This window comes from Prionailurus viverrinus, chromosome X (assembly GCF_022837055.1).
Source record: "Prionailurus viverrinus isolate Anna chromosome X, UM_Priviv_1.0, whole genome shotgun sequence".
Taxonomy (NCBI): domain Eukaryota; kingdom Metazoa; phylum Chordata; class Mammalia; order Carnivora; family Felidae; genus Prionailurus; species Prionailurus viverrinus.
Window position 1 is genome coordinate 21,728,044 of NC_062579.1, and position 1,121,945 is coordinate 22,849,988.

The window sequence follows — 1,121,945 nt, forward strand, 5'->3', positions numbered from 1 at the left end:
TCTCTCAAAAATAAATAAATACACATTAAAAAAAGTGGGAAGATATATGTGAAAGTGTTTGGACCTGATTGTGTTATATTGAGGTATTTGGAGCTTTGGAGCATATCCCAGGTTAATATTGTTTGAAGGTTTATTTTGAATCCTATAATTAGATAATGGAACTTCAGCATTCCCAGGCTGTCTTGTCCCCACAATATCTAAACCTTCCAAGCTCACTCCCTTTCATCTCGTCCCTCTAGATGCTCTATGCTTTTTTTAATTATGTATATTGATGTTTATTAGGCAACCAGTCAGCTGACTTCATTTCCATGCCCTCCTATAATCCTTTGCACAGTTGGAAACTTGAAAAACCCTATCCCATTCTTTTCTGGATCTCCAGGTCTGCCAGGGTTCCCCCCCCCCCACCCCCGTCTTTCAAATGTGACTATAAGCTCATCTGGTGAAGAGATTCATACTAAATTGTTAATGAGATGTGACTGGCCAGTAGGAAAGGCCGTTCTTCAACCACTGAGATTTAATTGTAATTTAGCAGTGATCCTTCACAGGCAATGCTGGAGACTGGAGTTTGAAGTTAGAATTTTCTGGGATATCAGCCCTCTGGCTGACGGAGCCCCATCCGCTTGATGACCGATGATCAGTATATGAAACCTTTGGTGGCAGAAGGAATCTGAAAGCCTCTGACTCAACGGCAAGCTGAAATACATATGGGCAAAACATTGTAAAGTTCCAGTGACATTTTAAAGAGCTCTACTGTAAATCATCTAGTATTGCCAGTTCAGTCCGTCCTGTATTTATCAGAGAAAAAAATGTAATTTGCTGAGAGATACTAGAAATACTGGTGTTTTAAGCAAAACACTTGAATTTTGCTGCGTGGCTTCTTCACGTTGGCTTCTTCTTTGCAGATGGAATGGTTGCAAAGGGGGATGGAGCAGTTGAGGGGGTAGCCGCTCTGTGCTGTTGCTTTTGTTTATTTTCTAACTGACCTAGCACAGTGTAGGCGGAGGCGATGCATGTTTCCTGACATTGGGCCAGTGATGTATGGCCTGACCTTCAAAATGAGGAACATCTTCTCTGTGGGTGAGAGTGTAGCCGTGGAAATGCTTTTATCCCATATTGCTTGGCAGTTTGCAACCAGTTCCGACAAAAAGCACCCACCCCGCTGAGTTTGCTGAAGCTTGTGTATTGGTTTTAGTTTGAGCATTTTGGCAAATTAAGGGCAGAGTGAAACCATAAAATTGATTTTATTTACAACAAAGCCTTGTGGTGTATGTCAGCTGCTCTCGTGTCTCCTTTCTTTAGTTTTTGAGGTGGTTTCTGTAAGTGTTTTATGTAGCTTTATAATGAACTTGCATCTGTTTCAGTTAAAGGATAATACCTCCCCTGGATGTCCTCTTTTTTATATTTAAATTCTAGTTAACATACAGTGCAATATTGGTTTCACAGTAGAATTCAGTGTTTCATCACTTACATACAACACCCAGTGCTAATCACAGGTGCGTAGTACCTGGGTGTCCTCTTAACTCATATTGGGCAAGGTCTGCCTTCTTTTCAGTCTTCGCTTCGTGTATGCCCAGTGGATGCCTCTCTTCCATCTCTCATTCGTTATCAAGAGCCATTGACAACTGCTTTGTGGTGAACACATCATATGTCACTGATCTGAACTTTTAAGGCTTTGGCTTAAATTTTCTTCTCAAACGTTGCAATGAAAGGATGATGTGGCAAGATTTTTTTTTTTTACAGTGTGATATCAACTATATGCAATATCTTTACAAATATTTGAATTTTTTTTCTGCGAGTACTGTTATCATTCTTGGAGCTTTTTTTGCGGGGCTGGGACACAAAAAATTCCACTCATTTCTGAATAAATAGGAATTGTGAGGAGAAGAATGTCCTAGAAGTCAGAGGACCTGGATTCTAGTCCTAACTTAGGCAACACCTTGCATATTTTCTGGCAAGATGTTTAACTTATTTATGACCATAGTTCTTTATATATAAAATGATATTTTTTTCTGGATTAGTAGTTCTCAACCCTTGCTGCACATGAAAATCATTGGGGGAACTTTTTGAAATATACCGGTAACTAGCCCCCATCCTATAGTAATTAAAAAAGCAATATCTGGAGGTGGGACTAAGGCATTGGCAGTTTTTAAAAGCTCCCCAGGTTATTCTAATGGGCAGCCAGGGTTAAGAGCCAATGGATATGGTAGCCTTTACAGCTCCAAGATTGTGTGATTCTAATCTCTTAGCAAATCTTTTGGTGGTGGTTTTTTCTTTCTTAGAGTCAATGGTAAAAGTATTAATTGAAGTAGGCAAGCATTTTAAATCAGTGCATGTAGTCCACACACAGTTAAAACCAAATTTGTCCTACAAGGTATAATTTTTATACTGTGATTTTCAAACTTTTTGCATAAAGTTGTTAAGGATCCAGAGTACTGGTTCTCTCTCACCCCTAGTGATTCTGATCTGGTAGATATGAAAGATACCAGAAGTCCACATTGTTCATAGGTACCCTAAGTGTCTCCCCTAAGTGTATCTACTGATATGATGTTTAGAAATACTGTATACTCAGGGAGCCTGGGTGGCTTAATTGGTTAAACGTCTGTCTGACTTCAGCTCCGGTCATGATCTCATGGTTAGTGAGTTCAAGCCCCACATCAGGTTGTGTACTGATAGCTCAGAGCCTGGAGCCTGCTTCAGATTCTGTGTTTCCCTCTCTCTCTGCCCATCCCTTGCTCACGGTCTGTCTCTCTCTGTCTCTGAAAAATGAATAAAAGCATTAATTTTTTTTTAAAAAAAGAAATACTGTATACCCAGTAGTCATTTTCTAACTGTTTGATAAATAATAAAGGTGTACAAAGCATAATCCCTGTCGTTTACCAAAAGATGGTTTGAGTTTCTCTCTCTGGTTCAGTAGTGCTGCGGTGGATGGCATGAGAAGCAAATGTTAAGATTGGGCAAAGTATATTTTAAGTGAATTTTGAGTTTTCCGTAGAATAGCAAAATTACACGTTGGAGTTGTAAGGGAGCCATCTAGTGGATAAGCATACAGACCTGTTGCATCTTGTTCTAAGGTCTTTCTTTGCCTTATGAGTTTTATTAGAATATGTATGTAAATATATATGCAGTTAAGTATAGATATATAAATTAAATATGTATTTTTATACATTTTATTTTATATTTTCATGAAATATAGATTAAATTTTAATGGATTTTTATATTTTATGCTTTTGCTTTTGTTTCAAAAATAATTTCTCATCATTTTATAATTAATAGTCTGTATTTTATGTATTCCTGATCCTTTTATGTAAAAGGGATAAAGAGATAAATAAGACATGTTTTTTCCATGAAACAAAATACATATTCTCTTTATAAGGACATAAAAATTTGCAAGTAAGTAAAACATGTATTTTAAATTCCCACTACATGTTCTTTGAATTTGAATGTAAGAGGGATTTGAGGACTTAGTTTATGCAATTAGTGAACACAGACAAAGTGTGAAGGATTCACAGTCTAAGATACATAACCATTTTTATATTCTTTGAAGTTTTTAACAGCCCATAATAAATGCACTGGACTGATTAGGGCAGTGCCAAAACTATACATCATGTTACTTACCAGATCATTCACAGCCATGAGATACTCTTCAAACATCTTCCTGATTTTGTGCATGTTAGTTGCATCATGCAGTAAAGATGAATTAGATATTTGAATGACAGTGTTTGTCTTTTACCCATAGAGAAGAACAAGTTAATAAGAGAGCAAGATGCCCAAGACATTCATTTTTCTAAGCTCACATTTTAATTTTAGTGTCTTTTCATAAGAAGCATTTTGAAAGTCTAAATTAAATTGAAATTATTTGATCACAGCTTACAATGTATCATGCTCTTATGTTGGGTCATTTCTCTCGCTGTAGTCAAACTCACGGGATGTCACCCATTTATAGCTGACTCTGCTCTTCAAGTAACTTACAGGTTTGTCCCCTAGGGCTCCTTTTTTCCCTTTCCCTTTCAGGATCCAGGCTTCCAGATGCCTGATGGACATCCCTTCCTTACATTTCTTATAACACGTCAACATGCCCCAGATCGAATAGTTATCTTTGCACTAATGCTCTTTAGTCATATATTTTAATTAAAGATTTTTACAATTCTCACAGGAAGAAAAGATTCCAGTTCTCTCTAATCATCCTTCTTTCTAATTTGCCTTCCCCCTTTTTCCCTCTTAGCTCTGCTTCTAAAACCTATCTGGCATCATTCATTCTGGGTATTCTGGAAAATGATGATTCTGTGGAAGGCAGGGAGCCTCTAAGAGGACCTCTCAAAGATTCCTGCCCACTGGTGTACATGCCCTGTATAATCCCCTCCCACTGAGTGAGGGAGAGACTGAATGCCACTTCCCTGACTCAGTTACATTATATGGGCAAAAGTGAAGAGAATTTTGCAAACATAATTAAGGTCCCAAATCAGTTCATTTTGAAGTAATCCAAATGGAGATGATCCTGGTTGGGCCTGACTTAATCAGGAGAATGCCTCTAAACTAAGGACTGGGCCCTTCCTCAAGAGAGAGATTCTCTTGCTGGAAACAGGTCCTCCTTCATTAACTAAGCAGCCATGTTTTGAGAGAGCCATGTAGAAAGGAACTCCAGGTGGTCTCTAGGGGCTGAGAGTGCCGCCTGGTTGGTAGACAGCAAGAAGACAGAGATCTACAACCATGGGGAACTAACTGCTGCCAACAACCATCTGAGCTTGGAAAAGGCCCCAAGCTCCATAAAAGAATGCAGCTCAGCCCAACACCTTGATGCAGTCTTGTGAGACCCAGAGCAGGAGTCCCAGTGGAACCATACCTGACCACAGAAACTGTGAGATAATAAATTATATGTTGTTGTATGCCATGAGATTTTTTGTTATGTGCTATGCAGCAATAAATAACTAATACAGGTCCTCGTTAGCTTGTGCTTTGGATCATTGCAGTAACTTTCAAACTAAGCTCTCTGGTGTCATCCCTCCCCACAAAACTTTACATGCTGCACCCAAAGTCATCTCCCTTAAAAATAAAGTAAAATGTAAGCCCAGTGAGGTAAGGGGTTTGTCTTGTCCAAAGCCATCTGTCTAGAAGAATACTAGCATACTGTATGTTTCTTAGAAGAATACTTTGTTAGAAGAATCCTAGCATGTTGTATGCAGATTACAAATATTGACTGATGGACAGAATGGTTGAATATGATGTATCCACCTTTAAACACACCAAAATGTTTGCTGGTCCCCCATACATACAGAGAAACACCCTTCTGATATAAGAAGGCTATGGAATAAAGTATTTTCGTATGTGGATTCTAGAGGTAAAGACCTTGGGTTCAAATTCCAGCTCTCATACTTCCTACTTTGGGACCTCTTGGAAGTTGCATGACCTCACTAAAGCTCAGTTTTTTCATTTAGGAAACATGATGAATGATAATTACTACCACTTAAGTCTGGCTTGAAGGTTAAGTAAGATAGTGCATTTAATGTATTTTTAAAGTGGCCTATGCACTAGCTCAGAAAACATTAGATATCGTTATAACACTTAAGGCCCTCTGCTGTCGACATGTCCCTCTTGTCCTCCAGCCATGAAGCAAGCATTCCTGTGTTTCCTGCATTTGCAGCATGATGGAGAGTAAACTACATGAATACTGTTTCAGTTTTAGGCTCTGAATGGGCTGTAAGGCAAGTTTTTTCACAGCCTCAGTTTGTCTCTCTATGGAATGGGGCCAATTGTAACATATAGCCCAAGAATATGTCTTGACTCTCTTTCTACACAAATCAGTCATATTGGGGCGCCTGGGTGGCTCAGTCGGTTAAGCATCCGACTTCAGCTCAGGTCATGATCTCGCGGTCCGTGGGTTCGAGCCCCGCGTCGGGCTCTGTGCTGACAGCTCGGAGCCTGGAGCCTGTTTCAGATTCTGTGTCTCCCTCTTTCTCTGACCCTCCCCTGTTCATGCTCTCTCTCTGTCTCAATGTTAAAAAAAATTTTTTAAAAAATCAGTCATATTGAACAACAGCCAAAAATTGTTCAGTGAGGCCATTTACTATCAAGGATGCTATAATGGATGTTCTTCATAACATTTTAAAAACCCAAAGAAAACTTTCTCATCGTATTAGAAATAGTTGTGTTGCTCTTGAGCACCGCTTGCAAAGAATTGCTCTTCTTACACCACAAACCTGTAAAGAGGAAAAAAAAAAAAACAACCTACGAAATCCTATCATGAGTTCTGTTTCTAGCCGTTGAATACATCCTAGATGCAGTTCATAAAAAGGCAAATGCAATGATTCTTACATCAGTTGTTTGGGTAAAATATCTCAAAACATAAGCAGGTACATGTGCTAGGCAGCTTATGACTTAAAGGAACTGAGGTTGATATTGAAACTGGTACTCTCTTTCTTCCCAGAGGTATGGCTGAATCTGTGGTTTAGCCAGGTGCTTTCCACCAGATTCTGTTGAAGTCAATGAGTGAATTATCTCCAGTGCCTCGTTGAACATAATGTTGAGCAGCCAGATTGCTGTGTTTTATCGATGTGTTTAAGCAGCACCAACCAGACATTGATGGAAATATTGGTCAGATAATTTGTCTCCCATTCTGTAGCAAAAACAGCTGACTGAGAGCTTCGTGAATTTTCAGTTGTTTGGGTCACTATATCCTAATAAACATGCTTCTGTATGGAAATATGCTAATACTTCAGCATGGAAAAATAGGTTTGACCGAGAAAACTGTATTTGTGAATGTAGTCCGTCTTTGCACATATTCAGATGCTACTTCAGTTTGCAGACTTAAAAGTAAATAACTTTTCTGTGACTTTATTGAGCAATAATATGTTAAAGATTACTGTAGTCACACTGTACATTGGGTTGGGGGTGTTGACCATGCTGTGCGATCTTTAACAAGATGATTGAGCTCTATCTCTGTTAGCTTAGAACGGCTACATTTTGTGCTAGTCATCACTGATGTGCCCAAAAAGAGAAATTGTAGGTGCAAGCAGCAAATATCAAGCTTCCATAGGATTTTTAGCCTTTCCATTCTGTTCCTTAACTTTTTTTCCATTTCAGGGTCACAACAGCAATATATCCAACATTAGAAATAAGGACATCTGTATTGCATTGATATTGCTACATTGGTATTCAGTAAAATAAAACCATCCCTTGCAGTAATGGGTGAGAACTTGCCTTTCACCTAGAGCCAAGTTCATTAGAAATTCATGCTCACAGCCCAGAGAAAAACAGAGTTTTTATGAGGTTTCCACAAGTAATATATCTGCATGATGGGTTGTTCCAAGAAACTGAGCAAATGAAAATGTCAGTTTGCAGAAACTGTCAAAACCAGCATAACCTAATTTAGAATTGCCGCTTATTTAATAAACCACCAGTCATCCTACCAGATAGAGTCCTGTCATTCTTGTAGAAAAAGTACTCATTCCTCTTGCACTTAAGTTAGGTTTATAGATACCCAAGGGTCTGCTCATGGGGAAAAAAGAATTAATTACACAGCACACAGCCATTAAACTACAGCCAGCATAGTTAGTGTTCTTAGCTATAAAATTCCAGAAGCCTTGATCTGAGTATACCTTGATATGTCAAAGTGGAACCCCAGTTTTTATGTAGCTACAACACAACACGGTGTGCTTTGCCCCATGCTTTGCACATGGCACATCCTCAGAAAATATAAAATTGTAAGTAATTTTATTAATGTTATTACATGAGTTTGAATTGAAAATATATTCAGGGTGCCTGGGTGGTCAGTTGGTTAAGCATCCGACTTCACCTCACGTCATGATCTCCCAGTTTGTGGGTTTGAACCCCACATTGGGTTCTGTGCTGACAGCTCAGAGACTGGAGCCTGCTTCGGGTTCTGTGTCTCCTGTTCCTGGCCCTCTATTTGTTCTCTCTTCCTCTCTCCCTCTCTCCCTCTCTCCCTCTCTTCCTCTCTCTCTCTCTCTCTCTCTCTCTCTCTGAAAAATAATAAACATTAAAAAACTAAAAAAAATTTTTCAGTATATAATTTCTAATAAGAGTAGTAGGTACTTATTCAGGGCCCTTAGTGTTTGCACACTAAGGGGCTAGAATATTACTATTTTGCACAATAACCTGTCTTTACTAAAATCACCTCTGATTTCATGATTCATGATTGTTAATTCTTGTGAGACACGTTGTACCGGCAGTGGGTCATGATGCTTCAATGGAGTATATACATTAAGTGGATTATATTCTAAACCAGCAGTAGCAAAATTCTGAAGGGAGTGGGGCAGGAGATGACAAGAGTGTTGAGGTAGGAGGGGTATGTGGAGAGGTATTTCTAAGGAAGAAAATGTTCATGCATTTTTAATTGCTTAGAATAATTTGATTGCAAGTTTCAAAGACGGACTGAAAAAGAATGTAATCAATTCTCTGCATGTTGGCACAATAGAAATTTACGGGAAAACTGTGGAGGAAATGATATGAGAACAGCTGAATGAACTCAATAGCTATGATGTGGAGCCTTCCTTATTGTTGAGAATGGAAAAGAGTGCACCAGATTTGGCAGCAAGCTGTGTTTTCTCAGTACAGTAGATCCCTATTGCTCATGAGTATTAGAGAAAGGCCTACACACCTGCTTCTGTTATTCTCAAGCTGAATGATGATGACAGAGTTTATAAATGGCCTTTCTTTCCTCTCTGCTAATGTTTCCTCATACGTGGGAGAAGTAGATTATCTGGGTATCTAAATATCACCTGGAATTGTTACACCATGCAGCGGGTGTGCAGGAAATTAAAGAAGATGATTTTGGTTGACAGTTTTAGGTAATACAATGTTTTCAGCATCTTTACTCTTATTCTTTAGAGTTTCTATGTGTTCTCCCCACACTACCTACTGATAATTGGCCTTTTGGCTCCAAAGGCCAGTTACCTAGAGGCAGCCGTACTGACACATTTTTGTCATTGTTTGACACTGCTTGCCCTCAGTCTCACAATTGTGTCATTTCTTTCTGCATACCATTTCTTAAGCCCATCTTTGCTTTACTGTTTTTATAATCACATGTCAATCTGGGATTCACCATCTTGACCTACATGACAACAGCCTCTCACATGGCTTCTTGGCTCTTAACTTGTCTTGATTTCTTTGTAGCCATTATAGATCACTGAGACCCAGCTTGATCATCCATTGGGTTTGGGAGGGTAGAGACATCATTTTATTGATATCTCCAGTGACTCCTAATTGTTCATCATGAACCTACAGTCACCTGTACTGATCCATAGATCACATGTGTTGACAGGTGCATCATCACCTGTAGAGGGTGGGTATAAGCATGTGTAATTCAGAAAACAAAATGTCACTGAAGGCAGAGGCAGATGTGGTTGTCTTCAGTAGTAGAGTTTTATGAAGATAGGACCTCAAAATTCATTTGCAAAACCAAAAAAAATCATAATCCCCTCTTTTCTTTATCAATGACCTCTTAATATCTACTGAATTAGTACTGGAAAATATGATTTAAAGAGGATTTAAGATTTGAATTTAAACTATCTTTTTCATATTTCTCTATATTTTACAAAGCTTTCATTAAAAAAGTTGACAACTTTAAAAAATAAGATTTAGGTGGCATATATACCTTTACATCTAGGAACAATAGAAACATTGGTAGCAAAACATTTTTCTTCATGGCTCTCTTTTGTGGAAGGAGGAATAGTTATTTTCCTTGTCATTAGTCCTGCTTTCTTATGTGATAGAGAATTGTTAGACCTAAATTACATTCCTTTTTAAAATTATAACTGTCTCTTTTTTTGATGTTTATTTTTTTTTGAGAGAGAGAGCGTGTGCAGCAGAAGGACAGAGAGAGGCAGGCGACAGAGGATCCTAAGTGGGCTCTGCACTGACAGCAGCAAGCCTGACATGCGGCCTGAACTCAGGAACCGTAAGATCATGACCTGAGCCGAAGTGGGATGGGCAACTGACTGAGCCACTCAGGTGCCCCTATAATCGTCTCTTAACAAAAAGGTCTTGAATATCACAGTACATTCAATTTCTAGGTTTTAGTGGTAGTTTTATTTATTTATTTATTTATTTTTTAAATATATGAAATTTATTGTCAAATTGGTTTCCATACAACACCCAATGCTCATCTCAAAAGATGTCCTCTTCAATGCCCATCACCCAACCTCCCCTCCCGCCCACCCCCCATCAGCCCTCAGTTTGTTCTCAGTTTTTAAGAGTCTCTTATGCTTTGGCTCTCTCCCACTCTAAACTCTCCCTTTTTTTTTCCCTTCCCCTCCCCCATGGGTTCCTGTTTAGTGGTAATTTTAAAAATGAGTAGTTTGCATTAGGTTTCTCTTCTAAAACTTAGTAGCTTCTTGGCCATCTGGATGTCTTCTTTAGAGAAGTGTCTGTTCATGTCTTCTGCCCATTTATTCACTGGATTATTTGTTATTCAGGTGTGGAATTTGTTGAGCACATGAAAAGATGCTCAGCGTCACTCCTCATCAGGGAAATACAAATCAAAACCCCACTGAGATATCACCTCACGCCAGTCAGAGTGGCTAAAACGAACAAATCAGGAGACTATAGATGCTGAAGAGGATGTGGAGAAACGGCAACCCTCTTGCACTGCTGGTGGGGATGCAAACTGGTACCGCCTCTCTGGAAAACTGTGGAGGTTCCTCCAAAAATTAAAAATAGATCTACCCCATGACCCAGCAATAGCACTGCTAGGAATTTACCCAAGGGATACAGGAGTGCTGATGCATAAAGGCACTTGTACCCCAATGATTATAGCAGTACTTTCAACAATAGCCAAATTATGGAAAGAGCCTGAATGTCCATCAACTGAGGAATGGATAAAGATGTTGTGGTCTGTATACACAATGGAATACTACGTGGCAATGAGAAAGAATGAAATCTGGCCCTTTGTAGCAATGTGGATGGAACTAGAGAGTGTTATGCTAAGTGAAATAAGTCATACAGAGAAAGACAGATCCACTCTTATGTGGATCCTGAGAAACTTAACAGAAGACCATGGGGGAGGGGAAGGGGGAAAAAAAGTTACAAACAGAGAGGGAGGAACCAAACCCTAAGAGACTCTTAAAAACTGAGACTAAACTGAGGGTTGATGGGGGGTGAGAGGGAGGGGAAAGTGGGTGATGGGCATTGAGGAGGGCACCTGTTGGGATGAGCACTGGGTGTTGTATGGAAACCAATTTGACAATAAATTTTGTATTAAAAAAACAAAAAAACCCAAAAACTTAGTAGCTTAAAACAATACCATTTTATGATATTATGCTTCTGGAGTTTGAAACCTGACACAGGTCTCACTGGTCAAATTGTCAGCAGAACTGCACTCCTTTCCAGAGGCTCTAAGGAAGAATCCATCTCTTGCCTTTTCCAACTTTTGGAGTCTGTCCATATTCCAGGGTCATGTCCCTCTTTCACTGACTTCAAAGCCAGCAGTGTTTCATCTTTCTGACCGTTCTTTAGCAAGCAACGCTTTCTGATTCTATTCTTCGGCCTCCCTCTTCCACATTTAAGGACCCATATGATGATATTGGACCCATCTGGATAATCCAGGGTACTCTTCTTATTTTAATGTCAGATGATTAACAATATTAGTTCCATCTGCAATGTTAATTCCCCTTTGCTGTGTAATCCAGCACATTCACGGGTTTTGGGGATCAGGATGTAGACCACTTTTGCGAGGGGGACATCATTCCACCTGCCAGATAGTACTATGTGGGTAGGTAAATATATCTTTTTTACTGAAGTCTGCCTTTAAAAACAAATGTCAGTAGAGTACATTGTTTTCTAGTTTTTTACTTTAGCACTAGATTTTTACTCATAATGAAAGGAAATCAACCCAAAGATACAGTGTATACTTTGAATCAATCTGAGCAATAAAAAGTGTTTATAAAAATAAATACATATATAGCTTATGAGATTTAAGTACAAGATAATGGAATCTTTCTCAACTAAAAGTAATGCTCTGTGTGACACTAATATGTAAAGCAAATTCCAGAATGTAACTCCAGATTCTAAAAAAGACCAAAGTCAGAAAGTGGCTAAGATCTCCTAACTTTTTCCTGTGAATCATTAACCATTGCTAATATCTCCATGGCACTATATCCCATAAATGAAGAAAACATTTTTTTGTTTTCTGACAAGTGGTACTGTTTTTCAGGCCCAATTCTAAATTCCTAAATAAGGGTTTGGAGCAAGCTCTCTCACTGTCATCCGTTATTTACTCGGCTTTGTTGCAGAGACTAAGTACTTGTGAAACTTTGTGCCCAGTGCAGGCAGCTTTTGCATTTTGTGGTTAAAAGCTATGATAATTTGGATGATTCTTACACAATTAGGAATAGTAGAGCCATTAAATTATGTTCTTAAGGCAAACATACTGTTGGATGACATTGACTGAGGTAACAAACTGATTTAGGGAATAATACCCTTTTGGGCTAAACTAAGCACTTATTTACATAAAGGAACCATGATACAGTGGTAAAAATGGTGGATTAGGCTAAGAAAGAGTTTATGGTCTTGGCTCTATCTCTAATTATCTGTATCCTTTTGAACAAGTTTAAGGACACTTTTTGCCTCATTTCCCTCATTTTAAAAATGAGTTGACATGGAATTAATACCGAAGTCTTCTATTATTCAAAGCTTCTGCGATGTTGTGTTACACTCCCAGTTTTACGTGGCTACCATATGCTTCACATCATCTGAGGTGCTCATGGAAGTAAAGGGTTTGGGCTGAATATAGGAAATACAGGAGGTATATGTGATATGACAAAAACCCTGCAACTCTGAATATAAGAAACAGAGTTCACGGAAATGTTGAGAGCTTAAAAAGGCTCTATCACACATCTCCTTGCTACTTTACTCTTTTCTGAATCCAGTTCCAATGGCATTGGTAAATGTGAAGGGGTCTTGAAGAGAAATAGCATCAGGATGTTTTACTATAGTTCTGCCTTATTGTGTATGGAATAGACTTGATACTAGAAACTTGATAGCAAAGTGAAATTCTCTGTAAGCTTTTTTTTTTTCCAACTGACTTCTTTTATAGAATTGAAGCTGCACTCCCAAGGGAAGAGAAATGATCCTAGAAAAATGCAGTAAAAATCAGAGAATTTTTTCATAGTAGAGACTGGCTGGGCTACAAACAAAATCTACCTTATGCCCACATTTAACTGATGAGAACATGCATAGATGCTTCATGATTCGCTCAAAGTCATGAAGCCAGTTAGGGTCAAGACTGAGACTTGATCCGCTCTTTCCCACATTAGTTATGTTCAACCTTTCATACTTAAATTGTGTATGATTACATATGCTATTAAAATGGATATTTTTTTGCCTAAGTATTAGCAACATTCAACATCAATCACTAATTTTAATGAAGTAATACTTCAGTGTTGCTTCATAAGTGCCAAACACTATTCTAGGTGCTTTTACTCATTTGCTTTTATCAACTAACTTAATCACCGCAGCAATTTTATGAAATGGTTCTATTTCTACTACAGTTTTACAGGTAGGGGGCCTATGCTCCAATTCACACTTTAAATCAGTGGTAAAGATGAGATATGAACCCACACAGTTTGGTTCCAAGCCCTGTGTTGTCAATCATGCTATAATTCCTCTGAATTTAAATGATATAAGAAAAGTTAAACTACCAGGTTGGACCTGGATTCTTCTATTATTACCATCACATGGCAGTAACAGTTTATTATTTGTATCTTCAATTTATGCATATGACTTTTCTTTCTAACTGAGATTGTCGTTCATTCACATGTAGTGATTGAGCATTTATCCTATGTACAGGACTTTACCAAGTGTTCCAGGGGCTGGCAGGATAATATAATTCAAATCATAGCCTGTGTGATAAAATAGTGTGATTCAAAGTATACTAAATAGTATTAATTACAATAGTTCTCATATATTACATATTTAATAGGGGCCAGCTTTTGTGCTGGGTGCCTTGCATATTTTTTCTCACGTAATTTTCCTACCAGCCCCATAAGGCCAATCACATTTCTTAATTTTATTGGTGATGAAAATGAGACTTGAATAGGTAAGCAACTTATCCATGATCACAAAGGAAGCAGCAGAGTTGATATTTACCTCCAGATCTATGTGAGTGGAAATCCCACTTTGTATCTCCTGCTCTGAATCTCCTAACCCAGTCATCAAAAAAGAGCCTGCAGAGCTCCTCTCCAGGCCCAGCTGGGGAATATTACTTCCCATTGCTTGGCCAGCATCCTCTGTGGCCTCTTTTTGCTCACATCTTACAGGTTCCTGAGGATTTTCATCATCTCCCCACACATGATAGTGAGGAGAAATTGTAGAGATCATCCCTACCCTTTGTGTTTAGGCTCTCCCTACCAATTAAATATAGGACTTGAGTCTTGCAGTCTTTTACGAGTCTGACTGATGGACTGAATAGAAGTAAAGATATGTAACTAATATTCTAAATATATGATTTTAGCTTAAAAAATTACAACTTTTTTTCCCTTTCCTGCTGCTCTTCAGCTTTATTTTTCAATATTCCAATATTCTGTCTCTTGTCTACTTCTGAAGATCTACATCTATTCCTGAGATCTGCAGTCTCCTTTGATTCAGATGCTCATTTAGGAATTGGACCGAGTCTCTCTCCTTTCACCAAATAGTGATATGGTTTCAGCTTTTTATACCTATTCATTGACACTCTCAGAAAGAGAAGGATTGCATCTCTATGTTTTAGAGAATCTTGAATTATGAAATAGCATCTCTATCCCTCTCCCTTTTTTGTCTCCCTCACCTCTCCTCTCTCCTCTCCTCCTCATACATGCTTATCAACATTATGCATCTCCATGTGTACCACTGTTTCTGGCATTATGGTGACTTACAACTTAAGGGTGTAACTTATATGTATTATATTCAGATGGAGACTTGTCAAGACAAATACCATCTTCCTGACCCTGATGCTGCAGTCAACACTAGAATAGAAGGTTGATAGCTGTTTTAAAATTTTTGCAATTGGCTGCCATAGAAACCAACACAAGAGTGACTTTGCGCTGAAATTTGACATCTCAGGGATATGTCTAGTGAATCTTTGACACAGAAAGTGAAATAAATTAGAAAGCAATTTTATATAGACCCTGTTAGATCTTCAAAACTTGAGTCTGGTAGTGCTTGAACAAAGTAACTATTTAGAAAAAGAAAAGACATTGGTCCTTAGCATTCTTGAATTCATCGAAAAGACTTTCTTTAGATGTTAACAGATTTTGATGGCAGAATCGCTCTATCTGGAGACTTCAACTCACTTCAGAAAAGATTTAAACATTTTATTTTATGCCTTTAAAAATCTAAGCTTCTCATCTTCCATCCCTAAATCAAAAGTGGCATAAAATTTCAGAAGTCAAGTTTTAAGTCAGCAAATAAACATTTGTAAAAGTGTTAAATGATTATTATTTTTGCATTTGAAATACATTTGCATTCACATTTTATATATTGAGCAATATGTATCTCCATTCACTTACATGTGTGCTATAAAAGTTCACCATCCAGATTCCATGGTGAATGAGTCATCTGAGTTTTCCAATTACTGCAGTTCCTCTAATCACTGGAACGTCCGTCTTCAACAGATGAATGAAACTTGGCATTCCTCATATATTGTAACAAGAACACCTTCAAATATAATTGATTCCCCATAGAATTCTTATAAGATATACTTCCTCAAAGTATATCTTCCTCAAATCTCTCTTGGTGCTTCTTCATGATATTTTTGCATGTTAGTTATTGTGATCTGCTGGTCCTTGAGTGTAGGTGCAGGTAAAGAATGAAAACGGTTAATATCTCTTCCCTTTTTATGGAATGTGACCTTGTGCAAATGCCTTTAGTCGTCAGTGTCTCGGGGACATTAGAGCCAAATGCAAGTTGTTAATTTGCCTCCACCTCAGCACTCACATTTAGCAACACCCAACTCTATTCGCATATATAGTAGGAATGTCTTATGCCTCAGGTGGCACATTGATGAGGTACAGGTGACTCTTTTGCTTTCCCACCCATCCCTAATAGCTGACCTATCTCTCCTTACCACTCTGCTCCCTGGGCTGCTGACTAGATGATTCTTACAACAGCCATGTGGGTGCTGTGAATGATTGCCATGGAGTTTTTGCCTTTTCCCTCAGTTTTCTGTCCTTCCTCTTCTTCTTTCTGTTGCTACTCCAAATTTTCTGAAAAAAGCTGGTTTATGTCTATATTATCACCCCATCAGAGAATACACTTCCTTTCAAGTGGGAAATCAATCATCACAGCAGGGCGGTACTATTTTTATGGCTCTCTCTTCTATGTTGTTGGTTTCTTGCTTGGATCCAAAGGGAATGCTTCATTGTTCTGAAGGAGGAAAGGTTTGCAGCTTCTCCATCTCTAACAACAACTGTTTTGAAGTCTCAGAGTTTGAGAGTTCTGAAAGTTTAGCCCCAGGCAGGTTAGTGTGTGTTTGCATATATGTGTACATATACACTTATTGTCTTGCTCAGTAGTAGGCCTATGCTTAAACTAATTTGACAAGCTGTTTTTTTAATAAGGTGAAACACAAAAATGGACCCCTATTTCAAAGATGTGGGAAAAACATTTTTTTCAGATCAAACAGGAAATAGCAAGTCAAGAACCAGTGATATAATCATACCTCAGTTGGGTTCGTATATTTCTTTCTACAGGGTGCATACAAATTAGCTTTCTAAGTTTATCAGCTGTGCATAGATATTTCCTATAACATATAATTTTCTAAAATCACATATGGCTACTTTAAATTCTTCAGAATTCTCTACCACAAAATATATTAGGAATTGGGAAAAAAGGACTTCTACAAAACAGATACAGTCATTAATGTATTTATTTTAGTCTGATTGAATAGATTGTGAAAAAGGGGAAAAATCAGTGGGATCTCATTATTTCAAGGACTGTTACACAAATGAGACTGCACTCACTGGCCTCAGGGACATGTCACACAGACATTAAGGACAGTACAGTACCATACTCTAATAACACACAGAAACAGAGAACCAAGAGAGAAACACAAAACAGGGTCAGTAGTGGTGAAAGGTAAGCATAGTAAACAATGGAAGCTTTGGGAAAGCATAAAATAAATGATTTTATGGGATATAGAATATCTTCTTTGGTGTCTAATTTAGACATCATGGAGAGGAAAATATTTGGTGGCAAGAATGACATGAAGAGATTAAAAACAGGACATGTAAGCTCATGTGTGTTTAGATGTGGTATTTTGAACAGTTAGTGTAATATGGTAGGGTTGTTGACACTTTCTCCCTAACTGGTAAAGGTACTTTTATATTGTATATAACGTTGAGAAGAGGTAGAGGAACAAGGATAGGGTCTGAAGAGGTGGCATAGTTCTAGATGCTTTAAATTTGCTGTAAATTAACAGAAGAAAAAGACAGACACAAATAACAAGTTGCATATGACTCTTATCACAGACAATTATAAAAGCATAAAAAAAGCTCTTGCAAATAAAGCCAACACCTCAATACAAAAATGGTCATATTATATGAATAAACAATTCATAGGAAAAGTCACTTGGCTTTGAAATAAATGTATGAAAATATCCCACCTCCTTTGTGATAAAAGAAATCTTAACCAAAAATGTCACCCATCAGGTTAACGAAGTTAACACATGGCAGGGGATGTAGAGATCAGGGGATCATACACTGTTGATGATAGTTTCATAAAGGCTGTGTGCAGAGCAACTTAGCAGTATCTATCAAGACAAAACTGGTGCATACTCCTTGAATCAGTGATTTTCAAATTTACCTTGCAGATAAACTTACCCATGCCATATGTCATGTGTGTGTATTTGGCTACATGCATTGTTTTCTGAATTGTGTAAGATTGGAAATTAATTCAATATTCTTCAATAGAGAAGTGTTTGAGAAAATTACAATTCATCCACACAGTGGACGCCATTCATCTATGAAGAAGAAAGACACTTCTCTATGTGTTAGTGTAGAAAGATCTTGAAGTTTTATTGTTAAATTAAAAAAATGGAGGATATAAAAAAATGGGTGTCATGTGCTGCTTAGAGGAAAGAACATGCTCATACACACACACACACACACACACACACACACACGGTGATGATCATAGAATATCTGTGGCCTGTCACACTATATTTGAAGTGTGTTAAGGAGCTTGCCTCTAAGAAGGGGGATCTGGTTGGATGGAGATATTGCAATGGGCAAAAGACTTTTCAACTTAGATACTTCCATAACTTGTGTATTTTATATCTCATTGTATGGAGTACTACAAAAAATAATTGAAAACTAATGGGATTAGAGAAAAGCATGGATTGTAAGAGTATATTCTGTCTGGGAATACAAGTGTGCAATGAGGTAGAATTACTTTTACTGTCTTAGGAGTCTGGTAATAATGAACACAAAAGAGGAGGAAGAAAATTTTTCACCGATATTTTGACATCAAACTGAGATCATTTGATAGTTTTCATCTGATTAATATTCCTAAATGATTTTGGAGAGGATTTTGTGACCCAGAAATGCAATAATCCATTACAGTATCTCGTTTACATCCCATTAACACTGACAGCACTCTGTGTTACCTTTTAAAATTTTTTTACATCAGCGCCTCAGTTATTTAACCATTTTCCAATTATTAAGCGATATATGAATCAGTCTCACATTCTGTACTCAGAACAATGAAGATCAAAATATGTATTTCCTATAGCAATTATAGATTACAACAGTGAAAAGTGGGTTTCAGAGTATGAAAAGAGTGGAGAACAAGTCAAAATCTTATATGAATATGAGAGAACATTTTCATTATAATTAGAAAGCCCCGATGGCCTAATGTTCCTCATTAATGCTGAGCATTTTTGAGAAGTATGTATAACTTGAGGTACCAAATGCCAAGAGTGAAATAAGGAAAAGGCCTAAGAACTAAAGATACAGGAATTCCCATTTATTACCCAATTTACATCACAGTGTTTTTTAATTGGTAGTGTAAAATGTTGTATAGGAAATGTTACACATCCTTTTATGTGATTTCTCTTTCCTTGACGTGTTAAAGTAATTATTTTTATACAGTAACTTAGAAAATCATGCACAAAGTGACATAACTTAGATACGTAGTCTCTAACTGGACATAAGAACCGTTGATGCGATTTTCTCCTCAGAGTACCTCAAGCTCTAACTTACTAATGAGAATATCACATTTTTCTCTTTCGTTGGACTTCACTACCATATATGCCACTTGCATTCACCATATCACTTAAGGACATCACTTTGTCTTCTTTGCTCTTTGTTGGAGAAGTAAAGAAAACCACGCTTGAGAAATAGGAGCAAAATTTAGCTAAGTCATGAGAGATATTTGATGAGCATCCTGGTGATATCCAGCTCACTGAACTTGTGTAAGAGTAGGATGGGCATAAACCAGTGCCCCTCACTTTATGGAAAAATGAAGAAAGCATTAAAGCTTTAAACTGTCAAACTATAGCTTGTGTATAAGATTTCAGAGGGCCAGTTTACTGAGTGCTGAAAAAGCCTTGCTTTTGAGACTCCTCATTCCCTTTTAGCATTTGGACCCCAGAGTAGAGAATGATTTCTCCTCAGATAACACAAGAGGCCATTTCATCATCACTTCAGGGTGTAAGTATCGTTTTCTTATTCCTTTTGCTGCATTGCATCTAAAATATTAAGATTTGTTTCTCTGCATCGTATCATTAAAAATAAGAAGCTTTCCCCAAGGAAAAAGAAAGGTGTTCAGACAAGATCAGAGACTTCCTTTGATACTTGCAAGTAAACTCCTCTTTGTGTCGGCAGTGGTACCTTGGCTGTTGTCCAGCAGTTTAATTGGCTCTCGTTTGCCTAATCTCCTCTAACAGATAATGTTATTACAGAATCGCAGGACTCCAAAATCCCCCATCAGACAAAACAAGCCTTATAATGAGAATCCCTTCATTTTACTTGGCATTTGGCTTGGTGTGAGCCACCTCAGGCCCATCTCACTTGTGAGAAATGCATTATTTTTCCCAACAACCATGCTAATTCTAAACCAGGAAACATTTATTTTGGATCATTTCTTTTCTGGAATGATTCAAAGTTCAGGCAAGTAAAATTGGGAAGGAAGTTAAATTAAGCTAAAATAGAAGGAGACAAAATTAAATTGGATTTTATAACCTCTCTTTTGCAACTCAGTTCATGTTAATTTGTGTCTTGAAAGACAAAGCACTAGGCTATTTGCTATTTTTGAATTTGCATTGTTTTCTTCTACGATAATAAATCAGTGTATGTACTTCATGTGTTTAGAGTCCGTTTCTTTTGTTTATCCATGTAGTTATTCTTACAATTGACAAATATTCAATGAGTGTCTTCTGTGTTCAAGGCAGTGCTAATAGAGTAGAGCAAAGTAACAAACCCAAAAGAAAGGCCTAATCTAATGGAACTTAAAGTAGGTAGTGATAATTGTATAAAGAAAAATAGTGTATAGGAGATTCGAGTACCGTGTATATATGTGGAGATGGGACAGATGTGTTTATTTTACATCTAACATATATGTGTCCATATTCATATATATCTAGATAGATATAGATTTTGTGTTATATTACAGGATATCAAAGATGACCCCTCTGATAAGTTGGCTTTTCAGAAAAATTAAGGGAAATGGAGGGGCAAGCCATGTAGCTGTATGGAGGAAAGATAATTACAGTCAGGATGCAACAAATGCAAAGGCCAGAAGTGAAAGCATGCCTTGTGTTTGAGGAACACCAAAGAATGATGTGATTTGGAAGGAAATGCTAGAAGATGAGAAGACAGACACAGGGTAGAAGTAGAACAAGTCAAGCCTACCTTTGGTGATTCTGAAATTATTTGAGAATGGATTCCTTTAAACTACATGTATGCAATATGGTGGTTAAAATAGAAAACTAGGGCCATGTAGAAAAGATTGAAGCAAAAATAGCGTACAAGAATGCAAATACAGTTTGTATAGGTGAGCACCAGATTTCTCTCTGAGTTTTCAAGTGGCTAGGGCATAAAAGGAAATAGCAATCACATAGGACTGGTTAAATAAATAGGTTTGTAAGTAAATAAATAAATAAGCAGTCAAAACTATCAATTATTTAAGGAAATTAAAATTACAAAATAATCATTTCTCTTCTTTGTCTTCTTTGTCAGTCAAACATGCCCTTTGTTTCTTTCCTTTCATTTTTTATAGTTTGGGTTATTCAATTTAAAAAATAAGTGTCTATTAAAGTATGGCTGTCATACAATTTTATATTAGTTTCAGGTGTACAACATAGTGATTCAACATTTCTATACCTTAGTCATTGCTCACTGCAGTGCTGTCATCATCTGTCACCATGCAAAGTTACTACAATGTTTTAAATTATATTCCCTATGCTGTACTTTTCATTCTGGTGACTTATTTATTTTATAAATGGAAGATTGTACCTCTTAATCCCCTTTACCTGTCTCACCCATCTTCCCCACCCACCACCCCTCTGGTAATCACCAGTTTGTTCTCTAGATGTATGAGTCTGTTTCTTTTTTTTTCTTTAAATTGAACCAATTTCCACACTTGAGACTCTGTAATTTCATCCAGTTTTGAAAAAGATTGCAAGTTATAAAATCTTACATCATTTTTAAATTATCCACTACCATATTGAAATCTTTATGACTTACCCTGTACACATGGATGTGTTTTTATTTCAATGCTAAGATTCAAGAGAGAAAATCTACTGTTTTTTTTTTTAAATAGAAATCACAAACTATTCATGTGCCAAGAAGAAACTTACTTCACGGAATGTATTGATTATCTCTATATTCACTGCCTCTTTTGTAAGTCATTTTGCAAACTCTTACATTGGGATTCATGCAGTTTTTTATTGATCTGGTAAATACTTTCTTATTTCATGTTAAAATACACTGCAGTCACCAGACATAGACTGTATTTGCTTGTCTGAAATCATAATTTAAGTAATTTAAAAAATAATGTCCATTATTATCCAACATCTGAGAGAGCTTTCCTCTCTGGGAAACAGCAAGAAAGTAAACTAACAAAGACAGTTACCTAATGTTAATAAAAGTGTGTAAACCCAATTCGAAATAAAGAAAGCTGTGGATTGCATGAAGAGATGAGTAAGAGGAAAATATTGCCCTTATAATAAAAACAGTCATGTTAGATGACAAAGTAGTGAGATTTTTAAAAAATTCCTGACAATTTAAAAATACATAGTGGGATGGCTAGATGGCTCAGTTGGTTGGGCTTCTGACTCTTGATTTCGGCTCAGGTCTTGATCTCAAGGTCATGAGATCTAACCCCGCATTGGGCTATGAACTGACAGTGCAGAGGCTGTTTGGAATTCTCTCTCTCTCTCTCTCTCTCCCTCTCTCTCTCTCTCTCTCTGTCTCTCTCTCTCTCTCTGCCCCTCTCCCATGTGCTTGCTCTCTAAACAAACAAACACTTGAAAAAGCTTTACTTAAAAAAAAAACTTAAATGGATAGTGATTTAGGCAAGCACATTAAAAATAGTCTAAAGTATTACAATTGTAAAAGAAACATACTGAGGAAAGATTTAGATAACAAAAGTCAAATGACAGATTAAAGCAAAACATTGTACGGGCATGATGATGTAACATGAAAGATGATGAAAGATAAGTCTATGAAAACTGTTAGGAAGCCCAAAATAATTAATATTAGGAAGTTAATAATAGCAGCTCATAAGTGCTTATTAATTGGAGGAACCAATACAAGCAATCTACGCAAACTCCTCATTCAGTTAGGACTACAACCAGTATAATTGGTATAATTATTATTTCCATTTTACATGTGGAAACTGAGAGCACTGAGAAGATTGGATCCTAATATTCGAAAGCCCCAGAATCTAAGATGTTAAGTGATTAAGGTGTTCAATGAAATTGGAAATTTGGGGTCCATCATTTTATATCTATCATAGTAAGTGGGTCCTCTGAAGAGACCAGGAAATGGATGATTGGAAAATCCAGATGAGGGTAACTAGAACCTTTATCAGGGACTAAATAGTGATGTGGATTTGGTGGGGTCAGGGTGGGGATGCCAATACTTTAGGAGACCTGAAAAGTGGCATTCATTTAGGTGAAAGGTAAATGGGTGCAAATACCCTATTGAATCTAGAATATCAATGAAAATCACATTTAGAATTGTTTGATATAAAGCAGTTGGGCATGTCTTTAGTGGGTGATTTAAAAGGTAAGTTGATAAAAATCTCATCTACAATGGGCATATATAATTGAGCTGAGTCTGTATATAAAAGGACAGAAGTAGTAAGGGCCTCTGGGTGGCTCCGTCGGTTGAGTGTCCAACTCTTCATTTCGTTCAGATCATGATCCCAGGGTTGTGGGATGGAGCCCTGCGTTGGGCTCTGTGCTGAGTGTGGAGCCTGCTTAAGATTCCTTCTCCCTCGGCGCTCTGCACCCCCCCACCCCCACTCATGTTTGCACCAGAAGGAGATAAATCCATGAGTATTTATGCAGAGTTTACCATAAGCACAGAGACAGTATAGAAAAATAAATTCAACAACCAGAGAATCAAAAACTCAGGTGAATCTGAACAAAGGATAACTACTCATAGTGGATCTATTTCCTGGGAAAACATACTAGAGTCCTCTCTTAGTAAACAATGAATAAATAGAACAAATACCACCATCTTTCAAAACTTAATATATTTAAACTACCATTTATGTTTATTACTTAAACATAAGAGACATGTTGTATGAAACGATTATCATATACATTGCAAAATGGAATATGCTTGTAGAAATATTTGTGTGTATGTGTGTGTGAGAGAGAAAGAAAGAGATGGAGGGAAGAAGGGAGAAAGACAGCAAGCAAGCATGAAACAGAGAGAAAACAAGTTTTAAATGTTTTAAAACTCTAGGAGAGTTATAAGATTATATTCCTAGAAGAAAGAAATTTTCCAGTTCAAGGTATGTGCATTTATACGGTGGGCAACTATGATGAGATGGGGGAACAAGTCAAAACATTTGAATGGAAAAAGAATAACCATATATAAGACAGATGAAATATTCCAAAGTCACCTTGAAATAAATATAAAATTGATGTTGGCAGCTCAGTGGTGACAGGAGTCAAGAGATTATGCTGCTGTGAAACCACAAAAGATGCAATTGATATTTTAATCTAAAATATCATGTCTGAGGAAAAAGCCTGAAACTGGGAATTGTTCTTTAAAACAAAATTGAATCTGTTGATTTATGTCTGCCTTGGCCATTTTCATTTGTTTTTCTTCATAAGGAGAATACTGGTAAAAATATTATAATTTCTTAGTCTATATTGTCTTTAATATTATTTCTTAAAATGGTAAAAAAAATATTGGAGATATTTTTGTTGTTAGAACACTGCTTTTATTAAGAAGTGAGGTTGACCTTTTGCGTTTTCAATAAGGTGTGTATGAGAGAGAGAGAGAGAGAGAGAGAGAGAGAGAGAGAGAGAGAGAATACTCATTCTGTTCTTCTAAAGCGATTTTTTTTTTCAGTTTCAGTTTTCCTAGTTTGGAGCAGAATTCTATGTTCCCCTTGTTGCTTATTTTGAAAATTTTCTTCTTTCTCTTCTTCCTGACCCATTTAATCACCTAACTGAATCATCCCTCCTTTCCCTCCTCTCTTCACCAAACTTTTATTAAGCTTCTACAATGTCCCAGAAACTGATTCGTCACCTTTGAAAGGGTTTCACATGACTCTGAGCATACCTACTCCCATATCAATCTGATAAAATTTCTGGAATAATCTTTTAATTATTTTCATGACCTCTCATCCTTTCTCCTTTGTGTTCTTCCCCAAACTTTCCTTTTTTTTTTTTTTGTTTCAAGTTTTTACTTAAATTCCAATTAGTTCACATATAGTATAATATTAGTTTCAGGAGTAGTATTTTGTAGATTCCTCACATATAACACCCAGTGCTCATCACAATAAGTGCCCTCCTTAGTACCCATCACCCATCCACCTCCTTCCATGAACCTTCAGTTTGTTTAATCCCTTCTCCTTTAAAAGCTTCCTACATTTTGCTTTACAAGTCAGCACAATCCTCCTTTAAGAATATATTGTTTGATTAACTAATGAATTAATACATTATTTTCCCCTTTCACGCACATTTTCTGGCTGCTTATTTTTTAACTGTCTTTGGTTAAATAGTAGACAGCAGTTATATCTGGGGCACAATGAAGCAAGTAAATCAACTAAAACAGACAACAGTTTTATTATGACTGCTTTTCTAAATGCTGTTTCGATCTGCCTGGTGATGAATTTAAAAGGGAAGACACAGCCTCCCAGGTAGGACTCAACATCAGGGAGGAAGGTACATCGATTGCTGAACTGATTTCACTAAATCACACCCAACCCTTTCGTCCGAAAGCCTCAGTTTTTCGATCTGTACGATGAAGTTGACGCCTACCTTGTAACACTGTGGTAAAGTTTGATCACAGATATTTCAGTATGTTGAGTACAGGGCTATTTATCCAGGGGGAACTTCTCATGGATTAAGCTCGGTTCTGCAAGGCTTTGTTTGTGTAGATGGTGGTGGTGGTGGTGGTAGTGTTGATGTGGTAACGGTGAGGACAGTTAAGATACATTGGTGACTTATAATATGCTAGAAATTATGCTAAATATTTGCTTGGCTTAACTCATTTAATCTTGAAAGTAATTCTACGAGATAGCTACTTTTTAAAACCCCCATTTCACAGCGAGGAGACCTTAGAGGTTCAAAGGTTTATATATGGTGCATGTTGTCCTCGTAATGATAAATTTGGGAGAATAGTCCTGTTCCCTCACCTGCTCCCACTAATGTAAGTTATTAATAGAATGAAATACGAGAGTAATAAATTCAGAAGAGGCTGAGTGTAACATTTCTGCAACCTACAAACTGAAATCTGAACTGCTTACAGAAATACTCTGAAAACACAGAGCAAAGCACATATTTATTTTTTCAACTTTCCCTCCTTTTAGAGGAGCAAGCAGAGTATGTTTTTAAAAGCATTTGCAATTTATCTAGATATATTGTTGGCACTAACATATTCCAAAGTCAATTTTTTTTGGCAGAGTCTGCCCCGATGCACGATGCACTACATCATTCGAGTGCATGGAAAGATATTAGCACCAATAGGAAGTATTAGTAAAACTGATTTCAGTTGAACAGCCTGCACATTGAGGTTGCTGCATTTATCTGTTTACATCTCTCTGTTCTGCACAAAACAACATCTTAAAGGATGCAGATAAATAATAGTGACATTTTATCTCCCTTTCTAAAGTTGAATTCCAGAAGGTAGGAAAGATCCTTTCATGCTTACATTACCATGACAAACTAAAAGAGATAAATCCCTAACGGATGTGGGAGTTAGGGGATTAATGCTTAGATGCTTCTTCCAATTTATTTCTCCTATTATATGTGTTAAAAATATATACCATATGTCATGCAGCATGTTTTAATCCCATCAAAATCTCTCACACAATTCCTCAGGGGATACGTTTTTCGCTGCCAACTTTTCACTGCTAGAATGCTGACTTACTATTCCTTTGCAGAGAGCTTCATGGTTTATTTTATGATAACATGTTGTTATAACTTCTCCGGCTGTAATTTGTATACGGAAAATTAGTCCCGGGAGAATTTATTTTTGAGAGCAGTATGCTTAATGGTGATGGAGAAAGATGGAAATATTTCCAGAAAGCAATGTATCCTTCAGTTGTTTTAATAGAACAGAAATTCCTTTGACAGCACTTGTGAAAGCCTTTATTGTACCCAGCATTTAAATTCAGTCCTTGAACTGGGCTTTTCCCAGATCATTTGAGGGTCAATTTTGGAAGAGTTCTCTTGTCGTATGTCACTTTTCAATGATAACACTTTATACAGAAGAGCAAATTGAGGGGGAAAAATTCTTTTAGTAATACCAAGTACACATGACTTGCATCAAGTGACAATACACTGGCTTATAGTTGACCTAAGAGGAATTTTCTCTGTGCCACGTTTTTGTTTAAAAATATGTATATATTGAATAACAAGAGAGCTTGAACAAATTTTCATTTCATAAAGAAAACAAGTTAAAACTTTACTCCAAGAATTAAGATCATTTTACCTTCATGTTCCTCTGTGTGGTGCTTTAGTTTTAAATCCCTATAATATCCTTGACATTTTAATTCATTTTATACAGCATTGTTCAGCTAGCTCATATAGGCTGGGATCCACACTGGCCCCCTGGTATTTGATTTTTAGCAATTGGGTATCACTGTAAGGTTTACCTGACTTAAGTCATCAAATATAACAAAGTCAAAGTTACTTCTTGTTAGAAATTAAGTTGTTCCTATGCGCCCTGTTTTTAATCAGGTGCTCTAATTGTAATAACGTTCCTCCACAGAGAGCTGTTAACATTGATGGGCTCTATTAAGAAGAAATAATAAACATATGTGGATTCAAGTCCAGGGGTGCCCTTTGGGTTTCCTTCCTCTTATAAGATATAGTATAAGTGGATGTCAGATTTGCAGATGGCATTTTTTTTTTATTGAACTAAGTCTGCTGATCATGGTACAAATGGCATCTTTTAAGTTTTTCTATGGGACTTAATAAGTACAGGAATGGAAAGTAAGGAGTTACTTAATGTCCTGACACCATCGCTAACATACCGATGGTAAATACCAAATGATTTGCTTCTCCCCTCCCCACCATCTACACATACCAGAGCTCAGCTTCTCTTTGTCAGACTCAAATTGGATTTCCTTTGCTATCAGCTTTAGGCTCAGACTTCTATGACCCTAGTTTGGCAGCTCTTCAAGGGGTTTATGGCATAAGCCTTTTCTATTTCTAACAAAAAGTACAGCTCAAATCCACCTTACAATGGTGAATTCTGTCTCAAGTTTTATTTTCCAAAAGATCCCACACTTTGTGAGCTCATTTTTAAAAACTATTTGTTTTGTTTCCATAGTGAATAATCAGTAAATATTAATTTTGAGTGAAAAGAAATAAGTTTGAAAAAAAGCATGCATTAAGACTTCCCGTATCCTTATTTGGTAGTCAAATTTAAGGCAGAAAAAGTGTTAAAACATTGATATACTATAAAATAAGTATTATGTTTCTTTAAGCTACTGTTATTTATAACTTATGTGCTAAATCTACATTTAAGTATTTAGTATATATTCATATTGATACAGATTTTTATAGAGTTTGAAGTTCTTTTTTAAAATTTTTTAACATTTATTTATTTTTTGAGAGATGGAAGAGACAGAGCATGAGAGGCGGAGTGGCAGAGAGGGACGGAGTCACAGAATCCGAAGCAGGCTCCACGCTCTGAGCTGTCAGCACAGAGCCCAGTGCGGGGCTTGAGCCCACAAATCATGAGATTGTGACCTGGACCAAAGTCACACACTTAACTGACTGAGCCACTTAAGCACCTCAAATAGTCTGAAGTTCTTCTTAAATGCTCTTGTCTTTAGCTCCAGGAAATCCATAATTCAGAAGTCTTAAGAAGGCATAATATAAGATTAATCATGATTTTAAATGTAACTGATGCTAGATAAACTCATAATTAGAAAGTCAAATTGCAAAATTATATCATTACTGGAAATTCTCGTATGATCTATGTCAAAATATAGTCAAATGCTTAAGATATTGGCTGTATTACTGTGGGAAATAAATAGTAAATTGAGGTATGAAACATAACCTACACATGATATCATGGATCATTTTGCATGTTTTTTTTTTCCATTAGAGGACTTGTAATGAAGAGGGCCAGTAAAATATTGATTAATAAGTGCTGAAGTGAAATGCCTATTTTTGAGTAAGCTATAATTAAAATTTAATGCAACTACATTGCCAAGAAATATTTTTTAAAAATTAACAGTTTGACATGCTAATTTTGGGATATTCCATTTGGAGAATTAGTTTCCTTACTTGATCCATGAAAACAGCAACACACACAATAGGAAACAAAATAGAGATGTTGACGTATTTTCATTAATCACATCATACAGAAACTGAAATAAATGAGGGGAAGAGAAGATGTTATATAATCATCTGTTTTTTTACAGAGGTTACATTTATGTTAAAAATAAAAAGTCACAGGTCTGGAGTTAAAAGTATGCATTTTGGAGGCACCTGGGTGGCTCAGTCGGTTAAGCGTATGCCTTCGGCTCAGGTCATGATCTCACGGTCTGTGGGTTTGAGCCCCGCATCAGGCTCTGTGCTGACAACTCACAGCCTGGAGCCTGCTTGGGATTCTGTGTCTCCCTCTCTCTCAAGTATGTATTTTTGAGTCAGCTAGATCTCAGTTTCCATCTGTAGTACTCTGCTTTCTTGCACTGTGACTTGAAACTCCAGTTTCTTTGCCTGGAAAATGGAGCGTATAAAATTACCTTTCCATTTCAATGATTGTTTTGATTATTAATGAATGTAAAATTTTTGAATAGTGTCTTCCATATGGTAATTACCCAAGAAACCTAAGCCAGTAGGGTTCTTATTACCACTGGGGGCAAAAGAACTCCTGTAGAAACCCATGTAGTGGTTCTCAAATACTCTGCAGCCTTCTGACTGCTACTGGCTCTGGACAGTGTTTTTGTTTGTTGTTTGTTTGTTTTGAACTGGTTTGGGGGAATATAAGGCAAAGAAGGACAATGGTGACTTTTTTTCCCATCAAGCTAAATTTAAAGGCCTATGGTTTTATTCTGATATTGTTTTACATTCACTTTTGATGTTAACATGCTATTGACTCTATTTGAGAATGACAGAAGATGGAGATTGTATTGCTGCTTTATTTTGTTTGTTTAAAAACAGAAGGCCATATAAAGTGGCAGGCTCACGTTGGCCTACCTTCCCGGTCTTCTGTTTTTAATTGGTGACCATTGGAATTTCGAAAGTCCAGGAACCATAGCTCTGATCTTCTAACCATGGGAGTTATTCATCTAGCGTCCTCATGAGTAGTTCCATATGACATAACTCTTGAGACATAAAGTCTGTTACTTTGGTGGACAGTTGTAATTATTACAGTGACTTTTCTTATTTTCCATGTTTTTGTCCCAATTCATTCTAACTGGGATTTAGATTCTCAGGTATTTTGTTTTACAGTATGATAGGGAACAGAGAGAAATGAGCAAATGGTTACAATGTACATCAAGGTTCAAGAACTTACTGAGGATGAGACTCTAATTGGGCAGACTGTATTGGCATTGGTGAGGCTGAGTGAGGACCATCCTAGCCTAGTGTGCCAGAGTGTGGTTACGAAAACTGAGGGGGAGGCTGACAAGGTTCCCATCCGGGCTATGCAGGGTTTAGTTCTTCATCCTCTTGTGGCATGCCAGGACGTAACCATTAAATTAAGAATTAAGACTTCTTGATTTTTCATCCTGTGTGCAGGTTGAAAGTGCAATTACCCTTTGACCTAAGAATGGCATTGAAAGAGTATAGCCTGGAGAAAGAACAAAAAGTGGTACCTAAATGCACGGTGCTCACCCAAAAGTGAACGTTCTATCAGACAATGTGTGTGTGTGTGTGTGTGTGTGTGTGTGTGTGTGTGTGCATGCATGCAAGTGTACACACACACACACATAGACACACACTCACAAAATCACAGGATTAAAAGATTTTAACAAAGGTGAAAAGTATCACGCATCATATTATACCATCCTAGTTTATGTTTACATGTATGTATGTGTGTATGGTATTAGAACTATTCTTACATCGTGCATACAGGTGATTTTTATAGTTGGAATAAAAGTGTATAAACGGTTAAAACACGTAATAAATATGTATATTATAATAAATAAATAAATGTTTATTTCATTAAAGTGCTGTAAACTTTTCCTCCAACTTGAAGACTTTTCCTAAGTGTGGTCTTAATAGCTGTCAACGCATGTCCTTTCATCATTCCCCATTGTTGCCTTTCAGATTGCTTTGGAATTTTAACTACAATCATCTGTGGACAGATAGCATCCTTGGTATTTGAATTATTTATTGAGGCTAAATTGTAGGCCAAAAGATAACCCTTTAGGCTCTTTACAAATGCTTGTTTCTAACTTTCCAAAAAGATTGCAACCGCTTCCATGCCCTAAGCTAAATTCTTGCTCTTCCTGGCTGATTCGCTCTTCTTTCAGACCTCCTCAATCCAGTAAATGTTACCATTATCCACCCAGTTGGTCAATTCAAAACCTGGCTTGCAACTTTCTTCCTCTTCCATATGCCCACTTCTTGCCATTCTAATCTGCCCTTAAGTTTTAAGTTAATCTTCATTGCAGTGATTTCTCGTGCACCAAGAATAAAATCCACATTTCTTAATATAATCTACATATTGCCTACCTTCTTAATATAATCTACGTATTGCCTACCTCTCTATGACTCTAACTCCCAGACCTACAGAGCAAGCAAACCTTCTTACACATGCTGTTTCATCTGTTTGGAAGGCTCTTCTTCCTGCACTTTTCTTGTCTGGTTTCTTCTCACCCTTCAGTGGTCAGTTTTTATGTTCCATTTTTATTTTTTTTTATTTTATTTTTTTTTTCAACGTTTATTTATTTTTGGGACAGAGAGAGACAGAGCATGAACGAGGGAGGGACAGAGAGAGAGGGAGACACAGAATCGGAAACAGGCTCCAGGCTCTGAGCCATCAGCCCAGAGCCTGACGCGGGGCTCGAACTCCCGGACCGCGAAGTCAGACGCTCAACCAACTGTGCCACCCAGGTGCCCCTTTAATGTTTATTTATTTATTTATTTAAAAAAATTTTTTTTTCAACGTTTATTTATTTTTGGGACAGAGAGAGACAGAGCATGAACGAGGGAGGGGCAGAGAGAGAGGGAGACACAGAATCGGAAACAGGCTCCAGGCTCTGAGCCGTCAGCCCAGAGCCTGACGCGGGGCTCGAACTCACGGACCGCGAGATGGTGACCTGGCTGAAGTCAGACGCTTAACCGACTGCGCCACCCAGGCGCCCCTTATGTTCCATTTTTAGAGAGGCCTTCCCCAACTCCCTAACATGAAGTAGTGATTCATACCTCACAGAGTATTGTTCCTTCTTTTGGTGTACTTTTTTCACTGTTCAATATTACTACATATGCCTTTGTTGGTTTCCTTGATAAATATCTCTCTTCACAAGTAGATATAACTCTGTGAAAGTCACTACTGTGTTAGGTTTATTTACCACTATATATCTTATATTCTAAATCTGTTGCCTGGCACTTTGTATTTTTAGTGGTTCAGATTGTCTGGGTTTGTGTCCTGGCTCTGACGTGTGTTAACATCTACCCTTGGGTACAAATATAAGACGAACATAATAACAAGACCTAACATATAGGATTTTCTAAGAATTAGATGAAATTATTCATATACAATTATTAGTGTAGCATTTGTCACAGTATAGGTTTTCAGTATAGTAGTTACTATTATTGTTGTCCTAATGAGAATTCAGTAAATATTTGTTGAGTGAATGAAAAAATGAAATTCTATTATGATATAAATAAGTAGGTTATTACCTCCTCAGTGTAAAACTGTGCCATTTTCACCACAGTCTCTATTGCATTGAGTGTCATTCTGTTTTCAGTTACTAATAGGCAAAAGCATCATCATCATCAGAAACTTCATGGTTTTAACTTCCTTAGCATTCATTATTAGAGGTGGAACCTTTTCCCATCCACATGAGTTTCTGAAAAACACCCATGTTTTTCTCCCTTCATTAATATATTATTTGTGGAAATAACTGCTTCAAAATCTCAATGCAATGTCCAACAGGTTCATTAGTTAGAGCAGTCAGAAATATAACCCAGGTTAACTTTTTTCTCAGAATAACTAAATCACATTGTCTAAGTCTTATATTAAAATGAAATCAGATGCCTTTTATCAAAAGGTGAAATGGTTGTGAATATAATCTTGTGATGATGAGTATTTTAGCATCAACTTAGAGATCTTATTTTTCTCTACCACATGCTCAGGAACATATAGTAAAATTAGATGTCATTGACCCTTCCTGTGTTATCAGTGGTCCCAAAATATTCTGTCCATATCATGTCACCATTAGTAACAAATCATCTTGTATTACAGCTATCCATTTATGTGTTCATTCCTCCCATTAAACAGTGAGCTCTTTGGGGGTAGAAATTATATTTTATTCTTTCTACATGTGGAAAGAAGCAAATAAGGAAGGAAGGATTGAATATTACACTTTTGTTTCTAATCATATTAGCTTTGTTATTTTGCCCCAGCTGCAATCATGTTAGTGAATATAAACTGGGAATACAGCAGTAGGAAACTAGTCAATACTCAGTTACTGTGAAGAGACAGAAGCAGAGATGTTTGTGTCTCAGTTGTCTTTCACATAATTCTTGGCTAACATTACACTTTATGTTAACTAACTGGAATTTAAATAAAAACTTGAAAAAAAACCAATTCTCAGCGAGGATAGTGAGGATATTCTCTCATAGTAATAAGGAAAGAATCCAGATCACAAAGCTTGGTTATTCCTAAAATATTTGTCTGCTCTGACTCTGACTGTCCTTCAGCATATCCAGGCATGATGTGCAAAGTACAGAATTGAAATAAAATAATCCCTAGTCAAATCATAGGCTTATGTTACAGGGATAAGTCAAGTTTGTAGTTTCACCTGAGGTAAAAAGGCATTAAGTCTCTTTATCACATCCAAACATCACTATTAGGCTAGGGATAGAAAAAACATTGGAGGAGGAGAGAGTGAGGGCCCAGCGAGTAAGTAGTTGGTCGCTGTTAAAATTACACTAGAATTGGCTCACTAGTATTGGTTCCATCTTGTTTATAATCTTATTCATTTTCCCCCACCCTCTCATAGAGCAAGGTCAAAGCAGACAGTGTTTTACAAAAACATTACAAAATTTTACATACATGACAAAACATTACAAAAACATTACAAAAACTTCACAAAAAACACATTTTTGGGGGGGAAACTTATGAATCTCCAAATTAAAAATGTTCTGATATATTTTAGTGTCCCAATTAGGGAGGAGTAGGAAAATATGCTGTTCCCGGTTTCTAAAACCTTTTACAGTAGGGGCACCTGGGTCTGTTGAGCATTTGAATCCTTGATTTTGGCTCAGGTCATCAAGTCATGATCTCTTGGTTCCTGAGATCGAGCCCTGCACCAGGCTCTGCTCTGACAGTGCAGAACCTACTTGGGATTCTGTCTCTCCTTTTCTCTCTCTCTGCCCCTTCCCTGCACATAGTGGTGCATGTGCACTCTGTCTGAAAATAAACATTAAAAAAAATAAAATCTTTTAAAGTAATTAATTACATATGGGCCAAGTTTACTTTAGACACATGTAAATACATACTCTTTGTTCTCTAGTTCTTTGTACACATTCATGAAAATGATAAAATTTCCATTTTATCCTTTTCTCATGGTATTTTTTTTACTTCTAATGTATTATGCTATTTGATATTGACATTCTCAGCACAAATTGGCCCCAAAATGTACTTCATTCAAAAGCATGCTCTTTTCCCCTCTAAGCTTACTGTGATTTTAATGGAGGTAGGAATCAGAATTTCCTTCTTTTAAGAACTTCTTGGTGGAGGATGGCATATTCTCTTCAATGTCTGTGCAATATGAATACTAGTATTTTCATGTACCTGGATTTTTTGTAACTAATGCGCCTTTTCAGTAGTGAAGCAGTGGGGGACGTTCAATGAAGCTACTCTTTTATCAGCGTTCTGAAGCCATCTGGAGTTACAGACGGACACTGGTCACAGTTCTACCTCCACGTGAGGATTCTTAGAGGTGGGAGGGCACAAGAGATAAGGCAAGACTTGGGTGTCTTGTTTTGTTCTGGCTCTAGTAGATACTTTGTAATAGACCTCTAAAAAGAGTGTGAATATATACTATACTATATTTATTTTATATAAAATATAATTTTTAAATATCAATGTATTTTTATAATATAACATTGACCTAACCATTGAAAAAATATGTTCTCTTCTCAGGAACTAGATTCTAAATTACTGTACATGTACCTGTTTATCAATCATGAACCAGTCTAGATAATGATTACACTGTAGTTTTTATCATACTCTATTTCTTGGTTAGCGTTGCTAGAGTGTTATCAATTTTATTGATCTTTTCAAAGAACTAACTTTTGGTTTCATTGATTTTCTGTGGTCGAACTATTGCTACCTATTGTTTACCATGTATTAAATGGAGTCTAAGCTGCATACTTTTCAATTTTTCGTACAAGTTTAAATAAGCATAAATTAACGTGTCTGTAAATCAGAGCTCTTCAGTTGGAAATGAACTGTAATTTTTTTGAAATTCCATAATTCCGTAATTTTTTTGAAATATGACATGTCCCTTGTGCTAGATATGCAAAGAGTATCTTCCTTTAAAATCAGTCACTCCAAGTTGAGTGGATCAACCCCAAAGTGTTGCATTTATTTTGGGGTTTTGTTATTTTTAATTCCTCTTAATTTAGAAATTGTTCTTTGACATTTTATAATAGTCAACTAGCACAGTACGGCACTGTATCTAGGACTTTCCACAGTATGAAAGAGGCACAGAGTATGTGGTTATGATTATATATCAGAGAAAACAACTTAGAGATACACTGTAATCAGATTGAATATCCATGCAAGTATAGTAGGGATCTTAATGCCTTCATTTTATACACAAAGGGAAGCTATAACAGAACCAAGTTTTTGAATGTGCATGTTTTATCTTTTTGGAGAATGAAGAACAAGTTTTCATGGAGATCAAATTGATATTGTTCCTAGTAGTTTTCTTTAAAAATACTGTTTATCTCCGTTTCTTTTGCTTGTTTAAAATATAGTTTAATAAGAGATTCAATTCAAGATTGCAATAGAATGTATGTGTTTCAGTGAATGTGAAATAAACATAAACAATATATGTGACTCTTTGGACCAAGGAGGATGTCTAATGTCTTTAGGACAAAACAGTCCATTAAAGAATTATCTTCTTATTTACGCTCCACATAACTATCAGTTTATTTAAAAGGCCGTGCCTTAATTAGAGGCCATTAGTGGACATGAATTACCGAAACAGTTTAAACTTCTGAAGTCATGAACTTCTCATGAGGGAACCTTGTTTATAGTACACTCTCAGACTGGCCTCATTTGGACCCACTGATTCCAGACTCATTACACTTGTTAGTGCTCATATCTTTACACTACTTGTCCCTCACTGGAACAACTGTGCAGAGATACAGGGGAGCTGGGAGTAGAGCCCTCAGATCACTCTGGGGGAATTACTGCTCCCTTCCTTTCAGAACAAACCAGAGCCAGTTTGAATATACCATGGACTCAAATCCCTGGTGCACAAAACACGCCCCTATTGTTCTATCTCTTAGTTGCCCTCAATTAGAAAGGATCAAAAATAGATGAAGTGTAGGAGTTCTTAAGTTAATTCTAAGGAAAAAAATAGGAAATGAAGGTACTGCTGAACTTGGCACAAAGCCAATTTCAACTTTAGGGACCCAAAGTTGAAAGAGAATGGTGATGTATGGATTTACTTACTTGTCTTTTTTCACTGTGCATGTTTGGCTGGTGTAAGGCTAGAAACCGTGAGGAGGAAACCACATAGCAAATGCATTCACATGGTTTTGTCACATGGTTATATGCTCAACGTTAATTGTTTAAGTAAAGCCATTGAATTTGATATGGAATATTGTGTGAGTTTGTGTGCTTTCTCTTGCTCTTTCTCTCTCTCGCTCTCGCTCGCTCTCTCTCTCTCTATATATATGTATATATATGTACTTATATGTATATATGGGGGGAGAGGGCGTGGGAGAGATTTTCTCTGATGGAATTCAAAATAATAAGTGACGTATTTAGCATTTGCAAGTATATATGGATTTCAGAATTTAAAATAAAGACTTATCTTTAAATTATATAATCCATGGGGTGCCTAGGTGGCTCAGTTGGTTATGTGTCCTACTTCAGCTCAGGCCATGATCTTGTGGTTCATGAGTTCAGGCCCCATGTTGGGCCCTGTGCTGACAGCTGAGTCTGAACCCTGCTTTGGATTCTCTGTCTCCCTCTCTCTCTGCCCCTCCCCTGCTCGCTCTCTCTCTCTCTCTCCCTCTCTCAAAAATAAATAAACATTTTTTAAAAGCCTATAAGTTATATTAATTCACGAATACTTTGATTTGCCATTCTTATAGGATGATAAGCTGATTTTAATTCACCTTTCTTGAAAAAGAATTCATTTAATTTTGAAGATTTGACTTTTGGTGAAGTTTCAGATTTATCTGTTATATGAAAATGCTCAGGAAAAGAGAAAATGTGGAATCATTTTTTGTGTTTCTCTTTTCCTATGAATGTGTAAGTTGAAAGATTTAAAGCACTGGGTGTTGTATGTAAGCCAATTTGACAGTAAATTGTATTTAAGATAAATGAATAAATATCAAAATAAATATTAAATAAATAAAAGGTTAAAAAGTTGTTTATCAATGTATGCTAATGAAATATAGATATCAAGATGTTTTAATGAACAAAAAAGGTTAATAGTATTAGAAGAGATCACTAGTTACGATCTGTCAGATTGAGGTGAGGTACACAGTAAGACAGTATATGAAAAAGCAAGCCCTCTTTCCTTCAGCAAACACCATTAATAAAAAGTCACTGCATTTAGGGCATATGAAGATTAATAAATGGATGGCAGTTTTTAAAATCACCAAAGAGGAGCACAAATGAATATTTAGATTCAGAGTCATCACTGTATACTTGGAAACTGAAGGAAAAGTATACAAAAACACTTGCACTGGAGAACATCTCATCAGGACCACCATTGTTTGTGGATTTATAAGCACGTATGGAAGGGGTAGATTGGGTACAGAATGGAGAATGCAGTGGTGTAGAAATATAGTCCATGTAGCTATGATGATGTGAACTGGATACTCATATGCACTGCAAACAGGAATGTAAATGGACTTAAACTTATGGAAACAATTTGGTATAACATATGATAACCTTTGACCCAGTAATCTTCCTTTAGATATTCAAGCTCAAGGCAAAATCAGAAATTCAAAGAAAATGCATATAAAATGACATAGATCATGGTACTGTATATTAAAATCAAAGTTAAAACAAATTAAATATCTAATGATACATTAGATATTGATAATATGTAATGATACATTTATAGTGTGAATATATTTGCAGCCACTAACAATAATTTTATAAATTGTATTGAAAAGATAATTTATATTTACATAATGTTAATGAATAATGCATAAAATGAAATCTTCTTGTGGTACAATCCCATTATGAAAATATTTACTGAGACTTTTGTTAGGTGCAAAGTTCAGAACCCACTCAAATTACTTTACAAAATGTTTTGTTATTATGACTTACACAATAAAAAAAGTGTTTTTTAAAAGATGAATGGGGTTTAGGTTCAGAATTCAAAAGAAGTCACAAATTAAGTTCTAGGGAGTTTCTTGGATTTCTCGGTCTTTCCTAAGGCTTTTTTTGAAGCCTCTCTCTGTGCGTTGTCTTTTCCACATGCACCTCATCAGTTCACTACTCACACTGTTAGCTTGCCTTTTCTCGCTTCTTAGAATTGTCATCACTGAGTTCATGATTAATCTCAAAGCCCCATCTCTTGCATGCCCCCATGAACTCATTTTTTGACTAAGCTAGGAAAAGTTAACACCGTCATAGCGCTCTGTTCATGTTTGTCTGACAGCACTTATGGCATTGTAGTTCCATGATGAGAGTAATGTACATGAACTATTGACTATAAAGAGCATGCTTTTGACACCATTCTGTTGTATAGTTTATGAAAGAAAGCCGCAAGACCCTAGGTTTGTTAACATTATGACAATAAACATAGGGGCAAAACCAGCACCCTCCCCCACGCACACACGCAAAAATTATATATATGTACAACTCAGCCAAACTTGGTGTCCTAACATCCTTACACATGAAAACTATCAAAGCACTCTTTCTGAGCTGTGTTGTTTTTCTCCCACATGAGACCTCATGCTAATGGTGGAAGAAGTGCTTTTACAAAAATGGTGTCATCTTTTAAATGCTGGAATAAAAAAGTTACCATTTTCTGCGTGAGTCGATCTTTTCAGTGAATATTTCAAGCAAATGAATAAGCACTTTATTAACTCCATGCTTTGTTTCAATGGTTTCCACAGGTGGACTGGTTTCACCAAATTCCATGTGTAAATTGGTCAGATAGAATGAGAATTTAGATTTGCACAATCTTAGTGGCAACTTTGAAACTTCTGTTATCTCACAGGACCCAGAAATTGAGTTGAGGCTTTCTTACTAAGCCGGATTGTAACAACGAACCCAGGAGTCAGTAGCTCAATTTTCTACTTCTTTGCATCAAATTTTCTCTTGAAAGTGATGCATGCAGTATTGAAGAATGGCAAGGAGGAGCCTCTGTGAAGTGTTAAATATTTGGTTCAGTGGGTCCTATCAGCAGGTAGGGCCTGCGGGGAGTGTGTTTATCCAGCAGAACGATCTCATTATGAGGACAGTGATGTAGTATAGTTTACTTCATACCCCAAAGCCATTCAAGGAAACAACTGAGTGAGTGATATTCATCTCGGCCCTGTATTGTGCTATTATGACTTGCAATAACTGGCAGCATATTAAAATAGAGATCAGGGACTGCAGCTACTCCACTGAATGAAGTTCTGAAATTTCAGACCTGTTGAATTATTCAGTATTTTCCAATTTATAGAATAAAAGAATATGTGATTGACTATTTCATGGCACATTAATGGAAATAAAGAAAGAGAACGCATAAGCTTTATGCATTTCACAGTTCGTATTTATTTCTCATAATTTCATGGTACCCAAGCGGGTCTCTGTATAGGCCATTGTGGCCCTTGCTGTCAAATACAAAGACAAGAACTTGCCTTTGAAAACTAGGGAACAATAAAAGACAAAGTATTAAAAATAAAACACCTTAATGAATGATCACGAAAAGGAACCCACAACACTGCTTTTTTTTTTTTTTAGCTTTGAAATATTCATGAATACCAGGTTGAAAAAAATAAAGTTTAAGACCAATGTCCCTTCTTGCCCATAACGATACACTGGGAACAACATAACCTGTAAGTTTAGAGAAGAAGGGAAGCCTGCTCAAAGTGATATTCAGTAAGATTATCAGATGCTTTATCCTAGCCCTAGTAGTGCCTAGGGTGTAGAAGATACCCTGTAAATATTTGTTGAAATAGTGAATCAGTGAATGCCTCCCTGCAGATTTGGCTCAGACTAAATATTGTAAAATCATTCCCCCTCCCAACTCAAATATTTTCTGTTTGAAACATATTAAAGGAAAGGGTCATGGTGTGATTACCAGGGTTCTAGGGTCTTAACCTTTGATGGCTATACAAAGGAATCTAGCTATGGCTTTTTGGTACTATATCCAAAGAAAGGATACTGAGCTGGACAAACCATGAGAAATTCTATGTTCATCTTCAAAGGTATTTACTAGTTAACCGTGAAACAAGCCAACTGCCAATTTCTGAGAATCTGAACTTGTTGGTAAATAATAGCAGCTTACTGTGTTAAATGTTATCGTGAGGTAGCAACTGGATTTAAGTTTAATCCGTATTAATAAACAGACTATGAAGATAATCTCAAACCAGCACCTGAGAAAATTTTTTAAAAAATTATAATTATTTTTTTAATTTTTTAACTTTTTAAATTTATTTTTGAGAGAGACACAGAACGTGAGCAGTGGAGGGGCAGAGAGAGACGGAGACAGAATCCAAAGCAGGCTCCAGGTTCTGAGCTATCAGCACAGAGCACGCCATGGGGCTCGAACTCACGGACTGTGAGATCATGATCTGAGCTGAAGTCACACGCTTAAACTGACTGAGCCACCCAGGCACCCCAACTGAGAAACTTTTAATTGCTAAGTAACATTGTAACCACTTAAATTTGCTTTGAATTTAGTAGATGTTCATATTAATAACTATCTGGTACAGTTTTTTATGTAAGTGCATCTTCTCAAATTTATCAGCCCTCAAAAACGTGTATACAAATTTTCACACCCAAAGGCTATACCCTCTTAAAGGCAGGGGAGAACAAAGCCCAAACAACAAAGTCTGAATCAGTGTAATGTCTACTGTGTAAACATAGATTTTTGGTTGTCATGATTATTTAAAGAATGCCTGAGAGCATGTCAACAAAACCTCTGGAAGGTTTAGTTTAAGGTTCAAGGAAACCTTGTATACTTTTTCTTCCTGTTCTTGGCCCTTTAAATGAGCATGAAAAGAAAAGATACAAAATATTCCCCATGATTTTTTTCCTAAACTTGTTACTTTTTTTTTTTTTTTCAGAGATAGAGCGCACAAGCCAGCAAGCAAGGGAGTGGCAAAGGGAGGGAGGGAGGAAGGGAGAGAGAATCCTAAACTGACTCCACACACAGCGAGGGGTGGGAGTTGTGAGGAGAGCAATGTGGGGGCTCCCTCTCAGGACTGTGAGATCATGACCTGAGCCGAAATCAAGAGTCAAAGAGTCAGATGCTTAACCGACCCAGCCACCCAGGCGCCCCCGCATTTCTTACCACTTTTTAATGCAGAAGTCTGATAGTGTTTATGAAAACACTATGTAAATGAAGGGGTTCTAATTATTTGAAATGAACTGTTACCTTTACACCTATGACAAAAATGAGAAACAAATATCCTGCAGTCGGTGCACAGATACTTGCTTGTAATTCCCTGAACAAACTGCAGTGTGTGGACAGACCCCCATCATAACAGATACATGATTACACATATAAATGTAGATGAACACCCAAACAGTTGTGTGTAAAGCTAATACGTGTACAGCCTATTAGGTATTATCATAAGACCTCTTCTACAGTGATAAAAATAGACTTAGCATCACTAAAAAATAATTAGCTCTGATATTTTTTTTTAAATTCTCACTTAAATTTACTTGAGCAGTATACAAATTGTGCACTTTTGTGTAATTTTCTCCATAATTCTTGCACTGAGTTAATCAAATAGACAATAAATCTGTGATATCATTAATATGAAAGCAAATGCATATTAAAACACAGCAGTCTTCATTCCCATTTCTTTTGAATGTTTCCCTGACGTTATGAGATTTGAATGCCCAACAGAGCTCACAGTATGGAAAAGATACACAGATGTACTTTTGTTGCACTGACCAGACAATGCAAGCAATGGCATTCTGCTGTAAACACCTATAATAAAGGCAAAAAAAAAAATCCATTTGTAAGATAATAAGCAAGTCTTCTACCCCAACCATACTTGCCAACTTCAACCTCAAAGTTGCTTCTGCTCCCTATTTTCATTGAAGATGTCACAATCCTGTTGGGAATCCTGGTTTGAAATGGCAGCCATTCTTGACTCCTTCTTCATTTCTCCTGTCTGATTAATCTCTCCATCCTATTGATTCTACCTCTATAATTTCCCTGACATTTCTTTTTCATATCATTACCCATTTCTTTTCTTCACCTCTACTATTTTAAGAACTTTCTAATTGGTCTCCTTGCTCTAAGCTGAGTTCTTTGAATCTGTCCTTGCTAGTGCCATCTTCCTAAACTATAGATCAGATGATACTACTTCCTTACCAGATATTTCCTGCTGTCTACATTGACTAGAGTAGTGGTTCTCACAAGTATCGTCTTAGAACCATCACCTGGTAGCTTTCTAGAAATCACATTCTTAGTTCCTAAGCAACATTTTTCTGAATCTGGAACTCTGATGGTGGAGCCAAACAATCTGTCTTATAACAACTCTTTCAGATGATTCTAACGTATGCTGAAATTTATAAACTACTGGGCTACCGGATTAAGTTCAGGTTTCTTGGCATGGTATGTCTTGTCACACCCACCTTTCTGATCTTATTTTCACCAGTGACCCTTCTCCTCCCCATCCCATTACACCATTCTCAGAACCTTACCCTTTATTGCCCTAACAGGGATATCCCACTGAGTTGAAACTTTCTCTTTCCATTTTAACAAGTTTTGATTCGAAGCACAATTCAAATTCCATCTCTTTCTAAATTCTTTTTTATCTTCCCTATCAGATTTTTCTTCTCCGTTAATGTACGTGAAAAAATGGAAAAGAGTTCAGGCTTGAAATAGAACAAACCTCTTGTTCTGTGTTTCCTCAGCAGTGCTCTCTTTACTGTTGAAATGTCTCCATTCTGCTTTTTCTTATTTATACTTATTGACATGTCTTTCCTCACCAGAAGATAATTTCTTCAAAGTTAATACTAGTCTCAGTGCTCTTTGTTGTATGTAGAACAGTGAGTTGCACATAGTAGGCAGTCTATATATATGTGAACTCACACGATAGGTGATTTGAATGCTAATGCATGGTTGTTTCATTTGTTCATTGCTGCAAACAATAGCCCATTTGGAATTGCTTTCAATTTTAAAGACCTCTTATAACTTGCCATCTTTACAAATAGAATCCTGGAGTGCCTGGTTGGCTCACTTGTTTTAAGTGTCCAATTTCAGCTCAGGTCATGATCTCATGATCCCTGAGTTCGGGTCCCGCATTGAGTTCTGTGCTGACAGCTCAGAGCCTGGAGCCTGCTTTGTATTCTGTGTCTCCCTCTCTGCCCCTCTTCCACTCATGCTCTGTCTCTCTCTCAAAAATAAATAAACATTAAAAATTAAAAAAATAATAAAAATAGAATTCGTTTCTGCTATATTTTATAAACAAGATGAAAATAAATATGTATCTTAAGCCTTATTACTCTCTTTAAAGCATCATTTGCAGAGTGGGTGTCCTGCCATCCAAGAAGCCTTTCCCTGTGGAGCTAAACTGGGAAAGAGATTAAATGTGATCACTGTATGTTTGGTTTGTTGCTCATCATGTTGATATTTAATCCAGCATCCAAAAAGCATCCCATAGCTATAAAATTCCTAAAACTGGCAATACTTTTTGTCCTATCTCTGTATGCACATATCCTTATCTACGTTGTGGTCCAAATAGAGGGATTTTGTGAATATACAGATGACCTAAGTTAATAGTGTAATAGTATGCCTAATAAATGTAAGACAGAATGCATTGTTTTTAATAAATCAACAAGGATTTACTGAGTTCTGAACTATGTTTAGTTCTATGGAATGAAATTGTTCTGAGTCAAAAATTGTATTGCTTTGCACTATTACAAAGGGAAGGAAAATTGCATAGTGTTAACTTTTTCTAAATTAGTAAGGTTAATTATACCTAGAAACAATAGTTATAAATGATACACATTTCCAATACCAATTTAAGCGAACATTTATTCAGTTGATCACAATGGTAAAGCAAATACAGAAGTGGAAATACCTATGGATTATAGAATTAGAGATATATTAAATTTAGGTTGATGGATGATGATAGGCAGATAGATGACAGATGATAGATGGTAGGTAGATACAAAGAAATAAAGGAAGGAGGGAAGAAAGAAGGATAAAAAAGAAAAAAAAAGATAGAGATAGGCATGAATATAAAGTCTCAATTCTCAAAGTATTAATAGTTCAGTGATGAATGAAATACATGTATGCAAATATTAAACCAATATGATTCATGTTAATAAAGTATGTTAAATAGAGAACCCAGAGGGGCCTGGGTGGCTCAGTCGGTTAAGCGTCTGACTTCAGATCGGGTCATGATCTCACAGTCTGTGAATTTGAGCCCCGCATCACTCCCTGTGCTGACAGTTCAGAGCCTGGAGCCTGCTTCGGATTCTGTGTCTCCCTCTCTCTCTGCCCCTCCCCTGCTCATGCTCTGTCTCTCTCTGTGTCAAAAATAAATTTAAAAAAATTAAAAAAAATAGAGAACCCAGAATAAACAAACAATTGAAAGAATTAAAAAAATCTTTAAAGTAAGTTGAGAGTGCTCTACCCTTAATAGATGAACCATATGCATCAAGGTATTACATGTCTATCAATTCCTTATGCTCAGAATAATAACAACAAAAAGAATCCAGATTTTCTTGAGTACAGTGTGTGTCAGCTTGTGTTCACCCAAACAGTGGGGCTTTTTCTACTCCTGTTCTGTGTGAGAACAGAAAAGAGAATATCCACTATATTTCAGGTACTGTGTTAGGCACTTTCTTGTGTCATTTTGAAACATGAAGAAAAGAAAGATAAAGATTCAAAGACAATATGAATCTTAAGCAGAAGTTACTTCCATGTGAGGCAGGAATAATATCCAACACAGAGAGATGGGGCTTTCAGGTTCACTGTCAGAAAATGGCATGTAGAAAATTACCCTAAAACATTGATAATGTGATCACATTTCGGCATGCAAGGAAGAACAAGCTCTTTGAAGAGTATTTCCCAGGCCAAAGGCAAGTGTGGGCCTTAAAAAAGGTGAAGCCAGAATATTTCACAAGGAAAACTGATTGGTGAGTTTGAACAAGCCTAGAGGGTCAGTTCAAGATTTGACCTAAATTATACCAGCCTAGGATGATTGCAGAACCCCTAGTCCACCTGTTGACCCAGCTAGTACAGTTGAGTCACACAAAGCAAACCGTCCAAGTTCACCATCTAGCTGTTTTCATTGCCATTTACCTGAGAAATGGTTGTTTTCTGGGGACTGCCATCCTTCACTCCCTCCATGACGTGTGGCAGGCACAAACACAAGTCTAGGGTACAGTGAGATTTCCTGTATCAACGCTAGAACAATCCCCCACGGTACTTTTTCAGTGTACAGAAATGAAGGCCCTGAGAGCTTCAGTGACTTGCTTGACTTTGATGTGACTGGGATTTGAACTTGGGTCTGGTTTGTCTAGAGACTGTATACCACCATACATTGCATGCATTTCCCAACTCTATCTTCATTTTAAGCATGCCCATTCAGAGAATGACAGCTAATGTTTTTTCATTGTGAATGAGTCACATACAGATCCCAGAGCCCTTTCTGGTTAAATTATGTTCAGAAGAATTGCATTGTTTTGTTTTAAATCTGTATGTGGAGTATATATATGCCTCTCTTTTCTTTACCAGCCAATTTGATTATCCAGGAAAGCTCATTCACTAATCAACCTGAATTCAAATATGTACTGAGTTCCCCTAAAATTCATGCTTTTCCTGGAGTCTCAAAATGCAAAATTATTTGGAAATAGAGTCTTGGTAGATGAAATGAATTACAATAAATTCATAGTGGAGTAGGGTGACCCCTAAATCCAATATGATTTGTGTCATAAAAACAGAGGAAGTACACAGACACAGAGAGAGAATGTCGTGTAAAGATGAAGGCAGTGTTGGCAGTGTTTTATCTCCATGCCAAGGAGCTCTAAGGATTGCCCTCTGTCACCAAAAGTTCAGAGAAGGACCTCAAGCAGATGCTCCCTTAGAGTACCCAGGAGGAGCCGGCCCTGCTGATACCTTCCTTCCTGACCTCTAGCCTTGAGAGCTGTGAAAGCATAAAGCATTTTACTTTTTACAACTGTGCTAGGAAAGTAATATGCAATGTTTAATGTACATGGCAACGATGGTTTAAGGGAGACTTGAGTGTGGCCATGCGAATGTATGAGACACCAGCCACTGAAGAGTGACACTGCCAAGAGGAGACAAGAAAATGTACAAAGGAGTTCCTCCAACATCAAAAACAAGTGGTACTGCATACTGAGTAGCTCTCTTCTTAGTTTTTACCTTGTCTCTGGAAAATGATGATTACTCTTTGCCTCTTCCAGATGAGGAAAGGCCCTGGATGGTCTAGCCATTCTCTTTCCCAGTTACTTCCTCCTGATATCCTAGCCTTTCTGCTCTTCTTTAAACATAGCCACTGCATTCCCATCTCAATTCCTGATGTCCCACAAAATTTGCCCCCTTGATTGTCTGCTCAAATGTTAACTCCTCAAAGAGCCCTTGTCTGGCCACTATATTAAGAGCACTGTAGACACTCTCGCCTGTTAGTATGCTTTATTTTTGCTTCCCGACACATATATTGCTATCATTCTTGTCTGTCTTCTCTGAGAGAGCTGGAACTCTGTTTTGTTCACCCCCAGCACCTAGGATGCTTCCTTTCCTACAGTGTGTACTGAATAAATGAATGACTGATGTAACTTGAGGCACAAAGAGGTTAACTGTCAGCTTCCCAAGGCCTCACTGAACTCAAGACTGATTTCTTTCTTATTCTGTTCAGATGAGGTAGCTCAGAAATAGGTCCAAAAGTCTGGAAGAAGTGCAACATGGCATAGTAATATAAAATTGAATTGATTTATGGAAGCAGTAAGACCTAAAAGCACTACATTTGCAAATGTATCTATCCTTGTGCTCCCTTTGGGGAGCATGGCTGGTTAAGAAGGGCTACTATTGTAGTTCAAGAGGCATTCAGGGGACCTTATGGGTCCCTGTTGATCATAAAGTAGTCACCTTATGAGCAAAGATATCCGATGCATATTTACCTTGAGTTATAGAAGGCTCCCTGCTAGTCAGAAGCACAACACTCCTCAAACATAAGTAAGAATGCAAAGAAATGGAACCAAGACTTGGTGTTGCTGACTCTCCTCTAGAACCCAGAAATCTATTTCTCCTTTATTTTCTGAAAATAGAAAAACACAAATTTCTTTTGCCATGGACAAGGGATTTGTTTTATTCAACCAGGAAAAATATACAGAAATATTAGATTATCAAAGAAAAATATATGTGCAGGGAAGACCAAGGCCAGTTTGCTATTCCAACTCAATGATGTGCTGTTTGGGCTTGGCTATGATATTCTTCTCCAGGAAGGATAAAAATCATATCTCTAGCTACTCTAGATTCTTGATACCTGGAAATATTCCAGCATCCCTGGTGACCCCACAGCAATAGGACTGTTGGTTCTGAGCAGCTGTTGACATTGAAAACTGATTTTATACATGCTTTACATAAACCCCTTATTGTTGTTCACAAAGATGGCTTCTCTCCCCTTATTGGATGATATGGACAACTTCTGGGTCACTGTCATTATGTGCTTGTTGTTGGGTCATCAGCAATAACTCTAGACAGCATTTCAAAGAGGGACTGGTCACTCCTGATGTCATCCTATAAAGGAAAAGGTAACAACAGCAGTGAGGAAAGGGTAAATAAAAAATACCGCTATGATTTGTAATGGACCAGGGAATATCATAGGTGAGAAGAGTGGGATTACAAATGTGAAGGACTGCTAGGGTTAAACAAAAGAGGGTCCCAAGTTGGCCAACATATCCCTTTACCAGGCCTCAGGAAGCTTCACAGTCTTATTTTGTCTTTATACCAGGTACAAGCCTAACTGGTTTCCTCACCTGTGGGATGCTTCCCTGTAGAGTGGGTCCAAAGGAAGTAGAAAATTGTGTTAACACAGTCTTTCATTAAAAAGACACTACCAAAATGAATGCATTGAATTATGATGTTGAGTAAAAAGAGTTTGAAATAGAGCAAAATAGGTATACTGGATCCAGTCAGAGACTTTGTGTTGATTAATCATTCCTGTGGCAGATTTTGCCATTCACTTATCAGATATTTATACAGTGATATTTATACTGATGCCCTATTTTTATAAGTTGAGACAAAAATACGTAAACTGTCCTTGGTGTTCGGCTAAGGAAACAGTACATAGAACTAATGAAATCTTAGCATATGTAGTAAAATAGGCACTTCTATAGATGGGTATTATAATTTTTTTTTATGTTTACTTATTTTTTGAGAGACATAGAGAGACAGAGCACAAGTTGGGGAGGGGCAGAGAGAGAAGGAGACACAGAATCCGAAGCAGGCGCCAGGCTCCAAGCTGTCAGCACTGAGCCCCACGCAGGGCTCAAACTCATGAACCGCGAGATCGTGACCTGAGCCGAAGTCAGACGCTTAACCGAATGAGCCACCCAGGCGCCCGTATAGATGGGTACTATAAGAGGAAGCTAGGGGAGAGTTTTGAAAATCTATTTAAAATTTAGTATAAAACCTTAAAAATGTATAATTTGATCCAGCAATTGTATTTATGAGATTCTTTCCCGAGGAAATAGTACTTTTTTTTTTTATTTTTGGAGGGCAAGTTTGTGGAACATTGTATATAAAGATGTTTTTTCACAGAAGTATTTAGAACTGTCAAATCTCGGGGAAAGACTTACAGCCAATTAATGGCAGAAGAGTTAAGTAAATTCTAATGTGGCATTATTATGAAATATTATGCAATTATTGTAAAATATTCAATAAAAATCATGATACAAAATTTTATATATCATCTCAACTGAGAAAAGAAACTGAATAAGCAAAAGGCTAGATTATGAATATTATTCTCTTTTTACTTTCTTATAGGTTCCCTTTTTTCTTTGTAATCGTGAGAAAACATACTTTACAAAAATAAATCCTAACCAAGTACATGCTATACAATGCATGGGTTTTCGTGTATCAGGAATATCTGCCAGAATTTGGAGGCTAAGATAGGATTGAGGGTTAACTACACTAACAGGGTCTTGTTTGCTTTGGCACCAGCGCTCCCGTGATGAAGAGGGAACCATATCTCAGAAGAAATGTGATAACAACTGACCAGGGTCTGTGCCCCCCTGAAAATGACCTACATTGAGAGAGTGATACATGATAACTTCGAGGCTTTGCTAGACAAAGGGTATTCTAGAAATTGGATTTCTGATCATTGGCAGAATCTCTTGAGCAGTATCAATTCTTACCACCCACATAAATCTCTCCAAAGTATTTGAAAAGGCTCTTTCACAGTTGTTACACTGTACATATATTTTACAGGCCAAAATCTGGGAACATTCCAGCCCAGATAAATATAATCAGGAAAACAGAGATGAGGACAAATTGTTGTGTGAACCAGTGCATGCTATAAAGGTTAGCTTGTGTGGTTCTTTGTTGCTGTGATTGATGCTGATAATTTGGGGGCATCTCCGCCAGCGTTGCCAATTTTCGTTTATGAAGTCCATACATGGAAGGAATAGCAGCCAGGGCAGATAAAGTACAGAATTTGCCTAATTAAAATCTAGCCTCAGCCTTTTTGTTCAGTGTCTGTGATAGCTTATGTGTGTGGCCTGTACTGCTTTAAATAAATTCAAGTCTCATTTTTGGGTTTTTCCAGGCATACTAGGGAGAGACACAAATGATGCCAGTGTGACAATACATGCATTTTAGGTCTGTCTGTGAGTCTTTTTTAAAGACAGATAATTACATTTTTTACTGCCTAAAAATTGTAAATGAAGAAATTATAAAAACAGTTCAAGGATCCCACCACTTGACAGAAACGATGTAGATTGTTTTGTTGATTGGGAAAGATATTTCAGTCTATGACAAAATGTATGAGTTGCTGGGTAAAGTAGCATTATTCCTCTCCCTGACTGCTTGTATTCAGTCACCCACTCCTACCAATTTAATCTCCTGTATCTTTCACGAGTCTGCTCCATTTCCCCTTCTTTACTACCACTGCCCAACATCAGACCTTCAATAACATCACTCTCCTGGCTAAGATCTTATATCTCTACCTAAAAATATAACCAGCATAGTGTGTCTAAAATTATTAGACTGGCCCCATCACATAGCTGGTTAAAACTCTTCAATATCTCCCCTTTTGCCTTCACAATGAAGCCAAACATTTATTTACAGCTCATAAAAGTACCTCCATGATTTGTCTTTGCTCACTTTTTTCCTCTAATTTCTTGCTTTTTTTCTGCTTTAAACTTGTTTCTATAGCACAAAGCTGTTTGTAGCAAACAAATTCCTGCAGAATTTGCTACCTGTTATTCCTTTGTCTTTACTTTTGTGTGTACTTCCAAAATAAATACCTGTCTGCCTAGTCCTTGTGTGGCCAGCTTCTTAACTTCTGACAGACATCTCAAATGTTTTCCTTTCATGGAACATGTTCCTGACTGGCCCTGTACATTTCTTAATCATTGCATTTCCACTGTGTGCTTTTAATTTGTCAGTCTCTCCTATTGGCCCGTGAGCTTCTTGAAAACAAAGGCTATGTCTGTCTGTCATAATGTCTCCAGCCCCTAGGACTGAAACTAGGAGGAAGGTAGTTCTCACTAGATGAACATGTAAATCTATGTTAGATCAACTTTCCTAGAAAAAGCCCAAACAGGGTCTTGATGCGCAAAATGTATTGAGCAAATCCTCTTCAGGAAAATCCTAAAAGGGAGGGAGGGAAGCAGAATAGGAAAAGGGAAAGAGCTGAAGAGACAGGTCACAGTGAACTGTAGTCTTGGCATGGTCCACACACAGAGGAGCTCTGGAGCATGAACTTCCTTATAGGATTGTCCCTACTTGATGCAAAGGAGCAGTCTTTTGTATACTCACATCAGGCAGTTGGCATTGGGCACACCCAAGGGGATGTAAATTTCCCAACAGGTGGCCCTCCTCAATACAGGGTAATTTTCAAGAGAAGGAGACAACTGTGAGCTGTTAGCATGAAGCACTCAAAGTAGCTGGAGAACAGGTGCATCAGCTTAGTAAAGGGGATCAGGTTGGGGAATCTATTACATTATTATAGATGTCTTAATCATTTTGTCATTATTCCAATGTACATATCCAAGTGATACTTGAAGACTAATATAATTTGCCCTTTAATAAGTAAACTCTTCTGTTTTCATATTCCATTTTTTTGGGAATGCAGCCTTCAAGCTTGTTACCATGGAAATATTTGTTATAGTGACTTAATTAAAAATACTTTCCCTAATCCCATTTGAATATACTTATCCCATTTGAATATACTTATATTATCCAGTCTTTGTAGCCTTTGTTCATGAAGTGGTACATCAGTATGAACTCCTTGTAAAGGAATTAGTTCTGAATCTTAATTCCATCACTGCCTTTACGTAAATTCCCAGAACATTATGGGTGGCAACAAAAGTGGATGAATATAGTGCTTCCTGCTCCCACTTTATGACTTCATAAAGTCCCATTGACCATGAAGGAATATGTACTATAGAGGGGTTATTGAACTAGAGTATTTCCATGGAACCCTCTCTTCAAGGGATGAGAATACTAATAGTAAACTTTCTGGGAAAGTCTTATAGAAAGGTGTCTTATTCTGAAAGACAGAAAAAACAAAAAACAGATTACATACTGTTGGCCTACCTAATTACCTGATGATAATTTTAATAGTAATTTTAACTTATATAATGGAATTAACATTGTCTAGAAATATACTTTTGGAATGATTGTTTCCAAACCAGCAGAGCTTGTGTGCTGAAGTAAGGAAAAACTGAACCTAACAGTAGCAATTCTGGTCATGAAGAGTTAGGTTTTAAATTATCACTTTTTCTTTTAAGATTTGAGATGTCCTGCTACACAAGATTTAAAAAAATGTTTTGTGGCTGTATAAGAAAAATGTATTCATAAGGAGATGCATACTGAAATATTTAGGGGTGAAATGTCATTATGTCTCTAACTTACTTTCACATGGTCTAAGAAAAAAAATTATAATACAGAGTGACAGGGTGAGTGTGTGTGAATGAGGCAAAATGTTAACGAAGAAAAAATAAATATAACTCTTATGTCATTTAATAAAATGTTTTAATTATTGAAAAAAAGACATAAGCCCATCATTTATTTAAATGTGTTTATCCAAATAATTTGAAAATATATTGAATTATTTCATATTATTTGCAGTCCTCCCCCGAAAAGTATTAAAACATATTAGCAATTTTATACTGTATTTTTGAAGATCATACATTTAGCTTAATGGTAGTAAAACTTCCTAAGCCGTAGATCCTACAATCTCTTTCCATATTACAATGAATATAAGGTGTCTCTGAATTCCAAGGTGCTGTTATTTCATTTCTTTTCCTTGTCTTTTGATGCTCAACTGTTGGAAACTTTTCCTGGTTTATAGTTAAGTACTGAATAATGTTAATTTGCCATAATATTTTTGGATTTCTTTCAACTGTTTTCTGAGTAAGCATATTCTGATAGTGTTAAAATCTCTATCCCCACTGCAACTCTACCTCCATTCTCTTGATTTAATTTGCTACTAAGTTTTTAGCATTCTCTAGACCAAATATTTTTGTTTTTACCTTTAAGCATTTTTGCTTTATCTTACAAATCTTTGGGGATTTGAATAATTTTATCTCACTGTTTATACTGCTATCTTGAAGGTGTTTCAGCCTTTTTCACTGGCAGCAGTGTCTTCTGTGACAGATGGCCTCAGTTACAATAACATGATTCTAGAATTGTATTATAATTCATGTAGTGGTAAAACATGATAATTTCATGCTCATCCCCAGAATTATAACTGTTTAAAATAAAATCCCACCTAGTATTTGTTTCGTGCAGTGGGACAAATATACAAAATAATGGTGATAAATATCACATATAATTCATATAGCCTTGACATCTCTGTTTGTGTACAGTTATGTCATTCTATTAATGTGGTGTGCCAGCCTCACGACAGCCATTGACAGGAATCATGGCGGTAACTTGGGCATTGATATCCACCAAGCTTCTAACTAAATACTACTCCAATACAATTCTTTGATAGCACTCTTAGACTACAATTTGGTAATTGAAATTAAGTAAATAAAAGAACGTTGTGAAATTGAAAATACCTTAATTAGGAAACACAGTATTATGATGGTAAGGAGAATGAATTCTAGGGTCAGACATAGCTGGGTGGGAATTCTGGCACTTACATTTATTAGCTGGTGTTGAGTGTCTTCAGTTGTAAAATTTAGTTTTTAACTTACCCACTCATTCATTCGTTCATTCATTCAGTAAATGTGTGTTGAGCTCCTTAGCAGATATTGTTCCAGGCACTGAGGCTAAGGACATGAGTTAAAAGGACAAAGTCCCTGACCTCAATGGGCTTGCGTTCTACCAGGGAGTTGAAGCAAACAAAAAGCGGGTACGTAATGTAATATGGTATTACATTACGTATGTATAGTACGTATGTTATATAGTATTAAGACCTATGAAAAATATTGGAGCAGAACCTGGAATAAGTGATCAGGGTAGGAAGCTCATGCTTCAGACAGGGTAATTACGAAAGACTTCTAAAAGGAGGTGATATTTGGAGGAGGAAGGAAGGAAGGAAGCCTTGCAGTTGGTGAGAAAGCTTCTCTGTAGAGAGAACAGTTAGTTCAAAAGCCTTAATAGATATTTTTGTGAAGGGTAAATGAAAATTTGTAAACTCAACCATAGCTAAGTGCTCATTAGTTGTTACATATTCTTTTAAGAAAAGAAATGTAGATAACTCCATAGATGATGTGTCTTCTTTCCTCTAATAATGTACACCGTCCTTTTCATCTTGATTTATTTTCCTTCCCTTGAATCCTACGTTATTCATCCTATTCTCAGATCCTTCAGTTTACGCTCACTTTAATCTGTAGCAAGTTAAATTCTTCTTGCAGTATTCAGATGTTACTGCTCTTAGAGGTCCCTCTTTTCTTGCTTCTTGCCATTTTGCTTAGTATTTGTATATGGTGAGTTCTGTGAAATTAACTTACTAAATATTCAACAACTGCACTCTTTAAGCAAGAAATTCACTATTTCGCTATGATGATGATAGTGGGGATGTACCTGTTCTGTGGGGACCTGTTGTTTTGTGTGTGTGTGATGAAAAACTGGTGTCAAGTTAGCATTTGGATGGTGGTGCTCCCAGGAAACCTAGAAAACCCAACAAGCCCCCACCCCTGTCAGCCACATTTTTCACCATGGTTTCTACTTTACGCTTCCCTTGATGTGTCCAGCAGAGCAAAGTGACTGTCTGTCTCTGTGTCTGGCTGTGAAACCAGTACCAGAACTTGACCTACTTTTGTTGCATTTCTTTTTGCCTTATTTGCCTGTAAAATGTTTATTTATGATCTTGTCATTGAGTGTCCAATCAAAGAGATAAACCACACACTAAATTTAACAAGGAAAATTTATATAAGGAAGTATTAAATGTAACAAGGCACTGGAGTGAAGGGCTGGCTAGTAAGAAAGACAGATGTATTAGTCTTCTCAGTCTATCATAATAAATTACCATAGCCTATTTCTCACAGTTATGGAGGCTGAGAAGTGTAAGACCAAGGTGCTGGCTGACTTGATTCCTGCTGAGGGCCCTCTTTCTGGCTTGTAGTTGGCCACGCTCTTGCTGTGTGCCCACATGGCCTCTTATCTGTGAGCCCCATCCCATGGAGGAAGGAATGGAGAGAAGAAGGAAGGCAGAGCCAGATGGAGAGAGAGAGAGAACCTCTCTGATGTCCTTTATAAAAGCACTGATCCCTTTATGAGGGCACTGCCCTCATGACCTCATCTAAACATACTTATCTCCCAAAGACGCTACCTCCAAATATGATCACATTGGGGATTAAGTCTTCAACATGTGAATTTTAGGGCATAAACATTCAGTCCATAGCAAAAGAAAAAAAAAAAAAAGAAAAACCCTAAAAACTAGAGGGATTGCTGATATTTTACCCCTATGGCTGAGAGAACATCCAAGGGAAAGCTGCCCTCCATCCTCCCACCTTCAGAACTGAGATCCAAACCTTATTAGGAAAATACATGGCTTACTGAATGGTAGACATCACTGAGGTGCCATGATGGCAGAATTTGCCATCTGGAATTTGTCAGTGATTCACCTTCTGAAGTACCTGGGAAAGCTGTTCATGGGACAGTGTCTTGGCTGAGGCTCTGTTCAACAATATCCAACCTGCTAACTACTGTGCACTGCAGGAGCTGGATACTGGAGAAGTGGGAGCCAGGTGCTGGGGAAGCCTCCCACACTTCAAGAACCTGCCACAGAAGCACGCTGAAATCAAGGAGCAAAACCCTTTCCTCTGACACTGTCTCTCCAGAACCCTCTACTAACAAAGCTGTAGTGCCAGTTAGCAAAGGAGAAATATTTCAAAGGGCCAGGTCCAGTTTCAAAGAACAGGCAAAAAAAAATGGATTTAGAGTCAATTGCATTGATATAAACTAAGAATAAATAGCAGCAGAAGCACAGTGATGAACATATTGCTTATTAGCTGGGTAAATTACTTTTCACTGCCCTTCCGAGTTGTATCCATTGCTGCATCCTCTGTGCCTAGAGTAGAATCTGGTCAGTAGAGATGCCCAGTCAATATTTGGTGAATGAATCAGGGAATGAATGAACTAATTGCTTCACTTTTTTTCTCTAATGTTTTTGTTTTGTTTCTCTCTCTTTTTACTGTAGCCGATGGATGCACTGATTGGTCTGTCGATATCAAGAAATATCAAGTTTTGGTTGGAGAGCCTGTTCGAATCAAATGTGCCCTCTTTTACGGTTATATCAGAGCAAATTACTCCCTGGCCCAAAGTGCTGGACTCAGTTTGATGTGGTACAAAAGCTCTGGCCCTGGAGACTTTGAAGAGCCAATAGCCTTTGATGGAAGTAGAATGAGCAAGGAAGAAGACTCCATTTGGTTCCGGCCAACACTACTGCAGGACAGTGGTCTTTACGCCTGTGTCATCAGGTATTTTTTTAATCCTATTATTGCTGAATCAATAAATCATAGGCTGCTTTCTTATACTAAAGTTTTGCTGATATCCCTTTCACCTAAAGGTTTTGTCTCAATATTTGTGTGTGTTGCTGCTTTCTCAAATTTAGAACCTAAATCATAAAAAGATGAGATTGGAATTTATATTGAGACATTATTTCTGGCTTATGGAGAAAAGAGATACCATCTGGGTATCTACTTATGTTGCCAGAAATTACTAAAGACTATGAAATAAAATTTATAGACGAGGTGAAATGTTGCACATAAAATGTAAGCAAAGACTTGCAGAAAGGATGCATAGTTTATTGCTAAATGGGTTGTAACATTTTGTTATTGCCCTTCACAGACAAATAGAGCACAGATACCTCTGGTTCACACACATCTGTAAAGATGATTTAGGTAAATGTGTGTATGTGCACTGCAAGACAAAGGCAGCATTGCCATGTTAGGGAATAATAAGGCTGTCTTCCAGATCATTTTGTTAACTAAAAGTGCTGGGTCAATACAAAAATTTCCTGGGTCCCTCAGGGCCAAAGGAAAGTTAATAACAAAGGCTGTGCCTTTATCCACACAGAAACTCATTGCACGTCCATACGTCTTTGTCTCCTTATGAAAGAGACATACGTAGTTTGCTTAATGATAATGCATTGAAACAGTATCCACGTAACACATTAGTAGTTAAAAATCTCAGTTCAAGCATTTAGCCCTTCATGGATTGTGAATCACACCCTGCATGAATGATTGTGGATGTCATTAGACTATAAGAGCATTGGCAAGGCAGGGTACAGGCATATAGAGGGTGTGTTTAAATCTTTGTCTTTTTTTGCATTTTGGTTTGCTAAGAGAAACAAAGCCACATCTAATGCAATAGATTCTCAATTTGGAGGAAGGCTCAGAATCACGTAGTGTCCTTTTCAAATCCAAATTCGACTTTCACTTCTGAAACTCTAATCTGCAGCTATCACTACTCTGTTTGAGGATCCTGCCTGCCTCCACCCCCACTTACTCTTAGAAGAATTACCTTTATGCTGAGTCATGGCCCTGGGTGTGTTAGGACATTAAAATGGGTCAAGGCCACATAAAAGTTAAACAGAAATGTGTCTTTTTAGATCCTAACAACATATAGATTCAAGTTCATTTTGGAAAAGATAAGTGAATGCAAATGGAGTTGTGCTTGGGAAAAGTGTTGAGTGGATTATAAAAGAACAAATGCGTCATTCCTTTGGCATTTGTTCTTTCCCTTAGGGTCTACCAATCCTTTTATGGTCAAACATATCTCTTATTAGAAGTAGAGATTTTCTAGTGGCATTGGTAAATTATTGCCATACTAGTGCCATTAAAGAGTACTTTGTGGACTGACTTTGCTCACTTAACTAATAGTGATTTGATTTAATTTCACTCTGTTTCTTTTTTAAAATAAATCATTATTTCCGATTGTTCATGCATGTAGAGGTGATTCTTCAAGATAGGCAAGTGTGTGTCCTCATTTATCTGAGATTAGAACTGAGCTGGATGTCCACAGTCTAACACTTCATTTCATTATATATTGTTGATGGGAAAATAATGATGCGTTCACATTAGTAATCTGACTTTTTAAAGCCCTGAAGTTGCATTTCTTTGATGTGTTTAAATATATAATGTGACCCAGTGCTCTGAGAAATTACATTAACATGTCCCTGAATTTACAGTTGAAGTAATGAATGAAAGGTTGAAAAGTTGCACAAATAGTGACATTTGCCATACGGAAGGTGAAACTAAAAGGCAAACACCTTAAAGTTTTGTATGTGCAAGCAGTATTCTAGAGAAAGTGATAAACTGCAGAAAGAAGATACTTTTGTTATTGGAATTCAAATATTCCAATTGATTTGAAGCCAGCATTGATATGGCTCCCTCTTCAATTTGCAAAGTAGTACTCAAAATCTTTATAAACGGCAATTTAAATAGCATTGCTTGGTGTTGGCGTGAGGGGAGCCCAAGGCTGACATTTTGGCACATTGTTATCTGTCAGGCGGCAAAACTGTCACCATTGGTTTTTTAAATAATCCACTTGCAAGGAATTGTAGGTGTTTGAAAATGTTAGCTTGTACTCAGACATTGTAGTCTTTCTGATAAGTGTTCTGAGTATTTATCCATGAAAAAGGTTTAACAACAAGGCTTTTCATGTGCAGCTGATTTGTATTTACACCTATATATGTACAGTTAAATGGTGTAAATAATGGAAACACCTAAGGTTACCATCAGCATAACAAGCAAGAGCTTTCCTACTCCCTTCTCTTAGTATCTATCCTGGACACAGTAATGCCACATAATTCTTTGTTGCATGCTTTGTGGCTTTTTCCTCAGTTTTCTCCTTCCAAATTTTTTGTTTTGATCTTACATGAAAGAGTAAATGAAGGACAGTTGTACAACAATTTCCTTTCATTTCCTTTAGAATGAACTTATTTTGTTAAAAAAAACTTAAGTTTTCTTATACTCTTGACCCCCAATTTTTAACCCCCCTCTTCGGTTGTGCACTATTGGCAGTTTCATGAGCAGAGCTAATCAGTGCACATGTGAGTATTTTCATGCCTCCCCAAAATGGAAGTGTACTAAGTTGTTTAGCACCCTATTTTTTTTACTAAAATTTGTATTTTTGAAGTAATTGCAGTTTCATATTCAGTTACAAGAAATACATAAAGAGATCCTATGAATCTCTTATCTTATGTCACTGGTAACATTTTACACAACTATAGTTACAGTCTCATAATCAGAGTTTTGACACTGAAACAGTCAAGTTACAGAACATTGCCATCACTTCAAGGACCCCCCCCCCGTTTTCCCATCTACCTTTCTCCCCCATTATTCCCAATCCCTTGACAACCAGTAATCTTTTCTCCATATCTATTTTTTAATTCAAAAATGTTATTAAATAGAATCATGTATTATATAACCTTCTGGAATTGGATTGCTCACTCAGCATAATCCCTTTGAAATCTATCCAGGTTGTTGCATGTATCTGTAATATGTTCCTGTTTATTGCTGAGTACTGTTCCATGGCATGGAACATTATCACAGTGTTTATTCAGTCATTGAAAGACTTCTGGGTTGTTTCCAGTTTGGGTCTGTTGAAAATAAAGCTTCTTTGGACATTCATGTACATTTTTTGGTGAACATAAGTTGTCATTTTTCTTTGAAAAATGCCCAAGAATGAATTTGGGTTGGATGGTCATTGCATGTGTGGTATATCAGAAACTGCCCAACGAGTTTCCAGAGTACCATTTTACATCCCCACCAGCAATATATGAGTGATCCAGTTTTTCCACATCCTTGCAGTATTTGGTATTGTCGTTATTTTTTATTGTAACCATCAGTGTATCGTGATATCTCATTGTAGTTTCTCTAATGGCTAATGATGTTTAACACATTTTCAAGTGCTGATTTGCTGTCTCTCCTCTTCAGTGAAATGTCTGTTAGGTCTTTTGCCTATTCGTTAATTGAATTACTTGTGTTCTTACTGTTAAGTTTTGAGAATTCTTTGTATATTCTAGATAATAGTCGTTTTTTGGAAAGGTAGTTTGCAAATATTTTCTGACAATCTGTAGTTTATCTTTTCATCCTCTTAACAGGATCTTTTACAGAGCAAAAATTTGTATTTTATTTTTTTTTAATTTTTTTAATGTTTTTTATTTATTTTTGGGACAGAGAGAGACAGAGCATGAACAGGGGAGGGGCAGAGAGAGAGGGAGACACAGAATCGGAAACAGGCTCCAGGCTCTGAGCCATCAGCCCAGAGCCTGACGCGGGGCTCAAACTCACGGACCACGAGATCGTGACCTGGCTGAAGTCGGACGCTTAACCGACTGCGCCACCCAGGCGCCCCAAAAATTTTGAATTTTAATGTTCACTTTATTGTTTTTTCGTTTATGGATCATAGTTGTGATGTGAAGAACTCGTTGCCTCTCTACCTGAAGGTTTTCTATTATTTTTTTAATTAATGTTTCTGCCAGAAATTCTATTGTTTTACCTTTGCTTGTGATCCATTTTGAGTTAACATTTGTGTAAAGTGTAAAGTTTATTTAGGTCAAGTCCAGTTTCTCTGGCACCTTTGGTTGAAAAAGGTATGCTTCCTCCAAGGACTAGTCTTTGGATATTTATTCCAAATCACTTAGGCATGTTTGTGTGGTCCTGTTTTTTTATTTCTCTTCTACACCTTTGATCTGTATGTCTAGCCCTGTGCCAGTACTTCTGTGTCTTGGTTAGTATAGCTATTTAGTAGGACTAAATATCAAGTAGGGTGACTCCTCCTACTGCAGCCTTCTTTTTCAAGATTGTTCTAGCTATTGTAGGGCCCGTCCCTTTCAAAATAAGTTTTAGTATAAGATGGTCTATGTCTACAAAAAAAAAAAAAAAAAGGACTGGAATATCGATAGGAATTGCATTAAACCTATAAATCACTTTGAGGAAAATTGTTATCTTTACGATGTAGAATCTCCCAATCTATGAACTCAGTAGATCTCTCCATTTATTTAGGATTGCTTTTTTTGATTTCTTCATCAGTGTTTTGTAGTTTTCAGCATACAAATTCTGTACACATTTTGTTAAATTTATACCTAAGTATTTCATTTTCTTTGGTGTGTTTGTAGGTGATAGTATCTTTTTAATTTCATTTTGAAAATGTACATTTTTAGTAATGTTAGAAATGTCATTGGTTTTGTGTAATTCCTTTCTGAAAATGTTGTTTTTTCAAATGACATACCTGTAATGTGTTCTATCAAGTATCTAGTTCCTTTGCACAAGTCTTTTTTTTTCCTTTTATTTTTCAAATTTTTAATTTAAATTCTACTTAGTTAATGTATAGTGTAATATTGGTTTCAGGAATAGAATTTAGTGTTCACCACCTACATGTAACACCCAGTGTTCAACACAAGTGCCCTCCTTAATACCCATCATCTTTGCCTAAGTCTTGATGTTCTCTTTAGAGACTAGATAACTTTTCTCATTGAAAGTACAAGTTAAGCATCTATCATAAGGTACACATACTTGGAGAAATCCATTTATTCATCCCGAAAACACACATCTATTGATCATTAACTGATATGCTAATGCTAGGGTTCAAACAGTAAAAAAAATTGTTTTTATCCTCCAGTAGTAGATTACATCAGAGAAAATAAGCATGCAGGAGTTACAGATACTGTAATCACATTATAGAGCACAGTGGAGTTCCACCCAGATGAAGTAGTCCTGTTCCTTGCAGTCTTCCACATCACCACTAAAAAGGCTGGAAATAACACAACAAATAGGCATAGGAAGTCTGTGAAAGGTGGGAAAAAGGATTGTCTGGGGACCTCAGGACTTCAGGAAATGGCATGACCACCCTGTTTCACTTGCCCCACCAGAGGATGTTGACAGGGCCTTCCAAGGTGTTGGCCTCTTCCATCCTCTGCCTGGCAGTAGCAGGCAGCAGTGATATGATCCCCCTGAAGTAGGGTCAGACATCTGAGTTGGGGGCTGATCTTTGATCTTTTGCCTAGTGAAATTAGGCTAGAATTATACATTGCTGCAAGAGTAATGTCACTGGGATCCAGTGGCAACCTGAGCCTCCACCCCCATCCAGCAGTAATGAGGAATCCATGCGGCATTGTGAGGCAGGACTAGTCACTGCTAGACTTCATCCCTTTTTCGTGGTATCAGTGGGGATGAAAGAAAGTTTCTCCCTTAAACAAGGCAGATTGAGGTGGTGAGAGATAGGGTTAGTTACTGTCCATTTTCCCATCATCCCTTCTGTATTGTCAGTGGGATTCAGCAGGAAGTGAGCTTACTCCCCGACTGGAGATAACAAGACATTGTGAATCACTGACACACTTTCACCTGGAAGGTATGAGCATTGCTGAGGAAGTAGCTGAACATACATAAGCTTTCAGTCCTCATCTTACATTTCAGCAGGAGGATTGCCTGCTTTAAAAAAAGATTAAATAGTATCCAAATTTTCATAATATCTAAAATGTGTAGAAAATAATAAAAAAAAAACCTCTCACTGGTCTTACGATGAGTCATGAAAATTGCAACATGAATGAGAAACGAAAACAGTTACTAACACTGAGATGAATCAGATGTTAGAATTATCCAACAAGGATTTCCAAGGAACCATCATAAAAATATTTCAGCAAGCAACTAAAAAAAAACTCTTGAAACAGATGAAAAAAATTGAAAATTTCAGCAAAGAAAGAAAAAAAAAACCAAATTGAATTTGTGGAACTGAAAATTACAGTAACTAAAAACTCATTGGAAGGGTTTTATAGTTGAGTGGAGATGATAAAAGACAGCTTGACTTCTTTGTTATGGTATGAAAATTTCACTTGCAAGGGCCAAAGAACTTCAAATTGCCAGATCCTCAGGCCTTGCTTGGTTTCCTTAACACTGATTTTTATCACTTCTGCTCTTAGTTCTCTGATAGATAGCTCAGTAAATTTCCTTAGGATCCTCTTCCTTTGGAATTTTCTTGAATGCTGGTGTTTACCAGAGTTTTGTTTACACCTTCTTCCCTTTATCCTTCTACATCATTTGTTTTCAGCTTTGGCTGCTTATTGAAATTAACTGGGGAGCTTTTAAAAGCTCTTAATTAAAAAAAAAAACTATTAATTTCTATGTACTACTCCAGATCAGTTAAATCCAGGTATCAGATGATTCTGTTATGTAGCCAGCTTGAGAATCATAGTACCTGATCTTATTTATTCAATATTTTCACTTATAACATATTTATGGATGACTCAGTGATTCCAAAAATTTTAACAAGCACTAGAAGTTTCCTAATAGTTCTTTCTTCTTGTTTGTCGTGAGACACATTGAATTCGGCAGTGTGCCAAAATTTATTTCAATACCTACTTCAAGAACCTATCTCCTCTTCAAGGTGCTGCCTCTTCGTTCTTTTCTTTGTAAATACCATCACCATCCTCCCAGGATCTCTAGCTGGGAAATTAGCACTTACCTTTGTTTTCTTAATCTTCCTCACCTTGCCTTAAGTGGTTACCAGGACCTCTCTGGTCTACCTTAAAAATGTCTTTTGAATTTATTGTTATGCATACTACTTTCAGCTCTCCAGATGAATGCAATGTGCTTTAAGTGGTTTCTCTGCCTCTAGGTTTTTTCTGTTTTAGTTACTACTCCACACTGCTGCAGAGTGTCTACAATGGAGATAGTTCATTTCTATACATAAATGTCTTTGATGGGCCCTATTGCTCAGCAAAATGATGTCCAAAGACTTTGCTTGGCATACATGTCCCTTAAAAGCCAAGTTTCAACCTTTCATTCAACCTTTCATTCAGACTCATCTTGGGTGTTTGTCTCTGTAGGCACCTTGTGCTATATTCTCACCATCCTGTTTGCTGTTTGCAAATGAAAGTATGAATTTTCGTTATTCTTCCACTCTTTGTCCCTTTATCTGAAATAACTTTTTTACTGCCTATCTGAATAATACATAATTATTCTTTGAAGAAATCCAGTATATATTTACCATTCTTTTTACCTTTCTTCAATTACTCCATAGACAATTGTTTCAGTTAGCAATGCGGGGGGACAGGGGGGACTCCAAAAACTAAGTGGTTTAAAATGGCCACCATTCAATTTGTGTGTGATTTTGGAGGGTGGTCTGGACCCTACTGGATGGATGGTTCTGCTGTTTTTGCCTTGAGGCTGGAATGAACTAGGATGGAGGGTTGCCTGAGCCTGTCTCTCCATGAATTCTCAGGGCCACCCTTTCTTCAAGTGGTCTTTCTCACTGTGTCACCACCAGGATAGCTAGACCTTTTATGTGGTGACTCAGAAGGTATAACCACTGATCAGGCATCTGCTTGCATCATGATTACTAACATCCTAGTCACCAACTCTAGAGCCAACATTCAAGGAGACTTTACAAGTGCTTGAACACCATGGGGTATGTGATTCACTGGTGGGACCACCAAAATAAAAGTCCAGCAGTCTGCCTTTGGCCTCCTTTACATATGCTCATACATTTGTGCTTATGTAGATACAAACATATGTACATATGTACACTCACCCATTCCTAAGACCCTCAAAGTCTTATTATGGCATAGGGGTTAGGCTACAAGCCCCAGATTTCCTTATCTAAATCACTGTGTGTGTGAAAGAGGTTCTTCATACTTAGTTCCCTGAGGGCAACTAGTTTAGTGGCTCCTCCCGATCTGTGAGCTACAAAGATATTTTATGTAACCCTTGCACACCCAACATACAGTGGTCATTGAGGGATAAAATAACCAAATAGTCCCATTTGAAATGGAGGCAGGAGAATGGGAGATACAGAGAAGTCATTGGCCCATAGCAGTTGTAGGCACATATCACTAGTTTCTTGATTAGGGCCCAGTTCTGCTTGTGGGAGAGGTTTTCTGTGACTCTTGAGCTCGTGTTCTTCTTTTTCACAGACAGTAAAGGGTCCAGAGATGTCTTTCAATTTGAACTTTATCTGTATCTTTTATATAAACTAGTATGGTTCCTTAAAATGCTATGAGCCTTTTATTGTAATCCACTCCATTAAGCACTAGCCATACCTACAAATATCTTTAAGACAAATGCCTTTCTCCGTTGGTGTTCTAGTCAGAGTGCTGGAAGACAATGTGCTAAACATTTGCAGACACGCCTTTGCCTAGTTAGTCTTAGGGTATGTCTCATAGACCTTCTTAGCTACCTTCTCTTGGTGACAGAGAATGCACTGTATCCCAAACTTCTTATCGCTGGTATGTTTTCCCCCTCATAATCAATTTGAATTAGTGTTTGTCACAGAGAAGGCACCCAGAAAAAGTTAGTGATTGAAAGAATTTGTGTTATTTCACACTTAGGGGTTAGTGTTGTTAGAATACTTCGTGGAAAACGGTGCTGTAGTCAAAATTGCACCATTGTCTGATTTCTACAGTTTTCCATGAGAGGATTAAAGAATTCTGTTTTTTGTGACATCTCTTATCTGACACTAACATAAATTCTGAACTGTTTATCCTATATTATGATTTTTGGTACAACAGTTCATTTTATTCTTTCCCCGTAATATAACCTTCCTTTCACCAAGTGAAAGTAGACAGTGATATGGTAAGCCTAGAAGACCCATAATAAGTAACTGCTATACCATAGTATAAATAATTTAAGTCATTAATTTTAATCTGTATGATAGAATATAATTTTAATAGTTATTTTATGTGATTATTGTTTAAAAATGAAGTCATTCTTGGATCAAAGGATAAATAATGTCATCATCATTTTAGAAAGTTCTAAACATTTACACCCCCAAGGAGTCTTTATAATTTGCTCAGGGCAATCAGAGTCCATATAAATGTTTTATGTCCTATCCAGAAATTTTAATGATCATATGTATATGTGTTCTAAGGACCTGAAGTAGTTTTACAATCTTGGTTTCCTAATTGTTAAACTACCTCTCTTAATTGAAACCAGAGCATACCCTTGAGAATATCAGCTGTAATTTATAGGTTATAAAAAATGCAGTCAAACCTTCATAAGCTAGTTCTTTAAAAAAAAAATCCTATACGGCTGAAAATCCTTAAAATAAGGTTTCAAGTCTGGATAAAGAATCTCTTACGGATGATAGATTGAAATTTTAGAACTGAACATCACACACTGTTTCTCTACTCTTTTGGTGGGAACATACGTTTCTTGGCATACCAGGCTTCAAAGAGATTTTCCAGTTACATTATCCTGATAATGCTTGAGGAGATCATGCTGAAGTTGTAGATGCATATAGAACCAATCTATGTGTATCCTTTTTTACATGTTTAAGACATGAAAGTGTACTCCAAAGGATCAAACTGTTTATGAACAGGGCAACAATTAGCCAGATTTCTATCTTTCTGAGTGCTTTCTTTTCAGAAACAACAAACACAATGTTTGGAAGTAAAAGCCAAGAGCTCAGTGAATTGCCTATTCAATTTACTGATTTTTTTAACCATCCGGGAAATACTAGTCTTTACCATAACAGCCATTTCTTTCCCTTTTTTTATTAAGAAGATGAAATCATTGCTGCTGAGTGATGGTGGGGTGGTTTCTTAGATCCCCGGATTAAGAAAGGCTTTGTCTTATCTTTTCAAGTTTTCTAAGAGAGAAAGAGAACTCTGAAATCACTGGTGTCATGTTTCAGGGAAGAGAGAGACTTACGAATTTTCTCAAAAAGGTATCACGTTAATATGGAATAAGTAGGCCAGTTAAAAAGATACATTTGTAAAATAATTAGGTATATACCATTTAAATTTGAGTTCTAATGTATTCTATTTTTTCCTTTTTAATTAAAATTGATCACTATTAGCCCTTTACAGTCATGGATGTAACATGTGCATTTATCATGTTTTACAAACATTACTGGAAGTCCATGATATAATATAATTGGTAATTATCATGAGGAAATTTTTAAATTGCAAACAGTATGCACCAGGCATGCAGATCACTGATAACTCAGAACTTCATTGGTGGTTTTGGTTTTGTACTGTAATCATTATTTTTTATTTGTAAAAAATATTCCCCAAAGAAAAGCTAACTGCTAATGTTGGTACACTAAGTAAAGATAAAGTAAATTGGTCTAATAAGGTAATAGCAACTAATCAACAAAGCTTAGGATAAGAGAAAAAGTTGAATATGAAGCCAAGATTATTCAAGGTTTTTTCTAAGTCTAATTTTGTATATGGTTCCCAAGTAAAAAATATGAACAATAATTTCAGTGAATGTGGTAAAAAAACAATAAAGGGACTGATTGTTTTTAGAAGAGCTCATAAGAGACCTGTGATTTGAGCAGTACTTTGAAAAATAAACACAAGGCTAGGGAAAGTGTAATGCAGAAAGTTTTCTCTGTTAGGAATGTCTCATGAAGATTGGTACAAGAGAAATTAAATAATGATCTAGAGCAGGAATTGGCATGCTTTTTTCTGTAAAGGGCCATTTGGTAAAAAAATTTAGGCTCTGTAGGTCATATAGTCTTTATTGCAACTACTCAGCTCTGCTATAGCAAAACAGAGCCGTAGACAGCACATATAAACACATGGGTGTGGCTGTGTTCCAATAAAACTTTATTTGCAAAAACAGGTGATAGGATGGATCTGGCGTGCAGCTATAGTTTGCTGACCTCTTTTTTAGAAAATACCAGATAAACTGCAAATAGTTAAGGCAACAACAAAAACCGCTGCTGTTATTAACAAAGAAAAAACACACAGTCTATTCCTGATAGAATGAGTAGGTATGTTTTGTTGGAAAATGGGTTTTTGTACACAATGGTGAGAAGGATGACCATAAAGAATGTAAAACAGATGCTATGTCTTAAATGGCATGTAAGTGTCAAGCAGGAATAGAAAGATGAAAACATTTCTCTTGAATTACCTTGCAGCACGTGTTTGAATGTTTAGAGAAACTGGAACATGAAAAACAGGCAAGGAGTTTTTCTAATAATTGAGGCATGCGTGATGGGGACTAAGGTTAGAGTATTAATGGTGGAAATAACAAGGAAAGAAAAATATTCAAGATAACTTTTGGGAGTTAAAATTACACTATAGATGATACTTGATGGGGTGTTGAGAAACTGATTGAATATTGTTATGAGAAACAAATAAAAGGAAAAGAGATAGCAAGAGGCACATCTTAATGTTTTTCCAATACAAACCTAAACTTTTTCACCAACAATTCTTAGGGTCTTGAAAATAAAAATGCCTGGACTTTAAGCCATTCCACTAGTAAACCCATTTGTATAATTGCAACATCATTGCTTCCCCACATGCATTTGAATAAATAAGGAAAAGGGTCTAGGGTACTTTCTAGGTTCTCTCTTGGTCTACTCGTTAGTCTGTTCTTAAAAACTTAACTAAAGTGCATACTTTGCTCAGATATATTCTCCTTTCCACAATTAGCTTATCTTTTTAAATTGAGGGAAAACTGACATATAACATTAATTTCAGGTGTGCAACATAATGATTATATCTTTGTATACAATATGAAGTGATCACCACAATAAGTCTAGTTACCATGTGTCACCATCAAATGACCCTCTTCTCCCATTTTAACCACTTCCCCAATCTCTTCCCCTCTGATAACCATCAGTCTCTTCTCTGTACCTAAGAGTTTTGCTTTGTTTTAGTTCTTAGATTCCACATATAAATTAAATCATATTGTATTTGTCTTTTTCTGACTTATTTCACTTAGCATAATACCCTCAAGGTCCATCCATGTTGTTACAAATGGCAAGATTACTTTCTTTTCTATAGCTGGGTATTACCCCATTTTATATAGATAGCACATAATTCTTTACCCATTCATCTATCGATGGACACTTTGGTTGTTTCCATATCTTGGCTATGGTGAATAATGCTGCACTCAACTTAGGGGTTCATATATCTTTTCAAATTAGTGTTTTTGGATTTTTTTGGATAAATATTCAGAAGTGGAATTGCTGGATCACATGGGTAGTTCTACTTTTAGTTTTTTGAGGAACCTCCATACTATTTTCCATAGTGGCTGCACTAATTTGCATTCCCACCAACAGTACCTCAGCCTTCCCTTTTCTCCACATCTTCACCAACACTTATTATTTTTTGTCATTTTGATAATAGCCATTCTAACAGGTATGAGATGTATCTCAAATCCATGAGCACTGAATATCCATTTGTGTCTTCTTCACTTTCTCTCATCAATGTGTTACCGTTTTCAGTGTATAGGTCTTTTATCTCCTTGGTTAAATTTATTGCTATATATTTTATTCTTTTCGATGCATTTGTAAATGGGATTGTTTTCTTAATTTTGCTTTCCATTCTTTGGTTTTTAGTGTACAGAAATGTAATGGATCTCTATATATTTATTTTGTACGTTGAACTTTACTGAATTCATTTATTAGTTATAACAGCTTTTTGGTGTAGTCTTTAGGATTTTCTATATATAGTATCATGTCATTTGCAAATAGGACAGTTTCACTTCTTTGTTTCCAGTTCGGATGTCTTTTTTTTTTTTGACTAACTCCTGTGGTTAGAACTCCCAATATTATGTTGAATATAAGTTCTAGAGTTGTCATCCTTGTTTTCTTCCTGATCTTAGAGGAAAAGCTTTAAGCTTTTCACAGTTGAGTATGATGTTATCTGTGGGTTTGCCATATATGACCTTTATTAGGTTGCAGTATGTGTCCTCTTCACCCACTTTGATGAAAGTTTTATAATAAATGGATGTTGTGTTTGGTCAAATGCTTTTTCTGCATCTGTTGAGATGGTCATATGATTTTTATCCTTTATTTTGTTAAGTGGTGTATCATATTGATTTGAAGATGTTGAACCATCCTTGCATTCATAGAATAAATCCCATTTGATCAAGCCATATGATTTTTTAAGCATTGTTGAATTGAGTTTGTTAATATTTTGTTGAGATTTTTTGGGTCTATATTCTTCAGGAATATTGGCCTGTAATTTTCTATTTTTGTGGTGTCCTTGTCTGGGTCAGTATCAGGGCAATGTTGGTCTCTTAAAATGAGTTTGGAAGTGTTCCCTCCTTTTCATTTTTTTGAAGATTTTCAGAAGGATAGATATTAAATCTTTGAATGTTTGGTAGAATTAGCCAGTGACCCTGTCTGGTCCTGGACTTTTGTTTGTTGGGAGGTTTTTAATTATTGATTCAACTACTTACTAGAAATTTATCTGTTTATATTTTCTATTTCTTCATGATTTAGTCTTGGAAGATTGTAAATTTCTATGAATTTTTCCATTTCTTCTTGATTGCCTAATTTGTTGGTGTGTAATTCATCATAGTGATCTCTTACGGTCTTTTGTATTTCTGTGGTATTAGCTGTAACTGCTCTTTCATTTCCAATTTTATTTATTTAAGCCCTCTTTTTTTTCTTGATGAGTTTAGCTAAAGGTATTTTCTTTATCTTTTCAAAGAGCCACCTCTTAGTTTAACTGGTATTTTCTACTGTCTTTTTAATCTCCATTTCATTTATTTCCACCTTGATCTAATTATTATTTCATTCCTTGTAGTACCTTTGGGCTTCATTTGTTCTTCTTTATCTAGTTCCTTTATAAGTTAAATTGTTTATTTGAGATTACTCTTATTTCTTGAGATTGGTCTGTATTGCTATGTAGTTACTTCTTAGAATCAATTTTGCTGCATTCCATAGATTCTGGTATGTTGTATTTCTGCTTTAATTTGTCTCTAGGTATTTATTTTTATTTCTCCTTTGATTTCTTCTGTGACCCAATAGTCGTTCAGTAACATGTTTTAATCTCCATGTGTTTGTAGTTTTTCCAGTTTTCTTCTTGTAATTGATTTCTAGTTTTATATGATCGTGGTTGGTAAAGATGCTTAATATGATTTCAGTCTTGTATAATTTACTGTGACTTGTTTTGTGGCCTAAGCGGTGATGTCTCCTGGATAATGACCCATGTGCATTTGAGAAGAACGTGTATTGCACTGCTTTTGGGTGGAATGTTCTGTATTTATCTATTAAGTCCTTCTGGTCTAATGTGTCATTTAAAACCAGTGTTTTCCGATTGATTTCTTTCTCTGGATGATTCATTCATTGCTATAAGTGTGTTATTAAAATGCCCTCCTATTATTGTGTTGTTATCAGTTTTTCCCTTTAGATCTGTTAATATTTGCGTTATATATAATGTTGCTCTTATGTTGAGTGCATATATATTTATAAGTGTTAAATCTTTTTGACAGATTGACCCCTTTGTCATTATGTAGTGCCCCTTTTTGTCTTTTATCACAATCTGTTTTGAAGTCTGTTTTGTCTGCTGTGAGTATTATTATGCTTGTGTTCTTTTTGTTTTCATTTCCATGGAATATATTTTCCCATTCCTTCACTCTCAGTCTTGTGTGTGTCCTTTCTTCTGAAGTGAGTCTCTTGTTGGCAGCATGTAGATGTGTCTTGATTATCATCCTTCCAGCCACTCTGTGTCTTTTGGTTAGAGAATTTAGTGTGTTTACATTTAAAGCAGAATCAGACCTGTAAATAAAGAGAACAAACTAATGGTTACCAGAGAGAGGGAGATGGGGAGATGAGCAAAATGAGTGAATTGGAGTGGGAGATACAAGCTTCCAGTTATGGAATGACTAAATCACAGGAATAAAAGGCACAAAGAATATTGTCAGTAATATTCAGTAGTCAATACAGAGCTAATGTAAGGTGACAGACAGTAGCTACACTTGTGTTGAGCATAGCATAATGTATAAACTTGTCAAATCACTATGTTGTACACCTGAAACTAACGTAACATTGTCTGTCAACCACACTGAAATAAAAAAAATCATTAAAAAAATGCTTGTTGATAGGTATGTACTTACTGGCATCTTGTTCATTGTTTTCTGGCTCTACGTGAGGTTATTCTTTCTTCCTTCCTCCTCTCGACCTCTTCCTTTGTGGTTTGATGACCTCCTGGTTATGTTTAGATTCCTTTCTCATTTTCTTGTGCATATTTGCTGTATATTTTTGCTTTGTGACTCCTGTGAGATTCATGTATGTCACCTTTTGTATATAACAGTCTACTTTAAGTTGATAGCAACTTAAATATGAACATTCCAAAAGTACATTTTTACTCCCTCCCCTTGTTTTATGTCAGTTTTGACATTTTTTTATTTTATGTACCCCTTAAGTAATTACTGTATTTTTACTTACGTTCACTCCTTTTGTCTTTTACCTCCTTAGTAGCTTCATAAGTGATGAATTTACTACCTGTACCATATATTTACCTTTACCAGTGAGATTTTTGCTTTGTTATGTTTTCTTGTTATTAATTAGTGCCATTTCTTTTCAGCTTAGAGAAGTCCCTTTGACATCTTGCAAGGCCAATTTATTGGTGATAAACTCTTTTAACTGTTGCTTGTCTGAAAAACTCTTTATCTCTTCTTCAGATCTGAATGATAATGTTGCTGGAAAGAGCATTCGTGGTAGGAAGTTTTTTGGTTTTTTTTTTCCTTTCAGAAGTTTGAATATGCCATACTACTTTCTGGCCTACAAAGTTTCTGCCGGGAAATCTGCTGATAGCCTATGAGGGTTCCCTTGTTTCTAAACTTGTGTTTTCTTCTTGCTGCTTTTAAGATTATTTTTTTTCCTTTAACTTTTGACATTTTAACTATCATATGCTTTGATGTCGTTCTCTTTGGGTTCATGTTCTTTGGAACTCTCTTAGCTTCCTGGACCCAAATGTCTGTTTTCTTCCCCGGGTTAGGGACATTTTCAGGCATTATTTCTTCAAGTAAGTTTTCTGTCCCTTTGTCTCTTCTCCTTCTGGGACCCTTATAATGTAAATGTTATTCCTTTTGATGTTGTTCTAGAGGTCCCTTACATTGTGTCCATTTTTAAAAATTATTATTTTTTTCTTTTTGCTGCTCTGTCTGGGTGAGTTCCATTGCAGTATCTTTGGGCTCACTGACCCATACTTCTATTTCATCCATTCTGCTGTTGAAATCTTCTAATGTATCTTTCAGCTCATTTATGGGGTTCTTCAGCTCTTTGACTTCTGTTTTAAACTTTTTTATGTTTTCTCTTTGTTTACCTTCTCACTTTGTTTATTCATTCTTTTTCTAAGTTTGGTGAGCATTTTTATGGCCATTGCTTTGAATTCTTTATCAAGTAGGTTACTTATTGCCATGTAGTTTAGGACTTTTTCTTGAGGTTTTTTCTTCTTCTTCCATTCAGAACATATTTGTCTGTTTCCTCATTTTGCTTGACTCTGTGTGTTTGTTTCTGAGTATTAGCTGAAACAGCTACCTCTTTCAGTCTTGACGGAGTGGCCTTGTAATAGGCAATTAACCTTATTGTTCAACATTGCCCTAGTTCTTGGTTGTCTCTTATACCTTTGTGGTTGTTTAAACCACTTGATTTATTCTTGATATGCCTTATTCTTGAGGGTATGCCAGGACTTGTCAGTGATCCAAGGCTAAGAATCTTATTTAGCTCCTAGTTTCAGTCTGATTAGAACCTAGACTTTCAGGCAGCATACTTTCAGGCAGCATCTTTTTTTTTTTTTTCAACGTTTATTTATTTTTGGGACAGAGAGAGACAGAACATGAACGGGGGAGGGGCAGAGAGAGAGGGAGACACAGAATCGGAAACAGGCTCCAGGCTCCGAGCCATCAGCCCAGAGCCTGACGCGGGGCTCGAACTCACGGACCGCGAGATCGTGACCTGGCTGAAGTCGGACGCTTAACCGACTGCGCCACCCAGGCGCCCCAGGCAGCATCTTTTAAGCTATGCAAATATGTATAGTCCTGTGGGGCCACAGTCACAACCTCAGCTGGTCTTCAGACCAGGAGATCTGGAGGTTTCCCCTGGGCAACAGTTGCAAGAATGGGGCTCCATATGAGTGTATAAGCTCCTTTTTGGGAAATCTCATCAAGCTGTAGTGAGGCCAAAGGAGACCTCAATGATAGTGTCCCCTAGGCTGTGTTCCCTGACCACTCCTCACTAGCCTCTAGATGTGCGGTAAGCCTGAAGCCTGCCCCTCAAGCTGAAGCTCCAGGATGAGTAAAAAGGCCTGTTTCATAGGAAGATGGGGTGTGTTACAATCTGCTGTCTGTGCCCTGCCCTGGTGACAGTAGCCTGCCAAGAATTGTCTCTCTGATTGTTTCACTTTTATGGGGACCAGAAACATAGGCTTCCCTCAACACCAGAGCCAGGCTCTCATGGGGTATCCCCTATGTGGACTTCACGTGCCCCTGGGCTTTAGCAGGCTCCAGAAGAGCCTGGGTTCTGGGAAAACCCACTGGCTTCAACAGAGCCACAGGCAAGTACAGGACTGGGGCAATGCCATCAACTGAAGTGGGACTGTGGGAGAGCCTGTGGGTGAGCAGTCTTGCTGGCTGCAGTGGAGCTTTTGGAATATACAGGGAAAGAGCAGCCTACTGGCTGCAGTAGGGCTGCAGGAGAGCAGGGTCACAGGAGAGCATGGGGTTGGGGCAAGCTGGCTGGTTCCAGCAATAAAGAAGGAATGCATAAATGGCACCTCCCAGTTCCAGCACTAGCAAGGTGCAGTGAGAATGCATAAATAGTGCCTGCCATCCTTTACATTCCCAGAGAAAGTCCCAGCTGACCCCTGTGCTTCCAGTAGACATTTTAAGATTAGCCAATGAATCTTAGTCAGGTATGGTCCAGTTGCTTTTCAAATTGCTGCTTTTGTGCCGTAGACCATTAGCTTCTTAAAGGCAGAGAATAAATGTTTTGTTCACCTTTGCATCTCAGATAATGCATATATGGCCAGTGAGATCTGAACACAGAAAAATCTTTTGATCGGTTGTCACAGTTAGAGGATGGGCTATTTTTTTTAATTTAAAAATTGTATTGAATATATTTGACATATAATGTGTAAATTTATAGTGTACAATATGTTAACATGATATATGTATATATTATAATATAATATTATTGTAGCAATATTTAGCACCTCTGTCATATGACACAACTCTAGTACAGTATTGATGTCTATATCCAATACACTGTACATTAATTAGATGTGTATGTCTTATTTACTCTCCCCTACAACTTTGTACCCTTGAATGATATCAGTCTATCCCCCACCCCACATCCCCTGGTAACCACCATTTTACTCTGAGTTTGACTTTTTTAGATTTCACACACATATAAGTGATATCTTACAGTACTTGTCTTTCTCTGTCTTACTTATCTTATTTAGCATGATGTGCCCAAGGTCCATCCATGTTGTCATGAGTGGCAGAAAATTCCCCTTTCTTGGAGCTGTATAATGTTCCATTGTATGTGTATGTCCCCCTTCTTTTTTATCCATTCATCCACTTATGGGCATTTAGGTTTTTAACATGTCTTGGCTTTTGTGAATAATGCTGCAGTAACATGGGAATGCAGATATCTCTTGAAAATCCTGTTTCCATTTTCCTTGATTATATCCCAAAAAATGGGATTTTTAGATTACATGGTAGATCTATTTTTAATTTTTTGAGGAACCTCCATATTGTTTTCCATAGCAATTGGGCCAATTTACTTTTGTACCATTAGTGTCTATAAGGGTGAGAACAGGTGTTTATATATAACAAGAATCTTGGAAATAACAGGACTTTAAAGAATTGAATTGAAGTTCAGACTTTATATGGTATGTGCATAATTATCTAGGCCTCAGGTTTCTTCTGTAGCTTTACTCTGTTCTCCCTGAGGTATGGTGCTCATCCTTGATATTTTCCAAGATGAATCTTTAGCCATCATATCCATGCTATTATAAGCACCAAGATATAATGAAAGAACAATGAAAGAACATGGTCCTTCGCACCTTTAAGAACAAATTCCAGCAGTTACTCACATCCCTTATACTTACATCTCATAGGCCAGAGCTTGTTCACATAATTACATCACACTGTAGTGGTGGCTCAGATATGTAGTTTTTATTATTAGTGCTCATGTACCTGATAACAGTGCAGAAGGCATATTACTAAGAACCTTAAATTCTTTTCCCTAGAAGAAAAGCCTGAGATGGGAATTTTTGTACAAGTGAAATACGGAGAGAGTACTCTCAGGAGTAAACCTACAGGGGAAAATGCCAGACAAAGATTTGTTTTCAAAAGTCTAGCCTCAGCCTGATCCCACGGGGAGCTATGGAATGTAAATTTTAACACAGAATTTATTCTGCCTTGAAGTGAGAGTCCAGGACCTGCATTGTTCAGTCATTTCTGTCCAAGTTGCTCTGGTCATGCTAAGGCAATTCTCAGGAAGAGGGTAGAGGTGTGAGCCTTGACCAGTCAACACCCACAGCAGCTGGGGAATGGGTACAAAAGCTAGTGAGGAAATTCTGAGTGGCATACCTAAAACGTCTGCTATGCTGAGGAAGAAGGGGAAATAGATATTGAGGGACAATTAGTAGGCATTTTTGCCACATATATTGAAATGACCCAATATCCTATTTTTGTTTTATACTTGGTAAACTCTCTATCAGTATTTGTTGAACGAGTGATACATATTCTTTTTTTTTATTATTATTCAATTACTCAGCATACCGTGTAGTCTTGGCTTCAGGAGTAAAACCCAGTGATTGATCTCTTACATATGACACCCAGTGCTCATCCCAAAACGTGCCCTTCTTAGTGTCCATCACCTTTTTAGCTCATCTCCCCACCTACCTCCCCTACAGCAACCCTCAGTTCTCTGTATTTAGGAGTCAATTATGGTTTGCCTCCGTCTCTGTTTTTATCTTATTTTTCCTTCCCTTCCCCTCTGTTCATCTGTTGAGTTTCTCAAATTCCATGTATGAGTGAAATCATATGATATCTGTCTTTCTCTGACTGACTTATTTCACTTAGCATAATACCTTCCAGTTCAATCCCTGTTGTTGCAAATGGCAAGATTCTGTTCTTTTTAATCACCAAGTAGTATTCCTTTGTATACACATACCACATCTTCTTTATCCATTCATCATTTGATGGACATTTGGGTTCTTTCCATAGTTTGCCTATTGTTGATAATACTGCTGTACACATGAGGGTACATGTACCCCTGTGAATCAGCATTTTTGTATCCTTTGGATAAATATCTAGTAATGCCATTGCTGGGTCATAGGGTAGTTGTATTTTTAATTTTTTGGCCAACCTCCATACTGTTTTCCAGGGTGGCTGCACCAATTTGTATTCCCACCTGCAGTGCAAAAACGTTCCCCTTTCCTGTCGTCCCCAACATCTTTTGTTTCCTGAGTTGTTCATTTCAGCCATTCTGACAGGTATGAGGTGGTATCTAATTATGGTTTTGATTTGTATTTCCCTCATGATGAGTCATGGTGAGTATTGTTTCATGTGTCTGTTTGCCATCTGGATGTCTTCTTTGGAAAAGTGTCTATTCATATTTTCTGCCCATTTCTTCACTGGATTATTTGTTTTTCAGGTGTTGAATTTGGTAAGTTCTTTATAGATTTTGGATACTGACCCTTTATCCAGTATGTAATTTGCAAATATCTTCTCCCACTCTGTCAGTTGCCTTTTTGTTTTGTTGATTATTTTCCTTCACTGTGCAGAAGCTTTTTATCTTGATGAGATCCCGATAGTTCAGTTTTGCTTTTATCTCCCTTGCCTCCAGAGACATGCCAAGTAAGAAGTTTCTGTGACAGTCTACTATTTTTTTTGTTTCCAAAACCTACCTTCTTTAAAATCTTGAATTAATTAAGAAATATTAATATTCTTAGTACCACCATACCTATCCCTAGCATTTATATCCTCCCCTCAGTAGCTGCCTCTGCTCAGTTTCTCGGTCGCATTCACAACCAATTATAGAAATATCCTCATCAACGTTTCTGAAGAGGAATTGACTGGCAAAATCTCTGATCTTTCAAATATTTTAAATTCTGGTTCCTAGAAAATTTCTCAAATGCCTAAGAAATAAACAGATCACAAGTTTGCCATGATCAAGATACATACAAACTCCTTATATTCATATTCTATAAATCTTAGGTGAAGAATCAGTATGACTTTTCTCATCAGTTTGCTGTGGCCTAGATTTATTCACGTTTTTTTACAGTTGTGTTTCTGGCTTTCAGGCAGTTCTCCATTTAGTAACTGCTTCAGGATATAGAATCCAAGGCTATAAAACAAAAACTTAAAAGAAGTAACTGAATAAGCATTTAACTGATTTCATTATATCTCACAATTATATATCTGGAGCTATCCATTTTCTCTCATGAAGGTTATAAAAGACAGTCCTACAAAAGACTCAAGGTTGTGGAGTGAATGAGTAATATTTGAAGTCTAGCCCAATGGTTTCAGGAAAATATATTTTCATAAAGCCAAAAAAGAAAAAAAAAGGAGAAGAAAACATCATCTTTTCAAGGCAATATCACAAAATTAGTTATATTTTATATTACAGAAAAGTGACTTAAGTAAGAGAGTTTATTCCCTCATATAAAGTAGTTTTAAAGTAGGCATTCCTGAACTATGTACGATAGTTCAAGGGTTTGGCGAAGCCTAGGCTCCATTGCTTTATATCCTGCCATTCTCAGCATGTGACTTCTTTTCACAAGGTTACTCCATGGTCTTAGTACCACTGAAGAATGAAATTTTAATGTTATTTAATTTTAAGTAACTACATATGGATCTTAGCCTTTGTTTGAAAATGGTAATGTCACATCACTGTTGACTGTTTCCTAGGCTATAAACTGTGTTATGTATATACAGGCCTTATTTAGCTCAGAATTCATGTAAAATAGATATGGAAAGGATATTCAACCACAAAACTAATATTTAGAAATGCAGAAAATCAAGCTAGATCCTCTGATTCCATAATCACTGATACTCATAAATATTTATTTCTTTAAAAGATTTTATAATTAGGTGATGGATGTATTATCTTGATCTTGGTAATCATTTCACCATGTACATATATAGCAAATCATCCCACCGTATACTTTTAAACATATACAATTATATCTATCTATTTTTCCTGAATAAACTATTAAAAATATTTTATAATTGACTTATTTTTTGAGTTTTCAGGCAGACCTTCCTCTTTTTGCTTCAAATAAGTAAGTTTTTTACACAGTTATTTCAAGTCATTTTGGATGGTTTTGGTATTTGAAGAATTGTTGAACCATCTCACAACATATTTTTACCCCATGTATTCTACATATTGAGGCTTAGGCTGTCTTTTTGGCTTTGACTCTTTAAACCAATCTACTAAGTGGTAAAAATAGACATTAATTTTTATTCAAACAAAAACACTATTTCTTTTACTGAAGAAGTTTTACAGTTAAATCAAGTTGCTGTCGTTAATTTGGCTAGTAATTTTTGATACTGTATTCATTGTGAATTGAATGTATTTTCCAGATTATTAAGCACCTACTATAAACCAGTCAGTCACTGGGCCAGCCATCAGGAGCACAACAGCGGATGAAGCCAGACTAGGCTCCTCCTATAGCTGGAGGTCCATTTTGGAAAAGAGTCTTTGATACAACAATTAGTTGTGCCCTGACTCTTAAGAAGGAAAAGAACTGGGTGTCTTGAAATCACCTACCAGGCTGACCTAGCCCACTTGGTATATAGCTCACCTTCAAAGGCTATGTTCTTCCAACTGAAATCCAAGTATTTCTGGAGTTACACAAAGAATTTCCAAAGGGTGCACCACAAAGTCCTTTGAAGGGAATTCATCTCCTGAAGCTTAACTCCCGCATGTAATTCTTGTCTAAAATTGCCTGATAACTCAGAATAGAACTTTTGTCATTTTACAAAAGAAAGGCGCACCTTTCTCCCTTCCCAAATTGCACTATCATATATTGCCCCTGGATATAAAAAGGACTTAGCTGCCAAACAAAGAGATAATCTGAAATATTAGTTTGAAAAATCAGGTCTTTTAAATTCAGGGATCTTCCTCTCCTGTCTTAAAGTATTCTGGCAAAAATGGGGCGCCTGGGTGGCGCAGTCGGTTGGGCGTCCGACTTCAGCCAGGTCACGATCTCACGGTCTGTGAGTTCGAGCCCCGCGTCGGGCTCTGGGCTGATGGCTCAGAGCCTGGAGCCTGTTTCCGATTCTGTGTCTCCCTCTCTCTCTGCCCCTCGCCCGTTCATGCTCTGTCTCTCTCTGTCCCAAAAATAAATAAACGTTGAAAAAAAAATAAAAAAAAAAAAAAAAGTATTCTGGCAAAATTGAAGCTTAATCCAAACTGGTATATTCTTAATTCAGATTAGCCAAAGCAGTACATAGTAGCAACACTGGCATAAGTGTAATTGGAATGTTTTATAGAAGTATTGTGTTTTCAAGATGCATTTGATAAAATCCAGGGATAAATTTTACTTGTTTTCTTTGATGTGCACTATGACCCCCAACAAACAGTGAAAGCCTAGTTTGTTAAATCATGCAATGAAATATTTTTACAATTATCTTAGTTCTTATAGTATTTAATATTTTCTCCCTCTTATTAACAAATAAATAAACATCTTTAAATTTACAAAATAATAAATGTTAACCTAAATCACTTAAAGCATTTTTCCAAGCTCTTCTAAGACAATGGTGGCAAAAACAAACTTGAAAACCACTGCTCAGTGTTTCTAAAATTATGGTCTGATGTATAATTAGATTGAAAAATCACTAGTGGCGCTAGTTAACAGCAACCACAAAGAAGATCCCTGGATCCCACCACCCACCTATTGAATCAGAATTTCTGGGGAAACAAGGGCCGGGGATCTGATAGTTCAATGTGCATGCAAAACTTTTTTATCCACATTAAATTTGAGAATTTATATTCAGGCGTTGGTGATCCTTGCAAGAGAGTTCTATCCCATGCAGATTGAAGGACCGCAAGGTGCTTTATAAAGCCATGCATGTACAAAGAGTTTTTTGATGCAGGGCACCCGGCATCTGACATAGTACCCAGGGCACAGTAGATTGAAAGTGAAAGAGTACAAGTTACATACCTCCTTCTAAAATATTAGAAGATTGTATATAAAGGATCCCTCTTCCTTCTAACTGATGTTAAAAATGTATTCTGTAGTTAATGTTTTTACAAAGACTACCTTTTCAGCTAAATTTAATTTTCAAATGAAATCATAGGAAGTGAAGTCATAGCGGGGTGCCTTCCAGATTCCACTGCTGTGATCTTCAAATGAATGAGCACTGCAGATTATTCAACCTTCTGAAAAGTTCTTAATTAAGAAAACCCATAGTGTGCAGAGTTACAGCCTGTGTGTTAACCTTGTTGACATGGTGTAGAAACTCCACGTAGACATCTTGTACAAAAGAAGGAAAATGTTCTGGTTCCTAAATTGGAATTTCCAAGTAATTATGCTTCTAATGAAAATTGCTTTTATGGATGTCTGTTCAAAGGCTTTGGTTTACAAAGTAAAAATTCAAAAATATCAAACTTTTTTGATCAGTGAATATTGTTTTCATTAATTAGGTGAATGTGACAGCTCTGTCTTTACCCTAATAGCCCCCCTGGAGGAAATAACATTTTTGTTTGTCTAAACAGTACTAATGACTTCTCTAAAATTAGAGTTTAAGACCTTTAACTCTAGAGTGCACCGCTCTGTGTCCTTGACTCTGATGTTTGTCATGAATATTAATTTCTGATCTTAAAGTCAAGCCATGAAATTTTATACATTGTCATACCTTTCCCTTGACAATTTTGGTAATTGCCATAATTTCCTCATCAGCAAGAGTTGTTTGTGGCTTCCCTGGTTTAACAAGGCTTTAAAATTGGCAGCTCTGAATTCTCTCATTTGTTTCAGTGTGAAGCCTGTAGACTTGTTTGCTTTCAGCAGTAACTAGACCTCTGATCTTAAAAGAATTATGGTTTTTGTTGGTGCCATTACATGATAAAGGACTCAGTGCATTTTTTTTTTCATTACAGGTTCTAATCACTACCTTTGGGATTACTTTCCTATTAGAGGAGATTTATGTCCACAGTTCTTACCTTTTCTCTGTTCCTGACATAAAAATATTTTTTTTCCACAAGATGTCTATTATTTTCTTTAAAATTTGATTCATTGCTAGTAGCTGACCCTCAGATATCAGGCTATATGTGTTCAGATTGTTCGTCAGTACCTAACATTAAAATGACTTACACAGTATACAAACTGACATGCATATATACTTAAACACACATATACATATTTTAATATATGCAATTCAGTTGGAATAGTATTCTGTTGTGTTTATTTGTACTTTCAACAAAGATTTATCGAACCCTTACTAAGCATCAGACACATTTTTGTCTGACGATAGAGAGAAAAACGGAGAAGACACAAATTGGCCTGAAGACACCACAGTCAACGAGGGAAGACAGACTCATCAACAATTATCTGTATCACTGTATGGCAAATGCTGTTAGAGATCTGATGACAAAGTGCAATTGCAAGCATAAAGATTCATGATGGCTACACAGAACAGGATGCATTGAGCATGCATGAGATGAAATTTTCTTGACAGAGCAATGGAAAGGACATTCTCTTTTACACAGTGGAAATGGCTCAGTGGCAGCCATGGTGATTTGGGAAAAGGTGCTTTGAGAAGGGAAGCACAATAGATGTATTTAGCCAGAATGAAAAGTGCAAGGTGGTACATGGGAAGGTACAGAAGAAGTTAGAAAGGAAGCTTGTAGATAGGTTGCAGAAATACCTGTGAATAGGATCCCAGGCTCTGAAGTTTTAGTTTTTCCTTAGAAGATGGAGACATTGATCCAAGATGGTCTAAATGCCATAGAGAAATTTGCTCTGGGTATTTAGTCATCTGACAAATATTTAATAAATTATTTCTGAGAGCTCTTCTTTGCCAGGTGAATGGCTAAGAATCAGAGCCAAAGTTTATTTTCTGAAGAAGCTTATAGTCTTTGAGGGAGAAAACTAATTAAGTCAACAATTTATGTCTAATATAACAAAGGCGATGAGAGAGGAAGCAACAGAGTGTAATGGACATATAGATGAGTCATGTGATTCAGAAAAAAAACCACAAAGGGTTCTTTAAGATATAAGTGTTTAGTTTTGATGCAGGAGTAAAACTTAGCTAGATGAAAAACAAGGTTTGGAGGAGATCATAGGAAAATAGTCTAAGCCTAGAATCATTACACATGCCTTCTAATTTTCTATGACTGGAGTAAAGTGTCCATGACGTGAGGTGTTCTGAGATGTGCCCATAGAAGTAGGAAAGGATCATTTCATGATATTGGATACAAAACTAAAAAGGTAACACTTTATACTAAAAGATATAGGAAGCCAGTAAAAGACTTTAAGCAGATAGATAACAAAATCAGATTTGAGTTTTGGGGAGCTCATTCGGCAGCTTTGTGTTAAGAAATTGGCCGAGAGTTTGGAGCAACACTTAACTACAGGGTTGTCATAGATTGTATTCCCCAAGAAGCAGACCCTCAGGAAGAATCACCAGAGAAATGATATGGGGACTAGAAGGAAACTATTAAAATGTTCATTATAAAGCCATTTACTCCTGCGGCCAGTTTTGGAAATTAGGTCCCCTGGAAAACTCTGGGAGAAAATGTAGACACACCTTCAGAGTTATCACAACCAAGGGGAGAGGAAGCTGGGTTATTTTTCCTCTAATTCTACATCTGTCCCTTGTTAAGGGCTTCTTCTAGAAGTATTATCTCTCCAGCATTTCTGGGTAGTCCTTCATGCAGACTCACCTTGGTCCCGAGCCAGACATAAGCCCTCAGACTGAAGGTTTCAGGTGTTTGTAGGAAGCAGCCTTCATATGGTTGCCCTATGGGTGTAGTATTGGCATCGTCAGCTACAAGGGCTAATCACATGGGATGTATTGAGGGTCTGGACTTAGGCCATAATAGTGGGAATCTAGAGAAGTCCAGGAGAACTACTAGGTCATCACTTTAATAGGATTTGACTATGGATTCATTGTTAGGAATGAATCATCAATGATGACTTCCTAGAGATTAGATAGATTTAAAAAAATTTTGAGTATAATTGACACATAATGTTAAATTAGTTAAAGGTGTACAGCATAGTGATTTGATAAGTTTATACATTATATGATGCTCACCACATGTGTAGCTATCATGTGTCACCATGCATGTGATATGACAGTGTCACTGACTGTATTCCCTTTGTTGTGCCTTTTATTCCCATGACTTACTCATTCCATAACTGGAACCTGTATCTCTCACTCCCCTTCACCTATTCTGCCCATCCTCTTACCCTCCACCCTTCTAGCAACCATCAGCTTGTTCTTAGTATTTATAGGTCTGATTCTGCTATTTATTTATTCATTTGTGTTGTCTTTACATTCCACAAATAAGTAAAATCATACGGCATTTGTCTTTCTCAGTCTGACTTATTTCACTTAGCATAATATTCTCTAGGTTCATCTGTGTTACTGCGAATGGCAAGATCTCATCCCTTTTTGTGGATGAGTAATATTTAATTAACTTAATATTTAATATATATATGTATATACATATATATATATTACTTATGTTAAGCATTTTTTCATGTGTCTGTTGGCCATGTGTATGTCTTCTTTAGAAGAATGTCTGTTCAAGTCCTCTACCCATTTTCTTAATCAGATTGTTTTTTTTTTCTTTTTGGTGTTGAGTTGTGGAAGTTCTTTATGTATTTTGGATATTAACCCATTATCAGATATATAATTTGCAAATATCTTCTCCCATTCACTTGGTTGCCTTTTTGTTTTCTTGACAGTTTTCTTTGCTGTGCAAGGTTTTTTATTTTGATGTAGTGCTACTAGTTTATTGTTGCTTTTTCTCCCCCTTGCCTTAGGAACCGTATCTAGAAAAGTGATGCTATGGTTGATGTAGAGAAATTACTGTCTGTCCTCTCTTCTTGGATTTCTATGGTCTCAGGTTTCACATTGACGTCTTTAATCCATTCTGAGGTTTTTTTTTTTTTTCATGTATGGTGTTTTAAAGTGGTCCAATTTCATTTTTTTTCTTTTTTTTTACTAGTAGCTGTCTCACTTTCTCGACACCATTTGTTGAAGAGACTGTCTTTTCCCCATTGTATATTCTTGCCTCCTTTGTCATAGATTAATGCCAACATAAGTGTGGGTTTACTTCTTGGCTGTCTCTTCTGATCTGTTGATCTATGTGTCTACTTTTTGGGCAGTAATATACTATTTTGATTACTACAGCTTTGTAGTATATCTTGAAATCTCTAATTGTGATACCTCCAGCTTTGTTTTTCTTTCTCAAGATTGCTTTGGCTATTAGGGGTCTTTTGTGCTTGCATATAAATGTTAGTATTATTTGTTCTAGTTTTGTGAAAAATGCTGTTGGTATTTTGAGAGAGATTTCTTTGAATCTGTAGATTACTTTGGGTAGTAGAGGCATATTAGCAATATTAATTTTTCCAATCTCTGGATGTGGAATATCTTTCCATTTGTTTATGTCATCTTTAATTTCTTTCATAAGTGTTTTATAGTTGCAGAATTCAGGTTTTTTACCGCTTTGGTTAAGTTTATTCCTAGGTATTTCATTCTTTTTGATACAGTGGTAAATGGAGTTGCTTTTAAAGTCTTTCTTTTCGCTACATTATTTGTGTATATAAATGCTACTGATTTCTGCCTATTGATTTTGTATCCTGCACCTTTACTCAATTCATCTATTACTAGTAGTAGTTCTTTTTTGGTGGAATCTTTAGCATTTTCTATGTATAATATAATGCCACCTGTGTATTGTGACAGTTTAACTTCTTTACCAGTATGGATGCCTGTTACTTTTTTTTTAAAAATCTGATTGCTACAGCTAGGATCTTCTGTATTATGTTGGAAAAAAAGTGCTGAGAGTAGACATCCTTGTCTTGTTTCTGATCTTAGAGGAAAAGCTTTCAGTTTTTCACAATCAATATGCTGTTAACTGTAGATTTTTCATCTATGGCCTTTATTATGTTGAAATATGTTCCCTCTAAACTCATTTTGTTGAGCATTTTCATCATGAGTGAATGTTGAATTTTGTCAGATGCCTTTTCTGCATCTAATGAGATGATTCTATGATTTTTATCCGTTGTTTTGTTGATATGGTATATCACATTGATTGATTTGTGAATATTAAACTATTCAGGCATACTTGGAATAAATCCCCTTTGATCATGATGAATGATCCTTTCATTGTATTGGTGTATTGGGTGTGTTCATATTTAGTTGAGGATTTTTTTGTATCTCTGTTCATCGGGGATATTGGCCTGTAGTTTTTGTTTTGTTTTGTTTTTGTAGTGTCTTTGTCTGCTTTTGGTATCAGGGTAATGCTGGCCTCATAGAATGTGTTTGGAAGCTTTCCTTCGTCTTCTATTTTTTTGAATAGTTTGAGGAGAATAGATATCAACTCTTCACATGTTTGGAAGAATTCATCTGTGAAGCTGTCTCCACCTGAACTTTTATTTTTTTGGTAATTTTGTGGATTACCAATTCGATTTTGTTACTAGTAATTGCTATGTTCAGATTTTCTATTTCTTACTGATTCAGTTTTGGAAGGTTGTATGTTTCTAGGAATTTATCCATTTCTTCTAGGTTGTCCAATTTGTTGGCATATAACTTTTTGTAATATTCTCTTATAATCCTTTGCATTTATGTGGTGTCACTTGTTACTTGTCTCTCATTTCTGACTTTTTTGACTTGGGTCCTTTCTCGGTGAATCTGGTTAAGTGTTTGTCAATTTTGTCTTTTCAAGAAACCAGCTCTTGGTTTCATTGATTTTTTTCTATTGTTATTTAGTTTGTATGTCATTTATTTCTGCTCTGATCTTTATTATTTCCTTCCTCCCACTAACTTTGGCCTTACTTTTTCTTTTTTTTTTTTTCCTCAAAGTTAGCTTGCTTTATTGTGCTTTTTCTTGTTTCTTAAGATATACCTGTATCACTATATATTTCCCTTTTAGAACTGGTTTTGCTGTGTCCCAAAGATTTGGGACCATTTTGTTTTCATTTTCATTTGTCTCCATCAGTTTCTTATTTCTTCTTTGACTGCTTTTCTTGACCCATTGGTTCTTTGGAATCATCTTCTTTGGCCTCCATGTGTTTGTGTTTTTTTCCATTTTTTTTCTTGTGATTGATTTCTAGTTTCATACCTTTATAGACAGAAAAGAAGCATGGTATGGTTTCAGTGTTCTTTGCAACAATGTGGATGAAGATAGAATGTATTGTGATAAGCAAAATAAATCAATTAGAGAAGGACGAATACCATGTGATTTCACTCATATGTGGAATTTTAAGAAACAAAACAGATGAATATATGGAAAGGGGAAAAAATAGGAGACAGGGAAACTAATAAGAAACTCTTAACGATAGAGAACAAACTGAGGGTTGATGGATGGGTGGTGGGTGAGAGGTGTTCTAGAATGGAGGTGGGTGGGAGATGGCCTAGAAGGGTTATGGGTATTGAGGAGGGCACTTGTGATGAGCCCTGGGTGTTGTATGTAAGTAATGAATCAATGAATAGTTTGTCTGTGTCTTTAGGTCTGAGATGAGTCTCTTGTGGAAAGCATATAGTTGCATCTTGTTTTTATCCATTCTACCACCTTATGTGTTTTTATTGGAGCATTAGGGCCATTTATGTTTCAAGTAATGATTGATAGGTATAAACTTCTTGCCAGTTTGTTATTTGTTTTCTGGGTTTTTTTTGTAGTTTTTCTCTGATCCTTTCTTCTCTTGCTCTCTTGCTTTCTGATTGATGCATTTCTGTAGTTTTGGGTTTGTGGTTACCATGAGGTTCATATATAATATCCTAAGTATATAACAGTCTGTATTAATTTGATGGCCATTTAAATTCATTCACATTCTTAAAAAAAAAACTTCTTTCTTTTTTTTACTCCCTCCTCCACATTTTATGTATACTCTGTCATATTTTACATCTTCTTACTCATAAATTTCTTGTATGGCCATTTCTTTTTCACTTAAAGAAGTCCCTTTAACATTTCTTTTAATTCTGGTTTAGTGGTGATAAATTCCTTTTTTCTGTTTGGGAAACTATCTGTCATTCAAATCTGAATGATAATGTTGTATCCTTGCTTGTAGTTTTTGTTTGTTTGTTTGTTTTCCTTTTCAGAGCTGTAACAATGTCATGCTACTCCCTTCTGGCTTGTGAAGTTTTTGCTGCAAAATCACCTGACAGATTTATAGGTTTTCTTTTGTTGGTAACTTTTTGCTTCTCTCTTGCTGCTTTTGAAATTCTCTCTTGGGATGCCTGGGTGGCTCAGTTAGTTGAGCACCCAACTGTTGATTTCATCTCAGGTCATGATCCCGGGGTGATAGGATCTTTTCTTTCTCTCCCCCTCTGCTTCTCTCCCCCTCATGTTCAATCAATCAATCAATCAATGAATTACTGTATCTTTAACCTTTGAAATTTTAATTATGTCTCATGGTGTGGACCTTCTTGGTTCATCTTGTTTGGAACTCTCAGTGCTTCTGGAGGTCAATTTCCTTCTGTAGGTTAGGAAATTTTTCAGCTATTATTTCTTCAAATAAGTTTTCTACCCCTTTTCTTTCTCTTCTGCCATCCCAGTAATGTGAAGGCTTGTTTGATGTTGTACAAGGTATTCCTTAACCCATACTCATTTTAAAAATTCTTTCTCTTTTTCATGTTCAACTTAGATGCTTTCCATTACCTTGTCTTCCAGATCACTGATAAGTTCTTCATCTGCTAATCTACTGTTGAGTCCTTCTGGTGTTATTTTTTTATTTCACTGTTAAATTCTTCAACTCTCATTGGTTCGTTTTTTCTTAATTTTTTTTAGTGTTTATTCATTTTTGAGAGACATAGAGAGACAGAGCGTGAGTGGGGGAGGGGCAGAGAGAGAGAGGGGAACACAGAATCCGAAGCAGGCTCCAGGTTCAGAGCTGTCAGCACAGAGCCCAAGGCAGGGCCTGAACTCACGAACCATGCGATCATGACCTGAGTTGAAGTTGGATGCTTAACCGACTAAGCCACCCAGGTGCCCTTCATTGGTTCTTTTTTATATTCTCTATCTCTTTGTGAGAAGTCTCCCTGAGTTCTTCCACTTTTCTGTCCAGCCCAGTGAGCATCTTTATGGTCATTACGTTAAATTCTTTATCAGGCATTTTGCTTATCTTTGTTTTATGTAGTTCTTTTTCTGAGGTTTTGTCTTGTTCTTTCTTTTCGAATGTATGCCTCTGTCTCCCCATTTAGTTTGACATTCTATGTTTGTTTCTGTGGATTAGGTGAAACAACTACTTCTCCTAAACTTGAAGAATTGGTCTTGTGGATGGTCATCCCTTATGTAGATTGTGTGTACTTGATGATTTTTGCTGGCTGGCTGGAACTGTGGCTGAGGGTCCTGGGGATTTCCACAGAGCAGGTACCCTTTTAAGACAGCTGAAGCTGAAGTGAAACATGCCAGGCTGTCCTGGGATTCTGTGTGCTGAGGCTACCTTGGCAGGACCGCTGAAGCTGAAACAGGTGGAAGCTGGTGTTGTCCTGGGGGCTGTCCACATTGAAGGTGACCTGCCAGGACAGCTGAAGCTGGCTTAGGTACAAGCCAGGGTATCCCAAGGTGCTCAGTGCAGGTAATGCCCTGGATGGGTGACTGGAGTCGAGTCTAGTGCAGGTGGCAGTGCTCTGGGCACTACGCACAGGGAATGCCCGGGCGGGATGGCTGGAACTGACGCAAGCATGGGTCAGGGGTTCATGGGACACTCCATGCAGGAGGTATCCTGGCAGAGCAGCTGTATCCAAAGCAGTTGTCAGCCAGAATGTTTCAGAATGCTTTGCCCTGGGGGTGTCCTAGCAAACTGTGCGAAGCTGGAGAGCCTGGGTCTGGATTGTTCCAGGGTGCTTTGCACCTGTGTCATCTTGGTTCAAAGGTTGGGGCTGTAGTAAGCACCAGCCAGGGGTGTCCCTGTGTACACACCCTGTGTCCACTTTGGTGGGTCAGCTGGGACTGTGTGGGCTAGGGACCTGGGGTTCACTGAGATGGCAAGCCAGTTAGGGCACCTGGAATGTACACTGACTGTTTATCAACCCTTCTTACCTGGAAAGCCTTCCAGCACCCACCCCCACCATTTGGCATTGTTCTAGCATGAGCTCTTTTATATGGTAGCTACTTTTAAACTGCAGCTTTTTCTCTAGGCTCAAAGACAGACGCATTTTCTGCTGGTTGCTCGGCACTCACTTTCCAATGCAGTTTGCAGCATCAGGGCTGAGGGTTCTCTTTGCTACCATATGTTTGTCTCTCTTGCTGTTCTCTTTTGTTATTCTGTCTTGTGTTGTGTAGTAGCTGTTCAGTTGGCCCTCAGTTCTTCTTCAGGAGGAATTGTTCTATCAACAGGTATAATTTGGTGTGTTCTTTGGAGGTGGGGAGTTCCAGGTCTTCCTGCATTGCCATCTTGGACCAGATCTCAAGAGGAGTAGAGAGATGTTGAAGATACTGTATAATATGTTTTTTTTTAACAACCAAAAGATTCAGTATATATGTAAAACCAATATTGAAGCCCCTTTATAATTGTATCTACTATAAAGAAGTATTATTATAGCAGTATAACCACTGGCTAGGAACCACATGACATGCAGTAGGTCTTAGACCTTCAAATTTCTACCAGTGTGAAGCTTGGGTGATATTCTTAATCTCTCAGAGGTTCTCATGAAAAAAAAAAAAGTGGGAGTGAATATCAAAGCAACTTTGTATAGTTTATATGAACTAAAGTGTAAGTAAGCCTGGTACAAAATTTTCAATTTAAACTAGAAATCACATCACATGATTTGGCCCTGGACCTATCAAGTTGTTTATTACTAATGAATGAGTGAATCTAGTTAAAGACGTTTCATTTTTCCCTTGCTATGTTTGGACAACTGCCACTAAGCGATAGCAGTTTGTTAAAATATCTGTATTTAGTACATACTTAATACACAATTTATTTCTTGACCCCAAAAAAAGTCTTTGTTAAAACATTTCAGTCGACTAAATCACTTAATAACTATGTACATGTTTTGGAAAAAAAATATGCTTAAAAGAGTTAAAAGTGGATTTTATTTCCGTCTCAGTAAGCCTCTTCTTTGTGCTATTGAGAAATTTCTTCCTCCTTCACAGGCACATGCTTATGGGACACTTACCTGTGAGATAATCCTCAGGTTATTAGAACTAGGGTATTGAGTTATATCCCCCTCACCTAAATATATGTGTAAATTATCTTATAGTAAGTAAACTTTATTCTTGATTTTTTTCCCCAAGAATGCCTTGACTCTCGTCTGGGAGTCTGATTAGCATTAGATCTATTCTTTCTTCTCTTCAGTTGAGTAGGAACTCTGTTTTGATTCTTATTTTCTTTTTTCACGGAGAAAGATATTGTGATCCCTACGTGAATATACACAGGGCTAACTCTTCCCCTTTATCAATCAGGAAGACATTTCTTTTCCAGCTTTCTCTTTCATTTCTGGCTCTTGAAGCTCAAGCTTATATAAGAATTAATTTAAATGGATTTGTTTGAAACTATCTTTTAATCACTTCAACAAGTTTTTAGCAGAGCATTGGGTTGGTTTCTTTCTCAAAGTGTTCAAGTAGTCGTTTCCAAAATATGTACTTAAAATTACTTTGAAAAAATAGATAATAAATGTCAGGAATTTCCTTCTGAAGAATTTATGTGGTGGTCAGGGCAATGGGTAGGAATAGGAGTGAAGTTAAATCAGCAGTGTGTTGAGAATTGTTGAAACTGGATGATGGTATATGGGAGTGATGTAGTGTTCTCTGCTTTTGCATATGGTTAAAATTTTCTGTAATTAAAAAAAATGAAGGCCACAAAAATTTAAGTGGTTCTCTAAATACTGTTTTTGTAGTATTTATCTTTCCTTTATCAGTAAGCTATATTTTATAACATATCACTTCAAAAACCAGTGGGTTAAAACAATAAGCATTTGATATTGATCATAAGTCTCTGGATCAACTGGGCTCTCTCATGTGTCTGCTGTGAACTATAGGTTAGTAGGACGTTCTCTTCATTTTTCCTGGAATCTCCCACATGTTTGGGGTTATCTGTATATAGGCCAGTCTACCACGGCCTCAGATGATAAAATCGGTCTCTCCTATCACATTCTGTTGGCTAAAGCAAGTCACAAAGCCAGCCCAGATGCAAGGGGGAGTAAAGTAGATTGCATCTTGTTGGAAGGAGCTACACAGTGACATTGCATTGGGTGCCTGGATCCAAGGGAGCCATTAATGTGATCATTGCCATATGTAAGCCCTTATTCATTTTAAATCACCTGATGCTTATAGCCTGATAATTTACTAATTTGTATGTCACCCCTCAACTCTCCCCTTCAGCTTCAATCTAACTACAGGTCACCTACTTTTGGATTTCCCAGGAGCACCTCTTATTCAATGGCTAGGTTTTTTTTACTTCTTCCCTAAAACCTTCCCCTGCTCTCTTTTCTTCTTCTCCTCACTCTGTCTCTAATTAATATTATTTGCATCGAAGCACCCATTTATCTCTTTATCCCTCTATCCATTATGTAATTCAGTGAATATTTACTGCATACCTATTAGGTGCCTAACACTGGGCTAATCACCAAAGAATCTAAGACTAGCAAAAGCAGACCTAGCCTCTGCCCACATAGGCCTTACGGAGCAAAGATCAAGGAACACAATCAGGAGCCAGAAAAATACCTGTAAAATTATAACTGCTGTTAAAAAGGAAAGATACATCATGTTATGTGAAATTATAATCATTCTGACTCTGTGATGATTTAACTGATCAAATCTCAGTCTTGGAGTGAGGAGATACAGCATAACCCTCAACCAACCTATGGCATAACGACAGTTTGAGTGAGAAATAAACATTTGTTATTAAAAGCCACTAAGATTTGGGGGTCGTTTGAAATATAGTCTATCCTGATGAACATAAGTGGTATTATGATTGCCATTCTCATAGATCTTGAAGGCACCAAGGTTGATGGTAGAGCTTGGTGTGAAGAGGAAATATTTAAATCAGGTGCTAAAATCTTCCTTAAATGAGGTTGGAAAATGACAGCAGAGAGAGGTAAAGATTATGGAAGCAACTGGCATACATTTCAAAAGAGCAGGGTTTTGGAGAAGAGAGTAGATGAGTTATTATTTGGGAGCCACAACAGAAAGCAAGAACAGCAATCCCAGCTTCTGTCTCCAAAGTGCTGACTGTGAGAAAATAAACATGCACCGCTTGAGATGGCTGCAGGGGAAGTGATAATCAGAGAGAAGAGCCAGGTTTTATTTGATTAATGCCAGGAAGAGAAGGAGATGCTGAGGATTTAGCACAGTTACAGGATTATGGAGATATTATACCAGGGGCTACATTGAAAGAGTTTGAGACATAGGTATATATGGATACTGTCTGTAAATGAATGAATGAGTGAATGAGTGAGTGAACGAATGTGTCAGAGCATTTTGGAGATGCTAGTGCAAGAAAGGTGTATGTGTGTTGGTGGAAAGGATGCTCACAATTCTGGCATCGATTTATGAAACTAGGGTTGACATACATGATGAATTCAGTCTCACTATCTCTTTGAGGAAGATGTCTCATTTGGTTGAGGTGATGGCAGACCCAGAGGCCAGAGGATCCATATGCTTTTCATGCCATATTGGCGGTGAACCAGAACTTCAGACCCCAGCGTCCATTACTAGTTGCTAATCTAATCTCTTGTTAATCCCCACTTGTTTAATTACTTCGAATCCAGCTATTACACATTTGTATTCCTCATTGCTTGTAAAGTGATATTTGTAAAACGTATCTGAACTTCTTCTTCCCTGTTTCAAAAGCCTTCAGTAATTTCTCAACTTTTCAAAGTAAAATCCAAACTCCATAAAAGCAGAGAGTCTCTCTACCATTGCCTCTGTAGCTGCTACTTCATACTATCTCATCTTTCACATCAATCACCCAGAACTACCCAAAGTTTCTTAAAGCTTCCTCGTTTCTTGCTTTTGGAATGGTACCTATGGTGTTCAGACTGTCTGCAGTCTCTGTCCTACCCTCTCCATTTGGTTAACTCTTCTCTTAAATACAGTTTGGCCTATGACCCTCTGCATGTGTTTTTTTAATGCTCTTTTGAAGTAACTCAATTAACTATCTGAAGGTTTTGAAAACACCTTGTGAAATACTGCTGAGGTGTGTTATTCATTTTTCTTTTCCTTTATTTTTTTCTGAAATTTGGGAAGGCATGGTTTTATTTTCTTTGGAAGCTTTCTATATTTTTTTTATTATCACCGTGAAAATAATCACTATACATACAGACAGGTTAATGAATTTAAATACATTGTGATGAAATAAGGAGATGAATGAAACAAAATAGGACATATGAAAAGCCATAGCAGCAGAGAAAAAAATCTATAGGAAGTGTGTTTGCAAACAAAGATGGAACTATACACAGTGCAAAAATGGCAGTGTAAGTGTCTCAAATTTAAGTCATCATGTGGACTAGAAGTAACTGGACCCACAATTGTGGAGGTTTATTTTGATAAGTAGAAAGCTTTGTCATCACTTGTACGTTTTTTCCCTTGATAGCAACGTTCATAAATTCTCTCTGCAGGCACTTATCTCATTTCACTGAATTTCAGATGCCAAATATTGTAAGAGACACAGTCGATATCTGTACCAATAAACTATGACACAGTGCTTTCTTATCACAGCAATTGTAAAAGACATTCCAGTTTTGGAGCTGATAAAATGTGAGCAAAATGTGCATGTTAACATTGATGAAATATGGAAATTGATGAAAATAGACAAGTAACTAACTGATTAAATACATGGTGTTAGAAAACTTCCAGAGGAAATAAAGCCACCACTTTTCAAACTTCAGAAAAAATAATTCAAATAATAAAATTCGCTGAAACCGCTTGACCATTATTTGACAAGATGTTTCTGGAACCGTAAGAGTGTTAATTAAGTTATTTTAAAACCCACCATGAGGGTTGTTATCTCAGGCTCTGTAAAGTGAGATGTTAACTTATAGCAAACTGATAAGTTGCAAATTATTTTTGTCTGGGAGGCATACAAATGAATTCTCTTCAGCAGAAAAGAAAACCTCACAGGTTTTTATTGCCCTATAAGACATTAGCGAATTTTGTATCTAACTTTGCACTTTTGTTCCAGCACCTTTTCTTTTGTCAGAGAGATATTGCACTGGACACTTGTTAAAAACAGAAAGAAGACTTCATTCAAGACTAATGCAAAAGGGGTTAAATAATGAACTGAACTCCGTTGAAACCAAAGTCAGGGAACCTTTTGAGCATTGGAGTGAGTTAGTGAAAGACATTCAGGGGATGGTTGGTTAATGTGCTGGGCTATCTGTGTTTGCTAATCGGTGCTTATCAGTCAGACTCCTACCCTGCTGGAGAGACTTGGAGATAGGCCTGCTGTCCTTCTTGATGATTACAGTTCAAAAAGATAGCTTCTAGTGCTTGAGAAAGATATCCCTGGATTGTAGAAGATTGACACCTCAAAGGGGCAGAGAAGAAATACACAATTGCAAGTTTCCTAAAGTAACTCCTCTAAGAAAAGGAAAGTGGGAGGTGGGATGCTATAATCAGGAAGAAACCTGGCTAAACTTTAGTCAAGCTAAGGGAAATGCTAAGGCCATCTTAGTCAGAATCACTGACGATACATAACAGTTTCTGGTATTCTTTTAGAACCAACTCTGTCATCCTTCTGGGTCTCTCTAAACCACCAGCATGTGTTCACTGCATATTTGTATGAAGTTAATATTTTCACATGTTTGAAAATTATATTATGACTTTTTTTCCTCCTGTAATAGTTGATAGAACAAGCAGGAATCAAAGACACTGAAAACAGAAAACTAAACAAAGCATATAGCAACAAAAAGACACATTAAAAGAGAGATTTAGAAAGGGCAAAAAAATCATTTCTGGAATCTGACTAATGAGACAGCATGGGGAAGGCTAATGGAGTAAGGAGAAGAATAAATGGAAATAATTGTCTTTGGAATGTGAACATTAACATAATGGAGAACAATGAATAAGAAGCATGACAATGTTAAGTATTTTAAGTCATTGTCCCAAGAGGCACTCAGTTGAGAAATTACACCACAAAAAGAAAAATACATTTCAAATCGTAATAAATATATGTGATAAAATAACGAGAGAGCTCAGAAGAATCAGATAATAAACAATTTATTGCTGCCTCTTAAGTAACTTCTAATCCTCTTCTAAATTTTCTTTGTAAATTCAAAAGTTATCTTGAATTCTCACTCTCACATAATAAAGCTTGCAGCATTTATTCCTGCATAGCCAGGAGAAATATTTATCTTGATCGATTTAAATATTTTCCAGTCATTCCTATTTATTTAAATTTATAAAAGTCCTTTTCTTTGACGTTATTCTAAGTTTATTTTTCATTGTCTGAAAAAATCAACTGAAAAATCCAATTTCCATTTCCTAAATTATTATTTTTCCTCATGAACTTTCTAGGACTACCAAATGATTGCAGTAAAATGGAGTATGGAAAATTGCTTTCTAAGGGATTCTTCACAATTAGAAATTGCCAAAAGTCGAGATGAAAGCAGTATACAGTGGTTTTAAAACTAGCTCACGGTGGCTGTTGCATATTTTTGCTTTGTCTACTTTTATCTCATCATTATTTTTACAAAGTTCCAAGTATAAAAAACTTTTTGTACATAACAGGCACTCAATAAGTTTAAACTTTAAACTTTTAAAAGCAACTGCCTGCTTTATTTCTAGTCTAAATGTAATCAGTAGGAATCACACAGTAAAGAATTTTGCAGAGTTGCATGGCAGTGTGTAGTCTTAAAATTCCTGTAATAGAGCCATCTCAGGAACAGGGCTTTCCAACCATTGTTTTCAGGGATAATAGTATCTCCAGGTCAATGCAGTCAGCACTATCCAATAGAACTTTGTGTAATGTAGGAAATATTCTTTATCTGTGCTGTCCAGTACAGTAGCCAGTAAATACATGTGGCTACTAAATACTTGAGCTATTGCTAGTATAACTGAATAACCGAATATTTATATTTTATTAATTTTTTTAATGCTTATTTATTTTTAAGAGAGAGAGAGAGAGAGAGAGAGAGAGAGAGCAAGAGGGAGAGGACAGAGAGACAGGGAGATCCAGAATCCAAAGCAGGCTCCAGGCTCTGAGCTGTCAGCACAGAGTCCAACATGGGGCCCGAACTCATGAACCATGAGATCATGACCTGAGCCAAAGTCAGACGTGTAACCGACTGAGCCACTCAGGAGCCCCTGAATTTTTATTTTTATTTCATTTAAATTATTATTTTTTAAATTTTTATTTATGTTTTTAAAACTTTTTTTAATGTTTATTTTTCAAGAGAGAGATTGACAGAGTGTGAGCAGGGGAGGGGAAGAGAGAGAGAGGAAGACACAAAATCTGAAGCAGGCTCCAGGCTCCCAGCTATCAGCACAGGGCCCAACGCAGGACTCAAACCCACGAAGCGTGAGATCATGACCTGAGCTGAAGTCAGACGCTCAACCGACTGAGCTGCCCAGGCGCCCCCATTTAAATTATTTTTTCAAAGTTACTTTACTTTTTAAAATTTTTTCTTTAATGTTTATTTATTTTTAAGAGAGCGAGAACAGGAGCACGGGAGGGGCAGAGACAGAGGGGCATAGAATATCGAAGAGGACTCTGCGATGACAGCAGGGAGCCCAATGTGGGTCTTGACCTCACAAACTTGAGATTATGACCTGAGCCAAAGTTGGACACTCACCGACTGAGCCACCCAGGCACCCCTCATATAAATTAATTTAAACAGCAATATGTTGTGGGCTTCCTAGGTGGCTCAGTCAATTAAGTAACCGATTTGGGCTCAGGTCATGATCTAACAGTCCATGAGTTTGAGCCTTGCGTCGGGCTGTGTGCTGACAGCTCAGAGCCTGGAGCCTGCCTCAGATTTTGGGTCTCCCTCTCTCTCTGCCCCTCCCCTGCTCACGTTCTGTTTCTGTTTCTCTTTGTCTCAAAAATGAATAAACATTAAAAAAAATTTATAGTGGCTATCATACTGAACAACACAGTCTTCTTTGATATGTTCTTCAAAAATAAAGAAAAAATGTGGAAATTTTTTTCTTTAAAAAAAAACCAAAACTTTGTTTAACCTAGTAGTTCCCAAATTTGGTTGAACAAAGAATCTTTTTACATCTGAGTAAAACATGAGGCGTGGTTCTTTTGAAATCAACAATAAAAAGCAATATAGTCTTTAGGGCCATTTACACATTATTCCTTGTTTTGTTTGTTCATTCATTTATGTAGTCACTCAACTAACATCAGTTGGGCTATGTACTGGGCAGTGTTGAAGTACAGTCTCGTTCATTCGTTAAGCTTTTTCTAATGGGAGAGACAGATTAGTAAAGAAATAGTCCACACAGTCTGGTAAATTCCAAGAAACACAGAGGGCTGTGGGAACACAGAGCTGGACAGGCCTACCTGAAAGATACTGTGGGTTCCTCCAGACTACACATTAAAGCTGATACTGCAATAAAGTGAATTAAATGAATATTTTGGTTTCTTATTTCATATAAAAGTGTTGTATGTACTATACTGTAGTCTCTTATGTGTATCATAGCACAATGTACATACCTTAATTAAAATACTTTAATGCTAAGAAGTGCTAGCCGCTCTGTGAGCTTTTGGTAAGTCATAATCACCGATCACAGACGAGCATAACAAATATAATAATAATGAAAAAGTTTGAAATATAGCAAGAATTCCCAAATGTGACATGGAAATGTAAAGTGAGAAAATGCTGTTGGAAAAAGGGCGCCTGTAGACTTGCTTGATGTACGGTTGTGACAAACTTTCAAATTGTAATGAATGTACTATCTGTCAAGTGCAATAAATTGATGCATAATAAAATGAGGTGTGCCTATAATCAAGGTTTGTTATGGTGAACTTGCCAGCGGGAGACTGGAGGACAAGTAGGGCATTGTCTGGTGAAAAAGAGGCATTTTTTATCTTTTATTTCCCTGACTCCCCTTCCCAGAGTTTGCTGCTTAACCTGTCTTATTCAGGCTAAAGCCTTGTATCATGATCTATGCTCCGATCCTGTGGGTTCCTTTCTTACACCTTTATGTCACAGTGATTAGTCCACTTTACCAGGTTGGTTTGAGGATAATGTCTCCCCACACACTTCTGCTTCTTTCCTGCCGCTCCCCCTGTCCAAACCCCTTAACAGTCCAACACACACCAAAGAAACTTAAATTTTTGTGTATTATCTACAGTGTTCTCAAAATAACCCTCAAAATTCTGACCTGAGAATAGGGACAGGCCTTCTATCTTTAGTTCTCAGTAAAACACAGATACACACGTGCATGCGCACACGCGCGCGCGCGCACACACACACACGCAAGCACTTTCACATTGGCTGTCTTTTCCCAATTTCAACAAACTTACAACTGATTTCCTTGCATCCTTTTTCCCCCTCACCCCCCAATCCATTCTCACCAATATAAGGGAGGTTCCAGAATGTAAATCTCATTAAGCCCCTCCCCAGATTTAACTCTTCAAGAATTCTCTCAATTTCTTTTAAGAGAAACTCCATAGCAATTAGTTTAAAATTCCCTGTAGGATGTCTTCCAAGTTTACTCCCCTAAACTAAGAAGTAAACATCCTCGAGCAACTTGTAAAGCACAATAAACACCTAATCAGTGTTAGCAGTTATTTGAAGATATGGTTCTCTGTCCAGAAAGCCTCAAAATATGGCATACTGTAAGAAGCAACAATAAGTACAGCGAATGTACAAAAGAAAAGCAAATCCTAGCAATGTTCCTAAGAACTCACCACTCCTAACACTGATCTATTCCGCTCACTCAGCCCTCAGCCTACATACACTTACAAAAGATGAAGTTCACCTATGCATATCGAAACTTTCCTTTTTATCACCTATCAATGTATACTTAAAACCTTCTTGCAGATCCTTTTTTATCCTACAACAAAACAAAACAAAACAAAACAAAAAACACAAAAAAATAAATGTGTTGGGGAAACAGCTCTATAAATAGTTTTAAGAAACAAGTACTGTAAAAATGATTGAAATTTTACCAACTTATTTTATTTTATTAACAGAGACAGTATAGGGTATTTATCACAAACCCAGATCTAGCAAAGATTCATTCTATTGATTGCCATTCATTAGTGTCAGTTTCCCCAAATAACCACCAGTATAACACATTGATCAAGCAAAACTGAGTTTATTACTTAGTGTGGTAAAGAAGGCCAACACTTAGCAGATTCTCAGAAGACACAGGTTGATGGCAGACATATATATGGGATTTGGGGGGTTATGGGTTCAAGTAGATTAAAGCATGTCTTTGAATGCAGAGGTCAGATTGAAATTGGTCAAAATCCAAGATATAATAGGGAAGGATTCATAGGCCCAGTGAGTCCAGGGCTTTGAAGTAAGTCTTGCTGAGTAAAAAGGTGTAGTGAAGTGAGAGGGTTTCCCAGATAAACAATACTGTCTTGAGACAGAGCTGGTTGATCACTATATTGTTCGGATAAATGTATTCTCAGGATTTTCCTGAAGCCACCGATGAAGCTGTATATTAGTAGTGTACAGCATTATCTCGGGAAAAAAATTGCTTGAAAGAATAAAGTCATACTGATGTAGGGGCCTTGGAAATTAAACTGTCTGGGAGACAACCTCTTTAAGTTTCCTGAGTTGTAAAATGAGGATATCAGTCCTACCTTTTTCTTTTGGTTTTGAGAACTGAGTGAAATAATGTATATAAAGTCCCTAGTAGGATGCCTGTCACTTAGTAAACACACTATGTCTGTAAAATATCTTCCTTTTTAAATTAATTATTCCTAATGTAGCAATTCATTCTTTTAGTCACTCATTCTAGAATATCCACTAAAATACTATATGATGTGTGCATTGCTGTATGTTAGGGGCACAGAGATGAAAGGTCCATGCACTCAAATAACTTTTCTATGCAAATAGACATGTTACTATGTGGCATGGATAGTGTTCCAGGAAGAATAGGAATGACACGCCAAGGCAGGCCAGGAGATTTAGAAAGGTCTAAAAGACCTGGCCCAGTGAAGTTGATGTTTGACCCGATTCTTGAAGGATGAGTAATAATCCATGAGATAGCCAAGAGTCAAAAGATCATTCCAGGCTAAGTGAAAAGTATATACAAAGGCTGGAAGCTATTAATTCCCATGCTGAGCTCCAGATGAGAGGAAAAACTGTGTTTCCAGATAGAAGTTCAGATGGAGCAGGAGGTTGGTCTGTATAAAAGAGTATAATAAGTAATAGAACTCAAGAGATCATAATAATTTGTGTTTTCAATAAACGTCAGTTGATTGCAACCAGAGGGTCAAGGGTTTTTTATATCGAGGTAAGGAATTAGGCTTCTCTCTTACATAGTCTCGTGTTTATCACACATTTTTATACCCTAGGGTGACTTGGAAGGCCTTTTATAATTGCTCAGGAATTGTTCTAACCTCCCAGAGACTGATTTCATTGATCTGGGATGGAGCCTAGGAATTTGTATTTTTTTAATGTGTTTATGTTTTGCTGGTTTGTTCAGTGCTCTCCTAGTGTTTTTCTAATGTATAGGCAGTAATGAGGTTTTTGGGGTGATAGTGCAGTTCATGGGGTCCGGAGCCGATGATCAAGAAAGAATTCTTGAAGACGTCTTTGCTGCAAAAAGGTGATTTTAAAGGTGATTTTATTGAAGCCTGGGGACAGGACCCATGGTCAGGAAGAGCTGCCCCCGGAACATGAGGAGAGACTGGTTTTATACTATGTAGTTGGGGGAGGTAAAGTCCAGGGGAAGTTTCCAGTGAGATTTTCATATGCTAAAGAAGACTCACAGGATACCTGAGGCCTAACTATTGTCAAGCTCTACTGTCAAGATCCCTCTAGCAAAACATTGACAAGAAGACCTTAGGAGTGCCGGGAGAAACGTTTTACTGTGTCAGCCTCAAGTATTTGTCACTGGCTGCAGATTATAAGGAAATTTAGTTGTATCTGCCATTGTTTCCCACATCAGGCAGGACAGAAAACTTCCTGAAGCAAAGGATTACAACCCAAGAGCAATAGTCAGAAGCTCAATATGAGTCCCTGAAGCAATAGCCTTAACGTTCATGTACAGAATTCTGGAAACAAGGAGTCAAGAGAGGAGCCATTTTAGGAGGTAATTCTAACATCAGAGGTAGTATAAAATAGGACAGAGTAAATTTTCACTTAATCCTGTTTATCTGGAGCTTGGTTTCAAAGAAGAAAAGGAAAGAGGCTCCTCAGATATCCCCGGTGATATTTGGTATCATAGGTTAACACTGAGGTAGTAGACATGAGATGAGATGCACTCAAAAAGAGAAGTAAATGTTAGGATAAAGTAAGGTCCTGGAAATAGAGGGGGGGGGGAGAGAGAGAGAGAGACAGAGAGAGAGAGAGAGAGAGAGAGAGAGAGAACATGCTCTGTCAGGTAAAAATCCAAGGGTTGTAGTTATAGGGGCAGGAGTAGCAGGTATGGGGATGAAGAAAAAGGTAACACATTTGGAAGGGCTGAGTGTAAGAGGATTCTGATTTGAATTAATCATGACTACTTCCCTGGCATTACTTTGCTCCAGGTGTGACTGTGTGGTCCCTTATTTCTCTGACCATCTTCAACAGTCTGCCTTCTCTCCTCTTTTGTGGATAATCCCAATGCCCTCAGGCCATTCTCTGCCTTCTCCATTCCCAAGAGTTTGCTCTACCCTTCTAAATGTGCTTTTTTGCTACAGTAGATCTTTTTTTTTTTTTTGAGTTAAGAAATGTGCTATAGTCAGCATCCCAGAGCCACAGAAAATGACAGTATTCATGAACTGTTGATGGTGAACATGAAAAAAGTCAAATGTGGTCGGTTTCCTCGATGACCTCAAGGTCCAAAAAATTTCGCTCCTGCACCGATGCCGAAGGTCCTGGGTCACATTAGGAAAAATGAAGGCAGACAGAAAGTCTAGGAATGTGTGTTTTTATTTGTGATATTGAATTATAAAATGAGAAGAATAACTAGGCAGGATCAATTACTGTGTTTTCTTTGGAACTAAATCATAATTCTAGAACTTTTCTAATCTTCCCCAAATATTTTGTGATCTTGTGTCACAATTGCTGAAATCCTGACTACAGGTTTAGGAGAATAACACGGCTGACATCTTTTTACTGGTGTCAAGGAAAATGATAGAAAATATGCAAAATGACTGTCAAAGACAGCAGTGTTAACATGACAGTGAAAGCAAGTTTATATTTTTTTATACCTCAGTGGTCAGAAGATCAATGTTTTCTAGTAATTCATCTAGGAAATTAACCACCTTTGGCTTTTAAAATGTTCATCAGAGATACTTAGTTCATGAATGCTGTCATTTTCTTATTTTATTTTGAAGAATATTATTTGTAGATAATTATTTGCTAGAAAATATTTTTATACATAATGGCTTGTTTAGGATAGCATCTACTGATGCATGACAGAAAGATAAAAATTATTGTAGCTGTGACAGCAGTTTCACTCAGAAAGAAAACCTTAAGGAGCTTCATAAAATTTACCAAAATTTATGCTTCTGATTCCATGCTATATATTTGTTGATTTGTTTCATTCCCTGAGGAATGAAATAGTGAATGAAATAGTGAATATTTAAGTAAAAGAGGACATGATTGCACATTAAATACAAAATGTCCTCTGGGAACATAGAGAATTTTTTTCAACCCTAGCAGCATTCCTGTCTGTATGCCTGTGTGCGTGTGTGCGCATGCGTGTGTGTGCGCGCGCCCTTGTGTGAATTTATTCAATAATAAAGATATTGCCTTCCATCTGCATGATACGGTAAAGATTTTTTTCACTTTCTTTTGTTATGGAAAAATCTGTTATATAATGGCCAGCAGGACTGATCAGGGAATTTCAGTCCCTTCCTGAAGACTTCCCTTCTGGGTTTTTGTTCCCACCCTACTTGCCTCAGGCACCAAATTACTACTCATTAGGAATGCAGAAGTAACAGACTATAAATTGTCCCCTCTGTTGATGCTCTGGGCTCAGATCTCTGGAGAATGATCTCCTCTGGGCCCACCTCTGTAAAATAAACCTCCTTCCTTCCAAGATCTCGGAGTGCAGCTTGGTTCTTCGCTGGGTGATCCAGACCAGTTTCTGTAACACTTTCTAATATGTTCTCTTTTTTTTTTTTTTGTCCAATAATCCTGTGAGGTAACAATAATATATACAATACTTTTTTTTACACGTGAAATATTTTCTCTCATTAACTACTTTGTGACTGCATTTTGCTTAACATTTCACTTCCATTTTCTTCCTTTCTTTCTTTCCTTTTCTTTTTGATTTTCTATTTTAATTGTTACCATAATCTTACGAGAAAGGGTCATTGTTAGTTCTCATTTTTGAAAAAGGGAATCGCATTGATTGGGCCAAAATTCATGGCTCACCTTGACACAGATCTATACTCATTTGTCTGATAATAAAAACCTTGCATTTAGGAAAGGGCTAGTTTTATTTTTTCAATGTTTAATTGTGTGGGGGAAAGAGAGAGGTGGGGGAAGAACAAACAGGGGAGGAACAGAGAGAGGGAGACAGAGCAAGCTCCATGCTGACAGCAGAGAGACTGATGTGGGGCTCAAACTCAACCTGTGAGATCACAACCTGAGCCAAAGTCTGAAGCTTAACCAACTGAGCCACACAGGTGCCCAAGGCAAGGGCTAGTTTTATAGGTAGAACTGAACAATTCTACTGCCCCCACAAAACACCCACATTTGTGAAATAGCCACCTTTCCCCTTCCTGAAGAACAAGATGTTGCCAAATGGAGACCTTACGTTGGGTGAAATGTATACAGTACTCTCAACCAAACCATTGGACTTGATGTATTTTATTTGAGACAGCAAACTAGAGAAGTAATAGTATCTCTATGTAAATAATGAGAAAAAGAGGCTCAAACATGATAAATGGCCTAGCAACTAGCAGTCGGCTATTTGAGATAGAACTGATACTCAAACTAAGTCTTTTAACTTAGCACTGTGCTTGATTCATAAAAAGTGTTTGGTAAATACCAGAACTTTAATTCACAATTTGTATAGGAACATCATGTAACCACTACAGGAATCTTGCTTCCTTTTTTTAAAAAATTTTTTTAATGTTTATTTATTTTTGAGAGAGAGAGAGAGAGTGTGAGCAGGGGAGGAGCAGAGACACAGGAAGACACAGAATCTGAAGCAGGCACCAGGCTCCAGGCTCCAAGCTGTCAGCACAGAGCCCGATGCCGGGTTCGAACCCATGATCTGTGAGATCATGACCTGAGCCAAAGTCGGATGCCCAACCAACCGAGCCACCTCGGTGCCCCCCCACCCCCCGCTTTTTTTTTTTGAAGCTGTGTACTATTATATTCTAGGAGAGGTGTTTTTTTTCTGTTGTTTTTTTTTATAGCCAAATATTACCAGGAAGAGATTACTTGTCCAACGTGAACCATACAGGCATCTCGCTAATGTGGGAAAGCACACCATAATATAGCATTCAAGAGCCAGTAGTCCTCCATGTTGTGCATTATTTGGAACGAAGCAAAACATTTCATACAAAACTGTTCCACATTTATTTGATGGGGTATTTCCCCTTGTTTCTATTAGTATAAATCTGCCTATCTCTAATAATTATTGGTGGGCATAAAGTAAAAGGGAATTATTGCAAAATAACAATGCATAGAGTTCAATGCATAGAGCTCAATGTTTGTTTTATTTCTAAAGATGCCTGTGAAACTTGTATAACCAATTGGCAGGCTAAAAGAATAACCTTATGTAAATGAAGAATGTAATTACCATTTTCACAAATTTGGTACATGTTGGAAATGTCATTTCAATCAGGGCTAATCATAATATGACAGGAATAACTGTGATACCATAAGTGATAATTTTATGCTGCTCACTTTTTCTAAATTTGGTGACAAAATATGCAAAGATAAAATTCTCAAAAAGCCAGTAAAACATGTTCAAGATTTTTGCCACTTTTAAAAATATTTTCAAGGAAATATTCATCATTACAGAGCAAGGAGTATTTTGATAACTCATTTGTCTTTAGTTTAATCCCTTCTTAGAATTTATGTCATCTTTTGGGGCGCCTGGGTGGCTCCATCAATTAAGCATCCGGCTTCGACTCAGGTCATGATCTCAAAGTCTGTGAGTTCGAGCCCCGCGTCGGGCTCTGTGCTGACGGCTCAGAGCCTGGAGCCTGCTTTGGATTCTGTGTGTCCCTCTCTCTCTGCCATTCCCCCACTCATGCTCTTGTCTCTCTCTGTCTCAAAAATAAATAAACATTAAAAAAATTTAAAAATAAAATATTTATGTCATCTTTTAAGGAAAACGAAAAAGTATGAAATTTTAAGTGGTAATAAAATACTTTGTTACAGGGCGCCTGGGTGGCGCAGTCGGTTAAGTGTCCGACTTCAGCCAGGTCACGATCTCACGGTCCGTGAGTTCGAGCCCCGCGTCAGGCTCTGGGCTGATGGCTCAGAGCCTGGAGCCTGTTTCCGATTCTGTGTCTCCCTCTCTCTCTGCCCCTCCCCCGTTCATGCTCTGTCTCTCTCTGTCCCAAAAATAAATAAACATTGAAAAAAAAAATTTAAAAAAAATACTTTGTTACATTTTCCATATATATAGGTTTAAATAGTAGTTTTATAAATGTTGCCTCTGTCATTTTTTCATTAAGTATGCTTTTTATTGATAATGAGTAAAATATTTAACAACCAACTAAGGACTTCATATAGCTCAGTGGCTCCATTCACATTATGAACTTGGCATGAATGCCATTTTGATGCTATCTCATTTTCTGGCTCCTGATGAAGAAACAGGTTAATGGAAACATTATCAATTTAATTACTGATTTTCATAGGTCTCACGAAGTTTGTGAGATTTTTTATTTAAATCCATTAATATTAATGTTCTAATGTAGTTTTCTAGGAGCTAGCCAACAAATGCTTTCTTAAAAGTACCCTTATGCTAGGAAGTTTCAATAAAGAGAAGAAAAATGTGTGTATACAGCCCTGGGACTGGGGACAACAGGGATGTGTGGCAGAGGGGGAGGCTGCAAAAAAAGGAATAGGCACAGTTGGTTTGTTTGTTGCTATGTTTGTTTGTTTGCGTTTTGGTGTTGAGTATAGCATAATAGTGACACAGGACATAAATAAATGTATTTACTTTGAATACCTTCAACAAGGGATCTGAAGCTTTGGTAAGGACCTTGAACCTGTATTCACGGACCCATATGAAATTCAGTGTTTACCCAAATGCCCTGTAATTAGATCAGATTTTATGTGCATATGTTATTTTTATGAAGAAAGAATAAACAACTTTTATCCGATTTTCCTAGACATATAAAACCGACAGATTCTGGATCAACTGCTTTCTATGTTAATTATATTCAGGTACAACTGGAAAAAGACACATGTCTTTAGGAAATCACATAAAAGAATCTTGACCAAAATATAATCCAAAATAGCATTACGAGAATTAAAATGATATTTTTTGCTTAAATTTAAGATTAAAAAAATACACTTGAGTATGTTTAAGGCCTCAGAGACATTGACAGAGGAAATCAGCATGATCTATGTTATGTTCAGAAACTCATTATCATCATCAAACATTTTAGAAGAATTCCTACTTTTGTAAAAATTGAGTTGAATATGTTTTTCATGACTAAAACTGCATCATCTCTACAAATGCAATGATACTGGCCTTATGCTCCCCGACTTTTCTCAAATACTACTTTAAAGTAGCAAGTTTCTAAAGTTTTCTAACAACAATGTGAAAGACAAGAGTTCCTAAGAGGTGCTTTTTTTTTAAATTTTTTTTCAACGTTTATTTATTTTTGGGACAGAGAGAGACAGAGCATGAACGGGGGAGGGGCAGAGAGAGAGGGAGACACAGAATCGGAAACAGGCTCCAGGCTCTGAGCCATCAGCCCAGAGCCTGACGCGGGGCTCGAACTCACGGACCGCGAGATCGTGACCTGGCCGAAGTGGGACGCCTAACCGACTGCGCCACCCAGGCGCCCCAAGAGGTTTTGATTATACCCAGGAAGTGGAGAATTAAGGAGGGTGATAAAGGCTATAATAGAGATCATCAACATTCCTTTGACCAATATATGCTCTCGGTGACACAAAATGTATTGTATTTCTAAATACAAAAGAGAATACAGAGTTTTGCCCACAGCCAGGAAGAGAATGTCCTCCTGGAAGAAATAGTTAGGGACGTGTGATAGAAGTATTGTGAAGTGGATTCCATGTTGTTTCCTGACAGGGCCATCAGTAGGAACTTACCTCTTGCTGGAGGGCTGACATCCCTTGGAAGCAGTTTACAGTTGATAAAACAAAACCTTTACTTTAAATACATGAGCCTGTTGCCCTGAAGCACATTGGCGAATATTTGTAAATACAGGTACAGGAACAGCTGTAATGCATCATAATGACTATTTTATAGTTTTGAAAAATATGAATATGCATATGAGAGCATATAGGATATTTGTGTGTGTGTGTGTGTGTGTGTGTGTGCGTGCGCGTGTGTATCTGTTTGTGGATACTCATGGAGTGATATTTTCTTTTAGCACATATGACTTAGAATCATCCAAAAGAGATTTGTTTTTTAAAGGGAAGTTAGATTATATCACTTTTCTACTTTTGGAAAGAGTGGTACATTCAGACAATAATTCTCTGAATTTGGGCTTGATTTAATACCCCAGAATCCCCTGTAGGATGCCACTCCACATTTTATTAGGCAACTGCTTTATGTGCACGTTTCATGGAAAGTCATAGAAAAGATATTTATGTGAATTATAGGAAGGATCTGTGCCTACAAATAGAAGGAACAAATATAAGCAGAGGTATAAATCAAAATATAAACATTGTAAGTCAATTTAATTATTTATTGTTAAATAAGGCTTTCTTATTAATGTTCCAACCTTTAAAATTGTTTTCTGAATGATATTCCTTGTTGTGAAACTTAAATCTTATAGTAAAATCCATACTTGAAAAAGAACCCTTTAATTTTCCAATTACATTATGAAATAAAATAAATTTAAATAATGAGTCTTCATAACAGAAAAAAATAACAACAGAAGTCGAGTTTATGGAGTTACTTTTTCCCGGTGTGTTTATTAACTGTAGTCTTACACAATGGTAAGAACTATTTATCAGCACTTTACTCATTTGAGCTCTGCTCTCTATATTATTTCACTGAAGGACAATTCCAAAACTTAACTACTTTTCTCTAGCCCCATATTTGAGCCTTCTTCCCCCTCCTGTCCCCTTAGCCAATATCCTGCCGTACCCGTAAGTTGTTAAACATTTGAGACGATGAATGGTATGGCTGTGAATACTCATACCTTCCCTGTGTCCTAATTACAAATATATTCATGACCATGACCAGCCTCATGCTTTTTCTTCTGTCTCAACGAATGAGGGTCTTCCCCTTGAGAGATTATTTCATGTGTGTCCTTGATTCTGTTTCTTCCTTTTCTCTTTGAATTTCATGGTCATCTTCATCTTTTCTTCTCTAGCATGGAGCTGCCATTTCCTTTCTCTTCTTCTCTGGGCCCAAATTCTCAAGGGAGTAACTCAGCCTGTCTGTTTCCATGGCCTAATCTATTTCCTCCAAATCTACTGCCATCCAGCCTCTACCCGTCACTGAGCAAAAACTGTTATTTTTAGGAAGAATGATGACTTTTATATTGGTAAATTGAGTGAATATGTGCTAGGTAGTCCTTACTAGGTCTTTCTTTTGCACTTGACACTGTTGATTACTCTGTTTTAAAAAGTCTCAACACACTTGCCTCCCATGACACCATTCTCTGTTCTCATTCTTCTGTGAACACTTAGTATTTCTCTGTGAGTTCATCTTCCTCTGCTCACCTTGTAGATATAGATGCTGCCATGCTCCCATCCCAATTCCTTTATCTTCTCACCCTACGCACCCTCTTAGCACCCCAGGCTTTTTCCCAGCCTTTGCTTCTCCATCTGATATTTCTATGTAGTGATTCCACAGGCACACCAAACTCACCGTGTCCAAACCCATACTGAGTCTCGTCCCTCTCCTCCCACAGCATGTTAAGGATCACTTTGATTAGAAACAAGAGTCATCCTTGTTCCCCTACATCGTCACTTTCCCATTAAGTCACCAAGCTTTGCACATTTTGCCAACTATTTTCTCTTACTCCATTCTTATTATCATACCCTCATTCCAATATATTTCCTTTTTTTTCCCTACAACAGCACACATAGTTTCACCTACACTGTCATTTACAAACAATAGATTTTTTTATATTTTGAAGCATGTCATACATTTTAAAGTATAAAATTCATTTATTTCCTCATATATTCTTATATAATCACATGAACAATTCTGCATTGCTGCTTTACATACAGGTGGTTTTCATATAATATGCGGTTTCATATTATTATCGTTATTCAGTGATGTTTTAAATTAGTGAAATTGCTAGTAAGAGCTAAGCTATTCTATGTTATTTTTTTAATTTATGGAAAGATTTAATTAAAAAATGTAAAAAGTGGCTGCTGTTGGTTTTTAACATTTTTATATGTAGCTCTATGTGGAGTATCTGTTAATTATTTCTTGCCTCTCCTCTCTTTTACATTTAGCATCAGCCATTCCTACATTCTGACAGATATTTAATTTATTGATATTATGGTCACTATGCATATGCCTCAAATATTTTGATATAGACAGTTAAAAAATAAAGTATGATACATGTCTAAGTCACCCAGCTGATCCTTTCCAGGAGAAGAATGTGCATTTATTAATCATGTTTGGACCCACAGCACTTAGTATAGGTTCTGTCACGTAGTAAGCACTAAACTTGTTTTTTAATTAATGAAGCTATCAGAGGTCACCCAGGAATATACTTCCAGAGGATAGATGAAGTTTTTCACATTTTCGTTCATGCACATTCTACATTCTTCCTTATGCAGGTATTTAAAATTAATTGGCAAGAATTGCCACTGTCTTTTTCTCCTACTTGTTTTCACTTCTATACTTTATTATTTTGTTTTTCCATCTATATTCTTTCTACTTACTTGAGACTTTTAAAAATCAGAGACCATGTAAAATATGACACCTTTTCCATGAATTGATACATTTCACAACGAACCATTCCTCTTGTTGTGTTCCTGGTCATTTAAGTGCCTAATTGTCTACCTTTTTTCATATAAAAATATTGGTATCTCTTTGAAAACCTTCTGTTTTTAGTTGCGTAGAAATACCAAAGCTGTTCTTTGTCTTTTATTTTGTGGAGTTTAAGATAGAAGAAAGTGACACCTGGTTGCATTCAAGGCATCTTGTCAATTCATTGACAATTGTCTTTGAACAAAGTGTTCTGCATCTTCTTTTCTTATTTATGATGAATTGGTTTATATGTAAAGGCATGTTCATAACCTTACATCTAGTTAAGGATACTATGTCTCTAGCTCATTGGTGTACCTTTCCAGAGATTCTGTCATTTTCTGTCCAAACTGGAAGTTTCCTGTTGAGTTTGAACTCACACCCATTAGAGGCAAAGTACTTAGCAGCCACTCCACTTTCAGTGTAGACAGATAATGTACATTGGTGCTTTTTTTTTACATCTATATTTATCTTGTAAATGTACTTTTACTAATACTTCATTAGTGGTTTGAGAATACATTGTTCTGAAGGGTCAGACCTTGCTATCTCATTAAATGAACAGTCTGAAAAAGAGATAATTATTTTATGTTTTAACTATCTACACTGACTTATTTGAAGACTAACATAGTTACCATTTGTTATATATTTGAAGAGTAACGTAGTTACCATTTGTTATACCTTGGTACTAGTAAGCTTGCAAACAATTTTTCTCATTCTCACAATGATCTGGCAAATAGGTGGTCTATTATCAGTTGAAAATTCAAGACTCATAGAATTTATGTGACTTCCCTTTGTCACATTGGGGCTGGAATCTGTACCAACTTCACAGAGCTTGAGAATTTACGCTCTTTCCCGTATAGCAATGGTTTTCATTATTTTTCTCCTGCCATATTTCCACATGGGCAACACACTGCCATTATTTTACACACCATTTCTCCAGAAAAAGAGGAAGGTAATGCATATAATCGAAATTCAGTGTCTTTTATACTTCCTTCCAAATCCTACCAGTCTCAATAGCCACGATCCTCATAAGAATTACTATATTACATAGCAATGGTTGAATGCTGGCTCCAAAATAGAGTCTCTGATAGTCAGATTTAATTCTCCTGGGTACTACAATGTTGTTTTTTTTACAAGCTACCTCAGTTATGTAATGTGTAGCCAGGATTGAGAATGACTGCTATGTATACCATCTTCTCAAGGCTTCTTTTCCATTGTACTCTATGAAATGAAAAAGACAAATAAATAAACGAAAGTTGGTTTGTATTGTTTACTGTCAATGACAGAGATCAGGTCACCTAACCAGTTCTTAAAGTAGTACCATAATCACCCTGGCACTTTATATTTGAAATATATATCCTTAATATAGCCTTTTACTTCCCGTCTTTGCCCTGACTCTTTTCAGCTTGTTTAATTAATTAATTTATTTTTTTAAATGTTTATTTATTTTTGAGACATAGAGAGACAGAGCATGAATGGGGAAGGGGCAGAGAGAGAGGGAGACACAGAAACGGAAGCAGGCTCCAGGCTCTGAGCCACCAGCCCAGAGCCTGGCGCGGGGCTCGAACTCATGAACCGTGAGATTGTGACCTGAGCTGAAGTCGGACGCTCAACCGACTGAGCCACCCAGGCGCCCCCAGCTTGTTTAATTTATTAACTCTTCGACCTTGGGCAGTTTTCTTTTAGAGGCTATTTCCTTTTTTTTTTTTGTAAGTTATAAATTAAATTAATTTTTTAGCTGGATAATACTATTATTTTTTGAATAAAGGACTTTTTACTGAAATGTGGGAAGGGTGACTATTAATGCATATGGGGTTCCTTGGAGAGAGATGGAGTGTTTTCAAATTACTTTGTGGTGATGGTTGTACAATCCTATGAATATACTAAGAAGCATTTAATTATACACTTGAAATGAATGATTGATATGTTATATGAATGACATCTCAATAATACTACTTTAAAAATGTTTATATAATCAAGATTTTGAACAAGCACCATTTGGGACACACTCAAATGCCATTCTTTAAGGTTTACTTAGTGGGTGTGATCTTTTCTCTGATCACATTTAATTCATAGGGACCCCTATGGCCACTTTAACTCATGAGTATTAACTCATTAATTAGAATGTCTAGTCTGCAGTAGCATACAAAATTCTGAGCTTGATTTAGCATTATATTGCCTCCCTTCCCCAATCTTAGGCTTTTCCAGGAAGGAAGATTAAGCAAAAAAAAAAAAATGTAGGCATGACAGGCATCTTTACTTTTCTTCCTTGGCCTTCTCCTCTCCTGCACACAGCTTTCCAGCCCATTCTGACTATTTCAGGGTCAGAGTAGGAGAGGGGCAGTAAAGGGTGTTATTAGAAGGACCTTGCTGGGCCTAATGGTCATTTAAACATGTGTTCCCCTCTTTTCTCTCCTCTCTTTCTTTCCCTCTCCTCTTCTCTCTCTTTTACCCTCTCATCCTCCCTCTCTCCCTCCTCCCCACCCCACCATCTTTTACAGTTTCCTTAATCCAGGTGGATTCTTCCCTATTCTTGTGAGGAAGACTGACTCTTTCCTTCTCTCCTAAAATTCTAGGCTTCACCTCCAGGTTTCTGCTGCTGAGGTTCCTCTACTCCTTTACATGGCCATTGGAAAGAACCTAAGTCATTCCCACGTTAACCGTTTTCTGTGTGTTCCACCCTTCAGAAGACCATATTATTTACTGTCCACACTGAGACACTATCGTGAGTGAAAGGGAACACTATTAATAATTGCAGTGCAACAGTGGGCTTAAAATGAGACTGTTCTGGGCTGATAAATCTAACAGAGACCAGTGCATAGAAAAACACTCCCACATCCTTCACCCCCAAAGTTTTGGAACACAGTCTCATCTGTTCCCCCCCTCCCCTCACCCGGCAGCTGCTTTGCCCCTGTCAGGTGTGAGGTGAACTCCATTATTTTATTTCTCCCAACTTCAAAGATCCCATTCCATAGATTCTTGGATGGGTCTCGATGGGTCATAACCCCCAATTCTTCCCCAGGGAGGCAGACAACAGCTATTTCCAAAGAAGTATCTGCACAAAATCTTACCTCTGTGCCTTTGTAAACCATTTATAATGTGAAAGTCAGCAGAATTCAAGAGTAAGGAGCAGATGCTTCCCCATTTCCTTTGAAAATCTCTATTTAGTGATTTGTAACTCACATTAGTATTTCACATCTGTTGTAACTCGGTGTCTAGTTCCAACTTCAATTTTAACATCTTGTTTCATATATATTCTTTTTTTGTCCACACAAATATACGAGTTATTTTTGAAATGTTATATCAAAAGAGGTTATTTGGTGGTAAAGTGTGGCACAGGCTTTGACATCAGAAAACCAAGGTCATTAGATAAATGACTTTAGGAAAGTGACTTGACTTCCTGAAGCCTTAGCTTTGACCTCCATAAAATGAGGATAATAATAGTTCCTACTTCATAGCGCTCTTACCATAATCTTAAGAGATTACATATGTGAAGAAATTAACACAAGATTTATGGTCTGGTGTGCAATAAGTTAACTGGTATTATTACTATGATTGTTATTAAGATCTTTATTAAACAATTAGTAGAATAAAAAAAGAAAAACATTAAACCAAACAGTATAACATACCATAAGTTATTTTTCAGGATACCATTCTAAGGTCTTTACAAGCAGGAAATGCAGTTGAGAATCCCTCAGACCACAAAATCACAAGAATATCTGCATAGATCCAAAGGATAAACCTGGCTTATAATGGCACTCAATTAATATCGAATGAATGAAACTATATAACTCTTCACTTTAGCTATTAGATAACTTCCCAGAGTAAACCGTGATATTGCTCTCTTCATTTCCTAAGGCTGGTGTAACAAATAACCACAAGCTTGGTGCCTTAAAACACAGAAATTTATTCTATCGTAGACCTGGAAATTCTGAGTCTGAAATCTCCCAATTCCAGAGCTTGTCAGAGGACATAATCCAAACAGACTGCTTGATTTTATGTCTAATTTTAAACCGATAGACTAAACTTGAGGTCTAGTTGGCTCCCTTCACTTTTTACAGAACAAAGGACAAGGACATTATGACAGCTATTTTTCTCCTTTATTTTTACCCTATGAAAGTGTATTTAAATTATAGATGTTGAGTTTATTAGAAAAGTGTCAATGGTGATTTAGCTTTTAAAAAATGTCAGTTAATAAGAAGGCTATATAATTTTTAAAGTACCCTTGATTCTGTTGGGTTTAAAGATACACGTGTGTAAATAATCCCGTTAAAAATGGGCAGAAGACATGAACAGATATTTCTCCAAAGAAGACATCCAGATGGCCAGTAGACACATGAAAGGATGCTCAGCGTCACTTAGCATCAGGGACCTGCAAATCCAAATTGCAATGAGCTATCCCCTCGAACATGTCAGAAAGGCTAAAATCAACAACACAAGAAACAGCAGGGGTTGGTGAGGATGTGGAGAAGAAGGAACATCATAAACTCTCGGTGGGAATGCAAACTGGTGCAGCCACTGTGGAAAAGAGTATGGAGGTTCTTCAAAAAGTTGAAATAGAACTACCTTACAATCCAGCCATCACACTACTAGATATTTACTCAGAGAATATAAGAACATTAATTGAAAGAGATGTATACACTCCTATGTATATAGCAACATTATTTACCACAGCCAAGATATGGAAGCAGCCTAAGTGCCCATTGATTGATGAATGGATAAAGAAGATGTGGTATATATATATATATATATATATATATATATATATATATATATACACACACACACACACACACACACACACACACACTGGAATATTATTTGGCCATAAAAATGAATGAAATATGGCTATTTACACTGACATGAATGGAAGATAAATAAGTAGGAGAAAAACAAATACCATATGATTTCCCTCATATGTGGAATTTAAGAAACAAACATGCAAAGGAAAAAAATAAGAGAGAGAGAGAGACAAAGCAAGAAACAGACTTTTATAGAGTATAATCTGATGGTTACCAGAGGAGATGGCAGTAGGGGGAAGGGAGTGGTGAGGGGGGGATGGGTTAAATAGGTGATGGGGATTAAGGAGTGCACTTAGTGATGACAACTGTTGTGTGGATGATGCATGGAACTGTTGAATTAATATACTGCACACCGGAAACTAATATAATGCTGTATGTTAACTAACTGGAATTAAAATAAAAAAAATTTAAAAAGATACACATGTGTATGTAAATAGTTCCAAAAGTGTATGAAAGCTACAGACTTTTTGCCTGTTGATGAAAACATATTTGAATTATATCTGTTATTGTTTGTGTGGGTTTTTTTATAAACCTGACCTCCATAGCCAATTACCTGTATTAAAAATTTATATACCAGGACGGTCACCCGGGTGGCTTAGTCAGTTAACCATCCCAGTTTGGCTCAGGTCATGATCTCGCAGTTCATGGGTTGGATCTCACAGTTTATGGGTTCAAGCTCTGAGCCCCGTGTAGGGCTCTGTGGTGACAGCCCAGAGCCTGGAGTCTGCTTCAAATTCTCTGTCTCCCTCTCTCTCCCCTTCCCCCACTCATGCTTGCTCTCTGTCTCTCCCTCTCAAAAATAAATAATCAGTAAACAAATTATTTTTTAATTTATATACTGGGTGCTTGCACGGCTCAGTCAGTTGAACATCCAACTTTGGCTCAAGTCATGATCTCATAGTTTGTGGTTCAAGCCCTGCGTGGAGCTCGCTTCTGTCAGTGTAGAGCCTGCCATCAAATCCTTTGTCTCCCGCTCTCTCTGACCCTCCCTCACTTGCACTCTCTTTCTCAAAAATAAATAAACATTAAAAAAAATTTTATATACCTAAATCATTCTGCTTTCTGGCTTTATTTGTGAATAACTTTGTTTTTTTTTTTAAGATATGCACAAGAATATTGGTAGTTCAAAATGTAAAATGCTAAGTCCAAGCATATAGTTTTATTATAAAATGGTTTGGGAAATTTTACTGAATCGCGTTAAAACACTAATGAGAAGTTTTGTATAGGTTTAAAAATATATATGTGTGTAAATAATTATATACATATTTAATGTTTCTATCAGAATATAGACTAGTATATTTTTTGCGGTTTAAAATTCACTTAAATCTTATCAATCATAAATGTTAAGCTGACCATAGATTATTTTACCTAATGCATTGTCATCGAAATAAAAATAGCATGTATTTATAAAATGACTTATTTACACAGGAGAAATGATTAGTATCCTCAGCTTTAAATGAAAATCAGTGGCAGTAAGGGAATATAGTACTGGCTGAAAGAAATGACTTGCAGTTCATGACCCTTGAATTTATGCTCATTACATGTGTAACCTTGGACAAGTACCTTAACCTCAGTTATCCTCGGTGTCCTCATCTGAAACATGGGAGCTATGAGAATAATATGTGTGCTATAGGATTTTTTTCAGAATTAAATAAGATGCTGCACACATAGGGCTTAAAATGGTGCCTGATAAAATAATTTATAGATATTAATTATTTTAACTATTATACCTCATACTAGAATTAGTTTTTTAAACATTTATTGATATGCCACTTTCTCTGGATTGAGGTTCTTAAGGACAGAGAGACCACATCTTAATATCTTAATAATTTTAGTTGAGCTTCACTGGTTAGCATGTTTTTTGTCCTTAAAGGCTTGAGTAAATAACTCAGCGAGTGAATGAATAAATTGTTGGTTGAGTTAACTATAAAGTACATGAGTGTGTGAGAGGCATAGGAGTGTAACTTCTTTAGGAGATGTTTAGTTCTAGTATTGTATGGGATATTTATATATATATGGGATATTAATATATACATATAATTTATAATATATAACTTATAGCATATATTATATATATAATAATATATATATATTATATATATACATATATATCCCATACAATACTAGAGGTAAACATCTCTCTCTATATATATATAATGCGTTTGGGTCATATATGTATATATATACGGCATTCGGCTCATATATGTATAAGAGAGAGAAAGCAAAAAACAGACTTTATTATATATATACATATATGGTCATATATGTATATATATAATGGGTCATATATGTGTATATATATATACAATGGGTCATATATGTGTATATATATAATGCATTTGGCTCGTATATATATATATATATATATATATATATATATATATATATATATACACACACACACACACACACACACACACACAATGGGTCATACATGTATATATATAATGCACTTGGCTCATATATGTATAAGAGAGAAAGCAAGAAACACACTTTATTATATATATATATATATATATATATATGCCAAATGCATTTAAACACAGAATGCTATATTTAACCATTAGTCTGAAAGTGTTGAACTATGAGTTTTGATCTTTACATTTCCAGGAAGTTTCTGTAGATATTGTTAAAAGTTTGTTTGGCAAGGTTGTTAAATATTTGCTTTTAATTTTAGACAATATGCTTACAAGAAAATCTTGTGTTGTTATTTAAAATACTGCTGTTTCACACACATTTTCTGTATTATAACTTTTTGAGGAACTAGTGACAGAAATATAACTTAAAATAGTCCAAAATAAATATATTGACTTAGTAACTGAACACTTCCAGTGGTCAGACAGTCACTGTCACTGCAGATACAGCTGAATGCAGGTCAGTTAATGTTACCAGTACTTGGTCTCTCTTCCTCTCCTGTTCCTCTTCCTGTCCCTGTCTCTGTCCCTTTCTCCATTTTCTCCATCTCTTAACTGTTCTCTCTTCTGTGTGCCAGTGTTAGCTATATTCTCAGTCAGCCTGTTGTATCCTTCTGGTGACTAAAAGGGCCCCTAATAGCCTCAGACTTATATGATCCCTTGTGCCCTCCCTCCCCTCCCCCATTTCAGAAAGCTATAGGTTTTTGTTTGTTCTGACTTTGATGGTATGCTTCGATTATATGCCAATGCTTGAACTAACCCTAGTGGCCAAGGAGATGTAATACTCTGATGGATCAGTTTTGGGTCAAAATTCTGCCCCAAAGCCAGGGATAGGATCAAACAACTGAGCCATATGGACTGAGAACCGTGGTCTGTTCGCCCAAGCACATACTGGACAAATGCAAACATAGACACATACATGCACACACACAGTTAAATATCGCATCTCACTATGGTAATAACCCTGTGAGAAAGACTGGACAAGTCTTTTATAAGCGAGGAAGCTTGGCATAATGGAAAGATACAGTAAGCAGATCATTTTGACTCCTTTCCCTTTTGGCTATGTGCTGGTAGCCAAGTTACATAATTTTTCTGAGTTTCTATTCCCTCACTGTTAACTGGGGATAATATGCAAGATTAAATGATATGCAAGACTAAATGATTGTCAAGAAGAATCTAATCTTGTATTTACCACATATATATATATATGTGTGTGTGTGTGTATGTATGTATATATATACACATATATGTATGTATATATACACACATACACATATATATACATACATATATATGTATGTATATATACATATATATGTATATATATACACACACATGTACATACTTACATACATACATACCTATATATTTGGTGTATCATAACTTACCCTTTTTAAAATTTGAAGATAGTTGACACAAGGTGATAAATTAATTTCAGGTGTACAACGGTGATCCAACAATATCTTTCACCATACAGCACTATTACAAGTTACCTTTTGACCAAAGGACCTTAGGGATCAGAAAAGGGAATTCACAAGTGCATAAGGGGTGCAAAATATGGAAAATACTATATATACCCTTTTTATAAAAATGAACTTATTTTATAGCTGTTTTAGATATTCAGAATTATTATGAAAGTTAGTTCAGAGACTTCCTGCATACCTCACACCCAGTCTCTCCTATTATTAACTATTTATATATATTTTAGGTTTTTTAACATTTATTTATTATTGAGAGAGAGACAGAGTGTGAGCAGGGGAGGGGCAGGAAGAGGGGGAGATGCAGAATCCGAAGCAGGATCCAGACTCTGAGCTGTCAGCATAGAGCCCGATGCGGGGCTCAAACTCACAAACTGCAAGATCATGACCTGAGCTGAAGTCAGACGCTTAACTGACTGAGCCACCCAGGTACCCCATTAGCTATTTATATTGCTGTGGTAAATTTATCACAGTAAGTCAACACTGATATTATTATTATTACCAAAGTCAATACTTACTTTAGATTTCTTCAGTTTTTCCCTAATGTCCTTTTACTGTTCATAGATCCCATCCAAGATACCACATTACTTTTAATCATCATGTCTCGGGTTCTTTTTGGTTGTGACAGCTTATTATAGTTTCCTTGTTTTTGATAATGACTTTGACATTTTTTGAGTGATACTGATCAGGTATTTTGCAAAATGTGTTCAATTGGAATTTGTTAATGTTTTTCTCATCAGGTGTTTCTGGGCCCACTATAGAGTCAGGAACTTTTCCATCACTTCCCACACTGTAGTAGCTTTGCCCATTGTCTATCACTTGGTAGGTGCTAAATAGATAATTGCCAACTGAAAATACGGATGCAGTGGCAGAAACGATTGGTTGCCTACCCAATATTTTTTTTCCCTTCTTGTCAACAAAAGCCTACTTAAAAAAAAAAAATATATATATATGTATGGGGCACCTGGGTGGTTTATTTGGTTGAGCATCTCAGGTCAAGCACCACATCAGGCTCTCTGCTGTCAGTGGGGAGTCCACTTCAGATCCTCTGTCTCCTCTCTCTGCCCCTCCCTTGCTCATGCACACATAAGTGCTCTCTCTCAAAAATAAACGTTTAAAAAAATAAAAAAATATATATGCATATGTGTGTGTGTGTATAGTTTGAGGTGACCTTCTTAAATTCATGGAAAATAAAATTAACTGTTTTAAAGTGAACAATTCAGTGTCATTTACCACATTCACAATGTCGTACAACCACCACCTCTGTCTAGTTCCAAAATATTTTCAAACATTTCCAAAAGAAAATGTTCCCATGTCCCCTCTCCCCAGCTCCTGACAACTACCAGTCTGGATTCTCTCTCTATAGTGAGAATTTATGGCATATACCTACTTTTACTCAGGATAGCAGTGTGTCCAGATTAAAAGAAAACTATATTTTCCTCTCTTTCTTGTTTTTAGGTATGATTATGTGGCACTCATCTGGCCAGTGAAGTCTGGGAATTCCTGGATAGAGTTTCCAGGCAATTTCCCTACAGGGATCCAGTGCACCTGGCACCATTTTGGCCATTTGCCCTTTCCCTTCTTCCTTCCTGAAACAGAGCCACTACAGTGAGAGCTCTAGATATAAGGAACATAACACAAAGATAGTAGAATAGAAAGCTGAAGGGAGCTCGTGTTTTTGAGGACTCCAGGCAGCTGCTGTACTAGGTCTGTAATCTGTACACATGAAAAATAAATGAGCATCTAATGCACTTAAAATATTGATATTACAGTATATATCTTACTGTGCATTAGAGATCCAGTTAATTTTAGAGACATTTCCTGACTGATGGGTTTATAGTAATTCTGAATTTAACTTAGCTGAGAAAATTGTAAAGTGTCTGCTTACATAATTGTTTTCACCTTTGTCATCCTTAACTTAAGACTGTTTCTGTGCACTTAGTATGGCAGACAGAAAAAGGCTAGAAAGTTATGTCTGAAAATGGAGGTTGCTACCTTCCAGAGTGAGTTAGGTATCAGTACTCTCAGAGAGGCTTTATTTTTACATATGTAGTCCCCCACTTTCAGGAAATAGATTCCAAATGTCAATGTCACCTCTGCAGCCCTGACAGAGCAAGGCTCTTTATGTGTGCTAACATCCGCTTAGGAGAGAATGAAGGCTATTATTATTTGTGGAGTATATAATCTGTTGATTTTTTTATTTAAAATATATGATGAACGAGTATAGAGATAGAAAGCTACCTAGCATGCTTATTTAATATATAAAAAGGGTAGAATGTGGAGGAGACAAACTAGGATATATGCTTGAGTATCATTCAGTGGGCGACTGAATGTTGGAACCATGAAGAGAGCTTAGAAGAATGATGACTGAAGGTGAAGGCAAAGATGGAACAGTGGAAGCTGGAGGCCAGAGAAAATCCAGTGGTAGTTTTGAGAAGACAAGTCGAGTTGGGGCTAAGGGGGAGATGTCATTTTGACAGGAGGAACATTTTCAATTCCATGAAGAAGATAAGGGATTGGAACATGGTGTATGCTGATACTGAAATTAAAATTGTGAGCTTTGGTTGGGGATCCTGGGTGGCTCAGTTGGTTGAGTGTCCGAATTCGGCTGAGGTCATGATCTTGCGTTCATGGGTTCGAGCCCCACATCAGGCTCTGTGGTGACAGCTTGGGGCCTGGAGCCTCCTTCAGATTCTGGGTCTCACTCTCTCTCTCTCTCTGCCCCTCCCCCACTCATGCTCTGTCTCTCTCTGTCTCTCAAAAATAAATAAATGTTAACAAAATGTTAAAAAAAAAAAGAATATTGTGAGAACATCGAGAACCATGTTAGGGGTGAAAAGAAGTCCCCAAAATTATAAAAGGATATGGAAAAATGTGTACTGATGCACTTTAATTGCCATGATTTTTATTTTTTCATGGTTGCTTTAGGATAAACTTTCTGACACAGGGAAGTGATAGGGGCTTAACCCTGAGGACCAAAATAAATCCTTCTTTCAGATGCATTTATGGGGAACAAATAAACCAGTGTATATGTGAACAGAAAGTAATAGTGTTACATTTTCCCCATTTTTAATTCCATGCAGCAGTAAGAACACAGAATAAAATGAAGATAGGTGTGATTAGAAGAGAAAGGTCAAGAGTGTAAGTTTCTTTGAGGATGCATCATCCAACAAATACACTTGCATCTGGCCATTAGTGATGCACTTGGGAAGCTTTGCCTCCACCTTCCTTAGTCACAACAAAGGATGGACATGAGCAGAAGGAGCTATATTTAAAAAAAAATCCAGCATACATCACAACATGAAGAGTAATTTAGTCTATTTTCTAATTATGTATCAGTTTTTAAAATGTAAGCATGACTTAGAACATAAGCTAGTATCACCTGAATTGTCTGATTATGCTAACATGCAGCTTAAAATAATGATAGTAATAATATATTTGTAAGTTCAAGTAAACATCATTAAAAGAAGCACAAAGTAAGTGGACTATGCAGTGTCAAAGAAGCAGGATAACGGGCACCGTAACTGGGTCACAGGTCCTAATGTTAACAGAGAATGAAGGTTCTTTTATTTTTTTTTCTGGAATAGAATTTCAAGCAGATTAATACTGAAAAAGGTCCTTTAGCTCAGCATCATTACTTCTGGAGGTCTTTCTTATCAGTGCCTGATGGAGATGGCAGTTCCTAAACTGTCTGCTAACAAGTGTTAATTACTTAGATAATCAAAACAATATACTTGTTGATTTCTCCCCTGCATTTATCATTTAAAATGAAAACAGCTTTAACTTTTTCTGGATGTTGAAAGAAAAAAACAAACTCATTGGAAAAATACTGAAAATGAATGCCCATATTATTAATAATTTTCTCTCATGGTGGTATCTCAGGTGATTTTTGCTTTCTTCTGTTTATTTTCCCTATTTTTTCCCAATGAGTCTATCAGGGAGAAGGTGAGCTACCATAAGGGGAGACCAAATGGCTCATGAGTAAATAGGGTTGGGGAACCGAAGGGGAACAAGTCAAATGGTTCTCTGGTTTTTGTTCTAGCCCATGCATCCCCCTTTTCTTGGGGTTAAGATGAATATTTTCCTTTGCTCCCAAAGAACCCATCTAAAACTAGGGGTACATGCTACACTTATGGTTAGTGTTATTCCATAGAACCAAGAACATAGTAGAAACTCAAGAAATAAAATACCTCACTGATTTTAGTAAATGCCTAATGTTATGAAAATATGAAATAGCATTATCTGGTAAAGATATGGTAAAGTGCATTCTGTGGTGAATTTCAAGTGAGGGAAACATTCCCTCAAGTACTAGCCAGCCTTAGGATAGTCTGTGAGAAAAGATTGGTTTGTATTGTTTTACATCCGAACAGCCATATATGTATGTGCATCTGTGTATGAATAATATTCATTTAATTAAGGACCACACTTTCCCAACAGACATCAGTGAAACCTTTCTTTAATTAAGCTTTCATTCTTGCCTCGTGTTAGACACACACACACACACACACACACACACGTAGAAGAATAAGGGGGAAAATTCTGCATTAGGGATACTTCAAAAGTAGGTTAATGCAAATGAGCAGGATGCCAAGTACAGTATTAAAATTGACATTTTATTAGCACACTTTGCATGAAGATATTTTCAAAGCTTTGCCATGCATATGAAAATATTCCATTTTAATGCTCATGTTTCCATTATTCAGCAACATGCATTGCTTTCTGTTGTTCCCCAATGCACGTTGTAATTCTGCTCAAAAAGTTTCACTGGTCTGGGATTTCACTTAATCTTTTGCGGTTGACCTGATCATTTCATTTCAACCAGAAAAATAATTCAGTGGAAATGAGTAAGAATAAATAGAAATATAGACTATATATCTTTGAAATTTAAAAAAAGTCATAAAATTAATTATTTTAGGAGCTTTTTTGCCATACTCAAGTCCATATTTTCTAAAAAAATTTTTTTTTGCAACGTTTATTTATTTTTGGGACAGAGAGAGACAGAGCATGAACGGGGGAGGGGCAGAGAGAGGGAGACACAGAATCGGAAACAGGCTCCAGGCTCTGAGCCATCGGCCCAGAGCCCGACGCGGGGCTCGAACTCCCGGACCGCGAGATCGTGACCTGGCTGAAGTCGGACGCTTAACCGACTGCGCCACCCAGGCGCCCCAAGTCCATATTTTCATCTATGAAATTAAATTTTATATATAAACATGAAATATATTTATGTTCACAGAAAAGGAAAATTTAAAAAAGCGTCGTTCATCTATTTACTCATCCAGCTACTTAGTTTACATAGACATTTGCCTTGATTCATTTTCCTTTTTTTTTTACAATATTTATAATTTTCACGTATTTAAAATTAGACAAAACAAAAACCTATTCTTGTTATAAAAAATGTTTTTTAGGGGCGCCTGGGTGGCGCAGTCGGTTAAGCATCCAACTTCAGCCAGGTCAGGATCTCGCGATCCGTGAGTTTGAGCCCCGTGTCGGGCTCTGGGCTGATGGCTCAGAGCCTGGAGCCTGTTTCCGATTCTGTGTTTCCCTCTCTCTCTGCCCCTCCCCCGTTCATGCTCTGTCTCTCTCTGTCCCAAAAATAAAATAAAAAAAAAAGTTAAAAAAATTTAAAAAAAATGTTTTTTAAATAAAATACACATGGGACACCTTAGTTTTTCTTGGTCAGTATTCATCTCTACTGTCTAACTTCTCCAGGGGTAACCATATTTTAAGACCAGAGTACAAGAAGTCACATATTTTCTACTGAAATTATATGAATGGTTTTGCAGATTATTTTTATACATCTTGGAGGTTTCCCCATGTCAGGCTTAACTCTTTCTTTTTAACCGAAGAAGAATGTTTCACAGTTATGTGACACAGAAACTTTATTAAATGATTTCCCTATAGGTAGATAGGATTGTCCAAATGTTACACCATTACAAACAATGCTTCAGTTATAATCCATGATAATGCCTCATTGTACACATCAGCATTTGTCTGGGATAGACACTAAGAAGCCAAACTGATAGTCATAGGGTACAGGCATCATTAATTTTAATAGATACTGTGAAATTGCCCTCCAAATGTCAGTACCAATTTTCTTTCCCACTGGCAGAGTGTAAGAATTCATAGGCCCCCTATCTTTTAGAAGCAATGTGAAGAGAAAATGCTATCCATGTGTTATTTTAATATGCATTTTCTCTGATTTGTAGTGAATTTAGGTTTTCATGTACTGACTGGTTATCTTGTCTTTCTCCATTTTGAGATGCCTGTTGCCTTTGGCTATTTTTTTAAGTTTATTTATTTATTTTGAGTGAGAGAGAGACAGACAGAGAGACAGAGAATGAATGCACAAGCAGGGGAGGGGCAGAGAGACAGGGAGAGAGGATCCCAAGCAGGCTCCCTGCTATCAGCACAGAGCCCAACATGGGGCTCCAACTCACAAACCCTGAGAAAATGACCTGAGCTGAAATCAAGAGTTGGACACTTAACCACCTGAGCCATCCAGGTGCCCCACCTTTGGCCATTTTTATATTGTTTTATTTTCTCATTGATTTGTAGATAATATTTTATAAGTTCTTTTTAATCCTTTTAAAGATTTTATACATGGCAGATATTTGCAGTGACCAATAGTAATTGCAGAGTGTATTATCTTTTATTTTGCTTAAGTTGCTAAAACTTGTTTTTAATTTTATAAGTTTAATGTATGAATCTGGTCTTACATGTTTTCCCCCCTTGTCATATGTTATTTAAGAAAGCCTTCTAGACTTCCTTATCCCAGTGTCAGAATCTGAAGTCAGGTCATTTATAGCTTTTTAGAGAAGCATTTTGATGTGTCATCTATCTAGGATTTATTTCATGAATGGTGTATGATAGAAATTGGTATAAAAATGAACATGTATGTGTGTATACATGCATAATATATGACAGTTTCTTTGAATTGTCACATACAAATCAAAGTCAAACAACAGTGGAATATTATTAACTCAGTTACTTGGGCAATTAGTAAGAGTTTTATATTACTTTTCCCTGTCCTTTTTAATATTTCCTCTAAAATCAGAATGCTACTTTCTAGCTATATTTGGGCTATCACCAAAATATATCCTTCTTGTTTATTAAGGCCAGTTTAGTTATTTGGTTTGAACTTCAAGAGAAGAAGGATCGACCTAGAGGGCATTATGTTAGATACAGTAAGTCAGACGGAGGAAGACAAATACCATACAATTTCTCTCATATGTGGAAAAAAAACAAAAGAATAAACAAAAAACCAGAATCAGACCTATGAATACAGAGAATGAATGGGTGAAGGGGAGTGGGAACACAGGCCTCCAGCTCTGCAATATGGAATATGTCATGGGAATAAACGGTACAGCACAGGGAATAATCAGTGGTCCTGTGAGAGCAGCATATGGTGACAGATGGTAACTTTGCTTGTGGTGAGGACAGCATAACATAGAGATGTAGTATCATTATGTTGTACACCTGAAACTAATGGAACATTGTGCGTCAACTATACTTTCAATAAATAAATAAACAAACAGACCCCCCCAACAAACTCTTCCAAAGAGTAAGAACACAGCACTTCTTCTCTTTATTTTAATTGTGTCATAGTCATCCCATGGGTGTAGTCAGTATGTAAGTAATGCCTACCTCTCATCCTTATAATGTTCCTTGTGATGCAGTTGGGCCCAGATGAATAACCTGGCTAATTTTACCATCTTTTGATCCTTAATTTAATCACACCAGTAATGTCTCTTTTGCCAAGTAAGGTAAGATATTCACAGGTTCTGGAGATTAGGCTGTGGACAGTCTTTGGGGAGTTCATATCTTGACCTCTTGCTTGTCACTGTTCCAATTCACTTGTCCTCCATTGTAGAGGGGAGTTGTAGGAGCTGGGAGTGTGCATCCATTGCCTCCATTTGAGCTTAAGATTGTGCTCTCAGTGGGGGAAATTTCCCAGAAAAAGGTATGTGGCTAAACAGGCATCATAAAAGATACTTTTAGCATCATCCCTGAAATGAAGGTATTTACATATCAAAATGCATGATAAGTTGAATGAGTTATATTTTGTAAAGCAGTTATAACAATGCTTGGGCATAGTAATATATGTATATCTATATATTGTATTTGTTAAATAAACCACAAAAATAGTACCCACAAGGAAGACATTTTTAAGCAGAGAATTGATTTGTACATATGATATATCCTCTTAACTGAGAGGGCTGATGGATTTTGTCAGTTCCTTTTCTTGGGGCATATTAAACTTTCACTGTTGACTATCAGAAGGAAATACACCTCAGCAGGTTTGTCCAGTGGTGGTCGTGATTGTGTATCGGCTATATATTGTCATGTTTTTATGAGAATACCCACTTAAAATTGAGAATGAAATGTATATACTGAAAAAGTGGCAGTGCTGATTGGTCTGTCTCTATTTATTGAATACTCACGCTGTGCCAGATGTTACAGAGCATCAGTGACTAATGGTCATTTTGCTCTAGGCTTTTGAAGTATAGTAGGGTGAATTCTTTTGAGTATGCAGATACTGACAATACAAAGTGGATTACACTGTGGGTTAACAAAAATGTAAATAAAGATCTCCAAAGGATTATAAATGAGAGTAATCACACATGTACAGATGTCTTACAGTAGGTAATATTTGAAATGAGTTTTTTTTTTATTAAAGTTTATTTATTTGAGAGAGAGCACGGGGGACTGGTAGAGAGGGAGGAAGAGAGAGATAACTCCAAGCAGGCTTCGTGCCGTCAGTGCAGAACCCAGCGCAGGTCTCAAACCCACAAACAGTGAGATCATGACCTGAACTAAAATCACAAGTTGGACACTTAACCGAGTAAGCCACGCAAGCACCCTTGTAATGAATTTTGAGTACAAACGTGAGAGTTAGAGGCACTCCAAGGGCTTAATGACACCTAAGAGAGAGAGAGAGAAAACCCAAGGATGTAAAGTCAAACACTTTGGCAGAAATGGAGGGTGTTTCACCTATGATCACAAGTGAGAGAGAGAATGGAAAAGTTCAATGTAGCTTTCAGATCACATCTCCTTGTGAGGGGGTTGTACTTAATTCTGTAGGACGTAATGAATTTTGAAGAGGGAGAGGTGTCATCCAGCCTACTTTTGAGAAAAATTGATTTGGCTGTCATATATTAGATAAATAGAATGGAGGTGAGATCAGAGGGAGGGATAATAGTTAACAGCTCATTACCAAATACCAAATGGCCTTAGTGAGAAATAGTGAAGGTTTGGACTATGAGAGTGGGAAAGAACTGGGAAGGAGGAGGTGGGTGTGAGAAACATTTTGTAAAGCAGAATCCACATGATTTAGCAACTGATTAAGGAGGAAAGGGAGGGGCCCTAATGACTGGTTTCCTGCTTGGATGACTAGGATAATGCGGTATCAGAATAGAAACAGGAAATTGAGGAGATGATATATTCTGGTCTTTAACTGAATGGATTTAAGATGCTAGAAGAATTTTGAGGATGACTGTTTCAAACCAGTATTTGAAAATCAGACTGGAAATTCCAGAAAGAGTAAAAGAAAGAGAAAGAGATTTGGGAGTTTTAGTCTAAAACAATCATAGGATGGGGAGGGCACCTTGTAGCTCATTTAGTTTTATGCACTCATCGTGTGTTTCCTTGCCCGGTATCTGCCAAATGGTTGTCTAGCCTGTATTTGAACTTTAAGTCCATGACATCCTGAGGCACGCATTTCTGTTTGCATCGTTCACTTAGAAATTTCTTCTTTATTCTGAGCTCACCAAAGTTCCTTCCTTCTGAGCCACGTTCTGTATCTTGGGACCCTACCCTAGAGCAATTGCACTTCTTCATTCTTACAAAAGCTCTTCTGATATTTTAGGAAAGCTGGAACGTCCTACTCTTCCAGTAATGCTGGGAGCATAAAGGGGGCTCAGAGGCGATGTAATATCTTTACTCCTTCTTTGGCTCAGTCCTTGCTAGAATTTTCCCAGATACAAATAAACACAGAAAACAAAGGACAGAAGTTGAAGGGGTTCTAAGCTCCATAAATCTAAACTGCAGAATTGAATTTACAACCACCCTGACATGGAATCATTAGGGTCTCCTTGTGGACAGATGCCTGGGGACACTTGTCTACCTCTGTCACCTCTTCCCCTTCTTATGCTCCTGTGTTCTCTTATCAGCTGAACATCTCTAGTTCTTATAGTGATTCATTTGACATACTTCCAGTCACATCACTGTCCTTTGGTCTAACAAGTGGAGAAGAATGAGACTAGTCCCTCCCTTGGTCTAAATATTGTGATGTTTTGTTTGTTTTGATAGCTAAAACCATTTGTATACATCCCCCAGATGGCTCATAGTCACGTGCTGCCACTGTTGTAGTAGCTGTTAATCTTTTGCAGCTGGCTGTGTAACCAAGTGGAAGCTCTTCTCTTTATTGATGTTCAATTTTTCCCTGTTATAGTTGACCGTTACTTTAATCTGCATGAACTTTCAGATCCCAAATTGGTCCTGTTTATCAGGTTGCCTCCTATATTTCCATTCGGGACATTGTTCACGGTGTAGAGTGTGAAACAACTAGAATACAGTCCTTTTGCCTAGCAATGTTATTACAGCTTAATAGTAAGTTGTCAAAGATCTGGGGAGGAATTGGAGGGAACTTCATGGAAATGGTATAGATGTAAAAAGTGCTTTTAAAATAAGATGACACTGATGTTTTAACTTGAATTTATTTACATATATAGCTATAGATATATAATAATGCTATTTTTAGTGTTATTTTTTTAGGGGCACTAGCTGGCTCAGTGGAGCATGCGACTCTTGATCTGGGGGTTGTGAGTTTGAGCCCCATGTTGGATGTAAGGTGTAGAGTTTACTTAAAAAAAATAACACTGGGGCACCTGGGTGGCTCAGTTGGTTGAGTGTCTAACTTCAGCTCAGGTCATGATCTCAGGGTTCGTGGGTTCGAGCCTGTGTTGGTCTCTGTGCTGACAGCTCAGAGTCTGGAGCTTGCTTCAGATTCTGTGCCTCCCTCTCTCTCTACCTCTCCCCAGCTCACACTCTGTCACTCAAAAATAAATACACATTTAAAAAATTAGAAAAAAAAAACACTGTTTTCGGTGTTGGGAGCTTGGGCTCTTCTAAATGTCCATTGACTGCTGAATGGATAAAAAAGATGTGGTATATATATGTATATGTAGATATATGTAAATGTATATATTTATATATATATATATGTGTGTGTGTGTGTGTATGTAATACATATGTATACACACACAATGGAATATTACTCAGCCATCAAAAAGAATGAAATCTTGCCATTTGCAATGACATGGATGTAGCTAAAGTGTATTATGTTCAGCAAAATAAGTCAGAGCAATTCAAAACCGTATGATTTCACTCACATGCGGAAAATTAAAAACAAAACAGATGAACATAGGGGAAGGATGAAAAGAGAAGCAAACCATATGAGATTCATTCATTCATATTTAGAGAGTAGGGGAGGGGCAGAGAGAGAGGGAGAGAGAGAATCCTAAGTAGGCTACTTGGTGTTAGCTTGGAGCCTGACACGGTGCTTGAACTAATGAATCAGGAGATCATGGCCTGAACTTAAATCAAGAGTGGAATGCTTAACAGACTGAGCCATGCAGGCAACCCGAGAGATTCTTAACCATAGAGAACAAACTGAGGGTTGGTGGAGGCAGGTGAGTGGGGGATGAGCTAAATGGGTGACGGATATTAAGGAGGGTACTTGTGATGAGCACTGGGTGTTGTATGTAAGTGACGAATCACTAAATTCTATTCCTGAAACCAATATAGCCCTGTATGCTAACTAATTAGAGTTTAAATAAAACGTTGAGACAAACAAAAAGAGCTTGGGCTCTTGAGGCAGCAGATCTGAGTTCAAATCCTGTTCTGTACAATCTATTTCTCCTGTCCAAATCTATTTCCTTAGGTATCAAAGAAGGATATTAATTTCTGCTTCCTAGGATATTGTGAGAGTTGAGGCGATAATATACATCAAACAGTACCTTGTTTGGTACATAAGTGCTTGGTTATTATTTCTCTCTCAAAGTCTGATTGCAATATAAAACATCACATTTTTATGCTCTTTTCATTCACTTTACTTTGAAAAAAATTATATAATTAAATACCTGGGAAGAAGCTTCTAAGATACATGGTCAGAGTTCTAGTTTTCATTTTTCCTGAAAATGAATTTTTTCTTGTTCTGCCTTCTTCCTGTCCTTTATGTAAGCAGCAAAACATTCATTTTAAGGGTGATCAAGGCCAAGGATGCAGTCCAGAAATCTGTGACCATGGTGTCCTTACATCTGTGCTGTTATGAAAGTAAATCTACCATCATCTGTGACCCTCAAGATCCATCCCATTTATAATGAGTATTTCATTACCTATTTGTTCTGGCTCACCCTGTGTAAAGGATGTTCAGGAGATGGTTCGCACTTTCCTGTTTTAGTGACTTTCTCCCTCCCTACCACTGTATGCTTTAGTTCTGTTTTCTTGTCAGCTGTATTTAATGTGATATTAAACCTATCCCTTCAGGTTTTAATTTTTTTAAGTTTTTATTTAAATTTCAGGTAGTTAACCACAATGTAATATTAGTTTCAGGGGTACAATATAGTGACTCAACACTTCCATACAACACCTGGTACTCATCACAAGTGCATTCCTTATATTTTTCATTTTCTGAAGGTTCTAAGAATTGCTGTTTTTCTCTTTCTTTTAAGGTTTATTTATCTTGAGAGGAAAAGTGCGCACAAGCAGGGAAGGGGGAGAGAGAGAGGGAGAAACAATCCCAAGTAGGCTCTGCACTGTCAGTGTGGAGCCCAACACAGGGCTCGATATTACAAACTGTGAGATCATAACCTGCGCTGAAACCAAGAGTCAGATGCTTAACTGACTGAGCCACCTAGGTGTTCCAGAACTCTTTTATTTCAAATTGGTTAGGTTATTATTATATACAGGTATAGAAATATCTCTCTATACTTAATGCTTATCTTTTATTTCTTTGTTTTAAAAGTGCCAGTTGATAATTCTAGATCTGTATTTACACTATAGACAGTAGAGAGAGAGAGAGAGTTGCTTTATGTTCTAATGATTATTGCTCAAGGTCCCTTATTTCCTTTCATGCTTAGTTGCTGTTTGTTTGTTTGTTTGTTTGTTTGTTTGTTTCAATGAGCTGATCATTTTCCTTGGAATATTATTTTTGGGGATTCTCTGGGGCTTAGAATGAAGGGAGAACTCTTCTAGAAAGGGTTTACATTTGCCTTGTCAAAGAGTGCCTAAGGTGTGATACTCTGGAGTCACTATAAATTAAATGAAATTCATAGCTTGAGGTTTTGGAGGGGGGGACTCAGTAATACTGTATTATAAATCTACCTGAAGAATGTGTAAGGATTTGGGGAAGGTCACGTTTGTTTACGTTTCATAATTTTCTTGAGGGTGTAGCCCTTAGCTCTTCTTGATGAGGGTTCTCTGCAGTGTGGTATTTGACTGAGCCCCCTCTCCCCACTCTTTCAGTCTTGCACCAAAGTAAACCTAGGCTATGGCAACTGGGATGACTAGGTCCAATAAACGCCCTTAGGGAAATATCTTCAGTGTTCCACTTAATTCTTCAAGTTCCCATTTTACTTACATTCTGGCCTAGGACTCTTATGAAGTATTTCATTTTGACAGAAAAAAACCCCACAGTATTTTTATTTATTTTTATTGTTAAGGTTGGTCCACATAACCTAGATTGCCATACTACTAGAAACAGAACTTCCCCATTGTTTTTTTAATGGGAGTTTTCTCAGCCAGATTTTCTATTTAACATTTAATATTTCTTGGACATAATTCTCACCTCTGACCTTACTTTCTTGCTACTGGCAGCTTTATTTATAATCTCCATTTCATCTTTATTTTCTCCTTTGAATAATTTATATCAACATCAAATACCTTGAAGTAGTTACTCTCATTAATGTGATACATATTTTCCAAAAAAAAAATCTTTAAAAATCCTCCAGATGATATAGTTGTGTGTTTGAAGAATGGATGCATGACTTTGGAGAAAGAGTCAGGACTTGGCAAATGGGTGAAATAAAAACATGCAGTGAGAAATTCATGGATAGAAAGAGAGCATTGTTGAGATGATTGACAAGACCATTTAGGTTGTCAGAGAATTAAACTAAGCTAGGAAGGGGTTATGGGATATAAATTGATTAAAGGAGGTAAGACAGGCAGGAATGATGAAGGAACTACAAGTACGAGAGCCATGTTAATCTTTGGTAATTCTGTATTCAGATTTTTAAAAAATCAATTGATGAACATTTGACTATGGACCACATAAATCAGGGCTGGTTGGTAGTCTTCTCTTTTCTTATAACTAACTATCAGATATTATCTATAACAAAGGATCTTTTGACCTCAAAAGAATATTCTTGGTATATTCACTCATCAAAGCAATACCTAGAAACAATAGAAAATCAGAAAGTTATTATATAGGACATCTGATACTTGATGATTGTTTTTCATCTGGAGATAATAGGGAGACTCAGAAAGCATAAATTTCATCATGTTATTTTTATATCACATTTTCCCTGCTATTCTTTCTCACTTGGAACAATTTAATGTACTACACTTGAAAGAGGGTATAATATGTGATTATATTTTGGATTGTAATGTGTGTGTGTGTGTGTGTGTGTGTGTGTGTGTGTGTGTGTGTGTTGGTATAAACATATGTATGTAAAATTCTTTACCTCTGAATTTCTAAGTTGTTTTAAATGTTTAAAGTTGCTTGGCCACCATTCATCATTTATGGAGCTACTCCTCTGCCTCTGGCATTATATTGTTTTTGCATATATTTTCCCATTGAATGCTCAGAAAATCCTGTGAGTTGGAAATTATTGTTGCTATCTAGTAGGTGAAACTGAGACTCAGAAAATAACTAACACTTAACTTTATTGTTTATGAAGGTCTTTCACCTATATTTAAAGTATATTTTAACTGTGATTCTCATATCAAGCCTATGAGTTAGATCAGATTTAGAAAACCTTCACTGACCAATAGTAATTGTATCTAATAATATATATATCTTATGTGTAATGCCATGAGAGGGACCCAAGGGATGGGAAGAATGTGTGAAAAGTTCCTGGAAGAATGTAACAAGTAGACTGTATAGTTATAAATGGCATTCTCTGTTCCAACTATTTATTTAGTTTTGTCAGGTACATTTTTTAGAGATACTTTTTTTTCATGTGTTCCAGTGATTAAAGCCAGGAAGTATTTGTTGCATAAAGCTGCAACCCCAAAATATTAATGATCTGTTTCTTTTTGGGTGTCAGAAAAATCTCGTTTGTAAATTTGGGTGTGATGATCAAAGTGAAAAGGAGTGTGTGAGGTAAATTTATGCTAATTGGCTAGAATTCTTTTTGCTTCTTTCATTTCAGATTCTTGCTGTAGGTAAGAAAGGATTTCATGGGGCCATAGAATCAGAGGGGGGAAAAACATATCTATGATATGGTGAGCTATTAATACTTCCAAAATTAAGAAGCCATATTTAGTATAGTACAACTCTGGAATTTTTTTTTAAATGTATATAATAAGTTAGAGTTTAAATAATGGACTCAAGGTCAGGCAGCTTATAAATGGTGGCAGTTGGATTTAAACCTCATCTATTTCCCCTTAGAACCATGCTCTAAACCCTTCAACACTTCCAACAGGAGATAGGGGTTTCCACGATTCAGAGTTTTTTAAATTGGCCAATTATGGGATCATGCTACAACTGTAAGTTTTTAGATTCACTTAAATGATTCTTAGCCATATAAGTCTTAGGTCACAGATGAAGAGGATTATTTAGGAAATAATTACAGGAGTTAAAATTAAGGTAATAATAAGCCCATAGTAATTATAGCTCACATATTTCAGTCTTTTATATTTTTTTTCTTTTTGTGCATAAACACAGATTCACTATTTTTAACTTTTTATATCTGTCAAATTAAATTTTGCAGTGCTGATTTTCTTGTCATTGGGTTTATAGTATTTGGTTGAATTAAGGATTATTTTTATTTGAGTTTACCAAGCAAAGCAATTAAATCAAAGTCCAAAAGCTTATGTTTTGTTTTCCATAGCTTTTGACCATGACTGGCACATAGTAGTTTCTCAGTAAATATTTATTGAGTGAATGTGTGGGACAAGTATACATTTATTATTAATATTGGTTTGTCCATTAAACGTTTTTTCAGCTACTAGACCAAAGAGAAATATTTCCTTTGTGAAAAAATGCTCAAATTCTGATATATATTTTTAATACAGTATCTTTCTAAAGCTTCTGAGTGTTTAAGGGTGTTATTGAATATATGTCATTAATGCTTACTGGAAATTCTCTTAAGTCTTAAGACATTGATACATACTATCCCATATAATGTATTTTCCCAACTGATGATGATTAAAATAAATGAGTCACATGAGAAAATACACTGTCTCCTAAACCTAGCCAACTACAGCTGAGTGCTCTTTAGAAGTTAACTACTTGTTGACTGATTTCGAATGGCCTAAGATGGAGTAACGGGGAAGGCTAGAATCTAGCTCTGTGAGACCTTCATCCTCCAGAAGCTAGCTCAGGCATATTCTCATGTTCGCAGCAGAGGTGTAACAGAGGAAGAAGAGATGTGTAAGTACCGATTCAAGCCCCTGCTTCATGACTCATAACATCCCATTGGCCCAAGCAAGTCACGTCCTGGACTGAGAGTGAAGGTTACATACCAAATGGTATGGATATAAGCAGGAGTGAAGAACTGGGGCCATTAATATAACCAATCTACTATATAAGCCTAACTCATTGAATCTATTCGCATAAAGTATGTGTGGCATTTCCACTCTAGCCTTCTGAACCATTGCTTAAAGCTGAATCTTAAAAGACAAACATAAACACACACACGTGCACATGTGCGCACATACACATATAACTTTGTTCATTTTCTGCTTACCTTATACTTTTTGCTAATGCACTTCATTAGCTAAAATATTTCTGTAGAGACTAGCACAAGAATAGCAGGCTTTTAATAGAAATATCACATGGTATGAACTTGGTGTTCAGTATACAAGACAAATATTATCCACATGGCATTTATCAAATAAAATTTGTGTGTGGACATTTTATTTACAAGCACACATTGTAAGGAAAGACTTATTTTAAAAATAAAAATGAGGGGCGCCTGGGTGGCGCAGTCGGTTAAGCGTCCGACTTCAGCCAGGTCACGATCTCGCGGTCCGTGAGTTCGAGCCCCGCGTCGGGCTCTGGGCTGACGGCCCCGCGTCGGGCTCTGGGCTGACGGCTCGGAGCCTGGAGCCTGTTTCCGATTCTGTGTCTCCCTCTCTCTCTTCCCCTCCCCCGTTCATGCTCTGTCTCTCTCTGTCCCAAAAATAAATAAACGTTGAAAAAAAAATTTAAAAAAAAATAAATAAATAAAATAAATAAATAAATAAAAATAAAAATGAGCTGATCATTCTACAAACATTCCAGCAGCCTATTATAATGAAATTGTGTGTTAAGTGTCATTCTTAAAGCAAGGGAGATGGCATTTGCATATCAGTATAATTGCTTTGGATTAAACACTGAAAGATGAGAGCCAAGAGAGATTAAGCTGAAATGAGGGCAAGTGATAAAAAAGTGATATTATGTCAACATAGCATCTGGATATCTGTTGCTATTTCCGTTGAAATCCTAAATCGCAATGTTTCTTAAAATTAGCATTGAATTCCAGTCTTGAAATATAATAAAAAATTAAAATGTTAATGCATAAATTGTGCTTGATAAATACAATTTGATTTGAAAGCCAAGCTAGAGTTTTCTCTACTTTGTTAATATTTATTTGTTCTTAATGTACTAGACTATAAGCTGTTGAAAGGCATTATGTCTCAGTTACTCCTGTGTCTTCAGGGCTTTGATATAATCTGTCCTGTAATAGGTGCTCAATTAATATGTGTGAATGAATGAATGCAAGGTTTGGTGACCCCTTCACAGTCACTGTTAAGTCTTTTAGAGGAATAGTTGGAGACTGCTGGTTTTGATTGGTCTTCTCCCTCTTTGCCTCAGGGAATCTTCAGTCATTAAATAGGTAAAGCCTACAGTCACCTGCGAAGGCTTTGTGACTTGGGGCAGGTGTGAGGCAACTTCTTTTGTAATTCAGGCGGCATCCTGTTGGGATGTTTGCTTTGGAGCTTATATTAGAAACCACCCTTTGTTTGCTGTGTCCACAGCCTCAGAAACCAATCTCACACCTTTTCTGTAATTCAATGATAATGCATAACTCTTATTTGCATCAGAGAATGAGCACCGCTTCCAGGTGTCCCTTGAACTCATCATCGTTACTTCCTGTTTGCAAGACTGCCTGTTTTGTTAGATCGTCCAAAACATTTTCTTTAAACTTGGTGAGACTGACCCCTCCATTTCAGTTATTCTGAGGAATTTATTCTGTGGAATGTCAAAACAGCTTACAAATACTATCTTCTTTAATCCTTATAACAGCTGTGTAAAAAAGTTCCCATTAAATATCTCCATTTTGCAGATGAAGAAATGGAGGCCCAGAGAAGTTAAGTGACTTAGCCATGGCCCTACGACCAGCAAGTGCCAGAGCCAGGTTTTACAATTATACAGTTTGGCCCCAGAGGGTTGTTCTCGTAACCACTGTGCTGTGAGTGCATAGGTGAAGGCTTCCCTAAGGCTTCTGAAAATGAAGTATTTTGTATGCCACATCTCTTCTGTGGTGGTTGTTTTAAATTCTTAATTGTGGTACAAAAAAAAAAACAACTCAAAACATGAAATTTACCACCTTAAACATTTTTAAGTATACAGTTCAGTAGTACTAGATGTGTTCACGCTGTCGTACATCAAATCTCTGGAACTTTTGCATCTTGCAAAACTCAAAACTTTCTCGTTGAACAGTAATTCCCCATTTTCTCCCACATCTCCTTTTAATTCCTGTCATCCCAAAGACAGTCCCCCCCCATTCTAATAAAACTCCATCATACTACTATCACATGATATAATAACAGCTAAACAGAGACAGGACATTGTTTTATTTGCATAGATAACTTTATGCCCAGAATTCAAAATTTTTAAGAAATACATATACACAAGAAATGGGGTGAGTTGAAATAAAAAGATTTGTACTGATATGTCTTTTTCTTCTTCAGTTTGGCCTTAGAATTTTGCAAAAGGAAACTTTTCTGTTATAGTTCATCAGACTGACCTACAACTGAATCATAACTTCAGGAATATTTTCTTGGTTCAAAGCCAAGAAAGCAAAACAAAACTGTATTTAATTTTCTCATTTCTTATATATAAATATCATTTTAACCTCTGCTCAAAGAGAAATTACATTTAAATACCGAAAAAGTGCTATTATTATATATAGCCTATATTTTATAATAATAATTGCCATTTAGTACTCTTTGATGTTTTAAAAAGACAGTTGTGACATTCAACATAGAGAATATAAATATGTATTACATATATTTATGATTTTATATATAACAGATTTTTAATCAATTAAATAAAATACTAATGCTATAAAATGCATGCAGCATTATAAATCTATGTTTGAAAAACGAAACAAAAATCTGAAAAGGATACTTATATCAATGTACATTTTCTTTTTTTTTTTTTTTTTTAATTTTTTTTTTCAACGTTTTTTATTTTTTTATTTTTGGGACAGAGAGAGACAGAGCATGAACGGGGGAGGGGCAGAGAGAGAGGGAGACACAGAATCCGAAGCAGGCTCCAGGCTCCGAGCCATCAGCCCAGAGCCTGACGCGGGGCTCGAACTCACAGACCGCGAGATCGTGACCTGGCTGAAGTCGGACGCTTAACCGACTGCGCCACCCAGGCGCCCCTCAATGTACATTTTCAATTCTTATTTTTCTTTATATTTACTACCATATTTGATCCACAAATAATCTTGTGCAATAGTTTGAAGGGGCTGTTCTAATGGATGATATAGAAATAGATTCAGATTCCAGAGCGACAGTGCTTAGGCTAAGCATTACAGGATGAGCACAGAAGGGAAAGGAGTTCCTGGCTCAAGGTCTCCACCACAACATGGAAGTGAGGAACAACTCGGATATCAGGAGCACCTGTACTTTAAGTACAGAGGAAGCCACAGATGTGAATGGGGAAATGGGGGGAAATGGGAGGAAATGGGGAGGAGAGGCCAAACCCAGGTCAAAAAAGACCTCATATAGCCAAACAAAATAGTTTGAATTTGATTCCACATAGTATGCACATGCACTGAAGGGTATTTAGCAATGCACTGTGACACATGTTAAAATGTCACAGATGAAATATTTTATCAAAAATCTATTTGCTAGTGTCAGGACTCATTCTCAACTTTTTCCTCCTGTTTCCTTAGGCAGGGTGGTTGGTCGCTCAGCTGTTAAAAGGAAGTCTGAGGATTTCTCTAAGAATCCCTCCAAGCCCACAAGTTGGTGTAGAAGTAGTTAGGGATAAGGGTATACAGAGGAATTTTCTGCTTCCTAAAGTACTTAAAACTACCTGGTAATTAATTCCATTGCTTTGTGAATTATTTTAACAACAAACAGTAAAGGGACTGGTAGGCTCAGGGAAATGATGAATGCCATCATGTTTGGACATGTTAAATGAAAGATGTTTACCAGTCACCCAAGGGTATGTCTCAAATAGCAAATATTACAATTTAAAAAAGTCTTTTAACAAAAATAACTATTTAAGAAATATATTTTTTATGATGTTTTCAATAGCTCATTTTTTTCAAGCAATCTCAAATTCCAAAAACTCAGGAAGATGACATTTTGAGTAATACAAAACTTTTAGTTACATATAATTATTTTATTTTATTTATTTTTTAAGACTATTTATGTTGAGAGAGAGAGAGAGAGAGGCAGGGGAGGGGCAAAGAGAGAGGGAGAAAGAGAATTCCAAGCAGACTGCACTGTTAGTGCAGAGCCCAACAGGGGGCTCAGTCTCATGGACCATGAGATCTTGACCTGAGCTGAATTCAAGAGTTGGATGCTTAATCGACTGAGCCACCCAGGCGCCCTGCATCTACGTATTTTTAAAGTATTATCCACATTTATGAATTCATCCAAATTTGGCAATGAGGGGATTTTAATGTAGTCATTTACCTTCTTGCCTTACAATGTTATCATAAAATATATTGTTTAGGAGCTACAGAAATCACTTTTAATTAGCAGCTATTTTTAAGGTAATTTCATATCACAGCCATCTATTCTTTTCCCTATAATTACCTGTTGTAATTTGTTTCACAGTTCACCTAAACTTAGCATTTTTCACTCATGTGTCCATTCTAAGTCAAGAAACTTTTACTTTTTCTCTCTAGTGGTTATTGTCTGATGGGGACAAAATAATTGAGACAGACTAGAAGAGGAAGATGGAATAGGGGAGCAAGAGACAGACAGCAGGTGCATTTGTATATTATGAAGTGTTTGTAAAATAATAAGCACCACATGAATAATGCATTGGACGAATATTATCTGGCAAATGATATTGAGTCATATATCCCAATCATCCCTCAATTACTGAAGAACGAATTACAAGTGCCTAATGCATCCAGTTTTATCAGAGAGAGAATTCACCATGTGGGCCATCTAGGTAGAGTAAAAGGGTTACTCTTTATTTAATAGAGGATTAAAATCTCTATATCTGGATCTGGATCTATATGTCTATAACTGTACCTATATCTATATAACTTGAAAACCTAAGAGAGGTGTGTGGGTGTGGGTGTGTGCGTGGGTGCATTTAAAAGTCTAGGGTGGTTCTTTGTGAGGAATTAAATTCATAAGGTGTATTTGCTCTTGCTTCCAAGGTTGGCTTTTATGTAATGCAACAAAACTATTATTTGCACTAATATTATTACTGTAGTTCATTTTCAGCTTAAGTACTTATGTTTTTTTCTTTCAAATGTTTAACATTTGTATTCATTAAAATTAATTTAAATTTCAGTATTTAATATATCTTATATTAACCTCGACAATAAACTTAAGAAGGGAATATTCCTATTCCCATTTTACAGATAAGGAACTGGAGAGTCACTTAAGTTAAGAAACAGGTTTAAGGTTAGTTAATTGCAGAGATGGGAGACTGACCTCATGGTGGCTAATATCAAAGTCCATTCATTTTGTTTTTCATTAAATCACTCCACTGTCTTTATTTAAAAAGCACAGGGTTGGGCTTCTGTATGGTTTGTTTACCTAGCAGTGTAAAATACTGAGACATCAAAGACAAAGATGAAGTAAAAAGTTAGAAACCCTTTGCTTCAATGTTTTCTTTTGTTTAAAAGAGAGAGGGAAATGTAATGCAAGATCTAGGATTTTGGAGTGGTTGGTGTGCCTTTCTTCATTTTACCTGTTGACTGATTTGCTGTCTGCTCGCTAGATGGATGTGGCTGAGCTGTTGGGGCGGCCACTGTTGTCAGAGGCACTGGGTGTGGCAGAATTCTCAGCTCTACCTGCTGCTGGGGCTGCAGCTGTAAGGCAGACGACAGCTGCAGTGTGTGCTGAGAGCCACTCTGCTCAGGTCTTCTCTGGCTCTCCACACAGCCAAGTGGAGACAACACAGCTGCCTGCAGGGGCTGCAGCAAACTTCCTGCTCCAGCAAGGTTAAGGACAACAGCTTGCTGAGCAGATAAGGCTGTTCTCTGACTGGTTGACCCTTGTGCACTTGAACCCTGTGATACTGGCTGCTGAGGATGAGGAGCTGTGGGCTGCTGACTGGAAGCTGTAGGTTGTTGAAGTTGTTGTTGTGGAATCAGCTGATAGAGCCACTGCTGCTGAGGCTGTTGCTGTGTGTTCAGTTGCTGGGTGTTCAAAAGGTATGAACCTTGTGGAAGCTGGAACATGCTTACCGGCCTGATACTTGGGGCATCTTTAAAAAAAAACTGAGCACCTGCTTGAGAAGGAGGCTGCAGTGCCGTGGGCCCTACATTTGGTGGCCAAGATCCTGAGGGCAGGTTACTGGGCTTGATTCCCGCAGGAGCTGTGGCCCCAGTGGTAGAGCCCTGCCCAAGGCTGGAATCCCTTGCCCAAGCCTGGACTCCACTGACAGGGCCCACCACTTGGGTGATGTTGGGGCCAGCAGAACTGTCTGTGGACTGGGTGGCCAGGCTTCTTTGTGATGAGCCGGTAGTGGATATGGTGGTTTTAGGAAGTATCCTAACTTGAGTCACTTTTGCAGAAGATTTCTGGGACTTGGCCGTGACCTGGGTGGCCAGGCTTCTTTGTGATGAGCCGGTAGTGGATATGGTGGTTTTAGGAAGTATCCTAACTTGAGTCACTTTTGCAGGAGATTTCTGGGACTTGGCCGTGACCTGGGTGGCCAGGCTTCTTTGTGATGAGCCGGTAGTGGATATGGTGGTTTTAGGAAGTATCCTAACTTGAGTCACTTTTGCAGGAGATTTCTGGGACTTGGCCGTGACCTGGGTGGCCAGGCTTCTTTGTGACGAGCCGGTAGTGGATATGGTGGTTTTAGGAAGTATCCTAACTTGAGTCACTTTCGCAGAAGATTTCTGGGACTTGGCCGTGACCTGGGTGGCCAGGCTTCTTTGTGATGAGCCGGTAGTGGATATGGTGGTTTTAGGAAGTATCCTAACTTGAGTCACTTTCGCAGGAGATTTCTGGGACTTGGCCGTGACCTGGGTGGCCAGGCTTCTTTGTGATGAGCCGGTAGTGGATATGGTGGTTTTAGGAAGTATCCTAACTTGAGTCACTTTCACAGGAGATTTCTGGGACTTGGCCATGACCTGGGTGGCCAGGCTTCTTTGTGATGAGCCGGTAGTGGATATGGTGGTTTTAGGAAGTATCCTAACTTGAGTCACTTGCGCAGAAGATTTCTGGGACTTGGCTGTGACCTGGGTGGCCGAGGTTCTCTGTGATGTGCTGGTAGTACACAAAGTAGCTGTAGGAGGCCTGGAAACTTGAATCACTTCCACAGAGGATTTCTGGGAAGTGGCCATGACTGGGGTGGTCAGGGTTTTTTGTGATAAGCTGGTAGTAGATATGGTGGCTTTAGGAAGTATACTAACTGGAGTCACTTCCACAGAAGATTTGCAGGACTTGGCCATGACATGGGTGGCCAAGGTTCTCTCTGAGGAGCTAGCACTGGACAAAGTAGCTGTAGGAGGCATGTTAACTCGAATCACTTCCACAGAGGATTTCTGGGAATTGACCGTGACTGGGGTAGTCAAGGTTCTTTGTGATGAGCTGGTAGTGGACACAGCGGCTGCAGGAATCACGCTAGCTCGAGTCACTTGCACAGAGGATTTCTGAGATCTGGCCATGGCCTGGGTGGCCAAGGTTCTTTGTGATAAACTGGTAGTGGACAAAGTGACTGGAGGAAGCGTACTAATTTGAATCACTTCTGCAGAAGGTTTCGGAAAGTTGACTGTGATCGGATTGGTCAGGGTTCTTTGCGATGAGCTGGTGGTAGTCAGGGTGGCTGCAGGAAGCACGCTAGCTTGTTTCACTTCCACAGAGGATTTCTGGGAATTTGCTGTGACCTGGGTGGCCAGGGTTCTTTGTAGAGAGCTGGTGGTAGACAGAGTGGCCACAGGAAATGTGCTGATTGGATTCACTTCCACAGGGGATTTCTGGGAAGGACTTGGTGGCTTAGAAGCTGGAGCAGGAGATAGAGATTTAAGAAAGCTGCTTCCCTGCCATGGAGTAAAACTGTTACCTGACCAAGTCTTTCCTGAGCTTGAGGGAGGTTTGATGGCTGGAGATGGATGGCTGACTGCCTTCCCCAGGACTGAAGACTGAACACACACGATCTCAGGCTCTTCTGTTTCTTTCCCTGGAGGCAGCTGGCTGAGGCTGGCTGAGCCACTGGAGCTCTGTGACACAGTGACTTCCCTCCCAGCATCACTCTTTGACCTAGGCAGAACACTAGTTGAATGGTCACCTGTGGAGAAGTGCGGAGGGGACGCCTGTCTTTCATATCTGATTTTTTTACGTACCCTTCTTTTACCAGAGATAAGTGGATCATTAAGTGACTGCATGAAGGCTGGCTGGCTTTGAGACTCATCGCCACCTTCATATCCAAATTCAAAATCATCTTTTGCCTCGTGGGCTGGCCAGTCTGTTGGTTGTGACTCATCATATTTGACAAACTTCTCCCATTTAGCATATTTCTGCACGTCCACTTCAGAAGGTACAGCCAAGTCACAGGGTCTCTGTTTCCACGTATCTACATAATTCCCCGGTTTAGAAATTACGAAGTCACAATTCTCACTTGTTGTACTTTCTCTGCTTTTTTTGTAAGAAGGCCATGCTCTCAGCTCAGGAGGAGGTGGACGATGAGACAGCTCCTGCTGCCGGTTCAGGGAGGGTGCAGAATACCTCTTGAAGCTCCTTTTCATGGGGCCAGTGTTCATCTTTTGCTTGTTATAGAGCAGCCTGTTTGCAGTGCAGGCTACTGATACAGAAGGATCAAGACACAGCGGTTCGGCCGTGGCTAAGATCAGCTGGCTCTCCAGCAAAAGCCTGTCTTCCTGGGTCCAGGTCTGGTCATCGCTGGTCATGGACTGCACGTCGCAGGCTAACGTCTGCATCGTTGGCCGCAGGAGAACATGCCTGCTCGTGTAGCCGGGAGGTTCCCGACTGCACTGCCGGTAGTCCCGTACCTGGGCTATGACACACCCAGAGTGAAAAAAGTTAACCTGAGATTTTTCCAGGAGATCCACCAGAGCAGGAGGTAATTGTTCAGCATCCAAGTATTCGAGCAACTCCCCTTCTTCGTAAGGCAGTCGAATGGTCTCCGAATAGGATCCATTTTCACCCTCGAGCATCAGCGAATATCCCTCCTTTCCTGGGTATAGGTTGACCACTAAGCACGGCAACGACTCTCTCCTCAGGAGCTTCTCCAACAAGTTCACGTTGCTTCTTAATTCCTCCGTAGCCTCAGGCTCTTTCCCGCATTCTTCCACATACAGGTCATAAAGTTTTTCATCCAGAGATGCTCCCCCACTCGCTGAGCCTTTCCTTTTAGGAGGCCTCTGCTGGGCACTGGCAATGATATAGTCCGCACGGTCCAGAGCTTGTTCTAAAGACTGTTGCATCGTGGGGCAACAGGGGCCCTAGAAAGAAGGGAAACTGCAAGTGCCTTGATGAGCGGGATAAAAATAGTGTCTCTGATACAAATGTATAGGTCTGCAGAATGTCCCAACTCCACACTGGAGCCACCAGCCTAACTTCACAATTAATACCAAGAAACCCGCCAGCAAGAAAACAAATCACAGAATTCTTGGCAGTCTCCCAAAATACCTGTGTCTGTACAGGCCGTAGCCTCTGTACCGGGCCTTACGTCGTGGCCCTTGGCTAGGCCGGAAGTTGACGCGGAGGGGTCAAGCTACATAGCCTCAGTGCGCTTGCGTGCTGCCTCAGTGCGCTTGCGTGCTGCCTCAGTGCGCTTGCGTGCTGCCTCAGTGCGCTTGCGTGCTGCCTCAGTGCGCTTGCGTGCTGCCTCAGGCTGCACCTTCCGCGCCTCCGATGGTGGGGTGTTAAGTGGTCTGCACTTCATTTTGTTTGTGCACTTCCTGTTGTGATGCCTGCGCTTCCTCTTGACAAGTAGGGCCCGGAAGCCATGTCTAGTCGATGGCAGTTTTATCGGATAATGACGAAAACCATTTCTAGGAACTGATTTGGTGTCATGCTTTTCCCCATTTTCTTGTCATAAAATAAAGAACAAAGAAAAATTACAAATATAATTATGACCTATGTGCTCTCCTTTTCCCCATAAAAAGATGTATGTGTGTTCAACCGGCAGCTGCTTTAGAGAATGGATTACAAGGGAAGTCGTACGCTGAGATTGAGACAATAGGATCAGTAACAAGTGACTTTCCATGTAGGAGTTAACAGTTTGCTTGGTGAGGCAAACAGGTAATCAGATAAATAGAATACACCACAGTTTATAGACTTGTGGGCAGAGTGGTAAAGGAGAGGAAGTGCTAAACATGGAGAAGTGAGACCAACTATCTCCAAAGGAAATGATAGTTGACCTTTCTTAAAGGGTGAATAGAAGTTATCAGACAAATAAAAGGATTCAAGTCATGGAAATTCTGGAGTTAGGAGAGAAATCTATATTGGAGCTATGGATGAGGATGTTGTCAAAATCTATTTGAATTTATTTTCCAGAGAGTTCCCACCAAGAGTCAGCCATATTTCAAAGTTATTCAAAATACAATTTATCTAATGCTCCAGGAACTTTAGAAAGCAGGCATTTTTAACCTCTTTTTTTCCAATGAAGAACCTGACATTCAAGCAACTTAAGTAATAGGCTGAAGGTTATAAAATGGTAAGCAGTTGAGGCAGGGAACAAATCCAAATATCTGACTGCAAAGTCTAGCCTCTTTCCACTTCTCTAGGAAACTACCCCTAAAAACAGAGGGGCATCTGGAAACATTGATAGGGAATTTGCTGATAGATGACCAATAGGGTGTCATCTTAAGATGACATGCAAATTTTGTGGGTTTTTTTTTTCGCTAATGTAAAACATTAAATTACTTGTTGTTATGCAAAATTGATCATTCATAAAGACATCCCATTAAAACCAGTCATGGATAAATAAATACCCAAGAATAATGAAGAAATTGTTTAGGAGATTAGTTCGGGGGATGGATGAAACCGGTGATGGGAATTAAAGAGTATGCTGATCAGGATGAGCACTAAATAATATATAGGATTGTTAAATTGTTATATTGTACACCCGAAAATAATATTACACTGTGTGTTAGCTATACTGGAATTAAAATAAAAACTTAATTTAAAGAATAAGTAATGGCAAGGGATTTGCCTTACCAGATATTAATTTAATTATATTAAATTAATATCTGGGTTTCCTGGTGTATAAATTTCACGGGAGATAAGGTGAACAGTTGGATATTTAAGAAATAATTCCCGAGACATACAGAAGTTTGCCATACAGCAGGAGTGGCATCACATGTCAGTGGAGGAAAGATAAAGTTTTCACTCAGTGGTGTTCGTAAAAAAGGAACCTGTTTGAAAAAACAAGCTTTTTTCTATCTTACCATTTTTGTAAATATAAGTCAATGATGAAACTACACAAGTACTGGAAGAAAATACTGAAAATTTTTAAAATATTTATAATTGCAGCATAGAAAAGGTCTTTCTAAAAGTCACTAAATCCAGAAGTTATAAAATGATTGATATAATTATTACAAAGAAATAGTAGCCAGTCTTCATGTCAGTCAAAATAAAATTAATGACAACAAACTGACAAAAGATATTTGAGCTAGAAATCAGAATACATAAATATCCTTAATATAAAAAGATCCTACAGCTCTGCCATACTATTTTTTATTCTCTGTTCTTTTTTGTTGTTGTTGTTCCCACCAGTTATCTTTACACTGATACCATTATGTGATTTTACTCCTCTTTTATCTTACCTCGATTTATACTGTTAGGCCAGCTGTAAATATTTTAATTCTCACCTATATGTTAATGAATCAGGTTACTCTCTACTCCTTTCTTCCTTCTCTCTGCATTTTTTAGGTGTGTTATTAATACTTCATCAGAGAAAATAGCATTTATTTGTTATTCTTATGACCATAATACTTAATACTGTGTTTATTTTAGTACCAGAACTTCAGTTAAGTATGCTCACTACCAAATCTTCTCCAGATCCTTCTCTGTCCTTACAGTGTAACATTGTCCATTGTAACATTGTAACATTCTCTATTTGTAGGAAGCATTTATATGTACAATATTTCCTGACATTCTTTTTTTTTAATGTTTAAAACCTTGCTGGTAAAAAATCTAGGCTCATACTCTGTCCTTTACATTCTTGAAAATGTTACTCTGCCCTTGTTGGGCTTTGTGTTTTCTTTTTTTGTAAGTGACTTGGCCTTTTCTCTGAAGGTTCAGAGGATGTTATTTTTATTTTATTTTATTTTATTTTATTTTATTTTATTTTATTTTATTTTATTTTATTTACAGGATGGTTAACATACAGTGTTATGTTATTTTCAACTGCACAATTTGGTGATTCAACAATTCCATACATCATCCTGTGCTCCTCATGACAAGTGTGCTCCTTAATCCCCATCATGTATTTCACCCATCCCCCCCACCTCCCCTCTGGTAACCATCAGTTTGTTCTCATTAGAGAAAAAAAGAATCGTTTGTTTCTTTACTTGTCTCTGTCTTTTTCTTTCCCTTGCTCTTTTGTTTCTTAAATTCTACATATGAGTAAAATCATATGGCATTTGTCATTCTCTGACTTATTTCACTTAGAATATACACTCTAGCTCCTTCCATGTCTTTGTACATGGAAAGATTTCATTATTTTTTATGGTTGAATGATACTCCATTGTATATATATACCACATCTTTATCCATTCATCAGTCGATGGACACAGGCTGTTTTCATATCTTGGCTATTGTAAATAATGCTGCTATAAACATAGGGGTGCATGTCTCTTTTTGAGGTAATGTTTTGTATTTGGGGAGGGTAAAAGCCCACTAGATTGTAAGGTAGTTCTGTTTTTACCTTTTTGAGGAGCCTCCATACTGTTTTTCACAGTGTCTGTACCAGTTTGCATTCCCACCAACAGTGCAAGAGCGTTTCCCTTTCTCCACATCCTCACTGCCTGTTGTTTCTTGTGCCTTTTGTTTTAGCCATTATGACAGGTATGAGGTGACATCCCACTGTAGTCTTTTGAAAGTTTATTTATGTATTTTGAGAGAGAGAGAGAGAGAGAGAGCATGCATGCACACCAGGGAGGGGCGGAGAGAGAGGGAGAGAGAGAATCCCAAGCAGTCTCTGCACTCTCAGTGAGGAGCCCAATGCAAGACTCAAACTCCATGAGATCATGACCTGAGCCAAAACCGAGTCAGAAGCTTAACTAGCTGAGACACCCAGGAGCCCCCATCATAGTCTTGATCTGTAGTTTCCTAAAGATGAGTGATAACGAGCATCTTTTCTTATGTTTCTTGGCCATCTGGATGTCTTCTTTGGAGAAATGTCTGGTCATGTCTTCTGTCCATTTTTATTATTTTATTTTATTTTTTAAAAATTTTTAATGTTTATTTTATTGTTGAAAGAGAGAGAGAGACAGAATGTGAGCAGAGCAGGGGCAGAGAGAGAGGCCGACCAAGAATCTAAAGCCGGCTCCAGGCTCTGAACTGTCAGCACAGAGCCCAACGTGGTCTTGAACCCACAAACCATGAGATCATGACCTGAGCCGAAGTTGGATGCCTAATCGACTGAGCCACCCAGGTGCCCCTCTTCTGTCCATTTTTAAATTGGATTGTTTGTTTTTGGGGTATTGACTTATATAAGTTTATTTATATATTTTGGATGCTAACCCTTTATCAGATGTGTCTTTTGCGAATATGTTCTCCCATTCTGTAGGTTGCTTTTGTCTTTCAAGACTGCTTTGCCAGTGCAGAGTGTTTTGTTAGTTTTAAAGCATAATGGTTTTGATAAGGTATTTCTTGGATTTAACCATCCTTTCTCTTTTTTGCCTGTTATGTGTTGGGTTCTTTTAATATGTAAATCCAGAGTTTTTATTTCAGCAAAGTTTTCTTTGAGTGGAGTCTTAAAACATTTCTGTTCCTTTGATTTGTTTTTTTTTTTTCTTTCCTTTCAGAGATTTCAGTTATAAGTATGCTGGATCATCTATTTGTGTCTTTTCTGTCACATTCTTTCTAAAACTTTTTGTATTTTTTTCCTTTTTCTATTCTGTCCTTTATAAGCCTATGTTAATGGTGGTTATACCTGTTCTCCCTTGGGAACTCTATTAATTTACTCTTGCTGCCATAACAAGTTACCACAAACTTAGTGGCCAAAAATAAAACCCATTTTTGTTTTCTTACAGTTCTGTTGGTTAGAACACAGGGCAGACTGAGCTTTGGGTCTCACAAGTCAAGAGTCTAGGTTGCCTGGGCCAGGCTTTTAACTGGAATATCTGGGGAAGAATCCATATCAAGTGGTTGGCTAAATTTAGATTCTTGTGGTTATAGGATTAAGATTCCTATTTTCTTCCTGATTGTCATCCAGGGACCACTCTTATCTCCTCACAGTTGCTCCTATTTGTTAAGTGTCTTCCTCCATCTTTAAGCCAGTGATGGCATATTGAATCCTTTTCATGCTTCAAGGGTCTCAGACTTCCTCTTTTGCTACCAGCTAGAGAAAGCTCTATGCTTTTAAGGGCCCATCTGGAGAATATGGAATCATCTTTCCTATTTTAAGTTATGGTGCCATATAACATAACGAAAGGAGTAATAAGTCTTATATTTAAGCGTGCTGAAAATTAGAGTGGGTCATCTTTCACTGGCCATTTAAAAATTCCGCTTACCACAAGCACCTTGCAATTTAGTCCTCATTCATGTTCTATCTCTCCTGAATTTGATTAGCTCCTGTTTCACATTTCCCTGAGATTTGTCATTTTCTTTTTGGAGGTTGTTTTTTTTTTCACTTTTATGATTCATAGTGTTTTTCTAATTCTGCAATCACTTATTTAAGTATAAAATTCCTTTTGGGGTATTGTGTTAAAAATTTTCCTCTGCTGTGTGCAAGTGTGGATGTGTATGTATGCAGATGTGGGTTTTTTTTTTTCAGTTTATTTGTTTTGAGAGAGAAAGAGAATGGGGGAGGAGCAGAGAGAGGGAGAGAGAATCCCAAGCAGGCTTAGCACTCTCAGCACAGAGCCAAATGCATGGCCTGAACCCATGAACACTGAGATCATGATCCGAGCTGAGATCCAGAGTCGGACACTTAACCAATGGAGCTACCCAGGCGCCTCTGTGTGCAGATGTATTTTTCAATGGTTTTACCTGCTTAACTGATACTCAATGGCTTTTTGCCCTGAACCAGCAAGAGAAGACACTTTGAGGTGGCTAGGGCAGGGAGATCACACGGCTTACTTCATTTCATATTTCAAGACCACCTTCATTTGCTGTTATTATCTACACACATAGATTTTATTGTTTTTATTGTTGGTGGTGGTGGTAGTAGTTTTTAGAAAATGGTCTTTTCTTGCACAAGTCTGGTTTCTTATTCATTGACAATATCTTGGTTTATTAGAGCCCTTTATTTTTAGGCAGCATTTCCTCCCCCACCCTTCACCGTTAGGTTTCAAAGGACACATTTCCTCTCAAAGGTACCGCACTCTCTTCCTGAGAAGGGATGACCACTTCTGGTCATATGCTTTTTCTATGCCTCTTTCTTCCTTGCTTTCTTTCTTTTTCAAACATTTATTCATTTTTGAGAGACAGAGCACAAGTAAGGGAGGGGCAGAGAGAGAGGGAGACATAGAATCCAAAGCAAGTTCCAGGCTGTGAGCTGTCAGCACAGAGCCCGACGTGGGGCTCAAACTCAAGAACCATGAAATCATGACCTGAGCTGAAGTCAGACGCTTAACCGACTGAGCCACCCAGGTGTGCCTATGCTCCTTTCTTTTGATACCTCAATAACCAGTGCTCTAATCTGCCTGGTCCCAAAGTGTTTCTCAGTATTTCCTGTCTCATAATTTAGTCTCAAAAACTGTCTACAAATTAATAAAAATAAGATCAGTAACCCAGGAGGAAAGAAGAGGTCAAAATGATCAAAGAAGGAATATAAATACCATTTAAGTATATGAAAAGACATTCAGCCTTACAAATAATAGAACTGTAAGTTAAGACTAAAATGAAAGACCTGTTTTTACCTATTGTATTGCCAAAGATGAAAGCACTTTAGAGCTTATCTTGTTAGCTACTGGTGTGGGGAAACAGACAGGTGTTACCCATTGTTGTTGAGGGTCTTAATTGGATGAAATCCTGTGGACAGCAAAGAACCTGGTACCAGGATCTGACCCTCGATTTGGCTTCAGGGTAACTGGGGATCATAGGTGAGAATTTTCCACTATTAGCATATACTCATTAAAAATTTACTTACTTTTCCATTTATTTTGAACAAGTGCAACATTTCCTCTGTTACTTCCTACACTACCAGGGCACAACTGTTTTCTGTCAATCGGGGTAGCTGTATTTCATTCTGAGTACCACTTTGTAACATAAGAGCACTCAAGCGGGAATGAATAGCGAGGACAAAAACCTAGGGAAATTCTGGCATTTAAGGGGAAAGGAGTGAATGAATAGAAGCACAAAAGGAAAACCAGGTAAAGGCCCTGTAATAAAATCTCAAGATGAATGGACATAAACATTATTAAATGTCATATTGTGCTTGAGCCAGATAATGACTGAAAGTCGGGAGATTACTGATAACACTAGTAACAACATTTTCTGAGAAATAATGGAGAGGAGACCGAGACCATAGTATAGAAAGGGATGAGCCTGTGTTGAGAAAATTAGAATAGTTTACAATATCACTGAGTGATTTGTATTAGTGAAGGGAAAGAGCTAAGGTACAGGTACACAGAGTACACAAACATGCACACAAAGACTCCCTCTGTAAAATTTCTCAATAATGCACTGAATGGATCAGGTAAATGTAAACATGCACAATGATAGTATCAACAATATCATTTTGGAATTTCAGGAAAGGATGTAAACCTTCATGTAGATTGTTATTTGAAAAATGAGAAACTAATGTACCCAAGGCCACAATGCAAATTAATGACTTATTCGTATTATGTGCTTTATACATTGTAGACATAATAAGTTGGTAAATAAAGACATCAGTAACTACAAAGTCAAATTAGGCAGCAATACTTCGTACAGTTTGTATTCCAAATAAATCCATATTAGTAAGGGAAACCAGAAGCAAAAAGCAATGTAATAGTTTTTTCAAATTAGCCACCAAGGTAGTCCATTGCAATTGTATTTAATAGACTAGTGAACAGAAGGGTTTTGAGAGTGGGAATGATTACAGTGCTGTTGTATCAATTGTGGCTTCAAGAAAGCACTCAAATAAAAGATGTCCAGTTATTCGTTATGATATTCTTCATGTGTGTATGAAGAATAATGTGGGAAGGCCCTGCATTCTGATAAGACTGAATGTAATAGGATTGAACTCCTCCATTCCAATAGCGTTTCCCATCTCTGGCTATTATCATAATGGACTTTTTAAGGAAGAAGCAGATATTATAATTGGAATTCATGCATACAATAAAGCCATTTTCAATTCTTTGTGACAGTCATTTCATATGAGAAGAACATGAGAAATAACCTTATAGTATTGACAGCTAAGTAGGTTTGACAGCTGACTGTGGCACTATCTCCTGTGTAATTATTCCACCTATCCTCTGGCTAGGGATAAATGTTTTGCATGTGACCCATGCTTCTGAAAATACTGAATTTCAAAATGAATGTTCCATGAACACAGCTGTTGACAACTGCAAATATTTAACCATCCAGTTCTAGAATCTCATTGGTGATTCTTCCATCTAAAACCAAGGAAAGAGCAAAGCTAATAATGGGCAATGCCTCCTTTATTGCTGTTCTATTTACTTACTTTTCTCCCTACTGCTGCACCTATGGATACTTTCCACTTTATGCCTCAGGTCAACTGCAGCTCCTTCTGGCAATACTATGAGACAAGTTTAACTGAATTTCAAATGTGTGGGACTTCAGTCCCAGAAAGGGCATTCTGTTTATATTGAACTTTTCTATAAAAATGAGTAGTTGGATCTGGAGAACAGAAATGGAAGAACAGTGTATTCACAGTAGGATAAGGAGACTAAATATCAAGGGCTATCTGATTTATCTCTTTTACGAGGTACTGCTGAAAAGGAGATAAAGCTTTTAAAAAGTGGTGACCTTGGTATAAATTCCATATGTAGCCAGTGGTGAAATATTATGAGTAATGAAAGGTATATGAAATAACATTGGGCAGAAGTGAGAAGGTTCAAGACATGTAGTGAGGTTGACAATCATCTAAGGGATGAAGCCATCACTGCACATCACAGAAACAGCAGTGATACATGTTAAGTAGCTGTTTGTCCATTACAAAGTATGTTTACATTAGGATGCTCTTTGCTTCTCACAGCAAGGATAGGAAATTAAGTACCTTTATAATTTTATGATCAGGTAACTGAAGTTCAGAGAAGACTAGTTACCTGTCCGTAATCACACAGCATGTTGGTGGCTTCTTCTGCCTGTGCAAGCCTCCTCCTCTTGTATTTTTTTTTTCATATTTGGGTAATATTAGTCCCACTTGGGTTTTGTTCTTAACACTTTTAATCATACCTCTAACAGGACTGTATAGCATTATATTCTGGCAGAGTGTAGAAGATTTTATTCCTACATTCTTTGTTGACAAAAATTTTTTACTACAATTGTCACATTGCAAGCATGTTTATATTTATAAAGAAATACAAATTATCAGACCTTTTTTTCTAAACATGTCCTGTTTTTTCCAAGGAAAGTTATCAGTTTGCTGGCATTTAAACCATTGGTTCTTTTAGTGAATTGTAGGTGATCCAGATTAATGGCTCTTCTTTCTAGTCAGAAAAATCTAAAAATTACTACTGATTGAAATTGATACTAAAACTGCATAAGAAGTATTGAAAAGAAACCAAATGCAAAATTTGCATGTCATATAGAATAAAAACGTCTCTCCCCAAAAATGTTTGATTCTGCCTTTAAATTAAACTAACTCACTGTTTGATTCTGCTCTTTTTTCATTGTAGAATATCAGTAAAAGACTTTCCTCATAGATAAGAAAATGCAAAAGTGCCTTAATTTATTAAATGTGTGGTGTTTATACATCGTTATTTGTACTTTTTGCGAATACATAACTATATAATTTGCTTATCTTTTTATTTTACCTCATGAAAGACTTTCAGGAATTTATGTATAATGTTGATTAAACACTCAGATGTTTGGGGGTGCCCAGGTGGCTCAGTCGGTTAAGCGTCTGACTTCGGCTCAAGTCATGATCTCACTGTTCCTGAGTTCGAGCCCCGCATCGGGCTGTGTGCTGCCAGCTCAGAGCCTGGAGCCTGCCTCAGATTCTATGTCTCCCTCTCTCTCTGCCCCTCCCCTACTCATGCTCTATCTCTCTCTCTCTCTCTCTCAAAAATGAATAAATGTTAAAAATTAAAAAAAAACACACACTCAGATGTTTGTTGCCTAAACTACTGTAGTGGCCAGGATCTAGTTGGTTAAAACAAATACATTCCAAATAGTTCATGAGGAGACATTTAATATGCAAAATGGGTTATAAATATGGTGGAAGAGCTGAAATGGCATAACACGAGGCATTCCAGGGGTTAGCAACAGTGGGAAGCCACAGGCACCCCTCTGTCTAGAGGGAAGAAGAGTGGAAGGAGGTCATACAACCAATTCCAGAACCTGAAATGACAGATCCTCTCTTGGAAAAAATCACGTTTGAACTCAGCCAGTAGGAGAGCCTGGTAAATGGAGCACAACTTCATGCGATAAAGTGGTGAACAAGGCAGATTAAACTCCTGTTCTCATGGTACTTACACTGAATGGAAGATGAAATATATACCTATACACAGAAATAAAATGAGGGAAATATCAATTAGTGATCATTGATAGGATACATATAAAGCAGAGTGGTACAGTTAAGACTGTGAAACCTTTATTGTTCTCATGGATTTTTGGTATTAATTTTATTTTTTAAACATTGGATTGAAATATCATTTACCTTAATTATTTTGTCTTTGGTACCCCCTCACTGTCCTCATGCTAGTTTTGTCGGGCTGACACTGTAACGTCTGAAAGAATTCTAGCTATTTTGCTTGAGCAGTTCGGTGAATGGTGTGGCTATTCGTGAGATACAGGAGGCCAGGGGAAGAGTAGATTTGAGAGTAAAAGTAGAGATTTGTTTCCAGGGCACGTCACGTCGTTAGGTCTGAAGTAACTTTTTAGTTTTCAAATAGGTATGATAAATAGGCAACTGGATATGTAAATCTAGAGTTGACAGAGAAATCAGAGCTGGAGATACAGACACAGAAGTCAAAAACAGAAATGATATTTAAAATATGAAGGTTAAATGTGATTACATAGAGGAAGATGAGATGACAGAATGCGTGAAAGCTTTTTAAAAAATAATGCCTTTATTGAGATAGCATTCACAAGCCATATAATTCATACATCCAGAATGTATAATTTAATGGGTTTTTTTTGATCCTGGTAAAATATACATAACATAGAAGTTTCCATTCCAACCATTTTTAATCATACATGTTAGTGGCATTACGTACGTTCACAATGTGGTACAACCATCACCACTATTCATTGCCAGGAAATTTTTATCATTCCAAACAAATTCAGTACCTTTCTTTCCCTCAGATCAGGTAACTTCTATTTTACTTTTGTCTGTCTGAGTTTGCTTATTGTAGATATGTAAGTGGAATTATACACTGTTTGTCCTTTTGTGTCTGACTTATTTCACTTAGCGTAATGTTTTTAAGGCTTATCCGTGTTGCATCAGGTATCAGGATGTTATTCTTGTTAAAGACCAAATACTATTCTGCTGTATTTATATGCCACATTTTGTTTACCCGTTCACGTTTTGATGAATGTTTGTGTTGTTTCTGTGTTTTGGCGCTGTGAGTAATGCTACTATGAACATTGATAGACAAGTAGCTGTTGAAGTCCCTGCTTTCAGTTGTTTCAGGTATATAGCTAGGGGTAGAATTGCTAGATCATTTGGTAACTCTGTGTTTAACTTTTTGAAGAACTGCACCATTTTATATTCCCACCAGCAAGGCACGAGGGTTCCATTTTTTCCCATATTTTTGCCAAAACTTGTTATTTTCCATTTTTTTTAAATGGAAAGTTTTATTTATTTATTTATTTATTTATTTATTTATTTTTATGAAATTTATTGACAAATTGGTTTCCATACAACACCCAGTGCTCATCCCAAAAGGTGCCCTCCTCAATACCCATCACCCACCCTCTCCTCCCTCCCACCCCCCATCAACCCTCAGTTTGTTCTCAGTTTTTAACAGTCTCTTATGCTTTGGCTCTCTCCCATTCTAACCTCTTTTTTTTTTTTTCCTTCCCCTCCCCCATGGGTTCCCGTTAAGTTTCTCAGGATCCACATAAGAGTGAAACCATATGGTATCTGTCTTTCTCTGTATGGCTTATTTCACTTAGCATCACACTCTCCAGTTCCATCCACGTTGCTACAAAAGGCCATATTTCATTTTTTCTCATTGCCACGTAATATTCCATTGTGTATATAAACCACAATTTCTTTATCCATTCATCAGTTGATGGACATTTAGGCTCTTTCCATAATTTGGCTATTGTTGAGAGTGCTGCTATGAACATTGGGGTACAAGTGGCCCTATGCATCCATTTTTTTTATAATAGCCATTCTAGTGTCTGTGAAGTGGTATTGTATAAAGCTTTTTGTACAGTATTCCTCCCTCCACCATTTCCTCTCAGTAAAATATAACCTCCATAAAGGCAAGTACTTTGCTTGTTCACTGCTTTATCCCCAGCTGGGCCAGACACAGTCTTTGCTCAGCAAATATGTGTTCACTAAATGAATAAAGTTTTAATGGTCAATAAATGATAGGTAATCGACTCATGTAATAAATGATGTTATACATTTATTCCTATATAATGTTGAGTGTTCTCTGTTGGGCTGAATGATTTTATTTTGTGTTTATCAAATAGTATGCCTTTACTCTGGGAAGGGTAAAAGGAAATACACTGAATTTATACAGAAAGAAACTATTTCAAACTGTTCCAGGAGAAAAATCGGTGGAAGAGTCCAAAAAGTGAAATTAGAGTGTCATGGAAAAAGCAAGCAAGATCTCACATGTTACCTTCAAATTTGAGCACCGAGCTAGTGGTATGAACATGTTGGGTCAAGGGTGGTAGCCTCATCTCTTTTTCAGGGAACATACCTGGCTTCCTCTTCCTTTTCTTCCAAAACTCCCTTGGATGAGGAATAGTTTTCCTGGATACAAGCCTGCTATTATGTCCCCTTTGTGTCTGCAGCAATCAGGCTAGTTTCTCAACATGCCACGTTCAAAGAGATCAGTCTTTACCTGAAACTCTCATCATGACTTTTAGTAAGCATTATATCTTTAAAAAAACACCAGTCTCTAGAGTCCAGAAATATGCACCCGTATCAATTTTATGGAATAGATTCAGTTTTTGTCTTATACATGTAATTAGAAATATGATATAAATGTCCTTAATAATTATTTACTCTCTTTACAGTTTATATATTGTACTTTTCTTGTGAAGTTAAAGAAAGCAAAGTTATTATCAGGTAATATTGACCTAAGTAAAGCTGAATAAAGCATATGCCATTATGACATTTAGAAAATATTTAAAGAAGTATTAGCAGAAAAAACCCCCCACTGATTATGGGGGATGTTTCCTGACATAGTCCATATATGGTTTCTATACAAGAAGGGGGAAAAAAACATGTTTTCATATGTTTAAATGTTATTAATCTAACTCTGAAAAATCTATTTGTGAATGCGTAAAATTTCAGCGAACCTTGGTAGCTTTCTGTCTTAAAGATGAATATAGATTTTGTTTTACTCTGTTACAACTTTCCCTGGAATTTAGATTATAAAATGAGGAGATGGGGTACAAGATTAGCTAAGCATCTGGATCCTAGGTCACTTCTGTACAAGATTTCTAACAGTATAAGAACTGCTAGACTCACTGTATTAAAAGCTGCCTATGTGATTCTTGGGGAGAAAAACAAAAGTGATTTATAACTGACCCAAGCGTGGCTCACACTTTGATTCTCCCTTTTTCTTATCTTTATAATCGAGAAGGCCAACTAGTCTGTTGCATACAGGGTGAGAGAATGAGATAACCAGGTGATGGCAGATAGCTATTCAGTACCAGGAAATCTTTACAAGTTTCTGCCGGGCCTAGAAGACACGTTTTCTTGCCCCATCCACTATCCAGAAGTGCATGCCATTTCAAAGAAGTATAAAACAAAAGGGCGTAAAAACTAGTTTGGTGGGGTATACATGAGAGTTGTTTAAAGAGATGAATCAAAGAAGAAATGTAATCAGAACTTGATAGCCCTTGGCCAAGAGTTTATTCATTCATTACACAAATATTTACTGACAACGCCTCCCCAGTGCCTGGCACAGTGCTAGGCAGTTAAAAAGTCATTGGGCCTTTTAAGTTTTGAGCCACAATAGTCAGTGACCATGTTTCTCTAATGCTTTTGTCTCCATTTGGCAGCAGAAACTCGTATTCAGAAGGGGTAGAAGAGCTTAAAAAAAGAAGTGCTTGATTTGTCCAAAACTGAGATGTAGAATAACCACATGACCCAATATGTCTACCCCAAGGTATAGTCCCAAAAGTATTAAAAAAACAGACTCAAACAAATACTTGTACCTGAACATTCATAGGAGCATTACTCTCCGTAGCCAAAACGTGGAAACAAATTCAGATGTCCATCTGCTCGTGTACAAATGAACTACATTGGTATATCTGTACGGTCGGCTCTTAGCCAAAAAATGGAATGGCGTACAGGTAGATGCATACTACAGCGTGGGTGAACCTTGAATACTTTATGCTGAGTGAAAGAAGCCAGGTGCAAAAATCCACACATTATATGATTCCATTTATATGAAATATTCCTAATAAGCAAATCCATGAAGACAGAAAGCAGATTGATGGTTGCTGGGGGCTTTGGGAATGGGGGAATAGGGAGTACTTGGTAATAGTTATGGGTTTCTTTTGGGGATGATGAAAATGTCTTAGAACTAGGTAGAGATGATGGTTGCACAGCACGATGAATGTACTGAATGACACTTAATTGTACACTTTCAAATGGTTAATGGTTAATTCCATGTTGTATTCCTTTTACCTCAGTTAAAAAAATATGCTTCTAATAATTCAAACAGCATAGAGCTAACTCCTTCATTTTATATACTGTAAGAAGAATGCCTGTTAACAGAGGAGGCAGCAAAATAACTGGAAATAAATGATTACAAATCGAGATTGTATTATGCTAAGTGAAAGAAGTTAGCCAGAGAAAGATAAATATCTTATGATTTCACTCATATGTGAATGTAAGAAACAAAGCAGATGAACATAGGGGAAGCGAAGGAAAAATAAGATAAAAACAGAGAGAGAGCCAAACCGTAAGAGGCTCTTAAACAGAGAACAAACTGAGGATTGCTGGAGGGGTGTTGGGTGGGAGGATAGGCACAATGGGTGATGGGCATTAAGGAGGGCACTTGTTGGGATGAGCACTAGGTGTTGTATGTAAGTGATGAATCACTCAATTCTCCTCCTGAAATCGTTATTACACTGTATGTTAACTAAGGTGGATTTAAATCAAATTTAAAAAAATTGAGATTGTTATGGGGAAAATAAACAAAAGGATAAGATGGATAAGCTTTCTTGAGAAAATTATTTGTAATTTATGTGACCTCGAACCCACGTTCTGGGCCTCATTTTCCTTTCAGGGACACGTATTTATTTTTGCTTTGCTGTGTCCCTCTTCTTCCTCAAGCAGAGGTCAGGAAGGAGACCTTGGAATCTAATTGTGAAGTTCAAAAGTCCTCACACCCAAGGGTAGCTCAGGCAGAGAAATATTGGACTAGAATTCCATATACCGAGGACTTTTCAACTCTAGTCTTTCAAGAATCTTAGGCTAGGAAAACAGAAATGGCAAAATTCTGTTAATTACTTTTCACCAAAAAAGACAGAGATAATTATTTTGAATTTATAGTTAACATAAGACTGTAGATGAAGTTCAGTGTACCAGTTAAATTTTTAGAAAACAGAACTTCAAATCAAAAGGCAGTAAACTGGCATTTTTAGTCTTATCATTTGCTCAATGGTCTCTGTGTAATCTTGTCAGAAGGGCTGATTTCAAGCACAGTTAAATCAATAGGTCCTCCAGAGCTCTTCTCAAAAGAAAACCTAATCCAAACAAATCTCACATTTTGTGCCAGTAGCCATAAGCATAGTATGTGTAAGAAAGATCAGATGTAACAGAGGGGCCACATGCTTTGCTTCAGGCATCATGGTAAAGACTGAGAAAACATTAAAATATAGGAAAAAATTGGAAGGCTTTAAGATTAGAAATAAACTGTCAGAGCATATTTAAGCCTTAACAAAGTGTAAAATGTTCCCTCCACAATCCAACCCTTACATTTTTGATTCCTCACATGTTAGTTTCACAACTAATGATTAGACACTATGGTCAAATTTCAGGTCTGCAGTAACTGATTCAGAGATGTCTTTCCATGGGCAAATATTTTTGACACTTTAAAAATACTTTGTGCTTTTATTTGTACAAAACAATTATATACAGAAGATTACGACTTAAGAAATGACCAGTAAATGTTAGAGTAGACCATAAGAAACAGAGAAGCAGAGAAAAACTTAATCCTTTAAAACCATTGTTCAAATTCCTGTCTGTCTTTCTCAGCCCTTTGTTATGTGGGAAAACATTTCCAAATACTATGGAAATGTTATGATTTTCCCTAAAGACCTGAGAATTAACATAACAGACAGATCAAGTAGTTAGTGAGTCTGTTAGAGGATCTATTTAACTATCATGTTACTGGTAATTCTGTTAGAGTAGGAGACATTCAACACTACACATGATCATGCATAGGAGGTGTGATTACAGAATAATTGTAACTGTGCTACCCTTAACGTGTGGTGTCGTGTGGTTTTTATTATACTCTATCAGCTAATCAGGTAATATACAAAATTTCCCTTTTCACACACAGTTTTCTTTCTTACCTCCTGTCTGGACTACCCACATTGCCACACCTTGATCTCTAGTTGTGTAGTGTGGCATCCGTTAAAAGATGAATTTTTTAAATCTGTGATAGCTCCTATGCATGGCAATTCAGAATCTTTGTCTCTTTCAAGGTAGCACACTGCTCAGAAACCCTTGGAGAACTTGAATGCACTGTACTGTCTTCCAAAGTCTGCCCTTACAGAAGTTATTTTCATTTTATATTTGTGTCATACCTTTGCTTCTTAATTATGTTTTAATATATTTGTTAGTTCTTAGTCTTTGTATTGGTTTAAGGTTAGATGGTTTTTTCACTCCCTTGTAAGACAGGACTCTAAGGCAGTCCTTTCGGAAGCCAACTTGTTGACAAGTATGTAAATATGTAAAAAGTACATAGTAGAAGGACCTGAAAAACACCATAATATTTCTTTAAGACCTGTCGCTTGCTCCCTTTTAGTCCTTATTAAACTTGAGGGATTTAAGACCCAAATTTTCAAAGAAATCCAACTTAGATCACATTTTCCCTTTCTCCAGAAGACATCTATTTGGGGGTACAAAATAATATAAAAACCAGGGGCTAAGAGTGGGTAACTTTATTTTGTTTTAAACAATGTTGAATATATATGTGTATATATATATGTATATATATACATATATATACACATATATGTATATATATGTATATACACACATGTATGTATATATACACATATATGTATATGTGTACATATATGCATATACATGTATACATATATACATGTGTGTATATATATACACATATACCTATATACACACACATATATATATCCAGCACTAATAATCTCCGGTATATAGAATTAGAAGTTACGAGATGTGAGTTCTAATCCTATTTTTTTTGCCACTAAATGGATAGTAGAACTTGGGTAAATCATTGACTTCTTTAGGCATTGGGTTACTTTGCTGTAACCTCAGCTGGGTAAATGAAGGAAATCTGTGTGAACTATTTGTACAATACATACTGTGTACTTGGTCTGTACTTCAGGTCACCTTTGCCAGAGAAAACTAGGTCTTTTTTGAAATTAATATTGTATTTTTTATCATTGAAGTAGAGTAGAGCTAGCTTTTTTTTTTTAATCCACAATAATATTTTGAATCTTTGTCTCTTTCAAGGTAGCACACTGCTCAGAAACCCTTGGAGAACTTGAATGCACTGTACTGACTTCCAGAGTCAACTGAGTATTGAATATCAGTAAAGAACAAGTGTTTTCTCCACATACATGTATATCCTGTCTCTCTAGCCACTTTATAAACATGGAAACTAGTAGTCATGATTTAGCTTTTTGCCTAGATGACAGCCCATCCATTCTAAACAATAGAAGCCGAGTAAATATGTGCTTTTGATTTTCACCGGAAGTCCTGTAGGAGCCTTTGCCTTACCCCATTTACCCCATCGCATGGTGTTTCCCTGATGCACAGAGCCAGGGTGCCATAGCAGTCATGCTGCAAATTTGATGATGGCGGATGGTACTGTTTACTTTGAGAGTGTGTAATTCCCCTCACAGGGATCATATGTCTATTAATGTGTCACAAGTTGCTTGCTTCCTGTTAGCTCTTCTCAGTAAATAGGAGTATCGTGTTCATTGGATGCTGCTTTATTTTTAGCTTTTTAAATCACCTCCTGATGAACAGAAACAGTAAACAAGTATTAAAACATTGAAAGTAATTTGAAAATAGTGCTATCCTGGGGAGTCTGGAATTCCAGACATTACCAGACAGTTGTAAATCAGCAGTCACCTCCCAGAGCTGGGGAATAAAAGTCAGGAAAATAAGAACACCTAAGTGTGCTCATCTGGAGCTACTTTCTGAAAACTGGTGGTCAGTTGCATCTATAGAAAGGAGAAAGGGATGGTGCAGTGGGAAGTCTGTATTTTTCATCAGGTTTACTCCTTCTTCTCCAGCCCGCTCACATATCCCAGATGAAAAATAGAAGGACCTTTCTGGATTCTTATGCTTGACATTAATTAAGCATTGAAGAACTGAAGGCATCATCATGGTCATGTTGTCTGTCTAACCTGCCTTCTAAAAACACTTGGTGGCTGTACTGGGAAATGGAAATCTAAAGGAAATAGGAACAAGGGATGTAGTACCGATAGTATCTAACTTACTCAGTGCTCTCTGGAAGACTGGCCCTGCCCTAAGCTCTTTCTGTGTTTTAGCATGTTTGATTCCCAAAACAACCTCCAAGGTTTTTAGTATTACTTTCTCTTTATACAAATGAGGAGAAGATGGCAGCCTCAGGAGTCAAGTAACTTTCTCTCCTTGTCAAAAGTACTGAGCGATCAAGCTGGAATCTGAATCTTTTACAGCTGGGCTTTTGAGATCTTGCTCTTGACTCAGCCCTGTTTGCATAAAAAAATGTCTGGCATTTGATAAAAGAAGGTGTAGAAAAACAAACAAACAATAGTAATTAGTAGTTTGAGGAGAAAGAAAACCTAAGACTCATGAATTTAAAACATTCATGTGGAATGTTCATTCAAATTTAGAATTCACTGATTTGCTTCTTAGAAAAGTCTGTTCTTTAAGAATTCTAATGTGTACAAATATCAGTATTATTCTAAAACGAGGGTATTTTCGTACTGCACGTTGGGATATGTCCTAGGATAGTTAATCGCTTACCTTGGATAATTATTTTTTCTGAAAATATTACCTTAAAATGAGCCTATAAAGAGCATTTTCTAGTCTGTTCTGGAGTAAAATTAATAAATAATGCATGAGCAATATTTCTGGCAAACCCAAAGAGGATATTTTTTCCACTTGGGTGTGAAGCTCAAGCTAAAATTTAGCACACTTTCTTTTCTCTCAAAGCTGTTTTTTTTTTTCCCCTTCAGTATTTTCCATGCCGAAAGATTGACTCTACTTTTCATATACTCATCTGAGAAAAGTTCTTCATCATCTTGGATAACTCTCTCTTTCCTTTGCTCCTTCACTGTTGTAGTGATTCGGTATCTTTAATATAATTTGAGCATGATTCCTCCTTCCTGTCTCAGTGGTCATTGCCTTTGGAGCGGCCATGTTTCTCCTGAATGAATGATGTTGCTTTCTAATTTTCTCACCGCACCTAGTCCTCTGTTCTCTCCAATCCATTTTTCTCACTGCCATCAGAAAAATCTCTCCAAAATCCCATTGTCTTCATTTCCCAGCATAAAGTCCACATTCTGCTGTGGCTTACGTGACTCTCCTTCTGGCTTCTGCACACCTCTCTGGTCACAGTGCCTGCTGTTCCTTTATAACTACTCTGGAGTCCAGCCACACCAAATTATTTGCAATTCCTCTAACATATCAAGTTGTTGCATGTCTTCAAACCTTTGTGCGTACTGTTCCCTGGATTAGCCTTTGTTAAACTTGCCGAATTCTTTCTCATTCTTTAAGACAACCAGGTATCACAACTTAAGAAGTCTTGATTCTTTCTTTGACGCTGTTGTGGTGGTGCACACTATCTTTCTGTAGTGCTTATCACATTGAATTTCAGCTGTTTACTTGTGTATCACTTCTGGATTACAAGGGCCTGAGAGCAGGGACTATACTATGTTTTATCATTCTAACAAAATCTCTGAACACATTCTTCCAGGACCATTTTACTGACTGACTTTGTTTAAAGGCTAAAGGTTTTACCTGTGAAGTATTTTAGATGTGCTTCTAGGCTATTATACGAAGTAGAGACATCAGTATTTAATCATTCTGCATAATAATTTTGTGGCACTTTTCTTTGTTACCCAATATAAAGCAAAATAAATAACTGTAAAGGAAAATTCTATTTTTCTGCTCTATTCTCAGTACTTCTGACACCAGGTATGTGGGGGGTTTTCCACACCAAGGGATTTTGCAACACCAGCTGTTTATGCTACAGTTCAAATCTGTTCTGACACTATCTATTGGAGATAACATCACACCCCACAGGTTGAGGACTCAGTCCCACCAGACTGCCTCCTGCCTCACAACTCAGACAGCAGTGCAAGTCCAGGCTGTCACCTGTGCTTCTGACAGACTGGCTACGAATCAGATTCTCACAACCCCCTCCTTGGACTCAGTCATTTGCTAGAATGGCTCACAAACTCAGGAAGCAGTTGACGTACTATTGTCAATTTATTACAAAGGGTATCTCAAAGGGTAGAAATGAACAGTCAGATGGAAGAGACATGTAGGGCACAGTGTGGAGGAAGCGGCACAGGACTTCCATGCCATCTCCAGGCATGCCCCCCCCCAGAACCTCCACGGTTCATCCACCCAAGCTCATCAACCTTTGTTGTTCTAGAGTTTTTAAATTTTTTTTTCAACGTTTATTTATTTTTGGGACAGAGAGAGACAGAGCATGAACGGGGGAGGGGCAGAGAGAGAGGGAGACACAGAATCTGAAACAGGCTCCAGGCTCTGAGCCATCAGCCCAGAGCCCGACGCGGGGCTCGAACTCACGGACCGCGAGATCGTGACCTGGCTGAAGTCGAACGCTTAACCGACTGCGCCACCCAGGCACCCCAATTGTTGTTCTAGAGTTTTTATAGAGCTTCACCTGAAGCTCCTGCCCGCTTGCCTTAGGGTCCATGGCTGGAGTTAAACATTCCAATCCTCTGAACACTTGGTCTTTCTGGTAACCAGCCCCATTCTGAGGCTTTCTAAGGGCTTCATCCTAAGGCATCTCATTAACATAAACTCAAAGGTGATTAAAAGGGGCTCACTTTGAATACTCAAAGGTGCTCCACTCCTATCGCTCTGATGGTTCTAGGAGTTTCAGGAAATCTGTGCCATGAACTAAGACCAAATATATATTTTTATTATACCACAACCAACCTACCTATTTTCTGGCTATTCTCGTCTTGTCATATTAGCATTAAAAAAAAAAAACAACAACAAAAAACAAAAATTTGAATCAAGTGGCTGTTTAAATGGCAAATATCTTGGCTGAATAAGGAGGAGAACTAGGGGACTGTGATCTGTGTGCACCAGTGCAGAGTGAGAAGAGCCAACGTTACTGAGCACCGGTGACAGGCCAAACTCAGACACGTGTTGTCCCACCACCCCCACCTAAGGTTCTGAGGGGTTAAATGAGTTGCCCAACATTGCGGAAATAGTAAGCAGTAAAACTCAAATCCAGAACTTTGATAACCAAGTATACAAATGAGCTGTTGGGCACTTACCACATAAGAAGTTCTCTATAAAACCTTGAATTTGATGTTTTATGCTTCTCTTTTTTCTCACTGCCTACATGACTGTGCCTGACCCATAGCAGTGTTCATTGAATGTGCAGAGACTTAAATGGCAAACCCAAATAGTGCACTTTACAGGAAAACTTCCTTTGGCCCAACTCTTTCAAGGAGATCTCTGAACGTGATTTCTCTTCTCACGTATTTCAAGTTAGAAACTTGATTTAGGAACCAACAAGTTGTAAAATGAGGCACTGATTTAATGAGCTGATTATGTAGAACCTATCAGGATGGGGTCCATCCTTACATAGTACATTAGGATGTTTATCTTGTCTGACAACCTGGACTCCAGGTCCCAACCCAAATGGATTTGAGTCTATAAAGATAGTGAGTGTGCAGTATTTTTACCCAAGACTTTTCTTCCCATATTCACTGATAATGTCTCCACTTACCAAGACAACCCATACTACAAGAATTGAGCACCCTTTTTCTTCTCATTCCACTATGCCCAATAGACCAGTTATATTTTTCTACTCTGTTGAGTTTGCCAAGTTTAGCATAAACGCAAGGTTGACTTCTTTTCTGACCTAAATCTTCCTTTATTTCATTCATTTTTTTTAGATACAAAAATCCCTAGTGAACAGGTTTCAAACCACACTTGTATATAATACAAAACTTTTTTTTCTAGCAAATGAAAAATGTACGTATGTTTTCACCAAACCAAGCTTTGTTTAGCTGTGTGATAAGAGAAAGTTCTGTGAAATAAGCCATAATACCATAACCTTAACTAATCAAGGGAATGTTTGCTTTTCTTTTTCCCTCTTCCTCTCCTCCTCTCTCTCTGTCTCTGTTTCTCTTTCTCTTTTAGTGAAGTAAACACATTCTGGCAGCACTTTTTGTTCACACCAGACCACCTTATTTATTTTGCTTCATTACAGAAACTCCACTTACTGTATGAAGGTATCCATCTCACTGACAGTGGGCGAAAATGACACTGGACTCTGCTACAATTCCAAGATGAAATACTTTGATAAAGCTGAACTTAGCAAAAGCAAGGAAATTTCATGCCGTGACATAGAAGATTTTTTACTACCAACCAGAGAACCTGAAATCCTATGGTATAAGGTATGTGCTGTGAATGATTTTGTTACTTGTAAATAGATGAATGTGTATCTTATTCTTGGACAAGTTGGATAAAAAAATTAAATGGATATGATGACGTTCAGCTCTGTGCTCCTAAAACAGTACACCAAATTGTGCTGCTCGTTATAAGTTTTCAAACCAATAGCTTTGATAAATGGCTTTCAATATTTATATTGGTAATCCATTGCAATAAGCTGTTGTGTTAATGTTCACATCTAGCTTACACAATTCTTTCAAGTCGATTATAATCTGTGTTGATAATTTCAGGAACTAAAATACGTTAAGCATTCATTTCAGAGCTATTCACATAAACAGTCCTAATGTCCCCAAGCAAGGAAAGGATTGCTTTACTTCTATGAAAAAATGGTATTCTAGCTTTATTGAACTCTTCTGTTTAATGGAAGTACCTTTGTGCATATTCAATTCCTTTTCATATAAAAACACATACATTTTCTAAAATCTGATGAAAATTCATAGCATTATAAAAATAGCACTAGATAAACTTCTTTTCAAAAACCAAAAGAAACTTCAGACTAAAGGAGAATAATCCAACCCCTGTCCTTCCTATCACATAATTGACTTTCTCTCAGTTTTAAGATTTGGATGTACTCTTCAACTTATTTCTACCATACAAGAAATTTTTGTTACTGAGTGTCTTCAAGAAATATAATATAGGTGCTATGACCATTTGTCTGGGATATTGTGTCTATGATTTAAAGAGTACTAGTTTAAATTTTACTTTGTATAATTTCCTATAAGTAGGAATTTAGGAAGCATGACCTCTTAGTAACTACACCCACCAATATCAGTATGTCATGAATTCAGAACTTATGAGAAATTAACAAGAAACAAATATTTAATAAGTTGTAAAGGATTTGCCATAATTAGCAATGACCTTCTCTGAGTAAGACTTAATTTTCATTCTTGATAGCAAGTAATGGAGGATTCAGAACATTTGAACTGTTGAAATATTTTTGTATATTTCTTTTGAATTTCTATCCAAGACAATGTCAAACAGCCCTCAAATATTAGCCCCACTGATTTCTGTTGCTGTGCAGATGAGGTTTATTTTTTCCCTTTTGTTTTTCTTTGTGTAAGTATTTCATACCCTGATTCTCAGTGGCATGCCTGCTTTCCACAAGCAGATCCTTAGCAAGCCCTAATGATTACTTCAAAGGGGAGACTATTAGGGAAGTTTGACCCAAAGTCTCTGAGAACAAATGTTTGTCTAGTAGTCCTATGTGTATATTCACCTTCTATACATGTACACACACACACACACACACTCAGTATTTAAAATGGCTGGCCTCACATTGGTCCTTTAGTCATGTTTCCACCAACACCCCAATTACTGTGACCTTAAGCTATAAAGACTGTCACTAGTGGAGTGATGGGAGGAGATGCATTATACATGAAACTTAAAAATCTTGCAGTAATCCAGATTATTTTCCCATACTCAAGGCAACATATATTCCATGTATTTGATATATATAGCTTCTGCAATTATGACAGTTTATGCAACTAATATGAGTATATAAGATGTATATTTTGGTCTGAAATAACTGGACGGTTCTCTCCCATTTATACAAAGGCATTGATCCACATAATCAAAATGATAGCCTGCAAAAACTTGATGTGGCAATAAATTTTTTCAGAAATAATACTACCTGTGAACAGTGTCCAAGGGCTTAAAGCTACTTTTATCCTCATTGCCTTGATTTTGAATCTGGCTAGTGGAAATGGATTTCTGGCAAAAAGAGAAAGCTCCTGAGCCAACATCATTATAATCCTAAGCTTAATTTAGAGACCATAATTTGGTAGACCCACCAACAATGAAAATAGATATTTATAGTACTGTAAAGACCTTGTATATGAATGTTGGCCATTTCTTTCACGGATTATAGAATGTACATGTTATGAAGAGACTGAATTATTTCTAAATGTTGTATTAAAAGATTTAAGAGATTGAAATAGAAGCATTTTCCTCTACAGAATTAATTTTTCTACTTCACACTAAAATAGTATATTTTCTATTCTATGTTATTAGTATCAAGATGGTTAATTTCATAGTTAGCAAATAAAGAGTATTTACTTCTAAAAATGATGTTAGTAGTTATCTTAATTGAGTGTCTTTTTTCTTATATCTTCTAAATCAATGTATACCTGATTTAGAGACACTAATCTTTGAAGGTAATAAAGTGACTCTTGCTAAAAGAAAAAAAAAAAAGAAAAAAAAACAGCTTTCAAATTGAGGTACCCGATTTCCCAGAGATGTGGAGAAGGTATGAAAATTCTTAGAATTAATTACAAACTTTTCAGCCCTTTAAAATATAACATTAGAAGCTTTTGGTTTAGCTATTTAGAAATCTTTTCTCTATTTTTCAGTTATTTTACTTACTACAGAAATTTTGTGTTTTCCATGCAGGAATGCAGGACAAAAACATGGAGGCCAAGTATTGTGTTCAAAAGAGATACACTGCTTATAAGAGAAGTCAGGGAAGATGACATTGGAAATTACACCTGTGAATTAAAATATGGAGGCTTTGTTGTGAGAAGAACTACTGAATTAACTGTTACAGGTAATCACAGTCTTCAGTATTTCATGTGCAAGTAATGAAGTTGAGTTTTTATGCTACTTATTGGTTTTTTCAAATCTGTGCACTGAAAGAAGTACTTAACCAAATGCTAAGTGGACTCCTGTAGGTGACATTTATTCCTGCTTGCTTTTAAATCATCTTGTGCTGAAATGCATTTGAAAGGTTAAAGAAAATATGCTTAGGGAATTATAGAAATGTTAGCTTTTGAAAGTACTTGAAATAATGAGTTTACAATTTCAGAAAATTATGCTTATATTTCGTAATGGTATCATTTTTCGGAAACATTTTCCCAAGTGTTAAAATAGAATATATGAAATCTATCTCTGTCTTCCTGTCTTGCTCCAAATCAGAAACTTTACTATTTTCTTCACTTATCGCTCTATAAATCTGATGTATGTGTTCTCATGAACTTGAAAATAACATAATTTCAGGTGTAATAATTGAATAATTATATGAGATGCAGCAATTGGTGTCATTCCTCTCTCTGGTTGCTAAGACAGAAGGACATGAGCACAAGACTTAGAACTCTGTAATCATGAGTCTGCAGCTCCCTGGTCTCATGACCATATTGGAATCACCACAACCTTCACCGTATCAGTTTCTTCATGTACCAAATGGCAATTATAAAACTTGTCTTGTTTATTTCATAGGATTTTTTCAAGGATCTAATGAGGTAAGGTATGTGAAATCAGTTTGCATAATATAGAATTATATCCAAATGTGCGTTTTGGTCATTTTATGTCATGTAATATATTATCTTCATGCCTTTTTTTTACTTGATAGTTTACTTTTCTAAGAGTGGTCCCAAGAGAAAAAACAGGGGAAAACAAGAGCAATATTAGGAGTTAAAGAAATTATTCTCATCTTGTTTAGAAAGGTTCTTCTTGGTAACTTTTTGTACAATCATATTTATGAAACATAGAGAAATAAGTGTACAAGGGATATTATATACTTTTAAGAGATTTTCATGTGTTCATTGATTCACTTAGTATAGTTTTCGTATATGAAGAGAGCTTAGTGGTAGTGACCTTCATCTTATAATCATTGCCTTTTCTTTCGTATCTTGAGATTATCATATATTTTGACTTAAAAACTATAATTCAATTTATAAAATTCATTTGATGAATATTAATTATTCTTATCTAAATAAAATTTTACTTAAATAAATCAGGTGCTCTTTAGTAATGCCTTTGGTAAACATTAGACCTAGTAAATAACTGAAACTTGCAATATATGATATATTTAAATAGTAAACACACATTCACTCTTGTATTATGTATGAATGGTATGCATGGGTATAATCTATAACTAGTTTGGTTTTCAGTTTTGCTGTGTTTAATAGGTCTTTGTAGAGAAAATTACAATTAACAGTTTATCTTCCTGTCTGTTTAATGGAAGAGTGAAAAACGTAACTGTTTATACTTGGGTTTTCTTTACAATAGATATTGAGGTTTTATTTATTTTTTGCTTTCAATCGATACTGAAGTAGATTTTCCAAGAGTAGGTATAGAGACAAGGAATTTGAAAATATAATGAAAAAACATCTATTCCCTAAAGAATGTCGAATATACTTCTAGTCTTTATTCTTTGGATTATAGAACTCATCCTTGGTAAACACATCTCTTCCCTTTCTAGAAACATTAGGACTCCAAACCACTATTTAGAAAGAGGTGATTAAAAAAAAAATCTCAGAGACTGGAAACTGGGTCCCAAATAGTGCAATCACTTAAATGAGGCTATTTTGTATAACGAGTAATAGAATCATTTTCTCCTAAATGCTACTCAGGGCTACTATATTTTCCTAACTCTATTTCTCCAAAAATATCTTGTCTTTACTTGAAAAGAGTGAGTAGTTATTCTGTATTATCCAAGAGGAAGTAGATAAAAGTTTTAACGGAAGTTTTCATTCAACTCATAATCCTGAATACTTCTAATTTAAGTGGCCTTACCTGTGACATTGATTTGGGTAAAAAAATATAAAGCCAAGTTTGCCTATATATGAAGTTTTGGATGAATGGGGGAGTTGCATGACCTATAATTAAAATAGGATGTATTAAAATGCATCTTTTATTAAAAGCACATTTACTTTGCCTGTAACCAAATTAAAGAACGATTCTTAGAACCCAAATTATATCTGTCACTAAAGCAGCAAAGGTGGGCTGTTCTCTGGATCATAATTAACCAGTGTTTTGTAGCTTGATTTTCTGCAAATCATGATTATATTGTACTTGATGTAAATATTATGCACAGCATGATATCATTTAATTTTAGTGCATCTGCATTAGCTGATGATAAGCAAATATTTTGAAGTGTTTTAGAACATGCTTCTTTAAAATAAGAAAGAATCCTGCATGTGAAGCGGAAAGGAAATTTCTAGTTTCATAAGGTGGCTAAATGTGCAGGCAATATTGTGAAATTTTTTTAAATGTTTTATTTACTTTTGAGGGGGGGGCAGAGTATGAGGGGGGTAGGGGCAGAGAGAGAGGGAGACGTGGAATCCCAAGCAGGCTTCAGGTTCTGAGCTGTCAGCACAGAGCCCGACACAGGGCTCGAACTCACGGACTACGAGATCATGATCTCAGCCGAAGTCAAATGCTTAACTGACTGAGCCACCCAGGTGCCCCAATATTAGGAGATCTTTCACTTATTAAAAGTGCATGTGTCTACTTAAGTGAAGTAGTGCTTCAGGAAAACAGACCACAGGGATAAAATAATAAACCTGCTTATCACTTTGGGTATACTTTCAACATTATTATTTTGTTAAATTCAAGGTGTTTTTAGCATCAATCTGTATCGTCTACGCTCTTCTGTAAGCCTCAGCCACGCTGCAGTTTTTACTGTTCTCCAAATATCCTCCCTCTGAGCCCCTCTACCTGGTTCGCTCCCTCTGGAATGCTTTTTCTTATGCGTTGTCACAGAGCTGATTCTTACCCTTTCTTCAGGGCACAACTCACATGTTCCCTTTGTTTTGAGGCCCGTCGTTCTTCATGCCTTCATAGCACTTTTAGAATCCCCACTGCAGCCCTTACACATTGCACTGTAACTGTTGACACTCCTGTTCTTCCACAAGAACATGAGCTACTTACAAAGGGATGTCTTCTTTTTAATAAGCATTTTATTTGAGACCCGTTTTACATTTACAGGAAAATTATGAAGCCATTAGAGAGAGATCCTATATACCCTACATCCAGTTGATGTAGGATTAAGAGGTGGGGTGGAAGGGATTAAGGAGTGCACTTGTCATGATGAGCACAGGGTGATGTATGGAACTGTTGAATTACTGCAATGTGCACCTGAAAGGAATATAATGCTGTATGTTAACTAACTGGAATTAAAATAAAAACTTTATTTTTTTTAAATTCATCCATGGTATTTCATTTACCTGTCATTGATTTATTACTTTTATGCTATAATATTCTGTTACATGAATATCTCCCAGTTTATTGATAGGGTTGTTTTCATATTTTTTTATGTAAGTGATATTATCATTAACCATCTCCTAAGCGTGCGCACACACACACGCACACTGTTCATTTTGCCTAATAGTAGGCATTTATGTAGAATTTTTACCTAGGAGTGGATTAGCTTATTCAGAGTGTGTATGTTTTTAAATGTACTAGATATTTCTTGGATTGCTTTGGTAATGGGCCAACCCAACTAAATGAAATGAGAGGAGGAGGGGAGTAGTACTCCAAAGAAAAGTTGAGGTGCCCAAAGAAGGGGAAAAATATTCAAGGAATATAAAGAAGAGATGTCCAGTACTTCTAAAGAGTATGATTTCTTAAACATTGTAAAATGTGGTTTGATATTCATAAAAATCTATTGTGGGTGTTATAACCATTTTCCAGACTTCAATATTGCTAAATAAAAATGTGAAAATGTTCAAATTTATTTTCATATAAATTTCTTTATCTGAGGATTCCTTACACTAAACTCTAACTCATACTCAGATCGTAGCTTTGACACTGATCCCCTGCCCGATTATTTGCGAGGATGGGGAAAATGTTGTGTCCAGAGATGGTCCATAATAGACCTAGTAATTCCAAAATAATTTAGACCAGCTTGGCTCTTTGTACAATAGTCCCTATTTAGATTTAAAAAATACACACGTAAGTTAAGATACGTTGTTTTGAATTTGTTACATCTGAGGAAAAAATTACACATTATATAGATTTTTTTTCCCTAGAAGTATTGATTAAATTATATGATATTCCCTTTCATCTCATTAATAGTTATTTTTTCTTCTGGCTGAAACATTTTTCTGGAGGTTTTAGAAGAAAGATTAAGAACAAAATAACACCATGTTTCCAGCAAAAAATTTGAAATGAGTCAGACTAGTAGAAAAGCCATTTAATTTGTAGGGCTAGATCATTAAGTGAAGTACTGGTTAAAAAAATGGATTGTTACATCAGGAAAAGAAATTCCCAACAAAATGCAGTAGTCAGCAAAAACAGAGAAGTGAAGAAAAGAATACTGACTTGAAAAAAAACACAAAAACAATGAAATGACTGCTACAAGGAAGTGATGGTTTTAGGAGCATTTTTATACTTGGTTTGACATTTTTAACAGAGTTAATGTAGCAATATATTTAAACTACTTCCCAATCAACCAGAGGTTGAAGATATGCTCTCAAAAAGTACATCTTCCTCCTCTTTTTATAGATGAGGAAGCTGAGGCAAAGAAAGGTTAAGTGGCTTTATCACAAAGCATCATGCTGAGAAATGTAGGAATAAAATTTAATTTCCTGAACTTCAGTTTATGATTTACTCTACTGGATAATTAATAGACAGGCATTGTATTTTTCATATGAGCTCTGCTGATCACTATGAAAGATTTATCATTTAAGTTCAACTGAAACACATTTTATTATGAGTCCTTTAATTCTTCTGTTACTGATGTAATTAAATGGTGCTTCTGTAGCGAAGCCCAGGGGCGCTCAGTGATTCCTTTTATTTATTTATTTTTCCTTAACAAACAGTTCCTTTTATCTTCCCTTTTAAACAACTATTTTTACCGACACATTTCATAGCCTCATGTGTGCTCTACTGACTGTAACCTAACAAGAATTGATGAAATTGATAACACGAATTGATAATTTCCAGACTTGACTTTGTGTGTTCAGTAATCAGTGTGCTAGGACTTATGCCCACAACAACCATCACATATATTATTTTTTATAAAATGAATCATATTACAGATAGTCTTAGCTGTTTTTCTGCCATATTTTGCAGCTCAAAAATCATTTAGATTAATTCAGAGTTTTGAATTCAAAGAGGTTAAAGCTGATCAATATAGTGAAACTGAGTTTAATCATTTTGGCTGTCCAATCCTGATGTGGATTTCAGTACCTAGAGCAAAAGACCTCTCTTATGAGTATTTTCTAATGATAACTCTGCTGACACTAATTACCTTAATTTATTGTTTGATCTCTCACTATATTGAGTGAATTGCCAAAATGTATTAATCAAGCAAATATTTAATGTCAAGGCATGGTAACTTTGAATAAAAAGTATGATGTTTTTACTCTTAAGCAGAAAATGTTGTAGGATATTTTAAAATATATCAATAGCAAATTTGGGATGTGCCATTTCTAGCCATGGGGAAAATAAGGCTTTATTCCTCTGGATAATTTCCATCAATATAAGCCATAATAAACATTAGTAATCACAATAGTTAATGCTGTTTACTATGTGCCAGGATCTGTTCTAAGTTCTTATTTATAATTATTCATTGAATCCACATAACCTCAATTTACTCACCCTTAAAAACTTTTCAGGTGCTTTCTATGCACCGGCTATTCTAGATTTTATAAATTACACTTGAAAAGCATTCGTTTTTTTCGTTGCTCACTGAGTGGCCTCCAGCCAGGGCCTCAACTGAGCCTGGGTCAGGATAGCATTTAAAAAAAACAGAAACAAAAACAAAAAACAAAGCCATATGACATCCCTAAGAATGTCAAATACTAGAATCCATAGATACAGGTTATAAATTAGCCATGCCTAAAAGGATGAGTGCCATTTTAAAACCCTAAAAGAATGATGCCATTTTTGGTTCTGTGTGCGAGTGTCCATATTAAGAATGCTCAATCAGCAGTACAACCTACCCCATATCTATGTTTTGATTTGATTGAATGTTATGGCCTACTTTTTGGTGTTGTATTGTTGCCTGACATAGTTTATCAGCAAGAGCTAGCCTTTGATTTCTTGCTGCTTTTGAAAGCACTGGATTTGCAGTGTACTAGAATGTTTTCATTATGATGACCTTACCAGTGCAATCCTTTGGACTGCTTGCCTATGAGAAATGGTACAATCTTCCTGTCCCCAGCCATCCCTCTGGTCTGATCCCAGTATGAGAGCTGTACAACTCCTGGCCTTGCAGACCACTAACCAAACTCATACCTACCTCATTGGGAAAGAAACAGATACTTTTTCTTTGACTCCTAACCATATGGCAGTCACCATGCAGAATGATTTATAGGCTTTATTATCTACATTTTACCAAGGATGCAATTCAAAGTACATGAATTTATAATTTTAAATACAAATCATCATCATCTTTTCTAATTAAGTTCCATTCTTTTATTTGCTCGAAGAGCTGACCAATAAATATTCTTTCATAGAATGGTTAGCTTAGAGGTTAATTAGAGAAACGTCTGGAACTGCGCTGTCCAATACAGTGGACATTAGCAACATGTGATTATTGACCACTTGAAATGTGACTAGACTGGACTTAACTGTGCTGTAAGGATAAAATATATACCAGATTTCGAAGACTTTGTATGAGAAAATAAGGCACAATATATAATTTGTAACTTTGTATTGATTACATATTGAAGTTATAATATTTGGTTAAATACAAAATATTACTAAATTATTTTTACCTATTTTTACTTTTTAAAATGTAGCCACTACAAAACTGTTAATTTTATATGTCACTTGCCTTATATTGGTATTGGACAGCACTGCTCTAGAACGTGAATGTGATTGCTGTCTTGAAAAGTGTAAGAGGAAGGCACAGGACCCAGAACCTTGGGTGTAGTTCCATTGGTGGCTGTGTCACTCATGAGCTAAAAGACCTTGGCCAAATCACCTGACTTCACTAAGTGTAGTCGTAATGTTGAGACCGTGAATACCCACTCACAGTGCTATAGTAAGGAGTAAATTAGCCGAAACATGTGAAAGCAGGCTGTAAAGAAATGTGGAAATGGAAGTGTCCACTCTCATGATTTGGTCTGATCTGTGAATCTTTACCTTTGCTTGTTTTAATTAGTGGAATGTTAATATTTATAATCCTAACCCAGTATTTCAAATGACATTATCATCAATACAAATCACTGAGTAGTACTCATTGATCACTAAGGAGTGATTTATATGTGTGGAGAAATCTCAAAAAGGTCATGATCTCACAGTTTGTGGGTTCAAGCCCCATGTTGGGTCTCTGCTGACAGCTCAGAGCCTGGATCCTGCTTCAGATTCTGTGTCTCCCTCTTTCTCTCTGCCACACCCCTGCTCACACACACTCTCTGTCTCATCAATAAATAAACATTTAAAAAAATAAAGGAGAATTGGGAAAATTCACAATAATGAAAAAGCAACTAGAAGTTATTGCACTAAAAATACATCAAGTAAAGGTTTCATCATGATTTAGAAGGTTTTATTTTTTTTTAATTGTTTACTGCTACATGACAGTATGTTTACATTTTCCACATATCCTTTCTACATAAGTGAGGAGATTCAATTTATAGCTCTATGAATTTAGCATTTGACAATGGTTCCTAGACAACTCATTGCTCAATACTGGGAGGGATTGCTGGTGCTATCTTCTTTGGAGGTTTTTAAAATAAGATAGATTTGGAGCACATGGGTGGCTCAGTCGGTTCAGCGTCCGACTCCTGATTTCATCTCGGGTCATGATCTCACAGCCTCGTGGGTTTGAGCCCCACATCGGGCTCTGTGCTGATGGTGTGGAACCTGCTTGGGATTCTCTCCCCCTGCCACTCTCTCTCTGCCCCTCCTCCACTTGCACTGTCTCTGTCTCTCAAAATAAATAAATAAACTTTTAAGAAAAATATGATCAGTTCCCCTCTGAGGTATGTGTAGGCATAGACAAGCTGGAGGAAGGTCATGGAGACTCTAGTGATTTTTCATTATGCTCATTATTTTAGTACTCACATTTTTCAAAGATATTTTATGGTTTAAAAACCAGGAAGCAATTAAGAAAATCAAAATATTAGGGTTTGATATGACAACTTAATAATTACACAATGAGATTTTTGAATGATGAATGTTTATTTTCAAAAGATTTTAACTATTTGGAAGAGCTTTTATTATCTTCACACTCTGAACAGGTCCACTAGGTATACAGTATTCCAGGGTTCTAACTTGTCTCTCCTACAATTTTGAAGTCTCTTTCTTGGTAAAATCAAGAGGTAACTCTTCAAAGTAACTTGAAATTGATGTGGACATTGTGTAATACATATTTAAAAGAATTTTTAGAACTACCTATGAGAAAACCACATAGAAATAGAATTGGTTTTATTCATGTCAAAATATATGGCTTTTGCATAAGAGGAATTAATGTTTTCATTTCTTAAAATGCTTGACCAAAGCTTTTAGTCATTATGTTAGCATCTGTTGTTCCATCTGGAAGACCTAAAAAATCCAATGAATTATAAATGGACAGTTCAACATGAATATGCAAATTAAAGACATTTTATGAATTCTATGTAAGATGTAAGAAATAGTTTACTCTTGCCTTAACTAGAAGATCTTACTATATATTTCTTAATCATCTGTTGGGTTCAGCCTTGGGTTCTACTCCAATATATCAACTATGACTTCTTGGGATATAAACACCACAGATTCATTATGAACTTCATAGACTTTATTTCAAATTATACAGTATAATTTGCTTATCAAGGAAATAAAAAAAATACAAATTAACATGTAAGAAGTATTATTTATTTATTTATTTATTTATTTATTTAAATTTATTTTTTTTTAATTTACATCCAAGTTAGTTAGCATATAGTGCAACAATGATTTCAGGAATAGATTCCTTCATGCCCCTTACTCATTTACCTCATCCCGCCTCCCATACCCCCTCCAGGAACCCTCTGTTTGTTCTCCATATTTAAGAGTCTCGTATGGTTTGTCCCCCTCCCTGTTTTTATATTATTTTTGCTTCCCTTCCCATATGTTCATCTGTTTTGTATCTTAAAGTTAAGAGATATTATTTTAAATATAGAAGTACTATCAGTAGTCACTCCTGTGTTGTGGTGTCAACAGAAAATTATGGAATTTTTAATGAGTCCTTACTGTTAATGTTCCCTTAGAAAATTATGCTGTTTTCCATAATGCCATCTCTTGAAGGACACATTTGCTTTATTCACTAAACCTTGACACATACTCTAAATATGAATATAAATGCTACTGTTTCTATGCCCTGCTTTCTAAGTCTTGTGATTTCTATTATTTGTTTAAAATGTTTAGTTTTCAATATATCACTTAGGATCGCAAAGTACATACTGAGCTTTTTTTTTTTTAATTGAGGTTTGCTTTGTCAAATTAAGGATGAAAGAATGACGCTGAAACATATGTCCTTTTTTAAAAAAATGTAAAAATGCATTTTAAACTTTTTAAGTGAAACCATGGCTTCTGAATGTCACGAACATGTCATGTTTCTTTTATGCATCAACTTTTATGAGTCCCCGATTAAAAATATAACCTGAAAACAGAATGTTTCTACTTAGATATTGTTGCTATGGTGCTATTTAGCTAATCATATAACCCTTTCAGAATAATGAAACCAATAGCACTTGTCAACACCAAACATGAAGGATGGGAGTGAAATAGCAGAGATGTGAAAAATATCCATTAACATGAAAGCAATATGTTATGGGGGCAGCAAAGAGGTAGTAGGCTATTCACTGTTTACTGGTTGGCTATGACATTGCTAAAATTAGATTAAAGCAAAAAAGCTTAGTACAAATGTAATGAAATAGTTTTGATGATATTTTCCATTTGGGGTATATAATTAGATCCTTTTATATTAATCTAATTTCTCTCTGAGTTAAATAAACTGAATGGTCTTGACCTACCTTTTTTATATGCTTTTTTTATTCAACAAAATCATTTGATAAACATTTTGTAAGAAATACAGTTACACTCAGAGCAACAATTGTGTACGTATACAAGCTATTTACACTGTATAAATGAATGTGCTCTATGGTGGTAAGATCTGCACTTATTATTTTAAATAAAGTTAGAAGTGGGGCGCCTGGGTGGCGCAGTCGGTTGGGCGTCCGACTTCAGCCAGGTCACGATCTCGCGGTCCGTGAGTTCGAGCCCCGCGTCGGGCTCTGGGCTGATGGCTCGGAGCCTGGAGCCTGTTTCTGATTCTGTGTCTCCCTCTCTCTCTGCCCCTCCCCCGTTCATGCTCTGTCTCTCTCTGTCCCAAAAATAAATAAACGTTGAAAAAAAAATTTAAATAAAGTTAGAAGTTATAGAGAATTTCTACGCTGGTACCATTCAATGTATAGATTGGAAATAACAGAGTCAAGAGGTTCTTTACCCCAAATGCTTAGAGAAGGGCTGTTTTTGATGGCAAACAAGAGGCTGAAACAAAGGTAAGACAGTGAGTTTGAAGAAGAGGTAACAGATCTGAAATATACCTAGGTGAATCTCACATAATATGATTAGTTGTTACATGTGAGTATTCATGGAGTGGGGGCCTGGTTTTTGTCTGGAGGATTTGAATTTTGAGGGATTTCAAGATGAGCCTGTTTGAAGAGGAGTATATTAGGTGGTTTTTGTTTGTTTTACTCCAAGTAACTAGTGACTTAAGTAACAAAGACATACATTATGTTTTCTTTTTTAACATTTTATTTTATTTTTTAAGACACAGAGAGGGATAGAGCACAATTAAGGGAGGGTCAGAGAGAGAGGGAGACACAGAATCCAAAGCAGGCTCCAGGTTCTGAGCTATCAGCACAGAGCCCAACCTGGGGTTTGAACCCACGAAAGCGAAATGATGAGCTGAGCTGAAGTCAGACACTTAACCGACTGAGCCACCCAGATGCCCCATGTATTATGTTCTCTAACAAGAATTCCAGAAGTAGATAAGGCCCAGGACTGGTAATTCAGCAGCTACAATGACATTATCAGGTACAGTTTTTTTTTTTCCTTTTTTGTCTTTCCTCTCTGCCATTCTCTGCAAATGACTTGACCTCTTCGCCTGGCTTCACAAATGGCATCATGTGTAGACCCCTGTGTCTACAGACAAAGAATTGGTCCATATTGTATTCCCTAAATAAGAGCAAGGTCCGTTTTCCCAGAAGCTCCCAGAGCACACTTCCAACCACCATCCTATTGTTAAAAATTGCCCATGGATAAACCAATCACTAGAAAGGGGGCCAAGATCACTGTCAATATGACTGTTTATGACCATTCAAGATTCAACCCTGTACTTAGAAGGTTCTCAGCCTCCCCATGAAGCACATGAGGACCTGGAGTAGGGTGAACAATATCAGGACAACAAGTATGGCAAGGATGGTGTGTGGGGGGGTGGGGGTGGGGAGGGGTGGTTTGGAGAGGCTGCTAGATTTTGTGCCCAGAAAGTAGCAGTTAAGGTTTGGTAATGTTGGACTTGAGGTATCTATGGGATATCTGTTGGCAGGTTTTAGGAGATGACTGGAAATATGGGACAGAAAGGTGATAAGAATTTGGCATTAATCACACAGATGACACTTGAACCTATAACAGTGAATGGGATTATTCAGGAACAATGTATAGAGTAGAATGTTAGGTGTCAAAGGACAAAATGCTGCAAAGATAACAAAGATGTTGAGAAAAGGTGATTTTCCAGAGAAATAAAACTAGAGAGGCTGTTTTTATATGTGTGAAATATAGTTAAGTAAAAAAATACGAATTTGTTTGGTGGACTTTTCCATCCTCAGAAGTTCAACTAGGATCCCACATTTCTAATTCATAGGAATCCTAACATTTCCATGGTTTTTGTCTGTTTAATTTAGAAACATCTATAATGACCTGTTACTCTTACTCAAATCATTCCTCGTCATTGATTAAAGTCCAATTTAGTCTGAGAATTTGGTTTTGTTTGGCTCTACTCTGGTGTATAACCACATTCCTAGAAGATAATGGCAGAGGATTTCAGCAATTCTCCTGTAGTAGTGGTTAAGTCTTCCACTTGACTGCAGTTCTTGGAGTCACAGTTACCAATATACATGAAGCTCTGTGATATAAATGTATCAAGTATCCCATTAATTGGAATCTAAGATAGATTTTAATATACATGTTTCTGTACTTTGCCAAACAGTACTGGGTGGGAAGGAGTCTCCTTTCCTTCATATAGTTTGAGCTCTTGCTGGACAGCAGCTGCTCAGTCCACAACTGTAGTTACCCCTTGATCGATGCAGGGATTAGGGGCAGGGCTTCGTATGTAGTCACAAATTTACCTGTCATGTTTGTGCATTTTTTGTTAATTGAATTTCTTTGGTAAAAACAGTCTGGAGTCAAGGATTTCCTTTTTACTGCTTTTTTTTTGGAGTATAATTAAAATACAGTATAATGTTAGTTTCAGGTGTATAGTGTAATATTCAACAATTCTATACATTGCTCGGTGCTCGTCATGATAAGGTACTCTTGGTCCCCTTCACCTGTTTTACCCATTCCAACCACCCACCTCCCCTCTGGCAACCCCAGTTTGCTGTCAGTATTTAAGATTCTGGATTTGTTGTTTATCTCGTTTTCTTTTTGTTTGTTTTGCTTCTTAAATTCCATGTGAGTTAAATCGTATGGTATTTGTATTTCTCTAATTTATTTCATTTAGTATTATACCCTGTAGGTCCATCCACATTATTGCAAATGGCAAAACCTCATTCTTGTTTATGGCTGAGTGTTACTCCATTGTGTATGTATACTACATCTCCTTTATCCATTTATCTACTGATGTACACTTGGGCTGCTTCTGTATATTGGCTGTTGTAAATAATGCTGCAGTAAACATTAGGGTGCACGTATCTTTTTGAATTAGTGTTTTCATTCTGTTTGCATAAATATCTAGTAGTGGAATTACTGGGTCATATGGTGATTCTTTAGTTGATTTTTTGAGGTCCTCCTTGCTGTTTTCCACAGTGACTGCACCAGTTTACATTACCACCAACAATATGTGAGGGTTCATTTTTTCCCACATCCTTACCAACACCTGTTTTGTTTTGTTTTGTTTTGTTGTCTTTTTTTTGGCATTTTACAAACCTCCTTAATATCTGAGGTTTTTTCAATTTAAATTCAAGTTAGTTAACATGCAGTGTAGTCTTGGCTTCAGGAGTAGAACCCAGTGATTCATCACTTACATGTAACACCCATTGCTCATCCTGAAAAGTGCCCTCCTTAATGCCCATCACCCATTTAACTCACCCCACTCCCCCCTCACCCCCATCAACCCTCAGTTTGTTCTCTGTATTTAAGAGTCTCTTATCATTGGCCTCCCTCTCTGTTTTTATCTTATTTTTCCTTCCCTTCCCCTATGTTCTTCTCTTGTGTTTCTCAAATTCCACATATAGATGAACTCATACGATATTTGTCTTTCTCTGACTTACTGATTTTAGCCTTTCTGAGAGGTGTGAGGTGATATCTCATTGTGGTTTTGATTTACATTTGTGTGGTCTGGTGATGTTGAGCATCTTTTCATCTGTCTATAGGCCATCTGAATGTCTTCTTGGGAAAAATGTCTACTCAGGTCCTCTGCCCAATTTTTAACTGGATTATTTCTATTTTTGGTGTGAGTTGTGTAAGTTCTTTATATATTTTGGATATTAACTTCTTATCAGATGTATCATTTGCACATATCTTCTCCCATTCTGTAGGCTGACCTCCTCTGCAGTCAAAAATTTGCATGTAACTTTTGACTCCCCAGAAACTTAACTACTAATAGCTTACTGTTGACTAAAAGCCTTACCAGTAATATAAATTGTCAATTCGCACATATTTTGTGTATGTATTGTATACTGTATTCCTATAATAAAGTAAGCTTGAGAAAAGAAAATCACAAGAAGATGGGGCATCTGGGTGACTCAGTCGATTAAGCATCCAACTCTAGATTTCAGCTGAGTTCATGGTCTCATGGTCATGAGATCGAGCCCCATGATGGGCTGTTTGCTGGACGTGGAGCCTGCTTAAGATTCTCTATTTCCCTCTCCCTCTGCTCCTCCCTTGCTCTTACTCTCTGTCTCTGGAAGAAAAAGAAAGAAAGAAAGAAAGAAAGAAAGAAAGAAAGACCCAAGAAGAAATATATTTATAGTACTTTAGTGTAAAAACTGTATGTACAAGTAGACCTGCGCCATTCAAACCTGTGGTGTTCATGAACTGTGTACCTCCCAGCCCCTATTGCTTCTAGGTAAAGCCACATGACTAGTTCTCACCAATGAAGGGAAAAGAGGAACTGTCACTTCAGAGCCAAAGTAGTGAGGAAATGAATATTCTTTCTCCTGTTCTTACCACAGTAATTGCTTAGAGACAGAGAATGCCTAGGCCCCATTGGAGGGAAAGAGCTCTTATCTCTAAATCACATCATGGGCGAAAGCTAATCACTGACCAGAACAATTCTCATTGCATGCTTCTGTGAGTGAGAAATGGCCATCATTTAAGTTAAACCACTAAAATCCTGAGGTTTACTCTTAGAGCTGCTAGCTTTTATCCTAAATAACACAGGCACATTTTGCTAATGCAAAGTCATTTGAATAAAAGATGATTATTTTCAAGTTATGAAAGATCTGAAAGGCAAACTGCTAAGCTGTACTCCCACTTTCCTGTCTGAATACCTCATTCTATACTTATTCTCCATCTGCTTTGCACATCCATCAGATCTCTGCATGTTCAGAGTCTACCTGTCTTTCAAGGTGCAATTCAAAAACCCATCCCCTCCAGTCAGCCTTCAGTGCTTTCCTCCTAGTTCAGGACAGTCCCTTCTTCGCTAGAGGTCAGATTGTTTCTGACGTTGTTTCTTCTATGCTTATTTGGCTATTGGGCTATATTGACACTCTTTTTCAATGGCCTCTAACTTACTTGAGGTAAGGCTTCATCTTGTCTATTTTGGTTTTATCAGTAATTCTGCATTATTTAGTACATAGTATTAGATGATTAATGAGCAGTTTTTGAAATGTTGAATAAACAAAAACGAAATTTGGTATGTATTTAATGAATGTATTCTAAATAATTCAGCTACATGTTATTTTAGTGTTAATCATAAACCTGTTATGTAAGTAATATTTTTACAGCTTTCAGCTTAATACATAAAATAAGTTAAAATGTAACTATTTTGTTTAAAATTCTTTTTATAGTCATTATTATCAAATTAATCTATAATAATTCCAATGAGCTATAATAGCGGTTGTTTTCTTCATAGTAATTCAAATGATATCATTTTCTTTTAAAGTAAGCACAATATACTTTCTTATATAGGGTCAACTGAAGTGTTTTTAAAAGCTTGTAGAGTCTGGAGTTTCATTTACTTTTTTCCCCACTATTTTTATTTCAAGTTTCTATTTAAATTCCAGTTAGTTAACATATAGTGTAATAATGGTTTCAGGAGTAGAATTTAGTGACTCATCACTTAGATACAACACCCAGTGTTCATCCCAACGCATGTCCTCCTTAATGCCCATCGCCCATTTAGCCCATCCATCACCAACTTCCTTCCATCAACCCTCAGTTTGTTCTTTATCATTAACAGTGTGTTTTCTGGTTTGCCTCTGTCTTTTTATTTTCCTATGTTCATCTGTTTCATTTCTTAAATTCCACATATGAGTGAAATCGTATGGTATTCATTTTTCTCTGACTGACTTACTTCACTTACCATAATACCCTCTAGATCCATCCATGCCATGGCAAATGGCAAGATTTCATTATTTTTTATGGCTGAGTAATATTCCATTGTGTGTGTATCTATCTAGTGTGTGTGTGTGTGTGTGTGTGTGTGTGTGTGTGTTTACCATATCTTCTTTATCCATTCATCAGTCAATGGACATTTGTGCTCTTTCCATAATTTGGCTATTGTTGATAATGCTGCTGTAAACATCGGGATGTACCAATTCATTTATAAAACACATAGTAAAATAGTTTAAAGTTGGAATCTTCCAAACATAATATGAAAAAATAAATAGAATACCGAAACAGCTTGGAAGACTAATGCCAACAGAAGACATACCCCCTAAAAAGAAGAGGATAACAGAAAAATAAATAAATACATTTGAGAAAGGAGGTAGAAAGGGAAGAGAGAGAGTGAAAAAGAAAAATATGCCTGGTCTTCTTGTAGAGGGAGTGTTTCTTAAGCATTAATCTTGGAGACTAAGAGAGAGAGAAAGAGAGGGAAAGGGAAAGGAAGAGAGGGAAGGAAGGAAGGAAGCATTTGTTACTAAGCTGTCTCTTTGCAGCATTATCTGTAAGGTGCAATATTAGAAATACTTTAAATGTTTAGAAAGTCAAAAGGAAAGGGACTTATCAATTATGTGAGGTAGTGCCATATAGTGGAAAGAGTCTGGATCAGAGCAAGGTGATGTTACATTATGGTCCTGTTTCCAACCTGGTTTAGGCCAATATTTTTAACCCAGACTTCTATCTTAGGGAACTCTATGACTCCTTCCAGGGCTAAAGTTTTCTAATGCAATAAAACGTTTAACAGTTAACGCTATTCTGATATTTGCAAGTTTCCTGAATAGCATCTCTTCATCGTGTGGGGGAGGGCAACGCTATTCTTAAAAGAACAGAATCTCCAAAAGCCAATAAACCATTACTATTCTTTCAAGAAATGCTTATTGTGTGGATACTAATCTAAACCAGGATTTTTTTGTTGTTCCTAAAATGATACCATGGGCAAGTTAACTATTCACAGTTACTTCCTTTAGTCTAACTCAAATTGTGATGAGAGTTGAATTATATTTAGGCACCCAGCACAGTACATAGCATGTAATAGACTCTCGAGAAAAGCTTGTTTCCTCCCTCTGGCGTATAAAATATAAAAGAACAACCAAATGAAAAACTAAAAGCAGCAATAAGTTAGCTACATGTCTATCCTTGTACCGAGGGGTTGTTTGACACCAGAATGGTCACAGTCAGTTTTCATTACTGTGATACAAACTGTAATAAAATTATATTTAAAGAATTATATAAGAGAGAAAAAATCAGTTAGTATTCCCTGGTTAATTTCAGACATAATAATTATGTAAGTTGGCTGTTATTAAGTAAACATCTCTTTAATGCAGATGAAAAGAGGATTGTGCTGCTGCTTCTTATGATGATGATGAAAACTAGCCTTTATGAATGCCTTCTGTATGCATGATAAGTACTTTGTATATTTTATCTGATTTAAACTGTATCATACATGACATAATAGTTTAAAGTCACCTGTTTGTTGACTGCGTTTTACTGTCTACTGCCATTTGATGGATTCTGTAGATGTACTAAGTCCATTCTTCATTTCCTTTATAAAAACCAAGTTATTATTTGTGTAATGTTCTAAGCACTATGATAAATCAAAGAATGAAATAGGCAGAGATCTCCTGGGGCAGTTGCATTGAGCAGAAGAGATAAATTATGCATGTAATAAGATGCAAAATAAAAAGTGCAGTGTGAAAGAAATGGATCATAAACAGTGGTAGGAATTCTGGGGTGGTCATAGAAAGTTTCCTGCACAAGTGGAATTTGAAGTTCTCCTTCAGGGAGAGCAAGAATTTGAATATGAAGGTGCTAAAAAAATGTTTTTAATCTGAACTTGATAAGGACTTTATTTCGATGAATTATTACAAAGAGTGGGGCAGTTGTAATAGAAGGAGGACTATTGTGATAGAGAGACCATTTTGACCATAAGACCTGCACACCTCTCAGGGATTAGGCAAAAAGACTTTTTCTTTTACATAGAGGAGAAAACAGAGCTAGCAAGAACAGGGTGTAGGGAGGTGGTGTAAACAGAAATGGCATGATGGGAAAGCAGATCAGAGAAGGTTTTACCCTGAGGCCAGCCTACACTGTGGAAGGGCTATTAAGAAATGGCTTAGTGATGGCTCAGGATGAGGGTAGGTCAAAGTTGGGGGCCTGCGGGAAGGAGAGAATCTTAACCAAATTATAGCTAACAGGCATTTTGTTCTGGCTGATCAATGGGGACAGCAGTTTAATCATTTATGAAGCAAAGATGGGAATTTGGAGGGTCTGTGTCTGGCCTTGTCATAGGTAAACAAAGGAGCATCCCTGAGTTTTATTTAAGTCATATGGGGAAGTGTGGGTTTTTATGATAAGCTGTTGCCTAGAATACAAAAGGAGGGGGAAATTTCTTAAACTTTGCTTTTTTTCTCGGATCATAGGTTTTGGGTAAAATTCAACATTGTCAGCGATGTGGGAATAATGAGGATTCCCTAATGAATGAGTTGTGCATGGGAAGGGTTTCAGTTAGTCAGGAAGTCAAGATTTTGAAAGATTGCACTAATAAATAATAATAGTAATAGCACCTTATATCTGTGAACTCATTTAAATAATCGTCACAACCATCCAGTGACATGGGTACAATTATTCTCCCATTTTATAGGCAAGGAATTTGAATTCCTTAAAGGTAGGTAACTTTGTCACTGCTAGTAAGACATACATCTGGGGCTGTGACTCATAAAGCCCTGGTCTCCCAGTAGCTGACCCAACCTCTTTTCATTACTTCGAACTATTCCTTTAACCCAGAGAGAGAGAAGGGATAAAACTCCTGGAATAAGGGAGACGGGACCTACGGTGATTTTCCCATTTCCAAAAACAATGGACTCAACAAATACATATATATGAGAGACGTTATGGGACACTAAAGAAAGAAGATTGTAGAATACTAGAAAATACAAATTTGGGTACAGCAGCAGCCAATGGAACTTCACAAAAGAAAATGACAATTAGGGAAGATTCTGCATGCAGAGAATAAAAAACCTCAGCTAGTCAGGACAGAAGGGGGCCTACTGCTTTGTGTGCTTTCTCTTTGTGTGGGAATGAGGATATGCATGGACATTAGAGTCAACTTAACACTGTCATCTTTGTCGGCCCAGGTTTCCAAGCTTCATTCCGCCATGGGTGAGATTATGGCAGGCCTTGAGGTATGAGCAGTAGGTGGAAAATGCCTACTGCTTTAGTCCTTAAGAGCATCTCTGAGCTACAAATCAGGCATCCCCGCTAGTACAATTTAGCCTTCCAGAGTTAAGAACAATTGCTTAATCCAACAGGCATTTACCTGTCCTTCCCTTAACCAGCTACATTTGCGTTCATTTCTACTGTTCACAAGTACCATTGTTTTTCCTAATGATTATCTTGTGATTCAGTACATTTGGTCTAATGAGCCAGGGAATACATAACACATGGTGGAAAATTTTACTGAAAATATTGGTAACTATTTTGACACGTCAAGAATTGAATGAAGTTCATGTAGAGAGCATAGTTTATATAGCAGTGCTGATTGCTACAACCAACAGAGATTTTATTGGAAATGTAATAATAAAAGCATTTAAACTCTGCTGCGCGCATTCTATGCGTCTGGACCAATGGTAAGCACCTTCACATCCTTATTTCTTTTCATCTTCTTAGACACCTATTAGTCAGGGATATGGTTTCTGCTTTATGGATGAACAAATTAAAGTTAAAAGAATTTAATCACTATGCTCATGAGTTTGTACTTTAATCCTTAGAGCCCAGTTTTGAACCTAGACCTCTTTGATTTAAAAAAATGTTCTAAACTATTCTGTGAATCAATCACTCACATTTTTAAGGCTGATCAATAACAGCTCTGCTGCCTAATAGCTGTGTGACCTTGGGGAAATTATTTAACTGCTCTTTGACTTTGTTTCTTAATCTGAAAAGTGAGGGCAACCATGTCTTCATCATAAGATCGTTGTGAAGATTAAATAAATAATATGTGTAAAGTATTTAAAAGACCTACATAGCCACCATTTTCATATACATTAGCTGTGGTTATTGATGATGATGATTGAGATGACAGTGAAACCATGTTCTTTCTTAAAAACTCAGAGTGAATAGCCACACTCAGTGTCTCAGTGTGACTTTGTGTGCTCCAGCAGTAGGATTGATTATATTTGTGTACATATTCTTTGTTTCCCCATACTCTTGTACCAGCTTAATTTAAATAAAAACCACAGGGAATTAGGAGCATTGGTTTACTCAAAATTGCATTCACATGTAATTTTTTAAAACATAAATTGAGAAAACTCCTTTGTGTCTATGTTTGAACTTCTCTGACTTCCTAAAATAAAATTTAGATTCGATCTCAGAGGACAGGGTGGCATCTTTGACAACTGGATTTTAGGAAACTTAAAAAAACAAACAAATGGGATTTGAAAAGCCAACATAACATTGAAGAGGAAGAACAAATCTGAAAGGCTGATACTATAGGACCTTGATACTTACTTACTCTTTGGTATGTATTTACCCAGAGGAGTTGAAAACTTTTGTCCACATAAAAGCCTACACACACATCTTTTACCAGCTTTATTCATAATTGCCAAAAATTGGAAGCAACCAAGACATCCCTTTAATAGGTGAGTGGATAAATAAACTGTGGTACAGTCAGATGATAGAACATTATTCAGTTCTAAAAGGAAATTAGCTATCAAGCCACAAAAAGACATAGAGGAAACCTAAATGCATATTACTAAGGGAAAGAAGTCAGTTTGAAAAGGGTACATACTATATGATTCCATCTATATGATATTTTGGAAAAGGCAAAACTATGGAGACAGTAAAAAGATCAGTGGTTGCCAGAGTTAAGGGTGGGGAGCTAGAGGTGAATAGACAGAGCACAGGAGTTTTAGGGCAGTGAATATTCCCCGTATGATACTATGTTATACATTTTTTGTGTGGTTTCATATTTTTATTTAAATTCTAGTTAGTTAACATAAGCTTTGTTATACACCGGTCCAAACTGATAGGATGTATAACACCAAGAGTGAACCCTAAGCTACGCTATGGACTTCGGGTGATTATGATGTGTCAGTGTAGGTTCACGTTGTGATAAGTGTGCCACTATGGTGGGGGATGTTGTTGATGGGGAGGCTGTGCATGCGTTGAGAGAGAGGGTGTATGGGAAATCTCTGTACCTTCCTTTCAATTTTGCTGTGAGCCTAAAACTACTCTTAAAAAATAAAGTCTTTTATAGCAAAATAAGTAAAGAAATTACATATCATTGCCCTGGTGTAAAGAATCAAGATTACTAAAATGCAAGAAAAATTTACTCATATTTCCCATTTGTATGGAATATTAACACTGTCTTGACTTACTTGCTCCCTATGGTGGTCAGGCTGCATGGAGCCTGAGCTGAGCCTGAGTTTTCTCATCTAAAATATATGTTGATAGGTGTGCATTGTGATTAGAGATCAAACAGGTCAACAAAGAAGTAGCAGGGAAAGGACTGAGGTGCAGAAACAAGGTTCTTTCTTAGAAATTCAAAGGTAGATTGAAGTAAAAGTCACTTAAGGTTGTGATGTGTCTGAATATTGGTAGTAGTGCTATGTGCCTCAGCACAGGCTTTAAATAGCCCTTGGAGTTTGTGGCAACTTTATGCTCTGATAAGTATGTATTTGTAGATAATTCAGCCTGAGATTAAAGGTTTGCAGCAGGGGGATGAATGGATAAAGGTGCGGTATGCATATACAACGGGATATTACTTAGGCATGAAAAGAATGAAATCTTGCCATGAGTAATGATGTGGATGGAATTAGGCAGTATTATGCTAAGAGAAAGAAATCAGTCTGAGAAAGACATACCGTACCATACCATACCATATGATTTCACTTACATGTGGAATTTAATAAACAAAACAAATAAGCAAAAGGGGAAAAAGAGAGACAAGCCAAGAAACAGACTCTTGAAAACAAACTGTTACTAGAAGAGAGGTAGGTGGGGGAATGGGTTAAATAGGTGATGGGGATTAAGGAGGGCACTTGCTGTGATGAGCACCAGGTTTTGTATGAAAATGTTGAATCACTATATTGTACACCTGAACCTAATATATTGTATGTTAACTGGAATTTAAATTAAAAACTTTATTAAAATGTTGCAACAAAAACAACAACAACGAGAAAAAGGTTTGCAGCAGGGGTTGCATAAGATATTGTGAAAATGGTATTGAACGTGATCTTAAATATCTTATTTTTTAAAATTCTGAGTTCAGTTCAAGTGTAGAAATCTTCATAGGCACAAAGGTCAGCAGTGAAACCTTTCTCATCACTGCTCAGCACTGATGAGCGTTTCATACACACATATACCCTCCCATCTCTTTCATCCATCAGCCAGTCCTTGGTTCTCTGCTGTCACTTTTATAAACATGCATGCACACACGCTCACATTCATACTCACACACTGACAATCCCAGACATAAGCCCTTATTGCTTTAAATTAGTTTTACTTCTCAGAAGTATGAAGATCATGCATCAGGCAGACTGGAAGGTCTTCTGATGCTCAGATTCAGCTATTTTCATCATTGATCTACTTCACTAAGAACAGATCTCAGAGAATTAAATATTTTAAATATAAAAAATTAAACTAAATTCATTTAGGAGTCCCACTATATCCTCTGTGTAGCTATGACGTTTATTTCTTGCTGCCTTGCGGCTGAGCATAAAAGAGCAAATAGTGGCCTCTCTCTCCAGTCCATACCGACTAGAAAAATGATCACACAAACAACTACTGATTTGTGCTTGGTTAGAAAGAAAATATTTCCATTCTAGAACACAAAATGAGTAAAAACAATATAATTCTGTTTAAGGATGATACCTATTTCTTCTGTATCTTTGAAACAAAAAAATAAGTAAGATACAATTTACACAACCACAGGTTTGAAGAAATTGGGTCCTGAATACTATGATCAGGGCATCTTTCTGTTGCCACCTTCCCTACCTCAAAACGATTCTCCACATTGTGAAAAACAGATGCTTAAAAGCCATCAGTAACTCACTCCACATTACTCAGAGTCCCAAATCTTTAGTTGGTTTATCAAACCATCAATCATTTGTCCTCACTCACACCCCATCTCCCTTGCAAACTACGAGTTTGCGTTCTCGTAGTGTCAAGGCACATCTGTTTCACACACTTTTATATTTATATATTTATTTTCACAACTTTTTTTAACATTTATTTTTGAGAGAGAGAGACAGACAGACAGAGTGTGAGCAGGGAAAGGGCAGGGGTGGGGGACACAGAATCCGAAGCAGGCTGCAGGCTCTGAGCTGTCAGCAGAGGGCCCGATGCAGGGCTCAAACCCACGAACTGTGAGATCTGACCTGAGCTGAAGTCCAACGCTTAACGAACTGAGCCACCCAGGCGCCCCTATAGTCATATATTTAAACTAATGTCTCTCAGACTTTGCTATGCATAAGAATTATGTAGAGATCTTGTAAAAATGCAGATTGTGATTCCGGCTGATGCGGTTGCTGCAGGCCCCAGACCACACACTAAGTAACAAGGGCTTAGAGTCTATCTGCTTCTCTGGACCTGGGGACAGGATCCTCAGAGCCTGAATCACAGCAGGCCCTGAATTAACAGCCACTGAATGAATTTCAAAAGCAACAGAATCTCGACAATATAACATTTTCATTTTAAAATACAAGCAGTGCTTACAAATAACCATTTGAGAAGAACTTTGTTAACTTCCTTCCCTCCTTCTGTATCTTGGTACATCCATCTGTTCTTCCTGTCTCTTTGCCTCAAAGTTCACTGGTATCTGGAATTTCTACCCAATCCCCTGCTTTTCCTGTATTCCTTTTACACCCTGGAGGCATTTTCAATGATAGCACTTCTGAAAATAAAAAGTAAAGGAAGCCAGCATAGAGAGATGAAGAAAAATGAACCTCTGTTCTCCTCTTCAGATACCAGTTGAGTTACTTTCTTGTTTCTCCCAATCTAACCTCTTTGGACCCCATCAGACCATTTATCAAAGAATCCCAAACACATCCCTAGACTCCACTTTGGTATTGTAATGCTCAACACTGTTGTCTGTATGTTCCTCGGGAATGGAAATGAACCTTTTATCAGTCATTTATTTATAGAAAGACTTGTCTTTTAACATCTAAGTAAAGATTTGATCATGTTTTGAGCCTATAAATATAGTTTTAGATGCATACTTACCCAGGGCTCGGGGGAGAGAAGGCATGTAGTCATTTTGTTCCAAATGCTTATAGTTGGGTGTATTGTGAAAATGGAAAAATGAAAATTGTCATAAACTCCCTTTGGTCCCCTTACCACCTATATACCCAGCCCTTGTCTCAAATACTTGGAGCAGTCACTGTAGCAAAGGAGGAAATTGGTGAAAACATTTTATGAGATAATAATTTTCCTACCAGGTGGACTGTCTTTTAGTAGTACAGGCACTGCTCTTCTCCTGTTAGGGTTAGACATGCTTCCAAGCTGACAAAAACCATCAAGTAAAGCATTGTTTCAGGGAGATGATATGTACTCAGAAACCTTGACACTTGTGGTTTTAGGGAACCATAGATTGACTTTTCTACTAGGACGTACAAATCTTTGTTGGGCTTCAAACTTATTTAATGTCCAAAGGAATAGTATAAGAAAGAAGGTTAATTAGTCTGGATTTCTATGTAAAACTTACAGTATAACTTACAGAGCATGTGCTTTCTATCCTTCTCTCTCTCTCTGGGATGTAGTCTATATCTACATGATAAGTAAAATGTGTATTTGTATTTCTATATCCATATATCTAATTCATATCTTCCATGTTTGCATTTCATGTATATATGTATGTGTATATGTGTATACTCTATATTTTCTTTTTTTTAATGGTTTTTTTTTTTTTGAGAAATAGAGAGCATGAGTGGGGCAGGGGCAGAGAGAGGGAGACACAGAATCTGAACCAGGCTACAGGCTGTGAATTGTCAGCACAGAGCCCGATGCGGGGCTCGAACTCATCAACTATGAGATCATGACCTGAGCCGAAATCGGACACTTAACCTTCTGAGCCACCCAGGAGCGCCTATATTTTCATTTCTTGACAGCTGAGGCATGAAAGATATCAGAAGAAAACCTCTTGGTAAATGTGTAGATTTGGCCACTAGCAAGATATTAGACATAATATAAATTTCATACTAAAAATGCCATCCCCCAAATACAAGGAGAATAGAACAATTATAACAGGGTGTGAATTCTAGCAAATTAAAAGAAGTATCTGCATGATCTATATTTCTAATTATCTGACAGAGTGCTGTTAATAACTTTTCTGGAAGCCACAAGCACAGCAGTAGCACTTAATTATGATGTAGTCTTAAAATATAACACAATGCACTTTTTCTATGGCCTTCAAGATCACATTGGCAGCAAAGCCTACCATAATGAACTGTCCCGAAGCCTCGAGATGCTGTTTTCAGCAATTTTGCGTTTGAGTATTCAGATTCTACAGTGTGAGAAATCTGACTTGAATGTGCTCCGCCACAGTAACTTCAGAATATTCACATTTTTCCTTTTCTTCATTTAAGGCCAGGTTCATAAAAAAGCATATGGAATATTGCACATAAATAACTATCATGAGCTAAGAACTGGATACAACCTCAAGATTATTCAGGACAGGCTGATGATTATTTTGCCCAGTGGATTTCTTTTTGCTGCAACACACACATTAAAAAAGGGCCTTCACATTTCCCATGGTTCTCAGCGGTGAACTCACCAGCCTATAATTAGCAGCGCACAGTTATTCAATCATCTGTTTGCAGTCAAGAAAATACATCATTCGTTTTCTTTTGATATTTTGTTTCACATCATGTAAGCGTATGTCTAAAGCATTAATAAAATTGTAAATTACACATTTGAAGATTAGATCAGAGAAAATCTCTTAAACATTCTGGCATTCTCTGTAATTTTGTTCCTTTTGCAGATGTTGGACCCATTTTGCTACTTGTTTCATTTTAATCTGAAAAAGTCCACCAAAAGAGAGAAAAGGAAAAGTTAAGTCTTCCTAAAAAGGACTATTATGCTAAATACTAACTACCAGAATAAGTCATCATTCATGGGAATTAGAAGGAGCCCCCTTAAATGTGCCTATGCTATTTTTTAAGATTTAAGATATTTTACTTCAATTTTAATTCACCACTAACCTGTGTCACTTTTTAAAAATTATAGGAATTTTTTCCCACTCAGGTTTTTTTTTTTAATATATCAAGTGAGCACTTAACTGCTCTTTTTGGAGTCACTCTAGGGTGTTGCATTAATTTTAGCTGTAGGATAACTATAAAAAGTAATTTCAGTTAACCACAAGATAACTTAGGGGCCTCATAAATGAAAACACTTTTCTGAATGCCAATTGTTGAAGATAGCCTTAACGTTCCCTCAGCTTGACTAACTTGAGACAGACTGCTTCATGGTTATAGGCCCCTCATCTCCCTATTCTTAGAGCATTAGCTTTAGAAAACTTGAAATTGTCCATTCTTCCCTGCCCCTTTGAGGTGTAAATCATCTCCTAGGCTCTTGCCAGTTTTGTATCTCAGGGATGTCTTTCTCAAAGACTTGGGAGCCTTCCCTTTGAAATGTCATCATTAAGGGAGCTAAGGCACCCTCTCTCTAGAGTTCATGAGGGAGTAAGAGTCTAACTTTAATAGATAAATGCCAATTAGCAAACACAGATAGCCTAATCACATTGATGGATCCCCTTTCCCGGTGTCCTTCAGTACTTTTGTACTAGCTCATCCCAGTGCTTAAAACGTCTTTCACCTTTTGTTATGGTGGAGTTGAGTTCTTTCTTGCCTACTGTGGTTGTCTTTCATAAAGTCTTCCTTGCCTGTTTAAGTCTGTCTGGTGCATTTTTCCTAAGACATTATTTAGACTTCAAGTTTCCTGTAAGGAATCTGGATCAATGTAAATAGATTTTTTAAAGGGTTTTAATGAATATTCTAAGACCTAGAAATGCCTTATCTACCTGCAATTACTGTGTCTTACCCTTTTAAACCATACTACATTTTTTGCCTACTTTTATCATTCATGGTGGAAATATTCCTAAAATGTAATAAGCCTATTTTTTTCTCAACATGAAGACAACTTTGTTTCTCAAAGTGAAAATTGTTGTGTTTATGTGTGTGTGTGTGTGTGTGTGTGTGCGCGCGTGTGTGATTAAGCAAAACTACACGTGTTAAAAATGCAAACGGTGAAAACCAGAGAGTAAAGGAATGTTTCCCAGCCTTTTCAGAAAGGCTGAGATTCTAGCCACCCTCCCCCATGAGATTTTAAAACCATGGATATATGGTATATCTGTTTATATACTGTGGTTTTTGGAATGCCATAAACCACTGTAGTAGCCGAGATTTCTTTGCCCCTCAGGAACCAGTTTTTGCACTCATGGGGTGATAATGCCTGCTGAAAATGAATGGATAAAGCACAAAGTAAAAATCACCTAAAATCCCACAACACAGAGGTGACTACTGTTTGCATTTAGACAAACATCCTTGCATATATCTTAATATTTTACATCCTTTCTTTTATTCATTCTTCTACTTCAATAGCATAATGTAGAAATATTTCCATATTAATTTAGACATCATCCTCTTCAAGTATGTCCCATAATTTATTTAATCAGTTACCTCTGGCACACCTTCTTTCTTTTTCTGTGTTGGAGTTTTAAGTAATGCTATGATCATTATCGTGCCACATCATTTTTACACATTTGATGAGATTTTTTGGTTGAAGATAGCGTATGATAACTTTATGTAGAAAAATATGAAAAGTAGGCAAGAGAAAACAAACACATGATACCAGGATGTCTAAATGAACTAAACTACTATAAAAAACGCATAAAGATAACACATTCTTATAATGTATCTTAGATTGACAATGTTCTTTTAATTTGAGCATGATAAATGAGCTGAGCGCAGAAAAGAAGATTGCATTATATGTAAAATTTGGATGATGATACGTAGAATGTGTATTTTGTATATCATAAGGAAATAGTATGTAGAAGCTTTATATTTAACAACACAATATATTGTCTTGCATGTATAGTAAACCATTGCCCTACCACTCTTTCTTCCAAAAAATCTCCCCCAAACTGTTATTGGTGGGGATAGGCGCATCTGTCCATAAAATTTATTTGTAAACACTTAGACTTTGTTTCTGTCCATATGTAACCATGTGGACATAGGCTGTCTATCATGTAAAGTAAGTAATTGAATTTCTCATTTTCCAAGCTCACAGTTTTATGTGTATTCATATCTTTCATTTGCCAGTTTTAAACTTAAATATATACTTTCATTTTATAAAACTAAAATAACCCTTGTGGAAGATGTAAGCAACAGCATGCAAATGAGCTCTTTGGTGCTGTTCTTAGGCAGTATTTACTCACTGTTCACCTTGTTGTCTACAAAACAGGGAAATGCATGATGTGATATCTTTAGAAATAATTTCTGAAGGTATAATTTCTGGACAAAAAAAGGCATGTCTGTTTATTTTTTTAAATAAAATTTCCGAACTATCTTCCAAAAAATCTTTGTCAGTTTACATTCTTTCATATTTTGCATGAGAAAACACTTGGGTAGTACCAATTTTTTAAATCTCTGCAACACTCATACACACAAGTGAATCCCCAATATTGTTTTCATTTTATATTATTTAATAACTAATTGGGTTGAGTTTTTTAATGAGAATATTGACTATTTGTATTTTTTTAATCTTTTTTTTTTTAAGTTTATTTATTTATTTTGAGACATAGAGAGGGAGAGAACAAGCAGGGCAGTGCCAGAAGGAGGGAGAAAGAGACAGAATCCCAAGCAGACTCTGCACTGACTGCTCGGAGCCCAATGCGGGGCTCGAACCCACAAACCGTGAAATCATGGCCTGAGACGAAACCAAGAGTCGGATGCTTAACCGACTGAGCCACCCAGGTGCCCCTTGACTATTTGTATTTTGAAAAGAGATTTCTCTGATCTTAGAAGTTTCAGCAGGTTTTTTTCCTTTCTTTTTCATTTCTTATTAAACATATTATTACCCCCAATATAATCGTCATGTGTAATAATTTACTGTAATTTTACAGTCATGCTTGTGGGAACTCTATAGGACTATGTGTCCTTTCATTTTACGAATGATTTTGCTTCCTTCTAAATTTACTCTTAAGTGTAAATGAAGTTTATGACTACTGTAGATATATTGATGTATATGACTTATTATTCATACATATTACTATTCTTAAAATATATTTCATAATTTATGCAGGGGTGTTCAGAAAAAATAACATTTAAAATAATTGCAGTTCTTTCATGATCACAGGTATTTTTTATATATTTAAGGAGAACTCTAACATCCTCATACATTTTTTCATACTGAAAGTTAGAAGCTTCTCAATTCCCTTCACTTCTTACTTTTTCTCTATGGACTTTGAACTGACATATTTGACTTTTTTTCATCTTTATCTTTTTTAAAAGTGTCATTAGACTGAGACAATATAGCATTTTTCTCTAAAGTGGTACTTTTAAAACAGATCTTATGGAAAGACGAATGTCACAGACACATGGCTCTGCTTCCACTTAGGCTCATTTCACTTATTTTTAGGGGCTCGTCACGTGAAGCAATACCTGTCTTCGTATGGGCACATTTTTGTTTTATGCCAACCACTGCCCATTTCTCCAAGTTTATTAGTAAGGCTTGTTACTGATACAGTTTACTCCAATGCTCATGTAAATTCTGATGTTTCCCCAGTATTTTGAATATGATAATCCATACCCAGAAAGGAAAATGAAAGCCAGTAATTGTGCTTTGGTTTTGATGACCCTTTTTTGAGAATTGTCTAGATAAGTTGACAGGATTTCATTAAACCTTATGGGGAATGAGGTACTGTTGCATAGGTAAGCCTTAAAAACATCATGCTCCGTGAAAGAAGCAAGTCACACAAGACCACCTATTGTACGATACCATCTGTATGAAATATACAGAGCAGGCAAATCCATAGAGACAGAAAATTAATTAGTGGCTACCAGGAAATGGTGTGTGTAGGAGGACCTTTAGGAGGTACTCATTATTATTTTAATTTATATGTTAGCTCCATAAATGCATTTGGACTTTTACTCAAATAGAATCGCATACCATACAATTTACTATTTTAACCAGTTCAGAGTGTAGAGGTTAGTGGATTTTAGTATCCAGTAGTCCCCTTCTTATCCATGGAGGGTACATTTCAGTACCCCCACTGGATGTGTTAAACTGTGGATAGTACCAAACCCTCTATATGCTGTTTTTTCCTATAAATACATACCTGTGATAAAGTTTAATTTATAAGTGAGGCACAGTAAGAGTAACAACAGTAACTAATAATAGAAAAGAACAATTATAATAACAACATACTGTAATAAAAGTAATGTGACTCAATTTTCTCTCAAAATCTTATTGTACTGTACTTACCCTTCATCTTATGATGATGTGAGATGATAAAATGCCTATGTGATGAGTTAAAGTGAGGTGAATGATGTAAGCATTGTGACGTAACATTAGGCTATTAGTGACCTTCTGGTTATATGTCAGGAAAATCATTTGCTTCCAGAACATACTTGACCCTGAGTAACTGAGACCATCAAAAGTGAAACTGCAGATAAGTCAGGGAGGGGACTACCGTATGCACATTATCCTGCCACCATCATCATTGCCTAATTCCAGAACCTTTCCATTATTCTAAAAATAAACCCTATACCTCCCAGTCCCACCGTACTCCTACTTCCTGTCTGTATGATTTGTCTATTCAAAGAGAATCATACAAGAGGTGGCTTCTTTCACTTAGCATGTTTGTAAGGTTCATCCTTAGAGCTTATAGCAGTACTCCATTACATTTTATGGCTAAATAATATTCCATTGCACCAACGTAATACATACTGTTTATCCATTCATCATTTGATGTGCATTTGGGTTGTTTCTGCTTTTTAGCTATTAAGAGTAATGCTTCTGTGAAAATTTGTGTGCACATTTTTGTGCAAACATGCTTTGAATTCATGTAGGTATATACCTAGTAGTGAAATGGCTGAGTCATAGGTAACTCTGTTGAACTTTTTGAGGAAATACAAAACTGTTTTCCATAACAACTGTACCACTTGACGTTCAAACACTACAAATCATATGTTTATGGTGTATGAGGGCTCCAGTTTCACAACATGTATACTGACTTGTTGTTTTCTAGTTGTTGTTGTTTTTTTTTTTAATTTTAGCCATTCCGGCGAGTGTAAAGTGGTATCACATTATTATTTAGTGTATTTGTTTTTAAATTGCTCACGGTACAAATGCGTCTGTGCTTTAATGAATGAAATGCATGATATCAAAATTCTATAACCATTCTTGATGCATGCTGTGTATCTCTTGGTGTGCTACAAGGAATTGATGATTGTTCTGTATTATATTTATGAAAGAAAAAAAACTTTATGGTAAAATTGAGGATCAGATTATATGTATTAGGCTTTAACCTAAATCACTTTTTACAGCTAATTATTTCAACCCCTGAAAATCTATCTTTATTAAATTTGCAAAAGTAGCTTTAAGAGAATTGTGCTAATAGACTTCTATGTTTTTTTTTTTTTTTTTTTTTTTTCAACGTTTATTTATTTTAGGGACAGAGAGAGACAGAGCATGAGCGGGGGAGGGGCAGAGAGAGAGGGAGACACAGAATCGGAAACAGGCTCCAGGCTCTGAGCCATCAGCCCAGAGCCCGACGCGGGGCTCGAACTCACGGGCCGCGAGATCGTGACCTGGCTGAAGTCGGACGCTTAACCGACTGCGCCACCCAGGCGCCCCTAGACTTCTATGTTAATGGACTGGCCACTCTGGCTCTCAGTGCCTCCTGTCTGTAGTGCCCAGAAAAGGGAGCGCTATAAATCATCCTTATTTATAACCTTTCTTGACCTGAAATTCCATTAGTGAGAGGAAAAAAGCAGCTTCTCATTGAAAAATATATTTACATAATATCAGTATATAAACCATCCTTTCAGGGTAAGTTAAACTCCTCTAGAAATTTCATTAACTCTGTTAGACTGATAGTCATTAAAATAAATACGTCTTCATGAAACATTTTGCTTCCCTGGAGGCATGAGAATAAAATGATAAAACTAATTAAAACAATGGAGGGAAAGAGGGAGAATGAAAATCAAACTAACAGTGTCTAGGTTTTAGATTTTCCTTATAGATAAACAAAAGTAATCTCTTTGATTTGGGTTTTATTATAATGATTTTAATCTCCTTTCAAAAGTGTTGTTCAAAATGACTTACTTTTGATAACAAAACTGAGACTCTTACTACTATCTTCTCAGGAATTCTCCTAATAGGGCATTTGAAAAGGCTTTTATTTTACTAGGTACAATGATCTTGCATGCATTTTTATTCAAGTACCTAGGAAGAAGCAGTTATGGCCAAGCTGGTAATTGACAAAAGTTGTGAGAACGTCTGAAGAAAAAAATGTAAAAGAATCCAAACATCTTACAACAATTTGCATACCCCCCTTTTCTTACTCATTGGCCTGGGAGATGACACCCAGAAGGGTGACAGAGAGGAGCAGGAACCTCCCCTTCTCTGTGATAAGTCCATAGGGAGAGCCATCTTCCAGGGATGGCTAAAACTTTTTAGTTCTGGTGGATAAAGACTTAAGCTGCTTGAAAGTGAAATTAAAATTTCCTGGAGTGACTGAGGGCAAAATCGTGAATTAAAGAGAGTTAACAAAGAAAATACACAGATTACTCTGTAAAGGTCCCAAATGAGATCTTAGATATTATATTACAATTGGAAGATACTGTGGTATTTAAAATTATTTCTGGGTTTCACTATTTTAATAATATGTGTCATGTGTGTTGTATAATTGTTAAAGATTCTTGCTCTCTGTTCTTGATCTCTTTCATGAGAGTGATTTGTACTATGTAATTTTGGCAGAAATTTCTCCTAGTAGCAAGCAGAGGGTTTCACAGTAAAATTTTAAGATATGTATAAATATGTAAAAATTTTGTCTGAAAATGCACAATTTTTCAATCACAGCAAATATGAGAATTATTTTCTCTTTATTCTTCACTATATGTGCCAGCATTACTTGATCTGTGGGCCTTTTTATAAATCTCATGATGCCTCCCCACCCCCAAATTGTAACATCTCAGGTTTTACAAATTCTACATTCAGTTACTAAGTTACACAGTTATGTTTAACAATACATAGTTATTAACCATTATTACTGAGACTGATTTATATCAAAATAATGCAAAATGAGGACACAGTTCCAATATGCACGAGTTTCCATTAGCAGAGTACAATCATGTTATTTGTAGATAGGGACAGGTTTATCTCTTCCTTTCCCATCTCTATGCGCTGTGTTGAATCAGAGTGGTGAGAGCAGATGTCATTGCCTTGTTCTTCATTTTAAGAGGAAAGCATTCGCTCCATTCTGTCTTTCACCATTAAGTGTAATGCTGGCTGCAGGTTTTTGTAGATGCACATGATCCAGTCGAAGATGCTCCCCTCTATCTCTCTATTCTTACTTTTCTAAAAGTTCTTATCATGTATGGGAATTGGTCCATTTCAGTTGCCAAATTAATATATGTAGAATTCCTCATAGTATTCTCTCATTATCCTTTTGATGTTTGCAGGGTTTGTAGTGACTGTGATTGTTTCATTCTTGATATTAATAATTGGTGTCTTCCATTTCATTGTCACTGCTGCTAGAGCTTTGACAGTTTTATTGAGCTTTCCATAGAACATTGATTTTCTCAGTTGCTTTTCTGTTTCAATTTCATTCATTTTTGTCTTTGTTTTATTGTTTTCTTCATTCAGCTTGCTTCGGGTTCATTTTGATATGTTTCTAGATTCTTCAGGTGGGAATTTAGATTATTGTTTTGAGATTTTTTTCTTTTTTCCAACCTATGCGTTTAGTGCTTTCACATTTCCTCTTAGCACTGGTTTGGTTTTATCCCATAAATGATTACAAGTTGTGTTTTCATTATTACTTAGTTCAATGTAGTTTTTTAAGTTTTTATTTAAATTCCAGTTAGTTAACATAAAGTGTAATATTTGTTTCAGGTGTACAGTATAGAGATTTAACACTTTGACACAACATCAGGTGCTCATCACAACAAGTACACTCATTAATCCCCATCACCTGTTTAACCCATCCCTCCCACCTGCCTCCCCTCTGGTTCACTGTATTTTTGATATTCATGAAGACTCATTATTTGACCGATAAATTATTTAGTAGTATAGTTTTTAGTTTCCAAATGTTAGCAGATTTTCCTATTGCTGTTAACTCATTTTTAGTTTGATTCCATGGTGGTCAGAGAGCACACTTTGTATGATTTCATTTTTTTTTTTAATTTGTTGAGGTTGCATGATGCAAGACATAGTCAATTTTGGTATGTGTCCCGTGGTAACTTAAAAAGAATAGGTTTTCTGATGCTTTGTGTGGCTAATTCTATAAATGATTATTACATACCATTGACTGATGGCATTCTACCAAGTCAGTAGATTTGAATCTCTAGTTCTTGAAGAATAGAACCCTATATAGTTGGTGCTTAATAAAGGTTTGTTGGATTTCATAGACCTGCTGTACTTGTACCCTCATTTCTGTCATCTGTTGTCATCTGCCATGGGATTTGACTAGGCAGGCTATAGTGATAATGCTGCATAACAAACAACCCAAAAGCACAGTTTGCTGTACCCATCATTTATTTCATAGTCACAGGTCTATAGCTTGGCTGTATTTTGACTGATTGTGTCTGTTCTTGTCTGATCTGTACTGAGCTCTGCTGGATTCCATGTTTTGGGTTAAATTCAAGTCTCTCCCTTAGACTTTAATTTTTGGATCCATGCTGAAAGGAGCAATAGCTTTCCAGAGCATATTCTTTACATGACAAATGATGGAAGGTCCAGGAGAGTTGGTAGAAATAGGGAATAACTCTCCAAGGCTCAGCTGATAATAGGCAGAGTACCACTTTCATCCATGTTCCGTTGTCCAAAGGGAGTCATAGCAGTGTCTAAAGCAAATGTTTGAAAAGGATATGTGTACTCCCCCTACTCTGGTAGGAGTCACCTCAAAATTATAGGGCAAAAGTCATGGATGAATAATTCTATTACAGTGAGGGAGTGAAGAATTAAGAAGCAATGGTCCAATTTACTTCTGATGTACTTTCTGGATCTGTAATACTATCTTACACAGGGATGAAAATGAAAATTAACACTTTGCATGAGAAGGTGGGGAATCTTTATTTGATTTATAAACTATAAAGCATATTTCCCTTTGACATACAATGAAGTCTTATACATTGTGTTTTGGAGAATTTGAAGAAATAGCTTTAGTCAACTAATGAGAAAGTACTTCAGAATATAGTTAATATTACATCAAAAGCAATGTATTTTTTATTTTTTATTTTTAAGTGCATTTATTTATTTTGAGAGAGAGTGAAAGAGAAACAGAGCAAGAGCATGAATGAGAGAGGGACAGAAAAAGAGAGAGAGAGAGAGCCAGAGAGAGAGAGAATCCCAAGCAGGCTCCATGCTCTCAGCACAGAGCCCAACACAGGGCTCAATCCCACAACTGGGAGATCATGACCTGAGCTGAGATCAAGAGTCAGATACTTAACCAACTGAGCCACCCATTTGCCCCAAAGGCAATATATTTTCAAATCTAGACTATTTTTTCTAATTCTTTTGGTTTGGAACTATAGGTGGGCATTTGGTTTGGATAATTTTTGGGGAGAAAAATCCTTTGTAAGCTTGCACAGCTAAGCTAGATACAGTAACCTAAGTAGAGTTCATCTTTATCAGTTTGACTTGTGTGTGTGCATATGAGTGTGTTTGTGTGTGTGTGTGTGTGTGTGTGTGTGTGTGTGTGTGTGTGATGAAACATATGTACTTGCCATTTATTTTTGGAAACCTTCTAAGGTGTCTATGAGTTAGAAATATAGAGACTATTTGGTATCTTTCAGTTGGTCATCACAGAATACTATAGGATGATACACGTCCAGGATTTTTCAGGTCACAATTTGAATTTTATTTGAAGAGACACAATAGTCATTAAAAATACAACAAAGAAAACTCTGGGGACAGAATTCTTAATTTAAATCCAGAACAGGCATGTGGCACCTGATATTTCATGTACTCACAGAGTGACAGAACTTTTCTTACCAGTGCAGAATAAAGGAAATGGTTTCTCAGAGTCTGTTCGGGGTACTAATTGGTTGTAGTTGAGGCAGGAGTTTTAATGAAACGGACACTTGTTCTCCAAGAATTGATCTGGGACCACCAACACATTAACAGACTATTGAACACATAACAAGCAAGTGATGATTTGCATTCAGTCCTTGTCAGATTGGTTTCAGTTAAAACCTTTAACCCAGAACACAGGGATGACCTCATTATCAATTTTCTTAGGTCAAGATCAAGCAAAATTAGAGTCATATTTAAAAAGTATTTGTGTTTGCAGGCATTCATGTGAGTGACATTTTAAACACAATTATCAGAACAAAATAAATGCAGTTGAATTAGAATTCAATTAGAGCCTTTCCAACATATGTCAATATAAAGGAACAAATTTCACTGGCAAATGAAGGAATGAAGGAAACATTTTAGAACACATTTATTGTTATCTGAATTATATAAGTTGCAAGGAAAGGACATCATTGAAATATTGGTATTAAATAAACTTTAGGGTTACCTGGGTGGCTCAGCCAATTAAGTGTCGAACTTCAGCTCAGGTTGTGATCTCACGGTTCGTGGGTTTGAGCCCCACATCGGGCTCTGTGTTGACAGCTCGGAACCTGGAGCCTGCTTCACATTCTGTGTCTTCCTCTCTCTCTGCCCCTCCCCTACTCACACCCTGTCTGTCCTTCTCTCTCTCTCTCTCTCTCTCTCTCTCTCTCTCTCTTAAAAATAAAATAAGCATTAAAAAGTTTAAATAAACTTTAAGGTTGTTATATTTGTTCTGATTTTCTCTTGCATAACATTTTCTGATTCTTTGTAACATAACAATAAGCAAAATGTAAGAAATTCAGCTTTGGATGCGTCTGCACTTATTGCAGTTATGTTCTTATCTAGTGATATCTGTGTTATAGCTCCCCTCTCTCAACTTCCTTCATTGTTGTTTTACCTCCTCTCCTTTTCCCTTCGATGATTATCTACTTTTATAACTTTAACAATCAGTGACCCTCTGTTTCTTCCAGTGCCCTCTCTTCCAAAGAACAGACCTCATATGCCTAGCTATTTACTGCAAGTGTGCATGGGGACATCTCCATGTTGCCTCAATATCTGTCCTCTTTTGTTTCTCATCCTCTGTCTGCTGTCCCCTTCCTTCATATTAAACCACAAAAAAAAATCAATTCATCGTGTCTTGGTTTGCCATTAGTTTATTCTGCCACCTATGTCACAAATTTCTATCATCTTTGATTCTTGCCTTTCTCTTAACTCCAGTTTTCATTTGGTATCTGACCAAATGGGTAAGGAGAAATTGGCATCTGTGACTGTTTTCCGGTGTGTTAACATTTTATCATTAATTATCTTAGTGGCCTTAATTCTAACCTGATTCATAGTTCCACGGATTCTACCTGCTGATTCAAATACTTATGCCTAATGCATAGGCCAAAAAAGGTAAGCACATGACATATGGTCCTTGGCAGACATTTCATTTGACCTTGACATTCTCTCCTGATGTTCCTAGACATGACTTCAAAATTCAGTAGTGTCTCAGAAAGTCAAAATCAGTACAGTATCATTGGCACAGTATGAAATCTGTCTGCAGTCTTGGCCTGCATTACTATTATACCGTGTAAAATGCTCTTCTTGTCTGCTGATAATTCCACTCTGAATATATTATACAAACTTTGATCAGATAAATCTGCCTGAAGCGCACTTCTCCTTGTGTCATTTTACCATTCCACATGGATATAATCATCTGTATATGCTGGGATGTGGAAATGCTTGGGAAGTCCTCAGTAATGAATTGGCAAGATTATTGCTTCATGACCTGTGTCTCAGAACTCATTGGTGCTAATTTTGGGAGGTCTCCAGAGTTAAGTTGGGAAGAATAGTTCTCTTCTTGAAAAGCAGAACTCTCTTGTTACTGTTTGGGGTGGAAATTTTCTCTCCTGTGGTTCCTCACGTGAATGATCCCACCTGTTTACTTTTACCCACAAAATCTGCACATCTTCCAGTTAGCTGATTACATCCACCATTTTGTTTTAGTATAAGAATGGACTCTTTCCTCCACCAGTCATTTTGGTGGGATTTCATTGAGAAAAAAAGAAAAACGGATGTTCTTAGTCCAGAATTTTATATATTTTTAACATCTTTCTTTTGAAACAGTCTTCATCTTAGAAAAAGTTCTGAAAACACCATATAAAGTTCCTGTGTACCTTTTTTCCAACTTCCCCAAATCTTAACAAGTTATATAATCTTAGTGCAGTTACCAAAATCAGGAAATTGACATTTATTCAATACCATTAACTGATCTACAGATTAGTCCTGTTTTGTAAAGGGTAATGTTTAACAGTGTATTCACCATATTTATCCAAAGTTTTATTTCTCCTTAATTTAAAACAAAGAGATATAGCACTTAGACACAGTGATTGATCTTAATATTGGTAAGTGAAATAATAGAAGACCCTAATATATTTTTTTCATTCTATTCCCATTTCCAAAAATTGTTTACATGTAATATTTTATTTATGTAATTAATATTTATCTAAGTTCACTCTTTGTATTGCAAAGAACAGCCTCTACCTTTATGTGATCAATCATCTGTAAGGCTTTGTTTTGTGCAACCTAAAGAGGAAAAACTCTTAGGAGAATGTCACAGAAATCCATGCACAGGGACCAAAATGTAGTGTGTTTTATTCAAACTTGCACTAAGGCCTACAAATTTGTTAGGAAATGAGGGTCTTTCTATGTCTATCCATCTCTGTGTCTGTCTTTCAATTTCAATGGTCACAAGTCATCTTATTCCATACTCGATAGGATTGTTTTTCATTTCTCTGTATATATTTCATGTTCTCTCTTGTTCAGACCTTTTTATCTCCTGACAAATGGCCTCATAATGGCCACCATAGTCAAAGTAGATCATCTTTAAGCTCTATTATTCACCATAGCCTGAACACTCCCCTTTGTGATTCTGTTTAAGTCCAAAAGAGGACTTGGCTGAATCCAACTTATTTGGGGATGGTAGGGTGAGGCCACATATGTTGAGTTGTGTATAGGTGCTTTCTACTCCCTTATGTCAAGTCCTTAATCCTTACTAAGCCAAAATAACTGTACATTTAGTCTTTGCTATGCAACAACCAATCCCCCAAATACAATAATCATTTGTTCACAGTTCTGTGGGGTCGTCAATTTGGGCTGGGCCCAGCTAGGATGGTCTGATTCTGCTTTGTGTGAGGTCACCTGGGCCTATTGCTATGTCTGGGACCTCAGCTGGTGTGACTGAGCTTTTCTCCTTATGTGCTTCTTCATCTTCAAGAGGGCTAGCCCAGGATAATTCATATGTAGACAGATGGGGTTCCAGAAGCAGCAAGAGGGTGCAATCTCCAATACAGAGGCGCTTTTCATGTCTGTCCTTGTGTCATTTTTGCTAATGTCTCCTTGACCAAAACAAGTTATATGGCCGAGCCCAAATACAAGGCATGAAGAAGTAGATTTTACCTCCTGTTAGAACTTGTGGCATCAGATTGCAAAGGGATACATTGCAGAGTTTGAAGAATTTATGGTCTTTTTTTAATCGATCATATTCATCTAGGAAAATGGGGTGGGATCGTGTAGATGTTAACATTTAAGGACAAAAGGGGATGTTAGCAAACATTTCCCTAGTTAGGCTTGTGAATAGGTAGCTGCAGAATATGGTTAAGATAGTGAAGTCAGAGGGTGCCATACTTCATTTGTATTCATGCAGTCAGTTTTCTTAATGATCTCAACAACAGAGTCATGAAATTGTTTGAGGAAAGTATATAAGTAAAAAATGCACAATCTATCTACAGCCAATTCTTTGGTTATAATCTAATTAAGACTAGATAGCAATGACTGGAAATCATGTTTCCTGATGTCCTTCTGTAGCACAAGCAAATTAAAGATGTGTTACACTTCCCGGTGTGAAAGAACCCCCATAGGAAAAAAAAAAAACAAAAAAGACAAAAACACCGTCACAATTAACACTAATTGGAGTTGGTACTGGCAAAAAAAGATAATTAATTCTAGCTTGCTTTTATAGTTGCCCTCATGGGTTGAAGCCGAAGCACATCTATTGGTTTTGCTTGAAATTTGCCCTGGTACTGCCCACACTGTGCTTTTATAGTGGGTAAATAGAAACAGTAAATTTCCAGTACCTAATGTGTCACTGTACACAAATAGACAATCTACTTATACATAGTCATGTGTACCTCTGTTTTCTGGAATATTCTTTAGATAGAAAAGTTAGAATTTGACACATCCATGAAACAGAGTTCATTATGAGGTCAACACGGTGTTCTACTTCCTTTTGTGCCCTGAAAGGTACACCTTGGTTCTGAAAAGCATAATAGACTTTTACAAAGTGAATACTCTAGTCTCCACTGTCTTAGATTCGCTCTTGTGAAGAGAAGGGATCCCACTAGTGAGAAGAAAATCAATTGCTAACTTTCTGGAGCTGCATTAAGTTTTACTTACCAGTAGGATACCATTATCTCTTTTGGAACCTTGCTGGCTTAGCCATTAACTCCCTTTTCACAAACAGGGTCAGACCTTTGCTGCTTCTGAGTTAGACGTTTTATACATTATACATAAACGTGTTTGTTTTTAGAAATGGAATTGCATGTGCAAATGTTTTGGCATTTTGTAGAGATAGCTGTTATCAAAGAAGGCCTGCAATGAAGTAGACTATAATTGACCTCTACCCAGTCTACTTTATGGCTGCATTTACATTATAGTCTCGATAAAGTTATTGCAGTGGTTTCACGTGTTTAATATAGCTATTTAAGTTCGCTTGAGTGAGTTACTTTACTCTCTGTGCTAGTTCAGACATGTGGGCCTTGAAAAGCATGTGTCCTAAGGCTTGGATTTCTGTGTTAAGTAGGACATTGATCCTTTGATTTAAAAAGGAAAACAGTCACTTACTATGATATAATTCCTCTAATGAAGTTGCTGTTCTTCCAGTGTCATTTATTAATTCCAAAATCAATTTTGAAACTACTTTGCTATCTTTTAATACTTTCATTGTACTAAAACTATAGAAAATTGTTTCAACTGAGAGAAGGTTGAACTAGGAATAACTACCACTTAAGTGCTACTTTTAGTTTGAGATAATAGTTGAAAGCAGTAAAACTGTCTGAAATTTATAATATAGTATCAGATGGTTCTCAAGATCTATTGCCTTATATAACGTTTTAATTACAAAACTCACATAGAAATTTTGACCCTTCAGAACAAAGGCATAGTTTGAAAACCAAACAAAAAGCAGTGTGGTTTAAATGTTGAAGAATTGTGAGCTGTTAAAAGTGTCCCTAAGTGTGGCTTCATTTTATGTGTGTACTTCGTTTTATTACATCTGTGATTAAAAACACAAGCAAACAAGAACTTTTGACAAGCATGTTTAATACTCTGTTTTTAATGAGTCATGTTACATATTCTGACTCCTAAATTAGGATGTATCAGACAGTAAGATTATTCTACTTAAAAACTTAAAAAAAAAAGAAGAGGTAAAAAGGACTGATAAGTGCTGTGTTATGAATCATCTAAAACTAAGAACCAGTTTTAGTTCTAATAATTCCCAAGACTTGAGTAAACCATATATAGTCTGGTGACTAAGGAACAATGGATCTCTCGATCTCAGGTTTCCTTTCTGCAAGACTGTACTTAGAATGCTTGTTTAGACTTAACAATGCACCTGAGGGCCCATAGCAGTGGACATATTAATCATCATCTCACAACATACAAGTGGTTATACATGTAGTATGCTCTGGGAGAAACTGCTTATACTTTCTTACTATTGCCGTTTTCACAAAAGACCATACCAAGTTTCATTTGGAATGCTCTCAGAACATTTAAACCAGCGATATGATGGAGTGAGCCAGTTTATACCAACTCACAAGAGCTTGACCAATGCTCCACATCACATCCCTCCCCAGGCAAAACTGTTGGTAAACATTCATCAGCACACCACTGAGTTTTAAACTATATATAGTTTTATTTTTTTAAGTTTATTTATTTTGGGAGAGAGACAGAGCGAACAAGGGAAGGGCAGAGAAAGAGGGGGAGAGAGAGCATACCAAGTAGGCTCTCCACCACCAGTGTGGAGTCCGATGCAGGGCTTGAAATCATGAACTGTGAGATCATGATCTGAGCCAAAAGCAAGAGTGGGACACTTAACCCACTGAGCCACATGGCTCAGAATCTACATAACAGAATCTACATAATCTCAATTGGAATGAATACTTACCTTTTAAATGTTCTTGCTGTGAACTTTCAGTGTAAGTTATATAAGTCAACTAAACATTTATAAAACTTGTTTATCTTGAAAACCATGATCCACTTGCACTTACACATTTTTTGTTACTATATCAAACTGAAATGCCTAGTTAGAGTCCCCATTTGTGTACATGTGGTTTGAGTATCAAGTGCATGTGGAAACCCTGTTACTCCTCCAAAGAGAGATGCTTCATCTCGCATATAAAAACAAAATCTCCGGTTGGTTAGTTTTCATTGTAAAGCTGCCTTTCACTGTTTCATATTGAGGCAATTATGTGAGCCTCGTATTAAAAAAAATTTTTTTAATGTTTAATTGCCTTCCAAAAGGAAGCAACATAATTTACTTCCTCAAATCAGGGACATGATTTTCAGTGTTTATCCACAAAGTATAGTTTCTATATGTATTGTAATTGTCCAAGAAGCAGTTTTCACAATAAGATCCCTTATAATTACCCAGAATAATTTGGTATCTGAAGTATTGATATTAATGAGTGAAAAAGGGTTGTAAGTCACAGAGCTTTGCTGTAGCATTTTCTGTTTCACTGTACTGTAGGATTCAGTGAAAGGTAGGTGTATCATCTCATGGAGTTTATGATAGCAATTATTAGCAAGTTCTCTCATGACATCATTTCACTTAAAAAATCCAAACTTAGGGGGCGCCTGGGTGGCTCACCCCACCAGTTAAACATCTAACGCTTGATTTCAGCTCCGGTCATGATCTCACGGTTCTTGAGATTGAGCCCCATGTCGGGCTCTGTGCTGACAGCATGCAGCCTATTTGGGATTCTCTCTCTCTCTCTGCTCCTCCTCTGCTCATGCTGTGTCATGCTTTGTCTCTCTCTCTCTTTCTCTCTGTGTCTGTCTCTTTCTCTCTCTTTCTCAAAATAAATAAACATTTAAAAATCTCCAAACTGAGATTAATTTAACTAAAACAAACTCTTCCTTTGAGCTCCAATAGCACAATTCTTTTATAAGAACTATCTCTCTGCAATACAATTGTTGAATTACTCATCTGTCAACTCCTTGATAATAGAAAACATAGCATATATTGTATGTCACTATGAGAGATTAGGTCCCTGACATATAGGAGTCACCCACCACCCATTTGAAGAATAAATGAGTTAATACTAAGGGCAAAGATTGTTGGCAAAAATAAGAAGTGCATGCATTAATGAAATGGAATACCCAGCATATACTTGAATCGTCAGGGAAGACTCCATTTCATTGGTAGGACTTCCACGAACACTGAATTTATATATGGAAAGGAGAGCAAAGTGGTCTAGGCAGGGGAAAATGCATAAGCAAGGTTGCTGAGGTGTAACTGATGCATTTGAAGTTCAGTAATAGTCCAGTTCAGTTGGAGTCAAGATTCGTAAAAGTTAATTCTGGAGACTGAGAGGAGCGTTGGAGTAACATCGGGTCAAAGGGGAGGTTGAAAGTTTATCCTATTGGTTATGGGGAACCGCTGAGATTTTGCCTATATATTTAATTCAGAAAGATTCCTTTGAAATAGATTGTGACAGGGTGAAATTACAGTTGGTGAAAAGTGAGAAAGCCTGAACTATTAGACTGTTAATGCTATGAAATTCAATGTTATTTAAATGTGCCCTCATTCTCCCTGCCCAAATCTATAAATAATTTTAAGGCAAAATTATTCTCAAATACTAAATGTTTTAGACTTCATTTCTAGGAAAAAGTAATATTTATAAATTCTATGTCCATATTACAGTGGTCGAATATAGCAAAGACTCAGCTTTATCCCCAGCCAATACAAATCCATTGATTAGAACAGTCAAAACGTGAAGAATCAGATTCAAAATCTGAATCTTAGTTTGCTTCCTTATGGAAGGCAACTAAACATATATATAAACCATGCACTGGATGGTTAAGAAATGCAAAAACTTAAACATGTTTTTAAATATTTCACTTCTCAAAAGTAATTAGTAATACCTAACATTTGCCAAGCAGTACTGTATGTTGAGTCTAGAACTTGTTATTTGCAGGTGTCTTAGCTCAGGCTGCTAGAACAAAATACCATGGCATGTGTATACCACATCTTCTTTATCCATTGAAAGACACTTAGGTTGTTTCCATATCTTGAGTCTTGTGAATAATGCTGCATTAAACACCATAGGAAAGATAGCTTTTTGATATCCTGTTTTCATCTCATATACCCAGAAGTGGGACTGGTGGATAATATGGTTGTTTTATTCTTAATTGTTTTGAAGAACTTCCATACTGTTTTTCATAGTGAGTAACCAATTTACATTCTCACCCACAATGCCCAAAGGTTCTTTTTATTCCACATTCTCACCAACACTTCTTATCTCTTATCCTCCTCATAATAACCATTCTAACAAAGTGATATGATGTGTGTGTGTATGCGTGTATACACACACACACACACACACACACAATGGAATATTATTCATCCATGAGAAAGAAGAAAATCCTGCCATTTGTGACAACATGTATGGGCCTTCAGGGCCTTAGGCTCAGTGAGATAAACCAAAGAAAGACAAATATTATTGAGTATCACATATATGTGGAATCTAAAAAAGCCAAAATTGTAGAAGCAGACTACAGTGGCCATTACTGGGGGCTGGGGAGTGGGGGAATTGGGGAAATGTGAAAATGTACAAATTTGCAACTATAAGATGAGTTAGTCCTGGAGATGGAATGCATAGCATAGTGATTATAGTCAGTGATATACTGTATTATATAGTAGATCTTATTTAGATCTTGCTAAGAGACAAGATCTTAAATGTTCTCACCATCAGAAAGAAATAATAATTGTGTGACATGATGGAAGTATTAGAAGCAAAAGTGATGATCATATTGCAATATATAAATGTATCGTGGCACCTGGGTTGCTCACTCGGTTGAGCGTCTGACTTCAGCTCAGGACATGATCTCACACTCTGTGAGTTCAAGCCCCCCGTCACTCTCTGTGCTGACGCTCAGAGCCTGGAGCCTGCTTTGGATTCTGTGTCTCCCTTTCTCTCTGCCCCTCCCCCGCTCATGCTCTGTCTCCTTCTGTCTCAAAAATAAATGTATCAAATCAGCACACTGTGAACCTTAAACACATAATGTCATATGTAATTGTATCACCATAAAAATAATAAAAATATACATTTTAAAATTCCATTGACTGGGTGGCTTAAACCATAGACATTTGTTTCTCACAGTTCCGGGAGGCTGGGAAGTCCAAGACCAAGATGGTGGCAGGGTTGGTTCCTGGAGAGGATCTGTAAGCTTCCTAGCTTACAGATGGCCACTTTCTCACTGTGTCTTCATATCACAGAGAGAGAGAGAGCTTTGGTGTCTCTTTATTTTCTTACAAGGTCACAAATCCCATCACAAGGGCCTAGTCCTCATAATCTCATCTGCACCTAATTATCCCTCAGAGGCCCTACCTCCAAGTACCATCATATTGGGGGTTAGGGCTGCAACTTATGAATGGCGGGGCAGGGGAGGGGGGACAAACATTCATTCCCTAACAATAGGTATTATCTTATTTAATATGTACAACAATTTGGTGAGAGGTGCTATTCTTCGTGTTTTGTAGATAAGGAAACCAAAGCAGAAACAGTTAAGTTTCTCGCCTAAGATTACTGGCTTTTTGGTTGCAGGGTTGGGAAACAGCAGTGATTTGAACTTGGATTCCTATGAATGATCCTTTTAACCTTTTCTCTGGCTCAAAGCGTAGAGTATTGACAGTTTAATGCTACCAGGGTGGCAGAAATGTATAAGAATGAGTGTGAGAGTGTGTCTGTATGCGAGTGAGAGGGTAAGAGAGAAGGAGAGAGAAAAATAGGTATAAAAATAAGTATAATAGTAACTTGGCATTTTCACTATGAGGTATGGGTATGTTGTTGTAGAGGTGTGACTACAAGGGGTGATTGAAATCTGATTCTTTTAAGCATGAGCACCAGGTATTCTTTCTGCTAACTCCCACAGCTCTTCTAAACAGCAAATCTAGATAGTGAGACACATCTTGCTCAATCTCAATCGGGCTCCATGGGTGGAGTGCTACCAGTAATGTATCCCGTTTCTTCCAGGAATCTCCCCTTAACAGTGAAGAAACAGTTTTGCCATATTGACCAATAAAGAAAGTGTGATTTAAATGAGTAACTTATGCATACCCATACACACAGAGAATATAAGGAGGAATAAAATAATCTTATTTTATAAAATGCTTCAGTTATGTACCAGTGTTCTGACTATTGAAAATAAGAACATATTTAATTGACTCAAGTAAAAAAGAAAAAAAAAAAGATGGGGAAAGAAATAACAAAAAATGAAAGGAGAAAATAGTCAGGGGAAGAAAGCTACATTAAGGGAATTCTCTTGACAGCTGGTATTCTTTTTAGCTTTTCTAATTCTCCTTTCTTGACAATATCAGCAACTTTACTATCATAAACTTAATGACTTGGGAAATGCAAACTGGTTAGAAAGTGTCAAGGTAGAAAGGAAAATTTCTCATATTTTTGCTTTCTAATGAGGGCTTAAGTTGACAAATCTAAGTCTATTTTAGCATAATGGGAAGATATGTTATCAATTAGGAACATTTAGGTAATGTTGGAGTAAAGTTTTTCAGCAATTTACAATCCAATAAATGCTGAGATGGCTGCAGTGTGCTGACAGGATACGACAGATTTTTAAAAGATACCAGGAGGGGAAAGACACAAATGCACACACATACATTTACAACTGTGTGATAGAGTGGTGGGCAAACTTTTTCTGCAAAAGGCCAGAGTAAATATTTTAGGCTTTGCAGCCAGATGGTCTCTGTCACAACTACTCATCTCTGCTGTTGTAGCATGAAACCACCCACAGACAATAATACATCATCAAATGAGCATGGCTGTGTTCCAATAAAACTTTATTTACAAGAATAAGGAAGGAGCTAGAATTTTCCCACAGACCATAATTTGTTGACTCCTGATCTAATATAATAATATATATTCATATATTAGATATAGACGGATAGCTTCACCTAGCAAGCAGTAGAAATGGGTGTATGAATAAAGCTCAAATAGCTAAATGCATATCAAATCATTCAATGTCTTTTTTTTGAAAAAAAAATTTCTATATATTATACTTTTCTGAAACAACTATTTTATATTAATGTTTAATTCAAGTGAAAGTCATTAAAATGAAGTGGCATCTTCATATTCAAAACTGCCTTAAATATATTCATGCTTGTCAGTGCTTTAAATAGAATCTGTGAACAATGCTCATAAAGTATCTCCTGAATTATGTCAAATCAACTTGGAAACTAATTGCAGAATATTTATTTACCACTTCCTGTACATGATTAAGTTGCCAATATTTGTGTATAATAGCAAATTAGTGAGCCAGGTGGGGGTGGTATTTATATTAAGGAGTCACAGTGACATGGGTAAGAAACAGTCAAGCTCATAGGAAGCAAGTACAAAAAGGGGAAATCTTTTCACGTACAAGAAGGCTTATGGCTGCGTCTACCTATGCCTGATAGGTTAAAAAAAAAACGGAAAAATTTTTAAAAACAGTGTAATTATAATTTTACAGTGATCTGGGATGTAGACTCGTATTGTTTTATGAATTAATCTCTAAGGAATCATTTAGAAATTTTAACTGGTTCTCTCTGGGGGTGCCTGGGTGGCTCAGTCAGTTAAGTGTCTGACTTCGGCTCAACTCATGATCTCACAGTTTGTGGTTCGGGCCCCGCATCGGGCCCTGTTCTGACAGCTCAGAGCCTAGAGCCTGCTTTGGATTCTGTGGCTCATTCTCTCTCTGCCCCTCCCCCACTTGTGCTCTGTCTCTCTCTGTCTCTTAAAAATAAATAAATAAATGTAAAAAAATTTTTTTTAACTGGTTCTCTCAGTTTCTTTCTACCTCTATCTATAACTTTGTTCTATCTATATCTAACCTTTTATACAACACCGTAGATATTGTTCCATCAATTTGGGAACACAGTGATGTTAAAAAATATATTTTTGAAACCAATGGTCCAGATTAACTTCAGTTTCCATTTTTGTTTTTCATTGCTCAGATCTAAATTGTATTTGCTTAAAAAAAAAAGAAAATAAATTTAAAATTAAGGAGGAAAATAAACTTAATCGATGTGATATTTTCCATTCATTCTATACTTTATTTTAATAAAGACAGTGTACAGATTTGAATGCAGCTTTGTTCTAAGGCTTTTTATACATACCAGGATATGAGTTAATGTTGGTTAAAAGAGGAAGAGGAACACTTGTCATGGAAAAAGTTATGCAATTAGTCAAAATCAAGATGACAAAATAAGAAATATCAAGTAGTTAAATATAACCTGGGAGTTTTGAAAACAAGGTAACAAATTGATCTCAAGTGCTTAAAATCCCTCACATTTAAGATGGTAAAGCTATCATAAATAAAGCAGCATTACATTTACTATTTTAAATATTAAATTTTAGGATATGTGTATAATTTGCTTCACTTAAGTTGCCTCTCTTATCCAATTATTTCTCTGTAGGTTTTAGATTAATTTTCCAGAGCTGATTTTTGGAGCTATTTTTTTCTTTCTATATGCTTTTTTTTTTCAAGTTTTTCTTTAAATTGCACTAAGTTAACATATGGTGGGATATTAGTTTCAGGTGTGTAATTTCCAGAGATGATTCTTACTCAGGTCAAGGCAGTAAATTTTTGGTGTGGAAAATGTGCCCACTTCAGTACGGTCACTTATTACACATGTGTGAAATATATTGCAACAGGACATTGGGAAACATGTCTCCTTGGAATATGAGTCCCCTTGAAGCTAATTCCAGGGAATATTAGCTTTCATTTATTTATTTAAGAAACAATTGGGAGGAGTGGAGCAAGATTTTTGTGACTTAGCAGTCAATTCCAGAAATTCTACTAGCAATATGAAACATGACATACTTTATTTTCACGGGTAGTCTATCTTTCTTAACATTTGGTTTGAAGATACTTCAAGCTAGGGATCACCTTCTCTGGATCAATGAGGGCAGGAATTATTGTCTGTTTCATTCTCAGCTGTATCATAACCTCCTACAACAGTACCAGGCCCAGAGTAGATGCTCAATAAATATTTTTCACTGGAAGAATTAAGCTTTATATTGCCAGCCAAAGCTCAGAACAAGGCCATGGTCAGTACTCAACAAGTGCCTATTAAATTAAGTGGAAGGAGAATTGTGAAATAAAGAGCTAGTACTGTGTCACTCCCCACAATGGGTCTGAGAATTCACCCTAGTAAAGCTGTGGAGTATGTCCCTTGAGAATGTATACAGCTTCCTTTCTTCCCCACATAATGAGAAGGTTGTTGTAATATAAATGCTGTAAGAATGGTCAACCTTTACTTAATATTGTCTTCATATACGACTATATGATTATACTCTAGGATGCCATTAACTAGGAAGAAAACTCCAGGAAGCATAAATACTTAGATTTTTTTTTTTTTTTGGTTCTCATGTTTTATAGTCTGGTTTCAGTATTAGTGAGAAGTTACCAAGAAAACAATTATACCAATTTCTTTAGCCACAGCATTTTACTACAGGGAGAAATATTAGGATTGTTGACTTTGAAATGATTGTAAGATCATCCTCACTAGTAGGTCACAATGCAATGGCTTTCAACCCTGCCTTCGAGGAGGCATCACCTGGAGAAGCTTCTAGAAAATTTTCTTTTCAGACCCATATCCTACCTTTAGAGACTACCCACTGGTACCTGAATATCTGTATTTTTTTTAAGCAATTCAAGTGACTGTACTGTGTAATTATGGTTGAGAGAGTCTTGTGGTCTTGAAACTGCTTTCCTCAAATAATTCTAAAGGAATTTCAAAAAACTATGTAATCTCTCCTGTGTTTTTGTTTTTAGTTTATTTATTTATTTTTGAGAGAGAGACAGAGACAGCAGGTAAAAGGAGAGAGAGAGAGAGAGAGAGAGAGAGAGAGAGAGAGAGAGAGAGAATCCTAACCAGGCCCTACACCCAACACAGAGCCCAGTGTGGGACTTGATCCCACGAACCATGAGATCAAGACCTAAGCTGAAATCAAAAGTCAGACACTTATCTGACTGAGCCACCCGGGCACCCCTCCTGTGTTTGAAATATAAAACATTTTGGGGCACCTGGGTGGTTCAGTCAGTTGAGCTTCTGACTTCGGCTCAGGTCATGATCTCACGGTCTGTGAGTTTGAGCCCCACATCGGGCTCTGTGCTGACAGCTCAGAGCGTGGAGCTTGCTTCAGATTCTGTGTCTCCCTCTCTCTATGACCCTCCCCTGTTCATGCTCTCTCTGTCTCAAAAAAAAATAAACATTTAAAAAAATTTTAAATATAAAACATTTCATCATATATATGTTTTTTAATATGAAATTTATTGTCAAATTGGTTTCCATACAACACCCAGTGCTCCTCCCAACAGGTACCCTCCTCAGTGCCCATCACCCACCCTCCCCTCCCTCCCACCCCCCATCAACTCTCAGTTTATTCTCAGTTTTTAAGAGTCTCTTATGGTTTGGCTCCCTCCCTCTCTTTTTTTTTTCCTTCCCCTCCCCCATGGTCTTCTGTTAAGTGTCTCAGGATCCACATAAGAGTGAAAACATATGGTATCTGTCTTTCTCTGTATGACTTATTTCACTTAGCATAACACTCTCCAGTTCCATCCACGTTGCTACAAAGGGCCGTATTTCATTCCTTCTCATTGCCACCTAGTACTCCATTGTGTATATAAACCACAACTTCTTTATCCATTCATCAGTTGATGGACATTTATGCTCTTTCCATAATTTGGCTATTGTTGAAAGTGCTGCTAGAAATATTGGGTGCCCCTATGCCTCAGCACTCCTGTATCCCTTGGGTAAATTCTTAGCAGTGCTACTGCTGGGTCATAGGGTAGGTCTATTTTTAATTTTTTGAGGAACCTCCACACTGTTTTCCAGAGCAGCTGCACCAGTTTGCATTCCCACCAACAGTGCAAGAGGGTTCCCATTTCTCCACATCCTCTTCAGCATCTATAGTCTCCTGATTTGTTCATTTTAGCCACTCTGACCGGCATGAGGTGGTATCTGAGTGTGGTTTTGATTTGTATTTCCCTGATGAGGAGTGACCTCATGAATATAAAAAGCTTCTGCACTGCAGAGGAAACAATCAACAAAACTAAAAGGCAACCAACAGAATGGGAAAAGATATTTGCTAATGACAAATCAGACAAAGGGCTAGTATCCAAAATCTATAAAGAGCTCACCAAACTCCACACCCGAAAAACAAATAATCCAGTGAAGAAATGGGCAGAAAACATGAATAGACACTTCTCTAAAGAAGACATCCAGATGGCCAACAGGCACATGAAAAGATGCTCAACGTCACTCCTCATCATATATTTAAAAGGTCTCAAAGAATATAAGATCCTTTGTATCACATGTGCTACGAATACATGAGGTATGACTTAAAAAAAACCTTAATTGAGGTATAATTAATATATAACATTTTATTGAGATATAATTAACATATAGCATTGTGTCAATTTAAGGTATACAATGTGATTATTTGAGACACATGTATATTGTGAAATGGTTAACACCATAACATTAGTTAACACACCCATCACCTCATATAATTGATGCTGTATGTGTGTAGTGAGAACATTTAATATTTACTGTCTTACAGCTTCCAATTATGTAATACTGTATAGTTAACTATAGTCACCATGCTGTACATTAGATCCCCAGGACTTATACATCTTATAACTGGAAGTTTGTACCCTTTGATCAGTACCTTCCTATTTTCCCCATAGCCCCGCCCCTGGAAACCACCATTCTATTGTTTCTATGAGTTTAGCTGATTTTTTTAAGATTCTACATATAAGTCCTATAATACAGTGTTTGTCTTTCTCTGACTTATTTTACTCAGCATAATGCCCTCTGGGTGTATCCATGTTGTCACCAATGGCAGAATTTCCTTCTTTCTTATGGCTTAATAACATCCCGTTGTACATATATACCACATTTTCTGTATGCATTCATCCATGGATGGGCACCGAGGTTGTTTCCATGACTTGGCTATTATGAGTAATGCTGCAGTGAACATAGGGATAAAGATCTCTTTTTGAGATAGTGATGTTATATATATATATATATATATATATATATATATACATACAGATTACTTGGTTGAAGATGAGGTGAGCATTTTTTAATTAGGGACACATAAGCACCACATGCCAAAACAAGATAGGAGACTTTTAACACTAAAGAGATAAGCATATATATGAATACATTCATACCAGGAAAAGGGCAAGAGTGGGTGAGAAACCAGAAAAGTAACCACGAATCAATGGAAAAAAATTCTGAAGGGCTGGAGAAGATGAGAGAATCATGTAGCAAAATTTTTGGGTAACAACAAAACCTTTGGAATGAAAGATTATGATAAACATGGCCAGTAAATCAGTGAGATGCCATCGCCAACCAAGTAGGTGACAATGTGTGAGGTTCCCCTCTCTCCCACGCAAAAATCTTTCATGTTTTGCCTTTAAATCAAGAATAACTTGTCATGCCTCATAAACACCTGTAAGGCAAAAGCAGACAGTTGGTACTTGCATCTTTTTGGTGTGGAAGTAGAAGTCAGGAAAGAGATCCTGACTTCTGAAGTACAGTGAATGCACAGAAAATTTACTTTTCCTCAGTGAAAAAGTATAAGATCCAAATATAGATGACATTTGCCAGACATACTGACTACAGCTAATGAAATTTTTTACAGATTTATTTTCTCTGAAATCTTCTGTAATAAAATCTTTTATGGATTTTTCCTTTTCAGTTAATTTTCTTGATTCTTGTTTTAACCCAAACAGAATCCCAATCGTTATCTCTTCAATGACTAAACGTGTCTCTTAAGCTTTAAGTGCTACTTGAAATTTTGAAAGAGAACAGTTTTTTCAAACTCAGATTATAATAAACACTTCAATGACTTTTTCAAAAGGAGAAGAAGCAGAGTGTTAATTTTTAATTATATGAAAGTGTTGAAGTAAAAAGAACTTTGACCTTTAAAGGCTTTACTCTTGAGCATCAAAATAAATGTAAACTTAACTATGGTCTTAAGGCGAGCATACTTTGAATTGCCCCACCCCAGAAATCTGGATAAGGGTTAATACAAATAAAATACAACAAAATATTAATTTAATTAAGTAGTTATCCAAAGTGTTATCACAGATGTGTGACTTCACACTTGAGGCCCTTACATTTTCATATTGCCTGGCATTTGTCTTTTTAATTAAGAAAAACACATGTTTCTAGTGCATTGCCATGGGGTTCTTCATTTAATTTTTGATTTAAAAGTACTTTCATTTCTCTCTTTAATTTAATTAAAAAAGTGAAAATTCTGAGAGAAAAAAGTTGAAGAAAATCCTTAGTCATCATTCTTTCCTTCTCAAATTATTCACATCATTGATGAATGCCTGTCTAGAACAAAACACTAATACTACTCACTGGGTGATAACGAGCCTTTGCAAAATTATGACAGACATGAAATGAAATATATTTATCCTCTTTAAAGGCAGTGGAGCACTGAAAATTGAAGTTTACTTGCTTGGAGGAAATTAATAGAAAACAAACAACCGAAGTATTTCTTTCCTTTTTGACAATTTTTTTAATTGTGAAAATAAAATGTCTTATGTGTAGACGCCCACATCCACCCATCAAAGGGAAGAAAATGTTTTCTTGTAACCCTGGAGTTAAAACACCTTACAACATCTTCTATAACTTGAATTTCATTAAAATGTCTTGTTGCACACTTTTGAAGTGGTTCAACATCTTGTTTTAAGTTCCAACTTTAGAAAATGAAAGAGTAAATGGTATTGGAGTTATAATCATTTCCCAAGTCAGGGCAAGCTCACTGAGGAAGGAATGCCGGAAATGGAGAAGCTAGTGGTCATGGCTACCTTCTGGTCAACTTAAATTGGTGTCTCCCAGTTGGGTGCTATGTAATTGGATATGGACTAAGACTTTGGTTAAAGGAAAATTGTTTGCTTGGAAGTATTCCACCAGGAGTTTGCCAAAGTCACAGAGTAGAAAAGTAGAGAAAGTGATAATTTATTTTTAAAATTATGTATTAAACCACTATTAAGTGCTACAAACTATGCTAGATACAGAGGATACAATAGCTACAGCCATGTCAGTCATGACCTGCAGAGATTGGAAAGGGTCTTATCTCTTACAGAGGTCCCCAGTGTTTCCAAAGTTTTAGTACCAAGCACTTTTTATTGACCTTTTATTGACCCCTTTTGATGAGCAAAGCGGAATGGGAAAACATTTACATAATGCATATTTTATCATTATTAAATAGTATAAAACATTTTTCTAATAACACCTGAAATTGTGTTAGAAAACTGTTTTATGGAGGAATCTTGAGTCCAAACCATTCCATTAAAATAAAATTTTATTATGCAATTTATGCCAGCTTTTATCTGCCTCTGTTCTGAAAAGTTCAGTCATACACTATAAATATTTTATTGGAATAAGTTAGGTAACACATTTGAATAATTAATTCAATATCTTGAAGTATGGATCACTGCCAAATTGATGTAAAAAAGTGTACAAGAGGGGTTGTACTACTTGGGTAGTCACATTACACACACACACACACACACACACACACACACACACACACAGAATTCAAATAGATCTTTGGACCGTGGACCACATCAGATAACATTGAAGTGAACGGTAGTTGGTGATTATATGATGGTGAGATTATACTATAAAAATCCTTATGTTATATGTTTTATTAGGATAATTAGTTGTAAAAAAATTGTCTTTGCTTTAGCAGCATGATCTAGATTAGATGTGAGAAAACTTTTAGTGTAAAGGGCTAAGCAGTAAATGTTTTTGGTTTGTGGACCATGTGCCTTCTGTCACAAGTACTCAACTTCAAACCATTGTAGTGTGAAAGCAGCCACAGATAATAAGTAAATGAATGATAATGGCTGTGTTCTAATAAAACCCAGTAGGACAGATTTGGCCTGTGGGCCATATAATTTGTCCCCCACTGATGTAGATGACATAAAAGTTGAGAAGAGGAAAATATGGTGTCAACATAGGGAAATGGAAAAGTGTTTCATCGAAGAGGTAGCATTTGGGGCATGCTTGAAGGCTGGGGGAATTTTGATGGGTTGAGATTGTGATTCCTGGTAGAAGGAATGTGCAGAGTTTAAGCAGAATTGTTATGATCACCAAGTATACTGTTATGGCAGAAATGTAGATTCCATGTACAGGAATAACTCTAGATGAGATATGAATATAGGTATGCTCATTTTCCAGAGTTTTCAGTGCCAGGAGGAGTGAAGAATTTGAATCTAATTTGATAAGCACTGATAGACCATTAAATATTTTGTATTGCTGATGGGTTTTATAGAAACCACACTTGAAAATAGTGAACCTAGGATTGGTATGTGGACTACATGACAGAAATGAAGAACCGTGAACAAAGAGATAGATTTGAAGACTATTATAATAGGCTAGACGAGAGATAATGAAGGCCCTATTTAGTGGTGCAAGACAATATGGAAGTAAGGAGTTGTTAAAATGAATTGTGTAACTTATTAAAGATTAACAACTGGGAGCCTAAAGTATTCCCAAGCCTTAGTGCCACCCTGTGCCCCGAGGTCTGCCTTATTCCTGCTTCCGGAAAACTATTCAATAAAATATCTATCTTATGTCTGTCTTCTGTGGATCCTGTTTTCTTGCTAAGTCCTTTCCTGGAGACAGAAACTCTGCCTAAATTCCTGAGGCCCAATGCTTCAGGACTTGTTCACTTGCAGTAGTTGCCTTTATGGATTTTCAGTTTCCCTGACATTAGTTGCTAACTCCTCACTTGGGGCCTATTTGCATCTTGGGCCTTGTATCTCTTGGCCTACTGTCACTAGAGATTTTCATATTTTCTGGGTAGTATTGTAATGACCTTTCATATTAATTCATAACCATCTGTCTTTGGTTGGGCAAACTCCCCCTTCAGCTATCATGTCCCATGATGTCAAACAAATACCATGTCCCATTTCTCTTTATTCTGGCCTCCTATGAGCAACTGCCCTTACTGCAGACCTGAACCTGAGATATGCCATTCTTGAGCTTATTTTTAAAATTGTAGAGTAAGAACTACAGATAGTGTATTCACACATATATGTATATATATGATACACACACACACACACACACACACATATATATATATATATGTATATACATATACACCCTAATACAGGTGTGTGATTTGTCTGTAAAAACTACCTATGATTAGAAATTATATTCAGCATAGTTTACAGCTGGTACTGCCTAGCCACTGACCCACTGAAACAGCCGCCAGACATAAATAACTGCTTTCCTCCCAGTTACAAATATCATCCCTTCTTGTGATAAATAACTATTTGAAAAAAAATACTACAGATAAGAGCTTAAACTATGAAATGTCTAGAAGTAAAAAGAGAAGATAATGTCTGTGATCTTAGGGCAGGCCACAATTTCTTAAATATGACAGCAGAATCATGAACAATGTAAAAATATTAATAAATTCAATCTCATCAAAATTAACCACTTGGTTCTCCAAAGATATCAGTAAGGCAATGAAAAACTAAACCACGAACTTGGAAAAGTATGTGCAAATTATATATCTATTTAAGTTATATAGCTATTTAAAATGCTGGAGAGAATTGTTATAGAAGCATATATTTTAATTAGAAGATGATTTTTGTATAAAAAAGAAATTGTTGGTAGCATTTTATCACAAGGATTTTTTAATGTCTAAGACATAACGTAGGCACATAAAAGGCAAACTGTTAGAATAGACACCTCACCAAAGAAAATATACAAATGGCCAATAAAACACATGAAAAGATGCTCAACATCATTAGTCATTAGGGAGATGCAAATTAAAACCACATTGAAATACCACATTGTACCTGTTAGAATGGCTAAAATCCAAAAGAATGACCATTCTAAATATAGACAAAGAGGTAGAGAAAGTAAAACCCTTACACATTGCTGGTCCCAATGTAAATTGGTATAGCCATTTGAAAAATACCTTTGTGGGTTTTTTTTTATTATTAAATCATACCACCCAGCAACTCCACACCTAAATACCTACTCAAGAAAAATAAAAATATGTCCACGCAATTATTGTACTAAAATGTTCAGACTAAAATCATTTTGAGCAGCCCCAAACTGGAAATTCTCCAAATGTCCATCAACAAGCGAATGGATAGAAACAACTGTCCTGAAGGGTAGCACAGCCAGAATACAGCAGTGGGGCACACACAGCACACACCAGAGATGGTCTCTGAAGCACCAGGCCCCGGGCACCACATAACCTTTTCTTCATAAGGGCGTCACTTTCAGGAGCAGTAGACATAACTGGCTTTTCTAACACAGAGAAGAAAGCAGAGACTTAGACCAAACGCCAAGATGGAGGAATGTATTCCAAATGAAAGAACAGGACAAGTCCACGGCCAGAGAGAGATCTAAGTGAAACAAATGTGAATAACGTGCCTGCTGGAGAATGTAAAGCAATGATCATAAGGATGTTCGCTGGACTTGAGGAAAGAATGGAAGACATAAAAGGGAAAAAAGAATCAATCAGAGATGAAGAGTGCCGTAAACAAGATTAGAAACAGACTTGATACAATGAACAAGTGAATGGATAAATAAAAATGTGTATATTACAAGTAAATATATATATATATATATATATATATATATATATATATATATAAATGTGATGGAATGCTGCTCCAAAAAAAAGAATAAGCTGCTGATATACACAATAACATAGATGAATCTCCAAGGTCTTATGCTGAGTGAAAGAATCTATTCACAAAGACTATGTATTGTATAATTTCATTTCCTGAAATCTCCAGAAAAGGAAAAACTAGAGAGACAGAGACCAGATCAATGGGTGCCTTGGGTCAAGGTTAGGAGGCAAGGATTGGCTGCACATAAGCATGAAGAAATGTTTTTGGGGGTGATGGAAGGGTTCTAAAACTGGGCTGTGGTGATGGCGGCGCAAATGTACAAATTTACCAAAACTCATTGAACTGAACACATAAAGTGGGTGAATTTTATTGCATATAAATTGTACCACAGAAAAGCTATTTAAAATGCTGTAGAGAATTGTTATGGGGGATATATTTTAATGGAGAAGATGATTTTTGTATAAAAAAGAAATTGCTGGTAACATCACAAGGATTTTTTAAATATCTAAGATATAAAGTAGGCACATAAAACAATTACTACATCTTTTTCAGATGAAGAATTAGGAAAAAGAATTAGTAAAGCATCATTTTTGCAGGCATGCATGTTGCAAAATTGTATGGTTCTGTTTATGACCAACAAAAGGGAACTTTTTATAGTGAAACTATGTTCCTGCTCAGTTTTGTAGGAAACAAAAGCTCCGTGAAATAAAATATTGCTTGGGGAGTTCTTTCATACTGCTTGTCACCAGCGTTCTCACCAGCTTATAAGTTATAATTGCTCTGTGATAAAGGCATGTGCTTTTCCTCCTCTCTTATAAAAATTTTAATGAGAACTTGACATGAACTCTCACTGAACCTATTTTCATTCCAAAATCTTATGATTTTAATCTTACGATCCTCCTGAGACCCAGCACTGTGGTCTGTGACAGCATGAATACTTCATAATTACTCCTCCTGTTTGTGGAAAACACCATGAGCATCCATCATTCCTTCTCTCCCCTGCTGCCTCCAGGGAGCCACAGCCTCTAGCAAGGTCAGTAATTGCAGTCTGGGTTGACACTTCCAAGCCAGCTGAAGCACACCCAGCTGGTGAAGACCAGCCACATTGGGTACTGACTGCCTTTCTTCAGTTTCTCTTTTCCTAGTTAGTTTGGCCTCAAAACTCTTGCTTAACAATGTGATAGATGGACTTGAATCATTTCACAGGAGGCTCCCCCAAACAGAGAAAATGAATAGTTTCTCTATAGCCATGTGTATGTGTCTGTTGGCATCTGGGGAACAATTGATCTCACTGTCCCAGGGCAAGCCGAAGGTCTTCCCCTTGAGTATAACGAGAAGGTGGTATTGGAGCTTGACATTTAATATTCAAGTTTGTCATCTTGGTCCAATGAAGATGACCTGCATGAAATAAAATATTCAGCCATGTGGCTTAAGGTTGTATTTTGGAAATGGACTTCATTTTGGTAACGTTAAGAACTTTAACTGTAGCTTTGGCCAGTGCTTAGAAAAAAAATAGATATTTTAGCAGCAAATCAAATAAACATCCATTTTCGACATTATTTCCTGACAAAGCATGGACAGATTCACAAAAGAAATACTAAAGGAATGGTGCATTCTTTATGAAAAGAAACACATTATCAGTACAAAGAGGGAAAAGCACATAGCCTTCATAATGTATATCATACTGGATGATGTAGATTCAGGAAAAAGAAACACTCATGTGAATCTTTGGTGAAATCTAGAAAAAGAAATGCCTTTGAAAGGTAATATGATATTTTCACTTTCTCATTTCTCATTTGTGCCTTACTTGCTTGAATACATATGAAAGTACTGGCAGAAGCAAACCCTATTAGGGCCAACCAAGTCCGCTATGTGTAGGTTTCAAATAGGTCAAAGTTTGGGGGATTGTTTGTTTGTTTTGTTTTTGCTTGTGGGCTTCCTTGGGGCATTAAAAATGGATGTACCTGAGAATAACTTAATTACCCATTCTGGATGAAATTTCGACTGAATTTGATGAAAGACCTCAATTGAGTACTAGAGTTAATTATAATTATGACCCCTAAAATGTTTGACACACCTTCCATCAAGATGCAGAGTTTGAGCAGGCATGTGGTCGGTTGGTCCACTCACTAGAATGAGGCTGAAGTGGTGCTGTATAACTTCAAAGGCTGGGTTAGAAAAGCCTATTTCGTGTCTCTCTGATTCTTTTGGGATCCTTACTTTGGGAGAAATCAGTCATCATACATAAAACTACCTTGAGAACACCGTGTTGGGCAGGTCTAGCCTTCATATAACTGTAGCCCCCACCTGATGTTTGAGAACAATCCCGTGAGAGGTGCTATGCGAGAACTACCCAGCCAATTCCTCCCACACCCCTGTCCCACAAATTGTTGCTAATTTCTTTACTATATTTTTAATAGTAACACTGCTGTCACTCTCTAATGTTGATATTAGTTATATATTTTTTTTTTGAATTTTCAGTTCTTCATGCAGACTCTGTTCAAATGAAGATTGAATTTCTATTATGGATACATGTTCAGCATGTCTACCTTGATACTTAAAAATGTCAAAATTACACTCTTTGCCTTAGATAAACTTAATTGTTCGTGGAGTTGATGCAGGGTCACCAAGTATCAAAGTTGTGGAGTACACCGTTCACATGATATTTTATGTAAATGGTGGTCCTCCTTGAGTTGCGTAGTCGGGTATCACTGAGAAGATAAGACAAAGAATTATTTTAGCAGTAAGCATGATTTCCTGGCATTTTGTCAGGGATTGCTACTTAAGAATGGCAAGCAATACTACTAAATTTTATCCTTTTTCAACTTTCTTTACACTGCTCTTGACAAAACAAAAAAAATCTCGGAATGTAAAAGTAACCAGAAACATATTTTTTTTAATTTAGAAAATAAAAATGTTATATTGCACTGTATACAATAATTTCTAAATGCATATGATGTCCTTCTAACACTTTCAACACTTCACTGTATCTCATGAGAATATGCCAAGTTGACAAACTATAAAGTAATTGTTCCATCTTTGCTGTACATTGAAATCACCTGGGCAGGTTTAACAACCTGTTGATGGCTGGGACTCGTCCCTAGCGAATAGGATTTAGTGGACGTGGGGTACAGCTTGGGCACTGGGATCTTAACAGTTGCCACAATATTGTTATGGGCACCCACAACCTTGAACCCCTGATACAAGCTTCTTCTTTGAATCTCATAGTTCTTACCCTCGACCACTTATTAGAATCCTTGGGAGCTTCTAAAACTACCAGTGACTTAATTCCATTTCCAGAGATTCTGGTTATTTGTGCTGGTGTGGGGCTTGCTTTTTGGTACGTTTTTAGAAAATTCTCCCTGGGTGAATATGGCTTAACATAATGTTCTTTTCTTTATACATATGTTTCTCAGCCACAGTTACCACAACATTACTAGAGGACACAGATTAGATTGCCAGATTCAACAAAGAAAAATATGTGGATATGGTGCCTGGATAAATTTAGATTTCAAGTAAGTGAGAAATACCTTTTTAGTATTAGTACATCAAATGCAGTATTTGTGACATAGTTTTAAAATATCTTTTTTTGACAATATAGAATGCAAATTTATGTGGGTATCTGTATTTTATCTAGCAACACTAGACACAGTAGATTTTAGGCAAGAGACAGAACTGGATCCCAGCAATGCGTTAGGTGAAGTGTCACCTCAATGAATTTCATTCCCTTTCAGGATACTCTCATTGCCCCCTAACGGCCAGAGACTAACCATTCTGTCCCTGAATGCTAGTTTTAGTTGGGTTCATCTGTAGCCTAACTATGACTTACTGAGCAAAAGCAGTGAACGGTTGTAGGAGAGAGGAAAGAACTGAAGCCTCCCCCACCATGAGTGTTAAATCTGTTGGCAACAGAAATTGACTAAGGTGAGATGTTGAAACTGATCATTATGAGTTAAAAGCACATGAACAAACAAAACCTTGTGGGTTTCCATTGCTGTTACTTAAGACAGTTTTTCAAATATTTTCATGTAATTATAGAAGAAAAAAAAAAGATTAGTGCTGAGGTTCAGTTCCTTGGCAGAACTTCTTAGCCTTAGCGGCCATCGCTCAACTTAAAGATTCCTCTGTCTCATTTGCAATGACAGCAGTTCCCTCGGGCTTACACAGCACTTGCTGGCATATATAGTCTCATGTTTGGCAAGGGCTTATGTTTCCCAAGCTCACTTTCTCATTTGTTCTTTTCAACAATGCTGTGAAGTATACGGGGAAGTTATTATGGCATCCATTCTATAAATCAGGAGGATACAACCCAGATTGCCTTGTCCTGGGGCAGTATTACTCATATTACTCAAAGTGTGGTCCTTGGATCAGCAGCGTCAGCATCACCTGAGAACTTGTCAGAGATGCAAATTCTCACCTCTAACTCCAGACTCACTGACTCAGAAACTGTGGTGTGAGCTGAGTGATTTGTGTTTAACAAGCCCTCCGGGTGACTCTTGCACATTCTAGCTTGAGAACTCCTGGCCTAGAATGTGTGCTTAATAACCAGACTAGTAAGAAACAGAGAATTTCAACTTAGGTCTTCTGAGGACAGTGGTAGTAGGATTTGTATTACTTTATGTGGTCTCCAGATATAAAATGAAATTAAAAATGAAAAAAAGAAATCTATGAATTTACAGAGGGCTGGATCCAAGGCTAAAAGTTTAAAAGCACATATTTTTATTTGCATGTTTATTTATTTAGTTATTTCCAATTTCATTAATTAATTTATAGAAAGGTTCCTAATAGCTTTTCATTTACTTTGGTTCAAGTTCAAATTTCATTCAAATAAATGATCCTCCTACCAGATATGATCTCTCTCTTTGTTCCCTGCCCTGCCCAGGATCCTAACTAAAACATTGCTACCATAACGTTTATTTGTCATATTTCTGGTTTCTCTTTCCCTACTGGGTTGTAAACTCCGTGAGGTCGGGGGTGCTGTCATACTACCTGGGCACATCATAAGTGCACAGTGAGTATTTCAAAATGAATGAATAAAGACTAGAATGAAAGAACGAATTCCACATGTGAGGGTCTTCCACTGGCAAGTCATGCCTTTCTAGAAGTGTCCTATGCTCAGATGCATTGCCACTATCAAAATGCTCAGACTCTCTTCGGCAGGATCTCAGCCAGTGGGAAAAGAAATGGTAGACTGCATGACTTTGCCCAAACATGTATGTGTTAGGACTTATGCAGTAAGGCATCAGTTCTCTATAAGTATTTAAAAGGGAATTCTTGCATTCTCTATGATAGGGAGAAACTGGAAATAAGCTGTTGAATGCTTTTGTAACTTGGCAAGATTTTTATAATGTATTAAGTAAAAATAGGATCTGCTTAAAGACGTTAAAAGTTGTTCTTGGTCTATAAAATAAGAGTAATAATCATTCTGCATATCTCCTAGGGTTGCTATGAAGTGGACTTACTTTAAAAAAACCCATAGACAAACCCTTGGTGCAGTCAGATAGACTCATGATTTTTATTGTTGTGTTAACATCATGATTATTTCTGGATAGAGAAATTACAGGCAATCTTCTTGTGATTGTTTCTAAATTATGAAACCTTTATGAAAGTGTGTTGTTTTTGTTGTCAGATTAAAATCTTCTAGAAAGGAAAACTACAGTACTTGATTCAAAGGAATCCCTAGCTCTAAGGAAGTTTTTGGACTAGATCGTTTCGACTAGTTTTCTACTTCGTTGCTTTTCGAAACTCCGAGGTTTGCTCTTGTGTACCTCCTTCCCTTTGTGCCTACCTGGCTGGCTATTAACAAGCTTCTACTAAATCTCTTTCTGACAGTGAAGCTAGTTATCAGCTATCTCATAGATTTTCATTTTCATAAGGACCCTCTAGGAAGAAATGTCCCAAGGAACCATATATTACCTGGAAGGTACCTTCAAATTTATCTAGTTTAATCCTCTCATTGTTCACATGAAGAAGCTGTATTTGCAAGAGATAAAATTTGTGTCCATACGATAAAATGCTTGGATAGCTTGGACTAGAACTCTAAGGTCTATCTTCTCAGTCTTTCATATTCAAGGAATAACTCTGAGCACAGTATCCCAGGAAGAGTGTTTGAAATCTCATCATAGAGACTGTCAACAGTTCAGTTCTGTCATTGTTATTTTGACTTACCCATTAAATTTGATGTCATTAATTTTTGCAAAATTTCAACTTCTTATGCTGAATAACTAATGGAAATGTGGAACCTTGTGCTCTGAGCCGGTGTTGTTGTTGTTGTTGTTGTTGTTGTTGTTGTTGTTGTTGTTTTGGAAGCGGACTTGAGACTAATGGAAAAATGTTGATAACTTTTGTCTTCAAAGCAGGTGAAGGGGATGTGCAAACGTGAAATGAAGGAAAAATCCAAGCTATCTCTTATCTGAGTATTTACACTAATGTTGTTTGGGTGAGATATTTCTGTACTTCTCAAATATTAATTCATCCTTCTTTATTCTACCAACAAAGGTGTAACACTGATTGCAGTATGTTTTAGGGAAAACAGAATTCTCTCACTTCTTTACTCTGCTGTCTTGGCTCATCACAGTGACCTTTAATTCATTTTATCTTGTCTGGTCTCCTTTGCAGATAGTATGAAATCACTACATGGTGTCTATTGAGCTAAAGTCAATTAATCACAGGGTGACTTTTAAAATCAAGATTAATAATAGGCTATTTCATAGCCAGAATACTTGATTAAGATGGGCACATTTGTGGTTCCCCTCATGTCCAGAAATAATTTAGCCAAGTTCCAATATCTCAGACAACTTTTACTCTCATATAACTTTCCTCACACGAACTGCTCAGCTTAAATGGACTTTCCTAAGCTTCCATCAGGGTTTCCCAGAAATACTTTCACAAAATCACTCTTCTTGCCTCCTGGGTGCCTCTAGATAGCAGCATCTTTTAAGCCATGTAGTGCTGGCACCTCCCCAGAAAAGGTGGGGGGAAGAAGTGAAAAAAGGAGAGAAAGTCTGTCTGAAAAGATAACAGCATCTGTCATCAACATTGTACACATCTCAGCCATGCCCTTGTGGTAGGAGAGAAAGTGTCCTCTTTTCTCTCTAGTCTTGTGCCAGATTTCCTCTTCCTGTCTCCCCGAATCCACTAATGTCCTTGGTGGGAGGATCCTGGTTTATTAGTAGACCTAAAGCATTTCATATTCATATTCTGCTTAACAGTGTGATGGTACACCTTAGCAGTTTAGCAGCATGGCAGATCTGTTTGTTTAATAAGCCATATAATATGCTGCATCACCAATTTGATTTTGCCGGGTAAACTAAGAGAGCCAGTCGGCACTGATGAACTTGAGTTTTACAGGTCAGTGCAGCACCCACATTAAGCAAATCCAGGACAACTGTGTACATGTCTATTGTAGTTGGGGGCCGAGTACATCTTGTACAATATTTCATTTGCTGTTATAAGAAAACAATGAAGCTTTGTACAGCTACATTAGAAATCAATTTTTAAGTTTAATTTTATCGCTGCTTTCCTATTCCCCAGGTGTACCTCTTCCTAGCATGTCCACCCCTAGACACAATTGCGTCTGAAGTAGCAGTATACCTCTGAGTGAATGACAATTTCCAAACTCCGCTTGGAAAATACAGGGCTAATCCTGACATAACATAATTGAAGCACCAGGAGTTGTTATGGGGCCAAATATCACGTACTCTCTACTCTCTTGAGAACTTAGCAGAATCCCTTCCTGGTACCCGTGCCTTATTGAAGAGGATTAGTTCATTGGGTGTTAATCGGAAGATGTCTGCCATCTCTCAGCTCCTTCAGTGACGCGACTTTCTTTTAACCTAGTGAAAACACGAGGTGGCTTCATTCTAGAACAGTAATACGGCTAATGGTATGGAGACCAAGAATAAAGAATATGAAACTAATTTCCCTGCAAGAAAATTTGTGCCTCTCTAGCTCTGTGGGGGGCAATTTTTGTTCAGTTTCTGGGAATTAATACCTATTTTGCCTTTCAAAGGGCACCGCCCTCAGAGTGGTACCGAAGTGTCTAGATTGTACTGCTTTGATGAGGTGCAGGCCTCTCAATGACGGGTTTTTCTGGCAGTCCCTCTCTTCAGGAGGACGCACCCTTGGCTCGTTTAGTCATGTGAGGGGAACGCCTCCTTTGAAAGTTGCCACTTACTTCACTAGCATCTTGCTAAAGAAGGGCCTTACCCTCCTAGGTCTCCGAGGTCTTTTACTGGTCTCATTCCATGTGCTGCTTTGAGTGCTACATTCATGACCTAGTGAAAGGCTTTTGATTCCTGGCTTCCCAGAGTGCTCTGTTGGTGGTAAACCATACACTGATGGAAAAAAGAAAAATGGTTGTAACAGTTCTGGCTCATTGAACCTGTCTTTCTCAACCATTATCGAACCATCCCAAGTGATGCCTTGACCCTGTATACCTCTGCAACCACCACTTGATATGTCTCATCTCCTTCACAACCAAATATCATTTTTCTTAAAGATTTTTTAAGGTTGAGATATAATTCACATACCTTAAAATCCAGCCTTGTAAAATGTACAATTCAATGATTTTAAGTATATTCAAAAAGTTGTGCAAATATCACCCTAATTTCAGAATATTTTAGCATTCCCAGAAGAAACGTTATACCCATTAGCAGTCATTTCCTGTGTCTGTCTCCCACCCAGCCCCCTGGTAACCACTAGTCTTTCCTTTCCCCGTGAATTTGCCTCTTCTGTGCATTTTGTGTTGGTGGAATCGTGCAGTCTGTGGCTCTTTGTGTTGGGCCTTTCACCTATCCTGAACTTTTCGTAGTCCATACGTGTCACAGCAGGTGTTGATACATCATTCCTTTTTATTGCTGAATAATATTCTGTTGTATAGTTAGACCATACCTCATTTATGCATTCATCAGTTGATGGAAATTGGCAGTGTTTCCATTTTGGGGCTCCTCTGAATAATGCTGCACAGCCAACCATCTTGTTACGGTTGCCTTCCTGCTGCTGTGTCATCATTTCTTCATTTCCTCTTCACTCCTCAGCCCACTTTAATTATGATTCTGCTCCAGTCATTCACCTAAGAAGGCTCTCTCTGGGTCACCAGACACATTTTACTTGTATGAACTTGGAGAAGTCACAGCCTTCATATGCCTATAACTTCATCAGTAAGATGAGTTCTCCCCAGGGTTCTTGAATGACTACATGAGTTTAAATATAGTAAAATCCCTAGAATTATGTCTGACACAAAACAAGAACTTTAAATGCTGACTGTTTTCCCTCTGTCCCATTTCCCATTTTCTAATACTTTTCTTCCTAAGTAGTTCCCAAATTCCTCTTTTTCATTTCTTCCACCCTGGATAAACTTCTATCATGACTTGCTTAGACTCCTTGATATCCTCTGAACTGCTTACCATGCTTTGGTGGAAATCATCTTCTCTTTTTTTTTTTACTTTTAATTTTTTTAAACCTTTATTCATTTTTGAGAGACAGAGAGAGACAGAGCATGAGCATAGGAGGGGCAGAGAGAAGTGGAGACACAGAATCTGAAACAGGCTCCAGGCTCTGAGCTGTCAGCACAGAGCCCAATGTGAGGCCCGAACCCACAAACTGTGAGATCATGACCTGAGTCGAAGTCAGACGCTTAACTGACTGAACTACCTAGGCGCCCCAGAAATCATCTTTTCAAAACACAGATCTGACCATATTAAAAACTCTCCAAGAGATGGGGACACACACACACACACACCCCTTCCCACTGTTTTAGATACAGAGGCCACAATCTACAGGCTGGACTGATGTATTAGTTTTCTAGGGCTGCTGTAACAAAGTACCACACACTGGGTGGCTTAAACAACAAAAATTTATTTGCTCGCAGTTCTGGAGGCCAGAAGTCTAAGATCAAAGTGTCGGTATGATTGTTTTTTTTCTGAGGGCCACAAGGGAAGGGGCTGTTACAGGCCTCTCTCGTTGGCTTGCAGAGGGCCAATTTCTTGCTGTATCTCTGCACATTGTCTTCTCTCTGTGTGTATCTCTGTGTCCAAATTTCCTCTTTTGATAAGGATACTAGTCTGTTGGATTAGGGGCCCACCGTACTTAGTGTGACTTCATTTTAAGTAGTCACATCTGCAATGATCTTACTTTCAAATAAGTTCATATCTGGAGGTATTAGGGGTTAGAACTTCAACATATTAATGGAAGAGTACACGGTTCAACCCATAATACCTGGTCAGTCTCCTGCCCACCTCTCCAGCTATTTATGTACTCCATGCTTTCTCAGCCTTTCTCCTTGTCATCTGTACACTGGCCTTATTTTATTTTATTTTATTTTATTTTATTTTATTTTATTTACTTTTTATTTAAATTCTAGTTAGTTAATATAAGGTGCAAGATCAAAACAAGTGTCATCTTCAATACCCATCACCCATCTAGCCCATCCCTCTGGCCTCTTTTAAATGGGCCACAATATTTTCACTTTTCTAGAACTGTTTCTGGAAGATATTTCTTTGACCTGAAACTCTTCTCATTCCATCTTCCCCACCCCCAAGCCATTTTCCCTGGCTTATTTCTTTTCCTCGTCCAGATTTCAAGTCAAGACCACTTTCTTAGTGAAGAATTCTCTTATCCCCTAGGCTGGATTGGGAATCTATCAAAGAATGTGACCCCTAAAGCATTTATCTTGGTTTGTAATTATCCATTCTTTGCATGTCTTTTTTTCCCCCAGTAATGCCTATTTCACTCTGAAAGGTTTATCTTACCTTGTACTGCAGATCCTTTTAAGCAAATAATAGGAACCAAATCAATATTCCTTAAATCCAAACATTACTACAGTATTATTTTGACAAATCAGAATCCTTACGATGCATTATGTGGTTACTTTTTTCCTGATTTTTTAATAACGCATTCCCTCTGACAACATTGCATGCACCTTGAAATCCCTTCACTTGACTGCATAGTTTGCTGGAGGGAAGATTTGAGGAAGGACAAATTTTTTATCAGGTGATCTATTCCCAACACAGAGAAGTTGAGTGAAAGCTTCTTCCTTGTTAGATATTCATAATGTAGACTGATGATTATGTTAAAGGTTATCTCCAAGAGTAATAAGCCCATTTTTTTTATCCTTTGGAATCTTGAACACATGGTTAATGGCTAATATGTGTGTGTATATGTATGTGTGTGTATATGAATGAATGTATACATGTGTCTATGTGTGTATATATATGTATATATACATATATGTATATATGCATATGTGTACACATATGTACACACATATATGTATATACACATATACATATTGGTACACACATATACATAGATACATATACATATATACATATATGTATATATACATATATACACACACATAGACACATGTATACATTCATTCATACACACACATATATACATATATACATATATGTATATATACATATACATATACATGTATACATATATGTATATACACACATATATGTATATATACACACACATATACACACATATACATCTATATGTACATATATACATATACATATATGTACACATATATACACATGTGCATATATACATATATGTATATATACATATATACATAGACATAGACACATGTATACATTCATTCATATACGCACACATATATACATATAGGTATATATACATATACATGTATACGTATATGTATGTATATACACATATATATACATATACATATATATATATATATATATATATATAATTTGACTTTCTCAGGGCCATATTCAATTCAGTCTTCTAAACTGCAATTGAATATGAAATTTCTAACTAGAGCCGGAACACAGTGGTTCGAGTCCCAGCCCCTGTACTTTCCTGCCATCCCAACTATGCAACCTGGAGTGAATTGACTAATGAACTAATAGTATTTACTTTGTAGACTTGTTACAAAGATTAAATGAGTTCATACTTGTGTCCGTCATGTGGTAAGCACCAGCTAAGTGTTAGCTAGTAGCAGTAGAAAGAGGAGGGGAGGAGGAGGATTTGCTGAAGGAGGAGCAGTGTAAGTCACCAGCCAGAATGCCATGCTTTACCTTGTACGTGCTTCATGAGGAAGAGGTTCCCTCTGTCACCTTCACACCCTCAAGACTTGGCGCAGGGTAGATGCTCAGTAAAGAGTTGTTTCTATTGTTTTCTGTGTAGTTGTTTATGCTTATTCTACCAGTTGCTTTTCGTACTACACTGCAGGTCTGGAAAACATTGCACTTTAAATTTAAATTGGGTGTTGATTTGTCACCAAGATAAATCCTCTGAACATATGCCTACTTGAGACAAGTATGCAAGATGTTCATTAGTGCTGCAATACAGTTGATATATATTTTATAACTTGAGGTACTCCTGCTTTTTAGCATCTATGTGTGAATTAGCATATAAAGATATGAGTAATTGTTCTAATGAAAATTTCACCTCTGCACCGCTCTCCTCTCACTTCATTGTGAATGCAATTAGGTCTGCCATAGCCTTTTCCCTGTGAGCCTGTAGATAAGGCATGGAAAAATGATTTCTTTTACTATAATCCTTCTGCTTAAATATGATAGGAAAGCACCAATGAATTTAATATCATTAATGTTCTCTCTGAACTGGAACTCTCTAAATCATAAAATATCACATAATGTATTTTTTATTAAAATGTTGACATTATTTCAAAATGTGTGTTTTAGAGCAAGTTTTATATGAGTTCCTACAACATACGGATATATTCTTCATTTGGTCTTTCATTTGTCTTTTGATAAAGACAAAATGTTTATTTCTGCCATGGATGCGTTATGTCCCTACCACTAGCTATGTTTCCTATAATAATTTGTCACACATTCTGAAGTGTTGTTTTACAGAAATAGCTTCTTTTGAGTTTTGCCTTCAGTATACATCTGATGATGGACACTTACATATTATAGATTTTTCTTTTGGAAAGTTAGCATGGCTATATTTTTGTTTCATTGCGATAAAGGAGAATTAAAGGAGTTAAAAAATGATTATTTTAGAGTTGCTACAACTACATATCAAAGCACTTTAGGACTCGTAAGGGCATCTGTGTCTTGCATAATGTAGCAACCAAGATAGAGTAAAACATAAAAGCAGATACTAAAGTCATTACCTGATCTGGGTGGATTAGGTATCCACCTGACTGAAGGTCAGAGATCGAACAAGATTTCTCAAGGCACTCACAAGTTCCGTGATTCCACAGCCATTTGGCTTTTGAACATCACAGAAGACAAGAAAGCCATGAAGTTGAAAATCACATGAAGGAAATGTTAGCTCATGACAAAGCCAAAAACAATATGTGGGTCCAAAATTTCAATAGTTGTGGTGATTGCTAAGAACGCTTTGTGACTAGCATCATGCCATTTTTATAAGGTAACCATATGCAGTTTCTCTCTGTATTTCTATCATAAATAAATGCTTCTGTTAACATGCTTTCTATGTTATGTTATTTTTGTGTGTTTACAGGAGTTTGTTGTCGGTAAGTCTTGTTCACGTGTTCTCCGTAGGACCTAGAAGAGAATCTTGTACCCAATGTATCAGTACTCATTAGATGAATGAACTAATAAGGGAGAAGTATCGTATCACATTAGTAATAAATGACAAGCCCAGAAAGATCATTTTATTCAAAGCATTTGATGCCTTCACATTAACTGGGAGGGCGAGGGGCCACATCCCTAAACTTAACACTGTACCTGCCACATAGCTGGCAGATACCCATTTGTTGAAGAAACCAAGTAATAAATACAGTAATAACTTTCATTTCTATAGCACCTACTGTATGCTGTACCTTGTTCTAGGCACTTTAAATATATTGATTCATTTCCTATTTACCTATGCTTACCTAATACCTAGTGCGGACTCTGCATGGCATAGCTCAGTTGCACTCTCACTGAATCTGCGTCCTCATTTGTAAAATGGCAAGAATAGGACTGACCTCCTAGTACGTTTTGTGAAGAGTAAATGAGGTAATGCTCGAAGCGTGCTTGGCCTACTTTCAGGCATAGTGGCGATGCTGTAGCTTTTTGCTGTTAAGACTGTTATCGCTACCATTACCAACTCTTCCAAAGCGGGCATAAGTCAGGTTGTAAAATTCGGAGGGCCACAATAGAGAAAGCTGATGCTGTTGTTTATATGATCGGCTGTGTGGTATATTCACATTTCTGCCGCTCATCTCTACACCTTCATAAACACACTCTATCTTGCAAGTTCTCCTATGTCAGATGGCACTTAACTAGCGCTTGCTCAACGGAGGCACTGCTGATCTCACTACACTGAAAACTAACAAAATGAGTAGAGCTAACACTTCAATAATCACTCTCTCTGCCTAAGACCGTGTCCTGTGCCCACACTCTTCACTCTCTTTCTGCCCTTTCCTGAATTATTTTGCTTCATCCTGCCTGTCATTTTATATATTTAAATCGTTAATCTCTTTATTCCCTGCTTCATCACCCACCTCTCATACACTACGAGGCTCGAGGCCAGAATTGTTCCCACTCGCTTCATGTAAACAAACAGAAGAATATTCAGCATCACAAGTGTTGCACAGTGTTTAAGGGAGTACATTTTCACAACCTTCTCAGGGAATAATTTGGCACTACCTGTGACGGTTTAAAATGCATATAACCTTTGACTGAATTATTCCACGTCTAAATTCCTAAGAAAACAAAGTACACTAGGGGTGGATGGAAGAGAGGAAGCAAAAGTTAGCCACTTCAGCATTATTTTCAGCAGGGAAAATTTACACAACAGAATATTATGCGTCAGTATTTAAAAGAAGGTCAGATCTCTGTGTACTGTTATAAAAAGATCCCTATGATGTATTTTTTTGCTTAGAAAAGTCAGCTGCATAAATGACCTCTAGAGAATAATTTTCCCCCATAAGCTCCCCTTTTGCCTCTCTCCCCTTTGAACATTTCTGTTTCATGTGTAGTTTTAGGCACTGGTAGTTTTAGGCCCTCATAGTTTCCCGCTATTGTTCATTCATTTCAACTCTCTCCACTAAAGATGGTCCCATTTATCTTTAAGTTCTTAAAGTAGTTTTAATATTTGTTCTGTAGCTTCTGTCTGACTTACCTCTGGCCTCCCTCTTGTCTGGCTACAAGCCAACCACTTCGTAGAAACCAATCTTTCTCTGGTCTCCCACTCTCCCTGGATCACTACTCTTCTTGTCCACATTTAGTTGCTTCATTTCTGTCCCATTTTTTCTGGCCTTGAAATTCCATTTAGTAACGTTGGTCCCAATACATACTTCTGGGGGAGGGGAGGTAATAAGCTAGTCGGTTTACTGTGTAGTCAATCGAAGCATCACTGTCTGTATGTAGTTATGCCTTTGTATGGAGATATAAATATGCCACAAGTAGAATCTGGGTAGGCAAAATCAATTATAGTCAAAGGAATGTGTCAATCGGGCCTGGTGTACCACTTTTCTTTTAATATCCCTCTATGGCTGTTCTCATTAAAAGAAGTAAAATTGTTTGAAAAGAATAATAAATTCATCTCATTATATCACTTAATATAATATTTGTGTTGGCACTTTTGCCTTTGATGGTTATACTTTCAATGATAGGCATGCATGTATTTAAATTTTTAACCTTTTCAGAACTGCTGATTCTTTGTGGGGGAGGTCTGAAATGTTTGTAGTAAAGGCAATCTATATTTTGTGTATAATAGAAAACACAAAGGAATAAACTTCTAAAATAAGTTGCAATCTCATTTTGATGGAATACCTATTAACAGTTTTATGTATATTCTACCCCTTCTTTCTTCTTTCCTCTAATAGAATCTTACTATTTTACTACTTGATTTTTTTAAGCAGTACATAATAGCTAATGTTATTAACATAATAGCTGGCTATTAAATATACTTTTGTAGTATTTTGTGACTGAATGAAAATACCATTTTGTCATGAAACAGCCCAAGTGTCCATCGAGTGATGAATGGGTAAAGAAAATGTTGTACATATATACAATGGAATATTACCCACCCATAAAAAGAGTGAAATTTTGCATTTGCAAGGACATGGATGGAACTACAGAACATTATGCTAAGCATACACATCCCTCAGAGAAAGACAAATACCATATGATTTCACTTATATGTGGAATTTAAGAAACGAAACAAATGAGAAAAGGGGAAAAAGGGAGAGAGAGAGAGGAAGGCAAACCAAGAAACAGACTCTTAACCATAGAGAACAATCTGATGGCTACCAGAATGAGGTGGGGGTGTGGGATGAGCTAAACAGGTGATGGGGATTCAGGATTGCTCCTGTGATGAGCACCTGGTGATGTAGGGAAGTGTTGAATCAGTATATTGTACACCTGAAACTAATATAACACTCTATGTTAGCTGGAATTTAAATAAAAATGGTAAAACACACACACACACACAAGAAAACAAACAAACAAAAGAAATGAAATCACTATATCGAAGCGATATCTGCAACTTCATATTCATGGCAGCATTCTTTGTAATAGCCAAGACATGAAAATAACTTAAGTGTCTATCAGTGGATGAATGGATACATAATATATTTTTATGTATTCTTTATATTTACATGCGGCCATGAAAAATAATGAAATCTTACTATTTGCAACAACATAGATGAAACCTGAGGACACCATGCTAAGTGAAGTAAATTAGACAAAGAAAAAAAATACCATTTTCTTTTGGAAAATCCCATTTTCAATCTTAAAAAAAGTGTTTTTACTTGTTCTAGTGGCTTTCTAAGTAATACTTTGTTTGTTACAAAAGCACATGTTAATAGCATCTGTCCTTAAAACAAATTCTATGTAGTGACTTGGTCTATTTTATACATGCTCCACCTTCAAATTTTGTTGATGTTGAATGATTAGATATTTGCTGATATATAACAAACTAAAATATTCAGGAATAAACTAATGTTTTTATTTTTTTACCTTCTCTGCTTCATTTGACTAAAGTAAATACATCTTTAATTTCTAGATAAAATGGTAATCATTTGTCAATTAATAACTTTTGGAGCTTAGTATAGAAGATGTATTGACAAATGGGATGCTTTTTACCCTAACTGCATCAGTATGATCAATTTAGTCACTCTACTTTCTTCTAAAATCATTCACATAGGCCAACAAAGCTTCAATCATTTCAAAAAAGCAGCAACATACAACATTCTAAGGTACTAGCAATTCATGCATTCCTTGTAACAGAGAGGTTGTCCCAAGAATTTTGGCAAAGATCCATGTTTGAAATTCAAAGCACTAAAGGCATTCTAAGCTCAGATAACCAATAGCAGTTGTGTGACCAGCCAAAACAAAGGTTCTGGTCTGGAGAATTTGCCCTAGGCCCTATGGGCCCTGCAGAGCCTGCTTCCAAGAGGAAGACTGGGAGATATCTGGAGGCCTTTGGGAGAAATGGTATGTTCATAAAGAGAGGCCTTTGAATCCCCACTCATTCCTCATGTGGGAAAGGAAGCAGTGCTTTCCAGGCAGAGCAGTTTGCTGGCTTGGTAGCTTCTGCTTCTTGCTTCCTGTTTCCTGATTCCTGCTTCCTGGAAGTCAGCCACCCTTTAAGGAGTACAAATTCCCTGATGTGAGAAACCCACTCACATGATTAGACACCACGTGAATAGACATGCCGAGGAACACAGAGGAAACGCAAGTGTGTGAAGAGGCCACCTTCTGAATACTCCCACCCTGGCAGCTGCTTTAGCTGACACCATAGATCACATATTAATGACCCAGCTGAGCCGTTCCTGAATTCCTCACTCACAAAATCATGAGCAAAATGAAATGAGAGGTTTTAAGATGGTGATTCTTGGGGTGGTTTTTCACATGGCAGTAGATAATTGAATCAAAACATATTTGTGCGTTATTGTATCATGTCCTCTAATATTGTCAGATATATTGATTCAAGAAAGCAGTAGACTTCTGGGACACAGGAATTAGCAAGAGAAGAAGGAGGAAGGGGAAAATATATTTATATGTATATACTTTGCATTTTAAAGAAATTTAACCAAGAATTTGTTTAACGTTCATTTTATGTATTTAAAACATTTTAATTTTTCCCTGTTATACAAGTAATACATGATCCATTTGGAAAGATTAGAAATAAATATAAATAAAAATTAGTTTCTAATTATCATCCACATTCCATGCATCATTAACCACTGTTTACATGGAATATAACTTGTAAGACATTTTTCTTTTCAATATAGGCAACTCTCTCATTAGGCTTATGAAATTAGAAGAAGCAGCATCACATAATAATTAAAGAACAAGCCTATGGAGCTAAGCTGTTTGAGTTCAAGCCCCAGAGTTCCCTCTCCTGTCACCTCTTACTGGCTGTGTGACATTGGCCAAATTTCTTAACCTCTTTGTGCTTTACTATACATACAGGTATGATACTGCCAACTGCCAGTAACAGGAGTGTTACGAAGATATTTACTTAGATTTCAACTTTATAAAGAACATGGAATATGCCTGGCACATAGTATGCATAAAATTAGTGTTTATTAAATGTAGTAATTACATTGAAGAAGAAAAACAAATCATAGGATACATAGCATTTTGAAACATGCTTCCTTCACTTAAGAATCCAGAATAAATATTACCCATCAATAAATACATATCTGTGGTATTATTATTTTTTTTAAATGTTTATTTCGAGAGACAGAGAGAGACAGTGCACACATGTGCATGTGAACAGGGGAGGGGAGAGAGAGAGGGAGAGAGAGGATCCCAAGTAGGCTCTACGCTATCAGCACTGAGCCCAACATGGGCCTCGATCTCATAAACCATGAGATTATGACCGGAGCCAAAATCAAGATTTGGATGCCTAGGTGACTGAGCCACCCAGGTGCCCCCGTGGTATTGTTTTAAAGCGGCATAGAAGTTCATCATATGGATACGGCAGAGTTATCTATTTTCAGTCACTTATATCATTGCAATTTTTCCTCATGGTGCATTTTAACTTTGATTATGGGAGTTTACAAACATACACAAATAGATCAAACACTATAATGAATGCTCAGCTACAATAATTAACAACACATAGCATTCTTGGCAATGTATTTTAAATACCCATTTTAAACCATCAGTTCTGATAAAACTAAAATAATGCCTGTGTCTTCAAGTGTAGGAGCCTCTATGTCTTAAGCACATAATAGTACGTATCTGTGATTATTTACAATAGAAAGAAACATCCTCAGCACACTAGCTTTTATCTGATGCCAAACTTAAAATGGTCAGTTCCCCTTATTCAACCTCAGTGAACATCCTTCATTGTATCTTGTTTCCTCTGATATACTGGGGAAGAAAATGGAATAATTGAGGAGATGCCATTGGGATAAAACACGATATTCCTAAATATAGTGACATTTTCAGAGCTATTTTAGCCAGTGTAATTGAAATCCTCTTGTTCTCCGCTGACATATTTTGGAAGCTCATATGTTTAGAGTCTGAAAATTCATTTCAAAAATGATAGAAAGTGTCTTGATCTCAGTGGAGAGTTACTGAATTGAATTATGATGGTAAAAGCTTAAGTGAACTTAAGGAAGTAGGTATGCTCTTCCGCATGGATTCATTTCACCATATGTCCTAGAAAGTATGGTATGCAGGTAGCCAGTGGGAAAAATATGTCAATGATTTCCATGTGCTGCCACATTAGGGCCAAAGCCATAAATTTTGAGATGCTATTTTCCAGGCAGACATTTTTCTTAGGAGTTATAGTGCTATCTTCAGTATGACATAGAAAGGAAGTTAAAATTACAGGAGGGAAGTAAGTTCCCTCATCATACTACAACTGTGAAGCTATAACTAATAGATATTAAAGTAGAAATAAATTGTATTTGTCCTTATGACACAGAATATAAGCATTTAATATTGTTGTGGGTCTTAGCAGAGAGTATTACATTAATTCGTTTATTTAAAATATTTCTTAAGCACCAATCTTACAAGATTGTGTGCTGTTACAACAGGCACTGTTCTAGCTGAGGATAAAAGGAACATATGTGTCTCTTCTCCTGGATCTTACTTGATATGAGAAAGATAAACATACCATAAGCAAATGAACAAACATATCAGTAAATCTGCTTTCTACCCTAAAGCCTTTTCAAAATTAACCCTTGCAATGTATTCCCTGTAATTCTTTTGGTCAGTCTGCTCTTGTTAACTGCTACTAGAGTCCTCCAGCATGATACAGAATCTCTCTGATTCTATTTCCTCATCTAAAAACACATAAAAGGAAGAATGATAGCCTCTGTATTCTCCTTGGACCATTGTTAGGATGAACAAATGAATATGAAAGTAGGTACTGGGAGAATTCTTAGGTGCTATAAAAATATAGAATTCCAATTTTATTATGTCAGTATTGCATTTTCTTGAACACTTGAGGGATATCTAGGGGTTGCATGAAGCTCTTCTCTGACACACAATAATGAACATGTAGCCAGAAGTTTTCAGGTATCACTAAGAGTATAGCTTTTCATATGTTCCAGAGGTCAGGTGAAAGGTGCTAAAGAGATACACTGGGGGCAGCCTTTGAAAAAGAAACCTCCCTTGAAATTGTACAAAATGAGTATCTATCATGACAGTTCAGATTTCCAAAGCTGTGCTCCTCAAATTTTAATGCGCATATGAACCCCTTGGGGATTTTGTTAATTTGCACATTCTGATTCAGTATTTCTGGGGTGGGGGCCGAGGTTCTGCATTTCCAACAAGCTCCCAGGTGATGGTGACAGTGCTGATCTGAGGACCACATTTTGCGTACTAAGGGGCTAGGACATACACGGTAATTAAGCCTGTTATTTTGAAGATGCTGGTGTCATTAATGAATTGTACCTGCATTAATATTCATGAATCTTTTCTGGACATTTTTCTACTCTCTGAACCCTTATTGCCTTTTCTGTGTAGCCCACATATGACCTGTGCCTTTGCCTTTTTGCTTACATAATAAATAGAGCACGTTTTTATGTGTACATGTTCAGCTTTACTTCTCTATGCAACTGTTCTTTCGAGTTTTAATGTCAACATTCATATCATAAACAGCTATAAATTGCTTCTTCCAACCTTCTTTCCTTCCTATATTTCCCTTCACTCGTCTCTTTTAAAATTGGTCTGTGAACATTCTGTCTTGCTAGATCAAATGACTCAATCCAAGGGGATTCTTAAATGTTTTTGGATCACATGTGTACAAGTGTTGCTCACGAAGAAAAAGAGATGAGAGAAGAGAAAATTTCATCCTCTTGATGTGTGGTACTCACAGAAGCACACCAGTCCATGTGATACAAGCCATGTGTGGCTGCATTCATCCTGTGGTGAGGACTGAGAAGACTGAGTTGGGTACCACTAACACCATATATTGCCTGCTAGTACCCTTCTCTCAAGATAAAATAATTCAACATGTTGTGGTTTAGCAACACAATGGTGTACGACACCCTATGTAATATTAGAAGGAGAAAATTCAGACTAGTCACGTGCTACAGTCTATGGTACCAAAGTCATTAAGAAGGCCAAAAGATGGATTGACATCAGTATCAACACTAAGTAAGACATCACTTACTCTTGCTCCACCTGCAACAACACTTTGGCTTGATCCAGAGACAAAAGTGTCTTTGTGAGAGCTGTGAGATCCAGCACCATATGCCAGCAGACCTGGGAGAAGTCTCACGCACCATGTGTTGGATAGTAAACAGACACACCTCGGTCCAGGCTGTAGAACCCACAGTGACCCATGAACGGGCTCCAGCCCTTCTCAGCCATGGTCTGGAAGCCCCTAGAAAACATTATCTTAGATAATCTTCCACAGACAAGAGAGCATTTGTGGAAGTCCAGGTTGCCAGAGGAGAAGTTCCAACACACCACTGAGAAAAAATAAATAAAATGAAAGAAAATAAAATAAATATACATATACATATTGTGTATATATGTATATACATATACATACATATACACATATATGAGTTTCACCACATTGGAAAGGGTAAGAGGAGCAATTTGACATTACCTTCATCAGTCTTCCCCCAAGGTGGCACAGCTCAGTGCCAAGAAAGTTCTTCTCAGCAAGTGATTTCTACTGTAGGGGAAAATGAGAGCGTGTTAGTGAGCGCCTACCTTCCCCAGCCGTACAGGATATTGTAAAGAGACTCATTTTTCTTCTGCCCCATCCAGAGTATTGAGTCAAGAGCTACATGAGACAGCAAATAGCCAAAGCGATCTAGGAAAAGAACAAAACTGTTATCACAACCCAAGACTTCAAGATATACTACAAAGCTTCAGTCATCAAAAAATTATGGTACTGACACAAAAATAGACCCTAGATCAATGGAACAGAATAGAAATCCTGGAAATAAACCCATGCTTTTATGGCTAATTGATGTATGACAAAAGAGGCAAGACCATACAATGGGAAAAAGGAGAGTCTCTTCAACAAATGGTGTTGGGGAAACTTGACATCTCCATAAAAAAGAATGAAACTGGACCACTTTCTTGGACCACACACCAAAATAAACTCCAAATGGATTAAAGACCTAAATGTGAGGCCTAAAATCATAACATTCCTAGAACATAGGCAGTAATCTCTTTGACATTACGTCATGAAACATTTTTTTAGATATGTCTCCTCTGGCAAGGGATACAGAAGCTAAGTTAAATTATTGGGACTACTCCAAACATAAAAAGCTTTTGCACAGTGAAGAAAACCATTAACAAAACAAAAAATTAATGAAAGAAGATACTTACAAATGATGTATCAAATAAGGATTAGTATACAAAATATATAAAGAACTCCTATAACTCAATACCAGAAAGACAAATAATCCGATTTAAAAATGAGCAGAAGACATGAATAGACTTTTTTCCAAAAGAGATGTACCATGGCCAAAAGACACATGAAAAGATGCTCAACATCACCAATTATCAGAGAAATACAAATCAAAACCACAATGAGCTATCACCTCACACTTGTCACAATAGCTAAAATCAACAACAAGTGCTAGTGAGGATGTTGAGAAAAGGGAATCCTTGTGCACTGTTGGTGAGTGCAACTAGTACAGCCAATGTGGAAAAAAGTATGGAGATTCCTCAAAAAAATTAAAAGTAAGATTATCAGAGAATCCAGTAATTCCACTACTGGTATTTGCCCCAAGAAAGTAAAAACACAAATTCAAAAAGATATTTTCACCTTTATATTTATTGCAGCATTATTTACAATAGCCAAGTTATGGAAGCAACTCAAGTGTCCATCAATAGATGAATGTATGAAGAAGATGTGGAATAGTAATCAGCAATAAAAAAGAAATAGATTTTGCCACTTGCGACACCATGGATAGAGGGTATATGCTGAGTGAAATCAGTTGGTCAGAGAAAGACAAATACTATAAAATTTCACTCATATGTGCAATTTAAGAAAAAAAGCAAATGAACACAGTAAAAAGAGAGGAAAAAAAGACTGTTAAATGTAGAGAATAAATTGATGCTTACCATAGGGGAGCTGGAGGGGAGAAGATGGATGAAATAGGTGAAGGGGATTAAGAGTACACTTATCATGATGAGCACTGCTTGAATCATATTGTACACCTGAAAATATTATGACCCTATATGTTCATTGTACTTAAATAAAAATTAATAAATAATTTTTAAGGGCAACATGGGGTGCAGAAAGTATATGGGAAAGCAGCAGATAAGATTCTTGGAGGGTATTAAAGAGATTAGGATCCTACCAGGTCATGGACTCCATCAATAAGATTGCCCATGAGCCACTGGGGACACCTCACCAACAAATCCTCCCATCTGACCCCCAGGCACTCCCAGAATTCCAAGTGTCCCACCCACACACATTTTCCACTCTGTGGCTGCCAATCTTTATGTGTTCCCAGATGGCAACAGCATAAATAAGCTTTAACAGCCAGCTAGAAAACACAGGCAGAAAGTCAACCCGAACCTGTCAGCCAGGGAGAGACAACAGACTCGAGGCTTAGCATCACCCTGGGGATAAAAAGGAGATAACACCTGGCCTGGTGTGTTGTGGTATTAGGAAAAGGCATGTAAGCATAAGAATTCTGCCACAGGGAGCAATAAGCATGGAGCATATGTATCCAAAGAAGTTCTGGGAAAGCCTCAGGATCACTAGCTGATGGAAGATATTTCTCTCCCAAAGGCAGTTAGTAAAGACTGGAGGCAGCGACAGCTACTTCAAATGGGAAGACAGTGATGTAAGACTTCAAAGATTGTAAAAAATAAATGAAACATTATACCACCAAAGGATCACAGTAACTTTCTAGTACCTGATCCCAAAGACATGGAGATCTGGGATTTACCTGATGAAGAGTTCAAAATAGGTTTTTAAGGAAACACAACGAGCTACAAGAAAACACAAAAAGGCAATTCAACAAAATTAAGAAAACAATACATAGTAAAATAGAAGGTTAATAAAGAGATAAAAATTGTAAAAAATGAATGAAACAAATTCTGGAGCTGAAGAATACAGTGAGTAAAATGAAAAATGCAGTAATGAACATCAACAACAGAATGGATCAAGCCAAAGAAATAATCTGTGTTTTAAAGACAGGAAATTTGAAATTATCCAGTCAGAGGAGAACAAAGAAAAAAGAGTGAGAAAGAGAGAAGAAAAACTACATGCTCTATAGGGTGCCATCAAAAGAAACAATTTGTGAATTATTGGAGTTCACAAAGGAGAAGAGAGGGAGAAGGAGGGCAGAAAGCTTATGTAAAGAAATAATGGATGAAATTCCCCAAATCTGGAGATGGAGTTGACCATTCAAGTTCATGAAACTCATAGGTCACCAAACAGACACAACTTAAAGAGATCTTCTCCACCCACTATAATAAACTATCAAAAATCAAACAGAGAGAATCTTGAAAGCAGAAAAGAGCTTATAAATTACCCAGGAATCCTCATAAGGCTATCAGTGGATTTCTCAGCAGAAACCTTGCAGTCCAGGAGAGAGTGAGATGATATCTTAAAAGTGGTAAAAGAAAAAAAAAACCCTGCAAACCAAGAATACTCTATCCAGCAAAACTGTCCTTCAGAAAGGAAGGTAAGGTAAAGACTTGCCCGAGGGGGAAAAAAAAGCTTAAGGGAGTTCATCATCAGCACACATGCCTTACAAAAGTGGAAAAAGGGTTTCTTCAAGTTGAGATGAAACATGCTAACTAGTAACATGAAAGCTTTGAAAATGTATAACACTGGTAAAGGTTAGTATACAGTCAAATTAAGAATACTAAAATAATGTAATATGGCTGTGTGTTAACCACGTAACTCTAGTGTAAATGCTAAAGGACACAGTATTAAACATAACTACGGGACGCCTGGGTAGCTCAGTCAGTTGGGCATCCAACTTTGGCTCAGATCATGATCTTGCAGTTTGTGAGTTCAAGCCCCACATCAGGCTCACTGCTCTCAGTGCAGAGACCACTTTGGAGCCTCTGTCCCCCTCTCTCTTCCCCTTTACCGCTTATGCTCTCTTTTTTCAAAAATAAATGAAACATTATTAAAAAAACATAACTATAGCTACAAAAATTTCTTAATGAATATATAATATTAAAAAGATAAATTGAGACATCAAAAATAAAAAAGAGGGAGGGGAGTAAGAGTGTAGAGTTTTTTTGGATTTAATTGAAGTTGTTACCAGCATAAAATACCCTTATATTTATGTAAGCTTCTTTGTAACCACAAACCTACAGTGGATTCTCAAAAGATAAAGAGGAGGGAATCAAGTGTAGTACTACAGAAAATCACCACTTCACAAAGGGAGGCAGTAAGAGAGGGAGAGAGGATCAAGGAAAGTCCAAAACAGACAGAAAACAACTCATAAGATGGTATTGTACTTGCCTATCAGCAATTACTCTAAATTCAAATGAATTTCATTCTCCAATCAAAAAAGCATAGAGTGGCTGAATGAATAAAAAAATAAATAAATATGCTGCCTACAAGAGATTAACTTCAGCTTTTTGGACACACATGGGCTCAAAGTGAAATGATTAAGAAAGATATTGTATGCAAATATAAACCAAAAGAGAGCAGAGGTAGCTGTACTTCTATCAGACAAAATAGACTTTAAGCCAAAAATGGTAAGAAGAGACAAAGAAGGCCATTGTATAATGATGAAGGGGTCAATCCATCAAGAGGATATAACAATCATAAATATATCTTAACCCAACATCAGAGCTCCTAAATATATTAAGCAAATATAAGCAGATCTGAACGGACAAATAGACAACAATCCAGTAATAGCAGGGGACTTCAGTTTCCCACTTTCAACAATGGATAGATTATCCAGACAAAATAAATAAAGGAATATTGGACTGGAACTATACTAGAAGCCAAATGGACCTAATAGCACACTTATACAGAACAACCTATTCAACAGGAGCAGAATACACATTCTTCTCAAGCACACACGGAACATTCTCCAGGATAGATCTTATCATAGGTGATAAAACAAGTCTTAGCAAATTTAAGAAGATTGAAATCACACCAGTTATCTTTTCCAATCACAGTGGTGTGAAACTAGAAATCAATAATCGGTTGAAATTTGGAAAATTCACAAGTATGTGGAAATTAAACAGCACATTCCAGAACAAACAGTAGGTCAAAGAAATCAAATGTGACATTAGAAAATATCTTGAGACAGTCATAAATTGAAGAGATACCTGCACTCCCATGTTCTTGGCAGCATTATTTATAATAGCCAAGATATAGAAACAACCTAAGATTCTATCTATGGATAAATGAATAAATAAGATATGAAATATATATATATATACATATATATTCACATATATTTGAAATATATATATACATATATATTCACATATATTTGTATATGTGTGCATATGTATGTATATACACACACATATAATGAAATATTATTAGCCATAAGAAAGATGGACCTTGAGGATATAATGTTAAGTAAAATAAGTCACAGAGAAAAACAAGTACTATATGATATCACTTTTATGTGGAATCTAAAAAACCAAACTTAAAGAAACAGAGAGTAGAATGGTGGTTGCCAGGAGCTGGGGGCTGGAGCAAATGGGGAGATGTTGGTCAAAAAGTACAAACTTCCAGATATAAAATGAATAAATTCTGAAGATACAATGTACAGCATGGTGGTTACAGTTAACAATATGGTATTGTGTACTTAGAAGTTGCTAAGACATGTCTTAAGGGTTCTTACCACATACACAAAATATCAGTTATGTGAAGTGCTCAAGGCATTAACTAACCTTACTTTGGTAATCATTTCACAATGATTGTATCAGATGAGTCTATTAAAGCTTGCACAATGTTATATATCAATTATATCCCAATGAAGCTGGAGGGAGAAAAGAAGAGCAAAGGATGTTTTGTGCAAATTAGAAAAAGGAATCCTTTCTTTTGGTTAGATGGATCTAACTGAGTGTGATATGGGCTGGGTTTCAACCACCGTCCCCCTTTGGCTGTAGCATGGCCTATACACCTGATACTGATTGTTGTGGAAGCCTTTTCATCTATTTGGTGTCTGCTTTGTCTTATATGGCTTTACCCATTGTTTTTTAGCTTCTCTTTTTGAAACTGTATATATTTTTTTCATTTACTCTTAGCATTCCCAAGGGCTTCCCAGGTTATTCACAAGGATGTATAGATAGAAGTCAAGTCCCTTCCTAGACCTGCATCTGCATTGCACAGTTCAGATAAAGACGTCTATTACTGAGTCATATAGCCCAACTCTACACATCAGAGCATAAGCCATACTGATGGATGCACATACATAGAAACCAAAATCCAAGACAAGGATGAATGAAGTTCTTACTACATAAAACGTTTGCTTGGATAGCAATAACATACTAGCCAGGAAAAAAAAAAGGAGCAGGGAGGGGACTGGGTTGAAAAGTCAAGACTTAAATAAAAGTTTAAAAATTAGCCATTACCCCATCTTTTAGTGGTTTTACAAAATTACCACTTCAATGTTTATTTTATTTTGACCCAGTGTACAAGTACTACATTCATTTTCTTTTCCTTAAAGAGTAATTGTTTTACAAAAACATACAGTTTTATTTTAAGTTGTAAGTCAGCTTAATTACATCATTATAATTATATTTACAAAGGGCTTTATCTTCTATTATTTAAAATTACTCTGATATTTTTTTTTTATTTTGATGCCTGCTACTAAAATTTCATAGTTAAAAGAGCACATGAAATAGCCATTGTAGAGATAGTTGCTGGAATAGACTTTAAATATGTACTAGAAAGAGCTGATTTAAGTTAGCCTTTGGTTTTCTCATAGAAAAGTTACTGCTTTAAAGATCTCTTATAACAAACAATAGAGCACTTGGCTGGGTAAGGCGGTTCTCTTCATGTCACTGTCATCCAGTTATCAGTTTAATTGTCACTTCATTAGTCAGACCTTCCCTGACTTCCAAAGTTAAAGAAGTTCAAAGATCACCTCATTTATTTCTCTGTATCATACTTATTAGTCTCTGATACCACATGGTGGATTCATTCCTGTTTAATTGTTTTTCTGGCTCTCCCAAGTTCAAGAGGGCAAGAGACTTCTATTATTTGTTAATTGGTGTGCTCCAAATGTCTAGAAGCGTTCCAGGCATGTTATATAGGATCTCAAATAAAAAGTCTTGGAGAAGTAAATGAATACATGGTAGATATATTGAAGTGAAAGTTAAACATTTTAAAAACAAATTAAAAAGGATAATGTGAAAAAAATTGGAAGTAGCCAACACATACTTTGAATAATATAAGTAGTATGATTTTGTATTTCAGAATGAAAAATGGGTAAGACGTTCTTTATTTTTTTTCTTTTCAAACATTTTTGTTTTATTACTTTACAACATACTAACATTCCCTTAGTAAAGGGAATTTTTTGACCTTGAGCCCTTCCTACGCATAGCAGATATTTACATACATAAACATACACACACCTCCACACACATATATGTATGTATGTACATTTTATAGCTATAATTGTTCATAAATGTGTTTAGCACCATTTGCAGTCATTTTATGTGCTTATTATTGTCATTGCTTATAAATAAATATGTGGTAGTTATATCTCCATCATTAGGCTGTAAATTCCTTGTGGGCAGCAAGCATCTTATAATGAAGAAATTAAGTCAGAACCATTACATTAAAAACACGATGCTTTCAAATACACTTTTGAATGTTCACCTCAGTGTTCTAATTAAATTCTAATTTCAGTATACATATCTGCTTATCTGAATGCCTTTAGCAATTTGAAATGACTTACTGAGTATTCTAACTCATCCCATATTGAACAAAAGCATATCAAAATTGTCTCCTATTCAAATGTGCTATCACAAGCTATAAATAGAACACTGCTCTTTGGCAAAGGTGAATTAATTGTGATGAAGCTATTTTGATAAAAGTTATTCCTCACATGAGTGAAACATGGAGTAGCTGATTTATTTCTACAGCAGGTATTTTAAAAGCCCTGCATTTAATGGCAAACCTCTACTTCAGTACATGTCACCATAATTTTTTTTTAGAAAAATAGGAAAGGCCTTGCATTTGATTAGCTTCAAATGATGTCTCATTGATGGATACAAATAATTCAACAAAAGAGACTCATTGTATAGAACAAGTAAATATTATACATACAGTGCTCATTTGCCTACCATTACACAGGTAATGTCTGCACTTAGTTTCTTAATTTCTCATTATAAGACAATTGCATCTCATCTTGCAGTGTTTAATTGCATTGTTTCTATTGCTAGAATAATAGCACATTCCTCTTTTACGATGTTGAATGACAAATAAATTTAGATTGTAATCACTTATTATTCCTTCTTTAAGCAAAACCACTCAAGAGTTTCAGTTGCACTGAAAAAAATCTGATTTCCTACTAATGATGACCAAATGGGAGCATTCGAGATAAGTCTGGATCCTGTTGATCAGCTTATCCTTCAGTTGTGGTCATAACAATTATCTTAATAAGTCCACTTGGCTAATAACTTTACTATTTTCTAAAAGTGTCACTCTAAAACCTTAGGGTATTTAACCTCACATTCCAGACTTCTATAATAAATAGCCTTTGTGTTTCTATTTCTAACCTTAAATATCTGCATCGGTAAATGTCAGGTATGTGTGGGATGACAAATGAACAGTTACACTGTCTAGTTCACAGTTTCTTATCTGAGTTTTTCTTTCTGAGTGTAATGTAAATTCTCCCAGAAGACAAGAATATCAAATGCAATGATCACATAGCTTCTGAGTTTTCTTTTAACAGTTGATGAAATGTTATTCACAACTAATATTTACATGTGTCTTTTATTCCAGATGTATTTTCTAAATGATTTACCTGTTCCCTAGTCTGTTGAAAAGTGTAATGTTTTTTATTGCTGCCATTACATAGTATCATAAACTTAGTGGCTTAAACAAAACAAACTTATGATCTTACAGTTTTCCGGGTCAAAATTCCAACACAGGTCTCACTGGGCTAAAATCAAGGTGTTGGTAGGGCTTCGTTCCTTTTGGGAGGCTCTAGGGGAGAATGTTTCCCTGCCTCTTCCACCCTCAGGAGGCTGCCCACATTTACTGGCTTGTGACCCTTTCTTCCATCTTCAAAGCCAGCACTGATCAGTTGAGTCTTTCACACATCACTTGACCCTTTTTTCATTCTCACATTTCTGTCTGCACCCAGAAATGAGTCTATACATTTAAGGACTGGGGTTATTAGGTTCAGCCCACCTGTATTTTTCGGGGTAACCTCCCCATCTTAAAAACTACAGACCTTGATTACATCCCAAAGTACATTTGGTTTTGTTAGATAACACATTCACAGGTTCCAGGTATGAATGTGTGGATATGTTTGGTCGGGTCATTATACTGCCTACTCCACATGGTCTGTCATGATTCAGTTTGTCTTCTGAGTTGAGTGCACTTTGTAAAATGTGATTTTAGGTTTATGAAATCAAGCCTCATAGTCATTATTTATTAATATTGGCAAAAGCTTGAACACAGCCAGACTTCATTTCTGGCCTCAGCTTTCTCCTGTTGTCTCCTCATTAATTATTTTTACTAAGAACAGATGGCAGAGGTTTTTTTTTTTTCTTTCTGCATTGGCACTGTGGCAATACAACATTGAAGAAATAGTTCTATTGATTTTGTAGGGAAAGACCAACAGTCCAGTTAAATTTGTATCAACTCAGGACCAAGAGCTCTGCTTTTTCTCACTGGGGAATTCTCCCTTTTGAGCCAGGTTTCCCAGTTGCACCTGAGAGTTATAAGAGGGTTAGTTTTATCTGATGAGAAAAGAGCCCAAATCTCTAGGAAACTCCTGTTAACTAGGAGTTTCAACTAATCCAGTGTTGAAGATACCAGTGGTATAGGTCAGGGAGCTTTTAGAAATTCATCATTTGATTTAATATTCATAGAATTGTGAATGTTAATTTATTAATTCATATTTAATATTCATATGTTCCTTGGATAGATAATTAAAATGTAAATATGATTGATCTCTTGTGGCATTCTTGAACCAATGGCACCCTTACACTTTTAAGGCATATATCTACCTTATTTTTCAATATTTAACTTTTTGCCGTCTCTTCCATGCTCTGTGTGTTTGCTTACATAAGTCAGGATGAAGAGTATATAGTTTATTTTTTTTAATATTTTAATAATCTACCCAGAGAAAAAATATCTGTCAGTGCTTCTGGAGTGACCTTAGAAAACAGAGTATGTTTGTGCACTTATAGGGTAAAATAATTTTTTAAAATACAGCAAAATGTTGGACCCTCTTAAGTTTTAGACAATCTATTTTGAAATGTGTGTTATTAGGTTTAGTCAGTACTTCTCATTAGTACTTTGCCTTTTGTCAAAAAGACAGTGCCGAGTTGTTTGATGTACTGTTAAAATTAAGTATGTCGATTTACCTGGTTTTTCTAATGCTGTTATGTGTGACAATTGCTATGCAAGGTAAACTTAATAAGTTTTCTAAATCTGTTCCTCTCAATATCTAACTAGTACCTTAAGGAGAGTATCTATATTGTGTCTCTTCAGTGAAATCCCTTTAGATGTGCTTAAGATAGCCATATGGCTCTAAACTTACTAAATGCAGAAAATTTAACTTAGCTTTACTTCTTTCGTTCTTAGGAAAACAATCTTCATTTTGTTGATTAACTTTCGTTTAAATGCTTATTTTATACTGTCTTTATTTGGACAATGCTTCATTAAGCCTCAATTTCCATTTAATTTTGGTTGTGTCTTATTGCTCGGCTTCCTGTGTCTCAGTTCACTAATGAAATGTTTTCTAACCTGTGAAAATTCAGAAGAGCTCAAAGACTCATAAAAGTACGTTTCACGTTTCTAGAAGAAAAATTCAGGTCTTCTGGTTCTATGGTACACTACAAAACATAAACACTGTTCTTACTTTATAATGACTGGCTTTCAATTCCAAGTTCCCATATGTTAAATCTGCCTATGTGATAATGACATCAATTTCAAGAGCCTTGTTATTTCTCTTTGTATCCTGTTTCAGTGGGTGTTCCCTTTGACATTTCCAAATTCAGTTTGAAAATATGACTGAAGTTTACCATCATTTATTAAAGGTGAATATCCTTCATCATCCATGCCAAGGACTCTTTTACTGACCCCAAAATAGGGATTGTAGTGCATTAGCAATAAGGTATGTCAGGCCACTAGCTCAGGGGTCACTCACTGTTCCTTATTTCCGCATAGTTTTGGCATGTTTACACACTTGAGTTCTTTTAGTTCTGATTTAGAGCCCTGGTCCAGGTTCTCAAAATCACAAATCATTGCCTAAATTCAACCATGGTTTGGACTCTAGTTGTTGTGCCCAACATACCTGATTAAATCATTAAAATTGCAAGATACACTATTGCTCTCAGTGCACATCTCCTTTATCTTCTCTCTTTCTCTTTCTCTCTTTCTCTTTCTATGTCTCTCTCTTCCTCCTCCTCTTCCCCCTCCCATACTCCCCTCTCTTTCTCTGCCTGAACAGCCTGGCCCTTGATTTCAGGTCTGATCTCTATGATAAATGAAGATTATTTTCTTTGGTCATCTGTAACTAGACAGATCTGATGACCTCCTATTGGTGAACATCCAGCGAGATTTGCAGTTGATTTTACCCCAGCCATGACCGTGCATAATCTTTATTAGACTTTTATTAGAAACTGTATCTGAGGGGAGCCTGGTGGCTCAGTCGGTTAAGCGGCCGACTTCGGCTCAGGTCATGATCTCACGGTCAGTGAGTTCAAGCCCCGCATCGGGCTCTGTGCTGACAGCTCAGAGCCTGGAGCCTGTTTCAGATTCTGTGTCTCCCTCTCTCTGACTCTCCCCCGTTCATGCTCTGTCTCTCTCTGTCTCAAAAATAAACGTTAAAAAAAATTAAAAAAAAAAAGAAACTGTATCTGAATATACTATATTTATTGTAGATAACAATTTTCATATGTTTATTGTTGATATAAATAAAAGTCCATTCAAACTTTCATAACTTACCTTTTATCTGTGTATGAGATAGCTTCTTACATGTAGAGTATTAAAATTTGCTGAACTAAAAGTATATTGTTCCAATTAAAATCTCTATATTTTAATGAAATTAAATCACATAGTCTAACTAACACTTAGTTATCAATCATTTCAGTGCAACTGTCTCCATTTTTATTAACTCATTCATGAAACGTTTATTCAGGAAATGCCAAATGAAATTTTCACTGATATGACCATGGAAAGGAGGAGGCATTAATACAAAGTCCTGATCTGCTGGAAGCTTACAATCTAATGGGTGAAACAGACCGAACGTAACTCTCCTAACTTCTCAGTGATGAGAAATGCAAATAATATTACATTTAAAAATGAAATCTGGAGGCACCTGGGTGGCTCAGTCGGTTAAGCGTCGACTTCGGCTCAGGTCATGATCTCACGGCTCGTGAGTCTGAGCCCGCATTGGGCTCTGTGCTGTGAATGCAGAGCCTGCTTTGGATCCTCCGTGGCCCTCTCTCTCTGCTCCTCCCTGACTAGTGCACTCACTCTCGCTCTTTCTCTCTGTCTCTCAAAAATAAATAAGCATTAAAAAAATGAAATCTGGGTTTCATAAGGCTTGGGAAATATGTATACTTTTAAACAGCAAACCCTCTAACAATCTAGGCTTATAGGGCATGAAACAACATAATCCTGATAATGTGAGTCATTTTAATGTGCTCTCCATATTTAAAACTAAATTATGTATTATCATAAATTTCATAATTTCATTACCGAGTTTCTTCATAGTTCTCAGAAAAACCTTGCAAGCCTCTGACTTATTTACAACTGATTTTGTCAATTATGTGTAGAATATCCTGTACTCTGATCACCGTATTGTAGGAGTTTATATTTGCTTTTAAAAAGCATTTAAAGTGAATGTTTCCTTAACATTTTTTTGTTAACAATAATCATTGTGTCACAATTTTTCACAAGTATGTGTTTCTTATACTTGGAGCCCCTTATGCCTCGACCTTACCTTCCACATGAGTATATTTCTCTATGCTTCACTTTTAAGAGCTCTCCATATGCTAAATAACACCTTTCCTCAAATATAAAGTCTTTCTCTTTCTACTTGGTCTTTATCCGTGTGTGTGTGTGTGTGTGTGTGTGTGTGTGTGTATGTGTGTGTGTGTATGACCCAGCCTTAATCTGAATACAGGTTCCAGTGAAGCACTAATGTAAATTCCAAGTTATTTAAAAAATTACTCTACCTTTATTTTTTTTATCATATCTTTATTGTAGTTCTCATTTGCAATCTTCATTTATCACGTTAGATTTTTAAATTTTCCCTCACCTAGGGTACTCTTAAATGTAATCTTATACCTGATCATCAATTATTTCATACACCTTTTGCTGTCTTACTCTTAGAGATCACATTAGGCAAATTTTTGAAGCTGCCTCATTCTTTTTCATGAAAAAGATACTGAAAAATAAATTAGGCATCACCATCAAGTATAGATTAACACTGGATCAAATATAGATTAACACTAACATTTGACAAAGCTTTTTTGGGGATTTCATATTTACTTTTCCTGTTTATCTATTTTTGTCCTGTTTAATTTTTTTAACTCCCAGGTTTATAGATATTTCTATTTTAGCCTATATCATATCATTCATGGATTTCTAACATCTTTAAAACACCATTTAAGTTTATTTTGCTCATTAAGAGCTGCTACTTCCTAACTTAATGAGAAGATTGAAGGAAGAATAGGTATTGATAGTAATTTTCTTACACATGGCAGCTACAAAGCAGCTAATTATTTTTCAAGGGATTTTTTCACGATTATTTTGTTAAAAATATTTCACTCTATTATTTTTCAACATTGTCAGTTTTCTGACATTGATAGAGCTATTAATTTATTCATAAACTGAATTCATTTTCAGTGTCTATGCAGCCTTTTCATTTTCTTCCAATTGCCTATGTTATTTTCCATATGAAAAATAGATAACTGTCTGTTTGACTAATTTCTTTCCAAATAAAAACTCAGCATTATTCCTTACTGACTCTGTAGGGAATGTAATAATTTAAGAAGATACAGTATGCCATTGGTTGCAATATATTTTAAAACCACTTGTATTTTTATGCTGCCTTAAGTGCTACTGGGTTCATCTTAAATTTGGTGATTTTTCCATAATTTAATAGTTGCCTGAGCAAAGTGTTTAAGTGATCAAGGACAGAGCTAACAATGGCCAGAATCTTCTGACATGGGCCTTTTCTCAAGACTAAAACAGTTTAGTGAGAAATCACTGGAAAATTTCTTACTAGCTACCTGGCAGGCAATAAAGGTGCCCTTGCCAATGACGCTAACCATGGTGACATGTTCAATCAAGAAATGGGCACTTACATCATTAAAGATGGCGTTCCTCTATTATTTCCCCTTTGACAGTCATGATTTTTCTGTCAGTTCCCATCTCTTTGCTTCAAGAGATGAGGCTCCTTCAATCTCTCCTTCAAGTTCAATCTTTCCACACTCTGAGTGGCTGCATATAGTGGGTGGGGGCACAATTCCTGTGGAGGCTCTGCACTTGACTTTGCCTGTTATACCCACTAGCAATGGCTCCATTTCTACCTCATTTCCCTTTGTTGTCCTCATATTTGTCTCTTATTTTCCTTTCTTTTTTCTTTTAATCTTTACTGATTTCTTTCTGTATTCTGTTAGTTAAGCCTAGCCCCCTTCTTTTGTCATTCTTAATGTTTTTGTTCATCTTTTGGTCCATTCTTTTTTATTAATGACTTTATTGTTGTTGTTGTTGTTGTTGTTGTTGTTGTTATTACTATTATTCAGAAAGTTTTAGGTTAGCATCTCTTTCAGCCTAGAGAATTCGTTGAGGGTAATGTTTCTGTTTTACTCATTTTGGATCCCCTCCTAGAATTGTTACTCACTGTTTTTGGATATCACACACATATCGTATGGGATTCATTGCAGGACACACAGCTTTAGGCTATAGATCAAATAACAAATTTATAACACAAATTCCAACATATATCAGTTCATTTATCATTCTCGTTTAACAATGAAAGCCTTAATATAACAATTCTACCCTAGTATAAACCCTAGTACAACTGTACCCCCGAATTTTGTTGAGCCAGGTCTCTGCTTCCTCAAAGTAACATACAGGCCATACCTCATCTTATTGCACTTCACTTTATTGTGCTTCACAGATACTGTGTTTTTTACAAATGGAAGGTTTGTAGCGATGCTGCAAGTCTCTTGGAATTATTTTTCCAACAATCTTTACTTACTATGTGTCCCTGTGTCACATTTTGCTAATTCTCACAATATTTCAGACTTTTTCATTATTACGGTATTTGTTATGGTGATCTGTGATCAGTGATCTTTGATGTTCCTATTGTAATATTTTTGATGTTCCATATAACATCCTGAACTTAATGAGTATATTTTATGTGTTCTGACTGCTCTATCAACCAGCCATTCCCCCATCGCTCTCCCTCTCCTTGGGTCTCCCTATTCCCTGAGACACTATATTGTAATTAGGCCAATTAATAACCTTACAATGGCTTCTCAGTGTTCAAGTGAAAGAGGTACTTGTCTCTTACTTTAAATCAAGAGCTAGAAATGATTGAGTTTAGTGAGGAAGGCATGCTGAAAGCTGGAACAGGCTGAAAAGTAGGCTTCTTGTGCCAAATAGCCAAGTTGTGAATTGAAAGGAAATGTTCTTGAAGGAAATTAAAAGTGCTCTTCTAGGGGGTACCTGGGTGGCTCAGTTGGTTAAGCATCCAAATTCAGCTCAGGTCATGATCTCGTGGGTTTGAGCCCCAAGTCGGGCTCTGGAGCTCTGTGCTGACAGCTCAGAGCCTGCAGCCTGCTTCGGATTCTGGGTCTCCCTGTCTCTCAACCCATCCCCCACTCTAACTCTGTCTCTCTCTCAAAAATAAATAGTAAACGTTAAAAAAAATTTAAAGTGCTATTGCCGTGAACACACTAATGATAAGAAAGCAAAACGGCCTTCTTGCTGACATGGAGAAAGTTTCAGTGGTCTATATGGAAGATCAAAGCAGCTACAACATATCCCTTAAGCCAAAGCCTAATCCAAAGCAAGGCCCTAACTCTGAATTCCATGAAGGCTGAGAGAGGTGAGGTAGCCACAGAAGAAAAGTTTGAAACAACAGAGGTTGGTCCATGAGGCTTAAGGAAAGAAGCTGGCCTCCTAACATCAAATTGCAAGGTGAAGCAGCACATACTGATGTAGGAGCTGCAGCACGTTATCCAGAGGATCTAGGTAAGATCAATAATAAAGATGGCTACAATAAACTACATTTTCAATGTAGATGAAACAACCTGTTGGAAGAAGATGCCATCGAGGACTTCCATAGCTAGAAAAGAGAAGTCACTGCCCGACTTCAAAGCTTCACAGGACAAGCTGACTCACTTGTTAGGGGCTAATGCAGCTGGAGACTTTAAATTGACATCAGTGCTCATTTCCCATTCTAAAACTCCAATGGCCCTTAAGGATTATGCTGAATCTAGTCTGCCTGTGCTCTACAGATGCAACAATAAGGCCTTGGTGACAGCACATCTGTTTACTATATGGTTTAGTGAATATCTTAAGTTTGCTGTTGAGACCTGCTGTTCAAAAGAAAATATTACTGCTCACTGACAATGCACCTGGTCACCCAAGAGCTCTGATAGAGATATACAATGAGATTAATGCTGTTTTCATGCTTGTGAACGTAACATCCATGCTTGTGATCCATCCATCCATGGATCAAGGAGTAATTTTGACTTATATTTTCTATGGCTATCACTGTCCTTGACAGCGATTCCATTGATGGATCTGAGCAAAGTTGATTGAAAACCTTTTGGGCAGCGTTCACCATTCCACGTGCCATTAAGAACATTCGTGATTCATGGGAAGAGGTAAAAATTATCAACATTGACAGAAGTTTGGAAAAAGTTGATTCCAGCCCTCAAGGATGACTTTGAGGGTTTTGAGACTTTGGTGAAGGAAGTAACTGAAGATATTGTAGTAAGAGAAGTAGAATTAGAAGTGGAGTCAGGGGATATGACCGAGTTGCTATAATCTCATGATAAAAGTTGAATGGATGAGTAGTTGCATGTTTTGGATGAGCAAAGAAAGTAGTTTCTTAAGATTGAATCCACTCCTGGTGAAGATGCTGTGGAGATTGTTGAAATAACAGGAAAGGATTTCGATTATCATATAAACTTAATTGATGAAGCAGTGGCAGGGTTGGAGAGGATTGACTTCCATCTTGAAAGAAGTTCTTTGGGTAGAATGCTGTCAAACTGTATCAAATACAGAGAAAATAAATGTTTGTGAAAATAAATGTGGCAAACTTCGTTGTTGTCTTATTTTAAGAAACCGCCACAGCCACCCAGCCTTCAGCAAACAGCACCCTGATCAGTCAGCAGCCATCAACATGGAGGCAAGACCCACCACCAGCAAAAATACTATGAATTGCTTAAAGCTCAGTTAATGGTTACCATTTCTTAGCAATAAAGTATTTTTCATTAAGCCATGTGCATTGTTTTTTTAAGACATAATGCTGTTGCACACATTATAAACTACAGTATAGTATAAACATAACTTTTGAATGCACTGGAAAACAAAAATTCATTTGACTCACTTTATTGCAGTAGTCATTTTATTGCAGTGGTCTGGAACCAAACCTACAAAACCTCCAAAGAATGCCTGTAGCTCATTTTAAAACCTGCATTAAACCAACAAAGATTTCCCTTCTGCTATGCCTGTTACATTTATAATTTTTTCCTGTTTATTCTTAAGAAAAACTACATGGAAGGAAGTAGTCCATGTAATACTCATGGAGGGGTCAAAGGATATGACACTCTCAAAAGCTTCCATTCTCAATAATAACTATATATGTTCAACAAGTCACCTAACTTGTTGGTTTCTTTACTGACAATTTTAAGGCAAAGTTTCTAGATAGAGTATTTTACATAAAAACGGTCTTTAGCTATGGCTGTTCTAATAGCGGTATCACTCAAAGGCTTTACAATTCTACAGAAAAATGTGGAGAATAATTTCATTTTGGAAATTTCATTGATTTGCTCTAAAGTTTAGCTTCTCTGGCCAGGTACCATTTGGAGATTAGTTGGCTCAAGATCAGTGTAAACTCCACAAGTTCTGCTTGGAGCAAATATATTTCCTTAGAAATGCTGTAAGGTACACTAACTGTGAGAATCATTTTCCCACAGATAACAAGTTTGATGACATAAATCTTTTTTTATTGTGCAATCAACCTCCTCTTTCCATTGTTCATTTTTAAACCTTTTTTTAGCTTTTCAAAATTAGTTATCTGGATTTATATCTCTGTCCTATAGAAACTAAGTCAATGGTACTTGTGGTTGTTAACCAGGAATGCACACAAGAATACACTAAATCCAAATATCCAACATTAGGCCCGAAAACACCAAACACAAAAACAAATTCAAAATGGATTAAGGACCTAAATGTCAGGCATCAAATCATTAAAATCCTAGAGGAGAATACAGAAAGTAAACCTCTTAGACATCAGCCATAGCAACTTCTTACCAGATACATCTCCTGAGGCAAGGGAAACAAAAACAAACTATTAGGACTACATCAAAATAGAAAGCTTCTGTACAGTGAAGGAAAAAATCAACAAAACTAAAAGGCAACCTACTGCATGGGAGAAGATATTTGCAAATGACATATCTCATAAAAGGTTAGTATCCCGAATATATAAAGAACTTATAAAACTCAACACCCAAAAAATGAATAATCCCATTAAAAAAATGGGCAGAAGGCATGAACAGACATTTCTCCAATGAAGACATATGGATAGCTAATAGACACATGAAAAGATACTCATCATCACTTACAGTCAGGGAAATACAAATCAAAACTACAATGAGATATCTTGTCACACCTGTCAGAATGGCTAAAATTAACCAAACAAGAAACAACAGGTGTTGGTGAGGATGTGGAAGAAAATGAACCCTTGTGCAATGTTGGTGGGAATGCAAATTGATGCAGCCACTCTGGAAAGCAGTATGGAGGTTCCTCAAAAGTTTAAAAATAGAACTACTTTAGGATCCAGCATTCAGACTACTGAGTATTTACCCAAAGAATACAGTGACACTAATTCAAAGGGATACATGCACCCCTATGTTTATAGCAGCATTATTTACAATAGCCAAGATACGGAAGCAGCCCAAATGTCCATTGATTGATGAATGGATGAAGAATATGTGGTATACAATATATACCATATATATATATATATATATATATGTAAATGGAATATTATTCAGCCATAAAAATAATGGAATCTTGCCATTTTCGTTGACATGGATGGAGCTACAGAGTATAATGCTAAGCCAAATAAGTCAGAGAAGAACAAATACCATATTACTGTACTCATATGTGGACTTTAAAAAACAAAATAAATGAGCAAAGGGGAAAAAAGAAGAGAGAGACACAAACCAAGAAACAGACTCTTAATTGTAGAGAACAAACTGATGATTAACAGAGGGGAGATGGGTGGGGGGATGGGTTAAATGGGTGATGGAAATTAAGGAGGGCATTTGTTGTGATGGGCACTGGGTGATGCACGGAATTACTGAATCACTGTATTGTACACCTGAAACTAATATAACACTGTATGTTAACTAACTGGAATTAAAAACTTTAAAAAATGTTCAAAGAAAAAGCAAAAAAATAAAACAGTAAAAGTGATCCAGACATATTTAAAATAAAAAAATTAATGCTACATACATCACACTATATGGAATGCTGAAAAAGTCCAAGACAGTTTTAAATTCCTCTGAGAATATCAAACCTTTAAAATTTGAAGGATCAAGGGGCGCCTAGGTAGCTCAGTTAATTAAGCATCCAACTTCAGCTCGGGTGATGATCTCGTGGTTCATGAGTTCCAAGCCCTGCATCAGGCTGTCTGCTGTCAGTCCAGAGACTGCTTAGGATCCTCTGGCTCCCTCTCTCTCTGACCCTCCCCAAATTGGGCACGTGGCCTCTGACTTTCTCTTTCAGAAATAAACATTTAAAAACAATTTAAAGGATCAAGACCTCAGAGGTGAGTCAGCTGTTATGAATTCCTGAAAATCAGCCAATATAACATGGATTAAGTCTTTCAGGAAGAAAAACAAAACAAATTGGTGAAGGACTGGAGATTTTAGTGTGATAGTTACTTGACAGCCTCCTAAAGGTTTCTAGGTACACTCCTGCCTTTTGGTGAATGATATTTATTACATTTAGTCCCACCTTCTTTTTCAGTGTGAAGTTAACAATCAGTACTTTATGAATTGAGAGAATAACAACCAGTAGTTTAAAAATTCTTTAACATTTTGTTGTCTTATAATAAAATGTATTAAGTACATCATCATACTGCTTTATGCCAGCCACTTGGTCCATCATCCTCATAGAAATACTATAGTAAGCCTATCAGTTAAGACTCAGCCAGAGAAACAAAACCAAGAGGAAGATGTATATAAAGACACTTATTGCAAGGAATTGGCTTTTGCACTTTGGGGGGCTGACTAGACAAGTGTAAAATCTGTAGGACAGGAAGTCAGGAAGGGCAGACTAGGAGTTCTTGGATGTGAGTTGAAGCTCTAGTCCACAGAGGGAATTTCTTCTCAGCTCTGCTCTTAAGGCCTTTCACCTGATTGCCTCAGGCCCACGTAGATTATCCAGGATAATGTCCCTTACTTAAAGTCAAAGGTTTGTGGAGTTTAATCACATCTACAAAATGCCTTTTCAGCAACTCCAACAGTAGTGTTTGGTTGATTAAGTGAGGACTATAGTGTAGCTATGCTGATACATAAAACTAATTATCACATGCAGGTATTTTTATTGTTCTAATTTTCCAGATTCAGGAAACTGACTTTGAGAAAGTTCAAATGAATTGCTGCAGCTAGTAAGGGATGGACAATGATTTGAACCCATATGTGTCTAACCTCAGAGCCTTTATTGTAAAACCCAGATGCTGAGCAGGAAAACTGGCTTTCAGCCATTCACTTAGTAAAGGAAGGAATGCTACAGGTGCACATGCACGCATGCACACACTCTTGCACGCACACACACACACACACACACACACACGCATGAACTACCAACACCACCATACAGCTATTCATGTAAAATATGATGAAAGAATATTTAAGACACATGAATGAATTTATTAATATTGTGGGATTTGGCCAGAATTTTCATTGATTCAGTTAGGTTAATTTTCTTTTTAGAAGCCATGGAAAACGATCTGTTCATTATAAATCAGAGTAATCTTGGAAATAATGTGACAGTCAATCATCATTTAATAAAACTGAAATAAAATGTCAGGAGTAAACTATAAAAGACAATGGGATCACTCATAGTAATTACTGTCAGTTTAAACTGAAGCAAACAGAATGTGATTTCTACCGTTATCAGAATTAGGTAGGAAGTGAACTACAAATGTGGATCTGTACAGTACTGCATTTAATTTACTGGATTTATGCACATTGGATCAATGGATGAGCAACAGAAATTGGTAAAACAGTCAATTCAACATGCTTAGCACATAGGGTAGATGATAGCAGGTGAGGAAATATTTATTACTCTATTATTACTGATTAAATGTGTGATACATTTTATTCTTCCATGTATGTTCAGAATTTTGTGTAGCTCTGAAATACGTATCTATTTTGAAAAATAGGAGAGAGTAGGTGGAAGACCTTGGCTCCCTGCAGAGTTCTGAGATGAGATAAGGACAGAGAACAAGAGAGCAAAAACCCAGGTACAATCACCAAAAAAGCCTTACAAAAGGTGGCATTTGTTCTAGAGTTTCACATTTTCTAATGGCACATCATTTTAACTTGCCTCTAAACTTTAAACTATTTGTGCATGCCTTGTTTCAAAATTTTACTATTTTACTTTTGTTCAAATATCAGAAAAATTCCTGATTTGACCAAATATGTTCTTGAATAGCATCCCTGCCTTTGTTGCCTTTTTTGTAAAGTCGGACTTAGGTAACAAGCAAGACAATGTCCTTCCCAGCAAACTATCACTCCCCTTATACTAAGTCTTTGTTAAGCATGAGATGTTGCTCATGGACTGCAAGAAATTTCTCTCTAGATCCCGAATCAGCATAACATGCTTATGTCCTATTGCTTTCCAACACGTACATCTTCTAGTCATACTGGGCTACTCATTCCGATCACAGTTTATCGTACACGTTCCCAGACCCATACTTCTCCTGGCACTGTTGGCCTAACATCTTCCTTCTTCCTCGCCACGTTTCTGAATCCTCTCCACATACAAGCCCAGATCATATGAAATTTCTTCCAGTCTGACCTCTCCTTCCTCTGAACTCAGCTAAGAGATCAAGTCTGAAAGCGATTAAAGATAACAGGCATCTGATTCTTGAATCCCTTCTATAACTGTCAAGTCACACGTTCTGTGTCCTTGGAGATTATGTTTGAAAACCTCTGGCAAAGGGGAAATCATTACTTCCCAACGAGGTACAATCTTTGGACAGTTTTGAAAGGTGGAAAGTTCTTGGCTTGAGCTAAGTCCTGCCTCGGGATAACCATTATCATTTCTTTTTTAGTCTCCCAGTCCTTGATACTAGAGTATAAATTTCCTGATAACAAGAATAGTTTTTTTATTCTCCATTGCCTAACACAATTCTGGGCATGTTGTACATGTTAAAAATACTTTTTAAATGCAAACTGTGTTTGAGTTCTTACACTCTCCTACCCATTCTTCCTATATGAACCATGGTTTGTATATGTGCCTCACAGGGAATACACATGTATAGTCTGACCTTTATAATCCACAATGGAGGACACTTACTACAGCAGAATTACTGTATTTTCCAGAAAGGCAGTCTTTGTTCACATTTTCCAGTGTTTTATTGCTTCATCACTGTGCTTATATTCAGTTAAACTGAAACTCAACTGTTACTATTAACTGCCACAACCACTGTTACTGCTGCCGCTACTTATCTTTATTCCTCTTCTTATTTTTACCCCACACTGTATCTTCCTTACCTTTTTGGGTAACATTTATAGCTTGGGAATCCAAGTATAGAATATGTTTTATGCTTGTTAAATTTATGCTATTATATTAGGCCTACAATTCCCCTCATGGAGATCATTTTGGATTTTGATTCTGTCATCCCATTTTCAGTAACCCATCCAGATTCACATTACTGGTAAATTGCATAATTATTCCTTATATGACTGTATCCATATCATTGACTTAAAATATTGAATAGAATATGGGAAGAGCTAGAGACTTGCCATTAGTGCTCTCTCTTTCTATGTCTCAAAATGGATCCATTAACCTATACTATTTTACTTTATTACCATATACTTGTACTATATTCCTATATGTTACATATTTTATGCTATATTATTATATACTACAAGTATTTAGGAATATATATTTATCTAGCTCCTATCACATAAATAAAATTTGATGGGATGAGATTCATGATGGGAGTATAATAAATGATATGCCTTATTCAAAAGAAATGAAAAAAAAAAGAAATGGATTGATAATAGAAATGTAGCATGCTTAGTGTAATCATGTGATACTTTGGGGAGTACATAGCACATGCATATTAAAATTGTTAATTGCCGGGGCGCCTGGGTGGCGCAGTCGGTTAAGCGTCCGACTTCAGCCAGGTCACGATCTCGCGGTCCGTGAGTTCGAGTCCCGCGTCGGGCTCTGGGCTGATGGCTCAGAGCCTGGAGCCTGTTTCCTATTATGTGTCTCCCTCTCTCCCTGCCCCTCCCCCGTTCATGCGCTGTCTCTCTCTGTCCCAAAAAAATAAATAAAAAACGTTGATAAAATTGTTAGTTGCCTTTTTTATGTATATTCTCACTAGTTCTATTTAACTTGTTAATTACTTGACTACACTTCCTGAATGTGAGCAAGAGACTCCCAAGGAAAATTTGCAAATATATTATAACTTCATTCTGGAAAAAAATATATTCTGAAAAATATTAGGAATAATGTAAAGCAATTTACTGATAAACATTGCTTTTAGTAAACAAAATGATCAGTGCTTTCTAAAGTTTCTGTAATTTGTATGTTAAAGCTTCTTAAACCTTAGGTGATGTGTGTTGCTGGGGCTGTTTTATTTTTTGTTTTGGAAAAGCTTAAAGACCATTGAGATGGTTGAACCAGTAAATTCACAGCCAGTCATATAAGCTGTGCTATTAATGTCATTAAATAATCACATAAGCCTTAGAGCTTGCCATTTGTTACCGATTCTCTCCCCGTGATCACGTATTTAACATTGTATATTTGAAAGAATAAATGATTCCATACTTCATGGATCAAGAAAATAACCACACTTTGCCAGGATATAGATAAGCACTGTCTTGTAAACTGTAGTAAAACCAAACACTCATGGTATCTTTTAAAAACAGCCCTATACTCTTTGAATGATTTCATCTATTATAAATCCCATATTGTTTGTCTGACTTAATGACTCATGAAAGTGTAACCTAAAAGTGAAAACATTAACATAATAAAATAAATAATGGCATTAAATCACTAGTGATATGGCCCATTTGCATTAATGGTCTGTATTTCTAGACAAGTAATTTTGCCCTCCTGTCTTAATTTTGTTTCAGTTACCAATCTTACTATCTAAATTTAGCAGAAAATGTCAGTTTTAAAGTGTATGTTTTCTCATCACACAGTAATTGTTTTCAGCGAGGTAAATTTCGAAAACACAGAGAAACACAAAAAGGAAGAAGGAAAATTTGTCGTCATTCCATCACCTAGGACTACCAACTATAATTTTAAAAATGGACTATATCAGTATCTGTATCATTTCTTTTTACAGAAATTACATTATAATCTATATACTGCTTGGTATCATTACTTTTGTTTCTCTTGACGGTGCATTCTGAACACTTGCCATGCCATTAAATTTATTTAACCAATCTGATATTGATGGGATGTTAGGCTTATTTTAATCTGTTGATGAGGGGCGCCTGGGTGGCTCAGTGGATTGAACATCCAACTTTGGCTCAGGTCATGATCTCGGTATTCATGGCTTCGAGTGTTGGGCTCTGTGCTGACAGCTCCGAGCCTGGAGCCTGCTTCGGATTCTGTGTCTCCCTCTCTCTCTGCTCTTTCCCTACTCTCACTCTGTCTCTGTCTTGCTCTCAAAAATAAGTAAACACTAAAAAAAATTTTAATCTGTTGCTGAAAGTAAAAACTTGTTATTTTTAAAAAATGCTTTTTTAAAACACATGCATAAAATTATGAGCCACATTCTATATGAGGAGTATATATTTGTTTTATTTGTATTCAAAAGACCCCATCATCTGTTCTCTAGTTAAAATTGTAGAATTATGTTATTGTTGTAATGAAACAAATGGTTAGGTAGGATAATTTTTTTAATGAATTCTGCTGGAAACTTGGAAAGTTTAAAAACTCGCATTAAAACCTAGATTTGGAACTTATAATAACTACACTAGGATTGAATATGACTAATATTCCTTAGCATGCAGTTACTATTTTAAAATAGCCAGATCTATTCATTGGTTCATTTGTAAAATACAGGCTACCTTAAAATAGGATCAAATACGTACTTACTCATATCCTCAGCTAATGTAAAAATGTATCTTTTTTTGTTTTACTGAGTTTTATTCAAGAAGAATCAACAAGATTTCTAAAAATAGTGGCTAAAGTTGACCAAACTTCTTTAGGTTGAACCTTCTTTAAAATGCTACATCTCTTACCTGGTTTGACATAAAATTTAATATATCTGTATTTATTTATATCTTTCCGTAGACATAGGTGATTTTCAAAGTTGTACTGGTCCATAATAGTAGCACAGTTTTAAGCAAACATACTTATAAGAGAGAAAATGTTAATGGCCATGCTTCCATTATATGGTAAGAACTCTGTATAGTATTGGAGAGGTTTGATTTGATGTCAGAAAATTATAAAAATTAGATCATTAGAAACTGCTTAAATATGCCATATGTATTGTAGGTATTTCTGAATACTAGAAACTATGTATAACAAAGTAAATGACTGAACTTTTTTCACACATTTTTCAGACTTTAAGTGAGACACCTTCATGTAACACAATTTTAACTGACAACAAGATTATAGTGCTGAGTTTTCATTTTTATTTTTACTTTTAAATTTTTTTTGAGTTTTCACTTTTGAAATGTTTTTATTTAAAAAATAAGCATGCAAACAAGTGTCACCATCAAAGGCTGACATATTTATCCAAATGCACATATTTAATAACAGCACCCTATATCTGCTTTTTTTTAATAAAAATTGGTTTGTAAATTCTACAGAATTATAATGAAATCAGTCAAGTTGCTTGCACTTAACTGGGCTTCTTTAATGCTGTGACCTTGACGTTCAGTCTTTCTCTTGAAACATATGATGTACCCTCTATTGCTTTCTTTATGCAAATGCCCTGCCATTGTAGCAGGAACTGTAACCTCAGTGCAGCTATAGACAGTGTCATTTACTTTTCTAATGATCAAAATTCTCATTGACTCATTGATCCACAATGACTCTCGGTCAGTTTTTCCAGGGTGGAGATGTGAATGTAGTGAAATAGTGGCAACGAGATTGTTGTTTGGATATGCTCATTAATTTTGTATAAATGGCCATGATTTTTGACCAATATTTTCCTATGCTTTCATACCTTTCCTACACAAATTTAATAATACTGTTGTAGAAATGGTGTTAACTTCACTAAAGGAATGCTTAATAGAAAAGTAAGCAATTAGGGGGGTACCCAGGAAGCTCAGTTGGTTAACTGTCTGACATTTGGTCTTAGCTTAGGCCATGATCTCACAGTTCATTAGTTCGAGCCCTGCATCGGGCTCTGTGTTGATGGTGTGGAGCCTGCTTGGGATTCTGTCTCTCGTTCTCTCTGCCCCTCTCTCATGCTCTCTCTCTCTCTCTCTCTCTCTCAAAATAAATAAACTTAAACATTTTTTTAAAGTAATTAATTAGAGTAACACATATTTGGACTGAATGTTTTCTCATCACAGTAGATTTTATGGGTTGAATGATATTCTAAAAGCTTTTTCCACAGAGGTTTTATATTGTGCCACTCACAAATAAAAACAGAGTATTTAGTGACTTTGAACATCCTAATGATCATTTTTTTAACATTTATTTTTGAGAGAGAGAGAGAGAGAGAGAGAGAGAGAGAGAGAGAGAACATGAGTGGGGGAAGGGCAGAGAGGGAGACATAGAATCTGAAGCAGGCTCCAGGCTCTGAGCTGTCAGCACAGAACCCGATGTGAAGCTCGAACTCACAAACTGCGAGATCATGACCTGAGCCGAAGTCAGATGTTCAACTGACTGAGCCACCCAGGCGCCCCTCCTAATGATCATTTTTGATGAAAAGAATTAGGGTACTCACTTTGACAAGAGAAGATATGCAATTCCCTTTGCTCCAGAAGTCTGTGTCCCTTTTTAACTTAAATCATCTTTATAATTCCATTTCCCATTTATCTTTATTAAGATATTTTATGCAAACCAAGCATTTTATATATATAAAATTTCCAAACTGATTGCTACATGGAAAAAAGAGGGGGTTAAAGCTCTTGCAGTTACTTCTTAATGTTCTCAAAAACTTTTCTGCAAAAATATATTGAGCAAAGAAAGTGCATGGGTTTTTTGTTTGTTTGTGTTTTTGGAGTCTTAAAACAAATATATAGAGATATGGAACTTAAATTTAGTCAAAACTTTTATGTAAATATCTTTAGTGAATTACAGAATTCCCAAGAAAGCTGGAGAATCTTGTTGTTCTGTTTGATGAGAAACCTAGTTTTGGTATTTGTTACTATAAAACACTTGCACACATGAACATAAATCAAAGCCTTGCCATCTACCTGTACAAAGCTGACTGTCTTGTGTCCTTGAAGTACACTTTGAGTGGATCTGCTTAGGTTATTTGAAGTGAGATATTTCACAGAGTTATTTAACTGAGTTATAATCTGCTTCACTGGCCCTGTAAAAATCAAGAGGGCACATCCGAAGAAACCTATTTGATGTGTCTCACTCAGTCATCTATTACTGAACTTGAACTTATGCAGCAAACTGTACAGATGTTTACTGAATAGGATTTAAGTAAAAGCTTTGAAGTAGAGGGAATGAAGCTCTACTCTAAAGATATGAAGGGATACTAGCAAAATAAGCTTATGCTTAGATGCAGTGATGACCTACAGAGAGAGGTATCTTAAATGATGTCAAGGGTGTTTTGTATTAAGAACTGAGAAAATTTTCTCAATTCAAGGGAAGTCATAGAATTACAAACTCAAGAAGTAGTGAAGTCTCTACTGGGTATCTATCTCCAAGATGGATTTTAGGAATAATTAAATCAATTAATTTTCAATTCAGGGGTGATGTGATTCCCTCTTGGCCCTTCTGATTTCAAGTGATTTATTAATTGACTCTAGTTTCTTATGTCAATTACTTCTGCAGTGGGTACAGCAGAAAGTGTAACACAGATCGCCAACATCGCCATGTCTAAATTGGGCTGTAGGAAAATTCTTACTTAGCTATTTACTTTGTTTAAAAGAATGATCACTAGAAAATGTAGTGATATTATTTAATGGGTTATGGACATTTTTCATGTTGATGTACTGTAATGCCTTTCATTTACCTATTTATACTTTTAAAGAAATGTTAAGTATGTTATACTTACAGAAGAATGTATATACCATATAGAGATGGTTTAAAGAATAAGAACAAAAAAGAGCTCCTTTACCTTAGCCACGAGTTTCAAGGATAAAGCAGAAACTTTAGAAAGCACTGATCATTTTGTTTACTAAAAGCAATGTTTATCAGTAAATTGCTTTCCATTATTCCTAATATTCCTTATAGGTCGTAAGCTTATTCACTCCAAGGAGTATTTTACATATTCTGAATACCAGGTGTTTGCCAGTAATACATACTGCAAATATCTCCTCTCAGTTTGTGCCTTGTCTCTTTTTTTTTTTTTCTGGTAACTACGATCACAAAGAGTTCTTAATTTTAATCTAATAAGATTTATTATATTCTTTCTTTCTGGTTTGCGTTTTGGAAAGGTTTTTGAATTTTGATTTTACTAGGGTTTGTAGTCTTAAGTTTTATATCAGTAAAATATTTAACAGAATAATGTTATTTATCTTGAGTGTTAACATTTACTTATCTAAAACTTATTAGGATATACACATATGCATAAAATACGTGCTTGTGTATGCACACATACACAGAGGTGTATAGATATAGGCATGGGTGTAACAAAGTTTATTCTAAGGTTTCAACTTAATTTTAAATTTCAGTTATCTGCCGTATCATGCATGAGCCACCTTTTCCTCACTTTATTACCTTAGGCAGTTCTTGAAAATACTTCTACTTGGAAGAAGAGGTAATAGTTGCAAATTTTCATCCATTTGTCTTTGAATTTATTCTTTGATAGACACTGATTTTATTCGGTGACCTGAGAGAATCTATGGGATTTTTAATTTTTGACACATTGTCATGCTCATTATTTATTTGTCTTTGGACAATTGATTCTAACTTAAATGTCCCATGAAATAGAATAACACATTCAGTGCAATTTGTTTTACTAATTATTATGTGCAGATCCAAATTTACTTTCTTTAAGCTCCTTCCATTAGTGCTAATGTGTTTGTCTCTTTTTTAATAAATCTGGTAATCATTGGGCAGTTGGTGGGGAGGAACAGATTAGAAGATTGTATTTTCAAAGTGATGAAACAGAAATTCTATCTTTTATGAACTTTTGCTGGTTGGTTTCTGGCAAAGTATATTCTTACTTGTTAAAATGCCAAAGCCCTGACTATGAACGGTGATTTGTCCAGGGAGAAGAAAAAGAGGAAGTATGTGGGCGAAGCACTCCATATAGATTAGGCAATATTCTGGTCATATTACTGTAGGTATTTTTCATTCACACACTGATTCTTCAACAAATAATTTCCTGTGTGCTGAGTTCTGTTCTAGTAACTGGGATAAAGCAGTGAAAAAAAATCCTTATCCTGTGGAACTTAAGCAAAGGATATAATAGAGTAGTGTCTAAAAGATACATAAAAGTTTACAAGTGCTGTAGAAAATGGCATATGGCTCTGCATCTCACATTTTCATGTGCATGTGAATCACCTGGAGATTCTGTTACAATGCAGATTGTTACAGTTGTTCTTGAGAGGGGGTCTGAGATTGTGTATGTCTAGCGAGTTCTTTTGCCCGTGCTTCTAGTTTGGGAACACGTTTGGAGTAACAAAGACCATACGGTGAATGGTGGCAGGGGAATCAAGAGTAGAGAATGTGAGGGAGCCTGGCTACAATTTCAGATATGATGCCTAAGGCGAGCCTTATTGACAAGGTGATATGTGAGCAAACATAGAAATAAGAAGAGAGATTTTAGCTTTATACTTATTTGGGAAAATAAAACCAGCCAGTGCAGAGGCCTTATGTGGAAGCATGCCTGACAAGTGGGCCGATGTAGATTGAGTAGAATGAACACGAAAGACGGTAGTAATAAATCGGATTTGAGAAGCACTGGTTGGTGGACAGACCTTGTACAGCCTCTCTGACCGTTATAAGCACTTTGAGTTTTACTGAGAAAAGGACTCATTCCAGGGTTCCGAGCAGGGGAGTGGCATGCCGCGACTTCCGTCTTTAAAAGATCACTCTTGGGGCGCCTGGGTGGCGCAGTCGGTTAAGCGTCCGACTTCAGCCAGGTCACGATCTCGCGCTCCGTGAGTTCGAGCCCCGCATCAGGCTCTGGGCTGATGGCTCGGAGCCTGGAGCCTGTTTCCGATTCTGTGTCTCCCTCTCTCTCTGCCCCTCCCCCGTTCATGCTCTGTCTCTCTCTCTCTCCCAAAAATAAATAAAAACGTTGAAAAAAAAATTTAAAAAAAAATAAATAAAAGATCACTCTTGCTGCTCTATAGGCAATCGACTATTGAAGGACCACGGTAGAAGCAGTGAGACCAGTTGGGAGTCTGCCAAATATATTCCATCTCAGACTAAGGTTGTAGTGATAGAGACAATGAGAAGCGGTCGTATTCGAAATAAATTTTGAAAGGAGAGCTAAGCAGACTTTTTGACAACTTAGATGTGGGCCGTGAGAGACAGGAAGGAGTCAAGGATAAATGCAGGTTTTCTGGCCTGAGTTTCTTGAAGGACGGAGGTATCCTCAGTGAAATGGGAGATGGCTAGATTTTCAGGAGCGCAGCAGAAGTTCAGTCTGCAAACGTGTTAAAGTCTCAGTGTGTCATGCCACCTTCCCAGTGGAGATGTGGGGCACACAAGTGCAGATGGGAACCGGACTTCAAGGGAAAGGACAGCACTGGAGAGCAAAATTTCTTTCCTAGTAGCATTCTCATGACACTCGTCTGCCGTTTATGTGTTAATTCTCATTTTATGGTTGGAGAACCACGATCAGAGAACTTAACCAATTGACTCATCTGGCACATGGTGGACCAGAAACTCAAGACAGTATCTGTCTGCTCCAAAAGCCATACTGCTCTCCTGCTTCAGTGGTATGAGCATGGTCGGGGTGCCTGGGTGGCTCAGTCAGTTAAGTGTCCGACTCGTGGTATTGGCTCAAGTCATGATATCCCGGATCACGAGATTGAGTCCCATGTCAGGCTCTGTGCTGACAGTGCAGAGCCTGCTTGGGATTCTCTCTCTCCTTTTCTCTCTGCCCCTCCCCTGCTCATGTTCTCTCTCTCTCTCTCTCTCTCTCTCTCTCTCTCAAAATAAATAAACTTAAAAAAATTTAAGAAGAGAATCAACACTGGTCACTAACTGGTTATGCATTTATTCAGAGCAAATCAAAAGTAATTTTAGGCAGGAAAACTGAGTTGACCATCTTTTAAGTTGCCTTGTTTGCCTACTGTAGACAGATCACTTTAAGTCTGTACTTTCCAGGTTTCCACATGTTCTAGAGTGTCATGCTCTTCTGGATGTGGCTCCATTCTTCCTGAACCCCTTCTCTTATGTCTTATTAGAGGAAAGAAAACATGTGGCCAGTGATCTGGTGTTGGTAGTGAAGAAATCTCTGTTTCTCAGTGTTGGAAGGGAAGGCAAGTAGGAAGATGAACATTGTAGCTTCCCTGTCCTCTAGTGGGACAATTATGAAGAATGTTCTACATGGTTTCCCAGAGGTCCCCAGCAGATTGAGCCCCAGTCGCCCACAACAATAACCTGCTCATTAATATCATTTATTGGCTTCCCTTGCATCTCTCCTTACCTTTTACATTCTTTACTTCTTCCTGGAATCTCCTTCCAAATAGACTATCTGCACCCAAGTGAGCATCTTTGGCTAATCTGAGAGAAGTGACAATGTAAAGTGTGCTTAATTGGTCTATCCAGAATAGTTCTTTCTAATTTGTACCACAGCACCTGGCAAATAGGCAATAAATATTTGCCAGAAGAATGAATGAATGACTGCAACTTTTCTTAATGACCATTAACTAATAGTAGTAGTTGCTGTTACTGTTGTTTTAGGCAAATGCATTTTTAATAGGATAAAGTTAAATTGCTCTTTGTCACCTGCTGTTACTAATCACATTCTTTTTTCTACCTTTCCAGAAATAAGAATTCTTAAGAATTTGGTGTGTGTGGTTTCAGTCTGTGGTGTGTGTGTGTGTGTGTGTGTGTGTGTGTGTGTGTGTGTGGTATTTGAAATTTACTTAAATCACATCATTTTATACATATGACTATGCAACTTGCTTTTTCACTCAAATTTATGATATTAAACTATATCCAAATTGTATATTTCTTGCTTTCTATTTGATTAAATTTTCCCTATTCTTTTTCTCTTCAAGATTTGAAACTCTTAAATTCTGTTTCTACTTCTTAGTGCTTTTCCATAAATCTTTAAGAAGGATAGAAATTGATATTTGTAAGAGTGACTACCATAATGAACTAATATTCTAACACTGCTAAAATTAGTCTCTCTACGCTTCAATCAAAATGTAGGCCATAGTTTACTTTTCCTCCTAGCTACCCCTTTCTACTTTCACCTTAGTGTTTTCTAGAATTTTAGTTTGAGTTCTTAAACAACAAGAGACTTTTTTCATTATTATTATCTTTATTGATTCTTACTTAAAGACATTTTATTTATTTCTTTTGTTTTCCTCTTGAATCCATTTCTTTCTTTAAATGCATTTTTTTTTCTTGTTGGTGAAGTGTCTGCTTTAGTCACTGGATTGTGGTAGTTCATCTAGGTCTTGGCAAGTAGGATTTTGCCATGAAAAGGGAGAAAGGACAATCTGTGCAAGGTGGTAATGCGGGGGTTTCCTTTGCGTGTACATTACCCTCTGCAAATGGTTTTGTGTTGCTTTAATGGCTGGTAATGCAGTCCACGGTTTAGAAAATATATACATTAAAAATTAACTGATAATGAAATGTACAAATAGCACATTAAAAAGTGACCTGAAAGGAAGTGTTATCACGACAGTATTTTTGATACGTTAAAATACACAAAGATTTGTTTGGAAATATTTCTTGTATTTCTTTAGCGCCTCATCCAATGCCAGCATAAAGAAATGCAATGAAATAGTTTTAATTTAAATTTTAAAACAGAATTTCTGCATGTGTTTAGCCTCAGTGACTAGGCATTATGACTGAAATTTTCAATGTTTGTAGACAGTAGCGCTTCCTTCTTACTCTTAGTGTCATTCTTAAGTGCTAGGACAAATCCTCATTTCCCCCCCTCTCTTTAACACTGAATGCGGTCATGTACTTAAATTAGTTCTCTAATTATTAGTTTTATGTGATCTTACCACTACGTGTACTTCTTTCTTAGTGCCTCAGTCCTCCTGTTCTTACCAAAAGGTTATCAGAAAATTTAAGTGCCTAAAAACACATATAAAACACAAAGCCTATGCCTGGCAGGTAAAACTGGAATTGATCCCGAAGCCCGCTCTCATGTGTCCAGATCGCTGTAGTTGCAGAAAAGGCAGAGACCCTCACACTCAGCTCTGGTCTTGTAGTCACGCAGGATGCTGTGGTCCTGGATGTTACATTTTGGGGTTTGTATGATAGATGCCACCTTCAGTACTTCCAGAACCCCAAGGGTTCAACCCAATTAATCAAATCCTAAGCCATATTTTTGGCTCCTAATAACACTTTAAATTCCACTATATATTCCTCACAACCTAATAATGGGAAAGAGGGGAAAATGTACTTTTTTTTTCTTTTCTCAAGACATCATCTTTATTTTACTCTATTCTAGTTTCTCTTGCTATCTCTCTTTCCAGTTACCTGCACATTTACTTTGTGATATCTCGCATGTTCTATGTATCTTTATTCTTTTTTTGTAAGAAAGAAGTGGCCAGGCTGACAATTTTCTAATGTCACCAATGTCCGATTACAGCTCTGTTATGCATGTACAGCGGAATGGCATATCTTTTAAGAGGCCGCTACGGCATTTGTCAATCTTTGTGGATTTTAGACTAATTTGACCATTCATTTAGACTTGCAGCCCATACCATAGGCAATCCAAAACTACCACCATGACAAATTAATGCTGTGTCACAGGCATAGCTGTTGTCTCCCTGTATCCTGAGACCCTGCGAGCTTTGTTAAAACATGGCAATGTTAAATGTTAATTTTTATTGCCCCCTGGAGTTAATCACACACATCCATGAAGAGTCCATTTTCAATTAAACAGTTCTCTGTTCACTATTTTTAATTCCTTCAAAGGAACCAATCATACTAAAAGGGAATCAGAGCTTGTTGTATTTCTCACTGCCCATTGTCATGAGAGCGTATACTTATTATACTGGGTTTCTGGCATTCATTGTAAATGTGTAAATTCCATTTTAAGTGCTGTTAAGATTTCTATAACCCAAATTAACAATGAAGTTTTATCTTTTCATTTGTGTACATGCAGGCACACACACACACACACACATACACACACACACACACACACACACACGAACTTAGCAGTTGTCCAAATATTAGCTGATGCTGCAGGTACTTGTATTGATAAAGGTTTAGAATCTGAACATTGTAGTTCAGAGAAAATAATGTATTCTTTGCTATTAGAAGTTATCTTTAGCTGTTCATTAAAAATACCTAATTTATAGTTGTTAAAAAACTGCCCATTCTAATGTTTACACTCTTGTAAACTTGGGATTTCTGAGCCAATCCTATAAACACATTCTAATTTCTGTTTCATAAGTTATTTTCTTAGTATACTTTTAAAGGAATTTATGACTTCATATTTTGTTATGGTATCATGATTTAAGCTTTACGTCCACTAAAATGTGCTCCTTTTTGAATAACACTAAACAGATAACATGCCACCGTCTCCTCAAAACAATAGTTTACTTAGCTTTTTAAAAATGGGACAGGTTTTCAGTAATTGATTTTGCATTCTCAGTGTAAAATCTGATGAGGAAAATATTTTCCAACATTTCTTCTGGTTCCAAGAACACCCTCCACTTTCCCAAGTATGCATTTTATCTGGAAAATATCTGAGAAGATGTAGACAACCTTAAGCCAAAAGCATTTAAATTTAGACTATTGTCAAAATTGGACAAAGTCATTTCAGACTGAATTTGAAAATAAAATCAGTTCTTAAATAGACCATCTTTAATGATGTGTTTGAAAAGATGCATTGAATGTAGCTTATACTGACGTTTAAGATGACACTGTCTCCTGCATGTGAGGTACAAAATGAAACCTGAGAAAGATTGAGTGCCACAGAGTAAATCATGTCTGAATGTAAGTTTTCAATTGTCTGACCAGTACTTTATCTTTAGATTGCCCTGAATGTATTTCTTCTTAGCCATTAGTTAACTTACATGCATTTCTAACATTCTAGTTGATTTCCCATGACAGTTTAATTTACCAGCTTCTTTGGTTCTTCCAACTGTGCATGTTATAAAGAACAGTTATTCTCTGTTACTTTGCTAAATTAATTTCAAATCCACTGTGGGGTGAAAATATTTTCTAACCCTTCTCCATTTCTTTTAATATTTATTCATTTGCTATTTCATCCAGGCATCATGTCTTTCCTTTCTGCCCCTTATCTAGTTGGAAACAAAAATTAGTCTACAGATTGGAAAGAATGATCTCCTTTCTGATGTTATGTCGATACCTTCATAATTATACCTTATAATTTACTGTCATGATGAAGTTGTCATTAAAATGTATGGTTTTCTGAATGTTTCCAAATATATGTTACAGGACAATGATTTAATATATTTTTCTAATTTCATTAAGTCTTAGTTTTGCATACTTGAATTGTCTATTCTTATGAATATTCTTAAAACATTCCCCAAGTCACATTCACATAAGTTAATCAAGCCATGCAATAGGTAGGAACTCATTATTTTTCAAGAACTCTTTATTACGTAACCAGAAACACACACACACACACACACACACACACACACACACACACACACACTTACTAAATTTCCAGAGACATATATAGTATGAATTTTTATCTTTGATTTAAGTTATATGTAATATATAATTTCATATACATCTGTATGTCAGCTAAGTATTTTAATTGTAGGATTTCCATGTAATTTGTCTCCACAATCCTCTTTTTTCTGGTCATGATGAATTTTATGTTCTTTGACAATAGCTTTTGTTTATTATCACTAGAAACACTTCTCTTAGGCTAGGCTGTTAATTAACTGTCATTTTTGTACCGGGTGTAAAAGAAAAGTGAAAAGAAGGGTACATGAACAAACAGAATGCCACATACTGTTGACTGTTATAGTATCTTCAAACTAAAAATATGTATTAAAATTTGTATCCCCTAAGTTCATCAGAATCATGACTTTAATCTCTGATTCATTATACCAGAGCACTGTAAAAAAGCAATTTAATACTGAATGTCAATATATTAATGTAGCTTTTAAAGTGGCCATTAAGGGGCGCCTGGGTGGCTCAGTCGGTTAAGCGTCCGACTTCAGCTCAGGTCACGATCTCACGGTCTGTGAGTTCGAGCCCCGCGTCGGGCTCTGTGCTGACAGCTCAGAGCCTGGAGCCTGTTTCAGATTCTGTCTCTCTCTCTCTCTGACCCTCCCCCATTCATGCTCTGTCTCTCTCTGTCTCAAAAATAAATAAACGTTAAAAAAATTGTTAAAAAATAAATTAAGTGGCCATTAAAAGCAGATTTCTTCTTTACAATTGGTGTATTTTCTGTGATGAGTATCATTGTCATTGTAGGTAACTTTGTGTGCATTTATAAAGCCTCCAGTATAAGCCCAGAAACACAGAGCTCTGAGAGGAAAAATATCAACAGTGTTTCACTTTTGGCCACTACTGTAAATTGACAAATAACATTATTGCTTTTAGATTTTTAAAAAACAGATCAAGCAGAACATATGAATCCAAATCAGTAGGGTCCTCTCAAAGAAGCCACTCCTTTATCTCACTGATTCATTAGCCCAAATAACACAAGGCCTCCTTTTAGAAATGCTTTTACAAGCCAATTTATAAACCAGAAAGTAAAGATTTGTTTCTTTACGGTTAAAACCTCATGTTTGGCCAAAAGTGGTATCACTCAGTATACCACTTAATGTCTTACTGAATCTGGTTCTTAATGAATTTTATTTCTAAAGTTCAAAGCAGTTCTTAGAAGAATCAGGACTTTCAACCATTGAGACTATTGAGAAAGCTGAGCTAAAGATTTGAGAATTCAGTAATTTCAAATGGCATCATTTTTTTTTTAATTTTCAAAGAAGGTGATAGGTAGAGGTCTTTCATCAGAAGTGCCATGAAGTTCTTGGGAAGATAGATGCTCTCCAAAAAGCCATGGGAACTAAAGGCAGGGTGCCATGTCATGGTCACCCCAAGTACTCAGCCTTTAAAACATATTGCAAGGACATTATAGCTCACTAGAGAAAATTGATTGCTTTTTTGCCTTTTAGGATCCAGAAATCACTGCACTCCCAAGCTCCAAGCTCCAGGAGACTCCTCAGCTAAACATTGTTGCACTCAGGTTCACCTGGGTGGCTCATTAGGTTGAGTATCTGAATCTTGATTTCAGCTCAGGTCATGATCTCATAGTTTGTGAGTTCTAGCCCCACATCAGGCTCTGCGCTAACAGTGCTGATCCTGCTTGGAATTCTGTCTCTCCCTCTCTGTCTCTGTCCCTCCCCTACTCATGCTCATGTTGTCTCTCTCTCTCTGTCTCTCTCTCTCTCTCTCTGTCTCAAAAATAAGTAAATAAACTTAAGAAAAAAACTTTGGCACATTCAAAGTCACCTGCTGCTGTACATGTTTGAGTAACTGGGGGCATTAAGGTGAAACAGGAATCTCCCTAGAGGAGGCTGGGGGCTGGAGGAAAGATGTAGGCAAGAGAGATGGAGTGGGATGATTGAAATAAGGTTCTGTTTGGACAGTTGACTGGTAGCTCGTTTTAATGTTAGCCCAGACGCAAAGCTTTGTCCCCTTGGCTAAGGCTGGCCATTTTTCAATGAGAGGGATGAACGAGAATGAAAGCACCATGCCCTCATGTGCCAAAAAATAGAATAGCTCAACATTGCTTCAGCAGACATGTATGCAGATTTGCATTGTGAGCAGGCAAGGGAGTTTAGGGTGTCAATGTATAATATTCATGGATGTAGAGGAAGTGCTGGAGATAAGGGAATCTGATGAATGAGAGGAATACTAGATGACTCTTCACAGAGCTAAGTGAAAGAAAAAAAATGATAGAAGTGGGGCCACTGACAAAGAATTAGTAAAACAAAAGTAGTTATTCTGTGTTTTTCCCCATTGCTTATAATTACAAATTCATTGGAATTTCCATCAGCATGTTTTCATCATATCATTGAGGGTTTAAAATATATTGCATCTAGAAATAATCCAAAATAAACTATAATTGAATAGCCTCCAATACCACATTATAAAAATAATTCACTGTGACCAAGTGGGTTTGCAAAAATAGGTTTAATGTTGGAAACCCTATTGATAGAATTCACCATATTAGTATGTCCAAGAAAAAACTTTATGCTTACTTCATAGATGCCAAAGTTGGTAACAAAACAGGAATTAAATGAGACAAAATAAGCCAATTAGAGGCATCAGATTTAGAAAAGAAAAAGTAAAATTGCCTCTTTTTGCAGATGATATGATAGTTTACCTGGAAAATCCTTGAGAATAAGTGGTATTCCTAACTCAGTTGGTAAAATAATTCAACAAGTTGGCAATGTATAAAACTGACAAGCAAAAATTGATAGCCATCATATGCAAAAAGTAATAAACTGGGGCACCCGGGTGGCTCCTTGGGTTAAGTGTCTGACTCTTGATTTCAGTTCAGGTCATGATCTCACGTTTCATGGGGTCGAGACTCGCATTGAGTTCTGTGCTGACAGCGCGGTCTGCTTGGGATTCTGCCTCTCCCTCTCTCTCTGCCCCTCCCCCCTTCTCAAATAAATATTTTCTAAGTGATAACCAATAAGAAAAGTTGGGAATGTGTTAGAATGAGTTTGAAAATCTTATTACAAAAGCAACAAAAAAGATAAAGTAGGAATAAACTTAACAGAAATGTGTAAAACCTCTCAGAAGAAAGCTATAAAACCCTTCTGGGAGACACTAACAAGTAGCCTTGAACAAAAAGACATGCCTTCTCCTTTGATAAGTCACCTCAACATCATTAATATGTGTCAGTTCTTCCTAAATTAATTGATAGATTGAATGTGATCGCACTAAAAATACCAACAACGCACTTTGTTATATGGAGCTTAAACTGAAAGGTTTTATATACAGGAATAAATGCACGGAATATCTGGGAAAACACTGAAAAGGAAAAGCTATGAGAATGATTAGCCCTACAATATATTAAAACATGCTAAAATGCCTCAGTAATTAGCAGAGTAAAAATGGCATGTGTATAGACCGTGAAGTAAAACCACAAGTTCAGAAATAGACCCAAGTACAGATAAAATTGTAATATATAATAAAGGTGGCATCTCACATCACTGACACAAAGGTGACTTTAATAGTAAATAGCATTGGTAAAAAGAAGAAATTGGATCTTTTCTTCAGTCCATACCTAAGAATAAAAAGCTTGAATGAATTGGAAACTAAATGTACAAAATAAAACTATACAAGCACTGGAAGAAAATACTGGTGAACTCCTTTGTAATGTGGGTATAGGGAAAGACCCTCTAACTATGACTTAAAATTCCGATACGACAAATAAAAAGGTAATAAATTTGACTACACATAAACACAAAAACTTTGATGAGGAAAAATTAAAAAACCAAATGAAAATTGGGGCAAAAAATAGTGACATATATCACAGATAGAGGTTTCAAATTCCTAATATGCAAAGAGCTTTTAAATATTTAGTGAGAAAGGAAAGTCCTATTTGAAAGTGGGCAAAACCATACACAATTTACCAAAAGTATAAAAATGATGCTTAATTACATGAAAAGATAATTGCTTTCACTAACAGTAAGAGAACATAAATTAAAATTACACTGAGGTCATGTTCTCACCCATTGGTTTGGCAAAAATGCAAAAGCTTAACAATACACTCTGTTTTAGGAAGCTGGAGAGAAACAGTCCCATACGTTGTTGTGAGATTGCAAAATAATCCACAAAAACAGGGGAAGTTGGCATTATCTAATAAAAGTACATATGCAATTACACTTTGCCCTACCAATCTCATTTCTAGGAATTATTCTGAAGATATACTTTCTACAATGTGAACATAATATGCAGAGGCTTCTTTGTTGTAGTATTACTTGTAGCTGCAAAATATTGGAATCTACCTAACTAGCCAACCTAGAATATTAGCTGAATAAACTTCAGTGCCTGCACACAATAAAATTGTAGGCAACTGTAAAATACTGAGAATATATCAGGGACTTTAACCTAAGGCATTTCTAAGTGAAAGAAAGTCTCTGTAGTATGCTACCCTTTTGTAAAAAAGTAAAGGAAATAAGAAACTGGATGTCGCCTTATCCAAGTATTCAAAATTAACACATTAACTTTCTGTTGCTGTATAACAAGTTACCACAAATTTAGCAGCTTAAAAAACACCTGTTGATGATCTATCTCCGTTTGTGTTGCTCAGACGTCTGGGCAACAGCGTAACTGGATTCTGTCTCAGTTCCTCACCACATGACCCCTTCCATAAGCCCTCTCACACTTGGAATTTCTGACCTCAGAAAGGCCCTAGCCCCTTTGAAGTGTTCCCATGCTTAGGCCAGTCCCACTCACAATACTGACCCTTTTCATTAACTCACAGTCAACTGGTGTTTTGATGAATTTAGGCAGAGTGCACCCTAGGAATAGCAACTTGGGAATACTTAGTATCTCTCATTTAAAGTCGAAAACAATTTTAATTGTAATAAAAATGTGTAGATTAACTGGTGTCTAGAATTCCAACAAATTCAGTGCCTTAACTGAGTTTGAGTTTTGGTTCCCCCAGAATCAGACCCTAGATCCTGAGACAAGGATTAAAGAGCAAGAAGATTATTTGGGAAAGGATACCAGGAAATAATAGGTGTGGGGAAATTAGACAGGGAGGGGAGGGTTCTCATAGAGGGTGCATTATCAACTGAGTTACCACTCGAGAAACTGGACCTTAACCTCATCAGGGAACTCTGGAAAACGTACTACACAGTCCAAAGAGCGACGGGGATGGGGTATTACCACACTGACTCACAGACATTGATTGAGGGCTTCTGGGGCGTGTGAATTCATTCTAGGCCCTTCTGGACTGCCCCAGTGTCCCACCAAACTCCCTTAAACAACCAGTTGCAAGAGCCGACATTTGGGAGACAGGACTGCCTGTGTACAAAGTGATGGATGCCAAGGGGTTACTCGTGAGTGCCTCAATGGCATCTGCTGCTTCGCTGAAGTAGAAAGCTGCTGAATCTGTCACCCAGGTGTTTCAGCCAATGTTTGGAGTGGTTGCAGCCAAAATCATGATGAGGTCTTTACCTTAATTCTTCCTAGGATCAGACAGACCAGAAGTGAATTATTATTTCTTCCATTTACTAGATGAAGAACCTTGGATGAGTTATTTTTTCAATACCTTGGTTTTCTCATCTGTAAACTAGGGACAATAATAGTGTGTTCTCCTAGAATTGCTTCAGAATTAAAGAGATCATGCATTTGAAAGCTTGGCAATAGGAAATGCTCAGTAAGGGTTAGTTTTACTTATTATATTTGCATCCCTTCGAGTTGTTATTACTTTTCATTTTAATCAGTCTGTTAGAGATTGTTCTTATCTTGAACTATAAGGTGCACCCCAATTTGCTAGATTAATGTGTACCTTGGCTCCAACAAACCTGAAGTTTTTATGGCCATTGAAGACTCAGGCCTACAGGGACTCCTATTTGCCATCTGTTCTTGAAAGTGACAATCAGTTACTTAGGAAAGTAACATTGAGAAATACCTAGGAAAGTCAAAGAGATTGGAATCAAATAATGAAACTCAAACACCTTCAAAAACACAGGTTGTGCGTGGCAAATAAAGGGAAGAAAAACATTATGAGGACTGGATTAGCCATATGTAGTATGCTTCAGACATATTTATGGAATAGTCACAGTTTCACAGTTTAGCTGGTTAATTTCATGAGCTGGATTTAGTTGGGTACAAGCAGAAAACCACCTGTTTCTCCTCATACTGCTCCTTCATACCCATTGTGATGGCTTTTCCTTCCCCACCCATGAACAAAAGCTCAGGCCAATCCCACAGCTTACAAGTCTCATATGGTATTGATTTCCTACAGTTGCTGCAACAAAGGACCACAAACCAGGTGGCTTACAAGAATAAAAATTTATTCCTTCACAGTTCTGGAGGCTAGAAGTCCAAAGTCAAAATACGGGAAGGGCCATGCTTCTTCTGAAGGCTCCAGGGGATGATCCTTCCTTGCCTCTTCCTATGTTCTGTGGAACATAGGATATGTTCCTATGCCAACAATCATTGGGCATTCCTTGGCTCATAGCTACATCACTACATTATCTGCCTCCATTCTCCTTATGTCTCTGTGTCTTTATGTGGTTATCTTCTTATATGTACTTCAGTCATTTTGGATTAGAGACCCAACCCACTTCAGTATGACCTCACTTTTTGTCTTTCTTTTTTAATTCAACTTTAATCAACCTACAATGTCATATAATAGTTTCAGGTGTACAACTTAGTGATTCACTTCTATACACTATTGATTCTGCATCATGGTAAGTGTGCTCTCACTCCCCATCCCCTATTTCACCCATGCACCCACCTATCACCCCTCTGGCAACCACGGGTTCTTTATATTTAAAAGTCTGGGTTTTTTTGTTTTTCTCTTTTTCTTTCTTTTTTCATTTGTTTTGTTTGTTAAATCCCACATATGAGTAAAATCCTATAGTTTTTGTATTTTTTTGACTGACTCATTTCACTTAGTGTTATATCTTCTATGGCAAGATCTCATTAATTTTTATGGCTAATGTTCCATTGTGTGTATATATATAAAACTTCTTTATCCATCCATCTTTTGATGGACACTTGGGTTGTTTCCCTGTTTGGGCTATTATAAATGACAATGCAGTAAACATAGGGGTGCATATATCTTTTCAAATTAGTGTTTTCACTTTCTTGGGACAAATATCCAGTAGTGGAATTACAAGGTCATATGGCAATTCTGTTTTTAATTTCCAGAAGAACAGCCATACTGTTTTCCAGAGTGGCTGCACCAGTTTGTATTTACCTTTCCACATCCTCAACAACACTTATTTCCTGTCTTTTTCATTTTAGTCATTCTGATAGGTGTGAGGTGATATCTCATTGTGGTTTTGATTTGCATTTCCCTGACGATGCATGATGTTGAGCATCTTTTCATGTATCTATTGGCCATCTCTGCCTTCTTTGGAAAAATATCTATTCATGTCCTTATTTTAATTAGGGCAAAATCCTATTTCCAAATAAGGTGGCATTCTGAGGTTTTGGAGGTTAGGGCGTCAACTTACGTATTTTTTTTGGGGGGGACGTAATTCAACCTATAACACTTGGGCAATTACAATTTAGGCCCCTAAATAATCAAACCCCAAATCTTCTCCAGTGTGAACAACTTTCCTTCCTCAGCTCAGAATTGGTTTATGCCTGAAAGCTTACATTGGAGTGAAAATGACCCACAGGCACTCATCCTTAACTCTCCATCTTGCTGTTTTCTTCCTACTCTCCAACTCTCAGGGGGGTTGTTGATTTTTCCAAGACTGAACAAGGTGGATAAGGCAAAGGTGCTGAGATATGGATGAGAAGAGAAGAGAGGAAAGGATGAAGAAAGTTCTTTTGTCTGGTAGAATTATTTTGGCTTTGGTGTTCTCTGAGACAGCAGATTCCCAATTCTGATTCTTACTCTCATTGGCTTATTTTTCTTGCTTCTCCAGAAACCCACTTAACCCTCAGTGCTAGGTATCTTTTGCTTAGACTTAAATTTATGTGATCAGTGTCCCCATCACTAACAACCAAATCTTCAGACCCTTGGTGTCTCATTCCACCCCTCAGTTGGAATCTCTTTACCCTTCCAGGCAAGCATCTTGGGTAGAGCCTCTCTTGAAACAGACCCAGTATCCTTCCCTGCAGTTGACAGCAGCCCCCCAATAAATGCATGAATCCTTGTCCTGCAAAGCTGGGTCTGTTTTTTCAAGTAGTGAAAAGTACTAGACACTTGGTCTTGAATTTTCAAGACTGAGTTAGATATGGTCTCCATGGTCCTCAGTTTCCAAGGGGTACATTGTAAGCTCTCAAAATAGAGGTGTTCTTTTATGGATGTTCTCTTACTAAGCTTGTGATAAGGTGAATCACCCCTCTTCCCTATCCCATTGGGTCCCAAGAAGCAGTAGACAGAGAAAGGGAGAGGACTGTCAGTGTTGCAGAAACACAGTAAGCTATGTTACTGCACACCTTCTTCCACCCAAAGATTTATTAACCTTGTATAAACAACCAGCAGGTAAATAGCAGCCAGTTTAACACCTGGCAAAACATGCAGAACCCTCTTGTAATATTTTCTAGAATGTATTGTTTTAAGGTACTTTACTGAAACATAATTCACGCACCATACCATTCACTCAGAGTACACAATTCAGTGTTTTTGAGTATATTCACAGGGTTCTGCAAACATTATGACAACGTAATTTTAGAATATTTTCATTATCACAAAAGCAATCCATACCCAATAGCTGTCACTACCCATTTCTCCCTCCTTCCAGCCCTAGATAAACACTAATTTACTTTCTGTCTCTGTAAATTTGCCTCTTTTGGACACTTTATGTAAATAGACTTATATAATATGTGGTCTTTTGTGATTGGCTTCGTAATATAATGTTTTCATTAGTCACACATTGATGTGCAGCCTGTATCAGTATTTCATTTCTTTTTATTTACAAATAATATTCCATTGCATGGATATATCACATTTTATTTATCCATTCATCAGTTGACAGGCATTTGAGTTGTTTCTACTTTTTGTCATAAATAACGCTGCTGTGAAGGTTTGTGCACAATTCTTATGTGGACATATGTTATCATTTCCTCTTAGGTTTATAGCCAGGAGAGGAATTGCTGAGTCATACGGTACCTCTATGTTTAACTTTTGAGGAATTGCCAGAGTTTTCTGAAGTGACTACACCACTTTACATTGCCACCAGCCATGTGTGAGAGCTTCTACTCCTCCATATCCTCGCCAGCACTAGTTTTTGTCTGTCTTTTTTATTATGTCCATTCTAGTGGGTGTGAAGTGATTGTTTGATACTATTTTAGCAAGTTTTTGTAGATACTGTCATTTTTCTTTAGAATGTCCAAATAGTTTGTACTTACTCTATTCTTCTCAGATTTATGAGGCCTCTGGTAAATCTCTGAAATGACAAAAACAATGATACTGAACATTCAGTTAAAATGACAATTTCAACAAAGGCCTTAGTACGGCTGTATCACTAGAGTTAGCAAAATAGCATATACACAATAAATCCTGGATATGACCTGAGAGACAGTGGAGTAGATGTGAGATCATCTTACTATAGTCCTGGCGCTAGAGAGCTATGAAGGCTTTCACACCAGTTACTTGTCTTATGACAATAATCACAGCACCAACAACAGATCAACAATAACAATAATAATAGGTAACCTATACTGAGCTTTTCATATATTTGTGCCAGGCTTTGTTCGACATATATTTTATGCATATTAACTCCCTTAACTTCTGTGAGAACCCCACTACATAGATGCTATTATTCTCAGCTCTCAGTTGAGTGAACGTCCCCAGATGACAAGATTATTGTCTGACTTTTCACAGGTTAAAGTGGGGGGTGGGGAAGATTGAGATGGTCTTAAAAATAACTAGAGTGTAAATATTTACAAAGGTCAAGTAAGAACAGTTGTTTCGTTTAACTCTGCCCAGATCTTCTCAGGTCTCTTTTGAATATTTCTGTTGTCTACCCTCTCCCCAGTTTCTGTACTTTTACACCTATCAATCCATTCTTTTTTGGAGAATCGTCCTCAGAGTACTGGGGCCCATCTCTCCCAATCCCAGGTGTGAGAGCTCAAAGCCTGGGAATTTTGCCTGAAATTTTCATACTGATAAAACTCTTTCCTGTCCTGCTTTCCCTACACCTTTACTGGTTTTCCCTGATAGTTTTAGTTTGTTTTTTATGAATCACTTATACACAAGTCCTCATGTCACAGTTGGCTTCTGTAGGACATAAGACATGCAGAGGAAAGAGAGCCTTTTTTTTAAGTGGGTTTCACACCCAGTGTGGAGCCCAGTTCAGGACTTGAACTCACAACCCTGAGATCAAGACCTGAGCTGAGATCGAGAGTTGGACGCTTAACCAACTGAGCCACCCAGGAGCCCAGAGGAAGGAGAATCTTGATGACATATTTAAATATATCATGGTGTATGAAGAAGAAGAGTTATACCAAGCTAAAAACAAGAAAAATAGAAAATCCTCTTAAGCTAGCAGGAATTTACATTAGAAGTGAATGGGTTGTCAGGATTTGAAAATGTAAGAATGGGCTTTTTACCCAGAAAAATCTGTGAATTTGCTTTCTCTGAAGACCTTAAATGCATATAGCCACTTTTCTGGGTTGGTTTCAATATAGTACAATCCTTCTGGAACAGAATGGCTAACTCAGTGGCTTCCCAGAGCCACTTCGTCTCCGATAATTGTCTAAGAGCACAACATTACCATTAATCTAATCAGTAAAACCTTTTTGATTATGCATTGTGCTAAGGGCTTTAAAATGATGGTTAGATTCAGTCTTTGCCTTTTAGGAACTTGGGAGAGCAAACTTTTAGAAAATAAAAGAAATCCTTTATGGTGTACTAGAAAGAGGCATTAAAATAGAGTGAAGATCACTTCAAGAAAGTTTTAATGGTTTACAAGTATCACTATTTCAGAAAGGGAATATTTAGAAGTGATACCACTTTGATTTTACAAATGAGATATGGACAAGAAAAATACATTCATGGCATGTCTACTCCAAATTGGTCCATTTATATTTTTCAGAGAATGTATGTAGAAAGCTAAAGGAGAAAAAAAGTAAAGTAATACAATGAAAAAAATAGTTTTACTGTTACATAATAACTTCCCCTTCAAATAACAAAATAAGTTTGTCATAAAAATCTAAAGCTTTGATGTATTTATATGCAGTAATTTTTAATTAAATGATGACGAAAGAAAAATGTCAGTGGTCAGGATATTAAAAAACTTTTGCAGGATAAATTCCCATTATATCATTGGGTAAACCAATTAATACTTTCTACTACAGGACTGTATACAAGGACCCAATAAACCGAGAAACAGACTCTTAACTGGACCGAACAAACTGATGGTCATGAGAGGGGATCTGGGTGGAGGAATGGATCAAATAGGTGATGGGGATTAAGGAGTGCACCTGTTGTGATGAGCACCTGGTGCTGTATGGAAGTCTTTAATCACTATATAGTACACTTGAAACTAATACTACACTGAATGTTAACTAACTGGAATTTAAATATAAAATTTTTAAAAAGAGCAAATAGAGAGAGAGAAATAAATTAATACTTTGTGTTTTTGAATCTCTAAACATATTTTGACCTGAGCAATTTTGAAATGAATGTTTTTCTGAGTTTCTTAGAATGATAAAGGGAGTACTTCTCCAGCGTGAAAATAGTTCTCAAGACTGAATGAGCTTTATGTGTGTGTGTGTTTAATTTTTTTTAAGTTTATTTATTTATTTTGAGAGAGAGAGGGAGAGAGAGCGCATGTGGGAGAGGGGCAGACAGAAAGGAGAATCCCAAGCTGGCTTCGTGCTGCCAACACAGAGCCTGATGCAGGGCTCAAAGTCACAAATGGTGAGATCATGACCTGAGCTGAAACCAAGAGTCAGACACTTAACCGATGGAGCCACCCAGTCGTCCCTATGTGTGTGTATTTGATTTAAGAGTTTAGGAAAAGATCTGAGTAGTTGGGTAGGAATTAGGGGTAAGCAGAAGAGCTATATAATACATGCCCTTCAGATAACTTTATTATAAAAGTAATTGCATGAAGATTGTAAAAATACATTTGAAGAACAATATATTTTTCCTAAAACTGTGTTATTACTTTCCCTCAATTACATAAATAATAAAGCTCTTTTCGGGTTTTCCAAATAGACTAGAAATGTGGGCAGAGACTAAAAACAAATCCAAATATATTGTCTTAAAACTTCACCTCTATAAGTTATGAATAAAGACGCATTTTCAAATAAAATACATTCTGAATATATATTTTACCCTTTCTTAGAATGTTATGTAATGATGTTGTCCATCAGAAGTAGAGTATAAACCAGGGTGCCTGGGTGGCTCCATCGGTTAAATGTCCAACTTCAGCTCAGGTCATGATCTCACACTTGTGAGCTATGTGACCCAATTAAAAAAAGGAGGGAGGCCTTCAGAAGATAAGTTTCTGGGAAAATGGTTTTATTTTGCCTTTTAGAATTTAGAACAAGGTAAGGAAGCAATACATTTAGAAGATAAGGTAATAGACAATTAAGTATAAAAGATCTTTAAAGCTCACTTTTATGGGAGAGGCAGGACCAATCAATGATAAAATCCAGACAGTCAAGGGGGGCCTGGGTGGCTCAGTCAGTTAAGTGTCTGACTCGTGATTTCAGATCAGGTCATGATCTCATGGTTTGCGGGATCGAGTCCCGTGTCAGGCTCTGTGCTGTCAACCTGGAGCCTGCTTGGCAATCTCTCTCTCTCTCTCTCTCTCTCTCTCTCTCTCTCTCTCTGTCTCTCTCTGTCTCTCTCTCTCTCTCTCTCTCTCTCTCTCTCTCTCTTTCTCTCCCCCTCCTCCATTCATGCTCTCTCTCAAAATAAATAAAAAATAAATCTAGAGAATTTTTAAACATTCAAACAATCAAGATCAAAGCAAAACAAAACAAATCAAAACCAATAATCCAGGATTATTGAATGGGTGGGAAAAGAACTGGTGCAGATGTTTAAATACAAATGAATATAGAATTGGAAATAAAAATAAAGACAAATAAGAATCATGTTTGTAAAACAAAATGTAAATGTTGTAAACTTGGAAAAGTGAGTTACTATAAAGTGGAACAAGAAGAGAGGCAAGAAGCATAGTTTCTTGTTTGTCACACAGGAAATAAATCAGTCTGGGTTAAAATTAAAATGCTTATTTTATAATATAATTATAATGGAGCTGACTTCTTAGTGCTATTTTGTGTTGATTTTTTTAATTTTTAAAATACCTAAATGGATCATTAAGAAGCTAATAATTATTTAACTGCATATTATTTCTTCATTTATTTGCAAATAAAATAGCATTAACTATATTTCATTCAAAATACATGGCCATCTTTATTATAATCCCATTTTATAAAATCATATCTAACTTTATATATGTTTTAGAGAGATAGCTGGGATGACTGTTTCCTGATGTTTATGTCTAGTATTTTTTATCTTTAGTTTTTTAATATAGCTTGACCTTTTTAACATTGAAAGTACATTATTTTGTAAAATAGCAAACCATTTCAAGAAAAACTCAATTAGTGAAATTAACTTGAAAATCAATACAGCTTTATATAAGGTCATCAAAAAACACACAATTGAAGTAACTTTGATTTATAATATAGCAAAATGTCCAGTATATAACCTTAAACATTTTTATTGAAAGCAATTTAGTAACCTCCCAAATTATCACTGTGCTTATTATACAAATATATAGTCTTTACCTCTGGTTTTATTTGGAAAAAAGTTACTTTCAGGCTATAACTGTGGTAGAAAATCTTAGCTGACCCAAAGAACTCTAACATAAAGGAATATAGATTAAAAACACAAGATACATTATTGTCAAGATATAGGTCACTGTGGGATGAAGTTCAACCCAGATGTCTGCCTTTCTTTTTCAGTGTTGTTCAGATTTTATGAACTCCTTCTGCTCTTCAAAGAATGCCTGAAAATTGAAAACATTTGCTTTTACTAGATACGTTCAGAAGTAAACAATGATCTCTGGTTAAGTTTTGAGCCACAGCATACTTACTACATGCCTCAGAAAATACTAGTATCTAAGACACCCAGGCACAAAACACTAATCGACAACTATCTAGATGCTTTTCTAATCAGAATTTTTTATACAGGGAAAGTCCAACTTAAATCAGGTATTCAACATGCTTTTCATTCACCAGTGAAATTAATCCAAGTGGTGTGACTCAAATAGAGTGTACCTGGTTTCTTCAGCCTGGCCAGCTTGCTCTTTCCTGGCCAGCTTCATTTCCTTCCACTTCCTGTTTTCCCATCAGGTCACTGTTAGAAGACCATGCAGCCCATCATTCTGCACGGGGTGCTAGGTATGAATTTGTCACTTTCTATAGGGACCTACTTTGCAGCCTGTGATTCCGAGTCATTTATCCAAAAACATATAATAAAAAAACTTTCTTTTTGGACCAATAGGCTTGTGGAATAACTTGTGTTCAGATAAAACTAGTGTGTTGTTGAAATGTTTATAGAATTATCTTTTGTTAATCCAACTTATCTGATTCGTATCAGTTATCTTAATTAGGGACCCAGTAGCCATCCTCCTCTAACCAGGTTTCCATATTTCCTATAGTATTTGATGCCCCATAAGGCTCACCTTACTTCCTTCTAGCATCTCAGGCCTCTTTGCTCCAGTTGGATTGTAATCACTCTTGTGGACTCATTTCACATTCAAGAAAGTCCATACTATTTCTCCTATGATTCCAGTCCCAGGAGTGCTATTTCTATGAACCTTTTTCTGTCTGGCCATACTTCAGAATATAGAGTTTACCAAGAATTTTCCTGTTCTCTAAATCCCAACGGAGAGCAACATACAGTTTAGCACTTAGTGATTCTTTAATTATTTCCTACAAGCTAATTTTATCTCTACAAATGAACTGTAAATTCCCTGAGTGCAATAATATGTCCTAATCTTCTTTATCCAGCACTACCATAAACAGTATTGAGCATACTTGATACTTGTTTAATAGTTGTTTCTGATTAGTTGATATTAAGACTTAGATTTGTTATGGAGAAGGTTTTTTTTTTTAGTTAAAAATAAACAAATAGGCAAATAAAACAAAATCCCATATCTCTTATGTAATATTTCTAGGCTCCCCTGAATTACCTTAACACTTTCGGTTTGAATGACTCAAACCAGAACATACTTAAAAGGAAACTAGTGTTGTTATAAATATCTATGGGAATGACTCACAGTAAATAAATAAATAATAATTCAGGAGAATGGGTTGGAAACCAGGGTTCAGAGTTCCTGTTTTCAAACATAGGCCAATCTGGTTTTGGTCCAGCTATGTCATCTAGTTGGTCAATGGATCCTTTTTGTTTGCTCATAATAACCTGTGTGTTTCTCCTTTATTTTTAGCACTTTTCCCATTATAGTTAGTATCTTAGCATCTATTTCTCTTTTTTCTGAAACTGTGGGTCCATTATGATGCCCAGAATCCTAGAGATTCTAATCTAGAAGAAAGACCATGCAAAGACACAAGAGAAATATCTTCTCTTCACCATAATATTACCAATGGTGAACATGACACCTAGCACTTAACTGGTGTTTAATATATATGCATTGGAAGAATAGATGAATGCTTGGATGAGAGATTACTTACTGGGCCATAAAAGAAGACATCCTTTCCTCTGGAAACAGATGGCCCTCCTTTGTTGGATTGTCTGATGCCCTAATATGTTAAGAAACAAATAGGACATATTGGAGAATTAACCTAATCAAAGCTATCTCCATGTACAAATATAAGAATTGAAACACATGACCTTACAGCATGGAATATGAGTAGTTTCCTGAATCATTCCAGAATGGTATTTAATTTTTTTAAACAAAAGATGTCTTTATGAATTGAATTTGATAGTCATTTAACTTTGTCAGTTCCTCAATTTTCTCTTCTCTCACATGGTTATAATTTCTTCCTTGTATCTATTTCATAAGTGGATTAAAATTTAGACCCCCGCCATATGATTCCACAGCCCTTAGTGCATATTGTTTGTACTGACAGAAGTTAGGGAAGTCACAGAGAAGACAGTTATAGTCACCTAGTAGAGAGACAGCAATGGGACAAAAAAGGGAAGACTATGTAAGAAGTTCATGCCAGGGAGTTGGCGCAGGAATCTGTAGAACTTAGCACAGAGGGAGGGAAATGTCAAAATGATTAATATTAGGATTCAAAATGTACACTTGAAAAGGATTTCAAAAATTGGTTCTTTGTGTACATGTCACATATATGCTTATATGATAGCAGCATTCAAAAGAATTGAGTTTATGGTCACATAGATATTTTTACCCAAATGTCTTCCATAGTGAGGGTTCAGGGAATTGACTAATTTTGCTTTTGAGCTTGTCACCCAGCACTTTGTTTCCTCTCTGGACATGCAGAAGGATTCTAAAATCTATTCCTGCCAAACAGTTTTCTTTCATGAGAATTTGGTTTAAACCAGCTCTGCTGCTATGGTGCCTAGTTAATGGAAAAATATAGGCTCACAATACTGAACTAGCAATACTTTTGTACCCACTCACTCCATATTGGTATATTCACATTGATTGAATATGCAAATGGTCAAAAGTTGCCCACTGCTATAAAAAAGTACCTAACCTATTTAGGACTCATCTACTGACACTTCTTTCTTTCATGTATGTATGTGTATTCGTGTGTGCTTGTTTGTGTGTGTAAGTATAGTAGAAGAGATGGCCTGATAGAGTAGTTGTTTAAGGTAAAGAGATCTAAGATTGAGTCCTAGTTTAGCCAGCAAAAAGCCAGTTAATCTTGGACAGTTATGTATTGCTCTGGATCTCCTTTCATATCTCCAGTGGGTATTAATAATAATAGTTACTTTTCAGGGATATTATTAAAAATAAAATAAATATGTCCTAGTTGCCTAGAACAGGGCCTGGTACTGGGTACGTTTGCTAGACCTACGAGCATTTTCAAATGCTGAAGTGATATTGTATATATGTTGCGAGGTGAATTGTGTCAACCCCACCCTGCAAAATCAAATATTGAAACCCTAAACTCCAGTACCTTAGAATGTGACATGGCCTTTAAAGAGGTAACTAAGTTAAAATGAGGCCATAGTTGAGCCCTAATCTGACCTGACTGGTATTTTTATGAGAAGAGGATGTTAAGATACCTAGATCCTAAGGACTCTCCCCTAGGAGAAAGACCATGCAAAGACACAAGGAGAAAGAACCCATGTGTAAGCCACGGAGCCCTTAGAAGAAACTAAACCTTCTAACACCTGATCTCAGACTTCTAGCTTCCAAAGATGTGAGAAATAATTTCTGTTGTTTAAGCCACCCAGTCTGTGGTACTTTGTCCGGCAGCCCTAAGAAGCTAATTGGATGGATGGATGGATGGATGGATGGATCTGTCTGTCTGTCTATGTATGTATCTAAATGAGGTCAATAAAGGGTCATAATGAAATAGAAGCGATAGTAATATGCTCAGTTTTCCTGAGTGTTTTTTTCATTCACTGTGTAAAGTATATCTATATTTTTAAGTTATAATTTACTTTTTATTGACTTATAATTTACAAGGTATAAAGAACACAAATCTTAAATATATATCCCAATGTATTTGTATCTATGTACACATCCATTCATCTACCACCTACATCAAGACTTAGAACCTTTTCAATTCCCTAGAATTCTTCCTCATTCCTATCCAGGTCAACAACCGGTCCTCCCCATCAGATTACCCACTTACGATTTCTAATGTTATATATACCTTGAACTTTATGTAAATGGAATCACACTCTTGGTCCTGGTTTCTTTCACATAGCATCATGTGTGTGAAATTTCATCTACGTTGATGTGTGTTAAATAGTTCATTTGGTTTTTCTTTCTGTTTCTGAGTAGTATTCCACTGCATGAATATGTTCGAATTGATATATCAGTTTTAGTGTCGAGCTTTTGAATAGTTTCCTCTTTTTCATATTTGTGAATCAAGTTGCTATGAATGTTCTTGTAACTAATTTTTTAATTGGTAAACTGAGCAGTTTTTGTAATTTCCTTTATTTTTTTTAATTTGAGTATAGTTGACACACATTGTTAATTAGTCTCAGGTGTACACCATAGTGATACAACAACTCTATACATTGTGTTGTGCTCACCACAGTATTAGCTACTATTTGTCACCATACAATGCTATTACAATGCCATTGTCTATATTACCTAGGCTATACCTTTCATTCCTGTGACTTCTTCATTGCATAACTGGAAATCTGTTTCTTCCACTTCCCTTCATCCATTTTGCCCACCCTCCACCCTTCCCCTCTGACAACCATCAGTTTGTTCTTTGTATCTATAGGTCTAATTCTTCGTTTTTTTTCTTAGATTCCATATATAAGTGAAATCATTTGATATTTGTCTTTCTCTTCCAGAACTATTTCACTTAACATAATACCTCCTAGGTCCATCCGTGTTATCACAGATGGCAATATTGCATCGATTTTTTATGGCTGAGTAATATTCCTCTGTGTGTGTGTGTATGTGTGTGTATCTTATTTAGCCATTCATCTATTGACGGACACTTGAGTGGACATAGCACTCATTTTTGAGTGCTTATATAATATATAACAATTCTATAAAATATATAACAATTCTATAAAATGTCTCCATTTTAATGTTAGTCACACCATAAAGTCAATATTTTCAATATTTTTTCTACCTTCCAAGTATTGCCTTTTGTTCTCTTCACTAGAAATTCCTAATGTTTCTGAGCTGGGGTTGATTTTGTTCCCTAGGGAATATTTGGCAATGTCTGGAGATATTTGGGTTGGTTTTTAAGTTTTTATTTAAATACCAGTTAGTTAACATACAGTGTAATATTAGTTTTGGGTGTGCAATATAGTAATTCATCACTTCCATACATCACCCTGTGCTCATCATGACAAGTGCACTCCTTAATCCCCATCACCTATTTCACCTGTCCCCCACCCACCTCCCCTCTTGTCACCATCCATTGGTTCTCTATAGTTAAGAGTCTGGGTTGTCACAGCTGAGGGGATTGCTACTGGTATCTAGTGCATAGAGGCAGGATGCTTTAAACCCTACAATGCACAGGACAGACCCCAACAACAAGGAATTATCCTGCCTCACATGTCAATAGTTCTGTTGATGAGAAACCCTATATCTAGATCAATATGATTTAATTTTGTATTTTTAACTTTTAGGTATTAGCACCAGTTTTCATTGCTTGACCAACCCCCATTATTCCTTCTCATGTATTTTTAGGACTCCTAAGGTGATATAGAAATGACAGGGGCATCTTCTTCCTTGTTTTATTTGGGGGTACTAACTCTCAACACCTATATGGTATGACAAATGAACTCAGACAATGAAGCTTGACTTTGTCAATAAACATCTCTTGAGAAGGGCAATAACATGTCTCCCCTATAAGTTTATAGCATTGCATTTCGTGCAAGAAAAAAAAATTATGTATGTATTTGCATATGTCACCCCTTGCCTCTCTTTAGAGCCAGCAAAGTCACCTATGCTGTGGATACTTATTACTTTTCAAAGTCGTGCAGCTTGAAGTCCCTTCTGTCATTTCCCCAATCTCTGATCAGAGAGACTGAGTCATTCCCATGACTACATGTCACCCATTGTTTTCTCAGGTGATCTCCTCAAATTTTAAAATTTTTTTACTGTTTATTTATTTTTGAGAGAGAGAGAGAGAGCGAGAGCAAGCAGGGGAGGGGCAGAGAGAGAGAGAGAATAGGGGAAAGCAGGTTCCAGGCTCTGAACTGTCAGCACAGAGCCCGACATAGGGCTCAAATCCACAAACTACAAGATCATGACCTGAGCTGAAGTCGGATGGTTAACCGACTAAGCCACCTAGGCGCTCTTCAGGTAATCTTTTCTAACCTTCAAACTAACTGAAGGTATATTATATTCTCTTTAGTTACCAGAAACACTTAAAAGGAAAAAATGAACATGTCATTTCTGTTTTCATGAGTCTGAGCCTTCTCTCCCCAATTCCTGCCAATCCTTGCTTCTGAAAACTGAGCTTAATGATAATATCTTAACATAGACTTTGTGCTGATTTTACATCATCCATCTAGCTACAGGTCCAACTTAGTTCCCCAAATGGGCATAGACTTTCCACTTGATAGGCTTGCCTTCATTTATTTCAGTGATGTTGGAATGGAGAAATGATGTGTGTTGGCTTTGGGCTTTAAACATGTGATATGCAGTATTTTTGGCTGACAGGTAAGTACTTACTGCCTGGTGCTAAATAGCCAAGAAGTTATCACTTGCCCTCTTCACTTTCAAAAGTTGAAAATCCACAGATAGGGGTGCCTGGGTGGCTTAGTCAGTTAAGCATCCAACTTCAGCTCAGGTCATGATCTCGCAACCTGTGGGTTCAAGTCCCATGTGGGGCTCTGTGCTGACAGCTCAGAGCCTGGAGCCTGCTTCAGATTCTGTGTCTCTCCCTTTCTTTGCGCCTCCCCTGCTCACGCTCTGTCTCTCTCTCTCTCAAAATAAATAAACATTAAAAAAAATAAAAAATAAAAGCCACAACTAAAAGTACTAACTTTGAATATAACTCATTTCAATACTCCATATTTAACTCTTAAGTGTAAAAATTATTACAGATAATTCTGTCTGTTCAACCTTTAATATGCTAACAAATTTTTGTGGTTAGTTCTTATGTAATTTAAATATCATATGTCTTATCTCTAAGGTTCCCTAATTTTAAAACCCATAATTATTGATATTTGGTGCCTAGTGTTTATGATGACCAAAGTCTTACTATGTTTGGCAGAGTCTCAAATTAGAAAGACCATCTTAAAATTGCAATAATGACCTTATTGGAAACCAGTGACATAAAAGGGGAGAGTAAATTTTCAAAATAATTCTCAATGAAAGGAGTGCTTTCCATAATTCTAGAATCATGAAATAACTGTGGGGAAAATTAATTTTACACTTAGGCTCCTGCCAAATATTTTCTTTAAGCTATTAACCACTATTATAGAGAAGTGAGTACTTTGGCCTATTTAAATTATATCTGTTTTTCCCTTTCATCTTCACCTTTCCCTTTTCCCTTTCACCTGTGATATATCCTTGGAAAGAAAAGGGTTCCATGGTTGTGATGGCTAATTTTATGTCATCATGGTTGGGCTAACAGAGGCCCAGATATCTGGTAAAACGTTATTTCTGGGTGTGTCTGTAAGGGTGTCTCTGTAAAAGATTAGCATTTGTGTCACAAAGACCTGCTCTCATCAATGGGGTACAGGGGGAGGCTTCATGCAATCCAATGAAGGTCTAAATAAAACAAAAGCAAGGAAGCACTATTTCAGCCTCTACTTAAGTTTACACATCCGTCTTCTCCTGCCCTCAAACATTAGTGCTTTTGGACTCAGGCCAGGACTTACATCATCAAACCTCAACTCTCCACCCTTCAGATATAGATCTATATCATTGCCCCCACCCGCCCAGTTCTCAGTCCTTTGGAGTTGGACTGAATTACACTACCAGCTTCAGTTTTCCTGGTTGTCTAGCTTGCAGGCAGCATATCTTAGAACTTCTTGGCCTAAAGAACTGTGTGAGCCAACTCTTTTAATAAATCTCCTTTTATACATCCATATATACCCTGTTGGTTCTGTTATGGATCCCTGACTAATAAAAATTGATGAGATGCTGCATACCATTTCCTTCACTCCCACCAAGCCCGAGTTTAACCATTTGGATTAGTTTATTGAAAGCTGTAAGAAAATGCCTTTATTCTGTTTAACTCATTCTTTCTGTTATTTTATTGTAGTGAGAACACTTAACATAAAATCTACTCTCTTAACAAAATTCCAAGTGCACACTATAGTATTATTAACTAAAGGCACAACGTTGTGCAGCAGATCTCTAGAACTTACTCATCTTGCATAACTGAAACTTCATTCCCATTGAACAGCAACACCTCATTTTCCCCCACCCCAGTCCCTGGCAAACACCATCCAATTATCTGTTTTCATGAGTTTGACTATTTTAGGTACCTCATATAAGTGGAATCATGCAGTATGTTTCCTTCTGTGACTGGCTTATTTCCTTACATTATGCCCTCCAGGTTTATCCATTTCTCACACATTTGGGACCTCCTTTTTTTATGACTCAATAATATTTCATTGTATGTATATACCAGATTTCCTTTACCCGTTTATCTATCAGTGGACATTTAGGTTGTTTCCATATTCTGAGTATTATGAATAATGCTGTAATGAGCATAGGGGTGCAGATATCTCTTTAAGATCCTGATTTCAATGCTGAGGAACAAAAATTCATATGAAGACACAAAAGACCCCAAACAGCCACAACAATCTTAAGAAAGAAGAACAAAGTATAAGCATCACCTTTCCTGATTTTAAAATACATTATAAAGCCAGACTAGTTAAAGCAGTATGGTAACGGCGTAATAACAAATATATAGACTAAGAGAACAGAATAGAGAGTCCAAAGATAAGTCCATGTACATTTGGTCAACTGATCTTTGACGGGAATGCCAAGAACAGACAATAGGAAAAGGGTAACTTCCTGAACAAATGAGTTGTGAAACTTGCATATCCACATGCAAAGGAATGAAACTGAACCCTTACCTTATACCATAGATAAAAATCAACTCAAAAAAGATTAAAGATTTGAATGTAAGACATGAAACTATAAAACTCCCAGAAGAAAACATAGGGGAAAACCTTCATGACATTGGTCTTGTCAATGATTTCTTGGACATGGCACCAAAAGCACAAGCAACAAAAGCAACAATAGACCAAAGGGAATATGAAACAAGTGAAACAAAACAAACTAAAAAGGTTCTGTACAGCCAAGTAAACAATCAGAATGAAAAAGTAATCTGTGGAAAGAGAATAAATATTTGAAAAACATACATGTGACAAGGGGTTAATATCCAAAATATTTTAGGAGCTTATATAGCTCAGTAGCCCCCCAAAAAGAAAATGGGCAAAAACCTGAATAGACATTTCCTCAAAGAAGATCTACAAATGGCCAACAGACATATGAAGACATCACTAATCATTACACAATGTAAATCAAAACCACAATGAGATATTATTTCACATCTATTAGGATGGCTATAAGTAAAAGATACCAAGGGTTGCTGAAGATGTGAAGAAATTGTAACTCTTGTACACTGTTGGTAGGAATGTAAAATGTTACAGTCACTATAGAAAATGGTGTGTAGGTTCTTCAAAAAATTAAATATGCATTATTTCTTAAATGTATCAATGTAAGAAACCTTTTCCATCTAACATCTAGTAATATCTTATAAACTACATGTTGCACAGAATTCACTTTGGAACGTGACTATGTGATGTCAAAGTATCCCATAATATTTCTTTTTCTAGTCTGAAATTAAAAGTAATATTCAAAAAGTCAGTTCTTTTTTGCACAGAGTAACAGACTTTAATGTTTCCTAGTACCATAAAAGATCCTCTACGAAAGCTTCCTCTTGAATCTATGGTTTTAATTATCTACCTGATGAATCCAAACAGATTTTTCAACATTATCTCCTCTTTGTTAAGACCACCATTATATTGCTATATTAAAGACAATTTGCATTTCAGTAATAGACATTATTTAAGTTCCTTAATAAGTTCCATTTCCTTAAATAAGAGTCTGAATATGAGACAAGGCAAGCATAATGTGAAACCATGACAGTCATTGTTTTGAGTTACGGTCAGTAATTTGGGTAGAAAACATTTGTTTTTAACTCTAGAAAGAAGGTATGATGGGTAAATTGTCCTTAAATATAGGAGAATCAAGATCAGGTCCATATTCACAATCACTATGTGTGACCGTCTGAATAAGATTTCAAAATCAATGTTGCAAAATTTCAGGATAAAAAAAGAACATTCTCACTAATCATATTCATGCTCATTTCCTTCTCTATTTTCTAATGAAGATTTTTTTTCTCCACATTTACTTTTACAGTCTTTGGCTCTACAAGTGATATGCTTGTTCCATTTCAAGTTAAGCGACACCGTTAGTTCATTAGTATTTCAGCTCTGGCAAATGAGATCTGAAACGAAACACCTGTCCTTTGACCCTAACTTGTTCCTGGCTTATGCAAATGAGAACAGTTAAAGTATTTTACATGTTTTACCTCTCATGTGATGCCTCAGGTTTTATGCTGACAAGGAAGACTCAATGAATGTGAAACTAGTTTTGATAATTTGGTGTTAGCATTTTTCTTACTGGACAGGTTTTCAGTGTTTTCTTTTTTTCTGGAAATCATGTATAAGTTGCATAGGCTTACACTTGTACATATGATCCAGGGTGGGCTTATATTTAGATATTTGAATAACTTCAGTAAATAGATTAAAGGGGCATCTCAGTGGCTCAGTTGGTTAAGCATCCAACTCTTGATTTCAGCTCAGGTCGTGATCTCATGGTTGTGAGATTGAGCCCCTGCATCTGGCTCTGAATTGACAGCATGGAACCTGCTTGGCATTCTCTCCCCCTCTCTCTCTGCCCCTCCCCCATTGAGCTCTCTCTCTCTGTCTCTCAAAATAAATAAAAACTTTAAAATAGAAAAAAGAGAACTTATAAAAAATAGATTAGAAATCCATGTATTAAATTTACCCAAAAAGTTAACATTTAGTTTATCCCTTATGACTATCCCAGTGTGTTATGCTAATGACGTGAATATTTCTGTAACTAACATATATTATTTTAAAATAGAAAATGAAAAATGAAAGCCTTTTCTATGAAATATAGTTATCAGTATGAAGTTTTTACTCATTTAGTACCCATTTGATAAGTATTGATTTTAGTGATTGTATTTTGTCCCTTCAAGTTCTCCGTAATAATCCCCCAAATATGAAATAAATCTACTCTTGTTCTTTCAAAGCAAATCAAATAGAATTCTTTGGGATGAATTGCATAAGAGAGCTTTTGTGGTGATTTATTTCAATAGGAATAGAAAAGATTATTACTATGCAGATAAGGTGACAACAGAAGTCCAATGAGAAATAAAGTCTGTAGACACTGAATGCAGTGAGCTAGTTGTCTTCCTTCTTCAAGGGGTTTCCAAAATGTTATTACAAAGTTCTTATTTTCAATAAATCATACCATAGATGAAAATTCTTTAAAATGAATAGACTGTTATAGCCCTGGAAACCGTATACTGGAATTTTTGGCAGGAAAGTAAAACCAGTAAGTTATTTATTTGTAGGATTTTCTATGCATATATTGTATAGGGAAATGGGAATATCCTTTTTGATTAGAAAAGTTTTAACGATAGGAAAGCAGAACAAATTATTTCCTGTAATAATGGAAAACTTGTTTTTGTTACACATGTGTCCTGTGCAGAAAGAATGATTTTTAGCGAATTTCAAATATATTTGGATGAAAGCTTGACTTCCTTGAGTATAAATGGTGCTTTAAATGTTTTAAAACTGGTTTTATCTTTTAATTTTTGCCGTGCCTATTGTGTAAGGCAGACAATATTACAACTACATTTTTTTTAGCTAATCAAAAGTCTTTAAAATATTCAGGCTCACAATTTTAATATCATTATATCCAGAATCATGTGTTAGACAGTAATTCCTTCTGGAAAGCCTGAAGCCTCAAGGTATTTCTCTTACTTTAAAGACATTCATCCCAAGCTATAATTTTACAACATTTTAATATATTTCATTGTCTAAAATGCATACTATTAACAACTAATTTGATGTATAAAATTCTTCTCAGGATACCAAGTTGTGATTTTCAACTTCTTTTAGTGTAATACATTTCAGTGGACATAAAAGCATCGGTAATTTAATATTTAAAATTCTCCTGAATGCAAGTGAACTAGGTATTCTGGATCTCTGACCTATTAAAAATGATAAACATATTATCAACTTTGTACTTCTAAGCACAAATATTTCTTTAAAAAACTCATAATTTTCTTATTCCCCAGGCTTTATTTTCTCTTAACTAATTAACACCAATTAAAATTTCTCATAGTAGTGTACAATTGGTGGAAGCAGGTCAGTAATGAGCGGAAGCCATCTCGGTGCTCCAGGCAAAAGATGATGATCACTTAGGCTTGGATGTTAGAAAAGGAGAAAAAGGGAAGTAGACACCATCTGTCACCATATGGTGTTATTATAATATTATTGACTGTATTCCCTATGCTGTACTTTTCATCTCTGTGACTTGTTTATGTTATAACTAGAGGTTGGTACCTTTTAATCCCCTTTATTTATTTTGCTCATCCTCCACCCACTTCCCCTCTGAGCACTGAGTAACGTACAGAATTGTCAAATCAGTGTTGTATATCTGAAACTAATATAACATTGTATGTTAATTATACTTCAATAAAAGAGAGAAGTGGGCAGATTTGAGATCTCTTTTGTCACATGATGATGGGTTGGATATGAAGGGTGAAGAAGAAATTGTTAAAAAAAAAAGTTCCAAAAATATAGAATGCAATTGAAAGGTGTTTTCTTCTGAAAATCACATGATGATCTCTTAGGGAGGTGATTATTGCATAATAGAAGCACAAAAAATATAATTTTATAAATTAATCCATGAAAGGAATCTTTAAAGACCGCTATAAATGGCTATTAATTCCTGGAAATATTAATTTTAGTGGCCATATTTTTCTGCAGTTTCAAATTTGCTTTTATGTTTTTTTATAGAGATACACATTTGTTTATTTGTATGTGGATATGTATGTCCCAGTAATGATTCCAGTGAATGGGCCAGCTCTGCATACCATGGCTTTACTTATTTTTTAATTAAATTAGATCATTTTTACTATGTTTAACAAAATTTGTCATTTTAACCATTTTTAAGAGTACAGTTTTGTGGCATCAAGTGCATGCACATTGTTGCACAACAGTTTCACTCATTTCATAAAATAATGTTTGGTTTACTGGCCAGGCTTTATTAATTTATTGTAATGAAACTCTTTTTGCTGATATTTTAATAATCCTTTTAGAAAATCCCGTAGATCTGTACTTATTGTATAATGTAAACCTTGAGCAAACGATTTTAAAGATTTTTCTTTAAGTTTATTTATTTTGAGGGAGGGGAGGGGCAGGGAGAGAGGGAGACAGAGAATCTGAAGCGGACTCCATGCTGTCAGCACGAAGCCCAACGTGGGGCTCAAATCCTTGAACTGTGTGTGAGATCATGACCTGAGCCAAAATCAAGAGTCAGAGGCTTCACCAACTGAGCCCCTCAGGCGCCCCAAGCAAACTATTTTAAAGTTAAAATCCCGGTGTACTAAGTTCACCGATTTTTTTTCCATTCTTTTTTTTTTTTTCTTTGCATTTCAGTTTGGGAAGTTTTTGTTGGCTGAGAGTTCACTTTCGTTGGCTCTGTCAAGTCTACTCAACAGCCCATCAAGGCATCCTTCATTTTTGTTACAGTGTTTTGGTTTTTTTTTTAATTTCTAGCATTGTCTTTTGATTAGTTTTTAGAGTTTCCACCTCTCAGCTTAGATTTCTTATCTTTTCTTGAATGGTGTATACTTTTTCAGTGAGAGCCCTTAACTTCTTAATCATAGTTATTTTAAATTTCCTGTCTGATTCTTTTACCAACCGTGTTATATCTGGGTTTGGTTCTGGTGTTTGCTTTGTCTCTTCCAACTATGTTTTATACAGTTTCGACATGCATTGCCACTTTGGCTGAAAGCCATACATTTTGTCCTGTGTCACAAGAATTGAGGTAAATAATCATTTAGTGTGAGGATTTAAGTTAATATGTTAAGTTCGGCTGCATTTCACGTTTGCTGTCGCTTCAGATGCCATGAGCTTTGGTTTCTTCTAGTGTTCTTGTTTTTCTCTCTTCAGTTTTCTTTGGTCTTCCCTAAGAATTCCTCAGACAGATTCTGAGTCATTTCTTTCAGCTGTGATCCACTGTTTTTATACTGGAGCCCTATGGGTTTTGTGGTAAAGTGTAGAGGAGGGAAAGCAGCCTATAATCTTAGATTAAATCTCTTTTTTAGTGAGGGTGTGTCCCAGGACTGTGACATTCACAACTGTTTCCTAGGTGAAAGAGGAAAGCTGAGGGGTTTGGGGAAGGACTGGAGTTGGGCAAATGCCCTTCATCCTCCCAGGTGTGGACAAAGCTCAGGTGAAGCTTTCTGTCCCTGGAGAGTCAAACCTTTGTAGTAGAGAACACTCTGGGCTGATTTCATAGTCTTTACTCTTCCCTTCCTCCTGTTCACTGTGAGAACTGGTGGGTTAGGGTTTCTGGAGGTAAAATTCAGTAAACTGCAGAAGCTCCCAGGAATTTCTGTCTCTCGTGCTAGTCCACATACAGCCTCCAGCAGTTTTTCAAAATTATCATTTAAGTGTACCATTTAAGCGTTATGGCTTCAGCGGCTTCCTTTTTAGGTACAGATCTTAGCTGTGACTCTCTGGGTTGGACTGTCTCTCCAGATTTCGTGGTGGAAATTGGCTTTGTGACCTCAATTCTCTGATGGGCCCAAGAAAAGTCACTGATTTTCAATTTCTTCAGCTTTTTCTTTTAAAGATGGGCGTGATAAGTTCTTTACGTGTTGGAGCTCTTGGGTGGCCCTTTAAACTATTAACTAGTAGAGTAGGATGCAGCAAAACTAACAAAAACTATTAAGCAACAGAACCTGTACAGTAACCTGGCCATCCAATTCAAAGTAGAGAAGACAATGTTAATTATGCAAGCCACCCCTTCTGTTACCGAAAATAAATACATCACCCACCCCTGTAAACTTTTGAGGGAAAGCGTTCACAATTAGAGTATGCGGTACACATGCAAAGGATGGTTTTTCAGTTTCAGTTGAGTTCCGTCGTCTGGCCCCTCAGCATTTTTCATGTAATGTCAATTCTAGCACATCTTTGGCTAATTTCCGCAGTGACTGAATCTGTTCTCAGTCAAGGGAAACCCATCAGCCTCTAGGCCTTCTTTATAAGATTACTTCAGACTGACTGTTAGTGAGTCCTTCAACCCACCTGAGATAATACATCGCCGTACATTCTCTCAGGCAGTGCGTGTTTATTCAACCACTCCTTTTACTGTTTTAAGTTCCACCCTAGGATCTGTTTCAGTCTCCTAAAGGCCACAAGTTTTGCCTTAGACGGAGTTAGCCTTGTCCCACTGTCACACAGTTGATGCATAATGGTGCCTTGGGCTTTCCTCAAAGGCTGTCTCAAAAATCAATCATGTAAATTCTGATTCTGCATTGATTATAAATCTCCACTGAGAGCAGACCATGCGTATATTCCTGTACACGAACACACATACACATTAGTAGTTAACTATTCACTAACCCTGTACATTGTTTTCCATAGTGTTTTTTTCTCCTCTTACCCAATAGTTTTTAGTAATTTCTAAAACATCATTTGAAATAATTTCTTGCTCCAGGTACTGGGGAGTCCAGGTGGGCTTGAAAGTCCACCCAGAGGTCACCCTTCTGGCAATGAAGCTGAAAAACCCCCTTAATTGAGCCTGCCAGACCACCTGTTATACTTGGATAATTCAGAAACAGCTTTTTGCATTAATTCATGCCAGGCATGAATCTAATCCTAAATGAGGCATGTTATAAAGCATTTGGATTAGAAATAATGTCATTAAAACCATATGCCTGCATTTTTAAATGTGCTTTCAGAAGACGTAGCACCATTCCAAATTTTCCATCGCAGTTTATATTCTACCTATAATGCTTTTTGTATGCCTCTAGGTGAAGGAAAAGGGCTGTGAAGAAACCATGGTCAGGAAGATACAAACTATAAGCTTGAAGCCCCCTGAATATAAGGCTTCTCATGTGCTGCTGGTACACCTGTTTCAAGGCAGAGAATGGTCTTCCTTCACCCAAAATTAGAAAAAATGAGCGGGACAGTTATTCAGGTTTCGCCTCCATTCTTGTGCGTGCCCATTGCCATTCTTGACGCACTCTGCTGGAGTCTTGAGAAGACGACTACCTGGCTCTTCCGTGATACCTCAAATGCTCCTCAAACTTGAGTTTAGTCCTTCTAACCCTGTAACCTAACCTGTGCACATGTTTGTCTTTTTCAGTGCCTTCAGTGGCATGAGAGCATAATGAGATTGACTCTGTACTGAGTTATTTCTGCGTTCCTCAGAGGTCTGGTTTTAAGCCCGACACATAATTGGTATTTGATGGGATTATTCAGTGAGTAATTGAGCAATTGAATGACCCGTATGTATTCACATTTCAGCTTTACTTAAGGAAAAGTATTTAGTAAGGATAAAGGGTATAAATGTTATGTGTGTGGGGTGGAGAGTAACTTGGCCATGCTGACAACTGCAGGAATGTTCACTGAATAAACAAGGTAAGTCCAATGCCTGCCTGTCTTCCATAGAAGACCTTGCTTTTTAAGAAAGGAATAGCAGAGCCCACTATCCGTATTTATATAATTTCCATGATTTGTTCATCTTCTGCCTTAGTCACCTAAATGGAGAGCCTCTCCTCCCCTCGTACCTTCCAGGACATGGTCTTCCACCTCCATTATGAGTAGAATGTGGGGCAGCCTGGAAGGCACAGCTGATTTTCTCCTTATCTCGGTATGGTATCTGTTAGCAAGAAAACAAGAGTTACACATTTAAGTAGATTCATTGTATGTGATGAACTCTTAAGATTCATAGTTCAATATCAAAGTTTAATATGTGTTGTGATATGAGTGTATGGTATGGGAACTACTTGGTGAAGGATATGCTAGGTTTTTTAAAGAGGGCGGGTCTGATTTTTTAAATGGCTTAATTAGTTATATATATATATATATATATATATATATATATATATATATTATAAGGAAATATACTCAGTATCCCTTGGAGTAGAGATTTTCAATTCAGTTTGTGCATCAGAATTGCTTGTGGAGCTTTCATTTAATATAGATAGATACCTGGGCACAACCCTCATTTCCAATTCATTTGGTCTGGAGAAAAGTTAGACATTTTTTAAAAATGATGTTCTTGATATAGAGTTGAATACCACTGACCCAGGGTTACCAAGAAATTCATAATCATTCAAAGAAAAACAATTTCTAATCTTTTCAACCCTTTATTTTAAATGCACAGGTAGTAATTTTCCCATAAGTGGAAAAATCCAAAGGAGATGTGTTTTGTATGTGTGGGCCTTCTGGGTACAAACTAAGCTGGAGGCATATAAATTGCTGCCTGTCTGAGTTTTGAGATATTTGGCAAGATGTTCCTTTTCTAAGAAAACCAACTGAGTGACGCCAGCCAACGTATGGAGTGTTTGAGAAAGCAACGAGGCTTTTACTTCTTTAATGGCATGGTTTACAATAGACCATTAACTCTGGGAGAGGTAGTTATATTTACTTAAATCCCAAGGTGAAAGGTTAGCTGTGGGGTTCTTTTTTTTCTGAAGGAGGGGTTTGGTAGAAGGGAGTCATAGATCATTCACTGGTGATAAGCTCCTGAGAAAATAGTAGAGGGTCCTCTGGCAGGAAAGAGGCGCAGGTGAAGCATAAAGTGTTAAACTTGGAAACGAGGGGAAAAAAATAAAATCATAATCACAATGAATTGGTGACAGGTTGTCAAGAATTAGGTCATTAATATATGAGCATTAATGGGATGCAGATTTTGATAATAAAGACCAAAAGGTGAGTTTCAAGAAAGTAGAGTTATTACTCATACATGAATATTCACACTTACATAGAGTATTTATACCTGTTTGTATTGCTAATTTGAGAATTGGGGAGTTAAAATGCATCCTCCTTATGGATATTTGGTTTTTGTCCCAAGATTCTTTCTGTCACCAGATCTCCCAAAGTTTGTGCTGCTCTGTAAATCTCACTTTTGTAGTTAATGCAATTGGAAAAGCAGATGGAAGGACATTCATTATTGGGGGTGGCATGGGTGAAGTACTTGGTGCTATTGGGAAGATAGAACATGATAGACAGGACATGACCATCGCATCAGTTACAATGGGCTGCATGTAAGTGAAATGATCCATCAGTCAAGATGGGCCAGATCACAATGTCTAAGTGAACAATCTTACTGTTTTAAAGTTACTGTTATTGAAGTTTTTGCAGAACTTAAGAAGCATGACATCATGGTGAACATTTATAGAAATATAGAACTATTTATGAAACCCGAAATAGAGATGAGGGATGAAAGTACAACAGATACAGACAAATAATAAATTTTATGTGATTATTTAATATTCCCATGTACAGTTTTTTATTACAACTCTTCTTTCTAAATAAGAGCCTGCATAAACCTTTATATGTGGGTCTCTCCAGTTTCTTTCAATTCTCAATAATTTAATTCTGGTCTCCCTCAAATTTCAATAACAAAGTTAAATCAAAGCTGTTATTCAGAGCTTGTTTGAAAAAATTCTGTGTTAATAAAGAGTTCTTCAGAGACTATATACCTAGTTTTCCAGAAATAGTGTGTATCTTCTTAGTAATCTACAAGTCAGATTTTAGACAGCAGTTGTTAAGAAGTTTAAGACAATCATTGCCATGTTTCCAGGTCGTAAAGTCCCAGTACTGGTCACCACGGTTAGCATACTCATCACAACATTATTTTTCAAATATAGCTCAAATTAAGATTAATGATTAAATGCTGACTCTTGAGAGTTCCTCTTAAATGAAAGTTATTTTTATGAGATCTCTGAGCAGGAAGAAGCAAAACTTCAGGTCCAAGCTCTTAGCTATTTGTTTGTTGTCATCACTTTTTGGGTAAGTCCCAGCTCCATCCTGGCTACCTTATATATACTTATTATCAACTTACTTGCCTATAGTGCTGACATTGTTGATGGATTGAGACCAGTGAAACTGGCAATCGTATATCTAATGCTAGTGTCTTAGGAGCAATAAAGCAAATTTCAAAAAGAATATGAGATTAAATAGTCCTATACCTCGATTATTATAAATCATGATATATATTTCGTTTTGTCTTACCTTTTACCTTGGAGAGGGGTTTCTTTACTGCCATTGACAATTATATTTATTAAATATATGGAAAGGTCATGACCTTCCTTAAATACTTGGCTTACCTTTAAAAATCAATCTTATCAAGAGTTTGTCTATTTTAAACTGATCTGAGTTAACCTGTGAGAACTATGCGGGAAAGACATTTTCTCTGTTGGGCACAGCAGGAAAATCAGTGTCCTAGAACTTACTGATGGCACCTTCAAAGGTGACTCAGCTGACCAGGAAGTGTTGATTTCCACTTGGTGATTTTAAGAGCATGTGACAATGAAAGGGCATTTCAAGACCCAGGGGGCAGTGGAAATACCAAATAAGGACGGTGATTGCAAAAGCTTACTAGAATGAGTAAAAGAAATATGCACTGCTGTCAGAAAAGTGAAATGTGTAATAGGCACACCCCATCAGTGGCATGAGAGCATCTTTTATGAACTTAACAGTGGGAAAAGCCAGGGCAGAGTTAACCTTACCACTTTATGTATTAAATGAGACGTTTTGGGCTCCTTCCAACTACAGGGACAAGAGCCGCAGTTGGGTGGCTGGTGGTTGGCTTTAAAGCCCCGTGGGAAACTGAGAGTGACAGGCAGTTGTGCTAGCAGCTTCCTGGTGAGACTGAGTAGAAAGTGGCGTGGGCGCCACGTATACTACATCTGTTGCTTTTCCGTCATCTCCTCTCAGAGGGTGGCATCCCCTGACTTTTATGGTTCCGGTAAATGCATCACGCTTGCCTTCCCTCTAGTACTGTTACCACTGCTGACTAAATTCCCTCTTCTTTCCTCTCTACCTTTCTCCTTGCTCTTGCTCATGGCTTCAACTTCCTGAATGGTTATAGCATCCGTTTCCTGCTCTTCCGTTATTTGTTGACCCTTCTGTTTGTCCCACTGTCAGGCTGTCCAAGAGAAGATTTCCAAGGTCAATTAATAACTATTCAGGACAAGGTGTCCCTTTTGGACTGGGCTATGCCATCCCAAGTGTGGCTGCCTTTGGCAAAGGGTCCAATCGCAGCAGCCGGACTTTGGCTGAGAAATATTGATTTGTTCACTCAGTGTACATTAATTAAACTCCTCTTTTGTGCCATGTGGAGCACAAGATGCTAGGGTCACACCAGTGAGCAAGTAAGAACCATGAGTTATGAATTTTAATTTTTAATAAGGAGAGAACAACAACAATGAAACAAACTCAACTAAAATGAATGTGCGTATGAAAGAACATAGGTTTGAAAGGAGCCGCTCAGAATGAGCGGTTGCCATGACAATCTTGATGAGACTCTTCTGGAAACAACTTATAGTCTAGCAGGTGCCTTGTTTGACCTGCTCAAGTAATTTTAGTTAAGATGATCCACACATGAGTGATATGATTCAAATGATAGGAACTGAAAGCAGAAGGTGAAAAGCATATCTAATCCATATATTTTTCTGATGATAGCTTCAAACAAATGAGTACTAGTTACATGCCATCAGGAATCAGATAATTTAACATAGGTAGCTTTAGATGACATGTTATCCTATAGTTGACTAAATAGTTTGGGTGTCATTACTCAGGTGTTGAGAACCTTGAGAAACAAATATTTTGACCATCATATCAGAATGTCTTCCCACAAGATGGCACTCATAATCTCTTTTGTTTTTAAATTCTTTTTTGTTAAAACAGTGTTTGATTATTATTTTTTTTTATAAAACTGAGGAAAATCTAAAACAGTAATATGTTTGAAAATGCAGGTAGCTCATTTAATTTAATTTTGATTGACTTATCTTATTTCTGATGAGTGCAATGTATCTCTTCAGAGAAATCAAGATATGATACTGGATTTGAGGGCTACATGAGGGTCTATAAGCCCTGCTCCCTGATTTAATATACATTAGACAGTGGTATCCCTGGATTCTTATACTAACCCAGATTTGCAATATATCAGATTACCAAAATTTTAATATTCTGATGACTTGGTTTATAATTCTGTTCTACAAGTCCTATTTCCCTGTAATGCTTGGCCTGAACAATGAGTACATATTTTCTGCTAAACAGATTTTTCATTTGGATGTATTTTAAAGTTGTAATACATTTATACAAACTTTGAAATGGGAGATTTTCAGATTAAATTCCTACTTTCCCATTTCATCTTTTATTTAGTCACTCCTGAATCTAGATGCCCTCTGGAATAACAACCATAGTAAACAAACTCACCAAATAGGGAGGAGACTCTAGAGAGTTCAAGATGTTGCTACTTCTGCGTGTTCTCTGCATTATCCTTACTCCAAAGTCTAAGTGGAGGAAAAATCAAAATCTGATCTTTAGGAGGTTTTGTGTGTGAGACAGGAAGAACCAGGAATAGAGGGGAGCATAAAAGCAGGAGGGGAAAGGACCTGAAATTATAAATGTGTGTATTGATTGCTGTTAGAACAATGGGGCAGCCTCAAGCATTACTTTACAAAACTGTCTTCACCAAAAAGTCAACGTTATCATTATTGTTCTCACAGCAATCATAGATAAATTATAAAAATAGATAAAAGACATATCACAAGAAAGCAAATATTTCCAGACCGAGTACAAAGGAGAAACAAAATGTACACAGTGTGGCATACAGATCTGAGGGCATAGCATGCTGGGATCAAGGTCTGGAAGTAGGAAGACATATCCTGAAGTTTATATTCTTTGGGTGTATATGCCTAACATTGTCCTTTATGAGGGCTGTAACTGGAACTAGGCTTGCTGTACAAACTAGTGAGTGAGGTGGAGACTGACTGAAGAGAGCTTCTATCGGCAGGCTGTAACTCTTAAGAGGCTGTATCTGGGTAAGCTACTGTGTTAGTTTCCTATTGTTGCTGTAATAAATTATCACAACTAAGTGACTTAAAATAATACAGACACATTATCTCATATTGTATAGGTCACAAGCCCAACATGCTGTCTCTCTAGGTTAAATCAAGGTACAGGCAGACCTGCAACCCTTCTGGAGGTTTCAGGAGACAGTCTTTCCTTGCCTTTTCCAACTTCTACAAACCACCTGCATTTCTTGGCTCATGGCCCCTGCTTCAAAGCAGCCATGCAGTATCATCACATCTCCTTCACTGAATCTGCTACCTTTGCCACACTGCCTTGTCTCCTGTGTGACCCTGATCCTTCTTTTTTCATTTATTGAAAGAGCAGTGGCTGTAGCATGACTGAATGAAAATATTTGATCGTATTCCTTAAAATAATAGTTACTTCGATTTATCAGAAATGAAAACAAGTTAAAAATTTAAAAAGAAAACAGACAGTCTTTATCTTATTGTTTACTGTTAGTGGTTATCTGCTCTGATATAAGCTTATGCAAGGAGAAATGTTTCTCATTACTTATATTAGCATTGGTGCTTCTATTGTTCAATAGATTAACGCAGTGTTAAATGAGGAGTTGGTTGCATACTTTGCCATTAAGATGGCCTTATTGTCAAGCTTGAACGCTTTCTTAATTGATGGCTGCTTTTAGGTCAACTATGGTTTTGTTTATGTTTCCTCTCCAAACAAGGTTGTATCCTTTTTCTAAAAAGCTGTACCTTTTTAGATTATACTTTAAACTTACATTCGAATTTTTTGGTTTTTTTAGGTAAGTTTAAAGTTGACCTGAGATTCTGTTCTGGGTAACCAGCTGTCACCAGACTCGTTAGGCTTTTCACCTCTACCCGCACATCAGCACAAGGTATAAAATTACTCCAGATGGACTGAACGTAGTGGGTAAAATTACCAAAATAACTATATATATGATTGTCCAAGGGAAGATATAGCAGTTGCCCAAAAGGAACAATTACTAAGTAATTATAATTTCTAACAATTTACAAAAGGAGGTCCTAAAAATAACCAAAAGAACAAAACTAGTGGACATATAAAATAAATTTCATTATTGGAGAAATTTTTTCTAATATGTATATAACAAAGGATCACTATTCTGAATATGCAAATAACTCCTACTTAAACAAAAAGCGACCCAGTTAACAAATAGTGAAAATATATAAACAGATAATCAAAGAAGCCAATAAACACACAGAGAGTTTTCAGCTTCATTAGTAATCAGGAAAATTCCACTTAAACAACATATATGTACTACTTTCTACAGATCAGATTGGTAACATTTTTAAATACTATTTAACACTTGTAAGGTTGATGAAATGGCTACACCTATGCAAATTGATTAAATAAATCTTAAACCTTATCACCCAGAAATTTGACTTCTGGTATTTCCCCTGGAAAGTACTCATACACATATATAAAAGACATGTACAAGGATATTGTTTATTTTTAGTGCTGTTTATAATAGAGAAAATTTGACACCAAAACAAAACTTATCAAAAGAAGAATGAAGAATGAATGAATAAATTGTGGCAAAACGTATTATGAAATAGTATACTGAAATTAAATAAAATGCATTAACTATATTTGTATGTTTCAATATGTGGGGAAATTAAAAAACGTTAGTAATACTATGATTGGCATAATGGGAAATATTTATGTATATTAACACATGGCTGGCTCAGTTGGTAGAGTGAGCGACTCTTGGTCTTGGTGTTATAAATTCAAGCCCCATGTTGGGTGCGGAGATTTTTTTTTTTATTGTATTTTTTTTTCAATATATGAAGTTTATTGTCAAATTGGTTTCCATACAACACCCAGTGCTCATCCCAAAAGGTGCCCTCCTCAGTATCCATCACCCACCCTTCCCTCCCTCCCACCCCCCATCAACCCTCTGTTTGTTCTCAGTTTTTAGGAGTCTCTTATGCTTTGGCCCTCTTCCACTCTAACCTCTTTTTTTTCCTTCCCCTCCCCCATGGGTTTCTGTTAAGTTTCTCAGGATCCACATAAGAGTGAAACCATATGGTATCTATCTTTCTCTGTATGGCTTATTTCACTTAGCATCACACTCTCCAGTTCCATCCACGTTGCTACAAAGGGCCAGATTTCATTCTTTCTCATTGCCACGTAGTACTCCGTTGTGTATATAAACCACAATTTCTTGATCCATTCATCAGTTGATCGACATTTAGGCTCTTTCCATCATTTGGCTATTGTTGAGAGTGCTGCTATGAACATTGGGGTACAAGTGGCCCTATGCATCAGTACTCCTATATCCCTTGGGTAAATGCCTAGCAGTGCTATTGCTGGGTCATAGGGTAGGTCTATTTTTAATTTTTTGAGGAACCTCCACACTGTTTTCCAGAGTGGCTGCACCAGTTTGCATTCCCACCAACAGTGCAAGAGGGTTCCCGTTTCTCCACATCCTTGCCAGCATCTATAGTCTCCTGATTTGTTCATTTTGGCCACTCTGACTGGCGTGAGGTGATATCTGAGTGTGGTTTTGATTTGTATTTCCCTGATGAGGAGCGACATTGAGCATCTTTTCATGTGCCTGTTGGCCATCCGGATGTCTTCTTTAGAGAAGTGTCTATTCATGTTTTCTGCCCATTTCTTCACTGGGTTATTTGTTTTTCGGGTGTGGAGTTTGGTGAGCTCTTTATAGATTTTGGATACTAGCCCTTTGTCTAATATGTCATTTGCAAATATCTTTTCCCATTCCATTGGTTGCCTTTTAGTTTTATTGGTTGTTTCCTTTGCTGTGTAGAAGCTTTTTATCTTCATGAGGTCCCAGTAGTTCATTTTTGCTTTGAATTCCCTTGCCTTTGGGGATGTGTCAAGTAAGAAATTGCTACGGCTGAGGTCAGAGAGGTCTTTTCCTGCTTTCTCCTCTAGGGTTTTGATGGTTTCCTGTCTCACATTCAGGTCCTTTATCCATTTTGAGTTTATTTTTGTGAATGGTGTGAGAAAGTGGTCTAGTTTCAATCTTCTGCATGTTGCTGTCCAGTTCTCCCAGCACCATTTGTTAAAGAGACTGTCTTTTTTCCATTGGATGCTCTTTCCTGCTTTGTCAAAGATGAGTTGGCCATACGTTTGTGGGTCTAGTTCTGGGGTTTCTATTCTATTCCATTGGTCTATGTGTCTGTTTTGGTGCCAATACCATGCTGTCTTGATGATTACAGCTTTGGAGTAGAGGCTAAAGTCTGGGATTGTGATGCCTCCTGCTTTGGTCTTCTTCTTCAAAATTACTTTGGCTATTCGGGGCCTTTTGTGTTTCCATATGAATTTTAGGATTGCTTGTTCTAGTTTCGAGAAGAATGCTGGTGCAATTTTGATTGGGATTGCATTGAATGTGTAGATAGCTTTGGGTAGTATTGACATTTTGACAATATTTATTCTTCCAATGCATGAACACGGAATGTTTTTCCATTTCTTTATATCTTCTTCAATTTCCTTCATAAGCTTTCTATGGTTTTCAGCATATAGATCGTTTACATCTTTGGTTAGATTTATTCCTAGGTATTTTATGTTTCTTGGTGCAATTGTGAATGGGATCAGTTTCTTTATTTGTCTTTCTGTTGCTTCATTATTAGTGTATAAGAATGCAACTGATTTCTGTACATTGATTTTGTATCCTGCAACTTTGCTAAATTCACGTATCAGTTCTAGCAGACTTCTGGTGGAGTCTATCGGATTTTCCATGTATAATATCATGTCATCTGCAAAAAATGAAAGCTTGACTTCATCTTTGCCAATTTTGATGCCTTTGATTTCCTTTTGTTGTCTGATTGCTGATGCTAGAACTTCCAACACTATGTTAAACAACAGCGGTGAGAGTGGACATCCCTGTCGTGTTCCTGATCTCAGGGAAAAAGCTCTCAGTTTTTCCCCATTGAGGATGATGTTAGCTGTGGGCTTTTCATACATGGCTTTTATGATGTTTAAGTATGTTCCTTCTATCCCAACTTTCTCGAGGGTTTTTATTAAGAAAGTTGCTGAATTTTGTCAAAGGCCTTTTCTGCATCAATTGACAGGATCATATGGTTCTTATCTTTTCTTTTATTAATGTGATGTATCACTTTGATTGATTTGCAAATGTTGAACCAGCCCTGCATCCCAGGAATGAATCCCACTTGATCATGGTGAATAATTCTTTTTATATGCTGTTGCGTTCGATTCGCTAGTATCTTATTGAGAATTTTTGCATCCATATTCATCAGGGATATTGGCCTGTAGTTCTCTTTTTTTACTGGGTCTCTGTCTGGTTTAGGAATCAAAGTAATACTGGCTTCATAGAATGAGTCTGGAAGTTTTCCTTCCCTTTCAATTTTTTGGAATAGCTTGAGAAGGATAGGTATTATCTCTGCTTTAAACGTCTGGTAGAACTCCCCTGGGAAGCCATCTGGTCCTGGATTCTTATTTGTTGGGAGATTTTTGATGACTGGTTCAATTTCTTCGCTGGTTATGGGTCTATTCAAGCTTTTTATTTCCTCCTGATTGAGTTTTGGAAGCATGTGGGTGTTTAGGAATTTGTCCATTTCTTCCAGGTTGTCCAGTTTGTTGGCATATAATTTTTCATAGTATTCCCTGATAATTGCTTGTATCTCTGAGGTATTGGTTGTAATAATTCCATTTTCATTCATGATTTTATCTATTTCGGTCATCTCCCTTTTCTTTTTGAGAAGCCTGGCTAGAGGTTTATCAATTTTGTTTATTTTTTCAAAAAACCAACTCTTGGTTTCATTGATCTGCTCTACAGTTTTTTTTGATTCTATATTGTTTATTTCTGCTCTGATATTTATTATTTCTCTTCTTCTGCTGGATTTAGGCTGTCTTTGCTGTTCTGCTTCTATTTCCTTTAGGTATGCTGTTAGATTTTGTATTTGGCATTTTTCTTGTTTCTGGAGATAGGCCTGGATTGCAATGTATTTTCCTCTCAGGACTGCCTTCGCTGCATCCCAAAGCATTTGGATTGTTGTATTTTCATTTTCATTCGTTTCCATATATTTTTTGATTTCTTCTCTAATTGCCTGGTTGACCCATTCATTCGTTAGTAGGGTGTTCTTTAACCTCCATGCTTTTGGAGGTTTTCCAGACTTTTTCCTGTGGTTGATTTCAAGCTTCATCGCATTGTGGTCTGAAAGTATGCATGGTATGATCTCAATTCTTGTATACTTATGAAGGGCTGTTTTGTGAACCAGTATGTGATCTGTCTTGGAGAATGTTCTATGTGCACTCGAGAAGAAAGTATATTCTGTTGCTTTGGGATGCAGAGTTCTAAATATATCTGTCAAGTCCATCTGATGCAATGTATTATTCAGGGCCCTTGTTTCTTTATTGACTGTGTGTCTAGATGACCTATCCATTTCTGTAAGTGGAGTGTTCAAGTCCACTCCAATTACCACATTCTTATCAATAAGTTTGCTTATGTTTGTGAGTAATTGTTTTGAGACTTTTTTTTAAAAGCATAAAATAACACTGGAGAATTTGCGTGGCTACTTATTAATAGTATTTACCTGAGTATAATAGAGGAGTGGATCAACAGTGGAGGTGGTGATTTAAGAAGACCTTAGCTTTACAAGTGATGTTTCTAATTATTTTTGTTAAAAACATACCTATAATCATGTTTTCAGTAGTTTGTAAAGTATGTACGGAGGGGCAAAGGTATTCAAGAGTAAACTCAATCATAAAAAGTGGTTAATTCTTGAGCTTGCACTGTAGATACATGTTATTTTTATGTATTTTGTGTGCTTTTCAAATTTATAAATATTTTTTCAGGATAATTTTAGCAGAAAAAAATATTTTAAAAAAGCTCAACAGATGAACGTTAGAAAGCACAGAGCATATATGAAAAGTGGCAGAGGAATTTGTATCAAAAGCAAAATAAAAAGGCAAAGAGATTCCAAAAAGACATAAAAAGGAATAATTAGGAGACAAGGAGCAATAGCTTGCAGAGTTCCAACATCATTCATCTCATAGGAAATGAATAAAGAAAATGTGCAAGAATCAATATTTGAAGTGATGATGTCAGAGAATTTTCAAGAACTGGAAATGAGTCCACTGATTAAAAGTGCACATTGAATGTCCAATGAGACCAATAGAAATGAATCCACACCTAGACATGTTTGGTCAATGAGAATATCTGAGCTACCAGAAACAAAAGTTAGAATACCTAGCAGAAACAGAAGGAAACACTGTTAGGATGACAGCAAGCTTCTCATCTGCAAGGATAAATGCCAGATAACAATAGATTTCATGTAAGTGCCAAGATAAAAATCAGTCAACCTCAAATTCTATGCCTAGCTAAACTATTGCTAAGAAGGTAAAATAAAGATTTTTTCTGACATTGAAAGACTTTGGCATTGAATTTTCTGCCCCTAAAGTCACTGAAGGGGTGGGAGGCTTTTGAAGCAACAAATAAAAAGAAGGCAAATGGACAGAATGATTTCAAGTAACAATGTGTTTTTTCCTTTCTTTTCTCTCAAAAAAAAAAAAAAAGATAAAGCTTCTACTTAACAGTCAATCAAATTTTCATTATTTTTCCTTTGAAAACAAGTGAAGTAAGGAAAAACTTCCTATTCTGCATCTAAAAGTTTATTCTTGATAAAACTCTGTGAAAAGTTAAGAGTAAGTCAAATATTTGGCCGATGAATTGGTGCATTTCATGGCAGTACAAGGTAATCAGCAGTCTTTGACCCTAATGCAGGCTGCCATAGAAAACAATGTAAAAATGACATGTAGCTTTTCCTTCATAACTAGAAAGTAAAAGCTGGACATTTAGATAAGTATACAGCTCCTCTGTGCACAAGATACCAAGATTGCCTTTTATTTGAAGTTTTGTTTGGCAAACATCTCCCATGTTTTGATGATGGGAGAGTTGTGGAGGTTTTGAAAGGACTTGGTGGGGGGGTGTAGTGCACAGAACCAGCAACTGGCCACACTGACACTTATTATTATTGTATACAAATGCGTACTGAAGGGGAATGGAATCGCCCTAATTCCATGGTGATTTCCTTCAAATCATTAAAGGAACTACATAGTACATGGTACATGATAAGCATTAAGTGATTGTACGTTGCGCTAATAATAGTTACCTTGTCTTTCTGATGTATTAAACTTATTTTAAATATCAGGAATAATGAATTATCTATTCAATTACTAACCTAATAGACAAGGCAGATGAATATAAGTATATGAAATAGAATAAAACACAGCCATGCATGGATCAGCGATGTTAAAATGTCATGAACCAAGAATTATGAGTATACCAATTTTGTACTCAGGAGCTTCTTGAGGAACAAATAATGGATTTTATGTTCCTTTGAACACTGTAAAATTCTATATAAATGTAAGGTATTTTATTGTAATTTCAGCAGCATTAAAATGATGATTTTCTAGGTAAACTCCCCATGCTGTTTCAAACTAAATTACGGAAATCAAGTGAACTCTCCATTGGGCCTATTTATTTTGAACCATGGAATATATATAATGTAGAATGGGTTATTAAGACAAATAGCATTTAGTACTAGGTCTCACTACTATTTTCAACTAGGATGATTTCATAGGTTTGAAAAGAGAAGAATAGGAGTTGCTGTAACCAAATATAGTATAACAAAGACCAACAGTTTTCTGGCCCTTCAGAACTAAGATTTCAATTTTACAAAAAAATAAAAAGAAAAGAGAGTTAGGAAAGTCTTAAACAGAGTATGCATTCGGGCCTATATCACTTTTAAAATGGACGTGTGGTGGTCCTTGGTAATGTCCATGGATACAACTTGCAACTGACTTTGAGAAGCTATCCACCATAGATTTTGTTGTCTCTGAGCCTTGACAGTCACTTTAAATCTCTTCTGATGCCATGTCTGTCCTCCCTTGTTCATCAGAACCAAAAATAATTGTTTAGGAGCACCTAGGCGGTTCATTCAGTTAAGCATCCGACTCTTGATTTTGGCTCAGGTCATGATCTCGCAGTTTATGAGATCAAGCCCCACATCGGACTCTGTGCTGACAGCATGGAGCCTGCTTGGGATTCTCTTTCTCCCCCTCTCTCTTCCTCTCCCCTGCTCATGTGCGTGCATTCTCTCTCTCTCTCTCTCTCTCCCTCTCTCTCTCTCTCTCTCTCTCTCACAATGGATAAACTTAAAAAAATAATTTTTCACTAGATAATGTAGAAATATGCCTTATTCCTCTACGTTTTCTAGTAGTTAAATACCTTGTATTTTCTAGTTAGCTGGTCTCAACCTTTGAAGCTTTCTTCATTATGGACTTTGGGATGGAAATGATACATGAATGATATAAATGTTCTGACCACAGTTTGAAAAAAAAATGTAACTGAGTTGTTTTTCTCTTATTTGTAGCCTATTCTGTTCATGCACCTCTTTTAATAAGATCATGACTCCAATCTCAGAACATCTGAGGAACATACCCAAGGCCACAGGGCTATAACATGACCCATCCAGGATGTATTAACATCAAGGCTCGTTTTCGGGTTGTAAGCAAGAATGCCTTACATTTTGAGCATATTTGTATAAAGTTCAAAATGGAAAAAAATACTTTATACATTCAAAACCTAATTCTCCTCACTTTATCATGTTACTTCAATACTACACTGCTAGGTCAGTGTGAAGATATGGGATAATTAGTTTTCTTGTTATTTTGTCCAGACCATAAATAAAGTACAAATCCATCATGACAAATGCCATCTTTTCCCATTTTGTATTTAATAATTAGAAAGAACATTGTCTAAAGAGAAAATCCACACTTATCTTGCAACAACTTACCGTCATGTTAAAATGTCTATGAATATAGGATCAATGAAAATATGTTATAATTTGAAAATTAACATATGCCTAATTCACAGAGTGCCTAGAAATTATCAAACTACTGATCTGGGCTAGAAATACCACCACCATACACAGGTTTCTAATTTAGAACCTGTTATTATGATAAGCCCATGTGTGTTACTATAGATATGTGAGGACCTTGAACTAATGTTTCAGGATGATCCATTTTATGGAAATGTGTGAAGGCATTTTCAGTCTTTAGTGGGGACATAACATTGTCACTATCCTATCAAACAATGGAATGGCTATAATTTGCCCCATCAGACAGATGTATTCTTGATAAGATATAAATTACATTGGACCTTCCAAAAGGATAGTGGTTATCTTGAACTGTGAGATTGATGTTTTAGAAAGTTTCCATAGACACATAATGGAAAAATTCGTTATCAAATGGATTTTTGTCCAAAAATAGCTAAGTATTGTGTGTACATATACATATGCTCATGTTTCTTAATTCCAAATTAGCTTCTAAAACAACAGTAAGTAATCTAAATGATAAACAAAACAAAAATATTTCCAGCACATACAAAAACTAATTTTTTAATATCCACGGACAGTAGATGCTTTTGTAGAAAAAACATCTGAAGGTGAGAAGATAACAATTGAATTCCATTCAGCTCTGCTATTACTTATTCTACTGCTGACTTAACCATGTTTTCTCTGCCCACACATTACTACTTAAACATAAGGGGTTTTTGAGAATTTGGACACAAGTTGTTAAGACTTTCGTTGTAGCCTCAGGTGGTTTCCTTCATCCTACCTCTCAGTTACAAAAGGGGCATTAATGAGTATGAAACTATCTAAAATTTCCTCTGAATTTACTAAATGCTGGACTGGTTTAAATACTAAGTCTGCCTAAGATCACAGCCATGGACAAAAAAGATAGATTAGTATCACATGGTACCAGAAGGGGATTCCATTCCTGAGCCACTTAAGTCTCTCCTGACCCATGATAACTGAGTTGTACTACATTGCACTGAAACATGTGCCCAAAAACAGTTAAGAGCTTCTAAAATTCTTGTTTTTATTTATTTTTAAGAGAGAGAGAAAGAGAGTGCATACGCAAGTGGGGGAGGAGCAGAGAGAGAGGGAGGGAGAGAATCCCAAGCAAGCTCCTTACTGTCAGCACAGAGCCCAACGTAGGACTTGATCTCACAAACCATGAGATCATGACCTGAGCCAAAGTCAGGAGTGGGACACTTAACCAACTGAGCCACTCAGCGGCCCCAAGAGCTTCTAATCTTATACTTGAATTCCTTTATTGTATAAATGAAAGCAGAAGAAAATATATCAAAACAGATTGTGTATCTTGTTTGTCTTTCATCTAAAAGATACATTTTAAATCATTTGTCTAACAATTGTTGAATGTTCTGGTCACATTGTAATGTTGGTTTTAAATCCCTCACAGTTCTAAAATTAGCATGTGAGGGCTGTGCTGTAAGACAGGTATCCTTAAATTATATTGAATTATGTGAGGGCTTAGCCCTGCCCTCTTACTAAGCCAAAAATCCATCAATATAAGATCAGTTCCTAGTAGTTACTATTTATCAGTTAACTATTTAAGAGACCCAAGAACACTTGATATCAAGGAAAATATCGTAGTTTACTTCCAGTTAGATTGCTGTTTTCCTTGTTCTTCTAATAGGTGCCTTTCCAATTTCATTTTTCCAGTCTCTCAGTATTGTCCCTTCTCTTTATTCTCATGTATATCCCTTTCCCATATATGCAGTATGTAATGTACAGAGAGGCATAGATATAACTGCAAGGTAGGCTCTCCCAATTTCATTTCAGTACCTGTTTTGTGGCCCACAAGGTTTCTGGGAGAGGGTGAAGGAAAAGAAGAGTGAAAGTATGTGTATTTCACTGTCAAATGATCCTAGCAGTTTTGTCTCTTCTTCCTGTGATGCCACCATCCTCTGTAATGCTTGTCTCAGAATTAAGAGCCCCTGGAGGTCTTAGAGTTTAATGATGCCCTTTTTGTTCCCCGGTTTAGGTCAGTGAATAATTATTGAGCAACTATGTGCCAAGTAATGTCCTTGATAATAAAATCTGGCAAGGCCCTTTACGTCCCCTCGTCGAGATTTCTCTTTTAAGTAGACTGAAAAAAAAAACCCTCTCAATGATAATTATTTTCTTTGATGTCAAAGATTTTCAGTTCACAGCAGGATATTACAGGGTTAAGAATTGTATCATGACAAAGTTTTTTTTATTTTGTTTTTGGTACTTCTGATTTGTTTTATTTTTATTCTTAAACCAGTCTCAGACCAAGAGTTTTTATTTTTTGTCCAATATGTAGCTTTTCATCTCAAGACTTTTGTAATTTCTTACAGTCCTTACACTCATGAATGAAAATGGTAATCGTTCAACCCAAATGTGTAGCTGTTCACCCTAAAACCTGTTCTAGGAAGTAAAGCATATTTATTGGAAGGCGAAGTCAACAGTGTTTCACATAGTTTGTTTTAGATACTCTCCAAAGTCTTTCTGATTCATGGAGACCATTGTAATATAAATAACTAATGTAGAATGAATAGTTCTGGCCATTATTGTTTAAGTTCACAGTAGGAGAATTGGTTTTGTGTGAGGATTGTTGGCATTTTTTTAAACTCAGAAATACTCGGCACATTCACACAATTAAATTGAAACAAACCCTTTTTCAAAAGTACTCATTGTTTAGAGGCCCTGCAAGAAAATGCCCTTTCTAGTATTTTTCACATTGTCAAGTGAATGTTCTGTTCAAAAAGTGTTCCATGTTCAAGCAGGTTTAGAGAACACTGCATGCTTAATCCCCACCTTAGAAATTTACAATGCACATTTATATATCAGAAGAATCTTAAAGTGATGGATCTTGGTTATCTTTATTTGAAAAGAAAAATTATTTGAAACTTTTTTCATTAGTATTTAGAGAAAACTACTCAGAAGTATTTTACATGGTCTTCAGATTTTTAGCAAATGATAATACATTGCACCTGTATGCATATATAAATACCTTCTCTTTAGTTACTTGAAACCAACACATCAAAACACCAAACAAAACAGATGGGCACCAGAGTGGCTCAGTTGGTTAAGCCGTTAAGTGGCTGACTCTTGGTTTTGGCTCAAGTAATGATCTCATGGTTTGTGGGATTGAGCCCTGCGTCAGGCTCTGCGCTGATAGCACAGAGCCTACTTGGGATTCTCTCTCTCTCCATCTCTCTTTGCCCGTCCTCCCCTCCTATGCTTTCTCAAAATAAATAAATAAACTTAAAAAAAGAGGTAGTAGAGGTGTGAATTTAGGGAAAATTTGAAAAGGAAACTAGGAAATACAAATGACTTGCCCAAGTTCACAGTGACAAAGAATGAACAATAATCAAGTTGCCTTTGTTCCTATCTTTTCCAACTCAAATAAATTTATGAATGAGAAACTGTTTCTTATTAGTTATATTGCACATATCTGTTTCTTAAAAACTTGTTTTTTCTTGTGGGGTGAGACCTCTATTTCATAAGATGAGGGAAAGGTCAGCCAAATATCCTGAGACACCTTCTAGACCACATAGGGACTTGCACTGGGTTTTATGAAAGCTACCTGTTAAAAAAATAAGTGCTTTTTTGTACTTCATCATTCTCCCATCCCTGGCATTTCTCTGTAAAAGTGAGGTGATATCAGCGATAGCCCTTGAGGTAGATTCACATAAAAATTATCATTTTGGGAATTGTACTCATGATTATGGGTATAAGTGTTAACGAAACCTATGTTGCAGGAGAAAGTGACTTATGGCTAAGTTTGCTATGCTAGAAGCCAGATAAGATGGTTATATGTCAACTGTTTTACTAGGTAAAAATGCCTCCTAATGAGTAAACTTGATCTAAGCTTGGAAGAACCATAATAGATGATCAAAAGTCATAGCTTTTGGCTTACTTGCGTACAGGGACTCGATATGGGGCCTGTCCCTTTGAGGACATCGAAAGCTATGCCAGTAGAGTTGTTTCAAGTGACATTGGTGTCTGTGAGGAGTGAGACTTGTTCTAATTCAGGGCAGTTACCCAACTGGCTGATGTAGAATGTCTCCTTGAACCTGAACTGTATCACCTGGGGAGGGCATAGCTCCCAGAGCAGTGTGAAGTGTCAGTTACATGAACTGCTACACAGATTCTCTCGGAAAGGACCTCTGTCACCTTACCTGTATGTGCTGAGTAGCCTCATGGCAGATGAGAATTGTCATAGTCGTGAAAGTCTGTATATTTAGTTGAATCTGAGAGGAACCCCTAGAAGGTATTACAGTGATATTTCTCTGCTCTCCAAATATACAGCTTCATTCTTACCCTCTGTGTTATCATTTATAAAATGCAAAGAAGAGAGAAGGGTGTCTCAAAGTGTGGACCTCAGATAACGCTCAACAGAACCACCTAGAGTACAGATTCCCACGTAATTAAATCAGAATCAAATTCCCATAGAATTAAATCAGGATCTTTGGGGTGGTGGCCCTGTGAGCTTCACTTAACTCCTTCTACCTATAATATGTTGGTACCTAGCTGGACAAGACAGTCTTTACATTATTTTCTAATTCCAGCCCTATACAATCTTTTAAGTATAATGGTTCATTCCTCTCAGTCTGCGTAGTGTTTTAGTGCAATTCTTAAGAAGATCATCAAAGGAGTAAGTAACTAAAAGTGTCAGAAATGTCAACAGACTGGAAAGGGTGATCTTTTTAGTTCATTCAGGTTTTGAGGAACCTCTCGACAGTTTGCTGTAATTGTCCACCTTTTTCAAATTCTTCTTGGTCCTCTCTGATCCTCATGATTATTAAGACATATAGCTTCTTTATACTATATGATAATTCTTTTCAAACTATTGATTTGTCATTTTCAACATGCTATCACTGCTGTCACTGTTGCCTTAATTGTAAGGTAGTGACTCTTGCGCTGGAAGGTCAGAGATATATTAGGTCTCACCAAACAAGTGAAAATCAATATTTTCACTCTCTTTAGGAGAATTAGTTTCATATATACTTGAGATAAAAGAAAAAGTCCCTTTGTTCTGCTGAAGTTGTCAAGTTTTCCATTAGTCTAGGTTAAGTTTCTGGAGCTTTGAATTTAATTTTGGTTTCTAATATTGATTTATATTTCATAAAGACTTTGTTGGTTACAAAAAAAAAGAAGCCTTCAGTAAATTCTTCTACTTCTAGGGCCCTGCTTTAGTTCAAAATTTGAAGTGTTTCTCGGTGATTTGGTTTCCATTTCAAGACTTAAAATTATCAGTAAAAAGAAAATTACTATGAATTACAAAAGATTATTAGACAATGATGCAGGCCACCCAGAGTTATATATTTATTATAGGCTCTCGAACTTAAGAAAAATGAATGAGTTCCAATCTTATTTTCTCTGTTTTATCACAGTGTTATTGAAAGTTGGTTAAGATTTTATACTCCTGGAGGGCATATGTCTTTGACATCTTTGTATCTTCATTTGCATTTTTTACACTGCAGATACTTTATGCACATTTCAAAATGAGTGAACAAATAGATGTTATGAGAAAAAAATGAAAATGACAAATAAATAAGGCTTCAAACTGCAGGCTCAAGTAAAAACAACACTTAGCAGTCCTCCATATACTATTACACCTCCCCCCCAACTGCTAGCTCCACACATTCCCTTCTCTCTCTCACGCACGTTGTCAGAAGTCCTCAGATTTTTTCCCTCTGTTCCCTAGCTTGGCCAAAACCCCCAAGAGTAGTGACCCATGATCCAAAAGCAAGTATCTCTTTCTCTAACAATCAAACTTCCTATTCCCTCAGTACCCCAATCCACACTTGCTGTCCTAAGAAGAATGAACTGGGCAATGAGGAGACATAGCTATAAGAATTACATTAGCAAGTTTATCCTCACTGTGGGAATTTTGTATTTTAAAAGATAATGGTGGAAAAATACAATGATAGAAGCCTTAACTCTTTCCCATGGTAGAATTTCAGGTACTATGGCATATAAAAAGGCATTTTGTGCCAGGATCATAAAATCATGTAAGGAAGGTGGCCTCCTTTTCTACCCCCAAGTACTGCTGGTTCTACTATAACCTAATGTGATTTTTTTTTAATCTCTACAGTACTTCTTTATAAGTACCCTTCTTCAGTAGAGGTAAGAGAGTGGATTGGGAAGGATGAATAATTTATCATTCCTTTGTACCAGTTATTCTCAACCTTGGCTGTACATTAGAATAATGTGGGAGATTTTAAAGATTCTGATGTCCAGGCCATACTTTAAACCAATTAAATTGGGTTCTCTGGGGGTGGAGTGTAGGCACCAGTGTCTTTAAAGCTCCCAGAACCACTGCTCTGCAATGAGCTGTGTATGAGGAATGCAGTGTATGTCAGATGCCTGTAGAGGACAAATAGTTATCTTAAGAAGCCACATAATAAAAATTGGAAAGGGTCGAGACTGTGAGAACTGAAAACCAAAGATAGTGGCTCCTCAGCTCCAACCAGTGTTGAAGGGAGAGAAGCAGGTTGATGAAGAGGGTGGGCTGCAGTGACCGATCCCCTGGGGGCAAAGCACTTTTATGCCCTTTACTTTGTGAGCTGGAGCGAGTGACTTCTTTGTGCTTTGGTTTTCTTATTGGTAAAATGAAGGTAATAATTATACTATCTCTTAAGGTTGTTGTGAGGAGTAAATGAAGTCATAAAGTATAAAGTACTTAGCCTTATGTCGGGCACATAACAAACACATTCTACACATGTGTCACGTGTGCTAATTTTGATGATGAGCTCAGAAATACCAGACCAATACATTGTCGTCTTTTCAATAAACAGTTGTTTTCCGTTCTATGGAGAAGAAAGGAAGAACATCCCAGAGCTAGGGAGATGAGAATCAAACGTTTCTGAGCATGATCTTGTTTTTTTTCAACTGTTTTCCTTATTTTTTTATGACCTTGTTTCCACTCTCAGCCCCCAAGAATTTCTTGCTATCTTTGTATCCTGCTATTTCTTCCTTTTTTAGATTCTTAGACCTTCAGTTTCATGATACTTTCAACAGATTGGAAATAATGTGCTAATACGAGTGGATGAATTAGTAGCTATATCAGTTTAGAACTTGCTGTGTAGCAAACTGCTTGAGAACAAACAGTAACTATTTTGCAGCTGAACACAACAACCATTTTGTGTTTGCTTCCTTTATACTTGAAGTTGGCAATTTGGCCTGTGGTCGGTCGGCCAGGTGGTTGTTTTGCTGGCCTTGCTCATGCATCTATGTCAGCTGTTGGTCATCAGGGTGGTTCTTTATTTTGGGGTTGGCCGGCTGTGGCTGGGGTGAGAGGGATGACAGAGCCACGTGTCTCTCATCATCTAACACATTAGCCTGGGCATTTTTACATGCTGGTGAAAGTTTCCAGGAATGGAAGAGTGGAAGTTCTTGAGATCAGGGTTCAGAATCGACACTACGCCATTTCTGCCACATTCTTTTGGTCAGAGGAGATCCCTTGGCTAGCCCATATTCAAGGGATATGGAAAAGCCCTTCACCTTTGGTGAGACTTACTGCAAAGGATTGTGGCCATTTTTTGTAATCTTTCCCATTAGCCTGTTGTGACAGAGCCAGTAGGAAGAAATGAGGTCAGAATGAGAGTGAAGGCATGGGGCATATAAATGGCATATTAGAGGTAGGGTTTGGCGAATGATCAGGCATGCATGGTGAGGGACAGAGGATTTAAGTGAAATGTGAGACCTCAGTTATTACGAGAATTGAACTTTGATTAACTGAGATAGGAAAGCCAGAAGGTGGCAAAGGAGCACAGAAAGTTATCTGTGTTCTCTTGCAGCAGGCCCTGGACTGTGATCCCTTTCTGAAGTTGAACTCTTTTTTTCTATAACAATTTTCTCACAGGGACAGGGCATATTTTAAAACTCATTAGGGACTGAAATGACCAGTTAGATATTCTCTTTCTCAGTTGATTCCTTCATGAACTTTTCGAATGTTAATAAAACGTATAAATAATGTACGTAGTTTGTAGTTCAAAAGGATGTTCCTCTAATCTCAACTCCAAAGCAGGTTATTCAGTTTCATAACCAAAATATGTACCAAAGTCTATGTAACATCTTAAGAGAATCTGAGAGAAATTTATGAGAATAAAAAAGATACAGTGGCACTTAGCCATTTTCTTTATTTGTGTATTGAATCTGTATAGAATTCTTCTTCTCCAAAATTTATAGACATATTTGTTATAGATTCTCTTCAATGAATATGGTTTTAAATTACGTTGCTCTTATATAACCATTTTATATAGGCCACTAGACTGTGAAATAAAATCAGACAAAGGTAGATGTTGTTTTTTTCCTACCCTGAGTTAGTACTCACAATCATTTTACGATAGCAATATGGTCTCCCTTTTTTCCTTTGTGGTGTTTTGCCCCAGAAGTCTTTCTTTGCGCTTTGATGTACCATAATTCAAGTACTTTTAAAATAGCATGTTTTCCTGAATTAAAATTATTTAATATTAGCTTAGAAATATCCAGTACCAGAAAAAAAATAAATATCCAGTACCACTTATACTAGTGTTTTTTGATTGACTGTTGTTATTACTTACCATCATTATGTAAAATGTGGTTTTAAATAATTAAAAAAGAAATTACTTTTTCCTCTTTTTTTTCCTCCATAAAATTTAGGCACATTTTACTAGCCCTGTTTGTATGTATGTATGTATGTATGTATGTATGTATGTATGTTTGTGTGTATGTATTTATGTATGTATGTATTTATGTTTGTGTGTATCTATGTATGTATTTATGTTTGTATGCATGTGTTTCTACATGAAGAGCTAGCTTTGCAGGATGGGATCGTCTGTGTTACTAGCTCAGGCAGAAGAACGATTTATTTTTATTCCCTTATAGCCTTCCCTTCATCTGTTACTTAGTCACTTCCCCATTACTTCAAACTCTCTGAAAACTCAATAGCTTCCAACAACAATCCGTACTTCTCATTCAAGCATCTGTGGATCTGTGGGTATTGGGTAATCTAGACTGGGCACTGCTACATTTAGACTCCAAGAAACAGGTTGGATTTAGGTCACTGCCACGTGTCTCTTCTCCTCCTTGGACCCATTCGAGGTTTTTGAGCACGGTATGTTTTAAGGGGATGGCTCTGACATCACAGTTTCTCTATTTGCCAGTATGAACAAAGACACCTAGATGTCTCAGTATATAACATGCGAAGACAGAATGCAGCATGCAAGTATGCCTTACTCACTTAAACAACAAGCAATCCCATTTTCCTTTGCTATTGAATTCTCCCCTCTCTTTGTGAATTAGAGCCTTCATCAATTTATGGAATTCACATATGACTCATTTCGTCTTAATCTAAGTCTGAAATAACTTCATATTATGGAAATAAAACATCTTCTATTTCAGTATAGTCCAAAATAGGTTCAATGAGATGGCTTCCCCTGAGCAAGCAGAGCAGGTCTGCAATATAGCTTTCTGCACATATATTATGTCATGTCTTCTTTTAGCATTTATATGAGTTGTATACATCACACAATATGCATCTGTAAATGCAAAAACAGCAAAGATACTGACACAATATACACTTTCAAACTGCTTTATTGTTTTTGGATTTTGCTGATTTAAAAAGCAATCTACAAATATTTTTCATGTAAGTGAGGGCTGTGAGCTAGAATTCTAAACTTGTTGACACTAAAAGTGATTTTGGAGATTATGTAATCCAACTCCCACACTTGTCAGATTAAGGAGTACAACTCACACGTGTCAAGAGGCTTCTCATAAGTTACATTGTGAGTTAGTGGAAGAACTGAAAATGAAATCCAGCTCTCCTGACTACTTGATACGCTTTTCTCTGCCTTGCTTCCATACCTCCCAGACTCTTGCTGGGACAAAATGCCAACTGAGTTTGTAGAGAGAAAAATGAGATGCAGTTGTGTCCTTGACTCTATTATTGTAGAGGCTCTGGAACATGTGTTGTAAATCCTAACCTATTCTTGAAGGCACCTCACTGCTAAGAGCATGTCCTTTTGAAACCTTCCCAGAAATCCTGTAGTTGACCCTGATGTTTCTTATCTTTGAAGTCTTGGAGCACTTATATATTTTGTCATGGGAATAAAGTTCTTAAGGATAGGAAATATACCTCTTGTTCCTTTATACCCGGTCACAGAGATTAGGGCAGTTCTGGCTATTTAATGTTATTGACTGTCAACTTCCCCAAAAGACAACCAGAATAACCTGTTGATTGAGAAAAGCTATGTTTATTAGATCTACTGTGGTAAAGGGAGTACACCATCTGGATGGAGTCTTGGTAGTATGTCAAAAGGGGATGTTTTAGGGATTTTGAGCTCAGACTGGATAATTTTATGGCGGGTCTTGCAAAATGGGGAGATGTTGGTGACTGGGCTGAGTTTTTGTCTTAATAGTTTTAGATGAGTAGACACCCAGTATAAGGATCTTTATATGATTATTAATGAGTAAGGTGTTGGTCTTGTTAAATAAAGTATTTGCTTGGTTCACAGTCTTCATGTCCAAGAGAAAATATTTCTAGGAACAAGAAGTTAAGTGATAGTGATCTGACAAAACAATTTTTAGTGCAAAACCAGGAAAGTATATATCATCGCATAATTGCTTAGCACAAGAAAATATGTTGGTGTCAGTTTTCAGTATTTATTAACTGATCATCATTTCATCACCCAAAATATGATACTGGGCCAACCCCAAATTACATGTGAGGGACATTTCTCAATAACACTCTGAAATTTGCAACCACGTGATTTAGTCTACAGGCATTCATGCACTAAAGTGGAGGTAGGTCTTAAGTGGAGCTGGTTCTGACAACAGGTGCCATTTGAGTTGTAAGGAGCAAAAGAGAAGTTTACTCAGTTCTTCTTCCACGTGTTCTTGAAACTCATATCTTGAGTGCCTGTCTCATAACTAAAGCAGTGAAAGGAATGTGGGAGAGTTCTGTCTAGACCCAGTTCCAGTTTTCCCCCCTTCCTGAAAAATGACACTTGGCAAAAACCTTTGTTTTTATAAGTTGGCCCAAAAGAGAGAAACCACTGGGATTCCCCCTTTGCTGTCACTCTTCCCTGGAAAAACTGCTCTCAAAGGCAAAATAAGAAGCCACATGTTCCAAATGCGTAAATGTTACCAGTTGGCCTCTGCTCACAAATATCTTCTGTTCACATTCTGCCAATTGCAACAGCATTCTTGAGTCATGAAACTGTACACCATTAAAGGCCAAATACAACATTGCCCCTCTGATTTTCTGTATTCAAACTATTGCAGAAACTTTACTTGCACATTTTTGTTTCGTTTTAGCTATCCAATGCTAGTATTTGTCTCTGATTCCACCATACACACAGATACATCTCCAGCACTGAAATCTTGTAGAAAAGCTTACTTATATGGTAGTTAATTTTTTTGGATTATCTCCAAAATGAAAATACATTATTTTTAAATCTCTCATGACCTCTTAAAATTCAGTTTAAGAAATACTGTCTTAAGATCTACTAGCATAAGTATCTATATCTTCTCTTTTAATATGCAGACATTTATTTATTCAGTAAATCTTTACTGAGCACCTATTATGTGTCAGACTCTGTGGTTGGTATTGGGGAGCCAATGGTAAGCAACAATAGATAAGTCATCTGTCCCTGTGAATTTACTGTATGGTGGATAAGGCTTTTTTTTTTTTTTGGAGTGAACCAAAATGATAATGAACTGGGTAACGAGGAGCATGGCCATATTTGTATGTAGTGATAGTCACTATCACTGAGAGTGAATGGCAGCTGTGAGTCATAGGCAACTTAGAGTGAAGTTGCTTGAGTTGTTGAGGGTACCAAGAAATGGAAGAGAAGCATAAGGAGAAAATGGGTAGAGCAATAAATACAGGCTTGGCCTCTGAGTTTTTTCTAGTAGTAGGTGCCTGGGCATCATCTGGGTGAAGTTCTGGCAGATGGTCAAAAGTTGCTGATGTTTGGTGAATTATGTTTAAGTAAAACTACACACCAGCTGAGTTAAAACAAATTATTCAGTAGAATGCTCGTATATGTTAATAACATCAGGTCTGATTGTTCATGTTAATTACATTCAGTGTTGTTCTGTGCAAGCCATGGTGCCTGTTCTCCAGATCCTAAGGGAGAAGTAGCCCAAGAATAATTTATACCATCCAGAAGAGCCCATCCTTGCTACTCAAAGTATAATCCTTGAATCATCAGCATGGACATCATCTGCAGGCTTGCTAAGGATGCAGGTTTCTATGCCCCACCCATACGGAACCAAAATCTGCATTATTTCAAGATCTCCAGGTGATTTGGAAGAACATTAAAGTTTGAGAAGCACAGGTCTGGTAAATTGGCTCTCTCTTAGCTCTCCTATTGCATTTTCCAAGCGATTGGTTCTATACCAAATAGTCCCTTTCTTCTTAACTCAGTGTATAGAGTTCCCAGGATTTATTGTGTTTCCTGGGTTCACAGGAAGTCTTTAAGTTGATTCACGTATCCTTTCACTCATTCATTCAATGTTCTCATAGTTTTTCAACATCTTCTGTGTCCATCACTGCTCCAGGTGCTGGGGACAGAGGAGGGATCCCAAAAGCCATGTCCCTGACTTCATGAAGTTTTTACATTAGTGTATTTTCTGTGGCAGTCCTATTTTCAGATATACTCTTTGGCTTCAGACCATTGGTCCTAATTGTTGGTATAAAAGGTTATACAGCATGGCAATACAAAGTTTATTAAAGAGAGCTTGAAAGAGGAGAATGTTTTGAGTCTGACAGACCTCTGTTACATTCCTGAATGCACTATGGCTTACTAGCTATGTGCTCTTTGGAAAGTTACTTAATCTCCTTGATTCAGTTTCCTCAACTGTAGTATTAAGAGTTAGTTCATAGGATGAAATAAAATTACATATATTAAATGTCTAGTAGAGCACCTGGCCTAAGAGACTCAATAAATTGGAAGAAGAGTAACTTTAGCTGTTACTATTAGAGCTTATATGAGAAACAGCATGAAGTTCTTTGAGACTAGTTCGTTAAATCCAATGAAGCCTTTATTACATATAATGAAATTACACACCTTTTAGAAATGCACAAAAAGGTCTTAACTTGGGTGGGTTGATGCTTTCCCAAGGGCAGTGATTCTCACTCTCTACCTGCCTTCCTCCCCTCGGTGGAGGATTCCTGTGCACGTGTAGGAGGGGGATTTGGCAGGGGCTGCATTTACACCCATGCTGTGCTGGCCATGGCCCCCACGTTTCCTGTGAAATCCTCAAGCACAGCTGGAGCACAGTTCTTAAAGGGATGGTAGTAGTGCTCTGCCCGATTGTCCAAAGCCTCTGTGACTGAAGATGGCTTGCCAACACAAAGTCACTGAAGCTCCACCTCCAAATTCTACCTTGGACGCTGAATAGTCTGAGGGAGCTCACAAAGCTTGGCTCCCTCCAGGTGTCACAGTGATCATTATTTGTTGGTTCCTGCATGGACTGTAGGGTTTGATGACCTGATGACACATACCTACTAACCCGACATGGTTTACCTACCTATTATGCCTTCTCCTGTCTTTAATAAATTCCTCTGGTGTGTTTTCCTGTGAAATATCCAGGAGACTATGTTTTGTGCTTACAACAATCACAGCTATAAGCCAAAATAAATAGTTTTTAAAAATCAAACAGCTGTTTAACATGTCGAGATCTGAGTATAATGATTAGTTTTCTGTCATTACACACCCTAGAAGCCTTCACTATAGGCTGAAGGACATTGGACTCTGAGAAACCAATAGCCTGGACATACAAATATGTTTACTTTGGGGCAGGGGAGGGGAAGGGAGGTGATAATTTTTCTCTCCTGTGATTAGCTAAAGGTGATCTCAACCTGCAGTTGCTGGGAAAAGGCCTTCTTGCTACTCAGTGAACAGAAGAGTAAGGGCTGAGCTTGGCTAAGGGTAGGAGGGCTTCATGGCTCTCTATAACAAATCTCAAATTTGTAGGGTGAACATTTTGACAGCGAAGTTACTTTAAAGATGAGGTTTAATGGGCACGACATGGCAAGAAACTTTTCTTGGATTCTATACACACACATATTCCGCCAAGCTCTAAGTACAACCTCAACAGTATTTCCTTCATTCTTAGGGCACTCCTGTGAATTGGCTGAAGGCCAAATCATATCCTTGTGCTTACACAGATGGTGGAAGGAAGCAGAGAGAGAGTGAATCCCCAGGCACAGGAAGCAGAGAGGAAACCAGGCTGAGGCCTGTCTGTTTCCTGGGTGTACCTCTGGCTTCTTCCTCTGCATGGCACTCTTCTGTTTCTCCCTAGGGTTCACCGGTACCTGGCCCAGGCACACAGCCATCACATGAGAACCAGGCCAGGGGCACCTGGGGAAGCACAACTAAGCATCTGGTCTATGGGAGGGAGAGACATGACCCTATTTATTATGGGTGTACTCTTTGCTGGGCACTGTGTTACGTAGCAGTTTGCACCCATATGTTGATTTAATCTTTGAGAAAACCCAAAGACGAGAGGAACTCTTATTATCCCCATTTCACACATGAGGAAAATGCTGTTTCGAGCGAATAGAGGAATGTCCAAGATCACGTGACCAGAAAGCGATGAACTGAAGATGCTGAACTCAGGTCGTTTGATCCCATTGTTCCAGCTGGCTAGGGACCCTCTAAGCAGCTCTCTATGATAGGCCAGGGGCCTGTGGGGGGCAGGGCGGCTTGCACATACGGTGAACAGTAGAAAATGTCAAATGTTGACAGTCACAGGGGAGGGGTTAGTTTTCTACAATGTTTCAAGTGACACCTTTTATTCTTTTAACAATTTCACACAGAATGTAAGAGCCTTTATTAAATTGCATGTTCTTTTGAGTCCAGCACTTGAGACAGAACTTACATAGAATATACTATACCTCTCAAAACCTATATTCAGCCATTGATAATTCTGTGCTGCTTCATCAAATATGTGATTTTTGGATAGATTAGGTGTCTTGTCTGAGTATGAGATTGATAATTGTGTTTGCAGTGATGTGCATTTATAAATAACTCCCTTCATAAATAATTGATAACAGTTGAGAACTGCTTGAATTGCATGTCTTATGCCAGATAATACCTTATATATAATATTACTGTTTTATTTACCACTGTCTATGAAGAAAGCAGAACGATGTATTCCTCGGGAAGAATCACTAGCTAATAATCCCTGCTTCAAGTCCTTTTCTGTAATGAGACAGAGGATAAACAAATAATGCATGAAACGAACTTGGCTGTAATTCCTGGTTTTGTATATTTCTTTGTGGTTTCCTCCATCATTCTTCAGTCTTCCTATAAAAGCTCCTGCTCTTTTAAGTTCATGTCAGCTGTTCTGACACCGTCTCCTCTCCCACCCTCATTGCTACCACCTTCTGATCTTTAAACATCATGAATAAAGTCTTTGGCACTTCATGATATTCAGTTCCACCCCATCTACCATCACCAGACCAAGAAATCTCAATAGGCCAAGAGGGCCCCAGGCCAACATCCTGGCCTCACAAGGACTTGAGTCCCTCAGAGCTAATGAGGAAGTCTTCTCTACCCACCACCCAAGCCAACTCCTCCTACCATGGCCACTCCCTGAACTGTCACCATTAGAAACTGCTCCTCTCTGAAATCGATAAATCCAGGACCCCACAGTGGCCATACCTTCTTTTCCCTCATGGATACTGGACATAGTGTTCTTCCTGTAGAAGATGGTCCACACAGCTTACAGGGAACTGCTTGCCTCTTGAAGACTGTAAACAAGTCAGCTTCCTATGACTAGAGGAGTTCCCATTGTTCCTTTCCCAGGCATAGTGTTTGTTAGTTTGCTCTTATAGGCCCCTGCTTGGTTTTCCTGTTGCCAAGCGCATCTGAACATACCAGTGCTCATTCCCATCCACTTAACCCCATTCTCCAGCCCCTCAGGGAGCTGTGTTTGTGACTCCTAAACTTAGTGATGTCGTTGGTGTCACTGATCCCTGACCAGGCAGGGGCATATAAGTATCTCAGGTAGGAACATAGTCACCCTAATGACTGGACCGTCATCATGAGGGAATGTTAACTTTCTATTCGACTTTAACATTATAGAAAAATTAATAAGAGTTTTAATACAAAACATTACCTTGTCTAGAGGACAGTGCTCTAGGTTCTCTGATTCTAGCCTTACATTTTCTTTGAGCTCATTTACATGACTTTGTTAGTTGTAGGTCACTGGTAGACATGCTCAGTGTTCAGGAGAGGTTCAAGTATCCCCTCTCATGTCGTAATGAAACCAGATTTACATCATCTCTTTACCTAATCATTTCAGTACTGTTGATCAACATTCCAGTCTATATTCTTTGGATTCCTTTTTTAACCTGTTATGATACCTCTCCATTCAGTCGTGAGTTGAATTAGAATCTTGTAACAGGTGTTCATTTCATATCTGTGTGAGTGTCATGACTCTATCCTGTTTGAAAAATATCTTTTCACTGTTTGGAAGTTGCAACAAGATGTCCAATAGATTCACTTGACAGAGCCAGGTAAACTTCCATGACAGAGAGGTGCACTTTATATGTGGTTGAAGCCCAGATGTGCTTTTCTGGGCTCTCATTAGGTGAATCCAAAGCACCAAGAGAATATTGTTGACTCTGTTTTTCTGGTTTTAATTTTCCTCTCTACTAGTTTTGTGTCTTTGTTTCGTGTGGCTCATTTACAGCCAATAAGTTATTACCCACTGTTGGCAGCAGTGATTGGGAACTTGATTTTAAGGTCTGACAATTTGGAGATTCCTTTAAATGGATTAATGGTATATAGAAATCTAATCTCTGTTGAGTGAGATACAACAAAAAATCTGGTTTGTTAGTCTTTTTGTTTGTCGCTTTTTGAGCTGAAATGAGTGGAGAAAGTCACGCTGTCTGGGAGGAGAATATCTCTTTCATTTGGACCAGTTTTTCTGTTCTGCTGTTGACTCTTGTCCCATTGTTGAAATTGTAGAATTGAAGTTATAAGCTATGTTTTACTGTCTATGCATCTGTTGCTCAGAAATATCTTCACCTGTGGCTGTGTGAGTGGATAATGTTGTCCTACTTCCAGGTGATATTAATCTATTTGTAAAGTCCTATAAGTTAGGGGAGCCAATTCTGATTGGCATGTTGAAATACTTGCTTATATTGATTGAATTTTCCTAAAATTCCCTGAAAATAAGGAAATTGAACCACTGATCCTTTAAGTATACTGATTTAAAAAACATGTTCTCCAAAAAACCAACTCAGAACCATTTTGAGAATTCAAATTAATATGACTTAGGTAAAGTAGTTGGAAAATAAGTTTAGTCTTTAGCATTTAATAAAAACAGCTATACCTTCTCCAATTTGTCGGTGTTAGCATAGTATCAGTATCATACAAGCATACTTTTTTTCCCCTACTTGGGTATGTTTTTCCTAAAAGTATACAGCTTAACTGATCACATAAATTAGTTATTACTTCTATGTATTGTTTAACATTATGAAAAATGTAAATATTTGGCCCACCTGAGTCATTTGTCTGACAATCTTTTACTTCCACGGTAATTATGTTTAGGAATATGTCAGCTTGAAGAGAATTTCCAAGATGTTTAGATAACTCTTGACAGATACTATATTGAGTTAATTGATGGACATTCTTTGGATAACTAGGTCATTTATATGTCAGAATACTGAAGAATTGAATGTTTAGCATACTTTTGAGTTTATATACTTTTGCTCCTTGTATATGCTACAGGAAGCTACATATTTGGGTTTGTCATTGAACATGTCCTTGCCATGTCCAAAATTGTATGAGAGAACTGTGCTGCTGTGCAAAGCTGGATTATGTGTATTCTGAGTTGTGCTAGTCCAGCAGAAATGATGGACTATTCACATTTATCACCATCTTGTTTTCCTTGTGAAATAGAAGTGACTTTGCATAAAAGTTATAATTAATAGATGACTGTGAGGGGTGCCTGGGTGGCCCATTCAGTTAAGTGTCCAACTTGGGCTCAGGTCATTATCTCACACTTCGTGGGTTCGAGCCACATGTCAGGCTCTGTGCTGACAGTGCAGAGCCTGGAGCCTGCTTCTGGTTCTGTGTCTCCCTCTCTACCCTTCCCCACTCACACTCTTCCTCTCTCTGTCTCAAAAATCAATAAACATTAAAAAAAGTTTTTTTTAATTAAAGACAAAATAGATGACTGTGAGACTACTCATGGGAGAGTACTAGGAGTCTCAAGATAATAGGGCATGTTTTGGTTAAGGAAAAAGAGGGAATTTGCTTCTGTCTTGAAATAAAATGACTTTTGTTCCAGAACAAGAAAGAGCATGGTAAAGGACTACACTGGGCATATTGATAGATCTGTAGAACATTCATGGAAATAGAATCTGAAAAGGAGAATAAATTTTTGTTAAAATTTTACCAAAGCTGGCCCAGTTTGTGATGGATCTTTTCACAAGATTATTAAAAAAAGCTGTGGCTCCTTTGAATCAAATGTTTTAGTCATGCACACTCAGAATTTGGTTTCCTCTCTATGAAAATCACAAAGTTTCCTTATTTTTCTGCTCTTAGTTGTAAAAGTTGTAAAAGGTTGTAAAAGTTTGTTCTTCACCTTAGAAGCTAATTTACCCAATAGCAGAGTTTCTATATCCCATGAGAATGACTTTTCCATGCCCTTGATTATTCTCCTTAAAGTAAAAGAAGTAACAAATGTTCTTCATTTCTGAAAGTGTTAAGGATTTTTATGTAAATATTGTGTTGTCACTTTAATAAGCAGCTAAGTCACAGCCATTCATGTTCTCAACTACCCATGATGATTCCTGTCTGAAGTGCTCAAATCTCCTGTCAAATTTTGATTTTTGCCTTCCTCAAATCAAATTCTGATTGAAAAAATGCAATAAAAAATATGAAACTTCCACATAGGTTTATTTGTTATGTTACTATTGATGAGCTTCATAATTGTCAGGTCAAAAGAGGTGCTACTTAGTACATCTAAGGACCAGTCTGAATTCAGATGTGTCATGAAATCATCATTTGCGAATGAATGAGAATGGACAGTATCTAAAAATATGCTAAAGGTATACAAATGATTGAACGTGGCACTGTCAACCCCTTCCCTCTTTCAGACTTCTTCAGGTAGCTGACGTAATGTGTCTTGTAAGTGTCTCTTATGGACTGAGGATCAAGGTCAATCAAGGTCAATCTATATTTGAAATGTTAGTAAAGCTTTAATTTAAAAAAAAAATTAATGTTTATTTTTGAGAGAGAGAGAGAGAGCGCACGTGCCAGAGCTTGAGCAGGGGAGGGACAGAGAGGGGGGAGATATAAAATCCAAAGCAGACTCGAGGCTCTAAGCTGACAGCACAGAGCCAAACATGGGTCTTGAACTCACGAACTGTGAGATCGTGACCTGAGCCGAAGTTGAATGCTTAACCGACTGAGCCACCCAGGTGCCCCTAAAGCTTTAATTTTTTTAAATAAAAATGAATAAAATAAAAATATTTCTAACACTTTTTTTTCTTATATTCCAATAGATTGGCTTGCATGCCTCATTTTCATAAGTCAGTGGAATAAATTGCTACTTTTGTATACTCACTTTTCACTTTATGGTGGTAGCAAATTATTAAGAGTTGCCATTGTAATAGAAGTGTATATAGCATGTAAGTCATTTTTTAATATTCCAGCAACCCAAACACGCCAGGCCATAAAATCAAACTGAAAATGAAAATGGAATGTGGCTTTTGAACATTCAAAGTCACAAGCCTTCCTTTCAAAGATGTCACTGGTTACCTATCATATTCCCCAACTTTGTTTTTCTTACACAACCTTTCGTTTATTCAAGATCCACCTTCTTCTTCTTCTCTTTCCTCTCCTCCTCTTCCTCCCTCCTCTTCTCCTCCTCCTTTTTCTTTTTCCTCTTCTCCTTTTTCTCCCTCTTCTCTTCATCCCCTTCCTCTTCTTCCTCTTCCTCCTCCTCCTCCTCCTTCTTCTGCTGCTTCTGCTTCTTCTTCTTCTTCTTCTTCTTCTTCTTCTTCTTCTTCTTTTTTAAGATTCACTGTCTTCTGATTGACCAGGTGCTGTGAGGACAAACTGACTCATCTTCCCACCTAGGCCAAAATGTCTAAGTTAACCATGACAGACTCATTCCCCATGTCTGTGATTCATTTTGGAATGGGTACATATTACAAGGTGGCTGATGAGTTGAGAGGCATAGACTTTTGGGGAAGGATGCATCTGTGAAAAACGTTATTAAATCTTGAAAAACATATACATTAAAGAAAGAGAAAGGTATATTTTCCTCTTTTGTACATTGTCCAAAGGATATGATGCACGGAGATGCAGTAGCCATCTGGGAGGCAAGCTAACAGGTGAATAAGGCCAAAGATAGCAGACTGGACTTAGAGTTATGCATGTTAATAACTCCCCCTTATTTTTTTAGTGGTTGAGTTAAAGTTTTCTTATTCTTATAATTTATAACCTGCTAACAGATAACAGACAAGTTTGCTTGTCTAGTTTTCCCACACATAGAACTTTCAAACCATGAAATGTTAAGATTAATGTCAAGTAAGAGACTATAAAAAAGCAGCAGATGACAGCAGGAGATGTCAAAGCTGACAGGCTACCTATAAAGGAAGGTGAGGCTAAACAGGCAAAGAGCTGGGAGACATAGAATTCTATCAAAATACACAAAATTATGTATTTTAATTATGATGACTTTGAGACATCAAGAGAAAAGTTAAATTATCCTTTCTATATACAAACTGGGAAGTTTATATGTTGAAAAGACTGTCATCAAAAAAAATCTTAAAACATAATAAATGTTGTTTGAACGGGAAGGTTATGTAGAATGTTGATTGACAAGATATTCTTCATTTCCCAACATCTAGCACAGAGAAAGGCATGGAAGGGATAGTTAGACATTTGTTAAATGAATAAATAAATGGATATAGAGGACAGATGATATATAATTACAGCCCAATCGCATTTTGTGTGTTTCCATAACTCATCTGACATATAAATGATCACTTCTTTCCCCTCTTAATTTTCCATGAAGTTTATCCCCTCAATCTATCTTTTTTGGGTATTTAAGAAAAAAATATTGCAAAAGACTTTTGAAGGTTTTCCACTATGCATTATACATAGAAATGCACCTACAAAATTTTGAATTTCTTGTCAAATTCCATTCATGTAGCAAGATGGGATTTCAGGGTCAAAATGAAAGGCTAACAATGGGAAAAAGGTGTTGGTAAGTCAATTCATATCACTGGTGCACAGAATGAGAAATAATGGGGAGCAATTCTAATGGGCAGGCATTAAGGGGGTAAAATGCCCATAGAATGATTTACAAGCAATAAAAAAATTGACTAGAATTTGGTTTGCTTTTTACTGTCACCATGCACCAGCAAGTCTAAACAATGTGATAAAATATTTCTTCACCCCAAAATATTTTGCTGGTCTAATTTTAAACAATTGATGTGCCTATTTATGAGTTTATAAGCTTCAAATTAACACATTTTTATTACTTATCCTTGAATAAACATTTAATTCTGCATAGCAGTTAACTCAAAGCCCTCCGAATTACACATTAGGTCCCCAGCATACGGTCTCAGCTGCAATGCAGTTATTTATAGAGTAAACTGATAATAGTTTGGAGTCATTTGAGTTGACTTTGGAAAAAGTTGGTGCCTCCACCCCAAGTGGTGCTTGATATTTCTTTATTTAAACAGGTGATTTGATATAAACAATGATGGCACAGTGACTGTAAAGATGAATAAATAGAACTTGAGTTACTTCAGTGTTGACATTGTATGTGACCCCTTAGGGTTTTTATTTGTGTTTAAAATTTAAAACAATGAAGGGTGAACTGCAGGGAATAATATTTTTGTCTGCGTTTTACACATGAGCTATGTTACTAAATTTGAAAAATACCTTTAAAATCAAAATTTACTTTTCCTTATTGTTTTGAAACTAACGAATAAGCCCAGAGTTTAAGGAGTATTACTGATTATTACATGATTTTTACTAACATGAACCTTATCAAATAAAAGAAGGGGGTGTTAAAATATGAGCCACTTCAGGAATCAAATACCCTACTTACTCTACCTTCTATGTAACATGCACACTGCTATGGCATGAATTATTCCTAATTATCATGGAAGTCATGATAATGAAACCTCAAATAAGCCACTGCTACAATTTTCCAGTCTCCACAGATCAGTTTGGGAACCAGCAAAAGGGTCACAACGAGCCTCACCAAATATAGAAAATCTTTCAATTAGTCATGCCCCTGCAATTAATTGAAACCATAAGTCTCTCTGCTTGTTCATTTTCTGTCTTGAAATGATTGTATTCAAGATCAAATATGCATAAGCATTTACTTGGTGGAAGACAACATGGATAGGTTAATGACATGACATCAAATATGTGTTCCCTGAAGAAATTAATTCTCCGGGTGATGTTATTAATGTTAAGCTTCTTGGAGGCGTTTTTTATTCTGCTTGTAAACTGTACCCTGTCATCATACTTCCTGGCAACATCTCACAGGAGTCCGTGTTTCTCCTTCGTGAGACATTTCTCTGGGCCTTAGTGAATCCACACTCTTTCTGTTTTTCTGGCTTTTCTGTTTCCTTTGCTGCCTCCTATTTCTCTTACTATTCTTTCCATGTGAAAGTTTGTTGTGACTGTAACCTAGACTCTTTCCTCATCTCATTTTATATTCTTGTCATAGATATTCCCACACATGTTCTTGACTTCAGTCACCATTGATGAGTGAATAGCTTCAAAATCTGTATCTCCAGTTTTTCTGTGAGTTCTATGTAGCCACTCCCAGCTGGAGATCTCTGTCTGACTGTGTCAGGGACACCTCAAACTCAACCTTTCTATTTCAGTTTCTAGTGTTTCATAAATATAGTAGCCAGAACAGTAAAGATCTGTAATATTTTAGAATTCTGTGCATTAACTGGGTGGATTTTCTGTTCCACTTGGTGTCGGCTGTAGGGTTGTATAGCTGCTTTTAGCTGGAGGCTAGGCTGGCCTAGAAGGCCTAAGATGGCTCCCCTCCCACTTTGTGCCTCTTCCTCCAGGACCCCTCCATGTGGCCTCTCTCTTCAAGAGAGAGATTCAACTTCCTTATAGCGTGGCTGTTGGGTTCCATGAAGGCAAGGTAGAAGTTGCCAGGCCTCCTAAGTGCTGGGCCCAGAACTATCACAAATCAGAGAAGCCTATTGCTTTAGCCAAATGCAAGTACCTATAAAAACATTCTTACTGTTTTAGAGATAGAGTAGCCATTGCCACGGTCAACCAAAGTTTCCAAAGAAAGGAAGGAAGGAAAATAATCTTCAGTCCACGTCTCAAAATAAGAGGAACAAATATTCGGCAATAGGAATCATTGATACACTATGGTATATTAACTTTATTAGTGTTGGGAGTGAGAGCTGCTTGTCAATAATCACACTGCTATGGATCAAAAAAGGCACAGTGGGAAAAAAAATTACATACACATTATAATTACCCGAATAGTTTTTTTTTCCTTGGGCTTCCAAGTTCAAAGTATTATTGGTTTTCCATAATTTCTGCTAATACCTTTGAAATCATGGTTTGGTTGATTTAACCCTCTCCCTCCACATGAATTCAGTCATTTATCAGGTCTTACAGAGTCTCCATTTGTGTGATTTCTCCCATCAAGTAGTCCACTGACATTTTCTCCACCATTATCCTGCTCTATTTTCATTCTACCTCAACTCTTAGGTATTATGGAAATCTCATAACTGCCTACCCTGGCATAATCTTGCCCTGAGTCAAGCCATTTTATACATTAAAGTAATTACGTGGATCCCATTGCCTGCCCGATACAGTCCAAACATTTTAGCGTGGCACTGAGTGTCCTCTTCAAGTTGTTGCTGCCACATTATTCCTAGCTTTCTCATACATATACTCTCCCTGCTAGCCAGCTGGATAGGTTTCCTCCTCGTAATTGGCCAAGCTCTTCCTCACCTGAATTGTTCCTCCTGCCTATCAATTTTCTCAAAATCTCCCCCTTTTTTTTTTTTTTGAGTTTTGGTGTAAGTCCCATCTTACATCTCTCTGGACTACTCCAGCCCTTGATCTTCTCAGCCATCAGTGTTCCTCTTGAAATCAGAGCCAGTTGACCTTTCGTCTAAATCAACTTACTATTTTTTAGTTTCACATACCTCAAATTAGATAATATTGTCTTCTGAGACAGAACAATATTTTGAGCCCTCATTAACTGATGGAGAATAGATGCTCAACTTTTTTGAACTTTTGAGGAATAAATAAATTAGTAGTCTCAGATTGTGTATCCACTTTATAAAGATCCACTCTCTGCCACTGAATTTATTGTAAATCAAAGAAACAGCGTAAGAACCTGATTTAAGGAAGATTCGGGGACAGAGCAACTCTGGGATCTCCAGTCTCCTCAGGGACTGACTACCAGAATGGATGAAATCCTCATTTTTCATTTTTCTGTTACACTCTGTTTATAAGAGTTAAATTGGAAGAAAGAGTCTGATTGTCACAGCAGGAACCATGTATTCTCTTGTCTTGAAGTGTATGGGTGGCGAATCCAAAGTGAACTTGATTGACCTCACGTTAAGACTTTATGGAGTGAGTGAGAGTTAATTTTCCAAAGCACACTTGGGGAGCCGTTACCAGAAAAGAGGGGAGCAAATTTTGGGCAAGCATCTAATTCTTCCTTTATATCAAATCATATGAGGTATCTATATTAAATACATTCAGAGCCAAAAGTGATAGAGCTGACCTTAGAAAGCAAGGGCGTTTAATGATTTGGTTAGGATGATTGGAGGTGGGGGCAGAGGAACAATTTAAAAGACCGTTGGGACCTCTTTTAAAATTTTGATCATGGCCAGAATTACTTCCCCAAATACATTATTTCTGATAAATAAGAAACTGGCATTTCAAACATTTTGTGTGTTAAATTATTTTTTATCTTTATGTGAAATCTCTAAGAAAGTTCTAGAAAGTCAAACATTAGTTAATATGTGGAAAACAGAAAAGGATCCAATGCTTTCCAGCCAAAGGATAGCTCCCCATAATGTTGAAATCAGAGCAAGAGGTCATTATTTTACTGTCACCCCAATCTGCTTAATGTTGCAGTAGAACAGTGGCTAAGTAATATGTTTTAGTCAATGGGTCACTTTGAGATACTGATGGCAGCCACAGTATTCTTTCCTAAAACATACATTTGCACAGATACACACAATATTAGAGGATTTATATGTCCCTGAAGCCCATCTATGGATGTCAAATTTAGGACCTTTTTGTTATTGTGTACACACACACACACACACACACAACACACACACACACACACACACACACACACACACAATACAAGGGCACAGAAAAGAGATACCTTTCTTTGATGAGAATACATACTTTTTACTTTTGGTCAGATTTCTCTAAGTTATCTCCTAGCCAATACTTGGTTCCATCCCTATGTTATATAGCAGCAAATGTCACTAACATGGAACCGGAATGCAGATCCCAGACTGTCACTTCTCTATCCAACTCCCTTCTGTGGTATATATTTTAAAAAAACATCTCTAGTAAGTTTCTGAGACTTCTTCATAATTCAGTTGTGCACTTTACCAACAGTGATCTTTAATTACTTCTTAAGAATTCATTTTTGAATCAGAAATATTTAGGGAACTTAATATAATTATACCTTAGTATAATTGACACACAGCATTTTATTAATTTCAGGTGTCCAACATGATATGACATTTGTATACCTTGTGATAGAATAACAATAAGTATTTTCTGTCTGTCAATATACAAAGTTATAAATTTTTTTCTTGTGCTGAGAACTTTCAGTTTTTGCTTTCTTAGCAACTTTCAAGTTTGCAATACAGTATTATTGACTATAGTCCCCATGCTGTGCATTACATCCCCATGACTTATTTATTTTATAACTGGAAGTTTGTATGTCTTGACCCCTTTAACCTGTTTTGCTTACCCCCCAATACCTCTCCCCTCTGGCAACCACCAATCTGTTTTCTGTATCTATGAGTTTGGTTTTGTTTTGTTTATTTTGTTTGTTACATTATACATATAAATGAAATCATACAGTATTTGTCTTTCTCTGTCTGGCTTATTTCACTTAACATAATATTATCAAGATCCATTCTTGTTGCAAATGGCAAGGTTTCATTCTTTTTTACGGCTGAGTAGTATTCCATTGTGTGTATGTACCACATATTCTTTATCCATTCATCCATTGATGGACACTTAGGTTGTCTCCTTGTCTTGGCTACTGTCAATAATGCTACCATGAACATAGGGGTGCATGTATCTTTTTGAATTAGTGTTTTTGTTTTCTTTGGATAAATACGCAGAAGTGAAATGTGGTAGTTCTGTTTTTCATTTTTTGAAGAACCTCCATACATTTTTCCCTAGTGGGTGCACCCATTTACATTCCCATCAACAGTGCACAAGGGTTCCCTTTCTCCACATTTTCGCCAACACTTGTTGTTTCTTGTCTTTTTGGTAATAGCCATTCTGACAGGTACGAGACAATAACTCACTGTGGTTTTGATTTGCATTTCCCTCATGATTAGTGATATTCAGCATTTTTTTCGTATGCCTATTGGCCATCTGTACGTATTCTTTGGAAAAAATGTTTATTTACATCCTCTTCCTGGTTTTTAATCAGATTGGTTTTTTTGATATTGAGTTGTATGAGTTTCTAATATACTTTGGATATTAACCCCTTAGTGGATATATAATATACAATTGTCTTCTTTCATTCATTAGATTGCCTTTTCACTTTGTTGATGGTTTCCTTCACTGTGCACAAGCTTTTTAGCTTGATGTAGTCCCATTTGTTTATTCTTCCTGTTGTTGCCCTTGCCTTTGGAGTCAGATCCAAAAACCATCGCCAAGGGCAATGTCAAGGAGCTTGCTGCCTATGTTTTCTTCTAGGATTTTTGCGGTTTTCGGTCTTACATTCACGTTTCATCTATCTTGAATTAATTTTTGTGTATGGCATAAGATAGTGGTCCAGTTTCATTCTTTTGCATGTGGCTGTTCAGTATCCCAGGATTGGTTATTGAACAGACTTTAATATAGTGTTTAAAAAAATTTTGGTGACCTACAACCAAATACTTTTTCTCTCTGCTTACTTCATAATTCTAGTTTGAGTGATTCATTATTCATTAGTCATATATTTATTTACTGAGAACTTAGTGTATGTCAGAAACTGCGCTTGGCACTGAGAATATGCAGATGAATAAGACACACTAGGTTCCTGCCTTCAGTGAATGGGTATTCTTAATATACTGGCTTTTCAATTCACCATATACCTCTGTTAATTTGACCATCTTAAACCTAAAGTTAATCGGCTTAAAATTTCTATTACTCATTCCTTCTGAACTGGGTCTTCTAAATCAGCAGTATCAAATAGAAATATAATGCTAGCCATAATATGTGATTTTAAATATACTAGTAGTCACATTAAAATAAAAGTAAAAAGAAATATGTGAAATTAATTTTAGTAATATGTTTTGTCCAGCCAAGTAGTTCCAAAATATTGTCTTTTCAATACGTAATCATCATGAAAATTTATTCATGAGATATTTTTATAGTCCTATTTGTACTGAGCCTTCAAAATCCAGCCACATTTCAAGGGCTCAATAGCCACATGTGGCTAATAACTACCCTGTTGGATAGGCCACAGTGTTCGACTCTACCTACTTGCTCTTCCTCTGAGGCCTTCAGTTTCTCAGAATTTCTTATGCAGGTCTGTTTGGTTCTTTGCATTGTGTCTTAAAATTTCAATACCTATTCTCTCTTTTCTTTCTCTCTCCAAACTGCTTAATCATATCCTTATGTGTAACAAAAGAAGAAAGAAAGAAAGGGAAGGGAAGGGAAGGGAAGGGAAGGGAAAGGAAGGGAAGGGAAGGGAAGGGAAGAGAAAGGAAGGAAAACAAAGACCATTACCATGAACTGTCTGCCAGGGAAGGCATTGAAGGTTCATAAATTCAACAATGACAAACAAAAAAGTTTGCTATAAATGATAGAGCTGAAAGGGATCATGAGCTTCAGTCAGGGAAACTGGATATGGAAGGACCTGAACAGTCAACAGTGACTGATTTTTAAAATACTTTGTTAGGGTGTTACTGACCACTTATTTGTCATCTGCTGTACTCAGAATTAGGGCCAAGGATCTTTTAAGAGATTTAACTCACACGGAATAATTACACCAGCTACCAAATTCACACATACAGTTCCAATGGTCTACTTACCTTATTTGCTCAACTTCCAGCTCTTAGGCAAACTGTCAGATTCTCAAGGTAATATATGTGAACCAGATGAAAGTCTGGTGTGCACAAATCCCTATTGTGACAGCTCCCTTTGGTGCTTATATGGCCTAATGAAGTGGAAATAAGGATGAAAGATTTCAAGATTTTGAAAAGTCGTTTTGACTATTTAAAAAGTCATTATTCCAAAATGATTTGTTTTATAGCATTTAGAGTTTAAAGAACTAAATAAAATTCTAGAAACTAGCTCACTTAGCATTCTTCTGCAGATTCTGAATAGGAAATACTTGTTAACTGAGATAAAGAAAGACAGTGAGTCACATTTTCTTTCTTTAGTAAAAAAAAGTCAAACATAAAATAGACTCACCTCTTTTATTTACACATGAAGTTAATATTACTGTATGGTATAGTTTTCCATGCAACTAGGAAAGGAACAAAAAAGTGCATTGTTTGCTTTGAAAGCTGTCTGAACAAATATGTGGTATTCTTCTGAGCAGAGAATGATGTCTGCACAGCAAAAAGAGCTATTCTAAGCAAGAATAAATGAGAATAGATTATGTCTATTATTTAAGTTGATGGGAAATTTTTTTAGAAAACAAATGAAATATTTTCTCAAGAATATTCTGTAACCTCATTTTCAAAGTTCTCAGAATTCCAATGTACTTGGTGGAGTATGCACATACAGGTGGGCACAAACACACAAAAGTGGCATGGACTGAGTTAATCAGTACCTCCAAACATCTGTAGACTGACTGTGTGGTTATTTCTTTTTAATGAGTGGTAAAAAAAAAATAGAAGCATGTTTACAAAAAGCACATATTATATAACTGCTCTAAATGTGAGTATCTGCGCAAGGGAGTAAATAGGAAAAGCCTTGTCAATGCAAATTTAATTCTCCTGCCAGAGAGGGGAAAAAATGTGGTATGGCTTTGCTTGATATTATGATTTTCCAAGGAGTTATGCTATATGGCTTAATAGACCACCATTTCCAAAAATACATACTGTTTATAACTTATTTTCTGAGCTGTTTGCACAGAGCCCAATGTGGAGCCCGAACCCATGAACAGTGAGATCATGACCTGAGCTGAAGTCGGATGCTTAATCAACTGAGCCACCTGGGCACCCCCATACTACTTATAAATCTCAAGAATCAGAAAGTTTTTCAATCCAAATGAAGTTGAAGAACAACAAATTAATAAACCTAAATACTATATATACAAAGTGTTATGTAGCATAGCATTTTAATCATATAAAAATGACATGAATATACTTTTGTTTCTCCCTCATAGTGAAAGCACTGCTTGGGGATGGAAGTGTGGAGAGGGAGGTTCTGGGAGGGTTCTTCAAGTAAACATGGGGTGTGGGAGCCTAGGAATATATTGTTCCAACATCCTATTTCTGCATTTGTTCTCACTGCTAGATTATAGGCAATGCATGGTGTGCCTTGAATGGATGGGTGTTAAGGGGGGCCCTCCAGCGAGTGAGGCTCATTGGAGTTTGCAGAGACCATCAAATCCTGGAGACCACACGCTCAGTTCTAGTAGGAACAGGAAACAGGGTCCCTACAAAAGTATCATTGTGGATACTAGAGCATGTGAGTAAACTCATTTTTGTAAGTGAGGCCATAGCGGTCAGGGTGTCAACATTGCTCTGGGACAGAGGCAAGTCAGAAATAAATTTTCTGGGATACTGCTTTTGAGGCAAAGAGGAGCAAAGAGTCTTCAAAATTTCTGGTCTGTTTCTAAACTCTAGTACAGCTAGCAGTGTTCGTGGTGCACTGTGTTGTTATGCCAATTGAGGATCCCTAGAGGCCCATCAAAGCCCTGATTTGGAGACAACAGAATGAATGGGCATCACTAGAGGATCCAAGACAGATTTTTCAGGGAAGCCTGGCACAGGGAGTGGATGTGCAGTAGGAAAATCCAGTCCAGACTCCCTGACAGGTGTGCTTGCCATAGGAGGTGATGCTGGGGAACTCTGTTGAGGGTGGCAATATCCAAACTAGGCATTAGGTGGAAAATTACTTGAAAGGATAAGAGACCCATTGCTTTTGTCACATATACCTGGACTGTTATAAGAGCTTCGTGTCTGATTTCTTCCTAGATCACCTGTGTCTCCCTTTGCAACTCTGTCCTATGAGATTACTCATTCACTGGATAACTATTTAGTGGTCACCTATACATCAGGCACTATTGTATATTTTCCTAATACAACAGTAAGAATAAGTCTCTGTCCTCATAGAGCCGCCACTTTAAGCAATCCCATTAAAGTGGGAGAACTGTCATAGGGTAGATAGGTGCATGTAGCAGAGACTTTCTAGTATCTGATTATCATTTTTTTAGAGATGCCAGGATTGATCAGTGGCTTCAGGCAGTGACAACCTGATCTTTGCATTGCAAAAGCCTGCACCAGCCTAATGATCCCTAGGATTTAAAGGTTCTAGATAATGGTTGCTTAAGACTTACTCAGAGTTTCCTTCCATTCATGGAGAGAGCAAACATGTATTCAGTTTATGTGAAATACTAGGGACTATGTGGGTGCTAGAGGCATAAAAGTAAATGAGTCAAGGTATATGTAGAAAAGACAGATAAATGAACGACTTCAGTGCAATATGAAACATGTGCATGGGCCAGATATGGAGTCCTCTGGGAACACAGAACAAGTAAGGTCCCTAATGATGGAAATCTCTTGCAGTCAAGGTGGAATTCCTTTAGGTCAGGAGCTCTTAGTTGTTATACATTATCAATCAGTCACCATCCACCCAGGAAACTGAACTGGGCAGCTTGAATTCCTGCCTCAAAGCCAGCCCCCAAAGAAACTTTCATTAGAGGCCTGATACATCAGACTGTCCAGATTCATCTAGCTGGCTCTATCATTTTTTTTTTTAAACTAAAGTTCACATATCTGCAATGGACAACTGTGCTTTGCTCTTGCGAAAAACAGGTCAGGATGCTCCAAGATTATGGACTAGTGGCTTTATTTCTATAGACTTCCTAGAATTGTTTACATCAGTAATTTAAGGAAGAATATTCCAGGTAGTCCACTTTACCCCCTAGATCCTCCTAATATAGCATTTTCAGTTAATGAACTGTTGTTTCTTACCACTCCCAACATTGAGGTTTGACCAAAGGAAATGAGTTTTCATAGGAGAATCGTGTTTCCTGGAGCACCTGGGTGGCTTTGTCTGTTAGGCATTCATTGGACTCTTAATTTTGACTCAGGTCATGATCTCAGAGTTCTAGAGATCGAGCCCCGCATTGGGCTCTGTGCTGACAGTGTGGAGCCTGCTTGGGATTCTCTCTCTCCCTCTCTCTGTACCCATCCCCAGTGCCCTTTCTCTCTCTCTCAAAATAAATAAATGAACTTAAAAAAAAAAAAGAATGTTATTGCCTGCTGTTGGTTCAGCTGCACTGCAAAGCACAGATTCTGCAAATTGCAAATAATATCCACTCTTTCAACCCAAAAAGAAGCCCTACTTTTCCATTGGATCTTATATTCTAGAGTCAGCCATTTACTTAATCTTTAAAAAAAAAAACACTACAAGAGAATACTGAATGTTTTATCAGAAATACAGCAATACTGAAAATGTTACTTAAACTATAACAGGAAATGCCAAAAGAATTCATAACTATCCTTGAAATTCTTAGGGTTTTAACATTAAATTGTTTTAAAATGCTGATTATCCATTAAGTTTCCACCCCTGCCCCAAGCAAACAGCAATTGATTTTGTTGCATGCCGGGTAGATTATAAACAACGGAAATTTGTTTCTCACGGTTCTGGAGCCTGGAAGTCCTAGATCAGGGCACCAGTGTGGTTGGGTGAGGCTTCTTCGCACTACAGACCTCTGGCTATGTCCTCACATGATGTAAGCGACAAGGGAATTCTCTCAAATATCTTTTTCATAAGGCCATTAATCTCATTCATGAGCATTCTGCCCTCACCACCTGATAGCCACCCAAAGCTCTATCTCCTACTACAATCCCATTAGGCATTAAGATTTTAATGTATGACTTCTGGAAGGACACAAACATTCAGACCATAGCACTGGGTCAGTATCCTATGTCACATGATACTTTAAAATATTTTACTTCTGGTAAAGATAATATTTTTTCCAAATATTGTAGGTGGATTAGTTTCTTGTGAGTGCTGTAACAAATTACCACAAACTTGATGGTGTAAAAAAATACACGTTTATTCACTTTCAATTCTAGAGGGCAGAAGTTCAGAATCAGTTTCACTGGACCAAAGTCAAAGTGTCAGCAGGGCTGTCCTTCATCTGGAGACTCTAGGGGAGAATCAGTTTCTTGCTTTATCTAAGTCTAGAGCTGCATTCCTTCATTCCGTAGCCCTGTCTTTCATCTTCAAAAACACCAGTAGAGCATCTTGCTTCTCTAATCCCATTGGCTTCTGTCTCTTTTCCCATAGCTCTCTTAGCTTCCCTCTTCAAAGGAGACCTGTGATTAAATGTAGGGCCACCTGGATAATGCAGGATAACCTCCCCATCTCACAACCCTTCATTCAATCATATCTATAAAGTTCCTTTTGCCAAACAGAGTAATATTCACAAGGTACGGGGATTAGGACCTGAATATTTTTGAGGGTCGTTATTCAGTTTACCACACTAGGTAATTAAGACATTATTCTAATCTGAAGTCCATCTTCTCATATAATACAGGACCTTTGGTCTACCAAGGTTATTTTAAACAATTTTCTTTTCTCAAGATATCTCTCAAACTTTGCAGATGGAGCTACAACAAAATGCCTTTTAGCTTCTTATTGCTGTTTGACATACAAAATGGTCAACTGAACCATGTTTCAGTGACTTCTTTAAAATCCAGTTGAATATTCAAAAAGCCATCCATTATGTCATTGAGTGTTCTTTACATCAAAATTCATGATCTTAAAAATCTTTGTCCCTTAGATTTAGAACTTGCATTTGTCTCCTGAAGAACTAAAGAACTGTGCAACTCGATCTCTACAACTCATCCTGATTTTTTTAAAATTTGTCTTGGCTTCTGGGAAGTACAGGCTAAATTCAATATATAATTAAAGTAACTATTCTTAGCTAGTATTTTTACTAATTATGTGTTCTTTAACCCACTCCCAATAACCATTTTTCTACTCCTTACTATGATGCTTTTGGCAATTTATCTTCGTTTTAACAAGCCTATTGCATGGGCCTTTTATTAAAATCTACCTCAAAATCCTTTTTGGAAGCAACAGACATACATAAAGCAAACAAAATAAACAAACTTGGAAAATATATAGACCCTATGAGTTATGGCCTGTCTGCATCTTTGTTGAGTACCAGAGGCATAAATTCAGCTACAGCTACGTTTTGTTACTACAAAAGCATTTCAAAATTGTATTTCTGTGCATTACACAGCTTATTAGAGTAGATAGATAGATAACTTTAGATGCCAAGGATATGCTAATTAATGCCACTATCGCCTGTAGCTTTCTTGATTTCACACAATACCTTCCAATTTTAATAATTTACACCTGGTATCAATGGCAGTAATAAAATTTAAAATGGAAATGTATATGAGCTGTTTTTGTTAATAATTCCTGCAGCAAAGAGATCTAAACACAGTTTTGAAATCATGAGTATATTTTCTGAAAGGTTTACACAAGATAAGGGCTTCATTTTGGGCCTATTTTATACAAGTTCCTCTCCCCACCCCTCAGCTCACATTTAGTTTATTAGAACTGAACATAATATATGCATAGGGCTAAATAATTTGTGTATATCAGAGGTCAAGCATATTGGCTATTATGGAAGGTTTAAAACCCTTTCCTAATAAGAAATTTTTAAATATAGGCCTTAAAAATCACAGTCTGCTTTCTCATTTATTCTGTTAATCTAGTTTCTGATAGTTCCTCATCATGTGAGGATTTCTCATTATATCTCCCACAAGTGTACATGATGACTAACTTAAAAAAACGGGTATATACGAAGACTTAATTCCAATACGGCAACCTAAACATGTTTGAATAGGACTTAAGATTAGCTCAGAAAAGAAATTTTGATCTTATAAAGAGCATTTTGACTCAGAGAAGTAAGCATTAACTTGTCATTCGGAGGCTCTGAGTTCAAATTCCATGTTCACGGACTCCTCTGTCCTTTTGAGGTATCAATATGTTGAAAAATATATTTAACACCAAAAGTGTTTACATAGACCGAATTCTTTCTGTGAGTTTAGAGTTATAGTTGTCTTAAAAAACTACAGTAATAATTCCCTATATTTTCAGTTAATTATCTCTTTTTTAACTTTAAGCATATGAAATATTCAAACAGATAAAAATAGTAGAGAATAACACAATGCAGTATCTTTAAAACATTTTTACCCAAAATTCAGAGTAAGCAAAGATAGTTTAGATCATATTCACATACATACATAAACATACAAATAACTGAAGCAAACTATCTGCAGAACACTGCTTAGATGTACTTCAGCTTACACTGGTATTTCCTATTTCGTCTTACTTTATTCTTCTTAAAAACATTAGCCACAGTCTTTTAAAGTGATTTCACACCCACTATTTGGGTATCATTCCACACTGTGAAAAACAGTGACATACTATGAACATTTTTATGTGCCCACTATTCATTCAACATTATAAGATGTTAACATTTTGCCATATTTGCTTCAAATTAAATGAAAACATTAGATAAATTCCAAGTCTTCCTATGTACTCTTCCTTTTCCCTTTTCCTACTTTCACTTCAGAAGTAACTGTTCTTTTAAATTTGATGTTTGTTTTTATGTGTCTTTAATAGTTTTAACTTGTTTCAGATATACCCATAAAAATGTATAGCATACTTTTGCATATTTTAAAGTTTATATAAAGGTATTATGCTCATCTAATTTTCTGCAACCTGTCTTTTTTTTGGTTCGTCATTATGTGTTATAATTGATCAAGTTTGTCACCTACAGGTCAAGTGTACCCATTTTAAGTGCTCTGTATTGGGGGCTCCTGGGTGGCTCAGTCAGTTAAGTGTCCAACTTCGGCTCAGGTCATGATCTCACAGTTCGTGAGTTTGAGCCCCACGACGGGCTCTGTGCTGATGGCTCAGAGCCTGGAGCCTGCTTTGGATTCTGTGTTTCCCTCTCTCTGCACCTCCCCTGCTCACACATGTGCATTCGCTTGCTCTCCCGCTCTCTGTCTCTCTCCTTCAAAAATAAATAAACATTACAAAAAATTGTAAGTACTCTATAGTAGCACATTCAATGAATATTCCTCATTTTTTATTAATCAATCTACTGTGGTTGGTAATTTAGATTTTGTTGTTATTGTTTTGGCCTGATGATTAATACTGTAGTGGACAGGCATCTTATTGCTCAAGAATAAGTGTTTCACTAGCGTCTATAACAACAACTGGAAGCATGAAGCAATAAAACTTACAGATCTTTGACCTTATATATGCTTCCAAATTGTTCTCAAAAATAGTTGTTCTGATTTCTATATGCACAAACATTGTATAAGAGTTACTGTTTTTCCATATCCTTGTCAATTATAAGTATGATTAAAAAGTAATGTGAATTAAATCTTGTTTTATTTTATTTAATTTTTTTTAACATTTATTTATTTTTGAGACAGAGAGAGACAGAGCATGAACGGGGGGAGGGCCAGAGAGAGAGGGAGACACAGAATCCAAAGCAGGCTCCAGGCTCTGAGCTGTCAGCACAGAGCCTGATGCGGGGCTCGAACTCACAGACCGTGAGATCGTGACCTGAGCGAAGTCGGACGCTCAACCGACTGAGCCACCCAGGCGCCCCTAAATCTTGTTTTATTTTAATTTGCATTTTATTAATTAGTAGTTTTTTGGTCATTTGAATCCCCTCTTATATAAATATTCTCCATTTTCCATTTTCCATTTTTCAATGGGATTCATATAATATATATACATATATATATATATATATATACGTATATATGCATTGAATATTTTTCGTCATTTTTCTATTTGTAAGAGTGAGGCCAATTCTATACTATCATTATGGTAGTGAAAATTAATTATGCAAATGAACAAAAGAAAGGTCTCAGACCTGCTATTTATGCTTACGACTTAAGTGTATTCTTCTGGTTTGTTTTGTTTTTCATAGTTGGTTCCTCTGCAAGAACACCATTAAAAGTGGGGTTTGAGGCCCAAGCTGACCTGAGTTAAGCTCATAATAACAGCTCTTCACGTGGGATAATATAATGCATACACTTAAACGTGTTCTTGTATTTCTGAATCTTGAGTACTGCTTCTGTGGGTCAAATTTCTGTGGTTTGGATAATTTCCCGCTCCCAATTCATTGTTGCCTCTGAATTTAAGCGATTTGTTCTTTTTCTTTATTAGTTTCCCCCGGCTTTATTGAGATATAATTCACATATAACATTGTGTAAGTTTAGGGTATACAACATGGCGGTAAGGTATGATCATGCATGATAATCATTGCAAAATTATTACCATAATAAGGTTTCATTACCATATCCATCATTTCACATTATTACAATGTTTTGTGTCTGTGGTGAGAACATTTAAGATTACTCTCTTAGCAATACTCAAGTATATAATACCATATTGTTAACTGTAGTCACCATGCTGAGTATTAGATCCCCAGACCTTCTTCATTTTACAACTGGAAGTTTGTACCCTTTGACCAACATCTCCTTCATTTCCCCCAACCCCCAAGCCCTGGAAACCATTTTACTTAATGTTTCTGTGAGTTTGGTTTGTTCTTAACTTGCTCTCATTCCAAATTATTGTGGATGCCAATTATAACATGCATGAAGAAAACATACATCTAATATATACCTGCTATGGGTGGAATATTGTACTGGAATGGATAGGTATAGATACATGATATAATATCTTACTTCAGCCACAGTATGATTTCAATCTAAGGCCAGTATGCATAAATGCAGGGACTGTGTTAGAATGAATCTGAATCTGAGGCTTTACCTTCTAGTCCCATTCTTTGATGGCCATGTCATCTTAGTTGTCATTTCCCCTATGGTTCCTCAATACTTACGTAACCCAAAACCACTTTTTTTTTTTAGAATATAAGGAAAAATAATGATAGCCCAAATCAGGATCATGAATATCTCTTTTTTCCATTCTACCAATAGCTCTTTGAGTGACTGCATAAATTCAGTTGTAAATGATAGTAAGTATAAATTTAAATTATTCAATCTGAGGCATGAGCCAAGTTATATATTGCTCATATCCTTCTCCAAATACCATGGAATTGAGTCTGACCTTGCTTCAGTTGACTTACTGACTTGGAAGAGCCCATCCACCTCTAGCATCCTGTGGTTTTAAAGATGTTCTCTTGTTGGTTATATGCAGTGTTATCCACACATAGCATCATTTTCAAAAACCGTCTTATTTGACCTTGATGGGCCCTTTGACATACTTGAATATACAGCACCTCTTCTGCTCTGTTGTTTCTTGACAATAAAGTTTCAGAGAAAACACATTCCCACATTATCCCAAACTCTTCATTATAGAGCTATCAATATTTTTAACTCTTCAGGAAGTTAAGATTTTTATGTGTTTTGGTGGCGGGATATAATTTTGTGATAAAATAAACATCTGGTTTGCTCAAACACATTGGCATCCTACAAACATGAATTCATTAGAGAGGGATTCCACATGCATTGCATCTGAGCTACGCTTCTGTGCACCAAAAGAACTATGTTCCTTAATGCCTCAGAAGTGTTTAAATGTGAAGTGTAAGAAATTGTCAGTGTTTTGAAAGCAGAAATAACGTCTTATCTTTTGTTCTTCCTGAGCCCGACACAGGGCTCAATCCCATGACCCTGAGATCATGACCTGAGCCAAAATCAAGAGTCAGACACTCCAATGACTAAGCCACCCAGGTGTCCCTGTCTTGTCCTTTTTGTAGGCCCTATGGTTATCTGGAGCTTGCCTCACAGGAAGAGATCAGTAAAAATATTCATGCATTGGGGTGCAAGGCATTAATTTTCAAACCTGCATCCTTTGAATAATGAAGGATTTTATTCCATTTTTTCTCAACTAGATAGATATGTGGGCCTTTACCCTTGCTTTATGTTTCTTTAGAGCTGTGATACAAGATAAAGCATTTTTTAGGAAATGTGACTTCTAAAATATTTTTGTTAATGTTTCCAATATGCAGTTAGAGTACTGAAGATTGTCACAACATAGGTAACTGCCTGTGACATCCGTATTTTACAGTGGTAACCATTGTCCACATGTTTCAAGTACTGCCTGCATGATTTTGTTCCCTTATGTGAGAAACACGAGTAAATCAACATTTAAAAAAGGATAGGAAGTGAGAACCTTCTATTCTCACTTGACTGTTTTTATTACTAGATGCTTATAATCATGTCACATGCAATATCCCATTTGATTATGGAAGAATTTTAGAATGATTAAGGTACATTAATTGATATTTATGAAATAACCATGACTGATAAAAGATGGCTAGGACCATTTGGAAACATGCCCTAAGTCAGTGTTCTGCAAATTTTTTCAGGAGGGACCAGATAGTACATATTTTAGGCTTATGGGATATACGGTTTCAGTTGCAACTACTCACATTTGCCTTTGTATCCCCAAAGCAACCATAATCAGTGCATAAAAGAATGGGCGTGGCTATGTTCCAATGAAACTTTATAAATACAGTCACAGGCCACAGATTGCTGACCCTTGCTCTAAAAATACACTGATCTAGTCCAATTTTAAGAATTAGAAAATTTTAGTAAAAATCTATTGTATTTTTGCATATACCTTTTAAGAGCAGTAAATTTTAAAAGAAAACATAAATATGGGGCGCCTGGGTGGCTCAGTCGGTTAAGCATCCAACTTCGGCTCAGGTCATGATCTCACAGTCCGTGAGTTCGAGCCCCGCGTCAGGCTCTGTGCTGACAGCTGGGAGCCTGGAGCCTGCTTCGGATTCTGTGTCTCCCTTTCTCTGACCCTTCCGCATTCATGCTCTGTCTGTCTCTCTCTGTCTCAAAAATAGAGAAACATTTTTTAAAAATTAAAAAATAATAATAATAAACATAAATAAATTAATCTGAAAATAATTGAATATAAACATATTGATCTAAATTTAGTTGCTGATATCACTAGACTAGCTGTTACTAAAGATATTTAGACAGTAATTTTTTATATTATTTTCTCTAGAATGTACTCTAACCTTGGACAAATGTCTCATCATTGAACTTTTGGTTTCATGTCCACTAAATAAAGGGTTGGTCATGATTTCTACAAGGTATCTTCAAACTGTGCAATTCTGTACTTCTATGAGTGTCCTATCATTTGCCAGTAGGAAGGATGTCTTTGTTTATAGTTCTTTTTGAATTCTTTTATTGAAAATGTCATTTCTCCAAGAGATCTTTTTCTCTTTGAAAGTCACTTCTAGTTTCCATATGAAAAAAAGTCTTTTAAAATCAATACCAGTGAAAGCTAATCAGTGATAGAATGATTACAGGATTCTTTGCTTATCATTGCAAGGCTGAGATAGTTATCTCTGTGATTATCCTCATATCTGATTTGAGAGGACAGAGGGGCAGCTATTTCTGGCCATACCACTCCTAATTTGTGAAATGTCCCCTTCATAATGCTGTCGTAAGATGGCAGCCTGCCTTTATTGCCATATTCTAAAGAGATTAGTCAATATTATGCCCAAGTGCCCAGGATATCACCAGCCCTACTCCCATCTTAAATTTATCATAGAGTCAACATAGTCATAAAGGGAATAATCTGAAAATCCTCTCACATCCTATCTCATTATATTATTGTACAGAAGGAATAAATAGTTTTAAAGTATAAAGAAGAATGAATTGGGTCATGCAGCTGCTTCCCAAATGCTGAATTTCCATTTCCAATGCCTCCTTTATTCTTCCACACTGAAATGCAGAAATTACTCATATTGAGATACAACTGATTTCCCCCTAGCCAAGTCTTCAGTGCCTGCTATTCTGTTAGCTCATAATAAGAGGTAATTGAAAGAGGTAAATGCAAGTGGCAGGCAAAAATCACCAGGTCCACTCTTCCTAAACTGTTCTGCCGGGTTTTGCCCTCCAAGGACACCCTGTATCTCTGGGAACTCGCTTTTCCTTCTGCCTCCTCCTTTTGAATGGTTACAGAGAAAGCAGCCACAATTTTATAAGGTGACCCCACCTCATCTGTAGAGATGAAGCCAGAGATTGGCTCCTAGCCAACACCGAGCTAATCGGAGTCCATTCTCAGATTTTTAGAGTTGAAACTGGGAAATGACCACCCAGGAAATTCTGAGGTCTTAAATGGAAATGATGCAAACTCATAAGCACTAGGACAGTAGCTATTTTCTGACTTCTGCTTTTAGAAATAGAAAAAGCCATGTGGGGTGAATGAAACAAATATGCGAAGAGAGGCAGGGTTGAGATACTAAGAGCAAACTGCTGGTTTCTCTCCAGTTTTTGGGTCAGGTTGCAGTTCACCCCATCACCCAGGTGAAACCCTGCCCATGGGTTGTGTGAGATAGCCACATATGTGTTTCATGAACTCTCTTTTGCTAAAACTAGTTCAAAAAGGTTTCCAACACTTAGAGCCAAAAGAACTGATTGTGAAGTTTATTTCATACTCCACATTCTATAAACTACAGAATTAAATACAATGCCTGCATAAATGGTTTTATGGTTTAATAACTTATTAAACAAAATTAATTACCCAAGAGATACTACCCAGAGAAAGAGACCACAAAGTTTGTGTATATGTGTGTATATAACTTTGGGGGGTTGATATTTATTTATTTATTTATTTATTTATTTATTTATTTATTTGAAGGGAAGGAGGGAGTGCTAGCAGGGGAGGGAGGCAAAGAGAGAGGGTGAGAGAGAGAATCTCAAGCAGGCTCTGAACTGTCAGTGCAGAGCCTGATGTAGGGCTCAATCTCACAACCAAGAGATCATGACCTAAGCCGAAATCAAAAGTTCCTTAGCCAACTAAGCCACCTAGGTGTCCCTGTGTGTATATTTTCAAAAAATAGGTTTTGAGCGACTCCTATGAACCAGACCACAGTGTTAGGTAGGCAACAGTGAACAAATACAAAAGTGAGTGCCTAATCTATTGAGGGGAGAGATATATGAACCAAAGAATCACAAAAATTAGACTGTGGTAAATAGTGTGAAGAATAAGGCACAGGGAGCCAGGTATAGGAAAGCAGGCCATTTGAAGGCCCTATGGCTAATTCAACAAATTCTGGTGTTACTAATCAGAAAAGCCACTTTTTTCAGAAAGCCATTTATTAATTAAGGCCTAAAATCATCATTTCTATTTTCTAAACTGTATTCAGCTCTCATGTAGGAAGAGCATTTTTGTTTGTGTTTCAAATTTATTTCTCAAATAATATAGAACCGCTATTTCCTTAACATTATTCAAGGCTGAAAAATCTATAAAGAACTCACCAAACTCCACACCTGAAAAACAAATAATCCAGTAAATAAATGGGCAGAAAACATGAATAGACCCCTCTAAAGAAGACATCCAGATGGCCAACAGGCACATGAAACGATGCTCAACGTCGCTCCTCATCAGGGAAATACAAATCAAAACCACACTGAGATACCACCTCATGCCAGTCAGAGTGGCTAAAATGAACAAATCAGGAGACTATAGATGCTGGAGAGGATGTGGAGAAACAGGAACCCTCTTGCACTGTTGGTGGGAATGCAAACTGGTGCAGCCACTCTGGAAAACTGTGTGGAGGTTCCTCAAAAAATTAAAAATAGATCTACCCTATGACCCAGCAATAGCACTGCTAGGAATTTACCCAAGGGATACAGGAGTGCTGATACATAGGGGCACTTATACCCCAATGTTTATAGCAGCACTCTCAACAATAGCCAAATTATGGAAAGAGCCTAAGTGTGCATCAACTGATGAATGGATAAAGAAATTGTGGTTTATATCCACAATGGAATACTACGTGGCAATGAGAAAGAATGAAATCTGGCCTTTTGTAGCAACGTGGATGGAACTGGAGAGTGTTATGCTAAGTGAAATAAGTCATACAGAGAAAGACAGATACCGTATGTTTTCACTCTTATGTGGATCCTGAGAAACTTAACAGAAACCCATGGGGGAGGGGAAGGGGAAAAAAAGTTACAGAGAGGGAAGGAGGCAAACCGTAGGAGACTCTTAAAAACTGAGAATAAACTGAGGGTTGATGGGGGATGGGAGGGTGGGAAGGGTGGGTGATGGGCATTGAGGAGGGCACCTGTTGGGAGGAGCACTGGGTGTTGTATGGAAACCCATTTGACAATAAATTTCATATTAAAAAATAAATAAATAAATAAAAATGTTAAGAGTGCATTGAAATTATACAGTGTAGGATTAAATAGTTGATTCATAGGTGGCCAGCTATTAAAAATATGTTCCTATGCTAATAATTTGTTTAGTGACAGGAATAATACAAGTAAATGGAAGCATTATATTGTGACCTTTAATTAAACAAGCCATTCTTGTAATTGTAAGTTACCTTAGGGCTAGTATGTGTGACTACTAATTTGTTTCCACCACGACTTGACACCTAGTTGAAAACACATGCCATATGTCACAGGTATTCAGTTAAAATAGTTCAGTGCGATTATCATTAACTAAATCACGCACACAATCACAAAACTCTATTCAAGTAATATTTGGTACAAAACTAAAGCGTACCAAAAGGAATAAAGCGGGAAGGGTCAGAGAGCACTTCCCCTGATTTTCCCAACACACTCTAATCTCTGTCAATTGAACTTACAGGTACTAGTTAATGTGACAAAAAAGTGAAGCCCTATCTCACCTTACTTCGACTGATTATATACTTATATGAGTTTTAAGCTCCTTCCATTCAACTTCAAAATGGTGCCTCAAGGTTATGAAGCCCCTCAGAAGCTTACAGATAAGGCAGATATAGTTTTGTAATTCTTAATAAAATATTTCATTGAATTCAATGCCTTAAAGGTATGTATTGTTAGTTTGTAGGCACTGGAAAACATGTACTTAAAATTAAGTTATTTGTGTCTGTGGGATCATCAGAATGCTGTTACTCTGGTGATAATGACATCCAGTGGATTTGAAGTAGCATTCTTCATGTTTTGTCTCTAATGTCTGTATATTAGCTTTGTCATGTATGTAGACAAAGGGTTGCATCTTGGCCACTGCATAAAATCCGAGTTCTGTCTGAGTAAGAGTTCCAGCTGTGGAAAGGAATCATGTCATTTTTCAGCCTTTCCCAAACCTCTGTAGTGATGCAATATTGAATGGATATATAAAGCACTAATGATTTGATGTTCATCAAACCCATGCCACAAATATTTGGCTGCTACATGCTGCCCATTCTTAATGATGGCACCAGCAAGATACCTAAACCTTTCTGAATAACTTGAATACTCATAATAGGATTGTATATTAGCATGATAATTTTGTAAAACTGCTAGTATCTACTAAAGCTGAATACCTACAACCTGTCCTTTCCCCTCCTGTGTAATAATCCAACAGAAATATACAAAACAGGTACAAGAATGTTCATAGCAGCACTACTGGTGGTTGCCCCAAAGTTGAAAACTACATAAAGGTCTATGAACAACAGAAGGAATAAATAAATTGTGGTATGGTCACCTAATGAAATAATCTACATTAATAAAAGTGAATAAACTTTAGTTATACACAGTAATATGAATGAATCTAATAAATATAATATTATATGAATAATGCCAGACCAAAATAGTGCACAACATACGATTTCATTTATCTAAATTTTAAAAAGAACAAAATTAGTCAATGTTGTTAGAAATCAGAATAGTCATTGCTTTTGTTGAGGAGAGAAGCGATGGCAAGGGACCAGAGGAAGACTTCTGGGATGTTGACAAAATGTTCTATTTCTCTGTCTGCTTGCTGGTTACATGGGGATGTTTAGTTTGTAATGATTCATCAAGATATACACTTATGATTTGTGCACTCTTATACATATATGTATATATATGTATACACTTATGTATATACATATATATATATATTATATTTCAATAAGACACTTAAATTCTGAAAAAGTTCTGAGCTTAATTATGGTAAATTGAGCTAAGTGCCTCTTTGTGCTTATGTTAGTTTCCTAGGCCTACTGTAACAAATTACCACAAACTGGGTGGTGGCTTAAAACAATAGAAATTCATTTTGAGGCAAGATGGCGGCTTAGGAGGACGCTGGGCTCACCGCACGTCCTGCTGATCACTTAGATTCCATCTACACCTGCCTAAATAACCCAGAAAACCACCAGAGGATTAGCAGAACGGAGTCGCCGGAGCCAAACGCAGACGAGAGGCCCACGGAAGAGGGTAGGAAGGGCGGCGAGGCGGTGCGCACTCCACGGACTGGCGGGAGGGAGCCGGGGCGGAGGGGCGGCTCACCGGCCAAGCAGAGCCCCTGAGTCTGGCTTGCAAAAGCTGAGGGGCCTGGCGGACTGTGTTCCCACAACAAGCGCGACTTAGCGTCTGGGAGGTCATAAGTTAACAGCTCTGCTCGGAAAGCGGGAAGGCTGGAGGACAAAGGGAGGGAGAGCTGCTGAGCCCCCGGACGACAGAACTCAGTTTGGTGGGGAACAAAGGCGCTCGCCAGCGCCATCTCCCCCGCCCATCCCCCAGCCAAAATCCCAAAGAGAACCAGTTCCTGCCAGGGAACTTGCTCGCTCCGCGCAAACACCCAACTCTGCGCTTCTGCGGAGCCAAACCTCCGGCAGCGGATCTGACTCCCTCCCGCTGCCACAGGGCCCCTCCTGAAGTGGATCACCTAAGGAGAAGCGATCTAAGCCTGCCCCTCCTGCCCCCGTGCACCTTGCCTACCCACCCCAGCTAACACGCCAGATCCCCAGCATCACAAGCCTGGCAGGGTGCAAGTAGCCCAGACAAGCCACACCACCCCACAGTGAATCCCGCCACTAGGAGAGGGGAAGAGAAGGCACACACCAGTCTGACTGTGGCCCCAGCGGTGGGCTGGGGGCAGACATCAGGTCTGACTGCGGCCCCGCCCACCAACTCCAGTTATACACCGCAGCACAGGGGAAGTGCCCTGCAGGTCCTCACCACGCCAGGGACTATCCAAAATGACCAAGCGGAAGAATTTCCCTCAGAAGAATCTCCAGGAAATAACAACAGCTAATGAGCTGATCAAAAAGGATTTAAATTATATAACAGAAAGTGAATTTAGAATAATAGTCATAAAATTAATCGCTGGGCTTGAAAACAGTATACAGGACAGCAGAGAATCTCTTGCTACAGAGATCAAGGGACTAACGAACAGTCACGAGGAGCTGGAAAACGCTTTAAACGAAATGCATAACAAAATGGAAACCACCACAGCTCGGCTTGAAGAGGCAGAGGAGAGAATAGGTGAACTAGAAGATAAAGTTATGGAAAAAGAGGAAGCTGAGAAAAAGAGAGATAAAAAAATCCAGGAGTATGAGGGGAAAATTAGAGAACTAAGTGATACACTAAAAAGAAATAATATATGCATAATTGGTATCCCAGAGGAGGAAGAGAGAGGGAAAGGTGCTGAAGGGGTACTTGAAGAAATCATAGCTGAGAACTTCCCTGAACTGGGGAAGGAAAAAGGCATTGAAATCCAAGAGGCACAGAGAACTCCCTTCAGACGTAACTTGAATCGATCTTCTGCACGACATATCATAGTGAAACTGGCAAAATACAAGGATAAAGAGAAAATTCTGAAAGCAGCAAGGGGTAAACGTGCCCTCACATATAAAGGGAGACCTATAAGACTCGTGACTGATCTCTCTTTTGAAACTTGGCAGGCCAGAAAGAATTGGCACGAGATTTTCAGGGTGCTAGACAGAAAAAATATGCAGCCAAGAATCCTTTATCCAGCAAGTCTGTCATTTAGAATAGAAGGAGAGATAAAGGTCTTCCCAAACAAACAAAAACTGAAGGAATTTGTCACCACTAAACCAGCCCTACAAGAGATCCTAAGGGGGACCCTGTGAGACAAAGTCCCAGAGACGTCACTACAAGCATAAAACATACAGACATCACAATGACTCTAAACCCGTATCTTTCTATAATAACACTGAATGTAAATGGATTAAATGCGCCAACCAAAAGACATAGGGTATCAGAATGGATAAAAAAACAAGACCCAACTATTTGCTGTCTACAAGAGACTCATTTTAGACCTGAGGACACCTTTAGATTGAGAGTGAGGGGATGGAGAACTATTTATCATGCGACTGGAAACCAAAAGAAAGCTGGAGTAGCCATACTTATATCAGACAAACTAGACTTTAAATTAAAGGCTGTAACAAGAGATGAAGAAGGACATTATATAATAGTTACAGGGTCTATCCATCAGGAAGAGCTAACAATTATAAATGTCTATGTGCCGAATACCGGAGCCCCCAAATATATAAAACAATTACTCATAAGCATAAGCAACCTTATTGAGAAGAATGTGGTAATTGCAGGGGACTTTAACACCCCACTTACAGACATGGATAGATCATCTAGACACACGGTCAATAAAGAAACAAGGGCCCTGAATGAGACATTGGATCAGATGGACTTGACAGATATATTTAGAACTCTGCATCCCAAAGCAACAGAATATACTTTCTTCTCGAGTGCACATGGAACATTCTCCAAGATAGATCATATACTGGGTCACAAAACAGCCCTTCATAAGTTTACAAGAATTGAAATTATACCATGCTTACTTTCAGACCACAATGCTATGAAGCTTGAAATCAACCACAGAAAAAAGTCTGGAAAACCTCCAAAAGCATGGAGGTTAAAGAACACCCTACTAACGAATGAGTGGGTCAACCAGGCAATTAGAGAAGAAATTAAAAAATATATGGAAACAAACGAAAATGAAAATACAACAATCCAAACGCTTTGGGACGCAGCAAAGGCAGTCCTGAGAGGAAAATACATTGCAATCCAGGCCTATCTCAAGAAACAAGAAAAATCCCAAATACAAAATCTAACAGCACACCTAAAGGAACTAGAAGCAGAACAGCAAAGGCAGCCTAAACCCAGCAGAAGAAGAGAAATAATAAAGATCAGAGCAGAAATAAACAATATAGAATCTAAAAAAACTGTAGAGCAGATCAACGAAACCAAGAGTTGGTTTTTTGAAAAAATAAACAAAATTGACAAACCTCTAGCCAGGCTTCTCAAAAAGAAAAGGGAGATGACCCAAATAGATAAAATCATGAATGAAAATGGAATTATTACAACCAATCCCTCAGAGATACAAACAATTATCAGGGAATACTATGAAAAATTATATGCCAACAAATTGGACAACCTGGAAGAAATGGACAAATTCCTGAACACCCACACTCTTCCAAAACTCAATCAGGAGGAAATAGAAAGCTTGAACAGACCCATAACCAGCGAAGGAATTGAATCGGTTATCAAAAATCTCCCAACAAATAAGAATCCAGGACCAGATGGCTTCCCAGGGGAGTTCTACCAGACGTTTAAAGCAGAGATAATACCTATCCATCTCAAGCTATTCCAAGAAATAGAAAGGGAAGGAAAACTCCCAGACTCATTCTATGAAGCCAGTATTACTTTGATTCCTAAACCAGACAGAGACCCAGTAAAAAAAGAGTACTACAGGCCAATATCCCTGATGAATATGGATGCAAAAATTCTCAATAAGATACTAGCAAATCGAATTCAACGGCATATAAAAAGAATTATTCACCATGATCAAGTGGGATTCATTCCTGGGATGCAGGGCTGGTTCAACATTCGCAAATCAATCAACGTGATACATCACATTAACAAAAAAAAGAGAAGAACCATATGATCCTGTCAATTGATGCAGAAAAGGTCTTCGACAAAATCCAGCACCCTTTCTTAATAAAAACCCTTGAGAAAGTCGGGATAGAAGGAACATACTTAAAGATCATAAAAGCCATTTATGAAAAGCCCACAGCTAACATCATCCTCAACGGGGAAAAACTGAGAGCTTTTTCCCTGAGATCAGGAACACGACAAGGATGCCCACTCTCACCGCTGCTGTTTAACATAGTGCGGGAAGTGCTAGCATCAGCAATCAGACAACAAAAGGAAATCAAAGGCATCAAAATTGGCAAAGATGAAGTCAAGCTTTCGCTTTTTGCAGATGACATGATATTATACATGGAAAATCCCAGAGACTCCACCAAAAATCTGCTAGAACTGATACATGAATTCAGCAAAGTTGCAGGATACAAAATCAATGTACAGAAATCAGTTGCATTCTTATACACTAACAATGAAGCAACAGAAAGACAAATAAAGAAACTGATCCCATTCACAATTGCACCAAGACGCATAAAATACCTATCAATAAATCTAACCAAAGATGTAAAGGATCTGTATGCTGAAAACTATAGAAAGCTTATGAAGGAAATTGAAGAAGATTTAAAGAAATGGAAAGACATTCCCAGCTCATGGATTGGAAAAATAAATATTGTCAAAATGTCAATACTACCCAAAGCTATCTACACATTCAATGCAATCCCAATCAAAATTGCACCATCATTCTCGAAACTAGAACAAGCAATCCTAAAATTCATATGGAACCACAAAAGGCCCCGAATAGCCAAAGTAATTTTGAAGAAGAAGACCAAAGCAGGAGGCATCACAATCCCAGACTTTAGCCTCTACTACAAAGCTGTCATCATCAAGACAGCATGGTATTGGCACAAAAACAGACACATAGACCAATGGAATAGAATAGAAACCCCAGAACTAGACCCACAAACATATGGCCAACTCATCTTTGACAAAGCAGGAAAGAACATCCAATGGAAAAAAGACAGCCTCTTTAACAAATGGTGCTGGGAGAACTGGACAGCAACATGCAGAAGGTTGAAACTAGACCACTTTCTCACACCATTCACAAAAATAAACTCAAAATGGATAAAGGACCTAAATGTGAGACAGGAAACCATCAAAACCTTAGAGGAGAAAGCAGGAAAAGACCTCTCTGACCTCAGCCGTAGCAATCTCTTACTCGACACATCCCCAAAGGCAAGGGAATTAAAAGCAAAAGTGAATTACTGGGACCTTATGAAGATAAAAAGCTTCTGCACAGCAAAGGAAACAACCAACAAAACTAAAAGGCAACCAATGGAATGGGAAAAGATATTCGCAAATGACATATCGGACAAAGGGCTAGTATCCAAAATCTATAAAGAGCTCACCAAACTCCACACCCAAAAAACAAATAACCCAGTGAAGAAATGGGCAGAAAACATGAATAGACACTTCTCTAAAGAAGACATCCGGATGGCCAACAGGCACATGAAAAGATGTTCAGCGTCGCTCCTTACCAGGGAAATACAAATCAAAACCACACTCAGGTATCACCTCATGCCAGTCAGAGTGGCCAAAATGAACAAATCAGGAGACTATAGATGCTGGGGAGGATGTGGAGAAACGGGAACCCTCCTGCACTGTTGGTGGGAATGCAAATTGGTGCAGCCGCTCTGGAAAGCAGTGTGGAGGTTCCTCAGAAAATTAAAAATAGACCTACCCTATGACCCAGCAATAGCACTGCTAGGAATTTATCCAAGGGATACAGGAGTACTGATGCATAGGGCCACTTGTACCCCAACGTTCATAGCAGCACTCTCAACAATAGCCAAATTATGGAAAGAGCCTAAATGTCCATCAACTGATGAATGGATAAAGAAATTGTGGTTTATATACACAATGGAATATTACGTGGCAATGAGAAAAAATGAAATATGGCCTTTTGCAGCAACATGGATGGAACTGGAGAGTGTGATGCTAAGTGAAATAAGCCATACAGAGAAAGACAGATACCATATGGTTTCACTCTTATGTGGATCCTGAGAAACTTAACAGGAACCCATGGGGGAGGGGAAGGAAAAAAAAAAAGAGGTTAGAATGGGAGAGAGCCAAAGCATAAGAGACTGTTAAAAACTGAGAACAAACTGAGGGTTGATGGGGGGTGGGAGGGCGGAGAGGGTGGGTGATGGGTATTGAGGAGGGCACCTTTTGGGATGAGCACTGGGTGTTGTATGGAAACCAATTTGTCAATAAATTTCATTAAAAAAAAAAGTCATATTATGTAAGTCTTCGAAAAAAAAAAAAACAATAGAAATTCACTGTCTCACAGTGCGGAAAGCCAGAAGTCTCAAATCAGCATGTTGACAGAATTGTTTTCTTTTGGATAATCTAAGAGAGAAATTGTTCCAGTGTCTCTCCTAGCTTCTGGTGACTGTTGGCAGTCTTTGCCATTCCTTGACGTATAGACACATCATCCCAATCTCTGCTTCCTCCTTCACAGGATTTTTCTCCTATATTTCCTCTCTATGTTTCCAACAAGGATACTGGCCATTGGAGTTAGGGCCCGCCTGGGTAATTGAAATTTTTAACTTAATTTCATCTACAAAGATCTTTCTTCCACATAAGTTCACATTTACAGGTTCTTGGTGGTCATACGTTTTTAATGGAGGCACTATTCAATCTACTACAATGTTCCCTCCCAAGTCTCCAGAGAAACTATAGTAATATAAATATAAAAATATTACACAGACAGGAAAATATGAGAAAAGTAGGAAACCTAAGGCCTATTGTCAAGATTTTAGAAGATGGAAAGTGCGTATTTAGCAGAATGCAGGAAATTAAAATTGAAGTACCCCCAAGCAGGCTCAGGATTTGGAGATACCAAGTACTTCCAGAAGAGGGTAAGGGGTGGGGCTGAAAATAGTAACTTTGGTCAGAAGTGTATATAAGGAAGTTAAAGCCTCAGATAGCCTCTCCCACCCTAGGCATCCAACTGACCAGTCATCCCATGCCTAACCAGAAAGAAAATTAACAATAAGTACAAAAGAGAAGAATCAAAGTGGCTCTGGGCTTGTGGACATGAGGAATTGCTGAGGGAGGGGCTGAGGTGCTATATGGAAATAGGAGAATTACGAAATAGTCTATATTTTGAATAGTGCAGACTCCCTCCCACTAGCCCTCTGTGCTCATCTACGAGGACACCGGCAGTTGGCCTGCTTCTCTAGTTAGGTGATTGGAAGATTCTTCTCTGGGGAAAACACTGCAGCCGAAGAGAAAAGACCTGCCTTTGTCAAGGTTGTCTCCAAATGAAAAGACTAATACTTCCCTGATCACATATACCCAGTTTTCAGTCATCCCAGTGTGCACACAGAGCTTTCATTCAGCTTTTCATTACCTGACTTTTACATAGCAGTGGTCAGCCAAGGGTTACAAGATATTCAAGGAAAGCTCACAGTTTAAGAGAGATTGAAAAAAAGAAGAAGAAGAAGCATTCAAATAAAAAGAACTGTAATGAAACAAAGACTGTTCAGGGAGATGAACAGTTCAAAAAAATATAATGAATATTCGCAAATACATTAAAGAAGCAATTTATAGCATCCAGGATGCTATAAAAATGGACATTCAGGGAACTCGTAAGAACTCTTGAGAGATTAAAATATTATACCACAAATCTCCCAGAATGTAGAACAAATTATCAAAGAGATGAGAAAAATTTTTTTTCAAAGGGGGATCGATAAGGAGGTCTAATTGGAATTTTAAAGAGCTAGGAAAAATGGAGAACACAGAGAAGAAGAAATTATCAAGTAATGCAAGAAAGTTTTCCTTAGCTGATGAACTTGATTTTCCATATTTAAAGGGTTCAACCCAGGTGGCCAGTAAAAGGAGTTGAAGAAGGTTCATATCAAGGCATGTCAGTCAGAAATTTTAGGACACCAAAGATTAACATTCTAAAAACTTTTCAAAAGGGGTGGAAGCAGGTCATACACAACATCACAGGAATCAGAATAGCATCAGACTTCTCAAGAGCAACATCTGAAGTCAAAAGTCAACAAAATCATGTTTTCAGAATTTTAAGGAAAAATCAGTATTTGCTTTCTACCTCCAATTCTATATCCCGACAGTTAATCGGTTAACCTGTGGGAATGGATACATATAATTTTCAGAACTACAAGGTCTCAATAATATGTTTATAATATGCCCTTTCACAATAAGGTCCCAGAGGATGTAGTTTACCAAAATGGCTGAGTCAACCAACAATGAAGGAATGAGAACCAGAAAACAGGGTATACATTCATTACAAAGGGGAAGGGAAAGAAAACCTCTTCACAGAAATATATGGCTTATAAGCAGTAAAAGAGAAAAGTGAAAACATAGAATAAAATAGTTTTCAGTGAAAGAAGCCAATAGGGAATTTAGATGATATATATACAGATGCAATGCTCCCGGAAAAATGGACCACTCAAGTCTCTAAAAGCCTGCTATGTATTTTTGCCTTTTCTATTTCCACAGTTGATATGCCCTTTCTTGATCCTCATCGTTGATACCCTAGTCCTTAAAAGACCTGATTCGAGATATAGTACCCTCCAGCATGTAGGAAAATATCTATATGTCCTTGATTAAGGAACGCTTTCTTAACAGACACTAAATATAGCCACGAAAATGGAAGCTAACATCTGATCACATTATAATTCTAAACTCTTGCAAAGCAAAAAACATATCATAAACAAGCTTAGGAGGAAAATGATGGAGTGGATAATTGTATTTCCAGTGGATATCATGATTAAAAAATGTTATACACAAATCTGTAAAGAATTCCAAGGCAATAATATATAAAATACAATAAAACAAATTTGTTTTTCAAATGTTAGGAAAGTTATGGGGATAAAAACTATACCGTCAGATGGTGCTGGTGGAAGGTATAAATTGGTGCAACTACTTGGGGGAACTGTTGGCAATAGCCCATAAAACTGAAAAACTGTATGCCTTATTATTAAGATGAATATATGACTTACTGTTTAATCTCGTACACCTTTGAACATGAAATGGTCACTATTAAATTTTATGCCACAACAAAGGTGTAAATTATCCCAGGCCATCTGGTTGTCATGTCACCCTGGTGTAGACCCTTTGTGTATAGACCCTAGATAACCTCTTGCCTGTGTGTACTATATGTGTGAGGTTTATAACAGCAAAAAATTAGTAACAACCTGTCAAAAGAGAACTCCATAGCTAAAATATATAATGCAGAATCCTGAACAGCAAACTAAAGAGATGAACTGGATTTCTCTATATATCGATATCAGTAGATATGCAGAACATAAACTTCAGGTGTGAATAGAAAATTCCAGAATGTTATACACATAGATATATAGATATATAATGTTAATTGATACATGCTCAGTTACAAAAATGGAATAGAAAAAGACACCCCAAAATTATAATAGCGGTTGCTTCTGGCAATTGGAAAGGGAGTTCCGGTCATGGTTTAAAGGGAACTAAGCTAGGGGAGCCTAGTTGGCTCAGTTGGTTGAGTGTTGGACTTCGGCTCAGGTCATGATCTCACACTTTGTGAGTTTGAGCCCCACATCGGGCTCGCTGCTGTCAGCATGGAGCCTGCTTCAGAGCCTCATCCCCTACCCTTTTCCCTTCCCCAACTTGTGCTCCCTCAAAAATAAAAATAGACATTAAAAAGGGGGATTTAAGCTATATTAGTAATATCTTATTTACTGTTTTAAAATAATGTGAAGCAAATATGATAGATGTTAAAATCGATAGGTCTGGATCAGGAGAGGTATAAGCATATTTAAAAGGATTTGGCTTTGTATTTTTAGTAACTTTTATTTCTCAAAATAAAAACAAAATGATACCTTCTCCATGAAGCCTTTCTTGATCTCTTTAAGCCAAACATTATGTCTCTCATTCCAGATGGAAAGAATAGTGCCTTGTCCCTTTTTGTACCCACCTCACACACCTGGCCAGATATCTGATACACAGGAAACACCCAATAAACTTTATTAAATGAAAACCAGAAAGAATGGGATGGTTTACATAGAAACCCTTGTCTCTCTTTCAATGACTAGAAAATTTTTAAATTTTCAAGTTTTTCAAGCTTTTCTTTGCATATTGGACCTATGTTTTGTGCCAAATTCTACCGACATACATCAGAATGAATGCAGGCTAGCATGGTCATTAAAAGGACCCACTCCACTTCGCCCTGTCTCATAAATACCAACCCTTTGTCTCAGTGCTGAGTTCTAGACTGTGGAATGAACTGCGGCATTTTTCTCCGTTACCTCTTTGCATCAGTTTAGCCCTATCTGCCACTTCAGTAATGTTAACTTCTGCCTGTCAAAACCAATTAATATGTTTTTTTTTTTAACATTTACTGGGTCCATAGCAGAATTTCAGTTACCTGTGGTTCATTTTTGAGTCGAGTTGTTAAGCAAGGCTTGAATACAATATGGCATTTGCTTTGCATTTTTTGTTTCATTTCAAGTTTCATCGTTTCAGTTTTACCATTCTCATAAATAAAACATATGCTTTTATTTTTTTCAAAGTTATCAGAGTTTGTTCAGTTGAACAATGCCCAACTCGCAAATGAATACTTTTGAAAATACATATGGTGGGTATATAAGTACATATGTGAATTCATTTGGCTCCAACGCGAATTTATTAAACGTGCTATGCTGGGTTATCTTTTATCAAAAGAACTGTTAGTAAGTGAAGACAAGGGCCTGTGCTCAGACATACATAAAATGCTAAATTTAGGTTTTAGTACTGGCTTTTAAAATGACTTCTTTGCCTGCCATTTATACTCAAAGGATGCCTTTATTCTTGAAAGTGAAATATGTTTTTAAAGAATACTTCGCTTAATTTCTTTGAGATTCTTTTTTTTGTTTCCAGTTCTCACTGCTGCTTCAGACATAGAACCAGACATGCCCGCCTGCATTTGGCTGCTTCGATCATTATCCGGCTTTCCTTTGAGACAGGACTTTGCTGGCAGTGTGTTTTCTTAGCCAATGGATTCCTGCGATTGCCAGACTCTATGCACTATGTGATGTGTCTCACAATTATAGGAGCCTAGTGACCCTGGCTCTTTGCAAGTGTTGTTTCCAGGGGCTCTTTCACACATACGCACAAAAGATGTGCTGATGATGGCAATGACTTTTCACAGTGATCCTGCCATGATAATTACCATTTAAAAAATCCCTGAATTGAAATACATTGTTCCACATGGCTTTGATGCCTCTGTAGTATGAAGGGCAGGAACAGCCTTGGGAAACACTTGCTGATGTGGCAGCATGAAGCAAGGCACAGGACACGCACCTTGCTTGCACCGTCGCTGAATAGAAAAGCAAGCTGATTTCATTCACTTTACCCCCCACTATCCTACATGGACTGGCTGTTCAGTCACTTACTCATGTTGTCAGAGTTGACCCCTAAAGACGGCCCATCGATTGTCTTATGCCTGAAGTATGAGATAATACATCTGAGGTGGTCAGGGTTTTAAGGCAGGAGCTCTATTACAGGTTGCTGGCATTTTGCAGGCTCTTATGAGCACACTGTTAGGCGTTCAGGTATCAGAAGGATTTTGAAAATTCTGCTCAGCCCCTGGCATCTCTTCGGCCCTCTCTAGATGTCTAGTCCAGCTGTTCAATGAAAAGAAATGAAGCAAAAGAGGCATCAGCGTGGCTACAGCTACAGGAGGTTGGCGTTATGCTACCAGCTAACGCACGCATTATTTTTACTCATGTGGAAGGCGGCCTTGCTGTGTATTTCCAAGGCTGTCAGAAAGATTGATTCTTGAAACACTTCGAAAAAATGCTAAGTACTAGCTACTTTGGGTATTTACCCAGGGGCATTGCAGCTGCCTGGCATTGCTGGGTGGCAGCTGAGCAGTAATCGCGGGCTATTTCTCTCTTTGTCTCTTTGTCAGCAACAGAGAGGAGGGAGGTTCAAACCCAGAGTGGGGCCCTTGCCTCCCAGCATTCTCATCTAACCCTTGGCTTTAAACACTCTCTGAGTTGCTAATGACTCCCAAGTTTATGTTTCTGGTCCTCGTGTTATCCCTAAATCATGCAACCATTTATCCACCTGCCTACTCGATGGCTCAGATTTGATGTCTAAAAGGGATCTCGACCTTAAAATGAACGAAACCAAACTCCTAATCATCTATGCATATGCACCCCCGACTGCTTCTCCTGCCATCTTCCCAGAGCAGGAAATGGCAATTCTCTTTCATGTGGTTGCTCCAGCCAAAACTTTGCAGTCATCCTTAACCCCTCCCTTCATCCTGTGTCCTAAAGCTCAGTGATCCACCTTGAAAGTAGATTTAGTCCATGAACACCTCTCTGCCACTGCCACTGCCGCCTTAATCCAAGCCAACAACGAATCTCCTCTGGATTGTTAGAATTGGCTTCTAACACACCAGCCTGCTTTCCCTATCCCAGCAGTGCACTTTCCCACAGCAGCAGAAGTGAATCCTAAAACACAACTTACGTCATGTCATTCTCGGTTCAGAAATCACCAATGGCTTTCAATCCCAAGCTCCAAACCAAATGTGCAAAGCCGTAAGTGTTCTGGCGCTCTGATATTTCTTGCACTTCATACCTTTCTACTTTCTCCTTAGCTCATTTCCTCAACTTATTCACCTCTACATACAATGGACTCTTCACTGGTTCTCCTATACTCCAAGCTTGGCCCCACCTAAGTGTTTTTAAACTTGCCCTCCTCTTTGCCTGGGATGCTCTTCTCCTAGGTATTGGCATGTCCTATTTCCCCATTTCCTTTAGGTTTCCACTGAAAGGTCGACTTATCAGTAAGATCTTCCCTCACCAGCCTTTATAAAATAGAGCACTGTTATCAATGTCCTCTTTCCTCGCCATATTTTCTTATTGGCCTCTGTAACCTCACACTGTCTTCTTCCCCTGCTTGCAGGCTTTGTCTTGTTCACTGCCAATTCTCTAGCACTACGAACAGTGCCTGGTGCATAGAGGTCTTCGCTGAGTATTGCAGAAGGCACAGCCGTGTGACTCTCCTACCTCTATCACCACCAGTCATAACATGGCACTTAGAGGACCACCGGTTATAACTTGGCGCTTAGAGTACCTGATTCCTTTTTTACGTTCCTGAGAATAGCTCTGTGATACCTTTTGCTCTTCAGTAGAAAAGCCCATTAAAACCCAAGACCTCACAGAGCTCATTTCTCCATCTCTGATTTGACTCATCCGTGAAACACATGCTTCTGGAAACTGGGGATATGAAAAGCAGGTCTTGCATTTCTTGGATGTGCTGGCACTTAGTGCCATAGTGATAGTGCCTGGATACCAGAGATTTTTGCAATGATCTAAACTCATTATAAAGAAGAGACATGTCCTGTATCTTGGGGAGAAACCTGAATGTTCACACATACATTAGTGCTGAGAATTTCCTAGAGTTGCTATTCGCTCGTCAAACTACTGCAGTGTCTGTAACTCGTCTGTGTGTACCACAAACAATCCACCTTAGATTTTCTTCCTCATCTCTTTGTTTTAAATAGAAGACATCTTCTTCTTTTGTCTTAAAAACCTTTCCTAACATTTCCGAAATTCTATTTTATGATTTAGTTAGATTTCAGAAGTGAGAGGGCGGTTTTGTTCCACATTGCCAGTGAGTTTTCTGGTTCTTTCTCGGGTGGGAAACATGAAATTCATTACCAGTGCTAGTCTTAACACTCAGCAAAGGCCTGGCCTGTGGTACAAAATCAGTGATATTTGTTACTGTGGGATTTAGCCTTCTTCAAAGATCTTTGACATGATGATTACGTGTTTTTAATTAGAAATACAAACGTGATTAGTAATTGTTTTTCAAGAGGACAAGCCGCTGCACTTCTCTTATGATATTGGACTGGATTTTAACTAAAGCACAGGTTTCCATCTGTTATTTAGTGACACGTGCCTGTACCTCAAACAGATTGCAGGTGTGCTAAGATAACAACTCTTCTATGCTCTCAAGGGCAGCTGGAGCCCCTAGACCAGTCAGTTCTTTTTGTTAGTTGATGTGCAGTTGACATATACTATTATATTAGTTTCGGGTACAATGCAGTGATTCAACAGTTACATGCATCACAGAATTCTCACCACAGTAAGTGCAGTTACCAATGACTCCTGACCATAAGACCATTTACCCCAGAATGCCCCACAAATATAATTTCCAAATGTCTCATGGACTAAGAATGGTTGAGGGTAACTCTAGTCCAGCCCTGGCTCATAGAACTTTTTGTAGTAATTCTTAGGAACCAAAGATGAAAAATAAGCACAATTTAGCAGTTTATCAGGCTCAACAAATATTAATTTGAAGTGTTGGCAACTCATAGTGGGACCAGCAGGCACAAATGAATTAATAGAGCACTAACTTAAGAATACAGGCATCAAAGTAGACCTAGCTTTTGATGTGGCTAACATAGTTGGGTACTTGCTGGCTGACTCTGGCTGTGTTCTGTTTCTCTCTTGTCTTCTTTTTGTTTGATAATGTGGCAGACGACAGTGCCATCGCCTGAAAGTGGCTTCAAAGTCACACCTGCAGGCCTTACCTTATGGAGTTCGAGTGAACTGTGGTATCTCGCTGTTCTTCTAATGGGCCCTGAAGCAATCTAATAGTTTGCCTTTGGGTCCTACAGACCATGTTGTGTTTACCACCCACCTCTGCATCTAAAATGATGTGGCAGTCACTGATGAGGCCAGTGCTCTGTATTTCCCGATGCTCCTAATGCTAGGTTAATCGATATGGAATTAGCTTTTGTTTCCAGCCATTGTCTTTGAAGCCTGGTTTCATTCAAGCAAGAGCATTCTGGAATATGTAGATTTGTTCATCAAAATTTGCAACCTAATTCCAGTTTACAACAAAGAAAAGCAGGTTAGACAACCTATTGTTTATTCGTAAATTAATAGTAGGAGGTGATTAGCGCCTGGCCTTCACCTCATGATTCGTATGTTTGTTAATTCTTTTCAGTAAAATGTTGTCAAGGTGACTCTGATCCATTGTGTCCCACTGCCTCATTAACCTCTCTGTTTATATCAAGTCCAGCTCTCTTTCTTTACTCGTGTTGTTCCCTTTTTTGGAATGACCCATCCTTCCTTTCTTCTCAGGGATATTTTAGTCTTGTGTCTGAAGGCATTTAAATCCGTAATACTGGTAATAATGCACACTAACATTTATGGAGTGTATTTTTTGTTCTAGGCATAATACCAGATACCCTTATGTTCATTGAAACTTCACAACAAGCCTTTAAAAATCTATTTTTTCCAAGAAATATATTTAATGTCCTTTATGGAGGAGGAAACTGAGTTTCAAACCTGTGACTCAGTTAGCATAAAACAATTATGTAATGAAGCAGAGTCATCATTCGAAACTGACTTCCTGACTCTAAAGCTTTTGCTTTTTCTGTTGCAGATAAAGGAGGCAAAGAGGTCTATTAAAGGAGTCTAATAAAGAATTCTGCTAGCTATTAATCTCGTACTCATTTGGAATATACTTTGTGGCTTTATGGCTTGCTTGTTTGGCTTCTTGATTTCCAAGTCTTGTTTTCATTCTTACTTCCTACCTTATGACATATCTTCATACCAACACAACCATTTATTTGCCAAGTGTGTGAGAGAGAGCATGGTAGACAGGGAAAGTCTTGGTCCTTCCTGGGCAACCTGATTCAGGTATAGTTACCCACTGTGCCTGTTACATGTCCCGCATTCTCGAATCTCTTTCCAATTCATATCCTGTCTTTTTCATCTATCCCTTAACTTTTAACTACAACATCACCCATAGCCAGGACCATGTAGTGCCCCTTACTGTGAAAAAGTGTCTTTAATTTGTTGTTGAATTATTCATCATGTCTTTTCAACCAGAGTGTAAATTACTTGTGTGTGGGTATCTCGTTTTGCACTCATTTTGGCCTTGCCCTATGCCACCAGCCCAAATGCTAGGCTAATCACTAGCGGTTCTTACATATTGCTGATTGGGTGATTGATTATCTTCAGCTGTGTGTTATAAGTAGACAAAAAGAGAAATGAAAAAATTAAAAGTTACTCAGCATAGTTTGTGGTCATAAATCACTTAAAGGATGACATATTTTTCATAAAACTATACGAAAGCTGGTGCTTAATATTTTTGAAAGGATATTAATAGTTATTTTCTGGATTCATGTAGTCTATTTTCTAGATGGGGAAGTTTTTTAAAGTAACTGAAGCTTATCTCATTGACCAAAAAGGTATTTTTAATGAACAGTGTTTAATGCAAATCTTTAGGGAAAAGGAACATGCAATTACTGTATTTTAAAATAGAATGCATGAAATATAATGAAGTCTTTCCTTGACTAGCCATTCAAAGAATTTTTGGGACATTCACTATGTTCTACCTGTTATGGAAAACACTAAACACATGAGTGGCATTAAGGTTAAAAAAATTTTTAACAACCATAATCCCTATTCTTAGTGAGTTCACAGTCTCAAAGGGAAGTCACATTTATAGAAGGCAAAGTTACATCCCAGCCTCTTCAAGGCTGGATAGAGGTAAGGAGGTTGTATTTGGGGGCCCTCAGAGGTCAGGAAAGTTTTACCTAATAATTGATATCTTTAGTAGTTATGGAAGTTGAGTTAGGATATAGTGATGTGGCATTCCAGAAGGATCAATGGAGGCACGTTCCAAAAGAATCTGAGAGAATGGTGAACTAGGGAAAGAGCAGAATATTCAGTGTGCTTCATACAGAACAGCCCAAGGCTAGTTCTAGACTTTAAATGAGCATGTAAAAAATCACATTGGGAGGCACCTGGGTGGCTCAATCAGTTAAGCGTCCATCTTTGGCTCAGGTCATGATCTCATGGTTTGTGAGCTTGAACCCTGCATGGGCTCTGCGCTGGCAGTGCAGAGCCTGGTTGGGATTCTCTGTCTACCCTTACCTCTGCCCCCAAAATAAAAAATAAACTTAAAAAAAAAAACTCTGCCTGTTCATAAAAAAAAATAAAAATAAGTCACATCGGATCATGTTATCTCCCTGCTTGCACTGATCTGCTATCAGTTACTGGATGACACTCTTAGGTTGCTAAAGTGTAGGAAATTTAAGCAAGCCCAGACCAGATGAACAAAACCACATATTTGACCTGTAGTTGACCACAGATGCACCAGCAAAGTCTTTTCAGGTTGGGCCAGATCCTTTGAACCTCCCAGCTGTCTTGTAGACTTAAAAATAATAAATGGCCTTGGGTGGGTCAGTCGGTTAAGCGTCCAACTTTGGCTCCAGTCATGATCGCACAGCTTGTGAGTTTGAGCCCCGCATTGGGCTCTGTGCTGACAGCTCAGAGCCTGGAGCCTGCTTCAGAATCTGTATCTCCCTCTCTCTGCCCCTCCCTCACTCATGCTCGCTCTCTCTCTCTCTCTCTCCCCTTCAAAATAAACATTAAAAAATAATAAATGGCCACTATTTTAAGCTACTAAGATTTAGGGTAATTTATAACTCACTAATATTTAATCGATAGATTGTATTAGTGTTTTTCAATTTTTTTCCCTAAAGTAAAATGCTTTTGCTATATTTATTAGAAAGAAAAAAATGTGAAGATGTAACAGAAACAAATTTTGCTGAGCAAAGAGAGCTGTGATATTGCTTTGAGCTGGCACAGATGCAATTTAATTTCATCTCATTTCTTGTTAGACACTTGGCTCGAAATTTATAATTTATACTTCACTATATGGACATATGTAGATATATGCACATATTCATGGTATATATAATGCTCAAACAATTTATGAAATCCTAAAGTTTTCGTATCCATGACATTTAAAAAAACATTTTTATTTTGGACAATTTCAAGCATAACAGACACAAAAATAGAGGGAATAAATAGAATTACGAAATTTCTGTTCACCCATCACTCAGCTTCAGTAATTATCAACATTTGGTGTATATTGTTGTTTGTAACACCCTTTTGTTTTCTTTTCTTTTGAGGATATGAGTGGCGTTCGATGCAACTAAGAACAAATTTGCAGTTTGTTCCTGCATTGCTGAAACAAAAATTCTTAAAATGACTAACCTTTGTTTGTTGCCAAGTAACTCTTGGCTATGCACCGATAGCAAAAGTAATATAACAGCGTTCGCAGCATAATTAGATTTGAATAGCAAGTTTTATTTAAAGAGTGCCTGATCTTATTGCTCATAGGCATGCTTTTCTTTCTTGTTTTGTGTTTTCGGCAGTAATCACGTTTTTAATGACTTGTGATAGACTTTTGTTTTATGAAACAATAGAAAACCGCCATAGGAACTGTTTAGTAGGCTTTTAGACGTTGTTGAAGCTGCTTAAAATCCATTTAGGTAGGAGGTTATTATTTGTTAAATACTCGTTTTTATACAATGACTTCTGCACAAAAGATTATTCTCAACAACATTACTTGGATGATAACAAATAATCTAAACAGGCAAACATGATGATGATGTAGTAAGTCACAGCTGCTCCATTTATTGAATGAGAGTTTAGGGTTCTGTTTTTGTCTCTACCCAGAATAGAGAAAATGAAATGCTATTTCTTCAGTCTGCCTTCCAGATATATTTGGAGGGAAGGACGAAGTATGAAATGAAAGGAGGGAGAGAGAGGAGAAGGCAGAAAGAAAGAAGGAGGGAAAGCAAGATGGGAGGAAGAGCAGGTGAACGGCCAGAAGAGAAGAAGGAAGGGAGGGAGGGAGACCAATTATTTGAAGGTATACTTCTTTAACCACTAATGCTGTTAAATATTACAGGTAGGCTTAATTTAACACGTAATATTTTTCTTACTTCTTATTGGAATTTCAGGATTCCCACTATGTATACAGTTAGCTTAGATTCATAGAATATCCAATATCTAGTGTAGCCTCATCGTTGACGTGTGTCAAGAATCTTAAAACAAGTGCAAAAGGTGAATGTATCAACATTGGACAAATCTACTCTTACTGTCCCATAAGAAGCTGACCACCAATGAAGCTTAATTCGTCTAGAAGAATGCAGTGTAGAATTGTTCAATTTGTGTGTATACATTTTGGACCAAAATTTTATATTTTACAAGATTTGGGTTGTTATGAAATGTCACTCTTAAGGACAGTCCTAATATTATATACAATTATTGCAAAAATTTAAAAACTTTGATTCATATTCATAAACCTTGAATTTCAATGGAGAACATTCTTATTACGGTTTCTTTTCTCTTTTGCAACAGTTTTAATGGGATTCTTAGAATGCTTGGGTGTTTTTTGGTCCACTGTCATAAGTAGATCCTCAAATTGTATGTCATCATCAAGTCTTATAACCAATAAAGGGTTTCTGCTCAGGAGAGTCAATGACAGATGTAATCCTCCCTTCCAATCTTAGGAAAGCAGTGTTAGACTTATTCAGATTCTACAGTAAAAGCTTCACTCTTGTCCAAGACAGTTAAATCTTAATGAGGCCCATTAAATTCACACAGAACTTTTCATCTGTCTTTCCAACTACTATCAAAATAATGTTTTCCCCCAGTCTGCTCTGTATCATCAGAAACTCCACTGGAAACAAGGTGTCTAATAGAAACTGCATTAAAAAATCACGAATGTTGAAAGCAGTCTGTGGAAATGGAGAGCATGTGACCATTAAAACGAGACACTGTGGGTTCAGATCTTGGCTTCTATCCTTACTGGCTGTTCGTTTTAGCCGAAATTCTAGACCCTTTCATCGTAGCAAATTGATGGTCAAATGAAATAATGTAACCGCACACCCCAAAATACAGTGTTTGTTTTTTTTATATATACATACACTTATTTTCTACCTTATGTTTATGTTCTTATGGCTTAAAAGCCTTAAATTTATGCTGGAAGTTCCAGCTAATGACAGGCCAACTTAATAGTTGGTGACTGAAATTAAACAAAGGGTGCTATTTTAACTTTACTGATAAATTGAGATATTACATGGGCTACTTTGTTCTTAATCCCTGAGTAGCTCCTTTGAATACTTATTGCCACTTACCAAAAAAGTTAGTTTCAGGCTCCTTCCTTTGGTAAATATGTGTTCGGTGGTTGCCAACAGCTTCCATATTAAATGAAGTATAATAGTATTAGGAAGCTTTTGCTATGAAATAGTTCTGTAATACCTCAACAGCTAAATGTTTTATAATACATTAGTATTATGTCTGCATTTCTGCAATTTCTCTGCTATTCTGCATTAAATGGTTCATTCTTTGTCTTTAGAGAAGGACCTCTTAATTTTTAGGCGTTTGGGTGGGGGCAAGAGGCCTTGGCGCTGGTCATTCTTCCGGTGAGGGTTTAGAAGGAGAAAGAGGTTGTTATTCGTTCTTTACATGGAGTCTTTTTTGTTTTAATATATGAAATTTATTGTCAAATTGGTTTCCATACAACACCCAGTGCTCATCCCAAAAGATGCCCTCTTCAATACCCATCACCTACCCTCCCCTCCCTTCCACCCCCCATCAACCCCCTGTTTGTTCTCAGTTTTTAAGAGTCTCTTATGCTTTGGCTCTCTTCCACTCTAACCTCTTTTTTCCCCCTTCCCTTCCCCTGTGGTCTTCTGTTAAGTGTCTCAGGATCCACATAAGAGTGAAAACATATGGTATCTGTCTTTCTCTGTATGGCTTATTTCACTTAGCATCACACTCTCCAGTTCCACCCATGTTGTTGCAAACGGCCAGATTTCATTCTTTATCATTGCCACCTAGTACTCCATTGTGTATATAAACCACAATTTCTTTGTCCATTCATCAGTTGATGGACATTTACGCTTTTTCCACAATTTGGCTATTGTTGAGAGTGCTGCTATAAACATTGGGGTACAAGTGCCCCTATGCATCAGTACTCCTGTATCCCTTGGGTAAATTCCTAGCAGTGCTATTGCTGGGTCATAGGGTAGGTTTATTTTTAATTTTTTGAGGAACCTCCACACTGTTTTCCAGAGCGCCTGCACCAATTTGCATTCCCACCAATAGTGCAAGAGGGTTCCCATTTCTCCACATCCTCTCCAGCATCTATAGTCTCATGGAGTCTTAATTAATTCTTCTCAGGTGGCCTCTCATCTCTCCCCTGCACCCTGTCATACCTGACCTTTTTGGGTACTAAGCCCACACGGTTTTGTACACCCTCATGGCTTGCTTCTTGGCTGTGGTTTGCTCTATGATAGCCCAGACTACAGTGTCCTCCACTGTTCCATCAATCCCCATGTGTCCAGTAGCTTTTTGTCTTCCAAAAAGTTGAAACCTCTTGTCCAATTTGGGCTGAAAATATAGTTAATAAGATCACTTTTAATTTATGGTTATCACATAGCATGGTTTCTCAACCTTAGCACTCTTGATATCTGGGATGGGATGATTCTCGTGGGGATCTTTCCTATAAATTGTAGGAAGCTAAGCAGCTTCCCTTGTCACATGGCACTCCCTCACACCAGTTGTGAAACCCCAGCTGAGAACCACTGTCGGAGAGCCATACCAGTGGGTAAATGTGCCAGATTCTGCATCATGAAGAAAAAGCCAAGAAATGCAAATACCTTCTGCATTGAAGTACAGTATAAATAAGCCAACCTAATATAATCTGGAAGGCCATTAAATTGCATTACACTATACTATGGAGATGTAATGTCTTATTGTGATAGTCCAGGCCAAGCAGTAATTATAAATTTTCTGACTTTCAGTAATAACATGACGCCTTTTGTCTACTCCACAATTTTCCTTTAATAAGCATTTCCAAATATCCTGGGATTTATAATTTTCATTTCTTGTAGACCTTTTATCCACTAATAGAAAAAGAAAAAATGATATGCTGTGATAGTTTTGTTTATTTCTCATTGCTAGGGAAGAGATACTTTCCCTCACAGGACATTGCAATTTTTTGGAAAGCACTGTTGTTCCTAGAAGCTAATTGGTGACTGCTAATTTTTTCCTTGCCTGTCAACAGAAGTCAAAAGAGTAGTTGGCATGCTCACCTCCTTGATTATAGCTATTACATCAATCAGCATCCTTTTCTTGGTGTGCATCATAATTCCTGTAGATAATTATGTATTGTTTCAGTTTTCTCACCATTGTTTTCTGCTTTAGCTTCGACTACACACAAATTTATTTTAAATGGTTGAAATCAGTCATGCAATCAGTGAGAATTCATCCCCACAACATTTATGCAAAATCCACTGCAGCAATTGTTTTGAAAATAATAAGTTTTTAAAATTTATTTATTTAAATTCAAGTTAGTTAACATACTGTATAGTATTGGTTTCAGGAGTAGAACCCAGTGATTCATCTCTCACACTGAACACCCAGTGCTCATCCCACCAAGCACCCTCTTTAATGACCATCACCCATTTAGCCCATCTCCCCACCTACCTTTCCTCCAGCAACTCTCAGTCTGTTCTCTGTATTTAAGAGTCTCTTTGGGTTTTCCTCCCTCTCTCATTTTATTTTATTTTTCCTTCCTTTCCCCTGTGTTCATTTGTTTTGTTGCTTAAATTCTACATATGAATGAAATCATATGACATTTGTCTTTCTCTGACTTATTTCGCTTAGTGTAATATACTCTAGTTCCATCCACATTGTTACAAATGCAAAGATTTCATTCTTTTTGATCACTGGGTAATATTTCGCTGTATATATGTACCCCCTCTTCTTTATCCATTCATTATTTGATGAACATTTGGGCTCTCTCCATAATTGGGCTATTGTTGATAACACTGCCAGAAATATTGGGGTGCATGTGCCCCTTCGAATCATCATTTTTATATCCTTTGGATAAATACCTAGTAATGCAATTGCTGGGTCATAGGGTAGTTCTAAAACACCTTTATTTATTCTGTCTACCCATGCTCTCTTTTGTTTGTCCCCCATATTTTTCTCAGCTCATTTGGTAGAATGAGGGTACAGTGAGTGACTGAGTGAGTTCTCAGATCAGCAGGAGTCTGGGTTTGACAAGCAGGGTGGCACACACTGGAAGCAGGGGCTCTAGAGACCATTGCAGAGGGTGGCAAATGAACGGGGAACCTGAGCCCTAATATTAGCGCCATAGAAAAATTAACTTTTTCTATGATATTCTTGACTGATTCTATTTTAAAAACAATTATTCAATGAATATAATCTCTTCACTGTTCATGTTACCTGAGAGGTTTATCAAGAGATTGGAAAGTGATTAAATATAAATTCTATCACTCCTATGTTAGAACAGTACTTCATAATAGATATTTTTTTAAAGAAGAAAAACTAAATTAAATATGATGATATTAAATTTGCCAATTGAACATGTTCCGCACATCTTTGCACCAAGGGAGGACTGGAGAACTGTTCTTTGTTTTTAAATTATTTTCATGTTTATTATTCAGAATGAGAGACACAGGGCATGAGCAGGGGAGGGGCAAAGAGAGAGGTAGACACAGAATCAGAAGCAGACTCCAGGCTCCGAGCTATAGTAAGCACAGAGCCCAATGCAGGGCCTGAACCCACAAACTCTAAGACCATGACCTGAGCCACAGTCAGGCAATCAACCAACTGAGGCACCCAGGTGCCCCTTGAAAACGGTTCTTAACATCTTGGCTAACCATGGCTCTGATTCTATTAGTCAAAATAAGTTTGGGGGTATATATTTTGTACCTTATGCATTATGTTAAAGCAAAAGATAGTAGAGATTAGCCAGAATTTATCTCATGATAAATTAATATGAAATTTGCCTGAAATATGAAACTCTTTTAGCCCATTTTCTCAGTCTTTTAGGGGGTCAGAAGGAAAAGATGAGTTATCAGTCAGTGGCTTAATTTTTCAAAATTTAAATCAATGATCAATAGTAAAATTTTCTAGCCTCCTTGATTACAGGGAGGTAACTGAATTGATTTATAAAAGCTTGTTTCTTTTTTTTTTTTTTCATTTATTTTTGGGACAGAGAGAGACAGAGCATGAACGGGGGAGGGGCAGAGAGAGAGGGAGACACAGAATCGGAAGCTGGCTCCAGGCTCTGAGCCATCAGCCCAGAGCCTGACGCGGGGCTCGAACTCACGGACCGCGAGATCGTGACCTGGCTGAAGTCGGACGCTTAACCGACTGCGCCACCCAGGCGCCCCATAAAAGCTTGTTTCTTAATTCCTCTTACCCTTGTACAGCTGCCCCCCATATCGTTAAATGACATTGCCCTTCATGTATTTGCTCAAGACCGTAAGTGGGGATCCCTAGATTTTCATTCATATTCCACATTAAGTCCATCAGTAAACTTAACTTGGTGAATTCTACCTACCAAATAGATACTTAAAGGAAAAAAATCCTACCATTTCTGTCACCATCACCAATGTTCCATCACCTCTTTGTGGACTACTTCAATGCCATTCTTACTGGTTTTCCTGCCTCCACTCTGCCTTATTGCCTTCATACTACTCCCTTCTCCTGGACTTGAACACCAAGGTGCCACAGTCATACTTCTGGCATATAAATGCTCCCAGGTGCTCTCTCTGAAATTCTCCAGGGCATTTTCACTATGTTTAGAATAAAACCCAACTCTTTTCCACATTCTACAAGGCTCTGCCTGGCCCATGGCTGTCTCTGAGCTCATTGCCACTCTTTCCCTATGTCAGTATGGCTGTAATGACCTGGACTACCCTTTAAACATACTAGGCGCATTCCCATCTCAGGGACTTTGCACCTGCTCTTCCCTCTGCCCACCATAATCTTCCTTTTGGTATGCACATGGCTCATTTCCTCCCTTCACACAAATCTCTTTCAAATGATCTTCAGAACAAACTTTACTGACATCCCTTTCTAAAATAGCACCTACATTAGTCTTTCTCCTCAGCTGCTTTATTTTTTTAATAATACTTATAACTGCCTGATATTATATTATGCATATATTCATTTACATGTATATTTTCCATCTCCTTCTCTGGAATGCAAGCTCCATGAAAGCAAGGAATTTTGTCTGCCTGCTTCACTGTTATACCCCTCAGTAACTAGAAAAGTGTCTGGCAAACAGGAGATATCTTTAAAATATTTGTTGAATGAATGATTGAACATATTTGTTCTGTTTGCATTATAAGAAACATTGATCATACCATATGAATAAAATATTAAGTATCAAAGCTAGTCAAATGAATTTCTTGATTTTCCTGAATACATGCATTTTGATAGCTATAGTAAGAGTTACATCCTTGAAAGTATTTGCTCTATCACTTTGACATGACTCTTAGATCAAGGTTATCTTGTACATGGTATTCGTTTGTTCATAAACTGCTCTCCCTGCAGTTTTCTGCTCAGTTGCTTTGCCACTCCTCGCTCTTTGAGGCTTCTGAGGCTCCGTGACTCTGTTGTGAGCCACCATAATTGTTTGCAACAGAAAGTAGAAATTTTGCCAATCCCAGTGCATTAGAGATAAGTGAAAAAGAGAGCACCCGTTTGTCCCCAAATGGCTTTACCCAGTACATGTTAATATTTTCTCCTGTCCATTCATTTTTTTTCTCACAAGAAACATGGGATTATGTCTGCTTGCTGTAACACTCATAGGCTCTATGCCCCACTGTTAGAAAATAACGTTAAAACATTCTAGGCCAAAGAAAGCAGAACTAAAACCCCATTCTGCATCTTTGAAGCTCTGTGGTTAATCCACATTACCTTGACTTGCTAGGAAAACAGGCAATCCTTGGTCAACTCTTTTAAGTTAAAAAAATACATACAGGCAACAAAACAAACAAGACACATTATAAAACGGGGTATGTTGACGGGATTGCCACAAAGCATGTTTTATCATCAGGTGTATAAATCTGTGAATATTATTTTGTAACCAGTTTGGTTGATAGATTTAAATGGAGTCAGAAAGAAATTCCTTCTGAGTATAGCACTAAGCACAGTGTATCATATATATGCTCTCATCTCTCACATTCTTAAATACGATTCTATGTCTCATTGATCTCTTTCTTTCTAATAGTCTTACTATTGAAAAGTACTTCATAAATGGTCTTGAAATTGACTTATAGAGTTATAGTATGATTATTTACCTGCTTGTAAGCTCTGTCAAGGTTAAAAGCTGTGTTTTGTTTACCTTTGAGGGGTTTTTTTTTTTGCAATCTTAGTATATTACTTGCATATTTAAAAGTCTTCAAAATGGTTTTGTTGAATTGTGTTTTTGAAGATAGGTCAGTTCTCCTGTTATGGAAGCTAATGTAGGAAATATTAATGGTGCTTAAATTCAGGATCTAAGGGCCTTTTGAGCCATTAACTAAGCATCCAGTTCATCATTTTATAAATAAAAATATTTTTTTATCAGACTATAGAGAATGTCAAATGCTGTTGTCCCAAACTTTGATGGGTATTATTAGAGCAGATTTATTTTCCATCTACCATAGTCAGGTACTTAGGGCACCTGGATGTCTCAGTCAGTTAAGGGTCTAACTCTTGGTTTCAGCTCAGGTCATGATCTCACGTTTCATGGGTTCGAGTCCCATGTTGAGCTCTGCGCTGGCAGTGTGGAGCCTGCTTGAGATTCTCTCTCCCCTGTCTCTCTGCCCCTACCCAACTCACACTTTCTCTCTCTCAAAATAAATAAACTTAAGAAAAATAAAATATAATCAGGCACTTAATCCGTTATCCTATTTAACCTTCACAACAAGCCATAAAGGAAAATTATTTATGTCACATTCTGTATATAAGGAGACTGAGACTCAGAGAGTTTAAATAACTTCTATAACTATCCAAATCAACAAGGCAGAGTCAGGAATTATTAGGCCCATATCTCCCTGAAAGGTAAGTGTATTATCTTTCTTACTCTACCATAATGCTTCTAAGAAACAAAGCAGTGAAGGCACCAATTAAAATACACTTTGAAAATTATCTGACTTTGAAAATTTTTGTGGTAGGATGATTACAGGTATCCAGGAAGTATTGAGTATTCTCAGTAGTATTTGAGGGATTAATATTTGAGGTACTAAAATTAAATTTTGGACAAGTGATTGGTCAACAGAGAAAGACATGCTCATCTTAAATATCTTCACATTTCTCAGGGCGCCCAGGTGGCTCAGTTGGTTGAGTGTCTGACTCCTGATTTCGGCTTAGGTCATGATCTCACAGTTCATGGGATGGAGCACAAAGCCTGCTTGAGATTCTCTCTCTCCCTCTCTCTCTGCCCCTTCCCCACTTGTGCATGCTCTCTCTCTCTCTCTCAAATAAATATTTTTAATATCTCAACCTTTCTTTCCTGTAAGAACATTAAAATAACCATATTTTTTAATTTTTTTAATGTTTATTTGAGAGAGAGAGAGAGAGAGAGAGAGAGAGAGAGAACGAGTGGGGGAGGGGCAGAGAGAGAGGAAGACACAGAATCCGAAGCAGGCTCCAGGCTCTGAGCTGCCAGCACAGAGTCCGACACGGGGCTCGAACTCACAAACCGCCAGATAGATCATGACCTGAGCCAAAGTCAGATGCTTAACCAACTGAGCCACCCAGGTGCCCCTCCTGTAAGAACATTAGAAAAACTCAAGAATAGTGGCCACATGAACCTGGTCTTTTGTTACTTTTCTTTTTGGAAGCCAGAATCCTATTTTTTACTATTTGATAACTCAAATATACATGAAATAGGAAAAAAGGGAGAGACTGAATCCTTTCATGATTAGTTAGGGAACCTTAACATAGATAAAGAATCAATCCTATGCACAATTTCATATATACTCACTTCTAGAAGTTTCTCTCTAACTGGCAGCAAAACAAATGTCCTTAAAATTCCTCTTTTCTCTGCAGAACAGTTTTGTCAATTGGGACGTCTTAATAATTGGGAGAGACCTGTAAGAGAGGTTTGGTTTTATTTTAAATAACTATATCAGCTTTACTGTTTTCCATTGATAGGGTGCTCTGAAGAATAAAATGAGGGCTTGAAAATACTTCTGGTGGTGGATACATAGAAATACTTTCAGGCATAATTAGCAGAAACACTTTTCTACTGTAAGGTTGTAAGGTTTTATTTAGGTGGTAAAATATGATTAGGATTTAAAATCAACCTGTGCTTCATGTCACTACTGTCAGGCTTTCTGTGGTTTTTTTTCTATGATGTCACTTTAGTGGGTGTGTCGTGTCTTTGGGTGGGGGGAGGGGGCAGGTAGAAAAAGAGAAGGAAAGAGAGTGTTCCGAGAGGCAAGTTGTTTTCTTGACAATAAAATGTCAGTTGGTCTAGTCATGGTCTGATGCTAATTAGTTTGGGTTTTTTTTATTGTGAGTAATTTGAATTTCCTTGCGGTCTCACCTTTACCTGTGAAGAAATTAAGAAGGCTTTGTGTTTGTGTGGGTTCCTTTTGTTTGGATATTAACATTCCTGCACTTGTTTGTGAGTTCTGTCTTCTCTCCATTCAATTCGACTAATATTCACCATAAGGTGTCAAAAACATTCTCGTAATTGATGATTCAGCCCATGTCCTTTATTGGTGGCAGCAAAATTGGTCACTCTCAAATGAATGCTGAGCTGAGCTACAGCTTCTCTGTAACAGTCACTTCTTTTCACAGTTATTTTGCCATTGTGTCAGACCTATAGTTCAGATGTTGTACTATCTGGTAGTTTCCATTCACTTTTAACAAAGATAGGTGAATCATTCTAGAAGCATGTGTAACTGATAAATAAACTGTCATAGCGTAATATCAAAACATGACACACCAGACTATACAGTAAGAGTGTTCTGCTCTCAGTTGAGGTCACTTAGCTGCACGTTTTTGCTCTCTTAACAGATTGCTCACACCTTGAGACGAAACCTGCGCAGAGCCATAGCACTCACTTGACAGAATATTCCAGGAGCAGGTCACAAAGAATTGGGAGGCAGAGATCTAGCGAGGACTCTAGCTTCCATGTTCTTTTCACACCCCAGATCGTGCATCTCTAAAACAAGGGGGTTGAGTCAGCCCGGATTTTTAATTACTTTTAACTTCTGATTATTGTAAAATACAAGGGCAGGAACCAGAGATATCCCAAAACCCCATCACAATGCCTACCACATTATAGTGTCCATATGTATCAGTTGAATTGAATTGATTTTTTTGGGGGGGTGGGATGAAAACCTTAGGTGAAATACTGGTGTATATATAAGATGACTAAAAGCAAAACTACTTTTGGGGGAGAGGGGTACAGCAAGTCAAGCCACACAGAACACCCTTTATCTCAATCTTCACTTCTCCTGCCCGGAGGGGCACTATGGGAATCGCAGGGCTTTAGGGAACACAATTTAAAAATCAAAGGATTTAATAAGCATATGATTTTCTCTGGCTCCAACATTCTTTGATTCCTCTGGTAACTTGGAGTCATCACACAGGGAGTAATATGAAAGGTCTTAAAGATGTCACATTATGCCACAGGGTGGGTGGTGGGTTGAGGTAGAGAACCACAAAGCCATTTTACATTTCTGAAATAATGTGCTGCATTTTGATTTTTATTATCTTTCTCCACAGTTTTTTTCTCTTACTGGAAATCAGTGTGGGATGTGTTTGAACAGAGAACATTTCTCTCAGCTGCTTTCTGTAACAAACTGTTGGGTTGTCTACTTGTAACTGCATAATCACAAAATTTTATAAATTGACTTAACTTACTGAATAAGCCAGCTATTTTGATACCATAGTTGCTTTTGAAGTTCACTGAAATTATCTGATAACCCCGAGCCTAAGAAATGCAGCTTTTTGACCTATTAATGGTCAACTATTTTTCCAACATTTAGTGAATAGCCTGCTTATTTAGCTGGTCGGGGAATAAAAATTGGTTAATTTCACTTTAGGCAAGAACTAAGAGTAGGGTTAATCGGAGATGTCAAATCTTTGAGATGAATTTCAGAGTGATTTATGTCATCCCATTACCCCAACTTTCCTTTCCCCTTCATTCCCATTCCTGTGTTAAAGGCTAAGGAAGGTCAATGAATAATGCATTCAATTAGTTGCAAATAAAAGGTATTGATCTTATGTGAGGGTGGTCTCCCAAACCAAGACTCTTAAAACTCATCCCTGTTTTTCTGCGTTGGGGGGTGCATGATTCACTTGCACTGACTGTGTTTTCTGTTAAAGAGAGATGAAGGTGAGCTGCCAAAGCAGATTGAATTCTTGAATCCTCTGGCGATGAGGACACATAGCCAACTCCAGGCACCGCTGTCTAGATCAGCCTTCCTGTTATCACCCAAACTGGCATGTCCTCCTGGCAAGGAAGGAATAAAGCCCTCGAAGTGAAAACATTTTAGTTCAGCAACCCTTAATTGATCATTTCTGTACTTGTTACAGAGTGGAAGTTGCAGCGACAGGTTTCAAGGGACCTGGGAGATTCAATAAGAGAGGGTAGGGAGGGAGGCTTAATGAAGGAGAACTGCCTGTTTGTCTAAATTCCAGACAGTCTAGTTTAGCGAGGAATGAAGTCTGCAATGGGAAAACCTATCTTCAAGATGCTTAATAGTACACTCTTAGATCCATAGGCTGATCATTGATAAATCAATGAGAGTGCACAGCAGAAATGTGTGGAAGCTGAAAAATCAAAGAGAGTATATCATGCAAATTAGCAACAAATACTACAAAATGTAATGGATAATAGTAATAAGGGGTTTTGAGTAAATGGAAGGTACCATTTCAAATATTATCTTGGTGAATGTTTATGTGCATGTTTGAGTGTGCAGCTTGTACTTGTACTAATTGAATGCCACATTGCTATCCCATTTAGAGACTGTGTGTGTAAGAAATACTTAATCTAATTTGTAAGTTATGGGTATGAGGCAGTGTGATCCAGGGTATGGAAACTTGGAAAGGGATTAAGAAGAATAAGACATTATGCCCCCCAAATCGTTGGAATGCACAATACAGATATCATGTGTAGCTTTAATTAACACAGGGAAAACATGGGGTACACTTTAAAGCAGAAAACAAGGTGCAAGTTGAAAAAATTTGGTGAAGCACAGTCATATGTTCTTAAGGACTGGCCAATCCTGATTCGGACTTCAACAGTCATGTGACTGTCAATTTGGAAATGTTATATTTGACTTGTGTACAATCTAATAGCTTTTCAGCTCGCCTGAAGGTACTACCTGCAATATGTAAGTCATTACCTGGTAGAATGCTTTGACACACTACTGTGAGAATGAAAAATATTTGGGAAAATAAATTGTGTTCTATCATTCAGCTCATGCAGCATAACTATAAGTCTGTATCGTTATTCTTGTTTTTCAGCCCCTCTGACGGATAAGCCACCCAAGCTTTTGTATCCTGTGGAAAGTAAACTGACAATTCAGGAGACTCAGCTGGGTGAGTAATTCCTTAATTCCAGTTAATACACTTCTCTCAATACAGTCTGACAGTTAATAAGCCTAGATTGTACCCTCATGTAATACTCTAAGCTAAACTTATGTGTACTTAAAGGGAGCAAAATTAGAAAATACCAGCAAACGTGGCCCATTCCATCCCCCACAGTGTATGCATTAGGACCAAGCTGGACATATGGATATAAGAACTCATATGTTTTTTAGGTGCTTGTTAGGAAATGAGATGGGCTGAAGGTTTTACTGGTGGCATTATGTTGTTGTTTTATAAGGCTTGAATTGGTTTTACAATGGGCACTATGGAACTCTTTGACTTACAATATACCATTAAAACATTAAAATATAATTTTTGAAAATGGGGAGAAAAGGTACAGGTTCATTAAGATAAATGTGACTATCACAGTTAAAAATCATTTTTATCTAATCAAATGGAAAGGACATTATGCTACTTAAGTTATGGATAATATTTAATAAAATGTGAGCAAGTGGCTTTTGGGTAAAGGACCAACAGGTTTAAGACATAAGAACATGGACAAAATGCTTTCGTAAATATCCAGTTATCAACACATCGGAATCTGACATAATTATTTTAGGGTTCAGTCTAGAATTTCTAGTGGTTTATCTCTGTTCGGTATAATTTTAACCATACATTTATGTTTTTTAAGGAACTTTTTCCTACACTAACCACTTGACAGTAGAAATGTTTTACTGTATACAACTAAAAAGGAATCGATAGCCCATCCCTTAAGTTATTAATATTATTATTGTTTTTGGAGTGAGAATTTAGATTAAAACTGTAAATCATCTTTAAGATTACTGATGAATCTTTGCGAATAGCATATTCAAAGCTACAGTGCAAAAAAAGGTGTGATGGTTTTAGAACCTATAAAATTATTATAGTCAACAGATTTCTAACATTGGATATATTTAGTAACTTAAGGCATGAGCATGTATAGGATTTATACAAGTCACGGTATCAATATGCTTTTTTGATGGTAAACCCAAGCCCTTGAATTGATGCCATACACATGCAAGTAGTACTCTAATTGTCATTAAGCACCATTAAGGCAATGTTTATGAAACAAACATATATTAAAATTGCATCATGCTCTTTACTCATGTTATGGTATATTGAAGTATATTAGATTTTAGTGCTACTTTCTGAGGAAATTTTGAAATGTAGATTCTCCTTAGTGGCCACACTCATACAGACCTTTCAGTAACTCCAAAGGGTATGTATTTGTCAGGAGTTATACGAAACGTTCTTGGGAAAGAAGAAACGGCTTATGGTACCAGTTACCAAGTAGGAACATAGTGAAATTGAAATTAATTGTGGCTCTTTCCTTGACAACATGATTAAAAGAATTGTATGATTGATGGTTGCCAATTGGGTTTCCCTATATTATCTAGTGTTCTCTCCGTTCTACTAATGTGTTCTACACAATGGAATCATTTGTAAAACTTTCTTTGTTAAAAAATACTTTTTGTTGAACAAAAATTATAAAGACTAATCAAATAGTTGTGAAAGTATGAAAATTTCTTATGCAAATTGCAAGTTTCCACTGTATATTCATTTGAAGAAAGATGGGCATGTGTGTTAGCAAAATCCTCTGAGAAGTACCCTACCTCCTTTATTACCACTGCCAAAGGAACATGAGTTCTCTTTAAAAACCAAGTAACTAGAGACATCAACTTGGGATTTGAATTCTTTTAAACAACTTTTGTTTCATCGTACTTTCTGATTCCAGTTCTCAGTGTGTAGGATAAATTATTTACTAGTTAGAGAAATTTAACCAGAGTCCTTGAATTCTGGGACCAACAGTAGATTTGAAAAAACTACCTTTGGGGCGCCTGGGTGGCACAGTCGGTTAAGCGTCCGACTTCAGCCAGGTCACGATCTTGCGGTCCGTGAGTTCGAGCCCCGCGTCGGGCTCTGGGCTGATGGCTCGGAGCCTGGAGCCTGTTTCCGATTCTGTGTCTCCCTCTCTCTCTCTGCCCCTCCCCCGTTCATGCTCTGTCTCTCTCTGTCCCAAAAATAAATAAACGTTGAAAAAAAAAAAAAAGAAAAAAAAGAAAAAACTACCTTTGCGAATAGCATATTCAAAAGTGTTGTTACTGCAATAGTATTGGAGTAGGTGAACAGCTGATCACAAAGGGTAAGTGAAAATAGGAAGTAATCTTAAGGACCAAAAAAAAAAAAAAAAAACTCCAGGTGTCTAAAATATATTCATTTCCTACAATATGTACTTAGATTTTTCACCTCCTGGGGATTGAATTTTTGCCTTTTTCTAGATTTTAAAAAAGCTGTCAATTTCAATAGGGCCAAATGTGTTATATCCTAAGAAAGGGGGACTGAATGAAGTTTCATGGGGCAGGAGTAAGGAGGATGGCCAGGACCAGTGAAGGAGATCTTGGTGGTGCCTACTCTTAGGAGAAGGTGAGAATCTCCAAGAGTTTCACTGGCCAGGAGCTCAGGGGTCTGACTCAACCTTGTCCTAAATTGAGGCTTGACCTCAGAGGATAATAAAAGTACCATATGGACTACATTATAAGAACAATCATCAGTGACTACACAAAGCTGAGTTGGTATATATCTGGTGACCTAACTTGAACGTCCTGGCAAACTTATGCACACATCCATCTGACCTTGATAACTATAAACCCATCAGTTCTCCAGTTTGTCTGTAAATATATAAAACTTAATAATAATAATGTTATAGATTAAATCATAAAATGCATGGATTTGTTTTCATCACCAGGTTCTCCTTCCTCTGCCATTTGTGGGCTGTGCCCACCTTTCCCTTTCTGTGTCCCTTGTGGCTTCCTATTCCTCCCAATTCCTCCATCTTCTCAAAAACTGGAAAGATTATGATAGCGATCATTTAAACCATTCCAGTGTAGAAAGGAAAAGGCACAAAGAAGCAAAGAACAAATATATATAATATAAATATATAATAGTAACTCAATTCATATAAAATATGTAAATTGGTGGGTTTGAATTTTAATCACTTTTAATGTGGTTACAGCCTAGCATTTCCACTCTAAGTGGCATCAGTGTGTTACTTCACAATGTGAGAAAAGAACTTTGTCCTTTTTGAATAACTTTCAGACATCAGCAAACGTCTGGACAGCACTTTCTTGGGTAAAATCCCAGAAATCATGCTGTACAATTCTGAAGGTCAGTCTAGGAGGTGAGCCTGACTTGATCCTTTCAAGGCGCAGTAATCAAGGGAATCAAAAGACAGATGCCGTAATCTTGCTAAGGTTGAGTCTTGAGGATGTCAGTCAAAAATGTGGCCTTCTTGTTATGGCCAGGAACCCATTTTCAGAACCTCCCAGGACAGAGGATGTTCATCATTACCAGACTTTCAAACTTTCACTTTATTTAAAGTTTGTTTTTTGCTTATAAAATCATTATACAGGTTACTGGTAGAAATTTTGAGAAATACAGGAAAAAATCTTGTTTCTTTACGTTGTAATAACATTCTGCTGCTTTTTCTTATTCCAGGTTTTATTTAAATTGACATTAGTTGACATATAGTGTAGTATTGGTTTCAGGAGTAGGATTTAGTGATTCACCACCTACGTATAATACCCAGTGCTCATCCCAACAAATGCCCTCCTTAATTAATGCCCATCACCCATTTAGCCCTTCCCCCCACCCCTTACCTCTAGCAACCCTTAGTTTGTTCTCTATAATTAAGTCTCTTATGGCTGTATTAAATATTAAATTAAATATTCTATTAAAAACTACTAAACAAAATATTTTTAATGACCACATGATATCCATCTGAAGGTCCTATAATTTTATATGTATTGCTGGAAATTTGGATTTTTCCAAATTTCATCATCCTAAATAATGATGTGGTGATCTTCACCTATACATTTTCCCTTAACTTTATAATTATTTCAACAGGTCACATTCCTAAAAGGAAAAATACTTGTAAAAGTAACTAATTTTATTAAAGTTTCTTGCTATATTTTCAGAATTTTTACCAAAGAAGTTGTATACACTCTCACCAGAAGTATATAATGGCTCTAATACATTTTAAAATCTTTTCAATTCAACTTGTTTAAGCTAAAAAAAAAAGGGCTCACCCACTTCTCCCACTGTCTAGCCCCCGCCTCTTGCAACTACCAGTCTGTTCTCTGAATCTTTGAACTTGTTTTTTGTTTCATTTTGGGTTTTGTTTTTTCTTTTTTTTAGATTCCAAATGTAAGAGAGATCATACTTTTTCTCTGACTTATTTCACTTAGCTTAGTACCTTCACAGTCCATCCAGGCTGTCACAAATTGCAAGATTTCAATCTTTTTAATGGCTGAGTAGTATTGCAATGTATATTTATACCACATCTTCTTTATCCATTCATCCACTGATGGACATGGTTGTTTCCATATCTTGACTATTGAAAACAATGCTGTAATGAACTTGCAGATGTACATATCATTTCAAATTATTGTTTTCATTATCTTCATATGAATACCCTGAAGTGGAATTGCCAGCTCATATGGTAGTTTTTTTTAACTTTTAATTTTAACAAAATTTTAACAAAAATTTTTAATTTTTTGAGGAAACTCCGTACTGTTTTCCATAGTGGTTGCACCCATTTACATTCCCACCAGCAGTGCACAAGTTTCCCTTTTTTCAACATCTTTGTCAACATTTATTATTTGTTGTCTTTGTGATAGTAGCCTTTCTGACAGGTGTGAGGTGATTTCTCATTGTGGTTTTGTTTGCATTTCCCTGATGATTAATAATGTGGAGCATCTTTTTATGTTCCTGTTGACCATTTGTATGCCTTCTTTGAGCAATGTCTATTCAGATCTTCTGTCAACTTTTAAAATCACTTTGGGGGTGTTTTTATTGTTGGTATTATTAAGTTGCCTGAGTTCTTTGTATATTCTGAATATTAGCTCCTCAGAGACATGATTTGTAATTATTTTCTCTGATTCATTAGGTTTCCTTTTTGTTTTGTGAATGGCTTCCTTTGCCATGCAGAAGCTTTTTAGTTTGATGTTATCCCACTTGTATATTTTTGCCTTTGTTTCTTTTGCTTTTGGGGTCAGATCCAAAAATTCCATGTCAAAACTAATATCGAGCTTATGGCCTTTGTTTTTCCTTTCGAAGTTTTATGGTTTCAAGTCTTACATTCAAGCTGGTAACCCATTTTGAGTTAATGTTTGTGTAGGGTGTAAGATAGAAATCCAGTTTTCCCAATACCATTTATTAAAGAGATTGAGTTTTTTCCCATTGTATACTGCTTGGCTCCTTTTTCATAAATTAATAGAATATATACGTGGGGGGGGTCATTTCAGGGCTCTCTATTCTTTTCCATTGATCTGTGTCTGTTTTTATGCCAATACATACTTCTTAATTACTCTAATTCTGTAACATAGTTTGAAATCCAGCATGATGCCTCCAGCTTTGTTCTTCTTTATCAAGATGGCATTTGCTATTGGTAGTCTTTTGTGGTTCCATACAAATTTTAGAATTGATTGTTCTATTTTTGTGAAAAATCCAATTGGAATTTTATAGGGATTCCATTAAATCTGTATGTTGCTTTGGGAAGTTTGGAGATTTCAACAATATTAATTCTTCCAGTCCATGAACACAGAGTATCTTTTTACTTATATATTTATTTATTTTTGTCTTCAATTTATTTCATTAATGTCTTACATTTTTCAATATACAGGTCTTTCACCTGCTGGGTTAAACTTATTCCTAGGTATTTCATTCTTTTTGATGTAGTTGTAAGTGGGATTGCTTTCTTAATACCTCTTTCATAGAGTTAATTATTAGTGTTTAGAAAAGCAACAAATTTGTGTGTGTTGATTTTGTATCCTGCAACTTTACTCAATTCATTTATTAGTTCTAACAGGCTTTACAGTTTAGAGTTCTAATGAGTATAATAACTTTTTAACCTTTGATAAGATCAATAACATTATACATCTTTGTAATGTAGTGTTTTTGAAGGAAAAGTCAATTTCCTTTGATTTAGGAATTACTTCTTCCTCTCCCTTCTTACCTCTTTCTCTCACTCTGTACTCATTGCATACAAGTGGCCTCTCCTTTCTCAGAATTAGCCACATTTGGAGGATTTCAAATGAATCTAGTCTGTTTAGGCAAATGCCTATGGTTGATGAAATATGGAAACCTAATTGAATGTTTACACTCTCTGCTTTCTTCTCCTGCTTATACTAACACTCAACTGAGAACTTTCTCTAGATTCTATGTCTCTTAATAAAGCTCACAGTAATCTGATAATGTACTGTAGGCACAGGAAATGCCAATACATACTAATTGGTGACATGGTGTGCATGCCACAAAAGGCACACATCTCCAAATTTTCTGTAAAAGAAAATAATGACACTGAATTGAGTAATCTGCCCAGTATTGCTCTTATTTTTCTTTAATATCTAATATGTTTATTAACTTTGTTAAAAAAACAAACACTTCTATATCTGAGGAAATAAGAATTCCCCACACGTTAACCTGCAGAGGAAAGTGGTTGATGACAATATTGAAACTTCAGATTTTTCACGATCTGTCCAAGTAAAGAGACACACATACATGTAACTATCCAATTTAGCTACAGGCTAATTAAAATAAAATGGCACACTGGAACTTAACTAGCACATCTTGCCTATTTTACCATATTATAGTTTGCAAAATTTTAAATTTCAACTAGACTGAAGGAAAAATGTTCATATCTTATATAATAGATCCTGACTGATATCTTTATAGGAAAACTCCTTGTCATGCAAATTATACATTCAATTTACTGTGATGCTAAAATAATTAGTTATTGAAAACATGCTCAACTTCATTGCTTTTTCTTTAGTAGAGTTGACACAAGATATTGCATTAGTTTCACGTATACGACATAGTGATTCATCAACTCAATACATTATGCTGGGCTCACTACAAGTGTAACTACCATCTGTCACCATACAACACTATTACGATACAATTGACTATATTCCCTTGTACTGTATCTTTTATTCCCATGACTTATTCATTCCATAACTCAGAGCCTTATATGTCCTGGAACTATGTATATAAATATATTGTGCCTGGAATGTGTTTTACTACAAATACACTAGTTGAATTTTTTAAGTTTATTTATTTTGAAAGAGAGAGAGAGAGAGGATCCTAAGCAGGCTGTGTGCCGCCAGCTCAGAGCCCAGCGTAGTACTCGAACTCATGAACCGAGATATCATGACCTAAGCTGAAACCAAGAGCTGGACACTTAACCACTGGAGCCACCCACGAGCCCCACTAGTTGAGTTTTTAATCCAAGGAGACACGATACGGAATTATTATCTAATATTTGCTAGCTAGGTGTATATTTTAATAACTTGAAACAAAACATATTTTTCTGAATAGTTACTACTCTGACTAAAATTGCGAAGCCTCTTTGTTTCCTTTTTCAGGGAGGGAAATACAGTAAAACTTTGGATTGCAAGTAAGTTGTTCTGTGAGTGTTCCATAAGACAAGCAAACATTTCTAATAAATTTTAACTTGGTAAATGAGCGATGTCTTGCAATACGAGCCGTCCATGATGCCAGATGTCACATGACCACAACTGAGCCAATCGTTCTTGAAATTCACTTTAATATACAAGTGTTTATGGATTACCAGCATGTTTCCGGAATGAATTATGCTTGCAAATCAAGATTTTACTGTACTAATTATCAGTATCTTAGAAACAAGGAACAATTCAAGTGTTCAATTTGATATGTAATTCTGAAAGTGGCATATAATACTGTTGACTCTAAAAAAATACTTTGTTGCTGAGTCATGAAAGTGATGCATACTGGAGCTTCGTTTCCAAGAGGTAGGGAAGTTAGTGTTGACTGAGTTTGTCCATCCACATTTACTCTTCTGGTTGTTTTTGACTTTATTCTTATTGCCACATAGGGAATTTACAAGACATATTTTCACTGACAGACTCGTATAAAATAACCCATAAAACTTTCCTTTCACTCTGGATGAAAACATGTATATCCAAGGTCCAAGTTTTAGATGAAAAATGATGTACTTGTTGCTGGCTTAAGAAAGATGGGCAGATCAACATGGCTCTATTGACTGACATAAAGCTTGTTAGGCATAAATCGGAGCTTCTGGACAAATAGGCATCATAATTAAAGCATGTAAAAGCAAATAAAGACTGGTATTATAATTATATAAAGTGATGGCATTCAGTTCTACTCAATCCAAATTTATCATGCCATGATAAATGAAAGTAATAACTTTTGACAGCTGTTGTGGTCTGATAGCTTACTTTTGCAAGCAAAAGCGCCTTAAAAATTATGATTCTAACCTGAGGAGAAATATTTCTCATATCAGTATTTAGTTACTATTTCATATCCTTAAGCAAATGAGAAATCAACAAATGGAACCTACTATTAGTATTCTAGGATCATTATATGCTGCAACTTATATGAATCTCACAGATTTCAAAATCAAAGTCTTCTTTTAGCGCTAGAGAGGAGAAATAGGCTGGGTAAAAATGCAACTTGAATGTTTGCATTAAAAATTGCTATCTAAGCAGAAGTCACACTTCCTTTTTAAGTGTTAAATGCTCGAGGTCTAATGCTTGACAGGCTAGAAACCCAAAGAAAGATGGAGATGGAGGTTAGAACAGCTGCTATGGGTCATTGATATCTGAAAATTTGGAAGGCAGCTGAAGTGCTTGTTAAGATGCATTAAAAACTGGAATAGAGGGGCGCCTGGGTGGCGCAGTCGGTTAAGCATCCGACTTCAGCCAGGTCATGATCTCGCGGTCCGGGAGTTCGAGCCCCGCGTCGGGCTCTGGGCTGATGGCTCAGAGCCTGTAGCCTGTTTCCGATTCTGTGTCTCCCTCTCTCTCTCTCTGCCCCTCCCCCGTTCATGCTCTGTCTCTCTCTGTCCCAAAAATAAATAAACGTTGAAAAAAAAATTTAAAAAAAAAAAAAAAAACTGGAATAGAGACCATGTAAGTGCGCCTGCTTTTTCTTACCTTGGAAAGGGGACGGAAGGGGGAGAAGATGGGAAGAAAGAAAAGATCCAAGAGAAAGTGTTGCCACAAAACCAATACAGAGAGTTCGTTGAAATTCCCAGATTTTGGTCTAGTTCCAGTCTAGTTTGTTGGACTTGGACACGAATCATGCAGATTACTCTTTTGTTATAAGACGGAGAGTACTATTTTATATGTTGTTGACTAGATATGTATAATTCTTCACAACTCTAAATTTAGGAATTTTATGAAGTAGAGGGGCTTTGGTAGTTATCAAGTCAAATCTTTCCTTTAACTGATGAGAAAACAGAGACCAAAAATTCCTATATGCTTTTATATCTCAAATTTTACAAAAAGAAAATTTAATATCATTGTTACGGTTTTATTATTGTTGTTGTTCAATTGTTTGGGTTACGATAAAAAGGAGGCATGTGACACCAATTCCCATTTCAGCACATTCTGTCACACAGACCTAGATGACAGTCCAGCTCTGCCACTTACTACTAGTATAACCTTGAACAAGCAGCCCTCGTTTACCTAAGTGATAAAAAAGGCACTATGATAAGACACGTCTATGGAGTTAGTGTGGGTATATAATGAGATAATGCATGTAAAGATTAGTGCATTGCCTGGTATATAGTAAGTAGTCAGTACCTCCTTGCTGCTAGTAGTTGAGGTTTTCTTTTTTTAAGTTTACTTATTTACTTTGAGAGAGAGAGCAAGCATGAGTAGGGGAAGGGCAGAGAGAGGGAGAGAGAGAGTATCCCAAGCAGGCTTCCCACGGTCAACACAGAGCCCAACGCAGGGCTCGATCCCACAAGCTGTAAGATCATAACCTGAGCCGAAATCAAGAGTCAGCCACTTAACGGACTGAATTACCCAGGCACCCAGTAGTTGAGATATTTTAATGCTATACATTGAATGCTGTATATAGAAGATCCCTGAAATGCATTTTGCATGCCAATGATTACTTGATCATGTTTCTATTCTTACTAGCGTAACATACTTTGGTAGCAGATGTGAGTTTCATTATAGGATGGATAATATTTTAGAAAATTAATTTCTATCTCCCCTCTAACAACAACATGAGCACTAAGTTTTTCTACTGAAATTAGATTTTATCTTAAAGACGTTACTGATTTTAGATTACTTACTTCAACAAGTCTACCCAAGTGCATATAGTAAATACATAGTTCTTTTTTTTTTTATTTTTTTATTTATTTTTTTTTTAATTTTTTTTTTCAACGTTGATTTATTTTTGGGACCAAGAGAGACAGAGCATGAATGGGGGAGGGGCAGAGAGAGAGGGAGACACAGAATTGGAAACAGGCTCCAGGCTCTGAGCCATCAGCCCAGAGCCCGACGCGGGGCTCGAACCCACGGACCGCGAGGTCGTGACCTGGCTGAAGTCGGACGCTTAACCGACTGCGCCACCCAGGTGCCCCAATTTTTTTAACGTTTTATTTAATTTTGAGACAGGGAGAGACAGAGCATGAACAGGGTAGGGTCAGAGAGAGGGAGACACAGAATCTGAAACAGGCTCCAGGCTCTGAGCTGTCAGCACAGAGCCCCAATTTTTTTAACGTTTTATTTAATTTTGAGACAGGGAGAGACAGAGCATGAACAGGGTAGGGTCAGAGAGAGGGAGACACAGAATCTGAAACAGGCTCCAGGCTCTGAGCTGTCAGCACAGAGCCCGACGTGGGGCTCGAACTCATGGACCGCGAGATCATGACCTGAGCCTGAGTCGGCCGCTTAACCGACTGAGCCACCCAGGCGCCCCGGTAAATACATAGTTCTAACAGAAGAAAAGTATTCCCTTTTTTTTTTTTTTAATGACCGTGTAATGGATGCTATGCCACACAAATATATAAATGGCCATCAAGGAGAAAGTGAGATTGAAAAACATTATTTTTCTAAACTAAAGAAACTCAGATATAATATTCTTAAGACAAAGGACATGAGGATAATTTTACAAAACAGAGCATCAAACCATTATGCCTGTCAAGTTCCTCCTGAAGGTTTTGGCAATAGTCATATTCATTTTACAGGAAAATACTGCTCTTCCTCTGACAAGCACCTTTATCACAAAGCTTTCCGAGTCATTCGTAATGATTGAAGTTTACTAGCATAGAAACATGCAGTGAGTATCCTATGTTAACAAGAGCTCCTTTTGAATTCGCAAAGTAAATGCCAATTTATCAGAAATAAACCTATCAAAAGACATTGTGGTGCAGAATACTAAAAGAGGTTTCAGAATAAGAGTATGTACCACATGACTGACGTTCATTAAAACAGAAACTATAAAAAGACCCATATCATTTAAAATTTGAATATAAAGAGAGATGTTCATCTATAAATTTCCTCCTGAATTTTGGCTAAATAACTGAGCATCCCTAAATTATATGCAAACTCTTCATGAAAAATAACTTGTTCTTGAATATGATTATGAAAATAGGATACCACTATTTTATGGTTTAACGTTAAAACACTTAGCATTCCAGTCATATCGTACTCTACTAACTTAATATGTTCCTACAGATTTGTGGGTAAATTGAAACATCATAATTTCTGAGAAGTTGTTCCTTTCATTTTTGATTGATCTTTAATTAGTAGTGGCTTAACATGTCAGTTTTAAGAGGCTCTGTCCCCCAGTCTCTCTTAAGCAGCTAATGATCAATGAAAGATTTATATGCACAAGAGAAACACGCTATTTAAAGGAATTCTGTGGTGAATCATTTTATATAAGAATCCTTTTGTAATTGGGGTGCCTGGGTGGCTCAGTCGGTTGAACGCCGGACTTCAGCTCAGGTCATGATCTCACACTCTGTGAGTTCGAGCTCCGTGTGGGGCTCTGTGCTGACAGCTCGGAGCCCGGAGCCTGCTTCGGGTTCTGTGTCTCCCTTTTTCTCTGCCCCTCCCCTGCTCATGCTCTGTCTTTCTCTGTCTCAAAAATAAATAAGAACATTAAAAAAATGTTTTTTAAAAAATGAATCCTTTTGTAATTGAAGAATCACCCCCATGACTTTTCTCTGTGGTAGCTCACAGTTTGACATTTTTCTGAGATGAGGTTCATCCCTATGAAACTTCAAGCGGTATTTCTCACTAACCCTGGTAAAGGATCAGCCGCCCATCACTTCATATGACTTCCCCTTGTCTACCAGTGAAAACTCACGTCCCCATTGTGGCTTTTTGCCTTCTCACTGAGGAAATATTAAATTTTATTCACCGGCTTCAGAATGAACAATATTTTCTTTTCATCTAATTCTTTGAAAATTGCTGTGGTAGTGTAGACTATTTGACCGGAATATCTCAGGTTCACTTATGACAAAACACTTTATTGTCCTAAGGGAGACACTTTGAAGGCCATCATACTACCTTCTTTGCCTTGGTTTTGTGGAAATGTCCCCTAAAGAATGACTGCCAGTGGTGTCATTTGTTTTTCCACATCTATAATTGTGATGAGAGTTCTTATTTCCAAGTTTAAAGGGAGCATTTTGTATTTTGATTCTTCTGGAATTTATATGGCCATTTACATTACATCCTTCAGCTGATCACTTAATTTTTTCTAAATGTATTCATATCTTTTAGGAATGATTTTCTTTTTAATAGGACAAAATATATATACAATGATGTATATATGATATATATACAATGAAATTGTAGATTTGAAATTGTATATTCAATTTGATGAAATTGAAATTTGATGTGCTACTTTCTGAATGCCTAAACATTCACCTCTCAAGATGTGCCTAAATGGTACACTCCAAAGATGCAAGATAAGCCCAAGGTATAGAATATCCAGAAGGCTTTAAAACCTGAGTCTCACAGTGAAGTCTCCTGAAGAGGCCTCTTTTCCAATTCACTGCACACAAGACCGGTGTTACTTTCTCAGAAACAGTAAGGATTTTTAAAAATTTTCTAGTTTAAATTCGTAAAAATCTAGTTACAGCGTATATTATCCAATTGAATAACTTTTAAAAAGAAAATTAAAAGCTTATCAGAGTTTTTACTTTCCAAAATTCAACTGTATTTAAGAAGTCTTGCTTCATTGGTCTGGTCAGCAGGTACCTCCCGCTTCGCCTTCTGGTCCACAGTGAGCCTGAAAGAAAGGCTTCAAGCTCCTTAGGATTCCAGAAGAGTCAGCAATTCCCTCGCCCATTCACCGTCCTCGCAATGGTCTTATCAAGCTTATAGGCAGGGTGCAAGCTTTCTCAGTCTCCAAGAATTTTTGTTTCTAGTTTAATAAAAGCAGGACACCCACCTCAGGCTTGCTTGCTGAAGAATTGTGTTTACAGAAACTTGGCAGCTCTTTGAGTAGGAAGAGAACAAAGGGAAGTGCATTGCTTTTCTGGAAAAATTAAATCGAACGCATCTTGTCACATCAAGCCATCACAAGAAATAGGAAACTTACGATATGATGAGTTTCAGGAAAATTTGAGATTATTACTACAAATATTCAGTAAGAAGCCATTATGTGAAATAGCTTTGGGAAAGTTCAGTAAGTCTTTTTGTGTTCTCTTCTTTAAAAAAAACTTTTAGTGTTTCTGATGAATGCTGAATATCTGATTTGATAACGTCAATTATCTTGGCAACTTTAAGACTTTTAAGTCATCAATTAAAAATTTTAAATGCTTTCTGAATAATGTACCTCATTTTGGCTAAAATTACTTGAGATGCAATTAGACTATTATGCAGATGCAGTCTACTTATTATGTACAGCCTGTTTATAAGTAGTATGGATATTTGCTTCAGAATTATATGCCACATATTATATTTATAGAAAGACTTATACAAGGATTTTTTTTAGATATAAATGTAATTTGTAGTGACTATTTTTCAGGGGAAAAAAACCCTTCTCTATTTCCCATGAACAATCTATTTTCCGTCCAATGCTATTTATTAGGATTTGCTACTAATTAGAGAGTGGGAGTAACATTTTTATATAATGAGGGATCAATAAAATAAATGAGTCTTATATTAGACGAATGCATGAGCTGGTAGCTGCAGGTGAAGTTAAGTGTCACAGAGAACATCAGTTACTGTATGTGAAAGAAATGTCAAATCAAGAGAGAATTATATCATTGACAGATTCGGGGTAGACAGGTCTTTATTTTCTTTCAGTCACTATTATATGTGCATGAAATAAAATAGAGAATTGAGCAAGCAGATAAACAATGTAGAAGGAAAATAATCCAAAAATGTTTCTTTTTTGTCTCAAATAGATGGCTATTTCAAGCAAGAGTTAATTTGCGGATTTTTTGTGTTTTTTTTGATCAGCTTCCTGTGCCAAGACAATTTATGTTTAAGGAATCACAGGTTCTGATAGTGCATTACCAGGGCTCTGATCACAAGTGACAGGAATGGGACTGGCCTCAAGGATGAGTGGAACAATGCGTGAATTTTCTCCGTTTTTCTTCTCTGCCTCTCTCTGCATGTCACCATTTTTAGAGGCGGAACGTGGCAGGGTGTGGGCGAGCCCACAGGGTGAAAGCAGTGCTCTGCTCAGTTCTACTCAGGAGGAAAAGTAGAGTCTGGAAGTCTAGCTGGAGTTGGAGATTCTCTGAGGGGGAATTCCGATGGGCCTAGCTTAGGTCACAGATCTAAATTTTGAACAGATTGCTATGGCGTCACAGTGAGGTGTGTTAGCTCAGCCCTATCTCCCATGGCAGGGAAGCCTGTATGTTTATGTGAGTACATGAATGTTGGGCGGGGGGAGTAATGGGGCTTGTGCCAAATGAAGGAGATGAAGCGATAGTTACTACAGGGGCCAAGTTTTCATATTCGGTATTCATTTTATGTAAAGTCCTTGGTTAGTCCACATCCTATCAATTTAGCTGCCATTTTTATTATGTCTCTTCATTAGCTTGGAGGGGCCACAATTAGCCAGACTGATGCCTTTGAGTGCAGTCTCTCTCACGCTGAAAACTCTTCCTTTCCTTGCCTCTCCTCTCAACCACTCCTGACATCCCCTCTGTGTCTGAGGTGCGTACTTAGCTCCACCTGCATTCACCTCACCGCTGTCTCTGTGTCTTATGTTGTCTCTCACCCTTGAGCCTAATGTCAACCCCAAACTAAATGTCAGCTTCCCGGCCGTTAAAGACATTTTCAGGTAAAAGGTATGGTTCCCAAAAAGATAGAAATGCTACATCTTGGCTTATACAGTAACGTTCATGTAATGTAAGTGAGTAGAGTAAGGTCAGGTATGATGTAATAAAGAGCATAGGTCCCACTTAAAGGAATCCACATTCATTTTTGTAAATTATATGGGTCTTGTAAAACACGTCTGGCACATGGTTTTACTTTAATGGCCTCAATGTCTAGTCCCTTGGTTTGTAGATTTAGCGTTCATATCAGCAAATACAGTTGCATTGTGGTGCCACCTTAAAAATCGTGTAGGTTTACAATAGGATCTGGATTCAGAATTGCTACCGTGTTCATGATCTATGAATGGGTTCTAATGTGCTATAGGTTGGAACGTGCTTCAGACTGATGTGTAACATGTTTGGAACAACTAACATAATAAGCTCCATCATCAGAGAATCAGGGAGTTAAGAGCAACACAGTTAGTTATAAAGGGAGAATCACCCCATCAGGTGATATAGGAATCATGGAGGTAGAATCAAGTGATAAATTCTCTTTAGCAATCGGGCCCCACAGAAAGGTAATCATGCCTATTTTGTTATCACAGACTTGCTAAGTTAACAAAAGTAAAAACACCTATCAACTATGCCAGCAGACGTTTTTACTTCTTTCTCCGCAAATTTTTCCTGGACGTATCTTTGCTTCTCGGGTGCCATACTTAAGAATGGGCAATATCTAATTTACTAGCAAAGACATACCAAGAAAAGGATGGACTATAGGATCTGTGATTATCCTGGCCTTATTAATTAGAGCTTACGTGCAGTGGCCTTCATGAGTTTAATGCAATCGTCATTTCTATGTATAATCATCAGAGTCAAGAGTTGAAGCGACAGAGAGTAGAAATCCTATAATGGACATAAGAATTTTGAGTTCAAAATACCAACAATTAAAATAAAATCCGTTTGTCAGACTCTTAGTTTTATTTTGGTCAGAAAAATCATCTTTGTAAAATTGGAGTAATGCTAGATTCACTGTTTAAAAATATCATGTTTGCCTCTTGGCTCGAAGATAAAGGCCAGTCCCTTCACCATCTGATTCCGTTTTATCTTCATCATTTCATTTACCGTCCTACTAGGTTTATACTATGTGCCAGACACTCTTGACCGTACCGTGGGTTTCCATGAATCTACCCTTTGCACATGTAATGCCTGCCATTTGGAATTCCCTCTCCTGCCTCTATGCCCTGTGCCTATTTACTCAAATTTTAAGATGCATGTCAGTGTCAACTTTAAGACTTCCCTGACTCCGCTCCTACTAGACAGAATTAAATAACACTTTTCAAGTACTAGCAAGTTTCTTTTTCACACTTTTGTTAGAGCATTTCTCTCATTTGGTGTATATATCATCATGCGTCAATTTCCCCTACCGCGCTTGGAACTCTTAAAGAAGGGGCTACCATCTTTTCATCTTCGCCTCCTGAATGTATAGGTAAATACCTGATATGCAGAAATAAATGAATGAACAAATCATGTACCATTTACTCAGGTTTAGTACTCATAAATAAAATCCAACTTTATAACTCATCCTTTTCCGTAGCTATATACTACAGAGTAATAGAGCCACAACAAACTGTTGGTTTTGATTTGATTGCCTGGTATGATTGAAGATCCTATTTTATGGATGAAGGAGACAGATAAAAAAAGGGCCCAGGAGTCTGGCTGAGCTATGAAGATCTAACTGGGAAGCCCAGCAATAAATCAAATCCGAATCAGACAGAGGAGGAAACATCCAGTGGCCATTAAAGGTCAACAGACCTGTAAATAGGGGTTAAAAAAATAGTTACTTATCACAGTTCAGCCAGGAAACTGGTCTGGGTTAGAGGGTTAACTGGCATCTTGAGTTTAACGCAGATCTGTAAAGTTTAGTCAAATAGACTTTATACTTTTAGGGGCCCAGAATAAGAGATGAGTTCACTGGTTCCATTTACTACTTTGTTATTGAGTGTCTACCAGGCACAAAGTCTGCTAAAACCTAGGTAGGTAGGTAGGTAGGTAGGTAGGTAGGTAGGTAGAAGCCTGTCTCCAAAGACTTGATATTACATTCTTGGTTAACCTCAGGGATGATCCTTGTTCCTCAAGAAGAGGCCAAGACTTTCTGTCCTTGTTTATAATTTCAGCCATGAGTGAATGACAGCTCCCATTCAAAAGAGTATTTTAATCAACCAGAAAGTCAAGATGCTGTAGGTGCAGCTTTCCTTGATTAATGATCATAATTTCTCTTTTGCATTTGGAGTGTCTTGTATTTGCAAGGCATTTTCGTATGGTGTCTCATTTCATCTTTTTAATAGTCTGTTACATCTGTATTATGCCTCCATTTTACAGATTGTGACTGAAGCTTATATGCTGCACTCTTGGGATATTTCTATACACTAGTGTATTGATTACTGTTTCCTTCTTCATTCCTTTGTTAAATTCTAATTGTGAGTGCTGCTCTCTTGAATCCATGACCCTTCTGTAATGTTTAGAATGGTCTCATCTTTATGGACCACTTCATTTCTATTTTATCCCACTGTTAATAGATCCTGTGTCCTATCAAATAGAACATCCGGTAATAATACTTGAATATGAACTTGTCCTTGAAATGTTTCTCAGGGTTTTTTTTTTTTCCTATTCAATTGCTTGTCGTCTGGATCTGCTTCTGTTCATCTCTGCCTCCTGTTTTTTCATTCCCATTTTTTTGTACTTCTGCCCTCTCAAGTACATTTTAACAGACACTTTTCTTCTTCCACTGATCTTCAAGCATGAAATTTCTTTTCAAGGCACTTAAGAAAATGGAAGTGGTTAGAGCATTCATGAACAGAATGTCTTGTGAGCTGCAAAAGTTAATGTGAGAAAAGCAGATAGAAGAGTGGCTAGTTCATCAGAGTTTTTGCTCTGTAAAAAGCAGCAAATTATAGTCTTTTCTTAAATAGCAAGCAAAAAGCAAGTGGTCTCATTTCATTTCTTAAAATAGGCAAAGTGAAACTAATAATTGATTTGTCAATTTGCTGTGACTATTAATTCCCTGCACCCAAAGTTGGCTTTTGTTAATTTAGGATTTACACTTTCTTTCTGAATATAATTATCTGACTATATATAGATAAGTAATTTAAAGCCAGCTAATGATTGTTTGAGCATTAAAGTTAAGAACTATCTAGACATTAGTAAATTATCCATTTAGAAAACCTGTAATAATTGGATCAAAATTAATTTTAGCTCAGAAGTTAAATTGTACTTAAGGTAATTTTATGACATTTACAGTGTATCTTGTATGTGGCTTGTAAAACCATATGTTCACTTTAAAGAACTTGATAAAGTTTTTATAGAAATAGAAATGCTTTTATAATGTAAACGTATGCTTCATTAACCTAATAAGGTAATTTGAGAGTTTTCCTTTGGGCTGACATTTACTAAGTCAAGGCCCCATAAGCATTCGTGTCACAAAACTTCCACCAATTGTGAAAATGATTATAAGAATGAAAGTAGCATAGTAACTAAGTGAACATTCTATTTTAAACTTCAGTAAGTCAAAGAATGTAAGCATTAATTTATTGCATTTTCACAGTAGCATAATATTGAGAATAAGATAGAGATTGACTTCATTGTGGCTTATGAGACTAGTTTCTCAATGGAGAGATATGACTTAGATTCTCAAAGGTTATTGAAATAATGATCAATTCAATCCTTAAATATGGGAGAGCATTTTACCTTCAGTTTGGTAATTCAGAACACATGTATTTTAATATGTTAACATTGTAAGTTGACATTTTCACTTTTAATTTATTTTCTTTTTTTCTATAATTTATTTATTTCTTATAATTTACATCCAAGTTAGCACATGCTGCAACCATGATTTCAGGAGTAGATTCCTTAAGCCCCTTACCCAATTAGCCCATCCCCCTTCCCACAACCCCTCCAGCAACTCTCTGTTCTCCATATTTATGAGTCTCTTATGTTTTGTCCCCTCCCTGTTTTTATATTATTTTTGCTTACTTTATTTTCTTCCTTCAAATGAATAGGTCCTTGGTATTGTCACCTACTGACACAAGCCATTGGGTCAGTCTTGCCACCGACTAATAAAGTGAGAATCTCAGTGGCCTGAACATCTTCATCTCCAGCTGTCTTTGGCAATGATTTATTTTATTTTATTTTTTTCTTTTATTTGAGAGAGAGAGCGTGTGAGCAGCACAGAGGGACACAGGGAGAAAGGCAGAGGGAGAGAGAGAGAATCTCAAGCAGGATCCATACCCAGTGCAGAGCCCACTGTGGGGCCCAATCCCATGACCCTGGCATCATGACCTGAGCCAAAATCAAGAGCCAGATGTTCTACTGACTGAGCCATCCATGCGCCTCTCTATGGTAATGATTTTTAAGAATGGACATCATAAATACCTGTAGAGTTTTTGCAAAACATATGCACTCATTTTCTCAACTCCCCTGCCTCCCCCTAGACCTGAAATTTTACTCTATTAGTTCTGGAATAGAGGCTGGGAATCACTGTTACGTGTTCTGCTGGGAATTTTACGGCCTACAAACAAAAATCTTACAGTCATATATCCATACTTATGTATCTCTATCTATATATCTGTCTGTATTTGTTCTGAACTGATGGTTCTGATATTTTTTTTAGTCGTAATCACGATCACTTTACTTTCTGGAGCTCTTTGCTGTGCACGCGAGGGATCTAACAGACACAGACACATCTGGGTTATCTCACCAGTCAGGCTGCTCTTGTCAAGGAAGCAAGACTCTCACTCAGGCCCAGAGGGTACACATAAGATCTGAATATCCTTCCAAGTGGAATCTAGCTACTGGGGAAAGAGGTGGGGATCACTTGGGTAAAGAAGGCACTTCTCAAAGTGTAGCAGAAATACAGCAACAGTTTGTGTCGCTTAGCTTACTAAAAACCCATCTTGGTATCTTTATTGTTTCCTGTGGCTGCTGTAACAAATTACCATGATGCAGGTGCCTTAAAACAGGAAAACTGCACTCTCTTACAGTTCTGGAAACCAGTGGTCTGAAATCAAGGACTGCACTGCATCTGGAGACACTAGGGAAGGAATTTCGCTTCCTCTGGCATCTGGAGATTGTCAGTATCCCTTGACTTGCAGCCACATCACTCCTGTGCTGCCTCTGTGGTCACCAATGCCCACCTTCCCTCCTTTGTGTTTTTTCTCTTCTGTCTGTTTCAGATCTCCCTCTGCCTTTTCTTTATAAGACATTTGTTGTAGGATTTAGGACCCACGTGAGTGGGCCTGAATTTAATGGCATCTGCAAAAACCTTTTTTCCCAATAAAGTAACATTCACAGCTTCCAGAGATTAAGATGGGACGTATTTTAGGGGCCACCTTCCAACCCACTACAGTATCTGTCACATGTTCTACTACACTCACAGAAACTGTGATACTAAGTAAAGAAGCTCACAAGGTGAATGAACAGCAAAGTATCAACACAAGCCCCATTCAGTAATTATCAGGCCTGCTCACGTGTGGATGTGCACAGAGTATGCATATGTGTATGTACACGTGTGTGTGTGTGTGTGTGTGTGTGTGTGTTGTGTTTTGTGGTCTTTTCTTTTTACCTGAAGGATCCCTCTTCTAGGTAGCCCTTGAGGTTACCGTTTGGGGAAGAAATCATTAGAGGTCATCCATAGCACAAGAGTTTTAAAATGCCCAATAAATGGCACAAAGAGAAGGATTCCTTTACCCCTTTCCAAGGAGAAAAAAAACCACACATGATAGTCCTGCTGGTTCTGAGAGAGCAAAGAAAGTTCGATCTTAACTCTTCAGAGGTGAATCTGGCAATATTAAGTTGTTCTTTTACATTTGGCAAGAGTTAATCCACCTGCAGTGGAAAGAATGTCTGGTTATAAATGGATTGGCGGTTCTGTCTACTAAGAAATGGTCTTCTGGACCTTGTTCTGGTCTCCTGGTCTTCACAAATAAAATGTTACAAATAATATGCCTTTCTCCATTAGCAGACACCCTGGTATCTAGTCATAACAGTTATAGGCAAAGCTTTTTAAAACTATGGAGATGGTCATTTACATTGTCCAGCATCCTAGGTCTTTTGATTCTCTAGCAGAGTTACAATATTAAAGTCTTTCAAGGTACTAGTAAGAAGCTATTCATTGAAACAAGCATTTGTTGAATGCTTGCCATATATGCAGCATAGCATTAGACAAAGTTGTACATGAAACCGAAAAGAATGCACTGTATGAATTTAGAGAAGAACTGATTTTATTTTACTTTACTTTTTAAAGTTTATTTTGGGGTGGGGGGATGAAAGTGAGGGAAGGACAGAGAGAGAGAGAGAGAGAGAGAGAGAGAGAGAGAGAATACCAAGCAGGCTCTGCGCTGACATTGAGTTCGCTAACATGAACCGTGAGACCATGACCTGAGCCAAAGTTGGATGCTTAACCGACTGAATCACCCACGTGCCCCCAAGGAGAGCTGATTTTAAAAGCAGGATCAAGCAAGTCCTCACTGTGAATGTGTTATGTGAGATACACCTTGTTTAAGGGGTAGGATTTAGGCCAGTGAAGTAGAAGGGACAGAGATAAGAAGACATATGTTGACTTTGGAAGCTGGGCAGTATGACAACCAACTGAAGCAATTCAGCCAAGTGACCTGATAGAAAATGTAGTGCCAGAAAAATGATAATAAAGGTACATTTTCACTAAAGTGAAAGCACTCCAGTGAGGTGTAATTTTTTTTTAATGTTTTTATTTATTTTTGAGACAGAGAGAGACAGAGCATGAGCAAGGGTAGGGGCAGAGAGAGAGGGAGACACAGAATCCGAAGGAGGCCCCAGACTCCAAGCTGTCAGCACAGAGCCCGACGCGGGGCTCGAACTCACAGACTGTGAGATCATGACCTGAGTTGAAGTCGGACGCTTAACCGACTGAGCCACCCAGGCGCCCCTGTAATTTTTTTTTTTAAAGAGGAAGCAAGAGAGCCTGATTGGCAAGGTAGTCTCATAGTAGACTATAAGAGAATAAAGAAACCAATCAGGAGACTAATTGTCTAGGTGAAAAATAAGAGATTAGAATCTGAAAAAGGACAGATTTTGGTGGCGGTGGTTGTAGTGGTGGTACTCTTTCAGAGGAAGTCAGAGCTATAAATCTTATCGATGTATCAACTTTGAGGAAGTAAAGTTAACAGAAAGAGGAATCACAGGAAATAAGGGTTAACTATCACTGACTGGGAGGATGGTGATGCCAGTAAGAAGGAGGATCCAAAAAGATAAGCAATATTCAGGGGAAATATGTTGAATCAGACTGTGGCTACAGGACTGTGGTGGCACATTTTGGCAAGGCTCTCTCTCAGTTGGAAACGTGGGCATAGCTTGAGTGAGATGTTTGGGCCAGACAAGCATTTGAGAGATCCTCCTCCTGGAGAGGAAGCCGGATAATTATTGATTGGTCTGAGAGATAACTTACATTTTTTTTTTTTACTTTGTCTCAAACTATTATTGTAATAATTAAGTATACAAGATTCTGAAAGTCTTATTTTCCTCTTGAGGACAGAAGATGAGTTTCATTTATCTCTGAATGACCAATAGATAGATTATGTTCAATAAATACTTGTTCAATGACTGAAGTTGAATGATAGTGTTTCTGAGATTATCTTGTTTTTCCAAGTACAGTGGAAACTCTTTCATATTTACTGTCATGTCCTGTGAAAAGCACTTTTAGGAGTTTTGCTGCCATTATATTATCGTCTTTCAAGTTTCCAGGTATTTTTAAATTTATTTTAATTATTTAAAAACATGATTGTAAGATGTAACTAAGAAAACTGCCTGTTGAGGCGCCTGGGTGGCGCAGTCGGTTAAGCGTCCGACTTCAGCCAGGTCACGATCTCGCGGTCCGTGAGTTCGAGCCCCGCGTCGGGCTCTGGGCTGATGGCTCAGAGCCTGGAGCCTGTTTCCGATTCTGTGTCTCCCTCTCTCTCTGCCCCTCCCCCGTTCATGCTCTGTCTCTCTCTGTCCCAAATAAATAAATAAACGTTGAAAAAAAAATTTAAAAAAAAAGAAAACTGCCTGTTATTTCCACAACTGAGTTATATCCATTGAAACTCACTCATCCACAAATATATATTATCAGATTAATATCTCGGTAGAGACTTTATGAATGATGCCTTTTCTTTTCCCTACTGCTTCATTTTCTTGTCTTTCTGTTCAGGAAAGAAAGGTATATATACATGTTGTTAAAATATTTAGTAACTGAATAATTTAGGCAAAAGTTTAAATAAATGGGAATATGGTGGGAAATTCTTAAAAAGTTAATTAACTCAATTCTTTTCCATAATTTCTTTAAAAGAAATGGAGACAGACACATATTTGATTGGTATTGATTTGGAACTGTGTCTGTTTACATTTGAATTCCTGTGACCTGCTTACCACTTTTAAGTTTTGTATTGTTTTCTTCTTCTTTTCTCTATCTTTCTATGCTATATTGATTTCTGAGCTTTTGAGGGACTTCCATTTTCCAGCTCATTTAAGTACATTTCATCCTGCTGTGTTGGTCATCAGGAAGTCACAAAAATGGTACACAAATGGCCATATAATGCAATGTGATTTGAAACAAAGAGGAATTGCACTTGTGTGCACACACGGGGTTTTTGTCCTGAGTTGTTGTAGTTAGAAAGTAAAGAGTTATCAGATTTTTTTCATGAAAGTAATGACAATTTTGAGTGCCATTTAGAACAGTGGTTCTAAAACATTTAGATTTCAAGAACCAGTTGAACTATTTGAATGAATTATGAATGAATGGATGAAGTGGATGCCCACAAAGTTGTCAATTTATCTAGTTTGCCAAATGATATTATTAAAACAAAATAAAAAAGTATCATCTGTCATCAGTGTAAGTTGTAATTTCTTAAAAGAGCAATTTGAAATCCAAAACTTAGGTTTCTCAAAGAAAAGGGCAGTCCTTTGCATTGAACACATTCAGTTTTATATACATTTTTAAAAGCTCACGGTCTCATCCTCTCCATTTCCCCAAATTTTGTTTCGAAGAGTATCTCAAGACTGTTACTGATCATGCCCTGCTTCCGGGAAAGACTATAGTCATAATACCTTTTGTTTTTTCCGCACTAAGGTGAAACATTTGCCGCTGGAAACTAATTAGAATTCACAATTACATTTCTCCTGTATTTCCGAATGGGATGTCCTCATTGATATGTGTGTTTGCGTATTTCACCTACAATGTATGTGCCACTACTTTTGTCATAGGTACATGTACATATGCTTAGGGGACATGTTATAGAAGCCATCTGATATAAAACAGAAGCACCTCCTCTCCTCCCCCGCACACAGTGCTATCCTACTTGACAGAGGTAACCACCTGCATCTGTTACGGCTGACTGTTGTTATTTACTTCCATGTCTTTAATAACACGCTTGTACCACAACTTCCTTTTCTTGTTTATTGAAATTGATCTATTGATTTAATCTATTGACTTCAGGTTATTATAGATAAAGATATAGTTCTCTTTTACATTCTCAATTTGTGCATGTCCTGCCTGCTCAGCCTCCTCTCTGGTGATTTTCGCTCCATCATCCACCAGTTGTTTCTGAGTATGGAAACGCTAATCAAAGCCGAGCCATTCCATATAGTACTTTTCTATCTCTCTCTTCTGCTTTGATTTCTGGGAGACTTCCTGACTTTATCTTCCAACCCTCTGGCTGATTTTTTCATTTTCTGATACATATTTTTGTTTTTCAGTGTTTTTCTTGTTTTCTACAGTCATCATTCCTCTAGCAGTCTGTTCTTGTCACACAGAGGCACTAGCATCTCCTCTCTGAGAGCATTTAAGTTAGTTTTTCTGTTTTGTTTCAGGAGGTTGCTTTTCTCTCTCTATACTCTTCATCCTCCCCAAAGTCCCTATTGACTGTTTGTGTGTTTGGGTCTCCCCCATGCCCAAGACTTCCTACAATTGTTTGGTAGTCTTTGTCATTAAGTGTAAGGGAGTAAAAAGGTACTTGGGAACTTTCACATGGGGTTCATGGTTTGTTTGTCTGGCTAGCTGGGAAACCCCTGCTCTCAGTGTCTTCGGGCCTTTAGTTTTGCACTGGTCACATTCACAGTATTCCTAGTATTCTGTTTTATCTATTGGCTTCTGAGAGGTGAATGAGAAAGGATGTTACATTCATCATAAAAACATGCCTAAACATGCCTTTGGCTGTGCAGAGATTCCCTTTCCTTCTCTCCAGGGAATAAACTTCTAGTCTCTGCCACAGTGGAGAAGGGAATCAATCTCATTGATTCTTTAAAAGATTTTGAACAATTTCTCCTATTTTTGTCCCATTCTCATCCTCCCTTGCATAGATACCTAGTGTGATCAATTCCTTACCTTTTGAAGAGTTCTGCTATTGGTAATCGTGTTGTTTCTTGGCATCGTTGTCAGTTAGATTAGGGCTCAGCATTTTCAGGTCTTCTGAGTAAGTTACTACTTGTTCATTAACTATCTAGCTTTTAAAATTCTGCTTTGAGTCCTCTCCTGTTTCCTTTGTCATTATGGGTTTGTGCCTAACTAAAACTCCCTTTATATTTCTTTCTTTTCACAGAAGGAAAAACGACTCTATTTCTGTGTTTGTTCCACCATCATTACCTGATAATTTGCATGTGACTTTAGGAAATTGGTTCTTGACATTTTATAAGATGATGGCATAAAAGTAAATTGTCAACAAGTCTTCATAGAGGATTTATGAACTTGAGCAATAATGGTGATACTCTGTATTAGCTAATCTGACACAACTCTAAATTAAAGTGAACCTAGTAATGTTTGCTATTGTTGATATGCTCTGAACATTGTGAGTGGCAGTCATTTTAATTAGTCTGTGGATAGTTACAGTCATGTACCTAAATCCCTTTAGTGGTCGCTTTTTAACATCTATAACATGGCAGTACTGAAACCACTGTTTTCTCTTTGAGTTTTTTTTGTTGTTGTTTTTTGTTTGTTTGTTTTTTACTGTGGTGGAGAAGGTCAACCATGCTTTGTGGGTCAGAATTATTGAGAGGGTGCTTTTATTTGGCTTAGCATTTTCATATCTTTTTAGCTTAACTGTCCACCGTGAGACTAAGCTTATTACGGTCATATAAGATTTGTTAAGCAGCACTAGTCATATCTAAAATCCACCACATGAGTGGTTTATCCTCATTTCAGGAAAACCCATATACCAGATTTAACAAGCAGTGTTTCTTCTTGTTAAATTTTTAATACATGTTGTGGACAGTCGAATCAAACCAAAACCTGTTGTATCATCTGTTTAGAAGAACTCAGGCACTTTGTATACACTTGGAGAAAGTGTGTCCTCGAACTAGCTATAAATGGATCCTGCTGAATTCTGCTTTTTTCTCCATGATCTTATCCTGTCAAACATGAAACTTTCCTCTTCTTCAGTTTCTCAACCATAAGAATTTAACTTCAGCTTGCCCATTCAATTTTATCCTTTATTCCTGGAGCAAGAGATGTCCCAGTACTGATTCAGGTTCCACATTTATGGAGGGCCCAGTATGCCTGCCATGTGTGTACAGGTGTCAACCAGGGAGCATGTCCCTCCAGCCAGGGAGGCTGGTGTCTGTGTGTATATGTATATGTGAATAATAATTCAGTATGAAGGATGTGAATAGAGATCTTTAGGTCTTGGTGTGGGTAAAGATCTTTAAGGACAGCATAGATGAGAAAGCTGTGTCTGCTCAGGGAGGATACACAAGGCTCTTTCAGGGAGATAGTGTTGGCTTTGGGACTCAGGAGTTGAGTATAATTTCTCCAGGTAGAGAAACACACCCTAGACCAAAAAATAGTATCAGCAAAGGCTTGTGAGTGGCAATAAATCTGAGTGGCTGCAATAAAGAAATACCCTGGCATATAATTAATAAAAATTCACCATTAGGTCTAACTGTAACAGGAACTCACACTGAGTATTTCTTCTGTGTCAGACCCCATGCTAAGAGCTTTTCCTGAGTAATCTCATATAAAACATAAACTGTATCATCAACTACATTTTACAGATGAGGAGCTCGAGGCACAGATAAGTTTCCCAAGTTCACATAGTTACTGGTGAAAATGAGACTTGAACCCAAGTAGTCTGATGCTAAGACTCATGTTCTTCATTGCTGTGCTAACAGCAACTGACAGAAATACTTACCTCTGTCAACTATAATTATTCTTTGGCCTCCAATTATGTAATTTGAGTATATGGGGCACCCAGGAACACATCCCATGTGGGATTGTGGTTGGTGATGGTGTCAAAGATGCTTAACCTCTTTTTCTGTTTGGGCTAACTAATAAGCACTCTTGATATGTTAGTGGACAGCTTCACTATAGATAGCAATGTAGCTTTTCATAATAGAAATAAATAACATCTCTTTTGGTAAATTTGAATACCTCCTAATCAAGTGGGTGATTTATGAAATGCTTTTCCCTGTGAATAAAAATTTAAAGCAAGGAGAGACCTTAGAACACAGTTTCTCAACCTCAGCACTATTGACATTTTAGGGAAAATAATTATTTGTTGTGGAGGTAGGGGGGTGTCTACTAGGGTCACTGGGTGTTGTATGTAAGCGATCAATCACAGGAATCTACCCCCCCAAAACCAAGGGCACATTGTGTACACTGTATGTTAGCCAACTTGACACTAAATTATATTTTAAAAAAGGATAATTAGGAATATTCACAGCCTCTACCCACTAGATGCCAGTAACACTCAGACAATTGCAATAACCAAAAATGCCTCCAGACATAGCCAAATATCCCCTGTAGGCTGAAAAAGCTCCTACCACTCAGGTTGAGAAACCACTGCCTTAGAAAAATCCTTGTGATCCCCTTAGCTTTACACAAGAAGAGAATTGAAGTGCTGTAATGAAGGTCACACACTCAACATGGGCCGAATTTTGATAGATCTCAGGACTCCTAATCCCAAATCCATATTTCACATACAAGCTGCCTAAGGCTGTGTCTTCAATTTAAAACAATACCTCCAGAAAGTATGGTTTAAAAAGAGTTCCTACACCATCCATAACAACTCAGTAAGATAGGTGGTATAAACCCAATTTTATCAGTGCAAATGCATAACAGAAAAAGTTATGATGTCTCCAAGGTCACATATCTAGTGGGGAAAAGAACCTGGACCCAAGATTTCAGATAACAATTCCATTACTCTTTCCAAAATTGACGCTTGTCCCCCTTGGTCAGCATGGGCTTGATTTGAGAAAGGAACAACAGAAAAACTCTTGAGGGACATTTCTGCATAAAGTTTTTTTATTTCCAGCACTCTGATTCTGAAATTTTTTTTGCAGCAGAATAATAGCAGTAGCATATTTTAATTAGTGAGGAGAAGTGAGTCATAATACCAACATGGATATTTGCTATTTACTAGCTTGTGTCTAGCTATAATTTTCTCTTATACCTGAATGATTAAGAACAAATCACCTCAAAAACATAAAAATTATTTAAATTATTTCATAGTATGGATGCCTCAACTATACAGACCTAAATACTAGTGATTTCCCAAGACTTAGAGAAGAGCATGAATGAAGTCATATTTCAAAGATTTTGCTGTCTTGAATTGTATAATAGGTCTCTGTCACGTAGTGATATGCAATCTAAATATTTAACTACCTACCTCTTTCCATCCATCACTGGGCTCCCAAATGAAAGGCCTCTATGGAGAGAATCTCTCTTTGGTCAAATCCTAGCAGGTCAACATGGTAAAGTGTCAACCCTTTCTGAGAAGTCAAGAGTAAGCAGTTCTGAACAGGCCTCCCAGCTATAACTGAGCACACAGGGCTATTTCTCTATTAAAAACAAATTTAGTCTCAAAGTTTAAATTCCATTTAGTTTGTGTAGTGGCTTACATGAAACTACACAAATGAGTAAAAGAAAACACCAAGAACAAGGTTTTTATATATGCATAGTAATGTTTAAATTTTTAACGGCCCTAAGCTAACACAAGACCTGTCCACTGTGTTTGTAAATTACATATTGCCATGTCTGGGCAAAATATGTATGTGTTTGTGTGTGTGTGTGTGTGTGTGTGTGTGTGTGTGTGCATCATATATTACCTAAAACTAAAATCAGTGTAAGAAAATAAAATTAGTATCTGTAAATATCTGGAATAAATGAAAAAATGTTCTGTACATACTCCAGAAAATTTCAGAATAGGAAATTCAAATGAAAGGATTTATTTGTTTGTTTTCAAAATAAAAGGGTTTTAAAACTTCTCCCTGCAGTGATCAATTCTGAAGCCGCTAGAAAAGGATGCACATCTGACTCCTCACATACAATGAATCACTAGGTTCTGTTGACCACATTTCCTCAATATATCACAAACCTGCTCACTCCTCTCCTTCACAGTGGACATGAGCACATCAGCCTGTCAGCATCTCATTAGGAGTATTCCACTTGCTTTTTAATTGTTCTTTCACATCTACTCTTGCCCCCTTCTAATTTGGCCCAAAGCAACCACCATGAGGTTTCCAAAATGTAAAATGGATCATGGCCTCATTCTTCTTAAATCCCTTCCATGGCTTTCCTTTGAACTTGGGATAAAATTCTTAATACAGATCATAAAGCCATATACCCTTGCTGTCCCCAGTGTCTTCTTTGGCCAGTTTTTCCCTCGTCACTATTCTCCATGCACACCCCACCATGGATCAGATTCCTCCCAACTAGAGCCTTCATACTTGCTCTTTCCTATTCCTGAAATTTTCCTTTTTCATGCCTTCATTTGGCCCATTTTGACTCATTATTCAAGTCTAAGCTTAAATACCACAGCCTCTAGGAATTTTCCAAGACTATCCCAGAGTATCCTAGAATCTCCCAGATTGTCCCAGAATCCTGGGTATTCACTCTCTTAGTATCCTGTTCGTCCTTATTGCAACAAAAATCTCATGTAACTCTGGAATCATTTGTTAAATGTCTGTCTTTCTCAGTAAGCTTCAAGATGGCAAAGTTCTAAGTCTGTTTTTCCCACAGTACACTACTAGTAGCTAGCACGGTGCTCAACATATAGTAGGCATGCCATAAGAGATTGTTGGATGGATCCAGAAAAAAGAAAGAAGGAAAGAAAGAAAGAAAGAAAGAAAGAAAGAAAGAAAGAAAGAAGGAGGAAGGAAGGATGGAAAGAGGGAGGGGAGGGAAGGGAAGGAATTTGTAAGTGGGAAGCTCCTGCCTTTAGTATTCTAACTCTAAACTTCTTTAATTTCTATTACTTTCTCCATGCAGATAGCAGTCCTGTATGCAATGAACATTCCTAACTTGATAACTGAAATAACTTTCAGAAATAGGCCAATAATTTTAACTTTTGAATATAGACTTAAAGAAAATATTATATGTACATGTAGGACCTATAAAAATAGTCAAATTTATTATGAAGTATAGAATTTCTGTTTTTATTTTATTTTGCAGAATTTAATTCATCTTTATGAATGGTAATTCTTTTGATAGAATGTAATTCAAAAGTTATGGAAGGATATATATAATCAAAAGTTTATGTCCTAACCCGAACTACCCATTTCTCTCCAAAAGCAACCGGGTCTCCAATTGCGTGCCATAATTTGATTTTGATTTAATGATTTCTGAATTGGTTCACTGTTTGGTTTCCTTTTGTTTTGCTTTGTTATTCTCAGCCTTGGCTTTTGTCAGCACTGAAATAGTTGCTTTAATGGTAATTACTATTACATAACTCATGTGAGTGTAACATGTATGGATATAAATATCTTCCAGTATGCTGGATTCTATTATACAGTCATTTCATTTTCAAATATTTTTCTGTCTTGTAAAACAGTCATTTATCAAATGACCTTGCTTTTACAATCATACAGGGAGATAGTTATTGGACTTCAAAAACATTATTAAAATGATTGCTGAAGTTCTTTGCAGAAAATTTTTCAAGGTTTTATTCCAAAGACTCTATTCTTTAGAAACCCCAGCCAGAAATTCTACTTCATAAGTCTTGTCACAGCAAATTAGGTCTTAACTTTCTGTTCCCTGTAAAAAGTGACTAACTCCCTAATCAAGACATTTTTCTCATGTTTTGATTGGTCTGACCTTTTCAAGTTGACTAAATGTTAGTGATTTTTAAAATAGCTTTCAACAGATTCCTTGTGATTGGCCACATCTCGACTGGCCCAAAAGGAAGGGATGACTTCACCCTTTATGAAAGCAGAATACTGACAGCCTTTTTCTTCATAAGCTGAAATTTTAAAATAGAAATATGGTGCCACTATTTGCTGTGTTGCCTCTTTCTGCTGGGGGCTGTGGACATGGTAAAGAATATTAAAGATGGAAGAATCAAGAAATAAGCTTCTTGTCCCTCCTTGGTTTCTCTCTGTGTGATTTTGTGTTATCGGGTTAACCAGTTGGTACCTCTTTTTTCTCTTCTTTAAAAGGAGAGGCAGGGACTAGATTATCTCTAGAAATTCCCAAAGGGAACGAAAGGGAGATGAATGAAATAAAGGCAAAAAATGTAGTAACTTAGATGGCAAAGACCACTTTGCTTTCTTGTTATTTGATATAAAATGCACATCATACAATTTGCACTTTGATCCCACTAGGGTCTATTAGAAATCGTAGTATCACATCATGTAAAACATGAAATCTTTGTTTGACACTAATTCAGAAATTATAGAACATTTTGTATATATGTACATGTGTGTGGCCCACTAAGTATTTTATATCGGAGGTCATTTATTTACACAAAGGGGGTTCACATTATAGATTTACTTTTCAGTCCAAAAGTTTCTCCCATTATAACCTATTTGCTTCACTTCTTTTTGCAGATACTAAATACCTTTTCTTGATATTATTAGTCTCTTCCGGTTTTTTTCCCTGTCTCATTATATGATCAATTGATGTGAAAAATGAAAGTGTCATGGAATGTGCAATCTTTGGATAATCTTTAAAATTGTTAACTGTTGTTTCATTGAAGAAGTTTTTAACAGACATTTTACTAAAATTGTATTTATTTGTTCACTCTCATCAGTGTAATAGTATTACAGCTTTGCAAAAAGTTTATATTGAAAGATAAATGACATAAATCCTCACATCGTTTATTTGTAAAGGAAGAATACGTTGACAATTTTTCTTTTTGTGACACATTGGAAGTTGCAAGGGACTGAGCCATATGCAATTATTGTTTGACTGAATAAAATTACCATTTGAAAAGTGTTCACTTAAAAATATTAAAGAAAATTAATTTGTATATACATATCAGAAGACATTGTATTTTAGTCTAAAAAACAGCTGAACTTTTAGCAAAATGGAAAGTTTCATGATTGGCCATAAATATAAATTTATCTATAAAGAGTATGACACTTTGATATAATCAAGAACTCAGTGTAGTGTGCTGAATCAAAAACCCTTTCAGGAATATTGATTATAAATAAAACCAAAGAAAGGAGAACTGAAATTTCATGTGATAAAATTGTTCTGCCAACACATTCAATCCATTGTTAGAATAAGTCAAACGGGGTCATTTTTATATCTTACACTTAAAATAACTATTCACTGATTCATCTAGAAGTGGATTATCAGAGTGGTTCAAAAGATGAGCTCTCAAGCCAGACTGGTTTCAAAATCTGGCAATGTTTTTTAACACCTTGCTGGGATTCAATTCATCCATCTTGAAAATGTGGTAACATTGGTGTTTAGTTCATAGGATTGTTGAGAGGACAACATAGGCTAATATGAATAAAGATGGGAGAACCATGATAGGCACAAAGTAACATTTCAAGAAATGTTACTGTTTTTGTTACTGTTGTTGTTATTAGTAGTAGTATTTAATAGGATGTGAAAATTGAAGTTTTGCTGCAAGTGCCTATATATGGTAATTATCAGATACCCAGTTGAATGTGAAACAGAATACACAGGAAGAATGTTCAAAGTAGATAAATCAAAAGATGTTGCATGACCCTTAAAACCTTCACCCACGGCTGGCAAGATTTTTTTAATTTTATTTATTTTTTAAAATTCCAGTATAATTAACATACAGTGTTATATTAGTTTCAAGTGTACAATATAGTGATTCAACAATCCTGTACATTACTCAGTGCTCATCATAATAAGTGTACTATTAACCCCCTTCCCCTATTTCACCCATCCCCCTACCCGCTACCCCTCTGGCAACCACCAGTATGTTCTCTATATTCAAGAGACTAGGGTTTTTTGTTATTGTTATTTGTCTCTTTTTTGTTTATTTGTTTTGTTTCTTATGAATGAAATCATATGGGATTTGTCTTTCTCTGAATGATATATTTCACTTAGCATTATACCCTCTAGATTCATCCATATTGCTGCAAATGGCAAGATTTCATTCTTTTTTATGGCTAGGTAATATTCCAGTGTGTGTGTGTGTGTGTGTGTGTGTGTGTGTGTGTGTGTGTGTGTGTATGTAGATAGCTAGATACGTGTGTATATATGCATACATACTACATCTGCTTTATCCATTCATCTATGGACTGACCCTTGAGTTTCTGCCATATCTTGCAAGATTTCTTGTTTGTGGGGTGCAAGGTTTCTTTAGAGAGCTGCTAGGCTGTCTCATCCACTTCTGGTGGAATGAGCAGGCTACCTTCTTTACCACAATTCTAAAGAGCAGAAGCTTTAGTGAGACTACTCAAAGAAGTTAATGTGAGTTTCTTAAAGTTGAGAGAAGCAGTGTCCTTATGCCTTATCCATACCTGTGAAAATTAAAGCATGTAGGCTCGTATGTGTGAGGGGTGAGAGAGAGAGTAGGAGAGTAGAAAATGATACTCCTATGGGGCAGGGGGGTGGAGGTGGGGGTAAGAAGCCATGCGTGTTTTCCTTTCCATGAAACAGAGTTGGTCCTCATGGAAAAGAAAGCCTGTTTGGAGAGGTTTTAAGCCCTGCCCAGGAAGAGATAAGTCCTCGGAGATACTTGGTCTGAGGTAACAGTGATCAACCAAAGAGAAGGCCTCTCACCATCTCAGAAGCTTAGTCCAAGCTGGAGACCAATGACAAATGCACAGACATACACTGAAGTTAAAGATTCAGCTTTACACATTTGCCAGTCATCAACCAAATAAAATATTTCTATCCCTATGTCTTTTTATTCCTCCCTGCCTCTTTGTTTCTGGGTGTGGACATGATCATAAAGGCAGGTAAAGCTGGTCACATACGTCACCTCCCATAAGGCATGTCCAGAAGGATGGAAGGAGAGCTTTTAGCTTTGACTGAAGATTGAATGATTACTGTGATCTTAGATGACATACTGAGGCAACACTTGTAATTGAGAGTGACTATATGACCGTATATTTTCTAAGAGCATGGAATCATGGGAATTTCTAAGTTTTCAATCAGTAGTAGGAGAAATTAAGGAATAGTCCTTAAAAGAAAAGAAATCAAAAGTTACCCTAAGTTTGAAATGCTTATGCTATTCTGGTGGTTTCTTAAAACAAAATAGAAAGCAGCCATAAACTATATATACAGAGCACATGAATAAATAGCCAGAGTTGTGGCTTGATACAGCATCGATAAACTAAATACGTAAATGATTCAGTGTGTGGGCTACCACATGAATTAAAAATTGTCATATGTAATGAGTTAATTTCCAACATAAATAGAAGGAAGGGGGGGGGGGGAACCTTAACATCTCCCTACTTTAAATGAATAGAAAAGAGGTCAGTAAGACCTGACATGGCTTCCAGATTATTAGAATGTGTTGAAAATGTAGTGTATAAATTATAATTTGTAAACTTTCTCCTAGATTTTACATATGTAACACTGCATTAAATATTTTAATGGATATTTTTCCTCTACTTTTTGAAGGTTAGATCCCAGAATAGGCTGTTGATTTAGATAAGTCCTAGTGAAAACTATATATATTAATTGATGATGCTTAGCACAGAGTCATGCACATGGAAGATATATGTTACTACTAAGTTTTAATTTATTTTAGTTTGATTTTAAGTGTGATAGAAATATAGAATTCATATATTTGCTTACGGATAAAGGATTTTCACTTCAAAAATATGAAATAAAATTTACTGTACTTTCCTTTGCAGTAGATATTTCAAGTGTTGAAACTAGAGGCCTAAATCTTTAAAGAGTCATGAGTATTTTTGTCATAAAAAATATCTCCAGGAATTCTAACCATCAGACTTTTAATTTTTTATTTGAGATTTATTTATTTATTTTAAGAGACAGGGAGAGTGAGCAGGGGAGGGGCAGAGAGAGAGAGAGGGAGAGAGATGATCTCAGGAAGGCTCCACACTGTCAACATGGAGCCCAAAGCAGAGCTCGAACTCACAAACTGTGAGATCATGACCAGAGCCAAAACCAGGAGTTGGACACTTAACCCACTGAGCCATCCAAGACCCAATAAACATCAGACTTTTTAAAAAATCTTACCATACTGGTGCTTGTGATATCAAGTTTTGTCTTTTTAATTTTAATTGTAGTTATCTTAAAAGTTTCTTCTTATATTTTAATAAAATGTATTTTATATTAATTAGTGCTTAAAGGATAAGATACTGACATTGTCTGTCAGGAAGTCTACTACCATGTTAAAAGATATAAATAGAAAATGTACTTTAGAAGTACAGAAAGTTTGGGGTGCCTGGGTGGCTCAGTCGGTTAAGCGGCCGACTCAGGCTCAGGTCATGATCTCACGGTCCGTGAGTTCGAGCCCCGCGTCGGGCTCTGTGCTCAGAGCCTGGAGCCTGTTTCAGGTTCTGTGTCTCCCTCTCTCTGACCCTCCCCTGTTCATGCTCTGTCTCTCTCTGTCTCAAAAATAAATAAACATTAAAAAAAATTTAAAAATAGAAGTACAGAAAGTTCCACAAGGCTGAACTAAGTCAGGCTTACTTTTCTTCAATGTACTATAAGAGAGATTAGATGTCAGAAATTTCGTTCAAAAATATTGAATTCTATTGGATTATATATTGCCTTGTCTAAAAATGTTTTGCTCCAGCTCTTTTTATAACTATAATTGCATTGTAACATTATTACAACTCAGTGAGCAAAGTATTCTACCTTTCAAATATTAAATGATTCAGTTTTAATAAATTTGTTATGATTTTGTAAATCACTATTGGAAGCACCAATCATAGAAGATACAGGAGTAAGGGATGATAAGATCGTAGAGTAATAATCATGGCCACCTGTGCTTTAATATCCTGGACAAGCCTTAATTGGTTATATGAGTTGCATATATCATTATTCCACTCTTTGGCTTTGTTTTTCGCTTGGATTCTGATGGCTTTTGCTATCATTAATGCTAATATAATCAAAATTGATCTTTCTTTTGGTTTAAGTTTTTTTCCTTTAAGGAATACTTTCCTTTCTCAGAATCATAAGTATATTCACATGTATTTCAAAACTGAAAAACTTTTTCTTTCACTCTGAGCCTTTTCACTGTTAGACTTATTTTTGTACTTATTGATGAGCTGGAAGTATCTTGTATTTTGTACTTAGATAATTGTCTCAAAACCCTTTATTGAATAGTTTTTCTTTTCTTATTTTTTATGGCACCTTCATCCCTTAATAAGTTTCCATATAGGTGTGGATCTGATCCTGGTTTAACTATTTTTATATCATTGGTCTATTTGTCTGTTCATGTGTGCATATCTTACTGCCTTAACTGCCACAGTTGCATGTAAAAAGTTTACAGTAAAACTTGATATCTGATAGATATCAAAAGAATTACTCCTTGTTAGTCTTCCTAATTTCTTGACCCTTTCTATTAAATGTGAATTTTAAGGCTAGTTTATCAAATTCTTGAACAATTCCTATCAAAAAATTTTTTAAATTTTAATCCAATTTAGAAATTTGGAGAATCACCATCTTTTTTTTTTTTTTTTTTACATTTTGGTAAATAAACTTTATTTTTTTTTAATATATGAAATTTATTGACAAATTGGTTTCCATACAACACCCAGTGCTCATCCCAAAAGGTGCCCTCCTCAATACCCATCACCCACCCTCCCCTCCCTCCCACCCCCCATCAACCCTCAGTTTGTTCTCAGTTTTTAACAGTCTCTTATGCTTTGGCTCTCTCCCACTGTAACCTCTTTTTTTTTTTTTTCCTTCCCCTCCCCCATGGGTTCCTGTTAAGTTTCTCAGGATCCACATAAGAGTGAAACCATATGGTATCTGTCTTTCTCTGTATGGCTTATTTCACTTAGCATCACACTCTCCAGTTCCATCCACGTTGCTACAAAAGGCCATATTTCATTTTTTCTCATTGCCACGTAATATTCCATTGTGTATATAAACCACAATTTCTTTATCCATTCATCACCATTTATGTATAAATTTAAGTCTTAGGTATATCTCTTAATAAGATTGTTTTGTTTGGAAACATTTTAGACCTTTTTTGTTCACTTCATCAGGTCCAAGCTTTCTTATTTGTAAATTCAAAATAATTGTTTTTCTTGCTTATATTTCAGGGCTATTTTGAAGATAAAATGGAATGATGCTTATGAAACAAATAAATAAATCATAAGACTTTGTGTTTTTTTATTATTTTTAACCAAAGGTATGGATATATTATATGCTTGGTGATATGCCATGATTTTATGAGACTCTATTTAATTATTCTCTTTTCCTCCAAGGGTGAAAGTTTGGATCTTATAATTATTTAAAGTAGTTGTTATTCCTCAACACTAAATAAAGCCATTGTTCTATTTAATGATTTCTACAATGTTCAGTGAGCTGTGACTTTTTATTAATTCTATAAGTCTTTGATTAATGAGGAATATGAAAGTTAATTTCATCAAGTATTTATTGTATCACATATATTTCTAGCAATGAATCCATTTTGAGATAATTATTTTTGTTTTTAGGAAAAAAAATGAAATGCAATAAGAAGTTTTAGGAGCTGGTTACCAATAAATGTTTTTGAGGATCATCAGTCTAAGAGTTTCTAATAAATATGGACGTTGTAAGCACTATTTTTATTATTGCTATTTTTAGGAGAAAGATGATTCCAAATTTTCTTGTAACTTTTTTTGGGAGAGGGTGGTAATAAGTGAAGCAAAATATAAAGTTTATATTTCTTTTGTCTCCTTTTAATTAATCACCTTAATAACATATAAAACCTATACCTGCCAAATCAACTATGTAATCATTTCTTCTTTCTATTTTTATCAATATATTATCTGAAAACTAAAATAATATCAGAAAATATTAACAAATGAATGAGCATGACTTAAAAATATATATATTTCAAAATATACATATATTTTAATAGAGAATTTCTAAAGAAAACATAAGATTCCAAAGAATGAAGGCATATCAAGTTAGCATATTAATAAATGCTTTTTATTTTTTAATTCCAGTAAAATTAACATACAGTGTTATGTTAGTTTCAGGTGTACAATATAGTGATTCACAACTTTATGTGTTACTCAGGGCTCATCATGATAAATTTCCTCTTAATCCCTTTCACCTATTTCACCCATCCCTCCAATCCACCTTCCCTCTGGTAGCCATCTGTTTGTTTTCTACAGTTTAGAGATAGTTTTTTGGTTTCTCTTTTTTTTCCCCTTTGCTCATTTGTTTTCTTTCTTATATTACACATATGAGTGAAATCATATGGTATTTTCTATCTCTGACTGACTTATTCACTTAGCATTATACCCTCTAGATCCATCTACAATGTTGCAAATAGCAAGATTTCATTTTTTATGGCTGTGTAATATTCTAGTGTGTGTGTGTGTGTGTGTGTGTGTGTGTGTGTGTGTGTGTGTGTATGCATACCACATCTTCTTTATGCATCTATGAATGGACACGGGTTTCTTCCATAATTTGAGTATTATAAAAAATGCTGCAATAAACGTAGGGGTGTCTATATCTTTTCAAATTAGTGCTTTCATATTCTTTGGGTAAATACCCAGTTGTGGAGTTATTGGATCCTCCGATAATTCTATTTTTAATTTTTGGGGGGAATCTCAATACTGTTTTCCACAGTGGCTGCCCCAGTTTGCATTCTCACCAACAGTGCATGAGAGTTCCATTGTCTCCACATCCTCACCAACACTTGTTTCTTATGTTGTTGATTTTAGCCATTCTGACAGTTGTGAGGTAAAGTTTTGATTTGCATTTCCCTGATAATGAGTGATGTCAAGGATCTGTTCCTGTGTCCTTTAGCCATCTGTATTTCTTCTTTGGAGAAATGTCTGTTTATGTCTTCTCCCCATTTTTAATTCAATCATTTGTTTTTTGGGGTGTTGAGTTATGTAAGTGCTTTATACATTTTAGATGCTAACCCTTTATCAGATATATCATTTGCAAATATCTTCTCCCATTCTGTGGGTTACCGTTTAGGTTTGTTGATTGTTTTTGTCACTATGCAGAAGCTTTTTATTTTGATGTAGTCATAATAATTTATTTTTGCTTTTATTTCCCTTGCCTTAAGAGATATGTCTAGAAAAGTGTTGCTGTGGCTGATGTCAGAGAAGTTGCTGCCTACGTTCCCTTCTAGGATTTGTATGGTTTCAGGTCTCACATTTAGGTCTTTGATCCATTTTGATTTTATTTTTGTGTATGGTGTAAGAAAGTGGCCCAGTTTCATTCTCTTACATGTACTTGTTCAATTTTCCCAGCATCATTTGTTGAAGACAGTCTTTTTCCCATTGGATGTTTTTCCTGCTTTCTCAAAGATTAGTTGACCATATAATCATGGGTTTATTTCTGGGCTGTCAATTCTGTTCTTTTGATCTATGTATCTGTGTTTGTGCCACTACCATACTGTCTTAATTACTACAGCTTGGTAGTATGTCTTGAAATCTGGGATTGCGACCCCTCCAGTTTTGTTCTTATTTTTCAAAATAGCTTAGCCTATTCAGGTTCTTTTGTGGTTCCATACAAATTTTAGGATCATTTGTGAATTATAAATATATTTAAATAGGACAAGAAAACTTATACATTAGAGAATCATATCAAGATGCAAAAATATTTTAATAGATTAAAATAACGAGTTAAATCTGGGGCCCTGAGGTGGCTCAGTCAATTGGGCATGCAACTAGATACCGACTCATGTGATGATCTTGCGATTGTGGGATTGAGCCCTGTGCCAGGCTGTGCTCTGAGCATGAAGCCTGCTTGGGATTCTCTTTCTCCCTCTCTCTCCACCCTTCCCCCACTCATATTCTCTCTCTCTCTCAAAATAATAAAACAAACGTTTAAAAAAATAAATAAATAAAATAAAATAAAAAAGAGTTAAATCTAAAAGGGAGCATTTGTCAGGTCTAAATATGAAATTGTGCACTCAGCTTCAATAAATGTTATATAAATGCAGAGTCAAATGTATTAATGATGTTAGGAGCTAATTGATGGAGAGAGACCATATATAAGTGAGCTTTGTAAATTTAAACATTTCATGGATACTTAGCCCATATGGTTAGAAGACATTTCCAATCAAAGAAGGGAGTATTCTTTGTAAATTCTTTACTGGCATGCTATGTTAAAATATGGAACCAATTTTTAGAGGGGTGTTAAAAAATCAAACTGTATTCTGATGTAAGTAATTAGATTGAAAAAGATCTGATGAACTCTTATATGAGAATGGATTGGAGGTCTAGACTTTTTTGCATGTGTTTATTTGTTTTTGAGATGGCAGTGGGGCAGAGAGAGAGGGAGACAGGATCTGAGGTGGATTCTATGCTGACAGCAGAGTCTGATGTAGGGCTCAAACTCACTAATGATGAGATCATGATCTGAGCCTACATCAGATGCTTAACTGACTGAGCCACCCAAGCACCCCAGGTCTAGAAGATATTACACTGAAAGAGGAAGGTTTGTGTGTGGACACATGAGTTCAAATATTTTAGTATCTATTATTACATGGAACCAGATTAAGTTTAATATACTCCATAAATCAGCAGTTTCAATTAAATTAAAAGGCAATTTCAATTCAACCTCAGTTATTTTTTTTTGAACCAATAAATTATCTTAACATGATAAAGCCTAGATTGTAATTAGTGGAGAAACTTCCTGATTTGAGTGGAAGGCTGAACTCCATCAGCCATTTATTTAACAAATATGCATGAAGTCCTGACAATGTGCTAGGTGTTGAAATTAAAAAAAAAAAATCACTGATAGAGAGGTGCCTGGGTGGCTCATTTAGTTGAGCATCTGACTTTGGCTCAAGTCATGATCTCACAGTTCATGGGTTTGAGCCCCGCGTCAGGCTCTGTGCTGACAGCTCGGAGCCTGGAGCCTGCTTCGGATTCTGTGTCTCCCTCTCTCTCTGCCCCTCCCCTGCTCAGACTCTGTCTCTCTCTCTCTCTTTCTCTCTCTCTCTCTCAAAAATAAATAAACATTAAATTTTTTTTAAATCACTGATCATTAATGGTATATGATTCTACATTTTCATCTATAAAGATGTATTTACAGCCATTTACTACATATAAATTTTTAATAAACTGATAATTATTACATTATTGCATATATTACATAGAGTTGACTGTATACAAGGTCTACAGTTCTGCACCAAGTGCAGTGAGTAATATGTAAATACTGACACTGGAGGATAGCATTTGATTAAATTTAAGGATGGATTCAGTGGTTGCATTTGTCTAGAGCAGAGCTTTTTTCTTAGGAGGAATGACAAAAGTGATCTGATAAAGTGGTGGTTGAAGAAAAGCAAAGAATGGAAAAGACAGAGCAGGGGTCCCAAAGTGTAGCACCTAGACCAGCAGCCTAAAGATCACCTGGGAACTTTTTAAAAATGCACATTCCTGTATCCCACTCAAGACCTACTAAATCACAAACTCTGGGGTGGGGTCCAGCAAGCCATAGTTTAACAAGCCCTCCAGGTGATTATAATTCATGCTCAATTTGAGAACCACTCATGTAGACGGCTGGTGTGAAGTAGAGCTAAAATATGATTCAGAAAGCAATTCGTGGTCACTGCATCTCAGTAGAAATAAAAGACGCAGAGATCCCATGGCTTGTCGTGGGAAGGTGATTTATTGGCTAACTTATGTAATGTGTAACCCAGAGAGCACTTAAAATAGCCAGTGTTGAAATTCTTGCTTTGGAAAAAATTATCGATAGGTTTTTTTTTTTTTAATTTTTCATCTAGCATTTCAAATGTTAGAGCTGGGTATTGTTGTCTGCCAGAAACAAGGCCTATATATTTTGTTTCACAGATAATGAATTCTTTCTTCCTCTAAAACAGTATTGGGTAATGTTCCAAAAAAGTAATTACAGGCCAGTTAGTAAATATATGCTGAGACAGTAGAGTGCCAGATAGAAACAGCTATATGTCTGCCACTGCTGATTAATCAGCTAGAGAACAGGCCTATTTTTTGACTTAATATGGGACAGGGACTCCATTAAGGGTAGAATCTGTATCTCAGTGACTAAACATGTTCTCCCAACTGTTTTCATTTTCTTCGGTGTATATTTTCTTTTCTTCTGTTGCCTAATAGAATGACAGGGCTGCATACTTTTAACAAATTGTTCCTTCGCCTCCTGTCTCCCTCTTCTATTCAATAGGCTTGGCAAAGCTGTAAGAGATTATGAAGGTTTGGGGAGTTAGAAATCACAGCCAGTTCAATCTCATTTTCATATAAACCGAACAGTAAATTATTATATTGTAACAGCTTATCACTTTGGACCTAAATAACAGAAAAGTAGTCTGTAAATCCCGGAGCAAAGATGGAATAATCCTTTTATGTAGGCACGTTTCTTAGAGTGTGCTCTAACTCTGCTGGGCTTTCTGATTCTGTTTTTCTCTAACCTTAGTTGCTGAAGCTAGTTAGAGACCCATTTTAGGTTCAGGTGCTTCATATTCAAGGATTATTTCTGTTTTAGGTCAAGTGAAATATAAGAAGCACCATGTCTGGAAATGGAAGAGTTGCCATTAACTCAACCTTGTTGCTTGTCTCATAATTGGACTCTTGCCATGCCATTTATGATCAGAACTGTTCCTCTTTACTCATTAATGGTCTAGAGCTCTGCCCTGATTTTCAGTCTTGCCCTCTGTTCCCTAAAAAAAATTCTAGGGAATTCTCTCCTTTATCTCCGATCTCACTGTCTCCCCAGACACTGACTACCTGTTCACGCAAACAGGTATGAGATCATTCTGAGTACCGCAACTTGATTTACACTAATGCTGTGTCATCCTGCTTTGTGATCTAAAGGATTTATGTGAATATATTTCTTGTTGTCTGTTATATTGGAAAATTCCTTGAGTGTCAACCTTTGTGGATGCTGTTGGTACCCCACCTAGATGCTCTTAACCTGCAAGCGCACCCATTCTCCATCTGGTGGGAATTTTGAGTTATCAGTCATAGCTATCATCACCACCACCACCATCACCCTTCTCTGGACAACTGCTTTACGCCAGTGGTTCCCAAACTTAACTTGCTTCTAAATCACATAGAAGACTTGTCAACACAGATGGCTGAGCTCAGCTCCCAGAGTTTATAATTGAGTAGGTCTGTAACGGGGCCCGCAAATTTGTATTTTTAACAACTTCCCAATGATGCTGATGCTGTTGTTCTGGATAACAAACTTTGAGGGTAACTGGTCTAGTCTAAATAACAGTTTCTTTGTCTCTGGAGGCCATCTGTCCCATCTTCCCTTCTCAGGGCGGACCATTATCAGTGACTCATTGCAAGCAGCTTGTAAAAGGCAGGCCCTCTTGTCTCAAGGTGGGAATCTGTCGGTGTTTTATCCATGCTCCAGAACTTCCTGGTAGGATCAGAATCAAATAGTCACCATTAGACACCACGATTTCACTTAGTTTTTTTCTTCCCCCCTATGTGTCCTGCTTCTTTCACTCTTCTCCTAAAAGTACTCTGTCAATAAATTCCCTGAACAAATCTCCATCTCAGACCACCGTCTCTGAGGGACACAACCAGAGCCTTATACCTGTGGATTTCTGGTTTCCAGTCTCTTTAGTTCAATTTATTCAACAAATTCGTATCTAATGCCTTTGCATGTACCAGGCAGTACATGATATATGCGAAGGAAGGCCCGGTCTTTCTCTCAAATAGCCCACCATTTAGTCAAAGAGTGGATAAGTAAATGTACAATTACAAAACAATATGGTTGATGCTATGCTACATCAATCCTGAGAATTTGAAGCCAGAGGTGCTTTTATCTCAACTTTGGAAGATAGCATAAGCTGGGTTCCTTGGGGAAAGAGACTGAGATGGCGATTTTTTAGGTAGGAGGTTTATTGGGGCATATTCTTGAAAACACCAATGAGGAAGTAAGGGAAGCATAGTTGTGCAAATGGAGAGGTTGGATGAGGCTGCAGGCTAACCCATGGGAAGCTCGAGATGTCCAGAATTCACAAGATGCAGACTGCCCACCCAGGGGCATTAACTTTGGGAGAAGCAACTCTCTTGAGCTAAGGGATGCTCAAAGAGGGACTCTGCTGTGAGGTATCATTAGCCAGTTCTCTCAGCTGCTCAGAAAGTAGATGCCTCAGTCCTGTGGTAGAGATCAGGATGGTGAGCCACAGCATCCCATACAGGGGAACGATAGAATCAAGGGAAGATAGTCTTCAGCCGTTTCAACCGAGGACCACAGAAAGTAGGTTGGAGCTCATAAGAAAAAGTTTGGGGATCCAGCATGAATACACACACACACACACACACACACACACACACACACACACACGGTTCCTGGAGACACGTGATTGTGATCATCTCAGTCATATACAGTGGCTTCCCACCAGACAACCATCAATCCTGCTCCACCCAATGGGAATTTTAATTGAGTTTTTTAAGCACTAAGTTTCTCAAATATCACAAGTGCTAAATATAAGGTAAACCTGAGGTTTCCTGAAAATCCATCATGTAGACAGACCTGAAAGAGTTGCAAGCCTTGTTGAAATGCCTCTGAGGAGCAATGCAGCAGGTAACAAATCTGCTGACAAGCAGCAATCTTCAGAATAAACATATGTAGGACCAGAGTTCAGAGGCTAAAGTCAATTTAATGAGAAAGCTGTCGCTATTATTTTTTATGTGAATTAAATGTATTCCAAGTAGCCAGAGTCACAGCCTCACGGTAAATAGTGTGGCTGCAGAGCTGAGCATTTGTTTTATGCTGTTCCTCGGGGTCACCTAAAGATGAATGTGAGTTACCTAGATTGAACAGAATTCTATCCAGTGTGTTCTAATGTGTGGTGATAAAATTCACAGACCTAATTAGAGAGAACTGATTTGAATGTAAAATTGTTTATTTTGCAGTACATCTATGCCAAACATTGAAATTTTCCATTGAGATAAAAACAGCACATAATTTGTAAAGAGGAATATAAAGTCTTCATGAATCACGGGCAGCCTATTAATAAGTCTTTGTGAAGAGAATTACACAGTGTTAAGACAACAGAGGGAAGACACAAGTAACCTCCTACCTGGGCAGAGTAAATGTTACAGAAATTCACAAGTTTCATTTTGCATAATTAGGGCCAGAGATGCAGCCCAGGCGCACACACACACAGAAGAATGAAATAGGTCTCCATCTCTCCTTGCATTAACTGAAATCTGTCCTGATGGAATGGCCTCTGGCAATATTATGAATCAGCATGAAAGAATAGCAGACCTGGCCTCTCAAAACTCTCTCCCCTCTGAAATGTGTGTTTAAATTACCTCATGGCAAGGCCAGTGACATTCAAGGATTGAGAATGAGGTTAGAAAAATGGAAGTGTTTCTCCACTTCACAGACGGTCTATTGCCTGATGAACATTATGTAAACAACTTTCCAAAGAAAGAGTAGCACCAAACTTGAGCAGCCAGATTATTAGAGAGCAACAGACTCCTTGTATGCCCCGTATGCTCTAGTCCAAGGGTCTGCAAAGGGACCCTTGGGCCACATCCAGCCTACCACTCATTTTTGTAAATATGGTTGTAGTGGAACACAGCTATGCTCATTTTCTGTGTACTATGGCTATTTTTGCACCACGGTGGCAGGGTTGAGCAGTGCAAAAGAGACCATATGGCTCACCTAGCCTATAATACTTACTGCGTAGCCCTTTACAGGGAAAGGTTGCTGACCCCCTGCTCTAGTCTGTTAGAGTTCAGTGTGTTCTGGATTTACTGATGATAAGAATAACCTGGAGTACATGTTAAACCTACAGCTTCTCAAGCCCCTCCTTTGGAGATTCTGATTCAGTAATTCTGAATGAGACACAGGAATATGTATCTTTAACGAGTACCAAACTTTTGAGAAACATCAGTCTAGTCATTTTACTCTCTGGTTCTGTTGCATACCATTTTTATGTTCATCAAGTCCACATTCTTTTCTTTAGATTCCTCCTCATCTCCCCACATAAGTGCAAGTTACAGACCAGTGTACTGTGTGACGTTGTCATGGGTGGGGTTTGCCAGAAGCAGAGCTAATGACACAGATTTGGGTGCATGGTGTTTATCAAGGGAGCATTCACAGGAGCAAAGAAGTTAGGGAAGCAAGGATAGGAGAAAAAGCTAAGCAAGGATGTGGTCTCAGCTGGGGATATACTTCAGTCTGATCCCCCAGGAACCTCTGCAGCAAGAATTGCACCCAGTGATCCCACTGGGAGGCAAGGATGGCCAGCCCTTTGTATACTCTCCCTCAGTTCCATCAGTCAGTCATTTGGGTGTAGGGGCCTCTCGAACAGGGGACAGCCGAGAGCCATTAACAGCAGTAACTGGGGCAACGGAGGATTCAGACAGATGTACAGCATCTAGTAAGGGAGTCACACCCCCCAAATGAATGACATTTAAGTAGATTTGGAATGTGCCTTCCAGAAAGTCATATCTGTGATAGTCTTTAAAAGACAATTTGCAGTATGTTTTTAAATTATCAAATCTTTGGAAAGAATAAGTACATTTGCTAGAATTGAGACCTTCAGCCTTCTTCTATCTTTGAAAAGGAAAAGGAAAATATGTCAGAGAGAAGTGACTTTTCCAGTAAATAATCAGTTTTGTTGACCCCTTTCTTTGCCCAGATGCTTGGTAAGATCTGCTGGTTATGATTGCCTCAGTTAGGATGACGTGAGATTCTTATGAACTTGAATGCATGCAAACATTGCAGAGGCCCACTTGGAATAGGACTGCTGTCCGAGCAAGTATTTTTGCTAGTCCCCAACATTGCATAGTAGACCCACTAGCGTCTTAGAAGACTCATGCGACAAAGGTACATCACGGGAATGTAAAATGAAGTTCAACCCTCCATAATTATGTTTTACCTTCCAAGGGATCATTGTGGCCAACCCTACTTGCTAATTCCCCCAACCAGCAAGGTAGCCATCAATTCTCTCGTCCTTACCCAGAGTCACATAGCCAGTCAGTGGTAGTGTTGAAAGTTCTGAAGAAAGGATTCCACATACCCTATTAACAAGCTGTCTCTCAGGGCGGCTGGGTGGCTCAGTTGAGCATCCAGATCTTGGTTTCTGCTCAGGTCATGATCTCATGGTTCATGAGATCAAGCCCTGCATCAGGCTATGCACTCATTGTGTGGAGCCTGCTTGGGACTCTATCTCTCCCTCTCTCCCCTTCTGCCTCTTGCTCTCTCACTCTCGCTGTCTCTCAAAATAAATAATTAAACTTAAAAAAAAAAGTTGTCTCTCTTCTGTAACCCAAACTGTTTGAATAACCCTAGGATTTACAAGCCTAGAATGAAGACATTTCCAAATTATTTCTTGGGGTGTGTAGCATACCCTTTAAACTCTCAAGAGAAGTTGGTGAGGGGAGGAAAGGGGAAATATAATATGGTAAGAGTTATTCTCTTCCCATGCTAAGCCCAATTCTCCCTTTCTCTCTGAAAGAGGAACAGAGAAAAAAATCTGTGACCTCACAAGAGGTTGTTTGACCTGAGCACCTCCCAGGATCCTTTGCACAGCTTTCCCCCTGTGAAGACTGTGGGGGCAGCTCAGGCAAAGAAGGCAGACAGTATTATACTATTTTATAGACCTGGCAGAATCAACTTAAAAAGAGCACCTAGAGTCTTATCTCACTTTATTCTCTTTTCTGTCTCCTTGAGGCAAAGTTGACTTAACCTTTTCTTAAAGTGAACACTGTGAAATAAGAATATTTCTCCAAACAACTTAAGGACATTTTCAACAACTTGTAAACAGAAAAAGAGCTAACAGGATACAGTTACTCAGAGTAACTGTAAGTTGGTAGCAAAAATAGAACTTTGATTTTACGTAACGTATTTTAGAAAGAAAGCAAAAATGTGATGGTCAGTGAAGAAAAGAGAAAACTGGCAGGGTCTAGGGTTTTCCCAAGATTCTGCTGTGAGCTTGAAATTCCAAACCAACCCCAGATGATTTGGAAGTCAGTGTTCTTTCCAATTTGCCGTGCCAATTTCTTACAACTCTCCTCAGGCTAGGACCGGGAGAGGCATCCCTGAAATTGCTTCTTGGTAAGGAGCTAGTATGGGGACCAGTGAACCACCACGGGGGGTTGAAAACAAGGCCCAGCATGGGCTTCTGGGTCACCTCGTCCATGAAGCCTTTCCTTTGTCTCTAGTAAATGTAGGTGACTCTTCTCTTTCTATATAATTGTAGTGCTTGCATGTTCCTCTATTTTAGAACCTGGCACATGGATATACCTCTTCTAAGCCTCTTTTTTCAATGTGCTAGATTAGGAGCCCACCAAAAGGAGGTTTCGTGTTGTGTTCAATTTTGTATGTGGTGCTCCATGAATTCATTCAGTCATTCAAATGCTATTCATCAACTGTTTACTATGTGACAGGTATTATTTTAGGTGTTGCAGATAGGACAGTGAATGAAACAGACCAAAATTATTTTAGGGGCTCCTGGGTGGCTCACTCAATTGAGCAGCCAACTTCAGCTCAGGTCATGATCTCATGGTTCGTGAGTTTGAGCCCCACATTGGGCTCTCAGCTCTCACTGCAGAGCCTGCTTCGGATCCTTTGTCCCCTTCTCTCTCTGCCCCTCCTTCTCTCTCTCTCTCTCTCTCTCTCTCTCTCTCTCTCTCAAAAAATATATTTTATTTAAGGAGCTTATACTTTAGTGATGGAGACGATATATTGTAGATTCTCTACAGATAAGTGGTCTGAGGTCTAAAAATTAAGCTAGAAAAGGAGACTTGAATGTGTGGGGCAGAGTTGACATTTTAGACAGGATAAGGGAAAGCCTCACAGAGAAGATAACGTTTGATTAAACCCTGAAGGAAATGAGAAAAGCAGTCTGCAGAAATTTGGAAGAAGAGAAGTCCAAGAAGAAGGATAAAGATAAAGACCTGGAAATAGGGAGCAATAGCACTGTTGTCGAGAAACAGTAAGGAAGCTTTTTAGGTCTAGAATAGAGTACACAAAGGGAAGAATAATGGGAAATGAGACCTGAAAGAAAGGACAGGATGAGGGCAGAGATCACATGTGGCCTTGGAAAGCACAGTCATAACTTTTTCTTGGTCTTTAAATAAGTTTAGAAACCATTGGAGGGTTTTGAGCAAAAGAATTATATGAACTTTCAGTTTTAACAGGATCACTAATATTTAATGAATTAATAAAGTAACTAATTAACTTGTCCATCTAAGAAGTGCCTAAAGAAGCCAGATAATGGATTTGAGTAATGGATCAGATAAAGCGTAAGCACACATTCCTGGAAGCTGAGGGTTCAAAACCACACCATGAGTCTCATCAAGTAGACAAGGAGAAGGCAGCCACAACTGATGAACGTGAGATAAGACCCAACTGCCCTGGACGTCTTGTATAACTCCTGCTGCCACTATCATATCAAATAACTGGCTTCTTGGGGCAACATCAACCCAGGTTTGGAATATAGGCAATTCCTACATAGCAAAAAGCTAGGTGAGGAAAATTATGATAAGAAGATGCATCCCACTTGTCTCTCCAGCATCCAAGACTGGGAACCTCTATCCTGACAAACTATAGCCTAGATTAGAGGGCTCTGCACCATTTGGGACCTTTAAATATACTCAATGACATGCTGAGTTCTCTTTTCTTTAAATTGTCATTGAGTATTTTCTTGGCCAACTGACAGTGTAAAACCTTTTAATACACATGCTTCCAGAAATGTTCACAGGTAAGAAAGAATTAAAGAACTGAAGATGAATGGCAGCAATGGACACCCTCACCCCCACCATCACCCCCATCACCACCACTGGAGAACTTCATGTTCAAAATTGAACATTCGTTTTTTTTTTTCTTCCTTTTGCGTTTTTAAAACCAATGTAGTCTTTCCCATTTTATGTGTCTTTTTTAAATTGAATCATCTTCACCCATTTCACCCACCCACCCCCAATTCCCCTTCTCTGGCAACCACCAATCTGTTCTTTTTTTAAACTATGAGTTCAGGGTTTTTTTTTCATATTCTACATATAAGTAAGATCATACAGTATTTGCCTTTCTTTGACTTATTTCACTTAGCATGATACTTTGAGAGTTCATGTTGTAGCAAATGGCAAGAGTTCCTTCTCTTTATGACTGAACTGTATCAGTCACATTTTCTTTATCCATTCATCTGTCATTGGACACTTAGGTTGCATCCATGTCTTGGCTATTGTATCTAATGCTGCCGTGAACATATGGGTGCAGGTATCTTTTTAAAATAGTGATTTCAGGGGTGCCTGGGTGGCTCTGTTGGTTAAGCATCCGACTTTGGCCCGGGTCATGATCTCATGGTTTGTGAGTTCAAGCCCGCGTTGGGCTATCTCCTGTCAGCACAGAGCCCATTGCGGTTCCTTTACCCCCCTCTCTTTCTGCTCCTCCCCTGCTTGTGCTCTCTCTCAAAAATAAGCATCAAAAAAAAAAAAGATAGTGATTTCATTTCCTTCTGATAAAAGTTTTAATTTTTATACATTATAGTGATTAATTTTTTAATGTTTATTTGTATTTAATTTGTAAATTGTCTTTTACTATCTTTTTGCCCACTTTTATGTTTGCATGCTCATTCTTTTCTTATTGATTTGTATAAATATTTTATATGTCACTGATATCAGCAACCCATTTCAAACATTTCTTTTGATTTGTCTTATGCCTTAAAATGTACTTTAAAACTTAATTGAAATATATATTTTTCAGATAAATTGTACCCTACCTCTGAGTATCTGTTTAGAAAGCTTGTTTTTAATATTTTCTTCCAGTGCTTTTAAAATTAACTCTTAAAATTCACTTTTGTGACCAGACTATCTTTTTTCTTTATTTCTTCCAAATGAGTGACACATTTTTTTCAACCCATTATTTGAGTGGTAAATCCTTTCCCCACTGCTATGAGATGCTATCTGTAGTGTATAATAAGTTCTTACATATGCTTGGCCTGGTTCTAGATTTTTCTCTTATGCTTGACATCTCTGTTCTTAATTCTACAGCACATCAGGAACATTCTTTTAATTATTATAGCTTTGATTTACATTTTGAAGTCTCCTGCTTTAAGCCTGTCAAACTTTCATGCCTATACTTGCACATTTAATTTGTACAGACTGTTTTAGCAAGCACTTTAAAATGCCATTGGGATTTTTGTTGAAATTGCATTCAAATATTTTGATTAATTTAGGAACAATCGGCAGTTTCACCATATTAACTTTCCATCCAGGACATATGCTTTCTCTATTTTTCCAAGTGTTACTTTGTTTTAAAGTAAACTCTACCGCCAACGTGGGGCTCAAACTCACAACCCCAAGATCAAGAGTCATTTGCTCTACTGACAGAGCCAGCCAGGCACCCCTATTTTTCCAAGTCTTTAAAAAATTTTCTCACTGTAAATTGTTATAGTTTTCTTAAACTACACTTAGAATAAACTGCATTTATTCCCATTCATCTTATAACTTTGTTACTATTATAGGTGATTATTTTTCTAATCATATTTCTAACTCTTATTCCTAGGTATATAAGGAAACTGTAGCTTTATACGCCTATTTTTTTACAAGTGTTTCCTCAAATTGGATGGAATGAGGATCTTGCCGATTTTGATGTAGCTGTAAATAGAACATTAGTACACTTGTACCTTCTCAAAGATTTTTAAACAATAATCCCTTCGATAATGAGTTATTCCTGAGAGCTTTACCTATAACTTTTCATTTCTTTTTGTGAATACTTTACCTCCCATCTGTGGCTGATAGAACAAAGGAAAAGTGAAAAGCAATGTGGTTAATGCTAGGGTTGGCCATCGGTTTATAGAAAGCTATAGTACTTCAAAATGAGATAATTCATGTTTTCCAGATAATTTAGCTACCGAGTGAGAAATAATGAAGTAAATAAACTTCATTTTCATGAAGTTGATACTTGAGGTTTTCTCAGTCACACAGTGGTGTACTATGTCTTTACTATTAATTAATATGAAAATATCGATACGCTTGCATGACCCCCTCCCTGGGATTGATAGAGGTTACAAATCAAACATGACTCCTTGTTCTGCCTGATTCTTTTCATTGTACCTTTGTTCACATTCTCCTCCAACAGATGTCTGAGGGCCACTGACCACTCCCTCAGGAAATCTCCAAAGCTACATACGCACCAGGCATCGATAGAAATGAATTGTAAGCTATTCTTCTAGCTCTCTAATTAGACTTTCCAGCCTCATTGTAGGACATGAAATCAAGGGAGATCAAATTTACCCAGATGCACAGACTTTAGAATCAGTACAAAGCAATACACTGACAAGCACAAAAGCAGCATGCTCCTGGGAGGAAAACTGAACCTTCCTCTGCCTCTTCGGAGTATCAGATGGGGAAAAGAATATCTTGTTTCCCTGTTTCACATGCTTGTCTGCCGGTTTTACAGAAGAAAATGCAGATAAACACACTGTAAGGCGGCCCATGTAACATGTAATTATTTAGACTGTAGAGCCAGACCTCAGTTCAAATCCTGACTCTATCACTTCAGAAAAATTAGGATAATTATAGAACCTACTGAATAGAGTTGTTTTGATGATAAATGAGATTATAAATAAATGCAGGTTTTGTCCTAATGCATGACACATAGTAACCATGCCCTAATATTTTATATTGCTATTTTTGTCTTTGCTAATATCTAACTTCTTTTAAAGCATAGAAGAATATAATTTATTTTTAAAGAATACAGACTTATGCAGACAGAAGTGAAATTCTCAAGAAATTTTTTCCCAGAAATTAATTTTGAAAAGGATTTTGATGAACATATTACATTTAAAGTGTAGTAAACAGTCAACTATAAAAAATTATATATATATGTATGTATATACACATACATACTACATACATATATATACATATACATACATATATATGTATATACACATACATACTATAGAAAGAGAGAGTATGTCTGGAAACACCATTCATTCCTGTGGTATTATAAGAGGTGCTGAAAAAATGTTGTTCCTTTATTTTATCGTAAACTGATTTGGTCTCCTTTATGAGCCCTCATCTTTTATATACTAGAGGAAAACTAAATTCTCATTCTGGTTTAAGCTTATTATTTAGAGTACCATCTCTCATAGGCGGGGAGACTCATTCTCTCATTTCGGCTTTCTCAGCCTCTGCCTGCTGCAAATAAGATGTTGCTCAGATATATGGGGTAAAGGGGGAGGCTTCCCAAGCTTGCACGGTTGCAAGGAAGAATTGGTGCCCTTCGGCATTGTGCCCCTTGATTTCTGAGATAGGATCCCTTGTACTCTAGCCGTTGATGAACTTGTTAGCTGGCAGAACCCATAGTCATTCTGCTAACTGGATTGGTTAAGAGTCCAATGTCGCTTTCTGATTCTTCTGGATTCCCCTTAGACTGCAATGTCTCCAGACCCCCACGCCTCTGCTGTTTCCTGTGCAGTCTTCTGGCAAGTGGTCCAGCCCCAGCCTTCTCCATTGGGCCAACAAGTTCTGCCACTGCAGGCCCACAACAAGCTCTTTGGCAGCATCTGGCTAGAATTCATTATTCCTGTTGATGTGTGTGTGTGTGTGTGTGTGTGTGTGTGTGTGTGTGCGTGCGCATGCGCACAAGTGTGTATATCCACCTTTATCCATATCTATATCTATACATTAGACTGTCTCACAAAATTTATATAGGGTAGGTTGTGAAATATTACAAAGAAGAGATTATGTCTCACTCATTTTGGATTCTTTAGCCCCTCACCAGATACTTGGAATAAATTGAAATAATATGTACTCTCTTCATGATTGGGAAAATTTCTCCATTCTCAGTGATGGCAGGTTTGTGACCACTATACACGAACATGGTATTGGTGCAAATGCACAAAATATTGAAGCAACAGTACGGATGGGAAAAAAAATCTTTGAGGGATGTGTTTGGATAATACATTTTGGAGGGTTCTTTAGCTTTTGATCTGGCTTCTGAATTTATAATGTAAAAATGGCATTTGTACTTAATCGATTCCTTTGGTCTGTAGAACTCTTGTAGTGATTCTGGATCAAAACTCAAAGAACACAGACTAGCAGAGTCTCTTCTCCTTTTTCTCTAGTCATTTTTATGTAGTGCTGAAGATATAAGTGGTACTTTATAAAGTACATGGAAGGGATCAAGTCACTGATCTCAAATACTTACCAGGAGAGGCTTTAAACATTTTTTTTTTTAGTTTTCCTTAAAAAAAAGAAAGAAAGAAAAACCTCAATTGAAAAGGGAGTGTGCGGGGGAGGGGGAGGAAGAAAACAACAAGAAGGAATTCAGAGGTGGGTTGCCATTTTGAGGTTAAACTGAACCGACGCCTTCATTGCAATGAGCGCTTTGGACATCTGTCGAAGGAGGTACACAGTCATTGACAATGACTGCATTCTCTCCTGCTTCGGGCTCACATTGCTTCCAGTGCTCTGTTATTTAGAACTGAATAACTGTTGTCACTGCTCTATAATTTGGCCTTGAGATATCTGGTTACTTTCAGACAAAAGAAAATGTCTCATAATAATGGGGTTTTGTGTGAGTCTGCTCTTTCTCCAGGAAAAAAAAAAATGTATTTAAGGATTTATCTCTGCTCACATCGAGGAAGAAAATAAACTTTAAAAAGTTTTACTCCTTGCTCAATATAGCAATTCTTGTCTAGCTTTCCATCAGGGGGAAATGTTACCTTCAGCATATTCTGCATATGAAATAGACAGTACCAGATGCTTCAAATGGTCATAATTGTGAAGAATATGGAAAAGGAGGCATCTTCCTATTGTGTTTCATTTAAATGTGGAGGGGAAAAGCCCTTTGGGTAAATTAGCACTGGGAGGATTTAGCAAAAGTGAATTAACTATGACAGAGTCCCCTAACACATCTATTTGATGGTCTTGCGAGCCTTTTCCCGGTTACCTGGGATACTACCCTGCTTTGGGATGCCATAGGGTCATTAAAATGTGAGACAGATTCTCCAGAAGAGAAAAACCAGATGAATCTTGACTTGCAGACAGTATGTCTTGCTTAATAGCATTTCCTGTGACCGGCCCTACCTTTCCCTTGGTGCTAAATTTCTCTCTGACACACTCATCTGAAAAAAACAAAGAGCTGCCTGTGAATTTCAGCTGCCAGAGCCAAAAGACTGTTGCAAAGGATCTTTACAAGCAATTATCAAGCGTACTCTCAAATGCTAAATATATTGATGATTTTTTTATTTATAAATTAGTATTAAAAGCTAACATCTATCATGTTACAGGAATAAAAAGATAAACGAAGGCAGAAGCATGTGGTAAAAATGAGTCTACTATCCCATATACACAATCAACAATAACTAGACTCTTGGTGGCGATCACTTTGTAACACATGCCGCTATTGAATTATAATGTACACCTGAAACTTAAATCATTTTACATGGGAATTTTACCTCAAAAAAAAAGCCTGAAAAATCAAATGTGTCTGTGGTAACCCATTCAATCTGACTTGCATGGTTTTGGTCGCCAAACCTTAGCTGACCTACTGTGAATTATTTATCTTTACCTGTCTCGAAGGAACTATTCATATGCTTCATAGCAGAAATATTAGTGTACTTGATCACAGGGCTATTGCAGACCCTGCCAAGGATCCTGTATAATAGGTATGATGTCACTTTTCATAAATATGAAAGATGTTTAATTTGGGAACAGAAAATTCTGAATATCGACGCTTTTCTTATTGCTCTGTGCGAAGTCATGCTAGCCGCTCTTTACACACTTGCTATCACTGAAGCCTCACAACTTCCCTGAAAGCTAGGCATCACTGTGATCTCCACTTTCTAGGTGAGGAAACTAAGGATGGGAGACGTGGCATAAGCTACTTAAGACCACTCTTCCTGTTGTGTATTTTTGCGTACTAAGCGTCCCTGAAATGTAGTGATTAAAACCAAAGCTTGGTGGTTTGACTGGACTCAACGGAGTTGTTCCCACATTATAGCTGCTATCACTTAGAAGCTAGGGATGGAATCATCTGGAGGCATCTTCACAAGAAATGGAATTTGCCAGTGTGTTAAATGCTGGGCTCAGAAAATGGTACAGTGTCATTTCTCTTTCTGTCTGGGTGGAAACAGAGAGATCACCCGAAGGGGACATAGACTCCAACTCTCTATGCAGGAATGGAGGCTGCTCGGCTTTTCAAGGAACATCTGGTACTTGAATTTAGGCCTACCTAGTGCCTAGATTTATCCACAGGAGAGTAAAGCCCACCTCTCACCCATTCCTCCCTCCGAATGCCACCCACCTTATTTCTGCTGCTTAATAGTCCACTTTTCCCTCCATTTTCCTATAATCTACCTCTTCCAGGTAGTTTTGAGAAGAATGCTCTGAGGATGTCAAAACAGAGACCTTTGGCATATTTAAGGGGATGCATAGCGAGAATTCCTTCTCCTCTCCTTGTCCTGCTCTTACCTCAGTGATCCTGACTTCATCTCATTTTTAAAATCCCCACATCAGTAGTGGAGAATTTATAAGTAAACAAGGAGGAGAGATTCAAAGAAGAGTTAATATGAGGATTAGACAGGAGAAAAAAAGGAAGGCCATGTATTCTGGAGCATTCCAATTACATTGGGGACCTATATACCTCCTTTTACCTCCCCTCTACCCCAAACCTCTAATGGATCCCTACTACTAAAATGTAACACATTTCATATGTAGTTTTGTAAATATTTGTCGCAGCTCCTAGCACAGTGACTTGCTCGTACTGGTTCCCATTTCTGTGGCAGAAATGCATGCATGGAGCTCCACAGGCCAGCTGATATCCCTCCCAGACTTCTCACTTATGGCCTGGGTTAGGTATGCCCTCTTTCCACCCAGAGAGTAGGAAAACAATAGTTGGGTTCTGCTTGTTAGCTGACAAGATTTTCGTTTCAGCTATAATGAGACCTTGCACTGCTTTTGCCTTTGTGAGTTAAGGTTCACAGTCTGGTCAACTTGAAGACAAACAGAGGGGACCTTGAGAATTGAGGCCCCGTAGTGATTTATGATAGAATAATCACAGTGCTGTTCAGAAGGAGAGTTTATGCACTAGAGGTCTCTCTAGAGAAAATCAAAGCTTCGCTGGGATTTAGCTAACGGGCAGTCATAATTTTGAACTTTATCCTCATTTGGCCAGGCCTATCATATGTGTCAAAGGGACGTAGCTCTTTCAGGGGGCTTTTGGGAGTGACACCCCCAGGGGACAGCTACGCTGATAAAATCCAGCTGAACAGTAGCACTCCGTCAGGCAGCCTTCCTCAGACATCTGGTGTTTGCTTTCTGCCTCCTTTCTCTCCTGACCCTTACCTCCTGGATGCTGAACACAAAAGCAGCCTTCCTTGCCCTGTCTTCCCCTACCCTCCCGATTACTACAGGACTTAATTCTTGTTTTTTAAACAAACTTCATGGTTTTGTGACTCCTCCCAGGTTTTCTTGTCAAATGAAAATGAAAAATGGCTCTTTCTTGCAAAAGCTAATCTCACTGCCTGGAGCATCCCTGAATTCTACATCATTAGCACAGGGTACAAACATCAAGTGTGTGTAGCTTTTTAGGGCTTACCCTTCTTTAAGGGTAAAGATGCTATAGTAGCTGAGAACATTTTCTACGAGACAATACTAGTCCTCGGGGCCGAGAAAGTATGTTAAGTCCAACGGTCATGGTTGCTATGCTACAAACACCAAGGGAGAGTTTGCTGCGTTCCCAAGTAGTACAGTTGTCACATGTCAACATAGCAGGGGGCCTTTGGGATTTCCTCATCCAGATGCCTCATGTTGCCTGTTGGGAAATTGAGACCTGGGTAGATAAATCCATCTTCTCAGAGACCTGCAATGACACAGTGAGGCTGTGACCCAATCCTCCTGATCCCTCCTAGCTCAGCCACCATTTCACAATGCCGTATTTGAATTAGAATTCCTGCCTTTGTCTGTCAACACATCGTGAGTGTTTTCCTCTGTACTACACTTGCATACCCCCGTGAATTATTCTCCTGTGAATACAAAGCTACCTTTAATTTTCTACATCTCCTTGAAACGGTGGGTGTATTGGCCAAGGGAGCTTTCCTTTTTCTTGGTTCATTGGCTACCAATATGTACGTCCCTGCCCTCTGTCCTTATTGAGCAGTTGAGCCCATGTTGCCAGGGAAACTGACTTCCCTTTGGTCAAAAGATAAAATGGGAGAGAGTGAGATTGGATCTGCTGGCCATCATTTCACCCTCCCTTTAGTGTGACCAGGCCTGGCTCATAGAGGAAATATGCCCCCTCAGCAAACATCATAACTCGGGCAAATAGTGGATTGTATCACCCACTCTATACGAGGTTGCGAGGAGGCCCATGCATTATCGAAGGGCCGCTGAGTACGGTATAGCTCTCTGCAGAATCTACAGCAGAATCTTATAATTAGGGCTTGTGTCCCAGACGTCTGATGTGGAGATCCACTCTTCTCCTGCTCAGGGTCTGAGAGACAGCAGCTCCAGTCCTGGTGTCTTCATGGCAGTCTTAGAACTTGCAAAAACAGTGCAGAGTGAAAGGGAGATACCCTTGTCTTTGACCTTCCAGTTCCATCTAGTACACTTACCTTTGTCAGGAAAAGAGGTTGGAGTTAGCTTTTTGTTTTTGGAAGCTAGGGTCTCAGGTAAGGGACTGGTCATGTGTTCTGACAGCAGAAAGAGGATTTCATCCCCTAGCTGGGAGGTCAAGGGGAAGCCTGTCTTCTGCAAGTTGTTAGCATGCTTGAAGAACATTATGTTGAATACCAGAGCTTGATTTTCCTGCACCTGCAGCCCATTTACAGAGAAAGGGCTGAGGAGGGAACCGAAGTGTGTCTAGAAAAGAACCTCCTCAAAGGGTCTTAAAGCAGAACCTCAAAACACTAGAACTGGGGCGGAAATTCTTTCTTCTCTGCTTCTAGTCAACAGAGGCTCCTTTACTTCCTTCAGCCAGCTAATGAACCACAAAAAAAGCAGGTATGCTTACTATTGAGTGTTGAGACCAGGGAACTTTATCTTCCTACTCTTCTAAATTTGAACAGCATATTCCTCAAAAAAAATAGATATTTACTACCCTCAAAAGGACTGGCAAACTTAGAAGGATATGGAGCAAGAAATGGCCTATTTACATCTAAATAACAAATACCATTAATGGAGTGCTACTGTGTGATAGAAAGGCAGAGAAGTGTTCCTTGGGAATAACATATGAGAGGATATTGTTCATTGTCAATATTTTTTCTTTTTCTCCACTCACCCCCTCTCCCATTCATAACTCTCATGGTAGCTGGTACCATACAGTATAGGGTAAAATGGTTAATCTCATCATAATGTCACTGGTTTTCAGTCCTAATCTCAAAATTTGCTAGAGACCTAAAGGTCAAACACCATTAGTAGCCTCATATCCTCCAAAATGTGACCTCAGTCTTCCTCTCACGCATCAACTCAACGGCCCTTCCCTTCTATGCCCTGATTCTACCAAACTAACTGACAAATGCTATGGACTTTGAATAAACAGCATGTATTTGTTCTTCACTATAATGTGCATCTCCTTTGCTCCTACCTAATAAACTATTACTTGTCCTGTAAGTTCCATCTGACTTATTTCTCCTTGTGCACAGATCTTGTTATGGACATTATCTTATCTTTCTGCCACCTCTCCTTTATGAATACACCTTGGAGACCATCTCTGGCTCAGAGCAGTTTTACTTCTCCCAAACGATTGGTTTATATTTGTCTTAGCAATACTCAGTACTGACATCCACCAGGTTTTCCCTTTCACAATGGTTGCCAGAATTCTCAGAGAAGATTTATAGCCCATGTTCAATCAAGAGTATTAATTTTACCACACTTTGCTTTTCTTTTACATGTGATAACTTTCATTTTTTTGTATCATTTTGTGGAACTCCTTTCTGGAACCAAGTGGCCAGGGATAGAGGGGAGGGAAGGAAAGAGAGGGGAATTCAAACCCCAAAGCTACTTTATATATGATTCCATCACCTAGAAAAATTAATAATTTTCCCTCTGAGCTCTCCTAGCACTTTGAAGGACTCTCAGTTATAATACATACATCATTACACATCAATTTATTTTTCTTTACTTGGTCTTTTTTTTCTCCTACATGACTGCAAATTCTTTAAAAACAAGGGCTACCTCTTACTTTTCTTGGTATTCCCAGCTTCTGGCTCAGTTCCTGACTCCAGTAACTGCTCAATATATGTTTATTGAGTGAACAGTAGCTGAAAAGTAGCTCCAAAGATTTAATCCAATTACATAAATTGATTTAACTAATTGGAGTTCTGTTCAAGATTTAGACTCATTCTCTGAATCAGACTTCTGACCTTCAGAACTTTATATGTGACTAGTCAGTCATATTTTTCATTGTACTTGTCTCCAACCGACTTTTAGCAAATAACCTGCAGCTTTATTTAATACAAATCAGATCATATTAAATATAATTAAAAATCTCTCCATGAAATAGGATAAGATCCCATTGGGGCACCAGAAAACACAATTATACCTTCATGGCATATGCTCTTTTTAAGCAAATCCATTCATGAATATTAAACTCTGACAATCTTTTCTCAAAGTTGATACCGTCCTATAAATAATGCCATACACCAAATGGGAATTAAGAAGCCATTGTAGTATCTCTATCCTGGATTATTTCTTTAAGCAGAACCATCAGCATGGGTACATGCCAGGGATTTATTTGAATTTAATGGCGAAACAGTTACATCAGTATAACAGTTAATTATATTCATTCTCTTTAATAGGTGATGAAATTCTGCAATATGGATATCCCAGTGAGCACAGGGCAGGTACAAACTTACTTTCTTTGCGAGTTGAAACAGGTTTGACCACTAGAACATTTGTTCATTTAGGTCTTCCAGGTCACTGCTAGGGCAATTGCCTGAAATGTCATGTGAAACATAAAAATAAAATAGTCTGAAGAAATTATTACTGATTCTGATTTTCTCTCTGTTATTTGCAGAAGTTGTAGGCATAGGAAGAAAAAAGAGGATATTGTTAGCTGGAGAATGGAGAAACATTGTTTTTCAAGTTAGGAGAATAGAAGGATTTGACAGTGTCTTCAGACAGTCAGGGACATATTGTCATTTAAATAAAGGGAGGACCAAAAGTGAATTAACCATTAACACAGATGTGTGTTACATACACATGCGTTCACAGGCATAAACAGATAAACTTGTGGGTCAGAGCTGCCTCTGGGTATATTGTAATGGTGTCACAGTAGTTTCCAAAAGTGACCAGACACCAGGAGAGTGTTATACAGAACGATCTGCTGCTCAGTTAGCTCTGGCTCCCCACCTTACCGGCATGCCGCCATGCTGAGTTTCGGTAAAAGAGGAGGAAATTAATCAGTATCTGCAGCAGATGGTGTCTGGAAATTTGCTTCCTAATCTAGTCAATAACTGTAGTTCTTTCAAAGATGCATAGGTTTCTTGATAAGATATCTCATCGGTGACTTAACCATTTAGAAACATCTCTTTTAAGTTTAGTGTTTGGTGCGCTCAAAATAACAGTGGTTTCAGCCAGATCAAGGCAAGCCAACGCTCCTTTTTGGTTTCCTTCTTCCTTGGTCTTGCACCAACCAAAATTGGAGGGCAGGGTAGAGAATATTGTAATGTAAGAAGGGAAAACGTAAGGTCTTACGATGACTGTGGCCTCTTGGCCCCCAGTTGCCTGGGGGAAAGCACCTATCTTAAACCTTTCACAAGGAGCCTCCTTAATGTCACATCCTTATCTTCTCTTGTTTCAAATTCCTAACAATTAAATCATTCTTCTAAGGTGAATATTTTTTTTCTAAGGTATATGTATCAGTTTCTATTGCTGGTGTAACATTTGCCACAAACGTAGTGATTTTAAATAATACCAATTTCTTATTTCAAGGTTCTGAAGGTCAGAGGTATTGAATAGATCTCACTAAGCTAAAATCAGTGTATTGACATGGCTGCATTCATTTCTATAGGGTCCAGGGGAGGACTGGTTTCTTTGCTTTTTTTAGATTCTAGGGGCAGCCCACATTCCTTGACTCATTGCCTCTGTCTTGAAAGCCAGCCAAGGCCAGTTGAGTGTTTGTCGTGTTGCATCCCTCTCACACTGAGTCTCCTGCCTCCTTCCTCATATAAGGACCCTTGGTCCACTCAGATAACCCAGGATAGTGTCCCTATTTTAAAGTTAGCCAATTTGTAAGCTCAGTTCCATCTGCTACCTGAATTCCTCTTTGCCATGTAACATCATATATTCAGAGTTTTATATGAATACATAGAGCTGATATTTTAGGTTAGGAAGTGGACATCTTTGGGGTGCCATTATTGTATCTAATAGGGCATCTTTCTGGACTCCTTACCTTCTACTCAGAGAGACTAACCTCCATCTAGGGGCCACATCTCTCCTCCCCATTTGTGAATTTCTTCAGTTGGAGACCTTCACTCATTCACTCTGGAGCTGGAGTAAGTAGCTGGATTAGGAGCCCAAGATGCTGCTGCCATTGCAAGACACAGAGGTAGAGTGTGTGAGGGCCCCTTGAACTTGAGATCTTTGTCTCTTTGCGTTCCACCAGGATGTCTTCATTTTCTTGGCATTATTTTTAATAGTTATTGGAACCACTGTCAGCTACAGATTTGCAACCAGTGGAAGTTTAGTTCCTAGAAACAGACACTGCCAACAAATGGTCATCAGGTCAGATGCATTTTTAAAAACCAGTATACAGGGGCACCTGGGCGGCTCATTTGGTTGAGCATCTGACTTCGGCTCAGCTCATGATCTCACAATTCGTGAGTTTGAGCCCCATGTCGGGCTCTGTGCTGACAGCTCAGAGTCTGGAGCCTGCTTCACATTCTGTGTCTCCCTCTCTCTCTGCCCCTCCCCCACTCATGCTCTGTCTCTCTCTCTCAAAAATAAACATTAAAATAAATAAACAAACAATATATGACTCTAAATATATAACAGGGGCACCTAGGTGGCTCAGTCGGTTAAGTGTCCGACTTCAGCTCAGGTCATGATCTCACAGTTTGTGGGTTCGAGCCCCACATGGGGTTCTTTGCTGAATGCTTGGTCAGAGCCTGGAGCCTGCTTTCAGTTCTGTGTCTCCTTTTCTCTCTGCCCCTCCCCTGTTCACACTCTGTCTCTCAAAGATAAATAAATGTAAAAAAAAATTTTTAAATAAAGATATAACGGACATTGTAGTGCTAGTTCTAGCTGTAAAACCAGTGAAACCGGCTAGATCACAAGGAGAAAGGAAACCTGTGAGAACACTGACACTTGACACTGTGTCCATGAAGAATAGGTTCTAAGGTGGAGGGCCTGCATCCCCAAGATTACTCAAGATCACTTATTGAAGTGCAGGAAGACAGTGTAAGCATCTCTATATCCAGATCTCTATTTTAAGTAAGAACTTCAATTTTACTAACATTTAAAACACAGATTAACACTGTCATGATCACCTGTTTTGTATTGTGGCCGCTCATATATCACACACTTGAGTTAAAGAATTTGTTTGAGGGGCACCTGGGTGGCTCAGTTGGTTAAGTGACTGAGTCTTGATCTTGGCTCAGGTCATGATCTCATGGGTTCGTAAGATCGAGCCCCGTGTCAGGCTCTGTGGTAACAGTGTGGAGCCTGCTTGGGGTTCTCTCTCTCCCTCTCTCTCTCTGTCTGCCCCTTCCCCACTCGTTCTCTCTCTCTCTCTCTCCCTCCCTCCCTCCCTCTCTCTCAAAATAAATAAAATAAAACTTAAAAAAATAAAAATATAAAAAAAGTGTTTGTTTGAAAAAAAGTAGGATTCCCACCCTGCAGGGAAGTTGACCAAGGTACCCTCACTTACATGCTGTCACCTTAATGTGACTCATTGCAATACTTATGAAACTGATAAGTGGATTGTTAGATTATCTAGTTTTAAGTACATGAATGCTCATACAATGGACAAGTGATCTAAAAATAGGCAAGTGTTTAAAGACGCTCATATGAGACTATGTATGAAGCTACTACTAATAAGATGAACACAGGTAAACACCATGCAAATGGAAGAAATGATGTATTTCCAACCTCCGGTCCTATCTTTATCGGTCACAAAAAATACCACTAATCTGGTCAGATTTGGTCAAAACGTTAAATTTTGAGCAGAAAAATATTTTGTGTGTGTTTTAAATGAATATAACAAAATAAAATCATTTTGCATTAATACTTATTTCCTCTTAGCTGCATTTAATTTTCCATTTCGTGCATATTTTATAATGTTTGTATATCCTAGTACAATAGTCCATGTTTGTACTTTATAAATACATACACACACATATTCTGAGGACACATGTTGACATTTGTTTTACAGATAAGTGTGCGTCATCAAATTGCACACTGATGTGCTAAGGGACAGAACTTGTGGAGGGAGGCAGCAAAGACCAAAGAAACGGTTGGACCTGGAGAGAAGTGTAAAAGGTCATCAAAAGAAATGTAGAAGGAACCCCAGTGTAGGTCACAGGACAGTCATGAGTTTGTCCCGATCTGGCATTGCCAGGAACCAAAGTCTTATACTGACCTTTGTGTAGTACTTCTATCCTATATAATAGGGTCCGTGACATATTTGGTCAACAGAAGAAGCCATAGGGGTCTCAGAAAAATCCTTAAAGTGTTAAATTTCTACTTTGTTTCCAATGCTCAGAAAATAAACTGCTGCAAAGGTTACAGCAAAATAATTATTTTCCTATGACTGGGAACCATGAAGCATCTCAGAATCAGATTCATTTCAACATTTGACCATCAAATAATCACATTTTATGCAAAATGGAATTAACTGGTAACTTAGCTGTGGTTAGTGTATAATGAGTCCATCTTATAATCAGTGAGTCTCCCTTCTGGACACAGTGATCTTACATTCAGCTATTCTTTTAATAACTTCTTTTTAAAAACATAACAATGTGCGTTTCATAGGAAATGACTGGAGAATTTCAGCTACAAAGGTTGATTATTTTATAGTTTAGAAGATTTCCATAACTTCTGTTCCAACATAATACCGACACATCCTTTAGAATGTTATCTTTAAGATCACGGAAGCTAAGAGATTTCAATTTCAAAGTGAGTATGATCCATTTTCTGTTCATTTTTCTCACTTCCAGGCAAGCTCTCTGATGGCCTCATCATTTGTTTAATGTTTTTCATTCTTCCAGTTGCTTTGGGAATCAATTCCAGATCACAGAGGAAAGAAAACCTTTTTCCTTCCTCCTGCCCCGAGCTCACCTTCCCAGCAAAGATTTTTGTCTGCATTAAATAGATTCATTGACCCAAGACCGGCAACCTACCCAGAGCAGCAGCTTCTGTGGTGCTCAGTGGAGCATGGGAAAGGCTCCTAATGCCTGATTAAAGCCATCCAGAAAGCCTGAGTTCATTCTAAAGGGGGAAATCAGGGGCAGAGTGGCCCTACAGGCCATTCTCGTAAGTCCATGTCACTTTTTACCATTAGTACTTTCCTTCAGCTCTTGCCCCCACTGCAGAGAATAGTGGGGATTTGAACAGAGCTCACATGAAGAATTGCACAGTCTGTGTGCTGGGACAGAGAGAGAAACCCTTCCTGCCCGATAAGATGCCCTGGCAGAAGTTCCAGGTGTTTCCTCCAGGACGTATCACATTAGTACTTGCTTTAGGGATAATGTTTTGGATTGGACCACAGAACAAAGGATTTGGGCAGATAATCTAGCAAGAATGATGAGAGCCGACCTGAACATTGATGGGGTTCTTTCATGTTATCTCATTTCATCCTCACAGATGAGAGAAACCCAATTAGGTAGTATTTCCCCACTTCATAGACCAGGGAAGGAAATACCTGAAAGGTTAATTGATGTGCTGAAGGGGCACATAATAAAGTGCCAGGCTCAGTCCCACATCTGGCTCCTAATTCCTTTTTAGTTCTTCTACATTATGCTGTCCCTTCTGAATGGGTTATTAGGGCGATAATGTTACCATTATTAATTCTGCCCAAATAATGGATAACAGGCAGATCACACATTTAGGATGTTGGCATTCATCTCCATTTTATTATCATCTGTAACTGAAAATGTTCAGAAGTTCTTGATAATCATAATTTTTGGTGAAACAACTTTATATATTGTTTCTTCAGTATTTTTTTAATCAAATATTTTCCCCCTTTGGCTCTAACAATCTTCAGGGTTGATTCTCTCTGCTGAAGTCTTAACTCTCTCTTTTAACCAGTGGTCACCATGGAAACACTCACACAACACATCCTACTCCTCTAAATGCAGTTACTTACAAGTTGCAATCAATTGATACAGAGAGTATTTATGTGAATATTTAATTGATAAAATAAGGCAGTTGTGCTTACTTTGAAAATATCTCATTGCTCTGTGGTCATGGCTACAGAAAGTGCCAAGAAATGGGATTAAGAGATGACATGTTGGAAATTTAGAGCACCTGGCTCCAAGCCAGTTGTAAATATTTATTAATTCCATAGCAAAATGTTTTTAGTCAGTTTGTATGCACCACGCATCAAATCATACCCGTGTCCCAGTTCACTTCACACATCCAAAGCCCAATGTGATATAGTAAGTAATTTCTACTTTGAAGATCTGGTATAATCTCAGAATTTAATCTTTCACCTGTGTAAAAGTTACTCTTAAATCATATTGTGACCCAGACAACTGTCCAGAACTTCAGTACCTCATCTCTAGTTTCCTAGTAGAAATATCCAACTAGGTGTCCCACTGGCCCATCCATTTCAATTTGACCAAAACCAAACTCATTTCTTTCCGCCAAAGTTAAAGTCCTTTCAGAATTTCCTTATCTCAGTCTCCAGTCTGACCATTCTCTTTGTTACTCAGGTTTGGACCACAATCATGCAATATCCATTTTTTTTCCCATATTCTCTCGTGTCCTATGTCCTATAAATCATTCTGAGCCTATCTATAGTAACGTTTCCATTGTCATACCCTCCCTCGTTACCTTGCTGGGACTACACTCTAGTGCCTTTCCTCAGTCTTCTTTGTCCTGTCTCTCTTCTCCTTCTCCCTGGCTTCCTAACTACTCCAAGGTTGATCTCTTTCAATCAACATTTTGCCTATACCCCTCACCTCCTCAAAAATACACATCTCTTCTAAAATTAAACCCAGATAGACCACCATTTAAAAATTCCTACTTACAGCTAACCACTGTTGCTACAACGTGTGCATTGCTCTTCAACTTGATGGGAGCTGAACCACAACTCCTTGCCCACATGCCATTCTCATCTCCATCCTGACTCCTTACTTATGACCTGCATCATGACGGCACCAAATTTTCCGTTGTTGGTAATGAATAATGACAGGTCAACCCTCTATCACAAGCAGTTCTATGGCTCTTTTGGAGAAAAACAAATACACAGAAATAGTCTAAAGGAAAAAAAGAAACATTCTAAACATTAGTCTTCTTACATCTGTGTAATATTCCTACTGGAGCAGCTTTTGCTTGAAATAAAGTATAGATTATATATTAGCTTTAATTTGTACAATTTGACAATCTCAAACAACTCATTTACATCATTTGGAGTATTCTTTTTGAGCGTGTGTAGTTTTCCAAAATTAAAATTAGAGTTCCACGTGTTCCCACGGAAGACCCTTTTTAGTTATGTTCAAGTCAACAATCACTTTTAAAGTTTTGCTTTAGAGATTAGAGAGAGATCCAACTAACATTGCCAGTCCAGCCAACAGACTGCGTGAGCATACAGCTGGCCGTGTGCCCATCATTTTAAGCAATTATTGGTCAGTTTATTTCAGTATTTTTTTTTCCTTCAGCCATTATAAAAGTAAAACCCAGACCTAGAGTCTGGCCTATGAATCTTGCAAGCAAGGGATTCTTAACTAAGAGTCACTCTGCAAGGTTCTCACATCTTCAGGACCGTGTGCCGTAAGAGGTCCGAGGAGAAAAGCTCCATGTCTCTTTGCTGACCACGTACAGTCTTTTAATTAGACCACTGTTGTTGCATTTCAGCCATCTTACAAAACTGTACGCCCATCGTTCTGAAATCATTTTGTCTTTCCTAGAGAGGCTGAAAGGTGAAACAGATTCCTGGGTTCATACCCTGGTGCTTGTGTATTATTAGGAAGCTGGTAGGAAAGACAGCCTCTTACAAGGACTGTGAACTTTATTTGGGGAGGAGGAAAAGCTATCGTGATGTTTCCTAAACCTAAGTTATAATGAAAACCCAGGTAAATGAATTTGTAATGGCTACAGAAAATGAAACAGGAATCTCGGTGAGTAAGTACTGAGGTTCTTTTCAAGTCATTTACCTCTAGACTCTCAGAGAACACATTAGCTAATTTGGCGGCCAGACTATGGTGTAAACGGAGCTAAGGTCAGAGTTAGATTCTATGTAGGGCCAAAGAAAAACCTGGCTATGGCCGTAGTTTGTACTCGTAAAACCAAGTTACCAAGTCTTTCGTGTTACAAGATATATGATGAAAAAAAGACTGATTACTTAAAAAAATAAAATAAAAACCCTAAATATCAAAACACATGACTTACAATGGTTGTTTGTTGCGAAAGCTTTCCATAAAAACAAGCAGAATTTGAAAAATCAACATGATGCGTTGTACCAATCATACAGATTATTTCAGTATTGCCCCCAGAAGTCATCTTATCAAAATCCCAACAGTTTTAGTTTTTGGATGATTAGTGGTAGTCAACATTCAGTCATCACACTTCAAATGTGAATATCCTGTCTTGGTTACTAATATGTAAAATCAACCTGCATTTTTTTAATTTATTTGGGAAGAGGACTTGACAGCAAAAGTGGTTGTGGCACAGGGGAAGACCAGAGGTCTTAGGTAACGTCAGATTTAGTTTTCAGTTTCTGTTCTGTCCTTTCCTAGCTGTGTGCCCTTGGTCAAAGCAACTAACCTCCCTGAGTCCTATCCCTTCACCTCAAAGTGTAGAAAAAATGGCGCTTTATAACTAATCATTTTACAAATATATATATGACATATATTGATAACATATGTAATATAATATTTAAGATAATAAAAGTACTTCTGTGTTATATGTTAAGATAATGTATCATATATTAATATAAATACATGTATATTAGTTAAAGTTTATAAACAGTATATATTATGTAGCATTATATATATCATTACAGTACTCCTCTATGATCCCATACATGTTACAAAGCGCGTATGTAGAATATATATATTTATGTATATGTACATATATAATGTATGTGGGATCTTTGATGAGTACTCCAGTTATTGTTATTTCCACTGAGAACTTTATGATTGAAAGATCTTTAATCAGTATTATTAGACTAAAGGCAACTTTATGTTGCTGGCTTCTAATGTAATTTACTTTGGAAAAAGCCATTGATGAGATAATCTCTCTTTCTGTTTTCAACTTTGTTTACAATACCTGGCTTGACTCTTAATGCTGTTATATTAGGTAAGCATTAATTTTCCACCGAAGCAGATTGCCAACAAGCATACGCATACAAATAGTTCGCTGAGGGGTATGGAGCCAGTGCCTGAGTTCTTTTTCTGGAAGGTAATAGAGCTTTTCTCATTACTGCAAATGCATGAATGAATGAACAACAGACATTCCATACATCCTCTCATCAAACAGCCCCATCATTTGCTCAGTACTTTTTTCTGTTCAGCGTTATTGATTTTTCCAACAATTGAGTTTGTTTGCAATAAGCTGAACCAGAGCATACCCCTTCCATTAATTAGAAAAAATGTATGGGTATTAGCTTCGGGAAGCAGTAACACTCGTTTTGTGTTTTCTAGTGCAAACTCAGGGTGATGTTTTGTTTGATTGCTATTGTTTCTTTTTTCCCTTGGACCAGTGTTGTTAAGTCTGATGCAAAAAAGCCTGAAAACCTTTTAAATAGCTTGTGCCCATTCCAGGAAGAAAAAAAAAAAGGTCTACCAAGGTCAGCTGTGAATGGATGTGAAACTAGCATCTTAGAATACAAATCTGTGCCATTACTCTCCTATACTCCTAAGCCTTTTACAGTTGTTTTTATACTCTAGTCCACACTGAAAGCAAACCCCTTAATTATCTTCTTTGTTGTAACCACACAATTTAGAAAATATTCTTTGATTCATATTTGTACTCCATAGGTAATTATCACTATGAAAGCATGTTGAACTAAGAAGCTAGAAAAGGTGTATGTGTGATTTGCTGTTTAGGTTTTCACCGTTTCTGCTCAGGCTGATTGAATTAACCAATGCAGATTTTTTTTTTTTTTTTTTGCTCAGCAAAGCTTAATCATGTAAGTAATTTCAAGTATATAATAATAAAAGCTGCTTTACCTCAGCATATTCACAGTGCTCTATTTTTGCTGCACAGTGATTCAAAATGACTCATTTTTCTTAAATTTTGAAATTTGACAGTATTCTTTGAATGAAATAATTTGTGGTATAAATACATTGAAAATGAGGACAAGCAGGGTGCAAACAGCTGCGACAGAATAAAGGTAAAATGCAACTTGAAATTACTGACCAGATATCAACATGCCTGTAAAAATATAGATCAGAAGGTGTTAGAGAAATCTCTCGTAGGAAAATGAAGCCAGAAATCACCACGTTAGCACTACCATGAGATGTAATTCTATTTCTGTAATGTAAACAGGGAAGCATCGTGACTCCACCATTCATATTAAAAAAACTAAACTAAACAGATAATGGTCTGGAATCCATTTCTTTTTGAAAACCTTCACAGCATAGAGTAAGTATTTGGAGATGCATTCTTGGCTGAACAAAACTCCTCATGACAGATAGGGTGCTATCACTAAACAACAACAATGCTGCTTGCCAAGATGCCTGGGTGGCTCAGTCAGTTAAGCATCTGACTCTTGATTTAGGCTCAGGTCATGATCTCGCAGTTTGTGAGATCAAACCCCACATCCGGCTCTGCACCGACAGCACAGAACCTACTTAGGATTCTCTTTCTCTCAAAATAAATGAAGAAACATTTTTTTTTTTTTTAATTTTTTTTTTCAACGTTTATTTATTTATTTGGGACAGAGAGAGACAGAGCATGAACGGGGGAGGGGCAGAGAGAGAGGGAGACACAGAATCGGAAGCAGGCTCCAGGCTCTGAGCCATCAGCCCAGAGCCTGACGCGGGGCTCGAACTCACGGACCGCGAGATCGTGACCTGGCTGAAGTCGGACGCCTAACCGACTGCGCCACCCAGGCGCCCCAAGAAACATTTTTTTTTTTAATGCTACATGCTAAGAATAAGTTATTTTCTCCAAGTTCCATTGCCTAAAAGTCATCTCATTCTCTCAAGATCATTGTCAGAAGGGGGATTCCACGTGTGACATCTGAGAGCAAGCATGTTATTAGTGGAACAACAGTGTCTCTGTGAGAATGAGTAGCAGGGACAGAAGTGAACTTTCTCTATCTTCTGGGATTTGTAAAATAGCTTTGTCTTCACTCGTGTTACCACATGGTCATACTTAAAAGTTGACTGCTCATGGGAAGTATAAACCCTATTTAAAATGTATCATAAGGAAAAGGTCTCTGCTTTTTGCCATGCCAACGTGGGTTTGGGTCACCATCAGGTTCCTTTAGTTCTCAGGGCATAAAACGATCATATTCTCCATGATACCTTACTACTAACACACTGTCATTATTAAGATACACATTACTTTTGGACATCAAAATTCCTAGTCTACTCTTTTATATGACATTAACTCAATGTCAAAGGACAAATTTACTTTCCCTCTTTTTAGAATGTGTGTTTCCCGGGTAAAAAAAAATAATCGTAGCCTATTTTGGCCCTTGTGGAACTAACTAGCAGTATGTAAATTTCCAAATTGCTTTCTGTTAAAATGTTCCTATTCTTCAAATACTAATAATTTTCTAAGAAATTATAATAATAATAATAATAATAATGTATTTTTAAAGAATTTTTGCTCAGTGCAGAGAGAATTTTGAAATATTAATACATTAGCAAAACATATCAATTAGAGAAATAATTTTACTGTGAAGAAAGAACTTAGAAATTTGATAATAAGCATAATTTGATGAATATTCTGGAGTGAGTCATCATTTCTGTGCAGTAAAAAGAATTTCCCTCTGTGCACTCATGGAGCAAGTTCTTGTAAAAGAATCCAAAACCTGTGAGGAGAAGCTAAAGGGTTACTAAAAATGTTCCCAGCCTCTTTGAAGTTTTATACGATATTTGATAATACACTGAATGCCTCTTTGTGAAACATTTAATAGCAGGGAGTGCAGTAGAAAGCTTATTATTTATCACTCCTGATACTCTTTTTCAAGTAAACGGCAGTAAGTCGTTAGGTTGTGTTTCTTCACTCATAGCACTGCATGGAACATAGTAGGCCCTTCATAAATAATTGTTGAAATAACCACAGGATTAGACTCCATCCACAAAGGCTGAAATGGATTGAGGTGATTCAGGATGGAAGCCGCTGAATAATCAAGCACATAATGTTGGCCTTCATTATATGGCTGTTCCAGAGTTGAAAGGGGACGAAGGGACTGAAGCATCTTGATGCTCGGCCACTGGGCTACTTGCATAGCCATGGGCTTTTTGCTCTTATTCCACTGTGGATCTTTGGAGCAGAGACAGTCTAATTAGACACAGAGCAGATCTTATAAATATGTTGCTATGGTGAATGCAAACATTTCCTATAGTGATAATGTTTCATACCAATTAAGTGGAAATTCCAAAGACTATGCCAATAAAACTTAAACTACCATTATTCCATTGGCTTGCCCATGAAGGCATAAGTAATGCATCTTTATTTATTTACCTAGAGGGCTCTTATTGAACACACTGAGCTGTCTATTATTTATCTCCCTTGTGCAGTGTACCAACTCATTAGGAAGATTCCACAAAGTAACAGTAGAGTCACTGTGAAATGACTTCATTGCAACACAGATCCTTTGTAAAAAGGTTTTTGGTATGCAGTCTTTCCCCATGGAGTTTAGGTTATCTTTTAGGAAGTAAAAAGGAATGGATAAAAAATACAGGAACACTCTGGTTTTCCAAATAATTTCTTAATCACTTCTAAAAAGTGATCACTTTTAAATCACTTCTGAAAAGTGGAGACAGTAGCTGTAAGTAAAAACTAGCAAACTAAATTAATTCTCCAGCTATTTTGTATGATGTGGAAGACATTTACAGAGTCAATGTGCCTAGTTACTTACTGTAAGCATTCATCCCCATATTTGACTTCCCTGGCAAAGGTGACACCTTACAAAAGAAATGAGGCCATTTCAGACTTTAGTGCTGCAGTGCTTGGGTTTTTTGCCAGTCTTAAGAGACTCCGTGTATATTTTAGTGTCAGATTTTAGAATTTAACATATCAAGACATGATTACTAAAGACTGATAATCTTTGTGTCTGCTACCTTCCCAGTTGCATGATGGCCATGCGGTCTTGGGACACTCTTAAAGCAAGAAACGGCAACTGGAATAGAATGTGGGCACTAGATGCCACTAGCTTCACTGCTCATAGTAGCAGGCGTGTTCCAGAGTATTTGTGAACTAGAGCGTGCCTCCAACGTTCACGAAGGTATCTTTTTCTCTCTTTCTGAAAAAGGTATCATCCATGGCAACTAGCATAATGAATAGATCATTCAGTAAAAACATTCGATCACCATATATAGTCCAGGCACCAAAAACTTTCTGGGAGTGCACAGCTAAGTGTAAATCCAGTAAGAGGGCCAGACATGAACATATCTGACTGTAATCTACTGAAGTGTGCAATAACAGAACTATGCACTTAGTGCATTGCAACACAGGTGATGATGCCATTAATTTTTCTTTGGGAAGTGATAAATATCACACCTAATATTAACTGTGTAATTACCATGGGTCACATTGTCTCTCAAGTGCTTTACTTTTTTTTTTAATTTTTAAAGTTTATTTATTTTTGAGAGAAAGAAAGAGAGTGTGAGTGGGGAGGGGCAGAGAGAAAGGGAGACACAGAATCAGAAGCAGGCTCCAGGTTCTGATGTGTCAGCACAGAGCCCAGCGCGAGACTCGAACTCACAAACCGTGAGATCATGACCTGAGCCAAAGTCAGATCCTCAATCGACGAAGCCATCCAGGCGCCCCTCTCTTAAGTGATTTACATGCACTAACAGAACTAAGAAGAAATGGATATCTCCATATTTTTCGACTCTAAATGATAATGCATCTTGCCTATGGCCATGGAGTTAATAGGCAGTGGAGCTAGGATTTGAACTTAGGCAGTATGGTTCCAAAGCCAATGCTCTTGATTCCCAGATCACACTGCTTCTCCGTTTTCCTTTGGAGTCATCTGGGAGAGACTCGGGGGCAAGTTCATATGTGTGTTAAAAGCCCAAATCTAATGATGGCTTTATCAATTATAGAAAGTGGATAAAGAGAATTTTGAACAAAGAAAACACAATGAGCCAAACCAGGAAGAAATGAAAGAAGGGAGACACAGTTGGGAAGTTGCTCAACGTCTGAGTTGTTAGACTGGAGGGCAACGAGGAGGCAGCATTGAGGGAGGTGGGATGAGGTTGTAAAGTTAGAAGGAGCCCTGACTGGGAGTGGCCCAGTAGGCCATGAGAAAGGATTTGGGCCTTAACCTGGGGGCTCACTTAGAGGATAGTGTTATGCTCACTCTCAGATTTATGCTGACTTCCTAGCCAGGTCAAAATACAATTTAAGCTATCAATGAAAATTATAGCCTTTAATTTTTGTCACCATTAAAAAAAATTTTTTTTTAATCTTTATTTTTGAGAGAGAGAGACAGTGTGTGAGCAGGGGAGGAGCAGAGAGAGAGAGAGAGAGAGACAGAACTGGAAGCAGGCTCCAGGCTCTAAGCTGTCAGCACAGAGCGCGACTTGGGGCTTGAACCCATGAACCGTGACATCATGACCTGAGCTGAAGTCGGACGCTCAACTGACTGAGCCACCCAGGCGCCCCTTGTCACCATTTTTAAAGTGCTGTATGGTATTGAGAGAATTAGCCACATGTGGACATAAAAGGACATTTTATTCTCAACATTTTAAAGCTGTTTGAATAATAAATGCATTAAATGTATTCCTTTCACATAATCTATATAAACTCTCTGTGAAATATGAGGTATTACTTAAGAAACTTTTATGTTAAAAATTTCAGTATTTTTTTAAAATTAAAATACTCTTCCTGAAGCCCCCAAATCACACATACTGCATGTCATTTTGTGTGTTGGAAATGCCTATGATAAAAATGAAACAGGAGGCACCTGGGTGGCTCATTTGGACATCCAACTCTTTAAAAAAAAATTTTTTAACGTTTATTCATTTTTGAGAGACAGAGTGTGAGTGGGGGAGGGGAAGAGAGGGGGATACACAGAATCCGAAGCAGGCTCCAAGCTCTGAGCTGTCAGCACAGAGCCTGACACAGGGCTCGAACTCATAGACCGCGAGCGAGATCATAAGCTGAGCCGAAGTCGGACGCTCAACCGACTGAGCCAACCAGGCGTCCCTGGGCATCTGACTCTTGATTTCAGCTCAGGTCATGATCTCGCGGTTTGTGAGCTCTGGCCTCGTATCGGGATCCGTGCTGACAGCGTGGAGCCGCTTGGGATTTTCTCTGCCTCTCTCTCTGTCTCAAAAATAAAATAAATAAATAAATAAATAGAAGGAACAGGACAGAACAACAACCACAAACAACAATAACAAGAAAATGTCATTTGGAAGGGATCGCTTAGCTTGAAACTTTATGCAACTTTCAGATAGCCAGATCTTTGTGAAAAGCATCCAATCCAATGTTTAGAAAGTGTTGTGAACAAAAAGCACCATCAGCTCATATTAAGTTTGAAAGTTGCATATGATGGCTAAGAAACTTATAATGCCCCAGTCTCTTGAGGCTTACTTAGCATGAACAATGCTCCATCTAACTCTCTTATAATCCATATGGTAATATGGGGGAATCTACCTGCCTCGAGAGCCTCTGGGCTTCTGTTCTCATCCTCATCCTCTGGTACCCCATAGGAGAGCCCCTTTTCTCAACTTTGCATTTGTGGGCTCTCTAGTTTTTGCCCTTCCCTGGTGGCTTTGTTTAGTTTTCAGTTAACTACATCTTACCTGAGCACATCCAGAATCTTCTTGGAAGAAGCATTCACTCTATTCTTTCCTCATGGCCCCTCAATTCTCCATTCCCTCATTCTGGTTCAGCTTTCCCTCTCTCTTGGGAAGTGCAAGAAACAGCAAAAAGCACCCCCTGTACATGTCCTTTTCCTTTAAAATTTTTTTTTTATCTTTGAGAAGATGTTGCTACTTTGCATCCAAGGTGAAAACCTCTTATCCGTGTTTCTATTCTAAGAAAAACTGGATAATTTGAGAATATGACACATCAAGAAGCAGATAGGCAGTGTATTAGAGATAAGGTGTTTCACAGTTGCATCATCTGCCCCTTTCCCCACTTTCTTTCCCCAGAAATCAAGTATGGCTTTGTACCCAAATGTTTAGGAAATACGTAATTGAGAATAAGTAATAATAATAGGTTACATCTCAAAAGATATTTGCATTTTATGTGTTAAATCAAAATATGGATGGGGATGCCTGGGTGGCTCAGTGGGTTGAGTGTCTGACTCTTGATGGCAGCTCAGGTCATGATCTCCTGGTTGGTGAGATGGAGCCCTGCATCAGGCTCAGTGCTGACAGTTCTGTGCCTGCTTAGGATTCTCTCTCTCCCTCTCACTGCCCCCCCCCCCAAATAAATAAATAAACTTAAAAAAACTAAATAAATACAGATGCCTAGGGTGTAATTTGGAGAAAAATTATTCACATCATCATTTCTCAGTCATTACAAATAATTACCAGTAGTCACGCTAAGAGGTAAAAGATTACGAGTCTCATAAAGGATACTTTTTTTGCACTATTAAAAGACTATACCACATTTCACTAGGTCACTTGTCTTTTCCTTGTTGGGTATTGAAAACAGCTAAATCTGTAATGACCTGTGACATTTATATTTTCACTACAAATAACTGAAGTTCATTTTTGTGAACCATTTAATGTATTTTTTAACCAAACAGGATCTATTTAAATTTCTTCCTATAATTATATCACCCTAAAACATTTGCAGTCTGATCATGTGCCATTTTTCACAAGAAAGGATGGAATTAGAGCCACAGGCTAGCTTAGGTAGTGATGGCCTTGAGACTGAAGCATGTGTGAATGCCATTTATCTCATGTGACTCAACAGGAAAAGGCATGAGAAAAGCTGTCCAAAATAGGTCACTAAGCATTATAGGTATGCTTAAATTCAGTTCTCAAACTATGACTTTGAATCAGCAGAAGTCCAGTGTCTGTTGAGGGGTAAAATAATCTGCTCAACTTAATCTCTGCTTATTGCTATATGCAAAGTCAAATACCTACTTCATTCTAGAACTTACGTGTGTGTGTGTATTTTCTTAGGAATAGGAGATAAATATGCAGATTATATAAGAGCAAACAGGAATTTAAAACTGGATTCCAGTTAATATTTCAACAAATATTAATTAAAAACCTACTATGTGGTCGGAAACTGCTGAGACTATTAGAATCAAATTAGACATAATCTCTTCTTAACTATTCAGTCTCTTTGGGAGAGGGGCATTAAATAAATTATCATGCTTTCACCAAAATAAATAGATGGTTATCAGTACTCAGTTTCTCATGTTCTTGCAAAAACACTTTGGAAAAACTTTAAGGATAAATATGCTCCAGAATATGGTAGTTTGGTCACCACCTAAAATGAAATCTGTAATAATTGAGGATGAAAATATATTTTAAAATAATGTAAAAATAATAGTGTTGAAATAAAGGCTAAACCTTCTAACAAGTGATTTTATTTTTGATCATGTAACTTGAAAAGTATGGGATGTAAATCTAAATGTATGTATGTATATAAGCTTATTCCATAGATCTGAAATATTTTTGTATGCTTTTATTATAAATAAGCATTACTGGAATTGGGTATCAAAAACGTTATATTAAATCTTGCTAAATATGAGAAGGTCAACTGAGGGAAGTCATTAAATCTGCTTCTCTAGATAAGATTCTTTTTTTAAATTTTTTTTAATGTTTATTCATTTTTGAGAGATGGAGACAGAGCGTGAGCACAGGAAGGGCAGAGAGAAAGGGAGACACAGAATCCAAAGGAGGCTCCAGCCTCTGAGCTGTCAGCACAGAGCGTGATGCGGGACTCGAACCCACAAACCTTGAGATCGTGACCTGAGGTCAGACGCTTAACCGACTGAGCCACACCGGTGCCCTCTAGATGAGAGTCTTACTCAGTGGGACCCATTCCTTTGGGAATACTTGAAGGAAAGGGAATGAATGTTTATGTTTCCTTTGAATGGTGAATCAACCTTTCCCTCAGTAACTTTGGCTTTACGGTCCATTCACACCCGAGAGATTGTTTTACATCTCTAGATAGTTTACATTAATTGCAATTTCTCCACCAATTGGTTTAGCAATAATACAGAAGACAGTTAATAAAATTAGCCACTTTAAATATGAATCATTGATGCCATCTTTTATCTGTTTCTAAGTAAAGCAACTGAAAATCAAACAGTTAGCTTTGCCTGGTGACTTCAAACATATTAGTTAAGGTATGCAATCAAATCTCTCAACAGGTACAACTAGCATCACTGATCTAGTGCCTCTAAGGTTGGGGATTTATAAAATGAGGCCCTATAAAGATAGGAGTATGTTGTCTAAAATTGAAATGTGTGTTTCGTGACATAGTTGAGTAGATGGACAGTTAATTGAAAATCAGGTAATTCTGGGTAAATTGACTTAACCTGCCTAACACTCTCTGAACAATTAAAAATAACTGGTAAATAAAAATCATGGGGATCATGAAAGTTATTTTAAGTCTCAGTCAAGAACACATAGAATAGGGGTGCCTGGGTGGCTCAGTTGGTTGAGCGTCCAACTCCAGCTCAGGTTATCATCTTGCAGTTCGTGAGTTCAAGCCCCGAGCTGGGCTCTGTGCTGATAGCTTGGAGCCTGGAGCCTGCTTCGGATTCTGTGTCTCCCTTTCTCTCTGCCCCTCCCCTACTCACATTCTCTCTCTCTCTTCCTCTCTCTCTCTCTCTCTCTCTCTCTCTCTCAAAAATAAGTAAACATTAAAAAAATTTAAGGAATACATAGAATAATTTTGACACCATTAATACCTCATTCAAGCAGGTGTTTCTGAGGCACTCACTTCATTGTTTATTTGTCATCACTCCTAATAAACATGTACTTGAATTTATGTCATCTGCAAATAATTAGCATGCCCTACAGAGACATGGGAAACTGATCTAGGCATGCGCCTGCCCAACGTTTAATGACCTTAATCCATCTCAGTGACTTGCCTTTCTATTCAAATAACCAGTTTGGGATATAATTTACTAAAATCAACTTTTGTAGTATTATTTCAAAAAAGGATAGCCTTTTGTGTGACAAGCTATAATATTTAGCTACTGAAAGACCAACTACCATATTTCTCTCCCACTGAGAACTATTTGTTATCTAATGTCACTTATAGATTACATGTAAATCAAATTATTATTTCCGGCGCTGCATGGTGCCACGCTGATTAAAAACTTGTCAAGCTATCAGAAGAATAAGGCCATTTCCCAGCATGGAATGATGCTATTTATTCTAGGCCCAATGATTGGTACCAGAACCAATGCCTAATAATAATATCCTTGACCAAGGGTGGAAAGAATCCTTAAAAATGATCACTCTTATCACAATCCTAAGGCATGAAAATTTCTGACAGTGCTGAAAAAATTGTGCAACTTTAAGGAAATGGATAAGAAGATAGCTAAACTCTCACTATACTCACTACAATCAACAGACACTATGCAGTTCTTATCATTAATGGCTTCTTGAAAGCATTTAACACCGTTGACCACAGTCCTCTTAAAATGTTCTGCTTCCTGCCTCTCACACTGTCTTAGTTCTCCAACTTTTTCTTTATTCCTTCTTAGTCTCCTACCTGGTCCTTTGTAATCTGCTCCTCTGTTAAATGTTGTTGATTCCCATGATTTGTCTTACATTCTCTTTCATTTTTCTGACTACCCTGGAAAATTTTATGCCTTTATGTGTGTTCACTGCTCCCTGTATATTCTGCAGGAAAGATCTCTTTCTTGACCTCCAGGCCTGCATGTCAACAGACCATGAGACATCTCCCACTGATATCTCACATTCAAGTAATCTCATTATCTCCCACTCAAACTGGCTTTTCCTAATATGTGGCTCCAAAATTCATGCAGTCATGTGGCAGAATTCCCAGGAATCATCCTAGACCATCTTGTCCTCACTCACATTCTCATTCATTAAAACCTGGCAAACCTAACCTCTTAAATACTGCTCACCTGTATTCTAGGTGTTTTCCGGCCTCCTCAGGTTTGTGTTCCCATCAGCTGTCTATCATCACTATCCTAAAAAACTCCCTGCCTGCATTCTTTTACATCTCTAATCCTGGCTTCCACAGTATGTTTTCTAAAACCGATTTTGTTATTTCCAGCCTTCAATAATACCACCCTGCCTGAAGTCCAACCTCATTAGCGTGCCATGAGTAGCCTTCGTGGTCAGATCTTGGTCTACCTTTCAAGGCTCACTTCTTAGCCTTGAACACCTTTGTGCCCTAAGTTTCAACACCTGTAGGAGAAGACCAACGCATAGCTAGATGGTTCACACTTGAGTCTCACTGTGTGTTGTGTGTTTCTGCTTATAAAATTCACTGTGTTAGTTATCTATTGGTACACAACAATTAGTGGTTTAAAACAACACACATTTATTATCTCACAATTTCTGTAGGTTAGGAATCCAGATGAGGCCTTGCTGGGTCCTCTGCTTCAGGGTATCTTAAAGGTGGTATCCAAGGTGTCAGTCAGGAGTAGGTTTCATCTGAAGAGTCAAGTGGGGAAGGATCTACTTCTAAGCTCATTCAGTGGGTACAACAGAATTTAACTCCTTGAGGCTCAGATTCTAACTGGCTGTTGCCTGCAGACCTCCTTCTGTTCCTTGCCTTGTAGGCCTGCTTATCGGCCACTCCTTCAGAAATATGGCAGCTGCTTTATCAGAGCCAATAGGTAGAGAGTCACAATTTTATGTAACCTAGTGACCAAAGTGACATCCCATCACCTTTGCCATATTCCATTGGGTAGAAACAAGTCCCTAGGCTCAGCCCACACTGACGGAAGGAGATTGCACAAAGTTACAAATACCAGGGATTATTAGGAGGTAGAAGTGTCAGAAGCCACCTACTGCATCCTTCAGCCCCCGTTTCCTCCAGCTCCATCCACCTGATAATTTGTGGAGACTCATCTCAGTTATGAAGACTTCAGTTCTTCAGTGAAGATTTCCCTGAGCAACCCACCCCAAAGCTGATTACTCTCTTCTTTTTACTCTCACTGTACCACTAACACTATTCTCTAATTATTCGTTCCCATTGCTCTCTCCTTCATCAGGACTTTGAGAGCAGAATCATGATTTTCTTTTCCAGTGTCTGGTAGGTTGTCAGTCTAAAGAAAGTGCTCATTAAATGTGAAATAATAAATGTATAAAAATAAATGAAACTACAAATATCAAATACATGAAATTATCTGAAAACATAGTATCCCCTTGGGATACTTAACATCAAATAATCTAACATCTGAGCATTGCATTCCCTTCAGTTAGGATACAAAAGGCAGCCTTCTGTAAGTGACATCGCAAAGTGACAAATTTGTCTGTCTTTATTATTTTTTAGCTCCTTCAAATGAGAGACAAGTATAAAATGAAATGTTATGTTGCTACTACAGTGTAGTGGTTAAGATCATAGGCTTTAGCATTAGATCATGGTATAGAATTCTAACTCTGCTATTTACTATCTGCATGGCGTCAGGTGAGTTACTTAACCTCTCTCTGCACTGGCTTAGTAGTCTATAAAATTAGGCTAGTAACCATACCTAGGTTGTAGGGCTGCTACACATATTAAATAAAAATGATTCAGGGAAAGCTATTTAAAAAATCTGTCATATATTGGACTCTTAAGTGAATAGCCATCATTATTATTTCCGACCATACTAAGATGGAAAGAAGTCCATGGCATGTGAAAAAAGCAACTTGGGGAAAAGTATGTTGGGCCTTAATTACCTTTTGGTTTTTTTCTAAAAAAATGTATATACTTAGTTCATCTATATGGTGATTTATGGAAAAACATGGAAGTATACGTATTAGATTTTTAACAATGATTATTTCCAGAGATTGGGGGTAGGGTGAGTGTGGTTACCTTTATTTGTTATTTTGTGGACTTCTTTATTGTTTGAATTGTGTTAAATAGGCATATATCACTCTTATAACCTGTATGGGCTGAATTGTTTCTTTCAAAAATATATGTTGAGATCCTAGTCCTCACTACCTCAGAGCCTGACCTTATTTGGAAATAGTATCCCTGCAGAGGTGATTACTTAAGGTGAGGTTACACTGGAGTAAGATGGGCCCTTAATCCACTACTACTATTATCCTTAAAAGAACAGACACCCAGAGAAAATGCCATGTGACAGTGGAGGCAGAGATTGGAGTTAAACGAATATAGGCCAAGAAATGCCAGGGATTGTTGGTGAGACACTAGAAGCTAGGAAGAGGCAAGAAAGACTTTCCTCCAGGTTTCACAGGGAGCATGGCTTTACCAATGCTGTGATTTCGGATATCTTGCCTCCAGAACTCTGAGACAATACCTTTCTATTTTTTTAAACCATCTAGTTTGTGTTACTTTGTTATAAGCAGCGGTAGGAAACTAATATATAACTAATGTAAAGTCATATTTTTTAAAGTATAAGCAAAATGCTAAAAGACAAGCAGTGAAGTTGAAGGTACAGGTTCAGTTTGACTCCATCCCTCTCCAGCCGTGGCAATAGAATGATTCTTCTCAGAAATCTCAACCAAATCTTGGTTAAGTGGTTCATATACAGGTGGGAAATACTAAGATATGTGGGAGCTATTTCTTTCCATTCTGTTTCTTCAAACTTTTTTATCCAATTTCCTATATTACAAGTCATATGAAGAGGATAGACGGTCCAGGGGCTCCTGGGTGGCTCAGTTGGTTACGTGTCCAACTTTGGCTCAGGTGATGATCTCGTGGTTCATGAGTTCAAGCCCTGCCTCGGGCTCTGTGCTGACAGCTCAGAGCCTGGAGCCTGCTTCGGATTCTGTGTCTCCCTCTCTCTCTGCCTTTCTCCTGTTCGTGCTCTGTCTCTGTCTCTCTCTCAAAAATAAAGAAACATTTTAAAAAAGGAGGATAGATGGTCCAAAGGCTAAGCAACATTTGATTGGCTCCTGAGATGGTATATACCAGATCCTAAAGAGAAATAGCAAGTAATTTTCCTATATTATGTAACTAAAATGATAATATTTTAGAAATATAATTTTTAAAGTCAATTAGTTTCTAGCCAGTCTTTCAACTGCTTAAAATATTATAGCAATTAAATTGGTGAACAGAGTTTTTTTCCTGACTACACCAATGTTATTAAAATGGAGAGTCAATTATAAAAATATATGCAAAAATATATGTTCATAATTTTTAAATACCATAAGTCATATCAAATGACCACATTGTTCAACATAAATATTTGTAAGTAAAGTTAGACCTACCTTCTGAAGAAATGTTTCTTTAATGATGAACTTTCTTATTGTAATTTCATTTTCTTATATTAGGAGGAAGAATAGGGTCAGAAATAGAGTTTTTTTTCTTTTCTCAACATGAGTAACCATGGAAGATGGCAGCAGGGAGTGAGAAGAACATGCCGTCATTTTAATTAATAAAATAAATGGTGGAAACAATGGAACCAAGAACCCTAAATAGTGGATTGTACATTATATTATATTATATTATATTATATTATATTATATTCTTATATTCTTATATTCTTATATTCTTATATTCTTATATTCTTATATTATATTATATTATATTATATTATATGTATATTATAGGCCTTTTCTTTGCCTATCACTTTCTCAAATATCTAGCTATTCATCAGGTAGGCTCTCCCTCAGAGGACCAAGACATTGCTGAAAATTTAAATTTAACTTTTTCTCTGGAAGGATTAATTGTGTTCTTAAGACATTACATTGTTTAAGGTTTATAATGGCCAATGCCTTCCCTGTCCGTCAATTTAAAAGATTATAAGGAATATATAGGGGCGCTTGGGTGACTCAGTCAGCTGAGCATCGACTTCGGTTCAGGTCATGATCTCATGCTTTGTGAGTTCAAGCCCTGCGCTGGGTTCTGTGCCAACAGCTCAGAGCCTGGAGACTGCTTCAGACTCTGTGTCTCCCTCTCTCTTCCCCTCCCCCACTTCTCTCTTCTCTCTCTCAAAAATAAACGTTAAAAATAAATTAAATAAATAAATAAATAAATAAATAAATAAAAGATTATAAGGAATATATGAAAATTGTATTACAAAATCTGGCTGAAAATGGAAGAGAAAGGGAGGAAGGGAGGGAAAGAGGGAGGAAGCAAGGAAAGAAGGAAACTGAAAATACAAATATAAATCTTTCATTCATTTGCAAAGGTGTGAAACATTCACTATTATCAGCACAGAAAAACAAACTGTCACATTGTTCTGAAGTAGTTATTATTACTTATTTTTTTATTGTAGTATAGGGGGCATACAGTGTTATATTAATTTCAGGTGTACAACATAGTGATTTGATATTTATATACTTTAGGAAGTATTCACCAAAGTACCTCTAGTTATCAACTGTCACTATACAAAGTTATTACAATATTAATGACCATTGTTACCATTACTTACTGAAAGAGCAAACCAACAGTGTTTTTCTCCAGTGCTAATGCAAAGGTTAAACAGCCTGAGAATTCGCTGCGGAATGGGGATGTACTCTGGGGTTAACAGGCATAGAGTGTCCATCTTTGAGTTATTTTAACAACTAGCCCTAGAGACCAGAGATAAAGCTAAAGGACAGTAAAGAAATATAATTGCATTGGACTCTAATGTCATGAAGAGTTAATTAGGCTTCAGTGGGTCATAACTTATTTTGAGAATGTGGCATTTCAGAAAGCCAGCTAGCTCGCTTCATACTAAAGGTGTAATTCAGACACTAAAGGCATAATTGTTGTCATTATCATTTTCATCGGTGCTGCAATTTAATGGTAATATATGTGGTGGTTGTAAGGTCGTTTAAGCTGTTGGGGATTTCAATATTTGACACGTAACCTGAAAAAATAATTGTGACATTCCATAGATTTAATATTGCTCCTTGCAGTTAATGATAATATTGCCTTTTGAAATGGTTATTATTGATAGGACACATGCTCAAATGGTTCACATAGCTGCCTTGTACTGCATCCCATTTGGGTTTTTTTGGAGGTCACTAGGATTATCTAATTAGACCAAGGTTACCACTGTATTTATTTGGCATGTAATGTACGAGAGGGATATTGCAAAATACTGAAAGGAAGGGAAAAAGCCCTTGCAGTCGTTTCTACTTGGAAAACAATATAGTTACTACAAATTATGGCAGGAATAATACTTTATTAACTGTAGGTCTTGATTTTCTTGATTGCAAATGTTAGGTACCATATTAGGCACACAGCTTGAAAAATATGTAGCACAATGAATTGAAAAGCTTATTTCCTCAAAATACAAAAGGAGTGAGGAATAGTTTTCCAATTATGACATTTAAATATTTTCAAAAAGGGTTATTTTCCACCCAGCAGTACAATAATTGATATGTAATTACAAAAGAGGCTATACCAAAATTATAGCTAGACCCTTTATATTGAGCACAATAGTCTTTATATAATGTTTAGTGGGAAATCTATCATTTCCCTAGGGGTAATGGCCAGTTCTTTTACCACTGGAACAGCTTAAATGCCTGTGTTTCTACATTTCCAGTTTGCCGTGGTTGCTAAATCTTGAAAATGGGCGAAGCATTAATTTTTAGGACAAAGACTTACCAGGCTGTATTCACTCTTAGTACTTGGGGTGACTTTCAGCTCGCAAGCCTGGCTTCTCCTCTGAAATTAGGAAGGAAGGCCCAGAGGGTCACAGCACAGCAGTGGCCCTTACCTAGACTGCACATTAGAATCACTGGGCCAGAGGGTGCTCAGGCCTCACCCTCAGTTGTTCAGATTTAATTGGTCTGGGTCTGAGACCTGGACTTGGAAAAAAAAAAAAACTCTCCAGGTGATTCTAAGGTGCAACCAAGGCATTCGTGATTGTTAGATCAGTTGTCAGAATACAGTCTGCTTAATTTCGGCGAATTGTGTCACTGTCAGTATCCTAGTTACGCTACTGCATTATGGTTTTGCAAGAGGTTACCATTGAGGGAAACTAGGTAAAGGGTACATGGAATGGAATCTCTCTGTATTATTTCGTTTTTTTAGTGTTCATTTATTGATTTTGAGAGACAGTGTGTAAGCAGGGGAGGGGCAGAGAGAATGGGGAGAGAGAATCCCAAGGAGGTTCTGTGCTCTGGGCACAGAGCGTGACTCAGGGCTTGATCCCAGGAACCATGAGATCATGACCTGAGCCTAAATCAACAGTTGTATGCGTAACAGACTGAGCCACCCAGGCGCCCCTCTCTGTATTATTTCTTACAACTGTTTGCGAACCTACAATTAAGTCAAAGTAAAGAGGCTAACTTAAGTTTTTAAAAGGCTACCAATGGGGGCATCTGGGTGGGTCAGTCGGTTGAACGTCCATACTTCGGCTCAGCTCAGGTCCTGATCTCACGGTTCATGAGTTTGAGCCCTGCATCAGACTCCCTGCTGTCAATGCAGAACACACTTTGGATCCTGTGTCCCACGCCCCCCGCCCTTCCCCTGCTTGTGCTCTCTCAAAAATAAATAAAATGTTAAAACAATAATAAAAGGCTCCAGTGAACTCCATTAAACTCACCTGTGACTCTCAAAAATGCACAAACTGGGCCCCAGCTAAGGAGAATATCTGTCGTTGGGTACTAGAATCTATATTTTTGACAAGCTTTCCAGGTGATTTTACGGAGGTTGAGAAAACACTGATTTAGGTCCTTACATGTTTAGATTTTGAGGAATACTGGGCTCCTGGCCAGTGCTAGGTAAGGGGTATTAGATTGGCATTCAAAATGCCTTGTTCAGTATTCTCCTGCTATTCCTACCTCACTTGTCCAAAACGGGGGGGGGGGGGGGTGTTTACCAAAGTGTTATAATCGTACTAAACTAATATATAAACAGAATACATAATGAATTATCCATTCATTCCACAGAAGCACTTACCAGGTGCCAAAAACAGCTCGAGGCACTGCGTTTAAGGAGAGTGAGACTGACATTTGTAAGCCAATGGCCTGCGGCATTGTGATGAACTGTACATGGATTTCTTAGTCAGTCCTTATAACAACCCTGGCACGTAGGTTCCTTCATTCACCCACTTTACAGAAAACTCTGAAATGGAGAGAGACTAAGGTGCCTATGGATATGCATCACTAATAAGTCACAGTTCTAGCAAGAGAATTTTAGAATTCACTGTCTGAAATGGGAGGCTCCTTTTGTGGTAAAATACACGTAACACTGACCATTTTAACCTTTTTAAGTATTAAGTACACATACAGTGTTGGGCCACCATCCACACCATCCATCTTCAGAACTTTTTCAACTTCCCAGGCTGAAACTCTGTGCCCATCAAACAATATCAGAGGCTGTTTGTGTTTGGCAACTCCCTCCCTAAATATGCCTCTAAAGGTAGAATTTGAGGTGGCACGTAAAGAAAATTCAGGAGGTGAGCCCCTTGCCAGCATTCCCCAAATCATGCCATGTAGACAGGCCCCTGTGTCAGGCCAGCCTTACTTTCGCTTCATTTTTATTGGATCTAAAAGAAGGAATTATCAGCACTGTTGCGTATTGATCACAAAGCCAGCTGTAGAACCAGGCTGTCCAGTTTGAAAGCCAAGGCGGCCACTTGTTAGCTGAGCAACACTGGGTAAATAATTTAACCTGTTTGTGCTCCAGTTACTTCTCATTTGTGAAATAGGCATACTGATGGTGCCAAATGAAAATTTTATGTTGAGGACTAAACGATTAATGCATGTGAGACCCTTAGAACACTGCCTGGCACCACGAAAGGCTCACCGCCCATCCCACCCACTCCCAGCCAAGAGTTACTTATTTCCCCAGTTGTAATTTTATGTGTTTAATTTCATGCGCATAATTTTTTCGTATCTGTTTCACTGATTGTTAATCTTCTAGTTCAGTAGCGAACACAATATCTAACAATGTAAATTTGTTTTTATTATAATCATTTGCCCCCCAAATTACTATAATACATCCTCAAACGTAGGTATCAAGCAGTTTCAGTTGGAAAGTTTTTCAGGCACTAAATGTAGCCTTCGGAAAAGAGTACCATTGCCCCGTCTATATTTTAGCACAAACGAAATTGCTTTCACGAAAACTTGTTTCTGTTTTTCTTCCACTTGATTAGAAAATACACTGCTGATGGCAAATCCATGAACAATCTAAATATATAATTAATTAGAGGAACAAATTGCAATTGACCAAATCTGCTCAGATCTCTCACAGCTTTGAAACAACGACTTTTCAAAGGGTCAAAACAATTACTTAGAATTTAGGCACGCATTTAAATGCAAGTCAGCATGCAGTGGGGATACAAAAGAGAAACCAGGCTCCCATGATATTAGAAACGCTAACCCTGCTCCTTAAAGCAAGCTAAAGTCTCTTTCTGTTGTCAGTAGCTGTCTTGTAGGACAAATAGTTTGGTATTTTATAAACGGAAAGAAAAACTTATCAAAAACATTTCCATGAAATGTATCTCTTTTGAAAAATTACTCCTTGAGTTTGAGTAAAAGAATTCTTTAGAAGCCAAACTGTTGAGATGATTCATCTGCACGAAAGAAAACTACTATTCATAAGCATATTTGAAGATGTCATTGAAAAGCAAAGATGATTTTTACAAAGAAGCCTCAAATGGCCAAAAAAAGAGGAGAGAGAAATCTATAATTAACGTCTAAGATGATTTAAGTTTGGAAATTAGTAGCCGTTTGTTATTTGTTTGTAGTGTAATAGAGTGGTAAACAAAACAAAGGAAGAGCTTAGTCTGGCTTTCCCACTGTCTAGGAAATTGAAGCATACATGACACTCAGCTTTGATGGTAATTATGAAACACAGTGAGCAGCGGTTTCACTTACAGATAAAGATGGACAATGAAGGTCAATGTCGGACCTGCCTTTTTGGGTATTCAGTGCCAGCACAATTTAATTGAGATCAGGTAATTGCTCAGAAGGCTACACTGAACGCATTATCATCCCTCAGTGTCACTCCTGCACGCCTAGTTATCCTGACGTTGTTTGTCAAAAACTGTCACAAGGGAGTGCATCTCACTGAGAAAAATAACCTGTATGTCATTGCTCAGCTTCCAGACCAAACCCTAAAGTGACGAGAGAAAAAGATTTTTTAAAAAGCAAAAGCCTCTCTTCTCTGAACTGATTTAATTGGTCCATCATGGTAATAGAAGAGAACATTTTCATCAAATAAATTATTTCGGAGAGGTCAGTGATCTTTGTTGAGCTTTGAGCTTTTGCATGATGGTTTCAGATGGCCCTCTTACCCTCTCTTGGCATTGAAGAATATTCTATTAGTTTTGAATATCGCTTGCACAATATCATGAATTATGCACATAAAAGGTATAAATATTGTTTTAAGGACTGCGGTACTGTGTCTTATTTTTATTGCACAAATCCATCTTTACTGTGATTTTTCTCATTGAATAGACGCAAAAAATTGAAGATTAATTGGGGTAGAATTTATACTTTTTGAAATAAAAGATGACTGAGCTCAGATAAGTCTAATGTCATCAAAATAAAAACACTCATAAAAACGGATCTACATATATAAGAAATTCATATGATTTATAATAATGAACATTAAATATTGCTTGAATTGATACTGTTAAATTTTAATTGCCACTGTTAAAAAACAAAATTCACCTGAGTAAATGTGAATATCTAATTGGCTTTATTAAACCATTCAGGAATCAGGCAGCAGCCCATCTAGCAGGTAGAGGGAAAGGTGTTTTTAGAAAGGAGGGTGGGGCAAGGAAGTTATTAGCAAAAGAAAAGGTTTGTTCCAGGCAGGCACCATCCCATGTCCTTGGGGAGGGGTGGGAAGAGCAGGGGGTTTATCATGCAGATTACCTCATCTTCCTCTGGGGGGGGGGGGGGATGGAGACAGCCCATGTGACAGATTAGTAGGTGGGAAAATTCCTGACTGACCTGTTAAGACATTTTTGGGGGAGATTGAAGCTGTAACTATATTAGATATTAGACCCAGGTTTGGGGCCTCGGTCTAAGTGACGCCATTTTGGTTTTCTTTCTAACACCACCTATGATTTCTGACTTCTCTCCACTGGTTTGAGAGCCAAAAGGACAGTCATGAGCTTCTCTAGGCTATTCAGCCTAGACTGGGAACTAAACTATTAATGTGTGCCGCATTTCTGTCTCAGTACATGATATCAAGATAATCCCTTACCTTGTCAAAGGAAAGCAGTCGAAATGAAGCCACCAGTTTCATTTCTTCGGAATAATAGTACATAATACTATGTACTATAAACTTTGCACAAACTTTGGAATGGAAATGGAGAAATAGTAAAAATGGTAAGTTTACTACCATATATATTAATTCTCACTGGAAATACATAAATTTCTCTGAGTTTTTATTTAATTCCAGTCAGTTAACATACTGTGTAATATGGTTTCAGTTGTACAACTTGGCAATTCATCACTTCCATACAACATCCGGTGCTCATCACATGTGCCCTCCTGAATCCCCATCACCCATTTAACGCATCACCCCGCCCACCTCCCTTCTTATAATCAGTTTGTAAATGCAGAAGTTTCTTAATCTGTGTCCTTAATGAATACATGAGAAAATTAGCCCTACCATTAGCAGTGAGTCCTGTTTCCTGGCCTCAGCTCTTGAGTTTGGCCAAGAAAGAATTTAGAGCCAAACTCTTAAGCAGGTAACCATTGGGACAGCAGGCAAGCCCATGGTGGCAACTGCGGCGGGGGTCAGGGTTGCCTTGTGTTTTCTACTTGCATGGCTCCGGTGGTCTCTGACTGAGGTCGCCTCTGGTCATCTAACGGTCTACTCCGACCAGTGGGGGGGGGGGGGGGTGGGAGGGCAGTTTTTGGCCTTACAAGGCCCTTGTAGGAACTGTCATGGAAGCCATCCCCCATGAAAACCCAGGGTTCATCGTCTTGCCACCTTGGAGAATGAAGAGGTGGACACAAAATGAGCAACAGGCAAAAGTTTATGAGAGTGTAAGACCAGAAAAGAATACTATGAAAGCTCTCTTTACAGAGAAGGGACTTAACACCGACAATAGGCCAGGTTCCTTGTTTCATAAAGTTTTGGTTAGCCCTCCCCTCCCTCACCCTCCTCCCCTTCCCTCTCAGGTCCCAGCCTTATTGGCCTGATAGCTCTGGGTGCTGGTTGGTCCATTCCTGATTGGCTCATTTCTATTGTATGAGGGGTAACCTAAGTTTGGTCACCTGAGGGACCTAAGGGGGAGTAGGTGGAGTCTGTTACATTCTTAAGAGGAATCATCTTACCCTGAGGGGGCTTCCTGTGGTCAGATGCTCCCAGCATTGTTCCAAAATAGGTGGCTTGCCCCCCACCCAGGGACCTCAGGTCCTAATCTTTCCCTCTCTGCCCACTGAATCGCATCTTTTCCTCTCATCATGGGGGGCGGGGGAAAAGCAAAACCACAATGTAAATGTATTACAATGAAGCTCTAGGTTACTTTAGAGCAAAGGTTCTAGGGAAGGGCTGCTGTGCATGTGCATTCCCCTGGGAAAACCCAGGCTGTTTGCATTTTAGAGGTGGTTGGTGTTTCAACAGTCTGATAGTCCCCGTTCCCTGCTCCTATGGAGCTAATGTCTCACTCTGTCATTACAATTAACACGACTGGATTATGTAAATTATAGTTATAAAATATAGAGGCCCTCGATGCATGTTTTGAAGAGGTACAAAACGAATTAAAATTTAACCTGTGGTAGTATCAAAAACTCCTTTGTGATTTTTTTTTTTTCACATTTGAAGATTCGGGGATTTTCACTGACACTCCCAATTTTGGAGAGCATCTTGCACCTGCATGGAATGTGCCATAGACGTAAAGCACCAAGGCGATGTCTAAAAAGGCTTAACATCCTCAAGTGTTGCTTGCATTTGTCTATCTGGTGAAAGATAAGATATGAAGGTAGCTAGGAGAGAAAAGTGGATATGCAGAGCCTAGCTTTATCTTGACCTCGGAGTAGCAGGCACCCAAGTGGTTCTAAGGAAGAAGGGCCCCCCCCCCCCCCCCCGGGTATGGTCTGCCTTGCTTTTCCTAGGAAAGAGAATTTCCAGTTTGCAGTAAGCTGGAAATTGTAAAATTCAGTGATGCTGATGACATGCCAGTTTTCTGAACTTAATATAAACCATTGATATTAAGAGTCCCTTGATCCCATCTCTCTACCGGAAAAGCCATCAGTAAGGTGGAGGCTTTCCCAGTCTTCAGCATGAGCTACAGCTGGAGGACCCAAAGCAGGAGTGGGGTTACAAGCACCAGACCTACACTGTGGGTTTCTGGTGTCGTCTTTAATAATTCTGACTAGATATTTTTTTTAATGCATTTGCTTTGTCCACGTCACATGATGTTCCGTAGGAAAACAAAAACACAACTGCGCGTAGGCAGGTAGGCCCCTGCTCTGGCCTGGACCTGATGGTAAGAGCACAAAGTTAGGCCTGTCACCATGAGGGAGCCCATTTTATGGTCGTTCTGCCACCAGTATGTGGATTTGCTTTCCCTGGCCAGCAGCTCCAGCCTGTGAGCAGAGCTCACCAGCCTGCTGGAGAATGAGATCCTGAAATACGACCCGAGCTTCTGCTGAAAAGCTCACGGCAGGTATCAGCTAGAAACTGATGAAAATTACCATTACAATAAACGAGGCCTCCACTCATTCAAGTGACAGCAAAGGGAAAAAAAATCATCCTTTGTGTTTCCTTTGTTTCACGCGATGAGTTATGTGCTACATTCATTGTATTCTTTGTTCTGAAGTGGGATAAAAGAGGCAAGTAAAAGAAGAGTTTTCTCCCTTCGCTCGCTTCATAGTGGTTTTCCTTTTTTAACAATATAACACCACTTTCAGTTGCTTTTCAGTGCGAAGTTACTAGCAGTGGTTCTATGCTTTTCTATCAATAGCTCTTTAATTGTCATCCCCAGTTATTTACATGTGAATATGGAGGCTATATTCTCCCAGCTGCCAGACCACTAGGGTATTGCCACTGGTATAATTTATAACATGACTAATTAAAATGAATTTGCTTGCAGTAATATTCCATGTGCTATTTGTGGGGAAGAAGTTATTAAAATATTCAGTACTGCAACAGTAAACTTGAATGGAAAGTAATAATAATCATACATTTTTAATTACGTGTTTAACACCCATTTGGCTAATATAAAAGTATTCTGAAAATTGCTTAGGCTCAGCATAATGGGGCTTTTTTTGTGCTTAGGAGTGTCCAAAGGCATCCTTCTGAATGGGCTTAGCATATGCACTGTCATTGAGACCTGGCCATTTAATAACAGACACACAGGAACAGCTAAGATCAGAATGACTTTATTTCGCTTATTGCAGTCATATTCATATGTGATTTTTAAGAAACCACGTTTTGAACCCATTGAGTGCTGCATTTTGTCTGTTAGGCCTCAAATGTCCCTTTTTCACTTTCCATTCCCTTTTGCCATTTATTTCTTGAGCTAAGATGTCCCTTGTGAAAAACGTTAATGCGAGCTTTGAAATATTCCCATTTTTCCACCGAGTTTTTTTGAAAAATTTCAGGCCTACAAAAATTGCAAAACTGGTACAAAGAACATCTGTATGCCCTCCACCCAGAATCACTTGCTAACATTTGCACTCTCTCTTTCTCTCTCTGTCTCTCTCTCTCTCCCACTCTCTCTCTATATATAATATAGTATAATATAATATAGTATAATATGATATAATATAATGATACAATATAATAGGTATACCTCTAAATATTATATATATAATTTATATATACATAATTTTTACTAAGCTATTTGGGAGTTCCTTGCAGATGTCATGATACTTCACTTCTCAACACTTTACCACGTGTCTTCTAATACATGGCCAGAATACAATCATCCCATTCAGGAAAATTATGCTACTGTTATCCAATATACATGCCATATGCAAATTTCACCAAGAGCTCCACTAACCTCCTTTTGTTGACCCTCACTGCTCCCCTCCAGGATTTAATCAAGAACCCATGCAAGACACTCAGATGGCATATGCATTTGCTCTTCTTAAATTGAAAAACAGTTCCCAGCCTATGTTGATATTTATATCCTTAATGTTCTTGAACAATTGGTTCCCATTTTAAATAGCTTCTGATGTTTGTTTTTTAAGCCAACTTCACGAAGTGGTATAAATTCACACACAACTAATCTTGAGCAAGGAATTATCACTGTTAAGGACTGGACATTAGCAAGCTCCATGGTCAAGCTTTTTGTCCTTTTGGCCATAATGCCAGAAGACATTTTCCCTCCTCATTTGGAAGATGTTTCAATTCCTATGTGGCAAGCTATTCTCTTACCTCTTAATAATACTGCTAATTAAGGTATCGTAGTATGAAGAGAAGTATGAAATGTTATTATTATTCCAAAGGAAATTATGATCTAAATGGCGAAAGGAAATGAAAATGTAGAGGAAATCAATGTAACAATTGAATCAAATTTAAAGTAAAGAGGCAGCATATGTTACAAGACAGTTTAGCATTAATTGCTAACTAAATGGTACAGGAAATAAGTCATTATCTGAAATTCATATAATTATTGACTTTTATAAGGATAATGTACTACTACTTGTCCAAACTGGACAGGACTTAATGTTGACTCTAGGAATAATCATTTACATAAGTGTATGTGTGATTTCAAGGACAGTAAGGTAATGATGGCTCATAAAGATGTGTGTTTTTCATTGATCAAAACTATACCCATAAACTATTGGTGTCTAATCTTTTAAACTATTATGCAACATTAAAATAATTAAGAAGGGAATTGAAACAGATAAGACTGCTTATGAAACATGTCTTTGCATAGTGCTTCAGCTTGAATTAGATCATCACAAATGTGACAAATCTGTCTGCTAAGTTTATTCTGTTTAATAGTTCTAAATTTTAAAAGCCTGCATTCTACTTATCAAGCCTTCCAAGCCTTTATTCACCATGTTAAACAATTACATTTTTCCATTTCATGACCCCAGCCAAATAGTATACAATGTTTAACTATAACTCTTTACAAATTATACTTATTTCTTGATATTCTTATGACATGTTTTATAATATATCTTTTTTTAGAATTCAATAACCAAGGAATGAAAGATTACTTTAGATTTGGTGATTGTCACTTCATGAATTTTCTGCTTAATAAGCTTTTGAGAGAGAGAGAAAGAGAGAGAGAGAGAGAGAGAGAGAGAGAGAGGGATAGAAAGAGCACAAGCAGGGGAGGGGCAGAGAGAGAAGGAGAGAGAGAGAATCCCAAGCAGGGTCTGCACTGTCAGCACAGAGCTGGAAGTGGGGCTCAAACTCATGAACTGTGAGATCATGACCTGAGCCGAAACCAAGAGTCGGATGCTGAACCGACTGAGCCACTCAGGCGCCCCCAAATGGTGATTTTTCAACGAACTATATGTAGAATGTAAAATGTGGTCTGTCTTCCTGTGTCTCCTTTTGCTTAGTGATTGTGTTTTCCTAGTGAAAAACATTAATTTTATGTTTTCTCCTGGACTCAAGGGAAAATTTATATTGTATTTCATTCTCTCTCTTTTTTACAGTTTATCTGTAGAGTCTATACTTTTCTTTTGTGTTATTTAACCAGCACTTGTGTAGAGTGGTTAGTGTGTTGAAGGCACTGCTTTAAGTGCTTTATAAACACTAGTTAATCTGATGGACAACATGAGCAAGATCTCAGACACATTTCTGTTTTGAATGCAGTAGTTAGTTGGAATTTTAGTAGATGTTTCTTGTTTTATAGACCACTTCACAGGACCACAGCTGCTCACACCCTCACCGTCTATTATAGTATGGTGTCCAATATGGCTTCCTGCTGATCTGTCTGCCAGCTCAGTGAAAAGAAACCCACTGTACTTTAGCAGCCACTCAGCATTCCCCCATGTTCTACAGTCACTAATCTGCTTTCTGTGTCCATGACTTTGCCCATTCTGGACATTTCATTTAAATGGAATCATTCAATATTTGGCCTTTTGTGTTTACCTTCTTTCATTCATTCAAGATAATATTTTCATAGTTCATCCATGCATGTGGCAATATGTGTTTTATTCCTTTTTATCGCTGAATAATATTCCATTGTGTGGCTATCACACATTTTCTTTAATTGATAGGTACTCAGATTGTGTTCTTCTTTTTGGCTACTACGAATAATGCTGCCATGAACATTCATGTCCACCTTTTGATGTGGACACTTGTTTTGGATTTTCTTGGTGATACACTGTGAGTGGAATTGCTGGATCATAGTTTTGAGGAACTGTAAAAGTATTTTTCACAGTGGTTCTGCATTTCACCTTCCAATAAGTGTACTTGTATATTTCAGGTGACTTATCAAATTCAAACATAAAAAAGCACATAAAGAGGTGTTCACTTCAAATAACAACTGAAATGTTTGCTATATTTTAAAGGGGATATCTAGTATTTAACAATAAAACTTAACACGCCCGTTTGTATGACTGAGATTATTATGCTGCAATGCTGCATGGCAACTCCACAATCATTGGTGGAGTTTGACAGTTTGAAGGATTCCAGATATAAAAATGATGGAGGCCTTTGGCCATTCAGTCTTCCAAAGCCCAGTATGTGACCAAATAGCGAACGTTGGTCCAATACTGAGGCTGCAACTGAAATTTGGTACATCTCCCTTTCTTCCTGCCTTCCTCCATTCCCATATCAAAATAAAACAAACAAAATGCTTCCTTCCATTTTGTTTTTCATTGTAAGGAACAACTGATATAATGAGAAAGCTAAAGTACATACCGGGTTAAGGAAACCAGATATGAGACACCTTTTGTCAAATATAAAAGTGTACAGTAGATTACATTTATTGAATGCTCACTGTATGTTGCACACCATCGTAAGTCCTCTCCCTGATTAGCATGTGCCTGTGACCTACGTATTGTTCTCCAAATAGTGCAGATGAGGAAGTGGAGGCACGTAAGTGTTAATGAGTTAGTAAGTGAGAGAGCTAAAAATCAAAAACTCAAGAAACAACGAATGTTGGTCAGGATGTGGACAAAAAGGAAGCCGTGTGCACTGTTGGTGGGAATGGTAGTATGGAGGTTCCTAAAAGAATTAAAACTTGGGGCGCCTGGGTGGCGCAGTTGGTTAAGCGTCCGACTTCAGCCAGGTCACGATCTCGCGGTCCGGGAGTTCGAGCCCCGCGTCAGGCTCTGGGCTGATGGCTCAGAGCCTGGAGCCTGTTTCCGATTCTGTGTCTCCCTCTCTCTCTGTCCCTCCCCCCTTCATGCTCTGTCTCTCTCTGTCCCAAAAATAAATAAACATTGAAAAAAAAATTAAAAAAAAAAAAAGAAAACTAGAACTACTCTCTGATCCCGTAGTCGTGCTACTTGGTTTTTACCCAAAGAATATGAAAACGCTAATTTGAAGGGGCACATGCACCCCTATGTTTATTGCTGCGTTATTTATAATAGCCAGACTAGGGCAGTAGCATAAGTGCCCATTGATAAATGAGTGGATAAAAAAGATGCAGTATATATATACACAATGGAATATTACTGATCCATTAAAAAGGATGCAGTCTTGCCATTTGCAGCGACATGGATGGAGCTAAAGAGTATCATGCTCCGCAAAATAAGTCAGTCAGAGAAAGACAAATACCATGATTTCACTCCCATGTGGAATTTAAGAAACAAAGAAAATCATCAAAAGAAAAGAGAAGACAGACTCTTAACTATCGAGAACAAACACTGTTGGTTACCAGAGGGGAGGTGGGTGAGTGGGTGGCTGAAATTGGTGAAGGGGATTAAGAGTACACTTACCTTGATGAGCACTGAGTAATGCATGAAACTGTTGAGTGAGCATATTGTACACCTGAAACTAATATAACACTGTCTGTTAAGTACACTGGATTTGAAATACAAAAAAGTAAGTGACAGAGCTAGAAGTCAAATCTAAGCAGGCTGGCCTCAGAGTCTGTACTTTAACTACTATCCTGTCCTGTTAAATGGTGTCTATTACCACCATTATCTCACCGGGAACTTTCAATGCATTTACGTAACAAATTGTAGCTTCACACACTATAATAATGTTTAAATGCGAAATGAACTAAATGTGTCTAATATCCAACTTTCTGATCAGATTTGCAGATCTGCTTGGGTTATCTGAAGGGCATTTTGATCCATTAGCAAACGATTGGTTTGTATCTTGTTCTGTGGGAAAGTAGCATTCAGAGAGAATTTCCACAGGATGGAATCAGGATTGAGTGCCCTATGGAAGTGATAATTCCATTTCAACGTCCACAGTTTCAGCAAGTAATTATTTGCTGAGAATGTTATTCAGGCTGTTAGTACATAAGGCTGCTGTGGCTTTTCCCTGGGGAAAAAAAAATGATTACCTTGTGGTTTCTAAGGTTCTATGCTACCAGGAGTGTCACCTCCAAGACTGAAATATTTGAAGCAAAAGAGTTGTGCGTTTTCAGAGATAAATTGTATCCAAAAATATATATATGCCCACCTTTGATGGACGTGGGTATGACTGTGTATCACAGATTATAGTTTTCTGTCCTTCCAACAACATTGCCCCATGTTTTTCAAAGGCAAATGTTGCTATATCATTTCAGATTAAAAAGGTTGCACTGAATGATGTGTTCTTAAATTACAGGGAGGAAAAAGTCATTCTTCACGTTTGTAGATCTAAACCCTGTCATTGACAACGTATCTGCACATGAAATCAGTCAAGGCTTTGCAATAGATAAGATATTTGGTAGGGCTTCTCTGTTGTTTGAATTCCTATTACAGGAAAGAAAGTGTAAGAAAAATAAAACAAATGTCCCTTTTCACACCTGCTCCTCAAGAGTTTGGGTTCATATTTGGAAAATCACAGAAACAGTAATGGCTGAAATAAATAGTAGAGAGCCAACCACTTTAACCTGTGCTATTTATCTATTTGCTTCTACCATCAATTCTAACTCTATCTTCAACAGAAAAGTATAGCACACAACTTCTGACTCAGACCACGTGGAAGGTACTATTTTGCTCTGTCCTTGAGAAGAAATTTCAACTGTGCCTTTGAAGATGTAAAATTAATTCATTGTCAATTTTATTATATAATTATGGTGAGGTAGTTACAGTGTGACAGAATCTGGTGAAACAGTATCTGTTCATTTAGAAAGGGTATAACTATTCATATTATATATTAATGATGGTATCACCATTACAAACCACTTATGACTTGTCTTTGTGTTTCCCTATGTGCCAGGCTTTCCTTCTTGCCTTTTTTATTTGAGGTTCTGAGGTCTCTGTGAGAGTCAATGTTAAGGAAAGCCCTTCACTTTATTACTGTGCTTTATGCTAAATTCAAACAGTATTGGTTTATGTGTTTTATTTTAGGTTTAGATTTCAAATGCTTTTTGTACAAGGCAATGGGTGGCAGTTAATTTCTATTGTTCACTGGTGCGAAGGGTGGAAAGAAAGGGGTTGGCAGTAAAAACAAGTGCTAATGAGTTTTCTCTCCTCTTGCTTTAGCCCCTGGTAAGTAGGCACCTTCCACTTCCATTTCCAGCACTGTCACAGAGAAAAGGCAGAGCTCTTCTCCATTTGTTGGGAATCCCTGTGGGTCATTGTTATCATTTCCTCATCGATTCCTTTAAAGGATCCTGCAGTAAAGACGTAATCTCAGAGTAGCTTTACCCCTTGCTACCTATTTAATGTCATTTCTAGTTTAAAAAATTTTTTGAGTAGAAAAGAGAGTTGATAATATTCCAAGGGGAGAACTGTTTCGGTTTTTTTTTTTTCCTGCTCAGAATGTAAGAATTTGAAGTAATCCTAGTGGAGGGAAATATTAGTAAATATACAATTAACTCTTAACCTACAACCTCAATGAAATTGTAATGAAATATTCCAAGGCTACTGAAGGCGATGAGTTTCATCCCAAATGTTTGTCCCTCAGGAATTGTTTCCTTTCTGAGTTCGTTGTCTATATGCCAGCAGAGATGGCACTATGGAGAAAGATTCTTCAACCTTTTTTGCATCACTTTCTTTCTCCTGGTTTCCAGCAGTATTATGGGCTTTCATTACTTGTTCAAGAACTGGGTGTGCCGAACTCCCACTGCGTCGCTCTGTCTCTACCCACATATTTCTGTAGCTCAGAAATTTGCCTTTGAGTGTATGTAGTGAGGATCTTTTATCTGTCACTGTGTGGTAGCTTTAGCATAATTGCATTTAGATTTAGAGATTAACGCTTATAACTTAATTATGAAACCAAGTACATAAGAAAGGGTTTAATTTAAATTTAATATTTCGATCTGCACAGCTCGGTCATATGTGTTCTTGTTAAATGGTCTCTCATTGAATTCATCCTTGTCATTACCTTGGACCTCAGCGCTTTTTCAGAGTTGCAGGCTGTAGCAACGTAACAGTGCAGACCTGACTTGTGTCAGAGCTAAGCTTCATAAAGTGTTACACGCTACTGATGACACAGATGTCTTTGCAGTTCATCTGCATGTGTGTGCATGCACAGACACGCACAGGTGCACATGTATATGTCTTCCTATGCTAGGGCCTGGACAAATCACTTACTGAAAAATATACCTACAGGGCCTGAGCTAAAATGATATAGTAGATGGAGTATAAGAGAACACAATTGTGGTCTCCTAACTTTACACCCCATGAACACACAATACCGTGAACACGTACAGAACACAACACACACACAGATACATATATGTTACTTTTAGCAGTCAAGTAATATGAGTGTTCACATGTGAGAACCCACTGTTTATGGGAGTCCTTCCTTCCTTTCATCCCTTCTGCTTCCTCCTCTCACTCCATTTCTGCTTCTTTGTCTCTTCTTCTCTCCCTTCCTCCCTTTCTTTCTGTAATAAAAACAAAAGAATGGTTTAGTCGGGTAAATAATTGCTAACCTATCCTTTTTAGGAAAAATGGACTTTGTAAAGAAGATGTAATCTTAGAAAGAACTGTACTCATGGGCTACTAGAGACTGGTCTGTGCGTATAAAATAACTTTTCATTTTCAGTGGAAAGTTTCCATTTGTCATTATGTTCATGAGAGCAGAAACAAGAACATATATACAGTGTCTCAAACAGCAGTTTAGTGGGCTTGGTAAATTTTGTATGGAATTAGACATAGAAGTGTTTAATACGTACTGTGACAGAAGTGTATCACATCAGTAGGTTGTACAATTTAAACTCACAAAATATTATGTTAATTATATCTCAATAAAGCTGGAAAAAAAAGAAGCGATTGGCAGTGAAAGACTTGAATAAGTCTCTTTCATAAACAGCCTTAAACAGTAATAAATAGTTAAAACTATACGTGACACTCATGCTAAGGTATCAACTGCTTTTTTTTCTCCTAGGTACAATTTTAATGTATAAGATTTTAGTGGGTGTAATTTTTTATATGTCAAAATTCCTCACTTGGCGAAGAATCGTTGGTCATACATTTTGATGTCAGTAATCTTGAACTAGAAATGCACTCCTACAGAAATAACGTAGTTCAGCCTTCCCTACCAAGTACTAGTGAGACGTCTAATTTGGGAAGCCATGGAGGCCGTGGTGGAAGTCAACAGCCTGCGTTCACACTTTGGTGTGTTTTCAAATTGGATCTTCAGTAACAGTTTCCTTTGAAATAACGTATTTCTCTTATTTTACAATGTTTGAAAATCAATATTGTAACTCATGATTAAATTTCAAGCTGAAGCATACTTTTTCTTGTTGCATGACAACAACGTGCCTTTGCAATGAAAATGATAGCCAGTCACAGAAAGACAAATATTACATGATTCTACTCATATGAGATATCTGTAGTCAACTTCATACAATCACAGAATGGAACGGACCCCCAATGTGACTGCACTTAGAGACAGGACCTTTAAGGGGGTCAGGTGGAATAAGATGAGAAGCGTGGAGCCCTCATTTGATAGAAAGGGTATCCTTGAAGAAGAGGAAGAGACACCAGAGACCCCTCTTCGTGCACACACACAGAAGAAAGGCTATGTGAAGACACAGAGAGAAGGCAGGAAGCCAGGAAGAGGCTCCTCACCAAAAATCGATCCTGGCAGCACCTTGATATTGGACTTCCAGCCCCTAGAACTGTAAGAAAATAAATTTCTGTTGTTTAAAGAGTGGAATGCTAGTTGCCAGGGACTGGAGAGAGGAGAGAGTGAGGAGTCAGTAATCAAAGGGCATAAAGATTCAGTTATGCAAGATGATTAAGCTTTCAAGACCTGTTGTGCAACATGAACCTGTAGTCAACAATACTATATTATACACTTGAGAATTTAACCGGGTAGATTTCAACTGAAGTTTTCTTACCACAATGAAGTAAAAATTTTTTTAAAGGAATGAATGAACTACAAAAAAAGAAAATAATAGAAAGAGTGCCATAAAAAAGGAGTAATTGAAAACCTAAACAAAGTCACTGAGTAGGATTTTTATTCCATGTCTTGGGCGTGATACTTAAGGAAAGCAGATCTAATTGGGAAAAGACAGGAGGCAGATGAAGACTTTGGTGAGAATTGTAAAGAGAGAATTAGGGCATTTTCAAGGGCTTTGAGCTCGAAACTGTCATTACATCCTAATTCACTTTCCATTTCTTGGCTGTTACTTTCATTATTCCTACATTTATTCATCATGGGGGTTGTTTGGGAACTTATAAGTCAGTTAAAGAACTGGGGGAGAGAAGTCTCCTGTGATGATTAGACAAGCAAAGAGGGAAAGGAAGAAGTTTGGAGAATGGTGTGCTTTTGTGTGCTGATGTGATTGAGATGGAAATAGTTACCTGTAAGAAGCAAAAGGGAGACACAGACAGGTCATATGCCATGGATCATCCCTTTTACAAAGCAACTTATCAGGTATTCATTCACTTACTGAATATTTAATGAACAGGTTTATATGAATACAGTGTCCTAGGCGAAAGGCATTCATGACGAACAAGACCTGCCTATAGCTTTCAGTCTATTGGGATAACAGGCATAGAACAAAGAAGCAAATACCATTAAGTGCTAAAAAGAAGTAGAGCGTAAAATGAGAACATTTGATAAGGGAACCTATTATCGTCTCTGTGCTGAGAAAAGACTTCTCTGAGGACATCATGTTTAAGTTGAGACCTGAATGATGTGTGAGAGTTAATTTATGTGTTGAGGGAAGGGAACAGTGTTCCCAATAGAGGGAATAGCAAGTAATAAGAGGAGAGGACATTGAACATTATATATATATATATATATATGTGTGTGTGTGTGTGTGTGTGTGTGTGTGTGTGTATAAACAAACTAAGAGCTACTTTTTCTCTTTATCTTCCCTGACTAATGGGATGAAATCAGCATTCTCCCAGTTACAAAGCCAGTAATTTGGGACCCTACTGTTTCTGCCTTCACACCCTTTACCCTTATTCTAGTCACCATATCCATTTAATTACAGTTCTTTCTCTTTCTGTCTCCGGATCTCTCTGGGTCCCTCTCCTGCACTTCATCCTCAACTTAATTGAGGGCCTGGTCACTTACTGTTCAACCAATCACCTTCTCAGTTTCAGCAGAATTGACTTTCAGTGTTACTTGGTGATGACACTCTCAGCACAAACCTCTTTGATAACATAGCCCTCCCTACAGAATAAAGAGCATCATCTCTATATGCACTCTCCATTGTAATCCAGATAGTTTCTCATCTCCTGCCACTGGCTTCACACTCTGGCCACATGCACCTCCTTGGTATTAACTTTGCTTTCTGGTCAACATACTCGGAATCCATCTTGCCTTCCTCCTTGTAATCCTATGACTTTTACCCCCTCCTCCCACTTTTCAGCATTTCTATCCTCTGCCTGACGCTGTAATGTGTCCTTTAGTGGCTCTCCAACTAGATTTTAATTTTTTTAAGGGTATTTATTTATTTTGAGAGAGGGAGGGAGAGAGAGAGAAATACCCAAGTAAGCTCCACACTGTCAGTGCAGAGCCCAACGCAGGGCTTGAACTCTCAACCCTGAGATCATGACCTGAGCTGAAATCAAGAGTCAGATGCTTAACCGGCTGAGCCACTCAGGCACCCCCAACTAGATTTTAAATTCCACGAGGTCAAGAGATTTGTCTTCATCATGTTTACATTCCTTGTATGCCTTGTTTTTCTAATTTTCCAAAGTTGGAGGCAAAACTCTATATTCCAGGCTTTTAGCAACTTCCTGGAACTGAGAAAAGGGGGCTGGGGAAGGAGGAGATAGTTAAAGGGTACTTGGGGACAGTAATTTAGATTATTTTCTGGTTCATATTCTCTTCTTGATCAGATGTGGGTATCCTCAGCATATTGGCTGTGAATAATGATCTAAGAAAAGTCATCAAATAAGGAGACTTCAACTTTGTATGAGATCAAACATTCACATTTTGAAAAAAATGAACATTTTTAGCAATCATATTTAAGCTCCTTGATGGCTGGATATCTGGTATTAGAGCAAAGGTCTTTAAATGCTTGCTTTTAAAGACTTGCGTTACAAAAAGTGAACATTTATGATTTCAGAAACGATGTTATTGAATATAGTTCATTCATTTAACAAATACTGATTAATTACTCACGGGGCATCAGGTATAATGAAACCCAAAATTCGCTCTCGGCTTTGGTCATGCTTGTTTTACTCCATTGCTAACTGAGTCTCCAGACTCACAGCAGGCCTATAAATTGCCTGACCTCTGCTGTTGGCTCCTTCCCTCACCCTGACACTAATAACACACATGAATCCAAGGATGGAGAACCACCAAGTTTTCACCTGTGTCACATTCAAGCTCTTGTTGTTCCCTGAACGAATCCTTTGTGCAAATCAAAAGACATGCAGGCAGCATACCAAATGAAAATCCTTTTGGGCTTTTCAGCCAACAATAAAATATTTCTATAAAAATCGAAGTGTACAAGATGGTGGCCATCTGTTGTTTAAGAACAACAGAACTATATTTAAGCCTAATTACTGTGCAGGTCTGTGCCTTGAAAGCAAGGGCAAAATTGTTTGTGTTTATCTAAATGAGGGAAGCTTTTGTGTTTTACTTTGTTTTTGTTCATCTAGGCTAGAATGAGATTGGATAACTTTTATTAACCAAATATACTTACTCATATTTATTAATAGGCAAGATTGGTTGAGAAAATTGCCCTTTTATTTTATTATTCATGAACCACACTGCTGTCAAATTGGACAATACTGATTTTTTTCCCATTTTGAGCAGCTTGAAATCCTGACATATTGGCGTAGTAAATCCATAAGAATTCAGTGATAATGGAAATCACTAGCAGAGACTGAACTTTTTCTCATTTTCCCCCAAAGATTTGAAACATATAAATCATGATAGAAATAGCGATTAGAATAATTGCAAAAAGTTTTCTCTGAGGGGCGCCTGGGTGGCTCAGTCGGTAAGTATCTCGCTCTTGCTTTCAGCTCGAGTCATGATCTCAAGGTTTGCGACTTTGAGTCCTGCGTTTGGCTCTGCGCTGACAGCCTGGAGCCTGCTTGGGATTCTCTCTCTCCATCTCTCTCTCTCTCTGCCTCTCTCCTGCCTCTTTCTCAAAAATAAATAAAAATTAGAGAAAAAAATTTTAAAGTTTTCATTGAAGCATATACTAATGCATGTTAGGTTTTTACTGAAAAGTATTCTTTCAGATATTCAATAAAATTGATACTGTTAAATTGTATTATTAACATTAATCTTTTTTACTTTAAAAATGACTTCAATGAAAATCTTGTACATTTTTTCATTTTTGGCACATTTTCAATGTTAACTAGAGGTTTTACATACGTAATCTTGTAAAAGGTTTTCATTTGTACCATTATGCTTTATGTGAATGCACATGTGAGGTATGTATTTTTTGAAGAAGGTATTAGTATCACTATTGGAGAAGTTTTTTCTTTTTCTTTTCTTTTTTTTTTTTTACACAGAGGGTAATAAGTGATGTCCAGCAAGCACATGTTGCTCAGATATATATTTTGCTTAATCTGCACTGTAGTTGGAAAACATGCTAGCATGTTTTATGCCAACATAAAAATCCTGATTTTTGTCTTCCTTTATAAAGTATGAGAAGCAAACACTGCACATCCAGACCATGATGTAGATCACAATCTCAGAATACCTGAAATACGGAGTGTCAGGGGAAAAAATGTATTGTTCTTTTGAGATGACTGTGCTCTCTGTGGTCATGATTTAAAAATGTAAAGTAGGGGCGCCCGGGTGGCTCAGTCGGTTAAGCGTCCATCTTCTGCTCAGGTGATGATCTCTCAGTTCATGAGTTCAAGCCCCGTGTCAGGCTCAGGGCCTGGAGCCTGCTTCAGATTCTGTGTCTCCCTCTGTCTCTGCCCCTCCCCTGCTGTGTCTGTCTCTGTCTCTGTCTCTCTCTCTCAGAAATGAATAAATACTTTTAAAAAATCTTAAAAAAAAAATACCAGTGTAAAGTATTCCGGGCACCTGGGTGGCTCAGTCAGTTAGAGTCCAACTCTCCATTTCAGCTCAGGTCATGATCTCACGGTTGTGAGTTTGAGCCCTGCATCGAGCCTGCTTGCGGTTCTCTGTCTCCCTCTCTCTCTCTCTCTCTCTCTCTCTCCCTCCTCCGCTCGCACCTACTCTCTCCCTCTCTTTCAAAATGAATGAATAAACTTTAAAAAAATGTGAAGCATTCTACCTGAATGAGAGCATTTGTGAGGTAACATTTCAGACGTGGAGTCTCCCCGACTAGAATGCAAACTCCATGAGGGCAGGGATTGGGTGCTGCTGTGTCTTTCAGTCTACCAGAGTCCTTGGCAGGTATTTGTGCTCAACAAAGATTTTGTTGAATGAATGAATGAATGAATGAATGTCCTTTTTCTCTTTCTATCACCCTCATCCTGTTGTGTCTCTTACAGTCCTCTGCTACCCCAAGTTACCATTTTGTTATTTAACGCCAGAAAACTCTCCAATGGGAAAATTCCATGCTCTTCACTTTTTTCTGTTTTTTTTTTTTAGCGTCTTCACTTTCATACCTTTAGTGCTAATAGCAAAAGAACCAAAAGTCCACACACTAAGATGTGGTTCAGCCAGAAATATTTAAAATTTAAAAGTAAGTATATTAAGCTCAGTGTAGCTGTAATAACAAATACAGGCTATAGGATGATATTAAAAATCTCAATTGTATAGAAGGAATAATTTTGCAGAAGGAGTCTAGTATTAAGCCTTGCTTTCCAAACTTGAATGTTTATATGAATCACGTTGGGGATCTTGTTAAAATACCAATTCTTACTGGGTTAGATGGAGTGGATCCTGAGAATCTGCATCGGTAATAAGCTTCCAGGTGATGCTGATGCTGCTGGTCCACAGACCACACTTTAAGTAAGAAGATACTAAGCAACTGCTTATTCTTTTGTAAACAGTCATGGTTTGAAGCTATACATGATAAAATTGATGGGCATTTATCAACTTGCTGGAAGAACTTAGTTTCCTGAAAATATCCAAATGGGACACATACTTGGAGGAAGGACTTCATAGTGGTACCCTGGATGGGACCTCAGGTATAGTCTGTTGCCCCATTTTACACAATGGCATTCTGAAGCCCAAAGATATTCAGTGACTTACATAAATCACACAACCCCTTTGATGTTGCACCCAACTGGAACCCAGGTTTTTTGTTCTCAGATCCATGCTCCTTAAAAAAGATCCTGTTCCCTCTTAGCTATTGAAATTATAGTAGCATTCCTTATATAAAACATTAAAAATTTACTGAACTTTAAAATATACTTAATTTCACTTAATATTAAAGGGCTTCATTAAGGTCAGTCACAATGAAAGGAAATAGTGCATCTGTTTCAGAGTGATTTCTCCTGGGGCAAATTTATTAAATTGACGATTATTAAATTTTGAAAACAGTACTGAAACCATTCAGAATGTCTTTTATTGAGCGTTACTATCAGATGATGGACAACTTAGGTGAACTAATGTGTTTCTTCCCCAAAAGAAAGTTTAATGTTATGACTAAAAATATAAAAATTTAGAAAAAGAAAGCAACAGAAATACCAAAACTCAATATTACTAAAATGAAGGATATATATTTAGCTAAAGCGATTTTTTTAATTTTCAAAAATCTACACATATTCCCCCTCAACACCCATGTCAAAGATTTCTAATCTGTTTTATTCTGTAGTCTTTCACATCTAATTAGAAACCATCTTCCTTTTACTGTGTGTGTGTGTGTGTGTGTGTGTAAGTCCGAGTATTACAAATTCTTAAAAGGAAGTAGAAGAGAATGATTTTTCCCCAGTGTGGTATAAAATAGATGAAAAGGGAAATTATCTAATCTGCATAAATTAGACACTTAATATTCATTGGAGGTTTTATCATACTACTTAACATTCACTGGAAGTTTTATCACACTTGAAACATTTAGTTGGTCTAAAGATTTAATTACATTATGTCACCAAATCAGAGGTCATATGTATCGGTAGGGATTTACTGGAACTTCTTGGGGTTTCATGGGAAGAAGAAAATATTTTCATATGGAAGTCGAAGGACTCATCACCAGCCCTTCTCCCCCATGCTACGCTCAGCCTTTTATTTCCCTGACATGTATTAGCATTATGAGAGCAACAAATGGAAGCTTCTTCTGACACAGGTTGGAAGAGCATGTTAGTATGAGAGCATAAAGGGAAAATCAGGCAACATAATTGCTGGGCTAATTAGGCTCAGACCATCGAAGATCCTCTAACATCCATATTGTTGTTCTTCTTAGTATCACCTGAATATTGTCTCCCAGGTTACAAAGCACTTCCTCATATGTTAGTTTCATATCACAAACTATGAAATGCTAGCAATATAAATCATAATAACATTAAAGAATATCATTTTACTTTTACATGAATTCTTGATTTTCAGTGATGCCATCTTGTTTCCATAGTGATTATGAGGAACTAATTGCGATAGATTCTCAACCAGCATTTCCTTTTGAGAGTTGACAACAGGTGCTGGCATTTTAACAAAGTAAATTAAATAATCCATGGCATGCTCAAAAAATTGATATGGTTACTAGGAATTTTTAAAAAATCGTAACGATGCTTTGGTGATGCCTAGAATTTTCTCGTACCTGTAAGTTTTCAAAAGGGCCAAACAGACCTCTTTTCTAGTTCTTTGCAGGGCACTCATACCAGTAACTTCTGACTGTTAGGTGTTTATGCCTGTGAGCTAATAGCAGTCTTTAAAAGAGCCTAAAGATTCTGACAGACTTGAAAATAACAATTCATTGAGACATTTTCTTTACAGTTCTCATTTTGTTGTCACTGGCTTAATTTGCTTGCTTTGGTCCAAAGTATGAACCAAAGTTGGTCCAGGGAAAATAGGCATCTTCTTCACTGGGAAAGAGGTCGGAGCTACCGAAAAGAGTGATGAATGCCCAGGTGCAAAGAGGGGAACCTCAAGGTGTGTCAAGAAATGGAAAGGTCGCCCCGAAACCAGATTTGTGTGGGCCGCTCTTTCCCTTATGCCTGAATAAAACCCGTAATTCCTGATAAACTGTCTTACTACAGTTCAACGGCAGTAACTTTTTTTGTGGGTAGAATCCTGAACTTGTAAAGTTATTATGCTCCTTGTCGAATGTACTTTCAAATGAAATAGTTGCTGTAATATGATATGCCAGTGAATCCTAGTCTGTCTTGAGAAGTGACTCAGAGTTCTTGAAAGATCGCTAATTTTCAACTTCTTCAGCCTTCTTAAAATCAGTTGAAAACTGATTGTGCTGCTGATATATATTATTTGAAGATACATATTTTTTTAGACCACACACTTTCTCCTGTTCTGTGTCAATTGGTTGCCCACATTTAAAAATTTGGAGATCTCCCAGGGCGCCTGGGTGGCTCCATTGATTAAGCGTCTTGATTTTGGCTCAAGTCATGATCTCGTGGGTTTGTGGGCTCGGGATTCTCTCTCTCTCCCTCTCTATCTGCTCCTCCCCCACTCTCACATATGCACGTGTGCTCTCTCTCTCTCTCAAAATAAAATAAATAAACTTTAAAAAATTGGGAGATCTCCCATAAGCATCACCTGTCTTCTTGAAAAACTAAAGATCTAGCAATATTGGATTCACGTTCTGCTGGAGCTGAGTATAGCTGTCTCTGGAAGGGAACTTCTCTCTCCAATTTCCCAAGTCCTGGCAAACCTACTTCTTTTAGAGAGCACAGTTGTTCTGTCACATATTGGTATTCATTGTAGAAATGGCTTTCCTAAAATTCGACCAATGCCATGACTGGTTGATTGCTTATTTGTAAAGAGCTGAGTGAACCATTTTCACTTGTCACTTGCTCTGTTATATATACTGAGTATGTGAACCATGGAGAAGTTACACTTTTAAATGGGTCAGTTTAACACTGTACAATTGTAAAGCCTACATCGAAACAAAAGGTAATTTAGAACATATTTCCCCATTTAAAGTTTCATGTCTTCTAGGTAGGAGAGTAGAAAGAAAAGAAGAAATAGACATAGCTCTTATATCTCCTAGTGGTTCTAATTTTGGAAATATTTCGTGTTGAAGTGAAGAGTCATTTGAGAATCTACTCTCTGTCAGAAGTACACAGTTCCTCTCTTCTAATTCATGCTATGGATATAAGTAGGATATGTTCCCTGGTCCTCCATCCATTGCATCATCTGGTGGGTAAAAAATAAAAATATAGCAATAATTACAATCACATGTGATTAGGGCTATAGTACAGGCAGGTCCACAGGCAGGAGGAAGTGGACAGAAGGCATTCTGCTTGAGATGATCTCTGAAGATTCCATGGAAGTGGTCATTGAACTGATGCTTAGAAAATAAATATGGTTCCATCTGGCAGTGGAAATAGGGAAAGGCATTCCAACGAGGGCAAATGTAACAGCAAAGACCCAGACGTGTGAAAGTTGATTTTATAAAGTTTCTGACTGTCAGAAATGGGGGATAGTGAAGAAGGGCGTGCAAGATAGATGAAAAGCCTTGGAAGAGGCTTTTTATTCCTTCTCCCAGAGCAGGGCCTTTTATGATAGACAACAGGAAGTAGTAATGGTTTGAAGGGAGGGTCTGTGTGATTAGAAAGGCAACTCTGAAGGCAGTGTGGAGTTGTGATTAGCCGTGGGAAGAAAACCTGGGAACCTGGAAGTCAAGAAATTCCTTAGGAAGCTTTCAGGGATTGGCCAAGGAGAGGGGCTGTGAGCAAGAAGTGAAGCAACTGGTAATAATTGAAATAACTGAAAGCTGCCTTTGAAGAAATGTTTCCAGTTGGATGTGGGTACTCAGAGGGGAAGATGAATTGGAGGTATGTGGCTTGAGAAAGAGTAAAGAATTCAGACCAAAACCAAAATCATGGGGGCACCTGGGTGGCTCGTTCGGTTGAGCATCCAACTTTGGCTCAGGTCACGATCTCATGGTTTATGAGTTCGAGCCCTGCATCGGGCTCTCTTGCTGTCAGTGTGGACTCTGCCTGGGATCCTCTGTCCCCCTCTCTATCTGCCTCTCTCTTTCTCTGTTTCTCTCTCTCTCTCTCTCTCTCTCTCTCTCTATCTCTCTCTCACAAAAATGAATCAACATTTTTTTAAAAAATGATGGTGACCAGGAAGGGAAGTCTTGTCTGCAGCACGCATAACAGTTCCTGACAAATGTAGAAACTCTGTCATCAACGTCTCTTGCCCACAAATATTAATTGGGTATTTAAACCAAAAATTATTTGGTGTCCAGTGTTGTTGTTGTTGGTATTAGAAGGAATATTTTGAAAATGTGAGTGACCTAATGCTGTCACGCACATTAGGAATAACGGTAAAATGAAAACAACAACCTTGATTTCATGCAAGAAAAACACACATTTACTTAGGCTTGCTTTTTCTGAGTTATTCTAAAGAATCACGAACCAGTATTTGTTTTAAAAGTCCAAGCTGCTGCCATCCTGGTGAACACGTTAAGTATACAGTTAGCCTGTACAGAATACAGTTTAAGTCTGCAGCTGCTCGGGAGGATAACAGCCTATTTCTTTTAAGTGCTGCTCGAGGGCCTCCCAAATTGTATATATCACGTATGTTGTATTTTAAGTCCTGCTATCCCAATTGTACCATCCAAATTCGGTTTAAATCTATGTAGCCATTTCACATAACATAGAAACTTAACTTTATTTACATAAGTTCTTTTTCTTTTATCACCTTGCTACCCTTTGTCTCCCTGGTTCATGATTTCAGCTTTTGTGGAATTCCACCTTTATATGGATAAATACCCCGTGTCTAATCTCACTAGATATCCCATTGCTGAAATAGAAACGTACCTTGGGCTCATTTAGCCCTTTGACCCTGCACTACACTTCCCATTATGTAAGTCTCTAATGCAATGTATTGAGTACAGTATTATGCATACCCACTTTGCACTGGCTACTCCTACAGAGGCATATATCTTATATTCAAAATGCGACAGCATTTTTAGGGTGTTAAAAACATACCAATCCAGTGGTCTTTTCACTGGAGGATGAGTAAAAAATCAGATTGTACTCTTGAAGAATATGTGTGGATATGAAGTATGATGAGTAGCTGCTCTACTTTATCAAATTCAGAATTAAAACAGGATTTAAGTGATTAAAAATAGAGGCATTCTCAGTTTATGGACTTTCTTATTATCTTAAAAAAAAGTGATAGTGAGGTTTCCAGCTGAGAGGAATGGTTGCAAAAAACATTTTGTTCCAGTTAGTTAATTTTTCCCTACATGTGCTATATTCATCGTATCCATTTTAAAAGCAAATGAGCCATCTCTATCTCCTCTCGCATTTGTGGCAAACTCTTGCTGTGCCAATTTCAAATTACATGTATCTTAGGGAGAATAAAATGTTCTAATCTTGATTATAATTTTAAATTAAAAGAATGAAAATAGTTCAATATGAGGATATTGATAGGTTGCACTAGTCAGACTGCCTTTGTTCCTTTCAAAAAAAAAAAACAGAAAAAATGCCTATACCCAGGATAAAATGTGTAATAGAATGCATTATACTATGAATGCTACTAGATTTCAACTCAATCAAGTAATCAGTTCATCAAAGCTAAAATTTGTTGATAAATATGCTGTATACTTGAGAGTTCAGCCATTTTGCAGATAATTGCAGCACAGTTTCAATGAAATTATTTTCATTATAAAAACAGATATTTCCCAAATGAAGATGCAGGAATGGATAATAAGCACATGAGAAGATACTTGGCCCCATTAGTCATCAAAGAAATGTAAATTAAAACCACAGTGAGATACGAGTATACACCCATTAGAATGGCTAAAATCTAAAAGATTGATCATACCAAGTGTCATAAAGATATGTAGCGAGTGGAATCCTTAAACATCACTGCTGGGAATGAGAGGAAATTCACAGATATTCACTTATAATGTCCCCAAACTGGAAACAAACCTAATGCCCGTCAATAGGTGAATGAACGAACACATAGTGATACAACCATACAATGGAAAACAGCTCAGCAGTAAAAAGGAACAAACTACTGATACGCATCAGAATGTGGAAGAATTTCAAGCCATTATGCTGAGTAAAGAAGCCAGACGTGAAGGAGTGCATAGGCATTAACATGAAAACTAAGCAGTGGTGATAGAAATTACCTGTTATTGCCTGGTCATGGGGGAATCTGCTGAGGGAATGGGAATATTCTGTACTTTGTATGATAGAAGAAGTGTCATCGACCCCAACAACTGAGCATAGAGAAGATCTTCAATTTCAAATTGCTTTAAGATGATTTAAGTATTCAGGCTACAGAGGTAGAAAAGAAAGGCACAGTGGGAAGGTTGTACATTTAGGAGTAGAAGCCGGCTGTGAAAATGGAAGCAGGATTGAGTGATGAGGCATTCATTCATTCAATCAAGAGCCAAATAGTTATTAATGTGCGAATGACGAGCCAGACCGTTCGAGGCACTGGGGATGTAGGTGAGGTCTCTGGCCTCATCTAATGTATACTTGAGCGGTCTCAGACATACCATAGATATGCGACAAAAAGAATGATCACAGATTAGTGCTCTAAAGGAAATAAGACCACCACAGACAGGAAGACTGTCACAGATCCATTTCTGGAGAATCCCTGGAGAAGAGTGTACCTGGTAGGGGCAAAGTCCCCAAGGTGCGAAGCAGCTTATTTTGCTCGATGAGCAAGGAGAAGGAGCGCAGTGTGCCTAAAAGGGGGGCCAACGTGTGTGATGAATGTGAAGAGCCAGGCAGAGAGATGTTTCTGTTGAGCCTTGCAGGCCACAGTAAGGCGTGGGCACCGAAGCGAAATGGGAAGCCATTGTGGAGTTTTAAGTTAGAGTTGCATTACTTATTTGTGTTTCTAAAAAATGGCTTTTGTTTCATATTCATGTGTGGATTGAAGTAGGAGGAGAGCAAGAAGTAAGGAATAAGCTCGTAAAGGCTATTGTAATAAAAAGAAAGTAGAAAGATCGGTTAGGAGCTTACTGTAATACTCCAGAGAGGAAATGAGAGTAGCCTGAATTAGGGGGTCAGCGGGGTGGCAATAGAGATAATGAGAAGAGGACAGTTTCAAAATGTATCTTAGGGGTAGACCCGACAGGACTCGCTAAGAAACTGGATGTGGAAGAATGAGTGAATTGGAGAAACCAAGGTGATTCATCGTTCTTATTGCTGGAGCTCTGTGCCAGTTACAGAGACGGAGAAGTCTAGGTGTATGAGGCAGGTTGTCATGTGAGAAAGCGTGAGAAATAGATGCGTATCTAATCAGAGAGAGGTTCAGCAGGGAAGAGGTGGTAGTCCCAAACCTAGTAAGATGAAGGGAGAGACTAGTTACAAAGCTGTGGGAAGTGCGTATGAACAGTGGGATAGTGTTGGACCCTAGGGCTTGTACTGATAGGGAGTCATTACTATCTCTACAGTACAAGGGACAAGGGGAACAAGCAGTTAGGATGGCTTTATGGAGAAGCCTCCAGACAGGAGGTGGGATCCTCAGTAGAGGAATCCTGCAAACCAACAGAAACCTGGCAGGAGGGCCTTTGTTCTTCTTGTGGCTGGAAAACACTCTCACTAGCCAGACCCAACCTGGACCTGAGGGGGTGGGAGGGGATAGGTGGTGGTGAGTTGTAGGGAGTAGGGGTGTGGCGTTGGCGGTCACCCAGGACTCAGAGGGAGGAGAGTGAACCTGGAAAGGCACAGCAAGATACTTAGCATAACGCCCATATACTGAATTCCATACAATTTAAAAGTATATTAAACTTCCTCACAATTAATTTGATTTCCCACATCTAAATTACAGCCAACATATTTTGTGGCAACATAGAAATTTCTGTCCCTAAGAAGGCTTAGAAGACTTTTCTAGTTATGTATGAGCCATGTATTATTGTTTTAATACCGATTAGAGGGAGCTATTCCCTTACCATTTTTAGAAGGAACAAAGCGTATTAGGAATTATGGGATGCTCAAAACCTGAGGACAACTTTAGCATTACAGAGGATCTTGAGAGTACTAGACAGATGGAAGTGGAGAATGCATCCGTTTTTTACCAGTAAGACCTTGCATAGGTGTTTGTGACATTTGGAGCTAGGATAAGAAAATCAGGTTTTATTCCATATGCTCAGAGTCTTTATTATGTTTGTCAGTAAAAGTTAATCTTTTTAGGTATCACATGTAATTCCATTTCTGCATTTTGCTGGATTGTCTACAAAGACAGCATCTTTATGTTTTCTAGTACAAGTTATCCCAGGGTCACATTGACTACTATAAATGGTTTTGAAAGTTTATTTAGTCAGAAGGCATGATTGTCAAAGCACTGACATCAATTTTTAACGAAACCCTCATTTAAACCAGACAATTAATGCTTTCCCGATATTTGTTGCTCTGTGATATTTTATTAAGTCTGTGTGGTCATGCACTGGTTGATCACCAACAGGTAATAAGGCCTTTGGAAATAAATAGGATTTAAATTTGATATATGTGTATGCATATGCACATACAAATTATTCAGTGAGGCAACGGTTTTGGATTTATTCAGAACTTAAGAACATTTATTGGTTCCACAAATATTTACTGAGTGCCTCCTATATGCCAAGCACTCTTCTAGGCACTTGGGCTACATCAGTTAACAAAATAGACCCAGATTTCTATTTCTGTAGATACGATATTCTGGTGAGGGAACACACACAGTAAGCAATACGTATAATAAAAAATAAACTACATAGTAGATTAGAAGGGGATACACTGTACTGGAAAAACTAGAGCTTGTACAAAATAAAGCAACATTTAACAAAACCAAAGAGGGTTCATCTACCCAATGAGCAGCAAGCCAATAAAAACTAATACTGAGCTTTTGCTGTGAGGAAAGAAAGCTATTTCCTGGTGTGGCACTACCCAGGAGAAAGAGGAGCTAATGCTCAAAAGTCCCAAACTCCCCAATGGCTTGCAAGTAAGGGCTTTAAAGGCAAAATTTAAGGCAGGTGTCTCCTGAGAAGGTGGGCACCACTGTTTGGAGGCCCATGAGGTCATGTTAGCAGTTGCTCTGATGTTGCTTTGTCTAGTCCCCTGGAGGTCTTTTCCATCTCAAGACTGAGAATCTGAAAAATATCTCTACTTGTAAGCTAGTGGGGTTGCATTTTGACAGGTTGCTTGGCCTGTCCAGCCGTGCCTGGGTTGATAAGACCTCTAGTGTTCATTCTTTCATCTGGACTGACAAGATGGATGCCTGGATGCTGCTTCAGTATTTGTCAGGGTCATGAAACAACCTTAGCCCTACTCTAATCTGATCTCCTGATCTCCTTACATTCAGAATTGAAGCTTTTTAGGCATCAGTTCTTAAATAGTCAACCCAAAATCTTTATCAGAAATCCCTGACACATTCATGCTTATATTAACGTGTATGTTAACATTTTGAATCCCTAAATTAACTTACAATAATAGATCAGTCTTTCAATTTTCATTCATAACCTTGCTATAATTAACTATGTTTATGATGTTGGGGAGGAAGAATTTCCTCTGTCCTTCAAGATCCTTCTAGCTGGAGTAAGAATCAAATCGACATGAGTCAGATTAACAGGAGAAAATCAAATTTAGTTTCATGCTTATAGGGAATCCACACAGACAGGAAATTCCAAAAACAGTCAGGCAACATGAGGCTTATATGACCTCCTGAGCTAAGGGGAGGGGTAGCGGTCTGAAGATAGAAAGAGGAGGAAGACCATTACTGGGAAGGTGGGAGGTGTTTAGAAAACGAAGGTTGCCCTTCACCTGTTGGGATGAGCACTGGTTGTTGTATGGAAACCAATTTGACAATAAATTTCATATTAAAAAAAAAACACAAAGGTTGCCCTCATATGGAAATAAATTTCTTAGGCAAAGAGGAATCTCTGTTAATAGCTCTCTTCTGGTACAGGCAGGCAGTTGAGGGGGAGATAAAGAGCTTTTCCTGAATCTGCTGAGTTTGGATTGCTTTTACCTTAAAATAATGTTCATGCCAAAGTGGCCCAACCTGGGGCGGCCTGCCTTTGGCTCCTACAAAGAAAACAAAACAGACAATAATTTAGATAATTTCATTTTGTAATCAATCAATCAATTCAGGATCTGTTTATTGTAGCTTTTTACTGGTATATCATTTGTCTTTTTAGGCATGTGCTGAGAGCAGTGAATCTGGAACATAAAGGTGTTAGGCTTTGTTTTGAAAGAGATTCTATTCACATGAGTTTTAATCTAATTGATGTCTCTTTCTAGTATTGAATGCAAAGGAGAAATTATCTTGGGTGTGTTTGTGCGTGTTGGTTTTGAAGAAACTGTATTCCCATGAGGTTTAATCCACCTTAAAGTTTCCTTTTTATTAAAGCTTATGGAAAATTACTGAAGTTTCATAAAGCCAAGTCACTAAGCAAAATTCCCCAAAATGACAACAGTTAGAAAGTGAACCGAGGGCAATCATCCCTTTAGGCAATGGGCAAAGTGCCCAGTTAGGAACCCTGAACTCACTCAACTAAGAAATCTATATATGATACTAGTGTCTATTAGACTTGTCTTCCTTTTAACCAGCTTTATTCTATTTAGACTCCCTCTTTTTATTTCAAGGTACACTGGAAAATAGAAGAAAAGGATAATCTCGTTTTGGGTAATTGGTAACTTTGGAAAAAGTGAATTTCTTTGGTATCTTTCTGGCAATAGTCCTAGGTGAAACAAACTTCTTTTTCAACAACTTGAAACAACTTATTTCCTCCAGATTAATAGAGTTTGCATTTGACATCAGATAAGTGGTTCTTCTAATTTGTCTAGGCTTTCAGCAAACTACTGAAAAATATTCCCTGTCATTTATTTTCCATCTTTCTTCATGAGTTGTTTTGTGTGTGTGGTTTTTTTTTTTTAATCTCAAGGTGTTTTTGGAGATTGGGGGTTGGCTTTCTAGCTCCTATAAGAATCTAAAAGAAAACATACCATTAAGCATTTGAGCTTCTAAGCTCAAAGTCAGTATTTAGGACAAAAATATTGTTACACAAGGTTTTCTGATCTTAAAAAAACCTATAGTGACTTGGAGAGAGTGATTGTATCTGTCAGCCATTGAATTAACATTCGTAAGTCTAATACTCCTGATGAATTTACCTCTGTTCTGGTATTTTTCTATCAGGTATATAACTCATGAGGCTAAAGCAGTATCCAATCAGCATAAACATTTTATTACTGCCATATGTTTGGTGACTTTCTGTTTCTTTAAAGGAAATAAAGTTGTTCTTTAATGTTTTGGTGAATTTATATGATTTCTTTGGGAAAGTTACCACTAGGATTTACCATGATTTACAGCAGTATACTTAGTGCTATTCAGAAAACATTTCATCCCTTTCCGTTTTTGTTTTTGTTTTTGTTTTTTTTTTGAAGGTTTATTTCCTTTCAATGTGTCTTTAATTCTCCTTATTTAAAGCCTGGGCCTTGAACATCCATGGTTCTTATTATAAACTATAAAATATGTGCTTAATGCCATTATGCTTTCTAAAAATTGTCTTGAATCCTTATAGTTTAATCACACATCTTGCCTGTAACTAAATTTACCAATATATGTAAATTGTCAGAACTCTGGGAAAACAAAATGACTAAAAATATTATGTAATGATACAGCTTTTTAGCAATGGCTCCATCGCTTGTTTTGTAAAATTATTTTATGTAGCTTTTTAAGTTCTATTTGCCCATTATGTGTATCTAATAAAATCAAACCAGAATTTAAAGAGTGAATATGTTTAAAGCCAACAACCTTGGTGCCATCCTTCATTTTTCCTTTTCTCTCACCTCTGACATCTAATCCATCGAGTCCTATTGGTTATATCTCAGAATTGGCCCTGTACCTGTCCATAGTCTTATGTCATCCTCTTATTTCAAGCTTCCTCCCTGTTCTCTCATTAATTCATTCTCCACACAGCAGTGAAAGCCACTTCTTTTTAAAAAATTTTTTTAATGTTTTTATTTTATTTCGGGGAGAGAGACAGAGACAGAGCACAAGCAGGGGAGGAGCAGAGAGAGAGGGAGACACAGAATCAGAAGCAGGCTCCAGGCTCTGAGCCATCAGCACAGAGCCAGACGCAGGGTTCACACTCACAAACCGGGAGATCATGACGTGAGCCGAAGTCAGATGCTTAACCTACTGAGCCACCCAGGACCCCGCCATTATTTTTTTAATGTTTATTTATTTTCGAGAGCGAAAGAGCAGGGAACAGGCAAAGAGAGAAGGAGACAGAGGATCCAAAGCAGGCTCCATGCTGCCAGCAGAGACCAACACAGGGCTGGAACCCATGAACCATGAGATTATGACCTGAGCCGAAGTTGGATGCTTAACTGACTGAGCCACTAAGGTTCCCCTTGAAAGCCACTTCTTAAAGGTAAATCAGATTGAACCACTTTCATAGTTAGAAGTGCTCAATGACCTCCTGAAATCAAATGCCAGCTCCGTAACCTGGCCAGGTAGTCCCTACATCAGCTGGCTCCTGCCTCCTTCTCTGATCTCATCTCCTGTCATGTCCCTTTCTGGTCACATACCAAGCTCACCTTTCCACTTTAGGCCGATGGCTCTAAGTTGCCCCAAACTCTTTCTTTGCTTCATGGTTTCTCCCTTCTCATCCCTCAGAGCTAAGCTCAGATATCACCTTTCCAAAGAAGCCCCTGACCGTCCAGTGTAAAGTAGCCCCAAGTCATTCTCTCTCATATCCCCCAGTGCTGTTTATTTCATTGCAGTTAGCGCCATCTGAAATTTCTTGTTAGTTTATTTGGTTGCTTCTTTGCTGTCTAAATCCCCATCTTCCCAACCCCTTTAGATGTTTAAAGAGAGGAAGACCCTAATCTTGCTCCTTGTAATACCCAAGATCCTAGGTTAGAATCTGGCATATAGTTCATGCTTCCTAAAGATGTGCCGAATGTATTGTATATTAATGTGTCAAAATTCAGGGCATGCATGTATCAAGCAATTATTTTTTGAAGCACTGGTTCTCATACATTTTCTTCTGGTATAACTGCTCAGTTTACCTCGCTCTACATGATCTGCCTCCCCTAAAACTGACTCAGTATTCTCAGGCTTCTCTGCTTGTTAGAAACACTTTTTCTCCCAGTAGAATTTAATTTTGGTAAAATGTTCAACAGGTCTTGAGTTACATAAATCAGGCTGGAACTGCCTTTCACATAAGGTCTCACTTACACCTGAAATCTTAGGTTTAAAGTTTTACTTCTTTAGTTGACATTTGACCCATGTTAAGATAGAAATGCTCCTGGAAAGATTAATACTAAACTCATTCATCTGTTTAAGTATATGTTATGAGACTCTAAAAGGACATTTTGAGAACAAAAAAAGGCAAACAGTAAAATACCAGGAAGCTGTGATACAGTCAGAAAGAAGCCCCTACAGGGTGAAAGCCATTCACAAATCTTGATCTGCTTGTAAGGTAGGTGGGTAGGGGTTTAGTGGGGTGTTATGTCCTTTTCCTGGCTCTGCCATTAACTGCAAAGTTGGACACACTATTCATTCTTGATGTGACTAAGAGACTGAACTGAGTGACCTCAAAACAATGCCGGGTTGGTGACTCTATACCCAATACTTTTACCCATACTTAACCCTCTCCTCTTCTCATAGGTAATGGAAAATAGGAGAGAGCTGATTTCATTAAAAGCCAATATGGTTTCTATACATACAAATACAATAGCACAGGACAAAACGGTACCTCGAATTCAATTTTTAGTATATGTATTTCATTCCACATATATTTACAGTGTTTCATTCCACATATATTCACAGACATGAACGCATGTGCCTATGCGCTCTCACATGCTCATTGCCTCCTTCACTGAGAAATTACACCATTATCCATTCAGAGGCACTGACTCAAAGAGTGAAACAGAAGATACTTCTCTTTTACATGGTATCCAATAAGCCATTCCATTTTCTGATTTTCTTCATTACATTGCATTTTATGTATCAATATTAGGTTGAGCCAGAATGCACAAAACCATAGCAGGCTGAGAAGGTTAGCAGAAGATCATCTATTTCTTTTTTTCAACTCAGCCTCTTTTCAGAGAATTCATTCTTGGTGAGTCTCTTTCTGATTTAATCTCCTTCCTTTCACCAACTCCCCTGATTAATTCGTTAACACGGGGTCAGTTGTAGGGATCCTGGCAACACAACAACAATTAACAATTGCTAGTGCACTAACAAAAGACTTAGTATTTTGTCAATATTTTTAAAATCTCCATCAGGGTCACAATGATACTTACTACATTATTACACTTAATATACTTATTGCTTTTTATATTTATTACAATAGTCATGGCCAAAAGAATGATCCACAGATTCCAACTCTCAGGACGCACTCAATAAATATTTGGTGAGTGAATGAATAAATGCAATGTTGGAATTAAAATACACCCTTGACATTTCAACAAAACACTTCATTAAAAAACATGGCGGGGGAACATGGGGTCAGAGGCTGTGTCCTGGAATGGTTAGATATTTTCCCATAGCATGAGATCCTGTCCTCCTTAAAATGCACATAATGTGAAGCTTTTGCTCCTGGAGGACCTGCTGTGTCCTATTGAGATTCTCTTCACCAATCTGTGGATTAGCTAGCAGGAGGGGAGGAGAGGGCTGATGTTTGTCTGTGCCTATGTATACAAATGACTGAAGAAAAGAAATAATAGGGACTAGCATTCTGCTTTTACAAACGTAATTATAAGTTTAACACCGGGACTTTATTTTTAATGTGTTCATCTGTGCATTATGAATGATATCTTCAGGTCATATCATTTTTGAACAGCATTTTTGAATGCTTTTTTGTATTCATGTTCCATCTTTTGTGGAATTGGAGTAAATTCATCCAATTTACAAGTGAAATTCAGAACTTCACATGAAAATGAAACAAGGCATTATTTTTGAAAGGTGAGGATAAATAAATCATCAAAACTTTAATATTAAGTGTTCAAAAATTAATCTAAAAACATACTTAACTCAGTCTGTTATTTCTCTGTGCAGTTGCTCTAAATGTTTTAAACTTCTGGTATAAAAACTAACCTAAGCTCATCTGACCATTTAGTAGTTTTCAGGTTCTTAGAGCAAACTTAGAAGCCTACAGTTAGAGACAGGTGGAATGATCCATGGCAACCTACCAGGTGCTATGCTAAAATTAAAACAAGTCATAGACAAAATAGCCCAAATTCTGTCAAATGTACCAAATTTAGTAGCATATAGGCACAAAAAAACATTCTCACTCTCAGTCTGTGGGAACTTCCAATAAGTTTCCTTACAAGATGGGTTCATTTTGAGAAATATTAGCCAGACTTCTAGTCAGATTAAAGGACAGCACATCTTCCATGAAATAGAATAGAGGGCAGACCAGGGGTGCCTGGGTGGCTCAGTCACTTAAGCATCCGACTCTTGGTTTCAGCTCAGGTCATGAACTCATGGTTTCCAAGTTTGAGCCCCACGTCAGGCCCCATGCTGACAGTGTAGAGCCTGTTTGGATTCTCTCTCCCTCTCTCTCTGGCCCTCCCCTGCTTGTACTCTCTCTCCTCAAAATAAATAAACCATTAATAAATAAATAAATATTTTGTAAATAATAAATAAATAATTAAAAAAACAATAGAGAACAGACCAGAGACAGTTTAGACCTAGATCTAATGCACTTGTCTGAAGGTATTAGGCTCCTGGCTTTGCTGAGTGCATATGCTTCATTCACGGTAAGGCCCATAACATCTATCTGGCCAAATGAACATCTAGAACTCATCTCATCAATGAATAATTACTTTGAGCATGCCTTTTTTGAATTCATAAAACCTCTAGTGTAGATGTTGGTAATGATACGTAAAATTCTTACATAACCATTTTTGAATTGTGGATTTTTAATTTGGGAACTTAAAATGCTAATCACCTTAGGTATGAATTAAAGTGAATTTACAGATGCATAATTCCTAGTGAAGTATTTTAAGGTATGTCACCATACCCATAACGTAATAGTTTTCTAAATAGATTTATTAAATACCATAACATATAGCTTTTAGATTTGCACTGTAGTGTTACATGCGCACCAAGAAGATATTGATTGAAATATATAACATTTTATAGATTTCCTACACATGTTATTTCATATATATTTCTACTTCTATCTATCAGTGGAGGAGGAGTAATCACAGAAAATGAGGTCATTTGAGCCAATGCCCCTTGGTCATTTAAATGATATTAACTTCCGGGGCTCCTGAGTGGCTCAGTCAGTTAAGCATCCGACTTCAGCTCAGGTCATGATCTCATGGTTCGTGGGTTCAAGCCCGCGTCAGGCTCTGGGCTGATGGCTCGGAGCCCGGAGCCTGTTTCCGATTCTGTGTCTCCCTCTCTCTCTGCCCCTCCCCCGTTCATGCTCTGTCTCTCTCTGTCCCAAAAAAAAAAAAAAAAAAAAAAAAACACGTTGAAAAAAAAATTAAAAAGGGGAGAGTCAAAGTGACCTTTTCCAGTGTGGTTTGGGTCCTTGGTATTATGCTGCATTAGCAGAGCTGTTCTGAAAGACCCAGAAAATAGACCACCCTAGTTAAATCCAGTTCTGAATATATTAACTGCTCCAGGAGCCACCAACAGACCGATAGGATCATTCTGAGTGTTTCTCATTCCCTCGGGTCCCTCCATCCTTCGGTTTGATACATCGATGCAGGAGGAAGAGGGGTGGCTTCACATTCAATAACAAGGATGGCCTATGATAATTTGCATCATCTCCAAAGAGAATTCAAAGGGACTGACTTGATCTCAGAACCCGAGGGCAGTAGTTCTCAAAGTGTGGTTCCTAGACCAGAAGCATCAGCACCACCTGGGAACCTGTTAGAGATGCACATTCTCAGGGCCCACTGCTGGCTTGCAGAATCAGAACCTCCAAACCTGAGCAAGCCTTATGCTAAAACATGAGTAGTACTGTGCTAGGGCCACAGTGCCCAACCTTGATTGCACTTGATAATCACCGGCTGAGCTTCTAAAATGTCTCATGCCTGAACCCCTGTGCTAGAGTTTCTGATTTAGTTGGTGTGTCACGGGCCAGAGCTCTGTTCTAAGTTCTCCCAGGTGATGCTGGTGAACCTCCCAAGTTTACAACGACTGCCCTAGTGTGGGAGCAAGATAATTGCAGGTATATCCAGGTACTTGGCAGAGGTTCCTCCTGGAAAGGAATCAAACTTGGAAGTCAAAAATTGTTCACTTGACAATTTTACAGTAGGGGAGAGGGGAAATGACTTGGCCTAAAACACAGCATATGGTTATAAATGTTAGTGTTGTATAGCCTCATCCAAAGCATCAGTTCATAGGGAAGCACATTAAAGCAGTATAATGTTCAAAACCAAGTTCCGTGGTAAGCATCTTACTATAATAGAATGACTTATTCCAGAAGGGAAGTTTCATTTCAGGGGAGCTTATCATGATATCAAATATGTTTTGAGTTAATGAAAATGCAGGAAGCACCAAGTTAATAGGGCAATTTTCAACCATAAAACCTAATTTAACTGCACTGAGAATGACAATGCTCTGCACAAAAGGAAGTCTCACAACTTGATTGATCAAATAGAGAATAACTAGGAAGCTTTGTGGCATCTCCTTTGAAAAAGCTAAGTTGACTGGGAGAGGCAGTCTTCTTTAGAATATGGTTATTTACTTCTTAATTAAACTCCAAATGATTAAAAAGAGATTTCCCTTTAGAAGGCCACAGAAATTGTTTGATAAAACTGTTGTGAGCCTCCAGACTCTCGTTTCCATTGTCGTATTGACTCCTTATAGTTGTTTTCAGAAAGATTAAATAGAGGTTCTTCGGGTTATGTTTACATATTTCCTTTTTTTAGTTGTTGCTAGAAGTAAGATAAAATTTGAGTGACAGCAGAAAGGGTGTTTATTTTCACAATAAAAACTGAATTGGTGTAACATCGAAACCATCCCTTTTATTATAGATAACCCTGTATTTTAGCTGCTTAATTTGGAATTATTACGTTGAAAAACTAAAAGTCAGTTACTAATGAAAGAGGGCTACATGTTTTTCTCATTTTATAGATGTTTTATACAATATAAAGCCAGCCATTTCATTGTAGTTTTCTGAATTGAATCTCCTTGAGAGCTTTACTGAAATTATATTTGATCAACAGCTCTTTTAAAACTTCTTAGAAAATTCACTTCTTAGTAGTATTTTCTTTACATATCAAAGTTTATTGGTACTGTTGTATGCTGAGAACTTTTGTTAGGTGTCCTCGATTCATTAGGACACCGTATTATGATTAGCTAAACCAGTTAGGCCATTTACTGAACAGAATGTTGGAAGCATGCTACCTGCAACGTATTGTGCTGCAAGCGGTTCAAGTTTCTCATTTTGAAATTAGATTGGGAGCATAATACCTTTAGAAAACGTGGCTAGCTAAATTTACAGTTTAAATAGTCCAAATTAAATAATATTACAAACTTACTTCCTCGGTCACACTAAGGTACATTTCCAATGCTCTATAGCCGTATGTGGCTAGTAGCTATTCTATCGAACAGAGAAGATATAGAACACTTCCGTCGTTACAGAAGTTTCTGCCGGGCAGTGCTGTATAGGCCAGTTTGTGAGGAAATCGATTTTTAAAAACATTGTTTTCTGGGATATTGTAGGATCGCTTTAAGAATTCTTAAATAGAATTAAATTAAATGTTGACTAAGGAACAGTGCCTCACATGGATGATTTCTTAAAATAATTGACCTTCTAGAAGAGGGGTCTAAGTACACAACACACACCATTTTTTATCAGAGTTGATTGCCTAGGGCTGTTTTACATCTCAGCTTCATAACTACACCATAAGGGTTTGGAAGGTCATATCCTTAATGTATCCAGTGTCCTCAAAGCACCAAGAAAGGGTGAAATGCATAAAGTGAATTTTTACCAAAAGCACCAAAGCAATTTGAAGCTACGAGAAACTCCATAAATATCAGCTTGGAACTTGAACAGGAGTTTGTGATTCTGAGCCCAATCAGCACTTCACTATAGGGTCATTCTGAACAGTAGTAGGCCATGACTTTCCTTTAGGTCAGAGACTTCATGGTAGAGTCACAGAACCAAGTGTCCTCTCCACCACTCCCTAGACTGGATGCTACCTGCACTAACACAGAGCTCCTATTCCCCAACATACCCTCTTTATACCTGGTCCAGGACCAGCCAACGTGAATATAGACTGCCTCCCAGGATTTTCATGATTTGATTATTCAGCTTGAATTATGCAACTTCCACCATCAAAGTTTACCCATCTTTAATTCCGTTTCTTTCCTTATTATAGATTGATACTCCAAATACATGTACACACACACAAAATCAACACATGTATGCAAAAGCAGCAATGAAATTCCTCCCACCAACTCAGTGATCTAGTTTTGTTTCCAAATATTTGTGATGCATAAATGTCAGAACATACTCTGACCTTTAACTTAACATTTAATTCAAAAAAGATTACTTTATTTGGAAAAAATATCTTTGTGTATTAGTTTAAAACTTAGAGAAGCACACATAAACGGCTTCATTCCTGAATTCAGGTAAGGCAAATATTTCCAAGTATTTTCTAATCTCTTCATGATTGTTTAACACAAAATACTGTATCTCCTTTCCCACTAGACTGTATGTATCTAAAAGGTACAGATTATTGCAAAAGAAGGCAGGATAGGAAATATTGACACAACTTTGGTCTGAAAATCTTCCCTTAATACATCGCATGTGTTTTTGAGACAGATGTTTGGAGGACATGTTTTTTAGGGCAGAACCAGCACAAGTGTAAAGCTATGCCTGGACACCTGTTAAGCCCTTCTGTGCCATCTGCTTATAGGAATGTACACATGACCTTAAAATAGTTGCTGCTTTTGGAGGTCATTTCACCAGGGTTGAGACTACAACTCCCACAACCATAAGTCTTAAAAAGAGATTTATCTCGGAAGGCAGGGTTGTCTCCAAGCATGGGCTTCATTTCTATGAGCTAAGCTTGAAGTCCCTGACATTTAGAAATGACAGTGTGTCAGTGTGAGGTTCTTTCGAATAATCCTTCTAAGTTTTATCAGCTTTGCAAAATGTTACTAAGTGCCAGTATTCCATTTATGAAATGTTTTAACTGTTGAGAGTGTGATGTCGGCCAGAAACGGTAGAGTCCTTAGCTAAGATTGTTCAAAGATAGTTCAGGAAGAGACTGTTTTATAAGTGGGGTGGTAGTGATGTTGTTGCCTGGTTTTGGAGAGAAGTAAAAGGATTCTCTAGTTACTGTTTTAAGATGTATACTCACATCTTTTATTATTTTTTTTTACTGTTTTGGGGTCATAAAATGTTTAAATTACCTTTGGGAATTGAAATGGGTCAAGAAAATGTTTAGAAAAGTATTCATAACTAAGGAATGTAATTCAACTACTGAAAAAGGAATTTAACGACTTAATACACCTTAATATTAAACCTTTATATGATCATGAACAGTACTTGAGAATTTTATGAATAAACATCCCAAGAATGTGCATGTTCTTTTGTGTATGGATATGTAGGTCTGTGTTTGATTTAATGAGGGTCATTTGCCAAATTTATGTCCCATTCCTTTGAAGATCTTGCTTAATATATGCTTCATTGGAAGAAAATAGGCATAGAAATGTCTAGTGACTAGCTTCTAATAAACTTATCAGAGAAAAGTTGTGATAAAGAAACTGAGACTTAAGAAACTAAGCTTGATGATGTCCAAGCTTGATTCTTGGATGAGAATGAAAAACAATTTTAATTTAGCTTTTAAAATGATAATAACATTAACAGCGATAAAATACATGAATGCTTCCGAAACTACCCGAGGTTATTTACCAGGTGTTTTGTTTTGCTTTGCTTTAATTTCCAGTCCCTTGGGGACTGAAACTTTGGGAAAATATCATAAAAAATGAATAACTGCAACCAGTATTTTTTTTAACAAAGGCATACAAAAATATAAGCTAAGTTTTCTTTTTTATTGTTTCACTCAAATAGCAAATTAGCAAATTGCTCTAAACGTAACTAAATATTTACCCTCACTTGATGTCCTTCAGGTATTGAACAACAATAAAAACAGGTTGTAGACTGCCTCTGCTCTTTGGGCCATATTTTAAATAGATTTGCCCTATGTCGCTGTGTATTAAATTTGGTACATAGGTGTATTCTCAGGGAATTATGACATATCTACAGAAAAAATAATATGTCTGTATATGTATACCTGTATGTGTATAAATTTGTTTTGATTTTGAGGATAATTTTTTAAATAATTTAACTGTTTTCTGTATTATCTGGCTGACCAGGAAGTACAGACATAGACACATGATATAAGTTCCCATGTCTGTGTTTATGTTTGCAATCAAGTCAGCAGTCAGTATTACTCTAAATGGCAAGGTCTGATGAGTAAAGGCAAGGGGAAGTTGAAGAGTCTCAGACTTTGAACAGTCACCTCTATTAAAGGGAAAGTTGGGCCTTGAATCCAGGTCTTTTCATTCGTACTGTAAGGTGCTTTTGTTTGTTTGTTTGTTTGTTTGTTTGTTTGTTTTAAGACAAATGCACATCAGAAATGAAATGATTTGGTCTACGGCCATACCACCCTGAATGCGCCCAATCTCGTCTGATCTCAGAGGCTAAGCAGGGTCAGGCCTGGTTAGTACTTGGATGGGAGAAATGAAATGATTTGTAAGAATCTTTCATTTGAAGTATATTTTATTACTTCAAATATATGAGAAAATAATAAAACCAGACCGTTCGTTTCCACTGTTTTTTTCAGTCACAACTTATATAACATTTTCCCCCAAAGTACACTACTTTTATTTGTATAATTACATATTTTAAGGCAAAATTAGAAACCAATAATAGAATGTTTATGATGCATCAAATGCATTAGAGGCCTGATTTATATTCTCAAAGTTTTAAATGTCCATTCTGGGGTTTGGTGGGTGAGGGAGGAATAGTTACAAACATGCAAAATGCAGAATAAGATCTTATAAGTCAATGGCCAATTTGTGTGTCATAATTAAATATATTAGGAGTTCAGAGAAGAGGATGTTCAAATTCAGGATGAACTGGCTTCATCACTGGTAGCCTCACCAAAGAGCTTGACCAAGCTTCAGGATGAATGGTGTTTCTTTCGTTTCTCTAAATAAATAATAAATAAATGCCCATTTTTGTTATTTGAATAACCCTTTTATGTTGAATGTCTAAACATTATTTGCAGGGTAAAAGATTAAATAGAAATTTGTGTATGTCTCACTTACTTAGTAAGACTCTGGCAATTAATTTTTTCCTTAACCATTATAGTAAACTGAATATTGGTTAAATAGTAAATCTTTTCTTTGTATATTTCAGTTTGGATATTCCTGCTTTTTGTGTATGGTCATTCTCCAAATGACAAAATATTACTTACTGAAGGATTTATATTATATAATATAATTATAATAATATATATTTATAATATATAATCTTATATTATTTTACATTCATGGCAGTATTACACAGTGAAACATGCACTTCCATTTGTGCAACATGTCGGTCACCATTCTGCTTTGACGAAGGGAATGGTGTTAAAACATTTTATGAATGGGGAATTCCCAGGGTCACACCGTAACACATTAGTTGGGACTAGTATAAATTTTGTAGGTTTCTCCTTAAAACAGTTACACACAAATATGTGCATGGGCATACACCTGCACACAAATGCATGCACACACTAGCTTGGAAATCGTCAAGCCAAGAGTGCAGCTCATGGTGCTAAAAACACTCCACTCGCTTTGAGCGCATGCCAGGCCTAAAAAAGTCTCTACCCATTGGAAAAAGGGTCTATAGTTAAATTTTCTAAATGATATCTGGTAAGATTATTCTGCATTATAAGAGAAAAATAAGAATTTTTTTGAAGATTCAAAGTAGCAACAAATTTCTGAAAGTATGTTTCTACTAAACGAGGTGAAAAGTTTAGAAGATTTCTTGGTGTTCTCAAAAAGAAGCAAGAATACATGATCACTATGAATTAAAAAACTGAGAGCCCTAGACAGAAATGTTAGAGAAGGGCAGAGATGCACAAGAACTTGTCAAAATGAGAAAGGAACATGAAGAAAACCAGATGCAACCAAGAATCTAAAAGTTGCATTTAAAGGTATTAGAATATAGGGGCACCTGGGTGGCTCAGTCAGTTGAGCATCAGATTTTGGATTAGGTCATGATCTTGTGGTTTGTGAGTTCAGGCCCCATGTCACTCATGCTGCTGTCAGCCTGCCAGTGCCAAGCTGGCTTTGGATCCTCTCACCCCCTCCCTCAGCCCCTCCCCCACTTGCTCTCTCCCCAAAATAAATAAATCTTTAAAATAAATAAATAAAGCTATCAGAATATGAAATAACAGAGAAAGCTGGCCAAATTGTATAGGAATAAATGAAGAAATGTCTCCAGAATACAGAATAAAAGAAAAATATATACAAAAATGAAAGTTTTGGGGGCAGAGTTCTAACCATGTAAATACATCTAATTCAGATAAAGAAATGAGAAAATGGTAAGGGAGTAACTATATCTGCAATAAACAATTACAAAGATGGGGTAATAGGAGTAATGCCTTCATTTTCATTCTTGGTCTACACATACACAAATACATGCACCGTGCACACACACACACACACACACACACACACACACACTTGACTAGGAAAGTTGAAGGCAAATGAAGGAAATAACAACCTTGACACAGAGTGATAGGTAAGCATTTCGGTACATGGAGATATGTATGTATTCTTCCATGGGAGAACAAATAAAAATATAAGAAAGGCATAAAATTCCTCCAAAGGTTTCCAGCCAAACTCAATTCTAATTAAATCCAATAATGTTTTTTTTCTTAAACTTGACAAAATTATTCTGAAGTGCATTTGAAAGAAATAGTTAAGAATATGTTTAAGAAGAGTTCCTATTTCTTGGATTCAAGATTCATGATTCAGTCATGGTATCTTGTGCATTTTTAGGAATTATCTGGGTTTTTTTTTCTAAATTATCTGATTTGTTAGTATATAATTGTTTATCGTAATCTCTTATCACACTATGTATTTCTGTGGTTATCTATTGTATTGTTTTCTCTTAATGTAGTTAAAGCATTGCCAATTTTGTTTATTGTTTTAGAAAAACTGCTCATTACTTTCAATGTTATTTTTTATTCTGGTCTCTATTTTCTTTATTTCTGATCTTTGTTATTTCAGCTAAGTTTCTTCTTTTTCTAGTTCCTTGTGGAGTAATGTTGTTTGTTTGAACTTTTTTTCTTAATACAAGCATTTGTAGCATAAATTTCACTCTAATATCTGCTTTTGCTGCATCCCATTGGTTTTGGAATATTGTGTTTTCTTTTTCTTGTTTTGAGATATACTTTGATTTATGATTTGATTTTCTATTTGGTCATCACTTGTGCAGTAGTATGTTGTTTAATATTTACATATTAAATATTTAGTATTTTTATTTTTTAGGCTTATTTATTTTGAGAGAGAGTGAGTGGGGGAAAGGCAGAGAGAGAGAGAGAGAGAGAGTCCCAAGCAAGCTCTGCACTGTCAGCACAGAGCCCAATGTGGGGCTTGAACCCAGAAACCATGAGATCATGACCTGAGCCGAAGTCAAGAGTTAGACACTTAATGGACTCAGCCACCCAGGCACCCCTAGTATTTTTTTAAAGAATACAAATATACTCAAATACATTTTTAAAAATATACCCTGTATACCATCATTTTCAATAGTAGTATGGTTTTCCATTTTAAAAAAAGACTATGTTTAAAGTTTTAAAGTAATGCAGGAGTACTTGCTATACTAAATGTGTCATAGATTATGGTCATTAAAATAATATGGTAGAGTGATAAGAGCAAGATGAAGCAACATGAGATCCACAGCCCACATCTCTCATAGAAAAATATATTTGGCAGCCATTTATAGAGAAAAAGGTCTTCGTGGAAGTTTTGGTATCCAGGTAGGAGGTTGCAAATCCTCGGTGGAGCAGAAGATCAAGAAGGACCACTTTAAGAAAACTCAGAAGGCAGGCCTGTGTACTGTCCTCTTATAGTCTGGCTTTGGCCCCACTTGTCTGTGGTCTTGCCACTAGCTCCTTCCACCAAGGGACCTGGGAGGAGTCACAGCGGTCCATGTTACTGGTAAAGGCCTACTGACCTTGGACCTACTGTAATGCTTGTAACACTCTCATGACTCAGCTCTGGCCCTGCTCTGCCACTAATCCAAGACAGTCTTGCCCAGCCGCAGATCCATCCCAGGGATGTGGCAGAAACAATGCCTATAGGTACACCCAGTAACCGGCCCACCAACCTCCAACCTGACTGCAGTCCTTGAAGCAGTCCTATGACTCAGTTTCAGCCCCACTCTACCATAGTCTAAGGCAATCTTGCCCATCCAGAGACCCACCAATACGACTAGGCAGAAGCTATGTTCATAGACACCCGTAGTTAATAGGCCTGATGACCTTGGACACAACTGTGGTCACTGAAGCAGTCCCATGACGCAGCTTCATTCGCTCTCTACTGCAGCTCAGAGGCAGCCTGTGTGCCAGGGACTAGCCCACTGACCTGACAAAAGCATGCCAGGAACCCACCAGAAGCCACACCCAAGTATTCCCCTGGTAATAGGCCTACCACCATGAATCCAATTGTAGAGTCAGTAACAGCGATGAGACCTGATTCCAGCCCTGCTCGGCTGCAATCCCAGAAGCAGTCCCATCAGCCCAGGTATTTGGCAGGAAAAGTTTTTTGCTTGCCAAACCCAGTCTGCAAAGATAGGAAGAAATGTCTGCTCCTTCCAATGCACCGACACCAATGGAAGCAGCACAGATCACAAAATATCAGGCAAACATGGTACCACCACAGGAAACTAATAAAGCTCCAGTAACCAACCCTGAAGAAATTCAGATCCATGCACCACGTGACAAAGAATTGAAAATAATTTTCTTAAAGAAGCTCAGTAAGCCACAAGAGAACGCAACCACACAAAATCAGGAAAGCAATACCTGAACCAAATGAAAAGTTTAATAAAGAAATAGAAACAATAAAAAAAGAACCAAACAGCAGTCTTGGTGCTGAAGAATGCAGTGACTGGATTGAAAAATTTAATGGAGAACCTCAGCAGTAGACTCAAACCTGCAGAAGAAAAATCAGTGTACTTAAAGAAAAGTCCTTTAAAATTATCCAGTTAGAGGAAAAAAAGAAAATAGCATGAGAAGGAATGAAAAAAGCCTCTGTGACTATGGGATTAAATGAAAGGAACCAATATATGCACTAAGGGAGTACCAGAAGGAACAGAGAATGAGAAAGGGGCAGAAAGCTGATTTGAAGAAATAATGTGAAAACACCTTCCTAATCTGGAGAAGGAAAGAACATCCAGATCTATAATGCCCAAAGAACGTCCAGTGGGCTGAACTTCACTGAGACCCTGAGACACATTATATTGTCAGAAATCAAACACAGACTTTCAGTTTCCAATTCCACATATAAGGAGCTTGGGAAGCTGCCACTCCATCCTAAGAACAAGTAAAAAGCTGGACAGACTGAAAAATCAACAACTCTTTAGAGAGATGAAGAAAGAGGACAAAGCACTGCCCTCAAGATTGAAGACACAGAAAGGCAAATACCAGGAGTTGTGGCTTATCAAAGCAGACACTAATGAGGAGAAACTGCTGCAGAAACCAGTACTACCTAGGAAAACCTGAACTGTAAATGACAAATCACTAGAGGTTTAGTCTGAGAATTCAAAGTCCAGGTGTGAGATTCACCTCTAGGAGTTCCACAGTGGTCTCGGGTAAACTTTGGAGAAAAATCTCCGTGTGCTTCTGGCAGAGAGAGGGCAAAAGGAATCATTTGAAATAAGCCAGAGTACTCTGTTCTTCTTAATAAGGGCTAACCGTGGGGTAAATGATTTCACCAAATTCTAACCTACTAGGGTATCATCAGACACTAACCGACCTGGAGGAGGGAAATTAATAACTCCAGTCAGCTTTAGCCTTCCACATGGGGAAAGAGAAATACCCAGTTCAAGCCCACTGTAGTAGTGCTCTCTCCCTTAAGGAGGGGGTGCATAAAAAACTGAGATACACTTGTGAAATTCACAGTAAAGAGGTCTAGGCTCACCAAAAGACTGAGACCTAATCATAAGACTCTAGAATGCTTGCCTGTCTGCCCCCATACCTTACACCGTATTACTAAACACTTATTTACAGCAGTTCCATTTGTCTGGTACCTCATGTCTGGCTATTAAGAAAAAGATTACAAGGCATAGTAAAAGGCAAAACATAAAATTTGAGGAGACAGAACAACATTAGAACTAAACATGGTAGAGATGTTAGAATTATCAGAGTGGTAATTTAAAACAACTATGATTAATATGATAAGGACTCTAATGAGTAGAGGAGATAACATGCAAGAGTAGATGTGCAGTGTAAGCAAAGAGATGGAAATCCTACTAACCAGCAATAACTGTCAAAGATCAAAAACACTGTAAGAGAAATGAAGAATGCCTTCGATGGAATTATTCGTAGATTGCATATCGGTGAAGAAATGATATCTGAGCTTAAGAATGTCTCAATAGAAACCTCCTAAACTTAAAAGCAAAGATAATGGGCTGAAAAAAATACAAGAATAGAATATTCAAGGACTGAGGGACAACTACAAAATGTGTATCATAAGCATAATGGGAATACCAGAAGGAGAAGAAAGGGACAATGGAACAGAAGATATATTTGAAACAGTAACGACAGAATTTCTTTCAAATTGATGTCAGATACCAAACCACAGATTGAGAAAGTGCAAGAATACCAGGTAGGACAAATGCCAAAACAACAACAGTAATGACAGCTACAAAAAAACACTACACCTAGATGTATCATTTTAAGACCCCAGAAAATCTAAGGTAAAGAAAAATCCTGAAAGAAGCAAAAAGCACCTTATCTAGACTGGTGCAAAGATAAGAATTACATCCAAATTCCCCTCAGAAACCATGCAAGCATGAAGACAGGGGCTCCTAGTGGCTCAGTCGGTTAAGCATCCGACTTTGGCTCAGGTCATGATCTCACAATTCGTGAGTTTGAGCCCCACCCACATCAGGCTCTCTGCTCTCAGCACGGAGCCCGCTTTGCTTCCTCGGTCTCCGTCTCTCTCTGCCCCTCTCCTGCTTGTTCTCTCTCTCTCTCTCTCTCTCTCTCTCTCTCTCTCTCAAAAAGTAAATAAACTTTACAAAACAAGAGAGTGGAACAGAACATCAAGAATGAGAACAGAAAGGAGGGCTGGTAAGAGAAATTGTCAGGGTGAGGAGAGAGGGGAATGGCTGTGAGGACATAAAAGAGGAAGAGTGATGTTAAACAGCATGAGTTCATAGTGAGAGACAGGTTATTGATAGAGGAATATAAGAATGGGCCAGAGAGGCAGGATGGAGAATGAAAGCTAATTCCCCACCCACAAAAAAACAAGTGAAAAATGAGAATGGGGTGAACTATTTAATGTTTTGAGAGAAAAAAAAAATACTACATCAAACCAGAACTCTGTACCCTGTGAAATTATCCTTCAGCAATGAAAGAAAAATAAATACATTCTCAGACAAGCAAAAAGGGAATATGTTGCCAATAAGCCTGCAGTGTAACAAATGTTACAAGAAGTTTCTTAGGTAGGAGGAAAATAATACAGTTCAAGAAATCATATCTACATAATGAAAGGAAAAGAATAACTGAAAGTAAAATTAAAACTTTTATGTTTCTTATTCTTAATTGATCTAAAAGATAAGAGTTAGTTCAAAATAATACTAGACAATGTATCCAGTGTTGTAGACTTATGTATTATATATATATACATATATATGTATATATATATGCTTATGTATTATATATATACATATATATGTATATATATATGCTTATACATAAGTGAAATGAATGATACCAGTGATACAAGGGAAGGGTAAGAGAAATAAGGATTATTTTGCTATTATAAGGTACTTACACTACCCGTAAAGTGGTACAGTACCATTTGAAAGTAGACTTTGATTAGTTGTAAATGTATATTGCATATTCTAAGGCAACCACTAGAAACAGTAAAAAGTGTAACAAGTCAGACAGAGGTGGACAAATACCATATGATCTCACTCATATGTGGAATTTGAAAAAAACATACAGCTCATAGATAGAACAGGTTGATGGTAGCCAGGGGCAGCGGTAGAGAGTAGGCATGGAGTAAAAATAAAGTAAAAGAAGTATAACTGATACGCTAAAAAGGAGAGAAAATGGAATTATATAAAATCCTCAGTTGAAAGCACTCAAAGCAGAAAAAGTAAACGATTAAAGGAGGAACAAAAAATAAGGGCAACAAATAGAAAACAGTAACAAATATGGTGGTTATTAGTATAGCTGTATCAATAATGACTTTGAGCGTCAATGGTAAAAAAGCACCAAGTGAAGAGTTTTTTAGAGTGGATCAGAAAACAAAAATCCCAACTACATGTTCTCTGTAAGAAACCCACTTTAGCTCTAACGACACATATAGATTAAAAGTAAATTGCGCAACCATTTTTACATTTTTTTTATGTTTATTCATTTTGAGAGAGAGAGAGAGAGATAGTACAAGCAGGGGTGGAGCAGAGAGAGAGGGAGAATTCCAAGCAGGCCCTGCACTGTCAGCACAGAGCCCGACACAGGGCTTGAACCCACAAACTGTGAGATCATGACCTGAGCCCAAATCAAGAGTTGGGCACTTAACCTACTGAGCCATCCAGGTGCCACTGTACAGCCACTTTTTTTATGACAGTCTGGCAGTACTCTTACATGATCCAGCAGTACACCAGGGAATTTAACCAAAGGAGTTGAAAACTTAGGTCCATACAAAGACCTGCACGTGGATGCTTAGAGCAGCTTCATTCATAATGTCCAAAACTTGGAAACGACCAAGATTTCCTTCAATTGGTAAATGGATAAACTGTGATACATCCAGGCAATGTACTGGTATTCAGCACTGAAAAAAAAATGCCTATTAAAACATGAAAGATATGAGGAACCCTAACTGTATATTACTAAGTGAAAGAAGTCAAGCTTGAAAATTTACATACTGTATGATTCCAACTATACGACATTCTGGAAAAGACAAAAGTATGGACACAGTAAAAAGATCTGTGGTTTCCAAGGGTTGGGTATGGGAACAGGATATACTCTGTATGATACTGTAATGATGGATAAATGTCATTATTCATTTGTCCAAACCCAATGAGTGTACCAACACCAACAGTCAATCCTAAGGTAAACTATGGACTGTGAGTGATTGTAATGTATGTTCATCAATTGTAAACAATATATCACTCTGTACTTTCTACCTAGTTTTGCTGTGAACCTAAAACTTCTCTAAAAATTTAATTTATATATAACTTGAGAAATCTTGTCATTTACAAGAAACCAAAAGAGAAATTAGAAAATGTTGTGAAACAACCAATTATAGATTGAAGAGATATCTACACTCCCGTGTTCATTGTAGCATTATTCACAATAACCGAGATATGGAAACAACCAATGTCCATCAATGCATTAATAGATAAGGAAAATTATATTCAATGGAATATTATTCATGTTTAATAAAGAAAGAAATCCTGCTATTTGCAACAATATGGATGAATCTGGAAGATACTAATGTAAGTGAAATAATCCAGATGAAGAAAGACAACTGCTGCTTGATCTCACAATGTAGAATCAAAAAAAGTCAAATTCATAGAAGCAGATACTAGATGGTGGTTGCCAGAGGCTGGGGGTTGGGGGGGGGGGAAGTAGATGGAATGAGGAGGGAGTTCAGAGTACAAAGTTTCAGTTATGCAGGATAAATACATTTTGGAGATGTAATGTACAGCATGGTAACTATAGTTAATAATACTGTATTGTAGGGACACCTGGGTGGCTCAGTCAGTTGAGCTTCTGACTCTTGATTTTAGCTCAGGTCATGATCTCACAGTTTGTGGGTTTGAGCTCTGCGTTGGGCTCCATGCTAACATTGTGAAACCTGCTTGGAATTCACTCTGTCTCTCTGTTTCTCTCTCTGCCCCTGACCTCTCTCAAAATCAGTAAATAAACTTTAAAAAATGATAATAATACTGTATTGTACAGTTTAAATTTGCTAAGACAGTAGACCTTAAATATTATCACAAGGAAAAAGTAACTGTGTGAGGTAATCCATGTGTTAATTAGATTGTGTTAATTATTTCACATTTTCTATGAAAACATCATATTGTATACCTTAAATACATACAATTTTTATTTGTCAATTATACTACAATTAAGATGAAGAGACAAGTCAATGGATGGGGCACAGGGCCTTGAAGTTGACATTACTATATAAAAGATTAATATTTAATTTTTTTAAATATATCATTGACCAGTTGGAGAATGGTTTTATAGATTGATAGATTAAATATACATATTATATAGTGATTTAGAGAGTACATATTAAAAAAAGAGACCATAAGACATATGGAAAAGTTACTGGTTAATAAATTTCTAAATAGAAAAAAGCTTTCCAAAAGTTTTTATTGAAAAAGAGAGGGTCTTAACAAAAGAAAAGGTGATTTTGATTATATTAAAAAGGACAACATTTTTAACAAAAATTATCAGAATACAATAAAGTTAATAACTAACTAGGTTAAATCCCTTCACAGGCAAAAAGGGATTTAATTTCTAACATAAAAATTGTTTTTTAGGGGCGCCTGAGTGGTTCAGTCGGTTAACTAACTGTCCAACCTGGAGCCTGCTTCCGATTCTGTGTCTCCCTCTCTCTCTGCCCCTCCCCCACTCACACTCTGTCTCTCTCTCTCTCTCTGTCTCTCTATCTCTCTCTGTCAAAAATAAAATAAACACATAAAAATATTTTTAATTGTTTTTTAAATCCATTTTTTAAAGCAGCAAAGCACATGATTGAATGATTAAAGAAATAATAAGTAAAATGGCTAAGAAAGATATGAAAACATATTCAAAATCACAAATAATTGGTAGTCAAAGAAATCCTAACTAAAATGATAAGATTATAATTTTTCTCCTGATAGTTTTGTCAGAAATATTGTAAGATAGACACACTCATACCCTGTTGGTCAGAATATGATTAGTAAAACTTTTTTTGCAAAACAGGTTAGCAACAGCTACAGAGAATTTTAGGTCTAATAATGCATAAGATTGATCTAACAATTCAAATTCTGGGAATATATTCTCAAGAAAATAATCAGGCTCAGACAAAGACTTATGTAATAGCTTTGAGACAGTGATATTGATAGTAGCAAAAAATTTAAATTACCCAAATCGTAAACAGTAGTTATGCCAAGACCATTCAGTGAAAAATTCAGGCACCTTAACAATATGCCGCATGGCAATTTACTTTTTTCAAGTAAGCAAACTATCCCTTTTTTGGATTAGGACTTTTTATTTTTTTAATTTTTATTTATTTATTTTTTTAATGTTTATTTATTTTTGAGACAGAGAGAGACAGAGCATGAACAGGGGAGGGGCAGAGAGAGAGGGAGACACAGAATCTGAAACAGGCTCCAGGCTCTGAGCTGTCAGCACAGAGCCTGACGCAGGGCTCGAACTCACGGAGCGTGAGACCATGACCTGAGCCGAAGTCGGATGCTTAACCAACCGAGCCACCCAGGCGCCCCTGGATTAGGACTTTTGAAAAAAATAAGATCTCACATCTAATACTAATATAACACATAAAAGAAACATTATATTAGGATAAATTCATTTAATGATATTAATCTTTTTTTTTTTTAATTTTTTTTTCAACGTTTATTTATTTTTGGGACAGAGAGAGACAGAGCATGAACGGGGGAGGGGCAGAGAGAGAGGGAGACACAGAATCGGAAACAGGCTCCAGGCTCTGAGCCATCAGCCCAGAACCTGACGCGGGGCTCGAACTCCCGGACCGCGAGATCGTGACCTGGCTGAAGTCAGACGCTTAACCGACTGCGCCACCCAGGCGCCCCAGATACTAATCTTTTTTAAATTTGGAGAGTTGCAGTAAGGCCCAGTATGTTATTCATTTCCGTTAATGCTCCATGTGTGTTTGAAAGGCTTTTGTATTGTGAAATTATTGGGTTCATTAGATCAAGCATGTTCATTGTATATCTCAAATCTTATATATTATACTGATCTTTGTGTTGTTTTGTTTTGGCCTGCTTTATCTATCAGCTGGTAGGAGGGATTTTGAAAACCTTTCACTAAGGTGGTCTATTTGTGTATTTCTCTTCACAGTCTATCAAATTTTACTTCGTATATTCTGACACTATGTTTTTAAGATATATAATTGTATAGTCTCAGTATATATCTTAGGTATATCTTTCTGATACACCAAAACTTACCATTATCTGTTGGCTCTCTCTGTCTAATAATACCTGTTCTTTGAAGTCTATTTCATGTGTTATCAATATAGTTATATAGTTAAGCCAGCTTTATTTTGTTTATAGATGCTATATGTAAATATTTTTTATCCCATATATACTCTTAATTTAAATGTGTCTCTTATGAACGTATTAGTTGTGTTTGATTTTTCCTGTGGGACAGCCTTTGTTAACTAGAAGTTTAGTTCATTTTTAATTGTAATCAGTGGTATTTGGATCCTCTCTACCATATTTTGTGCTTTCTGTGTGCCTGACATTTTTCTGCATCATGTTCTCTGATTTTTTTCCTTTTTTTCACATTGATTGAGTTTAGAAATTTTATACCTGATATCCATTCTTTTCTTTATACCCTAGAAAATTCACACGTCTGCCTAATTTATCAAAGTTCACTTTTAACTGTTTTTATTTTCCTCCAGAACAAAGTAAAAACCTTAGAAGACTTTTTTTAATTCACAAAAGGTGCATTGTTCGATGCTATTCCTCCAGCGCTTAAAGCATGGCCTTTCACATAGTCATTGCTCACAAATAATTATTGAATCTGTTCATCAAACATACCCAAGTATTTAACACTTCTGTTTCTCATCGTACCTTCCAGCATCACTTTCTTTCTGCCTGAAGAGTAATTCTTTAGAATTTCCTTCAGTGGGGGTCTGCCAAGTACAACCTGTTTGTTGTGTGAGAGGTTTGAATTTTGCTTTCACTCATTAATTATACTTTTTTTAAAACAGACTTTTTTAATTTTTTAAAGTTTTTATTTATTTATTTGAGAGAGAGAGAGAGAGAGAGAGAGAGAGCGAGCCAGGGAGAGGCAGAGAAAGTGGGGGACAGAGGATCCAAAGCGGACTCTGGGCCGATAGCAGAGAGCCCACTGTGGGGCTCGAATTCACGAACCGTGAGATCATGACCCAAGCCAAGGTCTGCTCACCAAATGAGCCACCCAGGTGCCCTACTCATTAATCGTACTTTGATGGTTATTTAGTTCTGAGTTCTTGTCAGCACTGTGAAATGTTATTACACAGGCTTTTGACTTCCATTACTGCCTCTGAGAATTTGGTTGTCAGTCTGTCATTCTCTTGAAGGTACTCTGTCTTTTCTCTTATTTTTTTTCTTTTCTCTTACTTTAGAAGTTTTGCTTTGTTTAGTTCCACATAATTTCATTTTACATACCCCACAGTGGATTTCCTTTGATTTTCCCTTTTGAGAGCCATTAGTGTTTATAAGTGTGGGAATTGGTGTCTTTCACCAGTTATGGAAAATTCTCAGATATTATCGCTTTAAAGATTTGTCAGCCTTATTCTTTCATTCTTTTTCTCCTTATGGATCTCCACTTAGAATAAGATATACCTTCTTATTCTACTCTCCGTATCTCAAACCCTGTTTTATACCATCCATTGCTTTGGTTTTCTTCTGCATTGTGGATAATATCTTCAAATCTCACTTTTTAAAAACGTTTAAAAAAATTTAAAAAAAATGGGGCCCCTGGGTGGCTCAGTCCATTAAGCGTCAGACCTCGGCTCAAGTCATGATCTCACAGTTCGTGAGTTCGAGCCCCATATCGGGCTCTGTGCTGACAGCTTAGAGCCTGGAGCCTGCTTCAAATTCTGTGTCTCCCTCTCTCTCTGCTCCTCCCCCGCTCATGCTCTGTCTCTCTCTCCTTCAAAAATAAATGAAAACATTTTTAAAAGTTCTCAAATATCTTCAAATCTCACTTTCAAATAACTATTTCTTTAGCTGTTTCTAATTAGGCATCAATCTAAGTGTTCAATTATTAGTATAACCATTATATTCAGTGATTATATTTTATTTCTAAAAGTTAGAATGCTTAAATTTTAAATCTGCTCAATCATTTTCTATGGTCTCTTGCTTCTTATTCATATATTCAACCCCTTCTTTTTCTTTTTACAGCATATTAAGCATACTTTATATTTAATTTTTAATGATTAAAATATCCCAAGACTTTTTAGAAGATACTATCTATATTTTCTTCTGCTTCTCACTTATGGTACCTACTGTCTGTCTTTTTTCTATGTGATATGCGGCTCTTCTAGGAAATGCGGTCTAACGTACTATGAGTGACAAAAGAGATGTATCAGTGATTTTCTTAGTATGTGGGATATGAGAATGGGAGGAAAAGAGAATGGGAAGGTGGGCAAGGTTACCGAGGTAATCACCTGAAGGGCACAAGAATACTTTTCAAAGTGATGTATATGTTCAGTATATTCTTACCGGGGTGCTGGTTACAAAGGAGTATTCATATGTAAAAACTTCTCAAATTGTATGCTTTATGCAGTTTATTGTATATTGATTATACCTCACTGGAGATGTTTTTGAGATGTTGGATACTAGATACCAGGATCTTAATAATGGCCAGTCTCCTATATGGTGAATTCATTGAATTTTAGTTGCGCTTTTCTCACTTTTTTATGTTGAAAAAAAAATACTCTTTGACATAGAGATTTCATGTTTCCAATATCAAAGCAAGTTCTCCGAGGAACAAAAGATTACACACAATCGTGTGCGTTCCAATTTTGTTGATAAGAAAAATTTAGAGGCAACTTAAATACTGAACAGTAGACGTTAGGTAAATAGATTGTGAAATGGAGGTAATGGAATATAATATAGCCAAAATCATCTGGGGAGGGTTCATGATATAATGTTGAGTAAACAAAATCGCATAAGATCAGATTGTTTACGCTATGATAATTTCATAAAGATTCAAAGGGTGAGAGAAGATAAACCAAAAGAATTGTTAGTTATGTTCGGGAATGGAATGGTGGGCAATTTTTCTTTTTCTTTTCATGCTTTTCTTCATACTCCGAATTCTCTACCATGAATATGCATCACTTCTCTCAGAAAAAAAAAAAAATTTAGAAAATGACTAAAAGGAACTTTCCCAAATAATTGTTCTTTTATCTTTCCATGAGAAGGCTTTTAAAAGAATCCTCTCGTAGAGGATTTCAAGCACGTCAAGAAAATTGTTCAGAACTGCTAAGAGTCTTATGGTGAATGCGACAAGGTTATATTCCAACTTTTGACATGTTCATCATTAACGTTTGGCTGGTCCCTAGTCTGTCTGAACAGAGAGATGAATACATTAGAGATGGGTAAATAAAAAAGTGATTTTCTTTCTAAATTAATATAATGACACACTTTCATGATGAATTTTCTAAATCATTTTAGGTTATACCTTCCTCTTTGTGAGTTCAATTATCTTTGTCATAAAAAACTTTTTTTTTCCAAAGACAACCTTTACCCATTTTTCATTGCCTAATTTAACTATAAAGCTGTTAACATCCCATTTTAAAGCTGATGATAAATTGCCTTTTAACCTATTAGAAATTTTTGAAATTAGGTGGTATAATATTCACAGATATAACCTTACCAATTATAAGGAGGAAAAAAAACCCTGAAAACATAAATATGGCTCTAACCTTGAAACTTGACAAGCATTTGGATAAGAAAAAGAACCATTTCATGTATTTAAATTCCTCTAGACTTCTAGCTGTCTGTGTGTCATTGTTATGATTAGTCCTTCTTAACACTTACCTTCTACCGAATGTGGGAAAAACATGCATTTCCTATTGTTAGTGACTCAGTAATGTTTTACTCAACTACATAATCTGTGAAAGTTTCAATAAATAAGAAAATTCACATTAGCATTTACTGATTCTTTATATGTATGTGTGTTTCATACCTTCTCTTTGTAGGCTATCAAAATAGTGTGAAAATTCAGAGTCAGGCTTAGAATAATAGTATCTTTTACTCCAAATCTCTTAGTAAAGGTTACTCAAATTAATCACAAGTGGGCAATATACCTTACATTTAAAATGAATACCTCCTAACACCTCTTTTGTTTTACCCTGTCATCTACTAACCAAATGCCAAGATTCTCACATAGGACAGTAAATAACTCTTAAACCCAAAATAAGAAAAATCTGTAAAAGTCAATTTGTTTTAAAAAATCAATTTGTTTGGGACTTTATTTATGTGAGCTATTATTTTCTAGCATTTTACCAACGCATGGGTATTCCAGGTATTAATGATGCATTTTCTTATACTGACCCCTTTTTTTAAATGGCATTTAATTTGCCCCTTTTTCCTCTTTCTGACATTCTACCCTATGATTTTTGTTGTATCTAGCACTAAGCAAGTGTCTTAGGAAACAAATATTATTTTGTTTTTTTAATGTTTATTTTATTTATTTTTGAGAGAGAGAGAACGTGAGAGGGGGATGCGCAGACAGAGAGGGGGACAGAGGATCTAAAGAGCCCTCTGCACTGACAGCACAGAGCCCAATGTGGGACTTGAACTCACAAACCCTGAGATCATGACCTGAGCCGAAGTCGTTGCTCAACCGACTGAGCCGCCCAGGTGCCCCTTAAATACCATTATGTAAAGTTCTGCAGTAGCCTGTGTGTTAATATCATTTATTCTTCTCGTTACCATGATAATGTAAGGGGTTTAACTCTCAAAATTATATTCTTTCAAATATAGATAGAGAAAGCTATCTATCGTATACACATATACCTGTAGGAATATAGCATATAGAGAGAGATCTATTTATCTATTTCTCTGTATATATCTAAATCTGTCTTATCTCAATCTGTCTATATCCAGAGATAGAGAATATGTAGAGAGGAGAATCTCAGAACAGGCAAATTTTAGTTTGAGAAAATTAAAGCCCTGATGAGGTATTTCACTTCTACATGCCACCTCAAGTATAGTTTGGGAACTGTGGGAGCATAATAATGTGTTGTCTCTTTCTTCCTGTTTGCTTTTGCACAATAGCTTTTGAGTTGGAGGTTTTTTTTTTTTTTTCTGTTTGCTACGCAATTAGCTAAATATCTAGTTCAGTTACAAGGGTCCCTTTGGCGGCTTTGGTGGTATGTCTTGACAGCCTGTTAGCCTTGGAGATTCTAATGCATTTCACATTACTTATCTCTCGGTCATCCCAGTATAATATGGCTGGTGAATTTCCACTTGTTTACTTGTTTTGTGGAATGTTTCCCAATTGATCTACATTGCACCTGTGGCTTATTTCCCTGTGTTGGCAAAACTCAGAACTGGAAGGAGTATAAAGCATAATGCTATTTCTTAGCTAATTCTTGGTGGTAAGTTGGCGCTAAATATGCTGATGCATATAGTGTTTTTCTGCAATGATATCTCTCTGGGAAATCCCATTTAACTTGAATTACAAGCAGCAAAGATAAGAGCAATAGCATAAACCCAAACTTTTCAGAGCATTTAAGGACAAAGATCTCAAACAGTTCATAAGAATTAAGATATTTTTCACTACAAGTAATGGAAATCCAAACTCCACCTGATTAAAACAATAAAGAATGAATGGCCTCACTTGACAGGAAGTTCAAAGATGGGGTGTATTTCAGGGCAGGCTGATTGAGCAGTGTCATCAAGGGCACAGGTGTTTTCTTTCTCTGCCCTGTAATCCTAAGCGTGAGTACATCATCGGCATAGTAGCAAGAGAGTCACAGGTATCATACCTATGTCCAGTAATGTCCAGGGGACAAAGAGAATCCATCTCTTCCTATGGCTATCTCATAGGAGGAAGAAAATGTTCCTTTAGTCTCTGGAAGACTTCCCACTACATTTTAGGTCAAAATGGGGTCATATGCTGGTTCCAGAACCAATCATAGGCAAGATTACTCTTGAAACAATTTCTTCCTGGAATTAGGATGCATTCATTTTCCTCTGAGACCTATAGCTGCTTGGATTTAGGCAGATATCTGATAAAAAATTGTGGTTTGAATAGTATTAAAAAGTGGAGAAATTCTGGGAAGGTAGTAAATACTGTCTACTACGTGGTTGTACCGTCATAATTGGACCGTGAAAAAAATACAGAGGGAAATGAGTGCCCCTGTGGCCAACTCACTGTGACCAACATGCGTTTCTAAAGCATAGCTTGGGGAAAACAGAAGAGAACAATAGAATTGCCCATCTTTCAGCCTGGGGCTCAAATAATGAATATAATTTCTTAGGGAACACATAGTATAATTTGGCTCACTGAACATCCTTTCCAACCCTTTTTTCCTGTTCTGTAGAGATTGCAAAGTAAAGTCCTTGATTCACAGGCTCTGTAGCAGCTTGGGTTGGCCATGAGGAGAATTCTGGTCAATGAGACTTAGGAATAAGTCACTGGAGCAGGTCTCCCTTCCTGAATAAATGTCAAATTTGGATATGACGTTTGGAAGCTCTGTATCTGCCTGGAGACCAGGAAAATAAAAGTCACCTGTCAAGAATGGTGGAGCACAAAGGAGGCTAGGCTCTCAGTGGCATCATTCGAGCTCTGAACTGTCTACCTCCAAACCTTTGATTATGTGGAAGAAACCTAAGCCACAGTAGTAGCTGAAGGCAGTACAATAAAATATGTAAACTATCAAAATTCATTACATACATTTACTCATACGTTATCCCACTTAACTTAGCCTTTTGTTGTTTCCCGAAAGCCAAATTAGAGAAACTCCTCAAATCGCTTGTATCACAACTATTTGAACTCATATCAACCCAGGAAGCCAGCTAATCACGCTCTGGGCGCTTAAGCACAGACAGCTGTGGCTGAATCTGCACAGCATCATTGATATGGATAAAACGCCCGATCCACTACAAGTTTCACAGATCAGCAGTCCATTTTGAACCCACCTGTCAGTCTCATTAAAACAGTGAATGCAGCTCAACTGAACAGAGAACAGTTAATTACGTCTTACGTAAACTGATCCTGAATTAGGTCTGAAAATATTAACGTGCATGAATGGGGTTGTATTACAGCAAAGAAGTGAAAATTTACATCAAGGATACTTTGCTTAGCAATACTATTTGAACCGTTCACAAATAGTAAGCAAAAATTATTTGATTTAAAAAAAACAGATTGCTTAGAAAATATGACTTCTGACTACGTGCAACCACGTGACAACAGATGTTAGCTGGAGGGAAATTTGTTCTCTGCCAATTAAAAAAAAAGTACCTTTACTTTTTTACTTTACACAATTAAGGGGGAAAACTACTTTTAGTTTAGAATTACAAGCTTCTCAACTGCTTTAATACCACAGATTTATTCCATTTGCTTCTCAACTATTCCTGCTGGGGTTTCTGCCGCAGTCTATTGACATGTAGAGGCGTTTCCATTACCTTTGAAAAACAAAACCAGCAATCATTTTTCAAAAGACATTTATGCTGTCAGTATGTAATTATTGCTAATATTAAACATTCGTTATGTTACTGAATGCACTGCACACACAAATTCGTTGGGACAAACTTACATTCCCAAAAATAGGGGGGGGGTGGGAGGCTATTCACAATTTAGATCGACCTAAAGGGTATTATTTCAAGCGGAAAAAGTTAAGCAGAGAAAGACATATACCAAATGATTTTACTTATATGTGGAATCGTAAAAACAAATCAAGCAGAAATATGAATTGGTTCTCTGGTTGCAAGAGGAGAAGAGGCTAGGGGAATGGACAAACTAGGTGAAGGAGATTAAGAGGTTCCCAATTGCTGTTACAAAATAAGGAAGTCACAGGGATGAAAAGTACAGCCTAGGAACCATAGTCAATAGTATTTTTTTTTTCAACGTTTATTTTTGAGAGAGAGCGCAAGCAGAGGAGGGGCAGAGAGAGAGGGAGACACAGAATCCGAAGTAAGCTCCAGGCTCTAAGCTGTCAGCACAGCGCCCACCGTGGGGCTCGAACTGATGAATGGTGAGATCATGACCTGAGCTGAAGTCAGACACTTAGCCAAATGAGCCACCCAGGCACCCCAGTCGATAGTACTTTAATACCTTTCTATGGTGACAGATGGTAAGCACACTTACCTGGGTGAGCACAGCATAATGTAGAGAATTGTCTAATCACTATGCTCTCTGCCTGAAACTAATATAATATTGTATATCAGCTATACTTCGATTTTAAAAAGTTGTGGTTTAAAAGAAGGTATTAAAATTAGAGCTTAAAAAAATGTGATCTTAATCAAAGTTGGGACAGAGATACCTGGGAGACATTCTACCAAAATAATTATGTTCAAGATATGATTCTGTTGTACTCTGGGTCTGGTTTCTATTAGAATACCTCATAACCATTTAGTCGCCTTCAGGTAAAATAGGAAAATAAGGACTAGCTAGACGAGTATGAGGCTGCTCTTATACAGACCCATTCATACAGTTATAAGTACTAATACAAGCTGCTACATGGTACGTTGATAGGTTATTCTTTTCAGTAACATTCACCATTACTGTCACGTATCATAAGAAAAAGAGGAAAGGTTTAGGATTGAATAATATACTGGAACATTCTCCTCTAATAGATGTATGCAAAACTGGAGACGGTGACTTTGAAATGTTTCACGTTACTATTTTTAGCAGTGTAATCCTTTCTTTAAACCAGAGCTTACGAGGAATCCCAGTGCAGAGTCACAGATAAATACAGAGCTCTTGGTTGAAGCACAGCCGGCATGTTTAAAAACCGGTCTTCTGGGGCGCCTGGGTGGCGCAGTCGGTTGAGCGTCCGACTTCAGCCAGGTCACGATCTCGCGGTCCGTGAGTTCGAGCCCCGCGTCAGGCTCTGGGCTGACGGCTCGGAGCCTGGAGCCTGTTTCCGATTCTGTGCCTCCCTCTCTCTCGATGCCCCTCCCCCGTTCATGCTCTGTCTCTCTCTGTCCCAAAAATAAAAAAAAATTAAAAAAACGTTGAAAAAAACCGGTCTTCTTACCTCACTCATTCCTCCTGAATGGCCCCTGAAGCACTTCTGCCCAACTACGAGAATCTTTCATAAGTTCCAAAGAAACTTGGGACCCTGATGTTTTTTCCTTTGTTGTAATAAGCATACCTATTTTAGCTTCCCTGTGGGGATGATTTAGGTCGCTAAGAATCCGAAGAATGACCCTTCGTCTGGGAAATGGAAAGTGTCCTGAATTCCAAACTGTACTTCATGCCATCTCTCTTGTCTTTTGGGGGCATCTGATTATTGTATGGAAGGGACGTCTTAGCGGTCCTTGGCATTTCCTAACTGGAAGCTCCAACTCATGTTTTACTGCTTAGGTAGCTGTATAAAGTTCATAGTGATATTAGAGTACTAGACATTAAAGATCCTTTCCCTTCTTTTTGTGAAAAAGTGTGTGTGTGCGCGTGTGTTTGTGTGCATGCGCACGCACATGTGTGTATATGTGCTTCATGACCTGAAGTTTAAAACCATCCAGTTAGCTTTGGGCCAGTCCTGAGATGTCCATAGAGGTTACATTAATGTCGCTCTAAAACATTGCTGGTGAAGGCTAGAAAAACAGAGTATACTTTACAATTGGAGTGATTGTGCTGTTTCATTCTAATTCCTTTAAGCAGAGAAACTAGCCTCCATGGTATACATAAAAAACCACACAAGAGGTGACACAGCCACAGATGCTCTTTTGGCAAACCAGCTACAGACCATCTGAAACCCATTCTTCATATTTCAAGCTGCCTCGAGTTTCCTTTTGTGCCTTTACTTCAGATTGTACACACACTTTCACTTTTCCTGGTTAACACCTGGGCTTCTGTAGGATACACTAGGCTTTCTGTACCAACAATATACACTTAGATTCTCATGTATTAGGGAGTGTTCAGTTAGGAAATTGGTGACAAACTCACCAGGACCGTGGGAGAGAGAACATGATGTAGTTGTAAGAGGGGTCTGCCCAACTTGACCTGTGGCCTTGGGCAAAAGGACATAACCCACCAGAGGGCACTCAGCAGGGAGGTGGGAGAATAAATATCTTGACCTCATTTTCACCCCACTCTTCTGCTAGTGCCTCTTTTTGGCCATACCTAAATTAAAGTGTCCTGGGGCACAGAGGAGGGTTAAGGAGGATTGGAAAATACAGAAGAAAGTAGAAGAAAAAAATCTGGCACTCTTGAAGATGCTTTTTCTATCTAAACCCTTTTATGACTAACAAAACCTATCATTTACTACATTCCAGCCTCTGTACTAAGCATTCTATAGGCATTATTTTCATGTACACATTCTAACTTGTTTTAAAACACAAGTACTATTATTATTCTTTCCATTTTACCCACAGAGAGAGTGAGGATGAGAGTTACAGTACCTTTCTGAGGTCTTATAGGCAAGCAAGTATTAGAGCCAAGCCTTGAGCCTACATATGACTCTGAAACCCATACTTGTAATCAATTTTTATGTAATCTTCCATTGATACTCCAGTATCATTCTCCACTAACTCATTAGGTTTCTCTGCTGCATTTCTTGAATTTTTAGACTGCATTGGACAATCCTATCCTTTAAAATATAACTTTGGGGGCGCCTGGGTGACTCAGTCAGTTAAGCGTCCAACTTCGGCTCAGGTCATGATCTCAAAGTTGGTGGGTTCGAGCCCCACGTCAGGTTCTGTGCTGACAGCTAGGAACCTGGAGCCTGCTTCTGATTCTGTGTCTCCCTCTCTCTCTGCCCCTACCCCACTTGCTCTCTCTCTCTCTCTGTCTCCCTCTCAAAAATAAAATAAACATTAAAAATTTTAAATATAACTTTGAACCTGTAAAGCTCCATATTGTCACTTAATTGTGGTAATATTGATGAGAAAACCACAAAGCTTTTATTTGTCTTTGGTGGGAAGATGATATAACATAATATAAATTTTGGGAGAAGACTAAAAAAGCCTTATAATACCTGCAGATCTAAGCATTTAGCAGTTAACATGATGAATGGCTGACCTTCCAGAAACTGAATAAAATCTTAATTCTTATTCATGCAGACAAATAGTAATGTGACCAACCTGATATCGCCCATTAGTAACCAATCATTTCCTTCTGATTCCGGTACCATAGAGAATGGATTTGGAAGTTACATCCTTACTTTGAACATTAGTTTATTTTCCCCAGATCACTTACACAACACTATTTATTTATGACAAATTTCTATCATGACCTGACCCATGTCATTAACCTGGCATTTAAGAGTCTAGATTCAAGCTTTTTCTATTCAAATGGCCAGGACTAGATCTATTTAGAAAATTAATATTACTTTTAAACGTGTGTAACTATTTCCACACAACAGTAATGACTTTCTCTTTCAAAAGGGAAAGTTTTCTTATCTGAAGGCACTCGTTTTTCCACACTAGAAGAGACATAATCCTGTACCTTAAGCAATTCATTCTTAGTGCTCCAGCTTTCTTGTGCAGTATAATGAAAGGTAGGTTGGCTCTGGACAGGACTCCATTTTCTGGTGAGAGCAAGTTGACATTGATCAGAATGATTTTGTATGCTTGGTGTATATGCCATCCAATCTTCCAGCAATGTATGTGTGCAATATATAAGTATCAGAGTAAAACAAAGTTAGCCTAGTTATCTTCTAACTCCTGGCTTATAACCACTCACCTGGAAGCCAGAAAATACAATATAGAATTTCAGTTTTCTTCTATTTATTGTTCTTATATTTAGCATCACTTAGAATAATAATGTGGATACTTAATCTAGCTACTTCTCAATGAATTTATGTTGAAGTCATGTGACTGTGATTGTCAGAAATACATTTTATTATAAATGCCTCTAAAGAATTCAGATTAAAACACGTGTGATAAATACTTGTGGAAAAGTATTCCATGTAGCAAGTATGTGAATGTTTTAATATGAAAGAACTAATAGAACTGATTAACAGTAGGGGTTTGCCAGATGTGAATCATAGAAAGAGATCATGAACTTATAAACATTAAGACCAATATGTTTGCAATTTATATACACTAGACTTTTAAAATTTTCAAACTTCTTTTGTCTTTGTGTTTAAAATATTTTGTTTTCATTCTTTTGTCTGCATATATAACATTTAGATATTCTGAAAGTTAATTTGGTAAAATCTTCTTTCGGAATAGAATTTCCTATTAATTTATCATGTTATAAACCAGAATTTATGTTACTGTAAGTGAGATGCACTACTCGCTTATGTATTCCACATATACCTTTTCAGTACCGACAACATGCTTGACATTGTATCAGACAATGGGATGGCAAGGATTCGATTTTATTCAACTTGGCAGCTTCCATGTCTAAAACATTGCTTTAAAAGCTATTGGTGTTCTGTAAATATCTGTCGAAATAATGAAAACGAGCTCCTTGACTTTGGGGGATTACACATGCAGATACTGACAATATCGTACTACAGTAGGAGAATAGTTCTGATATCTGTAGAACTTCTGGTGGAAGGCGCGGGAAGTTTGCCTGGAGGGGGGGGTATTATGACTTGGCATTTAAAAGGTGGGTAGAAATTTGATAGGTGGGTATGGTGAGAGGAGATGGTGTGGCCAAAGGCACAGCTTTGGAAAAGAATAAAGTATCCGTATTTGAAGAATGATCTCTAGATCAATTTGACCGGACATGGTCTCTGTGCAAAGGAAACAAACTCGGGAAGGTTGTGCATGTTCTCGAATGCAGGCTGAGAAGGTTGAACTTTATTTGGGAGTCTCTGGAGGCTTCTGGGCATATGTGTGATAAGATTGAAGTGTCCTTCACGAGATTAATCTAGCTGCAGTGTACAGGATGGGTGTCGCAATGGGAGATCAAAGTGAGGAAATGCACTGTAAGATTGATGTCATTGTTCACATGGAAGGTAGTAATAGCCTGAGTAGCCAAATGGCATTCCTGTATTTGAGACTATTTCTCCAACATGCTTCAAAGTGTTTATGAGAGATTTCAAGAAGTCTCAAGTTTGAAGCAATCACTCTTACTCTAAAATAGCACCATATTATGTGAAACTACCTCACTTCCTCACTACTTTAGGATATTAGGCATCCTAAAATATGCACAACACAAGAACTCGGTTGTAAATCTCAACTTCTGCTAGCCTCCATTGGAGACCATCTTAGGCCCTCGCTGAGAGTCTCTTTGAACTTTTAAACACAATTTAATGAAACACATTACACTGATTTCTATAACGTATGAGATCAGATTCAGCTAACCAGAAGGTGACACCAGGCTCAAAAAGTATAGTCCATTTTTGTAGGCACAACAGCACCTGAATCATTTCTGATGATGTCAGTGTACTTTGGCAAATAATATTGAGAATGGTGGTAGTTATCCCAAAAAGTTTAAACTTTCTTTTGCCATTTCTGTTAACGAAAGCTAGAATATTCACTTCGGGGAAACCAAAGCTGAATACCTAATTTTTGTTTTATAACCAGCGCCAGTGCCTTGAAGGGTGAAAATTGAAATTCGAGAGGCAAATACAACTTTGTATAAAATCATCACTTTTTTTCCTATTAATTAATTAATTTATTTATTTATTATTTATTATTTTTGTTATTTATTTTGAGAGAGAGAGTGAGCATGAGCGGGGGAGAGGCAGAGAGAGATGGAATGAGAGACAATCCCAAGCTGGGTCCACACTGTCAGCATGAGCCCGACTTGGGGCTCAATCCCACGAACAATGAGATCATGACCTGATCCGGAATCAAGAGTCAGATGCTTAACCAACTGAGCCACCCAGGCGCCCCTATAAAATTGTCACTTTTTTAAAGGTCCAAGTCTTAAAAGTACATTTCAACTTCTTAGAACACATGTTTCCAAGGCAGAACTTAACATCAACTAATGATGATTGTTGAGGTGTCAGGATTCCATACTGATGGAAACGTTATGTCGCCAATGCCTGAACATATAATTTGAGATTTAAAAATTAAGGAACTTGATTTTATTCACTGTCATTTAGGCTCCCTATGTTTGTTTGAACGTTTCTCTGAAGCACACTTGCTCTGACGTACTTTTCATGTGAGCAAAATCTGTCATATAGGGGTGCGTGTGCGCACACATTCTTCCTTCCCTTTCTCACTTCCCCAGATGCCCATTGCCCTTCTGCCTCTCACTGGGTCTTAAGCTTTACAGTGTGCAAGTATCACCAGAATCAATTGTTTAAAATATGCACTCCTGCTCCTCCGTGCCCTGGAGTTCCTGGAGTTCCACGGTTTGGGAGCCTGAGACTCTGCATTTTGATAAGCCTCCCTACGTGGTTCTGAGGCAGGGTTTCCAGGGTTCATACTGTGAGTGGCTGTAACTTAAGCCCTCTCTCTTTACTTGTGTTAGACGTCATGGTCTTGTCTTCAAAGAGGGGCTATTCATTATTTAATTCAATTAATGGATGAAGCCAAGCAGTGTGGATGGCCAGGAAATTCTTACTGAAATTCAGAAACACAGCACGCCCGGCTAGACCACGAGTAGCATCATCCCACATTGAGAATTGCAGTTCCACACTTGCAGTCCTGAGATGTCGCATTGTAAGTCCGATGATCTCATTCATACTATGTGCTGAGATGTTTCCAGAGACAAATCACTTCCAAGGGTAGTACCTTTTACGCCCTTAATTACGCTTGGGTTCCAATCCAATTCAAAACTGTGTCTACAAAGGCTGGCATTTAGTCAACTGAACATTTGACTGCTTCTTTGTTTCTACAGAGGAAAGCACAAGACTAATTTCTGTACATGTAATTGCAGGTGCAGGTTATGTTTGCAGTCTTAAAAAAGGAAGTGTCTCATTGAAGGGGAAATTAAATGAGAGGGTTAAGTGCATGACCTGGAAAGGATATTTGAATCACCTGTGATTTTCCATCCTGTTTTAGAATTCATCTTTTCTACACGGTGTGGCCACGTTACTAGCTGTGTCCTTAATAGAAGGAAGTGAGGGAGTGGAGAGAGAGAGAAAAAAAAAAAAAAAGACGGAAACATGAGCCAAACACAATCACCAGGACATATTAAGTCTTTTTAAAGCTAGCAGGAAGTAGGTCAAGATCTACACAATAAAGGGGTAAATAAAAACACATTAGGAAAAAATGCCTGAGTGCTTTCCATCCACTAAAGACAGTCACATGCTGTCGTTAGGTCTCTTGGCCCAGTTCACTTGGGAATGATTCTCAGCTAAAATATCAGCTGTCGTTTTTGTGGGCAGAGAATATCTCCAAGTTCTCCAATCTGGTAAAAAACTGTTTCTGAGGAGTATCAACCTCAGTAAGACAGGTAACTTGAGGCCCTTTTTCCTCCAGTGTGGAGTCCGTCGCCGCATTTGTCCTATTCACAAGCTTTCCGCCGCGTGTCTGTGACTGCACTTTGAGACCGCTGATCTAAAATGCATTGCTTACTCCTCGTAAATACTGTACGCTGTGCATCATTCATTTTTTATACTGGTAGTGGTTGAGCTGTGCTTTAGACATTGAATACAACAGAAGAATTCATTCCACAAAATTTTATTGAGAACCTGCTAAGTGCCAGGCACTGTTCTAGACTTTATGAAATATATCTCTCAACGGCAGAGGCAAAGTAGAGTTTATATTCCAATGTAAAACAGTAGAAAGACAGTAGATAATAAATAAGCATCTAACATATCAGGTGTAAAGAAAAATAAGAGAAGCTACATCGCTTAGAGAGGGGACAGTAGGGAAGGGGAAAGTGGCCGAGAAGTCCTCTCTGAAGAGGTGATGTTTGATCAGGGCTTTGGAGGCAATGAGCTAGCAGGAAATGCAGATTCAAATGCACATTGTGGTAAAAAAGCGTAGAGGCTAGCCAGAGTTCCACACTTAGCACTGGCACTCTTCTAGAGCTTTTTGACCCGGGACAAATTACTTAACCACTCTGTGCCTCAAATTCCCAGTCGACAAAATGGGGATAGTAACATCTCCACTGCAGTATTATTATAACAGTTTAATGAGGTAGAATATTAAAGCATTTAGAGCAGTGCATGGCACATAGTTTCACATAAGAGGTGGATTTACTATAAGGATATTGAAGCTAAAAGTTTGGCCCCTCATATATATGGACCTGTTCTGGGGGCCTCTATTGAATTTTGTGTACAAAGTGTCATATTCTTTTTCTAAGGAGATCCCCCAAATTGTACAAACCTCAGGCCATGTATAGCTTGGACCTGCCCCTAATCTTAGCTACTGTTTATTAATCTCTGGGATAAATGATGGCAGACAAAGGCAACAAGAAGTGCAAAGGCCCAGAGGCTGGGAGAACATCAAGGAGGACACTGTGACCAGAGGGAAGCAAATGAGAGACAGAGAGATCAAGGAGCAGAGATGAGATCGGAGGGGACCGAGGGTAAGGTCCTAGGCCTAGGGCAGGCGTTGGTCAAGTACTTTGTTATCCTGAGTGAGATAGGGAGACGCTGAAGGGAGAGATGAACTGGTTCACATATTAATAGGGTCACTCTGGCATTTAGAGAACAGGCAGCTGGGGAGGCGAGGTTAGAAGCTGGAAGACCCATGAAGAAGCAGCAGTGTGGGGAGGAGATGACGGCCCTCGGGACTAAAGCAGAGGTGGTAGATGTTGATAGTTTCTGGATATATTTTGCGATGCAATAAACAGGATTTGCTGACAGATTGGACGCAGGAGTGAGAAGGTTGTTCCCCATGTTTGGAAGGTTTAGGTCTGAGTAACTGAGGAATGAGGACCAGGACTGGACATGCATGTGAAGTGAAAATCAAGACTGTGGTTTTGGACGTGTTAGTTTTGCGAAGCCTCTTTGATGTGTAGGATTCTGGTTTTTTATCCCAGGTATATAGCCTTGATGGACCTGTTCCAGGTTTGCTTCAATTAAATTGCTTTACACTCATATGCCTATTACTTGACCACCTAACAGAACATTCCAAGTCTATCTCGAGCTTCAACACATTCTATTTCGTATGAATTTAGTTTTCCTACCTTTCACAGCTTTAAGATTTACCATGGAAATGAGACCTTTAAAGATACGCTGTGATACTTGAAGGTTTACTACATCTGAAAAAGCTGTGTTTATCATTATTACTTATGAAAATATTTATTAAGTGATATCATCGTTAATCCCAGAGTTCCAAATTTTAGGTATTCTGTACTCAGAGAAATATCCATTGAGTTTCTTTTATTTGTTCATTAATTTAAAAAATATTAAATATGTTGAGACACCTGGGTGTCTCAGTCGGTTAAGCCTCCGATTCTTGATTTCAGCTTGGGTCATGATCTCGTGGTTCGTGGGTTTGAGCCCCACATTGGACTCCATGCTGATAGCATGGAGCCTGCTTGGGATTTTCTCTCTCTCCCTCTCTCACTGCCACTCCCCCACTTGTGCTCTCTCTCAAAAAAAAAATATATATATATATATAATATGTCAAATTTGTAAAAGATGTAAAGCATGGTTTAAAGAATATGCTTGTATTTTCTCATTTGTCCAGCCTTTATCAGTTTGTCCTGCATGGCACTATCATGAGTCTGTCCCTTTTATGTCACATGATGTGGAAGGTTTCAATTTAAACTCTCTCATCTAACTAGATAGCACTATCCATATTATTTAAAATATTTTGTGTTCTCGGGGTGCCCGGGTGACTCTATCGGTTAAGCATCTGACTTTGACTCAGGTCATGATCTCAGTGTGTGGATTCGAGCCTGATGGCTCTGTGTTGACAGCTCAGCGCTTGGAGCCTGCTTCAGGTTCTGTATCTGTGTCTCTCTCTGAGCCTCCCTGGCTGCCTCTCTCATTCTCTCTGTCTCTCTCTGTCTCTCTCTCTCTCTCTCTGTCTTTCAAAAATAAACAAACATTAAAAATGTTTAAATATTTTGTTCTCTTAGACATAAGGCCCCGGGGGAAAGGGTCATTTTTACTCATTTCATAACCTACTTCCTATCCCTGTGCTTGACCACAGTAGGTGCTAACCATGTTGCCTGAATCAAAGTTATAATGATGTGTATGACAATGAGGTTATTTTGGGTATTCTGTTTTTGTCGAAGAGACTTAGTATCCACAAGGCACTATCGATGACAGCTTAAGAATGGACAGTGTGGGAAAGGCGTGTGACTTCAACTTCCAAGTCCATCGATTTGGGGCTTAATTGACAATAGGGTACACAGAAGTTTCAAGGGCCAGATCTTGATGCCCAGCAGTGGTTACGGGAGCAACAAGAAAACAAAGCACATGCTGCCCAGGGGCTTCCAGAAGTTCCTCCTCCACCACGTCGAGGAACCCGAAGTGCTACCGATGTGCAACAAACCTTACTGTGTGGAGACTGCTCACAGTGTCTCCTCCGAGAACTGCAGTGCATTGCAGAAAAGAGCAGCCCAGCTGGCCATCAGAGTCTACAAACCGAATGCCAGGCTGTGCAGTGAAGAAAATGAGTAGCTTATGTGCACGTCGTATTTGTACTAAGAAAACCATAACACTGCAAAAAATATATGGAAAAACATGATCTGGAAAGTACCAAAGATTGTATATGGATCTATGTAATCTGGAAGAACTTTTATCGACCGTGTCTAATCCTTACTCTGAGAATAATGTATTTTGCTACAGTTGCCAAACACTTTGCATAGAATTAGTGAAATGGACTTTCAAAAACTTCATTTCCCTCAGTATAAATTACAAAGGGTTAGTCATTTAACTTCAACTCCCATTAAAAGGTGAGGTTCTTTTTAAACTAAATTGGCTCTCTTTGAGATTCATATGTGGAAAATAATCTAGTACAGGAAGGCTTACTGCAAAAGTCCTCTGACATTTCGTTTTGAATTTGACATTTCAATTCAATTATTCTGAATTTAAGGTTTGTTAAATCAGTGAATAAGTTTGAGGGATTAAATGTCCCCGTGCCTTTGCATATCTTTCATAACCTCTTACACATTAGCCAGATTTAGAAAAAGAAATAATCATTTTTCCTGCCTTAAGCTAACATAGAATAGTTGGCACATTTAAACAATAAATGATGAAAATAAGTGACAATGACAAAGTTTCACTGAGTCATTATGAAGCCCATTGTAGTTCCATTGGATGATCATATGCAAATTTCCATATGATTCAACACTTTATCCTATTTATACTACTATTTTAAATAAATTTTTTCCTTGAATATATTTCCATATTTTCCCATAGTTCAACAAGCATCCAGTCACCATTTACCAACTAGCAGACTCTTTGAAGGGATAAAAGAATGCGGCTGGCCCAATCAGTGCAGGTCCCAAAGGACAGAAGTTAGGAGTACATTTTGTCCATATATCTCATTGCATGGTGGCATAGACACAAAATCGTGTTCAAAACAGTTTCAGAGCACAAGGCAAGAAGAACTGCCTTTACCCAAATGGATTGTGAAAACAAGGACAATGTGAAGCAGTATTTATGAGATGTGTTTTGGAAATGGGCCTGTGAGCTGGGGCCATATACATTATACATAAAGTATGTACATTATACATAAAGTATAATGGTTCCAAATTACAAATCAAGAGGAAAATTAGAGACAGTATCCCTAGAGACCAAGATCCTGCTTGTCTTATTCACTACTGTATTCGCCATGCATAGTGCTTGAAATAAAAATATTTGTTGGCTGGAGAAAATGCTCTTGATCACCTGTGTTTGTACAGGTCCCTGCTAAGGGGTCATGTGAGCAAACTGGATGCAATGATGGACTAAGGAAGGAAAGAACAAGATGACAAGGTGTGCTCCTTGCCTTCAAATACCAGGCGATTAAGCTTCCCACGGAACTCAGTTTACAGGAAGCAATACTTACATTATTTGGGAGGAAAGAGTCTCAAAGGATGATTAGAAACTGAGCAGCAGACATAATAGGAATGGAATCCCAGTAAGAAGCCAAAGTATGTGCAAAGTTTTTGAGCTGTACAAAAGGATGGCTTGTCTAGAATATGCATTATTGTTTAATATGAGTGACGGGACAAATGACACTGACAAGATGACATGAATCAGATTATGAGGCATATTCAATGACATGCTAAGGAATTTGAACTTTGTTGAGACTAAGCCTCAAAAAGTTAATTCTAGCATGTTGACATAAAAGTATGGCCCAAATATTCTAATCTTGTTATAGGGAAATTTAGCTTATTAGTAGAGGTATTATACTGATCAAAAGAGCGTACTTAAGTCATGAAAGTGGAGACCCTTTAGTTCTAAGGAGGAGAGAAAAAAATATATATTGTCAGCAGCAGTGATAAAACATGCACCTTTCCCCTCCCTCTCTAATACTATTCACTTAAAAGATCTTTTTTATATCAGTCTTCAGGGACATTAGGTCCCAATATGTGTACCCTCAAGTTTTATTACATAAGATTAGTAATAACCTTGTGTATACTTATGGTTAGAGTTAATATACAAGGAGGTTTAAATTTATGGTATCTCACAGTTTGAGTTATTGTTCATACAGTTTTTCATAATGTCATCAACCTATAGGGCCACCAATGACATTGTTTGTCAGGAACCAACATCACAGCTAAGATTGTACATGATGTTAAGGTAGCAGAAGGAGCTGTTCATGACACAAAAAGAAATACCTTTCTGCTTCTATTAGATTATATTGAAGGACCGACAAATACTTCAGATTTGGGTGTACTTGGTGTGAATGATTTTATGAATGTGTGCCTTTGATAAGGATAGGATTACAGAGGATGAAATTAAAGCCATGGTCTGTCTGCCTTATACATGCTCATATTATCTCTTCATTTTGAAATATCTAACATCCTTATATAAAGAAAAACAATCCCCACATAATTATATTTTTCCTACCTAGCACATCCAAACCATCAAATACAAGCTCTGTTTTCAGTTTGAAAAAAGAAGGAATAGTCACCAGCAAAATTTGGGCGTGTCTGTAGGGAATTAGAGGCAGAAAGAGGAAGGGATGGAAAGAGAAATCTTCATGAACATCCCTGACTTTGTACTACAAAGGAAATTGAGCATTTCATGCATAAAACAAAATATCACTTGTTAGGCAGCATATGATCATATCAAAGGAGTAGCAAATATCACCTGCCACATACTGACTGGTAAAAAAGAAATGTGTTCAAGTGGGCCATGACTCACTTCTCAATGCCCCATAAGCTTTTTCCTCCCTTATTTCTTCAATAAAACCTCACTGTCAGTTTTTTTGCCACGCAAATGCATGCAAACACACACACACACACACACACACACACACACACACACACACATTCACTCACCATGCACATTGTTCTATAGAGTTTCCTCCTAGATCCATTCATTGTTTAAAGTCCTCCCTTGCTCTTCCTGTAATGAATATCTGTTGGCTTTGATGTTCACTGTCGGGGATAAAGAAATTTCACCAATATTTGCTTCATGCTGCTCAAACTTGTGACATTGAACAAGATGTTACTCATTAATAAGTGGCGGGGGAGAAACTCAAAGATTAATAAATGTTGTCATGGTTGCTGATGGAATAGCGTACAAAAAGAAAAATACCTACAGTTGCCCTCTTACTAGTTTAAAGTACAAATATCAAAAAATATTTGTATATTTAAGGTATTTGGTCCATTAAAATTCTCTTCAGATATCAAATAACTGTTGTACTGATATAGAGCAAAATATTTCAACCCCACAGATTCTTCCAGAATTACCTTTCATACTAAGATAAAACTAAGATCATCAGATTATATAGGCTCATGTATATGCACACACATATATGTAGTAGATACGAAACAGTAATAGATGATAGATGGATGGATGGATAGATAGATATACATAAATGGAGAGATAGCTAGATGTAGATACTTTCTCCTGCTGTGTTTAAAGAGGCAGGAAATGAAATCTAATAGTATTTGAGTGATAGTCACATTTTAATTATATTTACAATGGGTTCAGTTTTTTATTTTTATTTTTACGTTCTGTATATTTTGGCCCACACTTGGATTCTCAGCCATGGAGCTGAAAGTTGCCTAACTGGCCTTATAGTTTCACACTTTCTTACATGAATCCCTTCTAAAGCACTTTCTCATGGTGTCCCTGAATACTTCCCAGAGACTTTTAGGGAGAACATACTACTCTCACTGAACACATTTATTTATTTTTTTTTATATTTGGTAAGGTTTTTATTTTTTATTTTTTATTTTTATTTTTCCAATGTATGAAATTTATTGTCAAATTGGTTTCCATACAACACCCAGTGCTCATCCCAAAAGGTGCCCTCCTCAATACCTATCACCCACCCTCCCCTCCCTCCCACCCCCCATCAATCCTCAGTTTGTTCTCAGTTTTTAAGAGTCTCTTATGCTTTGGCTCTCTCCCACTCTAACTTCTTTTTTTTTTCCTTCCCCTCCCCCATGGGTTTCTGTTAAGTTTCTCAGGATCCACATAAGAGTGAAACCATATGGTATCTGCCTTTCTCTGTATGGCTTATTTCACTTAGCATCACACTGTCCAGTTCCATTCACGTTGCTACAAAGGGCCATATTTTGTTCTTTCTCATTGCCGTGTAGTACTCCATTGTGTATATAAACCAAAATTTCTTTATCCATTCGTCAGTTGATGGACATTTCGGCTCTTTCCATAATTTGGCTATTGTTGAGAGTGCTGCTATAAACATTGGGGTACAAGTGCCCCTATGCATGACTGAACACATTTAAACCTTAGAAATGTATTTATATGGGTCTAAAATGTGCCGCTAGGACCCTTGCGTTTGTTCTACCTGGAGCTCACCTCAGAAACTGTACATGTTTCTGAGATGACAAAGACTTTTCGTCTCTTGAGAAACTTCTGATTGGGAATAGCTGGCTGGAGCATTAGAACGGTTCTCAGGTGTTTGCCATCTTATCAGGAAAGAGCGCAGTGATTTTTAGTGATGCGTGCTGTGGGCAGCATATAGGACTGGCCAAGGTGGGGTTAAGTCTAATCTTCTTCCTCATGAAAGTCCCTCAAATATATGAATATAATAGACATGTTCCTTTTAAGGTATATCTTCTGCCTAAATCTGAAATCTTCAGCTGCCTCACGGCATATGGTGGGGTATCCTCTCTAGCCCCCCAGCATGCTGTAGCTTGGTCTATGACTATCGTTCTAGCCAACATCTCAGTGATAAAGCACAGAGATGTTCTGTGCTTGCAGAAATTTCGTAGGAAAATCTTTCTCTCAGCGTCACAAATGAAGCTTGAACACTTCTTGACAGTTTCTCTGAATTCATATCTATATGCAGTCCACTGTGCTAAAAGCAAACCATCATCTTGTCATTTGACTACTAAGATAGGTTGCCATAACCATCAAAAATTTGCTTAAAGTTGCATTTTTGTTTCTCACTCTGCTTTTAAAGGGCATTGCTGATCAACTACATATTCTATTTCTACCTTGAAGATTTTGTATTCGTCTGTGTGTGGAAAGGCCTAGCTGAGGGTACCTTGATGACTCTAGCAGTAAGTGCGACAACACAGTTGACATAAAAACTGCTTACATTGGTTAAATGGAAATCCACTTTTGAAAATATCACAGCACAGCCCCTCATCCCAACCCCTCCCAAGAGACTGTGAAACAGGCATGAATTTTTTCCTTTGTGTTTCTTTGGGTGATGACCTTTTAAGAGCTAGTGAGACAAAGTGGAATGTTATCCCTTTTAGTGCTACTTAGGTCCAGATTCCATGTGCCCTTGTATGATGGACTTCCGGAATAGCCCTGCATCAATCCCTAGAAGATTCTATAATATACTTTGAATTACAAACCTATTGATGTAAAAGTATTTCAGTTGTGAATATCCTCCATTCCTGCTGCATAACTGGTTAGGTAAAACCATGTTGACCTTATGATGAACAATTTCACTCATTTTTTATTTTTCATGTACTGGTGTACATAGGGTTTTATCTTTCCCTTTTATAAGCTAGGCTATGTTGTGTCAACAATGTATATAAAGCTGTTCACGTTTCCCATTATGACAGCTGTACAAAGTCCGTGTCTCAGAGCTGTATATCAAAGTAGCAAACATAATAACACAACACAGATCTGTTTTGACAGTAATATGGATTTCATGCTTGTTTCACAGCCCCTTGGCCAAACATTCAAAAACATTGTAGTACCCAGTAAATAACAGACAAGAAGCAAAATCCAGAGGCTATGTCCATTATTTCAGAGCAAAAATTATGAGCTACAAGAATGCACAGTCCGTTTCTGTATCCTCCATTTTATTTTGTGTCATGTGTTTTTAGGATTAAAGTACTTCGTTCCCCCCAACTGTAACTGAAGGTGAAATAACAGGCTTCTTTAGAGGTTTCTCTTAATTTTAAAATAAAAGTGTGATTGTTTTGCCCCTAATTGTCTTGATTTCTTTTCAGCTTACTCTGACAGGCATCTAGTTCTTCATTTTTATAAGAATTAGGTTGTTTAAGTCTTAAAAGGACCCTTGTTAGGCAGATTCTATTATTACTCCCTGTCACAGGTGAGAAAACTGAGGCTCAGAGGGATTAAGTGGCATGCCCAAGATTCCAAAACAATAATAGTATGGTCAGGATTTGGACCCAGAAAGTCTGGCTCCAGAACCCCCAGAGTTATCAGCGTATGATGCCATCCAGTCTGTAAAAATTATAATGAAGGTGAAGGTTTGAGTAAAGTACTCAAGTTTGTTGAGCCCCTGCTGTGCATCAGGAACCATGACAATCAACATTGACAATTGTACTTAGTTCTCACAACAGCCCTATTAGTTAGGAACTGTCCTTACTCCGCCTTGTAAGTACAACTCTGAAGGTTAAGCAAATAGTCAATAAAAACCTTCTCTAGAAGGTAAGAAGACCTTAGTTACACAGCCGGTGAGACAGAAGAGTTGGATATGAACTGCCATTGGCCAACATCTGGACCAAACATTCTTTCTCCTTTTATGTCATCTCTATTCTAAAACCACATCTAACTTTACAATACAGCGGTCGACTAAATTTTCTTCCCTATTTTCTCATTTCCATGATCTTTCTACATTGAAGGTCCAAGAAAGTGAAAGGCTCTGGGTGAAACAGAACATACTACTGTGTTTAAACATCTTGAAGCCAATTGAAATCCTATTAGTGTAATCTTGCATTAATTTTTTCTTGGAAATTGAGTGGCACTGTTAGTGTTTTGAAAGGCAGCAAATATAACTGCATATTATATCATAAGAATAGACCATTAAAAAAGGAGTATAAGATGAAGTACCTTCACACGAGCTGTAATCGCAGCTGGTAATTAAACTGAAGTGTTTCATTTTCCCAGTCAGCTCATCAGTGACACCAGAAAATAAACAATTTGAAAGTGAAATCCTTATGGGCAAACAATTGTAATTAATTGCATTTTCCAAGGGAAAAGGCATTCCTAAAGCCTGTTTGGGGTGACTTCTTGAGTAACATACACAGTGATTTACACTGTGAGCAGGAGTGTGAGGTTCAGAACCAGGCAGGGTGTAATTTGAATATTCATGAAGTCTCCAGTATGATTTATACTTCAAACCCATCTCCATTGTTAAATTTATTGTCTCTTAGGTGAAAAAAGAAAGCAGATTTATATTCTGAATAATTCACATTGCGCAATGAGATGATCAGCTCAGAAAGAATTTACCATGGTGGAAACACAGAAAGTGCGACTGTTATTAATTTCTTCAAACTTGGATTCTCCTCAAGTATCAAGAGTATTTTTGTAGAGATGCTTGGGCGTCGAAATGAAAATATTCATGCATATCAATTTGGGTCCATATCTCATAAGCCTATTGGATTAGAATCATAACATGTTCCCGTTGTTCATTTGCACAGAGAGCTACGTTTGGGATTTGTGCCCATCCTTTTGGCTCTTCAGATCACATGGAACAACCTGCTATGACTTTAACTCTGATTTATGCTGCTTGCTCTGGTACCTGACCTGAAGTGGGCTAACTTCTACATAATTCCATGTAATTTAATCAAGAACTCTAATACTGCTTTCTCTTCTCTTCTGTGTTTTTACTTATGATGTGAACATGGCCTTTGAACTCAGATAGGCATGGGCACAGAGCCTGACCCCACTGCTTACTAATACCCTGTATCAGTTAGCTTTTACTCTGTAATAAAGAACCCTAGAATGGCGACTTAAAATAGTGCCCGTGTATTAGCTCTTGATTCTACAAGAGGGCTGTTTGGTCTGGGCTTAACTACAGGGTCTTTCTGGTCTAGGTTAGGCTCATCTAATCTCAGTTTGGGCTCACATATGCATCTGAAAGGAACTGCCAGGTTAGGTGGGGTAGGGTGGTCTAGAGAGGTTTCAGCTGGCAGGGCTTGTCTCTGTGTCGTGTGATCTTGCATTTTCTAGCAGGCTAACCTGAACTTTGTCAAATGATGGTGCTGCAGGGATCCCTAGATTGGTAGGAGAGGGCAAGTCCAAACATTCAAGTACTTTTCAAGTCTCTGCTATTGTCCCACTGGCCTAATGACCAAGCACAGACATAGTGATGGGTACCACCCAAAACTGAAGATACCAAGGAACATAAGCAAATTGGGTGCCATTACTATAAGAATTCAGCACATATACATATAAGAAACTCTGAGCTCTCTTCTTAATCCCTCAGTCCCAGTTTCAGCATCATCTCATAGGGTTTTGGGGGGATTCAAGTAACCTAATATATGTAAATTGGTGGGTAAACTGCCTGCCATATGGAAGGCACTTAATAAATATGGGCTCCTTCTCTCTTTTAGATGTCTATGCAGACTCATTTATTGGTTGTACAAAACAGGTATTTTTTTTAAAGTTTTATTTATTTTGAGAGAGAGAGAAAGAGAGAGCATGCACTGGGAAAGGCAAGAGAGAGCGGGAGGGAGAGAATCCCAAGCAGGCTTGGTGCTTACTGATGTGGCACTCATTTCCCACAAACTGTGAGATCATGACCTGAGCTGAAATCAAGAGTCAGATGCTCAACCAACTGAGCCACCCAGGCACCCCCAAAACAAGTATTTTAAATATGAGAGCAAGTTGTTAGTGACATGTCTTCCCCTCCCATCCTTCTTCATTAACAATTTCAGATCAGTCTCTGCTGAAACTATGCATTAACTTGGAGGTTAAACTTCTACAAAGTATATTCCTGAAATTGTGTATGAATGAATGCATGTATGTAAATGTATTTCCATAAAAATTAAACATTTACTGAGCCATTTATTCAGCTCCTCTTTTATTCCCCTACAGCCCACCGGTCAATGGCAAAACTAGGCCAATACAATCCATGCATTGCATTAGGGGTCATGGGCTAGCAGAAGTCATAAAGTTTCAGAGTTTTCAAAGTATTGATCATCGCCACTGAAGCAGCTAAAGCATTATAAAGTCAGGTTGACATTATAAGTAAATAATCAAAAGAGCCCTTAAATTGAACTCAACTAGTACCCGATTTCCTTTAAAATCTGGCTTCAATATTAATGCACAGATGCTCACATCTTGAATTTGGAACTAGGCCACTGACACAATAGAGTAGATGAGCTTCCATAATTTTCAAGGGCACCCATGCTTTTTTCCATTGATCTGCAGATAATAGATCATTCTATTGGCTTCCTTGCAGCATTCAAATACATTCTCCTTAATTCAAAAATGGTTAGTAAATATAACACTAAAGTACCATGACCTGAAGATCGTATGAACGAAAATCCATTAAAAAGTCACAGTAGACCTCTGTACTCATCATATTTGCTCTGTGAAGTATGCAATTTGTTAATTTCACCAAAATACATTTATTATACATCTATTGTTTCATAGGTCGTTAAAATAGTGCAGAGCTTATCAAGTTTATTAGAATGTGCAAAGAGATCTTGTATCTCTTGTGTCTTTCAGGACTATTGGAACCTCTCTGATCTTAGCTGACTTTTTAGCCAAAATGAAAAAGAATATTTATTTGGTCAGCATGCACTGAGACAAAGAACTACAGTTACACTTGACAGTCCTTTGATACTGACTGTTTTGAGGATAAGGAGGAAAAGAATTTGAAGACTTTACTGGAAAATGTTAATGGAGGACAAGGTGAAACCTACTTTTTTTTAACATTTATTTATTTTTTGAGAGACAGAGAGAGCATGAGCAGGGGAGAGGCAGAGAGACAGGGAGTCAGAGAATCCAAAGCAGGCTCCAGGCTCTGAGCTGTCAGCACAGAGTCTGACACGGGGCTCGAACTCACAAACTGCTGACCTGAGCCAAAGTCAGACGCTTAACCGACTGAGCCACCCAGGTGTCCCTAAAGTATAATAGTACGTTTGTCAAAATATTCTCTTTTCTATTATTCCAATGATAATCTAACATATATATATTTTTTAATTTTTGATCAGTCTATTTTAGTGAGTCAGTCTGCCAAAAGCCAAAGTGATTGGCTCTCTCATCTTAGAGCTTTCTGAGATGACAAGGTTATAATTTTATTTTTGTGTTAAATTAATTACTTCTAACCAGACACAGGATTTCAGGTGTTAGCCACCTTTGTTGACATATCTATATTTCTTAATCCAACTTGATTAACTGAAATGGATGAAAAGAGTGAAAAATGAACATCAGTTGTAAAATCTTTTCAAGGGGACCGCCAAAAACACTAATAGGGCAATTACTGACTTGTGAGCATTTATTAAGAAGCAGAGTCTTGGGGCGCCTGGGTGGCTCAGTCGGTTAAGCGGCCGACTTAGGCTCAGGTCATGATCTCGCGGTCCGTGAGTTCGAGCCCCGCGTCGGGCTCTGTGCTGACTGCTCAAGGCCTGGAACCTGTTTCAGATTCTGTGTCTCCCTCTCTCTCTGACCCTCCCCCCATTCATGCTCTGTCTCTCTCTGTCTCAAAAATAAGTAAACGTTAAAAAAAAAAGCAGAGTCTTAAACATAAAACTATGAACGTGCTTAGATCATCTTAAAATACTACATGAACACAATAAGACTGTTTGAGGTGTGTACTATATTAGTTTTGTTTTTGGTAAGTTTAGTCACTGTCTTTATCACAGAGCAGTCTGTCTCCAAATATACACCAATTAAAAACCAATCAATTTAAGAGTTATAGAGGGATGATGCTTTATGACATGTATACATCTCATCATAGAAGCTCAAGCATGTAGGAAATAAAATGGCAGTTACTTTTATTTGCTAATTATAAATCATGACCAAGACCATTCTGGGAGTAAAATTCAAAATATCAATCTACTTGTGCAGACAGAATGTGATCTTTATTATATCGCTATGTTTTGCTTGATAATCTAAAGTCTGTGTGTATGCTAAATAACTTATTTAAGCAAAAATATTATCTTTAGTTATTAAAAATGTTAACAATGTAAGGATGCTGGAGCACTTGGGTAGCTCAGTTGATTAAACACCAGACTTCAGTTCGGGTCATGATCTCACAGTTTGTGGGTTCGAGCCCCACATCGGGCTCTCTGCTGACAGTGTGGAATCTGCTTGGGATTCTCTCTCTTTCCCTGTCTCTCTCTGCCCCTCTCCCACTCATGCTTTCTTTCTCTCTCTCTCTCTCTCTCAAAAGTTAATAAATAAACTCATATTAAAAAAAAGAAGGTAAGGATGCCAAAACTCATGCTTTGGGCTGTATTCGAATAAATCATATTCAATTCTCTTTTTACAAGTTGCACCTCAAATGACAGTTCAACTGAATTAGTATTTAGTGAGCAATTATTTAGCTGATAGTCACTGTGCTAGAATATAGTGCCACAAAGATGAACAAAGCATGACCCCTGCCCTGAGAGGAAATCAACACATACACAGCAACTATAATACATCCTGCAAAAGCTTCACCAGCGGTATCAATTGGATTACTTAAAAGAATCAAAGGAGTGAGCCTTCGGGGGTAAGAGGAATGAAAGAGCCTTCGCAGAGAAGGTGATGTTGGAGCTGAGAATGCAGAGAAATGTATCTGGGATCCTTGAGGGCAGCCCCAGTTTTAAGAATTAGTAGAAGAATTGCTAGGACCCAGGAAATAGTTGTACTCATGGCTATGATGTATTATAGTGAGGGGCTACAAAACCAAATTAGCAAAGAGAAAAGGGGCAGGGGGTAAATTCCAAATGAAATGAGACACAAGGCCCCACGAATCTCATTCCAGATAAGTGACACAGGATTCACTTAATTCTTTCAGCAAGAAGTCATGACAGCTGAGGATTTGGAGGTGGGGGGGAGGTGGGGGAGGGAGGGTCACATAAGCACCCTCTGCCTAGCACAAACCAAAATTCCAGACTCCCAAAAGGAAAGCAGATCTTCAGCATAAACCACATTGCTTGCACAAGACTTTGAGGCACAGCAAGCCATTCTTATTAGAGAACGATGCGGGCCCTCCTGAAATGTAAGTTCCCAGAGGCTGGCTAAGACCTAACCCTGTGATCGGGCCTTTGTAAAAAGAGCTATGACAGGCTTGGTAGGTTAATTCTTCTCTGTACGGGCGAACAGGAGAAATGAATTCAGGGTGAGGAAATAACAAGAAAGGGCTTGGAAGTATGAAAAATGATTCAAAGCATTTCATTCAGTGGAACCCTGAAGCCCAAATGTTACTGGAACTTTTTAGGATGTCAAATCCACATTCCTGAGGTCCTGAGATGATTCTGGCATCCCTGAACAGGCATCATCTTCTATAAAGAAGATTAAAGCGGTTGATTGTGTTAATTCAAAACATTTTGCATCAATTGTCTACCTGCATTTATGTAAAGATGTATTTCTAGTTTGAAGTATCTGGACATTTGTCTCAGTTTTTCATTTTCACCGTTTCTGGCCATAACACACTTGAAGTCGTATAGTTCAAAGGTCTCTGTTACAGTATAATGGAGAGTTTAATGTTGTCCTCAGGGGAGTGTGTGCCATCAGAGATGACATTTCAGAATATAGGACATTTATAAAAGTGATTGACACAAAAATGTCATTTTTATCACTAGCACTTACTGCATTAACTGTAAACTGTGGGATTGTGCTCTTTCTTTTTCTAAGCCAGATTAAGACCTGCTTCAGTGTCCATCAGACCCTATACCTGTACATTCTAGAATAGAATCCTCCTTCTCTTTCACTAAGAGAGAAATGAAAACTCTTAAGCTTATAAATATTTCACTACAGATTGCTATGTATTAGCTGCTCACTGTTGAATTCAGCTGCTGTGAAATGCTGATAATTCTCTACTGAGGGCTTGAGGACAACCTCTATTTCAATAAATATTATGGCTTGTACTGATTTATGAGTTCTGTGCATTCACTGACAGACAAGATGGAATATGTTAGCCTTACTAATGCAATTGGTGCAATGTACTCAAAGCACTAGGCCTCAATCAGAGAGATTTAGCTGCTTGGGTATAGTCCCAGTGTAACATGCATGGGCCTTAATGGTGTAAAAATATGTTTATTTTTTTAATGTTTATTTATTTTGAGAGAAGAAGAGCACAGGGAGCAGGGGAAGGGCCGAGAGAGAGAGAGAGACAGAGAGACAGAGAGACAGAGAGATTGCCAAGCAGGCTCCATGCTCTCAGTGCAGAGCCCAATACGGGGCTTGAACTCACGGGCTGTGAGATCATGACCTGAGCCTAAATCAAGGGTCAGACGCTTAACCAACTGAGCCACCCAGATGCCCCATATTTTTTTATAAAATATTTTACAATGATATCTCTGCTTTAATTTGGAAATACATCAGAAGATATGTACATTTTGTTTATCTTCCACTGTGTTAATACCATTAGGACATTATAAGTGAGTTCCAAAACCAAAAACACAGCATAAAAACGGGATTCTTATCTTTTTTATTATTATCTTCTTTACCGAAGGCAAAGTAGGACTCTGGAAAAAAAAAAAAAAAAACACGTTACTCCCCTGTATTGGTATCTCATTGCTGCTGTAACAAATTACCATAAACTTAGTGGCTTAAAACAACCCAAATATATTATCTTAGACTTGTGGAGGTTGAAAGTCCAAAATGAGCTTTACAGATTTAAAATCAAGGTGTGGGCAAGACTGTGTTTCTTTCTGGAGGCTCTAGCAGAGAATCCATTTCCTTGCCTTTCCAGCTTCTGGCGGTTGCCTGCGTTCTTTGGTTTGTGCCTCCTTCCTTCGTTCTCAAAGCCTGCAGCAAAGCAGCTTCAAATCTCCTCCTACTCTCTCTCTCCCTCTAACCCCTGTGTCCACTGTCACACCTCTTTGTTTGACACTGATCCTCCTGCCTCCTTCTTCTGACTCTGACTGTACTGCCTCCCTCCAAGAAAGATCCTTGTGACCACATTGGGCCCACCTACATAATCCACGATTATCTCTCCACCTCAATACCCCTAATTTAATCACATCTGCAGTGTTTCTTTTGCTGTGTAAGGTATCATAGTCATAGGTTCTGGAGATTAGGATGTGACATCTTTGGAGGGCCGTTAATGCTGTCTACCACAACCCCTATGTCCTTGTTTTATATAATTGCAAATACTATAAATAATGCAATACTAATCAATAGTATTTAACCACATTTTGGCCATTTAGTAAATATTTACTGAGCACCTACTATATAGCTTGCAGTGTTGTAGATGCTGAGGAACAGCAGTTAACCAAATAAGGTGTTTGGTGTCATGGAGATTACTTTCTAGAAGGAGGGACAGATAAATTAATACTTGATATGTTGTGAATATTTGGTACTGCAAAAAAAATAATACAGGGTTAGATGGGAGAGTGTGATGGTTATATGTACTGAGTATTGCTCTTGTATCGGTGAATGTGGTCCGTGATGACCTCTGTGAATGTGAGCTTGTATGGAAATAACTTCTTTGCATATATACTTAGGTTAAGGATTCTGAGACAGGATCGTCCTGGATTTAGAGTGGGCCCTAAATCCAACGATGAGTAGCCTTATAAATGCAGAACGGGAGAAAATAAACTGAGGAGGACCATGTTAAGACAGGCAAACACTGCAGTGATGCATCTGTAGGCCAAGCAACACCGAGGATTGCCAATAATCATCAGAAGCTAAGAGTGAGGCCTAGAAGAGATTCTTCCTCTGAGTCTCCAGAAGAAGCTACCCACGCTGATACTTTGATTCTGCATTTGTGGCCCTCAGAATTCTGTGAGAATACAGTTTGGTTAAGCCACCCGGTTTGTGGTCGTTGGTTACAGCAGCCTGAGGAAACTAATACAGGCGGTGTTTGAGCAGAGACCTGTCTGAAATGAGAAAACAAGCCATGCAGATATTAAAGGAAACGCACTACAGGGAGAGTGTTTAGTAAGTGGGGGACACTGGTTTCCAAACAGCAAAAGGGGGCAGTGTGACTGGAACCCAGAAAGCAAGGAAGAAGCATGTTTGAATATGATTTCACAACCGTCCTATGGACCAGATCTGGTAGGGAGTACCTTATGGGCTCTACTAAAGGTTTGGGATTGTCTTCTTTCTATACATTAGTTTAATTGTGACCTAATAAAATATAGAATTCTATATTAAATACTTTATCTTTTTTCCTGTGCATGAGTTTTCACTGCCAGAAGGAAGGAACCACAAGATAGGAAGGTTACATTCTAGTAGGTTCGAGCATATTCCAGTAACATAACTATCCAGTTTCCAAATAGTTTTGGCCTTGGCCTGAACTAAGAAGACATATTGGTCCCTCCACTCCCACCATATGTGCATTTATTTCCTTCTGTGTCCATGTATATAAACTCTGTTGCATTCAGCCTCTGAAGCAGCACTGTTCTGTGTATGAGTAGTATCACTGATAAAGGCTGATACTCACACAAGATCACCCTGCCTTGCCCATAAGTGAGAACAGAGGCCACAGACTGCAAAATGGAAATCTTGCACCAAATGTAAAATCCAAGGAAGTTCACCAAAGTTGTGAACCAGTAGTAAAATGACTGAATTTCAGTTTTACCTCCCCTGCTGATCCCTGCGATCTCTGAGTCTAGCTAGCCATAAAATATCATCAAGAGATGGCAGAAAAATAGATTCAAGGGCTCCTGGGTGGCTCAGTCGTTAAGCATCTGACTTTGGCTCAGGTCATGATCTGTCTGTTTGTGAGTTCGAGTCCCATATTGGGTGAGCTTGAGCCCTGCTTCGGGTGAGCCCTGCTTTTCTCCTCCCCCCACCCCGGGATTCTCTCTCTCTCTCTCTCTCTCTCTCTCTCTCTCTCTCTCTCTGCCCCTCACTCACTTGCACCCTCTGTCTCTCTCTCTTAAAAAAAGAAGTAGTGGGGCGCCTGGGTGGCGCAGTCAGTTAAGCGTCCGACTTCAGCCAGGTCACGATCTCGCGGTCCGTGAGTTTGAGCCCCGCGTCGGGCTCTGGGCTGATGGCTCAGAGCCTGGAACCTGCTTCCGATTCTGTGTCTCCCTCTCTCTCTGCCCCTCCCCCGTTCATGCTCTGTCTCTCTCTGTCCCAAAAATAAATAAACGTTGAAAAAAAAAATTTTTTTTTAAATAAAAAAAGAAGTAGATTCAAAAAGTGATGAATGCCTTATTAAAACTTACAGTATATGTGCTAATATTTGCTAGAACTGTGCTAGAAATGAGAAAATCGTAATGGGGTAGGAAGGTATAATTCCAGGCAGATGTCTCTGCATTAAGAAATAAAGGTCAAGTCTTGGAAAATGAAAGAAAATATTTTCATGGCTTTGAAACTATGTAAGTGTTAGGATCCTCTCAAAGAAATGAGTAATGCACAGAAACAATCAATGTGAGTTTATTAGGAGATGTTTTATTTCTTTAATATTTGTCTCTCCCTCTGCTATGTACGGTTTAAATACTTACTCTATATCCCCATCAATGAAAGTAAAACTATCCTATATAGTAAAACTATATATGTGTGTATATACTTTCTATAATTATATAAAATAGTGAACCTTAGCTTACATTCCTGTGGGCAAGAAGAACAAAAGACACATGTAGATTTCATCTCTGCTCATTTTCCCATGCTCCTTCATTTTGTTTGGCATCTCACATGCAAATTAATATGTTCTACATGACAAAAGAAAATTTCATTTATGGAAAATTAAACATCAAATGTGAACTGAATCTTGATTTTGGAATCTCAACTGTTAGAACATTTCACACCCCTTTCAAGGTAGCATCTAACTTCATTTGATTACAGTGTAGAAATCTCTGTAATACTTTGAGTAGATCATGATAATCTAGAAATATGAACACGAGCAAAGGAACGATCTAAGTGCCTTGAAATCAATAAGCTTGAAATATGCTTACAGAAAACATTGCTTTAGTAAAGGCTATTATAATCCACAACTATTACATCCACAGCCCACTAAATTATCCTCAGAGGGGTGGCCACCAGAGAGTGACACAGAATGCCAGTGTTAGCGTCAGAATGCCAGGATTCTAGCTCTGCCTTTAGCATTAGTGAGATGACTGACTTCACACAGGTCACTTAACCTCACTGTAATTCAAGTTCCTTAAGTTTAAACGGAGCTGGTGTGAACACAGGCAATAACCACATTGACATTTTAAATTGTATAAAATGTGGAAAATGTTTCATTTTAAAATACCATCAATGTTATCAAAACCATGTGTTTAGATATCTACAAGTGCTCTAAGCACAATCTATTCTTACAGAAGGCATACATGGACTGCATATAGTACCTACGTTCTTTATTTTGAATGTGAATTAGTCATAGTTGTAAATTCTGTCACTGAAAATAGTTAAATACCTTGAAAGAAGATATACATCAGTCTTTCCACATATAATTTTATATCTAACCCTGTTTTATCTTGGTTTGACATAGTTTAGAGTTTCATCCTGTACATAGAAATAAAAAAAACCTTATGATCTGAAGACATTTTTTGGTTTCTCCTCCCATGCTTTTTCATTTGGTTTATGGTTTGCTATACAAATAAAATGTTTTAGAAAAATTATTGACAGATTCACATATTTTGAAGTTTTATTCTGCAAACATGATCCATTCTGCTCATTCTGTTCAAGGACTACTTATTTTATTTACAATAACCTATTATAATGGAAAAGAAGAGCAGACACATGGTCTTATCCAGTAGACACATTTCTCCAATGGAAGAATTCAACCCTTTGCAGATGATCACAAGTATATTTCACTGAAAAAATGTGACACTTAAAAAATCACAAATTTTCAGATGATGACAACTAATCAGCAACAGAGGCTAGGAGAATGTACACCTCTATGAGGTAGGTTGTAGGAGAATGGGCACCTGTTAGCACACTCGTAAATGAAAATGGTTGAGTCAGCCCGGTAATTTATACGATCTATGTAGGCTATTTTCTTCTCCCCTTGGGTCATTTCCAGTTTGATTATTTTCTGTCATAAATTTTCATTGGGACTAATATATGCTACCGATCCCTTCCTACTCTTCTATGGCTACACTTGCTATGTGCCATGTGGACAAATAAATCAAGTCGCTGCATATGTGAGTTCAATATTTTTTCTCTGTTTCCAAAGTAGAGCAAGAATGTAGTTTCTTATCTCACTCCCAAAGGAATAACCCTTTGAGACATGTACAGACCTGCTTATGTCAGGGATTTCAAATAGTGGCACCCAGGATGTAGGCGATACAGACTGTACATAAAAGGCCAAAGCCACTAGGTCGTTATGTTTTTGTTTGTGTTTAATATTATTTTGTTTTTGATGCTTTAGCCATATTTTGTTCAAAAGGAAGCAATAAAGTTTGATAGAAGTTTGGATGGAATGTAGACTGGGCCGATGTCGAGAGAGCTGTACTCTGCTCTATACTACACTGCTGACTTACCATGTACCTGTAGTTTCCCTGTCTTAAAAACAAGAAACAGTAAAACTTGCTTTTTATCAACGTCGTGGGGATAAATGCAAGAGAAAACTGAGGTAAGCTGCAGGAAAAGCTTTTACTTTTAGGAAGAAATGCAATTCACTCTTTGTTGCGGTGTTATGAAATTCTCCCTCATGTTTTGACCTAAATTAAACCTTAAGAAATGTAAATGAATATTGCTAGCCAGCCTTGAGGCCTGTCTCTGACACCAGAAACTTGAAAGATTGTCCCAATCATACAGTCTGTCTTTTCTGAGATGTTGAATGAGGCACGAAGTCTTTTGGATGCTGGGATACCTGGTGACCATGACAAACCCCTCGAAGTTTGTGTTCTATGGAGTAGACAGACTCTATAAAGTGAAACAAATATTTTCTTAGGTCTCGATAAATGCTGTGAGGAAAAGGAAGCTAGATATTGAATAGACAGTGTCAGGTGAAGGGGACACTTCCATACAGAGTGGTGAGAGAAGACCCTGCTGAAGTGGTGACCTATGAATTGAGGACAACTGAGTCGTCCAGAGATCTTAGAGACAATCATTCCAGGCAGAGGGAACAAAAGGGTATATAGAAGGAGCTTGGCAAGATGGAAGAACTTGAGCGTTACTGGACTGGACAGAAGGAAAGTGGGGAGAGAGCAGGGGATCAGGTTGAAGAGGCAGCCAGGGGCCAGAACAGACAAGCCTTGTGAGCCAGGACGAGGAGCTAGCATTTTATTCTCAGTCCAAAGGGAAGCCACTGGGAAAAAATGCAGATTGTTAAAAGACATTCCCTCAACATGACAGAATTGGGGCGGGGAGTGTTTACTCAGCATATTACCCAGAAAACTTTGCCCTGATGCCTCTATAGATTTCTCTTCCTCTCCCCAAGGTTTTTCACTCTTGAGTGGCTAAAATCTTCATCTCTCTCTGTCTCCCTCCCATCAAGAGTAAAGCTGTTCTATCACTTTCCCTTTTAACACCTTCCACTTTGGCATTTGGGGCACCTGCCCTCAGCCCCCCTTACTGCATATAGTCCCTTGGGAATATAGGTTCTCTTCTCCACTCCTCCTCTTCTAATGAGAGCCCTCACACTCTTTAAAGAAATTAAAATTCTGGTGAGTAAAATTCTTCTATTCTGCACATTCTCTGCCTACTTAAACTTTTACAGTCATCTGCCAAGGGGGGCATAATATTTGTTTGTACATCCAGGAGTACTTCCTATTCGTGGCCTTCTGACCCTCCTCCTTTGAATTCTTTCCAGGGCTTCTAGAGATGCTTCTAGGTTAGGCATGGCCATGTACTTCGAAATTCAATCCATCGGTTCTAGGACCTAGCCCATAAGGAACCCTCTGTGCCCAATCTCATTTAGGTTTAGTCAGGACCCATCTGAGGCCTTTTCCAGGAGCAAGAAAATGTGATTAATGGATGAAAGGACTTATGGTATAAAAGTGCCAAAAATAAGGTGAGGTGAACCACCTTCTCCTCTACTGGAGTCTCTCTGGTGGCCCGGGATGGGACACACTTACCTTCCAGAGAGAATGCACGTTATCACTGCTCACAGACGCCCTCCAGCTGCATCCCCTCCAGAGTCTGGGGTCAGATCTGCCAACTCTTTCTCTTGTTCAGCCTTTGCAGGCAATGAGAAAGCAGCCCCCGTTCTTCCATTCAATATGAAGTCTAAGATTCTTCGATAATATTTAGCTATTCATCGCTCCCATAGTAACTTTATCTAGAACTTTGGGCCTTCCAAATTCGGTGTATTGTGCCATCCTGGATGGCCCTTCATGACCATTTTTCAATTATTTACAAGTAGAGCACGACTTTCCTCTTCTTTTCCTTCTGTCTGAGGGGAGGTCAGGAATTTTACTTCTGAGTCCCAGTATCTGTCCACATGGCTATGCTCTTCTGCCTTCTTCAGTTGGTAAGAAAATGTGCCACCAAATCTGTATGTTTATTAGTTTCTTGTGGGAAATGTGGGGAGGATGCCTAAAGGAAAATCCTGAGCACACTCACACAGTCATTTCTTAGTAATTCTACCTTTAAAATCATCTTGAATCATATTTCTGTATCTCTGGTTGCATTTTCAAAACCATTAGGACTCCTGTCTGACTTACTGTGCCCCTTTAGATCTTAAGTCCATGAGTTCGGTTGGCCATGATGAAAATACACCACTAGTTCAGTTTGTTGGCCACGTTGAGGCTGGGTACCTTTGATATGCCATCCTGAACAAGTAGTCCTAAGTATGACCTGTTTATACAGCACCACCACTAAAAAGCCTGTCCATGCACCCATAAAATCAAAAGGCCGTAAGTCCAATTCCAGAAAGCTGATGAAATGTTGTAGATTCCTAAAAGGAGACTTTTTTTAAGTTTATTATTTATTTTGAGAGAGAGAGAAAGAGAGCACATAGAGAGGGCCAGAGAAAGGGGGAAAGAGAATCCCAAGCAGGCTCCACACTGTCAGTGGGGACCCCAAGAGGGGGCTCGAACCCACAAACCATGACATCATGACCTGGGACAAAATCAAGAGTCAGAGCCACCACCCAGGCTCCCCCTAAAAAGAAACTTTATGAAGTGTTTTAATTGGCGTATCATACAAAATTATCTGAAGAATCCTTCTTTGGATGATATATTACTCTCCCCATAGTTTTCTGTTTAAGGAAGTCACAAGATTTCTTGCCTTCTCTGTCATCCCTACCCCTCCATGTTTTCCCCCACTTTGTTTCCACACAGTCAAGGTCAGTCATGCCTTGATCTGTGCATAGGTCGCCCTCTGACATGCATCTACCCATGGGAGCTGTGGGTCCTTTTCCCTTCTCATTGCTTTTATTGTGAGCTCTGTCTCCTTTTCCCTGGTCCCACTCCACCCCCACAATTATGGTAAAGAAAAATTAAAATAATAATAATAACAATATGAAGCCATCGTTGGCTGCAGCTTGCTGCTAGCAAAAGATTCAGTTTAATTCAACAAACACGTATGCCTGCCTACTGGGTATTATGGACGGCAATAATCAGAGTGACAAGTTTTTCTTAAAACACTGTTAAGTTCTTGAAATATTTTAGCATGAGCTGTCTGCCTTCATTCAAACACACACAGGGGCTGCTCTTGAAATTTTTCTCACCAGTTCAGGGGCCAGTCCTCAGACTGACCTCAATGAAAATGTAAATGAATCTGCTCACTTAGGGGTGACCACGCCGTGGAAAAGTGATGGACACCAAGCCAACTGGCCAGAAACTGATTTATAAACCAGAATGTTGATTCATTCAGTGAAATGGGAGATGAATCTGGTAAGATAACTGGCATCAATCATTTGAACATAGCACTCCCTCTTAATGAATAAGTTCATTGAGGAGGACAAAAGTGTAGAGCAGGATTCTTGCTGTAAGGAATTAGAAAAAGAAAGAATGTTCAAGGGCATTCCTTCAAATTGAGGTTGCTCTGACAATTTGTTCCTCCCCACTCTGGGGGGAGTCCAGTGGCTGACACGGCCAGTTCTTACCCTTCAGCTGGCTATTCTCTCTTCTCCATTCATACCAACACTGGTGTCTTGGGATAGCAAAGCCCCAGTGTTGTGAAAAAGATTTAGGTCATGGTTCGTTTTGCATTCACGACATTTAGTCTTCTGTGGTTTTAGGAGATAAACCAGAGAATTCAGTAAAGAAATTTGGGAAGCACCTTAAACTCATCAGCCACCTTTTGTATAAGTCATTTTTTTATAATGAGTTATTTCAACAGATGAATAACCATGTCTGTTTCGGCTTAATGCTTGTTAGCTGTAATTTTCAAGAGGTGACACTTTTTCCCATTCAATTTAGCAACTACTTACTGAGTTCTTCAAGAGCAAGAAAACTCTCCAGAGGAAGTATAAATGAGCAAGACAGTCCTCTCCAGAAGCTTATAGAAATGTTCAAGCGACAACAACAACAAATAGTACAAATAATTATGGTAGAGAATTAAGAAAGCATCTAAGAGAGTGTTCCAGAAAATGAGGCAATAACACGCCTGAGTGTAAAACTTGAGTGGTTTTTGAGCTGGACCTTGAGCCTTCTAGGACACACAGGGTTTTGCCAAGAGAGAAGGGTCTGCTCTGCATAGTGGAAGAAACGTTGGTAAGCTTCAGGGAGAACAGCCCCAGGCACATTCCTAGGAAGCATGATGGCATGGACCCTATGTGAAGACAGCAAGCAGTGCATGTAAATGACCTGACCTGCCAGTTCTCTTTTGGCCTTCACAAATCTAATAAACAAGCACAGAAATGAAAAACACACATGAAAACCCTATCCCTATTTCTAACCCCAACTAAGTTAGCTGCTGTGTTTTGCTTGACTTTTCCGGGTGGCACTCACATATGAAAAGCCAGGACAATTAAAAGGCAGTAAGCGTAACATTTAACGATTAAGTATGTTTGGAGCAACTAGATCATAATCAGTCATCAATTGCTGGTCCACACTTAACCATTTGTTCCTGATAGTGTGTTCTTAGTAAAAGGAAACATGCAAGATTAATATACATCCTTTAGTTTCTGAACTTTTGCCAATCTAGTATAGCTCTGGAGTCTGGTTCTATGTCCTTTTCCATTATCTGATTTCACTCAGAAGTGCTCTCATTTGGGGTATTTTAATTACTGCCAGTTCGTACCCTTCAGCTGGCTTTTCTCTCTTCTCCATTCATACCACCACTATTGTCTTGGGATGGCAAAGCCCCAACATTGTGAAAAAGATTTAGGTAAGAGTTCATTTTGCATTCACGACATTGAGTCTCCTGTGGTTTTAGGAGATAAACTAGAGAATTCAGTACAGACATTAACTATTAATCAGCAGTTCATAAGAAGATAGTTTGACGGGCACGTGGGTGACTCAGTCAGTAGAGCGTCCGATTCTTGATATCGTCTCAGGTCATGATCCCAGCATCGTGGGATTGAGCCCCTCGTTAGGCTCTTCACTGAGCATGGAGCCACCTTGAGATTCTGTCTCTCTCTCTCTCTCTCTCTCTCTCTCTCTCTCTCTGCCCCTCTCCCCCACTTGCACGTACTCTCTCTCTAATATAAAAAATAGGGGCACCTGGATGGCTCAGTTGGTTAAGTGTCAGACTTTGACTCAGGTCATGATCAGGTTCATGAGTTCTGGCCCTGAGTCGGGCTCTGTGCTGACAGCTCAGACCTGCTTTGGATTCTGTGTCTCCCCCTGTCTCTGCCCCTCCCCCGCTCATGCTTGCTCACTCTCTCTCTCTCAAAAATAAATAAACATTAAAAAACAATAAATTAAAAGACATTAAAAATTAAAAAAGAAGATAGTTTGAACCAAATAACAAGATTGTTTTTAATTTTCATCTGTCTCCTGTAAATACTGGAAAGGAATCTCACTATATCTAATACGACTTTTTGTGAATCTTCTCTCTTCCTCCTTCCACATTTTGGAGGTATACAAGATGACGTCTGGCTTCACATAAATTGCCCTGAAAAGTTCTATAGCTCGCGGCAGCAGGCTTCCACTTACTTCCAGGAGAAAGATTCTATTCACACATAGTTCAGGCTTTCACTGGCTTGAGCAGCTTACAACAGGGCGAAGAATGTGACATTATCCAAGACTTTCTTCTGGCTTTTACTTTATGCTGTCTGTGAATAGCACATACTGGTACCTAAGTGCTGAGGGGCATGGAGATGGGTTGAAAAGAACTGAGTACATTTAACCCTGACACAGGACTTTCTGAGATGAAGTTGGAAAGGTATTGTCAAGGTAAGAGCCACATTAGAAATAAGTGTTTTCATATGCTGTATATAGTTTTTAATTTTAATTCATTCTTGGTTCAACTCAAGGTGCAGAAATATTGGAAGAATATTTTCCCACCTGGTCATTAGAATTGGTAGGCCACCCAGGGGCAAGATTGGGGACTTGTCGGGCTCTGAAATTCCATGGCTTCGTTTCAACCCCAGCTTCTCCTTTTTACTAACCGTGACTTTGGACATGTGACTTAATTCTGTACCATTAGATTGATTTTCTCACTTATCCACTGGAAATATACATTCCTGGTATTACAGTCATGATTAAATGAATGGTGTTTTTAAAATACTAGCACATTTCCTGGCACAGAGTGATCAAAATAAATGGTAACTGTTAGTAAAAATAAGGGGCACCGTTTCTTCATAGCACCTGTTTATTTTTGTGTGGGTGTTTGTATGCCTCTTTTAAAAAATCTGTCCAGGGGCGCCTGGGTGGCTCAGTCGGTTGAGCGTCTGACTTCAGCTCAGGTCATGATCTCGCGGTCCGTGAGTTCGAGCCCCGCGTCGGGCTCTGGGCTGATGGCTCAGAGCCTGGAGCCTGTTTCCGATTCTGTGTCTCCCTCTCTCTCTGCCCCTCCCCCATTCATGCTCTGTCTCTCTCTGTCTCAAAAATAAATAAATGTTAAAAAAAATTTTTTTTTAAATCTGTCTACATAGAGACATAGAGACATATAAGACACCCATGGCTACTACTGAAACACAATTTAAATACACCCCTCACCATGCCCAGTGAAGAAATAGAGGAATTTCGGTACTGGTATATCCAAACCTCTGAATCAGGAAGACAGTATTGGTACAGACATTTCCATCCAGTGCATTTCTCTCTGTGAGAAAAGTGTTCTTTCATGTCAGTGGAGGAGGAAGTTCATTATCCATGAATTGTTCAATGAGACAAATGGTAAGCATGTACTGAAATTCACCTACAGAAGTACGGATACTGTGTTTGTGTATGTGCACACAAATATAGCACCTAAATGTACATGCATACACACCCAGGATAGAAGAGGGGTTAATTGAAACTCCTTTTTTTAAGGATTTTTTTTAAGTTTATTTATTTATTTTGAGAGAGAAGGCACACGTGTGCATGCAGGAACAGGGGAGGGGTAGAGAGAGAGGGAGAGAGAGAGGATCCCAAAAAGGCTCCGAGCTGTCAGCATAGAGGCAGATGCAGGGCATGAACCCACGAACTGGGAGATCATGACCTGAGCCAAAACCAAGAGTTGGATGTTTAACCAACTGATCCATCCAGGCACCCCTAATAGATTAATTATTACATCTTTAAATATGCTCCCGTTTTACTTAGGTCACCCTTATTCAGTGGGAATGTGAGACTTATTTTAGGGGGTGTTTAGGATATCTATAATTGGCTCAAGACTCTATGTAAGGGCACCTGGGTGGCTCAGTCAGTTAAGCATCTGACTGTTGGTTTCAGCTCAGGTCTTGATCTCACAGTGTGTGCGTTCAAGCCCCATGTCCGGCTCTGTGCTGTTAGTGCAGAGCCTGCTTGGGATTCTCTCTCTGCCCTCCCCTGCACACGCACATGGGCTCTCTCTCAAAATAAATAAATGTAAAAAAAAAAAAAAAAGACTCCATGTAAAGATGCTGGGGCTAGAAGCCAACCCGACTTTCTGATATCAATTGGTTATTTATACCAAGATATGACAGAGAGGCAAAGTCCTGAGATTTAAGTTTTTAAAGCCCCTTTTCACAAGGGTAATTCATGCTGGAACTGTATAGGGATGGAGGTAGGGTGGGGGATGAGCTCTTAAAGCAATACTATCTCCTTAGCCCACATTTCTTTTTTCAGCACACATTTGAATACCCAAATGTTAAGATATTGCATTATTTCTACAGCCACCGTATTATTCACTTATGCCCCTTGTGAACTGGAAGATTATAGCACATGATACAATGTCTGCCCCATATAATTTCCCAGAGAGCGGTAACTGTTATTATCTTAACTGCCTTAAACAGTACCCGGGTCCCTCAGTTTTCTACCATCACTGTTAGTTTCTTCCCGCCACTATCTCCCGAGGTAGTTTTCATTCATTTCTAGGTCACACACCTCTTGCGGAATTTTGTGAAAGCCATGTATCCATTCTTAGAGAAAAGGGCATATCCCTACATGGATAAAGCAAGCACAATCTCCATACCTATTTTACCATGCATTGAGGGTTTCAGAACACCAGATTAAGAACTCCGGGGCTGCTTCAGAAACTGCTCTTTCCTTGTCTAAAAAAATATATTCTGTTGGCAAAGCTGTGGAAAAAAAGGGACCCTTGTGTGCTGTCAGTAGAAATGTAAATTGGAACAGCCACTGTGGGAAGTAGTATGGAGGTTCCTTAAAAAACTAAAAATAGAACTACCCTGTGACCCAGCAATCCTACTTCCAGGTATATATCTGAAGGAAATAAAATCATTATCTCGAAGAATTCTCTGTACCCCTGTGTTCATTGCAGCGTTATTCACAGTAGCCAAGGCATGAAAACAACTTAGCTGTCCATCAGCAGATGAATGGATAAAGAAAACGTGAGATATATATATATAATGGAATATTGTCCAGCATAAAAATTAAGGCAATCCTGCCTTTTGTGACAACATGGATGGACCCTTAAGGCATCATGCTAAATAAAATAAGTTAGAGAAAGACAAATACCGTATGTTCTCACTTATATGTAGAATCAAAAGGGCTGAACTCGTGCAAACAGAGTAGAATGGTGGGTGCCAGGGGCTGTTGGGTGACGGAAATGGGGAGCTGTTGCTCAGAGGGTACAAGCTTCTAGCTATAAGGTGAGTTAGTTCTGGAAATCTAATGTCATGGTGTCTATAATTAACAATACTGTATTATATACTTCAGAGATTAAGGGAGTAGATCTTAAACGTTATCACCACAAAAGATGATAATTACGTGAGTGGCTGGAGGTGTTAACTAACCTTATATATGTGTATCAAATCATCACATTGTATACCTTACATATGTTATATGTCAATAGTATCTCAATAAAGCTGGAAAAACAATGACAACAACAAAGATATATGTATTTTTCAAGTGCCCTGGAGTTGATTTTAGCAAATATTAGTCAACAGACTCCAAGCTCCTCCCCTGCATCATTTCTCCTGGCTCTTGAGCTAAAGCCCAGAGTCCTTGCTTCTCTGGTAACTGTTGAGACATCCTGAGAGCACTTTGCAGAGGGAGGAAGTGTGAGGCCCATCAGCTCCTTCTGAGGGGCTGGGGCATGATGTGGTTCTGAATTCGACATTATTCAGAAGGTAGTATGATAGTACTAGGTGTATCTGTACCATGTATTACACACCATCTCAAGAGAGTTCAGGAGCAGTACCCCATAATCAGAGTAATATCTCCAAAGCAAAACATGAATATTCACACTAAGTGATAAATAAAGACCATAAAATGCCTTATAGCAGCTTCAAGGAAAGTTTTGCGGCCAAATGAGTTACATTACCAGCAAGCTTTCACTTTTCAGAGGTTTTAGGAATTTCAAATTGCAAATAAAGAATTGTGGATCTATAGCTGAAGTTAGGTATCCAGGGAATTGGTATTAGATTCACATTCCTCTCTCTTTCTGCAAGGCACCTAAGGGATTGTAAATTGCTCCTAGAAACAGTCCTGGATATCAGATGCAGAATTTGTGAATTTGTGAATTACATAAACACAGACATAAGCACAAATAAATTCATATATATGTATATATATTACATTGTATTTATTATTCTATATAATTCTTCTTTTAGCAGCATTTAGCAGTGCATCCCGGTAGCTCCACTTGAACTAATATAAATTGCTTGCCTGGCCTAATACGAACATAGAAATCATTGAAAAAAGACTTGAAAACCACAGCTGGAAATTAGAAACCTATCTCTGCAATGAGATATTTTTATGCAAAGAGAAAATGAATTGAGTACTTGAATCTGGAGCCCCTCTCAGCTTCACTTGAAATAATTTTCCCCCAAAATTGCATGGCATGAGTTCACTGATAAGAAAAGCAATGAGTTTTATTAAAATAAGTATGTCTAAATTTCAACTACCTTTCAGATTTCAAATGGTGCAAGGGAAAAACTTCCTCAAAGGTTTAAAACCTACTGAAAACATGAAAGGAAATGCATAATAAAAATAGTAAAAGTAAGCCAAATCTCTGTGTCTCTATCCTTATATTTATCCATCCGCCTCTCTATTTATCTCTCTAACTAGCTATCTAGCTATCATATTGCAGTCAAGCCATTACAAAAATAAAGTATGACCACTGTGAAGACAGTATGACCTTAAAGCTCTCTTTCAAGGAAAATCTCACTTTCATGTATGGAGAACACTTCTATATCGCCTCCTTCCTCTTCCATCTGTCAAGAATCATCTGTATACCTACTGGTGCTCCAAATGTGGCTTTTTAAAGCTTTGAGTCTAGGAGTACCAGAAATACCCTTCTACTAGAAGAATTTACAGTCCAGTTAGAAAAGATGCCACTGGGGTCCTATGGATAAAAATGGCACACAAATCTGCCATAACGTGTTTTGTGCGTGATAAAATTTGCTTGATTATCACACATTTACATTCACAGCTAGTGCCTTCCAACCCCTTATTTTTCAGTTTGGACTCCATTCAGATCCCAGGACCACATGTGCCTTGGTGGGAAAAAAAATATTACACTGAAACGTATGAAGTTTTGTTCTGTCGAGCTGAAAAGTCGAAATGTCAGAAATCTCATATGGTTCACTGTAATGTATCTATTGCCCTAGGGGAGTTACTCATTTGTTCCCCTTCTAACCTTGACCTTGGACATTTTGTCCTAGAGCAACAGCCACTCCCTGCCATGAATTTGTCCCTAAAGTCTATGTGCCTTCAGACCTCCCTAGGGCTAACTGCTTAACCTGGAGGTTGGATATTGCCTGAGCATTTGGCTCATGGGTTTATATCTGCCTACTCTTTTCTCTAGGCTTCAAGGACTATGAGAATGAGTGCTTCTTTAAGTTTTGTTCCCAGGGCACCTTGGTTTTTTTTCTCATTCTAGTCCTAACCCTGCATGACATCTCACTTGATCATCAACCCAGAGCTGTCTGAATTCAACCATCAAAACTCAATCGAAATGTTCTCCCTCTTAAGTAGATATTTTTCATCCTATTCATATTACTCCCCTCTGCTGCATTTGATATTACTAGTCACTGTGTCCTTCTCCAAAATTCTTTCCTTTTATAATCTATCATGAAGTAGCTGCCTTGGCTCTCGGTACACCTGTGCTACCCGAACCAAACAATCACCACTCACCTCTTAGAGCTCCCCAAGGCTTGGTCTCCTGTCTTTTCATTTTGAATTCTCTCAGCGCAGTCTCATTCCACAATGGCTTTGGCCACCAACTATGTGCTGATGGCTCTCTAAGCTCCACCTTTAGCTCAGATTGTACTGTCTAGTGCCATCTTCACTGGGAGGTGCCACAAGGGTCACAGACTCAACTGCTCCTCCTCTTCCAGTGTTTTCTTTCTCAGTTGGTGACATCATACACTCACCTAAATAAGAATTTTGGAATTCATTTCTGATCCCTCCTTTTCTCTAGCTTCTCCGTGGTCAATCCACCACCCTGTCCTTTCTTTCTCTTCTGGCTGGAGGCTTCTTAAAACTCTTTCTTCCTACCCATCTTTTCTGAACTTGCAGTGGAGATCATCAAGGTTACCCAGAGTCTTCCTTCTATCACACCTCTGAATGCAGTCCTTTCCCTTTCATCTGAGACTGGCATGAGAAACATCTAGAAACTAATGCTGTGATTAGCATGCTTGATTTTTGTACAGCTTTTAAAAAAAATTTTAACGTTTATTATTTATTTTTGAGAGAGAGAGACAGAGTGTGAGCAGGGTAGGGGCAGAGAGAGAGGGAGATACAGAATCTGAAGCAGGCTTCAGGCTCTGAACTGTCAGCACAGAGCCCGATGTGGGGCTTGAACTCACGAACCGCGAGATCATGACCTGAGCCGAAGTTGGAAGCTTAACCAACTGAGCCACCCAGGTGCCCGTATACAGCTTTTTAATAAATAATTTCCATGTAGGAAAAGATTTCCTATATTGACTTTTATTACACATGTTAAAAGTTGAGATAAAATACTTGTTCTTAAAATTTTTTTGAACATTGTTTCTAGAAGAGCTAAAGATATGCCGTACACAATGAATACAACTGCCATTTGTTTTTATTATAAAACACTACTGATAAAATGCTAACGCTGGAATAATATGTTTATATAGTAAAGGTCTTCAAAAAGATATTAATGTGCCATTTAATATCTTCTAAAATTTATATGTAAAAATAAGATACATTTGGTGCACCTTTAAAAATAGACTTAATTTTTTGATCAGTTTTAAGTTCACGGAAAAATTGGGCAGCAAATACAGAGAGTTCACATATGTGCCCCTGCCTGCTCTCCATAGGCATAGTCTCCCCCATTATTAAGACCCCCCGCTAGAGTGATATACTTATAACAATTGATGAACCTATAGTGACACATAATTACCCAAGTCCATAATTTACATCAGGGTTCATTCTTATTGTACATTTTGTCGGTTTGAAGAAATGTATAATAACATCTAACAACATTATACGATCATAGAGTAGTTCCACTGTTCTAAAAATCCTCTGTGCTCTGCCATTTCATCCTTCCTCCCCCTAATCCCTGACAACCACTGATCTTTTTACTGTCTGCATAGTTTTGCCTTTTCCAGAATGTCATATAGTTAGAATCATACAATATATAGCCCTTACAAATTAGCTTCTTTCCCTTAGTACTATTCATTTAAGTTCCCTCCAGGTCTTTTTATGGCTTGATAGTGCATTTCTTTTTTAGTGCTGAATAATATTCCATTGTCTGGTTGCACCACTATTTCTTTATCTATTTACCTACTCAAGGACATCTTGGCTGCTTCCAAGTTTGAGCAGTTATGAAGAAAGCTGCAAGAAACATTCACGTGTGGGTTTTTGTAAGGGCATAGGTTTACAACTCCTTTGGGTAAATGCCAAAGAGAATGACTGCTGGATCATATGGTAAGAGAATATTTAGTTTTGTAGGAAACTTCCAAACTGTCTTCCAGAGTGGCTATACCATTTGGTATTCCCACCATCGATGAATGAGAGTTCCTGCACCTCTACATCCTCAACAACATGGTATTGTCAGTGCCCTGAAATTTGGCTATTCTAATACATGTGTAGTGACCTCGAAGGTATTATGCTGAGTGAAATAAGGCAATTGGAGGGGCGCCTGGGTGGCGCAGTTGGTTAAGCGTCTGACTTCAGCCAGGTCACAATCTTGCGGTCCGTGAGTTCGAGCCCCACGTCAGGCTCTGGGCTGATGGCTCAGAGCCTGGAGCCTGCTTCTGATTCTGTGTCTCCCTCTCTCTCTGCCCCTCCCCCGTTCATGCTCTGTCTCTCTCTGTCCCAAAAATAAATAAACATTGAAAAAAAATTAAAAAAAAAAAGAAAGAAGGCAATTGGAGAAGGACAGATATCATATGTTTTCACTCATATGTGGATCTTGAGAAGCTTAAAAGAAGACCATGGGGGAAGGGAAGGGGAAAAATAGTTACTGAGAGAGAGCGAGGCAAACCATAAGAGACACTTAAATACAGAGAAAAAACTGAGGGTTGATGGGGGTGGGGGAGAGGGGAAAATAGGTCATGGGCATTGAGGAGGGCACTTGTTGGGATGAGCACCGGGTATCATATGCAAGCAATAAACCATAGGAATCTACCCCAAAAACCAAGGGCACACTTTGCATATCGTATGTTAGCCAATTTGACAATAAATTATATTTTAAAAATTTTTTAAAAAGATGCGTAGCGGCCTCTAAGTTTTGTTCAATTAGCATTTCCTTGATGACATATAACGTGGAACATCTTTTCCTATGTTTATTTGCCACCTGTGTATCTTCTTTGTTAAGGTGTCTTTTAAGGTCTTTGGCCCATTTTTTTTAAGTTTGTGTATTTATTTTGAAAAGGAGAGAGCAGGAGAGAGAGCAGAGAGAGGGAGAGAGAGAGAATCCCAAGCAGTCTCCCCACTGTCAGCGTGGAGCCAGATGTGGGGCTCAGACACACAAACCATGAGATCATGACCTGAGCTGAAACCAAGAGTCGGACACTCAACCAACTGAACCACTCTGGCACCCCGACCCATTGCTTGAGTTTTTTGTTTTCTTACTGTTGAGCTTTAAGAGTTCTTTGTGTGTTTTGGAAAACAGTTCTTTATCAGATGTATCATCTGCAAATATTTTCTGCCTATCTGTGCCTTCTCTTTTCATTGTCCTGACAGTGTCTTTCACAAGACAGAGATTTTTAATTTTAATGAAGTGTAGATCATCAATTCTTTCTTTTGTGGATTGTGCCTCTGATATTGTATCTAAAAAGTCATTGCCAAGCCCAAATCATCTAATTTTTTTCCTATGTTATCTTCTAGGAGTTTTAGAATTTTGTGTTTTACATTTAGATCTATGATCCATTTTGAGTTAATTTTTGAGAAGAGAATAAGGTCTTTGTCTAGATTCAATTTTTTATATATGAATGTCCAGTTGTTACAGTGCAATTTGTTGCACACACTATCTTTGTCCCTTTGTATTTCCTTTTCTCCTTTATCAAAGATCAGTTGACTACACTTATGTGGATCTGTTTCTAGGTTCTCTATTGTGTTAATTTGATCTGTTTATCTACTATTTTTCCAATGCTACACTGTTTCAATAACTGTAGCTTTATAGTAAGTCTTGATATCGGGCAGTCTGAATCCTCTAACTTTGCTTTTCTCCTCCAGTATTACACTGGCTAATCTGGGTCTTTATAAACACTTTGTGGACATCTACAAAATAACTTGCCAGTATTCTGGTTGGGATTGCATTGAATCTACAGATCAAGTTGTGAAGAACCGACATTGACGATAGTGAGTCTTCCAATCCATGAAAATGGAATAGAATCTCTCTCCCTTTATTTAGTTCTTTGATTTCCTCCACCAAAGTCTCGTAGTTTGCTTCATATGGGTCTCATACTCATTTTGTTACATTTACACCTAAGCATTTCATTTTTGGGGGTGCGGATGTCAATGTTAAATTTAGGATTCCACTTGTTTGTTACTGGTACATAGGAAAGCAATTGGCTTTTGTGTATTATTAGCCTTGTATCCTATCCTGCAACCTTGCCGTAATTACTTACTACTTCCAGGAGTTTTTTTGTCAGTTCTTTCAGATTTTCTACATAAATAATGTCATTTGTGAACAAAGACAGTTTTAGTTCTTTATTCCAGATATGTATATCTTTTATTTCCTTTTCTTGACTTACTGCATTAGCTAGCACTTTCACTACCCTGTTGGAAAGCAGTGACAACAGGAGACAGCCTTCTTCTGTTCCTGATCTAATCGGGGTATCTTTGAGTTTTGTACCGTCAACTATAATGCTAGCAGTAAGTTTTTGTAGATGATCTTTACCAAACTGAGGAAGTCTCTTTTCATTCTTAGCTTATTGAGTGTTTTTATCACAAATGAGTGTTAAATTTTGTCAAATGTTTTTTCTGCATCCATTGACATGATTATGTAAATTTTTTAGCCTGTTGAGGTGTTGTATTACATCAGTTGATTTTCAGAGTTGAACCAACTTTACATACCTGGTATAAGTCCCACTTGGTCGTGGTGTATAATTCTTTTTATCATCCAATGCACTTTTAATAGCTTTAGGAGTTAAATAAAAGAACTTTTCTAAAAATGAGCAAAAACAAGAGTATGAGTATATAAGGGCTGAGGACTGAAAAACGGTATAAGGTACCTAGAAATCTCAGTATCGGTGCTATGTTTTTAACCTACAAGGAAGAGTGATGTGTAAACTAACCCAAGGCACAACATACTCTTCTTGTTCCAAGAGAGTTCGTAATTTGCTAATGTAAATAAAACATATAAATAACTATGATACCGTAGCTGCATGTTTTATGGGTTGTACAAAGTGGTCGTGAATTAAGTGACATGACTTAGAGAAAATGGCCGTCTCGTTTTAGCACTTCTTTCTTTTACTTGCTTTTGGAAATCTCTTTTGAAAATCCTTTCTAAATTCGTGTCCAAAAAAATATTGTAGTAAAAAGGAGTATAAAGAAGAGGACTAGGAAGAGGAGAAAGTAATGAACTGTGATTAAAGATTAAAGCTTTTGTGTGGAGATAAAGAGGTACATGGGAAATCTCTGTACCTTCCTCTCAAGTTTTCTCTGAATCTAAAACTGCTCTAAAAAAATAAAGTCAAAAAAAGATTAGCATTTTTTCAGAAGAACACTTTATCAAAGCTTTCTAGAGAGCTCAGGGGTTATTGTGGACCCAATGCTGCATTTTTTAGGTAACAATGGATGGAAATGATCCCTGGAAAGTACTCTTTTTTTCCTTTAGGAGTGGAAAAAATTATTCCTCTGAGTGAACAAAAAAGAGTGTTATACTCACATATTGAGGATTTGAGGAGAAAACAAGGACAAGGAATACGGTAGAATTAAGGGACTTTGTTCCCTTTTCCTTTGCTTTTTCTTTATTCTAGGAAGAGGTTCTCAATATTCAAATCATCAGTGGGAACTTTTAAAAATCTCTTTTTTTGAGTTTTACCCCAGAGAAATTAAATCTGAATCTCTAGAGATATAACTCGGGCATCTGTCTTTTAATAAACTCCCCAGGCAATTCTAATATGCAGTCACAGTGGTGAGCCATGCCCCAACAGATCTGAAAGGGAGGTGCCAATGAAGACTTTAACAAGGAATTTGAGAGGAGGTAGATATATCACCTTCAGCTAGTGTCACCTTACCAGCTGATCCTGGTAAGATTGGTGGGAATACAGCCGCCAAAATAAGCAAGTTCTGGGAGGGAGTCTCATGTCTTTACCGTTGAAAATAACAGGGTTGGAGGGGCGCCTGAGTGGTTCAGTCGGTTAGCTGTCCAACCTGGAGCCTGCTTCAGATTCTGTGTCTCCCTCTCTCTCTGCTCGCCCCCACTCATGCTCTGTCTCTCTCTCTCTCTCTCTCAAAAATAAATAATAAAAAAATTACCACTTGCTACAGCATCTTGAACTGACTAAAGCTAAAGAAACAGAGAGGGGGAAAAGGTTTCCCTAGCTATTAAACCCCTGGTGAGAGATTTCTTCTTCTAGCCTGCCTCTAAAATGTTCAGTTTCGGTCCACTAATAAACATATACTCACTGAAATACACATTAAATGATCTGAGCATTTGGGAAAATAGTAATATGGAAAGTCAGGTATGAGGTTGGTATGCGGGTGGATGATTTCAAAAGCTCTTAGCTCTTGCTATCAGTAACTGTGTGACATTTTTCCTCCCTTTAGAATTCATGTATTGTTTACTGCTTGCGGGGTACTTTTGGGGGTGTAAAGACACCTCTCACCTATTCTCATTCTGGAAATGTGCCAGTTCCTCGGTGTAGAAGAGGAAAAGCTACAGTTGGTTATAAAAATGTGATGGATGATTTAGGTGACTGTATTCAGCTGTAAGCAAAAACGCTGAGCTCGGCAGAAACTACCATAGGCAAAACACAAGTGATTTACTAGCTATCCAAAGCACATGAGATTTGTAATGCGTGAGACCCTCAGGCCCATCACTTCTCTTCAGCAATGGGAGACCATATTTTGGTGAACAATGACACGTTTAATTTCAACTTCGTGTTGCAAAACAAAAAGGCAGCCTCATTTTCATTTGATTATGTTTTTTCTCTCATAAAGTGTCTTTGCATCTTATTGGAAGTGCAAATGGTTTCTTAAGAAGCAGAAACAGCAGAGCATGTTAGAAACAATATCCATCAGGAGACATTTATTATTGACGGTGTGTTTGCACGTGGTTGGTGAGATCAAAATGAGAAATCCAGAGTGCTGTAACAGATTCTGATAGCCTCTCCCGAAAACGGATTCTAATAGCTTAGTGCTTTTTAGGGCAGATGTGTAGCCAGGTGCTAGCTATGGTTGCATATGGATACTGAAAACAGTCTTGGCATCCTCAAAAAAAAAAAAGCCAGAGAAAAATAGTAAGAGAAGAAATGTTACCCACTGAACTGAGGGTAAAACGTGTAGTCACAAAAGACCATGAACTCAAATCCTAACGCGGTTAATGATATATAGTTTGAATGCTATAAACTTACTGCATCTCATTGTATCAGCCTGTGAAACACTGACCTATTTTGCAATTTCAATGTGAGAGATAAATAAAATCTCTTCCCAGCCACTTTGAAAATAGATTCTGCATTTCAGAATAAATGTTAAGCAATAATAATGATGATGGAATAGCTGACACAGTGCGAATTTTAAATAGAGCAGAGTAACTTTCTAATTACGGGCTAAGTTTTATTCTTTGTAAGTGTAATTAGAAAGCGACTATGTTCCTTTAATTAGAAAGTTAATTAGATTGTGACCTCTTTTCCTGTCTTATTGTCTTGGACTGCAGGCCAGAAGTAAATTACAAATCCCACTCCTTGCGTGACTGTATAAGGCTGGAGAAACATAGATGTGATTATAAAGACTAATAGTAGGACTTACAAGTCAGATAGGACCTTCAGAGGCTATGGATGGATCTCCCAATAGAAAAGAGTTTAGCGCGATAAATGAAGAAGATACTCCTCTAGATAAAGCCTGCGTAGTAAGGTCCCTAAGTTGTGTTCTTCAGGATGCTGGTTCTCATACTTTGGTACGCATGCATGAGAATGACCGGAAGGTCTTGTTGCGTTCTTCTCACCTAGAGCTTCCAATTCAGCAAATCTGGGGTGGAACGTAAGAATTTACATTTTGGAGTGCCTGGGTGGCTCGGTCTCCGACTCTTGATTTCGGCTCAGGTCATGATCCCACAGTTCATGAGTGTGAGCCCTGCACTGGGCTCCACATTGACAGCACAGAGCCTGCTTGGGATCCTCTCTCTCCCCCTCTCTCTCTGCCCTTCCCCTGCTCACTCGATCTCTCTCTCAAAATAAATAAATAAACTTAAAAAAAGAATTTAAATTTCCAATGAGTTTACGGTCCATGCTGATGCAGCTGGTTTAAGAAGCACACTTTGAAAACTGTTGCCTTAAACTATTAATAGCGTTAGGCTTAAGTATTGTTTACAATCAAATAAGTTTGAGGGTTCTTAGAGTTGAACAAAATTAAGCCCGTTTCTTTCCTGTGTGATACCTCAGAGCCTTTTATATGTTATTAGACTTTGTGAATTTTCAAGAAGCATCGCAACGTGGCAGGCTCTACGTACCACTTACTGTACTCATTTCCAAAGGTGGAGCCTGGGAGCACTTGAGCTCTCTTTCCTCAGAGGTCCACCGGAGCTTTTACTGTTTCGCATACTGTTATTTGAATGGGTTGTTAGAATGGTTTGTTAATTAGCATTAACAGCCGAATGTTGGAGTTTTCATTGGTCTAATTAGGGATTTTCCCATGTGGGTACTGGTTAAAAGATTGTGGGGACATCCCCTTCCATGAACAAGGCATACAAATCTAGTAAGGCTTCACTCTTTAATGTGAGAAATGGTGTTCTAAATTTGATTCCTAATTCTGGAAACTTCTTGATTGCCTGGCTCCTACCAGCCTAATTAGCTGAATTCTTTCTCTAATATTATCATATTTGCCTTTGGGTGAAGCTTTCATGCAAAATGATGTTGGATCCCTTTAAAAGACATTTGTGGCTTCATAGAGTTGACTGGCCGTTTTGTGCTTGCTTGTTAATAAATGTCTAAAGACGATTTTGCTCCTAGTTGGCTCAAATTACAATCTAGGAGCAAAGCTCCTCGAGGAAGAGGCTAACCCTTCACCACATCTGGCCAGGGGCAGCTGTGGCCATCTGCAGGAGAGGACACAATAGCCGTGTGAGAGGAGATTGCCTTAGGTCAGATCACAACACTACCCCCCCTCCCCCCCCGCCCAGTTATTCTGGAGTCTTTGTGAAGCATTTCTTGCGACCACTGCTCTTCAAAAACATGTGGGGGAAATGTTTGCTGTGCGATTATTTTCAGCGTCTTAGAACAAAGGAGGCCCATGTCACAGGAAACGAAACAGCATTAGTAAACTGGTCTGTGGAGTCTCTATTGTGTGAAAATTCCATGCAGAGCAAAACAGAAACACAAGAATCGCATGGAAGCAAGCAAATAGAAAAGAGGTAATGATTTCACGTTTACATTCTTAGCTGCAGTTTCCTAGGGAAATAATAACTTAGGGTAACTAGTCCATTTTCCTTACTTGGTGGTATAAATTGCATTTTGTCTAGAAAAAGAGTGCTCTAGAACAGGAAGACTTCAGCTAAAAAAAATTGTGTGTATGAACAATACTGGCAAATTCAAAGATATCCTTTGGTCTGTTCTTATTTTGCTTTCTTGAAAACAAGATGCTCATATGTACATAATCTCAAAATTGAGTGAAATTAAGAAATCTCATCCCTAATATATTTTTACATACAAAATTGGTGTCCAGTAGATGTCTGGGTTTGCACTGTTGTTGTTTCAGTTGTAGGTTATTACATGGGCATAGAATATATAGAAATAGCAGGTATTTTGATGGCACAGTGGCCCTAATCTACAGTGAACTTTGAGTGAGTACCATTTCAGGCCAGAATTAATAGAAAGCACTCTACTCTCGAATTAGATTCGAGTTCATTTGTTGTCTGTATCACTTACCAGCTCTGTTGGCTGAAAGATACCCTGGAAAATTCTGATTTATTTGAGTTTCAATTTGCAACTCTCAAAACGTGATTAATAAAACCTTACCTCATAGAATGACTCATTCACTCACTCGAGAAACATTTACTGACTCATTTCCATGTGATGGGCACCGCTGCAAGACTGGGGGGACAGCACTGAACAAGCATGTTCATTACTGTCATGGAGCCCTCATCTAGTCACAGAGGACAGCAAAGACCACCCACACATGGGCAGGGTAATATCTGGGGATTATGAGCTTTATGAAAAAAAAAATAAGTCAGGGTAAAGGGGCAAGAGAGAATTTTAAGAATGCTGTTATTAGGAATCAAACACAGCCTTTATGACAAATGGATATTTGAGCAGACGTGGAGGAAGTGAATGAGGTCTTCTGTGCTGCGAGGTACAACATGGTAGAACATGTGTAAAGAACACTGTAAAATATCTGACACAGAGTAGGTGTGTAGCAAATGGTATATATTTTCTATTATGATTACCGTTGACGACATTATCGCTGATGTTGATGCATTTTCATAAACACTTAACTCATGCACATGTTTGGTAAGACCAACTTGAGGAGACAATTGCTAGCTAAAAAAAAAGCCCTCGCAGATGAACTATCACTTAAGGAAGGGTCCAAACTTCTTGATATGGCTGCAACAGAAGTCTAAACTCTGACCACTACTTTTGGCAAGAGCCTTATTATAATCATTGCAATAGTTTGTACTCCCAGGATATTGATAGAGACAGTGTGTGGGATAGTAGCTATTAAAAATAATTTCAGCCACCATCATAAGTTACTGATTACTTTTTATTCATCATGCAATGTGCTGAGTGTTTTACACTCACTCTTGCTTTGAATTCTCTAGACAATCCTGTAAGGTCGATATCGTTAGTATGTTCTAAAGTAACTTGCCTAGGGTTGGAGGATTGGAGCCTGGAGTGGTGTGAAAACAAAGCCCACACCCTTATTCACCATATTCACAACGTAAAATATATTGGCAAAAAAAAAATTATAGCACTCTTGAAATTGTACTTATTTCAGTTAACATTATGGAGTATAAAACTAAATTTTTGCTCCTGACTTTGGAACCTATACTTCTGTGTGCTTTTTGTTTTTAAATGGAAACTGTATTTTTACTACCAAATAAAAAAACACGAAAATAAACTTCTGGAGAACCTATTTATGCACTAAGAACTTTCTAGAAATAACAATTCTTGGAATTCTGAGCACTGAGAGAGCAAAGAATGCATTTTGACATTTTAAAATAGTGCCCCCTCCCCTCAATTCCCTATGTATCCAACGTCTCTCTAAAGTGTTGTAGATCACATTCAAATGCCTGAATGGAATCATTCATGCAATTCTAAATCATTACTAAGGCCTATTTAAGACATGGAGGTTTTATAATTTAGGTGTTGTTTGAAAAACCAAATACCTGACTAAGACAGCTTATTAGATTTTTGAACTTTATTTAGTGGAATGACCTCTGGTGCAACAAATAGTATAAACTGGTTTTGAATTATGATTCAGAGTAGCCTGTGGCTGGCCCTGAATAGACAGACAATTAGGTAGTGAATTTATTACAAAGTAAATCCCCAGTGACCTACTGTTTTTCTTTTCTAGTCAAGTTCCTCAAAGTATAATCCTATCACTGTGGACTTGAACGAGCTAATCACGGTCTCCCAAGCTGAACTATAGCATCACGTGGAAGTTCACTTTTCATCTTATTTAATTTGACCTTGAGGAAGCTGGATCACAAAAAGGCAATACAATCTCCAATTCTAAACTTTAAGCATCTTGTAATTTCTCCGCCCAGAATGATTCCCAAGATACCTTGCGAAATTTAAAAAAGAAAGTGGTCAGATTTGCTACCTCTAATTTATTCTCCCACGTCTTTTGGCATCTCTTTCTTTTTATCAGTGTGTCTCACACACAGTTCACTGTACCCAGTGGGCAACCCTATGCATGGGGCAGAACCTGGCAATAATAAGTGCCCACCATCATCCTCTGTGGTTGGGCCTCCAGCTCTGAGGCTTAAAGCAATACTTGACACATAGTTGGCACACATATGGTGTTAGTTGTTTGAACCACTAACTCAGTAAATTAATGAATAGATCAACCATCCAGCAGACAGAAAACAGAAAGCTCGCTTCTACTTTCATTTGTTTGGAGTTCAGTGCAGGACTAGAGAACCCATTGGAAAAAATATTGTACATACATATAGTAGCAAGTGATTAATGATTAACATTTCCTGGAAACATATTAATATCCTACTTTGACTTTCTGTAAACATCAAACTAAAGGAATGCTTAACTGGAAATTTTAAATTCTCATGGGGCAAAATCATGAGGGAGACATTGCGGGGATGTGACTGGATACATTTTTGGCATCTTTCTCAACATCCAGCATCCTAGGAGTGTAAAATATGGGCTAGATTGCCACTTAACCTGTTGGAATTTCAGATTTACCAAACTATGTCCCCTTTATTTCCTCTTTAGACTTTCATCTGCAGATAGATAATTCATTTGGAAAGCATAAAATGAACACCACTTGAAGTAGAGGATGGGCAAGACAAGGGAAGTTTTGAAAACCATCTTTTGAAATAATTTCCTTGTCTGTACACCAGCACCCAGGAGTTTCTATGGCCTAAAATTTTAAAGCAGTAATTATAATATGACAAAACAATATTCAGTTCTAAGATACATTTCAAAATTTTAAAGCACACTTCAAATACATCAAGGCACATTATTTGATAACCGTAAGATTAATGTGCAACCAGAAGTATCCTTGGCATTTTAGTGTTAAGGAATGACAAATACTTACTGCAGATTTGAACGTCAAGGGGCTCACATTCCTGCCTCTTACTGTAGGGAAATGTCAAGAAGGGCAGGCACTTCCCCTACGCCTCTTGGAACAAGGTCTGGTGATGGTTAATGCTGTCCATAAATAGCAAAATAGAGGTCACCAGATACAACTCCATAGCTGGGGTGAGACTGGGAACCCTGGGCCAAGCCTTGTGAGCTACGAGTCTCAGCAGAAGCTGAGAGTCTCATCATAGAACTCTCACACACTGTTTCAAGTAAGCATCAGGGTAGTAACTTGAGATTCTTGCTATAGTCCGCTCCCTATTGTAAAATTTGTTTGACTTCAAGGAGAGGTACAACAGTTACTGCTATTCGCCATGGATAACCGGGGTGAAAACTATACATTATGTGTCAATTACTATGAACTATTTGAGAATTGTTTAGTTGAACCTGAAAAAAAAAATAGATCAATAGGGTCTCCTTGGCATAGTCTTGAAGAAGCTACATAGGCAGAAATGGAAATTTATGATGGAGGAGGAGCTACCCTAAGTACAAGGGAGAGTGCTGACAAAAGAGTTGGAGCACCATGAATGGGGCCAGAGTAGATTAGTGTAGCTTCTTTGGTTTGATTATGGAAATGTGATAGAAAACTGCTGTGGGAGGGGTGCCTGAGTGGCTCAGTCAGTAAAGCATCTGACTTCAGCCAAGTTCATGATTTTATGGTTCATGAGCTGGAGCCCCGCAATGGGCTTTGGGCTGACAGCTCAGAGCCTGGAGCCTGCTTCGGATGTTGTGTCTCCCTCTCTCTCTGCCCCTCCCCTGTTCCCATTCTGTCTCTCTGTCTCTCAAAACGAAATAAACATTTTAAAAAATTAATTATAAAAAGAAGGAAACTACTGTGGGAATGAAAGACAGTGGTGATATAAAGGAGTGACTGACAAGATGACAGCTAGTCAAGGAATCTGCCTTAGAAGGTGGCCAATCAGGATCAATTCTGGAAAAGGACTTGTAGAAGATATTTGGCATATTGAATGGACATGGTTTGGTGTTCGACTGGATAATGAGGGCAAAAGTGTAAAACATCACGCAAAGTCGAGGAATCGGACTATTGCTAGTGACAGAGAGACAGATGAGTAGCAGGGAAAGTATGAGAAGGAGGACAAGAAGAGGAATTTTTAAATGATTACTTTCAGCATTATCCTTTCTGCTTTGGAACCTCCTACCTCCCTCCAACTGAGGAGAAGAGGTAGTCCCACCTAAAGGATCCTGAATGAGGTTGAGGGTACCTAGGCTGCCGTGGCTTCTCCCGTTCAGCAGAAACCTTGGTATTAGTTATGAGCTGGAGGATACAGATGCTAACCTGATAAATCTGCTGTCCCTCTCAAGGCCTCCCGAATCACGGCTCCTTAGGCCCCGTTGTGTTCCACTTCACAGAGAACCTCCTCCACCTCCTTTCTGGTTATCCCAGCTTGCGTTCCTCATAATTCTCTGCAGACAGAGCCCCTCCTTCTTCTTGTGTTCTGATGGTGGTGCTGCTTTCTGGATTGCTCTTCTAATGACACCCTTCTGCTTGCCTGGTTCTCCAGGATTCATAGCAAGGATGTTCCAGCACTCTGTCTCATTCACCTGGTCAGAAGCCACCGTCTCACTTTGGACTCTGCTCATTGATCTGTGCCAAGCATAGGACCAAGTTGTGATTTTGTAGAAGTGTGCTCCTTAGAAACTGTGCCCTTTTTTCTATCTGTACGCCTACAATTCTACCTCAGTCTCCAAGCCATTTTCCCCAGTGTCTGCCTCATCCTAGAGAGCTGCCATTGTTTCAAAATAGTTACAGCCTGACATGCGTAGAACACGTGTGCAGGATTCCCTGCTATGTACTTGGCATATGTTATCTCATTTAATCTTAACGACTATCCTGAAAAGAAGATATTATGACTTATTTTTGCAGATGACAAAACTGAGTTTCACAAATTTTATAACTCATACAACACAGGAGATATGTAATGGCCAGGACTTAAAATGGGCTGTTTAAATTTGAGACTTGACTTTTTCCAGAGTGCTATAGCAAAATAGGGATGTGGACAAGTGTTAGGAGATAGCTTTCTGTCTGTTGCCACCTATCCTGTTTACCGTGCTGAACCATGAGACCTCATAGCTCATACTCAGGACGGTTATATCATCCTGTTTAATTGAGAAATTACTAAGAGCTATCTATAGCTTGATATTCTCTAATTAAGGTGTAAGAAATGAGTAGGTGCAACCATAAAGCTAGAAATATGCATTGGAGATTTGTCTACACACGGATTGTATTTGATTCCTCTTGCTGCTGTGGCAAATGGCCACAAGCTTAGTGGCTTAAAACAACACAAATTTATGAGTAGGTCAGTGACATGGGTCTCATGGGGATGAAACCAAAGTGTCAGCAGGGCTGAATTCCCTTCTGGAAACTCTAGGGGAGGCTTGGTCACCTTGCCTTTTCTAGCTTCTGAAAGTTGCCCACATTCCTTGGCTTGTGGCCCACTTTCTCCATCTTCAAAGCCAGCAATGTCTAATTTCTCTAACCATGTTCTTATCATGGTATCTCTTGCTGACCACAGCAGAAAAAGGCTCTCTGCTTTTATAAGGACTCATGTGATTAGAAAGGGCACACTGCAATAATCTCTCATCTCAAGGTCCGTAACCTTTACCACAACTGCAAAGTCCCCTTTCTCATGTGGGGCAACATATTCACAGGTGATTAGGATGTGGGTATCTTTAGATTATCTGATTTCTGATTATTATCTGATTATTATCTGATTTCTTCAAAGATATTTTCTGAACCAGAAAGAACAGATGAGAGTCTCATAGTCATTGTCAACTAGAGCCATTTTGATACATAACACAGCCACCCAAATGACAAGGAAATCCTCTGAGGCGATACAGACAGTGATACTCTATCCTTAATTCTACATAACTATAGATTTTCTGTATGGTGGCAGTGGTGTCTTGTCTTAAAGTGACAGTGACTCCAACACCTTGCTAGATAATGCCACATATTCCAGTTCATCCCACTTAGCCATTAAAAGGGGAACGTTTTTGTTTCATTGGAGCAAAGGGATGTCTGTCATTTTCTGAGGTGCTTTCCATTGGTGTCTGATTTTGTAGTACTTTGAAATCTAGACCTTTTTCTAAGCTATTCAAGTTGACATTTTTTCTTCCCTGACAGTTCCTATCTGGGCAACGGTAGTCTAGGAGAAGGACAAATACCATGAGCTGAATCTTCTACTGGTTGGAATTCTCAGAGAATGAGTATTGGTAGTGTCTTCTAGCCCCTTCTCAGATGCATGGGTTATCCCTTGGACCTGGTTATCCATGACATCAATTTGCTACATCCTAAATTTCATCAGAGGAAAATATTCCTCAAGAGAAATGTTATGTCAGGTAGCTTTTTAGCACAAAAGCTATATACATCCTGAATTATATAAGAAGGAACTTTACAACAAGTGTTGGTTTATCAGTCCTCAGCAAGCACCTAGCATGTCTTGTCTGTAGATTATCTTTCACCATTTCTGTTTCTGACTGAATAGCTAGTTGTCAGATCTAGCTAACTATCTTGCCTTTTTGCTTCAATGAGCTGCTTTCCTAGGATTGACTCCTATGTGCCTACACAGAGCACGGTCCAGCGTTATTTCAGACACTCGAACTAGGTCAGAGTGGATTCAGGGCCTAAATCACAGACACTCATGTCAGATGGATGTCACTATCAAAATCAGAATTCTAGTTCTATCTCATATTGGCCAGAGAATAGAGTTTCTAATTTAAAATAAATGGTGGGAGAAGGGATAGAAAAGTAACAATATGGAACATGAGCAGGATGTCTACTTATTTCTGCATCCTTTCTTTTTCTCACTAATTATTAAGACAGATGACACCAGAGCCCTTTGTTCGTAACCCCCACGGTTGCACATGGTTGCTTTCGATGATGCAGTATCATCTAGAAGTGAGCATTCGTGGGCTGGAGGACTAGGAAGGCAAACGAAATCCAATCTGTACGAACGAACCTTAGCAGCTCCCCTGCCCCATTCCACTAACTGACATAAAGTACCAAAGAGTTAGATAGGCTGTGTCATTTTTTCAAGTATGTGGAGAAATACTAGGTGATTCTACTTCAACATATGTAGTTACCAATGAGCACGTACTGCCTTTTCACTGGTGTGGTTCAAATTGGTCCTCAGGTGGTCTGCCTGAAAATTTACCATTTGTGGGCTCTGGTGGCGATGTTTCTAGAACCTGTTTGTTTTCTTGTCAATTTAGCATTAATCAGGACACCAATGCCAATAATGGATGCATCCCCTGCCTCTCCTGTTATACAGGTCTCCTTTTCACAGATCAATATGGATATAGGTAGATGTAGATACTGAGAGGTTACCTAAGTCTGCCTTTCCTGTCTGGCCCTTAGGTTAGGGTCACCTTTTGTGTTAAGGCCATCTTCCTATATACTATGACCCAACCACCTCATCAAAGCAAGGCACAAATTCCAACCCTAAAAGGCCATTTCTCTGGGCCACTATTTGCCTCCACCCATTAATTTGCTCCCAGTTGAATGTGTTTTCTCTCATCTCTGTGTCGGAGGTTCCTGACACTCATATTCCCCTTTGGATTTCCTCATTTGGGTGGATTCTTTAGAATTATCCCTTGGCTAGTAAACCCTTGGTTATTCCTCTCTTAGTGTTCTACTGCCTAGATGACAATTCCCTGTTCCACTCTCACCCAGGCCACCCATGGATCTTCCCTCTCTGCCATTTTCAACAAGACAATGAAGTGTTTCATCAGTGGTTTTTTTTTTTATGAAAAAAAGGTATGTTTTAAGATGGTTTAGGGGCGCCTGGGTGGCGCAGTCGGTTAAGCGTCCGACTTCAGCCAGGTCACGATCTCGCGGTCCGTGGGTTCGAGCCCCGCGTCGGGCTCTGGGCTGATGGCTCAGAGCCTGGAGCCTGTTTCCGATTCTGTGTCTCCCTCTCTCTCTCTGCCCCTCCCCCGTTCATGCTCTGTCTCTCTCTGTCCCAAAAATAAATAAACGTTGAAAAAAAATTTAAAAAAAAAAGATGGTTTAAATATCTTCTTCAGCTACCTAATGTGAATAATGTGGAATTTCCAAATTTTCTTCCAACGTTCATGTTTTACTTATTCCATTGTCAAGACTACATCAAATGACATTATCATTCTTGGGATCCTGGAAGTAAGATCTTTTGAGAAATCACGGTGCCAACAGAAATTATAAAATAAAGGTACTTGGGTAAGAGGAATGATCACTTATGGCATTTATAGATCAGATTGAAAACCAATGGTTACACATTTCGCCTCTAGCTTTTGCTAAATAGTTGGTTCTATTGCTTCATTCACAATAAGCAATAAGATATATTTTGGCAAAACCATTTACAAAAACTTCCAGCAACATGAACAGAGAAAGAGATCCCGAGAGAGATGCTATGAGTATCTTAAGCATACAAATTTCTACCCTCCAGAAATCTCATTTTAGCATTTATCTTTGACTTAGGGCGGCCAATTTTAAGTATAACTGGCTCTTCTGATAAAATACTTTACTTTCAGTTTTTTCTTTCTCTTAAAGAGAACACAATTTTGAGGGGTTTTGGTTTGTTTTCACTAGTTGACGTAATGGCCAGAACACTTACCACACTCTACTTCCCTAACACACATATACATAGTTCTTAAATTCCCAATTTTTTTTTAAAAAACTTACCTGGTCAAATGCTTGTTTACATGGTATAGATGCCTTGGCGATGTGGACCAGTTCTTTTCTGTCATTTATTGTTCCCTCTCAGTGATTTCTGGAAATCCATTTATGATAAAATCATTGTTTCATAATTGTTACATATTCAGAAAACTGGTGATTTCAGAAATGGGGGCAAATTGCCTTATCAAAGCATACATTTAAGGAAATGTGCAGATTTCAAGATTCCACAACCTCAATTATCAGGTGATTTGAGGACCTTCTTCATTAGCTTCTCTGAGGTGCTTTTTACCAAGATTCATCCCCTAGCCTGCTACAGACTTAGTAAGCCAGAGTCTCTGAGGATTAAGCCAGGAAAGGGAACCTGCTCTGATAATTTTCATGAACACTAAAACTGGAGAACCATTAGCCCTCACAGCCATTAGAAATCTAGTTTGGGGTCTAGAAGAGGCAATCACAACGTGTCATCTAAAAAACCCTGTATGGGTGACTGGGTGGCTCAGTCAGTTAAGCACCCAACTCTTGGTTTTGAGCTCAGGTTATGATCTCAGGGTTCATGAGTTCAAGCCCTGTGTCAGGCTCCGTGGGGCCTGCTTGGGGTTGTCTCAGTCTCTCCCCCACTCTCTGCCCCTCCCCTTCTTCTACTCTTTCTCAAAATAAATAAATAAACTTAAAAAAAACTAAATAAAAATTAAAAACCCTGTATTTCCTTTTTTTCTTTTTTCTTTCTTTTCCTTTTCTTTTTCTTCTAAATATAATTTATTGTCAAAGTAGCTAACATAAAGTATATACAGTGTGTTCTTGGTTTTGGGAGTAGATTCCCCTGATTCCTCACTTACACACAACACCCAGTGCTCATCCCAACAAATGCCCTCCTCAGTGCCCATCACCCACCCCCTCCCATCAACACTCAGTTGGTTCTGTTTTTAAAAGTCTCTTATGGTTTGCCTCCCTCTCTGTTTCAAACTATTTTTCCCCTCCCCTTCCCCCATAGTCTTCTGTTAAGTTTCTCAAGTTCCACATATGAGTGAAAACATATGCTATCGGTCTTTGTCTGACTGACTTATTTCACTTAGCATAATACTCTCCAATTCTATCCACGTTGATGAAAACGGCAAGATGTCATTCTTTCTCATTGCCAAGTCCTATTCCATTGTATATCTAAACCACATCTTCTTTATCTCTTCGTCAGTTGATGGACATTTGGTTCTTTCCATAATTTGGCTATGGTTGATAGCACTGTTATAAATATTGGAGTACATGTGCCCCTATGAATCAGCACTCCTATATCCTTTGGATATATTCCTAGTAGTGCTATCGCTGGGTTGTAGGTAATTCTATTTTTAATGTTTTAAGGAACCTCCACACTGTTTTCCAGAGTGGCTGCACCAGTTTACATTCCCACGAACAGTGCAAAAGGGTTTCCCTTTCTCCACATCCTCGCCAACATCTGTTGTTTCCTGAGTTGTTCATTTTAGCCACTCTGACTAGTATGAGGTGGTATCTCTATGTGGTTTTGATTTGTATTTCCCTCATGATGGGTTACATTGAGCACCTTTTCATGTGTCTCTTGGCCATCTGGATGTCTTCTTTGGAAAATTGTCTATTCATGTCTTCTCTCCATTTCTTCACTGGATTATTTGGTTTTTTGGGGTGTTGAGTTTGGTAAATTCTTTATAGATTTTGGATACTAACCGTTTATCTGATATGCCATTTGCAAATGTCTTCTCCCATTCTGTCAGTTTCCTTTTAGTTTTCTTGATTGTTTCCTTTGCTGTGCAGAAACTTTTTATCTCGATGAGGTACCAATAGTTCATTTTTGCTTTTATTTCCCTTGCCTTTGGAGACATGTCAAGTACAAAGTTGCTGCAGCCAAGGTCAAAGAGGTTGTTGCCTATTTTCTCCTCTAGGAAAAAACCTGTATTTCCATTCATGACTTCAAATCTGTACGTTTCAATTGTTTAGGTCCCTCTAAATCCCTTCTCTTTGGAAAAAGGGCAAAAAGGGATAGTAGTGAACGCACTGAAGCAAATGCGATCAGATAGTATGAATATGAGTATGATCTGATACTTTTACTAGTTCAAGAAAGAAGAGAATGATAGAGGAAGCAGACACTGACCAACTCCATTTCAGAGCCGTTCTGCCCCCTTTGGCTATACAACTGTATGTCTTGGACAAGTTACATTACTTTGCCAGTCAAAATGTCAATGACGCTATATATATCATGCTGGTTTTGTGAAGATTAAATGACTGATGTAGAGTTCCCAGAACAATAATAGACATGTAGTGGACCCCCACATATTAGTTACATTTCCTCTTGTTTGCTATCACTGCTGCTCAAAAGGCAGACTTTAAAACTTTGAGGGACATCTGTTGACAGTCCAAAGTTTCTGTAGGTGACGTCTCCGGGTCATATGGAGATACAGTTTGTTTGCCAAAAAGTGTAGTCTTCTACACAATTCAAGAAATGAACACCAGTATGCTTTATCAAATAGCAGCAATGATAGTCTAATATTTGTAGACCTCAGGGTGGGGCCCCTCTTACAGGTGCCCAAGGGTCTGGCCACGTAAGTGAAGAAGGATCCGCTCTGCACCTAAGAAGACTGCACATAGGGAGTTAGCTGCACAGAGAGGACTCTCCCAGGAGGAGAAATAGGGTTGCAGTCTCCTGGAGCTTTTACTTAGGAGAAAAGAGTAAGAGAGAGATGAGCGAACAGCCCTGGAAAATGGCAGTAAAGGAGAGCAAATAGGATAAAAGAGACATAAAATAAATAGAGCACAGAGAAGCTAAGTAGGCTGACAACTCATGATAAATGGTCTTTATATTTTGACTTCTGATTCCTGAATCAGAATCCTGCACTAAAAAACTACTAAATAGATCAGCCCAATTATGTTTTAGCACCTTATATGAACAGTGCAGTGCACTAGACAGAATGACCCAGAAATAAATAAGGCCCATCTCTGCCTTCTAGTATTTTGCAGAACAGCAGGAAACGTCAACATATTTGGCAAAGGAAAGGGGAGCTAATCAGAAAAAAATTAAGCTTATTTCAATGTACTTCGGCTAAAAAGAAAAAGCCCCATACTTCTTGTTAAAAATAAATGGGGTTTAATTGCTCAAAGTGATCCCAGTCCACAGATTATCACAGTGAATAACTGCACGCCCATCTCTTTTGCAAATCACAAAGCACCCTGCTCCATGCACCTCAGATGCTTTTCCGAATCACCACAGAGGGAGATTTTTAATCATTTCAACAACCAGAGCCCCAGCTTTGTTCTCCAGTAACGCCGGAAGGGTTCCAACATCTGTGCTATCCATAGCACTATACTTTTCTGACTTAATATAGGCAGGGGTTTTGTTTTGTTTGTTTGCTGCTCAGTTGATGTTGTCATATTCCAGAAACAAGACAGGCCTGCAAAGCAATGCTTCAGGTACTGCTATGTATATATTCTCCTCTTCAGATTTCTATTTGCTTGATTGGGACTACCGAGGGGCTGGAGGAATTGCCTGCATCTGCCTTTCATTCTTAATTTGGGTGAAATGAGTGGAGGCTGACTCTAACACATGCTTTTTAAAATCGAGGATCTAAAATGAGTCCCAGCTGTCCCACTAACAGCATGGATCCGTTTGGTGAGCAGCATCCTGAAGGGTCAGTGTCCCATCTTGTTTATCCCTGGGAAAGATGACAAATTATGAGCAAATTAGCATCAATATGAACTCTTCTGCAGAATGGTCAAAATAGGAATACAAAATACAAAAACCACAGAAGTGAATCTTGTTAATCACCGCGTTTTCAATAACAGTCTGGTGAAAAGAATAATTAACAAATTACTACATTAACCTAGAAAGAGGACATAATCACTATATAATCACTACGAAGACATTAGCTACAGGTAAACAAACAGGTGTTCGCCTGTTCTCACACACACATATTCTTATCTCAGGAATCTGATTCATTAACCCATAAAGTAAGACATAAGCTAATTGGAGAGTTCTTGCAGGGATAAATGTCTAATGTGAGTCCAAGTTAGCTCTGATTTTCAAAATTATTTGAACAGATGTCAAAACTGTTTTTAATAACTTGTGAATAAATTTCTATACCTTAGCGTTTTCGTTTAAGGCTTAGACCAAACCACTCTGGAAAAACCACAAGTGTCTAATGCTGAATCACTTGGACTTATATGAGCGTGTTAGATCCAAGAGGACAGCACTTTTGTCTATTTTCAATCACCAGTGTATCCACGGTGCCTAGAAGAATGTCTCGCACATTGTGGGCTATTAGTAAATTTTCACAAAACAAACAAAGCAATAATACTTAACTGTTTCATTACAGTTTCTCTGTCAGAATATCATCATCGGCCGAGCCTGGTAATAGGCATAAACATCTTTCTTGGGGAATAATAACCACAGGAAAATATGGGACTGAACGCTGGCTCGTGGAAAGTGCAGAATATGGTGTCTCATGGATGCCCTGATCATGTGTTCCACACAGCCTTAAGCTCAAACTAACTAGAAAATCCAGACAGTCATTTCTTTCACATTCTCTAGCAGCTTTCACCCCCTGTTGCCTTCCAGACACAACTCAAGGAGCTCTCTTTATTTTTCCTGCCCTTTACTTTCTTAGATAGGAACCCTTCAGTTCTCCCCCACTGTGTTTATATGCATTTAAGAAGATTGTTTTTGTTGTTCTTATAACCTCATTCTTATGGCTGATGGAAGAATGGAATTTGAGGCATTTATGTGAAGAAACATGGGATCAGTTGTCAGAAATCACTCTCTGTCTATCATCCTATACTTTGGCTTTTCACACTGCTAATGAGGATATAGGAGATTTCAGATTCCTTTCTAACCACGAGGAAAACTCTGAAATAATATCCATGGTTTTGTGTTATCTGCAATCATAGTCCTTTTTATTAGCTAAATAATGAAGGAAAATATTTTTCTCTTCTCTCTGAATGAAAGGCAACTATGTTGTTTTCAGTCAGTTTCTAGAATTTCACTTCTAAGAAATGGCCTTAAGATATATCAGTTACAGAAGAGAACTTCCATTTGTCCTTTTGGTATTTTATCAGTGCTTTGATTTAATGTTTAAAATATCTTATTGAATCTCTTAGACAGCTAAACATACACTTACCATTTCCCTCAGCAGTCCCACTCTGTATCATTTACCACAGAAAAGTGAAAACTTGTGTTCACACAAAAACCTGTGCACAAATATTTATAGCAACGTTTTTCCTTTTGGTGCATTTTTATTGAAATTCCAGTTAGTTAACATACAATGCAAAATGAGTTTCAAGTGTAGAATATAGTGATTCAACACTTCAATACAACAACCTTTTATTTATAGTAGCTTTATTTATATTAGCTCCAGACTGGTAACAGCCTAAACGACCTTCACTGAGTGATGGGATAAATCAATAGGAGTACATCCACACAGTAGAATACTATACAACAGTAAAAAGGAGCAAACTACTAATATACAAAATAACTTGGATGGATGTCAAATACATCATACTGAGTGAAAGAATCCAGTCTTAAAAGGTCACATACCGTATGATTCCATTTATATGACGTTCTGGAAAAGATAAAACTTTAGTGATGAGAACAGAACAGCGATTCCCTGGAATTAGGAGTAAAGGAAGAATGACATTTCAACCGAACAGTACAATGGAGATGGGTAGGGGGAGTGTTCTGTAACCGAACTGGGGTGGTGGTTACATGTATCTGTATATGTGTTAACACATATAGGACTGTACGTCAAAAGAAAACAGGTCAATTTCACTGTGGGAGAACTTAAAAAGTAAAATTTTTTAAATAAAAAAAACCCCATAATGTTCCTTGTGAATCTGTACGGTAGAGATACCTGGAACGGTATCCTCCAAAACGTTATCATCTGCATGGAGGGAGTTCAGAGTGAGAAGATATTTATTTGAAAATAGCTATTTCCCTTTTTCAAGTATTGTGAAATAGGTTTATTTTTATTTAGAAATGATCAAGTTGCTTCTTCTGTTTAACCCATTCTCTTACAGCTTTTAGTTAAAGCAAAGAGCCAAATCATTAGTGACTTATTTTTATACAGTATTTTTTGGCAAGATTAAAAGTATTTGTGTATGGTGAGTGTTGTATTACTTCCTGCCAAGCTTGGAAACCAAGATGTCAAGTGCCAAAAGTATTAAGAAAAAACATATAAAATTAATAGTTTCGTGCCTAAGAGCCTCTCTTCGCACACGAGATTAGTACACCATTCTTAGTTTCATTTTGCAGTATAATTTGCCTCTTCAAAGAGCTCACTTTATTCCATTCAATTGCAAAGGTGGAATGGTTGATAGGCCTCTAATAAGTTTAGAAAATTAAGTTATTACTACAAGGAAGTTTCCGAAACTCTACCCACTCACAAATATTTTACTTATACTCCTCATAATAGAGCAGGTGGAAATACAGGTACTATCTCTCTTCCTTCCCTGAACTCATCCTCTAATGCCTTGAAAATGAAAGCATGCTGTGATATCACATATGCACACATGTGTGCCTCTGAAAGAAAAATGAGCACATGCATACCTTTGTAGCCCTATCTTTTTGCTCTCTGCTTTAATTTCAGAATATAGCTACCTTTTCCTATGTTCTAATTTCAACCAAAGAAAATTAACGAGCCTGTATAATTAATGCTTCCCTTTTATCCCGGGATAGGTTTCTTCCTGTGTTTTGCATATAATGTAACACAAGGTTGTTGGGGTTTTCTCATTGAGCTATTTTCAAAGAAATCCTTGAAATGGCCATGAAGAATGGTCTCTAGAAGAACTATGTGCAATATTCCACTCAAACTAAACAAAAATAATAAAATGAGATATTCAAGTGGATACTGAGAGATGAATGGATTGTTATGTTCATTCTAAGACAGCATCTAAATATTTCATGTTTCCATTTTATGTCAAAGGTGAAGCTTTAAGTGGAATAAAAAATGTCCTTTCTCGGTAAAATCAGTTGATTTAGCAGTTTTGTGCATGAATTAAAGCTTTCAATCAACATTTTGTTTCTGTCAAATTTCCCTTCTTATGGGAAATTCTGTGCCTGATTCTTTTTTTAAAAAACATCATTGAAAAGAATCATAAAAGAGCACCAAATGTCTCTTTTTGTTGAAAGTTTTTAAAGAAACACCACACAAAAGAACCCTTTATTGTCTTATTTGGAAACTATCTTTATAAAAGGGCTAATTTTATACTGGAAACTACTATTAGAACTGCATGACTAACATTTCAGTATGAATCATGGTCACAAACAGGGTCATTGTGAATGGCAGAGCTGAGAGATGCTTGTCAACAACCATTCAAAAATAGATACTTGCCTGAGTTCCATTTTAATTTCCTCTATTTTCATGTGAGAGAGAACCTTCCTTTCTTTCTTCTCAAAGCATTTCCTCTCACCTTCTTTTGGCTCTTCTCACATCTGAGTTCCCCCCCTTTTCTCACAGACTGTAATACTCTTGGGGGTCAATGGCCTGTCAATCTGGGGAGTTTCTTGAGGCACTTCCAAAATTCCAGTTGTTGGATACTCATGACCATGGCAGCCCACAGCCCAAGGCAGAACCAAAGTGAAAGTTAACTGATCAGAAACAAGGCTGAGACCCCTCAGAGAAGCTGTCAGGGACCAAGTCACTGAGTTGACTCCACAAAGGAGTCATAGAAGACGTGTGGAGTCACAAGGAGGCTGCCTTATTTTGAAGTCATCAGTTGGGGGCTAAGGTAAGAATTTACTGGGGGTTCTGCTCTATCAAGACAGAGGCTGGGCTTTTAGAACAAAAAAGAACACTGATTTTACCGTAACAAAACTTTCGGCAGTTGCTTTTGCCTTTTGCTAAAACTCTTGCCATTCTTCCTTCTCTTTAATTCTGTTCCAGTCTCAGTCTAGATCTTCAGAAATCACTGGCCCATTTTATTAAAGACTTGGGAATTTTTATAGATCAGAACTTAACATTTGAATAATATATTTTTTAATATAATTTATCATCAAATTGGCTAGCATGTAGTGTATATAGTGTGTTCTTGGTTGGGGGGTACATTCCTGTGACTTACCGCTTACATACAACACGCAGTGCTCATCCCAACAAGTGCCCTTTTCAATGCCAATCACCCATTTTCCCCTCTCCCCCGTCCCCCCATCAACTGTCAGTTTGTTCTCTGTGTTTAAGAATATCTTATGGTTTCCCTCCCCCTCCCTTTCCTTCCCCCGTCATCTTCTGTTAAGTTTCTCAAGTTCCACATATAAGTGAATACATATGATATCTGTCCTTCTCTGACTGACTTCTTTCACTCAGCATAAGACCCTCTAGCTCCATCCACGTTGCTGCAAATGGCCAGATTTCATTCTTTCTCATTGCCGAGTAGTATTCCATTGTATATATAAACCACATCTTCCTCATCTCTTCATCAGTTGATGGACATTTAGGCTCTTTCCATGATTTGGCTATTGTTGAAAGTGCTGCTGTAAACATCGGGGCACGTGTGCCCCTATGGATCAGCACTCCTGGATCCTTTGGATAAATTCTTAGTAGTGCCATTGCTGGGTCATAGGGAATATATTCTGTTTTACATATATGCAAAACAGTGATTGGGTAGGAAGAGATCTGAGTTTAAATATTTACTGTGGCGCCCGCTGCTTGGTGACTCAGTACATTATCTGAACCTCAGGAATCCCAGCTCTGAATATCTACATACTATACTGTGAAATATGAGTTCCATAGAGGGGAACCATTGCAAAAGTTGTATGTGCTCTACCAATATATCATGTATGTAGTAGAACTGATGATAGATTGATTTATATGGTACTGATGGCAGGTGGACTTAATTTTTTTCTATAAGCAGTTGAAGTTGCTTACCAAGAAATACTTCATCTATATCTGTTGCATTTCCTTGAAGCTGAGTAATAAAATATCGCTAAGTATATCTATGATCTTTTTGTTTTTCTCAACCCAAGTTTTCTCTATGGTATGACACTCACATTACTTCTACTCCTATGATGACCTTCAGACATTATGGGGAGACATTGCACGATCATAAGTTGGGGAACTCGTCCTGGATTCAAGTTTTGAGTCTGCCACTTTCTCGGTTGTAATCTCAGGTCATTTATTTAATTCCTCTGAGCTTCAATTACTCTTCCTCCGTAAACTGGGATAAGACCAGTACTAACATCAAGGGTTGTGAAGAGAATAATCTACAATAAGCATCAACAAACATTTCCTCTATTAGACCAGGTAGCAAATATTTGAGGCTTTACAGACCATATCACATAGTGTCTTTCGCAACTATTCAAGTGCAAAAGCAGACCTAGACAATATGGAAAAGAATGAGCATGGCTCCAGTAAAACTTTATTTACAAAAATAAGCAGTAAGCTGGATGTGGCCCACTAGATTGCCAACCACTGATCTACTTTACTGCTCGGCGTCATCCTAAACATTAATTTTAATGTAAATGAAATTATATTAATCCTGTGATGTAAACTGAAACTTAACACCATTATTTAACAATATGTCACAATCGTATGAGGCTATAGTGTATTCCCTCAGAAACTAAAATCACTCGATGCTAAAGGAAACTACCAGGGTATACAGATTTGTTCTTGAGGAATTCTGCGGTCACATCTGCTGATCTGATGAGAAGGAAAGAATAATCATTAACCATTTTGCAGTACTTTCAAATCAACTGCATAGATGGGGGATGCTAAAATATTGAAACAAACGTCAGATGACATTGTCAGTAAGGTAGGGCCCCATATTTATTCGTTTTTCAAAGTATTTCTTCTCTGACTGTCATTTCCTTCCTAAATGTTGCTAATCATATGCACCTAGTACAGGCCTAATGTGCTGAACTTGTACCATTACATTCCTGTTCCTTGTTTTATAATGTTCATCCTGTTAGGATGGGCGAACCCATTGGCTACCGAGCACCGCCTGATGTTCATGTTCTCATCATTAGCACTGCTCTAGCTATGGAGCTGTCAGCATTTTTAGCCGAGACGCTGCTTTCGGGGCTTTGCAATTCAGTCATAAAAATTAGCTGCAGGCAGAAACTTGACATATCAAGTCCAGACCCAAGAGAAGAATTTTATTACATTTTTAACAGGGAGAGGGAGGTACGTTTGACCATTGTAAAAGGCATAAAAATCACTGCACTGGGCTTGCTCTTGATCCTTTTCTGTCCTGCCATCATTTAAGATTGCATTTGTACCCTGCCTCCTCCGTTTTCCATATATCCATGGAGGAGCCCTATGGACTTCCAGTGTCAGACGACTTTACAACAAGTTCCCTTAAGGCTACCGTTCTATTTTAGATTGGACCGAAGCAGCTTTTTGACTACCGTTTGTCAACGGCCAAAGGAAATTTCACCCTCTTACTATAGCCTTCTATGAATACAAAATTCGAATCATTCTTCCGCCGTAATATAGCAACACAGGGTATGACCTGCATCAAAATTCCTGGTTTATGCTTGAGCTTTAGAACTGGCTTGTGTGTGTGAAGGCATTTCTTTGGTGCAAGAGTGAATTGAGACAGCTTAACTCACGTTGTTTAATTAAATACTGCATTGTGAACTCAATCACGGTATCCTCTGCAGATGTGATGAGATTACTCTGTTTCGATAAACAAGACGGGTTATAGGATTGAAAGCTTGGACGATAACCATCCCTTCCCTTTCTCATCTGACAGTGCTGTTTTCTGGAAATATTTTTAGCCACGCATCTAATTGTAGGAATTTGGTAGAAACACATTTCTCAGAAAGGCTCAAGGATATGAAAAATGATGCCGGATCTCATGATTGACAAGAGTAGTGTTTTACCCATTTAATGCCTCATTCAAGGTTATTCTAGTCATTAAAGACAAAGCCTGTTTTTAGTCCCTTTTAGTTTATTTTTTGTATGGAATATAATGTATGATGTAGAACATGTATCGTGTCATACATAATATGTGATTTCCAGTGATTTCTTCATTGTAATGGCCATGCCCCCTCCTCATCTCCTGTGGCTTGAGAATAGTGCTCACACCCTTCCTTTGTGATGCTCCTTTTCCCCTGGCTTCCAGGACAGCGCAGACTCTGGGTTTCTTTCCCACCTCTCCGGTCCCTCTCGCTCACTTTCCTTTCACGGTTATTCCTATTCCTCCTTACCCCGATCGTCGCAAAGTCCCAGGTCTTCTTCTCTACTCTCGTTCTAGGCGTGCTCTCATCCCACCTCTATGCTGGTGGCTCCCAAGTGTATATGCCCAGCCCTGGTATTTCTCTAAAGTCACGTATCTGACCACCTGCCCTCTCCACTGGCATAGATACCCCTAACCCCACATCTTCACAAGTGAGTCCTGATCTTTCCCTACATATCTGTACCACCCACAGCCTCCTCTGCCTCAGGAACAGTAGCACCAGTCCTCAACTGCTCAAGCCAGACACTTTGGAATCATTCTTTTTGTTTTTTAATTTTTTTTAATGTTTATTTATTTTTGAGAGAGAGACTAAGCGAGAACAGAGCAGGGGCAGAGAGAGAGAGAGGGAGACACAGAATCCGAAGCAGGCTCTAGGCTCCGAGCTGGCAGCACAGGGCCCGACGCGGGGCTTGAACTCACGAACCGGAGATCATGACCTGAGCCCTAGTGGGACGCTCAACTGACTGAGCCACCTGGGTGCCCCTGGAATCATTCTTGAACTTTTTTTTCTCCCTCACTCTTCACATCCAACCTGTGAGCGAATTCTGGTGGCTCTCGTTTTAAAATTATTCAGGATCTGACCACTTCTCACTTCCTTGACTGTTACTACCCTGGCATGAGGAACTTTACTCAACCACTCAAAAGCTCCCTGTTTCACATTGTAAGCCGGGTGTCTTACAATGGCCTATAAAGTCCTACCAAGGTGACCTCTCCGTCTCCGGTATGACAACATGTCTACCTCTCTCTGACTCCCTCCCTCACCAGCCCCTTGGCATCCTTGCAGTTCCTCTAACAGGCCAGCTACTCCCTCTTCTTGGGACTTTGTACTCACCGCTCCTCTGCCTGCGATACTCCCCTGTAATGCATCTACCTGGCTAACACCCCTGCCTCCTTTAAGTCTTTGCTCAAATGTCACTATTTCCATGCACCCTAATTTGACACCATATTTAAAATTGCAGACTCACCCTACTGCTGGCATTCTTGGGTTCTTCTTTTTCTCCTTTTCCCATATATCTAATCACCTTTCAATATATTGTATCATTTTTGCCCATTCCTTTTCATCTTACACTAGGATACAAGGTCCCATGGGGGCTGAAAGTTTTGTTTTGTTCTTTTACATATCCCAAGCACCAAGAGCAGTGCCCGTCACATAGCAGTAACTCAATAAATATCTAAAGTGCTAAATGCATGCATAACCACTGAAAAAAATTAAAACAAGCCTTCACAATAGATAGTACAATGCCAAGTGATTTGTTAAGCCTTTTAATTTAGGGTAGATGACTTTTTACAAGTAATATTTGTTTCAAATTATTCTTATTAGTGTTTCGAAAGATTTATCTTTTTACCTAATTAAGGATGGATGGCAACATTCTATACTAAGCTAGTTTTAAAGAAATAATAGTTACGTTGTCAGAGTTCTGTTTTTTAAGTTTATTTATTTTGTGAGAGAGAGACTGACCAAGAGAGCAACTGGGGGAGGGGCAGAGGGAGAAGGAGAGAGAGAATCCCAAGCAGGCTCCATGCTGTTAGCATGGAGTGCAACACGGGACTTGAACTCATGAACCATACGCTCATGACGGGAGCCAAAACCAAGAGTCAGACACTTAACTGACTGAGCCACCAGGCACCCCCATTGTCATAGAGTTCTTTTTTTTTTTTTAATGTTTATTTATTTTGAGAGAGACAGCGCAAGTCAGGAAAGAGCAGAGAGAAAGGGAGAGAGAGGGGGTCACCTGGGTGGCTCAGTGGTTAAGTGTCCAACTTCGGCTAAGGTCATGATCTCACATTTTGTGAGTTCGAGCACTGTATCAGGCTCTGTGCTGCCAGCTCAGAGCCTAGAGCCTGCTTCGGATTTTGTGTCTGTATCTCCCTGTCTCTCTGCCCCTCCCCTGCTCATACTCACTCGTTCAAAAATAAATAAACATTAAAAATTTTTTTTTCATAACGTAAACATTAAAAAAATTTAAGATGGGGCACCTGGGTGGCTCAGTTGATTAAGCATCCAATTTTGGCTCAGGTCACGATCCTGATTTCCAGGATTTGTGTGCTCGAGACCCACATCAGTCTATGTGCTGACAGCTCAGAGCCTGGAGCCTGCTTCGGAATCTATGTCTCCCTCTCTTTCTGCCCCTCCCCCACTCACACTCTGTCTCTCAAAAACAAAATTTAAAAAAATTTTTTTTTTAATTTTAAGAAAGGGAGAGAGAGAATCTGAAGCATGCTCCATGCTGCCAGCGCAGAGCCTTACGGAGGACTCGATCCCACCAACCCTGAGATCATGACCTAAGCCAGAATCAAGAGTCAGATGCTTAAGTGATTGAACCACCCAGGTGGCCCTGCCAGAGAGTTCTAAACAACATTTTCCCATGGAAAATTAAGCATGTAAAGCAATTGCATCCTCCTGACTTTTGTAATAAAATGTCCAAAGGAAATCAGCTCAGTTACAAATTTAATGAAGTGGCTCACAACAAAAGCCCTTTTCTACTTTGGCAGCAGAAGGAAAACCTTTGAAAGAGTTTTCTTCAAAGTTTTGAATATTGTTATATTTTCCTAAAACGTTGTAATTTATTTACCTATGCGTGCTGCCTGGAAGCAAGCAGTCAGCGGTCCTTTTACTATGTGGTTTCTAGAACCTCCTGCTCTGCGGGTGTGTTTTGCCCCACGTTCTGCTTTCTCTACTCCAGAGGTTTTAATCAGATCACATTTTTCTTAATGAGGCTGATTAGAGGGTGAAAACCAGCAATAACCTCAGGGGTAAAGTAGGCGGCTCCCTTAGGCATTGAATTCTAACCACTTGAGTTAAAGCTATTATTGATACTTACTCAGGATGTTATATTAACTCACTGAAAATCTTTAAGAATGATGATGGTGGAGTCAGTGCTCATAACTCAATGACAATAGAATATGTTAAGTGCTAGAAAAAATAAAATAGATCTAGATTACAACTCCTCACTCAAATCACCATAATAATTTTTTAGTAGTTATCATTCCCACAATACAATTTAGGTAGAAATAAAGGTAAGAGTTAGATGCAATATGGAGTAGGCCTAATAAGAAGTAGAAACCAAAGTTAAGTTGAAAATGATAGTTCCCAATGTAATTGTGTTGCAGGGCCTTTCATGAAAAATACAAGCCATAAGATAAAATTTGTATGAAGCCCTTACTGAAACCTCTTTTTTATACATTTGCTCTTTGGATGATTTACATTTCTAATTTTGCATCTTGAGTTGAGTGTGCCGTAAGCAAAATTGTGGAAACATGTTTCTCAGTAGAGGAGGTGGAATCCCCTGCATATCATCCATCCCAATCAATGAACAGGAATTTGCTTTCTGCAATGTATATGGCTGCTATCCCATAATTTGTATTTTAATTATATATTAAAAATGCTTCAGCACAAACAGGGAAGGAATTATTAATTTTTTAGCGACTAACATAGCCCAATCAAGTCTCACAATTCGCACTCATAAAAATGGAAAAATTATTAAAGTAAAATCACTACAGATTATCTCCTCAAGTTATATGAACAGGAAAATTGTAAAATGTTCAGCAAAATATATTTTTAATATCATTCAACTGTTTTGCATAAAGCATTTAATGTTATGAAAAAAGTTTAATTTCAACTATTTGAGTAATAACTTCTAGTGCTGAAGATACCTTATTGCTGTGTCTCTTCAACTTTCCAGACCAGCGCACCTAACAATGGAGCCACTTTGGGTGCTTTATGCTTATTTTGACATTAAAACTATTTTTTTAAATAATCTACCCTCGGAAGCTTATTGTCGTGTTCATTAATCAGTGAGATCCAGTTACATTGAATTTCTCAATTAAAAAAAATTGGGCTGACACATTTCAGGACTTCTCTGATGAGGTGTTAGAATATTTTGATTCAACAGACTTATATAACTCTGAGGATACAAATAGCAAGGGAATGTTTTTGTTTTTCAATTGGTTTTAACTCAGTCAGAAAGATTTCTAAGTATAGATACCCAATATGATGCCAAGAGGTAGAGACAAGCAAAACTTTTCGGGATAGTGGTGGATATTTTTGTAAGTTCATCCTCCTCTAAGAGGTCAAGTCACTTGTGTCCAGTGATGGATGTGAAGGGTCTCTGGTACACAGGTTAGTCTTCCTTATTGTCTCAGGGAAGAATAAAAGGGCTTTATCGTTAAGGAAAAATGACTAGAAGATCTCTGTATTTCTAACTAATGGTATGGTTTTGAATTTGTCAATCAAGTAAGAATCCTGAACACTCATAATCCCTGTGAACTCGTCATGCAACCCTCAATACTTATTTTGACTACAGTGATCTTATTATGAATAATAAAAACATTCATAACTTTGCCTTATAGTTGTCGGTAAGAGGCTCAATTTGGAGGGGGGGCGATTTATTTGGGTACCTACTCTTTCTCACTGTGTTGTTTAAAATAACGATAACTGTTCTAATGCAGGGGAGAAAGAAAATCTTAGGAGCATAGTATAATGGAAGTTTATTTGGGGGTCACATGAAATGAAGTCCATTGGTGGCACAGATTGTTGGAGAGCTCTGTTCCATGCACTGGAACCAAGGAGATGGAGACTCTGTCACATTCAACAAATGGCTTCCAAATTCACCATGGTTGTTGAAATCTAAATTGGACATGAGAGAAATAAGTGAGTGTTTTAGGGAGGAGGAACAGAATTAATAGGTCAGGCCTGGAAGTTTCCTTTATCATTTTTGCCCACCTGCATTTGGCCACAACTCAATAGTAAGACTACTCTTAACTGCAAGGGAGGCTGGAAATGTGATTTGGCTGTCTGCCTAGAAGGAAAGGAATACAGATTTGGTGAGTGGCTAGCCAGTCTCTGCCACAGTCATGTTTTGTTTGTTTGTTGCTTGTCTCCGTGAAGACAGCTGACAATTCTGCAGAGATTTGCAAAGTTCTTCCTTGCACTACATATCACATACACATGCAATAAACTGGTTTTAAGGTTTTCCCATTTTGATACAGTTATGTCTAAAGAATGGGAATTTCAACCACTGTTGTTGACAAAGTTTATGATTTTTTTTTTAATTTTTTTTTTCAACGTTTATTTATTTTTTGGGACAGAGAGAGACAGAGCATGAATGGGCGAGGGGCAGAGAGAGAGGGAGACACAGAAACGGAAACAGGCTCCAGGCTCCGAGCCATCAGCCCAGAGCCTGACGCGGGGCTCGAACTCACGGGCCGCGAGATCGTGACCTGGCTGAAGTCGGACGCTTAACCGACTACGCCACCCAGGCGCCCCGACAAAGTTTATGATTTTTAACCACTGTGTTAAGCTCCTTAAAAAAAATGAAAAAGGTGAACTCTGAGACACTGTCCTTTGTGAATGATGCAGCAGCCGGGGTATTTGGGGTGAAAACTAGCCCCAGTGAAGGCTACCATACTTTAGCTCTATCTTTTGTGATATGACCCCCTCAGTGTACATATCCTTCCGATTACTTTTCCCATCAACTTCAGGCTCACTAAAAAAAGGCCTTGTTGAACAATTCCTCAGTGATTGTTTTCCATCAAACAAGTCTTCAGAGGTCTTCGCAGGGCTCACTTTTTAAATATTTAGAGTCAAAGACAAACACCAAATCATCTAGAGGTTTAATACATTCCTTTATGTAAGCTTTCATGAAACTATAAGATAAATAATAGAATTAACCTGATAGAAGAATGAGTTGTTCTACAATGTTTTTGAGCACTTTAAAAGATGTCCTTTGTTAGTGTCAGTAAAGTCACATTTTTTACAGCTTCCCTACCTCCTTTTGGCTCAAAACAGATTCTAGCATATTCACAATCCAAGTTTTCAACCACATTTTCTCTTTTTTAAAAAATTTTTAAAATGTTCATTTATTTTGAGAGAGAGAGAGGATAAGTATGACCAGCGGAGGGACAGAGAGAGAGAGAGAGAGAGAGAGAGAGAGAATCCCAAGCAGGCTCTACACTGTCAGATCATGACCTGAGCTGAAACCACAAGTCAAACGTTTAACCGCCTGAGCCACCCAGGCTCTCCCAACACATTTTCTCTTAAAAGAAATACCACCTTCCAAAATGATGGTTCAAAGATGAACTTTTTTGTTTGTTTGTTTGTTTTTACTAGCCGAGAGTTTCTTTCTAAATTGCAAAAAGAAACAAAAACAAAAATAAAACCACGAGCTCACTTTTTTCTAAATGTGCATGATTGATTTTAAAATGCCAGTGAAGAATGACAGTTTCATGGAGCATAGCTTCATGCTTTTTATGAGCCAGATGCTAAAATAAATGTAGGCTCATTTCCATCACCAAATTAAAAATTGTATTCAAAATAGGAAACTAAGTGTAGCCTATATAGTTTAGATTCACTCCTGTTTATTCCTGACTGGAATCATCTGGGTATTACGTTTCATGACTGTGACAAGCCTTCAACATTTCAGATTGTTTCTTCTTATGTATCTTACATATTTTCACCAGTGTCAAATTTACACTTCAAAATTCCTATTTTTTATCCATGACCTATTTCAAAATATGATATATTATACTTTACGGTAAAGATATCTATTCGCAGAGGTGTCGTCCAGCCCTTTTTATAATAATAAATACAAAATGAAACATGAAAATGTTCATGAGTATGAATTGGTGAAATAAGCTAGGATCCACATATTACCATGCTGTATAGTTACTGAAATGACAAAAGAGAGCTATTTGTACTGATATAGTCTAATTCGTCCTTTGTAAAGGATATTTGTGTATGTGTTCACACACATACATATGTAGCATACACATATTTACGTGTACATATGCATATGTTCGTATATGCATAATAGCTGAGAAACATACTGAAAGAATTGTTTCTATGGTTACCTGTGGAGGAGTGAAGCCAAAGCATGGGATGAGGCAAGAAGCTTTTTAGTTTTCCTCTTCTACCTTTCTTACTTGTTTGAATTTTTTTTACCATGGCTATCTGATTTCATTTAGTTTATTTATGTGTGTGTACATATATATGTATATACACATATGGTATATGTACATATGCATATGTATCATATATATACAACCTTGTAGTGACTGTCCTTGAAGTTTTGCGATAACCAAGGAATAAGAATGTTAAAGATGGAGGAAACTTCAAGCTCCAAATAACGTTGTAGTGTTTAAATGCCGCTTTTCATTTCTATGCCGCCACTGTCTGTTCCACTTATCAGCTAAGCTCATTTCCACCTGAGAGTTAAGGGCAGCAGCGTCTCTGATCACAGCTGGGAAACTTGTAACTGGGAGTTAGGCCACAGCCTTAAACCAGCAGCATCCATGGAAACTAAATACCAGAAATTAGCAACGGTTGCAAAATGGAGTCCCAGCCCACTCCCGCTCCTTTCTAATTACTCACTAATGTTTCTTAACTGTGTGCAGCCAGGCTGCCGTGACTGGGGTATGAAGAGTGCAGAACTTTTAGAATAAGGCAAGGCTTACTCTGGAATAAGGTGATGCTAACCAAAAACCTAACTGCAGTTAGAATGAGGCAAGAGTTCCGACTGTTTCCATCAAATTCATTCTGCCCCAGGAAAAAGATGATGATTTGATCCTAATTATGCTAACAGCATTTCAAGAGCCTCCAGAGAAAATGCCTATTTTCGAAAATGCGGATCACTAAATTATACTGTACTATTTAACAATGCCTGTCACTGAAGCTTCAAGGCTTATCCCAACTTAACTTGGGTTTAGTCAGCTTAGGATTGAAATCCACAGTTTTCTCACAAGTTCTGCTTGCCCTTTAGTGCCTAGGACACAGTCTCCAGGCATATGGCTCTTCAGACCCTCATGATTCCTCTGAGCCGTTCTAGAGAGCCCAGGTCCCAGCTGGGGTCTGGCATTCCGTTCACTCAGAAGGCCCCACCCCCTGCTTGTAGGGTCCTACATTTGATTCCTTCTGGGACGACAGGTAAAACCCACAGGTACCCAAGCCTGCTGTGCCCCTAAGTCATCAGAAAAACTTATTAAATAGATAGATTCTTGATTTCTGGGCTACACTGATACACAGGTTTGAAATCCCATCTCTGGGCTCGCTGCCACATGACTTTTTCCTGACAGATAGGTCCCTACACGCCATCGTGCGTAACCATTGTTTTTATACATAGCCTACCTTCTCTTTCTGTTACTCCCAGTTTCCTTCTTATGAAGATTCAAACCAGCTCATTAAGAGCAGTATAAAAGATGCCAGCACCAAGAGATTAACAGTCAGACCTTTGCTTTAGGCCAGATTTGCCTCTGTTGCTCTGCTCCCTGAAGGCCTACCTCAGGACTCTTTATTGATTCAGGATGAGTGTCCTGCTTTCCCAAATGGCCAGCGATGCGGGGTGAGGGGTAGTCACCCTTAGTATCCACCGAGAGGCTTTTTAGCCCAAAACGGGAGACACGGCTTTTGAGCCTAGAGTCCTCATAGGCTCTGAGGCTCAGGATTCTATGAGCCTCCTCTAATGGGTCTCATTCAGAGGGATGTTATCGGTGACATCATTGATGAATATTGCTATATTCTTGTAGGTTTCAGGAAGGGGCTTCTGTTACTAACAACTACTCAAATGATTATTATACAGGGGTGCCTGGGTGGCTCAGTCGGTTAAATATCCGACTCTTGATTTTGGCTCAGGTCATTATCTCACAGTTCATGAAATCGAGCCCAGCATCGGGCTCTGTGCTGACAGTGCAGAGCCTGATTGGGATCCTCTGTCTCCCTTTCTCTCTCTTTTCCCCTTACTTGCTCACTTGCTTTCTCTCAAAACAAATTAATGTCTTTAAAAAGATTATTATATACACTCAGCAATAAGAGATTAAAATGAAAATCTTCACTTAAGAGATTTGAGTTTGATGGTTTGATTACAGCATGAGTTGCAATGTCTATGAAAATCTCCCACAGTTATCTTAGAGTTTACATAGGAGGAAGTAATTTTCTTTAAGTAAGAAGTAGATGAGTACAATACCAGTATAATTTCTCTTAAGAGACTTTAACCTGTAGTCAAGGAAGATTTGGGAAGTTTTTCACTGATCATGAATGACTATCAGTAGCATTTCAAAGGACTTGCTAGACATAGAAAGCCATGGTGAAATAATTTCACAGATACCCCATAGTCTTATAGATTTGGAACAATGTTGGGAGATAGTCCCTAAGACAAAGTACAAATTGGTATACTGATAGGCATAGTTGCTCATAGGTTCCGGAACTGTTAAATATAATACTGTGGCTTTGATTACACAACACATTTTCTGTTCCCACTCAAATGTGGTTTAACATAATTGCCTGAATTTGGGTTCTAATTTACCTGCCTTAGACTCTCACTTAGGTATACAATTACATTTTCAGTATTCAGAAGACTATGTTACTGTGAGCAGTTCCTGAAAATAGGACAGTATTTCATAGTTCTCTGGAATTGAAGGTTTGTGGTTTATTTGTTATCTTGTTTGCGTATTTGTTTGTGAATGACCATAAAGTGAATCCTCATAGGGCAAGGAAAAATATCTTATGTTTCCTTATGGATCTAATCTCTGAAACTTTTAGACTATCACTAATGATGTCCCGGGAGTCCTTGGAGTTAAATTAAAAGGGTGTACAGTTCATAAATTTTTATTTAGATGCAATCCTTGCTTGCAAATAAGTTTACAATCTGGTAAAGAGGCAAGGTCATAATGAACCTGAAGAAATGGATTGAACTTAGACAGTATCTAGAGAATATAGCAAGGGCTTGTATGGCCACTTGGGAAGATGATGGGAGAAATTGATGGGAATATTTTTTTTTTAATTTTTTTTCAACATTTATTTATTTTTGGGACAGAGAGAGACAGAGCATGAACGGGGGAGGGTCAGAGAGAGAGGGAGACACAGAATCAGAAACAGGCTCCAGGCTCCGAGCCATCAGCCCAGAGCCCGACGCGGGGCTCGAACTCACGGGCCGCGAGATCGTGACCTGGCTGAAGTCAGACGCTTAACCGACTGCGCCACCCAGGCGCCCCTGATGGGAATATTTGAGAAAGGCTTTCTGGATGGGCTGGGTCAAGCCTAAGTTCTAAACGACAGCTCTGGGACGGTGGGTAACACAGCAACCTAAAACGAAGTTGGGAAAACAATTGAGAATGGAGCGTGTATCTTACAATGAAATTCATCAGAACAGAGCACAGCAGTGAAGAGCCTTCACTTCGGTGGACAGCACTTGCTCTTTTATCCTTTGGATATGTTAACCCTGAGTTCATTGCTCATGGACTCATACAGAGTGAAGGGAAACATGGCATGATCTTTTAAATCAAAAAGTCTGGGGGTGCCTGGGTGGCTTCGTGGGTCTAAGCATCCAACTCATATTTTCGGCTCGGGTCATGAATGCAGTCCGTGAGATCAAGCCCCACATCAGGCTCCACACTGATGGCCCCGAGCCTGCTTGGGATTCTCTCTCTCCCTCTCTCTCTCCGCCCTTCCCCAGCTCCCACGCACATGTGCACACACTCTCTTTCTCAAAATAAATAAACTTTTAAGAAAAGTCTGTACACATTGGATGTGTGGAAAGAAAACATGGCAATGTGAAAATCAAGTAGAGAAACACTTGTTAACAGAAAACTAGCTCTGTCTTTAGCAAGAGATACTTTGTATCTTGGTACTGTATTTGTTATGTGACTATGTGTCATCATTTTTACCAGTATTAACACCCACTATTTACTGAGCCATTATGTCTGTGCTCATTTACAATGTGCTTAAGTGCTTTATATACCTTATTTGTACATTTAAGCCTCATAATAAACCTAGGGGTTAAATATTCTTACACTCAGTTTTGCAAATGAGAAAGGTAAAATATTAGGTTAAGTGACATATCTTGGTTAAGGTCAAGGAAACAATACATGGGTAAGTTTTATTTGGACATAGATTTACCTGACTTAGGGGTCCAGATTCCAACCAGTACACTGATGCTTTAGAATCGGGATTACAAATTGATTACCAGAGCACCAAAATCAGCCTGGGGATCTGCTTTGTTCAGGCCACATTGTGTGTTTTCAGAGAATTCAAATGTGTATTTTTATAGAGAAGGGTGCTAACTGGAATCACCATGCATCATTGCCATGAACTATCTTGACATAAGATTTCAGTTACTCATTTGAGATTGTAGGTTGGATATTCCCCTAGTTTATCTAAAATTTATTTGTATTTAAACAAAAATTAGGGATGCTTGGGTGGCTCAGTGGGTCGAGTGTCCAACTCTTGATTTCAGCTCAGGTCATGATCCCAGGGTCATGAGCTAGAGCCCCCCGTAGGGCTCCACACTGGGCACAAAGCCTGCTTGGGATTCTCTCTCTCCCCGTCCCTCTGCTGATCCCCCACTTGCATTCTCTGTATATCAAAATAAAATAAAAGAAAATAAAAAGTATATATATAATTAGATGCAAACTAATGCTTTTATATCTATGCAATTATATATATATACTTATATATGTAATTTTATTTATTTTATATACTTATATGTAGACAACTAGTACAACATATATTTATAGAAAATTCCATTGTTTGTGCTGAAGAATGTAAAGAGGAGACATCATTTGGGGGAAATAGTACATTCTTAAAGTACCCAAGGGCATTGATTTTGACATCTTGAGGTAACAAATTTCCAAAGTTTCCTTTTTTCTGGTCTCATTTCACATCTTGCTTTCCATGAGTAGACACAGCCAGGGGGATTCCTGTCTGTAATCCCCATCCATATGCCTCTGCCAGCCAATTAATTGCTCATTAATGCATCAACCTAGGTGTTAATTTGTTGACAGACAGACACATTTAAGAAAGAGGTTATAAATACTGTCTCAATGGCCTTACATACTCTGGAATGTAGGAGAAATCATAATCACAGTGAATTTATTGTCAGATTTCTTGTCTCAAATATTTATTTTTAGCTACTGTGATAATTTTTCATTGATGTTCTATTATGACTATAGTTTGCTTTGTTTGACATTATTTTCCATCATGGAACTGCATTTTGTTTTCAGAGTAAGGACATTTTGAGGGAAGTGGCTTTTTTTCAAAAATTTATTTTTTACTTTTCCACAAGCTGGTGAACCAGTTAATATTCAAATATTTGTAAAATTATGTCATATTCCTAAAAGTATGTAATAAATCCATTAACTGGAGAAAGAATGGTTGAGAATTTAGATGATATAACCAGTGATTTTAATACAGAAGTGGTGTTCACACTGTTAGCACATAAAAACAGTTTTAAGATGGATTTATGAAATTCCATGTGAACTTTATAATAATAAAGCCTCACAAATAATATCTTAATATCTTAAACTGAATAGCTTATTTTTTAAAACCTTAGCTTCTTTATTGTCATCGGATAAATCATCAGTGTTTCAGTTATTTCTTTTCAAAAGTCCCAGCAGGACAAACATGTTTGTTTTGGCAAACAACTATAGGTTTTCATTTGTATTCACTCAAATAGACAAAAAAGATACCTAAAAGCAGCATGAATTCCCCAACACCTTCCTGTGAAATTATAACTCTTATATAAAATAATTAGTAGTTTCTAATATCGTATTGTAACCAGATCACAGATCCTTAACCCAGGATTTTTGGATTTATGAATAAATATCAAGGGGCCTTAAAATTGTAAACATACAAAATATTTTCATGGCAGGGCAATGACTCTATCTTTCATCAGTTTTTTCAAGAGTCTGTGATGCCAAAAAATGTAAGGCTGACTTGGAAGAAGGAAATTAAAGATTACTGGGATGAAGCTTCTTTATTGACCTGTCCCTTTCACATAATTTGAATAAGAGCTAGTTGTGTGAATTAGCCTGCGATCACTCACTCTCAGCATCTAATGGTGGCAAAATGTCTTTCCTGAGCATGGTTATTTATTCTTTAACTTTCCGATATGGATTTATTGAATGCCTACTAAATATTAGCTAATGTTTTCCAAAATAGGGAAATCAGAGGATGAGCCATTTGAGAGACAGATGTCAAGTCAAACTGCTGACATGTCGAGTGGGAGACATTTGTGGGAGATCCAAGTGGAGATGTCCCTGCAGGAGAAAAGCCCAGTGAAAGATTTAGATTTGGAGATCAGTAGAATGTGGGCGGTAAAGACATTAAAGTCCTTGATACATATGAACCCACCCATGTATTCGTAGTGTGAGAAGGAACAGCCAAACATAAAATACCTATACATACATATATATGTTTATAAACATAAATTGATTTATTTGCAGAGAATTGGTGTACACAATTATGGGGACTAAGTAGTCTCCACTTGACTGGCTCTGCATTTAATGCTGAAGTCTAAAGTTCACAAGCAGGCTGTTGGGAATAGAAGATGATGAGCAGGGTAGAAAACCTTGAGTATGAACTGGGCTTGCACTTTCCGGGACATGCAGTCAAGTAAGAAGATTATGAGCAGACTTGACCTCCACTGAATAGACTGAAATCCATGTCAGCCCTTGTTGCCTCTGACCTTAGCACCAAGAATGAGCCAGGGCCCTTCATCATAGAGCTAAACATATACACCTTCTAGCCTAGGAGTCAGATGTACTGAAGGAAGATCCAGGGAAAAAGCCATTTCAGGTCCAACTGCTACTTCATGCCAGCAAAGTGGGTTGGCATATCAGTGAGAATGTGCACACACATGCACACACACACGCACCAAAATGGCTGCTGCTTCCCTTCCATCCTTCCACTGGTATGAGAGAATCTCTCTGATGGCTTACCCTCACAGGATACATTCAAGAAAATGGAATTCTGGAAAATGCAGTTCAGCCTAGCCAAAGCAGCACATTACTAAGCTATCACTATGTGCGCTCTCAAAGATGGCAAGCCTTTGTGGGTGCTAGACTAAGGGGTCTCTGTCATAGTGCCATGCCATCGTGGTCATGTCATGAACATGCTGGCACTGGGAGGATAAATGAAGGAAGTAATGTAGAAATCAGAGGATGGGACCATAGAATCGACTTGTTTATCCTCACACTTGTTCCAAGAGCATTGCTCACATGTGTGTGTACAGATTAGGTAAACCAAGGGATTATGGTCTGATGAATTTACTCACTTTACCTCTATACTATCTCCCATCCCAAACAGCCATTCCCAATATTGAAAAGAAGTGTCCCCTTTCCACCTTTTTTTCAGAGACTGTTTTTCTAAGATGGATAATATTGATTATTACAGTGAGAATAGGAGGCTCTCTGAAAATTTTAAGAGTAGTTGAACAAACGAACGTGACTGTGTTGGCCTAAATATAGGGGAGAGCATAAGTACCGTTTACAACTCTTCTCCAGCTCTCCAAAAAGAGCACATATTGCTGTAGGTTATAACCTTATGTATTGCCATGAAAAACTCTAAGTGGAAAGGTTTCATTCCTACTGTCCTGAACCCCTGTTTTTGGAGTAAGATGTTGGTGGAAAGAAAGATGTTGAGGAAACCCACATGGTCCCTAACTATGCATGAGAAAGATGTCTCTTCCAATACTTATTTTGTTACTGCTGTGTTTCCAAGGAGTATCACTAACCAATAGTGTCTACAATGGTATTTTCTGTAACTCTAAATATACAGAACTGATCTTGGCTGAGAGAGAGTTGTTTCTCCAAGAGCCTTCTATGACCCTAGACTGTTGGAAAGAGGAGGTAGTGGAGGAAGATGGTCTGTTGTGCTGCCTTGAAGTAGAATATATGGTGACATTTTAATGCAATATTTATTTTTTCTGAAATTATAAGAGTAATATTTTTACATCGTATAAATTTTGGAAAACAAAGACAGATATAAAGAAGACAAGAAAGGAATAACCAAGATGTGTCAAAAGTGCTTTAAAGCTTCATCCATGGAATCTTATGGGTCTCTTTCCTACTTCAGATGAGAATGTCACAAGCATAAATTTGACTAAATAGTGGTTAAAAAACTGCTAATTAAGTAATGTTTCAGAATTGCAATTTTCTGCTCATAAGAACTGGTTATGTTTGATAACTTTATTAGTTTTGTCTTAATTTTGTTAACACAATCTCTTTACTATGTGATGCTCATGGCCGTGGTAAATTAAAGTATTGGATCGATTAAGTTTATCAGATCAATGAGTTTTTTCATTAATCCAAGATAGTGTTTGATTCAGAATTCACATCCAGTCAGCAAAAGTTGCCATTAACTTTTAAATACAGGGCATTCCAACAGCTAGCACCAACGAGTTAGAATGTATGAGACATCATCTGGATATGAACAAATGGCTTTAGTCTTTCCTTTATTTTAGGCTTCGTGAAAGTTGCCAGAGTTTTACCTGTGTGAATTAGACATACTAAAAAGTATTCCCCCACAAGATTCAAGTGCTAAGGGGAAAAGCAAGCTTCTTAATATTATGACAGATAGAACACCAGTAATGTAAATTATTCTATAAATATGTTAGAGAAAGTATTCATCTTTATGAAATGATATGATTGGTCCTTTTCTATAGACAAGAAGACTCAGTTATTTTCATTTACTTCTCCAACTTTCCACATAGAGAGTTGCTAATATTAGAACACAAAAAATCACAGTATAATAGTGATGTGCACAAAAATAGACTTCAGAAAATCATATACCTTCTTTAGGTAAGAAACCTGTAAAGATACTTTCAAATGATAACCTTTATTAGATGCTGACATGTCTCAGAGGCTACTTTACAATCCCTTTTATTAAAGACATCTCGACGGTTATAAACCTTCTAGATCAATGTGTCTCATAAGCCTTGTGCACAGCACTCGTGATTAAAAGCCATGTGAAAACCCTCTGAAGAGCTCACAGAAGAGTACCTAGTCTGTCTATTATTGGATTCTGTGTGTGAGTGAGTTTTTAATAAGATCCCAGTTTAGTATAAAGGCCAGGAATAAAAATAACACCATAAGGGAGGATAAAATTATAGAAAGTAAGACTGGGAACCCCAAAAGAAGGAAAAAAATTAAGAAGAACGTCACAGCTTCTCCAGAAATTGCACATTTAGAGTTAATAAAAATACTTTTAGGGGTGCCTGGGTGGCTCAGTCAGTTAAACATTCGATTTCGGCTGAAGTCATGATCTCGTGGTTCCTGAGTTCAAGCCCCACATCAGGCTGTGTATTGACAGCTCAGAGCCTGGAGCCTGCTTCAGATTCTGTGTCTCCCTCCCTCTTCCCCTCCCTACCCGCCCTCTCTCTCTCTCTCTCTTGCTCTCAAAAATAAATAAATGTTAAAAAAAAAATAAACTAAAAATACTTTTAAACACGAGGAGGAAAATGTCTTGTGAACCCGAGGTTCTAAGATCAGAAAAGAAGGCTGAAAGTTACAAGAGCAGGGCTACTTTCTAGTGTCTTTTAAGAGGCCAACAGGAGAATGGATTGCGAGGGAACATACAGATTCCAAAGAGAAATAACATATATTTTTCAAGAATGAAAAGAACTGAAAGAAACAGCTTTGCTCATAGACTAGAAATGAAAAATTATGTTAAATTTTTTTAAGTAGTAAAAATATGTATGAATGCTATCAACTTCTAAAACTTCCTGATTAACTCGGCACCGAAAATTCCCTCCCATTTTGAGCTTCAGTCGTTTAAACTGCTTCCATGGCAGTTCACGCTACTATCATTTCTCCTTCTATGGAATGTGGACCAAAAAATAATTCGTGTAGTGTGTTTTGGGCTCAGAAGCTTTCAGAAGCATTTTATTAAGTCGCTATGGAGAAGAGACACATAGAGCAAACCACTGTACGAAACATCAGCAGTTACACTGAATACTTTTAATACGATGCTCACAACGAAAGGCCTTCGAGGCAGGAACGAAGAGAACATACAACAGTGAGTTCACTGAATGTGCATTTACCTTTTAAATAATAAACATCATGCATGAGCTATCATTATGTCCTACACTAGCCATGTTTCATTAGCTTATGAAACTTCCTGAAGAATATTTCATTAACCTTCAAAGCCACATAAACCTCAGAATTGTGGTTTATGTTTTTTAAAACATAAGAAAAGAAGGCTTTGTGTGTATCTCAATTTTCCCTTTAAGACCTTGAGTATTAGGACACTTGGGGAAGGGGCAAGGTGTCTCGTTAAAACTCACAGATATAGGGGCGCCTGGGTGGCGCAGTCGGTTAAGCGTCCGACTTCAGCCAGGTCATGATCTCGCAGTCCGTGAGTTCGAGCCCCGCGTCGGGCTCTGGGCTGATGGCTCAGAGCCTGGAGCCTGTTTCCGATTCTGTGTCTCCCTCTCTCTCTGCCCCTTGCCCGTTCATGCTCTGTCTCTCTCTGTCCCAAAAATAAATAAACGTTGAAAAAAAAAAAAAAGCTTTAAAACTCACAGATATAAAAAAAATAGAGATAAAGCAAAACGCAATTTGAATTGGACCTTCCATTTTAGTGTAACCAGGCCACATAAGAAACAGCAAAACAAAATCCCCTTTTAAAGTCACAGGTACTATATGTGTTTTAGAGCAGATGCTATTGACTGTATTAACCTTAAATAAATGAAAGCTAATGCCTTAGAGTTCTCCTCTAATTAAATCTAAGTTCTTTCTGAAAAGAAGACTCATTCCTAACTTCGTGCTTTCTTTCTCAAATCAGGGTTTTGTATTTTTCTCTTTCTTCATTCTGTACTTAGGTACTGTGGGAAATGATTAGAGGACAGCAAGAGGTAAATGGCTCTTGTCTACAACACTGAGTGGATCAAATTAGTATAATGCCATGACGTTTATCCTGCCACACTGCAACCTGGCAGACAATGTGACAAAAGTACATTCTAGAGATACTGTTTGGGCACAGCCTAAGCTGAGTAACAAATCCCCAAAATTCAATGTCTTCAATAAATTAGAAGTTATTTTCTCTCATTAAATAGACCAGTAGAGAGTAGCCCTGTCTGGTGGAGTGATTCTGTTCCGTTAAGTCATTCAGGGACTGAGCCAGTTTCCTTACATCTTGTTGCTCCACCATTTTGTCTTCATATGTATGGTAGAAACCAGTTCACTGCTTTTGAGCCTACAGGAAAAGGAAAAATAAAAGTCTAGGGCATGAGGATGATCATAAAGGAGACTGTACGTAAAGGAGATTGTACACATCACTTCTTCCCCCATCTCATTGGCCCAATCTCAGTCACATGGCTTATCTACCTGTGAGGCAAGCATGGAAATATCATCTATAGCTGTGGCCCCGTGCCTGGCCAAAACTTTGGGGGTTATATTACTAAAATAAAGAGGGATAATAGACACGGGGAGGCATTTAGTGATCTCTCCCTTAGTAGGTAAAAGCCAGGGTTTTGAGAAAACAGATTAAGCACATGCGAAAAATGAAGGCGATGTTAGGACACGGCATGTTCAAAAGGACAACAGCAACCTATGTGTAAAAGTTACATTTGAATAAGCTTTTGGGGACATTTTGATACCTTTCACCATCATCACTAATATCTCTTTCTTTCCGCCTTCTTTTCATATTCCTCATCTACCTCCCCCTCTGTTTTCTTTTCTCTTGTGTCAACTGCTTGCTATACTGAAGTATAAAGAATTTGCTGATCACTGACCCACAGATAAATGCTTCTCTATGTTTGCTAATGGCTGATTTAAGTATAATTGAAGCCTAAAAATGGAATAAGCATCACAAGAGTTAAAGGAAGCAGTGAGGAATTTAGTGTAGTGAATGTGTAGTTAATGGAGCAAAAATAAAGTAGTTGTCTTATCAAAATGCAATGCCCAAAACTTGAGATTGGTAAGGGCTCTGCAATAAAAACTTAAAAATGTCTGCATTACAAAAAACGAAAGTCTACTTTGTGAATGACTCAAAACAGTTTTAGAAATGCACAAAATTATCTGCAGTTCTGATGTCTTTGCCAGAAAGCAGCCCACAAGTCACTTCTTCTATCCACTCTTCAACTGATGGGCAAAAATGGCCCTACTTTCTTCTTTACTTAAAAATAACTAAGATGGTAAATTTTATATTATGCATATTTCAATCCAGTTTTTAAAATATCCAAAAAAATGGCCCTACTTCCTTTCCCTTATCACCAAGAATTTCTGAATAATCTTTTTGAGCAAATCCATTTCCTGGCAGTTGAACATTTTCCCCTAAGCATTCACCAGTGTCCTCGTTTTATCTAAGACCCATCTTCTCAACACTCAGTTGCAACATCACACTTTTCCAGGGGTGAGGTCATCAGAGGGCACCAGATGTTAACTGACGCTTGATGAGTTCCTTTCTTTAGCCTGGTGTCCACTGATTGTTCTGGATGCCATAAACTTTTGTACTGTGCAGGTAAAAGGCAGCCATCAAAAGCTACAATTTGAGTCCTTACAAGCATCTTTGAACTATCAAAACACAATGCAGTAATAATATTCCCATTTGTACACCTTTTCCTTTCAAATGCATGAGATTTTCCCATCATACTGGAAGGGTTTTGCCACTGTCTCTCTTCATCTTATTAGTTTGGGAAATATCCTCATCAATTTATACAAATCCCTATATGCAGCCCTCAGGTTCCTGAAGAGAATAATTTGGTCTAAATGGATGCATGAACTGCAAGTCATTACTTATAGAAAAGTTTAAGTCCCATAATAATAGTAATACTAGTAATAGTAATAATTGGTAACATTTTGTGAGTTTCAAATTGTTTGTGGCTACTTAGATCCTCTTGTAATCTATTCCCCACCAAATAAGTTTCTTTCTTCTGAAAAGCTACAGAAATATGCTATAAGATAGTAGAAAATAAATGTTCATCAAGAAATCTGACGATACAGCTAAACTGTGGTTAGCAAATTTAAAAGTGTCTGACTAGTTTTTCTGTGATTTTGCTCTCTTGACATTTGAGCAGACATTGTTACATCTTGCATGAATAACATCCTCATCTATGAGCTCGATATAATCTATCTCTTGCACTTCTTTGCTTTCTTTTGGAATCCTTGGAGAAATCTCTGATTTCCGGAGAACAATCTAGTTAGATTGTTAGATACTGGCAATTATTATGTACCATAGGTCTCGATACTTATTTGGGTAAAGCATCTTGAGGAAGTTCCAAGGGAACTTTCTTTATTTGTCTGTGTGTGTGTGTGTGTGTGTGTGTGTGTGTGTGGCAGTGGTGGTTGGCGGGGGAGATTCTTCATTTCTGAATACAGCTTTCCAGAAGAGGAGCCATTCAGTGTGACCAATGACAAAAGATAAATATGTTCTGTAAACTGCTTTGCTTTTACCTTAAATGGAGAATCTGGCAAAACATTTATCTTTACCATGATCATGCAATAATTTTAATATGCATGATTACTGGTGCAAATGAAATTAAGATCACCCTACTATTCAACATCTTATTTAAGAACAGAATGCTCTTGAGGAGAGGGTTCAAGGTGGTGGCAAAGAAGATCCCGAACTCACCTTCTCCCATGGATACAAAAAATTTACAAGTACACATGAAATAATTTCCTCCAAAAAAAAAAAGACCTGAAAACTTTACAAACAGAGCGTCCACAACAAAAGATAAAAAAGATCAGCATCAAAACAGGTAAGAAAGGCAAAGACTGGGTTTCACCAAAAAGCACCCACCCCAGGCATGGCAATCCACAATCAGAAGAGATGTCAAAAATATGGAACTTTTCCCCTGAGAAGCAAGCAGTGTGTGCTCTACATCAAACACCCCAACTTATAGATACTGCACAGAAGAGATAAGCCACCGAAATACCTGGCTTTGAAAAACAATGGGGATTATATGCAGGAAAATCATAGAACTGTAGAGAGGAGCAAATCTGCTCTTAAGGGGCTCACACACAGACTCACTTGCCAAGGGACCCAGGTCAAAACACGAGCTTGCAAAGCACCTAGACCATATGTGAAGAAGACCCACTTACTAATCTTAAACTATCTGCCAGGGAGACAGAAATTTTATGGCATTCTCTCAAGAGACAGAGACAACAGCAAGTGACGTTTCAGATCACTGGGCATCATTTTTCTGAATTCATTCTAACTTGATAATGCTGGTGCTAGCAGGTGTCATTTTGGAACTCTCCCCACTGACTTATTGGCACCAAAGGGCCACTGAGACCCGCTGAGGGCCCTGCCCACCCCTGAATCACAGCTGTGTGTTATCTGGGCTGGGAAAGAGCCCCATTCACCCCTGCACCACAGCCATGGCTTCACCATAGCAGGTGGGCACATGCAGCTCAAACAGGGGACACCCCTTGAGTGCCTGGCTGTGGTGGCGAGGGAGGGTAGCACTTTTGAGCCGTGGGACATCTTCTACACAAGAACATTCCTTCAAGGCTGGAAGAGTTAGCTGATTTACATAATACATAGAAACAAACACAGAGACAGAGGCAAAATAAGGAGACAGAGGAATATGCTCCAAATGAAAGATCAAGAGAAAATCAAAGAAAAAGACCTAAATGAAACACAGATAAGCAATCTACCTGATAAAGAGTTCAAAGTAATGCTCAAAAAATGGTCACCAAATTCGGGAGAGTAGATGAACACAGTCAGAACTTCAACAGAGATAGAAAATATAATAAAGTACCAAACAGAAGTTACAGAACTGAATAATACAATAACTAAATTGAAAATTGCACTAGGGGAGTTCAACAGTAGACTGGATGAAACAGAAGAATGGATCATCAAGCTGGAAGACAAAACAATGGAACTCACTCGACAGAGCAGAAAAACAAAAAACAATTTTAAAAAGTAAAGAAACCTTAAGGGGACTTTTGAGGAAACATCAAGCAGAATAATATTCACATTTAGGTATCCCAGAAGGAGAAAAGAAAGAGAAAGGGCCAGAAAACTTATTTTAGGAAATAATGGCTGAAAATTTCCCTCATCTGGGGAAGGATAGAGATGTCCAGGTCCAGGAAGCCCATAGAGTTCCAAAAAAGGCAAATGCAAAGAGATCCACACCAAGACACAGTATAATTAAAATGCTAAAGATAAAGAGAATATTTTAAAAGCAGCACGAGAACAAATTATTACGTACAACAGAAAGCCCATTAGGCTATCAGCAGATTTTTTTCAGCAGAAACTTTGCAGGCCTGAAAAGAGTGGCATGAAATATTCAAAGTGCTGAAAGGAAAAAACCTTCAACTAAGAATTCCCTACCCAGAAAGGTTATCATTCAGAATTGAAGGGGAAATTAAGAGTTTTCCAGATAAACAAAAACTAAAGAACTTCATCACCACTAAACTGGCCTTATAAGAAATGTAAAAGGAACTTCTTTAAGCTGAAAAGAAACAGCACTAAGAACAAGAAACAGTACAAATATAAAACTCTCACTGGAAAAGGTAAATACATAGTATAGACAGTGGATCAGTGACTTCTAAAGTAAGTATGAACCTTAAAAGACAAAAATAGTAAAAGTAACTAAAACTACAAAAGTTAATTCAGGGATGCATACAATAAAAAGAAGCAAAAGGTGGGGAGTCAAAATGTAAGTTTTGGAATGTGTTCAAATTTAACTTCCTATCAACTTAAAACCACCCATTATACACCGAGGGTGTTATGCACAAATGTTATGTTAACCACAAAGCAAAAACTTACAGTAAAACCACAAAAGAAAATAAGAAAGGAAACAAAATGTAACACTAAAGAAAGCTATCACACCCTAAGAGGAGAGAGAAAGAGGAAAAGAAAGGAACAGAGGTTGTTGAAAACAACCAAATGAACAAAAATGAACCAAATGGCAATAAGTACATACCTTATGAGTAATGACTTTACAAGTAAATGGACTAACTTCTCCAATCCAAAGACATGAGTGGCTAAATGAATTTAAAAAACAAGATCTATCTACATGTTGCCTATGTGAGACTTACTATGAAAGGACATACACAGACTGAAAGTGAAGATATGGAAGGGATGGAAAATGATATTACATGCAAATGGAAACAAAAAGGAAAATGGTGTAGGGGCACCTGGGTGGCTCAGTCGGTTAAACGTCTGACTTCAGCTCAGGTCATGGTCTCACGGTTTGTGAGTTCGAGCCCCACATCGGGCTCTGTGCTGATGGCTTGGAGCCCGGAGGCTGCTTCATATTCTGTGTCTCCCTCTCTGTCTGCCCATCCCCTGCTCACTGTGTCTCTCTCTCTCAAACATAAATAAACATTTAAAAAAAATGTTTAAAGAAAAGTGGTGTAGATATACTCATATCAGACAAAATAGACTTTAAAACAAAGACTAGTAAGAAAAACAAAGTCATTACATAATGATAAAGGGGTCCATCTAGCAAGAGAAGATAAGGTTTATAAATATATATGCACCCACATGAAAGCACCAAAATATATAAAGCAAATATTAATGTACCTAAAGGGAGATATTGACATCAATACAATAATAGTAGGGGACTTTAACACCCTGCTTCCATCATATCATTGGTTAGATCATTTAGACAGAAAATCAATAAGGTAATGTTGGCTTTAAACAACACGTTAGATCACATGGACTTCATAGATACAACATTCCATCTAAAAACAGCAGAATATGCATTCTTCTCAAGTGCACATGGAACCTTCTCCAGGATACATCACAGGTTAGGCCACAAAACAATTCTCAGTAAATTTAAGAAGATTGAGTGCCCATCAATAGATTTTATATATATAATATATATACATATATTATATATATATATATATCGATATAAATATATCTATATATAATGCTACATATATATAATGCTATATATATGTGTGTGTGTGTGTATATATATATATATATATATATATGTAATGCTATGTATATATAATGCTACACAGCTATAAAGAAGAATGAAATCCTGCCATTTGTAACAACTTGGATGGAACTTGAGGGTATTATGCTAGGTGAATTAAGTCAGATGGAGAAAGACAAATACTGTATCACTTTCCTCATATGTGAAATCAAAAAAGGCAAAGCAAATGAACAAATAAAACAAACAAACTTATAGAGACAGAGAAAAAATTGTGGTCATAAGAGGGGACGGAGGTTGTGGGAGAGCTAAATGGATGATGGATATTCATCGTATAGTGATGGATGGTAACTAGACTTTCAGTGATGATCACTTTATAGTGTATACAGATGTCCAATTTGAACATACACCTGAAACTTATATAATGTCATATACCAGTTTTACCTGGATTTTTTAAAAGAATGGTCTTTTCCCTCCTGTTGAAATAGGGAGGAATTATCATTGGTGCCATTTGGGTCATATGTCAACCCCCGTAGCCAACCACTGGCTACACACTGATCTCAATCACTATACCCAAGAGGATAGGGTACTGTAATTGGCTGACACTTAGGAAAGTAGTTCTCTTACACGAGGAGGGTGGAATTGGGGATTTTGTTTACCAGAAAAAGGAACAATGGACAAACAAAACCAACCCCCCCTTACAAATCACAACTTTATGTATATAAAATATGTACATAAAGTATAAAAGAATATCTGATTCTGTTATACGCACCTCCCAGAAAATTTGAGAATCCACTGGCTAAATTTCTTATTCCTCTCCACAGAATTTTCTGTCCATATGGGAGACCTTGACCAGTTCATTCTCAACTAAGCCAGGATATATTAATTTCCTGGGAATCAAGATGTGTTGATGATTAAATGAGAAAATAAATGGTGTTTGACACATGGCAAAGAAAAAAAAAAGAACAAAATGCTCACTATTGCCTGATTCGGAGTAAGACCTCTGGATATTGATGCTTTTTAATTAGAAGAAGAAATTTTCTTTTAATTAAAAAGGTGAGGTTTTGGGGTTTTGGGTTTTTTTTCCCAGTGTTAGAGAGTGTCCTCTAGTGGAGAGAGAATCTCTGATCTCAGCAGTGTTAGAAATGGTCAGAGGATACCTAATTAGAAGGTTGCCCTAAATAACAAGTGTCCCTGCTGCCGATTAGAATCCCCTGGTTGAAGGGAAAACATATTATTTTTCCTCTCAGGCCTCCTCACATTGGCCTACTTGAAAGCCTGCCATATGACAAGCATTGTTCTTATTTTAGATAGCAAACGATTTTTCATGATCAATTTTCAAATGCTTCCTTCTTAACCGGGTAAGATTGAGCTGACAGGGCACCTTTCGACCAAAAAAGCAGCAGAAGCATTTAGTGCATTTTACTGTAGCTTCTACCGGTATCACCTTGAGACCGCAAGAATACCTTTATCTTCAGGATTCCGGCCCTGGCTGCCTGATACATTTGATGCGTTTGGCTCCCCACACCATGGGTTAAAGTTTTCTGCTATTATTTGAAGGAAAACAAAGAAACAAAATGGAGAGGACAGTTCAATTAATGTGTCTCTCCCTTCTCTGTGACTTGTGGAATTCTGATGCTAATTTCCTGTGTTTCTGGTTAAGTGTAGTAAATAGTATTAGCACAATCACTTGGCTTTCAGAGAAGAGACTGAAGGTGTTTTTTCAATATCTAAGTGGTTGAGGATGAGGAAGAGCTGTGGTTCTCGACTCTGAATCACAGGCTAGGATTGCCTTATCAGAAATCTCATGTTACAGCAAATTACAGAGCACACCACAGAAAAAATGGAGTTTCTCTTGGTAACAAGTTAAAGAGTCCGAACTTCAACAGAGTAAAAATAAAATTCTGTGGCCGATTATTATATTTGAAAAAAAGAATAAGGAGAATGTCCGTAAAATCTTTCAGGAATCAAACAAATGTCAGAGACAGATCATGTATATGTAAATATAATATGTTGATTATTTCAATGGCAGTGATAAGCAATGAGGCAAGCATTGTATTCCTGTTAACAGATAACTTCCAGAAAAATTTACAATCATGACCTTCTTACAGATATAAGAATGAATACATGTTAAAGAAATTTTGCTTGTATGATACGAAGAAATCAGGCAGATGTTATGACCGGCCCCAAGGTAAAGTCAAAATAGCAGATTCATGCAGAGTAAAGGAATGTTGACATGAATTCCAACTCGAGACGAAATTGATTTTTCTCTGGGTTGGGGGTGGGAAGGAGCTAAGAGAGCAGAGGGAAAATGAAGTCAATTAAATCACTACCAGACCTGAGAGAATTTACATATCAGTTACTTACAATTTACAGAGTCGAAAAATAGCTAAAGGCAGTGAAGAGCTGGCATCTGATAACTCAGAAAGGTATGCAGTAGATAAATGAGTAATTTTCCACGGAAACACAATTTTTCTTTCCTACATTCCTTAGGAAGGAGAATGTATTTCGGTAGCTTGGATTAGGTTATCAGGGACCCAGTCAGACATCTCTGTCTACACTGCTACCTCTCTACCCACCACTGTCATTATTATGAACCCTGTTTCCTCTTCCCCAGCCTCCCTGTCCCTGCTTCCTGCCTGAGGGCCCTGCCTAAATGTTTTTCAATCTGGTTTCTTTTCTGAGCCCCAATTCCACTTTAAACAAAGTCCAAGGTAAGAAGAAATTGTTCCAGACAGTTAACTGTCACCGCTCACAAGAGAATCACCTGGGAGTACTTACTAAAAATGAAAATCCTTGTAACCCTCCACACTTGCTGAGTCAATACCTGGTTGGGGATGGGTCAGATTTTTGGCAGTAAGTTTGAGATTCACTGGCTTAAGTAAAGTAAGCAAAAAAAGTCAAGTCTGAAGCCATATTTGTCTAAACTAACTGATACTGTTGAAGATATGGGAGTATAACAAATATGGCCTGAAAGTTAATGGAAAATTGCAAAAATAAACAAGGTTAATGGTAGCATTAGGAGTTGCAATACTAATAATATTTCCTCAAGTTGCTATCAAAATCTGGCTGAGGGGCCTGGCTAGCTCAGTCAGAAATGCATGTAACTTTTGATCTCAGGGTCATGAGTTTGAGCCCTATGTTGGGTGTAGAAATTACTAAAAAAATAAATAAACTTAATTTTTTTTAAATCTGGCTGTGATAGTTTTCAAGTTGAATATCTGGAATATTAATCTATTAATGACCTTTTCGGCACTGTGCTAAAAGTTCTTTATCGCTTTTTGTTTTTAATGGAAAACATACTCAGACATATATCAGATAACAAATACAATAAAGAAAAATTTATAATTATTCTCTGTTGTCTTCATTTTCTTTGTATTATTTTCCATTCTACTAAAATTTTACTAATTATATATTCAAATATGTCAATCTTGAACTTTCTGGTAGTTTCTAGACTAATTCTAAAAATGATTTTTCCTCCAAGATTTATAAAACAGTAATCTCCTAGTTTATCTTTCTTATAATAATATTTAACAAATCTCAATTTTTTGTTGTGTCATGTGAAATTAATTTTTGTTTCCCAATTATAATTCAATTCTGAAAACTCATTGCCTGTAGTTAGGTCCAGTACCCTTTCTGAGCATTGCAATTGATTCCAAAGAGCCATATCTCTGCCAGAGGGCCAAAAATCATGTTATTTTTATTGTTGTCTTTAAGTACATTTTGCAATAAACATGAGAGTACAGATATCTCTTCAAGGTAGTTATTTCATTTCCTTCAGGAATGTACCCAGAAGAGAGATTGCTGGATGATATGATAGTTCTGTTTTTGGTTTTTTGAAGAAACTGCATACTTTTTTTTCTGTAATGTCTGTACCAATTTACATTCCCACCAACAGTGTAAAGGATTCTCTTTTCTCCACATTCTTGTCAACATTTTTTACCTTTTAATTTTTTTTTATAATAGCCATCCTAAAAGGTATGGGCTGAGATCTCATTGTGTTTTGTTTTTTTGTTTAAGTTCTTTTATTTTTGAGAGAAAGAGAGAGGGCAAGGAAGGGGCAGAGGGAGAGAGGGAGAGAAAGAATCCCAAGCAGGCTCTGTGCTGTCAGCACGGAGCCAGAGGAGGAATTTGCAGGATCCTGAGATCATGACTAAGCCATCTGGGCACCCCACATTGTGGTTTGGATTTGCATTTCCCTGATGATTTGTGATGTTGAGTGCCTTTTCACATAACTATTAGCCATTCACAATAGTCAAGATTGGAAATAGCTTAATTGCCCATTGATGGATGAATGGATTGAGCAATTGTGAGAATATATATATGTGAGGTGAAATTTATTCAGCCTTAAAAAGGAGATCCTGGGGCACCTGGGTGGCTCAGTCAGACATCCGACTCTTGATCTCAGCTCAGGTCATGATCTCATGATTTGTGAGTTTGAGCCCCCCATCAGATTCTGCTCTGATGGTGCAGAGCCTGCTTGGGATTCTGTCTCACCTTCTCTGTGCCCCTCTCCTGCTTGTGTACTCTTCTGTCTCTCAAAATTAATGAATAAACATTAAAAAAAAAAGGAGATCCCGCCATTTGCACAACCACATGGATGAGCCTGGAAGACATTAAGTGAAATAAGCCAGACAGAGAAGAAAAAAACTGCATGATCGCACTTATATGTGGAATCTAAAAAAACATGTACATAAAAGGAGAGAGTAGAACAGTGGTTATGAGGGGGGGTGGAGAGATGGTCAAAAGGGACAAAGTTGCAGTTATGTAAGATGAACAAGTCTAGAGATCTAATGTACAGGATGATGACTATAGTTAAAAATACTGTACTGAATGCTGGACATTCACTAAGAGAGTAGATGCCGGGGGCTCTCATCCCAAAAAATAGAAAATTAACAATGTGAGGAGATGATATCTTCATTATCTTTACTGTAGTAATCATTTCACTATATGTGTGTGAATGTTTGTATATAAAAATCATGCTGTACACCTTAAATATATCCAATTTTTTATTTAAGAAAATATATAAAAGTCAATACATGTTGCTCTTTCTTTGGACCATCCACATGCTGTCTGTCCCCTGTTACTATCATTATACTTTTTTGTAAGGATAGTTATTGACAATAGCTATCTACTTAAATTTCTAAATGAATACAGATTAATTTTGCTGAATTCTACAACTTATTAGATTTTTTTTTTAGCAGTAACATTAAATCTAAAATATAGCTTGTCAGGGCGCCTAAGTGACTCAGTCGTTTGTGCGTCCAACTCTTGGTTTCAGCTCTGGTTACAGTCCCATGGTATGTGTCATGATCTCACAGTCAGTGAGTTCGAGCCCCAAGTCAGGCTCTGACCTGGCAATGCAGAGCCTGCTTGGGATTCTCTGTCATTCGCTCTCTCTCTCTCCCCCCTCCCTCTGCACTCTCCTTCTCTCTCTTAAAATGAGTTAAATAGATTTTAAAATGTAGCTTGAGAATAGACTTCAAAAATATTTACTTTTTCCAACCAAAAATGTACAAATGATATGTGTGTGTGTGTGTGTGTATGTGTATGTGTGTGTGTGTGTATTTCATAAAACTTTTAAACTGACTTGATATGATTTTGTGGTTTATCCACAACCATCTCTTGTTATAATTTGTTGTTTAATTCTCATGTAAATAAGATTTTTATTATTTTCTTTGTGGTTACTATGGAAATTAGTATGATGTTGATTTTTAGATATCATAGACCATAGATAACCATAAGGTTTTCCTCTTAAGGCTGACAAAAGTATGATAAAAATCAGCGACTCCTAGAGAATAAGATTAAAGAAAAAATAATTTAAAAGCACATTAACTAGCTAAAATAAAAGTACATTAATTTGCTATAAATCATATACTTAAAAAAAAACTCAAATATGTCAGGCTTCCAAATCTACCCCATTAAGGAAAACTTGTTTCTCCTGAATTGTCTTCTTCACTTGTTCATTGCCACAGGGTCCCAATGTGCTGAGGTAGAATGTCCTACAATCTCATATTAGGCAGACTGTGTCTCATTTTAAAATTTTATAAGCAAGCTTTTAATAATTTTAGAATTAATGCTCTTTAAGCCTGCATTCTCTGTTGTTTTTATTTTGCATGTTCTGGCTCTTGAGTTTCTTCAGGACATTTTTTCTGGATGTGAAATTCCATCCAAATATATTAAGAGGGTGGATAGCCCTCTCATTAACCATTACCACATACACTCCATTTGTTCTATAGGGATGATGAGTCATATTTTTGACAAGATATGGGTATATTTTTTATATGATTCTGTTTAGAATAACTCAAATTGCATATAGAACAACTCAAAATGTACAGATGTTTACATTTTGTAATACAAATACAAAAGTCTGTTATATCAAAAGGCCAAACTTTGACACTTTGTTGTTAAGAGACTATTATATATTTCTTTTTTTAAGTTCATTTCTTTATTTTGAGAGAGAACGTGCATGCACACACATGAGCAGGGAAAGGAGAGAGAGAGTGAGAGAGAGAGAGAGAGAGGGGAAAGAGAGAATCCCAAGCAGGCTGCACGCTGTCAGTGTGGAGACCAACACAGGGCTTGAACGCACGAACTGCGAGGTCATGACCTGAGCTGAAATCAAAAGTCAGACACTTAACCAACTGGGCCACCTAGTTGCCCTGAGATTGTTATATATTTCTTATATTTGGACGGTTGAAAGAAAGAACTCTTCAAAGAAAGTAAAAATAGCAGGTCTTTTAAGTTGGTTAAGTGTGCAATTTTATTGTATCCAAATAATACTTTTATCATCCTTTTAAAGCACCTTACAGTTGTTTTTTGCTTATGTCTTGTTGTAGCAGAACTACAAAGAAATTTTCATATAAAAATGATGCGAATAGGTGTTCTTGTATTGGATTTAAAGGAGATAATCCTGTGGGCCCCATTTATATTAACTTCTTGTTTAATATTTGTCTACTTTTAAACATTTGGAAATAACTCTTTGTAGTTTTTCTTAAAGAGTGTAAGCCTTTGATAACTTGTTCTGTTGGTATGAAGTCTCATCTAAAATTATAAATCCATCAGAGGATCTACAACACAACGGTGGAGAAATAAGCATTTTAGGCATGATGTTGACAATTACATTCTGTGGTCTAATAAAAGCCCTTTTATCCTGATATTGTTTTTATATTTTGAACAACATTGAGTATTAATAATAATTATATGTAACAAAAATTTTTGGTTTAATATGAATGGTAAGAACCACAAAAAGATAATACTTCACACTCACTAGAATGGCTATAATCTAAAAGATAGATATAAGTTTTGGTAAGTATATGGGGAAATTGAAACCCTCATTCATACATTGCTGGTCAGAATATACAATGGAATAACCACTTTGGAAATCCACAGGTTGGCAATTCGTCAAAGATTTAAACATAGAATTATCTTATGACCCAGAAATTTGACTTTTAGTTTTAAGTTCTACTTTTAGAATCCACTCGAGAGAAATGAAATCATTTATGTCCACACAAAAATTTGTACAGGAGTGTTCAAAGCAACATTATTATTTATAGCCAAAGAGTGGAAACAACTCAAATATCCATCAACTAATGAATGGATAAACCAAATATGGTACACCCATTCAATGGAATATTATTTAGCCACAAAGAGGAATGAGATACTGATAAATGCTGTAACATGGATGAACCTTGAAAATATTAAGCTAAGCATGAGAAGCCAGGCACAAAAGGCTACGTACTGTATGATTCCACCTATACAAGATGTCCAAAATAGGCAAATCCATAGAGCCAGAAATTAGAAGTAGATTAGTGGTCGTTGAAGGCTGGGGAAGATTGGGATGAAATGACTAGTGACCAATTGGGTCAACATTTCTTTGAGGGATGAAAGTTTCCTAGAGTTGATTGTGTTCCTGGTTCTGTGACAATACTAAAAACGATTTACATGGGTAAATTGATATGTGAATTATTATTCTTACATGTGTGCAATTTCTTTGAGAGAACAGTTTTAAAGAGAGTAGTGTGCCGGTAAATGCTTAACCATTGGTTCTCCAAGTGTAATTCTGACATCTAAGTGGTCTTGACCCTTTAATTTGCATTGGCAAATAAGAGTGAGACACTGGAGATATATGTCAGAACTGTATTTGTTTATCATTGATGTAAGCAACTTCTTTACTGAATCAAATTATGGTTTTTGAATATGAGAGGAATATTTTTATGTTTGTGCTTTTACCAATATAACAGCCGTAGGCCTGACACTGTTAAGTTTAATCTACATTAATAACATTTTCTCCATGTTGCCTCAAGTATAGACAGACAACAAAAACAATAAATCATAACCTGAATTGTAGAATTTGGCAACTTCTGGGGTATATACTCCCACCATGGCTCATGATTGCAAGCTACCAACATAAGATCACTAAATGTACAGTTGGGGAAAGATGTGCGGTGGCAAACTATTAAATAATATTTATGCCATACAGATACTGTCGATGAAGAATCTAGCCAAGTAATTTGGAATTTTTGAGCTTTAAATGTCTAATACCTTTGTTTTTAATACAGTATGTTTAATTGTAAGCTTCTATAATTTGATTTTTTAATAATGACTGTGTTTAACAACCTGCTTACAAGAATTTCTGAAAATTGTACTCATTGACTCCTACTGGTATGAACAGGCTCCAGCCCGCAAGTGAAATAACATCTGAATGAGGAGGTTCTGCATTTGCAATGTTGAAGACTGGTTTATAAGATAGACTTGGCCTTTTGAGATAGGCTGTAGACATGTAACCTTTAATAAATGAAGCTTTGAAAACAAGGAACCAAGGGGAAATGCAAGTACAAGAGATATTAAGCAGGTTATTCATTTGAAATTATGTACTGAGTTCCTAACACATTCAAGACACTGTAATGGGTCCTAGTGATGTACAAAGGTAAATACACATACAATTTCTGCCTCTGGGTTAGACATGCAGACAAACCAAGTATTGTAAGGAATATGTTATGATAAAGTACAGACATATGTCCCAAGGGCTATGGGAGAAGAAAAGACAGAAAGACTATTTCTAGAAAAGCCAAGTCATTCTTTTGGAAGAAGTGGAAATGAAGAAAATTTAAAGCAAAGAATATAACATTAAAAAGCATGAGAATGTGAAATGAATCACGGATGGACGGCTTCTAAAATTCACATGCTAAAAACCTGTTATGTAACTGACGTGTCCTGCTTCATCCGCCCAAGGTGTAAACACAGTCGTATTGTTTTGAATTTCTTAATTCCTATTTCCTAACTACATAATTCCCTAAATCTCCTAATTTCTATTTTCCTATCTGCCCTTCTTAATTTCTTTCTGCCCTTTTGGGTAGAAGTGCATCATCTCTCCCTAGATCCCACCCTGACCCATGAATTTCCATCAACTCTTGGTTCTTATTCAACATAACAGGGAGGGACAGTAGTCCTTTAATCATGCTTTCACACACAGGTAATACATACTTGGGATCCAAAGTCACAGTTCTCTGGCACTCATGTGATTAGTTGTCATTTCTCAAAAGAAAAGTACTTACTGGGTGGACACAGTTTTCCTCCCCAACCCGTAGGCAATTGGGTAGTCTCAGGTGTGAGCCAGACTTCAGCTGGCACTTCCTTCCGGACTGACTTCCCAGGGGCACTCTTGCTGTCCTTTCCTCCTAGCATAGCTATGCATGAGAAGGGGTATGGTGCCTTTTGTTCAGCCACACAAGTAGGTATAATTAAGAGAAACCACTCAAAAATCTCTTCACAGAACAGAGCTCTGCTCAGGTTGACTCTATCCCGATTGCATTCAGAAGCAGCTGGCAACTTCCCAATCTCTCTCTCTCATATGAGTGAAATCATATGGTAGTTGTCTTTTTCTGACTGACTTATTTCATTTAGCATAATACTCTCTAGCTCTATCCATGTCATTGTAAATGGCAAGAGTTCATTCTTTCTATGGCTGAGTAATATTCCACTGTGTGTGTATATGTACATATATACCACACACACATATCAGGGTGCATGTATCCCTTCGAATTAATATTTTTTTATCCATTGGGGAAATATCTAGTAGTACAATTGCTGATAGTTCCATTTTAACTTTTTGAAGAACCTCCATATTGTTTTCCAGAGTGCCTGCACCAGTTTGCATTCCCACCAATAGTGCAACAGAGTTCCTCTTTTTCCACATCCTTGCCAACACCTGTTGTTTCTTGTGTTGTTAATTTTAGCCATTCTGACAGGTGTGAGGTGATATCTCATTGTAGTTTTGATTTGTATTCCCTGATGATGAGTGATGTTGAGCATCCTTTTATCTGTCTGTTGGCCATCTGTCTGTCTTCTTTGGAAAAATGTCTATCCATGTCTTCTGTCCATTCTTTAATTGGATTATTTGTTTTGGGGGGTGTTGAGTTTTATAAGTTCTTTATATATTTTGGATACTAACCCTTTATCAAATATGTCATTTGCAAGTAGGTATACTCAAGCAATCACTCATAAGCACAATTTCCGACTATGTTCACTATTAACTCATAACTCTGAGGTTTCCAGTCTTTAGGATCCTCCTTCCTTGCACTTTAAAGGCATTTAGTTGTCAGGATCCTTTAGAATCTTCTCAAAAATTTATGAAGACAAGAAAGTTTGCTTGCTTCACATGCCAACAAATGTGTTGCTGGGGCCTAGTTTTCAGCCCTTCTTGTAATACCTAAGGGGAAGGAAAAATTCTTCCTTTACCATTCAAGCTCTTCCAGCTGGACTAAGAATTGATGTGAGACAGATTTACAGGAGAAAAAAGTCAAAGTTTTATTATGTGCACACAAAGGCCCAATAATGAAATTGATTCCTAAAGAAATGACTAAGGCAGGCAGTTGTTTTTTTGGTTTTGGTTTTGGTTTGTTTGTTTGTTTGTTTTTTACTTTTCAAAGAGGCAATAAATCTCTGAGGAATTGACAGGACCAAAAAAACTTTGAGAGTTTCCATTAGTAAGGAATTCCAAACAGAATTTGGACTGCACTTGTACATTGGTAAAAACAACAACGATTGTTTTCTCAGCCTTCTCAGCTCTAAATTCCCTTTGGTGATAAGGATGTCTTTTTTCCTTTTGGTACAGGGAGAATACCTTTCACAGGGGATACTTATTTCCTGCTTTCAGGGAGACAGAAGACTGTCTGGATGTGTTTCTTGTACAGTCTGTCTCTTAAGTAACTTTTATTTAAAATAACCAGTATGCTGGGGCGCCTGGGTGGCTCAGTTGGTTGAGCTTCCGACTTCAGCTCAGGTCATGATCTCATGGCTCGTCGGTTCAAGCCCCACATAGGGCTCTGTGCTGACAGCTTGGAGCCTGGAGCCTGCTTCAGAGTATGTGTCTGCCTCTCTCTCTGTCCCTTCCGTGCTTACTCTCTCTCTCTTGCTCACTTGCTCTCAAAAATAAACATTAAAAAAATAGTAAAATAATTCTGTGCTGAGAGCTCTCTGCTTCCAATTCTGTGTCTCCCTCTCTCTGCCCCTTCCCTGCTTGCTCTCTCTCTCTCTCAAAAAATAATAAACATTAAGAAAAAAGAAAATTAAAAAAATACTAAAGTAAAATTATAATAAAATAAAATAGAATAAAATAATCATTATGCCAAAGTAGCCCATCTTGTGGCAGTCTGCCCTTGGCACTCTATATACCCTAAGAGTTCCCTTGCCCCAATTCAAGTTGGAATAAGCCCTTACAGATCCCTATCTTGTCGTGCATTTTCTGGTTCCACTTAGAGGCAACAGGATCTTCTAACTCATGTGTACTGGAATATTTCGGTTCTCTGATGCTGGCTAAGGCCTTAAATCCAAGTATTTGCAAAATGGCATAACCTGTCTGGAAATACACCTTCCTTTTGCAGGCATTATATTCACTTCCACCTTTTAGTCAGAGACCTCCACTTACCTTATTAAGTAGTCAACCAATCTGCACTGATCATTACAATGGTGTCTCCTGAGTAGCATGTTGAACGAAACTAATCTCTGCAGTTGCATCATTGATTTTACATCTAATAAAAATCCCAAGTATTTATTCTCATGAGTTGTTCATTTGTTTTTTAATGTGCTTTTCTACCTGAGCATGTGTCGGTTTCCTTAATTAAAACATTATTCCATATATAGTGATAATATTTTAATAACATTTTTAGGGGATTCTGGATTTGCAGTTCCTTTTCTTTCCCATCCAAAGATTTTGTTTCCTTTCTATTTCCCACCCCCTTCCACCTGCCCTGTAAAATCTTGTAATTACTAATATTATGTACCCTCTGATACCATGCTTTGAGAAGGGCACATCACCTCTCTGGTATCATTCTCAACAATTCATAACCTCAATCTAATCGTATAAAAAACATGGGGCAAGCCTAACTGGGAGAACCTTCTATAAAATCGCCAACCAGTCTTCTTCAAAATCTTATAACTCCCATTTCGTTAAACAAGCTGTCAAAAGCACATATTCTATACATTTGACAAAGATTAAAAATACCTGAGAAAACATTTTAAGTTAATGTTTCATTAAATCAATGAAGTGATTAAAATTTTACCTGCCAGTTTGCCTAAAATAAGAGTGTACAAATAGTTTTATAACACATTTCCATCTCTTCTCTCTGCAGGCGACTCAGCTAATCTAACCTGCAGAGCTTTCTTTGGGTACAGTGGAGATGTCAGTCCTTTAATTTACTGGATGAAAGGAGAGAAGTTTATTGAAGATCTGGATGAAAATCGAGTTTGGGAAAGTGACATTAGGTAAAATATTTTTTTTCTTTGAACTTGTACAGTCAAGTTAACATTAGCTCTGTTAGTGAACAGAAAGTGAGCTAAAGGAAAATAAATGGGTTTTTGCTATTTGGGGGTGGGGGTTACTATCATAAGACAAATATCTCAACATTTAATGGCAATGACACTATTACGAGACTGACTATGGAATTGCAGAACACGGATGCCATTTGCAGAGAATTTAAAGGAAATAAAAAAAAAGTTTTTCACTTAAGAATATACTGAGTATGAGACAGACCAAAATACCATCAAATGTGGAATATGATATTGATGTGATATGATATTGATATGATATTATGCCTTTTGTTTGTAAGAGCTCTTTTTTAATTGTCACGAGGAAGTTTTGACTCAACCAAACACAATCTTTGTCATTTCCTTTTATATGTTTTTTACATATCTTAGCCATTAAGCAGGCTCTACAACACTTGATAGGGATGATAAAGGATACACAAAATATTTTCATTGTCTTTTTTAGTCCGACTTTAAGGTCTAAATATTACTCTAGTGGGAATGATAAAGAATAACCATTAAAAAATACCATCTATTTTGAGGGCAGAATGCTTAAACCTCTTTTTTAAAAGTATTTATTTGTTCATTTACTTCCAAGTAAGTATTCAATTATGACTAAAATTATGCTTGGACATAGATACTCATTTTTAATCATGGTATAAGTAAGCAGGCACATAAATAGTAATTAAGTTACAAGTGAGTCAAAATGCTGATCATGTGTAAACACTCTCCCATCTAAAGGTCGCGTCTTCTGGGTATATGTGGGCATGTAAACCAAGTTTCCTCTTCTTAAATGCAAAGACTTTCAAAACTTGATCAAAGGTATAAGTGAAAAAGTTTTTCAGTAGAAAACAAAAACGTATAAAACTGTCATATAGGGTTATTTCTATTGGGATCTTCTTCCCGGCAACAAATACACAAGAATATTGTACTCCACTTGGGTTCTGAGATGCCCAGATGGGCAATTCTCCAATATGTACTAAACTGTTCCTCTGCCATTTTTCATATTTACAACTTCACTATTATCTTTTACCCACATATTTTGAAATGTTAAAGTTAAGGAAGGACAATAAACCTCCTAACTTTTCCCCTCTCTCTTTCTATGGGTGCTCAAGAAAGATTCCAGAAAGGTATTTTTCTTTAAATCAACATTAGGAAGTAATGTACAGACATGAGTCACCAAACAGAGCAGAGGACATTGGAAGCAGGGAAAGGGAGCCTTGCTTTGAAGTTTTCTATTTGCTCTGAAAGATTATGAAAATCTTTGACAAATGAGGTTAGTGCTTACCGTTAGTTTTAGTGTCAGAATTAAACACTTCATCAGAATACTTAGCCTGTAGGTTTATACTTTCGCATTTCTTTTAAAATCGTCAATTGACTTGTATGTATCATTTTTTAAAAAATGCCAGGCTGGAGCTTTCGAACGAAATGTCAAAATAGCTCAGAAATGTTCTCTTCTTCCTTTAAAGAAGAAAAAAACACTAACCTGATCTATAATTAGTCCTCCAGCATAAGACATTAGAATTGCTTCTCTCACCTTTAGCATATCATATTTCTTAGAGGGAGAGCAATGTGTAAACTTTTCTTCAAGGTCCTTCTCACCTCTTTATCATGACAGTGTGATTGTCCTGCTATGAGAGATAATTAACTGCAACTTCATTAGCATGTCCAAAAACAAGCTTCCTCATTAGAAGTGAAGAGGAAAAGGGCATGATATAATTTAATTAAGATAGCGTCAATCCCTAGCCAGATTTCAAGCATAGATGCTGTAGGTATTTTCCCAGCACATTCAGATTCATCTAAATTTTTTTTTCTTTTTCACGTCTTGTGTATGTTTGTGTGGGGTTTTTTGTTTCGTTTTGCTTTATATTTTAGAATTCTCAAGGAGCATCTTGGGGAACAGGAAGTTTCCATCTCATTAATCGTGGACTCTGTAGAAGAAGGTGACTTGGGAAATTACTCCTGTTACGTTGAAAATGGAAACGGGCGTCGGCATGCCAGTGTTCTCCTTCACAAACGGGGTGAGTGTCACCTTCTAAGCTTGAGTAGTCCTGAAACTAGAAAAGAGAGGGAAAGAATTGGAACCAAAAAGAAAAAAGGTGTGCTTTTCTACCTCAGTTTGTCCTAAATAAAACAATCACACTAGCATTAGGGCCATCATGGCAGATAACACAGTGGGAGGGTGACTAGCTCAGGATCTAGAGTCAAACATCGATTCCTTGCTGGGCTTTACCACCAAATCTAGAACCTTGTGGGTGATATCTCACTTTCCTAAGCCTCAGTTTCCTGATCCTCGCCAGCCTGTGGTCAACAATGGTAGCAACTCTTCAGTGTGTTTTAAGGATGAAAAAAGACAAGAAACGTGAAGAGCTTGGCACAAAACCTGTACACGAGAGAAGTGAAGTTAAATGCTGCTTATTATTGTTACAAGGAGGCAAACCAAGAAAAAAATAACGGGCATAATTTTAAGTCACATTATGTTCTCTGTTTGAAGGTTCCTTCTTTGGTGTAAGAATCACGACATTGTTTTCTGCATTGGAGAGCTTTCACATGTGTAATATCTTCTCAGGGTTAATAGGAATTCCTTAATTACTCATTAATGAATTATTCAATTATTACTATTAATAATTTAAGTAAAACAGGTTGTGATCAAGTAAGATATCTGCTGCACTAAATGTGATTCTGCAACAACCCTTAGTCACAGGATTAAAACATGCATAAATATAGATTGAATTGTTTCCAATTAGAGCCTGTTGAAAAACAAAATTCAGCTGAGTAAATGTGAAGATCTAATTGGCTTTATTAAATGACCCATGAATGGGGCAGAGCTGAGGAGCTGCACAAAATGGAAGGCTTTTATAAGAAGGAGGGTGGGGCAAGAAATTATTAACAAAAGAAAGAAAAGTATTGTTTCAAGCCAGGATGGCTTCCCTAGGTAGGTGGGAGACTGGGAAAGGCCGGGCTTTTTATCATGCAGATGACCTCCCCTGTGCTAATCAAGTCATTTCAAATTGGCTTTTAAAAGGTAACATTCCTGGGGCGCTGGATGGTTCTGTGGGTTAGGCATTGACTTCAGCTCAGGGCATGATCTCAAGGTCATGATCTCATGCTTCATGAATTCAAGTCCCGCATCGGGCTCTCTACTGGCAGCACAGATCCTCTGTCTGCCTCTTACTCGCCCCTCCCCTACTCACAATCTCTCTCTCTCAAAAAGGAATAAACTTTTAAAAAATAAACAAAAAAATAAATGAATCAAAGGTCACATTTCCGAGATAGGTCCCAACCATAATTAAGTCTTGCTTTGCTGTTGGGCAGGGAGGCAGATAACTCCACTGGGGGCTTGTTGTTTTTGTTTTTGTGTTTTTTTTTTCTTTTTTAACAAGACCGTTGTAAACTTAGAACCATGCCTTCACTGCAGAAATTTTTCATGTATATTACAAGAGAAATATGGGTTTTTTTGTACATTATGCTAAGTGAAAACTTTCCAGTTTGGGGAGTGAGTACACTTGATGTTTTCTTACTCAGCAAATTCATAATGATTTTAATTTCAAAGCACATGTTTAATCCTAGACTCTTTGAGGTTGAAAAAGAAAGAGAACCTTGAAGACTGTTCCCCCCACTTCATCGGGCAATAGATTCCCTTTGAATAATGTTACTGAAAGATATTAAAACAGACACTTCTGTTGTCAGCTTACTGCAATATTAAAATAGTCTACCTTTGGAGGATGTGAGTGGAGGGGAAAGGTAAGGAGCAGGTAGCAATGATTGTTCCTTTCTTTCTATAGCTTCACATGAAGGAATTGAGAATAGGAATGTTATGCCTATAAAAGGACGGAAATAGCTTTCCAGGGTTGGAAGCAACTTAAATGTTGTGTAACTGAACCACTCCGTAACATTTTCCTAAGGGATCTGTCAGCTTATACTGGATCACATTCCCTCTGAAGGAAGTCAGGATCTATCTCTAGAAAAACCTGTTAGAAAGCATCCCTGTTTCACTGTCTGCCCCTTGACCCGAGTTCTACACTTTTAATCTCTCTTCTCCCAAACAGCCCTTCAAAAGTTTGTTTACTATCACCATGATCCTCCTGGGCCTTTACTTCCCTGGATTCAACTTGTTTAGTTTTTTTTTTTTTTAATTTCTTTTTCTTTTCTGTGGATATAATACTTTGACCATCCTGTTCACTCCCTTGAATATGCTCTAATTAGAGTCTGAATTATTTCTCAAGAAGAGAGAAGATATGGGGCACCTAGAAAAATCTGTTGACTTAGGGCACCTGGGTGGCTCAGTTGGTTAAGCATCCAACTATATTTTTAAAAATGTTTTAATGTTTTTTTCTTTTTACTTATCTTTGAGATAAAGAGAGAAAAAAAACACACACACAAGCTGGGGAGGGGCACAGAAAGAGGGAGACACAGAATCTGAAGCAGGCTTCAGGCTGTCAGCACAGAGCCCAATGCAGGGCTTGAACTCGCAAATGTGAGATCATGACCTGAGCCAAAGTTGGACACTTAACTGACTGAGCCACCCAGGAGCCCCAAGCACCCAACTCTTTGGTTTTGGCTTGGGGTTCCCTCTCTCCTTCTCTCTCTGTCCCTCCCTCACTTGTGCTCTCTCTCTCTCTCTCTTAAAATAAATAAATAAACTTAAAAAAAATCTGTTGGCTTGGACAACACATATTTCTTTTAGGACAAGGTAGGAGTAACAGTTAAGTATTGATCGTCAGAGAGCAAGAGATAGTTAGCAGAGATAACCCCTTCAAGGGTCCTGCTAGCTGAATTAAGAATCAAATTGACTTGAGACAGATTAACAGGAGAAAATCGAATTTAATAGTGTATATATGGGGGATCGACACAGACATGGAAATTCTGAAGATAAGAAAAATGAGGTATATATGTCATCCTGAACTAAGGAGAAGAGGGTAGGGGTCAGGGACTCTGGAGGAAAGGAATGCATTTCACAGGATGGTAAGAGGAAGAACAGATGTTTGGTAATTAGGTGTTTGCCCCACCATACAGATGGATCACTCAGGGAAAATTTATCTCTGCTAGGGATGCCTGGGTGGCTCAGTGGGTTGAGCATTCAATTCTTGATTTCAGCTATTCGCAGTCTTGATTTCAGGTTAGGTCATAATCTCACAGCTCATGAGCTTGAGCCTCCTGACAGGCTCTGCACTGACAGTGTGGAGCCTGCTTAGGATTCTCTCTCTCTCCCTCTGTCTCTGCCTTTCCCTGCTCATGTACTCTCTGTCACAAATAAATTAAAAAAAAAAAATCTCTGCTAATAACCCTTATTTAGGGAAGGACCACTAATTTCCAGTCTTGTCTGTAGTTAAGGGAAGGACAAAAGTTTTTCTTGAGCCCATAGGGTTTCAGTTACCTTCAGCTCAGAATAATCTTCATGCCAAAGTGGCCCATCTTGGGGTGGCCTGCCCTTGGCCCCTACAGGATCATAAGGAGAAAAGAAGGAAAATGAATTGTATCTGAGGAGGCACACAACCAGGAAGGGTCAAATACCCCCGGGCTATTTTTAGCATTTGTGGCCTAAGGTTAAGTTGCCCATAGCTACAAAAGCTTCCAGAACTACAAAAATAAATGATTGAAGAATCAAGGAAATTGTTTGAAAAACTTTCCTGATACTGTCTGGTTCCCTAGACACGGAGAAGAAAATTGTGGCCAATGTTGGAGCGGTCGTTCATACTTAAATGCACAACAGTTTTCAAATATGTATATATACTGCAAGCATTTTGGTTTTAGTAAAACAAAAGCATTAAGAAGCAAAAAACGTGTTTGTTCTTCAAGGTCATGTACTCCAAAAGTCCCTTTTAAAGTTAGCTTGTGCCTTCCTTTTAAGGGAGCAGCAGCAATTGAGTCATCAGTTCACCAAGGCAGCAAGGCATGCAGTTTCCTGCCCTTGAGAGGCTTATGATCATGGGGAATGTTCTATCCCACTCATCCTTGTGAAAAAGAAAGGACTTTGGTTTACATGTGGCACGACTGCAAGTTCCCCGCCTGGCAAGGTTCAGAAGGTCAAGGCACAGCACATGCAAGTCTATAGTTTTGGTCTTGGACCACGGCGTCCCTGAAGGAGTCAGATTATTGTCATGCTAGCAATTAGGGAATTCTCAGATGAGTTGCCGTATTACTCAGAAGACTAAAAGCTCAGAGAAGGAACTGGAAGCTGTCACTATTAATCATATTTTTCTGCCATTTATTCATAAATCCCTTAACTTATTGGCCTTCCAAGCCTTTGATTTTAAAACCTCCCTAAAGACATGTGTTAAACCATTTGATGAATACAGAGCTTGCAAACCACCATTATCAGGTTTTTTGACAGGTACCCTTGCCAGGCCACACCTCCGTGCAAGTAACTGAAGCATTTTTTCTGCCACCATTACCTTTTGTTCAGTATTGTTGAAATAATAAAAATGTTGTCAGAGCCCGCCAATGGGTGGTGTGTATTAGGATAGAAAACCTTTCCTGTCTTCCATTCTAGGTTCTTTGGCTCATCTAATAATTAAATTGACATAAGACAGATTAACAGGAGAAAAACCAATTTAATTCCGTACATATGGGAGCCCCAGAGATAAGAGATTCAGGGACAATCTCATGGCTTATCTGCCATCCTGAGCTAAGGAATGGGGCAGCGGTCTGGGGCTTCAGAGGGGAGGAGGGTAATTCATAGGACAATAAGCTGATGTTTGACTATACCTCTACTGTATAGTCAGGTCTTTCAGGCACAAAGTTATCTCAGGTACTAGATTTCTTTCTGAGCCAGGCCCCTTATCTAATTTCATTTAGGTAGTTAAGGGAGAGGTAAACAGTTTTCTTGAGACTGCTGTGTCTTGATTGCATTTAGTTCAAAATCACCCTCATGCCAAAGCAGCACAGAGCCCAATGCGGTGCTCGAACCCATGAATTATTGGATCATGACCTGAGCCGAAGTTGGACGCTCAACCAACTGAGCCACTGAGGCGTCCCTCAAATGTGTCATTTTTAATGCTAAGAGAATACTACAGTAAAGAATTCAGTTAGGATTGAACTAGGCTAGATTGTAGACCAGACTTTTATCTTAAAAAAAATCTTAATTCCACAAAAACTGGGTGAATATTTGCTAGGAAATTTGACCATAGAAAAACTTTCTATGGGGGCTCCTGCGTGGCTCAGTCGGTTGGGCATCCGACTTCAGCTCACCTCATGATCTCACAGTTCGTGAGTTCGAGCCCCGCATCAGGCTCTGTGCTGACAGCTTAGAGCCTGGAGCCTGCCTCGAGTTCTGTGTCTCCCTCTTTCTCTGTTCCTCCCCCGTTCATGCTCTGTCTCTCTCTCTCTCTCCTTCAAAAATAAATAAAAAGGTTAAAAACAAATTTTTTTAATAAAAAAGAAAAAAATTTAAAAAAAGCAAAACTTTCTATGAGGGGTGCCTAGCTGATTCAGTCACTACAGCGTGCAACTGCATTTCACGTTTGTGGGTTCGATCCCCATGTTTGATGTAGAGATTACTTTAAAAAAATAAAATCTTAGAAAGAAAGAAAGCACATAAGAAAGAACGAAAGAAAGAAAGAAAGAAAGAAAGAAAGAAAGAAAGAAAAAGTTTCTATGGGAATATTCAAAATTGTTGATTCCTTTAGCCAGGGAAGGTACTTGGACAGACAGTTGAGATCACGTCAGATATTCGTAGATATATTTCACATACTCTACAAAGAACTAGATTATGCAGTGAACAAGAGATAAAGGGCCATGGGACAATATTGTGTTCACTCTAGTCCCTGACCTGACAAGCATGCTTGAGAAAGAACCAAAGCACAAAGTTGGCACATTCGTTTCTATGTTATTTCTTATTCCCACTGTTGCCCATATGTGAGTGAATTTCATGTTTCAGTCTCTGAATCTCTTACCCTGATGCTTTTGCTTAGGTTTCTAATTGCTGCTGCCTGACTTTGGCATGCATCCAACACTGGCCTTCACCTTTTTAGCTTCCTTCCCAAATCCCATCCTTAACTATTCCCTCCATCTTTGTTTTCCAATTCCCTGACGCAAAGGATTCTTCAGAGCAGCCCTGTACTGTGGCCTCAGGCCAAGCCGCTCTTGCACCCATCAGGCAGTCCTAAATTACTTCTTCACTGTGTTTCTTGTCCATACCAAAACTCTGGATGGCCTCACAGTGCTGACGTGTTTACTGTATGGAACAAAGTGGTTTAATGGTTAAAGGTATAGACTCTGCAGCAATGTTGTGTATTCAAAACACAACTCTGTGTTTACTGTGTTACTGTTACTGAACTTAATCGTGTCCATGCACCCAATGCTCAGTAAGCCAATGTCTGGGATACTGATTTTGTTTTTTGTTTTTAGTTGTTTTTTTCCAAAAGTTTATTTACTTATTTTTGAGAGAGAGAGGGAGAAAGAGAGAGAGAGAGAGAGAGAGAGAGAGAGAGAGAGAGAGAACACATGTGCAAACGGGGGAAGAGTGAGAGGGAGAGAGTCCCAAGCAGGGTCTGTACTCAGCATGGAGCCTAACATGGGGCTCCATCCCAGGACCATGATATCATGACCTGAGCCAAAACCAAGAGTCCATCACTCAACAGACTGAGCCACCCAGGCACCCCGAGACACTGGTTTTGAAGCAAAGAAAGCCTTATTATGAGAAAGACAGCCCATGGAGAAGGCTGGAGTCATTCCCAAAGTTTCCTGGCCCAGTGAAGCCTAGCTACAGTTTATATGTGTTTGGGGAAGGCGGTAAATATGTGAGGGGAGGGAGAGGGGTTTCTTGAGAGGGAGGGCCTTGAAACAACCTAGAGGTAAGGATTCTTTCTGACAATGACACACTATTTGGGGGGTACAATCAGATACCTCAAAACAAATGTTACCGTGACAGTCCCTATTAGATTTCTACGGTCAGAGCACAGGGATAAAAAAGGACAAAGTTAATGACTGATCATGCATGAGGTTAAGAGGTGGGCATGAAACATAAGCCAATAGGGAACAAAACAGAACGTGGAGCTGATAATGCAACTAATACCAACTATAGTGCTGCTTACATTTTCAAAACAGGTCCAGGAACCAAGCATCTGGCCCCACTATCTTGGGTAAATCACTTAATCTCTGTGAGCCTCAAATTTCTCTTCCATAAGATGGGAATAATTATAGTACCTACCATATAGAGGAGCTATGAAGATTAAATAAACTAGTATGTGCCAACAGGTATCACAGTGTCTGACACATATTTATCACCCAATAAATGTGAGCAGCTATTACGTGATTTCTCTGCTCCCACTACATGATATTCTGAGTAATTTAGGACGCAGAATAATATGTTCCATTAAAAACTCCTGCAAATCTCATTTTAAAATCTAATTTGTCTTGTATTAAAATGGCCAGCCTTAGCTCCAGCCCCATTGAGTCTATATTTTACCTTATAATAAATTTATTTAGTTTGCGCTGTCCTAAAGGAGAGCTTCTTTCATTTATTCAGGCATTGAATGATAATTATTAAGAGCCTACTATGTGGCTGGCACTCATAAAATTAAATGGACAGGAAATAAGAGGCAATATAATTTGAAATGCCACCATCTTCTTTTTAAATTACTTTGATATTAAGCATTCCTAATATAGAATTGTGCTTCTAGGAAATGTTTAGCTTTGAAGCTGTCACATTAAGGCAATATTCATTAACAATCCTGTTCTGAATGATTATGTTTAGATACATTGATTACAATAATATGGCAATCCATTCATCATGAAGTAGTTTGGGAGCTAGCAAACTATCTCTCTGAGAGACCAGCACCAGTTAATAATGATAAACATGTAGGTTTTCTCTATTCCCTCGCAAGCCCATTTTAATTCTTGCACACATACACTTTCCCTCTCCCTCCAAAGAATGTAATCAATAGAAATTAGACTTGCTCAATAAACTCCCTAGCCCCCAGAATATCTTTAGTAATGTAATTAACATGTACATCATTTAGGACACGTTGTTTTAAAGTCGGATGAATTTAGACCCAGCAGACTCTATCCCTTTTTGTAATGAATCATTTTTTGTAATATATGCCCTTATCCTTGTTAGTATTTATCTACTGTATTTATTTACTGAGAGATACAGTGAGATCACAGAACTGTTTAAGCCTCTCTTGGGGCTCAACATTTGACATCGTTGATCACTGACTTCACAATATGGCACAGCCAAACTTGGCCCAGATCAAACCCTTCTACCTCTCTTTCTGGTGGCATCTCCCTAGAAAGACAATGGCTCATTAAAAACTGAACAGGCGTCCACTCAAGAGTTGCTTTTACTGAGTTACTGCTCTAGGGAGGAAAAAAATTTTCCTTTTACCCTTCTAGGTTCTTGCCTGAGACCTCCCTGTAATAAGAAACCAGATTAACAGGAGACAAACAAACGGAAGTTTAATAACTTGTATACCTCCTCTATGCAAGGGAGATATCCAGGAAAATCAAGCAGCTCCCTGAAAAGGCCTGAGCTGCTCCCTTAAATACCATCTCTGGGGAAAGGCAAAAGAAGTCAGTCGCTGGGGATAGGAGAGCCAGTAATGGAAAATTTCCAGGAGAAACACAGTAATCAAGGGTGTGGTTGTTATGCATATTTAAGTCTTTGCTTCCTCCATTGGTAAGAGTTTTTAGACTTAAGACGCCCATACAAATGGAGATTTCCCTTATACAAGTAAATGTCTTTTACAAAAGGGTAACTTCTTGGTTTTCAAAATTTCTCCTGTGTCTGTAGTTCCTTAAAAATAATCCGCCTAAAATAATCCATATGCCAAAAAGACATATTTTGGGGTGATATATTCTCTTCTCCTTCATTGCTTCTGCAGTGCCCACATGTTAAGGAACTTTAGTCATGGTGCTGTAGCATCTCCACATCAGAGCCATGATGTTTAACACATTCTTTCCTTGGAGAAGAGCTGACATTTTGCAGTCAAAATGTTTCATGTCCTGTAACATTTTTCTTGCTTCTCTGCTCCTCAGTTGTGTAGGACATCTAAACAGCTGACCTCAATTCTTTCTTTTTTTTTTTCTTGATAAATAATGCCCAAACAAAAAATACACTTGATGGCTATTACACCAGTAGCACAAATTGTCCGATACTGGTGATTTTGTACCTTTGGGTTTCTTGATACGGACACTTCAGCAAGGTTATTTACCACCAAAATTGCAGGCATGAAAACTAACCTTTGGAGCTATTTCCTTAGACATAAAATATATGAGGTAAGTGAGATTACATTCAACTTATTTCTGCCTCAGCACTGAAATATCTTTTCAGAACTCTGTCAATCCCAGTTTTTCCTGATCGGCTACAGGATGAAGACTTTTTATGTAGTATAGTCTTGCCTTTTCCTCATTTTAGTCATTCAGTTTGCTTTAGTGTGAACTAGACTATTCAAGCAGCATCTTTGTTAGGAAAGAGAAGGACCACTGTTTGTGGATGATTAGCTTATTTCTCAGTTAATAAACATCAAGGGCGGGGGTGGGGGGGGTGGATCCTGGACAAAGCCGGTATTGGGACCAAGAATGATAAACCTTCAGTTTTTATCATTCATGTTGAACTAATCATGAGGGCCAAAGCTCTCACTTTAATTATACGTGGACCTAGTCAATGGAAGTCCTTTACCTGCCTTATTGAAATTTTCACTTGTTTTGCAGCTAACTGTTAAATTCTTGATCAACACCTTTAACTTGTATTTCCGTGTTCTACTACTCAACATACGTAACCCACTTGTAAATGTGAGTGGGATGATTAAATGTATTCTGAGTAATATAAACTTTGTCTGCAGGGGGGTTTCTTAATCTTGCCACGACTGACCGTTTGGACTTGGGTAATTCTTTGCTGTGGGGGTCGGTCATATGCACTGTAGAATGTTTAACAGCATCCCCAGCCTCCACCCGTTAGATGCCAACACTACCTTCCCTAGTTGGACAACTAAAACTGTTTCCAAATATGGCCAAATATCCCCAGGTAACAAAATTGCCACCGGTTGAGAACCACTGACTGACAGAAAAACAGGTATTTTCATCTTAAAAAACCTTCAAGATTATACCCAATGTGGTTGTGCTACTGAACTCAAGAGTTTGCCACTTGGGGTGCATCAAATTGAACACAACCCAAGGAAATGTCTAATGCAAAGAGCTTTTTGCTATTTGTTACAAGTAAGGAGACAGGGAGATAGCTCTCAAAGCACTGCCTCCTTGTGGAGTTGGCACAGAAAGCCTTTATTTGGTGTATTAGGGAGTGGGAGCAGGAAGCTTACCTTGGCACATTTTGGCTCAATTGTGCATACCTAGCATGTCAACATGATAGTGCATACATCGTGTGTTCAAAAAATGGCCAAAAAAACTGCCCACAGGAGGAGATCTTAGTGTTATAATGAATGGAAGTGAACTTCAGGTCAGCTTGGGGGGGGGGGGGGCGGGGGGCTTCTGCACATGTCCTTAGTTTCAATCCTGCTCAGACTGCTTCCCATAAGAGGCCATCAGGTGAGACACACCTGGCAAGGCACAGTTGGGTGTCTCCTTGCAAAACAAAACACATTCCTTCCCTGCTTTTGTTCCTTCTCCTCCTCCCTTCTGCTGATAGCTTTTAGCTCTCTTATTTGAGTAACTTCCTGCTGCATCCCACCTAACAGTTGGGTGTTTCTTATACCATTGGAATTCACAAAAATTAGGTTCCTTGTGTTTCTACTCCTTGAGAGTCAACTAAAGTCTGTAGAGCAGCCCTTCACAGTCTTTTTTTGTTGTTACTGTGCTACTGATTGAAACATCATAGCCACTAACTCAAGAAATGAGTAGGTGATCCCTGGGGCACCACCCAGTCCACTGCCCCTTCCTAAGGAATCCCAAGGGGGCTGGACAAATCAAAAGCGTATCTCCTGACTGAGTCTGCCAATGCTTTTGTGGAACAAACTTGGATAAATTCACTGCAAGAGAAGCCAATAACTCAAGAGATGAGGGTTTGGAAAAAAGAGAGAAATTTACTTTGGTGCCGGCAGTTGAGGCAAGTGGCTGGCTCAAACCTTAACAAACGAACTCTCTGCCAAGAAGATGGTCGCCTAGAGTTTTGTAGGGAGAGTTTAGAAGGAGTGCATGCAAGAGAGCGCTCAGAGAGCACGTGATCATAGGTGGGGGTCAGTATGTGTTCAGCCCATGATGATGGGCAGGGAAGAGGACTTGGTGGTTGTGGTCTGCTATGCATTCCATTGTTATCAGGGCTTTTCTGGCTTGGTGGATGGAATGTTCTGATCACTGGAAAACACCTTCATCAAGGCCTCGAGAAAGTGTGATACAAAATAAGAACAAGGGGCTTCAGTTAGAGCATGATGTCAGCAGTCTGGTCTATTTCGGGTTCTAACTTTTAGGGTCTGTAGTTAATCAAGAGGGCTTGCTGAGAATTGCAGTCTTTATAGTACGTACAAATCACCTAGAGAGTTTGCTAAAAAGTGGTATGAATTCATTAGTCCAGGGTGGGACTCAAGATTTGAATTTCAAACAAGTTCCTTATTGATGTTGATGCTGCTGGTCTGTGGACTGCACTTGGCCTACCAAGGTCTTTGCCTAGACAATAGGTCCTCCAATAAACTTGGTAGCGTCTTACAGGTAAAGAGCAACTAGCTCTCTTGAGTTCACTGTTTCCATGAGAGAGAAATGAAAAAGGAAGACAGCCAGTCAGTGGGATTAATTCCAACTAATTGCCTCATTCTTCTTACACGGTCAACACCTTTGAACCTATTTGAACATTAGTGCATTGCCCTCACACTCTACTCTTAATGAGGTTACTTGCCTCACCTATTCAATGAAACTGTGCTTTATAGAACACATTTGCCACTTGGAGAGATGTCTGAGAGGGCACTCTCTTCAAGTGTTAAATAATTAACCTCTTGAACCAGAAGGGCCCTCATTGTTGGACACGATTCTTATATATCCCTTTTGTAAAGAGAGAATCTACCTAGGAATATGTCTTAACAACATGTATGTGCGTATATACATGTATTTCAGCCTATGCAAACAAGCTATACACACAGTGTTCGTTTGATGCAAGTAGCAATTACCAAGGAGGAACAAGGTATATGATGGGGCAGCAAATAACACGAATTTTCTGTTTTGGACACTCGTATTCAGCTAAATCTCGATTATGTGCAGTAAAGAGGGGCATACATAGTATAAGAATTGAAGGGCGCCTGGGTGGCTCAGTCAGTTAAGCATCTGACTCTTGATCTTGGCTCAGGTCTTGATGTCAGGGTCGTGAGTTCAAGCCCCACATTGGACTCCACACTGGGGATGGAGTCTACTTAAAAAAAAAAAAAAGAATTGAACCTCCACATATGATTGGCCAATGATAAAACTGTGAAACAGACAAAGAACAATTTGGGTAAATAGTAGCCACATGTTCAAAAGTTCGACTTATTTTAACAGGCATCTGTCTCTAGCAGGTAATAGAGGTTATAAATCAGAAGTAAACTTGAAAGGAAATCCACTGGCCATCAGATCTTTGTGTTATAAAATCTTTACAGTACACACAAACAGGCAGTTTAAAAAACAATAATTCCATTTAAAGTATATGTGAACAGAGATCAAAATCACAATAACTTATTCATAGCCACTGCCCACCAACACACTACTCCCTCTTCCTTCTCAGCACCACCTTGATGTTCTCATTATTTCTAGGTCAAAACAACCTGTTGACTGACGATGTTTCATATCCTGATCAAAATCTCATTCACTGCAGGCTGCTTAGAGATGATTCATATAATGCCACTGTATGAAAAAAACAACAAATCATCCCCATTCACCAAATAGGTATGGGCAAAGCTGTGGGCAAAGCCGTGGGTTAGGTGTCTTTAGTAGTTGAGTCACTGCTGCCAGAGGGGTGTCTGCCCCCATCCTGGGACATGAAAGCAACGTTTCTGGGAAGAGGGAGATGGCTGTGCATTTTTATGGCTGTGAATTCTTGTGCTCAGTTGAGCAATGGCACAACTGGGTCATAAAATGCAAGGTATAACTTCTAATAAGCAGTTCCTGTATATCGAACTTTGACAACCAGGTCAGTAAAGTGAGAAATTAGACATGACACATAAAAAATGCTAACTACTCTCTCAGGCCATATAATAGGAAAAAATGTGTTGATTTCCAATAAATTACCATGGAAACCTATATTAGATTTGAGTGTCGAGGACTACATTTGCCAGCTAAAAGAAATATGTTAGTTTTTGGTCTCTACTTTTAGGGCCCATTTACTATTATTAGTATGTGTTCTATGAAGATGAATGTATCTGGAGATTGATTTCTCTAAATTAAAAATGGACATTTAAATGCTGTTGTTAGGGAGGAAGAATTTCCTCTACCCTTCAAGGTCCTTCTAGCCGGCCTAAGAATCAAAGTGACATGAGACAGATAAACAGGAAAAAAAATCAAATTTAATATTTAAAATGGGGAATCCACACAGACATGAACTTCCAAAGACAGTGAGGCAACCTGACATTTATAGGAGCTAAAGGAGGGGGGGGGGGGTAGGTGTCTGAGGATACAAAGGGGAGAAAGACCATTAGCAGCAAGGTGAAAGGAGAGGTTTGGAAAGCAAAGCTTGCCCTGTTATGCAGATAAGTTTCTTATCTTAGTTAAGGAGGAATCTCTGTTAATAACTCTCCTCCTGGTACCAGCAGGCAGTCAAGGGGGGAGGTAAAGAGCTTTTCCTGAATGTGATGGGTTTTGATTGCTTTTTAACTCAAAATAATGTTCATGCCAAAGAGGTCCATTTTGGGGTGGCCTGTACTTGGCCCCTACACTATTAAAACAGATTTTAGGGGCACCTGGGTTGCTCAGTCGGTTAAGTGTCTGACCTTGGCCCAGGTCATGATCTCACGGTTCGTGGGTTTGAGCCCCGCGTCAGGCTCTGTGGTTCGTGCGTTCGAGCCCCGCGACAACTTGGAGCCTGGAGCCGGCTTCGGACTCTGTGTCTCCCTCTCTCTCTTTCTCAAAAATAAATAAACTTTTAGGGAAAAAAAACAGATTTTATTTTTACTTCACACACAAAAAAATCCAGTGGTATATTTAAGAAAACGCAAAAAGGTCAATTTCAAAACCCCCCAAGAATCATTACCATGTATATGAATGAAGATTTACTGAAAAGAAATTGTGAACTGTGATGGAAAAACAGACTATTTCTGGAGAATGTTTTGGTTTTGACTCTTTACTTGTATGTGACCTAAAGCAAGTCTCTTTGTGCCATTGTTCTTCATTTTTGTCGTTTGTAAACTAATTGCCCTTAAGCTGCAGTGAAAGAATCTTGTAAGAACATATGGAACCCTGGGTGACTGATAGTACATTATTAACCCATTTGTCAGATCTTACAGATTCTGTGAGTTTGGAGTCTTTGTACCTCAGTTTGCAAATCTTGAAAGTGAAATGAACTGTTTTCTCTTCCTAGAGATGTTTTTATGGTTTTAAGTGTTTGTAAAGTTGACGCATATTTTTATTTTTTTTTTAAGTTTTTTTTTTTAAGTTTTATTTTTGAGACAGAGACCATGAGTGGGGGAGGGACAGAGAGAGAGAGGGGAACAGAGGATTAGAAAGGCTCCATGCCACCACCAACGGGGAACCCCTTTGGGGGCTCGAACCCAGGAACCATGAGATCAAGACCTGAGCTGCAGTCAGACGCTTAACCACCTGAGCCACCCAGGCGCCCCCATTGATTTATAATTTAAAAAAAAATTTTTTTTTAACATTTATTTATTTTTGAGACAGAGAGAGACAGAGCATGAACGGGGGGAGGGCCAGAGAGAGAGGGAGACACAGAATCTGAAGCAGGCTCCAGGCTCTGAGCTGCAGCACAGAGCCTGATGCGGGGCTCGAACTCACGGACCGTGAGATCGTGACCTGAGCGAAGTCGGACGCTCAACCGACTGAGCCACCCAGGCGCCCCAAATTTTAGATGACTAGTTCCTGTAACTGAAAAATAGAAATTACAATTCCTTAAGGTATGCAATTGCAGTTCAGAGTACTGACCAGTAATGGCTGCCAAGTTCATGGAAACTAAACTGGAAGAGACTATTATCAGAGCTTAAAGAATGACCCATAAATTGCCTCACTTAAATCAATTTGGAATTCTAATTCTAGTATGTAATGTAAAATGAGTAGGACTTGAAAACTATCATCCACACTTTCAGGGCAATGACTCACAACAGCTTGGGTATCAGTCAAGTTTTCCCCTCTTCCTTTCTAGGTTCTTTGGCTGGTCTCATAATTACATTGACAGAAAACTGATTCAAAGGAGAAAACCAAATTTAATTTCATACGTCCCAGAGCCCCACAGAAATAGGAGACTCAAAGGCAGTTGGCCAATTGAGGCTTACATGCCTTCCTGAGTTCAGGAATGATTTAGGGGCCTGGAGCTTCAAAGGGAAGGAAGGCAGTTCACAGGAAGATAAGAAGAGTAGATATTTGGTAGTCAGATGTTTGTCCTGCCATGCCAGTTAAATCTTCCTGTTAATAAGTTGTGTCAGGTAGGAGAGCTCTTTCTGGTCTAGGCCCCCTTTGTCAATTCTTTTAGGCTAAGGAGAGGTAAATGTCGTTTCTGAGTCTGCTGGGTCTTCATGGCCTTCAACTCAACATAATCCACACTCACATTTTGGGGTGACATGTTCTCTTCCCCTTCAGGTACATTTCTAATGTTCCCCAAATGAACCAATATGTGTATATCATTTAGACATGTCGGTATTGAAAGTAGCTTAAGGACTACATTAAAGGTATCACAACAAAATCCCATGTTGGCTATCTTCTTGTGTAGGCTCCTATCACTGGCAACTCTGTAGTCACATAAAAATTGATCATCTTGAGGGGCCCCCCCTGGGTGAACACTTAATCAGTCGGTTAAGTGTTCGACCTTGGCTTAGGTCGTGTTCTCACAGTTTGTGAGTTCAAGCCCCACATGTGGCTCTCTGTTGTCAACACAGACAGCACAGAGACCACTTCACATCCTCTGTGCCCCTTTCTCTTTGCCCCTCCCCTTCTCTCTCTCTCTCTCTCTCTCTCTCTCTCAAAAATAAATAAACATTAGAAGAAATTTTAAAAAATTGTTAATATTCAAATGTATTTTCACCTGTTAACTACTTACATACTAGTTTAGGTTTCTCATCTGTAAATAAATGCAATTAGAGTAAGTGAAATTTGAAATCTTATTATCCTTTTATGATTTTCATTGAGCATGTTGTATAGAGTCAGGGAAAAAAATAAGAAAAAAATAAATCTATTTTGGTACAGCCACTGAAAAACTTTAAAGTGCTTACAGGAAACCGATCATTCATCTTTTTGCTCTAAAATCAAGTTATTTACACATTTTAAAAGTATATTAAAACCTATTTCCTTCAATGTCCACTCTTGTTCTCCCTTTATGTCTGTTAGAAAACATCGTCTGGGGGGCACATTTACTTCTATATTACTTTCTCAAGCCATTGGTAATTTTCATGCACCAAAAATCTATACATAGAGCAAGACAGTAAGATAATGGCTTAGTCTTTGTGAAGCAGGTCCATGTTACTGCCATATTGGTGAAAGTGAATCCATTAGTGAAGACAGGCCCTTCATATATCCCAACTACATGGGCATAAGTCATTCACTTTATTCTCAACGTCACTGTGGTTTAAGGAGCTACTTACTGTTCCCTTAGGAGGAATCAAGGAATGGTAGATCCTGCTCCAGTAGTGCCCAAACCTTGCCTCTTTCTTTGTAGAGTATTAATGGGAGAAGAAAAAAGAAACATAAACAAGTGTTCATAAATTCTTGACTCTCTCTCTACAGAACAGGGCAAACTTACCACTATTTCTCGTAGCACTTTTATGTTTTCAGAAAACAGAGAGCCATCAAAAAGATTCAAGAGAGATAAGAAATGGAATTTTCTGTTACTTCTATTGAGGGAAATAAACCAGCATATGGTTTGATTATTGTTTTTGCCTTAATAGTCTCTAGCTGTGTGGAGTCACCAAGATTTTGAATGAAACTTGTCTCATCAGAGAAACAGTTTTTGCCACACACATTTTATTCTAACACTTTCAATAATTAGGAAATACATTAAAACACTAAAGGAAGAAAATTGTAATAATAACAAAATTCTGAAGCTGATCAACGCATCCCATTTCGTGTATTGCGACGCGTTTAGTTTTTACATACGTAAAATATTTTATAAATCTATTTCCAACAATCGAATATACTACAAATCCTAGTTTGTTTGTTTTTTTCAGAAGGGCTCAATGTGTCTGTAGAAAACATGGCTCCTTCTACTGGTTCTGTAAGCAGTCCAGATGTTCTGGTTCTTTGGCCAATGCAAAGCATTCCCAGTGGAAGACCAAAGTGCTCTAACTGCGACAGCATGTCCTCTGGTGGAGGACTGCCTTCAGGATAAACACTGCAGCCCTTAACAAACAGGAGTAAAATGGCAATGCCACCTTCACTCTGACAATTTTCTCTTGAGAGATGTTTTCGAACATTCCATCTGTGCCTGTTTGTATGACACGTTGAGAAGGAAACTCCTAGTAGAGAGAAAGCAAATACTTTTTCTTCTAAGAGGTTTTCCTTTAGGCAGCTGTGAAATTTGACACCTTGATAAACAGTGGCCCCATCTTCTAAGCTGGTCACCTGAGGCCCATTTTGCTCTTTATTCTAGCAGTCCCTTTCTTCTTTGTCTGATTTCTCCTCATCATACTCAATCTTATGAGACCTAAGATGAAGGAGTCCCCGTGTGAATACTTTATATGTTTGCGTGTGTGTACAGATACATAAATGTTCTGTGTACATCCCAAATGGTGGTCCTTAGCCAGACCTATTTCAAAGACTGCTTTTATAACCAAAGGGGAAATGTTTTCAGCGATAAAGCTCTATCTGTGTTAGTAATGCCACATTGTGCTTTCTGAAAATATGTCAGTTTTCCACAGGGGAGAATCATTGTCCTATTTTTCTGACCTAATTTTGGGAAGCCTGGTTTAATTGATACCACGAATCCTTCAAATAAATACATATTGACAAGGTACACCCTAGTTGCTTTGAAAAGAAAACAAAAGATAAACCATGTTCTAGCTGAGAAATCAAAACATGCAGTTGATTACTACCATCCATCACACCATACATTTGCTTTCTCTGTACTTCACCCCAAATGACTTGCCAAAAACCTCTGCACTTTGCTACATCCTGCACTTTGCTGCAAAGTGTCCGACCCCCATCCCTAAAATCTCCCAACACAAACACAAACACCCTGAGTGACCTGCTCACCTGACCTGCGGTTATGCTGCTTATAGTAGAGCATTTCTTACATGTATATAAAAGGCCGACAGAGTGAAACTTAAGTGCACAATGGGTGTTGGCTTTTATTATTGTGTTATTAAATATCTAAGTATATGCCAGACTCTGCAACTAGACATGAGTTCCTTTAAGGCAAGAAGCTTATTTTATCCATCACTTTGTCACTAGAACTCAAAGTACTACACCTGGTACATTTAAGGCACTTATTAAAGCGGGGTGTCTGGGTGGCTCAGTCGGTTAAGCATCTGACCTCGTTTCAGGTCATGATCTCATGGTTTGTGAGTTCCAGGCTCGCCTCGGGCTCTTTGCTGACAGCTCAGAGCCTGGAGCCTGCTTTGGATTCTGTCTGTCTGTCTGTCCGTCTGTCTTTCTCTCTCTCTCTCTCTCTCTCTCTCTCTCTCTCTCAAAAATAAATAAACATTAAAAAACTTTTAAGGCACTTATTAAATGAAGAGAGAGTGAAAGAATGAATGAATGAGTGAAAAGAAAACAATTGGATCACAATATCAAAGATGGAATGATTGGTTGATTTCTAAATGCCAAGTGCACACAAACCTTCCTTGTCCTGTAAGTCTGTACAAGACTGTATGGTCATTGGATTTATGAATGAGAGAACATTTCTATATTTGTATTATTTAGTTGACCATTTTTGTATAGAATGATATTTTATTACCAAATTAATAGAATGCATATTAGTAATTCTCCCTCTTCAGTTGCTTGAACTTCATGACATGTTGGCTGGGAAACTGGCTCACAAAGATATTCTGGGAATTTTAGAGTGGGAATGCATAAAAAACTAACTTTTTGTTAGAAAATTGAGTTTGTTACTAATCATCTAGTCATTGATTTATTCAACAGATATTCATTGAGTACCTACTATGTGTCAGATAGTTTCCAAGGCACTTGATCAGTAAAAAAAAAAAATACGGACAAAATAGACGCCCCCCCAAGAGCATTCTTGCTCTTGAAAGAATTTAAATTCCAATGGGAGACAGATAATAAACAATAATACGTTTATTAATAAGCAAATTAATATTATATCGTGATTAATGCTTTAGCTAAAAATAAAGAAAAATGGATGCAAAGTGTAGTTTGTGATTTGGAATGTGTGCTCAGGAGACCAAATTGAGATGGTGTTATATGTGAAGAAAAAAGGCAAAGGGAGAGGCATACCGAAATCTGGGAGAGGAATATGCCATTCAGAGGGAACAGCTACAGCAGAGTCCTAAGGTAAAACAATTGTCTGTAATGTAAAACCATAAATAAAACTAAACAACATAATGCAATATAGTAAGTTACCACAAAAGCTACAGAAAATCCATTTTCTGAGGAGACGAATCACTTCTGGAAAAGTGCCATTCAAAATCTTAGCCTTGCTTTGCAGGATTGGTAGGGTTTTGATAAGTGGAAAGGGGAAACTCTATGTCAGTCCAGAATTGGAAAAATGCATGTCAAATTCAATTCACATTGGAGAGATGATTCCAGCTGGAGGTTAATTAGCTGCTTCAATTAAAGGAGTGAAGGGCCGTGAATGCCAACATAAGGGTTTTGGACTTTTTTCCAAGAGCATTGTAGAGCGACCAAGAATTACTGAAGAAAATTCCAAAGCAAGGGCACGTTTCCGGAAGATTACATTGAAAGCTTTGTACAGATTAGAATGACTGTAAATAATAAAACTTCCAGTCAAGACTGTTCAATGCAGAACACACTCTAATTACAGTAACACTTGAGATAATATGATCTTACCATTTGTCTTTTATTTTTTAACATTTGATTTTGAAAACAAAAATACTGGACAGTACAGAAACACTGCAAGAATGGCAAAATAAATTTCCACATATCCTCCTCTACTAGATTCACCAGACATCGTGACTAAATTCTTCCGTGTGAATCTTCTAAACACAAGGATGTTTCCCTACTTAACCACAGTATAGTTATCAAAATTCAGGAAAACTGAAAACGGTGGAAAGCTATTTCTAAAATACCGTCTATATTTCCTTTTAAAAGATTGTTGCAGTAATACTCTTCTACTGTATTTCCCATCCAGGATTCCATATTGCATGTTGTTGGTCAAGTCTTCTTACTGTCCTTTAATCTGGGATGGTTCCTCAGCCTGTGACTTTCAGGGTGTTGGGAATAAATTTCCTCTGCCCACTGAGGTAACTGGACTAAGCATGAGACAGATTAACAGGAGAATATCAAATTTAGTAGGAGGAATCCCCACAGAAGTGACATTTAAAGACAGTCAGGCGACCCGAGGCTTATGTGACCTCCTGAGCTGGTAAGGGGAGGGGACGAGCTTGGGAAACAAAGGTTGGAAAACAAAGGGGTTTAGAAAACAAAGGTTGTCCTGTTATGCAAATAAATTTCTTAGGTAAAGAGGAGTCTCTGTTAAGAGCTCCCTCCATGGTACAGGCTCTCCTTTCCAAGGTCAATTTAGGCAGTTGGGAAAAGTGGAGACCTTTGTAGGCATCTGCTGTGTTTGGATTGCTTTTAACTCAAAATAATCAAGCCAAAGGGCTTGCCCTTGACCCTAACAATGGCTTGGACAGTTTTGAAGAGTAGAAACCAGATTTTTGTTTTGTACAATGTCCCTCAGTTTGGTTTGCCGTATGTGCCCTCCTTTTTTGGATATTTACCTGTTTCTGGCTGGAGTACTATGTAAATGATAATTGTGCCTCCCTAATGCATCACATCAGGAGGTAGGTGATGTCAATTTGTCCCATTGCTGGTGATGTTAATTTGGGCTACTTCCTTAAAGTGGTGTCCATTTTTTGCTAATAAATAATCAGTGAGGAGGTGCTTTAAAACAGTGTGAATATCCTCCCTCATCAATCTTTCACCCAATAATTTTAGCATTTGTTGATAATCCTGCCTGAATGAATTATTATTAGGATGGTTGAAACATGGTGATTTGTAATTCTATCATTTCTTCTATTTTTACCTAGTGGCATTCTGCTTTGGCTAAGGGAGACCTTTCTTTTTAATTTATTTGTTCATTAATATGAATTCATGGAATCATGTTTTTTTGATTACTGTCATTATTCATCTTAACTCATCTTTTAATACATACCGCTTATGAATATTCCTTTTACTTCGTAGGAAAAAAACACAACACCCTTTCCATCTGGTTGGAAGGAAGAAAAGCACATTTTAAGGGGAGGCTTTAGCTAACTGCGGAAAGAATGATGTCTTCTTTTTTCTCTAGTCTTTTGTTTTATTTTTCAATTTTGAAGTTTATTAACATGTAACAATGCGATTCTAATGGCTTCTGGCGCTTAGACTAACTACGCCCTCATGATGGGTTCTAGCCAACAACCACATTTGCATTCTCGATTGGCAGTAAGTAAAAGTTAATGTGATACTTTTGCTGAAAACCTCTCTCCAAAATAACAAGATATACCACTTTGAAGGTAATCTTTTGCCCAGATGTTTGGTTGCACAAATCAACCTGCTAAATTCAGAGACCATTTTCATTTTTATTATTGTTATTATTATTATATTATTATTTTGTATATCCTGCCTTGTTCCAAAAAGCACTTTCCAAAAGCAAAACTTCTATCTTTACATACTAGTTTATACCTTCCCCAAAACATTTTCTTGCCATTATGTGAGTAGCAATTCAGCTTCTTAATGCGTTACCGAAAAAAAAAAAAATTATAACTGCTTCTAAATTGCGTTGATGTATTGTAGAATTGAGTTGAATATCTTTGTAGGCTGAGCATAATTATCCTCCTGCCAGGAACAAATAAGTTATACTGCTCCAGAGAAATAAATATGCATATGAATTTATGTGGATGGATAAATCCTTATAAAGTTTAGCTCTTTATAACACAATGAGAGAAGAGGAAATGTACTTGGTGAGGCTAATGAATAAACCGGGATCATTAGATTGTCTATCATGCATTTCCCCCCACAAACTTGCACTTTACTGCATATAAATCAGGGCAGAACATTTGAAAGGACTTTATATAATGAATGAGGCAATTTTAGGCTGAACTATATAAGGAAAAGCCACCTAAAATACTCAGTTATACTTTAAGCAAGATTATGCATATAAATACATATAGAGAAACAAAATGAAAATCCGAGTGAGGAGTTCAAAAATACCTAAAAACTTGGATTTACTTTGTTAACATCTTTACCTCTTCAAAGATACCTAGCAGAAAAAGTTTGCCAACAACAATACCAGGTACTGGCCAGTAGAAAAAAATAGGATCCCAAACTGCACTAGGTAATTGCAGCAAGATTAGTGTAAACCAAATGCATTTATTATTTGCAGTGTAATCCAATGTACTAAGAGATGGCATGCGCTTTATTTTAATTAGCTGTTTCTTTTAAAGGGTTGCTTGGTCCAACTGTCTTGATAAGAAAAAATTGTAGTCATTGCTCAAAATGCTTGTAGCAAATCTAGTTTTAAATTGAAGCAATTTATTCCGAAAGCAGTCGACTACTGCAACAATAATCAATGTGTTTTCCCTTTGCCCAAACTGGAGCTTTCCAAAGACTATTGTTAATTGCCTGTAACTAAATGACTGCTGGTGCCCTTAAACGTAACTCTTTGGCACTTGTTCATTTGTTGTGTTTAACCAAATGCCAGTTTCCCTTAGGTTTTGCTGAGCAATTTTGCTTTACAATTTTCAATATTCAGTCTCAATCCCTTAAAGGGGGGCAGAGTCTATCATTTTAACAAAATAACACAAAGGCTAAACAGATTCTTAAAAGGTCTGCACTTTCTCTTTCCATCTTCTGATGTTGAATTGTGCTGAAATGGAATCTTTTTATTTTTTAAATGCTCCCACTCCAGGCAACTTGAACTGGAGCTAAAAAGCAGATCCCATTTCAAAGGGAAAATGACATTTGCTGGGGCAACACCTTTCACATTGCAATGTAAGGATACAATACAGCAGTGGGCCCAAATCATTTCTTTTAACTGTAACAGAATTTAACCCCTAGTAATTTCGTCTTGACCCAATGGATAAGCCATAATGGGTAGCACTCATATTAATGAATGCGTCCAGCTTGGAGCAAAAGAATGTGGAAACTAAATCTAATACACCCTTTTGGCGGGGGGAGAGTTTACACAGGGCATATAAACCAGTGTGAAAAACTTAAATGAAAATTTTTTAACCTCTCCCATTTATACTATGAAGGGCACGTAAGTTACTCTTGCATAAAAACAATGTAGTAACCGAGGAACAGGCACTGGTGTGTGGACCGTGGCAAAAGAGCCATTTCTTCTCTGGCTTCCGAGGACATTGTAAGAACACCATGCTTCTGAATGTAATACTACAGAAGTATCTGAAGGAAATTTGAGATGCTCTCCGGATCCCAGGACAAATTCGCTCCTTGAAAATGCCGTGTCTTTGGACCTGGTTTTGGTGTCCCTATTATTAGTAAATGACTATCCTCTGTCTCAGAAGGCTTATTCTTGCTTATTGCTCATACTCTAGGTATATATAACTTTCCATATGTTTGTAACTTAAAGTATACATTCATGTGACAGTAGACCATTTCTGTAATTGCTAAGCCCCATCAACCCCGCTGGCTTTTTCTCATTACATTTCAGACAATACTATTGATTGGCCTATGAAATAGTATATTTGAGGTAGTGTATATAATTATTTGACTGGCCCTAGACTTCTAGCAATGGGAATAATTCACATTTGGGCAGTGACTTCTCTAAAAATAGGAAGGACTTACTTTCATATAATTTTTCTCTAATTTTGCATATTCAGTGTTAAAGGTCTTAAAGAAGTGTGTTAAGACCAGTCTTATAAATACCATCCAAAGAAAATGAGAATTCCGCTTATTAGAGTAATAAGATTCTGTTTCAGGCACAGTTTTGGATTGTTTTGAAAGGTGTTCGACTAGATATGGGGTGAAGCACGCTAGTTGCCCAGGCCTGGTGCCATGTCTCTAGAATCCACAAGTGCGCTTGGAGCCAACATAGAACCATTCCTGACCTGGGCGGATACCTGCCAAAGAGCTGTCCTGACTCCAGCTTTCTTTTACAGCTTCTCCCCACCTAAGCCTTGAGTTAGAATTTATAATGACTGGTTTTTTTTTTTCAAAATATCAAAGTTGTGAAGAATGGAAGTGTGATTAACGTAAGGTGAAGCGCATGGATGGTAGGTGTTCCGTTCATTGCATTCTGACAATTATATGCTGGTATATCCACACCTCAAAAGAGCTACAGAATGTTTCAGAATGTTTCGTCTACCCCAGAAAGTTTCCCGTTGCCCCCTTCCAATACATTTTCCCATCACTTATCCACAAAGCATCCATTTTGTGATTTCTGTCACGATGGTTTATTTTGGCCTGCTCTTGTCCTTCATTTAGACAGAATTATACAGAAGATACTACTTTGTGTGTGGCTTCCTTCACCTAACATAATTTTGTAAGATTCATTCTTGTTGCATGTGTCAGTAGTTTATTCTTTTTACTGCTGAGTGTATTCTGTCATATGGACGGACAGCAGTCTGTTCAATGTCTCCTGTTAATCACCCTTTGGGTCGTTTTCAGTCACGGCCACCATGAATAAAACTTCTCTGAACAGTCTTCTTGTGGATATCTGCTTATATTTCCGTGGGTGAATACATAGGAGTGCACTTGCTAGTCATAGGGTAGATTCCTAAGCTAACTTTATTAGAAACCACCCCAAATTTTCTAATATAGTGGTACCATTGGGCTTTGCCATCAGCACCGTTTGAGAGTGCAAGTTAAGCGTTCTCCGTTATTTTTCCCTGTCTTTTCTCGTGCAAGCATTTTAGAGTGATAAATTGTGTCTAATGCGTTAAAAGAGAAAACAGAGTGACTCGGAAAAGAAACCACAGTTCAAATGTTTATCTCTTCCATCGTATCCAGTACAATTTAAATCAGATGATTTTGGTGTACAAATTAGCCTGTGGGCATAAGTTAGTTTTCTGCAGGTTTCTGTGTATATGGTGGAGTTAACTCATATACTGAGAGAACCAGGCCCAAGGCCCCCCACGGAATTACCTACCCACTTATCCTTTCTGTTCGCACAGGGATGGGACAACATCCTGAGGAGCTTTTTGTATTTCATTCCTGGTACTTTTGTAGTAGTATCTTGTGTAGGTCCTCACAAGATTCAGCATGTAAAGGTGTCTGATATTTATAAGTACAAAATATAAAAATTTCCAGGAGGCTCATTTTGGCATTTCCCTTTTCATATTCATTTAGACTCTAAAAGATTTAATAACTCGTTTTCTTTTTCTTCCTTAAATTCATAAAGTCCAATCACTTCTAATAAGGTTGTCTTCTATTTTCCATTTAATTTTAATAACAAGAGCATCAGAATACACTTGATTAAACAGCAGTTATATATGTTTTCTGATTAAACTGTTGAATTGAAAATGAAGGACTACATAATGAAAAATGTGGCTGAGTTCTGTAATTATCCCAGGAAAAGTCACATCACACGCAAACACACGTGCACACACGTGCACAAACACAAAATGTTCTTGTGAGAAAATGATGTCCGTGTTTTCAAGTTCTTTATCCCTGATAGGGCCCTGTACTCCTGATTATTTCACCCCCTTTTTGAGATCTCAGGAGTGATCTTGTAACACAAGAGTAGTTGTTACTCAAGCCATAGATTATTTTAAGGTTTTCACTGTAAGCCTACATTTCCTCTGCTCTGAAATTAGATAACCCATCGATGAATTTTAAAGTAAAGCATCAAAAATACCATTACTTTAGAGCCATCATTTCAGGAATTTTTATATCTAATGGTAATTAAGGAAACCAGCACTTTTCAACGTAGTCATCGACAATAGTGAACCATGGCTCCCCATCAGTAACGTGTGTACCGTGTTGATCAAGACGGCAGGCATACGTAGGCACGTAAAGTGAACTTCATAGTCTGTGCATTCTGGCTTAATGTTTAAAAGCCGGTAGCCTTCATTTTGTTACAATGTGTATGGGCTCTAACGGGGAAGAAAAGAGGTGAATATTCTATCCCCAGAAATGCCTGATAATTGTTAATGTAATATGGATATTCAAGAGGAAAAAGAGAACATGTATGTGGCAAGAGAATCCCTCTTTTGGGTAGAATGTAGCAAACTGCCTAGCAAAAGGGGAAAGAGAAGAAAAGAAAATTCTCTAAATAGCTTAGTGAAAGGAAAATACTACCGACATAGTCTGGGGTGACATCCACGAGGGGGCCGGCTCTTTGAGCCCAAGTATTCAGCCGCCAATACTGTGGCAGGCCACACTGGCACGACTATTCAGGAGGCAGCAGGCAGTATTCCTCAGGTGGTCCACCCACCCCTCTATGTCACAGTCCACACTGCCCTTCAGGAACTGCGTTGTTGGAACCCTTACGTCCCCTCAGCCCCAACCCCTAGGTGATAGCACAGGTGAGAAAGGTCAAGATTCACATTGGGTGAGTTCGGAAGCTGTCCTGACTTAAGCACTTCATATCCACAGGAACCGATATTTCTTTGATCAACTCCACAAGCATAATTTGTGGGATTCCCCCAAGGGATATGCTTATATGTGTTACTGTACTCAGGCAAGCCCAAGATTATCGTTTCCAAACCGGTATTTCTAATTTGTTTCCGTCCAATGCCGTCTCCCATTTTTACCATAAACGATGTCGCTTAGCAACACAGTTACCACAGACCACCTTATCTGGTTACCAAGGAAACAGACCTAGCAAGGTCCCATTTTCATGCAGAAGGGGAAGGGGTTGTGTTAATCCATCACCTACATCTGGTCTCATCCACAGAACTGTGAAATCAAGTTGAATTTGTGACTTGGAATGTGAACATGGTATAATTCCCTTTGGTGATTTGTTGTTGTTGTTGTTGTCCCCAGAGTTGATGTACACAGTTGAACTTGCTGGAGGGCTTGGTGCTATCCTTTTGCTGCTTGTTTGTCTGGTGACCATCTACAAGTGTTACAAGATAGAAATCATGCTCTTCTACAGGAATCATTTTGGGGCCGAGGAGCTGGATGGAGGTAAGATGAGTTCCCTCTTTTGATGTTCTCTCCGGATGTGCTTCTTTGTTTCCTGCAGTTCTTCTCATCTTTCACTGTTCAGTTTGTAAATTCATCTTTCACGTCGAACTCTACGTGTGATGCTTTGGAGCCAATAGGCAATTTCCTCTGCAAATGGTAAAGCAACACCTACCCTTTTTAGAATCCTATTCCAAATAGCACTTGCAAATTACAGACGCTGATTGCCACGCTATCCGTGTTCATCTTCTCTCACCTTGTAATCAGCACTGAAAGGCCAGCTTTGCTTTTCTACGGGCAAGGAGTGCCTCTTTTAATTGTGTTCCCTAGCCCAGTGGTTTGAACGGAATCTCAATTTGTTCCTTATTTAGACTGACCAGTTGTAATAAACTGTGTTGAATAGTTTAGAATGCATAGCAGTCTTTCCAGTCCTGTTTATGTAGCTATATTTAGACAGACTGATTTTTCTTCCAAGTGTGGACCAACAGATAATAATGTGCACAAGCACATTGTTTTCGACCAGTTTTACTCAAATTGGACAAGTAAATGTTGTTTACGTAGAAATCGTAATTATTATTTACCCCTTCTGGTCAGTCGTGAATTCCATGTGCCCTCTAAGAGGAATTTGGGGTCCTTCACATGGAGGTCCATAAACCACCCATTAGAGGACTGAAGATTTTTTTCGTTTTCGTCACTTGTAAATGATTCACACATGAGGTAAATTTGCAGTAGAGAGAGCATATGCAAACTGCCATACACAGTGCAGATGGCCACGGTTTCTTGCTCATATTTATCGACTTCTTTTCACTGTCACTTTTGCCCCGAGTGGCACAAAGGAAAATGAAGGGACCTTTCCACAATCCTCTAGAATAAATCCACAGGTAGAATTGTGGATTGTCAGACTTGGGAAGAGGAAGTTTGTTCAGTCTCTATTTTACCTTCTTCCCTCCCCATGGGGTGAAGTCTGTGCCACAGCACGACTGGGTTTTTAAAATTCGTAACTGTTGATTTGCCCCTTGGTTTCTGCCTTTCTCGCCTTCGTATGCAAGTTATTAAATCTTTTGGCTACTACTTCAAAGGGATATGAGAAAATTGTCAGTGTCAGAGCTGTTGTTGAATGAGTATCAAGCAAAGTGCTAGGCGTTCTTAAGTCATTCTTGCTAAGACTCAAAAACCTCTGAGGTCAGTATTGTAATCTCCATGTTGCTGAAAAGGCAACTAAGGTTCCCAGGGGTTAAATAACATACTGATGAAGATAACACAAGTATTGCTATAAGTGGCCAAGATGGGATTTGAAAATAGGTCGATGCCCAAAGCCTTTCTTTTCTTGAACAGTGAGTCCCTAATATTTTTTGCCTTTTAAAAATGTAGTATGTTCCGGGTGCCTGGGTGGTGCAGTGGGTTAAGTGTCCAACACTTGGTCTTGACTCAGGTCATGATCTCACGGTTCGTGACTTCGAGCCATGCATTGGACTCTGCTACGTTGGTGCACAGCCTGCTTGGGATTCTGTCTCTCCTTCTCTGTGCCCCTCCCCTGCTTGTGTGCGCTCCTTCTCTCTCTTTCTCTCAAAAAATGAGTAAACATTATGGGGCACCTGGGTGGCTCAGTCGGTTGAGCGTCCGACTTTGGCTCAGGTCATGATCTCACAGCTAGTGAATTCGAGCCCCGCATGGGGCTCTGTGCTGACAGCTTGGAGCCTGGGGCCTGCTTCAGATTCTGTGCCTCCTTCTCTCTGCCTCAACTCACTGGCATTCTGTCTCTGTCTCTCTCCAAAATAAATAAACATCAAAAAAAAATTTTTAAATGAATAAACATTAAAAAAATAAAAATTTAGTATGTTCAGTATAACCTAAAGATCTGATGTTGTTTGTACAGTCAGCATAGTAGATATTTGAAAAAGCAGATGATCTGAACGTTTTACTTAATCATTAACCCTGTTTTAAATATGTTTAGTTTCTGTTCTGAATGAGATGAAGGATTTCCCCCAAGCTGTAAATTTCCAATGCAGTTTCTATTTGTCATGTTATGAATGGTCAAAGATTCTGGATAGTTTAGATGCCTCGAAACCTTAGTCACATCCCCTTAGATCTTTCTTTTTTTAATGTTTATTTATTTATTTTGAGAAAGACCGAGAGCACGAGTAAGGGAGAGGCAGAGAGAGAGAGAGAGAGAGAGTATCTCAAGCAGGCTCTGCACTGTCAGCACAGAGTCCCACATGGGGCTCGATCCCACAAACCATGGGATCATGACCTGAGCCAAAATCAAGACTTGGACGCTTAACCGAATGAGCCACTCAGGCACCCTCCCTTAGATCTTTCTACACACACTCTTCCCTTGGTGGAAAATTTCTCTAACATCATCAAGTTCCCATTCTTCATAGCTCTCCTACAGTCCTTTCTTCTTCCGAAGAAAAGATAACTGTTAAGAAGAGACCCCAGGCTTTTCATATTCTTGACTTGGCTTAAAAAAATGTATTTCAAAAGTCTAAAGTTTAGTGATGCCTTCTTTATCCTTGGACACCACATTACCTCCCTTAAAAGGGGAATACATAAAATACTCTTGGATGTAAGGAAAAGCAGGGAGTATGAAGAAGAAGAGGGCAAGTTTAGATGGCTTACTCTGGTGATACGATAATGATAAATCTGTTGACCATTTGTTGAATATTTATTAAATAGCAAGTGCTGTGTTGGCTGCTTTGTTGGTACTCAGAAAATCACACAATTAGAAAGACAGAATTTTTAATTTTGATTTTTTAATTTTAAAAAATGTTTATTTATTTTGGGGTGGAGGGACAGAGAGAGAGGGGGAGGGAATTCCAGGCGGGCTCCATGCTGTCAGCGCAGAGCCTCACGTGGGGCTCCATCACGTGAACCATGAGATTACCTGTGCCAAAATCAAGAGTCAGACGCTTAACCAACTGAGCCACCCAGGTGCTCCTGAATTTTTTTTAAGATTTTATTTTTAAGTAATCTCTACACCCAATGTGGGGCTCGAACTCAAAACCAAGAGATCAAGAGTCGCATGCTCTACTGAATGAGCCAGCCAGGCACCCCCAGAAAGACAGAATTTAAGCCCAGATCCAAATAACTCCAAATTCGAATTATTTCAGCCTCTGTGTCAGACTGGGAAAGGAAGTATTTGGTGTCAGGAACACATCCATGCAGTTCCTTTCAGGTCATTACAATAGGTATTACTTGACTCTATCATTTCTGTATCAGAATGATTCTATTTTTCCAGGATAGAATATATTGATGTGGGGCACCTGGGTGGCTCAGTCGGTTGAGCATCCAACTTTGGCTCAGGTCATGATCTCATGGTTCGTGAGATCGAGCCCCGGGTCAGGCTTTGTGCTGACAGCTCGGAGCCTGGAGCCAGCTTTGGATTCTGTGTCTCCCTCTCTCTCTGCCCCTCCCCAACTCACGCTCTGTCTCTCTGTCTCTCTGAAAAATAAATAAAAGATTCGAGATGCTTTTCTCTCGATTTGTTCACCTCACTCTTGTCCCCCTCTACGTAACTTTACATTTTATTGTTTCCTCTGGATTCAGCTCTTAGCACTTCTCATTATACAATACCCACTTTTATGGATCGTCTTTACAGCCCTATCTTCAATTGCACTTATGCACTAATAGCCTCTAAATGTCCTTCTCCCCGTTCTCTTGTTTCATCATCAGTTAATTGTACCATTGTACCTCTTGAAAATAGACTGATTCCTTACTCTTAATTGTAGCTCCTTGTCCAAGCCTCCTACACTAGCTTCTTGGTCTTAATTCTCTACCCTTCCATTTTATCCTCCACACTCAGCCGGACTTCTCTTTTTAAGTACAAATTTACTGTGATTCTTTGCGAACCAAACCAAAAGAAAAAACAAACAAACGTACCTGTATGGTGCCTGCCAGAGCAAGTCTAGGCTTCTTAGCTCAGAAAACAACTGTACGAGCACAGGGCGACCCAGATTATATTTGTAGGGTCACCCCCTCTGTGGAGTCTGACCATGCATAGTTTCAGCTAGAATGAGATGCTGGTCTTTGGAAAAACAAAACTGTTGAGGACTGACCCAAGACTATGCAGTAATGCATAATTCTAAGATCTTTTCAGATAAATTAGGTATCTACAATGGTTAGGGGTAGAAAGGCAACTACTCTCCCACTGACTTGATTCCATTCCAGAATGAAAGAAACTTTAGATAAATTCTGTTGCATCTTCATTTATTAACAAACAAACATGTAAGCCATCCTGTAAACTCGAAGACGTTTCAACTGGCTGTCATGTGTGTCTGAGTGTGTGTGTGTATTCCAAAAGACCTTACAAGAAAGTTTTCCCCGAGGCAAATATGACAATATATCAGTGGCAGGATTAACGTTAAAAAAAGAAATTATTTAAGTTTAAGGTATACAATGTGATATATATATTGTGTGTGTGTGTGTGTGTGTGTGTGTGTGTGTGTGTAGAGAGAGAGAGAGAGAGAGGCATTTATCACTGTAAATTTTCCTCTTACAACTGCTTTGATTCATCTCATAATTTTGTTATGTTGTGTTTCCATTTTTGTTTGTCTCAAGATATTTTCTGATTTCCCTTTTGCTTTCTTTAACCCATCACTTATTTGAGAGTGTGATATGTAATATCCACATATTTGTGAATTTTCCATATTCTCCTGTTATTAATTTCTAGTCACATATCATTGTGGTCAGAAAAGATACCTGATATGATTGTGTGGCCCAACATATGTTCTATCCTCAAGAATATTGATTCATGCTTGAGAAGAATGCGTGTTTTGCTACTCTTGGCTGGATGTTCTTTATATATCTGTTAGGTCCATTTGGTCTATAGTGTTCTTCAAATCTACTGTTTCCTTATTAATTTTTACCTCAATGATCTATCCAATATTGAAAGTGAGCTATTGAAATCTGCTAATATTATTGTATTGCTGTTCAGTTCAATTAATATTTGCATGAAATATCTAGGTACTCCAATATCGGGTACATATACATTTACAGTTGTTACATCCTCTTGAAGAACTGACCCCTTTATCACGATATAGTATAGAGTGACCTTTATCCCTTGTGACTATTTTCATTGTAAATCTATTTTATCTGGTATAAATATAGCCACTCCTATATTTAGTTACTATTTCCAGGAATATCTCTTTCTATTCCTCCACTTTCAGCTTATGTGTGCCTTTAAAGATAAAGTGAGTCTTGGAAGCAGCATATTGTTGGATCTTATTTTTTTTTATCTCTTCAGCCACTCTTTGTTGTTTGATTGGAGAGTTTAGTCCATTTTCGTTTACATTGATTATTGATAGGTAAGGATTTACTATTGCCACTTTGTTAGTTATTTTCTGTTTGTTTTTTGTTGTCGTTCCTTTTTCTTCTTCCTCTCTTGCTGTCTTCTGTTGTGATTTTTTTTTAACTCATATGCTTTAATTCCTTTCTCTTTAACTTCTGTGTAGCTACTGTAGGTTTCTTCTTTGTGGATACCATGAGTTTACATGAAACATCTAATAGATATAACAGACTTTTTAATTAATTAATTAATTAATTTTTAATGTTTGTTTATTTATTTATTTATTTGAGAAAGAGAGACAGAACATGAGCAGGGAAAGGGAAGAGAAAGAGGGAGACGTAGAATCCGAAGCAGGCTCCAGGCTCTGAGCTGTCAGCACAGAGCCCAACACAGGGCTTGAACTCATGAACTGCAAGATCATGACCTGAGCCAAAGTCAGACACTTAACCAACTGAGCCACCCAGGCGCTGCTAACAGACTATTTTAGATTGATGACAACTTACCTTCAATTGCATACAAAAAGTTTACAGTTGGGCCACTTGGGTAGCTCAGTCAGTTAAACAAGCATCAGACTCGGTTTTGGCTCAAGTCATGATCTCACAGTCATGAGTTCAAGCCTTGCATTGGACTCTGCTCTGACAGCACTGAGCCTGCTTGGGATTCTCTCTCTTCCCGTCTCTCTACCCCTCCCCCACTCGCTCACTCTCTTTCTCTCTCTCTCTCTCTCTCTGTCTCTCAAAATAAATAAATAAACTTTTAAAAAAAGTCTATACTTTTGCTTTCCTATTTATGCTGTTGTTGTCATAGTTTACATCTTTTTATATCGTGTATCCATTCATACATTATTGTAGCTATAGATGTTATTTTTAATTTTATTTTAATTCCAGTGTAGCTAACATATAGTGTTATATTAGTGTCAGGTGTACAATATACTGATTCCATAGTTCCACGTATTGCTCAGTGCTCATCAAGATATGTGTAGTCTCGGGGCGCCTGGGTGGCGCAGTCGGTTAAGAGTCCGACTTCAGCCAGGTCACGATCTCGCGGTCTGTGAGTTCGAGCCCCATGTCAGGCTCTGGGCTGATGGCTCAGAGCCTGGAGCCTGTTTCCGATTCTGTGTCTCCCTCTCTCTCTGCCCCTCCCCCGTTCATGCTCTGTCTCTCTCTGTCCCCAAAATAAATAAATGTTGAAAAAAAAAATTAAAAAAAAAAGATATGTGTAATCTCGGGGCGCCTGGGTGGCTCAGTTGGTTGAGCATCCGACTTCAGCTGAGGTCATGATCTCACTGCTGGAGGAGCGGGGCATCCCTGCTGACCCAGGCCCTCCGTGTCCTACGAGGGCCCTTCCCTCCCTCCTAGCTGCGAAAGTCCAGGCTGCTTGCAGGCCTCTGGTTGATTTCCTGCTGAGCACCTGCAGGAGGCAGGGTCCCCCATCCAGCATGACCCACACAGGTGACACCTTTAGGTCCAGAAGGGGGAGGGGCTTGGCTGCACAACCTGAAATCATAGGAACACAAAGAAGGTCTTTTTAAAATCTATGCTGGGGAACCTAAGTTGGTCAGTCGGTTAAGCGTCGGACTTCAGCTCAGGTCACAACCTCGCGGTTCGTGGGTTCCAGCCCCGCAGTCGGGCTCTGTGCTGACAGCTCAGAGCCTGGAGCCTGCTTCAGATTCTGTGTCTCCCTCTCTCTCTGCCCCTTCCCCCATTCGGGTTCTGTCTCTCTCTCCCTCAATACTAAAGAAACATAAAAAAAAAATTTTTTTTAAAGATATGTGTATTCTCAGGACACCTGTGTGGCTCAGTTAGTTAAGTGGTCCAACTTTGGCTCAGGTCATGATCTTGCGGTTCCTAAGTTCGAGCCCCACATTGGGCTCTGTGCTGACAACTCAGAGCCTGGAGCCTGCTTTGGATTCTGTGTCTCCCTCTCTCTCTCTCTCCCTCTATGCCCCCCCAAAAATAAATAAAAATTAAATATATATATATATATATATACATATATATATATATATATATATATATATATATGTGTACTCTTAATCCCCTTTGCCTATTTCATCCATCCCCCATCCACCTCCCCTCTGGTAACCATCAATTTGTTCTCTATACTTAAGAGCCTGTTTCTTGGTTGTCTGTCTCTTTTCTTTTCCCTTTGTCCATTTGTTTTGTTTCTTAATTTCCACATATGAGTGAATCATATGGTATTTATCTTTCTCTGACTGACTTATTTTGCTTAGCATAATACTCTGTAGTTCCACCCATGTTGTTGCACATGACATTTCATTCTTCTTTTATGACTGAATAATACTCCATTATGTATATATATATATACATACATATATACACACATATATGTACATTTGTGTATATATATGTATGTATGTATATATATATATATATATATATATATACACACCACATCTTTGTCCATTCATCTATCAGTGGAGACTTGGGCTGCTTCCATAATTTGGCTATTGTAAATACTGCTGCAATAAACATATGGGTGTGTATATCCTTTCAAATTTGTGTTTTTGTATTCTTTGGGTAAATACCCAGTTGTGCAATTGCTGTGTCATAGAGTAGTGCTGTTTTTAAATTTTTGAGCAAACTCCATACTGTTTACATGGTGGCTACACCAGTTTGCATTCGCACCAACAGTGCAAGAGCGTTCCCCTTTCTCCCCATCCTCACCAACACTTGTTGTTTCTTGTGTTTTTGATTTTAACCATTCTGACAGGTGTGAGATGATATCTCATGATAGTTTTGATTTGCATTTCCCTGATGATGAGTGATATCAAGCATCTGGTCATGTGTCTTTTAGTCTTCTGGATGTCTTCTTTGGAGTAATGTCTGTTCATGTCTTCTGCCTATGTTTTAATTGGATTATTTGTTTTGGGGGGCATTTAGATGTGTAAGCTCTTTATACATTTTGGATACTAACCCTTTATCAGACATACCATTTGCAAATATCTTTTCCCATTTTGTAGGGTGCGATTTAGGTTTGTTGATTGTTTCTGTTACCGTGCATAAGTTTTTATTTTGATGTAGTCCCAATAATTTATTTTTGCTTTTATTTCCCTTGCCTTAGGAGATATATCTAGAAAAATGTTGCGACAGCTGATGTCAGAGAAATTACTGCCTATGCTCTCCTCTAGGATTTTTATGCTTTCAGGTCTCACATTTAGGTCTTCCATCCATTTCGAGTTTATTTTTGTGTATGGTGTACAAAAGTCATCCAGTTTCATTGTTTTACATTTTGCTGTCCAGTTTTCCCAGCACCATTTGTTGAAGAGGCTGTCTTTCCCGCTGCATATTCTTGCCTCTTTTGTTGAAGATTAATTGACCATATAGTCATGGGTTTGTTTGGGGGCATTCTATCCTGTTCCATTGATCTATATGTCTAGTTTTGTGCCAGTACCATACAGTTTTGATCACTACAGCTTTACAGTATAACTTGAAATCTGGAACTGTGATACCTCTACCTTTGTTTTGTTTTGTTTTGTTTTTTGTTCAAGTTTCTTTTGGCTATTCAAGGTTCTTTTGTTGTTCCATTCAAATTTTAGATTATTTGTCCTACTGCATTTCTATTCACCAGTAATGAGGCAACAGAAAGAGAAATTAAGAAAGCAGTCCCATTTACAGCTGTACCAAAAAGAATAAACTTACCTAGGAATAAACTTAACTAAGCAGGTGAAAGACTATACTCGGAAAACTATGAAACACTGGTGAAAGAAGTTGAAGACAACAAACAAATGGAAACACATTCCATGCTCATGGATTGGAAGAGAAAATATGCTGAAATGTCCATACTGCCCAAAGCAATCTATAGAATTAATGCAATCCCTATCAAAATGCCAATAGGGGCACTTTGGTGGCTTAGTTGAGAGTTCGACTTCAGCTCAGCTCATGGTTTGTGAGTTTGAGCCCCACATCAGGCTTGTTGCTGTCAGCACAGAGCCTGCTTCAGAAACTCTGTCCCCTTCTCTCTCTGCTTCTCCCCCACTTATTCTCTTTCTGTCTCTCTGTCTCTCTCTCTCTCAACAGTAAAAGAAACATAAAAAATAGTATTTTTCACTGAACTAGAACAAATAATTATAGTTATTTTTAATATTCTTTTCATGAACTTTTATACTAGAGATATAAGTGATTTTTTTATCAGTTTTTCAAAGTTTCTCCAGTCGTGTAAAGCTCAGACACATTAAGATTAGTCAATACATGGGGTACCTGAGTGGCTCAGTCAGTGAAGCGTCTGACTTCGACTCAGGTCATGATGCCATGGTTCATGGGTTCAAGCCCCGCGTCGGGCTCTGTGATGACAGCTCAAAGCCTGGAGCCTGCCTCAGATTCTTTGTCTCCTTCTCTCTCTGTCCCTCCCCGACTCATGCTCTGTCTCTCTCTGCCTCTCAAAAATAAATAAATGTAACAAATAAAAAAGATTAGTCAATGTATGTGATTTACACCGCCATTACAGTATTAGGGTGTTCTGGATTTGACTATATATTCGCTTTTACCATTGAGTTTTATATTTTTAGGTTTTCACGTTCTTACTTAATGTCCTTTTATTTCAACTCAAAAAACTTCTTTTGGCATTTCTTGTAAGGCTGGTCTAGTGGTGATGAACTCCCTTAGCTTTTGTTTGTCTGGGAATGACTTTCCCTCTCCTTAATTTTGAAGAACTACTTTTCTGATATAGTATTCTTGTATTCTTGGTTTACGTTTTTAACTTTCATCCCTCTGAATTTTTTACCCCATTCCGTCCTGTCCTGAAAGGTTTCGACAGTTCAGTTTCTTTAAGATGATTATTTTGAATTCTCTGTCAAACGGATTGTAGATCTCCATTTCTTTGGGGTTGGTTAATGGAACTTCATTAGTTCCTGATTCTTCATGATCTATGTACCCTTGCATTGATGTCTGTGCATTTGAAGGAACAAATACCTGTTGTAGTCTTTACAGAATGATTTCAGCAGGTGAAATCCTTCTCCGATCTGTTCCCCAAGCCAGTGGGATTACCTCCAGAGTTGCAGCCATGCTAAGTTGGAGCCAGTTTTGAGGCTCTTGCTGGGTCTGCAGCAGGGTCCATGTTTGGCAGGCTTGTTACCAGGGGCTCGAGTGGGCTAGGATCTTCTTTGGCACCTGGGCGTATGGACCTGCCTCTAGGATCCTGCTCAGCAGGGCAGTGCTTGGATAATTATTTCAGGGTGCATAGTTGGGTCTTCAGTCAGTGGGCCTTTTACCACGGTGTGGACAGATGTGACTCCCACCAGGTCCCTGGGTGAGCAGGACTTGCTCTGGACCATGGCTGAGGGGATTTATGCATGGATGTTTTCTTTGCCCGTTTTGCTGATGTCATTCCTGTTGTTCATTTTTTTTTGTTGAATATTGCAATCAGAATCGCTTCAAAGTCATGGGAAGAGTAAATCAATGACTCTATTTGAATTTGTGCAAACTATTGCAAAGAGTACGTACACCAGCTGTTTTCCATCTCTGCAGTGAACAGAATTCCAGTCGCAGGTTTCAATTACAGAAAATAAAATTTAAAGAATAAAGTTTAGAATAAGAAATATACTCTTGCAGTACCCTCTTATGATTAACCATTTTTAAGCTATTTATAAACTTATGTTGAATTGAAAATATCACAGACCTTTTCTTTAAACACCTTAGCATAATTTTGTTCTTCCTATGGTTATAAAAATGTCAGTTTTTCGAAGTTTCTCCAATCACATAAAGCTCAGACACATAAAGATTAGCCAGTTTATGTGCTTACAGATATTAAACAAAATCGAAGACTTGTTACCCAAGATTCATATTTGTCTGCTAATTGGGAAAACAGAAGAAACCTTACAATAGGAATGATTTTGAGTCAGAACACACTGCTGAATTTAGTATGGTATCTGGCACGACGTTTGCAGTCTGGTAACTTTCAAATCAGGAGTTTGCTTCTGGTAGTAAATAAATGCTTAGCCCATTACTGCTCTGGCATCGACTCTGGGGAAAGAGAGGAATTAGATATCAATCAAGTGTGCCATGGCTTTGGAGATGCAGATATTCGGAAGGGGCTTTTGGGCCACGTTTCCTACCAAGATTATCTGCATGTGAGCGACTTCTTTTGACCTGAGAGATATTAGCTTAACTACTATAAATTTGTCCAGATGACATAAAAAGATAGAAAAGTGACTGAGGCTTTAGTACCAATTCCTGAGGTTTATTTAGGCTTAATATGGTTAATATATATATTATTCTAGGCAAGAATCTATTTTCTTTTTGATGGAAGTGTGGATCTTCAGTTTTTTTGTTTAGAGTACATCCCCTGTAAGTATTAGCCCCATTTACGATGGACCCAATGCTGCAACGTTTAGTTTTTGTTGTTCTCTGGTCAGTTACCGTCAGCTGACTGCAGTTCTTTGATACCTTTGAGCCCTCTGGATGTCTATATCCTGTCCTAGAGCAGAGTTCCTCAAAGTGTGGTCCCTGGACCAGCAGCAGCATCACCTGAGAGCTTGCTATAAATGCAAATTCTCAGGAGTTATTCTAGAAATATTGAATGGAACACTCTGAAGGTAGGGCCCAGCAACCCATATTTACCAAGCCCTCCAAATTGTAGTCATTCATACTCAAGTCTGAAAAACACTTTTTCAGAGGAGTTTACAAGGACTCTAAAAGTCTTCTGTGGAGTCACAGTGAGCAACTACAGTTTAAGACTATTCCAAAGGAACCTTGCTAAATGCTGACCCCACAGCTTCTAGTAATTCCTTGAGGAGTCCAGGCAGCATGGGGTGTATATCTCCAAAGCCACCTCTCCTAGGAAATAGTCCAGGTCTTGAGAAAATCCCCACACTGGCTATTAAGATAGAAGTCATGTGATACCCAAATGAAAGATTATTCGTTTATTTAATTAACACGCTCGGTTTGAGCATCTACTAAGCCCTAATGACACGTGTCAGTCAAGGATATTGTAGTCAAAGAAAAAAGAAAAGATGGGAGCACAATAATATCATACGTGAGAAAAGAGATCACCTCCAAGTCAAAGATGTCAGACTCAAATTCAAAAGAAATTCACTCCAGATCTAGCTGCTGGTTTTTGGCAATGAGAAGCCATAAATATTTTCCAAGATACTATAAACATAATCAGTGGTGATATTTGGAAAGATAAATTTTACAACTGTATGTGGAATGGGCCAGAAGGAGAAAGAAACAGAAGGAAGACCTACTAAAATAGAATTATAACAGCTAAGAAATGAGTAGGACCCAACCTGGGTTGGAAACAGAATCCAAAGGACTTTTAACAATGAATGCCTATGATATGATCAGTAATTAGAAAGGATAAGTGGAACATACATCTGACATTTGGAGAATAAAGAAGTAAGATGGTAATGTTATTAACCTTACAGTGAAATAAAAGGTGAAGAACAGAGCATGAGATCAGAAGCATGTTATGTTGTCAGCATCCGGATTAAGGGGTCCAGGTTACAGGTGAAAGTGGGGTATAGTAGCTAGTTCTTGAGAACGAAAACAGGTCTGTACATCTAAATTAGGGAATTATCTATAGATGTGATTATTGATGTCAAAGGAGGAAAAGAGATTTAAAATTTCTTTTTCATATTTATTTATTTTTGAGAGAAAGACAGAGCGTGAGCAGGGGAGAGAGGCAGAGGGAGAGGGAGATACAGAATCCCCTCTGAGCTGTCAGCACAGAGCCCCACTCCGGGCTCGAACTCACGAACCATGAGATCATGACCTGAGCCAAACTCAGATGCTTAACTGACTGAGCCACCCAGCAGCTCCAGGAAAGGAGATTTTTAGGGGAAAGTAGGCTGAGAGACAAATGAAGCAGGTCACAGAAAACATCTTGAGGAACAACAGCATTTATGACGTGTAAGAGCAATGTCCGTGGAAGAGGCAGAGAAACAGTATCGTGTAAGCAACAGTGATATCAAGCTGGAACTTACCAGTATCATTGGACCAGTTGTTTTCATCTCTTCTGAGTGCTCTGTCCTTATTGGTGTTCATATTGATATGATTTTCAATTGTTTTTTTTTTTTTTTTTTTTACTTTTTAAGTTTATTTAAATCCAAGTTAGTTGGGGCACCTGGGTGGCTCAGTTGGTTAAGCGTCCGACTTCGGCTCAGGTCATGATCTCGCGGTTTGTGAGTTCAAGCTCTGCATCGGGCTCTGTGATGACAGCTCAAAGCCTGGAGCCTGCCTCAGATTCTTTGTCTCCCCCTCTCTCCACCCCTCCCCCACTCTACTCTCTCTCTCTCTCTCTCTCAAAAATAAATGAACATTAAAAATAAATAAACATTAAAAAATAAAAAATATATTCTTTTAAAAAAATTCTAACATTTATTCATTTTTGAGAGACAGAGAGAACAGAGTGTGAGCCGGGAAGGGGCAGAGAGAGAGGGTGACAGAATCCAAAGCAGGCTCCAGGCTCTGAGCTGTCAGCACAGGCGGGGTGCTCGAACTCACTGTGAGATCATGACCTGAGCTGAAGTCAGACACTCAACTAACTGAGCCACCCAGGCGCCCTCCAAAAAATAAAAAAATGTTAAAAATAATAAATCCCAGTTAGTTGACATATAGTGTGATAATGATTTCGAGAGTAGAATTTAGTGATTCAGGGGCACCTGAGTGGCTCAGTGGGTTAAGTGTCTGCCTCTTGGTTTCAGCTCAGGTCATGAGCTCACAGTTCATGGGTTCGAGCTCCACATCAGGCTCTGCGCTCGCAGTGTGGAGCCTGCCTGGGACTCTCTCTCTCCCATATCTCTCTGCCAGTACGCTGCTTGCACCCTCTCTCCCTCAAAATAAATAAACTTAAAAAAAATTTTTTTAAAGGGTAGAATTTAGTGACGCATCACTTATATATGACACCCAGTGCTCATCCCAACAAGTGCCCTCCTTAATGCCCATCATCCATTTAGCCCATCTCCTCACCCAACACGCCTCCAGCAACCCTCAGTTTGAGAGAGAGAACATGTGCCGCACTCAAGCAAGCAAGGGAGGGGCAGAAGGAGAGGGAGACAATCTTAGGCAGGCTCCGCGGGCAGTGCTGAGCCCAAGCCAGAGCTTGATCTGACCACCATGAGATCGTGACCTGAGCCAAAATCAAGAGTTGGTCAGTTATCATATTGAGCTCCCCAGGTGCCCCTGATTTTCAAGTATTTTTAAGCTTAAAGAAGGTAAAGGGCTAGGAATGAGGATCTAGTCATTAGGCTCCCCAGAAGTGGGCAAACTTCAACATGTTATAGTGCCTTGTAGCAAACTGGAAGAGAACAACTTCTAAGAAAAAAATAGTATATGCATGAAATCATTCTACCATCCACAGTCTGGTTTAAGGAACACTCCCTTTGGGCCATGACCCCTTTACTACTCTTAGCAACATGTTTGTCCCCTAGAAATAAACCATTGAGCTGTCTACATCGCCTACTAGATTGGAAGCTACCGATTAATATTATGTCTCATAGATATGGCTTGTGAATATCTAATGCGTGGACATTTTAATTAAATATTAACTGGTATTACATACTAGCTTTACTATGTGCTATTTTCTATGATTTCTTATTCAACTAAACTGTTTACATCGACATGCTATAGCAAATATAATTATTATTTTTGGTGAAAATGGAATTTTATTTATAATATGTAGAGCTATTTCCTGGTTGAAGAATAAAGAAAATACCAAGTATCAAAATATGGCATGTTTGGATGATTGCTATTTTCTAGACTTTTTTCCAACCTGAAACCTGCTTTATTATTTTTTTTTAAGTCTTCTATATCTAAAGATTTTCATTCAGGTATCCCATAGTGGAGTTGTTAGTTTCTTACATACCTGTTTTAACTTCAGATACAGTTAACAGTTTTCTGAGTTTGCCCTATCAACTTTTACTTATAGAATGACTTCTAGCTGGCTCAGGACTGTCAGACTACTGAAATGAACACACCCATATGAATCTCTGAAAGTGAGCTATAGTGTCACCAAAGTCAAAAGGAGTGTCTCAAAGCCACCCAGAGCAACGGTCAAGGACGTCCATCTATCTTTGATGTTTTATAGCCCCAACGTTTTAAATGTTCTGTGCCAAATGCAAAGCTCATTTTGTTCTGAAATTTAGGAATGTTTCGATCCAACTTGATCTGATAACTGAGTAATACGCTGACAATCATCAGGGAAGTACAAAAGAGACCTAAGGATATTGGTATTTGGTAAGCTCAACATACTGATAGTATTTAGAATTGAGGTGAATTATGAATCCGGATAATCACGTTCTGAAAAGGCAACTGATGAATGAAAGACTGTCCAGAAGAGAAATGACTTATTTTAATTAGAAACAACCAATATGAAATTTGGGATGTTTAATGTTAAGCAATTAAGATAAAGATAATGCATGATAGCAGTCATCAGATATTTAAAGAGTTTCCATGTAAAAAAGGGAAAGAATGAGGAAAGAAACAGATTTGAGAACTAAGTTTCATTCACTTATATTGTAATTATTTTTTATTCTTACGGTCAAATAATAAAAAATATCTGGCAATATTTTACGTGTGAGATAAACAGAGATCAGCAAAACAATATGGCTTTCTAAAATAATTCAGTATAACATTCTCATTCCCCAAGTCCCAGAACTGGCTCCCAGTAGAAAATTAATAATTCCAAGCTTTTATTTTCTCCCCAACAGAAAATCAGCACAGTACCCACCATCAAAATATCATTCCTCTGTGGTCAAGCCAGGTGCCGTTTTCTTTTTTTTCAACAGAGTAAAATGACCAAAGGCAGGATTAGTTGAATGTACAATTATTTAGAGTAAGAGCATAGTACTCAGTTATGTGCCTTTTATAAGCAGTCAAGATGCTCCATCATCCATGCATCAAAAATGTTCGAAGTTAACATTTCCTTGCTCTTGTTGTTGATTTTGTTTTTACTACTGTCCTCACAACAACAACAAAAATAAAAATGTGAGTTTGTAACCTCCAAATTAGTTCCAGAATATTTGGCGTTATTGACTTCTTATTGGAAACGAATAGACTTCCGTCTTTGGTCTCCCCGAAGCAGAACATTTAGAGATGTTTTTGAAAAGACTTGAATGTTTTCATGTCCTGTTGTTTTCTGTGGAATGTAGTGCCTTCAACTTTACTCTGTAATGTTTTTGACAGACAATAAAGATTATGATGCCTATTTATCATACACCAAAGTGGATCCTGACCAGTGGAATCAAGAGACTGGAGAAGAAGAACGCTTTGCTCTTGAAATCCTACCTGACATGCTTGAAAAGCATTACGGATATAAGTTGTTTATACCAGACAGAGATTTAATCCCAACTGGAAGTAAGTTAATGTTTTCAGTTGAGAGTGTGCATATTCTTGGTCTGTCTGTGTATCATCATTTTTTAGGCAGAATTTTAACTTTTGGTTCTCTACATCAAAAACTGTGTCTATCAGTGTCTCAAGAAAGAAATGTCATTATGTATTCATATGAAACTTAATTTTTGACACCCCTGAGGAGCCACTTTCATTGTTCTGTAAAGCATCTCATTTTATGAGCCTTGACATTTAAAGACACAAATGGGAGATTTGTAACTAGGAAAAATATTTCCAACATTGAGAAAAAGCAAAGCCCGCACTCTATTCAGCGTGGTCATTGGCCATTGTCATCTTCTCAAGGTATTACCCACCGAGCAACAATTCTCATTTAATGTGTGAGAGAGAAGCTACTGGGGCCTTTGGGGCCAGGTGTTTGATGCACTCATTCCGATAAACTCTTCTCTCTTTTATAGCCTACATTGAAGACGTGGCGAGGTGTGTAGATCAAAGCAAGAGGCTGATTATTGTCATGACCCCAAACTACGTAGTCAGAAGGGGCTGGAGCATCTTTGAGCTGGAGACCAGACTTCGAAACATGCTGGTAACTGGAGAAATCAAAGTGATACTCATCGAATGCAGTGAACTACGAGGGATTATGAACTACCAGGAGGTGGAAGCCCTCAAGCACACCATCAAGCTCTTGACGGTTATTAAATGGCACGGACCAAAATGCAACAAGTTGAACTCTAAGTTCTGGAAACGTTTACAATACGAAATGCCTTTTAAGAGGATAGAACCCATTACACACGAGCAGGCTTTAGATGTTAGCGAGCAGGGGCCTTTTGGGGAGCTGCAGACTGTCTCGGCCATTTCCATGGCCGCGGCCACCTCCACAGCTCTAGCCACTGCCCATCCAGATCTCCGTTCCACCTTTCACAACACGTACCATTCACAAATGCGTCAGAAACACTACTACCGAAGCTACGAGTATGACGTACCTCCTACCGGCACCCTGCCTCTTACCTCCATAGGAAATCAGCATACCTATTGTAACATCCCTATGACACTCATCAACGGGCAGCGGCCACAGACAAAATCGAGCAGAGAGCAGAATCCAGATGAGGCCCACACAAACAGTGCCATCCTGCCGCTGTTGCCAAGGGAGACCAGTATATCCAGTGTGATTTGGTGACAGAAAAGCAAGGGACACCCCGTCCCTGGGAGCTTGAGTGGAGTCTGCAGTCCAGTGCCTGGAACTAAATCCTCGACTGCTGCTGTTAAAAACATGCATTACAATCTCTAGAACACGAGGAAAAACAGGGTCTTGTACATATGTTTTTGGCAATTTCTTTGTAGCATCAGTGTCTTCCTGTTTTACCATGTCTCTTATCATTACATTTTTTGACTTTGTTTTATATGTCATTGGAATTTGTAAATTTACATTTTTTTAAAGAAGAGACTTATGTATAGATAGAAAACCCTTTTTTGCTTCATTAGTTTAGTTTTAGAATGGGTTTTATTTTCTTTCCTTGCTTTTCTTTTGCTTTTAACATTTCCTTGGGGTGCTTGGACAAATCTATCCGATGGGACAAGGAGCACCGGATCCTCTCTTGGGTTCTGCCTGGGATCAGCAGGGCCGTGTGGGCCTCCGGAGAGCCGTGCAACGAATGCGGGCCTTGCCATTTGGGGAAAAAAAAAAAAAAAAAAGATAAGAAGAACACTCATTCACAGGAGGGCCCCGCCGATCAGAGCCCTGAATCTCTTCCTTGTCCCACCTCATTCCCCACCTCTACCCTTCTAATGGCGGCATGATGTGTAAACTCTGAGGAGGGGTGGGGGTGGGTCTAACTGTCTTAACGTTTAATTCACTGCTCGTCAGAATACACTCCAGACCCAGAAGTGTGCTAGTCACTTGACAGTGACCACCACAGAGCGCTCAGAAGAGAAGATCAAGGGCATGAAAATGGGGGAGAGAGTGTTGTTTCTGTTTTTAAATGAGTTGATGTACCCTTATATAAATATATATATATATATAAAACACACACACAACAAAACAAAAGAAACAAAAAACAAAAAAACACACAAAAAAACAAAAAAAAAAACAAAAAAAAAAATCAAGCCCTATATTTGATCACTTCCTGGAAAGGCATGAATGTGTTTGTGGCTGTTTTTGTTTAATATTCTACTTCCTCTTTTCCCTCTATAATTTTTCTGCAAATGAGATTATGTGCAAATGCCAGGCAAGTTAACTCAAAAGGGTGAATCAACACCAGTCGAAATGAAATTTACATTGAAGGCTTCCAAACCAAAGGGAAGGACAGGATGTGTCATCAAATATGTTTTGTCACCTTGTATGATACAAAATGTTATTTTCTAAAGAGTCAGAACAGATCTGTGAAACTTATTATGGGGTCCCCTTGTATTTAAATGTTAATTCACTGTATTTAATTTTTAATGCTACATTCAGAATCAAGTGTTCGGTTTCAGTTTGTGAACATAAGCAACGCTTATTACTATCGAAGTGTTTATAGAAGAACTCAGGAGGTCAAGCATATGAGTACCAACAGAAATCGATATTTTCAAAATAAACATTATTTACGCAAAATAGTTTTTAAATTAGATGAGAAAGTGTTTAAAATAATTTTACTGTATAAATAATTAGTTTTATTTTAACTGTGTAATTCTATCTTTCAGAAACAGAAAGCTGATGCTCCCAAGAAATTCATCCCTTACCGTTTAGCTTTATGTTTGAAACCAATGGCATAAGCAGCTAATACAATATTCATGGTGAAGATAATGCAAAATCAATCATCAAGGAACTTGCAGAGGGTGGAATTGTTAAAGGGAAATATTACCTACGTAGCTTTTAGTTAACAAAAAAAAAAAAATCGATGTGCCGAAAACACGAATATAGAACTACGTTACTTTAGTGACTCCTTGTAGAAACCTCCATTCCAGTCATCGTCTGTGGGCTCGTGTAGTGACTATCGTATGTTCGGTTTATTCCTACCACCATATAACGAGAAAACAATTCTACAGTGTGGGTCGCAATACTAAAGGTGTGAGTTGGCCACAAAAAAAAAAAAAAAGGAAAAGAAAAAGTGTAAACTTCGAAAGAGTTCATTTGGGAGGGTAAGATCGAATTGCAAATGTATGAGATGAGCCTAAGAATTCTGCAACAAGGCAAAGGTCTCAGTATTCGTGTGACAAGGTAAAGGAGCCTTGGGATGTGCAGTGCTTTTTATTTGCTTTAAAATGTTTATTTCCCTGACAAGTCACCCAGGGTCCTTCTCTCCAATCTGTTCTTCATTCCCATGCTCCCCTTGGACCTGTGTCACTTTTTCACAAAGCAGAACGGAAGCTGCAAGGACACATATACTTTGTCAGCTTTGCACATTGGGTTATTTTCAGAATCCAAGAAGGCCATTGTTTCCTTTGTACTATGGACACCTGTCAGGGACTGGTGCCAGTGAACCTCACTGGCCTGGATTCCACACTCCCCCAGTGCTCAGAAAACTGCAAACATGGCAATGGCCTGGTTGATTTCTTTGTTTTTTAATTTTTCTTAAGTGCACGATGGAAGTGTATAGAGGAAGTAATCAGACCACAGTCATATTTTAGGCATCCATAGGTGTTAATTTAGCTGCATCGGGAGTACATTTTTTGTTCTATTTTTAGTGTAGATTTAAGCACTTTGAATAGCATGATTCAGGGATTGATGGGTAATATTTGATATTCTCACAACTTAAGAAACTTTTTTTTTCCTCTAATGCTTTGTCATATTTTTTAAAAAGAAAACAAATGGAGAAGAAGCTATCTATGGCTTTAGTAACATTCCTCCCAAGTATTCCTCTATCAGCTCCGTGTGAGAACAACTGAAGGATGCTGTCATGTGTTCACGTGCTCTATGTTTAATAAAAGTCATGTTAGAACTCACAATAAAAAGAGAACAAATGTATTTTCCCTAGTGCTTAGGTTTCATCCTTCTCTTTTTTCGGTGGGGACCATGGGGAATGAGAACATCCTAGTTGTAAAAATACAGTTGAAGGTGTGAATATGTTAGCCAGGCTGAGGGAGAGAATGGGCTTCTGGACTTGGACACATGTGATGTTTGATATTGCCTGTTTTTCATCATTCACTGCTCGGGCTCCGAGTGACACGTTATGGATTCAAAGTCCATCTGGTTCTTTAATGTAAACTCTACTTGCTGCCTATGAGCGTCCTACCCTGTATACTGGTGCTCAAATCTTCGAGTATTTAATTTGTAATTCATTCCTTAGATTTCCTATGAGCAGAGCGGAAATTTGTATCTCATGCAGCCAGCTGATTTAAGTTTAGATCAATTCTGTGAAATAAGTCTAAGACATGATGAGTTAAGAGTCCTGAACCTACTATATCTCTGTAGCTGAACACCTGATTGTTCCAAGAGTCAACCATTTTTGGTTTGTTACTTTCTTCATAATCTATATATTTGAACCCTATCGATCTAATCTTACATATCGGACACACTTCTTCCTTATTTCATTATTATTTAGCACTTTATAACGAGAGCAAATATTAACTCAGAGCCAATCCCTAAACTCTAAGTGAGTTTTGTTTATCCTAGAATAGTCATTAACTCTGACAGATACCATTTATGTAAATTAAGATCACCATCTCTAGGAAAACATGAATTCATATGTTTGTAAATTATGCTCTGATTCTGGAATGATACCATAGTTCTCCTTTTTCCAAGAAGTATTTTTTTGTATCTTGTGCTTCATTTCTTCTTTTGTTTCTATTTACTTGAAGTTTGTCCTTAGTCTCAGAAGAAAGCTTAGTGAGATCCAAAGGAGACCATCGGTGTTGCACAGGTGAAATGACTGAATGGAATAAGAGAATACGCAGGCACGGAAGAGGAAAACCCCTTACTGTCTCTGATCTGAATGTGCTCGGCCATCATTCCCATCCTTGTCGTAGTTGATTCAGAAAGGTGAAATACTATTAAATGGGTTAGAAATCCCACCTACGGGCACGTATTCCCTATCACTGAACAACATTTTTAACAGTACATCCAGCATTACAAAGAGGTGATGAAGCGACTGACTTCCCTAACAGGAGGAGCGTGTCCATGGAAGCAGAGCTGTCTCTCGCTTTATCCTGAGCACTTCCCACTTTATTATTCTGAGCAAAGAAAGTCATTGATAGCCGAATTTTGATTATCCTTGTCAACAGACCTTAAACTTAGGTTCACGGACACTTTGAGTCCATAAAAAGGATTAAAGGAAATAATGGCGGCCTTGAAATTCCAGACAAAATGGTGAATGTGTGCAAAACTGGGTTTTCCTGGATGTGTGTCTCAAAGACATCCGGCTTCTGAAAAGCTATTGATGTTTGGATTTAGGGCATAGTCTCAGGAACTGTCATTGGCACAAAGCAGCTATCTTGCCAGCTTTGCTATGCCTACTCTTCCTCACCTTCATTCATGACAGTTCAGGGAATGATTCCCGGTCTTTTAACAAACGGAGGCAGTTCCTCTCCCAACATGACCAGACTTTGTGGGAGACTTGGTCTATCGGTGAGAAAAAAATGGGTAGGATGGCAAGTAATTTGTGCCCGGAGAAATGAGAATAGACTCGATTACTCTGATCGTTTACTCATTTCCTAAGTTACTCAAAAGATAGTTTTGGAGGAATGTGAAACGTGACTTGGCATGATGCCTTATTTCATGAAACTCCTTTATGATTTGAGTTGACTCATGTTTCCCACAACAAAACAAAGAAGAAATAGTCCGGTACAGGAGTAAAAGAAACAATCATTTGACGTGTTTTTCCAAAGAGACTTCATTTCCTTGTGCCAGGATTTAGAATTGGTTATACACTTGATTTTCAGCAATTGTGCTTTTGCCAGTTTCAGGATTTAAGATATGACTTTGGAGCAATATGATGAATGTTAAGAAATCAACTGAAGTGAGGTGGTGATTTAGTTTCGCTTTTCACTCAGGACTGGCAGTGAGGTGAAAGTTTGTGCTATTTTAATAATGACGATACTGTCACAAGGAGCTGTACGACCTGAGTTTGAGTAAAGAGAAGGAGGAGGAGGATGACGATGATGATGAGTTAATCTCAGTCCTAATCTCGTGTGTCTTTTCATCATCAGACTTCAGTCATGCATTAGAAAGTGCCCTAAGAAGGGACTCAGTTCTCATCTTCCATCGACTATCATTTCTTTCTTCCAGTCTCACAATAGAAAACATCTATTACAGACAAGCAAGATATATAAAAAGAACATTCTCCTCCTGCCCTTTAGTAAATGTCCCTCTGAGTAGTCTCTGAGTCCACTGACAAACTCCTCTTTCTGAACTGTTCATTGTATTTAGTAAAGTAAGGCATTGTTGTTTTCCTACCATTCACTGCATTCATTGATGCATCCCCCCCGGGTCCACAAGCCTGAAAAGTATTCTCTTTCTTAACAAAGGCAATCACTCTAAATCATTACACTGTGTTCCCTCCACTACTAAATGAATAGAAACCGAAGAACTGCACATGAACTTGAGACTATTATGTGTAATATTGATGTTGTGTAAATTTCAATCTTCATAGTCCAGATAACCTTAAGTTTCAAAGGGCATGCTGGTCATTAAAAAAAAAAAAGATTTAATGTAAAATGACATATTACATAGTGCATGAACATGTGGCAAAGTAATTTGGATCTATCCTTACTAGTCAATGAGAGACTAAATTTGGGGAGATCAGCTGTGAGTGTTTTAGGTTAATTCTCACCTGGGATGAAGACATCTTTATGTTAGGATACATGGACCGTTGTCCAAATTCCTTGCAGCATATGCTCCTGGTAACTAGAATTTTTAGTGTGTTCTTTCCGCCAAAGTAGTGGAGATATGTTCATATAACCTGCTATTGAATTGTAAAAACTTTTACATTTTCAGAGTTTGAGGGAACCCAAGTAGGAAAGTGAATTTAGTCATTTTCCTCTGCTGGTGTTCAAGTCAAATTTTAAACTCAGACACTCTCAGATATGTTCAACAGTCAGTAAAAAGTGCATTTTACATAGTGTTTCCCTTTAGTTTTGCCTACCCTCTTTGATTTTGTACAATCTAGAATGTATGTAACTCACGCGTAGGTGATGGAGGCGCTCTTTTTTTTTTCTTAGAATACTTACAACTATATATTTGGTTTTGCTTTGACTAGCAATAGGAAAATAGACAAATACACGTGTAAAAATGAGAAATTTTAAACTTGAATTATAATTTGTGTTTTATAGTCGTTTCATAAGTCTGTTGCTCTCTATGAGTATGCTCTCTATATATCCTGTAAAAATAAATTTATATGTTACATAGAAATTCAAGAAATTAAATTATTTATTAAGCTACAAATGTTTCTTCTGGTTTCTACCTGATTATAGCTGAAAATAAATTAAATAATGTGTTGTTGGAACATATGTAAGTACCTTCGTTAATTTGATAACTCTTGTTAAACTTTTCTTTCCCTCTCTGTTTATGTCTCTATAAGCTTATAATTCTTAGACTTAATTCCTATTATGATTGTGAAGAAAGGACTTAAGACATGGCCAAGTGGCTGAACAAAAAGAAAACCTTGTTAAAAAATCAAGTTCACGTACAATCCCTCTTCTGTTCTTCACTCCGGGATTATGGAGAGGTTTGAATCACAGACTTGATCACTTAAAAGTCATTAGCACATTAATGATTGTTTCAAGGTTAAATTCTACATTTTTCCCTCATCTATTTCATAACGTCCTTGGAGAAACAGAAATGCTGTTTCTCCTCCTTACTTCTTGCTCCCCAGGTATTTTATTCCTTGCTTTTTAAGGTACTACTCACATAACAACCTTAAAATAAAGTCCCCTCAGGTAATATTTTAAAGTGACCAAGATCTTTAATCACCTTATTTTTCTACTCTGTCTGCACCTGCTTCTAGTGCACAGTCATTCCTAAAGAGAAATGTTTTTTGGCCTTACGTTTCATTTTATGTTAAAGTAAACTTATTATTTCTTTGGGGGGAGGGGGATGGTGGTGAATCTTTACATCACAAGCGTAATAAGTGAACAACCATAAACCTCTTAGAATCAATGGGCTGTTTAGGCAGAATTCCTATCTTAGGACAGCATTTTAAGAAACACTTATCAAAGATGACGCCAAAATAAATCATTATGAAAATGGAAAGGAATATTTGTCAAAACCCCGTAAGGTTATTTCAGGTTGGATTTCAGAGTAATTAATATATTTAAAATTTCATAAAGTCATTTCTACCTCAGTAGGGTTTTTCAAATGTGAAAAAAAATAACTTCTACTGAAAAAGTAAAGTGTTATATGGATTATGACTCAGTGTATAATTCCCCTATTGTATTCCAAATTGTGAACACTAGGACCTGACCCATTATTAAAAATATCGGGAGAGAAAACCCTGTAGTTGAAGAATATCTGGGACTATTTGTGCACCTTACATATACACATTTAAATTCTCAGGAAGTTTCAATTACACTCATACTATTGACAGGTGGTTAAAAGACTGACACCCACGGACCATCTTATTTCTAGAAGATTTCTAATTGATATCAAATCTATGTTTATGGGAAAAACAGAAACAGAGACTGGAGTAAATATTCAGAGAATTAAAATGGTCGTCACCCGATCACTTACGTGGGATTTTTAGCATTTATCTATGGCCTGTAAGAGTAATTCAGACAAATTCCTTGATCAATCACTGTTTCGTGCCCAGTGATACTGATGTGTGCGGGGAGGGCAGGGGGAAATCCTGGAGAATAGAGAACATCTAAATTTGACCAGTATTTTAGTCAATGTCTGCTTAAATTAGGAATTTTTATCTCAGTGAACTGTCAATTGGTTTTAGATGGTACACAGAGGGAGGTTATTATTGAAATAGTTATGTATTTGATTGAATATATGCTAGGATTAAAAAAACTACATAATACATCAAACTTGACTTTAGGGGTACTGTTCTAGTTTTGTTTATATGGCAGAATGATATATAATTGCATGATTCAAATAAAAAAAAAACAGGTAACCGTCTAGGAAAGATGATAAATGGCAAAAGTCATCAAGATGCTTCATGAATGACTGGATTCAGGAAAAACTGCTAAGATAGTCAAATTTGAACTTCTGGAGAAAAAAAAAACCTAATAAAAGGTGAAAGCTTCCCCCAAACAGTAGAAGAAAATGCCAAAAACCTATAAAAATGACTGGTTTAAATTAAGCAAGGAGATATCTTAGTACTCTAATTGGCCTTGGCAATGAAGAGCTGTTGACACAATTATGAACTTGAAAACTGACATCTGAAAGAAAATCCTTTTTTAAAGGGCCTCAGCACACTTTTCCGAAGTAAAAGGTGAAATGGATTGCTAAACATTATAAGGTATGAATAGAGATTACGATTTTGGTACACTGGATACTGCGACATAAAGGCTCGGTGAAGGGTGAAATCGTTTGTCCAGAGGGTCCTTCCAAAGGGCCTGTTGTCATACTTCTCAGACCTGGGTGCAATTACAATCACCTGGGAAGATTTAAAGAGTCCCAGAGATTCAAATTAAACCAGTCTGGGTTTTGTCCCCATTGTTAGTTGCTAGGGTTTTTTGGTTTTCTTATCTTTTGTCTTGCTTTTTAATGAAGTCTCTAGGTAATTCTATAAAAACAGCAGAGTTGAAAACTATAGGAGCCGAACGGGTGGGTCACAAATTTTAGGCTTTGGAAGGATTGCCTGGAAGCCTTGTTAAAAATGGAAATTCCACTTTAACTCTGAAAGTACTGGAGTGAGGCCCGGAATCTATTTATTTAACAAGCTTCCCAGGTGATTGTAATGTGAAGGCCTACAGACAACTCTTTGAGAAACAAAGGTGTAGGATTTGTTGTTTCTGTCGTTACAGTTGCTGTCACTCTTTGGAATACAAGATTAAAGTTTGCGGTGGATAAATGTTACCATAAACTGGGTCTTCCTTTTTTAACAATCTCTCCCAATTTGTCCACCAGCACTCACAATGAAGATGTCCTGAGGAAAAAAAAAAAACGAACTACATATAGACAATTATACTTCATCTGAGAATATCTCAAAAAGAAGGGGGAAAAAAAGAACTAGTAAAAAAATGGAGTCCAACTTTTTCATGAAATCCATGACTTCAAAAAATGCCCCAGCATAGAAGAAAAATAAATGAATTGATAGTTAAGCGTTAACTAAGAACACATTCTTCTTAGAGAACATATGTCTGTTGTCGCTTGTGTTTCTGTTAAGGAAGAAAAAAAGCAAAATTAGGGCTACCAAAGATATTGATTGTGAAAATAAAGGCATCGACATCAAATTTGTTAAATTAGTTGGACTTAATGAACAATTAGTTTCCCTCATGTTAACAATGAGTTCACAGAAAGATGAATTCTAATGAAGACTTTTCCGACCATCCTTTAGAGTAAGAATCACTCGCAGCATTTGTTACAAGCATAGGTTACTGGCTCACCCTCCAAAACAATTGAACGCTGGGAAATTTTTACAATCACGTTATTTGGTGACCCCTATTCTGGTGAATGATGTAAAGTCTAAGACTATATCGATGCAGTGCCCATAAATTTAGTTAGGTCTTTGTGAGATGATAAGTTAAATGCCCCATCTTGCATTATTTCAGCAACACGACAACTTACACAACGATAAACTTCAGTTGGTCCTTAATTTCACACCTTAATCATTTATACTGGCAATATTTTTTCAGCCACGTATATTTATCTCACTGGACTAATATTGACCGTTATGTCCTTTGTTACACCAGGAATGATGACCAGTGATGAAGTTTGTCACTTCTGTTTCTTAAGACGAAGGTCCTATTTGATGTCTGATTCTCATGCACGTCTCAAGGACATGGCTCCTATTAGGAGAAAATATTCTCATACATTAATTGTGGAGTAGCCATGTCATAGAGTTTCTGGAGAATTCTTTTAACCTTTTCCACCCATATCCTAGTGACTTCCACAGCCACTATAGGACTGACCTCTTACAGTTTATGGTTTTATAAAACCAGAAGATCCAAAAAATAATATTCAGTAGTAGTAGAACCCTACTGAGTGCAACACAGCCTTTTTAAATTTCTACACTAAGCCGAAAGAGACAATATACCAAGTGAGTTTGATTTATTTTCAGAACACAATCTGGACAACAGCTCAAAACAGTCAACTTTGGCAACACGAAGCATTTAGTGAGCTAAATTAACATACATGTGTGCCTGCATGTATAATGTCTGTGCACTCTAATTAAAAACACACACTTGTAATACGTTTAAATAAACTTAATCAGTACATGCTCTACATTAAATAAACAGTGATATTAGTTCCCAAGATAATGCCCTCTATCAAGAAATTACTCAGTGACCATTTTTGCACAGGCTAAAAATAAATACCCAGGTTTCTGTTCAACTAACTTTTCTTTAAGGACATGCATTTTATCTTAAAGGAGAGAGTCAGCTCATTCTTGCTTTTCGCAGAAAAATTCTGTGATTGTTTCCATTTTCTACTTTTCCATTACATGGTAGCCCTGAATTATTTATTTATAAAAAATGGAAGGTATTGCGCTCAGCAACTATCATAAGAAAAGCCGGTGAAAGCGTCAAAGTTATTACCATGGATTTCCTATCTTTTAGTCGATTTTATTTTTCCTGGGCTGTGAAATAACTTATTTTTTCAGATTCCATTTAAATTACATCCTTTAGCAAATAACATGTCCTCAGCAAAGCCTAACTTTAGAAATACAGTTACCGCTAACGTTTTCTTTTTTAGTTTTCTTTTACTTTACAGAATCCATGCCAGCCCTGAAGTGAGATAGAAACACAATAGAACTAAGTACATTTACAACTGACAAACTTATGAGTGCTGCACCTTACGTATTCTACACCACGGGGTGAACTTGTATTCGCAGTCATCTTCAGAATGGGCAGCTGAATAACTTGCTGGGTATTTTCATGAGAAAACTGGACATGGGATAAGATGTTACAGGCGAGGGTAGCAGAGGTTCCTGCTGGTGGAGCACTAGAGAAGTATACGTTGATGTTGAGATCTCTAAAGATTTTAACTATGGCTTGTAGGTAGGGTCCCATAACCAACTGTAGCAAGCGTAACATACTTAGCATTTTGTATTTTCATTTTAAGAGGGAAGGAGATCACTCACTCAATATGAATGCTGCATATGTTAGCAATAGAGATAGTGATTTTGTAATTTTGATTGCACTTGCCTTAAATTTTTTCCAAAAAGAAATTATATATAAACAAATACCGATGAGGATGGTTAAAGAACATTGTTTAAAAATAGGCAAGTTCTGCACTGATTACACTTTTTTACATAATTTCATGCATAATGGCAAAGTATATTTGCCAGATCCATGTAATGAGTATACGAGCACATGATAACAGCCGTTTGTACAAGCACAAAGTGTTCTATGTTTAGATTAAAAATTAACAATGCTAACTTTTGGTGTGACTGCTTTCAATTTCAAAAAGTTGGATGTTTAAAGATAAATTTATTACTTGCACAAGAATATTTTTGTATAATACTGGGAAAGGTTTCAAAATGGACTTGCTTTATGGAGTGCAATTTTCAGAGAAAATAAACAGGGTATGTGTCCAGTTTGTAAATGTTTTCTTTCCAGATTACTCTTTCACTGGTTAAATGCAAGGATATGATGACTTGAATATTTTGTGTGTGTGAATAATACCGACAACAATAACAAAAATAAAGCAATGTGAATAAGTTGCGTATGCAAACTTCTTTTAATCAATGCCGGTAGATCCTGAAAACGGTAGTGAACGTCCATTTCTGTGAGTATCATGCTACAAATATTTATAATTGTGTTTTGCTGTTCGATGTATGAACATAGATCCCTTATAAGAAAAATATTAAAAATGTTGTTTTTAGGAGAACTTTTATTCTTCATGCTTCAGTCTGACATATTTATTTTCTAAAATTGAGAGTAAGACAAGTTAATAGCACCCCATACTTATTAAATATTTATGACATTAGAACAAATACATGGCGAAAATTCTTCAATTTGTCAAAAGTTCTATTTGTACCTGCCTATTAACGAAAGCATGTCTTGGGCTAAAAATGTTAGAAGATTTATGAGAAAGAACATATTTACAAAAACGGTGTGCTGGTTAATATTTAAACATATGATAATATACATCTCCTTATAACGTACCTGTATTTAGTTAGATACCCTGCTTTGAAATCAAGAAATAGGAGTTGGTTTGGGGACCAAGGAGTATCTATAAGGCTAAAAATGTCTCTTAAAGATTAAAACAAGAGGCTACATCATTTAAGACAATAATAGACCCTGATAGGATGTGTGAATTTTCATATATGCTTTTCTAAGTATTATCCAATAAGTGGTTTTAAGGAGGTTCTATAAACTCCTTCTAAGGAAGACAAAAATGCAGAAACTGAAAATGAGCCATCTTTACTGGTAACAAGACCACCAAAGAAAGAACCACATTTATTTTTTGGACATAAGGTATCATACCTGCAAGCACTATGGGGTACAGAAAAACTGTTGGACTGATACAGAATTTTAAGTTTCTTCCAAGAGGCCAACAGAATCAAAAGGAAAATCTAATTTCTGGTTTATCACAGACGTTCCTATACCCATGGTAAGTATAGCTACTTCTTAATGATGCACAGTTATTCTGTATTTTGAGGATCTGTGTGATAGCTTGCAGTTATTACTCCGTTAAGGTCACACCCAGGGGAAATGCTCCAATCAAGAGTGGGTGGATACGATCGCTCAAAAAAGTATCGCGGGGGCGCCTGGGTGGCGCAGTCGGTTAAGCGTCCGACTTCAGCCAGGTCACGATCTCACGGTCCGTGAGTTCGAGCCCCGCGTCAGGCTCTGGGCTGATGGCTCAGAGCCTGGAGCCTGTTTCCGATTCTGTGTCTCCTTCTCTCTCTGCCCCTCCCCGTTCATGCTCTGTCTCTCTCTGTCCCAAAAATAAATAAACGTTGAAAAAAAAAAAATTTAAAAAAAAAAGTATCGCGGACATGTATTTGGAAAAGGAAAGGAGCATTTAGATCAATGAAAGTGACAACGAAAAAATTGATCTGTACTTGCCCCTTATGTCTCACTGCTCCCTCTGTTGCCGCTTATGACATCACTGAATCAAATACATTCACACATGTGAATTTTTGTCTTCAGATTCACTTAAGAATTTGGCTACATTGACAACATAGAATCCTCCTCTTTGTTCTATTTAATCTCTATCAAAAAAAAAAAAAAAAAAACAACCAAAAAGGAAGAAAAAAATTAATCTTGACTCCTCTACCTCTACCACTGGGTCTTCAGTGTTTTTGTTTTTGTTTCTGTTTTCTTTCCCTAATGTTCCGAGCAGCCCTGTTCCAACGCTGGTAGGTTGTCACATAGACACAGTTCTAGGCCTGCATTGTGGTTATGGAATGGAACTTCACCGTGATAGCTCAACATATTCAGGGAGGCAGCTCAGGGAAGGACTATGGGGATTGCACTTGGGTGGGCCTCCACGGTTAAGATTCTGAAAGTACGCCCTTGAGTTGTCTAAGCCTAGCTCTCTTAACATACCGAGGAATGGTCATTCTCTCTTATATAGACTCAGGCTAATCAGGCATTCAAGACACTGTCTTCAAAGCAAATGACAATTGTTAATAGTGGACAAGAAGACCAGAACGGTTTTGTCACGTTGTAGAAAAGCCAAATCATAATTAGAAGTTTGTTTGCAAAATGTAGCACCCTAAAGACGAAGTTAGTAGAAAGAACTTCATGCCAAGCGTCACGAAGCGTCTATCTGCACCACTGAGACAGAGCTGTTATTCAAAGCCTCTGTTCCGGGTGGTTTTTTTCTTTACACAAAACTAGAAAGACAGAGACAAATTCTGATTACTGATGTTTCCTTTTTTCAGACTCCCAGATGACCCTCACTCTCCCATTAAATAGTATAGCTTTGAATATGGCGGTATAGCTGTGACTTGTTCTTGCTGCCTGGAATATGGGTGTTAACTTAGCCTTCCATTTGTAAATATCTGCATTGGGCAGCTTATCTTCTTAAGCTCTGCCTACTTTCAGCCTCAGAAGGTAACCTTAATTTTCACTTTTGGGCAACATTTTATTTTTTGTTAAATAAGTCCCTCACACCTTTAACACCTATTGATTTGAGCTAACAGTGTTTTGTGATTAAACATTATAGCCCTCATTTACTTCTTAAAATGTGTAGGGGAAAAAGCACCAGAGAAATGTTCCTAAAGCTTGTTTTGAGATTCTGGCAGAGGAGAGCAGCTGTTTACTGCACAGCCCCATCTCTGTCCGTCTTTTCTAGATCCTCTTTAAGATTGTCCTTGACAGAGTTGTTTATCTGCTAACTTGACGGCAGGGAAGCCCTGGAAGGACAACAGGATAGGGTGAGGAGCAAATAAGTAATTTACTTTACGGAGAGAAAACTTGAGCATGTTACATGAGCTCTTTTACTCCTAAATTCCACATCTGGAAAAAAAAAAAATAAAGGAAACAATAATACCTTCCCTGAATGTAAGTTGTAAGAGTTCCTTCCTTCCTTCATTCTTTTATCGACGCCAGGCATTGTTCTGGTGGCTGGGGACAGACCAGAGAATCAGACAGACAATATTCGTGACCCATGGGTTTCAATCTCTGGTAAGAAGCGATACAAAAGGCAAGTCCCTGATTGAGGAAATTTCAGACAGTGATACATGCAATGACAATGACGATGTAAACTAGAGCAATGTGATAGGAAGTATCTAGCTGGGGAGGTTAATTTACATAGAGTGGCTATGGAAGGCGACTTGCAAGAGAGGAAATTATAGCTGAACCTCTAATCAAGAGAAGGGGACAACCAGGAAAAGGTCTGGCCTTAACTGCTGTTCACTCCAAAGGACAGGCTAGTACAAAGACCTTGAGGGAAGAATGAGCTTGGTGTGTTCGCATTAAGAAAAAGCAAAGACCCATGGCTGGGTCATTGTGGATACAGGTTAGAAGTAATAAATAGAAGCCAGAGTACACAGTAGGTGATAAAGGGTAGCTAGTGCTATTAAAAGCAGGCTGAGGGTTAGACTTAAAAATTCTGTTTGTCTTAATAAATGAAAAGATTTGTAGCTACTTTTCATTCTCTTTTTGCGTCATCAAAAACACGTTTGAGTTGGACTTTATCTCTGATGTCCAAGAAAGACTTTAATAGGTTGCATTTAAGAGCATTTATCCTCAAAGCTCTAAGCATTGCACCAAGTCAGTCACAAGAAAAACCAAACCCAACCCAAAACACATAGATTCAGCTATGATAAGCTGTATCAGAGCAGTGGGCTAATTAGTGCTGTACGATTCTTGGGGGGAGGGCAGAAGAAGGCCAAAGGTGACTGTACAATGCCTACAAACTAGGGCAAAAACCAAAGCAATGGTCTCTTACGTCTCACCTCCCCACGACGTGCAAGAAAAGAGTTGAGAAGGAGAGACATGGGCAAAGAGGCCTGGGAGAGGTGCACTGATTTAGTTTGCTAGTGCTGTGTAACAAACCACCCCAAACACCAGTGATTTAAAGCAATAACCCTTTTATTACCTCTCATACGAATCGACTGGGCTCAGCTGGGCAGCTCTTTTGCTGGTCTCATTTAGGATGTCTCATGCACTTGTGGTCATATTACAGATGGGAATAGAGTCATAGAGAGGGTGAGCAGAAGGCTAGGATGGTTGAACCTCTCTCTCTCCTTATGTAGTTCAGGGTCTCTGCGCTCTATTTGGCTCCTCCACAAGGTCTTTCCGTATGGACTCTCCACCGAGGTACTAGACTTCTTATGTGGCACCTCAGGTTTCCCAAAAGTACAAAAGTGAAGGCAGCCAGGAATTAAGGGTCAGCCTGACTTCCACCACATTCTGTTGGCTAAAGTGAGTCAAGTCAGATACATTGTGATTGATTGTGGCAGAGGACCACACAAACGCATGAATTCCAGAAGGCCTGATTTTGGGAGGCCATCTTTGGAGAAGGACTACCAGAGAATCAATGAGAAAGATAGACTGTGCATGGTTGAAGCCTCTGCTTAGAGTCCAGCCTATGGTTCACCTCATGAAACCACCACATGGTTGGCCTTTGAACGATAGGAAGTCCACAGCTGCCTTCAGTATCTAACCAAGACTGTCTAATCTGGAATGCTCATTACTACCACCCAATTTAAATGAAACGAAACATAGAAGCAGAAAATCCTCTCTTCTTTCTGCCCCTTCCTGTGAGGGTTCTTTCTTACCTTAGTCAAAACTCACTTGGCTTAGAGGAGCAAAGGAACAGCTAGGGGATTAGGTCACCAGGTGATTAGGTCACCAAATCTCCATCAGCAAAGTCCTCAGGGATCACTTCCTAGATAAATAAAGATTCTGGAGCACATAGAATTCAGTTGTTTCCTACATGAAGTCCCCAGAACTGGGAACTGTAGACATAGTTCTCTAGCCAAGAGGCCATACCAACACTTTGAACGAGAATGGAAAAGTTGAAGCACTGTTAAATTCTCATTAGCATTTGTTTGATCAAATGTATATTTTCCTTCTTTTCACAACTTTTTTTTTCAAATGCAAATATATGCTTAAACATTAGCCACTGAGCAGCTACTGGGAGAGCATGCACAGAATGTTTAAATATGCAAATTAGCACCTCAGAGAAGAAAAGATGAACCTTCTCTACTTGGCTCTTTTGTACACAGCAGCAAGCAGCAGAAAGTACAATTAAACAGAGTCTCTCTGAACTCCTCCATCAAGAAGGATGTATTATCAACTGAACTACAAGCACATGGCTGCCAGAAGTCTTAACAAAATGCCACGTGTACCCCAGAGAGATTCCAAATGGAATACAATTGCAGTTAAATTGAGACACCATTAAGGAAAGTTGCCCAAACCTGTGTTCATACAGGTCAAATACAAAGTTTTGTTTGAAATTGGGCTCAGTCATTTCATTCTGGGGGTGATTTTCAAAGTAAATATGGATTATGATTATAAAAGAATGAAGGTAGAGGTTTGTGGAAATAATCAACTCATGGTATTTTATCAGAAGAAACTTCCCCATTCAAGAAAGAGTGAAATTCACTTAAATTTTGAAATGCCTTTTTTTTTTAGAAATGAACAAATGCAAATTAATCTATAGATATTAATTAAGTAATGCACCAAGTGTTAGGTCATGAGATTAGGAAATGGATATGCTATTAACTGTGGGATTCTCTCTCTCCCCCCTCTCTGCCCCTCCCATGCTCTGTCCCCCCCAAAATAAATAAACTTAAAAAAATATCTAGTGGCCTAACTCACTATAATTTTATTTTATTTTATTATTATTTTGTTTTGATTTGAGAGAGAGTACGAGCAGGGGAGAGGGGCAGAGGGAGAGAATCTTAAGCAGGCTCCGGGCTCAGCACGGAGCCCAATGCAGGGCTCGATCTCACAGCGGTGGGATTGTGACCTGAGCTGAAATCAAGAGTCAGACGCTCAACTGAGTGAGCCACCCAGGCGCCCTGTAGAATGTTACTGCTGTGTTCCTGGTCAGCCAGGACATAATCCTAGGTGTTGGGGGATTTCTCCATTTTGTAGCTCTACCAATCCCCTAGGTCTTAGGCTATGAGTATGCCGGAAGCCGCCCCCACCTCATTAAATACAAATCCCTTGGGTGCAGTAAGGCTGGCTTTATCAGTTATTAACACCTTGATTTAAACAAATCTATCAGATTGTTTTATGAGACTGTTTGCTAAAAGAAGGTGATGAAACTGAATGCTAACTATATTGATTGGAGGAATAGATATACCAAGTTTGTGCATGGGAGGATATATTAGCTATTGATTACAGCATAAAAATTACCCCAAGACTTAGAGGCTTCGAATAATACTCCTTCATTATTTCTCAGTTTCTGTGGTATTTTGGAAGAGCTTAGTGGGGTCCATTGTTTCAAGGTCTATCACAAAATTATAATGAAGGTGCTTGCTTAGTCTGGGTTCTCCACTGAAGGCCCATTTGAGGAAGGATCTGCTTCCTAGCTCAATCACATGGTTGTGGGCAGGATTCAATTCATTACGAATGGTTCTGAGTGTCTCAGTTCCTCACTGGCTACTGAACAGAGATTCCCCTCAGTTTCTTGCCTGTGGGCCTTTCCCATGTGGCAGCTGGCTTCATCAAAGTGAGGTTGCTTGGATGGCAAGAGAGAGACAGAAATTGCCAGAAAGCAGGAAGTCACAACCCTCCATAACCTAATCATGGACGTGATATTCCATCATGTTTGCTCTGTTTTATTCATCAGAAGCAGGTTCTTATGTCCAGAACCAAAAAGGAGGAGATTACACAGGGAGTGTAAACACCAGGAAATGGGTGTTAATGGGGCTCAGTGAGGGTCATCTTGGAAAGATGCATAGCACAAGGTAGTTGACTGCAGAGTAGGGAGAATGGAAGTTCTGATAGCAAACTTTGCTAAAATCACATACCTTGTCTTTCCTGGAATTTGGCTCAAATGATTTCTCAAATATCGTGACTCTAGCACCATAATCCTGAATTCATTAGAACACAAGCCGAATGAAATCTGGAGCTTCTGGGATTCTCAGTTTCCTCGTCAACAAAATAAGGACGAGAGTGCCTACTTCAATGGCTTGTCAATGAAAATTAACAAAAGAGTTTTAGAACTGGGATTATGGGTAATTTTTTTCTCTGCAAGTTTGTTGATGCCTTAACATATTTCAAGAACCATATGTGCAGTTAAAAAATTTTAGGAACATGTAAAAACACCATTTAGGATATATTAGATATCAAGTAAATATTAGAATATCTTAGATCTATACTTGAACTACTAAGTAGAAAGTATATTTGAGTTACAGATTAGATGGGGCCTTAATTCTCCTTTATTTAGGAGTGAATCATGGCAAAATAATCACTTTACTGTGATTGACTCCTAAATAAAGGAAAAAAGAGGACAGAACAAATTCATTCCTCAATGCTGTATAAAGATTGGGAATCTGCTTCATCAATGTTCAGTATATTAGAAGCTGATAATTATATTTACATGGATGAGATCTGCCCTATCATGTACCTGATTCTTGCTAACAGTTAAGAGGAGAAATTCGAATACTCTAAATGCAGGTAATTTATCATTGTCTTGATTCACTGCAACCTAGGGACACTTCTTTATCTAATTTTCTACTTATGCCAAGCAAACACTTAAATTGCAATGTATTGTTGCCCTGTACTATTTTCTCAATCCTTTCCCTTCTAATATAAAGAATGACGATTTGGCTTTTTCTTTTTTAAAACAATCTCTATGTGAAATGCATTTTAAGCTCATTCAATGAACTTAAATTTATGGAGTTTTTACAATTGAGCCAGGCTTTTTGAAACTTCGGTCTTAAAAATATACTGACTTTAAGGATTGTAGGATCTATGAGAGAAATTATATGTCCACTAACAATTCTGTGAAAATTATAGTTTAAACTAGTGTGATCAAGAAAAGCATTAAGTGCCATTTGACATGGGACTTGAAGGCCAAGGCTTGAGATGTGCACAGAGAATTACAAACAGTGAGTCAAAGTATAGTATTCAGAATGCTAAAAACATGACACTCACACAAATATAGAATGAGCCTGTGTCAAAAATTCAACTCATTCATGAGGGAACCAGCAGGATGATAAAAATGGCTCAAGGGGGAGTTTAAAAAACAGAGATCTAGAGCGACACTCAGTAAATCAAAGAAATGCTGAAATGAAGTTGCGGACAGATGAAAAATTAATATCCTATAGAATAATAACACCATATCTTTTGGAGTAGTTTTTCCTCCTAAATAGAAACTGTTACGTCAACATGCAACTTCAGAGCCTGGGCTCGAATCAGTAGAAAACAGTAAATCAAACAAAGGTAAATCCTCCAGAAATTAAATAATCCTAGGGTAGACCTGTCAGGCAATGCTTCACTCTGATGTCAAAATGACATGCAGTCATTCTTGGGTCTTATTTCTAAGTTTTGAATACTTTTCCTTAACTAGGATAAATGGCAGGAACATGGCCACAGAGGTACATTTCCAGAGAATGGCACATATACAAGGGGTTGGCACACCTTTTCTGCAGAGGGCCAGAGAGTAAATTCTGGGGGCTTTGGGGGCCATACAATCTCTGTTATAGCTACTCATCTGTGCCGCTAATGCATAAAAGCAGCTGTAGAGAATAGCTCAACAAATGAGTATGACTCTGCTACCATAAAACTGAGTTTATGGACGCCGAAATTTGAGTATCTTATCATTTGTACATGTCACAAAATACTCTTCTTTTTCTGGTATTTTTTCAATCATTTAGTGAAGTAAAAACCTCTCTGGGGGCCACACAAAAACAGGTGGAAGGTTGGATTTGGTCGGCAAATCATAGTTTGCTGACCCTAATAGGGTACGGGAAGCGACGGATTGCTGTTTTGAATCAGTGGTGAATAAGATAGCCAAGAGTTTGGGGCCACGAAATGCATGGTCTTGATTCACCCCCCACTCACACACAGAGACAGACAGGTAAGGTCTCAATTTAAGCGTTGGTGGGGGGTTGTTAAATGACGTTGTATTGCTTTTGTAAGATTAGTGTGAAAGGAATGTTTTAGGTGAGGTACAGGAGGAAGAGATGAGGGAGAGCAAAACTGGGTAAGAATTTTTCACTAGTTTTCAGGAGATAATCACATGGTTCAAAGTGCGGCCAGAGAAGAATTTCTCAACAGACCAGATGTATACGGCAGGACAGAGTAACTGTGGAAAGCTTCCACATAAAATTCAAACCAGAGACATTGGGGAGTGAAGATTTCTTTTGTCAGTGAAGGAACATAGCGACTATGGTGGTTGTAAATCAGCTGAGCTCGAGGTGTCCGTGAAAATCCAGCTGTGGGAAATTAAGCAGATGGTTGGGCATGCTTGGATGGATTTGGGGAGACAAGCCTTGGCTGAGAGTGAAAGTTTGTGAGGAATTTCCTCAGGAAAGGGAGAGGGAAAGGGGCAAGGGAATGGGTGGGGTGTTCAAAGAAAAATGCATAGGCAGAAAATCAAACTAAGGACAGAAGCTGGTGTACCGGCTGGTGGGGTGGTGGGAAGAAGGTGGCTTACCGGACTGGGGGGGAAGGAAAACAAGCCTGTCTTAAGAAAAGAATAGAAAACCTTGAAAATTAGGATTGTTTAGAATTACAGAAGTCAGATCTTTCATTCATTCTGGAGGGAAATGATAGCTGACCCTAAAGGGTAAGTCGTGCATGGACATGTACGGATTTTGATGTTGTTTGTTTTTATTTCGTCAAGAATTGGACATTAGAATTTAGCATATGAATTTCTCAAGTGGCAGAACAGACACCAGAGACTTTAGAAAGAGCCTCAAGGCCCACCTTTAGCGCCTGTGAAAGAGGCACTGAACCCTGGAAAGAAATAAAGGGCCAGAGTTATAATTGTGACTCGTTCTCTCGTTAATTGCATGAACTTTCCGGTGTCATTCCACAACTTGCAATCTTAGTCTCTTTATGTGCCGAGTGAGCTCTGAAATACCCTGTATGTCTAAAATTCAGTGATTTTATTTTACGCTTCCTGTATACAAACAAGCACAGTCTTGGGTGATCCCAAAAGGGAACAGTGAGAAATTGCATCAACGCCTCTGGGTCCCAAACTCTGAATCCCTGAGGAATTATGAGGGTGTAGTAACGGAGATCCTGAGGTTTTTTAAAAAATATTTTCATATATTCCACTTTTTTCAAGTCTAATTCAAATGGCACCCTTAGCCAGGAAAGTGCTTGAAAGACTAATGGAAACCTTACTATTCTTCATTTGGTGATACAGTCTTATTAATTCAGGGACAGAATATTCTCATGTGGATCAGAAACCCTCATTGGTATTAGTGACTCATCGTCATTCAAAAATCTTGAATGGGGGCCCTCTGTGAAAAAACTACAACTGGTCCAAATGGATCCAGATGGAATTACTGCAATGCCAGTGCCTGATGAGCAGGTCACTATTCAAAGTCTAACGTTGGCAACAGTTCCAATATGTGGTGAAACATCATTGACTCTCAGAAGGTGGGAGAACTCCACAGCTAAGGTTTGCTTCTGCTGAAGGAGTACACTTACATAATTTGCCACCTGTCGGATAAGAGAGATGGAAACGTCCTGATTGTGCGCCAGGCATTAAGAGAAGCTTGTGATCGTCCTTGGATGAAGAGGGAGCCAGAACTTCGTGAATGCTGCTACCTAATAAAATAAGCGACAATAAGCTAAATTGAGAGCACATTTTCCGTTTTTGAAAAGAACTTCCACGTGTCTTCTTATGGTCTCTCATTTGATCTAAACAACACAAACTTGAAGAGACACAAGGGGAAGATATTACTTCTCTGATTCAGCTGGATAAACTAGAGCTCATGAAGGTAAGAGTCTTGCCTAAGATACCACAAATCGTAATCTTGAAGCTGGAGTGTATTAGTAACCTGTTGCCACAGCAGTGCTGGGTATGTAGCCAACAAGCACTGAACCTCAGTGGCACGTGAAACCGGTGTCTTTTATCTTCCAGCTCTCAAGCCTGAGTGCATTCTCTGGGTAAGGGCAGGAGATCAAGACAACAAACACACACATGACTCACGAGTGCCTTCCCGAGCCTCTGATAACGTCCCGTTGGCCAAAGCGCAACACATGTTCAAACTCACAAATCAGACTCAAAAAAAAAAAAAAAAAAAAAAAGGTGGGAGTAAAAACAGGAGCTCGCTAATATTTATTACCTGGAACATCAACCTACGTTTTCTGCCCCTAATCTACACTCATCTAATCTCTTTTTACCTTTCTAATGTGTATATTGCTCCCAAACGGAAGCACAATTTCAAGACAAATGACTGATCGAGAATGTATGTGATTTCTACTCATATATACTGGGTGACAATGAATGCGGTCATCCTTTATTCTTTCACTCACTTAAAAATATGCACTGCCAGGGTGCCTGGATGGCTCAGTCAGGTAAGTGTTCGACTCTTTTTTTCTTTAATTTTCTTTTGTAAAAATTTACATCCAAGTTAGTTAGCGTGTAGTGCAACAATGATTTCGGGAGTAGATTCCTTAGTGCCCGTGACCCATTTAGCCCATCCCCCCTCCCACACCCCCTCCAGGAACCCTCTGTTTGTTCTCCATAATGTCCGACTCTTGATTTCAGCTCAGGTCATGATCTCATGGTTTGTGAGATCAAGCCCTGCATCAGGCTCTGTGCTGAGTGTGGATTCTTCCTGGGATCCTCTGTCTCCCTCTCTCTCTGCCCCTCCTCAGCTCTCTCTCTCTCTCTCTCTCTCTCAAAAAAAAAAAAAACAACTTTAAAAAACATATATGTATTACCTAGTGTATGCTGGGCACTGTGCTGAGAAGCTTGTTGTTCATAAATGAATACAGCAGTAGCCTCAGCTTTTTTTATAATCGTGTATCAAACCTTGGTGTTGAATATTAGTATAAAATGCCTTCTATTCAGACTCCCCAAATTCAATATTCAGCTATCAGCACCTGCAAAATAAGGGGGGAAATGGGTTGTAGCGCAGTTCAGCTAGTGTGCTCGGTAATTTCACACAACCCGTGGAGCAGCAGCTGCATTCTGCAGGGTCTCCAATTCAAACGCACCTTCAATCCTTTTCTCTGTCCTCCCAGACCTGCCTCTGCCCATAGACAGAGTCAGCAGCTCTTTACCTACTGTAATACTTCTGCAACTGCCTCGAACTCCAAAATTAGGTTCTCATATTGAATGGGTCAGGTGGAAAAGGCAGGGGCACTTCTCAGCTCTTGCAGAGACGGCTGTACGTTTTAATGTTTCAGAGCCGGGAGAGACATAGGATCTTCCAAATCTGTCTTCTTTTAATCATCAAGCGACGGGATTCTCTTTTTAAATTTCCAAGTCGAATTTTGGGTAGGGCCCCTGACTCAGAATAAATGAAAGCAGACTTTTTCTGATTAAATCGACAGCAGTGTTAACAGCCCCACCCACTCAGCTTGGACCAAACTAAAACCAATGGAAGCAATCTGAAAGAAAGCCAATTAGCCTTAGACAAACCGTGCCAGTCTCGACGACCCTGTTCCTTTTACCCCTGTAGCACTAACAGGTGCCAATATATGGCACGGATGCCCTCATCCCACCTCCTGTCCCTGTGTAGACGTGACTAATCAAGTAGAGCATGGTTTCCTGCTAAGCCTGAATTTGGCCTCAGAGTTCTCAGTCTAGAACTCCAGAAAGGCACTATTGGTATAAATTGGAGTTTGCACCAAAGATGAAGCCTATTTCCAAGCCATGACAGACTTTGTACACACACACACACACACACACACACACACACACACGAGTGTACATCTTCCTCACATATACATTACTCGCCGTATAGTTATTACTGATGTTCCCTTGCGATCCGCTCCGGTGAGCAAGCTATGAGCTCTGTAGAGGCTGCACGAGAGAATTCCAGTCAGCTCTTAGATTCTCTACTGCTTCCCTCACCCAGGCGGAATTAGCCTCGTGAAATCATCCTGCTCACACTCCAGCAACTCTGAAAAACAAATACTGGGGGGTGGGGGGGGGGCGGGGTGAGAGTTTGAGGACTTGCCAAAACCAGACCTTTACAGAGACCTTCATTAATTTACAGAACTCCAAGGCTGACTCAGTGGACATTATCCCCCCTGTTGGGGCACAAACCATTTCGTTTGAGAAATGATACCCCAGCACTTTACAATTCTACTTTCCACTGATCGAAAAGGTGTTTTTACCCCTCCTCTCCTAGACCAGTCTGCATTGGAAAAGTAAGAAGAAAGGAAGCAGCACCTTACTGGATTTCAGGTCTGGACATTATCCTTAAAAGACCTTTATTTTTGCAAATCAGTTTTCCTCCCACCTTGCCTGCTTGGTGGTAGAACTATGGGCTTCAGAGTTAGTTAGACCAAGGTCCAGCTCTCGCCTCTGCCTCTAGCTTGCTCTGTGATCAAGTATTGTTTTCATATTGTGAGGTCTCAGAAAGTCTTATCACCCCAAAGTTTGAAGAATTTGTATCAGTGTGGTGACTCAATAGTCCTAAAATCAAGACACTGAGGTTCTAGTCACTGTCATGTGCCTTCAAGATGACTTTGAGGGGCACCTGGGGGCTCAGTCTGTGAAGCCTCCGACTCTTGATTTCAACTCAGGTCATGACCTCACGGTTTGGTTAGCGTGATGGAGCCCCCGTGTCAGGCTCTGCAATGACAGCACAGAGCTTGCTTGGGAGTCTCTCTCTCTCTCTCTCTCTCTCTGCCCCTCCCTTACTCTCTCTCTCTCTCTCTCTCCCTCTCTCTCTCAAAAATAAAAAAATAAACATGAAAAAAATTTAAGTGAAAGAAAAAGATCACTTTGAACTTCAGTGTCTTCACTTGTCAACACTGGGGCTTGATCCGCGGTGAGGCAGCCATTGGAGGTGCCCCGGCCACACTTGCCATTTTGCACCGGGGAGTGCGGTTTTCCCGTTTGCCTCAGCTCTTGATCTGAGGCCAGCAGTTCCTAGCAGCCCCTGCCAGGGCCTGTAGAGCCTGCCGTTTCTCCTCTACTGGGCGAACTTTGCCCGGGTTCCTGTCAGATTGGCTGAGAATTTGTCAGAGCTGTGTCATGCTCACTTCCTGCTCAATTCTGTGTCCTCTCTTTTCTCAGTGTCGGACCCAAAATGCAATTTGCAAGCTTTCCGGCCCATTCCATCTTCCTGCCTCCTTCATCGTTCACTGGCATCATCCTCTTTCTCCTACAAATAAGCCCCTTGCACCCTTCACTCCATTTCAAAGTCTGCTTCCTGGCTGACCCAAACAATACATTCTATAGGGTCTATTTCAGGTCAGTTATCTTTTAAGTCATAAGATCGTGTTAGAAGTGAACGTGCCTTCTCTTATCTTCACGTTTGGCATTTTAGCAATAGTCTCGGGGACGGTGAGTGGGATGCTTAGAAAGACCATACATCCTGGTCTGCCTGGAACAGCACCAGCTGACACCTGTTGTCCAGATGTCCCTACTGACCTAACATTGGCTACCATCAAAATTATTTTGGAGACCATACATTATATCATCTCTCTAGTGATACTGAATAGCATCTACGATCCCTTCCCTTTTTAAAGTTTAAAATTTTTCCATGTATTTCCAAGGCAGCTCCACGTATCCATCAACGTGATCATTTTCTCGTTCATTCATGTATCCATTTAATTCTGGAAACATTTATTGAGTTTAATTTAGTACAGGATCATATGCTCAAGACTTGGACAGAAGACAGTAAATACTTGGGTAAAGGCTAAAATACAATATCTTAGATCAAGACATTGTATCTTACTGGCTGAAAGACTAATTCGAAAGCTCGATTTTTCCTTGATTTTCTAGTTCACAAAGGGCATTCATAATGGCTAGTCTACCATGACAGATACTTCCTCCAGTGGGAAAATCTCTCCGGGCAGCTGCAGCCACAGTGCAGGTTGCTGACTTCAGCTAGATTATATTCGACAGATTGAAAGCTCACAGGTGCCTGGAGTATACCAGGAGGCATTTGTCTTTCTTAGTAGGAGAATTGGAAGGATTTTAGTGGACCGTGCCGGTTTTTTCATTTATACAGGTTTTAATGGTACATTTCTGCACTACAAAATCCTGCACTACCAGGATATGTTCTGATAGGCATTACAGATTTTTTCACGTTATTCATGACTTTTAATGCAAACCCATGAAATAGCTTTGCTAAAACATTTGCTTCTTTTAGCAAGTCGAGACACTCTTGGGATCTTTGCATGTTTCTCGTGGTGGGAAAAAAAAACCTTGCCTGAGTCCACTTCTCTACACTTCCCAATTTGCCCTTGCCACGGCAAAATCTAAAAAGGAAGGCTGAAATGGACTATCATAGGAAATATTCATTTTAAACACAATGGAACAACTGTTTCTGAAAGTACCCACTTTGCATTCTGCGAGCTAGGCTGGATTCTTTGTCATTTGAAAAGGACTGTATAAATGATACATGTCAAAAGATGAAGAACCTGAAGATTGGTCACTACAAAGACTTACAGCATCTCTAACGATTGTCTACATTTCAATCCTCCTTAAATCACTAGATGGTTGCAACTAAGATGATAGCATGTCTATTTGATTTTGTTGCCGCTGTTTATGCCATTCGTTGGCCTCAGACAGCCTTGAGATGCCACTGGGGGCACAAAATTCAGTTGTTGGTGTTTATTGCATAACGGGGAGACATTTTTAAAGAGTTTTACTATTAGAATTTGCATGGTTGAGGATCACTTATATCTTTCAGTGACCTTGGTAGATTTCCTATAAATATCACTTGGATTTTGCAACAAGTGCGAATTACTCCGAAGCACAAGAAGTATGAATAATGTTATGTTCAATTATTTTCCCCAAGTTGCCTAAAATCAACTGCAATTCTCAATTGTAAGTTCAATATCACTCATTTGGGGGACCGTCCCTTCAGCCCCTGTATCGTCGTAGTTGGGTCAGGAACGTGGAAATCATTATAGATATTTTTAGCTGAGAGGGATTCAATACAGGGAAACAGCGGCTCCCACCGTCTTTGCAGTGTTGCCAACCATCAGGGAAGCAGACAAGGCAGGGATCAGAGGGACTGCCACCGAGGACCTCAGGTGTGTGCAGAAGCCCCTGGGGAGATTCCTGGAGGATGCGCAGAAGTAGTTGTCAAAGCCCTGCCTATTTGAGCCCAGCCCTCGCCTACAACTTTGAGAGGAGACTTAAGGGTTCTTCCTTATGTTACATATTCCCAGTCTCAGAAACACAAGACCGTTTCTGTGGCATCGTCTCAGCAGAACTGCTTGGCCAGGGGATCCTGAACATGTCTTTCTAGGATTTCGGTTTCTGGACCAACAAAGAAGGGTGAAAGGGTACGGGTTCAGGGTCACAGTCTCACAACCGCGAGGGGCACAAATAGCCCCAAGAAGACGGTCTCCCGTATTTCTAATTGTCATCATGATAGGCCATGGCTTCATATCTTCATTGCTATTTCACATCGTTATGATTTGTAGCTACAGAAAGCCGACCGCATTTACATGCCCGTTTTTCTCCAGGCTTGGGGAGCCTGGCCCACATCCCTTCTCAGATGAGCAAGATCGTCCTATGAGGACATCTCTTTCCAAATTCTCTCCTGGCTAAGCTCAGAAGGGGCCCACCCTGCAGGCTCCCCCGGCTGAGGAGTTAACCTCTACCCCTACTAACGTAGTCCTCACCATCACGTGCTGTACTAGAAGGCACTCTCGCTGCATTCTATCCCTCCCCTCCAGTGTCTGAAATACTCCGTTGTTTTCCCTTTGTTCCTTTTGTGAAGTTACAGCTAATACTGTTTAAAAAAAAAAAAAAAACGTTTTAAGCACAATGATTTGTTCTGACTGCTTTTTAGACAGTAGTGCTTAATTGCATCTGTGGGCCTCTAAGCCTCCTCAACACAAAGGTCTGTTTTAAGGTAGACTTCTGTTGCCACCCGCCTGAAAACACCTCCTTCGGAGCCCTGAAACCCAAAAGCTGATTAGTCTCCAGTAGAGGAAAGGGAACCCCAGACCTTAGGGAGATAAAAGCCTGCCTGGCCCCCTAGTGGGGTAAAAAGCACTTTTCATTCTTTCCCATTGAATCTCCAGCAGCATGAGTACAATGAGTACAATGCTGTTTCTCTGTAGGTCACCCAGTCACATCGAATTTGTAATACATCAACCTGCCACACTTTGCTAGTGGATTGTCTTTTCCTGTAGATGCGGAAGTGAAAAGCACTCCGCTTGGTAAATCATTGTGGATCCAGGGCTGTGTCTGTCTTCCCAGAACCAAACTTCCCTTAAATGAGGACGAATTCTTACTTCACGCTCATCTCATCAGGATGAAACCAAAGCCCAGTGACCTCTGTATATGACTATGAGAGGCGATTCAGTGATGCTTTTAGATGCAGGTGTAGACCTTGTGGGCCACCGAGCTGAGCGGTCACTGTAGATCTGGAGGCTGGGAAAGAAGAGAAACATTCTTAGAGCTCCTGCAGAAAAGGTGTGGTAATGGGTCATGCTGAGGGTCAAAGACAAAGGGAGGGAGGGAGAGAGTCAGCAAGCGGGAAGGAGTTGCTGGGCATGAAAGACAATATGCTTTAGGGGAACCGAGTGAGAGGCCGAAGGGCATCCATGTGTGAAGAACAGGAATCCTGAAGGTCACGTATTGATACTTGACCCAAACTGTCCTACTACCTCGAGCATAAGGAGACAAAGGAAAGAAGTCAGGATCTAAAACTAGTCTGATTTATAGGAATGGGCCAAGTATAAACTCTAGGACCAAGCTCAGACTTGAAGCGAGGCAGTGAAACTCACTCTAATGCTAACCCGTTGAAGATATCCTGAGGGATAAAGTACACACTTCAGTCGGGAATTACAGAACAGGCCACATGCACACATCTTCAGAAGTAGGTAGGTGATGCCCATCCAGGGGGTCCACTAGTAGAAAACAGGATTCTAACCCCCTGGCTGGGGTTTGGACTGATATTATAATCTTTGGAAAGATAGGGCAGGCATAAGCAAGGCAGAAAGCCATGCCTAGGTAGTTATGGTATTCGGAAGAACACTGGTTCAGAGATTCATAACATAATTTATTTGCTATTTGAAGGGTACAAGGAATCCTGAAGATAAAGAAGAGTTCCGGTTATGAGAATCAGGAGTAAAGCCAGGATTAAAATAACAACAACTAATAATAATGATGATGGCTATCATTTACATATATATTACCAGGTTCCAAGAATCCTATGCCTTTTTTCTATCTTTTTCCTTTAATTATTACAACTACGAGTGAGGTAGGTATTATTGTTTGATTTAACAGATAAGGAGACTTAGTCCCAGGGAGTTAAATGATCAAAATCATATAGCTAGTAAGGGACAGAGCCATAAATTGAATTCAAGACTCTCTGATTTCAGTCATAACTCAGTGATCAGCATAGAATTGAGCTTGATTTCCCTTAATCATTGCGGTGACCAAAGAGTATTTTCCAGAGACGGCTACAACATTATGTCCTATTCCACATGGTTTTCTGTACTCTAAGTTTGCCACTCCCCATAACGAAAAGTATATGGTACAGAAATGATGTTCCAGTTAAAGATTCAGCTCTTAACTGGCCTGGCAGTTTCCATTTATAACCTCTTGGAATGCGTGCTCCTGGGACGCTCCAACTCAGAATATATCCACCATGCTATGAGAACCCTAGGGGCATGTGGGAAAAGTCACAGGTAGGTCCCCCAAGTGACAGCTCCGGCTAGTTCCGTGCTGACAGCCAGAATCAACTGCCAGTTAGAGGGGGTCGTCTTGGATATCCAGCCTACCTGAGCTTTTAAACGACTCCAGCTTCACCATGTATGTAACTGCAACCACATGAAAACTGCCTATCTGAGCCCCAAGCCATGGGAACTAACAGCCTGTTATCCTTTCAAACCACTTAGGTTTGGGATAATTTGTTACGGTGGTAAAAGATTAGAATACTGCAAAAGGCAAAATGTGGTCCTAGCTATGGAGCTGAGACAGAACTGAGCCTGGACAGAAGGGTTAGGTAGGTCTAGGTGGGGGGAAGAAGCAAGACAGAAAACTATGTAACACATCAGCTACTCTTAAGTTGGGGGGTAGAGGAGGGGTTAGATAATTTAGTGACATTGCAGTTGTGTACGGGTTACTTAGCTCTATCGGTTGTGCTGCTTTTCCATGCTGCATATAAAATTACTAAGCACTTAAAACGACACACATCTCTTATATCACGTTTTCTGTGAGTCAGGAATCTGGGCACCCCTTTGCTGGATCCTCTATTCAGGGTCTTGCAAGGCTGCAGTCGTGTCGTTGGCCACACTACGTCCTCATCTGGAGCGGGACGTCCTAGCTCACGTGGTTGTTGGCGGAATTGAGTTCCTTGTGGCTCTTGGGCTGTGGCCCTCAGCAACTGGCGCGCAGCTTCACTTCCCTGTCACGTGGCTCTCCACATGCAGTTCATATCCCAAGAGCTTGCGTCTTCAAGGCCAGTAGAAGAGCCTCTGCAGTGTATGCTTGCAAGACCGATACATATGTATACCCATGATTACATTACATATGTATAATGATGTGTATATGTACACACATGTGCATATGCGCGTGTGTGGATATACATATGTCCACCTGTATGTGGATTATTCTTTGTTTTTGTTTGTTTGTTTGTTTTTGCTTAAAAACAAAACAAAACCGAAGCGGTTAAAAGCTGCCCAGTCGCTGCAGGGAGAGGCTCGGGCAGAAGCCCTGACACCAAGGGCTTGCCAGAGGAGCCCCTCGAGGGCAGCTGGGCTGGAGAGGCTCCTGGTCGCGAGGCGCTGCGCCTAGGGAAGAGCTAGTTGCCAGTCCGGCCCGGGGGCAGGCGTGCAGGTGGCCCTCATCTTGGCGATGCGGCTCCAGGAAGTGGCTTCGCAGGAAGCGGCGGGGCTGGGGTGCGCGTGGGCGGGTCCAAAAGGGCGCGGTTCCGGGTCGTCGGCAGCAGCGGGGCGGCGCCCAGGGCGTACCGCGTGCTCTTCCTTTGCGCGTCTTGGGACGGCTTCTGCCGGTCCTGAAGAGGGCGCGCCGCCACGGCTTTGCCTCTTCCGGGAACGCTGGGTGCCACGGCGCTTCTGCCCGGTCTGCAGGCGAGCGGCCCACTCCTCCGGAGCCACCTCCTGAGGCGAAATGGGAGCCCAGAGGGAGGTAGGTGGGTGCGGGAGGCTGGCAGCTGCATGCTGACCAGGCGGCTCACGCGGCCTCCGCGTCGGCGGCGTCATTAGTTCTCATCAACGTGGGAGCTCGTGTTTGGTCGCCATTGAGGGGCTGAGCTCACAAAATGGTGTTGGCGTGTGTGGGAGGCACAGGGTGGCCGGGAAGGTGGTTCTGAAAGTTGTGATTGGATAAGAGGTTGGGGGGGGTGTTGGGAGGCTGGAACCAGAGGCGTCCGTGGTGGGTTCGGTGCAAATGCTGTTGAAGCGAGGACTGCAGGCTGATTGCCCGTGCACAGTTTGTGTTGTGCTCTCAAAGTATTTTCTCTTCCTTACGGTTTTTAAAATTACGTTTTCTTTTCTTCAGCTTGCTTCGTTGCAAGAATAGAGTATATAATGCATACAAAATATGCGTTCATCACCTGTTTATTTTATGGGTAAGCCTTCTGGTCTGCAGGCGGCTAAGTTTCTGGGGGAGTCAAAGGTGATGGGGGATTTTTGCACGGGGAGGCACCCCCTCACCCTGCTGTTGTTCAGGGGTCAACTATGTATATATTACACATTAAAACATATAATAATGTTAATAGAGGAGTGACATCCCCTCACCTTTGTTGTATTCTGTTAGCAAGTTCTCGGGTCTGCCCACCCTAGTCAAGGAGAGGAGATTATTCAGGATATGAATATGGGGATCACCTGAGGATCTGTCCCCAAGAGTTTCACTTCGTTCATTGATTCAGCGTTCAGTATTCATTCATCTGTTCATCCTTCCGTCCATCCATCAGCACCTTGTCATTTACTTTTGCCTCTGCCTGGAAAACTTCCCCGGAAATTTGCACACATCCTCCTCTGCCTTTCTTCAGGTTTCTGCTCCAACGCTACTCTCTTAGTGAGGGCTTCCCTCGACCAGCCTGTTTAAAACAGTCAATCCTGGGCCCTGCAATTCATTATCTTCTCTTACATTATTTTAGTTTTCTCAAGAACTCTTAAACACATTTGATACTTGTATTTACTCCTTTGTTTATTGGCTGTCTCCTCCACCACAGCGTAAGCTCTGTAAGATTAAGCACCTTGTTATATTCACTGTTGAAATGCCCGAATCTAGCCATAGCTGGAACGCAGTAAGTAGTTGTTAAGTAAATGAGCGAATGAGTATATAAACGTTTATTGGAGAGCCTACCATGTGTAAAGGATGGTGCCAATTACACTGGGGACCTGAATGGTTTTTGCTGTGAAAGGGTTTGCTAGGTGAGGACAGAAACTTGAGCCTGACAGTGAAGATTTTGGAGTAAAAAGACATTTGAAAATCAAACTCCAGGACTCCAGGGTGGCTCGGTCGGTTAGGGGTCTAACTCTCGATTTTGGCTCAGGTCATGATCTAACGGTTGGTGGAATGGAGCCCTACACGGGGCTCTGCACTGATAGCTTGGAGCCTGCTTGGGATGCTCTCTGTCTGTCCTTGCCCCTCCCCTGCTCATGTTGTGTGTCTCTCTCTCTCTCTCTCTCTCTCTCTCAAAATAAATAAACTTAAAAAAATAAAATCAAACGCAATCCAGAGCAACTTAAAGGAGGCATTATTTGAGGAGATTTTTGTTTGTTTGTTTTTGTTTTTTACCTCAATACCTGGGATTTGTTGTCTTGCCGCTTCGAAGAATGAAGCGGTGGACACAAAATAAAATGAGCCGCAGGCAAAAGGTGGTTAGAGTGTAAGATCAGAAAGTAAGAATGGTATGAAAGCGCTCTTTGCCGAGAGGGGGCATTCGAAAGTGAATGACCGCGACTGGAGGCAAGGGTCTTTGTTTTACAAGGTTTTGGTCAGCCCACCCCTTATTCCTTCTCAGGTCTTACGCTTATTGGCTTGATAGTTCTAGGTGCTGGGTTGCCCATTCCTGATTGGTTCGGCTCCATCGTGTGAGGAGGCAGACTGTGGTCACTCGTATAACATACATTTTATGGTTTACTTAGAGCTGTAAGGAAACCACCGAGTTTGGCTTTACCCAAGGGCTGGTGTGGTTATGCTAGTTTTAATTGTTCCAGTGGAAAAGCTAACTTCTTGTAGACAATGCTTAATGGATCCTGGATCATCCTGAGAAGTTTTCTAGAGCCGTGTATGATGTTGCAGGTGTGAATATTGTTCCAGTGAGAGGACACTGAAAAGCCTAATTTCCAGACAATGAGCCCTACTGAAAAGAACATACGAAGGTGCAAGTTACAAGCAGTTGTTGGAACCAAAACAGCAGTAGCTAGGCGGAAGAATGTTCCTGGGAAATAGGAGAATGTGCAAAGACAGAAAAGAATTAACCCTTAAAGCTGGTCTTGGCAAGGAGAAATGAGGATACAGGGGACTGTGATGGTGTATAGTCCAATCATAAATCGTGAATAAAAGTAAAAGCCAATCACAATATGTGGAGAAATGAGTTGGTTCCCTCGTTTCCAGTCTTATTTTGTGATGTTGGAGATTGTGCCCAAACTGTCAGCATATCCATGGAGAAAATATCCAGAGCAGCAAGAATAGAAGTAGGTAGCCTATAACAATTCCCTCCTTATGTAAAGAAAAGCAGGAAGCCAGTTTCAGAGTGTGAAATCAGCATGGACTTTTGTCTTGAGCTAACTGCCAGCTTCCATCACCAGTTTGGTGCTGGGGAGAAAGAGCTAGGCATAGCTGATTCAAAGAACAACAATGCAGGAACTATGAATTAGTGGTGGTAGGGAAGTGAAATTAATTTCACCATGAACACTGCATACGTTGCCAAAGCACAGTGGGCACTACCTGCGCACTACCTTCTGCCAATCAGACACAGCATCTATCTGGCAGAGAAATGCAGTCACTGAAAGGATTTGTAGCCAAGTGGGCACACCCACCAACATGACGTGTGCGTGCCAAAGCTTGTATATTGCAATTAGCTGTTACATGATCATAGACTGGGAGTAATTGGTATCTCTGCAAAATGTAATATGTTTGCAATCTGGAAATGCCAAATATTGAAGTAAAGGGGCCAGTTAGAATGACATTTGGTAAGTTTGGAATCTCCAAGTTAAAAACAAAAAATGGGTTATTGAAGGTGTTTTTGTCACGTAGACAATAGATCAGTGGTTCTTTTACTTGCCTGTACATTGAGTTTGCCAAAGAAACGTTTGTTCCTTGCCTGTACATTGAGTTTGCCAAAGAAACGTGTTCCTGGATTTATAGGCCTGAGATTGAGAGTATTTTTTTAATCCCAAGTGATTCTGATGGGCAGTTTTGAGAACCTTGGGAGTAGATGACTTGAAGGAGGCCTGCAGTTGATCTAAACAAAGAATTGAAAGACACATGTTTAAGAAGCAAAATGTTCATTACACTTAAGGGTTACATAATACCTTGGCCGCAAATGACAGAATGTCACTGAATTGAAGTTCTTAGAGGGCCTATTCTGGCTCCACATAAGGAGGAACCGTTTAAATTTAGAGTTCACAAGACCAATGAAAAACCAAGCATGATGATCAATAGGGTGATAAGTGTGGGAGCCAGATTGTTATCACCTATGTAGACATACCCAGGGGAATAGTGGTTTCTGGTGGCAGTGCAGATCTTTTTTGTCCCTGGATTTGTCCAACAGAACAATTTTGTCAACAGACCATTTGCTCTTCAACCCACTCCAATGACTTTCTGCCTCTGCTGTTCTGCTAACCCTGCCCTTACTATGTCACTAATACCCTCCCTATTGCCAAATCACAAAAATACATTTTAATGTTCGAGTGCTTACCGTTTACCAGGTAGTATTCCATGTAGTTTCGGTGTTGCATGTAATTCTTATAAAAGCCCTGTGAAATAAGTAATATTCTTATCAAATTTATACATGTAGAGTCTGAGGCACAGTGAGGACAAATTATTTTCTCAAGGTCACATGATTAGTAAGGCGTACAATTGGTGGATGATTCCCAGAAGCCAAATTCTGGAGCCAGAACTCATAATTACTCTACACAACCTCTCTTAGCGGCCTCCATGCAACATTTGGCCTAGCTGACCTCTCTCTCTGAAAAACTCTGAGCTTGCATGACACCACAGTTTCAAGGTCTTCCCCTTCCTTTTCTGTCACTCACTCCTAGTTTCGTTTACACGCTCTTTCTCCCCTAGCAAAGTAATGGCTTACTGTATCTCTTGTCATCATCCCACCCTCCCTGTCGGTGTTGTCATCTATTCTCAGGGGTTGTCAAGGCCAGCTATGTACGCAGGACCGTGAAATGATTATCTTTAGTCCATGCTACCTTTATGCGATTTTGTAAGTATGTGTGAAATCCCTACATCATTGCTTCACAGGCAGCTCACAGTGAAGCTCTTAGAAAAAGAACTCTCCATTTCTAACTTCTGTAGAAAATGAGACGAGGAAGAACTTGAGAGTCATCCTTTGATGCCCTTGGCTCTCAGCGCAACTACATCCACTTCTTCCTGGAGTCCGGTCCATTCCGCTTCCACGGTGTTTGGGATCTTTTCACTTCTTCCTAATCCGTTGCCACAAATCTGACACAAGTCCATCTCTCCATAGACTATTGTCAGAACACATTTATTAGCTCTTCGCTTAGATTTTTTCTGTCCCAAGGGAGTGGATCTCCTCACAGAAAAGTTAGTTCTGGATGCCATCCCCCTCTCTTCCCTGAATGTGTTCTCCAGGTTCAGGCTGGGGATGATTTTTTTTTTCATAAACACTTTTTGTTGCTGCAAAACATTTTATCTTAGAGCTATATTTATTTTAACTGTTTTCTTATTTTAGATCATTTAAGTTCCTACTTTTCAAAAAAATTAATAGATTCTTTTTAAGAACGTTTTTAACTTTTTTCAAATTGTTTATCTTTGAGAGATAGCACATGCACAAGTGGGGGAGGGGCAGAGAGAGAAGGAGGGAGACGCAGAATCCGAAGCAGGCTCCAGGCTCTGAGCTGTCAGCACAGGGCCTGATGTGGGGCTCAAACTCACCAAATGTGAGATCATCACCTGAGCTGAAGTCGGACACTCAACCAACTGAGCCACCTGGGTGCCCCGTTAAGGGCTTTTTTAGTATGACAGAAATACTGAGCAAAAAATCAGAGTTCACGTATACTCCCTTTTTCCCTCTCCCAACAGTTTCCCCTGTTATTAGCATCTTGCATTGGTGTGGTATTTATTGTAATTGATGAATCAATACTGATAAATCAATATTAACTAAAATTCATCATTAAATTAGAGTTGACGGTTTGCATTGGGCAGAACTACAGGTTTTGACGAATGCATGGTGTTACGTTTTTGCGATGATGGTATCATGTGGAACACTTGCACTGCTCATAAATCTCCTGTGCTTCACCTGTTCATCCCTCCCTCCTGCCCCATGAACCTTTGGCAACTCCCAATCTTTTTATTCTCTGTTTAACCTTTTTTCTAACCCAGGGTGCCTCCCGACTCCACAGCCACACTCACCTTCCAGGCACCATCACAAGAACCAGTATCTCCAAACACAGGCTTTGGAGAAAAATAGTCCTGGCTAGATATTTTCCTTCTCCTTCATAGAATTTTAGAGTTTTGAGAAATCAGAGAGATTATTTAATCCAATGATTGTTGTCCTTCAATGGGGTGTGTGTGTGTGTTTTACTATTCTCTTTTTTTGACCGGCGATGGGAAGAAGTAGGAGACTAAAGCGATGTGACATTTTAGTTTGTAAATACAAAAAGTGAACAGAACTTTAAACCACAGTTACGAGGCCAGTGTGGTGTAGTCCTGCAAATCACACATCTCCTAGCCCTGCTTGGACCAGCTGCAGTTTGGCTTGTGGTTTCAGCATGCCCCTGTCCGTGCACACTTTGAAGTGGGGAAGTTAGAGGGTAAAGGCCCGGAAAATTATAATATGTGGTGTGGTGGTTGATTTTATATGTCATTGTGGCTGGGCCATGGTTCCCGGATATTTGGTCAAACATTATTTTGTTTGTTTCCGTGAAGCTATTTTCTGGATGAGATGCACATTTAAATGGATGGATTTTGAGAAAACTGATTGCCCTTCCTAATGTGGATAGGTCTCAATCAGCTGAAGGCCTGAATAGAACAAAAGGCTTATCCAGCCTAAGCAAGAAGTAATTCTGCCAGCAGATGGCCTCCTGACTTGACCTACAACCTCTGTTCTTCCCTGGGTCTCCAGCCTTGTGGTTCACCCTACAAATTTGGGACTTGCCAGCCTCCATAGTCTTAGGAACCATTTCCTTAAAGTCAGTCATTCCCTCCCCACCTCTCTCCTCCCCTCTTTCCCTCCCCATATAGTGTTCTGTACGTTCTGTTGGTTCTGATTCTCTGCAGAACCGTGCCTAAAACACATGGCTCAAAGTGAATTGGAAACACGGAGTCATGTTTTTGGTACACAGGGTTGAGAGCATGTGAATTCTTCATAGTTGTTACTTGAAACTTCATTTCCACTTGGACTGTTGTGGTTCCCACTGTGGAGTTAGGAGATGGAGAGTGAAGGAAATGGGAGGTATAAGAGAGGGTGGGGGTGGGTGAGTATTACCGTCCTAGCCTCATAACTTCCCGTTGAATATAACTCCCTTGATAATGTATTTCCCCATGGCAGGCAATGGCTTTCAAGATAATTACATAGACTTCATGGCTCCTCAAAGTAATATGATTAATACTCCTGTAGTATGGATAATGATGATGCATCTTTCTCAGAAAAGGATTTTTAAAAATCAGGTCTGATGCATAGTTTTTCTCCGGTACACTTTCTTATCTCCTTAGCTTATCGAAAGGTACAGTATGAGGCTAAAGAAGGAGGAAACGATCATTAAATTCTTCCATCACTATTTTCAGTGCTCCAGAAAGGTGACATATTTTCTCATTGACTTCTCTCTTTACAGGAAAAATATTAGCAAGGACTTTTCAAAGGAAACTTCAAAAGAATAACAGAATTTTGAAGAGTAGGAAGGCTGCTTTCATGTGTTAGGACAGATGGTAGAATGCATCAAAAGGCAGCAGTAATTGTGTATGGATTTTATTAGGTAGTATTTATTTAACACATACTTGGGGATGCTTTCCTGTGTGAAAGGTCATGTGATTTAGGACCTGTTAACAGTGATAGTAAGACACTGTCTCGAAATTCAGGATGTCTATCACTGAGCCGAAAAGCAATCGGTCACTCAATTGCAGATAATGTAATATGAAAAGCATTATTACAGAGTTATGTCAGGGATGCAGGAAAAAACCCGCGAGGCAGTAACACTCAAGAGTTCTTGCAGACGAAATAAAAATAAGAATAATGGCATGAGACAGAACCCCACTGATAAATTTTTAAAAATTCACTCTTAAAGATCTATTTTGAAAAGCAGTCTTTTGGGAACAATTAATATTAAGTTCATGTCTTTTGGTTTCTTGACTCTTTAAAGCTGGAGTAGGGTCGTATCTTAGTTTTTAATCTTTCCAGAATATTAGAGGAAGCAGAAAACAAAATAGTAAAGTTGTGCATATATGTGAAAGAACCGATAGATCAGATAAATTGTTTCCCTTAAAAAATACTAAATTAATTTTTAAATGAGTGTGTGAGAAAAACACAGACTGGTTGTTGAAACGTTTGTAAGAAGCTTTCACATAGATCTATCTCTAGCCTTCACGGTCTTGTGAGAAATGGAAAATCATGCCTGTCTGGATGAGGTGTGCTTTGATAGTTGTTTAATATGATTTTATGACTAAATTTAAAAACAAAATATGGTCTTTACGTAATCTCTTGAAATATCACATTACGAGAGGAAACACAACATGGGGCAGCTCAGTTGCTGAAACAATGTGGAATTATTTCAGCCTAACCGAAAAGAAATCATTTCCTTTGATCCCAGGTATCTACAGATTACAAAAAGAAACTGGAAAGGTGAAAGCAGTAAGGATCTTATTTGCCTTTGAGTTTGTCTTTATTTGTTTTCTTTAACTTATATGTCTGTAAAAAGTCTCCAAAATTTCTTAAAAGTCTCTGAGAATTTTTGAGGATTTAAAGGACACAACGGCTCTGTCTTTTCTCTACTGCACTGCATGAGGCTACTGTCTGTGCTCATGGGACTGCACCGCCGCCGGCATAAGTAGCCCTGTGAAATTAAAGTGATTGGACATTGTTCTGACGAGGATTAACATTTTGTTTTTAAAAAGAGTGTGGGTATGGTAGATATGTGCATACATCACTTTATCTTAAAGTGTAACAAATTACATAAATTAACTTCATGCTGAGAAGCAGACATATTACTCAATTGTTCAAAACCTCATCCTGGGTGAGAATTATTGTACAGTTGCCTCCGTGTTTTGAATGAGGCACTTCAGTGTGAATAAAAAGACACACACATTGCATTCCCGAAAGGAAAATAACGACTTCACATACGAAAGTCTCATGCTATCATTTTTCTGTTATTTTATGCAATTCAAAAGTGGCACGAGTGCACATTGGAGAACTTTGTGCAAATCATAAGTTTTCATTTTCAGAAGAATACACTTAATTGCATTAGCAGTAAGGAGGCTACTTTGGAGCTATTGTTCATGATGACGGTGTCTCAATCTGGAATTTGAAAGGACTCGAATATCAGCAGTCGGTGAGCAATGTAAAAATCACCTTTGCAGGCACATTTTTTTTCTTTTCACAAGACCGTGATTTAAGACTTGAAAAATAATAAGAGAAATAAGCTTTTGAAGCATATTTGTCAAGCTCTGGATCATCTGCAACAATGTGAAGGGAATAAACTAATTCCAAAGATGCAGGCAAGTTGACATGGTGAATATAAAACATGAGCCCTAGCATTCATGCTCTTTCCTTTGTAAGCCTGAAGATTTGTCTCCCTCCTGGAATTGCATTCTTGGTCATACAGGTAGAGTTGGGTGAGTAAAGTTTTACAGGATCTTAAACTTACCTTTCAGACTTCTAGGTAATGCTTGAATAAGCTTTAGCTCCCTTAATAGAAAACAAGAGCCATCTTTGAATAATAATAATAATACTATAAAAATACAGTGAAATGAATGGAAAACATAAATAACGTGGGCTTTCAAAGGTGGGAGAACACTGTGTAATGGGCAGACACTTCTCCTAAGCCCAAAGGAAGAAAATAAAGCGAAGAGAGAACGAAGAAGTGGAGACTTGCGTACTCTCGATGCCTCTTTGGAGTACCCCAGTGCTGGATGAACAAGACGTGGGCTTAAGGGTCAGGCATGCACATTTGCCAGAATACAGTGTATAGTCTCTCTAAGGGTAGCCTGAAGCTAGAATAAATTGCTCTTCCTGAGGTCCTGTCTCCAAACACAACATTTTTCTTTTGAGAACGCTGCAGGAAATCCATGTGTAAATGTTTGAATGCTGTATGCACTGCAGTGGGTTACCACTAAATTAGTAGCAACGGGCTTCTGGCTTTGTGAAGTTACTGGAGACATACTTGCCCTCTTGCTATAAACAACCCAAAAACCGTAGAAAACAAATGTATTTGTACAACATGGCACATTACAGAGATCCCCAAGAGAAGGGATACAAATGAAGTGAGTCCCGGGATTGCCTCACCTTTCGGCCAGGAGGCACTTCCTGGACTGCGATGCCAGAGGGAAAACCCAAGCAGATCATATGGTTTCTTTGAGTTGAGGGGTTTGGGGAGGCTGAGATAGATAGAATTTCAGGGCAGAGTATCAGAAAGCAGGGAGCTATACAGAGAAAGAGCTCTAGAAAACTTCCTGTGGCTTTTGAACCTTTGGTTGAGTACTATGCACGTGTGTAGGGGGAAGATCTGAAAGGCTGGGCACAGAATTACCCGGGGAGCCAACCCTGAGCACTTTTCAGCAGATCGTGTCTTTTTATCCACCTATGTTATTTGGAGCAATTTGAGATTTTGATTGCAGTTGTAGGGGAAAGGTAATGATTTTTAGTTTTGAGTGTTATTGGAACATTTAGGTAGACATGGGAAAACAATAAAACACGTTATTGAAAAGTGACCGATAGAACATGAGACATCTGAGAATCCATCCATAGAGATAGTAGTTCAAGTCAAGAAAACGTATATATAAGTACTGTCACTAAAGAGGTATGGAAAGAGGTATGAAAATTGATAATTACTGAGCACCCCCTTCTCACCAGCACCAAGGTGCATACATTCATGTGCTTTCTTAATGTAGAACAGTGTAACAATCCTATCAGCTAGGTAATTGAATTCCAGTTGTAAAGATCAGAAAATTGGAACTCAGAAAGGTAATTTGTTCAGGGTTCTACAACTGGAACCAATAATTTTACTCAAGATCTCACAGTAGTTACCCAGGTATGTGATACTTTAAACCCAATCTGAACCAATTGAAAGGAGCTGACAGTATTCCTGTGCTGAATTTGAGACAAGAAAGGGATACGGTCTGGGTGCTCTTGAGGGTACAACCATGGCCAACCGGAACTGCCTAACTTGTACCCTAACCTGGCCCCTTCTCTAATCTCATTCCCAGTGCTCACCTGGTATTCACTCTAATCAGCTGTAATGACTTCTGGGTGTTGCATGGAGGGACAGGGCATGTTCCTACCTCAGGCACTTACCCCCAACTTCTCTTGCAGAAATGCTCGTTCCCAGGATATGCACTTGGCTTACTTTCTCATTTCGTTCAGGATTCTGTTCACATGCTGGTTTGCCATAGAAGTCGGCCTGACCACCCTATGTAAAATATTAATTCTGTCCACTTCTTGTCCTCTTCATTGGCCTTACTTTTTCTTCATAGCACCATTGTCTGTCAGACATTGTGGCCCCTAATCATGTGTGTTTTTATTTTCTGCCTTCCTAGATAGAATTAAGTTCCTTGATGTGAAAGATTGTACCTGTTTTAATCATTGTTCTCTTATCTGTGCCCAGAACAGGGCCTAGCACATAGAATGTTTCCCATAAATGTAAATGAATGAATGAATGAGAAACCTGTTGTGGGTTCCAGACCCTTTGAGAATTGATTAAAGGTATGGATGCCCCTAAATGCGCATATGGATACCTTTGCTTCCGAGGGATTTAACCAATCTGTAAATCTATTTGACTTCTGGAGAGCTCCATTTCAAAAGTAAAGAATTGAAGATGTAGAAAAGTGATGAAAGTCATTCTAAAAATGGAGAACGTGGAAGGGATAATTAAAAATAAAGGAATGGCCACTTGTGTCAAGCTAGAATTCAGAATGAAAGAGTTTGATATAGTGTTAGATTTGGCAAGGAAGACAGTGGTGACCTTCAAAAGTTCAGTGTCCACATAGAGGCAGACAAATAGTGATAGACAAGGCATTAAAGAAAGTGTAGATAGCAAGGGACTGGAGTCAGGTTGAAGACAGTTTGGGATCATGGTAAAGGAATACGAATGAGGATAAAGGTGACTTACCTTCTCACTGATGCCATAGTTGCTGGCACAACTGAGATGAAATCCCAGGTTTCTTGATACCTTTCCTTGAATAAAGTAGAAGGTTCAGTGCACAGGCTCTGGAGATAGAGCTGAATTCTACCGCTTACTGTGACTTGAAGCAAATATATTTTGTAATGTTTTATTTTTTTTTTATTTCTGAGAGAGAGAGAGAGAGAGAGAGAGAATGCAAGCAGGGGAGGGGCAGAGAGAGGGAGACAGAAGATCCAAAGCGGGCTCTGCACTGACAGCAGCAAGCCCGAGGCGGGGCTCCATGTCACCAACCATGAGATCATGACCTGAGCCAAAGTGAGACGCTCAACCGACTCAGCCATCCAGGTGCCCCTAAGCAAATAGTTAAAAATCCTCCAGGCTTCCATTTCTTACCTGTAAAATATGGTCAATAATAAGGGCATGATGAGCTAATGAATGTAATAAGATTAACGTGATAAGTGGTACAAAGAAACCATTTAATAGATTTACCTATCATTTTTGTCATCCCATAAAGATAGTCCCGTGTGTGTTATTGCTTAGTATCCTATGCATTATTGTTTAACACTCTCCCTATCACATAGAATGTTTATATCATTATGTGACTACTATGTAATAAGTGAATAAGTGATAACAAATAGAATGCTTGACACTAAATGGAAGAAAAGAATTAGAGCAATAGCTAGAATGGTTATGTAGTTAAGTAAAGGTTTCTTAACCATTACAAATTGATTCATTATTCTCTGGGTTCGGTCGAATGGCACATCTTTGCGTGTAGTGTTGCATGTAGTGTTTTCTGGGCTCACTCGTGATTTTATGTTCAGCTGATGGTCCATAGCCTTAGTCAAATGTCTGATGGTTGGCTGGCTGTCAGCAGGGCAAAGGGGCTATTTCGGTCATGTGTCTGTCGTCGTCTAGCAGGCGAGACTGGCCTTGTTTACGTGGTGGTGGTCACAGAGTTTCCTTAGAGCAGCAAGAGAGGGCAAACCCTGATAATGAAGCCCTTTTCAAGTCTCTCTTTGTGTTATATTTGCTATCATCCCGTGGAACACAGCAAGAACTATTGCTGCCGCGTCAAGAGTCAGTGTGGGCAGGCACAGCCCAAGCCTTGGGTAACAAGGAAGGTCATCACTGTGACCATTGATGGACATGTTCTTGAGGAAGAAGGCAAAATAGAATTCAGACAGGAAGAGTTCCTGGGGTCAGGAATTCTCAAGAGCCAGAAAGGGGTAGATCTCGCTCTGAAACTGAAAAGAGATGAGATCATGAGTACAAAGAATAGATGTTGCTGTAACGAGAAATAAGACCGTTCACAGCCGACTTGCTTACTCAGACCTAGTCTGATGTCTTAGTCATCTTGCTTTTACATTTTGAGCATATCTCTGTTCTTATTGCTGTTCCATAGGGTATCTGTCCTGGGCTCTATTCTGTCAGAACTACAAACTTCCCTTTCACTTGCATCCTATCAGAAGACTCAAATCCTGGAAGGCACTTTAAAACACATTAACCAAAACAGGCACTGAAAGAGATATTTTGAGAAAGCTTTCTGGCTGATTCTTCACAAATGCCAGATCATCCCACTTTGGCTCTGTGGGCTACAGAAAACCCTCAAATCTGAAATTTGTAGGTACCTCATATCCTCTATGTGAATAAACTGTCATGGAGCTAAAGCAACCTGGCATAACCATCCCAATTTCACACTCTATAGCAATGGTCTTAGATCCAGTCGTTTTTTACGACGACCCACCAAGCCATCCTATAAGAGAATAGTTATTATAACAAAAAAAAGTACCTTAAAATTATGTTTTAAAATTTTATTTAATTTGATTTTTTATTTTTAAAGTTTATTTTGAGAGAGAGAGGGAGAGCAAGAAGGCGAGAGGGGCAGAGAGAGAGAGGGAGAGAGAGAATCCAAGCAGGCTCTGCACTGTCAGCGCAGAGTCTGATACGGGGCTGGAACTCACGATCCATGAGATCATGACCTGAGCCAAGGTCAAGAGTCAGATGGTTAACCGACTGAGCCACCCAGGTGCCCCTAAAATTTTGTTGAATTTTAAAAGATAATACTTTCAAATTAGGTTTCAAAATCTGTTGAAAAGTAATATATGCATATTGTATAGATATTCAAGTAGCAAAAAATTATTTAAATGAAAACAATACCCCCTTTCCCAAACAAAACTATTGTTCAGAGTTTCCGATTTGAACACTGAATGAATCTTTGATGTTATGAAAAAAACAGATAATTTTGTTTAGATGTGAGAACCATACTTAACAAGTTTTTTAAGCAGTCCTTATCTTCCATAGATGATTAAATGTTTATGGCTCAAAAAAAGAATTTCTTCGTCTCACCTAAAATTTAATTTTCTGTGCTCACACACATGCACACACTCATACACACACATACACCTTTTTGTGCATTTTGAACACTGCTATTGGCTTTGAGTTACCATATATTTAGGGCGTGTTTTTGGCTGAGTGTATGTTTCAGGACCGAATCATATTTACTGGAAATCTGCTTCATTTTCCTTTCTCCCATTAGCCAAGGACATTATCTGGGACTACATCCAAATAAGTCTTTACCACACACTCAGCTTAATTGGTGTTTATCAATAATATTGCTCATTTTTAAATAATTGCAAAGTTACCTGAAGGTAGCTTAATATGTAAATATAGCAATAGAATTGAAATTATAGACTCAAGAATCATGTTTTCAACCAGAAAAACATCTCTTTTTAATAGACATTGAATTATGATCAAGTAGCTTGGAAGTGTGGCATTCAACAGTAATCAGTTCATTGACTGGCTGTTTTGGTCTTTTATGTAGCTACATTTGTGGAACAAAATTCAGAGACAAGGGTATTGGAAAGGTAATTAGTGCATTGATTTCATGGTTGTCTTGAAGAAAGAAATAAGGAAATAGAAACTCACAATAGGAAAGAAATTTAGGCAATTGCTTTTTTCATGAGACAGGTTAAGTTCTTCATACTGTTTAAAAACAAATGACAGTGGTATTCTTTTAGAAAGAACTGCTAGTGGGGCGCCTAGGTGGCTTAGTCGGTTGAACATCCAACTCTTGACTTTGGCTCGGGCCACCATCTCACTGTTGTGAGATGGAGCCCTGGGTCAGGCTCCGCGCTGAGCGTGGGACCTGATTAAGATTCTGAGTAATCTGTAGAATTGTTGAATCACTATATGATACACCTGAAACTAATATGGCACTTTGTGCTTATTATACTTCAATAAAAGAAGAAAAAAAACCCGGCTAGTTCCTGATTGAGGAAAATTCAGAAGGGCAATATCTGTACTTAAAAAACAGTTTAGGAAGTGGTTGTTCATATTTTAAGAAGATCCTTTTTATTCTCAATGGCTAATCACCAAATTTTTCTGTAGAACTAGCTATTAAGTATTATTTTAATTTATGAAAGTCAAGCCTCATATCCTCTCAATAATTTTGGAATAAATTTGTTGTCCTTCCCCAAATGAGTTCACTGAATATGCTGGGGGAGGGGGGTTATGAGATCTCTCGGTCTTGAAATAATTTATTCCTATAAGAATATGCCAACAAAGTATAATCTCTCCACCAGCAAAGATGGTAGTATGGCAACCTGAAAGAGGTTTAATATACTCAATTACCCTTGTTAATGTACAGAAGTGAATACAGAGATTACCTTAAATAGTAATAAGAACATATTTTTTATGTTAGGAATAATTCATATGATCTTTTCCATCAACTTTATGAGGCTAGTTAGACCTGACTTATATATATGGTGAAAAAAATTTTATTTCTTATACATCAGCCAGTAAAGAGCAACAAATCTAAAAAGACTCTTTTCCACATTTTTTTCTAAATATACTAATTGTTAATAGGTAATGTTAATGATTCAGAGACATCAACTTGGATTGGTTTTTTCGTGTGTTGATTATAACCATTATAAAATATGGTGAATCATTCTACTTTTAAATCATTTTGTAGTCTCATCTTGCAGAATTTAGAAAGTAAAAGTTGGAGAGAAGATGATAAGTGAATTTCACATATAGTAAGGTAGCTGCATCGTAATGGTAAATTCTCTAACATTTTCTGTGTAAAAGTGTTCTTTAATTATCCTAGTAGTGTTAACTTAAAGGAATCAGTGAAACCTAGACAATATTGCTTTTTCTTTATATGTCATTACTACAATCCCAGTTGAAAAGTATGAGATATTAGAAATGGTTAAAAGGCAATGCGAGTAAATCAGAACGCCTCTGGTCACACTTAGGATGAATAGTGGAATTGCATATCTAATTGTATTGTCAGAGTCCTTCACCTGTAATGAAGGTCATAAAATCTTTCTCAGTATCTCCACCCAGACCTTGTGTCTTCCACTGTAGTAGCTAAAAATCTAAGAGAATGAGTAAGAAACAAACAAATGAACAAAAACAGAAGAGAGACTTTTTTGCTCTGTACCTCTATGAAAGTTATATTTTCTTAGATTTCTATGCTCTGTACCTCTATGAAAGTTATATTTTCTTAAAAACTTTAAAAGTTCTCTAAGGACATCCACAAATAGACATTGGGTGTCAGGAAGATCCAGCCTCGTTTGAGACTAGGTATTGACAGCTATGAAAACTTGATAATATGGGAGAAAGTATGAATTTTGCACTCAGGTCTGAGTTCATATCCTGGTTTCATCCTTTACAGGTGGTATGCCTATACTAATTAGCGTTAATTGTTTACTGTGTCTTAGAACTTGATTACTTGAATGCTCTGAGGCTTAGTGTCCTCGTCTGCAAAGTAAAGGTAAAACCGACTCATATCTTTGATGTGAATGTACTTAAAGTACCTGACACACCGTTAAGGATCCATTAAAGTTTGTTTTCTTCTCCTTTTGGCTAGGAAATATAGAACACTTTACCAATACATGCCCATTTGTTCTCGTTGTAGATGCCATGTAAAATGATCTTCTTATAACTTAGAATAAGTACATATAATTTTGATACAGAAGTTAGATTTCTTCTTTCCTCCCTCCCTCCTTTCTTGCCTCCCTCCTTTCTTTCCTCTGTTTGTTTCCTTTATATTTGTTATTCCTGGTACCTATCTAGAATACCTAAAATTCTAGCAAAAAGTGTATAATAAACATTACGGTACACAGCCATGAATTCTCATAGACAATCTGATTTGCCTTCACATTAATTCATTTAAGTGCCTACTGTGTTACAAGTACTAAGTCAGTTTTTGAGGATGGAAAATTGAACAGAGACTTATGCCTTCAAGAAGGTTTGGGTTCACTGATGGAGTCAAGAACTTATCACAAAGTAATGTGGAAAGAGGGCTAGTATATGACATCCTAAAAAGGAAATAGGATGTAGGGAGGAGCATGGAGGTGCCATGCATATCTAATGACATGAGGAGTGGTGGTCAAAGAAGCATTCTCCTCATAGGAGGAGAAGTGGGATAAGTTTTACCAAGTGAGTATTAGTAAGTGAAATCAAGAAGAGGGAAAGAGACATTTGAGGAAGTGTGAACAGCATTTATGAAAGCACGGGAGTGTGAAGAAACAAGATGCTTCTTCTGGAAAGATTTCTGTGGCAGATTGTGTTTTTCAAAATATCTGCAACAATGTTTCCAGACCCACATGCTTTCCAGAACCTTACCACTCTTCCATTAAAAGGTAAAGTCTATTTTAATTTTTAACTTTTAATTTTTTGAGAAACCTCCGTACTGAAACCGGTATTACACTGTATGTTAACTAACTTGAATTTAAATAAATAATTTTTTTAAAAAAGGTAGATTCTCTACCCCCTCCCCTTGAACCTGGGCATGCTTTGGAGAACTACCTCATTAATGAAGTATAGTGGGCATGACACTTTGTGACTTCCAAGGCTCAGTCATAAAAGATGATGCAGCTTCTTCTGCTTTGCTCGTGAAAATGTACTTTTGAAGTCCAGAGCCATCATGTGAGAAGTCTGGGCTCCCTGAAGCCACTATGCTGAAGCAAACACACAGATAGGGGGAGATGCCTGAGGAGTCCTGGCTGTTCCAGCTCCCAGCTTCTCAAGACTTCAGAGACCAAACATAGGAGCGGGAATGCCTTTGAGATGACATGAATCCTTAGGCACTGAAATGACTAAGTGGATGAACGTTCTTGAAGAAGGACTCCCTCGCTATATCAGTCTGTAGTCAAAACCCTGGGAGATAACGGTATGAAATGATTGCTGTTGTTTTAAGCTACTATTTGGGAATGGTTTGTTATCTAACTGTAGGTAACTGATACAACTTTGTTGTTTATCCTCCTGCCTGTGTCTGACTTGGGAGTGTTTTCTAACATTCTACTTACTTGACTGGATCCTCTACTAGTGTGTAATTTCTGGGATGGCAGGACCCAGGCCCATCATGATCAATGTTGCATCCCCTGTACCTAGCACAATGGCTGGTACACAGTACATGTTTAATATATAGCTATTCAATGAACAAATAAGTGAATGGATTATATGTTTGGAGAGTGAAAAAGGTTGAGTCAGTGGGAGACCAGCCTAGAGAGGCCAGTAGGAGATAGATCCTGAGCATTGTTATGTATATATTTTTAAAAGTTTGAGAGAGAGTGAGCAAGTGAGCATACACATGAGCAGAGAAGGGACAGAGAGAGAGAATCCCAAGCAGGCTCCTTGCTGTCAGCACAGAGCCCAATGCAGGGCTCAAACTCACGAACCTTGAGATCAATGACCTGAGCTGAAATCAAAAATCAGATGCTTAACCATCTGAGCCACTCAGGTGCCCCCAAGCATAACTGTGTGTTAAGCTGAAGCATTTGACTTTATTTTGAAAGCTACAGGGCCATATAGAAAAATGTAGGCACTGGAGTGATAATGATCAGAATTCACAGTTAGGAAGATCACAATAGTAGTGCTATGGGGGATAAAATAAGATCAAAAAAGGAATATTGGGGCCCCTGGGTGGCTCAGTCAGTTAAGTGTCTGACTCTTGATTTCAGCTCAGGTCATGATCTCACAGTTTATGAGTTCTAGCCCTGCATCGGGCTCCATGGGAGCTTGGGATTCACTGTCTCTGCATGCCCCGCCCCCTCTCCCCCCAATAAATAAACATTAAAAAAATGAGGCATATTGGCAGGCTATATGGAGAAGGACTGGCCTGGAGGAGTAGTAATCAGATTGAGAGCAAAAGTTGGACACTTAAATATTGAGGGTAGAAAATCTACATAATAGATTTACCAGCAATCTTCTGACACATGGGCTTTCATTTATAGTAAAAAATATATTAATTACATCTTTTACATATGCCCCTTTAGGGCAATTTTGAAAAGTTCCTTTGTTTGATTTTGTATTGACTTCATAATTACTGATTATTTCTGACAGACAGAAATCAGTCCCTGTAGTACCATATCCCAGAGATAAGCAACTGTGCCTTATGTATTAATTTCTTGTGATCTCAAGCAGTTAATAGACTTGAGCTAACTCATCATGCTGATCTTTTGGGAAATGAATTTCCTAGCTACTCATATGTCCTCTAAACTTAAACATCCATCCTCTTTCTTTGGAAAATATGTTTCCCAACCAAGTTAATTATTATTGCTAGCTTCAACCCTGAATCTTTACTGTTAAAAGAGTATCTGTTTTCTAGCAGACTTGTTAATTATGAAAGACTACTTACTTGCCATGTTTCCTGAGGTTTTGTATACAGGGTCACTTCCATGAGATGAGTATTGTGGGGTCGATGGAATGGAGAGAGTGGGAATATGATGTGATGGTAATCTTTGGAAAAGATGAATAATCCTTGAACAGAGGAAGACTAAAACAGTATATAAGAAGAAGTAACATTATGGTACTAAAATTAAGATCAGTGAACCCAAGAACCAGAGTATGTTCAAAGACCAATCCACACAACTAAAGGGACGTAGCAGACACTGCTGGTAGCTTATCCAGTGTCTATTCTCATCTTTTCTGTTAGAAAAGAACCCCATCTGTGTTTGGACAGTGTGCCCGGCTAAAAGAATTACATTTCCCAGCTTCCCATGCAGCTAAGGATGACCACATGACATAGTAAAGGCTAATAAGATATAAGTGGAAGATACTGGTGGCAGCTGTGGAAATTTCTTTAAAAGGATAGACTCAACTGACCTGCATCATTTGTCTTAAACTTTTTCTCTTTTCTGCAACACAGTTATGCTGTTGATGGAATTACTACCTTGAAACCATGATCATAAAGACAAAAGTTGCTAAGATTAGAGACGTAGAAAGCTAGAAAAAGCTAGAGTCCCTGATGGCATCATGAAGCCATTGAATTGGCCCTGGACCGATGACTTCTTGTCTTATGAAAATAAGAATCCTCTGTATCAGTCGGTGTTCTCCAAATAAATAGAACACACAGAGACAGAGAGAGACAGAGAGATACAAATACAGATAGGGAGAAAGACAGAGGGTGAGATTTATTTTAAGGAATTGGCTCTCATGTGCTTGTGGGGGCTGAAAAGTTTGAAATTTTCAGGACAGGCGAACAGATGGAAACTCAGGCAGGGTTTCTGTGTTGCAATCTTGAGGCAGAATTTCATCTTCAAAGAAGAAACATAGCTCTTGAGGCCATCAACTGATTGGATGAGACCACGCTTTACCGAGGGCCATCTACTTTAAGTCTACTCGTGGTAAATGCTAGTCACATAAAAGAGTACCTTCAGAGCAACATCTAAACTACTGTTTAATGACTGGCACTATAAAATAGATAAGTTGACTCACGAAATTAACCATCACACCTTCTAAATTGTTTCAGTTGTTGAAATTGTTAGGTGGGTTTCTATTACAAACACAAGTACAAAATACATTAAGTATTAGCAGCAAGGGAAAGAGATATCTGGCAACATGAGTAGTTCTAGGTGGTAGGAATGGAGAATGAGCAGGAGTAAGTATGGGGGAGGGGAGGGCATAGATTAATAATTTGTTAACTGCTTGATGTTAGCTTCTTTTCACACATGCTGATGTTCACCTTTTACACTTCAAAGGTTCTGAATGTAAAAGTTCAGAATCTTCTGGGGTGCCTAGGTGGCTTAGTCGGTTAAGCATGGGACTCTTGGTTTCAGCTCAGGTCATGATCTTGTGGTTTGTGAGTTTAAGCCCTGTATTGGGCTCTGTGCTGAGCTCTAGGAGCTTGCTTGGGATTCTCTGTTTCCCTCTCTCTCTTTCTGCCCCTCCCCTGCTCTCCCTTTGTCTCTGTCGAAAAAACATAAATAAGCTCAGTCGGTTATGCATCCATCCAGCTCTTTATCTCATCTCAGGTTATGATCTCACGGTTCTTGGGATCAAGCCCCACATCGGGCACTGTGCTAACAGTACAGAGCCTGCTTGGGATTCTCGGTCTCGTTCTCTCTCTGTCTCTCTCTCTCTGTCTCTTTCAAAAATAAATTAAAAAAAAATCTGAGAATCTTCTGACCCATCAAGGTAGACAGTGGACTAGTTACTGCCCTTCCTTTTCTCCATTTTTTATAGGAATATTATAATAATATTGATTAGGCAAAATGCATTGACAAATTGAGTCAGACGTTTGAACACATATCAGTGAGAAATGAGAAAAGTTCTTTATTTCTCGTATCTCATAAGAGTACCTTTCCTTTAAATACAGCTGTTTCTCTCCCCAGGCTGCAGAATCATGGTCATATTTTAGTGCATTGTGTCAAAGGCTTCGTGTGGTATTTTTGTTTCTTAGTGAAATTCAACTTGTGTAACATCAGCTTCTGAGATCACTTAGATTTATTTAGACTGCTTGTGCACGGTTCGGGGTAAATCTTGTCAGATTCTTTTGAGGGCCAATCTACCTCAGCTGTGAGATTTGTGATTCCTTGGGCAAGTCATTCAGTTTCTTTACGTCTTAGCTTCCTTACCTGTGACATGTAGTGCTCACTCTGGGTAATCTCTAAGTTCATCTCCAGTGTAGAATGTTATCATCTTGTGGTATTATCTAAGAGTACTTGGTACATTGACAGAAAAACAAATTCTTAGAGTACCTCTGTATCCTGGAACTCATAATTGCACTGTGTGCACACACAAAATCAAGTCGGGCTCAGCTAGCTGTTCATAGCCCACAGTGGGTACTCTCACATTTTTCCAACTTTTACTGAAGTATAACTTCATATGATAAAATTTACCCCTTTAAAGTATATACTTACATAATGATGACTGCAGTCAAAACATAAAAATGTCTTTATAATGCCCACAGTTTCCTTATGCCTCTGCCTACCTCCAGTTCTCTAGAAACCATTGCTATGTTTTCTGCCCCTATAGTTTTTCCTTTTTCAAAAGGTCATTTAAATGGAATCAGGCAGAATGTCCTCTTATGTGCCTGGCTTTTTCCACGTAGCTTAATGATGTGAAATCTGCCCATGTTCTTATATGTGTCAGTATAGATTGTTCCTTCTTATTGTTGAGTAGTGTAGTGTTGTATGGATTTAAAACAGTGTGCTTTTGTGGTTACCAGTTGATGAAATTTGTGTTGTTTTTCCAGTTTTTTTTTTCTATTATGAATAAAGCTTCTAGGAACATTTTCATATAGGTTTTTTTTTTTTTTTAATTGGGTAAGTACCTGGGAGTAGAATTGTTGAGTCGTAGGATAAATATATTTTTAACTTTATAAGAAATGGTCATAGTGGCTGAATCATTTTGCATTCCAGCTAGCAATGTTACAATTTTTCCATGTTCTTATCCATGTTTATTAGTTTTGGGTATTTTTTTTCCCTTTTAAAAAAATTTAGCCATTCAAGTAAATATGTAGCAGTGTTGGTGTTTTTAATCCCCATTTCCATGTTGACTAAGTATGTTGAACATCTTTGCATTTGTTTATTAGCCATTTGTATGTCGTCTTTAATGAAGGGTTTGGTCAAATATTGTGCCAATTTTTTTATTGAGCAAATCGTCTTTTATTATTGAACTCAAGGGTTCTTTATGTATTCTGGATACAAGACCTTTATGAAATATATGTTTGCAGATATTTTATCCCAGACTTTGTCTTGTCTCTTGAAGTGCAGAATTTTTTTTAAATTTTGATAAATCTCGTTACCATTTTTCTCTTTATAGTTCATATTTCTTTGTCCTAAGAAATATAACCCAAGGTCACAAAGATTATCTGCTGTTTCTTATAGAAGATTTCTGGTTTAAGCTTTTACTCTTGGACCCATGATACATTTTAAGTGTAGCAAGCATGGTTTTTAAAAGTACTTTCCCGGGGCGCCTGGGTGGCGCAGTCGGCTAAGCGTCCGACTTCAGCCAGGTCACGATCTCGCGGTCCGTGAGTTCGAGCCCCACGTTGGGCTCTGGTCTGATGGCTCAGAACCTGGAGCCTGTTTCCGATTCTGTGTCTCCCTCTCTCTCTGCCCCTCCCCCGTTCATGCTCTGTCTCTCTCTGTCCCAAAAATAAATAAACGTTGAAAAAAAAAATTATAAAAAAATAAAAGTACTTTCCCCATTGCTTTACTTTTGTACTTTTGTTGAAAATTAACTGACCATTTATATGAGAGTCTATTTCTGTGCTATCTGTCCCATTGATCTTTGTGTTTATCCTTGTGTCAGTACTACTGTATTTATTGATACATAGCTTTATAGATAGCATACATACTCCAATTTTGTCTGCTTTTACAAAAATTTTTGACTACTCTAGGTCTTAGGCATTTCAGTATAAATTTTAAAATTGCTGGTCAATTTCTCTAAAAACCCCGCCATGATTTTGGTAGGATTACAGTGAATTTAGAGATCAAATGGAAAGAACTGACTCCTTACAAAAAATGAATTTTTTGATTCATGAACACAGTATGTATCTCCATTTATTTAGGTCTACTTTAATTTCTTTCAGCACTACTTCTTAATTTTCAAGGTATGTGTCTTTTAAGTATTTTGTAAAATGTATCCTTAAGAGTTTCATATTTTTATGCTGTTCTAAGTGGTATTTAAACATTTTGGTTTTCATAAATACACATTTGATTTTTGTAAATTGACCTTTTATCCTGTGGCTTTGCTGAACTCACTCTCATCACCTTTACTGTAGATTCCTAAGGATATTCTTTGTAGATGACCATGATATATGATAATAAAGGCAGCTATGCTTCTTCTTTTCCAATCTGTACCCTTTTTTTCTTTGCCGTATTGTGCTGGCTAGGACCTCCAGTCAGTGCTGAACTGAAAAGGTGAGAACAGATACTTGTTTCTAATTGTAAGGGAAGAGAATTTGGTATTCACTGTTAAGTATAATGTTAGCCATATGTTTGTAGAGCCTCTTCATTAGGTTAAGGAAGTTATACTTTATTCTTAAATTAGTGAGAATTTTTTCATGAAAAAGTGTTGAATTTTGCCAAATGGTTTTTCATATGGTATACATTTTAGTCTGTTAATATGGAAAAATAAAATGTTGTTTGAATGTTGAACCCATTGCATTCTTAGGACAAAGCCCACTTGGTCATGATGTAACATGCATTTTCTATGTTGTATGTAACACATATATTGTATACGTATGTATATATGTACACAACATATATGTTTTAAATTGATTTGCTAATATTGTATTAAGAATTTTTTGCATTTATGTGTGAATTCTTATATACAAGCAGTATTCCTGTACCTCTTCCAGTGGCAGATAGCTTTTGCATAGTGTCAGTGCAGGACTGAGAGGGTGGGTTTTCTATTCCTTATCCAGCAGCAGCCAAACTCAGCCCACTGTGGAGTCGGTGGGACAGTTTCCTCCCTCTTCCCCAGTGGCAGGTGGCATTCCTGACCAAAGCATGGTTGGATTTCAGATGGGAGCAGATTTCTTGCCCTTCGCCGTTGACGGATGCCTTTGTTTAATGTCAGCCAGAAATTCTAGGTACGGGTACGTCTCAGGTTTTCTGTCAGTGGCGGCTGCTCACATGCACGCAAGTCCTGGAGCATCGAGGGATTTCTCCAGGTACTTGTGCTAAACCTTCCAATGTTGGCAGGCCCTGAATGGCTCTCCCACCAAGACAGTATCTCAGAGTTCATGTCTGACCTCAACTTGCCTCGTGAGCCCCAGGGAAAGCTTACAGAAAAGCCTTGGCATGCAGGCGCAGACTTGCCTTGTGTCTGTCGTTCCCAAGGATTCTAAACTGTCAGGCTAGCAAGTACTCGGCATTTAACCATTCATTAAGCGTTCATTTTTCTTCTTAGCTGCTTTGTTGAATGCCAACTCTTCCTCCCTTGTGCTGCCAAAAGTAAAACAATTTATTCTCTTATCTCTTGTCAGAGAGGCTTGCTACCCTTTGAAATGAAGTTCATCTTTTCGTCTTAGGATCTTAGCTCCCTGAGGGGCTCAGAAATTGATGATTTTACAAATAATCCATTGTGGTTTTTTTTGTTTCATTGTTAGGAAAGATAGGATCAGTGTTCTCTCATGGCTTTCTGCATCCTAAGATGCCCCACGGAGGTGTATGACATCTTCTGCCTAAGAAACGTTCTAGAAAGCACGTAATTGAGACTGTATCCCATCACCACATGCATTTTTCATGGAGAGCCTGAGTTTCAATGTTAATGCCTTGAAATTGAGACAAGGGCTGTAACCTGTAGACAGATTCTCAGATATGATGTCATATATTCTCGTTTACATATACAGTAAATTAGTTACCTTGTGATTTTATTTGTCCGACATTTATTGAACACCTACTGTGTGCCAGAAACTCTTCTGGACTGTGAGGAATGAGCAGTGAATGAAACAGGGCATGGCTTTCATAAAGCTACATCTACAGCCACCAGTGGAAAACTTAGAAACACAAACATGCTGATTATTATTTGGCTTCAGCTTGATGAAAAATCCAGTTATTTTGAACCACTGTGGCCAGTTTGAGTCATTATTTTTTACATTCAGTCAAATTGTGTTTTCGCTGAAAGGATTTCTTGCCTTTTTATTTACTCCAAGGGAAGACAATTTGAGTACATCTCAGCAATTCCCTCTTTGTTAGGGTGGATGCCAATTCAATATGCAGATAACTTACTCTGTAGTCTGTTTAATTATACTTAGTTGGGGAAATCCCAATAACATTAAAATACTCCATTTGGAAATATGGCATCTGTATTTTTTCTAAATTCATTCTAAATCTTCTAAAAGCAGTGAGACCGGAGGTAATTACAAATCTAAAATGTAAAAGAAATAGTTTAGGCATAGCGCAGTGTTTGGTAAGTGAAAAGGATGCTTCAAGTATAATTGTCTGAATAGAAATCAAGTGTTTTAAGAAAAGTCCTTTTCACATATATAAGGCATTGGAATTGAAGAGCTCGTTATAGAATGTTGAATGCTGCCACCCCAGATACCACCAATACAGCCTGTTGATAGGACAGATCTACATGTACTGCTTACTGTTGTTGTAAGGGAGACCACCACCTCGACAGAGTTTGTTCTTGGCTCAGAGGGAAAAGGATGAGGATATATTCTTATTAAGAATCTTAAATTTGGTGTAAGACAGTTTTCATTGTGGAAGCTTGATTAGGGTTAAGTAAGGATCGTGATACGTTAGTTGAGGGTTGGGGGCACAGCAAGGTGAGGGAACAAATTGTTTTCTTTTGAGGAGTTGGTGGGGTTTGGGGGAAGTGCTGTAATGAATGATACATTGTTTGCCTGGGCAAGAGTCTTCTAGAATAATAAAGTTATACTAATATGGAAGACTGAATAGTACATTCATGTCAGTGGTTCTCACTTGTGGCTGTTTTGCCTCCCAGGGGGCTTTGGGCAAAGTCTGCAGACATTTTCAGTTGTTTCAGGGGGATTGGGGGTTGTCAGCCTGGGCTGCTGCTAAACCCCCTACAGTGCAGAAGACAACCTTCCCTACAAAGAATTTTGCAGGCCAGTATGTCAGTAGTGCTCAGGGTGACACATCCTGGCGTAGACAAGAGGTCTGTGAAGGGCCAGATAGTAAAAATTTTTAGGCTTTGGGCCATACGACGTTTGTTGCAACTACTCGACTCTGTTGTAGTGCAAAAGGAGTCTTAGAGAATATAGATGTGTGGTTGTGGCCGTGTTCCAAATTTTATATACATAAACAAGGAGGAAAGCAAGCAGGGAACAAGATTTTGCCTGTGGGTTGTGGTTTTCTGACCCTTAAAGGAGACAATGAGCTGTATGGGATGGGTGGTCCCAGTTCTCAGTGTTTAAGTGTATGAGTGCGTTCAACTCTGCATTGAATCTTCAGTGGAAGTAAAACCATTTTCACGAAAACATAGGTAAAAGAGCAAATATACGTGGAATGCTGTATGAAAGTCCCAGACTTTCTTAAGAACACCATGAACATTTCTGTGGAGTTGATTTGCCTGTGTTATCTGAAATAGACCAAAACAGTGATCTGATTGCCAGACCAGTAATTTTCTGAAACTAAAACTACCTTTTAACTGCTTTTTATCTATATTTTCAAACTCATATAATTTAAAAAATGGTAACATGCAACAAAAACAATGGTTTCTTTTAGAACAAGCAAAATACGACACTCTTGCTGAGTATGGCTTCAGAATTATCCTTTTAATCCATAGTGGTTTTTTTTCCCCTTGTTTCTTTTTTCAGTTTTTGTTTTGTGGCATTTATTACTTCCTGAGATTGTTTATCTATATAATCAATACCATACACATAGCCATATTTGTATGGTATTTGTTTATAGTCATGCCCTCCCTTTAGGCCAAGGTTATCACCTGTTTTAGTCACAGCTATATCCCATCGCCTAGAGAACTAGAATGGATAATTGTACCTCTAATAGAGAACCATTACTATCGTCATGGCTAACACTTATATAGCACTTATTATGTGCCAGGGACTCTTCTAAGCACTTTACATGGATTAGCTTGTCTAATCTCATTACATCCCTGAGAAGTGAGTGCTATTATTATTCACACTTTAAAAGTTGAGAATGATGAGCTAGCAAGTGATAGAGCTAGGATTTGAGTCCATGTAGTCTGGCTCCAGAATCCATGCTTTGAACTACCACACTATAGCTACCTCTCATACTTATGTGTTGCATAAACACGCACACACTCACAGAGTTTGTATATTATACAACTTCGCTATTGTAAAGGTGGTTATACTTTGAGCCTAGGTCAGCTGGCTTTGCCATTCTGAAATGACACTGGGATATTCAGTGCACAAGTCATTAGAGGGTCTATCTCTATGAGATACTGAGGTGCATAATGGGAAACAGCAGATGATAAGGAAAGAAAAAGTTGGGGAAAGAAGCTTCCTCCACTGTATGTGTTCTAGCATTAGAGGGGTGGTATTGGTATTGCTTAGAGCACAATGTACATTGCTTCCTGTGAGCAGACATCTGGACCCTAGCAGAGAGAGGCTTCTGTTGATAAAATATGAAAGGGCAGTTTTCTTACACAAATCTCAGACCTCAGGAGCCCAGGAAGGGAACACTACTTAGTAATAGAGCAGGACACAGAGGTAGAGGTTGGGAAGGATCCCTGCTGTACCTCAACACCCCCAGGTATCCACAGCCGCCAGTGTTTCTCCAGGGCTAGGGGTATATTATCTTGTATGGGCAGTCAGGCAACACACAGTGTGGGCAATGAGGCATAGCCATCGGTGTTTGTGGCAGGAGGGCAGTGGTGACAGTCAAAGACTAGCTGCAGCTGAGGCAGGGAAAGGCATTCTGGGAGGTCTCAGTAGCAGGTGTTACCACAGGGGAACAAATATTCCTATGTTGTATGGAGAAAGCCATATTGTGCATATGAGTACTCCTGACACATACTCCGAAGTCCCCCGATGATTGGGCCAGGAGAAGAACTTTGTAGAGTGCTAAAATTCAAGTGTTTTTTGTTTTCATGGTGGCGGTTAGAGTTATCCTATTTTTTATGACAGTAACTGCTTAGCATCAAAATAATAGCTTACAACCATGATAGAGCTGAAGCCAGTGTTTCCCCCTGAGTAAGCGTGTGTGTGTGTGTGGGCGGGCGTGTGTGTGTGTTAGGGAGGCAGGAAGAGAAAGGCTGTATATGTGCATACTTAGGTCTAAATCATCTTTGATCTTAGAAATTAAGTAAATTAAAACCAATGCAATGAGTTTTTAATAAAAACACAGTGGTCTTGGCTGTTCTCTGAATTACTAATGCCCTGAAACTGTCGGAAAGTCATTTGGATATGCTTGCTGATAATACTCTTGATGAGGAATAAAATTTATGTTTTTCTTGAGAGCTAATTAATGTAATCTTTAAAATATATAAATCCCGTGGTGAGCGCAAATAATTATAATTGAAATGTGGACCTTGCCAAAATTGAGAAAATTAAAATGCAAGCAAAATCTGTTAATATATCTAAATTAAAAAAAATAAAAACAAAAAAGAAAGAAAACCAATTAACTTCTGGAAACAGGGTTTGGTATTTAGAATGCAGGAGATTAAATTATGCAGATATCAAATTAACACTTGGAATGAAGATGGTGTTGCCTAGCTGCCTTTCAAAGCCTCGCCTTGTGCAGGCTAACGTTTCTAGAGAGCAGTGAAGTGAGCTATTTAAAAGGCCACAGTTGTGTGCCCTAAATGGTCCACACAGGGATCATAAAAATCCCTGATGGAATCTTTAGCAGCCTGGAGATAATTGGAAGGAAAGCATGGGACTAGTAATTAAATCATAGATATTTTCTCGGGAGATTATATGTAGATATACATAGAGAGATACATAACACTAGATGACATACAAATTGATATGGACAGATATATATATATATACACACACACACACATACATACATATATATACATATATATGTATACATATATATACATACATACATATATACACACACACACATACACATATATATATGCATTTCTGCAGTACCCAGTCAGTCATTTTGATCACTTCGGTAAACAGTTGAGCAACTCCACTGGGGGGAAAAAATGGACATGAGTGGCAAGGAGGGCTTAGAATACAATTGCAAACCTTTTAGAATCTACATTGTCATATGACACCTATGCGTCTGGTGCATTTGAGCAATTTTGTGAGAGGACCAAAATGGCCAAATGAGGTTTTTTTTGTTTCATTTTGTTTTGCTCTATGCCTGAACTGGCCAACTTGATTCAGGTTCTCTGATAGTTCCATGTTACTGCTACATTTAGGAAATCTCATAACTGCATCTTTGGTTCTTCAGAGTGTTGCAATGTGTTTCTTACTTAACAAAGGTTGATTTTAGCATTACATAGGTGCTGTTACAGCCTCTTTCACCGCAGCATTGTAAGGAGTTCACTCTGGGAGCAATTTCTGTAGATACACTGCCATAAAGAGGTTATGGTATATCAGTACGGATGAATTTGTTCTTACCTGATTAGCCAGCCGGACAGGAGTAATTTTTAATATCAAATCTGGACCCTGGGGAACTCTTGTCCTTTTTTTTTTTTTTTTAAAGACAGGCTGTAGAGTATGTACCCTGCTCCACAACCTTGTGATGACTATTAACATTCAGAACTCCACCATAGGTGCCATCACCAAATGGCCATATTAAGAAGACACATGAGAGAGCAATAAGATCTCTGGCATTGGCAGGGACATAAGACATTCATCTTATTCTGCTTATTGTGACTTCTTAGCCTAGAGGAAAGGAAACAAGTCACAAAAACCAAAGGCTTGTGCAATTAGTTTGGTATCATTACATCTATTCCCCCAAAAGGAACAAAAGAGCACAAAATGGGGGAAGAAAGGGAGGTGGAATAATTTCTTGCCAAGTACCATATAGATCTTCCTCGACTGATGATGGAATTGTGTCCTGATAAACCCGTCATAATTTGAAAATACTGGAAGTTGAAAATGCCTTTACTACACCCAACCTACCCAACATCATAGCTTAGTGTAGCCCACCTTAAAAGTGCTCAGAACACTTAACATTAGTCTCCAGTTGGGCAAAATAATCTAACGCAAAGCCTATTTTATAATGAAATGTTGACTGTTTGATGCAATTTATTGATTACTGAAAGTGAAAAACACAATGGTTGTACCGGTACAGAATGGTTGTAAGTAAATTTGTTGTTTACCCTTGTGATTGGTGGCCGAGTGGGAGCTGCAGCTCGCTACCGCTGCCCAGCCTCGCAGAAGAGTACCATGTATACGCCATCTCACTAGCCCAGGAAAAATTCCAAATTCCAAATTCAAAGTATGGTTTCTACTTTCTCACCAACAGAAAGTGGAAAAATCATAAGTTGGGGACTGGTTGTATTTGGAAAGCAAGCTGGTAAAATGAATAGTTCATGAATACATTAACTCATTTAGCAAATATTAAGTAATTTAGGCTTGAAGTTATTAGGATAAGCACAATCAGGCAAAACCTCTGCTTGAACAGAATGATAGCCTAGCATGGGGTGCAGACCTTCATTGAATAATTACTCTGATGGAAAAAAGCACAGTTTTAAGGCCGTGTGTTAGGAAGGAAGCAGATGTAGAATGGGGGTCAGCAAAGTAATTTAGTATTTGGAATATGACTACACTAAATCCTACTCCAAACTGGAATGGAGCTTACCTAAATCAGTCTCTAAGTTAACCCTGTCTGCCAAAAACTTTTATAAGAACCCTGTTTCTGAAGGTGTAAGGCTCTTTCCACATTAACTACTGCAATATTCTCATTCTCTGCAAAATTTAGATCTCTGACTAGGAAACCAAGCAAGTGTGGTACATCTCTTTAAGATAGGATACAACATAATTTTACAGATGGAGACTTTATAAATTAATTATGCATACTTTGGCATTATTAATATACACAAAGAACTATAAAATTCTGAACTTTCAAAATTATTGTTAAAGATGTTTTTCCTGGGGCGCCTGGGTGGCGCAGTCGGTTAAGCGTCCAACTTTAGCCAGGTCGCAATCTCGCGGTCCGTGAGTTCGAGCCCCGCGTCGGGCTCTGGGCTGATGGCTCAGAGCCTGGAGCCTGTTTCCGATTCTGTCTCTCCCTCTCTCTCTGACCCTCCCCCGTTCATGCTCTGTCTCTCTCTGTCCCAAAAATAAATAAACGTTGAAAAAAAAATTAAAAAAAAAAAAAGATGTTTTTCCTGAAATTTTCCCTAATTTGATGGCAATCTGAACCTTATTTTTCAGGTTAAGAAATAAAGACATGACTGTATTTGCAGCTGAGGATTGTTATTTTGCAACTTTGCAGTTTGTACACAACTAATCAGTTTTGAGATCAAGCTGGTGTGGCAGGTAAAAACTCAAACCCACATATTCAGGTGTGCTAGAAAGATAGCTAACTTTTTATTTCTATTTTCTTTATTTCTGCTGTGTAGCGGAGATTTATCTTAAGCCATTCACTTTCTTTCCCATTCTTGCTCTTCCTTCAGGGTTCATTCTAATTACATGGAGATTATATACCACTAAAAGGCACAGGAAAGAGACTTTGGCCCGAGTAATCTATGCATGTTGGCAACTTCCAAGTTGTCCTTGTTCCCATCTGTTCATTGGTCCCCATGAGTCATAGCTAAGTTCCACTACCAACTATAGGCTACCCTCAGTTTGGCTTTTTGTATGCATTTGTGGATGCAAGGAAATAATTTTCATGTTCTTTCCCACTCTGTAGTGCTGTTAACTCTGTAAGGCTCTGCCAGTCCCATTTGTCTAGACGCCTAGTCAAGACATTTCTCAATCCCTTTGGTCTTGCCACCTCTCTAGAGTATCCTGGGAAAGGGGGTCAAGGTTCCATTGTTCTTGGATCTGCAATCTGTCAGGGTTTCCCTTGACTATTCACTCTCAATATGAGGCTGTGCTCGGTAGAAGTATGAGACTCAAGTCTAACCTTGCTGAGGGTTCCACACTACTTAGCCAATGCTTTCCATAGAGATTTCCTGCAGTCCCATTAAACAAGGGTTTCTCTTATAGTCTTGGGTGGATAGCCTTGCTCTGCACCATTATGTGATCTTTCTGCCATAAATCCTCCTATCAAATATTTTTCTCAGCTTCTGTTGTAGCATCCATTTTGTGAGATACCGAAGCTTCATTTTCCACCTTCTTGAGTGGGGCGAGGATCACCAAGGGTCACAGATAACTGAATATGTCATTTAGCAATAGCATAAGGCCTTATATTAACATATTTTTAGTGCTTTTAAAGATTATTCATGAGTGCATTCTAACCTCAAGTGAAGCAACAAACCAGTTTTGTCTGGGTCTTGAAAGAAGTGCAGTGTTCTGCAAAGAGATAACAGATACTTTATATTTTCACAGAGGGCTATAAGGTTGTATGATTACTCACATCCCCATTTCCTGTAGGTTTCATCTTCTTTTGATGGAGGAGGGCGGCAGGGTAATGGATTCATAGGTTTATTGGAGTTGAGATTTCTAGAACATTCCAAAAGTGAGCAGGAGCAAGTTACTTAGAAATTGTTTTTGTTCTCAGTATTTCTTTCCAAAGTAAAATTTTCTCTGATTTTTTAATTTCTCTTATAGAACAGGAAAATGGTGTGTGTGTGTGTGTGTGTGTGTGTGTACGCACACACACACACCACTCATTCACTTATCACTCCCCAGTGTTTTTGACTTCTTGGTCTGTTTGTGATCTTCATACCCTTTCAGACTGTCAGGAATTAAATGAATGCAGTTAATTCTTTTCTACAAAAGCAAGCATAAATTGATACGTTCTTTCAGATATTGCCCCTTGGAAATGCAAACAAGATATATTTCTCTTTTGTTGTATGAATGATCATTACTAGGTATGCAGTCTTTATTTACAAAGGCGCCATACTTCTTTCATTTTTATGCTGTTTAATATGGAGGAGATGGCACTAGACTCATTTCCAGAATTTCTAAGTGTATGTCCCCGGTGCTGTCACATACCCATTAGCTGTGTGATTATGATCATATTCACAACATTTACAACGTAATTTCTCCCATTCTTAAAATGGGAATAATAGTATCTTCCACCCTATCTCATAAGGCTTTTGCACATTTGCTGTTTCTGCTGAAACTTTTACCTTAAACAGTTACTTAATCCCTCCTTTAATAAATTAGAAATACTCTTCTCTCATTGTTGATTCAGAGGTTTACTTAGAGTAGGATAATATATACTATGGCAAAGGCTCTGTAGTTAAATGTAATCTCCATAAAGTTCCTGTCAACCTAGACATTTCCATTGGAAAGTGGTTTTGTTTGTTTGTTTTGTTTTGTTTTTGGTGAGCATGGACGGAAGTCAGTATCACGGCTTTGAGCTTCAGGAAAAAGGTCAAGGCAATACCTGTGGCTGAATTCCTAGCCCAAATCCATGGAGGTCTCCATAGCTTCCCTCCATAGATTTACTTGAATATAAAGGAAACTGCTTTTGTTGATCGATCTTATGATGTTCACCCTCATCAGCCAGTCAGGTGAGCCAAATTCAGGATGATAATGGCCTTGTATAGTAGTGATCAGATCTCAGGGTGATCAGAACAATGAGTTGATGAGAACAGTTACATACCCTGTAGGTTAAGTAGTCTGAGTCTTGGATTTGCTAGATTTTTGTGTTGTTTTGAATTTCATAGTATTTTAGAAAGACATGTGTTTAAGAAATGAAATATTAGAATATAGATTATATCTATGTAAGGACAGTACATATGGTCCTTGTGAAATGTAAAGACAGAAGTACATTCCAGATGTCCCACTGACACTCTCTTCTGCTGTAGTACTAGTACTTATTGTTGAGACAGCTGAAGTGAGAGGATTAGCTGGGCTGTCACAGGCCTGCTTTTTCCAGGCTAGGGAGGGGACTGCCCTATGTTAGAGGGTAGAGGGTCTGTTTAGGACTTTTTAGTTTTCCGCTTGCTAGGTCAGTGATTGTTTTCCCTGTTCGTTTGTACCACACGTTGTGTGTGATGAGTGTGAAATTCATCATAAAATAAGAGAAAGTTTAGGAGGAGAGGAGAGAGAACAAACAAGTGGAAGTTTATGCTGTTTTAAGGAGCACAGTGATTCAATATTAGACATTTTGTTTTATTTGAATTACTGTAAATTACAGTTCATTGAATCAAGGTGGAAATAGTTTATAGCTGAATTGGAAAATAAAAGGATGCTTTATTGATTATATGCTCATTTGTTGTGTAGTCTATTTTATTGATACCCTATCTAATATCTTGGTAATGAAGATGATATCTAATTGAAAAGAAAAACAAACATCATCAGCATGCAGTATGAACTCACTCTAAATTCCTACTTATCAGCAATTGAACATGGCCTCCCTTTTGATTCTTCACAGCCGATGGGCTTAAAATATTTTCTTTGGCACATCCTGCAGTTTGATACCATTCGAGTCTCCTTACTGAGATGTTGAGAGGATTTCACTCTATCTTGAGGGAAAACCAAATGTCAAATGAAATATAAGCTGATAGGAAAGAGGCCTGAAACTCTTTCCAACATCATATTTCTGTTTTATCTGGGAGAGTAGTTCTCAACCAGGAATGATTTTGCCCCCCCCCCCCCCCCCCCAGGGGCATTTGGTAGTGCCTTGGGACTCTTGGTTGTCAAAACTGGGAGGTGCTACTGCCATCTAGTGGGTAGAAGCCTGGTTGCTTGTAGGATGTCCTTACAATGTACAGGACAGCTCTTACCCTCTGCCTTCCCTACCCCCCATTCACAAGAAGAATTATATGGACCATTACGTCAATAGTGCCAAGGTATAGAAACCCTGTCCTACAACAAAGACGTCTGATGGAATCCCTAGGAGTTTTGAGGAGTAGCTTTTTTTTTTTAGCATCTTCCATTCTCGAACACTAATACATATTTCAAGAACGCATTCATCTGTGTTTGTGGGCACTGCTGTTTTGAGTTCAAATATATGGACTTTTAATCTGAATTCAGGGAGTTGTAACTTCATGCATACCCTCAGCAAATGCTCTCTGCTTATACAATATAGATTATAGGAAGAGAATTTTTTTCCCAGGTGGGAATAAAAATGGTGTACTTTCCATAAAAAAATCCATTACAATGAAGAGATTATCGTAGCCTTAGGTTAAACAATAAGACTTACTGTCTCTATAGGTCGTAATTGTCACATATAAGCTATATCATATATAGTTCATCTCTACTGACTGATGTGTTATCAGATGATCATGATCTGAAAGAAACTCCCATTTGGGAGAGAGATGTCAGGATGCCTCATCAGTGCACCTCACTTACATTTTGACCTATCATAACAATTATGGTTGGAATCTGAATACATTTGTGATATGTTAATAGTGAAACAGTGTTCAGAATGCGTTTTTGCAAGGACTTGTGTATGCCAAGATCTTTTAGGTTGGTTGACATAAATTTTTTTGAGAACTGTAGTCATAACAGTTGATAATGCTGGGAAATTTTTAAAAAATTTATAAAATTCAAGTATAGTTAACGTACAGTATTATATTCATTTCACATGTACAATGTAACTCACCAATTCTATACATTGCTCACTGGTCATCACTATAAATATCCTCTCAATCCCCTTCACCTGTTTCCCCCATGCCTCCCCCTACCTGCCCTGTGGCAACCACCAGTTCTCTCTATTTGAGTCTGGGGTTTTTTTTGTCTCCTTTTCTCTGTTTGTTTTGTTTCTTAAATTCTATGAATGAGTGAAATCATACGGTGTTTGTCTTTCTCTGACTGACTTATTTCATTTATCATTATACCCTCTAGATCCATCTGTGTTGTTGCAAATGTCAGGATTTCATTCCTTTTTATGGTTGAGTAACATTCCATTCAACAAATATACCACATACCGACATATATAACATTCCACCATATATACCACGTCTTCTTTATCCATTCATCTATTGTTGGACGCTTGGGTTGCTTCCATATCTTGGCTACTGTAAACAATGCTGTACTAAGCATAGGGGTGCATATATCTTTTCAAAATAGTGTTTTCATTTTCTTCAGGTGAATACCTAGTAGTGTAATTACTGGATCTTAGGGTAATTCTAGTTTTAATTTTTTGAGGAACTTCCATACTGTTTTCCATAGTGGCTGCATTATCTTGTATCCCATCAACAGTGCACAAGTGTTCTTTCTCCTACATCCTCTCCAACACTTGTTATTTCTTGTGTTTTTGATCTTAGCCATTCTGACAGGTGTGAGGTGATACCTCATTGTGGTTTTGATTTGCATCTCCCTGATGATTAGTGATGTTGAGCACCTTTTCATGTGTCTGTTGGCCATCTGGATGTCTTCTTTAGAAAGATGTCTGTTCATGTCTTCTGCCCATTTTTACATTGGATTTTTTTTGGTGTTGTGTAAGTTCTTCACATATTTTGAATATTAACCTTTTATTGGATATATCATTTGCAAATGGCTTCTCTCATTTGGTAGATTGTTTTATTGATTGTTTCCTTTGTTTTGCAAAAAGTTTTTGTTTTAGTGTAGTCCCAATAGTTCAATTTTGATTTTGTTTCCCTTGCCAAAGGAGACATATCTAGAAAAAATGTTTTTATGGCTGATGTCAGAGGGATTACTGCCTCTGTTTTCTTCTAGGAATTTTGTGGTTTCAGATCTCACATTTAATGGGTCTTAAATCCATTTTGAGTTTATTTTTATGTATGGTATAATGAAGTGGTCCAGTTTCATTCTTTTGCATGTTATTGCTTAGATTTTCAGAATATCTCTATCAGTCTTGTTTTGAAATAAAATAAAGTTTCTGTAAAAATTAAGGAAATAGAGGTTTAATACAGCCAATGGGAGACTGAAGGTCTAGAAATATGCAGCTGAAGGATCAGACAGTGGTCACTATAACATCAGTCTGAAGCCTTGGAGTGGGCGAAGAAGCTGACAGTCCTGGGGAGTCTCAGAACCTTACGCTGCAGCCAAGTGGGATTTGCAGAATGGTCTGGAACTAGACCCCTGCCCCTCTGATTGTGATGATGTATTGAGCAATAATAGCTTCTGTTTCATTACTACCTTCCAGTTTTCACAAGAGGTCCTTCCAGTAGTGAACTCTGACCTGGGTCTGTACGGTGAAGTTGATACTGAGAAACGTATTTCCGAGCCTTAGGAGGAACTGGAAGTGGTGACCACCACCAGTCTGACACAATGACACCAGTCTCCTCCTTGATGGATTGCTTGCACTAATCACCGTGGGTAGGTGAGGATGGGCAGCTGACAATTTCACAGGATTTCACAGTATTGTTACTTTGTTTTCATAAAGACAGGTGAGGATGGGCATCTAAGTCCTCAGAAATCACAGTGTTATAACTGCCTAATCATAAGGGGATGTGAGGATGCACAGCTTAAAACCTCAGGAGATTTTATAGTGTTATAATTGCCTTATCATAAGAAATTGTCAGTGATGAAAATGAACAGGGGAAGATCATTGTCATCCTTCTTGCACTCAGACAATGAGAGGTGCCTTTTGGGACAAGGGAGACAAAGAGAGGCTTGAATAACTTACTGATCAAGAAACACCGTCTCAGGAAAGTCATATCTCAGTGTCTTTACCACTGTTCTAATATTAAAGCCAAATGGTTGGACGGAGATGTGGACATTTTATTTGTTTTTTCTCTGACTGAACCTATTTACTATCATACAGTGTTATTTTCATTTAAAGTAGAACACAGAATTTCTAAAAAAGCTGGCTAGACAATTATTTCATGATTAAAAATAGTTAATTCATACAGTTTCCTTCTCCATATCGTTCTGTCTCTCCCTCTCTTTTTTCTCTCTCCATAGGGAACATCTGGTTTGCAAAGGATCTACCCGGTGTCCTTCCTTCAGAGCAAAATATCTGGTGTTTAGTCCTCAATTTATTTTTGTGTCCTTCTAAGATATCCCTATTTTTGCTTTGGTATATTAGTCAGGGTAGAGTAGCTAGTATTTACCAAACTCTCAGTGGTAAAGAACCAGTTTCTATTATTTTCAATCTGTCACAGACCAATACTTTTGTAAAATACAACATAGACAAATTACCAGAAGAGTGAAAATTTTAAAAAATAAAGCCAAGAAAAACAAAATACAAACTTGGACTTGCTTTTTATTCAATCCAACAGATCTAAAATTTCTCTTTCAAATTGCCTTAAAAAAATTCTAAAAACTAACTTTGCAGACTAGAACTTCCCAGCATGGACTACATTTTGGTTAACACGGGGCTAAGCTATGCTTCAGTAATAAATAAAACATGAAATCTCAGTGACTCACAAGAATAAAAACTTACATTTTGCTTAGGTAAAGTCTCTTGTGATTATTCCTGGTCTGGACTCTACCAGGCAGCTCTTTTTCAAATAGTGATAGAAGAGTCTGTTTCCCCTCCCTCGTGCTTTAGTATGTAGCCTCTAATATCTGCAAGGAGAGTGTGGTAAGTACACTTAATACTAAGTCACCTGGTCCTAAAGTGATCGGCACTGCTTCTGCCAGTATCCTCTTGCCAGAACTAGTCGCAAGGGCAAACGAACTGAAAGAGTCTGGGAAATGTAAAGGGGCCCATGAATATTGGTGAATTGTAGCAGCCTCATGCGTACATAGCGTCCTATATTCTGGGATCTCCTTGTTCCCATTTCTATACCCTTCTCACACAATTTTCACATGTTCTCCTGAGTATTTCACATGTAACTTACAAGGTCTGTGTGAGACTCACATTACCTGTTTGAGGTCCTGACTGCCTAGATAGAGCTTATGGGTATTTCTTCTCTATGGCTGCAATACTGTTCTGGCCTTGGCAGATATCTGTGAAATTTCCCATGAGAGCTATGCATAGTCTCCTTGCTATTTAGGTTTCCATATAGTCTAGAGAGTTTATCATCCCGTTTGGGAGTCTTGGGGGAGGATTGTGTTAGAGCAGACTTAGACTTCTTTCAGGAATACTGTTAGAGTCAAACCCTTTCACTTCCCTTCTGACTTTACTCTTTCTTAACATCATTTGGAATTCTAAAATTTAAGGCAGGAAAAGTAGTTCTTTAATCATCATCATGCATTCTTTCTAAATTTATCCTTTATGGGATACAATTTTACTTTGGTACTCAAAAGCGCTTTATTTTCAGAGTTTGCAACACTTCAGCTGCTTTTTTTTCCTCAACCATAGCCTGTTCTAGAAGTACAAACATCCATTTTGGTGTGCTAATCCTGCTCAGGATGTAGAAGGATGTAAACAACCATGTTGTAACAACTAGTAGAAAGTGGATACAAGAAAATAATCATACTTGCACACATCTGTAAGGCTACCGAATAACAGTCGATGCTGGAGAAGTCTTAATGGACTGAATTCCAGAGAGGGGTGAGCTCTTCACTGATGATCAAAGAGCCACAGACACTTCCATACTTGGAAGCAAGTGCCTGTGAAGAGTGTGAGTGGTCAGAGCAGTAGGTCTGATAGAGATGAGAGACTTTGAAGGACAAGGAAAATACATCTGAACTTTTAGTGATAGAGTTGGCTAGCATGATGGGTTGGAATTTGGAAGATGGAAAAATAAATCACTTGAAACTACCTTATAAAAATTTCCATTCGATGCCCTAACTATTATGCTGAGTAAGCAGCAGAGAATGTAGTAGAGTTTGCTGTGGAGATAAGGCCGGAAAGCAGAGTTTGTATAGTGTATTACTGCTCAGATTTTAGGGCCCTGGTGGAGGCCACCAAAAAGTCAGGCAAAGGTCAGTTAAAAACAATCAATTAAAGTTGTGAGCCAGTGCCCCCCCCCCCAGCTCAAATATTAATGATATGAAGGAGATTAATCCTTGAGGGTAGAACTGAAGAGCAAAAAGAAATCACATTATTTTATTTTGTAGCTAAAGTAAAATAAAGTTGCATCGTACCCTAGCTGAAATCAGTTCTTGGTGGAATCAGAATTACAAGCCCCTGATCCTATCTGCCTGTTAGGTGAAATGAGTTCCCCTTTCTTAGGAGAAAGATGAAAGAAAAGACACAAAATATTACAATTCAATCTTCTATATTCTTTTATGTATAAAGTTTGGCATGTAATACAAAATTAAGCAGGAAGATGTGATCCATATTCAGGAAATATAAAAACAACAGTCAATGGAAACAGACACACAGATGACACAGATTTACTATTAGCAGATAAGTACCTTAAAACAACCATAATATGTTAAATAATTTCTAAGAAAAGATGAAAAACAATGGGTGACAAGCTGGGATAATACAGGAGAGAGTTTAAAATTCTAGAGATAACAAAATGAAAATTCTTGAGCTAGAAAAACAAATTTCTGTATATGAAATGAAAAAAAATGATCGGGCACAGTAGAAGAAAGGAACAGCAAATTTGAGACTTCTTAGTAGAAAAATGACTCAAGAGATACCTGGGTGACTCAGTTGGTTAAGCATCTGACTTCGGATCAGGTCATGATCTCATGGTTTGTGAGTTCAAGCCCCACATCGGGCTCTGCACTGATGGTGCAATGCAGAGCCTGCTTGGGATTCATTCTCTCTTTCCTCTCTCTTCCTGCCCCTCCCCCACTTGCACATGCACTCTCAAAAATGAATAAACTTAAAAAACAATTCAAAGTCCTCCATCATGAGAAAAAATAGAACATCACTGAGTAGGAACAATATTAAATATACTAACATACCTGTAGTTGGATCTTGAGAAGAAGACAAGGACACGCAGGGCAGGTAAAATATATGAAAAGTGGCTTCAAATTTTCCAAATTTGAAAAGTAAGTATCAACCTACAAATTTCAGAAAGTTCAATAAATCCCAAGCAAGATGAATGAAAATAAAGCCAGAGTTAGACACATCATAGTGTGCTCAAAATAAAGGATAAAGTAAAAAACCCTAAAATCAGCTGAAGGAAAAAAGACTCAGTACATATAAAGGAAAGATGATAATGATAAAATACTTCTTAGGAACAGTGGGACACTAGAAGAAAATAGTGCCCAGAAGTGATTTGATTCTAGTTTCCTTTCTTTCATTCTTTAACATACAGAAGAATGAACATGGTTTATGAGACGTCTTCCTGGTGTTTCCTTCCATTTGTGCAGCAGCTCGCTGTGTCAAGACAAGAAACTCCTTTCAGAGCATTCCAAACTGTAGGAGATAATTTCACTAATTTTTATTCATAGGTAAACGTGAGAATGTTACAGGATGGAAGCAGGGTGTGGTTAATTACGTTCTTCATTTGTCTTATGTTTTTAAATATTCGGGACAAAAACACGGAAGGCAGCTTTCCTTTGCTACTTACGTGAGTACCAACCAAAGCAAACGCAATAGAATCATTGTCAGCGTCACTGCTCTGTAGAACTCACCGTGAGGTGTGTGGGAACTGGTCAGGCTGGGACATACTGTTAGATATTACTTTTCTCAGTCTCACATTTCTTTTGCTTTAGGATTAAGCATAGCATCAGAATCTAGAGTCATTTCAGGCAAGAGGAAAGTTCCTGTAAATATTAGAATCTTAGAATTCAGTGCTGTAACATAGGAACTTTAGAAACAATCTGCATTTTGTGCATGCAGAAATTAAGTCACAAAGACAGCAAGTGACCTCACTGTCTTGTGACTTGTTAGTGGTACAGTCTGGTCCCCTCCCTCAATCTGCTGTTTTTCAGCAAACTACCCTGAGTCTTTTGTCTTCAAAAACATCTTGAGAAATGTACCAGTTGGGTTTGTTTTTTTCTCTTTCATTGACAAGACATCTCCATTGTGTGAGAGGGCCATTGAGTCAGCATGCTTGGAAAGTAGATCTGTCTTCGAATTACTCTTCACTATCCTGCTTCTCTCTCTCCTTTGCCCTCAATTGTCACTCCGCCCTCCTCTTCACTTCTTTCTGGTTCTTCCACTCTGTTCCCTGTCTCCTCTCCTCATCCATCTCCCTTTTCCCCATGACCATAAAAGGTTGGCATACAAAATAAATGCCACGAACAATTATCAAATTAATCTTTTATGCAACAATACCCTTCAGATAAGTATTCCTTTAGTTATTGAATTGGCCTTTATTTCAGGTTCATAGTAAATAATTGTAAATTAACTTGAATTTCATGTGTGTAATTAAAGTTTCAGAGCCTTATATTTCTTATGAGGAGTCTAGGCTCTGTCAACACCTTCCTGTGGAAATGTTTCTAAATGGAGGAATAAATAATTCCACGAACAATCACTCATCCTTTGGACGTATAATCAGAATTAATGAATTGAAAAATTGTTTTTACTGCCAGTAACACTGGCCAATAAATATCTAAAATGGCCATAAAATTTGAGTGTGGTTGGCTCTGAGACCTTCAAATGTTAGCTGAAGCAGAAATGAGAAAATGAGAATGATGTGCGAGCCATTGGCATGTTTGTTGGGGTTATCTAGTGCTGGGGGATGGCCCACCACAGCGGTTAGTAGTTTAAACAATGGTAATATTTATTTTGCTCATGGAGCTGCAGTTTGGGCAGGACTCGGTGGGGATAGCATGTTTCTGCTCCATGTGGCATCAGCAGGGGTGGCTTGAAGGCTGAGGTTGGAGTCATCTAAAGGTCTGTCCCTTCATTTATCTGGCCCTCAGTGCTTGCTGTCAGCTGGAATGTCGCCTGGGGCTATGATGAGACTACTTCCGTGGGGCCTTTCCTCATCTCTGCTTGGCTGTTGCTGCTCCCCAGATGGACTGGCTAACCTGTATTTAATTTTTTAGCTGTTTAACAAAGTACTGTTTGAAATGGCTTCCCTGTATTAAATTCACTCTGTTGGATTATACCTCAAAGAACCTGGGTTCCAAGATGAACAGAGAGAGAGAATATGTATGGGGGAAAGGGGAGAGAAGGAGAAGGGACAAGGTGGAATGAACAAGGTGAAGGTGTATATTTTATGAATTCATTTAGTCACTTTGTAACTGCATTCTCTTCCTGAGAAGCAAGGCACTAGGCCAGCCATATTCAAGAAGAGGGGAATTAGATCCCACTCTTTGTAGCAGGAATGCCAAAAAATTTATGAACATGCATTAAAACCACTGTAGTTTCCCTCCTCTGGTCATTTGCTTGTTTGTTCAGATCCAACCCTTGCTCTTTCCCGCCTCTTATCTGCATTCTAGGCAACTTACTTCTGCACACTACTCCCTCAGGACTCCTTGCCCTCTGGCTTCTGGTTCGGGACAGCCAGTAGAAGGCACCGAGAAGAGATTGGGGGATAATATAAGGGAGGAAGCCAAGATAGTTATTTCTTCTCTTTCTGCTGCAGGCAAAATCTTGAGCAGTTGATGCACTCCTTTTTGGTTCCACTTCCCATTGGGATGCCCCATTCCCCTGCCTTAGTGCCTGTAGAACCCGTACTGTAATTCTTAAAATTCTTTTCAAACCACTTCATGTTGCTGAATTGTTTCTATGATAAACTGAGTTCTTATGTGCTCTTTTTTTAGGCTATCAGATGAGAAAGGACTTTATGTCCAAATAAAGAGTTTTCTCTGAACTTTCAAATAGAAAAGTTACTGTTAAAACCTTATGACTTAATTTTCTAATGTTTATTTTTTATTTTTGAGAGAGAGAGAGAGAGTACGAGAGAGCACAAGCAGGGGAGGGGCAGAGAGAGAGAGAGAGAGAGAGAGAGAGAGAGAAAGAAAGAAAGAGAGAGAATACAAAGCAGGCTCTAGGCTCTGAGTTGTCAGCACAGAGCCCGACGTGGGGCTCAAACCTACAACAAACTGTGAGATCATGACTGGAGCCAAAGTTGGTTGCTTAACTGACGGAGCCACCCTTATGCCCCACAAACCTATGATTTAGAAGCAACAACAGCAAAGTGATTTTGATTTTTGGAGGAAAGTGGGAGGACAATTTGGAGGAATTTGGGTGCTCAGTAGGGCGGCATTGTAGGAGCTATGAAATTACAACTTCTTCTCCTTACATTATGGATACGGTTTATTTGTAATTTTTTACTTTAAAATTGAAGTCGCTAATCTTATGATTCCTGTACTGCCTTGATGTTGTTAATAATTAATTTCCTTTGCTTGGAATGTCTTTAATTCACACCATAGTGTTTGAGAGTTTCCAATCTGTGGATCTGAGCAAATGCATTATTGAACATTCTTCCAACAGTTCTCTCTTCATTTTGCTCCTGTGGCCTTCTCATTACTCAGTCTCTAAAACATACCAAGCTTGTTGCTTTTCTCAGAGAGTGCATTGCTGACAGCATATTCTTTTTGTATATGCCACTCCTCTTTCCCTTTGTAAGGGAGTCTTAGGTTTTATTGATGGCGCTGTCAGCCGGGAAGGTAGGTTTGTGTCAGGTGGAGAAGCGTTAGCCCTTCTCTTAAGCTTTAGCCTCTATGGTTCCAAAAGGCATCTTTTTCAAGAGGAAGAAGCAGTCACCTTATATAACATTGTATGTGCACACACTCGTGTTTCGATGGTGGAAGCTTGCACATATCAAGAGATATTGGGCATATTCTTCAGATGTGCAGCAGACTCTCTGCTAAGGCCAGCGCAGCTCAGGCACAGTTCCTAAGGGACTCTCATGGTCTCTTCCTTTGCTGGCCTCAGGCGGAGCAGAGAGAACTCAGGGTAGCCCTGAGTGAGCTCTCCCTGGCCCCATAGAACACTCATGGATCAATATGAAAGAGGTGGTTGAATATAAAATATATAGGGATCTAAATGTTACTTGATGCTCCTAATCCCAAATGTCTAGAGTCAAGAGATGTGAGACTCTCACATCAAAAAATCCTTACATAGGTTTCTTCAGTATTCCCTCACTGTCCATTAATCGTCATACTTCTTATTTAGTCCAACTCAGTAAAGATTGCATAGTCTACTGGTTACTTCAAAATTGATGGCGTGCTTAAATCCTAAGAGAAATAAAAGAAACATTTTTTTTACAAGGCACTAATGACCACTCATTCATTTTAACATTTATTAAATGCCTACTGTGTGCTAGACACTGAGAATTTATAGAAAATGCGATTTAGTTTGTGTTCTCAATATATTCCTATATATTCATGGTAATTCATTCCCTACTGAAGGTACTGGGTTTATGATGTTTGTACTGTCTTGACTCTGTTAGTAATTGTATGCTTTGTAGTAGTTATTCCTTCCGCTTAGAAGTTCCTCTCCTCTCTTCTCCATGTGTAGAATCGTGCCATATTTATTCATTGTTCAGTATCCAGCCCAAACAAGTTTTCTGTCTCCAGTGGAGATTCTATTTTCCCTCTTCGGAGTGCCACAAGCACCAGTCGTTTGTGTGCATTTGTCTTTTTATGCATTGGTTTCTGTATTAGCGGTGTGACGTTTGTCTTGTTTTCACTAGCACCTAGCACAAAGCCTGGCACATTTTAGATGGTCCTTTAATGTAAACCGCATTAAGTGACAGTGTAACCGCATTAAGTGAATGCACTTGATGCATTCAAGTGCATCTTGCCCGTCTGTGGAGAGTGTTACTTTATAATAAATTGATCAGAAAAGACTTTGCCCCCCTCCACCCCGTCCAGGCCCCTGAAGGGTACGAGGAAGCAAACCCTGTCCTTTTCCTAAGGAAGGTTGCTCTTCAGTGACACACCCTTGAAAGTGGTTTTGGGTCATTGTCTTCCAGCCTTGGGCTGTGTCCTCTCAGGGCTGAGAATCCCCCATGGTTGACACAGCTGACAATATTTTCATTAATTCAAATGAAGAAGCTGTTTGGCAGCAGAGCCTTGACCGATGCTGGCATGATGATCACATTGGTACTTTCTTCTATTTTTTGGCCAAAAGGAAGAGGTTATAAAGAGATTGATGCCAGGAAATGAGGGAAAGCAAGTCATAAAAGGCTCCATGCACAGTCAACGTGGTGTTAAAAATATAAGAGTATTGCACAGATTGCTGGGTGTCATTGTGTTCCTCCAGTGATCCACAAGAGCGAGTGCTAATCTTCTATTCAGTTTTGTGGGCATGAATTGACACAGAGGAAATATTATAGGTGAAAAAGTTAGACAGATGGGTGTTAAAAATTTTAGCTCCCAGGCTGTGTTGTTGACTTTGACTTGGAATTCAAGATTCAGTTGAGCCCACGTTAAAAAAAAGATGAAAGTCCAGTACTAATGTGAAAACCAAAATTCTCTAACAGCTGTGGACCCAAAGAGGACTAAAAATCCTCAACAGAAAATCTTAGGTAATTAGTACCTAGCAACAAATGAACACAGGTGGCAATAATTAAACTACCAAATTATGCTAACTCGTTGACAAAAGTTGTTGGTCAAGGGATGAAAAACATGGTACTTACCTATCATAGTAATACATTTCATTGGGGCTTTGTAAGTAAAGTTAAAAAGTCAGGGACATGTGATGTTCACTGTGTACCATATAGAACAGGGTCCATATTGGATTTTTCTATTTTCCTCTCTAGGTATGTTCTTGTCTCTTCTTTTCCCTGCTCCTTGCCATAGTATTCCTATAGACCACATCAGTGGGGCTCCTCTACCATCTGTCCCCTCATTGGATTTGAGCTATCGGAGCTCTGGGAGGCTGAAGGGGAAAAAGAGAAAGAGAACAGCGTATTTATTCCTCAAGTTCCTTTCTTACGGTGTTGCTTTGCATTGGCTCTGTCCCTCAGATTATCTTCTTGAGGTACCCTCCTCTATACTCCGTTCTCATGTTCTCGGTTTTAGCAACTTGTTCCTTGTTTCCTAGGCTAGTGGTGGTGACACCTCCACTGTTGCTAACCTGAGGTTATTTCCCTATCTCTTGTGGTTCCCCCTGTACCCAAACTAATCCTTTGCACTGAGTAACCCTCTCCACCTTTTATGAGTTATTTTAATTTTAGTATGTCTTATGTTTCCTGACAAGACAAAATAAAACTGAGAACAGCAAAGCTTTGTTGAATCAAGTATCCTCAAACAACACAATAGGAGCTGGGTATACAAATGTTACTATGTGATACGGAAAACAAACTGCCTTATTTAATGAAAGTCAAAAGATGAAGCTTAAAATATGTGCCAGCCTTAAAAGAGAAAATAGATTCCTATTTATAAGTAGTAAAAGGTGAGTAGAAGAACATGCAGACAGCTTAGACCAATGTCACTTTACTAACTTGTAGGGTATTAGTTTTCACAAAGAGCAGCCTCAAACATTGCACAGATCCTAAATGCACTTGAAATTTTATGATATACCCACTTAAATTAAATCATCTCGATCATTTCTTAATGAATAGTTCTCAGTGGAAATAAATACCTCATATCTAAGTAGAAAGGCATGTGCACAAGTATTCATTGTATTTTTGACATTTTGAGTTGACTTAACATTGAACAATTGGGTGTAATTGTCAAAAAGGACCAAACAGTAAGACCACAGAAGGATTTTATAAGCATAGCCCATTCTCCGAACAGTTTTACCGTGTCGGTGAAAACATAGCTACGTGAGGGGGAGATGCCAACCCCTCCCCTGACAGGGAATAGTACATCAGATGTCCCAGGCTTCCAGCAGGACAAAGACTCTCCTTCCATTATTGGGTGCTGCTCATAAAATAAAATCACTGGCAATTAGGAATCTTCATCTTCTTATAGCTTTTGAAAGTAACGTTTTTAATGTTTATTTTTGTGACAGCGAGAGAGAGAGAGAAAATACACAAGTGGGGGAGGGGTAGAGAGAAGGAGAGAGAGAATTCCAAGCAAGCTCCACCCTGTCTTAGACAGAGCCCGACCTGGGGCTTGAACCCATGAACCGTGAGATCATGACCTGAACCAAAATCAAGGCATACACTCAGCCCACTGAGCCACCCAGGTACCCGTGAAGGTAACATTTTTATGTTTACCCAGATGTCTTATAGAGTCCAAGTTCTCATAAATGACAAAATAAAGTATTTTCCTTCATAATTCTTTCACATTTTAACCTTAGATAATACATCTCTTTTTAGGTTTTTGAAATTAAAAAAAGATGGAACATGTTAACCCTGACTGTCAGGACTGTGGAGGGGTTAACCTGCATATGTAGATTCTTCAAATTAGGGTAACAGCACAGCTTCTGTGTGGTCATAACAAAATTGTTAGACACCTTCCTTACTTGACAACTGAACCTGCAGTTACTGTGCTAGAAGTCCCACTTTATACATTGCTAAATATGTAAGTATTATAATTAATTTGTAAAAATCAGTACATATTGTTTAGTAATGTAAGTAGATCGAATTATGATTTAGGTATCCAGTTATGTTCATGGATTCATTAAGTTTAAATAATAGAGTTAGGCGGGCAGTGCCAATAAAACAGATAGTTATAAAGCAGCCACTGGGTTCCAGATGCCGTTGGAGATAGGAAGATAACTAAAAGATAACTAAAAATGCTGCTGATCCTCAGCAACATTGTAATGAAACGGAAGGGAGAAAGCATGCATGTGATTGAATAAAATGTAAGGTGAAACATGATAAAGTCCCTCAGAAATACGTGAGAAAAAAGTGTTAGGAGTATTTACAGGAGTAGATGATACTTCGTCGAGTTTCTCAGGGGCGGGATCACTGAGGGTATGTACGAAGGAAACAGACCTGGAAGGATCAATAAGATTTCAAAAGCAAAGAAATGAGACCAAAGGTGGGAATTAAAGGGAAAGAGCCTTACATGAAGAAATAGTGTAACAAAGGCGTGACAATGGGAAAACCAAGAGAATATTTAAGGGAGAGCCAAAAGTGCAGTTAACTAAGCATAAAATAGGAAGGTTATATTCAGCACCCAACAGATACGTACTGTGTCCGTATTGTATGAAAAAAGAATTCTGCTTGTGTCTGTGGTAAACAGTCAATAAGAATGACACAATCTTTGCCTTCAGGGAGCTCATGTTCTTGGTGGGCAGGGAAAGGCAATCAACAAATATCTAGTTAGTTAAAATTGTAAAACCCCACATGGCATGAAGGATGGGAGAAAAAAAGTGACAGAAAGGGATACGCCTTGGTTTTGAGGACCAGTGTGTTAGCTTATGAGCATGCACGTTCCTACGAAGACCAAGTGGGATGGCCACATTGGAACTGTAATCTTTATCTGGAATCTCTCTAATCAGATTTTCTGATCCAATGGAGAGGACCAAGTGTGATGTAGAGAGAACAGTAGGTGTTTTCTTCCCAGTACTTTGAAAAGAAGGCATAAGTATGGATGACCATTTATCTTGTAAGAGCAAGAGAAGAGTTTCCTTTCTACCCCTAAGAGATAAATCTGTGGAAAACATTGAAGACACGATTGGGAATTTAACACTTAATATAATAACAAAAATATTGCTACTTACCAGTAGAAAAAAATTGGATATTTTTTTGAATTTTTGAAGAATTGGTCATTCTTTCTAATTCCCTCTCAAACTCCTCAAATTACAGAATTCTCTATGGGACTTGTATTCTGAACATCAAAATATTCCCTCACATGAAAGGTTCTTTCAGCTTATAATACATTTCTTTTTAAAGCATTTTACTGGAAATCCACAAAACATACAGAGCATACATGCTCTATCTCTTAATGAAGAAATCAAGGTAAATATTATATATAGACATTAGGCTGTTACATTCCTATTGGATATCAGAAAAAGAGAAAAGGAAAGTTTATGGTTATTCTTGTGCAGTACATTAAAATAGTTAAAATCTGCGAACCTACACTGACACATCATAATCACCCAAAGTTCATAGTTTACACTAGGGTTCACTCTTGGTGTCGTACATACTAGGAGTTTTAACAAACGTGTAATGTATTCACCATTGCAGAATCATAAAGGATAGTTTCACTGCCATAAAAATCCTCTTTGCGTGTTCATCCCTTCCCTGCCACCACAGTCCCTGGTAACCACTGATCTCTTTGCTGTCTCCATAGTTTTGCCTTTTGCAGAATGTCATATAGTTGGAATCACACAGAATGTAGCCTTGTCAGATTGGCTTCTTTCACTTAACAATATGCATTTAGGTTTCTCCATGTCTTTACATGGCTGGAGAGCTCACTTCTTTGTAGCACAGAGTAGCATTCTATTGCCTGGATATACTGCAGTTTATTTATTCATTCACCTACTGAAGGCCATCTTGGTTGCCTCCAAGTTTTAACGGTTAGGAATAAAGCTGCTATCGATAGTCACGTGCAGGTTTTCTGTTTTTGGGTAAATACCAAGGAGAATGACTATTGGATCGTATGGTAAAAGTGTGTATTTCTACATCTTCACCAGCCTTCGGTGTTGTCAGTGTTCTGGACTTTGGCCTTTCTGATAGGTGTGTAGTAGTATCTCATTGCTTTAATTTGCACTTCCCTAATGGCACATCACCTTGAACATCTTTTCATGTGCTTAGTGGTTTTTTCATATGCTTGTTTTCCATCTGTGTACCTTCTTTGGTGAGATGCCTGTTCAGGTCTTTGGACCATTTTTAAATTTGTTTTTTTGTTGTTGTTGTTGTTGAGTTTTAAGTTCTTTATATATTTCAGAGAACAGCGCTTTCTTAGATCTATCTTTTATAAATATTTCCCCCAGTCTGTGCTTTGTCTTCTTATTCTCTCGACATTATCTTTCACAGTGGAGAAGTTTTTAATCTTAATGAACTCCAGCACATCACTGATTTCTTTCATGGGATAATGCTTTTGGTGTTGTATCTAAAAACTCATCACCATACCTGAGGTCACCTATATTTTCTCTTGTGTTATCTTCTAGGAGTTTTATAGTTTTGAGTTTTACATTTAGGTCTGTAACCCATTTTGAGTTGTTTTTTGTACAGGGTATGAGGTTTGCGTATAGATTAAATTTTTTTTTTGTATGTAGATGCCCCCTTCTTCCTTCCTCCCTTTCTTCTTTCCTTTGTTGACTTTGTATTCTGGTTTATTTTTGTTTCCCCTCCTTTCTTTTCTTCTTTTTTTTACTTTTGTGGAAAGTTACAAATGTGCCAACCCCCAAAATCCTCTCCACAAGATGTAGAAAAGAAAGAAACAGATTTATTGAAAAAGCATTAAAGCAGATGACAATGTGCATTGTAGGAAATCAGATAAAAATAGACAAAAAGACATCCCACCCTTTTTATAAAGCCACGTAGTTAAAATTCATTTGGTACATGTTCTCCACATGAGTGGCCACTTGTCTTCTTGTAAGAGGACTTGACAGCACCCTTGCAATGCATTCTTTTATAGTTCATCCAAGTTCACCTGGTAATTGAGGCAGCCATGTTTTTGCTAATTGCTTTTATCCGAAAGAATAGGAAATTTTTTCTTATCTCTATGAGAAGCAAATAGTTTACCGCTCAGAGAAAGGCAGCTAGGCTAGATTCCCCAGGTGACAGAAAAATAGGGGGGCTCTGTCTTCCTTAATGTTGACATTTCAAAGAGATGGTCCTCAGACCCTTAAGAAAGACACTCCTGAGTTGCAAAGCTAACAATGGGCTTACCTAGCTTTTGCAAAGATTTGCATACATACCAAAGAGTTAGAGGAAGGATTCACAAATTGTAGGTTCCTCCTGGTAAGGGAGAGGGGAAAGAGGTCTCTTTGCCTTTTGGCAATAAGGGGAATTTCATTTTTTGAATTCACCCTTACATTTTCAACAAATATTTGGCCCCTACTATTTGCTGGGCATGGGAGCATGTACACATTATGTGGTGGTGCAGTCATGGTACAGTAGTGTAGAAATAAATTGAGAGATTTTTTGGCGACGGGGGAGGGGGGCTGGGGCGCAGGATTCACTGTGAGAATGGTGAAGAGCCTGGAGGGCGGCGACGGTAGTCTTAGGTCTTTTCAAAAAGCACCAGCTAGACTGTCACTTCCGCATGGGGCTGACCTCTCGACTTTGCCAGGGTAGAGACACAAAGACCAAACTTGCTGTTTTCTTTGGAAGTACTGGCTGAACAAAACTGTTCCCTGTGCTGAGATGTATAGTGCATGGTTGAACTGAGAAGTCCTTACATCTGAATGGGGTATACATTCATTTCACTGACTTTATCGGCCAGGGCCTAAAAGGTGGCTTTTAACCCCTATGAATATGTTTTTTAAATTCTTAATTGAGACAGTTGCACCAGGAAACCTTCAAGGCTTCTTTTGCTTCCCTCAGCAAGGGCTACAGCCTCACAGTGTGGTCCAAGGGCCAGCAGCAGCAGCATCTGGGAATTGTTAAAAATGCAGAATCTCAGGCCCACCCTGCTCCTCTCAGTCAGCATCTGCATTTTAACAAGATCCTCGGGTGCTTGTATGCACCTTAGAGTTTGAGGAACACTGGTGTCCAGTGCTGGGGGGAAAAAAAGACGGACAAAAGTGGTCCGAAATGTGGAGGAATTTCTGAAACATTGACTGATAGAGGAGCAAGAGCAAGGAGAGTAAAGGCAACGCCAAACAGTTGAGGAGGGTATTGATGGTTACAGAGTGAACTGTGGCTGGAGAAAGGCATAGAGCAGAACCTGGCAAACTTCTGGCCCTCAAAAACAGACCAAGGAAAAATGTGAGATCGACAAAGAAAAAATATAAGTTACTTAGGTCTGAGAGTAAAACACTCTAAAGTTTTTCAGGCCCAGAAAAATTCTGGTTTTTTTTTTTTTTAAGTTTATCCATTTATTTTGAGAAAGAGAGTGCCCTCGTGCAGGGGAGGGGGGAAGGAAGGGCAGATAGAGAGGGAGAAAGAATCCCAAGCAGGTTCTGCACTAGTATGGAGCCCTTACACGGGGCTTGAATCAAACCCTGAGACCATGGACTGAGCCAAACCCAAGACTCGGATGCTTAACTGACTCAGCCACCCAGGTACCTCAAAAATTATTAATGATACTGGAAATCATGGGGATTCTAAGCTAAGCTTCCTGCTCCTTTCCGATAAAATGGATCATTTCCTAGAAAAATGTAAATTACCAACACCTGACTGAAGAAGACAAGGAGACAGAACGGATACATGGCTGTAAAATACTAAGAAAGTCATATGAATAACCACCCTTCTAAAGGTAACGGGCCTACTTAGTTTCGTGGGTCAGTTCTACAAAACTCAAGAACAGAAAGTATTTTTTTCTACTTAAATTTTTGAGAGCATAAAAAATGATGGAAGGCTTCTTCCATGCATTCTACCAGGCTAGCACAGCCCTGATATCCAAATCTTAGAAAACCTTCTAAGCTAATCTCATGGAAATAAATGTGGAAGTGCTCAATACAATTTTTGTGCAAGAAATACTAAAGTGTAAGAATATTAAAGATTCATCCCAGAATCTTTAAATTGGGTGGCTGCCACATCCCAAAAACTTTTCCTAATAAAAACTCTTAACAATCCTATTATTATAAATTTCTTAACTTGAGAGCACCTACTAGAAATGTATAGTGAACATCATAGTTAATAGGGAAACTTGAGCAGCATTCTCATTATTGGTAGGAAGAAGACAAGAATGCTCATTATGTCTACAACAGTGTTCTGGAAAGCCTAGCCAGTGTAATAGGACATTAAAATGTAAGAAGTCATAAAAAATATTAGGAAAATAAAAAAAATTGTAATTTGCAGACAATATGAATCCAAGAGAACCAACCACAAAAATTATAAAACTAATCAGGAAACCCATAAAGGTGGCCACATGTACAGTAACAATACCTAAATCCTTAAAGCTTTGCTGTGCATCAGAAATAACCACTTTAAAATGCAAGGGACCCGTACCACCCATCAATAAATATTTCCTGGATGAACAACAGAAATCTCTATAAAAAGAATACCCCACTCACAGTAGCAACGAGGATGATTTTTAAAAATCTCTTATGGGGGTGCCTGAGTGCCTCAGTCAGTTAAGCATCTGACTCTTGATTTCAGCTCAAGTCATGATGTCTCAACTGTGAGATCAAGCCCCGGCTTGAGTTCCACGATGAGCATGGAGCCTGGTTAAGATTCTGTCTCTCCCTCTGCCCCTCTCCCCCACTCTCATGCATTCTCCCTAAAATAAAAAGAAAAAAACCTCCCATTAATATGTTTAAGAAGAAGTGTAAGAAAGATCTATTTTAGGAAAGAATACTGAAGGCCATAAAAGAAAATCTAAGAGTGGTACTGCGATGATGGATTTGAGAGTGAATGTTAAAAATGTATCAAATTGTACAGAGAATAGATTGGTGGCTGCCACAGGCAGGGAGGGTGGAGGGTGGGAGAAATGGGTGAAGGTTGTCAAAAGGTATAAAGTTCCACTTTTAAATAAGTCCTGGGAATATAATGCATGGCATGGTGACTCTAGTTCATAGTACCGTCTTGTATATTTGGAAGTTGCTAAAAGAGTAGATCTTAAAAGTTCTCATCACAGGAAAACATTGTAACTCTGTGTGGTGATGGATATTAAGTCGACTTATCGTGGTGAGCATTTCACAATATATACAGATATCCAATCATTATGTTGTACACCTGAAACTAATATAACATGTGAATTAAAAAATAATCTTCCGACATACATCAGAAATGTATCAAATTAATTCATGGACTCAATACCAGACAATAATCTTAAGATATTTAATAATGCATGACAAACTGAATTTCATGTTCGTGTGCATAGTTGGAAACATAGTGGCCAAAGGATAGTTGGGGGAAAAAATCAGGGAGGAATTTATCTTACCAGTTTTAAAGTGTTCTTCTACTCTGATATCCCCCTCCCCTCAGCTCCTGGCAATGACCATTCCACTCTGTGAGTCTATGAATTCAACTACTTAGATAGCCCATGTAAGGGGAATTACATAGTATTTGTCTTTCTGTGACTGGCTTATTTCCCTTAGCATAATGTCCTCAAGGACCATCCATATTCTTGGAAACATTGCAGAATTTCCATATTTTTCAAGGCTGAGTATATTCTATTGTATGTTCATATCACATTTTCTTTTTGTCCAGGTCTTTAATGTTCCAAAGTTGTCCACTCATAATCACATTGATAATCATAATCTAAGTTATCTTGGCTCTTGTGAATAGTGCTATAATGAACACAGGAGTGTAGCTATCCCTTTGAGATCCTGATGTCCTTTCTTTTGGATAAATACCCAAAAGTGGGATTGCCAGATCACGTTGTTACAAGAATATATCTCAGGTCAAGTATTCTTACCACAGTAAGTGACCACACACTTTCCCTGGGCTTTATATGTTCCAGGTGTCTTAGGTCTGTGCGTCTCGCCTCATTCCTGACAGTGATGCCCTCTTCATGCCTTGTCTGTGCCACTGTCCTGCACATGGGGAACATTCTGACCTCTTACCCCACTCTAGGAAAATCAGCTTCTAGACTCCACTCAAGAGCGTGGGCTGTTCTGTCACAGTACCACAGAATGGCACAGGGAATCCTATGAAACTGTCATAAGCCCAATGCATAGGCCAAGAATGGAGATAACTCTTTTGCTCCTGCACACCCACCTAACCCCCACCACAAAACCAGGAGCTTCTCCACACTACTCCCCCTGAGTCAGGGGCTTGGTTGGGAGCTGGGGTGGGAGATGAGGGCTCAGGACCCTTTTCATGTCTCACTAGCCTATGAACTCTTACCACTTCCCCTGTGGCTCTGCTCTGCCTTCAGCCTACACAGTCTAATCTACACTTGAGTCAAAGAGGGTTCTCTCTGAGTTATCATCTTTAGTTTATGCTAGAATTAGACTTCTGATATTCCAAGAACAAGACTCTGACCCTTAAAGAGTTTTACCGTTTATGAGACCCTATATCTAGCAGAATGAAAGGAAAGGTGGGGCCAACCAGAGATACCAAGAGTGTGAAAGGTGAAATGAAATGGGGTCACTTAGGTCAAGGGTTTTAAAATGGAGCTGGGCCTTATGCGTGTCCTCACCAGGTGGATCCATGAACTTTTCAATGAGCCAAACCACAAATACTCCAAGGACTCTGCACAGACACCTGCAACTTGGTACAGTAAAAGACATTTGCTTAGTGATAGCCTTAGCAACCGGTTATGTTTAGCCAAGATTAGTTTTCTGCTGCCAGCAAGCAAAATTCTTTGTAACCAATATAAACAAACATTCCCTTTTTGTCTTGAAAAATCCTGGGCTTTTGCTACCTACTGGGACACCTAGTGAGTTGCTGCCCAAATCTGTGTACCCCAAATGGCAGTTTTGACCCCACATAAATGCTTTGCTTAATTATTGCCTCCTGACAGTTTTAGGTTGACATGACTGAAAAAGATGTGGATGTAAATCCTAGAAAAAGCTTTAGGTTCTCCTCCACAACAAGTTTACATTCAGAGATGGGGTTATTGGTGAATGGATGCTTGTGCTTTTACTCATTCTTCTGAATTTTTAAATGCTTTAGAGCAGTGATTCTCAAATTTTAGCCGGAATCAGAATCACTTGGAGGTCGTACTAAAACTCTGCTGGGCCCCAACCAATAATTTATTTGCATTTCTAACAAATTCCAATGGTGATGCCAATACTGCAGGTCTGGGAACCACACTTTGAAAACCATTACTTTAGAGCAAACTTAAAGTACTTTTGGTAGCTATAAATTGCATACAAATTAAAAAATTAAAGCCCATGATTCTTTAAGAGTTCTTGGCGAGACTACCCTGAAGAATGCCCCACTCCCTGATGCAGTACAGTAGTCTCCCCCTTATCTGCGGTTCTCTTCTTGCTGTTGTAGGTGCCCGGGGTCAAGCATGGTCCTGAAGCAAGTGATCCTCCTTCTGATGAGTTGTGCGAAGGTCAGTAGTAGCCTAATGTCACAATGCCTGTGTCATTCGGCTCACTTCATCTCACCACATAGGTGTCGTATCATCTCACATCGGGACAATAAGAAAGGTGAGTATAGTACGCTTAATTACATTCAGATATTTTATTACATTATGTTATAATTGTTCTATTCTATTATCAGTTGCTAATCTCCTATGCCTAATTTATAAATTAAACTGTATCCTAGGTATATATGGGAAGGAAAAAAACAAAGTATATACAGGGCTTGGTACTATCCATGGTTTCAGGCACCCCCTGACAGTCCCCCATGGATGACAGTGGACTACTGTAATTGTTCCCATGCTGCAGAGGGAACGGTCATGTGTGGTCTCTCTGTCCTCCGCAGCAGCTCATGTATATGCTTGAACAAGCCTCCCCCATCTGGGAGGAGCCTTCTCACTGCTGCACCTGGTGACTGAACTTCGTTGTGCTTAAATTATTTCTTTTCTGTATATATTTTTAAAATTTCCTCCCATGTCTTTGCAAAAGAGAAACAGAAATGTGATGAGGCAGTGAGGAGACATTAAAACTTAAAAAAGAAAATACCTGATTAGATAGATTCCTTGCATTCCCTGGTCAATTTCATCAGTATGATCCATTTGTTCTAGATATTTCATGAACTCTTACCAGTTTTCTCTCCTTTTTTTGGAGGGGGGAAGGAGACGTGAGTCTCCTCATAGCTGGTATAACTATAGAATGTCTTTGTAGAACTTTTCAGTGTATTTTGCAAGTGGCATTACTTTTGTCCTCAAATGTTAGTATCTTGCATTTTTCCTATAATGTGTGTAGTTCATGGTTTTGTTTTTTGTTTTTTTTTTTTTTGAAAAGTTACCTTAGAGACCTGGCCTGGTTTCTATCCCTTATGACTTTCTCGTTTGCCTTTTGTGTCTCTGTACAGTGCTGGATTTGGCTACAATTCTTAAACTTCCTGTTGTTGTTGTTGTTATTTTTTAATATTCTGGCAGATAGAATCTTGTGTTGGGGGGGAAACGCTTCAGTGGATTAATGCCTCCACCTGCTATTTTCCTTTGGCTCGGTGAACCTAACCAGTAAATTCACTCTTTTCACACAATTTTATTTGCTTACATAGCCAATTGAGTATTCCAAGTATATGGAATATATTCATACCAATTTCTTCTTAGGCTTCTCTTCTAGCATGACTGGGACTTTCTGTCACAGGTATTTTCGTTCCATATTAGCTTTCATTTCTGTTTTGTCTGTTCTACTTTTGGGTATGTTCGCTCCAGACGCCTCAAGCCTATCTCTGCCTCCTTGCTTGTTTTGCAGCAAAAGTGAATAGCAGCCCTAAAGTGCTGGAGTCTTAATGTGAATGTATTTTAATTAAGACTTCGTATGTAGGCTGATGAGAATGTCTCATTTAGACTGGCTTCTACAAACTCTTTTATTTTAATCATGGTCGTGGAGTGGCATGTTGTTTCACGCTGATGCAGATGCACTCTTTGGAGGCAAATAATAACCAAGAGGACTTATTATTTTAACGCAGGACCTTGCATTAGTGTATTTTAACCCTTTCAAAACTGCTTTACAGGCCCAGAATTGTCCTTAGAGGTTTATACCCAGCAGAAGTGCAAATGTGTCTTCACCAAAAGACATGTACTAGAATGTTCGGAATAGCAGTATTTGTTACAATCCAAAGCCAGGGCCTGTCCAAGTGCTCATCCGCAGGAGAATGTGTAAGTGTAGTGCCGTCATGTAATGGAACATCACATAGCAATTCCAGTAAACCAAGGCAATAGTGTGGATAAATCTTACCGCTGAAGTAGTGTGTAGAAGAAACAAGTCAGGAAGAAAAAAGTCAGGAAGAAAACCAGTCACAAAAGACTATATGTTTTTTGGTGCCCTTTAAATTAAGTTGAAAAACAGGCCAAACTCATCGGTGGTTAGTGGTTACCCTTGGGGAGTGGTTTAGTGCCTAGAGGAGAGCACAAGGGAGTCTTCCAGGAGCCAGAAATTAGCCTTTTGTCAGTCTGGGTGCTGTTGACGTGGTTGTGCTGTTTTGAAAGTTGAGTGAATTGTCTAATTATGATTCATGCATTTTCCTGTGCACATACAATATGTATCAGTAAAAAGTGAAGAAGGATCTAAAAGAAAAACACTTCATCCTACACTATTTATTCATGGTCTGTCCTGTTTTTAAAAACCTTTTTCTTCCCCAAACCCACTCTGTTTTTCTCTTTTTAGGGGACAATTCTTCATGTTTCTGTCACGTTTCTGTACATCTTGTGAATAGGCACTAGGTGCATTGGTGCATTTTGTTCTGGGCTCTCTTTTCAAGGTAGTTTGTGTAGCCAACGGTCTTAGACAATAGAGATGGTATCTCCCTCTAGGGAAGAGGGAAGAAGATTCCTTTGCCTTTAAGAATAGTAAAGATGCCATCTTCCTCAGGGCAAAGTTTGGGCAGGCTTGCTATCAACCTTCTGTAAAAGGTTGGAAGTTCCTAAGCCTGGGGTTCCTCCTCTAGGGTTGCCCTCTCCAAACACACAATCCACCTGCAGTGCTCCACATTGCCCTCAGGAGACCTGGGAGGGAGCAGGGGGACCTCACACACATATGACGCCCGTGACACCTGCTGTGCTGTAACAAAGTCCTTTGTTTCTGGTTCAGGAGTCTCCTGTCTTTTGCCAACATCCATGACACTGCATCAGGCTGCCCTGTTAGTTCACAAGGGTGCTTGACCCCCTTCTCACCCAGCAACTCGTGTTGGGTTACGTGGCTGTTATTTCATAGCCCTTACTATGTTATATGGACCCGATCATTACAATAAATCAGTTACTTGTAATAAAGCCATAGTAGTCAAAATAACACGAGTTAATACTTATTGAGTACGTACTGTGTGTGAGACACCATGGTAAAAGATTTACATACATGCATTGTTACTGTACTGTCAGTGATCCATAAAATAGGTTTGTTTTCTTTTGGTTTTTGGATGAGGAACCTGAGGTTCACAGGTAAAGTAACTCATCATACATCAAGCAACTCGTTAATGACTGACCTGAGATTTAAGCCCAGTTACTCTGATGCCAGAGCCCATACTCTTAATTCTGTGGTCTAATATATAGGACAAGTTGAGGTCACTGTAGAGAGGAGTATCACATCTTAATTACCTGGTTTGGTGGAACTGGTTAAAATCACTACAAACAGGCAAGTTGAAAAGAAACTGTTTGTTAAAACCATTTTTGGAAGTGCCACAGCTTCACTGTTAAGGAAGCCTGCACTCCTACCAGCGCGTAGGTGTTCTCCCACAAAACACTCGTTCTGAAAAATATTCTCTTGTAGAAATAGTCATCTCTAATAGCTTCTTCTTCTTATGCGCTAGAGTGTTTTAATTGAAGGGGTGGTATGGACCACCAGTCCAGCATATACATGGAAGGTTCTTGTTGTTTTAGGGTCCACCTAGAACCAGAATAGACTAAATAGGCAATAATGTGCACCCAGAAAATCTCCAAGCAGAGCAAGATCTTAATCTTCACTCCTTTTTAGCACCTGGTGTTTTTCTATCACCAGGATCTGAAGAATGTGTTTTTCTTTGTAAAGAAAGAAAAAATCAAATCTAAATGTAATTCTTCTATGTCTCCATTGAGCTTTTCGACAAGAAACCTGCAAGTCAATACAAAGCAAGGGAAAATAGGATATTTGGTTGGCTGTTTTATGCTCACAATTAGTTGATGTCAGATAAATTGTGTTCTTAGACGAAAATTTATCAAAGCAAGGTAACAACTGTCTCTGTGACAGAATTAACCACATAAAAACTGAAAATACATTCTCAGTGGCCGGGGAAGGACTCTTGGTGAGGATTTCACATGCCTCAGCTGGGAACAACCAAGACAAAATCTACCACTGGGTCTTTCTTGTGTATAAGATAGATGTTCTGATAGGAGTGTAGCTACATATACTGCAGTTCTCAGGAATCACAGACAAGAAATACACTTACCGAGGGCAAGAAACATGCTGACAGGCAAAAGCTACTTTTTCATAAAAGGTAGAACGCACAGTAAGGGAGGTTCAGGTGGTGGCAGGATTCTCTCCCACGCCCCTCCCCAGGCCCTGCTGCTTGCCAGATTCATTTAGTTCAGAGAAACCAGGCAGTTGAGGCTACGGGGAGAATCGTGGAAGCGAGACCTATTTTCAGGATGCAACCTGGCTTTGTGGCAGCTGATGAGAATGACGGCACGGTGAAAACAGCTGTACGTGAATGCTGTCCCTTCCCTCCTCGCCCGCAAGGACCCTTGCAATTAGCTGGCCAGAAGAACCATACACATAAGACAATGAAAATAAAAAAGGAAATGGCACAGCATCGAGACAAAAACAACATGAGAAAAACAAAAACAATTTTTTAAATTCTATTTTTGATATTTTTAGTTACAGACTATAGCATACTCACCAAAAAGTGCACAAAACAAGGACACGCTGCTCAATGATTGATCCCCAAACAAACGTCCACGTAACCACCTCCTTAGTCCAAGAAGTGGAACATGGCTGCAAATGAGGACACCCTCATTTTCTCTCGCTGTCACTGTCTTTCTTTCTCTCCAAGATAACTGTTAACCTGCCCTGTATGGCAATTCCTTCCTTGTATTTCATCATAGTTTTTCAATCTGTTAATGAATTCTTAAACACTGTAGCATAGTTGGAAGGTTTTCTTCGGTGTTATTTAAGTGGAATTCTATGGCATTTATTGTTTCATGCTCAGCATTATGTCTGTGAGAGTCATCCACGTTGGCATGTGTAGTTGCGGTTTTTTATTTTCAAGGAGTTAAACTGCTGGGTCACAGGGAACGTGCATCCTCATCTTTAGTATATGATGCTGGGCCGTTTTCTCTGCCCGGTGGAAAACTGGTCAGTTTATCCACAGTAGGATTTGAGAATTCCAGCTTCTGCGCATCCTCACCTTCTCTTGGTGTTACCATTCTTTTTCATTTTAGCCATTCTGCTGGGTGACTAATGATAACATATCGTGTTTCCATTGCATTCCGCTGATGATTCATGAGTCTTAATTTCTTTGATATTTTCATTGGCTATTTTGTAATCCTGGTTTGTGAAGTACCCATTCACTTACCTCACTCATGTTTCTATTGGGTTGTCTCTTTTTCTTAATGATCTCTAGTGGCTTTTAAAATACTGTATATTCAAGATAAGAGCCTTTGTCAGTTATACGTACTGGAAATACCTTCTGCCACGACTTTGCTTGCCTTTCTACTCTCTTAACGCTCTGGGGGAACCTAGCCGCCATCCAACTACCCCAAGACTTTTGTGTTGCGAAGGAGTCCAAACAACCACATGCAAAAGGCTACGTGGACAGGTGTTTGATGAGCCTCAGCGTTCCAGCCATCCCGGTGCAGACAGCAGACATGCGAATGAAGAAGCCATCTTAGATATTCCAGCTCCAGCAGGTGTGACGTGGAGCAGAACTAGGGAACGCGGCCAGCAGCCACAACAGAGACCTCAGACACAGGGCCTACACTGAGCCGTTGCTGGCCTCTCTAGCCATTCAAACCACCCAGCGAAGCTCCCAGTCGCTGTGGAATGAAAACTACTTGTCCCTGCCCAAATTCGTGACCCATGAGATCTCAAGCATAGTAAGTGTTGTCTGATGCCACTAAGTTTGGAGGGGGGTGTTAGGGAGTGACAGATAATTGGACCAGAAGGTTCCATGGGGGCTGAAATGGAGCGAGGCCCTAAAAGATTGGAATAAAAGTGCAGGAATAGAAGGGTTCTCAGGAAAACACAGGAGCCAAGTTGGCGAATGAAGAATAAACCTCGAGTCTTTTGGTGTTAGTGACGTGACCCTGCCAACAGGGTGGAAGGATTATTTTAGTATAAATGTGGCAAGGCCTTCTTCACCCTTTCCTGGTTAGAGAAAACAAAGAGAAACGAAAATGAAGATGTGGTAGTTGTCTCTCATGGTGAGAAAAATATTATAGGACTTACGGATGTTTCACTGTGAAGAATCTAAAGTCACCACTCCTGGGAGGGATCCAAAGCCCTGACTGGGGCCACCTTTAGAACGAAAAAGGAGAGACAGGAGACGGTATGATCTCCTAGATGTTTATCCTGGATATACCTAGATATACCTGGTATATAGTAAACGAGTGACTCCCTGGGAAAAGACTCTGCTTTGTTTTTATTCCTCTCGTCATAGATTCACAACTAGTGTATATCCATTAGCAGCAAGTTAATAGTGAGACTACTCTCTGGAAATGAATTTTACCTAGAAGCTCTCCCAAGATTTACCAAGTTGCTTCACAGAGATGCATTAACTTAGCTAGTGAGAAGGATCAAGTTACGAAACACCTTGAAATCATGGAATGGGTGTCGAGATGTAATTTTGGAAGGAAATGAGAACTTCTAGTTTGTCGAAGGGGTTGTAAGTATATGCTCTAAACATAACTCCCATTTACCTTTGGTGAGGGAAGGAAGGATTTCTCCAGATGGGTTTCTGGAGTGTGGAACTGGGTAAAAAATCTCACTGGTGAAGTTGGCAGCAGAGCATGGCCAAGAACAGCATGAAGAGACAATGACGATGGGACAAAGTTGCTGTTTCACCGTGTCCCATCCTTTTCATTTCTCAACCTTGAAAATTGCCTCTGAAGCCGTAAGTGGAATGAGATGGTGATTTGAAGGAGAGTGTATGATAACTCCATGCTCCAACTGTGAAAAATAGCACAAAAAATTGTGGAGCCCAAACTAGACGGTGCATATTGACTTTTGTTGTCAGCATCGTGTATGATAGCTTATCTCATAATGCTGGCATTTTGAACTCCAGTAAATAAAAACTTTCTGAACCAAGAAGACTGTATTTGTATTCTTAGTGATACATAACTTCAGGTACCTTTAGAGGAAAGGAGAACATACTGGAGTTCAATAATAAAATGTTTATTATAGCACCGAATGTGAAAATGCCTCAGCAATAGTTTTAAAAAATGCATGACGAGAATGCATGGCCCTTCAGTGCACTGATAATAAATAAGTAAATTAAGCCCAGAGGCAGAAAAGCCCAACTGGATTCTGTAGTCAAGATATGACCAAAAATAATGATTCATAGAATGGAAAGTTAGACTCTAGGTCATATATATATTTCTTCCTCTGAAATCTTTAGTCCTTCTTCTTGTTCAAATTAATACCTTGATACACATGTAGAAAAAACATGTTTTTTATTTCTTTGCTAATTCTTTATTGTGACAAATAGTACATTTCATGTATAAATGGTGGATTCTGAGCTGTCATTCTAACTAATTTTTAGCATCGGGAAATCTGGAGTTTCTGAAACTTGTTTGCTTTTTTTCTCTTAATGTGAAAATTTCATCTCTGAAAGTGCACAGTATTTCTGATGTCGACACTGATATGGTATAATGTATTGAAAGTGTTTTGAAAGCCATAATTTATGACATTAAAATAGTAGTGCTAATGTCATTGATGTCGATGATGATAAAAGCTTTATCGGGTACACTTAGACTTGCCTATTAAAAGCCACATATACCTAGATGTTAAATAGAAAGAAAAACTGTCATTTTTTCTATTGCAAAAGGAAAACAAAGACTTTCCCTGGCCGTGGTCTTTTAACATAGGCTGTTTTCTTTATAATAGTATGTCAGTCCATATTTATTGAGATCTGCCGCATGTAGAATTCATATCTTGCTGTTGGGAAGAATTCAAAGAACTCGTAGTGAAGTCTTTGCACAGGAAGAATTTATCTTCTAATGGGAAAAAGAACAGTTTCATGTACCTAACATGTATGTGAAAGTGTGTGTGTGTATTAAATTATGTACATACCTCATCGTACGTTTCTCACCCACACATCCACTTTCTCAGTGATTTATTTAGTAGGGGACTGGCAAAGTATGGCCCAAGGACCAATCCAGCCAACAGCCTGTTTTTGTATGGTTCTTGAGCTAAGAAGGTGTTTTTGGTTTGTTTGTTGTTTGTGTGTGTGTGTGTGTGTGTGTGTGTGTGTGTGTTTACATTTTTAAAGGATTGTTTTAAAAAAAGAAACAATATGCAGTATATATAGTACATGTCCCACAAAGCCTTAAATATTTACTCTCTGTCACTTTACAGGAAAATATTTGTTGGCCTTTGATATAGAGTAATCTATGAAACTATGAAGTTTTGCTAAATCAGGGAGACCAGAATTCTCTGGCATTAGTGTGAGAGTGCATACAGAATGATCTTTACCCACACTGGACAAAACTTGAATCAAGATACCTCCTGTTTGTACTCCGGTGGCCTTCAAAGTCCTTCCTGTATGAGAAGCAAAACCGTGTCCTGAAGTCATATTTATTACTACAGCAAGCCTTATGTGTTGATTCCCCTGCAGGTGTGTAAATCTCCTGTCATCTCTGTGGTATAGACTGTTCAAGTCAATAAGTAACTTCAGGTCTCCACTCTGTCTTTCTGTCGCTGAGCTTCTTTTCAGTGTTTGCATTCTCTTTATAAAATGTGCCCGTAAGGACCTTGGGTGCTCACTTGGCAACAATTTAACCTTCTGTACTCGATTCCATGGCTAATTGTGACATTTCTGCTGATTGAAGTTGCCATTGGATGTGACAGAAAAGACCTATATTTTCCCAACATTTCTTTGGTTTTTGTACTAGAAATCTGCCTTTTGATTCAGAACTGCAGCTGGAATTTGCAGTGTGTGACTCAGCCGTTTGGTTTATGTTCTTGTCAGTGCCTTTGTGGGAACGTGTCGTTTCATTTCTGCTTCAAAAGCATTCTTTATGGGAGTTTCTACTGGCATTAAAAAAAATTCCTTGCATCTCACTAGCACCCCAATCCTCCAGCAGCTTTCAGCCCAGTGATGTAATATTAACTTGTTCTCTGGTTTAGCATTTGGAGAGAGAGGGAGGGAGGGAGAGAATATGTCTGTGTGTTCATACATTTTCTTTTTCTTTTTTTAAAAATGTTTAATGTTTATTTTTTAGAGAGAGAGAGAGAGAGAGAGAGAGAGAGACAGAGAGAGAGAGAGAGCAAGCACTAGTGGGGGAGGGGCAGAGATAGAGGGAGGCACAGAATCCAAAGCAGGTTCCAGGCTCTGAGCTGTCCGCACAGAGCCCGATGCGGGGCTTGAACCCATGAACCGTGACATCATGACCTGAGGCAAAGTCGGATGCTTAACCAACTAAGCCACCCAGGCGCCCCTCATGCATTTTCTTCATGAGTCTTTCTAGTCACTGTGCACAATCTTAAGGGATGCCACTGTTACCTAGTGGAATGGCTATCTGGGAAGTCCCTTCTTGGGTGTGGCCCATGCATGACCTTTGGTGCAGTGATTGGAATGTATGTCTTTGATTTTTATTTAACTCTAGTGGACCAAGTAGTCAAATGTATGAATAAATTAAATATTATACATATCTATAAATTCTCTCTGCCTTGCTTTCCTCATATATTAAATGGGGACAGTAATAGAACCTAGCTCATAGGTGTGTTGGGAGAATGAAATGAGATAATTCATCAGTTGCCTAGCTCAGTGCTTGGCACAAAGTAAGCACTTGATAAATGTTCATACCATTATTGTCACCATTATTATGTCTTTACTCTGACACAACATTCCCTTGAGGATTTGTTTACTCATCCCACAGATACTCGGTGACTACCATTTTGCCAGGCACTATCTTGAACGCTGGATTATCAAACATACTCTTTGAACCTTACTGAAAATTGAACAGGTTTGCATTGAACACACATGTGATCAGGTGTCTGATAGATGCCTGAGTCAGTGGTATGGAGGACATGCCAGGTCACTGAGCTGATTTAAGTCTAAGTGATTGTTCTTATCTCCGAGAGCAAACCCATGGACTGGCTGTAACTGCTTCCATTGACCTATTAGTAATCTCTCCGCAGGGAGACTCCTTATTCCAGTGTGTTATCAGTGAACCACATGTGTTCTTCTTCGGACTTTCTATATGTGCCACTCTGTCTGTGACCACAGAATCCCCACACCAGCTTGCCACAGATACGGGGATAAGCATTCCAGAAATGTGAAGCGAGGTCACTTCACAGTTGCTGACACCAGAGATGGCCTTTAGGAGTCCCTCGGGCAGCGGCTGTAGATTTCCCTTGACATATACCCCTTTCAGGAATAGAACTGTACGTGTTGGTGGTTTCAGCAGAATCCTTTGATAAATTCTATGGCTTCTACTAGTGATGTAGTCCTATGAGTGTCTCAGATTCTCCAACAAGACGTAACTCAGGCAGACGGAGGCACTTGCGGAGATACCTGACATCTTCCCATAGATGTGGTGGCCTCCTTAGGAGAACCTCCATAAAAACTTTTTTAGGACTTTCATCATAGCTGTAATAGCTGATTTAAATTCCTTGTCTGCTGGAGTTGCTGGCAGCCATGTTCCTGCCACATAGAGAAACCTGAAAATGTAGAGCCAGCCCACAGATACCCAGACGCCTCCCCACGTCCTGGAATCAGGAACAGGAGACAAACAGAAAGGACTCTTGGGAGGAGTGAATCCCTGCTTCTGTCTCGAGGTTCCAAGGGGTGCCAGGACCCCTGCAGTTCTCCCATTCTGTGCACCCCCCACACTGTTTGTACCTCAATCCTTACTTTGACTTAAGCTGCTTCCAGTTGTGTATCTGTGACTTAAAACCTAAAGACTTCTGTCTAAAACCCTCTCCATTATCTCTGTCTCCATTTTTAAAAATTCCCACGACTGAATTCTTTATTTTCTGGAATAGGTTACAAACCCTAAAATTACAGTTCCCTTTTTGAATAAAAAAATAAATAAATAAGAAAAGGTGAAAAAAATGCCACTTCGTCAGGCGTTTGCTCACCTCCTCCCCCTGGTCAGAAGCCTGCATTCTCCACATGCACAGGGGGACATGAGGCCCAAACCTTGGCACCCTCTAAGACCCCAGATGGGATTTGGCTGACAAATGTTTTGTTTCCTCGTGATCAAAGTATTGAGGGGTGAGTCACTCATGGTAATTCTCAGTGTTGGACAAGGAGGCTCTGAGTCTAAGTCTGCCAGAGAGATACTCAGAGAAGGAGGTGTAGTTTAAAGAAATATAGGTGACAAATTTAGCTGGAAGAAGGGCCGTCTCCTTTTTTTAGAAGATGACCACGCTCCTGAAGATGACTCAGTGGATTGGAGATTGTCCTCAGGGCAACCTTGGGAAGCACGTGCTGCAGATAGCAGGGCCATGTGAGGGAAAGAGCCTGGATTACTGAGTCAGCACGAGAGGAGAGTCATTCCTTTCCAGGACACTGGGACTGAACAGGGACAAACTGGCTCCACAGAAAATCCTTGAAATTTTAAGGTATTGCCAGTTCCAAATGACATCTTCTGAATTCTTACAATTGAAAACCAGGTCTCTTAGTTCCTACTGTTGGTGAGTTACTATTTTCTCCCATTACTCTGCCTTCCCTGCACTCACCAGAGACAAATGAGGGATGGAATCTTCAGGGAGGGAGATGATCCCTGTGACCTTGGTAAGCAGAGTCAGGCTTCCATGTTGCAGAAGGAGACTTAAAATCAACAGAATGAGCCTCACCCTGTCATGTGGGCACACTAATACTCTACTGCAGTAGGCTTCACCGTTAGGCCCTGCCATACTCTTGAGCAAAGGCATATTAGTATGGGACTGATCTGATCTGCGTTTGTTGTAAGGCCAGGTGGAGCCTGTTTTCTGGCCAGAGTTCATTGGCTGAACTCCTTTGACTTTAATCAGCCCTTTCCACATCTCCAAATGCTATTTAGGTAGTGAACCGAGAAAAATTAGACTGTATGAGTACCGTTTCACAGAATGTAGCCGGTCTCCCCTTCCTCCTGGCCCCACCGATATTCTGTCTTCTTTGCCAGGCACTTATTTGGCTTAGAACCAGAACGTTCGACAAGATTCTGTGTGGTCAGATGTGGCGTACAGGATACTGGCAATCTGAAGCAGAGCTGCAGTGCCCTTTGGAGCCATGGTGGCCTGCTGGTTTCCATGAAAATGCCTTTCTAGCTGATCCTGGAGCAACTGTATGGTATTTTGATGGTGTCTCCCAAATATTTGAGTCAGACTCCATTGTATCTTTATGTTTTCCTGGGAGATTCTTGTATATGCTGCCATAATGTTTTTATGATAAAGAGAAGATATATTTTAAGGAAGAGAGAGGAGCCAACCAAGAGATTTTTTGCCAAGGTTGAAAAATGTCATGAATTCACTTTAACAATTAAACTGTTTACACAGACCTATGAAGCCTACAGGTCACCTGCAGAGGAAGCTAGTCCTCTGAAGTTACAAGCTGTATTTGGTAGCATTTCAGAAAAGATAGAAACAGGCTCACCTCTTCACTTGGGGACTTTTGCGCACACACCTGTGCACATACACACACACACACACACACACACACACACACACACACAAGCTCCCTATACTTTGATATAGGGGGATGATAGCTTGTTTTCAAGTTTAGACACAGTTGCTCAAAGAATCATCATAATCCCTCCAATTCCAAGTTGCCAAAACCAGAAAACATCTTAAGAGCAATCAGAAGAATGTAAACCATGTTCAGAGTGAAATACTGTATAGTTCAAACTTACTTGTCTTTAGGAAAACCTAAAATTGATTTCCCAAGAAGCTGCATAATGGACTGAAAGAAACTGGGAAATGAGACACCCACACAAATTCTTGAAAACTCAGAATTTAAATTACTGAATCAGATTTTAAATAGGAGAGCCAATTAAAATCCCTGATAAGTATAGTATCTGGTCTTGTGGTCAGTCTGTATCGACTGCCTTTTCTCTCCAGTATGGGTCATATTTTTCGGTTTCTTCATGTCTCGTACCCTGGGCATTATGAATAATAGGATGTACAGACTCTGGATTCTGTTATGTTCCCTCAAAGACTGTTGATTTTTAACTTTGGTAGGCAGTTAACTTGTCTGGATTAGAACTCCAAACTCTGCCCTGTTGTGAGAAGCAATTGAAAATTCTTATTTTCATTTTCAGGGAATCAAAGGAAGTCATGAAACTATAAAATTCTTTTGTAGAATGTCATTGTCAATTAAGGGTAATACATTACATAGAGTCAGAACTACTAATGTTTGCAGATTCACTTTTGGAGGCAAATGGTACCAACTGAAAAATCAAAGTCACTTTACTTTTTCTACTCCATTAAAATGGTGAAGATACATTTTTCTTGGCAAACAAGTTAAAAATGTGAAATTATGTATACAAGTGCATTAAAAGCAGTGAAGAAAGGGGCAACTTTTTCTCAGTATAACATTTTAAAACTGCATTTAAAATTTTTTTTTCAACATTTTTTTTGGGACAGAGAGAGACAGAGCATGAACGGGGGAGGGGCAGAGAGAGAGGGAGACACAGAATCGGAAACAGGCTCCAGGCTCTGAGCCATCAGCCCAGAGCCTGACGCGGGGCTCGAACTCCCGGACCGCGAGATCGTGACCTGGCTGAAGTCGGACGCTTAACCGACTGAGCCACCCAGGCGCCCCTAAAACTGCATTTTAGATATAGAATGATTAGTTACTAATAAAAGGCTAGACTACTTGAATGATTTCTATACCTGTGATAATTAACATCTTTCTCACTATGAAAAGCTGATTCCCTATAACCCATAAATAAATATATCCTCCAAAAATAGAATAATTTTAACAGATGTATGTCTGGCTGGAAAAATCTGAAGGCAGAAATAAGAACAAAAATAAGCTTTAAAAAAAAAGCCTCACGTTTTTGTATTGGTTTAAGATTTACAAAAATGTGTCAAATACGTTATTTCTGGTGGTTTTTCATGATTATCCTATGCAATAACGGCAGCAGATATATTCTTCCAGGTAAAAATCTGAACCGTAGGAAAGTTAAGTAATTTGCTTAAGCTCTAAATGCACATGGAGCGATAGGATTAAAACTCAATTCATGACCAAATTTTCAATGCTCTTCTAATAAAAAACTTAACCCATTGCTTTATCTTTTTAAGGTTTTAAACTGAAGTATAGTTGGCATATTAGTTTCAAGTAAATAACCTACCGATTCAGCAATTACATGTTACAAAATGCTCAACCATAAGTGTAGTTACCATCTGTCACCATATAAAGTCATTACAATATTATATTGACTATATGCCCTTTGCTGTACCTTTCACCCCCATGACTTACTCATTTTATAAATGGAAATTTGTACCTCTTCATCCCCTTCCTATTTTTCCTAAAACATCCCCCTGTTTTCTGGCCACTGTTAGTTTTGTTCCCTATACTTTAGAGTCTGTTTCTTTTTGTGTTTGTCTTTTAGATTCCACATATAAGTGAAATCATGTGATAGCTGTGTTTCTTTGTCTGACTTAATTCCCTTAGCATCATACACTCTAGGTCCATCTATGTTGTCACAAATGACAAGATTTCATTCTTCTTCATGGCTGAGTAATATTCCGTTATGTATATATACAATGAATATGCATCTTTATCCAGTCATCTATCAGTAGACGGTTAGGTTAGATTTTTGTCACCCACCCACCCCCCCCCCCCCCCCCCCGCCCAGGACAAATACCCAGAAGTGGAATTACCAGATCCTATTGTACTCCTATTTTTAGTTTTCGACAGTGCACGAGGCTTGCCTTTTCTCTGCAACCCTGCCAACACTTGTTTTTCTTACTTTTTGACACTAGCCATTCTCACTGGTCTGGGGTGGTACCTCATTGTGGTTTTGATTTGCATTTTCCTGATAATTCGTGATTTATCACATAGGATACAGTATTGCATCTAAGGTGAGATTCATTACCCTTCCTTGTTAAATGACCCCCCAAAGATGCTTTAAATTTGGTCATTAACATCACTTTAGCAGGGTTGAGATTAAGACCTTTTGTATATCCCCACATTTACATCACAGCTTCTTTAATGTGGTGGTTTTAGGAGAGTAGAATTAAAGCAGGCCCATTTCTAAGGGAAATAAGCATCTTTTTAAAAAGTTTTTTTTTTTTTTAATTTATCCTTGAGAGAGAGAAAGTGAGAGAGTAGGGGAGTGGCAGAGAGAGAGAGAATCCCAAGCAGGCTCTGCCGGGTCAGTGCCAACTGTGATGTGGGGGCTCGAACTCATGGAATCGTGAGATCATAACCTAAGCCAAAATCAAGAATGGGATGCTTAGTCTGAGCCACCCAGATACCCTGAGAAGCATCTTTTTTTTTTTTTTTTTTTACAATTACTTCATTATTTTTTATTTATCCTATTTTTAAAATTCCAGTGTAATTAGCCTACAATAGTTTTAGGTGTAGAATATAGTGGTACAACAATTCCATACGTTACTCAGTGCTCATTGCAGTAAGTGTACTCTTAATCCCTTCGCCTATTACATCCAACCCCCACTTCTCTGGCAACCACCAGTTCTCTGTATTTAAGAGTCTGTTTTTTGTTTCTCTTTTTTCTTTGTTTTGTTTCTTAAATTTCACATATGAATGAAATCCTATGGCATTTGTCTTTCTCAGAATTATTTCACTTAGCATTAAATCCCCCGAGATACATCCATGTTGCTGTAAATGGCAACATTCCATTCTCTTTTTTGGATGTGTAATATTTCATCATACACATACACACACACACACACACACACATACATACCTGTGTGTGTGTATATATATGTGAATCTCACATCTGTATACCACATCTTTATTGACCTATGGAAGGACACTTGGGTTGCTTCCATATCTTGGCTATTGTAAATGATGCTGCAGTAAACATGGGGGTGCATGTATCTCTTTGAATTATTGTTTCTGTTTTCTTTGGGTAAATACCCAGTAGTGGAATTACTGGATCCTGTGGTAATTCTATTTTTTATTTTTTTTGTAGAAACTCCATACTGTTTTCCACAGTGGCTGCACCAGTTTGCATTCCCATCCCCAATGCATGAGGGTTCCTTTTTTCTCTATATCCTTGCCAACACTTATTTCTTGTGTTTTTGATTGTAGCCATTCTGACAGATGTGAGGTGATATGTCATTGTGGTTTTGATTTGCATTTCCCTGATGATGAGTGATGTTGAACATCTTTTCATGTGTCTCTTGGCCACCTGTATGTCCTTTAGAGAAACAGTCTGTTCGTGTCTTCTGCCCATTTTTAATCAGATTATGTGTTTTTTGGTATTGACTTGTATAAGTTCTTTATATATTTTGGATTTCAACCTATTACTAGATATATCATTTATAAATATCTCCTCCCCTTCAATAGTTTGCCTTTTCATTTGTTCATGGTTTCCTTTGCTCTGCAAAACCAGAGAAGCTGCATCTCAAAGACCAAATCACAGTTTTGGTTACTCAAATAGATGAGGCACAGCACACTGTGAGATACTGAAAAATATCAAAGAATGCCGTGGAAAGTTTTGTGCCTTCAAGGAGATAATGATCTATTTAAGGAATCAAGATTTTCACCACAATTAGCAAGCAATGCAGAACTGCCGTAAATTATGTGTTACAGAATTCAAGCACTATAGGAAATAAGAGCAAGGAAAATTATTGCATTCTAGGGAAATCGAGGAAGGAAAGGTTTTACAGGGCACTAGTTCCTGCCTATGATCTCCTTCCAGCTTTAAGTTGGACGTATGTCAGACTACTCGAAATGGTTGCTCTTATATCCGTCCCCAAATACGCTTTTCTTGTTGACATCCTTTTGATTAATAGGATTATAAATTGATTAATAACTCAGTCTCATTGAGTCTCTTTGGCTCCCTGTTTCACAACACTGTATTCTTAGTACAGTGAATTTATATTATCCTTTTTGTTAAGTATACAGACGCATAATTTCCATTTTCTTTTTCCGTTTGCTTAGGGTAGGAACACAATTTGTTTTTCCTATCATGTCTTCCATTGTGTTAGTATATGGTCCTCCACAAATTATCCACCGAGCTCAAGTTGTTGATTGATGGAACAAAATGTCTGGGCCATGGCATGTTTGTATCTACTCAAGTACCTGGCATACAGTAGGTACGCCATAAGTATTTTAATGAAAATCCAGCTCTTCAATGCACTCATTGCCCCCTTTTCATTGCTCTATTGTCAGTTTAATCAGTCAGCCAGTAAAGAGCTTTACATGTGCAAGTAATGAGGAAACAATTTAGTTGCTGTAGGTAGATGCGACTTGAAGTGGATTGTGGTAATTGGAATATATTACCTGAAAAATATACGTATATGTACGTAAACATATTGCCATTGACACAGAGTGTGAAGTCTGTTACAAGAGCTGTATCTTTGAATAGCAGTTCCTCATTTTTAGTGTAAATAACATTATATAAAGTATTTGTCCTAAAAAGTAAACACTACCCACCCATTCTTCTGTGTCTCTTTTATTGATTAATTGTCATATTGATTCATTGCTTGCTACCTTTAAAATAGAAGGCAAAAACCAGACTAGGCTTTAGAAAATGCCATGTAGGGAGCATTCTACTCCAACCAGCAAATGCTTAATGCCCATTACATTTCTTCTTTCGTTAGAAAGTGGATTTCTTTTGTTAGATTTATATTGAAATCTTGTCTCTACATCGTGGCATATTCATACAATGGAAAACTAGATAGCATTGAGAGCAAACTGTTGAAAGCCATTCTCAATAACACGGATGAATCTTGCAGGCATGGTGTCGAGTAAAGAAGAAAAACAGAAGAGTCTCTGTTCTGTGATTCTATTGTAAAATACTAAAACTGGCGGAACTAATGGACACTGTTAGAAGTAAGGGTATTGGTTACCATGCAGGGGAGGGCTTTGTGATGGAAAGGAAGGAGGGTGGCCTCTGAAGTGCTGGACACATCCTTTCTCTTGATCTGCGGCTACTTTCACACTTGTGTTCACTGTGTGAAAAATCATAGATATGTGTAATTAAAACCTATTTGTGCGCCTTTATTTTTATTTTCCTAAAACAGTTAACATTAGGACTGAGTCACATGTCATTTATGAAAGCGCTCAGTGGACACTGCATTCAATCAAGTATCAGTAAACATTCTCTCCTAATACGTTTAATACTTGCACCCCCAAGTATCTTGCAGATAAGGGCTTTGCATACTCTCTGTCATACCCATTTTAATACATGATACATTGAGGCAGTGCCCTAAGATCTCTCAAGACATGTCTGCTCGCTCGCTCTTCTCCTACCCTGCAGGTATTGACAAACAACAAATAGTAGCCTGATAGAACTTCTTTCTCAGGTTGCTGTCCATGAGTTGGTCCTTGCTGAAAATGCATGCACACGTATCAACTGTGTAATAGTACCCATCATGCACTACTGATGGGTGACCAGTAGCAGGATGGAGCTCATAATAAAAAACAAACTACGATCAGAGCAAAAAGCCCTTCTGTTTTTTCAACTGCCAGGAAAAGCATTGCTTAAAATTGGGATTTGGCAGGCCCTCTCAAAGAAAATAATATGAAATGATTTCCTGCATCATCAATTTACTGATCAGGGCCCAGTGGCTATAAACATTGTGCTGAGGAGTTTTTTTCTGCCTCTTGAACTAAACAGTGTTGAGAACTGATATAATCCCTAGATTCTCTGAATTTGCATTTCCTGCCAATTGTCTTAAACTAAAGACTGGATAATTTTTAAAGAACAGAATCAAACGTGACTACTTTTATTTGCCAGGTTTTTGTCTAATCGTAGTCAGTCTTTTCCTCTGGTTTGCTCACTAATGGTAGCCAATGTCTTTCTTACGTTAGTATGTATTATTTATTGCCCGACCTCCTTACCACATTGAAGTTAAAGGATGGTCATTGAAGGATTGGGTTTTCAGTGAAAGCATTATACACGGGGACTAAGCATCCCTAGTAATTATTATGCATATGCATTGCATGCTTGGGCCTCCATGTCTTCCTAAAAGAATTCCTGTGGCAAAGCATTTTATGGTGCCTGGAATTGCTTTGCATTTACTTTTTTATCAATACAAATAACTATATTAAGGTTTGAAGATCAATGTTGAACCTACTTTCTGAAATCGTAAATAATCAGCTTTTCCCTAGCGAAAGCAAAAACAGAAAACCTTAGAGGCCTATTGTAATTGATTTTTCTTAGAGCTGCAAAAATGTTTGTGAAACAGCAAGAGAAACAAAAGAAACAAAATCTAAAGCAATCAGGTATGACATTTCAGAAGATGGATTTGTTTATCTGGAGATGAAACCCCAATCACAGAATCCTTCTTAACTAACTTTATGATAGCACTTCCTCAAAATCAATGATACAGCCCCTCCACGTTCATGAAATGAAAGACAGTCCTGCTGTGTTAAACACTGATGTGTTTAACACTTATTTTGATGAAATAAATGGAAGTCTAACATAACGGTACTGGTTTCCGTGATCCTCATATTCCTAGTCTTGCTAACCTGCACTTGGATGCTGTACCCATCATTCATGACGGGTTTTATTACGTAAACAATATTAGCAGCCAGAAAGGCACCTAACAGCAAGCATGTGTTATTTCTAAAAACTAACATTTTTAAGATGAGTGATGGTATGGTTGGCCTACTTATTCAAGGTTATTCTAATGAATACTGGGCAGATTCGTTTTCTTAAAAGTGGAGGTGTTAATAGATAACATAACTGAAGTCACGGAGTTTCAAGAAGTTTTAGACCTTAGAAATAATTATTCTTCCAAAAAGAGTACAAAGGGTCAACAGATGTGTGAACGAATATTCAACGTCACTAATCATAAGGGGATGTGCAAATAAGATTGCATTGAGATATCATCTCATACCCGTTAGGATGGGTGTTATTAAGAAAAACAAGAGATAAGCGTTGACCAAGATACGGAGAAATTGGAATCCGTGTACGCTACTGATGGGAATGTAAAATGGTGTAGCCGCTGTAGAAAACGAGGTTTTTCAAAAAATTTTTAAAAAGACTAATGTATGATCCAGCAATCCCATTTCTATGTATATTTCCAAAGGAGTTGAAATTGGTATCTCAGACATGCGCTCTCATGTTCATTGCAGCATTATTCGTGATAGTCACGACATCAAAACAATCTAAATATGTATCAGTGGCTGAATGGATAAAGAGAAAGTACACACATAATGTGACACTGTATTTTAATTTTACCAGAATTTAAAAATTCTGGTTAGTTAACATACAGTGTAGCATTGATAAAAATAAAGCAAATTTGAAGTACACAATTGAATATTATTCAGCCTTTAAGAAGAAGGAAATACTGCCATTTGCAGCAACGTGGACGAATGTGGCAGACACTATACTAAGTCACTCTGACACAAATACTGCATGATCTCAATTATATGTGGAAGCTAAAGTAGTCAAATTTACAAAAGCAGAGAATAGACTGGTGGTTTCTAGTGGCCTGGAGGGAGGGGAAATGGGGTGATATTGGTCAGAGGGTATAAACTTCCAGACTTTTTCTGTGACTATAAATCACAGAAAGCATGCCTATGAAGCTAGTATAAAATGAATTTAATTCTGCAGAAAGAACTTAATTATCACTGTTTAGGTAATTCATCCATCTGTCCGTCCATCTTTGTATCCTTCGTTTATTCATTTAACACTTCATTCACCAAATATTTAATGAGATTCTCCCATATGTCAAGCACTGTGCATATAAGTAGCTTTTAAGAAGTTGTGTTTGGGGGAAGAAAACTGTGATGACAGTTGAGAAACCCTAAATATTTGAAAGCTGTAAGAAAATGAAGAGCTTGGAACTTTTTATCAAGCTAAGTGACTTCAACTACCTTCCAGATGCTTTGCCGAGTAGGTGCATTAGAGATTGCTTGCATCTTATTTTGGAGCCATTACCAATGGTGTTAGTAGTTTCATTTAGGAAGATGGCAGTGGGGTTTTTCAGTTTCCGTTTCTGTTTAAACACATAAACGATGTACTTACAGAAGACAGTGTATAACTTGCCACGATGTTTGGCGCAATATCTTTCATTGTTGACCACGTGATTAAGAGAAATGGAAAGTATGCTAGCACACCTGGAATGAGAGCATACACGTTCTCTGTGAAGTGCTGAAAATGATAGAAACAACAGAAGAAATTTCTTGACAAATATCCATCAGGGGATGACCACTTAGGAGTCCGTGGCAGCAGCATGAGGGGGCTGTGATAAGCTCAGGCAGTATCATGTATTACCAAAGTCCTTCCTGCACCAGAAAGAATAATAGGCAGGCAAGCTCGCTGCAGGTAACCCCTGTGTAGATGCTGCTTAAGTGTCTCACTTGCAAAGCACGGTATTTTATGCAGAGCCTCATTTATTCCCTAGGGGAAATGTGTGTAAATAATTAGAGGACACTGGTAAACTCAAGATCTTGATTTTTTTTTCCATCATTGGAGCTACAGGTATAGTTGTAACTTTCAAGTGTCTCAGTGGGTTCAAATTTAATTTTTAAATTAAGAAGCACCATTTAAAGTGTTTTATTTTAAATCCACGTAGAGAAAAGTTCCCTAACAGATAACCTAAGAGCAGGCTGATTATTATCCTAGTTAATATGAAACTAAACATCCTTTGAGCAGTAAACATTAGTCCACTCCTTGCTGTATACATTATGCTCAGGACTCATCTTTGTTAGGACTTCTCCCTAATGGGCTGAGGAGGGCCGCGGCACCTGGACTTGTTGGGGAGCTTCGTACTCTGGCTAGGCGAGTTCAGGATTCTCCTGTTGATTCTTCCTCGTTGTCTCATGTTTATGTGTCCTTTTAATAGACATTCACACAGCGACGAGGCTGTAAACCTTCTCTCCAGATGGCAGACCCCTCTTTGGAGTAGTGTTTGTAAAGGTCCCTGCCCAACCGACAACAGTTTTTTCCTTTCTAACATGCTTATTTGCTGCCATAGAGCAATGGGAGGTACCAAATTTGGGCAGTATAAACTTGGCAATTCATGTGTAATTGTTGGCTCATTGAGCCAGGGGTATTTTCAGTTTTATGACTCAACTCACTTTTATACTCTTGCTGATGAGTTTTCTGGTACCTAAATGTAAACCCAAACTGCTTCCACATTCATCAGTCATTTTTCTTAGCCAGACATGTCTTAAGCTGTCTCATGCAACATGAACAAGAAACAACTGAACCATTGGATGAGCAGCTCCTGCACTGTCAGTTTTAATTTTTTTAATGAAAATTACGTTTAAAGAAGTACACAGATCGTAAGTGCATATCACAGTGAATGTCCATAAAGTGAATGTATCTGTGTAACCAGCATTCATAGCGAGATACAGAATATTACTTAGAAGATTCACTTGTGCCCATGGAGCCACAGTCTTCTTTCCTAGTATAAACACTGTCATGACTTCTGTACCACAGATTAGTTTCTCCCGGTTTGAACTTTGTAGAAATGAAAAAAGTTCAGTTATGTATTCTTTTGTGTCAAGCTTCATTTACTCATAATTTTGTTAGCCATGTTTATCCTTGCGCTTGTGAGTCGTTATCATTTGTTCATTCTCATTGCTCTCTAATATTCTATTGCATGAATATACCGTGATATATTTACCCATTTTGCCATTGATGGACATTTGGGCACTTTCCACTTGGTCGCTATTGCAAATAGTGCTGCCGTGTACATTCTTGTCCATGTCTTTGGGTGCACGTGCCTTTTGACCTGTCTCTTTCTTGCTGTAATTAGAAGAAAAAATTATGAACTAAAGCATAAGTACCCATCTAAAAATAAGCTCATGGTGCTATTGTTATTTGGGAGTTGGTATGTGACTAATTGTATATTGGACATAACTCCCTCTGCCTCAATGCTTTCCCTCAGGAACCCAAACTCATTGAGTAACTTAGCAAAATGACTCCAAGGTTTTCCTGTTCTCATTTGAAAATCAACCAGAGTTTAGTTAGGGATGAAAGCAAAGTTTAGGATAAAAATATGCAAGGTTAAAGCCACATAGAATAGCACAGCCAAAAACACTCATTAAAATTACTCGTGGACAAAAGAGATTTACACTAATTAAGATGACTGGTCACTGTAAAGTGGGTTAAGAGGGAAGATCGACTTAGTACCAAATGGCTTCATTTTATGCTTTTACATCAGACCTTTGAAATATTTTCAGTTAAGGAAATGAAGGGAAGGTAAAAAAAAAAAAAACCTCATAGGGAAACAGATAAAATACCATACATAGACCTAAGGAGATCCATTATCATCATTATGGCAGCATTTCCAATCACATTTATGAATTTGGGCAATTTTTATCACACTTGTTGTTAAGGGACAATTGAGCAGGTGCCACTGTATGAGCTACTAATTCTTTAGTGATTCCCAAGTGGAGGATACACACACAAGGGTCAGTTATTATGAGTCTAATAGAAATGCTGTGATTAGGAAAAATGCAAAGTAACATTAATCTCCCCACCGCTCTCTTCAGCAGCGTTCAGCTGTCAGTTTTAGTCCTGAGGAGCTTGGAGACCAACAACATGGCCAGAGGGTTTTGGATTTGTTACATCAAGGGCAGGGTGAGCTGAATATTTTTAAAATAACTTTATAAAACTAGTTCATAATTTTAATGTTCTAGGAATATTTAAGGGGAAAGGAGATTATAAGTATGATTCCTATCATTGAAATATAGATTCTCTATGTCAGTATATTATCCTGAAATTTTCACCTTCTGGTCCAAAATCATGTTTAGTTTAGACCACAAGTCCTGATTCTTCTCATGCTTCAATTTCATTGTTAATGAGACTAAGCATGGGGCATTTTATTCAGGTGATAAGGCATTTGCATTCTTACTTCTCATGGAAATCAGAACAGCCACAAGTTATTCTAAAAATTGTAATAATAAATGTGAAATAGTGCCATCATGACGCATTTGGCATTTAATAAGGTTAGGTCCCTTCTAGCCTATGTTTGTATGATATTGACATGTAACCATCATTTGCTCCATATGGGTGGGGCCGTGGAAATGGGAGGAAAAGGAAGGAAAGATGGAAGAAGCCTAGTACTTATTAATGGCTTGTTATGTGTGAGGTAACAAGCTCAGTATTTTGTATGCGGTAGCTGATTTAATCATTTCAATAATGCCACAGGATATGATTTATTAAGCTCCCTATAGATTACAAAGTTGAGATTCAGCAAGGTTAAATATCTTGACCATTGTTAGTTTCTAGTGAATGGTGGGCTCTGGAATCAGAGCCTTACCTACTTTCCACCAAAACTTTTCCACTACGCTACTTGGCCTTCCCTTTTTAAGGGCTGATTCTTCATAGTTAAGATCTTTAATGTTCTTTGGGGAAGCTTGAAAGGAAAATGCTCATAGCTAACCTCCCAGTGCACCAAGCATTTCTCCACATTCAAGGTCATTATGTGTCATACCAGTTTTGATACTAGCAATCTTTTTTGAGAAATATCAAAATATGCCTACCACCTTCCAGTTATGGGGCCCAAGACAAGGAAGGCTCAGCCAGCAGCTATAGGCCAAGGTGGGCCTAGGTCAAGCTGCAAAAAAGGGACAAGACTGCTACAGTTTAATGTCTCCAGGCTGACAGTGCCTCTCACTTTAGAACAGTCTACACCCCCTTTTCCATACTCCTTGCTCCCACTTGGCTTTGTTTTCTGTATCCGGTCTCTTCCAACTCCAAACCATCCTCCAGGCTGCTGCCAGAGACTTTGAGGTTCACAAAATGCCTATCTGACCCTATCAGTCTTGTTTGAAAAATGCTCGAATCCCCATGGAATGACAGAGTTTCACCTTCTTAGATTAGCACACAAGAATTGGGGCGTCTTCTTTCTTCCCTGGCCTTGCCTCTCCCATTGTCTCCCTGCACCTTCACATCTTTCTCTCTGACCATTCTGAAATAATGTGACAAGCTGCTGCTTATCTGCAAGCCTTTGTTCATGCAGTTTTACGTGCCTGGAATTTCCTCCCTTCTTTTTTCTCCTCAGTGAATCCAACCTTGTCTTTCATAGTTCAGCTCCAACCTTTAGACCTCAGTGTCTGATTTTTATGTACTACTATGTATTCCAATATAATAGCATGATGTTACTGAATTACAATAATTTGACTCTATTTCCCATTACACGGTAAGCTTGTCCAGGACACGGGCTGCAGTTTCAGGTATGTGTCTTTCTGTACATAGCGTGAGAGCATGGGCTCTGTATCTTGGTTCTTGAATTCAAATCTAAAGTCTGCCCCTTGTTCATTGACTCACTTCTCCCTTCTGAGCCTCACTTTTCTCATCTATGAAATGGAGCATTCACCACCTCGTGGGATTACTGTTGGGATTAGGTGAGATTAGCTTGTGTTGATAAAGCACGGTGTCTGCCATATCTCAAGTAGTCAATAAATGTTAGTTATTACTATGATGAGAAGGGCAATAACTGTTTAATGAATAATCATTCTCAGAGAATGATAGGAATTAACCATTTGATAGTGGGGTTTTTTTTGCACACAGAGGATTCTCTACTAGTTATTTTTTTGTTGTTACTGAAGTGTAGGTGACCTACAATGTTATATTAGTTTCAGGTGTACAACGTAGTGATTTGACAGTTCTGTACATTACTTTTCACCACGATAAACGTAGTCACCATCTGTCACCTTACAGTGTTATTACAAAATTAGTTTTAAAATTTAATTTTAAATTTCAGTATAGTTAATATAGTGTTATATTAGTTTCAAGGGTACAGTATAGTGATTCAGCTATTCCATAAATCACCCTGTGCTCATCACGACAAATGCACTCCTTAGTCGCCGTTACGGTATTATTGACTATATTCCTTATGCTGTATTTTTTTTTTTACCTCTGTGGCTTAGTTATTTTATAACTGGAAGATTGCACCTCTTAATCCCCTTCGCCTGTTTTGCCTCTCCGCACCACCCACATCACCTCTAACTACTACCAGTTTGCTCTCTGTGTGTATGAGTCTATTTCTGTCCATTCATTTGCTTTCTTTTTCACATTTCACGTATAAGTGAAATCAAGTGGTATTTGTCTTTCTCTGACTTATTTCACTTAATATAATACCCTCTAGGTCCATTCATGTTGCTGCAAATGGCAAGATCTTGCTCTTTGTTATGGCTAATAGTCCATTATATATACAAACAATGAATATACATCTTGATCCGTTCATCTATCAGCAGACACTTAGGTTGCTCCCGTGTCTTGGCTATTGTAAATAATGCTGCAGTCGACATAAAAGTTCATATATCTTTTCAAATTAGTGTTTTCATTTGCTTGGAATAAATACTAGTAGAATTACTGGATCATATGGTATTTCTGGTTTTAATTTTTTGAGGAACCACCATTGTATTTTCCATAGTGGTTGCACCAATTTACATTCCCACCAACAGGGCTGAGACTTCCTTTTTCCCCACATCCTCACCAGCACTCATTATTTGTTGTCTCTGATAAAAGTCATCCTCACAGGTGTGAAGTGATGTCTCATTGTGGTTTTTATTTGCATTTCCCTGATGATTAGTGATGATGAGCATCTTTGCTTGTGTCTGTTGGCCATTTGTATGTCTTTGGAAAAAATGTCTGTTATGGTCCTCTGCCCATTTTTAAGTTGGATTATTATTTTTTTTGGTGCTGAATTTTGTAAGTTCTTTATGTATTTTGGATATTAGCACCTTGTCAGATTTTTCATTTGCAAATATCGTCTCCCCTTCAGTAGGTTGCCTTTTCATTTTGTTGATGGTTTCCTTCACTGTACAAAAGCTTTTTATTTTTGGTGTAGTTCCAATAGTTTATTTTGCTTTTGTTTCCCCTGCCTCAGGAGACATATCCAGAAAAATGTTGCTGAGGCCGGTGTCCAAGAGATTATTTCCCGTATTTTCTTCTGGAATTTTTATGGTTTGAGGTCTAACATTTAGGTCCTTAATCCATTTTGAGTTTATGTTTGTGTATGGTGTATCAAAGTGGTGGTTTTTTTTTTTTTTTTGCACGTAGCTGTCGAGTTTTCCCAACACCATTGATTGAAGAGATGTTCTTTCCCCCATTGTATATTGTTGCCTCCTTTGTTGTACATTGATCATATATGCGTGGGTTTATATTTGAGCTCTCAAGTCTTCCGTTGGTTTGTTTTTGTGCCAATTCCATACTGGTTTGATTACTGTAGCTCTGTAATATAGTTTGAAATATGGCTTTGTTTTTCTTTCTCAAGATTGCTTTGGCTACTGAGGGTCTTTTAGGGTTGTATACAAATTTTAGGATTGCTTATTGTAGCTCTGTGAAAAAATACTGTAGGTATTTTGATAGGGATTACATTGAATCTGTACATTACTTTGGATAATATGGATATTTTAGCAATATTAATTCTTCAATTCCATGAACATGATGTATCTTTCCATTAGTTTGTGTTATCGTCAATTAATAATGTTTTGAAGGACTTCCACCTTTGTCACTCCTATTAGAGGAACTCTTAACAAGAGGTAAAAATTGCGGTATCTAATAAAGAAAGGAAACTAAGATGTCTTCTAGTATCCTTGGTCTGTTTGGCAGATGAAGTAATTGAGGCCCTGTAACATCACCTGTATCATGTAGGGTTTGATAAGACAGGCAGGAGCCTTTTTAGTGACATGGAATGAGGGAATTTATTATAGGGATTAGACCTTGGGCAGAGCTGGCGGGGAAGTCTATGCAAAACCATCGCTTTCGTGTCTGGGGGTGAGTCTGAAGTCACAGCGGGCGAGCAGAACCAGCAAGTAAAGCCGGACGTGAGGTGGAGGAGCATGTGGACAAATGAGAACCTTCATAAACAGCTGGAACCCCTCTGGCCAAACTGGAACTCCTGTTTATCTCCCGCTGCCTCCAAGTTTGATGATTCAGGTCACCTGAAAGAAGAGACAGTGTCTTTTGCCATTGAGCCACACGTATGCGTAGTCCAAGACTTGGAGACACTGAAGAATAAGATGTGGTAGGAGCTCAAGGAGCCGCGGTCTGGTGGCTACTGGTGCCGACAGGCCGAGTCAGCAGACGGTAATGTGTATGTGCGGCCACAGTACGTGGGGCCCCGTGGGGCCCTTCAGAGCAGAGAGGCTGCTGCTTCCCTTTCACCTTCTAAATCTCAGGTGAATTTCTCTTGTGGCCAACTCTAACCTGGCGAAGTGAATTATGGGACGTGCAGTTCCAGGTCACGTAAATTGGCATACCTTAAAGCTCCCACATCAAATAACAACTCCACAAATACACAATTGTAGAGCTGGCCCAAGAACCCAGTGTTCTTTTCATTAGGTTACGCTTCCACTGATAATAGTATCAACTGCAAGGCTGTTGGAAGGATTTTACTTTGGAAGGATTAAGTATGAAATTTTTGAAGATAGATGTCAAATCGCTGGATTTCTAGCAAAAGGCATCCCAGACTTGCCAGTAATTCTCATAAAATTGTATCTTGTAGCATCAAATGGTCTGTGAAATCATTTAAGCCTACTTTTCTTACTCAATAGGGTACCCTTGTTGGAAAAATTCAGCTTAACGCTGATCTATAGAGTATTCCTTCCATTTGTTGGCAGAATGGAGAAGATGGTTTGCAAAGTTCTGATGCTTGCGAGGAACTTGGGAATTGTTCAGTTTTGGTCAAAATCACAGAAACCTATATACCCACGAAGCTTTTTGGTTTTCCCGAGATGGCCTCATTTAAGACCACAGAACCACACACAAGTAGCCACATGCCATTGTTTGATTTTGTGAAAACTCTTCCAGCACTCTAAACCCCAAACTTGGTGGCGAGGAAAATTTTACCCGTCGGAGAATCTAAATTTCTATGAAAACTTTGGTTTAAGCAGCTTCATCCAACTAATTACATGTTGCTCAAAAAACTGCACGAAAAATCGACTGAACAGACGCTCAACCAAGAAGCATGACTTATGAGGAACCACCTCTAGGTGGCCTCAGAGCTCTGTTTCTGCTCTGACATCTTTGGGTTCTTATTTAAAGTTTCCACTCACAGAGAAACTCTAGCACATTTTGTGATAATTATTGACTTTATGCCAAGCTACATGTCCTCCCCCCTTTCGTTTCCATTTTACCTTAATCGTAACTTTTTAGAGTGCTCAGTTTTGAAAACATTTTTTCAGTTCATCCCATAGCTCTTGTTTTGCCTTTCTTATGAATGTTTTAGCTCAGAAACATGAATCAATCAAGTCTTAGAACACTCTGTAGTGTATATACTGCGTAGGGCATCTTTAAAATATCCTGATGTTTTAGTTGTCATTTGCTTTGAGGAGGAGAGTAAAGTGTGCCTGGAGCCATTTTTTCCCCATGATAAAGGGCAGATTCCAGGAATCTGAGTCCTTCATCTCTGTGGATGAACCTTCACTTAAAGGACTTGGATTCTGCACACCAGGCTCCCCGTGGCACAGGCCGGCTGACTCACAAGGTATGTTCACCTTGGTGACACAGCTGGGTTTTCAGGGGTTTGACTGAGATATCAGAAACTACACTTTGAGGATAGAAGCTGTCTTCACAGTCTAGTTTTGGGGCAGTGGTTTTTTTGAATTGGAGACCTAGAGTTCAAAGTGACTTTCTGTATGGAGCCAGTGTCAGGAATGTTGATGCAAATCTCAGCTCACCTCCTCCCCTGTGTCTGTTTTTTTTCCCCCCTTCTAGGATCGGTTCTGCCGGCTGATCTTGCTAAAGAATAAAGTTGCTAATTCCCTCTATGCTATTAAGTGAAACAGGGATATTTACTGATAGTCGAACAGCCCTAATTCCCCAAAGACATTTTCATCTAGTAAGATGTTCTTTCGTGTTAGAGTAAAGCAGTGCTTGAGACCTTGGGGTTTAGAGTTAGGGAGATGTAGACTGAGCTTTAGCTATGCCACTTAGTAGCTGTGCAGCCCGGGGAAAATCAGTTCATGTCTCTGAGCTTTGTTTCCTAAATGATACACGATAAACAATACCTCCGAGACTCGCCGCAAGGATCAACTGAAAGGTCAGTGGATATAGTGATTGGCACTGAGTAGGCATGCCAGAAGTGGTAGTGGCTCCTACTGGTTTTATTACTGTTTATATGGAAGTAAAATTACAATGGCATCTGATAGGAATCAGTTGAAAGCACAGGGTCTGGATTCATATCTCGTGTTTCTGTCTGACATTATCGTTGATGAAATGTGAGACCTTGTGAGACCTTGAGTAAGTTGTTTAACCCTTAACCCTCTATGCCTTTGTCTTCTTTTCCGATGAATGGGGAGAACAGCTACTTTTTAGGGCCATCGTGAGGAATATATATCTATATCTATATACAGATATAGATACAAAATTTACGGAGGGCCTAGTGCGTGATAAATGCACAATACGTATTAGCTCCTCTCTGATCACCCTTCAGAATGAGCAGCTCACACAGTTTTAATCCATGTATTTTTTAATCCATGTATTTTTAATATTTGTTAGAAAAACTTGAGGAAATAACCACTCTGATTTAGGATAATAGGCTATGAAGAATCAGCTCCTAAGCAACAAACTGGACAAGTTTGGGGAGCAGGACAGAAAAAGTGGCTCCTGTATCTTTCATACATATCTTTTCCACCTTGCTTTTCCTTTCACTCGTACCAGAAAGTTATTATAGGGGATAAAATATTTAAGGAGGGTTTATGGCATTTTAAATATCAAAAATTTCAGGAAAAGGAAAAACTGGGAGTGGCATCAGAGATCAGTGAGTGTGCATTACACATATGAGAGCTTGTTTAAAAATACAAAGCAGAAGCGCCTGGGTGGCTCACTTGGTTGAGCATCCGAGTTCAGCTCAGGTCATGATCTCATGGCTCTTGAAGTTCCAGCCCTGAATTGGGCTCCCTGCTGTCAGTGCCGAGGCTGCTTGGGATCCTCTGTCTCCCTTCTTCTCTGCCTGTCCTCAACTGACTCTCTCTCTTTCTCTCTCTCTCTCTCAAAAATAAATAAACATTAAAGAAATAAATCATGTCAGTTCTATCCATATGATAGAATGCTGTGTAGCCATTACAATTAAGACAAGTTTTTACAAGTTCTAATTTAGTGGTGAGTGAAGAGGTAGTGAAGATAATGTACACCGTTCAACCCATTTTTATCAAAAATATTATGTTCATGGAGGCTATTTGCTAAAATGCTACTGTTCTTTTTTTTAATTTATTTTTTAATGTTTATTTTTAAGAGAGACACACACAGTGTGAGTGGGGGAAGGGCAGAAAGAAAGAGAGACCCAGAATCCGAAGCAGGCTCCAGGCCCTCAGCTGTCGGCACAGAGCCCGATGCGGGGCTTGAACACATAAATCTTGAGATCATGACCTGAGCCAAAGTCGGATGCTTAACTGACTGAGCCACCCAGGAGCCCAGTGTTCTTAACCATATAGTGGGTTATAGGTATTAAAAAATTTTTTTTAACATGTATTCATTTTTGAGAGACAGAGACAGTGTGAATGGAGGAGAGGTAGAGAGAGAGGGAGACATAGAATATGAAGTTGGCTCCAGGCCCTGAGCTGTCAGCACAGAGCCCATTGTGGGGCTTGAACCCCCAAACTGTGGGAGCATGACCTGAGCTGAAGCGAGACGCTTAACTGACTGGGTCACCCAGGAGCCCCAGTGTTCTTAACTAGCTAGTATATTATAGATAATTAAAAAAAAATAACATTTATTCATTTTTGAGAGACAGTATGAACAGGGGAAGAACAGAGAGAGAGGGAGACACAGAATCTGAAGCAGGCTCTAGGCTCTGAACTGTCAGCACAGAGCCTGATGTGGGGCTCGAACCCACAAACTGTGAGATCACTGTGTGACCTGAGCCAAAGTCGAATGCTTAACTGAGACACACAGGCGCCCCAGTAGGTTATAGATAATTTTACAATTTTCTTTGTGCTTTCCATGGTTAGGAACTTTTTAAATGTGATATTTTTAGAATTGAGAAAGTCAATATGTATGTACTGCAGTGCTTAAACATTTGCCAAGAAAACTATGGTAGGCAGAATAAAGCGCCCCCCAAAGGTACCCACACTGTCATTCCCAGAAAATGAATATGTTACCATACATGGCAAAAGACACTCTGGGGCGCCTGGGTGGCGCAGTCGGTTAAGCGTCCGACTTCAGCCAGGTCACGATCTCGCGGTCCGTGAGTTCGAGCCCCACGTCGGGCTCTGGGCTGATGGCTCGGAGCCTGGAGCCTGTTTCCGATTCTGTGTCTCCCTCTCTCTCTGCCCCTCCCCCGTTCATGCTCTGTCTCTCTCTGTCCCCAAAAAAATAAATAAAAACGTTGGAAAAAAAAAAAAGACACTCTGGACACGTGATTAAAGATTTGTTTGAGACTTGGTATGGAAAGATTATTCTGGATCCTCCAGTAGACCCAGTCTAATCTAATGAGTAGTTAAAAGCAGAGAACCTTCATGGGCTATGATAAGAGAGAAATGTGATGACAGAGGGTCAAAGAGGTGTGATCTGAGACCTCACCAGCCTTTGCTGACTCTGAAGGTGGAATAATGAACCACAAGACAAAGAATGCTGATGGTCCCTAAAGTTGCAAAAGACAAGGGAACAGATTTTCCCTTGGAGGCTCCAGAGAGTTCACTTGCTGCCTGCACCTCTGCCTTAGCCCAGTGCGGTTAGTGTTGAACTTCTAAACTAAATAGCTGAAAGATCACAAATTTGTGTTGTTTTAAGCTGCTGAGTTTATAGTAATTTGTCACAGTAGCAACAGGAAACTAACACAAAAACAAAGCTAAATATTTGCCAGTGTTCAAGGTTTTTGCTAGTGTGTACACCCTCTGCCCTGATCAACAACCAAGTTGCTTTCCTTGTCTACAATGTCATTAAAATAATGTTGGGGCTCCTGGGTGGCTCAGTCGGTTAAGCGTCCAACTTCAGCTCAGGTCATGATCTCATGGTTCCTGAGTTTGAGCCCCGTATCGGGCTCTGTGCTGACAGCTCGGAGCCTGGAGCCTGCTTTACGCTCTGTGTCTCTCTGTCTCTCCTGCACTCATTCTCTCTCTCTCTCTCAAAATAAATATTTTTAAAAAATGATAAACATTAATAGTGGTAAAAACTTCTGCAGTCATCTCATTGAAGACTTAATATTTCATACGTGAAGAAATCAGGGCCCACAGAGGTGTGTGACGTAGCTGTTGAAAATTAAAACGCCCAAAGTCGCAAGCCTCAGGGAAGTTTGGCTCACTCTGATTTATACATTGAGAAGTTTTATTATCTCCCCTAACAAGAAACAGGGTGGTCTTCTCCACAGGTTATCAGAACTCTGGCTGTTGGCGATTCTGTTGTCTCTGGCTCTTGGAAAGAGGAGTGTCCCAGCCCCAGGCCACACATCACACGTAAAGAATGGGGGCCGTGAGGAATAGTTTGTTAGACGCTTTAGCTACATGTGTTGTGATTGTGAACATGAAGTCTAGAACCAGATTGACTGGGTTCTAATAATAATGCTGCCACGTAGTACCTGTGTAACCTTCCTTGTGTAACCCGTGTAACCTCTTTGTGTCTCATTTTCCTCCACAAAATGGAATGAGTACATTTTTCCTGCCTCACTGAATTGTTGGAGGATCAAATGAGTTACTGTAGAGAGCTTAGAACATTATCTGGCACATGGTGAATACAGTAGCTACCAATTTATTCAAGTCTCCTTATATCCACATCCTTTTTTTTAATAAGAAATGTATTGTCAAATTGGTTTCCATACAACACCCAGTGCTCATCCCAAAAGGTGCCCTCCTCAATACCCATCACCCCCCCTCGCCTCCCTCCCACCCCCCATCAACCCTCAGTTTGTTCTCAGGTTTTAAGAGTCTCTTAGGTTTTGGCTCCCTCCCTCTCTAACCTGTTTTTTTTTCTTTCCCTCCCCCATGGTCTTCTGTTAAGTTTCTCAGGATCCACATAAGAGTGAAAACATATGGTATCTGTCTTTCTCTGTATGGCTTATTTCACTTAGCATCACACTCTCCAGTTCCATCCACTTTGCTACAAAGGGCCAGATTTCATTCTTTCTCATTGCCACGTAGTACTCCGTTGTGTACATAAACCACAATTTCTTTATCCATTCCTCAGTCGATGGACATTTAGGCTCTTTCCATAGTTTGGCTCTTGTTGAAAGTGCTGTTCTAAACAGTAGGGTGCAAGTGCCCCTATGCATCAGCACTCCTGTATCCCTTGGGTAAATTCCTAGCAGTGCTATTGCTGGGTTGTAGGTAGCTCTATTTTTCATTTTTTGAGGAACCTCCACACTGTTTTCCAGAGCGGCTGCACCAGTTTGCATTCCCACCAACAGTGCAAGAGGGTCCCGTTTCTCCACATCTCCTTGCCAGCATCTAGAGTCTCCTGACTTGTTCATTTTAGCCACTCTGACCGGTGTGAGGTGATACCTGAGTGTGGTTTTGATTTGTATTTCCCTGATGAGGAGTGACCTTGAGCATCTTTTCATGTGCCTGTTGGCCATCTGGATGTCCTCTTTAGAAGAGTGTCTATTCATGTTTTCTGCCCATTTCTTCACTGGATTATTTGTTTTTCGAGTTCCACATCCTTTTTAAAAAACGTTTATTTACTTTGACAGAGAAAAGGCGTGAGTGGGGGAGGGGCAGAGAGAGAAAGAAGAGAGAGTGAGAATCCCAAGCAGGTTTTGCGCTGCCAGCCTGGAGCACATTGTAGGGCTCAAACTCAAGAACTGTGAGATCATGACCTGAGCCAGAGTCAGACGTTCATCCGAATGAGCCACCGGGCACCCCCTTATAACCACATCCTTAGGGTAGACCCCTTGTAGGCTGACTTTGGGCTCAGCCATGTAGCTTACTTTGATCCTTGAAATGATACTGGGCATGACCCAAGCAGAGATGTGAAATGCACTTGCATATTAGGGCTTGCCTTTTCTTGTTGCTCTTGAACATTGCTATCGTATATAGCAGCCCAGGGTAGCCAGCTAGAGAGGAGAAACACAGTGCTTCTGTTGCCCTGGCAACAGCTGGCCCTGTGAGTGAAGCCATTCTAGATCTGTTAGTCGCCAGTCTTCCCTCCAGCTGACTACAGACACCTTTGTAAGCCCAGCACGGATCAGTGGTGTCAGCCCAGACCTGAAGAACCTGAAAACCGAACCCATAGAATCATGAGATAAATTGTAGATTAAAGTCTTTCAGTTATAGGATGGTTTGTTATGTAGCAAAGGCTAGCTGATACAGTAAGCACTCAGTAAGAATTAGCTCTCCTTTGCTGCTCGTGAGTCAGTCACCAAAGAGGTGATTATTTAAATGATCATAACAATGATTAGTGTAGACCAGAGACTCTCACCCTGGCTATGTCTCATTAAATGTATGTGATGCATTAGCAAGCGACAGAAGTGATTCTTATATGCAACCAGAGTTGGGCGTAATCGTTTGATCTGGAATATTTATTGAGAAGGAATGGATGCTGGGGTGTCAGTCATCAGAATCATTACACGCATGATCACATAGCTGGTCAGTAGCAGAGAGATGATATCAACTAGTTCTCCTGAGCCCCTGCCTTGTGTTTTTTTCATCACTGCATGCTGTGGGAAAGGGTGATACCCTCAGGCATTCACAACAAGTTAATTATTGGGCATATTGTCCAACAGCAGAGGCAAACTTGTTCACACTGTTTTTCTTTGAGCTGCACATATTCTGAGGCAAAATGGAAAACTTCAGATACCATTACTGAGACATTTTTTCTTTTTTGCTGCATGCCCAGCAGCTGGTGAGTGTTCAGCATCAGATATGAGAAGTTAAGCTGAATAAACTGGAAGAAAACCTTCTAGAGAAAGCAAGCTCAGCTTAAAAAAAAAAATGCTACGTTTGCCGACTCCAGAGCCCAGGACAGCTTAATAAAATTGAACAGAGGAAAACCAATTAAACACTTTAAACTGCTATTCTGGGGCTCACCACAACAACACAAATCAAAAGAGGAAATATTCAATTATTAGTAGCAGCTGGGTTTTTGTGAAAGTTTTTTTTTAGTTAAGCCAAGTCTCACCTCTTGCTACTGTTTCCCAGAGGGCCAACCGATTTTTCAATCTCCAGAAAGTACTTCATTGTGAATTTGCCCACAGGGATATTCACAAGCCACCGGGCACCTCCTAATGATGGCCTAATGCATAGCTCTGAGCTCCTCCCTTCTTTTTTCAAAAACATTCAGGGTTCCCCCATGGCTTTTCAATAACTTTGATTTGGTAGACAAAACCTTTTGTGATATGACCCCCACCCCTCACCACTCCATACCTGTCTAGCTTTCTCTATTACCCTACCTACTAGTAGCCTGGATTCTTGACAGACTGTGGGGCTGGCTCATTGTTCCCTAATTAATCCTGTTCTCTGCTGCCTCGGTGTCTATGCTTATGCCTGCTCCACACTCACCTCTTTCACATATCCTCACCAGCTAAATAATCTGTTATTCAAGCCCAACCTCAAATGCTAATTTCATGAAGACTTTCCTTATTTTTTGCCAGAATTCACCAGCCAGACCACCTGAAATAAAAGTATAGTTTAAGGTTTGTTTAACTTATTGTGGCTTGGAAGAACACATATCAGAGAAACCATGGATATTTGAACTTCTGCTGGGTGACTGTAAGGAGGGTTTGAGGAGGCGAGGGTCATTTCTGGATTGGGTGCTGTCAGGAAGCAGGAGCCACTTGGTAATGGGATATTTTGGTAACTTTTATAAAAGAGGCAGCATGATTAAAGCAATGTGAGGGCGGTCATTGGTGAAGAAGCTCGTATTAGAAGAGGGAGTTAGTCACCTCACTTTTGCAGAGTGTTCTTGCCTTTATGGCTCTGTCAGATTATTATTTATGTACTCTGTGTACACGTTTTCTTTATATTCCCTGTGTGTTGTTTATGTTCATTTGGGACATCTCAGCTCTCAGGACTATTCGTTTGTCCTTCCTTCCTTTCTTCATCCAGAGAGGAGGAAGAGGGAGTGATCCAGGGAAGGGAAGATGCCGAGAGAGAGAGAATCTCAGGACTGGATCCCACGACCCTGGGATCATGACCTGAGCCAAAACCAAGAGTCGGTTGCCCAACTAACTGAGCCACCCAGGTGCCCCTGGTTTTAAGGTTTCTAGAATATGCAACTGGTTGTGTCCATCTTGTCACAGTCTCCATCATACAGATGTGAGGGAAATATTGCACAGATACATCAACATTGGCCATCAAAGATTGTTCCTTTTGGTTTTTAGTCAAGTCTGAATCTGTTGTATTTCACATTAAAAATACAGTTTGTTGAAAAATGCAATGTGTTTGGCAAAAGACGAAAACTTGGCATGACTGGGCTCGTAGACCTTCATGGAAGAAGCTGAATAGCAACTACCTCTTTAGACATGCTTTCTCCAGTCGACCCCAGTCTTGGCCACTCATACAATTAAGGCTTGTCCACGTTTGTTGGCCTCCTGTTCGCCACCTGTGGCCCCTAGGGTTGTCTGGCACTGTGATCTCTACTTACTCTGTTTCAGAGTTAAATAAGGGACTGTATTGAACACTGTAGGAAGATCAAACAGTGACCTGTAAACAACCAGATATTAGACATTAGGCTCTGTGGGCCAGACTGTCCATATTCAACTCTGGCATTGTGACAGGAAAATAGGCAGAGACAACATACCAATGAACGATCTAAGGTCCAATAATTTGTTTATTATTGAAGTATAGTTGACATATAGTGTTATAATAGTTGCAGGGCCACAACGTAGCAGTTTGAAAGTTTACATATTATACATTGTTTACCACAGTAAGCGTAGTTATTGTCTGTCACTAAAATTTGTTACGATATTATTGAATCTATTCCCTACGCTGTACTTTTCATCTCTGTGACTTATTTATAACTGAAATTTTGTACCTCTTAATCCCCTTCACCCACTTTGCCCATTCCCTCACCCTTTAGCTGCCAGTTTGTTCTCTGTGTTTATGAATATTTGTTGTTTTGTTTGTTCATTTGCTTTGGTTTTTAGAGTCTACATATAAGGGAAATGATAAGGTATTTGTCTTTGTCTGATTTCTTTAGCAGGTCCATCCATTTCTTTTCTTTGGCACAGATAACAAGATTTCATTCTTTTGTATGGCTGAGTACTCTTCAATTGTGTGTATACACACACACACACACACACACACACACACACACACCTACTACATATTCTTCATTCTTCATCTATCAGCGGGCACTTGAGTTGCTTGTAAATAATGCTACAGTAAGCATAGGGTTGCATACATCTGTTTGAATTAGTGCTTTTGTTTTGGCAAATACCCAGTAGTGGCATTACTGGATCATATGGTATTTCTGTTTTTAATTTTTTGAGAAACTTCCATACTGTTTTCCACCGTGGCTGCAGTAGTTTGCATTCTCACCAACAGTGAATGAGGGTTACCCTTTTCCACATCCTTGCCAACACTTGTTATGTCTTGTCTTTTTGATAATAGCCATTCTGGCTGGTAGGAAATGATTACTTATTGTGATTTTGACGTGCATTTCCCCAATGATTAGTGATATTGAGCATGTTTTCAAGTGACTGTTGGCCATATCTATGTCTTCTTTGGAAAAATGTACGTATTCCAGTCTTCTTCCCATTTTTATTTTTTTTTTATTTTTTTTTTTTTTTAATTTTTTTTTCAACGTTTATTTATTTTTGGGACAGAGAGAGACAGAGCATGAACGGGGGAGGGGCAGAGAGAGAGGGAGACACAGAATCGGAAACAGGCTCCAGGCTCCGAGCCATCAGCCCAGAGCCTGATGCGGGGCTCGAACTCATGGACCGTGAGATCGTGACCTGGCTGAAGTCGGACGCTTAACCGACTGCGCCACCCAGGCACCCCATTTTTAAAATGGATTATTTGTGGGTTTTTTGGTGCTATGTGAGTTATTTATATATTTTGGGTATTAATCTTCCATTGGATATATCTTCTCCCCTTCAGTAGGTTGCTTTTCATTTTGTTGATCATTTCCTTCAGTGAGCAAAAACTTTATTTTAGTATAGTCTTGATAGTTTATTTTTGCCTTTGTTTCTCTTGCCTGGGGAGACAGAGAAAAATGTTTCTAAGGCTGATGTCAAAAAATTACTACCTATGTTATGTTTTGGGAGTTTTATGGTTTTAGCTCTTTAATCCATTTTGAGTTTATTTTTGTGTAAGACAGCAGTCCAGGTCAACTCTCATGCTTGCAACCATCCAGTTTTTCCACCACCATTTAGTTGAAGAGACTGTCTTTTCCCCATTGTATATATTCTTGCCTCTTCTGTCATAGATGAATTGACAGGATAATTTATTGCAGTCCCTGTAAAAATACCAATTGCATTTTTCACAGAACTAGGACAAATAATTCTAAATTTGTATAGAACCACACAAGACTCCAATTTGCCAAAGCAATCTTGGGAAAGAAGAACAAAGCTGAAGATATCACAGTCTCAGATTTCAAGATATACTATAAAGCTATAGTAATCAAAATGGTATGGTACTGGCACAAAAATATACATAAAGATCAATGGGATAGGATAGGGAGTCCAGAAATAAACCCAGTAAAATTTTATTTACAAACAAAACAAAACAAAACAAAACCGGTGATGGGCTGGATTTCATCCACAGGGCTAGTGCTAAGTTTGAGGCCCATTCTTGCCATTTGATCATAAGTCAGTGACCATCTCTGGGCTTTGCAATTTTCATCTGTAAAATGATGATAATATTACTTGTTTTATGTATGAGGATTAAAATGGGATATAGTTATGTGAAAAGCCTTTTAAAATATGAAGTGCTGTATACTTAAAATATGTTATTAGCTTACTCTGTTTTAGAGAAGAGAATCGTTGATCTTTCTGCAGCGAGACTTTGGTAGATGTGAACATGTGCGATATGGATCTCCCTTCAAGGGAAGGCCTGCTGCTTAGTGGTGGAGTGTGTGCTCAGCAGGCAGCCTCCACTGTCAGCTCTTTCATGGTCAGCCTCTGCTGCTGAGAGCTGCCCCATGCATGCCATACCTCATGGTGACTGAGCACAGCAGAGGTGTACAAGTTCAGGCATTGCAGCCTCAGCTCTGATAACCAGTACCCACTGTAGAGCTCCTTGCCAGGCTGGCCAAGAACCAGTGAAGGACCTGCATGTCAGTTCACTTTCTCTGTCTTCTCAGCCATGATTCCTCCCCCTTCCCTTCAGGAATTGGTCCTTAGTAAATACCTTGTACTCTTATGTCCATGTCAGGGTGTGCTTCTGGAGAGTGCACCGAATAATAAAGGTAGTTTCCTGAGGTACTAGTATGTGTGGTGATTTTTGTGTGTGTGGATCTCCTTTATCCATTTCAAGAACATAGCCAGGCTTTGTCTTGAGGCTATTGATGTTCTCCGAGGACAATCCCCCTTTCTGTCCAGAATCTTTGATGGAAATATGCTTGGGCTTTAAGGGTGTAGGTGGAAAGATGGGTTGAGAGGTAAGTGGCCAATGCAGAGGGAATGGGATTACTTTGGCCTAGGGAGGAATCGGGAATTTGGGGTCTCTGTCCCACCTGTCCACCTGTCCACCATGTGTTTGTACCAAGACCTGTCCACCATCTGTTTGCAACACCTCAAGAAAACCTCAGAGGGAACAGGCAGAATTATGTAAGACGGAGAGTCTAAAACTGGGAGATTGGGGGACCGATGCCAACAAAATTCCTGGGCGCATGGGCCCTCTTCAAGGGAACACATAGGCTTGTATCGTGAACAGGTCGTCACCAGGATGGGATTGAGAATCACATTGAATTTATGCTTCAAAAAATAAGGTGATGTGATATATCTTGTATAGTGTAGTTATTGAGGAAAATCCAATCTACTGCCTGCGTTTATATCCCTTTAAAAATATTTTCATGTAAGTGAATTCATTGAGTTTTGAGAAAATCGGCAACAAGCGTCTAATCACATATTCATTTCACAAATGTATATTAAGCATCTACTACATCCCTGGCATTCTGCTGGCTGCATCGTGATGAACAAGATAGGTATGGTCAGCAGAAAGTATACAGCCACTTTTTCTTCTGCCACTGCCATCAGCGTCTCAGGGCCAGGCAGCTAGAATCCCAGGAATGTGACAGGGCCTTCAAAGACTGAAGGGATCAGTGCAGCCTCCTGCCACTTCCTACAAGACTCCAATTCATTTCACTGCAGATAGAGCACCTCAGAAGCTTCTCTTGCTGCCAGCACCTGTTACTCTCTACTTGGGGGCTTTCTCTAGCTGCATAAACATGGTCAGCTCATGTGCAAGGCAGGCCTGAGGGGTGTGTGTGTATGTGATGGATTGTGGGTATAGTGTGGAATTGATGTATTTGGAAACAGCCCTCAACCACTGGAGATGGGAGTTGGTGGATAAACACCTCTGCTTGCTTGTTCCTTGGGTGGGAAAACTCTGAAATATGCTCTGCACCATCTCCCATAGATCCTCAGTGGGATTCACCCACAGGCGCACCCTCCCCCCAGCCCCCCGCCAATAATATGCTCATTACTGCAGTCTATCTTGGTTTCCTTCTTTTCCCTGTCTCGTTGTCTCCACTCCTGTTCCAGTGATTCCCAGAGTTACCTTGCAAGTAAACTACCGAAATCCCCATCCTTGCACCTATTTTGGGGGGAGCCTGAACTGAGATTCCCACCGCCTTTAGGCTTGCTTCAGCCTAGGAGGAAGGGGCCCTGTGGCCATTACCACAGGCACCCCAGCACTATATATGCAGGAAAGCCCCATCTGTAGGTCCTTCTTGATAAATTTGTGTACTTTAGAGTAGCGGATCTCTCAGCACTTTGATTGACATATGGCTGAAAACAGCAAGCAACTAGTTTGCTTTTGTTCCTAATGAACAGAAGCCCAGTGAGGGAAGGTTTGTGTTATTTCTTCTTCCATAAGCACTAAGCATAATGTTAGGTACCAAGTAAGTGCTCAGTGATGGAACTGAATTTCCTTCCTGGGGAGTTAGTCCCTACTTGTAACTAAGCAGTCAAATAGGTCTCTTAAGTGATGTTTCTAGATCTTCTCTAGAGCCTGCAGAAATGGTGTGTGCGATCTCTTGAGGGAAAGAATTGAATGTCTCCAGTATTTTTATGAAGTCTTTGGGCATTTCTATGCAAAATCTCTAAGCTGGCATGATCAAGAGTAGTCTAAGGCAGGGATCAGCATACGTTTTCTGAAGGGGGCCAGATAATAAACATTTTAGGCTTTGTGGCAAGAAGTCTCATTGCCACTACCCAACTCTGCCTTTCTAGTGCAAAAACAGCCAGACCCATTCCATAAATGAATGTTCCAATTAAATATTATTTACAAAAAACACCTGGCTGGTTTTAGTCCACGGGACTTCGTTTCCTGACCTCTTGTCTAGGGCAGTGTTGTCTAGTAGGACTTTGCAAGATGAAAATATTCTGCAATCAGAGATACCCAGTTTGGTAACCAATGTGTGGCTAGTGCTACTGAGAATATGAATTTATTTTTATTCACATTTAAATAGGCCCACGTGGCTGGTGACTAACCTACTGGGCACCGCATGGTATTGTTTTGCCAATCCTGGCAAAGCCCGAACCACTTAATCATATCTCCATCAACCTTTCTGCCCCACCTGCTTCTTCATTGGGAAACACAATGATCAAAATAACGGAAGTGAAAACAACATATGCTCTGTCTTCCCAGTGAACCTGCCAACCTCCCTCTTGCTTTTGGTGTGGTTGGCTGAACATGATACACGTGGAGGAGACAAGCCTTTATTTCTTCCCGGGCACGCTGAGGCGTGAGTAAAACTCTTAGGCATGTAGTTCACAAGCTGCGGTGTCTCTGCCAATAATTCAGACATCTTCAGGTGGTCTTGGATAGTCGTACAGGCTTCATCAAGGTTGGGGCTTCGGTTTTTCATTCTCAATCAGCACTTCCACTTTACTCGCACTGTCAGCTCCAAAGTTCTGACCTTTTAGCCGCTGATGTCTCAATTTTGGCAAGCTGAGTTTTCACTCCCCTTCTCCTTTTTAAAGTTTGCTTTTCAAAACCAGCCTAACAGGGATCATTTCAGTGTGTGATGAAGTAGGCACTTATTGAGCAATAAACCTGTGGATTTATGCTTATGGGTTTCTAGAAGCAACTTTGCCACAATCCTGTGAAATCTCGCTCACAGTTCATTGAGCTCTGACTGGATCTTGAATTATAGTTGATGCTCCAAACAGAAAGTAATATTTGTCACATTCTATAACTCTATGTTCTGCAGCTTTGGAATACTGTGCATTGCTTTGACAGATTCACTCGGCCAAAGCTGAAGTAACTCTTTACATCCTGGATCCCACAGTTCTAAGGTGCCACTCTGTGTTTTTACAAATAATTTACGGATAGGAAAGCACACACATCGAAACTTGATGCGTCTTCACCAGCAACACAGTCATGGAAGCAACATTCAGGTCATTCCCATCCTTACTTTTATCAGCATAGGTAATTGTTTTTGATGTTTTTTTTTTCAGTTTACATAAATCAATTGTCTATATAGATGAATTTGTAAGAATCATTCCATCTATTTCACTATAGTTCTAGATTGTGCAGTCTCATTAACATAAGGCATTCCATTATAAGACTATTTATCCACCTTGCTCTAGATTAAATTGTGTTTTCTGAAGGTTGGAACAATTGTAGACAGCTCTTCAAATGACCATTCTAGTGCATGCCTTTGGAGCACATGTACAGAATTTCTAGATCATTGGGTATGCGTATGTTCGCGTTAGGATAGCCTGCCAGTTTTCTAAACTGGTTGAACCATTTCACACTCCACTGACAGTGTATGGGAATTCTAGTTGCTCTGCAGCCTCACCAACGCATAGTGTTTTCTTGTTTCTTTTCACTGTTCCAGTTGATGGGTGGCACCATATTGTGGTTTTAATTTGCATTTCCATATTGATGAGCACTTTTGGACATCTTTATCAGCCATTTGGCTATCTGTTTTCATAAAATATCTACTAAATCTTTTGCCCAGTTTTCTGTAGGAGTAACTACTTTGCCTTATTTAATTTTTAGATTTTGTTTTTGAAAATGTGATACACTCAAAAGTCCAAAACCAAAAACACCTTTGAAAAGTTGAGTAAAATGTATTCCTCCCCCTGCCTCCTTAGTCCCAGGTTCAGTCAGGTCCCACTTCTCCCTTTCCCACAAGAGACTACTTTTTATTAATATTTTTATTTATTAGTTTTATCATTTTATTAGTTTCCTGTGCTTTCAGGGCTTCTTGATGAGGGTGCTCCTGTTTAAATGTGAAACAAGGGTTCCATGGAAATTGGCAGAAACAGGACAGTGGCCTCACTTTGAACAGCCCAGGAGGTGTTTTTTTTTTATTTGATTTGTTTATTTTTTTTGCAGGGCCAAAGCTACATTAACCACAGTTGAGATGATAGCTGTTATGTACAACCATAGATCAAGAGGCATAATTTGCGAATCAGTCCAGATCTGAAAACCAGGATATGAACATGTCATCTAATGCTTCTGTTTTGTCAGGACTAAATAATCGAGTCTATTAAACGTAAAGCGTAAAAATCAGATATCTAAGTTGTAAGTCAGTCGCTTCATCCTCGAAGCTGTAAATTCTCTCAACAGAAAGATTCATCGGCATCGTAGGACTTACATAAGCAAAGATGTATGATTTGCTGTAGATTTTCTGACTTAACTGATGCTAGGCTCTTCACTGTTGGGTTTCTCACTTACTTGCTTCTAGTAAGTTGGACACTTAGAGAGGTGCATTAACTCTTTTGAGCCACCGGAGTAACTTTACCACACAGAAAATTAGTATAAAGAAGATTGCTTTCTCTATAAATGTTCCTTTTTTTGCAAGCTGGCTGAAGTGCTAAAGTTACACTTTGAAGCCAAATCAGATAACCTATTCATGAAACTTTGGAGTTCCGTGTGTGCACAGTACCCCACTGGTCGTAATTCAGACTTTAAAAGAAAAGCACTATGTGCTGTGCAAGAGTTGATTTGCCCAAGGTGAAATGATGTCAGAAGTAGCATATAGATAGACCACGTATGACCACAAGTGATCGCGTGCATATGTTTGAGACTATTTAAAAGAACCTTACAGCACAAAATGATCTTAATTGCCACTCAGCCATGCTAGGAAGGCCCTCAGACTTCCCTCAGACTTTAATCTGGGAGAACCCCAGGTATGGATGTGCATCTTTGGGGAATGTTGGTTGGCCTTTGGGGATAAGGCTTCTTTAAATATATATTTTTAAATGTTTATTTATTTTTGAGAGAGAAAGTCAGACAGACAGACCGAGTGAGAGCAGGGGAGGGGCAGAGAGAGAGGGAGCCACAGAATCTGGAGCAGGCTCCAGGCTCCCCGCTGTCAGCACAGAGCCTGACACAGGGCTCGAATTCACAAACTGCGAGATCGTGACCTGAGCTGAAGTCAGATGCTTAACCGACTGAGCCACCCAGGCGCCCTGGGGATAAGGCTTCTACCTTGAGGAATGTTAGGTTCAAATTTCCCCGGGAAGCCTCTAAACACCTGTATTTCTCCTTCAGAGAGAGAGAGAGGAAAAAAAAAATCTAACTAGAGCCACTGCTGAGTCAGAGAAGCAGTTGAATATAGGTGTAATCATACACCTAAGAGACATAATACATCAATGGGAGAATAGCTTAGCTGATACCAGGTGTCATACAAAAGAAAAAAATATTTTTTTGGTATTTAGGCATCCGAGCTAGATGCCAAGACTCTTGACTTATTTCTGATAGCATTTTAAGTAAGTACTTCCATTAATTTTAATGAAAACTAAAGTCTGATAATCATCGCACCCAGTTATCTAGACTTATAACATTATTATATATTAACACATAAGAAATGAATTATGTAATATATTGAATTTTTTTGTAACAGCTGAAAAACCTAGTTATTATATAAAATCATATAATTGTAATATTTTTAGAACATTCCACGTTTTCAAATTATAAACTAATTCACACATTTATTTTAACTGCCTTTATTAATTTTTTAATTATTTTTTTAAAGTTTATTTATTTTGAGAGGGACAGAGCATGGGTGGGGGAGAAGAAAGGTGGGGGCAGAGAATCCTGAGCAGGCCCCACACCATCAGCACAGGGCCTGATGTGAGGCTTAAACTCATGAAACTGTGAGATCATGACTTGAGCAAAAACCAGGAGTCAGACGCTTAACTAACTGAGCCACCCCAGTGCCTCCTAACTGCCTTTATTAAATAAGGCAGTCTGTTAGGCCAAGCAGGATATAAAATTTGTGGGTCCCAGAGAAGATGTAAATCAAGCTAGCAGAGAAATAGTGTATGTTCTGTCTTCCTACCTTGAGCAGTAAAGAAAGGGCTGGTCTCCTATTATTTCACTCATATGTGGAATTTAAGAAACAAACAAATGAACAACAAAGAAAAAAAAAAGACAAACAAAAACCAGACTCTTGAACACAGAAAACAAACTGGTGTTTGTCAGAGTGGAGGTGGGTGGGAGGAAGGGTGAAAGAGATAATGGGATGAAGAGTACATTTATCTTGATGAGCACCGAGGAATGTATAGAATTGTTGAATCATACTGTGTACCTGAAACTACTATAATGCTGTATGTTAATTATACTTCAATTGAAAAAAGAATACAAATAGTTACAACAATAAAAAAAAAAAGGTTGGTCTCCATTCTGACCTGTTATCTTCTCCTCAGGTTGGCTCTGTTCCAAAAGGAATCACATACATAGACACTTGCACACTCAACCCACATGCCCAACCTCCATCCGCCTACGTCCTCTGCAAACAGCTGCTCTTAGCCAGTTCTCAGACCCAGGGCTGCACACACCAGCAGAGTGTCCACCCTCAAATGCATTGGATCAAGAGAAAGGCTTGCACACACCTTGGAAGCTGAAGTGTGTTCCAGAGTGAGTTGGGAGAGACCTGAGTTCCAGGTAAACGTCTTACCCCTAGATAGGGGCAGAGTTGGTAGAGGACCAAAGCAGGCCGTCAAGAGTACAGGAAATAGGGCAGGATCTCTTCCTATCCTGTTCTAACAGTACTACTATATCTGGGCTGCTAGGTGCAGTGGGAATGGAAGGTAAAGAACAGCTTTCGTGCAACTTGCAATTTAATTGATGGAATGAGCTTCTTATAGGAATGAACACAAGTCTCCCACATCTCAGCAGGAACTGAAAAGAAATTGCTTAGGGCAACCTCTTTGACTATTTTGAAACAGTTCTTCATTTTTTAAGAAATATTGGCAGGCACATTGTCTTTGGAAACTTCTCTGATGCCCGCGCCCCTGCATTACATCTCTAATGACAAAGCTCATGACAGATGGACTTTATCACCTACATTAGGAGTTGTTCAGCTTTTTCTGTAAAGGGCCAGAGAGTAAATGTTTTAGGTTTTACAGGCTGTATCACATAGTACCTGTTGCGTATCCTCAACTCTGTCTTTGTAGAACAAAGGCATACCTGGACAGTGTGTAAACAAATTTGGAATAGTTGTGTTCCAGTAAAACCACATTTACAGAAGTAAGCAGTGGGCTGGATGTGGCCCATAGGCCCTATTTTGATTTATTAATATTATGACCAAATAAGAGAGAGAGAAAAACTCTAGGAGAAAGAGGCAAATATACATATTCAAAGGGAGAAGTATATTTTTAAAGAGAAGAAACAGTGTCATAAAACAATATACTCAAGGAATAACTGCAGATATATGGATACACAAAATACATAGAGAACAGCAGTAGGAAATAGAAGTAAACAGAGGTCCACATGATGATCCTTCTTAGTTGTATTTATATATTTTTACATATGAATATGTAGAAACCCTCTCTTTGCCTCATTTTAACTTAAAAAATTCAATTTCCTATGCTAAAAAGGAAGTAGCATTTTATTTTAGAGAAAGTAGTGATATTTTCAAATAGTATCTGATTCTGATAACCTGTAGTACTTCTTCCATCAAAAACTTGGAATGCCATTTTTAAAGTTTAAAATGTAATTCTGATAAGAGATTATCTCAGGGACTTGGTCTAACTAAACGGAAGACTAGATGGAGCCAAAGAAGTAGAACATCCTCACCTATGACCTAAACACCTAGAATGACCCTGTTTCCTCTCTTGAATCAGGGAGATAATTACTGGAAAAACACATGTTTTGATGGAGGAAAATATTATTGAAACTGAGATCACTTGAGTTTAGGATGCTTTCAATAATACCATGAACTTCAATTATTGTTTGCTTTGCATCGGCTGGCTCTCTGCAGCCAGCCACAGATGAGGTTTTCAAGGACATCTGCATTGTGGAAAACTTCAGCCAATGTATCCTTGACATTTCACTGGGGGGGAGAGGGGAGGGGAAGATGTTTACTAATGTGAGAGCTTATTACACATTGCATTTTACCTTGAGATGGTGTTGATTCTGTCTGATATGTGGATAGTCCTGAAAGTTACGTTTGATGATAAAACTTATGTTTTAAGTTAGCCTATTACTGGAAAAACATGCATTTCTGGATCTGTGGAAAGGACGTACTGTCTTTTTACAGTGTTTTCCTAAAGAGCTGATGAACTCACAGACCATCTCCACTAAGTGTGTGTGTGTGTGTGTGCGCGCGCGCGTGCGTGCGTATATTTGTTTCCCCTTCAGCCTCACTCCTACAATATTTAAGAACTAACATATCTGATCATTTTGGTATTCCCTTGGTCACATATCAGTTTCATTTGCTACAGGTTGTATAGATGAAATGCTTGGGGTCAAAACTAGTGAAAAATTCTATTGTTGGTAAGAAAAACTTCAAAAATAAATAGAAAAATCTAACCCTAAGTCCTGGGTCCATCTTAATATTCAGTCATTGATAATTAAATCCATTGTTAGGACTCCAGATTCTCTAATCTAACATGGAAGAAGAGGAGTGAGTTGTACAAGGCCCTATGACTCGTTTGTCAAAGACAACAAATTCAAATCTTAAGACTCCAGCGTCATTTCCGCCTAGCTGTTACACTGCTCCCCTTTTCCATATTGTTCTTTCTTTCCACTGTTCAGTCATGCATTCCTTTAAAAAGCATTCATTGCAGTGAGACATCACCTCACATATGTTAGGATAACTATTATAAAAAAGAAAGTTAAGTGTTGGAGAGGATGAAAATAGAAACTTGTACACTGTCGGTACAAATGTAAATTGGTGCAGCCACTGTGGAAAACAGTGTGGCGTTTCCTCAAAAAATTAAAAATAAAACTACCATATAATCCAGAAATCCTACTTTTAGGTATATATCCAAAGACATTGAAGTTAGGATCTCAAAGAGATATCTGTATCCCTGTGTTCATAGCAGCGTTATTCACAACAGCCAAGATAAGGAAGCGACCTACTTGTCTGTCAAGAGATGAATGAATACGGACAATGTGGTATATACATACAATAGAATGCTAGTCAGCCTTTAGAAAGAAGGAAATCCTGCCATTTGTGACAACATGGATCAACTTGGAGGACATTAGGCTAAGTGAAATAAGCCAGACACTACAATGATTCCACTTACATGAGAAATCGAAAATAGTCACACTCATAGTATAAGAGCAGAGTGATGCTTACCAGGAGCGTTGGGGAGGGAATAATGGGGACCTCTTAGTCATAGGGTACAAAGTTTCAGTTAATCAAGATGAATAAGTCCTAGAGATCTACAGCCTAGGGCCTATAGTAAACAGTACTGCGTCGGATACCTAAACGTTTACCGAGACAGTCACAAAACTAATGTTATAATCTTGATAAAACAATGTGCCAGGTGTTGTGGGAATATAAACGCGGGGAAGACCCATTCTTCCCGTATTCATGAGTGATACAGTTTTCCTCAGACTGACTCATTTTAGCCGTAAACAATGAAGCCGTTTCTTTGCTTTATTCGGTGCCCTACTGATCTATGTGGTTCCTACACTTGGTAATTGTCATACGTTCAGCCTGTATTTTCTAAGTATGTACACTTTATCCTTGAAGTGATGGAATATAAGACATGGAATTCGCAGTCTTTAAGCAGCTTAAAACTGAAAAGAGAGTAGACTTCAGTGTACCTTAATAAAATCTGCAAGAAAGCCAAATAAAGTAAGGCATGAAAGAGAAGAGAAGGTGGGTTGGAAGGAAGAAAGGTGTTATAAATAAGAATGTTTCTGGAAAAAGTGAAGACAGTATAAATTCTCTGAACTGAAGAAATACAACAAGTAGTTAATATTATGAATGTAAATACATTTTTTGAAGAAAATTTGGGATAGATATAATTGAACGGAAGAGAAAATAAAAACCCCTGTAGCCCCACCATCCGGAGCTAAGCATTGATATTTTGGTATGCAGTATTTTCACAAATTTCTCTTAGGTACACAAAACACAATTTTTTAATAGAAATTGGGTTCATGTTGTAGATGCTATTTTGTAATCCACAGATTATACCTGATAAAATGGTGTTGGCACTTTATACTCCATTGATTTTTTTTCTTAACTGAAAAAAATCATTTACAATTAACATAGTATTATATTAGTTTCAGGTGTACAATATGATAATTGAACAATTGTGTACATTTCTCAGTGCTCACCAGAAATTAGTATACTCCTGATTACCTTTACCTGCTTCACACATCTCCCTGCCCACTTCTATTCTGGCAGCCACCAGTTCTCTGTATTTGAGAGTCTGGCCCTTTATTTATGTATTGTTTTCTCTGTTCATTTCTTTTGTTTCTTAAACTTCACATAGGAGTGATATCATATGGCATTTGTCTTTCGTCTGACTTATTTCACTTAGTGTAATACCTTTGAGGCCCATCCGTGTTACTGCAAATGGCAAGATTTCATTCTTTTTATTCCTGAGTAATATTTCATTATAAATAGATGCCGTATCTTTTATCCGTTCATCTGTGGATGGACACTTGGTTTGCTTCCATATCTTGGCTATTGTGAATAATACTGCAGTAAACATAGGGGTGTATATATCTTTTTGAATTAATGTTTTCGTTTTCTTTGGGTAAATACCCAGTAGTGGAGTTACTGTATCCTCTGGTAATTCTATTTTTAGTTTTTCAAAGAACTCCCATACTGCTTTCCACAGTGGCTTCATGAAAGTGAATTCCCACCAACGTTGTACAAGCGTTCTCTATTCTTCACATCCTCACCAACACTTGTTATTTCTTGTGGTTTTGATTTTAGCCGTCCTTAACTTTTTACTATTTAATTCCCTTGTAAAATGGGATTTTGTAGTAGTACATATCATATAAATAATTTATTAAGTCAGTTCCCTGTGTTCATCATGCAGGCTGATTCCAGTATTTTGTGCTCTAAGTAGCACCATAATAAACACACTTGTACATATTTCTTGGTTTGAATCTTTGGTTCTTTCAGATTCCTGGAACTTGAATCATTAGGCCACACTTGAAGCTTTTGATGCGCACAGAGCAGTCACTTCTCAGAAAAGTATAGCCATTTTAATCCCATAAATGATTCACCCTGGACAATAGCGTTACTACTTGTACAAAATCCTTTCAGAAGCACAAATTAAATATCATTGTGAAAATTTGTGTTCCTTTGGTTTATAATTATGTTTAATAATATATTATTATTATCTATCTGTATTTTTCCATTGTGAGTTGTTTTTAATGTCCTGAAACCAATCACCAATTTTTATAAGTAGTGCTTGCTGCTTTTTCTTTTTCCAAAAAATCAAACCTGTATACATGAAGATACTTAAAACTATTACAAATAGTTTGTCTTTTTCTGTTAAATTTCTTTCAGATGCTTCATGACATGGGATAGAGAGGTGTTGTTTTTTTTTTTTTTTTTTATCCCCTTCCCCTAAATTTTAACCAGTTGTCCCAAAGCAACTTAATGATTAGTGGCCTCTTTCCTCAGTGAATATTTCCACTGAAAATTTCACAGGAATCACATACTAAATTATTTTATGTACTTGGGTTTATTGCAGAGCTTTTTATTTTATTTCACTCAAATGATTATTCTTGGATTCATTTCACTGTTAAATTATTGTTATTTAAAGGTGTTATATTGGGGCGCCTGGGTGGCTCAGTCGGTTGAGCGTCCGACTTCGGCTCAGGTCATGATCTCGCGGTCTGTGAGTTCGAGCCCCGCGTCAGGCTCTGTGCTGACAGCTCAGAGCCTGGAGCCTGCTTCAGATTCTGTGTCTCCCTCTCTCTCTGACCCTCCCCCACTCATGCTGTCTCTCTCTCTCTCTCTCTGTCAAAAATAAATAAAACATTAAAAAATTTTTAAAAAATAAAATAAAATAAAGGTGTTATATTATTGGTAGAATGAACTTCACCATTCATCAGCTCAAGCATTTTGTTGTGTTGGTTGTTGTTGTTTTTCAAAAATATCTTGGCCACTTATTCATTCTACAAACACTTATTTGGCTGTACCATTTGCTGTGCTCTGTTTCAGGCTCTTGTTGATGATTTGTTCTTTTGATAACATAATAGCATTTACTGTTTGTTATAAAAATACATTTTCATTGGAGACATTTTAGAAAATGTAAAGATACACAAATTGGAAAATAAAAATACCTACAGTCTAATTACTAGTCTTAATGCTTTGGACTACAAATTTAAGAGTGATATCTATTCAGTAAAGTGGATATATTTTTTAAACATTTGCTTAATATATGGGCCTCTTTAATTTTCATTTAAAATATACCACGAACATGTTCACATGTAACTAAATATTTTTGACAACACTTTAATGACTTAGTTGTTTTCCCTAATATGTATCTACCATAATCTATATGTATTAGATGTTTTCAGATTCTATTATAAAGTATGCCATGATTAATTTCCTCATACATAAGTCGTGTGTCTTAGGATTTCTTTCATATATATTCCTGGAAGTAGCTCATCTATTTGAATTTTTCAGAGGAAATTTAAAACAGTTTTGTGAAGTTTCCAAATACCTCATTGCTATTTCAATTTAAGTTTCTCAGAGATTTCAAAATAGAAATACCATATTTTCCAGCAATTCCACTATTGGGTATTTACCTAGGGAAAATGAAAATATTAACTAAAAAAGATAAATGTACCCCTGTGTTTATTGCAGCATTATTTATAACATTCAAGACATGGAGGCATTGTAAATGTCCATCAGTAGACAAATGGACGGGAAGATGTGGTATATATACACAATGGAATATTACACACCCATAAAAAGGATGAGAGCATGCCATTTGAGACAACATGGATAGAGTGAGAGGGTATTATGCTAAGTGAAGTAAGTCAGATTGTGAGAGACACATACCATATTATTCCATTCATAAGTAGAATCGAAAAAAATACAAAAAGCAGATTCGCAACTTTAAATACTGAGAGCAAACTCATGGTTGCCAGCGGGAGGATAGTGAGTGATTGAGCAAAATGAAGAAGAGGAACAGGAGATACAGGTATCCAGTTATGGAATGAGTAAACTATTGGAATAAAAAGCTAAGCATAAGGAATACAGGCATTGATATTTTAATAGCAAGGTAACAGGACAGATGGCAGCTCCACTTGTGAGCATAGCATAATGCGTGAACTTGTCAAATCATGAAGCTGTACACCTGAAACTAATGTGACATTGTGTGTCAACTATGCTCAGATTTTAAAAGTTGCATTTTAAATTCATACATTGTTTTTTGTCCTGTTGCCATCTTTAAATATTGTGTTTTTCTTTTTTTGCCTTGGTATGTGATTCTCCATTTGTTCCATTATTCTTGCTTTAAAATATTTTAATTTGGGGGGCACCTGCGTGGCTCAGTCGGTTGAGTGTCCACCTCTTTAAAAATTTTTTTTAACGTTGATTCATTCTTTGATAGAGACAGAGTGTGAGTGGGGGAGGGGCACAGAGAGAGGGAGACACAGAATCAGAAGCAGGCTCCAGGCTCCAAACTGACAGCACAGAGCCCGACGCGGGGCTTGAACTCACAAACCGCGAGATCATGACCTGAGCCGAAGTCAGAAGCCCAACCGACTTGAGCCACCCAGGCGCCCCGAGTGTCCACCTCTTGATTTTGACTCAGGTCATGATACCAGGGTCATGGGATCAAGCCCCATGTTGGGGCTCAAATTGGGGCTCCACACATAGTGCAGAGCCTGCTTGAGATTTTCTCTCCCTCTGCCCCTCTTCCCTGCTCACATGTGCTGTCTCTCCCTGTCTCTAAAAACTAAAAACATTAAAAACAATTTAATTTTCCTTTAAATAAGTCTTCTCCTGGAGCTCCTGAATATCTAAGTCAGTTAAGCATCGGACTTCGGCTCACGTCATGATCTCATGGTTTGAGTTCAAACCCCACATTGGGCTCTCTGTTGTCAGCACAGAGGCCACTTCGGATCCTCTGTCCCTCTCGCTGCCCGTCCCTCCCTCCCTCCCCCCTTCCCCCTCAAAAATAAATAAACATTAAAATAAATAAATAAATAAATGTTTTATTGATAGACATTGTACTTGGGTTTTTAATATTTGATGTTGCTACTGCAAATGGCATCCTTGTTTGGCATTATTAGGTTGTAAGACATGGTTCAGAATGCCTTCTGTTTTTACTTCCATTTTTACATTTTCACAGCTTTTCCAGTCAGGCCTTATGTAACAAGAATAGTCACTAAGGAGAATGATACAACAGCTCTACTCGTACACTGTATCTGTGATTCAGCTCCTCCCTCTTGGCTTCTCTGCCCGAATCTTCTTCTCCCTTTCTCATTGCCTCCCCTGCTTCTCCTCTCCCGATCAAAGTGGCTCTTGTCTTTTGGCTTACACTAATTCCCTTCTCTCTTTTTTGTGTCAGCTTCTTACATGTTCTAGTGATTATGTCCTTAAGTATGTTCTTATTCATGCAGAGGATCTGACTGGTTCATAGATAATAAATAAAAATCACCTCGTTTAGGCAGGCCAGAGGCTCCTGGCTACCCTACGCGAGGCTATATCTGGGTCAGGAGCCAATCTGTGATCAATTTTCTGTGGCTGGAAAATAAATACATGTAGTATAAAGCATGGCAAACTATGCTTTGGATGCTTGCTTAGGAAGGTGGCTGTGGATACAGTGGGTACTCAGTGTTGTTAATAAAGGACTTTGTTTTATTATATTTGTACTAATGTTTTACGGAAGTAGTAATAATTTTATATTATTTGTAGCCAGTTGCTTTGTTGAGATTGATTTTTATTCTAAGAGTTTTTAAAGTTTCTTCTCTTAAATTTCCATGTAGATATTTTCCTTTGTATTTACAGAGTATTTACATTTCATTCCTCCCTCCTTAATACATAGCATTGGTTAGAACTCCAGAAGAAAATTATAATAGAGTAGGAATAGAAGACATCCTTCGTGGGATTGCCTCTGTGTTCAGTATTTCATATGGTGCTGGCTCCTGGTTTGGCATATATACACTTTGTCATGCTGTGGCAGTATCTTTGTATTATTTGGCAAATAATTATTACTAAAAACATATTGAATTTAATCATATGTCTTTTGGATACCTAATGAGTTGATCCTTTGGTATTTGTCTCTAGTGACTAATTGGTATTACTCTGTGGTTATTCTTGGCTGACATTTGTGTGGCAGAGATTTGCCAGTTCCTTCAATCTTTCTGACTTTACTCTTCTCCTTGTCATTCTGTAGAAAAGGCATAGTTTTATTTTTTATCCACCGTGTTATTTTCCAGTAGAGTTTGGTCTTATCTTTCCCTTCTTGTTTAATACGTAATGATTTTCAGGCTTTCTTGAATTTAATTTTGTCATGTGTGGTAGATTTTACAATTATTTCATGCCTTTTATAACAGAATTATACATCCCTGCCCATTGTCATGAGATTTTGGGAAATGCCTCATAAGAAGAATGTGTGTCCCTTCCCCACTGATAGAAGTTTGGGGCACATGTCTTGGTTTGACCAGTATAATGCCAGTGGGCTGGTTATACATTACACCTGAGGAGAAGCAGAAAGAAAGGCTTTGCGTGTTTCAGTCTTCTCTTTTTCCCTGTGAAATGAGAAATACATATTCTGTGTAGGGATTGATCTTTCAGAAGGGATCCTGGAATGAAGATGACACATGGATCACAGCCTGAGCCACCACAGCCTCAACTACCCTATGATCCAGCAATTGCATTACTAGGTATTTACCCAAAGGATACAAAAATAATAATTCACGGGGACGCATGCACCCTGATGTTTGTAGCAACATTATCAACAGCCACCAAATTATGGAAGGAGCCCAAATGTCCATTGACCTGATGAATGGATAAAGAGGATGTGGCATATATACACAATGGAATATTACTCAGCCATCAAAAAGAACGAAATCTTGCCATTTGCAACAATGTGGATAGAGCTAGAGAGTGTTATGCTAAGTAAAATAGTGAGTCAGAAAAAGATAGATACCATATGATTTCATTCATGTGTGGAATTTGAGAAACGAAACAAAGAAACATAGGGGGGAATAAAAGAGAGGCAAACTAAGAAACAAACTCTTAACTATAGAGAACCAAGTGATGGTTACCAGAGGGAAGCTGGGTGGGGAGTTGGGTGAAATAAGTGATGAGAATTAAGTAGGGCACTTGGCATGATGAGCCCCGGGTGTTTTGTGGAGGTATTGAATCACTGTGTTATACACCAGAAACTGATATTACACTGTATGTTAACTAAGTGGAGTTTAAATAAAAAAATGTTTTTAATATAGCATCGATGAAAAGTTGACATTTATTCTCATAAGACACAGAATTAGCAGTTATTTTTTACCACAGCATAATCAAATGGAAGCTGCAAACACCAACAACCTGTCTTTTAAAAAAAAATCTGTATGGTTAGCTGGTTTATCCAGATGGCTCCGAATTGAACCAGACAAATTAAACTGAGCATTTTTTGCATCATTTTCTGACCCATTCAGAGACCAGCCTAACTGAACAGAGGCACTTAAACAGTGATCCAAGGCCTCTTTGTTAGGAGTAGATGCAAGGAAGAAAGTGACCCAAATGGCTAATTTCCCCTAATCTTGCTGCTGAGTAGAATGTTTTGAACATCTGGCCGTTCCTCTGTAGATACATATAGCGTACACGGGATGTGAATGAGGTTAGTTACGCATCTCACACCATGATTTATTTGCTGCTGCCAGTTTCTCAGTTGCTTGTTAAATAACAAGAATGACATAGGTGTCAGGTTCTGAATTAAAGCATCAGCCAAAAACATATGAGCTGAACTATAATGATATAAAGAATTTTATAATCACAGGAAGGTTTTTTCTTTTTACCTTATCTATTCACAAATCCCGCTCAGATAAGCAGGATCATAACTCTTATTAGCCGTAATGTTTTAGTTTACATAGCAAATCAAAGTTTATGCTTAGAGATGAAATTTTTATCACCAGGCGTTACCAACCAATAAAAGTTTGCCTTGATTCCAGTTCATACACAACAATGCATTCCAGATCAAATGTAATCCCTGCAATGAAATGCAGTCAGTATTATTTTGAGCTTTTTTCCAAGGTGTGAAACACATTTTAGGAAATTTTCCAAACAGCTTATTCTCATTTTTGTCTAAAAATCCAAGTCTTTGTTTTTGTGGGAAAATTTTTCTCTTATTACATCTTTTATTACTGTTTCTGTTCCATTTCTTGTGATTTGATCTTCAAGTAATATGATTATCTTCACTGCTGGATCTCTGCTTTCTGCCCTTCACATTTATGATTTCTCCTAATATTTATCTCTTTATATTTCCTTTACTTGAGGAGAGTACTCCTCAAGTTTTGTTCCACTTTAATAATTTTGCAGCATCAAGTTTCCTCATTACTCTTTCCGATACGGGCATTCAATATGCTAAATAATTTTCATTTCTTTATTAAGCTTTCATATTTAACATTCTTTTCATTTTTACTTCTTTCCTTTCTTACCATTATCTTATATTCTATCTCTTAATTCTTATAATCATATTTCCTTAAACAGTACTGTGACCACATACCATGTGCTTTCCCATTTTTCCTTCTGTTTTTTGTAGCTAATACTTGTAAAATTGTGCTGTTCCACTGCATCTTGTAATGTGTTCTCTTGATTAACTCCGTTTTGGACTTCTACTGATCACTCTCTGTGCATATCCAGGTGCCTTTCCCTGGCCTGCTAGGAGGTTTCCTCTTGCATCATGTCTTTGACCCTGGAAGACATTACATTTCCCTAGACACAGTTGGGACGCAGGTAGCACATGAGAGGCTGTGATGGTAGATGTTTCAAAGTTTTGGCAGCCAGAGAGACAGAGGAAATGAGAGTTGTAAGGAATGTTGTGTCTGTATAGCTGCTGCTTTCTCTGTACGTAATGATTTCTGAGATCCCCAAGTTTTCTATAGCAAATATCCATGCCCTTGTACCAAATAACTGATGTGGTCACCTCCAGCCCCCTCCTTGATGCCTTCACTGGGTGACTTCAGGATTTGACTATGAATATTTTTATTAGTATTGAATTCAGTAACAAAAACCATTCCCAGAGCTCATCCTTACCTCCAAGCCTTACCCTTCATTATTCAGGAGGTATTTGTGAGTTTCTGCCAGATCTCATCTACTCACTTCTGTCAGTGCTCAACTGCCCTCCCAGGAAAACTGATTTTAAGCAAACATTATGTGGCCCCATAGCACTGAATCAGCATAAATATTTTAATGTCTGGCTGTCATTCTTCTCTTGGTTCCAGACTCAATATAGCAGAGAAAGAAAAAAATGTTACTCTCTTTCCTTTTACCCCAGTGTTTTTCCAAAAATCTAGTTGAAATGTTCAGAAGAATGGAGAGAATGATGATTTTAAGTGTGGTGCAGGAAGGCTTTTCATTGATGGAGAATTTTCTTTCACCTTGGGAATGAAGCCCATTGGCCAGGAACTTTTCTAGGTTTGTCTAGTCTTCTCTTCAGCTGTAATTACCCACCTTTCCCGCCTCATCATGATCCTCTTCATTCTCCAGAGTTAAATTTACCTCTCTCTTCATGGTAAACAAAAATAACTGGGTGAGAACCCATCCACCTTCCTGCCTCCAAACTTACACATTTACCCATTCTTTTACCGGTTCTTTTTCCTTTCCCATCATCATGGAAATCATCTCCATTTTCCAGCACTAACATTTGTCTTGTTTAGATCCCCCAAACCCTTTGCCACACAAATAATTTAACGATAATTTATCCCATAGGCCACCTTTGCACATTCTTCTTCCTCGCTCCTGATATCTAATCCAACAGTTTGTTTTCTCAGTCTGCTGCTATCAGCCTGTTTGAAACAACCATTGTCTCCAGGCTGAACCACTGCAGTTGCCTCTTAGTCATGCACCCTGATCCTCTCATGTATCTTCTAGTTTGTCATTACATTGCAGCCGCTGTGATCTTTCATATCTTCTACAAATGCAGATCTGATCATGTCCCTCTATCACTTAAAACATTTCATTGCTTCCTATAGGAGAAAGGAGAATCCTTAACAGGTCCCTACCAACCTCTCCACCCTAATCCTATGACCCTTCCTTCTCATCATCCAAGGCCATTTTGCATGCATTCCCTGTGCATGGAATGTTTTTGCCTTCTTCTGTCACCTTATCAATACCTGCTCACTCTTGAGATTTCAGTCAAACCATCATTCCCTTGGAGAAGCCTTTCCTGACTTCCCGACTCATGGGGTCTATTCTCTGTTAGAATGTAAGTTCTAGGAGAGTAGCAACAATATATTTTTTAATCACAGTTAATTTTTTTTGAATGTAGTTGACACACAATATTGCATTAGTTTTAGGTGTACAACATAGTGATTCAGTAAGTTTCTGCCTTAAGCTATGCTCACCACAAGTGGAGCTCCTATCTTTTACCATACAAAGCTGTTACAATATCACTGACTGTATTTCTTATGCTGTCGTTTTACTCCTGTGACTTACTCATGCCATGACTGGAGGCCCACATCTCCCACTCCCCTTCACCCATTTTGCCCACCCACTGACCCCCTTCCTCTCTGGCAATCCTCGGTTTCTTCTCTGTATTTATAGGTCTGGATTGTTTTGTTTGTTTATTCGTTTGTTTTTCCTTAGATTCCACATATAAATGAAATCATATGGCATTTGTCTTTCTCAGTCTGACTTATTTCACTTATCATAATATTTCACAGTCCATTGATGTTGTCACAACTGGCATGGTCTCATCCTTTTTTATGGCTGTGTAATCTTTGATTGTATATATACCACATTTTCCTTCTCTGTGTATCTGTGGACACTTAGGTTGCTTCCATATCTTGCCTATTGTAAATAATACTGCAGTAAATATGGAGGTGCCTTTATCTTTTCGAATTAGTGTTTTCATTTTCACTGTGTAAATACCCAGTAATGAAATTATTGGATCATGTGTATTTATAGTTTTTATTTTTTGAGGAATCCCCATACTGTTTTCTATAGTGGGTATACCAATTTACATCCCCACCAGCAGAACACAAGGGTTTTTTTTCCTCCACATTCCCATAAACACTTGTTATTTCTTGTCTTTTTGATTTTCACTATTCTGACAGGTGTGAGGTGATAGCTCATTGTGGATGGGATTTGCATTTCTCTGATGTTTAGTGATGTTGAGCATCTTTTCACGTGTCCATTAGCCATCTGCATGTTGTGTTTGGAAAATGTCTATTCAGGTCTTCTGCCCATTTTTTAATTGGCTTCTTTGGGTTTTTTGGTGTTATGTTGTATACATTCTTCATATATTTTGGATATTAACCCCTTATCGCATAGATCATTTGCAATTATGTTCTCCCCTTCAGTAGATTGCCTTTTTGTTTTATTGATGGTATCTTTCACATTGCAGAAGCTTTTTACCTTGGTGTAGTCCCCATAGTTTAATTTTTATTTTGTTTCCCTTGCCAGAGGAGACATATCTAGAAAAATGTTTCTAGAGCTCATGTCTGTCAAAAAATTCCTGCCTATGCTTGAATTTTATGGTTTCAGGTCTCACATTTAGGTCTGTAATCCATTTTTATTTATTTTGGTGTATGGTGTAAGAAAGTGGTCCAACTTTGGGATTTTTTTGCATGTAACTGTCCAGTTTTTGCAACACCATTAGTTGAAGAGACTGCCTTTTCCCCAGTGTATATTCTTGCCTCCATTATTGCCAATTAATTGACCATAAAAGTGTTGGTTTATTTCTGGGCTCTTTATCCTGTTCTGTTGATCTACGTGTTTATTTTTCTGCTAGTACCATAGTGTTTTGATGATTACAGCTTTGTAGTATATCATGGAATTTGGGATTGTGATACTTTGAGTATTGTTTTGCTTTCTCAAAATTCCTTTATCTACTTGGGGTCCTTTGTGCTTCCATACAACTTTTATCATTTGTTGTAGTTTTTTAAGAATGCTCTTGGTATTTTGATACTGGTTGCCTTAAATCTCTGTATTGATTTGGGTAGTATGGACATTTAAACAATATTGCTTCCTCTAATTCATGAGCGTGGAATATCTTTCCACTTCTTTGTGTCATCTTTAACTCCTTTCATTGGTGTTTTAGAGGACAGGTCTTTCACCTTTTTGGTTGTTTATTCCTAGGTATTCTTTGTGGTGCGATTGTAAATGGAATTGTTTTCATAATTTCTCTTTCTTCTAATTCATTACCAGTGTCTAGAAATGCTATTGATTTATGGGTATTAATTTTGTATTTTGCAACATGACCAAATTCATTGGTTACTTCTAATTTTTTTTTATGGGGTCTTTCAGGCTTTCTATGTATCGTATCGTGTCATCTGCAAATTATAAGTTTACTTCCTTTTTATCAATACAGTTGCTTCTTATTTCTTTGTCTTATCTAATTGCTATTGCCAAGACTTCCAGTACTATGTCGAGTAAAAATGATGATGAGGGTAGATATCCTAGTCTTGTTCCTGATCTTAGAGAAAGAGCTCTTAATTTTTCATCATTGCGCATGATGTTAACTGTGGGTTTTTCTCATGTGACCTTTACCTTGTTGAAGTATATTACCTCTAAACCTACTCTGTTGAGAGTTTTTGTCATAAATGGATGTTGAATTTTGCCAGATGCTTTTCCTGCATCTGTTGAAATGATTACATGATTTTTATCCTTCATTTTGTTGATGTGGTGTATGATGATGATTAATTCACAAATATTGTATCATCCTTGTATCCTGGGAATAAATCCCACCTGACTGTGGTAAATGATCTTTTTAATGTATTGTTAGATTTGTTTTACTAATATTTTGCTGAGGATTTTTACATCTGTGTTCATCAGGGATATTGGCCCGTAGTTTTATTTTTTGTGGTGTTTTTGTCTACTTTTAGTATTTTAAGGTAATGCTAGTCTCAAAGAATGTATTTGGAAGCTGTCCTTCCTCTTCTATTTTTTGGAGTAATTTGAGGAAATTGGGTGTATAAACTCTTCTTTAAATATTTGGTAGAATTCACCTGTGAATCAATGTGGTCTTGGACTTTTATATTTTTGGGAGTTTTTTAAATTACTGATTTGATTTCATATTAGCAATTGATATGTTTAAATGTTCTCTTTCTTCCTCATTCAGTTTTGGGTAGTTTATATGTTTCTAGGAATCTGTCCATCTCTTCTAGGTTATCCAGTTTGTTGGTGTGATATTTTTCGTAGTATTCTCTTACAATCCTGTGTATTTGTGTGGTGTCAGTTGTTATTTTTCCTCTTTCATTTTTGTTTTTATTTATTTAGGTCCTTGTTTTTTCCATTATGAGTCTGACTAAGGGCTTGTCAATTCTGTTTAGCTTTTCAAAGAAACCGCTCTTGAGTCCATTGGGTTGTTTTTTGTTTTTTGTTTTTTTGTCTTTTTTGTTTGTTTTTTGGTTTGTGTGTGTGTGTCTACAGCATTTATTTCTCCTCTAATGTTTATTATTTCCTTTGTTCTCCTTACCTTGAACTTCATTCTTTTTCTAATTTCTTTAAATTTTTTTTTACATTTATTTATTTTTGAGAGACAGAGGCAGAGCACAAGTTGGGGAGGGGCAGAGAGAATGAGACACAGAATCCAAAGGAGGCTCCAGGCTCTGAGCTGTCAGCACAGAGCCCAATGCGGGGCTCAAACTCACAAACCATGAGATCATGACCTGAACTCAACTTGGACGCTTAACTGACTGAGCCACCCAGGTGCCCCCGAATTCCTTTAGATGGATGGTTAGATTATTTATTTCAGGTTTTTTCTTATTTCTTGAGGTAGGCCTGTATCGCTATATACTTCCCTCTTAGAACTGCTTTTGCTGTGTTCCAAAGATTTTGGACCATTGTGTTTTCATTTTCATTTTTCTCCATGTATTTTCAAATCTCTTCTTTGATTACTTCCTTGACTTACTGGTTTTTTGTGTCATGTTTTTTAGTCCCCACATGTTTGTGTGTTTCCAGTGTTCTTCCTGTGATTTATTTGTAGTTTTATACCATTGAGATCAGAAATGATGGCTTATTTCACTCATGCTAAATATGTGATCTATTCTGGGGAATGTTCTATGTGAACTTGAAAGTAATGTGTATTCTCTTGGTTTCTGATAGAGTGTTCTGTATGTATTTGTTATGTCCATCTGGTCCAGTGTGTCATTCAAAGACATTGAGTCCTTACTGATTTTCTATGCAGATGATCTTTCCAGTGATGTAAGTCGGGTATTAAAGTTCCCTACTATTTATTTATTATCATCAGTTTCTCTTTTTCTGTCCATTAATATTTGCTTTATGTATTTAGGTGCTCTAGTGTTGGGTGTGTGTGTGTGTGTGTGTGTGTGTGTGTGTGTGTGTATGTTGTGTACGTATACAACATACACACACACACACACACAGTTGTTACATCCTCTCGTTGGATTGATTCCTTTATAATTATGCAATGGCCTTCTCTTAATGCAATCTTTGGTTTAAAGTCTTTTTTGTCTGATTTAACTATTGCTACCCTGGCTTTTTTTTTTTTTTTTTTTTTGCTTCTATTTGCATAGTGAATGTTTTTCCATCCCTTCACTTTCAGTCTGTAAGTATCTTTAGGTCTGAGGTGAGTCTCTTGTAAGAAGCATATAGATGGGTTTTTTTTTAATCCAGCCCGCCACCCTGTCTTTTGATTGGATCATTTAGGCCATTTACATTTAAAGCAATTATTTATAAGTATGTACTTACTGCAATTTTAAAAACTTGTTTTCTGGTTATTTTTGTAGTCCTTCTTTGTTCCATTCTTCTTCTCCTCATCTCATTCTTTGTGATAGATGTGTGTGTATAGTGTAATATTTGGCTTTCTTTCTCTTTATTTTTTGTGTATCTGTCATAGGTTTTGTGTTTGTGGTTACCATGAGGTTCATATATAACATCCTAAGTAAATAGCAATCTGTATTAATTTGATGATCACTTAGGTTCAAATATTCTAAAAAAGAAATCTTTCTTTTTACCTTTCTCTTCTGGTTTTTTACTCCCTTCTCCATGTTTTATGTATATGTTGTCATATTTTACATGTTTTTCTTCATAATTTTCTTATGTCTAATTATGGTCATTTCCACTTAGTATTTATTTTCCACTTTAATATTTCTTGCAAGTCTGGTTTAGTGGTGATAAACCCCTTTATCTTATTTTTTTTTGGAAACTCTTTATCTCTTTTTCAAAGCTGAATGATAACCTTGCTGGTAGAGTATTCTTGCTTATAGGTTTTTTCCTTTCAGCACTTTGAAGATATCGTGCCTCTGCCCTCTGGCCTACAAAATTTCTGCTGAAAACTCAGCTGATGGCTTAATAGGTTTTCTGTTATAGGTAACTTTTTGTTTCTCTCTTGCTGTTTTTTTTTTTTTTTTTTTAAATTTTTTTTTTTTTTAACATTTATTTATTTTTGAGACAGAGAGAGACAGAGCATGAATGGGGGAGGGGCAGAGAGAGAGGGAGACACAGAATGGGAAGCAGGCTCCAGGCTCTGAGCTGTCAGCCCAGAGCCCGACGCGGGGCTCGAACTCATGGACCGCGAGATCGTGACCTGAGTTGAAGTCGGATGCTTAACCGACTGAGCCACCCAGGTGCCCCTCTCTCTTGCTGTTTTTAAGAGTTTCTCTTCATCTCTAACCTCTGACATTTTAATTATTATGTGCCATGGTGTGGACCTCCTTGGGTTCATCTTGTTTGGAATTCTCTGTGCTTCTTAGACTCAGATGTCTGTTCCCTTCCCTTTGTTAGGGAAGTTTTTAGTTATTATTTCTTCAAATAAATTTTCTACACCTTTCTTTCTCTTCTGAGACCCCTATAATGCAAATATTTGCTTAATGTTGTCCGAGAGATCTCTTATTAATCTATTCTCATTTTTTTAAAAAAATTCTTTTCCCTTTGTGCTCTCCAGCTTGAATGCTTTCTATTACCCTTTCTTCCAGATCACTGGTACATTCTTATGCATCTTCTAATCTTTCGTTGATTCCCTTTAGGGTGTTTTTCTTTCGATTTCAGTTATTGTATTCTTCAACTTTAATTGGTGCTTTTTAGTATTTTCTGCCCCTTTATTGGAGGTCTTGCTGAGTTCTTGCACTCTTTTTTCCAACCCAGTGAGTATCTTTATGATCATTACTTTAGATTTTTTATCAGGCGTATTGCTTATTTCTGTTGCATTTAGTTCTTTATCTGAGTTTTTTTCTTGTTCCTTCTTTGGCGACATATTCATCTGTCTCCCCATTTTGCTTGACTTCCTGTGTTTGTTTCAGTGGATTAGGTGAAACGGCTACTTCTCCTAAACTTGAAGGAGTGGTCTTGGGTATGGTGTTGTCCATGCAGACTGTGTATGATTGGTGACTTTGGCTGGCTGGCTGGAGCTGTCACTGTATATGCTAGAAAATAATAAAAGAAGAAAAAAGAGAATAAACAAGAAAAGAAGAAAACAAAAACCAAAAGAAAAAAAGTAAAAACAAAGCAATACATATTTTAAATGTTTAATTTTTTTAAATGTTTATTTTCTTTTTTTGATTTTTAAATTTTAATTTATTTTTTAAAATATAATTTATTGTGAAGTTAGTTGACATACAGTGTATCCAATGTGCTTTTGGTCTCAGGGATAGATTCCTGCACTGATAGGAATTTACCCAAAGGATACAGGAATGCTGATGCATAGGGGCACTTGTACCCCAATGTTTATAGCAGCGCTCTCAACAATAGCCAAATTATGGAAAGAGCTTAAATGTCCATCAACTGATGAATGGATAAAGAAGGTGTGGTTTATATATACAATGGAATACCGCTTGCAAATGAGAAAGAACAAAATCCTGCTGTTTATTTATTTTCTGAGAGTGAACTCGGGCAGGGGAGGGGCAGCGAGAAAGGGATACAGAGAATCCCAAGCAGTCTCTGCACTTCCAGTGTGGAGTTAGATGTGGGGCTCAAACCCATGAACTGTGAGATCATGACCTGAGCCAAAACCCAGAGTTAGACGCTTAACCAACTGAGCCACCCAGCTGCCCCAAAGCAAGACACTTTAAAAAAAAATTAAAATAGTACAGTAAATTCTTTAATTATAAAAACCTACAGCTTCTTTTCCATACCCTAGTCCCACAGGAGCTGGTGAAGGCTCGCAGACCCTTAGCTCACTGAGGTCACCAGCTTACTCTGAGCCAGACCCTTTTCCGATCTGGGCTTGTAATGTGGACGGGAAGAGAGTGTTCCCACAGCCCTTTGGCCCTTTTACTTTTTAATTTTTTTATTTTTAAATATAATTTATTGTCAAGTTAGCTATAACATACAGTGTATATAGTGTGCTCTTGGCTTCAGGAGTAGATTCCCATGATTCATCCTCCACTGCTTGGCAGAGTTCTAGTATTGTCTCTATTAAAGGCTAGTTGCTCTCTTAAACCACATCATTTTTTTCTGTGCCCAAGGTCAGAGGAATCTATTCCTGGACCCTCAGCATTGTCCCTCCCCACTGCTTTATGCAGCATAGAGAGTGGGGATTCCCTTTGTTATTCTATCTCCATGTCTCTTGCTGTTCTTTGGTTGTTTAGTTCACTCAGCTCTCAGTTCTTCTTCAGAAGGAATCGTTCCATTAACAGATAAAATTTGATGTGTTCCACAGAGGAGGAGAGTTTAGAGCCTTCCTATGTTGCCATCTTAAACTGGAATTCCCAATGTCAGTTGGTTTTTTTAATCAATTTTATTCCCATCAGCTAGCACAACACAAAGAACAGAGTATGCCTCAGTAAATATCTATTAAATTAATGAGGACTGAACATTGGAAAAGGAATTTATACCCAGTGGAAGCTGAGAAAAAACAAGTGTGGGAGTTAGAAGAAACTCAGTAGAGCCTTTAGCTTCAGAAGTTGGGGGTAGAGGGAGTGAATTTCACAAAGGAATGGAACAGTAGACACATCAAATACTGGTAGAAAGTCCTTCAGACCCATGGAGTTAACCAATATGTAGGTAAATTGATGACTTTAGGGGAAGTGGTTTCAGTGGAATTATGAAGGTAGAATCTGAACTATAGAAGGGTTGAGGAGTAACATAGAGAAAAGGAGATAAATAGTATTTATAAACAGATCTTAAAACATATTTGTCTTTGGAGAAAAGGAGAGAACTAGAGTGGCATATGTAACAGCACGTGGGTTAAAAGGAGAGTCTTTTACTTTACTGTGGAAGGAAGATGCTTACATTTAAATATTGGTTAAAAAAGAGCCAGTTGAGAGAAAGAGTAAAGTTACATAATTTAAATATCTGTAGAGTAAAACTGATACTAGTTTTGTTAAGAGAAATGAAGGCTGTTCCCTTGAAATGAGGTTTGCTTCCAGCCACCCAAGACAGACCTTTAAAATCAGAAGCAATTCAAATTTTAGTATAAAGTATGAAAATGAAAATAAGGTAATTACAAAGACGATTACGGGTAACAGAGTATGATCTGTACCCCCTTGCCACCTTCCCACTCGGGATGTCACCAAAGACTTAGCACTCATTGGGAATTTACGTGTTCAGACTTTTGAAAGTGAAATGAAACCTGAATACTAGTATCTCCTTTTTCAAAGTTACTTTAATAGGCTTAGTTTTATAAACAAGGCTAATTCCTCTGTTGGAAATTTCTGAAGCATATTCCTACTTGTTGTTTTATTCTGGCTTACAAATTGATTACTGTTGAGTAGCATGATAATGATACAGAAGAGACAAGGAATGGGGATCAGAAGGACTCAGTGACAGCTCTAGCTCTGTTGCTAATGAGCTCTGGGACGTTGCCATACTCTTTAATCTTTCCTGCCTTACTTTCTCCATCTACAAAATGAGCATAACGAGGTCTTTCATACTTTTCTCACAGGGCGTATATTAGGAGGATCAAATGTGTTCATGTGTATGAAAGCCTTTTTATTCATATAAAATACTGTTCAAAGGAGCTGGACGAGAGGACCTGAAACCTCAGTGCAAAATGTTGCTTCCTCCCTTTCCAGGCATGTGACTTCAGACAGGCTCCTTAACACTTTGATTCCTCAGTCCCCTCACCCAGGAAATGGGGTTGATATTCCCTAGTTCGAGAAATTGTTATTAAGATTAAATGAGTTGTGAATGAAATGAGAGAGCATATATGTTAAAAGTGCCTTGATTCGAGGTTTATTTTGCCTTTGATTTTGTTGTTTTATTTTCAGTGTAGGGAAGGATGACTCTGAATGGTTTGACCTTATATAGGACTTAGCCTCTAATGGGTCAAAGTCGTTCACACCTTTGCCATTTGAGGGGTGGTCCTCAGGCCAGCACCAGCAGCAACACTTGGGAGCTTATCAGGAATGTGGAATCTCAGGCTCCACTCCAGACATAGTCAAAATACACATTTTAACAAGATGCCCAGATGAGGTCTACACAAGTAATTTTGGAAATTAGTGTTTAACAAGCCATCTGGTTGGGAGAAGCGAGTTCAAAGAGCATGGTGTACATACTTGGAGCCTGTGATGCCATTTCCTCCCCTTCATTTTTCCTCTGTCTTCGGTTCCCCACGTGTGTTTTATTATGAAAATGAGACGAACCCAAGATGAGAAAAAAGGAGCAAGAAGTTGAAGAAGGGTTAAATATGTCTGTGAAGTGACTTTACACTAGGGTAAGAATTAGCTTCAGAGCCGTTCTGTGCCTCTCTCTTTGTCCCTCATTAGACGTCTCTGCCCCCACTGTCAAAGTGGGGCCCTTCTTGTCCTCCCTGCCCATCTGTTTGGTAACTCGCCACCACTGTCAGAGGCACCGTCACAACGCTCTGTGCTAGGAGAGTGTCCAAGTTACTGCTTAGTAATAAACAACGTAGCTTTGGTTCTACAGATTCTGCTAGTTGTTTCTCACAGGTGAAGGTGAGATGTAGAAAAATATTTAAGCGCTAAGTTTGTAGCTTTTGAAAAGGCATTTAGAGATACATCATTTTTCAAAAAGTAGAATAAATTTGAGTCTGTTGGAATAAATTTCAGTAACAGACTGCAAAGTCTGAGTTTATCATGAGTAAAAATTGCATTGTTGCTTTTTAAGAATTCTTTTACTTTGTGAAATGACCAATTGGAATACCGGCAAAGCTGGTTACCATTGATACAGATGACATTTCAGCAATGTAGTAAGTTTGCACATTGCTGATGAAGGTGAAGTAAGTCTGCTTTAGTTTAATCCCAGATCTATAGCTTTTGCTAAATATCAAGAGAGTCATCTTGTCAGTGCATCAGAGGAAAGATATTTACAAGTTATCCAAAATAGGTTAGCAGCATCTCCTGGGATGAGAAGATATGTCATGAGAATAAATGTATGGTGAGGTTATCAGGGGAGTGTTTCTGGATGCCCACGATTTTTGAAATTACTCTATTATCTTCATTAAAATTCTTCCTTTAAACAGCAAATGACCCCTTAAACATAGCATCTAAATTTTTGATTTATGGAAAACCAGGTGTTAGTGCAGTTTGATTTAAATGTCTTTGGGGGTAGCTATGATATTAGAAGCAGTATATATTGCGTTTATGTGGAGGCCTCCCGCACAACATTTAAAGATTTGTACATCCCTTGGAGGTACAGGTGAGGGAATTGTTGCTCTTAATTTATGCTAACAGGCTCAATTTTTCAATTTGTAATTAAATAGCCCATAGTCATCTTGAGGGGCTGCTAGAATTGGTGCTTCTCAAGCAAACCTTGAGGAAGTTATGGCAAAGACTAAGAAGATGATCGCCTGAGAAATCAAGATGATAAAATAGTCGAACCCACCAGGGCTCTCACAATGCAGTTAGCAGTGATTGTGAGCATTTGAAACAAGCACAGATCCAGTCATTGCTAAATAAAACCAAGGTCGAATAATGAATTCTGCTCTTACGGTCTTGCGGCAAAATTTAGAAAGGGAATCTTTGCAAAATGTCTGAAAGACAGGGAAAGAGAACTTCAAACAAGGAAGCAAGTTTGCTGTAAACATTAGCTCGAATATTATATGATTCACATACGTGTTCTTGTTCTACGTATAAGGGTATGTTCAGGTTCAAGGAAAAATAGACCTATTGATAATCTGTTAAGTTCTTGTTTTGCTAACCTTCTCACTTCTGATTGTCGGGAAAGCAAAACCCCAATGAATGAGATTCTTCTGCACTTTACACCCTTCGGAAACAATAAGAAGATTAAAAGAAACAAGAAGATATTAAACACGTCATTGTTGAAACAAACGAAGGAAAGGAGAAAGGAAGGAAGAAACACAGGCAGGAAGACAGGAAAGCAGCCAGGCAGACAACTTGCATGGCCTGATGAGGTCCATTAAAAATTCAACCTGCACCTTGCAGAGTATCATTTCCAATGAAGATAGATCAGTTTACTATGACACAATGTGGGGCAGCTATCTCGGTATTATGATTTGATTGGATCTGCAAATTGCTATCCTACCTCAAAGTGACTTTTTTTTTTTTTTTGGTATCTGAGCATAGCTGGCACACATAGTTTCAAATGTACAACGTAGTGATTCGATAAATCTATACATCATGCTGTGCTCACCGCAAGTGTACTATCCGCTGTCAGCGTACAACACTCTTATAATACCATTGCCTGTATTCCCCACGCTGTACCTTTTATCTCTATAACTCACTCTTCCATAACTGGAAGCTCTGTATCCCACTCCTCTTCATCCATTTTGCCAGTCTCTCCACCCCTCCCCCCTCTGGCATCCATCAGATTTTTCTCTGTATTTATAGGTCTGACTCTGCTTTTTCTTTAATTGTTTATTAACTTGATTTTTAGATTCCACATATGAATGAAATCATTTGGTATTTGTCTTTGTCTGACTTTTATTTCTTTCCATAACATGCTCTAGATCCACCTGTGTTATCGCCAATGGCAAGAGTTCATCCTTTTTCATGTTTCAGTAATATTGCACTGCATGCATATGTTTGTGTATGAGTGTACACACACACACACACACGTACACACCCCACATCTTCTTTGTCCATTTATCTGTTGGCGGACGCTTGAGTTGACTCCATATCTTGGCTGTTGTAAATCGTGCTGCAATAAACATGGGGTGCGTATATATTTTTGGATTAGTGTTGTCATTTTATTACAGTTAAAAGTAGCTCTTTCTCTTTAAAATCTTTGGGAAATTATTTTTCAAGTTGCTCTTTTAAAAGGCAACAGCAGTACATACTTGTTTGTATTTTTATCATGAAAGTAATGTACTGTTACTGCAGAATGTTTTAAAATGTAGATAAACCAAGCAGAACAAATAGTTCTGACTTCACCACCTAAAGAGAGAACTGTTTACATTTGTCCATTAAGTATTTTTTCAGTACATACACAAATTATAAATAATAATGTTTTGTTATACAACATTTTCCCTTAACAATATGTGGGAAAGATCTTCCTGAACACTCCATATTCTTCTGTGACTTAATTTTTTAAAGATTGAATAGTATTCCACCTTGTGAATCTGTAGTTACTTGTTAATCAGCACCTGTTTGGGAAAGCTTGTATTATTTGTAATTTTTTAGTTCTTAAAAAAGTATTGAAATCAACATTATTTTTGGTTAGCGATTCTCAGAGGTGATTTTGCCCCCAAGCAGACATCTGGCAACATCTGTAGATATTTTTGGTTGTCTTAATGAAGAGGAAGGGGGAGATGTCATTGCCATCTAGTGAGTAGAAAAATATATTTCACAAAATTGTTGAAACCTGAATGAGATCCCTGGATATGTTTATGAAATTAAGGTGTTAATTTCCACTTATTAACCTTAATACTTTTAACTTTATCTGCCAAATAGTTCAAAGTTGCTGTTAAAAATGGTTTATAATTTTATTTTGCATTCAAACATAATTCAAGTAATTACAATATTGTATTAGTTTCAAGTGTACAGTGTAATGATTCAACAATTCTATACATTTCTCAATGCTCATCAAGTTACATGTCCTCTTAATCTCCTTTTATCCATTTCATCCATCTCCACAGCCACCTCCCCTCCAGCAACCACCAGTTCTCTGTGTTTAAGACTCTGTGTTTTTTATATGTCTCTTTTTTATTTGTTCATTTGTGTTGTTTCTTTTTTTAATGTTAATTCTTTTTGAGAGAGAGAGAGAGAGCGAGAGAGCAGAGGAGGGGCAGAGAGAGAGGGAGACACAGAATCCGAAGCAGACTCCAGGCTCTGTGCTGTCAGCACAGAGCTGGACACAGAGCTCGAACTCACAAACTGCAAGATCATGACCTCATCTGAAGTGGTCACTTACCCAACTGAGCCACCCAGGTGCCCCAGTTTTCATCTCATTCTTCAAAGCTGTTTGCCGTGGATACAATTTTAGGCTAGCAGTTCATTTCTTTTAACGCATAGAAAATATCATTCCACTTTTTCTGTCTTCGGTGTTTTCTTTATAGAAGTCAGTCCGTTATGTCTTTGATGATCTTTCCTGTATGTTGCTCTTAATATTTTCCCTTTGTCTTGAGTGGTCTGCATTTGTACTCTAATGTGTCCATTTGTAGTTTCCAATATTTGTCCTGTGAGGAATTCCTCAACCTTCTTAAGTTTGTGGAATAATGTCTTTATTCTGTCCCGGAATTTGTTCTGTCTTTAAATCTTTCACATATTGCCCCTGCCACATTCTCTTCCTTCTCTCTTCTTGATAATGTGATCAAATGTATGTTAAACCTTCACACCCAACCTTACATGCCCTTCAACCTGTCTTTCATATTTTACACCTAAATAGAAAAGTCTGTCTCACAAATGTATCCTGTACCTGTATAATTTCTTCTCAATTATCCACAATTTACTAGTTTTCTCTTTACTCATGTCTGCTGATGAGCTTGTTCATGAAGTTCTTAAACTTGGTTGTATTGTTTTTCTTTTTCAAAAGTTGTACTTGATTATTTTTAAAAATTTGCTAGCTATTTTTAAGTCTATTGTTATATATATTTTAAAATTAGAGATTTTTAAAAATACAGTAAGCATCATCGCGCTTACACTTATGGCAAATTTGTCCTCCCAGCTTATATGAAATAGAAGGATATCCTCCAGAAAATATATGAAACTACAATTGTCAGATATTGTGCAACAGGCGGTACAGCAAGTGATCTCTGAGAGAAGAGGAATAAATGAAGTTGCTCAAACTCATAGCCTGCCAAGGATTTCAAGGCCACAGGGCAGGGAGGGAAAGCCCAAACAATGCCTCTGTTCTCTTCTGAGGAGACATGGTTAAAAATCAAGGGAGGTCAAGGTGGCTAGAATTTGCAGGGCAGAGAAACAAAAAGGAGATAACTGCTAAATAGAGAGAGCTCCACAAATCTATGAGGGTTCCCCTCCAGTTTTCATCTGAACCCTCGTGAGCACATGCGCATGAAGAGCTACTCGAGGCCAAGAAAAGAACTGTCAGGACCTGGAATCGTTTATGTGCCCACCAAGAGTGGAAAATGTCATTATTCCCAGGGCATCAGGTAGAGTACTCAAGGTAACTTATTACCTTATTAGTGGAAAAAAATTAGCCCCGGACTAAATATTTGTCTGTTTCTACCTAGCAAAGCTTTAAAACAAGCCTTAAGAGAATTAACCTATTTTGAAATAATTTAACTGTGCTCCAGAAAAAACAAACCTCAAGAATATTTATAGGACTTATATATATATATATATATATATATATATACATACACACACACACACGCACATATACATATATGTGTATATATATATACACACACTGTATATGTACATATATGCTATATGTATATATACATATATACACACACGTATATGTATGTAGTATGTAGACATACATATATATTCTTCTTGGGATCTATTATATATGTATATATATATATATATATATATATATATACACACACACACATACATAATATATAATATGTATACATAATATATATTATATATAATATATAGCTCCTATGAAGATAAAATCAGTCTGTATCCAGTTAAAAATTATTAGACATGCAAAAAAATCAGAAAAATATGACTCATAATGAGAAAAATCGTCCAATAGAAGCAGAAGCAAAAATGACACTGCTGACAGAATTAGTAAACAAGTACAATAAAATGGTTAGGATAACTATATCATATATTTTAGAAGGTAGAGCAAAGTATTAGTATGATAAGAAGAGACAGAGTCTTTTTTCAGTTTTTTTAAGTTTTTAATTCCAGTTCATTAATATACAGTGTTATATTAGTTTCAGCTCTACAGTATAGTGATTCAGCACTTCCATACATCACCCAGTGCTCATCACAAGTGCTCTCCTTAATGCCCATCACCTGTTTCACACCCCCCCCCAACTCCCTTCTGGTAACCGTCAGTTCCCTATAGTTAAGAGTCTTTTTCTTGATTTGTCTGTTCCTTTCTCTTTTTTTTCCCCTTTGTTCATTTGTTTTGTTTCTTAAATTCCACATATGATTGAAATCGTATGGTAGTCTCCTTTCTCTGACTCACTTATACTCTGTAGCTCTATCTGTGTCATTGCAAATGGCAAGATTTCTTTCCTTTTTATGGGTGAATAATATTCCTTTGCATATCACATCTTCTTTATCCATTCATCAATCATTGGACACTTGGGTTATTTCCATAATTTGGCTATTGTAAATAATGCTGCTTTAAACATAGGGGTGCATCTATTCTTTGAATTAGTGCTTTTGTATCCTTTGGGTAAATACCCAGTAGTGTAATTGCTGAACGATAGGGTAGTTCTATTTTTAACTTTTGCAGAGCCCCTGTACAATTTTCCGCAGTGGAAAACATCAGGTCCAGTGTTTCCCACTAACTGCGTGATGTTCCTTTTTCTTCACATTCTTACCAACACCTGTTGTTAATTCTGTGACTGCTTTTAGCTATTCAGACAGGTGTGAGGTGATATCTGCAGAAGGGTTAGTATCCAAGATATATATAGGACTTATAAAACACCTAAAAAACCAATCCAGTTGAAAAATGGGTAGCAGACATGAACACTTTCCCCAAAGAAGACATACATATGGCCAACAGACACATAAAAAAGATGTTCATCATCAGTTACACAGCAGGGGATTGCAAATCAAAACTAAAATGGAATATATTTTTTAAAAGGTCAAAATTGAACCTTATTTTTTATAAATTAAAAAAACAGTTTTTGAGATGAAAAATATATTAAATGGAATCAACAGCAGATTAGGCACTCAATGCAGAAGTAAAAGTTAGTGATCATGAAGACCTAGCAACAGAAATTATCCAGAATTAAACACACAGAGAAAAAAAGACTTAAAAAAAAAATAGAGCATCGGTGAACTATGGATAACTTCAGGTAGCCAAATATGTGTGTAATTAGATTCCCCAAAGGACTGGAAGGTGGGTGGGAGAAATATTTTAGAAACTAATGGCCAAAATTTTTCCAAATTTTAATTAACAAAAGAAAAACTTAGAAACCACAGATCCAAAAATCTCTATGAACCCCAGAGACAAGAATTATTAAAATACCAAGGCTCATGATAATTACATTATTCAAAACTAGAAATGGGGGCGCCTGGGTGGCACAGTCGGTTAAGCGTCCAACTTCAGCCAGGTCACGATCTCGCGGTCCGTGAGTTCGAGCCCCGCGTCGGGCTCTGGGCTGATGGCTCAGAGCCTGGAGCCTGTTTCCGATTCTGTGTCTCCCTCTCTCTCTGCCCCTCCCCCGTTCATGCTCTGTCTCTCTCTGTCCCAAAAATAAATAAACGTTGAAAAAAAAAAAAACTAGAAATGAAGATTAAAATCTTAAAGCAGCCACAGAAAAAAGCATAAATGAACAAAGATAATGATAGATGATTCTTCATAAAACAGTACAAGCCAGAATATAGTGTATCTCTGTCCTTAAAATACTGCAGAACAACAAACTTTAAAAAAATTTTTTTTAATGTTTATGTATTTTTTGAGAGAGAGAGAGAGAGACAGAGTGTGAGTGGGGGAGGGACAGAGAGAGACGGAGACACAGAATCTGAAGCAGGCTTCAGGCTCTGAGCTGTCAGCACAGAGCCCCATGCAGGGCTCGAACCCACAAGCCGTGAGATCATGACCTGAGCCAAAGTCAGACACTTAACTGACTGAGCCACCCAGGCACCCCCAGCAGAACAAACTTTTAAAAGGTCAACCATTGTGGGATTGCAATGAGGGGAACCAGCTTACTCTTACCCTGCGTAAAATGGTGTCAGTTCAACATAGAGAAAATGTCTTTTTTAATTCTGACCTATGGTGAGCACCAAATTTTGTGGGTTTTGTCCCCTTTTCCCTATTTAGTTATTAAAAGGAAAGCTGAAGTTAGCCTATACTCGCAAGTGGTACTATACTGATAAGTGCCAAAAGGCAATTCAGTGCTGTGTTTGGCTCTCTGGATATCCCTTGTTTCTTTAGATTTTTTTTTCCTGGTAATTCCTGCTCCCTTTCACCCATTTTGTTCATTCTCTCACTCCCTTCCCCTCTGACAGTAATCAGTTTGTTCTCTGCATTTAGGGATTTGTTTTTACTTTTTTATTTGTGTGTTTGTTCATTTGTTTTGTTTTCTTAGAAGCCATATATAGGTGAAATTGAGCACTATTTGTTTTTCTCTGACTTATTTCACTTAGCATTGTACCCTCTAGCTCCATCCATGTTGTTACAAATATCACTCTTTTTTATGGCTACACATGCATGCCTATCACATCTTCTTTATCCATTCATCAATCAGTGGACACTTGGGCTGCTTCTTTATCTTGGCTGTTAGAAATAATGCTGCAGTAGGGGTGCCTGAGTCACTCAGTCGGTTATGCATCTGGCTCTTGATTTCAGCTCACGTCATGATCTCACGGTTTGTGGCTTCAAGCCCCATGTCAGGCTCAGTGCTCTGTGCTTGGGATTCTTTCTCCCTCTCTCTGTGCCCATCCCCGGTGCTCGTGCTCACCTGCTCTCTCTCACTCTCAAAATGAATAAATAAACTTTTAAAATAATAAATAAATAATGTTGGAATAAACATAATGGTGCATATATTTTTTTGAATTAATTTTCTTATCTTCTTTAGGTGAATACCCAGCAGTGGAATTACTGGCTTATATGGTATCTCTATTTTGAACTTTCTGAGGAACTTCCATACTGTGTTCCACAGTAGCTTCTGTCTTTTACATTCCCACTAACGGTACACAAAGCTTCCCTTTCCTCCGCATCCTCACCAGCACTTGGTATTTCTTGTCTTTTACATAGTAGCCATTCTGACAGCTGTGCGGGGATAGCTAATTGTGGTTTTGATGTATATTTCCCTGATAATGAGTGATGTTGAGGATCTTTCGACGTGTCTGTTGGCCATCTGTATGTCATCTTTAGAAAAATGTCTTTTCAGGCCCTTGGCCCATTTTTTAATGTGATTGTTTGTTTTTTGGGTATTGAGTTGTATAAATTCTCCATATATTTTGGATGTGAATCCCTTATTAGATTTACAAATCTCTTCCCTCATTCACTCAGTTACCTTTTCGTTTGGTTGATGGTTTCCTCCACTATGGAAAAACTTCTTATTTTGGTGTAGTCTTAATATTTATTTTTGATTTTGTTTCCCTTGCCTGAGGAGACATAGCTAGAAAAATGTTGGTAAGGGGAAGTCAAAAAGATCCTTTAGATTTTTGTGTGGCAATTTTGCATCCTCTTAACAGCCCTTTGATATCTGTAGTTTGTTTTCAGTGAGAGGATGGTTTGAATAACCTAGCCTCTCCATATTTACGGAAAAGGAATTAATAACTTTCATGGTCATTCTCTATTTCATTTTCCACCAAGGGGCACCTGGGTAGCTCAGTCAGTTAAGCATCCCACTCTTGATTTTGCCTCAGGTCATGATCTCCCGGTTTGTGAGTTTGAGGCCTGTGTCAGGCTCTGAGCTGATGTCCTGGAGCTTGCTTGGGATTTTCTCTCTCCCTCTTTTTCTGTCCTCCCCCCCACCCCCCGCCATATGTGTGCATGCATACACTCTCAAAATAAATCAGTAAACATTTTTAAAAATAAATAAATAACTCCATAAAGCTTAACTTACTCATTTTTAAAATTTTTTTTTAACATTTATTTATTTTCAAGAGACAGAGGGACACAGAGTACGAGTGGGGGAGGGGCAGAGAGGGAGGGAGACACAGAATCCGAAGCAAGCTCCAGGCTCTGAGCTGTCAGTGCAGAGCCCAACGCGGGGCTCAAACCCACCAACCATGAGATCGTGACCTGAGCTGAAGTTGGACGCTTAACCAACTGAGCCACCAGGCGCCCCCTTAACTTACTCATTTTAAGTTAAAATAAGCTTTCATAGGATTTCTAATATTTTCTACTGACTTTGGTGGATTATGTTGTTGAATGTTGAGCCATATAAGATTGTAATTTTATGTAAAAGTGATCAAAGATTGGCAATTGCATATGGGTCGATTTAATTCGTCCCATTTCAGAGGCTGTTGATATAGCCAAAAGAGCATACAGTTGGGAGATAGAACTTAGATTCCATAGTTTAGGTATCCATGAAGCTTTTGAGACTTGACTTAGTGCCTCTGAACCTCTGGAATATTGTGAGATTTAAACCACATGACTTTCCTAAGCTGAGTACCAAATTCTAGCATGGCGGGAAATGATTTGAGCACAATGGTTAATAAAGTGGTCCAGGCATCCATCACCTGTGGGATTAAACTCTGATTCTATCATCTAGGTGAGTCACCTTGGTAAAATGTCTTAAACTTTCTCTGCCTCAGTTTCCTTATCCATGAAACTGGGATTTAAAAAAAATACCCACACCACAGTGTTGCAATAAGGATTAAATGCCTGTGTTTATAAAATGCGTGGAAAAGCACCTGGCACGTAGAAAGTGAATAGGTATTCACTTTTATTATAGCATGATATCATTAAAAATTAACAGCTTCCCTCCACCTTCTTCAAGTGGACACAATCAAGAAATGCAAGCAGAAGCAAAACTAGTGCAAATGAGAATCATTATTCATCTAGATGCCAATAGCATTATAGAAAAGGACAGACATCTGCCATTCCAAGCATGATGGACAAAAGGTTCATGGTCCTAAGATGGCAAAAGAATAGAAAGGTGAAAATGATTTGCGGCTGTCGGAAATGGCCACATGGAAGAGCGAAGGCCACCTTAATCATTGCCTCTTGCAGCACGTGGAGAGTGGAGCAGCTGCTTGAGTTCCTTGCAGTTGTTCAGGCAAGCGCTCCACTTTGCCAGTGTCAACATTTGGTGCATTGAATTGTTGAAATCCTCTATATTCTTTCTCCACACGGCTTCTGCTCTGAGGAAGGTGTGGCAGAAGGGGTTCACAGCTAGAGTTACTATCAAAAGCTAGGCAAGCAGAGAAATATTCATGCTCCTATGGGATGCTGCAATTATGGACTACAATAGCAACTTCAGGGCAAATGTTGAGTCCTACAAGGATCAGTTCGAAACGTTTGCCCCAAGTTGGTCTTATACCACATATATTGTGCAGTTTTGTAGCTTTTCTAACAGAAGCTCAAATTTTCTTGGTTCGTGCCGCCCTTAGTTTCTCAGTAATTTTTTCATGGCTCCCTAGGCCAAAACAAATACTTAATAGTTCTGTTCTTTTAAGTAGTTAGGTCCAGACAACTTAATAAGTATTTATATGCCAACAACTTAGTAGCTGTTTGAAATAATATCTATATTTGTACTTTATGGTACTTACACATGTAAAAAATTAACTTAAAATTATCACAATTATTTACCAGTGGGATATATGTATCTGTTAGTCACTCTATGTCCCAAACCTTGAAATCAGATTGGACCCTGTTCCACATTGAGTTTTGAATACCATCTGCTTTTTTATCACAACTACCAGAATGCCAACTTGGCAAAGACATGGCATCATCAAAATGGATGTAACCCACCCAGCATCCCACAGGTGTCAATGACTTTACCTTGAAAACTTAAACTTTCCTGTGATGCTCCCATAAGTTTGCTGTGACACCCCCGTGACACCTTGGCACAGAGTTTGGGAACCACAGCCCTATACCATTTCCTGTATGTTTGAAGTGATTTCAAATATGTGTTCATTAAGGACAGGTTGCTGTATAGATCTAAATACCACTTTCTACCTTTCAGAGTGCGTTTATTGAACAGGAGGCTGGGCGATGGTATTTGAATGAGTAAATGTAAGGAGTTACATCATCATAAAATATTTATTGAAACTTTATTGAATGTAAAGGATGATGAGGGAGGCAAACAATTATATGTTCCTCAACAAATTTATTGTATTTGACTAAGTATTTTATATAAATGTGATGTGATTGTATCATTTTCTCAGTGAACTTTGTTACTGTGTCCCCTATATCTCTGCCATGGAGTCCTTCACTGTTTGGGTTCCCTTTCTTTTTCCAGCTCATCCTCTGTCTCTTTCTGATGCGACTTCTCTCCCCCTGACTCTCAGCTGCCCACAGCAAGGTATAGAAAGATGATAGACAGACAGACATGGGATTTCATAAAGGGATTTGACTTCCCATGATTGTTGCGGGACTAGGTTAAACACTCTGTGTAAAGTAGTTATTTCTGTGTCTGGAGCTTGAAGTCTGCAGAGAAGTCAGTCAGAAGAGAGGACAGTTGGAAAGCAAGGCCAAAGTGGAATCTGCGAAACTGAGTCTGAACCAATGGGAACTTACTAGAACCTAGATTGATCTCTCACTCCCTCAAGCTTCCACCTTTGACAATGGGAGCGTCTTGCAGGAGAAGTGGTTCCTGTCATCATGCAGCTAACTATTCATCTGGCCGGAGAGCCAGAAAAGTTGAAGGAGAAGCTTGAAGAGCTGTGGTCCCAGCTGGCTCCCACACCAACCCTGGCAGCTCACAGAAGTTTGCATGAGCTGCAGCAGGGTCTCCTGCCCTACAGCAGTCTTTAAAGCATGAAACAACAGTGGTGAGAGTGGACATCCCTGTCGTATTCCTGATCTCAGGGGGAAAGCTCTCAGTTTTTTCCCCATTGAGGAGGATAGTTGCTGTGGGCTTTTCATAAATGGCTTTGATGATGTTTAAGTATGTTCCTTCCATCCCAACTTTCTCGAGGGTTTTTATTAAGAAAGGATGCTGAATTTTGTCAGATGCTTTTTCTGCATCTATTGACAGGATCATATGGTTCTTATCCTTTCTTTTATTAATGTGATGTATCACATTGATTGATTTGTGAATATTTAACCAGCCCTGCAGCCCAGGAATGAATCCCACTTGGTCATGATGAATAATTCTTTTTATGTGCTGTTCGGTTTGCTAGTATCTTGTTGAGAATTTTTGCATCCATGTCCATCAGGGATATTGGCCTGTAATTCTTCTTTTTTGTTGGGTCTCTGGTTTGGGAATCAAAGTAATGCTGGCTTTGTAGAATGAGTCTGGATGTTTTCCTTTCATTTCTATTTTTTGGGACAGCTTGACAAGGATAGGTATTTTCTCTGCTTTAAATGTCTGGTAGAATTCCCCAGGGAAGCCCTCTGGTCCAGGACTCTTACTTGTTGCGACATTTTTGATAACTGATTCAATTTCTTCACTAGTTACGGTACTGTTCAAATTTTCTATTTCTTCCCGTTTGAGTTTTGGTAGTGTGTGGGTGTTTAGGAATTTGTCCATTTCTTCTATGTTGTCCAATTTGTTGGCATATCATTTTTCATAGTATTCCCTGATAATTGCTTCTGTTTCTGAGGGATCAGTTAAAATATATCCATTTTAATTCGTGATTTTATCTGTGTGGGTCCTCTCTCTTTTCTTTTTCAGAAGCCTGGCTAGAGGTTTATCAGTTTTGTTTATTGTTTCAAAAAACCAACTCTTAGTTTCACTGGTCTGTTCTACTGGTTTTTTGGATACTATATTGTTTATTTCTGCTCTGATCTTTGTTATTTCTCTTGTTCTGCTGGGTTTGGGGTGTCTTTGCTGCTCTGCTTCTATTTCCTGTAGGTGTGCTGTTAGATTTTATATTTGGGATTTTTCTTGTTTCTGGAGACAGGCCTGGATTGCAATGTATTTTCCTCTTAGGACTGCCTTTGCTGCATCCCAAAGGGTTTGGATTGTTGTGTTTTCCTTTTCATTTGTTTCTAATTTTTTAATTGATTTTTTTAATTTTTAATTTTATTTTTTTAAATTTACATCCAAATTAAATTAGCATGTAGTGCAACAATGATTTCAGGAGTAAATTCCTTGGTGCCCCTTACCCATTTAGCCCATCCCCCCTCCAACACCCTCTCCAGTACCCCTCTGTTTGTTCTCCATATTTGTGAGTCTCTTATTTATGAGGGAGTTGTGTCCCCCTCCCTGTTTTTATATTATTTTTGTTTCCCTTCCCCTATGTTCATCTGTTTTGTCTCTCAAAGTCCTCATATGGGTGAAGTCATAGGATATTTGTCTTTCTCTGACTAATTTCACCCAGCATAATACCCTCCAGTTCCATCCACGTAGTTGCAAATGGCAAGATGTCATTCTTTGTGATTGCCAAGGAATACTCCATTGTATATATACCACATCTTCTTTATCCATTCATCCATTGATGGACATTTGGGCTCTTTCCATACTTTAGCTTTTGTTGATAGTGCTGCTATAAACATGGGGATGCATGTGTCCCTTCGAAAGAGCATATCTGTATCCCTTGGATAAATACCTAGTAGAGCCATTGCTGGGTCATAGGGTAGTTCTATTTTTAGTTTTTTGAGAAACCTCCATACTGTTTTCCAGAGTGGCTGCACCAGCTTGCATTCCCACCAGCAATGCCAAAGACATCCTGTTTGTAGGCATCCTGGCCAATATCTGTTTTTGCCTGAGTTGTTAATGTTAGCCGTTCTGACAGGTGTAAGGTGGTATCTCATTGTGGGTTTGATTTGTATTTCCCTGATGAAGAGTCAAGTTGAGCATTTTTTCATGTGTCAGTTGGCCATCTGGATATTTTCTTTGGAGAAGTGTCTATTCATATCTTTTGCCCATTTCTTCACTGAATTATTTGTTTTTTGGGTGTTGAGTTTGATAAGTTCTTTCTAGATTTTGGATACTAACCCTTTATCTGATATGTCGTTTGCAAATATCTTCTTCCATTCCATCAGTTGCCTTTTGGTTTTGCTGATTGTTTCCTCTGCTGTGCAGAAGCTTTTTATTTTGATGAGGTCCCAGTAGTTCATTTTTGCTTTTGTTTCCCTTGCCTCCGGAGACGTGTTGAGTAAGAAGTTGCTGTGGCCAAGATCAAAGAGGTTTTTGCCTGCTTTCTCCTCAAGGATTTTGATGGCTTCCTGTCTTACATTGAGGTCTTTCATCCATTTTGAGTTTATTTTTGTGTATGGTGTAAGAAAGTGGTCCAGGTTCATTGTTCTGCATGTTGCTGTCCAGTTTTTCTAGCACCACTTGCTGAAGAGACTGTCTTTATTCCACTGGATATTCTTTCCTGCTTTGTCAAAGATTAGTTGCCCATACGTTTGTGGGTCCATTTCTGGGTTGTCTATTCTGTTTCATTGATCTGAGTGTGTGTTCTTGTGCCACTACCATACTGTCTTGATGATTATAGCTTTGTACTATAGCTTGAAGTCTGGGATTGTGATGCCTCCTGCTTTGGTTTTCTTTTTCAAGATTGCTTTGGCTATTCGGGGTCTTTTATGGTCCCATACAAATTTTGGGATCATTTGTTCTAGTTCTGTGAAGAATGCTGGTGTTATTTTGATAGGGATTGCATTGAGTGTGTAGATTCCTTTGAGTAGTATAGTCATTTTAAGAATATTCTTCCTATCCAGGAACATGGAATCTTTTTCCATTTTTTTGTGTCTGCTTCCATTTCTTTCATAAGCTTTCTATAGTTTTCAGTGTATAGATTTTTCACCTCTTTGGTTAGATTTATTCCTAGGTATTTTATGGTTTTTGGTACATTTTTAAGTGGGATAGATTCCTTGATTTCTCTTTCTCTTGCTTCATTGTTGGTGTATAGGAATACAACCAATTTCTGTGCATTGATTTTATATCCTGCAACTTTGCTGAATTCATGAATCAGTTCTAGCAGTTTTTGGTGGAATCTTTTGGGTTTTCCATATAGAGTATCATGTCATCTGTGAAGAGTGAAAGTTTGACCTCCTACTGGCTGATTCGGATGCCTTTTATTTCTTTGTGTTGTCTGATTGCAGAGGCTAAGACTTCCAATACTATGGTGGGAGTGGACATCCCTGTCTTGTTCTTGACCTGAGAGCTTTCCCCCTTTGAGGATGATATTAGCATTTGGTCGTTTATATATGGCTTTTATGATCTCGAGGTATGCTCCTTCTATCCCTACTTTCTTGAGAGTTTTTATCAAGAAAGGATGCTGTATTTTGTCAAATGCTTTCTCTGCATCTAGTGAGAGGATCATATGGTTCTTGCCCTTTCTTTTATTAATGTGATGAATCACGCTAATTGTTTTGTAGATATGAAACCAGCCCTGCATGCCAGATATAAATCCCGCTTGGTCGTGGTGAATAATTTTTTTAATGTATTGTTGGATTCAGTTGGCTACTATCTTCTTGAGGATTTTTCCATCCATGTTCATCAGAGAAATTGTTCTGTAGTTCTCCTTTTTAGTGGGGGTCTCTGTCTGGTTTTGGAATCAAGGTAATGCTGGCTTCATAGAAAGAATTTGTAAGTTTTCCTTCCATTTCTACTTTTTGGAACAGCTTCAAGAGAATAGGTGTTAACTCTTCCTTAAAAGTTTGGTAGAATTCCTCTGGAAGGCCATCTGGCCCTGGACTCCTGTTTTTTGGGAGATTTTTGATTATTAATTCGATTTCCTTTCTGGTTATGGGTCTGTTCAAATTTTCTGTTTCTTCCTGTTTCAGTTTTGGTAGTGTATATGTTTCTAGGAATTTGTCCATTTCTTCCAGATTGCACATTTTGTTGGCATATAATTGCTCATAATATTCTCTTATTATTGTTTTTATTTCTGCTGTGTTGGTGGTGATCTCTCCTCTTTCATTCTTGATTTTATTTATTTGGGTCCTTTTTCTTTTTGATCAAACTGGCTAGTGGTTTATCAATTTTGTTAACTCTTTCAAAGAACCAGATTCTGGTTTCATTGATCTGTTGTAGTGTTTTTTTTGGTTTCGATAGTATTAATTTGTGCTCTAATCTTTATTATTTCCTGTCTTCTGCTGGTTTGGGGTTTTATTTGCTGTTCTTTTTCCAGCTCTTTAAGGCATAAGGTTAGGTTGTGTATCTGAGCTCTTTCTTCCTTCTTTAGGAAGGCCTGGGATTGCTATATACTTTCCTCTTAGGACTGCCTTTGCTTCGTCCCAGAGGATTTGGGTTGTGGTGTTACCATTTTCATTGGCTTCCATGTACTTTTTAATTTCCTCTTTAACTTCTTGTTTGGCCCATTTATTCTTTAGTAGGATGTTCTTCAGTCTCCGAGTGTTTGTTACCTTTCCAAATTGTTTCTTGTGGTTAATTTCGAGTTTCATAGCATTGTGATCTGAAAATACGCAGATATTGATTGAGATGTATGATCTCGATCTTTTTGTACTTGCTGAGGGCTGATTTGTGTCCCAGTATGTGGTTTATTCTGGAGAACATCGCATGTGCTCTGGAGAAGAATGTATATTCTGCTGCTTTAGGATGAAATGTTCTGAATATATCTGTTTAAGTCCATCTGGTCCAGTGTGTCATTCAAAGCCATTGTTTCCTTGTTGATTTTTTGATTAGATGATCTGTCCATTGCTGTGAGTGGGGTGTTGAAGTCTCCTACTGTTATGGTATTACTATTGATGAGTTTCTTTCTGTTTGTGATGAATTGATTTATATATTTGGGTGCTTTCACATTTGGCGCATAAATGTTTACAATTGTTAGGACTTATTGGTGGATAGACCCCTTGATTACGTTATAATACCCTTCTGCATCTCTTGATACAGTCTTTATTTTAAAGTCTAGGTTGTCTGACAGAAGTATGGCTACTCCGGCTTTCTTTTGTTGACCATTAGCATGATAGATGGTTCTCCATCCCCTTACTTTCAATCTGAAGGTGTCTTTAGGTCTAAAGTGGGTCTCTTGTAAACAGCATATAGATGGATCTTATTTTCTTATCCATTCTCTTACCCTGTGTCTTTTGATTGGAGCATTGAGTCTATTGACGTTTAGAGGGAGTACTGAAAGATATGAATTTATTGCCATTATGTTGCTTGTAGAGTTGGAGTTTCTGGTGGTGGTCTCTGGTCCTTTCTAATCTTTGTTGCTTTTGTTCTTTCCTTCTTTATTTATTTATATTTTCATCTTTTCTCCCCTCAGAGAGTCCCCCTTACAATATCTTGCAGGGCTGGTTTAGTGGTCACAAATTCCTTTAGTTTTTGTCTGGGAAACTTTTTATCTCTCCTTCTATTTTGAATGACAGCCTTTCTGGATAAAGAATTCTTGGCTCCATATTTTTTCTGAATCAGTACATTGAATATATCCTGCCATTCCTTTCTGGCCTTCCAAGATTCTGTGGATGGGTCTACTGCAAACCTGATCTGTCTTCCCATGTATGTTAGGGACTTTTTTTCCCTTGCTGCTTTCATGATTCTCTCCTTGCCTGAGTATTTTGTGATTTTGACTATGATATACCTTGTTGATGGTCAGTTTTTGTTGAATCTAATGGGGTTCCTCTGTGCTTCCTGGATTTTGATGTCTGTGTCTTTCCCCAGGTTAGGAAAGTTTTCTGCTATGATTTGTTCACATAACCCTTCTACCCCTATCTCTCTCTCTTCCTCTTCTGGGACCCCTATGATTATGATGTTGTTCCTTTGTAATGAGCCACAGATTTCTCTGATTCTTAAATCGTGCTCTTTTGCCTTAATCTCACTCTTTTTTTCTGCTTCATTATTCTCCATAAGTTTGTCTACTGTATCACTGATTCTCTGTTCTGCCTCATCCATCCTTGCTGCCACGGCATACATCCATGATTGCAGCTCAGTTACAACATTTTTTATTTCATCCTGACTAAAAAAAAGATGTTTTTACTTCTTTTATCTCCGCAGAAAGGGATTCTAATCTATTTTCGACTCCAGCTAGTATTCTTATTATCGTGATTCTAAATTCTGGTTCAGACATCTTGCTTGTGTCTGTGTTGGTTAAATCCCTGCTGTTGTTTCTTCCTGCTCTTTCTTTTGGGGGTGAATTCCTTCCTTTTGTCATTTTGAAGGGAGAAAAGGAATTAATGCAGTAGAAAAAATTAAAATTAAAAAAATTAAAATTAAAAAATTAAAAACACACAAAAAATCGAATAAATGATGCTAGATCCTAGGTGTGTTTTGGTCTGGGTGTTGAAACTGGCTTGATAGATGAGAGAAAAAAGCGGGGGGAAAAGGAAATTCAGAATTTGAAAAAAGGAATACACTGAAGTAGACTAAAATGAAATGATGGAAGTAAAATAGAATTTGAAAAAATTTACACAAAATTAAAAAATATAGTAGAAAAAAATTAAAGAAAAATATTTTTAATAAAAATTAAAAATAAAAATGAATTTTTTCTCTTTATTCAAGAAGAAGAAAAGAAATGAAAAAGAAAAAAAGGAAATCGTTTGAAAATTTGGAATAGTGAATACACTGTAGTAGACTAAAATAAAATGATGGAAATAAAAGAGAATTCGAAAAAAATTACATAAAAGTAAAAAATATAGTGAAAACAAAGAAAAAATTTTTAATAAAAATTGAAAATAAAAATTGAAAATAAAAATGAATTTTTTCTTTCTGTATTCAAGAAAAAGAAAAACAGAAAAAAAGGAAATCATTTGAAAATTTGAAAAAGTGAATACATTGAATTAGACTAAAATAAAATGAAGTAAAATAGAATTTGAAAAAAATTACACAAAAGTAAAAAATAGAGTAAAAAATTAAAGAAAAATATTTTTAATAAAAATTGAACATAAAAATGAATTTTTCTCTTTCTGTATTGAAGAAAAAAGTAACTAAAAAGAGAATAAAGAAAAAAAAGAAAAAAAATTGAATAGATGGACCTGCTAACAGATTGAAATATGACTGAAATTACTTCGTTTTCCCCTAGAAGGTCAGACTATGAAAAGCTTTATAGTCCGTAAACTAAGCAGGTGGTGAGACTTGGGTTCCTGAAGAATGAGGTTGGCCCAGGTGGGCAGGGCTTAGTGTAATGGCTCTGTTCTCCACTAGATGGCGCTGCTAGCCTGCTGGGGTGGATTGTTGTGGCACTTGTAGGTGCAGATGCTCACGTGTGGGAGGGGTGAAATGGCATCACCCAGCTACCCAATCTCTAGTATCAGAACTCTGTTCTCCCCAATCAGCAATCGTGCACCCATCCTTTGTCTTCAGCTTTCGTCCACTCCCCACTTTTTCACTGTCCGTGACCAAGCCCCAGGTAGTATCTCTCTCCTGAGTTTTGTCTCACATGCAGCTGTTTTCCCCAGCCCCTTACTTCTGAGTGACTGTGGCTTTGACCCGTTCTGCCCCTCTGCGGAGGGTCTCATTGAGCAGTGACCAAATGCTGGCTGCACCAAGGAAAGTTCGTGAGACCATGCTGTTGCTGGTGCCCAGAGACCATGGCCAGGTACCAGCCTGCCCCAGAAAAAGTGCGTGAGATAGTGTAGCAGGAGCATTTCAGGGATTATGGAAAATTACAACACACATCTGTCACCAGGCTTCACCCTTAACGACCTTGTTCCGGCACCAGCGAATGTGGCCATTCTCTGGGGTCTGCTGGGGTCAGGTGGCTTCAACAGTCTCTACCAAATGTCCTTCCAGCATTGGAACCACTTCTCCCCGTGTGGCCCAAGAACCTCCTGGACCCCACTCTGCTCCTGGGGATTTGCCCTTCCCACCAGAGCACTGCCAGGTATCGAGCTGCAGAGTTGCAGACTCTCTGTGCTCCCCCTATTTACAGTCTTAATGGAATTTAAACCCTCTCCTTTTTCCTTTCTCCTTTCTCCCTTCTCCCTTTTTAGTTTAGTACCTGCGGCTGTTTCCAATTTTCTACTTTCTCTCCAGCTGCTTTTGGGGAGGGTTGCTTTTCTCATATTCATCCCCCAGCCTCCATCCTCTCTCCTTCCGCAAAAGCAGCTCCATGCCCTCTGCGGCTTCTCTGTCCCCAAGTTCACCTCTCTGCACCATGTACTGCTGAATTCTGTGGTTCAGGTTGTGCAGATTGTTGTGTTAATCCTCAGTTCATTTTTCTAGGTGTGCAGTATGGTTTAGTGTTGGTCTGGCTGTATTTCATGGACGTGAGACACACAAAAAACTTCCATGCTGTTCTGCCATCTTGGATCCCTCCCTGTTTCCATATACTTTTTAAATTTCTTCTGTAATTGCCTGGTTGACCCATTTGTTCTTTAGTAGGATGTTCTGTAACCTCCATGCATTTGGAGGTTTTCCAAACTTTTTCCTGTGGTTGATTTCAAGTTTCATAGCATTGTGATCTGAAAGTGTGCATGGTGTGATCTCAGTTCTTTTACATGTATTGAAGGCTGTTTTGTGAGCCAGTATGTGATCTTGGAGAATGTTCCATGTGCACGCAAGAAGAAAGTATATTCTGCTGCTTTAGTGTTGGAAGTCCTAGCCTCAGCAGTCATACAACAAAATGAAACAAAAGCCATTAAAATTGACAAAGAAGAAGTCAATCTTTCACTTTTCAGAGACACGATACTCTGCATGGAAAACCCGACAGACCCCACGAAAAGTCTGCTAGAACTGATACATAAATTCAGCAAAGTCGCAGGGTACAAAATCAATGTACAGAAATCGGTTGCATTTTTACACACCAATAATGAAGCAACAGAAAGAGAAATAAAGAAACTGATTCCATTTACAATTGTACTGAGAACCATAAAATACCTAGGAATAAACCTAACCAAAGATGTCAAAGATCTGTATGCTGAAAACTATAGAAAGCTTATGATGGAAATCGAAAAAGACACAAAGAAATGGAAAAACATTCCATGCTCATGGATTGGAAGAATAAATGTTGTTAAAATGTCAATACTACCCAAAGCAATCTACACATTCAGTGCAATCCCAATCAAAATTTCACCAGCATTATTCTCAAAGCTAGAACAAACAATCCTAAAATTTGTATGGAACCACAAAAGACCCTGGATAGCCAAAGTAATACTGAAGAAGAAAACCAAAGAGGGAGGCATCACAATGCCAAACTTTAGCTTCTCCTACAAATCTGTGATCATCAAGACAGTACAGTACTGGCACAAAAACAGACACATAGACCAATGGGATAGAAGAGAGACCCCAGAATTGGACCCACAAATGTATGGCCAACTAATCTTTGACAAAGCAGAAAAAAGTATCCAATGGAAAAAAGACGGTCTCTTTAACAAATGGTGCTGGGAGAATGGGACAGCAACTTGGAGGAGAATGAAACTAGACCACTTTCTTACACCATACACGAAAATAAACTCAAAATGGATGAAGGACCTGAAAGTGAGACAGGAAATCATCAAAACCCTACAGGAGAAAGCAGGCAACAACCTCTGTGACCTCAGCCACAGCAATTTCCAACTCGACACATCTCCAAAGGCAAGAGAATTAAAAGCAAAAATGAACTGTTGGGACCTCATCAAGATAAAAAGCTTCTGACTGCAAAGGAAGCAATCAACAAAACTAAAAGGCAACTGACGGAATGGGAAAAGATATTTGCAAATGACATATCAGATAAAGGGCTAGTATCCAAAATCTATAAAGAATTCATCAAAACTCCAAACCCGAAAAATAATCCAATGAAGAAATGGGAGGAAGACATGAATAGTCACTTCGCCAAAGAAGATATTCAGACGGCCACAGACACATGAAACCATGCTCAACATCGCTCATCATCAGGGAAAAAAAAGATGAAGCCACACTGAGATACCACCTCACTCCAGTCAGAGTGGCTAAAATGAACAAATCAGGAGACTATAGATGCTGGCGAGGATGTGGAGAAACGGGAACCCTCTCGCACTGTTAGTGGGAATGCAAACTGGTGCAGCCCCTCTGGAAAACAGTGTGGAAGTTCCTGAAAAAATGAAAAATAGAGCTACCCTATCACCCAGCAATGGCACTGCTAGGAATTTACCCAAGGGATACAGGAGTGCTGATGCATAGGGGCACATGTACCCCAGTGTTAATAGCAGTGCTTTCAACAGTAGTCAAATTATGGAAAGAGCTTAAATTTCCATCAACTGATGAATGGATAAAGAAGATGTGGTTTATATATACAATGGCATACTACTTGGCAATGAGAAAGAATGAAATCTGGCCATTTGCAGCAACATGGATATTTGCAGAACTGGAGGATATTATGCTAAGTGAAATATGTCAGTCAGAGAAAGACAGATACTATATGTTGTCACTCATGTGGATCTTGAGAAAATTAATAGAAGACCGTCAGGGAAGGGAAGCGGAAAAAAATAGTTACAAACAGAGAGGGAGGGGGGCAAACCCTAAGAGACTCTTAAATACAGATAACAAACTGAAGGTTTAAGGGGGGTGAGGGAGAGGGGAAAGTGGGTGATGGGCATTGAGGAGGGCACTTGTTGGGATGAGCACTGGGTATTGTGTGGAAGCCAATTTGACAATAAATTACATGAAATGAAAAAAAATTTAAAAATCATGAAACAAAGCTAGCAGGTACTTTAGTTCTGCCTTCTAAATCTCACATACACCTCTGATAATCCACATTAACCTGGACCTACACAGAGAAGGAGATTCTGAGAGACATAGTTTTAACTTCACTAAGTAGATTCAACACCAATACACCACAGCCGTTCAGATAGTTGTCTCACTGTGGTCAGTTGTTGAAGTGCCTGCCTCTGCCTCTAGAATGTGGCCTCCTGGAGGGCCCGGACCACATCCTACTTACAATGTGTCTTTTGTGCTTCATGTAATACCTGACACATAGTAGGGATTCCCAGATTTTTGTTGAGTGATGAACAACTGAATGAATGAACACACAAATGAATAGGAAAAGATGTCTGACACCATCAGACAGTATAATGTAGGTACTCAATATTTGGTCATATAGCAAAGTAATAAGCAGGAAGAATCACTTGCTTTCAAAAGCAAATATTCACCATACCTTATGTAGCCTAATCCCTTCAGGGTGAGGTAAATAGATTTAAGCCTTTCAAAATTTTATCATTGACATTGAGCTTTCAAATTTACAAATTGTGTGCATAGCGGTTATTTCATTTGATGACTTACTTAGTTTAGGTTTGACTGAATCACCACGTTTCTGCATATACGTGACAAAAATATTCTTAAAACGAGCTTCAATTAAAGCAAAAATGCAGATTTACTAGTTAAATTCCAATTTGTATTCAGTTTTTTAAAAAACTTGTACGTCATATTTCCAGTAGCAAAGAACCAACTGAAGATAACTATCACCAACCTATCTCTGCATAAAAGTACTACATGACCATACTATAATTTCCAGTCTTCGAAGGCATCATCATCTAAGCTTATTGCTGTCTGTAAACACATGGTTAATAGGCTACAACAGGAAAGAACCCCAACTCGACATAGAACTGCATCGTTCATAGAGAGGCTTTAAGAGTAAGCATCTAAGGTAAACTGACTCTGATCCTTACGGAAGCAAAGTAATGCCTTGCCTTACTGCCATTTTGGCTAAATTGCATGTCATGCCCCCCACTAATTGTTGCCAGAATATAAGTCACCTTTAGCTTTTGCTATATGCTATTGACTCCTCACAAAATAATAAAAATGGAAAACAACCAAACACATGTTCCTTGACTTATGTTAATATCACAGAGTATGTGAAAACTTTTGAAGATATGATAATTATATGAGAAAGATGTTATTTAACTATGAACAGACCAACTGTAACCTTGGTAACCATAGAATATTTTTTTGTTTTTCTGGAAGCCTGTTGTGTTTTTAATTAGATGAATCAGTCCTTCTAACCTCGGAACACTTTTCAGAATTCTTTGCGAGTAAACTTCTTTTCTAAAAGTTTTGTCTCTGCATCTTCAAATAACAAGAGGGAACTAAAATTTAATGAGTGACAACTATGTAATACATAAAGGTTATGAGGCAGCCTTTCATATTCCCATTTACAGATGAGAACGTTTAGGTCAGAAATATTAAATATTTCCTTAGTATTAAAGAGTTAATAAATTTCAAAGCCAGGATTTTAACGTAGGATTTTAACCAGTTAAAAATGGGAAAGCGTTTACTCCATTATGTCTCAATTCTTCCCAGTCTGCCATTACTGCACAGTGGTTTCAGGATTTAGGGTAAATTGTAGGGGGGCGTAGCAATTCCTCTCCAGGTGTTTTGCGTTATGATTCATTTATTCTTTGATTCGCCAAATCTTTATTGAGCGTCCAATATATATGAGGCCTTTCTCAAGGTGCTAAAGACATGATGATGAACAAGATAGGCCCCTTCTTCTTATTGAGTTTCCATTCTGATGGGGAAGACAGATATAAACACAGCAAAAAAAAATAGAATATGGCGTTAGGTAACTAAAGGAAAATGTCCCAGGATCAAGGGATGAAAGGTGATGGAGGTTAGGAGTCAAATTGGGCTTTATAAATAAGGGGTGAGGGAGGTGCCTGTAATATGAATACAGGTCTAATATTAAGCTTCTTCAATTATAGAGAACTAAGATAAAAAGGATATTCCAAACAATGTACTTATCAATGCTTATTGGCTTTAAAAACAGGAATTAATTTGTGTTACTTTGAAACAGTCATCGAGAAAGACAGGAAAAGAGCCTGACTTCACAGCAGTAATAATAATAAAAAGTCTTTCAAGGCTTGTATTGACCTGTCTGTATTCTGCCTCTTGTATCATCTTAGCTCATATTTTAGTGTAAGAACTCTGGCCTTCCAAGTTCAGAGATCCTCACTGTCCATCTTTACAACGGTCTTTCACGTTGATCCTGTCCTAAAATATGGTTCCCCTTAAAAAATTTAAAGACTCTTTCTTTCTACTTCTGTTACAGACAAGAGGCTCCTAAAAAGTCAGACACATTTTTATTTTCCTTTTTTCTTTCCATAGCATTCTAAATATTAACACAGAGAACCACACATGAATTAAACATTATTTTCATCACGACTGGGTTTAAAAGGGATCAGCAAGAAAAAGAAAAACACAACCTTGACACTGGAGTGGAAATGAGATTGAAGACAATTCTTATTTTAATGTTGTTTACCCAGAAGTCAGCATAGCAAAGTGATCAAAAGTCAAGTGAGTTCTAGAGTCAAACCCCAGATCTTCTGGTGACCTGCTGTAGGATTTGAGCAAATTACTAGGCCTTTTGGATTTTGGGATTCTTCATATGTGAAAAAGCATCAAGATTGTACATTCCTCATGTTTGTTTTAAAGAATAAGATAAAAAGGTACTATTGGTACAGCACCAAGAACTTAATTACATACTGCAGATAGATATTAGTTATTATTTTTACCATTGTTGAATAGATTGGTTTAAAGACAAAAGATCTTTCCTATTTCATCTTGGTAAACGCCTTCAAATATTTAAAAACTCATCTTTCACATCACCTTTCCTGTGTTTCTTTGATTCCCCAGGAAGACTTAGGTGCCCTTTTCTTATGCCCGTAGTACTTTGTTCCTAATTATATGTTAGAATTGTGAAGGAAAAACATATACGGAAGCAGTCCAAATGTCCCATCGATTGATGAATGGATAACGAAGATGCAGTGTATATATGCAGTGGAGTATTATTCAGTCATAAAAAAATCATGCAGTCTTGCCATTTGCAGCAATGTGGATGGAGCTAGGCATAATAAGGCAGAGAAAGGCAAATACCATACGATTGCATTTATAAGTGGAATTTAAGAAACAAAACAAATGAGCAAAGGGAAGAATAGACAAACCAAGAAACAGACCCTTAACTATAGAGAGTGAACTGATAGTTGCCAGAGGGAAGAGGGGTAAGGGGATGGGTGAAATAGGTGATGGGGATTCAGGAGTGCACTTGTGATGAGCACCGGGTGACGTATGGGAGTGTTGAATCATTGTATTGTCCACCTGAAACTAACATAACACTGTATGTTAACCAACTGGATTTTTTTAAAGGAAAAACAACATAACAATTAAAAATAGTTTTTGGAAGGGAAACAGCATTGTAACGGGGTATAGGCAACTCTCTCTCCAGTAGCTACTAAGTCAATGGTCTTAAGTGAAGTTTTCTAAGTGCAAACCCTAAGATAAGGATTGAGGTGCAACTCATTTATTTAGGAAGTGCTCCTGAGTGAAACTGGAAAGGATAAGAGGGAGACCAGAACGGACAAAGCCAAACAAAGGTGTGATTCCAGGTGAAGGCCCCCTCTCGGTCTGATCCCATGGGGAGCTCCGGGGCATATTTTGTACTCCGAGTGTGTCATTCCATCAGGTGAAGAAGCTGGGCTTTCACACTGCCCCATCAGTCAGTCATTGGCCAAGGGAGTGGGATGTGGCATAAATGTGCAGGTGCTTCCAGCTCTCTTCAGCCGATGCTTGGAAGATCTCAGATGGAAGCCAGTAAAAACACAGCACCCAGAAGATGGGCCATAGGGGCACACAGATCAAGGATTAGGGGAGGAATCTGTGTGTCGCCACCAACAGTGTCTGACCCCCGGTCCTCAGTGAACCCCTACATTTTTTCTGGTCGTATCATCAGGTGCAGTAGTTTCTATGAGCTAAATGGCTAGAAGAACAGTAGCCGCCGTTGACAAATAAGCCGTTCCTTTGGAAATAGACACGGTCACACAGCCCCAGGGTGTGGTTTGCTAATTATTGATGGCCATAAGATGGCTGACATCCAGGACTTCCACAGTGTCTACTTGACTGGCTACCGGAACTCCTACTATTTTAGTGACTTTATTCCCCGCTCCGCTACACTGCCGTATTGCTTCTGGTGCCTGGCTCAGTGCCAAGAGAGGTTGGCCTCAGAAGTTCCTTTCTGTAGTAAATAGCATCCTAACTTACGGCAGTAACCAGAGTGCCTTCTGGTCTCAGCCTGGGATGGTGTTGACACACCCCGCATGACCCTCTCATGGCTGACATCTCTGCTGCTGCTGCCAGGGCAGCTGCCACAGCCTAGAGTTCTTGCCACAGAGTGCCCCAGTCCTGAGGCAGGCTCGTAGCCACCTGTTCTGTACCGCCGCAGCACCTTTTCACCATCTCTGGCTGATGTTGGGGTATCCGCTGTCTCTTCCGATCTATAGTAGCTTCTCCTGGGTTGCAAATCTGACTGCCTTCGACGCTAGTAACCAGAGATGCCTAGGTGGCCACTTGCCTCATCTTTCATTCGAAGACTCGCCGCCAAGTGCTTCTGCCTAAATCATAATATCTATTCCACTGTAGTGGTTCCACTCAGGAAAGAGAAATTGCCTTTGTCCTGTCTAATTAAAATTGTAAAACTCGGTCTCTTTTTCTGATGTTCCTGACGTTCTCCATGCAGTTGCATCATCAATATCTCAGCGTACCGAAATCTGTCACCCATGCCTTCTGTTTCACAGTTGGAATCTGTCTTATAAATAGAATATTTCCATTGTTAGGAAACATCCCGAAATTGAAAAAAAAAATATGTTCAAAATTCATGAATTTCATCTTAAATGTATCCATATTTTTTAAAGTTTCTGTGCATACTACATAGGATTCAGTGATCATTTTTCCGTTATACATCATTCTCTATTATAACACGTAGAGATCCTCTCTGATGGTATACAGGAAGAAAAGAACTGTTCCATGATGAAATGTATCATGTAATTAAAAAAAAATGAACATTTATTCATTCATTTATTCATTTTTGAGAGAGTGTGAGTGAGGGAGAGGCAGAGACAGAGGGAGACCCAGAATCTGAAGCAGGCTCCAGGCTCTGAGCTGTCAGTACAGAGCCCGACATGGGGCTCGAACTCACGGACCGAGAGATCATCACTTGAGCTGAAGTCGAATGCTTAACCGACTGAGCCACCCAGGCGCCCCTCACGTAATTTTTAAAATGCTAAAAGGAAAAGTCATGACTGTCTAGTCAGAAACAGGTTCCCACGGATAGGTAGGTAGGCAGATAATTTATAGCATCGGTTATAATAATCTCTTTCTACTTTGTTGGTCATTTATTCTATAATAATTCATTGAGACCTTACTACTGGAGTGGGCCCCAGGAATAAAAGATGATAGATCAGAACTTCCATTAAGGCCTCATAATCTAGTAAGGAGGATAGACATGAAAAAAATAATTCTAATACAATGTTGAAGTTACCATAAACGAAACAAGGGCAAGAAGTAAAAACGCCTAAGTTTTGTAATAACTAACTTTGTCTTCCATTTGCGTCCTGCTCTTTTGAGTTAGGAAACTAATGATTGGTTTTGACTCAGCTCAGCCCATCCAGGCTGAGTCCCATTCTTTCTGCTTGTGACCACCTTAGAATTCATCACATAATCCAGTAGTTCTTTATTGGTCTGTCTCCTGGACTCAAGTCTGAGCTTTGTGAATGTAGGATTTTGTCTAATTGTCTTTATATCCAAAGTGTCCACCTTAATTTTGGGCACATAGTTGCTTCTCGGTAAATGTTTGGTAACTGAATGAATGAATACACTGAACAAAGGACAGAGAAGGAAGAATTTCTTTGAAATCCTTATGTATGCTTTTCTGTTTAAACTACTAAGGATCATACACTGTTGAGGTCAAATTCTGAAACTCCCAAGTGAAGGTGAGAGAATCACCTAAGGTCACAAGCTCCAGTTTTGTTTTCTTGTCCAAAGCTCCTGACTTTGCAAATTTGGCCAACCTGTCTCCTGTCCACCATGCTAAGGTAGAGCTCCTTGGGGTCGGAAACAGCTGTACCTTCCAGAGCGTCTTGTAAGATGTACCAGAAAGAACTATTTCCTGTATCGAGAACTTGGGCTTTTAAATGCTGGTTGGATCCAGTTCTGGTAATGTTTGGTTTTTAAAAAATCATCTAGAAGGTTATTATCTGCTGTCCCTGCAGTGCTGTTATGTGATTGCTGCCTCAGCTCTTTGCAAGCAGTTATGGCAAGTTTTAAAATCAAGTAGCAGTGCAGGGGTGCAGTTCTCCTGGTTCTCTCCAGCAGTTGGAGTTCATGCCTTATTATCGTCGAATCCATTGTTGTGATTCCTCTGGGCTTTCTAAAGAGTATTTAGGATTAAGAGTGTTCTGTTGAGGGTTAGGTATTCAAATATTTTGTCCCTTTTTTGAAATGCAGTCTAAAAATTCTGGCTGCCTGTTAGAATTAACTCTAATAACCTAAGTATTCCCATCACAGAGGTTAGCTATATAGATAATCATCCTGTCCCGCTAAGTTCCATAAACTGTATTTGCCCCAAATGCCTTTTCACAAGGTTCTAGGAAAGTGTTGGTTCAGAAGACGGATGCTTTTCTAAAATTTTGCCTAATGACTTTACAGGAATCACTTAGGTTGAGAACAACCAGATAACCCCTTTTTCCTTCTCCCCAGGAATCAGAATTTGGGTTCCCAAAGTGTGAAGTTTCAGTACTCTCGACTAGAGATATACATGCCTCGAGTTTGTTGTTCAGAAGCCACTCCTGATCAACTCATCTGTTAGGATAGCAATCAGAGTAGAAATTCGGCTCACTTGTCCTCTCCTTATTCTGCTTTCGCTTCTTTCTTAAAACTTAAATTTTTAAAATTATTTTTGATTACTTAAGTATACTTGACCTTCATTGGTACATTCGTTTCATCAGACATTCAACACAGTGACCCTACACGTCTGTATCTCACTCAGTGCTCACCACCTCTTTTCACTTCTGAGTCCTTCATCCCTTCTCTCTTCCTCTGTAATCTTGAGCACCTCTGTTTGACCCTGCCACTCTCTGTGTTACCAGGCTCTTGCTTTCTGGGCAAAAGTTTGTCTGACTTCGTCAATCCTTCTTTGCAGAAGAACTTCGAAATGTTCAAAAGAAACAGTGGTCTAACTTACCTAAGAAGTTACATTTAATCATCCCACTGGTGAAAGTGACCTGCTGTGAGTGTATTCCAATCTGCTAGGGTATCTCCCATAGAAGAGAGTTCAAAGTTAGTGGTGGTGGTAGTTGTAGTAGTAGTAGTAGTAGTAGTAGTAGTAGTAGTAGTAGTAGTCGTAGTCGTAGTCGTAGTAGTAATAGACCCAAAAGTTGTACTGAGACTAAGTTATTTCAGAACAACTACTGTTCCCACAGGGGTTTGAAATACAATTAATACCTCTCTTCTAAGTATCTACTAAGCATATATTGAAGTGTGTATCTCATAAGCTGTAAAACGGCCGGTTGCTTTTTGCAAATAGGAATATAATCATACAAATGGAGAAGAATTACTCAGTGATAATATTCTCTATTGGCTTTTTGAGTAGAAACATAACATGTAATGTGTTTTACTAAAAGGGGCCTAAGAGATAATTTAGTCATGTCCTCATTTTGTAAAGAAGGAAGTGGTCTTCTGAGAGATTGTGGTATCTTTTCATGGTGACACAGCTGAGCTGGGAGAAGTGCAGCTGGGTCTCAGGACTCCTGGTTCCTACTGTATTCTTCTCCCTTTAAGAGTCACGGCAGTGAATTTGCGGGCTATTTCCTAAATTAGGGGTCCTTAACACTGGGATCTTTGGAAGGGATTCCTAGATCTTCTTGTAATTTCAGGTAAATTTCAGTGTGCATGTTCCCTCTGAGGGGGAGCATAGTTCTCAAAAGATTCAGAATAGCCCATACACCTTCTGCCCCAAAAAACGAGGTGTAAAAACTTCTAAACTAAATAAATAATTGTTTTCTCTTAATATAAAAATCATAGATAAATGTTTCACTGGTGTGTCCTCCTTATTTCTCACACCTCTCCACACGGGAGATTAGTCTAGTTTCAGTTCTAGTTCACCCATCCATGGAGAAGGCAAAGTGCCATGGAGTGAAAAAAAAAAATGATTGCATGCACCTTGAGCCTACATAATTGTTCTGTTAAGACATCTTCTTTTACACATTTTTCCCATATATGTGGTGTCCATTTCCCTACCACTTATCCCACTGACCTCCCCCCTCACCCCTTCCAACTCCTTCCTGAACTGTCAAAAGTCTAACTTATCAGTGTACCATGTCACAGTAAGGCAACTCTCTTAGGCGACTAAAGACCTCTTGGAAAAAAGAGTAAAGGGTTTTGTTGTTGTTGTTTGCTAGTTTTATTTGTCCATCTAATTTCCTTTGTTATATATTGTTCGTTCTTATAGCGTGGTTGCCTTTTTTCCCCCGTAATTGACTTTTCTCAGCTAGTATAACACTCTTCTACCTTCAGCTGGCTCTTTCTTCTCTCTGTTTTCCCACCTGTTAATTCCAGATATCCCAACATCTTGAGTTCTCAACCTTCTTCATATACATAATACATTATATACATTCTCTCAGGGGCTCATCCATTCTGAAAATTTACATGTGTTCTCTCTACCAAGGAATCCCAAATCTGCCTTTCCTGCCCCCTTTCCTAATATCTTATTTCCACCCAGTCAGATTTAAGCCCAGCTTATTAGATACTCTACCATTAAATACGGACCATGTCCATATATCCCCAAAGGCGTTGAATCTTCCGTCTGTGTTCTCTGTGTCTGACAGCAGCGCCAACTTTTCAGTCTCCAAATTTAAACATTCAGACTTTTTGCTGGCCTCCCATTCTTTTTCAGTGACAGCACCCAAGAACTGTTTGTTTTTTCTCACTGTATATCATTTACTTCCATTTGTCTCTTTAATAAACAAATGATTTTTATGGGGCACTTCGGTGGCTCAGTCGGTTGCATTGTCCGACTCTTGATTTCAGCTCAGGTCATGATCTCACGGTCACGACACTGAACGCTGCTTCAGTCTCTGCGCTGGGTGTGGAGCCTGCTTGGGGTTCTCTCTCTTTCTCCCTCTCCCCCTCTCAAAAAACAAAAACTAAAATAAACAAATGATTTTTGAGAGTCAGCTAGGTGCCAGCTGATTTTCTTGATGCCATGGGGGAACCAAGATGAATGAGACTCTGGTTTATCCCTCTAAGAAGTTGCTTTCTAACAGGGAATGTGAAGAATATTTACAAATCACTATAATGCGAGGCCTCGCTAGCGTTGGCAGTGGCCGTCCCTGGCTTCAGTATGCCTCAACTAAGCCTTTCCGTCAGTGACCCTTGCCCAAATCCATACCCATGTATAGGGTTTATTTCAGATTTTTGCATTCTACATACCTTACCTTATTTTTATTTTTGACTCATGGTCCTTTCAAATTACATCATTTGATTTTTTTTTCTCTCTTCTGGGCCGGTGGTGTTAGAAGGATATGACTCCACAATCCTCCTGTTGATCCATTGGAGTTTTTTGTGAACCGTGCCTTTTGACAGTCAGCATCAACCAGAGGAGAGCCTGGACATGGACTTCCCTACTTGAGAAGCTGATTTTAATTAACTGGAGCTCCTTTTCTCCATCCCTCTTTGCCTCTGAAAAGCTGAGATCCTTTACTGCCTTAGCTTTGGCTGTGCTTCTCTCCCTGGGGATGGTCTCTGTCTTTTCAACTTAGGCCGAGTTTGACCTTCTAGGCCTCATAAGATACCCAAGTCACTTCTGAGTATCCTTCTCTTCCCACCTGAAACACTTTGGTATGCTACACGTTGCGATAAAGTACTCCATACGCCCACATTAACAAAAGGGACATGACGGTGCAACGAACAAAAAACTGGGCCCCTTGTTAGGTAGTCCAGCGCAAGTAGGAAAACTGCCGAAACCCTAGCACCCATGCCCATGATTACTTGTTCTTTCAACATCCATAGTCTACTTGACGTATCGTAATTGAGTGCTCGGCTTGCCCAAATTCCTGTACTCCTGTCATGAATGTTTTATACAGCATCCCATCCTGTGTGTTAACTGCTGTGTCATGCAATTGAATGGAGAGAGGACAAGGAATCACTCATGCCTAGTTTTTGAGCTTTTGCCAATTCCAGGTCTCAGGCAAAAGGCTGCCAAACCAAGAACCTATTCTTAAAACCAGGCATATTTGTCTGTATTTCTTCTACCATTAAGTAATCCACGAAAGCATCATTTTCACAATCTTTTTTTTAAACAAGAAATCCATTTTATTCAACTCCTCTAATATCTTGTGAGAAAACGGTCATTGAAACATGCTTCTGTTTATTTTAGGCTAAGACTTTACAGATCATTTAAAAATCTACAACAAGGGGCACCTGGGTGACTTAGTCGGTTAGGCATCTGACTTCAGCTCAGGTCATGATCTCAATGGTTCGTGGGTTCCAGCCCCGCGTCGGGTTCTGTGCTGACAGCTCAGAGCCTGGAGCCCGCTTCGGATTCTGTGCCTCCCCTTCCGTCTTCCCCTCCCCCGCTTGTGCTCTGTCTCTCTCTCTCACTCGCTCTCTCTCTTTCAAAAATAAACATTAAAAAAATTTTTTTCAATAAAAATATACAACAAACGAGAAGTAATAGCCACATTCTTGGTTGGATCTTGTTTTTAACCTGAAAGGTTATCAAGTTGACTAATGAAACAAAGGTGGTAAATATAATTATCTACTTTTGAAAGCACTCCTGGTCTGTGTGTTACTGATTTGCGATTTTATATTTTATGTTCTGGGAAACCTTACCTTTTAGTTTTCTCTTTGGAAAACAGAATTTCACCATTCCTTCAAATATTTCTCTGACTGTTGTAGGGGCTTGATGTGGAGTTTAGGTCACTGAGAAGAATTATAAGCGTATAGTGACATCTACAGGTAGCATGTATATTGTTAAAAAGGATGTGATTATGATCAGCTGAGGAATGGACTGTTCTAACAAGCCTCTCTGCCTTACATTCATTCATATATACCTTGCCTATGGTAATCAACAGCAAAGATTAGACCAGTCACGCTGGAAGGGCTGAGTTAAGAGATCTTGCTAAAATTAAAATTCCTGTAATAACGAGCTTTTCTTTTTTACCTTGTTTCTTATACATAGATTATCTTCATTTTTAAAATGTGAATAGCAGTTTGATTGGCATTTCATTTCGAAAAGCTGTGTAAGGCATACATATATACCTGGTAAAAGCAGTCACTGAAACCTCATGGAAATCACAGAGAAAGAATATGCCAATTAAAAACTCACAAATTCATTTTTGGCTCTCGATGACAAAGAGCCAAAATACAACCATTCTATTCCAGTAGTAATCAGTAGTAATAACTTAGGTTAACAGTATGTCAGGAGGTATTCCTACATTCTCTTAATGATAACAGGACTGGAAAGAACAGAAGTGTGTGTTGGGGGTTGGGGTTGAATGATTAAACTATAATCAAATCAGGCTCATGAGCATCAGTTATTTTCCTGTCCGGGTAAAAAGAACAAATCAGGGAAAGGAAAATAAAGTTTAAGCTCCTTGTGGGGTGAGAATATTAAAACTTTTGTATTTCTCATGGTGGCTAGATATACACTGACCAATTAGAAAAAAATTAAAAAGATGTAAATTTGCTTTACAGAACTCTTTAATATCTATGGATTTAGTAGAAAAGAATGAGAAGTTTCAGCATAATTGGGATTTAGCAGTCAAGCTGCTAAGACATATTTATCAGTATCCAGTTTGTGCAAAGTGTTACACAGACCTACTTAAAAGTGGAAAAATCCAGCTGCTTAATTAATTCTTTCTACTCCTTCATGTCTTCCTTTCCCTGTATGTTTCTGCTTCCAGTATTAACATCAAAGAGAGATACCTTAAGAAGGTATCTTTTCCCCAACAATTTCAAGTGATTTTCCATTTCTGTGCCGTTGTTTTGTAATGTAGAATATCTTTTCTTTGTCTGATACATAAATCCTACCCAGCCCAAGTGTCCTGTCCTCTAAGTCTTTCCTGGGTGAGTCAAGATAGAGTTTTTCTTCCTTTTTGAATTCTCACAACACTCTCTTATGTCACCTGTCATCTTTTACCTTCTTGATATTAAAAATACTTAGGGGCGCCTGGGTGGCTTAGTTGGTTGGGCATCCAACTTTGGCCCGGGTCATGATCTCAGTTCGTGGGTTTAAGCCCCGCGTCGGGGTCTGTGCTGACAGCTCAGAGCCTGGAGCCTGCTTCAGATTCTGTATCTCCCTCTCTCTGCCCCTCCCGCGCTCATGCTCTTTCTGTCTCTCTATCAGAAATAAACATTAAAAAACTATGTAGCTATATTAGCTCTCCTGAAGTATTTGAGGGCAGAGAGAATTCTGGAAAATTTTATTTATGTGCCCTGTATACTTTGGGTGCTCAGTAAATGCTTGTTGAATGAAGTCAAAGATTCATCCCATGGAAATTGAATAACAATTCAAGAATTAGAGAATAAGATTTACAAAGATGAGTTCTCAAGGTCATTAGTTCTTGTTTTAAGGAGTCCATTTTATTTCTAAAGACCTGCTCTTTTGACATAAATTAAAATGGTAAACACAGTGTAGGATTTCACCTGTGTGCATATCTGAGAAGGAGGAATAGGGTTAAACCGATAGGGATGATTGCAGAGAGAGGGAAGCAGTGGAAAAATCTGAATTCCCTCCTTTGGGCATGGGGAAAATGTATGAATTTCCAGTGATCCCTGCCAAGATTACCTGGCTAGAGCAATTTTGCTAATAGCCCAATCAGGGAGGCTGGCTCCTAGCTGAGACACCTCATCAGCAAGAGCCTGGAGGATGTTCTGCTACATGGGGGCCTGTACTGTCCAGGGAACAGCATAGTAGAGAGGCTCCTCGGAGACCTATGAAGAATTCTATGTGTGTCCCATGAAAAGATGAGTACTTTGGGCACTGCCACACAGATTGCCTCTTAAGCCTGTCGATACTACAGAAGCAAGAATAGCCTCAGAGAGGTTAAGCTTGAGAAAGAGGAAAGCATTGCCTCACAGCCAGACCCTGCCCGCACCATCCAGCTCAGATCCAGCAGTCAGGACTGCCACTCAAACCTGACCTGAGGATAAGGAAAAAAAGATGAAGTTTAAAACAAGTTTGAAATCAATGCTTTAATTTGAACTAAATTTTAATAGCCAAAAGTAGCCACAAAGCTATGGAATCTTCAGAAGATCATATTGCAGTACTAGAAAGGGAAATACAACAATGCATGAGAGAAGACAGTAATTGGAAACACTAGTCACTTTATCTTTCGGTACCAGCAAACTAGGACTTCTCCATAAACCAAGTTACATTACACAACAAAGGATTGGCGCTGTCTCCTAGGGCTGCCATAACAAAATACCAAAGACTGGGTGGGTTAGAGACCAGAAATTGATTTCCTTAACACTTGTAGAGGCTAGAAAGTCCAAGATCAAGGTTCTAGTAGGGTTCAGTTTCTGCTGAGAGATGTTAGGACTTTCTGAGTCCCCACATGGTGAAGAGAAAGAGGGAAAGGGAGAGGGCAAGGGGGAAGGAAAAAACAGATCTTGGGTATTTCTTCCTCTTTTATAAGGACACCAGTTCTGTCAGATGAGAGTTCCACCCTTATGACCTCATTTGACCTTAATTACCTTTCTCGAGGATTTATCTCCAGTATAGTCACCTGGGGGTTAGGATTTCAGCATATGAATGTTAGGCACAGTTCAGCTCATAGTTAGGACCCGTTGACATGTGGCACACCTGTTTCAAGATATGACAGGATGGAGAAAAGCAGGCTAGAAAATAACTTTCTGTTCTGTGCCAAGGTCAGAGCATTGCAATTTCAAATGGAAGCAAGAACTCTGAGGCCTTCATTAGGTCTTGGTTATGAGCAGAAGCCCACAACCAGAACCAGAATAGCAGAAAACTTTACATTGAAATTGATGAATTGCTGCAGGCTCAGTGTCGACAAGCTTGAGAGTTCAAAACTCCCAGGGGGCCCAATGTTAGGAGCACCCCCACCCCAATCCTTTCCTGTGTTTTACCTTCAGGAGCCCCATCAAGTTGTCAGTATAAAGATCAGAGAAAAATCCCTTCATACTTTAGGGAGAGGAAGGGGGGAAGTAACACTTTAAAAACACCCGCAGAGTCCTCTGTTCTCCTTAAGTAGACCTTTCCTCAAGGGAAATTACTTTCCGAGAGCACTGTCAACTAGAGTTTTACCAAAGCCTAAGTGACATGGGGGAAGAGTACTCAACCCAGCTCTCTCTAGCCTTCCATATGGTGGAAGGGAAATACCCACTTAGGCTCACTGAAAGACTAAGAACTCAGGGTTCCTGGGTGGCTTACCGACTTCGGCTCAGGTCACTATCTCATGGTTCGTGGGTTCGAGCCCCACATCAGGCTTTATGCTGTCAGCGCGGGGCCCGCTTTGGATTCTGTTTCCCTCTCTCTGTGCCCCTCCCCCACCCACACTCTCTCAAAAATAAACATTAAAAAAAAAGACTAAGACCTAGCCATAGAACTATAGAATGCTCCCCCTCCCCCACACCACCACGTCAGTAGGGCTCATGTATAATAAAGGAGATAACAGTTAAAAGAACTGGATGCCCTCACACCCTATTTAAGAAGTTGCTAGGAAAACTCAAAGGCAATAGGGGGAGAAAAAACAAGGACACTAAAGGAAATTACAGCCTCTGACACCGCAATTACAGCAAGCAGTAAACATAGTCTAAGTACCAGGCAGATAAACCTAAAACTCTCACTATCTCAGTTCCTTTTATCTGGTATATCATGTTTGGCTTTCAGCAAAAAGACTGTAAGGCATTCTAAAAGGCAAAGAAGCACAATCTGAATGGACAAAGTAGCATCAGAATTAGAGTCATATATAACAAAGAGTGTGTAATTATCAGACTGGGAATTTAAAATAATTATGATTAATCTTCTGAGGACTATCATAGAAAAAGTGAACAACATGCAAGAAAACATAGGTAATATAAGCAGGGGGAGGTAAGCTCTAAGAAAGAATTAAAAGAAAATTCTAGAAATTAAAAACACCAACAAAAATGAAAAATGTCTTTCATGGATTTATTTGTAGACTATACCCAGCCAAGGAAAGAAGCAATGAGCTTGAGGATATATCAGTAGAAACTTCCAAGACTGAAATACGAAGAGAAAAAAAGGATGAAAAAGACTGAACAGAGTTTTCAAGAACGCTGGGACAATTACAGAAGGTGTAACATATATGTAATATCGCAGTCAGAAGTAGAGGAAGGAGAGGAATAGAAGTATGTGAAGCTTTAATGGCTGACAGTTTTCCAGAATTAAACACAGATACCAAACCATAGGTCCAGAAAGCTCAGAGCAGAAGCAGGATAAATATATTTAAAAAAAAAATCAGCATGTAGGCATATCCAAACTGCATAAAATTCAGAAACAGAGAAAATCCTGAAGTAAGCCAGTGGAAGAAACTGCCCTCCCTATAGAGGAACGAGGACAAGAATTAAGTTGTACTTCTCTTCAGAAACCATACAAGCAAAAACAGAATGAAATGAAATATTTAAAGTGATAAAAAAAACTAACCACTATCCTAGAATTCCATATCTAGCAAAACTCCTTCAAAAGTAAAGGAGAAAAAAGACTTTCTCAGACAAACAAAAGTTGAGGAACTTTTCACCGGTTGACCTACTTGCAAGAAATGTTAGAAGTTCTTCAGACAGGAGGTAAATGATGGAGGTCAGAAACACACAAAAGTGTTAGAGAAGGAATTAATAAAAGTAAAATAAAGCCTTTTATTTTTCTTATTCTTAATTGATCTAGCATAATTTGTTCAAAATAATAATAGCAACAGTGTTTCCAATGAATGTAGTTTATAAGTGAAATGAATGATAGCTATGTAATAAGGGGTGGAAGAAGGAGTTGGGAATACTCTGTTGTAAGTTACATGCACTACCTGTGAAACCATATAATATTATTTGAATGTGGACTTAGATTTGTTGTATATTTCAAACTTGAGGACAACTGCTAAAAAGGTTTTCTTTTTAAAGGTATAATTGATAAGCTAAGATAGCAGAGAAAATGGAGTCATGTAAAACAGTCAGAACCAGAGAAGACAGAAAAAGAGTGGAAGACAAAAACAGACACAAAGAAAACAGGGCAATGAATAGACAACAGTTACAAATACAGTAGATATTATTAATCCAGATATGTCAGTATTCACTTTCAAGGTGAATGCTCCAAATAGACTAATTAAAAGAGACTTTAAGAGTGAATAAAAACAAGGCCAAACTAGATGCCTGCAAGAAACCCACATTAAACATAAAGACAGATGAATTTAATGTAAAAGGACAGAGAAAGATACATCTGGCAGGCACTCATCAAAAGAAGGGTGGAGTAGCTGTAGTAATTTTAGGCAAAGCAGCCTCATAGCAAGGAAGATGATCACTGATAAAGAGGTGCATTACATAATGATAAAAGGGTTGATTTTCTAATAAAACATGACAATCTTTAATGTGTACTTAATAAAAGAGCATCAAAATACATGAGACAGAAAGTGATAAATGCAGGGAAAAATAGATAAATCTCCTGTTATAACTGGAGACTTCAACACCTATCACTGGTTGACAGATCCAGCAGGCAGAAAATCAGTAAGGACTTAGTTGAACTGAATAGTACCATCAATCAACTGGATCTAATTGACATTTATAGAACACTTGGTCCAACAGTGATAGAACATGCATTCCTCTCCAGCTCACATGAAACATTCACCAAGGTAGATCACATTCTGGGCCATAAAACACACTTTAACAAGTATGAAAGAATAGACACCATAAAAGTATGCTCTCAGACCACAATGGATTTAAAATAGAAATCAGTAATTGATAGCTGGGAAATCATAAGATATTTAGAGATTAAACAATACAATTCTAAATTACACATAAAGAACTCAAGAAAAATGAAAAATATGTTTAAATGAAAAAGAAAATCTGTCAAAATTAATGGGATGTGGCAAACCCACTGTTAGAGGGAAATTTGTAGCATTGAATGCATGTATTAGAAGATTGATCTAAAATCAATAATGTCTATTCCACCTTAGGAAAACTAGAAAAAGGAGGACACATTAAATTCAAGGTGAGCAAGAAAAAAATACAGAATTAAAAGCAAAAAATCATTGACACTGGAAAAAAGGGGTGCCTGGGTGAGCCAGTCAGTTACGCGTATAACTTTGGCTCAGATCATGATCTCATAGCTTGTGAGTTCAAGCCTCACGTCGGGCTCTGTGCTGACAGTTCAGAGCCTGGAGCCTGCTTCGGATTCTGTGTCTCCCTCTCTCTCTGCCCCTCCCCTGTTCACACTCTGTCCCTCTCTCCTTCAAAAATAAATAAACATTAAAAAAAATTTTAATTTTAAAAAGGGAAATCAATAGCAAAAAGTCAATGAAAACAAAACTTGGCACTTTGAAAATATCAAAACTAAGTTGATAACTTAGATGAAATGGACCACTTCTTTGAAAGGCATATCTTCTAAAGCCCATACAGGGAGAAATAATCTGAATAAGCCCATAACTGTTAAAGAAATTGAAACCAGTAATTCATAACTTTTTAAAGCAGAAAGCGCCAGGCCCAAGTGGTTTCATTAGTGAATTTTACCAAGAATCTAAGGAACAAATCACACTAATTCTCTCCAATCTGTTCCAAAAAGTAGAAGTCAAATAGATACCTCCTAACTCATTCTCTGAGGCCAGCATTACTCTAATACCCAAACAGGCAAAGAAATTACAAGAAAGAAAAACTACCAACCAATATGTCTCAGGATGATAGATGTGAAAATTCTCAGCAAAATATTTGCAAATCAAATCCAACAATGTATACAAAGGATTATATACCCCAACCAAATGTGATTTATTTCAGGGATGCAAGGTGTAGTTCCACCTATGACAATCAATTAATATAACCCCTTATATCAACAGGCTAAAGAAGAAAATAATAATATCATATCAATAGATATAGATATAAATATATATTATATATTATATATTGTATATTATATTATATATATTATATCTTATATAATTATATATTATATATAAATATATTTAATACATATTAATATATATCTATATATAGATATATAGATATATATAAAATATATAGATATAGATATTCAGATAACTCTGAATATTCTGGATATTAAAGAAGAAGAATATGTGGTCCTCCTCTTGGAAATTCATTTGACAGAGAAGAAAAATGCTTATTGAACAGTTAATCAACACCTGAAATGTGACCTTTATACAAGCTGTAGACCGACTTTCAACTGTAAATCTAAGGCTATGAAGAATTCTAAGTATAGAAATGAAAAGAAGTTAATAAATACATGGAGAAGTCTTAAAAGGGAATGGAAAAAGAAAATTATATGTGACCTAAACTCTGTTTTTATTCTTACCTACAAAAAAAAAAATTCCAAAATACTAATGGTGCCTTAGCAAAGTCTCAAGTAACATTTTGAGCTGTTCTTATTTTATCCGTCCTGATACATTCTGGACAGTTTGAGGCCTATATTTGAATAGATGTCCACAGCCAGCTAAGAAAAATGCTCATTACTGAAGGAATGACTCAGCAGTTGAAAATGATCGGCAAGCATGTTCGTAGAAGTTCGAAGGTATCGATGGACTTCGATTAGTATTTTTGTATTTAAATAGAAAACACTTTTTTTTATTTTCTGAAAAAGCCTTATTTTCCAAGAGTTTAACACTTTGTAATGAAGTGCTAGCAAGACATGAGTGTGGGTAACAGTGTGGTTCCAAATTTGGCCTCTCATCAGAATCACTGAGGCTTCTTTTTTTAAAAGCTGCATTACAACGTTCCTCTTGATTCGGGGGGGGGGGGGGGGGGGTGCAGCGGGCCTGGAAATCTGTATTCTTCCTAAAGTCCCCAAGTGATTTTTCTTACCACGGGGAATGGAGCCCACTGCTTTTGAAGAACTCACGAGTTCTTTCGTCCATTGCTCTCCCTCAGTGAAAATAGACACAACTTACTACATGCATTCACTTTTCCCCTGCGTCATTTGTGGGCCTCTCTGCGGCATTATTGTGTACTCCAGATACATGAACGGACTCTGAATTTAACACGGATCTCCCCTGATTTAAATAGAGCTCTTTTAAGTTCACCAACACTTAGTTATTAACTTACACTGTAATAGCTTTTGTACCTTTTGTTGACTGTTTGATGTTGTTCTGGATTTTAAATACTTAGTGGTTTTTGTCATTAAAGAAAGATGGTCTTGGGGCACCTGTGTGGCTCAGTCGGTTGAGTGTCTGACTCTTGATTTCAGCTCAGGTCATGATCCCAGCACTGTGAGATCGAGCCCCATGTTGGGCTCCCTGCTGAACATGGAGCCGGTTTAAGATTAATTTTCTCTCTCTGTCTCTCTGTGTCTCTGTCTCTCGCTACCCCACTCATGCACTCTGTTTCTCTCTCTCTCTCTCTCTCTCTCTCTCTCTCTCTCTCTCTCTCTCTCTCAACAAAAGCAAAAGAGATGGTCTTGATCACTCTTAGTGTGGAGTCCATTTTATTCTCCCCATAGTATACCTGTGTCATCTTCAGTCAGGAACTGGAAGCCAGGGAAATCTTAGTTCTACCGATTTGGACTTGGAAACACATTTGAGATAATTGAAGAACTTCAGGCCCCATCTCTCTGTCACAGACACTTGATCTAGACCTCTAGCTTTCAGTCACAAGTACCACATCAAATCCAACTCATTAAAGAAATACATTACATATGTAGGCCACCTGGTGATTGAATGTTTAGTAGACTGAAGTTTGGGGGAAAGTGTCATTCTCTGTTAGGTGTTGTCTGTCAATCACTGACAAAGCCTAAAGTTCACATCCTGATGGTGGATCTTTGTCTCCCTTTATTCCCGCTCTCTGAATATCCTATGCAGTTTTTAAGCTATTTTCTCCCTGGGGTTCTTTTTTAAAGGAAAAATCATTGTCAACAGCGTAAGCAAAGCCCTGCGGTAATCAAAGCAGTATAGAGTCACTGGAGGAAGAAAAGTAGGGAGGAATCATTTAAAAAGCAGCATTCTTTTCTTGGGACTGAACTTCTTTACCCATCTGCAAACTGAAAAGAACTAACTGGGTGGTAGGATTCTGCCATTGTTCGCTAGGTGGTTTGGGTATGCCAAGCTGAGATTTGTTTTTCAGATCCTTCCACAGTTGCCTAAGAACAAGTAAGAAAATAGTTTGATAGCAGCAGATGTCCCCGAGTAGTGGAGATGATACTGTTATTGTTGTTTTCCCCCATGCCTTTGCTATTTTCCTACCTCTTGACAATGACCCTTTTAAAGATTACACGTTAATACTTTTAAATAGGCTTTCATAATAAAATGGACAAACCAGTTAGAAGAAACATAAGAGTGATTCTCTAAAACAAAACTGGCACTTCGAAAGTCTGGTAGTCTGGTTAAACCCACTTCAACATTGATTAAGATGTTTTTATTTTGTTCTGGGTTTCTTGCTCTACAATAAAAGAGTGGTATGTGGTAGCACAGAATTATAAAACTTGAAGTCATCTTTCACTAGTGCTGGCTACTCGAAGGGCATGTTTTCAACTGAAAAGATTCTTCGTAAAGCCCCACAGCCCTGCTCCAATTCCCTGATAAAGAATTTTATAATATAAAATCATACACCTGTCCACATATAGAGGGAAATACGTAAACACTAAAGTCTCATTGAAGAGGTATTGCTAAAATATATGCCGGAGGCACAGGTTTCAGACATGGTTATATCTAATATCTTTATTAATTAGCCTGTATGTGACTAAACAGTATATTAATGACACTCATGAGTTTTGTTCCCCTGGGAGTTGAAGGCACTAATGAATACTAAAATTACCCAGGAGATGCGATAAATATAGCTCTAAATATGTTACTCACATGCTATTTTTCGAATGTCACTTACCTTGAGCCACCACCTTGTGTCTCTTTTTTCTGAAAATGCTTTGAAATACAGGATTTAAGAAATTAACTTGGTCACATCAGTACACTTCGAATTACCTGTGTCCATTAAGTCCAAATCCCAAGATAAGGGCCGAATTTGTTTTCCATTTTTGCCTAGGAAATTGCTTTAGTTTGAAAATGTATTTGAACTGTAAAGAGGAAAGTGGATGTGTGTTTCGGGAGTACGCATCTAGACTTCTGCAGGCATCTCTGGGTCATTGCTCCGAGCCCGTCTCAGTTCCATGCCTTTGTCTTTCTCAGATACATCTACCATATATGTCCTCTAAGGAGTGTGGCTTGCTCTGGTTTCAGAGCTAATCAGTATCAGAGTAGCAGAAAGAATATCAATAACCTCAGTCCCAGCATCCAGAGAGGCCCAGAATTACGTCTCTCGAAAGATGCAGTACCCAGTACCACTTGGATGAACTGTAGACCCTTGCGTAGCTTTCCACATTCCCACATTCCTATTCTGCTCACGCTGTGTAAAGCCACTTCATAAGATGGGATTTTCCCTTGTGGTTTCCAGACATTCCCATTCACCGCTGAGGCGGAACGTGTACCCTGTACTTATGCCTGTTTTTGATGAGGTCCCTTACAGGTGGCCGGCTGTAGCCGATTTCCCTCCTTGGAGGCTTGGGGGCCGGGGAAATGTGCATCCACTCTCCTTTTAGTAGCCCTAATACAGTATCGTTGCCTGGGAAATTGAGGGTGACCTATATTTAACGCAAACCTTAGACTGTGTCTGTCAGTGGTCAGGCATCTCAAGCAAGCTGTGAATGTGGTTAACTCTAGGTCCTGTTAACTCTAAGTTAAAATTCGGAAAAGTACCCGAAGAGCTCCTATTTTGTGTCACTTACTAAGAGATGGCCGTGTGCTTTAGATATCATCCTTATAGGCACTAAAGCAGATTATTTTATTTTGAAAATGTCCCTGGCCTATATTCTTGCCCTACCCAAGGGCCGCTGCACTTTGACCAAAAACATCCAAGAAAATAAGCTGAGGGTCTGCCAGGAGCATGATAGACAGCATCTCCAAAATATTCTGTGTTGAAATCTTGAGGTTCAATGTGAGGGAAAAAATGGTAGGAGGGCACATTTTCCACAGTCAAATATATTAAGAAAACTCATTATGCTATATTATCCCCCTTGGAGTTTCTCAGTACATACTGGTATATTGAGGGCTCTGGGAAGTCTTGCAGTGAAAACAAAACCAGAAACTAAAACCTACTCAACTTTGTAAAAGCCAGCTTACTCTAAAATGATTTCACTTTTTTTTTTAGTGGCACCTAATATTACCTCACAGGCCTTATTTTTGGCAGTGCTGATGTAAACACCCTTGCAGCACTGACCGGGAGATATATTTGATTCCCTGGAACAGTGTCTCAGCAAGATGCGCAGGTGCAGGTGTGGTCTGCTGTTCCGCCCTTCATTACTGTCACCCCCTCTGCAGCAGGTCCCTTGCAGGCCCTCGAACTTGATTTTCTCTGAGTACAGTGATTTCGCAGAGGACCTCCCATATGAATGGAGAAGAATAATATAACTCCAGAAGACAGGGACCTCAGGGTCCTGTCCCACCCATGCTGTGAGACCCGGGAGGTTCAGGCAGAATTGCAAAGGACCTCTATTTCCCCCTCAAGTAGTTTTGCCAGATGTGTGTGTGTGCGCGTGCGTGTGCGTGTGTATAAACAGTCCTATATTACTTTGTCTTGTGTTATTTTCTCCTCAGGGGACTCATGGAGGTGAGGTCCTTTGTCTGAAAGAAGTGATCCCAGTTTGGCAGAGGGAGGAAGTCCAGACTCTGCTAGGAGTCAAGGTAAGGAATCAGAATGAGTGGTGAGACCACCCACTGCAGGAGGGAGGGGCCTTGCCATCAACTCTAGGAGGTCTCACGCAAGGACAGTGATGTGAGACGTCCCCTCGCTTCCCCATAAGGGTCTCAGAGAGGGCAAAGGCCTTGGTGTGAAGGGAGATGGCCGCAGGCAAGGACAGCCGGTGTCCTAGGAGTTGCCAGGAGTCGTGGTGAAGGCCCTGAGTGAGGCCTAGAATGGCAAACTGCCCTTAAAGTTATTTTGGGGTTGTGGGGAAACCAGAGAGAAATCCCCCAGAGTGGGGATGCAATGTGTCGTGTGCTCTTCTGTGAGTGGGGGTAAAAGCAGTGTCCAAATTCTCTGTTTTAACCACATTGTCTCTAGGCAGTTTCTGAGACATAAAGGTGATTCTGTCGAGGTGAGATGTTAAGAAGCCACTAGGCACTCTTTGTACCTGGCCTGGATTGTCAGAGCCCACTCCATCAAAAGGGCATTCGGGGTGCCTGTGTGGCTCAGTCGGTTAAGCGCACGATTTCATCTTGGGTCACAATTTCACGGTTCTTGAGTTCGAACCGGTTCATCGTTCTTGAGCTCCTTGCTGTCAGCACAGGGCCCACTTCAGATCCTCTGTCTCCCTCTCTCTGTTTCTGTCTCCCTCTCTCTGTCTCATTGCCTCTCCCCCACTCATGCTCTCCCTTTCTGTCAAAAATAAATAAACATGAAAAAATATTTTTAGGGATGCCTGGGTGGGTCAGTAGGCTAAGTGTCTGACTTCGGCTCAGGTTGTGATCTTGCAGTCCATGAGTTCGAGCCCCACATCGGGCTCTGTGCAGACAGCTCAGAGCCTGGAGCCTGCTTTGGGTTCTGTGTCTCCCTCTGTCTCTGCTCCTCCTCCGCCCTCACTCTGTCTGTGTGTCTGTCTGTCTCCTTCTCTTTATCTCAAAAATGAATAAAAACTGACAAAAAAATTTAAGGCTTTCAAATTAACTTATAGTGAGTTCTAGGTTTTTAGTGCAGGTTAAATTAATGAAAACAAGGGTGATTTAGATGGAAGGGCCCCTGGGAGGGCAGAAAGTTATTGATCCTTGACGCACATTTTTGGAGCTTTGTGTTGCATCTAACTGGGGAACTATACCTTATACCTGTGTTGAACGATTTATCGTGTAATAGGGAAGTATTACTTAGTTTTCCTTGCTAATCAACATTTTGGCTGATTTGATTTTATTTGTTCTAGAATGGTACATATTTGCTGACAGCTGCTGGATTAAAAAAAAATCCCAGCAGGGTGGGGTGGTATTATTAGGGTTCAAATCAATCATACTAATAAATACCATGTAGAATTGTCAGTAGGCCATGTACTGTGCCAGGCACTTCACACATAGGAACTACAGTCTACCATCCTGTAAGACAGAGCTTATCCAACCCACTTCACAGATTCAGAGTCCGATGCCCTCTAAGGTTAGTCATGTGCCTGGATTCGCGCAGCTGTTAAGGGACAGGGTTGAAACTAGACCTCTAATCTGGACTAGTCTAGAGTCCACACTGTTCTACTTCTACCCTGAGGTCCACCTTGTGTCTCTTAATTCGGTTTGCCCCTTTCTTCTTAAAAATGTATCTCTGGGGCGCCTGGGTGGCTCAGTCGGTTAGGCATCCGACTTCAGCTCAGGTCATGATCTCACAGTCTGTGAGTTTGAGCCCCGCGTTGGGCTCTGTGCTGTCAGTTCAGAGCCTGGAACCTGCTTTGGATTCTGTGTCTCCCTCTCTCTCTGGCCCTCCCCCACTCACGCTCTGTCTCTATCAAAAAATGAATAAACATTTAAAAAAAATGTATCCCAGGCGGCCAGAAGAAGGACTCTGTGCTCATACCACCCAGTTGGAATACATTCCCAGAGTAGTATGAATACCCAAGTAAATGAGAGGCATGAATAAAGAAAAGAATACATGGTGACAGTATGATCATCTATACGTGAAGCTTCAGATGGCCTTAAAAGATGAGGGGCTTTCAAAGTCATCCTGGACAGCCCCTTCCCTGGAGAGTATAAATCTATATGAACGGAATGTACATGAGACTCAATCTTGCTGATGAAGAGAAGGAAAATAACAGCATATTTCACCCCTCACAGACCATCGCCTTCCTGGGACTGCCGTCACTCCCAGGACAGGGACCAAGGTTTGCAGAGTGGAAACTGCTCATGGGCTGGCAAGGATGTGGCATTTCCCGGAAAGGCTTTAACCGAAGATGCCGGGGCCAAGAGGAATAGCCCGAGGTTAGAGGGCCTGAGAGACCAGTACCCCAGAACGTGGGGGATCACAGTAGGCTGCCACCTGCTTTCAGACTTAGAGGCCTCAGACAGAGCTGGCAGGCTGAGCATACCCCTCACTTACTCTTCAGGCCACTCAAGGACTTAAGAATTTTGGCCCAAGACAGACAGTCCCAGGTCAGTAGAAGGAGGAGTCCCGGCCTATGGCAGGTACGGACATGAGGACCCCAAATGAGGAATGATGGAAGGACTCAGCCAGAACAGTGGGCTTCCATGAAGCCTGGCTTAGGTCCTCAACTGTAGGAAATCCAGAACAGCATGTCTGGATGTGGCTTATTCTGACTTCCACGCCAGAGGTCCCCAGAAGGTGAATACTTGGACTTCATGGGAGCAGCCTCAGTGCAACAAGGAGTTCCAAGACTGGTCAGGTGTCAGGGTGAGGACTCTGAATCAGAATGAGGGACTCACTCACCCCAGAACAGAATATCCCCACAAATGCCCCCAGTGCTGTCCTGGGATGCCCAGGACAGAATTGTGGGGTGGAAGAACCCCCTCATTCTCCCTGGAGTGTCTCATATAGGTGAGGATCTTGGGCTAGCGGGGACAGCCCTAGATGTGCAGAGAGAGAAAACCCAGGCCTTAGGAGTCATGGTAAGGACCCTGACTATTAGGCAGGGATCCTCCTACCGGCAGAGGCTGTCAAACAGATCTCCACCCTATTCTTAGCCCCGGGAGGCCCCAGAAGAGCTATCAGTTCTTCGTCAGCCCCTGTTTGGCCACAGGAGGAGTCCTGGCCTTAATTGAAGATGAGGACCCTGCGTCAGCTGATGAGGGAAAAACTCCCTTAGAAAAAGCTTCCCAGGGCCCTGTTGGTGCTTCCAGGCTTGTGCAGCCCAGGAAGGGGTAGCCACGCACCGCGGGACCAGAGATTCCCCTCTGGCAAGTCAGGAGAGTGGAACTTTGGAGGCCGGCAGGGGGAGGAGCCCCAGGCCCTGACGGACGTGGGGAGGACCCTGAGCCAGGACGCGGGGACCACCGAGTTCTCGGCGGTGGGGTCCTAGAGCGCCCCACCACCCCTGCTTTCAGCCCTCGGAGACCCCGGGCGGCCGCCGCCGAGGGCCGGATGCGGCTGCGCCGACTTCCTTTCGGGCCCGGACCTCAAGGCGGAGGGCGCGCGGCGTTTGTTCGGCGGCGGCCGGATTCCCGGGACCGGGCTGAAAGTGAGGTGAGGACGCCGAGCGGGACCCGAGGAGACGACTCCCCGCGCCCCTGTAACAGAGGGGACCCCTCCCCGCCATGGGCCCGTTTGGCCCCGGCTCCGGGCGGTCCCGGCGGAATGTGAGGCGGAATTCGGCCTAGAAGTTCTCAGAGACCAGGCCTCCGTCTCGGGAGTAGTCCCGATACTACCGAGGGAGGCGGTCCTAACTAGATTCAAGATGAGGGCCCCGAGTGCTAACGAGCGGACCTTGACCCAACAGAGGGGGCTACTCTGGGAAGCACCCCTGCACTCAGCTCTAGGAGGCTCCATGCCGGGTAGACAGATGCCGAGGGAGCTGCCTTCTTCTCTAGCAGCTAAGGAGATTCAGGGTTATACCAACAGCTCGCATACTCAGCCTAGGAGGTCCGGGGCAGAGCTGGCAAGCTGAGGTGCCCCCTCATTTCCTCTCGAGGTGGTGATCTCAGGGAAGTGACGGCCTGTATCTAATGGCATAAGCCCCATTCAGCGAAAGGATCCCAGTCCCTAAACAGGAATTGACGTTGTGGTACCGAGTGATGATGGGGGAATCCCTCCAGGAAAGAAGGGGGCCGCATGAAGCCCAAACCCTGTTTTCACACTTGGGAAACTTGGGCATGGTGACATGATACATTACACTCACTTCTTCCCAGAACATCTCAGGGAAGTGAAGAACCAGGTCAAAGGGGGCAGCCTCAGGCCAGCAGAGGGAGGATATGGGGTCATGCCACGTGTCATGGTTCATGAGTTGGAGCCCTGCGTGCGTCTCTGCACTCATGGCCCAGAGCCTGCTTGGATTCTTTGTCTCTGCTCCTCCCCCCTCCTCCTTCCTTACTCTTGCAAAAGCAATAAATAAATAAAGTCCTGCCTAGTATTATCTCTGGGAGACCTCCAAGGTAGATGCCATATGAAGTGCTCATCAGTTTCCACTCCATGGTAACAGGAAACTGAGAGTCTTGGTCCAAGGGGAGTGGTTCTAGATCAGCAGAGGCAGAAATCTTAGACCCTGTTGTGAGCCAGATTTAGACCTTGAGTTGGGATCCTATGGAGGACCACCTGCCATAGGACATCAACCTGCCTGCGGTACCTTTTACTCTTGAGAGACCACGTTTGGTCAGTTAAGGTTGTTTTCGCTTCTTCCTCTTGGAACTTATGCTCTTAACATGAGGACTCTAGGGATCATCCAATCCTGAATAGAGGGGACATCAAAGCATCCATCTTAACCCTTTGATTTCAGCCCAAGAATCCTCAGGGGAGAGCCTTCATGTTGAGCATCCCCTGACTTCTTTATATCAGGTCTAGAGGAGGTGATACTCTTAGTCTGAAGGTTAAACCAAAGTTAACAAGGGAGAGTGGTTCTGAGCCTTTTAAGGAACCAAAGTGAAGGCCTTAAATGAGGCTGAGGATCCCAGTGAACTCAGGACAGAATGGACCCTGCTGAGCTCTCAGCCCTGGGCAGGGAAGTAGACTGAGGTGCCCCTTCACTTCCTTCTCCTGGGTCCCTGGGAGCTTTGAGGTGTGAAATAACAGGTAGCAGAGGGAAGGGTGCTCCATCTCTGCCAAGACTTGACATGATAACACTAAAGATAAATGGAGAGGGCCCAACATGCCAGAACACAGAGGCCTCTACTGCAAACATCTGCTCTCACCTCAGTAAACCCGAGGCAGGGCTAGTAGGATGCAAATAAGACTCACTGTGAGGGTTCTGTGGTTCTCTGTAAGATTCTTAGGGGATAGGATGACCAAGAGAACAGGAGCCTTTGTCGGGTCCTAGAGCAGTATCCTCAAGTATCCTGCCGAGGTCACCTTTGATAAATCCAAAGTGGAATCTACCTGTTGAAGGTGATAACATCATCTTATTCTCGCTTCTGCAGTTGCCCATATCACCTGTCCACTGGCTCACACCCTTGCCTGCTATCTCTGAGCACAGCCATTATGCCTCGTGGTCAGAAGAGTAAGCTCCGTGCTCGTGAGAAACGCCGCCTTAACAGAGCCGAGACCCAAGGTCTTAAGAGTGCTCAGGCAACTACAGCAGAGGAAGAAGAGGCTACTCCTTCCTCCTCTCCTGTTCTTGGGGGTGCTTCCTCAAGCTCCCCTATTGCTGGCACTTGCCAGGAGCCTCAAAAAGCCCCAGCCACCACCAGGGCTGCTGCACGTGCTTCACGGCGAAGATCTAAGGCAGGTGCCAAGAGCCAGGTTGAGGAAAGTAAAAATTCCTCTCTGGCCTCAACTTCCACTGGGAAAGCTCAAAACGATCCTCTAAGCAGGAAGGTGGGGATGTTGGTACAGTTTCTGCTGTATAAGTATAAATTGAAGGAGCCCATTAAGAAGATAGACATGATGAAGATCGTCCACAAAAGGAACAGGGAGCAGTTCGCTGAGATCCTCAGGAGAGCCACGGAGCGCATGGATCTGGTCTTTGGCCTCAAATTAAAGGAAGTCAAGCCTGGCAGTAACTCCTACACCCTCACCAGCAACCTAGACCTCACCGACGATGGCACTATGAATAATCTCTGGGGCTTTCCGAAGAATGGGCTTCTCATGCCTCTCCTAGGTGTCATCTTCTTGAATGGCAACTGCACCTCTGAGGAGCAGATCTGGGAATTCCTGAATATTTTGGGCATCTATGATGGAAGGAGGCACTTCATCTTCGGGGAGCCCAGGAAGCTCATCACCCAAGATTTCGTGCAGGAAAAGTACCTGGAGTACCGCCAGGTGCCCGGCAGCAATCCTCCACGCTATCAGTTCCTATGGGGCCCCAAAGCCCATGCTGAAACCAGCAAGATGAAAGTCCTCGAGTTTTTGGCCAAGGTCCACAATACCGTCCCCAGTGCCTTCCTGCCCCATTATGAAGAGGCTCTGCGAGATGAGGAAGAGAGAGCCCAAGCCAGAGCTGCAACCAAGCATGCCTCTACTGCCAAGGCCACTGCATGTTCCCAGGCCACATCTGGCCACTCTTCTCCCTAGAGAGGGCTGAGGCAGATTCTTCGCTTTGTCATGGGAAGGCCTGTTAAGTAGTGTTTGTCATGGGCACAAATAATTTGTTGATTACCTTTTTTTAAATATATTCTTCAGGCACTGTTCCTTTCAATAGAAAGTTTATGTAGATTCAGAATATAAGTTTTTGGATGACACAGATCACACATTTATTGCTGTTTATCAGTTTTAGGTGTAAGAGTTTATTTTTTTTTAAATATAGATCAGAAATTGTTAAATCACTTTTGTGATCCAGAGCAAGATAAGATGGCTTTAAGATAGGATATCCTTGGAAATGTGAAAGAATTCCACACTAAAATAGTTAGGATGAGAAGATCGATCAATCGATCGATAGATAGATAACTAGATACATAGAAACCTAGATTCGTAGATAGATGGATAGGTACATAGGTACACAGATACATAGATTACATAGATACGCAGATAGGTACATTGATACAGTAATAATTGGTTAATTCTTTGTTTGCCTTACTCTATTCTTTTTCTAAATTTAAAAGACACATACCTGCATTTGTTTATGTTTGTTAAGAATGTTTGATAATATATGATCATAATGAATCAAACCTCTTTATACATGTCTCTTATTTTACACAAACATTGAGCATCTGCTCTTGGGAAGTCTTCATCCTTGTACTGGGGGTGTTTAGTCAAAGAAAACCCAGCCCCTGCCCCTGCGATTATAGATTATAGGAGCAGCTGTCACTATGGGAAGAAGGTGAGATAGTAGTACTCCATAAAGAACAAGGGAAGGGGCACCTGCGTGGCTCAGTCAGTTAAGCATTTGACTTTGGCTCAGGTCATGATCTTGCGGTTGGTGGGTTCAATCCCCACATTGGTCTCTGTGCTGACAGCTCAGAGCCTGGAGCCTGCTTTGGGTTTTTGTGTCTCCCTCTCTCTCTGCCCCTCCCCCACTGGCTCTCTCTCTGTCTCACGTGCTCGCTCGCTCTCAAAAATAAACATTTAAAAGAAAAGAAAAAGTGAAAATCTTGGTAAAGAGGGGGCCGAGAGAACATACTACTTAGTTTTCATTCCTAAGCAGAATTTTGGCTGATGGGGAGGTTTTTCTTGGCCAGAGCACTGCATATTTTCTGACATGTCTTAGATGTAAAATGAAACAAAACAAAATTCAGCTGCACAGATGGTAATGTCTGAGGTCAAGATAATCATAGTAATACCTGCCATTCCCGAATGTCTCAGTATAGATGCTTTCTGTACATTAGACAGTCCTAAAAGATAGGGTTTATCAAACTCACTTCACAGGGGAAGCCTGAGGCTCATAGAATTAGAGTTTGGCAGCGTGCCAAAAGGCATAGGGCTAGTAAATGACAAGGCTGGGCCTAGGCTCCCGGCCAGAATTACTACAGAGGCTACATTGTTTTACTCCTCGCACCCTGAGACACACCCTGTGTTTATTTCAGTTTTCTTTTCAGTACTTCAAAATTCGTCTTAGGTGCTAAAAAAGAATGGCCTTGTGTCCAAACTGCTGGGCTGGAACATATAGCCAGAGCAAAAAGAATGCCAGAATAGCTGAGAGGGATAAATAAAGGACGCTGTTAGGTGACAGTACGATTACATTTGCAATGCTAAATAATCTCAAAAGATCAGTGGCTCTCAAAATTAGCCTGGACAATCTCTTACCGGTAGAAAGGAAATCTAGCAGAACAGAAGTTACATGAGAATCTTCATCAGGCTGATAAACAGAAGGAATAGATCAATGTGTTTTCCCCTGACACCCCATCACCTGTCCTGGGACTCCTGCCTTGTGCTAGCGCTTGCCCATTTCACATCACTCCCAGGACAGAGTCGCATTCTCTGCGAGGATTGTAAAGCAGCAACTGCTCCAGGGTTTGCAGAGATGTGCAATTTCCCAGGAAGCCTTAAATCCAAGAGACAGAAACCGAGGCAAGGGCCCCATGTAGGAGGACTGGGGAGACCAATGCCCCAGAATATAGGGAATGCCAGGGACTTCGGTCCCATCTGTTCTTGAACACACAAGGTCTCAGACACAGTTGTTAGACTGAGCATACCCTCCCTTATTCTGCAGGCTTTTCACTGGCGTAAAAACCTTGGTCTGAGACCCAAGTTCTCCTATCACTAGAGAAGGGGTATTGGTCTCTCATAGATGTAATGGAGATAAGCCTGAATGAGGGTGGTGGAAGGACCTAGCCAGAACAGTAGGATCCCATAAAATCCTGTCCCACTGTCAGCTCTGTGAGTCCAGAAGAGTCGTGGCTGCTTGTGGCTAACATTGATTTTTCAACTCCGGTCCCAGAAAGTTGAGACCTTTGTCTGATGGCTGTATCTTCAAATTAGCAGAGAGGGTGGGGTTCCAGGAAGGATTCAGGGTCAGAGTGAAGATGCTGTGTGGGGACATGGGGGTCCCCCCCCCACATCTGACAGGGCTGCACCTAACCCCTTCTCTGCTGCTAGCCTAGGAGGCACAGGCGAGAGCTGCCACGCTCACGTGCCCCCTACCTCCGCCTTCTGCCTGGAGGGAATCAAGGAAACGAGGGCCTTGGTTTTATAGGCTGGCTATTAAGTGGAATCCCAGCCGTGACGGTGTCAAGGTGAGAACTCCGTATGAGGAATGGGGCAACCAACTACTCCGTACCAGGTATATTATGACATACTGGAACAATAATAGTATTAAAATCAATGTGGGGTATGAATAAGGGGAAAAAAGATGATTTTTGCAGGCAATAGGATCATCTGCATATGTGATTTCAGATAACCTTAAAAGATCAGGGACTCAAAAAATTATTTGACTCAGGATCTTCCCTACAAAAAGCAAATCTATGAGAACAGTGGTTACATGAGACCTTAAGCCTGTACAGGAAAGAGAAGGACAAGGACCCATTCTTTGCAAGGTTTGGAGTAGGGAAACTGCTCGAGAGTTTTCAGGGATGTGGCGTTTCCCAAGAAGCCCTTATTGGAAGTGACAAGGGCCTTTAGGAGGATACCCATGAGTCAGGACTGGTGAAAGGGGAAAGCAGCGTTCCAGGGTGTTGGCTGTTCCAGAGGGAGCAGCCCCTGCCTTCTCTCAGAGCTAGAAGGCCCCAGGCAGAGCTGGCAGGCCAAGAATCTCCTCACTTTTTTATCACACTTGTCAAGGATTTGAGACTTTAGTCTGAGGAAGACTATCTCAGGTCAGTAGAGAGAGTTGTCAGATACAAATGTGAGTTTTCTTAAAAGGAGCGAAGGAAGCATCTACCCGGAACACTGGTGGCTCATAGAGTCCACTTCCTGCCAGCAGCTCTTGGAGGTCCTGAATTCCATCGCATGATGAAGCATAAAGAGGCTTTGAGCGGCACCTGGGTGGCTCAGTCAGTTTAAGTGTCTGATTCTTCGTTTCAGCTCAAGTCATGATCCCACGGCTCGTGGGATTGAGACCCACGTCCAGCTCTGTGCTGACTGTGTGGAGTCTTCTTGGGATCCGATGTCTACGTTTCTGTCTGCCCCTCCTATGCATGCTCTTGGACTTTCCCTCTTTCTCTCTCTCTCACTCTCTGTCTCTCACACAAAGAAAGCAAGAAAGGGAAGGAAAAGAAAAGAAAGGGAAGAAGGGAGGGAGGGTGGGGAGGAAGGAAGGAAGGAAGGAAAGAGGCTTTAAGAGGTGAGAAGAAGAGAACCTGCTGCCGTGGCCAAGGTGTGTGCCAGGGCCGTGAACCGGCAGTGCCTCCCACATATAGTGAAGTCTGGGGCGGGGAGATTGGTCATCTTGTGATGGAAATGAGAGGCCAGCATTTTAAGTAGTAAAGCACCTAGGTGGACGTGGAGGGGACCCATTGTAAGTCTTCTTTTTGTCCTTGCTTTGCTTGAGTGGGAGATTTATCTGTTTTTATCTTGGGGGTTCTTTTTGGCACTTTTAAAATACTGTTCCTTGTAATAGAAGGTTTATTTGATTTCAGTATCTGTGTTTATGAATAATATGTATCACACATATGTTGCTGTTGATCAGTAGAAGTATAAACACTTTGGTATTTTGTACAACAAATTAAAAAATCCTTGCCGCTCTTCTCTTGGTCCAGAGCAAGCTAACTTGTCACATGAGCAGGGGTTGTCTTGCAAATGTGAATGAACCCTGTGGTAGAATTGTTGGGATCAAAGAGATAAAAGAAAAGGTTTTGTCTGAGTGGCATCAGCAACATGGTAGAATCAGAATTTCCTGGGGCGCCTGGGTGGCGCAGTCGGTTAGGCGTCCCGACTTCAGCCAGGTCACGATCTCACGGTCCGTGAGTTCGAGCCCCGCGTCAGGCTCTGGGCTGATGGCTCGGAGCCTGGAGCCTGTTTCCGATTCTGTGTCTCCCTCTCTCTCTGCCCCTCCCCCATTCATGCTCTGTCTCTCTCTGTCCCAAAAATAAATAAAAACGTTGAAAAAAAATTTAAAAAAAAAAAAGAATTTCCAGCCCTTATTTGCCCACAGAAGCACAGAACTGACAATAACATAAGTAATAAAATACCTTTATGAAAGGTCCAGAATCTAATTAATAAGTTGCAATACTATATGTGAGCATAAAACTGAGATCAGCTGCTCTTGAAATGGATAAGAAAAGTAATTAGACTTTACTGGCATCAGCCTCTCCCTCAAGTTGACACAATTTAGCCCTAAGAGAGATTGTGACTCCTCTCTGTGTTACAGGTAGGGGAGATTGGGATGAAAATCCCATGCACCCAAAAAACTATTAAAGCTAATAAATGTATTCAACTGCAGGATGTAAAGTCAACACACAAAAATCAGTTGTGTGTCTACACACTAACAAGAAACTATTGGAAAATAATTAAGAAAATTCTATTTAAAATAGTTGGGACGCCTGGGTGACTCAGTTGGTTGACTGGCCAGACTCCTGATTTCGGCTCAGGTTATGATCCCAGGGTTGTGGGATCGAGCCCTGCAGTGAGCTCCTTGCAGAGTGTGGATCCTATTTGAGATTCCCTCTCCTTCCCTCTCCCTTCCTCTCTCTCTCCCTCCCTCCCTCCCTCCCTCTCTCCCTCCCTCCCTCTCTCTCTCTTTCCCTCTCTCCCTCTCTCCCTCTCTCTCCCTCTCCCTCCCTCCCTGTCTCCCTCCCTCACTCACACGCACACTCTCTAAAAATAAAAAAAATAAATAAAAGTGTCAAAAATAAAATAGGAATAAATTTAACCAAGGAGGGGAAAGATCTATACACTGAAAACAGTGAGACATTGATGGAAGAAATTGAAGAATAATAAATAAAAGGAAAAATATCCAATGTTCACTGATTGAAAGAATTAATATTTTTAAAAATATTCTTACTAGTCAAAATGATCTACAGATTCAGTGCAATACCTATCATAATTCCAATGGAAGTTTTCACAGAAATAGAAAAAAAACCTGGAAATTCATCTGAAACCACAAGAAGTCCTGAATACTAAAGTAATGTTGAGAAAGAGGAACAGAGATGGAGGCATCACACTTCTTGAGTTTGAAATATATTGCAAAACCATATTCACCATAACGGTGTTATACTAGTATAAAAACGGACGCACAGACCAATGGAACAAAATAGAGCCCAGAAATAAACCCATGCATAAATTGTCAAGTGATCTTTGACAAGTCCACCAAAAAATACACGATCGGGAGAGGATAGTCTCTTCAGTAAATGGTGTTGGAAAAACTGAATATCCACATGCAAAAGAATTAAATTGGATGCTACTTATACTCAAAAATTAGTGAAAAATGGATTAAAGACTTAAAAATGAGATTGAAAGCCGTAAAACTCCTAGAAAAAAAGCATAGGGAAAAAGCTCCTTGACCTTCATCTTGGCAAAGATTTTTTTGAATATGACAACAGAAACATAGGCAAGAAAAGCAAAAATGGTGAACAAGTGGGACTACATCAAACTGAAAGGCATCTATACAGCAGTGGAAAAATGAAAAAGCAGTCTGTGGAGAGGGAGAAAGTATTAGCAAACCATGTATCTAAGGGACTAATATCCACATTATATAAGGAATTCATACAACTCAATAGCAAACAAATAACTGAATTTTAAAAATGAGTAAAGAACTTGAATATTTTTCTGAAGAAGACACACAAATGGCCAATAGGTATATGAAAGGTGCTCAACACCATTAATCCCCAGGGAAATGCAAATCAAAACCACGATATCACTTCATACTTGTTAGGATGGCTACTATTAAAAAGACAAAAAATAACAAGTGTTGATGAGAGTAAGGAGAAAAGGGAGCCCTTGTGCTGTTGGTGGGAATGTAAATTGGTAGAGCCATTATGGAGAAACTGTTTGGAGGTTCCTTAGAAAAGTAAAATTAGAACTGCATGATTCAGCGAGCCCACTTGTGAGTGTATACCCAAAGGAAATGAAACCAGTATCTTAAAGAGATACTTGCACTCCTATGTTCATGACACCATTATTCACAATATCAAAGATACGGAAACTACGCAAATGTCCATCAGTAGATAAAAGGATAAAGAAAATGTGGTGTATACATACAATGGAATATTATTTAGCCTTAAAAATGAAGGAAGTCCTATTACATGGGACAACATGGATGAATCTGGGGAACATTATTCTAAATAAAATAAATCAGTCACAGAAGGATAAATACTGCATGATTCTATTTGTATGAGTTATCCAAAATAGTCAAACACATAGAAACACAGAGTAGAATGGTGGTGGCCAGGGGTTGGGGAATAGGGAAAATAAGTTGTTGAAGTGGTATAGTTTCAGTTGTGCAAGATGAATAGGTTCCAGAGAGAGATCTGCTGTAAAGCATTGTGCCTATATGTAACAATGCTTTATTGTTTGTACACTTACAGATATCCTATATTTTCACTCATATGTGGATCTTGCTAAACTTTACAGAAGATCATGGGGGAAGGGGGAAAAAATAGAGAGAGGGAGGGAGGCAAACCATAAGAGACTCCTAAATACAGAGAACAAACTGAGGGTTGATGGGGGATGGGGGAGGGGCAAAGTGGGTGATGGGCAGGGAGGAGGGGCACTTATTGGGATGAGCACTGGGTGCTGTATGTAAGCCAATTTGGCAATAAATTATATTTAAAAGATTTTTTAAAAATTGTTAAGAGAGTAGTTCTCACATTGTGTTCATAGCACACCAATTAAAATGTGTGTTGTCTTTCCGTCTCCCCAAGTAGAGAGTAAGCTGATTAAGTACAAGTATTTGGGAAAGACCTTGCTTTTACACCCTTGGTGGGAATGTAAATTGATGTAGCCATTATGGAGCAGTATGGCGGTTCCTCAAAAATTAAAAATAGAGCTATCAAATGATCCAGCAATTCTATTTCTGTGTATATATCAAAAGGAATTGAAATCAGGATCTTGAAGAGCTATTTGCAGCTCATTGTAGCATTATTCATAATAGCCAAGACATGGATGCAACCTAAATGTTCATTGATGAATGAATGGGTACAGAAAATATGGTATATGCGTACAATGAGATATTATTCAACCTGAAAAAGAAGGAAACCTTGCCATTTGCAACAACAGAGATGAACCTGAAAAACATTATGTTAAGTGGAATAAGCCAGACACAAAAGGACAGATACATGTTATATAAGGAATCTAAAATAGTCAAACTGATAGAAGCAGAATAGTATGGTGGTTGCCAGATGCTGGGAGGAGAGGTATTGGAGAGGTGTTGGTCAAAGTGTACACGGTTTGAGTTCTATAAGGCGGATAAGTCCTAGAAATGTATAGCAGAGAGCCTATAGTTAATGTCATAGTGGATATTTAAAAAGCTGCTGAGAAGGTAAATGTTATGTTAATTGTTATTGTACTCCTAAAAAATAATAAAGAGGACAGGAGAAGACTATTGGAGATCACGGATATGTTTATGGCATAGATTGTTATGGTAGTTCGCAGGTGTATACTTATCTCCAAGCTTGTATACATTACACGTGTACAGCTTTTGGTATGTCAGTCATACCTCACTATAGTAGTTTTTGAAGAAGCAGATGTTTTGTCTTATTTGGAGTTGTAGTCTCAGCACAGTGTCTAGTATACAGTAGGCAATTTGTAAATATTTAATAAAAGAAAAAAAGTATAAATAAGAATAAGATTGTCAATTCTTGGTTTGCCTAATTCCTTCTACTGTTTCTTTTTATAAAAGTAAAATTATATACCTGGATTTCTTTCGGTTATTCAAATATTTAAAAGAGAAATTAAATGTTGATGAGCCCACTCTCTTGTTTATTTCCAGTCATTAATTGAGAATGAGCTCTTTAGAAGCCTTCACGTTATTACTGGGGATGCTTTTATTTGTTTTTGTTTTTAAATGTTTGTGTCTTTTTGAGAGAGAGAGAGAAAGTGTAGGGGAGGGGCAGAGAGGGAGACAGAGAATCCAAAGCGGTCTCTGCACTGATAGCAGAAAGCCTGATGCAGGGCTCAAACTCATGAGCTGTGAAATCGTGACCTGAGCTGAAGTTGGACACTTAACTGACTGAGCCATCCATGTGCCCCCTGGGGATGCTTTTAAAAAGAACCCTCAAAACAGCAACAATAAGTTCTGGCCCCTGCCCATTGAATTTTAGAGTCTGGATGCTGCTATCATGTAAAAAGAGATGGTTATATATTCACTGTGACCTAAAGAACAAGTAAAAAAAAAGGGGGGGGGAGGGGGTTGAAGAGGGAAGGTGGTTTGCGTTGTACGCAGTCAAGTGTCAAAGTTCTCGGGCCAGGCAGTGTGGAGCCTTAGGAAACTGAAAACCCTTCAGTGAGGGATAACTTTAAGTAGGATTGCATCGTGGACTAGATGACGCTGTGGGAGTGGTGAGCAGGGGCCAGATCCTCAGATGGAGGGCCTCGGAGATGAAAGACTAAGCCTGCGATGGAAATTTGTCCTTAACATGGCCTTTGGGATTGTGGCTAAACCGAAGAAAATCTCCAGGTGGTGTAGGAACGAAAGGTGTCTGTGCTCTTGCCCAGGGCAGCTGAACACGATGCACAGACTAGATGGTCTATGTACAACATCACCAGGGAGTTTCTGAGCAATAAGGATTATACTTCTTTGAGGTGGAGTGTTCAGAACCCACTGGACTGCACTTTTCACTCTGGGTTGGGGGAGCCACAGACCACTCTATTAAAAGGGTCTCTTTTACTCAGTTACTTCATCTTGCATGTAATATGGCAAATTCTAGGCAAGGTCTAGATTTTTGCTGATGGTTAAATGAGTGAAAATAATGGTGATTTAGATTGAAGGGTAGCTGGAAGTTAGGGAAAATATTGGTCATTGACAAAAATTTTGATAACTTTGAGTTGTATCCAACGGGGAAAGACTCTCCCACAAACACACTGTATATTATAACCTTGAATGAAGATATATTACATAACTAGCGTTGCTAAGCAGCATTTTGGTTGTGAGTTCTTTGTCTTGGAGTTTGGTAATGTACTCAAGTTCACAGGGCTACTAAGTGACAGGGCTGGGACTAGACTCCTGGTCTGAATTCGTCTAGAACACATGCTGATCATTCCACTCTTCTCTGCCTAAAGCAAACCGTTATGTTCTGTAATACTCCAAAATGTCTCTCAGGGGGTAAAAATGAGGATTCTGTGTCCAAAGAACTGGATTGGAATACATAACCAAAGCAGTTAAGAATACCACAGTAAATCAAAGGCATGAACAAAGAGGAGAAGCAGAAAATGTCCAGTGACAGTATGATTATCGACATATGCATTGTCAAATGACCTCAAGATTGTGGAATCACAAAACCATCCTGGACGACTCCTTCCCATTAGGAAGTAAATCATTTAAGACAAATCACATAAGAGGCTCACTGACTACTGTGAAGAGGGATAGATCAGTGTCATTTTTCTTTGACACCCCATCTTTGTCCCGAATCCCCTGCCTTACGTTGCCGTTTCCCCCATTTAACATGAAGCCAGGCACTGGAACCTGCAAAGTTTGCATTAGGGACACTGCTCAAGTTTGCATGGATGTGGAGTTTCCCAGGAATCCTTTAGTTATACAGGACCCCCATTAATGAAGATTGGGGAGATAACCACCCTACTTTATAGGGGGTCCTTCAGAGACCTGCCAAACCAGCTGTGAGGCCTGGAATGCCCAGGCAGGGCAATCAGAGTGGACATTCTTCTTTCACTCCTCATATTTCTCAGCAAGCTCAAAGTCTTAGCCTAAGAAAGGGGCCACACTTCAGTAGAAGGAGGCTCCTGCGTTGTATCGATAGATAGATATCAAGTTGAGGACCCTAGATGATGAATGTAGAGACCACTGACTCCAGAGCAGTGGTATTCCACAGAGACTCAAATCTGCTGTATGCCTCTCAGGACCCAAACATCCTTGGCCTAGTGTGGCTCACTCTTCCACCTGGGAGGTCTCAAGAAGGAGCAGTCCTTGATCTGAGCAGAGTAACTTCATGTCAGGGAAGATGGAGTCACACGATTGAACAGGAGCAATGTCAGGTCCCTGAGTGAGCAAAGAGGACATCACTAGACCCACAAATGAGGGAGCTTTACAAACCCCTGCACCCATCTTAACCGTGGAGAGGCCTCAGGTGGAGCTGTGAGCGTGAGAAGCCTCATTTCTGCCTGGTGAGTCTCAGGATGAGAGCCTTGTCTGACAGGGTGCAGGCCCCAGTTCTGCAGAGGGAGACGTCTTGGCCGTAACCGGAGTGAGGGAGGCTCACAGAGTCCTGCCTTCTTTTCAAGCCTATGGGGCCCCAGGCAGAGGTAGTCGGAAACGGGGCATCCTGACTCCTCGCCAGGGACTCGGAAAGGTGAGGGTTCGCTTTGGGGGCTGGCAGACTTGGGTCAGTAGGGGGAGGAATCCCAGGCCCTGATAAACACCAAGGTGAGGACACTGAATAACAACCTAAAGACCACTGACTTCAGAACACTGCGATCGCATAGAACCATGTCCTTGCTGTCAGCCCTCAGAACCCCACGTGGCCATGGCCGGATATGATGTATCTGAACTTCCGCTTTGGAACCGCGGGCCTCGCCCAGTGTTCGCAGCATTTCTTCTGCCAAGGAACGGAAGATTACTTCCCAGGAGTTCTTTGAAGTCAAGGTGAGGACCTGAATGTAAAATGAAGGGACCACACCGCCCCCCCCCTTCCTGTAACAAAGGTGGCGCCACAAAGTACTGCCCCTGGGGTCTGAAATGGAATGTCCTGACAGGACCGTTAGGCCGAGTTTTGTCTGGAAAGTCTCAGGGAGGAAGGCGTCGGTCTAAGATAGTAACGCTGGTTCTGATGATCAAGGAAACCTAGGCCCTAAGTAGAGTCAAGAGGAGGGTCCTGAGTAGCTAATGAGGGGATCTTTTCCCAGTAGAGATGGCGATAGAAACCGGTACGCCTGCTTTGGTTCTGGGAGGCTCCAGGCAGGGGCAGTTTTATTTGGTAGGCTCTGACTATGGCCGCCCCGCCCGCTACTCCCGCCATCCCCCACCCCTAACCACGCGCGCGCGCGCGGGCGCACGCGCGCATGCGGACACACACCCCCCTCTCTCTCGCTCTCTTTCTCTCTTTCGTTTCTTTTCTTTTCTTTTCTTTTCTTTTCTTTTCTTTTCTTTCTTTCTGTCTCTGTCTCTCTCTGTCTTCTCTCTCTCTCTCTCTCTCTCTCTCTCTCTCGGCTCCAAGAAGTGAAGGCTAAAGCCAAATAAATTTGGATTTTGGTGAACTGAATTTAGTAGAGGGAGGAGTCCCAGGTCCTGATATCAAAGTGAAGACCCTGAGTCAGGACGTAGGGATCACCGACTCCAGAACACTAGGATCCCATGGAGCCCTTTCCCTGCTTTTAGCCCTTGGAGACCCTGAACGGTTGTGGCCAGTTATGACGCATTCTTCTGTCCTCTCCAGAGTTTCTAGGAAGTGAGGTCATTTGTGGGGGAGTGGGGGTGGGGGTGGTGAGGCCACTGGCCAGCTGAGGGTGGAGTCCCAGTACTGGCCTGGAGCCAAGGTGAGGACCTTGAGTGGGGAGTGAGAGGACCACCCTGACCCATAACACAGGGTGCTCTCCTAGGTCCTGCTGCTGCCCTTGGCCCTGGGAGGCCTGGCAGACCTATCAGACTTTCTGCCTGGAAACTCTCAGATAAGGAGGGCCTTCATCTAAGGGAGTAGCCTGGGTCCTGCAGATGGAGGAGGCCTAGGCCCTAAGTGCCATGAAGGTGAAGCCCTGGAGTGCTAATGAGGGGACCTCTCCCCATTTAGGGAAAGCAGCATCCCTATAGCTTGTTTCTGGAAGGCTCTTGGTAAGGGCAATCCTATATGGAGGTCCCTGAATTTCCCCCCTAGGGGCACAGGGAATTGAGGGATTTGCTGTAAGGCAGGAGGCCTAAGTCCTACCAGCGTATTGGCGGCCAGCGGCCTAAATCCAACCTGTAGTTAAGGTCAGAGACCTAAGGGAGGACTAAGGGGAACACCAACTCTAAAAAGGGGGTCTCACAAATTCTGGCCCTTCTCTGATAAAAAGGAATGTAATCTGGCCATTTGCAATGACATGGATGGAACTAGAGAGTATTATGCTAAGTGAAATGAGTCACAGAAAGACAAATATCATGTGATTTCACTCATGTGGAATTTAATATACAAAACAGATGAAAGTAAGAGAAAGGAAGCGAAAATATAAAAACATGGAGATAAACCATAAGAGACTCTTAAATACAGAGAACAAACTGAGGGTTGCTGGACAGGAAGTGGGTGGGGCGAATGGCTAAATGGGTGATGGAATTAAGGAGGGCACTTGCTGGGGTGAGCACTGGGTATTGTATGTAACTGATGAATCACTAAATTATATTCCTGAAATTATTATTACACTATATGTTAAATAACTTGGATGTACATTTAATAAAACAAAATAAAATAAATAAAATGAAATGAAATGAAATAAAAATTCTGGCCCTTCCCTTAGCCCTGGGGAAACCCTGAATATTTGTTAGGCTGAGGAACCCGCCCACCCCCCCACCCCCCGCCTCATTTCTGTCTGGAGAGTCCCAGAGATATGAGCATGTTGGACTTATTGGCCTCAGTTCTGCAGAGGGAGGAGACCCAGGGCTCCACAGGAATCAGAGTGAGGAATAAAGAGTGATGGTTCCACTCACCCCCCCCCAAAAAGAGACAATAGAGGGCCCCCCTTGCTTATAGCACTGAGGAGCCCAGGTGTGGAAGTCAAATGTATGTGAACCCAACGTTATTTCTTATGTCATCAGGTTGGTGAGAGCCTTTGTTTGAGGGGAGAAACATCAGATCAGCAGAAGAAGGTGTCCCAGGCCCTACCTAGAGCCAAGGTGAGGAAAGTGAATGCGGACTGAGGACCCCAATGACCCCAGAGCAGATTCCCTCAGAACTGTCAGCAGTGGGTCACAGTAGTGGGCTGAGATGCCCCTTTAGTTCCCCTTGAGGGGTCTCAAGATGATGAGGACCTGGGTTTGAGATGTCAATTTAGAGCAGCACCGAGGAGGGGGGCTCGGCCCTGCCCAAAGCCGTTATCACGGTCCTGAATGTGAACTGGGAGGATCCCCATTCTCCATACCAGAGAAGATTCCGCAAGGACTCGGCCTACCCAGCCCCGCTCTCAGCCCCAGTAAGCACCAAGCAGGGCCGGCAGGCTGCAGCCTGAGGCTCACTTTAATTACTTCCATGTGGTTCTCAGAGGACAGGTTGGTCATCACAGGAGCCCTGTGGTTGGTTTCCTAGGGCAGTGCCCTCACAGAACCTGAGAGGCAGCCTTGGTTAAAGCCAAGGTGGTCGCTCCCAGCTGAAGGTACTCCTTCTCATCCTCTCTTCTCTCATGCCCAGATCACCTGCTGTCCCTGACCACAGTCATCATGCCTCGGGCACAGAAGAGTAAGCTCTGCACCAGGGAGAAGCGCCACCAAGCCCAAGGTGGGACCCAGCCTCAGAGGGGTGCTCAGGCCCCTGCGGCCACGGAACAAGCATTCCCTTCCTCGGCCTCTCCTCCCTTTGAAGTTCTTACTCAGAGAAATCCTGCTGCCAGGTCACGTAGAGCTCCCAAGAGATCTCAGAGGGCCGTGTCCGCCACCACAAAGTCTGCAGGTGTTTCTCGCACAAGATCATGCAAAGGAGCCGACTGCCAAGTTGAGAAAAAGCAAAGTTCCGTCCAGTCCCCACTCTCCATTGTGCAGTCTCAGGGGGACCCTGTAAGCAAAACAGCGAGTGTTTTGGTACAGTTCCTGTTGCACATGAGCAGAATGAAAAGGCCCATTATGAAAGCTGATATGCTGAAGTTTATCAATAAAAAGCATAAACATCGCTTCGTTGAGATCCTCAAAAGAGCCTCTTTCAGCTTGGAAGTGGTTTTTGGTGTTGACTTAAAAGAAGTCGATCCTACCAAGCATTCCTACGTCCTTGTCAGCAAAATGAACCTCCCCAACAACGGGACTATAAACCGTGGCAGGGGGTTTCCCAAGACCGGCCTCCTGATGAATCTCCTGGGCGTGATCTTCCTGAAGGGCAATTGTGCCGCCGAAGAGAAGATCTGGGAGTTCCTGAGTAAAATGAGAGTCTATGCGGGGAAGAGGCACTTCATATTTGGGGAGCCCAAGAAGCTCATCACCCAAGATTTGGTGAAGCTCAAGTACCTGGAGTACCGGCAGGTGCCCAACAGCAATCCTCCACGCTATGAGTTCCTGTGGGGCCCCAGAGCCCACGCCGAGACCAACAAGATGAGAGTGCTCGAGTTTTGGGCCAAGATTAACCAAACAGTCCCAAGTGCCTTCCACCCTTGGTATGAAGAGGCTTTGAGAGATGAGCAAGAAAGAGCCGAAGCCACAGTCACACTCCAGGCTGAGACCGATGCTACGGCGAGTGCACGTTCCAGGGCATGTCCAGCAGCTCCTCCCACACCTAGTGAGGTCGAGCCCGATCCTTCACATTGTGACTGAAGAGAGCAGTCAGTGTTCTAAGTAGTGGAGGCCTGGGTGTGACTGAGGGAACAGCATGTAATCCTTGGTGCTCCTGTTCTGTATGGGTAATTTGGAGATTTACCAGCAGTTTGAGTTTTTGCTACTTTTCAAATGTTGCTATTTTGAAATGAAATCTTACCTAGCCTTATAGTGTAAATTTATGGATTATTTTGGCCTCACTTGTTATCAGTTTAAAAGTTAGAGTGTTGCTGTTTCATGAAACAAACTGGGAAATTTCCCATCTTATTTAGTGTTCTGGTACAAAGTAGCATGGCATTGAAATATGAATTTCCTTGAAAATGTAAAAGGACTTAAGCAATGAAATATATGGAGTCAAGAAGTGGAGGAGAAGAGTAAGATGGTCTGTATTTGGTTTCCTAATTCCTTTCACTCTGTATTTTGTAACATTCTAAATAACAGCATGTGTTTGACTAATGGAAGAATGTAGCATCACATTTTAATAAATAGACTCACTGCTCACAGGCTCGTTTATTCCCCAAACATTGATGGAGCGTACGCTCTTAGAAGGCTTCATGTTAGCCCTGGGAGAGCTGACAAAAAGATCAAGACACTGACCATGAAATCACAGAGGCGAGAAGCATCTGTCATATAAGGAAGAATGGTGATCTGCACTCTCAGACCAGAAGGACACATGACAAGACAGGAGAAAACAGGAGAGAGGTGGTTCCAGATGAGAGGAGTTAAGTGTCAGTGCCTGAAGCAGGGCAGTTCTGGGTCTTCAGAGACTGCAGTTCCCTCAGGGGGAGGTAATCCTAAGTTAGCTGCATGGGGGGCTCCAGGAGGCTGTGATCACAGGGAGCTGGGCCCAGACCCTCCCGTGGCGGGCTTCAGAATTGAAAGACTAAGCCCAGAATGGCAAACTGCCCTTAACACTTACTTTGGGATTGTGCAGAAAGCAGAGGGAAATCACCCCAAGCAGGGATCAAGTGCGTCCTGTGCTCTTCTGCCAGTGCAGGTGAACGCAGTGTGCAGATTGGAGGTTTTATTTACAACATGTCCACAGAGTTTCTGCGAAATAAGAGCATGCTCTCTTGTCATGGGTGCCCAGAATCCCCTGGACTGGCACGTGTTGCCCTGGGTTGGGGGAGCCAAAGCACACGCCACTAAAAGCGTCATCCACATTAGGTCACCTTGTATGGCATTTGGCAAACTCCAGGCAAGGTCTAGATTTTTGTTGGTGGGTGAAAGAATGAAAGCCAGGGTGGTTTAGGAAGAAGGGTGGCTGAGGGGCGCCTGGGTGGCTCAGTCCATTAAGCGTCCAACTCTTGGTTTCGGCTCAGGTCATGGTCTCACAGTTTTGTGGGTTCAAGCCCCGCAACACGCTTTGCACTGACAGTGCAGAGCCTGCTTGGGATTCTCTCACTCTCACTCTCTCTCTGCCCCTTCCCCACTTGCATGGTCTCTGTCTCTAAATAAATAAGTAAATAAATAAATAAGCAATCAAACAAACAAATGGCAGCTGAGAGGAAGGTAAGTTTTGGGGCCTTGAAACACATTCTAGGAGCTCTGTGTTGCATCTACTAAGGAAGTCTACCTTATGCCAACATTGAATGACATACTTTAATGGGACAGATACTACTTAGTGTTCCTTGCCAAGCACAATTTTGTATGATAGAGTTGTCTTTGTTCTGGAGCACTGCATGGTTTCTGACATCCCCTGAATTAAAAATGATTTAATTGAGATCATTGTAATGGGTTGAAACTCCAGGGGACCAATTAATCCTAGTAAGAACTGGCATCCTTTAAAGCTCAACACAGGCCACACAATGTGCCATGCACTTTACATGCATTATGGACATCCTACCAGTCCCCAAACAGAGCTCATCAAACCCATTTCACAGATGAAAAGACCGCCTCACAGAGTCTGGTATCGCTGTCCAATTTCACGTGGCTGCTAAGTGACAGGGTTGGAACTAGACCCTTGGCCTGAATTAGTCTGCAGCCCACACTTCCACTGCCCTGCACCTGAGGCTGATGTCGTGGTCCTTAACTCCCCTTCTTTCTCACTACTACAGAAAGTATCTCAGGTACTAAAAAGGACTCTTTTTGCCCAAGACACTGGAGTGGAATACATAACCATAGCAATTACCATATCAAAATAATTGAGAAGTGTGAATAAGGGAAAGAGATAATATTCAGTGACGATAGGATCATCTATATATTCAAAGTCAGCCTCGAAGATCAGGAGCTCACAAAATCATTTTGGACGACCCGTCCCATAAAGAAAGTTACATTCATTCAAACAGAACTTACATAAATACATAAAACACTAAGTGTGATTGCTCAAGAAGTGGATTAAAGTATTTTTTTTTCTTTGACAGCACATCTGTTCTGGGGTCTCTGCCTTGTGCTATCGCTTCCTACCTCGCATCACTCCTGGGACACGGACCCAATCTCTGAACGATTTGCTATAGGGAAATAGTCCAGAGTTTGCAGGGATGTGACCTTTCACAGGAAGCCTTGCGTCAAGAAACAGGAGCCGTACGTGAGGGGATGCTCCTGCTAGGCCAAGCGTGAGCATCCCCTCACTTAGTCCTCAGGGTTCTCAAGGACAGGTGAGTCCTGCCGTAGGAGGGTGGCCTCAGGTCACTAGAGTCGCTGACACGTATGAGATTGAGGACCCTGAATGAGGAATGACAAAAGCACCCACCCAGAACAGTGTGGCCCATAGATGCCTGTCCCCTGCTGTCAGCCCTCAGGGTCCCCAAACAGCCTTGGAAGGACGTGGCTGAAACTGGTTTCCACGTAACAGGCCGAGAAGGTGAAGAGCTCGGCCTGAGCTTGGTTGACTCTGGTCAGGAGAGGTAGGATTCCCAAGGTGTGCCAGGAGGAAGGCCAGTATCCTGAAGAGGTCAGGGACCACTGTGTATCAGTGGAGACCTCACAGAATCCTTCCTACTGTCGTGAGAGATCCAGGCATAATTGTCAGTCAGAGATGGCTTCCTATCCTTCTCAGGGCTAATAGAAAAGTTGGGAGGTCTCAGGTCAGAGAGAGGAGTCTTGGGACATCACATAAGGCAGATTTAGGACACTGACTTCGAAACCTGAGTGGGAGCACCATATCATAGGTGCCTGCCATAGCCGTCACCTGCGGGACACCATGGCACATGTGGCCAAATAAAGTATAAGCCTTCCTCTGAGGAAATGCCCTCAGATCAAGAAAGAGAGGAACCTCGGGCCCTGCCAGGAGTCAGGTCGAGGAAACTGAGTGAGAACGGATGGACCACCCATCCCTGAAAACGGGAAAACAAACCTGGTGGCCCTGCCCTTGCACTCCAGACTTAAATCCCCAGGGCAGGGTGTGAACCTGAGCGCCCCCAACATCACTTATTTTTCAAACAGCAACCTCATTTTCTAGAGCAATTTTACATTCACAGCAAAACTGAGCAGAAAGTACAGAGAACTCCCAGGTACCCTCTTCCTGACGCACACAGCCTCCCCTACTTTCTGCGTCCTGCCCCAGAGTGCTACCTGTGGCGCAACCTGTGAACTCGCACCACTACGTCATTAGCTCGGCAAAGCCCATAGTTACATCAGGCTTTGGTCTTGCTGTTGTACGTTCTGTCCCGATCATCCCTCCCTCCCCCACCCATAACCCTTGGCAACCACTGATCTTATTACTTTTCCAGCAGTTTTGCCTTTTCCAGAATGTTCTACAGTTGGAATCATGTTGTATGTAGCCTTTTCACATTGGTTTCTTTCACTGAGTACTACGCATCTAAAGTTTTTCCCTGTCTTTCTGTGGCTTGATTAGCTCATTTCTTTTCACACCCAACAATACAGACATAACTCAGTGATACGCGGGTTTGGTTCCATACCACAGCAATAGAGTATCACAATAAAGTGAGTCAAATGAATGTTCTGGTTTCCCGGTGCATATAAAGGTTATGTTTATACTCTACCGTAGTCTATTAAGTGTGCTATAGTATTATGTGTAAACAAAAAACAACATGCATACGTTAATTTTAAAATGCTTCATTGCTAAAAAAGTGTTAGCCATCGTCTGAGCTTTCAGAAAATCACCTCTTTGGGGCGCCTGGGTGGCGCAGTCGGTTAAGCGTCCGACTTCAGCCAGGTCACGATCTCGCGGTCCGTGAGTTCGAGCCCCGCGTCAGGCTCTGGGCTGATGGCTCAGAGCTTGGAGCCTGTTTCCGATTCTGTGTCTCCCTCTCTCTCTGCCCCTCCCCCATTCATGCTCTGTCTCTCTCTGTCCCAAAAATAAATAAACGTTGAAAAAAAAAAATTAAAAAAAAAAAAAAAAAAGAAAATCACCTCTTTGCTGGTGGAGGGCCTTGCCTTGATGTTGAGGGCTGCCGACTGATCAAGGCGGTGGTTGCTGAAGGTTGGGGTGGCTGTGGCAATTTCTTAAAATAGGGCAATACTGAAGTTCGCCACCTTGATCGACTCTTCCTCACACAGATAATTTCTCCATAGCATGTGATGCTGTTTGATAGTTTTTTTTTACCCACCCCAGAATTTCTTTCACGTTGGAGTCAATCGTCTCAAACTCTGCTGCTGATTTATCAGCTAGGTTTATGTAATATTCTAAATCCTTTGTTGTCATTTCAACAATCTTTCAAGCGTTTTCACCAAGAATAGTTTTTAGCTCAAGAAACTACCTTTTTTTTTTTTTTTTTTGTTCATCCATTAGAAGCAGCTTCTCATCCATTAAACTCCTCATCTCTTTTATTACGAGATTGCATCAGTGCAGTCCCATCTTTAGGCTCCAATCATAATTCTAGTTCTCATGCTAATTCCAGTTCTCTCCACTCATTTGGTAAATGAGCTTTGGGCTTCAACTTTGTCTCCAACTGCATTAACCCCTAACAAGAGAGTCAGCCTGTCCTTTGAAGCTTTGAAGCTGGGCATTGACTTCTCCTATCTAGTTATGAAAGCCCTACGTGGCATCTTCTTGCAGCATCAAGCTGTTTTATTTACACTGAAAATCTGTGTAGTGCAGCCACCTTCACGAATGCTCTTAGCTAGATCTTCTGGGTAACCTGCCGCAGCTTCTCCATCAGCACGTGCCCCTTCACCTGGCATGCTCATGTTACGGGAAGAACTTTCTCCTTGAACCTCATGAACCAACCTCTGCCGGCTTCACACTTTCCTTACGTGGCTGCCTCACCTCTCTCAGCCTTCACAGAATTGAGAGAGCCTAAAGCTCTGGATTAGGCTTTGGCTTAAAAGAATGTCCGGACTGGTTTTGATCTTCCATCTAGACCACTCGAACTTTCTCCATATCCACAAGAAGGCTGTTGTGCTTTCTTATCATTTGTGTGCTCACTGGAATAGCACTTTGAATTTCTTTCAAGAACTTTTACTTTGCATTTACAACCTAGATAACTTCAGTGCAAGAGGCCTAGCTTTTGGCTTTCTCGACTTTGGACACGCCTTCCTCACTAAGCTTAATTAATCATTTCTAGCGTTTGATTTAAAGTTGGAGATATATGACTCTTCCTATCACTTGAATGTTGAGAGGCCAGAGTAGGGTTGGTTATTAATTGGCCAAATTTCAATATCTTTGTGCCTTAGGCAATAAGGAGGCCTGAGGAGAGGGAAACATATGGGGAATGGCCGGTCAGTGGAGCAATCAGCAGTTATCAACTAAACTCACCCTCATATATGGGTGTGATTTGTGGCGCCCCAAAACAATTGCAAGAGTGACATCGCTGATCACAGATCACGGTAGCAAATAACAATGAAAAAGTTTGAGATACTGCAAGTTTTACCAAAATGTGGCACAGAGATACAAAGTGAGCACATGCTTTTGGAAAAATGGTGCCAAGAGAATTGCTCGGTACAGGCTTGCCACAAAACTTGAATTTAATAAATGCAATATGTGCAAAGTGCAGTAAAGTGAAGCACAATAAAACAAGGTATGCTTGTATTCCATTGCTGGGATGTACCATAGTTTATCCATTTACCTGCTGAAAGACGTCTTGGTTGCTTTCAAGTTTTGGCAACTATGAATAATGCTGCTATAAACATCCATGTGCAGGTTTTGTTTTGTTTTTGTTTTGAGGATGTAAGATTTCAACTCATTTGGGTAAATACCAAGAAGCATGATTGCTAGGTGGTATAGTATGTTTAGTTGTTGTTTTATTTAAAAGAACACTCTTTTGAGGTATGATAGACAAAAAGCTGTGCAAATTTAATGTGTACCAATTGATGAATTTGCAGATAAGTACGTACTCATGAAAGTGCCTCCACAATTTGTTATAAAAATATCCACCACCTACAAAGGTTTCCTCCCACCTTATTTATGTATTCTAAGAACAGTCCTTATAAGATCTATCCTCTTAGCCAAATTTTAAGTGTACAGTGCAGTCTTGTTAACTATAGGCTCTATGCTGTCCAGTAGATCTCTAGGATTTATGTATCTTCTATAACTGAAACTTTGTAACCTTTGATTAATACTTCCCCATTTCACCCTTCTCCCAGACCCTGGCAAGCACCATTCCACTCTCTGCTTCTGTCAGTCTGACTATTTTAGATTCCTCATATAAGTGGTATCTGTCCTTTTGTGTCAGCCTTATTTCATTTAGCATAATGCCCTCCAGGTTCATCTATACTGTTGCAACTGGCAAGGTTTCCTCCTTTCTAAGGGTGAATGATATTTCTTTGTATGTATGTTTCATATTTTCTTTATCCATTTGTCTGTCCATCAATAGACATTTAGACTGTTTCTATATCCTAGCTGTTGTGAGTAACACTGCAATGAACATAGGAGTGCAGATATATCTTCAAAATCCTCATTTCAGTCCCTTTGGATATATGACCAGAAGTTGGATTGCTGAATCATATGGTAGTTCTATTTTTAATTTTTTGGTGAACCTCCATACTGTTTTCCAAGTGGCTGTGCCAATTTACATTCCCACCAACAGTGTAGATACGTTTGGTGCAGTAAGAAATTTCCAAACCGTCTTGCAGAGTGGCTGTGCCATTTTGCATCCCCACCAACAGTGAATGAGAGTTCTTCTTGCTCCATATCCTCACCAGCATTTGCTGTTGTCAGTGCTTTGAATTTTGGCCACTCTCAAAGGCATGCAGTGGTAATTCATTTTTATTTTTTCAAGTTTATTTATTTTGAGAGAGAGAGAAGGAGAAAGCGATTGTGCAAGCAGGGGAAGAGGAGAGAGTGAGGGAGAGAGAGAGAGAATCCCAAGCAAGCTCGGCACTGTCAGAGCAGAGCTGGATGTGGGGCTCAAACTCATGAACCCATGAGATCATGACCTGAGCTGAAATCAAGAGTCAGACGTTTAACCAACTCAGACACTGAGGTGCCCCTCATTTTTATTTTAATGTGTCACTTTCTAATGACAGATGATGCTAAGCATGTTTTCATATGATTATTTGCCATCTACATATCTTCCTTGATGAGGTATCTGTTCATATATTTTGCCCATTTTTTGATTGGGTTGTTGGTTTTCTTCTTGAGTTTTAAGTGTTCTTTGTTTATTTTGGATAACAGCATTCATCGGTATTTTTTTTTGTAAACATTTTCTCCCAGTATGTGGCTCATCTTCTTGTTCTCGTGATGTTTTTTTGCAGGGCAAAAGCTTTATAGTGAAGGCTAGCTTATCAATTATTTCTTTCATGGATTGCCATCACTTTTTATATCAGATCTAGAGATTCTTGGTCTGAAGGTCCAGTGGCCAGTCATCAGAAGGCGGGGTGGGGGAGGAGTCCACAGCCCTGTGTGGTGTCCAAATGAGGACCCTGAGTGGATATTTAGGACCTAGCAAGCCCAATACAAAGAGGTTCCCACAGAGCCATAAGCACTGAGTGCCTCCTGGTAAGGGTGGTTAACTAAGGTGCCTTTCTCACTTTTTTTTTTTTTAATGAGTCCCAGGGAACCTTGAGGTATCAATTGCAGTGTAATTGAGAGGAGGGTTTTGCAGCTTTACCGAAAGTCATCATGATAATTTTGAAGGTAAACGTAGAGGATCCCTTGCCCTGTTGGAACATGTGGCCCCACTGCCAGCCGTGCTGTCACACTAGTCAGTAAAAGGGCTGACAGGCTATAGCCTAAGGCTCACTCTGTCTCCAGTAGGTTCTCAGAGACAGGCTGACTAGGAGAACGATAGCCTCATAAGTGAGAGAGTGTCCTCAATAAAACCTGCAGGAGTGGCTTTGTTTAACACCAAGGTGGAATATCCCTGCTGAAGGTGCATCTCATTGTCCCTCCTCCAGGGGCCCACAGTACTTACTGTTCTGCCTGCTGTTGATGACCACAGAGTCATCATTCCTCAGTATCAGAAGAGGAGGTTCATCCACCTGAGAAATACCACCAGGCCGAAGGATCTCAAGGGGGCTCAGGCCACCACAACAGAAAAGGGTCCCCCTTCTCCTCTCCTGTTTTGGGGATGTTCCCTCAGATTTTCTTATTGCTGGCATTCCTAGGAGCCTCAGAGAACTCTATCCACCGGCATTACTTCTGCAGTCATTTCATGCACGAGGTCTGAACAAGGTGTCAAGAGCCAAGATGAGAACGTTCAAACTGCTCTGAAGCCCCATTCTCCACTGAGAACTCACTGAAATATTCCCTAACCAGGAAGGTGAGCATGTTGATGCACTTTCTACTGGGGAAGCATGCAGGGAGGGAGCCCATGATGCAGGCAGCACTGCTGAAGGTTGTGAACAAAAAGTATAAGGGGCACTTGCCTGAGATCCTCAAGAGGACCTCTGAGCACTTGGAGCTGGTCTTTGGCCTCGAATTGAAGGAAGTCAAACCCAGTGGCCACTCCTACACCCTTTCCAGCCACCTAGACCTCACCAACGATGGCAGTGTGATCAGTGGCTGAGGCTTTCCTAAGAATGGGCTTCTCATTGCCTCTCCTGGGTGTCACCTTCTTGAATGGCAGGTATGACAATGAGGAGGACATCTGGAGATCCCTAAATGCCTTTGAGAATCTGTGTTGAGATGAAGCATTTAGTCTTTGGAGAGCCCAGGGAGCTCATCACAGAAAATTGAGAGCAGGAAAGGTACCTGGAGTACAGACAGGTGCCCAACAGTGATCCTCCACGCTATAAATTCCTGTCGGTCCCAAGAACCCACGCTGAACCCAGCAAGATGAAAGTGCTGGAGTTTTAAGCAGTTGACATATTCAGTGCGGTCCACATCAGAATAACGCCAGCATTCTTCACAGAGCTAGAACAAAGAATCCTAAAATTTGTATGGAACCAGAAAAGACCCCGAATAGCCAAAGTGGTCTTGAAAAAGAAAACTAAAGCAGGAGGCATCACATCCCAGACTTCAAGCTATACTATAAATCTGTAATCATCAAGACAGTATGGTAATGGCACAAAAACAGACACTCCGATCAATGGAACAAAATAGAGAGCCCAGAAAGGGACCCACAAATGTTTGCCCAACTAATCTTTGACAAAGGAGGAAATCCAATGGAAAAAAGACAGTCTCTTCAGCAGATGGTGCTGGGAAAACTGGACAGCGACATGCAGAAGAATGAACTTAGACCACATTCTTAACATCATACACAAAACTAAACTCACAATGGATGAAAGACCTAAATGTAGGGCAGGAAGCCATCAAAATCCGAGAGGAGAAAATAGGCAACAACCTCTTTGACCTCAGCCACAGCAAAGTGTTACTTGACATGTCTCCAGAGACAAGGAAACAAAAGCAGAAATGAACTATCAGGAGGGACCTCGTTAAGATAAAAGGCTTCTGCACAGTGAAGGAAACAATCAGCAAAACTAAAAGGCAACCGACGGAATGGGACGAGATATTTGCAAACGACATATCAGATGAAGGGTTAGTATCCCAAATCTGTAAAGAACTTTTCAAACTCCACACCCAAAAAACAAAAATCCAGTGAATAAATGGGCAAAAAGACATGACTAGACACTTTTCCAAAGAAGACATCCAGGTGGCTAACAGACACATGAGAAAATGCTCAACATCACCCATCATCAGGGAAATACAAATCAAAACCACAATGAGATACCACCTCACAGCTGTCAGAATGGCTAAAATGAACAACTCATAAAACAACAGATGTTGTCCGGATGGCCAACAGGCACATGAAAAGATGTTCAGCGTCGCTCCTTATCAGGGAAATACAAATCAAAACCACACTCAGGTATCACCTCACGCCAGTCAGAGTGGCCAAAATGAACAAATCAGGAGACTATAGATGCTGGAGAGGATGTGGAGAAACGGGAACCCTCTTGCACTGTTGGTGGGAATGCAAATTGGTGCAGCCGCTCTGGAAAGCAGTGTGGAGGTTCCTCAGAAAATTAAAAATAGACCTACCCTATGACCCAGCAATAGCACTGCTAGGAATTTATCCAAGGGATACAGGAGCACTGATGCATAGGGCCACGTGTACCCCAATGTTCATAGCAGCACTCTCAACAATAGCCAAATTATGGAAAGAGCCTAAATGTCCATCAACTGATGAATGGATAAAGAAACTGTGGTTTATATACACAATGGAATATTACGTGGCAATGAGAAAAAATGAAATATGGCCTTTCGTAGCAACGTGGATGGAACTGGAGAGTGTGATGCTAAGTGAAATAAGCCATACAGAGAAAGACAGATACCATATGGTTTCACTCTTATGTGGATCCTGAGAAACTTCACAGGAACCCATGGGGGAGGGGAAGGAAAAAAAAAAAAAAAGAGGTTAGAATGGGAGAGAGCCAAAGCATAAGAGACTTAAAAACTGAGAACAAACTGAGGGTTGATGGGGGGTGGGAGGGAGGAGAGGGTGGGTGATGGGTATTGAGGAGGGCACCTTTTGGGATGAGCACTGGGTGTTGTATGGAAACCAATTTGTCAATAAATTTCATAAAAAAAAATAAATAAATAAAAATTAAAAAAAAAAAAAAGCCAAAGTACAAGGAGAAAAAAAAATAAAATAAAAAAAAATAAAATAAAATAAAAACTGGAATTGCAAAAAAAAAAAAAAAACAGATGTTGGCGAGGGTGCGGCAGAAGAGGAACACGTTTGCACTGCTGGTGGAATACAAACTGATGCAGCCACTCTGGAAACAGTATGGAGGTTTCTCAGAAACTTAGAACTACCATACGACCCAGCAATTGTGCTACTAGGTATTAATCCAAAGGATACAAATATGCCGATTCGAAGGGGCATGTGCACCCCAATGTTTGTAGTAGCACTATGAACAATAGCTCAAGTATGGAAAGAGCCCAAATGTCTATCGACTGATGAATGGATAAAAAAGATGTGGTATGTATATACAATGGAATATTACTCGGTAGTCAAAATCTTGCCATTTGCAACAAGTGCATGGTTCGAACTAGAGAGTATTATCCTAAGCAAAATAAGTCAGTCAGAACAAATATATGATTTCACTTATATGGGGAATTTAAGATACAAAATGGATGAACATACAGGAAGGGAAGCAAAAATAATATAAAAACAGAGAGGGAGACAAACCATAAGAGACTTAAATACAGAGAACAAATTGAGGGTTGCCAGAGGGGTGTTGGGTCGGGGGATGGGCTAAATGGGTGATGGGCATTAAGGAGGACACTTGTTGGGATGACCACTGGGTGTTACATGTAAGTGATGACTCACTAAATTCTATTCCTGAAATTATTATTACACTATATGTTAACTAACTTGGATAAATTAAAGAAATAAAAAAGGAAAGTAAAAACAAAACAAAAAAAAAAGTGTTGGCATTTTTGCCAACATCACGGCCTTCCCATGCCATTAGGAAGAGGCTGCGAGATGAGGAAGAGAGAGCCCGAGCCGCAGCCAGGGCAGCCTCCACTGCCAAGGCCAGTGCACGTTCCCGGGCCATGTCCAGCAGCTACTCTCCTCCCTAGGGATGGCTGAGGCAGCTTATTCGTGGTTAAGGAAAGCAGTTGATCTTGAAACTAGTGGAGGGCCCTGGTGCAGCTCATGAGAACACAGTGTAATACATTTGTGTTATGGTACATTTTGTTTAAATTGGAGATTTAGCTTTTTCTTCCTAGTTTCAAATGTCTTTCCTTTCAATTAAAGTTCTATTTAGCTTCAGAATCCAAGTTTGTGAATGACATGGATCATACATTTATTGGAGTTTATCAGGTTGAAAAATAAGAATTTGGGTATTTTGTAAAACAAATTGAAACCCTTGAAACATTTCTTGTCACATAGAACTAGGTGCCGTGATGTTGGAGTATGGATTTTTTCGTGAAAAAGGAAACTACTCCACAGTAAAGTCTGTGTGATCATGAGATCCAGAAAAAAAAAAAAAAAGTGAAATGTAGTCGCTTCTTGGTTTGTTTTCTTCCTTTTAGTCTTTATAAAATTGAAGTATATGTACCTGGATTTGCTTAGCTTAGTCAAAATGAAATTAAATCATAACAAATTTGACTTGAACACTTGCTCTTTAATTGCTCAAATGTTAATTTAGCACCTGCTCTTTGGAAGGCTCCTGGCTAGTACCGGGGATGATAAGAAAAATAGGCCCAACCCGTGCCTCTAAAACTGTGGAGTCTAAGAGCAGCTCTCATATAAAGTAGGTGGTGAGTTATTTCCTAAGATGGAAAGGACTAGTAAAAATAAAGGGTAGAAAGGAGGGAGGGGCTCCCGATGAAGAGTACTAGTGTAAAATGCCCTGAGGCAAGGCAGCTTTGGACTTTGGGCAGCTAAAAGCCCTATGATGGGAAGTAATTTGAAGTTATAGCTCTACGGTGGGCTAAATGCGGCTGTGTAACTGGGGAACAGGAGCCAGGTGATGGGGCTCCAAGTGGAGAGATTTAAGTCTGGAATGGAAAACTCCCTTTAGCAGTTCCTTTGGGATTGTGAGTAAACTAGAGGGGATCTCCACCCCAGGCAGGGATGGAACGTGTCGGTGCTTCTGACCCCAGTGCAGGTGAATAGAGCACAAACCGGGTGTTTTATGTAAATCATCTTCAGGGAGTTTCTGAGACATAAGGGTGGTGCTCTTTTGAGGTTGGAAACTCAGAAGCCACTGGGCGGGCACTCTTTGCTGTAAGTTGGGGAGTCCGAGCCCATTTTATTAAAAGCACTCAAATTCAGTGTTTTTTGTTTTGTTTTGTTTTGTTTTGTTTTGTTTTGTTTTGTTTTGTTTTTATTTTGCTTCTAATTCTGCAAACTTGAAGGGAGGTATGGATTTTAGGTGATGGTGAAATTAATGAAGATCGGGTGTTTGGGTAAATGGGCAGCTGAGAGGAAGGAATTAGTCTTTGAATCCAATTCTAGAAATTTGAGTTGCATTCAACTCGAAAAGATTCCCCCACATATGAAATATGATTTATTGGGGGGGGGGGGGATTTACTTAGAGTGTCTTTAGAAGCAGCATTTTGAACTGATTTAGTGTTCCATGTCCTAAAAGGCATATATTCTCTGATATCTCCTAGACTAAAACAAATATTCCATCAGGGTGGGGGTGGTATCCTCTGGGGTCAAAATAATCCGAATCAATGTAATAACAGGCATTGTGTAAAGTCTCAATGCATTCCGGGCATCTTTCCAGGTACTTTGCATACATTAACCATGTTCCACCAGCCTGTGAGACAGGATTTAACAAACCCACTTCACAGACGCAGGGCCTGAGGCTCACAGAACTTCGTGATGCACCTGGTTCACAGAGCTAATAAGTGATGGGGCTAGGACTAGACCCTTGGTCTGAATTTGTCCAGAGCTCACACTTTTCCGCTTCTCCCAGCCTGAGGCTGGCCCTGGATCACTGAATTCACTTTCTTCAACTCCAAAATGTTTCTCAAGTGAGGAAAAGAAAAACACTGTGACCAAAATACTGGATTGGAATACATAACCAGAGCAATAAGAATATCAAAATAAATAAGAGATATGAATAAAGGAGAGAGACAGTGACAGTATGATCATCTACCTGTGAAAAATCAGATATCCTCAAAAGATGAGGGGCTCACAAAATCATCTGGTTCCATCCTTCTCTGTAAAAAGTAAATCTTTTAGAGCCACCCTAAGTGTGGTTGGGGAAGAGAAGGAATATATCAGCGGTGGTTTTTTTGTTTCTTTCCTCAGCATACACCTGTCCTGGGCTCCCTGAGGTATGCTGCACTTTCCTTATCTTGCAGCACTCTTGGGACCCAGACTCATGTTCTGCAAGATTTGCAATAGAGAAACTAGTCAAGTGTTTACAGGTACATGTCGTTTCCCAGGAAGCCTTTAATTAAGAGACAGGCAAAGAAGAGAACCCCCATGAATGAGTACTGAAGAAACAGCTCTCCCAACATATTGGGGTCATCCAAAGACTTAAAGATGGTGACTTGAGCTCAGTGGAAAGAATCCCAGTCTCTGAAAGATATTGTGAGGACCATGAATGAGAAATGATGAGAGACCCCAGCCAGAAGTGGTTAGCATCGCATCCCTACTGTCTGTTCTTGGAGGCACTGAAGGACCATGCTCAGGCCAGGATCACCCTCACTTCCAACTTGGAATTCTCAGGAAAGGAGGACCTTGATGTAACATGAGCAGCTACGGGAAAGCAGAGAGTGAAGTTACCTGGATGGGTCTTCCATCAAGGTGAGGACCCAAATGTGGACTAAGAGCAGCACCCACCGCACAAACAGAGGCCCCAAATATCTCCTCTCATGCCGACCCTGGGAAGCCCCGGGCAGAGATGTCAGTCTGATTTCAGCCTCGAAGGTCTCAGGGAGGTGAGGGCCTCCGTTTAATGGAAGATGCCTCACTGTTGCAGAGAGAGGGACCTGGACCGTAACAAGAATTCACGTGAAGACCATGAGTGTTCTGAGGGGACCCCCGAAGCAGAGGGGGCTAAATAGAGTCCCGCGCCTTTCCTAGCACTGGGGAACCCAGAAGAGCTCCAACTGAGGAGTCGCCTCACTCTACCTCGTGAGTCTCAGGGAAGGAATAGCCTTGTCTCACAGGAGTCAGGGTGTGGCCCTTGAATGCAAGTGAATCTCTCCCGAAAGAAGGAGGCTCGTAGAGCACCGCGCCTCTCGCCAGGCTTGTGCAGCCCAGGAAGGGGTAGCCACGCACCGCGGGACCAGAGATTCCCCTCTGGCAAGTCAGGAGAGTGGAACTTTGGAGGCCGGCAGGGGGAGGAGCCCCAGGCCCTGACGGACGTGGGGAGGACCCTGAGCCAGGACGCGGGGACCACCGAGTTCTCGGCGGTGGGGTCCTAGAGCGCCCCACCCCTGCTTTCGGCCCTCGGAGACCCCGGGCGGCCGCCGCCGAGGGCCGGATGCGGCTGCGCCGACTTCCTTTCGGGCCCGGACCTCAAGGCGGAGGGCGCGCGGCGTTTGTTCGGCGGCGGCCGGATTCCCGGGACCGGGCTGAAAGTGAGGTGAGGACGCCGATCGGGACCCGAGGAGACGACGCCCCGCGCCCCCGTAACAGAGGGGACCCCTCCCCGCCATGGGCCCGTTTGGCCCCGGCTCCGGGCGGTCCCGGCGGAATGTGAGGCCTAGCAGTCCCGTAGCCGTGGTCCTCGTAGCCACCGGGATGGCCTCAGGGACGGGAGGGCTTTTGTCTAAAGGGAACGACTTCTTTAGGCAAAGGAGGTGGTCTGGGACCTCGCAGGGGACAAGGCGGGACCCTTGGAACTCATGAGGGTACGCCCCTCCGGGTGACTGCGCAGACCCCCACTCCTGCTGGCAGTTTTGGAATGCCCTAGAGTAGCTCGGCTAAGAGAACCCCCCGGTTTTGCCTAGGGGGTGGCTCAGGGAGGGAAAGGCCTTCCCTAAGGAAGGCGGCCCGGTTGGCGGAGGGAGGAGGCTTGGCCCTAAAAGGAGTGAGGCTAGGACCACCCGTACTAACGAGGGGACCTCTCCTCAAAACACGGAGCCGCGGGCGCGCCTGCATGCCTCAGTTGGGTGAGCGGCTGACGCTTGATTTCTGTTCAGGTCACGATCTCATGGCTGGTGAGTTCGAGCCCCGCATCCGGCTCCGCAGCTGACAGCGTGGAGCCCGCTGGGGATTCTCTCCCTCCCTCTCTTTCTGCCCCTCCCCAGCTCCCGCGCTCTGTTTCTCTGGCTCAAAAATAAATATTTTTTAAAAAAAATAGGGAAATGCACAGAACTGCACCCCCACTCTCAGATATGGAAGTGTCCAGATAAGGCACCCAGATGTGCAGCACACTAACTTTTCTTCTAGCTACTCATGGACGTGAGGCCTTTGCTTTGAGGCTTGTAGACTCACATAGAGGGAGGAATCCCAAAAGACTCCATCTTTTACTGGTATATTTATTGTTTTTGTTGTTATTGTTAGTGCCCTTGTGATGTCATTTGTACTTTTTAAATGTTTGCTTCCTGGTGAGCCGGTTACACAAAGGCACAGTCTCCTCTGAAGCATGTCTGGGGCCTGAGCCGTAGTTTAAGGGTTGGCTGCCCAGTTTAGCAGAGGAAGAGGAGTCCCATGTCATGCCATATGTCAGGGTACAAATCCTGTAGAAATGAGACAACTACCCTAGAACAGAGGAGGCCACAGAAATTCCACCTGTGCAGTCAGCCTCAGGAAGCCAGGAAGCCAGCCTCTCTGGCTGAAGTACCCCCTCATTTCCTTTAAGGAAACGTTTGGTCTAATTGGAGAGGCCCCATTCAGCAAAGGAAGGAGACCTGGTTCCTAATAGGAGTCAAGGTAGTGACACTGATTACAGATGAGCGGACCGTTCCCAGAAAAAGGTGAACCACTTAGAGCCTTCTCAGAACTAGGAGACTCAGACATAGTGACATGATAAATGTCACTCACTTCTTCCAGGGAATCTCAGGAAAGTGAGGAATCTTATTGGTGGGGGAAGCATCAAGTCAGTGTATAGAAGATTTTCAGGTACTGCCAGGACCCAAGGAAAAGACCTAAGAATTGAGGGGACCACCTACACCACAGCATTGAGGGCAACAGAATCCCTTCCTGTCAGCCTTGGAAGTCCACACACAGTTGTAGCTAGATCAGGAAACTTTACTTCTGTCTAGGGGGTCTCAGGGAGGCAGGGGCCTTAGAATGATGGGATAGTCCTTAAGCCAAGACACAAAAGATTTCCAGGTCCTTCCTGAGGTGAGGATGAAGGCACTGATGGATGACTGAGATGAGCACCCACCCAAAGCTCTGGGGCCCACGAAGTTCTGCCCCCTCCAGCCCTGGGAAACCTCAGGTAGAGGTAGCCAGATGCGTCAGCCCTCACTTCCACATCATAAGCCTCAGGGAGATAAGGGCCTTGGTCCAAACCTAGAAGACCCAGGTGGGCTGAGGGAGGAACCTAGATCCTGTGTCCAAATTAGGACTAAAGAGGTAAGTGATGTCAGAAGGGCGAAGTCCGTGGAATCTAACCCCTGCTACCAATCCAGGGAGTCCATGGATAGGGTGACTGGAAGTGGCTCACTGTTTCTTTCATCCTGGGGTTTTCAGGATGGCAAAAATCTTAATACCACCTGAGGGAGCTCAGGTCAACAAAGGGAGGATCTCCAGGTTTCACCAGGACTCACGGAGAGGGCCTTGAGGACTGTGTGCAACTCTGCCCCATACCAGCAGGGCGCCCCCCCCCCCCCCAGTGATCTCTCTCCTTCTCGTCAGTCCCAGGAGTCTCCAGGAATAGTTGTTCATTAGAGGTGCCCATCAGGTCCCACTCAGAGATAACAGGGGAGTGAGAAGATTGATCTGATGGGTCAGTAGCAGGAAGAATCCCAGGCCATCTTTTGAGTAAAAAGTGAGGACTACACATAATAGGGCCTCAGCCCACCTGCTATAGCTTTCAGCCTCTAGAGACTATGGACACTGTGGCCAAATACAGCCACCCCTCACTTCTACCACTGGGTCTCAGTGACTTGTGGACTTTATTACAAGGAGAATTCCTCAGGTCATGAGAGGGGGAGTCCCAGATCCTCCCAAGAGGCAAAGTGAGGACAGCTGAAGCTACCACCACCACTGCCCTCCACCGAGTAGGAGGAACAGAATCTTTCCAAGTCCCCATGTTCAGCCCCTGAAGGCCCAAAGCTGGATTATTAGGCTGAGACTCCCTCTCATTTCTTTGCATCAAGTCTAAGGGAGGTGAGATCCTGTGTTGAGGGTGTAACACCTGTCAATAGAAGGGAGGGTCCCAAACTCTAGGCGTAGAAAAGATGAGGACTGAGGACTGAGGACCAACAAGCCCCGCAGTGAGAGGGCCCCACAGTGCTGTCAGCACTTCTCAGTTCCTGCTTGTGGGTCCCAGGGAGCTTCGACATGTCAATTTCATGGAAGCACAGGAAAGAGGTCCTGGGCCCTACCAAGAGTTGATGTGATAATCATGGATTATCCTTGAACACAGAGAAGGTACATGCTACCAGTCCCACTTGTCACCTCAGTGAGCCACAGGCAGGGCTGGCAAGCTGGAACCTGGGGCTCACTTAATCTGGCTTCCTCCACTGGGTTCACAGGGGACAGGCTGACCGAGTGCAAGAGCCCTGGGGGTCCCAGAGCCGTGCCTCTCAGAAAGCCTGCAGAGGTGGTCTCTCCCTGCTGAGGGGCTCACACTCTCATCTTCCCTGCTCCAGGTGTCGGTAGCTCCTGCCCACACTGCCTGCTGTCCCTGAGCCAGCCATGCCGCGGGGCCATAAGAGTAAGCTCCGTGCCCGCGAGAAACGCCGCCAGGCCCGAAGTGGATCGCAGGGTCTTGAGGGTGCTCAGGCTGCCGCAACAGAGGTTGAAGAGTCCACCTCCTCTCCTGTTTCTGGGGCTGCTCCCCTGAGCTCCCCTGCTGCTGGCACTTCCCAGGAGCCTCAGAAAGGCCAAGCCACCGCCAAGCCTGCTGGGCGTGTTTCACGGCGAAGATCTAAGGCAGGTGCCAAGAGCCAGGTTAAGGAAAGTAAAAATTCGTCCCAGGCCTCAACTTCTGCTGAGAAAGCTCAAAACGATCCTCTAACCAGGAAGGTGGGGATGCTGATGGAATTCCTGCTAGAGAAGCATAACATGAAAGAGCCCATTATGAGGGCAAGTATGCTGAAGATTGTCACCAGAAGGTTTAAGGAGCACTTCCCTGAGATCCTCAAGAGAGCTTCTGAGCACTTGGAGCTGGTGTTTGGCCTCGAGTTAAAGGAAGTCAAGCCCAACGGTCTCGCCTACACTCTCGTCAGCATCCTAGATACCACCGATGACGGCAGTGTGAGCATTGGCTCTGGCTTACCTAAGAGCGGGCTGCTCATTCCTCTCTTGGGTGTCATCTTCTTGAGTGGCAATCAAGCCTCTGAAGAAGACGTCTGGGAATTCCTGAATATCTTGGGCGTCTATGATGGAAGGAAGCATTCAATCTTCGGGGATCCCAGGAAGCTCATCACCCAAGATTTGGTGCAGGAAAAGTACCTGGAGTACCGCCAGGTGCCCGACAGCAATCCTCCACGCTATGAGTTCCTGTGGGGCCAGAGAGCCCATGCTGAAACCAGCAAGATGAAGATCCTCGAGTTTTTGGCCAAGGTCCACGACACCGTCCCCAGTGCCTTCCCGTACCATTATGCAGAGGCTCTGCGAGATGAGGAAGAGAGAGCCCGAGCCCGGGCCGCATCTGGCCGCTCTGCTCCTCCTTAGAGAGGGCTGAGGCAGATTCTTCGCTTTGTGTTTGATGAGGTCTGCCAACCTTTTAAGTAGTGAGAGGTTAAGGTGGGGTTGGAGAGACCATAATATATCTTCTTTGTTTTCCTGTTGTGCATTGAGTAGCTTACAAATGTTTTAAAAGAATGTTTAAAGAGAATGTTTCAGAAGAATCTAATAAGATTCAGAATCCAAGTTTATAAATGACATGGATCACATATTGCTGTTTATCAGGTTTAAGAGTAAGGTTTAAGAATAAGATTTAAGAGTAAGAGTTTTGGTATTGTGTAATGTAGCTTGAAAATCCTTGTGTCTTCTTTGAGTTCCAGAGCAAGATAATATGGCTTTGGAATGGGGATTTTTTTCAGAAATAGGAAAGAACCAGCAAAAATATAGCTCTAGTTTTAAAATAGAAACAAAGTAAAATGTAGTTACATCTTGGTTTGTCTTATTTTTGTCTGTCTCTTTGTGAAATTCAAGGATATATACCTCAATGTCCTTAATTTATTGAAGAGTTCGGAGAAAAATAAAGAATAATAAGTTACGTTCCTCACTCAGTGCCCAGTTTATTCTCACCATTAATTGAGTGTCTGCTCTTTGGAAGGTTATATATTAGTAGCGATGATGCTGACGATAAAGAAGACCCTGCACCTGGCATAGATTTTTAACGGCAGTTACTATATAAGGAAGATGGTGTGATGAATTCTAATACGTAAAAGACAAGTTAAAAAAAAAACAATGAGGAAGGGGGTCAGGTGAAAGTACTAAAGTGTAAATTCTCTGAGCCAGGACACTTTGGGGTCTGGGGCTTTGGAGATTCCTTGCCGCAAAGTAATTTTAAGTGAGCTGCTTGCTGGGCTAGGTGGGGCTGTGATTGTCGTGAGCAGGGGCCAGACCTTCATTCGGATGGGGGGCCTCAGGGTTGAGAGACAACTCTGGAGTGAGACACTGTCCTTAACAGTTACTTTGAGATTGTAGGTAAACTACAGAGCATCACCAACTGGGGAAGGACTAGAAGGTGGTTGGTGCTTTTGTGCAGGTGCGGGTAAGCTTGGTGCGCACAGTGTTTTATGAATGTTGTCTTTGGGAATTTCTCAGAGATAAGGGCGATATTCCCTTAGCAGGATGCCAAGAAGCGCTGTGTTGGCACTCTTTGACCTGGGGGAACCAGACCCTACTCTGCTAAATAGGTTATGTTGAATGTAACTTGACAAAATGTCAAAATAGGACTAGATTTTGGTGGTGGTGAGGCAAATGAAAATAGCATTGTTTTTGTTGGGAGGGCAGTTGGGAGGGAGGGGAATTCTTGGTGCTTGACATAAATTATACAAGCTTTGGGTTGAATCCCGGTGAAATCCCTGCATCCAAATTAAAGAACATACTCTATAATGGGGAAATTTTACTTAGTGTTACTTGCTAAGCAGCAGTTAGGCCGACGTGGTTTTCTTTGTCCTAGAGTACTACAGTCTCTGAAATCTCCTGAACAAAAAAAAATTCCCAGAGATGAGGGAAGTTTCTTCTGGTGTGAAAACAAGCATAATAATAACTACCATTTATTAAAGACCCAGTATTTGCCAGTCACTGTGCGAGATACTTCACATACATTACATATGTTCTAGCACTCCTGCAGGACAGGGCTTATCCAACACTTGGCAGACGAAGAACTTGAAATATTCCCAAGTTCATATGGCTGGTGAAGTGACAGAACCAGGAATAGAGCTCAGTCTGATTGCTCTGGAGCCCACACTGTGCCACTCCTCCCAGCCTGAGGCCTACCTGTTCCTTGATTACCTTCTCTTCTCGCTATGCCATGATGTCTCTCAGGCAATGAAAGAAGGACCCTGTGGCCAAAAGAAGAAAGATAAAAATGAGAATCGGGCACAATTTGGGGATTGTCCCCGGGGTTCATGTCCCTAGGATCTCCTGGCCCCTCGCCCCAGGGTCCCCCTGACAGCTGGCTCTGCCCTGGTCTCAGCACAAATGTCCACTCCCGGCACTTTCCTGCATGAGGGCTCCCTCCCCTGGGACTTCCCCAGTGGGCCCTCATGTCCATACCTGGACCTGACCTTCAGGCCAGCTCTCTCCTGGGTCCTCCCCTGGAGGCTGCACCCTGCTCCTGGGGGAACAGACAGCTCTCAGGTCTCACCCTCCCCTGATTTAGAGCATTCCAACTCCCTGCAGCTCCCATCCCACACCCTGTTCCCCCTCTGGCAGCAACTGCCCTTCTGTGTAATTCTGACACGTCTAGACACCTCCTCATCTCCCTGGGTGCCTCCACATCACTCTAAAAGGTTTGCTGCCAAATCAGCTGTTAAGTACACTCTGATTTGACATCGAATCTCCAGGGCCTTTGTTTGTAACTCTGAGGCTGGAGAAGACTTTTTTGGAAACAACTTGATATTTGCAATAGAATTTTAATGAAGTGTCTTATTTGAATGTGGTCATTGAATCTGTACACTGATGAGTGAACTTAACTACGTGGTCAAGAACCAAAGCCTCCTGCCTAAGTGGTAGATGAGGAAGGACCCAGGAAACCACTGTGTAAGCAAATGTCTGCTGAGGCTCAATTCCCAAAAACTCATCTTGGCAGACATGCTAAGTTTCAATAAAAAGGAAAAAGGATTCACTGTTCTTCCAGTGAATCTTGTCTGTATCTGTCCCAGGGAAAATGTTGTTTTCATACTGTACTTAATGGCACCTGTTCACATCAGGTGGTGGGTAGCCATGATTTTGACCATGCGCCTAAAAAAGTAGGGGAAAATTCTCAGCCTACTGAGATTATGCAGGTTATTGCAAATGGCCATGCAGGAAGGTGCTGTTGAGGGACAAGGGGTAAGCCCTCCCTGCTGAGATTTATAGGACCCTTTTGAAAATTAGATGGTAATTCTATATTTGAAAACATCAGTTACATTGTACGCAAGAGAAGAATAATTGATGAATTTCAAGGTAAATTTGGCCTTCTCAGAAACTCCTCCAACTTCCTCAAGAAGGTTGAGGGTACTTGGGTGGGTCAGTCGTTTGAGCATCCAACTCTTGATTTCAGTTCATGTCATGATCTCATGGTTTGTTGAGTCGAGCCCCACATCTGGCTCTGTGCTGACATTGGCAAAGCCTGCTAGGGATTATCTCCCTCCCTCTCCCTCTGCCCCTCCCCTCCTCAAAACAATAAACATTTTTGAAAAAGGGAAGAAGGTTGTTGTTACAACCAATTGCAACAGTTGCTCCTGATTGAGTACCTACAATGCAGAAGCCATCAATTGCCATCCCACTCATAGTTGGGAGGGTCATGTGACTAACCCCTACCACTGACCTATGAGCAGAAGCATGTTTATCACCTCCAGACCAAAGCACATTAGAGCCAGTATGCCACCTCCAGGCTCTCTCTTCCATTCAGCAGCAATCCTGGGGAGCCCGTGTTGACATGTGGAGCCACGTGATGGATACAGCCTGGATCTCTGGGTCGCCTCATAGCAGTGAGTCTCTTGCCAACCCCCATCAGGTAGTATGTACGCAAGAAATAAGTGCTGATTGCATTAAGCCTTTCAGCTTTCAGGTTTCCTCTATTGCATCAGTTAGCGATAACTTCATCTGAGTCGTGTGCAACTGGTATTTCTGTTGTTAGCCTCATTTAAACATTTTAATGGCAAAGCTAATAGTAGTTTATATATTCTTGTTATAAAAAATTCTAACACAGGTCAATCAGAGTCTCCCCCCCATAACATTCCCCCAAAATTCAACCCCCTTTTCAAAAGGAACCACAATGAACAGTCTGATGTGTGTCATTTTAAAACGGATTTGAGGCTTTTTCATACATAGATGTGCCATAAGAAGATAGCATTTTTAGGCATACATAGGCAACAGTGTGCATATTGTTCTGCAACTCACCCTTCTAACTTAATGAAGTGAATGCAGGATCTTTCCATGACAGCTCATATGAGATCTGTCTCACTTTTTATAACTGCCATCACCATTAGAAAAAGTCCCAACCCGGGCGCCTGGGAGGCGCAGTCGGTTAAGCATCCGACTTCAGCCAGGTCACATCTCGCGGTCCGTGAGTTCGAGCCCTGCGTCGGGCTCTGGGCTGATGGCTCAGAGCCTGGAGCCTGTTTCCGATTCTGTGTCTCCCTCTCTCTCTGCCTCTCCCCCGTTCATGTTCTGTCTCTCTCTGTCCCCAAAAAAATAAATAAACGTTGAAAAAAAAATTAAAAAAAGAAAAAGTCCCAACCATCCCTCTCTCTGGTTCTGGCAACTTACAGCATGAAGCAGAGCCACCTCAACCAGCCTATAGGTCCCTGAGAACTCCGGGCCTCTGTGTTAAGATGCTGAGTTTTGCGGCTATTCATCAGGCACAAGGCGTTTACTAATATGTACGTTAAGGATTAGCAATGGTTACAAGCAATTCAGATTTGAATTTCTCATCTTTGTATTCCACAGGTAGCACATAGGACTCTTAAAAATATTATAGGGGCGCCTGAGTGGTTCAGTTGGTTGGGCATCACACTTTGGCTTAGGTCATGATCTCATAATCCATGGGTTCAAGCTCTGCGTCGGGCTCTGTGCTGACAGCTCAGAGCCTGGAGCCTGCTTCAGATTCTGTGTCTCCCTCTCTTTCTGCCCCTCCCCTTTTCACGCTCTCTCTCTCTCTCTCTCTCTCTCTCCCAAAAATGAATAAACATTAAAAAAAAATTAAAGGTTAAGAAAAACTTTAAAAGGCATGAGAAATGCCAATTATAGATATTAGGGAAACCTTTAAAATGGGAAAAATAATTTATAAAGGAAGAAGTAAATGATCTATAATAATTTCACCTATAAAATACAAAAAATGTATTACTCACAAACTGTTCTCTCTCAAGATGGCAGATTAACAGAAAATTTGTATCAGGATAAATTCCTGATGGTTCATGGCTTTCTACTTAGTTCATGGGGCATATTTATCTCACACTATCTAGAAAGACAACACACAGTACTTAGGAGCATGGGATTCTGGAGCTAGACATTTGGTGTTTGAATCCCAGCTCTACCATTTATTAGCTGTGTGATCTTGGATAAATTACTTAGCCCCTCTGTGCCTCTTTTCTCATCTGTAAAATTGGGTACCTAACTATAAAATGATATTGAGGATTAAACATAAGGCATTCATAGCAGAGCCCACAAATTCATAAGCATTATATATGCATTAACTATTATTTTATTAGCAAAGCTTTTTGCTGAATTTTGATCTTGTGTGTTAACTAACCTCTAATACAGTAAAAATATGAACCCTATAGATAACCTTAACAACAAACCAAAGTGTAGAGAGGCACCTGGGTGGCTCAGGTGGTTAAGCGTCCAACTCTTGGTTTCGGCTCATGTCATGATCTTAGGGTTTGTGGGTTCAAGCCCCACGTCAGGCTCCGGACTGTCAGCATGGAGCCTCCTTGGGATTCTCTCTCTCTCTCTCTCTCTCTCTCTCTCTCTCCCTCTCTCAAAACAAATAAACTTACCAAAAAAAGTAGAAATATAACCTCTGAGAACTGTCATGTCTGTAGTCCCTAAAACACTATAGGAGAATTCTCATTAATATTAAGTTGATAAAAAATTATTTTATAATGTTTAAATACTAGCCACGGTTATCAGAAAAAGTTATTAACCTTAGTACTTCATTCTGTCATTAGTAAATAGCTACTTAAAGAAGAACTGAGGAACTTGGCTTTGACCACATCTTGGACTAAGACTTAAGGAGAGTTTGGTATCCAAGGATACCTCTTTTTTTTTTTTAGCCCAATCTTGCTTTAATCTAGTCTTTTTTTCTTCTTTTTTAATTTACATCCAAGTTAGTTAGCATATAGTGCTATAATGATTTCAGGAATAGATTCCACTGATTCATCCCCCCCTGTATAACACCCAGTGCTCATCCCAACAAGTGTGTTCCCTAATGCCCCTTACCCATTTAGCCCATCCCTGCACCCACAACCCCTCCAGCAACCCTCAGTTTGTTCTTTGTATTTGAGAGTCTCTTATGTTTTGTCCTCCTTCTTTTTCTATTATTTTTGTTTCCCTTCCCTTATGTTCATCTGTTTTGTATCTTAAAGTCCTCCTATGACTGAAGTCATATCATTTTTGTCTTTCTCTGACTGGCTCATTTCACTTAGCATAATACCCTCTAGTTCCATCCACATCGTTGCAAATGAAAGATTTCATTCTTTTTGATTGCAGAGTAATATTCCATTGTATAGGTATACCACATCTTCTTTATTCATCCATCGATGGACATTTGGGCTCTTTGCGTACTTTGGCTATTGTCAATAGCACTGCTATAAACATTGGGGTGCATGTGCCCCTTTGAAACAGCACACCTGTATCCCTTGGATTAATACCTGGTAGTGCAATTGCTGGGTCAGAGGGTACTTCTATTTTTAATTTTTTGAGGAACCTCCATACTGTTTTCCAGAGTGGCTGCATCGGTTTGCATTCCCACCAGCAGTGCAAAAGAGATCCTCTTTCTCTGCATCCTCACCAACATCTGTTGTTGCCTGAGTTGTTTATTTTAGCTATTATGATTGCTGTGAGGTGGTATCTCATTGTGGTTTTAATTTGTATTTTCCTGATGGTGAGTGATACTGAGCATTTTTTCATGTGTCAGTTAGCCATTTGCACGTCTTCTTTGGAGATGTGTCTATTCATGTCTTTTGCCCATTTCTTCACTGGATTATTTGTTTTTTGGGTCTTGAGTTTGATAGGTTCTTTATAGATTTTGGATACTAACCCTTTATCTGATATGTCATTTGCAAATACCTTCTCTCATTCTGTCGATTGCCTTTTAGTTTTGTTGATTGTTTCTTTTGCTATGCAGAAGCTCTTTATTTTTTGATGAGGTCCCAGTAGCTCATTTCTGCTTGTTTTTCTTGCCTCTGGAGATGTGTTGAGGAAGAAGTTGCTGTGGCTGACGTCAAAGGCTGAGGCCTGCTTTCTCCTCTAGGATTTTGATGGCTTCCTGTCTTATATTTTGGTTTTGAGTTAATTTTTGTATATGGTGTAAGAAAGTCGTCTAGGTTCATTTTTCTGCATGTTGCTGTCCAGTTTTCCCAGCACCATTTGTTGAAGAGACTGTCTTTATTGCATTGGATATTCTTTCCTGCTTTATCAAAGATTAGTTGGCCATATGTTTGTAGGTCCATTTCTGGGTTCTCTATTCTGTTCCATTGATCTAAATGTTTGTTTTTGTGTCAGTACCATACTGTCTTGATGATGACAGCTTTGTAATACAGCTTGAAGTCTGGTCTGGAATTGTGATGCCTACAGCTTTGATTTTCTTTTTCAGGATTTCTTTGGATATTCAGGGTCTTTTCTGGTTCTGTACTAATTTTAGGATTGTTTGTTTTAGCTCTGTGAAGAATGCTGGTGTTATTTTGATGGGGATTGCATTGAATCTGTAGATTGCTTTCTGTAGTGTTGACATTTTAACAATATTTTTTCTTCCAATCCATGAGCATGGAATATTTTTCCATTTTTTTGTGTCTTCTTCAATTTCTTTCATAAGCTTTCTATTGTTTTCAGTATTTAGACTTTTCACCTCTTTGGTTAGGTTTATTCCTAGATATTTTATGGGTTTTGGTGCAGCTGTAAATGGGATCAATTCCTGGATTTCTCTTCCTGTTGTTTCATCATTGGTGTATAGGAATGCAACTGATTTCTGTGCATTGATTTTATATCCTGCGACTTTGCTGAATTTATGAATCAGTTCTAGCAATTTTCTGGTGGAATATTTTGGGTATTCTATATAGAGTATCGTGTCGTCTTCAAAGAGTGAAAGTTTGACTTCCTCCTTGCCGATTTGGATGCTTTTTATTTCCAAGGATACCTCTTAATGTGACTTTTAAAAATCTGAGGAGTTTCTGGTGATCCCATCTGAGAGTAATATGAAAGAAGAACTGGAATACATTGGAAATCCTACATACTCAGAGCATTGTTTTCATGCATATTATATGTATATGTAATATATATATTATGTAATATATATGTAGTATATATAGTATACTATATATATATCTAGTATATATATACTAGATATATATATACTAGATATATATATATATCTGTATATATCTAGTGTGTGTGTATATATATATATATATATATATATATATATATTTATTAGAGAGAGCAAGGGAAGGGCAAAGGGAAAAGGAGAGAGAGAATCTTAAGCAGGTTCCATGCTCGGCATGGAGCCCAACATGGAGCTCGATCTCATGACTGAGATCATGACCTGAGACAAAATCAGAGTCAGTTGCTTAACCAGTGAGCCACCCAGGCGCCCCCATGCATATTGTATATTTTTAAGTGATTTTTAAACTTACCAGCTGGAACATCTTATGTCATGATTATTAGCCTCATAAGATATTTCATTTTTATTTATACAAATATTTGGAATCTTTGATTAGATGTGTGCATTTGGGTCAGGTGGACTTCTTTTATTTTGCATCAATGCACTTCTGGAAGTTCCTTTCTCCAATTATCCTGGAATTTCTCCAATTTTCTGGCATTCTCCTTTTTCTAATAAAAAGCATAAATACTGGCACAGCTTCCTGCTTGACTCTATTATTGTGCCTTATGTAATTAATGTAAGTCATATTTATGTCATGGAATAATACATATTTCTTGTCTAACCACATTGCAGGTTAAATAGGCTGTGGGATCTGGCCTGAGAAACTAATCACCCTTTGTTATTTCTTTCCAGTCGGGAAAGAGCGGCCAGAATTCTAAACAATTAACGTAAGAACTAAATATATAGGAGACAAGTTGTTTATAAATCGAGATCTCTTGTACTAAGGGGAAAACATTAAGACCACTATTCTTGCAAAACATAAATGGAGAAGTCAGGCAAAGACAATTCAATCAGCATTTATGTCATTATCTCAATATTTCAAGCCAAACTACAAGTATAATATACTGTGATGTGTGTTTGTATTGTGATATCAGTTTCCAATTATGGTATCTATTGGCTTTATTAATCTGACAAACACATTTCTTAGCTAAAGCCGAAAGACACTGCAGAATCTCTGTCAAACTATTATAACTCACATCCTCTAAAGTGTTTGGTGTTGCTGGCTCAATAATTCTACATCTGGAAATCTAAGGAAAGGTCTCTTTTCTGGAGCTCTGATGCATACAACGCTGTTGTGACCGTTCTCTCCTTTGCCAAATATGCTACTGCCTTGGCTTTTGTATTAGTCACAATAAGCTATGTTAGAGGGTCAAATTAATACTGAAAGTTCAGTGTTTTCCCACAACAAAGGTGTATTTCCCGAGGTTGCTACACGTACAGTGGGTATGAGGGAGGAAAGCATATTAATGGTTTGTCCTGGCGCTTGTCTCTTCACTGAGGCAGGGAAGAGTGGCCAGAAAGTTGCTAAAGGGCTTTTCTCTGATTCAGGCAAACCTATTATTTCCTTTCCCATTCCATTGGCTGAAATTAGGCATATGTCCTTGGTTAGCCTCAAAAGGTCTGAAAAATGGGGCTTTCTGGGTGCCTAAGAAAGAAAAATACGGAATTGGATTTGGTGAGCATAGCATTGTCTTCTAGAGTTTTCAAGACACTACCCTGTTCCTTCTACCTCTCATTTTTTCTCCGTGTGTTCAGTGGACTTCTCCTTCTCCACATCACTACTTACACATTGGTGTTCCTCGCATTACCATTTTGAGTTCACTATTTCTTGTCTCCCCAATACTATCCACAGGTAATTTCATTTACTATGGCAGTTCTAACTACCAACTATGTGATGCTAACTTCCAGATCTATTATCCCAAGCTCTGACCTGCACACAAAGCCTTTAACACAGATCTACTATGATTGGTTCAGAGAGATCTCATTTTCAGTGTGAAAAAAATACATAAACTCGTTATTTTCTCCCAAAACTCTTTTGTCCTCTTCCTATATTCTTTGTCCCAGGTACTGGCAGCACCATATTTCCCGAGTCTACATTCCTCCCTATCATTCCCACCTCTTAATTTTATATGCCAACTTGGGGGACGCCTGGGTGGCTCAGTCGGTTAAGCGTCGGACTTCAGCTCAGGTCACGATCTCGCGGTCCGTGAGTTTGAGCCCCGCGTCGGGCTCTGGGCTGATGGCTCGGAGCCTGGAGCCTGCTTCCGATTCTGTGTCTCCCTCTCTCTCTCTGCCCCTCCCCCGTTCATGCTCTGTCTCTCTCTGTCTCAAAAATAAATAAACGTTAAAAAAAAATTTATATGCCAACTTGGCTAGACTGTGGTTCCCAGCTGTTTGGCCAAACATCATTCTAGATGTCAATGTGAAGGTATTTTTTAGATATGACTGATATTTAAATCAGTAGGCTTTGAGTAAAGCAGATTACCATTCATAGTGTGGGTGGGCCTCGTCTAATCAGTTGAAGGCCCCAAGAGCAAAGACTGATGTTTCCCAAGCTTCAAGACTGCAACACAGAAACACTTTCCGAATTTCCAGACTGCCTGTCCTGCTCTACAAATTTCAGACTCAAGACTGTAACATCTGAGTTTCTAGGCTACTGGCTTGCCCTATGGATTTCTGATTTGCCAGGAACAGAAATATATATATATATATATATATATATATATATATACACATATATATATATGTATAGTGTATATTTTATATACATATAAAATGTATAAATTTATATATATAATTTATATATATAATTATATATAGATTTTATATAATTTATATATATTATAAAAATAAATATATATAAATATATTCTATATATATATTTACTGACTTACCCTACTGTATGTATCTCTCTTATTGGCTCTGTTTCTTGGAGAACCCTGACTAATACCCCACCATACACACTATATGCACTTCAAACCCATTATGTCAAAAAGAACTTATGGGGGCTCTCCCCCAGACCAGAGGCCTTCAGTAGATGTTCCTACTATCTACCCGGTTGCTGATGCCAGAAACCTAGGCATCATTCTCTTCCTCATTACCCTCCCAAACTATAATCAAGAATCTAGGCCTGTTGATTCTACTGTTAAATATTAGTTACAGTCTTCTAAAGTCTCTTCAGCTTCACTAAACTTCCTCACCCTCATCTGTCTTTGATTTCTTCGTCTGCCTTCTCACTACTGATTTCCCTGCATCTGCTTTTTATGCATCCTTTACAATTCTTTCTTCCTCAAGCTTTAATACCTACATTACAGCACCACTCCTGTGATGCAATTTTGGGCTTCATTTGCATGAATTGTGAATGGTGGTGTGGATGATCCTTGAGATAGTTTCCAATTACCCCATTCATGTTTTGTGCCCTAGCACTCTGTATTATTGAGGATATGATAGGAATCTTCAGAATTCCAGAAATCTACTTCGAGAATCCTGAAATCTGGAAGTAGATTGAATGTCTGGAGGATTTGGTTAGAAAAGGAAAGAAAGCATCAGCATCATTTCTTGATCTTTCACAGCCAGGTGGCAGTGTTGCTTCTTGGAAGATAGTCATCAGAGGTTTCTAGGTTTGGAACTGGGTTTAGGGCTTGACCCTTGGCATTTATTTCATTATTCTGGTGGATCCAATCTACCTGCAACTTAATTCTCCCCAGTCATGTCACTGGAGCAGCAACACAAGCTTGATTCCTTACTTCTTTCAAGTATCTTTATTTTTTTTAGCACCCCTCTGATTCCCTGGATGAAAAATATCCCTGGATGAAAGATGATATGAAGAAGAATTAAAATACAGTTCCTAGTTGTCCTTCCTACAGAAAGACTCATTGTCAGCCAAACAATTATAGTGCCGTTGCAACAGATTTGTGAAAACGATTTGAAACTTATAGCAAAAGAACATGTAAAGCGGTCCAGTTCGATCCATGTGGCTGCAGGGTAATTAGTTGAAATCTAGATTAATCAGAAACTTGCTAGGCAGCAGGGTGATTTGACTAACAGCCTGGAAAGGTACAAAATAACTGGGTAATGAAGTGGATCTGACTATAATGTGCAAGATTGCTCCTGGGATTGTACTGAAATCCATTATTCAGACAGATGCTGTATCTTGTGGACAAGAGGTCTTTAAAACTGGAAATACTGGATTTTCCCCCATCTTATTCTGCCTCACACCCCCCATGGACCACGGATTGCAGGGCAGCTTCAGAGAGGGAAATATTTTAGTAGATTATTTCTAGGTCCTATCTGACATGTCCTCGAAGGTGGAGGATGTGTTCTGTGTTTCTCTAGGGCTCTGTCACACATCATCTTATCTGACCCTAATAAAAAAGAAACCCTATTATTCCAAGGAGGAATAATAGTTACCACTCCCATTTTTGCATTGGTGATGAACTTGAAGCTCCAAGATATACATAAAGGATGTAGTTTGAATGTAGTTACCCACAGCACGTTTACGTTTCTTTCATCAGTGATGCCTGTGGGAGTTGCCAGGTACCCATAGCCAGGCTGCGGCTGAAAAATCCTCTCTGATTTTTCTCAGGCAGAGGGGAAAACTACCCGCACACATTATTGGAGAAATCATCAGCTTCACAGGTGACATGAGCACATTTTTGTCCAGGTGAAGTTTTCAGAGATAAGTAAGTGCAAACAGCATCCCCTGCTTATTAAAAATGAGAAGTTTCACCCTAACAAGAAGAGTTAGCCTTAGGCATGAGGAAAATCGGTATCTGCCTGTGCGGCAACATTCAGGAAGCATCTGAACAGCTTCTCACTCTGTCCTGCTACAAATCCAAATAAATCCCTCTGCCTATTCTTGCCATTCTCCCGGGTGGGGGAGCCCACAGAGGTATGCAATGAAGCACCTATAGTGCAGTGTGGGCGTGCTGGACCAAATCAATGTGTGGGATGTTGGCAAAAGGACAGATAAACAGGCAGAAAGCAAATTTCTACGCTGTGAGGCTCGAAACATAAGCAGAGTCTAGTTCAACTTCCCTGTGTGAAATTCACAAGTAGACCACAATCAACAAGACCAACAATAATAAAATCAGTTCCTTAGGAATCGCAAGGCTCTATGATGGGTAATAGGAAGGATAGAAATAAACACTTTGTCCTAACCTCAGGGGGGGTTCAGTTTACCTTGAGAGAAAACACGTGTGCAAATACAACCACACCTAACTGTCCAAGGCAGTACACTGCACTTGTGAAATGACTGATCTCAGAGCGAAGGGCTTGCACCTGGTGCCAAAAGAGAATTCTTTATTCCTTTGTTTCCTCTATGCTTATATTGCACTTTTGGGGCTTGTGGGAATTTTTCTGCAGTTAGAATTTAATATTGCAGAAGAGGATAGATGAATGATGAAAGGTGTCATTTATTTCTTAAAACCAAAGCAAAGATATAAAAATAGTCTGACTCCCCTCTCGTTTCTCCATTCCTAACTAAAAACCGTGTCAATCAGCAAGAATTGATTGAACGCCAGCTGTGGGTGAGACGCCCTATATTTGTGAAGCATTTAAGTAAGGACAAAAGCACATGCATGTTTATATTTTCCGTGCATCCTCATAATTTCTCTGCACAGGTTAGTGGGGCAGAGATTTCTCTGGCACTTGTGGTTGAGAGCTCTGAACACACTGTCAAAGTCAAATGACCCACCTGACCACACTGATACAGTCAGTGGATTGTTCTGCCATTAAAGGCCCTTGCCCCAGTAGTGGTGGAAACATGAGTCATACCTATGACAAGAAAGGAAGCTAGAGGGAGACCATAAAATTAAAAGGTATGTGGCTATTAATCAGAAGATTCTGATTTGTGCCTTGATGCTGATTACACCAAGCAAATCTAAGGCAAGTTACTTGACTTCTTGGAACCCTATGTTTTCATCCATAAAACTAGGCAATAGCTTGTTTCAAACGGTTGTTCAGAAGTTCACATCAAATGTATGTAGACAGGCTTTAGAAAGAGGAAAGTTCTATATAAATATGTAGCATTGAAAGGGAAGAAAGAATGAAAAAGAATGAAGGGAAATGTTAGATGAAATTGTAATAATAACAATAAACATGCATTGATTGCTTACTGTTTCCAAGAGCTGTCATCAGTAATATGTATATATCAGTTTATATATTTTAGAAATTTTATACTTTACATATATAAAAGCATATATTTTATGTATAAAATATATTTATGATATATAATATACAAATATATACAATTCTGGTTAGTCTCCATAAGAACTTCTCAAGTAGGCATTATTATTCCATTTTACAGATGGAGAAAACTGAGGTTTAAAGAGATTTAATCAGTTATCCAAGTTTACATACTAGTAAATAGGAGGGCCTGTATTCACACTAAGACATTTTTACTTGCAATTCTCCATGCTTTCTTTTTTTTTAATTTTATTTTTTAAAATTTACATCCAATTTAGTTAGCATATAGTGCCACAATGATTTCAGGAGTAGATTCCTTACTGCCCCTTACCCATTTAGCCCATCCCCCCTCCCACAACACCTCCAGTAACCCTCAGTTTGTTCTCCATATTTATCTCCATGCTTTCTTCTGCTTATGTGCTTCCTTTTAAAACATACCGTAATTATTAGATCCTTTTTAATTCTATTTTCAGTTTTCTGGGGAACCTCTGTACTGATTTCCACAGTGCCACCCTAGCTTGCATTCCCACCAAAGGTCTATCTATAAGGGTTCCTTGTTCTCCACATCCTCACCAACACTTGTTATTTCTTGTTTTTGGTTTTTGCCATTCTGACAGGCAAGAGGTGATAACTCGTCGTGGTTTTGATTTGTGTTTCCCTGATGGTAAGTGATGTTGAGCATTTTTTCATGTGTTGGCCATCTGTGTGTTTCCTTTGGATAAATGTCTGTTCAGGTCCTCTACCCATTTTTAATGTTTCTACAGCTAATGTCAGAGGAATTGCTACCTATTTTTTCTTCTAGGACTTTTGTGGTTTCAGGTATCACATTTAGGTCTATAATCCGTTTTGAGTTTATTTTTGTGTGTGGTGTGAAAGAGTGGTCCAGTTTCATTCTTTTGCATGCAACTGTCCAGTTTTCCCAACACCATTTATTGAAGAGACCGTCTTTTCCTCCATTGTGTATTTTTTCCTCATCTGTAATTGATTAACCATATTAGTGTAGGTTTATTTTGGGGCTCTCGCTTCTCTTCCACTGATCTATGTGTCTGTTTTGGGGCCAGTGCCATATTGTTTTGATGACTACAGCTTTGTAGTTTATCTTGAAATCTGTAATTGTGATACCTCCAGCTTCGTTTTGTTCTTCTTTTTCACAATTACTTTGGCTATTCAGTACATCTGAAGCTAATATAACACTGTATGTTAATTGTTATATATATATATATATATATTACAATTGGGGGAAACTAGAAGTCATGGGCACTCAGAAAACCTACATTCCAATTCTAGCTCTGTCAGGAAACCACTTACCTATTTATAACTTACTTTGTTTAGTCACCAAGATGCTCTGTTTTGAGGTCAGCAAATTGAGAAAGTTGATCTAGATCATTTCTAGGGTCTTTTCTAGCTCTTGAGTGACTGACGTGTCTCATTTTGCCTGGGATTGCCCCAGTTTTAACACTGAAAGTCCCATGTCCCAGGATATCCCTCAGTCCTGGGGTTTCTGTTAACATTCTATGATTCCATGTTAGGGGAAAGCTCTGTGTAAGAGGTGAAGGATGAGCTAAACCCTGCAGTATTTAAATAGGCAGAAAATAAAGAATTCTCACCAAAATAGATGGACCCCGGCAACATGCAGAGGTAGTGATTAGCAAGCTACATAGACAAAATGACACAAGAGATGACAGGGGAAACAAAGACGGCATGGGGCCATGTTAGGGGGAATTAAACACTGAAATTTGGACTCCATGTGAATCTCAATGCAGAGTCTTTATAGATCTAAGGAATATTTTTAAGAACAATGATGATAGCAAATATTTGTTGACTGCTTACTATATACCAGGCACTATGCTAAGCCCTTAATATGTATTATCACTTCTACTTCTCCCTGTAGGCTTACCCAGCAGTACACTTATTACTTCCACTTTAATGATAAAAAAGTAAGGATTATACAGTTTAGGGGAACTGCTGAAGGTGACCCAGCTAGCATGTAGCTGGGCTAGGATTTGGACTCTGTCCATTTCAGGCCAAGCCCTTAACATTGACACTCCACTCTCCCTCAATACCTCAGTACCTGTACTTCCCTATTATGTGTGCTCAAATAATACCTCGCTTCCTCCTCACTGTATTTAATTCTAAAAGGGGGACTTAATTTTTAGCAACTTATATTATTCTTTGAGCCAACCGCAGTGCTATGGCAGTTGATGGCAACATGAATTAGAGTTTCGAGTCAATGTGGGAATCAGTAATCCCATGCAGGTGTATATACCCCTCTGGAAAGGTCATCATTGGCCACTGCCTACCGTTTGCAAACAATAGTGCCCAGTTATGCTCTCTCCAATTCTCCCACATTCTCTGTATAAAACCAAATAAGAGAAGATTCACCCGGTTTCAACACTGTGTAAGTTAGAATATAATTTTCTATTTCTTTATCTTTGGCCCAAGAAATAAAGGATCAAGAAACCAATGTATCTCCTTCTGGCTGTTGATGATAACCCACAGAACTGGGAAGATAGCCGGGTTTAAGGAATGTAATAAAGTTATAAAGTGGGATCGAGTCAAATTGAATGTGATTTAATTTAATGTTAATTTAAACATTCATCTTCCTGGGAAAGGAGCTATGTATTCCATTACAGATACCTCTATCGCATCCATTTCAACGAGGAAGAAGAATGTAGAAAAGAGGGAGGCCTTTAGGACAGTACATTTACTTTAACACCAGTGGGGTAATGTATGAAGGGAGAAAAATTACAAATAAATGTGATAACCATGATGAGGCTTAAGAAATGGTCATTTTTACAATGAATGAACTGATATGTTTCCTGTAACAACAGTAGCTTAGTGAAGTTTGATATTTAAGTGTAGGCTATACTTTATATTTCATAACCCTTTTAGCAAGTTAATATATATTTATTCTTGATTCTTCTCTCTATTAAGCACTCAATTGTGGGGAGATGATAGTGTAGAGTAATTGATAGTTTAAAGTCATTCTGTTCTACATTTAAGTATGTCTGATACTAAAACAGGGAAAAAATAACGACACACCGGAGCAATTTACAAAAAAATTCCATGCCCATGGAAATGAAATAATGTGCTCCAGTAACTGAATACCAGTCTACCAATTGCATCAAGTTCACACAGAAGTCTTGAAGTGATGAAATTAATTTTATCCGCTTATTCTGAAGGTGGTTACAATTAAAAGTATACTTTATTTTTGAAGTTAGGCTCTGGCTTTGTGTCTTATTTAGAAGTTTCAATGTCTCTTAAAAGTGTCAACTTTAAAAAGCTAGCTTCTATCTTCAAAATATGTTAGGTAAAAACTACTAAGATCACGAATCTCATCCCTGAAATCAGGGTGTATGTTCTTCAGAATTTCTCTGAGATTTATGGTCCCTGAGCCCCACTGACTGTCTTCTCTCACTTCTTCTATATCCTGGAGAGGGGAGATCAGCTAAGGGACCATTAGACCCTTTTTGCGCACCCAGTTTCCCAGCAAGTCCTATAAAGAGGGTCTCTTCTCAGAAGCAAAATATTAGAGCAGGAAAATCCCCATCTAATAGTGTTCTATTAAAATTTTAATTAGATTAGTCGTTTAATCGTGCAAATGTAGAAACTGAGTGATTGGGAGTGAGAAGGATCTTAATGTGGTTCAGAGGCCTGGAGATCGTTGATTGAGAAGGAAGAATCAAGGAGGATGTAATATGTGTGTTCTGGAATTTGAATAGCTGTCAAGCCAGAAGAGAGAGGTAAAGAAACGTGGCTTATTCATCTTTGTATGCCAGCACCTACCTCAGTCCCTGACAGAGCTACTCTAGGATACTTACTAATTGAACTGATTTGCATTAAACTATGCCTTTGAAGCTTCAGAGAGCAAAACTTAGATCAAAAAATAAGTCACAGGGAGGTACAGTCTAGTTAAGCAGAAGGCAAAGCTTCCTATGAATTACAGCTGTACAAAATAGACTTCTTACAGAAACAGTAAGATACTACACCTGTTCAAACAGAAGGTGTCTGGCCATCTGTGAGTAATACAGCAAAAACAAGTCTTACATTGGTTGGGGGTAGGAAGTAAGCCGTAAATATTTCTTCTCCGCTAGTTCTAAGATGCTGTAGTTATTTTTGTGTAGTCTGGTTATATTTTTTAATATAAATCAGTTGGTTTGGTGGGTTGGTTATCATCATTGTAGGTCATCTACGCTATGCAAAGTTAAAATTGTATTTGTAATTTTCACTGTACCATTGCTACAATTTTGATCATACACATTTACTTAGTCATTGAAACCTACTCATTTTCCTCATATCTCATAATTTTAAGGTAAGTAGGTCTCCAAAACAGTGGTAGTATATGTGTCTTGAAATACTTTGAATTCAGTCTTTCTGAATATTTGCCTCACACTCACTTTCTATCAGCGCATCAAAATGGCAAACATGGTCTCTATGGGCTGTTGTATTTTGCAACTTTCTGCCAAACTAGTATAGCCATTTCATTTCCTCTTGAGCTGATTCTGGTATTTAGTATTTTTTTGCCCCCACTTTTCACTTTTGAGGATTCACGTAACTTGATGCATTACTTCAAAGACCATGAGATACATTTTATTATTGATACTTAGCAAGTCTTGCATCAAAATCTACATAAATTTAATATCATACTTTGGCTAATGTTTGTTGTTACCCAAAAGTAGATGCACCAAATAAGGAATTCCAGGGAAATGTAATAATTGGTTCTAGTATCTCATATATTATTATTAAATTGCATGAGGATTACAAGAGGCCCTTAGCATGCTCCAGAAAACTCTCCTCCTTTCCAGTAATAATAAAAACTTAAAAGTTTATGAATGGTGTTATGTAGAATAACAAATCCAAATCACACTCAAAATGCTTCCTAGGGTTCTAGTATATCTTCCTTTACTTCCCATAGTCCCATATTCTGCAGAATCTTCCAGACCCCCACCAAGGTCTACTTTTTCTGAAAAGCCATCCTGGTGGGCCCAATTCTCAGATATGAAGATCCCACTCCAATATCCACTGTTTTGATAGTTTTTGCATGGCCAGCAATTACTAAATAATGATTGAATTGAAATTAAACAAAAATTCTTAATAAATAATACCTTGTACTCTAGCTAAATGATATAGTGTATTGTGTCGTTATCTAATGGTTTCCTCTATCTCATCGGGGTAGGATGCGGTAGGTAAGACTAACTTATCTGCTGAGAACTTGGAAGAAAACCTTGGTGTCCTGCCTTGGCATGCATTTCAGCATGTTTTAAGAATTATTAATTCTTAATAATTTTTAATTATTTAAAATTAAGAATTTTAGAATTAAGATAAAATTAAGAACTTTAAGAATTATTAATTCAACACGCTTGATTTGTCTGACTGAGCATTCAAAGAACAAGAAACCATTTCCAGGCACAGATTTGATCTAGGGACCCATTCAGCCATTGCTGAATTGTATGATCATTTATCTTCTTTGTGGAGTTTTGTTTCCCTGTGTCTCCCAGGCAGCAGCTTTCATTACAGAGTAGCTGTCTCAGACATTGACTGAAGTGAAGGCTTTTCCTTCCTCACAGGATTCTGAGTGTTTACTCTTTGTGTGTAATTCCCACACCCAAGAGTCTGCATCTGACCACTCACGGTTGTCACATACTCACCATTTGCTCATCCACAGTGATTACGGACTTCAGCTATTAGCATTTGTTTGGCTCATCTCCTTGGTTTTTTTTCTAGTTCCTCATGACCTTTTTTTCTTTAATGCTCTTTGCCCATCTTGATTTTCAGAGTGGATTTTGAGCTCACAGTTTATTGGATTTCTCTTTTCCTATGTCATTTAACAGTATTCTTCAGGTTTCGCAGAATTCTTACACAAAGGTCAGTCATTATTATACTTCCTAAAACTTGTCAACCTTTGGATAAACATCCAAGAACCTATATAAATTGTCTGATTAAGCTAATATACAGAATTATATTCAGGTCATGTGAACAGTCAGAATCAATCAGTCCTGGGTTAGTAGAAACATTTGTCAATTAAAGGTTGGTGTTTTATGCGACCATTTAGTGAGCATTAGCTGGAGTGTGCCTAAGAAAACTAGCCCCTGCTACACCTTGAGGAAAGAATCCAGAATGTTTGATACAGGTACACCATGATGGTTCTTTTGAAACAGTCATGTTTTCCGCATACTTTTCTCTTCCTTCATTTCAAACAGTTGGTCACATTTTGTGATTTGCCTAATGGATTTTTACAGAGCACATAGAGACAGGATGGCTAAAGTCATTGGCTCTCCCTGCCCCTTACGTGACATTTTGCCTGTCCCAAAACTCCCATGAGGAGAGAGGGAGATGGCTTTTGAAGAGGGGGAGAAAAGGTGAGAGAGAAGAATTAAGATTGGCACTGTGATTGGGGAGACCAGAAGCTGAGGGTCCTGGGGAAAGCAAGGACGCACACATAATTCAGAGGCAGCCCCACAGGGATATGACTGCCCTTAGAGACATGGCTTTTGATTGGCTCAAGGAGACCAGGTGTCATGCAAACGGGCTTTGAGACTCACTAGGTGAGCCCCAAACATGACCGGGAAGCAGAATTGCCAGACTCAAAGAGACTATGTAGAAGCCTTAATAAAAGCAGCCTGGTGAGATAGAGCTTGGGTTTGGATTCAGGTTTACTTTTATTTAAATAAGATACCAAGTGAATATTTCTTATACATCTAGGCTTGTTGAATAAGGTTCTTATCTACCACACACGGACGTTAGTCGGAAACTGCTCAGAATCCTCATGTTGCACATATCTGCGTCCTCGTCTGATTTTAATTTCCATCTTCCAAAATTGGCTTCCACGACAATTGCATCTGCATCAAGCTAGCAGAAGGAGAAAAAGGATAGAGGATGCCAAGGATACGGTATGCAGGCATCAGCTTAGAAATGGCACATATCACTTCTGTCTACATCTCGCTGGCTAGAACCCCATCACATGCCCACACCTCGCTGTAAGGTAAGAAATTATACTCAGCGGTGTAGTCTATCTGCGAGTCCAGGAAGAAAAAGACCTCAATTAGAGCAGCCAGCCAGCCTCTTCCAGTGTTGATCCTTCCGGTCACTGAATATCCATTTTGCTCTTTCACATAGGGAAAACATTAACTCCCGTCCTCGAGCAAGATAACCCCAAGAGCAACCCAGTCACTGAATACAGCTGAACGTCCAGGAGCTCGGGGTGATCTGCATTCTTGTTCGGAAGATCAGATGTTCCTTTTGTGGTCCCAGATATACATTGGATATGCGATGATAAATCAGGTACAGGATAAATACCATAAAAACGTTCATTCAGAATAGAGAAGAATGAAAAACAGCCAGCAGTCACTGATCTACAGAAACCATGAAGTCCTGCTGGGGTCTAAGATGTTTCTTATCTCTCACAAAAGGAGTGAGAAATTGCTGCTATTTGGAGAGTAGCCGGAGCGCAGAATCTCTCTCTATTTTTGACTTTTTCAAACGTTCAGAATTCTCTCACTGGCATGTAGGATCAGGACACTATTTGGCAGCAGTTTTCCAGGATTTGGCAAGGTCGCAGATGACGCCAGACTTGAACTACATGGTTTCCAGCTTGGCTGGAGATTCCTGTGTTTCGGGCACGGGCAAGGAGTTACAGGGAGGGGCGTTAGGACCACGAGCAGCTCAGGGGTCATCATTAGACCCAGGATTGGGGCCGAGGCAGGGAGAGGGGAAGTCTGAAGAATGATTAGGGTTGAATATCGCGCTGGCCCTGCGGATTTACTGTTAGGGTCAGTTTGATTTGATTTAAAGAAATAAACAACTGGTATCTCTCAAACAACTACATTATAGGTTGAGATTCATACCTGTCCCATAGGAAGGATTGTCCTCCAAGCACAAAGATTTGGAAAGGCATGTTAAAGAGACACGTATCCCAGGACAGCAAAAGATAATGAGTATCATATTGATATTACCGAGTTTGAGGAAATGTGATTGGCAACAAAAATTGTAGGTAAAGGGTAGGGGCAAAGGGTAGGGGCAATACTGTCCGGGAAAAGAAAAGCCCAGACTTTTTAAAAAGAGTCTATGTAACGGAGATAATACCCACTTTTCAGGATTAAATTTGATAAAGTTCGTTAAGAACCTTGCACATTATCTACTATTATTGGTTAACTAACCAACTTTGGATGGCAGTCAAATTACCAGCTGATTACCAGCTAATAAAATAAACCACAAGATGGAGTTATAAACCACAGTAAAGCACCATAAAACGGGCTTTCGTTGAGTTAATGTCTGTCTTAAGGATTAGTCACTCGTCTATAGTAGAGTCTTGTCTGCCATATGTGTGGCTTTTGAGAAGTCAGCTGGCCCAGCACTCAGTGTGTGGAAAATTCTAGCTCTGTTAACCCTGGGAGGTAGCCTGAGATGAGACAGGTGGATCTCTCTCACAGTCTGCGTCCCAGTAGTTCTGACAGTGGGATCATCTTGCCTCAATGGATGTGGTCCCGCTGTTTTATAAAAGCCGTTTTTTTATTTTTTGCCAAACGTGAGCCTGAAGCATGAGAAAACCGTTTAATCCGGTGCCCGCCTACGAAGCGCAGTCTGTGGGACACTGCAGGACATCTTCCCTCAAGAATCTCTGAGGGTAACATTTAATATAGTTGCCTTCCATTGTGTGGGCTTATGTTGTGATGCCACCATATCCTCAACATGGTTTATTTATTGTTTTTTTTTTCTCTTTTGTTGAAACAGCAGAGAAACTTCAGTCCTAAAGCACTAGAACCTCTTACAGAGAAACACACTGGCATTGAAACTTCTGCATGACAAGGTACATTAATAAGTGAATCAGTCCAGAATTGCTGGCTTATATTGTTTTATCACGTATAAATGTTTTAAAAGAAATGATCTTTTCACAGCACTACAGATTCTCCAACTAATGGTATAAATTTTACATGGGAACAAACTGTTCTGGCTTTCCATTCAGACAATGTACAGTTGACTATGTCCCCGACTATACTAGTATTTATTACTGCAAGCAATCTTATGTAAAAGAGACGAGGAGGAATTCATGTTTTCATCATTCAGTTTGTTGACGCCTGAGGTTTAGAACCTCTCCAAAGCACTGTTTGTCAGCTCTCTTTGAAGCGTCCAAAATATTTTCATAAGCTACACATTTTTTTCCGCGAAGCGCACAGAATCACGCAGATCCCCTTCCATGCTTAATGTTGATACACTTGGTGCTTACTCGCCTTACGCTGTCAGGCAAACCATGGAGCCCAAGACACCTGAGATACCAGTTGTCATTCTATCGCTAATTTTTCTCAGTTATACCATTATACAGTCAAACAGAATAGTGTGGAAAACTATCAGACGCTAGGTTTTTCATTGGGCCAGGTCCAAAGGTTGTCTTACAAGCTGCCAAGCAGGAATCAGCAGTTGGGACAGTCAGAACAGCCCTCCCTCGATCTCCCACCCGAGGGAGGAATGAAATTCCAGCCACTGTCAATCTTTCTTTCTCTGGCCAAGATTTACACGGGTTTGGATCGGGTCACTTGCTACCCTCTTAGCTGGGATAGGACGGAGACTGTGTTGACAACCCACCAGCCAGCTGGTGAGTGTTTTTAGGGAAAGTAAGTGGATGCTGGCCTGCCAAACCCGACCCATTCCTGCTCCAACCATAGGATTTTTTTTTCACAGAAGAAATTTTACTGAATCATCATTTACTTAATTCCTCCTCCTGTCCCTGGCGTCAACGTCCTAACAGGCTGAAAGTTTCCTTCTGTTCTCCATGAGGTAGCTTAACTTTTACTGTCAATCTTCATACTTGGAGAAAAGAAAATTACATAAATTCGGGGTGGAGAACCTCTTCCAGGCCCTTGAGTTTCAATAGGAAGTTGAGAGGAGTTACTGCAGGGGCCCCTAGAGAGGAGGAAAACCACCCCACTTTGTAGAGATGTCATCTTGAACTTGAAGAAGGACATCAGAGAACCTCTGTTCGCTCACCACAGCCACTGCTTTCGCTTTCCAGCCAATGAGGCTACCTGTGCTGTCTCCCAAAGCAAGGAAACGTCCCCACCGAACTGCTTTCAGCTGCTGCCTGCCCTGGGGCTCTGAAGAGACTCGGAAAGAGGTTTCCCGAAGCAGCCACTATTCAGAAGCCATGAGGATTGCAGGAGCACCTATTCACATGCTGAGTTGGGATTCCAGACACAGGTACTCAAGCAGGGCTGGAGGCAGGGCGATATTTTGCATGGAAATCTTTGAGGTTTTTCACTTTCCTTTTGTAATTTTCCAATGGTGAAGTTAGTTTGGGCCTCAGTATTGGAGTAATTTAACCGGAAAAATATATTTGTCTTTTAGGAAGTGTAATTCGAGTAATCTTCCTGCCCCCTCACATTAATGAAAATAAAACAATATGATATCTTCCTGACACACTAATAAAAACAAAACATCATAGAGGAATGAGGTTTTTCACTCTTATGGTATTCTTTGATGTTATAAAACTTAAAAAAAAAACAACCCAAACGTTAAGGAAGTATTGTGGAGAAGAGGAGATTATACTGGTTTGACAGATAAAATATTTTCCTGGAGAAAGGATTGGAATGGCCTTGAAAACTAGACAGGGTTTTAAAACTCTCAGGTGGAACTTTAGGAAGATGGAGGCAACATGAGAAAACACTCAGGTATGATGGTTCTTGAGAACAGTGCTAGACATTTTAAAATATTCCAGCAAACTCGGTGGCGCCTGGGTGGCTCCGTTGGTTAAGCATCCAACTTTGGCTCATGTCATGATCTTGCGGTTGGTGAGTTGGAGCCCTGCGTCAGGTTTTGTGCTGTCACCGTGGAGCCTGCAGCCTGCCTCACATTCTGTGTCTCCCTTTCTCTGCCCCTCCCCCGCTCAGGCTCGGTCTCTCTCTCTCTCTCTCAAAATAAATCAACATTAAAAAAATATATTTCAAAAAAGTGAACTCACCTGCCACAAATGGCAAATGGTTGCAGACATTGGCTGATTTGTGTTTTGACTTAGTGGTTTTTTTTGTAGATAAAAAACTGCATGTTTTTGTTTTGTTTTGGTTTTTAAGTTTTATGTATTTATTTTGAGAGAGAGAAAGCCCACACATGAGCAGGGGAGGGGCAGAGAGAGGGAGAGAGAGAGAATCCCAAGCAGGCTGTGTGCCTGACATGGAACTTGAACCCATGAACCAGAAGATCATGACCTAAGCCAAAACCAAGAGTCGAATACCTAACCGACTGAGCCACCAGGTGTCCCCATTTTTTTTTATTTTTAATGTATACATTATTAATTTAATTTATACATTAATTTTTAGTTTATACATTTTCAATGTACACGGTTTGATGAGTCCAGGCATATGCCTACACCTGTGAAACCATTACCCAAATCAAGGTAAGAGACATATCCATCACCTCCCAAAGTTTTCCTGTGTCCCTTTGGGGGTTTTTCTGGTCTGTTTTGTTTTTTGTGGTAAGAACACGTAGCTTGAGATCTATCCTCTTGACACAGTGTTAAGTGCCCAATACAGTATTATTGGCCGTAGCTGTACAGCAGGCCCTCTAGAACTAATTCATTTCGCATAACTGAATCTTTATGCCAACTAAACAACAACTCTTTCTTACCCCCTCTCCCCGGTTCCTGGTAACCATTATGGTACTCTCTGCTCCTAGCAGTCGACTATTTTGGGTACCTGTAAGTAGGATCATGCAGTAATTGTCCTTCTGTGAACTGGCTTATTTCACTTAGCATAACGTCCTCCAGGTTTATACACGTAATAACAAATGGCAGGATTTCCATTTTTAAGGCCGAATAGGATTCCATTGTATGTATATACTACCTCTTTATCCATTCATCTGTTGATGGACAGTTGTCTGGCTAGCTCAGCCGATAGAGTATGAGACTCACTTCTTTCTGTGATTGGGTTCAGATCGCTAACGTGAAGGCAGGCTTTTTTTCTTATGATCTGAATTGGTGGCTCATACATTTCCAGAAGAAGAGACCTTAATACCTTGCCATTCCTAAAATCCCTAAAACACTAAAGGCCTCTAATTTATATTTTAATTTGTTAAATGAAATGAATACCTTTGAGGGGCGCCTCAGTGGCTTAGTCGGTGAGGCGTCGGACTTCAGCTCAGGTCATGAAATCGTGGTTTGTGGGTTCGAGCCCTGCATTGGGCTCTGTGCTGACAGCTCGGGGCCTGGAGCCTGCTTCGGGTTCTGTGTCCCCCTCTCCGTCTGCCTGTCTCTCTCTCTGTCAAAAATAAACATTAAAAAAATTAAAATGAATACCTTTGGAATAATGTGGGAGCAGTGCAGGGCACCTTCACTTAACCTTTTGCAAATCTGTATTTTGAGAGAGAGATTAACTAGCAAAAAGGCCTCTCACAGGATTTTGCCTCCTCAGATTTGGGCAAATGGTCTAACTTTCGTTTTACTGATATGTTTGGCATATGTGGAAAGTAAATGTTTATTAAATAAATAGATGTCCTCTATGAGGAAGGAGCTGATGATGGTGCAAACGCCATCAACACAGCATGGTCAAAATTATTCTGCCTAAATGGCTCGGCACTGACGAGTGCGCCTTTCACAGATTTGCCAGTTTCCTGTTCATGAAGGGCATCTACTAGAGCAACAAAGATGGGTACGAGACAATTACCTAAATGTTTTGAAACAAAGAATCAAACTTTCGTTTACACGATTTCAGAATTATTCCACTTCCTGCTTTGCTTTGCCCTTAGCTAGAGTAAAATCACTGACAAAAACGGGAGGTGCACTGCAGAGGGAAGAATGATGGCGGCATAAAGGAACGGGTTTATTTCTATCCCAACCACAGTCAAAATGCAGGAGCTGGGGTTACTGTTTAGGTGTGAAGCATTAATAGTGGAATACTTCAGGGTCAACCATCTGCTTCTTCTGTGTTAAGCCTCTTGAAGGCGTAGTAGGTTGCACGTTACAGAGATTCAGGGTGTGTATTACTTGGATGGAATTGAACTCTAAAGCTACTTGCTCTAATTACTTGCTCACTGCAAACCCTTGCCTGAGAGGCCACAACCCCTACCATTTTGAGGGAGGACATACCTCGTATAAATGGCTCTCTCAATATGGAGAGCAATTTTACTATCTGTTAAATTTTGTTTATATCTTTGGTCTTATTAATGGAAATTTTCTAGGCAAGTCTTCATGTGACCTGTCAGCAGATGAGTTCACAAGGCTGGGTTACAGGTGTCCTTGTAGCATACGTTCAACTGCTCCCTCGATGCCCTCCCCAAATGAAAAGTATGGGGGTACTCTCGTGTCGAGCCAGGCTTGAGTTTCCTAGTACCACCTAATTTGTAACTTTGCTTTTCTTTGACATTCACATCTTGATGGAATTAAAGGCTGAGGGTTTTCATAATTTAACTTGCCATCAGCATGCACTGAAACCACAGCAGAAGAACAAATACACAGTGGCATCAGAGCCCAAAGCCTTGTGCATAACTCAGAGGAACTCAAGCAGAGAATGTAATTGCATGCTGAAATCAAAATGATTATTGATCTGCAAATCCTCGACTATATACAAAGAGAAGAAAATGTTCTGAGAACAAAGGATACCCAATGCATCTCAGTGTAATTTCCTGACATTTTGTTGGCACGTGGATTAGATGATAACTGAGGGAAGGGCCCCAACTACGTGACTTTCTCTAAGCCTTACGTGTATCCCTGGAGGTTGATTTTTCTTCAAATTCTTCCTTAGCCGAACTTCAGATATCTTAGGCTGAAAATTCATGTCCCTGTTTCTCAGCTTCCTCTCGATGAGAAAGACAGCTATGGCCATTAGCACTTATTAAAGTGTGCTGATATTAAACAACATTCACAGAAGTAGACCTTTGTGTACATAGAACTGAAACTTGGCATACAGTAGATCACGCTTCAATTTCTTTTTCCTGGAACACTTTGTTAACCTTGTGTCTAAGAGTTTTTGGTATCTTTTATCTAGAATAAAATTCTCTAGACCTCAGTTGCTCATGGTATCAGTCTGGGTCTGTTAAGGAAACAGAAACAGCACTATAATTTGAATAGAGAAGATTAACATAAAGAATTCATAATGAATGAAAGGGAATTAAACACTAAATGGGTTAAAGAAGACTCTGAGGGTCTACGGATAGCAAGTTCTAATACAACCACAATATCTAGGCTGAGGAGAGTTGGCAGAGAAAGTGCAATAACTTAGCAGAGGGTCCCCCGAAGACTGAACTTCAGACCTCTTCAAAGAGCGCGGGCACGGTCATCCTCCAGGATCAAAGAAGCTTGCCAGAGGACACAGATTACAGCTGGTGGGGAGGGGGTGGCCTGAGGGTGTGGCTGGCTGGCGCTGATCTATGAGGACTGGTGGGGCTCCTTTGCTGAGTAATAAGAAAGGGGGACCGGAACCCGGAAGGAAAGTGTCTTCTGTGCTATTGCCTGGCAGCGTCTCTTAAATTTTTTCTATTGTTGAAACCAACATGCATTGCACCAGTGGCAAAGAGGAGTGTTTATGGGGTGTGCCTCGGCTATCACAAAGCAAGGCAAAAAATGGATGATTTGGGGCTAAGAGTCAAGAAATGAATAATTGGAGCACGCACACATATTTATCTAGCTTAGGTGTCCAAGGTTTTATCTTTTAATATAATAGCCAATATAACATTTATCTTTCTTTCATTATCTCAATCAAGAGTAATAAACTCACATGATCCCTAGAAGTCCAGAAGATAACCCAAATGAATAAAAATAGGATAGGATACACACACACACACACACACACACACACACATATATATATATATATATGCACATGTATACATGCATATATATATATATATATGCATGTATACATGTGCATATATATGCATGTATACATGCATATATATATATCTGGAGAGAGAGAGACAGTGGTGCGCACTGCCGGGAATATGTCTTGCATCTTAAAAGTGATCCAGGGGCGCCTGGGTGGCTCAGTCGGTTGAGCGTCCGACTTTGGCTCAGGTCATGATCTCGCAGTTCCTAAGTTCGAGCCCCACGTCAGGCTCTGTGCTGACAGCTCGAGCCTGCTTCGGATTCTGTGTCCCCCTCTCTCTCCACCCCACCCCTGCTTGTGCTCTGTCTCTCTCTGTCTTTCAATAATGAATAAACATAAAAAAATTTTTAAAAAGTGATCCAGTTCGCACGTGAGCATCTGTAGTCTGCATACACACCCCTTCATACTGTGTTAGCAATTATAAAACTAAATAATGAAACTGTCTATAAACCAGAGGATTTAGTTTCAATTCTTTTTTTTTTTTTTTGGCATGGCCAATGAGAAATGCCATTCTCAGGTTAGCCATGGAACCACAGATGCAACCATGCAATTGATTAGACAAGATTTATCATTTTTCCACTGTTTAAATGTTGTCTGCTATAAGACCTCCAAATAAACAATTCACAGTATTTAACCAGATATATGTATGAGTGGGTTTGGGGCTAATTAAAAGTAATCATTTTTATTTTGAATTGGAAAGAAAGGAAACGAAGGAAGCAAGGCTCCTTGTATTTTGCTATTCTACATGTTATGCCTAATTTAAATTAGGATACATTTTCCACATTGGCAATTCCCTTGTTTATAATTTAAAGAGCAGTGATAATAGTAGCATCAGACTCTATTACAATTACTTTGTGGAGGTAAGAAAAGAAATAGCCACTTAAAGCATTGTAATTACATCAATGTTATTAAATCCTCTGCGTGTGTTTTTAAATGTCAAAATCCCAACATTAATTACCTTTCTGCATTGAAGCGTGAAATGGCTTCAAAGTCCCTAGCTAAACAAGGTTTGTGACTAAATGAGCAAGGGTAAAGCCTGGACCTGAGAGCACCAAAAGCATTTGGCTTTTTGGATTTTTCTCTCCCAAAGGAGAGAAGTATGTTTCACAGAACCATATGTTTGGTATTTCCCCCACATGGACCATGTTTCGTGTGGCTTTATTTTTCTTTTCAATGAAGGTGAGTTGTTAACCATACAATGAAACCTATTGGACACTTTATATCTTCAGAAGATTTTTCAGGTAGACATGGGTACAAACCTGAAACTCTCTTCGTCAAACCTTGGGTCCCAGTTTCTGTTGTAACTACACGACCCCAACGGAGGGACTGCCAGACTTACCCACCGTCAAAACCCAAAAGTAGTCTTGGCCACCTGGATATTAACATGAGGTGTGTTCCATGCATTCTACAAAGTGTCACAGATGGATTTACTTGTATGTCACTTTTGCAGCTACACTGGAGGCAGTGCGGTCTAGGGATGGGAACTGAGAGGCACTCACGAGACAGGATTACTTCCAAATTCCAGCCGCGCCTTATGCTAGTGAGGGGATCCTGAGAAAGATACCCACTTGCTGAGCCTTGACTTACTTATCTGGGATAGTATTTAACCTGTAGAGGTATTGTAGGGATTGAAATGTATACTCCATGAAAAGCACCCAAAACATGGTTTGGTACAATCAATTCTAGCTTTTTTATTTGAAATATACTATGGTTATTTGTATCCCCATTGTAGGAGTAAAACAAACAATGCAACAATGTAGGCTATTTTAGGTCAATCTGACGTGCATTTTATATTACAAATTTATTTTTCCCCTTTTCCTGATTATTTTGTCGCCCATCCTCTGCTGTGTATTACCTTCCTACTTCTGTTCTACTTATCTTTACATTCTGTTTTCTGTAGAAAATATATATGGGGTTTTGTTCTCTCCATAGTAGTCTGTCACTCCCCTTCACTTCAGTGGCTAAGTTTCATCATATATTCCCAAAATGCAATAGGAAAACGAGTCAAAATGACACAGTAACTATAGTGTCACAGGGGGTGCCATTAGCCAATGATGGAAAAAAAGAGGGCAGCAAAAGTGGGGTCACTGCAGTCACCCAGACAGAATTTCTAAGTAGGAAGTGAGTTAGGTCATGGTGACTTCTATCCGAAGACCTTCTTCTGCCTATTGTCAGGCCCTCTCATCTGCCCCCCCCCCCCCATCTTTCCACCAACCTCTTATTTATATCCAGATGGAAATTCCCTAAGAAGATGAATCCAAAAATCCTCTTCTCCCTCGGTAGGGACAAACTCCCATTTATTCCCATTTATTCAGTGCACCTAGTCTTGGTGGTCCTTCAAAAGGAAGGACATGTAATTTAATAATTCTGACTAAGGTGTGAACGTCTCTGATATATTAGCAATTGTAAAGAAGAATATTGTAAACCGAACTAATCTTTACAGATAGTATCAGCAGCTCTGTGAAGTATCCACTGGAACCTCAGAACTGCTTTTCCACAGCCATGGCAGTGTTCGTGAAACATTCAAATCGTTTCTTGCACTCTTCCCTTATAATTTTATAAGAAAAAGAATTTAAAAACAGGAGAGTGAAAGAGAAGAAGGTGAAATCAAGACAAAGATTGGAATATCCTGTATGCCAAGAGAAGACCCTCGCGGGGATCACATGGTGACCCTAGGTTCAAGTGCTCAGGAAAAGAACGCCAACGAATGCACATTAGTACTCAGATGTTAAAAGAGGACTCTTGTACAAGTTTCTGCCGAGGCCCAAAGAGAGAGCAAGAAGCTGAATGAGGTTTACAGTCACGATGCCGGAAGCACAGAGTTTAACATGATCCTTGATCCCTCGCCCACATCTGAGTATGGAAATGGGGAAGGTGAAAGGAATGTTTGAGGGAGCCCTTTGTGAAAGTTGAGGGTACCTCAAAGGTGGAGTGGCAGACGTACTTGCCCTTGCAACTGAAGTCAACCAAAGGACTTTAAGGAGGCAACTTGTAGAGCTAATCAGTGTCCTTGCAGTTTGGAGAATACCATGGATTAGTGTGGGTCTCTCGCCGGGAAATCTAAGGGCAACAGACAGGCTACGGAGAACACAGAAGAGCAGAGCACAGAAACCGGTGGCTGAGTTGGGCAACCACACTCTCAAAGCTTGCAAGAGCAAAAAAACAAAACAAAACAAAACAAAAAAAAACAACACACACACACACACACACACACAAAACTGAAAAAACAACAAAAAAGAGTGTTTCCTTTCCAAAGCGGGGAAGAGAGAGAGCACAGGCATGCTGCCACAGGTGTATCTTCGACCCTGTCCCAAAGAGCTGCCCGGCGGGGTGGAAAGACTTAGCAGAAGGAGCTGGAGAGACAGCGAGCTCTCTAGGAATTGAAGAAGATGCAAAGAGATCAGGGTTGAGGGAAACATGAAGAAAGTTCTCCAAATAATCTCTGCAAACGCCCACGAGGAGAGTCAACGTGAAACATCTGCTGTGGCCGGAGAAAACTGTAAGATTTGAATCAGCCAGGTGAGAACTCTTCTGTATTGTTCTTCTTCTTCCTCCTTGATTCCTTCCAACGCTGTGATCCCGTGCAAATATGGAAGTACAACTAGAGCTACAAAGTGGGGGCGGAGATTAGAAGCCCCTGCTGTCTGCTGTGGGCAGGAAACTTGGAAAAGTCTCAGACTGGGAAAAAAATGAGCCACCAAATCTCACTGGTTCTGAATCACTAGTTGGTGGACTTTCCCTCTCTTGAAGGAGCCGATGGATGGAAATTGGGCTTTCTGTGAACTTGAAGGGGACAAAATAGTTATTTTTGTTAACCTCTCACGGAAATGTAGCCTCTCCTTTAATTATGGATGCATGTAACACAACACAGAAGCATTAGCAGTGCCTGTGGAGAAAAGAATTACCACAGCAAGCCCAGGAGCATTATCCTTCGAAAGACCCGCTAGCAAGGCTGGCTCATGGCTAAATCTAGGGACTCTTGGGGCGCCTGGGTGGCTCAGTCGGTTAAGCGGCCGACTTCAGCTCAGGTCATGATCTCACGGTCCGTGAGTTCGAGCCCCGCGTCAGGCTCTGTGCTGACAGCTCAGAGCCTGGAGCCTGCTTCGGATTCTGGGTCTCTCTCTCTCTGCCCCTCCCCTGTTCGTGCTCTGTCTCTCTCTGTCTCAAAAACAAATAAACATTAAAAAAAAAATTAAATCTAGGGACTCTGATTTCGGGAGTATTCCCACCCTTCGCTCAGTGATCAGGGTGGTTCCCTGAACCGGGATTGTTTGTGCAGTGTGGCCTCTGCCGAGCACCAGCTTTGCTGCTCAGAGTCTGGAGTTCTTACATGAGCGGTGGATGGTGCTTTTGTGAGCAGCCCTAGTATAAGCCCAGGTCGCTGAGTCTCTGATGGGCTCCCTGGGGAAGAAACAGTGCACACACGTTGCTAGTTTTTGTTTGGGGGAAGGGGGGGTCGAGGGAGAAGAGTGCATCCTGGATGACCCCTCAGGGGAGGAAGGAAGGCTGCAGAAGATTCCTTCAGATTCCACCTATGTCTTTTTCCTTTCTGTTCTGGCTGGCTATCTTCTCTGCCTCACTATAAATTAGCTGTGATCACAGCTATATGCAAGTGCCCTGAGACCGTCTAGCGAAACATTTGCATGTGGGGTGGTCACGGGGACCTCCAACACAATGGTGGCGTTGGCTGACTTACGTAACCCACTGAAATACAGCCAGAGTATTCCTCTTTTCGTTCTGGGGAAAGAAAGAGGTGGGGTGGGGGCAGGTCATGACAAAACCCTTGTAGGCGAGTGGCTGTGGCGTTCCCATGGTATGCGGCATGTTTGTGATCAGAGGTCCAAGTTAACGTATGCAATGTCAAAAGAATCCATTCCTAGGAGAGTTGGCTCACTCACTGGATCCTCCAGCTACTGTAAGGGAACAACAGCCACAGCTCAGGTGATGATTTATTTGTCTCTCTCCTTCCTCTGGGCAGGGGGAGAAAGGGCCAAACATAAAAATTAGTTTGTGCCTGCTCTGTCCTCTAAGCGGGAGGAAAAAAGGCCAGAGCAGGGCTTTAGATAAAGCAGAGGAAAAAGAATGAGAAAAAAAACACCCCAGCCATTTTTTTTTCAGCCTAGCTGCTACTGCAGCGGTCCCCGCCCATAGTCCTGCTGGATTCTCCTGGCAGCCGCGATGTGAACCCTGTAAATGGTGAATTTAATGTCAGGGGTTTGCATAAACTTGTAATTCTTTTTTTTTTAAAGGAAATTTAAATCACAGCTTTGCATTTTGTGGCTCTTGTGTCTGGATAGATGATTAAAAAAATAATGTAGAACGTTATGCTTTCAATTTCATAAATGCTAGAGGGGTCATCTCAACCGGGGATAGCTGCAAAAACTAAGTGTAAATGGGCCACAGCTCCCTTGCTTTTTGTCACAGGTGGGCGGTTTGAAATTTGAACTCATAATATTGGAAACAAGTCTCCATAACTGATGATTTTTGCTATGGTTTTGGCTATTGGAGTCTCAGGTAAAAAGGAGCCAATGTCCAGATGAAGATACACTTTGGGAATTTTATACAGCATTTTTTAATTTTGCTAATGAGTTCTTGTAAAATCCGATTTCTGACCCTTGGGAGCTGATGGTTTTCTGGCCCCTGGTGGGCAGAGTCGTGCATGGGGCAATTTGGATCCTAAGACCGACAAGGTAAAAAGTGCGTGGGCAAGCCTCGCCCATCACTTGGACTTAGAACACAAGTGCCTGGCCCTACAGTGTCTCAGCTTCGCCACTGTGGAGGAAAAGCTGCTGGCATGTTTGATTTATTGACTTTCCAGATCCTATTTTTCTGGACCTGACTCCCAAATTGAAACCGGATACTGCCTGCCCTGGGCTGTTTCGCCCAGCACTGAGCTGTGCTCAACTGAAAGCAGATATAGGCTCAGGGATCAGAAGTCAGACTCTGGGACTGTTGGAAATTTAGGACACCCCTCTATTGGGTCGTAGTTATGAAAATGTAAATGGATGGTGGTGAGACCAGCTGGGTCACTTGGGGATGCCTAAGGAAAGGGCTTGTTCTCCAATGAGACCGTATATAATGAAGCTTCAGAAGGGCTCTGTGTTTCCGATGAGGACAGTGACTGCATTCCTAACCTGTGATTCCTCTTGAAAGCTGCCAGCTGGGGGCGGGTGTGTGTGTGTGTGTGTGTGTGTGACCCTCCACCCACCTCTGACAGATCTGACTCTGGAACCCCTTGGGGGCAGGATGTGTCACTGCTGTTGACCATGTTCTGCTTTCCAGATTAGTTGCATTTTGCAACAATGACTTGATAGTCTGACTCAACCCCTCACCTTTCTCCTGCTGCACCCACCTTAGGCGGTTGGATCATTCAGTGCAGCTGTCTCCAGAAAAGGGATGGATCTTTTCTAGGCTGCTCACCAGATAAATGACCAGGACGAGAGGTCTGGGGACAGGAGAGGTGATGTGAACCCATTTTTTAAAAATACTGAAAAATCAGGATTTCAACCTGGCCATTTCTTTACCCTGGCCAGTTCTTGAATATGATGTGTCTTTCCGGTTAAGTTGAATAGAAATGTTATCCCGTGCAAATGCTCGTGTCCCTCTTGCATACAACCCTTCCAAACGAAATGTCTGGGCAAAAAAAGAAATGATTAGGAGAGACTGTAAAGTTAGGATCAGCGAGTGGGGCACAGTGATGTTCAAACCACCATGAAACCTTGGTATACGGGGAGGCATGGCAGTGGAGGCAGACCATAAATGATCTTTTTTTAATTCCAGAACTGCTCCCGGAAGCTCTCCCCTCTTCCTGGAGGAAAACCATGGCGCCTGTGCCAGCGACCGACCGTGAGTGCTTCAGATTCCAGAGGACCGGCAGAGCACTCCCACATGCCGTCTACACTCAGCAGGCGACAGACTAGTGTTGCTGATGGAACTCTTCAGAGCTGGTCACATCGGGCACTTCCTCTGAAAGGCACACCTGAGAACCCCCGGGGTGAGAGACAGCACGGCACGGGGAGGGGGGAGCCACTTTGGGGGCCCCCCCAGTAGCATGTACCGCATGACCAGTGCACATCCTGTGTGGGGCGCCCGAACTTTGTAAGGTCTTTGCTTCCAGGGACACATGTACCCTGGGGGATTGTACCTCTCAGATGGATGTGTGCCCTATCGTGACACTGCCTCAGCCTTGGAGGGCTTGGGGATAGCTTCTTCTTACCTACCAGGCCTTGCTGGGCCAGAATCGACTCCTCAGGCCAGGTTTTTTTTTTAAAGGGGTTCATACAGGAAGTTATGAAGGAAGCCACTTGGGTTTCGAAGAGCTTTGTGGCTCATGGTCTGTGTTTTAACTGGCGAAGTCCAGAACCTCCAGAGGGCATATGGGTGACCACTACTGGAGGCTGGCCTCAACCTGTTGTGTGGAGTCCTACTGATGATAATTGTGTAAAGACACCTTGGCCGTGGGCCAAGGGAGTGGGTTATGCAGATGACTTAAACATAGCAAGAGTGAGACTGTCCTCAGCCTCCTGGCAAGGCTGACCCTTAGCCGACATGGGGGAACTTCAGTCTGGAGCGTTCCTTGACCTTCTGTCAAGCCTGAGAGTGACTCACCGGGCCTAGAATGTGCCAACAGTGGGGGTTATACTGAGCATTTGCTTGCTTTCTGTGTGTTTGGAATTTTGGTACGTGCTAGGTAAAAGATGTCTATGTGAGTGGCCCCCAATGAAAAGCCTACACTCTGAGTATCACATACATGTTCCATTTTCACTGCTAGGGAATAGTGTGCTCTGTGTGACCCATCATGGGAAGCGAAAAGCAAGAGGAAACTTGCATATGGACACATGGTTTCCTCTGTACTCTGCCTGTGCCTCTTCCCCTTGTGAGCCGGCTGTATACCCTGCCCACATCACCGTGTTAAGCCTTGGCCCTGAATACAACTGTATGCAGTGTCCCATGAGAACTTCTAGCACATCTTAATGGGCTGGTGATCTTGGGGTCCCCCAATGCAGTCAGTCACCAATGGAAGGGTCATATTTTCTTATCATATTGTAGATGTTGTGAATTATCTTGAAATTTCAATGATATTGGCCCATTCTTTGAAATGAAGGTAGATATTAGACCTGCCACCAGTTTGTTAATGTGTTGATAAAGAAGCATATACATTATACATTTTAAAATACTTTTAAAATTTAACATTTTTATTATATTTTGACACAATTCATTTCCTTTGCAATCCTAAGTATTTTATTTGCTGCGATATTCTCAGACCCTGATTCTGAGATGTCCAGGCATTCGCCAGACCGCTAAAGGGGTCTGCACTAAAGTTTAAGGCTTCTTGCAACGGGTCAGTAGCCTGGGCTAGATGTATTTATCACTAATGGGCAATTTCTTACCTATGAGTGGATAAACATTTAATGCCTTAAGTTTTATCCACGGATAAGGAGGAATTAGTTATACAGATTACATTCATAGGGGCAGCAAGAGTCAACAATCAAGTCCCTTAATAATTTTATGCCACGCTTGTTCAAGGTGACAGTTACATATGTAATGTACCTTAAAGATGAGATACCATTTGGGGTTTATAACAATGTTGAGCTTTCTAGAACTGTAGCTCCTCCGTATAGAATACAAGTTTCTTGTTGAACTTTATTGCATAAAGTCTTAAACTAAAATTCTGAAAAGCTCTGACTTCACTTTCAGGTGTCTCTGTGCTCACAGATTGCCACTTAACTCCAGTTGGTGCAAGGAGAGTCTTCACATTAAATGTTATGGTGCCACCTCCAAAGGTAACTTTATTTTTGTTTTTGTGGGCTAGGTTTTTGATATTTTTTGAAGCCTTGCTTAAGCTCTGGGTTTTTTTTTTTTTGCAATCAAGTTAATGGTTAACACCTTAACATTTATTATAACTTACTATTACAGATTTGATTTTAGTAGGTTCACTGGAGAGAGTCACTAAAAGTGTGAAAAGAGGTTATGACAGTAACATCCTGCTCTCTTCTCAAAGATGGACAGAGATGTGTTACCTGCTGGTAAACGTTTTTCTTCATGATGAAACAGTATGGATCAGAGGATTTTCTAAGGGTCTAGAATTCAAGTTTTTCTTTAATCGAATACAAAAATATGCATAGAAAAATAAGTCTATTTTACATTATTTTTTTTTACACTGTTCTGCCTCCGGTTCCTTCTCTTTCTCTCATTGTCAACTGCACCCGTGTGGCCCCCACACCTTCATAACTTCCCACAGAGCATTTCCAGCATCATATCATCCATGCTGACTGAACCGATGACGGGCCTGAAAAACAGTTCCGCAAGGACATTGGCATTGACGTATCTCAGTAGGAAGAGGGCGCTATTCAGTTGGGCGAATCTGATGTGGTGCCCCCTGTGCGTCATCCTGATGTGGTCGCTGAGTATCTGCTGAGTTCCCCACTGAAGTCCCTGGATGTACGTGACGCACTGCAGGCCTGGCAGGCCTGGAGGAGAAAAAGGGAGAACAGTCTCTTTATTGGAAATAGCTCACTCAGCATCCTTGGCTCGCTTTTTAAATATACCCATTTCTGCCCCTTCCCACATTAAACAAGAGTTCAAGCTTCCTACTGCAAAGGGCTTTCTAGAACAAGGATAAAATGCCAAACCAGTTCTAAGTTTTCAGAAGCAATGCTTCCAAGAATGAACTATCACATAGTTATTTAATAGTTACTGTGTTTGTAGCCTCACATGTGAAAACTGCTAGGCCGGAGCCAACAGATACACATTTATTCAATATGACAGTAGAATATCACTTAATGAATCAAGGCTCCAACTTACTGTGCAAATAGGAAGACATTAAAATTGTTTCCAGAAGCGAGCACTCTACATTTTACCTATGGGAAACAGGCCATTGGAGAATGACTACAGGTTTTGCCAGATGACAAATATTTTAGCATCCTCCCTTGAATTTCCCACCAATACAGTGATTAGCCAGCTGGTGGTGGTAAACCTCACAGCCACAAACAGTGACTCTTGAGTTGCATCCTAACTGTTTGCCTACAGGCTGATTCTAATCTCCAGGCCTTTAGTAATTTAAGAGATAACACTGGCCATTTAGCTCATTGTACTGTGATGTCCGTATTGGGGAAGGTTTAAAAAAATTGATTCTAATGATTAACGCAAAATCATTTTTAAAATAATACTAAAGAGGTCTACTAAAGTCAGAGGTCTTTAAAAGGTTAAAAAGTAAACATGCAAACATCATGGATCACCATATGGCTCAGAAGTAACTTTACTGACAGGGAATGCTTGACCTCCTTGCAGTATAGTGTGAAAAACCCCAGTAAAACTGAATGAAATACAACGCAGGAAAGATAAAGTGCCTGGAAGTTTTATCAAGAAGGTGGTAAGAGGAGGCTGCTTTAAAAGTTCTTTGAGGCTGCATGACAGGTATATTACTGTCAAGTTCCTTAACTTGTATTTAAATAATTGCGAATTTATTGTACTGTGTAAAAGTTCTCAGTGATGAAGACGATCAATTTTCCTTCCCTTTCCTACAAAATCCAGCAGTTAACTCTTTCAATAACACCCTGGTAACCAACAGACTAGCAGGACCAGCCAGCATTCTTTGAAAAATTACTAATAGTAATAGGCAAGTCATTCCTATTATAGGCAAATGTATCTGATATATTGAGAATTAAATAAAGCCACATCTGTACTCCATCTATACTGGCCACACACATTAACATCCCCTAGTACCTACACTCATTAGCCAGGCTTGAGACCCCGTATTATTGTTTCAATTCCACTGGTGTAGGCAAGAAGAGGCTAGCCTCAACCACCACCAGCAACGTGAAGCTCCTCTAGGTCCAGATTCACGGCTCCTTAAAACCTCATTTTGTAAATTCCCTGTCACTTTCCTCTGCTTTCAGAGCTCACTGTCCTTTTACACTGCCCCCTCCCAAAAGACATGCCTATAAAGTAAATTCAGGAAAGAGAAAATGCAGACAAATGGACTCCACAATTAAAAAAAAAGTTTAAACACAAAGATCAGGACACACAAAAGGTTAAACATCAAAGAAAGGCCACACGCTTATTAGCAGGTGCATTTGTTTGAAACACACTCAACTGATTAAATTCAGTGAGAGGATTCAGAAAAGCAGAGAGAGAATGAGAGAGATGGGTGTGTGTGTGTGTGTGTGTGTGTGTGTGTGTGTGTGTGTGTGTGACCAAAGTATACAAAACAGGGTGGAGGGCAAGAGGGGAACTCGTGGAATACAAACTTCTGGAAGCTGAGCCCCTGCCTTTCTTTATTCCAACATAACAAGGCATGTGGTTGATGTTTAACAACAATGACTGAAGGAGAAAACGCTATTTCACAAATGATCTTAGGAACCACCTTGGGCACTTACTACAAATGCAGATTCACAGGCCCTGGACCACAGCTACCAAGTCAGAACCTCTAGGCAAGAGCCTGGTAAGACTTTGAACTAGCCTCTCCCCACACTCCGTGGCATTCCTTATCCACAGCCAAGTTTGGAAAAGAATGATAGCAGCAAAAGGTGATGTACTATGATGGCTGGGATGAGCAGAGATCTCCAGGTACAGAAATGTGAGTTCTGAATGAAATATTATCCTATTAAATACTGCTCTATACCCTTTCAAAAAACTACTGGGCAGGAGGCAAGGACATAACCACAGACTCTTGCTGTTAGGAAAAAAAGGTGTTCAGGGAACACTATAAAAACTATCCCAACTCAAGTTGCCTGGAAACTTTGTGCCCGCATGTGACCTTTCTGGAGGGACTCTGGTCAAACACAATTCTCGTAGTACGACATACTCAAGAAAAGGTGCTGGGCGGTCCAGGAAGATATTCTCTCATGATTCGGTTGCACCGTGTGGGGCAGAGTGTCCAGCACGTAACAACCTGAAAGTGTTGCAGCAGACATCCTGTGGGGCCCAGGAGACCCACGCTCCACGACTCACTGGGCTCCACGACTCACTGGCGGTTATTGTGGGACTAGGCTACCTAACCTGCAAATGGGATGGAGTAAGGATGAACGGTAGAGGGGCTTAAGAGGTGCCTAAGGTCTCTGCAAGCTCTAAGAGACAGGGCCCCTGCTGGAGTTTTTTCCCTGCCCCCTTGGTGCCCTGATAAAGACACTCAGAGGATGAGATAGTCCAGCTGTTTAGGACCGTAAAAATGATCATTCAGGGGCAGAACCATGAAACACTAAGTCCAGTGTCCCGAACGGCTGTGCCCTCGGGGGATGGTATAGGACTCTTTAAGTAATGTTTACTTTCTTGCCAGCCTCCGTACATTTCTTCGAACAAAAAGTTCTAGTAAATTTCAGAACTGGGTTTCAGGAAGACGTGTTGCGGAATTTGCGGTGAACGCGAACTTTTTTTTTTTAAAGCTATACTACTGGATTTAAAAAACTAGAGCGTAAGGACAGCCCTGTCTCTTGCAGGCACAAACTCTTCCTTAGTAACAGAAAGGGGTAGAGAAAAAATAAACCTCATCAAACAACCTCCCTGCTCTCTGCTGAGTGTCTGGCAGCAGCCCACCCACTAGGAGTGCTTTCTGGAGCTCCCCCAACTCTGCGGAGTCACTCGCGATTCTTCGCTGGTGCCTGGACACTCCCCTGACCACAGAAAACTCTTCAGTGCCTGCGTCCCGGGTACGCACTGCCCAGCGCTTTCCTGAACAGAGAAAAGCCTGCGCCGAGGCTGCGCCCTTACCTGGGTTAAAGAGCACGGTCCCCTTGAGGTACGCGTACTCCTTGGTACTGATGTCCAGGCTCCAGCACTTGGCAAGGAAGCATTTGATGACTTGGACTTCAGCGGCAGACGGCAAATGCCCGGCCTCCAGCGGCCGTACCAAGTGTGGCGGCAGCGGGGACAGAGGCGGCGGTTCGTCGCCCGCGGTCTCCCGCCGCCTGGTGGTGAGGATCCTCTGCAGCAGGCTGGGCTCCGTGATCTCCACGGTCTCGAAGTTCAAGCGGTCCTGAGCCAGCTCGAGCATGAGCAGCGGCGCCCAGCAGTTGCGCACCAGCACCAGTTGCTGGTCCAGAGGGAGCACCTGGAAGCAGGGTAAGTACTTGACAAAGCGCATCGTCTTCAACAGGCCGGCCGAGGCAGCCTCGCAGACCACCTGTGGACTCTTGAGGGCCACCCGCCGCTGTGCGCCACACTGGGGGTCCCAGAAAGGGGCCGCGAGCTGCGTCTCGGGAGCGGCGTGCGCCAGCTTTGCGCTCATGGGCAAGTGGTGGAGGATGCCGTCCTGCTGCGGGTGGTCGTCCCCGCAAAAGCTGCAGCGGTACAGGAGCGCCCCTGCCCGCCCACCCGGCAGCGCATTTCTGCCCCCCAGGCCCTGGGCGCCGTAGGAGCGGTCCCACCACGCGCCCCTAAGCCGCGCTTCGGGCGCTTCCGGCGCCACGTGCGTCTGCTTTGCACTCGTGAGCAAGCTGTAGAGGATGCTGCCCTGCCGCGGGTGGTCTTCGCCGCAAAAGCAGCAGCGGTACAGGAGCGCCATGGCCCGCCTCTCTGGCAGCTCCTCTCTGCCCACCGGGGGCTCCGAGCCGCAAGAGCAGCCCCAGCACGCGCCCCCCGGCCGCTCCTTGGGCGCCTCCGCAGCCGCTGGCGCCTCCGCAGCCGCTTGCGCCTCCTTTGCGCTTGTGAGCATGCAGTAGAGGATGCTGCCTTGCCGCGGGTGGTCTTCCCCGCAAAAGCAGCAGCGGTACAGGAGCGCCCCTGTCCGCCCCCGCGGCAGCTCCGCTCTGCCCACCAGGGGCTCCGCGCCACACGCGCAGCCCCAGCACGCGCCCCCCAGCCGCGCCTCGGGCGCCTCCGCAGCCGCGTGCGCTTGCTTCGCGCTCATGAGCATGTTGTAGAGGATGCTGTCCTGCCACTGGTGGTCCTCGCCCGCCATGGCCCGTGGTGCCCGGAACCCGGGTCTGTCCGGTGGCGGCCGCCTGGGATCTATTTATGTCAAGCGCGCACGCACGCGCATCGGCCGTCTCCGCCAGGGCGAGGGCGCGGAGGGGGGCGCGGCGCTGTGCTCTGGTGTGTTCGCCCTTGACCTCAGCGGTTCCGAAGGGGCAGATGCTCCTTAAAAGCTGGGAATAGAGGAGGAACGGAGGCAGGGGAGCTCCTGAACCCTTCTTTCGTCTCATTACACCGTTCCCTGCCTCTGGAAGACAGAGAAGAGAGCAGGGAGCAGGTATTTGGGGGCACTGTTCGAACTCTTTCCCTTGAACCCGGGCATATAATTTGCTCCCTTTATTGGGAGGGCAGAGGTGCCTAATAAAGGAGGGAAGATCTTTTTCTGCGCCAACTTTGCATACTTTCATTAAGTGATCAAAGTTTGCATAACTTATGTTTTGCATATGTATAGGGAGGTCTCATTTTCAGAGAACTTGAAAAATATAGACTTTGGACCCGTGCTATCAGCATTACATGGTAACTTGGTAGAAATGCCCAATCTCAGTCCCCAGCCATACCTTCTGACTCTGAATCTGCATTTTAACGAGGTCCCCAGGGGGATTTGCATGCACCTTAAATTTTGAAAAGCACTGGTCTAGGGATGCTGTCAAAGCGTTTTTGTTTAATCCATTTGATATTTACCAGCACCCACTCTGTCATAGATGCTGTGTTAAAGAGCTGGTAGAGTGACCAGGATGTAACAGTGGCTAATGTTTGGGGCTATAATATTTACAAAATGGGGCTAAAATGTTGCCACAGTGAGAACTTTGGATTCTTCTAGAGGTAGTACCTTGGATAGTTGTGTAATTAACATTTCTTCTTCCACCCCTCCTAACTGAATAATGAGAAACACAGGTTTCAGGAAGCCTGGATCCTTTAATCCTCTCTTGCCACGCAGGCTTCTTCCCTGAGTTCTCCACAGGCGCTGAGATCAGTGGGTCTCTCCACATCACCACCTGCCTGTCGTATAACTAACTGTTTCACCACCCAGCTGGGGAACTTCACAATTACAGCCCTTTAGTCCTCAAATTCCTCCTCTCCAAAATGGGAGGTTTGTTTATTGATGTCGAGGGTCCAGGACTGAAGACTAGTGTATACCAGCTGGTATAGGATTATCTTTTTCCTTTTGTAGTTTCTCTGGAGCCTGGCATTCTGAGCCTAAAAGGAAAACCTGAGAGACACATATTTGCGTTCAACCTGAAACTTTATTCTGTCTGTGAGCGGCCCTATAACACAGAGGTTAAATCTCCAACCCTGGCACCAGATTGCCTCAATTTTAATTCTGGCCCTGACACTTAGTAGTTCTGTGGCCTTGGGCAATGTATTGGTTTCCCACTGCTGCTGTAACAAATTACCACAAATCTAGTGGTTTAAGGCAACTCAAATTTATTATGTTACAGTTCTGGAGGCCGGCAGTCTGAAATCAGTTTCACTGGGCTAAAATCAAGGTGACATTCCTTCTGGAAGCTCCAGGGGAGGATCTGTTTTCTTGCCTCTTCCAACATCTACAAGCTGCCTGTATTCCTTGGCTCCTTGCCACGTCACTCTTACCTCTGCTTCCATCTCCCTCATTACAACGGGCAAAGCGAGATGGGTTCAGAATAATCTCATCCCAAAATCTTTTACCGTATGAGATAATATATTCACAGGTTCTGAGTATTACAATATGGACATCATTGGGGTGGGGGGGCCTTATTTAGCTTTCCACAGGAAAGCCTTAGGCCCCCTGTGCCTCACTTCCCTTATTTGTGAAATGTGGACAGTAGTCTCTGTGAGATAGTCCCCATACATGAGTTACTCTGTGTCAGGTGTTTGCCTGGTACATGGTAAGTGTAGGCTCCCCTACACTTAAAAACGGCTCCCTTAAAAAGGGCCCTTAAAAAGGGCTCCCCCCCTTTTTAAGATAATGGGCGATAACTTGAGGGATAGGAGATGATATTTACACCGTCACCGCCATTATTCCATCTCTCCTAGGGAAGCCCACCCTCACTCTCCACCCAGAAGCGGTCTCTCTTTTTCTCTGCATGTCCACGTTTCTTGGCCCAGACTCAAAAGCCTGAATGGGTCATCTGGTCCGCACCAATAATAGATATTGAAAATGTTATCTCATTGTCCATCTTATCATTTGCCATTTGCAATATTGAAGCTACTGTTTCAGATATTGCTATTGCTACATCAGTGGTCTTCCTGCTTGATGAACCCCTACTATCAGCCTTGCTGAGAGACCCAGCTTACCCCAGTCCCCACCTTAAGTTGCCAGCGATGGTTACTTTTTTTATTATGTTACCCTATATTATTTTCTTCCTAACATTTATCAGAATCTGATAGGATTGATTGATCTCATATGATGCTTGTTGATTGTTTCCCCCTAGTAGTATACAAGTCTCTAGAAGGCAAGGAATCGGTCACTCTCTATCCAAGCAACTAGAACAAAATCTGGCAGACAGTAGGTGCTCCAACATATTTGGTGGCCAACTGTACCTTTATTTTTTTTTATTTTTTTAAATCTTTACTTATTTTTGAGAGAGAGAGACAGAGTGTGAGCAGGGGAGGAGCAGAGAGAGAGGGAGACACAGAGTCTGAAGCAGGCTCCAGGCCCCGAGCTGTCACACAGAGCCCGACATGGGGGCTCAAACCCACGAACCATGAGATCATGACCTGAGCCGAAGTCAGACACTCAGCCGACTGAGCCACCCAGGCGCCCCCCAACTCTACCTTTAGAAAAAGAGAAGGCTCATAGTTTCAACACAGGGCAAGCATTCCCTCACTATTCTTGCTGCACCGACCCTAGAGGGAGGAGAAATTAGTAAGCCCCATAGGACTGAGCTTTCTGGAGGCCTTTTTTGCTGCTCAGAGTGTTACAGGCCCTGTGGGAACGTAACAAGAGGACTGAGTGAACAATCAAAAGACATGGCTTTGAATTTGGGTTCTTCCATTCTAAAGATAAAACATTGAACAAGACATTTCAGCCTTCACACTTGTGAAATGGGGCAAGTTCTCTAAACCTTTGTTAGTTAGCAGGTACAGCCTGTTCTCAGTCCTTCTCAAGGTAGCCCTTGAGAGAAATGTTTGCTGACCTCATTATTACACTGAAAATGTAAAGCAACTTACGTTTATATTCATTTGCTTTCAGAGCATTTAACCATATGTCAGGCTTTTCACCTATGAAACCAGAAAAAGTGCTTTAAGCTATTTTAATATATGTACCCTAGCCCTATATGGTTGAAGGGTTTTTTTAATAAAACTCTTCATCTTATCAGCTATATTTTTTTAAATCCGAGTTACTGAAGCCCATTTTTTGTTACTTTAATCATGCACATCTTGCACGTATTTGATGCCTTTGACTTTGCCTTTCAAGCACGTCTCAAACTGAAGCTTCACTTCAGCGCTGAGAACCACAAACTTGTAGCATGTTGGTTATAATCCCTGTTCTTTCCCAGGAGCATAATCTTCTGATCTTCTCGAAGTTGCAGTCTTCTATTTGCAACTCTGAAGGACTTTCTAGATTCTTTGGATTGACTGTTGTTAAGGAGGGATGGCCTGCGTGTCCTTCACAAGTTTTCATCCTGAGAAATGTCAGGAGGAAACTGACTTCATCTTTCTACTTCCCATTTTTTCCCCTGAACAAATAGTTCCTGAGAAACAAAATCATCCAAACACACCAGTGCAGAAATTTGCACCAAGTAAGGCCAGCCTGCTGGTTGCTACGGGATCAGTGAAGACATAACCTTCCAAGGCAGGCACGAGCTTCTTCATTGGATTTGTTTTGCATCCTCAGACCACTGTGACAGCTAGACAAAAGGACACTCATCAGCTGCACCTGTCATGTGCCGAGTGTGTCCACAACTGCAATTTGGGTATTTACACTGAGTCATTGTTCGGTGACCTTGGTCAGTTGGACACCTGCTCTGCGGAATCCATTATCTGTTCCAACTCAGGATGGGAGTAACGCTGCTCTGCCTGCTTGAATGCAACCTTCGACTTCAAAGTAATGCACTTCTTGCTAAAGGACGGAGGAGTGTAGTACAGGTGGGGAGAGAGCCGGGTACAGTTGGAAAACTGACCTTTGCGCAGCAAGCTCCTCTTGACCTAGGAAGGCATGATGATCTGAAACCTGATACGGATTTTCAGTCCAAGTTTAAGAGGTGGCAGGGAGTAACAGTAGTGTTTTCCTTGTTCTTCAAGGTAAATGTTGCGAAATGCCATTGTGGAAGAATAGTGGTTGATAAAATCCAAGAGATAGACTCCTTCCTTTTCCTTTCCAAGACCCAGAATGTTTAAAGCTCTATCTATGGAAGAATTAACAGGCTTCAGCTGCTGAGTCATGAAACCCCTAAAGAAGATCAACTCATCATTGTATATTTCCTCCAGATGAGCTGCGAAGAAGGTAATCCACTGCCTTAAGGGTCACATAGCTACCGAGGTAGAATAATGCTGCTTATACTCACAGCAATTCTGAAATGTTCTAAAATCCACTTTCCAAATCAAACAACCACTCCATTTAAGGGAAACATGTTCATCCAATCAATTAATTTTACTGCATCAACCAATTCTGCATTCAGCCCAGGACCGGATCATCCGATTATCTAATTAATACAGTTGACTGGCAGGTTGAAAAATGCCCCTTCAGTGGACAGGCTATTAAAATTGATTTGACTGGTCAATTTGGGAAGCATCACTCCGTTGGCCCACATAGCTATGCCCCCTAATGGTGATGGTAATTTTATTAGACTTCTGTTTGTATTGGGGTCTGGAACTGTTGTAATATCTCCCTCCCAGGAAATTGCTTTCTTTTTCCCTCCTCCTTGACTTTTCTTAGCAAGTTCCTCCGCACGACTAGTGTGTATCTAGAGTGCCTTGTACATTGACTGGCATATTAAAAGCACTCAGGAAACACCTGCTTAATGAAACAGTGAATGAAAAGTTTCTTCCACAACTACAGTTCTTTGAACTTCACTAGGTTGCCCAACCTGCCCTCCTTTGCTGTGACTGTGTGGGTTTTAACAGTCTTACCAAATACCAGTCACCTGTTTTAACCACTCTGATTACTAGTTTAATCTCAAAAATGAAAGTAAATATATAATCAGTATTTACAAAGTTGTGGAAGGTAAGAAATGATTAACAGTACCTCGAAAATGTGAGCTATTACAGTTAGATTGCAATTTATTTAGGTGAGAAACAGCAGACCGTGCATATAATGCCCACTTATATGACAATAAGTGATATATTGCCTAACTAAGTCACATTTGTGCGATGAAATTCTCTGTGCATGTACGTATCAAATGCATTTGAAATAAGGGGTCCTACAGTTGATGATAAGTCGTTCAAGTTTGCAGTTAAATGCATTTAACATTCATAGTGCCATAAACCTAATTGCTTTGTGACAAACATGCTTCGTATGACAAACATACGAAGAATGAAAAATAGGTGAATGGATGTAGGTGAATTTCTTTGCAGCAGAGCCAAATGCTGGTCACGAAGAAAATCAAAACTTTTATTTCCAAACGGATGCCTTTGCCATGACAGGTGTGGCTGAGTTATTACAATGAAGCTGCCTTAGCTTGACTTCTTTGAAGCAGGGCACTGGAAAAGTGAAACTGGGAATGAGGGAAGGCCCACGTCAAGGTGCATTAGTGAGGTAACTGCTATGAGCAACAGAAGTGACTCTCCCAGGTCCTCCCCGAATCGCCCACCCAGAGGAGGCGGTGGCGATGTTTATCTGTCAGTTTCCAGCCTCCCCACCCCAGGTTGAATGGTGCCACCGGGTTTCTGCCAATATCCGTGGTGTTGCAAAGCACTGTGAAACCAGCCACGGCCGGCATGGAATTGACCCCCGACCTGTGCTTGGAGTTGGATCAGAGGTATGGAAAAGAAGATTCAGGGCAGGGAAACAAAGACATCGGGGAGAGAAGTTCCTAGCCTGCCATCCTTAACGTGCTGCCCTGAGGTCAATGCCAGCCAGGAGGAGGATTGTTACCATTTTGTCCCAAGATGTTGGATTCTTGAGGTAGGTAAGGCTTAAGCAGGGAAGCAGGCCAGAGCATTTACTTGCTGTTGGATACCTATTTGTCCTGACTGAGCCTTTATTCAGTGCTATTACCAGCCATTTTTTTCTTGATTGATCGATAAAATATATGTAAGATCGTTTGGGTGTTTTTAAATACTTTGACATTAACCCCAGGTTCTTAAATTTTTCAATCTATTCAAAGAAGTTTAAGCAAAACCAGAATCTTCACACAGGTCTCCTCTTGAGGCTTGAGGCATGGCTGGACGCGGATACTCACACTACATTGCTGGGGCATGTTTCTGGAAGCTTTCTGGCCTCTCTTTCAATGTGAGTTACCCGTGGCTCCTATCCTGCAGCCAACCTAGTAGCCAGTTTTATCAGCTTTACTCTCACAAGGTACCTCAGGTTCAACACCTGTCCATCGCTGTCATCACTGCACCCTGGCTCAAACCACACCTTGTCTGACCTCAGCTCTTGGAATAACCTCCTCGCTGGTCTCCTGCTTCCATGCATTCTCTGCTTGCAGCTAGTTCTCCAGATGAAGAGGGCAGCTTAAAGACAGGTGAGATTGTGTCCCTTTCCATCACACTTTTAAAAAGTCTAGGGCTAGAGGCCCTTGCTTTTCAGATTTTACAGGATCTGGCCCTGGCTGTCTGTCTGCCTCCCATTCATCGCTCACAGTGCCCTACCTACACGGCCTCCTTGATAGTCCTCAAACCCGCAGCCTCTGTCATCTGGATTGCTGAACATCCTCCTTCAGAATATCCCTTGGTTCGTTCTTTTAACTTCTCTAAGGCTTGGCTCAAATGTCACATCCTCAGAGAGATGCTCCCTGCCCGACTTTCCTTCGTAAGATAGCACGTCTGCCCCTTTTTACGCTTGTTAGCGGCTTTATTTTTCTTATTGGCCCTTATCATTCAACATATATATTTATTGGATCATCTGTTTACTGTTTGCCTCTCCCATGAGAATATGCATTCTATGAGAGTAGAGACTAAGGCCTTCACGGCTGTGTCTGGGCACCAGGAGCAGTGCCTAGAACATGGCAAGTGATGAATACTGTGGACTGGTCATTCTCCAGCTTTCCCAGACCTGACTGCCTATCTGGGATTTCTTTTCGATCTCCTGCTGTCTGAGCAAGCTCCTGCATGAACAGTTCCTTCATCACCTGCCCTATCCAGCAGCCTGGTCCCGTTCTCTGCCAGGTAGAAAATGCCGACCTTCTCAGTAGCTTTTTCCTGTGTTTTCTGGGTCATCTTTTCCTCTGCCCTGGTTTATCGCTCCTGTAACTTACATCTTCCTTCCGTCTTCCAAAAATCTATCCAACTCTCTGTTCCGTAGATGGTTTTCTTCTCAAAGCTTTAAGGCTTTATCTCATCTGTACCATGTATGTTGTCATTTCAATAGGATTCTACGAAAGGGATACATGTTATGTGTTCCGCTTAGTATCCTGAGCCACAAGTTCCCAATTAACAGTTCGGCAAGCAGGAACCTGTTAGGACTGGGTGTGTATATGTGTTCTTTAGAAAATTGTTTCCTATGGGACTTAGCCGGAAATGGTCCGGAGCCCACGAGGTTCAGGATGGTGGAATTTGGTTTATCGGCTGGCAAAGGCAGACTGGCCAGTGCAGCTCCTGTGACCTTCCGCCCACTGGAGTCTGATGGATAGAAGTAAAAGGTGCCATTAGGGACCAGCTCCTAAACATTCATTCGGTAACCATTTAGCATTTGAAGTGGAAATTCCACATATAAGAAAGGATGCCCACAAATAAAAAAATGAAGCTTTTCATAACAATTCAGCTAATATACACCAAGACTGGAAGCACTGTATGCAATAAAAATGTAATTTGACGTTTCTGCTGCATCTGGAACTGCATGTAGTGTGAGAGAGGTGACTTTTGTGTTACTGGCATCTCTTAATTTGCCCGATGAACTTGAATCTCATTAGAAGTACCTCCTTTTCAAACAGAAAAGGCCGTTCTAAGTGTGTTTACCTTGTTTGGCATATATTAAATGTTAATTTAACATTCTGAATTGCAATTGTACATTGATTTCTTTGGTATCTTTTTAAAGTCCTTTGATTAAGGGCCAGTATAGCATAGCGTTTCCCATTTCAAGGCCGTGGAGCCCTGACAAAAGGGTGGATTGTATTATGCAGCGTTTCACTCCGTTTGGTTTTTTTTTAAATCAACACTCCATCGGATACTTGTAAGGTAGGAGGGATGGCTAGACAATGGACATGCTTAGTCGGAATCCACACGTCACCCTGGCAGCAAGGGGGAAGAAGAAAATTGTTCCTTGATAATCACAAATAATAACATTTTCTTTCAGATATCCTCCGGTGATTTTATACCAGAGATAGTAATGGTTCACTGAGTCCTGGCTGCACAACATAGGGTTTCTCAGAAACTGGCAGCGTCAGTGTCATCTGGGAGCTTGTCGGGAATGCAGAATTGCAGGCCTTGCCCCAGACCTGCTGAATCGGAATCTGCATATGAGCAAGATCCCCAGACGATTTGCCCATTAAACTTTGAAAATCACTTCATAAATCTCTGCTCCTCAAATTTGGCAGCTCTTTGGTATCAAACTTGCAAGTCCTGACGGTAGGATTCCATCCCCAGAGATTTTGCTTTGATTTGTATGGGCTGTGACCCGGGTGTAGAGAGTAGGAAAAATTCTCCCGGGTCATTGTAATGAGAAGCCGAGTTTGAGAATCACTGCTCTTAACAATAAAACCCGACATAGTATTCATTATGTGAAAATAACGGTCATAATCATAAGCAGTGGTCGTGATGTTTTGAGATCATGAATCTTCAGAAAGCACAGATGAAAGAAAACATGGCAACTCCCATTGTCACATTAATGGTGCTGAGTTTATCGGATTAGCAGAATGAGGAAAGGATGGGACGGAAGTGGTAGGACTTGAAGCTTGGGAGGAGGCATCCTCAGCTGGACCCACCCCAGAAAGCATCAAAATACAGGGTCTTCCATAGCAAAGGTTCGGTATCTAAATTAGTGTGGTGGGCACCCGGCCAGCCTCGAATTTACCTTTGCAAAATTGAGTCCCCAGGAAATCACAGGTGGCTTCCCTGCCCCGTTGAGAGTGCTGACCTCTGCCGCTGACATCTAAGGAATCCATGAGAAAAAAGGGGAAAGGCCAGGTACTGTCACTGCCTTAGCTCAGAGCCTCGTGTTCTCTTGGTGGTTTTATAGCGCTGAGCTCCTAACTGGCCTCCCTGCCTCTCGTCATCCCACTCACTACGCCGTCGTCTTCCAAATGCTCCCAGAGTGATCTTTCTAAAGTGTGATTCTGATCCCATCAACCCTTGGCTTAAAAACTACCCCGAACACAGCCCATTTCGTGGAACTTCTCCTTAGCATAATGGGAAGGAGCTAAGATTTAACGAGCGTTACTTGTTTCTTTTGTTCTTCACAACCAATCTGCGAGGTCTGTGTTATCAATCCCCTTGTACAGGTGTAGAAACTCACATTCTTTCTCCTTTTTTTAATGTTTATTGTTGGGGGGAGAGTGGGGGAGGGGCAGAGAGAAAGGGGGACAGGGGATCTGAAGCAGGCTCTGCGCTGACAGCAGCGAGCCCGATGTGAGGCTCAAACTCGCAAATCGTGAGCCCAAGTTGGACGCTCAGCCGACTGAGCCACCCAGGTGCCTCTGATATTCTTTTCCAAGGGGAGAGTATTTAATGGCAAAGACAGAAATCACAATCCCGATCTGTCTGTACCTTCACTACCCTTCCCAGCGTGCTGTACAAGACCCTTCGTAATCTTTTTTCCTGTTTATTATAAAAGGCAGTTTATTTGCCCTTCCGGTGTTTTGTATTTCCGCTTTTTTTGTCAGTAATGAGCAATTAACGGATTGGAAATCTGCTTGATTAAAGAACACTAACAAGTTCATCAAGACACCACACTTGGGAGTGTGAAGCAAGAAGTTGAAAAATATTCCCTAACCCAGTGCAAATTAGGCAGCCCTCAAAATTGCACATTTTCTCCCTAGTTTTTGTCCATGGTTTAAAATATACATATACAGAATGACCTTACAATATTGGTAGTTAGTATAAAAGTCACAGCCCTGAAGACGTACATGCTACAAACTTCTAAAGAATACATGCCTAGGGGTGCCTGGGTGGCTCAGTCAGTTGAGCATCCGACTTTGGCTCAGGTCACGATCACACAGTTCGTGCGTTCTAACCCCACGTCGGGCTCTGTGCTGACAGCTCAGAGCCTAGAGCCTGCTTCAGATTCTGCGTCTGCCTCTCTCTCTCTGCCCCTTCCCTGCTCATGCTCACTCGCTCTCTCTCTCTGTCAAAAATAAATAAACATTGAAAAATTTTTTTAAAAAAAGTATATAGATGCCTAGTCCTCGGGCCCTAGAAACTCATTAATGTGATTCAAGGTCACATACTTAATTCTTACTAGGACAAAAGGTCTTTCCTCTGTTTCTAATTCTAGTCTTCAGCTGAAGACCCTTCATAATCTAACAACATTTCTGGCTTCATCACTCAACTCTTCCCCCGCCCAGGTTCTAGATGCCTGCATAGACGTTACACATCCCCCAACCACATCATGCTTCTTGCTGTTTCTTTAAAAATTAATCTTCTTTCACACTTCTATGCTTTTGAACATGGTTTCTAGAATGCCCCCTTTTAAGGAAGGAACTCATATATAGCCTTTCACATTCCAAGTTCGGTGATATTTCTACGTGAACCTTTTCCAGAACTTTTTGTCTAGGGTTTGCCTCTCCGTCTTCCACGTAATCATACTACTTTCCACGTGTTTTATTAGCTTTTGATCTATTGTTTTGTAATTATTCTGATGTATTTGTCTCCCTGTTGTGAAACGTTGTTCTTGAGGGTGCAAATCATGTGTTATTCATTTTTATAAACGGCCTCTTCTTCGTCTTGGGGTCCGTATCAGTCAGTTTGGGCTAACTTACATTTTATACCAATTAACCCCCCAAATCTCGATGGCCTCCACACAGCAAAGGTGTGTTTCTTGCTTGTGATATCATGGGCAGGTTGTGGCTCTTTCTCATGCTATCTTCCCCCCAAGACCCAGGCTGATAGAGCAAATTCCGTCTGGGACATATCTGATTTTGTAACAGAAGGAAAAGAGATGAAGTGATCCATGAGATTATGAATTTTCTGCCTGGAATTGACACGCGTCACTTCTACCCATATTTCATTGGCCTCAGCGAGTTGCGTGGCTACTTCTAATATCAGCAGTGCTGTGATACCTAATTTTACCGCGGGAGTGAGCCCTTGAAGTCCCATGGCCAAGTCTGATGTCAGTGAGACAGGGGGATGTAAGCCCTTCTCCAGTGAGAAGAGGCAGTGACCAATACCATCTACCACAGGGCCACTTGCACCCCGAAGACGCCTCCCGTTCCTCACACAGTGAAGTTGCTTTTTTTCACACAAACTTGCAGTGTGTTCATTGGAAATAGTAACTCTCCAATGATTAACAAGATCTTCCTTGAAGCCTGAAATCTGAAATAATTCGAATTTCTTACCTTGAAATATTCACCCCCAAATCATAATTCCCAAACTAGATGGCCAACTAAAGACTCTGCTTTATTGCCGAGTGGTCACGCTTTTGTAAAAACTTGGTCCGAGAAGGCTAAAGTCTGTTTAACAACTGCTCCCAAAAAGGAAAAAAAGAACTTTTCCTATCAAACGTACACCGTTTGTACTTCACAGGCTAATATCATGGAAACGTGCATCCCTGTGTCTCTTACTGTAGTTAATGTGGGGCAGTGCAGGTATGTTTAATTACCACGCAACCTCCCGTTACTGTTCCAAGTGTTCCGTGCACATCCACACGTGCCTTGTTACTCCCACAAGTAGTGTGATGTGCTTTTGAAATATGCCCTGATGATACACAGTTTTCTGTCACCATCGTTCTGAAGATAAATTAGAAAAGGGCTTTTTGCCCAGATACGAGCAATGAACTCGAATAAGACAATTAAAATATGTCCTATACCTGAATGTTGACATTTTTCTTGAAGCCACTGAGACACTACGCAGGTCCAGATGTCTGAAACCCCCAAACTCCTGTTAACAAGTATGCTCCTCGTGTCTGACCCTTTTTGCATTTTTGAACAATGACCGTCTTCAAGCAACAGATTTTTATGGAGCACCTGTTATGTTCTGGGTACTGTGCTGATACGCGCTGTCCGTGGCTTCTTGCACTCAGTGCAAGACGCTCAGGAAGTTCTTTTAAAAATCGTCTCTTATTGAAGTAGAGGTGACATACACTGTTCTTTGAGTTTCAGGTGTACAACACGGTGCTTGGACAACGCTATACATCACGCAGTGCTCGTCGCGGTAAGTGTGGTCTTCTGTTACCCTACGCTATTAGCACATTATTATTGACTGTGTTCCCCCATGCTGTCCTTTTCGTCTTCAGGACTTATTTATTTTACAACTAGAAGTTTGTGACCCTTCGCCTATTTCGCCTGTCTCCCCTCCCCTCTGGCAACGACCAGCTTGTTCTCTGTATTTATCGGTCTGTTTCTGTTTGTTCATTTGTTGTATGCTTTGGATTCCAAATAGAAGTGCAATCGTACAGCATTTGCCTTTCTCAGTCCGACTTATTTCACTTAGCATAATACCCTCTAGGTTCATGTATGTTGTCACACAGGGCAAGGTCTCATTTATTCCGTTGTGAATATGCAGCACTCCCCCTTTATCCTGTCATGAATGGACACGTAGGTTGCTTCCGCATCTTGGCTGTTGTAAAGAATGACTGCGATAAACAGAGGGGTGCATATCTCTTTTCAAATTAGTGTTTTCATTTTCTTTGAGTGAAGACCCAGTAGTGGGATTACTGGATCTTATGGCAATTCTATTTTTAGTTTTTTGAGGAACCTCCGCGCTGGTTTCCATAGTGCCTGAAGCAATTTACGTTCCCCCCAGTAGTGCAGATGGTTACTTTCTTTCCACATCCTTGCCAACACCTGGTATTTCTTGACGTTTTGATATTAGCCATTCAGACTGGTGTGAGGTGATACGTCACTGCGGTTTTGATTTGCATTTCCCTGATGATGAGTGATGTTGAGCATCTTTCCACATGTCTGTTGGCCATCTGTATACTGCAAAACTGTAGTAATCAAAACAGTATGGCACCGGCACACAAAAAACAACAACAACAACAACAACAACAACTATAGATCCGTGGAACAGGAGAGAAACCCCAGAAGTAAGCCCATGATTATGTGGTCAATTAATCTACAACAGAGGAGGCAAGAATAGGGAAGAGACAGTCTCTTCAACAAATGTTGCTGGGAAAACTGGACGGCTCCATTCAAAAGAATGAACCTGGACCACTTTCTTTCACCATACACAAAAAGATATTCAAAATGGATTAAAGACCTAAATGTGAGACCCGAAGCCATAAAACTCCTAAAAGAAAACGTTAGTCAGTAATCCCTTGGACATCAGATTTAGCAACATATTTATGGAAATGTATCCTCAGGCAAGGGAAACAAAAGGAAAAATAAACTATTAACACTACACCAAAACTAAAAGGTTTTCACAGCAAAGCTCTTCAACAAAATAATGGCAAATAAACATCAAGGAAATAAAAAGGCAACCCACTGGATAGGAGAGAATATTTGCAAATGGTATATCTGATAAGAGGTTAATATCCAAGACATGTAAAAAAAACCTATCCAATTCAACATCCCCCAAAAAGTAAATAATTCAATTGAAAAGTGGGCAGAGGACCTTAATATACACATTTCCAAAGGGGATATTTTCTTTCCAAAGTGGCATTTAAGTCAGGCACTGAAGAGTGCATGGGATTTACTAGAGGAAGGGAGAACCTTTCAGGTGGAAGGTACAGGTGGACCAGAGCCCTCAGGTGGGAAACCTCTTGGCATGGTCAAGGAACTGAAAGGAGCCAAAGGTGGTTGGGACAGAGCGTGAGAGAGAACAAGTGGGCCGCAAGTTGATAATGCCATCACCATTTATGGACGTTGAGTTAATACACATTTTCTGTATCTAATTTGTGAGTGTCGATTTTTGTATTTATTTAAAAGGAACCCCCACTCCCTTTTTTTCCTACATATACAGACATAAAAGTTTAGAGCGAATATCCTGCAGCAGTCTGGCAGAACAGAATTATGGAATGGGCCACGTTTTCCACATTTTTATCAATCAGACTGAGGAACACATTCTGTATGTATGTGATCTTTTTGGGGGGGGGAGGGGGTTGATTCTTTCTGTGCTTTATCTTGATGTCAATGTAATGATTCTTGAGGGTTTCTTTGTGTTGGTAGTAATCCCACACACATTTTGAAAGGCAATAAATCTGATCCGAGTAAAGCAGATTTCTATCTTTTGGAATACTCTACTATCACAATACTGTTTGACACAATTTAAAATTCCCCCTAACTTCAGTGAGAATGTGCACTTAAGCACTCAAATAGTTGTCTTACGTTCAAATACAGCATTTGAACAATTAACAAAACTAAAAAGCAACCTACAGAATGGAAAAAGATGTTTGTCAATGGCATGACAGATACAGGGTTAGTACCCAAAATGTGTAAGTAACTTATCAAAGTCACCCCAAATCCAAATAATCCAATTAAAAATGGACAGAAGACATAAATAGACATTTTCCCAAAGACCTACGCATGGCCAACACACACAGGAAAAGATGCTCAACATCACTCAGCATCAGGGAAATGCAAATCAAAACTACACTGAGCTATCACCTCACACCCATCAGAACGGCTGACATCAACCACACAAGAAACAACAGGTGTTGGAGAGGCTGTGGAGAAAGGGGAACCCTCTTGTACTGTCGGTGGGAATGCAAACTGGTACAGCCAGTGTGGAAAACGGTATGGAGGTTCCACAAAAAATTAAAAACGGAACTTCTCTACAACCCAGCAAATGCACTACTAGGTATTTACCCAAAAATACGAATTCAAAGGGATAGATGCATCCCTATGTTTAAAGCAGCATTATTTACAATAGCCAAATTATGAAAAAATCCCAAGTACCCATGGACTGATGCATGGATAAAGAAGATGTGAGGTGTGTGTGTGTGTGTGTGTGTGTGTGTGTGTGTGTAATGGAATATTATAATATTCCATAATAATAAAATATATTATAATATATATTTTATTTTTGTACACCTGAAACTAATGCTACACTGTATATTACCTGGAATTTAAATAAAAACTTTTTAAAAATACAGCATTTGATAGCTTTTGCTTCTTCTCATGGTAGTTACTTCTCATGGTATCTATCAGGACCTTGCCTCATGTTACTTCCTTGGGTATATATTCTCTGAAAAACTTATTTTCCTTCACTTTTAGACTTTTATTTAAAACTTTTGGAATGTTCAAGTCGTTTCACTGTGTTTACCATATCTCTTATTAAAGGCCTAGTTGGATAAGGTTAGGTTTGTCTGTTTGTGACACTCAGTCATTCCATCCAAAATGATAGTATCTTGAACAACATAGAAGTTCATTTCTATGTCATTTGTATTTATTAGTCTAGGGATAGAAACTTCTTGGCTGTTAAGGCCTCTCCATGTTCCTCAAGGACCCATCATGAACATCCTTCTATCTTCCTTCTCTACCATGACTGTTAGCTTATGGCCATAAGGTCCATAGGTCCAGCCATGGCTGCCATAGGTCCAGCCATCAAATGCACATTCCATTGGGAAGATGAATGAGAAGAGGAATAAGTGGCAACATGTCTCTTTGAACATGTTTATAAAGAAGCTAACATGCCACCATTTTCTTTGCATACCATTGCACATAAATTAGTCACAAAGCCACGCTTGGTTGAAAGGAAGACTGGGAAGACCACTTTCCCAGTCTTGCAGAAGTGTTTAATATAAATCTAAAGTGAAGGAAAATACGTTTTTCAGAGAAGATATACCCAAGGAAGGAACATGAGGCAAGGTCCGGATAGATTATTTATTTATAGATTTATTCTACACAGTCACGTGCTCAGTAGAAATCAGGGATTCTATTACTAGAAAGGAAGGAGAAAATGGACTTTGGAGTAGACATCCAAATCTAGAATAAAATACAGTCCAAAATACAAAAATAAAGAAGCGAATCTGTGTGACGAAATGTGCCTTTTCTATGTCTTAACTATCCTTTTTGCCTCCTGCCCTTGCCGCACACTACCCAGTCTGTAGGCTTTACCACAAATGCTCAAGGTCATGTATGATTTTGTAATATGTGGCTCATCCAAAGAAGTGTAAGGTACGCGTTTACTCTGTTTTGAAAATAGTGCTTTTTTACCCAGAGTTCTCATGCTGAGCCCCGAAACGTAAGAGTGATTCTCATTTGGGTCTAACAATTCACAGTCTATCAAAAATGTTATTCAAAGAGGTTCATTTTACTGATGCAAAATTTATAGACAGACAACACAAAATTCCCCATTTCAACCATTTTTCGACACAATTCAGTGCCTTTTACTGTATTTACAACGTTGTGCAACCATCGTCACTCTCTTATTCCAGAACATTTTCATCGTCTTCAAAAGATGTACCCGTTAAGCAGTCACTCCACATTCCTCCTTCCCACCAAACCCTCGCAAGCACTAATCTGCTTTCCGTCTGTATGGATTTGCCTATACTGCACATTTTCTAGAAGTGGAATCTTAAGATATGTGGCCTTTTGTGTCTGGCTTATTTCACTTAGCACGGTGTTTTCAAGGTTCATCCATGTTGTAGGATCTATACGTACTTCCTTTTTTTATGGCCCAATTTATCCTCATCAGATGGTGGACACTTGGGTTTTTCCTGCTTTTTGGCTGATTTTCAATAACGCTGCGATAAACATTCGTATACAACTTTTTGTTTGAATGCATGTTTTTATTTCTCTTGTGTATAAACCTAGGAGAGGAACCGCTTGGTTTTATGACGATTCTATATTTAACTTTTTGATAAACCACTAAACGGTTTTCACAGTGCCTGGACTGGTTTATATCCCCCACCAGCAATTTATGAGGGTCACCACTCTCCGCATCTTATTTTCTGTTCATTTTTTTAATTATAGCATGCTAGTGGGTGTGAAATCGTATCTCATTGTGGTTTTGATTTGCATTTTTCTAATGATTAATGACGCTGAGCATCTTTTCATGTGCCTATTGACCATTTGTCTGTCTTTTGTGGAGAAATGGCTTTATGAGTGCCAAGTTTTTAATTGGGTTGTTTGTAGTTTCGTAGTGGAGCAGTAAGAGTTCTTTGTATAATCTGGACATTAATCCTTATCAAATATATGACTTGCAAATATTGTCTCACTTTCCTAGATTATCCTTTCACTTTCTTTGATAGGCCCTTTGATACATAAAAGCTTTTTTAATTTCAGTGGAGTCAAATGTATCCCTTTTTTCCTTTTGTTGCTTGTGTTTCTGATGTCACTTGTAAGAAACCGCTGCCTAATCCATGGTCGTAAAGATTTACATCTATGTCTTCTTCAAAGAGTTGTATTGTCTCAGCTCTAACTTTTAAGTATTTGATCCTTTCTGCAGTAATTTTTGTGTATGGTATGAGATAAAGGTACAAATCCATTTTTTTTTTGCATGTGGATATTTCATTATCCCAATACCGTTTGCTCAAAAGGCTGTCCTTTCCCCACTGAATGGTCTTGGCCCCCTTCTCAGAAATCAATGGACCACAGGTGTAAGGGTTTGTTCCTAGAATCTCAGTTAGATTCCATTGATCTATATGTCCGTTCTTATGTCAGCACTACATTGTTTGGATTTTAAAAGCTATGCAGTAAGTTTGACATCAAGAAGTGTGAAGGCATCCACCTTTGTACTTTTTTTTTAAATTGGGGTACAGTTGATACACGGGTTGCATGAGTTCCATGTGTGCAGCGTGGTGATTTGACAGGCTTATACCTTATGCTATGCTCGCCGCAAGTGTAGCTGCCATCTGTCCCGATACATCACTATTACAATATCATTGGCTGTATTCCTGCTGCTGTCCCTTTTCTTCATGTCTCTCATTTATTCCATAACCGGAAGCCTGTATCTCCAACTCATTTTGGCTATTTGTAGTTTCCTGTAATTGCACATTCCATCAGGAAACCGGGACCATCTGCTGTTTCTACAAGTCCATAGCTAGCCCCATGGAATGGAGCATATTCTGGCTTTTAAGGAGTCATTTTGTCATCCCAGCCCCATAGAATTGGTAAGGTGATAGCTGAGTTACACAGTTGTCAGGGAGTCTGTCTTATTGTTCACAAAACCATGTGCCCGTGGGGTCCTGTTAGCATCCCCACAGAGTAACAAGCATGAAGATAGTCTGTATGTGAACTGTTGTGGCAATTTGCCTGAACTATGATTTAACATTGACAAAGACGTGTTGTTGAAACATAACTTTCCTCTCTAAAATCACCCTCATTTCCAAAGATAGCCAAATTGGGACTAATTCGTTTGAAAAACAGGTCCGCCTTCAACAAATTTGGCCTCATTATTTACATAAGCTCAGCGAGAATAGTGATTGACCATACAGAGTCTTTGAAACTTCCTTTCCTGGAACTTTTCCTAAGGAATCTCTAGATGGAACCTTTAATGGCCTCTCGTGACCAGAAGCCAAGCCAAACACTTGCCACCGGACTTGCCTACAATACCTGTAGATTTGAGTGAATTCCTCTTTTGGGGATCTCCAAAATATCTTGAGGCTTCCTGCACCTGCCAGGAAGTGAGATTCTTTACTCACCTGATAAGGCTGCTGGCAACTCTAAGCAAGGTATCGGGCCAACATTTCCAAGGGGCTGTATTGGCTTCAGAAAGTCAACCTTAGTTCCTTCAAGCTTTCTGGTCACATCTGAGTCTATACATGTCTCTCTGAAATAATGACCTTCCAGTCAAAGCCTTGGTAATATAACCAGTGTTTCCAATGATGTGCTATTACAAAGAGAACAGATTCTTACTGAACTTTTGCAACCAACTGTAATTGCCATAAAAGAAAGAAGAACCACCTGAGAGTTTCTGAACTCTGGAGGGTATAGGCAGAGAGAAAAGTTAAATGTTTCAAGTTGCTCCCAAACGAATATTCTATCATATTTCTGTAAGTCATAGATATATTAAGAGAAAACTTCCTTAATCTGCAAGAGCACGCATTAGAGAACCAGTATTGTTTCAAAAAAGGGTCATAAAAACTCTAATCACCTTTCTCAATTCATTTAGTCCCATGTCATTCTGGTCCTGTCTGAATATACCTTTCGCATTAGTCCTGGGAAGTCCTACTCAGCTCGGTTTTACGATCTTCAAGATACCAGAAACCTGTGTTTGTCAAAAGTCCTTCTCGGGAATCTCCTTGAAGATGAAACACATTTTGTAAGAGGATTAGAACAATAACTATAGATGACAAACGACTCCAAAATAGTCATGGTTGGAGATCTGATGAGAGCTCATTATAATGCACTTGACAAGGAAATCTGTTATTTTTGGAACACACGATATTTCAATAATCAGAACATCAAGCGATGGACTTATAACAAGACATATTAGAACGTCAGGAATTTTATATATTTTCTAAAATGGTTCTAGCATTTACCCATATAACACAGCCTAAGACTTATCACCATTTGTTTGACAGTGCTTCCCATGTAACAACCTAACATGCCAAATAAACAAGACTGATCAGTCAAAAGATATTCATTCAGAATTTGAATCTTGGGAATTTTGTGAAAATTCTCAGAAGGTTTGGGGTGCCAGCATGGCTCATTCCTTTAAGCGTCTGACTTTGGCTCAAGTCGTGATCTCACAGTTCACGAGTTCGAGCTCCACATCGAGGTCTCTGCTGTCAGCATGGAGCCAGCTTGGGCTCCTCTGTCACCCTCTCTCTGCCCCTTCCCCACCTGTGCGCGTGCGCTCTCTCTCTTTCTACCTCCCTCTCTCTCAAAAATAAAGTAAAAAAAAATCTCAGCAGTGCCTGAGTGGCTCAGTCGGTTAAACATTTGACTTTGGCTCAGGTCACGATCTTGTGGGTCACGAGTTCGAGCCCTGCCTTGGGCTCTGTGCTGACAGCTCAGCGCCTGGATCTGGTTTCATATCCTGTGTCTCCTTTTCTCTCTGACCCTTCCCCGCTCATACTCTGTCTCTCTCTCAAAAATAATAAAAACATTTAAAATTTTTTAAAAAATCTCAGAAGCTTTTAAAGTACATCCCTAAATGGGATTGCAGATTATTACAGAACGGAATATGTATATGTAACCAAGGTGGCAATAAGGGATTCTACAGGAAGTTATATAGTTGTTAAAAGAACTTAGCTCCATTAATATTGAGAAGTTTTGAGTAATCAAAGACCTCATGAAGAAAAAACACAGAAGCTTTCGTTTTCTGGGTGGCTAAAGAAAATGAAAACTAAAACTTTCCTATGAAGAGCAGATCAACAATCGAAGAAAACTTTGACTTTTTAAACAGAAAGAAAAGCAGAATTTTAATCTTACATCAGTATACTTTAAAAATGTATTCATTTCAACTTTAGTCCAGACCACACATAAAATTATTCTCCAGAGATTCCATTCACAAACCTGCTACAACTTTTTCTTTTTTTTAAGCTTATTTATTTATTTTTGAAAGAGAGAGAGAAAGCGAAAGAGAGAGTGTGTGCGAGCAAGTGGGGGAGGGATAGAGAGAGAGAGGGATAGAGGGAGAGAATCCCAAGCTGGCTCTCCACTGGCAGCACAGAGCCCAACTTGGGACTTAAAGTCATGAACTGTGAACTCACGAACTGTGAGCTCATGACCTGAGCCAAAGTCAAGAGTCTGACTCCTCACCTGCTTAGCCACCCAGGCACTCCTACAACTCCTTTTCATTCAGATTTTGTCCTGAGACTTTTCTCTCTAAATAACCAGTCTCTTCTTAGGACAAAACCAATTTGGTTTTTTCCCCTCAACAAAGTGTATTCCCATTCCTTATACCTTTCTCTTACGTCTCCTACTTTCCTACCTACCAAGTTGCTTTCCTTATTTTTGTCAGTCTGAATTATATTTAGCCAAATTCTAACTCTTAGAAACCTTAGTCTCCAGTGAAAATTAAGTAGTAACCAATTATGAACCGTATGTGACACCAGAATTCTTTGGATTGGCAAATGTATGAATGCATTTCACAATTTCTAGAAAAATATGCTTTTCCATAAACCATAAAGCATATTTCCCAACAGGCCCAAGTATCTTCAGTTTCTCTGCAATAAGGAGCCAAAAGCAGAAACCTGTGTTCCGTAACCAATGCTTTAGTATTTTATTTGGGAAAGACTGAGATAGCCGATGAATTCAATCCAGTTTCTCATTTAACTCAGCAAAACTTCAAAGTGTCAGGTTACCAAAGATGTTGACAGCTCTTTAAAAGTTGTGCCTCTAAACCTTTTCATTTATTCAGACTACTTGTTCTTAACAATCACCCATGAAAACTTAGGAGACAGGCAAAATTAACCATCTTTTAAAGTAATCCTTTTGCTGACACATTGCAACGGAGATAACGTGACCTTATCTGACCTCTAGTAAACCTTGGTGGAATCCAAGTGTTATATTTAATGCCGATAACTTTCTCAACTTGTCTATCTTAAACTAACACATTTAAATTAGCTTTAATACAGATTATGCTCCACCTGTGTCCACCGAAAGTTCATCAGTGTGTTCGCCATTGTCAATTTTTCCCCCTGGGGCACGTGTAGAGAAATCTGAAGTGGGTGATTTAAGTCCAAGGGGGTCTGTGGTTCCTTTCATGTCGATTTGGGAGGTGTTCCATTTGGAACCTTATAGGGAGGTGGCCCAACCGCGTGGGGTGCTTGTTGCTCCTTGACAGTGCGGGTAAGAGGAACAGGAGCCAATGGCACTGGACGCCCTGGGGATGATATAGGAGCCGGTTAAGCACACTGTGCCTCTGGTAGTGCAGTAACAGGGTGAGGTGGGGGGCACGGGCACAACGGGGCCACCAGAGAGGCCAGAGGCAGATTGGACTGACGTTTCTTTTTTAAAAATTTTTTAATCCTGTCTCTCCCTCCTGCAAAACAAGTATTGTTGTTATTTTTCCTTTTGATTGCTTTTCAGTCCTCTGCACCATTTATTTAAAATATGTCCTAATGGGCTTTCTTTGGCAAGAGAAGGAGTATTCCCTGTCTTTCTGGGCAAAAGTTCACAAAGAACACAGAAGAAACAGAACCATAACCAAATGAAGGCCACAGTACATCTCTTAGCATGTGTTGTCCCTCCAAAGTTGAGGGGCTTCACCAATTTAAACAAGTAGCTCCCTAGTTTCTACTTCTTGCCCAAAGTAGGAATTTCACCAGCTAAACCAAACAGCTTCCTAGACAAGCTGAAAGAGCCAAGCCAAAACCCTTTATTTAGAGGCAACCAAATGGGAAGAAGGAATCCAAGAAAGCCATTCGGTGGCCATCTTTCCTCTGAGCTCAACACGCATGACAAGGTGGTCATAAAAAAATCCTTTTTTCCTTAGTCACGAGTTCTTGGCGATATTCCTTCCACTTATTCAAAATTCAGCCCAGTGAGCTCTTTGGCGGGATAGAGATGGAACTTCTCATTATACACACACAAATTTAACGTAACATAACCTCCACACACACACACTCACACACCAAAACAGGTCTCTTCCAAATTTCAAATACATTGACCATCATTCGAGTCCCTTGTAGTTTCTTCCCAAAGCCACACCTTTCTAACAGGGAAAGCATGGGCAACAAAACAAAAACCACAAATGAGAAACTTGCATCGGCTTACACTCTGATGGACTCACCCACTCCACACACTCATCAGCTTCCCTAGGTGCTCCTTTCCACTCAAACCACAAAGCGAAATTGGCAGCTAGCGTGCATAGGGAATCAGCAGGGAGTTTTCCCCAAGACAGAAGTAGTCAGGACAGCTATAGGGAGAGATCCCTCAGACCCTCTCTTTGAGACCACCTAGCCCCCAGCAGCTAACCTCCTGCATCTGTCCAACTTACTATCCTGGAAAATGAACCAGGAGGCCTCTGGTGCACTATCATGGCGTCTTGGGATTCCCATGGGGAACTGGATGCCACAGGGGCATTGGCTCCTGGCTTGCCTGCCACAATTTGTTACTAAAACCCAAGTTCAACTGCCCGGTGCTCCAAAGGCCAATACTCAAGAGACAAGTTTTGATTGGGAAGGAATATGAATTTTATGCAGGAAGCTGATCACCTGGGGAGAAGGTGAACTCTTGTCCAAAGCCAACTCCCATGTTTCTGTCTGGCCCAGGGGTTTTTAAGAGAGTTTAGGGAGTACGGTGTTCTGTAACATGTCTTGATTATGTGCAGGCCCAGTGGTGCCAGCTACAGACGTTATCTCAGTGCTCAGAGGTTGTGCAAGGGGGTCTGGTTCCTTAGTGCCTGGGAGTTGTGCAAGAGTACTCTGTTCCTTCTAGGAAAGAGTGCAGGCTCTATAGATACACAAAGAAAGGTAGTTAATCAATCACACTGGCTAAGGGTGCTTGCTAAAGCTTAAAGACTACTAGGTTGCCTAGAGGGGCTGAGGCATCTTCAATCTGCCGAGTTGTTCTGTTCTGTACTTTAAAAAAAAAGGGGAGTATTGAAGTCTCCAGCTCTTGTTGTTGAACTATTTCTCCCTCCACTTCTGTCAGTTTTTGCCTCGTGTATTTTGGAGCTCTGTTGTTGAGTGTATATATGTTTATAATTGCTCTACTTTATTGATAGACTGACTGACTCACTAATCCTAATAGATTAATACAGTTACATTTAATATAATTACTGATAAAGACGGACTTACCTCTGCCATCCTGCTTTTTTTTCTCTATGTCATATTTTTTTTGTTCTTCAGTTCATCCATTACTGACGTCTCCTATGTTCGATAGCATTTTTCTGGTACTGTTTTGATTCTCTTATTTCCTTTACAACATATTGTTAAATCAGTTTCTCCATGATGGATTACAGTTAACGTCTTAATTTACAACAATCTAGTTCACATTAATACTAACTTAAACGTAAGAAATTCAAGGGGTGCCTGGGTGGCTCAGTCAGTTAAGCATCTGACTTTGGCTCAGGCCATGATCTCACAGTTTGTGGGTTCGAACCCTGTATCGGGCTCTGTGCTGACAGCTCAGAGCCTGGAGCCTGCTTGGGATTCTATGTCTCCCTCTCTCTTCTGCCCCTCCCCCATTCACTGTCTCTCTCTGTCTCTCTCTCTTGCTCTCTCTCAAAAAAAAATAAATAAATAAACATTTAAAAAAAAATCTCAAGAAATTCAAGACGATAGAGAGGTGGCTCATGATTTTAGGACCTGGGGGAACAAGGAACCTTAAGGATGCTTCTCATACGAGTATAAACTGAGAAAAAGCAGGGAGCAGTGTGAAGAGACAAATCCAAAACAGTGCCCAGGCAACTTGGCAAAAGTAATTCCAAATCAAAGGATTCTTTAAGTGGCTTCGGAATTCAAGGAAAGATAATTTGAAGGGAAAACAGGAGATTCCTACAAGCTCAGGTAAGCAGACTAACAGAGCCTTTTGAAATATGCCTTTGATCTCACTCATGGGTGACTGGACAATCCAAATGGTTTAAGTAAATGGTAGTCAACTCAAATTATTTGTTGAGAGAAGATGATATATAGAATATAAGTAATTAAATACTTAATGGTTGGAATTTTCTATTGTGGAACATCAGTGAGGAAACATTTGTGAAAAAATAGGAAAACAGGTGGGCAACAGTATGTTATTTATGAGCAAGGATACGTTATCACATTTTACTGTAGAGAGAAATTCTATACCTTCCTGTAACTTGCTTTTGCAAAAACAGTGGTAACCATTACCTTTGAAAGATTAACAGAGGCATTATGTTTAAAAATACGCATTAAGAGGTTTTTTTCCCTAACAAATTCAGGATGAGTTTTAAGCAAATACCTACAAGAATGGCAGGGGGTACAAAGCCCGTGTTTCCAAATAATATTTGCTTATTTCTAAAATGAGATCCATGGTCATTGTATTTACCATCAAAAACTACTGAAAGGAAGGAAGAAATGAGGGAAGGAAGGAAAAAGGGAGGTCAGGAGGGAGGAAAGGGAAATGAGAGAATTCTCATCCCTGAAATCACTTCTAAGAGACAAATCACACACAGTTTTTGAATAATTTAAATACAGGTTTTACCTCCCGGGTCAACTATGAAGAGTATGTTGAGGTGTGTTGTTGGTGTTATTATTTAAACGTTTTTTAAGCTTATTTATTTTGAGAGAGAGTGCGCTAGCCCAGGAAAGTTAGAGAGAGAGGGAGAGAGAGAAGTCCAAGCAAACTCTGTGCTATCAGCACGGAGCCCGATGTGGGGCTTGAACTCACAAACTTTGAGATCATGACTTGAGCTGAAATCAAGAGTTGGATGCTTAACCAACTGATCTACCTAGGCGCCCCTAAATGTTTGTTATTCTGTACGTACATGTGTGCTCTCAGAGCCTAATGAGCCAAAGATTACCAGAGCCAGGCCTATAATGTGACAGAATCGTATTTATGATGTCAACGAGGTGGGACAGGTGTACCCCAGAGGGTCTGTGGATTGCTGCTCTCAACAGGAAGAAAGATGGAGGCGTGTTCTGTCAGGTTTGGATGCCTGCTGAAGGATTCAGTGGAAGGTCTTAGCAAAGTGGGGGCATTTCCAAACTGGTTAGTGCTCCGGAGGCAGGATCAGGGGAAGCAGGGGTTGACTTGGGATGAGGGAGTTGTCGTGGCTCAAGGGCAGTTGAGCGATTGAGTATCCCCAATAATAGATGGGACGAGCGGAGTGTACTTGGGAGTGTCGTTTGTAAGAAGGTAGTAAATGCTCAAAGCAGACTTGAGAGTGGGAAGAGTAGTTGCGTAGCCTTGAGTGAACCAGTATTTCCTGTTAATTTTGCAACTCCTGTTGTCAGCGTCTGCCCTCCCAGCGTGGTTGACAACAGAGCTGCTTTCTCTATTTTAATCCTAGACAGTTTTTTTCAGTCTCAGACAGATTTTTACTCTTTCCAGTGTATATGTTCTGGCCGTCTCTTGGACGTCGTATATAATTAACAGCTTGTGTAGTTTTAAAGGACGTTCAGTCTTGAAGGGCACTCTTTGGAACAAAAGCATAGTAACAAAGTAATGTCTATTCTTTTGGTTAAATTTAAATTATCTTGAAAAAAATGGCTAGGAAGTCAACGTCTCTAGGATCTCCTTTTCTCTGTCTTGATCATTGACGCTTAGGGGACCTAAAACAGGAGAGTTAATCAAGTCTGGCCTCCAGCAGCTCTGCTGTGGTTTTTTTAAATCCTTCACACTAGTGAAGAGCTAGTTTCATGCAAAGCCCGGTCATAAATAAACTGGCCCAGGAGATCTGCACACTGTTTGAGGACAAGGATCTTGTTTTACTCACATTTGTACCCCCTCACAGCTTAACACAAGGCCTTGTCTCTATGACTCTAAATAAATATTTGTTGGGTTGAATCCTGTTTGGAAAAGAACTTTGAGGGCATTCCATAAAAGATTGAGTGTATTATAAGACAAGAAAGAGAGAAATGTTGATCTTAACTGGACCTGGAAGTGTGTTTGTCATTTTAATGCTTTCCCAAAGGCTAAGGGACAATCAATCTCGAGAGACAAAACCACGCTCTTTCTTTCAACAGAAAAGGTGAGCTTCCACCGAGATTTAGTGAAATAATGGCCTGTCCTGTATTGAATGCCTTCAAATCATGTCTTAGTCATGTTTTGTTTTCCACCAGTCTATCGCAAGTTTACTAAATACATAAATATGTATAAAAATGTAGACTCATAATAATGGTACTCATCCTGGGGAGCCTGGGTGGCGCAGTCGGTTAAGCGTCCGACTTCAGCCAGGTCACGATCTCGCGCTCGGTGAGTTTGAGCCCCGCGTCGGGCTCTGGGCTGATGGCTCGGAGCCTGGAGCCTGTTTCCGATTCTGTGTCTCCCTCTCTCTCTGCCCCTCCCCCGTTCATGCTCTGTCTCTCTCTGTCCCAAAAATAAATAAACGTTGAAAAAAAAAATTAAAAAAAAAATAATGGTACTCATCCTTATTAGTTAGTATACTAAGCATTACAGTCGCAAGAACTATATTCAGCTTGTAACTTGGTATTTCTGTTGGCAACATCAGGTATTCCTGAACACAATAAAGTCTGTTGGTAATAACGGCAACCTTGTTATTTTTTTTGTCTTGTGAGAAGCTATGTCTGTGATCTGCAGAACATTAGGTAATAGCTTGTATTTCTTTTGTTATGTTTGTTTAAAAAAAAAAAACCTTTTTTTCCCTTCAAACCTGTTTATTTAAACAGTGGGAAATTGTTTTGAATTGATCCTATATATCCACAGTATATAGGCATTCTGCCTCCATGAAATTATACCCAGTGTTTCCATCACCAAAGAGATCTCTGAATTCTCTGAGCTCTCACATCTCTTTGTATATTCCTCTCTCATTGAACACACCACTGGGAAACTGTCTAATCTCACACACACACACACACACACACACACACACACAATACATAGAATAATGAGGTTAATGTGAATAATGGATGCAGATGAGAACGTCCTTTGGGAACGTCAAGTTTTCCAGTTTTGTGTGGGGAAGCTATAAGATTAATTTGGGTCAGCTATGGTGAAAGGCAATTTTGATGCGGATCCTCCTCAAAGTTGATTCTGAGGCAAGGACTTGGGTGCATGCAGGTGGTTTATATTTGGGAATTCTTCTCAAGAAGAGTAAATGAGCAAGTGAGAAAGTAAAGGGAGAAAAGCGCCCACTCCCTCCAAAAAAATGGTACATTGATGATCAAGTTACCTCCGTCGGCACCTGGTGCCCGATCCCTTTAGGGAATTTGCTGGTTAACCGTGTGGGACATAGTGCAGAATTCTTCCACTGGCAGAAGGGGGAGCTGGGGTATTTGTCTTTGAAGTCTCATTCCCTATCAGTTGAGAGTTAAGAAATAAGGGTGACTCCACAACCACGCTTCTAGCTTGGTGCTGCACGCGGCTAGTGGAACTCCTAGGTGCTGGGGAAATCCCTCCGACAGAGAAGTACAAACACAGAAGCTCAAGGTGAACGTTTGACACCAGGGTGGGAACCGTCTCCATGTGCAGTTGCAGGTGAATTCAGGCGAGCTGAGTATCTGGGGAGGGACATCAAAAGAGTCTACCACGAGGGCCTTGTGCGCCAACGTGAGGCTTTTTCAATGGTTGATGGAACTCTTGAGGCTAATTGAGAAGTTGAATAGTATGAAGACATGTGTATCAGGAAGATGCATATAGAATTGCTTGGAAGATAAACACTGGAAGGCAGGACAGCCAGATGTGGAACTGTTGATATAATTTGTGCAATAGTTAATCGGTTTTTGAATTACACGTGGTGTCAGTAGAGTGGGTCACAGCCGGAATGGAGAGAAGAAATATTCTGGGCAAGGTTTCAAGGAAATGTGTTAAATGATCATCTGGAAGGTCATATGATAGAGAGGGAGCTGAGAAGTAATAAGCAGTTAGAAACTTTCTATTGAAATTAGGTAACTTGTTTTGAGCCGAGCTCATTAGGAGATTCACAGAAAGCCAGACAGTATGCGGCTAGGGGGCGTGCAGAGAAATTATGAAATAAGGTTTTGTCCAGTCAGTTCAGAATTATAGGGACATTAAGACCTGTCTGACTCTCTCCAGTCTCATTTCCACCTCTGGGACAGACTCTGGTTTTGAGTCATGGTTCTCAATTTTGCTACCCATTTGAATGATCTGAGGAGGCTTGTAAAAATCCCGATGTCCAGGCCTCTCCCCAGGCCAATTAAATCAGACTCTCTAGGCGTGACATCCAGGCTTCAGTGGTTTTTAAAGCTCCCTGGATGATTGCGAGGTGCAGCCATGTTCGAGAACGACTGGGTTATAGTCATAAAGTATGAAATAAGCTCCACTTTCATATGCGACATTCAGTCATCAGTTCTAATTCGGGCTTTGTCCCAGTAACTGGGTTTTTGCTTTTTCCTGGAAAAGAAAATTATCTTTCTAATTCCACCAGTCTGGTAACTGCTTCCTGCTGCCTTGATACATTCCCAGTACCCAAATCCTCTATTTTTGCCAGGCTTCCCCAGCCCTGACCAGTACCTGAACTTGAGCGCGAAGGTTGAAGCTTTCTTGGCAGACGTTTCTGATGTCTATAACCTGCCAGCCTGAAGGTGTGCATGCCTCTCCCTCACCGCAGGAAGCCTCCACGCTCAATGCACCTAAGTTCCTTCCAGGTTCACAGCTAACGTAAGGTGTGTTTCTCCTGATTTTTTTTTTTTCATCAGGCAATAAGAATCCACTACGTTTCCCTTTTCTGGAAGAGCTGAGTGAAACTTGAGATTTTTTTTGAAAGGTGACGTTAAAACGTGTAGAACACTTGCTATCAAGAAATTGAAGCAAGTTGACAAGGCAGACCACCTCTTCCAACCTGCCCCCCCGCCCCCCGCCCCGCCGCCACCGAAGACGTTGACCCTAAAAGGTATGGCCACTCGGAACTTCGTGATCTTTCTTTGTCAACAAATGCATCCACTTATTCTGCATCTCTGTCAGAAGAGCCTCTTCCCCTCCAGCTTCACTTTATGAGATGTTTCTCTCCTTCTCCATTCTAATCCAAGTCCTCCTGCTATGGATCCCATACTTTGGTTTTCTTCTCAGTGAGCTTACTTCATTCACTCATGTTTCCTTCCATTTGGTTTGAAAAAAAAAAAATCCAACAATAATCTCTTTGGTCTGATATTTTCCTCCAGGCCGTATTACCCTTCCTCCTTCCCTTTACTGAAAAAATGTTAAAAGAGTAGGCCTACACTCCCTGAATTCACTCTTTCAATACATTACAGGTAGACCTAGGACACTCTTCTTTACTGGAACGATTACAGGGATTCCCAGGGACCTTCCAGGTGCCAAAACTAAATAACGTGTTTCGCTAATTGCTTGATGTCCTCCCTACAACATTTAACAATTTCACTGAACCTGCCTTTGAAACCTCTTCTCCACCACACACAGGGATATCACTGCCTTGCTTCTCTGGCCGCTCTGTGTCAGTTTCCTTTACGGGCTTAACTCCCTCCGCTCTTGCCTCCGACCTTAGTTTTCACCACGGTCCCAATCTTGACGCTCTTGTAAACTTCATGTATTTTCCATGAGTTAACGCTCGCATACTGTTGATTACAAGCCTCTCCCACTCTACTGAGCATGCTTGGGAAAAGATCTCTCATGCTCTCCTAGTTGCAAACTCCACTTGACCTTCCCTCCTTCTGGAACGTTTTTCACTTCCAGGCTTCTGTATCCTCCTGTGTCATACGCTTTTTCTCTGAACGCTTCTTCTTTCTCTTGGACACAGTTTTCTTTTCCAGCTTGCTCCGTGGGTCTTGTTCTGCCCCCGGCTTCTGAGCTGGTACAATTAACTGGTAGCACCTACTGAGGGAATCTTTGTGCCCAGTGTGAGGGAAAAGCACTCATCGCGGAAAGAAAATGAGTTGTTTTTTTTTTTTTAAATCCATGCACATTCTCTATGTCTTGTGATTGAGAAGTCACATACAAAGATATTAATTAGGGAAGAGGTAAGAGGATGCCACTGTCATGACCCGTGGTGAAAGGGTGGAGGACACTCTGTCAGGCTTAGTGTCCGTGCAGACACTTTTGGAACCAAATGCAGTGGCGAAGTCACTGCTTCCAATCCTCACATTTTTGTGAACCGCACTGAGTCATGGCCGTTAAGAGACGACTAGGGCGCAACAACCAAACATATATAATTTACCATTTATTTGTGAGCTGCTTGAAGACAGAGTTCATTCTTCTTTTATCTCTGAATTTCCAGCATCTAACATCTCGCCCTGATCGTTGTAAAAACAAACCAAACAAATGTTTTGAAAGCAAATGCGTGAGTCGGAAGCCCTCTGAGCCGAGCTAATGAGACAGTTGTGCTTTTCAACCTGTACAACCTTCAGAAGCTCGGCAGTTAGAGGAGAGAAGTAGGTAGGTGCGTCCAGAGGCTGATAATTTGCAGGGCGGGCCCAACGGATGGTGCAGCATATAAAACCAAAACAGATGTTTTGAAATAAGACGGGTTGGGTGCCAGCGATAGAGAGAAATATACCTCGGATAGGAACACGGGTGCACGGGTGGAGCAGGAGCAGGCTGTGGTCAGAAGAGGAAATTCAGCCTTTCCGTTCTTGGATGAGGGCAGTTCGGAGTGACGAGAAGCCTCAGTTTGTGACTGTTCCAGAGTCCATTAAAGCTGTGAGGAAATGAGGTGAAGCAAGGATCTGTGATACCAGTGGCTGGTGAAAGAGTGAGAGCAGAGGTGGAGAAGAGCACCGTGATCCAAATGCTAAAGAAAGGGAGAGAAGTTACTACCCTAGACTATGGCACAGTGGTTAAGGGAGCAGACTGTGGATTCAGAAGTTGGGTTTAACTCTTACTTCTATTGTGTGCCAGCTGTGTGACCCTAAACAAGAGACCTTGGGCAAATTACTTGACCTAGCCACACCTAAATATCATCATCTGTACGAGAAAATAGCGTCTGTCTCTTAAGGTTGTCATCTGGATTAAATGAGATAATGCAAGCAAAGTACTTAACACATGATGGCTCCTATATACTCAGCCCTCAGTAACTGTGAGCTGAAAACCATAGACAACTGGCAGGGAGGGCTGGGCAGCACTATGAGAGTTGCTTTGATTTTCAAAATAGGAAAAGTGAGAGTAGGGTATTTAAATCCATTCTTCTCACTGAGTCCAGCTAAGTCCCCCCCCCCCTCCCCGGGAACTAAAAGAAAAACGGTCTACCAGTGCGATCCCAGAAGTATTTCTAGTAATTTTTGCAGAGTAAGTTAAAGGCTGGACTCAACAGAAAATACATTCTAAGGCAAATGCTCATTGCTAATCCTCTACGAAGGCCTGCCGTCTCAAGAATCAAGAGTGAGAGAAGACGGTGGAGAGGCAGGCCGTGAGAGCAACTATGAAGAAGCACGCTACGCACTTGGGCGGAGCTTTGTGAGCTAGCCAGATGGCTGCATGATAAGCTTGCCAGATGGCGTCAGAGCAGTACTGCCCTTAGACCCACGCCAACAGGGACGCTTGCCTTGAGCCTTGTGCGTGTCTCTCTCCACACGCACGCACGCACACAGTTCCGGCACAGCCATAGTATGTGTCTAAACACCTCCTGTCGTGACTGACACCTTCGAGACCCCCCAGGGTGATGTCTCTCAGCATCTCATGCCTTATGTTCCCAGCTACGGGTTGTCCCACTGCCATCATTGGAGATGGAGTTGTTCCCTGGCAGGGAATATTCCAGTGGCTTAAGCTCTTGGGCACGAGAAAACAAAACGAAACAAAACAATGTGCTTACTGTATAGTCTCCCTCGGCCTGAATGAAAGAAAGTCTTGCATTCCCTAATTAGGAAGGAGTCTGAAGGATACTCCTTCGATCCCCACCTCTATCTTTCTGTAACTGTCCCAGAATCCCCGGGAAGCTTAACCGTTCTCATACGAGGAAAATGTTATATGCCTCAGCCCTTTGGTGTCTTTTACTTTGCTGCCTCATACTTTAGGCGTGTGCTTCTGCCTACACGAGACGAGTGATGGAGGCAGGTGTTCCCACCCTTGTCTCCTCAATCGTGCATTCCCCCCCCCATAAGAACCTCACTACTTCCCTTAGAAGACAGCTTCTCTCACCAAAGAAAGCACACTGTTCCTGCCCCCCTGGGGGCAAGGGCAGGGACCTTAGGAGGAAAGCGTTTTCTTTCCCGTTACTATGACACTATTTCCAGCAAAACACTACTAGTGACATAAAGGTGCGTAGCAGCATTTTATCCTTCTAGAACTTGATTTATATAACAGGATCCACCACATGGCTCCGTCACACTGATTCCGAATGGGTAGCACCAGCCGCAAATGAATTCTTTCTGATTCCAGATTTCTAGGTTGATAGAGGAGGGGTGTGGAGGGAGGCATGAGACCTAGTTGTTATTTGCTAGTATCTGGTGGGTTTCCAAATGATGTTTCTCCCGATTTTCTGTCAATCCCAAAGAGCTGGACCTGTGTCCGTCTTGTTCAGCACCGTATCCGTGATGCCTGGCGCAGGACCTGGTGTGTGGGAAATGAAAGATAAACGAAAGTTAGATGGGGCGCCTGGGTGGCCAGTCGGTTAAGCGTCCGACTTCAGCCAGGTCACGATCTCGCGGTCCGGGAGTTCGAGCCCCGCGTCGGGCTCTGGGCTGATGGCTCAGAGCCTGGAGCCTGTTTCCCATTCTGTGTCTGCCTCTCTCTCTGCCCCTCCCCCGTTCATGCTCTGTCTCTCTCTGTCCCAAAAATAAATTAAAAAAAACGTTGAAAAAAAAATTAAAAAAAAAAAAGAAAGTTAGATAAATGAATTAATAAGTAAATGAATAAAAATGATGATAATTCTCATTGGTTAACAGTATAGAAATAGGGCCAAATAATGGAGATGAAAAATTTGATTCAACGTGTTCAGAAAACTTACTACAAAGTAGAAATTAATAGGTGTAATCAACTACATTGTGATAACACGAATCCCCCCACAAAAGCCCAATAACTAGGGAGTGGAGGTAACTTAGAGAAATGTTTAAATTGGGACCAATAATACCTATACCCCTTTTGATGTCAAAGACATTCTTCTCAAATACTTTCTTCTCAAGAAACAGAAAATAAAGTACAGTAAAAGCTTGTATTGTGAGTAACTTGTTCTGTGAGTGTTCTGCACGATGAGCAAAGATTTGTAACAAATTTTAACTTGATAGACAAGCGATGTCTTGCAATATGAATAGTACGTGTCGCTGAACATCACATGATAACAACAGAGCCAATGGTTCTTGAAATTCGCTTTGATATACAAGTGCTTTGGATTACAAGCATGTTTCCAGAATAAATTATGCTCGCAAACCAAGGTTTTACTGCACTCCTAAACACAATAGTTACATATATTTTCTTTTACGGTTTTCGCATTGTATGCTACCGTATAATTTTCTTGTTCGTTTCTTCATCAAATGTACACTTATTCTAACAGGATTTGGAAGTTACATAGACATCTTAATACAAAACAATAAAAATTTCCATGACAAATATTTTCGTTTCTGTCCTAGATATAGCCCCCAAAGCAAGATAGATTTTATTTTGTAAAGAAGGTCCTAGAACAGATTCATCCTTCTGTTTGTTTTGCTTAAAGCGAGTATATCCAAAATTAAACAACTGTCTGTTGTTTCCATGTATAAAAACTTTTAGATACATGAAAAATCTCTGAGAGTTTTTCACTACAAATGGGTAAGTTGTTACCAATTTCTTTATGTCCATGATTTTCAAATTTGTTTATCCATTAAACCCCTTGCTTAAGGGCACCTGAGTAGCTCAGTTCATGAAGCATCCGAATTTGGGTCATGTGATCATCTCACAGTTGGTGGGTTTGAGCCCCGTGCCGGGCTCCGTGCTGACAGCTCGGAACTTGCAGCCTGCCTCGGATTCTTGTGTCTCCCTCTCTGTATGCCTCTCCCTTACCTGTGTTCTCTCTCTCTCTCTCTCTCTCTCTCTCTCTCCCTCTCAAAAATAAATAAATAAACATTAAAAAAAAACCTTGTTTGAATGAAATTTTGTAAGGAAACACCACATATACAAGAGGTAGAAAGCATATCACTCTGGTTGTGATAGGGTTGCAGCCCTGATAACTACTCATTACCTGGGCCATTGAGGGCAATTGGGGTTGGAAGTGGATTCCACATTCCCTAGGGATTCACTCATATTTCTCATGGTTTCTGTTCTCTTGGAGGGCCCAAAAAACAGTCAAATGATTGAAAAGTGGATCCACTGCCTCATTAGGTAGCAAGTCCTTTTTCTCTCAATTGTGTGAAGAAATGGTATCTAGAATTCAACGAATCTAAGTCGTCTCGTTTCTAAAACACGTTGGTATCATTTCAGCCTTTTAATGAGGATACATTACGTTGTTCAGCAAACATGTTAACTCTCCTGTAGCCTTCTGATGAGGAGATCTCAGGAAAAGGAAGAAAACTGTATGTCCTGTAAGCCTGCAGAAAAGAAATGTTATTCAGGTCCGGAAATTTAGTCTACCCACCACAGATGCTCACTGTGTCCTGTCTTCACACTTAGGCTGAATTATCAACATTTATTCTGGTCTTGAATCTCCTCACTCCACCAGCCATCCCATACCCATCACTTGAGGAATATTGAATAACCTTTCTAATTGTATTATTTTCTAGCTGGCTCCTTTTTTCCCCTCCAGAGTTTTGAAACGCCCCCAAATGGAAAATGCAGTCATTAACAAATGTTTTGATATATGACCAAAAACACCAGGCAAGAATGTCAAAGATACTTTGATCTCTGCCTTGTCTGTGTGTTGTTTTTTTATTGAAGAATGATTTACAGGCAATATTCTATTAGCTTCCGGTGAATAACATAGTGATTTGGTATTGGTAAACATTACAAAAAGCCACCAAAACTAGCTCCCATCTGTCACCACACAAAGTTATTATATTCTTGACTGTACGTGTTATGCTGTACATTACATCTCCGTGTCTTACTTATTATTTAACTGGAAGATTGTACCTTTTAATCTTCACCTCTTTCATCCATCTCCCCGACCCCCTGACCTCTTGTAACCATCAATTCATTCTCTGTATCTATGTGTTGCTTTCCGTTTTATCTTTTTTGAGGATTTGTTTCATTTTTTACATTACACGTGTAAGTGAAGCCATACGATATTTGTCTTTGTCTGGCTTATTTCACTTAGCATCATCCCCTCTAGGTCGATCCGTGTTGTCACAAATGATAAGATTTCATTCTTTATTATGGCTGAGTGATATTCCATTGTGTATGTATGCCACATCGTCCTTCTCATTTCGTCTACCGTTGGACATTTAGGTTGCTTTCACATCTTGGCTTTTTTAAACAAACAAACAAAACTGCTGCGGTGCACATAGGGGTACATATGTCTTGTCAAACTAGTGTTTTTGTTTTCTTTGGATAAATACCCAGAAGCGGAATTGTTGAATAATAGATAGTAGTTCTATTTTTAGTTTTTTGAGTAACCTCCATACTGTGTTTCCATAGTGACCGTACCAATTCACATTCCCACTAACGTTGCAAGAGAATCTTCCCTTTTCTGGGGCGCCTGAGTGGCTCGGTCAGTTAAGCATCCGACTCTTGGTTTCGGCTCAGGTCATGAGCTCATGGTTTGCGGGTTCGAGCCCCACATCAGGCTTCGCACGGACAGTGCGGAGTCTGGCTTGGGATTCTCTGTCTCCCTCTCTGCCCCTCCCCTGCTTGCTCTGTCTCTCACAATAAATAAATAAACATTTTGTAAGTAAAAATAAAAATAAAAGGATTTTTCCTTTTCCTCACATTTTTACCAACACTAGTCATCTTTTCTTTAATCCTAGCCATTCTTGACAGAGTGGCGTGATGTCTTATTGTGGTTTTGATGTGCATTTCCTGATGTTTAGTGATATTGAACATCTTTTCCTGTGTCTATTGGCCATCGATATGTCTTCTTTGGGAAAATGTCTATTCAGGTCCTTCCTCTGCCCATTTTTATTTATTCATTTATTTACTTATAAGATGTTTATTTATTTTGAGAGACAGAGAGAGAGAGAGAGAGAGAGAGAGGCGTGAGCAGGGGAGGGGCAGAGAGAGAGAGAGAGAGAGAGAGAGAAAATCCCAAGCAGGCTCTGCACTGACAGAAAAATGTTGCTATGGGCAATGTCAGTGAAATTATTGCCTGTGCTCTCTCCTAGAATTTTTATGGTTTCACATGTCACATTTAGGTCTGTAATCCATTTTGAGTTTATTTTTGTATATGGTGTAAGAGAGTGATCCGTTTTCATTCTTTGCCATGTTGCCGTCCAGTTTTCCCAACAGCATTCATTCATTCATGCAGGGCTCAATCTTGAGAACTGTGAGATCATGACCTGAGCCAAAATCAAGAGTCAGACGCTTAACCGATTGTGCCACCCAGGCGCCCCTATTTGTTTTTTATTTATAAGATTTTAATTTCAGTATAGTTAACATACGATATTACGTTAGTTTCAGGTGTACAGGATAGTGATTCAACACTTCCATACATCGCCCAGTGCTCATCACCAGTGTGGTCCTGAATCCCTATCACCTATTTCACCCATCCTTCCACCCACCTCCCCTCTGGTAACCCATCAGTTTGTTCTCTGTAGTTAAGACTCTGTTTCTTGGTTTGTCTCTCTCTTTTTTTCCCTTTGCTCCTTTGTTTTGTTTGCTAAATTCCGCATATGATTGAAATCATATAGTATTTGCCTTTCTCTGACTGACTTATTTCCCTTACATTATAGTCTCTAGCGCCATCCATGTCCTTGCAAATGGCAAGATTTCTTTCCTTTTCATAGCTGAATGATACTGTATTGTATATTTACACCACATCTTCTTTATCCATTCATCTATCGATGGACATGGGCTACTTTCATAATTTGGCTTTTGTAAACAATGCTGCAATAAACATAAGGGTGCATGTATCCCTTTGAAGTAGTGTTTTTGTACTGTTTGGGTAAATAATCAGTAGCGCCATAACCCTCCATACTGTTTCCACAGTGGTTGCACAGTTTGCATTCCCACCAACATTGCAAGGGGATTCCTTTTTCTCTACATCTTCACCAGCACTTGTTGTTTCTTGTGTTGTTGATTTTAGCCATTCTGATGGGTGTGAGGTGATCATTCCTTGTGGTTTTGATTTTATATTTCCCTGATGCTGAGTGATGTTGAGCGTCTTTTCCTGTGTCTGTTGGCCATCTGTAGGTCTTCTCTGGAGAAATGTTTGTTCATGTCTTCTGCTCATCTTCCTCTGCCCATTTTTAAATCAGATTTTTCTGTGTGTGTGTGTGTGTGTGTGTGTGTGTGTGTATTTTTATGGAGTTTTATGACTTCTTTATATATTTTGGATGGTAACCTTTTATAGGATATATCATTTGAGATTATTGTCTCCCTTTCAGTAAGTTGCCTTTTAATTTTGTTGGTGGTTTCCTTTACTGTGCAAAGCTTTTTAGTTTGATATAGTCCCAATAGTTTGTTTTTGGTTTTGTTTCCCTTGCCTGAGGAGACATATCTAGCAAAATGTTGCTGTGGCCGATGTCAGAGAAATCACTGCCTGTGCTCTCTTATAGAATTCTTATGGTTTCACATGTCACATTTAGGTCTATAATCCACTTTGAGTTTATTTTTAGATATGGTATAAGAAAGTGGTCCGTTTTCATTCTTTGGTATGTTGCTGTCCAGTTTTCCCAACACCATTGAAGACACTGTCTTTTCCACGTTGTATATTCTTGCCTTCTTTGTCGTGGATTAATTAACCATAAAGGGATGAATTTATTTCTGGGCTGTCATGTTCTGTTGACTGATGTGTCTGTTTTTGTGCCAGTACCTTAATGTTTTGATTACTATAGCTTTGTAGTACAGTGTGAAATCTAGTAGCATGTGCTTCTGACTTTGTTCTTTTTTTTTTTTCTTTTTAAATTTTTTTTTTCAACGTTTATTTATTTTTGGGACAGAGAGAGACAGAGCATGAACGGGGGAGGGGCAGAGAGAGAGGGAGACACAGAATCAGAAACAGGCTCCAGGCTCCGAGCCATCAGCCCAGAGCCCGACGCGGGGCTCGAACTCACGGACCGCGAGATCGTGACCTGGCCGAAGTCGGACGCTTAACCGACTGCGCCACCCAGGCGCCCCTGTTCTTTTTTTCTCAAGATTGCTTTGGCTATTTGAAGTCTTTTGTGGTCACATACAAATTTTAGAATTATTTCTTCTAGTTCTATGAAAAATGCTGTTGGTATTTTGAGAGAGATTGCATTGAATCTGTAGATTGCTTTGCATAATGTGGACATTTTATCAGTATTAAGTCTTCCAGGGACGCCTGGGTGGGTCAGTCGGTTAAACATCCGACTTCAGCTCAGGTCATGATCTCACAATCCATGGGTTCGAGCCCCGCGTCGGGCTCTGTGCTGACAGCTCAGAGCCTGGAGCCTGCTTCGGATTCTGTGTCTCCCTCTTTCTCTGCCCCTCCCCTGCTCATGCTCTGTCTCTCTCTGTCTGAAAAATAAATAAAAACATAAAAAAATAAGTCTTCCAATCCATGAGCATGAAGCATCTTTTAATTTGTTTGTGTCACTTCAATTTCTTTCATCAAAGTCTTGTAGTTTTCAGAATACAAGTCTTTCACCTCCTTGGTTAAATTTATTTCTAGGTATTTTTTGATATAATTATAAATGGAGCTGTTTTCTTAATTTTTCTTTCTGATAGTTCATTATTAGTATATGAAAATGCAACAGATTTCTGTATATCAATTTTTTATCCTGTACCTTTACTGAATTCATTAACTAATTCTAATAGTTTTTGGGTGGAGTCTTTAGGGGCTTATATATATAGTATCATATTATGTGTGAATAGAGACAATTTTGCTTTTTCCTTTCCAGTTTGGATGCCTTTTGTTTCTTTTTCTGCCTAATTGCTGTGGCTAAGACTTCCAATAGTATGTTGAGCAAAAGTGGTGGGAGTGGACATCCTTGTCTTGTTTTTGATCTTAAAGGAAAAGCTTCAGCTTGTCACCACTGAGTATGATGTTGGCTGTAGGCTTGTCACATGCAGCCTTTATTATGTTAAGGTATGTTTTGCCTGTACCCACTTTGTTGAGAGTCTTTATCATAAGTGGATGTTGAATTTTATCAAATGGTTTTTCTGCATTTATTGAGGTGATCGTATGATTTTTATTCTTCAGTTGGTTAATTTAGTGTATCACACTTATTGATTTGGGGATGTTGAACCATCCTTGCATCCCTGGATTTAATCCACTCAATTAAGTATATGATACTTCTTTTATTTATTTATTTATTTAAATGTTTTATTTATTTATTTAACATGATTTATTGTCAAGTTGGCTAACATACAGTGTATACAGTGTGCTCTTGGTTTTGGGTGTAGATTTCTGGGGTTCATCGCTAACATACAACACCCAGCGCTCATCCCAACGAGTGCCCTCCTCAATGCCCATCACCCATTTTTCCCTCTCCCCTTCCCCCCCATCAACCCTCAGTTTGTTCTTTGTATTTAAGAGTCTTTTGGGGTTTGGCTCCCTCTCTGTTTGAAACTATTTTTTCTCCTTCCCTTCCCCCATGGTCTTCTGTTAAGTTTCTCAAGTTCCACACATGAGTGAAAACATAATATCTGTCTTTCTCTGACTGAGTTATTTCACTTAGCATAATACCCTCCAGTTCCATCCACGTTGTTGCAAATGGCAGGATTTCATTCTTTCTCATTGCCGAGTAGTATTCCATTGTATATATAAACCGTATCTTCTTTATCCATTCATCAGTTGATGGACATTTAGGCTCTTTCCACAGTTTGGCTATTGTTGAAAGTACCGCTGTAAACATTGGGGTACATGTGCCCCTATGAATTGGCACCCCCTGATACTTCTAATGTATTACCGAATTCAGTTTGGTAATATTTTGTTGAGGATTTTTGCATCTATGTTTATCAGGGATATTGGCTTGCTTTTTTGTTTTTGTTTTGTTTTTTGGTATTATCTTTGTCTGGTTTAGGTATCAAGGTAATGGTGCCCTCACTGGATGAACTTGGAAGCATTTTCTCACTTACACCAATGGATAGAACATCCAGACATAAAATTAATAAGGAAACATTTGGCTTGAACAACACAGTAGACCAGATGGACTTAATAGACAAATACGGAACATTCCATCCAAAACATAGCAGAATCCACATTCCTCTTAAGTGCACCTGGTGCATACTCCAGGATGGATAACATGTTAGGCCAAAAGGTGGTTTCTTAAATGAGTGGTGTTCGGGAAAGGTGTCAGGGCAGAATATCTAAATTTGTGGGCTATCACCATCTAGAGAGCATTTAAAAGTCACAGGGCCGGATGAGATCACCTAGGGATAAAGTGTGGATAAAGAAGAGAGATGAAGACTGTGCTCCTAGACACTATTACTTAGAGGTCAGGAAAATGAGAGTGGGTTATCAAATGAAACTGAGAAGGAGCAAGCCAGTGAGGTACAGGGAAAATCTGGAATCCCAAGTGAAGGAAGAGTTTCAAGGAAGGGTATCATCAAGTGTGTCAAATGTTACTGAGAGGTCAAGTTAGGTAGAGACTGAAAATTGATCATAGGGCTTGTTATTCAGTAGGTTGGTTACTGGTGACCTTAATAAAAACCTGTTCAGAGTAGAGGGAATACAAGTCTGACGGTAGGAGGTGAGAATGTGGAGGCTAACTCTTTCATGCTAGTCCGCTTTCATAAGGGGTGGAATAAGAGGGGCATGACTTCACGTGGATGATTTTTTAAGTGGGTCCAAATGTAACATAGTTTACGGTGGATAAGAGTGTCTAGATAATTACCATGTTCCAAGGATGCATTGTTAAGGAGCTCTATTGTAATTAGAGTTTTAAAATCAATAAAAGTTATTTTCTATCTTGAAATATAAATGTCGTGTATTAAATGATGAAGCAGAACCAAGTTAATATTTAATTCAATATGAGGATAATCTTTGAGGTCAATTCCATACATTTAAATGAAGCAAAAGACTAGCTCCAAAGATAGCTTAATAACTTTACATCTTTGAGAGGCATCTCTAAAATCACAATAGCTGATATAGCTATCTTCAGAGCTAGTCATTTAATACGTGGCATTGACCTACTTTCCTCTTTAATTATTTAAGAGTTACTGTTCAGTTGAATTTTGTCCTTGTGTGTGTACAGTGAAGGACTGTAACTTGTTGTACATTTTTTAGTTAAAATTGCAGAGTTCATATAACAAAAGGATCTGTTGCACATAAATGTAAAATAAATCACAGGATACTGAATTCATTTTTTAAAACATTGGTTTTCCAGTATGAGGAATTTAGATTACCATTTGATTACTATTTTTTCCCCAATTTTTTGATGTTAGGCAAATCGACTTGCAAGTTATGTACTAGAGTAGTAATTTACATCTAGCACATGCAATTATAAAGATTGAGATGTCTCCTATTTTATGCTCCCTCAGTAAATATAAAGTGTTTTTGCAGCTGGGGTGAAAAGAGAGTCCTCTTTCCCATCAACAACGAGGCTATGTTACCTGTCTAAATATGCCAACTCTACTGTATGATATTAGGCATTATGGTTTTTGTATTTAAAAGCTTGATTTCTTTTCCCTTTTACTCAAGATTATCTAACTCTTGATTTACTGGCGGGTAATGACAAAACATTGCCCAAACTGCCCAACTGGGACCAGAGCAAGAATCCCACTAGAACAGCAAGCATTGTCTCTCCCTTTAACAAGCACTGGCTCAATCTCTTGTAAATTTGCCTAATAGTCTCTTAGGAATTAGACGGTATTCCAAGTGATAAAGAGAATTTTCACGAAGGCCAAGAATAGAGTAATGGATTCAAACTTTTGCGAAGCATCAGGAACTCTGACAGAAACCACATAATCAACTCTATCAAGTTGTTTCCAGTTTGGCTCTGAAGACAAAACTAAGTAGAGATGTATTTTTTAAAAAAATAGAAGTATCTTAAAATAAACTCAACCCAGGACAGGCAAATGATAGTTAACTATGATTAATGATCCCTGGAGGCATCAGGATTCTGGATTTCAAGTGATATTACAAAGTGGGATCATCAAGACAGTATGGTAATGGCACAAAAACAGGCACATACATTATGGAACCGAGTAGAAAACCCAGACATGGACCCATAAACATATGGCCAACTAATCTTCAACAGAACAGAAAAGAATATCCAGTGGAAAAAAAAGGTAGTCTCTTCAACAAATTGTGTTGGGAAAACTGGAGTGTGACATGCAGGAGAATGAAACTGGACCACTTTCTTACACCATACAAAAAAATAAATGCAAAATGGATGAAAGACCTAAATGTGAGGCAGGAAACCATCAAAATCTTAGAACAGAACACGGGCAGCAATCTCTTTGACCTTGGCCATAGCAACTTCTTACTAGACACGTCTCCTGAGTCAAGGGAAACAAAAGCAAAAGTGAACTGTTGGGACTTCATCAAGATAGAAAGATTCTGCGCAGCAAAGGAAACATCAACAAAACTAAAAGGCAGCTTCAGGAATGGGAGAAGATATTTGCAAATGACACGTCTGACAAAGGGTTAGTATCCAAAGCCTATGAAGAACTTATCTAACTCAACACCCAAAAAACAACCCAGTTAAGGAATGGGCAGAAGACATGAATAGACACTTTTCCAAACAAGAAATCCAGGTGGTAATAGACACGTGACAAGATGCCCAACATCCCTCATCGTCAGGGAAATACAAATCAAAACCACAATGAGATACCACCTCACACCTGTCAGAATGGCTAACAGTAACACCAGAAAAAACAACAGGTGTTGGTGAGGATGCAGAGAAAGGGGAACCCTCTTGCACTCTTGGTGGAAATGCAAAATGGTGCAGCCAGTCTGGAAAACAGGAGGGAGGTTCCTCAAAAAGTTAAAAGTAGAACTACCCTGTGATCCAGCAATTGCATGACTAGGTATTTATCCCAAGGATACAAAAGTACTGATTCAAAGAGGTACACACACCCTAATGTGTATAGCAGTATTATGAATATTAGCCAAACTATGGAGAGAGTCCAAATGTGTGTGTGTGTGTATAACTCAGCCATCAAAAAGAAGGAAACCTTGCCGTTTGCAATGACGTGGATTGAGCTACTGTGTATTATGCTAAGTCAAATAAGTCAGAGAAAGACAAACACCATATGATCTCACTCATATGTGGAATTAAAAAAATAAAACAGATGAACTTATGGAAGGGGGAAAGAAAAAGACAGAGAGAGGGAAGCAGATCATAAGAGATTATTAAAGATAGAGGACAAACTGAGAGTTGATGGAGGGAGGTGGGTCAGGGGTGGGCTAGATGGGTGATGGGTATTATGGAGGCCACTTATTGTGATGAGCACCAGGTGTTGTATGTAAGTGATGAATCACTGGGTTCTGCTCCTGAAACCAATATTGCACTGTATGTTAACTAGCTAGAATTTAAATAAAAATTTGAAAAGAGGGGCGCCTGGGTTGCTCAGTTGGTTAAGTGTCCGACTTTGGCTCAGGTCATGATCTCACGGTCCGTGAGGTCGAGCCCCGCGTCAGGCTCTGTGCTGACAGCTCGGAGCCTGGAGCCCGTTTCAGACTCTGTGTCTCCCTCTCTCTCTGACCCTCCCCCGTTCATGCTCTGTTTCTCTCTGTCTCAAAAATAAATACACATTAAACAAATTTTTTTTAATCTGAAAAGAAAAACATGATCACTTAGTCACAGACTCATAGATGTGCATATTTTTAAAACCAATTTTGTACATTTTTTTAAAGTTTTACTTATTTTTTTTGAGGTGGGGCAGAGAGAAAGGGGGAGAAAGAATATTAAGCAGGCTTCATGCCCAGCGTGGAGCCCGACATGGGGCTTGGTCTCACTAACCACAAGATCATGACCTGAGCTGAGAACCGGAGTCAGATGCTTAACCAACTGAGCCACCCAGGTGCCCCCTGTATGTTTCTGAAATGTTTGTTTGTTCCTAAAACAAATACCCATGATCTCAGTCCTGGTGGGAGATGCTAACTTCTCTAGCATAACTCAAAATTTTCATAAATGTTAATTTATAGGAAACTCTTATAATCATAGGAAGCGTAATACTGAAATTAATAAGTTGTAGCCTAACTCAAAGTATATAGAAAATTCTCTTTTTACTCTCATTTTCATCTCTAGGATGTTTTGAGTGTCAGAGGATCCGCATGAGGTCAACAGTTAACATGAAATAGGTGAATTTGGAAATAATTTAGAGACAAGCAAAAATAATGATAAGAATGAGGTCTTGGGAAGTCGGTCCTTTTAAGAAAGAAATTGAGTGTGTCCCCCCCCCCCCCGCCAAAGGCAGGGTTTTAGTTTATTTTTATTATACTTGTTTGTGGTATACGAAAATGAATATAATACTACCAGGTAACATTTAAAATAAGCAAAACAGGGGCGCCTGGGTGGTTCAGTTGGTTAAGCGTCCGACTTCAGCTCAGGTCACAATCTCACGGTCCGTGAGTTCGAGCCCCGCGTCGGGCTCTGGGCTGATGGCTCAGAGCCTGGAGCCTGCTTCCGATTCTGTGTCTCCCTCTCTCTCTGCCCCTCCCCCGTTCATGCTCTGTCTCTCTCTGTCTCAAAAATAAATAAACGTTAAAAAAAAAATTTAAAATGAGCAAAACAAGGGGTGCCTGGGTGGCTCTGTCAGTTAAGTGGCTGACTCTTGGTTTTCAGCTCAGGTCATGATCTGAGGGCTTTGTGAGTTCAAGCCCTGTGTCGGGATTCTCCCTTCCTCCCTCTCTCTCTCTGCCCTTCCCCCACTTGGACTGTCTCTCAAAATAAGTTAATTTAAAAAATAAAATAAGCAAAACAATCAGCAAATAGTGCATAAGGGAAGAATAAAAACTAAGACAAAGAGGTTGAGCGTGGGCTAAGCACATGGAATATAGCCCGAGAGGCTCTGTATAGTATATTCTCACAAGAGGTAGACCACCCATTTGGCCCTATGCTCCTATGCATCAAAGGCAAAGATGTAACGCAGTAAATCACATCACACAGTCAGGCTTTTTAGAACAACCCTACCTTTTCCTAGTACTGAGGCCAGAGAAATAAGATGCTACATTACACAATTATCAGTGCCCTCAGCAACCTCCTTTCACTGAACATAGCAATGGCTTTCATGGGGTGCTCCTTTTAAATTTCCTTATTGAGTGACTGTGACATAATATCAAAGAACATTCCAGAGAAGCATTTCTCGGAGATACTAAAACAATATGGGGCAGGAATGTCTCATAGTTAGTCTGACACGATATAGAATAAGGATTTAACCTGAGCTGTCCAGTATGGTATCCATCGGCCATGCAAAGGCACTTACAATTTACATTTAATTTAATTTAATTAAAATTAAAGATCATTAAAAACTCAGTTCCTCAGTTATACTAGCCACATTTGAAGTTCTCAGTGGCCATTTGTGCCTGGCCCTATGATATTGGACAGCATTGATAAAGAATATTTCCATCATTGTAGAAAGTTCTGTGGAACAGTTGCTGATAGAAAAGAACGTACTGAATATTTTTCAGACAGGCCTGTCTCAGTGAAGCTTGTGATAGTTACTGAGAAACTGTGAGTTCAAGGTTATGCTCTCATAACCACAAATAGGGCAACAATTGTTTGTTAAAGTCAGAACCATGGCTTTAATAGGCAATGCAGAGGTCTTACTAATTTCTTCGCAGGACAGGAATGAATGGTAGTGGGCTTAATGCTTATTGAACAAGGCTGGAGAAAGGTAGTTTATAGTAATAAAAACAAACAAGATGATGCAACAGGAAGCCATGAGACTACAAGGGACAGTTAGCTATCATGAACCTGTGCCCTCCTGCCCCTTGAAATGCTATGAGCTTGAAGATTTGACTATATACCTATTAATAGTTTTAAACAGTGATCATTATCTCCACTTCTGGAAGTTTTATCACTAGCCCAAGCAGAATGTCTTGGAAATACAGAGTCTGCAATGGTCTATAGATCTATTGCAACTGATTTTGTTAACAGACTCATCAGAATTTACAAGCGTAGATAGTATTTGAAATCATTTAATTTGTCCAACATGCTTTCTACAAAACAATCCTTGCAATCCTTTTGGTATCGGCTCTGCATCTACTTTACAAAATACATAAGCCAAAATGGCATGTGTTCTACCTGTGTTCCCTTATAAACATTGTCAACGTAGCAGCCAGGGTGAGCTTCTATAAACGTGTGTCCCACCTCCCTTGGAATAAACGCCAAAGTCCCTATAATGGCCCTCCAGGCCCCTCCACGATCAACGTGGTTTCCTCTCTCGCCTCCTCTCCTGCCACTTGCTCTGGGCTCCGTCAGCTCCAATCACCCTGGCGTCTCTGTTCTTTTTCAAACAAGACACACGTGATCCTGCCTCAGGGCCTTTGTTTTAGCTGTGCGTGTTGTCTGAGCCATTCCTCCCCAAGACCTCGCTTGATGAACTCCCTCAGCTCCGTTGGAGTCTTTTTAGAAGCTTCACCTTCTTAATGAGATCATCTCTGAGCCCTCTATTCAGTGCTGCCGCCTTCCCGCCCCTGCCCAGGACCTCATTCTTATCATTAATTTTGCTTGTCTCTAAATTATTTCCAAATTCACCTATTTCATGTTAACTGTTGACCTCATGCGGATCCTCTGTCACTCAAAACATCCTAGAGATGAAAATGAGAATAAAAAGAGAATTTTGTATATACTTTGAGTTAGGTTACAATTTATTAATTTCAATAATTATGCTTGCTATGATTTTAAGAGTTTAATATCTCGTCCATCTAGAATCTAAGTTCCACACAGACAGAGCTCTTTATTCTGTTCACCAGTGTCTCTCCAGCACTAAGGAGAGTGCCTGGCACGCTGTGGACACTAAAAAAATATTTGTTGAATGAATAAATGGCTTCATAAGAAATCCTCTTTCTAAACGTAAAATTGCACTTTCAACCCTGGTTTCTAGCCATTTCCAAATATCAGGTCACAAAATTGTATATTTACATAGTTGAAAAGGCCCTTGGCAATGATATGCATATAAGTATGTATATACTTTATGTATAGAAGTATATATGTATATGCTTTAGGTATATAAGTATACACACACACACACACACACACACACACAGAACGTCTTTATGTCTATAAGTAAACCGTGACCCAGAGAGATTAAGTGACAGCACAAGGCCAAACAGCTAATTTACAGCAGAGCTATGGGACTACAGATTCTTAATCTATCTACAAATTATGATTTTCCAACAGTAAGTATACTCAAAAGAACATGCCACTGTCTGAGAGTTACCAGAAAAGAGATGCTAACATATTTTCACCTAAAGCAGCATCATTGCACTACGTGCATTTCGTCAACAGCAGCCCAAACTTGAATTGAACAAATTTGAGAGTCCTTCTTTAACATAGTCATGTAAAAAATAATAAAATAGTCACGTAACTTGAGAAATACATCGTATGACCCCTCACCAAACTATAGTTTTTAAATATAGTGAGTGCTTTACTTGGAGTAAAAATTAAGTGTCTCTAGAAAAAAAAATAGGCTCTAATAGTAAAAACATAAATTAAACCTTGATCATTCTCTACTTCCTTTATATTTTCTGTCACCTGGGCTCTCCTTTATTCCCTTGCTGACAGCTGCAGTCTTAATGTGCATCTTTGAGAAAATAGGTGCTTTTTGGTCCAAACCACTTTTCTCTTTGGCTTATTAGAAGCATCCATATATCATAGCCTGGGGAAAGAAGATAAAATAGGGCATCTTTCTTGCATATAAATCATGGCTTGTGGATCATCGCTGTTAATTAAAAATCCTTGCAAGGCTAAATTCAACATGATGGAAGCTTAGGACATCCTTGCTAGAGGACAAACCTGGAAGGAAAAGTGTCTTCAAATTTCTGTGAGAAAGAAAGTAGGATTGGGTCGTTATGAATCCTGGCTCCAGAGTTAGGGTTAACATTTCTTATGCCTACTGTACGCCCCGTAATTTGTTGCTGACCGGATGTTGTGTTGCTTTTTTGTTTCAGTGGTGTTGGCTTGTTTCCCTGTTCTGTGGCAACATCATCGTTTAATATTTTAACTAGGGACAGGAAAGGCACAGCCTTGTTCATACAAGGTGTGAATTTTACAAGGTCAGAACAAAATAAGCACAATTTTCACCATCCCGTTTTAGTGACACGTTCAAAAGAGAGGTGCATTAGCCTTGAGTCTGGTTCGCATGGTTATTTGATACCCTTATTAATGCATAAAGGAAAATGGTGAGTATACGTGTCTTTTCAAGTATGGATGAATATTTATTTTAGGGTTGTGATTGCTTATGCTCCTGGTCGGTGCCAGTCAGGTCAATAGGATTATATTCCCGAAATTGATTTTTCCCCCAATGAGTAAATAATGAAGCAATTTAACCTCATCTGCTTCCTGATCTCAAGCCTTTCACTGGTACTGCGAGCAAAGGCAGCTGCCTTAGCTTGAGGCGTGCTCATGCGCGAGGCCAATAAACACCTTTGGGTTTTCGATGAAGGTCATGGAAAGCTGATCATTTGGGAAACGTGTAGAATGGAAGTGCATCTTCTGGTCCTTGCAGCCATCAATCGTGGCTTGCAGAGGTGTCTCCACCTATGTCAAAGGGGGAACACATTACTGCATTAATCACGGACGTGGTTGCTGCCCTGAGAATTTCTTTCATTTATTTTAATTTAAGTGTTTATTCAGATACTGGCGTGGAAAGAAAACAGCACTTAGCTGGAAATGAAAATGAAAAGACAGGTGGAAAGTAGTAATCGCTCAGATTATGAATGATCTGGGCTTGCTTTATACCATGCTGCTTCGTTTATTACTGCACAAGCTGTGGCTTCTTGAAGGGTCCTAACACACCTGGAAATCAAAGTTACCCTCAAAGATTTGCCTCTGTTGTCACGGATGTCATCACCTCGTGGTCAAAATAGTCCTACTTTCTTTCTTTGTGATTCGCGTGACTAATAATAATGGTGGTATCCAACATTAACACACATGTACTGCGTGCCAGGTAGGGCACTGACACTTTACTTGCATTATCTCATTTAATTATTTTAGAATTGGGCACCTAGCTGGCAGTGACTTCAGCACTCAAGGTCAGGCCATTCAATTCCAGAATCCGGGTGTTTGGGCACTGGACTTCACAGCCTCCCGTCCCCACTGTTGCTGATAAAAACACAAGAAAACTCACTCTCCTCCAAGTCGTTCATTAGCTGGTCATACCTCCTGTGCAGATAGAGGACTGTTTTAGAGAGGTACCTTTGGGGGCTTCCCTTTCATTTGAGGAAATAAAAGATTAAAGGGCTGAAAAGGGTTATAACAAGTGATAACTTAATTGAAAATTACTTTTCATTTCCTTCCCCGATGTTTTAAAAATTGGCACTCTCTTTCCTGTATGCTAAAATTTAGAGCTTGGATGCAAGTTTGATTACTCCTTTATTTTTAGTTGTCCGGGATTGTTAATGAAAAAGATGTTTACGATATTGAAAATTTAAAAATGGATAAGCCTGTCTTTTCTAGCAGACAGCATTTCAACATATGGGGTTAAGGTTAAGTGGCCCACACGAGGAAACTGTAAATTCCGAGAGAGGAGAAATGTGTAAGCAGTCTTAACAAAAATATCTTTCTCATTTATTCCCCCAAGCGTTTGTTGAGCGCCCACTGAATGCCGGGTTATGTGCTAAGCATTAAGACCTATCAATTTTAGGTTAATTGCTCCTCTTAACTCTTTCCCCCCGCACCACTAGACTTTGCCCAAACGGTTAATTTTAATTTTCTGATGATTTGTCTTCTTTCTCGCTAGACTTCATGGTTGCTCAGAAGACAATCACAAGTGCCTAATAGAATGGACTAAGCTGATCACAAAAGGACAAATACCAGAGGATTCCACTCATATGAAGTATCTGAACTAGGCAGAATAACAGAAACAGAGTAGAAAGGTGGTTGCCAGAGGTGGGATGGGGGAAGGGGAGTGGTAAGCTAGACCTGGGTTTTCCTGTCTCCGCTGTAGTTGGGTGTGAGCGCGTGTCTGCTCTTTGAATGGAACACAGCCACCCCCTCCCTCTCGTCAACCCTCGTTGGAGTGGAAAGGAAGAAAAAATAATAATTTTTTGTTGTGTTAAGCCAGAGTTTTCCATGTTTCCATATTGTTAGGGTACATATGTCCATATATGTTAACCATCAACATATAGGTTTATTTTACCTTAACAAATACAGAGAAACGAATGAGCATGCCTGTAATCAAGGGCTTCTCAGATTAATTTTCCGGCTTTGGAAATATCTTTATCTTGCCTTTGGGAAGAGCCTTTTCAGGGTCATTGGGTAGTGGCAAAATATGAAAGATCTTTTTCTGACAGTTGCATAAAATGCAACTCAAGAGGAGCTATGTGGGAGTGTTAGGTTGGGAATCTGAAAATCATTTGCCTCCACATATGTAAGATAAATCAGTCCCAAAGGGTGTAAAAATAAAAGACAGAATTCCAGTTCCTCGGGGGGCTTGCAATCTGGTGGGGAGGAGAAGCTTAGGAGAGACTCACAACTCTGTCTCCTGACTCCTGGAGCGACTCTCCTCTCTCGGTACTTTCTCCCAGACAATCTTGCCTGGGGTTTTACCATCTATACGTTGACAGCTTTCAGTGTATGTCCCTGCCCCGGAACACTTCCTCCAAGATCCAGGGAAGTCTACCCAACTGCTTACCTGACATCTCAGTTGGATGTGTCACCAACATCTCAAAGTCACCATGTCCAAAAATGAACTCAGACTTGGCCCTCAACAAAGCTGCCTCTCCTCTGGTGTTCTCAGCACAAAAAAGTGGTACTACCATTCCCCCGACACAGTTGTGCGAGTCTCAAGTTTGTGAGTCATTCTCAACGCCCTCCTTTCCTCATTCCTTATCTCATCTCACCTGTGGGGTCCTGTCAATTTTACCTTGTCAATATTTCCCCGATCCTTCAGTACTCTCCATCTTGGCCTCCGTTTTACTCCAAGCACGTGGCAAATGCTACCAAACTACCTGCCCCATATATGTTCCAATATATTTTTTTATCTGCAGCCCGAATTGCATCTGGAATGACATTTTTAAAATAGAGATACGGAGAGGCTCCTGGTTGGCTCAGTCGGTTGAGCTTCCGACTTCCGCTCAGGTCATGATCTCATGGTTCGTGAGTTCGAGCCCCACATCGGGCTCTATGCTGACACCTCGGAGCCTGGAGTCTGCTTCGGATTCTGTGTCCCTGTCTCTCTCTCTCTGCCCCTCCCCTGCTCACGCTCTGCCTCTCTCTCTCTCTCTCTCTCAAAAATAAAATGGAACATTAAAAATAATAATAAAATAGAGATATGGTTATGTATTCTCTTAATTGAATGCCCTTTGATGACATCCCATTGTCCACAGGGGAAAATAAAATCCTTAACAATTCCACTGTCCTTGAATCTTCTGGCCTTCATCAACCTCACCACCACCATCTCACACTGATCTCTCCATGGCTCCATCACCCTGGGCTGTTTCTCGAATGTGTTCCTTGCCATATCAAGGTGTTCCGTCACCTGTAGTACTCTCCCCGTTCTGTTTTGTCTGCACAAAAACATCATACCCAAAGGAATCTGGCCCTGGCCTTCTGTTAGATATCGGGTTCCTTTTCCTCTTCTTCCACAGTAACTTATCATTGCAATTCAATATATAATTACAATTAGTGATTTAATTGTGGCCTCCCCCGTTCGACCGTATGCTCTGTGAGAACAGGTCTACTTGTTGACTGCTGTGTCCCTAGTGCCCAGTATGGGGTCTGGCACGAGGCAGATCCTCCCTCAGTCAATATGTGCTTAATTAATTAAACACGTGATGCAATATGGACGTTTCGGAAGCAGAACTAACCATAGGAGGGGCGTCAGAGATGCCTTCCCGGGGCTTCTTGAGGAAGGGTCGGTAAAATTTGGCCAATAGAAGATGATGATTAAGATCTTCTGGGAAAATATGCCTGCGGCCCTCGCTGTAAGTCAGGCGGGGCGGTAAGCGTTTACCTGGCGCGACTCCGTTTTACATCTGAAGAAGCTGAAGCCCAAGGAGATTGAAGAATTGCCCAAAGTGGGGCGCCTGGGTGGCGCAGTCGGTTAAGCGTCCGACTTCAGCCAGGTCACGATCTCGCGGTCCGGGAGTTCGAGCCCCGCGTCGGGCTCTGAGCTGATGGCTCAGAGCCTGGAGCCTGTTTCCGATTCTGTGTCTCCCTCTCTCTCTGCCCCTCCCCTGTTCATGCTCTGTCTCTCTCTGTCCCAAAAATAAATAAACGTTGAAAAAAAAAAAAAAAAAAAAAGAATTGCCCAAAGTGACGGAGCCAGGATTTATATCCCGATGTGTTGACTTCAGAGGCCCTGGGATGTTACAACCGTAGGCCTTTCTCTGTGAAACAACTTCAGAACTTGAAAAACGGTAATAGCCTATAAAAATCAGCAGAACCACGGCTCTGGTTTCAGGCCCTGTCCTAAAAGACACCAGAAGCGGATTTATACTCCTTGGAACCACGGCAGACTGAGGATTGGAGATAGTTGCCTTTGCAGTATGCGGTGAGAGGGCCTGAATGAGGGCGCCCTGCATTGGGTACGTGGGGACAGCTGAAGTGAACCACAATACGACCGGCCTGTTGGGAAGAGAGGCTTGCTTCACTCATGAGACAAGAAACAGGGGCAGGCGAGTGACGGTTCTTTGTTCCTGGAGCGAGGGTAACGGAGATAAGGGTCAGGCTCAGCTTGTAAATTCTCATCAACAAAGTGACCTGGTTGGCGGCGGGGGGGGGCACCTGGGTGGCTCAGTCGGTTAAGCATCCGACTTCGGCTCAGGTCATGATCTCGCGGTCCATGAGTTCGAGCCCCGTGTCGGGCTCTGTGCTGACCGCTCAGAGCCTGCAGCCTGTTTCAGATTCTGTGTCTCCCTCTCTCTCTGCCCCTCCCCTGTTCATGCTCGGTCTCTCTCAAAAATAAATAAACGTTAAAATTAAAAAAAAAAAAGTCTCAAGAGGTTGGGAGAAACGGTCCGTCCAGTGTTCGCCTAGATGTTGCTTAAGTAATGTCTGTGCTTCCTATGACTTCCTGTGCCCCGTTTACCAAGTTCAGGGGCCTTTGTAGTTCGTGTAGTTTTCTGCGGCACGTCTGGGTTTTGCACTGTTGCCCGACACGCAGGACGGTGATTCCTTAAGTCAGCGTTCTTCCCTCCACCTCCACGAGTTAAATAACTCCTGTCAGCTACTATGGGTTTTCAAGATGTCAGGGGAGGAGTTTTGACTTTAACTGTCCATGAGATTGTATCAGTCCTTTTTGAAACACTGGCCTGGCGGTGTGTGGGTAATGACCCAGTTATGGTATTATTGGATATGGTTTTAACACAAAGCTTGTGAAAGGCATTTGGCAAAGAGTCTTTTCTGTGAAGCCCAACTGGAAATAAAGCGGAGTTCGCTCGTCCCGTGGCTTTGTTCACTCCGGGGTCGTTAAGCCTTCTGTTACTTTCAAGGATGTCTCTTCTGCTTGTTTGTTTGTTCTACTCCTAGAGGCAGCATACCAAAAAATATAAGAGAAATGAATCACCGTTTTCCATAACTTAGAGCCCTCTACTAGAATTCATGGAGAAGGGAAAGATTTTTTGAAACAGGTTGTTCTGTTATAGTAAATTGGTTCTCTCACTGATTCTGGTCCAGGGGTGATCTATAGGCCTAGCTGGGTTAGGATTACCCGGTACTTGAAACCTATAATTTTAATATATCTCTTATTTCTCCCCACGAGCCACACATTGTCTGAGAATGCTTGTCACTCTGTGTATCCATTTCATGTCAAATATGTTAGAGTTGATTGTGGTTTTTAAAAGCCTTCCTTCCAAGCGATGGTGGCAGTTCAATTCAGAGTAATCATGTGCCATAGAAGTGGTTCTAACTCAATTCCTTTCTAGAAGATGGAGCACGGAGAGTTTATAAGTTTTGAGCTGCCCTGGAAAGCCCAGGAATATAATTCATGCTCTGTAGAAAGCACACTGGGGGGCGACTGGGTGACTCAGTCCGTTGAGTGTCTGGCTTTTTATTTTGGCTCAGGTCATGGTCTCACTCTTCGTGGGATCGAGCCCTGTGTCGAGCCTCACATCAGGCTCCTTGCTGAATGTGGAACCTACTTAAGATTCTCTCTCTCTCTCCTTCTGCCCCCTCCCCTACTCATGCTCTGTCTCTCTCCCTCTCTCAAATAAATAAAAATTTTAAAAAAACTAAAAAGAAATCCACAAGCTGCTGCTTGTTTTAAAAGAAAGAAAGAAAGAGAAAGAAAGAAAGAAAGAAAGAAAGAAAGAAAGAAAGAAAACAAGCACGCTGTTGCCTTGACTTTCCTAGACTAGTTTCTCCTGACTTACTGAATTGCCTACATCTCTGTTTTACCTTTTAGGGAGAACAGAGCCCAGGCAAAGTTGGATATTCTAGCATATCTGAACGTGCCACCCTGATGTCATTTACATGGCAGAGAGAGGGAAGATGTGGAGAAGATGGAACACGGGTCAGGCTGACCTCCTCGCTCTACTCCAGGGCTGCCGTCTCTGGCTGGCCAGTCAGGGCCTGCGCTGCACCAAGGTACTGAGCCCAGAAATCCAGCATGTATGCTCTTGCCAAGCCACAAAGCTTCGCATGGAATTGTATTCCCCCGGAGGAAAGGGTGCCTCTTTTCCATAACAGGCAAGTACAGTTTACTGAGATGCCAGTTGGGGGTGTTTTCAGACCAGAGGGGGCCTTATTCTAAATCACCCCAGACTACCGTATAGACTCATAGGATCTCGCCCAGTTCTTTACGCCAGACCAGCAATCCCACTATCTAGCAGGTTACAGCACAAAGAATCCCAGCTTCTGTGTGATGTAAGCTGATGTCTTAGATCCGATTCCTTAGAGGCAGAGCCTGAGACAGAGAGTAACCGCCTGCCCCTCTTTGCTCTGGACCAAGGGATTGCCTGGGATGTGGGACTTGCAGCGCTAGAACTGGGAAAGTCCTGGGCAAATCGGGACGATTTGGCCACCTTATCAAGTGACCTATCGAGGGGGTATCTCCAGGCAAAAGGAAGCGAGGGAGTAGCCTCAGCTGGAGAATTGTTTCGACCTGGTCTGTGGGGGATTCTGAGAGACGAGTTGGTTGGTTCCGTCTTGAGGCAAGAGAGCCCATTTCTTTAACTTTGTCAGTCAGTCATTGGCCGGTGGTTGTGCCTGGGTGGGGGGGGGGGTGTGAAGGACGTGTAACTTCCCGAGTAAGGCAGCCCCCCTAGGCAAAGAGCGATGAGGGCAATTCGGCAGAGAAGGGGGCAGCTGTGGGCCATCTGCAGCGAACTCTCAGAGTGACTAGGGAATGGGTGTCGCCGCCCAGTGAAAGCAGTATGTGTGGGGCCCGGCATGTACTGTACCCTGTTACTCACACCTACACTGTTGGCCTAACTCTGACTCCAGGTAGCCCAGTAGAGGACAACACAGCATTCATGTCACTTAGTGCCACAGAGGAAGAATGCTTTGGAAAAGCGGATGGTCCTTGGGGATCCGATCAGGAGTGAGACCATCACTCTTGGCCGCAAAGCCCCCATATCCTTTCATGCAGAAAGCACGGTGATGTCATCTCCCCCGGGAGCCTAACTCACTACAACTGCTGTGTCTCTCCTTGTCTCCACAGATGGTGGGGACAAGAAGAGTTCATGATGCTCTCCTCGTATCTTGGAAAACACCCATGTCCCTGATAGGGTGGCCAGCTCGTTCTGGTTTGCTTGGGAGTTTCCTGCTTTTAGCAAAGACAGTCCCACATGCCGGAAAACCCTTCAGGCCTAAGCAAACCAGTACCGTGGGTCAGTCTGCTTCCCGGAATTTCAACCAGTGAATTGTTAGCAAGGGAGAGGATTTTCATCCCCTGGATGGTATCCAAGGTGAAAAAGTCCATTGATTGCATTAAAAATCTGGAATCCTTTAGGTACTATAACACTAAATTATGTTAAATGCCAATAAAACTCTGACTGTTGGAAGGTAGAATAAAAAGAAGGAACTACAAATAAATAAGACAAAGGACATAGGGCAATGAATTCCAAACTGAGATGTCTGGATTCAGTGGAGCACGTGAGTGAGAGATCGTTGGAAGACGAGTCGTTATTGACATGACTGGAGATTCAATTTAGGAATATTAGTCTGCAGGTAGCATGTAGAATGTAGGAGAACAGAGAAGTCCCAACTCAAGTAAAATATGAATTTATTTCTCTTTGGGTGACTTTGTCTAGTGGGTTGGCAGGAATATTAGTCACACCGTGTTTCTTTTGGCCTCACTCTGATCTCATCTTTGAAATTCCAGAGACATTCTAGAAGCTGGGTATGTTTGCATAATATATCACTGAAAGGAAATATGACACGCTGGGAGGAGTGAACATTTCCTCTGCAGAGAAGAAATGAATTGTTGAAGAGCAAAATGGCAAGGGAGGTAGTTAATCGCACGCCCTTTTGGAAAGTTTGAATTTTGCACCATGTGAATGTATTAACAATTCACAAATTAATAATACAATTTAAATTAAATAGCCAAAAACAAGAAAGAAGTTAGGAAGAAGAAAAGACCCAGGATGAACCAGACTGAGCTATATTTTACAATTATGCATTGAATTTTTCAGGCTGAAATGATAGATTCTGAGTCTGACTTTCTTTGTTTATATTAATCAACAAATAACTGACGGATTCAGTTTGATTTCGTAAGTAATGTAAGTATGAAATTACTTGCAGTTTCTATGGTTTTTTTCCTGTGTGAAACAAATAAGGGCAACAAAAATGAAAATAAGACACATACACCTAGAAGTCACAATTCAATTTAACCCTAATTGTATCTTTAATGGCTATTGGCTTTGGGGACAGGTTAGTTAACCTAATTGAGCCCATTTTCTTGTCTGTAAGTGGTAATTATAGCTACCTCAAAGGGCCACCATAAAGATTCAATCAGAATCTATACGTGCAAATTCATGAAAAGAGGAAAGTTCTCCTTCCTCTGTCAAAGCATCTATACTATGCTCTGCAGATGGTGATACATAAATATGAGCTAAGTAATAAAATGCGTAATTGTGTGATGATATTTAATTTGGCGTCAATACCATAGTGCATTATAAAGAACTCTATAGTCCTTTCTGGTTCTAACATTTTGTGTCAAACAGTTAATATTACCGGAAGGAAATATGACACATTGGGGGAATGAACATTTCCTCTGAAGAGAAGAACTGAATTGTTAAAATGTCCATATTATCCAAAGAAATCAAAAGAAAGAAAGAAAGAAGAAAGAAAGAAAGAAAGAAAGAAAGAAAGAAAGAAAAAGCTTTGCTAGCCCAGCTTACCAATTTACATATAAGCTTGAACATGAATATTTAGTGTTACCCTAATAAATGTGAACGCTTCTAAATTGTGTATCGTCTCTGGACCAAGGTCAAGTGGGCGTATCTAAGCCTCAAAGAAGGAATTTCCATAAAACTATGAGAAACTGAAGATAGTGTTTTATAATAGAAGCCTGGAGATACTTAAATGATAGTTTTTAACTTACTCTGGAGAAGGGGAAAATACTTCTTGACCACTACAGGAAAATGTGTTTTATTCCTAAGGAATTGGACCATTTATATACTTAAATAGCATTATTCACTTTCCTGTTAGGAAAATGAGAATGTTTATTTTTAGAAGTGTGTTGTTTAACTCTCCAAATATTTTGGGATTTTCCATCCATGTTTCTATTACTGACTTTGAGTGTTAATTCCACTGTGGTCTGAGAGCATACTTTGGATGATTTTATCTTTTAAAATTTGTTAAGTTTATTTTATGGCACAGAATGTGATCTATCTTGGTGAATGTTCCAAGTGAGATTGAGAAGGACATGTATTCTGCTGTTGTTGGGTCAAGTGTTCTGTAAATGTCAGTTACATTCAGTTGATTGATGGTGCTGTTCAGTTCAATTATACCCTTCCTGACTTTCCATTTGCTACATCTGTCAGTTAGTGATAGAGGAGTGTTGAAGTCTCTAACTATAATTATGAATTTTTTCATTATTCCTAGTAGTCTGATCACTTTTTGTCTCATGTATTTTGATGCTTTGTTGTTAGGCACATACATATTAAGGATTGTTATGTCTTGGAGAATTGGCCCCTTTACAGTTACATAACGCCCCTGTTTATCTCTGGGAAATTTTCTTGCCCTGAAGTCTGCTTCATTTGAAATTAACACAGCTACTCCAGATTTCTCTTGATTATTGTTGGCATTGTAGATCTTTCTCCATCCCTTTGCTTTTAATCTATCTGTGTCTTTATATTTATAGTGGGTTTCTTGGAGACAACATCTAGTTGGGCTTTGTTTTTCTTAGCCATTCTGACAGTCTCTGTCTTTTAACTGGTATATTTATACCATTGACATTTCAAGTGATTATTGATAGAGTTAGTCTAATATCTACCATATTTTAACTGTTTTTATTGTCTTTGTGTGTGTGTGTGTGTGTGTGTGTGTGTGTGTGTATTCTACTTCTTTCCTGAATTCTTGGCTTTTGAATATTTTATATGATTCCATTTCTCTCTTCTCATAGCATGTCAATTATACTTCTTTATAAATTCTTTTAGTGTTTAGCCCTAGAGTTTGCATTATCCATTTATAACTAATCTAATACACTTTCAAATAACCCTATTTCACTTCATGGGTAGTGCGATACTTTATAAAAGCATATGCAATGTCTCCATCCTGTCCCTTATTACACTGCTGTTGTTCATTTCACTTATGCATAAGCTATACTCCCCAAATACATTGCTATTGTTATTGTTTTGAACACGATGTTAACTGTTAGATAAATTAGACTAAGAAAAACTAAAGATTTTATTTTGCTTTCATATATTCCTTCCTGTATATAGATCTATGTTTCTGACCTATATAATTTTCCATACCCAAAAATAAATTGAAAACGGATAAAATACCTAGATATGAGACAGGAAGCCAATCAGAATCCTAGAGGAGAACGCAGGCAGCAACCTCTTTGACATCAGCCTTAGCAACTACTTACTGGACATGCCTTCTGAGGCAAGGGAAACAAAAGGAAAAATGAACTATTGGGACCTCTTCAAGATAAAATGCTTCTGTACAACAGAGGAAACAATCAACAAATTGAAAAGGCAGCCTTCAGGATGGGAGAAGATATTTGCAAATGACATATCAGATAAAAGGTTCGTATCCAAAATATATAAAGAACTAATAAAACTCAACACCCCAAAACCAAATAATCCAGTTAAGAAGTGGGCAGAAGACATGAATAGACATTTTTCCAAAAAAGACATCCAGATGGCTAATAGACACGTGAAAAGATGCTCAACATCAGTCATCATCAGAGAAATACAAATCTATACAGAGAAATATAAATCTCTATAGAGAACAAAACTACAATGAGGTAGTATGTCACACCTGTCAGAATGGCTAAAATTAACTCAGCAAACAACAGATGTTGGTGAGGATCAGAACAGGAACCCTCTTACACTGTTGCTGCGAATGCAAACTGGTGCAGCCACTCTGGAAAACAGTATGGAGCTTCCTCAAAAAATTAAGAATAGCGCTACCCTATGACCCAGCAATTGTACTACTAGGTATTTATCCAAGGGATACAGGGATGCTGATTTGAAGGGGCACATGCTCCCTGATGTCGATAGCAGCATTATCAACACAGCCAAACTATAGAGACAGCCCAAATTTCCATTGACTGATGAGTGGATAAAGAAGTTGTGGGGTGTGTGTGTGTGTGTGTGTGTGTGTGTGTGTTATAGAATATTACTCAGCCATCAAAAAGAATGAAATCTTGCCATTTGCAACAACACGAATGGAGCTCAAGTGTATTATGCTAAGCGAAATAAGTCAGAGAAAGAAAATTGCATATGATTTCCCTCGTGTGGAATTTAAGAAACCAAACAGATGAACATAGAGGAAAGAAAAAAAATAGGAAGGAAAACCATAAGAGAGACTCTTAACTATAAGCTAAGGAGGGCACTTGTGTTGAGCACTGGGTGTTACATGTAAGTGATGAATCACTAAATTCTACTCCTGAAATTAGTATTACACTGTATGTTAACTAACTAGAACTTAAATAAAAACTTGAAACTTCAAAAAAAAATCTGAAACCAAGAGGGCATCAGGGTTGGTTGCTTCGAAGGCTTCTAGATGGCCATCTTCGTTTTGTGTCTTCACATACTCTTCCCCTCTATCCATGTCTGTGTCCTCATTTCCAGTTGGAAATTTCCAGTTGGAACTGGTAAACTGCTACCACTTGTAGTAGTTTAGGGCCCACTCTAATGATCTCGTTTTAACTTCATTACAGCTTTAAAGGCCTTATCTCCAAATACATTCACTTTCTGGAGTCCTAGGGGTGAGGACTTTGACATATGAATTTTGGAGGGACACAGTCCTGCGTATAACACAATTATTTTACATTTCTAGTCTGATATTCTAAAGTCGCTACCATATCTGAGTCTGTTTCTGTTGCTTTCTGTGCTCTTCACATTTTGTTTTTGCTTTTCAGCAAGCTTGTAATTTGTTATTGAAAGGTAGATGTGATGTGTTGAGTAAAAGAAACTGAGATAAATGTGCCTTTAGTTTGAGGTTTTATGTGTATCTGGCTAGGAATGAGGCTGTTTACTCTTTGCTATAGTTGTATAGTCGGGGACTAAAATGTTTTCTAGTGTTCTTGGTTTTGTTCCCCATAGTATCTTCGGGTTTCCTAGATATTCTTTCTTAAATTGGGTCTGAGGCTTGTAGTTCTTTCAGCTGTAAGCCCCTGTTACTATACAGAGGCCAAACGGATGTGGTGTTAAAATGTGGGAAGGGGAAACGTCCTATTATGTTATGATTGGTGTTCAATCTTCAGTGAGCCTGTGACGTTCAAAAGTGCTTCTCAGCCTTCTCTTTCTCCTTAGGTGAGACAGGAAAGCTAGAGAGACCCGAAGTTGGGTATTTCTCTTCCCCTAGATCAGTTAGACTGTGGTAGAATCTAAGTGGGCTAGGCTCTGGTAAAATATTTTCCCTTGAGGGCAGGCTGTTGTTAATGAAAACAGAATGCTCTAGGCTCATTTCAAAGTCATTACTCTCATACCCTCACCACCTGTAGCATAAGGGGATTTTTCTATGATCTTCACCCTGAGATCCTATCAGTCTCCTAGAGGTAATACTCATAAAATCATGGAGGTCCCTATTAGACTGGGCCCCAGGCATTTTACCTCTTGATCTAGCCCCCAGTCAATCTCGAGCCATTAATATATTCTTTCAGTAGGAGCACTTAACTACCACGTTCATCTAAGAGCTTCTGTTCATGGTAAACTGTGATTTTATTTACCCTGTATGTTTTTAGTTTCCAGGCCAACAGTTTGCCCTGTGACCTCAGCTCTGTAATGGATCTAAGAAGAGTTGTTGAATTTTAGTGTATTTACCTAGTGTAGTTTTCTGGTTGTGAAGATAGAAGTGAGGACTTCTAAGTCTTGATATGTTGGACTAGAAACCAGAAATAACATTTTTTTACTCTTGGGGTGCCTGGGTGGCTCCGTCAGTTGAGCGTCCGACTTTGACTCAGGTCATGACCTCGCAGTTCGTGAGTTTGAGCCCTGAGTCGGGCTCTGTGCTGACAACTCAGAGCCTGGAACCCTCTTTGTATTCTGTGTCTCCCTCTCTCTCTGCCCCTTCCTCGCTCATGCTCTCTCTCTCTCTCTGTCTCTCAAAAATGAATAAATGTTAAAAAATTTTAAAAAAAGTTTTTACTCTTGAAAATTAAGAAAAATAAGCAAAGAGAAGAACGAAGTCATGCCATAATCTCATTACCCTGAGATACGAAGTTAGAATATTTTTTCTACCTCTGAATTTGTTTTCTGCAATATTTTAAACATGCAGAGAAGATAGAGAATACTATAGTTACAATTAACCCTTGTTCACTGTTTGCTCCATTGTTTTCTGGGTCTTTTCTTTTTAAGAAATACAGTGTGATAAGAGTTCATACTTTGCACACTTCTCAATTCAAGTCTTTCTTCTCACTCCGTAGAAATAATCATCATCCAGATTTTAATCTATATTTTTCCTTATACTCTTTCTGTTCCTTTTTTATAATATATGCATGCTATTAAGCATTACATAAACAGAATCATATTGTATGGAACCTTCTATAGGTTGCTGTTCTCAATCAACATTCTGCTTTGGTGATTTACTCATGTTGAAACATGCACATAGTTCATTTGTTTTCCTTATTTCTGATTCTTGTACGGTATGACCTTACCCGCTTTGCTAATGCCTCTTCCTGTTAGTGGACATCGAGGTTGCTTCCCGTGTTTGCTCTTACAGGCGATGCTGCAATGACCATTCTTCTATGTGTCTCTTTGGGCATATGCGAGTTTCACCTGAGTCTGTATGGTGTCGATTACAGGAGCACAGGCCACAAAAGCAGCACTGCCTTAGTTCAGATTTCCACCTTAATACTTAGCAGCACTGTAATCATAGTCCATGTGTTGGAGCCCTGTTACTCAGTGGCTAGAATGCCAAGCTGAGGATTTACTACTTAATGGAATAGGCAATGAGGAGTCATTGGAGATTTCAAACAGGGAGTGAGAATATCAGATTGACAGTGAGACTTATCTGGAAACACCGTAAACCATGGATTGACCTTCAAAGTTGCAAAATTGGGAAGCCAGCCCTCTCCACCAGTACTTCTGGATGTGTCACCTAAGTTCTCCGACCATGAACTATTTCAAACGAGATGGAATCCTGGTGGAAATAATCTGGGTAAATAAAATGAGATTCTCATTTTCTGTTTGTTTTCAACCTGGTGGGTATCCTTTTTTTTTTTTCTTAAGTTATCTTCCCCAATTTTATTTTCTGGCATCCCGATTTTGGATCCCATAATGCATCTTTATCCTCAATTATGCTTCTTTCCTTTCTTTGTCCTCTCTTCACAGTAGGAGCTGAAATCACTCACACCAAGAGGATTAGAGTTGATCATCCCCCCCCCCAGTAATTCATACTTTGAAAACTTCATTCTTTTATATCAAAGTAACACATACACGTGGCAAATAATTAATACAGAAGGGATTACAATGAAAAGGAACCATCTCTAGGCCTAGCTGGTCACACCCAGCTTCTCCAGGGACCACCTCTTTAACCTTTTTTAGTTCTTTGGAAGTTTATCTTAGTAACTGTAAATAGCTTAACAGGCTTATGCATTGATTTCTTGCTTTACCAACTTTAAATTATATCTATTTACTACCGTATATGAAAAATGTAAATTTCCAAAAACAAAATTAACCTCAATTCCTCACTTCTTCTTTTTTTTCTTAATTATGCTAACTTTAGCATTTCCTATCGATTGCTTTATAACTTTAAGTAATATCCTTAAAATCCACCTTCCTTATATCTTCCTTCTAATTTATCTAAACTATAGTATTATTTTTTTCTATTGCCTGCTTTTATAGCTTTAAATAATGCATATTCAACTCTATTTCCCATCCTATCAGCTTTTAGCTGTTATCTCGCTGCTGTCCACCTTCCACGTCTCACCTGTTACCCATTTCGCTTTATTTTACATTGCCAAGGCTCCTAAAGTTTTCATTCCAGTCTGCAGTCATATATATGTTTTTCATGCTTTATCTAAAGATTATAAAAGGGAAGCATTATTATAATGATGAAAATGTTATTCACTCTTGCATCAACTAGTACTTACTTTTCCAGGGATTGAAGGTCATCAACCCTGGACCTCTTAAAGGGGAGTGTTCCTCTTATCAAGGTGAACTGTAGTCTTGTTTCTTATAGTTCATCGTTTGCTTCAAATCAGATCATAATTTTCTTTAGCTTCCTACTAGATTGACTACAATTTATTTTATTTTTTTTTCAACGTTTATTTATTTTTGGGACAGAGAGAGACAGAGCATGAACGGGGGAGGGGCAGAGAGAGAGACACACACAGAATCGGAAGCAGGCTCCAGGCTCTGAGCCATCAGCCCAGAGCCCGACGCGGGGCTCGAACTCACGGACCGCGAGATCGTGACCTGGCTGAAGTCGGACGCTTAACCGACTGCGCCACCCAGGCGCCCCTAGATTGACTACAATTTAAAAGCCTAACAACACCAACTGCTGTACAGGATGTGAAGCAACTAGAATTCTCAAACCTGCCGGTAAGGGTGTTCCTTCGTACAACCACTTTGGAAAACAGTTTAGCAATATCTGTTAAAGCTGAGCACGTACATGGCCTGTGATCCAACTCCGCTACCCTCACATATACACCCCAAAGAAATGCGAACATATATTACCACAGACCTGTGCCAGAATGACCATAGCAGCACTCTTCATATTAGCTAAATCTGGAAGCAGTTCAAATACCTAGCAACAATAGAATAGTTTAACAAATTCATGCAGTGAAGTACTGTACAGCAATGAGAATGTGTTGCCGTGAGCAACACATGAATTATGATGTTGAATAAAAGAAGCCAGACCCAACAGAGTGATATACTATATGGCGAATTTGTGTAGAATCAAAATACAAGAAAAAATATTCTGTACAGTGTTAGAAATCATGGGGCGCCTGGGTGGCGCAGTCGGTTAAGCGTCCGACTTCAGCCAGGTCACGATCTCGCGGTCCGTGAGTTCGAGCCCCGCGTCAGGCTCTGGGCTGATGGCTTGGAGCCTGGAGCCTGTTTCCGATTCTGTGTCTCCCTCTCTCTCTGCCCCTCCCCCGTTCATGCTCTGTCTCTCTCTGTCCCAAAAATAAATAAACGTTGAAAAAAAAATTTAAAAAAAAAATCAGGATTGTGGTTACCTTCAGGGATGCAGGTAGTGACTGATCACAAGAATGGTGTTGGGGTGCTGAGACTATTCAATTTCTTCATATGGATGGTGTTTGCTTGGATGTGTCCACTTTGTGAATATTCATCAAGCAGTACATCTACAAATTATGGACTTTTGGGGCGCCTGGGTGGCTTGGTCAGTTAAGCGTCCAACTTCGGCTCAGGTCATGATCTCACGGCCCGTGAGTTCGAGCCCCGCGTCGGGCTCTGTGCTGACCGCTCAGAGCCTGCAGCCTGTTTCAGATTCTGTGTCTCCCTCTCTCTCTGCCCCTCCCCTGTTCATGCTCTGTCTCTCTCTGTCTCAAAAATAAATAAACGTTGAAAAAAAATTAAAAAAAAACACATTATGGACTTTTGTTATGCACGTTATACTTTTATTTTAAAATCTAACATTAAGATGGTTCCTTTAGTGGTCAAATAAAAAATTGCTTGTTTTCATTGGGCTCAGAAATAACTTTTTTAAATGAGAGCACACATTTTGTTTTCGTCTTCATATTTCTATTTTCTGAGTTTCCTAACATGAAAATTAACTTGTTTTATTACCCTAGAAGGTTATTTTATCAATTCCAAAAAAAATTATGAGTCCATATCATGCTCCTCAAACTTAAACCATTTTAATATGCAATTTGTAATGGGTTGAATTGTGTCTTCCCAAAAGATACATCTGCCCTAATCTTCGGTGCCCGTGAATGTAACCTTATTTGGAAATAGAGTCCTTGCTGATGTAATTAGGGATCTCAAGATGAGGCCATCCTCGATTTAGAACCTGCTCTAAAATCCAGTGGGTGGTTGCCTTTATCTGAGAAAGGAGAGAGAGATTTAAGACTTAGACATGGGGAAGAAAGTCATGTGTCGACAGAGGCAGGCATGGGAGCGATGTTTCTGTAAGCCACAGAACACCAAGGATCATCCGTGCCGTGAGAAACTGTGAGAGAGGCCTGGAACAGATTCTTCTTCAGAGCCTTCAGAAGGAGCCAACCTTGTTGACACTTTGACTTCAGACTTTGGACCTCCAGCATTGCGAATCAGTTTCTGTTGCTTTAAACGGCCAAGTTTATGGTAATTTGTCGGAGCAGCCTTAGGAAACTAATACACCATCCCTGCTCACACACATTCAGACAAAGGTGCACTTACCGTAATGGCCTGTTTTATTCTCAGCGGTCCCCCCTTGAGTGCTCAACGTGCAATAACGTGATGTTACCCGATTTTTATTGTTTTTATAATACCTGAAGAGCCCGTGGTGATTGGGAAAGTTTGTACCCACTTCCTACATCACCTCTCTTTGGTCCCGATTTTCCACGGCCCTACAGGCTGCATCAAGTTAGTGGTTCGTCAAAGTAACAGCTGTAAGCCTCTCAACTTTCCCATCCCATGACACATTTCATCGTTTTCTTTTTCATGGCAGTTGATAAGGCAAAAGAACACGGGGTACCTCTTCCTGTAATTTGTTTTTTAGTTAGAGTCCTAATTAGCATAAAGGGAGTTGGAAAGCAATTTCTATGTGGAATACTTATTACCAAGGTTAAGAGACACTATGCTTCACATTTAATTGGTTTATAGGGTTGCGAAGCTAGTCTTCAAGGTCACACAAGTCTTACTTATGAACACAAAAAGAAAAGGCTGCCAGCTGTGTTAAGAACACCAAAGTTGCGTTTTCTTCTTGATCGGTGAGGAGTTGGCCCTTGCCCGAAATGCTAAGTTTGACATATCTTTAAACGTTCTTTTGAGTGATAGAAGAAGTAAACTTGACCCTGCGGTCAGAACAAATGAGTTGATTGCCAATGTGACATCTTCTGGCTCCCCGGCCTCCCCCTCACCCAGGCACGAACCAATCTGCCCGTCGTTGGGCTTACACTGACGAGGCAGTAAGACCACTCTGGTGCCTGCCACAGTCTCCACCATCCCCCCTCGTGCAAGAATGTGGTAGTCCGGGCCGTCGCTGCCAATGAGAGTGACTGGGTGACGGGTGAGCCCCACTGAGTCGATTAACCCCGTACTGTCTCCTAACTTTTCCTAATCTTCCCTCCACCACAACCCATTCTTTATACAGAAGCCAGAGTGACCACTAAAGCATGCATATATGTATTGATTGATTCATTTAATTTGTAAAATTCTCTGCTTTTTAAAAAAAATGTTTATTTCTTAGAGAGAGAGAGAGAGAGAGAGAGAGGGGCTGGGGGGAGGGAAGAGGGGAAGAGAGAACAGAAGACAGAGAATCCCAAGCAGGCTCCACACCATCAGCGCAGAGCCTGATGCAGGGCTCGTGCTCCCAAGAATCGCAAGATCATGACCTGAGCGGAAATCAAAACTTGGATCCTTAACCAACTGAGCCACCAGGCACCCCACCACTTAAACATTTAAATGAGATGTTCTACTCCCTGTCAAAACTCTCCAAGGGCTTTCTACTACCTTTAGAATAAAATCCAAACACACTACCTGATCCTGTCCCTGTCTACACACTATCCTTATTTCCAGCTTAGCACTGGCCATTCCTTCTGCCTGCGGTCTTCTGCCCACAGATATTCCCATCGTTGGATTTTTCTCACCAGTCAGAATTCAACTTAGCGGTTACAGATTACAAGGAGCTTTCAAAAGAGGTGCCCCATCTGCATGGCAAGTCTGTCTATACAGCATACCTCAGTTTTATTGTTTCTGAAATTCTTAATCATTTGTTTGTGGACGTGATCTGTGTCCCCATCTCTTTCACTCTAAACTAGATTTTGAACTCCATTAAAATAGAGACCTTTTCCGTCTTGAATTCTGCCTGTCCCTGAATTAGTTCTTTATAAAATATTTGTGGATAAATGAATAACTATAACCATTTTGATAAATGCTACTATGAACATAGGTTCTTGGTCAGAATTATCCTTCATTTATCACCAATAATTCACATCCTCTTAAAAAGATACTCTTGTATGAGGTTATATATTTTGTGCTATGACTACTCTATTCGCTATTTATGGCTAAGTAACAAATTACCCCCAAAGTTAGTAGTTTAAAACTGCAAATTAGTTATCTCATAGTTTCTGTGGGTCAGGAAACCCAGAATGGCTTCGCAGAGTGCTCTGGGCTCAGGGTCTCTGAGGCTGTAATCAAGGAATGGGCCAGGGCCCCAGTCATCTCAAGGCTCCAGAAGGGAAGTGTATGCTTTTGAACTCAACTATGGTTGTTGGAAGGATTCAGCTTCTTACAGCAGTGGGACTGAAGGCTGAATCAGACTGGCTATGGGCCAACCCTTGCAGCCGCTCCTCACATGGCATTTTGCTTTATCAGAGGGAGAAAATGAGAGAGAGCAAGAGACCCTAAGAAACACAGAAACTAAATCATTTTGTAGCCAAATCTTGGAAATGACATCCCGTGACTTTTACAGTATCCTGTTTGTTGGAACTGAGTCAGTAGGTCCAGCCCAAATTGAAGGGAAAGAGATTTCTCGTGAGTTAGCAGGAAGCAAGGATCATTGGAAACCTTTTCAGAGGCCCACCTACCACAGAAAATACCTCCGTATTTGTATAAACTGCCTGTCTTCTCACTCTGTCCTGTTTTCATGGAATTTTCTACTCTTGGGGGCCAAAGCTGTGCTCATCATGTCCACTTTCTGTCACTTACCAGTTACTCTTGACAACTTAGCAATTTTGAGTGGGAAGTTTCAGTTTAAGATGCCTCGGCAGCTAGGACAAACAGCCAGTCACAAAACTACAGTAAAATATGGGTATCAGAACTGTAGGTACCAAGGACTGGGTATTATTAGAAGAGAAGTCTATAGGAGCGCCGGGATGGCCCAGTCGGTTAAGTGTCCGACTTCGGCTGAGGTCGTGATCTCGTGGTTCGTGAGTTCAGGCCCCGCATCGAGCTCTGTGCCGACAGCTCAGAGCCTGGAGTCTGCTTCAGATTCTGTGTCTCCCTCTTTCTGTGTCCCTCACCCACTTGCTCTCTCTCTCTCTCTCTCTCTCTCTCTCAAAAATAAAGAAACATTTAAAAAATTAAATAAAAAAAAACAAGATAAATATTCATTCTTTCTTTCAAGAAATATTTACCAAATGATTCTATGTGCTGGGCACTGTTCTAGATGCTGGGATACGTCAATGTACAAAACTGGAAAAATAAAGCTTGTTTCCATGAACCTTTAGAAACTAATGTAGAGGGCAGGTAATATATAAGATATAAATAAAAATACGCAGGGTGTTAGTGCTGAGGAGAATGAGAGGGATATAAAGTACCAGATTGGGAGGGGGTGACATTTTAGCTCCATTAGAACACTGTCCTCTCAATCCAGCACCTTATATCCCCTCTCATAGTTTTTTTGAGAGAGGGAGAGAGAGAGACAGAGAGAATGAGAGAGAGAGCATGCACTCGAGCAGGGGAGGGGCAGAGGGGGAGAGAGAGAGAGGGAGAGAGAGAGAGAATGTTAGGCAGGCTCCACACTCAACACGAAGCCCGACCCCACAATGCTGGGGTCATGACTTGAGCCAAAATCAAGAGTCAGATGCTCAACCAATGGAGCCACCAAGGTGACCCAGAACCCTTCTCATTCTCCTTAGCTCTTAGCGCTGTATCCTCATTGAGAAGATGCCCTTTGAACAAAGACCTGAAGAATGGCCTGCAGATGTCTCTGGAAAATCGTCCAGGTAGGTGAAGTAACAGCTACAAAGGAGGGACCAGGACCAATGTATGGCAGGAAATTAAAAAGCTCGCTGTGTCTGAAATGAACTAATAAGGGGAAGTATGGAAGGAAACGAAGTTGGAAAGGAGGGCCAGATCATACAAGGCCTTGCAGGCCGTTGTTAGAACTTTGATTTTTCCTGTGAGTGATGTTGGAAGCATTTTAGATCTGCTGTAAGATGCCAACAGGGTCATGTTGGCTGCCATGATGAGAGAGAGTCTAAAGGGAACTTGAGAAGAAAGACACACACTTTATGTGGCTACTGCAATATGCCAGACCAGAGATTTGGGGCGCTTCAACTAGAGGAGTAACAGTGGCAGTGAGTGAGAAGTGATCAAATCCTGGGTGTATTCTGAAAGCACGTTTGAGAGGATCCATTGGGTGATCGGATGGTAGAAAAGGGAGTCCTGTGTGGCTCCAAGGTCCTTGGCCTGGACCAACAAAGGTTGAAGGTGCCTTAAACTGAGATAGAGAAGTCAGTCCGTGGTAGAAGCAGGTTTAGGGAAAGAATATCTGGGGATCAGTTTCAGACATGTTAAGTTTTTAAAAGCCTTTCTAGACATCTAAATGCAAGTGTTGAGCAGGCAATAGTCTGGAGTTAGAAAAGAGGTTTAGTCTGGAGATAGATATTGGCAAGGACTTAGCATAGGGTAGGTATTTCAAGCAGAAAGAACGGAAGAGATCACCTAAGGAATGAAGGTACCCAGAAGAGACAGGACGTGAAAATAAGAACATCAGAGTCAAGAGCCTGACTCTTGAATCAGTAGTGTGCTCAAACTAGGTCCAGTTACTAGGAGCATGATAGGGATTTCTTGCTGAAGAGATGGCTCAGTGCTCCCAGAAGGGTCTTGCTTGAGATTTCTTCTAACCGGGACTGACTTGCGTCAGATCAGATCTTCCTCCAGCCTTCAATCTGGCCAGCCCCACGGCGAGCTCCACTCCACAGCTGGGATTCAAGAAAGCCCATTATTTCTTTTCTTCTGACTTTGACCTCAGTTTCCTCTGCGTGGGTGGTTTTCAAAAATCATTGTGCATAATAATTCCCAGAAGGGTTTGTAGTTTCCTTCCTCCAGAGTCTCATTCTGTAGGTGGGCCTGGAAGTGTTCACTCTTAGCAAGTACCCTGCTTAATCTTGATGGGGGTGCTCCACTTTGAGAAAGCTAGATCGCCATAAAAAAAATACTAAATATTTTATTACTCTAGAAGTATAAGTTTAATTACCCATAGTGGCTATTGACCTTAGCTTTCTAATGACGATGTAGTTACTTCATAAAAACTGTCATAGATTTTAAGCTCAATCATCTGTAGTCAGTTAATTAACTGCTTGAAAAATGCATTCAGAAAACAAACACTCCAAATCTATTACTTGTATAAAATTTTTGAAAAGAGTACTAGACAACGATCATTGATTCGGAGAGTTAAGTTTTGAGCACACAAGAAGACATTTGTATCTAAAGACTGGTGTGATAGGGACATCTCTGATCACCCATGCCCAGTTTTGCTCTCCTTCCGGATAGACAGGAGCATTATACTTTGGAGGGGCCATGTCCTTAGTTCTGGTCAATGGATCATGAGCAGAAATACTGGATGTCTCTTCCAGACCAAAATATTTCAGAGTTCACCTTTGACCTTCCATAGTTTCTTCCTTTGCCACAGCAAGTGCGGAGGAGGTGTGGCATTGAGTTGACGAATATGGAAGATCAAAACAGTCTGCATCTTTGGTCATCGGAGGACATTGTTTCCGAGTCTCCGTATTCACAGCAGACTTTGTGAGTGCAAACTACATTTTGCGTTAACCCACTGAGATTCTTCAATTTTTTTTTAACGTTTATTTATTTCTGAGACAGAGAGAGACAGAGCATGAACAGGGGAGGGGCAGAGAGAGAGGGAAACACAGAATGGGAAACAGGCTCCAGGCTCTGAGTGGTCAGCACAGAGCCCGACGCGGGGCTCGAACTCACGAACCGTGAGATCATGACCTGAGCCGAAGTCGGACGCTCAACCGACCAAGCCACTCAGGCGCCCCAACCCACTGAGATTCTTATTTGTTCGTTTGTTACTGTGGCCTAAGCCTATCCTATCGTGACTCATCACCTGCCATTGTATCATAAGATGTCTATAAAAGTATAGATCTGGAAGAGATTTGTTTATTGTAAGTTTATAACTCTGATTTTCAGACTTTACATCACATATTGAAATGCTGTCCTTGCTACAAAAACAATCGAACTACCTCTCACATTAACTGTTCTATGTCTCTCTCGTGTCTATAGTTTCAAGTTGTCTGTGAAATGTAACACGAAACTTTGCTGCCTGCGTGTCCCCGGTTATCCTACTTACTTTGTTGATATTTATATTAGGAAACTGAAACAGAGTACATCCCATTTTTCAAACACTGCTCCCCTGAGGAGTGGTTTCCTGTCCTTAGCTCTTCTCCTACCCCTCAGTAGGCCCATTCACCAGCTCACCTTCTTTCTCACTCTCCCTTTTACACAGGCCAGGCTGGGTGGCTACCCCACATCTCCCTTTGCTGCCCCCATGTGCTTCTGGAATATTCTGTGCATACGTCTCACCACATGATATTAAAATTTGCTGTTTACATATTAGGCTTGAGCTCTTTACCCATAGGGACTGTATCTCATCTGTGCCTAGTATGTAGCACCTAGAAGGCACTCAGTAAATGTTGTTGAACTGAACCTAAGTGCTTGAATCACGTATGTAGAGGCTGTATGTGTCTCCGCAGATAGCATCTGTTTCGTCATCAACTGACTTACACCCTTGGAGAAATTCTCTGGTTTCTCAAGGGTGGCTCTTATTCCAGGTCTCAGGTAATGCCCCAGCTTTCTCTAGTGGCCCTCATAGGAAATGCTTATATTTGAAAGGAATATTAAGAGTTATTAAAGACACAAAATACTAGCTGACTGTTCCATATCAATGCGTCAAAAGAATCATAAAAGGGGGCGCCTGGGTGGCGCAGTCGGTTAAGCGTCCGACTTCAGCCAGGTCACGATCTCGCAGTCCGTGAGTTCGAGCCCCGCGTCGGGCTCTGGGCTGATGGCTCAGAGCCTGGAGCCTGTTTCCGATTCTGTGTCTCCCTCTCTCTCTGCCCCTCCCCCATTTATGCTCTGTCTCTCTCTGTCCCAAAAATAAATTAAAAAAAAAAAAAGAATCATAAAAGCATAGAGGAGGTGGCCGCTTTTTAAAGTAATCACTGTATGCAGTGAATACTGGCTGATTTCTAATTCATGAAATTCCTATCATCCGTCTTCTGAAAATGAGTTGGGAATCCAGTTTTGTAGACACCCTAATTTTATTTGATTAGTTTAAGAAGCAAAAGCGCGAGTTAATGGTGTATTACCATTCCCATGTACTAGAAAGATGTGTTAATGAAATATAATTGTCAACTATTCCGTATGTTAATGGGAACTACGTGTGAGAATTTGATATGCCTGCTTGCTCTATAAAATATCGTGAAGAGGCTCAGCGCAGAGCGCGACGTGGGGCTCGAACTCACGTACGGTGAGATCATGACCTGAGCTGAAATCAAGAGTCAGACGCTCAACCGACTGAGCCACCCAGGCACCCCTTAATTTCTTTCAAAATAAGAAGAAAAAAATGAAAATATAATAATGAATATATAATAATGAATCCATCCTGGATTATATTGATCTTTATTCCAACGTAGTCACAAAATATATTTTAATAGTTGTGTGTGTGTGTGTGTGTGTGTGTGTGTGTGTAAGAAGTCGCCTACACAGGCAAAAGTGCCTAGAGCCCTAGAATATCATAATGCAGCCCTGGTGATAATTCTCTAAAAAGTGTGATATGCAGAATTTTCCAGAAGTTACTTGTGCATGAGTATCTTTTTGTACAGTTTCTCCGAGAACCAGGGTTAAGAACATGTGGAAATATTTATGTGGTGAAATGAATACTGGAACAAGAGCTACAAGAATTGAATTTTAGTGTTATCGTCTGCCAACAAACCACTCATCTTTGAGTAAAGCCGTGCAGCATCCCTGGCCCAGATTGTTAAGAAAAAATGAGGCTGTTCAATTGGACGTCTTAAATATGTTTTCTAGCTTAAAGGTAATATTATTTCATCTTTTGGATATCCTTGCTTGGTTTGCTGATTTTTTAAGTTTATGCACATAGATAGGTTAGAACATAAATTCTGAGTGAAAAGTGTATTACTCTGGGCTGAAAGTCAGAAATAAATGTTTTATGCCTGCTTTTGGCCTTAACAAACTTCTATCAAGACTTGGTAGAATTAACATCTACCAAACGTTTGCCTCTCAAACAAGAAAAACAAGAAGACATTTGGGGGTATTCCCATCTTGAATGTGTTCTCTACTTACATAGGAAGTGATCAAACTGAAAGTCTTCTCTCCCTATGATGGGGGGTAGTGCTGTGTTGGGAGCGTGGTTGGTCAAGAAGGAAAAGACACATGTGTCTCTCAGGTTTTAAGTGTGGGTGACCCCTTGGCTAGTTGAACTGCCAACTCACTTTTTTGGCAGGTTGAGTTTTTGGTTATTTGTAGGATACCAAAATGGAAATGCCCCACAGATGGTTCTATACGTGAGTCTAAAATTCAGGAGAGCGGCTAGGTCTGGTGTCTTATATTTGGGATTCTTCAACGTAGTGGCATCGAAGAAATAATCCTAGCGAATAAGAGAGTGAGAAGGATAGTGGGCTAAGGGTATAAGTAGGGGAAATACAAGAACTAGAAGAGGGTATCATTATAGAAATAGAGCAGAGGGTATTATAAATGGAAATGGAGTAGAAAGATTTAAGACTGAACAAGAAAAAAGAAAACAGGTACTCATGGCAAACGAGACCATGAATAACTAAAACTTTCCTGGGAGTCAATTTGGCCTTGTGCAGCAAAACCCCCAAAATATTTACAGCCTGGAACCTGAGAACTCCTTTTTCAATAATTTACGCTAAAGAAAGAATCCCAAGGAAATTGTCAAAGACTTACGTTCAGGATGTATCTAACACCTTGATATATAATTAAAAAAAAAGATTACGAATATAGAGCAAATATCCAACAGTAGAAGAATGGGTCATACGTGACACTTCATCCCATTTTATAGAATATCATGCAGCAGTTATAAGCATTTTCCAAACACATTTAAGGATATGGGAACATATTCACAGTGTGATGTTTCATGAAATACAGGTAAAAGCTACTGCTTTTTTGTGCCTACGTATCTATCTGCCTGGTGATCAAGGTATATGTGTGTACATCGGAATGTTAGCAATGCTTATCCCCATTTAGTGTTATTACAGGTGAAGTTAATTTTCTCCTTCGTGTTTTCCTGTATTTTCCAAATGTCATATAATTGCTATGGTCTGAGTGTTTGTGTCCCTCCAAAGCTCATAAGCCGACACTCTAACCCCCACAGGTGACGGTATTGAAGGTGGAGCTTTGGGAGGTGCTGAAGTCTCTAGGGTGAAGCCCTGATGAATGGGATTAGTGCCTTATAAAAGGGGCTTCACAGAGCCCTCCTCCCCTTCCTGCCGTGTCGGGATCCGATCAGATGCCTGCCACCTGGAAGAAGGCCTTTGCTGACCGTGCTGGTGCCTTGATCTCGAACTCCCAGTCTCCAGAACGGTAAGAAATACATTTTGGTTGTTTCCAAGCTACTCAGTCTGTAGTATTTGGTTATGGCAGCCCGACTGAATGGACTAAGACAGTAATGGACAGTAAAATCACCAATTTTACAGTCAGGATAAAAAGATTACTTTTTGAAAGGAGAAAGCAATTAACGGCGTCAAAGACAGTGAAGTCTGGTCACGTAAGACTGGAACACGTATATTCGATTTGGCACTTGGGTCTCAATGGATCCTAGGCAAAACACTTTCAGTGGAGGCATGAGGAAGGCCGGTTTGAGAGCTTAAAACTGAAGTGAAAACTCCACAGAAAGCCAGTTTTTCTGTGCTTTCAAAGGAGCTGAAAGTGGAGTAAGTGAGATCAGCTGGATGGTAGTTGACTCGCATGCAGGTGTAAGGGCCTTTTAAAATGAAAAGGTCTTCAGGTGTTTATAGACTGAAGGGAGGATCCAATAAAGAGGTCGAGAAAGATGACTGACAGAGCAAGGTCAGGGCAGATACAGGAGATTGAGTTGGGCCACCGGCATGCGTTGGCCTTGAACTGGGAAGGGACACTGCAGACTTCTGGAGTGAGGGAAAGAAAGGAAAAACCAATGAATATAGATATGTTTACAGAGAAATTGAGTGAGACCTCCCTGATGACCTCAATTTTTTCACCGATGTAAAGGCAAGGTCATCTGCTGAGAATGAAATCAGCAGTGGTCGGGAGGAAGGACTTGGGGTAGGTATTGAAGCTCCGGGACAGTCGTGGGGAGCGGAAAGAGAGCTGACCAGGGCTAAGGAAAGCGACAGCAAGGTTGTACTGGGAGGCTCACCGCATTTGGACACGGTAAACGTGTGGGACCATCGCGTGTGACTATTTTTACATTCCTTTAACAGAGCGGAGCCACCAGGTGGGAACAAAGTGGTGCGCAAAACGAACAGTAGAAAGTGGTGAGCAGCAGGCAGGAAGCTAAAAGTGGGGCGGTGTGTCAGGCCGTTGTGTGGGACAAGGCGTCTCCGGGAGTGTTCAGATCGAGATTCGGGCCAGGGACGAAGGCGGGGTGCCGGCCCTTGGGGTGAGGTGATGGATAACCAGGTGGCAAGTGGATTGGCCACGATCGGCGGGGACTGAGGGCGGAGTACCGAGGCCACTGTGCCAGGAGAATGAGATCCCGGGCGAGGATGACAAAATCCTGTCCAGAAGCAACCCTGATAAAGGCATCCAAATGCCAGCTCACCGCCTGCATTGGTGGCTCACTGAGTGGGAGGCCGGGCAGCCTCTGTGAACGTGGCTAAAGGGGAGGAGGTGGGGGCCTGAGGAAGGGTGACAGCGAAGGCCGGAAGAGGGCAAGTTTGCTACCCGAACGACTTAAGATGGAGAGGAGTTTGTTAACGCCGGAGTGAGGTTTCAACAGGATCCATGGTTGAATGGGGCCAGTTGTTAGAGAAGTCAGTTTGTGAGTTCCAGCCCTGCACCAGGCTGTCTCCTGTCAGTGCAGATCCTCTGTCCCCAAGTCTCTCTCTCCCCCTCCCCTTCTCTCTCTGCCCGTCCCCGCCTCAAAAAAATAAAAATAGAACAGGAAAACAAAGAAGTTAACCAAGGAATGTATAGGGGCCTTACATGCCCTCAATTTGTACCAAGTGGTTTGGGGGCCTTCGTTATAAAAAAAAATCTCTAGTATGTTCAGTTATTGTATTTCTACTTTCTAAAAGCCATGAAATCTCCTAAATTTTGTGTTCTGAACTCACATTCAAGTCACATTTATTGAATATGTAGTCGAGGAAAAAACTCTGATTTTTGAAGAGCTCCGCTTAGGTTGTTTTTTTATTCCCTCCTGGAAGAAGATCTATATCTGGGTTCCCCCGCCCAGTTATTTAACTTGGAAAGAGACAGCCAATCTTAGAGATTTTTGGGGTGCCTGAGTGGTTCATTTGGTGGAGCCGCTGACTCTTAATTATGGCTCAGGTCACGATGCCAGGGTCGTGGGTCTGCTTGGGGTTCTCTCTCCTGTGCCCCTCTCCCCCGCTCGCTCTCAGTCTCGCTCTCTTTCTCAAATTAAAAAAAAAAAAAATAGCTTCCGTGTGGCCAATATCTAAATGCTAGTGTATCCCTCCGGTTGGAAAAGCCTCCGTTATGCATCGCTTTTTCCGGGCTTCCTTGGAGCTGTGGCCTGGACGTGTGACCTGGGCCTGACCTGTGAGCTGTGCACACAGCAGACTTGGAATCGGTGACTCGGGGGACAAAGAGGCTGGGACAGAGGCATTTTGTTTTGCTGGCAGTAACAACCAGAAGAATGCGGTATTAGGAGAGGGTGGCAAGCGACTCAAACGTAGCTCTCCTGACGCCAGTGCCACGGGGTGGTTTTGACCGTGTTCCAGCCCGTGGGGCCCTCCTTGCTCCTCGCCTTTTCCTGAGCCCATTCCTCAAATCCTCCCCGTGATTTTGTGACCTACTACGTGGTCTTTCAGCCAATTCCTTTTCTCTTAAGTCTGCCAGAGTTGGTTTCTGGTGGTGGCAACTTGGAGACAACTTACTCTAGTTGCTGAGTGTTCTGAACGTAAGCTTACCCGGTGACCCAGCCATTCTCCTTGTAGGTTTAAAGCACCCAGAAATGCAAACATGGACTAGGATGTCCAGAGCGGCCTCGTAATCAAAGACAAACACTGGAAACCACGCAAAAGAACATCAACATTTGTCCACTGTGGGAAAAGAAATACACAGATCGTGGCAAATGGTTCGAATACCGTACAAAACAGTGACAATGATGAACTGCGATTTCCACAGTACAGATGTGTCTCAAACCAAATGCTGAGCGGAAGAAACGAGACAACAAAAAAATACATGCCTGTTAATTTCATTTATGTGAAATGTAAAAAAAAGCAAGATGATGTGATGATATTACAAGTGAGAGTAGTGTTGCTTTCGTAGAGGGGAGAGTAACTCGGAAGGGGCACAGCGTGAGGATTTCCAGGTCTCCGGTCACGTTCTGTTACTTGACCTGTACGATGATATTGTGGCCGTGCTTCGTTTTGGGTAATTCAGACATTGCTCTTAAGATCAGTGACCTTTTCTATCTGTGGTTATCAACGGAAGTGCATATGGAGCAAGGAGAACGGAGGCTGAGACAGATCAAATAAACTGCCCAACATCATATGAATGTTCGCTTAACCAGGCTGCCGGATGCCCACTCCCAAGCTCTTAGAATCGCCCCCCAACATTCTTGGCAGGAAGGCCTTACAAGCATCCTAGAGTGAAAACGTGAGGTTCGGCGGTTTGGGTCCCTGGCCTGCATCTTGAAGCTAGTCTGCAGGGGATGGAGCCATAATCTCTGTAGACTCGGTTTCGATGTGTTTTCAGTGCACGGCCTAGTTCGGAAAGTGGAGAGACAGATCATACTGGCAGCGTACAAACGGCATGGATAAAGACTTGATCTACTGCTGATGCGAAATGGTATCCATGAGTCACTTGCACGGAAGCAAACAGCCAGGGTACAGATGACCACGAATGGTATGCTACCATCGGCGTACAAGTTGCACATCTTGGTGCGTGTGTGCGCGTGCGTGCGTGTGTGTGCATTTGCGTGTTTTCTCTTAAGTATTAAGTATTTCTGGAAGCAGCACCAAGAAACTGGTAACACTGATTGCTTCTGGGAAAGTGAGCAGGTTGGCTGAGGGACAGAGGTAGAGGAAAGAATTTTACTGTAGACTCTATAAATCATTTCAGTTTTGAAGCATGGGAAACGTGTATTTTATTTATTTGTTTATTTAAGTGAGATGGGGGGAGAGAGAGAGAAGGCACAAGCAGGGGAGAGGAGCAGAAGGAGAGAGAGAAAAAATCCTAAGCAGATTCTAAGCTCCGCACAGAGTCCGATATGCGGCCCAGTCCCACAACCCTGAGATCATGACCTGAGCTGAAATCAAGAGTTGGACACTCAACCGACTGAGCCACCCAGGCCCCCTGTATTGTGCATTTTCAAATACATTTAAAAGTCTTCATTTGTCCTGCAACCAAAAGTGTATCTCCCCAGGGGAATGTATGAGCAGTGCCTAGAGGTGGAGAATTCAGGATTTTTCAGGGACTCAGTTGATGTGTTCAATTTGGGGGAACACGGTTTTCCTTTGTGTTTCCGGCTCTTAATCTTAACAGTGACGTAAGCTCCTTCTTGGAACTTGTAGGAGGTCAGTGGCATGATAGGTGAGCATGGAAAGCTACAATTTTTTTATGATGACCAGCACCTCGCCTATGTGGCATAGCACTAGAACATGACCCTCTCCTCCACCTGTTTCTCCCCTTTCCTAATTAATTGTATCTGCTGATTTTCCATGTCTCGCCCCCTCCTCATTCCAGACCTCACAAACACCCGTTACCCACAATTTGAAGAGCCTCTCCAATCGGAAGGTGTGCAGCCTTAGGCCTAGTATTTTGTGTGTGTGACCAAATTTTAAAACATGTGGACGGTGGGCAATAGGGCGTCCCTATGTTGACCATGCAAAAGAATAAGTTGTGTGAAGCATAGGGATCCTTCCTTTGGAGCAATTCCGTAACAGAATTCGAAACATCGTGAATGAATGGACCGAGTGAGATAAGGAGCCGTGCCCATACACATTCACTATTTGGAAGGACCCTTGGCTTTGTTTTGTCCTGACAGTCGGTCCCCAGGGCTACCAGAGGCAGAGTTAATCTCTAGACCACCCATTTGACTATGGAACTCAAGGAACGGCATATACTTTGGAAAGCTCCGTATGCATTGTTGTGATTTCTTAAGACCTCATGTAATACCACAATACATACGGAGGCAAACAGCACCATCTACGAATTAACCGTCCTTACCTGAGCATGTGGGCATTAACCAGTTGTCACGTAACTCTGCGTCCTCATCGTGTCAGGCCTCCAGTGTACCCAGAGAATTCCCCACCTTGCAGATCTGTTCCTACCTCTCTTTTTCCATTCACCAGTCCTTCAGGTAGCCACATAGCTTTACATGAGGACAGCATACACACGTAAAAATACATTGGGAGAGAAATCCGTTACAGTCATCAGTAAGATGTACATGAAGGTATTTTTTAACTGATGTTGAGTGGGAACTGCAGCGTTTCAAGGACATCAGAGCGATTGACAAGCCTATGTTAACGGACGAAGCTTTTTGTGGGAAAACATGTCAAGCTAGAACAGTCAAACCGGCAGAATTTTAAAACTGTACTACCTTAGCATTTTCAGCATTGCTTTGGCATTTTAAAGTAGGGCTCAGTGACAGTGCAGGTAATTTCAGTTATTCGTTAATATCGGCACCTTGTCAGAAGTGAACTTTTTTTCTCTAAATGGTTTTAAAGATGTGTTGATTCATTTCAGATTTTTTACTGAGGTGTAAGAGATATGTGGTAAGGCACACAAATCTCAAGTCTTCAACTCGAACTTCTGTGCATGGGTGCGCGTGTGTGTGGAAGATGGAAATACACACAATTCACAAAGTCAGCTTTACAAAAACGAATCTTAGTTACTTTGTGAAGTAATAATTAATGGTAGTAACAATGTGAAAAACACTTGTAGTTCTTCAGAGCCCCTTTATGTACATTATTTTCACCAAGGGTGGCAACCACCTGTGAGAAGGGTAAAGGGGATGTTATTCATGGGGTGAAATCGAATAAAGTAAGGGACAGAAAGCCTAAGTGAGCTTGTGTGAAGACGTGTTTCTTCATTCCAAAAGTGCTGACACATATCAATAATGAGATACTGACCTTCCAACGTACCGTTCTCCTTTGCCGTCTCAATTTATTTATTCCTCTTTGGAAACAATAGCGAATGTCCTCTCTTGTGCTCACCCCCTGGTATTCACAAAATGAAATCAGTGCACAATGGATCTAAATATTTTCTTGAATTAAATCCAACCATCTCAAAATGAGCACAAGATTGAGTATTCTCCAGTGGCTTGTGACATCAGCTGAGCGACATGAGTGAATTACAGGGCTATCTCTTACCCAATATGTCTTATTTAATTTTCGGATTCAGGCAGGCAAATTGACCATGTATACTTGCTTGTGTCAGTAGCTAATTTTAGATCACTATTCTAATTGGAAATGGCATGCCCCTTTAGCTTGTCATGTGAGAATTCACATTTTCTGATTAATGTGATTCACTTATATTAGATTTGACTCGACAGAATGGCAATGTGTAATATAGGAGGCACGTATGGCAGGGTTTCTCTCTCTCTCTCTCACTCAGTCACACTCCTTATAAATGATCCAGTCAAGGCATCAGGCTGCAGTGTCTTCCGTTTAATGAGATAAATTTTGAACTCACACCTATTCTGATGTGACTTCCGTGGTATTTGCATACCAGTCAGGCAACCCTTATCAGAGGGGGCAATTTTATCCGTAGTCCTATATTTACATTCATTTATGGCAAATGGACAACCCGCTGTGATAGATAGGTTGCTCTTTCGTTACTGTTGTTGTGTGTCTAAACTGCAGATTGGAGAAAGCTGGACATTCCTGTTTCCGATGCAATTTAAGGACCGTGATAGGAATTGTGAATTGTGTAAGTAGTATCTGATGTTGGGATTAGTCTGGAAAAATTAACAACTGGTGAAATGAGACTCATAACTAAAAATAAAAGGAAATGTTTGAAAGACTTAAAGGGAAAACATACCAGGTTAGGAATTCCTGCTACTAAAAGGAAAAAAAGACTTTATTTTAAACAACTTAGGAGTTTTATATACTCTATGCCCTTCTTTTTATTATGTTGAAGTATGTTCACTCGAAACCTACTTTGTTGAGCCTTTTTGTTTGTCATGAGAGGATGTTCTACCTTGTCAAATGCTTTTTCTTCATCTATTGAATGATCCTGTGTTCATTCCCTTTCTTTTATTGATGTGATGTTTTATCACATTGATTGATGAGCAAATATTGAACCAGTCTTGCAACCCAGGAATAAATCCCCCTCGATCATAGTGAATGCTTTTTTTTTTAATGTGTTCTTGAATTTGGTTTGTTAGTATTTTCAGGAGGATTTTTTGCATCCGTGTTCATCAGAGATCTTGGCCTGTAGTCCTCTTTTTTTGTGGTATCTTTATCTGGTTTTGGTATCAGGGTAATGCTGGCTGGCCTCATAGAATGAATTCGGAAGTTTTCCTTCCTCTCCTATTTTTTGGAATAGTTTGAGAATAGGTATTAACTCTTCTTTAAATGTTTGGTAGAATTCGCCCGTGAAGCCATCTGGTCCTAGACTTTGGTTTGTTGGGAGTTTTTGATTACTAATTATTTTCTTGCTGGGCATCGGTCTGTTCAAATTTTCTACTTCTTCCTGTTTCAGTTGTGGGAGTCTGTATGTTTCTCGGAATATCTGCTAGGTTGTCCAATTTGTTGGCATATAGTTTTTCATAATACTCTCTTACGATTGTAATTCTGTGGTGTTGGTTTTATTTCTCCTCTCTCATTTGTGTTCTCATTAATTTGAGTTCTGATATTTATTATTTCCTTACTTCTGCTGGTTTTAGGTTTTGTTTTTTGTTCTTCTTAGCAATGATAGGTGGTTTATTTGAACTTTGTTTTCTTGCTTATTGAGGTAGACCTGTATTGCTGTAAACTTCCCTCTCAGAACTGCTTTTGCTGCATCCCCGAAGTTTTGGACCACTGTGTTGTCATTTTCATTTGTTTCCATGTACTTTTTTATTTCTTCTTTTATCTCCTGGCTGATCCGTTTGTTGAATAAGCAGCATGTTATTTAACCTCCACGTGTTTGTGGCATTTCCAGAGTTATTCTTGTGGTTGACTTCCAGTTTCATAGTGTTGTGGTCAGAAAAGATGCTTGGTATGGTTATGATTTGAATCTTGTTGAAACTGTTGAGGCTTGTTTTGTGGGCTAACGTGTGATCTGATCTGGGCAATGTTTTGTGTGCACTTGAAAAGAAGGTGTATTCTGCTCTTTTAAGATGGAATGTTCTGAATATATATATTAAGTCCAAATTGTCCTGTGTATCATTCAAAGCCATTGTTTCCTTGTTGATTTCCTGCCTAGATGGTCTGTCCATTGATGTCAGTGGGTGTAAAAGTCTCCTACTATTACTGTATGATTATTGATTAGTTCTTTTATGTTTGTTATCAATTGTTTTATGTATTTGAGTGCTTTCAAGTTGGGTGCATAAATACTTAGAATTATTATATCTTCTTGTTGGATTGTCCCCTTGAGTATGTTATAGTGACCTTCTTTGTCTCTTGTTACAGTCTTTGTTTTAAAGTCTTTCTTGTCTGATATTAAGTACTGCTACTCCAGTACTTTCTTTTGACATTCATCTGCACAATAGCTGTTTCTCCATCCCCTCAGTTTGAATCTGCGGGTGTCTTTAGGTCTAAAGTGAGTCTCTTGGGTTTGTGTGTGTATGTGTTTGGTTCTTTCTTTCTTTTTTTTAATCTTTATTTTTTTTGAGAGTGAGAAAGACAGAGTGTGAGCAGGGTAGGGGGAGAGAGAGAGGGAAACACAGAATCCGAAGCAGGCTCCAGGCTCTGAGCTCTCAGCACAGAGCCCTATTTGGGCTCAAACCCATGAACCGCCAGATCATGACCTGAGCTGAAGTCGGAGGCTTAACTGACTGAGCCACCCAGGCGCCCCTAAAATGAATCTCTTGTAGGCAGCACATAGATGGGTCTTGATTTGTTTATCCGTTCTGTCACCCTGTGTCATTTGATTGTAGCATTTAGGCCATTTACATTCAAAGTAGTATATGATAGATGTGTCTGAAGTTATTCTCTGATCCTTTCTTGTCTGTCTTTCTTTGATGGTTTGTTGGATTTCTTTAGTGATCTACTTGGATTTCTTTCTCTTCATCTTCTGAATATTTATTAGTGGTTTTTCAAATATGGTTACCGTTAGGTCTGTATATAACTTCTGCATATAGCTGTCTATATTAAATTGATGGTTGTTAAAGTTTGAACCCATTCTTTCCTCTCTCCTTCCTACATTTTAGGTATATGTTATTATATTTTATATCCTTTTATTTTGTGAGTTCCTTCACAGATTTTTTACAGAAATACTCATTTTTACTGCTTTTGTGTTTCTAACCTTTATACTGTCACTTTTGGTCTCTTTACTCAGAGAGTCCCCTTTAATATTTCTTGCTCGTTTAGTAATCAAAAACGCCTTTAGTTTTCGTTTGCCCGGGAAACTCTTTACCCCTCCTTCTATTCTGAATAATAGCCTTGTTGGATAGAGTATTCTTGGCTACAGATTTTTACCATTCAGTACTTTGAATATATCATGCCATTCCCTCCTGGCTTGCCAAGTTTCTGTTGAAAAATCTCTTGCTAGCGTTATGGATATTCCCTTATAAATGAATTACTTCTTTTGTCTTGCTGCTTTTAAGATTTTTTTCTTTATCACTATATTTTACAATTTTAATTACAATATGTCTTCATGTGGGTCTGCTTTTGTTGATTTCGATGGGAGTTCTCTGTGCCCCCTGATCTGGATGTCTGTTTACTTTCCCAGATGAGGCAAGCTTTTAGCTATTATTTCCTCAAATAAGTTTTCTGCCCTCTTTTCTCTTACCTTCTTCTGGGACTCCTATAATACGAATGTCACTACATTTAATGGAGTCACTGAATATCCTAAGCCTATTTTGCATAATTCTTTGTTCTCTCTTTTGTTCAGCTTTATTGCTTTCCATTACTCTGTCTTCTAGGTCACTAATTCATTCCCCTGCTTCTTCCATCCGGCTGTTCATTCCATCAAGTGTGCTTTTCATTTCGTTTATTGTGCCCTTTATCTCTGCTGTGTTGTTTCTTATCTCTGTGTGAAGGGCCCCTCTCATGTCTTCCCCCTCTTTTCTAAAGTCCAATGGATATCGTTATGATGGTTGTTTTAAATTCTTCATCAGGCAGCTTACTTACATCTGTATTGCTTAGATTTCTGACCATGGATTTGTCCTCTTCTTTCATTTGGGATACATTTCTCTTCCTCCTCATTTTTTTCTGCCTCTCTAGAGGTGTCTGTTTCTCTGTGTTAGGAAAGTCAGCTGTGTCTTCTGGTCTTGAAAGTAATGACTTTATGAAGAAGAGGCCCCGGAGTGCCCTGCAGTGCAATGTCACCTGTTCACCAGAGCCTAGCACTTCAGGGCGGTGGGTATCCCATGTGTTTTGCTTATGCTCTGCTGTTGCATCTGAGTCACTTTTCCTTTCAGTGCAATTGTATGTACTGACTCTCTGCCTGTTGTGGGTTGTATCTACTCTCGGTGGTCTTAGTGGGACCCAGGCAGGGCAGCTCTGAGGCAACGTGCACACTGGGGAACTTGGGAACAGGACAGTGATGTTAGCAAAATTTGCACTGGGTCGCTAGTCCTGTGCCAGATTCCCTGAAGCAGTGAGGCTGTGCCTGGGTGCAGCTGGCGGCATGCGGCTGGGCGTGGCCCCGGTGGTGGCTGGGCGCAGTTGAGCCTGGCACGAGATGGTGCCTGGGCGTGCATGGCTGGACACCGTGCACGGTGGCAGCCGTGCACCTGGCGGCTGGGCACGGCACAGCAGTGAGGGCCCGGCGCCAGTCTTGGCTGGGTGGGGCGTGCGTGGGGCTTTAACCAAATTGCCCTGAGCCCAGGTCAGAGGCTAACAGTCTTGAAGTGGGTGGATCCTTAGGAGAACTCGTGGGTGTGGCACACCGCTAGCAGCTTAGGTCACCAGTGTCTGTGCGGTGCCACGGCCTGCAGGTGGATGCGTGCTGATGCCGAGGGGTAGGGGAGGAAAATGGCGCCTACCAGCTCCCTTGTTTTCCAGGTGGCCTCCCAGCAGCCTCCGAAATCAGTATGAACCGGTCTGTTCCCCGTTTGCCCCAGTGTTGGGGATACATCGTCATATTTATGTCGTGTCTCCATTCAGGCTGCTGTGTGTTTAAGGGGGACAGCACAGCTCTCACTCGCCTTCCGGACTCGCCCAGTGCCGAGTCAGCTGAGTTTTAAAGCTCCAGGTTGTAAGCCCTGCCGCAATTCAGCCCTTCTGGTTTTTAAAACCAAACATCACGGGGACAAGTGTTCCCCGTGTGGCATCCCTGGCGCAAGGGCCCATTTCTCTGCCCTTTCCGTGCTTGCAGCTCCCTCCCCCCTGGGGCAGCCTCCCTCCACCTTTCTGACCATTCCAACCTTCCAGATGCAGCTCCTTCTCTCGGCTTAGTTGTAGAGTTTGTTCGGCCGGTCTTCACATTCCTCTCCAGTTTATGGACTTGGGTGTGCGTGATATCGAGTTGTAAACTAGGATGGGGTGAGCTCAGGTCCTCCTGCTCTGCCGTCTCCCGAAGCTCCTTACAATCCAGGTCATGAACACATCCATCCCGCCACGTACTTAGCCTTTTGCACGTGTGATGAGAACACTCGAGATCTACTCTCGGCACATGTCAAGTATATACTACAGTACTGTTAACTGTAGTCGCCCTGCTGTACATTACATTCTCAGAACTTAGACGTCTTACAACCACAAGTTTGTACCCACTGAGCCACATCTCCCCACTTCCTCCGCTCTGCCTCAAGTCCCTGGCCGCCACCATTCTGCCCTCTGCTTCTGTGAGTTTGATTGTTTTAGATTCCACGTATGAATGAGATCATACAGCATTTGTCCTGCATCACTTAACACCATGTCCTCCAGGTTTGTCCATGGTGTCACATAGGGTGAGATTTCTTTTTTTCTCATGGGTAAATATTTCCATTATATATACATATATATACACATATACATATATATACATATATACATATATATACACATATACATATATACACACATATACATATATACATATATACACATATACATATATATACATATATACATATATATACACATATACATATATATACACATATACATATATACATATATACATATATACACATATACATATATATACATATATACATATATATACACATATACATATATATACATATATATATATATATCACATTTTCTTCATCCGTTCACTTAGGTTGTTTTCCTATCCTAGCTATTGTGAACAATGCTGCAGTGAGTAGGGGAACGCAGATACCTGTTTGCGATTGGCTTTATTTCCTTCGGTCGTAGACACAGCAGTGGAATTGCTGGACCATGCCGTGTTTCCATTTGTGATTTCTGAGGAACCTCCATACTGTTTTGCACAGCTGTGGCACCACTTTCCATTCCCACTAACAGCACACGGGGCCTCCCTTTGCTCTACACCCTTGCCAGTGCTTGTTATTTCTTGGCTTTTTGGTGACAGTCATCCTAACGGGAGTGACATCCTATCTCCTTGTGATTTTGATTTGCGTTTCCCTGATGATGAGTGATGTCAAAAACCTTTTCATGTATTTTTGGGCCATTTATATGTCTCCTTTGGAAACATGTCTATTCTGAGATGCTTTACCTAAAAAGGATTGCGGGTTACTGGTGACAGTTGCCAAAGACGATTTCCTAAAAACATTTCTATTCCTCCTTGAGGTTATTCCTGCCCCATTCCCCTATGGAATCTGCTTTGGCAGGAAATGGGAATAAATGTTTATAAACTTAGAATAAGGAAAATGAGGAATTGCTCATGTGTACGGATAATCTTCATGAAGTGGTCCCAGAACTATTAAACATACTGATACTTGCTTTGTGGCAAACACAAAACTCTCAGCCACGCACGCAGAGCCGTCACAGAGCCCGTAAATGGTAGAGCAAGGGCTTGAACATAAGTCTTACGATTCCAAGTCTAATCTTTCCTTAAGACTCAGAATTCCAAAATGTACTATAATTATCCATCGCACTTACGTACTAGTGACTTAAATTGGGAGTGCTAAATGAGAATTAGAACATAAATATTCTCTAATGTAGCTCGTTGTTTTTACACATCCAAATGGGTTTCATTACTCAGTATAAAATTGAGTATTGCCTTAAGCATTCTTCACAATTGGGTATTTCCAAGAAGGCAGATGATCGCCGCATTGTGTAATGCCATTGGGTAGGAATTGATGTGCTGTGAGACCACTGATGATGAGTGAAATTTTTCCAGATGTTTGTTCCACCAAACAAAGGAAGATTACGCATGGCGAATACTCATATATATCTTAACATTCATTGTTTCCTCTGAGTGATAATTCTGCATCTCATATTTGCTGCTAGACTTAGGACTCTCAATACTATTATACACTGTGTGGGGTGGGGCGTATGTGTTGACATGAACTAAGTGTTGATAGCTTAGCCTGAGATTGGAAAATACTGTCTTCCCTGTGTTCTGTGCAAGTTAGTGCCTGTCATCATATCTCATAGATACAAATGCAATAAAATACATGCATTTAGTTTGAATTATTATGGACAATTTAAGAGTAAATAATGTCATCAGTTTATAGCACCGGCGTTGGTACCTGTACATCTACTTTTAAATATAGTCTTTTTTTTTTTTTTACTGGAGTATAATTAACATACAATATTACATTAGTTTTCAGGTGTAGAGTCTTTGCACAAGGTAGGTGTCATATGTTATTAAAACATCCATTGGGACGCCTGGGTGGCTCAGTCAGTTAGGCGTCTGATTTCAGCTCAGGTCATGATCTCACGGTTCGTGGGTTCGAGCCCCACGTCGGGCTCTGTGCTGACAGCTCAGAGCCTGGACCCTGCTTTGGATTCTGTGTCTCCCTCTCTCTCTGCTCCTCCCCCACTCACGCTCTGTCTCTCTCTCTCTCAAAAATAAATAGACATTAAAAAAATTTAAAACACCCATAATGAGGAAATCCAGAATGACGGCAGATATTCTAGAACTTAGAGTTCAACCCTTCCTCGCGATTCCTTTGCTATGGCCATAACCCACAACTTACTATATCAGCCTGAGACTTGTACAGTAGTTGCACGGCTAGCTTTCGTGAGTCTGGTCTTTAGCCAGCCAGTTTGCCTTGACTGTGGTTAATAGGAGTAATTTTTCTTAGAGGCTACTGTAATTACGCTCCTTTCTTGCTCAACACGTGTCTTATCCCATAGAGTCTCAGTGCTTCTACTCTAACACCGGTTTTCCACAGCCATCATAATTGGGCTCACAAGCTCACGTGTTTGGGTTTAATTCTTAGCAAACATGTAATTTTACATATGGGGAAACTGAGGCTCAGAGTAAGCAATAACCTGAAAATAATCACAACCAACCTGTATTTGTCTGGGTGTGATTCAGCTGAGTCCTCTGGCCTCAGTTTACCTTTCTAACATTGTTCCTCCTTACTTTTCTACACATGTGGTTAGTACTGCTCATTCCTGTGTCCACATGATCTCCACACACGTAGCATGCTTGTACTTGTGTTCATCCTGGCCCCTTATTGGCATGTCCTTTCTCTTTCCTTTAGAGATTCGGGTTCCACCCGTCTTCCGGGGCACCGCAAGCCCTAGCTCCTCTGTCTTCATTGACCTCCGTCTCCTTTCACTCTCTATAGCATATTATAAAATTCCCAATATTAGCATACTGTCATCATTATTTTTTGGACGTTAATCCATGTTTTATACGCCTTTGGTCTTTCTTGGCACAGTCGTAAGCCCATTGTAAATGATAATAAATGCTGGCTTGTTTAACTGCTATTTTGCTTTAAATGAGCCTTTCCTTTTTTAGCCTTTTCTCAATGAGAATAAAAAGGATTTGTTCAAAGACTGTAATTGAACTTTAGCCATCAGTCATTTTGCATTTTCGTTTTGTAATATAATAACGGTAATTCTTATTAGGTTAATTTTTTTCCATTCAACATAAAATAGTAAATGTAAAACATGGGAAATAACAAATTACTTTAGGGGGTATTCTGAATGCCATTTGGAGATTTCAGGCTGACCTGAATAAATAATTGGAAAATGCTGGTTCGGCCTGCATTTTTATGCTTTCAAAATGGTCTATGAAAGTGAAATACTTCCATCATTTATGAAACGCAAACATAGATCATTTAGAAAAACGTAGTAGGCAAAGTAATATTAACCCCTTTAGTTCCTAACATCACATCACACTGTCTAAATGACATACGGACAGGGAAGCAACTCTAATACGGCGCCGGCTAGCACGTGCACCCCAACTTGCTGCTTTTTGCTTTATGGAGAGCTCATTTCTCAACCAAGTCCTTCCCCTCTGCCTTGCACCCCTCCCTCCCTCCCTGTTTCCTGCCTGACCAAGTGTCAAAACATTTATAGGACTAACTTACTCTAAGTAATTACATTTGGGTTTTGGTAAAGTGATACTAAGAATCACTTAGTATAGTGATAATACTATATGTATACATATATACATACACACACATACATATATGTATACACACACACACACACACACATATACATATATTTAGGTGTATTGGTGTGTGTATAGAGACAGGGGGTACGGAGAATATCCCCATACTAGCTCGGTAGCACATTTCTGTAAAAATTCCTACTGATGATTCCTTAGATGGAAAGTTTGTATCCTTTTTGTATCTTTTGTATTCCCACATCACCCTTTTCTCAACTTTCTTGTGCATTAATGATCCTGATAGAGGCATTTTCCAAGATTGATGGAAGACTAGCTAAAAGGTTTCATAGCCCAAGGCAAGGGACAGGTCCATTAACTTCACATGGTCAATAATTTCCCTGGGTAATGCCCTCTTCTGAGATTTTATTGCTAATAAAACCCATGTTTTAATGTTCAGAAAAATTAAACATCATTGTAAGTTGCTCATTCTTAGAATTATACCTGTCCTTGCTTTTTTGCTGTGTCTTCATTCCTCAAATATGTTGCTATACTCTTTTTACATATTTCTTTAAAACTTCAATTTTATTTTCTTTTTGTATATTGAATCCCACACTTAGAAACTAATAGTCATTTTCAAGGGACACATTTATATAATTTCCTTAACTAAAGGAATCAAGCACGGTATTCTGAAACGGAGTGTCGGTAACTAATAGCTTTAGTCAAACTAAGTATTTGTATCTGGTGCATCTGCTGGGATTACCAGATTGCCAAATCCAGCTGAAAAATAGGAACAAGGGGGGGAAAAGACACTCACCATCAATTGGGAAAAAATAACATAACTTTGTTGTTTCCGTGGTATTTAATGAATTGACTGAGCCGGGCTGAATATAAGGCCATCTTTCCTGCCGACCTTACTTTTTCATCCAGAGAAACCTTGTGTAGACTATTAGTGGCGTTTTAGTTTAATTTATCACCCCATCTGAAATCATTAATTCTCTGTATGGCTTTTAATTTTTAAATCTCTCCAGATCGCAGAACTTTAAAGGGTCCTGTGTATTTCCTGAAATACGTCCAAATGGACTTTTATTTTTATTTAAGACAGAGACCAAGGCATTAAAAGGTCCAAAAAAGTGAGAAGGTTTACTTAAATACTTTTCACTCACTTGGGGGAAATTACCAGTAATCTACAGGCTTGGGTACATAAAATCTCATCCACAGTATATCCAGATACAGAGTACAGGGCTTTCTTTCCTAGTTTTCTTTCTTTCAATGATGGAATTAAAAAGGAGGGAGGAATAAATTGGAAATCAAAAAACTTTATTTTGAGCTCACCCCTATTGGCCAAGTGACCTCTTGAAAATTGCTTAACCTGCTAGTACATGAGTTTTATATCATCTCTTCAAAACAATATTTAATAGCAATGATGTTTGCCCTGCCTAGCTTACAGGGCTATAGTGGGAAGCAGTGAAGGCGATGTGGGGGAAAGTGCTTTCTCAAATCTAAAACCTCAAACAAATATTCTATACCAGAGGGGAATATAGCTGCATTTCAGCCTTGCTACTTTCCTTGGCATGAAATGTCTCTCTATAAATTACTTTGTCTGCCATTGGCAACTTGTGAACGAAAAAAAGAATCAAGGTCAAGTAAAAATGCTCCTGCGTTATTCTTCTGCATGTTAATAAGTGAAAATGGTACCCATTATGGCCCTTCTAAGTTGTAAAACCTGGGGGAGCCATGTTGGCTAATTATGTTAATGGTTAGATGCTGGAGGATGTTGAAGATTAACTCCTACATAGAATTTGTCTAATCACCCATTTCTTACCTGCCAATCTGTTCCAACTACTGATCAACCAGGCAGAAAGCACAGAACTCCAGCCATTAGAAAACAAATGGCCACACATATGTGCCTGAATGTGCCTGACTGAATTCTTCATTGCCGATGAAAACCTATTGCCTGTAATGGAATCGCATTGTGAATATTTACATGACCTTTTTATGTAGAATGGATTTCCCTTTCTCTATGGAGGTGTATTATATATGCATGCATAAAATGGCTGTTCAGTCAGGTCCGATAGTCCCAATATTATCCCTATAATCTGCTCTAGAAAAACCAGTCCATTTTCCGACAAGAAAGAAGACTAGAAAAAGCTACTGATGTGAGGCTCCTTAAAATGGACTGTGGGAAAATTACTAAAATAATTAAGGTTTTGGCAGGAAATCTTCACGTCTAGGAATTCATTAGGTGGGGAAATCCATATTAATAAATGAAAAAGCATCTCCAATGCACCCAGTGCTTTTAACTAAGGTAGTATTGTCATTTGGGGAAGAACAATTCATTGAAGGGGACTCTCCCTCAGAGGGCAGGACCTTTACGCATTGGCTTCTTGTCCTGTAATGGCCTACCCACAGTCATGCTGACAGATAGCCTTTAGCAATAGAAATAATATGCTAAGTGAGTCAGAAAAAGTCAGAGAAAGACCGTTATCATATGTTTTCAATAGTTTCAAACAGAGAGGGAGGCAAATGATAAATGACTTAAGTACAGAGAACAAACTGAGGGTTGATAGGCGGGGAGGGAGGCGGAAGGGAGGGGAAAATGCGGGATGGGCATTGAGGAGGGCACTTGTTGGGATGAGCACTGGGTGTTGTATGTAAGTGATGAATCATGGGACTCTACTCCCGAAGCCAAGAGCGCACTATATACAGTGTATGTTAGCTAATTTGATAAATTGTATTTAAACAAATATCCCACTCTTGAGAACCACTGGAGGGAAAATTCTACATGTTAAGGTGGGACGGAAAGAAACCTACACTTTTGTCAGAGAGTGGAGCCTAGAAACAAAGAGAAAGAGTAACGAAACATGACAGGAAAAGGAAATTTTGAAGATAATTTTAATTAACAATGGTCAAGAAAGCACTTTTAATAGAGCTTGGTTCTTGATGGATGAGTAGCTTCTGTTGAAGCCAACCTTTGCGTAGTTCTTCTTAATCGCTTTGATACTTTCAGTGAGTCATGATAAAATGCAGTTTCTTCCACCAAGCAGTCATTAATTTTATTTATAAATTGACAGTTTTCTATCACTGACTTTAATTTTCTCGGTAAATGTGTTGACATTCCCCCAAGAACCCTTGCTCTCCTGCCTCGGTTCCTGATACGCATCACCCTGTCCTCACCTGGCATCGACTGCAGGCAGTTTCCTTCTCCAGATATTTATAGACTGACTAATAAATGTCCTGCCCTTTCCTTAAAACACCCAGTCACAAACTAACAGCTATTAGTATTATTTAAAAAAAAAATGCCGTCACTGTTTTGACTTAAGACCTGTATCCTGTCCCATAGGTTCTGTGTGACTTTGTCCCTAGCCAGTCGGAGACGATGTCCTCCTCTTTAGCTCTTTGCTTTCCCTTTTCTGCCCTGGCTGCCTTGTAATTCCAGAAACTCGGGCTGCTCCCACTTGAGGGACCCTGCCCTGGAAGATGCACCTACCAGGACGCATTCCTCCTGGTGTTCACAATGGCCTTCTCCTTATCTTCTTTCCAATCTCGACTCCTCTCCTCAGAGAGGTCTTCCAAAACCAACACATCTGAACATGTTCTTCCCACAATCCCCTGCCACCACTGTCCTTCTCTATACCCTTTCGCTGGCTTTTACATCTCTTCAGAGAGCTTCCTGCCACCTGCCATTTGTTCTGTAGTAATTATTCAGTACATTCTTTATCAATAACATATTGAGATGGCAAAGGGTAGCCTACCTGGTTTGAGTCCCAGCGCTATGCTTTCCTAACTGGTGACCTTTGCCAGTTGCTAAAACCTTTCAGTCCCTCGGTCCTCTGAGCATCTACTTTAGAGTGCTGTGGTTCCATCTTCTTCCTCGGTATTAAGATCTGAGTTAGAAAGGCCTTCAGAGAATATTTAGTCCAACTTGCCATCAAAGGCAATATTTGTTTCTCTGTTCCTCCTCTAGCCCCTCTTCCCTCTTAATTTCAGCTGTTTCTTCCTCATAATCTCACCATGGTCAGGAGAAAGAATCACCCTCAGGGTTTTTAGCTCTCCTGGGTATGTCCTTCATAGGAGACCCCTACATAGAAAACTTCAGTGATCTTAATTAGACCTCACATCTGCTTTTCAGTAGACACAGCTCTTCACCTGAGCTGATTTTCTCTGTCATATGCTACAAAACTGATAATTGTCATTTGATGATTTGACTAATTTCAGTCCCAACAAATGCCTACACTGAACAGCTCTTCGATCCTGCTAAGGGTGTTCTTTTTTTGTTCCCAGCAGAAAATGTTTGCCGCTACTTATTTTTTAAATGAATACTTTGGTGGAGTTAAAAAAATTAAAACCCAGGTTTTCTCAAGCATTTAAGTTCAATTACAAATCTTATACTGCATCCAGATCTAAAGTTATAAACATTTATTCATTGGTGTTCATTAGGTCACATTTAACAGATTAAATTCCCCTAAACATTTAACCTCAAATTTACTTAACTTGCCTTAAGAATTTCAACGTACATCTACCAAATTAATATAATTCTTAAAATTCTTCACAAGGCTCCTAGTATAACACAATCTTCTTCACTTAAGCGACCCCTATGAAGCTAATAGAGCAGAACCATTCATACAGTAAATCAGGACCACTTACCCTTTTAAACACTGTTATAAACTTTAAGATTCTCTTACACCTTTCAGGTCAAAGTCACAAGTCCAGTGTTGATGAACTGTTTCAAATCAAGTCATTTCACATGTCAGATTCCCCAGTATATCAGTTTCTTTTAAATGTGTTAAGCGTCATAAAAAAGAAAACATACAGAGATAATAACCGAACTGGGAAAAGGTAATCCTAAACCCGACACAAAGTAATATTATTATGGTTTTGATTTGAATTTTTGTTTGTGCTTTTCTAGCTGCAGAGATACAAGTCTAGGATCTAAGACCTGGGACCATATTTCAGTTTGTGGTCAGAAAAGTCAATGCCAGAACATAGGAGCCCCCTGTTAGAGTTTTACATTGGGTTGCTTTTCCACTCCAGTCAATAAAGCTAGTCTCCTTACCATCTCGTTGTATGCCGTTTTGTTTTAATACCTTTTCTGGGCTCATTCTCATCAGCTCCAACCACTCTTCTCATAATTTTACTTAGATTGCGTAACATGAGCAATAGTATAATATCTAGTAGTTTCACTGTGCCCTATACACTGCCTGCACAAAAGTAAACTCTTTTCCTGTTACCTGAGGAATTTCTATGAGCAAATAGATGCTGGGAGTAAAAGATCAGGTTCTGTTTTCATTCAGGTTCATGTTTTATTGCAGAAATACACAGTTGTTTGTTAGTAGATCTTAAAGCTAACAGGATAGCAAAGCCCAGGATTTTAAATTTGATTGAGCCCCTCTTTAGAGAGAATGAGAAAAATTGAAGGTTATTTTTAAGTGTACTATACTATACTAAAGTATAGTCCAGTTCATGAAAATCTGAGCCGATGGCCACCTTCAGTGGCTGGAAACCCATATTCAAATCCAACTTCATGTACAGCCCCTCCTTTTCTTTTAAACTGCATCACTTTAGTGTATTAATGGAAGTGTAACTCAAGGCAAAGCTAAACAATAGAACCAGAAGACAAAAAAAACAGTTGAATTAACTTTAAAGTACTCTTCATATTATCCTTTAAAATCTTCTACCAAAAAAAAAAAAAAAAGTCTTGAGAGTGAGATGTTATTTAAAGGGAATTTTCAAGTGCGAGTATTGGCAAAGCTGGCTGAGGAAACTATAGGCAGTGAAGTAGCCGAAGCAAGAATGTCAGAACGAGCCTGAGGTCTCCATGTGAAGGCCTTGCTTCCTAATTGTTATTATGCTTACAAGGACGCTCTGTAAAAAGAAAAATGAACGCCTTGTTCCACACCTGCTGTAAAAAGATACTGGGACTCTGTGGCTTGCTTAAATCATTTTTTTTTTCCAGAAACAAATTGCCGAACAAGCCCTAGGCCATTTAATTTCCAAATACCAGTAATTAAAATGAGTAACATCGTCAGAATTTGGCCGGGCCACAGCTTTCCTTTCCCTTTTCATTTTCACATAAATTTCAGTGAAGGTCAGATTTGTTGAAGGGAGGAGAGGGGGCGAAACCTGCCGGCCGTGTGCTCATGGGAGGTTAAAATATGACTTGTTCACAGTGTCCCTCATAGTTCAGGACTTAATGGTCCTTGACGGGGATAACCTAGAAGTTAATTTTACTCTGTGTCCCAAAAGCAGTCATTGTCAATGTAATCTTTCTTGTGGGCTGAAGGGTATCGTCAACAAATGATCTGACTTTGAATAGCAATTGACCAGCAACGTCTCAGATCTAAAAACTCATGGATGTGGCTCCTTATCGATCTGTTTCCAACTGATAGTGGTAAAAATATTTATTCAGGGGTTTTTTTTGCCTTATCTCTTATACGGTTCATTTTTTTTTACATAGTTCTCCCTAAAATGAGTTCTTGAGAGATTTTGCGTTACTTTTTTCTTAAGTTCATAGTATGTCCAACTCAGAAACTGTAAAATGCTTCACAGTATACCCAACAGACTTGTGTCAAGGCAAAAAACCCAAACTTGTTGAAGACGTGGCTCCTCTTTGTTTGGGTGAGGTGAGATGCAACAGTGTGGGGAACGTGCTCTGGTCTCAGTCTCCGTTTCTCAGCTGAGCTCGGGTACTTTCTAGACGGGCAGAGTGCATTCCTTGTTTCACCCCTCTTGGCCTCAGCTTCCTGCTCTGTAAAAGGGAAAGATTAAAACTTGCCTTGGTGAAAATCCAGTGACCTGAAGAATGCAAGGCAGCTTCAGTTTCTGAAGAATAACCTGAGTCTGATTTCCACAAAGGACTCGTGATGGATAAACAAATAGGGCTTTTCCTTCTCCAGTCTACCCCTACCCTAAAGAGAGCAGTTAAGTCTGATCTCCTTGAAGTTTGGGTTCATGTTACTCAGCTGAGAGTAACAGGTATTGATTTTCCCGATGCTAGTGCCTGGGTTGTTGGCCACGGTGGCCCTGCTGGAAAGGATGAGATGACTCTCGGAATCTATGGAAGCTAGACAGTAAATGCCAAGGACATACGCATCATCAAGGGCCTTGAGTGGCAGAGTCTGCTGGGAGGGACATTGTGGTAGAAGGGCTGTAATCTGATTGAAAGCCTCTAATGATGGAAAATGTGGGAATAGAGGACAAAGCACCAGATTGAAGAAAACTTCTCCAAGGCGGGAGTGAGACCACGCGGGGACGACATACATAGCGAGGAGCACAACCCGATGTATTCTTGAAGATAAATGGACAGCAAGCTGAGGTCTGCCTGGCTCTCTCCAGTTGAGACCCATGATGCCAAAAACTCCAAAGAAACAACATGGAATGATGAAACCCGGGACTTTGTGTTCTCGAAACGATTGCTGGATGAACCCATAAGTGGGCTGACAGGAGGTTTCTTGACTATTTGATCGTTTCTGATCACAGATCTCATGATGCATCCGGAGAGTTGCTTCTTGTCAAATGGTTTCTGATCCAATCCACAGGAGAGAAAAGATGGTAAACAGAGCACAGTAAACACGGGAGAGAACGGGGTAAGCAGCGAGGCTGCTGTGAATTCCATTGCCTGCGACCTCTTTGCAGACCTTACTGCCCTGTGGAAATGTGGTTGCCTTAACAATCATAATAATGGATTTTCTAGCCCTGACCCACTTTTCCAGGACGCTTAGGAAAACCCAGGAGAGTAATGTTCTCAAGAGCACGTTCACTCCCAGGTTATCACAAAACTTTGCCAGGAACACGATATTCTGGGTGGAGAAGAGAGCGGGGATCCTTCTCTGTTGAGCCGGGTTCTGCAACACAATTACGCCCAGTCCATATGTTTTAAGTTTCATGAAAATAGCTTTGTCAGCTTTTACTTGGAGTGCTCTTGCATTTCAGCATTTACATAAGTGTCCAAGTGACTGGAGGAACGGACTCAAGCAAAAGGCAGGATGTTTCTCTCCCCTTTGAGGACATAAGACTAGAGTAAGCCTGAAACAGATACCGTCAGTGTCCTGTCTCTTATTGTCCCTGGAACTTTATGTATGTTGCCATAGGCTTCCAACTACTCAATCCGTATCCCTATGCCTAATGCTCTTCCCAGGGCGAGGAAGTGCTGAGGAATGAATACCTCCTGGGAACAGCCCTCAACCACTGATGCTCAAGACAGGTGTCTACACTTCCCAGGTCTCGCCCTTCTCCAGCAACTCTGGGCTTGTGTTGTGTACTGTTTGCCAGAGGAATTCTTCTCCACGTGCTCACTGTGATAGTCGGCTTAATGTATTCAATACCTTCCCTGCCCTGCCCCGTGACTCCATTCTTCTCCCGATGTCATCTACACCTCCTAATGAAACTACTTGAATTAGAATCCTTGCCCCGGGTCTCGAATCTGGAAAAATACCACCTGAGACAAGTGTCTTCAGATAAATTCTCTTCCAAGAAATTGCTAGCAACTCCTACAGACAGACTCTTCCTTGGTCATGCCGCATGCTCATTAGAAGCGTTCAGCTATGTCTGTGCCACAGCCGTGGGCACACACGAATTTCTTTCCCAGGATACTTCCATTGCACGATGACCCCACCAGGTCACCAGTCCTGGTTGAATTCTTCCTTGAGTCAAGCCGTAACTCATCCTCCTTTACCCATACTGCAGCCCAAACCACTTTTTATTAACTTTGGGTTTATTAAATTTGGGGGTACTCAAATATAACTGACAAACAAAATTGGAAGGTCTTTTTTAATTTTTTAAAAACGTTTATTTATTTTGAGAGAGAGTGTGAGCAGGGGAGGAGCAGAGAGAGAGGGAGTGAGAGAATCCCCAGTGGGCTCTGCACTGTCAGTACCAAGCCTGCCGTGGGGCTCGATCCTACGAACTTCGAGATCATGACCTGAGCCAAAGTCAAGAGTCAGATACTTCACCAGCTGAGCCACCCTAGAGCCCCAAATTGGAAGGTCTTTAAAGTGCACCTCGTGCTGATTCGATACATGTAAATATTGAGAGAGGATCCTACCCTATCTGGTGAAGTAGCTCATCTGTCACCTCCCGGATTTATTTGTTTTCTTTTCGAAGAAAATACTTAAGTTATGCTCTCATAGCAAATTTCACTTACGTGATATTGTTAGCAATCAAATTGCTTTAAGCCGGAAATAGCAACTGGATTTTTAATTTGCTGTGATGATTCCGTTATCAGAATCTTCTAAGGTTGTTTAAAGCCACAGAGCAATGAGAAGCAGCTATAGTAGAAATAGTCATTATCCAAAATTATTTTTCCACTAATATTTTTCTCATAACTATTTATTTCAAGATCATAAAAGTAAACTTGGCTGTTCTTGCTTGCTTAGTGGGCATGAGAAAGGGGTTGAGGGGGCGAGAGAAGGTTGATTTTAACATAAATGTTTGAAAAGTTGAAAGTATTTTACTTTTCAAATGAATTTTCAAATAACGACGCTTCGTGAGAACACTACTATTTCCTTTTTAAATTTCTTTAAATTCAAGTCAGTTAACATACAGTGTAGTCTTGGCTTCAGGAGTAGAACCAAGTGATTCATGTCTTACATATGGGACCCAGTGCTCATCCCTACAAGTGCCCTCCTTAATGCCCATCCCCCCTACCCAGCTCCCCTCCAGAAACCCTCTGTTTGTTCTCTGTATTTAGGAGTCTCTTATGGTTTGCCTCCCTCTCTGTTTTTATTTCTTTTTTCCTTCCCTTTCCATATGCTCTCTGTTTTGTTTCTCAAATTCCACATAAGAGGGAAATCATATATCTTTGTTTCTCTGACTGATGATTTCGCTTTGCATAATACATTCCAGCTCCATCCACGTTGCTGCAAACGTCAAGATTTCATTCTTTTTCATCGAGTAATATTCCATTGTGTGTGTATGTAAATGTGTACACACACACACACACGCACACATACACACTCACACACAGACCACATCTTCTTTATCCATTCATCAGTCTATGGACATCTGGGCTCTTTCCATAATTTGGCTATTGTTGAGAGTGCTTCTCTAAACATTGAGGTACAAGTGCCCCTATGCATCAGCCCTCCTGTATCCCTTGGGTAAATTCCTAGCAGCGCTATTGCTGGGTCATAGGGTAGGTCTATTTTTAATTTTTTGAGGAAGCTCCATGCTGTTTTCCAGAGTGGCTGCACCAATTTGCATTCCCACCGACAGTGCAAGAGGGTTCCCCTTTTTCTGCAGCCTCGCCAACATCTGTCGTTTCCTGATTTGTTCATTTTAGCCATTCTGACAGGTGTGAGGTGGTAGCGCATGGTGACTTTGGTTTGTATTTCCCTGATGATGAGTGATGTTGAGCATCTTTTCATGCGTCTGTTAGCCGCGTGATAAGTGTCTATGTCTATACGTGTCTTCCCGTTTCTTCACTGGATTCTTTGGGGTTTTTGGCGGGGGAGGTATTTAGTTTGATAAGATCTTTCTAGATTTTGGATTCTAACTCTTTATCTAAAATGTCATTTGCAATATTTTCTCCCATTCTGTCAGTTGCCTCTTAGTTTTATTGTTTCCTTTGCTGTGCAGAAGCTTTTTAGCTTGATGAGGTCCCGGTAGTTGATTTTTGCTTTTGTTGCCCTTGCCTCCGGCGACGTGCTAAGTAAGAAGTTGCTGGAGCTGAGGTCAAATTTGTATGGGACCAGACAAGACCCTGAATTGCCAAAGTTGAGAAAGAAATGTTGAAATGCCAATGTTGAGAAAGAAAACCAAAGCTGGAGGCATCACGATTCCAGACTTGAAGCTGTGTTACAAAGTTATGATCATCAAGACAATATAGTAATGGCACAAAAGCAGGCGCATAGATCAATGAAAAAGAGAATAGAAAACCCAGAAACGGACCCACAAATGTATGGCCAACTAATATTTGACAAAGCAGGAAACGGTATCCAGTGGAAAAGACAGTCTCTTCAGCAAATGGTGCTGGGGTAACTGGAGAGCAAAATGCAGAAGAATGATCCTGGACCACTTTCTTACACCATTCACAAAAATAAACTCAAAATGGTCACGATGAAAGACCTAAATGTGAGACCGGAAGCCAACAGAATCCTATAGGAGAACACAGAGAACACTGCTGTTTCAATACCCTTAGCCCTGGTAGTTTTCATATGATAAAATGATTTGAAACATGGTCTTGGTGAAACGTCTCATTCACTTGTTCCCTCTTAGCCTTTCTTCAAAAGCAAAAACTCAGGCCAATTAAACAGTTTAGGTTATATTTGTATCACATAACATTTTCTTGTTATTTTTTAAATCTCTAAACAGGAGTAAAAATCACAAGTGAAATAACTAAAATGTTCCTCCTATAAATCTCTCCATATAAACATAGAAAGTTACCTTTTCGGGTTGTGGTAGACAGAATCCTAAAATGGACTCCCAAGACTCCCAGCCATTGGTGTACACAGCTTTATAATCCTTGCAAGTGGGTGGACTCGGTTAATGTAATAGGACATAACTCCCATGGTTAGGAGACTGAACTCCCACGGTTCACTTTGAGTTTATCAAAAGGGAGATTGTCCTGGTGGGCCTGGCCTAATCAGGCGAGTCCTTAAAAGAGAGATTTGGCCCTTCCTGAAGTCACAGAGATTTAAAGTGGGAGAGAGGTGGTTCTTCTGCCTTTGATGGAGCAAATAGTCATGTTGTGAAATGGCCTATGGAGGAGGTGACATGATAAGAACCTGAGAGTGACCTGTAGGAGCTGAGAATACTCCTTGGCTGACAGAAAGCAAGAAAACAGATCTCAGTCATAGGCCCTTATGGAAATGAATTTTTCCCACAACTTGAGGAGGGTAGAAAGGGAAACTTTTCCTAGCCAAGCTTCCGTATAGTGACATAGCTGGCCAAGGTCTTGGTCTCAGCCTTTTGAGATCCTCTGCAGAGGACCTCTTAGCTAAAAGGTGCCTAATATCTGACCTGTGAAAGCTAGGAGATAATAAATTTGTGTTGCTTTAAGCCTCTAAGTTTGAGGTCATTTGCTAAGCAGCAATATATAACCAATACACAGACTTTTCTTGGAAATTGATTCCCAAGGTCGGTCTATTAGATTAAAGGTCTGTAATGCCCTGCATAAATTTTTTGCACCTCAAAAGACATCTTTAGGAGAGTGAAAAGACAAGTTACAAACTGGGGAAAAAAATACTTGCAAATCGTATGTCCAAGAACGGACTTGTGCACAGAATATTTAAAGAACTCAGGGCACCTGGGTGGCTCAGTCAGTTAAGCGTCTGGCTCTTGACTTCGGCTCAGGTCACGATCTTGCAGTTCGTGGGTTCGGGCCCCACGTCAGGCTCTGTGATGGCAGTGCAGAGCCTGCTTGGGATTCTGTCTCCCGCTCTCTCTGCCCCTCCCCTACTTGCTCTCTCTCTCTCAAATAAATTTTTTTTAAAAAAAAACTTTAAATATTCTTTCATTTTTTTCATTTTTTTAAGAACTCTAAAAAAAAATCCAATCATAAAAAGACCAGTATCCTAATACGTTACTCCAAAGGAGATAGACAAATGACCAGTGAGTCCACAAAGTGCTGCTCACCGTTCTTAATCGTCAGGAAGATGCTGATCAAAAACACAATGAGTTTCACCTGATTTCCGCTGGGATCACTATAATAAAAGGAGGACGCGAAGAAATCTGAACACTCCTACATTGCTGGTGGAAATGTAAAATGGCACAGCCCCTCGAGTAAACGGTCTGGCGGGCCCTCAGCAATCCCTCTCCTAGGCATCTCCACAAGAGAAATGAAAAGCTGTCCGCACGATTGCTGGCGTATGCACGTTCATAGCAGCATTATTCATAATAGCAACGAGTGGAAACAATCCAAGTGGCCATCAACTGATGAGTGTATTGTCATCTATCCATACAATGAACTACTATTTAGCCACAAAAAGACCACATATTGTATGATTCTATTTACATGGAAAGGTCAGAAAGGCAAATCTATATAAACGGAAAATACATTAGTGTTTACTTGGGGTGGAAGACGGGTAACAGGCATGACTGTCCATAGCATAGAGATTCTTTTGAGAAAAAACTGGAAATACTCTAAAATGAGGTTGTAATGATGGTCGCTTGACTCTGTAAATAGAGTAAAAGCTGTTGAATTACACACTTAGATGAATTTTGTAGTATATGCATTATAGTTCACTTAAGCGGGTCTTTTTTTTTTTAATTTTTTTAAAGTTTATTTATTTTGAGAGAGAGACAGCCCACGAGTAGAGAGAGGCCAAGAGAGAATGGGAGACAGAGAATCCCAAGCAGGCTCCGAGCTGTCAGCACAGAGCCCTGCACGGGACTCGAACCCACAAACCGTGAGATCATGACCTGAGCTGAAACCAAGAGTCCGATGCGTAACCTACTGAGGTAGGCAGCCAGGCACTGCATGCTGTCTTTTTTCTTAAGTCTAGTTTCTCCTTTGTTTTGCTGGGACCGTGCTAGGGGAGCAACTGTTCTGTAATAATAAGACCAAAAAAAAAAAAAAAAGTCGCTCCGTTGATTGGAATAACTCAGTGATCAGATATGATACACTTTCTGATGGGGTTGGAGAGGCAGCATGGCAGAGGGACAAGTGGCATTCACCAAGCAGAGAATTTTCTTATTTGTGTTCGCTGCCTCACTGGCCTCAATATTGCCTGGCACAAGGAGGGATTGACCTGGATAAATCCCTAGTCGCTCACCATTCTAAATATTCTATTCAGCCTCATGGTTTATACAAAGATAATCACTAAAATGATAGTCACAGTATCCAATTATGCCAGAATATCACTGAAAACTCTTCTTGTTTAAATGAGAGAATTTATCTAAATTCGTAGTATAACCCAGGATGACGCCAAGCATCTCATGGTACCTCTTCTGTGTTAGTTACTCTCTATTTTAATGGTAATGAAAGTTTTATACAAACTACCATTTATGTTGGAAGCACAAGCATTTGCCTTGGATTTCCTAATACCAATTTTGTTCTTACTCTTTGGCTAAATGATTTTCAAGCCATTCTTAATTTTCCTGTTCTGAAAGCTCAGAGAAGAGGAAAGAACACAAACCAGTTTAATGCAATGAAAAAACATTTCGGTTCCGCTTAGGACATCTAAATGGCTTTCCACTTTCCTTGGTCACTAAATACTCGCAAGGCCTCAGTCTATTAGTTACTAAGGTAACCCAAAGCTGGCAGAATGTTGACATCCCTTTCAAGGCCAACAGATTTTTCAGTATTTCACAGATAATGTCACATTAACCTCAAACTTGTCCTTTTCCCAAAAGAACAATGGTTGTTTGAATGAATCTGTTAGAGTTTCATCGTTTCTTTTTTCAAAAGGAGCTTGTTTGCTGCACGCTCTTTCAGGTCAGATAGTATTTACTCTGTTTTAAGAATAACGTGGTGGGGCGCCTGGGTGGCGCAGTTGGTTAAGCGTCCGACTTCAGCCAGGTCACGATCTCGCGGTCCGTGAGTTTGAGCCCCGCGTCAGGCTCTGGGCTGATGGCTCAGAGCCTGGAGCCTGTTTCCGATTCTGTGTCTCCCTCTCTCTCTGCCCCTCCCCCGTTCATGCTCTGTCTCTCTCTGTCCCAAAAATAAATAAACGTTGAAAAAAAAAAAAAAAAAGAATAACGTGGTGGTACAACTCAGCTATCTTTATAGATTCCTGCACGAAACCACGCCTCTGCGCCTTGTGCTGGTTTCTCACAGCCCTGTAAGAATATACCTGCTGTAAATCAAGGCAAAGAGGGTGTAATGGTGATAAAGGATAAAATGGAGAGTCTTTTTGCCCTCTGGTCATTAATTATGGTGTTTAGACTGAGATGAGAGAAGCAGTGTTAAGAAAGAGACGTTGCTGGGGCACCTGGGTGGTCAGTCGGTTAAGCGTCCCTCTTCGGGTCCTGTCCTTGATCTCATGGTTCGTGGGTTCGAGCCCCGCTTCCAGCTCTGTGCTCACAGAGCCTGCTTCAGATTCTCTCGCTCTCACTCTCTCTCTCTCCCCCTCCCTCCCTCTTCCTCTCTCTCCCTCCCTGTCCCTCTCCCACTGACACTCTGTCTCTCAAAAATAAATACACATTAAAAAGTTAAAAAAAAAAAAAAAAGAGGGCACCTGGGTGACTCAGTGGGTTAAGTGTCCAACTTCGGCTCAGGTCATGATCTTGTGGTTCATGAGTTCAAGCCCCGCATCGGGCTCTGTGCTGACAGCTCAGAGCCTGGAACCTGCTTCAGATCTGTGTCTCCCTCTCTCTCTGCTCCTCCCCTGCTCATGCTCTGTCTCTCCCTCTTTCAAAAATGAATAAACATTAAAAACATTTTTTAATAAAAAAAAAAAAGTTGTAGCCAGGAATCCGGTGTATTTCCTCATAGTCTGTTGTTATAATGAAAAGGTAAGGCATGCTACGTAGTGTGTCTGAGAATCTGCTACTTTCCAAATTTAAACATGGTGCTGAGAGTGAATTAGTCTTTTCCAAATAACCCAAATTAATAGTAAATTGAGATAAATGTACATTTGAGTAGATAGATTAAATATTAATAAAAGCAAATATACTGACAGCAGATGATCTCTTTAACAATTATGTACTGAAGAAAAATGAGATAATTTACATGTAATAAATCTGATCAAAGAAAATGCCAGTATCTAAAATCATGGTAGTGTTCAACTATTTACAAACCCTCCCCCACAAATCAAACACTAATATTTGTTGGTGGTGAAATCCTCCTTCTAAAGTTCAAGTTCTTATAGATTGAGTAGTTCTTGGGAGATCTTAAATTTATTTACTTTCAGGGGCATCTCTCTGGCTCAGTTGGTAGAGCATGAGACTCGTGACCTCAGAGTTGTGAGTTCAAAACCCACATTGGGTTAGAGATGACTTAAAAACTTTGTTCTAGGGGCGCCTGGTTGGCTCAGTCCATTAAGTGTCGGACTTCAACTCAGGTCATGATCTCATGGCTTGTGAGTTCGAGCCCTACGTTGGGCTTGCTGCTGTTAGCTAGGAGCCCGGAACCTGCTTCGGATTCCATGTCTCCCTCTCTTCGTGCCCCTCCCCTGCTTGTGCTCGCTCTCTCTTTCTCTGTTAAAAATAAACATTAAAAAAAATAAAACTTTTTTTCCAAAAATTTATTTACTTTCAGTTTAGTGAATCTTCAGGTATCCTTAAATGTAATCTTACTTAGATTCTTTTAGAAAATTATTTCTGGACATTGCCAAGTATATCAAGTTCATATTGAGTTCATCAACTGGGTTAATAAAATGTTGCCATAGTTGATGTGTTCAGGTTTATCTAGGTAAAAATAACGTCCTTGGTGTTTACCCCATTTTAACTGTTTTGTTTTCTGCTTATTTACAGTTTGTTTTGTCTCACCATGTTAATGAACTTGTAAAAGGGCACAGTCAAGTGTCAGGGAGTTTCATTTCATCACCTAACCCTTTGGTTTTTTAAAACTAGTTTCAAAATTCAATTAAGATCACATAGACTGTTCACAAATAAGCTGCCTTGAATAGAATACCGTATTAACCCTAACACACGAAAATGTAAAAACATTTGGAAAGGAGCAATGCTTGGAAAATTCTAAAACTTGAGAGAAGTTTTATAATAGAAGTGAAATTGTATTTTCAGACAACCGTGTAGATTGAAGGTATATGTGTCACTTTGGTACATTTACATATTGTAATGCGATTGCTATTGTCGTGATATTGATCGCATTATATAGAGTACAATAGAGTTGTATATATTCATTATAGTGTGCCTTAGATCTCTGTAACTTATTTACTGCTGATGTTACATTTGCACCCTTGAACACCATCAGTCACATTCCCCTGTCCCCAGGTGACTACCATTTTACTCTCTGTTTTGTGCAAGTGTGAGTTGTTGAGATCCCACGTGTAAGTGATACCATACAGTATTGGTGATTCTCTCACGTAGCTCATTTAGCATAATGTGTTCACGGCCATCTTATTCCATTGTGTCTGTATACTGCATCTTGTTTTTTATCCATCTGTCCATTGGTGGGCATTTAGATATGGCATTTCCATATCTTGGTCTGAGTCTTGGTAAAAGTAAGAAACTTTCTCTTAAGTGTTTCACTCCTATGCTTTACTCAAGAAGAATAAACACTGTCATATATTAGAAGGAACAGGATAGACCTTGAAAGTCCATTCATCCTGTCTGAGAAAACCTAGTCATATATGGCCAGTTATAGTATCAGATAAACAGATAATAAGTGAATCACAAACTCTTTATCATCTACTCAAAGCCTAGCACTGCCGTAGAAGTTATTAGACACGTAAAAGAAACGTAACCTTATTTAGTAACTAAGCTAGTCACACAGGATATATTGATGATGTAATGGTGCCGTATCTTTCCTTCTAAACCGTGAGCAGCTTAGAATATGGGACTGGTTCTTACTCACCTTTTGATTCTTCCCAGTTCCTATCACTGAATCCTGAATTCAGAATGTGACCAGAGGTGCCTGGGTGGCTCAGTCAGTTAGGCGTCCGACTTTGGCTCAGGTCGTAATCTCACGGTGTGTGGGTTCAAGCCCTGCGTCGGGCTGTGTGCTGACAACTCAGAGCCTGGAGCCTGCTTCCAATTCTGTGTCGCCCTCTCTCTCTGCCCCTCCCCTGCCTGCACTCGCTTTCTCTCTCAAATAAACACTGGAAAAAAAAAAAAAAAGAGAATGTGAACAGATGTAGGTAGAAACAAAAACCAGACTTTTTCTTCCTGATGTTAGTCTAAATCCTGGTAAGAAAGGCCTCGATGATGGTGATTTCTCTACCTGCCCCGTTTGTCTCTTGCTATCACACATGATCAGCTAAGTTGCTGTACATGTAACAAACAAAAGAGCAGGCTGACTCTCAGCTCTTTTATCTGTGTTAAAAAACTAGGGGCGCCTGGGTGGCGTAGTCGGTTAAGCGTCTGACTTCAGCCAGGTCACGATCTCGCGGTCCGTGAGTTCGAGCCCTGCGTCAGGCTCTGGGCTGATGGCTCAGAGCCTGGAGCCTGTTTCCGATTCTGTGTCTCCCTCTCTCTCTGCCCCTTCCCCGTTCATGCTCTGTCTCTCTCTGTCCCAAAAATAAATAAATGTTGAAAAAAAAATTTAAAAAAAAAACTATCTTATGCGATGACCTCTCAGGATTTGCTAGCCCTTTGTAGCTTCTGTGTGCTTTGATGAAGTTCCATACATATGCATTGTTTCCTTCAAAACCATCGTTATGAAAATATCCTGAATATAGAAAAGCACTCTGTAGTCACTTTCCACGCTTGGAATCCAGCCACTTGTGGTTTTTAAAAATTTTTTTTTAATGTTTATTTATTTTTGAGAGAGAGAGACAGAGACAGAGCACGAGTGGGGGAGGGGCAGAGAGACCGGGAGACACAGAATCTGAAGCAGGCTCCAGGCTCTGAGCCATCAGCACAGAGCCCGACGCGGGGCTGGAACTCATCAGCTGCAATGACCATGACCTGAGCCGAAGTCGGACGCTTAACCGGCTGAGCCAACCAGGAGCCCCAGAATCCAGCCACTTGTGATGTTAGTTACAATAATCCGGATTCTTGGTTCAAATTATTTTTGAAAAATTGTAGTCTTGGCCTCAGGCTGCAGGAGAAGATGGTGGTTTCCACAGACAAATTGTGAAAACGGAATATAAAGCCTGAGAGTAGAGTGTGGACCTAACTCCCCAGAAGCTCCTCCGTCCGTTAGATGTGTAACCAAAATTAACATGAATGGAATTAATAATCCCGAGTGAATGTTGGATGGACAGGGCATACCAGCGTCAGCAAAAGGGCAAAGTTCATATAGCGTTAAAGTTGTACTTCAAGAGCTAGGACGTCTATTGATGTCCAAAGAGAAGAGTAAGTTTCCACAGCCACCAGAAGGACAAAATATAGCAGTTCATTTTAGTGGATCCCAAACTTGTCTGAAATCGACAACCTTCTACTCGTGTTCATGTCTTAACTAGATATCACAATGCAAAATAGCCACCCATCAAGTGAAAGGATTCCAGCTGGTAAACATGACCTGGACATTTGTAAGGATATATTTAATATATACACACCATTAGGTTTTCGGGTTATAGGAGGAAAAACGCAGCACCATTTTTTTTTTCTTGTTAAGGCACTACCATTTCAGCAACCTGGAGTACTCAAAATAGAATTCAGGTTTATAAGATGAAAGCATGGGAAGAAGAATCACCTGGTGTGCAAGCAGGATTATCTCTGAAAAGTAAAAAAATCTCGGGAAGGAAATACAGAAATGGCATGTTATTTCCATCTTGCTCAGTGAAAGAGCTTCAGCTGAAGTTGTCTAAAGTAGTAGGTACCATGAATACTGTCACAAATTGTGTTAATTTTTGAAGCGGGATGGGTGCTGACGGCGAGAAGTATGAAAAATAAGTTCAGGATTGTTTTGATACCTGTATTTATAATAAAATAATGTTGTGGGGGAGGTCAGTGAATTTCAGTTAAAAGCCGTCCCTTTGTGTTACATGTAACATATATGGTCAACGTTTGTTCAGTCTTTGTTTGACACGCCTTGAGTTTAAGTGAAATCAACCAAAAGGAAATAGGTGCGTGGATATGTGATTTTGAGATTAAAGTTAGTCTTAAAATGTAAATAAAATGTGAAACATGTCAAGGAAAAAAAAATTGCATCCTTTTTAATTGGCCAGTTTTACGGTAAAATTCATCATTTCAGTTCGTGACTGCTAATTTTATTTGGGACAACATATCCTTTTACTCTTAAAGCATTTAAAACCTTTGAGAAAGGGAGCAAGTAGGAGGGGGGAAATGTTAATTTGTCTGGTTCTGATCCGTTAAAGAGATAATATGAAACAAAGCAACTGTGATTACCTGTAAGTTTCTGGGGTGGGAGGAAACAAAACTGCTCAACTCCGAGCTCCAGAAAAAAAAAAAACTAGTGTCTTTGACCTGCTCCCAGGTCCATCCTTGAATTTTTAATACCCGACAGAGTCTAGTTGCCCTTTTGTCTTGGAACTTTTAAGCATTTTGTATCCACATTCTGACAAAACCTTGCACCCTAGTGTTTCTTTACTGACGTCCAGTCATTTTCTGGATTCTGTGAATGCCTACAAGTCATATTACCAACATGCAGTTTAGGTTGGTTCACTTCCATTCTTGCCACTCTTCTTCTGAATTAATTGTAAACGGATTAATTGTAAACTGATTAATTGTAAACTCTTGGGTAGCTACCATTCCATTATCGTGTCTTAATCTGTTCTAGGTACGGTACTAGGCTTTCTATACCTGTTTCTTAATGATAGAGAAAAATCGTTTTATTCCGTCTAAGTCTATAAGACCTTGGTTCTGTAATAGGTTATCTGGTCCAGCTTGCGAGAATCCTTAAACGCTTGAGGCTAGGATTTCTCACCTTTGTCATTCATTTTGTTTGCTCCTCCCTCAACAGACAGAGCACACATACTCCCCATCTGTGGAGGGGGAAAGCCTCACACATGTGAGGCGTCAGTTTTACTCTTGACTGTAGCTCTCAGATGGTATCCTATGGACAGGTCTATACATAAGGATGGTGAAATTGAAAGTTGAGAAGGGGTTCTTGTTAAGTAACTCCCTGCCCCAGGGAGGGAACAGGTGGCGCCTCAGTGCAGGTCTCCCTTTCTTACACAGTTCCCTGAATGACACAGGGTGTGCCCACACCCCGCCTGGATGCATACCATAGCATCCCAAGGGGCATGTGACCCCGGGTGAGATCACTTCCTGCCTCGGAGGAACGTTAGCGTTCTCAACAGCCCGGTCTGGTGCTGGGTCACCTCAGGTTGTTGGCTCCCTTTCTTGGAGCCACTATTTCTTTACATATGAAAATGAAAGGATTTTTCTAGGCTTGTCTTCAAACTGAACACTCCATGCACGGCCCTCAGGGACATGGTTTCACTAAATAGGTCATGCCTCCTACCACCATAACCTCTAAGCTGATCCCAATCCAGAAAGAAGTTAAGACTCTATAGGCCTACTAATGCAGGCAGATTCAGAAAGCACTTGGTGGCCCTGCATTCTGGACCTGCATTTGGACTCTCTGTGTCCAAAGAGTGGGCTCTGTGAACCACACTGTACCCCTTCTCTGGCCGTTGGGCAGCAACTGTTCCCAGGCCCTGGAGCACAGAGTAAGGACAAGCCATCAAGGCACAGCAGCCTTCGTCCCTCAGCACCTCTTACTACGTGTCCCCTCTTCCCCAGATTAGAAGAAATTGATGCTTGTAGTTATCTGTGGTCTAAACGTGGATGAAACTTACTTATCGCTGTTCCAGTGTTTGGCTCTCTTGTTTTGCTCTTGCCCAAATCTCACAGTCTCGCCAGGCAAAGGACCTGTGTTTACCATTTTCTGTTAGTGAAAGGAAATGTGACAGAAGTGAGAGGGACTTATTTCTCACCCTGGAATAAGTTTCTTTCGTAAAGGATCCACGGAACCCAAACTGTAAATACAGTGAATGGAGCGGTACTGGGTCACCGACTGCAGAAACTTCTCCCTTTAACCTCTTGAACACGGAGACACGCATTGGGTGATGTACCTAGGGTTTCAAAGTGAAACCTTTGTTCTAATCCCCAAATACCATGATTTATAACACATTTAGCTTTCACACTACTAATAGGTAAAGGTCATGATAGGCAAAGGTCACTTAGCAGCACTTTTATTTTTTCTAATAATAAAATGATACTCATTCTAGGAAATGTGGAAAATTTGGAAAAACACAGAGAATGCAAAGCTAGCATATTACCAATTAACCAGAGCAAATCACCATTAACATTCTAGCGTATGCCCTCCTTTGTTCTAAATTTTCTTTAACACAATGATTCCTTCATTCATCAACTATTGAGAGATTTCAACTTGAGGTACACATTCAGATCACCTGGGGAATTTAAAAACTGATGTGGGGGGCCCACCCTCGTGATTCTGATTCACTTGGTTGGGATAGGGTGTGGACACAAAGATTTTTTAAAAAGATGCTCCGTAGGTAATTCTAATGTGCCATCAAGACTGAAAACCTCTGATCGATCAGATTTTGGTGATAGGCCCGATGTCGTTTGGCATGGACATGAAATGACAAAAAGATGTAGAGTCCCCCACGAGCCTTGAATTCCTGTGGAAGGACAGACAAACAAACGGTTTGGAGAACCTAAAGTAAATATTATAATGGAAGACTCTACCAAGAACTGTAGAAGCATAGGAGTGAATCGAGTGCTTAGAAAACTCCAGGCAATTCCACTAAGCTTGGCAATGAACGTGTTTGGACATAATGCTAGGTATGTAGGCCACAGGCATATCTTGAAGGATCTTGTTGGTATTGGGAATGATGGGCAGTCCTTGAAAAGTTTTGAGCAGAGGAATGATGTGATTACCTCTGTCTAATTCACTTGTCTCTGGCATCAGTGTAGATTTACGGGACTGTGGAGACTGGATACACTGGCAAGATTAGACCCAGGTCTGTAACAAAATTCCAAGAGACCAAGGATAGGACTGTTTCTGACTCCCGAAGAAGTGTCCTAGAGGTTCACGGTTGATCTTATTTATCACAATAACTTGCTCTTGAATACTAAGCAGTCATGGTAAAGTTTTGTTGTTTCTTTAAGAACAAGATTCTTATAAAAGCCTGGTATTTTCTTCCTGGGGATCAGCGAAGATCCCTGCAGGAAATACAGTTTACCGTCACATGGTTCACAATTAAGAGATCTTGCTATAGAGTTGATGGGACAATTAGGCACGGCAAGGCCCCCAGAATCTAGTCGCAGCGGAAAGCCATTGTCCCTCCTAAGGCAGAAGGGGAAGAAACAGACTCTGGGGAGAACCGGAATCAGTGAAGAAATACTGTCAGCAGGTGTGGAGAAACGCAGCTACTTCCGGAACCATAGCCTGGAGCCAGGATGAAGCAAAGAAGAAACCCCATGACCTTGCTGTCTTTCTTCTCCCAACCTTTGATCTGCTGATGACTCTCACTGGCCAAACCCAACTTGAAGCCATCCAGTAAAGGAGCCCGGGAGATTTCAGAGTGGTCAGACTCCAGGGAGCCTAGAAAAGATCACAGGAGAACATAGAATGCATCTGAAGGCCAGCAAAGAATAAGCAGCCTACAGATGAACATGATATCGTGGCAAAAATATCTTAGACATGATATCCATCCTGATATAAAGTAGACAACTAAAGAAAATCACGCTAGACTATAGAACACATCCGCTGGCAATAGAACAGGGGCCTTCTTTCCATGAACCAGACTATCAGGATATTCCTGATGGCCAGTAAGGACATTTCATAGGAGATCAAAGTAACGGTTAACCAACTGAGGCCATTTTAATGAAAAGCTAAAATTAAAGAGTCGGTGTAGCTCAGGTACTAAAATTTTCCATACCTACTCAAACCTTTATACGTTGCTATTATTCCTCTAAGGTAGGGAAAAATCAACTCATAAGAAACCGAGCTAAGGGAAGTAGGATACGTCAGATGCTACGTATATTGAGTTAACTAAGAGGTGATCCTTGAGTGCTTATTAGTAATGTGCTAAAAGGTGCCAGTGGCTGAAGATTGACCTTCCTCCAGCTATGTATTTCGACCTCCTTTATGCAGTTTACAGCTTCAAGAGCGTTTGCTCGTTCACAGAGAGAGAGAGAGGGAGAGAGAGAGAGAACCTGTGTAGGCGACTATTCAGAAAATCAGCCCTGGAAGTAAATCAGATACTCTTGGCCACAGATGTCTCCTTGTTCAAATATCTTGTCCCTCCTTTCAGGGAATTAACAAGTATCAAATGTTACATTTAAGAATTTTTTAATGTTTTTATTTATTTTTGAGAGAGAGAGAGAAAGAGAGAGCGAGCGTGTGCAAGCTGTGGAGGGGCAGAGCGAGAGGGAGACACAGAATCGGAAGCAGGCTCCAGGCTCCGAGCTGTCAGCACAGAGCTCGACGCGGGGCTCGAACTCAAAAACTGTGAGATCATGACCTCAGCCGAACTCGGACGTTTAACCGACTGAGCCTCCCAGGCTCCCCCCAAACAGTATCTTTTTTACAAAAGAACGCAGATAGACTTAACTCTGCTGGCCTAGGCAGTAGGGAAACATTAAAAAAATATTATTTGCCCCATCAGATTGTGAAGGCCTGAAGGACCTTTTTTTTTTTTTTACACAAGTTTGTTGTTTTTTTTTGTTTTTTTTTTTTTACAAAACCTAGTATACTTTCTTGTGTATTGTAGCTGCTCAGAAAATCTATACTAAGTGCTGAAAGGAACTTCTATGTTCTTTTAATTTGTTTTACAATAGTAAACACAATCTTGTTCTCTAATCTGTGTATGCTTACAAATTATATTTCTCATTAGTCACATCTGTTGAATTGAAGGGACTATACCTTTGTGCGACATTTGGATCCTCAATTTTAAGAGCATTGAAGGATGTTTACTGGAATTGTTGTGATCATTTTGCAGTATATACAAACATCGAGTCATTATCTTGTATGAAATATAGTTAACATCGAAATGATACTGAAGTCATTCCATCTTTCTTTGATAATTTGGGAAAGCTTTCGAGATGTTTCAGGACTTCAGGGTTACCAGGGAGACTATCAGTTTTCAATGATCCATGTGGGAGAAGCCATTAATAGGAATCTCTAGTTGACAGAATATCAGAAAAACTAGACTCTGCTTTATTTTATTTCGGTCGATTTTCACTGAAGTAACTGGAATGTGGCCTGCTGACCTTCATGTTTGAGGAGTTACTTCAGTGAAAATCACTCTGTGAAGAGGCAAAAAGTTTTTAAATTCTCCCACCATGACTGAAGTTGACCCCCAGGCTTGAATAAAAGAGACATCTCTTAGGTCCATAGTGACAATTTCAATCCTTCTAAAGATTTCCTATTTCACTGCTAGGGGCCAAAAAAGAGCTTTGTAACATTCAGCTGTCCGGGCAGGGTCTAATGCTGCCACTAAATAAAAGCCTTTATTTTGGATTTAGGCAAAATGTTCCCATCACTCATGAGTATGCTGCCAGACTATCAAATTCCTCACACAACTGCAGCAAAGACAAGGTATGTCTGAATGAAAAAAGCACATGAATTACACTTTTTAATAATGGAAGGGATTTCTTACAACCTTCGTCCCCACACACATCTAAGCTGGATGGAAAGTTGCCCAGAATTCAATTTCATAACAGCAGTTTCGACTTCACACACTTTTTTCTTGTTTTTTTCAACACAGAGCATTTCTCTGTATATCACCCAAACATAAATCCGCTTTCCTAGATCAGTTTTTATTATTTTATTTGCTATTTCTTACATAACTAAAAACTATTCTTTGGGTTATGGTGCTGATTCTAGAACTTTTTCAGATTCTTTGGTGTCAGCTTGTGCCCACCCACATGCACACACGCTTACTTTATAGCTGTTCCTCCCACTAACTGGCTGAGAAGGCAGGAGAAAAAAAAGACCATGGCTCCAGTTTTGCCCCCCAGTCTGGCTAGTGAGGGTTGGTGCATACTAACAGAAGTGAGTAAGTGTCCCTTCCAGTGCCTCGGTTCCTCTGGGAAGCTGGTACGGTCATGAGATAGAAATTCAATCAGTTGGCGTCAGCCAATGTACCGGTGTGTATGAAGCCAGAAAGAGAGTGCTCGCTTCGGCAGCACATACACCAACATGGGAAGCCAGAAGGAGAGAATTTTAATGAAGCTAAGAATCATGGTCACCAATTATGCCCAGCTTGTCCACTTTCCACCAAGTCTCAACCTTCAAGCAAGCATTTCAGTTTTCATCTGATTTAGCCAGTAGTCTGGTGACCACATAAAGGGTCGTTAGAAGATTGATGTTAACGGCCATGGAGAAAAACAAAAAGCAGAGAGATGTTCCAGGGATCTTTTCCGGTTAAACATGCCTTTTACTGAAAGAGGTGAGTGTAGATAGAAGAATTTGGAAACGACGTCCACTTACACCTTGTTCGCAAACCTGTATTCTATAAATTATAGGGAAAACTTTAGATAGACTAAATCAACTAGTATTGTCCCCTTTTTAAAAAAATAAGGCTAACTGAAGAAGCTATGACCCATTTTTTTTTTTAAGAGAGAGAGACAGATTGAAAGAGCACACGAGAGGGGTAGGTGCAGAGGGAGATGGGGAGAGAGAATCTTAAGCAGGCTCTGTGCCCAGGGCAGAGCCCGACGCAGGGCTTGACCAGGGCTCGACCAGGGCTCAGTCTCACAACCCTGAGATCTCACAACCTGAGCCCAAATCAAGAGTCAGTCATTTGACCGACTGAGCCACCCAGGTGCCCCAACCCAGTTTTTAAATAACTACGAGGATGAATTTATCGACCCAATTCTAATATAGTAGAACCCACTTGAAAGTTGAAAGATACAGTTTGATGATAATAAAGGTGAATAACAATCTTAATGAAGGCATAAGGGCCCTCAGTGACCCTCTGGCTGAATACGGACAGGCCCATCAGGCCCCCACCTCAAAATACCCATAGGCCCGGGGCGCCTGGGTGGCGCAGTGGGTTAAGCGTCCGACTTCAGCCAGGTCACGATCTCGCGGTCCGGGAGTTCGAGCCCCGCGTCAGGCTCTGGGCTGATGGCTCAGAGCCTGGAGCCTGTTTCGGATTCTGTGTCTCCCTCTCTCTCTCTGCCCCTCCCCCGTTCATGCTCTGTCTCTCTCTGTCCCAAAAATAAATAAACGTTGAAAAAAAAAATAAAAAAAAAATACCCATAGGCCCTAAGTAACCAGTTGGCTACTTAAAACCAGGCACAGTTTCCACAAGGGAAAATCCCGTACGGTGCCATACGTCTTCATCTTCCCCCTTGAAAAACATCCCCCACCTACTGCATCCTTGTGGACAGTCTCTCCTTTGCTGTCCTGCCTACCGCTCCCTTGCGGTGTATTCAATAAACTGTCTCCTTTGTTCTGCCTCAGGTGAATTCTTTCATGGCCCGCACCACCTTCGGCCCGATTGTCGCCCCACATCTGAGGGCCCCATCCAATCGAGAGACACCACACTCATAACTGATCCAGTGATAGAAGCTCGCGCTTATTTAGCTTTTCTCCAGTCAAGGTTACAGTGTTTCCTCTGGTAAATCATCCCTGATGTCTTGATTATCTTCTTTTAAACGTCTTCCCTAATCACTGGGAAAAGAAAAGATTAAGACCCCACTTCTGACCTCACGAAGGGGATGAACATTAAAAAAGGTGAGGGAGGTCACCACCCCAGGTGGGTAAGTGTGGAGTTAGGGGAAATTTTAGAAGCCATACCTGAGTAAAGTCTTGATGGATGTTGGGGGTTGAGATAAATAAAGGAACTGGGGAAAGTGTTCCAAACAGAGGAAACAAACAAAAAAAAGGCTCTGAAACTTGACACAGCAGGGCTCGTGCGGAGTATTGTAGGAAGTCTGACGGGAGGCATTAAGTGGGAAGTGGTGGGAAATAAGTCTAGAGAGAAATTTCTAGCAAGGACCAGGTCATGCAGCTATAGATCGTGCTAAGAAGTTGTGTTTTGCAAAGTCACTTAGTATATGGGATATAGGACAAGAATCGGGGTGATTGGTTAGGAGTCCAGGCAAAATGCGTCTACTTCAAAATTGTCAGCACAAATCCGTCTCAGGATACTTCATTGACATGTCGAATGAGCCATCTCAAAAATAAGAATAAACAGGTTGTATTGGAATTTAATCTTTAACTGGAGATAAAATTTGGTGCTGACAATTCAATCATTGATGCATACGGACAGAGAAATTGCATTATACTTTGGAATGGTTGATGGAATAAAAGAAGAATTTAGGACTGCTTGCCAAACCTATTGGTTATGCAACCCAACCTTTGGTTCCACAATATGTCCTAGAAAGTAGACTACCTTTGCACAATGGCTGCCTCCTCCTTCTCTTCCTCTTCAGGTACTTTGAGTAAAGATTAGAGTAGCACAGGCTTACGCAAAAGCTTAGCTTTCCAGCTGTGAATAGACAAATCCATCTTGTGAGGGCGCGTATGTGTGTGTCATAGCACGGGTCTTACGCCTCGCCCCTCATTGGTACTTGGTGGGTTTTATGTATCTGTTTTGAAGCTGGTTTCTGCAAATGGCTTATTCCTTACCAGTAGTCACTTAACTTGATAAACAGCTGACTTGATTGGGCTCAGCAATAGCCCAATAATGGTGTGTGAGAAGCTGCCTCTTCGGAGGATCCTAGACTGAAGGACGAAACAGAAACTAGTGCGAGAATGTCTGGAATGATAGATACACGGATGTTTGAAACTTGCCTGACTCGACTTGTCCGCATCTCCTTCAGGAGATTCGTTTCAAAGCATTAATTTCATTAACGTGTATCCTGTGCGCATTTCCCAGTCGTGCTCATCACTTCCGTTGATGCCGTGTGTGGTAGGCAGAGTACTGGCCCTCCAAAGATGTCTCCATCCTTAGAGCCTGTGAGTATGTTACGTTGCATCGCAAGGAAGGTTGCAGGTGGAACTGCGACCGGGTGGATCCATTCATCGGGCTTTAAGGTAAAGAGATTTTCCTGGGTTATCAGAGTGGACCCAAGGTAATGACCAGAGCCTCTTGTCCAAGTGGGAGGCAGAATAGTCAGAACCAGAGCGACGGTGACATGAGAAAGACCCGACTGATCGTTACCGGCTTTGAAGGTGGAAGGGTACCACCTGCTAAGGCAGATAGGTGGTCTGTAGAATCTGGAAAAGACAAGAAGGCAGATTATCCCCCGGGGCCCTCCGGAAGGAATGCAGCCCTGCTCACACGTGGATGTTAGTCCACTGACCCCCATTTTGGACTTGGGACCTCCAGACCTGTAAGAGAATAAATTCGTGTCGATTTCACCCACCGTCTGTGGGAATTCGTTATAGCTGCAATAGAAAACATACACATCATGTATGTGACAAACGTCGTGTAGCATTGTTAGCTGAAGCTGACATCGGTACATCAAGGGGTATCTAAAGCGCTCAGCTTCTATTCAGTCCACTCTTTTACTCACCCCGCAACATCTATATTTTTGTCAGAGACGGTCGGGACGCAATAGGACACCGAAGAACCTTGGAGAGATGTGAACAGATACGCTTTTTTAATTTTCATTAGCTGATGAGATAAGGTTTCATACAATGTTTTATTTCAACTCGTTGCTAAATACAATCCTCTTCACCCCTCCGAGGATTTAGCCAGAGCAGTTTGGCGAGTGATTATGTGAATTAAGAATTGATGAAAAAAAAAAATAGGTCAGTGCCGAACTAAGGCCTGAGCTGCTTTTACCTTGACCAGATTCCTCATTTCTTCCACTGCTTTCTTCTGTTAACTGCTGTCTGTATTCACTTCAAAAGAACAAAGCCTACGGCTTCTCTCCCCGTTTCCTGGCCGCCGAAGAGGACCTGGGCCTAAGGTCGGCAAGTGGAGGGCCTGATTAGAATGGACCGTAGGTCTGCGACAGCCCCATCCCTGGGAAGGCCTTGACAGCTCTGTGACCCTGTCCCTCTCCGTAGACCTTCCCCTACCACCCCCCTCTTGGGCTGTGGCCTGCACAAAACATCGCATCAGCACTGTTTACCGCAGGAAGCCAGCCGAGGGAGCCATGACAGGACAATAGACAGACAGTCTGATAACCTTGTTAGCTCAAATCAAAGCTCCTCACAAGTAGGAGAGGTTAGTGAAGTGGGATAAAACTACGGCGGTATTTGGGGTTGTTGAAGTGGCTTTTCAGATTTTTTTCCCCTGTTGAAAAAAAAAAAAAGAGTAGCATTTCTTATCCCTTTATTTAAGATTAAAACCAGGCACAAGGACACCAAACAAAACAACATGTACAAGGCTAAGGTTAACTTTTATAAGAATATAAATTATAAATGGAGAGGGCTCTACAAAATTCGTAATTATCTTGTCGTGGACAATAGCATAAAACTTTCTTTATGTTACCAGGTCTCTGCAAAAGCGTAGTAAGTGTGCAGTAACTTTCATTATCCAGAGAAAGTTAGGGATACGAATTAATTTGTGGAAATAACCAGTAACGAACTCGTTTCAGATGACAGGGCAAGGATGATCAAGGTCTTTGTATGTTTTTGTTTTATTTACTTCACATTATGGGATACTATTTCAACACACAGAGGTTTTGCCAGGTTTGATTTGGGCCTTTTATTCCCTCCCTCGTACCCACCTCATGCTTTAGGGAATGTTCCAACCTTTAACAATAGAATCTGAGGGGGCGCCCGGGTGGCTCGGTTGGTTAAGCGTCCGACTTCAGCTCAGGTCATGATCTCACAGTCCATGAGTTCGAGCCTCGCGTCGGGCTCTGTGCTGACGGCTCAGAGCCTGGAGCCTGCTTCCGATTCTGTGTCTCCCTCTCTTCCTGCCCGTCCCCTGCTCATGCTCTGTCTCTCTCTGTCTCAAAAATAAATAAAAACATGAAAAAAATTTTTATTAAAAAAAAAATAGAATTTGAATCGCACCATTGTCTCCCCAGTTGCACAGAAGACATTAACATGCTGTCCCAAACTGTCTAAAATGCAGTGTCTTATTCACTCTACCCCCACCCTCAGACCCTTGTTCTTGCCACGTCCATGATCCCGGAGGAAATAGCACTAACCTTGAAGTCAGCCCTTGGCACTGCTCGGGCCCTGTGACCTGGTTAATAGTTTCTGTGCCTCAGTTTCTTCATCTGTAGCCAATGACAAAATAATGAATCAATTCAACAAGTGGGCATTTGGATGCATTCGAATGTGTCATTTTTATACTTGATGTGATTTCAAGCTTAAAAATAGGTAAAACTTGATGGTTTGGCATGGCTCCCGATGTGTCTTCCACTCTCGTGTTTCTCTGAAAGATTGATTAACCAGAGCTAAGTTCATACTGGCTTAGTACCCTGTATCCAGCTGGGGGACTTGATTGTGAACATTTTGTTCAGTCATATTTTACTGTTGTGCTAAATGGAAGTCAAAGTAATGATTCGGTGTGTGTGTGTGTGTGTGTGTGTGTGTGTGTGTGTGTGCGCCTGCGTGCATGCACCCCTTATCTGGGAAAAAAATGCTTCTTTTATAGCATCTCTGTAGTGATACACAGAGACCATTTTCCTTTTCCTATTTCCCTTTATCCGTGAGGTATGATAAAGTAGCACTTCTCCAATTATGACTTGGGAAATGTGAAAATAATAAAAAGTTTCACGTTGCTTCCTCTCCATCTTGTATATGACCTAAATTGAAAAAAAAAATCTTAGAAATGAAATTTGGAGAAGATGAAAATCATTATTTTTACACATATGGTACGCGTGTAGTTCCTGTTCACCAAGATGACTGTGAAAATGGAAAAAGCTGAGTAAGAGGAAATGTATTTTCTATATACCTGGCAGTTACATACAAAGATAGGTGATGTAGTGCAGGGTTTATCTGACAGTTACATAAAATGATTGGGTCTTGGCAGTGAGAAGTTAAATATGAGTGTTTTCAATTTAAAAATATTCCTTTACATAGAGTCCAGGCAGCCTTTTACTTAGACATCTATGAATACATTGTTCGAAAGGCTTCACTGCCCCAAATATCTTGACCGCTGGTCCCGTCTAGTATCTAAAATTTCTAGCCCTTTTACGCCTTTGTACCCAGTCACTGAAAGATTGCTAGACAATCAACGGTATTTGTAATGGGTAGGTAGGTCCTCATTGTTCAGCAATTCTACCATGAATTAGTTCAGAAACTAATTGTGGCATTTCTTGGGTTACCGATCTTCACGGAGTCGTAGACTTTGGACATAGTAGTTAAGACCTAGCTGCTTCTAACCTTACGTTTATACACCCAACTCACATGAAGGTTTGGTTTCATTGACGAGCATGCTTCTTGGGACTGGATCTGGTCTACCTGTAATCACCAAATCATCTTTAGGAATACTTTGAAGGAAGAAATACTACTGGTAATAAATATCTAAATTTACTCAGTGCCTCCGCTTCCTTCTGGAACTTAAAATAACAAAAGAAATTCAAAATACTGGATCAGGGGCACCTGGCTGGCTCAGTCTGAAGAGCATGCATTTCTTGATCTTGGAGTTCAAGCCCCCTGCTGGGTGTAGAGATTACTTGTGTGTGTGTGTGTGTGGTATTTGCTTTATTGGAGTGGTCTGGAAGCAAATCTATGATATCTCCAAGGTATGCCTATATTTCTTTATGCAATAATTTGTAGTTTTCAGTGTACAGATCTTAACACATATTTTGTTAGATTTATCCTTTTTTTAACACTGTCTGGTTCGGTTTATTTTTTTTAACATGAAGTCTATTGTCAAATTGGTTTCCATACAACACCCACTGCTCATCCCAACTGGTGCCCTCCTCAATACCCATCTCCCACCCTCCGTCAACCCTCAGTTTGTTCTCAGCTTTTAAGAGTCTCTTTTGGTTTGCCTCCTTCCCTGTCTGTAACTCTTTTTTTCCTCCCCCTCCGCCATGGTCTTCTGTTAAGTTTCTCAGGATCCACATAAGAGTGAAAACATACAGTATCTGTGTTTCTCTGTATGACTTTTTTCACTTAGCATAACACTCTCCACTTCCATCCACGTTGCTACACAAGGCCAGATTTCATTCTTTCTCATGGCCACATAGTCTTCCACTGTGTATATAAACCACAATTTCTTCATCTATTCATCAGTTGATGGACATTTAGGCTCCTTCCATAATTTGGCCGTTGTTGAAAGTGCTGCTATAAACATTGGGGTACACGTGCCCCTATGCATCAGCACTCCTGTATCCCTTGAGTAAATTCCTAGCAGTGCTATTGCTGGGTCATAGGGTAGATCTATTATTAATTTTTGGAGGAACCTCCACACTGTTTCCCAGAGCGGCTGCACCAGTTTGCATTCCCACCAACAGTGCAAGAGGGTTCCCGTTTCTCCACATCCTCTCCAGAAACTATAGTCTCCTGATTTTTTTCCTAAAGAAGACATCCAGATGGCCAACAGGCACATGAAAAGATGCTCAACGTCGCTTCTCATCAGGGTAAAACAAATCAAAACCACACTGAGATACCACCTCATACCGGGCAGAGTAGCTAAAATGAACAAATCAGGAACATATACCACATCCAAAGGCTCGCCACTGCCTGAAGAGGGTGAAGCAGTTAAGATGTCCATGAAGTATCTTTCCATCCAGAGGCCAACGTTAAATAGTTCTAATGCTATATGTTCGAACGAGACAGTGTTTTATGTTTTAATGAGAAAATAGTGACTCATTTTAGCTCACTGTTAGGAAATGTGGAACTTGGGAAATTCAAGCCTACCATGGAAGTCCCATTTCTTTTTACAATAAGGGTTCTTACCTGTAATCAAGGTATAGCCTGACATGTAAACAGTTAGCTTGAATATTTGAAATGGAAATAGGAGACAGTTGATTAGCTTGTTAATTGTTGGTTCCTTAGCACATGGACTATAATTTGATTTTTAGCCCAATTAGAGATATGCCAAATAGTAATGTAATTGAGAATAAGAAGAGAAAGTCAGGATCCAATGCAGATCTGTTCAGTTGAGTGGAGTGTATATCCATTTGATCTCTGATCTGTGAAATTCTAGCAATTCAGAAAAGCCAGCTAAAAGGGATTTCAAGACAGAGTTCAATTCTTGTTTATCCTGTCTTTCCTGTGTACCTAGCACACCACTGAGTATGGGCTTAGTAGGTGAAGATAGGCGCATAGTGGAGTGATTAAGAAGGAATCAAGAGAAGTCAGTTTCTGAGTTCCATTCGAATGTTGTCAAGGCCATTCAGTTATTTTTATTTCTTCCCAACATTGACTCATTTGGAGCTTCAGTAGCTAACATTCCGCATTGTGTTTTCTGCATCAAAACATTCAAATTGTATTGAAATGCTTTAAGATCAAATTAGATGTTTCTAGCACTGATAGTCATTACTTGGACCGGACGTGGACTTCATCATTTTTAACTAAAGAAGAAATTATAATGCTCACGTGACCCCACAGGTTATCTGACACAGCAGCTCATGTTTTTATTTTTATTTTTTAAAATTTTTTTTTTTCAACGTTTATTTATTTTTGGGACAGAGAGAGACAGAGCATGAACGGGGGAGGGGCAGAGAGAGAGGGAGACACAGAATCGGAAACTGGCTCCAGGCTCCGAGCCATCAGCCCAGAGCCCGACGTGGGGCTCGAACTCCCGGACCGCGAGATCGTGACCTGGCTGAAGTCGGACGCTTAACCGACTGCGCCACCCAGGCGCCCCCAGCTCATGTTTTTAAATGAAACATGATCTTGTGATGAACGAAAACAGCTATAAAATACAGAAAGAATGGATAGTTTGTATGGTTTTACAATATGGTATCCATTCGTTTCATAGTTAATGTAATTCAAACCGTGCCAGGGATTTATTAGAGAAGTGACATGAACCGGAGTGGTCGAATCTCACTCCTTCGGTTCTGATGCTAACAAGAGAAGACATATATTAGTGACTTCTTCTCAGACAGCATACTTACCCTTGTGACTGCTGGAGTAGTAAAACTCCAAATTGAAATACCTCATGAAAACATTCTTTCCCTTTGAAGCTGCTTTTGTTTGCCCTTGGTTGCTCTGCCCCAACTCTAAATTTACAAACTGTGTGTGTGTGTGTGTGTGTGTGTGTGTGTGTGTGTGTGTCTGTGTGTGTCTGTGTGTTCCTACCGTTGCGAAGCTTAGAATCCTTTAAACGAAGATATTTTTGGTACCGATTGTAAATTAGAGCACTAACAAAAGTGACACTGTATCTTGATTGAATTTCAAATGCAATCTTCGTTCAGTTAAAAAATAATGAACCAGATTTATTTAGAGTCTGAGACATGACCTTGCAAATAAGGTAGCTCTGAAAATGACGTGAACTCTTCTAGGTTCTTATTTTACTTCGAAATAGCCTTGCCTGTAATTCACAAATTGATGTTAACAGCCCCTTGTAATTAATCGAATGACCCTGCATCCAAACAACAACAGAAATAAGAACCAAATATCTCCCCCGGAAGGAGGCGCTCTCTGGGCTTTTGCATCATAATTCGCTAACTACAAGAAAATGACACACCTTTACGTAGTGCCTTGCCGTGTTCGGCATCTTGGGCTCCCAACATGAGGATGAAGTTCGTGGGTTCGATGATACTCAAGGCTCTTTGAATATTCTGCAAATGCTAGAACAAGACGTTTGAATCCGAGACCTAAGCTTGCACAGATGCAGAATTTCAAAGTAGGAAGGAGCCTAAATGGTTCTCTAATCCAGTCTCTTAGCATAGGTTTCCTCCACAGTCCTAGCTTTCCAGAGTCTTGGCTTGTGAACCAGGATAAAAAAGAAATGTATATATTATGTTGCAGTATAAGTAAACTGGGTCATAACTGGACATAACTGAGAGTTTGCATAAAACAGTACTTACTGTGTGCAATGAATTCAGATATTCTGTATCTGTTTTTAATCTTTATAGCAACCTGTTAATTCGATTTCATGACCACTAATAGGTTGAGACTTGTTATACATCCTTGCGACAAAAAGTTTGGCCCATGAACCAGCAGCGGAGGCATCTCCCAGGAGTCGCTTGCAAATGCAGAGTTTCAGGCGCCAGCCCAACCTAGTGAAGCAAGCGCATTTTGCCTAGGTCCCCAGATGATTCCCAGCACCTTCAAGTTGGAAAAGCCTTGTTCTACATCATCCCCAAGGGTAGTCGAGGTGTTTTCATTCCCCCGAGGTGCCACCTTTTATTTTCAAACAGTTGCGCTGTATCAACTTGGAGACCAGCGCAGAAACAGCATGTCACCAGCGATAATCCTTTTCCTTTATCACATCACTTCCACCCACTGGCACTGGTGTCTCTTCCTCTAAAATGAATTTAAACTTGTTTGCACGTGGCAGTCTCCCTGCTAAAAACAGA

At 38.9% G+C, this 1,121,945-nt stretch overlaps 6 protein-coding genes, 2 non-coding genes and 1 pseudogene across 11 annotated transcripts; 5 read left to right on the forward strand and 4 right to left on the reverse strand.

The window, feature by feature from the left end:
- The first annotated feature begins 30,123 nt into the window (after positions 1–30,123).
- IL1RAPL1 (interleukin 1 receptor accessory protein like 1) lies at positions 30,124–708,661 on the forward strand. The gene is made up of 11 exons (XM_047843240.1): positions 30,124–30,321; positions 41,297–41,324; positions 56,033–56,312; positions 168,339–168,525; positions 170,969–171,122; positions 407,075–407,149; positions 661,452–661,584; positions 663,499–663,644; positions 690,757–690,900; positions 707,323–707,493; positions 707,943–708,661. The coding sequence occupies exons 1-11, from the start codon at positions 30,124–30,126 to the stop codon at positions 708,659–708,661; spliced, it is 2,235 nt and encodes a 744-aa protein (XP_047699196.1).
- Positions 77,802–145,649, reverse strand: LOC125157674 (transcription factor SPT20 homolog). Its single transcript, XM_047844616.1, has 7 exons — positions 144,093–145,649; positions 143,326–143,336; positions 141,944–142,677; positions 89,147–89,440; positions 83,422–83,534; positions 79,306–79,379; positions 77,802–77,880 (listed from the first exon to the last, which is right to left on the reverse strand). Exons 1-7 carry the CDS (start codon positions 145,647–145,649, stop codon positions 77,802–77,804), a joined length of 2,862 nt encoding a protein of 953 aa, XP_047700572.1.
- On the reverse strand, positions 193,350–193,420 carry LOC125158028 (small nucleolar RNA U2-30). Its single transcript, XR_007149153.1, has one exon. It is a non-coding gene; the product is annotated as a small nucleolar RNA U2-30 (small nucleolar RNA).
- On the reverse strand, positions 193,594–193,673 carry LOC125158029 (small nucleolar RNA U2-19). Its single transcript, XR_007149154.1, has one exon. It is a non-coding gene; the product is annotated as a small nucleolar RNA U2-19 (small nucleolar RNA).
- A 202,802-nt stretch (positions 708,662–911,463) lies between the features above and the next one.
- Positions 911,464–918,529, forward strand: LOC125157262 (melanoma-associated antigen B2-like). Of its 2 annotated transcripts, none has more exons than XM_047843802.1 (2): positions 911,464–911,551; positions 916,916–918,529. In XM_047843802.1, the coding sequence occupies exon 2, from the start codon at positions 916,977–916,979 to the stop codon at positions 918,006–918,008; it is 1,032 nt and encodes a 343-aa protein (XP_047699758.1). In that variant the 5' UTR covers positions 911,464–911,551; positions 916,916–916,976; the 3' UTR covers positions 918,009–918,529. The 2 variants fall into 2 exon arrangements, with proteins under 2 accessions (XP_047699758.1, XP_047699759.1); XM_047843803.1 differs by lacking the exon at positions 911,464–911,551 and adding an exon at positions 914,964–915,032.
- LOC125157261 (melanoma-associated antigen B3-like) lies at positions 911,475–933,133 on the forward strand. Of its 3 annotated transcripts, XM_047843799.1 has the most exons (4): positions 911,481–911,551; positions 928,922–929,061; positions 931,201–931,278; positions 931,790–933,133. In XM_047843799.1, exon 4 carries the CDS (start codon positions 931,819–931,821, stop codon positions 932,893–932,895), a length of 1,077 nt encoding a protein of 358 aa, XP_047699755.1. In that variant the 5' UTR covers positions 911,481–911,551; positions 928,922–929,061; positions 931,201–931,278; positions 931,790–931,818; the 3' UTR covers positions 932,896–933,133. The 3 variants fall into 3 exon arrangements, with proteins under 3 accessions (XP_047699756.1, XP_047699755.1, XP_047699757.1); XM_047843800.1 differs by lacking the exon at positions 928,922–929,061 and having other exon boundaries at positions 911,475–911,551; XM_047843801.1 differs by lacking the exon at positions 931,201–931,278.
- A 1,256-nt stretch (positions 933,134–934,389) lies between these two features.
- LOC125156934 (melanoma-associated antigen B4-like) lies at positions 934,390–942,034 on the forward strand (annotated as a pseudogene).
- Positions 942,035–948,162: 6,128 nt separating this feature from the next.
- LOC125157368 (melanoma-associated antigen B1-like) lies at positions 948,163–952,973 on the forward strand. The gene is made up of 2 exons (XM_047844009.1): positions 948,163–948,237; positions 951,419–952,973. The coding sequence occupies exon 2, from the start codon at positions 951,465–951,467 to the stop codon at positions 952,443–952,445; it is 981 nt and encodes a 326-aa protein (XP_047699965.1). The 5' UTR covers positions 948,163–948,237; positions 951,419–951,464; the 3' UTR covers positions 952,446–952,973.
- Positions 952,974–989,492: 36,519 nt separating this feature from the next.
- Positions 989,493–995,209, reverse strand: NR0B1 (nuclear receptor subfamily 0 group B member 1). The gene is made up of 2 exons (XM_047844193.1): positions 994,011–995,209; positions 989,493–990,772 (listed from the first exon to the last, which is right to left on the reverse strand). The coding sequence occupies exons 1-2, from the start codon at positions 995,197–995,199 to the stop codon at positions 990,528–990,530; spliced, it is 1,434 nt and encodes a 477-aa protein (XP_047700149.1). The 5' UTR covers positions 995,200–995,209; the 3' UTR covers positions 989,493–990,527.
- Positions 995,210–1,121,945: the final 126,736 nt, after the last annotated feature.

What these genes read in the sequence shown, in the direction of transcription:
- IL1RAPL1 (XM_047843240.1), top strand. Translation starts at nt 30,124, where the DNA reads ATGTACATCAAGGTTCAAGAACTTACTGAGGATGAGACTCTAATTGGG. An exon ending in CTCTTGTGGCATGCCAGGAC is followed by an intron (nt 30,322 to 41,296) that starts GTAACCATTAAA and finishes TTTCAGAGATAG; the next exon opens with AGCGCACAAGCCAGCAAGCA. An exon ending in CTTTACGCCTGTGTCATCAG is followed by an intron (nt 56,313 to 168,338) that starts GTATTTTTTTAA and finishes GCTTCATTACAG; the next exon opens with AAACTCCACTTACTGTATGA.
- LOC125157674 (XM_047844616.1), bottom strand. Translation starts at nt 145,649, where the DNA reads ATGCAACAGTCTTTAGAACAAGCTCTGGACCGTGCGGACTATATCATT. An exon ending in GACAGCAAATCAGTCAACAG is followed by an intron (nt 89,441 to 141,943) that starts GTAAAATGAAGA and finishes CTTTGGATACAG; the next exon opens with CTGCTCTGCCAGGATACCTC. An exon ending in AAGTGGGCTAGGTCAGCCTG is followed by an intron (nt 77,881 to 79,305) that starts GTAGGTGATTTC and finishes TTTGTTTTATAG; the next exon opens with CCTTGGATTCTATATCCTGA.
- LOC125157262 (XM_047843802.1), top strand. Translation starts at nt 916,977, where the DNA reads ATGCCTCGTGGTCAGAAGAGTAAGCTCCGTGCTCGTGAGAAACGCCGC.
- NR0B1 (XM_047844193.1), bottom strand. Translation starts at nt 995,199, where the DNA reads ATGGCGGGCGAGGACCACCAGTGGCAGGACAGCATCCTCTACAACATG. An exon ending in GACCGTGCTCTTTAACCCAG is followed by an intron (nt 990,773 to 994,010) that starts GTAAGGGCGCAG and finishes TTTCTCCTCCAG; the next exon opens with GCCTGCCAGGCCTGCAGTGC.
- LOC125157261 (XM_047843800.1), top strand. Translation starts at nt 931,819, where the DNA reads ATGCCTCGGGCACAGAAGAGTAAGCTCTGCACCAGGGAGAAGCGCCAC.
- LOC125157368 (XM_047844009.1), top strand. Translation starts at nt 951,465, where the DNA reads ATGCCGCGGGGCCATAAGAGTAAGCTCCGTGCCCGCGAGAAACGCCGC.